This window comes from Lissotriton helveticus, chromosome 9 (assembly GCF_964261635.1).
Source record: "Lissotriton helveticus chromosome 9, aLisHel1.1, whole genome shotgun sequence".
Lineage (NCBI taxonomy): Eukaryota > Metazoa > Chordata > Amphibia > Caudata > Salamandridae > Lissotriton > Lissotriton helveticus.
The window spans coordinates 498,338,954-499,314,128 of NC_136070.1; the positions used below are offsets into that span (position 1 = coordinate 498,338,954).

The 975,175-nt window shown below is 44.3% G+C and overlaps 2 protein-coding genes across 2 annotated transcripts; one reads left to right on the plus strand and one right to left on the minus strand.

Moving 5' to 3' along the window:
* Positions 1-475,654: 475,654 nt before the first annotated feature.
* SLC38A6 (solute carrier family 38 member 6) lies at positions 475,655-935,342 on the minus strand. Its single transcript, XM_078660337.1, has 16 exons — positions 934,955-935,342; positions 867,730-867,860; positions 856,079-856,152; positions 801,181-801,233; positions 775,456-775,495; positions 677,591-677,669; positions 655,975-656,057; positions 655,440-655,498; positions 570,421-570,486; positions 570,195-570,248; positions 512,322-512,401; positions 511,564-511,664; positions 493,701-493,825; positions 489,532-489,676; positions 489,346-489,440; positions 475,655-481,937 (listed from the first exon to the last, which is right to left on the minus strand). The coding sequence occupies exons 1-16, from the start codon at positions 935,042-935,044 to the stop codon at positions 481,854-481,856; spliced, it is 1,359 nt and encodes a 452-aa protein (XP_078516463.1). The 5' UTR covers positions 935,045-935,342; the 3' UTR covers positions 475,655-481,853.
* A 182-nt stretch (positions 935,343-935,524) lies between these two features.
* On the plus strand, positions 935,525-964,276 carry TRMT5 (tRNA methyltransferase 5). Its single transcript, XM_078660338.1, has 6 exons — positions 935,525-935,733; positions 936,924-937,085; positions 951,198-951,841; positions 960,179-960,303; positions 962,242-962,896; positions 963,882-964,276. Exons 2-6 carry the CDS (start codon positions 937,081-937,083, stop codon positions 963,950-963,952), a joined length of 1,500 nt encoding a protein of 499 aa, XP_078516464.1. The 5' UTR covers positions 935,525-935,733; positions 936,924-937,080; the 3' UTR covers positions 963,953-964,276.
* The last annotated feature ends 10,899 nt before the right edge of the window (positions 964,277-975,175 follow it).

The window sequence follows — 975,175 nt, forward strand, 5'->3', positions numbered from 1 at the left end:
TACTTGTATAGCGCACGAATCACCCCCCAAGGGGTATCTCAGCGCTGGGGGCCATTGGGAACATTAAGCGAGCTATTTGCCAGAGTCGCATGGTGCTGGGCAGACCCCTGCTGTCGGAGCCAGGGATCGACCCGTGATCCCCAGCGTCCAGCATCAGTCACCCTGGCCGCGGCACCACACCTCTCCCCTATGGGGCTTAGGGCCATATGTTTCAAGCCAAAATGCATTCGCAAACGCCGAAATTCACAGAATTTCGGCGTTTGCGAATGCAATTTGGCAAAATGGTATGTGCTAAGGAAATCTGCGTGCAAAATAAGGAATCGCAAAATTTGCGATTCATTATTTTGCGATTGCATTTAAGGAATTGCTCATTTTGCGATTCCTTAAATGCAATGCATCAAGGTAAAAAAAAATCCTAAATGCCCATAAGGAATCGCAAATTACCACCAACTTATAGTTGGTGGTAAGTTGCGAATTCTTTACAAAATGCATTTTTTTTTAAATCTACAGGTGCCATATGACGCTCCTACATGCCCTTAGGGCATGTATGTGCGCCACATGCGCACACATGTTATTTTCAGGGGTGCAGCAGGGTGTTCTTGAGACACTCCTGCACCCTTGAAATTATTCTCAATTTGTGATTAGCAACTTGCGAATCGCAAATTGAGATTAATTTCACATTCATTCCTATGGGCCTCCTGGCCCGTAGAAATGAATGGGAAATTATTCCTTAATTGCGATTAGCAATTTGCTAATCGCAATTAAGGAATTTTAAGGAATCGCTAAAAAATAACATATTTCTTCATACATACCGTTTTGCGATTTCTAAATAGCGATTCCTTAAAATTCGCTATTTAGGAATCGCAAAACGGTATGTTGATACATATGGCCCATAGTTATCAATATTTCACGCTGCGCAACGCAGCAAGCCACCTTTCTGTGCTGCGTGAAAGGGCATGTTCGTGCCGTATTTAACATTGTATGGTGCATTCCTGTCTTTTCCTAGCGCTGTTGCACTTTTGTCTGCCTAGCGTCAACGCCGGCACCCTTGTATCATGTTGCAAGGGTGCCTGCATTGTAGGCAGGATTGTTTTGGTGCACAAAGGGATAATAACAATCCTAATAGGCATTTTCCTCTTTCTATGTGTGCTGCGTAATGCAGCACACATAGACAAAACAAGCATTTGCAATGCAATAGGTCTCGCATTAGGAAAGTTTGAGCTATTGGTATTGTAAATGGCAAAGTTTTTATTTATGTTTTTTTTTTTTAAATACCTAAATTAATAGCTTTGTCATTTACAATGCCAATAGTTATAACTTTCGCAAATGTGATACCTATAGCATTTGTAATGCAATATGTTTTGTATTTACATGACTTAGATGTATTGATATTACAAATAACAATGGCGTTTAATTTTTTTAAATAACTAATACTTAAATAAAAGTTATTGTAATTTATAATGGCAATAGCTTAAACTTTTCTAAAGAACATTTGTGAAATTATGTTCAGTGTATCAGAGAGCGCAATAATACGAGATCAGTGTGAGATCCTGAACACACCTGCTGCCAAGATGGATACCGCCCAGGCTCTCTGTGACTCCATCCACAAATGTGTGAGGGGGGTCTCAGTGTGGGGAGCTCTAACCAGCTGAGGACAACCAGCAACAAGACTGGGCTAGTACCAGATATTCGGTCTCTCACACCATGTCCTATTCCCACAAAAACCTTACATTTATATTTAATCTGAGGGTGGGAACGGGGGTGCTCTTTCACTGTGCCTGGGCCAACCCTCAGTCTTTTTGCTGAGAAGAATTTGGGAGGTCTTGTCCTTTTTTAAAGCTTTGACAATCTAGCTCTTCACTGGGACCCCTTCTGGGGTGCCCCAGCATTTTACATAAAAGTAATGACATAACTTGGGGTTGCAACATCACTCACAGTTGTCAGAGCTTGGAGATTCCCTCCAAGTGGTTATTACAACTGCATTTGTTTATACATAATATACAACATAGCCACATTCTGTTTACACTGCCAAGTGTCTAAGCTCTCGTTTCTGTAGCAGGATGAGAACTCAAGCTCAAACATGACAGCAAAAAGTAGGTACTTCAAAAGCCGAACATGTGGACTTCTAAAACAAGCATATCGTAGCGCATTAATAAGATACAATCCACAGTCATCTAGAAACATCCTCAAACTGAGTCTCGGCTGTCCATGCATATGAACAATTGATTCTTCCAACGCTCACATTTTGGGGCGCCTCCGGAGAGGCTTCAATAGGTTAAACTACCAACCTGCGGGCACCAATATGTAAATTTCTTAACCTCTATTAATTATTCACAACATTTTCTCCACACGCCCTTAAATATGAGGCTGATACTAACCTCGGGGTCAAGCATGACAGCAGGATCTGTGATTGTTGACATAACTTAAGCGCGTGCTGCAGTCGCGCCGCCGGCCTGCGACCAGGAAGTCAGGCAGGCCGGGCGGGACAACCGGAATAAGGAAGTAGGAGGGCAGGAGCCTACCCCGCCTCCCACGGAAGAGCCGCGATTGTTTGGAGCACCGGAGCGGGCAGGAGCCTACCCTGCGCCCCGGTGCCAAAGAAGGGAGGAAGAGTCCTGCTGCCGGTGAGAGCCGCTGCACCAAGGAAGCCGGTGAGTGGGGCTTCGCCTTGTTGCTGGTCTGCGAGGGCGGGGGGCATGTGTGTGTGCACGCGCGTGCGGCGGCGGGCTGTGTGTGAGCGTGCGTGTGTGTGTGTATGTGTCTTGGAGTCTGTGTGTATGCGTGTGTGTGTGTGACTGTGGGGGGGAGGGGGTTGCCTGTCTGGGTGCCTGCGTGTCTGTGTAAGTGTAAGTGCGTGTGCGCGCGTGTGTGTGTCTGTGTGCATGCATGCGCGTTAGGCTGACTGGCTGGGAGTATGGGAGGGAAGTGCACGGCGCGGCGCAGGACGGAACGTGCACGTTCGCGCACACAAATCCAGGGAAAAAGCTCGTAACACCCTCTTGTCCTCCTTCCCTCGAGACAGACAACATTAGGTCTCCAGCTGGACACCTGCATCCTTCGGATGCAGTTTACCAGCTCGACCTAAAAAGGACAAAACTAGGAGAAATAGAGATATTTCTCCTCGTCACGCCTCCCCAGCGAAGGCATAGAATTTTGACTCATTCCCAGTTCTGCCACCAATAGTAAATCTGGGAATGTCTCAACAACCATGGGTGAATGCGTGGAAACACCCACTGCCTACCCATGGAACCTCTTTCTGGGGGAGAGTAATGCAAGGCAATGGTTTTACTGCCTTGAATTACTCCAGATGTATCAAGCCATGCAGGGCCAGGCAAGGTGGCCTTGCATGGCTTGATAAATCTCACTTAAGTTTAGCGTCGCACTTGCCCCCCCTTGGGTGGTGCAAGAGTGCCCCGAAACCTTGATAAATCTGGCTCTGTGTTTTTAACAAATGTGTTGAGGCATTTTCAGGGCCTGGTGTACATTCCAGCAGTTCATGTATTTGTGTTCCTATCACAGCAGGCGTATCCTGTATCTTTAAACAACCAATAAAATCCCTCTGTGGTGCTTTAAGCACCACGCCGACCACAGTACTTTGCTTGGAACTTCCATAGTGTAGGCCTAATTTGATCAAGAGTAATTATTTTTGATTGTTGAAAGCTGATAAAGTTAACTAAAGATCCCAGTCTTTTTTGGCTTCACATGCCCATCTCACCAGCGGCGAGGCATAAGCTTTTATTTTTCACATTAAATTGTATTATGTCTCCCTGCCAGAAAATAATGTCAGGCAGTTTGGCAAGCTATATTTATAATCTCCATTTTAATATAATATCAGCTTTGGAGTCTCCTGCTTTGCCCAGATGTGGAGAGAAAAGGTGTTACACGTGTATGTAGAGGATTTTTTTGTAAAACTTTTGCACAGGGGCTTGTTTGGCTCAAAACAATGCAAAACGTAGAGTTGATTTAACATATATTTAAAAAGCATGTGAGTGCTACCCAAAATTGCTTTGCTTCTCATGAGTACCAGCGCAAATGTTAGTAAATTTTAATTATAAATTGAATTATACTACCCCTGACGTGGCATTGAAGTGTTTTGCACCGAGCAGCACGCTACTCAAGAACCCAAGGATAGAGGTAAACAGGTGGAATATTAGTAATAAGTGCTTCCTTTTCCTTGTAAGATTAGATGTATTCATTTTGTGCTCTTGAGAACTCATGCATTTAATCTACTATTTTGAAATTGATTAGTAAAGGGAATATGTGAGCTGTTTATATATATTACATGTATATGATGCTTTTGGTGTATTGTATGGGATGGCTGGGTAGCCTTACCATGGAATACACTAGCAAAAACTATCTTGGGTCCAGTCAGTCTCGTTTGGACAAGCTTAAGCTCCATTCTGGGTAGCTATGCTTCGAGCAGCAAGGCTTGCACAAAGGAACTTAGTGTAAAGCATTTGGCAGTACCAAACAATGAAATAAGAAAGCCACATAACAAGAAAGAAACACAGCACTAATTTATAAAAATAGATTATAGTTTTATGGATTTTTAGAGTCCTTAAAGAGCAAAATCCACCAGAGTGTTTCGGAGATACCGATTTTTCAAAGTTGTATTACTTTTTAATTCAACCACAAACAAGCGTTGGTCAACAAACAGTTTGTAAACTTTTCAAAAGTTTGTAACAGTTTGGCTACTCTGGTTTGGCTTTGGTGACCAGCTCCAACAGTCGGTGTATGATTAGCGCACTCCATTCTATGCCACTACACTCTTTGCCACTCTACTGTACACTGGAGAAGTGTAGAGTGTAGTGGCATAGAGTGCAGCGGCATACAGTGAAGTGAGGTACATTATAGTGGCAAACAGAAGAATAGCCAACAGTGGAGTATCGTACAGTGGAATACCATATTTTGGAGTGGCACAGAGTGAAGTGCTGTACAGTAGGGTAGCATTGAGTAGGATAGCATAGAGTGGAGTGGCGCAGAGTGGAATATCGCATAGTAGAAAGTGGCATAGAGTGGAATGGCATAGAGTGAAGTGGTGTAGAGGGAAGTGGCATAGAGTGGAATAGCATAGGGTGGAGTAACGTACAGTTGAGTGGCATACACTGGAGTGGCATACAGTAAAGTAGGGCAGAGTGAAATAGCATAGAGTGAATCGGCATAAGGTGGAGTTGCATATAGTGGCAAAACATAAAGTAGATTAGTGTAGAGTGGAGTAGTGTAGAGAGGGATGTCATAGACTGGAGTGGCGTATAGTGGATTACCATACAGTGGATTGGCATACAGTGGAATAGCATAAAGTTGAGTGCTGTACAGATGAGTGGCATAGAGTGGAGTGGCATAGAGTGGAATGGAATGGGATAGAGTGGAGAATGCTACACTGGAATAGCTTACAGTGGAGTGAAATACAACAGAGAGGGGTAGAGTAGAGTGGCAAATAGTCGAATTGCATAGAGATGAGTGGATTAGAGTGTAGCTGCGTACATTGGAATAGTGTTTAGTGGAATGGAGTAGAGTGGGATGGGGTGCAGTGGAGTGGCATGCAGTAGAATGGCGTACAGTGGAGTGGCAAAGTGTGAAGTGTCATAGAATGAAGTGTGCTAGAGTATAACAGTGTACAGTGGAGTAGTGGCATAGAGTGCAGTGGCATAGAGTGGAGTGAGGTACATTATAGTGGCCAACACTAGAAAAGCATACAGTGGAGTGACATATAGTACAATAGCCTATAGTGGAGTGGCATAGAGTGGAGTGGCATTGAGTGCAATAGTGTAGAGTGGAGTGCCACAGAGTGCAGTGGCATAGAGTGAAATAATGTAGAGTAGAGTAGCAGACAGTCGAGTGGCATACTCTGGAGTGCCTTGCTGTAAAGTAGGGTAGAGTGAATTAACATAGAGTGAAGCAGCATAGGGTGGAGTTGCATATAGTGGACTAGTGTACTGTAGATCTGCATAGAGTGGAGTAGTGTACAGTGAAATGTCCTAGACTGGAGTTGTGTACAGTGGATTACTATACAGTGGAATTGCATGCAGTGGAATACCTAAAGTTGAGTACTGTACAGAGGAATGGCGTAGACTGGAGTGGCATAGAGTGGAGTGGTGTAGAGTGGAGTTGGGTAGAGTAGAGTAGCATACAGTCAAATGGAATACTCTGGAGTGCCTCGCAGTAAAGTAGGGTAGAGTGAATTTGCATAGAGTGGAGCACTATAGGGTGGAGTTGCATATAATGGACTAGTGTACAGTAGATTTGCATAGAGTAGAGTAGTGTACAGTGGAATGTCATAGACTGGAGTGGTGTACAGTGGATTACTAAACAGTGGAATGGCACACAGTGGAATAGCATAAAGTGGAGTGCTGTATAGCGGACTGGCATAGAGAGGAGTGGCATAGAGTGGAGTGATGTAGAGTGGAGTTGGGTAGAGTGGAGTGGCGCACACCGGAGTTGCACAGATTGGAATAGCATACAATTAGAGTGGCGTAGAGTGGAGTGGGGTGGCAAAGAGCCAAATAGCATAGAGTTGAGTGGTGTAGAGTATAGCTGCGTACAGTGGAATAGTGTATAGTGGAGTGGTGTTGAGTAGAGTGGGGTGGGGTGGATGAGGTGCGGTGGCATACAGTGGAGTGAGGTACATTGTAGTGGCAAACAGTAAAATAGTGAAGAGTGGAGTGGCGTATAGTGGAATAACGTATAGTGGAGTGGCACAGTTTGGGGTGGCGTAAAGTGGAATGGCATCAAATGGAATAGCGTAGAGTGGAGTGGCATAGAGTGCAGTGGCATGTAGTGGAATAGCATAGAGTGGAGTTGCTTAGAGTGGAGTAGCGAAGAGTGGAGTGGGATAGACTGGAGTAGTGTTCAGTGGAGTTGCGTACCATGGAATAGCATACACTGGAGTGGGGTAGAGTGGAGTGGCATAGTGTGGAGTCAGGTGGCGTGGAGTGGAATAATGTCCAGGGAAATGGCATACAATGGAGTAGCTTAGAGTGTAATGATGTAGAATGGGGTGACATACAGTGTAGTGGCATACAGTAGCATAGTGATTACTAGAGTGGCATACACTGGAGTGGTGTACAATGGAGTGTTGTAGATAGCAATATCATTTAGCGGAGTGTTGCAGAGTGGAGCAGGGTAGAGTGTAGTGGAGTAGACTGTAGTGGTGTACAGTGTAACAGAGTACTGTGGAGTGGCATACAGTGGAGTGGCATTGAGTGGAGTGTTGTAGAGTTGAGTAGTGTACAGTGGAATGGTGTAAAGTTTAATAGCGTAGAGTGGTATTGCATAGAGTGGAGTGCATAGAGTGGAGTAGCATAGAGTGGAGTGGTGTAGAGTAGAATAGCACTGAGTTTACTGGTGTACAGTGTAGTGACATAGAGTGGAGTGTCATGCATTGGAATAGAAGAGAGTATAGTAGCGTAGATTGGACTGACGTATAGTGGAGTAGAGTGGAGTGCCAGAGAATGGAGTGGTACACAGTGTAATAGCGTACAGTGAATTTGTTGTAGAGTGAAGTGGTGTATAGTAGAGTGGCATACGAGAGATACGCAACGCGAGAAGGGTTCCAGGGAGGTCTATCTAGATGAGGACACCTGGGTAAAACATTTTACATCACTATATGAAGCCAAAACTTTAACTGGTGTTGATGCAACAGATGCACCCACTGTCCTAATACCAGCCAATATTCATCCGGTAGTGTTTAATATACATGAAACAGAGACAGCAATTGCCATGGTAAAGAAAGGGAAGGCGCCCGGATTAGATAAAATTCCGGGCGATCTCTATCTGTGCAATGTTGAGGTTTGGGCACCCTATTTGAACCATCTATTCAATATAGTTGCAGCCACCGATCATATTCCGGAAACATGGAACGGCGCAGAAATTATTACCATTTTTAAAAAAGGGGATCGTGGCGATCCAGCCAATTATCGCCCCATCAGTCTTTTAGACATAACACAGAAGATCTATGCTAGACATATTTTAAATCGAATAAATTCATGGTTGGAGGATGAGTCAGTTTTATCCAAATATCAGGCGGGGTTTAGGAATAAAACAAGTACTATAGACCAGGTATTTAGGCTATGCTGCTTGTATTGGAAGTATGTCATAATTCGCAAGGGCCACTTGTATGTGACCTTTGTAGACCTGCGAGCAGCATTTGACCTAATTCCCCGTGATCTACTTTGGGTAACTCTGAATAGGCAAGGGCTGTAAGGCGAATTATTAAAACTCATAATGGGCTTGCACCAGGAGAATTATGCTAAAGTTAGGTGGGGACCAAATGGGGAACTTACAAACCCAATCCCCATAAAACGGGGTGTACGCCAGGGATGCGTACTGGCCCCCACCCTTTTCTCCCTATACGTAAATGACATTGCAGCCTATATGGAAAATTGTGAGAATGATTCGCCCCGATTAGGAGGGGAACGTGTTGCGTCCCTCCTTTTTGCCGATGACACAATTTTAATTTCACAAACACCACGCCGCCTCCAGACCCTCTTAGACAGGTTCCAACAGTATTGTACTTTGAAAGGACTAGAAATCAATATAAAAAAAACTAAATACATGGCACTAAACCCGCACAAAACTTTTAAAAGGAACTTAATATTAAACGGACAAAAATTAGACTACGAACATAGCTTTACATATCTGGGAGTCCTGCTAGATTCTTTAATGGGATGGGGCCCACAACTAGAGAAATCAAAACTGGTGTTTAAACAAAATTGTTTTCCCATATTGCAGAGACATAATAAAAGTGTCAATAAGGCGGTCACCCCAGCAGTGGAGCTTTTTAGATATAAGGTCCAATCAGCCTCACTGTATGGGGCGGAAATTTGGGGGCCAGCATGTAAGAAAACTTTTGAAGTACTTGAGAATAAGTTTATTAGGGGTCTTCTAAAAATTCCTAATAACACTCCGCTGATTCCCCTATTTCTTGACTTAAACATTAAACACACAGATCATCATGCAATATTGAGACCAGTATTGTTGTGGGTCAGACTATGGACAACAATTGAACTATCAGATTATAAAAATGGCTTGAAAGAGGTCCTTGAACTTGATAGTGACAGGAAAATCTTTTGGTTTAAACATGTAAAAACCTGGCTAATCAAGCTCGGATTAATGCACTTCTGGAACGAGCCAGGTTCCTTAAACTCAGTTTCTAAGAAAATAGTCAAACTGTCTTTTTGGTCATACGTGAGCAATGATTCCGTGTACATAAGAACACATGGCCCTCTTACAGAAAAATTCCTTATGGTAAAAAATGAGGCATCTTTTGAACAATTTTTAGATGAAATCGAGCCACCAATGGCCAAAACTCTGTATTTAAAATTTAGATATGGAACGTTGAGATTCAAAGTAACAGAAAAGTTGGGGGAAGACAGATAATGACTGCTGCAGCATATGTACCAACAATCAAAGGGAGGATATCTATCATATATTATTTTTCTGCCCTAGTTATGCAAAGGCGAGGAAAAGATGGATTGTCCCTTTGTGCCGCAATATTGGTTCTATTTCGCATAGGGAAGCTGGTAGGATCCTAAGTACGGACACCAGTCAAGTATTCGTGTTCGGAATCAGTAAATTTCTATTGTCCGTTTACTATACCAGAAGGAAACTAAACCTTTCATTTTAAATAAGGAAAACTGCCATCCTGATATCTTATAAATCATGAATTATGCCTAGCCATTTGTGTCTTCTCAAACTCCCGGTTGTTATAATCAATTTAATGTTTTTTTAATGTGATTTTAAACATTTTTAACATATTTATACATTTTTTGCGCCAAATATAAAATTGTATTCTGTGTGCCCAAATATGATGAAATGTTGCTCCTATAGCGGGGTGCTGAACCGTAATGAACTGTAAGCTGTATATATGGTGAATTTTATCATGTTTTGTCATATTTTATTGTATCTTTTATGTTGCAAGTCAACGAAATAAAGATTAAAACTGAAACTGAACTGAGTGGCATACAGAGAAGTGGCGTAGAGTGGAGTGGTATACACTGGAATAGAATACAGTGCAGTAGTGTACACTGAAGTGGCATAGAGTGGAGGGTGTGGTAATAGAAACAGAAGTAGTGCAAAAGCATGTGAACTGATGTAGATGTAATGTGTCAGGAATATACATTATTACGTGTACATGGTAATTTTTGGTAGTATATGTGAATAGCGTAAGTAGTGTTAAAATTATACATTTGAAAAAATTGTGTTATATATTGTGCCGGAATATACTGCTGTAAGTTTGTGGTATAGCGTATAGTGTGGTACATGCAGATTAGAAGTCATTTTACGATAGGCTAAATCCTGTGTTTACCAAAGGTAAAAGGCAACCATGTCGTTTTTAGCACAGTTCAGCTGTGTTCTGCATTCTGCGTTTCACTGTGTGTTCTCTGTTGCATCTTAGATATAGGTAAGTATTAGGTTTTATTGTTTTTCGCTACTTATTACCATTACCATTTTATTAAATTGGTAATAGATAGAGAAATGTATATATAATTATCTATATATTTTTCCCACAATTAAGGGAGAACTATGCATTTTTTTAAACATTTTTAAGTAGTGCCGTAATTTGTAGGTATTACAGCAGTACTACGACATCTTTTTAGTGCATATTTAAATATGGTAAAAATAGAAAATACACTGTAGTACACTATATTTTAAAAACATGGTGTATTACAGTGTATTTTCTATTTTTGTTAAATGTTTACATTTATTTTGAGTACTGCAGTACACCCAAGGCAGTACCGCAGTACTCAATAATTTTATTTTAAATATATAGAAACTTATAAATATTTTTCCCTACCTATTGTTACTTTATTAAAGTGGTAATGGGTTGGTAAAAATAGTACACAGCCAAAGATTATCTAAAAACAACATGCCTGCCTTTAGCCTGTTGGGAAAATCTAGGGCCAGATGTAGGAGGCCAAATACCGGTCGGTAACGGCCGATTTCGGCCGTTACCGACCGGTATTTGGAGTTTCAGATGTAGGGGGCCTTAAATTTACTGATTCTGTAAATTTACAGATTCTGTAAATTTACCGATTCTGTAAATTACCGAATCGGTAAATTTACCGAATCGCTAATTTGTGATGTAGGTGGCACTGAAAACAGTGCCACCAGCCCTTCAGAATTCGTTATTTACCATCAAATACTATTTGATGGTAAATAACGAATTCCTGTGTAGATGCACATCTGTGCATGTACACCTGTGCCATGTGGCACACATACTGGCATGTATGTGTGTCACATGGCACACAAGCCTGAATCAGGGGTGCAACAGGGTGTCAACCTTGTCAATTCCGTAATTTTACCGAATCGGTATTTACCGAATGTTGCAGATTCAGTAAATAAATCGGTAAAAATACCTACATAGCATTTACCGATTTGTGAATACCAAATCGGTAAAATTCGGTATTTATGAATCGGTAAATACTAATTACCTACATCGGGCCCCAGATTTCTAAAGGTGAGTTAGACACAGTTCCTGATCTACTGACCTGTGTAATAAATGCTAACTTGCTGCCCATTTTAGTACTTGTTTTGAGTAATCTAGGGCTATCATGACTAAGGATCTGTTAACATAATCTCTGATAGGCCTGAGGATGGGACTATCTTTAGACTCAGAAGTATGTTCTGGCTGTTGCTTCGGTGAAGAGAATGCAGGGGCATATTATCAAGAACGACGATAAAATTATCGCCGCTTTAGCGTCAGGAAGCTGCCGCTAAAGCGGCGATACTGGCCTTGATATTATGTCCTTGTGAATTCCCATAGCAGCCCAGGTTCTGGTGTTACCTGGGCTGCTACGGGAATTCACAAGGGCATATTATCAAGCCCATTATCGCCACTTTAGGGGCAGTTTCCTGCCTCTAAAGCGGCGATAATTTTATCGCCGTTCTTGATAATATGCCCCTCAGTGAGCGCCCCAGCAGTTAGAATGATTAATATACTTTTAAATTTGACATGTTGGACTTTGCCTTCGTGAAATCTTGCAATGGGTGATACCTCCACATGGTCCTATCTCAAGTCGCTCACGGTGTTGCAGGTATAAGAGGGCTACCTCCACGGATTCTGATGACCTAACCAATGGGTCCTTTCAACGCAACAGAAGAGCAGCTAGCAGCCAAGCAGAATGACTAATACACAAATTGCCCGTAAACCAAGCAGGATGGTCGTTTTGCGTCTATCCATGGAGGACTGCAAAATTAGTGCAACAGGCTGTTGGCTAAAATGCCAGGATTGGTTGAAAGGGTCGTATGTGATCACCACCACACGCACATCACTAATTTTGGTCCAAAATATAAGCACTCCGTTGAACTTGATTTGCGAGGTCAGAAATTATAATTTGGTATGGGCCTCATCTTTTAGGAGACCAGTGTTGTTATACCTCTTCCTGTTGTGCGGCAATCCTAGAGTGGATTGGAGAGTGTTGTTCTAATCTGCTGTTGCAAGTTCACAACTTTACCGGAAGGGTTGCTACAAGACTGGGAGCTGGGGACTAGCCTGTAAATCTGTTTCAATGCCACGCACACGTAGAAATCTCAATTAAATTTTATGAAACCATCCTTTACAACCCAAGACCAAATAACAAAGCACGACTAAAGTCCTATCTTGCGTGGAAGGGAAATATAGCGGCTTTATGGTTAATTGAGTTACCGAAATTCTTGACACGTCTGAGAGTAAATCTTAAAACAAAAACCGATACGGTTTAAGATAGGACTTTCTGAGACATTAACCCGCTGACTTCACGCTCAGAAGTTTTAAGTTTCAGGTGGCAGCGGCAGATTAATGCGTTCTTGTGAACAAAAAAGGAAAGGGTACGAAAACTTGACCCGACAATTTTAAGACAAGCTCGCCATAAATAACCGATTTATGTGGATGACTGGCGAAGCCATTCGGCGGCAAGAAGGCCGTGCTGTGATTCAGACACCACATAAAACGGTGAAGGTGCCAGCGACTTCACTGTGTAACTAAACGTGGCTGGCTCCTTCAAAAAATGCAGTGCACTAAAGAAAATGTCTCCCTCAGGAATCATTCAGCCCCACCTAAAACCTCTTTCTAGAAATACGCGCACTAATTAAAATATGGTCCCCGAGGGATGTTTCAGCGTTTATCAACATGTCTTCTTCAAGACATGCTGAAAATGTAAGAAAATATCTCTGCTAAGCGATTCACGGAACAAAATGTCTGACTCATGAAAGGCTCGTTTGTGAACATTTATCCCTATAGGAATGCTAAAAATTGATAACAAATTATTTTTCAAGAAATGTTCAGAACAAATGAAAATTTTCCCCTACAGACATTTTCATTATTAATTAAAACGTTTCATTCAAGATTTCGGCAATATTTATGAAATATCTTCATCAAGGAATTCCCAGCAAACGTGCAATGCTTCCTTAAAGGAATTGTCAACATTAATGAAAATGTCTCCCACAAGAAAATGCTCAGCATTTATAAGGCTTCGCATAGCTAATAGACCTGGCTTTGTATCAGTAAAAGTGTTCTAAATGTATTTGTTTATACTGTTTGTACATCAATGGCTAACATAAAGGACTTTTTGTTGTTCATTTTTCATAATTTTTCCAATAATAGACACTTGTTTGTAACAAACAATAAAAACATGTATATGTCATCTATCATAATAAAATCACAAAATCCTATAATGGCACTTAAAGTAAACTATATTGATCTGTTCTGACTGCAGTATCATTGTTAATAATCAGCAACTTTCAAACTTTAAGTTCCAACAGTGAAAACGTTTATGTACTAAAACACATTTCCACTCACAGCCAAGACCTGAAACGACCTTCAGAAACACCTCAGAACCTCCTCCTCCCTCTGGAACTTCCAAAGGAACCTCAAGACATGGCTCTTCTAGACGAACCAGACATGATCTCCTCCTCCCCGTCAGGCCTGCCCTAATCTGCACCTGGCTATCCTCATGGGTGAGTAGCTGTGCTCTACAAATTCACATACGATAACATAACTGGGACAGTGCAAGTACATTTCATCTACTAATGATTTCTCTTGAGTGCTTAAGATAACCATATACACAAAAGGTGATGGGAGGAATGCTTGCAATTAGTTTAAACACTGGCACTAGCTCAGGGTAGCATCCTAATCCATCATTCTTTTGCCCACCATGCCAGATAAGTTTAGACCAAGCCGTATGTAAATCAGTCTTGACCCTGCACCAATAGGAAAAGTCTAACTCAAGCTGCCAGGGCAAGTGCTCCCAGAACCAGAACAAAAGCAACCCAAGAATGGCGTTGCCCTGATTGGTGCTCTTCAGTTGGGTGAAGCTTGGATCCATTGAGCATGGGACCCAAATCTAAGCATGTCTTTGCCATTCTTGGTGGTATTGTTAAGACACTAAAGGTGATCGGAGGAATACTTACAATTTGTCTATCAACTGAGTAGCCAAGGGTATGCCCAGAGGTGGATCCCCTGCTCACTGCGCCACTGTAACCATGCTACACACAACTGAATAGCCCCAATCAGGACAAAACTAGTCTTGGGTTGCTTGTGTTACGGGTCAAAGAGGACCTGACTTAGCAGTTCAGGCTGGACTGTTCCTACTGGAGCAGGGTCAAGACTGATTTGCATATGGCTGGGTCTAATCTAAGGGTGGCATGGTGGGAAAAAGAACGATGGGTTGGAAGGCTACTATGATAGATTGCCAGTGGTTAGGCCTATTGCACGTATCCTCCCATCCCCTTTTGTGTGTTTGGTTAATATAACCTGTAAACCTTATGCTCATGGTGTTGTTCCTCTGTATCTTCCTCAGGCCCTCCATTCAATTTAATCTGTACATATTCTTTCACAATACTTTAAAAACTTGGAGAGGCAAACTGTCAGCAAAAATCTACAAGGTACTTTTATTTATGGCTTTTAGGTCTGACTTGACAGAACACCTGTCTGTTTTTACCTGTAGCCAATTACTTAAAATATACATAGAGTAGGGTTTGGCTCCACCCTGTGGAGTATTTCTTTCTCACCTCACGCGATTAACTGTTTGGTGTATTATCCTATCCACCTACGGAGTGCTTTGATGGCCAAGATGAGGGAATATTTAACATCTCAAAAGTCCTCTTACTCATCTACTCAATTAAGTATCTAATATATGCATTGTATATAGAAAACAGTACTTTTTTTTGCTTTGGTTTTCAAATGCAGCTGCCTTTTTTAGCGCTTTAATTAGGCATCATACTTGAACTTAAAAGCACAGCAATTTTTTGAGCATCCTTTGGTACTTATGAGGGTATAAGCCAACAGATCATTTAAAATATTAAAGGGTGGATAAATCTACTGGAACGATCAACATATAATGGGTGGTGTGGACAGGTGCTTGAAATGTTAGATGATACAAATATGAAATACTGAAGAAATGTTCCTACACATGAAATTGCCTAGCTCACAAACCCTAGGTATTAATTGAAATGTGACTCCGTTTCTTCACTTTACACTGTATCAATATTATAATGTAAAAACGGTATACTTACCATATTTACAATGTAGATTTTTTCAAAGTGCTTTGTTAGTTAAATCTCAAGAATCATAACTATAGTGACAGATATCGTTCCCTCTCTTTGCTGTCCCATAGAAGATTTTTCGATAGTGGTTTTAAATTCTTTTTTCTACAAATATGGCATTGACCATATGCAGTGCTTAGTTTTAGCAGGTGTTTGTCAGGGCTCAGCTCTGAAACCCAATTTAGAGCACTCGATTGAGGGGCTTGCAGTCACAAATGTTACAGATAGTTCTGCTCTGCAGTTTGCATGAAAGAATAGCAGTTGTTGCTGATCAGCATTACTTATTGTGCAATACACTCAAGCACACCTAGTCCAAAAATTGCATTGCTACCGCAGCAAAGGAGAAGTGGTACCAGATGCACAAGTGTTGTTTTCCAGGCTCTGCAACACACTTAAGCGGTGGGAGCAACCAGCACACCACTCATTGGTTGACTTGAGCCAAATGTGAGCCAGGGCAGGACTATACTTCCACAGCTCCTCCCACAGAGCCGCCTGAATGGTTTTCACTGCATAGCCAGATTTAGATTTATTTTACACAAACTGACCTCTCAAGTTGGCCCTTGGTAGGAAAGTTATATATCAACAATGTTTGGTACACGTAATTTTTTGTATTATTAATTCTGGTCCAAAAACCAAAATTCGGAGGGAAAGCAGTGTGTGAGAAACTACTCTCACCAAAATTAATTAATCTCTGCAAAGATCAAAAATATTGCTCGTTTGGAAAGCAATTTAAAAAGACAGAGCAACATAGTCCTCACTGTGGTGTTCTACTCAGAGAACATTCACAAATTAAGAAAATTCTATCAAATCGGCAGTGATCTATTTTATGAATGCTGAAAAGCTGTGTATGTAAGAAGTAATTCCCAGTTTATTGTTTTGTATTTATGAATGGTATCAACTCATCTATATTCAACGATTCACAATAAAAAAATATCAGTAATAATGGTGGCAAAAATCATAAATGGTGCAAAGTTAAAGTGCAGACGATGCAATGAGCAATCAAGAGTAGCACAGATATATACAATGGAAAGTCAATGCCTTCATTTAATTGAAGGAGCCAGCCGTATACACATGCAGCTAGATGCATCAAGCGAAATACCGTTCGCAAAGGGGCAGATTCTCAGAATCTGCCCCTCTGCGACCGGTATTTATGCATTTGAGATGCATCATCCCAAAGGCATAAATCGCTATTTGCGATTACATTTAAGGAATCTCAAATTGAGATTCCTTAAATGCAATGCATGAATGTAAAATAGCTAGCGATTTCGCTGATAAGGGTCGCTATTTACAGTGAAATCAAACTTCATGGTAAATAGCGAAAACTGTGAAAAATGCACTAAAGTGCATCTTTCAAAGTTGGATGTTACACACACACATGTCCTTGGGACATGTGTGTGCGCAATACCAGCGTCCAGGTCAATTTAAGGGGTGCAACAGGGTGTCCTTTGGACACCTGTCACCCTTAAAAAGGCATTCTCAAATTGCGATTAGCTAATTGCTAATCGCAAATTGAGAATTCCTCCCCATTCATTTCAATGGGCCTCTTGGCCCATAGGAATCAATGAGATGTCATTCCTTATTTGCGAATCGCACTCTGCGAGTCGCAGATAAGGAATATTTAGGAATTGCTAATTTTTTAGCAAATCCTACATGCATCTGATTTTGCGAGTCCCTAAATGCGAATCCTTAAACTTCGCAATTAAGCACTCGCAAAATCGAACGTTGATGCATTTAGCAGATGATTCCAAATTGTTTCTTAGCACATCTGAAGGCTTAAATGATGTTGACATTTCAACCTCTATTGTCAGTAATTGCTATCCATGGATTATGGCACAGTCCCAGATTTACAAACATTGGTAGACCTGGGAATGTGTCAGAATTGTACACCTCCCCACCAGAGGAGGAATATCTTTATTTCTCCTCGCTGTTTCCTCTTTTTAAGTGTGCTGGATGCAGCACACTTAGAAAGAGAAAAATGTCTTAGCGGATTGCTTTTGTGCAGGAAGATGTCCCTTCCTGCATGCAACACAGGCAATCATCAACATGATGCAAGGTGCCTGCGTTGGTGCTAGGCAGACAAAGGTAACCAGCACTAGAAAAGGACACTAATGTGCCGTATAATGTTAAATATGGTGCATTCATGCCCTTTCCCTTTCATACAGCACAGCAAGCTGGTTTGCTGTCTTGTGTTGCATGAATTATTGATAAATATGGCCCTAAATTAAAAAAACATTCCTTTACATTCTACTCACACCTGTGCTGTCATTCTCTTCAGTGACATCTATAAGTAAGCCAGACTGTCGTATTTTTCTTTACATTCTAGTGCTGAACCTTTAGTTTTGCTTGCTCACCTGCAAATGTAAGTATCAACATGGGAAATGAAACAAGCGATGGCAAAGTCAATAGGCCTTGCCTTTGATACCATTTGTCTTTGCATTTTCTACTTACTAATTCTATTTACAAGCAAATCATTTTTTAAAATTGTTTATTTCATAGTCCTAACAAGCACTCACAAAGCCAATAGGTCTGGCTTGTTTTATTCTCATGTTTGTTGTGTGATATATCTGGATGGAAAAGCAGAAAACTCACAAAGAGGCACTTAAACGGTAGTCAGGCAGCATGCTTTGTAAAATATAGGATTGCTGAAGCGCAACTTACCTTTTGTACCTGCTCAAATTACCAGAGACCCCACGGCTATTTTGTAGCCCTCTCCGGAGCACTGGGCGAGTAGACCCTCAATGTCCTCTCCATCTATATTCCTGACGCCACCCACACTCAGACCCTAGACCGCATAGGTGAAATCCCCCCTACTACCTGGAACAACGGTTTTGGGGGGGGACTTCAATGCTGTCATGCACCCCAAACTTGACACCACCGTTAGCCCCTCTATCTCATGCACCTCACACACCAAACAGTTAGTGGTCTGGACTGAAACCATGGGTATGTGTGACATATGGCGATCCTGGAACCCGTGGGAAACCCAATACACCCATACCTCAGCAGCACACCACAGCCACTCTTGCGACCGACGTGATGTTTATGCTGGCCTCGGAGTGTTGTAAAGTCAGAGAAATACATCTCCTCCCTCGGGGCATCTCAGACCACTCACCACTACTCTTGACCCTAGGCGAGCCCCCCAATGGTTCTCCTCCCAATGTGGAGGATGAATGCCTGGTTTCTCCAAGACCAGAAATTTAAGGAGACAATTAAAACTAAAATCAGATAGTACTTCCTCATGAACCAAGCCTCCGTCTCTTCCCCGGGCACTTTATGGGAGGTGGGTAAAGCCACGATCCGTGGACTCGGCAAGCGCCACCTCAAAGCTCAACAAACAGCGCAAAACAGTAGACTCACACTCCTTGAATCCCAAGCGACCCAGCTTGAGAGAGACACATCTGGAGCACCAGATGAAACCCAGTTGGGCCAACTGGCATTAGTGCGGGATGAAATGAGAGAGATTTCACTAGACTCTGCAAAATTCCTATGGAGGTCCTCTATTGCACGTGTATATGGGTGATAAAAATGGGAAAATATTACATAGACTAATGTCCTACTCCTTAGTGAACCGAATAATTCCAGAGATCCGTGACCCAGAAGGAAATACTCACCGCTCTCCCAAAGCGATAACCCAAACTTTTGCAGACTATTACTCAGACTTATACCCTGCCCGGAAACCAGAGCTTTCACTGACAGAGTTGATCACTCTAGAAGACCTACACCTCTTCAGGCTCAATACAGTTGAGTCATATGGAATGGAAAGGTTGATCATATGCGAAGAAATACAAGGTGCCCTTTCACTGGTCGTGGCTGGTAAATCCCCCGACCTGGACGGCTACCCACAAGAATATTACTCCACTTACCATGACATACTTATTCCTCACCTTGCGGCCCTTTACGAAGAGGCCATAGAAAAAGGCTCTTTCCTTCTGGAGACTGACACAGCCAGAATAACTATTATCCCCTAAACCCAACCACCTTCACCTACATATACTGATTACCGCTCCATTCCCCTGATCAATAGTGATGTCAAAATCTATGTCACAGTTCTAGCTCAGCGCCTTAGGCTGTACCTTAACAAGTTGGTCCACCCTGACCAATGCGGCTTCATGCCGGCACAGAGAACCATACATTGCCTGAGGTGTCTACATCTGGCCTTGGCGAACTGACAGTCACTGATCCGCTATTTGGCACTACTCCTAGTCGACTTCAGGAAAGCATTTGACTCGGTCGACTGGGGCTACTTGGAGGACATCTTAGTGGTTATGGGCATGGGCCCCAAATTCTGCCGTATGGTTCACATCCTATACTCCAAACCAACTGCACGGGTGCTTGTCAATAGAGCGCTCTCAAACATTTTTCAAATCAGAAGAGGGACGATACAGGGCTGCCCCTCCTATTCGCTTTGGCAATGGAGCCAGTGGCCAATCTCATCGGCTCGGATTACCAGGTTCAGGGCTGGAATTGGGTAGGATCACATGAGGACAAAATTACTTTATATGCAGATGATGTCCTACTTTTCTCGCAGACCCGGCCCAATCCGGTCCTAGATGCTTACATATACCGCAGTTCTTTGAACGGCTCTCTGGGATGCCCCTGAATTCGGCCAAGTCTACTTTGGTTCCCCTGCATCTCGCAAGGGAATTTTTGAATGGCAATCTACTATCCCTATCAGACGGCAATCCTTCAAATACTTAGTTATATGGGTCGCCCTACTTCTTGACCTGGCCTGGTCACTTAACATGATTCCTCTAGTTGCCAAAACTCAGCTGGACCTCCAGAAGAAGCAAAAACTACCACTTACCCACTAGGGAGGATAGCGCTATTTAAAATGACGAGTCTCCCCGGTTCCTCTTTGTCATTCAGAATACTCCATTCCATGTCCAAAGAGCCTTTTTTAATGGAATAGTCTAATTACAAGGTTTCTCTTGAGTGGCCTACATCCGCGTATGGCGCTTCCGTGCTGCCAGATCCCACCCTTTGACAGAGGCATGGGTCTAACGAACTTGTACTTATATTATCTTGCAGCCCGACTCCTAGTGCTACACAACTGGTTCAATGGGGGGTGGTCTGACCCTGCTTACATGGCCGAACTCAAAGACTTAGGCCTCTCTCAAGTTAATGCTATGATGTACGGATCTCCTATTCCCGGGGACCTACCCAAGGTGACCCGAACAGTCCTTCTGGCCTGGTGTGCCTCCCTACGACACACCCAATGGATGGACAAAGTGACTCAGCAAACACCCCTGTGGCAGGGCACATGGTTGCGGGAGGTGGGGGTCTTGGAAGGTTTTAAGAGCTGGGACCTAATTGGCATCTCACAGCTTTGAGACGTGTGAGTTAGTGACCATATTTTCTCCTTTGCGGACCTGCAGACCAGACATTTGCTTCACCTCTCCCGGTTTTATAAATAATTACAACTTCACCATGCCCTAGACGTGCATATAAAGTCAGGCACATCACTGCCAGAACACAGCTGCCTTGAAGCTCAGATCACGATGGGTAACCTGGGTAGGGGAGGAGTTTCACATATATATAGTTCCTTAACTAATAATGGTCCTACTTCCCTTGACCCATTGAGAGCTAAGTGAGAGACATGGTTGGGCCCTCTGGAAGAAGAGGATTTAGAGGGACGCTCTGATTGCCGCCAAGACCATCACTGTCTCCGCTAGACTTCGCCTGGTACAGCTTTACTGCGTACACGCCTCTTATCTAACCCCTGCCCACCTACATAGAGCGGGCCTAATCTTGCACCTAGCATGCGCAAAATGTGATGCTGAACCCGCAGATTTTTTCCACATGGTATGGTCCTGCCCACATATAACTTCTTACTGGGCTGCACTGGAGGCAAAACTCACAGAAGTGCTGGGATGGGAGGTCTGACACAACCCCCTGAACACATTACTAGGTGTCACTGATGGACTAGATGGATTCAGATCAGACCAAGGGCCCGATTCAACAGAACTAACTTAAGACAAAATCCTAAACTTACTATCATTTTCGTATTCACAGAAGGCACTTACTCATTTTGGTATTCACAGAAGACACTTACTCATTTCGGTATTCACAGAAGTTAGGAGTCCTAACTTTAGGACTCCTAAATGCCTTCTGTGAATACTGAAAGTCCTAAAGTTAGGATTTTTCTCAGTTTAGTAGTAGTAAAGTTAGGACTTCTAACTGTAGGACTCCTAAATGCCTTCTGTGAATACCGAAAGTCTTAAAATTAGGATTTTTCTCAATTTAGTAGTAGTAAAGTTAGGACTCCTAACTTTAGGACTCCTAAATGCCTTCTGTGAATACCGAAAGTCTTAAAATTAGGATTTGTCTCAGTTTAGAAGTTGAGAAAAATCCTACTTTTAAGACTTTCGGTATTCACAGAAGGCATTTAGGAGTCCTATAGTTAGGAGTCCTAACTTTACTACTACTAAATTGAGAAAAATCCTAATTTTAAGACTTTCGGTATTCACAGAAGGCATTTAGGAGTCCTAAAGTTAGGAGTCCTAACTTTACTACTACTAAATTGAGAAACATCTTAACTTTAAGACTTTTGGTTTTCACAGAAGGCATTTAGGAGTCCTAAAGTTAGGACTCCTAACTTCTGTGAATACCGAAATGAGTAAGTGCCTTCTGTGAATACCAAAATGATAGTAAGTTTAGAATTTTGTCTTAAGTTAGTTCTGTGAATCGGGCCCTTAGTGTTTCTAGGGACCGCCCTTGTAGTGGCCAAACGCGACATGGCAATTGCATGGAAGAATCCCATCCCGCCCCCTAGAACTAGATGGCGCAGAGGAGTGGACTGGTGCGCTGCGTAAGAGCTACCACTATACGATGCCAGGGGTTGTCCAGCCAAACACCGGAAGGTCTGGGGTAAATGGTTGGAATGCTAGATTGATTAACTTCCTTGTCTTCCTAGATCTAATACTATATGCCCCTCTGAAGATGGAGAAACAACAATGTATATTGTCACAAGACTGTCCTACTCGCCTAATGTCACACATAGTGGTGCTGCTGATCACGCTGTACTGTTTGTACTTATGTTTTTATCACTATCTCTTTGTTAAATAAATAAAATTGATTATTAAAAAACAAAATAAGGGATTGTAGTTCACATGTTTTAAACTACACTCTTAATTAGGCCCCACGCCTTTTAGAGAAACTCCTCACTCTTATGAACTTACTTAAAGCACTAAGGTGTTCAATAGGTTTTTGCCTGCAGACAGCTAAAAGCGGTCTTTTGGGTGCGACCTAAAAATTGTAATGTTGCAAGACTGTGGAGTCCTTGGAGTAATCTAAAACTTCAGGAACAGAAACAAAGAATGAACGCTTTGCTCCTTTGCGGCACTCACTCTGTACCGTCTCTGGGAGGGCAGTAGAACAGCTGGTGTTACTTCTCAGAGGGTAGAGACGTGCACTTCACTGAAAGAAAGCCGAAGGCCACTGTGACACTCCACTCTGTAATTGTAGGTCCCGGGGCTCTTGTTGCCACTGGGCCCCTTTAGAATGTGACCTGCAATACTTGTTCACCGGCGAAGTTGATCTAAATGTTATGGTGGTAATTTGCTCCATGGCGAAGCAAATTAAAAAATCCTCAGCCTCTCTGGGAGTTAAGCACAAACTGAGAAACATGAGTGAGAGAACACAACATGGAAAGTGGGGGGGGGACAATAGAGAGGGATCAGTGATGGAAGCAAACTAATGGAGAAAGAAAGTAACGTAGAGCGTGCGGGGAGGAAATGGTGCAGGCATGGAGAAGCACATGGGCAAGAGAGAATGCACAACACAAAACATGTTGGGAGAGAAGAAGCAAACTAGGGAAACAGCTGGAAAACACGTGCTCTCGCTCTCTCGTGGAGTGCTTAAACAAAAAGAAACAAGCATTGGCAAATCCAATAGGTTTCATCTATTCCAGATCAATTGGCTTTGTCAATGTATTTTTAAATGTTGCACGGCGGTGCGAGTTGCTGTGCTATATAGCTAAAAGTTAAAAAAAAGTTGTTGGAAATGGGATCCCTGGCTGGCCAGGGCTTTCGCCAAAGTCAGTCAGAGACCACCACCCCCAAGTCAGGGCAAGGGAGTTACACGCCAAGATAACCCCTACTCACCCTCTAGGTAACGTGGCGCGAGCAGCAAGGCTAAACTTGGAGGCGATGTAAGTTAAGTATTTGCGCACGCACCCCAGCAACAACATCCAGGCCCACCACAAAGGAAACTCCACACAAGGTTATATAAAAATAGCCTTTGTATTACACCAAAACACATTAGATAAAAAACACACACTTTACAATGTGGCAGAGGCACGGGCAGAATTTACAAGGGATATTTACAAGACAGGGCCACCTGGACCACTGTCAGGAATCAGAAGTAGCACTTTGAATATAAATCACTGTAGCACAAAAATACACAACCAGTAATCACTGGTAACTAGGACCTCACTAGCACCACCTGTACTAGGGAGAAAGCAACCACCTACACATCACAATACCTGTGGGGGTGGAAGCACATAACACATGATGCAATGCATAACATTCATTCAGAGGTGTAAAGGCACACGACGCATAAACAATACATTCAGAGGTGCAGCGCAGGAGAACACATGATGAATAATCTACCCATTCAGAGGTGTAAGAGAAACACATGACGCATCAACACACGTTCAGCGGTGTAAGGAACAAGGCACATGATGCATCAACAACACATTCAGAGGTGCAGCAAAGAACACTTCGCATAAATCACATTCGCACAGAGCTTACATCAAAGTCCAGGGTCCAGGTTGCGCCACTGCGCCAAGACCTAAACGTAGCAGCTGCCCACAAAGTGCTGGGCAGCTGAGGGACGATGATGAGGGGCATCGTGGGAGCCTCACAGGCTCTGAGCAAAAGCACTGTCCCCCAAGAGCCTCTCTGGGGCTCTACCTCAACTGTGGGCTAGGAGCCTCGCAGGGCTCAACAAATATGCCCCGATGAGCCTCACTGGGCTCGCCCTTCAAGGAATGCCCGGAGCCTCACAGGCTCGAAATAGGGATGCCGCTGAGAGCCTCTCTGGCTCCAAATATGCACTGCCGTTGGAGTCCCCCTCTCTGGGGACTCGAAGTGAACAAACTGCAGCAACCAAGAACCTCTTGGGGCCCGGGAAACAAGTGGGGCGCCTGGAGCCTCCTCGGGCTCCCAAAAACAACTAACTCTGCGGAAGGGAGGGGGCGGGCACCGGCAAGTGCCCCGACGCCCCCCCTCTCTTTAGCACACACACGGTCCCCACTCACCGGTCTGCCCTCACAGGGTCGTCTTCTCCATGCGGCGGTAGCGCTCGGCGGGGCTCTCTCTCCTCATGGGAGCCCCGCCTTCCTCATGCGCCCGCTCCGCTGTTCCCCGGTCCCCCATCTCGGGACCGGGCCTTCAATGGCTCGCTCTTTGCCTGCTTGGCGGCCCCGGGGCTCTCCTCAGCTCATGGGAGACCCGGGCCGCAGGAAGACTTCACTTCTCTTCGGGGCAGCGCTGGCCAATCACAGCGCGGCGGCGGGCGGGACTTCCTCCGGCAAACCGGAGGTCCTGCCCCGCATCAGGCACCGTAGTGCCTGACTTCCTGTTTTGCGGCGCTCGGGCCGCGGCGGTGAATCTCGGGGGCATTTTAGAGGGGTGGCACCCTCGAGATTAAAATAAGAACCAACACAGCGAGGTGGGCACTCGCCAAAGTAATAAACAGGGGCAAATAACGCCGGGTGGGCACCGGCTGAGATCAATAGCGCTCCCAAGCGCTAAAAGGCAAATAAAGCGCTCGCCCAGCGCTAGGCACACAGGATACCGCTCTCCTGCACCAGGGGTCAAGGGACAGCGCTCCCAGGCGCTAAGGCAGAAATACAGCGCTCCCAGCGCTATGAAGGCACCAAAAGCAACAAGTCCTTCAGCAATTCAGCATCTCAGCAGTCCAGGGGCTGGGCAGGGCTCAGGGAGGCAAGCCATCCCTGAGCCCAAGCAGCAGCACGCCCCTGGCAAGATTCAAGTTGGGAACAAGAACCTTTTCATGGGGTCACAGCCCCTCTTTTATACACCTTTTCCCTTTGTCTTTAGGTGCAGGGTGGGGGCAGAACCAGTCGCAGCTGGTTCTGGAGCACTCTTGATGGCCCAACCACCCATTCTATTCACTGGCAGGGCTTGGGTCATCAGTCACACCACAGGGGGGCGGAGCCAGCATTGTGTGGGGAAAACCCAGCCCATCCAGGACACAGGTACACTCCTCCCACACATCACTCATGCTAATCTCCCACTCACCACCGGGCAGACCCATCCAGACTTCCTGGAGCCTGGCATGCCAGCCAGTCCAGCCAATCATGCGCCAGCACCCTCACAGCACACGTACAGCCATGTCTAGAAATGGCGCTTCCCTACTAGACACATACATGCTGCATACACCATCTCGCAGCATTCACTCCCCCGAGTTCACACATACCAAACTTGACCATGCACACCTCACGCACCAGGAACTACCAGGGACACAGACATTCCCCATGCATTCCTATGGGAGGGCAGGCCAATCTCACACACGCACTCAGGGAGAGCACGCACTTTACACTGCGCCACAGTGTCAAAGTGCGCAAAGACCAGAAATCACTATAATTTCAAGGCAAAAAGTTCAGGGGTGACCCTGCCAGAAGGCCCAAGTCCAACACGACCCCCTTCCAGCCAAAACGCAGGGTAGGCCAATCACCACCGTGATGGACTTCCCTGCTTGGGGCGATAGAACACGGACGCGGGCCCGCACTGCAGGGACACCCTCCGGTTCTACGCCAAGTTGATCCATAAGACAAGCACATCCTTAAAAAAAACACAGGCCCAACTAGGCTACCCCACTGGTACTCCTTAGCTGTCCACGGCTAGGACCAGGCCCTAGGCCACCCAGATACCACTTTTCCATGCCCATCCACAGAGTGGGGGATAGTAACCCCTGGCCTACAATAGCCATTCTCCACTCCCTTTCTCAGTGTAGTTCCAAACTACCACTGATCCTTCCACCTAGGGTCCGCACCCTCAGGCTGACCAGAGGTCACGGGCAAGATTGCCCCACCCTACCTCTACTTCTGAAGCACCCTCCAGAACACAACTCTCCCACCTGGGATCCACATTCACCGGATGCACAGGGGTCAGACTCCCTCTGACCCCCTTCCAGAGTTCTGTACCCTCCCACTGTAGAACAGGGTCCCTCCACTTAAGGTAGGCCCCACCTGCTCTCAGGGTAGTACCACAACACTCAGCCAAGAACCCTAAAGATCCCTGCTAGGCCTGTACCACCCCTTCTGGGAAACACAGGGTCTCTTCACTTAAGATGAGCCCCACCTGTGTTCACAGGGGTACCCCTAGAAGACAAACCGGCCAGGACACTGGCTACAGTCGCCCTGCCGTCCAGGACAGGCAACACCTGACCCTGGCTCCCCAACCTAGGGACGCTACCCTTTGGTTAGATGCCTGGCGCACCAGGACTTCTACAAGTTGGAAACAAAAATCTAAGACTTTCTCTCCTCCTTCAGCAGCAAGGCAACCACTGCAGGTCAATACCCCATACAGCTTACCTGGTTCCTTCTCTTCAGGCAGGAGTTCCCTCTTGTAACTTCAGGACACTACATACAGTTGCCCTTACGTCCAGATCCGGAAACACCGGCTACTGGCTCCCCAACCGAGGGACGTACCCTTTGGTCAGATGCCTGGCGCACCAGGACTTCTTTGAGGGTGACACATAACTAATGTGTCGTGTACAAGTCTGCCTGACACTCCGGACAGAAGTGGCACCACCATGGTCACTCACTGGCGACACAACCCTTCTGGCTGGCCCCTGACCCACTGGCTCTTCCACTGGGGAACCTATCCCCCTCGCACCCCTCCGTCTGGACTTCTGCACCCTCCCAACTGGAGCGGTACTGCCAGACACCAGAACTACTGGAACCCTGGTTACAGAGGTTCCACGTTCTCCAGACACTCTGGAAGATCCTCCTCAAATGACCTATTGGTACAGCCTAGGCCCCCGACCTGATGTTCCCTTCAAGAACAATCCAGGCCCTGAGACTGGGTTTCGGGCACCTGGAGACATGCAGTCCCACCCACTCCTTCTCCTCTTGAGACAGGACGTGAGCCCCTACACCGAGACCTAGCTGGGCTACACTGAACCTCTTCCACCACGCTGGGCTGGAAGACACCTCAGACACTCCTTTTGGAATCACTCCATCCCCTATGCCTCTCTCCTCCCAGAACATTACCAACTCCAAAATTCTGTCTCTCAACAGACCACAGAAATCAAAAAGCAGGCTCCACTATCTGCAGACGTTCTTGGGAAAAGTTCAACACACAGGACTTAGGTATCTGAACAAAACAAGAGTACACAAGCATTCAGCAAGCTCCCCATCCAGAGAACTCACAAACACGTCCAGTGCCACACACCATTCATACACACCCCTCCCCAGACTGGTAAGGCAGTTTCTACCACCCCTGACTTCTCAACCTGACCACACTTGACACAGGTACCATTACTCCAGGGCAGGGATGGGGGACACATGCACTGGACACACTTATGCTGCCACCACTGGATCCCACCCTTCTGGTAAATCCAGAAAACACACTGCACTTAGGGGGATGATCTACCCTCCCGAGCTAGGGACACCTAACTCAAAGTGCACAAGAAACACATTTCCACAGAAATGACATTTTCAGCAAACTCAAAACAATAATCCCCAAAATGTTTTTATCTAAAATGCAGAGTTTTGTGGTGCAGCCAGCTGCTACCAAGGTACAACGCAAACACAAATCCTTATCCCACCGCTGCCACCAATGTTGGAAATGGGATCCCTGGCTGGCCAGGGCTTTCGCCAAAGTCAGTCAGAGACCACCACCCCCAAGTCAGGGCAAGGGAGTTACACGCCAAGATAACCCCTACTCACCCTCTATTTAACGTGGCGCGAGCAGCAAGGCTAAACTTGGAGGCGATGTAAGTTAAGTATTTGCGTACGCACCCCAGCAACAACATCCAGGCCCACCACAAAGGAAACTCCACACAAGGTTATATAAAAATAGCCTTTGTATTACACCAAAACACATTAGATAAAAAACACACACTTTACAATGTGCCAGAGGCACGGGCAGAATTTACAAGGGATATTTACAAGACAGGGCCACCTGGACCACTGTCAGGAATCAGAAGTAGCACTTTGAATATAAATCACTGTAGCACAAAAATACACAACCAGTAATCACTGGTAACTAGGACCTCACTAGCACCACCTGTACTAGGGAGAAAGCAACCACCTACACATCACAATACCTGTGGGGGTGGAAGCACATAACACATGATGCAATGCATAACATTCATTCAGAGGTGTAAAGGCACATGACGCATAAACAATACATTCAGAGGTGCAGCGCAGGAGAACACATGATGAATAATCTACCCATTCAGAGGTGTAAGAGAAACACATGACGCATCAACACACGTTCAGCGGTGTAAGGAACAAGGCACATGATGCATCAACAACACATTCAGAGGTGCAGCAAAGAACACTTCGCATAAATCACATTCGCACAGAGCTAACATCAAAGTCCAGGGTCCAGGTTGCGCCACTGCGCCAAGACCTAAACGTAGCAGCTGCCCACAAAGTGCTGGGCAGCTGAGGGACGATGATGAGGGGCATCGTGGGAGCCTCACAGGCTCTGAGCAAAAGCACTGTCCCCCAAGAGCCTCTCTGGGGCTCTACCTCAACTGTGGGCTAGGAGCCTCGCAGGGCTCAACAAATATGCCCCGATGAGCCTCACTGGGCTCGCCCTTCAAGGAATGCCCGGAGCCTCACAGGCTCGAAATAGGGATGCCGCTGAGAGCCTCTCTGGCTCCAAATATGCACTGCCGTTGGAGTCCCCCTCTCTGGGGACTCGAAGTGAACAAACTGCAGCAACCAAGAACCTCTTGGGGCCCGGGAAACAAGTGGGGCGCCTGGAGCCTCCTCGGGCTCCCAAAAACAACTAACTCTGCGGAAGGGAGGGGGCGGGCACCGGCAAGTGCCCCGACGCCCCCCCTCTCTTTAGCACACACACGGTCCCCACTCACCGGTCTGCCCTCACAGGGTCGTCTTCTCCATGCGGCGGTAGCGCTCGGCGGGGCTCTCTCTCCTCATGGGAGCCCCGCCTTCCTCATGCGCCCGCTCCGCTGTTCCCCGGTACCCCATCTCGGGACCGGGCCTTCAATGGCTCGCGCTTTGCCTGGTTGGCGGCCCCGGGGCTCTCCTCAGCTCATGGGAGACCCGGGCCGCAGGAAGACTTCACTTCTCTTCGGGGCAGCGCTGGCCAATAACAGCGCGGCGGCGGGCGGGACTTCCTCCGGCAAACCGGAGGTCCCGCCCCGCATCAGGCACCGTAGTGCCTGACTTCCTGTTTTGCGGCGCTCGGGCCGCGGCGGTGAATCTCGGGGGCATTTTAGAGGGGTGGCACCCTCGAGATTAAAATAAGAACCAACACAGCGAGGTGGGCACTCGCCAAAGTAATAAACAGGGGCAAATAACGCCGGGTGGGCACCGGCTGAGATCAATAGCGCTCCCAAGCGCTAAAAGGCAAATAAAGCGCTCGCCCAGCGCTAGGCACACAGGATACCGCTCTCCTGCACCAGGGGTCAAGGGACAGCGCTCCCAGGCGCTAAGGCAGAAATACAGCGCTCCCAGCGCTATGAAGGCACCAAAAGCAACAAGTCCTTCAGCAATTCAGCATCTCAGCAGTCCAGGGGCTGGGCAGGGCTCAGGGAGGCAAGCCATCCCTGAGCCCAAGCAGCAGCACGCCCCTGGCAAGATTCAAGTTGGGAACAAGAACCTTTTCATGGGGTCACAGCCCCTCTTTTATACACCTTTTCCCTTTGTCTTTAGGTGCAGGGTGGGGGCAGAACCAGTCGCAGCTGGTTCTGGAGCACTCTTGATGGCCCAACCACCCATTCTATTCACTGGCAGGGCTTGGGTCATCAGTCACACCACAGGGGGCGGAGCCAGCATTGTGTGGGGAAAACCCAGCCCATCCAGGACACAGGTACACTCCTCCCACACATCACTCATGCTAATCTCCCACTCACCACCGGGCAGACCCATCCAGACTTCCTGGAGCCTGGCATGCCAGCCAGCTCCAGCCAATCATGCGCCAGCACCCTCACAGCACACGTACAGCCATGTCTAGAAATGGCGCTTCCCTACTAGACACATACATGCTGCATACACCATCTCGCAGCATTCACTCCCCCGAGTTCACACATACCAAACTTGACCATGCACACCTCACGCACCAGGAACTACCAGGGACACAGACATTCCCCATGCATTCCTATGGGAGGGCAGGCCAATCTCACACACGCACTCAGGGAGAGCACGCACTTTACACTGCGCCACAGTGTCAAAGTGCGCAAAGACCAGAAATCACTATAATTTCAAGGCAAAAAGTTCAGGGGTGACCCTGCCAGAAGGCCCAAGTCCAACAAAAGTGCTGTGACATGGACAGACCACATCATAGTGCATTTTTTTTCTTACTTTAAACTTTGCACGTACAAACAGTTACATTTTTTTATTTTCCATATACTTAATATGAAGATTTACAGCCTGATTCATCAACGGGATGTTTTGCGTGGCCCTAATAGCGATTAACAGCGACTCGCTATCAAGGACACGCAAAACGGTATTCATGATTAATTTAGAGAAAGTAAAGCGAATCGCACGCGGCCGCTAATACCGGTTGCGATTATCGAAAATCGCATAAAATACGCTATTACCGGCTACATCCGTGTCGGAATTGCGAAATCTCTAATAGCGAGTTCGTCAATAGCGGGACAGCAAATAGCGCGAGATCGGGAAAACGGGAAGTCGCATGTCGAGCACAGCGATGACATCACAACCAGGAAGCAGCCAGGGCCCACCCCCATTCACCACAGTGAGGCAGACCTCGAGTCAGCAACTGGGAGAGCTCCTGCAATTCTGTTTGGATACAACTCAGAAAGTACAGTGCAGCAATGTCTGAGGATGCAGTTCCTGGGCCCAGCAACACCACAGGGCGGAAGAGAAAGTTAAAATTCTCCGAGCAGGAGCTGGAGCATTTAATAGAAGGGGTGGTGGCCAACCACTCAAAACTGTTTAGGAAGAACTCTAGGAGAGTGGCGGAACAGGAAAAACGCAGGATCTGGCAGGGTATAGCGTCCACGGTGAACTCCGTGGGTGTGGCTGATAGGTCACTGGACGAACTCAAAAAACGCTGGTACGACCTCCGTGGTCGTGCCAAAGAGAGGGTGGCTGAGCGCCTTGGAGAGTCATCGGGCACTGGAGGGGGAGGACCTACAGTCCCTCCAAACACCCCCATGGAGGACCAAGTAGAGAACACCCTGGAGACAGAGGCGGTCATCGGAGTGACTCATCTGGACTCATCCCGCTCCACCCAAGACAACCAAGGTAAGTGGCATGCGACTGCGACCCTGTCCCCTATGAATGTCCATGACCAATTAGCCTCCCATATTGTTCCATAGTCATGCCATCGTTCCACATCAGGTAATGCCCTGAAGCATTGTGGGACATGTAGTGTGGCCACAATGTAGATGTACCACAATGCAGCCAGACAGGTTCCAAAGTACGCAAAGCCATAGCCAGTCAGGGAATGTCACCCAGTATGCATGTAGCAACTGCACGTGTGACAGATACATGCAACTAATGAACGTCCACTTACCCTCACAGGTGGTGCAGACAGCAGCGACAGCGAGAGGCTGCAAATAGATGAGGAGGCACAGGATGAGGAGGAGGTGCCGCCACATACACAGCCACCAGCCCCTGCCCCAGCAACTACTCCCGCTGCCAGGTCCACCACCAGTGTGCCTCCTGCGTCTGGCCCAGCAACTACTCCCGCAGCCAGGTCCACCACCAGTGTGCCTCCTGCGTCTGGTGCAGCAACTACTCCCGCAGCCAGGTCCACCACCAGTGTGCCTCCTGCGTCTGGCCCAGCAACTACTCCCGCAGCCAGGTCCACCACCAGTGTGCCTCCTGCGTCTGGCGCAGCAACTACTCCCGCAGCCAGGTCCACTACCAGGGTGCCTCCAGCCCCTGCCGCACCAACAACGCCTGCCGTGACACCACCAGCAGCTGGTGCTTCAACATCAGGGCCTGCGACAGCGGCAACACAGCGGCCACCCACTGTGTCAGGCCAGCAGAGCAGGCGTGGCAGGCCTCGCCTGCAGACCAATGCACCTATCAGCAGGAGGGGGAATGGACAGGAGCTGGTGAGAGTGAGCGTGGAAAGACGCATGCTCCGTATTCATCAGCTGCAAGCACGCCAGCAAGGTGCCATACAGCTACAGCTGTACAACATTGGGCGCAATGTTGCCGGAGTGGGGGACCGGATGGACCGCATGACGGCAGCCATGGAAGGTGTGGGGGAGGGAATGGCCAGCATGACTGCAGCCATGGCAGGTGTGGGGGAGGGTATGGCCCGCATGACTGCAGCCATGGAGGCCAGCACTGCTGCAAATACATCGCAGCGCAACGCAGCACGCCGCCGCCACCGTCAGCTATTGACCCGGCTGACCGCCTACACCAGGTCCAATTATCTCATAGGCAATGCCACATCACAGTTGTCGCGGCGGTCCCTTGTGCAGCAGCAGCAGCTCATCCAGTGCTGCAAAGATGTGGCCAGGGTCCTTGAGCACCTGACCAGTGCCGTGACAGCACTACACCCTCCTGCTCTACCTGCCACTGTTGGGGGTGATGATGCCAGTGAGGGGACATCGAGTGTGAGCAGCCACTCTGCCTCACACGTAGGGGCACTCAGGCGCAGCACCAGGCCCACAGCAGCTGCACGTGCCTTGGATGAGGATGAGCCACAGAGGCGCTTGGGTGGTACGCGCAGGAGGCGCACATGACTTCATATGACTCTTACAGGCACAGGCTGAGTATAAGCCTGCCCTGTCCTTTCACACAGCAGTATGCTGAAATACTGTTAGCAATGACAACATTTAAAGTGGTACCATTATTGTGAATGAAACAATAATATTTATTTTAGCAGCACACATTGGCGTTGTGTCATTATTACTTTTTGCATGCATTTGTGATTTGTGGGGTGAGGGAAGAGGGTGCATTAGAAACTGTTCAGTGTGATGTGGTCGCGACGTCTGTGGCCTTCAGCTGGATTCTCCCCGCGTGCATAGCGCGCATGTGCAGGTGGCCGGTCGTCCCCTTCAGATTCACTGCCAGAGATGTCGACAGGTATCCGGCGCTTGGTTGCAATGTTATGTAGTATTGCGCAGACAGCCACAATGCGGCAGCACACAGCAGGACTGTAATACATGGCCCCACCTGTCTTGTGCAGTATGCGGAACCTGCTCTTGAGCAGCCCAAATGTCCTTTCTATGCAATTCCTTGTCCGAATGTGTGCAACATTGTAGCGCCGTTGCTGGGGTGTAGCAGGGTTGAGGTATGGGGTGAGGAGGTAATCACGGAGGGCGTAGCCACTGTCACCTGAATGAGAGGAGCAGAGGGTGAGTGCCTGTGCTGCGCTGCTACTTCATAGCAATGTGACATTGTCGACAAAGTGCACTTACCAAGTAGGTGTCCTTCCCCAAAGTCTCCCCTGGCCAGTCGTGTGTGGAGGCCGCTGTGCCGGAATATGTAGGAGTCATGGGTACTCCCTGGGTACTGGGCCACAATGTCAGTGATGTATGTCTTGGCATTGCAGACCATCTGTATGTTGAGGGAGTGGTAGGACTTGCGATTGCGGAACATATACTCCGTGGCAGCTGGTGGGCAGATGGCGATGTGGGTACAGTCTATGCATCCGAGTACATGTGGAAAATGGGCTACATTGTAGAATTGTAGCTTGGTCAAGTCCAAATCCTGTTGGCTGGTGGGAAATTTGATGTGTCGGTGTAGCTGGGTAAGCATAGCGTCAACAAAAGTCTTGAGGCAGCGTGACATGGTGGGCTGGGATATCCCCCCAGCATCCGCTACTATCCCCTGGAAGCTCCCGGAGGCCAGGAGGTGCAGGCTACACAATACCTGCACATGTGTAGGCACCGCATTGGTACGCCTTGTTGGGTGCTGCATCAGGGGGTCAAGGTCATGTATCAGCTGGATTATCATTTCCCCATTCATTGTATTTAGCATATATCTGCTCTCTGGTTTGGCCCAGCAAGGTGAACCGCTGGCGGAATATCCTGTCCTGGATCCAGCCTCTCCTCCGTGCTGCTCGCTGTAGCCTTCGCCGCCTGACCACCATGTACATTCCTGGCATTGTGGAACTCCTAATGCTGCTGCTGATTGTCCTTATGTGTGATTGGTCAGGCCTGAACCTGTTACTGATTGGCCAACGGTTTTTTGAAAAATATTTTGAATGGCTTTTATGGTTACCACCTGCTTTGAGTTGTCCTTAATTTGCGCCGCGCAAACTGCGATTTTTGGGTTTTTCGCTATTTGTGGTTTTTCATGAATACCGATTGCGATTGTATAGCGAATTCGCAATTTATTTCGCAGGATCCGTGGATTTTCGCATTTTCCGATTCGCTAATGCTCTCCTACCGGGATTCTGCGAATATTATTGCGAATTCGCTATTATGTGTTTGCGACTTCATGTTGAATGCCGATTACGGACATTGCGCCCGCAATTGCATTTTCGCAGCGATTGCGGGCGCAATTTTGCTTCATGAATCAGGCTGTATATTCTGAAACAAATGCCCATTGCAGTTACCAATGTTTAAACGTGTAGCTAGCTAGACACTGAGCATGGAGAGGCTGTGGCGTTACGACCAGAGCTGCTGAATTTGGGTCTGGAGAGCCAGAATTGAGGCTTTGCACCTCAGGTACAACAGCTTGCAATTCTGGGCAAATCATCTTGCAATTCTGGGCAAACCCCATGCCTGTGAAAATGAATGTGTCCTCCAATACTTCTGGGCGACTTCGCACTATGTAAAAGAAGCTATGCGGGATGGGGAAAGGGCATGCAACAACGGGAGTGAGGTGGTGGGAGGTACAGACCATCAACGAAAGGGGAAGGGGTTTGCAGCAACAGAATTGAGGTGGTGAAAAGGACGGGCAAGCAACAAACAGAATGCGGAGACTGGAAAGTAAAAAAGTAAATCGCACATGCAAACAAGTTAACGTTTTTGTTTTCCTCATACCTAATATGCAGTTTATATTCCTGAACAAATGCCCATTGCAGTTACCAGCATGTCAAATTGTAGTGCTGGAGCACTGAGCATGGAAAGGCTGTAGCTTTACGGCCAGAGCTATTGACTTTGGAGCTGGGGAACCAGGTTCCAGTCTCAGCGCCATCTCAACAGCCTATGATTTGAGGCAAATTACTTCATCTGGGGGCACCTGTAACAAGCATTTGCAATGCAATAGGTCTCGCATTTGGAAAGTTTGAGCTATTGGTCTTGTAAATGACACCATCTTTATTTATGTGTTGGTTTTGAAAATAGCGAAATTAATAGCTTTGTCATTTACAATGTCAATACTTTTAACTTTTGCAAATGTGACACCTATAGCATTTGTAATGCAACATGTTTTGTATTTACGTGACTTAGATGTATTGATATTACAAACAAGAATGGCTGTTAATTTTTTTATAATTAATACTTAAATAAAAGTTATTGTAATTTAATAATGGCAATAGCTTAAACTTTTGTAAATAACTTTTGCGAAGATTATGTTCAGTGTATTTTATAGTGACGAAAATCCAAGAACAGAAGTGAAATATTAACATCTTTTTGTGACATTTGTAATAAAGCTTGAAACATTGAGAGAACATATTTGAACCAGTTGTTGTTGAATGGTTGCACAGATTGATGCTGTGGTGGCGCGGATTGATGTGGTGGCGACAAGTGATGCTGTGGCGTTCAGTGATACTGTGGTAGCGCATAGTGATGTTGTGGTGCCCCTGAGTGATGCTGTGGTGCCCCTGAATGGCCCCTGAGTGATGCTGTGGTGCCCCTGAGTGATGCTGTGGTGGTGCGATCGATAGAGTGACGGCGATAGAAAGATAGACAGAGTGAGGGCGATCGATAGATAGAATGATGGCGATAGATAGAGTGAGGGCGATAGATAGACAGAGAGTGTGAAGGCGATAGATAGAGTGAGGGCGATAGATAGAGTGAGGTGGCCTCGTGGTGGACGTGGTGGTGGTGAACATGGTAGTGGTGGAGGACGTGGTGGTGGATGTGTTGGTGGAGGACGTGGTGGAGGACGTGGTGGTGGACGTGGTGGTGGACGTGGTGGTGGAGGTAGGGGTGGTGGAGGTAGGGGTGGTGGAGGTAGGGGTGGTGGAGGTAGGGGTGGTGGAGGTAGGGGTGGTGGAGGTTGGGGGGGGTGGAGGTGGGTGTGGTGGAGGTGGGCGTGGTGGTGGTGGTGGACATGGTGGTGGTGGACATGGTGGTGGTGGACATGGTGGTGGTGGATGGGGTGGATCCGGTGTTTGTGGACGTGGTGGTGGATGTGGTGGATGCAGTGGTGGTGGAGGATGTGGTGGTGGACGTGGTGGTGGTGGACATAGTGGACGCAGTGGTGGTGGATGCGGTGGTGCCCAATTTTCAGAGGGGACTGGCCCCTTCACCCAGCAATAGTTGTGTTTACACAACAGAGCTGCTGGTTGCTCTGCCAGTTGTTGTCAAGGGTTGTTTGGGTTTAGAAACCGGTTCTGTGGCACTTCAAACAAGGTGTGCGTAAACAAGCACTTTGTACTTATAGCCCTTTCTTATGAGAAGCAAAGCTGGCAGTCTCTGTTACTGACAGCCTTGCGTATCGTAAGCAAGGCTTATACGTACAAAGTGCGTGTTTATGCACCGCTCCAGTTCCCAGCATTGCAGGTGGGTGAGGAACTACACCCACATTACGCAGCTGCTGCTACTTAATGGTACTCACTAAAGACATCTCACCCAAGTCTGTGGATATTTTAGCTCCCTTCACGTAAACCCACAAAATAAACTAATAGACACGAACACTGCCAAGAACGCCATTCACCTCAAAATTAAAAAATCTCCACATTAAGCAAGTCACACAGCTTAATCATCGTGTAATATACAAATGGCATTTAAATGTGTACGCATGAGACATACAACCATTTTGGTTACTTTGGCTGAGAGACAACTGGATATATTGTGCAAGAACATCACCAGAAGCACCCCATCACAGTGATCGGAAGTACATGTACTTGACGTCTTTCAATACCCATGTAGAAGAGTTATACAAAAGCAGGTTTTTTTTTAAATATATGTACTGTTCAGTTTCCAGGGCTTTAAACATGTGCCATTCACTGACAAGTCCCAACACCATTATGAAATACGATGATACAAAAATTAACTGCGACTAGTACAATATTGTGCAAGAACATCACCCAAAAAAATGAAAACATATTTCACAGTGGGGACGCCACATGAGAACCTCAAACGCTCAATACCAAACGGTTAAGGCGCTTTAGGAGTGTACCAGAACCGGACATTCTGTATTGTGACTCAATTCTGCCTGTGCTTAAGAACAGAACCCGTAAAATGTTATGAGCCTTTAAGGTTTAGCAAGGGGAAGAAGATGTCCGTTTTATGTTGTGACATGACACAATCACAGTCTACGAATGTACAGCGTGTCCTTCATGATGTGGCTGCAATGGTTCTTTCAGGACATAAAACACAGTTTTGGACACCTCCCCGCAAGCCATCGCGCAACGCTGGCCAAGTCCCCTTTCAAAAGCCTTTGTAACAAGTCTAGTGGAGGTGCCACGCAATCAATGGTCCATCGGGACGGTTTGGGACAACGTGCAAAGCGCCTACCTGAAAATGATGCGCCTTGTGGCTCATCGCACACTCATTTTGCTCCTCCGAGCGGCTGGGTTTACGCAGCAGAGGGTGCAGCTCGGCGCAGGCCAGCAGCTTCAGCGGCCGCCACAGGCCACCTGACCTGGATTGACCCCCCAGGAGGGTGGCCAGCAGTGCGGGGCCCCATCCAATGTCCAGCGCCCGCCGGCCCCTTCGGCAGGGCTCCTCCTGCCGTCTCTGGCTGGACTCCTGGCACGTCATCAGGCAAAGTATAAATAACGGAAGTTCCGGAGCGTCACGTCGTGGGGCGGGACGTCCGCTTTTTGCGGAAAGCCCGGCCCACGGAGAGCAGCGGTGGCGCGGGGCTCCCAAGCATGAGGGAAGCCCCGCATGTGGTGATGCGGCGGAGAAAACACCAGGGGAGTGCGGAGCCTGTAGAGCGCAGCGAGGCGACGCGACAAAAGAACACGGTGAGTGGAGGGGGGGGATAGGTGTGTGTGTGTGTGTGCGCATGTATGTGCGTGTGTGTGTGTGTGCGCGCGTGAGCCCATGAGTGGTGGGGGGTGCGTGCGTGGCTGTGTGTGTGCACGCGCGTGAGCCCGTGGGGGGGGGGGGGGGGATGTGTGTGTGCGCTTGTATGTGCCTGCATGTGTGTGCCTGTGTGTGTGCCTGCCGGCGTGTGTTTGCGCGCTTCAGGGAATCTGAGGCAGGAGAAGTGCATGGCGCTGGCCTGGACGTGCGCGTCCACAGATACCAATCCCCGCGCTTGTCCGACCCCTGTCTCAGATTCCCAGGAGGCGGGCAACATTAGTTGTCGAGCTGGACGCAATTCAGCTCGACCTAAAAAAGGATCCCACTTTGCTTTGCCGTTAATGCTGAAAGGCATACTTTAAGGTTCTTTAAGACCTTTACCATCAAAAGATATACGCAACAGCATTTGCAAAAAAACCCATTATGATGTTTGCATTACTTACCCAGTATATTCTCCCAATTTGCTTTGATCATGAGGTCACTGCTTTGTACAAGCGCAGCCTAAAGCTTTTCATATTTTCCTGTATATGTGCCCGTTATTACTTACTTTAAGCTTAGAGTTGATCAGCAGCCCTTGTTGAAGGAGGGACCTAGCAATAGCCTGGCCCATGAACAGGCTGTTCGTCTGATTTTAGGGCCTACCAAAGGTGATTAATATAGCAGTACCACTCATGCAAATAATGGAGTTTCTTTCTACATTTTTGCATCCTGAGGAGTGGAGGCAATCTCAACTCTAAGTTTCTAAAATTCTGCATGAAAATTTTGACCACGACTCAAAACTTCTGATTGTTGCCTTTTCTGCTTTCTTTTCATTCTGCATGCCTCCTCTCTATGAGAACAGCCTACTTTAGGGCCATGTCTGTCTGAATCTCTGCTATTGTATTTTCAGCAAATTTCTAACATCTCATTTCAAAGATCATAACCTGTCTTTCTTTGAAGGTTAAACCTTGCAATCGAGCAATACCCACTTTCTTCTAACTGACCTACTAATCCCACCAACCATTTGCATTACCTCACATACCCCCCCCCCACTAATGATCACACCTAATCGCTACTAATTTAATCCACTGCAGAGACACTGAAATAAGCACACAGAATTGTCTCCTTCAGAGCACAAGACAAATCCAAATAATAAACACTGCATTCATCATTACATTTTGGGTCTGGACTAGTGTGTTGACCAGTGTAAAGCACTTTAACACCTCGTAAAGAATAGTAAGCACTATATAAATGAAATCACAAGTGAAAAACTCTGCTGCTCCAGTAACAGACAGAAAGGCCTATGGGTGGGCATAAAAGAAATCACATTGATGCAAGTCTTGAAAAAAAATTGGCAGCATTATTTAAAACTTCTGGCAGCTGTTGAATTAGCGGATAACAGCATGTTTCTGCTACAACTTCCTAACTAAATGTCTCACTGAAACAAAAGTATGCTAGCTCTGAAGTCAAAATAAAATATAAGCCACTTTCCAGAATAATGTAGTGACTAAGAGAACATCCTTGACACCCACTGTTCAATATTTACGTGTATTGCAGTCCAACAACATTGTCCATTTCAAATAGCATGCTGATGACAAACATCAAAATTCAAATGGAGAAAACAACGGGAGCAAAAACAAAGATCACAGGCTGCTGTAAACCACGTACAGTAAGTAGTGCATGAAGAAATAGCTTGTCTGCGCCAAGGAGCACAAAAACCTTTTAATTACAGCCAGGTATCTCAAAAGGAACCTACCTAGACCCTCAATCTGTAGGATAAGGGCAACACCAACACCTGTCTGCAGAGTGGGAAACATCTAGGTAATCTTTGATTTCACTTTTCTTTGTAATCCAACATAATACAGCAACAAAGGGAACGAACAATCAACTGGATATGCTCCAAAAAGGTAAGAGCTGTCTTTTTAGCGCTGTGTGCACACAACACAGTGTAGGTAGGGCCGGACCACTCCTCAACAATGATCCCAAGAACAAATAAATAAACGATACTTGGAACAGATCAGAGCTGCAAGACAGTGCTTTCGCCTCAATAACACATGGAAACAGCCTGGAATTAGCTTCTTTGGCCCCCAGCAGGGAAACCTCGAGTTCAAAACCATCCACAATATGCAGAAAGCATTTCCACAGAGGAGCCAAATAACCTTAAACCAAAACAACCCCAAAAAAGTCTGTGCCATGCTGCAACCAAACTTGGAATCTGGATGTCAAATCAGCAGTCCGTCAAAAAACATCCAACAGGACAAGACATAGCTGGGTCACTCCTGGTAAAAGGCCCCTCCCTCCCTGGCTCTGCACAGCCATAGAACCCCACTCACAGGTCAGGCAAGTCGGTAGGAGCCAGCCAATCAAAATAGGACGGTACCCGACAGATCATAACAGGTAAGACGCCCTTGGCTAAACAACTGCCGCACCACAGCCTAAGGACCCAAAAAAACTATGTGGAGTTCAGGACACTCAAAGACAGCTGCCTGAACGAGCAGAGCCGACAGACGCTGCCTCTTGCATCGTACTAAAAGGCACTACACAACTTAAATACTGAAGTCATGTATCCCTGTCTATACCTCGTAGCGACTACTAGTGCCTCCCCATATATGCGTTTGTCAACACTATGTGAGTGCCATTACCGCAAGATAGCCTGTTAGCACTACACGTCTAAAGCTACTTTCTGCAGCCACCTTTGCAATCTGTACTGCATTAAAAGATACCCTCCTCTTCTCCTCACATTCTTCTGTAATGTGTGCCCCGTTAGAAAGTGCACGCAAAATGCACCTTCAACCCTCCTCTGTGTAAGAAAGGACAACGTTAGCCTGCGCACCTGCCTCCATGAGAGGAGTAAATGCCCGCTACTTATGCCACCCACAATCCTGCCAGTCAGCCCCCGCAGCCTTGATAGCATGGATAATAGCAGAGATCGCATGAGAGGGGGCTCCAATGTTGGGCCAAGCACATCCTTGGGAGAGAATGAACATTTTGCCAGCCAGTCACCAGCAAGGACAATATCTCCGAGAGCGCGAGGCGCCCCCTGCCCTGTACAGGTGTCAGCTTTAGACCGCTGGCTGCCCCTCTATTAGACTCCGTCCTCTCCACAGGGCCTAGCGCTCTGTTTCTGTAGGAGTTTCAGGACTCCCTGAAGGTCACACAGCTCCAAGATCACTTATTAACTCTTTACTGCGCATTTGAGCGGTGAATGACTACCCCACAACCCCGGCTGCAAGGGGGGAAGGGAGGATGGGGGAGGGGAGGGGAGGATGGAGAAGGGCAAGAGAGCACCCACCTGTGCTGTATGTCGGCCGGGTAAACTCAACCCCACCCTTCACAGAGCAGGAGAGAGTTCCGACCGATCTGCTCCAAGTTAACTATTATTTACGCTCCGGGGTCTTCGCATCTCCAAGGGGTGCAGGTGTATTGGAGAACAAGGGTAGGGCTCAATGCTGAAGGTGTGGGAATGCAGTCTGGGGCAGCTAGTTTCTCCGTGGGGTGGGGGGCGATGGGCCGTGCTGTTCGAGGATTTAAGGACGTGCACGAAGAGGAGAGACCAGCCTTTCACAACCCCACCCCCTCCTTACCTGGCTTTCTCCTCCCGAAGAACCAGAGGTTCGGGCCCCAGGGCTCCTCTTGCGCTGGGCCTTGCCCATGGCAGGAGGGCGCTCTCACATGGTGGGGGGAGCTGCAGCGCCACAGGGGCCGAGCGGCACGGGAGCAACAGCCTGAGCGCTGTCCCTGTACACCCCGCCCTGCGGAGGGAGCAACAACCTGCAAGTTCCCCTGCGGATCCACCGTGCAGAGAGGGAGGGGCCGTGCATCGGCACAAGCTGAAGATCGCCGAAGACAGCCGACCTCCGAGTCTGCCTGCTGCCGAGACGGACCTGCTGCGAGGACACGTGGAAAGAGCCCGAGAGAGAGAGCTCGACCTAAAGAAAAAAATGGTAGCGGACCAGAGAGGGAGCATCTCTAAAAGGAGTTCTGCCTCCTGATTGGCTGTAGAGGAGCCGACGCGGGAATCCTGATTGGCTGTAGAGGAGCCGACGCGGGAATCGAAACCTGTGGTGCGCGCGCACCAGAGGAGCGGGGGCAAGGGAGCGCGAAGACGCCGAGACGAGGTAGGGGATGTGCGTGTAAGCGCCTGGGGTTCTCTGTGTATGTGTGTGTGTGTGTGTGCGTGTGTGTGTGTGTGTATGGGGGGGTTCTGTATGTATGTATGTGTGTGTGTATGCGGGGGGGCTGTATGTGTGTTGTGCATGTGTTGTGAAGAGCCTGTTGATGCGCGCGACCTGATCCCGGCAGGCTGCTGCTGCTGCTGCTGCTGCTGCGTGCGCGTGACAGTCTGTTGTCCTCTCCGGCTCCCTTTCAGTCCTTGAAAGCCGGAATGATAACAATAGTCTCGCTCTGCGACAGCAGGCCTTTGGCCTGCAATCGCAGGGCGAGACCTAAAAACTAATGTGTCCTTCGGTAATGTAACTAGCACTCATGTTTAGCGCTAGAATTCCGTCCAGTAAAATTTGCATTATATAAAACAAGCTATAATGCAGGTAGGAGGGAGGCAATACCAACCGGTGGGGAAGGGTCATGCAATGACTGGAGTGAGGAGGTGGGAGGGACAGTCAAGCAACGAACAGGGAAGTGGCACACTTCAACAGAAGTGAGGGTGTGGCAGGAACGCTCAAGTGACAAACAGAATGCAGACACTGGAAAGTAAAAAAATAAAAATAAAAAAGTATGTTCCAAGTGCGCGACCAGTGGAAGGACACTGGCCGCCGGAAGTAGTACTTGATCCAAGCATCACAGCAGGGATAAAGACATGAAGCTGAGCAGGAAGCTGAAGGCAGGAGGAGGCGTTAACCAACAGGAAGGAAGGAAATGAAAGAATGACAAGTACAGGTAAGTAATTGGTGGGCTCTAAGTCCCTTTTAAGAATTTCTTTTTGATACAAGAGATTTTACAAGCACGGTGCAAGCATCATGTAGGCAAAACGTAAAAGTAGCACCAAAAAATTAGCAGTGTAAGAGCACAAGTAATGCACCCATGCTCCAGGAGAGGGACAAACACATGAAGAGAAAGGAAAGCCCACACATGCTAATGAATAAGAAGCAAGCAAATGACAGCGACTATGACGTTAACTGTCAGCTGACAATTACTCTTGCAACAGACAGCGCATGTGCTTTTAGGCCAGACTTAAAAACAGGGCTGTCCGAGCTACTGCTGGAGATGTCGCTTCTGCAATAGATAATTTCAGAACGTTTTTCAAATTAAATTGCATGCACTGATTTGACGCTTGCGGACAAAGAGCTTTCTGTGTCATAAATCTAAAACAGTGCAGGGGGCAGTGCAAGGCCTGCTGGCTCCAACTGTTGCTGTTTGTCTGGTCTGTTCTGCGAGAGTGGCGGGAAGGACTGGCGTACTGCAGGGCACTGCATGGTCGAGCAGATCATAGGTTGTCAGGAGGAAGCAGGGGGGTTACGTTTCATTATCGGATTATGGCAATGTTTTTAAAAGCTTCGGACTAATCATGGGTAATTTGAGTCTCGTGGTTGTCAGTGTTTTCACCCTCGGGCTAGTAACTGCTCATTGTTTGTGGTTGGCTTGGACTCAGTCCCTGGCATTTTCTTTTTATAGACATTTGAAGGAAGAAATACCTGTGTTTTTTCTTTGTTTGGTTTCTGTGTGGGAATTCAAGAAACAAAACCTCTTGCTGGCTGGTGATTTGTTCGCGTTCCTGAAGGCCAGTGCTTAACAACTTCCAACACGCATGGAATGAGAACTGTGCAAGCGTATTTTTGTACACTATTGTGTTCACTTTATGTTGTACTTTCCACTCCCCACCCCCGGCAGTAATTAAAGGAGATGTCAGGATTGACCAAAATGGTTGTTATTTAGCAAAGACTCATGACAGCTACTTAAATTAAGCCAGTGGCCTATTTACAGAAGTGACACTGACCCTTTAAAAGTACACACCACAAACAGAACCATGGCTTGGTGTGGAATAATTGGAATTTTAGTCAATTTTAGACAATTTCATGGATATATATAAACAGACAAAAGGTTTAGTTACCACTGCCAATGTTCAGACCCCCGACTTTCACCGTATACACAGGTCTCTGCAGTGATTGCTTTAACCCTTTGAGTTATATTAGAAGCAACGGGCTACATAGGGATCGTATATTTTGGCAGGTCTGGCATCATTGTTTTTCAAATATAGGTCACAGTGGGCATGACTCCTATCTGCCAACAGCTGCAACAGAAATTTGGGTTTGAAGATAAAATATCATTGTCCACAAGTAAGAATTTGTCTAAAATTAACATAAGAGAAAGTCCACTTAAAACCAACGACAGAGTAGGTTATTTCCTAAGAGCTGTTCTACCCTAAATTGTACATTGTCTCGTGCAAGTTTTTCCACTGTTGGGATTCTTTTAGTTTTTTTGTGTTTTTTCTTGCTATATATTATTGTTCAATACAAACATTTGAAGATGGAAAATGATTTTTTTCTAAGATCTTATGGTTTTGATGTTTTTCTAGCGGTGTGTACACTACCTCTTGAAGCTCTCTCTACAATTTGCATCATCCATGTTTGCTACATCTTTGCATAGGATAGATGTTGTATGTATGTGTTGCATGTATTTTACATTTTCTATTAAGTAATAGTGTTTCATCCTGTGGTTAAGAGGCCGGTGTAAAGCACCGTTTGAGTACAGTTTAGTTGGACTGTTAAGTGGTTTGAATAGAGTACAGTGTAGAAGTCTTTTGGTGGTGACGGTGCTTCGGGGGGCTGAGAGGGAAAGCATTTGTACTGTTTCGAGGCAATGCAGGCTCTTGAAATAACTGGATCAGCATTGGTGAGTAGTCTTGGTGACCATGTTCCAGTTGATTCAGAGGCTATTGGTGAAAGTGACATGTTAATCTAGAACAGGCAGAGAGGATTGTCTCCTGAAAGAGGTGTTTACACAGGGGGTCAACCCAAGGACCCAGTAATGTCGTTTAGCAATTTTCTCTTGACATAGGAAATTTTGTAGAAATATGGAATGGTTTCCTTATTCTAACTAGATGAAGATACCTTTGGGAGGCGAGTCAGATTCATATTTGTTATATAGGATAGTGGGATCGAGGCACTTTGTGCACGAGTTCATTAACATCTCTAAACAGCCAAGAGTGTTTTGTATCCGACAGATGAGGCGCATAATGGGTGACATAGAAGAGCAGGTAGAAGCAGAGGGTGTAGCAGAGTTAGTGCATCAGGAACAGGGTTAGATGGTTCCAAAGGATTGTAACATGGCATCGTAAGTAAAGGATATCTTTCAGGATGTGGTTACCACTACTGTACCACACTGTTACCAACACTAGTGCCTCCAGGCCACGCTCACCAACCCAAACACCCAAATACGTTGTTTCCTTAATCATGCCATGAGAGGCTGTAGCTTCAACTGGTGCACAACCAACTGAAGCAAATAGCATGACAGGATTTTCCCCAACTCCGCAGTGCTGTCAAATTCACCATCGTGTATGATAATCTCCTCCTCTACCTACAGAACTGTCAGCCACTTGTGGCATCTCAGATATTTTGCACTGCCTGCATTTGTTTGCTTTTCCTAGAATTCCCCATCACTTCCTTCTAGCACCTTAGATAGTCTTGTTTGAAACATTTGTTATAAAGCCTCTGCCATGAATCCTAAACATGTGTCAGCAAATCATTTTTGTATTTCTGGACTAATATTATTGAACTATTTATTACTTGTTAGTGATTGGGTTACTGGTTGACTTTGGTGAGAGCCATTGTCAAGCAGCGATCACAACCATTGTCAGGGTAAGACACAAGCAACCCCAAATTAATCTGTGCTCAACCGCCTAGTAGTTTGGCACAGAGCAGTCAGGCTTAACTTAGATACAATGTATAAAGTATTAGTGCAGCATTTCAAATGGTAATGTAGTGGAAAAAACACACAAAATCTCAAACTAAGTTAGATAACTAGATCTTAATTTAATCAGTAAAACAAGACCAAAGCGACAAACATACAATCAGTAGAACTGGAGTTATTAATTTTTAAAGAATAAACTGCAAAATAGTACCTGATAGTACAAAGCGCCAACCGCGGCTATCTGGTCACGCTGAACCGTGTCAAATTCAAATGTTCAGATCGACTGCCATGGAGCGCGGGTCGATACAGTCCCCGATTAGTTCAACTGAAGTTTTACCTTCTCAAGTTTTGTGCCAAGAGTCTTGTTCGCATTGAAGAGGTGCGCAAGGAGAGTGTTGTGGGCGGTTATCATTGTGGTGCAAAGAGCAGGGCGGGTCTCATGGCAGATGAGCTGGAGCTTCATGATAGCAGTCCTCCAAGGGCGATCAATGCCTGTTTTGTGAAGGAATGGACTGCCAGCAGCTCAGGCGGAATTTTGGTGCAAGTGATGCCATTCCGGTTTGAACAGGCCTGTTTGTGGTTGCGGAGAGCCCAAAAGCTTGATTTAAAGAGCTTGTGAGCCACACCAAGGGCGCAGGACCTGAGAGGCACCACTTGGGAATCAGGAACTCACTGCAGCTGGGCCCAGGAGCTGTTGGGGAGCCTTTTATGTCCCTTAGGCTCAAATCAGAAGGCCAGCCGACTAGTCCTTTGAGTCACTCTGGGGTCTTGGGTATAAAATGAAGTTACAGGTCCAGTTCTTCTTCGCAAGGCAAGAGGCCAGCAGGTCAGCACAGCAGAGCAGCTGTTCCTTTAGAGCAGCAGTCCAGAAGAGTGGTAGTCCTTGTAGCAGCACAGCAGTCCTTCTTTCTGGCAGAGTATCCATAAGTCCAGAAGTGTACTTAAGAGTTGGTGTCTCAGGTCCTTATTTATATACAGTTGTGTCTTTGAAATGGTAAGTGCACAGATGCCCTGCCTTTCTGGCTCCAAACTAACTACAGGGGGTATGCAGCCCGTTGTGTGGAGACAGGACGTAGCCTTTTCGGGTGTAAGTGAGGCTGGTATGAGCTCCTCCCTCCAGTCCTGCAAGCGATCGCCCATCCAGGCACATCCAAGCTCCCATTGTGTGTGGCTGTCTAGGAGGAATACACAAAGCCCAAATGCCAACTACTTTCAGTCATGTGACCACAGAACAGACAGGCTGCAGGCACCAAATGTCTAAGGTAAGAAAATACCAACTTTCTAAAAGTGGCATTTTCAGAATTGCAATTTAAAATTTGACTTCACCATAAGTTAAGATTTTAATTGTGAATTCAGACACACCAAACATGAACCAGTCATCTCTTTCCATTTGGAAATTACACTTATAAAATGTAATAAGGCAACTCCAATGTTATCCTATGGGAGAGATAGACCTTGCAGTAGTAACTATTATATACCTTTTCTGCACTTAACTCTCAGGATAGCAGTTAAAGCAGTATAAGACTGCTCAGGAAGATGGTTGCAGGGAGCAAGAACTCAATAGTGAACCAACAGGCAGCCCAGTTGAAAGGAAGTGCTATGCTCACCCAGCATACCATAATACCTTAAAGTGCAAATCAGGAATTTAAAGACAGGGTTGTAATCACATTAATGTCCCTAAATCTTTAATTCACTACACCCTTGAGTTCCCCCTGGCTTATAAAATTCTCCAGCATCTATAAACCCTGGTACATAACTTTGGATACTGCACTGATTAGATACAGGTGTAGTTCACTCCAAAAGCACCCCAGGAGTAGATTTGCCCAACATTTCAGTTTGCGTTCACCTCTCTGTGTTTATCCAGTAAAAGTATTTTAAGTTGGGTCTGCAGATGTTCATCCACGTTCTCAGCCTCTCTTTCTACTCACAGGTCCATGGTTACCTGAGCTCAGTTGTTGCAGTTTGGGTGATGTGGGACGGACTCATGCAGTGGTCCTGCTCCTGTGATAGTGGCTATTGAACTGTGGGGTCAAGACTGCAGCCTTACTCAGAACTTGACTGCTGGAGATTTCAGCACAGCAGCTCATAAGGCAGATCTAATTTTCTGAAGTAATTACTTCCTAGGATGGGTGCAGATTGACCGCTGAGGTGGCAGATGCGGCCTCCATGCTGATTTTGACCACATGGATGTCTTCAGCAGTTGTGGCCTCTGTGCCAATAAGGATTTGCTCCTTGATGGCAATGAAGCATTGCGCTTCCAACATTGGCAGCTGTAGTACCAGTCTCTCGTCTCTCATTCACATGTCTGACTGCTGATCACATACAAGGCTTCGTACTTGTAGAAATCTTGATGCAGTGCAGGCCATGAACCACTAAGGGAGAATGGGGGAATCCCTCCAGTCTCAGGTAGCACCTGCTTTACTTCCTTATAGCCACTCTCTTTCTCTGGCTTTTTCCAATGCTGTGAATCTATTGGGTTTCTCCTCTTGGATAGTCTCTCCTCCTGCAGGGACAGACACTTTCCCTACATTAGTAGGCAGGTTGGCTTCCAGCCTCTAAGCAGACCCTTAACTCCTGCAGTAGAAATTTCAAACTTCAGCTGATATCCTCTCACCTCTTGGCGACTGGTCATCACACAGACACCAGTCCTGGTCACACAGCCATCCTTCAAGTACTGTGCACCACTCCCTTTGTTTGTAATGAAGAACATGGTAATGGGACAATGTGGGGTGCTTTGGATCCCACTTTTACAAACATTTCCAGACAGGGGAAGTGGATCCTCTGTCTGAGTTTCAGAACTGGTTTGGGCTGTTTCTCTATCAAATTACATTTTCTGGTAGTTCCTCAGACACCTCTTTTGTGCAAGGTGGTAGCTGTCACATCAGACAGGAAAATAGGAGAATCCAAAAGACAAGTAATGGGGAGACATCTGCACCGCACTGCCACCAACCTTCCTGAAGCAGTAATCAGGCACAGAAAAAAAGGAGAGGCCCTGCCTAGAAACTTTCTCATCTTGAAAAAGAGAAACTGCAGTCCCACCCATCACCCCCCCACCATCTGCCAAATGTCAATGATCTGAAACAATGAATCAAAATTATTTTGCTAACAAGGCCATTCCCACCTCAACACATCTTAAATAAAATCTACCATTGTAAGTTCATCAAACAAAAGTGGGTTAAGACCTTTGCCAGGATCATCTGAATACCTCTTTTCCAGTGAGCCTAGATCTGAAGGCACACTGCCAAGGAGAATCTCAGGAACAAACTAACTGGGCGCCAACTGGGAGGAAGTGCTGAGTTAGAGTGTCCGCCAAAGAGCCCTTTGAGAGAGGGAAGGAAGCTGCCACATGAGGGTCTTACCCTCCTGTGGTAGATTCCATGGAATTCATTCAAATGCAGGACAGGTTCTTCCTGTAGTGCAACACAAAAGTGGCAGCTTGAACCGCAACCTCATAGTTCACTGCTGCACTCTCGCCTGCAAATGCAGCAACTGTGCGGAGGAGAAATATTTTATTATTTTAGTCAGCAGATAGGTCTTTTGTGCTCCTGGGGCACTAGCTAATTCAATCATGTCAGGATTGAATATGCCCCTTGTTTGTCATCTAAAATGTAGAAATATGTTCATGACATGACTTTTGCTTAAACATACATTATCACCAATCAATTACCTATCTCAAGGAACTTTTGTGTTACATGGATGTGATGAATAGTTAGAAAATTAAAATGAGACTAACACTATTGTAGAAAGTTGATCTTTAGACAGTGCCAGGATTCCTGCCCCAATGAACTTTCGGGGAACAAATCTGCAGTACATATGGAAAGTATTCACTTGCAGGTGGCAAAAATCATTTACCCACATGCCGGCATACTCTGACATGCTTAGAATGAATACATACTAGGAAGTGTGGATGAAGTCATGATTTATCGAAGTCTTTTGTATTATGGCCCATGTGACCACAAGTAAGTTGCATGTTTAATGTAGCACATTACCAAACATCTGTCTTTTATTACAGTGTTGGGGCAGTAACTATTCATTCAATGAAATGAGATATGCTATAAACACCCTCCTTTTCGCACTGGTTGTTTCCTCAGAGGTCACTGGACATCTCACATGACATTTCACAGGAGGCTAGGGAGGATCTTTCTCTTACCAAATCGCCATTTGCTCGGAATATCACTCAGGCCCCCAGTGGTGAGGATGTGGCGTGGTTTCCCAAGACACACAACCATATTTATCTAATTATCTAATTATTTATTTGCCTGTTTGTTGAACATTTTTACATAGTGCAAACAAGTCCTTTGAGCATCAGAGCGCTCTGCAAGGGAATGGAAACATACAGAGCAATGTGCATAAGCAAAATATTTAATTAAGGTAGGGTAAGCAATTCTCAATAATGATAATAATAAACTTGTGGTTTGATATTCCTTGAGTAAAATAGAGGTCAGAGATTATGTACTAATCCTCACATATGTTTATTGTAATGCCGTTGAAAACAAATGAAAGCCTCGATTTAATTGGGAGGCAGGAGAGAAGTTAAAAAAGACACAGAGTGAAACGTGTTGGCTGATCTAATTTTTTTCTGGGGAAGGAGTATCCCAAAATTGGTGGCGCTGTAAAGCCAGCGGTTTCACCAGTGGGAAAAATATTTTGCCAACGACAAAGGAAAAGTGTAATCGCTCTAATGCAAAGGCATTTTTACATATGTATTGTATGTTTCCGAGGCACAGAAAATTGAAGGGTGTGGGGAACTAATCAACATGTATGCTGGTTGTCTAGCATTATAAAGTTTTGCTTTTATATTTTTTTATCGTGATTTTACTGCTATTCTTATAGTGTAATCATTTTTAAGCGCTATGGCAATGCAAACAACAATAAAGTTAGATCCCAGTAGGCCAAATCTTGTAAATTAGAACAGGAAGTAAAGCAGGGATGTGTTTTGGCCCGCATTTTATTCTTTTTAAACATTGATAATAAAAAATAAAAAATTATGACGTCAGGGCAATACTGGCTTCTAGGTCAATGCTAACTTTCTGTACGTGGAAGAAGCGATTTTTGCTTGCCCCTACTCCCAATAGGTGGAAATTACTAGTGAACGCATAAGGGTGATCTTGATCTTGTGACAACTTTTTCTAAATCACAAGTAATGTCTTGCATTCCTAATAACACAAGATCGCGTACAATATTTGTCTATGGTAAGGTACTGGAGAAAGTGTACCAGTACCCGAAGGCAGGGGCCACATTTGACAGTGCAAACTCACGGGCTCCGTGTATTGCGGTTAGACACCTCAAATACTCACAGGCAGTGTAGGTGCCTTGTTTAGTGTTTCTTGTGAGGTTAGCAATCGACCCATAGCCTCATTACTGGAAACTTGTAACATGATGTGTGTATTCCAATACTTACATATGGTGCAGGGATTTGTGGGGTATTCAAATATCAAGAACTTGCAGGTTGGGGAGAATCGCTTTTGTCTACATCTCCTCTCCCTCACCCCCAGTGTCCCACACTATTTGGGACATGAGCCCCAACATGTTGGGGTTCACATATGTTAAAGATACTAATGAACTTGTGCCTTTACTGGCTTGGATCTCTATTTTGAATAATTCTGTGCCTCACTGAACAAAGATGTTGGACTGGCTGTTTGAATTGGGATAATCGTTTGAACATATCTTGGCTGTCTTATGATAAAACTGCACTGATCGATCTCGACAGATATTTATAAACCCCTCTTACATAAGCGAGGCGATTAAACCTTGTATCAAAAAAATTTAATGGACAGAAGGTGTGTTTAGTGAGAGGAAACCGAACTTGAAAAATCCTCAGTTGAGACCTATGTTCGATCCAGACCACTATGTTTATCGAACCTTACCTTGACATGGACTTTGGAGTTTGTGAAAGAGATCTTCCGATGCGATTTAGACTTGGGACTATATGCCAATTAGCGTCCTTCCCATTTGGCCAGTTTAGCGCAGACGCTGTCTGGTCCTGCCCATGTGATATGTTCATTGGTCAGACTTAAATTAATTTGATTGTTTTGGGAAATTTTAGCAGTTTCACTAAAAAACAAAAAAATCAGTATTGAAAAGAAATAATTTTTCATTTCTGCAGAATTGAACTGTTTCCTTCAATTGTTGCCCACAAGTCTTGCTATTTTGATGTTTTTAAAATCTGCTTTGCGGAAATGTAATCTCATAATGTTTTAAGATGTATGCATGTGTTTCATTGAGTGCAGCTTTTATGGTTATGTGATTATAAACGAAGAAGGTATGTTTGACAATTTTACACCATACAATTATGCAAGCAGAAGCGACTTCGCAGACACATAAGTGGGAATTCACTAAACCTTTCCCAGCAATACTCCTAAAAATGTTTCTGAATTTGAAAAGTATGAAAATCTGCATCCAAACCAGGGTGTACATTTACAGGTGTAAATATACAAGTTTTTTTAAGAATCAGGACCCAAATATGATCTTTGAGAACTGTGTACCTTTTAACAGAAATACTAGGCGTGTTAGTTCCCTCCCCCTCCCCCCTCCCCCCCCCCCCCGGTGATTATATAGGGACTTAAACATATGCTACTCAGATACAATCCTCTCACGCAGTTACACTTTTCCCAGCTCTAAGAAGCATATGAGAAAACTGTGGTGAAGTAACAGTGGGGATTCTTGGGGGAGTCCGATGCTTTAGACTTGTGGCAAATAGGTTTTTGTCCGTTACAGGGACCGAAACAGCATTCGTGATGTCTATGAAGAGCTGAAATTACTTTCGAATTAAGGCGATGCACTGGGAGAGGTTCTTTCAGCAGCTGTATATAGATATGGCGGAAAGCACTCCATCCACAGCGACAGACTCAGGGCAATGGGAATTGAGGGCTCAGTCCTGTAAGGGTTTCATTCCTTTCTAGAAAGATGTCCCAATCTCTCCATCTACACTCCTACTGATGGAAGATCAGCCAGGCCTTGCATGGTGTCGCTAAGATATTTAAAATCTATGTTTAACCACTCTCTAACCTAAATTCGATCTTTTGGGCGTGAATAATTATTCAATGTTCATGAGACTTTGTTCATCATCCAATTAGATAATCAAGCTACCAGTTGTCTCTCGAATCTGATGTCAGGAGGCTATCCAGCTGTGGACAGCGAACAGTTTCTTAAAGTTTTATGCCAATATGACCAGGCTTTTGCTAATGGGAAGGAATAAACATTGCTAGGATGTGTTCCATTGACCAGTTAGTTTGAGTGAGGCCACAACACCCTTACCCAAAGTAAAAATCATTGAGAGTAACACCAGATCAGGACCTCTGCCTCGGGGATCATAATAATGTCACATTTCTACGTTCCGTGCTTCCAAAGAAGGGCAGTACCAGACTTCCCCATAGAGTTCCATGCCACTGTGGTAGCAACATAGCTACACTCGGACTTCCTGCTTAGCTACTGGCTAATTTGCAGCACATGCAAAACCTGGGGCCGTATTATGAAAGTGCTCCGGGGCGCAACGGGGTTTGCACCCACTTTGCGCGCTCCCGGGGCACTTTGGTATTATTAAGTGCCAGCACTATCTTCGGGGGGAATTCCCTCATTTGCATGGGGGCGTGACCATGTAAATGAGGGAATCCCTTTATTTCTGCGCCCGCATCATATTACAGGCGCAGAGGCAAAGAAGCTCTGAGTAGGTGCACTGACAGTGCGCCAACCTAAAAGGTGGCGCACTGTCAGTGTGCCCTCTGAGAGCAGCCCTCTGGAGGGGCGAAAGGGGGTCATATGGATCCCCAGACATCTCCATGAAAGCAGGTGCAGTCACTGACTGCACACACCTGCAAGGGGATCTCTAATCCCTCTTCATAGTGCAGGTGGGTTTCCACCTGCTCTGTGAAAACACAGAGCAGCTTTAAAGTAGCCGCTCTGTTTTTCACAAGGAATGCCCTGAACCCAGGGCAACATTAGTTTGCTGCTGCCCTGTGGACAGCGCATTCATGGTAATATGGCGCACTTTCATTGTTTGCGCTGGGCGCACCTTTTAAAAGGTGCACCCTGTGTAAACAAGGAGAATGCACCTGTAATGTAATACAGCCCCTGGCGTTCATTGTGGATGATCTTCCAACTGCAGAGATGTGATTATGTGTCGCTGGCCCCAAATAATTTAGAATTGATTATCCATGGAGCAAAGTCTCCATTTCAAAAGCTTCATACAACTGTGAGCAACATCTTATGTCCCTGCTCCTAAGCGTTTTTTCTTAATTCAGAGAGTCAGCTTTTGCTAAAGACTCCATGGATTATGTGTAAGTGGTGGGGAGGTGGGTAATATCTACTACTGGGATCCAGACTATGAAATAACATCCATAGCAGATAAGAAAGATTGAACATCATCCTTGTATTCTGGGAGGCCCTGAAAACTGTCCAGTTCTGCTGACTTACTAGCCAGTCAATCAGTCACAAACTTTTATTCGGCCAATGACGGTCATAAAAGGACAGATGATAAAAACAGTCCATAAATAGAGATAGCAGCATTATATGATTTAAGTGCTGACTTACTAGACCAAAGTCAGCTTCAATTAGCACTCTATGAAGTTTTGTTTTTGTCTCATAACGCCAAGAAGTATCTTCTGGTATTTATCGCACAGAAGTAATAAAACATTTTTTTAAATCAAATCATCTGTGTCATGCGCCTGTTTTTTCCTTTCCATATGCACACACTTATTGATTATATTATATTGTATTGTATTGAATTGTATTGTATTGCAGCATTTATATAGAATGTACTATGCCTATGTTGGGCGCTGAAGTACTCGTTACATTGATATATGCGTAGCCCGCAACACAGTGTAGGTGTTTGGTTGGAAGGTTGTCTTTGTTTTGAACCAATGTGGAAGTGTTTCCATGTCATGCGTGATGACTACCAAGGTGGGGTTATTATGTTATGAGACGCAGTGCATAGCAGTGTGGTGGATGATGAAGTGTGAGATACAGATGTGCAGTTCTATGGTTTTCAGTATGCTGGTAGCTATGAACAGCTCTGCAGGTCCCTCTTTGGTATTTTTTATTATATAATTTGCTTAGCTGGTTACTGCACTGAGTTGTCCAATCTGAGATGTTGTGTATAGTAGTACCATTACGGGATGGGGATGTTGAGACTAGCACACACCCCAAGGTAGCACAATTGAAAGATTGCACAGGAGGGGCAAACAACAAACACGTCCAGCTCACGTCTAGGCAAGAGGTGGTAAAGAAGAATTCATCAGAGGGAACCAACAAGAGCAAGGACCTAGGCCCACCTAGCTGTAGGGAAGACAACGGGCACACAAGGGAGGAGAGTTTAGAGCACAGGCCCAACACCCGTGCAGCAATTAGACCCCCCGAGGGTAGACCCGGTAAACCTGATGAACCAGGGTCATTAGTAGTGGATCAGGTACTGAATACCCAGGATTTACCCGTACTAGACCTCCCACCGGCTTCAAGCCCCTACACATTCGTTTTGGCAGGGATCCCGGCATGTAGAGATGAGAGGGAAGAAACCGCACGCTCCTTGATCAACAAAGCAGTTCATTGGTTGGTCAACAATTTAGGATTTAACATTAGAAATCATAGGCATATCCTAACGGCCAGAAGAGTGTCATAGATCGGAAATAGCAGGAAGGGTTTCCCGGGAGATTGTGTAATTTTAAACTTCAGGTATCCGGAAATGGCCAGAGAACTCCTGAACAACCAACAGAAGGGGACCCACCAGGAGGAGGGCGGTACTAGCATCAGATTTCTTTCACTCAGTTTCTTTTATAGAGACCTGATGCACCCTATTAACTAGGAAGACTCGAGGCGAAATCCTCTGAGGCCAACCTGGGGGGGTCACCCAGGACCGCTATTTAATCGCTACGCGCCCCTCCAAAGTGTTTCCGCTGTAAGTGAACTAGACTGACTGACTGGGGTCTAGCACCAGGACAAGGGGTGGCATGGGAGGATGTGTACCACAGCAGGGACAAAGGAGGGACAGTTGTGGAGATGGCCATGATGTCAACACCGCCCCTTAGTCTTGGTGCCCATAGCACGTTGGATGCACAAATAAATCCATGTAGATTAGCTGCACCTTTAACTGTTCATATCGATCAAATGCCTAACCCCCCACTAGTAGGAGGGCAGGGAAACATTGATATAATCTCCTGGAACATAGCAGGTCTGTCCAGTAAATAAAAAAATCAGGACTGGTTAGGATACATCAGGAGATTTCACATTATTTGTCTGCAAGAAACTTGGGAGGCAGATTGTAGCGCACTAGCACTGGAAGGCTACAAAATGTATTTTGTCCCAGCGCGTAAATCCCCTTCAGGGCGAGCCAAGGGAGGCCTAATTCACTTATATGGACCAGAGGTTACAGGGGAAATGGGAGGACCGAGCCTGGGACTCAGATTGCACACAGGGAACAAGGTATACGAACAAGGGACTAAAACTAATTTTTATTAACTTCTATAATGCCATCACCAGCGGACAGACTTTAGCTAGCACGGCAGAGTTGGAACATAGGTTGGTAGGAATTGAAGCGCTTGGGGATGTAAGTGCTCAACTGGTGTTATTGGGAGACTTTAATTGTCATTTGTGCCCCCACCTAATTAGTCGTGAGGGGAAATGGTCCGCTTGCCCAAGGGAAGAGGGACTGCATATGGAACATACCAGGGAGGGAGCCGAGTTAAGCAAGCTGTTGGGCACAAACGCCCTCACTCACACGATGGATTTGATAGGAATAGATGGGGACCATCGTATCCACCCAACTTTTAAAGGCAAGGGAAGGGGCTCTGTTATCGATTTTATTTTTGTTCCGAGCTCCTTAAAATGCTGGATTATAAGTTTTAATGTTGAGTTTAGTGCCTTTAGTGATCATAACCCTCTGGTGTTGATTTTAAGGGACCCTGACTCAGTTAAGCACTTACATCGCAAGCAGATCAGAGCATATGCCGGCATATAAAATAGAGATCAAATGATTTATAGACCAATGAATTTATGTGTGGTTTATTTTCAAAAATAATTTTTGATTGTCTGCATTTATATGTGGTTTATTGAACTCGACATTGAGCATTACTTTGTCAAGTATAAATAAGGATCTGTGTTTACGAAGTGAAAACTGTATATTGTGTATATATATGTGAATAATGTTTTGTATATATGTGTAAATGGTAAAAATGTGTTGTGTTCCTTTTCACACATAAAAATCTTTTTGAAAAAATGAAAAACAGAGATTAAAAGGGTACGAACAAGATATACCCAACAAACCCAAGAGTAATACTGGTTTGTTGTCTTCCTTAAGCACAAGGACAAAAATAGTGTGTGGTTGGTATTTAATTTTTTCCTAGTATATATGGTCCAACCAACTGCACGTCCCAGGACCTAACTCCTTTTATTTGCAAATAGAGGGAACTGAAGGCAGCCTTAAAGATTTTTCCCAAAGATAAGATAATGGTGTCCACTTGCCGGGGGAGGTACAAACAGGCACTAAAACAACGCAAAACCTCACTGCAATATCAGGCTTGGGAGAATTTGAGGGAAGCGGCCGAATCAAGGGATATGACCGCATTTTGGAAAATACTAAATGCACCTTGTTTCCAAGATAAGAACAAATCCAAGCTTGTATGCTACGTCGTGCCAGAGGCCTGGCTGGAGCACTTTCAAGGCCTCTATAATCATGATAGTAAGAGCATTCCAGTACCATCAGCTGGTACAGGAAATCGAAGGGTTGCCCAAATCCCTTTCTCCTTGGGAGAGATAAAAGCGGAAATCGAGGGCTTAACACGGAATAAGGCCCCGGGTCCGGACGGGATCCCTCTAGATCTCCTAAAGACTCAGGTAGACCTGTGAGCACCTATCTTAACAAGAGTGAGCAACACGGCAGTGGAGTCAGGCATGCCCTCTTCATGGTCCACTGCGATAATTGTCCCGATTTTTAAAAAGGGTAACAAAGACAACCCACAATGTTACAGGCCTATCTCACTTATCGATGTTACTGTGAAAGTTATGGGGAGAGCTATTCTCAATCAGCTTATGGACTGTGCAGACGAACACGACATCATTTCGGACATACAGTATGGTTTCAGGCCGGGTCGTTCAACTTCTGATCAACCTTTATCACCTGGTAGCCAAGTATACTGTCGCTAGTGATGAGACGGTGTACTTGGCTTTCATGGACCTCACAGCAGCATTCGACGGGTTAACCGCAAGAAATTGTGGGAGCTATTGGGGGTCATGGGCGTTGATTTAGGACTGGTTAATATCTTAAGCACCCTGCACTAGTACACCTCAGCCCAGGTCAGATACAACGCTAAGGGAGATACTACCGATTCCTTTCCTTGCTCTAGGGGAGTGAGACAGGGCTGCATCCTGGCACCTTTTCTATTTACTTTATACATTAATGGTTTAGACAAGGCACTAGGGGCCAGATGTAGCTCGCCAATTCCCGGTCGTAACGTCCGATTTCGGCCGTTACCGACCGGTAATTGGGAATTGACATGTAGGGGGCCATTGATTTACAGAATCGGTAATTTTACTGATTCGGTAAATATACAGAGTTGGTAAAATACCGAATCAGTAAAATTACAGATTCTGTAAATCAATATGTAGGTGGCACTGTATTCAGTGCCACAGGCCCTTACCGAATCGTTATTTACCATCGAATACTATTCCATGGTAAATAACGAATTCCTGTGTACATGCACATCTGTGCATGTACACCTGTGCCATGTGGCACACAGACATGCCCTAAGGGCATGTCTGTGTGCCACATGGCACACAAGCCCGAAACAGGGGTGCAACAGGGTGTCAAAGTGACACCCTGTCCAACTTGTAAAATCGGTAATTTTACCGATTCGGTAATTACCGAATCGGTATCTGCCATTGAATCCTATGGGCTTTGAAGCCCATAGGATTCAATGGCAGATACCGATTCTGTAATTACAGAATCGGTAAATACCGAATCATACAGATTCGGTATTTTTACAGAATTTTTTATCTACATAGCAATTACCGAATAGTGAATACCGAATCGGTAAAATTCGGTATTTACCATTCGGTAAATTGCTATTACCTACATCTGGGCCCATGAGCATTAGGGGTGGACTGTCCGAGGATAGGCAGAAGAGGGATCCCTGTTCTGCTTTATGCGGATGACGCAGTGCATCTGTCATGCACTGCGCGGGGCCTTCAGCACCTCATTGATGGCTTTGTCATCTTCATGGAGAACCTGGACCTGTCCGTCAATCTCTCCAAATCATACATCATGGAGATGGGTAAAAGACCAGGCAAGAAATTTAACTTTAGGATCGGCACCCACTGTTTGGAAAAAGTGCAGGCATTTTCTTAACTGGGAATTTTATTTGACAGCCGCACCAGGTTTAACATACTGTCAGATGAGAAATGCAGATCTCTTATTAGCTCTTCCGGGGCAATCATGAATTTCGCACACAGGATGGGTCGCTGGGCTCCTGAGCAAATTCTGAACCTGTACAATGCCATCTGTAAAGCCAAAACACTATATGGCAGTGAGGTTTGGGGCTTCATTGACCCATCAAGGATACAAATTGAAGAAAATAAATTCCTTTGATGGTAACTTAGAGTCCTCCAGAGCACACCCTCCCATTCGGCCATGAAGAGCTAGGTCTCACCTACATTAGAGACAGGATTCAATTGAAACCTCTCACTTGCTGGCTTAAAATATGGACTAACCCTGAAGCGGTTTTAAGCCAGCAAATAATAACAGATTGCATCACCAGGGAGTATGGGCACAATATCCCCTGGTTTAAATATGTAAGGGAGACCCTGTCTGGCCTGGGTTATGTTGACTACTTCTACAACCCGAGAAACCTATTAGCCCAGGACAAGGCGAATGTTAAGTCCACATTCCTAAAGAACAAGGCCTCCATTAGGGAAGATATAGAGATGGTAAAACCATCCGTGAGAGCCCACCTCTTGGCTAAATCTAGCCCAGGTATGGAACCATATCTGTCTTTTTTTTATAATGCCCAGGACAGATTTTTTATGACTCGATTTAGGTTGAACCTACTTCACCACACACTGGGGTATCCTTCGGGGTATTTAACTGCTAGATTGAGAAATTCTAAAGATATGGGATGATGGCAATGTTTTTTTTTGTTTTTTGTTTTTTTTGCACTAGTATTTATGATGTCTTTTCTTTTCCTTTTTATACAAATGAATTTTAATTGAGGGGGGGGCTCCCCTTTTAACATGTTGGTTTTATATTTCCCTTGCTCTGTTACCGGCCCACTTTGAATGTAATATGTTTAGGAGGTCTAGACGCTCTAACTTTTAGTATAGTTTTTTACTTTATTACCTGTGATGAATTGTATTGTTACTTGTTAACACTTTATATTAATTGTATAGGTACTTGGTAGTGGGTTCCGTTTTGTGTGCTTTTTAATTGTATTGTACTTTTATGGTATTGTTGTATACCGTATAAAGTAATTTGATGATGGTGATGATAGTACCAAGCTGACATGGTTGGAGGGAGAGAGAAGTGGAGAGATCTGTTGGGATGGGTATTTTTATTATCATCCCATATCTGAGTGTCATTGTGAAATGATAAGAAGCAGTCAGATTTTATTGATATTTGAAACCTGCAGTGGTGCACTATATCAAAGTCCTCTGAATTGTCTAGTAAGGTGTGACAGGTCGCTTCAGTTATTCCATGCCTGTTCATTTGGTGATGTTTGGTTTTTTGGCTGTACTGTGCTGGTGATTGACAACCCTCATGACAGATATGTCTTAAGTAAATTTAAAAGGTATAAGCGACAATTTTCTGCTGAGAGCTTTGTATTATGGTCTTAGTATTATTGTGGGCGGTAACTGTTATATATGCAAGTACATAACTATATAATTTCACAGTGAAACATATGTCAACCCTTCTTAGCTTACCCTCATATCGAATGCAGTTTACTGGTTGAGATGTTTACAATTCATGGGTTGTAAGCTGGGGATTGGACTTGAGGTTGCAACTATTTTCTGGGCTCTTCGGTTATCTAGGAAATAGCCATGTTTTAACTGTCTTCTGAAGTGTTTATGCTCCTATGTACTTCTAATGTTGGCTGTTAGTGAATTCCAGAGCTTGGCGTACATGTGTGTGGGTGTGGGTGTGTGTTTGTGTGAATGACCCTTGTATTGCAGAGAATCGAGGGACATATGATGACGAAAAAAGCCTCATTATACAATTATCTTTTTGCTGCTTTTTTCTTTTCATGGAAAATTATTTTTAATTAAAATATTTTACCCCACATACACATAGTGAAAATGTGTAACTTCGGTACACTTTCCAACACCTACTGCAGCATTGAAACGTTGATCATTCATGTGAATTGTGCCGTACACCTGTTTAGCACAGATGTAAAATGCACTCTCCTGTCCTGTTATTTAAGATGAGTGGGACACAATCCCCTTCACTTATAGTGCTGCACATTAAATGAATAGATGCTGCGTGGAACACTGGCGCCGTACACTATGCCCTTCTACACAATCAAATGCCAAGCTGCAAGAAGCCCCATGTAACCGAATTCCCTGGCATAGGTCGACAAAGCGTTCTCCCTCACCTGAGAGAAGGATAACAGATCCTATGGGAAATGTTAGGACCTCAATGGGTCATCAGCTCTCCCTATCCTCCCCAGAGATCCTCAAACCGGGAACAATGATGCTCACAGTCAATATGATTAGAGCACTGTTGAGTATTTATTAACATCGAAACAAAGGGGACTGGTAGCGTGACCGATTGATCAATGCCATCAGGATGAATGGATTAGCCACCGTAAAACGGTACTATTAAAAGCAGCCTATAGATGCTTTTTGAGCTTTGCAATTCCCATTTTCCTGTAAATTATTTATTATATAGCTTCATGTAGTACATATAGTAAAGGAGATGTGCCCTAACTGAGCTCATCTGGGGAACCAGGTTCAATTCCAGGCTCGGCTCTACATCCTGTGCTTCTGGGCAAATCACAACCTCTCATGCCTGCAAAAATGTGGACTGTACTTTGGTTCTTATGTGAAGCGCTCTATTGCCCTTGAGCCACTTTGCGCTATACAAACTACTAAATAAAATCAGAACACTGGATGCTTAGATAGGGAATAAGATACACGTTAATCTGTACAATTGTGTAGCCAGGGAATTATGAACCCTCTCAATGTCAGGGCTCCCCTGATTATAATATCACCTATTTAAAATTTGACCTGCACATTATAGTAACACCAAAGTTATTTTACAATGATATGAGCCATCCTGTGTTTTCTATGTGAGAAAAGAATTTACAATGGTCCTTCCAACTGTTTGGAAATTTGTGGTGATCTTCATAAAACTATTCTTTGGAGAATTAAAATTTCCCTGGTGTTAATTATCTAAAGGACATTCTGAATTTGAGTTTTGTGGATGATATATATGTTTAAGCTATATCCTAATTTTCGCCTAGATGAGGTAGAACAAGGGAGTATCCAGAAAATTAAAATACTCCAGCTTGGGACCAAACGTCTAATTACACCAAATGGGTAAAGTACGTATGTCCAACGCTTCCTAGAAGAGTTCTTATCACTTTCCCATTTCATCCATCCATCCATTCTTCCTCCCTCCCACCCACCCTTTCACCTTTCCGTCCTTCCATCCCTTTAATTATACCAACCATCCATTGGCATTCTATCTATCTGTTCTCAACACATTCCATCTACCTGTTAATCTTTCCAGCCATCCATCTACCCAGCCATCTAGGCATCCAATGGCCATTCCATTTACACATCGATCATCCATCCTTTCACTCTCCCATCCATTCACCCTTTCACCCTAACATCCATCCACCCATCCATTAATATTATCTGTTCATCCTTTCTCCCTTTCTGCCACCTTTTAATCAACTGATCTTTTTACCCTTCAGTACATCCATTCTTTCCTCATTCAAACCAGTCGGCCTTGCACCTTTCCATTCTTTGTTCTTTTCACCCTACCCCCCCTCTCTTTGACTTTCCCATTTACCTATCTGTAATTCTTTTAATAGTGTCTGCTTTTTTCATCTTTCTTTACGTTGACCCCTTTACCTTTCTTCCATCTTCCTTTCCAGTATCTAAAATTATTCTTTCCTTTCGTACATTTCTTTATTTCTTGTCGTCCTCTTCCCACTCCCAAATGCTCTGAGAGCTACTCTCAGTCCTTTAAGTTTTCATCATTGTTGTTGTCTCCCTCACAGAACCTCTCCCGCTTAGCAGCCTATGAGCCCTACCCCTCAGGCTTGCAATTCCCTTTGAGCCTTTTTATGTATTATAAAACTGATCACCTTCAGCTTTTAGTGGGGCCTCGATTACCAAGTCATTGTGTTTAGAGGTTCCCCCCACATAAGCTGCTAAAGCAGGGGGTTCACGACGCCACTCATGCAGACATTAAGTTCTACTAGAAAGGTTTTGCCAGAGAGATTTATTCATAGGCCCCTGATCACCTAATATGGCAGACGGCACATGGCTACTTTGTGTTAGGTACATGTAGAAGGTATGAGTTAACCTTCAAATGTTTCCCTGAATGTGATACCTGAGAAGTCACTTATCTTGCAGTCTCCTTTGATGCTAGGTGCAATTTTTCATGAGAATGCATACTTACCTGGGTGAAAAGGTGCTAGGGGAAGACTTTGTCCTGGAGAGCAACCTGGCTGATATTCTGTTCATGCCAGGAGTGTAGGAGCCTTCAGAAGAAAGCCACTGTGCGTTTCATGGACCCTAGATTCCTTAAGACATCTTTAAGAGATCCTTGTTCGCCTCAAGCAAATTCGACATCTTCAGTCTGTTATTTCTCTCCCTCTACAGATCTCAATGCTGTCACCCCCACGTGGTTAGCTTGTGACAATGCCTTATATCTTGATCTGGTCAACGTCGCATGCATGTCCCACAAAGTCTTCTATGACAATGGTACTCAGCATTTAGAAATCTCATAACTCGATGAAGCAGGAGTTAGGCAATAGATTTGATTTCCAACAGACTGCTGATCAGATCCAGAGTCCAGGGACCATGTTACAGATAGGATGCACTGCCCAGGAGTCCAGCACAGTGCATTTAATTAGGCGCAGAACGGATCAATGCACCCAATAAGAATGCATGCTCTATCCCAAGAGCAACTAGGAACTTGTGCTTTGTCTAGGAGAAGCACATTAGTGAAAGGCAGACCAGATGTTTAAAGCCAACATGCTCTCATGCAAATGAAGAATGCCCCATTGAGATCCTGCCCGCACACTTGTAGTGCCTTCACAATCTTACAATCTGCATTAAAGGAGAGGCCACACTAGCGTCTGCAAACACCCCCCCTTGGTGCGGCAAGGAGGCACACAGGTCCCTTAAGCCGCAGTTAGCATAGTACAGACCCTGGTAGGGAAATTATGGAATAACCTGCTCCTTGCTTTGGAAGGATTAATTGGTCACACAAAGTTTCCCTGGGTCATGGAAACTTGGTGGTTTTCTTTATACTCTTTCATAGGTTGACACATCTCCTCTCATTTCATTATTCCTGCCGCATCAGTAGCAGAATGAGACCTCATTGCTGAAAGTGTAACTGATAAAGGCCTGTCAAAAGCAGTGGGCAGAGGGCCCATTATGCACAGGTCCCACATTTTTCAGTGCCCCACCCTCATGTTGCAAGCATTTCATTATAGATTTGAAAGCAAAGCTGCCCTATTTAACAACACGACTAATGGCCCTAGATGCCGGATCTGCTTTCTGTTTCCACTTTCACAACAGCATAATTTATTTAAACCAGGAAAGGCTCCACATTAGCTTGTTTACCGAAGCCCCTCACAAACATCTTACTTTACTGACCTCATGATTAGAACGTTATATTATGCAGCAGCATGTCTCAACTAATGCGTAAGTTGCAACCGGATCCAGGAAAAAAACAGTTGCAACTGATTAAATGGGATTTTTTTGCAGGTTTTATACAGAACTATTCAGTCACCTCTGTCATAATGGACATCTCACACTGTGAATCAACAATGTGACCCCTCAGCACTGCATGGCAGACACTGCATCCAGGGCTGTGCTGAATGTTCCCTGTAGGAGTTGGCTCTTGCTGAGTAATGAAAGATGCACCCTGGCCATCCTGGTGTCATCGGAAGACTTCTGCAGGACTGGGCAGCAACTCTCAAGGATTCTCTGGGCACAATAATGGGCAGGTGGTGCGCAGTGCCATAACATGTTCTAAAGCTGAATGTCCGCTTGATAGGTCCACTCATTACTCATTTCACCCAAGTGATCTCTGGGTAACACAACTCACAGTGCCTTCTGCCAACTCCGGCGACAGAGAGCCTCCTATCCACTATAACGAATCACAGCTGCTGTGGCACTGTACAAGTTCTCCAGATAATTCTTTCTGGCACTTCTGAAAATATCCAGGCGTTAACCCACAATACGCTCGCAGGACTGAGGCCCCACAGAGTGGTCAAATAGTTATTTTTTTTAGATGGCTTTATATCAGGGCACTTAATTTTATACAACTGATAAAATAGAACTTAGGGGCTGATTACAGTGGTCCGTCCGCCATGGTAGCGGTGTTTGGGACCACCCACGAGACATGCTGCGGTCCCACCACTGCGATTAGGATGCGTGATTTTTAATATTGCGGGCGGTGCGGCTGGCTGCAGCACCATCAGTAATGTTAACAGTGCTTGCACTGCATTTTTCCTGCACTACATGGCAGGCACCACGCCGTGCCTGCCACTTGGTGCATGGAAATGCAGGGGGGGTTCCATGGGTACCCCCAGTGCAGCGACACCCCCCCAAACAAGGAGGTCCGCAATAGGCCCCTAAACCAATCCCCGCCAGCCTTTCCATGACGGCATTGCCGCCATGGAAAGGCATTTTTAAACCCACATCCTAATTTGGTGGACGGTGCCAGCTGGGCACCGCCAACATATTAGTGGCCCTGCTCTGTCTGCCAGGCAATCAGTGCGATTGCCTTTGGTGGTGAAGTGGCAGACGGGCTTTGCATCCGCCGCGGTACCCACCACCATCCTAACTTGGCGGTGGTTAAATCAATATGTGATGGCCGAAGGACTGCCACTGCTGGCCCGGCGGTAGCGGTCCTTGAGCCATCATAATGACCCCCTTAGTATGTACATTGTATTCCCTCTCTGAATGCAATGCAAAGTTGCATTCAGCAGTGTCATGTGCAGCGTCATGTGCCTCCTGAAAAATAAAAATGAATTAATATATTGGGGAGAACCCAAGGTACACAGATTCTGAAATTATAATTAAATTAATGTTGCAACAATATAGTAAGAAAAGTTAGGATCCCTTTAAAAGTATTGCTCTGAACATGAAATCCAAGCAGCGGCAGATCCTTCGCTAAGGCGGAGGAGTGTTGCTCTATTGCTTCAACTGCAAACTCAGTACAAAAAATACAAAGATAATAATGTTTCGTTATTATCATTTTATTGTTTGAATTGTGCATGCAGTTGAAGGCAGGTTAGGTTAGGGTGGGGCCAGGCTCATGTGCCGTCGAGGGAGGAGGGGTGGTTATTGCACCTTAAGTGCGTATGACGGTTTGGCCGGCTGTCTCGGGTTGGCCTAGCCATCATGTGCACTTTGCATGTTCTCCACAGGCTGTATTGTACAGCCTGGGTGGAGAATATGAACAGCCTCCCAGTCCCGCTCTGAGCACTGAACCACGGGGCTCATACCAATCACAATGGTGCTGTAAAATAGCATTGAGATTCGCTAGGGGATTATGGGAGGCTGCGTGCTTACTGCTGCAGAGAAGAGGACGGGGGAGAGGCAGCATTCAGGTAAGTGCTTTCAGTGATTTCCCCCCACCAACCACCACCACCCTAGCCCCCACTCCACCACCCACCTTCGGTAGCAGCCGCTACCGAATCCAAAAACAAATTAGAACAGCAAGCTGGGATTAAAAGATGATTTTTGAAAAACTGTCAATATGCAAGATAGAAACCACAAGGGAAGGCAAATATATGCACACATCAAATTACATGGATTTGTAAAACCAAGAAGGAATGGCGTGTGGTGTGGCCCACCAATGCCACCTAAGGGTTTTAGCAGGATCACAAATGCTCTCTTTAAATGTCACCTGAGATATGAAAAGGCTTTGTTAAACCTCAATACATGTTGCCCATTGGGTCATTTGGGATGAAAAATATGTTTTTTTCAAAAGGAATCTGTTTTAGAGAATAAGAAGTTGAATTTTGTTCTATACTTTTTGGTTAGCTACAGTATATAGTAAAAGAAAAAAATGTTCGCAAGTGTCAGCTAGAAAGTGGGGTATGAAAAAAGGGGTGGTTAGCTATATGTCAAGAAAAGGATTTTGCAGCTGCACTCTTCATCGTTCTGTTCGGGAACATAATATTTCGGTTTTGATTACCTTTGATGGAGAGAGTTCTGATTAAACATTGCGCAATAAATGTTTAAATTGGGCAACTAGGTTTTCATTACTTTCAAGGCAATGTACTGCTATTTTAGCTCTTGAAAAGGAAATCAGACATTGTTTCAATTTTCCAAGCTTTTCAGTGTGTGAAATCTCTAATTGTTGCAAATTATGAAAAATGGCTCATGGGTATTATGCCATTCCTGTGTAATATGTGTTTTCGAACTCTGCAATAAAAAAAGCCGAGGTGTGGAGAAACGGATTCTATAGAAAAGCGTTTAGAAATGAGGAAACACGATTTAAAGTATAGTTAATACAATGGGGAATCAAATGCAGAGGAGCAGGCAAAATGGCAGTATTATTCACCTTTGCCTGACCTGGTGGGAGAAGAGAGTAAATGTCCTCCTGAGTGATCAGTTGCAGACTTGGAATGCCCCCGGCCCTCCTGAATGCTCGCTTCCAGGCCTAGCAGCTTTCATCCAGACTCTCACAACATGACCGCGCGGGAGATTCTGTCACACGTGTAGACCAAACCTGCTGCCGCAGCGGGGGCACATTCTTCTCGGACAAGTGGAACAGCTGGCGGTTGGGCAACAGGCACAGCAGTGGCCTTTTATTTCTGTTTTAAACGTCTGAGGGTCTCACAGCAGCAGTCCTGTAACTCCCGAACCGAAAACCTCCTCCCTCGCAAAACATCTTTAAGAGATTGCTTCTAATTTAAACCAATCAAAGAGCATAATAAGCAATGCGGCTTGAAGGAGCATTGGCAAAAAGAAACACTGATGATGTAATTAGTGCAGCTTAAGGAGTGCGAAGAAGCTGTTTTACTTAAACTCGTTTTGAGAGAGTTGACAGACATCGGTGTCAGGGTGGAATGCTTAAGATGTTGGAAATGTCTGCTGTCTCCACAAATGAGGGGAAAACACGGCTTGATACAACAGGCATCATTAAGAAAGATCGACGCAAATCAGATCATTTCACAGCTGAAGAATTACCTAATTTGCATGGAATAGGAGAACAAAGCACTGGGGGCCAGCAGCGCAAGGCCTTCATAAATAAGGCCCTGGGAGTCTAAAGCTTTACAGTTCTGAGGTCAAGGTCATTCATAGCATTTTAGAGGTGAAGCTTTTCACGTCTTGTGTAACAAAGAACCTAAACATTTGTAGTTTGCTCACATTATAACGAGACCTGCTGTCTTTAGAACTAGGAAACCAGATTAAAATCTCTGTGTCAGCTCACTCAACATCTTGTGATGCTGGGCAAATCACTTAGGGCCAGATTATGATGTTGGGCGGCTCACCACTGGCAGGCTGTCGGTGGCGGTCCATCCGACATCTCAAGGTGCGGTCCGACCGCCGCATAATGATGCTGTCGGTCAGAGTGCTTCAGAAAAGGGGGTGGTGATGAACAGAGTGCCTGAATTAAGCAGACCACTCTTACCCAGTCCAAAGATCAGGGCTTGATCCATCACCGTTTTTTAGCTCACTGCACCATCCCAGCTCAGAACTTGGCTATATGCAAATTAGTATGTTCCTGTCCCAGTGCATGATGGGAACAGGGCAAACCAAACTACCAAGCCAATTCTTGTACTGGGAAGGAAACAAGCTTCCGGGGACCGGTTTCTGCCATTTCAGGCGTCGTCGGCCCGGCTTGCTTGAATCCTGATGGTGCAATGAGCAAGGGACTCACATCTGAGTATACCCTTCCACGCTTATGGTGGACAAAATGATTCAGAAAAGGGGGTGGTGATGAACAGAGTGCCTGAATTAAGCAGACCACTCTTACCCAGTCCAAAGATCAGGGCTTGATCCATCACCGTTTTTTAGCTCACTGCACCATCCCAGCTCAGAACTTGGCTATATGCAAATTAGTCTGTTCCTGTCCCAGTGCATGATGGGAACAGGGCAAACCAAACTACCAAGCCAATTCTTGTACTGGGAAGGAAACAAGCTTCCGGGGACCGGTTTCTGCCATTTCAGGCGTCGTCGGCCCGGCTTGCTTGAATCCTGATGGTGCAATGAGCAAGGGACTCACATCTGAGTATACCCTTCCACGCTTATGGTGGACAAAATGATTCAGAAAAGGGGGTGGTGATGAACAGAGTGCCTGAATTAAGCAGACCACTCTTACCCAGTCAAAAGATCAGGGCTTGATCCATCACCGTTTTTTAGCTCACTGCACCAACCAGCTCAGAACTTGGCTATATGCAAATTAGTCTGTTCCTGTCCCAGTGCATGATGGGAACAGGTCAGAGTGCAGCAGTCGAAGGGACCAATCAGATCAATCCCTACAATGGGGGCGGTGGCGGTGCCTGCGGAGGCACCAGTGTAAGGATTACGATGACCCTCTTCCCTCTGCTTTTACATGGCAGTCCAACCGCCATGTGAAGGCAGGCAGAATGGGACTTTGGGGGCCCCTAGCAGGGCCCCTGTCCCCCGTGGGCCTCTGCTATGGGCCCAGGAGGGGCACATGTGGTGCCCCTCCAAACATCCATGCACCGTGTGCCAGGCACCACACAATGCCTGATACACAGTGCATGGATGTTTGATAACTCCCCTTTTCCGCACCCATCATCCTTACCAGCCTTCCCTGCGACCCGCTCGCCTCCTGGTGATTCTGTACTCACTGGCAGTCGGCTTGTGGCTCGGGTCCCTCGAGGTGGATTCTTCTGTGGAGTCATTCCCAGCAGAGCAAACACCTGTATCCGTGGGGGTGGCCCAAAGCTGAAGCAATTGAGAGAGCGTCGGGCTGTAAGGCGCACTGCCACGTAGTTGAGCAGGAGCTCCGGAGAACGCCTATGACCGATCCTTGTCAGCCCCTGCATCCGGTACGTGAGTTGCTGGCAGCGCTGCAACAAGGTATATCATGTAAGCCGATCTCTATTCACGAGCATATGCCAAACCCCCCAAGAAGAGGACGGCGTCTGTGATACTTCAATATTCTGCTTGCCATTAGCAGCTTTTGCTGCTTCTACTGTTTTTGCCGCTGTTGCCACACTCTAGCTCTTTCTCCCCATTAAACTTAAGCAGATGGTGGCATCTACAGTGCTTCTAGGTTCTGCCGCCTTGTAGTTAATCTCTGTCGCTTGCCCCTTTTGCTGCTTCTACACCCGCAGCTCTTTAGCGCTTTCTACCCGTTAGACAGACTTAAGCAGAAAGCTGAGTCTCCCCGAGCAGCGGGTGGCGGCGTCAACAGTGCTTCAAAAGTTCTGCTTGCCGCCGTGTAGTTGATCTCCACCCCTTGCCTCTTTTACTGCTTACCGCCGCTGAACTCTGGTGAACTCTGGTGAAAGCCGATCACTATTCTCGAGTAGATACCAGATCCTCCAAGCGGATGACGGCGTCTGCAGTGCTCCGAAACTCTGCTTGCCGCTTGCCGCTTTGCTGCTTTTACCGTTTACGCCACTCTAGCTCTGAGTTGAAGCCGAATCCCACGAGCAGTGAGTGACGGCGTCTGTAGTGCTTCTAAATCCTGCTTGCCGCCTTGTAGTTAATCTCTGCCGTTTGCCGCTTTTGCTGCTTCTACCGTTTTGCTGCTTTTGCTGCGATTCTTCCCCTCGTGGCACTTAAGCGCTTTCTCCCCATTAGACAAACTTTTGGCATCAGGAGCTGTGAGCCCTCGGCAGCCAAACCGTGCTGCAGCCTCTCATTAGTGGCGTCGATCCGCCATCTTGTGTTAAACAGGATGGGGTCTCGGTAAGCCGGTGCTTCGATATTTACAATCAAAGAAATCTGTGGAGCGATTGGAAGCTGAGATAAACACAGAGAGTGTGGCTAGTAGTAAATTAGTCGAGATAATTACTAAATCGAGTGTCGTGGATCAAACTGTCTTGGGGGCTGTCAATCAAGAAGAGGAACTTCAAAACCCTGGGGGCATAGATTGGTTAATGCCTGATGAGACTGGCGAGACTGATAAGATGGCAGATGAGGGGGTGGAAACTAAGAACAGTGTGGTCACCTCAGGATTTATAGGGGGGCCACGAGCGATAATACAGATCGAACTGAGCTGAATAGCCCACTTGTTACAGGTGATACGCTAAAAAAAAAAAACCAAGGCTTGCAGAGACACAAGAAACTCTGAGGCTCTAAGACTTTGACTTAAATGGGAATCTTATCAAAATTAGTCAGCATGCTGGCAGAATTGTAAACAAGAGGGAACAGGGGAAGGAGCCTGGAGAGGCATGTGCTGACAATTTATTGGGCACTGAGAATAGGGCTTTGGGACAATTTATACCTAATACTAACCTGGAAGCAGAGGGAGCTGCTAATACCGAGGTTCCCAGCGTTATAACTGCTACAACCCTGTTCAGTCGCATGCCTATTCTTTACAATGGTAGCATGCATTCTGGACGGAATGCATGCTCACATTGCAAAGAGCAAAGGTGCAGTTCATCCCTGCAACCGGTGGTAGGCACCTCAAGGTGCCTGCCACCCGGTGCAGGGAACAACAGGGGGCATCATAGGTGCCTCCTAGGCCACCAAAGACAGATTCCCAATGCCTTTCTGTGTCAGAAAGGCCGGCACAGAAAGGCAGTGGGAAGCTGCCATCGTAATCCCTCGTCCAGAAAAAGCCAGGCGAGGGATTACTGAGGGCTTTATGAATGGCAGATGGGCTCTCTGAGCCTGTCTTTGGCCATTCGGAAACCGATTTGGAATCCCTTCTGACCGAGCCCCTCGAAATGGCTCAGTCGGAAAGGAATCCAAACAAGCAATTCTGATGCAGTCGGAAGGGCTCCGACCGACGGTTGGAGCCATTCCCAACCTCATTGGAATCGGGCCCATAGTTGGTCGGACAACTGCCTGAAACGATGACTGTTGGACGCTCGTCCAACCGCCACCGTAGTGAGGTCCTTATTGTCCCTGTGCCTAAAAAAATGAATGTGACCATATATAATGGATTTGGACCTCATGTAATTTAAATACATTTGGTTCAAGTTTGTGCTGTATAAAATAACAAAAAACGAATATTGCCAAAATGAATATGGATTAATTTAATATTATGATCCTATACTTTAAAAAATAAAAACTATATTTACTGCAAAAATAGCTCTATCAAAAAATCTAAAATACCAAACTTTCAAAGCTAAAAATACACTAAGGGGTCGATTCCGATCCTGGAAAAAAACGTCCATACGATTCGTATCCGGAGCCCTCTCCGTACGAATCGTAAACATGCCGTACGACCCAACAAGTATGATCCGGACCGGGGTTTGAGGACACGATTCGAACGGTCCACGTCAGGTAAGGGCGATTCGTACGGAAAAGCACACAATCACATACACACCATACGGTGCGTACACCCCATGATCGCAGGGGTACGGTGCGTACCCCTGCGATCATGGGGTGTACGCACCGTACACCCAGCGAACATGGGGTACGGTGTACTTCGTCGTACGTACGGGGGACGTTGCAGGGTACAATTCGTACGGGAAAAACGCTCCGTACAGCTATTCGGAGTGGTTTTACCCGAATCGGAATCGACCCCTAAATGTTGCTACCACAAACAAACACACTAAATGCAACATTGAAAGCTATTGACAACAGCAAAGATATTATTATAATAATGAAAACAGAAGTCAAAGTAATTGAAATACAAGACAATATCACAAATAAATGAAAAAATACAATATAAATCTGATTATTAAACAACAAAAACATGATAAAAAATTGAATTTATTTAATTAGTAAATCCTTTGATATATTTAATATAAATGTATTACAAATAACATTGAACCATTAATTATATACAAATTAACATTATTAATAACAACTAAAACAATATTTAGAAAGAAAATAATTAAATAAGAAAAATACCTAAAAGTAATACATTTGCAAATAAAATATAAAGCATTTTTACAACACGATGAGACAAACACTAATTAAGCTTTACCAAATAACATAAAGGCAATTCAAATATCGAAAACAGTAAACTATTTAGAACACTTTACTAATTAAAAAAGAGTATGGACAAAAAAAGCACAAAACTTCCAATTAACACAGTACTTCAAGCTACCAAAACTCTGCAGGGTGTGGACATACACCAAAAGAAAAGGATACCTCTAAAGAAAATGAACAACTTACTTGAAAGTAGGTAAAATATATTAAACTAGAGCTAACTTAAATAAACCAAAGCTATAAATGTGTAGTTGGACTAACAAATTAGTATATAACTTTCTTTTCATGTTTCCTAAATACAGATAACAAAAACAAATCCAAATTGAAAATAATAAGAAGCAGAAATAATAATTTCCTAAAACTAAATTTCACAACAACAAATAAAATGTATGTATAACACCACAAAATAATTTATGTACAAATAATAAAAAACATATCTTCTAAAACTAAAACCCAAAAGCCTTAAAATAAAAACAAAATCAATTATTAACCATGTCACACTGGTATTACTATTTTCTTCCAACTGTCAAGATCAAACTCCTGTTCCAAAAACCATCAACATAAATGATAGATTTAAAAAACATCTCTGAAAGCTCCAAGAACATCTAACTCATAATTATAAATGTACAGAATGTTTAAAACATCGGTCAGTAGGGGTTCCGGAATTGGGGTCTGATAGGAATATCCCATAATCGGGATTTTGGGGTCGGGAAGGGGTAGTCTCCTTTGCCACCCTCCAACAATCGTACGAACTTGCACAGTCAGAATATTTTCGCTACTTACAGATTCGTCATTCCCTCCAGGCTAATATCCCGCCAGGGACTGAGCCCCCTGACTCCTCTCCGCTTGAGGACAGATTACTGGATGGCCACCTACCGGAGCACGCCATCTCCCTAACATACAAAAAGCTCATATGCAACTCTCCGGACCTTTTGCTGGGTCGCAAAGTAAAGTGGGAGCAAGATGGATTATTGATCGACGAGGAGGAATGGAGCTATGCGCTCGCCTCCCCCAAGGAGGTTGCCTTTTCCTCGCGCCTCAAGTTGATACAACTCAAGATACTGCATCGGATTTATATTTCAGGAAACCGGCTGCAGCTCAGGGGACGTAGTGATGACGGGCTCTGTAGGAGGGGGTGCGAGTTGAGCCGAAGAAAAGCTTGCTCAATATCTGGGAGCCGACTGGCCTCTCTCCCCGCGGGAGGTTGTGGGCGACGTTGGGATTCACCATAGCTAAGAGAAACATTGCCAGGCTGTGGGGGGCGGTGTCGCCGCCGAGACTTTCCACTTAGAAGACTGATATGGATTGGTGCATGCTGCAGGAGAAAACTGTGTATACAGCGAGGGGGTGTCCCCGCAAGTGGTGTGAGGTGTGGTCCAATTGGAATGAGTACAGAGGGCACATTTGTGAGCCCCCAAGGATAGCCTCTGTTGACGACCCACTTGAAGTGGTGATGCAATAACCAATATATTGTAGAAATGTAACACGTGCACAACTGATTTTTGTCATTTTCTTCATTGGTACGACTAAATACTGCTATGTATCATGCTGCTGCTCTCCACCACTGTTATGTTGGGATTTTACCTTAATAAAAAGAATTTAAAAAAAAAAACATTGGTCAGTAAGTATAAAATGTTTACAACATGTATAAATAATTATGCTAAAACATTATATTTATTATTATTATTGAATTAATAATTTAATTTTCTATCACTCACCTTAAAAATGGCTGAGAGAGCTACATACAGAAGAGCTTGAAAAGGAAAATTATTATTAAACCAGGTGCAATACACATTGTGCAATGAAAAAAAAGGTAGTGAGAAAACGCAACATAAAAAAATGAAATTGTTAAAAAATTAGAGAGCATAATCATTTCCCCAACAGGACAGAAATGAAGTAGGGAATGTACTGCAAGACCCTAGGGAAGTTTGTATAAGTTCACAAGAGTCTACCGGAAAAAATAAAAATAATATGATACCCACTGTACCAGAATGTTCTGCAGGCCACCTACTTGAAATTCCTTATTTAAAACAGCTCATAGCCAGAACTTGAAAAGCAACCAGAGAAACACCATTTGTTCCAAGAATATTTGAGGAAATAAAGCCCCCAAAATCTCAACCTTAACACACACAAATAACGAATTCCCTTTATATGACAATAGCAACAAATAAAGAAGAAGAATTATACATGTTACTAATAATAACCTACTAACAGTCACAGCAAAACATGGATGATTCAAATCATACCCGCCACCATTCACATACATCTTCACAATCCAGGGAGAATATCAAAACACAAATGCTTCCCAAACCAAGTGCAACATACCATATACTAGTAAAGGAAAATAATCCAAAACCAACAATTATAATCCGCAAAATATATTTATCTACTTTGACCAATCAATGATTTCAACCATTTAAAAAATGTACCTACATAGAGCCCATCAGGTGTGCTATTAAACCCTCTAATGGACTAATTGGAAGGTACTTGTGTTGGCAGGCTGCACCATTCTGGTTACAGGCGCCAACATAGTGGAATGTTTATGGCGGTATCACATCGCATCAAGCAAAAAATAACAATGCTGTTTAAGGGTGCCACACCCTCCAAGGAACATTAAGATGAACCCACTGTACACAATACCAATTTTTGGAATAAAAAAAAGAAAGTTATCGAGAATTAAGAAGTGAACAATCAATAACCCAACTTAAACCTAAAGTCTCAAAGCAAACCAAACAAATGCATGTATGTTTACAGAGCAAAGTCTGACTTTTCTGCTTACAAGCAAGGACTACAGTACCTAAGCTCCATTGCAAGAACATTAATCCAAAAACCAAATCTAAAAATCAAACCACCAAGTATAACCCTATATAGTCCAAAAATATATATATTAAACACCATACAGAGCCACTCTAAAAACCACAATACATAATGCAAAATGTGATAAAATCAATCAAAATATTAATGATAATAAACCAGTTATATACATTGCTTTACAATAACATTCTCACTCTTAAGAAAATAAAATAAAACAATTTACTGTTTTGCACCTGAAAACACCAAACTCGACAATAATACAAAAGACAGCAGTCTTCCAAAAATATGGAATAAGCATAACAATGCAAAGATATCAACACAAAACAGTTGCGAATAACTGGAAACTCAAGGAAATTATACATGTGATTGGTTATTCAATGATTAAACTTTATTGGAACATTATTCAGTGATCATAAAAGCATACAAAATAGACAGTGAAACTTTATATAAACACTCTTAAAAGCATCACGATCATACATATACAGTTCCAGTCCTATAAAACTATGTTAAATCAATATGATTTGTTAAAATTATGACCAATTTTGTTTCTTTGAGAAAAAAATGCATCCAAAAATTCACTACATAGCTAACACAAATAATACTACACTAATTACAATACAGTGAGGCCTACTGTGCTCAACTATCACAACAACGATTTTTCAAAACTAACCAAGTAAAAAAATGTCAAACACAAACATACATTACCTAAACTACTTATAAACACATCCTCCAAACACCAAGACATATAGAAAATAAGAGAAAAGTAATCTTACCTGACCTAGTGAACAGGAACGGGGAACCGTGACTGAACAGAACCAGAGAGCCCAAATAGCAAAGATAGCCTAAAAATTATCAAAACATTTTAAAAAATGGCCACTACATGAACATAAACAAATGACTAAAACTTCATAGAAAACAATGCAAAGTAGAAATATATTAATTCCTAATATTTTACTTTTAAAAAAGTTGTAAAATTTAAAGTAATGATAAATAAGTTTTGATAAATGCAAATAAAAGAAATATAAACAATATTCATAGCACTTTTTAATACACTGAAATATTTATTATTATAAAATGCATAAAATTAACTGTATTTGTAAGCAAAAAATATAATGTTTTTAAAAAACAAATGTGTTAATATTGTATGCTTGTAATGAAAATGTAAACAGTGAAAAAACAATGCATAGCTTGAAAAATGTAAACAAAATACTGATTTTTACTAAAAAACAAAAAAAATGATAAAACACGTATGTATATGAAAATTATGTTACAATGTATTACAAAGTATGTTCAAATGCAAATACATATTAGGGGCCCGATTATGATGTCAGTCGGAGTTGCCTCCGACTGACATAATCGCAGAATCAGGACTAGCCAACATCCGGTCGGCTGGCCCGCCCGCCTAATTACAATGTGACCGCACATGGGTGTGGTCGCATACTCACATTTCCATATCGGAGCTTGGGCTACGGCCATAAAGTATAGGGAAATGGGATGTTGTGTTCATCCCTGCACCGCATGGCAGGCAAATTTCCCTATGGGAGCTTGTGCTATGGCCGTAAACTATAGGGAAATGGGATGTTGTGTTCATCCCTGCACCGGGTGCCTGCCACATGGTGCAGGGATGAACATTCAACCGGAAGCCGCAAAGAGAAGGGGGTCCTGCTAGGGGCCCCCAAACTTGTTTTCAGACAGGTTCTCCATGTCAGAAAGCCCGGCATGGACAGCCTGTCAGAAACCAAGCCTCGTAATCCCAAAGGTGGAAATGCGTCCATTGGGATTACGGGTTGGCCTCCTTGAGCCCATATGAATCCAGTTGGAATTACGACCGGTTTAAATTCCAACCTCCTATATTGTTAATAGGCGTTGAAATTTAAACCGACGATCTCGTTTAGAAACCCTCTGACCTAATGGCGGAGGCTTTCCTACCGAGATCGTAATAGTTCCCTAAGTGTCAAAAATATACGACAAACATGCAATTGTTTCTGATGTAAGTATTAATACATCTAAAAAAATAGAACTTACCTTGTAACAATGTGTTGTTCTTCAATTTACATTACATTTCTAATATGTAATAAAGTATACAAATAAAAATTAATCCAAACATTTATTTCACCTACACAAATACAAATGATAAAATAAAATTAAAAAAAATAAAAATACAATTTGATTGATAGAACAAAAGTTTAACACATTGGACAAAGTGTCCAACTTTAAAGGTGTACATGTAATATTGCTACTCCAATCTAAGCCACACTGGAGAAAGTTTGGGACTTGAAGGGTGTAGTTTTACTATTTCGACTCCAATCTAAGGTACAGTGGGGAACATATTGGACTTTGAAAGGCATAGATTTGCTATTCCCACTCCAATCTAATCCACATTGTTGAAAGTGTTGGACTTTGAGGAGTGTAGAATTACTATTCCTCGTCTAGTTTAAACCACACTGGAAAAAAGCAGTAGACTTTTAAGGGTTGAGCGTAGCTATTTCCACTCTAATTTAAGACACATTGGGGACAATGTAAGACCTTGAGGCTTGTAGATTAACTATTTCCACTCCCATCTATGCCACACTGAGGAAAGTGTTGAACTTTGAGGTGTGCAGATGTATTATTCCCAACCCTATCTAAACCACACTGAGCAAAACCTTTGATTTTGAGGAGTGTAAAAGTACTATTCCCACTCCAAACTAAACCACATTGGGTCAAGTGTTGGATTTTGAGGGGTGAAGATTAATTATTCCCACTCCAATCTAAGCCACATTGGGTAAAGTGTTAGAACTTGAGGGGCGTAGATTCACTATTCATACTCCAATTTCAGCCATATCAGGCAATGTGTTGGACTTTGAGGATGGTATATTTACTGTCCTCACTCCAATATAAGGCACATTTGGAAAAGTGTTGGAGTTTAAGGGGTGTAGATTTACCATTCCCACTCCAATATAAGGCACAATGGAGAAAATGTTGGACTTTATGGAGTGTGAATTTGAACTCCCACTCCAATCTAAGCCACTTTGGTGAAAGTATTGGACTTGGAAGACTGTTGAATTACTAGTCACCCTCCAATCTTCGACACACTGGAGGAAGTGGTAGACTTTGATGTATTTAGAATAGCTATTCCCACTCCAATCTCATGTAAATTGAAATACTGTACATATTTTAAAACATGTAAACAAAATGCTCTTACTCCAATTCAAACCACATTGGGAGAAGTGATGGACTTTAAGGGGTGTCAATCTATTATCCCCAATCCAAGCTAAGGCTTACTGGAGAAAATATTGGTCGTTGAGGGGTGTATAATTACTATTCCCACTTCAATCTAAACCACATTGGAGAAAATGTTGGACTTTGAGCAGTTTGGATTTAGTATTTTTTCTCTAATCTAAGCCACAATAGAAAAAGTGTTGTATTTGAAGGGTGTGGGTTTACAATCCCCACCCCTATCAAACCCACACTGAGAAAAGTGTTGCACTATGAGAACCTTTATTTACTCTACCCACACCAATAAAGCACTACTTTTATTTATAACAAACAAGAAAAGAAAAAAAAAGAAATTACAATAAAAACGTTAAAGCATCTAAATTCGAAAAATATTTTAGAAATTAGATAGTTATAAAAACATTGAAAAAAACAAAACTGTAAAAAATTAACAATACCTAATTTATAATATAAAAATGAACTTTAAAATTATGCTTTTAAAAATATTATTCAAACAATATTATATACGAAACATAATTTACAAACAAACAATACAAAGTGCTACATTAAAAAAATTATAATAATTGTACATTTGTATAAAGTATATATTTCAAAAGACAAATTTATCTTAAATAGAAACAATTTATGCCAAATATAAATAATATGAAGCTACAATAAAGAATATTTTACATGTCATTAAAATATTTCTTTTTATAACTTTATAAAAATTACAAAAAGAAAACCTTTTAAAATATAAACAAAATATAAACGAATATATATTAAAACATATGTTCTATAAATACAATACAAAAAATCTAAATACATAGCAATATATGTAAATTAATCTATCAATATTACTCTAAAAGTTTTAACAAAATACAATACAAACAATGCCAATAAAAATCTCTCCTCCCGATTTTAATATCACACAAGCCCTACACCCTGTTCTTAAAATATTTTACATATTTCATAAATTAGAAGAAAAAAATTAAATAAACTAAATGTAATCAATTTATGTAAGAATACCTAAGAGAAGTTAAACAAATGAAATCAATGTAAAAAATAATTTACTCCCAACCTTATTCCCCTAAAACCAAACACCACCTCTTAAATATTTTTCAAATTTAAAAAAAGAGTATGAGTAAAACATATACACAAAAAACACAAAGCAGCAAAATTAAATACAACAATATTTTAAACCACATTATTTTTACAATGATAATACCATATAAACCACACACCCCACTACTAAATATGTTTTTTAAATGTTAAAAATGAATATAACACAAAAACATATACACAAAACAAAGGTATTAAATTCAACAATATTTTAAACCAAAATAGTTTTAACAACAATATTAAAAAAGCACAAACAATAATATTCTTGCCTGAGATGTTAAAATCAATGATATTTTGGTCATCATGAAATAAACGGAACAATATTAATGAGCCACAATATATTGTATTCAATATACCAGGAACGATTGGGAGAGACAATGAAAGACCAGGTGAGACAAAGAAAGAAAGGGAGAGATGGAAAGAGAGATACAGGGAGAGGCAGAGTGCCAGAGAAGGGGGAGAGAGGTAAAGACAAGTAGAGGCTGAAAGACAAGGAGAGAAAAAGACAGGAAGAGAAAGCTAGACATGGAGGCAGTGTGATAGAGATACAGAAAAAGACAGAGGGACAGAAAGATCTATGAATCTATCTTTCTAACTATCTATCTCAATTTTCCTCCACCGCACCCTCTTTGTATTCTCCTACTGTCCATCTGTTTCTCTCAACTTCTGTCTCTCTTGATCCATCTATCCTTCTCTACTGATTCATCTCCTTTTGAATATCTGCTGCTGTCTATTTATCTGTCTATTTCTCCATTCTCTAATTATATAGCTAAGTCCATGTATTCACCTGCCTATCACTCCTTTTGTCGATCTTTGTACATCTGTCTGGTAAGCTGCCTGCCCATATATTTTACTCTATCCATATCTACCTATATCTATCTGCATATCTCAGCCTATGTCTATTTAACTAGCTTCCTCTATCAACCACAATATGTCTGTCTGTTTGTCTGTCTCTATGTGTGTCTGTTTCTATGACTACATCTGCCTATGTCCCTCTGTCTCTTTCTGTCTCTGTGTCCCGGCTTGTCTCACTGTCTATTTGTCTTTATCTATTTCTCTTGGACACTTCCTCTGCCTCTCTGTGACTCTGTCCATTTTTGTCTCTTTTTCTCTATCTTTTCCCCCCTTCTGCCATCTCGTGCTGCCTCTTTAAATCTAATTCCATTTAAATAACAACCTATCCCACAATCTGTGGCGACCCAAATGTATACTGGGAACAGTCTAACCTTGCTGGGACAGAAGTACGTTCTGGGTGCATTCTGATCCTATATTTTCTATAATATGGTTTAGACATATTTCCACAATGTTTTGTTTGATGAGGGGCTATTAAACTTATTCTGTCTGAGCCTTGGTGTGGGAAAATCTACTTATAGCACTTGTGGGAGAAAAGAGTTAGTTTAATAGACTGCAATGGCTAAAACATAGATTAACAACTTTCCTAAAAATCATCTTTGTAATACGTATATCAAAAATATAAATGTTGCTAATGAATTAGATTTGAAAACCTGAATCAAAATGACACAAAAATGGATTCTCTAGTCCCACGAGGACATAGGCAGTTAGGAATTTTATACTCCAAGCAGGCCTTTGCAAAAAGAAGGGCTTGTAGTGATGAAGCAAAGCTTCGCATATTTTGCGGCTTGCCGAAGTCAAGAACCTCATTTATGTGTAATAAGGTAACAAAACGTATGTTTTACTAACATTTATTTTGTTTAGGCAAAATTCCCGAAGCTTGCCTATGTGTATTTCTAATGAATTTAATCCGTGTCCTCTAATATGGCCGCCGCATGTATTTTAGTTACTGCGCATGCGTCAGCCACACTCACGTGTCCTGACGCGTCTGCAGAAGTGGAGGGAAAGTTATGCGCATGCGTAATTCATAGCTGTGCTTATCATGTGGTACTGCTCGTGCCACTGCTCTTGTGCCCGTATCAATGTAGCTAATATTTAGATGCAATAAGTTTATTTCTTGATGATGAGTTAAAAGTACAAACCCTGTGATGTGTTTTCATAATGACATTATTATGTATTAATTTGTTTTCGCTTACTTTTCATGTACCGCGGGAAATGGGGGTCTGAGTGAGAGGAGAGCCATATTGGAGGTCCCTTCTGCGCCTGTGCGACATTCGGTAGCACGAGGGACCTTGACAGATGGAACACCGCCAGTTGGCAGTGATGGGCAAGATGCTCCTGAGAAAGTCACCTCTGCCCTGCGAGAACAGCGAATGTGGCTTATTATATGATACAATGTAAATGTATTGCTGCTTGTCGTGTAGTCTCTCATGGGAACCCCTAGCTCAATAGGCGGTACCAGAAAATGTTAATGTGGCATACAAATAGACTGTTTTGATTGGTGTGTTACCCAAATCCTACCTTAGGACCAATCCAAATTGAGGGATTTTGACACTTTGCAACATTGGGGGGTGGTACACTGTCCCCAAACTGTATATCTACCCTGGGTTCACCTAGTGAACCGTCCGACTTGTCTGGTTTAGCTGACCTGTCACTGACCCAACGCACTCAATAGGTGACTGAAGATACAGAGCGCTGCGAAGCACTCTGTCCGAATTTGACCATAGACTGAGGTTCTACTGAACCTTAAAGTGCTGGCGAAGCACTTTGCTGGGAGTTCGCTGACCCAATCGGGGTCTTGATCGATAGCTGCAGAGCGGGTGGAGCGCAGGCGTTGCTTCCGAACTGTGGGTTCCGGTCCTGTCCTGAAGAGGGTCCTGTCCTGAGGGTTTGCTGTCCTATCCTGAGGGTCCTGTCCTGATTCCTATTCCGAGGGTATCCTGTCCTATCCTGGGTGTCCATTCTGCACCTGCTTTCCTTTGAGGGGTATCCTTCCTTGAGGGTTTCCTGTCCTTAACTGACCCGTGGCCAGGGTTTGGTTTCCACACCTTTCTAGGTAAATATTGCTCTGAAAATTCTTAAATTCTTGCACCTTCTGAATTTCTAACTTTGGCTTTAATAAAGTTCAACATTGCACATGTGATACTTTCCATGCCTTTCTGCAACTATTGAAAGTCATTTATATTTTTCCATAAGTTTATTCCTATGTCTTCTCATTTGTTAGAAATTATATTTTGCATAGCAGTGTGTCATTTCCTGATATGGTCTAGAAATTCGTTGCCTAGATTGTTCAAAGGCCCCTTCACCTTAAGTGAAGCGTGTTATTCATTATAAGCTCTCCTATAGTCACCCACACTTAGGGTATCCCTGTTTAGATAATACTGACTTGCATAGTATCTTTTCTCGTTACATTTTATTAGTACCTTGATGATTACTCTGTCATTATTTCTTTATGCATATATAATTTACGTTATCTTGGTTATTGATTGCCTTGTTTTATTGTACCTCATGCAAGAAAATAATGAACTTTAGATAAACATTTTAAAACTTCCAGTTGTCCGTGGTCATTTAAACAGTATTTGAATGTTATTGGTTGGATTTGTATTTTGCTGCCTTTCCTTTACAGCTAGCTCCCTGATTCATTGTGGTCATTAGGCACCCGCATCGGTGGATGGTAAGTCGGGTGCACCGAAAATTGGTAGCAGGGAACACACACACACCAACTTGGTAGAGCTCGTGAAGTCACCTGATCGATGTATATGGTGATTTGAAAAGTATATGGGCCCTGAAGCCGGAAACGGCGAAACTATTGGTCGGGTGGCCTCGCGCGCTCTATCAGTTTTCTGGTAGCTAGAGGATGGTTAGGGACTAGTTGAGAGTAATGCAGGGATTAGTTGGACTAGGTAAGTCGGAAGCTGCTATTATATTAATGCTGCTATAAGAGCGGCTGTTCTGAGGGAACTGATCACTCTCTTGTGAATACGCTGCTGAAATTCATGAATTACTGTATTGCCATTATTCTTGTTCTTATATTGTTATATGTACTAATCCATGCAATTGTCAATCGTCTAGTTGTATGTTGTCCGAACTCCCCGGGGAATTGAAAGGGCAAGTGGTGAATAGAATCCATTGTCCTGAGGTCACAGGTTCGAGGAAAGTTAGGTGCAGGTTAGGATAACCGGGAAGCACTAACTAGGGTTTTCTGAATACATGTGTGAATAAATGACAGTAACGGGGTTCATTGGCAAAATTCCCATAGTGGCGTAACCTAGTAAGGGTCACATCGGAAGAGTAGCAGGTTCCTCGGAGCTAGCGTGAAAGCAGAGGGGTCCGCTGAGAAACCTTAAACTCGGAATATATCCCGGAAAGAAGTGGATGAGTTTAGGGGAATAACAGGTTCACCGATGCTAGAGTGAAGGGTAGGCGGAAGAGATCTGCCCGCAGCGAGTGAAAAGTAAATGGAAGTAGTTTACTTGCAGTAAAACAATTCTTTCTCTGTCTAGACACTTGAGCACTGTGGCGAATGTGTATTTGTTGTAAAATAACCAAGCACTGAGCACTTTAAAAGAAAGAAAGTTTCCGTTACCTTGTGAAGGGAGGGAGTCAGTCGCGAAGCGCCTCTGACGTCACTCTGTGCCGCGCTGGGATTGGTAGAAGCAGCGGGCGGGTAGCGGAGCTGGAATTGTAAAGGAGGGGTGAGCGCCGGAGCGTGGGAACTGTCTCACGAAGGGGCCGCGCACCCATTGGCGGAGCTTATTTAGCGTCGCGCACCCATTGGTTGCACGAATTTCTGAAGCGCGTTCTGATTGGAGGTAGTTTGTAAACAAAGTTTAGCGCAGAAGTCGTATGTGGCACTCGCAGACTACAGGAACTCGACCTGATCCAAGGCACCTAGGGTTTGAAAGGGATCAGTGGAAGACTAATAGATACGATATTATGTACGGAACCAAGAGAAAAATGTCCCTTGTAAGTAAGGTGAAAAATTATTTCAAAACGGACAAACCGATAAAATCTAGAGAAGGTGTTCTTGTCCCAGCACCCAATACTCCTGCCTCATTCATGATGTTTGACCGAGGGTACAATACCTGTGTGTGGTTGGAGAATTGGGTGAAGTACACAAAAGATGACGGAGTATTGGCTTTTCCGTTAGATGGTACTTTCAATGGTAGGATCTTATTTAATTTAAGAACCCGAATGAATGAACTGCATCCCAGACCGAGACTAACGCAGTATGAGGCATTAGAGGAATGGGAGATTGAGGCTTTTGAAAGAGAAAGACCCCGAATGGACAAGGGTTTGACCAAGTGGTACCCCAGGCAGAAACAGGAATCCAGGGATAAAAGGATGAAACAGTGGAGGCAGAGCATGATTGTTGAGGGTCTGTTTCCCATGATGCCGGCATGTCATAACATTGGAGCGGGTGAGAAAAGTACTGAAAAATGTAAGCATTGGGGGGCCCTGGGGGATTCAGATGATGAATTAATAGATGACATCTGTACCAGAAGTCCGCCACCTTACAATGAGGGAACCCGACCTTCCAGTGTAGGAGATGTTCCCCGACGCCACTTCCTAAAGGAAGAAGACAGGTCCCTGGGACTGGGAGGGGGTGGTCAAGTATTGCCCTATCCTGAAAAACCCGAACCGACGGAAACAAGGGATATATATCCCAAAGTGCCCGCAAGCCAGGAAGAAAAATATTCACGTACGAAAATCTTTTTTCCCAGACCATTGTATGAAAACGAAGAGAAACCATCGAATTCAGGACTGCCTTTTGTTCAACCTCCATATGGGGAAGAGCGCAGGTCCTTTAATACTGGAACTTTATTCCCGAAACCTAATTATGGGGGAGGACCAAGTGAAACGCATCCTACTGCCCCGAGTTTTACTCCTCCGTTGACCCCACAGATATTACATGACACAACTTTAAGAAGGGTACTAGTGGAAAAGGAGCAAGAGGCTCTAGCTAGACAAAGGACAGAAATAATTCAGAAAATTTCCCAGTTAAATACCAGTCCTGAGGCATTGACTATTCCAGTAACTATTGGACCGGTGGTCCCGTTATACGGAAATGGTCAGGGAAATCCGATTACTCCAGTTATGACCCCAGTCATGGCAACCCCGAGACAGGAACCGATCATCATAGATGATCAGTCCAGTGAGTGCGAGTCTGAAGTTGCGTTCTTGGAATTACCAAACAAACAGACTGGAAAGGGAATACAGCAGAGGCATAACCCTTTTAATACAAAAGAAATTAAATTAGAGACAGCAACAGGTACTAGGAATGTCTCTCTGGTAACTCCGGATGAAATTGAGAGTTGGAGTCGTGAATTAGAGAAACAGACTCCGCAAACAAAACCTTTAGACCTCTACAAGCTGAGGGTCGAAATAGAAGAATTAATGGCAGGAAATGTGGGGTTGGATCGATTGAATACCTACTCTGAAGAAGAATTGTCGTTCATATGTAAAAGCTTTACAAGGAACACCAGAGTGCTCCACGAAAAACTGACCGAAACAGCAGTTAGTATGGGGGTAGATATCTCAAAATCCAAGCCCTTACAGAAACCGTACAGAGCAGACTTCTCAGACAAAGATATAGAACACCTGAATGTGGCGGGGAAGAAGTTGCAGATTAAAGAATTAATGGGGGTACTACAGAAATGGGGAGATGTGGAAAGATGGAGAAGCAGGTGGGCGAAAAAGAGAGAAGAGGTTCGCTCCCGACAAGTGACTCCTGAGTTTGCTTTAAGAGAGGTAGAAAAACCTGAGCAGTTATGCCCCATGCGCGAAGTTCCAGGAGGGAAATATGTGCATGTGCCCTGGTCTAGGCAGGATATTGTGTCCTTCACGAACGATTTTCCAAAATTACGAGAGAAACCAGTTGACTGGTACAGGCAGGTGGAAAGGTTCGTGAAGGTACAGAAATGTCTGTGGAAAGACCTGGATGGGTTTTTCGACATTGTGGTTCCAGTAGATTTATGGACCCAGTGTAAAATAAACATAGACTGGCCGAGTGAGGAGTACCCAAGAAATAAAGAAACAGGGGAGCCATCAAAGGATGTCATGCGAAAATATGAGCAGGTAATTCAGCACTTGAAAGAAAAGGTGCCCGCAAAAGAAACTGATTGGACAAAAATAGATAGAACAACACAGGAAAGGGACGAGACAGTGCACTCCTTCTATGAGAGGTTATTGCAGGTATTTAAAACATACAGTGGTATTGATAACATCGACCTAAAGGATATGACGCACTTTATTTACAGGTTTGTAAATGGTTTAAGACCTGAAATTTGTCAGTGGATAAAAGATAATAAAATCTGTTGGCATACTAAGAAAATGGATGAGGTCCTGCGGTACGCTAAGTACTGCGAGGATGAGATGGCAGAAAAGAAAAAGGCCCTCAAGGAAAAGGTGATGTGGGCTCAGGTGAAGCTCGCAGAACAGCAGGAAAAACAATTGAGTAACATGGTTAAAAATGCTGAGAACAAAGGTCCTGGGGGAGGGGGTGGAGGAAAGCCCCGGCCCAAATTTAGCAGGGAAGAGGCTATGAAAAAATTTCCCTGCCATCAGTGCGGCGAAATTGGACACTGGCGAAACGAGTGTCCCCAATTAGTAGATATTAATGAAAAAACTCCTGATTTAACTCCACAGACGCAGAAAGAAAGACCAAGAAAGACTCAACCCCAGGTAAAAACAGTTCAGGTGCCTCGAGCACCCAAGCAGGTATACAGGGGAAGACAGGCAGAAGATGAAGAAATAGAGGTTTGGGAAAGCGGGGAGAACAGAAATACAGCAACTTCGCAGTATCTGCTGAATGATACCTTCCTTTGTAATGATCAGGACTGACGGGGCCTGAGAGGGGAGGACGAGGAGTGCGTACTTGGCGCTTCCTTGCCGGTAGACCAGTCTGGACCATATATTGAAGGAAAGGTTGACGGAAATGATGTCACCTTTCTGTTGGACACTGGCGCTACCCGTTCTACTGTAAGAACAGTGGACGTTCCAAACCTACCCCTCTCGGGAGAAAATATCCAAGTAGTGGGTGTATCTAATCAATTGATTAGTACTCCTGTTACCGAACCAATGGAGATTTCAATTGGAAATTTTAAACAGATGCATAGATTTGTCGTCTGTGACACCAGTCCAGTGAATCTACTGGGTCGTGATTTGCTGTGCAAAATGAACTGTACCATCTTTTGCACACCAAAAGGTGTTGAAATACAGACCCCAGATGAAGATGGCATTTATAAATTATTGTTACTTAGACCTGACTCAGAAATTAAAAGATTGACCCTGCAGGACTTGCCTCAAGAACTACAGGAAGCCGTAAAGCCAGAGGTGTGGGATTTCACTGGAAAAGATGTGGGGTTGATGAAAGATGTGGACCCCATACAGATAGCCATCAAGGACAATGCAGTATATCCTAACACTAGGCCCTACCGAATGAATGCTGAAGTGAAAGCAGGTGTCACTCTGGAAATACAAAAATTATTAGAAGGAGACATCATACAGGAAGTGATGAGCAGCCCATGCAACTCCCCGATTATGGGCATCAAAAAGCCTAGTGGCAAGTATAGGGTAGTGCAGGACCTGAGAAAGGTTAACAAAATTGTAGTTCCTTGCTGCCCTATTGTCCCGAACCCTGCAGTGATATTGTACCAGATTCCTTGGGATGCTGAATGGTTCACTGTGATTGATTTATGTCATGCATTTTTTTCGATACCCCTGCACCCCGACAGCAAATTTCTTTTCTCATTTGCCTTCGAGGGTCACGTGTATTGTTGGAACCGGGTCCCTCAAGGGTATACAGAGAGCCCCTCTATCTTTAATCAGATCTTGAAAAAATGTCTAGAGACTTTGATCTTACCTGGGAACTCTGTGTTAGTGCAGTACATAGACGACCTTCTATTGGCGTCTAAGAGTCACAGGGACTGTGTAGTTGACACCATTGCCCTCCTAAATCATCTGTGTGAGAAAGGGCATAAAGTGGCCCCTGACAAACTACAGTTCTGTGCGAAATCAGTAAAATATCTAGGACACCAGATAGAAAAGGGTGTCAGAAAAGTCACATCAGAAAGAGTGAGAATAATTCAAAAGATGCAGTTGCCCCGTACTCAAAAAGATGTCAGAATGTTCCTGGGAGTATTAGGATACTGCAGACAGTGGATTCTGGGATTTGCAGCCTTAGCCAGGCCCTTGATAAAAATGACCACGAGAGGAATGCCAGATGTTGTAGAGTGGGACGATGAAAGTCTAATGGCTTTCACAAGACTGAAAAACTGTCTGTGTACGGCCCCTGCGTTGGGAATGCCACGCCCAGACATAAAAGAAGTACCATTGCCTGAGCATGATAAAGAACTATTTGTGGATGGTTCCTGTCTAAGACATGAACTAGGAGGCTTGAGTGCTGCTTATGCAGTAGTGTCTTTCACAAAAATTGAAGAAGCAGGTTACCTATATAACATCAAGTCTGCACAAGTAGCCGAATTGATAGCCATGATAAAGGCTTGCAAAATTGGGAAGGACTTACGCATAACAGTGTATACTGACAGTCAGTACTGTTATGGAGTTGTGCATGACTTTGGCCAATTATGGCTACAGAGGGAATTCATGACTTCCTCAGGTACTCCCATTCGGAATGCAAAGGTTGTTCATGACCTTTTAGAGGCCATCCAGTTGCCCAAAGAACTGGCAGTGGTGAAATGTGCTGCTCATCAAAGGAGCATGGACAGAGTATCACTGGGAAACGATTATGCTGACCGAGTGGCCCAATGGTGTGCCAAAGATCGGTATATTGTAAATCCAAAACGAGGGGGGCCAGGAACCAGCTGCCAGCTTCAGGTGTTTGAAGAAGTGCCTACGTGGGATGAAGTGAGAGAGTGGCAGGAATCGGCTCCTTGGCAAGAAAGAGAGAAATGGAAGGAGGATGGGTGTAGACCGAGACGTGTGGATGGTGTGATTTTGGGCCCAACTGGTATGCCTGTGTTACCCCGACACTTGCTTGGCACAATGGCAAGATTAATACATGAAGGATCACACATTGGTAGGGATGCCATGATTCTGGTATTTCAACAGACTTGGTACAGTAAAAAGTTCAGGAAGGTAGCAGAGTCCCTCTGCCAGAGGTGCCTGTCATGTCAACAGATGAACCCAGGCAAGAGGACAATGGTTGAACTGAGCAGGATTGGGAGATCAGGGGGTCCCTTTATAAGGATACAGATTGATTTCATCACCATGCCCCGTTGTGAAGGGAAACGATATGTCCTTGTCATTGTTTGCGTATTTTCAAAATGGGTAGAAGCTTACCCTACTCCTCAAAGTGACGCACTGACAGTAGCGAAGTGTTTACTAAAAGAACTGATACCTAGATTCGGAATACCATACATTATTGAATCAGATAAGGGTGGACATTTCCAGAATGAAATACTGGCTGAACTGTGTAAGGCCTTTGGAATAAGGCAGAAACTCCATTGTGCATACCACCCAGAGGCTTCTGGAATAGTGGAACAAGTAAATGGAACTATCAAAAACAGACTAGCAAAGCTGACAGATGCTACTGGCATGACCTGGGTGAAGGCCCTGCCCCTGGTCCTGATGGGACTGAGAAGTGTTCCTGACCGCAAGACAGGCCTAAGTCCCCATGAAATCATTATGGGAAGAGTGATGAGGCAAGCATGGGTGCCAGGAAGCAAACTGTTGAGTATTACTGATGATTTGGTGCTTGAATACTGCAGAAGATTGGGTGACCAAGTGCGTTCTATCTCTCGCCAGATTGGAGACGACGGCATCCTCAATCCAACGACTCCTCTCCACAGCTTGGTTCCAGGAGACTGGGTCAAAATAAAGAAGCACACTCGATCAAGCTGTCTGGCACCAAGGTGGGGAAAGAAACGCCAAGTAATCCTGGTGACAACCACTGCAGTGAAGGTCGCAGGTGTTCCTCAGTGGATCCACGCTGGACACACCCAGAAGGTATTGCCAGACAAAGGATTTGAAGAAGAAGGGCAACCAGCAGAGGACCCTGAAGGAGCCAGACCAGAAGCAACTGACAACGAGCAGCCCAGCACCAGTCAGGTTGCAGGAACAGCAGACGTTGGCACAGGAGTAGTTGACTACGAACTGCCAAGAAACCAGCCTGTGGAAGAGGTCCCGGAAACTGAGCCAGGAGTAGCTGAAGACGAGCTGCCAAGCATATGGCCAGAAGAATGGATACCGATGATTGATCTGACCGAAGATCCTATCAGAACAAGAGAACGACTTAGTGAAGGTAGAGAGTGGACTAGTCAGGAAAAGCAAGGCACAGGCGAAGAACCTCAGCCGCTTGAGATTCACATCAAAACTGAGGAAGGAGAAGGTCAGACAGGGACAGAGCAGGTATTCGATACACCACCGCTAACACCTGATGCAGATAAGGGAGAGACTAGAAATAGAGTGATAGTTCGAGCAGAAGAAAATCAAGAGATCGAAGTGCTTGAACAGGATCAGAGAGGGTTAAAAGAACGGGTTCAGGAAACAGAAACAGAAACAGAGACAATCGAAAGCCAAAAACAAAATATTCCTGAACAAGGCCAGATTAGCAACCAGGCAGAAGAATTTGATGCTAGCCCTGGAACTAGTCAGATAAGGGAAGTAGGAGAAGAAAGTGGAGAAGAATTACCACAAGAGAAAGAGAACAAGAGAATAAGAAAAGAAAGTGAAGTCCAAGTACCGACTAAGAGACTAAAGAAAAGAAACAACCTTGAGCCTAGGTTTGTAAAAAGATTGAGACTTAGGATAAAGACAGTGGAAGAAAAACGTGCAGAAGCAAGAAGAAGTGCTCGGATAGCAGAGCAAGAAGAAGACTCTTCCAAAAGAAGGAGTGAGCGAATAAAAAGACAAAACAAAAAGTACAAGTCTCCTGAATGGACACTGGTTTTGGAGGAGCTTGAAGATCTTGATATAACTGACGTGAGCGACGGAGAACCCGTCCCAGAGTACTCAGCTGAAGAGGAAGACGAACCACCGTGAATTTGCACAAAGTAAGCTAGTTGTGTAAAAAGCAAAAAAGAGGGGTGAGAACACTCCTTCTGAGCCAAAATGTCTGATTCAACGGTGAATGGTAGACCTAGTTGCAGCCGTTTTAAGACGTGTTGCAAGGTGTGTATATGTAGTGTAGTAGTACTGATAGTTATCTGGATAGGATTAACAATTTTCATTCCCTTTGCTGTAAGTAAAGATACTAACATTGTCCCTACTGAAGTTGTAAATACTGACAATGAGGAGCTAACAACACAGAGTGTAGCACGACATGAAAGAGCTTTGAGACAAACAAAACAGAACTTAGAAGCATCAGATGAGGGAGGACTACATTATCATGGAGTTAAGAACAAGACACACTTAAATGTTTTCGCAAACTTGTTAATACACTATGTAGAGACTATGGAAATTGAAGATTGCTATGTCTGCATGAAGCTACCTACTTCTGTGGCTGAAGGCGTGACATACCATCATCTGCCATTGACATATGGAATCTCCTGTAGCATTTTAGCTAGTTTATTCTATAAAAGAGGACCGTTACAGTACTATTACTCTAACAATGACGTGATTTTTTCTGAACTTCCTATACGTGGGAACTTGAATCCTGTACATACCAAAACTGACACCATAAGATATATGGGAGACTACTTTCTGACTATAGGTAACATTGACATAGCAGACGCACACAGAGATAACTTGACTTGTTCTTTGCGTGAGCAGGAAAAGATGTTCCTGAACATGGCAGAGAAAAGGAGAATTAAAATTCAGAAGAAGGCTAATGACGAAAGTCAGAAAAAGCCAAAGTGGGCAGAGAACATGGAAGGCACCTCATCTGGTGGAGCGGGTCCTGCTCTGTTGCTGGATTTTGAAAAGAAAGGCAAGCTATGTCTTCACCGCGAGAAGACTAGCTATTATAATAATGTTTTCATTGGTTCCAGTGAATGCGAACATAATTACAAGGTAATTGGAGGTTGGGGTTTCAAAAATGGGTCAGAGCCTGTGTTTCCTGGAATTTATTATATTTGTGGGGACAAGGCTTATTTCAAATTGCCGGATCACTGGTATGGAAGCTGCTACTTTGGCATTGTCTTCCCGAAAATATACCATGTGAATGGAAAAGCTGGAAGCAATGAAGATACTAATGGCTTAGTGCGTAGTAAAAGAGAAAGTATAGGTGAAATTATGGGTAGTATTTTCAGTGCACTGATACCTGGAGTGGGAGTGGTTCTGAACACTCACAGAATTTGCAAATTGTCTACTATAGTAGATGTGCTGTCTACTGAAACAGCTCATGGATTTCTGCTGGTCAATACCGAAATGGTTGCGATCAGATCAATGGTTTTACAAAATCGACTTGCTCTTGACACCTTATTAGCGAAAGAGGGCGGAGTCTGCCGGATGTTGAAGGCGCAACATTGTTGCACTTATATTCCGGATAAAAGTGTACAGATCAAAAGATATGTGAAAAACATTACTAATTTGGCAAAGGAACTCAAACCACTCGAGGTTGATAGTGCCTGGAAGAGACTGGTAGATGGTCTCTCAAATGTAGGTCATTGGCTTGCTAGCATAGGTAAAAGCTTATTATTCAAAATTCTGATGCCAATTGGTATTATAGGTCTTATTATACTTTCCATTTTCTTATGCTGTAAATACCGCAAGCGCACCAAAAAGCACGAGGTAAATGCAAGAGGAGTGAAACGAAGTGTGGATGAGATTGAATTAGAGGAAGTGAATGATCAGATATACAAAAAGGTGAAGACTTCTCACCCTGCTAAAACTGAGAGAGAAAAGTTAGAACGGCTGCTGGAAGAAATAGAACTTTATAAAGTATGAAAGAAAGTTGGCATCTGGTTCCATTATAATTTGTGATGATAGTAAATATCATCAAAGAGGGGATTGATGAAGCAAAGCTTCGCATATTTTGCGGCTTGCCGAAGTCAAGAACCTCATTTATGTGTAATAAGGTAACAAAACGTATGTTTTACTAACATTTATTTTGTTTAGGCAAAATTCCCGAAGCTTGCCTATGTGTATTTCTAATGAATTTAATCCGTGTCCTCTAATATGGCCGCCGCATGTATTTTAGTTACTGCGCATGCGTCAGCCACACTCACGTGTCCTGACGCGTCTGCAGAAGTGGAGGGAAAGTTATGCGCATGCGTAATTCATAGCTGTGCTTATCATGTGGTACTGCTCGTGCCACTGCTCTTGTGCCCGTATCAATGTAGCTAATATTTAGATGCAATAAGTTTATTTCTTGATGATGAGTTAAAAGTACAAACCCTGTGATGTGTTTTCATAATGACATTATTGTGTATTAATTTGTTTTCGCTTACTTTTCATGTACCGCGGGAAATGGGGGTCTGAGTGAGAGGAGAGCCATATTGGAGGTCCCTTCTGCGCCTGTGCGACATTCGGTAGCACGAGGGACCTTGACAGATGGAACACCGCCAGTTGGCAGTGATGGGCAAGATGCTCCTGAGAAAGTCACCTCTGCCCTGCGAGAACAGCGAATGTGGCTTATTATATGATACAATGTAAATGTATTGCTGCTTGTCGTGTAGTCTCTCATGGGAACCCCTAGCTCAATAGGCGGTACCAGAAAATGTTAATGTGGCATACAAATAGACTGTTTTGATTGGTGTGTTACCCAAATCCTACCTTAGGACCAATCCAGATTGAGGGATTTTGACACTTTGCAACATTGGGGGGTGGTACACTGTCCCCAAACTGTATATCTACCCTGGGTTCACCTAGTGAACCGTCCGACTTGTCTGGTTTAGCTGACCTGTCACTGACCCAACGCACTCAATAGGTGACTGAAGATACAGAGCGCTGCGAAGCACTCTGTCCGAATTTGACCATAGACTGAGGTTCTACTGAACCTTAAAGTGCTGGCGAAGCACTTTGCTGGGAGTTCGCTGACCCAATCGGGGTCTTGATCGATAGCTGCAGAGCGGGTGGAGCGCAGGCGTTGCTTCCGAACTGTGGGTTCCGGTCCTGTCCTGAAGAGGGTCCTGTCCTGAGGGTTTGCTGTCCTATCCTGAGGGTCCTGTCCTGATTCCTATTCCGAGGGTATCCTGTCCTATCCTGGGTGTCCATTCTGCACCTGCTTTCCTTTGAGGGGTATCCTTCCTTGAGGGTTTCCTGTCCTTAACTGACCCGTGGCCAGGGTTTGGTTTCCACACCTTTCTAGGTAAATATTGCTCTGAAAATTCTTAAATTCTTGCACCTTCTGAATTTCTAACTTTGGCTTTAATAAAGTTCAACATTGCACATGTGATACTTTCCATGCCTTTCTGCAACTATTGAAAGTCATTTATATTTTTCCATAAGTTTATTCCTATGTCTTCTCATTTGTTAGAAATTATATTTTGCATAGCAGTGTGTCATTTCCTGATATGGTCTAGAAATTCGTTGCCTAGATTGTTCAAAGGCCCCTTCACCTTAAGTGAAGCGTGTTATTCATTATAAGCTCTCCTATAGTCACCCACACTTAGGGTATCCCTGTTTAGATAATACTGACTTGCATAGTATCTTTTCTCGTTACATTTTATTAGTACCTTGATGATTACTCTGTCATTATTTCTTTATGCATATATAATTTACGTTATCTTGGTTATTGATTGCCTTGTTTTATTGTACCTCATGCAAGAAAATAATGAACTTTAGATAAACATTTTAAAACTTCCAGTTGTCCGTGGTCATTTAAACAGTATTTGAATGTTATTGGTTGGATTTGTATTTTGCTGCCTTTCCTTTACAGCTAGCTCCCTGATTCATTGTGGTCATTAGGCACCCGCATCGGTGGATGGTAAGTCGGGTGCACCGAAAATTGGTAGCAGGGAACACACACACACCAACTTGGTAGAGCTCGTGAAGTCACCTGATCGATGTATATGGTGATTTGAAAAGTATATGGGCCCTGAAGCCGGAAACGGCGAAACTATTGGTCGGGTGGCCTCGCGCGCTCTATCAGTAGCATTTTATCACCAGTAGGTAATTATAGTAAGGACCTAGTTTCCATAGGAAGAGCATTTTTGTATTTGCCAAGAACTTTGGCGTCATTTGATGAATCCTCACGAAATTTTTACAACTAATATGCCAGTCACTTCAGCTGCTGCCTTGAACGTTTTGGGGTGATCCGTCAAGTGGGGGCCGAGAAAACACTTTTTCTTTATGTTAATTTCCATAGGAAATTTTAGACACTGCCACAGCCCAAACTGCTGAACAGATTTACACCAAATTTGGCAAAAAGGTAGTTCTTGGTCCAGAAAGCACTCTTTTTGTTAAATGGTGTAAATCTGTTCAGTAGTTGCAAAGACATGTAAAGAAATTCTGAGTTGTATATCTAGGGACGGGAAGGATCTGTGCCCCTTCCCGATCTTGTGCCTGAGATCTGATTGGCTGCCAACACTATAAACGAGGAAGTGTTGGCAGCCATCTTGTGACTCGGTTGAACAGAATTAAAAGAAAAGAAAAGGGGGCAGGGTAGAAGCACCCTGACCCTCAAGGCCGATTAGCGGGGGCCCACAGGAAACTCCGGGTACAAAAAAAGCATTTTTAAAACAAATTTCAGCAGGAGTGGCGGTGGATCTGCAAATCCGGACAAAAAATGTTTTAAATAAAAAATGAAGCGTGGGCTCCCGTACTTTGTTTAATTTAGGCCCCGGGTGGGCCACGTCCCGGGGGCAATAAAAATAATGATGAGGGGCCCCGCGCGGGCTCCCTGCAGCCCCTGGGACCACCACCTCCCTGGGTCTGACTCACTGGAATGCAGGGGGGCCACTCAGCCCCTGTTCTGCCTTGGGGAACGCCACCTCCCTGGGTCTATATTGAAACATAATATGTGAGCGGGCTCCAGTCTCCCCACACAGCCAGTCGTGGCCGGCATGACTCGTGGGTGGGGGGCTGGCAACACACGGGGAGGGAGTCTTGCAGGTGGGTTTAATTTTAAATACATTAAAAAAATATATAACTTACCTTTGCAGGCCGCTCCAGTCCTGCGTCGTCCGACCAAATGGAGGCGCCGCCCCTGCACGCAACCCCACTTTCCCGTGGCAACTGTATACTAAATTGGATACAGTCCCCCCGGGAGACCACCACCTCCCTGGGGCTTAATTCTTGTAGGAGAGGGCCTTAAATGGCCATGGGGACCGGCTCCAGCAATGTCACGGGGTGCCTATACCCTGGGCATTGCAGTTTGCTATGGCTTGACGGGAGCACTGTAAGGGGGACATTGTGATGTGCAACAAGGAATACAGAGTAATAAACAATGGGACTCATAATGATCTAGTTCATTTAGGAAGGAATACTTTATTATACAGTAGGTGGGCAGCACTTTATGCCAGAACAGTCTGCAATTCAGGATACTCAGCAGCAATTAGTTCTGTTTTTAGCTCTTGACTATAGACAGCAATAGGTATCTGCCGCACATCCATTGCTTCCAATAAATAACATATCCTCGAGCCCCTTGCTAATGATTGGATGGCATTGTTGTTTATCTGATGTCTCTGCTCTTGATTCAATGGCTTTCCTCCCTATTCTTGTATTTGTCCAACCTAAGAGCATATCAGTTTGAAAGAGTTCTGATGGGATGAGTTGTATTCCTCCACTGGTGACTTGAGTGGACTTTTTCTCTATGCACGCCTTTCAGGACACCATGGGACTATATGTCTTTTCTTGGTCTGCCCCTGCATGTTCCTAATAACAGCACACTGCATCCAGTCCTCTGTGCACTCTCTATTTGCTCCCCAATGATCCCCTCCCCCCTCTCCACCCTGCTTCCCATTTCCAACATGTTCTTTGTTTTTTTATTTAATTTATTATTTTATGTGAGACTGGCAACTACAAAGTGCTGCCAGACCACTCACTTCCGGTTTTGGCACTGCTGCACAGTTGCCTTTTCATTTTTTTAAACTTTTACTTTACTGTTGTAAGATGGCAGTTGATATTGAAAAAATTCCCTCAAGACCTATATACTTTTCATTATAAACATAGTTTACATTTAGGTACTTTATTCATGCACAACAGCAACAATAAGAACTAATGAGTTTCATTTTAGTTTTTTATTTTATCATTCATTTGTTTTTCTTGTGAATTCATCATTCTTTTCATTTCTTAAAAGTATTTTTTATCTTTTTTTAGGTGTATATCATTTCATGAAAAAATACATATTATATCAAATATCAACAAAATAATTACAAAAAGGGAACAAAAGAGAAAAACCCTGGATTATGCAAACACAATAAATACAACACCATTCATACACTCACATGCATTCCAATCCTATTACTATACACACATTCTATACACAATGCAGTATCTGAACAAATCTAAACATAAATAGGCAGAATTAGAATTATTTCTGCCTAAAATTATGACCATAAGGTGTAAAATATGGGTTCCACGCAAGGTCGACGCGCGTTTCGGTGGGTTCTATACCACCTTCCTCAGGACCTATGCAGATACAAACATTCCTTACACAACAGAAACTAGGGTATCTTTTCTTTTCTTAATTATTGCCACACCAAGGTATCCTTAGTATAAGTGTCCTTGCATTCTTAATGGGTAAGTCTCATAACAATAAAAAATATTGGAATGGTGTCTCACTATTACAGTTCCTTGTTCTTCCTTCACCAACTTTTAGGTAATTTTGTTTAATAACTGGCCGGTAACATCTCTTTTTATTCAGATAACTCGTACAGCCTTGCCATCTTTACTCCCGCATATCGAATATCCATCCAAGTTACTGTGGTAAGATGGCAGTTGGCCATTTCAGAACAGTCAATTAAAAATACCAAAATGGCCTCTTGTGCATCTAGACACATGCATATGCATCTATGGCCATATTGGAATAGATATTCCTTAAAAGAAAAAACAATCTAAAATGACCAGCCATGCATCTGCATGTGTTTGCATGCATTGTGATGTATCGGTGGCCTTTCTGGCAATTGTTATTGCGAATGCAAAAAGCATTGACAATGCCAAAAGTTCTGCCTTTTAGAGTGAAGACCTGTTGACTTTGTTAAATTATGTTTTTTGTTTGCATTTATTTTGGGGACTTGTCCTATTTTCTCATTTTAAACGAAGGACTGCAAGTACCAGGATCTAAAGAAACATATATTGGAAGCAGATAATACACTGTCTTTAAACATTTTGGAAGATAACAAATTACATTTTCCTAGACTGATAGATTGAAACATTTGTTGGACAGTTATACAAAGGTTCATTCAATAATACAAAAGTGCACTAATGCTAATACTCTAGTAAAGACTCCTATATGCCATCCAGCAAGAAACAGGAATAACAAAACAGTTCCACTCTTCATTCTCCAATATCTCAACACGAAAATCTCTCCAACAAACACATCTAATGGTGGCAGAGAACGCAGAGATTAACACCAAACCTGAAATTGCAACTTTTATATCCACTTGAACAAATGGGCAACGAATAAACATTTCTGCCCCAATAAAGTACTCTCCCTCTCATGTGCCCGAGTGAGGCCTGGTAGGAAATAGTGCCAATTTACATGTACACAGTTCTTTCCTAAAGTTACCTTCCCTTTGTCACATTGATTTCTGACACATTTGCATTTGTGACACTTGAGTTAGTTTGTAAGAAACACCGACCTTGCTTACACAAAAAAACTTTGTGAGAACACTATCACGTTGCCTTGGCATTATGTGCAAGGCCTTCACATGCGTGGTACAAATGTGTTTGTATTACGTCCATATGGTGACACAGCTATCTGTGGAGTACAAACAATAGACAGCCTGATCACAATCACAGCCCGAAGCAAAGATGCCCTTTTCTATACATAGCCTTTTGTTTCCAAATACAATCATAGGAGACACTTCTGCTGACTTCGAGGGTTCCTTGCATGCATGGCAGCTGACTGACATCTCCGCGAGGGGTGACTCATGCGTGATCACGACAGGGCACTACATTCTTACCCACCAGGTGAAGGGGTTAGATCATCCAGAAGGGTTTGTTTTTGGAAGACCATACATTCACACGCTAAACACATAGGTTAGGGTTGCATCGTAGGAGTACACTAGATTGTTATAAATACTGTATATGTCTACATATATTAGCTGTCTCAACAAGATGATGGAACTCTTTGCTTCCATTCACTGATGCTTGAACATTTTGTTTCATTCACTCACTATAACTTTCGTCTTCTTCTGCCTATTAATCATTGCAGCACATATTTTCTATACAAGAATCAGTATAGTTCAATAAATATTGAAACATCTCCCCTTTGTGTACTCTTTGTATAGTTCTCTGAGTGAAAGAGAGCATGAGTGACTAAGCAAAATGTCCTAGGTTTGTCACCACAGTTCCTGAGGGAACACATTTTGCCATGTTCTGTAGTTGCCAGAACTGTTCACACCCTGCCTAAGTTTAGGGGGCTAATGGTGGCACTGTGAGCTAGCTGGTCCAAGGGACAACATATCCTCCAGGGGTGCATGGAATCAGTCTGGCACCATCCTAAGTTTATGTCGTCCGCAAATGTGCTTTACCTACTGATTTGTGAGAGGACTAAAATTGAGCAAAGCTACAGACCACCATAAAGTTCAGGTGGCTGTCTTCTCAACAAATTGTTTGCCACCATGTTTCTATTTTTCTGAAAAAATCTTGCTATGCTCCTAGGTTTGTGAACTAAATTATTTCCCTCCACTATCAATCCCAATCTGGTAGGGTACCACATCAATGGCTACAGACCTAATAGATAATTTATTTATTGATGGCCTGTAGATCCATCTGCTGCAAGAGGGAATCACAACTCAAATCTGGCAAGATATGGATTTTTATTCGTTGCAAAGTCAATTACCTTATATTGAATAGTGCTCTGGTCACCATCTTACGTTGTGCAGGTTCACACAGTTTCATCAATAATATGCCTTTCCCAGTTTCTGTGCTAAGGGTCCTTCTGTAGTTTTCACCGCAATCACTTTCTGGGATTGATAGTGCTTCATTTGTGTCGGTGGTGGCCACCTACACTCATTTTTGGGAACTGAGACTTACTTTTCATCATTAGGCAGAAAAGAGAGAAAGAAGGAGGAAGAAAAATATAGGAAACATTTGGAATGGCAAAAGCAGTGATAGAAAAAGTATCAGCAATAGTAAGGTAAAGACAGGAAAGGAGAGATTGTGGAAGGAAGAGGTATGAGGTGGAACCAAGACCCGAAGAAGAGCCCATGGTAACCTTGCTATGCCAAATACTTGCATGTAATTTCTTTTATGAATCATTCACCCTCTTTTGATTTTGTTCCCTATGATCTTTATTTTAGTCTTTTGTAAGTTAACCTCCAGTTAGGTCCTGACAATGTAGGCTTGTAAGATGTTTAGCAAGCCTGGCCTATTTTTGTCTGACGTATGAGGAGGGCATTGTCTGCATAGAACAGGCCCCCCCAGATGCTCCCCACCGATTTTAGGGGGGAGGGCAGTGATGTTGTTTAGGGAGGGTACCTGGTCTGCCAAGAAAAGGTTGAAGAGGAGCAGAGCCAGGACGCATCCCTGCTTCAAGCCGGTAGTGGTGGAGATTTTTCTGGAGACCATGTTCCCATACCCCATTTTTAAATGCATCCACATATTCATGTGCGGTTCAATAGTGACTTTAGGAAGAGTTTGTGGGATCCTAAATGCCACTAATTTTGCCCATGGGAGCGATCTTGGTACCTAATCGAAAACATCCTTGAAATCTATAAAACAAAGGTAGAGGGGGGTGCGGTTGGATTTAATTTTACCAAACACAAGGTAGATGGTCTTTAACTCAGTGATTGTGCCCATTCCTTTTCTAAATCTGATTTGGTTTATGGACACAATACCGCCATCAGATGCCCAAGTCTCTAGGTCTTCTAGGAGGAAAGCATCATACTATTTAGCGTTGTTGTCCAACAGGGAAATTTGGTGATAATTTCCCGATGAGGGGTCTCTTCCTTTAAGATGGGATGTGTGATTACATATTGCAACATGTCCGGTATCTGACCTGTCATTGATCCCTGGTTGTAAAGCCACGTTAAACTTTTTGCCCATAAAGCCGAGTTTGCTTTAAAGAGAGCCTGAGGAGGGGTGTTCAGACCGGGGGCTCCGTCAGCCCCGCTTTTGTTAATTTTGTGCTCCGTTTGGGCCTCAGTGCAAAGGATGGTGGATTTAATTGAGACCCAAGATGTTAATGTCTTGTCCGGGATGATAAAACCTTGGGGGGTTGTGATTTACAATTGTGAGCAACCCAGATGTTTTCAGGCCTGGCAGCGTTGTTTGCCTCCATACAACCTTTTTCCAGCTTGTAAATTATAGCTGGCATACAAAGTGCACTTCACATTGCTTTTTCCCATTCCCCTTCTCATAGAAACTCCTGAGTCAGTATTTGGTCTTTACAGTGTAAACTTTATTAACTTACAGATATGGCCAATTAGTTCATCGGCCTCTCTTCTATTAATTTCGTGACCATCCTTTATTCTTGCTTTATTTAAAACACCACAGCACGCAAATAAGATATCCAGGTTATACATTTCCATTGTATTTACAATTGTCTCTCCACAGGTCTTCTTGCTTTACCTTTGGGCTGTGCCAGCAGGCCACAACCAATATACCCTGCTCTCCTTATGCTGACCGCCCCCTGGCCAACAGAGCAGCAGGTAGATAATTTTGCCACTGCTTGTGGCAAGCACCGGCTTCCTGGGTAGAGCCAGAGAGTCCACAGCCACCAGCAGATCAGCCCCCTCTCCTGCCAGCCCGGAGCCCCCGATAGACTGCAAGCCCTGTTCTGGGGCCACGCAGCCACCGATAAACGGAGTCCCTGTCATTTCTCTTGCCCAGGACCCCGCCTAACCAAGCTCTGCTTTTAGAGATGGGTGGGTAGGTAACTCTTCACGTGACCTCCTACCTTCACGCAGGCGATTGGACAAAGAGGGCGGCGTTATTGCTCCTCTGGCTTTTAAACCCCCCGCCAGTTACTACGTCCGGGGCACCCCGCATGACACATATCCTGTTGCTGCACTTCCGGTATTCCCTGTTTCTAACCCCTCACTATCCTCTTCTGGGTCTCCTGACCCGGAAGGGATTCCTAACCTGTTCCGCCCTTGACTGCCACTAAAGGCGCCATGCCCCCTAGGTGGGGTGGCGCCCGTCATTGCTGGCATACAAAGTGCACTTCACATTTCTTTTTCCCATTCCCCTTCTCATAGAAACACCTGAGTCAGTATTTGGTCTTCACAGTGTAAACTTTATTAACTTACAGATACAGCCAATTACTACATCGGCCTCTCTTCTATTAATTTCCTGACCATCCTTTATTCTTGCTTTATTTAAAACACCACAGCACGTAAATAGGATATCGAGGTTATACATTTCCATTGTATTTACAATTGTCTCTCCACAGGTCTTCTTGCTTTACCTTCGGGCTGTGCCAGCAGGCCACAACCAATATACCCTGCTCTCCTTATGCTGATCGCCCCCCAGCCAACAGAGCAGCAGGTAGATAATTTTGCCACTGCTCCCTGTCATTTCTCTTGCCCAGGGTCCCGCCACAGGGCGAGGCGCTCACTGGCGGACTCAACCTCCTCCCCTGCGCATTCTATCTCCTCAGCAAGGGCTCCCAAGACAGTCTGTATAAACAGCTCCCAACCTGCATTGGACAAGTGTACCCCATCCGACACATACAGCTCTGCCCTTGACGCTTGTATTAACTTGTGCCTGATAGTACGAATGCTGGATTTTAAAAAAAATTCGGCCACTGACTGATTCAATCTCTTTACTGATTTATTAACTGCCTTCAGCGGCGCACCCTTTACCCATACTTGACGCGGTATCACCTCGGACCATAGTATTTTCGTGTTGGGCAACATGTTCTTAACCAGAATGGAAAAAAGGGCCTCCTTTACACCCCTCCTTCTGGCTGGTATCATATCATTGCCACCTGAATGAATCACCATTATATCGGGAACCGGCATGCCCTTTGCCATGGCATGATCGGTAGACACCTCCACTAATTGCTGTCCGCCTACCCCCACCCAATGGTGGTTGATTCCCTTTGCACTCTGTACTTTTTCCTTGCGCAAATTCTTGAAGAAGTGCCCTGACCTGCGAATAAAAGAGTGGCCACACCAGCATATCTGGGTCCTCTGGGACGGTACACCTAGATCAAATTTGAAAATGGAAACAATCAGCGGGAGACTGGACAAGTGGAGAAGACTGGCTAACTACTCATAATAACTGGGGGCGTACATAATGCTCAAAACACGTTGACTTCCAACGACCCACCCTCCTAATGGTTTCCTCAGGGAGGCCTAGGGCAGCCGCCATTGTGGCTGCGCCAATGCGGAATGAATGAGATGTGAAATGCGTTGTTTCCACCCCTAGACTTTCCAGAGCACGCTTACATATCCTAGTGAACTGAAATCTGGTGAGAGGGATGCCATTAGCGTGCAATAATAACCTGCTGTGACCCCCCCCCGTTGGTCTAATCTGGAAAAAATTATTGGCCAAGCTTGCCGGGCAACAGATAGCCCCCACAATTGAACCTAACTTGACCCAGGTTCCCTTACCCAACAGGTCCGTTTTAGATCTCCGCACCCTGACCTGAAGGGACTCCCTGGTCAGGATTACATCTTCACAGCATATGCCCCCTTCCTCGTCAGACTTTGACGCTGGTACCAATTCCAAGATCCTAAATGCCCCAAAAAACGCTAATGAGTATGCCAATCTGAGTAACTGCGTCTCGTAAGGCGTGAAGCAGATTCTGGGCAGTATTTCCAAGATACGTGTTAGCCTGCTTGCATCTATGAGTCTCCTACTGTCTTTCACTCCTGGTGCCAAGCGCTCCCAACCCCTCATAGCTCTTCTCACCCTTGGTCTTTTGTGGGATCTGCCACTCCCCCTAAACCTGCATAAAATGCTATTGCCGAAAGTTGTATCCTCACCATTGCTGGTGATCTTCCGCTCCCTTTCTGGTGAACTATGAATTCCAGGACACTTTGTGGTGAGAACCTCTCTACTGGCCCTGTCCCCCTTAAGCTAGTCAGGTATGATTGCCATGACCTCTCATACATACTCTTGGTCTTGGGGGCCAAAGACGCCGTTATCAACTCAGGGGCTGTGGGGCACCAAGCTTTTAATAATCCCTCCGGGAAGTTCGTCATCTGTCTGTCTGCCTGCGGCTATTGGGTGCGAAACTCTGCCAACTTAAAACGGGACAAGGAGTCAGCGACTGTGTTGTCCACCCCCGGCACATGTCTGGCAGTAAAGTGTATATTGCGCTGCAAGCATCTCAAGACCAGTTCCTTCAATAGGCGCAGGACCCAGGTGCATTTCGCCCTCTGATTGTTAATCGCCATCACTACAGACATGCTATCTGACCAAAATACAATATGTCTGTTTGCCAAAATGTCGCCCCACAAATGCAATGCCACAATGATTGGGAACAGTTCTAAGAAGGTAATATTGTGGGTGAGGCCTGACAACGCCCACTGCTGCATACACCACCTGGGACCCAACACCGCCCCCAAAGCCCACACTGCCTGCTGCATCTGTGTACAATTCCAAGTCAGTATTGGGGAGACTCGGCTGTTGCCAGACCACCGTCCCGTTGAATTCTTCTAGAAATCTTTTCCAGATGGCTAAGTCATTCCTTACGTCCGCCGAGAGCCTGGTGTGATGATGCTTGGCGAGCAAGCCAGACATCACCCTCGCTATACTCCTAGAAAAGGCCCTGCCCCTAGGTATGACTCATAGCACAAAGTTCAGCTGCCGCACCAGGACCTGTAATTAGTGAAGCGTCACCTTCCGTGCTAACAAACAAGACTCAATGGCTGACCTGAATGCGGCTACCTTCTGGGGAAGTCTGCATGTCTATTTCAATGCCTAGGAAGGTTAAACTATTAGTTGGCCCTCCTGTTTTCTCTGCAGCCAAAGGCACGCCCAGCGCTTTTGCCAGATGCTGGAAGCCCAGCAGGGCCTTTCTGCACGCAAGGGAGCCCTGTGGTCCCAGAAACAAGAAATCATCCAAGTAATGCACCACCTCGACAGATGTCACAGATGTTAGAAATTGCTGCACTGCCCATTCTAAAAACCTGCTGAATGTTTCAAACACCGCGCACGCAATGGAACACCCCATTGGCATTCAGAGGTCAATGAAATACTCTCCTTCAAAGGTGAACCCCAGGAACCTGGTGTTGCCAGGGTGTACTGGCAGGAGGGGGAAGGCTGCCTCGATGTCTGATTTAGCCATCAACGCTCCCTCCCCTAGAACCTGTAGCTTCTGGATTGCCATATCAAACGCACCATGCACAGCTCTGGGTCAAGGTTGTCATTGACTGCCAACCCTGGTGGGCTCGACAAATTGAGGATCAAACGGAATTTCCCTTTCTCTTTTTTAGGTACCAACCCCAATGGTGAGCAAACAAGGTCAGGCCTCGGCAAATGTTGGAAGGGGCCCGCCACCCTCCCCAACGAAACTTCCTTCGTGATTTTCTGCCTAGCCACTTCTAGATTTTAGAGCACTGAGCGTTGGTTGCGCAGTGGAGCGGTGGACGGGGTAGCCGAGGATGGAATGCGAAAGCCAAAACGAAAGCCATTATGTAAAAACTGAGCCTCTTGTAACTTATCGTATTTACTAAGGAGGTGTGTCAGGACGTGAAGCTGGATGGGTGTTGGTAAGCACCTAGGGTGCTTGGGCGGGGCGTCCCTTAGCTTGGGATTGGGTGTGGGCAAGCTGTTCTTGTGGCCTCCCCAACTTCTTGAAGCATCTAATTTCTGGGTGTGCCGGGACGCCACAGAAGGAACAGCAGTGTTTAAACTTACATACTGTGCCCAGGTTGCACTTGTTCTTGTTGAACTGCCAGCAGGCCAGTTTTTTATCTCCGGACCCCCTGTCCCCCCGAAAGGGCTGACTAGTCTTGTTCACAGGTATTGTTGAGTAAAACACAGAGTGCCATATATTAATGTAACGCTGGTCCCACGCTACCTCCGGATGAACTGCCTTCATTTGCCTGAATTTGTTGTCGTACTGGAGTTACCCTGTCCCTGGGAATTCTGACGCCGCCCCATGAATCATAGACATGTAACTGATTAATTGGGCTGCCACTGCGGGGTACCTTTCTACCATAATAGCAACATAGATCGCGAACCATGTAATCCAATTCTTGATCGATCAATCTACCCATACCGTTTTCTGTTTGAGCTCCCCTTCCTTCCCAGCCCTGGTTTTCCCCAGGACCACCCCAGCGTTTATGAGGTCAAACACGTCCACATACTCTACCCTGAATATTTTTTCTTTGATCTCCATTGGCACGTACCACTTGATCCCCGCTGAGGGGGATAACGCCATGGACGCCGAACCATGGATTAGTGGGCTGTATGCTAGTGCTGGCTGCCCCGGGACTGTTGACCTTACGACCATGGGAGATGCCATTGCGGGGACCAGCGAACCTGCTGCGCTATTACTATGTGCTTGCCCTTGCGACGTTGCCGCCAGCACCACTGGAGATTGAGCCACACCCCCTGACTGAACCCACACTTGTGCTATACCACTGCCTTGATGTGCGACCACCGGTGGAGCGGCTTGCGGGACGATATGCGTCGGGGACACCGCACCCATCGGTGGAGCGGATTGCGGGACGATATGCGTCAGGGGCACCGCTCCCGTTGTGACTAGTGGCCCCCGTCTGCGAAACATTGGTCACTGCAATGGGTCCACCAGCCAGGCCCATGGAGGGCACGTTCATTGATTGCGCTGTGTCAGCCACCAGGACTGTTTTGTCTATCACCCCTGCCTCACCTGAGGTAGTGGCCTGAGAGTCCCCCGATTTGTTGCGCTTTTCTGGTTGTGCGTCTTTAAACCTCTCCGGTGTACGCCGCACCCGCTTGGCCCGCTTTGCCTCTTCCTGTGAGCTCGTTCTGGCCCTTGCGTCAATGTCTTTAGCGCCCAGTCGATGCCTTTTTCTTTAGTGATCTCCAACAGCTCTGCCAGCGTGCGAAAGTCGTCATTTGTGTCCGGGGCGTCCTTGCCCTTTTGAGCCCGTCTAGGAGGCATTCTGCACTTAATGGAAACAGAAACGCATTAGTCTTCATTCTCTTATCCCTCCTGCCTCCTTTGTCCTGGTACCTGAGGCTCCCACCTGTCGCATGCACACCCTACCCCATACGTTCGACTGGACACTGACCATACCTACTCCGCCAGTGTAGTCTGCTTAACCTGATCATGCGATCCCCAACAAAAAGCCCCTCTCACTCATGCATATATTGTTGCCCATGCCACACATATTAGTCACATGCCTTACCGGTGCCGGTAATACTCACCAGTATCCACCTTTACCCTGCATTCCATTCGCTCCACTTATCCCATTTGGTATATCATGTCCTTATCCCCCTTTTCACCCTGCTTTTGCCCATCCACCAATGTGCCTTTTTCCCAATTCGGGTTATATGTGGGGATCTGCTGGTTTGGCCAATGCTTATTGTCTGAAGAATGAGCCATTTACCAAAAAACGGGGCCTAATGCGCTCCCTGAACGCTTCCCTGCTCTAATCTCTTTGCATGCCCAATTTTTCAAGGCTTCGTGTGCTCACGCTGCTCTGCACGTCAATGCGCCGAACTCCCAGCTTTAGGGGCGCTCCCCGGCTGTCTAGCCCCTTCCCGAGCACCTGTGCACATACTCACTGCATCGATTAACGTGCTCAGATTGCCCTGACTGCCACGCGGTGGCAGCAAGACTCCATGTTTCGTGCCCGAGTCGGAGCCCTTTTCCCACCCGAGCGAACGGACCTAGCTCGGTGAGTGATCGTGCCGATTGCTCCCAGCCGCCCAGCGCCACATCACTCAAGGCTATGCCCAGTAAACAAAAAGAAAATAACAAATGCATTTCTTTTTCAGTACCATAGCCATACCCTGGTGCAAATTATGACAAGATTTCCAATTTAGAACTCTGCAAATACAACTTCAAAACCTGATAGATGTCAACCCGCTGAAAACGAGTGAGCTGCTGCAAGCGACCGCGCCAATTGCTCCCCGCCGCCCAGCGCCACCATTACTCTAGGCCTAACACCGTACCAGCCACCTCTCAACACCCCCTCCGCCCTCGCACCCTGTCCCACGGGCAGCGGATAGGAACAAGTTCTCCACTCATTTATGCGAATCGCAAGCAGCAAGATTTACGATCTGGGCCAAAGCAACAACTCGCGGCCACAGCCAATTCCCTAGTTACAATCACAAGCTGTATCACTCAAGGCAACTGCACCCCTTGCACCTCACTGTGAGGCCCACTCACCTGCCAATAGGTCGCGCGACCGCCAATGCTCCACCCAGACCGCTGGTGCTACACGCGGTCCTCTCGTGTAACTCTTCACATGACCTCCAACCTTCACGCAGGCGAGTGGACAAAGAGGGCGGCGTTATTGCCCCTCTGGCTTTTAAAACCCCCACCAGTTACTATGTCCGGGGCACCCTGCGTGACGCGTATCCGGTTGCGGCGCTTCCGGTATTCCCTGTTTCTAACCCCTCACTTTCCTCTTCCGAGTCTCCTGGCCCGGAAGGGATTCCTAACCTGTTCTGCCCTTTGCTGCCACTAAAGGCGCCACTCCCCCTAGGTGGGGTGGCGCCCGTCATTCCCCAAACTTTTTAGAGTTTTCTCCTTTAAAGAAGAGGAGCAAGGTGGCCCAAAAGGTATTGCAATGGCGATTCTTGAGCAGCCAGAGTTTGCATTAATAGTGTTTCTTTTGTAGCCTGACCTTATTTATGAGGTCCTGATTTGAGCAGCTACAAGCCAGCAGACATAACTCTCTACTTAAGGCCCTTTATAAGCTCGTGGGGGAAGCAGCAGAACATTGGCAGGCTAAGCGTCAGCGTTTGAGCTTTGAATGCCACAGGTTTTTGTTGCAAAAGTAAGGTTTTCTTTAGGTCCTCCCATGAGTTGACTCGATTCGTAGAATTATTTGTTGAGTAAGCTGATAATTCTGCCAAGGTGTCCTTCCAGTGTAATCTTTTCAGATTCATTGAGTGTGAGTATGCTCCTAGGGTATGCTCTGCCTTGTGAGATTGTATCTGTAGCATAATTTTGATGTTTTGTGGAAACTGCTCGCTTTCTGTCCGCGGCTCGATACGAAATGTTTCAAAGTAAGAGAATTAAGCCTGTTCCCTAGGGTATACACAATTATTGATTTAGAATTTGCAATACTGTGTGTAGAGCCAGTGGTTGGCTTTCTTTCAGGCGGCCATTAAGCATTCTTAGACCAAGAAATGTACAGTAGTTGGTGAAAGGTTCACCCCGGTGGTCTTTTTTTAAAGTAGCTGGTATAACTTGGTGTGATGTATTCCAGTAGCTGTCATATAAGGTTGTTATCTCATCAGTCGTAGACATGTGGAGTAAGTTCAAATTGAGGTCTCCTATGATGAGCGGTAGGTTCACGTTTTTGCGTTCTAAGCAGATTTATGTAGATCTTCATTATCAATAATTTGAAGGCCGGCCCTTCTGGCAGATGTTCAAACAATACCAACAGCAGCCAGTGTTCTTCCGGTTCGAATCTTTTAATTGGAGAGATAGTTTGGACAAAATGAAAATAGAGATGCCTACCCTGGGGCTACCTTTGACCTAGCACTTAGCCGCTGGCCTATGGAGCTCAATAAATCCAATTAATGGTGATGGCTCGAGCAGACAGGTCTCCTGGAAGGTAAGTAGGTCATACTTCTGGAGCTCGTGAAAGACCTCACAATTGATTAGGGCCGATTCCAGGCCGCTAACGTTTCATAAACATATTGCCATGCCTGGGGCGCCCCCCATGGCTTGAGCTTTAATTTCCTGTGGCCGATGACCGGATTGATGGCAACCATGACCAGGATGAGGCACTGGGATCTAGAGTTGATTGATTTAGCTTGAGTGTCACTATGCGAGTTCCCTCTAGTGGGAGAGCTCCTATTCTCAGTTGCGGGCCCTGCATTTCCCCGTTGGAGTGAAGTAGTGCTGTTTTTGTCTCCTCGTTGTTTATGCTGATTATTAATGGGAGGGCGTTTTTGACGGAGTTCTTGTTTCATAACTGATTTACCAGACAGGGTAGCAGGATAGGCATTGTTCTGATATTCAGTTACCTTAATTGTCCATTCTCTAAACTGACACTTTCTTTTCTAGAACTAGCTGGGTGATTGTTGGAGAGGTCCCCTTTACCAGTGGGGGTTCTTTATCCTACTAACCTCGTTTTGATTGAACTGACACTATTTCCTGGAATCCAATGTGTTCCAGGTCGGGGTGGGCATGAGGCAGTGTGACCATGTTACCTCGATCCAACATGTCTTGTGGGCCTTTTGGTTTTTATATTCTGGGTAGATAATAGCTGTGTGCGTGTTCAAGTGGGCCTTGCAGCTGGTGAACAATTAGATGTTGTTTGTTCTTCTGTTTTACTGTAGGCTTTTCCATACAGTTTTGGGGGCACAACCACGAGTGGACTTTGTTGTGATTCTTGCTTGCTCATGGGGCTACAGGCCTGTCAGCTTGGCTGCTGATCATCCACACCGTCTGCCACCCCCGTCCGTATTGGTGCAGGCTGCCACATGCTTTCAGTAGTTGGCTGGAGGTCTTGTTGCGCCCCTGAGGGATTTGTTGCCAGTTTAGTTGGTGGTTTGTTCTGCATCACATCTCGGTGGCAGTGCCACTGAGGGGCATGTTGCTGCACTGGAGGCCTGGTGGCCGACCGAGCTGTGGTATTTATTTGCACCATCTCTTTGCGATTGTCGGGGCTAGAGTCAAGTGGCCTTAGCCACTCCTATCCCACTCTGTCTGCCGCCCCTTTGCAAGATGCAGCAAGCAGCCTCACAGCTCTTAAGTTGACCTGGGAGATTTTTTTGCCCCACTGCCATGGAGATTGCTTGAATAAAAGGTTGGGTATTTTGTGAAGCATCATGTAGACCATTGGTAATAAGTTGGTGCTTTTCCTCAATTTGCCTTGGGAATAAATATGGGGAAACGGTTGTGCTCTTTGATTCCCGTAAGTTCTTGCTTTGATCTCAAGATTTTTGTTTTGACTTTTGTGCTTCCTTTTCCTTTCCCTCTCGTCTCTGAAGGGGTGCATTGCCTCCGGGGGGAAGGGGGTTTAACATGCTGGGATTCATACGGGTGTCTCCTTTGGATAAAGCTGGTGCCTCCATTAGACTCGTTTCTACATTGGGGCAGAGGGCCCCACTGGGAGTTGGCGAGCTCAGTGTCCTGTCGGCTCCCTTTAGATGGAAAAGAAGCCTCCATTAGGCTGGTTTGTGCATTGGACAAAGCAAAAACAAAGGGAATGATAGACGAAGTGTTGAACATTGCAAACACTCACCCCCAGTCAACTGATCTGGGTTTAATCGATCATCATTCTTTAGCTCACTCTGCTACCCCAGTTCAGACATGGCCATATGCAAATCAGTCTGACACTGTGCCTCATGGGAACAGTCCAGCTCGAAATGCCAAGTCATGTCTTCCCTGGACTGGAAACAAGCATCCAGGGACCGGTTTCTGGCTAATCAGCCGTCATCAGCCAGGCTAGCATGAATCCCGTGGCAAAGTGAGCAAGGGGCCCACGTCTGGGCATACCCTGCCAACTTAGGGTGAACAAAGCAAAACCAAAATGCGATGATGGACGGAGTGTTGAAAATTGCAAGCACTCACCCCCAGTCAACTGATCTGGATTTAATCCATCATCATTCCTTAGCTCCCTCCGCCACCCCAGTTCAGACATGGCCATATGCAAATCAGTCTGACTCTGTGCCTCATGGGAACAGTCTAGCCCGAACTGCCAAGCCATGTCTTCCCTGGACTGGAAACAAGCATCCTGGGACCGGTTTCTGGCTAATCAGCCGTCATCAGCCAGGCTAGCTTGAATCCAGTGGCAAAGGGAGCAGGGGACCCACGTCTGGGCATACCCTGCCAACTTAGGGCGAGCAAAGCAAAACCAAAGGGGATGATGGGCGGAGTGTTGTACATTGCAAGCACTCACCCCCAGTCAACTGATCTGGATTTAATCCATCATAATTTTTTTGCTCACTCCGCCACCCCAGTTCAGACATGGCAATATGCAAATCAGTCTGACCCTGTGCCTCATGGGAACAGTCCAGGCCAATGGATTTAGGCCCAGATCTCTGTACTGGGGTTAATGTATGACATTGTTCTGCATTCTGTTCATCAACTGTTGTTTTTACATTTGTCACCCAGAGTGGGACAGGTATGCTCAGACGTGAGTCCCGTGCTCTCCATGCCACTGGAATCAAGTTACCCTGGCTGATGAGGGCTGAAAGCCCGAAACCGTTCTTAAGATGCTTGTTTCCAGTCCAGGGAGTCCCTGGCTTGGCAGTTCGGGATGGACTGTTGGGGCACAGGGTCAAGACTGACTTGCATATGGCTTGGTTCAAACTAGAATGGTATGGTGAGCAATACAACGATGGATTCAGGCCCAGATCTCTGCACTGGGGTGAATGTATGGCATTGTTCTACACTCTGTCCATCAACTTTTGTTTTTGCATTTGTCACCCCAAGTGGGACAGGTATCCTCAGACGTGAGTCCCGTGCTCTCCATGCCACTGGAATCAAGCTATCCTGGCTGATGAGGGCTGAAAGCCCAATACTGGTCCTAGGATGCTTGTTTCCAGTCCAGGGATGACCTGGATTGGCAGATCCGGCTGGACTGTCCCCATGGGGCACGGGGTCAAGACTGATTTGCATATGGCTAGGTTCAAACTGAAATGGCATGGTGATCAAAAAACAATGGATTTATGCCCAGATCTCTGTACTGGGGAGAATGTGTGACATTCTTCTGTATTCTGTCCATCAACTGTTGTTTTTGCCTTTGGTTTGTACATTAGAGCTGGATTCCTGTGTTACGGAGATTTCAATAGTTTTTGGTGGTAGTGAATCACAGACAGGTAGCACAGAGTTTGGCAATTGTTGTAGGGGTGATATGGGCCAGGATTTCAATAACAATATCACTCCAGCCATATAGGAAGGGAGCAGGCGCATCTGTAAAGAGCACCTGATTCTGCCGCCAGTGTCCTTATAACCAAGCTGTTCAAGACCTCCAATTTTGCATCTATGCCTGACACAAATAAGGCTAGTTGTTCAGAAGGTCAACTTGATGTTCCCATTTAAGCAAGTGGTACGTTAGAGCTGTTACAACTTCTTGTATTGGGTGAAGCAGGGCCCCCAGCTGTCACTTCATCCAGCGGATTGGTTGCTATTTGGTGATGTGTCCTCCTTGCTGCCATCTGATAGGGGTGGCTCGTTGGGGAAGCTTTGGTCATTGGTAAAATAACCATGCTCCTCTGCAGCAGTCAAGATGAATTTGTTTGAGAGGGCATTGAAGGTTGATGTTCTTATTGTCCCAAATTGTGCGGCAGTGCGGTGGAGAATCCAATTACAGATCCCTGTGAATGATAAGTGTCCACCTTAGGGTGCAGTGTAGGCGCTGGACCAGTGGGCTGGGCTATGTCAAAAAAGCACTTTGGAGCAGGTTGTGGTTGCGTTATTAAGCTGGGCGTATTCTGTCACTATGTGAGTTCCCTCTAGGTCAGACACAAACCTGTCACATATTATTGGTGCTTTACAGAAACAATGCCTTCCAGGTGTGAGCTCAGTGTCAGAATTTGCGATGACCTCTTCTCATCCAATACAGGGGTCTCGTCAGAAGAGAGGAAAAAGTAAATGACTATACAATGAGAGTGGCAATTTGTGCTAGTTAGCTTAGCAGTCCAAGAAATGGAGCCCTGTACAATTTATGCGTGATGAAGAACGGTCCTGTTGCTTCAGCACAAGGTAAGTGGATGAGATTTAGGAGTGTTCAGTAGACAGCTTGATGGGATATGTAGGGCAAGGGAGCCATGTTTCAAAGTTATGAGGTGTTTCAATCTTTGGATCTGATATGGTTTGTTTATTTGGATTGAATTTGAGCATGACATTGGTTAAGGTTAAGTGTAGTTTTACTTTCATCCGGACTCAAATACTGTTTCTCTCTTACAGCTTTGGGGTAAGGCAGGACATGTTGCTTCTAAGGTATATAAGTTTTTGTTTATCACTCCGCCATCACTTTCTACGGTCACACAGCTCAAATGGATACACCATTTTGATTCTGATGTATTCAAACATATTACACTGGACACTTGGAAAACCATTGGGAAATATTCCCTACGTAATAAAATTGCTCCTTCTCTGATTCAATCAAAGTTTTTCACCATTAATCTTCTACAATGGGCCCCAGATCGTCTATATACACTCAAACTTAAAGATGATAATCTTGGCTGGAACTGTAAAAGTGCTGCTGGTACCTCTCAGCATATGTTTCTTGAGTGCTCCCTTCTACAAACCTTTTGGGAGTTAATCCACAAGCATTTATTACTATTGTTTAATATCCAGTTTGAGCTTTCCTTTCCTCTAGTTTTGTTGGGTCCTTGGGCAGCTTCATCTCCACTTCCTTTAGACGAGTTAGATTTCCAACTTCTGGATCTATTATTATCAATAGCTGTTAAGATTATATTGTCAGAATGGAAATCCTTTAATTCCTTATCGTGTCACACATGGTGGGCATGGGTATAGTTTCTCCGCGGTGCTCACACTTCGGTGGAGGAGGGACAATATACCCCTTTTACCTCGTCTGGTGTCTGGAGATCGCTTGATAAATATATCCATTTAGCCTCTCAGGGTCTGGTGGCTCAATATCCTTTTATCACTGCTGATTGATTTTCTTAAATGTAATACAAATGAAATGACATGATTAGGTTAATATCTATCTGTTTTTATTGGGGTTTATCCATTATATATATTATTGCTCATATTTATTCTTTTTATTAATTATGTATTGTTCAAGATGGTTTTATTTTTATGTCTTACACGTTGTCGTACCTTAATTATTTATATTCTCTCTCTTAAATTAATGAAAAAGTTTGGACAAAAAACCCCAAAAGAATATGGTCTAGGTTTGTAATGGCTTTTGTTGACCTTTCTGAGTTGACACAGAGTGTTTCGGATCGATAGAGAAGTCAGTACAGTCAAGCTGCTATGGACGATGGCAGGTGACACTGGTTAATAAGGTGCAGATTATGTCCATGGTGCCTCCTCTGCTACAGGTTGACCGGGAGATGTGTTGTTCTATGTCTGCTGCAGACAGTAGGTCATGAAAGGCTTGTTTCATTATCTCGAAAGAGGCATTTAAAGAAAGGTTGAAGTGACAGAGGCAAATTTTGTTTGGGTGGGAACTTCTGTTAAGTGGTCAGACAGCATATACATTTAACCTGTTGATGGGTTATGGTCAATAGATGGGATGCATTAGGATGATTTGTGTGGAAGTTATGTGAAAGTGTAATATGCATGAGGTAGGTCAAACTGTGACCCACTATGATTAAGTATTATTAGTACATGGGTCGGATCGCAAAATACTGCACTTTTCACAAAACTACTCGTTGCTTATTGTGTCCAGTATTTTATGACCAGCACTTTGTACCTATTGACTTTATCAATGTTTTTTTCCTATGGATTCAGGCTTTTTATTAATATGTAATATATAACGAATTAAAAAGTAAAAAGTGTTGTCTTAGATATAAGCTATCAAAAATGTAATAAATAACCATGTTCCTAGTAGAACAGCCTTACAAGTTAATTTCTGTTCTTCTAGAGAGTGGTGCTTCGTTTGGTGCTGGTGGGTAATTTAAATCAACAATTTGCAGGTCAACATCCGGGGTAAATTACAAAGTTGTCACTGAATAGCAAATAAAAGATGTATAAATGCAACTTCACATGAGGCATAGAGAGAAAACTGAGATTTACATTTCCTTCACTAGATTTAGAACTGGTTGCTTTCATTCCCACAGTGAACATAAAATGAGAGTAACGCTGTCAACAGCTCTATCTATAGTATAATCTCGTAATGATCGCATCCTTGAAACGGCTCTCTCTCTTTTAGCAAAGCATGTCTGCAATCCTGCTTTGCACCTGTTCAAGTCAGTCATCCGTTCTTCCGACCGCCACTCAGCATCCCTGAAATGTAACGCATCTACTTGGCATCAAGAACCTGCTGGCACAAGGACAGGTATTCTTCACAGCATACCACTTTTGTTGCCCTCCGTGACAATGCCTGAGCTCCTTTGCCTCGCCCTCTGGCCTTTCATTCACTCTCCAGCAAGGAGTTGCTTGACTGTGGTTTTAAAAAGCGTGTTAATTTGCTCAAACTGCTAGATGCATCAACGTTCGATTTTGCGAGTCCTTATTTGCGAAGTTTAAGGATTTGCATTTAGGGACTCGCAAAATCAGATGCATGTAGGATTTGCTAAAATGTTAGCAATTCCTAAATATTCCTTATCTGCGACTCGGAGAGTGCGATTCGCAAATAAGGAATGACATCTCATTGATTCCTATGGTCCAAGAGGCCCATCCATAAGAATGAATGGGGAGGAATTCTCAATTAGCTAATCGCATTTTGAGAATTCGATTTCAAGGGTGACGGGTGTCCAAAGGACACCCTGTTGCACCCCTTAAGTTGACCAGGACACTGGTATTGCGCACACACGTCCCAAGAACATGTGTGTGTGTAACATACAACTTTGAAAAATGCATTTTAGTGCATTTTTCACCGTTTTCGCTATTTACCATGAAGTTTGATTTCACGGTAAATAGCGACCCCTATCAGCGAAATCACTAGCTATTTTACATTCATGCATTGCATTTAAGGAATCTCAATTGAGATTCCTTAAATGCAATCGCAAATAGCGATTTATGCATTTGGAATGATGCATCCCAAATGCATAAATACCGGTCGCAGAGGGGCAGATTCTGAGAATCTGCCCCTTTGCGAACGGTATTTTGCGTGATGCATCTAGCTGTTAGTCCCTTTGGAAGACCTCAAGATTTTTAACAACACCAGTCAGAACAGCACCTTTTTTCAGTCAATGGCATTTGTCCCTTTTGAATAATTAGTACCAGTTTTTCCCAAAATTGGCATTTTTATGAAGGTCACTAAAAAAAGGGATAAGGCTCTCTGGCATTCCAAAGTGTGTTCCCCGCTCAAACCTCAAAAAGCGAAAGCCATTCAATGGAACATCACTGCACTCCGCATTCAGTCAGAGCTAACATACGTATGCCACATGTGCTGAAATTAAGGGTTCTAATGAGAATGTGTAGGAAAACGATATCTTAGCCAGATGTTGGTGGACTGGAGCACCTCCTGTGGAAGTAGCTTCCTTGCATCCCTCCTTCATAGGGTTGACCCACACGGAGTATGCAATACCATATACTTGGTTGTGATGTCATCTTATGAGCTATGGAATGTTGCTGTTTGGAATCCAGTGTCTGCTGTGACAGTGCCCTGGAGGCTGTGGAGACGAACGGTCATTAAACTTAGTGCTCTTACACTTACCTGTGTTTGTGTAATCACTTCAGAAATCCTGCTCCCAAAGGTGTGAAAGCAGGGCCGGGCATGTGCACCCCACTAGAATGTATATTGGTAAGTTTTGTGGTGGGGAGTAGAGCAGTAAGATGATGTTGTACACAACAACCCTCCCCCCACCGCGGGTTGGATGGTGATACACTATCCGACGGTGGCTGAGGGTAAAACATTGGATTTCGTGAGCAACCAATGGAAGTAATGCAGGGTGGCATGAAATTCAGTTATTTTTCAAATTTCGGGCTTCATTGTGGGTGCCCCAGATTTGAACCCAGTAATTCAAGCTGCCCTCTCCCTATTCAACACTAGTTGTACCAGTAGCTCCAGGGAGTTTAAAGTAAATGGGGGCTACTAGCATCATCTGAACTACAAGGGAGGGGGGAGGAACGGGGGGGATCTCAAATTTCCCAACTAAAAAAGCAGTGGACCAGAGGGTGAATTGGTGAGATGGCCTAGATTCTGGATGACTAGTCCCTTGAGGGGCAGGGTCAATACTGATTTTGCATTAGGTGGGCCTCTGGGGCTGATTGAGAGTTTGGCAGATAGGGTACTCCATTGCAATGGCAGCAGAGTACCCTGTCTGCCAAACTCAAAGTGGACCCACTCAATTGTGAGTAGGGTGTACTGCAAACTGTAGGCTTATGCCATAAAACGTCCTTCTAAGGCCCAACGGAGTAGGGGTTATCGGAGGTAAGCCATCCAACCATCTGCCCTATTCAAAGTAGGCTGTCAAATTTATTTTTACTCTCGGTCACTGCCAGGTATACCCTGGAAGTGAGGGACAGTAAAATAAAAAATAAAAATGATCTCACCACTATGGAAGAGGTGAAACTCCAATGAAGCAGGGTTCATTTGTTTTTTATTTTTCAAAAAGAAATGCCTGCTTTGGGAGTTTGTGTCTGAAAAATAAAAATAAAACTTTGTAAAAGTTTGACAATGGCTATATTATTGACAAGGCCATCCATTACACTTTTCCTACATGCCAAAATATAAAGATGTCTGAGGGCCTGCAGACATCTCTAAATTTAGTAGAAGGAATAAAGGAAGGGTGTCAAACATAAAGACCTCTGCCACACTGTCTTACTTTACTTCATCAACCAAACCTTAAATCCTGCCCTCTGTCTAATGTGGCACAGTGGGCTAAAAACAATGGCCTGGAATGCTATCCCAAGTAATTGTCATTGGTTACACTAATTGAAAGCATTCTTCTCATCAACTTTTGGGTGTTTTATTGACAGTAATATGCATGAAAATCTGAGACCGGCGCAGCTTTCCAAGTTGGCAGTTGCCAATGCTTGTGAATTCTAAAAAGCAGTACATTTGCACCCATTCAAGGAGTACTTCTGTGGGTTCAGATTTACTACTTTGACTCAGGCAGCGCAGCAAGTTACCTTTACTGCGCTGCTCTACATCACATGGAAAGGGCAGGAATGAACCGTATTGATCCTAGCGGCAATGCCAGCAACTTTGCACCATTGGCTCAAGATTTAGGTGTCAATCAGGATTAAACGTTAGAGAGTGGTTTACGCTTACAAAGTACATTTATTCCACAAGGTCAACATCTTAGTAGTATTGGCACATTTTGGAGCCTGGTAACGGAGGATCTATATAGGCTTGAGGATAAATCTCTGACAAAGAATAAATTCCATACCCTGGAGAATTTAACCATGGCTGAACGAAAAGCCCTTACGAGTCTCAGGGGCGACCCCACCCGTGTTATCCGAGAGGCTGACAAGGGTGGGAATGTAGTGATCATGGATCGCGTAGATTACGAACAGGAAGCATATAGACAATTGAGTAATTCTCAATGCTATAAAAAGCTGACACAGAATCCCTGTCCAGAGGCTATGTCCTGTATGACCATCTTTCCAATTGGAAGGAAGTTGGGCTGTTATCAGAAACAGAATATCAGTTTCTTAAGGTGGTGCATCCAAGATTTCCCTGTTTGTACCTTTTACCTAAAATCCATAAACAATCTGCCTTCCCTCCAGGTCGCCCTATCATTTCAGGCAATGGGTCTATGACAGAACATCTCTCCTGATTTGTGGTCACCTTTTTGAAACCTTTGGCGGTCAACTTACCGTCATACATCAGAGACACAAAAGACATACTCAATAAATTCGAGGATTTGCAATGGGATAACTCGATGCACTTGTTTACGCTGGATGTCGAGACGCTATATAAGTGCATCAAGAGAGAATACGGTCAGCTCGCCATGGAACATTTTTTGTCCTCCAGAGAAGCTTCCTATTTGGAACATAGTGCCATGATTGTTGAGAAGGTCAACCTTATTTTAGGTAACAACTTTTTCCTGTTTAATCATGACTGGTACCACCAATAACAAGGTACAGCCATGGGGTCCAAATTAGCAACATCCTACGCAAATTTGTTTATGGGGTGGTACGAAAAATGTCATGCTTGGTCCCCCGAAGCAGCAAAATGGACAAGTTTTGACATTTTTGGGGACGTTACATTGACGATATGATTGTAATTTGGACAGGCACTAAGGAATGCTTTTTGGAATATTTTCACTTTCTGAATGACAATATGTTCAACGTCAAATTTACGGTGAACATGTCACAAACAAGGATCTATTTTTTGGATCTTGAATTTTTTGTAGCAGATCAGAAATTACACAGTACTATGTTCAGAAAAGACACGGCAGTGAACAGTATATTGCATTAGGACAGTGCCCACTCACACAGTACGAAAAGAGCAATCAGGGTGTGCAGGAATTGCAGCATGGATCAGATGTTTGATGAACAGGCCAATGGTTCACTAACCCGTTCGAAAAAACGTGGGTATAGGAATAAAGAGTGGAATCTGGCATGGGGAAGAGCACGGAAGGTGAAAAGGGAAGACACTTTGAGAATGACCAGTAGGCAAACCCGGAAGGACCGGTTGGCTTTTACCACCACTCACTCGGGCTTAAATCAGGATTTATACAAAATCCTGCACAGACGTTGGAACATTCTGAAAAGTGTGCCAGGAGAAGGATCACTAGTTGTGGTCAAACCATGTGTGACATATAAAAGAACTCAAACACTTAGGGAAGTTTTGTGTCCCAGCTACACTGCCATTAGGTCACAGGGTTATGGCTCATGGTTATAGATTCCAAAAGTATTTTCCACGTGTGGCAATTGTAACGTCTGCCATATGGGTCTAAATAGAACAACACGTTTCTCTTATAACAGCAGGAAAATGTATTAGATTAAGCGCATCATCAACTGTCAATCAACCTATGCTGTTTATGTGATTGTGTGTAACTGTTCTAGAATCTATGTTGGAAGTACAGTTAGACAGCTACGAATTTGCTTCCAGGAACATCGACGGGCTGTCCTTAAAAATGATCAATCATACGCGATGTGTTCACATAAGTGCAGCTCCACCCTTCACAGGGTCAATTTTAAGTTTCATGCAATTGACTGCGTAACATATGATGGGAGAGGTGGGGACAGGGGGCTTCGTCTACGACAAGAAGAGGCCCGTTGGATCTGTAAATTGAGAGCAGTATCTGTGGGACTCAATTGTGACAATGAGTTACACTACTTGTTATAGGAGTCTGGTCATGAGTAATGATACACTTCTTTATGTCTGATCGAACAATGGGTAGAATATTGACATCCTTGATGGTCCCAAGGAAGTAGAAAAAACAGCTTGGCCATTTCAACTTGGTTTGCTGGAGTGGGGTGGAATTTCAGAGTTCAACATTGTGAAAATATAAGCAGTATTGACTATGTTTGCTTGAATTTATCGTGGGCATCTTGCATAATTTTTATGTAAAATTTGTCTTTTCCTGTCCCAAAAAAAAGTTTTTGTACGAGGTATAACCGAATTTGGCACATGCTATGATTGATGATTATCATTCTGTGTGCACAATTCAGGGTTTTTAAAAATATGGCGACAAAATGTCTTAGGTCAATGATTTTATCGTTGTAATATCCAAGGAGTTATTCTATTGTCAGGATCAAAATATTGGTTGGAGCAGAAGTTTTTTATTAATAATGAGTCTAATGTTTTCCTTGTAATGTCAGCATAACCAAATGTGTCTGATGTAATGGTTTAAGAGTTGAAATGTTGATGCACAGACCATGAACTAGAAATTGTTGTAAGATAATAGAAAATGTTTTTTCTCTCCACATCTAACAAATGTGCTTTTCTGTGATTATATGACATCCTACTGAGTGGCCATGAGAGCACCCACATACTAACGGTTGGCACCTAAATGGTGTTTTACTATTGTGATAACAAAGAATAACAGAGATTAAAAAAGAAATTAGGTTGGATTATGTAATTTTAAATACTGTAGCAGCCAGTGGGCTTCTCACGTTTGCCTTCATGATCGGCTTGTTATATTGCAAACCTGAGGGTTAGAGCATGTAGTTCCTCACAACTAATATGGGATCTGATGGGGCGGGCAAGTCTTAATATTGGGTGGTGCACCAATTGAACTAATATAACTATGACTATAACTAGATAGTCGGCAATACAAAAAGCGAAGAACCTTTTAGGTGTACTTGGTTTGTGAGCATATTTGATGATGGTCTGGATTCTTTACATTCTAGAATAAATGGCCGTTTGGGTGTATACCGCTTGGAATATTTGGAGATCAGGACGGTTTTATCTAACCCTTCCTCTAAACATTGGATAACTCGCCAATAAAGCTACAATGACAAGGTACTTGACTTTGTGTACATTATCTAAAGTCTATTGTACTTGGTTTATGATTACTAAATTATGATGCATTGTCCATGCAAATCGTGTGTTTTGGTTTGATGAAGTTGGGTTTGTTTGCTTACTGAGGTTTGCATTTTCTGCTCTAGGATCACAGAATAAACACTGAATCGTGAAGGATTGCCTATTTACATGCAAGAACATGAAATTAAATATTCCACTCTAGGTAATTAAATATAGCTTTACTATGCAGTTGCTCCAATTTGTTTTTTCAAATTGCCACAAAGAGGTGGTAACCTAACCCAACTTATGAACCGAGAGGAACTGAAAAGCATAATTCAATTTGACACCATACGAACCGGGCTCAACCGAAGCGAAGATTGGACAACCCTTCTGTAGCCCAACTGCATATTGAATTGAACATTGACCAGAGAATGTCCTTTTAACCCAGTCAAGCTGCATAACCTTGATCTCCAAACTTGAACTTAGTCCTATTGCGTAGCCTGAATGTAAGTATGTACTCATACAACATACCTCTCGAATGCAATCGAGGTCTAAAATGTATGTAATTTTAAGGTCACCAATTCACTCGTGGCGTTTTTTAATTCACCCCTATTGCCCACAGCATAGCATACCCTCACTGCACATCACTCCCCTTCTACCACTTCCACCACTCTAAGATGGCCGCCCCGTCGGGCCCACTTAGTAGACAGCCTACACCCTTGTCATGTGACCCGATCTGTTGGTCACATGTTGCTGGTGGGACTAGATGTAACTGTCATGGCCCCCGCCCTGCATGTATCGCAGTAACAGACCAGAAGTGGCTGCCAGCGTCAGCTCGCCCAGCATCCACGGACATTGTTCGTTAACCCTGGTAAGTCCGATGCTACGCTAGCCACACTGTCCCGGTTATTACCGCCCCATTACCTCACTAACTGTTATGCATTGTCCCGGTCTCACAGCGGATCCAATTATCCACAAGGACCGCACCCGTCATTCCGGGACTACCTAATCCTGCCTACAAATTGTGCAACCCTCCGCCCAACACCCTGGTATGTACTGGATTCATTTTCCACTTCGCGTAAATGCACACCTCGACCACCTTTTTGACGCTCCGGTTTTTTCACAGCAAAACCGAACCATGTGCGAACGATGGTAACTCCACCAACGTTACGAGCCCTGAGCGAGCTTTCACCACCCACAGGGGACCCGAAATCCTGGTGAATTATAAAACCCGTACCATCGAGGTAAGCGCTCCACCCCTCAGTTAAGCATGACTTGACCCTCGCCACTCTCCATCACACCGTGCAAGGTCAATTCACCATCCACCGCATCTCACACCCGTTAGCCCGTTAATCGACACACCTAAGCGTCCAAGGTTCTCATTGCGATTTTCACGTCATTGCCCCCTCAGGATGTGCCTCACCTTCACGCCGATCAACCCTTATCAAGCATCCTTCCGATGCTCACTGCGAATCCAATTTTTTATAAGTACTAGCGCAATGTGTACACGCTGATGTCTCTCTTAAAAAACTTGAAAACTTCTTTTCTCTCCCTGTTCCTTCCCCATACAGGCGTATCATTGTTTTATCCAGGCATAATAATTTTGTACAGTCCTGATGATGATCCCAATGTAATTTAGAGCGCGGGATCGAAACGTCGACCTTTTTAAAGTAGTCATACATTTAAACCAATGTGTATTACTTTCTGTATGTACTACTCTGGCAAACACTTGTAACACTGATTTAAAAAGTGTCCAGATTGCTCACTTCTCTTTTGCCTGTGAAATTTCCTTTTTTCTCACAAAGCTATCCTCTATTTCTCCACTGTGCTCTCTGTTCTGAGTATGGCACAGGATTGTGCCCTACATTTATGAAATGCTGTTCATGTATTGAGATGTTATAATTCAATGAGTATTCTAAAAATAAACTCCCTGTCCGGCTGGACTTCGATAAATATATAGCAGCCTATTATGGTCTGTATATCATTGCCTTATATCTCTGAAATTGCTTTGGATCTTTGTTCTTCCTTAGTTGCTCCAATTTGTGGCACTCTGTGCACAGGTGTGGTGAATAACAAGATGCAAGTAAAATGTTTCTTGATTAGTGGTTAGTGTGTGTTTTTTTAGAAAAAACGTATCTTCCCTGAGCTGGTCTAGGTATGGACCCCTTTTCTGTCCATTTATCACAAATATGGGGTTGAAACAAGCATTTAGTTGATGTCATCCTCTGTGAATTATCAGCTTTACAAAGTAGCTATGTATATTATCTTTTTGTTTTTTGAGCGCACGGGTCGTTTGGGTCTCGGTATTCTCTGTCGGTGTTGTTTTGTGAAATCTGATTTTCTTCTTTTAAGTGTGGGTGTTCTCATGGCAGGTCTCGATTAAGGTCTTTGACTTGGGACTGTCTTTTAAATTTGTGTGTTTGGAGAACATGTTCACCATTGTACACATGGTGAGGGGTTGAATCAATTATACTCTGTGATATATTGTGTACTAGCAATTTTATTGTTGTTTTAACAGCCCTGAGGAAGCCCCTGTGGATGAAACACGTTGGCTGTGTGGTTCAAGAATAAAGAAGATTTTCTGCAAATACAAGTCTCCACAAAATATCTGTGTGATTTGTGTGCATACTGTATGCTGTTTCATGTGTGCTTCTCTGAGTCAGTATAGGGTATACTTGTGAGTCATAGACTGATGCACTGCCTGTAACAGAAATATGCATCTAGAATGATCTGCTATAGATTTAGTATTTTGTGTGCTTAGCAGTGGCACAAACCATGGCCCACAGACAAAGATTACTAGGCGTGCACTCTTCGTCAAGTACAGATGTATAGTACACAGGCAGCTGCAATGTAGCACCAACACGAAAAACTAATGCTCAGATACAGGCTATGTACTCTGCTTAGCACTCAACCAAGAGTTACAAAGGGACTTACAACTCTTTAGGTTACGAGTGTGGAGTCCCTTTGTGAATCGGGCCCACTGTGTATATAAAATGTATCTGTGTGACACGTGTTGCATGTCCATAAACCGTGGACCTTGTATCATAGAATAATACATGACTATATGCAATGTAGAGTAGTAATGTACCAGTCTATCACAAATCTGATTTTTCTAGTGAATATTGATACCTAGAAAATTGTGGCACAGAAAGACTGAGGACAAAAAATTGAGGGACACAATATTGAAAGGATAATGCACATAGGACTGTATAGATTAACTTTTCCTAACTCCACATCTACGTACCTTGAAAATATATATATTGCCTAGGTACATATATTTGGAGTTGGGTATAGAAAATCTGGATTTACTTACCTGTCAGTATTTTTTTTTCGATATCTTGTCCTCGCTATTGTGTTCCTTCACTATACTGGTGTTGACAATCAGGGTGCACACCCACAAAGGTGCATGAAACATGCTCTGCAACTGATGATTGCTGTCCTTTTTATTTTTGCATCTGTGTTATGAACTAATGATGAACATAGATAGTGCACTGTAAGTAGCGTAAAGATTCACCAATAGTGCATGCAACTGAGCACTAGACAGACGTATGAAAAATGTTCAGCAGCCAAAGATTGGTGGCCATCTTTACAGTGACTCTGGGTAATGTACTCCTGCGTGTTTGGGAATGGATGTGGATTGCATCACGTATAGCATGAAGAGATATTCATTTTGCAAGGATTCTGTGCACTGCGATGCAGGAAACATATTTTAGATTAGAAGTTGTTGGGATTTGTATCAGAGTGCGAGAGAGTGTGTGAGGTGGCTCTGGAAAAGCTGTGTGTTCTTTGTATAGGAGATGAAATAGCCCTGATCCCTCTGGTTTCCTGGAGAAAATTCTTTGCAGGCTTGTCCATGTGGTAAAATGAACCAATTTGTGATTGTTCGCCAATTGAAATAATAGCAAGAAAAGTGGTCCAAACGATAAAGAAATCACTCCCAAGAATAAAAGCAGGATCCATGCCAGTTGTTTTTAAGAAAATGATGGGTGCATTTATTGTCACAGTACGCTGTGTAATCAGCATTTGGCATCCGTCCCTGTAATTCAGATACCAGAGGTTGTGCGAATGTTCAAGATGGATGGACTACAACCTTATTGTGCAGATGTCCGAATGGAAGTCAGAGTTTGCTGCTTTTGGTTTGACCACTGTTGTTTCTTATGGAGTGTTTTCGAACAGAATTAGCATGCTGCAATGTTGCAGAACCAAGGGGTGATATCCCCAATAATGCAGGGCTTGCTGCAAGCCTTAGTGCAGGGTTGGGTGGCTGCATAGTTCCAGAGATCACACGAGTGACAGATAACAAAGTGCAAAGCTGATGGAGTGTGATCCATGCGTTACCCAACAAACATACATAAAAACTATTGGTTTAAAGCATTGAGAACAAAGCTCAATTAGAGAAGTGGGGCCTGAAAACGTAGTCCATTGCTCCAGGCACAGCCCTATGCTATAGAACTCCATAGCCAAAGGCAGGCCCTACACCACACTAACTGACGCAGGGTCAGTCAAGCCCTGCACCTTTATCAGTGGCGGCCGGCACAGGTAAGAGCAGTGGGACGGTGGTTGGGAAAGTCAACATTTGACGAGATAAGTTAAATTAAAAGAAATAAAAACACTTACCTTGCCGCATCGCCGACTCAGCGATACTGCGAGCGCAAGGTAAGTAACTTATTCTGACATATGTCGACTTCCCTGACACCACCCCTCCCGCCCTACCACTCTTACCTGCGTTTGATCATAGTGTACATGTGAGTCAGGGTGTACCGTGTCACAGAAAATGCAACTGGGAGTAACTGGAATCTAGAAAGACGCAAGCGGGTGATATAAGGTAGCTAGAGTGGGATGCAAGCACAAGGCAAAAGCTGGCCATAATATTATGGTGGTATTTTGTGGCATAGTGTGTGCATCAATCAACTGAGGGTGACTATCTCTGGCATAATGCTGATATTAACAAATTGGTGGTCATTCTTGTGCACATCCGTGGTACAGTGTTGCCCACCCTTGGAATAATGTAATTTGTAGCAGCATGGTAGTGATTCTTGGCATGTTGTAGCATCCTTTGACCAATGGCCCCCAACAAAGGCATAATATTCACCCTGGCACATTGAGTAAATGAATGAAATTATATTTGCAAAGCACCACTGGCCCTTCATGAGAAGCGTCCTGGTGGTAATTTCTAGAATATTGTGGGAATCCATTGAATAGTGATGGTTCTGGCAGTATGGTGGTGTTTCATGCCCTATTATGGGCATCCATGGCACCCACAACATTTATAATTCTGGTCTTTGCATAATTTTGGTAATTCTAGATATACTGTGGTTGTGTTGTCACAATCATGTGAACTCTAGCATTGATATAATACCTGGCTGAAATAAAGTGAAAACATAGCTCTAGATCTGAAACTGCAGTCTAGTCGGGCAGCATTTAAACTGCCAAGCCAACATGGCAAAATAACCCTGTTGACATGCCAAAAACGTCCTTTTTAAAATCTATAAATCACTCCCAGGGACGTCGTATTAGCCAAAAAGGCAAAGTGTTAAACACTTAAAAAGATATACACGTTAATTTTGTGTTTGACATGTTCTGATAGCCAAAACTAAAAATTGTTGTTTTCAATGTAGAAAGTCTGGTGGCCTCATTGGCTAATAAGGAGTTACACTTGCCCACGCACTAAGTGCTAACATTCATTTGGAACCATCAAACATAGCACTCCATGGTATTTTTATTTATTTTATTTATTTTGAAAGTTTTATATAGCGCGAACAAGATCTTTGCAGATATCAGAGCGCTTTACAAGGCATGGGGATAAAAATACAAAGTAATAAAGCGTATATACAAAGTAATATATGAGGTAGTTAGGTACCAGGTGCTAGTTACATAGGTAGGTCAAAGGACATGAGGTAGGTCACAGGTGAGGTAGTGTCGGTACACTGTGCATAGACAAACAATTGCGTCAATAGTATAAAGTACAATAATAAGGAGCATATACTTGCTTAAGCGTGTTTAGAATATTTAGAGTTTAAAGGTGGGCAAAGTTGAGGTGGGTGTGTGCAGGATGTATAGTCCCACAGGTGCGACAGTAGTAGGGAAGTAGGGATCGTTGAGGTGGAGAGGGTAAAGTGTGCAAAGTCAACCAGGTGCGTCAACAATATAACAATATACATAATCAACCAGGTGCGTCAAACATTATAACAACATATGAAGAGTATACAGTCAAGTAATTCGATAATACGGGTGGTACAATAGACCAGGGGGGTCGGGCAGGTCTTACAGAGCAGATTCATGAGTGATACGGAATAGTAGATCATGTGTATTTTGCCATGAGGATCGCTTTAACTTCTCTCTTAAAAATTGTGTTGGAGGAGATGAGCCTTGTTTCAGGAGGGAGTGAGTTCCAGATCCTGGGTGCCATTCCTGAAAATGAGCGTTTATAAGTTTTTTCCTTCCGAAATCTTCGAGGTTTCAGCAAAAGATTGTTTGTGCTTCTAGTAGTTCGGGAGCCACCCGAAATTGTCAGCTTTTGAGTGAGGTAGGCGGGTGAATTCAGGTGCACAGCCTTGTGTGTCATGCATGCGATTTTCAGTTGTATTCTGGCTTCAAAAGGTAGCCAGTTCAGTGATTTAAAGTCCGGGGAGATATGCGAGTGTTTTTTTGAGCCTGTGACGAGTCTCGCTGCGGCGTTAAGGGACGCTCTTAGGGGTGCCGTTGTAGTTAGGGGGAGCCCACAGAGGGCGGTGCTACCGTATTCTATGTGCGGGATGACTATAGATTGTACTGCAGTTTGGAAGTCTTTGGCAGGAAGGAAGGGTTTAAGTTTTCTCAGGGTATTGATTTGGAAGTTCGCTCCTTTGGTTGCCTTGCTGATGTGCTGCTGCATGTTGAGATTGGTGTCAAGTGTTATGCCTAAAGATTTTGCTGAGTCTACTACGATGGGCTGTACATTTAGAGCCGTTAAGTGCTTAAGCCATGTTTGAGCCGTGGATATTTTAGCGGGAGGTGAGATCAGGAGGAACTCGGTCTTCAGAGCATTGAGTTTGAGGTGATTCTCAGCAAGCCAGGATTGGGTGTTTCTGATCGTGGTGTTCAGAAGCATGATGTCCTTGGGAGATTGTATTTTGAGATAAAGTTGGGTGTCGTCGGCGTACATGTGAAAGTGCACGTTAGATGCCTGTAGCAACGTAGTGAGAGGTTCCATAACTAGGTTGAACAGTGTTGGGGAGAGGGAGGATCCTTGAGGGACGCCTAGCGATACAGGTACCGGAGAGGACAGCAGGTTGTTGCTTTTGATTCTTTGTGTCCGGTTGTGTAGAAATGAGGTGAACCACTTTAGAACAGTCCCAGATATGCCCATTCTTGTGTTTAACAGTTCGAGTAAGTTCTCATGTTTAACTGTATCGAATGCTGAGGAGAGATCCAGAAGGATGAGGAGGCAGGTATCGTTTTGGTCTAGGATTTGGAGGGCATCGTCCACTATGTGAGTCATGGCAGTTTCGGTACTGTGCCCTGCTCGGAAGCCTGACTGATGAGCGTTTAGGAGATCAAACTTATCTATGTGTTTAGTCAGTTGTAGCTGTACGCATTTTTCCAACAGTTTAGCGAGAGTGGGAATGTTTGTAATAGGGCGGTAATTGTTTAGATCAGTGGGGTCTGCTGTTGGTTTTTTTAGTAGCGGTGTGACTTGCCCTACTTTGAGGGCGTTGGGGATGGATCCTTGTTGAAGAGAGCTATTGATAATCTTAGACCAGAGTGGGAGAAGCCAAGGGGAAAAGTCTTTTACAGCGTTAGCAGGAAGGGGGTCAGAGAGGTGATTGGATGGTTTCAAGGTGCTGAGCAGTCTGCCAATTTCTTCTTCGGAGTAGGTGCCAAAGGATGACCAAGTAGCATTGTTCTTTGGTTGAGGCACTGCTGTGTGTCGGGGGTTGGAGTACAGGATAGCGTCATTGAGGAGATCGCTTCTTATTCTCTCCGTTTTTTGGATAAAGAAGGCAGAGAAGTCTTCTCAGGAAGGAGTAACGTCCATGGAGCTGAGTGTCTGGGGTTGCTCTTTGGATTGTGTTCTGACTAATTCAAACAGTTTTCTTGGACGGTTTTTAGCTTGGGCGAGCTGGAGGCTGAAGAAGTCTCTTTTTGAGCGTTTTATTTTCCTGAAGTAGGCGTTTCTCTGTATCTTTAGACTTTTTAGGTGCACTGCAGAAGGGGCTGACCTCCAGGTGCGCTCTGCCATTCGCATGGCCCGTCTATCCTCATTGAGGCTTCCGTCATACCATGGGTTGGAAGTCTTCTTGGACGAGACTCTTTTCAGTTGCATGGGCGCCGCCTTATTGATTATTGTGGACATAGTATTGAGATAGTAGTCAGTCAGAAGTAGAACGTCCGTAACGCCGGGAGGGGGAAGTAGGAGATTGCAGCTGTTAGGCGGTAAGGAGTTTGGGTTGAGTTTCTTCAAGTCTCTTTTCCACACTTTGTGCTTAGGGGGTTGAACTGGGTTAAATCTGATTTTTTCCTTGAAGAGGAAGGAGACAATATGATGATCTGACCAGTCACAAGGTTGGATTGACTCCAGTTGAATAGCGCCCTCTTTGGAGATGATAAGGTCAAGGGTAGAACCTCTCTTATGGGTCGGGCTATTGCATATTTGGTTGAGATCAAGTGCGTTGAGAAAGCTTTTGAGGCTGTTTACCACTGTGTCACTGCTGTCATTCCAGTGGAGATTGTAGTCGCCAAGGAAAATTTGGGTGTGCTGCCGTCCTGAGTTGGCTGATATTGTATCCATGAGTTGTTGGACGAAGGAGAGATTGTCCCCAGGTGGGTGATATATCATGTGTAGTGAGCATACCGGTTTGCTTTCGCTGATGATATCGAGGCAGAGGTATTCACAGGAAGTAAGAGAGGGGACGGCCACTTTGGAGACTGAGAGGTTGCTTCTGTAGATGCAGGCAATTCCACCGCCTGTCTTTTTGGGCCTGTCAAGTCTAATGATACAGTAGTTGGGGGGGACTAGGATATCCAGTATAGGTGTAGAGGAATCAGACAGCCATGTTTCAGTCAGAATGGCTAGGTCCAGTTCCAGGGACATGATGAGGTCGGCGACCTCCGTGGAATGTCTTTGGGCCGATCTGCAGTTGAGAAGTATGCATTTAAGGCTAGGGGTGCAAAGGGTGGAGGACGATTCTATAATGAGGGGTACATTAGTGAGGTTGTTGGGGACAGCGCCTCTGTTGTTATCCTTTTGGTGCCTGAGGGGGTTAGATATAATCGTTGGGATGGACATGTTGTTGGTAGCTAGTGGCTTTTGGGGAGCCGGGTCGTAAGAGTGGAGAAGGGTGTGTACGTCATGGTCAGAGATCGTGTTGGTAGTGCGTCTGGGGCGATTGGTGGTATTGCAAGAGGGGGTAGAGGTCCAATGTGGGGAAAGATGTGTGATGAGGCGAGTAGGAGGTGAGGAGGAAGTGTTGTTAGGTGTAGAAGGAGGAGTATTGCGCTTGGTAGTAATGAGATTGCAATTGTTATTGCGATTGTTGGTATTGCGAGGGGGGATAGAGGTCCGGTGTGTGGAGTGTTGTGTGGTAGGGCGAGTAGGAGGTGAGGGGGACGTGGTGTTAGGTGTGGTAAGGATGGTGATGGGAGGGGGGTTTCTGGGGTGTGTGAAGAGCAACTCTTTAATGGAGTGTAATTCTTCTTTCAATTGGAGGAGGGTGGACATAATAATGTCCAAGGTGATGATGGGCGCGGTGTTGGGGGGGTACTGGCGCTGAACCGGCGAATACGTTGACAGGGGGCAGTCCGGGTGGAGAGGCGGAGCTGATGAAGGTGTTGGGGGTGTTAGCGAGAGGATAGGTGTTATTGGGAAGTGCATCCGTGCTAGGGGGGGAATGGAAAATGGGGGCGATGTGAAGGCTGGCTGTTGTGGGGGAGGAGGTGGGATATTGAGGAGTGAGCGAGGGGGGTGGGAGGTTGAAGGAGGGGTGCAGGCTAGGCGTGGCGGGGGTGCTAAGTGTGTGGGGGCGGAAGTCGGAGAGAGAGTCATGTTGTGTGGGGTGCCATTGGGGGAGGAGGGGTGCTCTGAGAATAAATGTGCGGGGGACGGTACGGGAGTGCAAGGTGTGGAGGGGGAGACGGGAGGATGAGCGGAGGTACGCAGGTTAGTAGGGGGGCTGGGAAAGCGAGTGGTGTGTGGAGGGACGAACCCTTAACTTAATGCTTAAGTTGGATTTAAAGTAACTTTAAATGCAAAGGTGACTTTAGAAAGTCAACACTTTCTTTCCCCAAAGATCTTATAGCGTTGCTGATTAACTACAGCATTTGTCACCTGAGATAGCCTGCTGCCCTCCTGCCAGAAGGTGTGAAGGGCCCCCGGGAAGGTAAATAAGGGGTAAACTGGGGGAAGGAGAAGTGACCTCCACCTAACAGAATGGCTCAAGGCTGGTGGCCACAGACGGCCCAGCTTTAAAGGGGCTACTGCCTCTGAGAAGCAAATGAGTCATACCTTAGCATTCCCAATCCTTTATGTAGGTAGACAGGCTGGCATCTTGCCAGAGGAGGAAAACAAGTTGAAGAACCAGCTTTTAGGAGGGTTGGCTGATTATACTGAGCTGAACACACTTCAGGGCTGTGCCTACAGCTCTGAACCAGAGAAGAAGGGTCCTGACATTTTGTATTTGTGCATAGAGATGCACTGGGAGTAACTGGAATCTAGAAAGACGCAAGCGGGTGATATAAGGTAGCTAGAGTGGGATGCAAGCACAAGGCAAAAGCTGGCCATAATATTATGGTGGTATTTTGTGGCATAGTGTGTGCATCAATCAACTGAGGGTGACTATCTCTGGCATAATGCTGATATTAACAAATTGGTGGCCATTCTTGTGCACATCCGTGGTACAGTGTTGCCCACCCTTGGAATAATGACATTTGTAGCAGCATGGTAGTGATTCTTGGCATGTTGTAGCATCCTTTGACCAATGGCCCCCAACAAAGGCATAATATTCACCCTGGCACATTGAGTAAATGAATGAAATTATATTTGCAAAGCACCACTGGCCCTTCATGAGAAGCGTCCTGGTGGTAATTTCTAGAATATTGTGGGAATCCATTGAATAGTGATGGTTCTGGCAGTATGGTGGTGTTTCATGCCCTATTATGGGCATCCATGGCACCCACAACATTTATAATTCTGGTCTTTGCATAATTTTGGTAATTCTTGATATACTGTGGTTGTGTTGTCACAATCATGTGAACTCTAGCATTGATATAATACCTGGCTGAAATAAAGTGAAAACATAGCTCTAGATCTGAAACTGCAGTCTAGTCGGGCAGCATTTAAACTGCCAAGCCAACATGGCAAAATAACCCTGTTGACATGCCAAAAACGTCCTTTTTAAAATCTATAAATCACTCCCAGGGACGTCGTATTAGCCAAAAAGGCAAAGTGTTAAACACTTAAAAAGATATACACGTTAATTTTGTGTTTGACATGTTCTGATAGTCAAAACTAAAAATAGTTGTTCTCAATGTAGAAAGTCTGGTGGCCTCATTGGCTAATAAGGAGTTACACTTGCCCACGCGCTAAGTGCTAACATTCATTTGGAACCATCAAACATAGCACTCCATGGTATCAAATTAATTATTACATTAAACCCGACTTAATGCTTAAGTTGGATTTAAAGTAACTTTAAATGCAAAGGTGACTTTAGAAAGTCAACACTTTCTTTCCCCAAAGATCTTATAGCGTTGCTGATTAACTACAGCATTTGTCACCTGAGATAGCCTGCTGCCCTCCTGCCAGAAGGTGTGAAGGGCCCCCGGGAAGGTAAATAAGGGGTAAACTGGGGGAAGGAGAAGTGACCTCCACCTAACAGAATGGCTCAAGGCTGGTGGCCACAGACGGCCCAGCTTTAAAGGGGCTACTGCCTCTGAGAAGCAAATGAGTCATACCTTAGCATGCCCAATCCTTTATGTAGGTAGACAGGCTGGCATCTTGTCAGAGGAGGAAAACAAGTTGAAGAACCAGCTTTTAGCAGGGTTGGCTGATTATACTGAGCTGAACACACTTCAGGGCTGTGCCTACAGCTCTGAACCAGAGAAGAAGGGTCCTGACATTTTGTATTTGTGCATAGAGATGCACTGTGGCATTGTATAGTGCCAACTACACAGCAAAGGGGCAGAGTTGACCCATGGGAATTGTAGCACAATCGCTAGGGAGTCCTCTCAAAACACAAACTTGAAATTGGCATAAAAGTGGTACCCTTGACTGCCCGCCTTGGAACCCTGCGGGATTCGCACAGGACAGAAGAAGGACTGCAAACTTGTGGAATGCAGAAAGAAAGGCTGCACCAAGGAAGACTGCACTTGTTGCATCTGCTGAACCAAGACAGGACTTCAGAAAGATAAAGGCAGTTCCTATTATCACCTTCGTGAAGAGAGACCCCAAGGGTTGAACCTGTTCCCACAAATGCCAAGGACCAGTGAGTGACCTCCAAGGTCTTTTTGGCTAGCCTTCTGTAATGCTTCAGAGACAGAAAACCAAAGAAGCCTGCATCCTCAATGTGCCCAGCTGACCAGTAGCCACTGGACTTGCTCTGGCAAGTTCTAGTGACCAAGAGGTGCATCCCAGGTTATGAACCCTTGGCTGGTGCAAGAATGAACTCTTTATCTCAACAGAACTGCAACTTGCAACCCAAATTCAAAAGACAGAATTTTGTTTTCGGGTGCACAGTCTGAGGCTCATTAACTTCCTCTATTTGCTGGTTCGTGGGTAGCCTCAAATGTCATCGAGAAACAAGACTTCGACAGACTGCTGGACTTTGCCTGTCTATCGAAATTCAGTTGATTGCCGGGCTCAAGCTGCAGAGGACCCTGACTGACCTCACCATCAACTGGAAAAAGAACCAGAAAAGTTTCTAAATGGGGAGGTAAAATTTGACCGGGACCAACCCAGTGCTTGCATCTGACCCCGACTTCCATCGTGGTCAGCCTGAAACTTTGACTTTGCTCCAGACCCTCATGTTCGAGAATCATAGACTACCACTAAGAGAGAAAATCTGTGATTTACAAAACTTTTTGAAACTTTGAAAACTTCCTAGAGTGAAAAGCAGAATTAAGCAAAATACTACAACTAACATAACTCTGATTCCCTTCCTTTGATTTTTGTCATTTTGGTGTCTATTTAAAAATAAAAATATATACAATTTTTTATAAAGTGGAGCTGGATTTTTATTGTGTTGTGGTTCCTACTTATTGACTGTTTGGTACTGATAAATTCTTTACACTTGGTTCCCTCTGAATTAAGACTGGCTCCTCTGTCCCACTCCTACCGAGGACTGAGCTGAGGTTTGATTTACAGAACACTACCTGCAACACTAACTGGACCTGGCATGGAATAGTGACATTATTACTGGGTAGGGTCTCGCAACCACCCCAACTAATAATCCACTTTGTCCCACTGGCATATGGTGGTAATTCCTTGCATATTGTCGATGGTCATAGTATGATGGTGTAAAGGCAGAGGTATAAATAACTATGAACACATTCCTCAAGCAGGGTCACAGAAAAGAGGAACCAGTTCAATTAAACATATGTTAAGTGTACAGTTGTGTACCTGCTTAACCAACCATCTTTCCTAAAGCTAGGACAGATACACTCTTGCCAATGCATAGAATTTGGCGAGGAGGTTGGGCAAGGCGAAACCTATTGCATTTGTGAATTCTTGATTATTTATTGTGAACCAGTTTCAAAAGACCACATTTAAAGGAGTATTTACAGGAAAAGTGTGATTTCTTAGAACACTTGGCAACATTGACACTGACATCAGACAAGACCTTTCAGACCCATTCATCTAGTGCCCCTGTTTCTCACTTTCAACAGTATTATATTCTACAGGATCTGCAGCTCCATATGTGCTCTCATACCATAACCGCCCTTTGAAATAAAATTCTAATGTATGGAATTATAAAAATGCTTTTTATCACATGCACACACTGCCATTCCTTCTTTGTTACACACTTGTTAACTTAAACAAAATTAACTTTTGGAAGCCATTACCTCAAGCAGTCCTAAATGTATAGTTATGTCTGTACTCACACGTTTTTCACTACAATCATAGATCCTTTACGATTTTGCATGTCTGTGCGTGTTGGTGCCCGCATGGTACTCGCACGTAGGTGTTAGCATGTGTAGTTGTCAACCAGCAGCAAATATTTCATACATATAAAATTGAGAATTTTATGACACCAGTTATACGATCCTCAACATTTTGCATGTCCAACTGTGAGTCAAACACCAACAACAAACTCTAGAATACCATAACAGCAAACTGTGCCTTCAAGACGCCCTTTTGTATTTATGGCATCATTGCAAAGATCTCAGGCTGATGGCTTTGTTCTTGCAATCCATCATTAATGGAGATCATTCGGGATGCTTTGCAACAGATATCCCGCCTGCCCATTAACAAGTGCATAATAGCATAATGTGCTTGTAATACAGCAGAGGGGGTATCATTCACACTTTTGAGGAAATATCTCATCCACCAAACTCTAAATAAGTCCCTTGATTAGTTTGTGTGATCATGATGGTATATTTATCTATTTTTGTTTCTTGATATGGTACCAAGAATGGACCCTTGCAAAGGTGGCAAAAAATATAGAGAATGAAATAAAATAACATGCAAACACAGGTCATACAACAAGAATTAATATCGTCACGGAAATACAAACACCTTTGTAAGTGACATCTTTGTACTACAGGTTTGGGAAGACCAGGCAGGACAGGTGAGCACAGATTACAGATGGTCTTTATAAAGCGACCTTGGAGGTCCATGTTAAAGACAGTGCTTGTCGTGACTTTTTAGACATGTAATTGGAGAACCACTAAATTTTGAGAAAGAAACCAGCGGTAAATTTACAGTCACTAACGACGTTTTGGGTACTAAGGAAAAAGATTGTATTGACCTGAGACGGGACTCTCCATGGGTTGTCCTTTATAGTTACACTGGTCTTTAGAATCTTCCTTTCTTCTGTACAGAAATATTATCCATAATCCTCACAGATATTAAATATTTTGTTCAATCTGAGGTTTGATTAAGAATGCATTTGCACTTTATTAGGCCATATTTATTATTTAATCCGTTTCCTCCTTTCTCTATTTACGGCTTCATTTATATTTGTAGTTACTTTGTATCGGTTTCTTATTATTATTATGTGAATTTATTTTTTCCGAAAGAAACAGACATTGGTTGATTGATTGAAGACAAATAGTGGCACCCTCAGCAAGTCAGGTACAAATTTTCAGAGGAAAGAAAATCTTGGCCTGGTGAACTGCTCTTTTGATTCCATCTTAGGCACACCGATAAGTAATTGCTTCATAGATTTGTATTATTTGCACATTTTTGCTCAACATCCAATGAATTGCAAATTCTAATTCCTAAAATCTAATGTACGACTTAGGCCCTCGGTACAAGTTTATCAGTAATAACACAGCTGAATTACTTAGGCAGCTGGGTATGTTATGTTGAGGGGCAGTATTACCATACTATTCAAAGTGTCAACCTATACAATAGGATTAATGTCTGGAATATGTGTTTTTGGATCATTCCTAAGGCTTTTCCCCCTCTTTCTAGTTATGTATAATGCACTTCTCATCAGATTTTTCCTGATGAAAACTCCGTGGGGAATAGAACTTCAAATGGGATGTTTGCACAAAATTTGTATTAATGAATCTGTCCAAAATCCTATTCCCGCTCAAATCAGGATCTACATTTTACTTGCACTGATGGCCTTTATGGCGCACACAGTCTATGAGAGACAACTGAATAAATATTGAAGTTACAGTACAACACTATGTACACACTTCTACCTTTAATGGGCATTGAAAAACATTTTTGTCCAGATGATTCAAGATTGTCCAATTAGAGGGTCGTAGTGGGATGTACTGAACTGTTCATGTTAAAATAATGTCAGTGCTTTCAGGGAATGTTGATTTGTTTTGTGACTCCAAATGTTCCCCTTATACTTTCTTTCTCCATCATTTATTTTTCTCCAGGGCGCCTTTGCTTAGATTGGTGAGGCTTCCATCAAAAGACATTTGGCTAAAAAATGTGACCGTTTGTTAGGTCATGTGTGAACTGTTTCTAATCCATGTGTATAGCTTGTGGAGATGTGGCCTTCAGAACTGGACATACCCCTGAAGACGGGGCCTTACTCAGGATGTGTACAGCATCAACATACTCCATGTGTTCCCCAAAATTTGCTTTACTGGCCCCTTAAAATGCTGAAATTATGTAGGCACATGTAATCCTTCATAAATAATGGTTTCCCACTTTTTTCAAAACCTCCATTTCCTTGTATGTTCCCATGATTTCTGTGCTCGAAGGGGATGCCTTTTCAACAGACTTAACTGGACATTAGAAGTCAACCTCTTGGTTACTTTTCAAACATTTCAGTGCCATCCCTAATTTAAACTTGGGTTTTATGTGCTTTTTCTATTGTTAAACGTTTGAAATTCGTCACAGTGCCTTGTGCCATTTTTTAATCCTGCAGAAGAATTTAAGGTTATCTGAAAACAGATATAAATTGCTTTCAGGCTCCTTAGAAAATTAACTGGTCTCAACTCTGTAGGTCCCTTTAGGACAGAACACAGGGCAGTTTATGGACAGACTCGCCACACAACCAAGAAAATGCCATTGCACTAGGGGCCTCCCTCCGAGTGCCTCAGTAGTGTAAAGTGTCAATTACAGTAGCTAATTGGCCCTTCAGGAATAAAAAGTAGCCTATTTGACCCAAGGGCTCTCGCTCCTGAAATCCGACAAAGTATCTGTGAGAAATTCTGAGGAAGGAATGCAGGAGTAGGCAAAGAAACACTGATTCCACCAAAACATCTAATGAGGATCTTTGCAGACCCATTGGAGTTATAGATGTGCGTGGTATTGGTAACTCCAGAGGTGGGTGGCAAATATCAGACTGAAAGCCAGTAGCAGCTACTGTAAATAAAGAATGGTGGGACGTGAAGACGCTCGACTCACCATAAATTCATCAGCACGACCGGTGGCACTCCTCTTCGCTCATTTTGGGGCCGGGGCCTGTGCCTGCAATCCCCAGGCTGTTTCACAGCCTTTGGATTGCTGACTCTACAGTGCGCATGTCAGATAGGCTAGCTGCAGACAGCTAGCCAATCCGACATGTGCACTGTAGACCAGTGCTGCCAACCTGCATTTTCATGATTCAGCCCCACCCTCGCAATGTACACAGCTCAAGCCATTGCAGTGGCAAATAAAATGGCATCTCATGCCCATTTATTTATTTGTGTTTTCCTGCTGCACTCGCACCAGGCTGGTCGAAGCTCCTCCTCTACAAGGAGGAGCCACACCTTCTGAAGCAACCTGGCTTGTTATCCCAATTTAGGTATGGCGTGTTGGGATGTAGTGCCAGCACTTGAGAGTGGCTGCTTGCTATTACCTTCTGATCTCCCAGAAACTCTGAAATAAAACTGGCAGCGATTGAAACCAGCATCCAGTGTTACACCTCTTACAGGCTTCCAGCATGGTCAGAATGCTTTTCACACATACAACTCTGGCCTCCCTAGAAAGCCACCCTGCTAGGCTATGGCCAGGTTTAGAGGAGTGTTAAGTTAGATTAGACCACCCTGCAATCCTAGCATGCAAGGGCCTGTCTCTTAGCACCCGGTGGAAGACTTCTTCATTGAACCTGATGCCCGTGTGCTCCGACAAGCCAAAGCTTAAAGGAAAATAAGGGAGTGTGCAAGCAGCAGCTCCCGGACTCTCAATTAATTTATTTCTCTAATGCTGAGCTTTGCAGGTAAATGTATCAATTAGAGAGAGAAAGTGCAATGGGTGTGCAACCTTTGCAGACAGTGTTCTTGGAATACAACAGTGCCTCCGGTAGTAACCCTGACGCTGTGTGTACACATGATTCACCCAATAGGACAAGGAAATACTAACACTCCATAACTAAAACCCAAGTCCCATTCATCACCCAAAAACAGGTATTTTAGATGGCCGCAAGAATCGACCCCCTAAAGATTTCATTTTATTGGGATCAACAACATTCTGAAGACAAATAAGAGCACCAAAACCCCTAGAGCAAAAACAGGGCATGGAAATCTGAATGCAGTGCTATACAATACCCATGCAAATTACCAAAGAACCAAAAAATGTTCACTTTGTTTCTTCAGGGTTAACTCCACTTACTGCCCCTTAGTACCTCATATCATTCTTCCTGTTCTTAGCCAAGGTTACTGGAGTGGTTCATAGCACAAAGCTATCAAGCTCAACTAGATGACATATGTATGGAACAGCATGAAAGGCTATACAAAGTTCCTCTCTGTCTTAATTATTTTTTTCTGGTTCTTGTTTTTTTCTTTATATCGAGTCAAAACTCTCTCAGTGGGGATTGCCAAGACTTGCACCCATTGGTTTCAAGATCACTGTTAAATTTTGAATCATGTCTAGAGACAGTTTCAGTTGAAATAACCCCCCCCAATGTGGTAAGGCATATCGGTCAATGTTAACCAGTCTCCTCCCATCTTTATGTAGTTGAGTTACAAATGCCCTTCTCAGGTCCGTCGCACTCTTTCTTATCTGTAGTATGAAAAATATCAGGACTGGGCTGGAACCACGCCTCTAAACTTAGCTTAATTCACAGGGCAGTTGTTTTGGGTATATAGGCAGTCATGTGAAAACCGACTTATAAAAGGAGGCAGATTAAGGATTATTAATGTTTATAGTCATGCCTAATAGAACATGGATGAAGGCAGTGGGAACTAATATATTTATTTAGGCCAGGCTGGTGGATGTATATGTAGCAAAATAACACGTTGTGTGGAGCTAGTGTACATGTATATTGTCATCCAGTCTAATCGCTGATATTTGTTCAGTTTATTCACACTCCCTACTGTCCAGTCAATTCAGTAATCATCCCTCTTCACAAGAAAGCATCACTGGATCCTCTTATAACTTCAGACTACAGACCTATCTCCTGCATGTAGGTCATGACTAAACTCACAGAGAGATGTGCAAATCAACTATTCAACTCTTTTGTGGAGCCATGCGATCTCCTGAACTCTCACTAATGTTGTTTCCGTTCTGGGCTGAGGACAGAGACTGTGTTGATAGTGGCGATAAATGGCACAGATCTCACTTTGGATGAGAGTGGCACCATCATCCTCGTCCTGCTTGACCTCTCTTCTGCTTTTGGCACGGTCTGTCACAACATCCTGCTCACCAGGATGAAAGAGATGGGTTTAGGTGGCCCTGTGCTGAGTGGGTTTGGGTCATTACTAAACTGTTTGTTTAGATTATTCTAGTTCTACTTATAAATATGTTTCTTGGGGCATCACTCGAGGTTCGTCCCTCAGCACTACCCTGTTTAATCTCTATGTCGCACCCTTTGCTCATCTGATTGCTTCATTTGAGCTGTCATTTTTTGTATATGCGGACATTACCTCAATTGTCTTCAAAATTGAAGGCTCCCTCTTCATGGCATAGAGTCTTGCTCAACTATGACCAGTCGCAATAGCCACTTGAATGCAGCAGCATTTTCACTGCTAGAACACTTCGAAAACAGAGATTCTCACTTTTGGAAAATCATACTTTTGGTCTTCCTAATAGTGGCCAAGTTTCTTCGAGACCCCACTGAAACCAGAAGAATTAGCTAGCAATCTGGGAATCATATTTATTCCAACCAATCTTTCTGTTCTCAAATTTTTAAGCTAACACCCATGTGTTATTTTATATCTAAACTTCTTAGGAAGATCATCCCACTTCTTCCCTTCGACTCCCGAAAGATTCTGGTCTAGTTTTTAATACTAAGTAGACTGTACTGTTGCAACTCGCTCTACAAGGTCGTTCTGCATTCTTGATTCACAAATTGCAACTTGAATAAAATGCTCCAGCATGACTGATCTTCAATGTGCCCAAATCGACCTCCGCTTCTCCACTGCTTGCTTCTTTATACTGCTTATTGTTCCACAAACATATTATTTTAAAGCACTGATAGAGGGCACTGGAGTCCCAGATGATATGCATTACATAGTTTGGCAAACTACGAGCATCTGGCAGCTAATAATGAAAAAAATCCTGAGACAAGCACCATCCCATTGGGAACTTCCTATATGAATACTTCCCTCAGTGCAGAAATGATGGCTCATATGTCATTCCAGGCGTGGAGGAAGAGGGGAGGAGAAGTACTAGCAGACCTTTATCCTGGTGAAACATTAATTTCCTACAAGCAGGCTTGTGGGGGCTTTGGGTTGTGACCGTGTCACTATCTACATTACACTGGGGTGACGGAACTGGTTAAAGTGGCCTGGCCCACATATCCCGCCTTCTTGCAGACAACACAGATGCTGGATATATTGCTCACCTGTGACCCTGGGCGTAGACTGATCTCTCTCCTATATAACGCAATGAGGGTAGAATCAAAGGGCCCCCCTCCTAGGGCATGGGCGGCATGGGACACAGACATGGCAGAGCCCATGGGAGAAAGGGCATGAACAGCTGTAAGTGCGCTCACTCATACAGTATCCTACAACACATGCTTTAACTTGATACATTATAATTTCCTACATTGTACTTACACTTACATGATGCCAGTGAAGTTGCAGCACATTACCCTGGACCGTCAGGATGATTGCCCACAGTATGGTTTGACTGGGGCGGATTTCCTGCACCCCGCCCTGGGGTATATCAATTCTGGATCCAGGTGGTGGAGATTGTGCAGAGGGTCACAAGCTTTCGAGTTGAGCGGTCGCCACTGCATTGTTTACTGGTATACATCAGGAAACCCAAGAAGTGCAAGATAGTTTCTAAACTCTTGCAATTATTTTTAGTGTTGGCAAAGCGTAGGGTCTCAATAACGTGGATGGGGAAGCGCAGCCCAGATATGGACGAGTGGTACAAGGACATGTATTAGTAGACGTTAGCGGAAGAAGCCCATACGAAAGCAAGTCATAGGGATGATAAGCTGGATGAGGATCTCAGGGAATGGAGGGAGCTGTGCGACGCATTCTCGAACCCTGAACCGAATGCGAGTGGCCCACATGAATCGGGCACCATTGGCACGACTGAGGGGGAAGTGGAGTGAGATGCAAGGGGTGAAAAGGTTGGCATTTAAATACATGGAAATCTGATCTGCCAATAGCTGGTACATCCTGCTCATATATATGTAATCTGCTGCAAATTTCCACTTGTCTGCTCCATTTGAAACTGTGTACCTGCTGTGATCTTGTTAAAAGCATAAATAAAGGTTATTAAAAAAACTATGTTGGCAACTGGTTAATGCCTCCCAGAAACCATTCTAGAATCACTCTACAGAAGAAACCTACTGAGACTATACTCACAAGGCCCAGTCACTGTCATTTTATCTCCCTGCACGCATTTAACCCCCTGTGTTCTGGTTATGGTTAAACAATTTTCTTTATAGCTACTCCTCATGAAAATGGCACATTAAAAATCATTAACCCTGGGCGTAGGGGGCGTAGTGCCTCTACGCGTATTTCCACAGAGTTTTTTTTTAAAAACTCAGTGGAAATACGCTACGCTCCCTTCCAAAGTCTTTAAAAATGTAAAAGAAGCCACTTACCTTTTGTCTGCGCGTCTGACATACAACGTAGTGGTTTTTTTCATTGCAGAAGGAGAAGCGAGGACCAAGGAGCAGGACAGAGAGCGGCCAGGCAGGTGTGGCGGCAGACAACAGGTAAGTGGCTTCTTTTACATTTTTAAAGACTTTGGGAGGGGGGAGTGAGTGGCTAACTCCGCTGCGCCATGGAGGCGGAGGTTTTGCCATGGAGCGCGGAGTAGGTACCCGCCCAGGGTTAGACATCATACATGAATGTCCACTGACTGTAATATGCTGTTTACTATCATCGTTGAGAGAGGGTAGTGGAGGACCATCATAACCCACTTGAGGCTCTGTTATTTTGAATAATGACCCCTCCCTGCACTCTTCAATGGTAGAAAATAGCACCTGCATATATTCTATTTATTATACAAATTGAGTAGTAAGTTTACAATGTCCTTAGAAATGGATAGAAATAAATTGAAATAATGTAACATTCTATTAATAAACACATGTTGGTGTTCCTGTAGTGCTTAAAGCATGGTCACCACCAGGAATCGCTTCTTTCACAGTGCAGCTAAAAATGGGCACCAATTGGATTTCGAATGTTTAACTTGGTTTATCTTTCTTGAATAAACTCTTAATAAAACAATGGATAGGGTCAGTGAACGTATGCATTTCTTGGAGGTGTGGGGTTGGCTGCAGGGCCTTGATTGTGGCCAGGGCCTGCTTTCACCCACTGCATGGGGCCAACCTCTAGTGTGGCTATTAGCTAAGCAAAGCAATTCTGCACGTAATACTTTTTTAATTCCTTTGTAGGATTCACAAATACTAACCTTGATTTGCAAATTAGGAGGCCCAGGAGGGTCACCAGACCCAGAGTCTATGGTTCACGCAGCCAGCATTGGATTCACCAAGCCCATGACAAAAAAAACTGTTTTTTAATAATCAATGTATTGCCACAGGAGGTCATTTTGGGGATCCCATGTGGACCTGGGGGTTAAAGTAGGTTAACTCTCTCACATATGCCCCTTTTCTTTTTCTGAACACAGTGCTGAGCAGAGCATGTTGGGTAATGGGGGCCACCACTGAAATTCTTCTGTGACTTGCCAATTACAGTGGGGTGGAATCCCAAATCCAGATTCATCAATTTGCAAAGGACCCTAGAACAAACGTTCTAGTATAGTGGCGTGCCTTTATTTACTTTTATTGGATTTGCAAATGTCCATGGATTCACAAATCTGCGGAGGATCAACAGATTGGATATATCTAAAATGTAACCTCTTCATGCCTGGACAATAACACTTTTTAAATGCTAATTTCTCAAAAACCACATAACTGATTTACAACACATCTATTAAAGGCGAATAATTGCATAAACTTCTATTTACAAGTGGGGTTTGAAGTCATTCCGTTCAGCTTTTTTTTCCTGTATTGTGTAGCAAAGAATCCTCTGAGAGTTAAAATAGAAAATGTCACTTTTGGCACATCATCTAATTGTAGGCCCCTGTTTAGCAGATCTGCATAAAACTTGCCATGAATAACCCAAGTGAACAACTTCAGGAAGTTTAATGCAGGTTCGGCAAACAGCACCAACCTTATTAAGAAGATAAAAACTGCTTTTTCAATGAAAGGTCTAACTTAACTATACCTACTGAGGTTTTATCACTCAAACTGTCCAAATTAGTTCTCAAGTATAACTGAGTTGATTTGTTTACCTTTCACTTATTCTCTCAGATGGCAAAACTTTAAAGCCTTTTGTTAGAAATTGGGTTACTGGTCGACTGGGGTGGGAGTCCTGGTCAAGCAGCAACTGCAATCCTGGTCAGGGTAAGGCACAAGCAAACACCAAATTAACCTGTGCTCGACCCCCTGGAAGCTTGGCACAGAGCAGTCAGGTTTAACTTAGAGGCATTGTGAAAAATTTGTGCAACACTTCAACCAGTAAAGCAGTGAAAACACCTCACAAAAAGATCCCACATCATATTAGAGAAATAGAGCTTGATTTAATAAATAAAACAAGGCCATAACAACAAAATCCAGAAGAACCAAAGTTATGAATTTTTATGAATAAACTGCAATATAACACCTAAAAGCATAAAGCACTAACGGCAGCTATCTGGTCACGCTGGACCGGGACAAAGTTAAGTTTAGATTGACTGCAATGGAGCGCAGGTCAGGTACAGTCCAGATTAGTCCCACTGAAGTTTTACCTTCCAAAGTTTTGTGCCAAAAGTCTCATTAGCATTGGAGAGGGTTGCCGTGAGCAAGGAAAGTAACACAGGTGGTGGTCGCTTTGGCGTGCAGAGCAGGCTGGGCATTGCAGATGGGCGGGCTGGAGCTTTGCGTTGACAGTCCTCGGTGGGCTGTCCAGCTGCTGCAAAAAGATGAGCTGGCTGCAGCTCGCACTGATATTTTGACCTAGCAGCACGGTTCCAGTGTGAACAGGCCAGTTCAGAGTCGTGAAGAGCCCAAAAGCTTGATTTCAAGAGGTAGAGAGCTGCACCAAGGGCCCAGGACCTGGGTTGCACCATTTGGGGATCGGGAACTTGCTGAAGAAGACTCCAGAAGCTGCTGGTGAGTCGTTAATGTCCCTGAGACTCAGATCAGGTCCTACCTGAACCGGAACACAAGCAATCCAGGGCGTGTTGTGTCCTAAATTGGTCCCAACTGAGGTGACATGGTGATCAAAAGAACAATGGCTTGGAGTGCTACCTCGAGGTATTGCCAGTGGTTAGACTTATTGCAAGCAGTCTCCTATCAGCTTTTGTGTGTTTCATGTACCACCCTAAGTGGCATGGTTATGCCCAGACATGGCTTCCATGCTCACTGTGTCACTGGAACCAAGCTGTACCTGAAAGATGAGCCTATAACTAAGGTGAAACTGGTCCTGGGTTGCTTGTGTTCCAGTTCAGGGCGTGTCTGGCTTGGCAGTTCGGACTGGACTGTTGCCAATGGAGCAGAGTCAAGACTTAATTGCATGTAGCTGGGTCTAAACTGAAGTGGCATGGTGGGAAAAATAACAATGGGTTGGAGTGCTACCCCAAACTATTGCCAGTGGTTAGACTTATTGCAAGAAGTCTCCCATCACCTTTTGTGTGTTTCATATCTAGGAGGAGTACGCAAAGCCTAACTGTCAACTACAGCCAGGCATGTTATCAGAGACAGGTTGCAGGCACTAAATGGCTAAGGCAAGAACATGGCGACTTTCTCAAAGTGGCATTTTCAGGATTTTTGTTTAAAATCCAACTTTACCATAAGTAAGGATTTTAAATTAGGATCCCAGAGACACCAAACATGAACTAGCTATCTCTTCCCATTTGGGAATTACACATAGAAAATATATTAAGGCAACTCCAATGTTATCCTATGGGAGAGACAGGCTTTGCAGTACTGAAAAACGAATTTAGGAGTTTTTCACTACCAGGGCAAGTAAAACTTAAAAGTGCATGTCCAACTTTTAAAATACACTGCACACTGCCCATGAAACTGTTCAGGGTCTAGCTTAGGGTGACTTATTTGTATTAAAGAGAACGGTTTGGGCCTGGCAAAAGGTTTATTTTGCCAGGTCGACATGGCAGCTTAAAACTGAACACACAGGCTCTGCAATGGCCGGCATGAGCCATGTTTAGAGGGCTACTTAAGTGGGGCCACAGTCAGTGCTGGATGCCCACTAGTAGCATTTCATTTACAGGCCCTGGGCACATGTAGTGTGCTTTACTAGGGACTTAAAAGACAATTGGGTATAAACCAATGTTACCATGTTTTGAACAGATAGCACAAGTACTTTAGCACTGATTAGCAGTAGTAAAGTGTGAGGGCCCTAAGCTGTAAGAACTAGGGCGGTGCGTGGTCTAGGGCCCACTCCATGCATTCCTGTGGCAGCAGCTTCCCAACTGCCTTTGCCCACATGCGCTAAGCCTCTGTGTGGGAAAGCTCATGAGGCAGCCCTTGCAGCACGATGATGGTTGTGCTGTATGTATAACCACTGATAATGCTGCTGCTCTTTGCAATTTTTGTGACATGTACCTGCTCCTTATTGTTCCAAATATGCATCTTTGTGAATCCATGCATTGTTGTTCCTTAAAGCTTTAAATGCTTTACTCTGCTCACATTGCCTTTTTCTCCTCTTCAGGCTTGTGTAGTCTGTTCAGACTACATTTCCCAGATGTCCCAGTGGCAGCCATCTTAGATGTGGCGGGCTTTATAAAACTCAGCCGCGCCCTATATGCCATGCTCAATATTCCTTCGGAGTCCTCCTGAGATGGAGCTCTTGTTCCGATCCTGCTTGGCTGTGTCCATTCTTCTTTGGGACTCGCTGCAACCGTGTTGCCGAAGAGAGGTAGCTGCTGACTCCCACCCTACACTAGCTGGCGCATTTGGGCTGATTCAAAGGGCCCGTACAGAGCAGGCTGTGCTCTGCGCAATAAGAGAAGTATGCTTTAATCACTGATGCCTGTGTGTTTTGTGCATACAGCTGTATGCGAAAGGTGCGCAGTCCCGAGAGAACGAGAAGGGTTCTCGGTCTACCCTTGGTCCGATTAGTTCAGGAATGCTACGTAAAGGCAAGAGAGAGAGCCTTCTGTTTCTTTTGAGTATTTTGATATTTTAGTGTCTTCTGTAAGAACGTGAGTCTTGAGCTCGGAGCTAATCTAATACTATCTGATATTAAGAGCTACGTCCAGTGCATAGAGAACTCATATGTTGAATGAATTCACCTGGTTGAGTTTGCAGTGTAAGGAACTCATCTGCATGTATAGAACTACAGAGAGTTGGGCGCACAGTGCAAAGAACTCATTTGTATGTATAGAACTACAGAGAAAAGCTCTCCAGTCATTAGTACAACTCAATACTAACCTGTCTATAAAGGTGGTAAGAAACTAATGAGCCACAGCTTATGAGAGTGTTGTTTTTCATGTGTTCAACTTTTTGTTTTTCAGATCTCTTTCCCTGCTGTTCCCTTCCCACACTCTTCAACCCCCTTTTTGGCCACTCTCAGACTTTGGGCTAACGTCTCGTGCAGATCCTGAAGAAGGAACGGTTTGAAGACAAAAAGTTAGGGGGAAACCACGCCAAGAAAATCAGATCTAACACCCTTCCTGCCAGTGTATAAAAGAAAGTAGTCACAGCTACGAAAAACAACTGTTAGTTATATTTAAAACACACTCTGCTAGTTTCACGGCAGTTCTTGGCACTAGCATATATTTCATATTTTGGGAACGAGGAGTCCTGACAGGGACAGACACAAGAAGAATGCATTTTCAGGAGACAGAATGATAAGTATGAAGAGGAAACCAGGCCGCGGTCTTTCAAAAGTTCAAAGAGAACTCGCATGAAAATGTGAGTGAATTGGTACAAAACAGGAGATGTGGACAGTTGGCGCTCTTGAAGGCTGTCTGTTCCTAGGTTACAAGCATTGCCAGCTTCTCCCTGTGTTTCCCTACATCGAGCAAGTGATTCTGGATTTTGCCACTAGGTGGAGTTAGAGAAACCGCTGGAGCAACGAAGGAGCCTTTTGATTCATTCAACATTACTCATGTAATACAGACTTTGCACACAATTTTCGAAATGTATTCTTCCAATAGGTACTTCATTACAAAATCATCGCCCATCAAATGCTCATGGCATTATGTTTTCTTCCCTGATGATGACACATGGGCTCCAGGGATAAAACGTCAATGATGTGGATTAAAGAGAACTATGGATCCTCCATTCAATACTGAGAAACAAATAACAATTCAAGCTTCCTTTACCTTTTTTTCTCTCCAAAAACATCCCCCTTCTGTGTATTTATTCAGAGGGTGCAAATTCAAAACAAAATGCACAGCTGTGCTTTTTCACAGTTGTATGCACTGAGCCAGATTAATTTCTGCACATATTGGGAAACTTATTTCAGTTTATTTCAGAAATCACTTTGTGTATTTTACCTATTACTATTGCTTGATCCACTAGCACCACTGCCTTTATGTGTTTCTTCCAACTCTTTTTTCATATTACCAGCAAAAATGTTTTCATATTCTTTTCTGCTGATAGCAATTTTATATTGCAGATAAAATGTATGGATTGAACTATAAATAAAGCAAAAGGAGCCAATGTTCTTATCTATCCCATGTGTACTCAGATTATATTTTGGTAGCTAAAGTAGCCCTAATTTTTGTACAGCTAGCCTCACCAACTCCAATCATTGAAATCACATCACACCTGTCTTGATTGTGCTGACTTTCAGTTCTTAAAATATGTAAATTCGGCTCCATATGCTTTGGTCCTTTTATGGCCCAAGCTTTTCCTTTTTATGTAGTATTATGTAGTAATTATGCCATGACACTCTGAAGTGCTATCTGAATTCACCAATCTCTCCTCATTAATGGCCTCAGTTTCACAACCCGAACAGAAGCAAGCAGTCCTTGTTGTCTTAGGTCCTTCCCTTGGAATACGATGTACACCAAACATCACTATAATGTCAGGAGATTTCATAAGACATAGCTGTTCATTCAATAACTCTGCATGCATAGTACCTTGCAGTCATCTCGAGAAGCCCCTCTAAATGTATACAATGCTAAGCGCAGCGCACAAATCAACCACCTACTCACAATGTGCCCACTTGCATCCTCATTACACAGAGCAGAATGCAAATTAGATGTGTGTGGTCCTATCCTCTCTAACCACTGGATGGGTATGGATGAATTTACACACATAACTATTCCAGAATAAGTTCTGGACAAACCTTTCAGGAGCTGTTACAAGCCTATTATTGTCACCTGAGTCTATGGCAACCCTGCTAGTCCTCTAGAATAGGACCTATGCGTTGTGCGCCTTGCATCAACCTATAGGTGTGCCTGGCATGGTGGCATCCACCAGTGGAGAAATTATTAACTACTTGTGTATCAGTATCACAGTAATCCCTACACTCATTAACTACCACCAATATGTTTTTTCTTATTATCCACGGGCAATGTGTTACCCATCCTATCACCCTCAATTTTACTATCTAAACCTCCAATGACAGGCTTGGATTATTAATTTGATATTGTACTTCCTAAATTAGATTTAATAAGCTCTATTCGACAATTTAGTCATAAAACCACATAAAAGAATACAAATATATGGGCAACACGTTAATACAAATACGGGGGCGTGGCCGGACCAGCCAAGAGGGTGGACGTCTCTCCGTGAGGCTCCTGCTGCCTGCTGGTGACCGCGGCCTCTAGTGCCCATTCCAGGTGTCTGCAGATAATACGGCGCCCACCACGGGGTTCCGGAGCCGGTGGGGAACATGCCAGTATGCTTTGATTGCGGCTGGGCAGAGCTACGGGGACAAAATCACTGCGGCCGCCACTTCGGCGAGTGCCCCTTCTAAGATGGCGGACAGGCGCCGGACCATCGCGGACAGCCGAGGACCGACTTGTCCAGGATTGGCTTGAGCGGATTGGGCGAGATCGGGCGGAGAGTGGCTGCGGGACGTGGCTGACCGGTCCTGGGGACGGCGGACCCTCTGAAGCGCCGAGGTGCGACCCTGTGACGACACGGCCGGGGACGCCCCTCCCCCTTCTCCTGGCCCGGCCTGCAGACGCGGACATCGTGCCAACACCGGGAGATCAGCGTGTGGAGACGGCGCCTGGGGGACGAGGCAGGGGAGGCCCGATTCGGAGCCGTTGGGGACGTGTGCCCTGCAGACATCAGGTGAGGCGGCAGCGACTGCCCAAGCCCAGAGACTGTGCATAATCCACGCGGGGCACGGACACCACCTTCATGCCCTCACGAACCTCCGGCAGGGACAGGCAAGAGGAAACACCCCAGGAGGGCAACACAGCCTAGGCATCGTGCTCACAGGGCCGCAGAAGTGCACAAGCGCGCCATTCCTGACACACAGTGAGACCACAGCGGTGCGAGTGGGGCCAAGGGAGTGACCTTGCTGCCCGTGCGTGGCTGAGAGACCTAGAGGACGCGGAGGCTGGGACGGCGGGCACACCACTGGCGTCCGCGGCGGAGCCTTCCGGGGTGCTGCGGGGGGGGACGTTGGGGAGGGGGCTCCCCCCGCCCCAGCTTGCTACAAGCGAGAGCATCGACCTATGGCTGAACCACACACGGAGGCCAGCACCCGGAGACATGCACCGCACCAACAGCATATCAGGAAATCAGGGGACTGCACGTGCATTGGAGTTCGCCCTTCCCCTCCTGACAGCTAGGCCGCAACGGAGCAGACCCGACCGGAGGTGAGGGCCAGTTGCCCGGGCACACAGCGAAGAGCTAGACGACACTCACACATTGAAGCCAGGATTGAGACCGCGCTGACAGTCATCCATGCAGCTTCGACGGGGGAGGCGGACGGAGACCCCCCCTGCCCGAGGCCTGCGAGGGACCACATGACCTAGGTGCATAAACACAGTGCCCAGCGCAGAACGCAGGATGACTGCCTGACACTCCTAGCAAGTTAAGAACTGACTGTACTCCCTCTCGCACCCTATCGCATACAACCGGTGGGGTGCCGTGTGGTGAAGGCGAGTGCGCACAGCGACCAGCACCCGGCGTGGGGTGACCACCCTGGCACCCCTCGCGACACAAGAACCGCCCGTCGCCTCCAACACACCCCTGGTACCGCGAGGGAGCGACACCCCGGGACGGCATCGGCCGAGACCGCCGCAGGAGAGCACGCTGACACCTCGCCACGACTACAGCCTAACGGGGCCATCCAGCCGCCACCGATTCCTCACACGGCAGGACCGGAGCTGCCCGCCGGCGACCGCCAGGCCCGACACGACGCACCGGGTGGTGGACCCCCCTCAACATGGGCCGCCCACAGAAGACAGCAGCCCAGATGCCAGCCACTACCAGGTCCCGGGACGAACCTACCAGAGAAGATGATATGTCCAGGAAACTGGACCAAGTCTTAGCGGCCATAGAACACTCCAGAGTGGCCATGGAACACATATTCGACACCTTGGCTGCGGACCTCAACATCGTGTGGGACGACCACAGGAAGCTCGCCGACAAGGTGAATCAAAGCGCAGCGACAATGCAAACAATGGAACCACAGGTGCAACAACACCACCAAACCTTGAAAGAACTCCAAGCCCGGATCCAGACTCTGGAGCATAAGACGGATGACTTGGAGGGGCGCTCCCGCAGGAGCAACATCTGCGTCATGAATCTGCCGGAGGGGGTGGAGGGGGCCGATCCGGTCAAGTACATCACGGACTGGATCACAACATTCACGCCCGCGGAGGACCTGACCCCCCACTTTTCCATTGAATTGGCGTACCGTGTACCAGCGCGGAAGCCGAAGCTGGGCCTCCCCCCCAGACCCTTCCTGATGAAACTGCTACATTTACGGGACCGGGACACAATACTCCGCACAGCCAGAGCACGAGGTCGTTTGCAGGTAGAGGACAAACAAGTGATGTTAGTCCCTGACTACTCAGAAGCAATACAGCGTCAAAGAGCCACCTTTCAAGCAATCAAGCGCACCCTGCGTCAACAGAACGTATAATACGCTCTCCTGTTTCCGGCCCGCCTCAGGATCGTCCACAATGGGAGCACACACTTCTTTTCCGACCCAAAGGAAGCGGACTACTGGATAGAACAGCACCTTCCGAGCCGAGCTGACAACTCACCTGCACGAAACAACTCTGGCGCGCGGAGAGGGAAGCGACGACTTCGGAAACTCACCCAACACAACTGAAGGCGCGGTCCAGCCCCTCGGGAACAGGCTCCCCGGACCTGACACAAATCATCGCTGAGCGACAGAAAGCGCTGAGGGCAGTGGCTGCCCTGGACCCCGGGAGGAGAAACTCTGACACAGAGGAGGGCCCCCACCTATTCAGCTCGGAGGAGGAAGGCAGTGACGCACCCGAATTCAGGGAAGGCTCTGTGACGCCACCTGTAGTGACCCCCCAAACTGCAGACACTTTGATCTAACAAGATGGCGGTTAACACAGGACACACGGTCAACTCGACGACTCCTGCGGCGGGACCATGGCTGGAGGCAGCCTTATGCAACTGGTCGAGCTCAGAGACATATTGAATGCTGGCCTATGTTGGGGAGATCACCAGAGCCTGGGTCCTCCCACCCCAGCTGACCCCAGAGACGGACTGCAATGCCTATAGAGGACACTTCACCACAGCCTTCAACGACTGCGGAGCCGAGCGGCGGCAGCCGGAGAGCTGTCCTTTCACGACCCCACGACAACGAACTAAAGCTTTATGCAACCTAGTTTGGACGCGTTGCTTTGTGCAACGGGTCCCCGATGTTGGGACTGTTTCCTAAAGTTGATGTTTTTTATCCCCTTTCACATTCTACTCCCATTAGTCAAACCCGAGCGAGGGAGAGGCACACAGAGCGATCAGCTTAGTCTTCTGGAGAGCGGGGGGTGGTGGGAGGCGGGGGGAGCGGACCGGGTGGGGGACACGAACGAGACAGACACTTGGACCACACGGACACCACATGACGCACAACATGCCAAACACAGACTTCAAGGTCCTCACGCTCAACGTTAGGGGCATGCATACGGCCAGCAAACGGTATTCGATATACGCATATGTGAAGCGTCAGCAAGCCCAGGTGGCCCTCCTACAGGAGACGCACTTGACGGCGCAAGAGGTAGGCCGATTGCACAAAAAATGGCGTGGCATATTATGCGCCACTGAGTACTCCGCTTTCGCTAGAGGCACACTCATATGGATCCGACCGGGGGTCCCCTTCAAAGAACATGTATGTATGTATGTATGTATAACACACTTGTAAAGCGCTTGCTGTCACCCAACGGGCATCCTGGCGCTGAGATCTAACAGGTCCTGAAGCACAGTCAAGAGAAGGATCAGAGAGGAATTATCCTAACCTAGGGAATAAATGAGTTTTTAAAAGTTTTTTAAAAGAAAGGAGGTCTCCCACACATCTAAGCGATGGTGGCAAGTCGTTCCACAATTTGGATGCCGTGAAACCAAAAGAGCGGCCACCCATTCGCTTTCTCTGGAATTTGGGAACAACCGCCAAGTAGGCGGAGGCAGACCGGAGAGCTCTAGCGGGGATGTACCATGTGAACATCTCCCGCAGGGGCAACGGTCCAGAATCATGTAGGGCCCGGAAAACCAAACAGAGCGCCTTAAATTCAATCCGTTGAAGGATAGGAAGCCAGTGTAAATCTCTGAGAGCTGCGGAGGAGGAATCAAAGCGGCGTCGGGAGAGTGCTAACTTAGCCGCAAAGTTCTGCACTCTTTGCAACTTACCTATCGCCGTGGCAGGTGCCCCCAGATCATGCCAGGATCATCGACCGGGAGGGTCGTTACGCAATACTGATAGGCCTGTTAGATGGCCAGTCAATCCTCATAGGGTGTATCTACGCTCCTAACACAGATCAGGAACAATACTGGAACTCCCTAACTGGTGTCCTAGCCCGCCATGCAGGCATACCTTGGCTCCTGGGAGGGGACTACAATTGTGCTCTGGACTTACACCTTGACAGGTCCCACCCCCCACCACTCCACTCTCCAGCACACAAACAAACAGAGCGCTTCCGCCGGTGGCTGGATCACTGGTCCCTGATGGACGCATGGAGAGCATTGTACCCGACCGCGCGTCTCTACTCTTTCCATTCTATCCCACACGACCTGATGGTTTGACTAGACAGGTTCCTATGCACCACCAACCTGATCCCCAAGATTAGGCACGCAGATTACCTGGGAAGAATACTATCAGATCACGATGCACACGTAGCGATCCTTCGCTGGCGACCCCCCCACCCCCCCGGTCCCAACGTGGAAACTCCCCCAGGAGTGTCTCACTGATCAAGCCTTTCGCCACTCACACGGCGAATTCATTAGGGACTACTTCCAGCACAATGCGGGCACAGCATCTTCCAGGGCTCTAGAGTGGGACGCATACAAAGTTAGTGCCAGGGGTCACTGTATCCAGCAGGTGGTGGGAGTACGGCGCACACTAGAGCAGGCACTGAGTGGATCGGAGAAATCGCTGCCGGATCTCTCTCGGGACACGGATCAAGGGAAGGCCACACTTGCACAACTCACAACGGCGAAACTCGCGCATGCAGAGGCAATGAGAGACTTGCGCAAATATAACTTTCGCGCTTACGCGACCCGTTCTCACAGGGAGGGCAATAGAACGGGCGCGCTCTTAGCCTGGCTGACCAAACACGACACGATGACACAACCCATCACGGAGCTTATGGACTCACATGGCCGCTTAAGGCATTCCCAACTTGATATCCTGCACATATTCCGCAAACCACTACGCCACGGTATACCGCGCCCCAGCGCCGACGACACTGCGATACTTACCCCAATTCCTAAGCCCATCAAGCATGCCGGTCATATCTCCAGCAGACAGGAAAGACCTGGATAGCACAATCACACCCCAGGACATAAAGCGGGCTATAAACTCGCTGGCAAAGAAGATGGCACCTGGTCTAGACGGCTTCCCCCTGGAATACCTTAAAACCTTCGTGACTGACCTAACACCCCACTTGGCGTCCGTGTACGGAGAGGCCCTAGCTAAGGGTGTCCTACCAGCATCATTCCGCGAGTCGCTCGTCGTGACATTCCCAAAACTGCACAGGGACCCCACACTCCCGGCCTCTTACAGGCCCATTACGCTGCTGAACGCAGACTGTAAACTCCTAGGGAAGCTGTTAGCCGACCGCTACAGTCAAATCCTACCAGCGCTGGTACATCCCGACCAATGCGGCTTTGTTCCCCGCAGTAACACCTCCCACAACTTGCGCCGGCTGTTTCACGTCCAACATGAAAGTGTGGACCGATTTCCGCGTGCGGCCTGTCTGATCTTCGATCTGGAAAAGGCGTTTGACACCCTGACCTGGCCCCACCTTTTCGCTGTCCTACGGGCCATCCAGATAGGCCCCACTCTGCTGGCATACACCCAGCTTCTGTATAGAGACCTAACCTCCAGGGTACGAGTCGGAAAACTAATCTCGACCCAGTTCCCAGTGGAGAGGGGAACCAGACAAGGGTATCCCCTCTTCTGTTCGCACTGGCTGTGGAGCCTTTGGCCATTTGTTTAAGGCGAGAGGGAGAGAGATGGGGCATCCCGATCGTGGGCGCGTTTCACTGCGTCTCACTCTACGCAGACGACCTGCTGGTCTACGTCCGGGACATTACGAGCGATCTCACCCCCATTTGGCATACTCTGCAGGAATTTGGAGATATGTCAGGACTCAAAGTCAACTGGGATAAGTCAGCAATATACCCACTCAGCCCAGACCTAGCACCCCTTGACCTACAGGTAGGCGAACAGACCCTGAAATGGAGCTCAGCGGGCCCCAGATATCTGGGCGTGCGATTATACCACTCCCCGGACGACCTTTACGAGGGTAACCACCGCGCGCATTAGCGGGCCTTCGCTCCGCAATCGGCTTCTGGAAGACTCTCCCCCTGGCGCCTATAGGGAAAATAGCCTTCGCCAAAATGATATTGGTACCCAGACTTCTGTACCATTTCACCAACCTTCCTGTGATACCGCCTCGGTCCTTCTTCCGAGAGCTAGACACGCTCCTTACAACGTTAATCTGAGGAGACGGGCGACATAGAGTAGCTCTACGCACTCTGCAGCTACCCACTCTGAGTGGAGGTCTGGGCGCCCCATCATTCGAATCATACTTCCTAGCTGCGCAGCTCCAGTGGCTGTCCTATTGGACAGCAGAGAGGCAGATGGGAGAGACGGTCACCGATAACGGAGAGTTACCTCTACCCCTCCTTAGGTGACTCTTGATGCCAGGATCCAGGCCAGACCGTACATATCCGGTGCATGTCGGCGTGGCCCGTAAGTGCAAGATGCGCGTTCACAGATTATCTAAAGAACGGCCACTATACTCCCCGCTGCTCCCCCTGGTAGGCTTCCCTCGGAAAGAGGGATATTACACTGACCGAGACCTGCAGGTTTGGACGGATTGCGGGGTGTCCGAAATGGAAACCTTATTTCAGGAGGCATTCGAACAACTGATCGAGTGGCACGACCTCCCCCCCCGTCAATTCCTAACACATAGGCAACTGATCGACAGTAGCCGAGCTTACTGGGACTTGCGGACGGGAGAGCCCCAACACACCCAGTGTTGCACACAATACTGCGCATGGGGACGGGAAGACACCTGGTGACACGGCACTATAAGGCCATTCGGGAACTCATTGAAACTCCCCTAGACAGGTTACGACAATCCTGGGAGGACGACATAGGCCGAGTCCTTCACGACTCGGAGTGGACACGGGCACTAGAGTACCCAAAAAAAGTTTCTCGGAACGCCCGCTTCAAAAATATGCAATTCAACATACTACACCGCGCTTATCTAACTCCCGACAAATTGCATAAATATTACCCCAACACGGACTTCCGCTGCCAGGTGCTGAGCGCAACCTTTCAGCATATGTTCTGGGACTGCCCGTCCCTGCAAACGTATTGGAACACAGTGCACCAAACGCTACGTGCGTTGGTGTCCCTACAACACATCACCACCTGGGAGACTTGCGCTCTAGGTATCTATAGAAGGAAGAAATCCGAGAAGTTGCAGTGGCGGTTCGCATCCCTAGCCATTCTCCAAGCCAAGCGGAATATAGCCATGCATTGGCGAGCCCCTACGGGACCACCGGAAGCGGCCTGGGTAGGAGCCGTAAATAAGTGGGGCGCAGCGGAGGAGGAGATTCTAAGAGATGAGGAGGTAAACGGGACACGCAAACACCCTATCTCTATGGAATGGGCACACCTGCTGATACACTTTAAGCACAAAACGACAGTCTGAGATGCCCCAAACCTGACGCAGACCCCACCTGACGGCCCCCCCCCCGGACCCCAGCCCACAAACCCACTCGCCACCACACACACAATGCCCCTGTAGGGTAGCCGATGCGTCACGGGGACCCACCCGGTAGAGGAGATCAGCAGCTACGGTCACAGACCCCCCCCCCCCGTTATCATGCTAGCCCCCCCCATGACACGCACTACCAGCTCCCGCCGGGTGGTGCCCACCGAGGCATCGCCTGCTAGCGGCGTGACCCCTACGCTCGATGTTACCCCTCCCTCACGCTGCCTCCCTCCCCTTCCTTCTTATACACCCGTCGGGGAGGTTACCCCCCCCCCCCCCCGCAAATCCCAGTTTAGCCTTAGTCGGCAAGTTCCAGTCCGACGAGTTCGTATATAACATTGCTGTTAGTATAAGTTGAGTGGGGTGGAACACCGACAGAGGGCAACAGCCCCACATGACCCCATAATCATACCGACCACGGACTCAGGTACACAAAGACATGGCATTCTACTACGCGATAGCCTGCTGACGAACTCAGGTACTCCTTACATACACGCCACACCTAGGAGACAATAGCTAACCCATTGTCGTTGAACCAATACTATATTTGCCATGTCATGATTGCTTCTATGTTGATTGTTTTATGACCTGTCCTGGGAATGTACAAAACCCTAATACATTTTTTTTAACAAAAAACAAGTTAATACAAATACATTCTAGTATGAGTGTCAAAGCATTGCACTGTACAAGAATGAGATTACTTTGGAACATTGCAAAAACAGTCAGCTTCACTGTCCCCATAGTAAAGGCTTAGTGATTTAAGTGCATAAAGAAAACATTAGTATTCCAGCATGTCAGAACGGGAAATGTACGGGGGCGTGGCTAGCACCCAGAGATGATGGCGGGCTGTCCTTAGCTCTCCGGAGTCGCGGGAGACGGAGACGAACCCAGCGCGATTCCCTGCGCTTCCACATGGTGCAGAAAAACGGGAGATGTCGTGGGAAGCCCTGAGGCATACACGGGCCCCATCATGAGGACTCCCTGAAGCTTTTTCAGTTATTCACCGGGCCGACTGTGAGGAGCCCGAACAGGTTAGCTCGCGACCGCCATTTCGATTTTGATTTTTCGCTGACGGAGCTTGTTCTCATGCAGTTATTCACACGTCTTCCTACCACGAACCACAACATTTACTGTCAGTTCTTTCTTCAGTCATTTTCTGCATTATTCTCCTCAATTTGGATGCAGCTGCTGACTAATTTGGTTTCGCGCCATTTTGCGCGCTACAACTCCTTATTCACCACACTGCAGTAACTACGTCCTGTCTTATTTTGGACATAATGTGCGTTTTCTCCTCAGCGATGTTCCTTTCCTCCTAGTGTGTGGTGCAACCAGTATTTGCTCATTTTTTTTTGTGACTGTTAATGGATTTCATTGTAGTTCCTTCGTGTGATGTCATATGGCTGCATGGACTTTCTTCTTGACTAAGGAGGATCGGTGTATTGATCTCCTGTGGATGTAGTTGCTGAATACTTTGGTTTTGCGCCATTTCACGCGCCACAATTCCCTGTTTGCCACTCTGCAGTACCTACGTCTTGTCTTATTATGGACATAATGTGCGTTTTCTCTTCAGCGACGCCCCTTTCTTCCTAATGTGTGGCGCAGCCAGTATTTGCTCTCATTTTATTGGCTGTTAACGGATTTTATTGTGGTTCCATCGTGTGTTGACATACAGCTGCATGGACTTTCTCCTGCTTCCTGATTAAGAGGGATCGGTGCATTGCTCTCCTGTGACTTTGCTATTTTTAGCCGTTCTATGGGCAGGCTCCTCAAGGTTGTTCCTAAATCTTCTGCATCTAAACAGTCCTTTTGGTCACATACTGGTTCCAGGTATCAGTGTTTATCGATGGAAAACACTTCAGATACTCCTTCTTCTAAGGCCTCATCCACTGCATCATCTTCATCAAAGTCTGGTACGTCTAAAGGCTCCATTAAAAGACTTAAGAAGGATCCCCCTTCTCCCCCTAAGCAAGCTACGTCAGCCACAATGGATCTTTTACTGGATGAAATAAGGACCTTACAACCCTTTATGGAAGAGACAAAATCTACTCTCCAAATGTTGTCGGACAAGTGGTCAAATGTGGATAACTGGGTCACTGTCCTGGAACAAAGAGTGGCTACACTTGAATCTTCTGCTTCCAAGGTTGACCCCCTATGTGCTCAAGTTTCTTTCCTGCACAAGCAGATCGAAAATTTGGAAAATAGGAATAGAAGAAACAACCTTCGCGTTTATGGTCTGGCAGAAAATTCAGAAGGTTCTGATCCCATCGCTTTCTTCAAGTCCTTTTTGCCGAAGCTGCTTAATTTGCCAGAATCCACCATCCTTAATATACAGAGAGCACATCGTTTGGGTCCACCGGTTAGTGGTCTGGCTTCCTCGTCTGCAAGAAAACCGAGAGGCGTCATCATATATTTCCTTGAATACACCGATCTCCTCACGGTTCTTTCTGCTGCAAGATCCATGAAGCGTGTTACTTGGTCAGGTACCCCTATATATCTATCTCAAGATTATGCCAAGCCTACGGCGGATAGACGCAAGGAATTTCTCTCTCTTCGTCCACAATTACGCTCAATGGGAGCTCGATTCGGGCTTTTCCATCCTTGCCTTTTCAGAGTGACTTTCAACAATAAGACTACCACTTACGATGACCCTTTGAAGTTAAAAAGTTTTTTGTACTCTCATAATGTGGATACAATGGAATTTGCCTCTGCGTCTGCTTCTAAGTAACCATTCTTTATTTTTGCTTCCTCAGGCTTGCATATAACGGTTATTGTTCGGTTTTGTTAGATATTACATTTTCACGTTGTTTTTTCCCATTGCATGTTATTGTTTTTATGTAAAGTTTTCCCATTTTGTCCTTTTTGTCCTCACAGATATTCTTCCTGCGCGTATCTCCTATCCCTGTTGTTTTTGGAATTTGTGGGTTTCGTTATTCCTCCCCGCTCCTCCCCCTGAGTGTTGGACCTGCCATTGTTCCATGTGGCCTTCACTCTCCTATCCTTCCCTTGTCCTGGATGTTCTGTAAGTTGATTTTTCTGATTATATTTTTCTCATTCTCTTTTCCTACTCTTCTTTCTCCTCTTTTTTGCTCTAGTAGTATTTTTCAAGTTTTTTCCTTTCTTTCTATGCCTGTTAATTCATTCTTCTTTTCACCCTCTCCTCTCTCTTCTTTGCTCCTCTTTCTTCTTTTTCTTTCTCCCTTATTGGCATACCGCTGGCATCCTTTCTTTCTATTTTTTTGCTATTCATGGAATTGTTTTAATTGTTCTTTGATGTATACATACAATTTTTGCATTAATCTCAATAGTTCTTCATGTTTCTATTTTAACTGGTTTTTATTGTATCATTATGGTTTTTTCTCATGCCTTTAAAAATATTATCTTGGAATGTCAGAGGTTTACATTCACCAATTAAGAGACAGCGAGTTTTAACACACTTAGCCAAACTCAATTCTGATATTGCTTGTATTCAAGAATCACACTTATCAGCTGAGGAATCTGCTAAACTAAAAAGGGGCTGGGTGGGTGAGGTTTTCTTTTCCCCTGGTGACGGGAAACGTAATGGTGTTCTAATTTTGTTTCATAAATCTCTCACTATCAAAATATTATCAAGTTTCACGGATCAGCTAGGTAGATGGGTTTTGGTGAAATTTAGTTTGGATGCTGTTCCCATTTCCCTTTTGAATATTTATGCTCCTGCAACTGGTGATGCTTCATTTTGGTCCTCCTTGTCTCTGCACATTACACAACATTACAAGGATAACTTCGTTCTTGCAGGTGACTGTAATGAAGTCCTTGATCCATTTTTAGACAGGCAATCTTCCAGTGCTTACGTTCCTCATAAATCCCACAAATCTTTTACACAACTCATTACCCAATACAAATTTGTTGACGCATGGAGACTTTGTAACCCTACTTTACGAGAATACTCTTTTTTTTCACCACCACATCAAACACAATCAAGATTAGATTATTTTTTCATCTTACATCACCTATCTCAATCCCTAATCACTTCTGATATTGGCTCTATTTTAATCTCTGATCACGCACCAGTATCTATTGATTTGGATGTTCTACATAATAAATAACGCTTCCAATTTTTTACTAAAGTCCAGCGCCAAATTCTACGGTGGCCAAAACAAGGCTGGAAAATTATTAGCCAATTATTTGAAAGTTAAGAAAAGTAAGGTCAACATAGAATCCATTTTTGGCAGGGATGGCACATTGAAACATAAAGATGATGACATCTTACAGGAATTTCTCAATTTTTACGAGACTTTATACTCTACTGAATCAGTTTCCTCTGAGCATTCCATCGCCCAATTTTTGTCCAATATTCGGCCACCCTTTGATAATCCTCCAGATTTCTCCTCATTGGAAGCAGACTTAACCCAAAAAGAACTCCTTCAGGCTCTAAACTCTTTAAAACACAGAAAGGCCCCGGGCCCAGATGGTTTTTACGGTTGAATTCTTCTCTAAATTACTTTTGCCCAAGTTACATACCCTTCTTACCACCTTTCTCGCTTCCGGCTCTGCTTCTGGTACTTTTTTCGGAAGCTCTTATTTGCATTCTTCCTAAACCAGGTAAAGATACACAGCATTGTAAAAATTACCGACCTATCTCTTTGGTCAACTATAAGATTTTTTCAAAAGCCTTAGCCTTGCGTCTGGATCTACATTTGTAATGTAAAAAAAATTTACCTGAACTCCTTGGATAGGAACAATCCGGCTTCGTTAAAGGCAGATTGGTAGCTGATAATACCAGATTATTCTTTGATATCCTCTCCAAGACTTCGCATTCCTCTCAATCTATTGCAACCATAGCTTTGGACGCTGAGAAAGCTTTCAATCGAGTCGAATGGTTCGGTTTTGGTCCAATTATTTCTACCTTGATTTCTCTTCTATACTCTCATCCCAGAGCGGCCATTTCGGCGAATGGTGGCTTGTCCTCTTATTTTTCCCTTAACAGAGGAGTCAGACAGGGATGTCCTCTTTTTGTTTAACCTTGCTTTAGAACCTTTTCTATTGAGAATTCGACAAAACAATGATATTCATGGTTTTGATTATCAAAACTCCACGATTAAAATGGCGGCCTACTCCGATGGCGTATTACTATTCCTATCTCAACCTACCGTGTCCCTTCCTGCATTCTTAGAAGAAGTTAACTCCTTTGCTCACGTCTCTGGATACAAATTAAATAAAGATAAATGCGAAATCCTACCCCTTACCAAATTTACTTATAAAAATGACTTCTCCGATTCGGGTTTTACATGGAGCCCCACTTATATTAAATATTTAGGTCTTCATTTTACTTCTTCCCTCTCGAGTACAGTCAATCGTTGTATGGAGGATTGTATACAGAAACTCACTACTCTCACAACAAAATGGCATTCTCTATATCTTTCCTGGTGGGGTAGGTTAGACACAATTAAAATGATGCTCTCCCCTATTGTCCTTTTCACAATTTCTAACATTCCATTTTCAATTCCCTCCAAGCATTTAAAAAAAATGAATTCCATTTTGTCCGAATTTTTGTGGGGTCATAAAAAATCTCGTATGTCCTTGGGCAAATTGATTCGCAGTAAATCGGAGGGAGGAGTACATTTTCCAAACTTTTCTCTCTATCACAAGTCCTTTTTATTAAGTCAAGCATCAAATTGGATTTCAGACTCCTCACGTTCTCCTCCTCTCTGGGTATCCCTAGAACATTCCTATATATCTCCTTTTTCATTTAAGGAATACCTTTTGTTCTCTCGAAAGCCGCAATCCTTATCCACACCTATTCTTAAATATACCTCTAAAATGTTTCCACTCCTTCCTATGTCTTCTTTTTTAGAACAACCCATTTGGCATAATACTTTGATTCTAATCAATACCAAGCCGTTTTTTTGGAAAACTTGGCGCTCCCGTGGTCTCATTTGGGTTCACGAATTATTCCATAATGATCAGTTTGTTCCTTTTTCAATAGCCAGTTCTTCTTTTCTTTTACCTCCCAATTTCATTACTAGATATTCTTTACTATTGTCTGCAGTACAATCCGCTTATGATGTATATCATGCACTTTCTCCTTCCCACAGTCAGGATTTCTCTAATCCCTCTTCGTTACATTCTTTACTTCTTAAACACGCCAAGGCCTCCAAAATGTATGCTTTCCTTCAAGCCTCATCTTTTCCCCGTGCCAAGTCCAACATAGAGGAAGCTTGGGAAAAAGATTTAGGTGTTTCCTGGCCTGTCGAATTGTGGGATAAAATTTGGTTAAAAATTCGCAAATCTTCCAGAGCGGCTAACACAACTCAGACACTATTTTTTATTTACAACCGACTTTTGTTCCCACCACTTGTTCTTAGTAAACGTTATCCTGACTCTACTGACACATGTTGGTCATGTTCCTCACCAGGTGCAGACCTCCATCACATGCTCTTCACATGCCCTCTAGTTCATAGTTTTTGGATGAAAGTATGGTCTCAAATTAATAAGATTTTTTTATCCACTCACTCCTTCTCTATTTCTCACATTTTCATGGGCAGCGTCTCTCCTATCTGGGATCATTGCACCTTCAGAATACGTATTATTGATTTATTACTAGCAGTGACTTTCCAACAAATTACTAAATCTTGGAAGGATTCCACCAAAATATCTTTTCAGGCTTGGTGGTATGCTGTATGCTATAATCACAGATTAGACACAACGTTTGTATACCCGATGGGAAACATCATTAACAACGAAGGCAGTACTACGCGTAACGTTTACAACGAGGCACTTACCACGTAAACGTCTTTCCAACGCGTATGCCTTCAACGATCGTATTTACCACGAAAAAAAAAAAACGAAGGATTAAAAAGGGGGGTTGGGGGGGGTCTCCCCCCCATAAAAAAACGATCCCGCCGTGCCGAAAAAAACAGTGTCATAAGAGAGGAAGCGGAATAAACTTCCGCTTCCTCTTTATGACGTAAGAACGACGTGGCAAAGAAGATGAGGGGAAAACGAATTCCGTGGTAACGCATGCGTGGAAAAGGCATGCGTTGCAACGGAATTCGTGGTAACAACATATAACCATACCCGATGAGTTTGGCCGCCAAAAGAAGAGAACTGTGGGGCCCTGTCACTACGTTCTTTGATACAAGTGCTAATCGTTCTTTGTCTCTTTCTCCGTTGCAACAAGAAGTTACTAAACCTCCATGACTTCCTTGAGCTTGTTATATATACTTTTCATATTACATGCTTTATACTTACATTGTATATTTACTTTTCCTTGTTTTTCTTTCATACCTCATGTAATTTCTGCTGGTTTTATTCATATTCATTTTTGGATTCATTTACTCTTATTACCAATTACTTGTTTTTGCTGTATGATTTTATATAATATTTTCATTGCTGTACTTTGTCAACTGTTATCTTATTTGCTTTAATAAACTTTTTTTTGAACTTAGAATGGGAAATGTACTCAAGCACGTGATACGTAAAGTAAGGGGAAGAACACGTCCTAATGGAAGCATTAATTTAACAATGCAATTCATCACTGTCCAAGATATGGAAAAATCAGTTGATGTACTTAAGAGCAATAACATTCGTAAAGACACAGTTGCAAGCCTAGCTCTAATGACCCATATCCACCTCAGAAACTTTGTGATGGCACATGCATAAGTGAGTATTGGGTCCAATTTAAGAATTTTAAGGGCAGTCCAACTGCTATGGGCCCCCATTAGTCTGCATAATGGTTTAATCCATTTCTGGCGAGGGGGGAATATAGTCCGGACAAGCAAAAAATACGTGACCAATCGATTCTGTGGAGTTTTTGCAGGTCGGACACAAAAGGTCACAGTTTGGTGTCCATTTGTTGATACAGTTTTCAGGGGCTGAGTGCCAACCATGGTTCGTAAATACAATGTCCTGTCCAGAGGGGCAGTGATGCCATCCCAATGAGGCTCTAGAAAACTGCTACACTTAAAATCGAAGAATTTTCCTGTTGAAGATGAATTAACGGCCAATTATGCCTCCAATTCTCTGACCCACAGCCAATAATGTTTTTTAGAGTCACTACTGTCAGACTTGATGCACATGAAGGGTCGTCCCATAGAGGTCGCAGGTCAATAGTTGTTAGAAGCTTTTTAATTTGTCGGAGCCAGGAAATGTAGGTGAATGTGTCAGCCTCTACCACATCTTTTAAGGCCAATCTATACAAGGCCAATTCTGGTTGGCACTAGAACCTTCTCCAAAACAACAAGGGGTGAAGTCTAGCTTTGTCAGCTAATGGATTTACGCCCATATCTAGCATTAATAGTACTAATGGGGTGCTGGCAGGGAGGCAAGCTAGACTTCTCAGGAACTATTCTCAGAACTTGGGAAGAAAGATATGTTAGCAAAACCTCATAGTTCGGATCTTACTGCTTTGGCATCATAGATTTGTAAGGCTGGGGGGATGGGTTTATAATAAGTGGAGTTATGCTCTTTGATTATGGCACATGCAAACTGTTTATGTTCGAGGGTCATTAGGTCCACCTGCGGTTTGTATGCGAGGGTCCAAGATAAAGTTAGTTGAAAACATCTACCCTACCTAATAGTATACCCCCAGCTCTAATCTACCCTTAAACAAGTTATGTATCTTAAATAATCATAAACTTGGTCTTTGCGAAGTTGATCTCAAGTCCATGGTCATTACAGAATTCTTCAAAGGTAGAAAACACTCCCTGTAGCCCACTGTATGTCTTGAAGATCAATAAAATATTGTTCGTAAACAACAAAATAGGTACTTTTTGTACCTGCCAGAGTAGGGGCATCAGTGGGAACACTAGAAAGAAAATAAACAATGCCATTAAAAATTAGGGAGGTTAGGATGAGAGCCAAGACACAGCCTTGGTGAACCCCCTTGAGGATGGGAAACAGTTCAGTCAATTCTCCCTGGCCTCCCGAGCAAATTTGCACATAATTGCCCTCATACATGCGAATTAGCACAGTCAAGAACCAGGTCAAAGGCCAATTTGAGGTTGACGAATGCAACATACATGCTACCTCCGCCAATCTCCAATAGAGGACCAGGAATCGGAAAACCTGGTCCCTGGTAATTATTTTCCTATGGAATCGGGCTTGATAAGGTGACACAACATACTTATCATCAATCCAACTCTGTATCATGTCCAGGAGGAGACATGCAAAGACTTTCTGAACACAGTCAATCAAGCTGGTAGGCCTGTAATTGCACAGAAATAATTTGTCTCCTTTCTTGTATATGGGGATACCTTCAGCTCCTTTCGAAGATTCTGGTATGGAAGCTCCACTTATAATAGCATTCACCACGGTATGGCTGTACCTAGTACAATTATCCCTATCCTGTAAAAATACATTTGCTGGAATGTCATCTGGTCCTGGGGCGCTAACTCTGGGTATTGCATCCATGTGTGACATTTGCTAGCTCAAAGGAAAATTCTGATGGTATCATATGTGCGGGAGAAGCTCAATACATCTTCTGTTGGGGTAATAGAGTCGCTGGGAGAGTATAAGGCTGAAAAATTTTCACCCCTTGCAGAAGGAGCAAAACGGTGATGTGGAGTGAGCAAACATTCCCATTTAACTAGGGCCCAAGATTTGGTAGAATCTTTGGTGGAACAGGCAAATTTCAGGCACTGGTGCCTACCATCATCCGATTCCCTTTTGCATGTAGCTGGGACAATTTATAGGACTTCCTTGCTAGATGAACCTGGGAGATGTCCTTTGATATCAATGCTTCTCCCAATTGCGGGTGAAGATGCCTACACTCCCATTAAACCAAGTTTTGGCTCGCCTTGGGCGTTTTCAAGGATTAGTAATTGGAATAAGATTTTCTTTAAACAAAATATTATGAATGTCAACAATAGCCTCAATACCCTTTGCACAAGAGATGCTTTCAAACATCTCTGCTAAACATGATTGTGAGTCAGCATTAATTGCAGTCAGATGGTCGAGGGTCCAACTTAGGACAGAAAGATTCCATGGTAAGCCACAGTGGGCTATTATTGCTTTCAGCCCTAATCTTAACAACCATATCCTTAAGATGCGGCCATAGATGGAGATCGATTAGAATGTAATCTATGCGACTAGAATGGGACAAGTTGTTAAAAGTACTAGCCCCCTCCTATCAGATTTGAATCTTCTATTTTGTGGAGATCGTCCCGAATTCTAGTGAGTGCTTTTAACTGGAGGGCAGCCTCAGTCCATTTTTGAATCAGCGGTAAGTCAAACAGTGCGATGCCCCAGGCCTCATCCTCTTTCACTGCCAAGGTGACATCATTATTGTCTAGGGGCTTGAAAGTGATGTTAAATACCCTTCTATTATTCAGTACAATTCACCACGATGTTTCCTCAGGGCCGTTTTCAATCTCAGGCCTCCCTTAACCCGTCTGTCAAAAACGTTATAGATGTCATTATAACTTAAATTACCTGTCACAATTCAGAAAGCAGATATATCGGAACAATCGACATGAAGTTGTTTGATTTTGGAATGCAGATCTAATCAGATTCAAGTTGTTAAGCCCCCTGCTGGTCACCTTGCAGAGCCACATGTAACAGGAGTTGATAAATTAAGATACCCAGGTTTAAAGACTGGTTCCAAATACCAGATTTCCTGGAACAAGCAGATGTAGCTCAGCACACATTCAAGGAAATAATGGAAACCTTATCTGTGGCCAGGGCAGTGGTAGATGAAGAATAGGAGCCCCCTATATCCTATCCTCACAATTCGTCATGACACTAGTAGAGGGGATGGCGATGGGGCCTAAAGGTGAATGGCCTTCAGATTGACCACGGGGGCCAGCCGAAGTAAAATCATTCTGCAGAACGTGAAGCGAACTGGAAGAAAGATTGACTGTGCACTGCTCACTAGTATCCATTTGTAAAACCCCATCCAGAGGAGAGGAATTGATGGTAGGCAATGATTGCTAATTTATGGCCAGAGTAGGGGTTTCTCCTGCATGGTGACTTAAAGGAGTGCACCAATCTTTGGAATGATTGTGTTTGTGGCGCCTATATTTGAAAGAAATGTTTGTATCAAACAAAGAAGATTTCCGCATGTCAAACACCACTAGGTTATCTACTAGCCCTCTGCTAAGATGGATCAGCTCAATGATATCAAAGTTAGTGCCAACTGGCGGGTGCCTAACGGCTCCCAATATTTCCTCTCTTATGAGCGAGCAACAACCACTCAGCTTCCGAATCCAGGGTATGGATCTATTTATTAATGTGTCATCCCCTTCTTTGTTTTGAGTCTGCTTGAGTTTGAGGACATTTGTTATAAAAACTGAGCATCTGTGGTGGGAGGCTGGAAAGCCCAACTTGGGAATGATGTTTGTTAAAGGTTCTAGGGGACTATTATTGCAACCAATCTCCTCCCTGGATTCAGGTAGAGTACATAGGGTGTATAGAACGTACTGGCCGAGCCATCTTGGTAATGCCATGTTACCCAGTTCATCTTGCTATCTAAGGTAGTTTATACACAGGTCTGTAATCTTTGTAGAGATCAATTTACCAGACTCCAGGGGTTTAGGATCCCTTCTTGAGGATGACTTCTCTGCTAGTGTGGTACTCGTGTCTTTACCAATGTTAATGTTTTTGTGAACAGTTAATTGATTTAGCAGGGTAAAGTAGCGCAATACCATCATTTTTAGTTCCCCCACCTCATTTCTAAGTTCTACAATTTGTTGCACTAGATGAGCTGGATCACCTGAGGAAATATGCATTCTGAGTTGTGCTAAATAAGGCCCTCCGCATGGCGGATGCTGTGGAGAGATCTGTGTCTGCTCAACAAGAGGGAGAAAGTGATTAACACATGGGATTGAATATGTGTGTGGCCGACTTTTGTATACTCAAAACACTAGTTCTAAAACAGATAGATCATGAGTTGTGGGTGTTTCATTAGCTTGTGTTTTCCTACGATGGCCTTTAAATACATGGTCGGGCATCATGCTTGCACTTGGGGCCTAATCTATCAGTTGCTTTTAGATTCCGAGAGGAATTTTGCTTAGGAATGGCACCCGAGTTATCATGGGGGGCAAAAACATTTGTGCGGTTCGAGTCTACTCTAGGTTCAGCTTGAGGTGATGTATCTGAGCTAATAAGTGACTCCGCTTCCTCAATTAAAAGATCAGCCTCCTTAAGTGTACGATTATCTGATGTGGTAGACCTCATTGGGTCTTTGGCTATACCCTGTGCTAGATCTGATGCACTTTGTTTTCCCATATTTAGAATGTAGTATGTACTTTACTACTTTTATGGGATACAATGTTTCCATATTCCACTAGGGAATAAACACCTGATACAACATTATTTAGTTTAGTGTAGTCAACTGTTCACTGAAATGTAACAAAGAGCAGTATGGTCTTTAAGAAATACGTTTTGCAATCTCAGAGAACCGCAAAGAACTTTTGGAAAATTGGAGACGCTGGGTGCCCCAAGCGAGCTTTATGGAAGAGTTAGGGGGAAACAAACAGTCTTTACAAAAGGGCATATTACAGGTACCTTTGCAATCCAGGCCCAAATAGTTCAGTCAAGAGAGTGGGCCCAGACCAGCTTTCTCCGGGCTCTGGTGGGTGCTCTGGGCTATACCCAGGCGGGCTCGCCTGTGTGTCCCACATGCGGGAAGGCAGCATGCTTATATAGCGCTGATTGGCCTCAGGTGTTAACACGAGGGGATTGTGGGACCTGCAGTCCCCAGCGGCAGCAGCTGTGGTTACCCACTCCTAAAGTATGTCTGTTTCTATGATGAAAATTATGTTTGGATCCCCTAGCAGTGGCAGCAAGGAGCAACCGGGGTCCCATCCCAATAGCAGATATAGAACAGTGAGAGCAGCCCCCGCTGAGCAGCACGCTTAAATAGAACTGATTGGCCTCAGGTATTATCACAAGTGGATTGTGTGACTTGTAGTCCCAAGTGGCAGAATCCGCGGCGGCTCACACCCACAGTAGAGCTGTGTCCTTGATGGAAAAGATGTTTGGATCCCTCAGCAGTGGCAGTCAGGAACAACAAGGGTCTCACCCCAATAGCAGATGTAGAACAGTGATCACAGCCCCCGTTGAGCGGGACTGCAGCGCACTTAAAAAGCGCTATTTGGCCTCAAGTGTTTTCACAAGGGGATTGTGGTATTTGCAGTGCCCAGTGGCAGCGGCTGCAGCAGCTCACCCCCAAAGTATGCCTGTGTCCTTGATGGAAACGATGTTTGGATTTCCCAGCAGTGGCAGCCAGGAACAACAAGGGTCTCTCCTCATTAGTAGATGTAGAACAGCGAGCACACCCCTCATTGAGCTGGACTGCAGCATAACTAAATAGCGCTGTTTGGCCTCAAGTGTTCTCACAAGAGGATTGTGGGACATGCAGTCCCCAATGGCTGCGCCCGCGGATGCTCACCCCCAAAGTATATCTGTGTCCTTGATGAAAAAGATGTTTGGATCCCCCTGGAGTGGCTGCCAGGAAGACAAGGGTCTCACCCCAATAACAGATGCGGAACAGAAAGCGCAGCCCGTTGAGCTGGACTGCATGTGTTATCACAAGGGGATTGTGCAACCTGCAGGCTCCATCGGCAGTGTCCATGGTGGATCACCCACAAACTATGCCTGTGTCCTTGATGGTAATGATGTTTGGATCCCCCAACAGTGGCAGCCAGGAATAACAAGGGTATCACGCCAATGGCAAGGGTAAAGCAGTGAGTGCAGCCCCATTCCTTAATCCTCCACTTTGGAGTATGTTTACCCTATGACTTCAACAACCCTGGAGAAGGTGTTTGACACATGACTTTTTCTCCACATCCAAACTAATGATCTCTTGGACAAATTTCAGTGTGTATTAGGACATGGTTGTAGTAGTGAGGCTTCACTTCTACTCTGCTGCTCTGACTCAGTATACTATGCTTACTAGTGCACCTTAACCTATCACCAGCATGTGAAACAGTCTACAATATGTCACTGATCAACATCATCAAAAGCGAACATTTATTAAGTTGTGCTAAACGGGTTCTTCTCCTATCTGTCCAACCAAACCCAAGAGGTTTAAATTGGTAATGATTTATCTAGCAAGAGCAACCTGCCGAAAGGGGGCCCTCAAAGCTCGATCCTGTCACAGACAATTTTTTTATTTAAAAAAAAATCTTTATTCAGACATTTTACTTATTAACACGACCTCCACCCCCCCCCCACCCCTCCTTGAGATCCGGTGCCCAACTCAATTACAAACATAGGTAGAAAGTAGTTGACACTCAATGTATCACAAGACAAGAAAAAACTGAAGAAAAAGAAAAAGAGACCGAGCATTTCTCAAAAGATTAGAAGACAGCTCATCCGTTCTACACCAGAATAGAAAAAACTAAAACAAGCATTTGCAATGCAATAGGTCTCGCATTAAGAAAGTTTGAGCTATTGGTATTGTAAATGACACATTTTTTATTGATGTTTTGTTTTTGAAAATAGCGAAATTAATAGTTTTGTCATTTACAATGCCAATAGTTATAACTTTCGCAAATGTGACACCTATAGCGTTTGTAATGCAATATGTGTTGTATTTACGTGACTTACATGAATTGATATTACAAATAACAATGGCTTTTAATTTTTTCAATAATTAATACTTAATAAAAGTTATTGTAATTTATAATAGCAATAGCTTAAAGTTTTGTAAATAACTTTTGTGAAGATTATGTTCAGTGTATTTTATTGTGACGATAATCCAGGAACAGAAGTGAAATATTAACATCTTTTTGTTACATTTGTAATAAAGCTTGAAACATTGAGAGCATATTTGAACCATGTGTTGTTGAATGGTTGCACAGATTGATGCTGTGGTGGCGCTGAGTGACGTTGTGATGACGAATGAGTGATGCTGTGGCGTTCTGTGATGCTGGGGTAGCGCATAGTGATGTTGTGGTGCCCCTGAGTGATGGTGTGGTGGTGCGGAGTGATGCTGTATGCTATGTTTTATTTGCTATCCTATGTTTTGTTTTGCTATGCTATGCTATATTTTTCTATCCTATGCTTTGATTTGTTATGCTATGCTATGCTGTGTTTTGTTATGCTATGCTATGTTTTGTTATGCTATTATATGTTTTGCTATGCTATGCTTTGTTATGCTATGCTATGTTTTGTTATGCTAAGGTATGTTTTGTTATGCTATGATACATTTTGTTGTGTTTTATTATGCTATGCTTTGTTTTGCTATACTATGTTTTGTTATGCTATGCAATGTATTGTTGTGTTTCATATGCTGTGTTTTGCTATGCTATTATATGTTTTGTTTTGCTATGCTGTTTTGTTGTGTTTTCTTAAGCTATGCTATATTTTGTTGTGTTTTGCTATGTTTTATTCTGCTATGTGTTGTTGTATTTTGTTATGCTATGTTTTGTTATGTTATGCTATGTTTTGTTATGCTATGTTTTGTTTTCCTATCCTATGCTTTGTTTTGTTATGCTATGCTATGTTTTGTTTTGTTTTATTATGCTATGTTTTGTTGTGTTTGCTATGCTTTGTTATGCTATGTTTTGTTATGCTATGTTTTGTTGTGTGTTATTATGCTATGCTTTGTTTTGCTATGCTTTATGTTATGCTATGCTTTGTTTTGTTATGCTATGCTATGTTTTTTTTTGTTATGCTATGCTATGCTTTGTTGTGTTTTGCTATGCTTTGTTATGCTATGCTACGTTTTGTTGTGTTTTAATATGCTATGCTTTGTTTTGCTATGCTATGTTTTGTTATGCTATGCTATGCTTTGTTATGCTATTTTTTGTTATGCCAAGCTTTGTTTTGTTATGCTATGTTATGTTGGGTTTTGTTATGCTATGCTATGTTTTGTTGTATTTTGTTATGCTATGCTATGCTTTGCAATGCTATGCTTTGTTATGTATGCTATGTTTTGTTGTGTTTTGTTATGCTATGCTATGTTTTGTTGTGTTTTGCTATGTTTTGTTATGCTATGTTTTGTTATACTATGCTTTGTTTTATGTTATGTTATGCTATGTTCTGTTTTGTTATGCTATGTTTTGTTCTGCTATGATGTGTTTTGTTATGCTATGCTATATTTTGTTGTGTTTTGTTATGCTATGCTTTGCTATGTTTTGCAATGCTATGCTTTGTTATGTATGCTATGTTTTGTTATGCTATGTTTTGTGTTTTCTATGTTTTGTTATGCTATGTTTTGTTATGCTATGCTTTGTTTTATGTTGTTATGCTATGTTTTGTTGTTATGCTATGTTTTGTTTTGCTATGCTTTGATATGTTATGCTATGCTTTGTTTTGATATGCTATGCTATGTTTTGTTGTGTTTAGTTATGCTATGCTATGTAGTGTTTTGCTGTGCTATATTTTGTTTTGTTATGCTATGTTTTGTTCTGCTATGTTGTGTTATGTTATGCTATATTTTGTTGTGTTTTGTTATGCTATGCTATGCTATGGTTTGCTATGCTTTGCAATGCTATGCTTTGTTATGTATGCTATGTTTTGTTATGCTATGCTATGTTTTGTTGTGTTTTGCTATGTTTTGTTATGCTATGGTTTGTTATGCTATGCTTTGTTTTATGTTATGTTGTGTTTTGTTGTTATGCTATGTTTTGTTGTGTTATGTTATGCTATGTTTTGTTTTGCTATGCTTTGTTATGTTATGCTATGCTTTGTTTTGTTATGCTATGTTTTGTTATGCTATGTTTTGTTGTGTTTAGTTATGCTATGCTATTCTTTGTAGTGTTTTGCTATGCTATGTTATGCTATGTTTTGCTATCCTATGCTATGTTTTGTTATACTATGCTGGTGAGGGTGTGTGAGTGTGTGTGAGGGTGAGTGAGGGTGAGTGGGTGTGAGGGTGAGGGTGGGTAAGGGTGTGTGAGGGTGATGGTGTGCGAGGGTGAGAGAGTGAGGGGGTGTGAGGGTGAGGGTGTGAGGATGAGAGGGTGTGAGGGTGAGAGGGGGTGAGGGTGAGGGTGAGGGTGTGAGAGTAAGGGGGTGTGAGGGTGAGTGAGGGTGAGGGTGTGGGGGTGTGAGGGTGAGTGAGGGTCAGTGAGGGTGTGTGAGGGTGTGTGAGGGTGAGGGTGGGTGAGGGGTGTGAGGGTGAGGGGTGTGAGGGTGAGGGGCTGTGAGGGCATGTGAGGGTGAGGGGGTGTGAGGGTGAGGGGGTGTGAGGGGGTGAGGTTGGGTGAGGGGGAGTGAGGGTGAGGGGTGTGAGGGTGAGGGGGTGTGAGGACGATAGGGTGTGTGAGGGTGAGAGGGTGTTGAGGGTGAGAGGGTGAGTGAGGGTGTCTGAGGGTGAGGGTGTGTGAGAGTGAGGGGGTGTGAGGGTGAGGGGGTGTGAGGGTGAGGGGGTGTGAGATTGAGGGGGTGCGAGGGTGAGGAGGTGTGTGAGGGTGAAGGGGTGAGGGTGAGGGGGGGTGAAGGGGTGAGGGTGAGTGAGGGGTGTGAGGGTGAGGGTGTGAGGATGGGTGAGGGTGGGTGACAGGGTGTGAGGGTGTGAGGGTGTGTGAGGGTGTGGGGCTAGGAAGGTGAGGGGGTGGTTGGGTGAGTGCGGGTGAGAGGGTTGTGCGGGATCAAGGTGTGAGGGTGAGTGAGGGTGAGTGAGGGTGTGTGAGTGTGTGTGAGGGTGAGTGAGGGTGTGAGGGTGGGGGAGGGTGTGAGGGTGGGGGAGGGTGTGAGGGTGAGTGAGGGTGGGTGAGGGTGGGTGAGGGTATGAGGGTGGGTGAGGGGGTGGGTGAGGGTGTGTGTGTGAGGGTGAGGGGGTGAGATGGGTGTGAGGATGAGGGTGGGTGAGGGTGTGTGAGGGTGATGGTGTGCGAGGGTGAGAGAGTGAGGGGGTGTAAGGATGAGGGGTGTGAGGGTGTGAAGGTGAAGGTGAGGGGGTGTGAGGGGGTGTGAGGGGGTGTGATGAGGGGCTGTGAGGGGGTGTGAGGGTGAGAGGGTGTGATGGTGAGGGGGTGAGGTTGTGTGAGGAGGAGTGAGGGGGAGGGGTGTGAGGGTGAGAGGGTGTATGAGGGTGAGAGGGTGTTTGAGGGTGAGAGGGAGGGTGAGGGTGTGTGAGGGTGAGGGTGTGTGAGAGGGAGGGTGTGAGAGTGAGGGGGTGCAAGGGTGAGGAGGTGTGTGAGGGTGAGGGGGTGAGGGTGAGGGGGTGTGAGGGCGAGGGTGTGAGGATGCGTGAGGGGGTGTGAGGGTGGGTGAGGGTGGGTGACAGGGTGTAAGGGTGAGAGTGTGTGAGGGTGTGTGAGGGTGTGGGGCTAGGAGGGTGAGGGTGTGGGAGTGTGAGGGTGAGGGTGAGTGTGGTTGAGAGGGTTGTGAGGGTGAAAGGGGTGAGGGTGTGAGGGTGATCGAGGGTGTGTGAGTGTGTGTGAGGTACAAGACACCATTACATTACAAGGGTGAGGGTATGAGGGTGGGTGAGAGGGTGAGTGAGGGTGAAGGGGAGGGTGAGGGGTGGGTGAGGGGGGGTGAGATGGGTGAGGGGGTGTGAGGGTGAGGGGGTATGAGGGTGAGGGATGTGAGGGTGAGGTGGTTTGAGGGTGAGGGGGTGTGAAGGTGAGGGGGTGGAGGGAGGGTGAGGGGATGGGAGGGTGAGGGGATGGGAGAGTGAGGGGATGTGAGGATGAGGGGATGGGAGGGTGAGGGGATGTGAGGGTGAGGGGGGTGAGGGTGAGGGGGTGTGAGGATGAGGGGGTGTGAGGATGAGGGGATGTGAGGGTGAGGGGGTGTGAGGGGGAGGGGGTGTGAGGGTGAGAGGGTAAGTGAGAGTGAGAGGTTGGGTGAGGGTGGGTGAGGGTGTGTGTGAGGGTGAGGGTGAAGGGGTGTGAGGGTGAGGGGGTGTGAGGGTCAGTAGCTGTAAACTGTCAATTCTGCCCCGGCATTTTGTATATTTACAAGACTGTAGCAGGAGTCATTTTTACCGTGTTATAACTTTCACTTTTATTATTAATGTGTTTGCTGTAAAAGTCCTCCGCTACAGTGTTCTAATAACCCAAAAAATGCCAAGGCAAACAGTACAGTTCTGAGACAGCATGCTGTGAGGGTGAGCGAGGGTGAGTGAGGGTGTGTGAGGGTGAGTAAGGGTGAGTGAGGGTGAGAGGGTGTGAGGGTGAGGGTGTGAGGATGGGTGTGATGGTGAGTGAGGGTGTGTGAGGGTGGGTGAGGGTATGAGGGTGGGTGAGAGGGTGAGTGAGGGTGAAGGGGTGTGTGAGGGTGAGGGGTGGGTGAGGGGGGTGAGATGGGTGAGGGGGTGTGAGGGTGAGAGGGTGAGGGGGTATGAGGGTGAGGGATGTGAGGGTGAGGTGGTTTGAGGGTGAGGGGGTGTGAAGGTGAGGGGGTGGAGGGAGGGTGAGGGGATGGGAGGGTGAGGGGATGGGAGAGTGAGGGGATGTGAGGATGAGGGGATGGGAGGGTGAGGGGATGTGAGGGTGAGGGGGGTGAGGGTGAGGGGGTGTGAGGATGAGGGGATGTGAGGGTGAGGGGGTGTGAGGGTGAGGGGGTGTGAGGGTGGGAGAGTGTGAGGGTGAGAGGGTAAGTGAGAGAGAGGTTGGGTGAGGGTGGGTGAGGGTGTGTGTGAGGGTGAGGGTGAAGGGGTGTGAGGGTGAGGGGGTGTGAGGGTCAGTAGCTGTAAACTGTCAATTCTGCCCCGGCATTTTGTATATTTACAAGACTGTAGCAGGAGTCATTTTTACCGTGTTATAACTTTCACTTTTATTATTAATGTGTTTGCTGTAAAAGTCCTCCGCTACAGTGTTCTAATAACCCAAAAAATGCCAAGGCAAACAGTACAGTTCTGAGACAGCGTGCTCAAAACATGGCAATAACAACGAGTGACTATGTACAACGGTGCAAAACATTAGAACTGACATTCCGCTACATATATTTGCATAAAAGGCAAAATACATTAAAATTGTATTCTGCTGTACAGTAAAGATTTTGTTTTCTTCCTACAGTAACGTTCAAAACAACAGACAGCATTATTAGCACCTGTTGCAGCACCCGCTTGGACTTGGCTCACTTAAAGCTGGTTAAGTAAAGTGTGGTGCTGATAATGTTTAGGGCGAGTGGAAAGCGGGGCTGGGCTGAATCCTTTGCAACCAAGCGGCGTTACGTGCCTAATTAGCAGCAAGTGTAGGATTTTTTTGGGGAAAAACAAACAAGCATTTATAAGAAAAGTCAAATGACACATACAATCAGCCATAACTATTGACTTTGTTAAATGGTTGCATTGCACAAATAAATGTAAAAAGCTAAGGATTTACAGTTCCACCAATAAAGTACTTTATTTAATAGGGGCAAAGTTGTAACGTGAAGACAAAGTTGCCGAATTCAAAATGTACAGTATATGTACATGGTGAAGTATAGCGCTGCCTCACGAAAAAGAACACCCACAAGTGGCTATGAACAACGGTGCAATACATTAGGGCTTATGTTCCGCGATATATAATTGCATAAAAAGCAAAACATTAGTAAATCTTAATGTGCTGTAAAGTAAAAATGTTGTTTTCCTCCAATAGTAATGTAGCAACCTAAAAAGATTATTAATCACCTCAAGGTTGCCTCCCAGCGTTGCCACCTGGCCGAAGGTCAATCAGCCCGACAGAGGGAGTGCAGGAAACATGGCTGTGTGCAAACAACTCCTTTAAATGAGCACTAGCTCCGTGTCTCCTCCCAGACATAGCGCTTCGAGACAGTTACAGCGCTTCGAGACTCAGCCGAAGCGTCGTCCAACTCAATTAACGGAATGAGAGCGAGCCCTGCGAGGGATGCTGAGTGCGGGCAGAGTCTGTGGTGGGTTTGTGTATTCATTTGAAGAGCATCGGTGGCCATTACAGCAGGGATCCGTGGTCGGAACAGAAGTCCAGTGCGAGGGAAGAAAGGCGTTTATTAATGTTAGGACTGGTCTAACACTAGCGCATCACACTCGTAGCGCTGCGCACAGCGAGGTACAGCTTTGGAGCGCAAACGGAGAAGGTGTAGCCACATAATGCACGACCCATTATGAGAAGAAAATCCCTCACGAGATTGCTTAGGAAATCTACAGAGGTGGCTTTTTCGGTGTTATGTAACGATGCATGTATTGGTTTGCATAGTTCTGCATGTATGGGACCTTCCGACCCAAGAATAAACAAAGTACAGGTGTTTGCAGACAACAAGTGCCCACCTGTTAGGCCGCCAGTATTCTTGAGGTGGGGGAATTCTACATTGCATTCAGCGTGCGGTGTCTTCAGTCGGACACTAGATCAGTCTCTGCATATAGTGGCTGAAGCAGGTGTCAGCTGTCTCCATGCCTGTGCCGTTAATTCGCCTGTCTCGAGAGGGCAGCTTGCTTTGTCTAGTGTCAGATCACAGGCAAACGCGTCCACCCCACTGGTAATTGTGAAGCCTTTGAGGTTGTTTTGGAGTTACAAGCTCTTGGCATTGCTGTGGGAGGGGCGGGGCAGGAGTGCATTGGTGGGGGAGCAGCGGCCTTTGATGTGCGAGTGAGTGGGAGGGAGCACCATAATGGGGTGTGATTGAGAAGTGAGGCCAAGCGCGCGCTGGGGAAGCGTCGCGCTTGAGTACCTCACATGCATTGGGGACAATCCTCGCTAGTTTCAAGAGTTTGTTTTGCCTACAATACTCTAGCAGAACAACGCATGCGCGTTGGTTCAGCGAGACCTAAAAATTAAAGAAACCCAAATCTGCCATTAAGTGACACCTGTTGTTAACATTAATCCGATCAATGCTCTTGGATCCAATCTAACATAGGTTCCCAAATTTTCATACCCCTTCTTCGAGCATTACGCCCTTTGTTTTTGTAAATAGCAACCTCGAGGCTGCATGTCGCAAGTAGTCTAGCCCTCCATTGCAAAAAAGACGGTGGCATCAAATCCAGCCATGATGATGCTATGCACAGCCGTTAAACAGCCATTGCCACGAAGATCAACCTGTGTATCCGTTTCGGTCGGGCACTGCCAGTTGTGCCCAGCATAACCTCTTCAGTTGTAATATTCACCCTAACTTGTCACAGAACATTTTTTGTATTTATCTGGAACCATTTGGGACTATCCTTAGAAACTCTTGGATTCCATATAACAAATGTGCTACTGATACTCAGAGTTACACAAAGAGGTTATCCCCCAAATAGCATTTTACTGCTCTCCAAATCTCCTGATAACATTCAAAGCTGGATGTCAAGTCATCACCCTACCTGAACCCTTTTCTGTTGATATCACCCCCAAAAGCCCAGACCTTCTCTACACTCTTGCATTGATATTGTGCTCTTCCTGACTATAAACTTGCCATTGTGGGCAATGCTGAATCTCTGGGTATTCTCCTAGAGAGAAAACTTTATCTATAAAATATATTATTTCTATGGCCAAATGTGCACAATACCAAATCAGATTAGTCTGAGACATCAGACACTTCGTTCCCGACCAAAATCTAATGTCTTGTACTTTCCAAACATGCCTATGAGAATTCTCTATTCACAGGTCTCCCTGAAGTTCATCTTGCCCCCATAAACTGGTGCTACACACTTTTAGGGTTGCAAGAGATTTGACCACATTACCCCAGCCCCCACATCACTTCGCTAGTTCACCTAATTACCTTAGAGGCAAAGTCCTTCCTACGACTACACCCTCTTATGTAATAGAGAAACTGAAAATCTTTGGTGGATAACGAGGGTCAAAAAATTCTTTAAAGTAATTTTCTTTGGGTCTTTCTTATACATTCAAACTAGGCTGCTATACAAAGCAATCGTTCTCAAGAAGTGCCTAAACAATTTGGAATTCTCTTTCTCCAGAACTCTGTATCTCACAATGCTTTTCAATTTTCAAAAAGAAACTCACACTTGTTCTGTCCCTTCGGAATTTTGATTGTATCTGAGTGACCGCTGGGGTTTTATATTTTACAAGGCACTGATTACAAGTGTAGGTGCTATTTAGCACACCTGATAAATAACTATGCCACAGGGTACGTTATTTATCCGGTGCGATAAATAGCACGTATTACATACATGTTTGTGGGGATTACCATGCACGTTTTGGTGCTTATTCCCTTGTATCCAAAACGTATGTTTCTACGGAGTCCCTTTGTAAAGAGCAAAATAAGGAATTATGGTATAGTCCAGAAACAATGGGTATGTGCCAGGGTTTTGACCCAAAAAAGGAAAGTAAAAGTACACTGTACTCTTTACGGCTGAAAAGATGTATTTTAATACTGAACTTATAGCTGATGTTCGTTGGTATGCAGCTGTTTAAATATAACATGGCTACAAATGCATGGTGTCTTTCGGCTAAGGCTTAAACGGTTCTTAAGCTAAAAAAAGAAATAAATATATTTTTAAAGTGTCAAGGTTCAAGCAACACAGTGAGCAATTACGTGCCCCAAAAAAATACACGATAAGGAAGGCTATGTCCAGTGAATTAATTTACTTTTACAAGAGTTCGCTAGGTTTGTTCTCTTGGGGTCATATGCATCAAGTCAAATTGCATTCCCAAACGCCAAAATTCGCAGAATTTCGGCGTTTGCGAATGCAATCTTGCCAAATGGTATGTATTAAGGCAAAATAAGGAATCGCAAAATTTGCGATTCCTTATTTTGCCATTGCATTTAAGGAATCGCAAATTTTGCGATTCCTTAAATGCAATGTAAGAAGCACCAAAAAAGTGCAATTTGGCCTTAAGGAATCGCAAATTACCACCAACTTCAAGTTGGTGGTAATTTGCAATGTCTTTGAAAAATGCGCTTTTTTGCATTTTTCAAAGTGCAATGTGAAACACATACATGCCCTTAGGGCATGTATGTGCGCCACATGTGCACCCATGCTTATTTCAGGGGTGCAACAGGGTGTCCTTTTGACACTCCTGCACCCTTGAAATTGCATTCTCAATTTGCGATTCGCTAATTGCTAATCGCAAATTGAGAATGTCTTCCCAGTCATTCCTATAGGCCTCTAGGCCCATAGGAGTGAATAGGGAGGTATTCCTTAATTGTGAATCGCAATTTGCGATTCGCAATTAAGGAATATGTAGGATTCGCTAAATTTATTGCAAATCCTACATACATAGCATTTTGCGATTCTCAAATAGCGATTCGCAAAAAATCGCTATTTGAGAATCGCAAAATGACTTTTTGATACATATGGCCCTTGTTCTTTAACAAAATAAACTCTGTGTTGACATGTGCAAGGGAGATTTTCTGTGATTTTGATTTGTTTAGTCGGTTTTTTTTACGTACTAATTTTTTCCGGACATTGCTTTTTCTGAGGATTGAGGTGGCCTCTTCTTCCTCTTTCCTGCATTAATATTCCTTCAGGCTACATTACTGTGGTCACATTGGAGACCTGAGGCATTTGACAATGTGCCTATGAGGTCGAAAGAGTCTAGTGCTCTTTGCACCACCTGAGGCACTTTGGGATTGCAGAAGGGGCTGCAAATGCTTGCGTGGGTTCTCCTGTAACATAGATCATGCCCACATAATACAGGTCCCGGCCGATCACCACAGGGGGCTGGATCCCTCATTGGGAGGTGGTATCGCCCCATGTAAATGAAGGAACAACTTGCCTTTGGATTACATTACTGACATGGGTGCAGGTGCAGAGAAACTCTCAGGACACACACCGACTGGCCCCACAAAAGTGGTGGCTCACATTCACTGTGACCTTGAAGAGTGTGCCTTGGGGGAGGCACGGGGGTCCCAGGGACCTTGCAAGCATCTCCACACAGGCAGGCGCAATCTTAAACTGCACCCTGCTGTGGAGGGACCCTGCCACCCACTGAAGCTGATGTCGGGTCATCACCTGCAAAAAAAGACGTTTGAAGGAACTAGTCTGTCTTTCGCTGATGCACTCTTCCCAATTCAGGCATCCGTTCACACCTTCACTGTGATCAGCACATTTCCTGTAGTTTGGCACACTGTCTCATTCTATGCAGGGCACACCCAGTTAAGAGCATGCTGCAGCACACATTGGGGCAATGTATCCAATCTGTAATAAAGCTCCTGGATGGGGGAGAGAAGTTCATGTGGTGCACAAAATAGGGATAGTGAGAAAAGTAACCTGCTCATTGAAGTCCCCAATATGACCATTGACAGCACTAAATTCATCTCGTAAGTGGCGTCTCAGTCTCCCCGAGGCACCAATCGCATCTTCACTATGCATCCTGTAACACTGGCTGGTTCCCTTGGATGACTACAAAGGGATATGTTTTCCCTGTGATTAATGTTACCCCCTAATGAAGGGCATTCATGAAATGCACTGGGGTAGTCAGTGATCATATCTGGATGAAATATACCAATTCATAAATTGACAGAAGCAATAAAGAATCAGCTTTATAGCTTTGATCACTCACCCATGTGGTTTCTATAAAGAAAGTAAAATTGTAAATAATCTAAATAATATATGAAGTGGGAAGCCCATTCCTAAGCCCCTATGAGGTTCCCAAGCCGGCGAGAGGGGTATCTTTGCTCTGCAATATTAGGCAGTACCATTGCTCTATTGCCAAAGACCAGCCTCAGCATCTACGTCTTCTCTATGCCCAGTGAATTCTAGGACCGATTTCAGATACATTTACAGTTCAAATGATATTCTTCTAAGAAGGTATTATTGTAGATACTCAAAGACTAAATCAATCAATCAATCAATCAATCATAGCACTGGTATAGCGCGCTACTCACCTGGAAGGGTCTCAAGGCGCTTGGGGGAAGGGGGCCGCTACTGCTCGAACAGCCAGGTCTTGAGTTGTCGCCTGAAGGTGAGGTGGTCCTGGGTCAGCCGTAGGTGGATGGGGAGGGAGTTCCATGTCTTGGCCGCCAGGTAGGAGAAGGATCTGCCTCCGGCGGTGGCTCTTCGGATGCGTGGTACGGCGGCGAGGGCGAGGCTAGCGGATCGTAGCTGGCGGGTGGGCGTGTGGAAGGTCAGGCGGTCGTTGAGGTACTTGGGGCCCAGGTTGTGGAGAGACTTGTGTGCGTGGGTGAGGAGCCTGAACGTGATCCTCTTGTTGACGGGGAGCCAGTGCAGGTTCCTCAGGTTGCCGGAGATGTGGCTGCGTCAAGGGATGTCTAGGATGAGTCGGGCGGAGGCGTTCTGGATGCGTTGTAGTCTTTTCTGTAGCTTGGCTGTGGTTCCGGCGTAGAGGGCGTTTCCGTAGTCCAGCTGGCTGGTGACGAGGGCCTGGGTGACCGTCTTCCTGGTTTCGATCGGGATCCATCTGAAGATCTTGCGGAGCATGTGGAGGGTGTGAAAGCATGAAGAGGAGACGGCGTTGACTTGTCTGGTCATGGAGAGGGAGGAGTCTAGGATGAAGCCCAGGTTGCGTGCGTGGTCTGTCGGCTTGGGGGCGGTGCCCAGGGCTGGGGGCCACCAGGAGTCGTCCCAGGCAGAGGGTGATGGTCCAAGGATGAGGACTTCCGTCTTGTCTGAAGAAATCCACACTGATTATAGTTGACTAGTAGGCTGTAATTCACCGAGAAAATTCAACATAGCATCAGAACAGCAAAGCATATAACGATTATGTGGGTAGCTTCTTACTTGGGTAAAAGTAGGATCCCCTATGGGAACCTCTTAATTTCTGATACCTATGGACTAAATCTCTCCTCAAGGATCAAATTGGCATCATTCTCCTATCTGCCACCTGGGGATGGCTCTGGGATTGCTAACCCCACCATGGACGAGTGGATCCTTCACCATGGATTCCTTTTATTCAATGCGAGAGCTAAAGGAGCTAAGGGTATTGTTAGAAATGGGGGTCTCTAGTTGGCAGTGGCTGGCCACAGTCCAAGTAGGCACCCTTCTTTCTAAGTCAGAGTAAGTGGGCTACACCCTTTGATAACCCCTGCTCAACCCTGTGGTAACGTAGTACGAGCAACTAGGCTTATCTTAGAGGCAGTGTGTAAAGCATTTATGATCATACACAGTAACACAGTGAAGGACACTATAAAGGGACACCACACAAGTAGTTATAAAAAATAAGTATCTTTATATATAGACTTATCCAAGACCAATAACGGTAATAGCCACAATACTGAAAAAGGGGGGTACTATTGAAAAGCTGGAAAAAGAGTTCAAAGTGTTCAAATAGGGGTTCAGTTCAAAGCAGTGGTCTCTGCGACCCTTTTACTTACAAAGTACCTGGATTTGTAGCAAAACCAACAAAAGGTCGCAAGGAGCTGTATCAATGATTTTCCCCACGCTGCGGGTGCGTGCGGGACAAAGTGACAGATTTCTTCACGCTAGGTCTGCGATGCGTTGAATCCTTGCCGCGAGGGAGGATGATGCGCTGATCCTGTTGCGTGTGCGATCTTGTTGCGGCGATCCGGGTGCGATGCGAGGAAAATGGCGGACGCTCAGCGTCCGCGCTGCGATGATCTCGATGCGATGATCCGGGGTCAGTGAGCCTTCGAAAAGCCCGCAAACGTGTGATGCGATGATCTCTGGGGTTAGCAAGCACTTTGGGGCCCGCAAGCGTGCGATGCGATGATCTTTGGTTTGCAAGCGCTTGGCGGCAGTAGCACGTGGATTTTTGTTATACTCATCAGCTGCGGCGGCTCGCAAACGGCGTTAGCTACGGTTTACAGCTCTCTCTTCTTTGTAGTAGAACCAGAGGACCTGGAACTCACAGGGACCTCACCTCCAGATAGAAATCCTCGCTGGGAGGAATCAGGAGGCTGGAGAGGAAGTCAGATGTGCCTGTGACTCCAGCAGGAGGCTAGCTCTCTTCTAGCCCTTGGGTGATTGCTTTAGCAAAAATAAAAGTCTATCAAAAGTCCTTTTCCCTTTTCTTCCAAGTTCCAAGTCCAAGGGGAATTACTGCAGACCAGTCCAAAAAACAGCACACAAGCACAAGGACAGTCTCCTCCTGCAGATTCCTTCAGTAACACGGACAGAGGTTCCTCTTGACATCCAGGAGCAATACAAATTGTAGGGGTTTGTGCACAGATATTTATACCCCAAAAGTCTTTGTTCTAAAGAGTCACTGGTCCCTGAACCCAGCCAGAACCAGTTATGCTCAGGCCTGGAGCACTTTGTGTACCAGGCTGCATTCTTCCTTTCAGAAAGAGGGGGTCTACCATCAGACGCACAGGAGCCATCATTCACTTTGCCAGGCATAGCCCAGCTCAGATCAAAGGGTCACCCCTCCCCTACTCCAAATGCAGAGCTCTCTAATCCACCCAGGTCTGACCCAGCCTGCCTTGCCCCTCTAAACCCAGACAGTCAATACACATAACAGCAGAGCGCACTGGAAGGCTTAGGCAAGAAAATACCTACTTTCTAAAAGTGGTATTTTCAAACACAGAATGTTAAAACCAACTTCACTAAAAGATGCATTTTATCACTCTGAGCTCAGGCATACTAAACTCGAATTTCTACCATGTTCCCTGAGTCAGATAGGACTATAAGATGTAATAGCCAGTCTGCCCATTCTAGCCTATGGAGAACAGGTAGCCTTGCAGCAGTGAAAACAAAATGCAGGGTGACTCACTACCAGGACATGCTACACATCTCAAGCCATGTCCTACCTTACATACACAATGCACCTACCATAGGGGTGACTGACATGATGCTAAGGGAAGGGTCAGGGGCTGGGAATTGTGGGCTCTTCACAGCCAAGATGGCAGTTCTGGACTGCATGCAGGCACCGCAGTGGCAGGTCTGAGGTACACTTTACAAGCTTCTTCTGTGGGTGGCGCAAACCAGCGCTGCAGGTCCAGCAGCATTCGGGTTACCAGCCCTGGGCACACACAGGCCGCACTACTAGGGACTAACAGGTAAACCAAATAAGCCAATCAGGGATATACCAATTCACAGTCATATTTACACAGAGAACATTTGCGCTGTGGCACTGAATGGCAGTGGCACAGCGCCCAAAGCATCTAATACCAGCAAAAACAGAGGAGACAACAGCGAAAAATAGAAGGGAGACCAACGCCAATGGTGCCAGGTCTAACAGGTATCCCCATTATATGGGAGAGAGATACTTGCACTTCATTGCCAGACTGGGCCAGGACCATTGGAAACTGCCTATCTCTGGGAGGAGTGAGGTATAATAACAACTCTAAAGGTTCTCCCTAACACTCATAGTAGTATATTTGAACTAAAACACAAAGAGATTTGTTTTGACTGAGTCTACAAGACCTGGATAAGCCTCACCATGTGCAATGTCCAGGTTTGCCTGTGGGGTGCCAAAAGGAGGACAGAAATTCTGGCACTGTACATTTCTTCATGTACTCCTAGATATCACTGCAATGTGCGCTATCTGCACTTGCTGACATCTCAACAGAGAAACAGAGAAACACTACTGCAAGCAAATGGGAGTATAAAACTGTTCTGATGTTCTCCCGGCTTTCAAGCTAGGTCCAAGTGGAGTTCTACCTCAGGGTCATCTTGCTTTCTCACATTTTTTCACAACACACATTTTTGTTTGTTGCCCATTAATCACGACTGTCCTAGAAGGGATGGAGGCTCTTTAAATTTGGCTTGGTAACGGTGTACACTCTACCCCAAAGATCTTTAAGAAAGGGGAGAAAGTTGTAAATGATTGCAACATGTTGTACACTTGTTGAGGAAGTATAAAATACTGCCTAAGTGGACCAGGTCATTATTGTTTGCATGAGTTCTACCTCAGACAATGGGGATTAGCGTTCCCCATAGAAAGTTAACGGCTATTCACAAAGGTAACATATGAGTAATTTAGATGTGTAATTTACTGTTACACGTTTGAGTAACTTTACTAATTGTGGCTGTTCACAAAATCTGAGTGTAAATTTACTCAGAAGTCTCCACCCCTGAAAAGGGGTAGTGGGACCAAATGTACATGTGCAAGTTACTGCTGCAAGAAAGAAACAGTAGTAAATTTGTCACCGCATAAGGCTAACCACTGATACTGCAGCACCCTCCCATAGAAGATAATGGAGGTAGGGACTTAAAATAAAACCCCATAAGGAATAATATTCAACTAAATTAAATTATTTGAAATAGTTAAAAGAAAATGTAAAACATCTAAAAATAAAACATTTGATTAGTTATGAAATATTTTAACAATGTTTTTTGAATTAGTAAATTAATGAAACATTAATTGTTGTTAAAATGTATTAGAATAACTTTTAATTATTATTAATGGATAGTAAAAAAAATATGTTTTACTTTATATATGAACTTCAGGAAAAATTATTTAATTTAATATATTTAAATTAATGAAAGATTTAACTCAAAATTGAGTTAATAGTGCTGCAGCATTATTTATATTTTCTACTTTTAAAATAAGTATACAAAATTATTTTACATTCATATTTAGCATATAAACATGTATACAAATTTTTTCTGTTCAATAAACTTTGGGGGTCATTAGGATGGCGGGCGGATTTAGTCCGCCCGCCATCCTATCGGTTATTGGGACCGCCCGCCATGAGGACGGGGATCCCATGGGGGGTATTAGGATGCGCCCGCCACAGTGACAGGCACATCCTGCATTTTTAGCATTGTGGCGGGCGGTGCTCTCAGCACCGGCCGCCACAATGCTAAAAATGCACGTATGCATTTGCATGAACAAAGCAGCAGGCACCGCGCGGTGCCTGCCGCTTTGTTTATGCAAGTGCAGGGGGGTACCACAGGTACCCCCCCCCCCGTGTGCACCCCCCACCTCTCCTTCACTCTGGGAGCCCGCAGTGGGACCCAAAGTGAAGAACGCATGCCTTTCGCCATCTAAACAAGCCCATGCTAATATGGCTGGCGGTGTCTATTAGACACCGCCACCATATTAGACCTTTTCCGCCCCGGCGACTGGGGCGGAAAAGCAGCGGACGGTCTTTCTGTCCGCCGCAGTCCCCCCCGCTTGTGGATGGCGGGCGGATTGCCCCCGCCCGGCCGGCGGTGGCTACCACCAGCCTGGCGGGGGCAATTCGCCCGCCATCCTAATGGGGCCCTTAGTTTCTTCTCATTGTTTTACAAAAAGGTGGAGATAACCCCATGGTAAAGCATAGGGAAAGGACATGTAAAGTCCACCTGGAATTCCTAACTGTAAAGCGAATGTTCCTTTTCTGTGGAAAAAATAATAAAAATAACATGAAATAAAAAAAATATATAAGAAATTGAACGGCAGTGGAGATTAGAACTAAGCAAACGTTAAATTACAACTGTGAAGTTTGTGAAGTTCCTGAATTTCACTTTTCTTGAAATTTACAAAATGTCTCCGTATTTTACATTACATGGTTTTGCATCATTTTTACCAGTGGGACATTCATTTGTGCAGAAAAAGTCTTGCTGAAACAATATTTCATACAAATCTCCTACCTGTATTTCGCTTTATCTTTTCATGCTGGGGCAAATCTTGCATAAAGAACAAAGAACAATAGCAGCAGGACAACATTTCACTATATAAAGCATAATTTTTCATTATGCCTTTCAACATTTTATGGAAAAAATACACAATTTCACAGACCCCTAGTGGAGCAGTGTTAGAGTCAAGGTAGAATAATAACTTGAAATAACCTTAAGTGCCCAAAGGAAGTGATATAAGTGAAATGGGAGGAATTCTGGAAAGCAAACAAGTGGGAAAAGGAAGAGCAATTAATAGCCACAGTAAAAGGACGCGGAGATGAGTGGGAGGTAAGCAAGGATGAAGTGGATGGGATTGTGAGGGGGAGTAGAAAAGGAGTGGAGAGGGGAGGGAGGTTTGCCTGGGTGGAGGAAGGTAGGTTGTTAGATGAGGACAAAAGTGGGAGGCAAGCATGACTGAGGTGGAAAGGCTGATGACAAGGGGTTAGGGAGTGGAAGGTTGTTAACTGGGGAAAAGAAAGTGAGGTGATAGGCAAAGGAGGAGGAGGAGACTGACATGCCAATGCTTTCCTATGTTAGATCTATTGGCTTTGTCAATGTTTTTAAGACGCGTTGCACAGTGGTTTATAATCAAGAAAAAGTTCTATGACTCTGCCAGTGTTGACAGTATCATAACACTTTTTTGCACAGCATGCAGGGCAATATGTTAAAAAGGGTGCACAGTCAAAATATTGACTCCAAAATATCGACTGGACATAATATCGAGTTTTTAATATCGACAGGACAAAATATCGAATGGGCAGAATATAGACAGCAAAAATATCGTTTTTAAGGTAAGTAAAGTAATATCGACTGTTAAAAATATAGACAGTTAAAATATCAAAGTATATAATATAGGTTATTAAAATTATCTAATTGTTAATAATATTGAATTTTTTATAGTGTGTTTTATGTTATTATATGTGTGAAAAGTGTGTATTTATGTTATATATAATAATAATTAATGAAATTTGTATTTTTTAATTTTTTTGTAATTTAATTCTGTAGCGGGTTGTGGGTTGATAGGGGAATTGGGTGGGAAGTAATTTAATAATAATAAATTAAATATGTACATGTATTTATTGTTATAAATTTTTAATTATTTGTTAATTAGATTTTATTTGGTAATTAATTAAAATTTAATTGGCAATTAATTGTAATTAATTGATTAATTGTTAATTATGTTAATTTTTCCTTATTTATTTTCTGTAGCGGGTTGTGGGTTGATAGGGGAATTGGGTGGGAAGTAATTTAATAATAATAAATTAAATATGTAAATGTATTTATTGTTATACATTTTTAATTATTTGTTAATTAGATTTTATTTGGTAATTAATTTAAATTTAATTGGCAATTAATTTAAATTAATTGATTAATTGTTAATTATGTTAATTTTTCTAATTTATTTTCTGTAGTGGGTTGTGCGTTTATAGGGGAATTGGGTGGGAAGTAATTTATTTATAATTAATTAAAAATGCAAACATATTTATTGGTATTGTTGTAGAATTAATTGTTAATTATTTAATTTATGGGTAATTAATTAAATTAGAATTGCTAATTACATTTAATTTATCATTTTAATTGATTAAATATTACATTATATTAAATTCATAATTACTTTTAATAACATTTTTACCCTACGCTATCCAACGCTTTCCCTACTGTTGCACCCACTGGAGTGGGAATAGTAATTTTTACCCCTACGCTATCCAACGCTTTCCCTACTGTTGCACCCACTGGAGTGGGAATAGTAATTTTAACCCCTACGCTATCCAACGTTTTCCATACTGTTGCACCCCCCGGAGTGGGAATAGTAATTTTTACCCCTACGCTATCCAACGCTTTCACTACTGTTGCACCCCCCGGAGTGGGAATAGTAATTTTTACCTCTATGCTATCCAATGCTTTCCCTACTGCTGCACTCTTTGGAGTGGGAAAAGTAATTTAAACCCCTACGCTATCCAACGCTTTTCCTGCTGTTGCACTCTTTGGAGTGGGAATAGTAATTTTTACCCCTACGCTATCCAACACTTTCCCTACTGTTGCACTCACTGGAGTGGGAATAGTAATTTTAACCCCTACGCTATCCAACGCTTTCCCTACTGTTGCACCCACTGGAGTGGGAATAGTAATTTTTACCCCTACGCTATCCAACGCTTTCCCTACTATTGCACCCACTGGAGTGGGAATAGTAATTTTTACCCCTACGCTATCCAACGCTTTCCCTACTGTTGCACCCCCAGGAATGGGAATAGTAATTTTTACCTCTACGCTATCCAATGCTTTCCCTACTGTTGCACTCTTTGGAGTGGGAATAGTAATTTAAACCCCTACGCTATCCAACGCTTTCCCTACTGTTGCAGTCTTTGGAGTGGGAATAGTAATTTAAACCCCTACGCTATCCAACACTTTCCCTACTGTTGCACCCACTGGAGTGGGAATAGTAATTTTTACCCCTACGCTATACAACGTTTTCCCTACTGTTGCACTCTCTGGAGTGGGAATAGTAATTTTAACTCCTACGCTATCCAATGGTTTCCCTACTGTTGCACCCACTAGAGTGGGAATAGTAATTTTAACCCCTACGCTATCCAACACTTTCCCTACTGTTGCACCCACTGGAGTGGGAATAGTATTTTTTACCCCTACGCTATCCAACGCTTTCCCTACTGTTGCACCCACTGGTGTGGGAATAGTATTTTTTACCCCTACACTATCCAACGCTTTCCCTACTGTTGCACCCACTGGAGTGGGAATAGTATATTTTACATTTTGCTTTGGACGTAAATAAAATTGGATATTAGTTAATTATATTATGTTAATATATATATATATATATATGTTTTAATAAATATGATTGTTAAATTTTTTTTATAACTTTTATTAAATATTTATTTATTATAATTTAATTTAAGTCTTTGTAAGTATATTTTAGTAATTAATTTAAAATTTAAATTTAATTTAACACTGTTTTAATAAAGTCGATATTTTTTACATCTATATTTTTGTAAACGATATTTTGTGCTCGATATTTTTGTACTTACCTGTTTGTACATACAAACTCAATATTTTGTCTGTAGATATTTTTTCCTCGATATTTTGGGTAGTCGAAATTCTGGCAGTCGATATTATTTCAGTGATCCGTTAAAAAGGCGAGGTGAAGCAACACAAGGTTGGAAGATGAAGGTAGCAGCATAATGGACAGTGGGAGAAAGAGGTGTAGGAAAAACAAAACGAGGGAGGTTTGGGGGAGGAGGGGGAGAGTACCAGACTGGGGCAGTGGGAGCGGGGAAGTAGAAATGGTCCCCCATTCACAGCATGAACAGCGGGACGAGGACTAATTAAGTTGAATAAATCTGTTTTTGGTCTGTGCTCTACAGAAAGGAACGGAAGTGACTTCCCAGTGTGATCTGAGCTGAGCCCAACTTGATGTGTTCAGTAACACACTTAAAACGTAGCTTTTCATGTCCGATGTTTATTCCTTCTACTCTATTCTTTCACACCAGTCCAGCACCAAAAAAAAACGGATTGGTGTATGTGCGTTCGATAGTGTTAATAACATCTCATAACATAACATGAATAGGATGCTTACTATCTAGTGTAGTGAGTAAACAGGGCGAATTAAATTACTGACAACGCACAGCACACGGAACACACGTCAGCACGTGCGCTCATAAAGTACTTATAGTTTTAGCCACAAGTCCCACTCCTCCCCATCCCAATTCCATGGGGAGCCTGAGTGCTGGTCCATACAATATTTTAGATTGCCTTCTCATGTGTTACTTTCAAATGAGTTTCACAATACAATTTCCAAACCAACCAGGATGGAATCAATTTCAGAAGACCAATGCTAGAAGGAGGGTGGAGCTAGCACTCTGTGACCAATGCCAACCTTCAGACTCTGATTTATCTAAAAATAGAGCTATAAATAGAGGTTTCACCTTATTCCAAAGAGGTGCAGCAATCTGCACCAGGGTCAAGGAATAGGGGGGCAGGTAGAAGAGAAAGACTCCCTCACCTGTACTGCAAAGATCAGGCTGACATCAGCGGTGGAAGGACACATCAACCAATCAAAACGCTTCTAGAATGTAACGCGGCTGTTTGTGGCAACCACAAGAATAAGGAAGAAAGCCATTGATTCAGGTGCAGGAAGTGCGACAGACAGCAAATACATCCAAATACGTGCAAGGGCCTGAGCCAAACCCCACACTAATTACATTATATTTATTGGAAACTATAGGTCTGCTGAAACTCGCATTTGCAATGCAATAGGTCTCACATTTGTGAAAGTGAGAGCTATTGGCGCTGTAAATAGGATGACCAGGCGTCCCTGTTTTGCCAGGACAGTCCCCGTTTGTAACCAGCTGTCCCAGCAAATTTCAAGAAATTTAGCTCATGTCCCTGTTTTTAGAGAGGGTCGACCTAAAACGGTGGGAGGTGTTTTTTATTTCTTACAAAGCAAGGAAAGTTAGCAGTTGTTTCAAGAAAGCAATTTAATTAATAGGCAAGCTACTGGGTTTAAAAATTACATTTTATGCAGTGGTCGAAGTGGGAAAAAAAAAGTTGGGGAACTGTGGGCGGAGAATCAGAGGGCGGGAATAACCTGAGGATTGGATGAGTGGGCGGAGTTAGAGGTGTGGCCAGGATGCGCAAAACATACCAATCTTTAGTATTTGTGTGGCATTTCACTGACCAGTTACAGCTTATTATGTTATGTAATTCAACCAATGGATGCACATGATTATTTAACGATTAATATGAGCTATTGACATTAGAAACATATTCCACTTTGTGAATTTATTTTAATCACAGAATGTCCCAAAAATGCTTAAAAGGGAAGCACAAGCCATTTGTTTCCGAGCCATGGAGTTTCTGTCGTCAGCACTATACACAGAGACAATCAATTTTACGTGTGTAAATGACTGTATAGGAAATGTTACATAAGACAAAGGACTACAAGGTGTAGGAGTCACATGATAACCATACTAGTAGACAGTATAGTTTAATAGTGATTGGCCTGGAGAAACACAAACTCAGAATTTAAAACGTAATACCATGATTGAGGGTTCTCTTTAAAAATCATTATTGATTTGTATCAAAAATAACACTTTTTGCAACATTAGGATAATCAAAGGCTTAGGGAAAAAACCATAACGCTCTAGTTTATACCTTGCAGTTTGTATGCAGCTCTTAGATGAAAGTTAATAGCTCACTGTTTTTTGTTAGGATTTTAACTTATAAACTGCAGGTAGCAAAATGATCTCACTGACAAAAGCAGTAACCCACTGACCTATTAACAATATGTGCACTTTGTGATGGGCCTGGTACGTTTTCTTTGCAGCAGGCACATTAACCCTCTGCGCTATCTTTCCATGAGTCAAAACTTCGACTAGACAAATCTCTGATCTCGCTCTAGGAAGAAGTTTATTCATCAGAGTTATCATGACATTTTCATTATTGCCGAAAATAGCTGGCGGCCAGGAAAGAGGCAGCAAGTGCTTTAAAAAACATAATATACGACCCCCCCACTCAAAGTCAGCGCCCGTTGCGGTCCCACCAGTCGCACCACCCTAGAGCCAGCTCTTCTCAGGGGCCCTGTGACCTCAGTGACAGAGTCACTGTTGCTCTAGGGTCTGCTACTTCGTAGGCCTGCCCACAAGACTGGATGTGAACTTCAGTATGGATTGTGGTGGGCAAGTCTTCAAGGTGAACCCACACTTGCCACTGTTAGGGTCCAGCTGCTGGTGCTAACACACCAGGGCTTTTCTGGTGCCTTCTATGGTCTGGCATGGGAATGTGCTCCCTCAGGAGAGTGGTCTGGGGGACTGTTCATGAAGGCTGAACCTGGTTCCCCAATTCTAAATTTAGAAGCTCTGCCCCCAGTGCTACATCTGCTCTCTCATGGAACAGGTACTGCCCCATTGAGAGAAACTCATACTGCCTTCAGCTAAAATCCAATTTGACCTGATATAAATAACTGGATGTGACTCAATTCAAATTACACACTAGGCAAGAGCAATATGGTGCCTAAAAGAAAAGGTAACAACATCCTGGAAAAAGCAAATTTATAAGGAATGACAGATTTAATAAAGCATGTAAAATGTAAGCAGGAACATGGTGAACTTAACGCTTTTACAGTCATTATTCAGAAATCAACAAGTATTTTTGCCTGAAAAGTTAAGGACATAACTACAGGGCCCAGAAAGGACCCATTTCAATGTCCACTGATTATATGCTTACAAAATGTAAGCAGTATGGTTTCAAAAGACCACATTTGTGAACACAAAGCCGCCGTACACATTTCGTTTTCCAATCCACCCATCAACCAGGTATTGCAGTACCTCCAGGCAGGGCCGGTCCTAGGATTTTCGGGGCCCTGGGAAAACAGGAATGTGGGAGGCCCCTGAAATCTACATAAGTGACACCTTCTGATGTCAGGGAATCTCCTTTGTGCAGACTCCACTTGGGCCGCAGCTCCTCTTCTCTAGCGCTTTACTGGCAAACTCTGTAAAGTGGCGCTAATGTGTTGGGGTTTGAAAAAAATTATCTGGCCACTTTAAGAACACTCCATCTTGCTTTATTTAATTATTTTTCAGAGTTTGAACATTTTATTTCCGAGGCTGCACTTTGGAATAGAAAAATGTCAAAACGGCATTTCCAGCAAAAGTGGTTTTCTTTTTTGCATCCATTTCACAGGGGTACAAATGGACGACAGGAAGAGACGGTGAGAACCATTTCTTGATTCATGATTTTCGGAAAAGTGAGAAGGAGTTAAACAGAACGAGAGGGAATAGGAGTAAGAAAGAGGGGGCAGCTGCCAGCGGCAGAGAAGAAACGGACACCTTCCTTGTCTTGTCTGGGCAGGAAGTAAGAGACAGAGACCTTTTCCTTCTCGCTCCCCGCCCGTCCACGAACAGAATATTTCTGACGTCCAGGGACGCATGTTCATAATAAAAAAGTAGGGGAACGGAATCTACAGAATTAAAGAAGTAGGGGCACCGCATGCCCTGCCGTTCCCGCCCACTTCGACCACTGATTTTATGTATGTTCTTACTGCCTGTTCTATAATTTTCTGCTGAGGAGCGCTCTCATCGCTTGAAGTAAAATGGTAGTCCTTCGTGTATTTTTGTGAAATGTCCTGGTTTTTGGCTTTAAAATTCTGGTCACCCTAGGTGTAAATGACTTTAACTTATCTTTTTTGTTGGCAGTGGAGTGATTTTTTATAGAATATTAGAGCTATTGGCGTTGTAGATGTAATTTCTTTTATTATTGATGTAAAATGTCAAGCACAGGCAACATGATGGCACAGCTGGATAAAAACAACAGATTGAGACTGGCTGTTTAGATGCGTTCTTTAGTTCACACAGAGAAGAAAAGGGATACTGAAGAACAGGAGCCATTCCAAAAACGACGAAGAGATAACATTCCACATGAAATGTTAACGGAGCAGTAAAGAGAGAACAACATGTGACTATACTCTGGTTTCAGTGTTTTACAGTAGACAACTTAATCATTGAAGTGTAACTCTGAGTCCTTACACGCAGGTTTCTATCTGTTTTTTTGATTGTTCTAACTTTGTTGGTATGTGTGAAGGAAGACAAAATACAACTTTAAGGGCCAGATGTAAGAAGCCTAATTCCGGTCGGTAACGGACGAAATTACCGAATTTTGGCCGTTACCGACCAGAATTAGGCTTTTTAGATGTAGGTGGCTAAATTGTAGGATTCGGTAATTTACAGAATCAGTAACTTAAGGAATCGGTAAATTACCGAATACTTAACATATTGATTTGGTAAATTTCCGAATCCTTAATGTAGAGAGCACTCAAGTGAGTGCTTTTTACATTTAAGGATTCGTTATTTACCACCAACTATTAGTTGGTGGTAAATTCAGAATGCCTTTTAAAAAGCAATTTTGTGCTTTTTTTTCAGTGCCATGTGACAGACATACATACCCTTAGGGCATGTATGTGTGCCACATGTGCACCCATGCACTATTCAGGGGTGCAACAGGGTGTCAATGTGACACCCTGCCACCCTTGAAAGGGTTCCCCCTATTACCGATTCGGTAAACACCGATTCTTAATTACTGAATCTTACAGATTCGGTAATTGTTACCGAAAAATTATCTACATCCCATTTACCTATTCTTAAATACCGAATCGTTAAAATTCGGTATTTAAGAATAGGTAAATTGAGATTACATACATCTGGCCCTAAGTGAACATGCTTGAAGTTATATTGCGAATTAGTTAGAGAGAGCAGAGAAGGAAAGATAGGTATAATTATGAACTGCATATTTGAAGTCCATTTTTTTTTTTAAGTGGCAGTTTGAACTTACAGATCTGAAAGTGCCTCAATTGTTGTGATATTTTGAATGCGTGCATCTAGGCTGGCTTGTCTCCTGTACTTGATGAGGTGGCATGCTGTTTTTGCATGTTCCTCCCATGCCGGCAATGCATACGTTCCAGCCACTGGGTGTCCATCATCATTAAAGGGCAGCAGTGGGTTGCAGGGAGATTGCCAAGTGGCCCTTATTAGTTTGGTGGGGATAAAAGGGGTAGCATTGTGTTCCCCTGCCGTTTTGGGCAGGGCAGGAACAAAGTCTGCATAGGGTGATTTTATGAAAGGCGTGTTGACATGGGTGTCACATCTGCTAGGCTGCCATGAGTTTGGGCCATATGGCCGAAGTAGTTTCCATTTGGAGTGGGTGCTGTCCCAAGTGGCTTATAGTTTGTTCCCAAGCCGTAGCAGCCATGCCGTGCATAAATTATGAAAAAGGCATGGACTCCCAAAGCTTGCTTAAAGCTGGAATGCGGCGAATGTAAAGTGGAATGAGCTAATAAAGTGAAACAGGAAATTTGAAGAGGGAAAAACTATACTAGGACATAATAATGGGGACTCCACAATCCTCAGTTCGCAAACTAGCAAAACGTACAAAGCTATGCTATCCGCGATTAAAGATATGAAAAACCTGCTGTGCCTATCTGAAAAATGGCTTGCTAAAATGGAGATCCTACAGGCTACCTCAAGGGAAACACTAGCTAAGCATAGGTCCACCCCCATGGCGACATCTAACAGAACTTACCGTATTCGCTCTCAACTCAATTACCTGACAAATAATGAACTATTATCCATTCTCGCGTCATATGAACCCACTCCCACGGCCCTCAATAAGACAGGAGAAAATAAAATCCAAACAATCAAAACAATCATAACGAATGGAGACAGAACTTCCCAATAGAAAGACAGAGGGTCCAACACCAACAGCCTTAAGAATGTGACATTAATGGCTGAAAAAGCAGTCCTGGCTAGGATAAAGGAGCATGAACACATACGGTGTATACTACTCAACTGTCGTTCAGCAAATAAACACGCGGATGACATAGCAGACATCATTCTAAATCAGGAAACAGATGTTATCATATTAACTGAAACATGGCTATCAGACTCAGAAGTGTGGCTCACTGGTTAGAGCGGCAGACCCTGATGCAGAGGTCTGGCCCGGACCAGGGTTCAATTCCTGTCGCGGCAGGTTCTTGGGCTCAATGTCCTCGGACCCGATAATTCTCGCCTCGGTGCCTACTCTAATCATGGGTCCCACTCTGCAACTCTGCGCAATAGCTTGCTTAATCTCCACACCGGCCCAAACAACGCTAGGATGCCTGGCTTCACCTTGGGGTGCCCAGGAGTGGGCACCTCACAGGAACAGGCCAGGACGGGTTCCTCAGCGGTATTCGTACAGCGCTTAGAGACCTCTGGGTGATAGGCGCTTTACAAATGCAAATTAACATAACATAATATAACTCATCCTCGCCAAGTCTAGACTTGTTAGTCCCACCGAACTACCAGATTATGAGACAGGACAGAATTGGAGGAAGGGGTGGAGGTATTGCCTGCATTCACAGATCAAACATTTCCATCACAAAAATTCATGCTGAACCGTTAGAATCTTGTGAATATATGGGCATGTCACTTAGATCAGATGACAACCAAAATTATAAATTTCACACTCTTTACCACCCCCAGGTACAAAGACCAAATTCATAGAAGAACTAATAGATATCATTACCACCAACTCCAACCTACAATCGAACGATATCTTCTTAGGAGACTTTAATATCCATTGGGAAGATCAGGCAGATAGTCAAACTAACATCCTTAAAACATTCTTGGTAGAACAATCGCTAGTCCAAGGATGTAATCTCTCCACCCACTCTAAAGGATCCACCTTAGATTGGATTCTAGCTAGAGAGAAAGCGATAGAGAACATTGTAATCACACCATGTGACTGGTCTGATCATCATATAATCACATTCGAAATTCCCTTCAAGAAACCAAAGCGTCCTCGCAAGCTACTAAAACAAAAAAATGGATGAGGGACACACGAGGAACCAATATGGAAATGATAGCCGCACGCTGTTCATTAGATTTACAAGTACCCAAAAACATGGTTGACGTCAATGACCTCACCCTGCACTATAACAAGACAATGTCAAATATTCTCGAGGACATAGCACCTCTAAAACTGAAAAGGGTCACTGACAAAATCAAAAACCCATGGTTCAATGATGCCCTTAATGAAGAAAGAAGATCAATGAGACTAAAAGAACGCAAATGGCGACAACATCCCTCCTTACCCCACTTAACCCTACTAAGACAATCGAGGAAGGCTTACAATAAAAGCATTATTAAATCTAAAAAAGACTTTTTCAAGAAAGAACTGGACAGTGCAGCTAATAGACCCAAGAAACTCTTTGATCTCCTTAAAGAACAATCCAATAAATCTGCTAAAGTAGCACCAGCCATGAACAATAATAGCCTAAATAGTGAGGATTTCTCGACCTTCTTTACAGATATAGCTGACTCGTTGGAAAAGGAGTTAAAAAAGCAGCCGAAGACACTGAAAATACGTCGGATTCAAAGGACGAAGAACTGACTCAACAAGAAGTAAAGAAACCGAAAAACAATGCCAGATCGTCAGATTTTAAAGTGGTCAACGAACTAGACATCTCAAAGATCATGTCGTCCACTAAACCCAACAACCACTATAATGATCCACTACCTGCAAAATGCTGGCCCTCCTTAAACCATCTACTAATCCCATTGTGGACAAAGATCATAAATGCCTCACAATCACAAGGTCTAATCCCAGCATGCTTTAAAACAGGACAAGTCATCCCTTTACTGAAAAAACCCTCAGAGAACCCCTCTGTGCCAAACAATTTCAGACCTGTAACTAACTTCCCCATGTTAGCCAAAATCAATTGAGTCGACACATTTCTGAGTTCAACCTGCTAAATGTTTGCCAATCTGGTTTCCGTCCAAACCACAGCACAGAAACTGCAATCTTACACATCGTAGATGACGCACTGCTGGCTCTTGACCACAATGAAACCAGCCTACTAATCTTGCTGGACCTGTCATCCGCGTTCGACACGGTGAACCACGAAAAAATTATAGACCGGATGAAGAACAGAATGGGCCTAGAAGGTACAGTCCTTAACTGGTTCACCTCCTTTCTTAAGAACAGATCACAAAAATTCAGGGTCAACGAAACCCTTTCTGGCCCAACAAATAATACAATCGGAGTTCCACAGGGATCAACACTTTCACCGGCGTTATTTAATCTCTACGTGGAACCACTAACAGAAATACTGCAAAAAGTAAACATAGCTTTCCACATGTATGCGGATGACACCCAGCTGTACATCAAGGTGGCATCAACAGAAGAAATTAAGACCATGAACCATGCACTATCAAGAACCCTCCAATGGCTAACCAAGAATCACCTGAAACTAAACCCACAAAAAAACTAATTCTTACTGATCACACCAAATAAAAGCAATGTAAACTTAACAGAATGGACCAAACTTATCACTGCTCTAAACTGTACTCCAAAGATTGTGGATTCCACCAAGTCACTGGGATTTACTCTAGATAAAAACCTGAATATGTTAGCACATATTAATACAATGGCAAAAAACGCCAGGTTCCACTTGAGCTACTTGCGAAAACTTAAACCTTTCCTGAGCAAAACAGATCTTAAAACAGCAGTACAAGCGCTGGTCATATCAAGGATCGAATATGGGTGCACTACCCTGGCTGGTCTCCCTAAGATCGCAACTGCCCCATTGAAAGCTTGTCTTAATGCAGCCACAAGACTGATAGCAGTTTCAAAGAAATTCGACCACATCTCACCTCACCTGAAAATGCTAAACTGGCTGCCGTTAGAAGCAAGAATTCAATTCAAATTGGCATGTATCACTCACAATGCAATTCACCACAAAACTCCAGGTTACCTGGCCGAGAAACTTACGCCATCAGGAGGTAACAGACCTTCCAGGAGCAAATCAGACTTTCTTTTGAAACCGGCTCGCTTCTGCAAGAAAAAGACGTATGACCGAGCATTCTCAGGAGCAGCACCGAGAATTTGGAATGCACTCCCACCAAACATCAGAAGAATTACATCCATTGCAACCTTCAAAAAGTAAGCAAAATCGTACTAAATGAGCAAATTTCTTCCATAAGATCCATAGGGGAGGCCTGCTATCCTTATACTGCCCAAAGTTATTACTGAATGTATATATGTCTATATGCTATACCGAAGTGTAAAACATTATGACGGATGAAACACTATTTTAAAAGCTATGTCACTCCACAATGGATCATGAATAAAAGATGATCATGTATTTTAACTGTGCCTGACAACTGTATTATTGAATGTATATATGTCTATATGCTAAACTGAAGTATGAAACATTAACGACTGATGAAACTCTACTGTAAAGCGCTCTGACGCCCTACACTGGGTCATGTTCGCGCTATAGAAAACACTAAATAAATAAATAAAATAAATAAAAATGAAAGGGCGCATCAAGTATCAGCGCCGTACTGACTACAGCAGAAACAATGGCACGCAGCGCCTTAGCTTAATATGTTTAAAAGTAAAGTGCGGTGTGCAGCCATTGCTATAATATGGAAATAAATGGAAAAAATGCAACGTCCGCCTGCCTTTCTTTTTCTATTTATTGACTTTTGTGGCAATGGCGGCATGCCACACTTTAACTTTAGATGTTTAAAGCTAAAGGCGTGGCATGCCGCCATTGCCACAAAATTCAATAAATAGAAAACAAAAGTTGTGCGTGCTGTGCTGGAAATAAAGTAAATAAATAAAATGTAATCTTGCACGCTAATGCAAAAGAAACCAGAAAAGTGCAGTAAGGGCAATGCGTTTCTGTTGTACCTGCATCGGCAATCAATCAATCAATCAAGCAGATATGCCGAAGAAGTAATTAACAAAAGAGTGCTCACAATGTGTAAAGGAAACATACCAAGTAACAACACGTGTAATAGGGGCAGTCCTTATGGGAGATTGCAAGAGTAGAAAGGGAAAGACTAGTAAGCAAAGTAACCAAACACAATGAAGCTTTTACAAAGGACGGGCACAAGAGACAATTTAAAACACGGGCAGGCAATGGGCGGAGCTTCAAGCCCATATCCTGAACACAGCATGTCTTGAAGAGACAGCGCAAGTGCTGCCTAGGTGAGACCTAAAAATTAATATTACCTAAACCTGACTGAAAATGGTCAGGTACACCTCGCATCCATGGGGGATTATTGTTATGTATGCATTAGTGTAAGGTTGGTCCGACCTTTTTATGTGTGTCTGATCAGATTACATACATCTGCTCACCTAGCTCCCTAAACCCTTGAACATAAAATAAAGTAGTGGATTACTGTGCCTGCTATAAAAATCTGCTTGCAGTGTGAAGGTCATACATTTGCATTCTGGCTAGGGCAACTCCTCCTTTCATTATATTATAGATAAAAAGAGTAGCTTTGAGTGGAGATATTTAAACAATTGTTGCTAACAGTTCAGTAAAAAGCGGGAATCAATCCGAAAATAAAAGACAATGGCTCGCTTTCTATGCAATCGTCTATTAACAACATTGTTTGAAAATCAATTAAATCATTAGCCAAATGACCATGGCAGTCACAGGTTAAACTGCCACATTCAAAGGCGCTCACTGCTCACATTTAATTATATATCTATTTGCGCTTTTATATAGTGCAAACAAGACTTGAAAAGGTGACAGAATGCTTTACCTGTGAACAGTCACAATACATATGCTCTTCTGTTTTATTTTATTGCATAATATTGTGAACAAGTTTCAGGACAATACTTACAATCAGACTAAAAAAGGCAGATCACAAAATAATCACTCAGATAGAAAGCACATCAAAATCTATAGACTAAGGGCATCCAGACATGCAGTCTGCTCCTTCACTAGGCGGTAATCAACCATCGCCATGGAACCACTGCTAGCACTGCCAAGCCTGACCTGCTATCCAAGAAGCCAGGAATGAGAAAAAGTCGACAGGGGTCTAGCAGAGCAGCATCTCCATCTCTTTGATTTCAAGCTATCTGCATGGCAAACAATGTGACTCAAAAGGTATTGACTCCCTTGTTGATCAGTTGTAGATGAGCGAGCAGACACTTTTACTACCAACATGGCTGCTGCCATTGCCAAGCTGCATTGTAGGTTAGTGATTTAGTGATTTAGGACAAAGGGGCAGCTGCTCCCTCCCCTGCTAGCCATCCCATCGGCCCCTGGGGAAAGTCGCAACAGACCCCTCCACATCATTGGTTAGATTGGAAGAGACAGGAAATCCCTGCTGTCTTTGAGCAAAACTGAGGGCACCAAATACCTCACAACTCTTGGACAAGACAAGTAGGAAACTAATACTCATGAATTACGCCCACCCTTCGGCAAGGTGGGAAGGGGACAATAAGCACACCTCCAACCTGGGGCAAGCATGAACAGACAAAACCCTCCCTAATCTTTGGGCAAGACAATGGTGGGAATCAAATAACGTTCTTAACCAAGAGTAAGGCCAGGGTGGTAGTAAAGCTGGGAGCCGCATGCACTATTTATCTCTAATGGTGTTTTAGAACATCGGAAGTGAAAAAACACAAACGTGGCAAGTGAACTTTGCTGGGGTATTTGATATTCACTCCAATTGCTGGTGGATGGTGTGCCACCCCTACAGTCCTACTCCAGAAAGGGCTGGGTTGCCCACTGTCCAACCTTGCCAAAGGGTGAGTTCTATTGGTGTCGCCCCTCTCACCTTGCCCAAAGGGGAGAGTTGTAGTGGCCTAAAAAAGTAGAAATCCTAGGGCAACTATGGCAGCTGTCACCTGTACAGAGTTGCTGTGGTCTGAAAAATGGGCAAAACTAAATTTGGCACGCACTCTCTGTTCCACCTTCTTAATTGCATTCTCATCCACCCTGGTCATTGACAGTGGTGGCTTCTCCGCAATGGCGGAGAAACATAGCCCCACTGCCTCAGCCAGCAGCTGAAAAAAGTAGCTAAAAAATAAAACAATATTGTTTTATTTTTCAGCTGCTGGCTGAGCTAGTAGTGTGTGGAGATGATGGGTCAGGACCATGGAAAGGGTCTGATAACTGTGTATGTCTGTTCGGCCAGCCATTTTAGACCAGCCAAACAGACAGCACAGACTCCCTGTGCCTGCTAAAGTGTTCAACACGTCCGCTCAGGCCAATCCCTGCCCTGCACTCATGCAGCATGAGAGCAGCAGGTGAATTACACAGTGAGTCTCTGTTGCTTTCCCAGGGGCTGCTGCGACTAGGAAGCAAAGGAACGCTAAGGCAGGAGGCAGCAGAAGCAGAATCAGGGATGTTTTTTTTGTTAGTTTAAAAAAAAAATGTTATTAAGTTTTCACTCTTTCAATTTGACATGGTACAAACCAAAAAAACATGGCCTTGGTACAGACAAAATGATACTGAACATAAGCAATACAGAGAAGATAAAACTGGAAAAAGAAGTACAATTCCAATTTTGGGCTGAATAACCGACATAGTCAGATGCATGTTACATTATTGCTTAGCTTTGCATTACGAACCCCCACACTACATTACAACTTTCATAAAGTTCACTGTAGCCAATCCATAACAGGAGCCCACCTTTTGCACCCCAAAGCCCTTTTCTTCTCCCTTTGGTCTTAAAAATTGAAATTTCAAAATTATAAGTAGCTAAAAATCTCGACCGCCAGTTGGTAAAGATCGGTGGATCGGGACTAATCCATTGATTGGTAATGCATGCTCGGACCATGGCCATAGCTACAAACAGCAGGCCAATCATAGGTCTTGACTTTGGGTGACCCTCCCTATCAAATCCCACGCCCAAAATCACCACTTCCCCGGTAATTTTAATCGGTACCCCCAGTATCACTCACATGAACTTCTCAATTTCTTGCAAACCCCCCCCTAATCTAGGGCAGGAAAAAAACCTATAGACCGAGTTAGCAGCTTGTAGTCCACACCTGTTACATTTGTCCCCCTTTAGACACCCCCATTTAGCAATCTTCCCTGGGGTATAATATAAATCAAAAAGAGACATCAGATGCTGACTTCTGCGCCTGACGGTCATTAAAATCTGATTCCCCAAACCTAAAGATTCTTCCACACTAATACCAGCTAGCCCAAGCTTGTTTTCCCACTAAGCATTCCACATATCAATATCATCCGGGTGTGTTTCTAATTTCTGTTGATATACCTGCCCTATTGAAGTCTTTTTCTTCACTTTTTCGATCAGGGTTATTCTAGCCAGCTGTAATTCTGCTCCGGAGCCAAGACGTCCTAGAAAGCTACGAACTTGAAGATATTTTTAAAAAGTAATGCGTTACTAGGTCGAACTTCTCCTGTAAATATGCAAAGGACAAAAATAGGCCCCCTTCAAATAGATCATCCAAACAACTAAGATCTTTAAAACCCCATCTAAACGTAACTTGATCCCGAGAAATAATAGGAAGCAAACCTGAAGCATTAAAAGGGGTGTAAGCATTAAGCTTTCGAATGTTCATCTTTCGCCTAATCTGCTTCCAGACTTGAAATGCAGCCTTAAGTACCTTAAATTTAGTTTTCTTATAATAACTGGTCTCTAATATCCTAACAAAACAGCTATTGACCTCCTCCCCTAACCCCAAAACATAAATGGATGGTCTACTGAAAAAAGGAATATCCACCTTCCCCCGGCTAAAATAGGGCCCATATACTGTAATATGCATGCCCAATAATAAACCAACAAGTGTGGGATGCCCCATCCTCCCCGATCTCTTTGTAAAATTATTTTTTCAAATGCCCTTCTTGGTCTCCGATGGCTCCAAAGAAATCTAGAGCACATCCGATCTAATTTAGTAAAACAGGAAGGAGAAAGCTCAAGGGGAATTGTTCTAAACAAATAAAGGAACTTAGGAAGTACCATCATTTTAAAAACATTACAGGGCCCATGGAGAGAGAGAGATGTAGGTGATCTAATCCTTCCAGAGTTTTATTAACTTTATCCATCACTGGTAAAATGTTCATATCCGGAATCTGGTCCACTTCCGGTGTAATTTTAACTCCCAGATATATTGCTGAGGATATTATTGAAAGATTTGCCGTAAACTTAGTGCATGAGTGGAGCATCTGAGTTGTATCTATCTTTAGTTTGTAGCCAGAGAATCTACCAAACTGCTCAGCCAATAGCTTTATGATAGGGAGTGCCGAAATAATATCACTAGTGAGAACCACAATAGCATCGGCATATGCCAATGGTCTGTATTCATTAATATGAACCCTAACCGGTCTAATGTCAGCACTCAAATTAAGTTTATTAAGAAATAAATCAATATACAGAGCAAAAAGCAGGGGGGAACATGGACACCCCTGCCTAGTGCCTCTGCTGATACAAAAAGGGCTTGACTCTTCCCCGGAGATCCCCATCGTTGCTACTGGATTTATATATAGAGCCTTAACTGCTTGGCTAAATCCAGAGCAAAAACCCTGCTGGTGCATTACATCCCACAGAAACCGCCAGGAGACCCTGTTGAACACCTTTCAGCATCCAACAGAATCACCCCCAACGGAGAATCCATAGCTTGAGCCCAATCTAAAAGCGCTATCACGCGCCTCACTTGATCGGCTGCATCCCTTCTGGGAATGAAACCATGCTGGTAATCAGAAACTAAAGGGGTAATAATCTTCCCTAAACGGCAGGCCATTTTTGAAAAGATCTTACAGTCAGAATTAATCAAAGAAATTGGTCAATATGAAGAAGGGTACAATTCTGGCTTATCTTTCTTTTTAAAAACAATAATAGTGGTTTTTCGCCAAGAATCCGGTACTTAACCCCGTTGATCAGCTTGAAATAATAACATAAGTTATGGCCGAAGCACCTCCCAAAATGTCTTAAAAAATTCAAAGGGGATACCATCCGGCCCTACCGCTTTCCCTAAGGGTAAAGACACAATAGCTCCCTCCACTTCTTCCCAGGTGACATGTGCAGCTAATTGCACATTCTGATCAGATGTTACCCTATTTATCTCTATTTCTGAGCTGAATTCCTGCATCAAATTATTTCCCTCAACAACTCTCCCTCAGTATATAACTGATGATAGTACTAGCTAAACACAGCTAGAATTCCTTCTGGGGAGTCCTGAATCTGGTCACCCTGATCCTTAATTCTGTTAATTTGGTTAGCCACTTCTCTTTGCTGCAATCTCTTTGCTAATATTCTTCCAGAGTTTTCACCTATTTTGTATACTTGAGCCCTATAAAAGGCATATTTGGTGGCTACCTTCTCAACTAAATGTTGATAGATCTTTATTTTTAATATAGCAATAGCCTTATGAGTTTCCTCGTCACTTAAATGCCCCGCTATTTTCCCCATAAGCTCTATTTCTAGCAGTCTCAGCTGCTCAATCCACCCCTTTATTTCCACAAAGATTTTCCACTGTCTAGATAAGGAGTAACTGAGAGTTTCCCCCCGCACCCCAGCTTTAAAGGTATCCCAAACAATAGTATCAGGAGCTGATCCTCTATTAATTTAAAAAAACTCTTGAATTCAGTTACCCATGTGCGTATAATATGCCGAGTCCAGTAATAGTTTTATTTCAAAAGTCCAAGATTTTGGCTGTCTCTTACAACTAGTTGGCAATTCTAAAATTAACGGATTATGGTCTGATACAACCCTGGGTACAATCTCCATTTTAGCTCTCTCAGCTTTTTCCACTGGGATGAAAAAAAAGTCAATGCGCACAAATTTTTTATGGGAGCTGAAAAAAAAGTGGCTCCAGAATTATTTCTTCTGTGCTTGTGTCACACATCCACCAGCCCAAACTCTTTAACCAACTCTTGAGTGGCTTTAAAAACTTTGGCTTTCCTGCCCCTGTATGGGGTATTACCCGTTATATCAAACCAACTATCTAAATGTAAATTAAAATCGCCACAGAGGATTATGGGCAGCGACCATAATGCTAATTCGACATGCAAATAGTGCAGTACTCCTGGGTCGTCTAAATTTGATCCATAAATAGAGCACACTGACAACAGAGAGCCATTAACCAAGATTTCAACAATACTCTACCGCCCCAAAATGTCCTCTTTGACCCGTCTACAAACTCCTAGGCCATGTTTAGCCAATATGGTTACACCTCTAATCGTAGACTCTTGCCTAGTGCAGGCAAGTACATCCACACCCAGTCATTCAGCCATCCCCGATTGTTCCAAGAGATGTGGGTCTCTCGTAAACAAATCAGATCAATATGCATACCCTGTAACATTTGAGTAGTCACTCCTCTTTTCCTCCTATCATTCATACCACATATATTCCAAGAACAAATACGTAAGCTACCAGACATCATTAATTCTGAAATGATTCATCTCAAATCAGACCAGCCCACCCCCTAAACTAAGTACCCTGAACAAAAGGCAAAGCATCTTCTCTAACAAAACAATATGTACCATAGCCATTATAAGTAGACAACACCCTACACCACCCATGCCACCCCCCCTCCTCGACCCCCACCCCACTCCAAATACACCCCAACCCCCTTCCCCTTCCCCCCCACTCCCTCCCACATGAGGCATAAGGACAACGGTCCTCTGTGATGGAAAGTGGATAATGGACCATCCCGCCGGATCCCTCCCCCTCCTTAATATAAACAAACAGTTATACAGTTCAAGAAAAGAAAGAGAAGTCCCCATTTTGGACTAAACAACTGAAGAAGGCAATGCAAATATTAGGCAAAAATAAGAAGCCAGAACACCTTATCCACCTCAGATTGTGTTCAAAACTTCTTTGGCTTGTATTTCAGACACAAAAAATTGTGTCTGACCCCTATGGATGATTTCCAGTTTGGCTGGGTTGAGTAAGAAAGCCTGAGCCCCCTTCGCCTGAAATAGGGGGACCGGTTGCCGAAGATGCCACCTCTTTTGGACTGTAGCCTGGCAGAAATCAGGGCGGACAAAAAATGCACAACCCTTGCCAGCTCTCCTCCTCTCACGCCATGCCAAATCATATATTGCTTCTCGTGACAGAAAGTTGTTAAGGCATATCAGGATAGCTCTGGGCCTTTCACTCAACCCCCCCTTCTTTGATGGATTAAATGGGAACCGATGAGCTCTCTGCAACTCAACTTTCCAGTCCCACTGCTGCAACTCAGGGAAAGCTTCTGAAAAAAGTTCAGCTACAAACTGCCGGACATTGTTGCTCTCCAATTCTTCAGGCACTCCCAAAATCTGCAGATTGTTTCTTCTGGAACGATTTCATCAGTAAGTTAAGGGGGAAACAAATATTCCCAAATTAGAGAGCCCATAGTGCCAGGAGCCCAGTTTACCAGAGAGTCCCGCACACACCTTTGCTTCCTGACAGTCTCGTTATTCAGAGAGGCCTCCTCACTCATCTCACTGCCATCATCTGCCCAATCTTTGCCCAGGCTCTCATCCCCAGAAGAGTTAGAGGGATACGACATAGAGTACAACTTGCCATCCAAATTTACCTCCTTAGAGCCCACTGTGGTCATTTGTTCAAAAGTCTGCGAGCCCTGCATCCCATCTCCCTTCCTTTTCAAACTGCCACAGTCCATATCATGACTACTAGCCTCATGCATCTGATCAATCATCAAAGATTCAACAATAGGGGTGGCTGCAAAGGTATTGACCCTAGGATCGTTTTTAATTGGATTACTAAAAGTCTCTTTTCCAAACTCATCATCTGAAGCCATAGCCGCTTGAATATCTCCTTCCGTCCTAGCCCCAGCACTCTGCACGTCACTTTTCACATCCTCGGAGACTACCTGTACTGCCTCTCTGCCGCCATTTACTTCCTTAAGCGTCTTCCCCACCTTATACTAGATTCTTTGTTTCACCGGAGTTACCGCCGCAACATTGTTTTCGAAGTCCTCCTTAATGTTTGGAGGACACTCCACTGGCACGATGGCAGCTTCCACCGGAGTCTTGCTTTTGCTAAATTGCTTTTTAAACAGATTTGGAACCGTATGACGGCTCTGGTTTAACATACCGTCTTTTGCTGTCAGGGCTGCAGTCGCTGGTGAGGAGCCATTTGTGTGACGGCGAGCGGCGCTGTCTCCTCTCTTCCCGAGGCTTGTCTACATCGGGCTCCCTACAGCTGAAGCTGGAGATGTGCCTGTCAGAGGCGCCCGGGTTTTAGCGCCCTTGGCTGTGATTTTCTGCGGCATTGCAGAGAGTATGGAGGTAGGAGCTATGTGTCTCCCACAGAGAAGGCCAGAAAGAGTGTATTTGGAGTACTCTGGGGAAGTAAAACGCCAGACCAAGAACAAACACAACATATCCCACTTATTTGCCAGTAAGATACATCCTTCGCCGATCTCTGCGGGGTTACACAAGACCACAGGGGAGGGAGGGATTATCCCGGGAGGTTTCCATCATCCAGTTTACTCGGCCGCCATCTTGCCTCACATCAGGGATGTTTTTTAATGCTATTTTTTTCATTATTCTGTCCCACTCCAGTGCTCCCCCTGCGCTCCCCCATACCTCCTCCACCCCGCAACCCTTTGCCTGCCTCACCACTGTTTATATGCTTCGGCCGCCACTGCCCATTGATGATCCTAGTTGGTGGGGGGCTTTTTTACTCATACATCCCATCCTGGCTGAATACTTTTGACAGTGAGCAGCGGGTGAGCACACATTTTTCCCTTGTCACCTCACCTAAAGCACCTATTCAGTTGCTAACCTCAAGGTGAAAGTCCATGGGAAGGGTTGAGGGGATAAGGGGGAAAGGGGAAGGAAGGGGAGTGGACGAAAGGAAAACAAAGATAACAAAGTAAGAAAGGAAAACAAAATAAGATTTCTTAAGCAGCCTGGAAGTTATGAATGGAAGCCCAGGCTGCCTGGAAATAATGCATAATTCAAGGTAGCTCCTTAGGTCAGCTACATGGGCGCCCATCTAAATCTAGGCACCCCAGGCCTGAGCTCAGCTCACTCAACCTTCTGTTGGCAAATGTTACATGTCCAACTCAGTAGTGTATTGTTAAGGACCAATGGGGCACTGAGGAGCCTCTCACCTGCCCTGGTCCCCTATCATTATTGATATGTGGATTTGTAGAACATGCTATTCAGCAGTGAGGGTATCCAAGCACTAGAGCACAAGTGTAGGCATGAGGCCCAATCGAGTTAGTCGAAGAGCCAGGTTTTCAGCCTCTTGCAGAATCCAAGTGAGGAGGAGACTCTGGTGTATTGAGGGAGGTCGTTCCAGATTTTGGGTATGATGTAAGAAAATAAGCAACCTCTACCTCTGTCTCTGTGGATGCAATGTGTGTATTCAAGTAAGAGTGTAGCTCATTGTAGGTGTCTGTTTGGCTGGTGAAGTGTATGTGGTTGTTCGGGTATGCTGATCCAACATTGTGCAGTGGTTTGTTTGAATGTGAGAGGAGTTTGAATTGGCTAGTTTGTGTACAAGGAGCCAGTGGATCTCCCTGAAGTGTGTTGAGATTGTTTGGAGCATGATGGAGGACCAAGACAGTATACAGCTGCCCTGCGCATTGTTGGGAAATTGACACTGGAGCTGTTACTTGCTCCAGCAGGCATCTGCCACGCCCCTCGCCACGGCAAGGAGAAAGGGAGGGCACAATACCCCCCCCGACCCCATCTTTGGGCAAGGCAGAGGATTAATGGGGTCAACAAATACTGCAGAAGAAAATGCCCCTTGGTCCTTGAGGAAGGTGTGGATGAGGCGACAGATACCCTCTGCCTTTGGGCACGGCTGGGAGACATAACTACTATACTGACCCTTTGGCTGGATCATAAGTGATCGTAATTAATTTGTCCCCTTTCTAGTATTTGGGCAAGGTGGGAGGACCTATTACCCTCTCTGTCCCTTATCCTAATCAAGGCATGGAAGGGAATTAAAACAAAGCCCCATCCTTGGAAGTTAAAAGAGTGATTATTTAAATGGGAGAAGGCTAAAACAATCCTTCAGAGCCGCTCCGCAAGGCCGAGTAAGATTATTTTGAACAGCTCGCATGTTGCAAGGCCAGAGGGTAATTTTAACAGGTAAACAACCTTTACAACGCAACTTTTACATCGCAGAGCCTTTACAACGCAACCATTACAACGCAAACTATTACAACGCATTGCTCTGGGGGGCGCTCTAGGATAGGGAATAGGTTAATTTACTATCCAATAACCTTCCCTAGTGTCCACGGGGACTGGAGTTGGAATAGTAAATTAAACTATTCACTATCCAGCACCCCAAAGCACTATGCGTTGTAATGGACTGCGTTGTAATACTTGTGTTGTAAAGGCATGCGATGTAAAAGCATGCGTTGTAATGTTATACATCCATTTTAACAATCCTCCCACCTTCATCATGTTACAGCCTAGGTACCCGCAGTGGGGTTAGGGTTGAAGGCCCTTCTCATTTTTGCATCTCTTACTAGCCTGTCATAGAAAGATCTGCCTAAGTGGGCCAGCTGACTCACCAACCCACCAGTAATGCATTATCGGGTCTCCGGATGTTAACTCAAAGCTAATCCCACTATGTGGTTTGCTGGAATCCCTTTGAAGGTTTCCAGGATATCACACTGTAAGTTAGTCGTGGGTATTGCCACTCTGTTGCCAATGGGCGTTGTGGTTACTCATTTATAAAAGAAGTTGGTGATGAACTTGAATATGAGCTGACATACCAAATTGGTGCATACACAATGAACACTGTCATTTTTGCTCACATCTTTAAAAAATGAACAAAAATACAACAAAAAAGAAAGGCATGAATGTTAGACAGGTACCGTGTGCCTACCATATTAGTTGTTTATTGGATAATTGAACAGCAAGGTTCCCATGCGAATTACCATGTGAAATAGACCCCCCCACCCCTCCAATTTTTAGGGACTTTCTTTTAAGACCGCCTCCCATCCCTTTGACCATTCACTACCAGATTTGTCTGGCTCTTAATACTGAACTCTTTATCCAACATTATATTCAAATTGGTAATAGGTTGGCTAGGTTAATAACCCTGTATGCAAAATGGGTTTTACAATACAAACTGTTATTTCAACATTAGCTATAAAGGCTCGAAAACGTAGATGTTATAAGGCTTTTCCGCCAGAATCTAATTGGAGGCTGAGGTGAGGAGAGTAAGGGCAGGATGGTATAAGGCACCGTTCTCAAGCAGCCCTTTCGTTTTGGAATTTAAGACATGTCATTATGTTTGGTGGTAAGAAATACTTTACAGGGCTTGTGCCATGCACGGTGCAGTCTGGATGTTACAAAAATATACTCAGCAATTTACTTTCATCACAGTGCTATTTTAGGTATTTTGTTGTTGCTAAATATGGCAAGGAAGAAAGTGTGGAACACTTATAGTAGTGTATTTTCAGAGAGAATGTTTTGTTAGGGTTTCCTCACAGCCAGGGGCAGTCGGATTGAGCAACAGCTAAAATAACAAAAGGAACAACTAATTACACCGTGTTTGATAAATAAAGTAAATCCCTGTTGGAATGCAGATGGTCTTGTGTTTTTACTTTGCTGGCGTGATGCCCCTGCAAAGCATTCCCAGTGTCATCCTCTGAAAATAGTGCTTGGCGCCTTCTGCTACTAGGCAAGGATCCCAGTGCTTTTCGCTTTCACCACAGAGGGGGCAACGCTGGTCGCGTAACTGTCACTTACCTTGTCCAACAACATAAGAAAAGGGCGCAACGTGTTTACGAAAGTAAAGAAAACACAGTTTCAGGGAATTCAGTGAGTCACCCTGACCAAGAGAACATATAAAATGTATTTATTGCTCAAGGTCACACTGTGTTGTGCAAGACCCCCGATTCAAACTAAGGAACTCGCGATTAGATTGGGAACTCCATGGCATATTTACGAGAAAATGTCGGAGTGTCAAATTTGGTAGCGCCCCACTCCAACATTTTCAAAATGCAGGGATGCGCCGTGTTCACAAGAATATGGCGCACCCCTTTGTATTCCCTAGCGCTGGTGATAAATTTAGCTGCCTAGTGCCAACGCAAGCACCCTTACACCATAGTGCATGGGTGCCTGCGTTGCAGGGAATGATTGTTTATGTGCAAGAAGGTGTCCCTTCCTGCACATAAACATTCTTTATTGCACATAAACATTCACCAATGGCGATTTGTTACTTCTATGGGGCATATGTACTAAGAAATGACAGGGCGCGGAGCTGCGTCAAATTTGGCAGCGCTGTGCTCCGACATTGCAAAAAACGCAGGGATGCGCCGCATTTATAACAGCGCAGTGCACCCCTGTGTTTTCCCTAGCACTGGCGCTAATATTAGCTGCCTTGCACCAGCGCAGGCACCCTTGCACAATAGTGCAAGGGTGCCTGCGTTGAAGGGAATGATGTAATGGTGATTTCTTACTACTAAGGTGTCGATTCCGATCCGGTAAAATCCCCGTCCGTACGATTCGTATCCGGAGCCGTTTCCGTACGACTCTTACGGACGCCGTACGACCGGACGATTCCGATCCCGATTGTCCGACCCGGTCGCGATTCGTACGGTACACGTCGATTCGTACGGAAAAGCGCACGATCACCTACACACCGTATGGCGCGTACCCCCCATGATCGCAGGGGTACGCGCCGTACCCCTGTGATCATGCGGGGTACGTGCCGTACACCCAGCGTACATGGGGTACGTGCCGTACACCCACCGTACATGGGGTACGGTGCGTACCCCATGTACGCTGGGTGTACGGCACGTACCCCGCATGATCACAGGGGTACGGCGCGTACCCCTGCGATCATGCGGGGTACGTGCCGTACCCGGGGGGCGTTCCGTACCTGTTTCGGCGCGAACTCTGCGTTTACGACTGTTTTCGGCTCCCGTAGGAAAAGGGTCGTACGGTGCGTACCCGACACGAATCGTACTTGCTGGGTCGTAAAAACCAGCCGCGAACAGTAGTGATGTCGTGTACAGCGGGTTCCGAGTGAGACTCGTACGGAGATTTGAGTCGTACGGAGTCCTGTACGACTCGTACGGAGTTCGGCTCCTGGTACGGATCGTACTTCGTCGTACGTACGGGACGTTTACGGGTACGATTCGTACGGGGAAAAAACGCTCCGTACGACGATTCGGAGCGCATTTTACCGGATCGGAATCGACCCCTATGTGTGCTGCATTCTGCAGCACACATAGAAGTAGCAAATCGTCATCATTTAATGATTTTTTATGTACAGGTAGGGACACCTTCCTGCACATAAACAATCATTAATGGCATTTAGCTCATTCTATGTGTGCTACATTCTGCAGCACACGCAGGAAAAAGCAAAAACAAGGAAAAATAAAAGTATTTCTCTTTGTTTCGCAATTCTAATGCCTGCTCTTGCATGGCGTTAGTTTTTGCTGTCGCCACTGATTTACTCATCCTTATAAATCTGGGGCAGCGTCAAAAAGCAATGGGTGTTGCGGTGGAACACCCACAGCAACACTCATTGCACGCCCCTTTCACGCAGATACCTGTGTGCAAGGGTAGCATATTTACAAAGCAGCGTTAAGCCACAAAAAGTGGCTTAACGCCACTTTGTAAACATGTTGCAAGGCATAGCTCCACCGGAGTGTCAAAAAAAGTTATGCTGTAGTGGCTCTTTGTGCTTATACATATGCCCCTATGTGTGCTGCTGAATGCAGCACAAATAGAAGTAGCAACTCGTGCTTATTTAATGATTGTTTATGTGCAGAAAGGGACATGTTCCTGCATATAGACAATCATTAAAATAAAAAAAGTAGTTCTCCTCATTTTGTCATTTTTTTTTCTTTCAATTTCAAAGTATTTTATAAATTTTTTATAAACAAGTACATTGGCAATTCCGTTACGAGGTTCCAGCCAAACATGGTTGGTGTTGCAGTAATTACAGTTACTTTGGTATACATATTTAGCTAAACCCCTCTACATTGACTTGCTAGGAAATTAGGCACAGGATGATAGAAAGAAAGAGGATAGGAAAGAAAGGGTGGAGATAGGATACAAGAAGGGGTCTATGGCAGTGAGTATATGGGTTTGTAGCCTTGGTTGGAAATCGACAGCCCCCTGGGGAGCCCGAGTGGCCTCATGGGGGTTCGTAGGAGTCTAGATGCGTGTCGAGTGACTTCCACATCCCCCTTGTACCTGGTCTCCAGGGTGAGTTTTGCAGGGCAATGCTATCTGCGCCTCTGAGGTACGTCACCCAGTTGACCCAACCTTTGTTTGAGGTCCTAGCTGCCTCTGAGGTACGTCACCCAGTTGACCCAGCCTTTGTTTGAGGTCCTAGCTGTGTCCTTCCAGTTGGTCAGGACCAGTTTCACTGCAGCGGTCAATAAGAGGTCTAGCAGATACTTGCCATGCTGTGAAGCAAGTCCTGTGGTCATAAATGCAGTGGTGAGGGAAGAGAATTCAGGAGTTAGTGTGCACCCCAGCGCCTTTTTTATGAAATCAAAGATTTACTCCCAGAACGCTTTGAGTTTTGGGCAGTAGAAGTTAAGATGTGCTAGATCCCCCTTCTCCTTGCCACAGTTCCAGCATAGATTGTTTTCCCTGAGGCCTAGCATGGCTAATCGAGCGGGGGTCCAGAAAGCCTTGTGGAGTAACCAAAATTTTGTTTGTGATAGTACTGGGGAAATTCTGCTTTTGCATTGTGTTAGTTTTTGGCACTGCCTCGGATTTACACCTCCTTTTAATCCTGGGGCAGCGTCAAAAGCAATGAGTGCTGCAGTGGAACACCCACAGCAACACCTATTGTATGACCCTTTCACTCTAAGTGATGTGTGTAAAGGGGCCTTTTTTAAAAGAAGGCGTTAAGCCACAAAAAGTGGCTTAACACCACTTTGTAAATATGGAGAAAGGCATATCGCCACCAGAACGTCACTAAGTGACGTTCAGGTGGCGATATTCACTTGTAAGTATGCCCCTCCATTTTTAGGTCTCGCGCCTAGCGTTGCAGTGCGCAGCACTGCCCTCGCAGCACAAGACATTTAGTAGGTAAAATGGGGTTTCAGAAGCTGACCTAGGAATGGCACACGCACAAGCGTGTGCTTTTCCTTTTGTGGCACGCTATTGGGCTTTGCATGCATGTTTTTTACCAAGAGAGGATGCAATAGGCCAAAGGCGGGTGCATTGCTCCACCCATGGCCTATTGGTGTCTATTACGCACACCGGCCATCATGTGGCTTCAATTATCGTGCCCAGACACAGGTGCGATGATTGAAACCACATGGCTCGCAGTGGCGCGCGCGCGCGCGTGCACCACTCGCGGGCTTGTTCTTTTTTTTTTGGATCCATTTCTCAGGGAAGCAACTAAATGAAAGAAGTCGTGTTTTGTTCGGTGCCACTTTCACACCTCCCCGGATAGCGATGTTTATAAAATAAAGTCTACCTATTTTTATGTGGTGGCAGACGGTGAAATCGTTAAGCTCCACAGCAGACAACATTCGTAGCATATACATTGTCACCCATGGAGGTTGCTTTGGTCAGCGCCTGGCTTCCTTCCAGAATCACCTGTAGCAGATACCCAGACTGTGTCCGATTCTTCGGAAGGCAGATCTGCTCTTTAAGTAAAGTCAACAGCAAGTGCTTTTCAAAATCTGAAGGAAGACAACAGCAACCGCAACAGGCACCACATTTCAGTATGTTCAAGACCTGTTCTAAGTGACTGGGAGTAACCTTGATGACAGCAATGGGACTAGTGCTGATGACAATTAAAATAGCGCTGATGATACCAATGGGACTAGTGCTCCTGACAACAATGAGAATAGCACTGATGATAACAATGGGGCTAGTTCCAATGCCAACAATGAGAATAGCACTGATGATGACAATGGGACTAGTGCCGATGCAAACAATGAGAATAGCACTGATGGTACCAATGGGACTAGTACTAATGATAACAATGAGAATAGCACTGATGACACCAATGGAACTGGTGTCCATGGCAACAATGAGAATAGCGCTGATGATACCAATGGGACTAGAGCCCATGACAACAATGAGAATAGCACTGATGGTACCAATGGGACTAGTGCCCATGCCACCAAGGAGAATAGCACTGATGATAACAATGGGATTAGTGCCCATGCCAACAATGAGTATAGCACTGATGATAACAATGGGACTAGTGCCCATGCCAACAATGAGAATAGCACTGATGATCACAATGGGACTAGTGCCCATGCCAACAATGAAAATAGCACTGATGATAACAATGGGACTAGTGCTTATGACAACAGTGAGAATAGCGCTGATGATAACAATGGGACTAGTGCCGATGCCATTAATGAGAATAGCGCTGATGCTACCAATGGGACTAGTGCCAATGCCAACAATGGGAATAGCGCTGATGATAGCAATGGGACTAGTGCTCCTGACAACAACGAGAATAGCACTGATGAAAACAATGGGACTAGTGCCGATGCCAACAATGAGAATAGCACTGATTATAACAATGGGACTAGTGCCGAAGCCAACAATGAGAATAGCACTGATGATAAAAATAGGACTAGTGCCGATGCCAACAATGAGAACAGCACTGATGATAACAATGGGACTAGTGCCAATGCCAACATAGAGAATAGCGCTGATGATACCAATGGGACTAGTGCCCATGACAACAATGAGAATAGCGCTGATGATGCCAATGGGAACAGTGCCAATGCCAACAATGAGAATAGTGAGATTGATACCAATGGGACTAATGCCGATGCGAACAATGAGAATAGCACTGGTGATACCAATGGGACTAGTGCCGATGCCAACAATGAGAATAGCGCTGATGATACCAATGGGACTAGTGCTCCTGACAACAATGAGAATAGCACTGATGAAAACAATGGGACTAGTGCCGATGCCAACAATGAGAATAGCACTGATTATAACAATGGGACTAGTGCCGAAGCCAACAATGAGAATAGCACTGATGATAAAAATAGGACTAGTGCCGATGCCAACAATGAGAATAGCACTGATGATAACAATGGGACTAGTGCCGATGCCAATAAAGAGAATAGCGCTGATGATACCAACGGGACTAGTGCCCATGCCAACAATGAGAATAGCGCTGATGATACCAATGGGACCAGTGCCGATGCCAACAATGAGAATAGTGAGATTGATACCAATGGGACTAATGCCGATGCCAGCAATGAGAATAGCACTGGCGATACCAATGGGACTAGTGCCGATGCCAACAATGAGAATAGCACTGATGATACCAATGGGACTAGTGCCCATGCCAACAATGAGAATAGCGCTGATGATACCAATGGGACTAGTGCCCATGCCAACAATGAGAATAGCGCTGATGATACCAATGGGACCAGTGCCGATGCCAACAATGAGAATAGTGAGATTGATACCAATAGGACTAATGCCGATGCCAACAATGAGAATAGCACTGGCGATACCAATGGGACTAGTGCCGATGCCAACAATGAGAATAGCGCTGATGATACCAATGGGACTAGTGCTCCTGACAACAATGAGAATAGCACTGATGAAAACAATGGGACTAGTGCCGAGGCCAACAATGAGAATAGCACTGATTATAACAATGGGACTAGTGCCGAAGCCAACAATGAGAATAGCACTGATGATAAAAATAGGACTAGTGCCGATGCCAACAATGAGAATAGCACTGATGATAACAATGGGACTAGTGCCGATGCCAACATAGAGAATAGCGCTGATGATACCAATGGGAATAGTGCCCATGACAACAATGAGAATAGCGCTGATGATACCAATGGGACTACTGCTCCTGACAACAATGATAATAGCACTGATGAAAACAATGGGACTAGTGCCGATGCCAACAATGAGAATATCACTGATTATAACAATGGTACTAGTGCTGATTCCAACAATGAGAATAGCGCTGATGATAACAATGGAACTAGTGCGTATGCCAACAATGAGAATAGCGCTGATGATACCAATGGGACTAGTGCCGATGCCAACAATGAGAATAGCGCTGATGATACCAATGGGACTAGTGCCGATGCCAACAATGAGAATAGCGCTGATGATACCAATGGGACTAGTGCCGATGCCAACAATGAGAATAGCGCTGATGATAACAATGGGACTAGTGCCCATGCCAACAATGAAAATAGCACTGATGATAACAATGGGACTAGTGCTTATGACAACAGTGAGAATAGCGCTGATGATAACAATGGGACTAGTGCTGATGCCATTAATGAGAATAGCGCTGATGCTACCAATGGGACTAGTGCCGATGCCAACAATGAGAATAGCGCTGATGATACCAATGGGACTAGTGCTCCTGACAACAATGAGAATAGCACTGATGAAAACAATGGGACTAGTGCCGATGCCAACAATGAGAATAGCACTGATGATAAAAATAGGACTAGTGCCGATGCCAACAATGAGAATAGCACTGATGATAACAATGGGACTAGTGCCGATGCCAACATAGAGAATAGCGCTGATGATACCAATGGGACTAGTGCCCATGCCAACAATGAGAATAGCGCTGATGATACCAATGGGAACAGTGCCAATGCCAACAATGAGTATAGTGAGATTGATACCAATGGGACTAATGCCGATGCGAACAATGAGAATAGCACTGGTGATACCAATGGGACTAGTGCCGATGCCAACAATGAGAATAGCTCTGATGATACCAATGGGACTAGTGCTCCTGACAACAATGAGAATAGCACTGATGAAAACAATGGGACTAGTGCCGATGCCAACAATGAGAATAGCACTGATTATAACAATGGGACTAGTGCCGAAGCCAACAATGAGAATAGCACTGATGATAACAATGGGACTAGTGCCGATGCCAACAAAGAGAATAGCGCTGATTATACCAACAGGACTAGTGCCCATGCCAACAATGAGAATAGCGCTGATGATACCAATGGGACCAGTGCCGATGCCAACAATGAGAATAGTGAGATTGATACCAATGGGACTAATGCCGATGCCAGCAATGAGAATAGCACTGGCGATACCAATGGGACTAGTGCCGATGCCAACAATGAGAATAGCACTGATGATACCAATGGGACTAGTGCCCATGCCAACAATGAGAATAGCGCTGATGATACCAATGGGACTAGTGCCCATGCCAACAATGAGAATAGCGCTGATGATACCAATGGGACCAGTGCCGATGCCAACAATGAGAATAGTGAGATTGATACCAATAGGACTAATGCTGATGCCAACAATGAGAATAGCACTGGCGATACCAATGGGACTAGTGCCGATGCCAACAATGAGAATAGCGCTGATGATACCAATGGGACTAGTGCTCCTGACAACAATGAGAATAGCACTGATGAAAACAATGGGACTAGTGCCGAGGCCAACAATGAGAATAGCACTGATTATAACAATGGGACTAGTGCCGAAGCCACCAATGAGAATAGCACTGATGATAAAAATAGGACTAGTGCCGATGCCAACAATGAGAATAGCACTGATGACAACAATGGGACTAGTGCCGATGCCAACATAGAGAATAGCGCTGATGATACCAATGGGAATAGTGCCCATGACAACAATGAGAATAGCGCTGATGATACCAATGGGACTACTGCTCCTGACAACAATGATAATAGCACTGATGAAAACAATGGGACTAGTGCCGATGCCAACAATGAGAATATCACTGATTATAACAATGGGACTAGTGCTGATTCCAACAATGAGAATAGCGCTGATGATAACAATGGAACTAGTGCGTATGCCAACAATGAGAATAGCGCTGATGATACCAATGGGACTAGTGCCGGTGCCAACAATGAGAATAGCGCTGATGATACCAATGGGACTAGTGCCGATGCCAACAATGAGAATAGCGCTGATGATACCAATGGGACTAGTGCCGATGCCAACAATGAGAATAGCGCTGATGATAACAATGGGACCAGTGCCGATGCCAACAATGAGAATAGCACTGATAACCATGGGACTAGTGCCCATGACAACAATGAGAATAGCGCTGATGATACCAATGGGACTAGTGCTGATGCCAACAAAGAGAATAGCACTGATGATTCCAATGGGACTAGTGCCAATGGCAACAATGAGAATAGCGCTGATGATACCAATTGGGCTAGTGCAGATGGCAACAATGAGAATAGCGCTGATAATACCAGTGGGACTACTACCCATGACAACAATGAGAATAGTGCTGATGATACCAATGGGACTAGTGCCGATGCCAACAATGAGAATAGCACTGATGATACCAATAGGACTAGTGCCGATGCCAACAATGAGAATAGTACTGATGATATCAATGGGGCTAGTGCCCATGATAACAATGAGAATAGCACTGATGATACCAATGGGACTAGTGCCGATGCCAACAATGAGAAAAGCACTGATGATAACAATAGAACTAGTGCCGATGACAACAATGAGAATAGCACTGATGATAACAATGGGACTAGTGCCGATGCCAGCAATGAGAATAGCTCTGATGATAACAATGGGACTAGTGTCCATGACAACAATGAGAATAGCACTGATGATAACAATGGGACTAGTGCCCATGACAACAATGAGAATAGCGCTGATAACCATGGGACTAGTGCCCATGACAATAATGAGAAAAGCGCTGATGATACCAATGGGACTAGTGCTCCTGACAACAATGAGAATAGCACTGATGATAACAATGGGACTAGTGCTCATGCCAACAATGAGAATAGCACTGATGATAACAATGGAACTAGTGACGATGCCAACAATGAGAATAGCACTGATAATAACAATGGGACTAGTGCCGATGCCAACAATGAGAATAGCACTGGTGATAAAAATGGGACGAGTGCTCCTGACAACAATGGGAATAGCACTGATGATAACAATGGAACTAGTGCCGATGCCAACAATGAGAATAGCACTGATGATAACAATGGGACTAGTGCTGATGCCAACAATGAGAATAGCACTGATGATAACAATGGAACTATTGCTCATGACAGCAATGAGAATAGCACTGATAACCATGGGACTAGTGCCCATGACAACACTGAGAATAGGACTGATGATAACAATGGCACTAGTGCTGATGCCAACAATGAGAATAGCGCTGATGCTAACAATGGGACTAGTGCTGATGCCAACAATGAGAATAGCACTGCTAACCATGGGACTAGTGCCCATGACAACAATGAGAATAGCGCTGATGATACCAATGGGACTAGTGCCGATGCCAACAAAGAGAATAGTGCTGATGATACTAATGGGACTAGAGCCGATGGCAACAATGAGAATAGCGCTGATGATACCAATGGGACTAGTGCCCATGACAACAATGAGAATAGTGCTGATGATACCAATGGGACTAGTGCTGATGCCAACAATGAGAATAGCACTGATGATACCAATGGGACTAGTGCTGATGCCAGCAATGAGAATAGCACTGATAACCATGGCACTAGTGCCCATAACAACAATGAGAATAGCACTGATGATACCAATGGGGCTAGTGCTGATGCCAACAATGAGAATAGCACTGATGATAACAGTAAAACTAGTGCTGATGACAACAATGAGAATAGCACTGATGATAACAATGGGACTAGTGCCGATGCCAACAATGAGAAGAGCACTGATGATAAGAATGGGACCAGTGCCCTTGACAACAATGAGAATAGCATTGATGATAACAATGGGACTAGTGTTCATGACAACAATGAGAATAGCACTGATAACCATGGGACTAGTGCCCATGGCAACAATGAGAATAGCGCTGATGATACCAATGGGATTAGTGCTCCTGACAACAATGAGAATAGCACTGATGATAACAATGGGACTAGTGCCGATGACAACAATGAGAATAGCACTGATGATAACAATGGCACTAGTGCAGATGCCAACAATGAGAATAGCACTGACGATAACACTGGAACTAGTGACAATGCCAACAATGAGAATAGCACTGATAATAACAATGGGACTAGTGCCGATGCCAGCAATGAGAATAGCACTGATGATAACAATGGGACTAGTGCACCTGACAACAATGAGAATAGCACTGATGATAACAATGGAACTAGTGCCAATGCCAACAATTAGAATAGCACTGATGATAACAATGGGACAATTGCTCATGACAGCAATGAGAATAGAACTGATAACCATGGGACTAGTGCCCATGCCAACAATGAGAATATCTCTGATGATAACAACGGGACTAGTGGTGATGATAACAATGAAAATCGCTCTGATGATAACAATGGGACAAGTGCCCATGCCAACAATGAGAATATCCCTGATGATAACTACGGGACTAGTGGTGATGATAACAATGACTTTACCTCTTATGATAACAGTGGGACTAGTGCTAACAAGAACAGTGAGAATAGTGCTGATGACAACAATGAGACTAGTGCTTATGACAACGAGACTAGTGCCAATGACAACAATAAGAATAGAGCTGATGGTAACAGGACTAGTGCAGATGGCAAAACTGCATGATTTAGAGACTGTTACTCAGGGTCCGCACTGCTCATTCATAGGAGGCACTGTCCTAGACTCACATGCCTCTCATCAGTGCACACTGGTCTTTAACCATATTCCTCCAACAGATTCTAGCACATTATTACAGGTTAATATGTTCCTGTGAGGCCTCCTGACTCCTGCCATTGGGATTTAAGTTCTGCCACTATGTCAATTATAATTCCAGTGCTGGAGCATTGTGCTTTTTGTAACACAAAGCCATCTCGTACTTTACCTGTACTTGTTTGTTTTTGTGAGTAACATTAAAAGAGCCAGTATGAGCTGTAGAAAGGGCTTTTCCGTAACAACAAGCATTTGCAATGCAATAGGTCTTGCATCTACGCGTCTTTGACCTATTGGCATTGTAAATGACAATGGCTTTTATTTATGTTTCAAAAACCAAAACATAAATAAAAAGCAATGTCATTTACAATAAAAATAGCTCAAACTCTAGCATATGCGAGACCTATTGCATTGCAAATGCTTGTTCCTATTGCACTGTAGAGTATTTTGCTGGTATACTGAAGGAGTGAACCTTTATTTGATTAGGTGGGGAAGTTGGTGCCTTTTTAGGTCGAGCCTAGGCAGCACATGTGCCGTCTCTTCGAGACATGCTTTAATCACTTCTGTGGGGATAAATCCCACCCACTGTCGTGTAGTTCCTACGAATCCGTAGATCTGTGCATTGTTTGGACAACATAAACTAGGGGCTTGGTGCCAAGTCTGATTCTGGACACCCTCGTAGGATATGTTGGTCTATAGATCAGCCAGCTCACAGTGCCACCGTAAGCCCCCTTAACTTATCAGGAAGCAAATGGTTTCTGGCAACCACTGTACATGACAATCCTGACCCCTCAGGGATCGTGGAAACAGTACAGAACCTTTCGCTCAGTCACTTGTGCTCACTTATTCTGAGAGAAATATACAGAGAATACGCAGTGGGACGTTTTCAATAAATGTATTTAATCAACCTTATTCTTGCATAAAATATGTATGCTGCAATGATTAATAGACAGAAGCTGATAAACGTGATTAGAAGCACCAACAGCGTGAATAGTAGATAGAGTTCTACCATGGTGTTAAAACAATGTATATATGCAGGCATTAAAACAAGGCAGTAATCGAGCGTACTCCAACGATGCAAAGTGTACCTATAGTGTGTGTAGGTGTGAAGCCAAGAACCCCCCCCCAGGGATGATCCAACCCCATTACCTGATGGGATAAAATTAAGGACCCCATCTTGGTCACGAACTGGACAACTCTCACGAGATGTCAGACCACTGCGTGGTGATTTCTCAGCATACAAGAACCTCGGTGTTAGCTGAAGTGCCTCCTCTGATAAACCATCGGGGGACTCATCTGTTATAATAGAATGCAGCCTCGTGATGTGCGTATAGATTAGCGGTGTTATGGATATGTAGATAGCCCTGTCCCCCGGTGATGAAGATAGAGATGAAATGTGTCCATTGTGCAAAACAAGACCTTGTACATGATGTTCAGGGCATTGTGATAATGCTGTGCGAAGCTAGATGTGAAAACAAGTTTAGTTTCGGGGACATTAATCCAACATTGTTGTGAATGCAAAAATGTGCAAAAGGTCACAGCTGAAAATTTTATTTGTGGGGACAATGTAAGAAATAATTTGCTTTGCTACATTGGCCTAACTTGGGAATATAACACTTTGGCTTCTGTTTGGTAACATGGATTGTCTCTTAAAAAGCCTTCCTTTCTAGTAGCTAATTAGTGTTTGAGTGCTTACTTGTCCGTCCTTTTGTTGTTATCACCCAGAACAGCAGCACCATTTTTTCTCTGCTGACTCAAAGGTTTCTCTCACAACACAAGCACTGCTGAGAACCACCATGCTGCGAGTGTGATGTGTTGTTATGTTATGTTATGTTAGTAGTGTTTTATAAAGCGCTCATTCACCGGAAAGGTTTCTTGGCGCTGGATCTAAAAAATGCCAGAGAGATGAATAACTCAATTGTAAGCCTGACAATACAACCAGGTTTTAAGTAGCTTTCTGCATTTGAGCAGGTCAGTGGTAGCCCTAATTTCCAGAGGGATGGAATTCCATAGCTTGGGGGCCAGGGTAGCAAACCTGGCACCTCCTTGTTGCTTTAATTTGTAGGTGGGGACTAATAGTAGCTGAAGATGACCTGATCGAAGATTTCGTGACGGGGTGTATCTAGAAATAAGACTATTTATGAATTCAGGGCCCTGACCATGCAGAGACCTATTTACTAGGCAGCACATTTTAAAAGACCAACGTTGGGGCATAGGAAGCCAGTGCAGTTCCCTCAAAAGGAGGGAAGCATGAAGCCACCTGGGTTACTGGTATATCAGTCTAGCTGCCTAATTTTCGACTATCTGCAGTCGTTTCATAAGACCAGCTGGTAATCCGGGGTAGATTGCATTGGAGTAGTCAAGCCGCGATAAAACCATGGCCATTACAACCTGTAACGGCGCGGCTTGAGTCAGCAATCTGCTGATCTTTCTGATTTTACGTAGCTGGTGAGCACACGAAGATATAACAAAACCCACTTGCCTTTTTAGGGACAGGTCGTTGGATATTGTAACTCCAAGGCTCTTGGCAGAGGAGGAAGGGGTGGGAGATGGACCCAATACTTCCGGCCAGTAGTGAGAGCCTCAGAATTTCTGGCTGACACCCGTCAGAAATAATTCGGTCTTTCCTGGGTTTAATTTTAGGTGATTTCTGTCCATCCAGTGACTGATAAACCGTAGGGTTGACTGAAAGTCCGAAACTGAGAGGGGTGAGTTATCAACAGTGAAAAGTAGCTGCAGGTCATCAGCATGATTGAAGGTAACTATTTTTCTTTCCTTCAGTGACCTGATAAATGGAAGGAGATAGAGGTTGAACAAAAGAGGGGAAAGCGAAGGTCCTTGTGGCACCCCCCACATGGTACTTTGCTTTGGCGCCACAAACTGAGCCAGGTGAACAGCCTGGGAGCAATCCTCCAGAAAGGAACTAATCCAGCTTAGATCTGGTCCCTGGATACCCGCTTCCTTGACACAGTCCACCAGGATACCATGGTTGACCGTGTCAAAGGCTGCCGACAAGTCCAGCAACACCAGGGCTTGAGGAATCTTCTTATCAGCCTTCTCCCGTAGGGCGTCCATTACCGCAGTAATAAATGTCTCCGTAGAGTAGCCAGGACGGAAGCCTGCTTGGTGAGGATCAAGAAAGTTAATTTGTTCCAGAAAACTGGACAGACACTTTGCCACATGAGCCTCCAGCATCTTAGCCAGATATGGGAGCAAGGGAATAGGTCAATAGTTGGACAGTGTCAGGGGATCGACTCCAGGTTTCTTCAAGAGGGGGATCACAGTAGCTTCTTTAAAAAATTTAGGTACATATCCCTGAGATAAAGAGTCATTTAACAGAGCAAGAGCAGGGCCTGGACATGAGGTGAAAACCTTCTTTAAAACATGTGGGGGGCAATGGTCCGTAGGAGAGCCAGACCTGACTTTAAGCAAAAGACTATGAAAGGTCTTACAATCAAAGGGAGTGAAAGTGTCCAAAGAGCATGATTTTTTATATATGGAGTGGGAAACTTCTTGGGCTATATGAGTGGAAATACGAGCCTTGATAAGGGAGATTTTCTCAATAAAGAAATTATTCAATTTATGCATAGAGTTTGTGAGGGAGTGGGCTCACTTAATAACCTGTCTGAATTAGACAGTTCCTCTACGACGTTAAAATATCTTTAGATTGATTGGTGGAGGTAAGAATTATAGATGAAAAGTAAGCAGCTTTTGCATTTAGGATGCATATTTTATATTCTCTCATAGCCGTTTGATAGGGTACTTTGTCCTCAGATGAGTAACCCGCCCTCCACTTCCTCTCCAACTGGCGGAGAGTACGTTTCTGAGCTTTTAGTTCAGGCGAAAACCATCTCTGAGCCTCGAAACGGCAGGTCAGTTATAATTTTTTCAAAGGTGCATGTTTATTACCAGCCTCTAGTAGCCAAGCTGAAATATTTTCCTCTTGAGTGTTAATATCATAAGTATACTGAGGTGTTGTGTTTGCCAAAGTGCAACTGAAGTCAGTCATATCAACAGCATTCCATTTACGTACCCAGCCCCCCCTTTGGTTTGAGTTTTATTCCTGATGGGGACCTCTAAAATGAATTTGATCAGGTTGTGTTCTGACCAGATACACAGTGCTACAGATAGATCATTTATTGCCAGATTAATGGACCAGATTTGGTCCAAAGTGTGTCCCCTAACATGCGTAGCTGATTAAACATGTTGTACAAAGTTCAGAGTATTTAATAGTTCAGTAATCTCAGCAGAATACAGGGCCAAATCTGATTCCAATTTGATTACTGTATTATCAACAGCAGGGAGGCAAAGTGGGGTAAGAGCGCTAAATTGAAACTCTTGCCGTATAATGACCGCAACTCCTCCCCCTATTTTACCTTGAGGGCGGTTGGTATGGAGGATGTAGTACTCATTAGGCAATGCCGCCAGTATGTCTGGAGCGGAGTCAGAGGTGAGCCATGTTTTCGTAAGTAGAAGAATATCTGGTTTATCAAAATCCAGAAGGGTATAAATATCAAGTTGGTGCATAACTAGGGATCGCGTGTTTAAATAATAAATTGAGAGCTTTGAGCACTTATATTTTTGTTGCTGTTCTACACTACGATGTAGGGGTTTATTTACCTCTGGAAATGAGGTTCATGGTAGCCAAATTGAGTGATAAACCAAGTTCATGCTGGTATCTAAGTCTAGTGCTAGGGAGGTAGAGTGAAGCTTTCTAAGTTCTAGCGAGGAGTAGGTACAAGTTTGGGCATAGTAACAGGGCCCAGGGCACGATTGTGTGCAGACGGGTGCAGATGATTCAGAAAAGGGGGTGGTGATGAACAGAGTGTCTGAATTAAGCAGACCACTCTTACCCAGTCCAAAGATCAGGGCTTGATCCATCACCGTTATTTAGCTCACTGCCCCATCCCAGCTCAGAACCTGGCTATATGCAAATTAGTCTGTCCCTGGCCCAGTGCATCATGGGAACAGGGCAGACCAAACTACCAAGCCAATTCTTCACCAGAAAGGAAACAAGCTACCGGGGACCGGTTTCTGGCATTTCAGCCTCGTCGGCCCGGCTTGCTTGAATCCTGATGGAGCAGTGAGCAGATGGGCTTGCCTTCGGCACGCCGCCGGCGCGCCCGATGCGCGCGTCCACTGCGCTCCCGCGTTTGTGCCGTACGAGTGGCTGAGACTCCTCCCCCTGCCCTTCACTATTGGTCGCCCCAGCTAGGAGGGACCGGCAGGCTGAAGTCAGCTGACCGCCAAAACCGGCGATAATATAACAGCAAGCAGCAAAGCACCAGCGCATTCCGAAAATCAAGGATTTTAAAGTGCAGCAGATAAAAGGTACAATGAATTTTTTCAAACAAATACTAGTTATTCTATCAGTTTAAAAAAAGTGTGGCAGAGTAACAAGTTGCGTGCAGTCAAGGTTGCGGCATTTCTTAGAATGCCCGCTCTCGCGTTTTTGCCTGCATTTGTGCCCTACGAGTGGCTGAGACTCCTCCCCCTGCCCTTCACTATTGGTCACCCCAGCTAGGAGGGACTGGCAGGCTGAAGTCAGCTGATCGCCAAAAATGGCGATAATCTAACAGCAAGCAGCAAAGCACCAGCGCATTCTGAAAATCAAGAATTTTAAAGTGCAGCAGATAAAAGGTACAATGAATTTTTTAAAACAAATACTAGTTATTCTATCAGTTTCAAAAAAGTGTGGCAAAGTAACAAATTGCGTGCAGTCCGGGTTGCGGCATTTCTTAGAGTGTGAGGGGGCAGGGGTGCTCTGCTGCTCGGTGAGTGACAGCGCACTCTCTCGTCATCCCACAACTGGTCATCGGCATTTCTTTTGTCAACAGTGCTTTTCACGACCACTAGTATTTACAATTTACATTTGCTCCGAGCGCAGATTTGATTAAAAATGAAAAAACACCAAAGCTCGTGCGAGGCTGCCTATCTTTCCTCGCCCCCTCCATCAGCGAACTGCTCACATGATCCATTCTCGTCATGGTTGCATCAGATGGAGCTGGTGGAGCATCCGTAGCACTACTTTTTAAAAGCAGTGATGCTCTGCATATCAAGGGAGCCATGCATTTTATATTTGAATGCATTACAAAATCTGATTTATTTCCATAACTAATCATACACTCATAAGTGATTTTAGATCCATAGGCTGTCTTCACTTTCTATAGCCCTCAGTCCCATCACTGTGTCTATTATTTCTTAATCTATGTCAATTGTCATCGTTACTGCTCTTATGTTTGTTGACCCACTCAGAAGCCAATGATTGCTGTGTGCTAAGACTCTGACCAATGAAAATATTGTAAGGCAGCAGACCTGCCAATTATAAGCGGGAGTAATGGGCAATGCATAATCCCAGGGGCCCAACTATGGAAACCACACAGGCCCCTGAAACAAGGATGAAACCCTAACAGGGAAATTCAACTATTTTGAAAAGAGATGTAGCACCGGGCTTAGTGCTGATTGACAATAAAGTAGTGTGCAAACTCTAGACACTTTATACCATAATATACAATATACCAACTAATTTAGAAAAATATTTTTGATGTTATTAGTCTTATCGTGTTTTTTGTTGGTAAAAATATACATATATATAGATTCATTTTATACATTATTCACATCAACACATACATAATTACACATTACTACCTATATTACACTAGTAGATCTAACCGCAAACTTGTTTAGAATTCACAGTTAAACAGCATATTATATTGATCACATTTTATGTTGTTTGGACACAATATGCAGCAAAATTGGCATTATATAGAAAAAAAAACACTGGTAGTGATTTGAAGAATACCACCAATGCGTTTCGGCAAATGCCTTCTTCAGGATTTTTCTTTACAAGTGAATACTAAAAAGTAAAAAGAATATGTCATCTAGAGTTTGAACGCACTGTTGCAATGTATTTATTAACATGTCAATATTATGTACAATACAGATAATTCTAAGCTACGGTCTGAAAAATGAAAATGAACAACACTGTGACTTATCCAAGTGAGGTGAATAACCATACGCTCTCTCATACCAAAGTGACTTGTGCTACACAATATATTACAAAGTTCTTGTGAAACGTGTGACACATTAAAAAATATAATAATATAATACTGTTAATGTTAATAAATACATTGCAACAGTGTGCTTAAACTCTAGATGACATATTCTTTTTACTGTTTAGTATTCACTGGTATAGAAAAATCCTGAAGAAGGCATTTGCCGAAACGAGTTGGTGGTATTCTTCAAATCACTACCAGTGTTTTTTTCTATATAATTCCAATTTTGCTGCATATTGTGTCCAAACAACATAAAATGTGATAAATATAATATGCTGTTTAACTGTGAATTCTAAACAAGTTTGCAGTTGGATCTATTAGTGTAATATAGGTAGTAATGTGTAATTATTTATGTGTTGAAGTGAATGATGTATAAATTGAATCTATACATATTTTTGTTACCAACAAAAAACACGATAAGACTAATAAAATCAAAAATATTTTTCTAAATTGGTTGGTATATTGTATATTATGTTATAAAGGGTCTAGAGTTGCGCACTACTTTATTGTCAATCAGCACTGAGCCCGATGCTACAGCTCTTTTCAAAATAATCCCAGGGGCCCGCCAGCGATTCCAAAGAACAAATGGTGAGTACCACGTATTGGGTGTCACTTTGTAGTGCTATAACCGCTATATAACAGCAAACTGGTATTATTAGTAGTGGTATACATCCCCAAGGCTTGATAGCATATTGCAGTGTCTCTGTGCTAAAGTCTACTAATTCAACGTTTCTCTACGATTTGCTTGTAAAACTAGGAAGAATGGCAGCACACTTTTATTCTAAATATAGTACATATTGCAGATACATAGAGGGGCTTTATTTGTACTATCTACCTCAGACTAGAAATATTGGAATCTGCTTGTGATGCCGCAGATTATTGTAGTCTGATACTAAATACAGAACTTCTTACTCGGTCTTTAATATCAATGAGCATTGTGGGTTGAGCTGTTTCCCTTAGCACTTCAGAGTGTGCTTCCAGTTTGGACACATACAGTAACAGGGAATTCTGCTTCTGTTATTAGTTCTAACAAATAATGTAAGTTTTTATCGATATTTATCTCCTTCTCACGGTGGATGTTTATTTTTTGTTTAAAATATAGCCATTATGTTTTGTTGCCCTGATTTCTGCTGTTGTTCAAAGTGGCATTCCATTTGGATGGCTTCACTGGACGGCAGCATTGGCCTGCACATTATTGGCATGTTTATATAGATGAAATTTTCCATTGGAATAAACTATGCCAGCAGTTTATCCATCTGTTTTCTGCATCTTATGTACCTGAGGATTCAACACCCCCTTCACACTCACAAACGGCTAGAAAAGCATTCATCCACCCACTGGTCATCCTCCTCTCCATCCATCTATCCATTACCTTGTCTTTCCTCTCATCCATCCAACATCCACCTTAGCGTCATCGCTTCTTTATTAAAGAAATACAATCAACATGATTCCACTACACACCACATACATCCACACTACTCCAAACTAAAACACATTTGTAAAAGACATTAACAACTACAACACCAATAGCTCTAACTTTCGCAAATGGGAGACCTATTGCATTGCAAACGCTTTGGTACAGATTTTGCATTAGTCAGTTGCCGTACTGTCCCCCTGTTAGACCATGTGAGGAAGACATCCCTCTGGAACTCCATGCATCTTACTAAGAGGATCCTGTGTGAGTTCTGGTAGCTTCACCCCCATCCCTCCCTTGGAGATACGTATACTGGAGGTCGGAGTAATGTAAAATGATGGCCTCACAGGAATACACAACAATGAAATGAATAGAAGCCCCACATGGTGCAACCCTTCAGCCGCAAGCACTGAAATGGCCTGGATTAAGACCTGCTGGAGGTATTGGTAACTCTAAGGTGTGAAGCTAATAGGGATCACATGTGGGACCCTGGATGTCCCCTTAGCAATGAGCAATCACCTGCAGAATCAGTAGTTAAATATTATATTTCTCTGGCAATGACCTCATTGCTCACCAGAATTTGTATGTGAGAGTGGGTGAATATGTGTAAGTCAACAGTTGGATGGATGAGCGAGGACTCAAAAAAGGGTGAATGTGTTGAATGAATGTAGATAGGTTTCACTAATTTTGTTATAAGAATGCCAATGAGGTGAGGCCTAAGTTGTGTAGTGCCTTGAATGTGTGGGTGAGGAGTGTGAGATGAGCGTGTTTGTGTATTGGGGGGCCAGTAGAGCTCCCTGAGGTGTGTTTTTGATGTGAATCCTGTGTGGGGGGTTGAGGATGAGTTTGCCTGCCAAGATTGCAGGCAGGCGACCCGGTGGCAGAGGGTTCGCGACTGCTAGCTGGAGTGTTACTTGTATTTTTAAAAGTTGCTTGTATTTTTATAAAATTGCCTTGCTGACTACGAGCGTAGGCGCGCTTTGTTTTAAATTTTTGCAAAACCTGTGTCTAACCCACCTCAAAGTTAACAGGATACTAACTTGGTTTTTCTCCCTCCTGAGGCTCGGCGGTCGGTGGTGGGCTGAACGTCCCGGCGGGCTTCCACCGATCGCGGGCGCCATCTTGGCTTGGGCTTGTCCAGGTGACCGAGACCTGGGACACACCCCCGCGCTCCTCCCCTATTTAGGAGTCATTTCCTCCTTCCTCCAGTGATTGCAGGCAGGCGACCCGGTGGCAGAGGGTTCGCGACTGCTAGCTGGAGTGTTACTTGTATTTTTAAAAGTTGCTTGTATTTTTATAAAATTGCCTTGCTGACTACGAGCGTAGGCGCGCTTTGTTTTAAATTTTTGCAAAACCTGTGTCTAACCCACCTCAAAGTTAACAGGTTACTAACTTGGTTTTTCTCCCTCCTGAGGCTCGGCGGTCGGTGGTGGGCTGAACGTCCCGGCGGGCTTCCACCGATCGCGGGCGCCATCTTGGCTTGGGCTTGTCCAGGTGACCGAGACCTGGGACACACCCCCCGCGCTCCTCCCCTATTTAAACAGCCACTATGTGTCAGCGCAGCGGACGAGCGCAGCGGGCGCGACGAAGGCGCGCCGAAGTGGCGCCTAAGTCAAGCCCGTCTGCGCCCGTCCACGGCCGGACGGGGTTAGGGGCACCTCACTATGGTCAAATCCTTGTGTATTCCTCTCTGGACCTTTGCACTCTTCAGGGGGATTGGCCACTGTCTGATTTCACTGTGAACCACATTGCTTCACTTGGCCTCAGTTCGAGCCGCCCTACTATATCTCCCTCTGTTCTTCCACAGCCCTTCCTTGTTTCCCTCCCCCTGGGGTCCTCTCCCTCCCCCCCCTTGTTAACTGTTTGTCTGTTGAATACTAGATCCGCTGTTAGTCACCATCACCAGCTGTTTGTTTTGCTCGACACTACTCAACCAGATCTCTTATTTCTCACGGAGACTTGGTTCTCCCAGTCCTCTCTCCCTTCTTTACTTGCGGCTCTCCCCCCATCTTACTGCGCCCTCCGGGCTGACCGGCCGGCAGGTAAACTCGGTGGTGGCGTTGCCCTTATCTTTCGTTCTGAATATCAATTCCAGCGCCTCCCCTCTTCCCCTATTGCGGCCACCGATCATTTACTTATTTGTTCTTCTGCCTTCTCTCCTCCTCTCACCTGTCTGTTGGTGTATGGCCCCCCCCAGTCTACTCCCTCCTTTCTTTCTGATTTTCAGGACCTCCTATCTACCATCTCGGTCAATAATTCGTCAGTCCTGGTACTCGGGGATGTCAATTTTTGGCCTTCTGACCCTCGAGAATGTGCGTCTTCCAAAGATTTCACGGAGACACTGCGTGAGCTTAACTTTATCTCCCATGTCCACGCCCCAACGCACACCCATGGACACATCCTTGACCAGGTCTGGTCCCTCAACTGTCCAGCTCTATCTTTGTCTATTGCTCCCTGTCCCTGGTCCGATCACTTTTTGATTTCCTTTTCCCTTTGCTTGAGCCCAGTAAAAAAAAAACAGTTGGAGAAGAACTTATGGGCTCGAAATTGGAACCGCGTTAATGTGTCACTCCTTTCGTCTACCCTCTCGGCTTCCCCGCCCAATTTGCAGGAACTCCCTTCCTCTTTACAAGCAGAGACTATTAATGCCTGGCTTGCGAGGGGCTGCGACCCGGTGGCCCCACTTCGACGGATCACGATTAGAAGACTCAAGGAGGCCAATTGTTGCTTCACTGAGGAGCTAAAATCACTCAAGTTGGGGGTTCGCCAGGCGGAGCGTTCGTGGAGAAGGGCCTACTGCCCCAAGCTGAAACTTCATTTTCTATCTCGCTTAGGGGAATATAAAGGAGCCATTCTCTCCACTAAAAAGTCCTATTTTTCACATAAAATACTGACCACAGAGAACCAGCCTAAGGAAATTTTTTCCATTGTTCAGGATCTGGCGTTCTCTGATAGAACCTCTTTGAAACCCACCCCGACCCAACACTTGTGCGACTCCTTGAACAACTATTTTTTGGAGAAAATTGAGACCATCAAAACCAATATCCCCTTCCCCTCCCAGTCCTATGTAGACCCTTGTCCCCCCCCTCCTGATGTCTACCTGTCTTCTATTCCGCCCCTTACTGAAGATTCTTTTCTTGCCATCCTCCCCAAAGTCAAGTCTGGCTCCCCTGTTGATATCTGCCCTGCCCGCATTCTTAGTCAAATCTACTCTGCATGTACCCTGCCCCCTCTCTCCTTCCTGAACTGCTCCCTTGCGCAGGGAGTTGTCCCCCCTCTTTTGAAAGCAGCCACCATTGTTCCCATCTTGAAGAAGCCAGGGGCTGACCCCTCCTCCCTAACTAATTATTGCCCCATTTCTTTGCTACCTTTTCTGGGCAAGGTGCTGGAACGCCACGTCACCGCAGTTTTCAGCACATTTGTAGAGGAGAATGGGGGGTTAGCCCCCCGCCAAGCTGGCTTTCGGGCTAGACACTCCACTGAAGCTGTGGTGGTGTCGGTCTTGGATAATCTGAGAGAGGGCCTAGACTCTGACCAACCACAGGCGCTGATCCTCCTGGACCTGTCCGCCGCCTTTGACACGGTGGATCATTCCATTCTTCTTTCCCGTGTCAGGGCGGCGGGTATCGGGGGGACAGCCCTTGTCTGGCTCTCCTCTTTTTTGAGAGACCGCACCCAGGCGGTTCAGTTGGGAGATTTCTCCTCTACCTCTCTTCCGATCTCATGTGGGGTCCCCCAGGGTTCTTCTCTTTCCCCTCTTCTGTTTAATTTATATATCGCCCCCTTGATTTTTGCTCTTCAGAAACTGGAGGTCACCGTCTATAATTATGCCGATGACCTCCAGCTCATCTTTAATCTTTCCTCTTCCTCTCACTCTGTCTCCAACTTTCACTCGGTGATGTCTTTCATCAGGGACTGGATGAATCATAATCATCTTAAACTGAACCCGGACAAGACTGAGCTAGTCTTGACGGGGGGTTCATCCAGCCCCTGGAAGTCTTTGTTTTGGCCTCCTTCTTTAGGTTCCCCTCCCTCTCCTTCTTCTTCCGTTAAAACTCTGGGCATTAAACTCAATGACCATCTCACTCTCCATTCTCAGATCGGGTCTGTTGTTTCCGCTTGTTTCCTAACTCTTCGTACTATTCGCACTGTTTCCCGTTTCTTTTCCTTTTCTGCACGTAAACTTATCTTGTCCACTCTGGTCATCTCCCGTTTAGACTACGGGAATGCCCTATATAACGGCATCCCGGCTTATAGTCTACGGAGATTGCAATTGGTACAAAACCAGGCGGCCCGCTTAGTTTACTCTCTCCCCAGATTTCATCGTGTCACTCCTCTGCTCAAGGAACTCCATTGGCTCCCGGTTCGTGAGCGAGCATTATTCAAACTGGGATGCATGACTTTCTTGGCCCGTCTGGGTCTGGCTCCCGCCTTCATCTCCTCGGCGGTACAGCCCTACGTGCCCTGTAGAGAATTGCGCTCATCTTCCCTCTGCTTACTCACTGTACCACGTTTCAAGCGCAAGAAATGAGGTGGAGCCAAATTCTCCTACCTGGCCCCTGTGTTTTGGAACTCCCTTCCCATTCACCTCAGATCCTCCACCCAGTATCTTTCTTTTCGTAAGTTACTTAAAACCTTCCTTTTTTCTCAAGCTTTTCATCTGTAACTCCTCTCCCATTTCAGCTTAGCGGTCCTTTTATTTGGTTTCCATCTATGCCTGTACTTATAAGCGCCAAGAAACCGCATGGTGTACGTCGCGCTATATAAATACTTTAAATTCAAATTCAAGTTCTGGATGTTTTGTAGTCTCCTAGTTAGTTGTTTGGTGATCCCAGTGAAGAGTGTGTTCCCATAGTCCAACTTGCTGTTAACTAGGGCGTGAGTGACAGTTTTTCTAGCGGTGCTTGGGAGCCATTGGAAGATGTTCATCAGCATCTTCAGGGTGTTGAAGCAGGATCCAGTGAAGGTTCCTGGTGTGGGTGCTGGGAATTGGTAAAATTTCGTCCGCCCACCAGTTGGAGTACCACGGTGAGTTGTTCTTGCCAAAGATCACTGCTTCTTTCTTGTCAGCATTGAGCTGGAGGCAGTTGGCTTTCATTTATTTAGCAACTTTGATCTTGCAGGCGGTGAACTTGTTCCTTGTGTTGTGGGTCTTATCTGAGATGGAGAGTATGAGTTGCATGTCATCAGGGTAGGAGAGGATGTTGATGTTGTGTGTACAGATGACGTTGGCCAGAGGGATAATGCATGCATTGAAAAGAGTGGGGCTTAGCCATCAACCTTCCACAGAGGAGCTTGCAGGCTTCTGTGGAATAAGGTGCCAGGCTGACAGCATGTGTGCTCTCCTATGGGGCATACCCAGCGGAGAGAGGATCCTTGGATGCCAATCTTGCACATTTAGGTATGTATATATATCTGGGTAGGGTGTGAGACCATGTCAAATGCTGCAGAAATGCACAGGAGAATGACGGCTGCCATGAGTCCTCTGTCGAGGAGCATGCAGATGTTGTTTGTGGCTGAAATGAGTGATGTTGCTGTACTGTGACTGGGCCTGAATCCAAACTGCCTGGTGTCAAGGAGCTCATGGCTGCTAAGGTGTCAGGGAGATGTGGGTTGTTTAGTTTCTCTAAAATCTTTGCTAGGTATTGTAGAAGGGAGATGGGTCTGTAGTTGGAAATCATGGCTGGGTCAGCGGATCTTTTCATGAGCAGGAGCATGTGTCTAGGTGTCAGTGGCAAGTGTATAGCTGTCAGTGGCATGTGTCTAGGTGTCCAGAAAAGTGACTGAGTCAATGGAGACTCTGAGGAGGGATGTTACTACTTCGCTGATCGGTAGGAGTCCTTTGGTGAAGGCGTAGTAGGGGCAAGTGCCAAATGTGGCCCCAAGTGAATGGTCTTAAAGGTATCAGTGATTTTGACAGTGGAGATGGAGGGCCACGAGGTCAGGGTTCATTCTTTAGCTGTGATAAGAAGTTGAGTTGAATGGTGACGGGGTCTGGCTGCCCCATTACTCAGTAATCATTACAGCATGCTCGAATTTGTACCATAACTCATTAATATTGAAAACATGTTCCAGATTGCTCTTAGAAATCTGTGTGCCAGCCATGATTCGCGCTATCACAAGAAGTCCTGGCTACATTTTCACATCTTCAGCATTATTCATTAATCTTTATTGCATGTACAGATTTGTATCAAACAATAATTTTAGTGTGTATGTAATTTTCCCCCAACAATCAGTAATCATTAGTGTCTGTTCAGATTTACCCAATCACTCAGTAATAATCAAAGCATGCTAGTACATGCCCCAACATTCAGAAATCATGATTGTTTGCCAGGCTTGCAACATTACTCGGAAATCGTAACTGTGTGCCAAGATTTGCACTATTCCTCCCTTACTGAATTCTAAGATGTGCCACATTGCTCAGTAATCCTTTGGGCAAGTTTATATTTGTCCCATCACTCTGTAATGCTAACTGTATGTTCATCTTTGCAAAATGTCTCATTATTCATAAATGCATGTTTGGATTTTCAGCATCACTCAATAATCCTTCCTGCTTGTTCCGATTTGCACCGTCTCACTGATCCCCAGTACACCCAGATCTGCACCATCATTTGGAATTCTTGAAGGCCGGCCCATCTTTGCACCAACACCCGGAATCTTGACTGCATGACCATTTTGCCTTAAACCAGCGCATGCTCCTGCAGCTTTAGAAGGTGGATTGTATAATCCAGGGCAGTGATACTCAATGTACGGCCTGGGGGCCGCATGCGGCCCACCGGCCCTTTACATGCTGCTCCCCGGGCAGCAGCAGCACTGGGCTGCCGTTTACTCGACTCAGCATTTACATGAAAAAAATAGTTAAATATACAGCAAACACTTACCTAAAGGTTAATTGCAGTCAGGGAAAGGTAGTAATTAGGCCCTTAACTTTAGGAACACCTTCATTTGTAAACGGAGCCACTAGATAGACATGCTTTGCTTCCCCTACACCCACTTTACACCCCCCCGCTGGCATCAGTGTGGCCCTCCGTCACTTCATAGACCAAATTTTGCAGCCCCTGGGAAAATGTTTGTGAGTACCCATGGTCCAGGGCAAGTTCTCTAAACCCTCCAATGTATCCTGCATCAGACATTTCTCAACCAGGCATAGAAAATAAGTAACCAGCTGTGAGCCACAGCGGGGGCTCGAAACAGGCTCCGCTGACAGCCCAGCACCAGCAGCTCCCCTCCCAGGGACTCCTCCCCAATGTCTGGCTCCGGTGCACCCTCACTTCCCTGTGCCAGAGGGGTGCACTCACTCAAATACTGTTCTTTTACTATTTCACAGTCTACACTTAAATAAGCTATTACAGTATAGCTGACACCAAAGTTGAGTGACCTAACAATTTAATATCATTTAGTATGTTTCAAAGACCTCACCTGGAAGCAATGTTATTTATCTCAATTTCCACAAGTGTGTCATACTTCTTAATGGGCCTGGCAACGTAACTGTGGTGAAAGAAGCAAGAAACACATTCTTCATGAAAGAGGTCATATGCTAAGTGCTTTTGAGCGGGTGGGATAGCAAAACACTTGTGGAAACATTATATGATGCAATTCACAGTTAAATACCAAAATGACTTAAAGTTTGTGTTTTTTTATAGAAACCGAAGAGAAAATGTTGCTTGTGGTTCAAGAAACATTCCAAATGATTGAAGTCGTACTTAAAGACATCAAGAATAAAGTGGTAGAGAGAGATCTGTACTCCCGTGTGAAAGAGGTGCAGTGGGCAGGTATTAGATCTTGCCTACAGTCTGCTTTTGGTGATCTGTTGTCGAAAAGACGCTTTATGGACAGTACCTAAACTTACATAGTGGTATCGTGGCGAGCCCACTGCTTACCAGTGGTTGGCTTTCTGTTTAATATCTTGATTCTTTTTTAATGGCTTTCTTTCCTTTTCTTGATTTGCCTTTCCATTGGATCATAGCTTCTTTAACAACCTTTTGAATGCACTGCTTGCATCCCTTAACTGATTACGGTCAGGGATTTTGTTTCTTTTTCTTTTAGTACTAAATGTGTGGGCCCATGTGTTTCCTTGCTATTTCTCTTGGGTGCTGCTTCCCCACTGAAATACCCCCTATGCTCTCAATGTTGCTGCTTCCCCATCCTCACAGCTCTCTTGTTGGTTTAACGCAATACATTGGCTGATATTGTATTTACTGATTAGACTGTGGTCTGCCATCTTAGATCCGTAAATACAAAAAAAAATGGCACCTGCGTCATTCTGTAGGCAAGTGCCTGCCTGTAGAATAACATGGAGGGCAGCAATGGCTGCGTCACCCCACCTTTTTTCTGTAGTTTCATTGCCAATGCTCGTTTGAATATATATTTAACCTATAATCAGGATTTATGTTTCAATTGCTGTTAATATTTAAATATTTTTATAAGAGTTAAATAACACATAACATTTAATATATATATATATTACATTTACTGAGTTAATGGACATTTGATACACACGGCCTATTCAGAAAGGTAAACTTGCTTGTGAGTACATCTGCTCATGTAAATGTACTCCTCCACTTTTGAGTAAGTTTACTACTTTTGGCTATTCACCATTTCAAATTGTAAATTTACTAAAAGGTGCAGACTTACGTCTCCACATCTAGAAACCAGGGGTGGAGCCTAATTAACTATCTTAACATTACTAATAGTAACATTCTGATCATATTATACAATTCTGCACACTTGGCAGAGATCTCACTCCCCGGGTGAGATCTCTACTTGTGGAGTGGAGCTCCGCCACTGGGGTGGATCTCTCTCTAATGGTAAAACATAGGGATGAGTTTTAAATGTATTGAGCTTGGAAAAACATTATTAAAAATACCTTAATACTATATATCAATGTAAAGTAAATGTATGCAATTATTCTAAACCAGGACACATTAAATGAAATGAATATGCTTAACTTAATTGTAGATTAAATAAACAATTTTAAGGCATTTAATTATTTAAAATATATTTAAGTGTTATTCATAAATATTTTCCCCATACAGTTACATTTTAACATGTATTTACTATCTATACAAGAACTAATATTAATAACAAATATTTTCAAACATGTTTAAAAATGAAATACATTTTATTTTAAAAGTAAAAAGTTATTAAATACATTTGATATAATTAAAATATTAATATATTATTTAGAATATGTTTACATTAGTCTAAATCTAGATAGATAAATAAATAGATAGATAGATAAATAAAATCAATTAGATTTTATGTAACATAATTTACTATGAGGTTCAGTTTTAAGACCCTGCCTCCATTGTTGTCTATGGGAGAGTGTTGTAGTACCTGTGGATGGCCATGTGTGGTGCTGAACTTCCTCCAGGTCGAAGCTGAAGTGCATTTACTACTCTTTTTGGACCTTTTTACCTGCTGTCGATTTAGAAGTGCATACAGTGAAAAGCAGAGGGCTTACTCTTTTGTAGGTGGATGTCTGTCCCGCCCTACATTCCTCCTTCACGATCTTTTAAACCCTCATTACTACTCCCAAACTTCTTACTCCTCCCTAAGCATCACCAATTTTGTAGTAAGCATGCCACATTTATCAACCACTCCCCCACTACCACCTACATCTACTACTAAGTACGTAGATGTGGATAGAAGAGGTGGAGATTAACTCTTGTAGGTTTAAGAATAGCATTTTGTAGTATTTTAATAATCCTATTGTGGTAAGAATAAATGTACCACAAAATGCAGTTTGTGAATAGGCTTACTATTTCTTCAAATGTCATGTTCTTTTCTCTTTATATCATTATAATTCTCTAACTAGTTCAGGGAAGTTTTTACACGACACAACACTTTGTTAGGCAAGGTGATCTAGCAATATGTGATTCATTTACTTGAATGTCTCAATTATAATAACTCTTGAAAGGAGGCAGGTAAATTCATGAAAAATGTGATCAATTGAAAAGTTAATGGAAGTTTCCAGTTTTATGTATCTATGGATGTGTCAATGATTTGTTATAATTGTAAATAACCTTAAACGGATGGATGAAAATGTAGGTAATTTAATTTAAGGAATTTTAAAGGAATTATTTTTACAATTTTTGACCACTTTTATTATTCTTATACAATTTATACATAATTATATTTATATATTCATACATTAATTTACACATCCTTTAGTGATTAACTATATAAAGTATTTTTGCACATTATGTACGAAATAGAACATATGTCTTGAGGAGAATACATCACTGGGATGCTTAATGGTTTTAATTACCCTCAACATTCATTATTGTACTGTACAGCACAACACATTTTAGCCATTATATTTATTACACCTAAAAAACTTTCCAAAGATACACTAGCATATTTCATGAATGTTTGAAAAATGCAAAACACTCAACAAGAAAAGTAGTATGTAATTATTTGAAACATTGTCTAGTCTGTCTATAGTTTTTATGGGTTCATGTGATTTGATGCATGGCTGTAAATATGGGAAAAATGGTGTCTCGCTATTGGTGAACAAGGCTGCTAGACAGCCGAAATGTGTAGAAAAGAGGTTGACAATAAAAATAAATAAATTTGATTCTCACCCAAGTGTCGTTATCTTTGGAGGTGTCCAAAGGGAATTGTGTAATTCGTACGGCTCGTGCTGGATCCGATTTGGATGACATGCCCCTCGGACTGGAATGCGGTGGCAGCAAGCAAACTGTGTAGAAGAAGGAGTTCAAGCCGTCGAGCCACCTGCAACACAGAATAGTGTTTTGAATGAAGAGGCAGATCTGGTACAAGTAAGGCGGCAGCTGGTGAGTCAGAGGACTCGCGGCGACCGCAGAACCGCAGAGGTAGGACTGCCAAGTTTATTCTACACAGGCTAGGGGAGAACCGATGAGAAAGGAAAAAGGCTTGTGTTGGTTGATGCTGAGCACAGAGGTGAAGGAGAGTGTATAAGAAGTACTGGATATTGGATACTTTGACAAATGTTGGCCATGGAGATGCAGGAATGGGAGGAGTCTGCACTTAAAGTATTTAGTGATACAATGACCCGAGAAGGGGGTACAGACAACTATGAATCCTCAAGAAGAATGCTTGGATTTCTAATAAAATATTCTTATATAAACAGAGAAGAAAACACTGGAAGAGATAGTTAGCTTACAGCTTTCTATCAGCACAGAGGGGGGTCAAGAAGCAGTGAAAAAGTTTCTAACTAGTATGCAAGAAAGACTGGAAATTGGGGGGATCCATTAAAAACTGGAAAACTCTGAAATTTTTCTGTGAAAAAATTGATTATGAAAAATGCCAAATCTATACTTTTGTAAGAAAAGTTGACAATATAAAAAATTAAAGACTTTCTGAGACTGGCAGATTGAGACAAGAAATTCACTCTGAGCACAGCAGTTTAGTTAGGTTAGAAGTTGATACTGACATTGACTAAGGAGGAGGCTCAGCACAGACAAGTGCAATTCTATCAGTAATAGACAAATTGGATTTTTGCGCAAGACAGGTGGCTCAACCTCTGCCCACGACAATATCAGCAAAATCCAAAGCCACAAAGAGGAAAAGGCACAAGAGGCGAAGGAGAATCAGGAAAGTCTGACCAAGTCAAGGAAAAAGCTACGAAACCAGTCAAGAAGTAGGAGAATCTGCAAAAGAAGGTAAAAATGCTATCATCAATCTAACTGATACTGAACTATCGACCAAGGAAATTGACATACTTCAATTGGGACTTTCATTCTGTCCAAATCAAAACATGAATTTTGCACAAATCTGTGAAGATATTTTTCATGCTAATAAGATTCATCACATTTTCCTGACTCAACCTAGTAAAAACAATCCGGTAGTTGAGTGAAGACTAGCGGACAACCAAAGTGCCCTCCAAGTAGAAGACATGAATTTAATGTTAGAACTGTGGGATTTGGAGAATGGGAACATTGAAATATAGACTCCAATGAGCGAGGATGTACTGATCAATGAACAAGGACTTCAGGGATGGCCAGTGTAGGTAAAAGAGTTGGGGCGGTGGGGCTGGGTGAGAGGGAGATTCGTTATTTATGATGAGAGGGAAATACAATTAAAAAAAGAAAACCACTTACCTTGTGCTCACTGCATCGCCGAGTCAGCGATGTGGTGAGTGCAAGGTAAGTGTTTTTCTTTTTTGCATTTTTATTTTCGCTCATCATTGCATGTCGACTATCTTCTTCCTGCTGCCACACCGGTCTTACCTGCACTGGCCGTCCCTGAAGGGTTTGATGTCTATAGAGATGTACCAACAAATTTTAAAGCAAAGTCTAAATTTCTGCCAGCGATGGCCCGTGATGCCATAGACATTTTTTGTGACCTTGTCATTAATGAATTCAGAATTCTCTATAGTGGCAGTGATAAAAAATGTGTGTACAATCAAAGAGAAAGAAACAACAAGGATTTGATCAATAAATTGCAGCAAAAACAGACTGTTTTATCAAGAACTCCGATAAAGGGGGTAATATTGTACTATGGGCCAAAGACAAATATATGGCAGAGGTCTATAAGCAATTTAATAATAAGAATCGTTGCCGTAGAGCCACCGAACAAGTAACGGAGACTGTTATAGGTGAATTCCAAACAGAATTAAAGATCTGGAGCGAACATGACTTCTTTTTAAAAATAAATCATCTGCTTACACCAGTATTATAAGTGATACCCAAAATTCACAACAGCAGAGACAACACCCAGGGTGTCTCATCATTTCTGCCATTGGCAGTGCCTTTGAAAGTATGTCTAAATAAGTTGACCACTTCCTGGGGGCTGCGTAAGGAGTCTCCCCTCCTATATTTAGGATATGGGAGATTTCCTACAAAGGATATAGGAGCTTCCCTGGGCAGAGGATTACATCCTACTTACAGTAGAAGTCACTACACTATATACTAGCATACAACATCAAGAAGGGGTGAGGGCAGTGAGTAATTTCTTGGGCGCAAGACCACTTAATCTTTGACAACACACCAAAATGCTGTTATCATGATAGAGAGATGCCTCAACCTGAACTTTTTTATGTTCAATGGGGAGTTGTTCCAACATACACATGGTGTGGCAATGGGCACCTGCTTTGCCCCAGCTATGCGAATATGCATTTGGGCTAGTGGGAGGTGCAGGTGGTCCATGCTGTATACCACGAAGAGTGGAATGAGCATCTCATACATTGGAGTCAATTGATCAAATATTTATTTATTGTGTGGAAGGGCACAGAAGAGAGTGCCAGAATGTTTTTGGGCAAAATTAAAATAGATGACCTCAATTTACATTTTACAAGCACGTTGAGTAAGAATGAGGTCAATTTTTTAGACTACACGATTTACATCAAAGAAAACAGGCTTGAAGCTAAATTGTATAGGAAACCGACAGCAGGCAATGCTGTGTTACATTAATTTTTATCCATATCATTTTATCAGTAGCATCCCATAAGGAGAATGCTTAACTGCAGTGAGGAAACAGAGGAGTGAGAAAGCAGTCAATGACCTCAGAGCCACATTCAGAGCGAGGGGATATATACATAAATATATTGAAAATGCTGTTGTCAAGGCTAAATCAAAGCCTGGGGAAAAGATTTTATTTAAGAAAGGAAATAAACAGAAACATACTACAGCCAGCCCAACATGCACAATTCAAACCTCTCCAACCCAGCTGTCTTAACGGCTGGGTTGGAGAGCAGGCACATGCATCCCTTGCCTTTCGGAGTGCTGTGTCAGCCTGCTCCAGTCAAGCCAGATACTTCACTCATGCTGCTTAACGCTTAACAGCCTGAGAACAGTGTCTAGATTGGATGAGGTCGTTGGCTGTGGGACCTCGCGCTCAGATGAGTCTGGAGCCAGGGACTGGAGAACATCAAGGACGTGCTGAAGGATAAGGTATGCAAAACTTGGATTCTTTTCTTTATTAAATGTTTATTGTAATGTATGTTCATAGAGCCCCACTGTTTTTTTTTTTCATCGACCACCTCTGAAATATACTGACATTTGTTCAGTAGCAGGAGAAAAAATAAATTAAATTCATTAGGCTAGTCCTTCTCTTCCTCATCACAGTCCTTACTCAATTGAGATGTGTCTGCAAATATGAGTTAAACAAGCAAAGTGTACAGGTACAAATCATGGATCCCTCCCATAAGTCCTTTAAGAAGAAGCAATTCACAAAGAAATCCTAGGTATATTATGGAGGCACAATATGTGGTATAAAGGACATATTATGTGGGAAATGGCATTATTATCTAATATTGAGTTTTAACATTCTGACTGCTAGATTAAATGATTTCGAGATGGTGAGACAGCAATCTAATATAGTGTTTTTTGTTTTACTTTTTCCACTCTTGGCAAATGAGATGCCTTAATATTGTCAAAGTAGTATCATGCAACAATGTCTCAATGAGAGTCAATAGGAGGATATCATTTTAAGGGTAAATTAATTACAGAAGAAAAGACAACACATCATCCCAATTTTTAGATTAGATGCAGTCATATTATCAGCAGAGGCATACCAATATGCTTCACAAATTGTAATGCAGCATCAACCATGCTTTTAAAATGTGTACCTAGTGCAAGTTAAACACATTGTGCTTGTGAAGAAATATTTAACCTCATCGATGCTCAGGACGTCTCCCGGCCGTCATGAGTCACGGTAGTCGTGTGCTCCTGACGGCCGGGAGCCGTCCGACCGTTGCCTCTCTGCCCACGAGCGAGTAATTCCCCGCTTGCGTGCGAATAAATTGGTGGGCGGAGTTAGGACGGCTCCCGGACGTCATGAGCACACACCTACTGTGACTCATGACGGCCGGGAGCCGTCCTCAGTATGGCAGCGCCACGCCCAGCCCCACCCCCTCTTGCACTGCGGCTGAATTTGCCACACGGCGAAGGGGCTAAAAGGCACAAGTGAAACATGTGAAAAACAAAAATACTCTGGCATATTGAAATGTTTCAAGAATATATAAAATGCATGAGCTATTACAATAAAAAATGAATGTGAAATCATCCCATAGTTTGGAATCCAAATTTAGCTGGTACGAGTCTACAACGTTTCAACCTTTATGACTAGAGGTCATCATCAAGACGAGGGTGACACAAGGTGGATGATTGCTGCCTGAAAGAAATCCAAGGCAAGTGGAAGGGTCCAGCCGGTGGGTGTACAATCACGTGTCTGTGTCAACATGGCTGGTCACAAGTGAGTGAGGAGAAGATCCAATGTGGTCCATCTGTACCTTATAAGTCAACTTCAAGTAGTTATGTGATACACGGAGTAGTGTGCCAAGTTACTAGCGTTCTGGTAAGAGTGCCCCTGTGGGAGTTCAAGGTTGAGTAGAGGGTTACAAATTATCCCAGTTTGAGCCACCTGAAAAGCACGGAATTAATCAGTGTAATTTTGGGTGGTGTGCCCCCAGGAATTGCAGCGCAGTCACGGCACAAGTTAAGTACAGGCAACATGCAGCAGGGAGCGGCAAGGCCAAGAAATTGGCCGCGGATGGTGTGCAGTCAAGATCCATGACTTAATCAGAATCTGAAGCCGCTGTTGTGACAACCTTCCAAGAACAGCGAGTCCTGACTGAATATTGTCAAAGGGCATTACTAGTACAGCATGTGGATTTTGCAATGAACACATTGTTGGACATGGTGTTTGAAGGGGGTCTTTGCATCCTACAGACTCGGCTCAGTCTGAGTGAGGAGTATATTATTGTGACATTAGTGACTGTTAAAATGAGTAGATTGGCCAGAGGTTACTGTAACTCTCCCTGCTCCCTGAGTGGCTGAAGTGAATGAAGATGCTAGAGGTGACCTGAACTAGGACCGAGACATACTGTATTAAAAAGAAAAAAACTGCTCTGTTGTTGCCTGTCTGTATTGTTCTTTCATTATATAAATCACGTTGCTACACAAATAGGTGTGTAGTATGTATATACCAACATACTTTAGACAGCAACCAATTTATTGTCATTTTTATAAAGCATTTAAGGGGCGTCAAAGTGGTGGAGGAGTTGTGTGGTCACAAAAACAGATTTCTTTTTGTGTTTTTCTGATTCGTAGAAGTTCCTTAATATGTCTTAGAGCTTAAGGCTCAGAGATACTTTCAGTGCTTGCAACTCCATCAAACGACTTCACACCTGTTTATTTTCACACTTTGGGCAATGTTTATCTGTGGAATAGAGCGTGTGGGACTGTATTTTGGGTACAAATTTGCTTTATTTACCTTTTGTATTCTCCATATAGTGCTTTGTAAGTGAGACATATAGCTTGAGGGGAATTAGGGATCAAAGAAGGCAATAGTATAGCTTCCTTAGTGAAGACATGGCTAGAGCAGATTTTGGCAAATTGGAAACTGCATGTAGACCAAAATTCTGCAATCCCACAATTTGTTGATGTTCACTGTGGAAGCCCCTGCCAAAAACGAGTTGTCATACGTGTAGTTTTGCACCCATAGTAGCACAAATAATAATTGCATGATCCTTATGGTCTAATAAGTGGCAACTTCACCACAACAGCATCAGATGGAAATTTGAGAACTGTGTAACGGCATTCACCTGGCAGTCCATAGACATGGTTTATCAAAACACAACCCCAGAGTCTTACTATTAACCTAAACTTCAGTGATGCTATTTCTCTCACAGAAAGAAAGATAATGCACACTTCTTGAGCTAGTGTTTGATACCAACAAGAAGAAATCTGATTTTGGAACCGTTTAAACTTAGTAATAGTGCCTATAATTTTTTTGGTCAGTTCATGAGTTTTACTAATAACTTTGTTGCTGTTCGACAACTCTTCTTAAAACTTTCCAAATATATCTACTTTGGGTACTATGGGTGTTCATTGAAATTTTTATGCAGACTCATCAATGGTTGGTGAAACTTTAGGACCAAATATGATATTTCTCACCTTAATTCTTATAGGATTCTACCCTGCTCTATACAGAAAAAGTAGCTGAACGGATTTATACTAAACATGGCATGGTGGTAGAACTCAGCCCATGGAAGTGCCTGTGCTTGGTTTGGTGTAAATCCGTTCAGTAATTTTATATAAATTGACATTTCTTTTTGAGAAATTAGTATTTAAATGTGTCCTGGTCTGGGCAGGAATGGTTAACTTTTAGAGATATCTGGATCGATAATCAGGGAAGTTCCACAAAGTCAGTTTTGTGCACATCCAAAAATAGAGGGAGCTTTATCACCTGTCTACCATTTGGGCTTTGCAGACCCGCAGACAGATCCATGAAACCAAAATAACCTCTCTGGCTTACTGTAACTCTAAGAGAAATGTTGCAGTCACCATTGGTTGCAGTATCAGCAGTTGACTACCCAAGACTGGTGTTGGATTTACGAATATTGCCGTACTTTTTTTTAAAAAAAACAAGCGCTGGCTCCCCCGTTTGTTTTAATTGTAGTCCCGTGTGGGCCAGGTTCCAAGGGCATGAGGGGTTTATTAAAAAAATAGAGGGGCCAATTATATGTCATTTGAGATGTTATCAGTGATTTCATGACTGATGTCACTGGCCATGTCATGAGTGAAGTAATATATGAGGTCATAAGTAGTGCATTGCAGGGGCATAGGTTATAATTAGCTCAGCTAACTATAACTGCTGAATTTCAATGGTTTTGTGCATGTAAAATCTAATCCTAACTATAACATCCCTCTAACCTTTGTTTTTTCAGCGAATATATATATATATATATTTCACAGCCTCAAATCCCACCAACATCTGCCTAACTCTTAGGGCGGGTGCCTCTCATTACGTATGGGTAGGACTCACAATACAAATTCATGCTCCAACAGATTGGGCACTCGCAGGGTCACTTTCATTAGACATTCATTTAAGCATACGCATTTCAGCGATACGCCTTCCCCAGAGCTACAAATGCATGTTTATACCGCCAAACATCGAGTTCATTTAAATACTGCACACACTTATCACATTGGTGAGTTAACAAAGCCTAAACATTCTAATTCAAATAATGGTCCCTTGTTAGCTGCACTTTTAAGAAAGCAGGATTTTCAAGCTAACTACGCTTAAATAAACCTGTCATGTAGAAATTACATAATTAGGAAAGTGTAATATGGTCCAATATTGTGAGCTGACTGATCTGGTGACATTTACAAACCACTCATCCGTTGGCCTTTTGGTTTATGATGTCACCAGAACTTCTCTAAGGCATTGTTGGACTATGTTAACAGGTAACAGTTATAGATTCTTTATACAGGAACTTTTAAGACATGCTGCATTTGCTTGGAAATATAGCAGCATTTGTTGCCACATCTAACTTAATCAACTTAACATAGTACAATAACATACACAAATTAACATAACACAATTAAAATTTAAAAAAGGCACATCACAATTAAACAGTTGAAACAGAAAGCAATACAGCAACCCCACTAAAACACAACAAAATCCCATTGCAATAGTGCAGCACAAAACCACTGCAGCATAAATAAATCAGAACATATCACCATCAGAATAAAATGTCACACAACACATTTACACTGATGTTCTCGTCACACATTACCCCCTCCAGATTTCTGTTTTAACAATACGGTGGTAAAAGGAGTTTGGATCTAGCACTGCTTTAACTGTTTTAACTGTCCATGAAGATGAAATAGCGCCAGTTAAAGATGTTTTGTGATCCAGCCCATAAAATACAAAATATGTCAAGTTTAATGTGTAATATGTAATCCTATATTGCAGTGGTTCCCAAACTTTTTTGACCTGTGGCTCCCCTGACCTAATCGGCAGTTGGCCGTGGCTCCCCACCATTTATTTACCGGTGGGTGGTGTGCACCTCCTGTTATCTTCCTTAAAGTATTTGGGACGTAATGAAGGTATTATAATGGTTGGAATGCTTGAATTATTAATCTCATCCACTGGCAATCACTTTGGTTGCATCCCAATACATCGTTTTTTCCCCAACAGAGTGCCTGGTCCCAAACCCTTATTTATGCCAGCTGCTGCTTTCAGGACCTTTTGGTACTGAGACCTGCTCTGAGAAAATGGAACATTGAATTTGGTCTGTCGTAATCAGTATACCCAGCCTTATTTTTACACTAAAAAGGTCTGTCCTTCCATCTGTGTGCCCATCTATATCCAAACATATTCAACCATTTGCACACCTATCCACCATATATCCTTCCATCCATCATTTCACTCATCCATCCCTCCATACACCCTTTCACTCATCCATCCATTATTCATCTACCCACCCTTTCACCCCATCCATCTGGACAATCATCCATCCATCCACTCTTCCACCCAGCCATCCATTCACTTACTCATCCATCCACCTATTCACTTACTCATCCATTCACCTAGTCATTTATCCTTCCACCCATTCACCCTTTCAGCCATTCATCCTCCCTTTCTCTCTCCATCCCCCTTTCACTTATCCATCCATCTACCCACCCATTTACTCATCCATTCATGAAACCACCCATTGATCCTATTACTCATCCATTCTTTCACTCACCCAACCATCCGTTCTCTCATCCATCCACCCTTTCACTTCACTCATCTATCCATCCTTGTGTCCATCTACCCCCTTTCACTAACTCATCAATCCTTACATCCACCCTTTCACTCATCCATCCATTCACCAGTTCACTTATCAATTCATCCATCCACCCATTCACTTGCCCATCATCTACCCATCCATCCTTTCACACACCCATCCACCAATTCACTCACCCATCAGCTGCCCTTTCACTCACCCATCCATTCACACACCCATCCACACTTTTACCCATCCATCTACCCATCCATCCATCTATTTACCTTTTCTCTCATTCATACTTCCATTCATTCACTCATCCATCCATCCTTTCATTATCTATCCATTCCCCCTTTCATTCATGCATTCATCCTTTCAGTAATCCATCCAGCCATTCAGACATTCCTTCACTTATTTACTCACCCACCTTTTCACATAATGAGCTGAGCCTTTGTCTGCAGAGTTGCAGGCAGAAGAGGCCCATCAAGAACGAACTACAGCAAGGGGTGAGGTGGTGGAGAGTTCACTATGCCCCTGCACATAGGCAGACTGAAAACGTAGAAGTCATGCATGATGCACAGTGCCAGGATGTGAGGTTACTGTAACATGGTGTTGTTTCCAGGGCTTTAAGCGGTGTAAAAAAACTGGGGGGTCTCTCTAAGTGGGTGTTTGATGTAATTAAGAGCGCAGTTTAAAACACCTAGGCTAAAAATCTGCGCTTAGCATAATGTTCCGCCTCACTGGTATTATGTTGTTTCTGTCATTTCATCCAGATATATAATACAGCAAGTATAATTACACCTCAACAAGCCAGGACTATTGGCTTTGTCAATGGTTGCTAGTTCCTTAAAAAAAAAGGAGCAACCATGGCTTTGTTGAATACAATATTGAAAATACTTCAGTTCTAAAATGACAGGACAGTGAGAGAATGATAACCCGTTCTTTTTAACTTGTTTTATAGGCTTCTTTGAATGAAGTGTTTTCTCATGTTGCAGCATGGGCGTTTTACTTTTTATCGTACAGAATGCCCTGCTGTACCCTGAGGCAGGCTTTAACACCCCCAGACTGCCCCATTGTGGCAATCAGCCCCATACTAAATGACAATGGGCGGGTGGGGCTGCTCTTGTGCTTCAGGAGGAGTGCAAGGCGGACATCAGGGAGAAGAGGCCTCTCACAGGGGAGCAGTGCTGCTCCCTGTGATGGCCAAAATTACAGATAAAAGGCGTAGGGACCGTCCGTGGAATTTACGGACGGTTGGTCAGCCTAGACTGTGTGCGACGCCCCTGGCACCTCATTACGGCGAACCGGGGTGCCGCGGTGCACAGTTTGGGAACCACAGCTATATTGCCATCTCAGGTTTCTGGTAACATTTATAAAGTACCAAGCCTTTGGCCTTGTTGTTTGTGATGTCACCAGAACGCCTCAATGGCAATAATGAACTATGTAACACATAGCCAAAGTTGCATTCAAAATTTACTTTTGAAGTGGCGATGAAAATTACTGATGTAATGACTCCCAATGTAGGGGTCAGGACTCCTGGTATGCTTAACTGAGATGTTATGACATACATCCTCTATATCATGCAGGGGACCGTATTATGTAACCGACTGCACCATCTACTATACTTCGAACTTGAAATTGTTCGGGCACTTTATCATATCACATTTTATCTGCACTGAACACTTTCGTCACTGCTACTTTTTCTTCACTTGGGACATATTTAAAAGAAATAACACATCACTGCACCAGGCCGCGATGCGTCAAACTTTCTTGCACCTGCGTGAAAAATCCTTATGGATGTGCTGTATTTAAAATATGGGGCTCCATGGCGCAAGGTCCCAAGGATGTGTCAGAAATCCTGATATATCCGTGGGAGGGATGTCGCAAGGCATCCGGCCCAAGGGGTCGCATAGCTGTAGTTGGTCATAAAACTGACTCAACAACAGCAATGCGTCAAATTTTGACTGACGCAAGTAGTCTACTGTATGGGGACCAATGTTATGAAGTGTCAAAAGGTGAAAACCCCACCTTGCATACTATTACATTGTTCCAAGATGTCACACATTCAAGTGGGAATGGTGTACTTATGTGTATCGCTATGCCTACGTATTTGTGACATACGTCATTAATGGTCTGTAATGTGTGGTTTACTGTGTTACCTACCTTATGTGTGCAGTTACATGTTGAGGGGATGTGACTTGATTGCAATTATACTGTTTCAAGTCACATCAGCTAGTCATATTTCCCTGCAACAGCCAATGTGTCATTACTAGGCCTGGGTTTTAGGGGCATAGGAATTTTTGATGCATTTGAAGCTGAGCTGCCCACTTCCTCAAGATGCGTCACTTTGGGAAAAAGTCCTACATGCTGCTGCGTCTGTTTTACTGGGGATTTCAAGTGGGAATGCCTACCTGGCATATATTAAAACTGACAAGACGCAGACGATTCCGACAAAGAAGACAGGCATTTGCAATGCAACAGGTCTCACATTAGGAAAGTTTGAGCTATTGGTATTGTAAATGACAATTTTTTTATTTATGTTTTGTTTTTGAAAATAATTAAATTAATAGCTTTGTCATTTACAATGCCAATAGTTATAACTTTTGCAAATGTGACACCTATAGCATTTGTAATGCAATATGTGTTGTATTTACGTGACTTACATGTATTGATATTACAAATAACAATGGCTTTTAATTTTTTTAATAATTAATACTTAAATAAAAGTTATTGTAATTTATAATGGCAATAGCTTAAACTTTTGTAAGTAACTTTTGTGAAGATTATGTTCAGTGTATTTTATTGTGACGAAAATCGAAGAACAGAAGTGAAATATTAACATCTTCTTGTTACATTTGTAATAAAGCTTGAAACATTGAGAGAACATATTTGAACCAGTTGTTGTTGAATGGTTGCACAGATTGATGCTGTGGTAGCGCTGAGTGATGTTGTGATGGCGAACGAGTGATGCTGTGGCGTTCAGTGATGCTGTGGTAGCGCATAGTGATGTTGTGATGCCCCTGAGTGATGCTGTGGTGGTGCCGAGTGATGCTGTATGCTATGCTATGTTTTGTTTTGCTATCCTATGTTTTGTTTTGTTATGCTATGCTATGTTTTGCTATCCTATGCTTTGATTTGTTATGCAATGCTGTGTTTTGTTATGCTATGCTATGTTTTGTTATGCTTTACTATGTTTTGCTATGCTATGCTTTGTTATGCTATGCTATGTTTTGTTATGATATGCTATGTTTTGTTATGATATGCTATGTTTTGTTGTGTTTTATTATGCTATGCTTTGTTTTGCTATGCTATGTTTTGTTATGCTATGCTATGCTATATTTTGTTGTGTTTGGTATGCTATGCTATGTTTTGCTATACTATTATATGTTTTGTTTTGCTATGCTATATTTTTTTGTGTTTTGCTATGTTTTGTTATGCTATATGCTGTTGTGTTGTGTTATGCTACGTTTTGTTATGTTATGCTATGATTTGTTATGCTTTGCTATGTTTTGGTGTGTTTTGCTATGTTTTGTTATGCTACGCTTTGTTTTGTTATGTTATGCTATGTTTTGTTATCTTATGCTATGTTTTGTTCTGCTATGTTTTGTTGTGTTTTGTTATGCTATGCTATGTTTTGTTATACTATGCTATGTTTTGTTTTGCTATGCTTTGTTATGTTATGCTATGCTTTGTTTTGTTATGCTATGTTTTGTTATGCTATGCTATGTTTTGTTGTGTTTTGTTATGCTATGCTTTGTTGTGTTTTGCTATGCTGTTTTGTTTTGTAATGCTATGTTTTGCTATCCTATGCTTTGTTTTGTTATGCTATGCTTTGTTTTGCTATCTTATGCTTTTTTTGTTATGCTATGCTATGCTGTGTTTTGTTATGCTATGCTATGCTGTGTTTTGTTATGCTATGCTATGTTTTGTTATGCTATGCTGGTGAGGGTGTGTTAGGGTGTGTTAGGGTGTGTGAGGGTGTGTGAGGGTGAGGGTGTGTGAGGGTGAGGGGTGTGAGGGTGAGAGGGTTGTGAGGGTGAGGAGGTGTGAGGGTGAGGGTGAGGGTGTGAAGGTGAGGGGGGTGAGGGGGATGAGGGTGTGTGAGGTTGTGTGTGTGAGGGTGAGGGTGAGGGTGAGTGAGGGTGTGTGAGGGTGAGAGGGTGTGAGGGGGTGTGAGGGGGTGTGAGGGTGAGGGGGTGATGGTGTGTGAGGGTGAGGAGGTGTGAGGGTGAGTGAGGGTGAGTGAGGGTGTGTGAGGGTGAGAGGGTTGTGAGGGTGAGGGGATGTGAGGTTGAGGGTGTGAGGGTGAGTGAGGGTGTATGAGGGTGAGGGGGTGTGAGGGGGTGTGAGGGGGTGTGAGGGTGAGTGAGGGTGTGTGAGGGTGAGAGGGGGTGTGAGGGTGAGGGGGTGTGAGGGTATGTGAAGGTGAGGGGGGAGGGTGTGTGAGGGTAAGGGTGTGAGGGTAAGGGTGTGTGAGGGTGAGGGGGTGTGTTAGGGTGAAGATGTGAGGGTGAGGGGGTGTGAGGGTGAGGGTTTGTGAGGGTGAGGGGGGTGAGGGGGTGTGAGGGTGAGGGGGGGTGAGGGTGTGAGGGGGTGTGAGTGTGAGGGGGTATGAGCGTGGGTGAGAGGGTGTGTGAGGGTGAGGTTGAGAGGGTGTGAGGGTGTGTGAGGGTGAGAGGGTGTGTGATGGTGAGAGGGTGGGTGAGGAGATGGGTGAGGGGGGTGTGAGGGTGAGGGAGGGTGAGGGGCTGTGAGGGTGAGGGTGTGAGGGTGAGGGTGTGAGGGAGGCTGAGGGGATGTGAGGTGATGGGGTGTGAGGGTGAAGGTGTGTGAGGGTGAGGGGTTGTGAGGGTGATGGGGTGCGAGGGTGAGGGGGTGCGAGGGTGAGGGGGGGTGAGAGTAGGGAGTGTGAGAGTGAGGGGTGTGAGAATGAGGGAGTGTGAGGGGGAGGGTGAGGGGGTGTGAGGGTGAGGAGGTGTGGGGGTGTGAGGGTGAGGGGGTGTGAGGGGGAGGGGAGGTGAGGGGGAGGGTATGAGGGGGTGTGAGGGTGAGGGGGTGTGAGTGGGTGTGAGGGCATGAGGGTGAGGGGGTGAGGGGGTGTGGGGGTGTGAGGGGGTGAGGGTGAGGAGGTGTTAGGGTGAGCGGGTGTGAGGGTGAGGGGGTGAGGGTGAGGCGCGTGCTTGTGCTCGTTTTCTTCTAGGATTAAGCCTGTCTGCATTCAGATGCTGCCTGTGAGTCTGCTTTCAGCCTTGCCTAATGGGAGGGGCCTTGCCATGTCTGCAGGTGACAATGGTCGTTCTTGAACCCTCAGGATCCCTGTGGGTTCCGATGTCAACATAATTCAGCACTCGGACCTTTCACCTCACAGACCCCACGCCAGACGCATGCTTTTAAACGAATCCAGCTACCAGATGCGCGCCTAGTTCAGTGCCTTAATGCAGGACGAGTTTTGTCTTATGTTCGAAATAGACCCTTTCTCTTGTGCAGAATAACCGCTCATGCTTCTTTAACAAGCGGGGGTTGGTGTGATTCCTTCCCGTAATCACGGGGCTGTCATTGAAAATTGGGTTACTCCCATACAGACAGACCTCGGCAAAGATAAAAATAAGGTTGTCTGGACCCCATAAGGCGCTGATGTATGATTAAACCAGACTGTTAGAGGTGAAAAATGCGCCTCACGCTGCTGTCAAAGTGACACAGTCCCCAGAGTGCAAAAAGGAGGGCGGTGCCGCTGGACACTGCATTGTGGAAGCCAGCCACAGTCCCAGAGGGGGGCCTGACTATTAGGTAATGGCAAGCGAGGGTGCCTTTGGACATACCTCTGTGAGGGGTCGTGATGGAAGGATAGTGCAGGGCACCAAAGGGGCTGACGATAATACCTGAAGTGCATTGGAAATGATAACCGGCGCATTGGTGCTTTACCGAGGAGCCCTTTGGATCAGCGCATGTGTGGGCTTCGCCTGGGGTCCGTGGGAGCAGAATGTATACACTGTCAGCTGAGAGGGCGGCAGAGTCCCTTGGGTGGCAGGCTCGCTGTAAGGATGGCGGAACTTCTCCCCAGCTGTAGTTCACATGCACCTAATAAAGTTCCCTGTGGAACTTTGTCATTGTAATGTGCTTCGGTCTCTTCGCGCCATTGGATTTCTGGTTCAGCTCTCACATTTCAGCTGTCTGTCATTTGTAGATCTGAAGAACTGCAGGGCCGCTCTCTTTCACCCTCTGGGGGTCTATAAAATGAAGGGCTTCAGTTTCACAATACCACTACGTAAGTGTCAAGATACCCTTTGTGGTGCGTGGTGCTAAAAGGTGTCTTGTGTTTCTCTCATTACTTTGGAGGGGGCTATGCAGTCTGACCGGATTTGTAGAGGACAGTGCACAAACATGACGCTCCAAGCTCGCCAGCTTCTCCATCCAAGAAAACGCACAATGGCTCACCAAGCAGGGCCGAGAGGAACTCTGCTCCTCCTGAGGCCCTGGTGCTTTGTTTTCCGCCTGGCGCAAAGTGCACTGAATGCTTGTGTTTTTGCATCTCAGCAATGTACCAGAGGTGCTTTCGTTCTGCTGCTGCCTACATCAGGGGAATAAAGGAGGGCTAATTATTAGTGAGTGAGCATTACATGATTTTCTGCCTTAATCATGGTCGTTCTTGGTAAGCAATGACCAGTGGGCTCGCTCCAAGGAGAGCATTGTGATGTGTCTGCAGAAAAGTAGCCGGTCTATAAAAAATGGCACACACTCCCACCACAGCACTAGGCAGGACACAAGACTAACAAGTCATCCGGCAACCACAAAGATGCTGGAGATTAGCGCTGTCCCCATACTCTAAAGTAGTTGATCAAAATGAAGTAAAATCATATTGAGCATAATGTCTCGTGATTAACTCTTTCGGCCAAAAGCAATTGTTAATTAGAGGCCAGCCTCTGCTTGCTTGATCTGATTCTGGTGCTCCACATACTAATCGACCCCAAACACCCCCAATATGGAATGTAAAACAGAATGTTATGTAATTGCGAGTCCACGTGTGGGTTGATGTTAATACTAATACGCACCTTCGCTTTAGTATAGCTGCCGACTGGCCGCTTTTATTTGTTTAGGCATTTGAAGACTCTAACGAAAATGATTTTTGCCTGAAGGGATCTAATCACAAAAAAGTGAGGCTTTTGGTGCCTAAATGTGGAGGACCCCTCGGAAACTTAAGGGTGTTATGTACACTCCTCGAAGGCAGATGCAGACAGGCGTTTTTAAAACTTGTGGTCCAGTTGTAGTTGATGGGGAGATTCGTTTCATGTTAAAACCTGTTTTGATGGTGATCGCCCAGTTGGAGACCGCGGGTGCCTTTCTGCTGAGCTCTGAGGGCATCGGAAGAGAGCGGCTCCTTCCCACTGTGATTAAACAAACATATGCCCCTTTTTTTGTTGACGTACTTTGGATGGAAGCCCTGGAGCGATGGTGCTTGAGGCCGCGCGGGAGGACGAGGCTCGGGGACGTGCAGGAGGCTGAAGCTTTTCACACTAAAACATGGCCACTAGATGGCAGTGAGTATCCACCTCATTAAACAAGCATGAGTAAGGTTGAGACTGTGTTTACTGTGGCAGGGGCGGGGGAGCGGGAGCGCATTCCTTTGAAGTCTGATAGGGGGGCGGGGGAGCGGCTTCCTTTGAAGTCTGATGCTGAGGCATGGTGTGGGATGTGGCTGCCAATGATGTGCACGCGCATAGCTCACATGAACCGTACGCGATCCGCAGCTAGGTAGACTTTTCTTTTCCCCTTACTATAATCTCGTCTATTTATTCCTGCGGGATAGAATAGGCGAGACCTAAAAAACTACACAGGTCGATGAAAAGCAACACCTCAGTTTAGATGCATCAACTTATAAATATGGAGCAATGAAAGCTCCGCCACTGCATCAAAATAACTTACGCAGCGGCAGTGCAAGCTCCATGTAAATATGCTCCTGAGTGTCTAATATACTATTATTCCATTAACAAAAAAGTCGTTTCAATTTGTGCACTGACGTTTTGCAAATTGAATTTTATTTTGTGACAAACCTATGTACTAATACTTCAGTTCACAGAATACTGATATACAAGGTGTCGCAGAACAACCTACCGAATAATTATTTATAAGGCAGGTCACAGTTTGTGGCTGGCTATGATTGGGTGTAGTCACGGAGGTGGAGGCCTGCAAGGGACATCAGACCACCATCTGTATGTTTGCATTTCAAAACGGAACGCTTAAAAAAAATTTAAAAAATAAGCCTGTGTTCCTTAAAAGAACCGCTCTGCTTCAAAGAAAGAATAGAAAACAAATATTTTTAGGAAAACTTTAGTGGGAGTAGCCCCAGGTTACCAAAACAATTCCCAGGGGGAAGCAGTCCTGATGAGACCTCTTCCTCTTTGTGAATCAGTTCGAATCCCCAATTTGGGGGTCTGCAACTCATCCATGGTTTGTGATCGCAATTGCGGTTATACACCATTGATACATTTCTTTCTGAATCAGATATAGAAAAGGGACGTCCCCTATTTACAATTTAGAAAGAATGGCAAACGTCCATTAACGAGTCGGCTCACAAAAGAACTTTTCTACAAAATGAAAAGTTCTTATGCAGTCACAAGCCATGTGGGTTTACGAATCGAAGGGATTGCAAAGGGGCTGTGAATATCAGAACAAACATCACTTGTTATATCTCAATTAATCTAATACAGCTCCAAAAGTTGGCTTAGGTGTTTTTTGACAATTTTTTTGTGCATAATTGAGTTGTGTTTTAAATGTACACCTTTCAAAAATGATGCTGCTGGCATAGAAGAGCTACACTGTTACTGTATATTGTTTAACAATAGAATAGTACAAATATAAAAGCTTATTGTCCTACCTGTTCAAAAAACTATCCTGTGTTGTTCCCTAGCAGCCATTTACCAGGCCCAGACGACAAGCAACACTTACTTTTGTCGGGTTTAAATTACATATATTTGAGCCAGTCGTCTCTGCAACACGCATTCTTTAAGCTTGAATTTGTAAATAATAAGCCTGAATTGCAGAGATATTTCAAAAGAAAAGAATTGTTTCATAACGCTCACTTCTTGTGTTTCAAAGCTGTACATTTAAACTTGCGTAGGAGTCCAAACGTTTCAAAAAGTTGGATTTTCAGAATGTCCTACAAACTACCGACCTTACATTTGGCTGTAAGTAGAAAATGCATACAAACATGGTCTACCTCGTTGACTAATCTAGTAAAAAAACAGAAGTTTCAGTAAAACCTTAGGCGCAGACACACATGCCACAATAAACTGCTACAGGGCACAATGTTCATAATTTTGCACTTTTTTCTCTCTGCTAAACTACAAAGTTTTAAAAATATTTATGGGCCCAGGGAGGAGAGGTTTCTTGTGTTAAAAACCTTTCCTTCTATTGCTGAAAGCTTTAAAAGTTTAACAGGATGAAAAGACTTCGATGAATTCTTCATAGTGGGAAAACACAATATAAATCATTTCCATTTTATATACCATTTTGTGACTTTGGTGAGAGAGGAAGAGGGTGGGCGTAGCATAGGAGTCCTGCAGGTCAAATTAAAAAATACTATAATGTATTTTATTTTCCGTTTATGTCATGAAACGATCTAGTCTCACCTGCCGCCCCATCAAAGGCATTTAAAACAGTCTTGGGGGCTTTGAACATTTCAAATAATATGCTTTTTGTAGTGGGAACGTTCTACTATTGAATTACAAGGAATGCCCTTCGTAAAATCTATGATTTTATTAGCCAGTTGACTGAAAGCTCTGCTTCTGTGTAGAATGTAATTTTAGGTTGCTTTACTCACATTAGTTTTTATTGGGAGATTACTATTATAATAATAACATATTATTTTATACAATAATGTTAGATCTGGGAAGAAAGGCTGAGTTGACTCTGACGATATTACTATATTCAGATAACACTCTGAACGCTTAATATACAGCGCACTGTGACCAACTAGCGTGTTCCTTTTTTGTTACATTTGTTATTTGCATTAGTCAATGTTTTCTTATAGCAGTAAAATCAAACCTTGCATTTTGCGTGTTACACCATGCATGTACAGTGTATGATACACAAAAATTTGCTACAGCAAAACAGAAATGACCAGTGGCGGGTCGCAGAGGGAGTGCTGTGGTGTGGTGAGGCGGGGGAGGGGCAGGATGATGGGTTTTTGGATTCGGACATACGACGGAACGGAGTAAGGTAAGCAAATAAATAAATACAACTATTTACCTTGCGCGTGCTGCATTGCCAACTCGGCAAAGCAGTGCGTATGGTAGTTTTATTTATTTATTTACTTGCCTTACTCCGTTCTGTTGTATGCCCTAGTCCACTATCCCCCCGCCCGCCCCCGCCCTGCACCTCGACTCACCTGGCCTGGCCTGGCCTGGCCTGGCCTGGCCTGGCCTGCCTCACCGCCCCGTTGCACTCCCTCTGCGAGCCGCCACTGGAAATGACCACTAGAAAAGGAAACAGAGCAAAAATCACTGTGCTTACGAACATTTATGTGGATATTGGAACTTATACAAAACACAACTGGAAAAAGTGACATATTTTATACTGTTCAACAGGGGAGGCAATTTTGCTGCTGGTGAACAACAGAAAAGTCCGAAAAATATCACTTAGAGCAGTTTATGTCATTCAGCCACTTCTGTTTTTTCCTTTTTCGCAAAATAAACCATTGTGCTTTTGTCTTGATTTTAGCATTGCTAGATCACCATTGACTGGTTGTATTTTAGTTTCTCATTATTAGAAATGAAACTGAGTGTATTTTAGTTTAGGAATACTAGAAAAGTAATATTTACCTATAACTTGCTTCTGCTGGCTTGGGAACCACCATACATTGGCATTACGAATAACGCCGCATGTCGGTAATACATAACAAAAAACTTAGACAACCCAGAATTTTTTTATATTTTTTACGGGATTTGTAAAGCGCACTACTGTCCGGGGGTGTCTAGGCGCTATTCAGTTCCAGCTAAGAATGTCACAGGACCGCAGAATTACCAGGACCTAAACAACCAGGTCTTTGCAGCTTTCCTGAAGGCAAGGAGTCTGGGGGCTATTTTTATGCAGAGAGGTAGTGTGCTCCATTCTTTGGATGCTTCCAGCACAATGCTCTGTTTGTCCTGTGTCCTTGTAGTCTCAGTGGACGTTTCCGGTGGCGCTAGAGAGCAGCAAGCAGGCAGGCAGCGAGGAGCTGCAGAGAGCAAGGAGCGGCGCGGCGGCGTCATCCCGGAGAAAAGCCGAAAGCCGAAAGCCGAAGCCGTAGCAAAAAGCAGAAAGCAGAGAAGATTAAAAAGAGAAAATCGCCGCAGCCGGAGCCGCAGGAGCCGCGGAGGCCGCGGTGAGGGACCCGGCGTAAGAGGGAAAACCTGGGCTTAATCAGACAAATTCGGGAGACGCGCGGGAGACGGCAGCAGCCCCAGCCCGATCTTCTGCCCGAGCCCAAGCACAGCCTGGAGGTATGAGAGAGCCTGAAGTGAAGTATTCAGGCAGTCGGGCTGTGGTTTGTGGCAGAAATATAAAAGAGGCATAAAAGAGAAAGAAGCACTGAGCTGAGACGGCTCGAAGCGGGCTGAGGTGGGCCAGAGGAGTTTTTGAGGAGATTTTGAGGAGATTCGCAGCTGTGGCAGCTTCCAGACCTTCCTGGAATCGGAGTGAGGAAGCGGAGCAGCAAGGACGAGTTTGAATCACGATTCATGATCCTGACGTCAGACGCGAGGAGTGAGTGCTGTTGCTGGCGTGAAGGCTGCCAAGAAGGCTGCCGCGGGGGAGACACTCAAGGTCGCTCAAAGCTGGAAATCAGGCTCTGGGGAAAAAAGCCCCCCTCCCCCACCCCGCGGTCACCGCCGCTACCCGCTCAACCGCGGTTAACCCCCGGCGGGAAGAGGCTGTTTCGAGGGCCGATTAGAAGGGGTGTGGCAGCCAGAGTGCGGGTCTGCTGGTCTGCCGGTCTGACCGACGGGCGGTGAAGAGGTGGAGGAGCGGCAGGAGCGGCTGGAGCATACTGGCACTACCAGCACTACCGGCACTACCTGCACAACTGGCGGCAGCTCCGGTCACAGAGAGGAGGTCCAGGCGGGGAGCGGCTTGTGCACTGGTGCACTGGGCTCAGCCTGCAAGCCACGCAGCCTGCAAGCCACGCAGCACGGGATAGCAGCACGGGATAGCGGATGAAAGAGGAGCGGCCAGTGCTTACCCAGCTACATCAGCTACATCAGCCGGCCACAGTAATGTGATGGGGGAGCAGCAAGAGCAGTAAGAGAACACCATCCCCACCAGCGGCAGCTGTGGCATCAGCCAGGTGAGAGATCGCCCAGAAGTGCCCTGTTTACCCTGATATCTTGACGTGGGTTGGGCTGGGTTCCTGGCCAGCGATTTTGCTCCATTAGCAGCCACCTAGAAGCCACCTAGAAGTCCACGGGGCAAGTTAGTCCAAGGCAAGCACTCACCGAAGCACTGCCACTTAAGAGAGCTTCAAGAGATCGCCAAGCAACAAGTTTAACTTGCCAACCAGCGCTAGCAGCAGAGGTGCCGGCACAAACTAGAGGAACCAGAGAAATCAGGGTCTGTACCTCCTCCAGACTCCACTCACCCTCATCGCCATATTAGTGGTTATTGTAGCCAGGTGTAGCGTGGTGCTGGGCGCGGGGGCCCACGGACAAATTGCTCCCCTTTTCACCATCCCTGTGAGGGTATAACAAAGGACAACTAAGGGACTACAAATAGGCAGAGCAATGAGATCAGGAACAGTCAGACTTGAACCAAAGCCTAAACCACCTGCCAAATCCAAAACGAGGAAAAGGAAACAGGGCAATTTAGAGCTGAGCGCCTCACCGAATTTAGGACACGTCCAGGCTATCCACCTCAAAGCATGCAACAACACTGGAGAGGACCGTACGCTAGCAGTCGTGGACATATCGGCACCCAATCAACCCCTAACCCCAATTGAATCACTGGACATGTTGTCACCCAACCAGCCTCTAACCCAAATTGACTTTAAAAAAAGAAACCACCAGGCACACTTGGCCCCCTTGCCGCTTTGTCCAACTAATATCCTCCACAACTCACAAAGGCCCGCACAAAAGCCTTCACAAGTAGCCCTCGAAAATCTGGTAACTATTGACGGAATGCCACCGAAGAAAAAGATATGTTCGTATCAGCCGAAGATCTACACAAAGTTTTCCTTTCTCAACGACCCAGGGACAGCCATATTTTCAAAGACCGGGGACATCAGTGGCCTCCAAACTCCACTACTAAAAGGTGCAGCAGTCGATACCCACACAACACAGAGCCTAGTAGGCTCATCTAACTGGTCAAGTGACTTTTCTTCACCTAGCAGCGGGGTAGCTATACTCGCTTCAACACCACCACAATTAACACCAACGGACCCAGGGGACATGGCTATATTTAATTCTACAACTAGTCATGCTTACACTACCACCTCTAACTTTCCGGGAAACGGGTCAGTCAGGAAAAACCACATGGTTGTGCAGAGTACTGCAAACGAAGCGGAAATAATTGAGTCAATATGTGTGCAGACCTTATCCACCTCTAACTTGACTCGACCGAGTAAGTACGGTTTATCTTCCTTGAGTAGCCAGGAGAGGTCTCAGGAAACCAAGGCTGTTGTTCATAGGGAAGTGGGAAGAGAAGTCTCGCCTGGCCTCCATCGAGTTAGTAGTTCCCCAACCCGTGCAACCACTGGCATGGATACTCGAGGCGCATGTACGGAGCCACCAATGAAGCCACCAATGGCTTTAATAAGAGAAGAAAGCGGGTATCCCTTGCCACAATCACTAGGACTTCCTTTGACCCCCGTAAAAAAATCCCAAGGCAACCTGAGCAGAATCATCGAACAACTAACTCCAACCATTGGACCAACGGTGTCAACAGCATCTCAACGACGCACATTCATGCAGTTTAACGACTCCCAATCTACAAATAATTCCATAAACAATGATATGTCTTCTATTTCTGTACAAGAGTGGGAGGAACTAGTTGCGGCTTACAATGCCAAACCCCCCGAAGAGAAGTCGATGATCAATGCCTCCCCGAGATCGGAAGGGGATACTAACTTAGGCAACTCAGTCCCGGATACCCTATGGTCCACAATCTTAGGTACCTTGCAACAGTCGGCCACTGCCCAGGACTTTCAGTCACAAAAAATGGACTTACAGCTTACCGTCTTGCAGTCAATGGCCGAGTCAATTTCAGGGATTGACTGGAAAATCTCGGAACTAAATGGACTCATAAGGAGGGGCCAAGATGCAGTTCTCGCAGATCACTCAGTTACCATCCGACCCCCCCCTTATGATCCCCTTTTAGATAAACTATCATCTTTACCATCTATGCTAGGGGACCTGATAAGCGACTTAAAAGCATCAGCCCTCCAACCATTAAAGCAACACACCACCGACCCCCCTGCAGTTCCTTTGGTAACTGCCTCAAGGCAAGAGATCAAGTTGCCAAGTGACCCGAGCCTAGCCACTACCATGCCGCCCCAAGCTCCATCCACTAAATTACCGGAAATAGAGGAAGCGATCACTATCGCGAGTACAGCTGAACCTCCGACTCAAACTAACGCAAAGTCCCGCAGAAAGAACAAAAGGAAAGGTAGGAACCGCACCCTAATAGGGGCAAGGCTTAATACAGAAGGATTATCACCTTCCACCGCGGTTTCAGACACTGATGCCCGGAGCCCGTCACCTAGTGTCCATCGGTCTCCCTCGTCCGAAGCCCGAGACAGTGCGCCAACAGAGTCTCCATCACAGTGCTTAAAATCAACACATAATCTCATAAAGAAGATGACATCAAAAAAATGCACCAAACAGAAACTTTTACAATTTAAAATAATCCAGCCAGGCCAGACTCCGGACAACAGTAAAATTAAATCGGGTGAAGAAGCCACAAAAAACAGGCGGAACGCCACCCCTCCAGTCACGACCTCGGAGACATGTTCGGAGTCTAAGCCGAAAACAACCAGTACCACGTTTATGACCTCGGAAATTTGTCTTGACCCCCAGCCAAAAAAACACAGTGCCCTCTGGGCCATGAAGCTAAATAATGACCAAGGCGGAGGCTCACTCGGTGTATCATCCTCTAGCCACGCCCTTGAGCAACCTTCTCAGGCCATCAAGAGCCCACCGATGGTTCCAACAAAATCGCTATGTCAGAGCATTCCAACCTCAATTCTGTTTATCCCAGAATATATATCCAGAGGGAAGGAAGACACATTGAATAGGGGGAACATCCTAAGACTCCTGCACTCTTCAACAAATCTAGCAAACATCAGCACGAAAGACCTTTTATTAGTAGGGTTCGAATCCAACACCTCGACCCATCAGCCTGATATTACCAAAACTACCTGGATTTCGCAGGAGATAGCTAACAAAATCTTGGAAGAGGAGCCAATGTTCCAGCAATGGGGAATCGCCTTGAAGCTGGAAAGGCAACCCCGCTATCCAACTCCGCTTTTACCCTCCATTCAACCTCAGCTTCAAAAAAACTCCACTTCAATATTAAAGGGAGCTAGGAGCTGCTCACCGGGGCAACGTGACCGACACACTATAAGTCCCCAACGGGGTCAATATCGCAATCAAGACACGAACTTGTCGTTATCGACAGACCCCAATTGGAGATGTATTCAGCGTACTATCGCGACAACGACTGCTGACGTTTGACAGAATGGGCAAGTGCCCGCTAACTTCATGGTGGTACGGAGGGTCACAAGAATCTGTTCATGGAACATCAATGGCTTAGTTAATAAAAAGCACGACCCGGAGCTCATACAATACTTAACCTCATTCGATCTCCTGTTAATACAAGAAACTTGGGAAGATAAAGTATTTGATCTACAGGGATTCACGTCACTCTGTACGCCAGCAACCAAAACTTCAACCTTCGGCCGCAGTTCAGGAGGATTGATGGTATTTGCCTCTATAACGACAATAGGCGAAATTAGGGCTCTGTACTTCCATATAACCCCCCCAAGTGTCATACAGGTGGTAAAGCTTTCACTCCCTCTAACAAAGCAGCACCAGGAAGTTAATATTATAAACACATACATTCACCCCAAATGGAAACAAAAATCGGTGGAAGAGCTGGGGCACGTTCTACAAAAAATAAGGGACTCTGGGGAGTCAGACACCTTCATCCTGGCTGGTGACTTTAACATGCTTCTCATCAGCAATTAGCAAGGCACTGACCTCTCTTATGAGTTAGACACAGCATGGGGCGTGCCGCCGCAAGGTCGAACAAAAAATAACAACCTAACGAAATACTCAAAAAACCTTCTTCGGCAATTGAACACCCATAACTTAAGGGCCCTAAACGGACGTTATGCTGAAGACGATCCACCGGCAGTCACTTTCCACTCTAGCACACAATCCTCGCATTTGGATTACATGTTCATGTCCTTAGACATGTTCAGCTGGATAACTTCATTTAAAATAGACGTGAGTGATTTCAGCGACCACCTGCCCTTAGTGGCTGAGAGAAATTCCAATTCGGTAGAGAAAAAAGAACGCTACATTGGCCCAGAAACAGAAGTCAGTGCAAATTTAAAACGGATACGGTGTAGTCTTGATAACATCGACCTTATTGGTTCAATTGCGAAAACCCTCTTCCACCAAATTCACTGCTCATCCAAGTTGGGGAATGTCTGGCATGACTTCATCATCACCATCGGGGAACAACTGGGTAGTACCAGGCCCTCCAATTCTCGCCTTGTGAGGGGACCCTCAAGCACAAGACAGATGTGGTTGGACATGAAAACACAAAAACGCCTGATTAATCAAACTCTGAGGCGGATACGAAAGGATCAGGGAAACCCTAGTTTGCAAGTAGTGCTGAGGGAAGGAAAAAAGAAACTCAAACGGCTGAAATGGTTAAGTCAAAAACAAAGGAATGAAGAACTTTGGGGGAAACTTGTTCACGAAGGAAAGCAAAAAAACAGTTCTAGGTTCTGGCAAATGGTGAAAAGAATCCAGAACCCTGACCATTTGGGGCAAAATTCACACATAGCAGAGGAAGTATGGACTAAATACTTATTGTCACACTTTAACAATGACAACACAGGAGATACGACAACAAAGTCCCCCTGCATGGAAATCACAAAGCTTGGTCGTGATGGTAACTCCAGCAATCAAAGCGGGACAAGCATGTGTGGATTGGGGGAGTTTAAGGGTATGACCTTACCAAAACTAGAACTCTTAGAAGGGGAAGGCAGACCTATAAGGATCATGGAGACAGGGCTCACGGAATACACTGCAGCAGACATCGGGCGGCGAATTACCAAGGGACGACCAAATGGGGCCCCGGGACCGAATGGAATCCCCCCCATGTTGTACAAATCTGACGTAGCCTTTTGGAGTGCATCCTTGGGTCTGGTCTTTAACGAGGCCAGACTTACTTTATCCCTTCCGGACTCTTGGCATGGGTCCATCATTAGTCCAATATACAAACATGGGAGCAAGAGTAATCCGAACAGCTACCGTCTCATTTCTTTGCTTGATATAGAAGCAAAATATTTCAGAGGTCTCATTCTGGAAGAACTATCGGCGTGGGCGTCCGAAAAAGCCATTATCCCTCCCAATCAAACAGGTTTCCGTAAAGGCCAAGGGACAACAACCAACATCATGGCCCTGTCCTTACTGATGGGCGAAGCAAAAACCACCAAGCTACCGCTATTTCTCTCATTTATTGATTACACTGCGGCCTTCGACCATGTGGACCGGAATAAACTTTGGGAAAAACTATTTAATTGGGGCATTCCGAAACATCTCCTATATGCCCTAATACTGCTCCACTCTAACACCTGGGTTAAAATTAAACTTGGAACTGGCCAGCACCTCTCGAAGCAGATAAGGACAACTAAAGGACTAAAGCAGGGGTGCTTATTAGCGCCAATTCTTTTCAATCTGTTTATTTCGGACTTACCGGAAGAACTTGACAAATGCCGCAATCATGCGCCCAAGCTAGGAAAAGTCACCCTCCCTAGCCTGTTATATGCGGACGATTTAGTGCTGATAAGCCGGTCGCCAATAGGCCTTCAGCATATTTTGAATTGTACCCATGCCTTCTCGGTAAAGAATGCCCTAGAAATAAACCTCAACAAATCTAAGGTCATGACAGTGAACTACAGGAAGAAAAGGATCCCTTGTTGGTACCTGAATGGAGTAAAGCTTGAACGGGTAGCCACATACAAGTACCTTGGCGTCATGTTGGATTCTAAGAATACGTCTAGGCCTCAGCTCCAGTCTATTCGAGGGAAGGCAACAATGACCCACCTCGCATTGAAATCTCTAAAGACTAAACTCCCTGACCTCACCCTTAAACCCTTCCTTGAAATCCTCCGAGCGAAACTTCAACCAACGCTCACCTATGGGAGTGAATCGTTGCATGGGAAGGACGCTGCATTGCTAGACACAGTTATAGCCAATTGTTACAGGGCCATCTTCAATCTTCCCAAATACGCGTCCCCGGCCCAAATTTGTTTAGAATTTGGGGTGGTCAAACAAACACTAGAAAGACGGAGTGCATATGTAACTAACTGGCGCAAGATTCGCGATGCAGATCCTGACTCCTTAAATGCCAGCGTTTGGGAAGAGCTACTCAGATGTCGCACTTCACTGCCGAGGGACTACCTATTTGGATCTCTTGACGTGCTAGGCTTTACCGATATTTGGGAATCCGCCATAGATCACCAGTCCTTCAAAAAGTTGGCAAAAAAATCTGCCCGAATAATTTCTGCAATAGAAGATAAGAAAGATCTAGCCAACAGGGCGCATGGATGGATAATGGTGGGAGACTGCGGCAAAATACAGCCACAGGCATATCTTAATATCGGGATGAAAATAAAAATCAAAGAAAAGTTCCTGAAACTGCGCCTTGGAGCTATCCCGATATTACCGCACCTGCCGCCATGGGAGAGAACTCATGCCTCGGCTCTATGTCGCCTGTGTAAATCTGGCAAGGAGGACATCATCCACGTGATATGCATCTGCCCGAGACTAATGGACTTGAGGCACAAGCTGTTGCTACCTTTTTTTAGATCACATGCCGTTCGGACTTGCAGGCAGGCAGTCAAACTGTGTTTTTCCTCCAGTGACATTAAACTGAACTGTCAGGTTGTGAAGTTCTTTGATTTAATGAAGGAAAGACTCAAGCACACCTGAAAGACTCATCAGAACTTAATAACAACCTTGAATTGACAATAGTAACTGCTGTATTTTAAATCATTTGTACTATCATATGGCGTTTTATATTTTTGTAAAGATTTTAATTAATCATATACAAATAAAACATTACTTACAATGCTCTTGCCACCCCACCTTATTCGTTTAAATCTTGGCAGTACCACTAATTTAACATTTATAGAGCAAAGATTTCTGAAAGGGAGATACCATTTAAAGCTACGATTCAGAAATCAGGGCTGAGCTCAAGTAGTGCCTCATAAGCTGGACATAACAGCTTAAAGGTGATTTGCTTAATGGGAAGCCAGTGCAGGTGTTTTTATATCCAGAGACACTGAGCAGAATTTGGAAATCTTTAGCAGAAATCGATCTGAAGAATTTGGAGGACCTGCAGTTTGTTGCTATTGTCAGGACTTTAAGTGGGCCGGGTCTCATGGGTGCTGTGCATTGACAGTTTTTTAAAGGGGGCCTCAAAACGGGTCTCTATCGGGCTCTGTTTTGTGCCCTGGCACAGCGGTCCATTTTTTTCCAGACTGCAGTGACAGCAGGCACATCGATGTGCATGTGGCCACACTACTCACTTCTCACTAGTGGAGAACCTACGACGTCATGCCAGGTGAGCGTTGCAGGGGAAGGGAAATCCTTTAATGAGAGTCCTTTTTCTCTCTGGATTTCCCTTCTCTTTTTGAAACTCAGGTGCAGAAACATTGTTGTGGTGTCACCAGGACTTCAAGTGGAAGCTTTTTCAATATTACATACAAGCCATAGTTGCTGTTTATTTATCTTAGGCAACCATTGACAAAGCCAATAGTCCTAACTTGTTGTAGGTATGATGTTATCATATATCTGGATGCAATCACAGAAACAGCAAAATACAAGTCGGGCACACTATGCTAAGCACAGATATGTAACATACGTGTTTTTAAGCCATGCCCTTAATTCCATTGGCCACCCCCTTTGAGAGACTCCCCCAGGTTTTTAATCCCACTTAAATCCCTGGATATTGTATTTATGAGTAGTAAAGAGTAGACTGTTACAATAGTCTATTTTCGAGAGGATCAAAGAGGTAATTATGGTCTTTTGCAAATTTGTCAGGTATGAAAGGCATGTTCTTTTTGATTATTCTGAGGGTGCAGAAAGTGGATGAGGTGAACTTATTTACCAGATCTGTAAATCACTCCCAGATTATGAGCCTTTTCCACCGGGGTAGGGATAGAACCCATGATAGCTGGCCAGTCTGATGGAGCCCAAAAAGGATGATTGGGGTAAAAAAAAAAGTCAGACTTCTTTTTTTCCTGCATTTAGTTTGAGGCAGGTGAAATTCATTCACTCGATTACAGCACACATGCAATCATGAAATCTTAGCCCTGTGCCAGCATCGTCGTTTCCAATGGATGCCATGATCTGGGTATCATCTGGGTAGGAAATCGGGGAGAATCCAAAACTTCTTATAAACTTAGCTAAAGGGGAGACATAAATATAAAAAAGGGTAGGTTTTCTGCAGGGATCCCTGAGGGACCCCGCATGGGAGAGGTGTAGTTCTCCAATTTTACTGTTTGCTCCCAAGCTGCGAAGTAGGATTTTAACAGGTCTCATACAATGCCTTTTCTCCTACAGTTAGACAGACGGCCTAGCAGTAGTTTGTAACTGACGGTGTCAAAGTCAGCCGAGAGATCAAGCAGGACAAGGGCTGCCCCCTTTCCTTGATCCAAAACCTGCCTGATCTCTTCGGTTGCCTTGAGCAGAGCCGTCTCCGTGCTGTGTCCTATCCAAGAACGGAATTGGGTAGTGTGTAGGAGTTTGATAAAGGTCTTCAGCTGATTGTTTGGAATTTTGTTTTGTTGCTATTTTGGCTGGTAATGGAAAGCGGGAAATTGGACAATAGGTGGGTCGTTATGGTCAAGCAAAGCGTTTTTTAGAGGGGGAATCAAGGCTGCTTTTTTCGAAATACCTGGGAAAATGCCTGTTTTACACATGGCCTGATAAATGGGGGCTAGTTTGGATGCGATGAGCTGTGCTGCAAGTTAGCTATGTTGGGCGGGCAGGGATTGTACGGAGAACCCAAAGCAGAGTTTGCAAATAGATTTCCAATGTCCTCGCTGGCTGGGGTGGTAAACTCGTCCAGAATTGTAGTTGTTTCGGGGGGCGGGTCGATCATATTAGCAAATAGCATGGCGGACACCGACTTAGAGATTGAGACATTTTAAAAGACTATTTCCAGAAAGAAGTTTGCTACAGTATCATAAAAAATATTGACCAGCAATCAGAGATATTTTGTTACAATTATTAGTTAGTTCTGTGATTGGTCAAAAGAGTTCTTCAGTAGAGTCTTTAGCTTCCTCAATCTTTTTTGTGAAATATGATGCTTTGATTTTCAGGATGAGATCTTTGTAGATAGCTATGCACTGTTTATATTTTATCTTATCTTCTTCTTTGTAGGCAGTTCTCCATCTGCTTTCCTGTTTTCTACAATGTTGCTTACACTCCATAAGTTCCAAAGAGAACCATTGGGCAGAAGGACTATGCCATTTTATTTTAACCGTTCTAATGGGTGCTACTCTATTAGAAGCAGTTTCCAACTATCTATTGTTTTGCTGTGGCCTCAGCATCATTAGAGAGAACCAGGGATGTGTGTCCAAAGCTTTGAATAGAGGTTCTGGTTGCACATTCCGCCAAGCTAGCAAAGGGAAAGTAGATGGTGATTTCTTAATGTTGGAGTTGGGCTGTAGGAGGGACAGTTCAAAGAGGGCTGAGCTGTGATCGGATCATGCTAGTTGAGATGTCTTTACATTAATTAAGGTCTGGGTTGTTTGTGACAATCCCATCTACGGTATGGCCCGTATGATGCGTTGGTCTTCTTAATATTTGATCTAAGCCTAAAGCAGAGAATGATTCAGGGTCTGAGATCACCTCTAGATGGTCTCGAGGAGTAGGTGTGTGGAAATGCCGAGGTCCGGCGTAGCAGGCTGCTCCCTTCTCACTCCTGGTATATCGTTTTCGGGGTTTCTGCCATGTAACTGGCTGCCAGTTTTTGACTGAAGGGGAGAATTGAGGGCTGATGCTCCTCTGTGATATCGGTACAAAAGGGGGTGGTGATGGACGGAGCATCTGAACCAATCAAACACTCGCACCCAGTCAAAAGATCTGGGTTTGATCCATCACCATTCTTTAGCCCACTCTGCCACCCCAGTTCAGACATGGCTATATGCAAATCAGTCTGACCCTGTGCCTCATGGGAACAGTCCAGCCCGAACTGCCAAGCCATGCCTTCTCTGGACTGGAAACAAGCTTCCGAGGACCGGTTTCTGGCATTACAGCCGTCTTCAGCCCGGCTTGCTTGAATCCAGTGGCAAAGTGAGCAAGGGACTCACGTCGGAGCATACCCTGCCACACTTATGGCGGCCAAAGCGGTACAAAAGGGGGTGGTGATGGACGGAGCATCTGAACCAATCAAACACTCACACCCAGTCAAAAGATCTGGGTTTGATCCATCACCGTTCTTTAGCCCACTCTGCCCATCACCGTTGTTTAGCCCACTCTGCCACCCCAGTTCAGACATGGCTATATGCAAATCAGTCTGACCCTGTGCCTCATGGGAACAGTCCAGCCCGAACTGCCAAGCCTCTGTGATATCGGCGGTTCCAGTGGCATCAGTGAGTTCGTTGCTGCTCCTGCCCTCGTTCCTGCTTGGTTTCTGCTGGTCCCGGTAATTTGAGTGGCGGCTTGGGACCGTGGATGGACTTCATCTGTTTGCTGGCTTGTGGGCTCCGGGTCTGCTATTTTCAGTGCGGACTTGACTGGACCAGGATGTCTTACGGAATGCTGAAGAAGTATTCGTATAAAAGCATGGACATGTGAGTACAAGAGGGGGAGTCTGCTGGTAATTGGTGGTGATTTAAAATTTATCCAGGAGCAAGAGCTGGGCAGGCGGCGCCTTGTCTTGCAGGAGGGGACCTGCAGTGCCCTGCCGACACCGCCAAGAGTCCAGATTCGCGAGGGGACCTACCGCATGCTTGCCGCCACCGCTGAGAGTCCAAACACCAGCAACAGCGCCGTCGCCGCCCCGGGACTCCAGTTTCCGGCAGCCCCAGTGGCGTGGCGCACACTGACCACGAGGGCAGCAAGCCCCAGGAGGCACATATAGCCAGCACAAGGCTCCCGCGTCGCGGGACGCGCGCAGGACGCGCCGGGCGAAGCACGGGCCAAGGGCGGGCCCGTCTGCGCCCGTCAAAGGACGGAAGAGGCTGGGCTGGGCCACCCCCCCCTTCACCTAAGGACTGGGTGATGAAAATAAAGTACTGTTATATCAACTATCTAGCATTACATGTGGCTCCAATTGAAAATTGACAAAAGGACTAGAATAGACTACTGTATAGCAAAAACTCTATGGTCAGACTAAAAGGTCTAAAAGTGCACTGAAATCAGCCTGGTGGTCTACTGTGAATGTTAATAGTTTGTAGTGCCTCTGGGGACTGTTAACACAGCTTTGAGAAAATGGGGAAAAGAGCTTGTGTAGAGAAGAAACAGCCAATATCCAAATCTGTATTAAAACCTGTACCAAAACCTACCCCTATTGATAAAATGTTAGAAAAGGCACTGGGTGCTGTCACATCTGAAATAGAACGGACTGAGAGACGGTTGTCAATGACACCTAATTTAGAAAGTCTCGCATCGGAGCATGTGACAGCACAATACCCAGGGCCTTTATTGCTGGATATTTCCAATAAGTATTCGCTAACAAATGAAGTCACCTTGCAAAGCGATACCAGGGTCTCCCCATTAGCCCAATTTGGTAAAAACACTAAAGCAAAAATAAAATCGAACCCAGCTGTAAGGATAAAGAAGACACAGGGTCACGCACTGGAGAGGGCGAATCTAGGGGTGGAAACCCAGCTAGGGGTTAATACATAAACAACTAGTGAACAGTGTAGGAAGGTAGATCCCTGACTATGGTTGCCCCCAACATTTTGCCTGGTGTTTTGCTGGTTTTCTGACTTAGTTGACCTGGGGCCCTGCTATTCAGGACCCCAGGCCCACTGCTCTCTCTGTAAAACGGATTCCATGTACCTTAGGTACATATCTAATTGGATACTGAGTCACCTTATCAGTCCCTGTACAGTATAGGTATCCAGGGCATAGGTGTACCCAGGGCCTACCAGGGGCTGCAGCATGTATTATGCCACCCCTGGCTTGCCATCCAAATCTGACACAACTGGCTGCTTGACAGCTGGGGCAAGGTGGTGTACACACCCTTTGCTGTAGATATAGTATTCCTATATCTAACCCTAAAATGGACACATATATTCCTATCAGTCACTCCTATGGCAGGCCTTATCAATCCTGAAGGCAGAGTGCTTGGAATAATGTGAAATGGTGCTCTGGCATGAGCTGAGCCCGTTTGCAGCTTGCGGAACCAAGTCCTAATAGCTGTTCCATGATAACGCTATACCATATACTCTTAAGTGCATTATGTACCTCGCGGTCATATGCTAACTTTGGTATAGCATTATCAAAACATGTCGAGTAAGGTGTCATACGAATTGGAATACTAACACCTCGCCAATTCTGGCGACGGGGTTAGCATTCCACCCTTCTAGAGGGACACGACATGTTGGTAACCTGTAACCCCGGTTAAAGTCAAGACATAGCCTCAGCTCCACAAAATGGATGCTGCCACCGAGACACAAGTCTGCCCTCCTGCTGCTGGGAGTCCTTCCAGCAACGGAGGCAAGGACAAAGGGTTTCCTGTCAGGGGCGGTGCCAGCACCATCCCAGACAGGATTTTGTGTATCCCAGGTAGGCAGGGCTTTAGAGGAAGGTGACTGCAAGTGGCACCCCGGTGCTCACTGTGCATAGGCCGGCTCAAACCAGTTCTGGGGGCACACCAGCCCCTGAGCTGGGGAGAGACCGGACAAAGGAGAGGGGTGTAACCACCCCCCTCCTAGTCCCACCCATAGGGCAGGACTTAGTCGCGGGCCAGCCCCTTTTCTTAGGATGAAGGTAGGAGCAGGCCCCCTTCCAAATTAGATCATCTTCGAATCCTGAAACTACTTTCTATGAAAGGAACTCTCGACTTCTTCTCAAGATTTCTCCTTTGTGACTAAGGAGTAGTCACCCTGCATCAGCAGGCACCAACTAAGTATCTTGTGGTTTGCTGCACGTCCTTCCTCCGGAATCAGACCGACCAGCACGACGAGACCCGGACTCCCTGCCCTCTCTGACCTCTACCTGCCTCTACAGCACAGCTGAGAACCGTGGGTGCGACGAGACCAGAGGACCCGGCGGCCATCAGAACCAGCACGACACTGACCCAGCACGACCGCCGAGGGACCCTCGAGTGGGTGCACTGGGGTAAGAGAAGCCCCAACCCCAAGCAGCACGAGCACCGAAGACCAGTCCCCCAGCATCCTCCAGATCTGCGTCGGGCCCTTTTGCTTCTGCGCTGCTTGCCACGTTGTCCGGTCACTTGCCCGTTGGCTAGTGACCCTCCAGACAACGTCCTACGTTTGTTTCACCGCTGGTCTAGCTCCTCTAGACTAGCCCTAGTCTCCTCCTGAAGGGGACCCTCCTCGGACCCTCCTGGTCCACTCCAGACGCCATTTTGTGTCGCCACGTGGGCTTGCCTTAGCCAAGGCTTGTTGCCTCCTTCACCGGATCCAGCCTCGCCAGCAGCAGACATCCGACGTGGGACAGCTCACAGACCTCCAGCCTGGTCGACATCCTCGCCCTGGTCCGTGCAGCAGCAGAATCCAGTGTCGCCTCTTCACCTGGCTGAGTGACCTCGTCCGGTGCCATCCTGGTGCCCACCTAATCACTGGCTAGTGATTCAGAACTTGGTCCCCTTTGCTTACATGTATCATTCTTCACTGATCCAGTCCTTGGATCAGCCCGGAACATCTTCACTGGTCGCCTGCCAGCAACTTTTACTTCAGGCTCCTGGTTCGTCAACGAGGATTCCCGACGACACTTGAACCCTATGCAGCCGCAGCCCCTGGGCTAGGTAAACCGAGTACCACGGTGCTCCAGCGTAGAACCACTCGCTAAGTGTCTAGATCCACTTTCGTTTTTGACCTACCTAGTCGGGTTCGCCCGAGAACACTAACTTTGCATTTACTAGCCTCCATAGACTTTGTTCCGCATCCCGCGTGAGAGTGCACACTCTGCACCCGATCCCCCTAGGTCTCCTGCTCGTAATCTAAAGGTTCAGTAGTCTAGCCCTAGCGATCCCAAAGCCTCTGAGAATAGTTACTTACCTGCTAGTATTTCTCATTCCACTTTCATAGTATATGGTTTGTCGTGCCCCTCGGGCATTTGTGTAAATTGTGCGACTTGAAGTATTTTCTTAAGAGTTTTGTATTGTGCTTAGCACCCTGTCCTCATAAAGAGTCCAGGGTTGTTGTGTTATAAATAAATATCCTTTTATTTTCATAACAACTTGTGTGGTGTCCTTTCACTTGGTGTTCAAGGGGTATATGTGATGGTAAAACAGCTGGCCTAACACGCCCTCTAGAGTTTAGCCTTAGACTGCTCTTGTCCATGCTACTAGGATAGCTGGTCTAAAAAGGTTGACTTACAACCAATCATCAATAAGGGTTGTTTGGACTGATACAGAGTGCTCACTAGAATAGTGAACATTATATATCAGGCCAACTTCTCACATTGGTGAGCAGCGGTTGGGATTTGAGCTTGCTGTTGTTTTACCACACGTATCCTAAGAATATCATTTGAAAGATCACATAAGTACCAAGGTACATATAACTTAGCTTAGAATACTCTGAGTTCTACTGAACCAGCTGTTGTAGTTCAACAGGGCCTAGCACACTCTGACTACAACTCTTAGCAAGGGATCAATAGGCAAACAAATAGTGTAGGTAAGTGCACCACTTACACCACACTAGAAGCATGTCTACCCATGGAGAGTCTTCAGAGACTCCCCTAGTGGCTAGTGACCCTCCACAGGTCATCTCAAGATATGCAGCTCTCAGTTTCCAGGAGATGAGACAATTGTGTACCTCCAGGAAACTGAAACAGGGGTCTAACCCCACCACTCCCTTTCTGTTAGGTCTCTTAGAGACATATGATGCTAGGAAAGCTTCTCATACAGATGGGAACATGCCAGCCTTAGAGGGTAAGCAAAAGAGGGGTTGCTGAACTGTTCCTGTGGAGAAATAGGGACGTTTTTAGCTGGCGTGACCAAAGGCGTTCGTGTGACACCCCGGGGCATCCATTATGTTGGATGTATTTGCCTCACACACCCAGAAGGGTGTCATGATTCATCATCGGCGTTTGCTCCTCGTCGGGGAGGCGGTGCAATCCCCGACGGGCTCACCTCACAGAGGGGCGCTTTGGCGGAGATCTTTTTATCCAACAGCCTTATGATGAGGTGGGGGTGTGTGGGCAGGATGGTATTTTAATGTGAAGGGGAGATTAAAATGTAGCAAGGGGTACCGGAATTCACTTTATTCTGGGGGTCCCCTGGCTGCAACTAAAAAGTGGGACTAGCTCGCTAGGTGTCAACAGATAAATTCAAGTGATCCTAGAGGAGACTAGAAGTGCAGGTGGTCGACATGTTTCTCGCAAGGGGTGTAGTCACCCGCGATTCATCAGGACCTTTACAAAAGTGAGAAAAAGGGGAAAGAACATCAATAACATGCTAGTGTCATGTATGTGGTGTATGTTACCTCTGTGGATTCTCCTATGCCTATACATAGAGAAGGAATAAGGAAACAAAGGTTAAAACGTAATTTCATTGAACCAACATAAGTCACGTAATTGCCAGGGCATAAAAAAGTAGTGGCATGCTGGCGGTGTTGTGAACTATAGTGCACAACCACTGCATACCTGCAAACGTGGAGCGTGCAACGTGCATAGTTGAGTGCACACATACCACTGTATATGTGAGTAGAACTGTGGTGTGAAGGAGTGAAGTTTAAGAACAAGGATTTTAAAATGCAGCATACTTGGACAGATGAGTAGCCCATCCATTACCATTTAATGAACAGTTCTGTTGGTGGGGGCACCAAATAAGGCATACTGTGGCTCAGCAACAACCAGACAAACAGGCATCCAACTCACTCACAGTGTGACCATGATAGGCGCTGTAATGTTACAGCACACGTCCCCTTCTTACCTATTGGTTAAGGACTAATTGCCACATGAGGGATCGGCGGGGCCGGACATCAGGGATGAGCCCATTCAGTGTAGCTGGAGGGAAGTACATAAGTGGCGCTTAAGGGTTACTTAAACAAACACAGGGGTGTTCGTCGGTCAAGGCTATAGCGTCCCTTCTCCTGCTAGGAGCAATGTCACTCACCTCAAATCGCCAGTGTCCGCGTGGGGAGACCTACCCATGTCCGCCGAGCTCGAGTAGATAAGTGAGCTCGGCGGTCGGTGTGTTTTAACCTGGCGACCGACCCGGCGTGCAGGGACGTGACGCCGCCTACTCCATAAGGTCACGTGATTACAGCCGGTAATATGGCGGCCATCTTAAAATGGTAAACGGGCGCTGGAGCGCTGGCTACTTGGGTTAGTAGTCCCCTATAGTTAATACTGAAGGGCCTTAGTGTGGGGAGCTTGTGGAACTAAGCAGAATGAGGAGGACTCCGTGTTTATTAAAAGGGGGGTGCCCTACGTATTTCTGTATGGACATCAGGTTATTCAATTACCCCGGTGTCAGTTCCAGGAGTGGCGGCCATATTGTAGTGGGCAAGTGGCTCATTGTGGGTAGACAAAAACGGGAATATGTAGTGTAAAGGCCATTTGTTGGTCTTATAGTTGGGCGGACCCTGATGTATAGGTAGAAGGGAACAACCGTCAGAGTGTGGTCAGGACCTGAGAGGGGTGTGGTAGTAGCCTAGGAGAGCAAGGTAAAGTGTCGCCTATGCACTCGATGTATGCCCTTGTCAGATGTAACAGCAACCAACAGTGGGAAGTAACCATAATGCAAAAAATATATATATAGCTGGCTGGTCTACAGTGAGTGCCAGGGAATGTCTTCGTTAAGGCCCTGTTTATCTGTAGAAAGTCGGTGTACCCATCTCTGTTCCTTCCGGAAGAGGGCACTCTTTGGGCAGTGTGGACTGGATTCTAGCACTATCCACTTCATGGAGTCTTCATTGTGGTTGGAGTCAACATAGTGTTTACACATTTTTGTGTGGGTCTTCTTGCAGCGGAAATTGCTGCGGTGTTCGATGATACGGGTTTTGACTGGGCGGGTCGTCATCCCGATATATTTCAAGCCACACGGGCACGTGAGCATGTATATGCAGTGTGATGTGTTGCAATTGGTGTGGTGTCTGAGCTCCCATAAGAAGGTCTCGGAGAGTTGTATGGTCTTCAGTGTCATGGTGTATTTGCATACCCCACACATGCCGCACGGGTAGTGGCCCGTCACGGGGGGTAGATGCCACAAGGTTTGTTGAGTTTCTTTCCTGATATTCTTTGGCCTAGTGCTGATTAGAATATCCTTCAGGTTTTGCGATCTCTTGAAGGCGAACCTTGGTTCATCCAGGACCATATCTCCTGTGTTGAGAATACCCCAGTGGTGTTTGATCGTATTCCTGATTTTGTTGGATAATGGGGTGAAGGTGGTCACACAAGTGATCGGTTGATTCTCAACCGGGACTCTTTCCTGGCGGTCAAGGAGTGCTTCCCGGTTATTGTTCCTGGCCCGTTTTCTAGCTTTTAGAACCTCACTTTTAGGGTACCCTCTATCAAGTAGGTTCCTCGAGAGAATTGAGGATTCCTTCTTGTAATCCGATACAGCACTACAATTGCGCCTTATCCGCAGAAATTGGCCAAAAGGCAAGTTGGTGCGTAAGGCCTTGGGAGGGTGGCTCTGGTAGTGTAGGAGGCTGTTACGGTCTGTGGGTTTTCTATACATCGTTGTTCTTACAGACCCTTCTTCAAGTTTTATTGTTAAGTCAAGGAAGGCGATCTCATTAGGTGAGGAGACCATGGTGAAATGTAAGTGAGGGTTCAATGTGTTGATCCACTCGAGAAAAGCTACATGAGAGTTGGAAGAGCCCTTCCACAGAATTAGGATGTCATCTATAAAGCGTCGCCACATTTTGATGTTGTCCCGGAAAGGGTTGGACTAATGGTGTATGTGTAGTCCCTCAAATTTGGCCATATACAGACAGGCCACCGAAGGGGCAAAGGTACTGCCCATAGATGTACCTTGGGTCTGGTGATAGTACTTGCCACTGTATTCGAAATAGTTTTCGGTCAGGGCTAGGGTGGCGCATTCCATGACAAAGGTCTGTGGGGTGTTGGAGTTCCAAGTTTCTAGGCCCAGTTTTTCCTCAATTACCTCTAGAGTGGCCCTCTGGGGGATGTTAGTGTAGAGGGCTTCCACATCTAGGGTAATCAAGAAATCAATCTCTCCTATGTCCTGTATGGTGTCCAGGATTCGTAATACATCTGTGGTGTCTTGGATGTATGAGGGAATGTTTTTCACAAGCGGTTGTAGGAAATGGTCACAGAATTGGGAGAGTGGCTCCAAAACGGAGTCTATCCCTGAGACAATCGGTCTCCCTGGTACTGGTCTGGCTGCTTTATGGATCTTAGGCAGTACATAAAAATATGGTACCCGTGGGTCCTTCTTTATAAGAAAATCTGCCTCCTTTCTGGTGATCCATTGTTCACATTCCGCGCTTGTGACCAAGCTTGTAATCGTGGTCTGTAAGCGCATAGTTGGATCAGTAGGGATGGGTGTATAGTATCTTTAGTCGCTAAGTTGTCTGGTACATTCTGTCTCATAGTCCACAGTATTCATTAGAACAGTGGCACCCCCTTTGTCCGCCTGTTTAATAGTAATCAAAGGGTCATCAGCCAGTGATTTCAATACAGCCATCTCATTCTTGGAGATGTTGGAGTGTGATGTTTGCCGATCTAATTTATTGATGTCTTTAAGTACAGCTTGTTCGAATGTCAATACTTCGTTGGGGACCATTCCGTTATTGGGTGTGAAGGTAGAAGGATTGCGTAGTCCTGAATCTTCATTTGGTTCACAGGGCTTGCCTTCAAAGAAAGTTTTCAACCTTATTTTCCTGAAAAACGTTTGAGTTCCCTGGTTTGCTGGAATGAATCTATTTTAGGGGTGGGTACAAAGCCCAGACCTTTTTGAAGGACTTCTTCCTCTCTCTCTGTGAGGGGACGGTCAGATAAATTTACCACCAGGCTTATTTTGGTCCTGATCGGGTCGTGGTCCTCGTGTCCATCCCTTGGGGGCGTGAGTCTTCCCATTGGACTCTCTTTTCTGGTAAGTTCCCTCTTTTTCGCCCTCGCCCTCTGCCCCAACCTCTGCCTAAAAAAAGAGGGTGTGTAGGGTTTTGGGGGGGATAGAACGGAGGATATTGTGGCCCAAACTGGGGTTGGAAGTGGGGGAATTGTGGGTATTGCCACACAAGGGGTCCTGTTGGTTGTCCCTGATTAGGGTAATTTGAGTAGTTATGTTGGCCCCGGCCCCTTCCTCTTTTGGCCCTGGGAGGCATCTGCGCAGGATTATTTTCCCCGCTACTGTCAGAACCACTATTGGAACCCCTTCTCGAGGAGTTCGCGCTAGAGTCTGAATTGTAGCTCGTGCCAGGGGGGACATAGTCATCCCTTAGATAGGGATAGACTTTTTCCTTTGAAAATTTCTTTATGTCCTTTTGTAGTTTAGCTACCTTCTGGTTCATGAGGTATTCTTTATGCTCCGACATTTCTTTATTTAGTTCGGCCAGTTTTGTTTTGAAGCCCGGGTTTTGTACCGCACTTTTCAGGGCGGCTTCTGCTGCTTGGATCTTGACTAGAAGTGCATCCGCTAGTCGTTTGGCTGTATTAACGATGAGGATGAGAAGGTCGTGGGTGCATTTCCATGATACCTGTGACCATTCGACTTTAAAAACTCCGTCCTCCCAGAAAATTCTGGGGAAATTTTTGACAATCAAGCCATTCGGTGCAATTTTGGCTTTAAAATATTCAGCCATCATTGTCCCGTGGATTGTGACCCTTATCCATTCTCGTTTGAGATCGGACAGGGTTTGCCACTCAGTTGTGTTACTCCCTGTTGCCTGTTCAATGTCGATGCCAAACAGAGAAGGTGTCCTCATAATTGCTGCTGCATCCTCCTCACCAAAACTCAGTCCTTGACCCTCCATAGTGGTGAGAGCAAGGGTGTCTGGTCGGTGGGGTGGAGTCCTTCACAGAAGGAAAGGAAGAAAGGGTTCAAGAATAAGGTGGGAAAAGGGGGTTCCAACGCCGTGGTAGGCTGTGGACCGGATAGGACCCAACCAATTGGTGTGGGTTCAATTAGTGGGGGGATCTGAACAATCTAACCCGCCAAGAGGGAACTCCCACGGTAGGCACCGTGCAAAAGTTTCTATCAAAAAGGAGGGAGGTAAGACAAGTGATCAATTGATCAACAGACACTGTTTACCACTCAGGAGGGTGGAAGGTCCAGTAACAGCTTGTGTCCGTATCTAGTACTGGGCAAGCAAAAGAGGGGTTGCTGAACTGTTCCTGTGGAGAAATAGGGAAGTTTTTAGCTGGCGTGACCAAAGGCGTTCGTGTGACACCCCGGGGCATCCATTATGTTGGATGTATTTGCCTCACACACCCAGAAGGGTGTCATGCTTCATCATCGGCGTTTGCTCCTCGTCGGGGAGGCGGTGCAATCCCCGACGGGCTCACCTCAAAGAGGGGCGCTTTGGCGGAGATCTTTTTATCCAACAGCCTTATGATGAGGTGGGGGTGTGTGGGCAGGATGGTATTTTAATGTGAAGGGGAGATTAAAATGTAGCAAGGGGTACCGGAATTCACTTTATTCTGGGGGTCCCCTGGCTGCAACTAAAAAGTGGGACTAGCTCGCTAGGTGTCAACAGATAAATTCAAGTGATCCTAGAGGAGACTAGAAGTGCAGGTGGTCGACATGTTTCTCGCAAGGGGTGTAGTCACCCGCGATTCATCAGGACCTTTACAAAAGTGAGAAAAAGGGGAAAGAACATCAATAACATGCTAGTGTCATGTATGTGGTGTATGTTACCTCTGTGGATTCTCCTATGCCTATACATAGAGAAGGAATAAGGAAACAAAGGTTAAAACGTAATTTCATTGAACCAACATAAGTCACGTAATTGCCAGGGCATAAAAAAGTAGTGGCATGCTGGCGGTGTTGTGAACTATAGTGCACAACCACTGCATACCTGCAAACGTGGAGCGTGCAATGTGCATAGTTGAGTGCACACATACCACTGTATATGTGAGTAGAACTGTGGTGTGAAGGAGTGAAGTTTAAGAACAAGGATTTTAAAATGCAGCATACTTGGACAGATGAGTAGACCATCCATTACCATTTAATGAACAGTTCTGTTGGTGGGGGCACCAAATAAGGCATACTGTGGCTCAGCAACAACCAGACAAACAGGCATCCAACTCACTCACAGTGTGACCATGATAGGCGCTGTAATGTTACAGCACACGTCCCCTTCTTACCTATTGGTTAAGGACTAATTGCCACATGAGGGATCGGCGGGGCCGGACATCAGGGATGAGCCCATTCAGTGTAGCTGGAGGGAAGTACATAAGTGGCGCTTAAGGGTTACTTAAACAAACACAGGGGTGTTCGTCGGTCAAGGCTATAGCGTCCCTTCTCCTGCTAGGAGCAATGTCACTCACCTCAAATCGCCAGTGTCCGCGTGGGGAGACCTACCCATGTCCGCCGAGCTCGAGTAGATAAGTGAGCTCGGCGGTCGGTGTGTTTTAACCTGGCGACCGACCCGGCGTGCAGGGACGTGACGCCGCCTACTCCATAAGGTCACGTGATTACAGCCGGTAATATGGCGGCCATCTTAAAATGGTAAACGGGCGCTGGAGCGCTGGCTACTTGGGTTAGTAGTCCCCTATAGTTAATACTGAAGGGCCTTAGTGTGGGGAGCTTGTGGAACTAAGCAGAATGAGGAGGACCCCATGTGTATTAAAAGGGGGGTGCCCTACGTATTTCTGTATGGACATCAGGTTATTCAATTACCCCGGTGTCAGTTCCAGGAGTGGCGGCCATATTGTAGTGGGCAAGTGGCTCATTGTGGGTAGACAAAAACGGGAATATGTAGTGTAAAGGCCATTTGTTGGTCTTATAGTTGGGCGGACCCTGATGTATAGGTAGAAGGGAACAACCGTCAGAGTGTGGTCAGGACCTGAGAGGGGTGTGGTAGTAGCCTAGGAGAGCAAGGTAAAGTGTCGCCTATGCACTCGATGTATGCCCTTGTCAGATGTAACAGCAACCAACAGTGGGAAGTAACCATAATGCAAAAAATATATATATAGCTGGCTGGTCTACAGTGAGTGCCAGGGAATGTCTTCGTTAAGGCCCTGTTTATCTGTAGAAAGTCGGTGTACCCATCTCTGTTCCTTCCGGAAGAGGGCACTCTTTGGGCAGTGTGGACTGGATTCTAGCACTATCCACTTCATGGAGTCTTCATTGTGGTTGGAGTCAACATAGTGTTTACACATTTTTGTGTGGGTCTTCTTGCAGCGGAAATTGCTGCGGTGTTCGATGATACGGGTTTTGACTGGGCGGGTCGTCATCCCGATATATTTCAAGCCACACGGGCACGTGAGCATGTATATGCAGTGTGATGTGTTGCAATTGGTGTGGTGTCTGAGCTCCCATAAGAAGGTCTCGGAGAGTTGTATGGTCTTCAGTGTCATGGTGTATTTGCATACCCCACACATGCCGCACGGGTAGTGGCCCGTCACGGGGGGTAGATGCCACAAGGTTTGTTGAGTTTCTTTCCTGATATTCTTTGGCCTAGTGCTGATTAGAATATCCTTCAGGTTTTGCGATCTCTTGAAGGCGAACCTTGGTTCATCCAGGCCCATATCTCCTGTGTTGAGAATACCCCAGTGGTGTTTTATCGTATTCCTGATTTTGTTGGATAATGGGGTGAAGGTGGTCACACAAGTGATCGGTTGATTCTCAACCGGGACTCTTTCCTGGCGGTCAAGGAGTGCTTCCCGTTTATTGTTCCTGGCCCGTTTTCTAGCTTTTAGAACCTCACTTTTAGGGTACCCTCTATCAAGTAGGTTCCTCGAGAGAATTGAGGATTCCTTCTTGTAATCCGATACAGCACTACAATTGCGCCTTATCCGCAGAAATTGGCCAAAAGGCAAGTTGGTGCGTAAGGCCTTGGGATGGTGGCTCTGGTAGTGTAGGAGGCTGTTACGGTCTGTGGGTTTTCTATACATCGTTGTTCTTACAGACCCTTCTTCAAGTTTTATTGTTAAGTCAAGGAAGGCGATCTCATTAGGTGAGGAGACCATGGTGAAATGTAAGTGAGGGTTCAATGTGTTGATCCACTCGAGAAAAGCTACATGAGAGTTGGAAGAGCCCTTCCACAGAATTAGGATGTCATCTATAAAGCGTCGCCACATTTTGATGTTGTCCCGGAAAGGGTTGGACTCATGGTGTATGTGTAGTCCCTCAAATTTGGCCATATACAGACAGGCCACCGAAGGGGCAAAGGTACTGCCCATAGATGTACCTTGGGTCTGGTGATAGTACTTGCCACTGTATTCGAAATATGAGGGACTACACATACACCATGAGTCCAACCCTTTCCGGGACAACATCAAAATGTGGCGACGCTTTATAGATGACATCCTAATTCTGTGGAAGGGCTCTTCCAACTCTCATGTAGCTTTTCTCGAGTGGATCAACACATTGAACCCTCACTTACATTTCACCATGGTCTCCTCACCTAATGAGATCGCCTTCCTTGACTTAACAATAAAACTTGAAGAAGGGTCTGTAAGAACAACGATGTATAGAAAACCCACAGACCGTAACAGCCTCCTACACTACCAGAGCCACCATCCCAAGGCCTTACGCACCAACTTGCCTTTTGGCCAATTTCTGCGGATAAGGCGCAATTGTAGTGCTGTATCGGATTACAAGAAGGAATCCTCAATTCTCTCGAGGAACCTACTTGATAGAGGGTATCCTAAAAGTGAGGTTCTAAAAGCTAGAAAACGGGCCAGGAACAATAACCGGGAAGCACTCCTTGACCGCCAGGAAAGAGTCCCGGTTGAGAATCAACCGATCACTTGTGTGACCACCTTCACCCCATTATCCAACAAAATCAGGAATACGATCAAACACCACTGGGGTATTCTCAACACAGGAGATATGGTCCTGGATGAACCAAGGTTCGCCTTCAAGAGATCGCAAAACCTGAAGGATATTCTAATCAGCACTAGGCCAAGGAATATCAGGAAAGAAACTTAACAAACCTTGTGGCATCTACCCCCCGTGACGGGCCACTACCCGTGCGGCATGTGTGGGGTATGCAAATACACCATGACACTGAAGACCATACAACTCTCCGAGACCTTCTTATGGGAGCTCAGACACCACACCAATTGCAACACATCACACTGCATATACATGCTCACGTGCCCGTGTGGCTTGAAATATATCGGGATGACGACCCGCCCAGTCAAAACCCGTATCATCGAACACCGCAGCAATTTCCGCTGCAAGAAGACCCACACAAAAATGTGTAAACACTATGTTGACTCCAACCACAATGAAGACTCCATGAAGTGGATAGTGCTAGAATCCAGTCCACACTGCCCAAAGAGTGCCCTCTTCCGGAAGGAACAGAGATGGGTACACCGACTTTCTACAGATAAACAGGGCCTTAACGAAGACATTCCCTGGCACTCACTGTAGACCAGCCAGCTATATATATATTTTTTGCATTATGGTTACTTCCCACTGTTGGTTGCTGTTACATCTGACAAGGGCATACATCGAGTGCATAGGCGACACTTTACCTTGCTCTCCTAGGCTACTACCACACCCCTCTCAGGTCCTGACCACACTCTGACGGTTGTTCCCTTCTACCTATACATCAGGGTCCGCCCAACTATAAGACCAACAAATGGCCTTTACACTACATATTCCCGTTTTTGTCTACCCACAATGAGCCACTTGCCCACTACAATATGGCCGCCACTCCTGGAACTGACACCGGGGTAATTGAATAACCTGATGTCCATACAGAAATACGTAGGGCACCCCGCTTTTAATACACACGGGGTCCTCCTCATTCTGCTTAGTTCCACAAGCTCCCCACACTAAGGCCCTTCAGTATTAACTATAGGGGACTACTAACCCAAGTAGCCAGCGCTCCAGCGCCCGTTTACCATTTTAAGATGGCCGCCATATTACCGGCTGTAATCACGTGACCTTATGGAGTAGGCGGCGTCACGTCCCTGCACGCCGGGTCGGTCGCCAGGTTAAAACACACCGACCGCCGAGCTCACTTATCTACTCGAGCTCGGCGGACATGGGTAGGTCTCCCCACGCGGACACTGGCGATTTGAGGTGAGTGACATTGCTCCTAGCAGGAGAAGGGACGCTATAGCCTTGACCGACGAACACCCCTGTGTTTGTTTAAGTAACCCTTAAGCGCCACTTATGTACTTCCCTCCAGCTACATTGAATGGGCTCATCCCTGATGTCCGGCCCCGCCGATCCCTCATGTGGCAATTAGTCCTTAACCAATAGGTAAGAAGGGGACGTGTGCTGTAACATTACAGCGCCTATCATGGTCACACTGTGAGCGAGTTGGATGCCTGTTTGTCTGGTTGTTGCTGAGCCACAGTATGCCTTATTTGGTGCCCCCACCAACAGAACTGTTCATTAAATGGTAATGGATGGGCTACTCATCTGTCCAAGTATGCTGCATTTTAAAATCCTTGTTCTTAAACTTCACTCCTTCACACCACAGTTCTACTCACATATACAGTGGTATGTGTGCACTCAACTATGCACGTTGCACGCTCCACGTTTGCAGGTATGCAGTGGTTGTGCACTATAGTTCACAACACCGCCAGCATGCCACTACTTTTTTATGCCCTGGCAATTACGTGACTTATGTTGGTTCAATGAAATTACGTTTTAACCTTTGTTTCCTTATCCCTTCTCTATGTATAGGCATAGGAGAATCCACAGAGGTAACATACACCACATACATGACACTAGCATGTTATTGATGTTCTTTCCCCTTTTTCTCACTTTTGTAAAGGTCCTGATGAATCGCGGGTGACTACACCCCTTGCGAGAAACATGTCGACCACCTGCACTTCTAGTCTCCTCTAGGATCACTTGAATTTATCTGTTGACACCTAGCGAGCTAGTCCCACTTTTTAGTTGCAGCCAGGGGACCCCCAGAATAAAGTGAATTCCGGTACCCCTTGCTACATTTTAATCTCCCCTTCACATTAAAATACCATCCTGCCCACACACCCCCACCTCATCATAAGGCTGTTGGATAAAAAGATCTCCGCCAAAGCGCCCCTCTTTGAGGTGAGCCCGTTGGGATTGCACCGCCTCCCCGACGAGGAGCAAACGCCGATGATGAAGCATGACACCCTTCTGGGTGTGTGAGGCAAATACATCCAACATAATGGATGCCCCGGGGTGTCACACGAACGCCTTTGGTCACGCCAGCTAAAAACTTCCCTATTTCTCCACAGGAACAGTTCAGCAACCCCTCTTTTGCTTGCCCAGTACTAGATACGGACACAAGCTGTTACTGGACCTTCCACCCTCCTGAGTGGTAAACAGTGTCTGTTGATCAATTGATCACTTGTCTTACCTCCCTCCTTTTTGATAGAAGCCTTAGAGGGTACCCTTGGTGATCCAGACCTCCTTGACACTGAAAATGCAGTTGAGGAGGAGGAAGAAGAGGAACTCTCTGGGGATGAGGCAGACAACAGGCCTGAACTAGTCAGCAGACTTACTAGGGCCAACCTAGACCTACTTAGGGAAGGATCTGGGGGACCCCCAGTACTGACCCTAATGAGGCCTAAGCTTGGAGTTAGAAGAGATAGATCTCCTTCTAGGGACTCCAATAGATCTGTGCACTCTCATGCCTCTTCCCAGAGGAGAATGAATTCTCCCCAGAGGAGAATGACTTCCCCTCAGAGAAGAGAACATGAAGCAAGGATGAAACAGGCTAATCTGAGGATCCAGAGGGAAGAACTTGCCCTGGCCAAAGAGAAGCTTGCCTTTGCTAGAGAGCAACAGTTGAGTGGGGTAGTCCCCACTGGTGGCAGCAATATCCCTAGAGATAAGAAAGGAGTTTAGACACTAAACACCTGAGTAAGATAGTGCCCCCCTTTAAACAAGGGGATGACATCCACAAATGGATGGCTGCTTTGGAGAGGGCCTGCACTGTCCAGTGCATCCCCCAAAGTCAGTGGGCAGCTATACTGTGGCTCTCCTTTGAAGGCAAAGGTAGAGATAAGCTCCTCACTACTAGAGTTGAGGATGCTAACAATTACCAAGTCCTGAAGAATACACTGGTTGATGGGTTTGGCTTAACCACTGAGCAGTACAGGTTGCTGTTCAGGGATACCCAGAAAATTCAGTCTCAGGATTGGTCCTTCTTTGTGGATTGTGCCACTAAGGCTTTTGAAGGCTGGCTACTGGGAAGTAAGGTTACTGATTTCAAAGGATTGTACAATTTAATTATGAGAGAGCAAGTCTTAAATAATTGTCAGAACCAGTTATTACACCAGCACCTGGTAGACTCAGATCTGACCTCTCCACAAGAATTGGGTAAGAGGGCAGACAAATGGGTCAGAACCAGGGTTAGGCCTAAGAACCAAGGTGGTGACCAAAAGAAGGAATCAACCAAGCCTCAAGAGAAGGGTGGGAATACATCTGCTGATCAAACCCCAGGGCCCCAAAACTCCTCTGAAAAGGGTGGGTCCCAAAATCCTTCCAATACCCAAAAGAAACCTTATTGTCATACCTGCAAACAGGTAGGCCACTACAAAAGTGACAGCAGTTGCCCACAGGCCAACAACAATAAGGAGAACATACCCCCAAGTAAAACTTCCCAGCCTCCTGTTACTACTAGTAGTAATCCCCCAGGTGGTGGGAGTGCCCCTAAGAATTTGGGTGCATTTACTTTGGGAGTTCCTGGGGACCCTGGCCTAACCAGGTCCCCTGACTTAGATACTCTTGTCTGTGAAAATGGCATGGGGTTTGCCAACTTCACTACTTGTCCCAACACTTTGAGCAAGTACAGACAGGAGCCCCTCATCAATGGTATAAAAGTTGAGGCCTATAGAGATACAGGGGCTAGCATCACCATGGTGACTGAGAGCCTAGTCCCCTCAAGGCAACCTTTACCTGGAGCCACATACCAGGTGACCAATATTGATGGAGTGCAGAGAGATCATCCCATGGCAGTGGTAAATCTCAGCTGGGGAGATGTCACTGGCCCCAAGAGAGTGGCAGTGTCATCAAACTTGCCTGTAGATTGCCTACTGGGGAATGATTTAGAGATCTCAGCCTGGGCTGAGGTAGAGCAAGAAACCCATTCTAGAATGGTAAACCTCCATGGTAAGGTTAGTGGGGCAGTGATAGCCACAGCCCCAGTCCAAGATGTCCTCCCTGAACAGGTCAGGAGGGCTGTGCCAGTCACAGCCCAATCTCAGACAAATTCCTTCCCAGAACAGGTTGGCAAGGCTGTGATGGTAACAGCCCATACCCAAACTGAGTCCCCTCCTGAAAAGGTTGGGAGAGTTGTGATGGTCACAGCTCAAACTCAGACAGATAATAGTGTTGTGAAGCCTGAAACTATGGATCACTCCACTCAGACAGAGAGCATTGAGGAGGAAGAGAAATCTCCCTCCCACCAGACTTTAGGAAAGGATCAGCCTCCTCAGGGAACTGATCTGACCCCTTGTGAAGAAACTGCCCCAGAGGTAGTCAGGCCTAGCCTGGCAGAGCCTCTGATGTCAGTGGACCCTTCCAGGGTGGGACCCAGTCTGGAGCAGGTAACCTGCCCCTCTCTACCCTACCTCAGTCAGCCCAGGGCTGTAGAGATCAGGGAGGCCAGTGTTGGACCCCAAAGGGCCCCCTGTCCAAAAGAACTTCCCAATCAGCAGATTAAGGGCACTGAAGCTAGTAACCCTAGCCAAGTGAAAATAAAACCAACTCCTGAGGGATCCCCCTTAAAATTAGTTAGGGACCTCCCACAGATGGACATTGTTGGGCACAGCCAAACCTGGGACCTAAGGGCCCCACACCTGACCTGTCCCTCCAGTAAGCCAAACAGAGGGACCCAACCTCCAGCTTTAGGTAGCCAGAGGTTGACCCTGAGAGTTCAACACAACTCAGTCTTGGAAAGAAAGTCCTCTATGGTGGATAATGGTTGGAGGAAGCTGAGCCCAAAATTAGTGGAGCCTCACTTCAGTACTCCATCTCAGCACCAGCCTTTTTCTTTGCCAAAGCACACCACAGGTAGAGATTCCCTATGGTGGAGACCCTCAGATACCCTTGGGGTGAGGGATTGCTTAGTGGACCATGAGATAGGGGGTAACCATGCCAGTGCTGATACTTCCTAATATGGCCACTTAGGCAATATAGGCTTACCTGGCCAAGGATAGCCTTATCTCCTTTCGTTTGGGGGGAGGGGGGTTATGTAGGAAGGTAGATCCCTGACTATGGTTGCCCCCAACTTTTTGCCTGGTGTTTTGCTGGTTTTCTGACTTAGTTGACCTGGGGCCCTGCTATTCTGGACCCCAGGCGCACTGCTCTCTCTGTAAAACGGATTCCATGTACCTTAGGTACATATCTAATTGGATACTGAGTCACCTTATCAGTCCCTGTACAGTATACCTTAGGTATGCAGGGCATAGGTGTACCCAGGGCCTACCAGGGGCTGCAGCATGTATTATGCCACCCCTGGCTGGCCATCCAAATCTGACACAACTGATTGCTTGACAGCTGGGGCAAGGTGGTGTACACACCCTTTGCTGTAGATATAGTATTCCTATATCTAACCCTAAAATGGACACATATATTCCTATCAGTCACTCCTATGGCAGGCCTTATCAATCCTGAAGGCAGAGTGCTTGGAATAATGTGAAATGGTGCTCTGGCATGAGCTGAGCCCGTTTGCAGCTTGCGGAACCAAGTCCTAATAGCTGTTCCATGATAACGCTATACCATATACTCTTAAGTGCATTATGTACCTCGCGGTCATATGCTAACTTTAGTATAGCATTATCAAAACATGTCGAGTAAGGTGTCATACGAATTGGAATACTAACCCCTCGCCAATTCTGGCGACGGGGTTAGCATTCCACCCTTCTAGAGGGACACGACATGTTGGTAACCTGTAACCCCGGTTAAAGTCAAGACATAGCCTCAGCTCCACAAAATGGATGCTGCCACCGAGACACAAGTCTGCCCTCCTGCTGCTGGGAGTCCTTCCAGCAATGGAGGCAAGGACAAAGGGTTTCCTGTCAGGGGCGGTGCCAGCACCATCCCAGACAGGATTTTGTGTATCCCAGGTAGGAAGGGCTTTAGAGGAAGGTGACTGCAAGTGGCACCCCGGTGCTCACTGTGCATAGGCCGGCTCAAACCAGTTCTGGGGGCACACCAGCCCCTGAGCTGGGGAGAGACCGGACAAAGGAGAGGGGTGTAACCACCCCCCTCCTAGTCCCACCCATAGGGCAGGACTTAGTCGCGTGCCAGCCCCTTTTCTTAGGATAAAGGTAGGAGCAGGCCCCCTTCCAAATTAGATCATCTTTGAATCCTGAAACTACTTTCTACGAAAGGAACTCTCGACTTCTTCTCAAGATGTCTCCCTTGTGACTAAGGAGTAGTCACCTTGCATCAGCAGGCACCAACTAAGTATCTTGCGGTTTGCTGCACGTCCTTCCTCCGGAATCAGACCGACCAGCACGACGAGACCCGGACTCCCTACCCTCTCTGACCTCTACCTGCCTCTACAGCACAGCTGAGAACCGTGGGTGCGACGAGACCAGAAGACCCAGCGACCATCAGAACCAGCACGACACTGACCCAGCACGACCGCCGAGGGACCCTCGAGTGGGTGCACTGGGGTAAGAGAAGCCCCAACCCCAAGCAGCACGAGCACCGAAGACCAGCCCCCCAGCATCCTCCAGATCTGCGTGGGGCCCTTTTGCTTCTGCGCTGCTTGCCACGTTGTCCGGTCACTTGCCCGTTGGCTAGTGACCCTCCAGACGACGTCCTACATTTGTTTCACCGCTGGTCTAGCTCCTCTAGACTAGCCCTAGTCTCCTCCTGAAGGGGACCCTCCTCGGACCCTCCTGGTCCACTCCAGACGCCATTTTGTGTCGCCACGTGGGCTTGCCTTAGCCAAGGCTTGTTGCCTCCATCACCGGATCCAGCCTCGCCAGCAGCAGACATCCGACGTGGGACAGCTCACAGACCTCCAGCCTGGTCGACATCCTCGCCCTGGTCCGTGCAGCAGCAGAATCCAGTGTCGCCTCTTCACCTGGCTGAGTGACCTCGTCCGGTGCCATCCTGGTGCCCACCTAATCACTGGCTAGTGATTCAGAACTTGGTCCCCTCTGCTTACAGGTATCCTTCTTCACTGATCCAGTCCTTGGATCAGCCCGGAACATCTTCACTGGTCGCCTGCCAGCAACTTTTACTTCAGGCTCCTGGTTCGTCAATGAGGATTCCCGACGACACTTGAACCCTATGCAGCCGCAGCCCCTGGGCTAGGTAAACCGAGTACCACGGTGCTCCAGCGTAGAACCACTCGCTAAGTGTGTAGATCCACTTTCGTTTTTGACCTACCTAGTCGAGTTCGCCCGAGAACACTAACTTTGCATTTACTAGCCTCCATAGACTTTGTTCCGCATCCCGCGTGAGAGTGCACACTCTGCACCCGATCCCCCTAGGTCTCCTGCTCGTAATCTAAAGGTTCAGTAGTCTAGCCCTAGCGATCCCAAAGCCTCTGAGAATAGTTACTTACCTGCTAGTATTTCGCATTCCACTTTCATAGTATATGGTTTGTCGTGCCCCTCGGGCATTTGTGTAAATTGTGCGACTTGAAGTATTTTCTTAAGAGTTTTGTATTGTGCTTAGCACCCTGTCCTCATAAAGAGTCCAGGGTTGTTGTGTTATAAATAAATACCCTTTTATTTTCATAACAACTTGTGTGGTGTCCTTTCACTTGGTGTTCAAGGGGTATATGTGATGGTAAAACAGCTGGCTTAACACGCCCTCTAGAGTTTAGCCTTAGACTGCTCTTGTCCATGCTACTAGGATAGCTGGTCTAAAAAGGTTGACTTACAACCAATCATCAATAAGGGTTGTTTGGACTGATACAGAGTGCTCACTAGAATAGTGAACATTATATATCAGGCCAACTTCTCACAAACAGCCACTGTGGGTCACGAAACTGATAGTGGACCTGCAGTGCCAAATGAGGGATATTGTAAAAGATGAACTTAAGTTCCTCCAAAAGAAAGTAGAGGGATTGACCATGCTATTTAATGATTGGATTAAGAGAGGCGCTATAACTGGCCCTGCTACTGTTGATAATGATCCCCAAATTCTACCAAGAACCGCATCGGATAGCGCCATCCCAAAAGTCAGCCTCCAAGCAGCAGCACCAACTAGAAAGGGGGCCCCGTGCACAATGGAGGGAATTAGGGGCCACACGACCAAATCATTGGAGGTCACTCCATCCCAATCTAACAGCTTACCACCGCATATTATCCCTGCAGAGCATAAAATGGCAAACACTGGGCTTGCAGGGGGTCGGACCAGTAACATAAAAGACGATACTAATGGCACACATACCCCAAGAGTTATTAACCTTCCCCCAGCATCCACCCCATACGTCCTCATACTAGCTGGTGTTCCTGAATTAAGAAAAGAACAGTTAGAGTCCACCAGGACCTAATGAATAAGTCTGTCCACTGGTTGGTAAATAATTGCCATTTTAGATATGAGAATGTGCAGGAAATCTTAACAACACGGAGGGTGGGCTGTCTTGGCAATTGTCGGAAAGACATAGCCGAGGACTGCATAATAATACATTTTAGAAATCCAAGGATGATCAAAAGTATTTTATGTAGAGAAATAGGAATATCACCTAGTGGTATCCAGGCCCTTCCTCTAGGGTATTTCTACCCCCCTAATAACCGTTTATATCACTTCTACCAAAGGGATCAACAAAGAAGTGATGACTATAAAACCTTTGGGCCACCTCAAACAGATCTGTACTGGCAGGGAAAGCCCACATATTCTATACCCACCGCAAATAGATATAGCTGCCTAGAAGGAGTAGATTGACTAGGGGATGAGCCACCCCCTACTACAAGACGGTCGGGCCCAGTGGTAAAAGAAATTAACAGGGAGGGGGAAAGATTAGATCCATGATCTGATCACAGAGGGGAACATGACAGAGGGAGCATGAGCGGCTCCCCCGCCTGCCCCCAAAATGAAGAAGAACTTGTTAGGCAAGCCAATACCTCAATAATAATTTCATCTGGATCCAGTCCCATGGTGGATTCTGATACCATAAAGGTAACATTGCCTTCACCTGCAACTGAATCCCGACCACCGAAGCCTACTAACCCGTCTAAATTAAGCATCATGTCTTGGAATGTGGCGGGGTTGAAAAACAAGGTGGAGGACCCCACTTGGGGTTCCTTCATCGATGATTTCGACATCTGCATGTTCCAGGAAACGTGGGATAGAGGGGTTTCTTCTAGGTTAGGCTTTGCCACCTTTAGCATCCCAGCATCCACTGAAGGCAGAGGGAGACCTTCAGGGGGTCTTACTACGTGGGTGGGTGCGCACCTAGGATGTCGAGCTGAGCAAATTAAAACAGGGTCAAATGATATACTGGGCGTGTTATTACATTTCCCACCAAATACTTATGTGGCTCTTATCAATGTGTATTCAAGACCCACAGTTTTAGCAAAAGAGTCACCAACCCTGGAGGAATTATCCAATTTCCTAGCCACCGTTAATGGCCAGTATATAATAATCCTGGGCGGCGATTTTAACTGCCAGTATGAACCATTGGTGGGCCTAAGCAAGGAGGGTCTATCTGAAGAGGACAATTATTGGATTATCCCGGAGACCAGTTGTCCACCAGTAAAAAATGGTCTCCCCTGGTGATCCAAATGAATTGCCTCACACATTAATATTCTCTTAGAGCCTGTAATGGCAGAACCACATCTGAAACCTCCAATAGCTATACTTTTTTTCCAAATGATCGAGGTTCCCTGTTAGACTATATTTTAATCGAGTCCAAATCTTGGGAGAGGGTTCTAGACTTTAGGGTCATTCACAGGTATGACAGCGATCACCATGCGCTGGTGCTGGAGCTAAGGGCTTTTAGTCATGGGAATGACCACCCAAAAGAAAATTCCATCGACTCTAGACTATCCATATCAAATTGTAGACGAAGAGTAAGATGGACGGATTTTTGCGGCAACCAAGATAAATTGAGTGCCCTTTATAACATCCTGGTCCCAGTGCTTCAAACTGCTTCCCTCTCACTAAATGAAACAGGGGACGGGATAGATCTGGAGAAGACAAGGATGAACCATGCCCATTTAGAAGATGCCACCGTAGATTTCTTCTTCCCGAATAAAAAAACTAGAGCAAGAAAAGAACCCTTAAGCCAATGGTATAATGACCACTGTCGTACAAAGAAAAAGGCCTTGGTACTCTCTATCAAGGCGAGGGATCATCCGTCAATTAAACTAGCAAGGATGACACATAAAAAGGCAATTGCTGAAGCAAAGAAAAAATGGGAAACCGAAAGATGGGAAGACATGAAATATGCTCTGGGTGCGAGGGACATGAAATCATTTTGGAGAGTAGTTAATATGGACAGTTCTGGTTCTAGGAAGTTGGTAGACCCAAATTTAGGAGAGGAAGTATGGAGGGAACACTTCCATTCCCTTTATTCACCAGAAGGTGTAGTGGCCAATGACCTAGAGGGTGAAAATCAGTTAAGGGCTAACACACACGCTTCCCCAAAGGGTACTAAACCAGATACTGATGTCCATGGTATTGAAACTATATCTCTGAAAGAAATCAAGGGAGCAATAGCAAAAATTGCACCCGGAAAAGCCCCGGGTTTAGATAAAATTCCTGGGGACCTTTTTCGTAATGAACCTTCTGTATGGGTGCCATATTTTTGGGTTATTTTTAACGCGATAGTGCAGGGTATGAAAATCCCGCGAAGCTGGGCGGGAGCAGAAATAATACCAATTTTTAAGAAAGGTTCCCCACTTCTGCCATCAAATTACAGACCAATCAGCCTGATTGATATTTCACAAAAGATCTTCGCCCGTGTGGTACTTTTTAGGCTTCATACCTGGATGGAGAAGCGGAATATTCTAACCCCCTTACAGGCCATGTTCAGGGAAAAAACGTCCACTATCGACCAAATACTTAGGCTCCAGATGTTATACTGGAAGACCGTGTCCTCAGAGGGTGGCAGCCTCTATCTAATTTTTGTTGACCTCCGGTCAGCCTTCGATTTGGTTCCTAGGGACAATCTCTGGTCTGTTCTTCAAGAAATGGGGGCTCCTCCACATATAATCTGTCTTATTAAGTTACTACACGAGGAAAATTATGCGCAAATCAGGTTTGGCAAAGAGGGGAACCTTACTGCACCAATCCCAATCAAGCGAGGAGAACGCCAAGGCTGCATGCTAGCCCCCACCCTGTTTTGCCTCTATATTAATGGTCTGATAGATTACTTAGCAACAGGAAAAGACCTTGATGCACCGAAACTAGCCCACTGTCCAATATCTGCAATGATGTTTGCGGATGACACCCTGCTGGTGTCCAAATCCCCCATGGGGATACAGAGGGGGCTTGATAAATTCGAACTTTTCTGCAGACATAGAGGATTAGAAATAAATCTGCAGAAAACTAAATTTATGGCGTATAACTGCCCCAAAAGCACAAGATCAAACCCCACACTAGCAGGGAAACCCCTAGAAAGAGTGACTTCATTTGACTACCTAGGGATCACAATATCAGAAACAATGGAATGGGGGGCCCAGGTTAAAAAATCAGCCTTCAAACTTACACAATCTTCTGGAGGCATCATGAAGGTCTTTTGTAAATCTAGGTGAAATACATTGAGTCCTGCCATTGAAATCTACAAAGTACAAGCACGAGGTGGGGCTTCATATGGAGCGGAGCTCTGGGGGCATGCAAATCATGAAAATCTTATCCAGGTAAAGAACAGCTTCCTGAGACATTTAGCAAATCTCCCAAAGAGCACTCCACTTATTCCATTACGTTTAGACCTAGGTCTCTTAGCTATCAAAGACATAATAGCTCTGAAACCCTACTCTACTGGCGTAGATTATGGGTCACTCCAGAATTATCATCATTTAGAGAGGAAGTAAGGGAAATACTGCAGCTGAGAGGGGCTGTGAGAATCCCGTGGCTCTCTTATATTAAACAGTGGCTGTTGCGACTCAGATTGGATGAACTGTGGCACCAGCCTGACATCTATGGTCCCAGTCTCCCAAGGAAAGTATTGAAAGCATACTTTGATGAGTTCAAAACAGCCCAACTTCAGAGCTGCTCCCGAATTGGACGACTAACTGCAGTTTTCCTTGAAACCAAAGACAGGCACAGTTTCGACCCAATCCTAGATGAAATAAGACCGACTGCGGCGAGGAAGTTATACCTCCAGTTCAGATACGGGACCATCCCCCTAAGATATTTCACTCATAAATGGGGGGATGCGCAAACTGTAAATTGTCCTGTGTGCGAATCTAGTGAGGAGACCATCCCCCATGTCTTATTTATTTGCCCTGCGTACCAAAAGGCAAGGAAACGCTGGTTGGTTCAGATTTGCAAGAACCTAGGCACGAGATGTTGTTCTGAGGCCCTTAGGATATTGAAGCATGACACTAGTATTCCAATAGTGTACTCTCTTGCAGGGTTTCTACATTCTATTTGGCATCAGCGCCGAAAATATTTGAAAGCGTGAGAGATGAATCACCAAGCCCTTCCTCTTCTTGTCTGTGATTTATTTTACTGTTCCAGGTCACTAATCATATTACATGACTCTGCAATTTTTAATAAGGTTGTAACTATATCAGAAAAATGTATGAGTGCTACGGACCCTAAATCCCGGCGTAGGAAATTTCAACCTACGGGTTCCACACCTGAGGAATATTAGAGTAAAGATCATTCTGTTTTTGTACTTTTATAATGTAAATGTTTTTAGGTAATTTAATTATTTATTTAGCATATTTGCACACCTCTACTATGGAGTCCAACAGATTGACATAGATACATTTCACCCGCTGTACTTTTTTATGATAAAACCATAAGATGTACATTCCTTATTTATTATTACAACTCTCAGATGCTTTATTGTCTCTTATGATTGTACTTTTTGCGGTTATGTTAACCGAAATAAAGTTTTTTGATGATGATGGTAATTAAAGTTGCTAAGGAATGTGTAATTAGCTTCTAAACTAGGTTCCTCCAGAAGGCTGGCAATTTCATGAGGACAATTTTTTCTGGAGCCAGGTGGTCTATATAGGACCATACCTTCAACCAATTGTTGCTTATTAACCTCCATAGCAAAGGCGATTGTTTCACCAAAGGAAAAGTGAGAGGGTTGGCAGCTAGATGCTAAGTTTTATCTAACAATAACTGCTAAGCCTCTTCCACGCTTGAGTTGTCACTCACGTCTAAAAATATTAAAGCCCTGTGGTAATGCAGCTTGAATATCTATGTTGCATGTGGAGTCAGCCAAGGTTTCAGTGATAAAAGCTAGTGCAGTTGTGTGTGTTTCCATAAATAAATGAAACTCACGGCTGTGTTTAATTAAAAATCTAGTATTTAGCAGAACACATGAAAATGGGCTTGGCCCCTTGTTATCTTGTTTACTATGTGCCTTTGATATGTATCTTTGAAAACATTATTCAGCGGTTTTTTGCATAAGGTTCCATTTTGTTTAAATGGGGTTTGCTCTCAAGAAAGAGCTTACTGAGTTCAGCATGACTTTTAGTTCACATGATGGACATTTGACAGGTATATTAAGTGCTAATAGAGTACATTCGAGGTTTAATCAGCTTTCCCTCTTCATTTTGTTTAGCGCTAGAAGGGGATCTCAATTTATTTGAAGAAAATGCCAGATCTGACTCGAACGGACCAGGGTGGACACGCTGCCCAGTCCTTTGAATCTACAGCCATTCAGTAGGCATGTCCAATTACGATTTAAACTCAGGCAAAATAAAATGAACGAGGGTCAACCCCTGGGAACAGTCACCGGCTCCCCAGTGACTTGAACCCTACTACTTAATTAAAGTACAAAAATCAAACAATGCGAAAATTCAAATCATAAAAACAGCAAAATACAAAGGGTCTTCCCCTTCTAGGATGGTCCCTGAACTTGAAGGAGCCAGGCACTTCCCTGAAAAGCGACAGTCTAGCTGCCTACAAGGAAAGCAAATACAATGCGTACATGTGTCAATCGGTTGCTGGGACATTTGCGGGGGCGCGCTGCCCCGTCCTTCGAATCAGCAGTCATTCTAGAGGCATGTAAAATTACGATTTAAAATCGGGTGGGCTAAATAAAAATTGTTATTTCAACATTTTATCCCTCAACATTTTATTTCCACTAAATTTTCTTTAAAAGGGGCAGTGTATTTCCTAGTCCCCGCCCTAACTAAACCATATTTTTTTTCCAAACCATAACTTTTTTTGCTTCAGTGGTGGTTGACAATCGGTTGACAATTGATAATAATGTATTTAGGATATACTGTTGTTGGACCAAAAATCCCTGGCACATTACACTGTGCTACTCAACTCCTGATTTTATCATCCCCAGTCCTTGAGCCAGTAACTAGTACTTCTTCTGAACTTTAAAAAAGGACATATACACCAGCACAAACCAATACTAAGTAGGATCTGGCATTCATCTGGAAGGAAGGTCATGCAGGTGCGAACTTTTCTGGGAAAAGAGGAAGATGAATGGCCGATGTGGAGGGGAGTACGCCCCTCACCAACAGGGGAAAGGGTAAAGCCTGGTCACTTGAAGTGAGCCAGCAACGAACAATGCAGCCCAGCTGGTCAGAACTCACTGCTGCTTAGTAGGTGCCAATGGTCGCCAGTTGTCTGCACTAGCGCACATTTTGGGGGCCCTGACATACTTAACATCATCAGACTTTGACCCATAGCAAAAAAGAGAAAGGGAGAAAGAAAGAGGAAGAGAAAACCAGAAACAAAGGTAGAAATCATGGATGAAAAAGAACCTGCAATAAGCTAAAAAGACAAAGAGTATGGGTGGTGGAAGAAACGGGCATGAAGTGGAATCAAGATTAAGCTAGGTAGCAGTGGTATTTGAAGCCCCGATAGCTCCACCAGTGTGGTCCTAATAACATTTTTGGGCCCCTGTATATGATCCTTATGTCACTCATGGCATACATATTGTGCAACTACTTTAACAGGCTATGGGTCAGTCTCCTTCAAGCATTGTCTTCTTGTGCCTTGGAACTGTCACCCATTGGCTTGCAACATTTTGAATCAACCAACAGGAGTATTTTGTTGCTACTGATTTCTATTTGCATGTGCCCTTCCACGTCAAAAAAAAAAAAAAATTAATTAATTAATTTAAAATCTGTGAGTGGCCCCATAACCTTGGTGAGTAAGTGGTCACAGAAGCATCTGAAATTGGAGAAAAGATAGTAAACCTTTTTAGGTCTCACCTACACAGTGCATGCACTGTGCTGCGCATCATATTATTTACAATTCAGTGCACTTACAAATCTGCCAAAAGTATACCATTAGTTGTTTTCAATGTCATTCTCATTTGTAATCTTTCGATTGCTGAGGTCCTGTAGGCTTTCCTTCCTTTCTTGTCTTAGCTCCTCCATGGAGCATGAACCAAGTACATGTGTTTTTCTTTGTATTTTTGTAATGGACTATTTCTTTTAAGCATTTTCATATTATTCCTGGATGTGCAATTTGCTTTCCTACATATGAACACTGTCATATGGTTTCTTATTTACGCTGCTTTCACCCTGTCTGCTATCTCTATTGATGCTTTGGTTACTTACAGCCTCAACTGTATTATGCTGTGCCACTCAACTCTAAACTACTCCACTCTGCATCACTACACTACACTCTACGTAACTCCATGCCACTCACACAATGCCCCTCTTTGCCACTCCAATCTATCGCAATCCACTCTACACCACTACACTTCACTCTATGCCATGCTACTCAATGCTACTCTACTCTACGCCACTCCACTCTAAAACATGCCACTCCACTCAATACCATACCATTCCAATCTACTCCATTCCACATCACTCATCTCCACTCTATGTCACTCCACTCCATACTATGCCACTCTAGGGCACTTTACACAACTTCACTCCACGTCACTCCCCTTCTTGCCACACTACTCTATGCCACTCTGTTCTATACCACTCTCCTCTATGCCACTCAATTCCACACAATGCCACTCCACTCTACTCTATGTCACTCCACTCTACCCATCTATGCCACTCTAATTTATGCCACTCTACTTTACTCTACACTATGCCACGCCACTTTATGCCACTCTACTCCACACAATGCCACTCAACACCACTGCACTCCACTCTATGCCCCTCCTTGCCACCCTACTAAATGCCCCTCTATTCTACACCACTCTACTTTATGGCACTCCACACTAATCCCACTAATACCACTCTATCCCCTTTACTCTATTCTATGCCACTATACTCTATGTCACTCAATTATATGCCACGTCACTCACCTCTAAGTCGCTCAAATCTATGCCTCTTTACTCTATGCCACTCCATTCTATGCCACTCAATGGCACTCTACTCTTCTCTATGTCACTCTACTCTACGATGCTCCACTCTATGCACACCATTCCACTCTGTGCCACTCTGATCTACACCACCCAACCTTGTGCCACTCTACTCTATACCCCTTCACTCTATACCACCTCACTCTATTCTTCGCCAATCCACTTCATTCTACACCACTCTACACCACTCCACTCCTTTCTCGTCTATGTCACTCTCTACTCTGCTCTACACCACACCACTAACTTTCATACATGTTGAATAGTAGCCATACTCCTGTACAATATGGCTAAAACACATTGGCAAAGCTGATAGCTCTCACATAGGCGAGACCTATTGAATTTGCCAATGCCTGGTTTGGTAGCACACATTTTTCAGATGCTTTTGCCTGCACTATCTCTGTAGTACACCAACAAGTATTGGCAAATCCAACAGGCAATCAAACATATTATCTTTGGCAAAGCTTTTTATTTAAGCATTGTAACTGGCCCAAGATACTCTATAGCATCAAAAGGATTGAAAATCTTCAGAGCGAAATTGAAGACTACAAGAGTTTCGAGCCTGCACCATTCCTCAATTTGAGCGAACTGTTCTTATTGCATTTCCTGCCCGAAAAAAGACTTCGGGATTTTCTCCTCACCCTCAGACTTAAGGCAGTTTTTTGTTGGATGAGGCATGTGCCCAAAATCTGGAATGACTAGACCACAGGCATCTCCATGTGCTCAAAGATTCATAAACTCAGTGAATACTGCGAGCCCCTCTCCTACATAAGGTAAAATTGTCCATAGGCTCCAGAGGCACTTGCCCTATAGGACCAAAACCCAGTAATCACTATAGCTGTGTTTAGGGACATACCTTGTATCAGAAATGGTCCTTTTTGCATGGTCGCTCCCATTTGTTTGCTTAATTTAATTGCTGACTTTTAGACTATGCACTCTGGGCACTGCTGTCCAGTGCCTGATGTTGGCTCTCTGATCCCTAAAACATGTAAAAATTGTTAATCTTTGTTGGTATATCTAACCTTCCAATAAGCCCGTAGTATAGGGCATAGAAATTACACCCATGGCATGGGAAATTAAAAGTCACCTTTGGACTGCAGCACTTATTGTACCATCCCCTAATGTTATAAGGAAAACATGGCTTCAGGCCTACCAGTGTAGACTGACTGCTGTTTAACCTAAAGCCCGACCTTTCAATATAACCCTTTTGACAGGTGGGGGGCAGAGCCTAGCCAGGCAGCAAGATGGCCGCTCTCTAGAAGGCTCCGCTGGGCGAACCAACAATACGCCCAGTATCCTGCTCCATCGGACTTCCACCCTGCTGAAAACACGATGGTGGCTCACCTAATGTTGCTGTGAGGCCGCCGTGTGTCTGGCGAGGTCCCTCTATGGCTGTTAGGCCTGCACAGAGACGGAGTGGTTTGCAGCCCGTGTGGGGCCCTGGGTGGCGCGGGCTGCTCATGGCTTCAGAGCAGCTCGTCCCCATGCTGCCTGAATGCAACCGTAGCCCCGGTTGAGACGCTGGGGTCTTGTACAGCACTATTGTCCCAGAGGCCGTGCATGGTGTGGGACCTGTGTCACTTGCTGCCGTGCACTGTGACCTGTCACAATTGATGAGAAGGGAGTGGCAGCTGGAGCGACACCAGTCGCCGCTGCTCACAATCATATATTCTTGCTAGACCCGGATCAGGGCGTGTAGTGGTGACGGGGCCTGCCCGCCCTGCAGTACCCAGACAGAGGTAAAGGAGACATTCATCGTATTGCAGTGTTAAAGTCCTGCTTATGTCCCCCGGTGTGGACTGGTTAGAGAAGGCCGGCCCTGTGACCCTGTCTGCCTTGCTGCACTGAGGGCACTATCACCTATAGGCCCTATTTGGGAAGCTGGCCTTTTCTGGTGCCTCACACCTTCACCAACGGGAGGGGACTCTAGGAGCTGGCCAGGTGCTAAACTCCTGCCAAACCAGATACACTGTGCCATCACTGCTACCATTCGGAATGCGACAGCCTACCCCCCCACCAGCTGCCTGCTCATGCCCCCCCCCACTGCATGTGGTCATCCCGGGGTGAGGCGGGGCCCTAGGGGGAAGCCTACTAATGTCTGCTGCCACCGGTTCACTAGGCCTGATTTGTATAGCCATGTTGTTTTGATGAAATAGTTTTTATTTTCCTTTTTATAAAGGGTTGTGGGTCTTGTATTTGTAAAGCGTAAGTTTGTCCCTGGCATCTTACTTTTTACCCTTTTTATTGCCTATTTAGCTTTGATCTCCTTTGATTCAAAATTTATGGACTGTCACTTTACATACTATAAATAATTTTATAATTTTTAGCTTTTTCAACATATTTGTCTTTTATTGCATGATTCTTTCTTGTTGTATGTGTCTTTTATGACCTGTCTTTGGGAGACCGAATAAAGACGCATGCGATGCGTGTATAGCCAATAGCCATTACAGCTACAGCATTGCTGCGGGAACATACAAACTGCACCCTGTACCGCACGCCAGCCGTATCCCCTACCACAGGTCCTTAGTCTGCACAATGACCTGCACTGCCATAAGGAATTAGGACGTGAGATAATCAAACTCTCCTTCAAAAGCAAACGGCATATCAGGCATACTGAGCTGGAAGCACCCCATGAAGAGCCTGCTAGCGCCTCCAGCGGAGAGTCCCAGCAAGAAAGCAACCTTAAAGAAAACCTCGTGGAGGTTAAAACCAGCCTACGAGCAATAGACATGAAGCTAGAACTCATGGCAAGCCATCTAGACCGCATGAAGGAGCAGGTTGAAAAGCATGAAGATCGACTGGTGCCCCTTCAAGCATGGGTGTCGTATGCAAACAACACCAAGGCCACCTCAGTGGACAGCTTTTGCGCATGGACAAAGTCCTCAAACTTATCAAAGGAAAGAATGAAGATCTGGTAGCATGCTCACGGCACAACAACCTTCACATCACAGGGGTCCCAGAGTCCACGGCCTTGACAAAATGGAGTGCTATGTTGAATCCATGTGCTGCGCATTTTTCGGGGAGGCACTGTCCCTGGTCTTCATTGTGGAATGTGCTCACCACTCCCTTAAGCCGCAGCCCCCCTGGGTACCCCTGCTCATCCCTTAGTCGCCAGGCGTCTTAACTACAGAGACCGGATGTCAGCCTATGCCTGGCCCAGTAAAAGCATTCAGTCAGTATCAGGGCAACTAAATATCATCCTCATGGGACTTTACCTTAACAGTGCAAGCTGCCCAACGTGAGTTCTTACCCACTAAACTATGTATCCCTTACAAGGGGAAACCTAATTATTTAACAGTTGCCAAGGCAGCTTTCAAATTTTCCAAACCATATCCCTACTGGGAAACCGTCTCCCTTAGTATCTCCGCATCATCAAGAGGAGGCCCATCTCAGTGCAAAGGACTGACCCTGTGAGTTCAGTGAGGCGCTGGGGCATCGCAGCCGAGGATACACTTCTCCCAATGCATGGGAGTGTCCCAGCGCTCCCAGGTGTCCGGTGCACAAACTGGTGGTCTTGCGCGCTTCATTGGCCAGGAAAGTCACTGACCTTGACGGACTGCAATAGGAACCAATGGAAACCACTTTGGGTACCTCTTGCCCCTTCAGCCACCCAGCCAGATCTTGCCTGGATTGTTCACTCTGCCCAACAAAGCCGTCAGGTACGATTCCCATGCTACCTGAATGTTTTTGGGATGGATTTCGGGGTGGGGGGGTGGAATAGCTGTTTTTTGGGGGTTTTGCTGTTGGTTGTATTTCTGCCCTCTTGACAGGTTGCCTGCACAGCCACACACAACACCCCTGACCCTCCAAGCAGTGGACCGCTGTAGACCCTCGCACAACATGTCCAAATGCCCTTCCTGCTTAGCGCCATGACCACCATCAGAGGCCGTACCTGAATATCACAGGGCTCGATGACCGGCGCAATGCCCGGATGGTCCACGCTTACATCAATAGGCACCATATAGATATTTGCTAGCTCCAGGAACTTCACTTAACACAGCCCACCACGTTCAGACTGAGCGCATCCTGGTGTGCGATGTCTACACATCACTATGCTCCAATTATGCCTGGAGAGTTACGATATTGATGCCAGCTTTGTAGTGAAAAAGGGCAGTTTGTCCTTCTTGCAGAGACACCTCATTATCCTAACTGCAGCTTAAGATCCTAACACTGACAGCCTTGATTTCTTTTTTGAGATCTGGAGGCTGATTGTCAGCTTGGGTCCATGAGCTGTCCTCTGGGGAGTAGACTTTAACGTAGCTCTAGACTACAGGCTGGACTGTTCGGACACGTCTAGATGTCCCAGTCCTAATGCCGTGACACAACTCAACACACTCATACAAGGGTAATCCACTCATGACATTTGGCAGCTCACACATACAACCAACACGTTGCAACCAATGCACCTGTTTTACCGCCTTTCACAATGCATGGTCACACATTTATTTCTGGCTATCTCAGGACATCCAAACTTGGGCAGCTCTGCCACTCTCGACCCTCCCCGATACTTCACCTGGTGACTTCCCCTGTGTACCAGGGTATCAGAGACTTCCCCGTCAACATTATGGGAGGTATTTAAAGCAGTCTTTTGGGGTGCTTGCAATGCAAAGCAGTCGGGCATTCTCAGGGTGTTATACAGGCAACTTACCAGGCTGAAATGGGACCTACAATCCCTTGCATTAAAAATCTACATCCCCAAAAGAACTGCCACCACGGGGACCATTAGGGCGAAAATGACCAAGTTCAATGAAAAGGCCCCATGCAAGATTAATTATCCCGTCTGTGAGACTACAACATGCCACAATTGGGAGGGAGATCAACCCAGCGAAACAATAGCTGGCATGCTTCGGAAACCCCGGTCCTCTGCCTACTTATTGGAGCTCCTCAATGAAGGGCAGGAGCTCCAATGCACACCCAAGGGACTCATGGAAATGAATACCTAATTCTACTCCAACCTTATCGAAGTACCATCGATACACTCCGCAGAGGAACAGACTACACGTTTCGATTCCCTTCAGCCGCTGTGGCTGGACTGAACACAGTGGGCTTATCTCAACTCTCCATTCACGGTGGATGAGATTGTGCAGGTCATTTAAAGCCTCCCTTAAAAATAGGGGCCAGGGCTGGATGGATTGAGTCATTCCTTTTACAAGGAATTTGCCGCCATCCGGACTCCTTACCTGCTTAAGATGCACAAGGAATTATTAGAAGTCGAACTTTACCACTATCTTTGCAAGAAGCAGTCATAGTGTCACTTTTCAAGCTTGTAAGCCTGTGGACCTGTGTGATTCCTTCCAGCCGCTTTCTATGATTAATGTAGACAATAAAATAATCACCAAGTTGCCTCATACCCATGATAGAGTAACCGGATCAATCTGGATTCACCCCTGGCTGGTCCACCTCACACAATCTTCATACAATATTCGACTTCATGCATACTCTTGACCCTAAACTCGCTGCCATTGCATTACTGGACGCCATGCAGGCCTTTGATTCCCAGAAATGGCCATGTCTGTTCCAACTACTTGCATGACTTGGACTTAGCCCACGATTTAGCAGTGATGGAATCCCTTGCAGCCTGCTTGTGACAGCATCACACCCACTGCAGCCTTGGCAGATGATGTGACCTTATATATCCACAAGCTGCAGGAAACTTGGCCTCAATTTTCTGTGAGGTCATACGTTTCAGCAGCTATTCTGGCATCCAAGACAACCGGACTAAGTTTATGCTATTTCTCCCCATAGACTGCACACAGCCCTTCACAACTAAACATGCACTGCAGTGGGCCTCTGACCTGATTTCATCACTGGGCATCTGGCTAAGACAGGATACAGATGAACTTTGGAGAGCTAATTACAGATGGGCCATGGCATGGCTGGAGGACAGAATACTGGTTTTGTCCTGCCTGCCATTGTCAGTGACGGGACGGTTTGCCATTGCAAAAGTGGTTATACTACGTATGTTTCTTTTCAAAACATACCGGTCCCACTTACTGCTCACTTCCTGCAGCGGCTGCATGCAAACCTAGTTGTGCTAATCTTGACTAGCAGACAACTTAGAGTCGTCTGGGAAATACTCAACTTGCTTCTGGAAAAAGGAAGATTGGGTGCTTGAGACATGACCTTATATGCCTTCTGTGCACAGGCACAATATATTCACTATTGGCTCTACCCCATGCAATTTCAACCCCACATGGCTATCGAGGAGTAGCACGCAGCCCCTTTCCACCTGACCACAGTGCTTTATGCACCATACAAACAGCTGCTAACTGAGATTGACACAGTAGAGTGCATGCAATGGGCCTGGGATGGTCTGAGGCTGCGTGCTGGATATCCCTGCTTTTATGCGCCCTCTGTGCCCATTGGGCGAAACCCCCTCATGTCACCTCGGCAGGATGAGGAAGCTAGGACCATGGCACATGAACATGGCCTCACCACTTTGATGACCTGTACCCAGCGGACCACTTTATACCTCCTTTTGGGACCACTGAAAGGTTGCATCCCAATGCGCTCAAGATCCTTCCATACCACCAACTTCGAGCTACCGGTAGTGCGATCCATGCTTCTTTACCCACCCTAGTGTATATACTAATCACCTCATCACCACACAAAGTGGTCACTCGTCTGTACTCCATCATGCAAGCCACTGCTCCCATACATTGCCCGTGCCAATGTATCCCGAGAGATTGACAGTGATCCTCCCATCAGAGATGCCCATTGGTCCTACTGTTGTGGCCAGATGACAGCCCTCTCCCCCAACAGCAGACTACAGCTGATACACTTCAAATTCCTCCACAGGCTATACTACTGCCAAACGCAACTCTACCACATGGGACTGACAGCGGACGACTACTGTCTTAGCGGCACTGCTCCTCAGGCCTCCTTCATACATCTTGCATGGGAGTGTCCACGAGTGGTGGACTTCTGAATTGGAGTGTACTCCGCCGTTAATGCAATCACCAGCCATTCTTTACCATAGACTTCCCTTGTACGTCTATTGGGATATGTCAGGGATGTTCCCCAAGGAGAAAGTTGACTCACCGCTATGCTCCTTCTTCTGGCCAAATGCAGGGCTGCAGGGCATTGAGGTTGATGGTCTGACCTCACCATGAAGGCAAGACTGCAGGATGCTACTTATTATCAGGAGCAGCTGTCCAACTCCTGAGATCTCATGCCCCCACAGTCCCACCCCAAGGCCATCTGGGAACCTCTATTGACATGCTTATGCCCAAGAGATATACCCACCCCCCTGGAACAGGGGACTACCCCCTTTCATAGATACTGAACTTACCTACTGCTGGAGTGAGTCAGCATCCACAAAATCAAGCCCCGCTGCCTTAGTCCCGGAAACTGGGAGAACAGTTGATTTTTGCTTGATCCATTAAAGGTCAGATTTCTGTGCCTTTTCAATGTGGGAAATGACATGTTGATCTTTCAGTAACAGTGATCCTCAATGGGTGGGATTAAGGTAGCATTAATTATTGTGCTTTGCTTGTCATATGCCGTGCTTAGCCTTCCAGCCTCCCCCTATCATCATTGGTGTGAAGGAATGTTACTATACAAATTGCCAATAGAATTTTTTTTAAAAATGCTTTTGACAGGTGAGCCAGTTGTGAGTGACCACAAATACAGGGGCTATTCATTATCCTGGGCACACAGGCCCTGCACAAGGGGAAAAGGGTTTCCCCATCTTGGATTTTAGTAGTAAGGTGCACTTATGGCAAATAGGAATTGCAGTAAAAATGGGTAGGGTTGCCTCCAGAAGCTGGTTATGGCCTTGCACCACTGGAGTATTCTGAGCTTCAAGATAGAGACTAAGTCTGAACGAAGAAATGTTGACCTGGTGAAGGCGGGAAAAATATCCAACCGAGGCGAATACTTCCCTGTTTCCTGCTCCAAGCGGGAAAACATTAAAATTTCACAGCCTGGGTGTGAAATTTTAATTTTTTCCCGCTTGGAGCATCTCCCGCAAAAATCAATAGCTTCAGATGGATCTTATCCAATGGCTACCTGGCTTTGAGAGGATTTCCGGGGATACAGTCTGCAATCTGCGTCACTGAGGGCTTGGACTTCTATTTCAGAGACTACGTTTCAAGATAAAATCTTTGACTTAAACAAACCTCTGTTCTCCATTGGAGTCGGCCTGAAATTTCACCTAATTCCCTGTCACCCAAAAACAGTGATCTCTGATTGGTGCTTTACTTTTTCTTGAGGCTTTTATTTTAAAATGTCCGGTCTCCCGTATAGTATTTTTTCCATTTTGTGCATTAAAAGTTCCTCTATTTTTATACATTTGAGCAGTATTTTTATTATGTTTTTTCTATGACTTTTTAACAGTTTTAGAACTTTAAAATGCGTTACACATTAAGTTAAGCTTGAATACTCTGAGCCATAGCTACCAGGGGTTAAGCTTAGGTTTAAATTATTGAAACGCAAAAAGAACAATTGATAGACAGAATGTGGAATAATGTCAAACACTCACCTCAGTACAGAGATCTGTGCCTAAATCCATTGTTTTTGTGTGCCCCATGCCGTTCCAGTTGAACCCAGATATAGTAGATCAGTCTTGACTCTGCTCCCAATGGAAACAGTCCAGCCCGAACTGCCAGGCCAGGTTCTCCTTGGACTGGAACCAAGCATCCTAGGACCGGTTTCGGGGTAACACGCCAACCCTGCAGTACAGGCAAGAGAGGCTGTGGCAGTATTAAAGACCACTGAGGGCAGAATGATGAGACAGTGGAAGTACAACCATACATGCCAACAAACCCGATTCAGGCAGGAGACTCACAATGTTTTTAAGCCCAAGAGGGCTTTATTTTATTCGTCTCCTGCCTAACATTTCCTCTTTTGCAATTTAAGTCGATTACCCAGGTTTTGTTTTTAAAAGCTCCCTTTTACAAAGTTCAAAATGTTGGCAAGTAAGGTACATTGGATCACGGAGGGCAGGAGGAATGGGGTAGGGACATGGACTCGGATAAGAGAGGGCAGGAGGGAGATGGGTAAGGGCACCAAACTGACCTTACAGAGCAGGCATCAGGGGCTGCAGCAGCACAATACACCACACAGGGCAAACAAGATAGAAGTGCAGCAACATGGAACATGGAAAGCAATAGGGAGGGGACAGGGTCATGCACATGGGCAACAGAGAACAGAGGGGAAAGAGGCAAGGGCAGAAAGCTGACCATACTGGACAGACAGGTGGGACCATGAAGGGCAGGTGGGCGGGAGTAGGGACATGACAACAGACCACACAGGTGGGATGGGATAGCATTCTGCACATGGAAAACAGAGGGCAGGGGGGCAAGGGGGAAGAGCAGGAGCAGCAACCGTGACCATTGACAGCAGGCGAGATGGGCACTGGAAGCCCAACACAACATGGAGGGCAACAGTGAGACTATAATGGAATACACACAGACAACAGAGGGAAGGTGGGAGTGTTTACAGGAAGCAAGCTGACCACACAGGGAAGGTGTGAGGGGCCCTGGCAGCACAGAAGACCATGCATGGCATGTGGGAGGGTTAGTGGTAGCACAACGAACATAGCAAGGTGGACAGGGGCATGCACCAAGGTCCATGGAGGACAAAAGAAAGGGTTAGGGGCTGGCCACAGACAGGGAGGTGAAGGGGCTTCACACAGACTGTGCAGGCCAAGCAGGAAGAGCAGTTGCAGACCAACAGAGTTTGAATGGCAGAAGGGAGTGGAAGCAAAAAATGGACCATGGAGGACAGGAGGGAGGGGGCAAGGGCATGGAACTTGGGCAGGCAGGGATGAGGTGGCAAGGACAGGCGGCAGTCATCTAACCATGCGAGGCAGGTGGGAGGGCAGTGGCCCCTCAACAGAGCACTCAGAGTAGATAGGAGGGTGGCAGGTCCATGGAATATGGTGGGCAGGAAGGAGAGAGCAGGGGAATGCACTCAAACATCAGAGGGCAGGGAGAAGGAGAGTAGGGGCAGAAAACTAAGCACGTAGGCTAAGCAGGAGGAAAATGATGGGGCATACAATTGGGCAATGGAGGACAGCAGGAGTGGGCAGGGACATCAAGCTAAATGGAGGGAAGTGGCCCCACTTTAGACCATGCAGGGAAGAGGGAGGGGGCTGGTGAATGGACTCAGACAACAGAGAGTAGGGAAGAGTTATATGGGGCTGTGAGCTAACTGTTTAGAGAAGGCGGGAAGGGATGAGGGAACAGGGTCATGGACTTAGACAATGGATGGCAAGGAAGAGCACACTTGGGTGGGGGCAGCACAATGCCAGGCCAGGCCCTGCTTTGAACTCTCCACCACCCATTGTGCATTGTGAAGAGCATCTCACTTAACAATAAAAAATGTAGAAATTACCTGAAAAAAATAGGTTACAGGGTCGTTATATTTAGATTCAGAATTAACTTGTACAAAACGTGTGAAATTCAGCAGGTGTAGTTACCTGAGCTCACTATAACTTATGCCCCTTCAATCCACTGCTTTTGAACTCACATATTACATCACTCATGACATGATGAGTGATATCACTCATGACATTAGAAATTACATCACTCATGACATCATTGATGACATCATCCAGTGATTGTGAGTTTTTTCTAAAAGTTTACGAGTACTAAACATATTTACTAAGGTACTACAAAATTACCATATACACTGTTTATACAAATTTGGTTTTCTGATAATATCTCCAAATCTACCTTTCTGCCACATTTGTGTGATTCCACCTAGTGATTCAGGCTGTAGACGTGTTTAAAGACTCTATAGGAATTAACATGGGAAATGTACATTGTTTTACCCCCATTTTTCTTGGTCCCGCTGTGACGGATCAACCTGAAACTTTCCATGCACAACTAGAACTGCCAGCATACTTTTTGGGGAATTTTCTTTGAAGATTCTTGAACAAGCACAAAATATATAGGCAAGACAAAAAAGCAAAAAATCCCCTTGCCTCCCAAAAAACCCATACGCTCCATACCCAACCTAAATACTAACAAATCTCTTGCCACCCAAAAGCCCATACCCACCCTAGACCCTAAAAATCCCCTTGCCAATTAAAAACCCATCCCACCCTAAATCCTGATAAATCCCTTTTACCCTTAAAATATTTTACCACCCATACCCTCCCTAAACCGTAAATATTCCTTTACCACTTGAAAATCTACACCCACCCTAAAACCTAAAAATTAGCTTGCCACCCAAAACCCATACCCACCCTGAACCCTAAAAAATCACTTACTACCCAAAAGCTAATACCTACCCTAAACTTTTAAAAACACCTTACCACCCAAAACCCCATTACCACCCTAAACCTTTAAAAACACCTTACCACCCAAAAACTCATGTTAAACCCTAAACATTCCCTTGCCACCCAAAAACACATACCCACCCTAAACCCTAAAATTTCCTGTGCCACTCTCAATCTCATGCCAGCTCGAAACCCTAAAAATTCCTTGGTCACCCAAAAACCCATACCCAGCCTAAAACCTTTTTGGGTCATAATGTAGTTTTACTACCTTGCCAACCAAAACCCCATACCCACCCTAAACCCTAAAAAATCCCTTACCACCCAGAAACCCATACCCACCCTAAACTCTGAAAAATAGCTTAACATCCTATAACCCATACCCACCCTAAACCCTAAAAACTCCTTTGCCACACACAACCCCATACCCACCCTACACCCAAAAAAATACCTTACCATCCAATAACCCGTACAAACCCTAAAGACTGCCTTGCCACCCAACCACCCATACTCACCCTAACCCTAAAAAATCCCTTACCATTCAAAAACCAATCCCCAACCTAAACCCCCAAAAATAGCATCTCAACAAAAAACTAACACTGACCCTAAAGCCTAAAAACCCTGTTACTTAAATATATATATATATATTGATATTACCTACTGGCAGTTGCCAGTAGGTAGTTATAGTTAGGACCTACTTTCCATAGGATATCCACAACATTCTATTCTGAATAACTTTGGCACCGGTCGACAAATCTTCGCGAAACTTTCAAAACGTATGGCCAGCTTCGGCCCGCTCCTATCCTGAAAGTCTCGGGGATATTCGTCAAGCGGGGGCCGAGAAAAAAGGGGGTCCCAAAACATTTTTTCCCCATGCAATTTTCCATAGGAACATTTAGCCGCAGCTACAGTCCGAACTGCTGAACGGAATTACACCAAATTTGGCAAAGAGGTAGTCCTTGGTTCAGACTCGTGCCTTTTTTTGTAAAATGGTGTAAATTCGTTCAGTAGTTGCTGAGAAAGTCAAAAGTAAAATCAGTTATATATCTATGGCCGCTGTGGATCCGCGCATCCTGCGCGCACCCTCCCGATCACGAGCTGCATGCTAATTGGCTGTCAACTGGTTGTCAACACTCCAAACCAGGAAGTGTTGGCAGCCATTTTGTGCCTCGGTAGAACCAAGGCACAAGAAATCCTTAAAAAACAGTGTGCAAAATGCAAAAAGGGGGCAGAGTAGAAACACCCTGACACCCTAGGCCTGCTTAGGGGGTCCCACAAGGACCCCCATGGCCCCAAAAAAACCTGGGCTTCTATTGGAATTCTATAACGCACATTAGCAAGCCCATTATCGCAGTTTTAGCGCCAGTTTCCTGCCGCTAAAACGGCGATAATTCTTGCTAATATGCCCCCTATATATTCATTTGGAATTTGTTTTTAAACTACTCGACTTTGCAAAGCTTGTTTGCCATGTTCTGTCAGTACTCCAATTCTTATATCTTGAAGAATAGTTCCATAATCAACATCATGTGCCTGTCACATATTTGTAATGAGTTCTTTATATTCAAAATATGACCAAATATTAAAATTTCCAACACTTCCCAAAGACTTTTTGGTGTCTTCATGCACAAGTGTTTTAAATACTGGTTGTCCTTTTATGGGAGTAACTTGCAGTTGATCTCCAAAAACTATGACATGTTTTCCTCCAAATAAGACATCGTACTCTATTTTGAGAATTTGCTGCATTCTTAAATACACAAAAGCAAGCATTAAGTTTGAGACCATGCTTACCTCATCAATAATCAGAAGTTTCATTTTCTTTAGCACTCTTGAAACTTCATAACAAACTTCTCCAGATAGCTGGTGATATTCCAATTTGTTTTCATGCTCTACAGGTAGCATAAGTAAACAATGAAATGTAATTCCTTTTAATGTTGTGTGCTGCCAACCCAGTTGGAGCAGTTACAACACAAGACAAATGTGAATCAGTTGTTTTCTGTAGATAACTGGTCAATACTTTAATTAAGAAACTTTTTCCTGTTCCAGTTTGACCACTGACATACATATGGATAGGTTGAAATGATGTGCAAGTAGAAATATAAAAGGCAGTGTATGTGACAGTTGTATATAAATAAGTATACATAAGACTCAGTGATTGTATGAGTGACTGTATGGGTGACTATATATTTGTAATAGTGATTTAATAAGACACTAAGTATGAGTTAGTATCTGTATGAATAAATGAAGTGGTGTTTGTATAAGTGTGTAGCTGAATAAATGTAAGTATGATCAATTGTTTGCATAAGTGAGTAGGATGATTGCATATGTGATAGGATGTGTGCTGGTGTGTAATGTCGATGTAGGCCTATAAGTATATTTGATAGTGTTCTATTGATCTTTGTCAGCATGTATGAGTGAATCTATAGGTAAGTGTTTAGATGTGTGTCACTGTGGATTTTTAGAAACTTGTATTGGTGTGCCAATGGTTTCAAATATGGTACTCTATATTTCATAGTGAGTGATGAAAGGTTATACTAGTTTATGACGAGGTGTATCAGATTGTCACATGGATGATGTCATCAGTGATGTCATCAGTAATGTCATTAGTGATGTCATCAGTGATGTCACTGACCATGTCATGAATGATGTAACGTGACATCAGCAGTGGATTGCGGGCGCGCCAGTTATAGTTAGTAGAACTAACTATAACGGAGGAATTTCAATGGTTTGATGCGAGTGGAATGTCCAGCTAACTATAACACCCCTGAAACCTATGGTTTGGTCAGTGAATATGTATATAAATATGTATATTTATATATTACCTACTGGCGGTTGGTAGTATGTAGGTCTAGTTAAGACCATGTTTCCATTGAATTTTTTTTTTCACTTGCCTATATATTTGGCACAGTTTGACGAATCTGCATGACATTTTCCCAAAACAGTGCCCCAGTGATTCTATCTGTGCATGGAAAGTTTCCGGGTGATCCGTCAAGGGGGGGAGGGGGTGAGAAAAAGGGGGTAGGTCAACATAATGTGCTTTCCGTAATAAATCCAATAGGGTCTTTAGACAATCCTGCAGCCCAAACCAATGGACAGAATTACATTGAATTTGTCAGCAAGGTAGCTTTTGGTTCACAGATTATGCTTTTTGTTATTTGGTGTAACTACGTTTGTTAGTTTCTGAGAAATTAATAGAAATCCAAATTTGTATATCTAGGGTCGGGAATGATAACAAGCTTGTGCAGAGATCTGCAGAGCTCTGATGGGTTGCCAACACTTCAACCAGGAAGTGTTGGCAGCAATCTTGGGACTCTGACTCAGCCAAGTCCCAAAAAACGAATGCAAAAAGACTGAAAAGAAAAGGGGGCAGGGTACGAATACCTTAACTCCCTAGCCTTGGTCCTGGGGTTGCAGAGGGACCCTGGCAGGGCAAAAAAGCAATTGTGTTTTTAATTCATGGCAAAATTCATGAATATTGCATGAATTAAAACAAAATGTGGTTCCCCTCGCTTGCTTTTAATATTGCTCCCGGGTGGGCCAGGTCCAAGGAGCACGTGCAGTTTAAATATTAAGGAGAGGGTACACAGAGCCCCCTCTAGGAATTATTTATGTCCTGGGGACCACCACCTCCCCAGGGCTCAAGTTTATATTATTGTGTATGGTCACACGGTCCCCAGTGCCCTGGGGATCACCACCACCTCCCCGGAGCATTAAATAAAAAAATTGCTCAGGGGGGCCACCCAAGCATCCCCGGGTCCCAGGGACCATCAGCTTCTAAGGGCTTTAAATTAAAAACTAAATAGGAAGGCCGAGCGGACCCCCTGGCCCTGAGGGAACACCACCTCCCTGGATGATGTACAGCTTAACAAGCAGTCCCCAGCGCATTACCCACTGATTTTGGTAAGGTATTGTTGATGCCGAGGAATATGAAGACATCTCCACCAAACAAAGAAGCACTTGCTTCATATAATTAATAAGAAAGACCCTTGTTTGGTGGAGATTTACCTCTATGTAGTCTTGTTGTCTTCTCTATAGAAGGATTTATTTTATTACATATTTTTGGATAAAGACTCACCAGGAACAATCCCATTGCCAAAACAAACACAAGGTCACTGGTGACATTTCCTCATGCTCCATTACCCAGCTGTAGTGCAGAATACGTGCTGGACATTTACCCAAGGAGGTAGGACTTAGTAATAAGCCAGTAGAAACGACTCCACTTGGGTAGATATTTTATGTAAAACTGCAGAGTCCTGTTGGATTAAGTCACAGGTGTGGTTCCTTTGTGGCCAAGTCACTCACACAGCTATTGACACACCCACACAGACACTTAGATACCTACTCATACACTCAGGTACTCACAGCCCCACTGACAGACCCACTCAGACACTGATACACCCATTCACAGACCAAATCAGACACTCATGTATCCACTGACAGACCCACTCAAACATTCTCACACCAACATACAGACCCACTGAGACACTCCTGCACTCACTCACACACTCTCTTTCAAAGGTTACAGTTAGGAAATAACATTTAAAAAATCATAGAAATTCACGTAAAAAAACAAAGGTTACAGGATGTTATAGTTAGGAATTAATATTAAAAAACAGTACAAATTCACACAAAAAAAAATAAAGGTTACAGGGACATTATTGTTAGGATATACAATTGAAAAACACCTTAGAAATTCACTGAAAACCCCAAGGTTACAGTGATGTTATTGTTAGGAAATAGAATTTAAAAAAACCTTAGAAATTCACAGAAAATCCCAAAGGTTACATGGAAGGTATACTTAGGCTCAGATTTCACTTGTACAAAACCATTGAAATTCAACAGTTATAGTTACCTGAGCAATGCACTGCTTATGACCTCACATCATAAATCACTCATGACATGGTCAGTAACATCACTGATGATATTGCAAACGGTATCACTGATGCCCTCATCCATAGAGCCACTCACAGACCTATACAACCTCTCATACATCTACTCAAACACCCACAAAGCCACTCACATACCCATTCACAGACCCATACAAGTACTCATACAACCACTCACTTCTCCATAGAGTCACTCATATACCCTCCCACTCACTCATACAGCCACTCACAACCATTCACTCACCCAAACAGCCACTCATACAACCAGTCAGCCACACACTTCCCCAAACAGCTACTCACACACACTTATTCACCTATACAGCCACTCACACTCCCATAGGTCCTCTCAACACAGCCACTCACTCAACTATACAAGTACTCACACTTCTACACAACCATGCACATAACCATTTATATATCCATATAAGCACTCCCATATCTACTCACTCACCCATTCAAGCATTCATACAGACACTCACTCTCTAATACAGCCACTCACACACCAACTCACTTAAACACCCACTCAACAGCCACTCATTTACCTACATATACACTTTCACACCATCACTCACTCATACAGCCATTCAGATACCTACTCACCCACCCATACAGTCACTCACATACCCAATCATCCACCCATACAGCAACTTACACACCCACTCACTAACCCGCACAGCTACTCACACAACCACTTATAGTCACATACAGCCACTCATACACCTACTCTAAAGCCACCTATATACCCACAAAACTACTCATACACCCATACAACCACTCAGACACCAACTCATACAAACATACAACCACTCATATCATAATTCACACACCCACAGAGCTAGTCAGAAACCCACTCACCCACCCATACAGCTACTCATGCATCCACTCACACACCCGTTCAGACATTCACTCACACACTGATACAGTCACACACCCACTGAGATCACATATGTTAGAAATAGTATCACTCATTTGTAGCACACTTAGTATACTAATCTAACTTTTGTAGTAGGTTAGTTATATGTTTAACGCTCAAACTCTTAGAACAAAATGTACATTCATTTGATGATGCCATCAGTAATGTCATCAGCAATATCATTTGAGAGGTCAGTGATGTCATGACTGCCACCAAACATGTCATAAGTGATGTAATATGTGAGATCATAAGCAGTGCATTGCACAGGTGTAAGTTATAGTTAGCTCAGGTAACTAGAACTGCTGAAGGTTTTTTAAATTCTATTTCCTAACTATAATGTCCCTATAACCTTTGGTAGTTTCAGTACATTTTGAAGGTTTTTTAATTCTATTTCCTAATTATAATGTCTCTGTAAGCTTTGTTTTTTTAATGTACAGCTTCACAATCAGGAAGAGAGGTGAATGTCATCCATTGTTCTGCCAGTAGAACATTTACATTTTTTGTTCCACCCACCACAGTATATCATAAGGGACACAGGGCCAGCTCATTAATTTAGCTCTCTGTGAGAGACACAAAATGTTCCTCTTGCACAATGTGCACTTTAACACAAAAAGTAGTCCCCTAATATAGTTTTACAAAAACGCCTGACCTACTGGGTTTGCTAGTGCTTGTTTACACATGTGGCATGTTTTGTAAAGGTAGTAGGCCAACACATCTATATTTTCAGGTAATATATTCTATTTTGATCTGCAAATGGAACAAACAAAAGTACTTGGTAAACCAAAGGTTTTGTTGAGGAAATTTGTGTGCAAATCCCCTGTTGCTAGGACTCCTCTCAATGGAACGTCTTTATTTAGAACTTTAAACAGACAGCTTCACAATCAGGGAGAAAAGTGGATTTTCTCTCAACCCACCCACCAACTTCTTAGTCCTGTCAATCCTGGACTGGCATTAATGGTCTCGCGTTTTCAATTTCATGCCTGCTTCCTGGCCAACCCTACCTGAAGCAGCCTTCTGGTGGCCTTATGAGTTATGTAACATTGCTTAATGTAAGCATACCAAAGCAGTTTCGCTTTAAAGTAAACAGAAACATGATTGTTAAAGCAAAAAGGAGCTCAAAACAGATCCTCAAACTCTGTCTGCACAATTTTAGGCAATGGGTCCAGGCAATATCATCTTAGGGAATATATGATCTTTCATTTAAGCTAAAATGGAAAATCTCAAAGAATACATGAATTTGAACTTCGTTCTATAAAGGTGATACCTCCTTAACTTCAGGGGAAGGAACTGTGGTTATTTCGACAGCTAAAGGTAGAAGCCATTGACCACTCTTCGTGAGGCGTACAAGGGATTTCCTTCGAGTAAGCTGTGTTGAATGTATTCTTAAGCTTTGGATTATAAGAGATTGGCAGGTGTGTAATGTGGGATTTGTCTTTCGCTTTAATCACCTGAACCTGAAGGACAGGTTTGTTGCACTGCAAATCACACCATCAAACCAAACTCCTTCAGGGTCATGACCGAGAAAAATACAGGCGTAATAGCTGGTTTGACACTACATACATATACTTAGAGTGCCCAACAGTTATAGTGTTTGTCACATAAATTGTACAGGTGGGTCAGTCATTGTCTCTCAGAGGTTTGCCATTGTCTGAGAGAGGTGGCGGTAGTTGGTGTTGTTTTTGTAGAATGAACTCTTTCAAGGATCCCCCATGACTTCTTTGATGTGTACAAGAGAACAGTATAACCGTAGGTTTGCTGTATATTTCAGTATCACACAAGTGATTGGAAAAGAAACTTCTAAGGTACGGGAGCAAGGGATTTAACACAGGTGAGCAAGGAAAAAATTTAAAAGTTAATCTGAATGCATGAAATAAATACAAACTGATTTTGAATAGACTATTGGTAATGAGGAAAAAAACTCCATGATATACGTACTATTTGTGTAAATATTGTTTAACATTAAATTGTATTTATTTATATTTTTAACTATTTTTAATAGTTTGGTGTAATTTAACATTATTTTCAAAGTGGTTTTATTTTAAATACATACTTCCATTTTGGGAAACATCCGTTACCACGCAGGCATTGCATCGCAATGCCTTTACATCGCGGGTATTACAACGCAACTCATTACAACAACTTGCGCTGGTTGGCGCTCTAACCTAAGGTTAACAACAAGGAGCTAAGAGGGAACAGTGGTCAAAGGTCGCCCTCCACTCAATAATGTATTCTCAAAACAAGACCTAGACCACAACGGCATCCGATCATAAATCCCTTTATGGCGTACCATCACATGCAAAGCTTTTGCAAATCACTCCTCTCTTTTTAATTCATGAGGTAGGAGGTACATCCATGTTATGCCATGTTTAAAAACATATGCTCAATCCCTTGGAAACATATAAACAGTTGTGAGACAACAAATAACACACACCTAAGTGCCAAATTCAGGTAGATAGGAAAAAGTGTGTGTGAGCGAAATGGCGCCTCACGGGCGAACCACCAACGGGAACTTGGCAGGTACTCACCAGGATTGCCCTGATCTCATCATTGGCACCATCAAGCTCAAAAGGATTTTGTGTGGTGAAAGGTAGAACTACAATACTCTTTTTGGGTCCAGACAATGAAGTTGTCCCTGTTCCTTGAAGGGATGAAATGGAGCATAAAGAGTAGGCTGAGTGATGTATTAGCCTAAGTGAAATGGAGTGAACACTTTTGGAAGAAAGGAAGCCCTCATACAAAGCACCAGTTTGTCTTGGTAGATGTTCAGGTAGGGAGGCTTGGATGACAAGGCAAGAATCTCACTGACACTCGGGCAGATGTAATGACCACGAGAAAGGCCGTCTTGATGGTATGGAACCTGAGTGGATAATTGTGCAGAGGCTCAAAGGGAACGCACATAAGAAAGATTGAGGTCCCACTGAGGCATAACAAAACGAGTGGGAAGAAACATATGTTGCAAACCTTACACAAACCTATGTACAATAGGGGATTGGAAAAGGCAAGGTTGGTCAGGCAACCAAAGAAAAGCAAAGATAGCAGATAGGTATTCCTTCACAGTATCTAGTGCAGAGCCCTGCTTAGCAAGGGAAAGAACTAACAAGAGAACCTGAGAAAGGGTAGCAGAAAGGAGATCAATGTGTCTTTCTATGCTCCTTGCCACAAATTTTGTCCAACAGCAGGCATAAACAGCTTGTTAGAGAGACGCCGAGCTGCCAAGATAACATTACAGACTTCGGTTGTAAGGTCAAAAGCTGTCAACTATCACCGCTCAATCTCCACGCAAGAAGGGGGGGTGTTAACAGGTTCGGATGGAGGACCCTTACCTGCTGCTGCAACAGAAGATCCTTCAGAAGGAGCAGTCTGGTCGGAGGACCGATGGCCAGCTCGGGACACCAGATTCTCCATGCCAATCTGGTGCCACAAAGATGGCTTGAGCACAGTAATTTCTGATATTCTTGAGAATTCTGGGCAGGAGTGGTATGGGCGGAAAGACGTATAGAAGACCTGTGCTCCACCCAAGATGAAAAGCGTCTCCGCACGAGAGCTGCCCTGGAAACTCCAGTGAGCAGAACTGCTGCATTTCACAATCCTATAGTGTGGCAAACAGATTGAACCAAGGCTCTCCCCACTGCTGAAAGAGACCTTGCACTATCGCGTGATCTACTAGGCATCTTTGGTGGAGTTTATCCACTCTGGTGTGCAGAGAACCAACCAGATTTTGAAACACCAGGAATGTGCCTTGCTGTTCCAGCCTTGTCCAGAGACACAGGGCCTCTTGACAAAGGGTCCATGACTTTTTGAGGAAGAAATTAGTAGAGCACAGGCTGAGGATAGGACAAAGGCCTTCATTCTTCTTAGCAGGAATAACAACCACAATCCTACTCCTGGCGTCAGCACTCTCCCTTTATGGCTCCTTTGCCCAAAGAGTTGCTGCTTCGTGGCAGAGAAGAGATGGGTGGTCCTCAGTCAGCCTTTCATAAGTAGGTGGCATGGAGGGATGAGTAGTCTTGAAGGGGAGGGAGTAGCCCCTCAAAACAATCTGCAAAACCCATTTGTCTGATGTTATGGAGTGCCAGAAGGGCAGGTGATGGTGAATCCTGCCACCCACTGGGTTCTCATAATGGTAAATGGGCAGACTAGGAGAGTTTGAAGGCTGCGGCTGCTGGGGGGGTTGGTGGACTTACTCGACCAACGGCCACCCAATCCACGAGGCTGGTACGAACTCCATCTGTGGCAAGGCTGAGGCTGAAAAGCTTGCGTGCTATGGTGGCTGGGCAGGTATAGATACAGTTGTACGCCCCTTCTGTGCCTTCTGCGCGTAAGGCAGATTGAGGGTGACTAGGAGCCATAGATAGGTCCAAGGAACTGGCCGTAACCCTGATGACCTTAAAGCGATCCAGGGCCGAATTGGCCTGGTCTCCGAAGAGACAGGAGCAATCAAAGGGCATGCCCATGAGTGAGGACATCCCCAGAAAACCCAGTCATCCTCATCCAGGCTTGCAGTCACAGGGTCACTGTCAACAAAACAGTTTGGTTTAGTGAATCAGTGGGGTCTAGTCCACAGTGGATGGTGAACTTAGCTGCATCCCTCCTTCTACAACAGCCTGGCGGAGCTCGGCCTGGGCCTCTTCTGGCACTGCTGGCAGCATCTGTGCAACCGTATCCCACAGGGAGTGGGCATAGCGGCCTAAAGGCACGCGGTGATCCCAGACCACAGTGCCAGGCTGGTGGAAGTAAACATCATCTTCCCAAGATTTCCCAGCCTCTTGGATTCCCTGTCTAGGGGTGCAGTAGGGAATGTGCCAAGATTTACATGGGACTTTGAGGCTTGGACCACCAAGTTTTCTAGAGTAGGGTGTGGGGTGAGAAAATTTGGGTCCCCTGGAGTGGTGCGGTGGCAGTGGACAATCGTCCTCTTCACAGGAACCCCTGTGCTGAGCATGGACCAACTCCCAAGCAGGGCATCAGCAAGTACCTCATTGAAAGGGAGAAGCGGTTCTGATGGGACACTCCCAGCTGAAGCACTTCCGACAAGACATTAGTCTTGACTGCTACCGAGGGAAAGCTAAGGTCAAGGATCTCAGCTGTCGTCCACACCACCATTGCAAAGGAAGCTCTGTCCTGCATAGCCATAGTAGGGGAAGAAAGCATGGAGATATCTGGAGAAGTATCCAGTTGACTGGCTTCAGCCAAATCCTCACACCAGCCCATTTTGTCTTCATAAGGCTGGTTTTCCTCAGTGTTCGGTGACCCCTCCCATTCCTCTCCGACTCCTAGCCCATTAGAATAGGGCTTAGGCTCAAGCCTGGAAGGCATGGCTCCAGTCAGCACCGGAGTCAGCGTCATATAACGCCACTCCTGCTCATTTTCAGAGCTGGGATGAGGATGGGGACAGGAGCGCCAGTGGGCGTCAGGAGAGCCTGGAGCATCCGCCTCGGCATTGGGAATGGTCGAGGTGGCACGACAGGCACTGATCCGTATCCATCTGTGGAGAAGTGTGGCTCAATGGTTAGAGCGGCAGACCCTGATGCAGAGGTCTGGCCCGGGACCAGGGTTCAATTCCTGCCTTGGCTGGTCTCGGCGGATCTTGGGCTCATAATTCCTCGGACCTGATTTCTCGCCTCGGTGCCTACTCTAAGCATGGGTCCCACGCTGCAACTCTGGGCAATAGCTTGCTTAGTCTCCACAACGGCCCCCTACAGCGCTAGGGATGCCTGGTTGCACCCTGGGGATGCCCAGGAGTGGACATTTCACAGGGAAAAACCAGGAAGGGTTCCCTAGCGGTATGAGTACAGCGCCAGGACACTCAGGAGTATCAGTGCGCTTTACAAGTACGGCTACATTTACATTTACATCTGTGGATCCTTGGGGCCTGACTGGCGCCGAAGCCTTCGGCATGGATCCAGTAGGGGCCCCTCCCGAACCCGCATACCCAAAGACGTGCCGGAGGGAACAGGCCACCCAAGTATGAGGTGCATGGTCCCACAAAATTCTTTCAATTCAGCAGGGGCAGCTCCGTCTCTCGGAAAGTCGGGGAGGCACGGAGCCGAGCCAGGAGCTGGCTCAAACATGGCACCAGCACTCAATGGTGACGCTCCCGCGACTCATAAGCCAATGGATGAGGCAAAGTCGAAGCACTTGTGGGACTTCATCATACCCAAATGGCTCAACGATGACCTCAGGCCCCGCGACTGCTACCGGGACCTTCCTTTCGACCGTAACCTTGATCATTGCGACATCGCACGTTGAGCCGCCGTAAGCTTGAGGGATCACTCCCTCAAGGCTTTTCGGGTGCATGGCGTGGCAGACCTTTCTTGTCGTGGTTCTGCTCGAGGCACCAGAGACATACAAGGTGTGGAGCTGGCCTTCTTTGATGCAATTTCTGCCACAGCAGGAGAGAAACATCAAAAAAGACTGACAAAATGTTGAAAAAACCTAGTCAAAAAGTGAGTAAGGGGTAGCTCTTCCTGGATCTGCGCTGGCTGGAGCAGAAAGAAAAGAACTGTCTCTAACGGACCTCGGTGGCACTTATATAGGCACAGAAAATGTCATTTCTGTCACAGACTATGCCACGTGGAGCCAAACGATGCCATCTACTAGCACGCAGGGGTACTGCTCACAAAAACGTTCTGGATTTCTGACACCTAGCGATAATTCTAAGGATAGGAAATTGCAGCTATAAGTCTATCAGATAAAGCATACAATCTGCATGATATCTTTAAAGTACAGGGGATGCATTTCGCTTGCATCAAAATAATGTCAAGCTCAGGACATTTTGACTTCTTTTTAAGCTGAAAACACAACTGGGAATCCTGAGGGAAAAGGAACAGATAAAACAGCAAAAAAAACTGTAAAGAGCTCCAGTCACAGGTCAGGTAAATTACTCAGTCCAATCCTGGGATAATGCACTCAGAAAGTTGGTTTCATTCTTCAGTGGATGGTTCCTGAGCACATATTCCATCTCATGTACTAGCCTAAAGTTTTATTTCTTACAGCCTCCCAAATTTGTTTTGTTTTTGATTTAGTATGACACATCAACGTATCTTCAACCAGTTCTTTAAATCGTACACTCTTGACAAGGGACTTACCTTTATGAGATATTAGACTAGTTGAGCTGCAAGAAAACTTAAGACAGAGGAACTCTAATGCCTTCGCTTTCAGTGGAGAAGTCGAACATTTGTGATATGGATTGACTTGCCCGTGCAGCCAGAAAAAAGCACAAATGCATTTCCAGGCAGAGCGACACACACAAACACAAACATTCCTAGAAAGAAACAGGCATAAAACACATCCTGGCAGATGTACACACCTAGGTAAAGGAAGATGTACATATTCAGCCAGTGAGACAAAAGTCAGGCAGACTCATACACACACATACACGAACACCAGCATCCAGCCACAAGCATAGGAAAACATGCATACAATTCAGCTTGAGAAACACCTCCAGACAGAGATACACATACCTCTGGACAGAAACAGAGAGACAGACGTACACATAAAGTAGGCAGACACACATGCCAATATACCATCTATACACTGTAGCATTCTCTCCATCCAGCCGGGGTACCTGCAAAGGACTATGCCACAAAAAGAGCTTAGTAATACTTGTCTTTATTCTTCTGCGTGTAACTGTGAGCCCAAAATTCTAAACCAGCCTTCAGTGCAATCCGCTCTAACACTTATGTCACAGTTCTAAGGAGTCCACCTGGAGTCAAAAGGGTTCCATCATTTCTAATTCGCCTCCTCTGTTAAATTTTATTTTCTGTATTTGTCATATGAGCACTGGATCCCCTCTATTAAAGACAATGTTCTTTGCATATATTTTGTCAGCGTACACTTTCGTCGTTTGTTTGTTAACCAAGTCCCTCTCATGAGTTGTCACCTCATCTTTCTTGCTCTGATTGATCCATTGAGGTAACTTGGTATTCATTGCTCTCCTGAACATCAAAGTTGCAGGTCTTTCAACTGTGGTCCAGTGGAACAATAAGCTCTCAAGGTAGAATTCAATACAGATTTCAAATTGAGCTTCTCAAGAGTGGCATGCTGCACTGCTTTCTTTAGCATACTTATAAAACGCTCAACAAGTCAGTTGGCTTGTAGCCATAGCGGTGTGTTCTTTTGATGTTTATTTTCAAATGTTCCAAGAAATCTCTGAACTCTCGACTATTGCAAGGTGGGCTATTGTCAGAGTTCACTATGGCTAGAACACCCTGTGTCGCAAAAATGCCATCTAGACTTTCAATGACTCGTTCAAAAGATCTTCAATTAATGGAAATCGTATCCCTAATCACCAATTGATGATGTCCATTTTCAAGTGGGCCGAAAGTCAATGGCTTTTCTCTCCTATGCTGCCTCCGGAGTTACGACATGTTTAAGGTGTGGTGAACAGTTTTTGTCAAAGACAGTTGCATAAATGACAGGCCTTTAATTCCTTTTCAACCTTGTCATCAAAGTAAGGAAAAAAAACTCTGTCTCACAGAGCTAGTTTTATGGTAACAATGACAGGATGTCCTTAATTCTTTTATTTTTTTGCAGAGTGTTATATAGCGTGGATGTAACCGTGGGACGGGTCAAGAAGAGGATAATGGCCAACATACCGCCTGGTGGAACTCTGACCTGCCTCCAAACCCCTCTCTTCCACCGCTTCAGGACCCTTGGGATACCGAGTCCGAAGCCGGGTGGACACCACAGCGGAGGGAATACGAGGAAGGCCCCTTTAACTGGGTCGGATCGGAGGAGGAGGACACCCCCACCTGTGACGCGCTACTGTGCGGATTGGCTAAAGCCCCGGAAGAGGAACGAGCAGGGTGTGGAAACACTACGGAGACGGGAGTGGAGAGTAGAGAGCAAGCGGAAGGTTTGGAGAGGAGAACGGGAAGACGAGCGGGAGAAGTGGAGGACGAAGCGGAGAGAGGAACATCGGAGGAGGAGTGGAAGATGGAAGCGGTGCCTGGAGGCCAACTACATCACGCAGCGCCCAGCCACGCTCACGGGAGAGTGTGGTTCAGGCAGGTACGTGAGCGTGTGTCAGGCTGAGGAGACGCCGTGTGAATATTGTAATTAGACTTCCCATCCCTTTGTTTCCCTTCCCTCCCTTACCTCCTCTCCCCCACCGATATCCCCTCACATATAGCACACCGGAGAGAGTTTGTGATATACACTAGCACCGGTGCCGTCACTTCCCGGTTTCCCTTTGGGTTTACTGACCCACCGAACGCCTTACTAAAGAGTCCTCTTTTCTCCACATGTGGCGTTAGGACACGACGAGGAAAGTCGAAGAGGACACCGTGGACTCCGGGCAGAGGCGGACCAGCCCCGGAAGACCCCGTGCCTCGACTACCACCTTGGACCCAGCTGCTCTAGCCCGAGAAAGGTTGACACAGCGAAAGAAAAGACTTTCATAAAAATAAGGCCCTACTTGCCACGCACTGGTGTGTCTGCCCCTCCTTCCGAACTGCCTACAGCGAACTTGACCCGCAACCAAATCGGGTATCAGAGCGCTTTACATAGCAACAGTTACGTTATATAAGGACACACATTCATTTTTTTGTTAGGCACGGGGAGATTAAGTGATTTGCCCAGTATCACAGGATGTTCAGCGTAGTTACCGAGACTCGAACCCAGTTCCCCAGGTCCGAGGTCTAACGTCCTAGCCGTTAGGCCATAGGCTACCTCAATTATTTTCTATCTCAGACTCTTTGGAACCAGGATTCTCGACCCTCATGATATAACTCTTTCCTGAGTTATGGACAGTTCATCACTGGTGAGCAGTTCAATGTGTTGGTTCCATGACTAAAGTGCAAATATATCCTTCAGCTTTAACAGGTCACCATCATGGCTCCTGACAGTGTTAATTTGGGCTAACCAAATGGCAGCTGGTGTGTTGGATTTTAAAATGAAGTTGATGTAGGCCTCAGCCATCATTGATGGAGTACCGTGAACTTGTGGTTTCAGGTGTCTTGGTTTTTTGCCGGGGGGCTCGCTGTCCCAGCAAGCATCAGCCCAGAAGAGGAGGGCTCCTGACATCCTCCCTATGCTGATGCTTTAAAGTGTTTGTGATCTCCCACGGTGCAGAACACACGCATGATGTGTCCAGGAAAAGGGTGGGACTGTCCATGCCAGTTGGAGGCTGAGCTGGGCCCCCCTCTCAGCTTTGAATTTGGCCATCAATTTTACCATCAATTGAGCTCATTGGACCATATTTAAATATTGCAGTTACAGTAGTTGCATCTTTATACTTGTATTTTTGTGGCCACCACCTCTGATGGATCCGCTGGTATTAACTCAGAGTAGACTCAGTTATGTTTGTCCTGTGGTTGGCTAATTATCCTTGAATATGTAATTGGGGACCATCAGCTGAGCCTAGAGGGGAGACGGCTGGGCCACATACTGGCATCTCTTTCTCTTCTTGCCCGACCACGTTACTGTTAATTATGCACCCTCATCCCAATGAGGCTCGCTAATCCTTGGTAAAGGGCCACCTCAGAAATGGGTAAAAGCAAGACAAAAGGGAGCAGAAATGCGGTTACTTAGATGGCCAAATGGCATTTATCTAGAGCAGCAGAGAATTGTGTGGCCAATGACATTGATAGTCTAATTGAAGAGGTGGAGAGTTTACTCAGTGGTTGTGATAAACTGCCAGATACAGGATGGAAAGTGCCAGATATTTTCAAAAAGAAAGATGGTAATGATGCAGACATAATAAATGGTGAGTTTGGGGCTCATAACCTTCCAGCACCACTGCATAATATACCGGATTCTGGTCCAAGTGATATTTCTGTGGGGCCAGTTGTGGCATCTAATGTTGTATGGGTAAATCGGTTTAAACCCTTGGTACATTTGAGCACTGTGACTGAGAATGTTGACAATGTTGATATTTGTACATCTGCCAGGGGGAGCTAAGTGTGTAGTTGATGTTTGTCTATTGAATACTAGTGAGTGCTCCTGTCAGCGCGAATTAAGGGCCTTATTTAGAACGTGGCGGATGGGATACTCCGTCACAAACATGAAGGATACCCCGTCCACTGTATTACCATCTCCAATAGGATATAATGGGATTGTAATACAGCGTACAGGATCTCCGTCATGTTTATGATGGAGTAGTCTCCTCGGCTAACATCTAAATTTAGTTCTAAGTCAGATTAAATAAATTGTTAAACAGCTAGTCACTGAAGTTTCACTTCTGAGAGCTACTCTGGGAACACTTACTGACAAAATGAATATGAGCTACCCTCTTGGAACTAGGCACTGACTGCTTTGGGTTCTGGAAACATAAGTTCATAAGCTGAACTGCAGTCTAGCTTTTTGGCAGCCTCCAACGTCCTTAAGGCATTACAGGATTCTATGCCACATCATATGAGCAAGGAGTCCTCACGATCTAAACACCAGGGGGGTTGCGTTGAGGGCAACAGCATATGCCCCTTTATATGCTGACAATTGGGATCTTGGTAAGACCTCTGACAGGGACCAGACCCGGGGAGAGCTAGGGTGGTAGTACCTTCCCAGATGGTTCTAGGAGGGGTGCTAGTTATGTATCCACAGGGGGATAGGCAGCATATGAAGGAGACTAAGTTTAAGTATGGGAAAACTTATATAGGTCCTGAGAACCTGGGAGGTGAGAAAAGAAGTAGAACTGTTATTATAAATGTACCTAAATTGGCATCTGCGATAGATGAAACTGGAGAGACCTTAATTAGTAAACTAAGCCACTGGTTAAGGCAGGTCAGGCAATGTCGTTTAATAATAACATCTGATTTAGTAGCTGCAAGACATTATCCCTTAAGTGATTAACATGATTATGTAATCTTGGAACTAGCAAGTGGGAATCTGGGGGACAAACTCGTTAATTTGGACAATCGTACTTCACCCCTAATGGATCTATGATCCAGTTCAAGTATACTCCACCCAGCAAGGCATCAGTGCCTAACCAAAGGAGAATGAGGTTTCCGGCCAGCCAACTGGACAATGGTCAGCATGCACCTAAAAAGGGGCAGCCCAATGAGGATATCGGGAATGGCAGCACATGACAGGTAGAGGGATTGCCATATCGACAGGATCAGTGTAGCTTGATGGAGGAAGGCTCACACTTGTGCACCTTTAGATCTAGCCCAATCTACTATGATAAGTGTGGCCAACGATGTCCCTTGCACACCCGTGGTCTGAAGCCCCAGAGCATGCTAAGAATTTAAGGATTCGGTCTTGGAATTTAGCTGGCCTCAAGTCCAAATTTAAAAGTTCAGAGTGGGGTAAGTTTTCTGACAATTATGACATATGCTTTTTTCAGGAGACGTGGGCAATTGAAAAAGTACACAGGGTAGGTTTTACTAATTTTAATGTAGAGGCTGTGCCGTCACCCATGGACCATACAGCCATACTTATCATCTGGACCAAGACTCACCTGCATTGTACCGTTAAAAAGCTTGATCTTAACTCAATTGATTTATTAGCTAGAATCTTACAAGTACCAAAGGTAGGGCGGCGTGGCCAGCAACATGGCTGGGTAAGACATGTGCTTGTGTTGCCCTGGCTACCCACAATGATCCCACATACTTACAGGTGGCCTAAAGTCCTGTAAACTGAAGTTTTGTAGCCTGTGGGGGCCCCTGCTCCTCCTGGAAGGCGGAGATCATCACTCAAGGGCTGTGGTGGCCCGTCTACGGGAGAAGCAGGGATCGAGTCGGAGGCCCGGACTGCAATCTAAGATGGCGCCGTCGGGGAGCTGGCGGTGAACGGGGCCTGCTGGTGTTGCCGCTGTTCGCTGGGCCCATCGCTGCCGGAGAGGTGCTTCCCCGCCTGCCTGCTTGAGTCCGCAGGGGCAGTCCGCGGCATCGGCGGGAGACTACATTGGTCCCGGAGCCGGAGGGGGCTCGGAGGAGAAGCGGAGGCAGGACTTAGCCCGTAGGCCCCTTCGCGACCGGATGTGTTGTAGGGGCCAGCTTGGCGTAGAGGTGAGAGGCGCGATCTGCGGAGGCCTGCGGAGAGCTGTGGCGCAGACTAGACTGGTTCCCGGCCGCTGGGGCCGCCATGTCAGCCCTTTTGTGCGAGGAGCGGAACTGCAGAGGAGGCCCTAATAATTGACTGTGGCCGGAGCGTCCCCCGGGGCTGCGTGGTGAGGGGGGGATCCTGGGGGACCAGAGTTTCCGAACGGGAAGAGGCCGACGTACGGCCGGGATGGCAGGAAGCTTTGAAGTGGCCCGCTCCTTTCCCTGTCCTCCCCCCCAGGCTCACCTGGGTCCTGCGATTGTCGGCTGCGCCCTGGAAGATAGGGGCACTAGTGGCAGGTGCTGCATAACGAGGAGGCCCACATTGCACACGCTCTCTGAGAGGGCAGGACTGGAGGTAGAGTGCCGGCCCTGGGGATCAAGGCACTGAGAAACAAGGCCTTGAAGGTCGCGGGGTAGTGTGTGGACTTGGTGCAAGACACTCACCCCGCCTAGAGGCTGGAGAAAAAGCCAAAGAGGCATCCGAGGCCCAGTGACCGGTAGGGGAGTGGAGATACCTGGCGTTGGAGCAGCGTGGGTGTGGGGGAGCTGGAGAGCTGGTGTGAAGGTACGGGGGAAGCACTGAGATCAGAAGCGCCCTATTGCTAACCCTCCCCGCCCCCCCTACTCTTCGTTCCCCTTATCGCAATGAAGTGGCCGACTGAGGAGAGAGAGGTCCTGCAGCGATTTCCTGGAGGGTGACGGGGGGCGCTGCCCGGACCTGGGGCACAGGCTGCGAATCCCTCTGGCCGTGGTAACCGTGAGGAAAGTGGTTGGTGTGGCGTCTGATGGTGGACGGGGGCAGAGGGGCCCTGTCTACTCAACAGTGAGAACTGTGGTGCGAGGCGAAAGTCAGCAGCCTGGTCCTGGGCAGTGGTGTCGTTACAAGGGCACGGCCGGCACACAAAGCACCATGGGCAAAAAAAACTTGAACCTCAAGCCCCCTCAGAAAAACCAAAGGAAATGATGGACGGAGCGTTGACAATACAAGCACTCACCCCCAGTCAACTGATCTGGGTTTAATGCATCACTATTCTTTAGCCCACTCTGCCACCCCAGTTCAGACATGGCCATATGCAAATCAGTCTGACCCTGTGCCTCATGGGAACAGTCCAGCCCAAGCCCCCCAGACAGGGTACACTGGATTGATATGCCATGGCGCCCCCTCCCCCAGAGGGTGATTCTTCTGGAGAACGGTCGGGCACAGCCCTGCGGATGGGGGCCATACAGGCATCTCGGGAGGCCCTGGAGAACAAGATTGGGGAAGTGGGCATGGAGGATGGCGATGGGTCTGGTGGGGAGAGGGAGGTGGGGATTGGGAGTTACTGGGGGGACTAGGCATGGATGTTGGGGAGGGGAGGGGGGAAGTCTGGGTTGAATGTTGGGGGGATTCATTGTTATCGTTTTAAAGCATGTCGCAGACAGAAATGCCCCATACACCTGCACATCGTGCACCCGATGCCTGCCGGTGCATGAGCTGACCGGGACTGTTGTTTCCTGAAGTGGTGGATGGCCTCGGGACAGAGGAGCAAGATACTGGTACTGTCAAAATCCTTACGTGGAATGTGAATGGCCTGGGCAGTAAGATAAAACGGGGGTTGGTTATGACCTTTGTCAAGATGACTGCCCCGGACATAGTCTTGCTCCAGGAGACCCATTTACAAGGTACGTGCTGTGGGTTCTTAGCCAGGGGGCCATATAAGGTGCTGGCTCATGCAGGGTACACTTTGAGCTCCAGAGGGGTAGCCATTTTGATTAGGAAGTCCCCCCTTTAGCGGTCACACGAACATGAACAGATCCCCAAGGTATTTATGTTGGGATTACAGGAACATGGAGATGCCAGAAGATCACGATAGTTTCTGTTTACGCACCTCCCAAGCTGCAGGCTAGAACCCTAGCGGGAGTGGCTGACATCCTTTTGAACACACCAAACACACTACATGTGGTAGGAGGGGATTTTAATGATGTTATGTACCCCCTTTGGACAGATCGGGGTTTCGGACGGATACCTTGGCATTGTCCCCTTTGGTGAGGTTCATTGACACGGTAGGACTGACGGACATTTGGAGATGGCTCCATCGGGACGTTAGGACCTACTCTTACTTCTCTGGGGCCCATAAGGTGTACTCTAGGTTGGACTATCTCTTCCTTCTCCGTCATGCTCTTAGCACTGAGAATCGACCAGAATATCAGGTGCGGGTGTATCGGACCACTCACCGCTGTTAGTGACAATAGGGACGAGGCATGGGCCAAGGGGCGGGAGTTGGCGACTGGCGGCATGGGATCTTCAGAATAAGGACTTGCTGCGGGGATTTAGGGCAGATGTGAAGGTATACTTTGCCGAAAATCTGGGTTCAGTACAGTCAGGGGTAACGCTCTGGGAAGCTTTTAAGACAGTCATGAGGGATAGGGCCCAGAATAGAATAGCGGGGGAGAAGAGGAGAGTGCAGGGAGACCTAAATGACCTTGCGACTCGTATCTTAGAGCTAGAGCGGCGACATCTGGCAGATGGACCGACGCAGTCACTCAGACTATTACTGGATGCACAGCAGCAATATAAAACTCTGATGACTGGCGAGGCCAAAGCACAGGCGACCTTGCATAGATTGTATGATGTGGGGGATAAGTCTGGAAAACTTCTGGCGTGGCTGAGCCGTAGAGAACAGGAGGCGAGATGGGTGGAACAGGTGTCAGATGCCCAGGGCCATACCAGACGGACGGACGTCCAGATAGCGCAGGCATTCGCAGCATAATATGAGGAGTTTTACAAGGCCAGTGACCTGGGCTCGGAGGCGGAGTTAGGACAGTCTCTGGATAGCATTGAGAACCCTATCTTAACTGGGGAGGCTCAAGCGAACCTGGAGGAAGAGATATCAATCAAGGAGGTTAGAGAGGCTATAGCTAGACTCCGCCCGGGGAAATCTCCTGGCCCGAACGGGTTTCCCGCAGAATTTTTTTTTTAAACGGTGGATCTACTCACTAATCACCTGCTGGCCCTGTTCACTGGTGCGGTGCAGGAGGGCTCGTTACCGCTGGATCTCCGTATGGCCACAATTGCACCAATCTATAAACAGGGTAAGCCGCCAGGGGAGTGTGCGTCTTATCGCCCCATCTCCCTGTTGAACGTGGAGGTTAAACTCCTGGCACCGATTCTGGCGCTGCGAATGAGAAGGGTGATTCCAGATCTGGTACATTTGGATCAGACTGGTTTCCTGCTGGACATGCCAACTAGGCACAACTTGAGGAGGACCCACAACTGGTTGATGGCATTGTGTGAGCGTTGGGAGCCCCATGTTTTTTTATCTCTCGACGCCGAAAAAGCGTTTAACGCAGTACACTGGCCCTTCTTGGACGGAGTGCTGATTAAGTTTGGCTTCGGCCCGAAGTTTAGGAAATGGGTGAACCTTCTCTATACTGACCCACGAGCAGGGGTTAAGGTCAATGGGGTGATATCAAGGGACTTTCCCATAAGGAGAGAGACCCGACAGGGGTGCCCTTTGTCACCGCTATTGTTTGCCCCTACCATAGAAATAGCGGCGTGTGAAATACGACAGGACAGAGGGATAACGGGGTTTAAAAATGACCGGAGTGATGAAGTCGAGGAAAAAATTTCGCTATTCGCGGATGACATCCTCCTATACGTCACCCAGCCAGAGGTCTCGGTCCCGCGCGTATTCACCCTGTTGGGCCGATATGGCTCTTGTTCAGGCTATACAGTTAATTGGCTTAAGTCAGTACTATACAGCCCCAAGGGGGAAAGCGGAGGGCATGCCCTGCCTTCAGCGCTTCGGGTAACGGATGAGGGGTTTACATACCTGGGGATCTACATGACGAAGGACCGCTCAATCTCGTATCAGAGGAATATCCAGCGGGTTCTTGCAAACTCCGCTGACGACGCAGCTAGATGAAAGACCCTCCCCCTCATGATCCTAGGTCATGCAGCAATGTATAAGATGCTAACATTGCCGCGTTTTTTATACGCATTGCAGAATGAGTATTTCCCCCTCCCCCGACAGGTGTTTAAAGAGATAAATGAGGGGCTACGGGCACTGCTCTGGCTGGGGAAATAACCCTGGATAGCCCTAGAGACACTACAGAGGAACCAATACAATGGGGGGATCTTCTTACTTAACATTGAGGCATATTATTGGGCGGAACATTTATCGCCAATAAACGGCTGGCTTCATACCCCAGTGGACCATCCCACATACAGGCTGGAGAGGGTGACAATGGCGCAACGGACGTATTTGCACTACATATATGGCGGTAGGGAAAAGAAAGACTACTCTCTGCGACGCGTGTGACTGTGGAGTTGTGGGAAAGGGCAACAAGGAGGATTGGCTGGGCCCACAAACCGTCTAGACAAACCCCGCTATGGAATTGTGCATGGCTACAGGAGCTACATAAACTGAAAGGGTTTAAAAGATGGGATGACTTTGGTATTTCAGTTTTGGGTGACCTGATGGAACAGGGAGCTCTGAAGTCCTTCCAGGCGCTGAGGGTGGAATATGGATTACACCACACTCAGTACCTGAAATATGAGCAGGTACGTCATGCCTGGAGGGCAGAGGCGACACTCTCAGGGCCGTTGTCGGAGTATGCTCCGCTTGAGAGGCGTTTGTTGCAGGAGCATGTCCCAACTAAAATAGTCTCCTTGACATATAAAACTCTGATCAATAACATGCTGGACAGACTGGTGAAACTGAAAGATACGTCGGAATCAAACCTGGAAGAGATGGACACACTCGATTGGGAGACGGCCCTGATGCACCCTAGGGATGTTGCGATAAAGTCCCGACTTCGACTCACACAATTTAAAAATTCTCCATAAGGTCTATTGTGACAGATATTGCTTACACCACATGGGGCGAGCCAGCGGCCCTCATTGTTTGCGCTGTGGCTGCATGGAGGGAAACTTTTATCATACTCTCTGGGAATGCCGGGTTATACAGGAATACTGGGCCGAGGTACTGGGGGAGCTTAGCGACATACTGGAAATGGTCCTCCCAGTGGAGCCTAAACTGGTTATATTGGGCATAACAAATTATGTGGCTCTGACTCGCCCACACGTGATTTTCCTAATGCTGGCATTAGTGGTGGCCCAGAGGGATGTGGCTCGGGCCTGTGGCGTTCCTATCCCCCCGAGCCTAGATGAGTGGAGGAGGGGTATGATATCTACATGGCAGCGGAGAGGGTCACACATAAAGCTAGCGGTTGCCCCAAGAAGTTTAGTAGAGTGTGGGGGAAATGGAGACGATACTATGGTCTAGACGGGGGGCTCTGATAGGGAGGGGAATGTCCTCCCTGCTGTCCCGACACATGAGGGGGGGATATGGATGAATATGTGTGACACAGCGTTGGGAGGTACATCACTGTATCCACAAGAAGTGTTATGTTCTGTGAAACTCTGGGGAGAGTGGGCGGTAGGTGGGGGTGGGGCAGGTTATGGTGCACGATCTTATGTGACATGCTTGATATGTTTAAATGGCTCTAAAATGCAAATAAAAATAATAAAAAAAAATTAAAAAGTACCAAAGGTAAACAATGGGTGCTTCTGGTTAGCATCTACAAAAGATTAATTTTTCACCCACTAGATTTGCTCTCGACAAGTTTCTGGGAAGGGAAGGGGTTCTAAACAACTTAAACTTGCCGGGGACGGTAACACCACTTTCAAACCTTTAGATGTAACCTTGAATGTTATAGAAAAGGAGGATCCTGACCAGGCCATCCCGAGGTTGAGTCAAGACAGACCTGTTAAGAATATGAGGGGGGCATTCCAATTTGCCTCTCTCACTCTTAAGTATGGCCTTCAGGGTTGAAATGATTGCTCAACCTCTGATAAGGAACTAAAGCATACCTTTAAAAGAGCTAATTATAAGACAAGGATATATTATATTTTACTTGATCTACTTATATGGTGTTACTTATCGGATATGTGGATCATCGGAAGACTAGATAGCAACCACAATGCCCTATCACTAGAACTGTCGGATGTGTTCCATCCCTCCCAGTTCCACTCAGAGGGAAGTCTGTCTAACCCAGTTGTTTTCAGCAATGATAGAAGGAGGGTTAAGTGGCCCATGATCGAAAGGTCTGATGAGACCCTCAGGCAAATCTACAACATTGTAGTGCACTCAATGGTTGATCTGGATAAATGAGGCACAATCCACGCTGGATATTTAGTAGACTAATGTGGCAGATTAATTATTTTTTTTTGTTGGGAATAGCATGGTAATTAGTAACAATAAGGTTGAATGGTATGACGACCACTGCAAGGCAGAAAGTGCAGCATTGATGCTACCTATTAAAACTGGCTGTAGGAGCTCTCTTGCTCTAAAAAGGAAACATTACAAAATGGCTCAAAATGAGGCAAAAGGATTTGGCATGAGGGGTTTTGGAGAGATTTAAATACTGCAGCATAAATTAATAACAGTAAGCTGTGTTGGCACCTACTAGTAAAAGGGTAAGAAGCTAAATTGCAGAAGAAGATTACCACACATAGCTACAAACCTGGGTAAATCATTTTAGTTCACTATATGCAGGGGTGGCGGATACCAGGCCATGGGCAAGTAAACGAACCCTTAGGGTCCTGTCTTATGCTACACTGGAAGGAGACCCGACTACTTTTAGCCTAGAAGAACCACAAGTGGCACGTGCCACATCAGAAAGTTATAAAGCGCCCGAATTAGACAAAATTCCAGAAGATCTCATTCTTTCAGAAACCAGAAATCTGGTGCGTCATTCTCAAACTTAGATTTAATGCCATTCTAAAGGGTGCAGAAATTCCTGATTTCTGGTTGGGAGTGGAGGTAGTACCTGTGTTTAAAAAGGGGGAGAAAAATGATCCAGCGAATTATAGGCCCTCACTGACACTGCACAGAAAGTATTCTGCAGGCACGTGTGGGAGAGGCTCCAAGATTGAATAAGGGAAGGGCAAAGATTGTTTCCGATGTGTTTTAGAGCGAACACGAGAACCATCTATCAATTGTTCAAGTTTTGTAACAATATTATGGAAATATGCATATGTTGTGCTTGTGGACTTGAGTGCCAAATTTTATTTAATTCCCCAAGGTAAATTGGGGGGGAGCCCTGGTAGGATTGGGGTCCTGAGATATTTGTTGAAGATACTCATAAGACTTTATAGGGATAATTATGCTCAATCAGATAGGGGAAGAAGGGTGAACTGACAAACCGTATAAGGGTGAACAGAGGTGTGCAACAAGGCTGTGCATCGGCACCTACTCTGTTCACCCTATACATAATGGGCTGATAGAAACATTAGCTGACTGTAGGATGACTCGCCCCCACAAACCAGCTGGCCACGCATTTTCGTCTTTACTTTTTGCTTAGGACACTGTGGTATATAAATAAATAATACCGGATCTATTTTTGAATGAATGAATGAATAACAGATAGCTCAATAAAATAAGAGTCAAGATTCGAGGTAGTAGGAGTTTCTGCAGGTTTATTACAGCATAAGGACAGGATCAGGACAACCTGCATAGGATGACCCAGCAGCTGCTGGGGCTTGGTCTGGGATGAGCGCGCTAACTTTTAATAACAATACATTGACTTATATACATAGCGCAAACACATAGCATTACATTGCAGTAGGCGTAACAGTGGGTGGAGCAGAAGGCGTGACGCGTAGCAGTCGCGAAAGATAACAGTAAAAAGAGGTGTAACTGGGAGTGTACATAGACATGTGATGCAAACGTAACAGAATATGTCATGAATGGGCGGAAACATAGGAGGGGGCTACCTAAGGAGCCGGGACCTCTAACCTAATGGTGCGCGAAAACTGGCAATGACGTATTACTAGGAGAAGCTGGGGGCTACGAACTCTGTGCTAGGAGCAGAGACTAGAGTCTGGAGGGTCGGAGCGACATGTACCTAAACCCTATCTGGTATCTGATGTTTAGGGAACATGTTGATATAAACTAGAAGTCATGAGGGGAAAAGCTAACTTGATTCTAAGACTGGACCATGCATTATTCTACATGTAGTGCGTGATGAAGAATACTAAATGACCATTAAATACAGTATTTCTCTAACATGGAGACGAGAAGGCTAGACAATGACGGAAACTATTGATGCAGTTCAGTAGCTTAGGAATGCAGAAAAGGAGGACTGAACTGATAGCTGGAACTATAACATACTTTTGGCAGACTCAGAGGCAGAGCCAAGCTGCACCGGGCACTGCGAGGCAGGAAGTAAGTGAAAGGTCGAGGATACAGGTGGGGGCTGTATCGCTCCTCAGCGAGGCTTTCAGGAGACAGGAACTGAATCTGATATCCGGGCCCTTTTGAGGCCTGGAAACGGGGACTTTATAATGGAATAACGTGCACACTGAGAAACGTGGCAACATAACTTTACATAGGCCTGATATTCGTAGTATTCACGAGGACTGGAAACTAGCATACTAGAGGTGGACACAACTATAATTGCGTCTTTATCAGACATGGGGAATAACAGATGCATATTGGTCATGCACACATAACATATGATGGATGAGGCGTAGGGACACAGAACATGGCAAAATTTACTTTTCCACATTCCCTCCTTGTCACTACGTTTCCATCAGGAAACATCAATTTTCATGATACCATCTATCATTTCATACAGTATCATTTGCTCGTCTCGAATTATCCTGGAACGGGACTTAGAACGGAGCTTGGGACTAGGAATACAAGAGGTAGCACACATGCTGCAAATCGCAGTGCCACATTGTATACAGAGGCAGCAGCTAAATATGATCGCTACTGCAATACCTAAAAAGGACAGGACTTTCCATCCCCATGCGGAAATTATATTCCAGAACCAACCTGACCATGTCCAGGTGCCTGGATCTTGATGTAACAGATGGGCAATTTTATGGAGTCTGGTTATAGCTGAATAAACAGACGGCGCGTTATTTGGAATGAAAATGCAGCAACTAGATCCGATGACTCTACAGGCCCCGCCCCTATCGGCCAGTATGACGTCAAGGACGAGACGATTTTGCAAAACGACAAATCTCATAGCAGATTGTTCTTCGGTTAGGTTACCTAGAGCAGAGGCAGTCTCATTTACTACAGCTTCAAGGGTTCTTGTTAACCTACGGATCAGTTTACTATTCTGGACAGGTCCTACGAAGAAGAAGAAACCTTTATTGAAATCTGTATACTGTTCTAGAGTAGTTTCAGTATAATCGACAATTGGGGACTCCCTTCTATGTCTAATGTGTACTAGATGTGTGTTTCTGTGATAATCAGATGGCGCTAGGAAAACAGGTGGCAGTAGGAAAGCAATGTAACAGGTTCCCTCCCAATCGAGGGGCAGACGAACATATGCAGTTTGACCACAAATAAAATAAGAATGACGTGAAGCTTTGAAAACAGATTTCCCACTGTCACTATACTTGATAACAGTAGTACATTCACTATGACCTACATGTATGGAACCATAATTACGGACACATAATTCGCCTTTGACAGGTAGTACTGAAATAGCAGGTAAGTCTGGAGTAGTATCAGACTGAACATTCAGGACCATGAAATTCGACGAATAATTACCTAAATTATATACTTCATTTTCTAGATCTAAACCTGTTCTGTGGGGGAGACCTTGCTCGTCTGGAAAACATGTACTGTTAAGAAAAGACATATCTGTTAAGGATGACGTTAACGTGGACCATGCTCCACACGAACCATTGTGTGAGAATGGATAAGGAAAGAGTGGCAGAACTCCCTTTGGTGTCTGGAAAGGGGGGAGTCGACCACACACCCAACAATTAGTGGCATTGCTGGTCTGGTGTGAGTAATGTAACATACGGATAAATGTGTTGTTGCGCATAGCGAGGCGGTATGAATATTCGTGAGGAGGCAGATCACTAAACGTGTGCTCTACTGTAGCATTAGCAGACATATTTACATGAGGAACTGGAGAATACAGATAGAACGCATAGCTGGTGCAGGAAATCAAAATGCTGATGAATAATATGAAACTCAGAAAAACGATACATTGAAGTGAACTTCGACTGACTCTCTCACTATGGGGGTCTATTTTATACATGTCAGAAACAATCTAACCATTTCACCTAGGGGAGGACTTATACAATCAAACTGACTGACTTATTTTACTAGACCTTAATTTGAGCTTATACTCCTGTTGCGGAGTTTTCTCTAACAAGGGAGGGGTTATAATAATGTCTTGTGCGGGACAGTCCTTTAAAACAATGTTCTGGCAATCTTTCGAATCTTGGGAATCCTTGGAAATGTTTTTAGAAACTGGTTTCAATCCTTTGAAAAGTTTTACATGAGAAAGGTGGATCCATCCTTTTCTGCCTTCCAACTTGACGGCAGTACGGGTGGTCAAGAGGACCTGGCGTGGCTCCTTCCAACGTGGTTCCAGCGGACTTGATCTGTCAAAATTTCTGATCATCACCAAGGAGCCTGGAACGATCTCGTGCGGTGCCACCTCGGTATTGTCTGGAAATGCGGCAGCAACCTGTGAACGACATGAGTTGAGGGCAGACATCAAGGAAGCTAGGTAATCTGTCAGCATATTACATGAAACATCGGTAATACTTCGGGGTCTAGGAGTACCCCACATGTTAGGGGGGCGGCCGAATACGACCTCATACGGGGACAGACCTGATCTGGAATGTGCGACCATGCGCATATAAAACAAAGCGACTGGCAGAGCTACTAGCCAGTCCACACCTTTTTCTTTACAGACTTTTGAGATACGGATTTTCAGAGTCTGATTATGTCTCTCCACGAGACCGGCTGCTTCAGGATGGCGTACACAATGGAACTTCCACTGGTACCCTAACAACAGGGAAACGTGCTTCATTAACTCTGAGGAGAATGGCTGACCGTTATCAGAATATACGACTCTAGGGAGTCCATATCTAGGGAAAAATTCACGAACCAACTGCTTGGCAGTGGTCGCGGCTGTGTAATCTGGGACCGGATATGCTTCTGTCCACCTGGACAAAGCGCATACAACTACAAGGACATACTTGAAACCTCGACATCGCTCCATTTGAATATAATCCATCTGGAGGACCTCAAAAGGGTGGTCAGGGGGCTGGAAACCACCTTGTTCCACCGGGACACTTTTACCTGGATTAAACTGACAACATATCATACAGGTACGGACTTTCTGCTTGGCTGCAGCTCGTAAATGCTTGTTGAACCAAATGTTCTGGATACTGTCTAACATAGCTTTTTCTCCTAAATGTGCTGGACTATGTGCGGTATTGATAATGACTTGAACCATAGAGTCGGGGAGAAACCATGTGGCTCTACCCTTCGTTAACCATCCTTGATCTGTCTGGACCCCTCCTTGTTCAGACCATTTCTTGATTTCTTCAGGAGTAGCATGTAACTGGATATCTATGACATCTTGAGTAGGGTCCTTAACTGTCATGCATGTAGTCGGATCTGGAGTATGTGTCATGTTAACTGGAATGTCTGGAGTCTGTGCTGTAAGTTTGGCTGTGCGGTCTGCTAGATCATTACCTTGAGAAATAATGTCAGTGACTTTCGTATGTGCTTTGCATTTCATGATAGCAATGGATGTCGGTAAATGTATGGCATCTAACAGGGCTTGAATAAGGAGACCATGCTGAATCTTGGTTCCATGAGAAGTCATGAAACCTCTCTCCTGCCAGAGTACTCCGAAGTCGTGTACAACTCCGAATGCGTAACGTGAATCTGTGTAAACATTAACTTTCAGGTTCTTGGCGTGTATACAGGCTTGTGTCAGAGCGACTAGCTCTGCTGCTTGAGCAGACAGGGTATCAATACGATGTGTTTCAATAACTTCGGTGTCAGTAGTCACTGCATATGCTGCGACTAGTTCTCCTGTACTAGTTCTCATACATGAACCATCCACATAAAGTGTCAGGTCAGGATCTGGTAACGGAATGTCTGTCAGGTCTTGTCTTGGCTTTGTCGTAATATTAACTACTTCCACACAATCATGTGGGTCTGGATTTGAACTAACTGATGGTAACAGTGTAGCAGGATTCAGGACGTTGCAGCGTCTAATTTCTATGTGTGGCTGGAACAGTGTCAATTCATAACCTGTTAAACGTGCAATTGTCAAGTGCTGAGTTTGTGTTCGGTTCAAGAGAACTTCTACGGAGTGTGGAACTTGTACTGTCAGGGAATGTCCTAAAACTATGGAATCACTTTGTCTGATAGCTAGTGCTGTGGCTGCAACTGACTTGAGGCACACAGGCAACGCCTGGGCGACTGGATCTAGTGTGCTCGAAAAATAAGCACAGGGCTTGTATTGTCCTGCTTGATCTTGTGTGAGAACAGATAATGCTGTACCTTCGCGTTCAGTAACGAAAAGTGTAAAAGGCTTACTGTAGTTCGGTGTAGCTAGAACTGGAGCTTGACATAGGGCTTTCTTTAACTCGTTGAAACTAAGTGTATGGTCAGATGTCCAAGGGAGGACAGTCGATACGGCTGCCTCCTGTGTCGTTAACTGTATCAGTGGCTTGGCTAGAAATGCATACTGGGGAATCCATTGTCTACAATAAGAAGTAAGGCCGATAAAGGCACGTACCTCCTTCTGGGTTCTGGGCTGGGGAAGACTCGCTATTAACTGGATACGATCGGGTGTCAACTGCCTACCCCTCTTGGACAGCAAGTGTCCTAAGTATACCACTTGCTGAACACAGAATTGAAGCTTCGAAGGTGACACCTTGTGCCCCATCTCGGCTAGGAAATACAGAACCGTCAGTGACGCTCGCTCGCAGTCACATTCAGAACGGGCTGTGATCAGTAGATCATCGACATACTGGAGCAGGGCAGTGTCAGTTGGCATGTGAATGTTATCTAGTTGTCTCTTAAGTGCTTGACTGTAAATACTAGGACTTTCTGTGAAACCTTGAGGAGCGCGTGTAAACATATAGCTTCTTCCATTTAAACAAAATCCGAAAAGAAACTGGCTGTCTGGATGAATTGGAACACTGAAAAATGCATTCTTGAGGTCTATGACAGTGAAAAACATGGCTTCGGAATCAATGGCTGTTAACAGGGAAGAGATATCTGGGACAACTGGGTACTGAGGAATAATACATTTATTAAGCTCTCGTAAATCAATCACTAATCGATATACTGGGGGTGCATTTGGATCAGTACGTTTCATGACTGGAATGATCGGAGAATTACATACATTGGAGTCAGTTTCTACAACTACTCCTTGAGCCATGAGCTCGTCAATAATTTTGGATAAGGCTGCTACAGCCTCAGGTGGCAATCTGTACTGTCTGATTCGGGGTAACACTACACCTGGTTTGAGAGTCACACGATGGGGTGTGATTTGCATGTAACCTACATCAGTTGGACCTTGCGCCCATAAATGCTGTGGAACATTAGACAATCTTGAATCAAAGTCTCGTAATACATAGTGACCCTTGAAGTCACGTAGGAACAGACGTATTCCCTCTGGGGAACAGCAAATAACTGCACCTAATTCTTTCAGTGTCTTAATGCCTAATAGATTTTCTGGACATGACTTAGTAAGTAACAGATCAGTAGTACGGGACAATGGACCTACTTCTAGAATAACTGGCTTAGATATCTCATTAACTATTGGCTTTCCTGAAAATCCAAGGGAAACATTTCTTGAGCCTGAGAGCGGAGCCCCTGGAACTTCGGCATGACTAATTGTGGTCCTACTTGCCCCTGTATCAATCAAAAACTTTCTGTCTTTCCCTAATACTTGACTGTGAACATAGGGACCTTCTTGATCTACAGGTATCTCGATGAGAGGCAAGCCTACCTCCCTCTCCAGGCTGTTTCATGAATATGACTGGTACTCTGGATACTCAGACTGTGCATACTGGTACATCTGCGATGTAACGTGCTGTGTTGCAGCAATAGGCTGCGGTGCGGAAACTGTCTGTTGTGCATTCTGTGGCTGAGGAATCTGTGAAACTTGTTCTTGTCTAGGCGGACGTGGTCTTTCTTTAGTCTTACCAGTAGCTATGTTATGTTTCAGAACTGCACACTCGTTTATAAAATGACCTGGCTGTTTACAATAATTGCAGTTCCCTTTAACGGGAGCTGCAGGATGACTGGCTTGATTCGGACCCCTCTTCTGACTGTCTTGAGGAATAGATTGTGCAACTAGCACTTTCATTTTCGTGTCTTTCATACGTTTTCTCTCGTGTTCTTGCTCTTCTCTGATTCTATTCTGGTGATACTGAAGCATCTGGAGCATCTGGGACGGAGTATTAGCTTGCCAGGTGCTTTCGACTTTCAAAACTCGATTTTTAATTTGTGGACTTGAATTCTCGACTAATTTGGTAACGAAAAGGTGAGGGTATGACTCACTACTTGTCTTGAGACCACTATTAATACTGAAACATTTTTCAAATCTAGAATAAAAATCACTAATATCTTCGTCTTGTTTCTGTTTACAGGCTGAGATTGCATCCCAGTCTTCTTTTCTCGTTGTCAATAATCTGGGTAAAACTTGAATCAATAATTCTGGTAATTCTTTACATTTATCTCCAAGACCGGTACCTGGTACTCGTGCCTTGTCTTCAGCTTCTAGAGCTGCCCAATCGATCTTTTTCTCTCCCACCTCCCATTCTTTTTCCTTTAGCTTTTCATACACCCCTGCGGGTAACAGGACCTTTAACATTTTAATGATATCTGGGTAAGTGTATTCTCCCATACGGAGCATGTCTTTTAATTCTCTATGGAACCCTGCTGGATCTTTGTCATGACAGGGAATTAATTTCTTCATTTCAAGAAGTTCCATCTTTGAAATCGGAGTGTATACAAACACTCGTTGCATTACGCCACCCGCCCCTTGGACTGGGTGGACTTCTCGTAACGGATTCTGTCTGTCTATGTAAAATGATTTACTTTCTGGGGGTAAGACATGAACAAAATGCGGATTCAGGAACGTTCTATATTTGTGGCGCTGTTCTAGAATGACACTCATTAAATCGGTACCTAGACCTCTCCATTTGTACTGGAGTAACTCGTTCAGGATATCATGCAACGGACCTGGATCAGAATGTTGACCCTCATACAGAGTGATGAGGTGCTGGATCATATACATACCCACCAGTCGTTGCTCGGCTGGGGGCAGTTTCAGAAACATTTGTGCCACTATTTCGTCTGGAAAAGTGGTAGAATCAGTAATCCATCGGACTGCTGATCGGGCTAGTTCTTGTTCATGCATGGTACTTAATTCACTATAACCGATTCGTGATTTCAGAATGTGATCGGTAGCTTGAAATACTTGTTCTAGAGAACCTAGTTCTGGTGCTGGATGATGAAAAATAGACTTGTGTTCTAGACGTGAATGGCGATCCGGAAACCTAGATTTTCCTACATACGCTATTCTGGCGGAATTCTCGTCTTCCTCTTCAGGATCAGAGATACTTTCTTTCTCGCTTACTTGTGCTGCTTTACGCTGTTCGTGTAACCTTATTATTTCTTTACGAATTTTCTTGTACATACTCTCCATGGCACCGACGGTCTTGTGCTTACCCTCGGCTATATTATCACTCCACCTTGTCAGGATTCTCATTTCGGCGGGATCTTTAGACGGGTAATCTTGTTCTCTTATCAGACAATTGATCAGGAACTTTAATATCATGAGCTGAATCTCGGCTTTCCTTTGAGACATAATCTCGCCAATACTTTCTGGATCATCCCCTGTACGGATGAAACGATATATTCTGTCTAGATCTTCTTTCATATTCGGCAAGGTGACTAGATACTCGGTCACTCTCCTTACACGTAAGGAATATAAAACCATATTATATTCGCCTGGAACTGGATCATAGACACATTCGTTAAGGGTTTGCCTGATTTCTGTAACAGACTGATGTTTAGGCGTGCGCTGTAACGCTTGAGCATGTAATTCGAGTAATGTTAAACGCTTGTGTGGCGGCGGGGTTTGAGGAAGACCTCCTCCTGCGGCCCCTAAACTGGAATCGTCGATTGACATTCTTCGTGCTGACAGGGTCGGTAGTTGTAACGTGGGCTGGACTTGTATGGCGGACTGGCCCGGGGGGGCTGTTAAGGGCACCCCGGTGTCTGAAGGAGCAGGAAGTGCCTGATTTACAGGGACTGGCGGAGCGCGAACAGGATTTGCATATTCTGGGACTGTGTCGTCCAAGTAGGACGAAATAAAAATATCAGCTGCGGTCTGTTTGTGACGTAACTTAGTCGGAACTAATGGTGGCGGGAAATTACTAGATGCCTCTGGGGTCGCTTTTGGCACACCTTCGGCAAGAAGAGGATACATACCCTTAATGAGGGCATGCCTCTGTCTGTCTGACTGTTCGGCTTTGACTTGTTCACCTATCTCGATTAATTCTCTTTCTTGGGCTCGTTCTTGGGATTCTCTACTTAACTCTGACTTTCTGACTTCCTTTTCGGTTCTTCTATGCGCTTCTTTACGCCATAACTCGATGGCATCTTTCTGTGACTGTCTGGCTTTCTTTTTCCATAATGCTTCTTCTATTCGCATGATACATTCGGCATCCCATGTACCCGATACGGGCCATCTATACTTTTCTTCTAACTGTTTGGTATACTCTACCCATAAATCTAGATACATTATGGCGCTTATGCCATGTTTCTGATACATAAAGTGACCTGGACTGTCCCTAGGCGGGACAGGAACCGCTTCCTCTAACAGACCCTTTCTAGTTTTTATCTGACGTAACTTGGAAAATATAGGCATGACTGAACTGTAATCTGGACAAAATACAATACACAATAAAAACACGAAATCACATCACACTCATACCACAACATTAAAATACATAAAGAACATCATAAATAACAGTTCGAACAGAATATTACCTGAAATGCTGAGAACAGAAACAGAACAGATTTTCTCGAGAACGGAACAGACTAGAGTTACTGGATGCACTGCTGTAACAGTACGGAACATACCGGTCCCATAAAGGAACGCATCAAGACCCGTATCCACCTAGGTGAACACTTCGTTTGTGAGTCTGGGTACCACCAACCCACGGACCAGGAGTCAATTTAGATTGGTCCTGTCTAGATACTACCCCAGCAATGGTACTCACCGGGCAGCACGGAACGGAAGGCCTCGGACTGGACTGGACGACGGACGACGAACTTCGGACTTCAGTTACAGGTGGGCCTCCGGATACCTCGGACCTTGGACTCTCGGCTTGGGCTCTGGTCGGGACTCGCCGCGTTCCTCCACCGTCTCGTTCGGATGCTGGACCGCCTCCTCCGTCTCCTCCGTGGGCCTGAGGGATACTTGGAGCAGAAATATCTGCCAGTGCACGGTATGGTTCCGTCACGACTGCAGAGGGTCAGGGGGTCGGCGTGGCTTCACCGACGCGTGGGGAAAGGGCAAGTCCCTATTCGGGCGCCATTATGTGGTATATAAATAAATAATACCGGATCTATTTTTGAATGAATGAATGAATAACAGATAGCTCAATAAAATAAGAGTCAAGATTCGAGGTAGTAGGAGTTTCTGCAGGTTTATTACAGCATAAGGACAGGATCAGGACAACCTGCATAGGATGACCCAGCAGCTGCTGGGGCTTGGTCTGGGATGAGCGCGCTAACTTTTAATAACAATACATTGACTTATATACATAGCGCAAACACATAGCATTACATTGCAGTAGGCGTAACAGTGGGTGGAGCAGAAGGCGTGACGCGTAGCAGTCGCGAAAGATAACAGTAAAAAGAGGTGTAACTGGGAGTGTACATAGACATGTGATGCAAACGTAACAGAATATGTCATGAATGGGCGGAAACATAGGAGGGGGCTACCTAAGGAGCCGGGACCTCTAACCTAATGGTGCGCGAAAACTGGCAATGACGTATTACTAGGAGAAGCTGGGGGCTACGAACTCTGTGCTAGGAGCAGAGACTAGAGTCTGGAGGGTCGGAGCGACATGTACCTAAACCCTATCTGGTATCTGATGTTTAGGGAACATGTTGATATAAACTAGAAGTCATGAGGGGAAAAGCTAACTTGATTCTAAGACTGGACCATGCATTATTCTACATGTAGTGCGTGATGAAGAATACTAAATGACCATTAAATACAGTATTTCTCTAACATGGAGACGAGAAGGCTAGACAATGACGGAAACTATTGATGCAGTTCAGTAGCTTAGGAATGCAGAAAAGGAGGACTGAACTGATAGCTGGAACTATAACATACTTTTGGCAGACTCAGAGGCAGAGCCAAGCTGCACCGGGCACTGCGAGGCAGGAAGTAAGTGAAAGGTCGAGGATACAGGTGGGGGCTGTATCGCTCCTCAGCGAGGCTTTCAGGAGACAGGAACTGAATCTGATATCCGGGCCCTTTTGAGGCCTGGAAACGGGGACTTTATAATGGAATAACGTGCACACTGAGAAACGTGGCAACATAACTTTACATAGGCCTGATATTCGTAGTATTCACGAGGACTGGAAACTAGCATACTAGAGGTGGACACAACTATAATTGCGTCTTTATCAGACATGGGGAATAACAGATGCATATTGGTCATGCACACATAACATATGATGGATGAGGCGTAGGGACACAGAACATGGCAAAATTTACTTTTCCACATTACCCTACTTGTTTCTAGGACCCCGATGGGGCTCCAAAATCTATTCGACTGGTTTTTAGCATCCTGTGGGGAACTTAGGTTGAAAATCAATGTCACTAAAGTGAAATTTATGGCATTCAATCCTTATAAGTCCTTTATGGGCATGGTCCAACTGGGAGATAGCAATTGAAGCAATTTTATTATTGTGGGGTTAGACTGACACATTTATTATCATGGGCCTCGCAAATTGCAAAGAGCCAGCTATCACTCCAACATGTAAGTTTGCTCTAGTCAAAAAATTAAAAATATCAATCTACAGGCCAGTTGCCCCAGCCATTGAAATTTACAGAGCCAAGGGTATTGAAGCTGTGTTGTATGGCATGGAGTTATGGGCCACAATTACGGGGTTGTCACAAAAAATGAGAATGTTTTTATGACAGCAGTTCTGGAACCCTCCCGGAATTCACCTCTGACACCCATTCACCTGCAACTAGAGCTTTAAAATATAGCACATGTGGTTGAATTTAAACCTCCTGCCTAAGACTTTGGTCCAATAACTCACCACTCCCTTTAAGGCAATCACTGCTTGATGTGATTGCACTACACACCAAAGGGAGTATATCGTGACACAAGTATGTAAAGAGTTGGCTGTATAGACTGGGCATGAGTGAACTTTGGACTAACCCTACTTGCATCCAGAAAAAGTCCTAGACATGCCCTAAAAAGAGATATTGGCACTATACTAATGAATCATCATTAAATAGGGGAACTAATAAGGAGGTTTCTGGACTTCAAAAATAGCATGTATCAAGAGGAATTTCTGAATCACATTGAACCCCATCAGCGAAATCTTTATTCCTAAAATTCAGACATGGCATTCTGACACTCAGTGGATTCTGTAGCAAATGGAAGGGCTGTAATATTTTGCCTAATTGCACTTCCAGAACAGCAGTCTTAAAACTGAAGAACATTTCTTGTTCTTCTGTCCTAAGTACATTGATATTAGAAGAACCTGGCCAATCCCGATATGATGCATCTTATCCACTAATCATTTAAAAGATATAATTTGAATTTTCAGAAGAGGTACATTTTTTTGTCTATAGATCTGTTATACGCTTGGAGATTGAGTTGCAGGAGGCTGAAATCCCCAGTAAAGCATTACAATTGATATTGGTAGTAATGAACTGTATTTGAACCCTTATATTTTATTCTATTTATAGAGTATTTATAGAGTAGTCATTTTTAATAGAATTTGGATGGCATCAAGAATTCTTACATAAAGGTTGATTTAAAATGAAATTTTTAGGGCCATTAAGAAAAATTTTTTTTTTTTAGGAGTTTTGTATAGCGCTAACCTGACCCAAAGGTATCAGAATGTTTACATGAGCAACAGTTGTGTTACAGACGGACTGTTGTGTAGTTCCTACTAATCCATGGGTTCTGCATGTTTTTTTAACAGCAAACTCTGGGCAAGGTGCCTAGACTGATTCCGGGCACCCCCACAGGATATGTTGGCCTAGAGACCATCTAGCTCACAGTGCCACCGTAAGCCCCCACAAATCAAAACCGGGAACAAATGGTTTCTGGCAACCACTGAACATGACCCAAACAGGGAGCGAATGGTTTCTGGAAACCACTGAACATGACAACCCTCAACCCTCACGGATCATGGTAACAACTCTAGGACCTTTTCCCTCAGTCACTAGTGCAGTCTTGTTCTCAGAGAAATATACAGAGAATACACAATGGGACATTTTCAATATATTTATTGAACCAAAGCTATTCTTGAATAAAAAACATGTGCTGCAATAATCAGTAGACAGAAGCAGATGAAATTGATTACAAGCACCAACAGAATAAATTGCAGATACAGCTCCACCATGGTGCTAAGACGGTGTATATATGTTGGCATATAATAAATTGTAGTAATCAGACATACTCCTACTATGCAATCCCTTATGCTGTGTATATCTAGTGTGTGTAGGTGTAGAACCAATAATCCCCCCACAGAATGATCCAACCCAATTACTTGGCGGGAGAGAATGTAGGATCCTTTCCTGGTCACAAACTGACACCCCTCATAGAGATTTCAGACCACTGCGTGGTTAATTCTCAGCATGCAAGGACCCTCGGTGTTAGCTGAAGCGTCTCCTCTGCTAGTCCCCTGAGATGCTTATTATCATCCTTGCAATGTACGTATAGATTAGCAATTCTATAGATATGTAGATAGCCCTGTAGCCCTGTGGATGAAGATAGGAGGACATTTGTACATTGTGCGTAAAGGCCTTGTACTTGGTGTTCGAGGCATTGTGATAATGTTGTTCTGATTCCAGATGTGTAAACAGAAGTAGTTTCAAAAACTAATCCAACATTGTCACACACTCAAATTTGTGCATAAGGTCACAGACAGTTACTGTACAGAAAAGAGGACAATGTAAGAAAATGTGCAGCTTCGTTCCATGGGCCTAACTCGGGCACATAACACCCACTCCTCATACAAATGGTCAGTATAAAAGGCTATTTAAAAAAGGCAGCAGGGCATATTTAAAATCCAAACTAAAGGGTCTAAAACCACTTTTAAAATCATCTAAAAGCAAGCTTCCCTGTACAATATGCATAAAAGTCATAAAAAGTAATTATACTGTTGGAAACTCCAAGCACTCAGAAAGCCATGGTGCCTACAGAAGAAAACAAAATATTGTTTTAATTTGTTCTATTTGAAAAGCAGGCCAAAGAGTTCCGACCACATGGAAAAAGACAATTGTTTATGTGTTCCAAGTGGGAGTCGCAACATTGCTGGCAACTACAGACGACGTTCCCAGAGACTCACCTCGAAGCAGGTTTATAGAGCAAAGGTGGTTCCATCCAGTTCCCGCAGCAGCTGCCTAGGGAGGGACTACATCCTGTAAGTGTTCCACAGAGACAGTAACCAGTCCACTAGGAGCCAAAGCATCCCAGGCTGGCTTGAAGAATGCATTCATCAGCAATGGATGACGCGGGGGACAACCATACCCATAGGCCTTTAAAGGGTCCATTAGTACCTCCATGTCCTATGGTGCAACCAATTGTGATTTGAGACATAATTCCAATACGGATTCCTGGCTGCAAAGCAGGCAACAGAATACAGGTTGTAGGCAGTGAAGCCAAACAGGCCTGAATGACAAGAACCAATGCTCATTCAGTTCTCAAAGTTGAGGTGTGCCGAAGCAGTGTATTCTGTGCTCATGGCATCATAGCACTTCCAGGGCTGTCCCCATTCCGGTTTGAACTGGGATATCCTTTCTGGAGCTAGAAAATTAAAATTAGAATTCCCACCAAAAGTAGCAGGACAAGCAGGAGACCTCCATAAATGCTTCCCAACATGAAGTGTATGAAAGATGATATGATTCCGAAAATTGTCTTAAAGGTGCTTACCTGTCCAGAGCCAATATATTAAAAAAGTGCACTATTCTTTTGTATCAGACATATTAAAGATACGGTGGACCAGCCGCGGCTGGTGGTGGGAGTACCTGCCGGGCAGTGACGTGGGAAGGGGGAGGGGCAGGGTGGAGGTAGTAATGAATGGATTACGGAGTTTAACAGGTAAGTACACATATAAATAAATAAATAAAACAAATTTCGTTATGTGCACTGCATCACCAAATGTGATGCAGTGCGCGCAACGAAATTCATTTTATTTATTTATATGTGTACTTACCTGTTAAACTCCGTAATCCATTCATTACTACCCCCCACCCTGCCCCTCCCCCTCTCCACATCACCGCCTGGCAGGTACTCCCACCACCGGGCGCGGCTGCGGTGGACAAGCTCCCCAAAATGAAGTAGGAAGTTAGTATGAAGAAGCTTCTGTTTCTCGGATGAGGGCCTCGCAATCTGGAGGTCAAATGTCTCTTTGGCAGATATGAAGGCTTCATCCTTTTGAAAAAGCATGGCTTTTGGTTTGCTCAGAGAATCAAAGCGTATGTTGCAAACACTTATCGAAGGCCATAGCAGTGCCTCCCTAACTATGCATTATACATAAAAGAGTAAACCCAATGGTACTGGGACTGGGTAATTGATAGTACAATATAGAATGGACCCAGTAAGCTAAGACTGGCTGGACATTGTATAAAGCTTTACAAACGCATCAGAATAGCAATACTCCACAACAAAAATACGTGGCAAGTGTTATTTAATCACACTGCTGCATGGAAAAAAAGCATTATACACATATCAGAATTCAAATTCAATATACACAAAGGTGACCAAAAGGACAGGGAAAAAAGGGAGGGGTGAGTGATTCTGGTGAGGATAAGAGATCGTGAGGAAAGTATGGAAATCGTGAAAGCATAAAAATGCCCAATTCAAATTAGTTCAGGCCCAAATCTCTTAAGCCAAAAGTACATGAATTATTCATTGATTCAAATAGCTAGACCACATTTGTAAAACACAATTGATTTAGTCTCTGTTATTTCCGAGGGCTGGTGCAAAAAAGGGAGAATATCGATGTTTCGACCCCAAAGTATACAGTAGGATTGCTTTAAGTACTGGTTTTTCCTCTCAACTACCAAATGTCCCTCAGGATGATAGGGGAGGAGTACCACAAGGTCACACCCAGACTTCCCATGGCTTCTTTGTAATCCCTAGAGCTAAATAAAGAACCCTGGTCTGAATGTAGTATGCTAATTGCATATGTCCTGATAATGACACGCAAATCCTTGATAACAGTTCGGGCTTCAGCCAACCGCTGTGGCCAATCCCACAGGAATTTAGAGCAAGAATCTACTGCCACCAAGATGTCCTTGTAGGCCCATCAGATTGTAAGGGGTCACAGTGATCCAATTAGACACAAGCCAAAGGCTTGTTTGAGAACAAAAGAGGTGTCTTAGGTGGACGTGCTACGGTGGAGCCCTTCATTTGCTGGCAGATGTCCCATTTGAGGACAAAGTCTTTGGTCTGTTTAGTAAGACTTGGCCACCAATAGCGCTGCTTCAGTAATGAAATTGAATCAGTAATCCTTGTATGTGCTGAACCCAGACCCTGATGTGCAGCTAGTATTAACCGCAATCTGAGATCAGTGTTTGATATATCCATCTCCCACTCCTGAATCTGAGAATATGTTATGTTTTGTGAAACTAACTTGTAGGAGTACTTGAGTAGAAAGCCTTTCGGCAGGTGGGTGTCATTGTGTGCAGCATTGACAGCCACCATGAAATCTCTGTCTAATCTTGTACTAGAATGAGTGATTGCAGCAACAGCAGCAGTGAAAACTGTAGCCTTAGCGGCTTCATTAGCCATGGAATTCCCTGCAAAGTGGATGCCAACACATTGATGTGTGGATAACATGAGCCCGTGGCAAGCATTCTTTCAACTTTGTCACCTGTTCCCAGAGCATCTTGCGCTTACTTGTGCAACCCTTGGAGTCTTGAAATCCTACTCAGCCCAGTAGTGAAAGTATTTATTATAGGACTGAACACAGTAATATGAATCACACACTATAAGTATGGGGAATCCATAATCAGGGCGTTTAGTTCTGCCAGCTGTGCTGTACAGTCCCCTAGGGAAACTGTGTGTGTTTTTTCAGGTCGGAACCTGCCGTCATGCATGTGCCCCTTAATTGTGCATGCCGCAGAATATTGGTGCCTTGTCCCTAAGGCAAGCTGAGCAGATACAAATGTAAATGTAAATGTACAGGAATTTATATAGCGCAAATCACCGAGCGGTTTCTAAGCGCTTGCTTAGGGAACCCGTCCTGGTATTCCCCTCTGAGATAACCCCGGCAGGGTATCCGCAAGGTGAAAGCCAGGCATCCCGCCGCGAGGGGCCGTTGTGGAGATTAAGCAAGCTATTGCCCAGAGTCGCAGAGTGTGAACCCGTGAATTGAGTAGGCACCGGAGCGAGAATTGTCTAGTCCATGGACATTTTAGGACTCAAGACCCCGCCGAGCTGGGAATTGAACCCTGGTCCCGGGCTGACCTCTGCTTCCAGGTCTGCCTCCTCTAACCAGTGAGCCACACTTCTCCACCACCAGTGCAGAAGATGCAATCATATCAATCTAGAGGCATTATTTAATTTTGCAGAAGATACTCTTGTACATGCTGCAAAAATGCTTCTGTTTGTAATGTAGAATCAGATAGTTAATCTACATCTGTTGCAGTGAGAGTTAGCCCATTAAATCCATTGTGGATGTAAAGCTTTGGAATTTGGAACACTTGCTTTAGTGACGACCTCTAAGGTCGGTATCGTGCTAACCACAATTTTGTGTTTCCCCTGAACTAGTGTTCTCTCTCTCGCTCACTACAGTGTGTGCAAAACGCATTTCAGCGTTTGTGTATAAATGTGAATTGTATGCAATAGGTAGTGTATCACCTTTGTTGAACGTGGTGTATGTATCCAGCAACTACGTGGATCACCAGGCTGGTCGTGTTTACACGTGTGTAAGTGTTTGAAAGCTATCATGTCAGCTTGTACGGAACGTAAAATGTTTGTATGTTCCTGTGTCCAATGTGTTATTAAAAAGTCAGGACTAATTAAATCGCAGAAGGTTTTACCCACCCTGTGTAATCCAAAATGTATGTTCTGGCAAAATTTAAAAATTCTAAAATGGATTGTAGTCTTTTCAGAGTCATTGGAGGTTGGAGCAATGCACATTTTTCAGCTCGTATCCTAAAAACAGGACATTGAGATGGGCAATTTTTGCTTTTTTAATGTTACATTTATAGCCCAGGTGAGCATACCCCAGAATTATGCAGTCTACTCTATCCAAATGTTCCATTGATTCATCATCCGTCAGGTATATATCATCTACATAGGACAATTTCTCTGTATCAAAATTTCGAAATAACTCTCACTTTGCCTGATTACAGCCCAGGGCTATTCTTAGAGCCTTGAGGTAAGTGACAAAATTGACCCTGTGAGCCTAGCGCTGAAAATGCTGTCAAATATCTGCTTTCAGGCACTACATGTTGGCAGAAAAATCTATTTGAGATATCTAGTGTTGTTTTATATTCCTTCCGCACAATTTGTCATTCATTAGTTGGACACCATGTGCATTTTGTACTGTAAATGTGTGAGTAGGTGTGTTTAAATGTCTGTAGTCTAATACTAGACAATATTAATTGTCTGGTTTCATTACAGTAAACAAAGGATTATTCATTGATGAGGTTCAATTTTCTATCACCCCATGGTATTCAAGATGTTCTAGAATTTCCCGAACTTGTTTTTTAGCCTCATGCTTTATTGGTTATTGTCTCTGTGGTTGAGGAATTGATTTTAATGGGCTCTCATGATGAGGTGACTCATCATCTCACCCAACATGATTTCGGTATACTCAGTGGATTCTGTAGCAAATGGAAGGGCTGTAATATTTTGCCTAATTGCACTTCCAGAACAGCAGTCTTAAAACTGAAGAACATTTCTTGTTCTTCTGTCCTAAGTACATTGATATTAGAAGAACCTGGCCAATCCCGATATGATGCATCTTATCCACTAATCATTTAAAAGATATAATTTGAATTTTCAGAAGAGGTACATTTTTTTGTCTATAGATCTGTTATACGCTTGGAGATTGAGTTGCAGGAGGCTGAAATCCCCAGTAAAGCATTACAATTGATATTGGTAGTAATGAACTGTATTTGAACCCTTATATTTTATTCTATTTATAGAGTATTTATAGAGTAGTCATTTTTAATAGAATTTGGATGGCATCAAGAATTCATTCTTACATAAAGGTTGATTTAAAATGAAATTTTTAGGGCCATTAAGAAACAATTTTTTTTTTTTAGGAGTTTTGTATAGCGCTAACCTGACCCAAAAGGTATCAGAATGTTTACATGAGCAACAGTTGTGTTACAGACGGACTGTTGTGTAGTTCCTACTAATCCATGGGTTCTGCATGTTTTTTTAACAGCAAACTCTGGGCAAGGTGCCTAGACTGATTCCGGGCACCCCCACAGGATATGTTGGCCTAGAGACCATCTAGCTCACAGTGCCACCGTAAGCCCCCACAAATCAAAACCGGGAACAAATGGTTTCTGGCAACCACTGAACATGACCCAAACAGGGAGCGAATGGTTTCTGGAAACCACTGAACATGACAACCCTCAACCCTCACGGATCATGGTAACAACTCTAGGACCTTTTCCCTCAGTCACTAGTGCAGTCTTGTTCTCAGAGAAATATACAGAGAATACACAATGGGACATTTTCAATATATTTATTGAACCAAAGCTATTCTTGAATAAAAAACATGTGCTGCAATAATCAGTAGACAGAAGCAGATGAAATTGATTACAAGCACCAACAGAATAAATTGCAGATACAGCTCCACCATGGTGCTAAGACGGTGTATATATGTTGGCATATAATAAATTGTAGTAATCAGACATACTCCTACTATGCAATCCCTTATGCTGTGTATATCTAGTGTGTGTAGGTGTAGAACCAATAATCCCCCCACAGAATGATCCAACCCAATTACTTGGCGGGAGAGAATGTAGGATCCTTTCCTGGTCACAAACTGACACCCCTCATAGAGATTTCAGACCACTGCGTGGTTAATTCTCAGCATGCAAGGACCCTCGGTGTTAGCTGAAGCGTCTCCTCTGCTAGTCCCCTGAGATGCTTATTATCATCCTTGCAATGTACGTATAGATTAGCAATTCTATAGATATGTAGATAGCCCTGTAGCCCTGTGGATGAAGATAGGAGGACATTTGTACATTGTGCGTAAAGGCCTTGTACTTGGTGTTCGAGGCATTGTGATAATGTTGTTCTGATTCCAGATGTGTAAACAGAAGTAGTTTCAAAAACTAATCCAACATTGTCACACACTCAAATTTGTGCATAAGGTCACAGACAGTTACTGTACAGAAAAGAGGACAATGTAAGAAAATGTGCAGCTTCGTTCCATGGGCCTAACTCGGGCACATAACACCCACTCCTCATACAAATGGTCAGTATAAAAGGCTATTTAAAAAAGGCAGCAGGGCATATTTAAAATCCAAACTAAAGGGTCTAAAACCACTTTTAAAATCATCTAAAAGCAAGCTTCCCTGTAAAATATGCATAAAAGTCATAAAAAGTAATTATACTGTTGGAAACTCCAAGCACTCAGAAAGCCATGGTGCCTACAGAAGAAAACAAAATATTGTTTTAATTTGTTCTATTTGAAAAGCAGGCCAAAGAGTTCCGACCACATGGAAAAAGACAATTGTTTATGTGTTCCAAGTGGGAGTCGCAACATTGCTGGCAACTACAGACGACGTTCCCAGAGACTCACCTCGAAGCAGGTTTATAGAGCAAAGGTGGTTCCATCCAGTTCCCGCAGCAGCTGCCTAGGGAGGGACTTCATCCTGTAAGTGTTCCACAGAGACAGTAACCAGTCCACTAGGAGCCAAAGCATCCCAGGCTGGCTTGAAGAATGCATTCATCAGCAATGGATGACGCGGGGGACAACCATACCCATAGGCCTTTAAAGGGTCCATTAGTACCTCCATGTCCTATGGTGCAACCAATTGTGATTTGAGACATAATTCCAATACGGATTCCTGGCTGCAAAGCAGGCAACAGAATACAGGTTGTAGGCAGTGAAGCCAAACAGGCCTGAATGACAAGAACCAATGCTCATTCAGTTCTCAAAGTTGAGGTGTGCCGAAGCAGTGTATTCTGTGCTCATGGCATCATAGCACTTCCAGGGCTGTCCCCATTCCGGTTTGAACTGGGATATCCTTTCTGGAGCTAGAAAATTAAAATTAGAATTCCCACCAAAAGTAGCAGGACAAGCAGGAGACCTCCATAAATGCTTCCCAACATGAAGTGTATGAAAGATGATATGATTCCGAAAATCGTCTTAAAGGTGCTTACCTGTCCAGAGCCAATATATTAAAAAAGTGCACTATTCTTTTGTATCAGACATATTAAAGATACGGTGGACCAGCCGCGGCTGGTGGTGGGAGTACCTGCCGGGCAGTGACGTGGGAAGGGGGAGGGGCAGGGTGGAGGTAGTAATGAATGGATTACGGAGTTTAACAGGTAAGTACACATATAAATAAATAAATAAAACAAATTTCGTTATGTGCACTGCATCACCAAATGTGATGCAGTGCGCGCAACGAAATTCATTTTATTTATTTATATGTGTACTTACCTGTTAAACTCCGTAATCCATTCATTACTACCCCCCACCCTGCCCCTCCCCCTCTCCACATCACCGCCTGGCAGGTACTCCCACCACCGGGCGCGGCTGCGGTGGACAAGCTCCCCAAAATGAAGTAGGAAGTTAGTATGAAGAAGCTTCTGTTTCTCGGATGAGGGCCTCGCAATCTGGAGGTCAAATGTCTCTTTGGCAGATATGAAGGCTTCATCCTTTTGAAAAAGCATGGCTTTTGGTTTGCTCAGAGAATCAAAGCGTATGTTGCAAACACTTATCGAAGGCCATAGCAGTGCCTCCCTAACTATGCATTATACATAAAAGAGTAAACCCAATGGTACTGGGACTGGGTAATTGATAGTACAATATAGAATGGACCCAGTAAGCTAAGACTGGCTGGACATTGTATAAAGCTTTACAAACGCATCAGAATAGCAATACTCCACAACAAAAATACGTGGCAAGTGTTATTTAATCACACTGCTGCATGGAAAAAAAGCATTATACACATATCAGAATTCAAATTCAATATACACAAAGGTGACCAAAAGGACAGGGAAAAAAGGGAGGGGTGAGTGATTCTGGTGAGGATAAGAGATCGTGAGGAAAGTATGGAAATCGTGAAAGCATAAAAATGCCCAATTCAAATTAGTTCAGGCCCAAATCTCTTAAGCCAAAAGTACATGAATTATTCATTGATTCAAATAGCTAGACCACATTTGTAAAACACAATTGATTTAGTCTCTGTTATTTCCGAGGGCTGGTGCAAAAAAGGGAGAATATCGATGTTTCGACCACAAAGTATACAGTAGGATTGCTTTAAGTACTGGTTTTTCCTCTCAACTACCAAATGTCCCTCAGGATGATAGGGGAGGAGTACCACAAGGTCACACCCAGACTTCCCATGGCTTCTTTGTAATCCCTAGAGCTAAATAAAGAACCCTGGTCTGAATGTAGTATGCTAATTGCATATGTCCTGATAATGACACGCAAATCCTTGATAACAGTTCGGGCTTCAGCCAACCGCTGTGGCCAATCCCACAGGAATTTAGAGCAAGAATCTACTGCCACCAAGATGTCCTTGTAGGCCCATCAGATTGTAAGGGGTCACAGTGATCCAATTAGACACAAGCCAAAGGCTTGTTTGAGAACAAAAGAGGTGTCTTAGGTGGACGTGCTACGGTGGAGCCCTTCATTTGCTGGCAGATGTCCCATTTGAGGACAAAGTCTTTGGTCTGTTTAGTAAGACTTGGCCACCAATAGCGCTGCTTCAGTAATGAAATTGAATCAGTAATCCTTGTATGTGCTGAACCCAGACCCTGATGTGCAGCTAGTATTAACCGCAATCTGAGATCAGTGTTTGATATATCCATCTCCCACTCCTGAATCTGAGAATATGTTATGTTTTGTGAAACTAACTTGTAGGAGTACTTGAGTAGAAAGCCTTTCGGCAGGTGGGTGTCATTGTGTGCAGCATTGACAGCCACCATGAAATCTCTGTCTAATCTTGTACTAGAATGAGTGATTGCAGCAACAGCAGCAGTGAAAACTGTAGCCTTAGCGGCTTCATTAGCCATGGAATTCCCTGCAAAGTGGATGCCAACACATTGATGTGTGGATAACATGAGCCCGTGGCAAGCATTCTTTCAACTTTGTCACCTGTTCCCAGAGCATCTTGCGCTTACTTGTGCAACCCTTGGAGTCTTGAAATCCTACTCAGCCCAGTAGTGAAAGTATTTATTATAGGACTGAACACAGTAATATGAATCACACACTATAAGTATGGGGAATCCATAATCAGGGCGTTTAGTTCTGCCAGCTGTGCTGTACAGTCCCCTAGGGAAACTGTGTGTGTTTTTTCAGGTCGGAACCTGCCGTCATGCATGTGCCCCTTAATTGTGCATGCCGCAGAATATTGGTGCCTTGTCCCTAAGGCAAGCTGAGCAGATACAAATGTAAATGTAAATGTACAGGAATTTATATAGCGCAAATCACCGAGCGGTTTCTAAGCGCTTGCTTAGGGAACCCGTCCTGGTATTCCCCTCTGAGATAACCCCGGCAGGGTATCCGCAAGGTGAAAGCCAGGCATCCCGCCGCGAGGGGCCGTTGTGGAGATTAAGCAAGCTATTGCCCAGAGTTGCAGAGTGTGAACCCGTGAATTGAGTAGGCACCGGAGCGAGAATTGTCTAGTCCATGGACATTTTAGGACTCAAGACCCCGCCGAGCTGGGAATTGAACCCTGGTCCCGGGCTGACCTCTGCTTCCAGGTCTGCCTCCTCTAACCAGTGAGCCACACTTCTCCACCACCAGTGCAGAAGATGCAATCATATCAATCTAGAGGCATTATTTAATTTTGCAGAAGATACTCTTGTACATGCTGCAAAAATGCTTCTGTTTGTAATGTAGAATCAGATAGTTAATCTACATCTGTTGCAGTGAGAGTTAGCCCATTAAATCCATTGTGGATGTAAAGCTTTGGAATTTGGAACACTTGCTTTAGTGACGACCTCTAAGGTCGGTATCGTGCTAACCACAATTTTGTGTTTCCCCTGAACTAGTGTTCTCTCTCTCGCTCACTACAGTGTGTGCAAAACGCATTTCAGCGTTTGTGTATAAATGTGAATTGTATGCAATAGGTAGTGTATCACCTTTGTTGAACGTGGTGTATGTATCCAGCAACTACGTGGATCACCAGGCTGGTCGTGTTTACACGTGTGTAAGTGTTTGAAAGCTATCATGTCAGCTTGTACGGAACGTAAAATGTTTGTATGTTCCTGTGTCCAATGTGTTATTAAAAAGTCAGGACTAATTAAATCGCAGAAGGTTTTACCCACCCTGTGTAATCCAAAATGTATGTTCTGGCAAAATTTAAAAATTCTAAAATGGATTGTAGTCTTTTCAGAGTCATTGGAGGTTGGAGCAATGCACATTTTTCAGCTCGTATCCTAAAAACAGGACGTTGAGATGGGCAATTTTTGCTTTTTTAATGTTACATTTATAGCCCAGGTGAGCATACCCCAGAATTATGCAGTCTACTCTATCCAAATGTTCCATTGATTCATCATCCGTCAGGTATATATCATCTACATAGGACAATTTCTCTGTATCAAAATTTCGAAATAACTCTCACTTTGCCTGATTACAGCCCAGGGCTATTCTTAGAGCCTTGAGGTAAGTGACAAAATTGACCCTGTGAGCCTAGCGCTGAAAATGCTGTCAAATATCTGCTTTCAGGCACTACATGTTGGCAGAAAAATCTATTTGAGATATCTAGTGTTGTTTTATATTCCTTCCGCACAATTTGTCATTCATTAGTTGGACACCATGTGCATTTTGTACTGTAAATGTGTGAGTAGATGTGTTTAAATGTCTGTAGTCTAATACTAGACAATATTAATTGTCTGGTTTCATTACAGTAAACAAAGGATTATTCATTGATGAGGTTCAATTTTCTATCACCCCATGGTATTCAAGATGTTCTAGAATTTCCCGAACTTGTTTTTTAGCCTCATGCTTTATTGGTTATTGTCTCTGTGGTTGAGGAATTGATTTTAATGGGCTCTCATGATGAGGTGACTCATCATCTCACCCAGCATGATTTCGGTATAGTGCAGGATCTAGCGCTAATAACCGCTCCTTGGTGAAAGAATGTTTAACTGATTCTGGAACGAGGTCGGAGCAAGCAGCTAAAATTACAGTTTGGGCATTCCATTACAAACTCGGGTCGCCAGTCTTTTTCAGCCAAAAGAATATCGTATCCATATATCAAGTATCACCAAAACAGTGCATTGATGGTTCTGGGTATGCCCCTTCCAGTTTTATTTCATATAGACGATGGAAACACGTACCATGGCATCAGGTGTTTCCACATTGATATGCTCACTCAGCGCTACTGCCGCCAGATAATCCATGAGGTTCCGGTGAGCTATCTTGACTTCTGCCACGCTGTCCAGCATGGTCACTGCCATGCCCCGTTCAGAAGCAGAGACCTCATTAGCCTGGGCATGCCTTAATTTGATCCCAGCTACTTTCTTCTTTTTAAATTGATGTTCAATATTCTTTTGTTTATCTTCTTTTTTAATGATGTAGTATGATGAGCGTTGTGATTCCTTCTTCAGTTTCATATGGTCTTCCGATCTACGCTCTGATCATCCATCTCTCCCAGAACATATATCGGATGACTCCTGAAAGGAACGTGAATCAGTAACCAGATACTTGTCAAGCTTTCTAATGTTATCTAAAATTATTTTCTTGCCAGTGGTCTCCAATTGAGGAGACACACCCCGTGATTGTGTTTATTTTTTTGTTTATTGTCCCATTTCTTTTCGGAAGAATCAGGTGCTTGCTTAGAGTTATCCTTCTCAGAATTATTCTTAACGTATGGTTTCCCAGGTCTGGCTCCCAAATTATCTCTACCTAGCGTAGCATAGGATTCTTCGATACTTTTAGGCAATTCCCACTTCTGCTGTGCATGAGTCAACTCCCTCAGGTTTTGGTGTATAGCTAACGCTGCTGCCTCCCCCTTTATGTTACATAATATAATTGCTGATAATGTGGCAAAATTGACCATCGGTTTCATAACTAAGTCCAGGGCAGGTGCTGCTCCGTTCTTATTCTATACCTGCTTCAGTACCTCAGACAAGACAGCCAGTGAGGAGGTACCATGTGTTCTGGTGTAAATGGCAGTGAACACAGATCTCCATGTTACGCAGTCTTCCACTGGGGAAGCCATCCCCAATGGCAAGCAAATAGTCAGAATTATGTGTTCCTCTGTAGGCCTGTATGGAGAAAAACTGCTTCAAGCTGGCTTGTTTTTGTGCTCTCCAGAACAGAATTTGCTCCCGACTGGTGGGAATCTTTCCCATAATGCCAGTAAGTATTTTTCGGCTGATACCCCTGTGATAGCCATGGTTGTGCAGCTTGAGCAGTCTGTGTGGGGTTAATAATTAATGTTCGCATTATGAACTGTGTAAGATATCTTTAAAATTTTACTAAATCTATATACAGTGTACACATTTCTGATGCAGTTAAATTACCAGTGTTAGGATATGGTGTGTATGCAGCTTAGACCAGCCATGTTTCTCCTCCTTTGATGAGCAGACAGAGTCTCATGTTTTCTGTAGTGTGTGGGAGGGTGCCTTTAAACAAATTTATGTGTTCTTGATAAGAGAGAGTAATTTCTATGTCTACATATGGAGTATATTTCTTTGGTGTTTCATCTTCAATGTAGGTAGGAAACATTTGAGTATGGGCATTTGCAGCTGGGAATTTAACCCAAGAATTGAATACCTCTGTTCTGAATGCCTCACATGCCTCAACCACAAAGGTAACATCTTCACCCCTTGCTGGAAGACTATACTGTAATAATTTTAGAGTAACTTCATGTCTGCAGTTTTCCGCTATGTTTAATTCCCCTTCAACGTCTTCAATGTTTTCTCCATTTACGGACATTGTTCTGAAGTAAAAGGAAATTATAGATGACTTTATGGAGCCAGGGTAAGCACAATGTGGAAAGTCTTATCCAACAACCTTGAATAACATACAGCCAATACATAGGGTATACCTACTCAGCTGAGGCAGATTTCCCTACCACCACGGACGTCTCCAGTTTGGAGGTGAGGAGGAGTCTCTGTGAATTCACAACTGAACTACTCAGGTAGACCGTTAAATAAGAACCCATCCAACGCTGTCGGCGCCATGTAATGTAGTTTCCACTAATTTATAGGATCTGCACGTTTGTTGGACAACATAAACTTTAGGCAAGGTGCCTAGACTGATTCCGGGCACCCCAGCAGGATATATTGGCCTAGAGACCAGCTAGCTCACAGTGCCACCGAAATCCCCCTAACCCAAACAGGGAGCAAATGGTTTCTGGCAAGCACTGAACATGACAACCCTGACCCTCAAGGACCAGATAACACATCTAGTACCTTTTCGCACATTCACTATATATATATTTAATATATTTATTGAACCAATGTTATTCTTGAATAAAACACATGTACTGTGATAATCGGTAGACAGAAGCAGATGAAAGTGATTACAAGCACCAAAAGCGTAAATTGCAGATACCGCTCCACTATGATGCTAAGACAGTGTATATATGCAGGCATATAATACAAGGTAGTAATCTGGAGTACTCATACTATGGAATCGCTGTTTATGTCTACAGCGTGTGTAGATGTGGGGCCAAGAATCCCCCCACGGGATGATCCAATCCCATTACCTGGTAGGAGAGACTGTAGGACCCCGTCCTGGTCATGAACTGGGCACCCCTCACAGAGATGTCAGACCGCTGCGTGGTGAAGTCTCGCAAAGAAAACAGGAGTATTACCCATAAACCAATCGGGATTAGGGTGCTGAGTATAACGGTAAAACAATATCCCAAAAGGTATAAATGTAAGGACAATTTACATGGTATGCAATCAGCATTACATGGAGTGGAGAAAGGAGACACCTATTCAAATAGTTTTAGAAAAATACATTTTTAGTTTTGATATTTAAGCAAAAGATTTTTTAGGGTACACATAGTTATATACAGCACATGAACCAGAACTTAGGGTGACAACCCAAAGAAAACTTGGTGCACTATATATACAAGTGAGGTGTGGCAACTCAAGTGAAGGCGTGAGCAGCGACGGACGGCGCAAAGTGAGCGAAGTGAAATATTTACAGTGAGTAGCTCAACAGTGAGAGGAAATCAGTGACAATCTATAATACAGTGTGTAATTTCAAATTTCAATTGGGGTCACAATAGTATGCGCCTAAAATTTGCGCTGGAAGGTCGACGACGTTTCGGTCCTTAACCAATGCGGGCCATCTTCAGGACAGGGTTGTCTCGTTAAACGTGCTGTGGGGTGAAAAATAATGAATATAAACACCCAGGAATACAATACCATGTGGGTAAGGAGGGGCCTGGGGGAAGGGACCGAGAGGGGGATGGGATCTATTAAGTGAAGTCTCAGCATGCAGGGACCCTGGGTATCAGCTGAAGTGACTCCTCTGCTCTTCTCCTGAGATGCTTATTATTTATAATTAAAAGCATCCATGCAATGTACATTTAGATTAGTAAAGGTATGGATATGTAGATAGCCATGTCGCCCCTTGGATGAAGATAGAACGACATTTGTACATCGTACATAAAGGCCTTGTACTTGGTGTTTGGGGCATTGTGATAATGTTGTGCAAATCCAGATGTATAAACAGAAGTAGTTTAAGTGAAACTAATCCAACATTGTTATGCACGTGAATGTGTCCAAAGGTCACAATGTTATTGTGCAGAAAAGAGGACAATGTAAGAAAATGTGCAGCTTCGGTTCACGTGACTAACTTGGGCACATAAACTACACATTCAATTTTGTTAGACACGGGGAAATTAAGTGATTTGCCCAGAATCACAGGATGCTGAGCGTCCCTGCTGAGACCCGAACCTGGTTCCCCAGCTTCGAGGTCAACCGCTATAGCCGTGGGGTCACATCCTCTCCCATGTTCTAATAATTACTAGAACTTAGGCTTAAGGAATCCAACAGCACATGACACTTTACTGATCTTGTTTCTTAAGGGTTAGAGTACATGATATTAATGCTGCCTGTAACTGTGGAGTTGATTCAGAGAAGCTGCCTAGTACTAGTTCACTTCTCAACTGTTATTGTGGCTACCTGTGTACGGAATAATGTTATTCATGTTTAAATCAGTATTATCATTATCTAACTCAAAGGTCACATAGTTGTACTACTATGACCTGTTGTAAATATATTGCTTATGTTTATATAATCTTGGTTGTGCTTTTAAGGTTTTAAATAAAAAAGAATTCAAAGATATTATTATCTGTATTCTTATTACCTTGACACTGTATAGCCACTCTGGAAAAGTAGCCGGTAGGGTTCTGATACATCCCTGGATTATGCATAATAGTATAATCGTACTTTTGTAACCGTAGTCCCCAACGTTCAATGCGAGGAGACATTTTGACCTTTGGATTTCCAAACATAGTCAGTAAAGCTTGGTGATCAGTTATCATCGTAAAACGTTTTCCATACAGGAACACATGGAAATGTTCACAAGCCCATACCACAGCTAAGATTTTTTTCTCAGGTTGTGAGTAAGCACATTCTGTTTTGGACAAACTTCTACTTGCATATGCCACAATATGCCTTCGAGCATTCGGGTGTCCACTGTACTGTGCAAGAATAGCGCCTAACCTGACTGGGCTAGCATCAACAACAACTTCTGGATGAAGCATTGGATTGAAATATGCCATTTAAGTCGCATTCTCAAGGGCTTATTTAATTTTCTTTACACTTTTCCTCACATTCATGTTACCATTGAAATGAGACATTTTTTTCTCATCAAGTCTCTTAACAGAGCACTTATAGAGTTAAAGTCTTGCGTGTATCTGGAACAGTAACTGGCCATGCCAAGAAATGAACACACCATGGAAACATCTTGCGGGGAACCAGAATTTAACAGTGCTTGAACTTTAGCAGGATCTCATGTCATACCCCATCAGAAAAGATATGGCCAAAGAATTTTAGCTTTGTCTTATGGAACTCACAATTGTCTGCATTCAAAGTCAAACCTGCTTCGGCAAATAAACGGCATACTTGTGTAAGAGCTTTATCATGTTCTTTTTGTGTAGCTACAAAAACCAATACATTATCGCTGTAATTGAACACATTCATAACAGGCTGTATGATAAGTCGAATGACGTCTTGAAACAGTTCTGCAGCGGATGGCACACCAAAACTTAGCCTTTTGTATTAAAACAGGCAAACATGTGTAGAAAAGATTTTAATGTACCTGCAATCTACTTCAAGTGTAACTGATGATAACCTTTAATGAAATAAAGACCAGAGAAGACCTTTGCGCCATTTAATTGAGTTATCATGTCAGTAATGTGTGGACCTGGATGCTTTGCTCATTCAATTGCCTTGCTAACTTGACGCATGTCAACACATATGCCTATGGCTCCTTCACTGTCCTTTTTTGGAGCCTACTACTATGAGAGAAATCCATGGCGTTGGACCAACAGAACACTCAAAATTGTCCTGCTTAAGTAACGATTTAGGTTCTTTCTCAACAGATTCTTGCACATGAAAAGCTATTTGTCTATGTCTTTGAGCAACAGGATGGATGTCCTGATTAATATGCAACTTCACTTTTGTAATCTTGGGTTTTCCCAAACCATGAAATAATGAAGGTAACTGACTTACTATTTCCTGACGAGCATTCATGTTGTAATTCACAGAAATCAGTCCCATATCCGCAGCTGTGCTGAAACAGAGTAGACAGGCACTGGACACCTTGCCTTGAAGCACATGGATGGGTGCTGGGTACCTTTGTTTTTTTGTGTTTAATTGTCACTACAAATGAACCTTGACTTTTTAAAGCATTGATGCAGCCCATGTATATACTTTGGTTTTCAATAGCCTACGTTGTGTTAATGGAGATAATTCATTGTATTTCTCCTCAGGTCTAATGTCTATCGATGCACCACTGTCGATAATGAAATGTATTAAACAAACACGTAATTTTGGGGCCTCATTATGTCGAGCGGATTGCCACCAACAGGCCATCAGTGGAGGTCTGCCTGACATCTGGGGTTGCGGTTCGACTGCCGCATAATGATGCGGTCGGTTGGAGCGCAGGGATCGGCGGGATCGCCCGACGTCTCCCACAGGCTCCAGGAGCCTGTCAGAGCATCGGTCGGACCTTAATCCCTAAAATAGGGGCAGTGCTTGAGGAGGCACCACTGTAGGGATTACAAGGTCTCTTTCCCTCTGCCTTTACTTGGCTGTCCCTAGAAGCCCCCCATCCCCTGTGGGCCTCCGTTATGGGGCCAGGAGGGCACATGTGGTACCCCACAAACATCCATTCACCGTTTGCTAGGCCCCATATGGTGCCCGGTACATGGTGCACGGATGTTTAAAAACATGTATTTTTTATTTGTGGCTTGTGCTGTGGCCTTTTTCCGGGCCACAGCACAAGACGTAATTGAAAAACGCATGTTTCCGAACGCCTTAGCTTCGTAATAAGGGAGGTGGAGCCGCTGACTACATGTCGGGCAGTCTCCATCCCAATATAATGGTGGTCAGACGCTCGTCTGACTGCCATTATAATAAGGGCCTTAGTGTAACTTTTGGACAATGTTTGAATGATTTCGATGCTTTGGCATGTCGATCTTTCTGTGACATATTTCTTAACAAGTGGCCAGCCTAAAAGGTGAATGCTTTTCTGAGGTAAACAATGACATGGCACAATCATTTCCTTCACGTTCACTGAACATTGATAGAGAGGAACTGTTTGACAATGATTTAGACAACAATCAATGTTGTTCAGTGTTGATTTGTCTTAACTAATGCTTGGACTTGTCAGTGCGCGTCGAACATTGCTTCTGGAACATTTCGATGGCCATTTGTGTTTTAACGCCATAATACACTTGTATTTCTCTTGGCTTGCAAACTGTCACAAAATGGCTCTCCTTCCCACAGCCTTTAGAAATCTGTCCTACTTCATTTTACAGGCAGATATCACCTTGTGTCCATCAGTCTTGGACTTCAGCAGTCATTTTGCAGTCATGATTGATTCATTCTGGGCAGCTCAGGCCTCCATGTTGGCAGCTTGTCGATAAGCATGCTCTTTCGCTCTGGCAGCCATTAAAAATTGCTCCAGACTCAGAGTTTCACTTAGCATTCGTCATCTTACTGACTCTGACAAGCAACCATCATAACTCTTAGAAGCATTCATCATTAAATTTACTGAACTTACGTCAGATGAGTGTGCTGAGTCTCTCCACAAATCCATCAATGGTTACACCAGCTTTCTAGCGTTCTTGGTTGAAGATGTATCTTTCGTAATCAGCATTTACCATTGTATTAAACTTGAGATTCAACACTACTTTAATCTGATATGTGACTTTATCAGTTCGTGGCATTCTCTTTATGACTCCTTTTACACCATCACAGGTTTTGAGATACTTGATCATCTTTTTGTTATCAGTCTCTTCAAGTGCATCAAATAAATCATCAAATGCCTCTATCCAAGCAGTCCATCTATTGCCAATATTTTTACTTTTTGGTGGTATTGAATGGTGGTGTGGTGGTTTCAGGAAAGCAGAAGTGTTGTAGCCATTTCGGGTAGTGGCTGACATTGAGGGTAAAGCTCTCTCTCCAGCTCCCTTGCTTGTTCATCTTGAACCTGTTCATGTGTACCATTTTGAAGGCCTTGAGATGTGCTGCTCTCTGGATCATCCTTGATGACTTCTGGGAAAATGGCCTCAATCTTCATCTCCACCCTCGCAGCATTCCACAACTCCGAAGCTATCTTCAGTCGCTTCGGATTGTCACCAGCTTGGTAAGCCTATTCTCGGTGCTTAGCCTGGGTTGCGCTGCCTGGCACTGAGGTTACAGCAGCTCACTTTACTCAGGTTCTGGTGAGTAAATAACTGTTTTATTCATAGGCATCTCTTTGCGCACGGTTTGTCTTCACCACTTTCTACTTGTAATGTTATTTTGCACTTTGTGATTCTCAATAGCTGCTTTTGATTGGTTGTATCTGCCTTTAGAGTTTATGCCCTGGATTACATATGATTGTATATTGTGTAGCAGCGAGTTACCTTTACGTATGATCTGAACAGCAGGTTCTTGGTTATCAATATGAAGATTTCGATTAAAGTCTTTCATAATTTTTAACTTCTTTATGGCGGCTGGAGTTGCGTTTTGACTCCATATGTTAAGTGTTGTTTTCTCACTTCAACTGCAACACTCGTGGCACGCATGATCAGTTTCTCTCTGGAAGAGCACTGTCGATCTTCGGGTTACTTACACCCTACTCATCGCTAGTAGTAGCATCCTCCCCAGCCTGGGTACCCACAAAGGACTACGCCACACACAGAGCTTATTAATTAATACACATTTTATTATTTTCCTTGAAATTGCAAGCCCAAGATTCTAACCCAGCTTTCAGTGCATTCCGCTCTAACACTTATGTCACCGTTCTAGAGATCTCATCTGGAGCCACAATGGTTCCATCATTTCTAATTCACAAGATACCACATAAACCACTCACAAGCAGCCAAAAAGAGAAAATAACAAGCAGACATGCACCCTCTACAGCCACACACACATGTAGAGACACGCTAATGTAAACCAACCTATCTACAGCAAACAGGTTTAACTGAAGGGCTAAATCAAGAGAACAAGGGTCATTGATAGATAGTCCTTGAAATCAAAGAGACAGGAAATGCGCTTAATCTTAGGTATTGTGGATGCATGGATAGTGAGTGCTGAGGATCAAGGGAGGTCAAGGAATGAAGGAATGCTAAGGATCAGAAAAGGGGGAGTAAAGGGTGCTAGAGTGAATAAAGGAAATCAGTGAGCAAGAAAATGCTTGCAGTAAGGCATACATAATGTGAATACTGTGAGATAGAGGTTCGGATCAAGAGGATGAGAGCTGGGCATTTTTGGCAATGATACCTGCTTTGGATTGTCACAGAAGAAGAGTGCTGGGCTATCAAAGTGCACTGGCTGTCTGGCTGCGAGGGGTGCGGTATGGGTATGAAATATAGGGCAGCTAAAGGCTGATATGGTCTGGGAGAGGGATGTCATGGCCATATATACAAAAACAAAAAAGAGATCTGATATAGAGCTAAACTGAAAACGAGAGGGCCCTTAGTAAATTTAAAGCTGAAAATAAGGGAAAATTACTTTATATTTTTCCACTTATCTTTTGATTCAAGGTAATTTGTATATGTAGTTAAACCACAATAAATGAACGCCTTCTAACTTTGCTTCAATATCCAGCCAATGCGTGTTCGTTTGTAAAAGATGTATTTTACTCAAATCACACCCAATGAAAGTCTCCATGCAGGAGACATCTAAAGCAAGGGTATACAAAAGAGAGGGCTCTGTTCCACTTAACTACCTGTTTACCTGTTGAAGTTAGCCATTCCAGAGGACAAATGGCCAGGATATAGGCAGGAGGAATATGATCTCTAGGTTCAAAAGGGCCCTCTGCCTCTTCTCTTCCGGAACCAAAAGTCTGACCTACTACAATGGATCCTGAAAGAGCCCAGCAAGTCACACCTGCTGTCTGGACTTTTTCAATCCCTCCAGTTTAGGTACAAATTGGGTGTAGCAAATACAACAATAATTCCACTGACTATAGTCACTTGTTTTATATACACACAATGCATACTTCCACTATACATCCAGAAAGATGCCCCATAATCATCCGTGTCCCACAAGGCTGTATGAAGTACCCGGATGCTTGGGACTGGCAGATAAACTTCATAAAGAGGTAGGAGAGGCCAGTAGAGAACTTAAAAAATGGCTGCCTTGCCAATATAGATGGGATCATTGCCACCAGTGTCAGTCACCACAGCTCGGCGAGCTGACTGTAGTCAAACTGAGTGAAAGTTTCACGATGCAGGTTGTGTGTCCCTTTAGACCACACAGCCCTCTCTGGTTGTCAATGTGTGTGTCTCTAAAATACCTATAGGACACATGCATGATCGTCATGTGTGCTGAGAAGGCAGTCAAAAAGATCAGCTTGCTTTGATACACTTAACACATGTTCCCCAGAGACGTGCAGTGGACCTTTTCCCATCTCAAGAGTGCCCAACATTAAATCCCGCAGGAGTGATGACTAAACATACTTTGGACGGGAGATTGTAACATCAGTAATGAGATTATAGAGGGAGAAGATTTATTACATAAGATTAAAAATGAGAAAAAAGCACTATGCTGCTTGTAAGGTAGGGAGGTGAAGCAAGAAACCTCTAGCACTACAGTTGATATAATTATGTCATGAATGGATTCAGTGAGGGAAGGAATGAATTCATGACATTTTTATAATTTGAATATACTGGAAATCTGGTAATGCCAGATTAAAAGAGCTAGTATGGGCACAGATATAAGCCACTTACTTGTTGCATGTGTATGTATATGAGTGAAACTCTATATATTACATATCAATTAAAGCAATCCCTTCACTTGAAGCTGCACAATACATTCAACTCAGAGGGGTGGAAAGAAATTGGAGGCAGGAGTGAAAAGTGTCAGTGGGAGTATAGTGGAACTGGGAGAGTAAAAGGGGAAGCTTCATGGATTATGGATTATTTAACTATGACAAGCAGAATGAATATACACCTGCTCGGTCATTCACAATTCTTTCCCGGTCCTGCTAGATTCTTGAGGGACCAACTGTTAATATATCTCTAGATTTTGCACCATGAATTCTCTCAAAATACTTACTGCTTTACACCAAAGGTCGAAAAAAGCACATTTCCCGAGTAAAGATCTAGCTTTCTGCCAAATTTGGTGTAATTCTGTTCAGTCATGTTTTTCTGTATTGTTGAATTTACTCTAGGGAAATTACATAAGGAAATTGCATTTAGGTACCCCTCCCCCACCACCGGTCTTGGCTCTCCGCTTGATCACCCCCAAAGGTTCCGGAAGGAGCTGAGTTGGATGAACTTTTTTTTTGGGGGGGGGGTTGTGAAGATTTGACAATGGTGCAAAATTATTTGTCAAAACAACACTTTTCCTATGGAATGTCTGATCTAAGTAGAACTACACAGTGATGACCACCACTGTGTAATATATGCTTATATGTGCTGACTAAATATGCATCCATACTCACAAAGAATGCCGATTAAAAGGTCTTAAATACATAGGTACTGACCAGATGTAGTGTGCCTGCAAGAGAAAAAAGGGGCTTTTTTAAAAATTATGTTTTCTAGAAATTACTTAACTTAGCAGCCAGTTTCACAGAGAGGGTTGGCAATTTTAATAATAAACCACAAATCTATAGTGAACCCCACAAAACCAGTTCTAAAAAGACATGAGTAATATTTATGGTTGCAGCAGACAGCACATTGTAAACCATATGTACATAGTATGCACCAATGATGAAGATCTGTCAATGTTTCAAGAATTTGCTTAAAACATGTTAGTTCTACATACTGAATAACAGCAACAAGAGATGCTAACTGCATATTACAACTAAACATAGTTGCTACAAAGATCTGTATATGTGGAATGAGCAAAGTAGGAAATGGAATTACACTTCTTGTGTATGTACAGCAGTTAGTTGATGTATGGAATACACAGCAACATACATTCACATTCTATTCTCATGACCAATACAATTGAATAGATTATTTTTAACATCTAAAGACTTAACTTCCATGTGCCTAGTTATATGCATAACAGATAATTGTATCTGATCACAAAAAGCTGGTGCTAAAGCTGAATCTTACTTCAAGTTAGAAACACGTCTTTGGACATTTCAAGAAGGAGCTAATAAATTAAGACCTGCTTTTGGCAGGATTACAGACTGCAATAAAGGAGTTTCATGTGAAAAATAAATAAAGATACTGCATCCCTATCTGTTCTATGCAACACTTTACACTCCTGTATCAGAGGTCAGACCATTGAATATGCCGCTAGGCAAACCGAAATGGCTAGGGCAAAAATTTATCAATAGAGGGTCTAGACATGGAATTCAGCTACATCCTAAATAAAAATGGTATTGCACCTAGATATGGACTCCAAAATCTTGTCTTTTCATAATATCTTGGACAAAAATATTGTGACCCCAAAAATTGTGTGTACAAAATATCGAAGGTTAGTAAAAATTTTATCTGTACAATACTATTGAAGTTTAAAACATTGTTACTTTAATATCACTTGTATTATGTTGTATTAGTGTGTGCTGTGTTTTAATTTTATTATGTGTGCTATTGTGAAATTGACTTTTACCAATTTTTAAAGTATGCTAGCAATTGTTTTTTCAGTTTACTGAGTTTATTTGAGATATTGGGTGGTTAGTGGTTTGTTTTTTATTATGTATTATCCGAAGTTTACTATATAAGTCAAGTCAAAAAAGTCTTTATTTCGACACGTCATAAAAGACTGGACAATTTTTAAAAACGATACATTTGTTAAAAGCCAGGGACGAGCAGTACTACACTGTGATATTAGAAACACATCAATCCTACCAGATAATCATGTCTTCTGGTTATTCCATTACAATTAATTTATTATAATCGTTTTGCATCAATATGTTAAAAATAAAGGATATACAAAGTTTAAAATCTAGTCAATAATTTAAATTTAAAAAGGTGTGAGGTCATTATACCATTCGCATCACATTGGTGGTAGTGCTTAAATTTTTTTTTAAGATGAATATACTTTATTTATTTAAACGTAACTTAACTTTCTCTTTTGTATGGCCCACACCCAGTGCGAAAATTTAGAAACGGCAATTATTATACTTTCAGAACAGTCCATTTTAAAGATCCTTAGTGCCTCTGTCCCATTAGTAATGCCCTCCAGCAAACATATAGACTTTAACCACTTAAGACGTGGGAGTTTGTACTCTGGGCAGATAAAAAAGATGTGGGCTTTGCTCTCTGGTTGGGTATTACAGAATGGGCATGATACACTGTTTCCGGTCGACCATTTGCCAGTAAAACAATTAATGGGGAGGGTGCCCACTCTGTACTGGTGAAACCGTTTCCTGTCCTCGGGGGTTGTAATAATATCCCAATAAGATTCATAGGTTGGTTCGTGCTTGAGCTCTAAAAAGTCTTGTGTGAGTGATGTGCCGTTGCATCTTTGAAAATCTCACATTAACAACATTGACCAGTAGAGCTCCTTTAGAATCTTACGGGGTGGAAAAGGCTTATCTGCAGGTTGCTCCCACTATTTACCCAGACCCATAGCGGTATACACCGCCTTAATCACTAATTAGGCCACGCCCACCTTCTACACCTATGTCATGTGTTGCCACAGGAAGCGCAGCGGACGAGCGCAGCGGGAGCGCCTAAGGCAAGCCCGAGCCCGTCTGCGCCCGTCCGCGCCAGGACAGAGCCCAGGGCCCGACCCCCTGCCCAAAAAGACACAGACATCAAACCTAGAAAATACTCATCACATGAGATTCGGTCTTTAAGACACAGTGCAACATGCCCACCAATAGACCTAAAGAAAGAAGGTAAGCAATGTCCCTGCTGCCCTCAAACTTTTGAATTCACTTCAATAAAAAATATTAACAAAGCTCAAACACAATGTAATATAGAGAATATCAAGAACCTTACAATCAAGGCAGGACTAATAAATGCCAGATCAATGGTTAAACATAATACCCATATTGCATATATGATCGAAAATCGAGAAATCGATGTATTATTTATAACCGAAACCTGGGCAGACGAGGCATCAGATGTCGACATATCTTTGGCAATACCGGAAAGATACTCGTTTTTCAGAGCAGACAGAAAAATTAAACGGGGAGGAGGATTAGCGATTATAGCTAAAGAAAATTTCAGAGACAAGAGCTCTGAAAAAGGAAGTCATCCTGACTGTGAGACTATGACATTCAAAATCCAGATCACTAACAACTACACTTTTAATGGACTACTAATTTACAAACCTCCAAATGCCAAAAGACCGCTCATTGAATTATTAAGTCCATTTCTAGAATCTAGTGTAACGAACCCAGACTATACAATTCTGGGAGATTTCAACCTACATCTCGAGAAAGCCTCAGACCCCAAGGTAAATGCCTTTAAAGATGCAATGGCCAATTTTGACCTAGATCAAAAAGTCCATCTAGATACGCATGTAGCTGGACATACACTAGATGGTATCTTCACTTCATGTCAAAAACTAACGAAGGTAGAAGTCCACCCAATCGCCTGGACAGACCATAAATTGGTCTCATTTCAACTAGAAATTACAGAGGAGCTGAGGAAACCAAACGAAGGTCAAAAAAGAGCCACCTACCCTGACTGGTCTAAAGTCAACCCCCACATGCTGGTAGAGACATTGAAGTCTTCATACCCAATTCTGGATAGTGACTGTAACACAGCCTGTACGCAATTTAATGACTGGCTTAAAACAGCAATCCAGACTTCAGTACCTCAAAAAAGAGTGACATTTAAAAGAAAATCCCCCTCGCAACCCTGGTACTCAGACGCCTTGAAGACACAAAAACAGACCTGCAGAAGAGCAGAGAAAAAGTGGAGAACACATTATGACCCCAAACTACGAGAAAACTATAAAAATGAACTGGCTACTTACAAAAACATGACTAGGGCAGAAAAAAGCAAATTCTTTTTGGAGAAAATAAATGCATCAAAAAACTCAAGCAAAGACCTATTTGCAGTAGTCAAAAAACTTGCTAAAATTGAAAATATTAAACCCGAGGATATATCTTCCGACTTCTGTAATACACTAGGCCACTTCTTCGTAAGTAAAGTGACATCAGTTTATGAGCTGTTTAAAAATAACCAAGTAGAAAAAACTACCTTAGACCCCATCATTGCTGCAAAGCTAACCAACCCACCCATCTGCCCACCATCTTTTCAATGGACCTTACCAACAGTGGAGCAAATTAGTAAAGAAATGATGGCAACTAACTCAGGCAGCCCCTTAGACCCTTGTCCACCCAAGGTGATGCAGAGCTGCTCAGAGCAAATAGGACTGGTACTACAAAAATTGTTTGCTATAATTCTAGACACCAACACATTTCCAAACGATTGGAAAACTATATCGATCAGGCCTCTCCTGAAGAAACCCAACTTGGATTGTGAGGTTCCTAGCAACTATAGACCCATAGCTAGGATCCCTTTTGCCGCAAAAGTATTAGAAAAATTACTAAATAAACAGCTATCACGATATCTATTGGACAATAATTGGCTTGACCATTCCCAATTCGGATTCCGTGAAGGGCACGGCACAGAGACAGCTCTCCTCACGGCAGTTGAAGAGCTTAGGAAAGTATTGGACAACGGGGAGAAGGCCGCCTTGGTATTGTTGGATCTCTCGGCGGCCTTCGATACGGTCAGCCACGAGATTCTAATAAACCGCATCAGAGAAGTCAGAGCAAGTGAATCTACATGCAATCTCATCAAATCATACCTGAAGGATAGAAAGTTCACAGTGGAAGTAGGAAACTCAAAATCCGACTCATTTGAGGTACCATGTGGTGTCCCGCAGGGCTCATCATTAAGCCCAACGCTTTTTAACTTGTACGTGGCCCCCCTTGCTGAAGTAATAAGGGAAAATGGCTTCACGCCAATCTTGTACGCAGACGATACCCAAATCGTCATATCCATAGATAAAGACACAAAGGTAACAGCCGACAAATTCCAACATTGCATGTTAAAAGTTAGCCATTGGATGCAACAAAATTGCCTTAAACTCAATGGAGAAAAGAGTGAGATGATGTTTCTGGGAGGTAATTCAGATATCTGGTCCCCAGACTGGTGGCCTGACAAGCTAGGAACACATCCAGATCCCTCGGAGAAAGTGAAAAATATGGGATTTATGTTAGACACCAAGCTAGCATACGAAGTCCAAGTAAACAAACTGGCATCTTCGTTTTGGTTAATATTAAAAATGATTAAAAAAAATACTACCATATTTGCCTCAAGATGCACGCAAAACGGTAGTCACAGCGCTAGCTTTATCCCGTCTGGACTACGGAAATGCACTGTATGCAGGAGCCAGAATAAAAATCACAGATAAGATGCAGCGCCTGCAAAATGCTGCAGCAAGACTGATCCTGGATATACCAAAGTTTCAGTCCGTCAGCCACAAATTAGCTTCACTTCATTGGCTTCCAGTTGCCAAAAGAGTCAAATTTAAATCATTATGTTTGACCTATAAGGCCCTTCAGGGCAAAGGACCTCTCTTCATAAAAACGCAGTTGAGGAAATATGAACCATCCAGACTACTAAGATCTGGCCAACAAAAACTGATAGCAATACCTAAGTTCAAACGAGCGAACTGGGGGGGAAGAAGTTTCTTCGTCCACGCAGCAAGGACCTGGAATCAACTTCCATTAGATATAAAAAACAGCCCATCCTTGGACTTGTTTAGAAAGCAAATTAAAACATGGTTGTTCACTGCATAAACCTAAGACCAGTTCAGGACTATGGACATATCATAGCGCCAAGACGCCTCCGGGCATTCGCGCGCTTTAGAAATAGATAAATCAAATCAAATCATTAATCTCTCTAAACCATGGAATTCTACTTGCTGAGTCCATATCCCGGACTCTGAGGAGGGCTTGGGCATACTGGGAGAGTTCTGGTGTAACCCAGAGCCTCCTCCAATATGCAGCGGGTCTCTACTGTGCCACATCCTCAATTCGCTGGCAACCCAAGTCTAGGTAAAGGGGCAAGAGTGGCGTAGATGGCGGAAGACCCACTAATCCCCTCACAAACTTATTTTGGGAAATAACTAAAGGTGAAATGTTTTTAGGCCCCCATAGTTCAGTCCCGTACAATATAGAAGCACGTATCTTGGTATCATACATTTTAAGTGCTGGGGCGATGGGTTTAGTGGCCGAGCAGCGCAGTTCCCTTAAGAGTACTCCCGCCAGTTGTGCGTGTCTGGCAACTAGATGGTTAACATGGGGTTTCCATTCAAGCCTTGAACCCAATGTAATTCCAAGGTAAGTGAAGAATTGGATCTGTTCGAGCAATTCACCATTCATGGTGGCCCTCCCTTTCACAAACTTATGTTTGTGCTTGACCATAAATGTGGTCTTTGACACATTAATGGTTAGGCCGTAATCTCTGCAGAATATTTCAAAGCGCCTGATTGCTTTCCGAAGCCCTTGTTGCGTCTTAGAAATTAAAAGAGTATCATCTGCAAACATTAGCAGGGGTATCGACATTCCATTCAGCTTAGGGGCATCCGTAGCGTAGTCCTTGTAATAGTCAATAACCCTGTTAATGTACAGTGAAAACAGTGTTGGTGCCAGGACGCACCCTTGCCTTACTCCTCTCAGGGTCGGGAACCTATCTGTGACCTGGCCTTGTTCTCCCCACCGGACCTGAGCAAAGTTATTATCGTGGAGTTAAATTAAAAAGGAGAGTAATTCCAGTGGTATGCCTTGTTCCTGGAAGACACTCCACATCTTAAGGCGCGGTACCAGATCAACAGCCGGCTTAAGGTCGACAAATGCTGCATATAGTGTGCCACCTCCAAGAACTAGCCACCTCCAGTAAATCATAATGAATCTAAAAACCTGATCAACAGTGCTCGTGTGTGCACGAAACCCAGCCTGGAGGGGGGACAAAACGTCTACCTCATCTATCCAGTTCAGGATCCTAGACAACACGAGCCTGGCTACCACCTTCTGGACACAATCTATCAGGCTAATCGGCCTGTAGTTTGCAGGGTCAGAACGATCCCCCTTCTTAAAGATGGGGATTATCTTGGCTCCCTTCCAGGTGTCAGGTATGGGGGAGCCTTTGGCGATGGCATTTACAAGGGACTGGATGTACGGTGCCCATACCACTTTCCCATGTATAAAGAGATCCGCAGGAATGCTATCCAGCCCGGGCGCTCTGCCCTTCGGGACGGAGTTGAGGGCATGTTCAACATCTTTTAAACTAAAGTGTAATGGCGTGGTATCTATATCAGAAATAGAGAGGTTGTAGCTCAACCCCAAATCATGGGTCGGGCATGCAAACTGCATCTTAAAGTGCGACACCCACAATTCTGGAGGGACGTGGTTTTGTGGATGAGCCCTGGGGCACCCCTTACCCCACTTTACCAAATCCCAGAATGCTTCCATGTTCCTAGTTCTGCTAGCATTATAGCAAGCATTATATAGCTCTAGCCAGTATTGTTCGTCCCAGGTTCGTTTTGCTTCCCGCTGGGCAAGCTTATACGACCTCCTTGCAGCTCGGATTCGATCCCTATTTTTTTATCTTATTGCCACAGCTAATAGTTTATATGCATCCCTGCAACTTTTGCCATACCATGATTCTGCCTGCTTTTTTAAGCTCTGTTTGTTTCCATTGACCTCCTTAATAAAAAAGTATTTTATACTATTAAAAAGAGTTAAGTGAATAGGAACAACCTTTGACATAACATCTTGGTCTGTTATACACTCTTGAAGCTCTAAAGTGGCCCTTGCCGCTAATTCGCCCATTATTGCTATGTGTTCCTGTTTGAGCAGACATTCAGCCCATTTCACCCTCCTGGTGTCGTTTGTGGGATATATATCAGTAGTGATCGGTCTAGAGTCGGCCTGCTTTCCTTTATACAAATCCAGTGTTAAGCTTAAAGGATTATGGTCACTTTCCACCCGTTTAACAATGACCATGTCTTTAATTGATGGCCAGAACTCTAGGTTGAAGAGAATGTAGTCTATCCGGCTACTGCGTACCCCGTTATCAAACGTGGAGTCCCCCTTTTGTCTGATTTGGTTCTACCATTAGCCGCCCTTAGCCCCTGCTCTAGGCATAGGGCTTTAAGTTGCAGTGCAGCTTGTGACCACCTCTTGATAGGGGGAATGGTCAATTGCGGAATATCCCATGCGAGATCTTCCTCCAGTGCTAATTCTTTGTCATTATTGTCCAATGGTTCGATGCAGCAGTTGAAGTCTCCAGCTATCAACAGATTCCCTTAGCCATTATAAGGACTAAGATGGGAGTCCAACTGGGAGACTATCTTTGCCCCCGGGTTTACCCCTTGCATATATATATATATATATATATATATATATATATATATATATATATATATATATATATATATATATATATATATATAAAAAATGTACAGGTCTCTGCATTTGGGGCTTTGTATTCTAATAATTAGAATATCACTGCTACTTGAATCCAACTGAGTGATTTTATATCTTTCATCCTGTTTGACCCAGGTTGTCAGGCCTCCCATACTTGGAGTAGCTGGATTAGAGAAGTTCAGGTTCCCTGCCTGAACTGGGGTTCCATCTGCCAGGTTTCCTGAAATAGGATGACTGTGTATGTATCTATAAATGTTAGCCAGTCTTGGGACATCAATTTATTATTTAGTCCTGCAATATTCCAGGATACCAGAGACTGTGCTTTGGGTGGGTTGCTAGTACACTCATTTGGTTGGCACTGGTTGCCTAGGGGGACATTGGCAGATATCGACTGGTCCAGTATTGGGGTGACAGCTACTGGTCTCTGATCGATCGTAGTGGAGCCTGGTTCTGGCGCAGGTTCCCTATTGCGGTGTGCATCTCTGTAGTATTCCATCAAACCCACGGTTAGTGATGTACGGCTAACTTCCTCCCTTATAGTTTCGTGCTCTCCCTCGCGTTGGTTAGTAGCTATTCTCATGCTTTTGTTATCCAAAGGGTTTCCCAGTCAATCGTTGGCATATAGGGTGCTCAGTGCGTCATAGCGGTTAGATATGACAATTCCAATGGCAGTACAAATTGGCCTGTCGCCCAACTGCCTATAGGAGGTTTGTCTTTTGTGCATATCATGACTATAAAAAAAACCAAGGGGTAAAATGTTAATACCCTCCTGAATAAATCTTGTTTGTGCGTCCCGATCCAATATATCCATAACCAGAGCTGGTGACCTGAAACTAAGGACAATACAATCTCCTTCAAAACTCTTCTGGAAAAACCCTACCCATGGGACCCTTCTAGCCATCATAAATTGTTCAAAAAGGTGTTTACCTAGCCCCGTTTTCTGGTTTAGATAATGGAGGGATTTGTGCTTTGTGGTGGACCAGTGCTCCTCATCGTGATTGGCACATTTCGGGACATTTGCAAGAATAATTGTGTGCGGCGTGGCCTCTGGTGGGAGATGTAGAGGCAACTCCTTCCCGTCCCTCCTGAATTTACCTCTAGGGCCCTGTGGTCCTACGCTTCCCCTGCGTGCCTGCTCAGCATCATGATTCATTTGACTTACTGGGATTAGAATAGGGGCTGTAGGGGGAGCTACCGGTCTTACCCCCTGTAACCTAAGTGGACCTAATAAAGTGCTGTCTTTGGGCTTGGTGGTTTTACAAACTCCCTGGGTTGTTTCCTGACGGCCCTGTGTGTTTTCAAATAGATGTTTCTCAATCAGATGTAATCTCTGGGTGATAGCGTTGAGTTTCTCCATCACGGGACTGATCAATGATAGCAATCTTTTTTCTAGAATTTTTGCTATATCCGGTGGCGTATGTGAGGAATTTGTATCCAGGGCAGCCACAGATGTGTTAGGAATGTTTGTGGCCCCCTTTGACCTCTCAACTGTACTAGTTGTCACCGCGGGGCTTCAGGGTTTAAATGCGTGATTCCTATTTTTGGGCTGTTTTGAGGTCTGTATGCTAGATTTGGGGGCGCTACACGCCTTCCTTTTTCTGGACTGAGCTTTCTTAATAGTACCGTGTGTGGATTTCGTTTGCCCAGAACGGTTTTGTGGGGGAGAGGGAACTTCGATCAGACTGGGGAAGTTGACTATATTCGATGCTCCGGGTATGCCCTGCTCAGGTGTAGGTGCCATGTGATTTGATAGTGTAGAACTCATACCTGGTATTGGGGTAGCCTCTATTGGAGATGGTGTTATTGGCAGTGGCAGAGATAGCCTTGGCTCTAAAGAGAGCCTCCGCTCTGTTAGCTGGATTTCATGCATCAACAAGCTCTCAGCCCTAACAATGAAGGCGTCCAGTGTGCCAACAACGCCTACCCCATTACCCCCCTTACGTTTAGGCTTGCTCATAGTAAAAATTAACAGTGGGGGAATATCAAGTTGGTTTCCAGCAGTCAAGACACCAAAATGCACAGAAGTACTATCCCGGTCCATCCTTCAATACCTCCCACACCCCCCTTGCATTGGTAGGTATATCCTGTTATAAAGGTTATAGCCCCCAAGTCCAGAGTCACAATGTTCAAGTCTCTTACTTGGGGTCCTGGGAGCAGATTCCAAGAGATGTGGCTCAGCCCAGCCTTATCCGGGCTATGACGGGCCCACCCTTGGCCCGGGCTTCGGCGTGCGTGTCCCGCGCTGCGTGAGGGCCGGGCCGGCTAAGAGGGGCCTTTGTTGACGCAATCTCCAGGCGCCTCGCGCAGCCCACTGGGAGGTGTAGGCACGGGGCTGCGGGCGCGTCACAGGCGGTAGCCGTTCCCCTCACGGCAGCTGGGAAGGAGCAAGAAGCAAGCGGACAACCGGGAGCAAAGGGTGAGTGAATGCTGTTCCCCTCACGGCCTGGGTACAATCAGCAGGGTTTCTGGTCTCTCAGCACTATATATGTTAATAATGCAATTTTGTCATGGTTATTACTTTGTTGACATGTTTAGTTCATTTTCTACTTATGTATTCAATTTTAATTTTGAGTGTAGGGTTCATTGTAGGAGTAGGTGTTTAGTGTTTTACATAAAACACATATAAAGTGATTTTAAAGCTGTAAGTATGCAAATTATTTAATTGAAAATTATTTGTATAGCTTTTATTACTTTTAAAATATAAACGTATTTGTTCATTTGTTTAAAGAAAATTATTTTATTATATGGGTGAAGTGGTGTATTGGGGTTTGAGAGGATAATGATATTTTTAAATATATACAAATTGTTAATTGTTCAATATGTTAAATTTAAAATGTTAGACATTGTCAGTTCTTGTTTACATGTTTGGAAATATTAGAATTATTTTTATTATTTTATATTTTTAGGAATGAGGTTTATTGGAGGATTTGGTGGGTAGTCTTAATTAAAACATCAATCCATTATTCAATGATTAGTATTACTTTGTGTACTATTAGCTATTGGCTTATTCCAAGGCTGGCCTGGAGGAGATTTGAGCCTAATTTATCAGCTACACTATTGTAGTAGATTTAAAGTGTGCTGTTTTACTTGTATGTGAATGTTTGCTTTGTATTAGCATGGCACTCCCTAAAGTCCGCCTCAAATCTCCCTTCAACCCACCCATTTAGGAGTAAGTGTTCCCCATATTCAAGCCCGTGCCTTGTCCCTCCCACATTTACTACTGAAACCTATACTGACAAGCACAGAGATCTCTGACACTGGGGCGGAGATCTTTCTTTTTCTGAATACGGCAACATAATAGGTATTTTATTGGAAGCAAATACTAAAGTTAAGAAACATCTGCATTCATCACTGCAGATGAAAAGGAAGAGGACCAGTAGCCTGAGAAAGCACAAAATATTCCTGTCATTTTTAGGAAGTTTTATAGGGGTAATGTATTTTAGAAAGGGATGAAGCAACAGACAAATTGACCCAGTTCCACCATAAATTTGCGCTTCCATTGTTTGACAATATGGATGCGACAACTGTTATCTCTCTCTTGACACTTCCAGAAATATTACAAATCTGAAGTAATGTACACAATGGGAAAGCACTTGGGCTAGACTCCTCCTGCCAGAACTATATACGGCTTTTCCGACACAGAAAGTCATTAGGAAACTGTCTTTGGGAGCCCCCAGCAGGGCCCCAAAGGGTGCGAGGCCACCAAATGGCGGCCTATGGGGCACCTATAGTGCCCCTCTGTTGATCCCTGCACCCCATGGCAGGCACATTGGGGTGTCTGCCACAGGGTGCAGGGATGAACTGCACCTCTGCTCTTTCAATGAGAGAATGCATTCTGTTCGGAATGCATGCTCCCATTGAAAGATATAGGCATGCGACCGATCCTACTAGCAGGTCTGGAACTGATGACATTGGAATCGGCCCCAATGTTGGAACTACTAAAAGATGTTAAACTTCAAGATCCCAGCCTCCTGAAAAGAGCCACAAATTGTGATATCTGCCTCCTGGAATATTGCGGGCTGCTTAAGAACCATTTAATATAATATCCTGGAATATTGCGGGGCTGCTTACGAAGAGCAGATCAGAGGTCTGGTCTAACTTTATCGAGACATGCGATATGGTTGTGTTCCAAGAGACCTGGGCTATGGAAACTTCTTGGCATTTGGTAAGCCAGCAACTCCGGTAAAGGACGTCCATCTGGTGGGTTATTGTTATGGGTGAGACAACAAGCTGGTCTTCAGGTTAGTGAGTTAGAGACTGATAACCCAGACATTCAGGCTATTAGAATAACTTCTATCCATGAGTCTGAGTGCATATTTATAAACATCTATGCCAGAGGGCAGGCAGGTGGATAGGCCTCCCCGACCTTTGCTCGCTTGGATTCTTTTCTGAATACTTTAAAGGGGTCCTCCAATAAGATCATAGTGGGATTTTAATTGCACGTTTGAGCCTCTTCGTTATGAGGATGGGAATCTAACCAGTGACGAAGATGCGGTTTGGGGAGTCCCGTCTTTATCACTTGCCTCAGTTAAGAAATGGACTGAAGCTGTGCTTCAGCTTAAAAATCTTACAGTGGAGCGCGGGCTCAGTGCAGTAAAACGGTAGACAAAAATCATACACGGAAGGCAACTTTACCTTAAGTATTGGGAAAGGAAAAGTAGAATTGATTACTTTCTCATTAATTTAGAAATATGGCACAGGTTGAGGGACATGGAGGTCGTGAAAAGGCCAGAGAGCGACCATGAACCTCTTTTTCTGACACTAGATGTGATCTGTACCAAGAACCGGAATGGTATCTCGGACACGATACCATCAGATGTGATTATGTCCAATGACTCACGCAGGCTAAAATGGGCGCAGGTTGCCATGGATGAGACCACTGTAATCCAAATCAAGCTAACGCTAGCAGATTCCTTGGTAGTCCTTTCCCAATTAGATTTCAATGAGGATACCTTATTAGCCCTTACAGTACATCATGAGGCTCTGTTTGCCAAGCTTGGATTCTATCTGGTAAAACCTAGAGCGCGAACCAATAGGGGCCCAGGGCATAAAGCAGCTAAATGGTATGACGGGGCTTGCAGGAAGGCTTACAGGGCTCTTTCCAGCGCAATCAGGGCTAGCTCTGTCCAGGAGGTAAGGACTAGGAGGTTGGAATATAAGACTATCCAACAACGGGCAAAAAAGGCCCATGATGAGAACCGATGGAAGGATCTGCTAGTAGCATGCAATGGTAAAAACTGGTGTAGTTTCTGGCACTTAATTAAGTGGGGAGGTGACAACGCGGGCCCGGTCCCTGCTAATAATGTTTTACCAGAAGCTTGGGTTACATATTTTCAGTCCCAAATCTCCTCTCACATACACGACTCATGTCAGTTTAAGTGTAGTGCCTCAGAGGTGATATTATCATTTACCCTGCTAGAAATAGAATGCGCACTTGATGGGGTGGCTGCAGGTAGAGCCCCAGGGTCGGATGGCATTTCGGCAGACATATTTAAATCTGACAGGGCGAATTGGCTGAAATACATCTTCATCCTTCCCAATGGTTTGGCTAGAGGTTCTCCCAACCCAGAATCATGGCATGGGGCGTAGATCATCCCCATATACAAACAAGCATTTGCAATGCAATAGGTCTCGCATTAATTAAGTTTGAGCTATTGGCATTGCTAAAAAGTCTATAAATTGTAGGCCAAAAACATGTGTATTTATTTTTGTAGCAATGGTGTCATGCTGCCCTTTAGATGAATATGTTTAAAAGTAAAGTGCGCCATACCGCGTTTGCTACAATAGTTAATTGTGGATGCGTTAACAATTGATGTGTGCACTGATGGCTGGTGGTGTGTGTGCCATTAGAAATTGTGCACTGATGGCTGGTGGTGTGTGTACCTGGTGGAAGTGGGCACTGCCGGCTGATGGTGTGTGTGCCTGGTGGAAGCGTGCACTGACGGCTGGTGGTGTGTGCCTGGTAAAAGTATGCACTGACAGCTGTTGGTGTGTGGGTGCCTGGTGAAAGCGTGCACTGATGGCTGGTGGTGTGTGTGTGTGCCTGGTGAAAGCGTGCATGGACGTTTGGTGGTGTGTGCCTGGTGGAAGCATGCACTGACGGCTGGTGGTGTTTGTGCCCGGTGAAAGCATGCACTGATGGCTGGTGGTGCTGGTGTCCGGTGAAAGCGTGCACTTACGACTGATGGTGTCTGTGCCTGGTGAAAGTGTGTGTGTGTGCCTGGTGAAAGCGTGCACTGACGGCTGGTGGTGTTTGTGCCCAGTGAAAGCGTGCACTGACAACTGATGGTGTCTGTGCCTGGTGAAAGCGTGCACTGACGGCTGGTGGTGTGTGTGTGCCTGGTGAAAGCGTGCACTGAGGGCTGGTTTTGTTTGTCGCCTGGTGAAAGCGTGCACTGATGGCTGGTTGTGTTTGTGCCCGGTGAAAGCGTGCACCGACGACTGATGGTGTCTATGCCTGGTGAAAGTGTGCACTGACGGTGTGGTTGTGTGTGTGGTTGTGTGTGTATTTGGTGTGTGTGGTTGTGTGTGTGTGGTGGTGTTGTGTGTGTTGTGTGTGTTGTGTGTGTGGTGTGTGTGTGGTGTTGTGTGTGTGGTGTTGTGTGTGTGGTGTTGTGTGTGTGGTGTTGTGTGTGTGGTGTTGTGTGTGTGGTGTTGTGTGTGTGGTGTTGTGTGTGTGGTGTTGTGTGTGTGGTTGAACGGAAATGCTGAATCAGAAGAAAAGGGCAACGTGGCAAAAGGGTGCCAAAGAGAAGAAAGCGCTTTGATGCCCTACTCATTGAGCGTATGTGCCTAATCCCAATAAGTAGTGCTACAAAAAGGGATGTACGCTGAAAGGTGGAGGTGGGAAGGGCACCTGGGAGGTATGATATTATAATGAGGGGTGATGTAAAGAGGGCCAGAAGGAGGGAACAGTGAGTCGAACTAATGAGATTGTCTGGTGGGCACAGGAGGGAGCAGGCAAGAGGCAAGATTTAGGGGAAAGAACTGAGATAAGAATAAGAGAGAATAGAATAAAACTGTTAGGACAGCGAAAAGGACATTACGGAACAGCCGAGTGAGAAAGAGTCAAGAAACAGGGTCCAGACTTTAGAACAAGGAGGGGCAAAAGGATGAAAAAAAGTCTATACCGATTTAGAAGCCATTCTAGGGAAAGACTCATAATTACGGCGGAATCCACAACAAGGCACATCATTAATGAGGTAGAAGGATTACACATTTAGCGAAATGTGACATAATGAGGCAGGACCGTCCCGCAATGAGACTAAAATAGGCACAAATCGAAAGGAGGCTCTGGTGGCCATTCGTGTGAGGCAGAGAGAGGTAGAGGGGGAACAAAAAGACACAAAGATGTACAAGGCATGTACATAAGCATGTAGAACCGGAAGGAGGCACACTACCCAAAGAGTCCGAGAAAGCTTTAAGAGGGCACACAGAGTTAGAAGAGGGTACAGCGAGCCAAAACAAGGCACAGACCCTCAAGGAGGTACAGCGAGCCATGAGGAAAATCAGGAAGCCACAAAGCATCAAGGAGGTACAGAGAGTAGCGCGAAGGCATAAAAACCCCTAGGTGAAGCACACAGAACCTCAAGGAGGTACAGCGAGCCATGAGGAAACAAATCAGAGAGCCACAAAGCATCAATGAGGTACAGAGAGTAGCGCGAAGGCATAAAAACCCCTAGGTGAAGCACACAGACCCTCAAGGAGGTACAGCGAGCCATGAGGCAAAAAATCAGAGAGCCACAAAGCATCAAGGAGGTACAGAGAGTAGCACGAAGGCATAAAAAACCCTAGGTGAAGCCCACAGACCCTCAAGGAGGTACAGCGAGCCATGAGGAAACAAATCAGAGAGCCACAAAGCATCAATGAGGTACAGAGAGTAGCGCGAAGGCATAAAGACCCCTAGGTGAAGCACACAGACCCTCAAGGAGGTACAGCGAGCCATGAGGCAAAAAATCAGAGAGCCACAAAGCATCAAGGAGGTACAGAGAGTAGCGCGAAGGCATAAAAACCCCTAGGTGAAGCACACAGACCCTCAAGGAGGTACAGCGAGCCATCAGGCAAAAAAATCAGAGAGCCACAAAGCATCAAGGAGGTACAGAGAGTAGCGCGAAGGCATAAAAACCCCTAGGTGAAGCACACAGACGCTCAAGGAGGTACAGCGAGCCATGAGGAAACAAATCAGAGAGCCACAAAGCTTCAATGAGGTACAGAGAGAAGCGCAAAGGCATAAAGACCCCTAGGTGAAGCACACAGACCCTCAAGGAGGTACAGCGAGCCATGAGGCAAAAAATCAGAGAGCCACAAAGCATCAATGAGGTACAGAGAGTAGCGCGAAGGCATGAAGACCCCTAGGTGAAGCACTGAGAGCCATAAGGAACAAGTGTTGCATGGCTAAACACTTATAAGGTCCCAAAGGCGCGACCTATTGGCTATGCCAATGCTTGTTTAACTACATGTGAATGACATTCCCAACTATCACAGTCTGTTTTTTTTTTATGGGTTTGATACTTGGTGTACAAAAAGGTATAGATACTGTCTTTTAAAAATAAAAAAAAGAATTGTAAAGTGACTGGGTCCTACCTTGATGTCTCCAGGGAAACATATGGTATGATGAGTGCAACTATAAGTAAAGTATGATTTGGTTGTGAGATCGATTGACACATACCCAAAGGGAGCTGTTCATATGACTGGATAGTCTAATTGTGGTACCCTGTGCCTTTGAATTGTGGGGTCCCACTTTGTTTTTACAGATTCACCAGTCAGGTGACCTTGCTACTAAAAGGTTCTGGGAGCACGTGCCCTGGGCCAGATATGCGCCTTGTAACCAGCGTCCGGGCCGCCCTGTATCTCAGCATGCGGGCCTAGGGAAACTTTACATGCGCCTCACACTCATGTACCACTGTGCCACTGCACCTGCAGTATTGATGATAGAGTACTATGACACAGGTAGACAGCTCTTGGTGTCACACGATGCCAGAGAGGTGCTATAAACTGCTTTAAAGCCAAACTGTACTCTTGTCAGAGGCCAGGAGTGGAGAGTGCAAGGTGGCGGGAGTCGCAGACCTGTGATGAGACGGCCTGGAGTCTATAGGAGGAGGCTGCTAGAAGCGGTGCAGGGGCAGTTGGTGTGGGAGGGGGCATGAGGCAGGCTTAAGGGGTAGTGCTTGGAGGCAGCTAGAAGCGGTCTGGGGGGAGGTGCTAGAGGATGTCTCGAGGCGCAACTCAAGGAGGGCCAGTGCAGGGGCCGATGTGGGAGTCAGAGCGAGGCAGCCTGGGAGGTGGTGCTATTAGCGCCTCGAAACTCCCAGAGGCAGTAGTTTGGCAGTCTCGGTTGCTGAAGAAAGCTACCCCAGAAGATGGAGGGGGCGGTGAAGTCACAGGTGTGGGCGGCTGGGTGAAGCAGCCTGGCAACTGGTGCAAGAGGTGCCACGGGGCAGTGTTGAGACAGCGGTGCAGGGGCAGGTGTGTCAGTGTCAGCGGCATATATGGTCCATGAGGCAGTGCTAGAGGCGCCTCATAGTTTCCCGAGGCGGTGTCCAAGTGGTCTAAGAGGTTAAGGAAGGAAGGCTACATCATAGCCTGCAGGGGCAAGTGTGGCAACTTAGGGTGACCAACCGTCCGTAAATTTCACGGACCGTCCGTAAATTGGACCTCACGTCTGTTGTCCATGAGGATCCCTTTTACGGACGCCTTGTGTCCGTAATTTTGGGCTTTTCAGGGAACAGAGCTGTTCCCCTGTGAAAGGCCTAATCTCCCGATGGGGCGCCTCGCACTCCTCTGAGCACAAGAGCAGCCCAACCCCGCCCATTGTCATTCTGTGTGCGGCTGATTGCCACATACAGAATGACAAAGGGTCAGTCTGGGCTAGCACAGCATGTGGTGGCCTCCTCCAGCCTTGGTCTAGGGCAGAGCTTTCTGTCACCTGGAAGTGCAAAAACGCCTATGCTGCTGCTAAGTGAGAATCCAGTTAATCGATGGAAGGCAGTGAAACAAGTTCAAAGGAAAGGATTATAATTCTTTCAGAGTCTCTTCATTTTAGAACGGACTACTATATTCAAGGAAGCCCTGGTTGTTGCTATTTTATTTTATGCAACTAACAACCATTGACAAAGCCAATAGTCCTGGTTTGTTGTAGGTGTAATGATACTTGTTCTAGGTGTAACGTAACTTCTTGTATTATATATCTGGATGCAATGAGAGAAGCAACAACAGTACCAGTCGGGCACAGATTTTTAGCTTGGGTGTTTTAAATCACGCCCTTAATTACATAAACACCGTTTTAGAGAGACCCCCTTCATTTTTTTATCCCACTTAAAGCTCTGGAAACAACACCTTGTCACAGTCGCCCCATGTCCGGGCACTGTGCACCATGCATGACTCATGCCTTCCACTTTTTCAGATTACCTATGTACAGGGCCATAGTGAACTCTGCCCCACCCACCCCTTACTTTAGGAACTACAGCGAGGGAGGAGTTCTTGATGGGCCTCTTCTGTCTGCAACTCTGCAGACAACGGCTCAGCTCATAATTCATGTGAAAAGGTGAGTGAGCAAGTAAGTGAAGGGATGGGTGGGTGGGTGGGTGGATGGATGATTGAAATGATGGATGGATGGATGAGTGAAAGGGTTGATGAAGGGCGAGTGAATGGATGGATGAGTGAAATGATGGATGGAATGATGAATTGATACGTGAAAGGGTGAATGGATGGACGGATGAGTGAAAGGGTGGATGAGTAAGTGAAAGGGCGGGTAGATGGACAAGAGGATGGATAGATGAGTGAAGGAGTGAAAGGGTGGATGGATGAGAGAACGGACGGATGGATGAGTGAAAGGATAGATGAGTGATAGGTTCAATGGATGGATTCCTGAGTGGATGAGTAGATGGGTGGGTGGATGGAAGGAGGAATGGCTAAGTGAAAGGGGAATGGAGAGAGAAAGGGAGGATGGGTGAACGGATGACTGAACGGGTGAATGGGTGGAAGAATGAGTGACTGGGTGGATGAATGAGTAAGTGAAAGGATAGCTGGATGGATGATTGTACGGATGGATAGTGTGAAAGGGTGGATGGATGATAATGGATGGATGAGTAAACAGGTGGATGGAGGGATGGATGAGTGAATTGATGGATGTAAAGAAACGTGATGGATATGTTTGTAAATGGTTGAATATGGACATGGATGGGCACACAGATGGAAAGACAGAATGAATGCTGAAAGACTGAATGATGGATGAAAGTAAGATTACACATTGTAAGCTCCATTATCTGCAGCAACATTTCCTATACATTGACTTTCACATTTATATGAGTGATTGTCTCTATATAATATGTGTGTGTTGTAATGCACTCCGACACTCTGCCCTACATACATGGTATGAGTAGCACTATAAAAGAAATTAAATACACATTAGAGATGGTCTATGTGAAGATGAGGGGCACCATTGGAGGGTGTTAGCAAGGCCAGACTGGCCGGACCGTGCATCAAGCGTTTTCTCTAGGAGCCGGAAAGGTGGAGTGGGGGCGGCGGTTTTGTTACCACAAAAAGACCTGCACATTTGCTTAAAGCTGCACACATACTGAAAAACCATGAAGGGCACAATTGTCTCAACCTAATATAAACTTATTTTCACTTGTACTTAAGTGGTTCTCTATTTACTTACTTATATAACCTCCTCTGATGTGTCTGTAAAACTTACCTTTTGACCCCCTGTCATGAATTTTTGTCCTGAATTTTGACCCTTTGTCCTGAATATTTACACTCACTGACTGTTCTGAATTTGCACCCATGCCAGTTGGTCACCCTAGTGGCAACTGCAAGACGAGATCTGGAAAGAGGTGCCTGAGGCGCCTCCAAGCCCACCGAGGCAGTGTTGAGGTGGTCTCCGAGGCTAAGGAAGGTTACCTCAGAGCCTGCAGGTGTGGCTGCTTCATGAAGCGGTCTGTGAGGCGGCACTAGAGGTGCCTCGAAGCCCCCCGAGGCGGTGTTGAGGTGGTCTTCGAGGCTAAGGAAGGTTACCTCAGAGCCTGCAGGTGTGGCTGCTTCATGGAGCGAGTGAGTAAAGAAGGCACAGCGCTTAATGAAAGCATGCGCGAGCACAGCATGGGAGCTACAGGGGGATTCTCGCGGTCTATAGGAGCGACTCATGCACACACACATTACAAACCAGACACATCCTGGATGGAGGCGTCCCGAGAGTGGCACGCTGAAAGTTAAAACAAGCATTGGTGGAACCGGCAGCACAGGCAACCCGGAAACTCGGAATAGGATCAGAAGAGACAGGACCATAGAGAGCAGCTTAGATATAGAGAGTACCCGTCATCATAGAGAGCAGAATAGAGGATGAGCGGCACACTGCTCAGTAGTTCGAGCAGCAGTGCCCATAGAGATATGACACGCGAGCAAAGCAACGGTTCTACAGAGATGGTATTCGGAGTCGAGAATCACATCATTAATGTGGTTATCATGGTTCTTTTTTTATTTTTATTTATTTAAAAAGTTTTATATAGCACTAGCTAGACCCATAGGTATCAGAGCACTTTACATACACACTGTGAAAAACAAAAGGACAATTACATTACATAGAAGGCTGGCAGTAAGTAAGCAAACCAAGGATAAAGAATGCAGCAATGAAAAATGCACCGGAGGGGGAGAGAACAATAAAAAGAAGATGATTAGTTACTACAACTTGTGAATCTGCTAATCTACAGACACCAGTTATTGCTGGGACTACCTCTCCCTGCCAGACTCACTCTCACAAGAGACACGAAACTGACACTTGAGAGAGGCCACAAACTGAATGAGCACATTCCCATCTGACTGAAAAGGGGTGATATGCGCTGCTGGGCAGTGTGAGGAGGCTTGCACTGCCATGGAAGACTTTACTCTCTATTGTTCGACATCCTGCATCTTTTATGAACACTAAATCCGCATCAAGTGGGGGCGGAGCTAGCAGCCGCGGAAAATGGCCGCATAGTCCCGGGGCTCCACCGACACCGTCTTTCCAATCCTTCATTATCCTGCCTCAATCCACGATCTGCGACCCCCTCTCCCCCCTAAAGTGTTGCGGATCTCCTGGGGACTTGGCTGACCCGACTTGAGGCTGCTCCCTTCAACTCCGGCGGAGTGGGCGGGCTGCATCGCTGGGACGCTTGGCAGGCCCGAGATCCGCGGTCTCCAGCAGCGACGTGCCCGCGTTGCGTGCAGCGACGTGCGGCGGAGACTGGGCGGCTGCACCGCCAGGTATCGGGACCCTCCGCTGAGTTCAGCGAGGCATCGGAGGTGTTGCCGCGGGGAGTGCGGCCGGCAATATTGGTGCTGTGGACCCGGACTTCGCTCCAACTAGCGGTGAGGGGCCGGGAGGGGGCCGGGCGCCCGCGCGGCCTTCCGCAGACCCGGGGCGTCTGAGGCACACGAGGCTGCAGTCCCAGATCCTTGCAGTGGAAGGGGGAGCGACGGGACTAGTGGACTCCCCCTCCCTACCCACCCAGAGAGCCTTGATCGGTCCGCCTGGCCCGGGATTTGCCCCTCTCCTTACCTAGATCACGGGCACTCGGGGAGCTGCGCACCTCCCCCGCTCTCCTGCTGCTTATCCCACACGAGGCCCGGGCCCCGCCGCGCTGATTACGGCGGTTGCACTATCTGGTGGAGGTGGACCTGCTGCGCCGCCGGCCCAGCGGTGGTGCGGCGATCTAGAGGCCCGTGTCTGGCGCTGGACTACCTCCTTAAAGTCACAGTGGTGCTGTTATAGTGGTTTGGAGGCAGCAGTCTTCCCTTTGTGGCCAGACACTACTTCGTGCAGCGGCGAGGGCACAACAGGACCAAAGGAGACATGGGGAAGGGAGACAGGACCCAGAGCAAGCTCCCCTTTTCTCAGCGGAGGGTCCAAGTGATGAGCCCACAGGCTCACCAGGATGAGGTGTTGCCTGCGGGGGAACGCCAGGAGGATAATTCGGAGATAAAATCGATGCTGCGCTCCATGGAATCGAATATCCAGACAAACATCACGGCGCTGGGGGCCAAGATGGACGCCATGTCATATAGGATGGACCGCATGGCGGAGCGTCTCGACAAACACGCAGAGAGGCATGACATGGCGGAAAGGCGCATCACGGAGGTGGAGGAGGCCCAGACAGACTTGGATACTGCTAGACGCCGGGCGGAGGCGTTGATCAAAACTCTGCAAGATAAGACAGAGGATTTGGAAGCACGGTCCCGTCGGTGCAACCTCCGCATCCTTGGCCTGCCGGAGACCACTCAGACCGGAAGAATGGAGCAGTTCGTGGAAACCCTGCTCACTAACCTGCTTGGAGAAGGAGTGTTCTCATCCATGTTCGTGGTCGAACGAGCTCATCGGTCACTGGGCCCGCGTCCTAATCCGGGTCTCCCTCCGCGACCAATTATAGCGAAGCTGTTGAATTACAGAGACAGGGACACGGCACTTCGGTTGGCACGTTCCAAGGGAGATCTGCACTTCGAGGGATCAGTGATTTCCATCTTCCCTGACTTCACGGCCCGGGTTCAGGAGGCGCGAAAACACTTTGCTCCACACAAGAAACGACTCAGAGACATGGGCCTCGATTACGCCATGCTGTACCCAGCCAAACTGCGTGTGAATAGGCAGGGCCATTCGCACATCTTCACGGACCCTGCGGAGTTGCAAAAAGCATTGAAGAAATGGGCTCGAGAAAGGCCGGAAGAGAAGGCGGATAACCAGGAAGAATCTGATCAGCAACAAGTAGACAATCAGGAGTGACCTGGCGATGACTGCTCTGTGGTACAGTGTTTGCCAATTGTTCCTTTTTGAGGTCGTGTGTGCTTGGAGTGTTCTGGATCTGTAGGAACTATTCACTGCCGGGATGTCACTGAACAGAGGGTATGGGGCGTGTGCACAGTTATTGTCCCTTGTTGTGCTAGACTGCATCCATTGTGACTGTTGCTCTTTCTGGCCTATTACCGTTTGATGGGTTGTGGTTGATGCACCGAGGGCGGGTGGGGGGGGGGGGGAGTTTATTCCCGGCAAAGCTGGGGGACATGTAGAAATTGTGTCTACGGCTTGATGGGCTGATGCATACTAGATGGTGTACGGCGGGGGGTGGGGACTTAGGGTTCCAGAGTTGTGACTTACTAGGTGAGTCTGTAGTGGCTGGCTACCTTTGCCCACGTGCCGTTGGCTATGGGGTTTCTGGACTGGTTACTGGGGAGGGGCGGGTGGGACAGGGACCTGCATGGCCGAGTTGGGGAGGGTCAGCTGTGGGAGGGGGGTGGAATGTTGGGGTTTGTTTCTGGACTTGGACTGTTCTTCTTGTTCCTGATTGAAAATGTGCTTTGCCAATATCTGCGGGGACCTCCCAATTTACTTGCAGCTGTAGCTCCCCCTCCGTTTCTCCTGCTTGACTGTGTTGCCGCAGTAAACGTGCATCTGTTCCACAACTTTATTAAATTCAACCATGGCGGGTGGGACTGATACTTCCGAGATCGCGGCACTGAGGGAGCCGGAACATACACAATTAAGACTCTTGACTTGGAATGTACGGGGATTGAATGACTTCAGGAAGCTTCGCAAAGTCCTCAGTTACCTGCGCAGACACCACATAGATCTTGCACTATTACAGGAAACGCACTTACCTCTGACCAGCAAAATGCTTCTTCACAAGGGTCTGGTGGATTGTAGTGTAGCTTCAGGGTTCACGACTCATTCCAGGGGTACTCTCATTTGGGTTAACCCTGGCTCCAAACTAAAACTGACGCTCTTGGAAGCCGACACCGATGGCAGATATGTACTCTGCAGATGTAAGGGCAGGGGTCTTGATTGCATGGTGGTGAATGTGTATGGCCCAAACTTTGACTCCCCGGAGTTCTACACGACATTGGCTCAGAAATGCGAGTTGTATGAATGTTCCGGTATGCTCTGGGGTGGGGATTTTAATCTGGTTCTTGACCCGATGCTGGACAGGTCGGCGGGACCGCATAGGAATCCGTCGGCTGCGGCAGCGGTGCTACAGACTGCAATGGCGCGCCTGGATTTACTTGACGTATGGCGCAATAGGCACCATGCCAGAGGAGGCTACACGCACTATTCCTCCTACCACGAAATACACACGAGAATTGATTACTGGCTTGCGTCGCGGCCTCTGGCTAGCAGAGTGAGGGACTGTCTTATTCTGCCCCGCACGCTTTCGGATCATTCTCCTCTCCTCATGCTTCTCGAACTGCCGACGCCTCGTCTCCCCCCGTTCACGTGGCGCTTTCCCCCATATTCCCTGCTAGACGAACTGTTTAGGGGCGAACTTGCAGAGGAGATCCAGAACTTCTTTGACGTCAACGTGGGCTCCGTGGATGACTTCCACACGCTGTGGGAGACGTTTAAGGTGTATGTGCGAGGTGTAGCTATGGCCAAGCACTCCAGTGTCCTTAAGTCCATTAGGCAGCGGCTTCAATACCTGGAAACGCGCCTGGCGGAACTGGAGCGGAGTCTGCAGACAAGCCCTGACGGGGACACACTAGATATTATTAAACAGCTAGTATCAGAATACAATGCGGAAGCAGACAGGGAGGTCCAACACTTGGGCAAATACGCTACAGCACGCACTTATGGCGAAGGTGGGAGGCCTGGATCCCTGCTGGCCAACATGGTTCGCAGCGAAAGACGTCAGCTTGTGGTCGGCGAATTGGTGTCGAGTACGGGAGAGCTCCTGACAGACGAAGAGCGAATTTTAGACGAGTTTCGACAATTCTACTCCACTCTTTATGAGGCCAAATCTACTGGCATGGAGGGGGCAATTGATGATTATCTAGACTTTATTAAAATGCCACAGCTATCGAACGCACAGAGGGAGTTCCTGATGATGCCTATTCAGAGGGAAGAGATAGTGGAAGCACTAAACAGCATGAGCGCGGGCAGTGCCCCGGGTTCCGACGGGCTGACGGTTGGCTTCTACAAGGCCTTCGGGGACCAGTTGGTGCCCTACCTGTCGACTCTGTTCGACGGTATATGTCAGGAAGGTTGCATGCCGCCATCCATGCGAGAGGCTCTCATTATTACCCTCCTTAAGCCGGGAAACCCCCCGACGGAACGGAGCTCATACCGGCCACTCTCGTTAATAAATGTCGATGCTAAACTTTACGCCAAAGTGCTGGCGACACGTCTGGCTCTCTTGACCCCGGAACTGGTCGCTCCGGAGCAGGCCGGCTTCATCCCTACCAGGAGCCTTACCTACAACATCCGCACGGTGCTAGGGACAATGCAACATGTTAAACCGGAGTGTAAGGCGCTAGCTGTATTTTTGGACATGGAGAAGGCGTTCGACTCTGTCGAATGGCCCTTCATGTCTAGAGTACTACGGAAGCTGGGCCTGGGAGAACCATTCCTGCAGATGATAGGAGCGTTATACTATGAACCATCAGCAAGAGTTCGCCTGGGCAACAGAGTGTCGGACGCCTTTGCAATACGCAGGGGCACCAGGCAGGGCTGCCCTCTATCACCTCTGCTATACGCACTCGTTGCTGAACCTCTAGCGTGCGCTCTGAGGGAATACCATAGTCTCGAGGGAATCAGTTTCCCTACGTACAAGATCTGCATATCCACGTATGCTGACGATACCCTCCTCTATGTTAGAGACCCAGAGCTCAATCTCTCCTCTGTGCTACGGGAAGTAGTGCAATTTGGAGCATTATCAGGACTGAGAGTAAACTGGAGCAAATCCGTTGCATTCCCGCTGACCCCGGCAACGAGCAAGTTTGAGATGGATTATCCACTACAGTGGTCGGATGATCCGGTCCGATATCTGGGCATACAACTGCACCCGGACCCGGATGTTCTTGTGAGGGAGAATTATGGGGTGGCCTATTCCAGACTGTCCGATGATGTTGATAGATGGTGCAAGTTGCCGTTCTCCCTGTCGGATCGCATAGCCCTGATGAAAATGATAGTCCTACCTCGGTTCCTGTTTTTGTTCAATACCATCCCGGTGACCCTACCGAAGGTGTTCTTCAAGACACTGACCCAGACACTCATACGGTTGGCCTGGGGGGGCAAGCAACCGAGGATACAGTGGCAAATCCTAACGCTCCCTTATGAGCAAGGAGGTTTAGGGGCGCCTGACTTGGAGAGATACTACAGGGTTGCGCAAGCGACACATTTGCATACTTGGACTCACGGGGATCGCAACATCCCCCACGTGATACTTGAAACCCTTTTCACTGCCCCTCTCCCCCCGCCTGCCACAGTGTTTGAACCGGCTTCACGTCGGGTTGGTATATTGGACTCCATCACGGCGACTAACCATGCGTGGCATTCCTTGGCTCGGAGACATGGTCATGACCTACTGTATTCCCCGCTGGTCCCTATAGATTGGGCAGTATGGCTCTCGCCGCTGCGGGAGAAAGGGGTCCTGTTGGCGCTTCGTCAATTGGGCATACTCAAGCTGGGAGATCTATTCCAAGAGGGCACTGCGATCACCTGGACACTGCTGGCACATTCCAGGCCGTCTGCCACACTAATGCAACGCTTTCATTTCCACAGGGTCCGAGCGGCGTTACGGGACTTGTTGGGTACTACCATGCAGGAGCCTCCTGAAACTCCGGAACTGACGTACGTTATCAAAACGCCGTCCCCTAGCCATCTTGTCTCCCGGTTGTATCGGATAGGCCAGCGTAGCGGCCAACAGACTATCTCCAAAGCTCGTTCGGCATGGCAGCGGGATCTGCAGGCGGAAATCAGCGATTCTATGTGGGAATACTGCTGCCGCAATACTAGAAGGGTTTCCATAAACGCTCGACATAGACTCATCCACTTTAAATTCCTGCAAAGAGTGTATTACACCCCTGAACGCCTACATAGGTACGGCCTCAGACAATCAGCGGAGTGCGATCGCTGCCACTCACCAGTGGCGGATTTCATGCATCTCGCGTGGGCATGCCCGGGCATCAACAGATTCTGGGCGGCTATTTTTGAGGAGCTGGGCCACATACTGGAGACCGAGCTACCGGTTGACCCGGCGTTGGCACTCCTGGGGCACTCCAGAATTCTCCCGCCGGCGATGCGTCGCCTTGCGGATCTGGGACTAATAATGGCCCGACGGCTGGTGGCGCGGTGCTGGATGCGAGGACCTCTCCCGACCAAAGTTGGGTGGTCCAGAGATATGCTATATGGGTGCACTCAGTCACAGCTCTATAGCGAGCTTCTACCTCCTCGCAGCAGACCGAAAAATTTCTGGGACCAGTTCCTGACGTATGCCACCAAAAAGGCTGACGTGGATTCGGGACATGAGGGAGAGGAGAACCAGAGCGGGGAGGAGGACACTGAGGTTCGGGGCTAGACTCTCTCGGTTTCAGCGACTAGTGGGGGCCTGGGTGCGTCACTGTGTGAGTCTTCAAGGGTGGTGGGAGGCTAGTGGTAGCGTGCCATTTGAACGCCATTTCCAGTGTGCTACTTACAGGACGGGTAGTCGCAGGACACAGGGGTCACTGAGATTTGGAGCGGGTGGAGAGTAGGTCACGTATTGGGAGAACGGGTTGGGAGGGGACATGTTTTGGGAATCATGCAGAGGCAAGCACGGGGGTAGTTAAGGGGGGGAAGGGGATAAGTTTCGGGGAGGGTAGTTGTCAGCGAGGTTATAAGCCGGGTTCAGGGGTCAGACAGACATTCCACACCAACACACTTCATTACGTAGTGGGGCTGGGTGGGCACCAACAGGGGGGGGCGAGGTTAGGATGGGGAGGCCTTGGGACCTAGGGAAAGTGTGTCTAGCAGTGGTGAAGGGGCGGGACGTCCACTGTTCCCTGGGGGGATATTGCTCTGTAAGATCTGCCGATACTATCATGCTGTCTTGAAGTTCATTTACATTGCTGCCGGCCTCAGGGTTGTAGGCATAGAGCTGTGTGTCTGCACTGTCACTGAATAAAAGTTTATAACCAAAAAAAAAAAAAAAAAAAAAAAAAAATCCGCATCAAGTAACTGATGGGGGATATGCAGTTGTATGTTTAAACTGCAGGGTCCCCAAAGTGCCAATGACATCAGGTGGGCCCATCAGTCCTGGTTTTATTATACAACAGCTAAAAGTAACTTAACTTTTCCAAACGCGGGCCATCGCGCATTTTTGTTTATTTAAAGAAGCGGTACTTTTGCTGGTGTTTCTGGTGACGTGCCCAGTTGGCTGTTAAATTTGCAGAGCTCAATTTGAAATGGTTTCCGCTGAATGTGTTGGAAGAAAGCGGTAACATCACTGCTGTATCTTCTATGTAGACTCCCAGTGACCCTGTGCCATGCGTGACACCTTCAGCCATTCCCGGCATTAAGCCAAGAACGCAACGTGTTCTTCCCCGTGGAGTGGTTGAAACATTTCACTGCACCACCTGGAGTTACATGCTCATTTTAGAGATCTATGTATGCGCTTAGGTGTCTCGGCGGAGCCATTCTCAAACGTGAGTGCAAAGAAGGCTGAGAGAGAGAAACAGAGTTTAATAACAATGGGGCCCCTACATGCAAAAAAGTTGCAAACATTTCTTTATTTCAAAATGTTACACATTCAAAAAACAAAATATGGGTTTGGGAAAATCTGAAGTCAAGAAAAGGCGGGTATAGCGCTGCTTTAAGGCGGACGTCTCAGACACATTGTTTGCGTTGGTTAGTGCTTGTGCTCATATTGGGCCCGGAGAGCTGCTCTGTGTGTACTCCCATCTGATCTTCATTGAAAGGAATATTGATAAAAATGCAGCTATCCTTAGATATGAACAGAGGTGCACAACCCAGAAAATTTTAGAGCCGAGCCAGAGTCAGACTTGGTATGTAAATAACTCGACGGTAATGGACTGGGTATGGGGAAAGTTGGGCCGGGCAGCAGCTCTTTCAAAGAAATCTCGAGGTTGAAAGGTGTAGCGCCTAGCGACTGCAGCAGCGGCGGGGAGGGGCGGAGGACAGGGATGGGGAGTGCAAGCAAACCAGCACGAGTCACAACAATTAAATTAATGAGCCGTTACAGAGGCAGCTGTGGCCGCGAAATGAAAAAACAAGCGGTTGTTGCTTAAATGCTTTCCTTTGCCTTGAGCTTCGAGCCAGGCGCGTCGAGACCCATCATTAAAAGTGCAAAGAGAACCCAGTCAGGCTGACAAATGGTGCGCACGCCTGTGATCACTTACGCGGCCGCTTTGATGTTCTCAGTGGCCGCCCGGCTCACTGAGAACATCAAAGCGGCCGCGAAATTGCTCCCAAAGCTGCAGGCGGACAAATGGCGCACGCGCCCAGCGCACATGCACTGTGCCCGATCCGCCTGCAGACTTTGGGAGCATTTTTAAAAGTTCCTTACTAAACTATCGCAGACCAACGCATGCGCGTTAGATCAGCGAGACCTAAAAAGAGGACCGAGCCTCCCCATCCAACTACCGGCCCATCAGTCTTATTGATACTATGCAAACGTTGGTGGCTAGATTAGTGCTGGGCAGGGTAAACAGGTGGATTGTTGATAACGAGATACTATCCACCTATCAAGCAGGATTTCGCTCCCATGCCAGCACTATAGACCAAGTCTTTAGATTTATGATGTTATATTTGAACACAGTGATCTTAGCCCAGGGCACGCTTTATGCAGCATTTATAGATCTTAAGTCTGCATTTGACTTAGGCCCCCGTAATAAACGCTGGGACACTCTTAATAAAGCTGGGATGCCCGTAAAGTTCCTTTCATTCATCATTAAAATGCACAACTCTACTTATTCCCGGGTATGGCGGGGACAACAAGGGGAGACAACAGAACGTTTTTTGGTTAACAAGGGAGTGTAGCAGGGTTGTGTGTCCTAGCCCCCACCCTCTTTTCCCTGTTTATCAATAATGTGGTATCTTATTACTCTGATTATCCCACGGACACTCCGACTCTTGCTAGTTTGAGGGTTCTGCTAATGATGTTTGCGGACGATACTTTAATATTGTCAAAAACTCAAATTGGTCTGCAAAGAGCCCTGGACCAATTTATTTTGTTCTGCGATGACCATGAACTTATAGTTAATGTCGTCAAGACTAAATTTATGGTTTTGCACAAAAGTAAATCAGTGAAAGCAAGAGCAGTAATGAATAATGTCCCCCTCGAACAAACTGATTCTTTTACCTATCTTGGGGTCACCTTGGGCAAGAGATTGATTTGGAAGCCACAGATGGATCTGTTGGTGGTAAAGCACAACCAACTAGCGGGGGCTCTCCTGAAAGAACACCGACTATCCCTAATCAAACCAGTGGCTCCGGCCATGACTATTTATCAAAGAAAGGTTAGAGTCTCAATAACCTATGGAGCAGAACTCTGGGGGTTCGAAAATGTATCTTTTTTAGTCCAAGCTCAGAACAAGTTCCTGAGGGCATTGACTGGTCTCCCGATGTCAACACCTTTAAGGCCGTTATTGATGGACCTTGGGTGTATTTCATTTGAAGAAGAAGCGGGTTTTGGACCTCTTGCCTATTGGCGACGGCTTTGGACCACCCCGGAGTTGGCAGATTATGCGCAGGCACTTAAGAAACTTAGAGAGGCTGATAAATCCAATAAGATCACATGGTTACACAAGATTAAGGTGGCTCTCTTAAGTATGGGCCTGACCCACTTATGGCGGGACCCAGAAGGGAACTTGTTTCCCTCAAAAGCGGAATATAAAGCCTTATACAGGGAGATGATCTGGCAGAAATCCTTTCCCCAGGTGAACGGAGATTCCTTAACAGGCCTCTTTCTGTGCCATAAAATTGAGCATAGTATGGAGGCATACTGGGATATCAACCAGTTCTAGAGACAGGAAGGTCTACCACCAATTTAGAGTGGGAAGCCTCCCTATAAAAACGTTTACTAAAAACTGGGGGTCTGTCCAAGACTCACTTTGTCACTCCTGTCTATGTGGGGAAGAGACTGTCGCATATCCTTTTAGTCTGCCCTGCCTACAAGGTGCCTCGCAAAAAATAGCTCAAGCCAGTTTGTGCCAAATTGGGAACAAGATCATCCCAAATGGCTCTGCGTATTATAAAATCTGATACCAGCGAAGTCGTAGTGGTGGCTATGGCAAAATTCTGGAGCTGGACTTGGGCCATAAGAAGGATCAGGATGCAGGGTACCACGTAACCATGTAATTATGCATTTATGTAATCACTTTAAACTGTATTTTCCATCTTGTAACAGGGGTGCTGAGTTTGGTGTTCCTGTACAATAAATAGATTAATATGTCCCTATCTCCTGTGAATTCCTAGTTGCATTTAATTGTGGATCTATATTTTGGTCTTGATCCTATTTACCCTTGAAGATAGACATTTTTGTATGTATTGTGATAAGATTTGAAAATGGATTCTACTGTTTTTATAGTTGATATTTTATATGTTTTATCAGCCAATTTGTTTTTTTTAAATGTCTTTTTGTACACGTGTCTTTTATGATTGTTTATAATCGAATAAAGACTGATTGAATTGATATCTGCCTACCATTCCGATGAAATAAGTGCTGAAATGATGGGACACATCACCTTAAGAAAATTATATTAGAAGTTCACCCTTGATATAAACTGATCCTTAGAGTTTGAGCCAGATTTGATATGTCAATGTGGTGGTAGTTTAAGTATGAGGATGTGATTCAGATAATTTAATAAAATGGTTTGAAGATTTGTAAAGTACTTATATTTGTATACAAATGTGTAAATCTTATTCCAAAAACCACATGGTGTAATGCTTTTACATTTTTTGTTTTATCAAGTGGAGTGTATTTGATTGGATGACGGATTGGGGTTTTACTTTTATGTATACTTGCACCGTTATAATTAAATCCAGAAATTGACAGGACTTTTAATTGCGCCTTGGTCTTTTCCTTGGTGCTCTGTCTGTAAAAGACCAAACTCCACAAGGAATTCCAATATTTGTCTCCGCTTTCTACAGTTTGGTCATCCAAGTTTGAGTGGGCATACTTTCATTTTCTCTGACATCAGCATTTTTGGTGTGAATCACAAAGGTGGTAACTCTACCCTTAGCTCAGCCACTTGTGATTTTAGGGATTTCTGCATTTTTATGTCTAGCCCACAATATCTGTCAAATCACATTTTTTACCCAGATTGGGTAAGATATTCAGCTCATTGATAGGTATTCTCTAACATGTTGGAGAGTCAAAGACATTACCTCAGAATACCTCTTATCCAGATCCAGTGAGAACTACTTAATGTTGACTTGGTTATTGGTTACTGGAAATCTACATATAGAGTCCCTTGGACTAAGGAGGCAGGATTTACAATGTTACTGGAATGTGAAGGAGCCTCTCCCCTTATGAGCATCAAGAAAAAAGGATCATTAGTAGTCATTCTTTACTCAGGCTTTGTGTTTCCTAAGTCAGCAGTTGTTAACCTGTTTACTTCTGTGGACCCGAATGAATCACTTCTGGAAGCCAGGGATCTCCATCTTTTGGCAAAGGGATCACCAACTAAGCAATTTCTATGATTTGAACTACACAAAAATGCAGACACACATACTACAAATACACAAATCATTATACATTTATTTAACATGCACACAAAACATATGCAAAAATAAAAAATGCAGTTCTAATCGGAAGGTTGAGTGCGTCAAGATTTTGTTTTATTTCAAAAAGACGAAGTGATATGTTGGGACTACAACATACATTTTGTCTTTTGTGCTTCAAATGCAGGCTATTTTTTTATTGTTGTTTACCATTGCACCAATTGGGGTCACCAATTGTCGATATAAGATTATTTTTGCTGTGCTCGAGCTCCTCCCACAAATCATGATAAATGTATTTTTATGTTCAAATTCCTTCACACAGAGGGGCCGATTAGGATGTCTCGTAAACAGGACTGATTGACCTCCGGTCGGCAGGCCCAACCACCTTATTTGGATGCGACTGAACATTGTTCGGTCGCATTCCGACATTTCCGTATGGAAGCATGTGTTTCAGTCGTAAACCGGCCGTAGTACATGCTCCCTTAGGGAAATGGGAGGTGGTGTCAATCCCTGCACCAGGCACCTCAAGGTGCCTGCTACGGGGTGCAGGAATTAACCCTCTACCCCAACCGGAGGCCACGCACCCAATGGGGCCCTGCTCGGGGCCCCTGAACACGCTTTTTGACAGGGTTTCCATGTCGGAAAAGCAAGCATGGCAACGCTGCCAGAAACCATGCAACATAATCCCAAGGGCCGAAAGACCGCCCTTCGGGATTATGGGCCTGCCTACGACTACCTGCGGGCTTATTCATAATCAGCGGGTCAGAATTGAAACCGACGATGAAGGTCTCAGAGTGTTCTAAAATGTTCTCTTTTGCTTTCTTTTGTCTATATACTTCCTTAATCTGATAATATTTTTCTAAACAGATGTTCCTCAGACCACAGATTAAGAGTCACAGCTCCAAGTCATTATAGTCTATAACATGGGCACTCATAGTACGGCCCGCAGGCCGCCAGCGGCTAGGCAAGCCTTCCTTGGTGGCCCGCGGACCTTGCAGACAATTTACCTGTGGTTTTTAAAAAAAAAATGTAAAGATTGTCCGTGAACACAGCCGGTTACGGCAGCGCGACAGAGACTCTGCTCTGTGGGGGTCGGGCGATTCCAGTGAAAGAGTGGAGATGCTGGGGCCTAAGAAGATGTGAAATACAACAAAGCCTCGTAAGCAAGTAAATGGTCTTTCTAAAGACCTGTGAAGTACTTGGTGCGTCTGTGTGTGTGCCCGGGAAGCTGTCTCAGCCTGGGCTGACACACACGAAGGGTGAGGTGACAGAATGAGTGAGAGGGAGGGAGACAGAGGGAAAGGGAGGGAGGGACAGAGGGAGACAGAGAGGAAGGAAAGAGGGAGGGAGAAAGAGGGAGGGAGGGAGAAAGAGGGAGGGAGGGAGACAGAGAGAGGGATGGAGACAGAGAGAGGGAGGGAGACAGAGAGAGGGAGGAAGACAGAGAGAGGGAGGGAGACAGAGAGAGGGAGGGAGGGAGAGAGAGGGAAGGAGAGGGTGACGGAGGGAGGGAAAGGGAGACAGAGGGCAACAGAGGGAGGGAGGGAGACAGAGGGAGAGAGGGAGGGGGAGAGGGGGAGGGAGGGAGACAGAAGGAAAGAGAGACAGATGGAGACAGAGACAGAGGGAGACAGAGAGGAAGGGAGTCAGAGAGGGAGGACAGAGGGAGGGAGACAGAGGGAGAGGGAGACAGGGAGAGGGAGGGAGACAGAGGGAGGAAGAGAGAGAGAGGGAGGGAGAGGGAGGGAGATGGAGGGAGAGGGTGACAGAGGGAGGGAGGGAGACAAGAGACAGACAGAGGGAGACAGAGGGATGGAGACAGAACGAGGCAGACAGACAGAGGGAGGGAGATAGACAGAGGGAGACAGACAGAGGGAGGGTGAAAGAGGGAGGGTGATAGAGGAAGAGTGACAGAGGGAGGGCGACAGAGGGAGGGAGGGTGAGGGGACAGAGGGAGGGATGGCGACAGAGGCAGGGAGCGTGCCAGAGGGAGGGAGGGCAACAGAGGGAGGAAGAAGAAGGGAGGGAGAGGAAGGGAGAGAGAGAGAGGGAGGAGCGAGGGAGGGAGGGAGCGAGGGAGGGAGGGAGAGAGGGAGGGAGACAGAGCGAGAGAGACAGACAGAGGGCGGGAGGGAGACAGACAGAGAGAGGGAGGAAGTGAGACAGAAGGAGAAAGAGAGAGGTGTGTATGCCGGGTCTGATGGCTCAGTAGACAAAGGCGACCGCTGCATGGACCTGTGTTAAACCTAATTTTCACCGTTTTTTGTTGTTGCTCTAGCCCCGCCCCCCTCCCCCACTGGTGCGGCCCTCTGTGACAAACCACACTGTAAATTTGGCCCCCGAAAGTTTGTGAGTACCCATGGTCTATAATACATAACATCAAGTGGTCAATTTGGGACTGTATCACCCACATCACAAAGTCCATTGTAAAGGCGAGTCTGATGTAGACTGACCTTCAGAAACAATCAATGATATGTTAAAATTAAACTTGACAACTGTTGGAAATCTGGTGTTCACATTATTCGTTAAACCTGGTGTGGAATAACCATGAATTTCTTCACTATCATATCGATACTAAATGAAGTCTCTTAATACTATACTAAGATTCAGTGCCTTAAAAAACAATGGTTCTTGAGACCATTCTCAACATCTATTGACCATCCCAAGATTTAAACAAGCATTAGAAATGCAATCGGGCTCGGATTTATTTGAGTTTGAGCTAATGGCATTGTAAATGCCAATGTATTGTTGCTATGTGTTATGGAGTGTGTTCATGTGGTGTGTACTGCCAGTGATCTCCTTGTGAGTGTGAGAATATTGCACCGTTACTGCCTGTGATGTCCTTCTTGTGAGTGTGAGAAGCTTGCACCTCTGCTGCCTGTGGTCTCCTTGTGAGTGTAAGAAGCTTGCACTGCTGCTGCCTGTGATGTCGTTCTTGTGAGTGGGAGAAGATTGCACCTCAGCTGCCTGTGGTCTCCTTGTGAGTGTAAGAAGCTTGCACAGCTGCTGCCTGTGATGTCCTACTCACTACTCTACTCACTACTCTACTCACTACTCTGCACTCACTACTCACTACTCTACTCACTACTCTGCACTCACTACTCACTACTCTACTCACTACTCTACTCACTACTCTGCACTCACTACTCACTACTCTACTCACTACTCACTACTCACTTCTCTACTCACTACTCTGCACTCACTACTTTACTCACTACTCTACTCACCTCACTACTCTACTCACTACTCTACTCACTACTCACTACTCTACTCACTACTCACTACTCTGCACTCACTACTCACTACTCTACTCACTACTCTACTCACTACTCGCCACTCACTACTCACTACTCTACTCCTCACTACTCACTACTCACTACTCACTACTCACTACTCTACTCACTACTCTCTACTCACTACTCACTACTCGCCACTCACTACTCACTACTCTACTCCTCACTACTCACTACTCACTACTCACTTCCCTACTCACTACTCTGCACTCACTACTCTACTCACTACTCACTACTCGCCACTCACTACTCACTACTCTACTCCTCACTACTCACTACTCACTACTCACTACTCTCTACTCACTACTCACTACTCTGCACTCACTACTCACTACTCTACTCACTACTCTCCACTCACTACTCTACTCACTACTCTACTCACTACTTTCTACTCACTACTCTACTCACTACTCTGCACTCACTACTTTACTCACTACTCTACTCACTACTCACTACTCTACTCACTACTCTGCACTCACTACTCTACTCACTACTCTACTCACTACTCACTACTCACTACTCGCCACTCACTACTCACTACTCTACTCCTCACTACTCACTACTCACTACTCTCTACTCACTACTCTCTACTCACTACTCACTACTCACTACTCTGCACTCACTACTCACTACTCTACTCACTACTCTCCACTCACTACTCTACTCACTACTCTACTCACTACTTTCTACTCACTACTCTACTCACTACTCTGCACTCACTACTTTACTCACTACTCTACTCACTACTCACTACTCTACTCACTACTCTGCACTCACTACTTTACTCACTACTCTACTCACAACTCACTACTCTACTCACTACTCTACTCACTACTCACTACTCTGCACTCACTACTCACTACTCTACTCACTACTCTCCACTCACTACTCTACTCACTACTCTACTCACTACTCTGTACTAACTACTCTACTCACTACTCACTACTCTACTCACTACTCACTACTCTGCACTCACTACTCACTACTCTGCACTCACTACTCACTACTCACTACTCACTACTCACTACTCTACTCACTACTCTACTCACTACTCTACTCACTACTCTACTCACTACTCTACTCACTACTCTACTCACTACTCACTACTCTACTCACTACTCTACTCACTACTCACTACTCTGCACTCACTACTCACTACTCTACTCACTACTCTACTCACTACTCACTACTCTACTCCTCACTACTCTACTCCTCACTACTCACTACTCTGCACTCACTACTCACTACTCTGCACTCACTACTCACTACTCTACTCACTACTCTGCCCTCACTACTCTGCCCTCACTACTCTGCACTCTGCCCTCACTACTCTGCACTCCCTACTCTGCACTCCCTACTCTGCACTCCCTAGTATGCACTCCCTAGTATGCACTCCCTAGTATGCACTCCCTAGTATGCCCTCCCTACTCTGCCCTCCCTACTCTGCCCTCACTACTCTGCCCTCACTACTCTGCCCTCACTACTCTGCCCTCACTACTCTGCCCTCACTACTCTGCACTCACACGGACAAACAGTTGTACGGCAACACTCTCCGTAGAAACCTTCTTTTAAACATAAATATATTTTATTTCATGTTAAGAAGTATATATAAATAAAACAAATATTGTTATTACAAAATATGTGAATAACTTTTAGTCAATGTAAGTATTTCTTTAAAAAACATTACATTATTTTAAATAAATTCTATACGTAAACTTTAAGATGCATGCAGAGGGGTGGGGGCAAACCTGAATTTGTCAATATTTGTGAAGCACAGCTTCGGCGTTTCCTCTGCACTGGGAGGGGTCAGAATTAAGGGTATGGAAAAAGTTTTGGTTTTTTTTTTACACAGGCTACTTTTGCCAAGTGTCTGGATTCCGACATTCAAGTTGGAGAAGTTCCTCAGTTTAATTGCATCTTTGCCCGTGTAAATATGAGCCACAGGTCAAGATCATTTCCAACCTGATCGAAACAGCCAAGATGGAAATTGTACACAGAGCTTTTCTTTGCAGTTGTTTTTTAATGCACAAAAGCACATTAAGCAACTGCCTCTCCAAGTTTAGCTTCTGAGACACATTGTCCCATATTTATAAGGGAAAAGCATAAAAAATTCACAACATCGTAAAACTGCCAAGGTTTCCAAAGACGTTGGCTTCATGCAATGCCTGTTTCTGCAGCGAGTTCTGGATGTCTGCTACCAACGTGTAGCATTTCCAGTGTTCTCTCCACTCTCAATGTCCTTAAATTCTATTTTTTACTGAATGTCTTCGGTGAATGAAGTACCAAGTCGCCATTTTGAGAATGAAAGCTTCGACACTCCTTAACACTATTCCATTGCCAGGAAGCCCATTAAGGAATTTCCATATGGTTCATGGCATCATCTCTCGTTGCTGACATACCATCGAAGCCCAGCATGCAGGGGCTGAAACATTTTGCACTAACAGTGTTAAGGCACTAGGATTGCGAAGGGTGCCGCGGGCAGAGAGCCGGAGCGTTAATGCACCACACTGCGCTGCAGAGTCGATAGGAACCCACTCTACATTCTGACCATTTCTCTACAGAGAACATGCCCATCCTCAAAGAAAACACGTGCACTTGTCAGTGGCCAGACGAGAACAAGACATGACCATCCAACTTGAGCACTGACATTCCAACAAGGTGCCGTGCCCCCCTGAGTGAGGATGGCTGCAGAGCTAACTTTGCCTATCGTGTTTCGACGCAATCACAAACTTTTTTATTCCATGGTGACCAATAACTGGAACTATACATGCCTGGCTATTGTAGGCTCACAAAGCTGAGACGGGTCGCCACTTATATAACTTGCCTTGAAATTCCAAGGGTCAGGGTGCCAGAACAGGAACAGTGATGGGCAAGTTCCTGGCATAGGAATTCTAGCAGACGAATTAGCTGACATTGTAACTTTGATGCTTAGATTTACTTACATACAAATTGTGACTATTATAGTCCCCGGCACAAGAATGTCGAGCACAATATGTAGTTGTCAACAGCGCTGTTGCGATGCAAAGCTCGAGTGATGACCACCCAGACAGGTAGGTTCAGAGGATCTCGGATGTTCCCTCCTTAGTTAGTGGCTATTCCATGATCGCTCCTGTGTTAGGAAGTATTTCTACTGAGCTTCGTCAATGGGACAGGTATTCTGAGGAGCTGATTGGTTGGCATCTGAATTCTATAGGACCATCAATGGAACAGGTATTCAGACGGCATATTGAAAAAGCGCCGGGATTGTGATGGGCGGGGGTAGAAGTACAGAAGCTCTCAAGATGTCCTGACAAAGCAGTTCAGATGGGAATGTTCTAATAGCACGGAAACCCACCAGAAGGGAATGTTTACCGGCTCAAATTTTGCCTGCGTGGCTTTTAATGGACTCATTCAGCACTATTGAGCTGTGTTCAGCCTCTTCCCTACTGAATTAATTAAAACATTTCACCGGCTTATCAGACCGCAAAAGTGGTCGATGTTCCCCAATCATTACGAGTGACCCTGCCTCGCGTGTGATTTTGCTTTTGAAAACCAAGGACAACGACTGTTGCAGGTTTATTTCCAAAGGTCAGAGCCATGACGAACAGGCGAGCTAATTATCTGAAATTCACCTCTTGGGAATTTAAGAATCACTGTATTGATTACCTCTTATATTGTTATCAATACAGTATTTGCACCCGTGACGAGAAGCCAGCTGGGGTGAGACCAAGTAGGATGCACTATTAACAGCGTTTAAACAAGACAAAAATAGTGCAGTGCAGCCAGCGTGCGAGGAAAAGAAGGAAATGGCGCCCTTTGGAAATGAGACTCTTCAGGAAACACAAGAACTACAGTGTGGACGAGCATGTATGAGTCATCTTCTGTGAGCCTCGCCTGCTGCCTCTCGTCATTTAACATTGAACGCGCTCACCGCTGTGAACGCGTTCGCATCATCTGGCTTGCATTACACGGGCACTCTGACAGCTCGTAATTAAGATTAATCACTCTGCCGTGCTCGTTCTCGCACACAAAATGCCACATCGGGCACGCGTAAATTACTTACAGCCTATCACTTCAAGGCTACTACATACACAGCACAGGGAAGACGAATCACTGACCAGATGACAGAAAACGCTAAGGAATGTGTGGAATTCCTCTCACCAAGGCCCTAGGAGATACTTCTTTTTTTTCTCCTTTAACATTAGTTCTCGAAACTCCTCCCAGTTTCACTGGGGAGGAGTCCGAGCCCTAAAAATATCGTGCTGGAGGGAAAACATTCGAGCTAAGAGCTGCCCTACACTGGAATAAATTGCCTATGGGCCTACGCTCTTCTAAATCTGAGCTCGAATTTCGGCGGGCGTTGAAAACCCACCTTTTCTGCCTATAATTTTTGCCTTTTGGGACTTGCTGTTAATCATTTAGCGCCGGGACACCCCGTTGGGGTAGCTGCGCGCTTTATAAAAGACACAATAATAATAACAATAATAATGAGGCCATCTGACTAGTGTAAGGGATTATTTACATCTCATGCTTGAACCTGCAATAAATATATTAAAGTATATAAGGAAATCTTAATTGATTGATAAGTATCAATATTAATACACAGTACCTAAATAATGAGTAGTCCGAAAGACTAGTTACACCCAAATTAGTAGACCACCTACCTGAACGTCAGTCAGAATGTCTTTGAACATCTTTAGTGAAAAAAGGTTAGAACCCTTTTAAAAACAAAGGTATGTATTGCATAAACCTTTTAAAATCCTTGCAAAAATATAGGTCATATATTCCTATGAGACAAAGGCAATAACTGATTTGCATTGGGTTGTTCCATGATCTAGAGTGGCACAAAAAATGACCGACTAGAAGGTGGCCCAGATTAATTTTCATTGGCCGGAATCGGATGGAATGCTTGAATTATTTTTATGTTTTCATATTAAATATTTAATTCGTTGTTCTTAGTCATGTGGTTGGATGGTACGATTTTAGGACTTAAGGAAAACTGCTGAATGCCATACTGCACCCAACCTTTCTAAACTGTTTGCAGACTACTTGACTCAAAACATTCACAACTTTGTACATTACATGAGAAGTTAGAATAGTTTTAGCAATGGACTTCAGAAAAACATATTTGCGACCTTCCATTAATAGCTGTCATATTAGTTATCTGTTTATCGTTGAAAATAAATTTACCGACTTGGATTTCATCCTGTCAAAAATACTGAAATGTAAGGCAGATGGTTAAAGCATTAATGACAATGTTGGAAAAGCTAAACAATGCAAACCTTCCAAAGCCGACCCTGTCTTGACCTTTACGCTGCTGACAATGAGAGTGTGACATCATGTGCAAAGGAGATTTAAATCTAAACCAGGTGCAGAGAGCTGCCTGGCGTCTGATGGCTGCCGTGTAAACCACTAAAGGACAAGGAGGTATGCTGAAGCAGTAAAATGGAAGCTTGAGAAACGTGCAGTACAGACAGAGCCCAGGAAATAATTTAGGCAGGTACGAGCAGCTGCAGTAATTAAACAAAACAATAAAAAACAACTAACCAAAAAAGAAAGTTTAATCACGTTTTACGTTGCTTTTAAAATTCTATCACAGGCTCCAACTCTTAAACCATCGCCATTTAAAGCAACAAGCTGATGGCATTATGTACCGTTCTATATCTGTCTGTGTGGCTACCATCTAGATATATGCAGCATACCTTGGCAATGAGGCACAGCTGTACGTGTGTTGTAGGAGAAGACTTTCAGCCATCAGGGCATGCTGTAAGGCCTAGAGATAGAGGGAAAGGGAACATGAATCCTTACTCGAGGTAGCATTTGTCTCGCAGATTTCCGGGCTTTCCTCGTAGTCCCAAAACAACTTCTTAAAACAAAATAAAATCACAAAGCGGGTACCAAATGTTTTTTTTAATTCATCAATGGCTGCTCAATTCCAAGCAGGATAATAATAATACAAAAATATACGTCTTCAATTAAAATTAAAATGTATGCTGGAATTCTACATCTATGCATATTTATGGAACTACATTTAAATAAAACTGCGATTAACCTGCTATCGTTTATAGCCCAGCGACTCGTATCCTCTATTTTCAGACATATTTAAATTCTATTTAGTGTAACTGTCCGTAAAATAATTGAGGTTCCATAAACTGTTTTGGCCGCGGTTTTCGGTGCAAGGTGGCATATGCTATGCAATCTAATCAATGTGCACCGTTTGCAGTGTTCTCTACAATTGCCAACCCCCTTGCAAACAAGATACTTAGATTTTTCTTTAAACCATGTCTAAAGACTAAAATTAAATCTGCACTTAAGAATAATATCAATGCTAATTATCATGGGGCTTTTCAGCGACTCTTTGCCAAGGGCACGTGGGAAAACATTATTCTCAATAAAACCTTTTAACATTAAAAGGTTATTTGAGCCCCAAGTAGAGGGAGCAGCTGTGCAGCTTCTTTCTCCAAGGTGCGTCAGGTCGGTTTTTACACAGATGACTGATCAAGCATGGCAGGGAAGCAGGGCAGCCATCTTAAATGGTCTCAACTAGCTTACTCAAGTTACACACATCCGCTACCATGTGCAGCCAAGTCATAACACGCAAGATGTATAGGAGTTACACAGACAGAGCAACATTACTCTCCCGCCAAACCAAGAGGTGTTTTAGGGGCACCATTCTCTGATTGGGGCTTTGGAAGATAAATGGACTTGACAGAGTTACATTTTCAAGTTGATGTTTGTCTAATAGGCAAGGAAAAAGGTACTCCAGGGAAGGACGATGAAATATCAACATGTGTATGTTTTTGTCCAATTTCAAACTACAAATTCAGTCATGTATGCAATTTTAGCTAAAGTTAATCAGCAACACGGGGTTTTCATATCCGGAAACTGAATTTTCTCATATACATTTTCTCTCATGCACACACTAAGGGAATGAAGCTCAGAGCTGTCTACATTTGTCTATCACCCTGACATAACTACTTGGCTAGAAGTGTGCAATAAGAGAACAGGTTCTAACACGTGGGCTGTTGTTTCACAATCTAGGCAATGGATGTGTTAACAACATTTAGGATTAGTAATACTGTTACGAAGTTGATAGGGTTTCAAAAACACTTTACAAAGGAATTTGGGACTTTCATTCACAGAATGTTTGGTAAAACTGGTGGCTAATGATCCATTTTAAAGTACACTGAATCGTTTATATTTAAGGTTACCAGACTCATTCAAGTTATCAGGGACATTGTGTTGGAACTCTGGGCGTTTATTTAACAATCCATTGTATTCAGGGAGACCCTGTTCTGTTTTTATCGCAATTGAACCAAAATAACTAAATTGGAGAGGTTTATAGAAGAAACCAATGAGCCCTTTGGGCACTGTGTCCCCAATGACATGGAGATATCCGTGAAGTCTGTTTATATTTCTTAAAATAGGAGGTTTACAGGTTTTAGGGTTCTCCAAAAAGGAATGCTGGGAAAATTGGCAGCACACTGTGAATGTTAAAGTACAATGAACCACGTATAGTGTTGAAGGCATGAAAGGAAAGCTTAGTTAGCACACACTGTCAGTTTACTTCTTGCCCAGTATTATGTGTCGAAGGTTTCCAACTACTTATAATCCCCCTTGGTAGCACTAGTATGCACCGCTTACACAAGAACTCAAATGAGAGAATATCTGTAATATGGCATGCAACAGTTCTGGACCTCCCATGCATCTATGATGAATTGGAATAATGGCAGCTACCAATGCAACACATACTCCTGACCAGGCCATGCTAAACCTGTCAGCCTTACGATGGTCTTCCCCCGAACATTTTGCCTTCACTCCTCCAGTTTTGCTGTGATTAGTTTTGTGCACTTTACCTCTGCTAACCAGTTCTAATGAGCTTGTGCTAACTCCCATAAACATGGCATTCATTTACTTATAGGTCCCTAGTATGGTGGTACTTTATGTACCCAGGGCCTGTAAATTAAAGGTTATGAGTGGCCCTGCAACACTTATTGTGCCACCCACTTAAATAGCCGTTTACAATATGTCTGAAGCCTGCCATTGAAGCCTGTATGCAATTTTAAACTGCCAGTTCGACATGGCAAAATAACTCCCTTGCCAAGCCTAAAGCTTCCTTTTTTAACACATATGTCACTCCTAAGGTAGTCCCTAAATAGCAGTTAGGGCAGGGTGCAGTGTATTTAAAAGAGAGGCCTATATTTTTAGGTTTTGCATGTCCTGATAGTGAAAAAGATTTACATTGGTTTTCACTACTCCAAGACCTACCTCTCCCACAGGATAATATTGGTTTACTGTTTTATATTTAATAAGTTATAACTTTTGTTTGGGAACAGGTAGAAAAGTCATGTTTGTCTCTAAAGAATTGTAACTTAAAATCCTCATAAATTGTTAAAGTCGGAATTTAGGTCACAATTCTGAAAGTCGCACTTTTTAGAAAGTTAGCATTTTTCTGTCCTAATCATTTGGTGCCTGTAGCATTTGTCCTGGGTCACATGACTAGGTGTTTTCCTCTGAGACAGTGTCACTAAGAGGAACTGGATGTTAACAGGATGGGTCATCCTGGCAGGATGAGAGGGGCGGAGTTGTACACAGCCCCACATACACTTCAAAAGAGCTGCCTCAGAGCACACACACAAAGAACTTCACACCAGCCTTTTATGACTTCAGATATCCTGGGACCAGGATAGGGCGGCAGGAAACTCCTGAACCATCTGTAGGGGTAAACCTCCAGATGTTTCTCCACTTCACAGATGGCACCAGGTATACAAATAGGATCTTCAGACACACTCTTCCGTTAACTTCTGGACCTGTTGAGGACTCTGAGCACTGCCCTGCTGCCTGAGGGCTGCTGTGTACTTCAGAGGACTGACCTGCTGCCCGAAGCCTGCCTTGTTCCCTCAGAGGACGGTCGAGCTGCTTCACACCTGCTTTTCTGCTTGAACAACCAAAGTGACTTAAAGGGCTAGCTGGATGGCCTCCTGTTTAGAGCCACAGGGAAAGAAAAGACTCTAACCACCTTGAACTGGAACCTTGACCCAGCCTGAGCGATTCCCGACCTTCCAAGGGGTGCCCAATCAGTCCTGGACCCTTGGGAGTGATGCTGAATGTGACCAGATAGCTGAAAATCGAAACCTTGGGACTAATACAAGTTCAGCCATGAAGCACAGTGAGACTGACTTGCGACTGGGGACATACCTCTCGCCGATCTGCCCAAGTGCATAGTCAATCGGCCTGAATTATCGGTAGCTCCCGCCATGTTCTTCCCCACTGCAGCAAATCTTGTTCAGCAACTCATCTTGGAAATGATATCCAGCCTCCTCAAGCCCTCATGGGCCACAGCTTGCAGCTTTGTCCCACTGGAGATATTCAAGTTCCAAAAAAGCAACTAAATCCAAAGTAGAAATCTTCCGTCCAGTGGGTCTCCATTGAGGGTGACTCCTCCTCTGACACCATCAGTTGCCTTTCCCCGCTGAACTTAACCTTCTCAGTCATTTATCTTCAAAATGTCTTCTAAGTCCTTAGGTAAGCCAAGACCGGGCCCAATTCACTCTTTGTACCCGAACCATGCTCTATCGCGGCCAGCCTTAAATCCCGACTCGCATGACTGGATACCCAAGGTTCGCGCTTTGGTATTTTTGGCCCTAATTTTCACTTAAAACTTTACAAATCATAACTTCAGTTCTATTGATTGTATTTTTATTGTTTTGATGTCATTTTATTTATTACATTTTAATTTATTTTCTAACTTGATGTGGAATCTTTCTTGTGTTTTATTGTCACTTTGTTACTGTTGGAGTGCTCCATTAATACTTTCCACATTGCCTCTAGGTTAAGCCTGACTGCTGTTGTGCCAAAATACGACGGTTAAGCATAGGTTAATTTAGTGACGTTTGTGGTTCATTTTGACGAGTAATGTGGCTGTTGCATAGGAATGGCTTACACACCCCTCAACCAACAACCCATGGATGTCAAACGTTTTTTAAAGCATCAACAAGTTATCTTCTAGCAGAGACTTCCTAGCGATAAGTTGAAAGGAACAACAGGAACAACTCAGGCAGTTAAGTACAGAAAATAATAACACTGCAAGGCACCGGACCTTTTCAACCTTTATAAATCTTGGACAGGAGTGCACTGTAGGCGAGTGACTTGTCAATATACAGCGTCAGAGAAAAGTTACGCAGCACACTTTTAATAACAATGATATTCCTGCAAGCCTTCATCCTTATAACATAAATCAAAACCAGTCACCTTGTTCTGCTTCCAACACTCCTTACAAGTTAGTAACTACAAACCTGTGCCAACTCTTGAACTATCCCGTCAGAGTGCGAATTTGCATACCCATTATTGATTCTATACTGTAAGTTTATTTTAGATCATATTCAGAAACCATAAAATTAAATATATATATATATATATATATATATATTCACTGAAAAAACCATAGGTTTCAGGCCTTATATAGTTAGGAATTAGCATTTAAAAAACCTTTAAAATTCACTTACAAAACTATAAGTTTTAGGGGTGTTATAGTTAGCTGGACATTTCACTCATACAAAACCATTGAAATTGCTCCTATCCTATATTTCGCGCACCCGCAATCCACTGCTGATGATGTCACATATTACATCATTCATGACATGGTCAGTGACATCACTGATGACATCTCAAATGACATCAATGATGACATCATCCAGTGAATGTGGATGATGATGCTAATTCCTAACTATATAAGGCCTGAAACCTATGTTTTTTTCAGTGAATTTGCAAGGTTTTTTAAATGCTAATTCCTAACTATATAAGGCCTGAAACCTATGTTTTTTTCAGTGAATTTCAAAGGTTTTTTAATGCTAATTCCTAACTATATAAGACCTGAAAGCCCACCAGGAATCTCCAGTATGCACCAGGGGACTGCATTGCAGAGAGGTGTAATGAACCACGCCCCTTTTTACACCTCTCTGCAACGCAGCCCCCGTGCATGTTTGAAGAGGGGGAATTTGATTTGATTTGATTTGAATTTGTAGAGCGCGAATTTGCTGCCCGGAGGCGTCCAAGCGCTAAGAATACCGGGTCCCACCAGGGGAAGAACACAGAGGGAGGGAGGGAAGTTTAGACTGGGTGGAATAGGAAGGTTTTTAATTGTTTGCGGAAGGTCGTAAGATTAGAGTTGGATCTTAAGTGCAGTGGAAGGGCGTTCCAAGCTCTCGCCGCATTGTAGGAGAACGACCTACCTCCAGATCTGGATCTTCTTACTCTTGGAATGGCTGCTATGAAGGACTGGTTGGATCTTAGGTTCCTATTGGGTTTGTAATGAAGGATTAAGTCCTGTGTAATCCTGGGGCCAGAGTTCCAGAAGGACTGGTGGGCTATGCACATGGCTTTGAACAGAACTCTTTGGCGCACCGGTAGCCAGTGGAGAGTAACTAGCCCGGACCTAACTGACTGTCTACGAGGGATGTCAAGTAACAGACGTGCGGCGCAGTTCTGCACAATCTGCAGCCTTCTCAAGGTGAATTCTGGGGCGCCGAGGTAAAGGACATTATTAAAGTCAAGGCGGGATTGGGTCAGGCCTTGTACCGCTGCTTGCTTGGCTTCCATAGGGAGGAGGGGGAGAATTTTCCTAAGCATTTTCATGATGCCGAAGCAGGTGGCAGAAAGTTTGGTAGCTTGTATGTCGAAGGAAAGAGATCTGTCCATCCATATTCCCAGGCTTTTAATGCTGTTTTTGGGGGTTGGTGGAGGGCCCATGCTGGGTGGCCGGGAAGCTAGGGGCCGCATTGCCGAGGACCATCAGCTCGGTTTTGTCCCCATTTAATTTTAAGGATGATTGGGACATCCAAGTCTTTACCTCCTCCAGACACTCTCTGAGTCCGCTCTGTACAGGTGGATTAGTCTCCTGTGTCAGGGAGACCACTAGCTGCGTGTCGTCCGCGTAGGAAATGATCTTGATCCCGAACGGGCGGACGACATCAGCCAGTGGTCTCATGTACAGGTTAAAAAGTGCAGGGCTCAGAGAGGATCCTTGGGGGACGCCGCAGTTCAGAGGAATGCTGGTGGAGACCGAATCGCCATCGAATACCTGGAAAGATCTATCTTCCAGGAATGACCGGAACCAGGTCCACGCTTTACCCTTGATCCCGACCTGGGACAGGCGGTGCAGCAAGGTGACATGGCTGACCGTATCGAAGGCCGCACTAACTAATTTCCCTTGCATACTGGGGGTCCCCCGGGGCCAACTAGCCCACCTGGAACCTCCAGTATGCGCCAGGGGGCTGCATTGCACAGAGGTGTAATGAGGCTATGCCTCTTTTTACACCTCTCTGCAACGCAGGCCACTGGCGCGTTTGCAGAAGGGGGACTAATTCCCCTTGCATACTGGGGGTCCCTGGGTCATATCTGCCCAAAGGCCGAAATTCCGAACGATTTAAAATGACTTTTCTTGAGAAACATTTGGATTTGGATTATCATGTCCTATACTTTGGAATTTTTGAAAGACTGACTTTGAGGATGCTATAAATTACTCAAGTCTGCCCGAATTGTGTGGGTAAAATTGATACCTAGTCACTTTGAATAAGAATGTACTTACGTCTCGTCTAACATTTGGAAGAAATATCTAGTTATATGACAACAGGATACCGACATAACTTGAAGGAAATAAGAACTCCCTGAAGAAGTTCTGTTGTACAGAACGAAACGCGACAGCTGGCTGTGGTACATAAACTTGAGGAAAATAAAAGCATTTGAATATACACCAATATTCAGCGCTTCAATAAGGACTCTAAGTGATATGATTGGACCTATTGTGCAAGTGGTGCTGTGCCAAACTTTGGAATATTCTCCACTACTCTCTACTACTTACTCTCTACTACTCCACTACTCTCTAATACTCACTTTCTACTACTCATTCTCTACTACTCTCTACTACTCACTCTCTACTACTCTCTCTCTACTACTCACTCTTTACTACTCACTATCTACTACTCTTTACTAATCACTCTACTACTCACCCTCTACTACTCTCTACTACTCACTCTCTACTACTCTCTACTACTCACTCTTTACTACTCTCTCTCTACTACTCTCTACTACTCACTCTCCTACTCACTCTCTACTATTCTCTCTCTCTGCTACTCACTCTCTACTACTCTCTACTACTCACTCTTTACTACCCTCCACTACTCACTTTCTCCTGCTCTCTACTACTCACTCTACTACTTACTCTCTACTACTCTCTACTACTCACTCTCCACTACTCACTCTACTATTCACTCTACTACTCACTCTCTGTTACTATCTCTACTGCTCTCTACTACTCTCTACTACTCACTCTCTACTCTCTACCTCTGTACCTATCTCTACTTCTCTCTCTACTAGTCTCTACCTCTCTACCTCTACCTCTCTACCTCTACAGCTCTACCTCTTTCTACGCACACATATACACATATATATATGCATTTATGTAGGTGTATATATATATACATACATTTATAAACATATATAATCTGCATATCTATATAAATACAAATATAAATGCATGCATACATATACATATATGCATACATATGCATGTTATTTACATGAAAGTTTTAAAAACACTAATAAAAGCAAACCTAAAAAGCCACCTCATTACAAACGGAATGGCTTTAACTTAAACGAGGGCGAGATCTATTGCATTTTCAATGCTTGTTTACTTTGGTTTCTATCAAGAAGGCATTCAGATGTGTCACACATTTGCCATACATTCTGAATGTTAGCACTCCAGTTGCTCATTAGATCACTGTAGTAAAGCTACTGCTCACCAGGGACGTCTGCTGCTAATCATACTTTCTATGGCAAAATGAACCCCCTCATTTTGTTCCTTTTTAAATTAAATGTTTTCAAACTTACCACTTCATTCCAATCAAGATGGCTTCTGGTGTGCCATACTTTTGTCATAAGTAAGACTGTTAGTGCTCTAGTTGTTCTTTAGAACACTCTGGGACATTCTGTCATTGAGCTATACTTGGGCTACATCTGGGTGATATTTGGGCTACATTTGGGCTCTTTTGTCTTTGTTGGCCATCTTGGGAGACTGCATGTCAGATTTTTTTTAATGAAATAGAAGAGGATTTGGGAAGTCACTCAAAATGTGCCCTAATTTTTCTTTCTGCAGCACTAATCATACTTTCTATGGCAAAATATACCCCCTCATTTTGTTCCTTTTCAAATTAAATGTTTTAAGAGTTACCACTTTATTCCAATCAAGATGGCTTCAGGTGTGCCATACCTTTGTAATAAGTAGGACTGTTAGCGCTCTAGTTGTTCTTTAGAACACTCTAGGAGGCTGCAGTAGAACACAAAGGAATCAACTGACTGTCTCTGTCCTTGTTGGATGTACATGTTTTACTGAGAATGTCAGACTTCATGCTCACATGACTGAGAAAGACAATGTGAATTTACCCAAAATATGCTTTCAGTTTAGCTTATAGATCCCCTTCCAAACCACTGTGGGAAAAGCATGAGATAATAGTTTTCTTTCAAACATGATTCATGATATCCCAGCAGAAGGCTTTTTCACATGGTAAAATCACCTTAGAACACACCACAATTCCTAAAATGAGTATGGTACCATTAACAAATGATTTATAATGTAACTAAAGTCCTAAAACCCTCTATTAACTACAATGCTTTTTAATGAGGTGCTATTGATGAAGCAAAGCTTCGCATATTTTGCGGCTTGCCGAAGTCAAGAACCTCGTTTATGTGTAATAAGGTAACATAAGTATGTTTTACTAACGTTTATTTTTGTTTAGGCAAAGTTTATGAAGCTTGCCTACGTGTATTTCTAATACACTTACCCCGTGTACTTTAACATGGCCGCCGCTTGTATTTTAGTTACTGCGAATGCGTCAGCCACACTCACGTGTCCTGACGCGTCTGCAGAAGTGGAGGGAAATTTATGCGCATGCGTAATTCATAGCTGTGCTCATCATGTGGTACTGCTCGTGCCACTGCTCTTGTGCCCGTATCAATGTAGCTAACATTTAGAATGCATAAGTTTATTTCTTGATGATGAGTTAAAAGTACAAACCCTGTGATGTGTTTTCATGATGACATTATTATGTATTAATTTGTTTTCGCTTACTTTTCATGTACCGCGGGGAATGGGGGTCTGTCTGTACTGAGAGCCATCTTGGAGGTCCCTTCTGCGCAGATGCGACTTTCCGGGGACCTGACAACCTTGGCTGATGGAACTTAGCCAGCTGGCAGTAGTGGGCAAGATGCTCCTGAGAACTGACCTGCAAGCTCGGCTGAACGGAGTCACATGACCCTACTATGTTACATTGTTAAATTGTCATTGTGTTTCTGCACAGTTTCTCCTGGGAACCCCAAACTTGCTAGGCGGTACCCAAGTATGCTAATGAAGGCATAAAATCTTGTATTGTGATTGGTGTGTTACCCAAATCCTACCTTAGGACCAATCGAAATTGAGGGATTCTGACACTTTGCAACAGTGGGGGGTGGTACACTGTCCCCAAACTGTATATCTACCCTGGGTTCACCTAGGGAGCCGTCCGACTTGTCTGGTTTAGCTGACCTGTCACTGACCCATCGTACTCAATAGGTGACTGAAGATACAGAGCGCTGCGGAGCACTCTGTCCGAATTTGACCATAGACTAAGGTTCTACTGAACCTTAAAGTGCTGACGAAGCACTTTGCTGGGAGTTCGCTGACCCAATCGGGGTCTTGATCGATAGCTGCAGAGCGGGTGGAGCGCAGGCGTTGCTTCCGAACTGTGGGTTCCGGTCCTGTCCTGAGAGGTCCTGTCCTGAGGGTTTGCTGTCCTGTCCTGAGGTCCTGTCCTGATTCCTTATCCGAGGGTATCCTGTCCTACCCGGGGTGTCCATTCTGCACCTGCTGTCCTTTGAAGGGTATCCTTCCTTGAGGGTTTCCTGTCCTTAACTGACCCGTGGCCAGGGTTTGGTTTCCACACCTTTCTAGGTAAATATTGCTCTGAACCTCTTAAAATCTTGCACCTTCTGAATTTCTAACTTTTGCTTTAATAAAGTTCACCATTGCATATGTTATTTTTCCATGTCTTTCCGCAACTATTGAAAGTCATTTGCATTTTTCCCATAAGTTTGTTCCTATGTCTTCACACTTATTAGAAATTATATTTTGCATTGCAGTGTGTCATTTTCTGATATGGTCTAGAACCTCATTGCCTAGATTGTTCAAAGGCCCGTTCACCTTAAGTGAAGCGTGTTACTCTTTATAGGCCCTCCTATAGTTATACCAACATAGTCTGCCCCTGCTCAAATAATTCTGATTAGCATAGTATCTTCTCGTTATACTTTATATCAGTATTTCAATGATTACTCTGTCATTATTTCTTTACAGTTATATCATTTACGTTATCTTGGTTATTGATTGCCTTATTTTACTGTACCTTATGCACGAAGCAAATGAACTTTAGATAAACATTTTTAAAACTTCCAGTTGTCCGTGGTCATTTCAACAGTATTTTGAATGTTATTGGTTGGGTTTGTATTTTGCTGCCTTTCTTTTTACAGCTAGCTCCCTGATTCATTGTGGTCATTAGGTACTCGCATCGGTGGATGGTAAGTCGGGTGCACTGAGAGATAATAGTAGGGAACACACACACAAATTGGTAGAGCTCGTGAAGTCACCTGATCGATGTATATGGTGATTTGAAAGTATATGGGCCCTGAAGCCGGAAACGGCGAAAACTATTGGTCGGGTGGCCTCGCGCGCTCTATCAGTTTTAATGGTAGCCAGAGGATGGTTAGGGACTAGTTGAGAGTAAGGCAGGGATTAGTTGGACTAGTTGAGTCGGAAGCTGCTAGTATATTGATGCTGCTAGAAGAGCGGCTGTTCTAAGAGACCTGATCATTCTCTTGTGAATACGCTGTTTTGGAATTCATGAATTGCTGTATTGTTATTATTCTTGTTCTTATATTGTTATATGTACTAATCCATGCATTTGTCAACCGTTTAGTTTCTTGTTGTCCGAACTCCCCGGGGAATTGAAAGGGCAAGTGGTGAATAGAATCCATTGTCCTGAGGTCACAGGCTCGAGGAAAGTTAGGTGCAGGTTAAGATAACCGGGAAGCACTAACTAGGGTTTTCTGAATACATGAGTAAATAAATGTCAGTAACGAGGTTCATGGGCAAAATTCCCATAGTGGCGTAACCTAGTAAGGGTCACATTGGAAGAGTAGCAGGTTCCTCGGAGCTAGCGTGAAAGCAGAGGGGTCCGCTGAGAAACCTTAAACTCGGAATATATCCCGGAAAGAAGTGGATGAGTTTAGGGGAATAACAGGTTCACCGATGCTAAAGTGAAGGGTAGGCGGAAGAGATCTACTCGCAGTGTGTGAAAAGTAAATGGAAGTAGTTTACTTGCAGTAAAATAATTCTTTCTCTGTCTAGACACTTGAGCACTGTGGCGAATGTGTATTTGTTGTAAAATAACCAAGCACTGAGCACTTTAAAAGAAAGAAAGTTTCCGTTACCTTGTGAAGGGAGGGAGTCAGTCGCGAAGCACCTCTGACGTCACTCTGTGCCGCGCTGGGATTGGTAGAAGCAGCGGGCGGGTAGCGGAGCTGGAATAGTAAAGGAGGGGTGAGCGCCAGAGCGTGGGAACTGTCTCACGAAGGGGCCGCGCACCCATTGGCGGAGCTTATTTAGTGCCGCGCACCCATTGGCGGAGATTATTCAGAGTCGCGCGCCCATTGGTTGCACGGATTTTTTGAAGCGCGTTCTGATTGGAGGTAGTTTGTAAACAAAGTTTAGCGCAAAGTCGTATGTGGCACTCGCAGACTACAGGCACTCGACCTGATCCAAGGCACCTAGGGTTTGAAAGGGATCAGTGGAAGACTAATAGATACGATATTATGTACGGAACCAAGAGAAAATTGTCCCTTGTAAGTAAGGTGAAAAATTATTTTAAAACGGACAAACCGATTAAATCTAGAGAAGGTGTTCTTGTCCCACCACCCAATACTCCTGCCTCATTCATGATGTTTGACCGAGGGTACAATACCTGTGTGTGGTTGGAGAATTGGGTGAAGTACACAAAAGATGACGGAGTATTGGCTTTTCCGTTAGATGGTACTTTCAATGGTAGGATCTTATTTAATTTAAGAACTCGGATGAATGAACTGCATCCCAGACCGAGACTAACGCAGTATGAGGCATTAGAGGAATGGGAGATTGAGGCTTTTGAAAGAGAAAGACCCCGAATGGACAAGGGTTTGACCAAGTGGTACCCCAGGCTGAAACAGGAGTCCAGGGATAAAAGGATGAAACAGTGGAGGCAGAGCATGATTGTTGAGGGTCTGTTTCCCATGATGCCGGCATGTCATAACCCTGCAGCGGGTGAGAAAAATACCGAAAAGTGTAAGCATTGGGGGGCCCCTGGGGAATCAGATGATGAATTGATAGATGACATCTGTACCAGAAGTCCGCCACCTTATAATGAGGGAACCCGACCTTCCAGTGTAGGAGATGCTCCCCGACGCCACTTCCTCAAGGAAGAAGACAGATTCCTAGGACTGGGAGGGGGTGGTCAAGTATTGCCCTATTCTGAAAAACCCGAACCGGCGGAAACAAGGGATATATATCCCAAAGTGCCCGCAAGCCAGGAAGAAAAATATTCACGTACGAAAGTTTTCTTTCCCAGACCCCTGTATGAAAAAGAAGAGAAACCATCGAATTCAGGACTGCCTTTTGTTCAACCTCCATATGAGGAAGAACGCAGGTCCTTTAACACTGGAACTTTATTCCCGAAACCAAATTATGGTGGGGGACCAAGTGAAACGCATCCTACTGCCCCGAGTTTTACTCCTCCCTTGACCCCACAGATATTACATGATACGATACTAGTGGAAAAGGAGCAAGAGGCTCTAGCTAGACAAAGGACAGAAATAATTCAGAAAATCTCCCAGTTAAATACCAGTCCTGAGGCATTGACTATTCCAGTAACTATTGGACCAGTAGTCCCGTTATATGGAAATGGTCAGGGAAATCCGATTACTCCAGTTATGACCCCAGTCATGGCACCCCCGAGACAGGAACCGATAATCATAGATGATCAGTCCAGTGAGTGCGAGTCTGAAGTTGCGTTCTTGGACTTGCCAAACAAACCGACCGGAAAGGGAATGCAGCAGAGGCATAACCCTTTTAATGCGAAAGAGATTAAATTAGAATCAGCAACAGGCACTAGGAATGTCTCTCTGGTAACTCCAGATGAAATTGAGAGTTGGAGTCGTGAATTAGAGAAACAGACTCCGCAAACGAAACCTTTAGACCTCTACAAGCTGAGGGTAGAAATAGAAGAATTAATGGCAGGAAATGTGGGGTTGGATCGATTGAATACCTACTCTGAAGAAGAATTGTCGTTTATATGTAAAAGCTTTACAAGGAACACCAGAGTGCTCCACGAAAAACTGACCGAAACAGCAGTTAGTATGGGGGTAGATATCTCAAAATCCAAGCCCTTACAGAAACCGTACAGAGCAGACTTCTCAGACAAAGATATAGAGCACTTGAATGTGGCAGGAAAAAAGCTGCAGATTAAAGAATTATTGGGAGTACTGCAGAAATGGGGAGATGTGGAAAGATGGAGAAGCAGGTGGGCAAAAAAGAGGGAAGAGGCTCGCTCCCGACAAGTGACTCCTGAATTTGCTTTAAGGGAGGTGGAGAAACCTGAACAGTTATGCCCCATGCGCGAAGTACCTGGAGGGAAATATGTGCATGTCCCCTGGTCTAGACAGGATATTGTGTCCTTTACGAATGATTTTCCAAAATTACGAGAGAAACCAGTAGACTGGTACAGGCAGGTGGAAAGGTTCGTGAAGGTGCAGAAATGTCTGTGGAAAGAACTGGATGGGTTTTTCGACATTGTGGTTCTGGTAGATTTATGGACCCAGTGTAAAATAGCCATAGACTGGCCCAGTGAGGAGTACCCAAGAAATAAGGAAACAGGGGAGCCATCAAAAGATGTCATGCGAAAATATGAGCAGGTAATTCAGCATTTGAAAGAAAAGGTGCCCGCAAAGGAAACTGATTGGACAAAAATAGATAGAACAACACAGGAAAGGGACGAGACAGTGCACTCCTTCTATGAGAGGTTATTGCAGGTATTTAAAACATACAGTGGTATTGATAACATCGATTTGAAGGACATGACGCACTTTATTTACAGGTTTGTAAATGGGTTAAGACCTGAAATTTGTCAGTGGATAAAGGATAATAAAATCTGTTGGCATACCAAGAAAATGGATGAGGTCCTGCGGTACGCTAAGTACTGCGAGGACGAGATGGCAGAAAAGAAAAAGGCCCTTAAGGAAAAAGTGATGTGGGCTCAAGTGAAGCTCGCAGAACAGCAGGAAAAACAATTGAGTAACATGGTTAAAAATGCTGAGAACAAAAGTCCTGGGGGAGGGGTGGAGGAAAGCCCCGGCCAAAATTTAGCAGGGAAGAGGCTATGAAGAAATTTCCCTGCCATCAGTGCGGCGAAATTGGACACTGGCGAAACGAGTGTCCCCAATTAATAGATGATAATGCAAAAACACCTGATTTAACTCCACAGACGCAGAAAGAAAGACCAAGAAAGACTCAACCTCAGGTAAAAACAGTTCAGGTGCCTCGAGCACCCAAGCAGGTATACAGGGGAAAACAGGGAGAGGGTGAGGAAATAGAAGTTTGGGAAAGCGGTGAGAACAGAAATACAGCAACTTCGCAGTATCTGCTAAACGATACCTTCCTTTGTAATGATCAGGACTGACGGGGCCTGAGAGGGGAGGACGAGGAGTGCGTACTTGGCGCTTCCTTGCCGGTAGACCAGTCTGGACCATACATTGAAGGAAAGGTTGACGGAAATGATGTCACCTTTCTGTTGGACACTGGAGCTACCCGTTTTACTGTAAGAACAGTGGACGTTCCAAACCTACCCCTCTCGGGAGAAAATATCCAAGTAGTGGGTGTATCTAATCAATTGATTAGTACTCCTGTTACCGAACCAATGGAGATTTCAATTGGAAATTTTAAACAAATGCATAGGTTTGTCGTCTGTGACACCAGTCCAGTGAATCTACTGGGTCGTGATTTGCTGTGCAAAATGAACTGTACCATCTTTTGCACACCAAAAGGTGTTGAAATACAGACCCCGGATGAAGATGGCATTTATAAACTATTGTTACTTAGACCTGACTCAGAAATTAAAAGATTGACCCTGCAGGACTTGCCCCAAGAACTCCAGGAAGCGGTTAAGCCAGAGGTGTGGGATTTCACTGGAAAAGATGTGGGACTAATGAAAGATGTGGACCCCATACAGATAGCCATCAAGGACAATGCAGTATATCCTAACACTAAGCCCTATCGAATGAATGCTGAAGTGAAAGCAGGTGTCACTCTGGAAATACAAAAATTATTAGAAGGAGACATCATACAGGAAGTGATGAGCAGCCCATGCAACTCACCGATTATGGGCATCAAGAAGCCTAGTGGCAAGTATAGGGTAGTGCAAGACCTGAGAAAGGTAAACAAAATTGTAGTTCCTTGCTGCCCTATTGTCCCGAACCCAGCAGTGATATTGTACCAGATTCCTTGGGATGCTGAGTGGTTCACTGTGATTGATTTATGTCATGCATTCTTTTTGATACCCCTGCACCCCGACAGCAAATTTCTTTTCTTGTTTGCCTTCGAAGGTCACGTGTATTGCTGGAACCGGGTCCCTCAGGGGTATACAGAGAGCCCCTCTATCTTTAATCAGATCTTGAAAAAATGTCTAGAGACTTTGATCTTACCTGGGAACTCTGTCTTGGTGCAGTACATAGACGACCTTCTACTGGCGTCTAAAAGTCATAGGGACTGTGTAGTTGACACCATTGCCGTCCTAAATCATCTGTGTGAGAAAGGGCATAAAGTGGCCCCTGACAAACTACAGTTCTGTGCAAAATCAGTGAAATATTTAGGACACCAGATAGAAAAGGGTGTCAGAAAAGTCACATCAGAAAGAGTGAGAATAATTCGAAAGATGCAGTTGCCCCGTACTCAAAAAGACGTCAGAATGTTCCTGGGTGTACTAGGGTACTGCAGGCAATGGATTCTGGGATTTGCAGCCTTAGCCAGGCCTTTGATAAAAATGACCACGAGAGGAATGCCAGACATTGTAGAATGGGACGATGAAAGCCTAATGGCTTTCACTAGACTGAAAAACTGTCTGTGTACAGCCCCTGCGCTGGGAATGCCAGATTATTCCAAAGAGTTTGCCCTATTCTGTGACACTCGCGATAATTGCGCATTGTCAGTCCTGACTCAAGAACATGGCACGACCAGAAGGCCTGTGGCCTATTTCTCTGCCACCTTGGACCCAGTAGCTGCTGGGTTACCAGGCTGTCTGAAAGCAGTAGCTGCTACCTGTGCAAGTTTGGAACAGAGTGAGTCCATAGTCATGGGACATCCTGTGACTGTGTATGTTTCACATGGAGTGGTAATATTATTGACTAGAACTAAAACACAGTATCTCACCCCTAGTCGGCTGACTAAATACGAGAGGATTCTTGTGGGTGCAGCAAATGTAAGCATTGTTAGGTGCGGTATTCTGAACCCTGCCACTTTACTCCCCGACCCCTTGGAAATGGAAGGTGGGGATGATGATGAACATGATTGCATTGACCTGACAGAGTTCAGCACCAAACCACGCCCAGACATAAAAGAAACGCCATTGCCTGAGCATGATGAAGAGCTGTTTGTAGATGGTTCCTGTCTAAGACATGAACTAGGAGGCCTGAGTGCTGCTTATGCAGTAGTCTCTTTAACAAAAATTGAAGAAGCAGGTTACCTATATAACATCAAGTCTGCACAAGTAGCCGAATTGATTGCTATGATAAAAGCTTGCAAAATTGGGAAGAACCTACGCATAACAGTGTATACTGACAGTCAGTACTGTTATGGAGTTGTGCATGACTTTGGCCAATTGTGGCTACAGAGGGAATTCATGACTTCCTCAGGTACTCCCATTCGGAATGCAAAAGTTGTTCATGACCTTTTAGAGGCCATCCAGTTACCCAAGGAACTGGCAGTGGTAAAATGCGGTGCTCATAAGAAGAGCATGGACAAAGTATCACTGGGAAACGATTATGCTGATCGAGTGGCCCAATGGTGCACCAGAGATCACTATATCGTAAATCCTAAACGAGGGGGGATCGGAGCCAGCTGCCAACTTCAGGTGTTTGAGGAAGTGCCTACTTGGGATGAAGTGAGAGAGTGGCAGGAGTCGGCTCCTTGGCAAGAAAGAGAGAAATGGAAGGAGGATGGGTGTAGACCGAGACGTGTGGATGGTGTCATTTTGGGCCCAACTGGTATGCCTGTGTTACCCCGACACTTGCTTGGCACAATGGCAAGATTAATACACGAAGGATCACACATTGGTAGGGATGCCATGATTCTGGTATTTCAACAGACTTGGTACAGTAAGAAGTTCAGGAAAGTAGCAGAGTCCCTCTGCCAGAGGTGCCTGTCATGTCAACAGATGAACCCAGGCAAGAGGACAATGGTTGAGCTGAGCAAAATTGGGAGATCAGGGGGTCCCTTTGTAAGGATACAGATTGATTTCATCACCATGCCCCGTTGTGAAGGGAAGCGATATGTCCTTGTCATTGTTTGCGTATTTTCAAAATGGGTAGAAGCTTACCCTACTCCCCAAAGTGACGCACTGACAGTAGCGAAGTGTTTACTAAAAGAACTGATACCTAGATTCGGGGTGCCATTCATTATTGAATCAGATAAGGGTGGACATTTCCAGAATGAAATACTGGCTGAACTCTGTAAGGCCTTTGGAATAAGGCAGAAACTTCACTGTGCATACCACCCAGAGGCTTCTGGAATAGTGGAGCAAGTAAACGGAACTATCAAAAACAGACTAGCAAAGCTGACTGATGCAACTGGCATGACCTGGGTGAAGGCCCTGCCCCTGGTCCTGATGGGACTGAGAAGTGTTCCTGACCGCAAGACAGGCCTAAGTCCCCATGAAATCATTATGGGAAGAGTGATGAGACAAGCATGGGTGCCAGGAAGCAAACTGTTGAGTATTACTGATGATTTGGTGCTTGAATACTGCAGAAGATTGGGTGACCAAGTGCGTTCTATCTCTCGCCAGATTGGAGACGACGGCATCCTCAATCCAACGACTCCTCTCCACAGCTTGGTTCCAGGAGACTGGGTCAAAATAAAGAAGCACACTCGATCAAGCTGTCTGGCACCAAGGTGGGGAAAGAAACGCCAAGTAATCCTGGTAACAACCACTACAGTGAAGGTCGCAGGTATTCCCCAGTGGATCCACGCTGGCCACACCCAGAAGGTATTACCAGACAAAGGATTTGAAGAAGAAGGGCATCCAGCAGAGGACTCTGCAGGAGCCAGATCAGAAGCAGCGGACAACGAGCAGCCCAGCACCAGTCAGGCTGCAGGAACAGCAGACGTTGGCCCAGGAGTAGTTGACTACGAACTGCCGAGAATCCAGCCTGCTGAAGAGGTCCAGGAAGCTGAGTCAGGAGTAGCTGATGACGAGCTGCCAAGCATATGGCCAGAAGAATGGATACCGATGATTGATCTGACCGAAGATCCTATCAGAACAAGAGAACGACTTTGTGAAGGTAGAGAGTGGACTAGTCAGGAAAAGCAAGGCACAGGCGAAGAACCTCAGCCGCTTGAGATTCACATCAAAACTGAGGAAGGAGAAGGTCAGACAGGGACAGAACAGGTGTTCGATACACCTCCACTAACTCCTGATGCGGATAAGGGACAGCTTAGACATAGAGTGATAGTTCGAGCAGAAGAAAATCAAGAGATCGAAGTGCTTGAACAGGATCAGATAGGGTTAGAAGAACGGGTTCAGGAAACAGAAACAGAAACAGAGACAATCGAAAGCCAAAAACAAAATATTCCTGAACAAGGCCAGATTAGTAACCAGGCAGAAGAATTTGATGCTAGCCCTGGAACGAGCCAGATAGGGGAAGAAGAAGAAGAAAGTGAAGCAGAATTGCCACAAGCTAAAGAGAATAAGAGGATAAGAGAAGAAAGCGAAGTCCAAGTACCAACTAAGAGACTAAAGAAAAGAAACAACCTTGAGCCTAGGTTCGTAAAGAGATTGAGGCTAAGGATAAAGACAGTGGAAGAAAAACGTGCAGAAGCAAGGAGAAGTGCACGGATAGCAGAGCAAGAAGAAAACTCTTCCAAAAGAAGGAGTGAACGAATAAAAAGACAAAACAAAAAGTACAAGTCTCCTGAATGGACACTCGTTTTGGAAGAACTTGAAGATCTTGATATAACTGACGTAAGCGACGGAGAGCCCGCCCCTGAGTACTCTGCTGAAGAAGAAGACGAACCACCGTGAATTTGCACAAAGTAAGCTAGCTGTGTAAAGACACAAAGAGGGGTCGAGAAACTTCTTCTGAGCCGAAATGTCTGATTCAGTTGTGAATGGTAGACCAAGTTGCAGTCGTTGCAAGACGTGCTGCAAGGTGTGTATATGTAGTATAGTAGTACTGATAGTAATCTGGATAGGACTAACAATCTTTATACCCTTTACTGTAAGTAAAGATACTAACATTGTCCCTACTGAAATTGTAAATACTGACAGTGAGGAGTTGACAACCCAGAGTGTAGCGAGACATGAGAGAGCACTGAGACAAACAAAACGAGACTTAGAAGCATCAGATGAGGGAGGACTACATTATCATGGAATTAAGAACAGGACACACTTAAATGTTTTTGCAAACTTGTTAATACACTATGTAGAGACTATGGAAATTGAAGATTGCTATGTCTGCATGAAGCTACCTACTTCTGTGGCTGAAGGCGTGACATACCATCACTTGCCATTAACATATGGAATCTCCTGTAGCATTTTAGCTAGTTTATTTTACAAAAGAGGACCGTTACAGTACTATTACTCTAATAATGACGTAATCTTTTCTGAACTTCCTATACGTGGGAACTTGAATCCTGTACATACCAAAAGCGACACCATAAGATATATGGGAGACTACTTCTTGACTATAGGTAACATTGACATAGCTGATGCACACAGAGATAACTTGACTTGTTCTTTGCATGAACAGGAAAAGATGTTCCTGAACATGGCAGAGAAAAGAAGAATTAAAATACAAAAGAAGGCTAATGACGAAAGTCAGAAAAAGCCAAAATGGGCAGAGAACATGGAAGGCACCTCAAATGGTGGGGCGGGACCTGCTCTGTTGCTGGATTTTGAAAAGAGAGGCAAGCTATGTCTTCACCGCGAGAAGACTAGCTATTATAATAATGTTTTCATTGGTTCCAGTGAATGCGAACATAATTACAAGGTAATTGGAGGTTGGGGTTTCAAAAATGGGTCAGAGCCTGTGTTTCCTGGAATTTATTATATTTGTGGGGACAAGGCTTATTTCAAATTGCCGGATCACTGGTATGGAAGCTGCTATTTTGGCATTGTCTTCCCGAAAATATACCATGTGAATGGAAAAGCTGGAAGCAATGAAGATACTAATGGCTTAGTGCGTAGTAAAAGAGAAAGTATAGGTGAAATTATGGGTAGTATTTTCAGTGCACTGATACCTGGAGTGGGAGTGGTTCTGAACACTCACAGAATTTGCAAATTGTCTACTATAGTGGATGTGCTGTCTACTGAAACAGCTCATGGATTTCTGCTGGTCAATACCGAAATGGTTGCGATCAGATCGATGGTTTTACAGAATCGACTTGCTCTTGACACCTTATTAGCGAAAGAGGGCGGAGTCTGCCGGATGTTGAAGGCGCAACATTGTTGCACTTATATTCCGGATAAAAGTGTACAGATCAAAAGATATGTGAAAAACATTACTAATTTGACAAAGGAACTCAAACCACTCGAGGTTGATAGTGCCTGGAAGAGACTGGTAGATGGTCTCTCAAATGTAGGACATTGGCTTGCTAGTGTAGGTAAAAGCTTATTGTTCAAGATACTGATGCCAATTGGTATTATAGGTCTTATTATATTTCTCATTTTTATCTGTTGTAAATGCCGCAAGCGCACCAAGAAGCACGAGGTAAATGCAAGAGGGTTGAAACGGAGTGTGGATGAGATTGAATTGGAGGAAGTGAATGATCAGATATACAAAAAGGTGAAGACTTCTCACCCTACTAGAACTGAGAGAGAAAAGTTAGAACGATTGCTGGAAGAGATAGAACTTTATAAAGTGTGAAAGAAAGTTGGCATCTGGTTCCATTTTTTTTTGTGATGATAGTAAATATCATCAAAGAGGGGATTGATGAAGCAAAGCTTCGCATATTTTGCGGCTTGCCGAAGTCAAGAACCTCGTTTATGTGTAATAAGGTAACATAAGTATGTTTTACTAACGTTTATTTTTGTTTAGGCAAAGTTTATGAAGCTTGCCTACGTGTATTTCTAATACACTTACCCCGTGTACTTTAACATGGCCGCCGCTTGTATTTTAGTTACTGCGCATGCGTCAGCCACACTCACGTGTCCTGACGCGTCTGCAGAAGTGGAGGGAAATTTATGCGCATGCGTAATTCATAGCTGTGCTCATCATGTGGTACTGCTCGTGCCACTGCTCTTGTGCCCGTATCAATGTAGCTAACATTTAGAATGCATAAGTTTATTTCTTGATGATGAGTTAAAAGTACAAACCCTGTGATGTGTTTTCATGATGACATTATTATGTATTAATTTGTTTTCGCTTACTTTTCATGTACCGCGGGGAATGGGGGTCTGTCTGTACTGAGAGCCATCTTGGAGGTCCCTTCTGCGCAGATGCGACTTTCCGGGGACCTGACAACCTTGGCTGATGGAACTTAGCCAGCTGGCAGTAGTGGGCAAGATGCTCCTGAGAACTGACCTGCAAGCTCGGCTGAACGGAGTCACATGACCCTACTATGTTACATTGTTAAATTGTCATTGTGTTTCTGCACAGTTTCTCCTGGGAACCCCAAACTTGCTAGGCGGTACCCAAGTATGCTAATGAAGGCATAAAATCTTGTATTGTGATTGGTGTGTTACCCAAATCCTACCTTAGGACCAATCGAAATTGAGGGATTCTGACACTTTGCAACATTGGGGGGTGGTACACTGTCCCCAAACTGTATATCTACCCTGGGTTCACCTAGGGAGCCGTCCGACTTGTCTGGTTTAGCTGACCTGTCACTGACCCATCGTACTCAATAGGTGACTGAAGATACAGAGCGCTGCGGAGCACTCTGTCCGAATTTGACCATAGACTAAGGTTCTACTGAACCTTAAAGTGCTGACGAAGCACTTTGCTGGGAGTTCGCTGACCCAATCGGGGTCTTGATCGATAGCTGCAGAGCGGGTGGAGCGCAGGCGTTGCTTCCGAACTGTGGGTTCCGGTCCTGTCCTGAGAGGTCCTGTCCTGAGGGTTTGCTGTCCTGTCCTGAGGTCCTGTCCTGATTCCTTATCCGAGGGTATCCTGTCCTACCCGGGGTGTCCATTCTGCACCTGCTGTCCTTTGAAGGGTATCCTTCCTTGAGGGTTTCCTGTCCTTAACTGACCCGTGGCCAGGGTTTGGTTTCCACACCTTTCTAGGTAAATATTGCTCTGAACCTCTTAAAATCTTGCACCTTCTGAATTTCTAACTTTTGCTTTAATAAAGTTCACCATTGCATATGTTATTTTTCCATGTCTTTCCGCAACTATTGAAAGTCATTTGCATTTTTCCCATAAGTTTGTTCCTATGTCTTCACACTTATTAGAAATTATATTTTGCATTGCAGTGTGTCATTTTCTGATATGGTCTAGAACCTCATTGCCTAGATTGTTCAAAGGCCCGTTCACCTTAAGTGAAGCGTGTTACTCTTTATAGGCCCTCCTATAGTTATACCTACATAGTCTGCCCCTGCTCAAATAATTCTGATTAGCATAGTATCTTCTCGTTATACTTTATATCAGTATTTCAATGATTACTCTGTCATTATTTCTTTACAGTTATATCATTTACGTTATCTTGGTTATTGATTGCCTTATTTTACTGTACCTTATGCACGAAGCAAATGAACTTTAGATAAACATTTTTAAAACTTCCAGTTGTCCGTGGTCATTTCAACAGTATTTTGAATGTTATTGGTTGGGTTTGTATTTTGCTGCCTTTCTTTTTACAGCTAGCTCCCTGATTCATTGTGGTCATTAGGTACTCGCATCGGTGGATGGTAAGTCGGGTGCACTGAGAGATAATAGTAGGGAACACACACACAAATTGGTAGAGCTCGTGAAGTCACCTGATCGATGTATATGGTGATTTGAAAGTATATGGGCCCTGAAGCCGGAAACGGCGAAAACTATTGGTCGGGTGGCCTCGCGCGCTCTATCACTATCATGTATATTGGTCCCAAGATGGCTGCCAACACTTATTGGATGAAGTGCTGACAGCCAATCAGATCTCACGATGAGATGTGTGGGTAGGCTCCGCCCAGATATATGTGTTTTTGAAGTTAATTTTCATAAAAACCACTGGAGCAATTTTCACCAAATATAGCAAAGGCACTTCTGCGTACCAGTCCCTACAATTTTGCCAAGTTTGGTGCAATTCCGTTCAGCGGTTCGGGCTGTAGCCTTGTCAGAACGTCCTATGGAAATTAACATGGGGAAAACACGTTTTGGGACCCCCCTTTTTTCTCAGCCCCCACTTCACGAATCCCCCCAAAACTTTCAGGGAAGGAGCGCAGCGGAGCTGGCCAAAATTTTGGAAAATTATACGCAAATTCCTCACCCGGCACCAAAGGTATTCCCAATAGAATGTTGCGGATTTCCTTTGGTAGTTTGTGATTTACTGAAAAAACTATAGGTTTCAGGCCTTATATAGTTAGGAATTAGCATTTAAAAAACCTTTAAAATTCACTCAAAAAACTATAAACTATAAGTTTTAGGGGTGTTATAGTTAGCTGGACATTTCACTCGTACAAAACCATTGAAATTGCTCCTATATAGTTATATATATTGTACTAACTATATTTTGCGCACCCGCAATCCACTGCTGATGATGTCACATATTACATCATTCATGACATGGTCAGTGACATCACTGATGACATCTCAAATGACATCACTGATGACATCACTGATGACATCATCCTTTGAATGTGGTTTGCTTCGTTATTTAAATATGCATTATATATATAGCAATTTGCATTGAAGAATGAGTGGATATATACAAATAAATATTTGGATGGAGGATTTAGTAGCAGTGTAATTGACTGTTTACTTGACCAATTTATAGTGTCTCACTAAATATAGTGGATAGTGACTAAACTGTTTGAATATCTGTATCACTTTGTCAGTTGTTGTGTAAACTGGTTCTCCAGTTGGTTACTAGCTATGTGAAAGTCTGTATTAGTTATTGATTAGTTAACGGAGTATTTGTATGGGAGAGTGAATGTGTGTGTGGTTCGGTGGGGGGTGTCTGACTGCCCAAATATGTGTGAATAGTTGATTCACTAGATATATGAAGTTAAAACTACATGTTCTAACAGTTGTTTGGGTGAGTGAATATATTTATGGGTGTGGTGATGAGCAAATATATTTCTCAATGGTACTTGTCCAACAAACTAGAAACATAAAAGGCAGTGTATGTGTCAGTTGTTGTATATTAATAAGTATACATAAGACTCAATGATTGTGTGAGTGACTGTATGGATAACTTTATACTTGTAATAATGATTTTATAATTCACTAAGTATGACTTACTATCTAAATGAATAGATGAAGTTGTGTTTGTATAAGTGTGTAGCTAAGTAAATATGTAAGTATGATCCATTGTTTGCATAAGTGAGTAGGATGACTTCATATGTGAATAGGATGTGTGCTGGTGTGTAATGTCGATTTAGGTGTATACGTATTTTTGATAGTGTTCTATTGTTCATTGACAGCATGTATGAGTGAATCTACAGGTAAGTGATTAGATGTGTGTATACATCTAAAATCACTGAGTGGGTTTTTAGATACTTGTATTGCTGTAACAATGGATTCAAATATGATACTCTTTATTTTACAAAGAGTGATGAAAGATTTTACTAGTGTATGAAAAGGTGTATGTGATTGTCACGTGGATGATGTCATCAGTGATGTTATCAGTGATGTCATTTGAGATGTCATCAGTGATGTCACTGACCATGTCATGAATGATGTAATATGTGACATCATCAGCAGTGGATTGCGGGTGCGCGAAATATAGTTAGTACAACTAACTATATAGGAGCAATTTCAATGGTTTTGTAGGAGTGAAATGTCCAGCTAACTATAACACCCCTAAAACTTATAGTTTTTTGAGTGAATTTTAAAGGTTTTTTAAATGCTAATTCCTAACTATATAAGGCCTGAAACCTATGGTTGTTTCAGTGAATTTCAAACGATTTTTAAATGCTAATTCCTAACTATATAAGGCCTGAAACCTATGGTTTTTTCAGTGAATTTGCAAGGTTTTTTAAATGCTAATTCCTAACTATATAAGGACTGAAACCTATGTTTTTTTCAGTGAATTTCAAAGGTTTTTTAATGCTAATTCCTAACTATATAAGACCTGAAAGCCCTCCAGGAATCTCCAGTATGCGCCAGGGGACTGCATTGCAGAGAGGTGTAATGAAGCCACGCCCCTTTTTACACCTCTCTGCAACGCAGCCCCCGTGCATGTTTGAAGAGGGGAAACTAATTCCCCTTGCATCCTGGGGGCCCCTGGGGGCCAACTAGCCCACCTTGAACCTCCAGTATGCGCCAGGGGGCTGCATTGCAGAGGTGTAATGAGGCTATGCCCCTTGTTACACCTCTCTGCAACGCAGCCCCCTGGCGCGTTTGCAGAGGGGGAACTAATTCCCCTTGCATACTGGGGGTCCCTGGGTGCCAACTAGCCCACCAGGAGCCTCCAGTATGCACCAGGGGGCTGCCTTGCAGAGAGGTGTAATGAGGCCACACCCTTTTTTACACCTCTCTGCAACGCAGCCCCCGTGCATGTTTGAAGAGGGGGAACTAATTCCCCTTGCATACTGGGGGTCCCTGGGGGCCAACTAGCCCACCTGGAACCTCCAGTATGCGCCAGGGGGCTGCATTGCACAGAGGTGTAATGAGGCTATGCCTCTTTTTACACCTCTCTGCAACACAGGCCACTGGCGCGTTTGCAGAGGGGGGACTAATTCCCCTTGCATACTGGGGGTCCTTGGGTCATATCTGCCCAAACGCCGAAATTCCGAACGATTGAAAATGACTTTTCTTGAGAAACATTTGGATTTGGATTATCATGTCCTATACTTTGGAATTTTTGAAAGACTGACTTTGAGGATGCTATAAATTACTCAAGTCTGCCCGAATTGTGTGGGTAAAATTGATACCTAGTCACTTTGAATAAGAATGTACTTACTTCTTGTCTAACATTTGGAAGAAATATCTAGTTATATGACAACAGGATACCGACATAACTTGAAGGAAATAAGAACGCCCCGAAGAAGTTCTGTTGTACAGAACGAAATGAGTCAGCTGGCTGTGGTACATAAACTTAACCGCATGCGTGCGGGCGGAATTCCGCCCGTACGCTGGTTTTTTTTAAATCGCACTTTACGTGACGAGCTGGGCTCGTCATGAGCGTGCGAGGAGGCTACGCCATGACGAGCCCAGCTCGTCATGAGCGTCGAAGGGGTTAAGGAAAATAAAAGCATTTGAATATACACCAAGATTCAGCGCTTCAATAAGGACTCTAAGTGATATGATTTGATTGGACTTATTGTGCAAGTGGTGCTGTGCCAAACTTTGGAATATTCTCCACTACTCTCTACTACTTACTCTCTACTACTCCACTACTCTCTAATACTCACTCTCTACTACTCTCTCTCTACTTCTCACTCCCTACTACTCACTATCTACTACTCTCTACTACTCACTCTTTACTACTCACTATCTACTACTCTCTACTACTCACTCTACTGCTCACTCTCTACTACTCTCTACTATTCTCTCTCTCTGCTACTCACTCTCTACTACTCACTCTTTACTACTCTCTACTACTCACTTTCTCCTGCTCTCTACTACTCACTCTACTACGTACTCTCTACTACTCTCAACTACTCACTCTCTACTATTCACTCTACTACTCTCTACTACTCAGTCTCTGCTACTCTCTCTACTACTCACTCTCTACTCTATTACTCACTGTCTTCTCTCTACCTCTCTCTACTTCTCTCTCTACTAGTCTCTACCTCTCTACCTCTACACCTCTACCTCTCTCTACATGCACACATATACACATATATATATATGCATGTGTATATATATATACATACATATATAAACATATATAATCTGCATATCTATATAAATACAAATATAAATGCATGCATACATATACGCATGTTATTTACATGAAAGTTTTAAAAACACTAATAAAAGCAAAGCTAAAAAGCCACCTCATTACAAACAGAATGGCTTTAACTTAAACGAGGGCGAGATCTATTGCATTTTCAATGCTTGTTTACTTTGGTTCCATCAAGAAGGCATTCAGATGTGTCACACATTTGCCATAAATTCTGAATGTTAGCACGCTAGTTGCTCATTAGATCACTGTAGTAAAGCTACTGCTCACCAGGGAAGTCTGCTGCTAATCATACTTTCTATGGCAAAATGAACCCCCTCATTTTGTTCCTTTTTAAATTAAATGTTTTCAGACTTACCACTTCATTCCAATTAAGATGGCTTCTGGTGTGCCATACTTTTGTCATAAGTAAGACTGTTAGCGCTCTAGTTGTTCTTTAGAACACTCTGGGACATTCTGTCATTGAGCTATACTTGGGCTACATCTGGGTGATATTTGGCTACATTTGGGCTCTTTTGTCTCTGGTGGCCATCTTGGGAGACTGCATGTCAGAATTTTTTAATGAAATAGAAGAGGATTTGGGAAGTCACTCAAAATGTGCCCTAATTTTTCTTTCTGCAGCACTGATCATACTTTCTATGGCAAAATATACCCCCTCATTTTGTTCCTTTTTAAATTAAATGTTTTAAGAGTTACCACTTTATTCCAAACAAGATGGCTTCAGGTGTGCCATACCTTTGTAATAAGTAGGACTGTTAGCGCTCTAGTTGTTCTTTAGAAAACTCTAGGAGGCAGTAGAACACAAAGGAATCAACTGACAGTCTCTGTCCTTGTTGGATGTACATGTTTTACTGAGAATGTCAGACTTCATGCTCACATGACTGAGAAAGATAATGTGAATTTACAGAAAATATGCTTTCAGTTTAGCTTATAGATCCCCTTCCAAACCACTGAGGGAAAAGCATGAGATAATAGTTTTCTTTCAAACATGATTCATGATATCCCAGCAGAAGGCTTTTTCACATGGTAAAATCACCTTACAACACACCACAATTCCTAAAATGAGTATGGTACCATCAACAAATGATTTATAATGTAACTAAAGTCCTAAAACCCTCTATTAACTACAATGCTTTTTAATGCGGTGCTATCATGTATATTGGTCCCAAGATGGCTGCCAACACTTCTTGGATGAAGTGCTGACAGCCAATCAGATCCCACAATGAGATGTGTGGTTAGGCTCCGCCCAGATATATATGTGTTTTTGAAGTTAATTTTGATAAAAACCACAGGAGCAATTTTCACTAAATATAGCAAAGGCACTTCTGCGTACCAGTCCATACAATTTTGCCAAGATTGGTGTAATTCCGTTTAGCGGTTCGGGCTGTAGCCTTGTCAGAACGTCCTATGGAAATTAACAAGGGGAAAACACGTTTTGGGACCCCCCTTTTTTCCCAGCCCCCACTTCACGAATCCCCCCGAAACTTTCAGGGAAGGAGCGCAGCGGAGCTGGCCAAAATTTTGGAAAATTACACGCAAATTCCTCAACCGGCGCCAAAGTTATTCCCAACAGAATGTTGCGGATTTCCTATGGTAGTTTGTGATTTACTGAAAAAACTATAGGTTTCAGGCCTTATATAGTTAGGAATTAGCATTTAAAAAACCTTTAAAATTCACTCAAAAAACTATAAGTTTTAGGGGTGTTATAGTTAGCTGGACATTTCACTCATACAAAACCATTGAAATTGCTCCTATATACTTAGTTGTACTAACTATATTTCGCGCACCCGCAATCCACTGCTGATGATGTCACATATTACATCATTCTTGACATGGTCAGTGACATCACTGATGACATCTCAAATGACATCACTGATGACATCATCCAGTGAATGTGGTTTGCTTCGTTATTTAAATATGCATTATATATATATAGCAATTTGCATTGAAGAATAAGTGGATATATAAAAATAAATATTTGGATGGAGGATTTAGTAGCAGTGTAATTGACGGTTTACTTGACCAATTTATAGTGTCTCACTAAATATAGTGGATAGTGACTAAACTGTTTGAATATCTGTATCACTTTGTCAGTTGTTTTGTAAACTGGTTCTCCAGTTGGTTACTAGCTATGTGAAAGTCTGTATTAGTTATTGATTAGTTAACTGAGTATTTGTATGGGAGAGTGAATGTGTGTGTGGTTCGGTGGGGGGTGTCTGACTGCCCAAATATGTGTGAATAGTTGATTCACTAGATATATGAAGTTAAAACTACATGTTCTAACAGTTGTTTGGGTGAGTGAATATATTTATGGGTGTGGTGATGAGCAAATATATTTCTCAATGGTACTTGTCCAACAAACTAGAAAAATAAAAGGCAGTGTATGTGTCAGTTGTTGTATATTAATAAGTATACATAAGACTCAATGATTGTGTGAGTGACTATGGATAACTTTAAACTTGTAATAATGATTTTATAATTCACTAAGTATGACTTACTATCTAAATGAATAGATGAAGTTGTGTTTGTATAAGTGTGTAGCTAAGTAAATATGTAAGTATGATCCATTGTTTGCATAAGTGAGTAGGATGACTTCATATGTGAATAGGATGTGTGCTGGTGTGTAATGTCGATTTAGGTGTATAAGTATTTTTGATAGTGTTCTATTGTTCATTGACAGCATGTATGAGTGAATCTACAGGTAAGTGATTAGATGTGTGTATACATCTAAAATCAGTGAGTGGGTTTTTAGATACTTGTATTGCTGTAACAATGGATTCAAATATGATACTCTTTATTTTACAAAGAGTGATGAAAGATTTTACTAGTGTATGAAAAGGTGTATGTGATTGTCACGTGGATGATGTCATTTGAGATGTCATCAGTGATGTCACTGACCATGTCATGAATGATGTAATATGTGACATCATCAGCAGTGGATTGCGGGTGCGCTAAATATAGTTAGTACAACTAACTATATAGGAGCAATTTCAATGGTTTTGTATGAGTGAAATGTCCAGCTAACTATAACACCCCTAAAACTTATAGTTTTTTGAGTGAATTTTAAAGGTTTTTTAAATCCTAATTCCTAACTATATAAGGCCTGAAACCAGTTTTTTTCAGTGAATTTCAAAGGTTTTTTAAATGCTAATTCCTAACTATATAAGGCCTGAAACCTATGTTTTTTTCAGTGAATGTGCAAGGATTTTTAAATGCTAATTCCTAACTATATAAGGCCTGAAACCTATGTTTTTTACAGTGAATTTCAATGGTTTTTTTAATGCTAATTCCTAACTATATAAGACCTGAAAGCCCACCAGGAATCTCCAGTATGCGCCAGGGGACTGCATTGCAGAGAGGTGTAATGAAGCCACGCCCCTTTTTACACCTCTCTGCAACGCAGCCCCCGTGCATGTTTGAAGAGGGGGAACTAATTCCCCTTGCATACTGGGGGCCCCTGGGGGCCAACTAGCCCACCTTGAACCTCCAGTATGCGCCAGGGGGCTGCATTGCAGAGGTGTAATGAGGCTATGCCCCTTGTTATACCTCTCTGCAACGCATCCCCATGGCGCGTTTGCAGAGGGGGGACTAATTCCCCTTGCATACTGGGGGTCCCTGGGGGCCAACTAGCCCACCAGGAGCCTCCAGTATGCGCCAGGGGGCTGCATTGCAGAGAGGTGTAGAGGCCACACCCTTTTTTACACCTCTCTGCAACGCAGCTCCCGTGCATGTTTGAAGAGGGGGAACTAATTCTCCTTGCATACTGGGGGTCCCTGGGGGCCAACTAGCCCACCTGGAACCTCCAGTATGCGCCAGGGGGCTGCATTGCACAGAGGTGTAATGAGGCTATGCCTCTTTTTACACCTCTCTGCAACGCAGGCCACTGGCGCGTTTGCAGAGGGGGGACTAATTCCCCTTGCATACTGGGGGTCCCTGGGTCATATCTGCCCAAACGCCGAAATTCCGAACGATTGAAAATGACTTTTCTTGAGAAATATTTGGATTTGGATTATCATGTCCTATACTTTGGAATTTTTGAAAGACTGACTTTGAGGATGCTATAAATTACTCAAGTCTGCCCGAATTGTGTGGGTAAAATTGATACCTAGTCACTTTGAATAAGAATGTACTTACGTCTCGTCTAACATTTGGAAGAAATATCTAGTTATATGACAACAGGATACCAACATAACTTGAAGGAAATAAGAACGCCCTGAAGAAGTTCTGTTGTACAGAACGAAACGCGTCAGCTGGCTGTGGTACATAAACTTAAGGAAAATAAAAGCATTTGAATATACACCAAGATTCAGCGCTTCAATAAGGACTCTAAGTGATATCATTTGATTGGACTTATTGTGCAAGAGGTGCTGTTCCAAACTTTGGAATATTCTCCACTACTCTCTAATACTTACTCTCTACTACTCTACTACTCTCTAATACTCACTCTCTACTACTCATTCTCTACTACTCTCTCTCTACTACTCACCATCTACTCACTCTCTACTACTCACTCTCTACTACTCTCTCTCTACTACTCACTCTTTACTACTCACTATCTACTACTCTCTACTACTCACTCTACTTCTCACTCTACTACTCTCTACTACTCACTCTCTACTACTCACTCTCTACTACTCTCTACTATTCTCTCTCTGCTACTCACTCTCTACTACTCTCTACTACTCACTCTTTACTACTCTCTACTACTCACTTTCTCCTGCTCTCTACTACTCACTCTACTACTTACTCTCTACTACTCACTCTCTACTACTCACTCTACTATTCACTCTACTACTCTCTACTACTCACTCTCTGCTACTCTCTCTACTGCTCTCTACTACTCTCTACTACCCACTCTCTACTCTATTACTCACTCTCTTCTCTCTACCTCTCTCTACTTCTCTCTCTACTAGTCTCTACCTCTCTACCTCTACCTCTCTACCTCTACCTCTCTCTACACGCACACATATATATATATATGCATATATATGCATATGCATTTATGTATGTGTATATATATATATCAGCGAAATCCCTCCAACCACATGAAAGGAAGGAATCCCAAGCAGGGAAATACAGGCGGGGTTCTTCATTTGAAATCTTTGCAGCAGGGCATAATGCATTTCGGATTACACTCCTTCCTCAGACGCCCCTAGCTGCTGTCCCATTAGTCCGTAGTGCCCAGATTGAATGTTTGGCAACCTTTATGAAGTTCACTGGTAACACCGCCCCCACTCATGTGACCATCCGCTGCGTTGCAGTCAATATGGCACTCCAACTCCCAGAGTGCTGTATACCTGGTGTAGCGTGATGGGGGAAACAAAGGTTCAATCGTTGTGCCTGCGGGCGTTAGTCGAACTGGGCATGTGTGGTGAAATAAGCATTTTGGCATCATAACCCCTCGAGTCCCTGCATGTAGCTTCAACCTGTCGGGCGCCGGTTAGGCAGGGACATGGGATGGCGACAGTGCACCACCACCTCCGTGCAGTCACGGTCCGCTTTGCAGCAGTGTCCCTTGCGTTTCAGCGCTCTGAAGGTGGGCTGCCTGTAGTCAATACCTTGACGATAACGTAGACTGCTTGCGCAGGGCACCAGTGAAACAGGCAACCACCGAAGTGGAATTCCTTGACGTATCTCTGGCTGACACGGAAATATCAGCGAAATCCCTCCAACCACATGAAAGGAAGGAATCCCAAGCAGGGAAATACAGGTGGGGTTCTTTATTTGAAATCTTTGCAGCAGGGCATAATGCATTTCGGATTACACTCCTTCCTCAGATGCCCCTAGCTGCTGTCCCATTAGTCCGTAGTGCCCAGATTGAATGTTTGGCAACCTTTATGAAGTTCACTGGTAACACCGCCCCCACTCATGTGACCATCCGCTGCGTTGCAGTCAATATGGAACTCCAACTCCCAGAGTGCTGTATACCTGGTGTAGCGTGATGGGGGGAAACAAAGGTTCAATCCTTGTGCCTGCGGGCGTTAGTCGAACTGGGCACGTGTGGTGAAATAAGCATTACATATATAAACATATATAATCTGCGTATCTATATAAATACAAATATAAATGCATGCATACATATACATATATGCATACATATGCATGTTATTTAAATGAAAGTTTTAAAAACACTAATAAAATCAAAGCTAAAAAGCCACCTCATTACAAACAGAATGGCTTTAACTTAAACGAGGGCGAGATCTATTGCATTTTCAATGCTTGTTTACTTTGGTTCCATCAAGAAGGCATTCAGATGTGTCACACATTTGCCATAAATTCTGAATGTTAGTACTCCAGTTGCTCATTAGATCACTGTAGTAAAGCTACTGCTCACCAGGGAAGTCTGCGGCTAATCATACTTTCTATGGCAAAATGAACCCCCTCATTTTGTTCCCTTTTTAAATTAAATGTTTTCAGACTTACCACTTCATTCCAATTAACATGGCTTCTGGTGTGCCATACTTTTGTCATAAGTAAGACTGTTAGCGCTCTAGTTGTTCTTTAGAACACTCTGGGACATTCTGTCATTGGGCTATACTTGGGCTACATCTGGGTGATATTTGTGCAACATTTGGGCTCTTTTGTCTCTGGGGGCCATCTTGGGAGACTGCATGTCAGATTTTTTTTAATGAAATAGAAGAGGATTGGGAAGTCCCTCAAAATGTGCCCTGATTTTTCTTTCTGCAGCACTAATCATACTTTCTATGGCAAATATATACCCCCTCATTTTGTTCCTTTTTAAATTAAATGTTTTAAGTGTTACCAATTTATTCCAAACAAGATGGCTTCAGGTGTGCCATACCTTTGTAATAAGTAGGACTGTTAGCGCTCTAGTTGTTCTTTAGAACACTCTAGGAGGCTGCAGTAGAACACAAAGGAATCAACTGACAGTCTCTGTCCTTGTTGGATGTACATGTTTTACTGAGAATGTCAGACTTCATGCTCACATGACTGAGAAAGATAATGTGAATTTACCCAAAATATGCTTTCAGTATAGCTTATAGATCCCCTTCCAAACCACTGTGGGAAAAGCATGAGATAATAGTTTTCTTTCAAACATGATTCATGATATCCCAGCAGAAGGCTTTTTCACATGGTAAAATCACCTTAGAACACACCACAATTCCTAAAATGAGTATGGTACCATCAACAAATGATTTATAATGTAACTAAAGTCCTAAAACCCTCTATTAACTACAATGCTTTTTAATGAGGTGCTATCATGTATATTGGTCCCAAGATGGCTGCCAACACTTCTTGGATGAAGTGCTGACAGCCAATCAGATCTCACTATGAGATGTGTGGTGAGGCTCCGCCCAGATATATATGTGTTTTTGAAGTTAATTTTCATAAAAACCACTGGAGCAATTTTCACCAAATATAGCAAAGGCACTTCTGCGTACCAGTCCCTACAATTTTGCCAAGTTTGGTGTAATTCCGTTCAGCGGTTCAGGCTGTAGCCTTGTCAGATCGTCCTATGGAAATCAACATGGGGAAAACACTTTTGGGACCCCCCTTTTTTCTCAGCCCCCACTTCACGAATCCCCCCGAAACTTTCAGGGAAGGAGCGCAGCGGAGCTGGCCAAAATTTTGGAAAATTACACTCATATTCCTCAACCGGCGCCAAAGTTATTCCCAATAGAATGTTGCGGATTTCCTATGGTAGCTAGTTCCTAACTATATATACCTACTGGCTATCGCCAGTAGGGGGGATATATATATATATATATATATATATATATATATATATATTACCTACTGGCGGTCGCCAGTAGGTATATATAGTTAGGATTTTTTCTCTATGTGTTTTTTGAAAATTCTATGTCTAATAACTTTGCCGTTTGTGGACGGAATTGGCTGAAATTTTCAGGAAAATGGCACATTTTGTTTCTGAGCAGCCTTTGAAAATTTGGGGGGGGTTCGTCAAGGGGGGGCCGAGAAAAAAGGGGGGTCCCAAAACGCGTTTTTCCCATGTTAATTTCCATAGGGCGGTTGGCCTCACTTTTAGCCCGAACGGCTGAATGGATTTGCACGAAACTTGGCAAAATTGTAGGGACTGGTAGCCCGATGTGCCTTTTGTAGGTCTCAATATATGTGCTCCAGTGGATTTTGAGAAATTAACGTTTAAAAAAAGATATATATCTGTAAGCGCGGACCAGGCAGCGGTCTGGTTCGCGGACTTTTCGCGCAACGGAGCTTTGTGAAGCGAAGCTGATTGGTTCTCCGGCGTCTGTCAACATTCCAAACAGTCCGTAGCGGCCGCCATCTTGTCTCTCGGTAGGATCGAGAGACAAGAGGAGGCGAAAGCGAAGGGGCAAATGACCATAAGGGGGAATAGTAGATCCTCGCTGACCCCCTAGGTTTGATGTGGAGGTTTTAAAAGGGCCCCGCGGGGCAAAAAAAAAAATAATAATAATAATCGAACGGCTGAATGGATTTGCACGAAACTTGGCAAAATTGTAGGGACTGGTAGCCCGATGTGCCTTTTGTAGGTCTCAATATATGTGCTCCAGTGGATTTTGAGAAATTAACGTTTAAAAAAAGATATATATCTGTAACAGCGGACCGGTTAGCGCTCTGGTTCGCGGACTTTTCGCGCAACGGAGCTTTGTGAAGCGAAGCTGATTGGTTCTCCGGCGTCTGTCAACATTCCAAACAGTCCGTAGCGGCCGCCATCTTGTCTCTCGGTAGGATCGAGAGACAAGAGGAGGCCAAAGCGAAGGGGCAAATGACCATAAGGGGGCATAGTAGATCGTCCCTGACCCCCTAGGTTTGATGTGGAGGCTTTGAAAGGTTCTCGCAGGGCAAAAAAATATATACCGTTTTTTTAGTTTTTTTGCGTGGAGTGCGCTCGGTTCGCGAACCGGGAAGCGTTCTGGGGAGCGTACTTTCTTGAAAATTAGTGAAAAAAGTTAGAGTACAATAATAATTGTGAGTGATCAGATGTAGGGTAGCTCTGAGAAGAGCTTTTGGGTTTATGGTACATTTAGGTACTTATAAGTAGGTACCAATGCACATTCTTAAATTCAGAGTGAAAACTCTGTTGCCCTCATCTGAGAAGTGAACTCCATCTCCTCTGTAGATATCTTGCATGTAGTAACGCAAGTTATTGTTGTACAGGGAGCCCATTCCATGGTCTCTCATGTAAGCTGAAACAGATTTGTTTACATGCTTCCTCGATTTCTCAATTTGTGGACAAAATTGGTTCGACCACCTCCATTTCTGTCTTTGGCATATATTTGAATATACCAAGGCAGTCTGAGGAAAAAGTGCCATCAATTGCTCAAAGGTGTCCTTTAAAAGCATTTCCAGACCTACCCCAGTCAAAGTGCCCAAATCATTACCTCCACAGTGCACAATTAACAGGTCAGGTTTTGGCAAATGCATAAAGGTTTTCACCAATGGTATCAATTGGTGACATTTTAATCCTCTGTGGCCAAACCACTTAATTTCCACATCTTGTAAATTGAGGTTAGGTAAATTCCTGTTTTCAGCGTACCTTTGAGCCCAATAGATGTAGCTATGTCCAACAATCCAGACAGAAAACATGGCGAGAGAAGGTTCTCCTGCAGTCAGATGAAGTGTGGCAATGAAATGGCAGTTGAAAAAATGAGAGTGTAAAATGAAAAAAACTGAGGAGTTTCTGTGTTAATGAAGCAGTAAGAGTGATTGGTGGATTTTGATTGCTGAAAACAGAAAGTTAGTGTGCATGGATGAGTTCGTTGAAAGAAGTATTTTGAGTGGCGAAGAAAAAATCATTAAATGAAAGAATGCTTTGGATATGCAGGTGCACTGAGAGTTCAGAGTTCAATTGCAACATTGTTGTGTGAGAGGTCTTGCAAGAGGTGGTTGCTATGCAGAAAAAGCAGAGAGGGGGCAGAGGGGGGAAGGGTTTTGCTTTGAAAAAAAGTGAGGGAAGAGTTTTGATTGGGTGACATGAGAGATCTGTGTGAGGAATTACAGCATTTCTGTGCTTTTGATAGCTGCAGACTCTGGAGTGCATACCTTTTGCTCTGCTGAAGACAAATTGGTGTGTTTCTGAGACTGTTTTGAAACTCAAAGTACTTGCTAAGGTGAGAAAAAATTTCTTTAATTTAGATAGAAAATAGTGTGCTTTAAGGAGAAAATTATGAAGAAAGTTGTGTTTTTCAAATGTTGCTTTGTCTCAAGTGTTTCACAAATAGATTTTGTTTGTTTGAGAAATTGTAATTGGAGAAAATGTGAAGTATTAGTACTGACAGGGATTTTATGTGCATAGGAGCTGTGGAGTGTTTTCAAATTATGACTTGTAAATCGTTTTTGAGAAAAAGCAATGGTTTTAATATTGATGAGAAGGACATAATGGTGTCTGCTTCTTTATAAGGTAATTGAGAGTCTTTCCCATTTCAATGTAAGAAGTTTGTCTGTGGAGCAAATTGCTTGTAAATATGCTCCCACCTGTGCATGGCAAATTTAGATTTTGAATGTTTCCGTTACATAGGCATGTTAAAGGTGACTGAAACATGCTGCAAAGGCAATCAAAAAATGCTTTTATGTGTCTTAAGGACATTTTAAGTCATTTCCCCATGTGCAGTGTTTTCAAATTATGAGTTGAAAATCGTTTTTGAGGTAAAGGAATGTTTTCAAAATTTATGTGCGCCATATGACCCCAAATTTTTTTTTCAGGGGTGCAGCAGGGTGTTCTTGAGATACCCCTGCACCGTCGGAAAAATTCGTAATTTGCGATGAGGTAATTGCTAATCGCAAATTGCACCTTCATTCCTATGGGCCTCCTGCTGCATGGAAATGAATGGGTAATCTTGCTGAAATGCAAAGTCGAATCTGTATTTAAAAGGGTCTGCACCTCTGTACGGGTGTTCGCTATGTGAAGCACGAAAGTTTCACGGGCCGAACTCAAGGCCACCTCTCTCTGAGACAAAAGAGCTCTTATTCTTGCCATGCTGTTGAAATGTGCTCCCAAGGTTGGTATTTGTGGCCAGATTGAAAACTCCCTATGTTCATGTGTGGGAGGAAATAGAACATTTCTGCAGCAAATAACCCGTTCATTTACTGTTACGATAAAATGAATACTTTTAATTAACCCAGAACAATCTTCATTATTGAGCATCAAATAACTACCATTTTCCAAGAACTTGAACGTGGGGATGATAGCAGGAACTGGCGTGCCTTGCAACACGCAAGCCATATTTGGTCGGTGTTTGTTGCATGAACCGTGTAACTGTCTGTGCCTACACATTAGTGAATGATCTGGCGTCTCAGTGCATTCCTCTCCATTCAGATAAAGTTCTTGATCATCTTTGAAAATCTGTATGTGTATGGAAGCGACCAGACTTGATGAAGAAAACCACTACCTAAAGGTTAATAACGACCTATTGGTATATATTTCATACAATTTGAAAACTTATATAAAGCAAAAGGCAGCGTTATTAAACCGTGGATAAGGCACGTTGCCAAAGCAGTCAACCTTTTGGATTTATACTGGAAATGTTAAAGGAAGAATTACGGAGTAGGGCCTGTAAATCTTTAATAGACAACGAGTAAAATTACTCCAACCATCGTATTCCTCTAACTCCGGGATAGTAGGGGTGTTTAATTTTTTAGAAGTAGCCAATCCAAAGCATTTGGTCTGGGAAATTGTTTCATTCACAAACAACATATGTTTTGGGATGAGACATGCACGGTGGAAAGCCTCAGTGCCTTGTACCTGCCAGGTTCGTGAACCCCAAACTGATGTAGATCCTGGATATTTTTACTCTGTATTACGTTAGCATGGTCTCATTACTGGTTTAAACGCCATTTTTCCTTTTTTGTAACTTCTGCACACGACACTTAGTTGTTGCTTTAGCTTTCAGCCTACCTGCGTCAAGATCTATGCCTGCTTCAAGCAGGCGCAGGGTTTTGATGTAGCTTTGTCCTATCTGATTGTAAATGCGGCACACCGTGGGTGGCAGAGCAGCGGTGCACGTTAACTGGTGCATCCCTGGGGATGTGCTAGTTAATATAAATCTGCCCCTTTACATTTAATTATGTGCAGGGGACACAGAGTAGGTGAGGTTTATCCAAGGTTAAGAAGAGATGAGTCCTGTTCAGTGAAAAATTGAAGATAGGCTTCAGTATATTATATACTTAAGTAGTGTGTTAAGTTTTTGATGACTGTTATTAATTTACTGTTGGGTAATAGTGGTTAATAACATTTTTTATTATATTTTACCACAGATTCAACTGCACATTATTTCAAGATTTTAGGATGCCTAGCAAAGAAAGAGTAAGAAAGGCTGGAAAACGTCAAAGACAGCAGGAGCATGGAATATTGCAGCAGTCCTCTAACAAAAAGATTTGTCAAGTCACCAAGAAAGCACCGGGTAAGAGTCGAAAAACAGTCATAAGAAATATGTCTAGTAAAAAAAATATTACTACAGAAAATGTTTCACTCCAGAAAAGGAGACCGAATTCAAATGGTAAGGAAAGGCCAATGAGAAATGTTACTGCTAGAGTAAGAGATAACTCTATGCATGAAAGTAGAAGGAAACAACAGTTTAGGGATATTCGTAAACGAATGTTCCGCAACAGGATAATTGGGAATTTGTTAAAAAATATTAAGAAAGGTCAGCAGAAAGTGGTTTTTTATAAGAGAAAAAAAATAGTTGAGAAAGTTATTGATCAGGCCTTTGAAATTAAACGTAAGTTATTTATTTTGACAATCAATAGAATTAGGAAGCTAAACAAGGTAATTTATGATTTCAAAAGAAATAGTAGATGGAAGAGAATAGTTAATCGTAGTAATTTTTGTGAAGTTTTTTCTGGAGAATGGATGCATAGTTCAAGCTCTGAGGCATTTTTTAATGAGGAGAGTTATTTCCAGGATAATGATTTGGTGCATGCAGTTGACACCAGTGGTCGAGCTTATGAAGTGAAAGATGGTTGTCCAGTTGAAAAAGAAAAACTTGTGAGAACAGAGATAGAAGAGGTGTTAGGTAATGAGGTTTTAGGGAGACGTCCTAAGGGTCCTGTGTACACCTGGAAGTGTAGTAGTATTTGCAGTGTACGACAGGATTCCATCAATTTGCTTTGTGATTTTATACGGTCATTTAGTAAGAAAAGTTTGAAGCAGAAAATGAAGTTGTTGCAAGAATTAGATCCTTGCAGAGTGAGAGAAGTGATAGGTTTGCATGGTCATTCACTGGCTTGTCTTTCCAGGAGAGTATGCCAGAGTGTTTTTCATCATTTCAGGATGCTAGCAGTGCATCATAATAAAGTGAGGAAATTAGTTAGAATGTTGTATTATGCTAAGAGTCCAGCAATTATGCTAAAACAATTATGCGCTGCTCTTTTGCATGGTTCTGAAATAGATGTGAAAAATATATGTGAAGAAATTGAGTTTTGTTACTTTGGAAGTAAAGAGGAGAATGTTGAAATTGACCAAGAAGAAGAGAGTAATGTGGAAGATAGTGTACAGGTTTCCAGTACAGATAATTTCCAGAGGGAAATTGCGACGTTTGAGGTGAAATCAAGTGAGAGGCCAAATTTCACTTGTGTGTGTTGTCGACGCACTTATTATAAGAATCAGACTAAGTTAGTGGATTTATATGGAAAAAGTGAAAGGGAAAATAATAGTGAATGGAAGGATTTTACAACATACTTGATGGTAGAAAATTGTTTTGATTTGGGATTGGATCAACGTGTGTGTACTTATTGTTGTAACAAATTAAATCAAAACCAGATGCCTGCTAGAGCAGTTCATAATAATCTGGAATTGGTTGAAATTCCTTCTGAATTGAAGGATTTAAATACTTATGAATCTATTTTGATTCAAAGTATCCATCCCTTTCAGGCTATTGTAAGAATGGAGCCAAAGACAGGGAAATTGCCTCCATCAGATTTACAGAGAGGATTAAAGGGAAGAGTTGTTTATTTGCCTCTAGATTTGAAGAAAAACATTAACACAATTGGAGTAGAAAAAGTGGAAGAGGAACCTCTGGTTATCTTAGTTAATGGGGTTCCGACAAAGAATAAGAAAATATGGCAAGATTTAGTAGATGTTAGGAAAGTCAAAAGGGCAACATTGTATTTGAAAAAATATAATAAATACTATAAAAATGTATATGTTGCAGAAGAGGAAGTAAGTGAGGAAGAGGATAGCGATTTGTGTGCTGGTCAAATTGAGAAAGTAGAACCCTGTACTAGTGAAGAAATATATGAACATTATAGTGTTCATCCTTTGCATTCCAAGGAAGTCATGGGGAATGCTATTGAGTTGTTTCAAATGAAACAAGCGAAAGGGAGTCCCATTAGTGTTTGGGAGGAAAGTTTGGAAGCTCGGTGTTTCCCACAGCTTTTTCCAACAGGTCAGGGAGGAAGATATGATGAGCGACCTCATCAAATTCCTGCTTCTGAATACCGGACTTTGCGATTGTATGCAGGAGATCCTAGGTTTCGACAATGCATTCCTTATTTGTTTCATCTCCTGTTTGAAAGCGATCTGTCTGGACTGTCATATGCAGTGAACCACATCTTGAAAAGTGGTATACACATGCAAAACATCTCGGCAAGTGACTTTATGGATAAAGTCAATGTCCAAGACAGCATTTTGGATTCTCACCTGATTAATCTCATGGCGTGTCAGCGTGGTACTAATGAGTACTGGTACCGTCGTCATGGTGATTTAAAATGTATGCTGAGGAACTTAGGAACTCCCACATGGTTCCTCACTTTGAGCTGTGCTGAGTATGGCTGGGAAGACTTACTTGAATTTCTACGAGAGGCAAATGCTAACGTAGAAAACATCGAATTCAAGACACCCGGAGAACTGTGCTCTTTGGATCCAGTCAATGTATGTAGGTACTTCAATCATAGATTTGAAGGTATGATGTCTTTCATCATGAATAAGAAGAATCCACCTCTTGGAGAGGTGTTGGATTTCTTCTGGAGGAAGGAGTACCAAGCAAGAGGTGCTCCTCATATACATATGTTGCTGTGGATCAAGGATGCACCTAAATTTGGAACGGATGCAGACGACTCAGTGATGAGTTTCATAGAACAGTATTCTACGTGTGCTGTTCCAAACGCAAAGGAGAAAAAAAGCCTAAGAGAAAAAGTTCTACGTTTCCAAAGCCATCGATGTGGAAAGTACTGTCGTCGTAAATTCCGGAACAAAGACAAGTTCTACACCAAATGTCGTTTCGGCTTTCCACGATCAGTGATTTCTAAAGGAAGAGTGAACAGTTTGATGTCTTCGCTGCGACATAATGTGATGAAGAAATCACCTAAAAACACATACAATTTGAAGAGGAACGAAGAGTCTAAGTACATCAACGACTACAACCCGGTGATTTTGTCCATGTGGAATGCTAACATGGATATACAGTTTGTGGCTGATAACTGTATGGCTGTGGCTAGGTATGTGACATCTTACATCACCAAAAAAGAGAAGACAGAATTGAAGGATATGTGGGAGGACATTTCCCATGAAAAGAGCCTCAGCAAGAAGTTGTACAGTTTCAGTCTGAAGATGTTGTCGCATCGAGAAATCGGAGCTTACGAATGTTCTGACCGGTTGTCTTCAGCAAGTCTCTATGCCAAGTCCAGGAGTATCGTTTGGGCGAGTGTTGGTCTTGCTGCAACGCGTAATCGAGTTCTGAAACCTGTGCGGGAAATTGAGTATTTGGCGGAAAAGGAGCCAAACAGTACCGACATTTTGAAGAGCAACATGTTGGATACATATTATCCAAATCGAAGCAGTCACCTCGAGAATGTTTGTCTGTATGAGGTTCTGCAAAATTACATATTCAAGAGGAACATCAAAGAAGATACTGAGAAAGGAGTGTATGCTGTAATAGGAAGTGAGGGATGTCTGGTCAAGCAAAGAAAATGCCACTTGATAAACCATCGAAAATTGAGTGGCGAATCTCCTGAAAAAAAGGAGTTTTTCTATTTAGCACTTTTGCAACTTTTTAAGCCTTGGCGTGCAGAAGAGGAACTGCTTGGAGATTTCCTCTGTTACGAAGACTCTTTCAATGCTGCCAAGGAGACCATAGAATGTCCTGCTTTTCCCAAATATGTAGAAATGTTGAATGTGGAAATTGAGCAGGAAGCAACGATTGCAGCCGAGATTGCCAGAGACAGTTCTCAGGACAGTCAGAGTTCTGCTTCATTGAGTCAGGATCCACTAGGAGGACCTCTTATCGAAAATGAAGCTGCCACTGCTATGAATGAAGTGGAAAGAGCCATGGCACATGCTCAGGAGGATGCGGTTAACTTAGAAGAGTTGGAAAGACAACTCAACGTTGAGCAGAGGAAAATATATGACGAACTTACCATGCAAATTGATCATGGATTAAGTCATGATAAGAAAGAGTGCTCATGTACGTCGTTGAAGCCTGTCCGACTGTACGTGAGTGGAGAAGCGGGAACTGGAAAAAGTTTCCTTATTAAAGCAATTTCATGTTATTTGCAGGAAAGGACAGAGTCATCGCTGTCTTGTGTTGTCACCGCTCCAACTGGACTGGCAGCACATAACATTAAAGGGATTACTTTACATCGTTTACTGATGCTGCCAGTGGAGCATGACAACAAATTAGAATATCACAAGCTATCTGGAGATGCTTGTTTTGAAGTTTCAAGAGTCTTGAGGAAAATGAAACTTCTTATCATTGACGAAGTAAGCATGGTTTCCAATGTTATGCTTGCCTTTGTGCATTTGAGAATGCAAGAAGTTCTCAAAACAGAGTATGATGTGTTATTTGGTGGCAAACACATCATTGTTTTTGGAGATCTTCTGCAGCTGACACCAGTGAAAGGGCAACCTGTGTTCAAAATGCTCACGCATGAAGATACCAGGAAGTGCTTAGGGAGTATTGGCAACGTCAATATATGGTTAAACTTCAATTATGCTGAACTGCATGAAAATATGCGTCAGGCAAAGGATGAAGTTTACAAGACTATTCTACAAGATGTTAGAATTGGAAAAGTGACCGAGCATGGGAAAGAAGCTTTACATGCACGATTACTGACAAATTTATATCCAGACGAAGATGTTGTGCCTGAGAATATTTTTCAGAAAGTTACTGAGAAAAAATCTGGAATATGTTTGATGCCAACTCTTGCAGAATGTGCCAAATTCAACAACAAAATGTTGCATTTAGAAAAGCAAGAGATTGTGAAATTGGAAGCTATTGACAGAGTAGAGCATATGGGATCAACAATTATTTTGTCTGAGAATCTGAAAACAAAATTGGATTCATTAGAGAAGAGTATATCTAAAACTGCGGGTTTTGAAAAGACTCTGAATGTGTGCTTGAACTGCCGTATAATTTTAAGAAGGAATTTACATGTTGAAAGAGGTCTGGTAAATGGATCAATGGGTAATGTTGTTGATTTTGTGAAATACAGAAATAGAGATGGAATTGAATTTTTAAAAATTAAATTTGATGGCATTGAGGAAGTACAGCTAATTGCTCGTTGTTGTGCTAGATTTTTGCTTGTAAAAGACTTATATGTTCGTCGTAAGCAGTTTCCTGTTTGCTTGGCATATGCGGTGACAATCCATAAATCGCAAGGTTTAAGTGTAGACTGTGCATTGGTGAATATTGGCAGTTCTGTGTTCAAGGAGGGTATGGCATATGTGGCATTGTCACGAGTTAGGACTTTATCGGGATTGTACTTGATTGAGTGTGATGTCACAAACATTTGTGCGGATCTAGATTGTGTTAAGGAATACAATAGGTTGAGAAGAGAGTATGCGCCACATTTGCCTCAGTATCCTTTGTTTGAGAAACGTGTGGTAGGCCGGAAACGAAGAAATGTGACCAATACTGGGGAGGTTGTAGCAAAAAGACGAAAAGTTGATGAACCTGAAATTATAAGCAGAAACAAAAAGGATTCTGTTGAAGATGTTGTTGGTTTTCAATTTGAAAACAGTTCTGGTGTCAACTGCTATGCTAATGTAGTGGTTAATGTTGTCTTTTCTCTAGAAACTTTAAAAGAACAGATTGTGGTCAATTCGGATCAAAGATTTTGCAGTTTGTTAAATTCTGTGTTAGAGAAATGTAGCACTGATAGAACAAACATAGAAAGTGTGTCTGAAATTCGAAATCTGTTAGACAGATGTTCAGGCCAAACACAATTCTCTCAAAATAGTCAGCAAGATTGTCAGGAGTTTTTAATGTATATGCTTGATGTATTGCATGATGAAGGTGTAGATGTAGATCACCTGTTTGGGCTTTCTTATCAATGGCAGCATGACTGCGAGAACTGTAGGGTATCAGCTACTACTAGTGTAGACTCAGAAAGATTTATATATTTAACTTTGCCAGACAGTAAATCAGTCTCTTTTAATAAGCTAGTAAAAGCAGCTGATCACAACATGGAGTGTAGCCAATGTAAATCTGAAATGATGTCCACTTTATTTATACGAACATATGGCCAGTATGTCATTTTAATGTTCCAACGATGTAGGCCTGATGGAACAAAATTGACAACTTTAATTAAAAATTTTGTGGCTTCACAGTTGTCAATATCAGGAAGGACTTTTGTAACTGTAGCAATTATATATCATGATGGTCCTTCAATAACATCAGGACATTATACAGCTTATTTAAAGTGTAGAAATGGCTGGTCATTCTGCAATGATTCTGTTTTAATTTTCAAAAAAAAATTGCCATATGACCTTAAAAACTCTTACCTGGTGTTTTTAAAACCAAAATTTTAGGGAAAGAATCTCGGGATGTGCTCTGAGGAATTTCAAGAAGTTCTTATGGCTCCTACACTATTTGGCCTTGAGGATAAGTGTAGTAGAGAGACATAACTTCTAACCATAAGACTGGACGTCATGGAAAAATAACTGCACTTTGAATGAGTTCAGAAAAACTATTTCTTTTTATAAGCTAATTGAAGCAGCGAATCAAAACATGGAGTAGAGGGAATGTAAGTCTGCAATGCTGTCTACTGTTTTACATTGCTTTGTGATTAAAAGTGATGTAGAGAATTAAATAATTGTACTAGTCATAAAGGTAGTGTAAGTCTGCTTCATAGTAAGCAGTATCAGTGTGATAGGAAATGTAGAACATGATTGAGCAAGAAGGGGAAGATATTACTAGTCCAGGATTGTGTAAATGATCTTCAACATTTTAATTCTGAAAGTTGCGGAAATGCGAAAAGACGGGATTGGCTTACAAGAAATCCAAGAGTTATACATGGCTCTGACACGATTTGGCCTTGTGGAATCGTGTGGTAGAGAGCGAGAAGTCATTTATTGTATGTAACATGTTTTTGAAAACGATGGAGGTTTTCTTTCAGAAAGTGGCGGGTTGAAAGTAATAACAGCACAACAGAGTGTAAGCTGTTCATAGGACATCCTTGGCCGTCATGGAAAGTAAGTTAACTTTAAGGAGTTCTGAATTCTGATTTGTAATGTATGGGTTTTTTAAACACAATCATTTTGATTGTGTTTTTTTTTCCCCGCTGTTATATGATGAATACCTTCAAGTCACTGTTTTAGTGAAATTTGATACATTCTGAGAACAGCAAAAATAAACCATTTAACATGTATAATTAATTCTGTTCTGTTTGCATTTATGATGTACATGTAGAACTGTGTAGGAGGCATGGAGAAGGTGAGGCTTCTGTCAGTGTCAAAGTTGTTGCATACAGTGCTCATATTCTACGTAGTCTTTTATATTTCATTACTTTCACTGTTTCTGACAGATCTAAAAAATTTTTTTTTAAAAGAACAGTAAGTATAAGGGAAGGAAACAGACAGTTATGTTAAAAGAAACACAGCTATAGGGAATAAACTAGGGATACTGTTACCCGCAATCCTCTGCTGATGATGTCACTGAGCATGTCATGAATGATGTAATATGTGACATCATCAGCAGTGGATTACGGGTAATAGTATCTCTAGTTTACTCCCCTATAGCTGTCTTTCTTTTAACATAACTGTCTGTTTCCTTCCCTTATACTTACTGTTCTTTTTTATAAAAAAAATTTTTTGGTTCGCTTCCGGTTCGCGTACCGGGGAGCGAACTGGGAAGCGAACTAAGAGAAATAGAGGTTGGCACAGTTGCAAATATTGTACCAATTTTTTTATAACGGGGAGGTAGTTCTGAAAAGAACTTTTTTTTAAATTGTTTTTGTTGTTTTATATTTTTTTTATTATTTTTCTGAACATTTTTTTTACTTTTTTTGAATTTTTCTGAACAGTTTTATATTTTTTTTGTTTTTTTTTCGGAGGGGGCAACGAAAACGATTCATTGTAAAGGGCTCAACAGGAGGAAGAAAACAAAAAAAAGAATTTATTGTTTGGTGAGTTTCGGACAAACATGAGCATGATTGTTAATAGCTCTGTTGATCAGAGTGATGCTACTTTCTGCGTAGCAAATGATTCCACTGCAATGTACGCAGACTTGTTTTACTTCACGAAATCTCGTTTGTATATTTGGCACCATCTCCCTGCCCTCTGGTCCCGTTACTTCCGGTACAACAGATCTTCTGGCCATAATAGGGAGATTATCTAGGTCGTCCTGTTCCTCTTCTTCCTCTTCTTGCTGAATTATAACTTTAGCAGGTGGTCCACTCTTCCTTGGATGTGGTGGAGGTGGTGGGGAAGCACCAGCTGAAGCTAGTAAAGAAGCCATTGCTCACTGGTAACAAAGGGTCTTTCTCTCACAATGATGAAAGTCAGAGTGAGGAAAGAAGGAGGGATTTTCACCATTTGGGAAAAAAAATAGTTCTCAACCAATGAAAAGTGTTCATTTTAGATCATATGACCTAGTCTTACATCATTAGGAAACCGAAAGTGAAATGAACCAATGAAAAGTGTTATTACCAAGTCACATGACCTGCTGTGTTTACGTTACGCGCTTTGCAGGGCCTCCCGGTTTGCTTCCAGAAACCTGTGCTTTGCGACTCGGTAAGCGTACGAGTTCGCTAACGTAGCACGTCATATGACGTATCACGCGACAACGCGAAACGTCATGCGGACGGGAGGCGTCACGATGTTGTTTTCTAACGCGGCAGTTGCGGTAAAGAAACGTTTACCGGCTCGCGGTCTATTTCGCGGCATCAAGGTCAGCTAACGGGAAGCTTCCCGATTCGCGAAGCGGGAACGAAGAAAAAAAAATATTTAAAAAAAAAATTATTCATAAACATATAAAATATATTTTTGGATTTAAAGAAGAATACATTTTACAGCTACAGATATTAGCTGTTAAAAAACCAATGAAATTCACTGAAAAAACCATAGGTTATAGACCATATATAGTTAGGAATTAGCATTTACAAAACCTTGAAAATTCACTGAAAAAACCATAGGTTATAGACCATATATAGTTAGGAATTAGCATTTAAAAAACCTTATTTTACTCACACAAAACCATTGAAATTCCATATATAGTTAGTTGCACTAACTATATATCGCGCACCCGTAATCCACTGCTGATGATGTCACATATTACATCATTCATGACATGGTCAGTGACATCACTGATGACATCACTGATGACATCTCAAATGACATCACTGATGATATCTCATTTGACATCAATGGTCACATCAATGATGATATCATTAATGTGACAATACAATGCATCTCCTCACACTTTAATATAACCTCTGTTACACCCAGTGTTAAATACAGAGTATAATTTTTGAAACCATTGACACACCAATACTAGTTACTACATACCCACTCACTGATTCCTACGTCTACACACACATTCACTCATTCACCCATACAATCATTCATACATACAATCAGTCATCTTTACAACACTATCATATGCACTCATACACCTATACAGACACTCACACTCTGCCACTCATCCATGGAGTTACTCACACACCTAGTCAGTCCTGTAAAGAATCAATCACACTTCCATTTTCTAATCTACACAGTTAAACATAGAGTACCTTACATTTTCAAACATATACTAACACATACTTACTCTCTTATAGAATCACTGATACAAGTACACATTGATCTGCACAGAGTCACACACCTCCCAGCCAGTCATACACACACTCAGTCTCCTATACAAATACTTGTGCAACCAATCAATAACCCATATAGCTACTTATATAGCTACTGATCAACACATGCAGCAGCTTGCACAACAACAGACATGCTGATGCACACTTTCAGACAGTTTAGTCACTAACCCGTGCATTTAGTAAGACGCATTTAATCACTCACTCATACAGTCAATCACGCACCTACTAAAACCTTCATTGAGACACTTATACATCCACTCATTCTTCAATATGTAAAACATATTTAAACTTTACAGAAACACATAATCACTGGATGTTGTCATCAGTGATGTCATTTGAGATGTCATCAGTGATGTCATCAGTGATGTCACTGACCATGTCATGAATGATGTACTATGTGACATCATCAGCAGTGGATTACGGGTGCGCGATATATAGTTAGTGCAACTAACTATATATGGAATTTCAATGGTTTTGTGTGAGTAAAATAAGGTTTTTTAAATGCTAATTCCTAACTATATATGGTCTATAACCTATGGTTTTTTCAGTGAATTTTCAAGGTTTTGTAAATGCTAATTCCTAACTATATATGGTCTATAACCTATGGTTTTTTCAGTGAATATATATATATATATATATATATATATATATATATATATATATATATATATATATATATATATATATATTTTCTTAATTACGGACACATTACCGTTGATTAAAAAAGGATAAAACGGCATCTATGTCTAACATTTATAAATGCACAACTACAGGAAACCCAATAAAAATAAAATATTTAAATCCAACTAGTGTACTCAAAAATGTGTTACTGAAAATTTAGCTAATCAACTCATTCATTGTTTTGTAATGTGTTTCTTACAATTATTATAACTGGTCACTTATAATAACAAGGTCAATTCCTTAATGTAATTGTAGGAGCCGCTAAAACATCCCTACCACATGACACACATAGGGTGACAATGATAACAGAAGAATAAAACAACTGGACAGCATGCTCTAATGTAGCTTTGTCTCAACATCAGGACAATGAGTCTTTTATGGCTCTACTCAAAATTTACAGAAAACCAAGAAATGCATAGAAAGTTCAGGTGACGAATTATCATGTATACAAAAACCCAAAAAGCCCTAGAAAAAGCATGCCCCTTCATTTAGATTTAGACAGGGATAATAGATTAGTGAAATGATCAAATCGAAATGTAGTACATACGGTTATGTCATAGCTATTGGCTGCCCACAGCAAACGGGGATTTATTTCCATCACTGTTTTCAGAGTAATCGAGATTATGTTTAAGTATGCTGTAACTTAGATTATGTTTAATTCTACTTCATTCCTCTTCACGGGTCTCCTACGAGAAAGCCACTCAAGAGCCATTTCTTAGCCTGAGAGCACATGTGAAGTCTAGATTAAACCTTCAAAACACACATCATATATAGGATTTCTTTATTTGGGTGAGGCTTACATTAGTGTTACCATATATACCTCCACAAACTTTACAGTGGAAATGCATTGGGCCAGTAGTTTGTGCCCTTAACTAGAGGCTAAATTAAAACTCACTATCTTGAACATGCACATTTTCAGTTTTCCAAGAACAATGTATTACTTGAAAGGCTCTTTAAGCCCGGTTAGAGTGATTACCTAATCAAAAGCAAAGCCTGTCTTCTAGTAGTACTAGACCTATCCTCAGTATTTGACAGGCTCCACCATGACATCCTCAACATTCCTCCCAGAGAGTGAACTGGTGTTTAAGACAATGTTCTTCAATGGTTTCAATCCTACCTTTCTAACAGAATTCAACTAGAGCAAAATGGTAACTCACCATCAAAATTCATGCTTCACTTTTTAGTGAGCCACCGGGCTTCATCCTGGCCCCCAACCTGGTGTACCTTTATGTTAAATCAATCTTTTGCGGAAACACATTATTTTAATTTATTAATATGCTTATGAAAGCTCGCTGTATCTGACATTGGACAGTGTAAATAGCATTCAAGTGCATGTCAGATATCAAGTTGTGACAGAAAAGCACAAATCTCAACCTCAACTCTCAAGAATCAAGGTTCCTCATCACCATTACCAAACAAAGCTGCAAGCTAGCAACAGAATGAACCAAACAACTTAACAGAGTTAGTTAACATCCATACCCTGCATGGCAAAATCCTTGGACATCATCCTAGATTGAAATCTCAACCTTGACACGCACATCAAAGCAATATCTAAGTCTGCTAATCACCATCTACAAACCCTAAGCAACATCATATACTTTTTTATAATGAATGATATCTAAAACCTAGTCCATGAAATGGACACAGCAGAACTTGAATTACAAAATGCACTTTTCACCAGCCTCTCATTAGCACAACTTACACTTAAAATACCAACTTTTCATGGTAGCCTCATCTCCTTCACCCTCGCCTTACCAGTGCACTGATTTGTAACACTAGCTATCAGCTTCTTATCCATGTATGGGCTGTGCCGCCCTTACCCAAGGGTTAAAACCATGCTTTACAAATATAAACACATGAGACTACAGCAGTATGCAATATTTTACTAAAATCATTTGACGTCACAGTCATCAACTTTTACCACTGAGGTAAGGATAGACAAGACCTTGAATCTGGGGTTTAAATGAATGGCTTCCTAAAGTTCGGTCTTTTTGAAAAACTTACTGATTACAAAAAAAATGTTATAAACTCAAAACATGGATTTTGGCTACATACCAAAGCAACAGAGAGCCACCAACAGCTTCACTTGAAGTGACTGCCCATATGCGAGACAAAGAGGAACTTCCTACCAAAGATTAAGGTATAGGGATAGAAGTGTATGAAAGGCCAAAGATGTAATTAGATCTGAAGAACAAATATATGTCTGATGACTATCCACTTAAGCAAGAGGTGAAATATTTTGAGTAGGATGAATAAGGATGTGTATACAACGATCCCATTATGGTGCAAAGAAAACATTGAAATGGTGAACATAAACATTTTAGTATTTTATTGTTGAAATCAATTTGACATCTAGTCCAAAACATGACTTAAAAGACTTGAACAAAACAAAGTCCAAGTTACAAAACAAGATTTGGAAGAACACTGATAAAAGATTTCAACAACTTTACACAGTTAATTATCATAAATTAATACTGGAATGGGTGAAAGCATTAGAATCATATTATGTTCTCATACCTAGCATTACAGTGAAAAAACATTTCACATCTCCCTAGGTGTCAAACAAAGATCAGAATACATTCTTTAATATACAAGACAGCATATTAATTGGTTAGTGTGTTTAATGTCCGCCAACTGAGATTAAAATCTAAAATGAGTGCTTAAGCTACAAAACAAACTTTTTTTCTATCCAACATATAATATTGAATTGGGTTCAAAGGGATTGCAGCATTCTCAGAGACACTAATTGAAGTGCATTCAAGCCTACACAAAGTATTTGAAAATTAAAGTTTGGGCCAAACCGGTCATACAGCACCTCAATTCTCACCCTCGAAGTACAGAAATGCCAAAATTTGTACATTATAACTTCTGTGATAGGAGTTACGTGATGAAGGGTCTTTAGGAAATTTTAGAATTGCCCTTGTTCCTCAATTGTTTTGCCCTGTTTCCGGTACAATAACCACTCCTTGATTTCAGACCACACAGAAAAGAAAGGCTACCTGCCTATTTTTGTGTATTGTGAGTGGAGGAGGACAATGCACCCCTTTGTTGGTTTCTTTTTTTTTTTTTTTCGATGGTAACCTCAACAAAGAGGAGATATCACAAAGAGCTTTTATAAATGGTTTAGAAAGCACTATAAAACAGCAATATGATACATTTCCTTATAGAGCAGGTTTAAACCGGTTATATAACCCCACTTTCACTAATATCTTCGGAAAGTAGCATGGAAAAAAACATTTTATACTGTGAAAATCTAACAAATTTTTTCAGTAGATGATTGAATATAAGAACTTTATAAAGTGGCAATGCGTGAAATATCCTTGTTGCACATTTGGAATTGTTTGGAAAATGTGTTTCAATTTAGTGTGAATTTTTATATCTACATTTTTTGTTTTCATGTGAGTTAATGGGTTGATTTGCAGATCGGCTTTGTATTATCTTCCGTTTTCTTGTGTATTCGCAAGTGTCTTTATACCTATATTGGTACACCCCCATCTAAAGGAGAGTCCATACACATTTTATCCCTTCCTTTGCGACAGCAGCAGTTATACACCTCTTATTTGTGAGGTGCAATAATATTCTACATTGTATAGTGTCTAATGCATACAATTATTTTGTGGTATACTGCGATTTTGTTTTATAGAAAATAATAAACTTCTCTAAAAGAACATCAACATTGTGTGTCAAAGTGTACATGTTGCTGTCCTTCCTGTGTGCATTTGAGAGAATAACTGCACATTACTGCTTTTTGGTTCCTGCTTTCTGTCAGCTTGCTAATGGTGTCTGTCTAATGCACTGTTGTTGTTCTATGGAAGGCAGTGTCTCTGTCTGTCCTACACAGATCATTTCTGCCATTACAAAAGACAACTGAATCATAGTGTAGGAACTGATGCTCCAACCTGGCCTAGGGCTTCAAAGAGCACTAATTTTACATGATGAAGAACTGATGCGGCTAGTGGAAAATAATGCTCCGGATGTGTGAACCGTACATTTCAGTTGCAAATGATGATATGTTTTGTTACTAGTATACAAATGAGCATTCTGTAGATTTTAATTCCCTTGTTGAAATCTTTGAATTTGGAACAAGTTAGGCCTACCCTGATGTATCTTAAGACGCTCCTGATTGAGATTTAGTTTTTTCTGTTCAATGCTTTTTATGAGCTGTTTGGGTGTCTAGGAGTACTAGACCTGATTAATTGTATTAATGTTCACAGTCTTATGAGCAATTATACTGCTAGCTTTTATCAACTATGAATTTGATTTTATTGTCTGTTGATCTGCATTCTTTTATGGTGAGTTTATTTACCGAATAAAGATTAATACTGACAATCAGTAGAAACAACAATTGTTCTGGTACAGGTGCTGTTATTGTGTAATCTTCAAACACTGAAAACTGACTTCAGAGAAAATGGGTTTTCTGATTTGCTAGTGGAAGGAACTAATGCACTTAAGAGATGTTGTAGGCAGGATTTTACCTCACCTATCAGTGCAACACGAGGAAAGTGTACATTGCAATATGGCAATGCAAAGAATTGGAGATTAAGTATCATGTCTAGTGGTGTAGGGAGGAAAAGGATGTTTTCTACACTATAAATAAATTGTTGTTAAAGACAACACCACAAGTCCCCTATCCAAACCTTATGTACTGGGTGAGTTTGTACCACTCCAGAGCAAATCCACTCTATCCGCTATTAGCTGGATAGTTTCCACTAGGGAATGTGTGTGTGTGTGTGTGTGTGTGTCTGTGTGTATGTGTTTGAGAGGGATGGGGGAAGGCACAGATGGTGGGTTCATGGCTGTCGGAGACGGATGGTCTAATGAAGCCTGCAGACTGCAGAATGAGATGCCTCTGTCACTTGGCACTTTCCTAGGCGTACGCACAGGTGTTGTTGCCTTTTTTAGGGATAGGGTTTTCCAGCTGTACACAATGGGCCTGATTCCCCAAGGGCCTCCACACTCATGGCGGACGCTCTGCAGTTGTCAGGGAGTCTCTGCACTCAGGGCAAAATATCCACAATGAGAATTCTCAATGTGGGATTCCTTCTGAGTACGGAGACTGCCCCACAACTGCGAGCCTCCGCCACAAGGAAGAAGGCCTATTACAAATCAGGCCCTGAGAGCTTCAAGGATGCACTATGGTGCCGTTTCAGCATGGTGCATACAGAGAACAGGTGCCATACCTGACAAAGATGCTGTATGTAAAATAATCATAGGATATTGATGATCATGGTACATACAGCCTATGGTAGAGCTTTTTCAGGCTAACTGTGGTCTTCTCAATCTTATGGAATATGGTCAGTAGATTGGGGCTCCATTTCTGAGGATACCGTGAAACATCTTTTCTTTTTCTTTCATTTTTGGAATGCAAACTCGAACCAAAGTTATTTGTGCGCTTTACATAGGCAACAGTTACATTACACAAGGCAAGATTAAGCTTTGTTGTCATTGAGGCACGAGGATATTAAGTGATTTGCCCAGAATCACAGGCTGCTGAGCTGATACCAAGACTCGAAAATAGTTCCACAGTTTCAAAGCCGTCAGCTCTGCCGTAGCACCAAATCCTCTCCCCTAAAATCTTCTTTTGGTCTTAGCCACATTATGTCGCGACATGCAGCAATTTATTTAACCATAAATATTGAAATCCCAAAAGCAAGCAATGCCCACGTATGATCATCCTGAGTATGTTGCTAACCAATTTGGACCTAAGCTCTCCCCAGTCTATTTTGAGGTAGTATTAACAGAAACCTCCTGTTCTCCATTAGTTGTTCACAAACTTACTAAGCAGCTATTACCTGATAACAGACTTTCCAAATGGTGTATAATACCCTGTCTTGTCATACAACATATTTCACGTTGTTTTCATAGTTAACTCTCTTATATGGCTGTTATGTATTCTTGTGTTAACAAACGTATTGTATTTGCATACTTTAGGGTTCAACAAAAAATACGCAAATAAACTAAAATATGCAGTATTTCAACAGCTTGAAGGTACAGTGAGTGCAAGTGCCATATTAATCACTGTTAGCCATCCCTCAAAAAGGTTACATGCAACAGTTTCCAGTACTGTGAACCATGGTGCGCCTTATCAGAAGAAATAGATTGCACATACCCCTGTGTAAACATACAATGAAACTTCCCTTTATTTTAATCTGTAGATATAGAACACTAGCATGTGTTGTGAAAAAAGTCAGCTAAGAATCTCCCTTTGTATTCTTATAACCTACATATCTAGAGAGGAGAGATGCTACCATCTACTCTCCCGGAACGCAGAGCAAAAGTGAGCAGTCGAACCCTCCTACAGAAGCCAGCGGGCATCATAAAACCCCAAATTACAGTATTTATATAGCTCTAACACACCACCTTTTGGACAAATGAGAACATAAAATGACAGTTTAAACTCATTTCCAAATATATTGCATGGCATGGGGTATGTATATGAGGTAAACACGATAATGGTGTCATCGTTTCCACAGTATCCCTTTAAATCAATTTAGGGGTCCATTGTTGGGTAGGTGCTGGTTTTCTACAGTATCCCTTTAAATCCATTTTGGGGGGTAGTTTTGGGTAGGTTCTGGTATAATATGGTAAGTGTTATTTTGGAGAGGTACATTGAATTAGGAAGAGTGGTGTTCCTCGGTAAGCTCAGTATACAGAGCCTCTTATCTGTGCTGTATGTGCATGGTACATATATATATATAAAGGTACTTAGCTAACAAATAATAGATGTTAGTGGAATACCGTTGTAAGAAATGTACATTTACCCATTTATTGCTACAGGGCAAAGGTCAATTTCGATGTTATTGCAACACTGCAGACTAATTAATGTGATCACATCACAGTAACAGAAAAAAATACAACTCTACTGATATAAAGTAGGCCTGTAAATGTGACTGAAAATATTTAAACCCCTCCTTTCTGAATTCCTGTTAAATAGCTTTGTATATAACTATTACACGTGAAAAACAGCATGCCATAAACCCCACAGACACATCGACTGGGAGGAATATGCAGATTAATAATGTAGAGTCTGGATTAGAGGCATCATGTCCCATTTGAACCTTTGTAGTTTTTGAGTCTTGTCCCCTCCTCACGTTCAACAATGGTAATAAATACCATATTACACTCTGTGCACATGCTTGTGCACCAATGCAGCCGCGATAGTGCAGTGATACACTGAGAAACATCAGTTGCCGTATGAGACAATCAGTACATGCAAATTTGAGACAAATGTGAAAAAGCAGCACTAATTCACAACATTTTGTTACAAGCTTGTGACATAGGTGGAACAAGTTTCGATATCAGAAAAGCAATACAACAGCAATCTATCAGGGAACCTATGGCAGCGTAGTTTATCAGAAGCAGATTGTCGTGGTTTTGCGCTGTCTTCATGGAGGAGATTGACAACGTAATGGTTGGACTCCAGATTGCCAACGAAAGAATGCAAGGTTCACTTTTTTGTATTGCATACTATATACAAGGCACGAAGAGCCCTCGTGAGGCTATATTTCCTTCAATGCTCATTAATCAGTTTAGTATTCATTTTCATTGCAGGAACTGAAGTTACTTTGAGTCTACCAGCACTGTGGACAATGATTGTGCCTAATGCTAATTTGCAGGTGCCAAGGCCCAAAGTTTTGCTCAGTAGGATGCAGCCAGCACTCACATATCCGTTTGCCGAATACCAAGGCTGTGTGTTCTTGTTTGTTACTCATGCCTCTTTAATCAAACACCAGATACTCCCTGTTCCTTTATCTCACTCTTTCCAGTTCTTTTCCATCCCTGCTTTATTTAGTTGGCACTATTTTTCTTTGTCGGTCTTTCTCTTCCTCCAGCTTTGTGTTTTTCTCTCTTCTGCTCGGGGGTCGAAATCTGACCAGGGAAAATAAGTGGAGGCTCTCAGAAATTAGTAGGGTGGGCCCCACCTGCAAACACGGGCTCAAATTAAGCACTGGTTGTACATCACAACAAAAGCAGTACGGAAGTGGAAGGTACTGCTGTCAGCATCGTACATTGAAGGAAGAGCAATACTAGGCTACTCAGCAAAAGTCCCACAAGATTAAAAGAAGTGCATTAGAGAGCTGCCCAATGGTCCGGTTTCATTGAGACGTTCAAGTTGTGTTTTGTTGTAGAAAAATAAAATACGTGCATAGGACTGCATTCTCATGTGCCCTTCTAGAAAACCTGCATTGGTCAAGTAAACTTGAATGGCATGGTGCAACTTTAGAGAACACCACAGAGTCAGAAGAAAGGTGTCCTACAAAACAAGTAGAGTAATAATGCTACATATATTAGTATATCCATAAACTGGTTTCGATTGCACTATTTATTTTGTACGATTGTAAACGTGATGTAAACATAAAAATATAAACCGCCGGTTTCGTGGTCTCTTTTCTCATTTAGGATCTGTGCAGTGGAAAGAACAAGTTTCAGCAGATTCACACTCGCTGTTTGGCCACCTTTGCTTGCACTGAGGTTGCCCAAATCCCGCCGAATGGGCTGCCCAGGTGATGCTTTCATTCCTTGTTAATCCAATTCAAGGTGATTAGGGTTAGACTGGAGACACCGACGCAAATGCCAAAAGCAAGCAATGCCGAGGCCTGCGGAGACAAAGAGAAAACAAACACAAATGAACGCCCTGTGCCAGGAACCAATTTACACTTCTGAGAACAGCCATTAAGTACTTCGCTAAGTAAAGGAATCACACCCTCCCTTTGTTGATGAGGATTTAAAAGGTGGGATGCGAATTCCCCTCTTGTGAAAATAAACACATTCTCCAGAGCCGGTCCCCACAGTATAATCTGTACAGAGAGTTCCAAAAACCCTTCAAATGGGCATTTCTGGCTCATTAGAGCACAAACTGAATTCCCATAAAAAAAATACAGCAGCTCTTAAACAAGGTCACGTGACACCGCATCTGTGAGCAAATTACTAAGCTTGGGCCGTTCTCCATGCAGCAGCCTTGGAGTCCAGCTGCGTTAAACAGAGAAGTTCCAAAATAGGTACTATTAATATCGAGCATTGGGATACGTGGGACCTCCACAATGTTCAGAGACATAAAACAAAGGATATAATAAAATGAGGTGAAAAGCGTCGGGTTTCAAAAGCAAATAGCATTGTGGGGTTATTCTCAACCACACAGCAAGACACGTTCCCTGCGAGCGCACATAGTTAGTGTATGTGAAGCAGACATCTCAAGTTTTCCGAGGCCTATTCTAGGACTAGTAGTAGTCCTGTAGCTCCAATTATATAACCAGGACTACAAGTCCCAGAATGCAAAGAAAAAAACCTGGACTGGAGGAGGCGAAGATTTACTGAAGTATGGATCTGGGAAACCTAATCACTCAGGTGAAGTGGTCTATCACGACCATCCCTGCAAGTTAGAAAATGAAGTGTGACTAGAAAGGGACTCTACGAATCTGCAGAAATATGGTCTTCATGATATTTCAGGTAAATGATAACACTTGCCACAACTCAACATTTTTGTAGATGTAGGCCACATAAAGCTGGATGCAAGACCGAAATTTGTAAACACTGAGTCTAAGTATCCAATTACAACAGGATAATCTTTTTCCTTCATGGCAGATTTTTACCTACTGTTAGCATGTGGTTAGGGTGGACTGCACCTAATGAAGGGGAGGCGATTGCAAACTTAGCGTACACCTGCAGTATCATACATTTATGGGTAGTAACAAACATTCACAACAGTTTATCAACCACATTTGCACACTTAACATTAGAAGTACAAATTACTTGTGTAATTGACTATAAAGTGAAGCAAACATACCCGTATGGGGTGACAGGGAAGGCCTTTCCCCACACAGAATACTGTTTTCACCCTGGAATGAAAAGGCTTGTTTATTTTGTATAGCGCACCCTGCACAACTGAATTGCTTCTAGTTGCTGGCAAGACAGCAAGCGGTGAATCAGGCCAATGGGTGGGGGGCGAGTTCAGGGGGGAAATCAAAGAGAGGAATAAAAACGGTGTTCATCTGTTTTCTGAATGACAGAGATACTTAGGTGTTCAGGCAAGTTGTTCAGGCATAGACTAATGTCTACTCGTTTTAGGGACCACAAGGGAATTTAGGTTTTTATAGCTGAGTGGCCTGGCCTGGGTGTACCACTGATTTTGTTATATAGGTATTTAGGTGCTGAGCCATCAAGGAATTTGAATTTGAGTGAGAGCGCCTTGAACGCAATCCTGTTCTGTGCCACCAGCTAGTGGAAGGTCCTGCAATGCCGGGTGATGTTTTATTTTTTCCCCAGGTCATAGGTGAGGTGTAGAGAAGTGCTTTAGACCTTTTGAAGTCTTTTAAGTTGGTTGGCGGAATGAGGATTTCACCACTGCCCCGATTTTGGAGTTGAGGCTTAGATCAGCATTTCAGAGGGTACCTAGGTTTTTAGCCTTAGTTTTAATAAGCATAATTTCTCAGAAGAAGACTGAAAGTGGACAAATGGTGTCAATTGTCTTCAGGAGGTTGGGGGACTAATACTAGGAGTTCCGTCTTAGTGTCATTGAGCTTTAAGGCTGTAGTGACTCTTCCAGGTCTCAACTGCTTTCAGGTCTGTACATACATCTTAATTTGGGTCTCTAAATTTGTGACACGAAAGTATGTTTGCATGCCATCTGCACAGGCATGGAATACGAAGTTGAGGGAGTGAATGAGCTCCATTAGGAGCTTCACCACATACATGTTGAGGAGTAAGTGGGGCAATGGAGGACCATGGAGTACTACGTAGATCACTGGGCAGGAGGAGAGGCAAACCTTCCACGTTGGACTTATTATGAATTCCTTTTGAGGAAGGATTTGAACCATTCAAGGGATTTATCTGTAGCAAGGGCAACTGACTGGGTCAGATACTGAAGTCTGTGTAAGGGAATTTAGAGGTCCACTGTATCAAAAGCAGCAGACATGTCGAGGAGGATCAGCATGCTAAGTGAACCTTGATCAGCCATTTATAAGATGTCACAACATGCATTTAATATGGATGTTTTGGCCTCATGTGGGACAGAAGGCAGATTGGGTAAAGTTCACTAGGGGTGGCACTGAATCTCAAAAGTGACTGCCTTCTCCATAATTTTAGAAATCCATGGGAGGCTTGCAACGAGATGGTAGTTGTTCCGATCAGCAGGGACGAGAGTGGGTGACAACAGAGTGTTTTAGACTAGTCGGCATTTTCCTTAGATGTAGGCATCTGCTTATGAATGTAGTTTTGGTTTGATCAAGTGACTCCTGATGTTTGAAGGTGGTGTCATCAGGGCAAAGGCCACCTGGGTTCTGATTAGGTTTAAGTACATGGAGTGAGGAGATGGTATAGGTCTTTGGTATTTCTGTGTAGCTGAATGCTTGAGATGTTGTTTCTTTCTTTGTGATATGAATGGAAGCCATGAAACTGGAAGAGATTTTGGGCAGCAGAGAGGTTAGAGCAAATATTTAGAACTTTTTCTAAGGGTCAATGTAGAAAAGCACATTTCCTACCCACTGGTACATTGTCTACACCATGGGCAGTAATCAAGGGAGTAGGAAAATGATCAAAATCTTTGACTTCTCCAGGTGTTTCCAAGGAATATGTGACGTTATTCCGCACACAAATACCCCGCATACCATCACTCTGCAAAAACAAATACCGCAAGTACTATTACTCCGCAAATTAAGACAACGAAAACTTTTACAACGAATATGCCTTTACCACGCATGCCTTTACAACGCAAAGGCATGCATGTTAAAGGTATACTCGTTATAAAAGTTGTAAAGGTAAGTAAGAGTACCCTACCCTACCCTACACTCTAATGTAGTACCCCTGCACCACCCAACCGTAACAGTCCTTTTCCTACATTTACACTACCCAGCACGACCCCCCAACACTACCATAAAGCACTTTACTTCCTTCCCTACACAAACACTACAACACTACCTTAATACACTACCCCCAGCATGACCCTACACAAACATTACAACACTACACCAAACCCTAAAACACTATACCCAACATGACCCTACACTACACAAACACTTCAACACTACCCTAAACCTTAAAACACTTCACCCAGCATGACCCTACACTACACAAACACTACAACACTACCCTAAACTCTAAAACACTACAACTGAATGACCCTACACTACACAAACACTACCCTAAACTCTAAAACACTAGCCCCAGCATGACCCTACACTACACAAACACTACACTACCCTAAACCCTAAACCCTAAAACACTACCCCTGCATGACCCTACACTACAACACTACCCTAAACCCTATAACACTTCCCCCAGCATGACCCTAACTACAACACTACCCTAAACCCTAAAACACTACCCCCAGCATGACCCGACACTACACAAACACAACAACACTACCTTAAACCCTAATACACTACCCCAGCATGACCCTACCCTACACAAACATTACAACACTACCCGAAACCCCACATAACTACCCCTAGCATGACCCTACACTACACAAACACTACAACACTACCCAAAACCCTAATACACTACCCCCAGCATGACCCTACACTACACAAACACTACAACACTACCCAAAACCCTAATACACTACCCCCAGCATGACCCTACACTACACAAACACTACAACACTACCATAAACCCTAAAACACTACCCCCAGCATGACCCTACACTACACAAACACAACAACACTACCCTAAACCCTATAACACTTCCCCCAGCACGACCCTACACTACACAACCACCACAACTCTACACTACACTAACACTACACTACACTACACAATCACTACCCTAGCACGACCCCACCCCTAAAAAATGAACCCAAACCCCCTTACCTCTCTCGTCGTCGTGGTTCCACACACTTCCTGGTTCCATCTTCATGAAGTCTGGTTTTTTTCACAACGCAAGTGCATTTACCATACATGCCTTTACAACGTAATTCGTTGTAAAGGCATGCGTGGTAAATGCACATGTGTTGTTAAAAAATGCGGAGTGATGGTATGCGAGGTCAATGACCTGAAAGTCAGCGGAAAAAAAGATGCGGAGTAAAGGTTGAATACCGTTTCCAAGACATACTCTTCGATTTTGTGAATCCTGAAAAGAGCTGAAACCTATGCAATCATAGCCAAAACCCTTAGGGGCTGAAAAGGATAGTGTAGGGTCGGACCGCTGCCCACTATCACGGGAGTCAGGAGACCGCCCGACAAGCAGGTGGCAGTCCAACTGGCCAATTACGAAGTGACAGGTGGTTAGACGGTGCTCCTTTACACGGCGGCTTGTGCTGCAGCCCAGAAAAGGTGCTGCAGCACAAGCCGGTGTGCAAAGGAGCACTTCCTGCACATTCATGCACCGTGTACCATGCAGCATGTGCATTATGTGCTGCATGGCCTACGGTGCATGGGGGCGCAACATGTGCCCCTGGGCCACTTTGCAGTGGCCCATGAGTGACAGGGGCCCTATTTGGGCCCCCCACAATCAGTGTTCCGACAGCCTGTACATGGCGGTGTTCTAGTCATTAACAGTTTGTTTAAAAGGGATATCCAAATCCAGATTGCGGTGCCTGGCTCGGCACTGCCGCCATTAAGAGCCATGTCTCCGACCGTCGCTAAGTCAGGATCTGAGATCCTCGGGGCGGCGGTGTGGACTCCGACTGTATAGTGTCCACCTGCCAGCATCATTGAAATGGATAAAGTAAGTAAATGCAAAGGCACTGATGTTGGAGGATTCCTGAGCCGTGGGAAAAAACTCTGGTAAGGCAAATCTATTTCAGCCATTGGCTCTTACATGTGGAGCAAATTGGTCCTTAAACAGACATTAGAAAAGAACCATCTGAAAGTCTGCCACAAAAGTAAACCTATGCTCTTGAGGGAAACATTCAATATTTTTCAAGTGTATTATTTTATACTTCTGAACCAGGGATGTTACAACATCCTTGGATATACCATGTACCCAGATCGTTCAGCATCATGTAATAAACATGGGCAAAGCCAATAGGTGTCGCCTATACAAGAGATATTGATTTTGCAATGTATTTTAGCCATTTTGGACAAGAGCGTGGGTGCTGCTATTCAGCATAGTTGAAGGTTAGTGGTGTGGAGGAGAATGGTGTAGAGGGGAGTGGCATAGAGTAGAGTGGCGTAAAGTTGTACAGTGGAGTAGATTCGTGGAGTGGCCTAGAGTCAAGTGGCATAGAGAGGAGTGGTGTATGGTGGCATAGAGTGTCGTAGAGTGTAGTGCCAAAGAGTGAAGTGCAGTGTCAAAGAGTGGAGTGCAGTATCGTAGAGTGGAGTGGAGTGGCATAGAGTGGAGTGCAGTGGAGAGGAGTGTTGCAGAGTGGAGTTGTGTAGCGTGAGTAAAGTGTCAGAGTGAAGAGGTGTAGCGTGGAGTATGGTAAAGTGGTACAGAGTGTTGTAGAGTGGAATAGTGTGTTGTGGAGTGGAGTAGTGTGTTGTGGAGTGGAGTATAGTGGAGCAGAGTGGCCCAGAGCAGAGTGTCAGAGTGGAGCAGAGTGGCCCAGAGTGAAGTGGTATAAAGTGACATGGAGTGGAGTGTCCTAGACGAGGAGTGGAGAAGAACGTTGTAGAGAGAGTGGCGTGGAGGGGCACAGAGTGGCATAAAGTGTTATAGCGTGGAGTGGCGTAGTGTTGAGTATGCATGGTGTGGTAGCACTCTGCCATTACAGACAACACATTTTCAATTGAAATGACCACTAAATTTGCAGATTTTAATGATAAAATACAGAACACAAAATATAATGTGTGGAAATGGCACCGCCTAGTGTACTGACTTGATTTGATCATATTTAAATGTTTCCCGTTCACTTCAGAATTAAAAACAATTTGATTAATTTGTGCTTTCCTAATTCTGATATATCCAGAAATACCTGCAGTTCATTCACAGACATTTAAATTTTGCTGTTGTAAGACCTGGCGTGTTTCCCCAGGCTTTTTGCTTGCTGACCTTCTGTTTGTGATGGTATGCTGGGCTTTCTTTTTGCAGGTTCAGTGTCTCTGTGCCCTTTCTCACTGCTGTTCAGTGAAAGTGCAAGTGCTCCTACTGTAAACTGTTTTATGATTGGTTCTCGATGAGTGGTGTATTTGATTCACTGGGAAGTCCCTAGTGCAGTGAACTGTGTATGTCAAGGCCCTGTAAATCAGATGCTACACTGGTTCTTCCACCCACACAAGTAGCCTTTCAAAGGTGTCTCAGACCTTCCACTGCAGAGTCTGAGAGCAGTTTTTACTGCCATGTCGACGTGGAAAGTGCACCCACTTGCCAGGCCCTAACCTTCCAAATCTCTTACTGTAAGGCACCCCTCAGGTATGCCCAAGGTACCCCTATGGACAGGGTGCACTGTATGTGAAAGTTGGGCCATGTACAGGTGTGATTTACATGTCCTGGTAGTGACTGTGTATTTTATTTTTCACCATGGAAAGGCTGCCTGTCCCGTTGACTGCCATGGGAGCTGCACTGTAACATTTTACTAGCAGAACTTTCCATTGGGAACAAAATAGAGAATTTGAGTTTAGGCTTCCTGAACTCTGAATTTAAAAATATATCTCTTAGTAAAGATGGTTTTTATATTGTATGTTTCTAAATGACACTTTTAGAAAGTGGGCATTTTCTTGCTTAACAGTCCTGTGTGCCTCTGCCAATTTGTGTATTCATTGTTTGGGTTGAGTGACAGTAGCTGGGGATTTGTATTCACAGTAGACAGACAAAAGGTGGAGGCTGAGGTGTGTCTTGCCTTTCCTGTGTGACTCCCACAAGTAGTCTTTTTGCAACCAGAGAGATATGCTATTTGATAGCCTTCGACCTAAAAATGTACAAGTATTACATAATACCCCTTAACTCCAAGTACAGCAGTGACAGGCCAAAATTGTGAAGAATTTTAAGAGAGGTAAATGATTGACCATGTGAACAAACACAACTGGGTAGCAACTTAGATCGGATGCTTTGGTTTGTATTACAAACAGAAAATGGATCTTTCTCAAGAGATGTAAACAAAGCCTACTTAAAGAAAAACTACATACCCCACACTTCTGTCGTGACAGACAATCCTCTCTGCTAAGTTTCAGATAAAATAAGCTGGGAAATACAAACAACAAGCATGTTGATGTGGTGGACCCTACAAGAGAAAATAAAAGCGATAATATATACATAGAATCATCCAGGTGCCTCTGTAAAATGATCAGATTTTCTCAAAACTGCAAACTTACCAATTACTCCAAACACATTGCTAATGTCCGGCACATATATGGCAAGTAACACAATAATTATGTTCAATGCCAATGTGACAATAATGTGGCGCACACAGGAGAAAGGATAACTTGAAAAACACATCATCATAAAAGCCTTCCTTGCCTTAAAATAGAGAAAGAAAAATTGATTAATCTAAGAGAAAACAGAATATTACATATGAAAACAAATTAGCATAGTCTTTTAGGGGTTTTAGGGATTTAACTCCTATTTATTGGGAAGTACTGACACAATTTCTTACTGAGATAGTCCCCGTTGTTTCTTCACCTATAGCAGTTTTCACTATTGTCTTGTATCAGTCTATAACAGGTCTTCTCAGAGGCCATAGTTTGTATGGTGGGGCTAGATCAATTAGTTAACTAATCTGCTATTATTTCTGCCTACAGCAGATGTTCTCAACTATTTAGTAGATGAGCATTAGGAGTTTTGCAGATGTTATAAGCCAAATGGTTGTGCAAGAACAATTCATCATCAACGACAAACAATTAAACAACACTGTAAACGGCAAAAGCTGGGGAGAGGAGATGGGTACATGCTGCAGTGTTTCAAATTACAATCCCACCAGCAAAGCTTTGGAAAGAGACAAACATTGCAGTTTATAATGTTTGTCACTTTCGCCTTCAGAAAGACTGGTCTCCATAATTAAACAGAATCATCAAAAACACAAAGCTCAAAATAGGAATGCTCACACACCAATATTTAAAAAATGTATTTAACACATAACTATCAAGTCAGCAAAAATGGATCTGAAAACTACAACCAGGCCAAAATAATCTCTACACACTAAACACAAAAGGATGGGAGTACCCCTCCAACTATTTGATTCACCATATGAAATATGCTATGAAATAAGCAATGTGAATATTGGTTCCCTATGCTCTAATATTCCTCACATAAATGACATTAGTTTATCAGTTGAAGGCACTGACCGAGTGCCCTTGAGTACTAGCCCCAAATCAGTAAGCAAGAATCTATACCAACATGTCTGGCAATACATAATAAGGCAACTAAAAATGTATCAATGGTAAATGCTTCACAAGAAAGCTTACTGTCTATTTTGGAATAACGTTTGTAAAAAACTGGAGAATTTTGACGATCATGAGAACTACTTTACATAGTTTGATTCAGAAATAAAAGGATATTGAGGAAGTGCAAGTATAATGTGTTTATTAGTTCTAAACAACACAAGATTTAAAAGTTATATTTTACATCAGCTCAGGAAAGTGATACCATTAAAGATCACTCCAAAACCTCGTAAAATATTTAAATACAAAATTGTGAAACTGCAGCAACTCTAGTGAATATCAAAATACATTACATGTTGTTAGATAAGAATGATCAGAAGGCTTGAGTAGAATATGTCGGGGTAATAGAGTAGACTCATTGGGATTTGCATACCACATGATTTACAAAAATTCTGTCAAGAGGGGTGAGAATCACTATCTTTTATCAAACCGTGTACAGGATAACTATAGGAAAAGTTTAGTGACAAAAGTGAAATGGTAAGAACAATTTGAAGCAAGAGGAAATAGAATTATCAAAGGAGGGGTCTTTGTGTAAGGTGCTTACATTTCCTTAACCTTCCGAATTCTTCCAATCCTATTTTCCATTGCTTTTAATTTACTCATCCATGTTTCACACCATTGTGGCACTTCAGCATTTTCTGTATTTTTCCAACCTGAATAATCCTTGTGGAATTTATGAACTTGAGCGTTGGAGAAAATATCACCTTTTGTGAAGGTCTAAATTGCTCCCAAAAATACTTGCACACTTTATAGATCAGATAGTCAGGAACTTGATTCTTTACAAAAAAACATCATGGGCAATTTTCCCTACACATGTAGTTGCAAACAACTAGAGAACTAAAGAAGCTCAGAGAACACATGTCTTTTAAAGCAATAGGCAGCCATTGGAAAGCCATTTATTCTTAATTCAAAATGAAAATACTTGAATGATATCAGCAAATTAAATCAGTACACTTCTTCCTTAATGAAATACTTTTTTCCCTTTTCGCTCTATTTTGGGGTGTATGAATATCGTGGAAATATTTATAACTGCAGCAACCTGAACAATGTGCATTGGGGTGCAAAACTGAGAATCAGAAAGCATTCTAAGCATCCAAAAAGTCACAACTATGAAAAAAGTTTGGAGAATATTCTAATTACAAGTAAATCAGAGAGCAATGAGACCTATGGTATACGTCCTTCAACTGCAATGGGTCAAAAAGATTCCATCTTATTAAACTAAGGTTGGATATCCTGAATCTAGGAAACAGTATGAGAACCAGTATATGAAAACGTAAATTTCATTCTAAATAACAAAAGGTTTCTCTGAGATGCAGCAGACCTTAGCTCATAGGAAAGCCCCAGATTCCCAGCAAATGTGAACAAGGCTTACAAGCTTTGTTCTTTGATATTGGAAATGTGCTTTTATAATATTCTTGAATAGCCATGTATACACAAATGTGTAACTATGGATATTATTCAAAAAATCACACTGATGGGCTTTAATTGTCATTTATATGCAGGATTATTTTCATATTTTCTTTTTTCAGTCAACATGCATTTGGTGGCATGTCCACAGAGAACTTATGTTTTCCTTTTATTTTCATAGTTTCTACAACATACGCAGACATCATACTTTTAGCTTTGGAGAGCATTTGCAAACTGTCAAACAATATGCCATTTCTCATTGAATGAAACCCATGAACTTACACTTTTGATGTGTAATAGTTGTGCAAATTCACCACACGATCACATTCCCAGAAGTTTGCAGCTTGGAACGTTACAAATAATATGGTATGACCAAGTAATCAATCATTACCAACTGGGGAACACATAAAGGGGAGGTGATAAAATAATGGGAAATAATGCACCAGATTTTATTGTGATCTCCTTGGGAAGTATTAGCTCCTTTTATTACCCCACACTTTGGCAAAAAACACTAACAAACCTGTCAGAAGTGAAAAGCAAAAGGTGGAAGATTGCAATTCAAAGTAACTTTGCAATATTACAACAGCTAATAATACAAAAAGCAGATTATTTGTGCCTACAGCATTAAACAAAAAGGAAACATGAATCAAAGGTTTGATGAATTAATGTTAAAAGTATATAAAGTGGTCTGAAGAATTACCTGCAAAGCAGAAAGTGGTAATCCATGTTATGTTTTTATGTACACACAGGATATACAGTGTCTATAAGTTTTATAAACGAATAATGGAGCCAAAAACCTTTGTAAAGTTACTTAGATATTTCCTACAAAACACACCAGAATATTGTCACAAATATTGCTTTTTTTCCTGTATGAAACTCACAATTAAAGAAAATGACAGGCCTAATGTGGCCAGGGGGGAGAAACTTTGAAAGTAACTATTCACCGGTACCACTTGGGATTCCTCTGTGCTTTTCCCCAAAAAACCTCAGTCTGTGTTATGTTCTAACTAAACTTATGCTGTCATTATATCAAACTAAGAAACTGGGACCCAAATTAATGCAATGGTAAAATCATCAGAATATTGAAAATAAATAGGACAAACAGGTGCTTTAGAAGCAGAAAGCATGGCAGAGTAGTAACAAAATACAAACAGCAATAGTTATACCAATGGACAAATGATGAAAAATGAAATTTGGAATCTGTTCTATGGGTCAATTGAGGGTAGGCTGAAATGGGAAATGACAGGAATACGAATTAAAGCTAAGCACTCTTCCACCCTTTTTGTTCAATAAAATGTTATTGACAATATCGAAAAATATACTATAGCATTTGGAAATCAAACAGAGATTCAAATTTAGCTAGAAACATGTGTTGGAAGAGATCCAACTAGTCCTGTATTTTAAAATATATTGGTCTAGGACTAATGATTACCAAATCCCCCCTTTCTATCTAATCGCAAGCAAAACTGTAGTAGGACATTGACGGTGTAAATGGTTGCAAAGGACGCCGAGGAATCAAGCCACCTTAAAAAGCAGGTAACCATTTAAGCATTTTGCCTATTCTATCTACTTTCTCCTAGGTCCTCGAATAATAGAGTCCTTTGCTTGCAACTTAAAAATATGTACAGGGCAAAACATATTTTTTTATAATTTGGCAAAAATTGCTATGTAAATAACATGTGCCATTTACTACTTACAGGGAAGTGTATTAGTGGAACCGTCAAAAGAACAGCTAATAATATGACCAATCTCACAGTAATGATGAGAGCATCATGTGGCAGATATGTGCTGTATCCTTCAAGTAGTTCTGACTTCACCTTATCTAAAACAGACAAAACATACAATGAGATGAATACTGAGATGTTTCAAAACAAGATTTGGTTCACCATGACAGTACGTACAGGGCTGGGTTAAAATTTTAAAAGGAATATGAAATTAATATCTAAGTAGTTTTTAAAGGGCTATATAGTATGTGAGAGCATACTATTACACAAAATGAAGTCTGACAATTGACACCAAAATCATCCTTCCAATTTTGAAAGGGCGCAGACTGACAACATAGGCCACAATGACCTTACTGCTAAACCCCAGAAATGAGATAGCTGAGGAACTGTGATCAAACTGTCTGATTGCCAGTCCTTCTGTTGCAAATTATTTAGAAGAAAGGCAAATTAAACTAGTGGCAGCTAAAATGATGGAATTCACTCATAAAATGCATTACCATGATATAATCATAAATATATAGAAGCAGATGCATAGATTGGTCAGCCACAAATAGAATTTTACAGAAACACATATCAAACAGGAAAAGTAGCGAGACTTTAATGTAGAAAATTAGAATAGTAATAGAAAAAAAATACTTCTAATGTGTTACTAAAATATCAGGGCTATTGACTTGAAGATGTTCGGAGCTATTCATAGAGGTAACTTACACTTGTAAGCAATTTAAGTGTGTAATTTACTCCTACACTTTAGAATAACTTTACTACTTTTGTCTATTCATAAAATACAAGTATAAAGTTAATTAAAAGTGTATACCTACATGTCTCTACCCCTTGAGTTTAGGGGAATAATCATAATTTACAGCTGTATAGTTACAACATGTAACTTACAACCATATTTTATGTTTGGTGGTACCTCCACATTCGGGGTGGAGACTACATGGCAGTGAATAGGAGAATTCCACATGTCAGTGAATAAAAGATCTCTGCATGGCTGTGAATAGGAAGATATATACACACTCAAAAGTAATCAGAGTATCTGGCACTCCACATGCACCAACTCACCCTCCAATACCACAACTCAAATCCCATCAACTCACCAACTAACACAAGCATAGTGTCAACCATTCTCAACACCAACACTATGCATGAGGAGTAGAAAGGAGCAACCACTCAAAATAATTGTGACATTTATCGCAGATTTCTATTTTTCACTAACTTTCACTGTTTTGTCGTAATAACAAATATTTTTTTTTATCGCAGACCTGTATCAAACTTTCATCTGTGTTGAATATTTAAAGTTGTATTATCAACATAAGAAAGTATTGAATATTTTCTTTTCTAGGTTTACCTTTACTAAGTAATGCATTTAAAAATGCATTATTGTATAGTAAGCATCTTGTAACCAACGAAACATTTCTTTTAGCTGACATACAATGCCTTATACACTTACATTTGTAAACACAAGAGATTGTTGTTTTAGTTAAAAAGCATTTTTAGATATATATTTTAGAATAAAATGTTACTAATAAAACTATGTAAGTGTAATGAAAATCTGTCCTAAGGGAGAGGCTAAAATGCTAATTTGAAGGGGCTGGCAAATAATAAAAACACCGACGAATCATCAAGGGTACCAGCCTAAAACAAGCATTTGCAATGCATAAGGTCTCGCATTAGGAAAGTTTGAGCTATTGGTATTGTAAATGACACATTTTTTATATATGTGTTGGTTTTGAAAATAGCAAAAATAATAGCTTTGTCATTTACAATGCCAATAGTTATAACTTGTGACACCTATAGCATTTGTAATGCAATATGTGTTGTATTCACGTGACTTAGATGTATTGATATTACAAATAACAATGGCTTTGAATTTTTTTAATAATTAATACTTAAATAAAAGTTATTGTAATTTATAATGGCAATAGCTTAAACTTTTGTAAATAACTTTTGTGAAGAATATGTTCAGTGTATTTTATTGTGACAAAAATCCAAGAACAGAAGTGAAATACTAACCTCTTTTTGTGACATTTGTAATAAAGCTTGAAACATTGAGAGATCATATTTGACCCAGTTGTTGGTAAATGGTTGCACAGATTGATGCTGTGGTGGGGCTGAGAGATGTTGTGGTGGAGACTAGTGATGCTGTGGCATTCAATGATCCTGTGGTAGCGCATAGTGATGTTGTTGTGCCCCTTAGTGATGCTGTGGTGGTGCTGAGTGATGCTGTGGTGATGCGATAGATAGAGTGAGTGGGATAGATAGATAGAGTGAGGGCGATAGATAGATAGAGGGAGGGCGATAGATAGAGGGCGATAGAGAGATTGAGTGAGCGAGATAGATAGATAGATAGGAGTGAGGGCGATAGATAGCTAGACAGATAGATAGAGTGATGGCGATCAGTATCTAAATAAATAGATAGAATGAGGGCGATAGATCGATAGAAAGATAGATAGAGTGAGGGCGATAGATAGATAGAGTGAGGGCGATAGATAGATAGCGTGAGGGCGATAGATAGATAGATAGAGTGAGGGCGATAGATAGATTGATAGATAGATAGAGTGAGGGCGATTATATAGATAGAGTAAGGGCGATTAGATAGATAGAGTGAGGGCGATTAGATAGATAGATAGATAGAGTTAGGGCGATAGATAGATAGAGTGAGGGCGATAGATAGAGTGAGGGCGATAGATAGAGTGAGGGCGATAGATAGAGTGAGGGCGATAGATAGAGTGAGGGCGATAAGATAGAGTGAAGGCGATAGATAGATAGAGTGAGGGCGATTAGATAGAGTGAGGCCGATAGATAGATAGAGTGAGGGCGATAGATAGACAGATAGAGTGAGGGCGATTAGATAGATAGACTGAGGCCGATAGATAGAGTGAGGGCGATAGACAGAGTGAGGGCGATAGATCGATAGACAGATAGAGTGAGGGCGATAGATCGATAGACAGATAGAGTGAGGGCGATAGATAGATAGTTGTGTGTGTGGTTGTGTGTGGTCGTGGTTGTGTGTGTGGTTGTGGTTGTGGTTATGTGTGCGTGGTTGTGTGTGTGTGGTTGTGTGTGGTTGTGTGTGTTATGCTTTGTTTTTCTATGTTATGTTATGCTATGTTTTGTTGTGTTTGGTATGTTATGTTTTGCTAGGCTATGATGTTTTGTTTTGTTATGCTATGCTATGTTTTGTTATGTTATGCTATGTTTTGTTATGCTATGCAATGTATTGTTTTGCTATTCTATGCTTTGTTTTGTTATGCTATGCTGTGTTTTTTTGCTATCCTATGCTTTGTTTTGTTATGCTATGCAATGCTTTGTTGTGTTTGTTATGCTATGCTTTGTTATGCTATGCTATGTTGTGTTGTGTTTTGCTATGCTATGCTTTGTTTTGCTATGCTATGTTTTGTTATGCTATGTTTTGTTATGCTATGTTTTGTTATGCTATGTTTTGTTATGCTATGCTATGTTTTGTTATGCTATGCTTTGTTATGCTTTTTTATGCTATGCTATGTTTTGCTATGCTATGCTTTGTTTTGCTATGCTATGTTTTGTTGTGTTTGATATGCTATGTTTTGCTATGCTATTATATGTTTTGCTATGCTATGTTTTGTTATGCCATGTTTTGTTATGCCATGTTTTGTTATGCCATGTTTTGTTAGGCTATGTTTTGTTTTGCTATCCTATGCTTTGTTTTGTTATGCTATGCTCTGTTTAGTTTTGCTATCCTATGCTATGTTGTGTTTTGTTATGCTATGCTATGTTGTGTTTTGTTATGCTATGCTATGTTTTGTTATGCTATGCTATGTTTTGTTATGCTATGTTTTGTTATGCTATGTTTTGTTATGCTATGTTTTGTTATGCTATACTATGTTTTGTTATGCTATGCTATGCTTTGTTATGCTTTGTTATGCTATGCTATGTTTTGCTATGCTATGCTTTGTTTTGCTATGCTATGTTTTGTTGTGTTTGATATGCTATGTTTTGCTATGCTATTATATGTTTTGTTATGCCATGTTTTGTTATGCCATGTTTTGTTAGGCTATGTTTTGTTTTGCTATCCTATGCTTTGTTTTGTTATGCTAGGCTCTGTTTAGTTTTGCTATCTTATGCTATGTTGTGTTTTGTTATGCTATGCTATGTTGTGTTTTGTTATGCTATGTTGTGTTATGCAATGCTATGTTGTGTTTTGTTATGCTATGCTGTGCTGTGTTTTGTTATGCTATGCTATGTTTTGTTATGCTATGTTTTGTTATGCTATGTTTTGTTGTGCTTTATTATGCTGAGCTTGGTTATGCTGTGCTTGGTTATGCTGTGCTTGGTTATGCTGTGCTTGGTTATGCTGTGCTTGGTTGTGCTGTGCTTGGTTGTGCTGTGCTTGGTTGTGCTGTGCTTGGTTGTGCTGTGCTTGGTTGTGCTGTGCTTGGTTGTGCTGTGCTTGGTTGTGCTGTGCTTGGTTGTGCTGTGCTTGGTTGTGATGTGCTTGGTTGTGATGTGCTTGGTTGTGATGTGCTTGGTTGTGATGTGCTTGGCTGTGCTGTGCTTGGCTGTGCTGTGCTTGGCTGTGCTGTGCTTGGTTGTGCTGTGCTGTGTTTTGCTGTGCTGTGCTGTTTTGCTGTGCTGTGCTGTGCTTTGCTGTGCTGTGTTTTGCTGTGCTGTGCTGTATTTTGCTGTGCTGTGTTTTGCTTTGCTGTGCTGTGTTGTGTTGTGTTTTGCTGTGCTGTGTTGTGTTGTGCTGTGCTTTGCTGTGCTGTGTTTTGCTGTGCTGTGCTCTGTTTTGCTGTGTTGTGTTTTGCTGTGTTGTGTTTTGCTGTGCTGTGCTGTGTTTTGCTGTGTTTTGCTGTGCTGTCCTGTGCTGTGCTTTGCTGTGCTGTGCTGTGTTGTGTTGTTTTGCTGTGCTGTGTTGTGTTGTGCTGTGTTTTGCTGTGCTGTGCTGTGTTGTGTTGTTTTGCTGTGCTGTGCTGTGTTGTGTTGTGCTGTGTTGTGTTTTGCTGTGCTGTGTTGTGTTGTGCTGTGCTTTGCTGTGCTGTGTTTTGCTGTGCTGTGCTGTGTTGTGCTGTGTTGTGTTTTGCTGTGCTTTGCTGTGTTTTGCTGTGTTTTGCTGTGCTGTGCTTTGCTGTGTTTTGCTGTGCTGTGCTGTCCTGTGCTGTGCTGTGTTGTTTTGCTGTGCTGTGTTGTGTTGTGCTGTGTTTTGCTGTGCTTTGCTGTGCTGTGCTGTGCTCTGCTGTGTTGTGCTGTGCTGTGTTTTGCTGTGCTGTGCTGTGTTTTGCTGTGCTGTGTTGTGTTTTGCTGTGCTGTGTTGTGCTGTGTTTTGCTGTGCTGTGCTGTGTTGTGTTTTGCTGTGCTGTGTTGTGTTTTGCTGTGCTGTGTTGTGTTGTGTTGTGTTTTGCTGTGCTGGTAAGGGTATGTGAGGGTGTGTGTGAGGGGGTGTGAAGGTGAGGGTGTGAGGGTGAGGGTGTGAGGGTGAGGAGGTGTGTGAGGGGTGAGGGCGTGAGGGTGAGTGTCTCCAATGAATGTCACTGCTTGGCCTTCTTTGAAAATGTTCAGTGCTGCAAATAGAGCATGCCGCCCTAATTATCACAGCATGAGGCCCCAAAGATATAATTATCACAGCATGCAGAGAGCCACCCACGCTGCTGGAGCACTCAACTGCACATTAATTATAGTTGAGTGCTCCAGCAGCCTGGGGCGCCTGTTGACATGCTGTGATAAGTGGGTCTCATGCTGTGATAATTGTTGCGGCGCCTGAGGAAGTGGAGACTCCTGCTGGGATAATTGGTCTGGCGGGCTTGCAGCGCCTGACGTCCAACAAACGTGCACAAGCTGCTCAACCTTGAAGCGCGTTCACAGACCTGGGTCGGCTCGTGCCCAGGTCTGTATCGGGCTCGTTCACAGCTGTACTCCCTTGACAGGGAGGAAGGTGACTATAGTCTCGCTGGCGGGAGCGCTTCGCGCTCCAACGCCAGCTCGACCTAAAAAAGGGGCAAGAAAAGTCCATACTATCAAAAAAGCTGTTAAATCAAATACCTACTGTCCCAAATTCAAATAAAGTAAGTCACCCAAGCCAGAGGCGTTTGATGTTTCCTGTTTCTGGCTTGGGGTAGAAAGTTTCTGCTCATCATTGCTTTCTTCTTTTACCACAACAACATTGAAGACCTCCTTCAATGTAGACGCCAAATGGATGGCCGTAGCAGGACCAGACAACCCACGGGAAGTAGGACACACATGGGTAGCAGGTGAAACAGGGATCATAGATGAACTTGGAGACAGGACAACAGGAGGTGTGGTGTGGTGGTGAGGCACCAGTGACATAAGACTTGCTACCAAGGAGGTCTTGAGGCGATAACCTGGTCAGAACTGCTGAGTGGCTGTCTCTCAGTGTATCTGGAACTCTGCAACTAAGTCCCGGATATCCTGAGAGATTGCTCCCTGATTGACTCAGGGCCTCAAAGAGAGCTGTCAAGGACACAATCAGGGGAAGGAAGTGGGACGTACTAAAGGGGTGCTGGCGAATAGAAGTGTCCCTTGACTCAGATGTTCATCGTGGGCACTAGGAAGAGGGGATGATGCCTGGACAGGGGGTGTAGCTTGAGGCTCCTGATGGAATGAGGGTCTCTGGAGTTACTGAGGGGATGGGTGCAGGCCCAGATGGTCTGTGAGCCTGCTCTTGGGACCCCACAGGTTGGTCTTGTTCCAGGCCAACAGGAGATCCAATATCTTTCTGTTGTCCACATACTTTACTCCACCAGTTGGCTCTTCAGCCTCTGGCTGGAGTATGCTGGCAAGCAATCTTGTGACTCTCCATGCGGGTAAACTACACCTGCTAGTTATGGTTTCCTCGTCTTCACTGAAGGTAGAAACTGTTAGTGCCCACCTCCCAGTACATATTTGTTGTTCCTGCCGCGATATTCTTTGACCATCCCAGTCTGCTGAAATGCAATGTAAAAAAACACAGATACCATTTCAAATTCCAGGGTTCAATAATTCATATCTAGATATCCTTTCATAAAAGGGATTTTGTTTACTGTAATACAAGTGCTGGCATTGTGGAGCCTTTGCCAAATGTCTCAGTATCATCTGCTTTCATTTTCACATTTTGGGAATTACAAATAGTTAAATAGGAAAAACTGTGAAATCAACCATTGAAAGGAGAAGAAAGGAATATATTATTGCTGTGAATAATCCACTTTAGAATGTTGAAGATGTTGCTTTTCAACATGTTCCACACATTGTTAATCTGAGAGGAGAGAGTTTTAAAACGTGCCTACAAAGCATTACTACGGAAACTGAAATGGTCTACATGTTTTTAAACACATTCTCATGCATGAATAATTGTGTGAAATTGTAATGTCAAAACTTACAATTACAAGTTGGTTAGGATGTGAGGTAAAGAATAGATAAACAGTGTTAGCATCAAACAAATAAAATGTGATAACATGGAAATGGTACTGAATTGCAAATCTGTTTGTAAAATGCATTTCTAATATTTCAAGAAACTAAACCATATTAGTCAAACTGGACTTAGCCAGAAATAAATATTCATTTTTATTAAAGTTTAACTTTCAAACCTTTCATAGCACAAAAATACTGCTTGTTAAATATAACACGGCAGGTTATGCCAAAGCTCACAGTGAACACAAAAGACCACCACTCTCAAAATAAACATGTGCACTTCAGTCATTATTACTAATATATATATATATATATATATATATATATATATATATATATATATATATATTTACAAACACCAATACCCGCCAAAGATGGGTCCGACACATGCTTAGAGGCTTCAGTTGAACTTTATTGTTCTCCAGGCCAAGATGGCAAAGTCCTGTGAAATAAGGTGAAACGCTGGGCAGACGCGTTTCAGCCTGACGGCTTTCCTCAGTGCCCGCTTCAAAATTACTGTTATTTCATACTGGGGCTTGTTTTTAAAGACTCAGGTGGTGTTTGCTCATTGGAACAAACACTCTGGCCCGCCCTCCGCAACTTCCAGCCATGTCAGTTCTGCTCGGATCCAATCCGGCTTTTCAATGCTCCCTATTGGTGAATGCTGGTTCAGTGACCAGCTCCTTCATACACCCCGTGGTGTCCCAATCTCTGCTGGCCTCAGAGAGCACTTCTCCCCCAGCGATCCGCGAAAGAAATAAAGATGGCAATAACTCCAGCCTCCTTAAACAGCATACAGCTGCTTCCTTTTTCCCCATAAGGCCACGGACTCAGGTGAGTATCTTGGACCGTCCGGGGGGGCGTCGCACTGTGTCCTTCCACACCATACCAAGCTGCATAGGCGTTGCGTGAAGCTCCAGAACATAAGGGCGTGCCGGTCAAGCGGTGCCTGCAACCGCTAAAACATAAACACCAATACCCACCAAAGATGGGTCCGACACATGCTTAGAGGCTTCAGTTGAACTTTATTGTTCTCCAGGCCAAGATGACTAAGTCCTGTGAAATAAGGTGAAACCATCTCTTTGCTGCTCAAACTCAAACTGGGGTGGCGTGGTGAGCAAAAGAACGATGGATTAAACCCAGATCTTTATGACTGATGGTGAATGTTTGCATTGTTCAGCATTCTGTTCATCATGTGTTCCTTTTGCTCAAATTCTTTCAGCTGAGGGTGGAATATCGGCCAGGCAACTCTTGGGACCCTTCGGTATATTGGTGTAATATGGGGATGCTGCGAATGTAGCTGGAAGTACTAGTCCTTAATGTCCTGGGCCTTAATTCTGACTAAGCAATAAAGTTCCTACCAGTGCTTATGCCAGAACTTGCCCATCAGGTGCACACAAACACTGTACTGCAGTGCGTGGCAAAGTCCTTCCAGATTTAGCCCGCGTTGCATTGCTCAGCTGGCTCTCATAAACCCCATAAACCTGAGGGTACTTGTCAACCACCCCCTGAATGATAATCTCCAATTCAGTGTCACTGAAGGGGTGTGGGGTTCTAATTAGATCTCTCACCGATGTTGCGTGAGAGAATAAGGCAGAGAGCAGCAAGGATGCTGCTGTGGCAAAGAAAGGATGGCGGTGGATGATTTCAAAATGGCCGACTTCTTCCTGTATACCATTTTCTAGTTGTTGTGGTAGGCGGAGTGCAGAGTCTGTACTCCAAGTGCGGGCATAGAGCTCCACATGTGGGAGGCCGCCATCTGCACTAGGAGCAGAGACTACGCAGGCAGAAGGGAATACTCTGCATGAAGAGAAATACCACTTGCTTGAGGAACACCCTATACGTAGCAAAGTGACAGAGAGTAAATTAAATAAAAATTAAATTGCTGAAGTTTAAAATAAAAAATAAATTTCACCTACTGTAAAAATTTGTTTTTTCATCAAGCATTACTAATTATTAAAACTGATGTATAGAATTGAGTAAAAGTAATTTACATATATTTTATTAAAATGTAACAAATTAACATTGAAAGGCAAAAAAATAGCTAAAATATTTAAAAATTAAATGCATTTTGTTTTTAGTTATTTGTTTAACAGTAAATGAAATTTTTAACATAACAATTTAAACTATTTCCTAAGGGGTTTGATTCCTATGCAGTTTTATTTTAGGTCTCAACCATCCTTATTTTCTATAGGAATGTGTCGCAGTACCTGCAACTGGCCATGTGTGGTGCTGGACTTACTCCGGATCTGAGCTGCAGTAATTAACTATTGTTTTGGGTCCCTTTTGGGATTTAGTAACTTTTGAAGTACCATTTGTGAGGAGCAATGAGCTTTTTCTTTTGTGGGTGGGTACACATCACTCCCAAAACTCCACCCTAGCCATCATTCAATCCGCATGTGATCCATCCACCCATTAGTACTATTTGGCATTTTCCAGCCATTCTCCTTGTCCCTCCTACATTTAGTACTTTTTATTTTGAGTACTGAAGGTTTTTTTTAGAGAGCTATGTGTTAAGTTAAACATCCCTGAAATATTCTACAGTGACACAAAGAAGCCTAAGTATGTAACACTACACCATTCAAGACGGTCCGTAATTTAGGAATCTGCTTTAATGAGAAGCTGACTTTGGAAACACAAGTCAACAAGGCCGTAGGATGTTGCTTCTCCCTTATTAGGGCTCTTAGGAAAATTCTCCCCATGCTTCTTATACAGACACGGGCATTGGTGGTAAGGAGCGTTATCATGAGCAGGCTGGATTACTGCAACGCATTGTTGCTGGAGTCCCCAAAGTATTTAATTGGGAGACTACAGAGAGTCCAGACTGCGGCGGCCAAGTTGGCTTTGTTGAGACCTCGACAGTCTTCTGCTTCTCAGGCCCTTGCGGAGCTCCATTGGCTACCAATTTTACAGAGGATTCATTTTAAATCCCTCTGTATTGTGTTTAAGGCAGTGCAAGGTTTGGGGCCCAAACCGTTGCAGAACAAATTCAGCTGGTATGCCCCCACTCGTTGTCTTCGGTCATCCTCGGCTAACTGGGTGAAAGTACCCATGGTTAGAAGAGCTAAACTGGAGGGGCAAGCCTTCATTGTTGCAGCAGCAAGGCTTTGGAATAGCCTACCCTCAGAGCTGCGACAGATGAAAGACCTACCGCCGTTTAGGAAGAATATTAAGACTTGGCTCTATCCTAGAGTATAATTGTAATCTTTTTTTTTTGCCAAGGGTTCCATGTCTCCCAGCACCAGGATACCCGTCAGGTCACAGTGTGCTTTACAAGCATCCATTACATTACATTACATATTGCCAATATTGACACTTAATTGCCTTGGATAAACCTGTCTTCAATACTGGGACTACCCTTTCTTTCTCATTATTCAGAAGATGAACAAATGACTCAATATATTGACCTAAAAGTATTACTTCACCACTAAGTTAAATCCAGGCCAGCTTGAAAGTGATTAAAATACCTTCATCATCTGGTAACTTTTAGGTAGTCGATGCATATTACTTAGTGACCAGAGGTTGACCTCACAACATTCATTACCCAAATGAATCATCATAAGAAAGGAAACTGTATACAGTGTTACTGTACCACACTTATTCACTATCCTTTTCCCAGGGCTATAAACTGTGCAAGCTCCTCTGACAATTAAGGTCGAATTTCAATATTAAGCCATTATTGTCCGACAAAGGACCAGAATGGGCTTAAATGCGTTATCACTTTATGACTCACTTTTGTGTATAATTTTACAAATCTGTGGGTTTCTACTTTTCCATATTTGGTCGTCAACTCAACATTTGTTACTCTAAATAACTCCAACAATGCAAAAGCTGTTAGAAATTAACCACTTTATTGGAAATTCTATACACTTGAAAATGTTTTATTCATTTCTGCCTGATTTGAATTTTTTTTTACATGAATGCAAAACTTATGTTATTGCCTTTTGGAAATAAATCGGGACACCTTTTCCTCTCAACCGAGGCAAAGAAACAAAATGAATGCAATACAAACGAAACAATTTCCATGGCAATTAATTGTGTGAGAAAAAATATCAATTACTTAAAAAATAAAAACCTCTAACTCAACACTAGAAAAAAAGGGTTTTTCCTCTACTGTACAAGAAACGGAATGGATGCCGCTCACTTTGGTTGTCTGCCCTGAAGCTTCTCACCTGACTCGGAGGTGTCTGGAGTCGTCCGGAGGATCTAAGCCCTGAACTCTGCTGTGTTAAGCGGGCCCCGCTCTACAGGCGCCGCCTTGAGAGACCACAGCCTTTTGCAGTTGGGAGAAATCACTGGGGGACTGCGAGGACCAGCAGGCTACACTCCCCACAGCTGCTGCCTCTTCCCTCGGTGGACCCGCCCCCTGCCAGGAAGGTATAATCTGACATTACACACCCGCAATGTGGGACGCGCGCGGGACCAGCCGGGCTAAGCCCGGGCAAAGGGCAGGCCATCTGAGGCCATCCGAGGACGATCGAGGCCGGGCTGGGCCCTGTCCCTTTAAGTTTGTTTGGTATGAACTGTGTCTTCTAGATTTTAGATATTAGTTTATCTCATTTTAGTATCTAGTAATATGGTTCTTCGCTCAGGGAAGGGGAGAAAAGTAACCCTCTCGACTACCAGCAGGGTAGTTACTGGGACTATGGATCAATTCCTCAAACGGGCTACGGTAATCCTGGAGAAAGAAATAGCCCTGACAGAAAAACGATTGTCCTTAGATTTGGTGACTGGAAAGCGCTCATCCTTGGGCGCCATTGGGGCAATTGCTTCCCCTGAACCTGGATCGCCTGATTTAACAGCTGCCAAACGCTCTATACCCAACTCTATGTTGGGAGAGTCGGATATTGTGGAAGTTACTTTAAATTCTACTATTACCAGTACAGCTTTTAGCGGATCTCCAAAGTCTCTCTCACGACCTATAACTCCCACAATAACCCCAAGCCTGGTACCAACGAACAACAATAAGCCTATTGTAATAAACAAAAACAACAAAAGGAAAAAAGGGGGTGGTTCTCAGAAGGGGAGCTCTGCCAAAATCCCCAAAATTAATTGTCAAATACCTAGCCCTCAATCACTTAGTTCACCCACGGGGCTTTCTGCCCCTATCAACCTAGCCTCCGATCATAGTGCTAACATTGAGCTTCTGGGGAAAATAGAAATACTTATGAAATCTTTGATGTTGCCCCTATTAGAGCGAACACGAATGATTAATAACAAACTAGACCAGCTAGAAAAGGTAGTGATAGCCAATACTAGTACATTGGTTAAGCTAGCTACAGCAAGGTAGAATACCAAGCCTTCAGTGACTGCCAGCCAGATTCAAGTTCCTGTCAGCGGTACACAGGTTGCCTTACCGGTTACCACCACAAAGCTTGTGAGCAAAGCCCCAGCTAGTTCTAATGTCGTTTCCCAGCACTGTCATGGTTTAACTACCGGGGCTCCAGTAACAGCGCAGGTCGTTTTAAGGAAGCCAGACTCCCTGCCTAAAGAAAAGGCACAAGTAGCTAGTAATACGGAGGGGAAAGTACTATTACCGGATCTGCCCTCCGAAGCTTACTCTCTTGTAGTAGTTTTAGCCGGTGTTCCGGCCTTAAGAGAACAGGTCAAGGAACCTTTTGCCTCACTTAAAAACAAGGTAGTTAGTTGGCTTAACCTAAACAGACCATTGCCCCCTCTAATCTCGAGTGAGATTATCATGGTAAGGAGGATTCCATGGCTAGGTAGAACGGCAAAAACGATAAGAGGCGACTGTGTAGTGGTGACTTTTAGTGATCCTAGAGCTGTCGCTCATATATGTGCATGGATAAACCATGCGACGGATGCCAGCATTCAGACACTACCATTAACCTTCTTTTATCCACCACACCATGAGGAGGGACCTAAGGGGAGGTCTGATGAATGGATCAGAGTAGAAGGGAGGGGAAAAAGTAGGGGGGCCTGGGATCGATTAGACCCTATGTACCCCCCTGAGACATTTCATAGTTATAATCATTTTAACTGCCTAGAGGCAGTAGACTGACTGTCCTATCCAATTCAGGAGTCAGGGAATCACTTGGACCAGGAAGAGGCCATAGGAGTATCTTCAGAACCCTCAGAGTTGTTAAATCGAGAGCAGTTGATCTCGATGGATTGTGGCCCCATGGGTAATAAAGTTATGGGGTTGCAAGGTAATGCGGACCAGGGTGGGACACATTGTGGATGTAATTCTACTATAGTAGAAAGTGGTAGGTTAACCCCTAACACTGTGCAAACAAGGCTGGCCGATGTTATACCAAGGATAGTTGAGGAAGCCCCCGAACTCGGAATAGAAACCTGCTGTAGATGGTACAACCTAGTTAGTTGGAACATCGCCGGCTGGAATAACAAACTGGACTCCCTGGGAAGGAGAGACTTTGTTAACAAATACGACATACTATGCCTTCAAGAGACTTGGTGTGTGGAAGATATTAATTATGAGGGATTTGTTTCCTTTAACCTACCAGCACAGGGTTCGACTATGGGTAGAGCCAAGGGTGGTCTCCTTATTTTACTCTCTGTTAACTTCCCAGTGCAAGTTATTATACATGAAAAGGTTGGTTGTCACTCTCAAGTGATATGGCTACGCTATAAGAATGGTCGTAATGTCTTGTTGATTAACCATTATAATAACTTGTTTGACTCTTTGCGTTCATATGTAGTAAATGAATTAGAGAAGGCCCTTGACAAGATCTGCCAGGGTAATTGTGTTAACTTCTCATTTATTTGGGGCGGAGACTTCAATATTCTAATGTGTCCCTTATCATTAACCAAGGTATGTGGAGTCAATGATGATAGAGGGGAGGGTCGTATTCACTTTATTCATAGTACTTACGGAGAGTCACTGAATTCCGTCTTGGCAAAGTACGATTTAACTGTATTACACCCTGCCAAAGACGGAGAGGGAAACTCAGTCCCAACCTTTACCGGGAGGAACTCGGCCACCATTATTGACCATTTGTTGATTTCAGATGATATTAGTATATATTGTGATATTCCGGTCGTACTGGATCTAGCGATAAGCGACCACAATTGTATCACGTTAATATTATTCATCTGGGGTAATAAGTTACCGGTAGCAAAAACTTTTGTTAATGAAATTGTCCCCTGTAGACCGAATGGCCACAGGATAAAATGGAGAGGTGACAATTCAGAAAAACTCTTGGTTAAAATCGTGGCGGCCTGTCTGCCCGACTTGAATGAATGTTTGGATGGTAATACTGACCCCCCCTAGGCATTCTATCTAGTTTTAATAGGATTAACATTTTAAGTGATAACATCCTGACTATCACTAAGCATAGTAAAAAGAAACCAATGATAGGATGGTTCGACTCCGCTTGTACGGAGTCCTTGCAGAAGCTAAAAAAGGCTTTATCCAGTAGGCCCAGGGATAGGCCGATCATCATAAGTCTTAGGGTTGCTTATAAAGAGCAGCTAAAGCGAAGGAAGCGTGAATTACAGGAGGAAGCATGGGATAATCTGACTAGAGCCGTAGAATTATCAAATAGCAAACTTTTTTGGGATACAGTCAATTGCCCTTTCCTCAAGAGTGATGACACCCCTGTCCTTACCGCCCAAGTTAGTGAGGCATGCTGGGTCTCACATTTTAAGAGTATTTTTGACCCGGAGGGATTGGTTGACTCATCCCCCGGGGACGGTGAGTCTTGGCCAGCTATCCCCTTAGATATTACAGTATTGGAGGTAGAACAAGCGATCAGGTGTAGTAAGGGAGGGAAGGGCCCCAGCCCTGATGGGGTACCAATTGACCTGTATAAGGCAGATAGAATATTCTGGGGCCCAGCCTTGACCAAAATGCGGCAGTTATGGAAAACACCCCGCATACATGGGGGGAATCTGTAATTATTCCGATATATAAAAAGGGAAATAGGTCTGATGCAAAAAATTACCGACCTATTTCCCTTTTAGATTCATCCCTCAAGACAATGAGCCGGGTGTTGCTGGCCAGGTTAGAGGAATGGGCTGGGGATAGCGGAATACTTGCTTGCTCTCAATTTGGGTTCCGAAAGGGTCTAGGAACCATTGAACAATGCATAAACCTAGACCTCATTATAGGGAAGTATACACGCGCTAAGCAGGGCTCGCTTTATCTTTGCTTTGCAGACTTAAGCAGCGCGTTTGATTTAGTCGACCATGCCTTGTTATGGTCGACCCTATTAGAACAAGGTGCCCCTACTGGGATTATTGATTTCCTGGCGACACTATATTCTAAATTATCTGCCCGCATAAGGTATGGCCAAGGCGGAGAATGCACTGATAGTATTAGAGTTAATTTAGGCATAAGACAAGGCTGTGTCCTTGCCCCCTTCTTTTTTTTTCTTTTTATTAATGCCGTCGACGCTGAGCTCAAGTTGGTTAACTCTGACTCCCCTCAAGTAGATGGTCAGGCTACTCCTGTTCTGCTTTACGCCGATGACTCTGTACTTTTATCGAGAACCCCGTGCGGCCTGCAGAGATTAATGGACAGGTTTGCGGGATTTATTAAAGGAATAAAGTTAAAGATTAATAATACCAAAACCTTTATTATGTCATGTGGGAACAATACGAGGAAGCTGAGGTCCTTTTATATTGAGGAACAAAAAATAGGAATTGTAAAAAAATTCTGCTACTTAGGTATAACTTTTAGTAGTAATGGCATGTGGTCACAGGAAATAACAAATGTTAAAGCCAAGATGTCTAAAAGTGCCTATGGAGTTTTTAAATTCGCGACTCACCGCCAAATTAGGATGGCTGGTGGATCTTGAATTCCGTCCGCAGCTTTTCTGCCGCGGTCGCCTTCCGTCCGTGGGGTAAAAGCACTAACATGGCTGGCGGTGTCTATCAGACACCGCCAGCCATATTAGGATGGAGGGAATCACATGCTTTTCCGCGGTGGCTTTTCCACCGTGGAAAAGCATACGGACATTCATTTCGGGGGCCCGTTGCGGGCCCCCTGGGTGAAAGGGGCGTGGGGGGTGCACATGGGGGGTACCTATGGTACCCCCCCTGCCTTTGCGTGCACGAAGCGGCAGGCACCGCGTGGTGCCTGCCGCTTTGTGCATGCAAATGCACTGCTTTCATTTTTTACATTGCGGCGGGTGCTGCTTCAAGCAGCACCCGCCGCATTGTAAAAAATACAGGATGTGACCGCCAGGGTGGCGGTCACATCCTAATTGCCATGGAGGGACCGCCGCTGCCCATGCGGACGATCCTTCTTACTCAGGGGTGGCGGACGGACGCAAGTCCGTCCGCCATCATAATAGGGCCCTAACTTAGGGGATCGTCGCATATATGATATGTTGCAAATATACCGTCATAGATGTGTCTCAATCGCACTTTACGGATCTGGTGTCTGGGGGTATAGTCGTCATGAGGCTTTGCAAGTCGAAGAAAACTGCTTCTTAAAAAAACTGTTATGTCTACCCAAGTCAGCTTCCACTGAGATAACGCACCAGGAAGTAGGGTTAGAATATCTGTCAGATTTAATTAGTTTAAGACCATTGATGGTATGGAGAGCAATATGGCGAAAGGAAGACACCAGTTTTACTAGAAGCATTATTAGTGACTGCCTTCGCTTAGATAAGAGATTATCGATCCCATGGATCAACTATGTTGTGTCAACTGTCAGAGATCTAACTAATATCAATATCCTGGCTGATCCCGACAACCTATCTGATATCCCCAAGAAAGAGCTTAAGTCTGCTTACTTGAGGAAGAAGGCCCAAGCACGTAGAGATGCCAACATGTTGTTAACAATCCCTCAGTATTATTATTCTAATACGGTTACTACTGGCTTTCAGAATTATTTAAAGGTAGTCACAAGACCAGCCCATCGGTTTGTTCTTACTAGATTAAGACTTGGAATCGTCCATCATTTGGTGGCGTTTCCTCTTATAAAAAACTACCCTTCTATACCATGTCCCTGTGATGGGGTTACGAAACAGAGTATTGTCCACTTTCTATTTATTTGTGATTTTTATCTGCATTTTCGCGTTGCCTATGTAAAACCCTTATTTAAAAAAAAGGCAGTAACAACGGTAAAATCAGCCATGAGGTTGCTCTTTTCCTTAGACAAACCAGATATCTGTTTTTTTACAGCAACGTACATTTTGAAATCAATAGCAGTCAGGAAAAGCATGGTCTTTTAATTTATTTTGTTGTTCTCCTGCCATATGGATTTGCACTGTGTCTGATTTTTAACTTGTCCCATTTAGCGATAACTGTATCAGAGCTTATGGATGTATTTGTAAATATTACTGTGTGCTTTTATGATTGTTTTTTTAAATAATCGAATAAAGCTTTTGAATGAATGAATGGATATAGATTCCACATTTTCAACAGTGAACAAAGAATTTAAAAGATGCTTTCAAGAACTTGACACAAGATATGGAACGTTATTTGCATACCGTTATATAACACAAAATAGTGAAATACGAACCATAAAAAGTGAGGTATCCAAACAATGAAGAGATAAAATAGATCAGAAAACTCAGCCCGATACTCAGGTTGGCCACGTTCTGCATCCTTCTCTTCGATGGGCTGTGATACAAAATAACAGTGTTACACAATCTTTCTTAATTAAGCTGTAAAGGTCAAGTCTCAAGTGTGTAGTCTTGTCAGTTTTCCTAGGCATTTTCTGCAAGAAAGTAAATAGGATTTAGCCGAGTTGCTTCATCTTTTCACACACGAACCACATCAGAGTGACTTGTTTTCTCGAACACAGACCAATTTTGAAAACTTCCAAAGCCATTGTTAATTCAAAGTCATTACTAGTCTGCCAGGTCTACGGGCATAATAAAAAGAGGATACCTACGAGTTTTAAGAACCTGTTCTAAGGTTTATGTATGGATAAACCTGAATGTGGTCCCAAATGAATCTTAGACTAATACAGAACTTAACAGAGTATGAATAATGTTTCCAAATCTCTACAAAGGCACAATTGATCACTGTTTAGGATTTCTCGTGTTAGACGCACTTGTAATGAACGGGCATAGTCCCAAACTGATTAAAGGAGAATTGTGGTTGTTTGTGTCAGAGCTTGGAGAAGAGGTTTTTAGCAAATCCAAAATCGAGACAGACTAACAAGTTGAAAGATCCTACATTTCACAGCACTGTGGCTAGCACTGAGGTTCTGTGGCAAACAGATGATGTAATTTTGTTTGCTTTCTTAACTTAATTCTCTGGTGTTCACTTTACCTTTTAAGTTCACAGTAGATGGGTAACACTGATGTGTGGCAGAGGAACGAGAAGGCCATTGTTGGTATAGCAAATGCACCCTAAAATGAAAGTACATATCAATATTAATAATCTTGACCTTTCATAAAGGAGACATGTTTAACTGTATGTTGAGTATGAGTAATATTTACTGAGTGACTAGCAAGCATGTATTTGTCAATGGTACATGTCTTTCAGAAATTATACATATTATTGGGTGGTTCCATTAGCTACTAGGCAGCCGAATAGTTAACAGAGATAGGCAGTAGAGAGGATTGGTGATAAACAGGAACACATTGTAGTGTAGTTCCTATATTCCCAATAGGCTCTGCGCATTGGAATAATATATCCTATAGATTAGACGTAGGACTGAGGACTACTAGGTCTCTATCGAATATACTAGACTTAACTTTGAGTGCCAGCTAGCTCAGAGGTCACTAGAAACTTTCTCGAATGAACAAGAAGGGATTAGTTTCTGAAAACCGCATAAGCATGACAACTTTGTTTCCCCAAGATAAAAATGATCTTCAGAGTCGTGGAAACAATAGAAAGATATTTTACTCAGTCAATCGTGCATGCTTCGTTTCACCAGAGGTGCAGAGAAAATAGAGAGACAGGCGTTTTCAATAAAAGTATTTATACAGTCTTCTTTCTCATGCAGAAGAAATGAACTGCTACAATCGTAATACTGGCTGCGGACTATAATGCGTACAGCAAAAAAAGTATTATAAAATAATACTGAAAAAGCATGGTATGGTTTCTAGACCATAGAATAGATAATTAAATAATAAAAGGTTTAAAAGGTACTCAACTGGTTCTTCTAAAATACGCCTACCCCGGTGTGCCTAACCTAAGTCTGGTACGAGGGAAGGAGTAAATGAGGTGTAGCATAAATATAGTATTATTTTTACCAAGAATCTATCCAAGATTTCTCTTAGGGTCTAATCAGCTCCGTACCTTGGTTTAGAATAAAGGAGGTCTGGTATCTCTCCGTCTCAGGACTCGATTTCCCAACAACCCGCAAGGGTAGCTTGGAAACGCTGGAGCTGGATTTCTCGGCAAGAGAAAAGACAGCGTCTCTCTCAGTGCGTCTGCTGGAGGGTCGGCTTCCTTCGGCACTTGCTGCAGCAGGATGCGTTGGGCAAGTAGATAGTCGAAATGCTCCAAACCGCCGTGTGTTTGCTATGGCAAGTGTGGGCATATTATTACCTTGAAGGTGCCGAGATTGACGAAAAGGTGGAAATAATATCATCAAAGAGTCTCAGTTCTTCGAAAACGCCATGAGTTCTTGGACAAGTCAGTATTCAAGCAAGGGGAAGTCCCTAATCGTTGCAGATTTTCGGAACTAGTGGAAGTAGCCATGCCGTTTTTGGACTGCATGAGCTATGTCTAAATAAGGGTATGATTTCTATGCCTATATAAGGATATATAAGGATATGGTGATTTATACCTGAATCTGGAAAGTTACACTAGGGTCCAAAAATGCTATACAACAACACAACCCTCTTTTACTGAATGGAAGATTACATACATTTTATATATAAAATAATATAGTTGGCTTGGTTCTGGAACCCATAGTCGAGGGTGAAAGGCAGTTGGTAACACTGTTCCAATGGAACAGTGATTTCAAGGCAGCTACCTTCGATGAGGCACAAACTGGACTGAGGCTTGAAGAGGTGATTGTGGTTAGCAGAGTGCAATACTATAGCTTTGAGAAACAGAGGGGATTCTGGGATATGAGGTTGATGGAATGCCCTAATGGTAAGGATAAACTATTTAATATTTAAAGAGTACCAAGGGTTTGTTTGCCTCACTTAACCGCTCCGTGTTCGACTATCAGTTAAACCCTTGGTACTCTTTAAATAGTTCATCCTTACTATTAGGGCATTCCATGACACCTCATCTCCCAGAATCCCCTGTGTCTCAAAACATCATGTGTTGCACTCTGCTAACCACAATCACCTCTTCAAGCCTCAGTCTAGTTTCTGCCTCATTGAAGGAAGGTGCCTTGAAATCACCGTTCCATTGGATCTATCTCTCTCTCTCTGAGAGAGAGAGAGAGAGAGAGAGAGAGAGAGAGAGAGAGAGAGAGAGAGAGAGGATAGAAGTTGATCAGCCAGTTGGCTCTTAATACAGCCTAGCATAAGCCTGACATCAGTCTTGATCAGAGATTTTACAGTGCGGAAGGCAAAGTGTTGGGAAATGTTAGGACAGTCAGTAGTTGGAATCAGGCTGTGGTAGCATGACAACTTCAGCCTCATATTGAGTTCGAATCAATGTACAGTATTCGTGGCAAAAGTGTGCGTTAGGCAGGAACTGTAGCAGTCAGAGAAGAGGGGGCTGAATTTGATGGCAAATATATAATTTTAGTTTTGAACAATTGTCGAAGCATGGAGAAGGCATTTCAGTCTTTGGTGACAGGTAGGCAGACAATATTTCTAGATTTAAAGTGGAGGTGAGAAATGGCAATGAGAAAAGGATTTGTTTATTATGCATGACGTTCATAGGAAGTCTCTAACATTTACACCAGATTCTAAATCTGATAACTCACTGCTATGCCGTAGCAACAGTTGATAAGAAAACTGGTTACCTACTGTTGCTACGTCATAAAGGCCTACCAGGCCCGGTTGACAAGGCGCTCTGAAATCCTCTCAGCACAACACTATTTGCCTGCTTTTACTGAAAGCAGAAATCACAGCTTCAGGAGGTGAGGCAGGAAGACAAGGAAGAAGGTGGGGTTGGTTAGGGTTGACAGGTAAGGTATTCATTTTACATTTGGGTCTTCTCTGCCCCTTCATAGCGGTTGAAAGCAGGTTCAGAGGGTTTTGGGGCCATTCATAACAGAAAATTATACATGGGTAGAAACTGAATTAAGGGGATCCTTTTTTACCTAAGGGCTCTGATTGACACCGCAGACAACTCGAGCTTCTAATTGATGTCATTCAGAATCCCTCAGTGAAAAACATTCCCATAATTCACTGCTACTCATCTCAAATTCATGTTAAATGGGTGGGTGGTAGGAGAAACTGAAAAACGAAACGATGTCACAAAGGGAGATAGTATAGAGAGATAAAGAGAGATAGAAGATTACTGAGTCCTCAGGTCACGGCATGGACAGGGAGGGTATGGAATAACAGGAGACCGTAAAGGAGAGTTAACAATATAGGAGATATAGTCAATCACGGTACCGGTGATGCCCAGCATGGCACAAGTAAGTAGTATAGTAAAAAGTGAAGGGTGTTGAATGGAGCTGAGCAGTTAATGAGTATAAACCTCGACATGAGGTGGTTATAAAGGACTGCAATGAGGATCTGTACACATGCATGAGAGGTGTCTGGGTGTGGCACATTTCAGGAAGTTGAATAAACTGTAGTATTAAAATTAAAAGGTGAGGAGCTTAAACAAGAGGCATCCAGATTTTTTAAAACATTTAAAAAAAAGAAATTCAGCTGGAAAATGATCTTGAATGGAGTTCGACGCTACAATCTTAACAGTAAACCCTTGTTTCCCTCCCCAGCTCCTTAATTTGAGATCTACTTCCTGACAGCTAGACTCTCTCAAAAATATATCCTAGAGTTCGGAGTAGAAGGAAGTCAGTGTAAGGGCACCTTTAAATTTGCAACATTAAATAACATGAGCTGCTTACGCAAATAGCTGCTTGCATTGACCACTTTAAGCCGGAGGCCAAAGCTCATGCCTTTACCCAGTCCTACCAGGTTCACATGCAATGTGGAAGGGTGTAGTGGAGAAAATAGTTGCTGGGGTGTGTCAGCCGAGCAGTTTCTCAGGCTGGAGAGATTGAGAGATTGAGCATGAGGTTTGACCTGAATGTGTGGAGTGACAATTCAGCCGTAAGTTTTTCAGGGAGCCTGTTTTCAGTAAAGAAGTTATAGCTGTTCAAAAAACCTCAACTTAAATGTGGTACAGAGTTGCATAAGGTCAGGAAAAGTGGGACATAGCGGGAGATAGTGTAAGAAGGTTAGGGAGATGAGGTGCCATTAAATGTCTTAAAGATAAGAAATAATTGAATTCTGGTCTGCGGAGAAAACATTTGGCAAGTTATACTGCGATTGTGCACCACAGAATTGCAAATTAGCAACGACAACTATTAGCAATTAACAAAGTGCTGCATGTATGGCTGACAGCCAGATAACCTAGTAGGAGAAGCGTGAGCAATATTTCTGATGTTCAGAAGTTGGAATCTCTACTTAAGTGCATCCAAGCCTGTACTAACCTTTTTTGATGTGCAGATTGTAAGCTAACAATCTTAAATCAAATACAGACAAGACAGGAATTCCTATTTTTAGCTCTTTCAATTCTCTGCGGTCACGTGTTTGGCAGTTTTCTTTTTCAGGGCTCTGAGAAAGAGACAGTCAACCAATCTTGTAATATAAACATCATTTTTTCACAGATGTTAACTTTCAATCATCAGTGGACTCATGCTATTTATTGTCTGTCTAGAATTCTGGGGGAAATCTGGCCCCTACTTACTTATTCCTGTAAGAACATCCTCTTTAATGTCTTCGAGTCTGAACTATAGAAATGTATTCAATCTAGGTCTTCCAAAAACTCATATCCATGTACATCAGGTTATCAGGAATCGAGAATTCTGGCGGGCACCAATAGGAGAGAGCACATGTCTGAACACCCGACCTAAATTCACAACCTAGCTATTTAGAAAGTGATTCTGTTGATAGCCCTCTGTATAAACCACAAAGTTAGCGCTAACTCTGGAGCAGCATGCCAGTGGCCCTTCTTTGAACATTATGTACCATCTCATACTCTCAGATCAAGTTCTTGCAAACTTCTGTAACTTGCACTTACGGCCAAACAAGATCAGGAGCATGGATCATTTTATATCTCATTCTGGAATCTCTTCCCTCCCTGGTTGAGAGGTAGCCAACGCACATTATGTTCATGAAGGCTCTTAAAACCTGTTTTTTCATCTTGGCAGATAATGAATTCTCTTCCCTGCTTCAGCAATCTGATGAGCGCCAGGATACCTCAACGAGGTTGCTAGTGTGCTTCATAAATGGAATTCATTTGGTCATTATCCCTTGCGAGTGCTCCATGCTTTGCGTGCATTACGCCGTCTCTGCAAGGGATGGTGCAAATGTCTGTTCTTCTGTCGTACAATTTTCCGGGGTTCAAGACATTCCCAGCCATAGTTCTCTGAAGCAAAGTTTCTTTTGCCGAGAACAAGCATTGGTATGTACTAACAGGAAGAAAGAACTGTTAATGTAAATATTGAGCTATTTTTCCAATAATGTATTTATCCGTAGCAATTTAAATATCATTTTAGTAAATGTCTTTTAAAAAGTGACAATATTTCGAGGATTAATATAATGCAAGACAACTAACTTCGCTGGTCTCTTAAAGTCAATATTACTTACATTCGAACATAAAAATATTAAAAATGCACACTATTCAATGAAACTGTAAAACATATAGGGGCATTAGAAGAAATGTTCATTGTCTATTTAAAATAGGGTTGACAGCGTGTGAAATTCAAACAGAAGGATATGTATAGACAAGAAACACATGGAAAACACAAATATGATGGGGACAGCATGACAAACTACTACACACATGATGGGGATAAATAGATAGTTGACAACTTACAGGACAGATCAAATCCACATTGCTTTAAAACCATGTGAAGAAACACCATGGCAGCAAATAGATAATCAATGAAGCGGCTGCCAGTAGAGAAAGAGGGATATAGAGCATCGAAGGTGCAAGAGAAAAAGACCTTTAGAGCTGCTGCAAGGAAGCAAATGGATAATCATTAATGTAAGTAGCAAAGACCAAAAAATAGGACTTTTAGCAAAGTTAAATAAAATAGGTGATGTCTTTTCTATATAATTGACTAAGGGCACCAAGTTTACCAGGAGAACTGTTAACGTTATAAATACCAAACTTTGGCTGGTAAAACCAATGCACAAATTTTGAGCACAAGATAAATACATTAAATCTGCAATAAAATAAATATACGACAGCAGAGGGACGCTATAATGAGGCCAAAGAGAAACTATGTTCTGCATGACTTGAGATTTAAAATGAAGTTACCATTACATGGAAAACAACATGAGGCCTTCAATACATGTATCTGAAGGGTTTCACAGGAAGATGAATGGAGTTTCAGCAAAACGATCTAAGAAAAAGTCAAAAACTGAAATTCCTGGTCTGGAAAGGGAACTGAAGTATGCCCTAAAGGTAACATATCAGAATAACAACGATGTTATATCTGTCCTTGTAAGGTAACCATCAATTCATGGGAAGTTGTAGCGATATCCGAAATATTGCCATGGATTGTTCCATACATAAGAAAGCACGAACAGTGACAATAACTTTTTTTCAATACTTTCCTTGGCTTGGTATTGCACTGTTATGCTTGAAAATGGGAAGGTCTTGCACTGGTGTCAAAGAAAAATATAATGGACTGACCTGGTGGTCCTAGAACTGCCGGTAGAAACTAATTTTGCCACCACAAGGCTCGACTGTATCTTTAGAGGGAGTGATACGGTAGATTAAGACAGTGTATAAGAGGGACGAGGTTATGAAAAAGGAAAGGTGTGCACAGGAAGGTAAAGAACATGCTTCCAGTGGCGTAGCGGGAGGTGATGGCCTCCCACGCTCTTACCTGTGGCGGTCGTGGGGCGGGCCACATCAGGAATCAGCAGCACCTTCCCCTCCCTGACTCTTACATATGGCTTCCACAGGGCGGCCGCCCCAGGGACCGCCACAAGTGGCAAACTGTTTAGCTACGCCACTGCATGCTTCTCAACTGTGGTTTGAGTGGGGGTAGGTGGGGAACTGAAGAAACCCAGCAGTCTTCAAGTGAATAATGACCAATGGGATGGAAGAGGAGACAGAGTTCCATGGATAAGAAGGAAGGTGATCCAAGAGGAGATGTTGTGCTGAAATAGGCAAGGATTAGAACTGATAGATGCCTTTAAAAGAAGTCCTGATATAGAGAAATACCATTTGGCAAAAGCATAAAAAGAAAAGAACACAGAAAAATAAAGTTAGCTTTGGTTGACCATTACTTTTATCCCGCTATCTTCCTCCTTCTCCCCTTATAACCTTTGGCAACATATTTAAAAACGTGATTCCAGAAGTAAACTAGGACATCTTACATTCTGCCAGCATAACAACTTAACACTTGAAACACTGAGCTCCATTCAGGTTTACCAAAGTTAAGAAAGCATTCTTCACAGTGAAAGTATTATTTTATACGAAGATCAATACAGAGAAGATGCCTGGAACATCATCTCTAGAATAACTTGGCTTCTATGAAATCCATTTCAGCATAATAACAGAAGCATCTAAACAAAAGGCTACCCAACTCAACAGAATGTATCATACAATCAATTTATAAACAACCCATTCTTAAGTTTAATATGTATTATGAATTTATTTAGTTTCACTAAAATGGCAATGAAAAAAAAGAACTGAACTTAAAAAACCCCAATCTACGATGTTCAACAGATTTTACTGCACTATCAGTTGCTTCAGCAAATTGCAACTCCTTTCTTAACCACATCACCACGCTGCTCCCTATTAAATTATTCACACCATTCCCCATAGCAAAGCCATCAAACCCAACCTGTCTGCACTTTGGTTCGCATTGGAGCTAAAGAGCAAAGTGGAAAACACGTAGCCACTAAGACTTACCACACTCAAAACAATCTCCACAGAAAGCAAACACAACACAACCCAGTCAAACTTGTTTTTCTATGCAGGAAATGAATTAATACCCCCTGTATTTATAAAGCAATAGTATGTACGATTATAAAAAACAAATTCATACTGATTTATAGTTCTAAAATGCATTTACGCAACAGTATCTAAAGATGCAGGGAGCAGAATTTTGGGGTACAAAAGTGATTGTATCATTACAGATAATTACACCTTGTGAACACCGTGTTGAACGTTTCAATGGAGCCCGTGCTTGCAATCATTTTGAAACCCAGTCCTCTAAAATGTGGACTATTTCTCCAGTTTTATAATCATCTTCTAATATTCTATCCAGAATTGACATTGACATTTCTTAGGGATTATTTGAGGATGTGTGGAGTTGACTTAGAACACATTCAGCTTTGGACTTGCATGTACTTTCTTCTTATGTTTGACCCATTTCTCTGAAAATATATTTGTTAGAAAGGTAGCTAATTAATTCATCCAAAAATAAACATATTTGAATGAATGCACCCTTTTTATAGCAGCAAAACCTCAAGTAATCATCTTCTTCAATCTCTGTTTTCACAGCAGTATAAAGTACTTCATATTATGTAGAAAATGTGCTACATTTCAGGATAAAAGTATGTAAATATTTTTTTTATTGTTGCCTTAGTATTTTGTAACTCTAATCTTAACCTAGAAAAACTCAAATATTTTTCCGATTTAGCCATCGGTGTCATTGTCACTGTTTTGATTTGGAAATGAAGCTATAACATAAAACCCACAAAACATACATAATAAAACAGTTGTTTAAAGGCACTGAACAGCTGCCTGTTCTAAATTAGTCCAAGTAACCATGACGTTAGCAGACTATCTACAAACAACTTCTCTCTTCTTAACTTTACAAGCATCCTTGCAAAGTGCCAATACAGATTTACAAGTTGCAACACCAAAATTCGTTTGGATTGGCATGCACGTTTTTTCCTCAAACTTTTAAATCTTGGGTATATAAACAGAAAATGCTCCACTGAATACCACATAGGCATGTCTGCTCAAGTTCTAAAGACGATTTAGAGCAAAATGTATTCAAGGGTCAGATTCCCAAATGGAATGTTAAATGGAGGCGCCTAGAATAAGAAAAGATGCAAAATCAATAAACTCTACTCTAGCAGGTGTATTTTAAAATGCCACCTAAATCTGAACCAAGTATTGTGTTATACTCATCTAATTTACAGTGAACAAAAAACCTGTATAAATGTCTTTACAGGACGATTTTGCCACGTTTTCTGGCTCAGTACAAAAACTATTAAACTCTAAATTTACAAATGGTTTAAAAACAAATGATAAGAAAGGTCGTTATCTAGCCTCAACACTTCGCATAATCCACCATGATTCATTTAACAATATTTTAGCTTTGGGGATTTGATCAGAGGGCAGACTAAATAATAAAAGCCTTCAAGGCTAAACATATTTTTATTAGCATTTGAATAGAGTGGTACAAAAGGTATAAAAGAACAAGAGCCAACACGATATAAATAATAGTTCATATTCAAGTACAGCCACAACTCACTTTCAAATTCACTACCGGCCCTGAACAAATAGTTACATACAATGGCTTTCAGGAAGTCAAAGATCGTTAGTGGTATGCCAATTCTATAAATTATAGCTCCTTGGTGCTCTATTCAAATATTAACAATTTTGAGTCGTAGTAGTAGTACGTAATGCCTGAAGCACTAGTCCTGTTAATGTAAGAAAAGAAATGTAGCAATAAAACAAAAATCACAAGGTTGTTTAGGGGGTTTAGTGAAACCTGCTGTAGACAAAATCGTTCCAGGGCTTCCAAAAATGTTTACATCTCGTCGCTGGGGGTCGTGTGTGGGAGAAGGCGCTACACTGATAGTGCCCCTCAATCTAACCATTTCCTGAGACGGCCGGCCAAACATTCATGCACACTTTACAGAGTGCCCACCACTTCTCCCCCTGCTCTGAGAGCAGAGCAGCCCTGGCCCGCCCAGCCAAGCTGCCACAGCAGGAACAAATACAAATTATAATAACCTTAAGTTATTATCATTTTATTTTTCCTTTATTTTACTGCTGCAAAGCAGTGGGGTGAAGCTCCTCCGCCTTAGTGGAGAAGCCGCCACTGTTCTGAAGATGGAATCCGAGCATATCTCAAGGATAGAAACATGCAAAATTGACAAAGACAAGTTTTCAGCTTGTTTACTGCTAAATCTGTACCTTATCGGTTGATGGCCAGTTCTTTCTTTAGTGCTGATCGCCGCAAACTAATTGTATTTCTTCAAAATCCAGTTTGTATGGATTGTGACCCTTGAGAGCAGATTACAATTACAGGCTTGCATATTTATTTATTCTTATTTTTAACTTTTGGTATAATAGTACCTCTTTCTTAACTTGAAGTTTAACCTAGTCTGCATCGTATACAAATTCGACCGCCTCTTCTTTCGTGCTCATTTTCACCCAAAAGTTCACCCCACAGTCTGCGGCTATACACGTGTCTGCTGTCGTTATTTTCAACCAAATCTCCTCCAATCTTTTCTATCCATGGAAATTATAAGATGCTGCTGCAGTAGTTGGATTTCTCGGAGCATTTTTTAAAAGAATACATTTGACAAAGTCTAAACAGAATTCCAAATGTATCCTTTTAAAACTGTATAGAGAACACCTGCTCCTGTGGCACCAATCAACACTCACATTCAGAGTAAAGAAAATCCACCAGGCACACCTTCACCAATGGCATCCAAAAGGGGGTGGGTAAAAGTTGCCAGTCAGAGGACGTCACACTATTTTCAACCAACAATTTCTTCTTTAAAAAAAAAAAAACGTGTTTAAGGTTGATAACATTCCAAGACATCTAATATGGTTAGCTGCAAAGCGGTCGATAGTCTTATGTGCCACGTTTAGCCAGACCTGGTTTTCAGCCAACAGCAGTTTACATGCTGGGGCATTTAACTCGTTTAGAATGGGAAAAGTGAAACTACAGTCCTGGAACTTAAACTAATGTTTATTTACAAGCAAAGGCCGTCTAAAGGTGTCACACACGTGTGTGTGGGTGTGCTGCCAGATGTGCTTTAGAGACAAATTAACAATATATCCCTTTAAGCACAAACTCGTCATGGAAAGTGAAGAGGTTTTAGGCAACACAATGGGCAGAGAAACACAGGAAGTGATAGTTTTAATTAGATTAATCATAAGATCCACTGCAGCTCAACTGCTTCTTCACTACCCAGTGGTGGGTGTTTTTATATACCAACATTTCTTTAATGTAGCAGAAAATACAAATGGCTATCGATTAAGATTTGGATCAACCATGTCATTACGTGCAAAAACTGCTTACATAAAGTAACATAATCAAGGTCTAGTATTCCCCTACAACTTCTAAATCTCGTGAGTGATCGTGCCCGGTAGATATTACTGAGTGGTACAGTTTAATATAACATAATACCTTCAAGAGGCTTCCCCAATACCATAAGCTGTATGTTCTATCATAGCCTCCTTCATACGGATAATTGTGGGTAACTTGCTACAAAGTACAACAAGCATGGTGCAGAGTACAGTGTGTAAAGTGGAAAACCAAATACTCAGTGTTTTTAATATGAATAATCTGCAAGTTAATTACTTAATTTCCGGAGATAAAGTGAAATATAAGGAAGACAAAAAAACGTAATGGATCCAAGTGTTTTTCTTTTTTGCAATATGATACACCCTGGTCAGCTCTTGAGGCAGGGAAATCACTGAGGCATGCACGTGCTGCTTTAGTAACACTAAACCTGTGCTAATAGCTCTGCTCCAATCACAGATGACATAAAACAAGGATATGCCTGCTGCTACCACCAATATATTATGTCGTGAGTCATGTGCAAGATGCAATAATACCTGGCACTTAGAAATACTGCTTAACCTTAAAGTAGATGAGATCACACAACATCTGTTAATGTTAGGGGTATCTTTAGCCATATATTCACGACACTGTGGTTTCAATTCACACTTTGCTTAAACTGCAGGATGCTTTGAAAGAAAAGGATACAGAAGACAACATGTTGGGGAGTCAGATATATCTAGCTATTCTGATACATTGTTGAAAGATATAAATTGCAGCATAACGCTAGTTAAAAATTCACAACACATTACTTTATAGCCAACATAATCTCCGGGTTGAACAGAACCAATCAATGTCGCTTCATTTAGTAACTCATCTTTCGGATTAGGCTTATAATCACTTGGATGTTAAAGGGTTTTTACCGTGCTCAATAATCTATTGTTTCACTTAAAATGGTGTTGTAGCATATTAAATAAGAAGGGTGTGGAGCCCTAGAATGCAATTTTCCAGAAAAACGTTCCTGCTAGATCAATGAAAAAATCGAGGTCTAAGGATACACAGCACAAGAATGATGTAAAGATGGGTTTTATTAAGCACAACGAATGCCTGGAGATGTCCTGGCACTATGCGAGAGAGAGTGGAAGTTCGTAGTCCGATTGCTGGACAAAGAGGCAGGTTTTCACAGATTTCCTAAATATGGCGAAAGATGCCGCTGTTCTTAGAATATAAGGGAGATGGTTCCAATGTAATGCTGTGGACCTAAGGAAACTTCTGCCACCCCAGGATGAACATTTGAAAGTTGGCACCACCAAATGCATGGCAGAACTGGAGCGCAGAGTCCTGCCAAGCATGACCCACCTCAGATTCTTCTTGAAGTATATAGGGCCCTGCCCATGAAGAGTCTTATAGGCTGTGAATAAAGCCTTGAAGATGACACAATTTCTAACCAGCAACCAGTGCAATTTACTGATTGACTCTTTTGGTGAATGAAATTTAGGGATTTTCAGGAGGAACCACGCTGCAGCATTTTAAAGCGTTTGTAATTTCTTTAAGAAGCCTTTGTGTAGAGCTAATAAAAGTCTGTTACAATGATCCAGTCTTGACAAAACAAGCGAGATGACCACAGTTTTTAAGAGATCAAAGGGTATGAATTTTTCGATTTTTTCATCACTCTAAGAGCACGAAAGGAGGACGAGGTGACCCTATTCACATGGATTTTGTATTTCAGTTCATTATCCAAGAGAACCTCAAGATTTGTAACCCTCGAGGAGGGTATTGGAAATGTTCCCAGATCCAAATGCCACCACACCGAGGAAGAATAAAAAGTGTTCTTTCCAAAAAGAATAACCTCTGTCTTTGAGGAGTTTAGTTTAAGACAATTACAGTCCATCCATTTACTTACTACACTCATGCAGTTCCTAAATTGGACATCATTTTTTGAGAGTGAGACTACTATCTGCATATCATCAGCATACAATGCTAATGATAAACAGGAAGAATTTATGAGCACAGCCAAAGGTGTTACATACAGGTTGAACAGTGCTGGGCTCAACACGGATCCCTGCGGAACTCCACAAGGTAAATAATAAGGTTCTGAAGTAAAGTCTCCTAGGGACACTGCCTGTCATCGTCCTGAGAGGAAAGACTGCAGTAGGGCTAGCGCCTGCCCATCTATCCCAAGGCACCGAATACGGTCAACCAAAAGATTATGGTTTTCCGTATCGAAAGCTGCTGAGAGATCTAACAGAATGAAGGCGGCATATCCGCCCCAATCCAATGCCACTCTGATTTCTTCAGGGGCCACTAATAACGCAGTCCTGTGCTATGGCCTTGTCTAAAGCCAAACTTTAGTGCCGTCGAGGGGATGATACTTATCTATGAAAGAGTCAACTTGCTCATGCATCAATTTCTCCACCAGTTTGGCTGGACAAGGAAGTCGAGAGATTGGATAATAATTATTATTATCCATCACATTTAAAATCGTTTTTTTTAACGAAGGTAGAACTGAAGCGAACTTCCAACAAGTGGGAAAGACACCTGTCTCTAACATAGCAGTATAAATTTTAATGAAGTAAAGTGCTATTACCTTAGATGCTAAATGCATTACCTTAGGGGGACACAGATCCTGAGGATATCCAAATGTAATGTTCAGAATAACCTTTTCTAATTGATCTACTGACGGGGCTTCAAACTGCCTAAAGCCTGCAGATTCAGAAATCACCTCTGATGCCTGGTTATTATTATGGCAACGAGAGCCATTAGCAGTAAATTTATTACGAATGGTTGCTACTTTCTCCTGGAAAAAGCATGCCAATGAGTCACAGAAGTCCTGGCTGTTTGCCGCAAAGTTACTTGCGGTTGGTGAAGTAAAACATTTTTTATAGCTTGGAAAAGAGTTCTATTAGAATCGCTCTCTAATTTAATTTGCTCTGCATAATATGCTGATTTAGCAGCAAAAGAGAGCTATTTGTATTCAACTATTTTTCTCTTTCTTTCGAATCATACCTTTTATGCCATTTACACTACTGATACCGACATGCTTGTTTGGAATCCCTGAGTGTCTTATCAAACCACGGTTAGGACAGCTTTTTAGTGTTATTGATCCTAACTTTGCTAGAGGCAATGATATGGAGGGTGGAGCTAACCCAATTAGAGTACTCCTTCGCCATCTGATCTGGATTATGTGACGTTACAGGTAGCGAGGTAATTAGTAAGGAATTTAATTCAGTGGCTTATATCTTATGCTGGGCTCGGCCTACAGAATTCTTATTACCTAATACACACTGAGACTTTTCCTGTAGCACTATCTCCCAAATCACTGCATGGCGATCCAACCAAGTCAAAGGGAGGGAATGAGGGCTTCCAATACCAGGATTATTGGTAATTATCCCATCGAGCGTATGTCACGTGCGATGAGTGGGATCATTAACTATCTGAGAGAGTCCGAAACAAGTAAAAGTCTCTATGAGCCGTTCCAAGTCAGGATCCGGCTTGTTTTTCAAATGAAAGTGGAAATCGCCAATTACAGTGAAATCAGATTTCAAAATGGGTGATTCCAAGAGCGAGCTGATCTTGTCAGCAAAACATGAGCACGATAAATAAGCATTCCATTAAATGACTGAGTCTTGACAAGTTCAATATTAAACAACAGCGCTTCAAGCATGTCTACAGAGGCAGGTGTAAAGATAGCCTGGAGATGGTCTCAGTATACAACTGTCAACCCTTCACCCCTTTTGCTGGGTGTATCGAGGCAATAGATTGCATAGCCATTGGGAAATGCAGCCATAAGTTATGGACGGTAAAAAGAAAAAGTACAACTAATAGAGGGAGAAAGACTAGATTGTCAAACAACTGCAGATGTGAGTCGTCTGCCAGGGTCCTGGGAAATGGTAAAGACACCAGATCTAACCTGCACCTTTGGAAGCTGAATTGTGGGGACTTAAGTCCTGCAGCCTAGCAGACAGGCTTGAGGTGGAGGAATGGAATCCAGCTTGTTAGATGCATATTTAAGTTGGCGAGGTAGGGCAGCACCTTCTAAAGGTAATGAAGAGTCCATCTGATATTTTCCAGGATTAGGGAGTGGTATAAAGTGATCTGCCAGATTACCTTTCATCCAAGTGATGCCTGATGAACTGCCGGATTACGGCTTACCTGAAAACAATTAGTGAGGAAGGAGCAAAGATTCATGTACAACTGACCGAATCTGTGTGGGGGGTGTGGGGGGGGGGGGGGGGGGGGAAATAAGACTTTCTTATATGGAATCATCAGGAGTGAAAGAGCCATCGATAATTCTACATGTCTGCCAAACGTGTAATATGCCAAATGAAAACCTGTCTTAGCAGACTTCTGTACCATAACATGAGAGGTTGGGTGAGGAGAGGGTAACATTGACATGAACCTGAGGGTAAGTAGAAGCAGCAAGATAGAATTAAAAGGGTGCATATGGTTTTCCCCTCCGTGATGCCCGGATCGTAGGGAACAAGGGGAGTGGGCATGAAAAACTGCACTTCTTAGAGTAGTCCCATGTGACATCAGACAGTATTAGATGAGGAATAGGTGAAGATGGTAGAGCTACTCTGAGAGGAACAGGAAAAAACTATGACAAAGGAGAGAGAGTTTTTCGAACTTCAGGATATGTGAGGTATGCTTGTAATCTAAGAAGTCGATGAAATAGAGTGCTGAATCAGGGATAGCGAGCCCCCCACCCCCCTTCACCACAAACAGAAACAGTTTATCCCTGACTGGCAAGATTGGAAAAACTAGAAGCAAGCTCATGGATGGACTAAAAGTGAGGTCAATGACTGTAGCCCAAAAAATTAAAATAAACAATAATTTAGGCCATTTCGTTTGAAAGTGGAGCCAGGTACCAATAAAATACGCTCTGTGGAAGGGGGTGACGACTGGAGGAGAGGTACTACTGGAGAAGTCTGGACACCAATCTGGTCACAAATGAGATTGGTGCAGTGGTGGGAAGGATCAGAGCGAGATGACAAACATACCCTCTTCAAACTACATTGGTAACATGTAGGGTGCTCCAGGGTTCAGTCTTAGTCCCCAGACTATTAATCTTCAAGTGGAGCCACTTAACATGTTTGATGTAAAAGTCTGGGGCTTAAATTCTTCAGTACAGCACAGACACCAAAATCTACAGAAAAATCTCCAGCTTTGAAGACACACTCAATGTAAAATCCTACCTTCTAAACCTTCAGAGTTAGATATCCTCCACATCTATAACAACTAAACAGAGATTGGCTGAATTCAGGCTCTTATTACACCAAGGTTCTACCTCAGCTTGGGTACCAGAACTGCACATTAATAGTTTCTTGCCCCTCACTTGCCTGAGGGATCACAGTTATTGGATTCTGGCGTGACCACCAGCTTGCCTCGAATTTACACACTGAACACACTATTAAGTTTATATTCTCCAACAAAACCCGCTACTAAAACCCTATATGACTTACGATGAGTAATAACAGTTTTTGTCATAAGCAGCACTAACTAGAGCAATGTCAGATTTTTTGCTGCATTTAAACAATCTTTTTCCCTTCAGAGAACTGCCCTACTCTCAGCCACACAACTGGTTTCTGGGTCCTAGAACTTAAACCACATAACACGGTGTTCAAAGGAATCAAATATCTACTGCATGGTATTAAAATGACGTTTAACTATCCCAGCCTAATCTACGAATCCCTCAAACTTCGACAACCTACCAATCTTCCAGATACTATAAAGTTATCCATTTGTGCAAATGTTTGTAAGGAGGAATACCGCTCTGTGCCTGCAATCCATAAAGTTCAAAACCACTGGTTTAAAATGTTCATCTGTAGCTGCTGCCCACCATGGCACTCTATACTACTCGAACTACAGCAGCAAATATGCTTCCTTCAGTTCTATAAAAATCTAAAAGCATACATTTTTAGCACTTAGGTAAATTTCTTGTCTCTCTCTCACCCATTTCATTCCCTTCAGGTTTGATTTACTCTTTCAATTACATGTCTCATCTGCATGACACATGTGTATTTCACTTCTTCTACCTACTTTATAGGCAAGCAATGCTATAGTTTCTTGAGAACCAGGTCATATTAAGTTTTTACTTGTAAAGTATATATATATGCATCGATTTGCACATGTACATATAATATTTGAGATGATTTATCGAGCCCCCTTTTCTTGATGGTGTATTGATTGTTTACATCCTGTGATATTTGGGGTCTTAATAACCATCTTGATGTGGCAGTAGGGTTCTTACTTGGATTTAACCAGGAATTGTATTGTCTCCATGTACCATGAGCTAAAAAGCAAAAAAAGACTAACAGGGTCAGTATGTTTTCACTATCTGTTACACATGTGGCATTGGTGATCACCACTAGGGGGAGGTGATGTCATCACCATAGGCATATAAAAAAGCATCATTATTCTTAACATGTTGCAGCGTGAACAAGGGCTTTTTAGCTCGAAACGCGTCGCTGGTTCTGTTTAGGTAATAAAACATCTTTTGCTGACTTCGTTGGTCCGTTCCTCATTTCTGCTGGCGTGGAAGCGGTGTCTGCGAGCGCAGAGCGTGCTGAGGAGGAGCCTTGATTTCATATTGAACGGAAGTGGATTTGCTTCCGTAACGGACCCCTTCATCGCAAGCTGTCCCCGGGTGAACTGAAATCTTACCGAGACTGTAATTGGCGGTTGGAGCGGCCCCATAGGATCGCGTCGGAGGACGCGGGATACGGAGCGGTTCCCGCCATCTATGTGCGGTGAGTTCTTTCAACGCAATGCTACCCGGTGGTGAAGTTGTTAAGCAGCGGTAATATAGCGGGCGGAAGAATTACGTTTGCCTGCTAGTTTTCCACACAAAAAATACCAGAACCAAAAAAAACAACATGAACGAAGAGGAAATTGATAAATTGCGGGAGGAAGCCGCTCTCACATTGTTTGATGGGACCGACAATCCCCCAGGTCAAGACAAAGTATCATCGCAGGGTGATCGTAACACCATGCAAACAAGGGATTTGAAATATTTATTTAAAGAACTAACAAAATTACGTAAAGCAGAATGTACAAAATGGTGGGAGCATAAATCCCTAAGCAAATATGGACAAGTTGGTCGGGTTCCTCGTGGATTGCGTCTTATATTGGCGCCCTGTTTTGATAATCCGGATCCGGCGATGCTGCAGGAGTGGGGGGAAAGCAACCTTGCGGCGTCTATGAATCTGGTTTGCATCTTAATTAAATATGCTGTGAGTGACTGAGCAAAACTGTTGGACCAAATTAAAACCGTTGAAATGGAAATAAACGCTTGCCCGGAACCCTCAGAAATCAAGAAATTGACGGACAGCATGAACGAGCAATTACGTAAACATGAGGAAAGAATTAAAATCAGAAAAGCCACCAAGTTCACTCGTAATGCCGACGACTACCGCTACGGCAGGATTTTCACATTCTCGCGAAAATATAACATAGCAAAAAGGCAAGCTTATACAAAGAAGAAAATGCTACGGGAGGCAATACTAATAATGTCAATCCAGCTACTAGTGCCAGCACAGCAGCATTAGGTGCTTCTAATAACGAGGGGGCCGAACAAAACAACGAGACCTCATCTATAACAAGTGCATCTAGTGTGGAATCATTATCATCTGGATCCACAAGCTCGGATTTAAACTTAATGGGACTGGAAGCATTCAATCTCCAGCAAGAAATGGATTTTGTGGTGGAAGAGAGACTCCAAACTCTGAGGTCTTGGCAACCCAATTCGCAAACAGGCAAAGGAGGAACCAACGTCGGAAAGCACGACGGCGCAGATGGAAACAGCGCCGGTGCGCAGCAACAACAAAAGAAAAAGAAAAAACATGGGGGAAACGCCGTTAGTTGATAACACCATCATTAATCTGTCCAACGTTACCCTGAACAAAGCTGAAGAACAATTACTTTCGTTAGGTTTGAACTACTCACCCACACAGAGCCTTAATTATGCAATGACCAGAGTGGATCTCTTTCGCTTTATAAGAAAGCTAAAATTAAAAAAACATTTTGCCTTACAAACTGCTAAAGATCTTAAGAAATCAAATGATCTAAATGAGGAAACAGAGTCCAATGAGATATATGAATTATGTGCATCAGACACTCATACTTTTTTGGACGCTAATGAATTGCTGAACTCCCATAATGATTTGGAATTAGACCCTGAAGAGGCCACACCGAGTCGTTTAAAGCGAATACCCATTGTCCAAAAAGGTGCTGGTTTGAGTCCTTTTCGTAGCAAATCGAAATTCATCCCTTTGATGCCCAAGGATGCGATCGATACCTTTAATGACTGCGTCACCAATGACATTAAAAAACTTTAAACACAAGTAAACAACAAACATCGAAAAAAAGAGATACACATGAAATGCGCTTATGATAAGTTGATGAGGAAATTGGAAGATAATCCAGATATCGTGATAAAAAAATCAGACAGGGGGGGCAATCTGGTAATTTGGCCCAAACAGGATTATATTAAGGAGGCCAAACGCCAGCTTGGAGACCCTTTATGCTATACTACAGCCTCACAAAAAGAATATGAGAACGCTACATCTAAACTCCACAAGATGTTAAGTCAATGGAAAAGAGAGAGTTTGATTTCATCTGAGGAGTACAAATTCATGTATATTAATTTTCCCATCCTGCCCTCTCTTTACCTTATCCCGAAGGTGCACAAAGCTGTACAACCTGTACCTGGCAGGCCCATTGTATCGGCCATAGGCAGTGTGGGTGAGAAAGTGGGGGCATATATCGATTTTTTCCTCCAGGATTTTGTGAAACATCTCCCCAGCTTCACCCGGGATACCAGTGACTTTATCACTAAAATTTCCAGCATTAAGTGGGACAGCGATATGTGGCTTATCTCATTGGACGTAGAGGCATTGTACACTAGTATAGACCATGTACAAGGGCTTTCCGCAGTACAACATTACCTCTCCAGCAGACCAATCATGTATTATGAACATAATAAGGTCATTTTGAGCCTCATAGAATGGTGTCTCCACAACAATTTTTTCTCCTTTGGTAAGGAGATATATAGACAACTGAGAGGAGTGGCGATGGGGGCCTGCTTCTCTCCCAGCTATGCGTGCTTGCAAGTCGGCTGGTGGGAGGAGCAGGTCCTCAATGTACGCCATAAAGCTTGGATGGAGGGACATGTGATGTGCTTTCTGAGGTATATTGATGACATATTTATTGCTTGGAGAGGTAGTAAAGAGGAAGCCCTTCTATTTATTCAAGACATCAATAGCAATTCACTCAACCTCAACTTTACAGCGCATATTGATAAAACCAGAATTCAATTTCTAGATGTCGAGGTATACGTTACTAACTGTACACTGCACACAACATTACACAGAAAACCGACAGCGGGCAATGCTACATTGCACGCTACTAGTATGCATCCGAAACACACCATTTCAGGAATCCCGTATGGTGAAATTTTGAGGCTAAAAAGGATTTGTAGCTCTCCTTCAGACTATAACAATTGTCTAGGAGACCTCATGACTAGATTAAAAGCTCGGGGCTATTCAGACACGATCTTAAATGCAGCTATGAATAAATCCTTATCCAGATCTAGGGAGAGTCTCTTTCCTGTATCCATCTCTGAAACTGAAGACTCTAATAATATTGAGCCCCAGTTGGAATGCCCACGCCTAATTACAACGTACAGCAGAGAGGACAGAAAAATCAGGTCCATTTTGAATAAGAATTGGCCAATTGTTTTGAGTGATCCTATACTCAACACCAGATTACCAGCCACCCCTACTGTAACTTTTAGACGCGCTAAAACTATGGGCAACTCTTTGGATAAGACAGCCCCTGAACTGCAAATGAAAAAACCTTGGTTACGCCCTACCAGAGGTTTTTATAGATGCACTAGTTGTCGTGCATGTAAATTCAGTACCACTACTACACATTATTCCACCCCTTTTAGTACAGTGCCTAAACTGATTACTGGTCACTATACCTAGTAGGACAGATCACGCTGTCTACGTCTTGACATGCACCTGTGGGCTTAGATATGTTGGCAGCACTAAGCTCCAGGTGCATGTCCGGATATTACAGCATCTACGGGCTATATTACACAGTGACCCGGCTTATCCGGTAGCCCGGCATTTTAAACGGGTACACAGTAATGATTTGAAATACCTCAGTTACTTTGTTATTGGAGCAGTACCATGTTTGAAAAGAGGGGGTGATCGTGAATTGCAGCTGAGAAAACTGGAGTCTAGATTTATTCTTGAGCTCGATAGCCGTTGGCCAAATGGGCTTAACAATATTGAAGAAATGCACCATTATTTATAAATATCTATGTCTTTGGTTGCAGTTTATCTGAGCTTGTAGTATTTATCCAGTATTCTTTTCCATGTGTGGTCCTTGTCCTCCTAGTTAGGTTCCCTATCAGGAGGCACATTTCATTCCAGTACCAGCATGGCTGATTACATCTCTATTCTTCACTGTACCGATTTTTTGCTGAGTAGTTTCTGTGTTTATATATCAATGATTTTAGGATTTACATGTATTTTTTCAGAACATATACTTCCATCTACTCTATTGGTATTTTACAGTTTTGTATTTATCCTGACATTGGAGTCTTTTTGAGTTTGAATTTTGTTTAGTCTTATACTTGAATTGTATTATTCTAATTTAGAGCAGATATGTGTATGTGTATGTGTGTATATATATATATATATATATATATATATATATATATATATGTGTATATATTTTTTGTCTTCTGTATAGGGGTTTTTGTATTGTATAGTTGTTCTTGACATGAGTGAGTGTGTATATATATATGAGATATGATATTATTTTTACATATTCTCTTTTCTAACGTTTTTGATACATAGTTTTACTGTTAGCAAATTTTAGAGAACCTTTTACTTAATAATGCAATCCATTATGAATCTGTGAAATTGAAAATGTTGATTAATATGAAGCATTAGGTATCTCTGTTCTGATGGTAATGCGGCTTTTCCTTGCACTTTGTACCTTTTTGAATATTTTTTCACTTATGCACTTTTTTATACACTTATTGCACTTTAACTTTCGCTGCTATAATGCATCGATTTGCACATGTACATATAATATTTGTGATGATTTATCGAGCCCCCTTTTCTTGATGGTTTATTGATTGTTTACATCCTGTGATATTTGGGGTCTTAATAACCATCTTGATGTGGCAGTAGGGTTCTTACTTGGATTTAACCAGGAATTGTATTGTCTCCATGTACCATGAGCTAAAAAGCAAAAAAAGACTAACAGAGTCAGTATGTTTTCACTATCTGTTACAGATGTGGCATTGGTGATCACCACTAGGGGGAGGTGATGTCATCACCATAAGCATATAAAAAAGCATCATTATTCTTAACATGTTGCAGCGTGAACAAGGGCTTTTTAGCTCGAATCGCGTCGCTGGTTCTGTTTTGGTAATAAAACATCTTTTGCTGACTTCGTTGGTCCGTTCCTCATTTCTGCTGGCGTGGAAGCGGTGTCTGCGAGCGCAGAGCGTGCTGAGGAGGAGCCTTGATTTTATATATATATATATATATGTATATATAAAAAAAAAAATATATATATATATATATATATATATATATATATATATATATATATATATATATATATATATATATATATATATATATGTATATCAAACCTCCGTCACCCTCGAGCTGCCGGTTACACACTCAGCCACGAACAGGAACAGGCACGGACCACAAACTTGGATGCAGGGTTATTTTATTGCTGTCGCCATAACGTTTCGGCTCACACGAGCCTTGATTACATATATATTCACTGAAAAAACTAAAGGTTACAGGGACGTTTTAGTTAGGCTCGGATATCCCTTGTACAAAACCAGTGAAACTCAGCAGTTATAGTTACCAGAACTAATACCTTATGCCCCATAATGCACGGCTTATGACCTCACATATTACATCACTCATGACATGGTTAGTGATATCAATCAATCAATCAAGTATTTGTAAAGCACACTACTCACCCTTGAGGGTCTTAAGGCGCTAAGGGGGTGAGGGAAGCAGCTGCTAGTTGAACAGCCAGGTCTTGAGAAGTCTCCTGAAGGTTAGCAGCTCCTGGGTCTGCCGAAGGAGGATGGGGAGGGTGTTCTGTGTCTTTGCAGCAAGGTGAGAGAATGATCTGCCTCCCGTGGTTGTTTGTAGGATGCGTGGAACGGTGGCAAGGGCGAGGTTGGCGGAGTGAAGGTGGCGGTTCGGGGTGTAGAAGGACAGTCGTTTGTTGAGGTATGCAGGTCCGGCGTTGTTGAGTGCTTTGTGTGCGTGAGTGAGGAGTTTGAAGGTGATCCTCTTGAAGATCGGGAGTCAGTGCAGGTCTCTTAGGTTGGTGGTGATGTGGCTGTGGCAAGGAAGTCCGAGGATGAGGCGTGCAGAGGCGTTCTGTATTTGTTGGAGTCTCTTCTGGAGTGTGGTCGTGGTTCCTGCATAGAGGGCGTTGCCGTAGTCCAGCTTGCTGCTGACGAGTGCTTGGGTGACTGTTCTCCTGGTTTCGTGGGGATCCATCTGTAGATCTTGCAGAGCATTAGGGGGGTGTTGAAGCAGGAAGAGGAAACAGTGTTGACTTGCTGGGTCATAGAGAGCGTTGAGTCCAGGATGAAACCCAGATTGCGTGCATGGTTTGTGGGTGTCGGGGGTGCTTCCAGCGCGGTCGGACACCAGGAGTCGTCCCATGCTGAGGGGGTGGTGCCGAGGATGAGGACCTCCGTTTTGTCTGCATTCAGTTTCAGTCTGCAGGTATTCATCCAATCTGCGACGGCCTTCATCTCCTTGTGGAGGTTGGATTTGGCGATGTCTGGGTCTTAGGTGAGTGAGAGGATCAGCTGTGTGTCAACGGCGTATGAGACGATGTTGAGGTGGTGCGCTCGGACGATGTTGGCGAGCGGTGCCATGTAGATGTTGAACAGGGTTGGGCTGAGGGATGATCCTTCGGGTACCCCGCAGGTGATCGTGGTGGCTTCGGATCGGAAGGGGGGGGAGGCAGACTCTCTGGGTTCTCCCGGTGAGGAAGGAGGTGATCCAGTCCAGGGTTTTGCCTCGGATCCCTGCATCGTGGAGGCGTGTGCGCAGGGTGTGGTGGCAGACGGTGTTGAAGGCGGCCGAGAGGTCCAGGAGGATGAGGGCCGTGGTTTCGCCCTTGTCCAGTATGGTCCTGATGTCGTCGGTGGCGGCAATGAGGGCGGTCTCGGTGCTGTGGTTGCTACGAAAGCCGGATTGGGAGGAGTCCAGGACGTCGTTCTCCTACAGGAAGTGGGTCAGTTGTCTGTTAGCGGTCTTCTCAATTACTTTTGCCGGGAACGGGAGCAGGGAGATGGGTCTGAAGTTCTTGAGGTCCTTTGGGTCCGCCTTAGGTTTCTTGAGGAGAGCATTGATCTCGGCGTATTTCCAGCTTTCTGGGAAAGTGGCGGTCTCGAAGGAGCTGTTGATGATCTTTCGGAGCTGGGGCGCGATGATGGAGCTGGCCTTATTGAAGATGTGGTGGGGGCAGGGGTCGGAAGGTGAGCAGGAGTGGATGGTGTTCATGATTTTGATGGTGTCTTCGTCGCTGACATTGTTCCAGGAGAGCAGGAGGTTGGTGCGTTTGGTGGGTGTTGGGTCGGGTGTGTCGGCGGCTGTCGTCGGTGCCTGAGTGTCGAAGCTGTTGTGGATGTCTGCGATCTTGCGGTGGAAGAAGGTAGCCAGGGAGTCGCAGAGTTCTTGTGACGGAGGTACGTCATTGGAGTTGGCGAGTTCTTTGACGATGTTGAATAGCTCTTTGCTGTTGTGTGCGTTGCTGTCGATGCGTTCCTTGAAGGAGGTTCTTTAGGCGGATCGGATGAGTTGGTGGTGTTTGCATCTGGCGTTTATGAGGGCTGCGTGGTTGTCTGGTGTCTGGTCATTGCACCATTGCTTCTCAAGTCTTCTGCAGGTGTGCTTGGAGTTCTGGAGGTCGGTGTTGAACCAAATGGCTCTCATGTTGGTGCGCCTGTTGGAGGGTTTCTTGATCGGGCGAGGGTGTTAGAGCAGTCGATCCATTGTCTGAAGTTGTGGGCTGCTGCGTTGGTCTCGGAGGGCTCGGGTGGAGGGTCACAGGCAAGCGTGGTTGTGAGCTGGTCTTCGGTGACTCTTTTACAGTTGAGCTGTAGGTTACGTTGCGGGTGGTTGTGCGCGGTGTGTTTCTCGAAGGAGAAGTGGATGCAGATGTCGGTCCAGTGAAGTTCAGTGGTGTGGCTGAAGGTGACGTGGTTGCTGGCGGAGAAGATGGGGTCGAGCGTGTGTCCAGCGGAGTGGGTGGGTGTCGTAACGAGTTGTTTGAATCCGAGGTTGGCGATCAGTGTTGTGGAGTTGCTGTCATTGGTGTTCTCTAGGTGGAAATTCAGGTCTCCTAGGAGCATGTAGTCTGTGGAGGCGATGGCGTGCATGCTGATGAGGTCGGCGATGGATTAGCTGAACTGTGCTTGGGATCCTGGAGGTCTGTATACGAGGGTTCCTCTGAGGGTGGTGTTGTTATTCACGTGGATCTGGAAGTGTAGGTGTTCGGCCAAGCTGAGGGAGTCCTCTGTGCTGGTTGAGATTCTGATGGTGTTCTTGTGGATAATGGCGATTCCTCCTCTTGGTTTGTTATTGTTTCGGTCCCTGCGTGTGATCTTGGAGCCATCCGGGATGGCTATGGCTATGTCCGGTGCCGAGGAGTTGTGCATCCAAGTCTCTGTCAGGCAGGCAACGTCCGGGGCGGAGGAGTCGAGCAGGTCCCAGAGTTTGACAGCGTGCTTGTGGACTGAGCGGGTGTTGAGCAATATGCAGCTGAGATGGTTGTGGTCTGTAGTGTAGGGATAGGCGGGACGTGCTGGTGTGCTCTGGCTGGTGTAGCTGCAGATTCGGCAGGTGAAGGGTCCGTGGGTGCTCCTCGGCGTGGCCTGGAAGCCGGTGGGATTTTGGTCGGCGTTGAGTGCATGGAGGGTGTTTGAGTCGTAACGGCGTTGGGTCGTGTGGTGGTCGCGAGGGCCAGGGGTCCGGTACGGGCGCGGGCCAGGCGCAGACAGGCTTGCCTTGGGGTTGCCTTCGGCACGCAAGCGGCGCACCAACTGGGCGCGTCCGCTGTGCGACCGTGCATCGGTCAGCATTAGTAGGGAAGGGGGGAGGGAGGAGCGGCTGGGAGGGGGGAGCGGGGCGGGAGGAGTCAAGGAAGCGGTGGGAAATCGGAGGGAAGACAACTAGAAAGTGAGGGCACAAATGGAAGAGATAGACAACATCAGTAGCAGGCACAATACTATGAAATATAGGGGAACAGAATTACAGTGAGCAGGCACAAGGTGAAAAAAAAGGAGCAGGGAAGCCTCGAACCCTGCACAGGAGGGCTGGCTGGATGCAAGATGGCGCGGAGCACCGCTGAGCTGCGGGGACAGTGAGATCCTGGGACCGAGGTCTGAGGACTTACGCACGCTCCCCTGAAGTCGACAGCTTTGTAGGGGAGGGGGAGGGAGGAGCAGCTGGGAGGCGGGAGCGGGGCGTGAGGGGTCAAGGTTAGCGGCGGGAAAATGGAGGTAAACATCTAGAGAGTGAGGGGCACAAATGGAAGAGATAGACAAAATCAGTAGCAGGCACAATACTATGAAATATAGGGGAACAGAATTACAGTGAGCAGGCACAAGGTGAAAAAAAGGAGCAGGGAAGCCTCGAACCCTGCACAGGAGGACTGGCTGGACGCAAGGCGGGGCAGAGCACTGCTGAGCTGCAGGGGACAGTGAGATCCTGGGACCGAGGTCTGAGGACATCACTGATGACATCAATGAAGGCAGCCCAGCCCAAAGGACATCACCCCTGCAGCAAAAATGTGAGAGTGCGGGCTCTCACGCGTGTTTTAAATACAACCCGCAGGTGGGCCAGGTCCAGGGGCCAATATGTTTAAAAAAGGGAGGGGGCCCATCTGTAAAGTCTCATTGAACCCCGAGGACCACAACCTTCCTGGGCTAAAGAAAGATTAATGGGGGCCACCTGGACCCTGCCACCCACAGCCCCAGGGACCACCACTTCCCCGGGGCTACATAACACCTGCAAGTAAATCCCCCACAGCGGGATTGCTGAGACATCGGAGGCCCTGCTCCATTTCTCAACCACTCTATAAAGGGGCTTCCTAGCGCACTACTGGTTGGGAGATGAAGTTCCCTTAGCTGCTGAGGGTTGTTGTGGGACAAGAACCCCTGTTGTTGCCACAAGTGAATCCCCCACAGCGGCATTGCTCAGGCTTCAACAGAGGCCCCACCCCCTCTCTCAACCAGTCTGAAAAGGGCCTCCTGGCGCACTACTGGATGAAGAATTAAGTCTATGGGTGAGCACGCCTGTAAACTCTGCTCTGCCGGCGATTGGTGGAGTTTTAACAAGACTTTGCGCTCCAAGGGGAGCGGTAAAAGTTCACTCAGCCCCATTCACACTCTTTTACACCCACATACAAACCTACTCAGCCACTTATGCACTTACTCACAAACTTAGAGCCTTATTATGATAGCATTCTTCGGACCACTGCCCGCTATTGCAGTGGTCAGGAGACCACCCAATAAGCAGGCGGTTGACTGAATGCCGCATTTGGTGAGACAGCTGTGGTGTCGGTCAGAAAGTGCGGTATATCATGGTAGCTTGAGCTGCGGCCAAGGAAAAGGGCCACAGTACAAGCCGCCGTGGTACGGAGCACCTTTGGCAAGTCCATGGACCGTGTGCTATGCACCATGTCGTGCATGGCAGTGAGTGGGGGCAGTGCATGTGCCCCCAGGGCCATTGTACAGTGGCCCCACGATGGACAGTGGGCCCTGTTTGTGGGTCCCCATATCCCTTTCTGACAGCAGTTTCATGACTGTCTTTCCACCATAAAAAGGCTGTCGGAAAGGGAAACCGTAATCCAGACACCAGTGCCTGCCTTGGCACTGCTGCCATTCAGGGATACGACTCCTACCACCACCCTGTCAGGATCTCTAATCCAGGCGGAGTTGGCAATCTTTCCTCTGACCACTGTCGGTCCGACCTCCAGAATTGTAATCTGGCAGTCAGACCGAAGGGCTGTCTGTGGTCGGACAGCCACCAACAGAACTGCCATCGTAATCGGGCCCTCAAAGTTTAGTGGATACTGTTAGGAAATAAAATTTCAAAAAACCTTACAAATTTACCTAAAAAAACCCAAAGGTTACAGGTACGCTACAGGACCCCATGACCAGAGCTATGGGATCGGGGTATTCCTACCCTGCCACCTTTTCTTTTTTTAAATGCTTTTTGTGGGACTAGGTTGGAGCAGAGTCCCAAGTTGGTTGGCAACACTTCCTGGTTAAAGAATTGGCAGACAATCAGATATCAGCACAAGATCAGGAGGGTTCACAGAGTCTTTGTGTCCCTAGATATGCAAATTTGAATTTCCCTTAATATATCAAAAAACTACTGAACAAATTTACACCAATTTACAAAAAGGTCGCTTTCTGAACTAACAGCTACCTTTCTGGCAAATTTGGTGCAATTCAGTTCAGCGGTTTGGGCTGTAGCTGTGTCTAAAATCCCTATGGGAAACTGAATGCGTTTTGGGACCCCCTCTTTGACAGATCACCCCAAAACCGCCAAGACAGCAACTGAAGTGAGTGGCAAACTAGTTTTGAAAAATTCCAGCGGATTCGTCAAACAGTATCTAAGTTATCTAACTATGAGGTTCCAAGTCGCTACTGGGTAGTTATAGATAGGTCAGTGTTTCCATAGGAAATGCATGTCTTGTGTTGCTATTAACTTTGGTACCATTTAACGAATCTCCATGAAACTTTCCCAAAAAGGGCTCTTTTTTGACTACATTGTGCATGGAAAGTTTCGGGGTTAGCCATCAAAAGATGGGGAGGATGGGTGGTTACTCCAAAAATGCAAAATCGCCATGCCTTCTTCTTTCATTGACTTCTTTAGGCAGGGCTACAACAAAAACTGCTGAATGGAATGACACCACAGTTGGCAGGAAGCTAGATCTTGGTATGAAGAATGTGCTTTCAATGTAGATCCGTTTGGTAGTTTTTGAGAAATTAAGGGTCAAAATATTTGTATATCTGGGCGGTTGGGTCCGCGAGAGGCTTGAGAGACTTTTGCAAGTGTGCCAATTTAAAAATGGAGCATCCAGCAACACCAGAAAAATGTTGCTGGCTGCAATTACAGGACTCAGAGACTTAGTCCCTGTCCTGAACATGTAAAAAAGCAAAAAGTATATAACGGGGCAGGTAGGGACAACATCCTAGGCCCCATGGGGGGTGGGTTGCACAGAGAAACCCCCTGATAAAAACAACAAACACAGCGGCTGGGGCCGCATTGTTCAATTATAGGCCCTGTGTACCTATAGTCATTAAAGGCAGGGGACCCATGGGACCCACCCTACCAGAGTCATTATATGCCCAAGGGAGCCCATCCCTTGGCCAAAATCATCAAATAGGTGGAGGGGGCCTTGCCACACTACCCCAGACCAATTAAGGGCACCAAGGAACCTACCCCCAGGGCTGACATTTGCATGAAAGGGGCGGGGCGCATGTCTTTCCCTGCATAAATCTCCAGAGGCGCCAAGACCCAATCCCCCGGGACAGATTTGATTTATAAAGATGCCCCCTCCCTCCCTGAGATTTCGTTAGCCCCGGTGTGCCCACCCCTGATGCTGGCTTGTGTGCTATGTCTCAAGGAGCCCACCCGGGACACATTGGTTACCCTGCTTGCGCTGGCGTTGGTAGGAAAACCTGTGTTTGCTCACACTTGGTGGGAGCATTTTTGAATCACCCACCAAGTGTGAGCAAGACACAGACTGATCCCAGCGTACAGAACTTTGAAAATGCTCCTGCTAGCTGGGAGGAGACTTTTGATTTGGTTTCATGCCTGCAGTCATGCAGGCAGGGAAACAGATCAAAAAAGTGCTACCTCCTGGAGGGAGCAACATATGTAGCTGATCCCTGTGTAGAATGGGCCACACTTTTTCTTGTCTGCTATCTTCTCTCTGACCAGATCCCCGACTTTTAGGATACAGACAGGTCTTGCCTTGACTGATTCGACTTACCCAGTGGCGGTCTGCTTCAGGTGGACATTACTTTGTTTGTGTCTTGGATTAATTTAGATCCTGTAAAACAGCCAAACCATCATGGATGTCAAAATGTTTTTCATCCGCTACTGTGCCTTCACAATCAAGATCAGGTACCCACATTCTCGTCCCAAATAGGACCTCATATGGAGGGACCCTCCCTAGAGAACTACTTGGCATGTTATTAAGAGCCTGCTGTACTTCATACAGATGTTTCACCCAGCTCTCACCCGTGTCTAAGACACTAGCTGTTAAAGACTGCTTTAAGTCTCAGTTTTTCCTCTCCACGACCGAATTTCCCTCGGGATGGTACAGAGAGGAGTACCACAATGCTACACCCAATCCTCGCATTGCCTCCTTGTAAGCTCGAGAACTAAATGAAGGGCCCTGGTCAGAATGTAATGTGCCAATTGCGTATGTCCCTATGGAGACTTTCAAATCTTTTATAACAGTTCGATCGTCAGCTGAGCGCTGGCGCCACACCCATAGGAATCTCGAGTAGGAATCCACTGCTTCCATGATATTTCTGTAAGCCCCATCTCTTTTTAAGGGGCAACAGTGGTCTAGGTAAACACATGCTAGTGGTTTGTCAGATATTAACAATGGTGTCTGTACGGGACGTGTTACGGTGGAACCATTCACCTGCTGGCAGATGTTGCATTTCCAGACATAGTCTTTAGTCTGCTTTTTTAAACCAGGCCACCATTAGTGTTGTTTCAATAAAGAAACAGTCGCCGTAACTCCAGCATGTGCAGAACCTCTCCCTTCCTGTGCTACTAGAATTAAACCTAACCTACAATCTATATTTGGAATTGCTCTATCCCCTACTCCAGGAATCTGAGCAAATGGATTGTTATTGACATCTAACTTGTAGCAGTACTTTAGTGCAAATATTTTTCATATTGCACCACTGTTTTTGTGTGAAGCAATAACAGCCACCATAATCTCACCGTCTATTTTTGTTTTAGAACAAGTGATTGCAGCTACGGAAGCCAGGCGTACAGCCCCCTTTGCCGCTTCATCAGCCCATGAATTCCTTTCAACATGAACGCCATCACGCTGATGACTCAGTGTGTGTATCATGTGAGTCCCTGGTAGTTCAGATTTCAACTCACTACCTGTTCCCATAGCATTTTATGCTTAATTGTGCCACCTTAGCATCTTTGAACCCAACATTGCAAGTATTCATTATATGACTGCACACAGTAAAAGGAATCGCACACAATTAGTGTAGGGAATTCTCAAGCCGTATTTACAAGTGTCAGTATCAGTGCTTTTAATTCTGCCAACTGTGCCGTGCAACCTCCTAGAGATTGTGCTTTAGTGCAACTCGGATGGTACTTTCCATCCTGCATATGACCTTTAACGGATTGCACATGCCGCGCTATATTGTTGCTTACTTCCTATGGCCGGTTGAACAGATCCGTCAGTGTAAATGATGTATTCATACTGATTCAGAGGCATTATTTAATTTGGTAGAAGATATTTTTGTTCGAACTGCAGGAATGTTTGGGGCTTTAAATTTGGGTCGTACCTGCATTCTACATCTGATGCAGTGAGAGAATTAGCCCATTGCATCCATCTCGGATGTAAAGCTTTAGCGTTAGGAACGTGCACCTACGTAGCAGTCTCCAAGGCTGGAACCGGAGTCACTACTATTATTAGTTTGCTCTAAGCCAGTGCTCTTTCTCTCACTACAGCAGTCTGTACTGCTGTCAGAATTTTTTCAGTAGATGCGAACAGCATCTCAGCATTTGTGTACAAATGTGATTTGTACGCGATAGGTACTGTTTCACCTTCGTTATATGTTAGATATGTGTACCCACATTGACCCACAATTATACGGATCACCAGGTTGCGTACGTTTGGAAGCTGTCATGTCAGCTTGTAAGGAACGAAGTGTATCTGTGTGTTCCTGTGTCCAATGTCTTACTGAAAAATCAGGTTTTATCAAGTGGTAGAAAGGTTTTACTCTTTTTGCATAATCTAAAATGTAAGTTCTACCAACATTTAGGAATCCCAGGATTGATTGTACATTTTTTTATGATTTTGTAGGTTGAAGCAGCGTGCATTTTTCTAAAAACTTTGCTGCCAGGCTTTTCCCTTTGCTTGAAAGCTCATATCCTAAAAACAGGACACTGAGGTGGGCTATTTTTTTTTTTTTATTGAGTTTGTAGTCCTCAGATGCAAATCCCAAAATGATGGTATTCACTCTGTTCAAGTGTTCCTCTAGGTCATCGTCCATCAGATAAATATCATCCACATAAGACAATGCCTTTTCATCCAATTTCTGTAGTAACTCAGTTACTCTGGCCGAAAACAACCCCGGGCTGTTCTTACAACCCTGGGGGAGTCGACAAAATTGCCCGTGTGACCCTAGCGATGAGAAGGCTGTTAGATACCTGCTTTCAGGCACTATATTTAGGTAGAAAAATCCATTTGAGATACAAAGTGTTTTGTATTTTTTACACACAATGTTTTTCATTAATGCAGCACTGTTTGCAGTTTGAACTGCAAATGTCTTAGTGCAAGTGTTTAAATGCCTGTAATCTAAAACTAGACATTATGAATTGTCGCGTTTCATGACTGGAAACATTTGAGAAGTGCATGTTTCAATCACCCCTTGCTATTCAAGTTGATTTAAGATCTCCCTTGCCTTTTTTTTTAGCTTCTTGGTTTATTGGATACTGCTTCTGTACAGTTGGAGCATTTTTTAAAGGAATTATGTAGTGGGTTTAATCCTTATCCCATCCAGTATGGTTTTTGTATAATGCTGGAGCCTGGGCTACCGCCCACTCCTGAGCATATCTATGTTGCAAGTGCCTGGGAATATGATCTGAGAATGCTGGTAGAATTACCGTTTCTCCTTTAGGGCAATCCATTACAAATGCTGGCGGCCAATCTCGTTCAGTTAACAAAATGTCATAGACAAACGTAAGGTTCTCCCAAAAGGGACCTCTAACTTTTCTACACTTGTCCCCCTCCACCTGGAGCATTATTTCATATACTTTATGTGGAACATTTACCTTAGTATCAGATGTTTTCACTGTGATATAATACCATTCTACAGAAAACCTGTACAGGTCCTAGCAATAAAAGGAACAAGAACTGTACTTCTGCCGCTTCTTGCCGGAAAAAAGGAGAAAAGACTTGTCTCAATCGACCTAATCAAACTACACTATTTGACCGAAACTGAGCAGTAGGCCACATGGACTCCAAAGCAGCAGACACCCTCCTTTAGTTACAATTCAAGAAGTTTAAACAGAAAGACTCATCATGTTCCAGGAGTCACCTGTACAGAATGAAGGACTATGCAACAATGCTATGGAACTCGTTCCCCTTGAACCGGAATTTCAGCTTCAAAATCAAACTCAACATGAAAAACAAACTGCTATTCGACCAAATACAGATGTCTATATCAATACGCCTCAACAAGAACAAGCACCAATTTCTACAAATCCTGATGCAATACCAAGAATTGATCGAACTGCTTCTGGCTAAATCATAAACTTTGATACGTTTTCTTTGGATCCAAGTGAACCTGAAACGCCGCCAGCAAAAAATCACGCAAGCAGCAAGTTAAAGACTTTCTGAACTTTCTTAAAAAGACTTACCAGGTGTCACCATGGGTAGAATTATGGGTAATCTCAGGGATACTTTTCTTTCTTTTCTGGTTAGGCTTAGTAATAGTTTTTAGCATGCTTGTTAATCGGAAATACCTTCAACAAAGCTCTGAAGCCCAAACGGTGAATTTTATTTTGAAACCACATCAATCATCTCATCAGGAACAAAGAGACTTGTCATCAGTGAACATTACAGCAGTTCCTGTACCGGATGGTATAGTTTGGGACAAGGTTGATTTCGATATATTTGGGCCGACAGAAATTAAAAAAATTCCACATTTATTTAAAATATCGTTGAGTTATAGCATTACCTCAAGTAATTTTTCCAATGATTGGGACTTTGAAACTGTGAATAACATGTTGTGTGATTTAGAAAAATCTGCTGCATTTTCTAATAGTGAAACATTGGAAAGCTCAGCAGACTTTGAATCAATGTATTGTTATCAGCCTTATGGTCATCAATCAATCAATCAGGGAATTGTAAGTGCGCTACTCTCAAGGCGCTGAGGGGAGGGTACGCAGATACGTTCAGCCGAAGAGCCAGGTCTTGAGTGTCTTCCAGAAGGTGTTCAGGGAGGGGGCGTGTGATGTCAGCTGGTAGCTTGTTCCAGGTCTTGGCTGCGATGTGGGAGAACGATCTCCCGCCTGCCCTGGCTCTGTGGATGCGCGGGGTTTCAACCAGTGCAAGGTTGGAGGATCGGAGGTTTCTTTTGGGTATGTGGAAGTTTATTCTTTTGTTGAGGTATGTGGTTACGTTGTTGTGTAGGCATTTGTAGGCGTGTGGGAGGATTTTGAATAGGATTCTTCTCTACGGGGAGCCAGTGGAGTTTCCGTAGGTGTAGGCTGATGTGTTCGTGCTGGGGGATGCCGAGGACGAGTCTGGCCGCGCTGTTCTATATTGTTTGTCGTTTGCAGAGTAGAGATTTGTTGATGCCGGGCTGGAGTGCGTTTCCGTAGTCCAGTCTGCTGGTGATGAGTGCGTGGGTGACTGTCTTCCTTGCCTCAGGGGAGATCCATTTGAAGGTCTTGCGTAGGATACGGAGGGTGTTGAAGCAGCTGGAGGTGACGGCGTTGACCTGTCTGTTCATGGTCATCATTTTTTGCATACATCTGCTAATCCTAGAAATTTGTTCACATACCATCAATGGGAACATTGTCCAACACTACCAAAAGGCAGTTCCAAAACATTTGCACAAATGTTTCTGTAATTTTCGGGGTTTAATATGTCTGACACAGCCTCATATTATTATAAGGTTACACCAACATCAGCACAGAAAAGGAGAATGCTACTTACCAGTATGCATCTGTTCTTGGCATGTAGAGCTGCAGTTACACACTGTGCATAGATGGCCACCTAGTGTTGGGCCCGTGTGTTTGCAGTTTGTTTTGTTGTGGAAAAGTCTTTGGAAGTCACGGGATAGGTGACTCCTCCTTTGGATGATACTGCGCATTGGCATTGGCGCCATCCCCAGATTGTTTTTCGCCATTAGGGAAGTGATACAGCTGTACAAGAGGCAGTGATGTCCATGTGATTTGTATCTAATTAAGATAATACTGTAACAGATGAAGGTAGCCGGGGAGGCGGGTGGGCGTGTGTAACTCTGCAGCTCTACATGCCAAGAACAGATGCATACTGGTAAGTAGCATTCTCCGTTCGAGGCATATGAGCTGCAGATTACACACTGTGCATAGATTGTATAGCAGTACCCACACTTAGCGGCGACCACCAGTATCTGTTGCAGTTGTTTGAAAGAGAGTTTTTAGTACAGCCTGGCCCACAGTGGCTTGTTGTTTAGTTTGCACATCTACACAGTAATGCTTTGTGAATGTGTGCGGTGTAGACCATGTAGCTGCTTTGCATATATCATCTAGGGGAATATTCCCTAAGAATGCCATTGAAGCCCCTATTTTCCTTGTAGAATGGGCTTTTGGAGGAATTGTTAATGTTCGTTTGGCATTTTGATAACATATTTGTATGCATTTAACAATCCACCTAGCGAACCCTGATTTTGATATGGGATTGGCTTTATGTGGCGGTGAGAAAGACACAAAAAGTTGTTTTGTTTTATGAAAAGCTTGTGTCCTTTCAATATAGTACAGTAATGCTCTCTTGACATCTAAGGTGTGTAGAGCTCTTTCTGCGACTGTTTGAGGCTGCGAGAAAAATACGGGCAGCTCAACAGATTGATTTAGATGGAATGGTGAAATTACTTTAGGAAGGAATTTAGGATTAGTACGAAGAACAACTTTGTTATGATGCATTTGCAGAAAGGGTTCTTGAATGGTAAATGCTTGTAGTTCACTAACCCTTCTGAGAGAAGTAATAGCTACTAGGAAAGCTACTTTCCAGGTTACGAATTGCAGTTCATATTTATGTAACGGTTCACATGGAGGTCCCATTAATCTTGTGAGAACAATGTTTAAGTTCCACACTGGTGAAGGTGGCGTTCTAGGAGGAATTATTCTTTTGAGTCCTCCCATGAACGCTTTTATAGCTGGTACTCTAAAAAGAGATAGATGTTGTCTATTTTGTAAGTATGCTGCAATGGCAGCGAGGTGTAGCCTGATAGATGTATAGGCTAAGTTACACTTTTGAAGGTGTAATAGATATCCTATAATGTGTTGAATGGACACATCTAAGGGATTTGTCTGGCCTTTTTGGCAGTATATGACAAACCGATTCCACTTTGCAGCATAACATGCTCTAGTAGTGGGACGTCTAGCTTCTTTGATAACGTTCATGCATTCTGGAGGAAGGCTGAGGTAACCAAAATCTATAACTTCAGGAGCCAGATCGCTAGGTTGAGCTGAGCTGGGTCCGGGTGTCTAATCTATCCATGGTTCTGTGTTAATAGGCGTGGAGATAGGCTTAGTTTTTGGTGTGGTACTACAGACATTTGTAACAGCGTAGTGTACCACGGTTGTGTGGCCCAATTAGGAGCGACTAGAGTGAGCATCAGGGCATGTTGCTGTAGTTTGCGTACCACTAACGGAAGTAGTGGGAGAGGAGGAAAAGGGTACACAAATAGTTCTGACCAGTTCATCCATATCGCATTGCCTTTGGACAATGGGTGTGGGTATCTGGTGGCAAAGTTTGGGCATTTTGCATTTTTGTGGGTGGCAAAGAGGTCTATTTGAGGTTGTCGCCACATTTGAAAGAACGGATGAAGAACTTGTGGATGAAGTTCCCACTCGTGGATCTGCTGTGTTTGTCGACTTAGCAGATCTGCCATAGTGTTTTGTACTCCTGGGACATGTTGGGCTAAAAGGAAGATCTTGAGTGGTATAGTCCATCTCCATATCTCCTGTGCTAACAGAGAGCTGCGGAGAGTGTCCCCCCCCCATGTTTGCTTATGTAATACATAGCTGTCATATTGTCTGTGCGGACAAAGACAGCTTTGCCTGACACTTGAGTTTGAAAGGCTTTTAGGGCTAGAAACGCAGCTAGCAACTCTAAGTGGTTGATGTGGAGTAGCTTTTGTTGCGGTGTCCACCTGCCTTGCATGGTGTGATGCAGTAGATGAGCTCCCCAGCCGGAGAGCTATGCGTCCGCTGTCATGACTATTTGAGGAACTGGCTCTAGAAACGGTCATCCTTTGGAAAGGTTTTTGGTGTTCCACCATTGCAGAGAACGAGGAGTCCGACCGTCTACCAACACTAGGCCTGTTAATTGACCCTGAGCCTGGTTCCATTGGCGTGCTAGGCACTCTTGAAGTGGACGCATTTGCAGTCTTGCGTGAGGTACTACAAATATGCAAGATGCCATAATTCCTATGAGCTGCATGAACACTCGAGCTGGAAGTGAGTGTTGCAGTTGGAATCTTGTTGGGAGAGTTTGTACACTTGTTATCCTGGCTGGAGAGGTATAGGCTAGGGTTAGTTGGGTGTTTATTGTAGCACCGAGATATTGTTGTATGTGTGAGGGTTGCAGATGTGACTTGGTGTGATTTATGGTGAAACCCAAGTCGTGAAGCAGTTGAATGGTAGCGTGAGCGTGTTGTACACACTGGCTGTATGAGCTGGCTTTTATGAGCCAGTCGTCCAGCTACGGGAAGACATGGATAGGTTGTCTTCTTAAGTGTGCCACTACTACTGCTAGGCATTTGGTAAACACCATTGGTGCTGTTGTGACTCTGAATGGGAGCACTTTGAACAGGGAGTGTTGCCCGTCTAGCACAAATCTGAGATATTTTCTGTGCGGAAGTCGTTTTGTACCAGGAGTGGCAGGACTTGTTGTAGTGTGACCATATGAAAATGATCCGACTGTATGTAAATATTTAGAGGCCTGAGATCTAGGATAGGTCTTAGGGATCCGTCCTTTTTTGGTATTATAAAGCATAGGGAGTATACTCCCTTGTTTTTCTGATGTTCCAGCACTATTTCTATTGCGTTTTTCTGCAGGAGAGATATTACTTCCTGTCTTAGCAATGTTAAGTGTTCTTGTGACATTGGACGCTGCTTGGGTGGTATGTTTGGGGGGCGGGGGGGTGGATGTTAGTATGAGAAAGTAACCTGATTGAATTATTTGTAGCACCAACCTGTCTGATGAAATGTTTTCCCATGCTGATAGGTATTGTTGAAGTCTTCCCCCAACAGGAGTGGAATGGGGCAGGGGAAGGGGTGGAGAGTCATCGGGCAGGGGTAGAGGCAGAGTGGGAGTTGTTATTCTTACCTCTGCCTTTGTTATTGTTACCCCTGTAACCACCTCTTTGGTAGCCCTTACTGTAGGTGGACTGTGTAGTGGCTTTATATGAGGTGTCCCCTAGTATCCCCTAGTGGCACCTCGATAGGATGAGCGACAAAAAGGAACGTCTGTGAGTCTGCGACTGCAGGGCTCCCATAGATTTTGCAGTGTCTGTATCCTTTTTTATTTTCTCAAGGGATACATCCACATTAGGTCCAAATAAATGTTGCTCATCAAATGGTTGATTTAAAATGGCACTTTGTACTTCAGGTTTGAACCCTGATATGCGTAGCCAGGCATGTCTACGCAATAAGACACTGGTTTTAACTGACCTGGAGGCAGTGTCTGCTGCATCAAGTGCACACCTAATGGAGGTGTTTGTAATATTTTTCCCTTCCTGGATAAGCTCATTTGCTCTATCCTTGTATTTGTCAGGGAGGTGTCTCATTAGTGACTCAAGTTCGTCATAATGTGCCCTGTCGTATCTGGCCAACAGTGCTTGTGTATTGGCAATACGCCACATGTTTGCTGCTTGAGACGCAGTTCTTTTCCCTGATGCATCAAGTAGCTTGGACTCCTTGTCTGGTGGAGAAGCTTCACCTGAAGTCTGTGACTGTGCTCTCTTGCGTGCATTGGAAACTACAAGTGAGTCTAGTGGTACTGGACCTTTAATGTATGCTGGGTCTGAAGGGGCAGCCTTATATTTTTTGTCTATCTGAGGGTTAATGACCCTATTTCTGACTGAGTCCTTGAAGACTTCAGGAGCGTGCTTAATTACTCCCTTAAGCATTGGTAAGGTGGATGAGGATCTTTGTGCGTTGTCAAAAGTGTCCATTAAAAAGTCTTCATCTACAGGATCTGTATGCATATCTACCCCATGATATTGAGCAGCTCTGTGGATTAACGCATTAAACCCTATAGTGTCTTCTGGTGGGGAAGGCCTTGAGGGGTATATGTCATCTTGAGGGACATTTGGGACGTCTGGGGTGTTATAATCATCCCATGGGTCAGGTGAGCCTGTAGGAGTAGCTGGATCAGGTATGTTATCCCCCATATCATCAGAGCTATCATCCCTAGCTGGTATAATAGAGGATGCTGGGGAATGTGGTGGTGGGGGAGGAGGTGGTGATGGGATAGATGGAGGAGAAGGGGAAGAAAGTCTCAATTGAGAGGTAGCCATGTCCTTTTTAGAATGAGGAGCTGGAGCTGGTTTATCCAGTGGTCTCTTTTTTGAAGCCAAAGTTAGCTGTCCAGTAATTGGATCTCTAGCCAGAGTCTTTTGCGCAGGGTCTGGATAAAGTAAGTCCTCTGCAGGAGGCCGATCCTTTGGTGCCGAGGAAGGTTTCGACCCTGAAGGTGTTTCCTCTGGCTTTTTGGCAGTGTCTTTAACCGGAGAAGCAGGAGTATTTTTCGCCTCCGAAGATTTTTTCGGTTCAGAGGATTTTTTCGGATCCGAGGATTTTTTCGGCTCCGGTATAATTGTAGGATCCGACGTTTTGTTCGGTTCCAGTGTCATTTTAGAATCCGAAGCAGGTTTGCTTGGTTCCGACCTGGGTTTTGGTGCCGAAGGAGTAGTGATTTGTTTCGGCGCCGGTGGTTTGGCTGTTGGCGTGGCTGGTGCCGTTGTCTTTTTCGGTGCCGGTAGGTGTGCGCCGGCACCGTGGAGAGGCCGACTCGAGCCTGAGTCGCCGGAAGGCACAGCTGGCTTCTTAGCCGGGCCCGAAGGTGGGGCAGTAGAAGCAGAGTGTCGGTGTGCACCCGAGCCCGAGGGTGTGACTGGGGCCTTCTTTGGGTGTGTCGAGGAAGGGTCGGGGTCGATGGTCTTACTTACGACCCGCTGTCCTGGAGTGATGTCCTCGATATCTGAATCGTCCGCCTCGGAGTTGCTGTCGACGTTGTGTTGTTCAGGAACGTTGACGCCCTCTTCGAAGATGTCGTCCGGAATCGGAGCTGAAGATCGAGCCATTGTTCTCCTTGCGCTTCGGTCCCGGATAGTCTTTTTGGAGCGGAAAGAGGCACAAGCGGAACAGTCTTTGGCCTTGTGCTCCTGGGAGAGGCAAAGGTTACACACCTCATCAAGGTCGGTGTGGGGAAACTTCGACCCACATTGAGGACACTTTTTGAATGGCGTCCTTTCCATGAGCTGGAGTCGAGGCCTAGTTAGGCCCGAAGGCCGTCAACGATTCCTAGCATCGACGATTACCGGAATGGAAATCTTCGGTGTTGAAGAATAGCGCCGACTGGAGAGCGTTCAACACTGAGTTTTAATCAGTTGGTGAGGATTGTGCGCCGAAGGAAATCGGTTCCAACACGGAGCGCTAGAAACACATCCGAGCCCGGTGGCGGAAAAAAACAATCTGGGGATGGAGCCGATGCCCATGCGCAGTATCATCCAAAGGAGGAGTCACCTATCCCGTGACTTCCAAAGACTTTTCTTCAACAAACAAACTGCAAACATCCGGGCCCAACACTAGGTGGCCATCTATGCACAGTGTGTAATCTGCAGCTCATATGCCTCGAACATATGTTAACTAACACCAAACAGATTTACTCTGCATCCTTTATTGCCCAGTTGTCTGAACAAAGTTACGACTCATGGAAGGCCACCATAAACTTAAAATCGGTCTGGGAAACTAGAGAATGGCAAGTTCAGGGAGCAGAAGCTTTAATTAGAGCTTGCCTTATCCCTCAACAGATTATGTTTTTGAATGAGAGAGTGCAACAAACGTCTTGCCTTGGACTAGCAAAAATCAAGGACTTGAACACACCTCGGATGCCAACATCACACACCGAGGGTAACACAACATCACGAAAAGAGATTACAGTAGATGACATACTACAATACAATAGTTCAGACCCCAATTGGGAATAATGGTTGATTTGGCTCACAGACACCAATAGTCAAACTAGATTCATTGGTAGGACCGAAGAGTTCAGTATCCATACGTCAGATCCACGCTATGTACAGAGAGAACATCCAGATGTAGTAATTTATTTTATTTATTTTTTTAGCTTTGAAAGCGCGACAGCTACCCAAAAAGGGTTCCCGGCGCTGAAAATAGAAAGCTGTTGAGTAGAACATAACATCATACAGTGTTGGGAAGTTGTGCCTTGATTGGCTAAAAACCTCAACACTCACAGAGGTGAAACACCACTTATCCTTACTGTGGATTTTAGGAATTTTTTACTAGGTCCCAGGAAGCCAAGTCAAAACCGTTTCATATAGGACGGCATTTATGCTGCCTAAAATAAAATATGGAAAATAGCCCCACAAGAGGCCGCAGAGAGATTACGGGAAATAGACCATATAAACCTAGAAAAATCTCTAGCAGTGGTAAACAATGGGCTAACAACATTGACCTTCAGGATATATTCCTTAGGCAACATTGTATCTTCTGCGATAGACGTACTAGAACAAGATTTGGCCACATTACAACACAGGCAATCTCAATTACGTTCTATTATGTTGTTAAGCAGGACGCTGCAATCTTTGCGTGCAGGCTGTGTGCGTTGGCATTTTATCAACAGTACGTCTCTGTTCTCTGAATACAATTTAATAGATAAACAGATAGAAATGGCACAAAGGGGAGAAAAATATACAATGCTGCATATTGAAATCTTAGATAGATTACCATTTACAGAGGCAGAATCACCATCCACAGAATGGCTAATCCATGGCCACATAACTCTACCGGCCACTAATTTTCAATTTCAGTATTGCCTTGAACAAAAGCAGGCAGGCAGATATGAAAAAATGGCTAAGGGATACATTAAGGAATCATGGGAAATACCATACAGATTTCGATGCCGGAGTGGGGATCGAGAAGTGTTTCTGAGTGGTACAAACTGTGAGAACGCTTTAAGTGGATCACTCATATGTCAGGATATTTGACTGCACGCGGCTTGTAATGATTCTGTAGTGAACTTGTCCTGTAATCTGAGGCGTGCCCCAGCTGCCGTGATTACTCCAGCTTTCAGGCTACTTTCAAAGGGGAGTTATTTGATGCTGAACAGTCAAGGCTGCTGCGGAATGCACCCGGGCATTCCATATCTGGTAACCTTGAGCTCCAGGGTTACTTGTTGTATGCAAGTATTGTTTCCTGGGACACCTACAGTCAAGGAGGCGCCGTTATGGCCTTCACTGAATGTTTCTTTAATACGGTTTGATACTCTAAGCTGAATGAAAGACATGCTTTTACAGAAGTCTGTGCCCTTAACCTCCGCTCGAGAGACTTTTGATCTCCAGATTGCAAGGTCATCAGCAGAGATACAGGCGCTGATCCATACAAACTGCCCTTTCCATTTCGTAGAAATGGTAAATCATATCTTTAACATGTCTGATTCGACTGGCTTTGTCCACCTATTTAAGACCAAAATGTTCTGAACTTCTAGGCATCTTTCAGACGGTACTTGGAGTTATACCAAACATCATACACTTCGTATTCGGAAGCATCTTTGGAGGACTTCCGCTGATCCTGTTTCTAACAGCAGGGATCCTGATTGTCTTCTATCTGCTACGCAATGGACGTCCCAGTCACCATGGAGATGGAAAAATCGCTCCTGGAGCTGAAATACTGTGACCAAATGATACAACATCTAGGCACGCCTCGTCTATGAGAACTGAGTGCATCTTGGTTCCTGTTGTTTCGACCAGTCTGGATGGACTGCATCTTACCTGTCCTCCAATGCCTCTTTTGTTAGACCTTTGACACTCCCATCATGTGCACAACTGGACGTGAATGCTCTACTGGGCCCGATAATGGCCCATGTTCTGCAATGTCCTCAGCGTATTCCAATGTTGATGGAGCCATTTCTTGAGCCACCGCAGGTAGTAATTGCACCTGTTGGTATGGACACCGGCTACTCCACTGACAGCCAGGCCTTTAGACAGCGCACAGGCTGCCCCAGCACTGGCTGCGGACAGGGTGGAACATCTGTGCTCAATTGACGTACTCTGCGAAGTGTTACAAGGGCCGTCTACTGCGGAAGCAAGCAACGAAAATGTTGCATCTACCAGCCAGGACACAAACAATTGACTCATTTTTGGCTCGTGTGCTGGAAGAAAATTTGCCCTTTTTAATAACAAGCTAAATTTGGAACTCAGATACAAAATTAACATTAATTTTCTTTTATGGAGCAAAAATGGCTTTCTAATACTTATAGTGGTTCAGACTATAGCTATGGAGACTTTTAGAGCTAGGGCTTGCAAACTTTTAAACATGTTTAAGTCTTTTAAAAAAAAATGACATTACATTTTTTTTTTAGCTATAAGAAATGTTTTTATACTTTGTGCGTACCAATGTCTAGTTAGAGTGGTAGTACACTTATAGGCTACGTATGTCATCCAGTCGGAAGAGGAGTGGGTGTTATATTCCATATAGGTACCCTATATAGGGGCAGGGAACACTGCAACCTTTCACCTATATCCTTCCCTAAATTACATACATAACGGTTCATAAGGACTGAACTTTTACCTAGATACTACTCTGCATTCAGAACTGAGGTTTTTCCCTTGTTCGAAACTCATACATTATGCATGAGGCTTCTTGGAAGCACAGCAGGACTGACAGCAGGACGAATATCTCCTGTATAATATCTCTGTATAAAGTCCAGGCCCGACATCATCCTTTAGGCTGACACAGTAACACAACAAGGTAGGACTCCTGGGGTGACCTTTGAGTATATATTCATCATATCTTGCTTAAGAAAGACAGAGGAGACCGTGACTTCCCGGCTGACACACTGACCAGAGACGCCGAGGTTACTGCATGCAGACATTCCAGCTAGCAGTGGTCTAACATCCCTCGCTGGGTTTCCAACTCGAGACCAAGAAAAGGGTCCTATATTCTCTCATTTTCAGGTAATGGGGTTGACTAAATCCTAGGGGGATTCTTGGCATAACACCTATATAGATGCTAGGTACATTTAGGTACATCTAGTTAGGGAGACATCATAGGAGTACGCACTTTTATCATGTGTTTTATATACTTGTATGTATTCATGAATATTGCAAAATGGTAGAACTATACCATCTTTTTACTTTCATAGTGCTGCTAATCATTTATCTCTACTACTGTCTAATGTTTGTTACAGCACATCTATTGAAGACTAGAATAACAACTGTTCAATACATCGTTATTGAAACACCCAGACTTTTTATTCTGTGTATCTCTTAGACAAGCTAAGTGAGCATGAGTGACTAAGCGGAAGGTAGTATATTGTTTCCATGATCCTGGGGGATAAGGGTTATCATGTTCTGAGGTTGCCAGAAACTACTTTCTCTCCGATAAGAGGAGATTCTAGTGACACTGTGAGCTAGCTAAAACTAACAGGCTAACATATCTGGTGGGGGTGCTCGGAACCAGTCTACCTCCAAACCCACAGTTTATGTTATCCGAACGCACAGATCCTGTATAGGATATATAGGAACTACACAGCAGGCTCTTTTCACCAAGCTAGGAAAAATAATTTTGTAGGAATCTCTCCTTTACTGAGAAGGCAAGAATCTCTTGACAAACTCTATAATATGCATGACAAACATTCATATACTATATTGGGGTCCATCTCCAACTACTCAATGCATTCAGCAATGCAGTGGGTCTGATATAGCCATACAATGTCCTTCAAGAACTCCCTTCACTTAGATTAATGCACCTTCTCAGAAGCTCGCGACTGTCCGCTACTTGGTGCTAATGGCTCTAATTCTCTACTTGATCTCTAAATTAAAGTTAGAAAGCATCTTACTTGCAAATGTTTTTGTTTCATAATTAACCACTTGGATGCTAAGGGGTGTGCTAGAATGACCATTGAATTTCCATTGAAATCAATGGAAATTCCATGACGAGCTGAGCTCGTCATGAGCGTCGAAGGGGTTAAGGGATTGCTCACGAAGGATAACCTTTTAGATAAGCAAGGTTTTTTATGGGTTTTTCCTTGAGAACTTTTCCCTTCAGTGTAGAAGGATGCCGACTCACTGGCATGCATTATGTTCCAACAAACTTGGATTGGTTAGAAGAACCAGGACTCCGCTCACAGTAAGTGTAAGCAAACTACATAAAACAGATCAAAATGGGTGCAGAGTCCAAACATTCCAATACAATAATAGTTCTCAGCAAAATTGTCCCACCTTGTCTGGCCTCTCTACTTGTGGGTCTACAAGTGCTATAGTGGCATGGGGCCATGGCTACCTGTGGATTGTCCTTCTGTTGACTATAGTGGATTTTACAATGGCTGCATTCTTTTTGTGCAAACTTGCAGGATCCTCTTCACAGTTTGTGAAGGAACTCTTCATATCATTTGTGAAGGTGAGTTGCCCTCAGCTACTCATCTCTTGCTACGCTGTAGAACCTATTGGGCATAGCTGAACTGACTCATTGCATAATAGGCAATGGCTGCTTGTTTCCAGTACATGTTCTACACTGACCATCTGTCACTCCTAGGTTAACTCTCTATAGAGGGGGTTAGGCTGGCTGCCTGTAGCCAGTAGAAGCAGTGTTCTTACTCTTTTGTTAGCTCATAGATGAACGCTATAGAGCACTTCTATGACTCTGAAAACAGAGCACGCATCACCACTACCCCCTTGCTTCAGGGATGACACTGTAGGGCTTTTGACTGACTTCCTTTAACCAGTGCATGCCTGAGTTGTGCTTTTGTTGCCCCGGCTAGCCCCCAAATCATATTTAACATGGCTGAGTTTCCTGGCATATGCCTGTGTATTGCTCCCAAGCACTCCAGGAAGGACTTCGCATTCATATATGATGACATGTAATGTCCAATGCCACCCTCCTGCTGCCATATTAAATATTTAGAGATAGCCATGGCTGACTGCAACCAGTGAATGCAATCTGCTGTTCCCCTGTAAATCAGGGGAGACCTCTATGCATATCTGCACAATTATTTATAACAACCAAATTAGCTACGATGCCTGCTTTCTATCGCTCAATAATTTCCCCACCACTAAACATAGGCACTGAGGCACCATAACCTGCATCAAACAAACAAGGTGATGGATGGAATGCTTGAATCACTTTAAAGCCAATGGTGATTGTTCGGGCGAATTCTCCGTATATCTTGGCATTCTAGACAAAAGGCATTCTTACGCAGATGAGCACCCTGCTCATAGGAACAGTTGGTTCCGAACTGCAAGGCGAGCCCCCTTCCAGGAGGGCCCACAAGCAACCCCCCCGACTGTTTTTTCCCCGTTTGGGGCTCGTTTCTAGGGTATAGCTTGAGTCCTGTGGCATGATGAGTATTGAATCCACATCTTATCTCCCTTAAGGCAGCAACCTGAGCTGTGGATCCTGTGCTCACTGTGCCAATGAAACCAAGCAACACCCGACTGAAGAGGCCCAGTAGGCCATAACTGGTCATGGGTTGCCTCTGTTCCAGTGTGAAAAGAAACCATCCCTTGGAAGTTCGGGGTGGACTGTTCCTATTGAGGCAGGACCAAGGCTGATTTGCATATAGCAGTGTCTAATCTGAGATGGCATGGTAGGGTGTAGACCAGAGTATTAATCAGTGGCTGAAATTAATTCAAGCATTCCATCAATCACTTTTTGTGTTTTTGGGATTCTTCATTAAGACCAAGATAAAAAGCAATACTTTTGTCACTAAGGCAAGCCACCTAATCGCTTTCCATGCAGGCCAAGCTGCAGTACAATACTCTTTGAGCCAAGCACTCCTCTGGAATGATGAGTGTCACCCTTCTGGGAATTCACTTTGGCGTGTCTTTGTGGGTATAAAGCACTCTATAAATATAACGAAGATAACAATAAATTTACTTGGAAACCACATCCAAGCTCTTCGATTCGCCCACCAAACGTTAGAAGTTTTGTACATTTAAAAAAAAAGAAAGATTTTTATTGATTTTCAATACTACAAAGCAAGAAACCACTCTTGTATATAATAATGCAGTATAGCACAACACATTATCACCATAGCTATCAATTAGTATTACAAAGTCACCAATTTGCCCATCCTCAATATCTGAAACTAGGCCCCATCCAACGACCCATAAATCATCACGCCACATCCGAGTCCGAGTCATCATCTTCTCTGTCCTACTTCTGAACACTTCTCTTTCGGCAAACATGGCCGCATCCATGTCCCTGCCCCACGCTGCCAGAGACGGGACCTCCGCCCTTCCGCACTTTTGTGCTATGTTCCTCTTGGTGACCATAATTCCTAGTGTTAACCAGCTCTGCCCCGATTGCTTGAGGTCATTCGGTTCCCATATGTTTAATAAACAACGTTTTGGTTCCAGTATGAGTGACACCCCCTCTGATTGTGATATGGTTCTCATTACCTGCACCCAGTAGTCTGTTATTTTAGGACAATCCCATATGGTGTGAAAGAAGGTTCCCTCCTCCCTGCAACCACGCCTACAGTAGGGGTGGTCTGCCCTGCCTATCTTGTGTAGGGTGTGTCTAGTGTAGTACGACCTCTGTAAGATGCGGCGCTGCACTAGTCTGAGGCGCGAGGGAATGCCCACCTCTCTTGGGGATGTCAATGCTTCTTGCCATTCTGAATCGTCCATATCACCAAAATCCTGAGACCATTTTTCTCTCACAGGTCTCGCCGGGCATATTATTCACTAATTTCCGGTATGTGAGAGAGGTGGCCCTCTTCGGCATGTAGTCTGTCAATAACCTATCCTCCATAGGGGATGCTTCTGAAACTTCTGTGCCATGAGATAGTATTGTCATGAGGGCGTGTCGTATCTGTGTGTATCGGAACAATTCCGAGGGGGCCAAGTCGTAGTGCTGCTGAAAGCGCTCAAAGGAGACTAACTCTCCTCTATGCCACATATCCCCTACTGGGGATATTCCTATATCATCCCATCTATCGAATCCCTTACTGTTCCTAAGCTTTCCAAGGCGTTTCATGTCCCACAGTGGAGTTAGCTGGGTCAATACCCCCGCCATCCTAATTTTGCCTGTGCCGTATGCCATAACCCTAGCGTGTGACGCAATGGACCGAACATTGCCGAGGTCACTTTTTTGTCATAAAGGGGAGTAAGCATTTATTTCATGCCCAGTTGCACCCTGTCTGCCTTAAATGCCGGATCTTCCTGTAAGACATGCACCCATTGATTAATCACTTTCAGTTGCGCCACCCAGTAATAAAGTTGTACGTTGAGGAGCGCAATCCCCCCCCAACGTAACAACTATGCATCAACTTAGCTTGCGCAACACGTGCAGGTTTATTACTCCATAAAAGATTAGAGACCTGTTTGAAATCGCCATGAAGTTAGGTGGCAGCACCAGGTATGGCGTATTCTCTAGAACATATAAAAAACGGGGTAGGGCCATCATTTTGAAAAGCGCTGCCTTCCCCAACAAGGTCAGTGGCAGCTTTTCCCAGTGACGCACGTCCCGCTTGAAACGTTCCAGCGGCGGTTGTAAGTTCTTACGAAAGAATTCCTCCGAATCAGCAGTGACATAAATACCTGAATATTTAAACGTACTGTCCGCAATCTGAAGCGGGCAATTTTCAGGGAGACGTGGCGGTGGGCCATGCAACACATATAGTAGCGATTTCGATCAATTTATGGTATAACCGGACGCTCTACCATAAGCCTCAAAAATATCTAGGAGGACCAATATAGAGCGCCTCGGCGAGGTCAGATATAACAAGATATCGTCGGCGTATAGGGACACTCGATCTTCCCACCTGTCTGTCCATTTAAGGCCCCGCACCATTCGGTCCCATCGTATCCAAGCCGCCAATGGCTCCAGCACCAGAGCAAAAAGTAATTGCGACAATGGGCAATCCTGGCGCGTCCCTCTCGCCAAGGGAAAATCTTCGGAGATGTGACCATTGGCAGTAACATGGGCCATTGGTTTGGCGTATAAGAGCTTAATCCTAGAACAGAATTTTGGTCCAAACCCCAAATGCTGTAATACTGCGAAGAGAAAGGGCCATTTGACCATATTGAATGCCATATGGGCGTCTAGTAATAGCACCACTGCCGGTTCCTGCAGATAGTTTGCGCGCGCCAGAACACCATGTAATCTCCTCAGGTTGAGAGCCGTGTTCCTGCCTGGCATAAAGCCCGACTGGTCTGGGTGTATAAGTTTCAATAAATGCGGCATGAGCCGATTTGCCAGTAGCTTTGCAAGGATTTTGGCCTCTGCATTTAGTAAGGAGATAGGCCGATATGAGGTGCACCTATCCGCAGGTTTCCCTGGTTTCAGTACAGCCACTATGGTAGCCGTTCGCTGGTCTGGCGGGAGTTTGCCCACCCTCAGACTGTCTGTGTACATATTTAATAAATATGGCACAATGGAATCCGCCGTCCTCTTATAGAGTTCGACCGCTATGCCATTCGGCCCTACAGATTTGCCTGATTGCAGCGCTCCAATGGCTGTCTGCAGCTCTTCTACAGTAAGATCATCTTCCAGCTCTAGCGCCACTTCTGGGGTTAGTTTGGGCATTGTAAGGTCTTGCACATATGACAGCGCCTCTTCTATTGACATCTCGGAGTCCGACGAATAGATTACCCGAAAGTGTTGCGCCAACATGTCCACTATTGTGTGTGGTTCTGTTGCTGCTCGCCGTCCCTCCGTGTAAAGCTGTGCAATCCATCTATCACTTTTTCCCCGCCAATCCAGCCATGCCAGTAACTTCCCGGCCTTATCACCGATGTTGTATACTTTATGGCGAGTGGCTTCTAGTTGCTGTCTTGTTAATTCTGTGAGGCGTCCCATATGTTGTTGCTGTTTAAGGCACAAGGTGTGAGACGTAATAGGAGTTGGATCATTGGCATGTTGGATCTCTGCAGTTTGAAGTTCGGACTCTAGATTCCTCAGTTCCCGTTGCCCTTCTTGTTTGTGTGCTGTGATAGAGGCAATGGCATGCCCCCTAATGACTGTCTTGAACACCTCCCATAGGGTGGTTGCAGAGGCAACCCAACCGGCGTTGTCCCGAAAGTAGTGGCCCATCATCTTTTTGAGCGCCTTCCTGATCTTGGGAACCTGCAGATAGTCAGGGGGTATTGGGTAAATACGCCGCCGCTTCTGTTGATAATAAGTGTATCGGAGCAGCAGTGGGGAATGATCGGATATTACCCCAGGGCCTAATTTCTATAGTATCTATATTTTTAAGGCTACCCAGCGACCTAAGGAAATAATCTATTCTTGTTAGGCTATTATGGACACTTGAGTGATATGTGTAATAGCGTTCTGTTGGGTGGTGTCTCCTCCAGATGTCTGTAAGACCCATTGCATCTATGAAGCTCCCCAGTTTTGTACATTTTTAAACTAATATTGAGAATTCAGTGTTGGCAAATTAGGGTTAATCTCTAGATTAGCAATGGAGCTTAAAGGCAGCAAATAAGTTACTATGTATTAAAAACAGAAGGTTGAAAAGTTTAGTTTTACTATAACTAACTGTTTCTACAAAAAGTGAGCATGTTTAGTTTCTGAAAGGAGATACTTGGTTAAAAAGTCGAGAGGGAATAAAAATCCAATGGATGAACAAAAATATTGAAACAAGTCTGGCCAGGTGAAGGTTTACTTGTGCTAATACAGTATCGTAAAATTTTGAATGGCTAACAGAATCATATATGAAAATGATTATGAAATTTTACATCAGTCAATTTCAGCCTATGCCGCTCCTAAAATGAACAAGCATTTGCAATGCAATAGGTCTCACATTTGAGAGAGTTTAAGCTATTCCTGTTTTCCCTCAACTCGGAGAAACCTCGCGGAACCCGCTGCGCGGGTCCCGCATCGCCCGCCTGACAGGGCGCTTCGTTTGTGTTGGGGGCTTGAACTGTGGACCAAAGACCAGGGATCCGTGAAGACTACCAGGGCTGCGAGCGCCAGGTGAGGGACAGGGACTCCATTGCCCAGGAGCCCCTGCGCTGTCATCACCTGCACCTGGACGCTCTCCCTGTCTGCCACGCCCCCCGAACACCTCCCTCCCATAATTGGAGCCACTCTCCCCGCTGCGCGGGAGCGCGCGGAGCGTCCCGGGAGAAGCCCGGGACAAGGGCGGGACAGTCTGCGACAGTCCGTGATTATAACTTTCCGTGATAACTTTGAAGTACCATAGCTTCTATTAATGATTATAAGGAGAGGTCTAAAAGTATTCGCTAGCAGTGTCTCTTGGTAAACAGGCTTGACATTATTTTGGGACACTGTGATTGTGGAGAGTTTTTCTTCTTAATTATGTCCAAACAAAAACAATGTACTGCCCCATCAAACACTATGGATAACTATTTAGTCCAAGTGGTCGCTAAGATAAACAATGATAGACGGTCTTCTCTGGGTCTGAGTCTAACACCCAATATGATTTCAACTGATTCCCCCCAAGTTAATTCACAGGATTTAGACAACTTCAGTGAACTAGGGGTGTTCACCCAGATTAGTACTGATAGCCCCGCTCTTAACACATCGTTGCTTCCCATACTGAGTAACTCCCGAGTTAACTTACAGAAAGCAGAAGATGCCAGTGAGGTAGGGGTGCTTTCCCAGATTAGTACTGATAGCCCCGTGTATAATGTATCATCACCGGTTATATTGAGCAAATTAATTGAGGCTGATCATGATGACTCAGATTTAGACTTAGAAATCGTGGTGGATAGCTCCTCCAAACCTGTACCTGTTCCTGCACCTAGGGTGACTAGAGGGGCCACAAAGGGACAACCTAGACGTACTGGACTACGTTCTAGTAGAAAAAGACCAGCAACCCCACCTAGGAAAAAAAACACAGAGATTGCAGGAGCTGAGGACAAGGGCAGTATGATGTGGGATGAAGCTAACATCAAGAAACTTATGGGAATGTTTGACCAAAAAATGAGGGGTATAATTAAGCCATTGCTATCTAAGATTGACCAACTAACTGATAAAGTGCACAAACTTGATGGTCTCCTGTTGAACACAAATGAAAATATGGGAAAAATAAACCAGGTGATGGACAAATTTGAGCAAATTAAACTCAGGGAAGGTGGAATTGGAGAAGGTGGGGAGTAGGTGGTTCCGACTCATCCACCTATCCACATACCATCCTTAACAGTAAACGCCCATTGCGCATCAGATCCGCTAGCAATAAACGGGTCTGGGGAAGATTCTTTTCCGGAACCGGGTCCAGTGGAGTTAATCGTAGAAGCATCCCCGCTGATCCTGGTTCTTGCAAATGTACCAATCCTGAAACCTGGCCAGACAGAGTCTTCCCAATCACTTCTAGGTAAAGCTTTATACTGGCTAACAAATAATATGCACATCACCCATTGGGGCAAACACAAACTCTCAGAGGAATTACTAACTGCCAGAAGAGTGAAATGGATAGGCAGTAGCCCTAAAAGATTTGAAGGTGACTGCGTGGTACTTAATTTTAAGGGGCCAGAAGTATTGCCTGATGTTCGATCTAATCTCCTGCCCCCCTCAACGTAGAACAGCAGAAATCATTCCTCTCACACTTGACTTTTTCTATAGCAGAAGAGGCTTTATTGCTAAACCAAGTGTTTTGAGATCTAAATGGACTACAGTGGCGAACAGAAGGGGAGGGGGTGTGGGTGGGGGTGGCCAAAGAGGCGATTGGGGTGTTAACTTAGAAAACAGATTCGCAGCACTATCTAATCTAAATGATTGCGATTGACTCGTATATCAAGCCCCGACTCAGATAGCCAACCGCAAGGAAGCTCCCAATAGCAAAAACAGGGAGGGAGGGCCTGATACCTTGGAGTGGTACAGCTGCTTAGGCCGGTGTAATGGCAGTGAGACAGTACAGGAGACTTGCCTACTTGATCCCATTGGCATTTCCTCTGAATTTTTAGCAGTAGAAACAACACAGCGGAATATAAATAAAAGTAGCCTCTCAAGATTAGGCCAGACAGGGCTTGCCACATCTAATCCATCATTGTCCTTCATTTCTTGGAACCTTGCTGGGATAGCGAATAAAGTAACATCCCCTGAATGGTGTGCTTTTATCGACCTTCACGACATTATATTATTCCAAGAAAAATGGTCGCAAAGCCCTGTACATCGAGTGGGGTACCTACATTTTTTTATTTCTGCAGTGGCAAATGGTAAAGGCCGCCCATCCGGAGGTTTGCTAATTTGGGTTCGCCAGTCGCTGAAGTGTACAATCCAGCAAAGATCGCTCCCAACTGGGGACATATTATCAGTTAATATTAGATGGGACAATGGTGAAGAGATTGCCCTCTTTAACATATATGCTAGGGGAGTTAGAGGGGGGAAAACATCAAATGTAATAACGGTCCTCGAGCAAGAGCTAGAATCATTGCCCCTAGAACAATTTATTATTGTCGGGGGGGATATAAACACTACTTTTGAACCCTTGGGTCAAGAGGATAAATTCTTAGCCGAGGAAGAGGACATTAAATGGGGAATCCCCGAGCTTGAGATAGCTGCAGTTAAAAGATGGAGTACGGTGGCCATCCAAGTGAAGAGCCTTTGCTTGCCAGAGGCCTTAGAGCCGCCAATGGTCGCACATTATCAGATCGCGATGGGAACTGTACATTTGATAACGGACGGGCATCTAGTAGAATTGACTATTTTCTGGTAGATACCAGGGTCTGGAATAAATTGATTGATATGACCGTGGTAAAAAGAATGGAAAGCGATCATAATCCATTGTGTATGGCCTTCAAGTCCTATTCAGAGGAAAGGGTGTTAAGCTTAGAGGAAGATAGGGTGACCTTGGATCTAGTATGTACAAACAATCAGTGGCAACTAAAATGGGGAAAGTTAGTAGAGGACGAGGGGAAGCTAGATGAACTTAAGAGAGTAGTTGGAGAGGAAGTAAATAACATAAAACTACTCACAAGTAACCCTAACTTCAGAGACATTTTAATGGAGGCTCATAAAAAACTTTTCTGTAGACTGCAAACATTCTTCTTAAAACCAGCAGGCCATAACAAAGGCAAAAAACATCAAAGTAAACAGGGATGGTATGGAAAAAGTTGTAGACTGGCACGCCAGAATCTTAGTAGAGAACTTCAACTAGGAAACGCCAACACAGTTAGGAAAGCAAGGGACACATATAGACGCACACAAAAACAGGCTAAAAGGTTATGGGATGAGGAACTATGGGGTGAGCTTAAAACTGCATGTGCAGCCAAAGATTCGAAGTTATTCTGGTCCATAGTGAAGTGGGATCGGGGAGGGTTGCCCGCACCCCCTCAAAACAATGTTACCATTAATAACTGGATAGAATTCTTCAAACCCCAATATGCTCGAAATCAGTCGCAAGTCTGCGTTACTCTGCCGCCGGCTGTTTTCTACAAACATGAAGTGTTTAATGAAAATGATGTAAACGCAGCCCTTGACTGCGTAACGAGGGGAAGAGCGCCAGGTATGGACGGAATACCAGCAGACGTCTATTTAACTGATCGGAATATATGGTGTACATATTTTGCTTGGCTTGCAAATGCAGTGGCGATGGGTGGTGAAGTACCTTTGTCCTGGAAAGGGGCGGAAATTATTCCAGTTTTTAAAAAAGGTGACAAATCCCTCCCCAGTAATTACAGACCCATCAGTCTCATTGATTCAGCCCAGAAACTGATGGGACGTATGGTGCAAAATAAGCTCCAAGTATGGATAGAGGAAAATAATATCTTGTCACCATATCAAGTGGGGTTCCGTCCCCTGACAAGTTCCATTGACCAGGTTTTTTACTTCATTGCCCTGTACTGGAGAAACGTCATTTTAAATAACGGCCCTCTATATGCTGTCTTTGTGGACCTAAAGTCAGCTTTTGACTTGGTTCCCAGGGACAAGCTTTGGAGGGTCCTAGCTGACGCAGGGATAAGCCAAGAACTTCTCACGCTCCTGATGCGACTGCATGAAAATAATTACGCCAAAATTAGATGGGGCTCACAGGGAGAAGTAACTGAGCCTTTCCCCGTAGAGCGCGGGATGAGGCAAGGTTGCGTTCTAGCACCTACATTGTTCTCGATATACATAAATGGTATTGTAGAATTCCTGACAAGGTCCCCTTCTGATGCCCCCAAAATAGCTGGATCACATGTTCCCGTACTAATGTTCGCGGACGATACGCTTATACTATCGCGTACACCTAGTGGTCTCCAAAAGGCGGTGAACGCATTTGGTGAGTTCTGTGATTCTCGAGGTCTAGAACTGAATACTAGCAAGACAAAGTTTATGTGTATGAACCACCATTCATTGTTTAAAGGCGTTATCACTTTCAAAGGTATCCCCCTTGAGCAGGTAGATGCTTTTACCTACCATGGAATAACAATACAGGGGAACTTGAAATGGAAGACACACATAGATACTGCTGTATTGAAGTTCAGACAATTAGCAGGAGCATTATTATTAAAACATAGAGCTTCTCTGACCAAGCCAGTAAACTGTGTTCTTGAAATCTACCAGATGAAAGTTATAAGTGCTAGCCTATATGGCTCAGAGCTATGGGGCCTTAGTGATTTAACAAACCGGACTACTGCAGAAAATAAGTTCCTTCGTGGGCTGGCAGGGGTACCACAAAGTACGCCAACCATCCCTCTAAAACTAGACCTTGGCAGGAGAAGCATTGCAGATTTAGCGAGGTTGCGTCCACTGCTATATTGGAGACGCTTAATGGTGACCCCGGAGTTAGCACATTACGCTTTAGCATTGACTGATATTGTTCTACTAGACCGCCTCCATAAAATTGCCTGGCTGAAAGACCTATGGGGGGTATTGCAACAACTAAAATTAGATCACTTATGGTGTAACACTGATGTGTCCTGTTTCCCTTCAAAGATCAGGCTGAAACAAATGTACTGGGAGATGGTGAATCTTAGAACTTTCTCTAATGGGTCTAACACCTCGCTGACGAGGCGCTTCCTGGACTTAAAAATGGCTCCCTTGTATGAAGCGTACTGGGACTTGATTGAGAAGCCGTACGACAGGAAGCTGTACTTTCAATTCAGAGCTGGATCACTCCCAGTAAATGTGTTTAAAAAGAAATGGTCTATATCTTGGGACGAGCATTGTTATCACTGTAAGGACAAAGTCGAGCATGTCTCCCATATATTGTTTTGCTGTCCTTTATATGCCAACCCGCGTCACAAATGGATAAGACCTGTCTGTCTCAACCTGGGGACGCGTAGCCAAGCTGTTGCACTTAGAATTCTAGAAACTGACTGTTCTCCACAGTTTGCAATTGCTGTTGCAAAGTTTTTAGCTTGGGCCTGGGTGATTCGCACACGCACCCTATTAGGAAAAATGTTGTGAGGTATCTCGTCTACTATGTTTTTAATGCCTTGTCTTGCGAGTACGAGCCAGGGTGGTTCTTAAAAATGCTATAAATAGCTAATGTATTCGACGGATTTCTTGTTTAATACTTGTTTTATATTTTGTGTATTAGATTTAGTATTTATTGTATAGAGTTAGGTGGAAATGCTTTTATGACTGAAGTCGAATAAAGCTTTGAAAATTGAATTGCTTAGCAAGAGTTTGTTTAGATGGATATAAAGTAAATTCCTATTGGAAGTTGAGTCTGATGTTAGAATATACATATTATGAAATAAATAGCAATATACAGATCAGCTATTGGCATTGTAAATGATAATGCCTTCTATTTATATGTTTTGATAATTAACACATAATTAAAATGCATTGTCATTTACAATGCCAATAGTTCAAACTCTATTAAATGCGAGACCTCGGCCGCCACTGTCCCGGGCGGCTTGGAAAGTCAACGCGCGCATGGCGTGCTGACTGTTGCAGGAAAGCATGTCATGCCTGTAGAAGGAAAAACGTATTAAAGAAAACAGTGCTGACAGACTAAATAAGGCATACCTTACTATGATATGTTTACCAGCTCTTAAGTAACATATCTGAAATGTGTAACAAATCTAGAAAAATATTGTGGGATATGAACCTGGTTTTTAATGAATGACTTTATATTCTTTTAAAGCATGTTATATCAATGTGATTGGATTTCTATAATCATATTTGATAAAATTGTGCTTTTATGATCTATATCCTTAATCAAATGAAGCTTATTTTGATTTGATTTGATTAAGACATACCATGTAACAACAGAAGTAAAAGGGCCAGTCCTCATGGGAGGTTACAAATTTGAAGACAAACCAATACTAAGGAGGGCTCAAAAAGCCTATTAATGAATCGGAAGCCAGCATTTACAAAGCACAATGACAAAAGCCAATGTAAAATATGGGCAGAGAGTGGGAGGGGCATCAAGTCTATACTCTAATACAGCATGCCTCGCAAAGCAGCGCATGTGCTGCCCAGACTCGACCTAAAAATGCATGTTTGTTAAAATAAAAGACACAAATTCTGGACAAAATGTGACAGAATTCCGTCAAAACTCAAACACATATAGACACATCTCAAATTATTAAAAGTTTTGACAGAACTTACAAATATCATTTAAAATATCAAACAATCATTTTTGACTGCAGACTTGATAATTTATAGTCAAAAACATACCTCTTTGGAGAAATTAAACAGCTTCGGTTTGCATTCATCACTGGAATTTGCAACCTGTAATAGCAATGAGTGCAAATAACTGAACATACTTTTGAAGTTCAATATGTTAAAATGGCATTTCCAATATAGAACATTCATTTCACTAGGTTTTTAAGCATGTTATGTATTCCGGGTTCCTTTTCATCACGTAAACACCATAAGGTCTGGCTGGTAATGTGCTTCTTACCTGTAGAAGTTCGATGTTCTGGTTCAGCGTAAGTGGACAAGGAATATACCATTTTTTTATGACAACCTAAAACAAAAGCATATATACATACAGTTAAAAATGTTGATGCTTCATGATACAAAGCACTTATGTCGGTACTATGTTCTTCGCCCTGTTTCCGACCGTATAACAAGCTCCCATACCCAATGGGACATGGGAGTTGCAACTGCACCATGTGCAGTCACATCGTAATAGGGGGTGCGGAACCGCCAACCTATGGTCAGTAGGTTCTCCACCCGTGACAATGTCGGGCGACACAAGTCTGTCCGACACGGTAATAGGCCCCTTTGTGTTTACATTTAAAACGTGTTATTCACAGAAATGAAAAATAATCAAATCTTAAGCTATCCATGTCAAAACCAGTAACATTAAAATAATCTTTAAAAAACATTTTCAACTATGAAACAATGATTTTGTTTACAGGTCTGCTTCAGAAAAAATCTGCATTCTCACTCAGAGATAAATATTCCAATTTGTTACGTTTTTGTAGCTCTTATTTTAAAAGGTAGGATCTGCATGTGCATGGTATACATTTTACTTAATCAGTGCAACTGAGCATTTGTGTGTGCAATAACTGAAGCTTCTAAACCAAGAATTTTTAATGTTTTAGCATGTTTTAGGTGCCATTATGGGATTTAGGTCATCATCATGATGCCGGTCGGTTGGACGAATGGACACTATTGTGGCGGTCAGGTGTAACCGCCGAATTTGGATTTGACTGCCAGTAAAGTAAAGTCATCAATACCATGGCATAGCCATGCTGCGTCCCTTGAAAAGGGCTGCAGCACATGCCACCACTGTGCAGCACCTCCTGCACATCCGTAGATTGTGTGCCATGCGGCACACGGTGCACGGAGGTAAGTGGGAGCACTAAATGTGCCCCCAGGGAGACTTTACATTGACCTACGACGGCTGGGGGCCCTGTTTGGGCCTTCTCTGATCCCTCTCTGACAACCTTTTAAAAAGGCTGTCAGAAAGGAGTATTGTAATACCGATGGTGGTGACTGCCTCAGCACTGCTGCCATTCTGGGATGCTCCCCTGACCGCTGCACCGCCAGGTCCTGGCGAAGGCAGCGGTGTTGCGTACGACTGCTGTGGGTTCAACTGCCAGTATTGTGATACGACGGTCAGACCAAAGGGTTGTCGGATCACCACCGACGAGTTGTCGGCAGTCCGACCGCTGGCATGGTAATGAGGCTCTGTGTGTCTTTTTTTGCTGAAAGCAAAAGAAGCCATTTAGCATTAATTGTCCAAATAGTAATTTATAAGCCACATTCTTATGTCCCTCGCCCCCAAAAAAGCCTAGGCCCTTCACCTTCATATTTTCACATATTACACGGTGCTGCAATTATTTCTAACTAAAAGTAAGTTACGATTTTTCATCCATAATTAGTATTCATTTCAATTCTAGTAATTCTATGAAGGACACAGTGTTTCAATGTGGTCCAGCCCTCCATGCAAGTTGTTTGGGCAATATCGACAGTGTCATTGAATCACCCACATTTTCTGCAGATTCCATCCCTGCTTGAACATTCTCATGAATGCTTCTGGTTGTTTTGCAAGCATTCCAATTCATCTAGTTTTTGCCTTGCTTTTTATAAAGAATACTCAACTTTTTTATTTGAGCCTACTAAACAGCGTATGCGTTGTCTGTAGTGAGGCATTCTGTGGCTTACCAAAAATAGAGGGGCTTGGAGACCACTTACCATTGTTTGGCTTTCCATGACACATATTTGCCTGCTTCTTATTCGTGTCCCAGCAAGTGAGTCTTTCGTTTGTCACTCCCATGGAGCACTGCCTCTTTACTATCTCCCTGAGTGGCGTGCATCCTTGTTTCCATTTTTTGCTTTTCATGCAGTTTTTTTTTTGTGTGAAGTACATCATTAAAGTGCGAGTGTTTTGAAGCTGCGTCCCTCATGTACATCTCCTTCCCTTGCACTCTGAGTTGCTCTCATTTGCCCGAGTGCTTCTCCATGACTGCTCCCTCTTGCACTTGCCCTGTCTTACTTGCGCTCCCAGCTTGCACTCACCTCTGCTTTCACGTCCCCTCCAGTCCTAATACTGTTGCCTTAGCATCTCCTCCTGTATTGCTTTGGTGTTGCGTTCTCTCCTATGCTGCTTTACAGTTAGCATCCTCCTTCCCCTTTCTTGCTGCTCCATTTCCCCCATCCTCCCATGTTATGTTATGTTATGTTATGCACTTTTATTAGGCGCACAGATGCTCCAGCGAAGGAGCGTCCAGGTGCCGCGACAAGGTAGCAGCACAACACAACGAAACAACATACAGGAGATAAAACTAAGGGAATAAGAAAGTTTTCACTGCCCGGCGAAAAGTTGTTGTTGTGCTTTTCTCCCACCTTCCTCCCTTTTTTCTGCTCCCCCACGTCAGCTCGCTTTCAGGGCCGGACTGGCAATTCCGGGCACCGGGCAATCCCCCGGTAGGCAGGACGGGGTAGGGGCCGGTTTGGTGACAGGGGGCCTGTTTTGTTCCTGGGGCCGATTTGGACCCTGAGGCATGACCGAGCAAACAAGCACAATCTGCATAAAATGCAGCTGCGGCTGGTGCTGCATGCACCATCCGGGACCGTGTCCTTGATGTCAGACGATTTTATTGTAATTATTAAAATTCCGCCTGTGACCTCTGACCTGGATTGGGTGGTGGGCCAGGGTGCACTGCACCGTGATGCGCATTGCGCAGTGAGGTCAACTCTCAGTCTGCGGGCCGCAGAATAGCCATTTACCCTTAGGGTGGAATCTGGAGGGTGCGCAAGCGCATTGGTAGTCGGCGGGTTGGGCAATAAAAACTGCACGTGGGAGAGACAACTAAAAGACACTCTGCCATGCAGGGCCGGTCCTAGGATTTGAGGGGCCCCGGGCAGGATAGGAAGATGCGAGGCCCCTCTTATTTGCATAAGATGTAATGTCACAGGAAGTGACCTCATAGGAAGTGTCAACTGACCATTCATTTTCTGGCACTGTTGAAGTAGCTTTGCAATAAGCTACTTCTCTAATGTGGAGATCACTGAGATGGCTACAAATACAAATATTAGCCCTAATACAATAAGCGAGAATATTTTAAAGCTCTAATGTGTGGAAAAACAACACGTCGAACTGGGTTGAAAAGCTAGGCCTTTATCTCTCCAAAACGGATGTTTCCAGAATAGTGCATGAATAAAATTGTAAAACAGATTGCCTCATAGATATTCAGAGGGTCTTCAGGTGACTCCCTGGTACTACAGTTGCACCAGTGAAGTTCATGGTTAAGGCATTTGGTTTTAACAGGCAGGGGCATCAACCCAAAGGTTTACATGCTACCTTCATTGCTCATCTCTCCCCAGTCTCATAACGTTTTTCACTGGTTTTTGCCCCATTTACATCTTCTTTCCATTTTCATCCTTCTTAACACCCTAAACTTTTCGCACTGATTTTGCACCTCTTACATCCCCTTTTTCCATTCATGCTCTACTCTTATTCTCATCACTTCTTCAACCCATATCTTGTGGATTGTGCCCCTCTTAAATCAATATCTCTGCCATCCCCATCTTTGTCGCTCCTCTTTCTCGTTATGCCCCTCTTATATCCACCTTTTTTCTCCATGCTGTATGCCTCATCTATCCCCCTGCCTCCTACTTTTCTCATTGATTCTGGCATTCTACACCAACCTCTCGCCATTCCCTCTCTCTTCTCTGTGCAAGGTGTCTTGATTGTTCCGTCTTTCTTACATCTACCTGCCACATCCATGTACTGCACTTCACCTCTCATTTCTTCCTCCACCCTCCTCATGCTGTTTTGCTGGTCTGTCCCCTTAATACCAACCTCTCCTCTTTGAACCCCCTGCCTCTTACATTGTCTCCCTGTTTCTTCCTCTCTTACATCTGCATCACCCTTCCATACTTTACTCTACACTTCACTTTATCTCTGGTACGGTCTCTTACCTTTCTAACTAATTCTGCCTCTATTACACCCACCTCTTATCTACCTGCGGAACCCTTCATCTATTCACGGCCTCTAACCTTCTCTCACTGGTTCTACCTCTCTATAATATACCTCTCCCCTGCCTCTCTCCCACAGCCTCTTACTTGCTCTTTGTTGTCCTACCCTCTTACATTCATCACTCACCATTCCTTCTCCATGACACTCAAGTTCTCCTGATGGTACGCTTCTCTTATATCTACCTCTCCTATCCAAGCACTGCCGTTTCACCTTTCATCTTTCTCTCCAGCCTCAACTGTGTTCACTGGTTCTGTCCCATTTATGTCCACCTCTCCCCTCCATGCTCTTCTCTTCATGTTTTATCTCTCTCTCACCTCTACCCTCCATTCTCTGTTTCTGCCCTTGTAGCTTCCGCTTCACCCCTACATGCGCTGCTATTCCCCTGCTGCTTACCTTGCTTCACCTCTTGTGCCAGGTCACAGTTCAGGCCCCTGCAGCACAGATTGGCACACAACATTTCAGGGGGCCCCTAGCCCAGGCCAAATTAATATCTGTGAGATGTGGGAGTCTCAGGGCCCCATTATCACATTCTGCAGAGCAGGACCCCATTGTTTTCTGTTACACCTCTGCTCGTGTTACTTTACATCATTCTCTCCCCTCCCATCCTCCCACTCTCCCAAAGCATCTTACCTTTCATTTTTGCATGCTATTCCTTGTACCTAACCAAGACTCTTCTCTTCTCCCATTAATTCTGCCATTCATACAAATCACTACTTTCCCATCTCCCTTTCTTTAAGTGTCTTGTTCTTTATAGTTGTTTTGCCCCTTATGTTCAGATATCCCCTCTCTGCTGTATTCTCTCATCTCCCCCACCTCTTCCCTTCTTTTATTTATCTTACTTCTTTTAGATGTGCCACTCTTTCAATACTTCTATTAAAAGTAAAAGTGAACACCAGACGTACAGATGCACCCAGGAACATGAGAATTAGGGATTTCAGATGCCAACAAGCATGAGACCGGGAGTAGTGCAACCTTTTCAGATTTATAAAACAAGGTATGGTGTGTGGGTGGCTGTGGCGTTATATAACTTGGGTGTATCTTTGAGGGTTCATTCACTCCACTCCAGGTGGTAAGGATGGATGTGGGGTCACCCCTCTGTCCCTCCCCCATCTGAATGTTATCATCTCTATTCTTTTACACACCCAAAATTGTTCATTCTTCCTTCGTTTCATGTAAATTACATGAAAGTAAAAATCACCACGCGCTTATACTAAACTGGAGTTACTACTTATGTTTAACTGTTTTTATGTTCTTTTTGAATGCACATGCTTGTTTGGAGAAAAAAAATACAATAAAATGGAACTGTTAAAAAAAGAAAAATAATAACCGTTTTCTGCTCTTCTCCCTTTCCCTTCATTGAAAGTGAGTGGCGCCCATCATGGCATGAGGTCACTCGCTTTTGTGTTGTGAGCCCTGCAGGATGCTCTGCTTTACATTCATGCAGGGGCCGGGTTCACTTCACACCTCACGCCAATTCAAACATCAACCTAGCCGCTGTTATCATGTAGATGCGGCGATTAAGAGAGAGAGGTGTCAGCAAAGGACGGCCAAAAACCCAGCCCTGCACAGTCTTCGGCAGCTGAAAGGGATGCTGGTCTCACATTACCCTTTCAGCCCATGGCAGCAGGGCACAGGTGAGGGGGCCCGCCTGTAGCATCCTGCTACAAAGAACCACAGACACAGGTTCTTATATCTCAGAGCTTTATTTAATACAACTTGTCTCGACCCTGTCCCTACTCTAACTGCCCTCCTCCTGTTCTGACCCCTCCTCTTCCCCTCAGCCCATCTAGCTCCGCCCATCCCAGCTACTAGACTGTCAACTATATTACATCTCCCCCTTTCTTAACAAAATGAGTTTAATGTCTTCAGTGTACGCAATTCTTCAATCCACCACACGGGTCGGTGGACGGCCTGTTTTTCAAACTCCAGTAGTGTCGAATCAGTGGTGGGCTTGGCTTTGGTCAATCTTTCTGTTGTCTTGATCAAGGCATTCTTGACCACGTTGCGTGTGAACTGTTTACTCTCACGGTCCGCAGTCCTCATGTTTCCTTCCGGTGGTGTGACTACGGTTGGTTCAGATGCTCGATCTCTTTCACGAGTGGATAATGTTCCGGTCCTCTTCCGAGCACCGACATCTACTTTTGCTTCCTTTCGGCTAGCCCGGCCGAGGGCAACACTGCCCTCAAATTCAGAGTCATGTATACCAGACAGTACGGTGTTACCTGATGAGACTGTCTTGGTTTGGTTCGGTAACTCATTCGCCGCATCTACCCTTACTTCCTTTTGGCTAGCCCGGTCGAGAGCAACACTGCCCACCAATTCAGGGTCATGTATGCCAGACAGTACGGTGCTACCTGATGAGACGGTCTTGGTTTGGTTCAATAACTCATTCACGGCCTCGGGTTGTCTGGCGAGCTCGTGAGCTATCGGTGCATAGGCATGTTTCTCTCTCATCTGATGATCTCTCTCTCCTGACACGTCCGGCTTTCCTTGCGGAGTGACTGGCTGGTCCCTTCCCGTCCGGTTACTAAGGTCCACTGTCTCTGTTTTCCTTTTGTAGGTCCTGTGAGTCAGCCTCGCGGACCCCTTCAGGGGTGACGGTGTCTGATCTGTGTCTGGATATACTTGTGACTGACATGACAGGTTGTCAGGTGGAGTGACTGAGTATTCAGAGACCTTAGTGTGTGACATGTTGCTCTTGACGGGAAGGATGTCCTTCGGTTCCATGGTGTGTTCGGGTGGTTGACGCCATGTCTGTTGTCGGGACCATGACTTGGTCGACTCACGGGATTGGACAGACATGTTCTCTGGGTCAGAGAAGTCTCTTGTCGACTTCCAGGTTCGGGCAGATGCGCTCTCTGAATCAGAGGAGGTCCGGGCCATACCCCTTTTAAAGGATCGTACAGACGCGCTCTCTGAACCAGAGGAGTTCCTGGCCATAGACGTGCTTTCTGGGTCAGAGAAGTCTTTTGTCAACTTCCAGGATTGGATGGATGTGCGCTCCGCGTCAGAGAGAGCCTTCTTCCCATTCCTTCTCAAATGTTTCTTTGAAACTGTCTTGTGTAATGGATTTTTTAATTCCGTGGTCCGTGACAAATTGCTCTTTCCCTTTGAATTGTCTTTGGGATGTTTCTCCGTGTGCCTTTGTTGGAGCATCTTCAATGCTGTCTCATTTGGGGGGTTGTTTGATGACCCCACGCTTGTTCCTTGTGCTTGATCCCAAGCTTTTGCCTCTTTGTCCTTCTCGCCTGAAGTTAACGATTTCCTCTCCGTTTCTTCGTTGTCGCGGGAGCCAAAGATGCATGGATCTTTTCTGGTTCGTTGCTGTGGAGGATCAGTCCGTCTTGTGCGACCTGTTTCTCCTTCACACTTGTTTGATGCTCTAACACCTCTGATCTGGGGCTGATGTGGTCTCCTGCCAGATGTTTCCTTGGACTCGTCTTCACTGCTTGACGACTGATGTTCCTGCGCCGACTTCAGGTGTTGACCAGTGCGACCCCTCCTTCTAGGGTTTGTCTTTCTCTCCCACTTGTTGTGCAGGATGCCCTCTTGTCCAGGAGTGCGATCTGTCCCACTTGACGCTCTTTCCTCATCAGAGTACTGTGCGTCATGCTTTGAATGACTCCTTGAGGAACTCTTGAGGGGTGAATAACTCTTTGGAATTGTCTTTTGGATGGTTGACTCTGAGTCATCTGACTCTGAGTAATCCTTGGTTGACTTTGAGTAGTCGGACGCTGAGGGGTCTGACTCTGAGTAATCCTTGTTACTTTCTTTGTCGCTGTATCTTTCCCGTTGTCTTTTTGAATGACTCCTTGAGGAACTCCTGGGGGGCGAATAACTCCTTGGAATTGTCTTTTGGATGGTTGACTCTGAGTCATCTGATTCTGAGTAGTCCTTGTCACTTTCTTTGTCACTGTATCTTTCCCGTTGTCTTTTTGCTGGTCTGCCTTCCCTCTCTCTCCTTTCAGTTTTGTTTGTTTTCTGAGTTCTATCTTCCCAGGTATCTTGATGGTTTGCTCTCAGGTGCACGTCCATGAATCCGTCTCTTGCTTTTATCTGCCTTCCAATTTCGGCCTTCTTGATGATTTCCTTTAACGACCAATGCCCTTGCAGGATCTTGCGCTTGGTGTCAGGGTTTGTGCAACCTTCAACTATCCGAAGTCGAACCGCATCCTCATTTGTAAAAGTGTTGAAGTGGCAGCCTCGTACCAGACTTTGTAACCGAGTGATGAAGTTTGGCAACGGTTCGCCTGGTTCCTGCCGTGCTGTATTGAAAACCATGCGGTTATGATCCACATCTGTCTGTGCGTTGAGATGGGCACAGAGCTCCCTTTGGAGTCTTTTATAGATATCTGTATCCTCTTTGGAAAATGTCCTGATTGGCATCGGCCCTCAGGATCCACCAGATGGAGGAGTAGTATCAGACATTTTCTCTCTCTTTGCTCACCATTGGCTTTTACGAAATCTTCCAGAGCTTCGAGCCACCAGTGTCGTTTGAGATCCGAGATCCAATCATCAGTCTGCACCGCTGGGGGCGGTACTTCAATGTCTGGAGTGACCCGCTGTGCTACGTCTCTTCCCGCCATGAGAGAGGGAGATTCTGGTCAAGGTCTTTGGTCTGGTCGTTTGCTTGTGCGTCTTTTATTTTGCAGACACGTGTTACTTCATTACATTCGCCACTGCGCATTCGCTTGCGTTTCTCAATGTTCGAGTTTCCACCCGTGCTGAGGTTTTTTTTTTTTTTTTGTCAATGTATGTTTGTTAAGTCACTCTTGTGGATGCTCGTGCTTATTCTCTTTTGGTTGCCAAGACTTGTTCATCGTTGTTCACGCGCCGTTATCCACGCTTATTCATTTGCCTTACCAATGCCTGTTTCTTGGCATTTACCAGTGCTTGTTTATCTGCACATACCAAGGCTTGCCGACGTGCAGGTACCAATGTTTGTTTCTTTGCATGCACCAATGCTTGTTTATTTGCATGTATCAATGCTTGCTTACTTGTCTTTGCCGATATTTGTTTGGTCTTTGCCAATGTTTGTTTCATTTGCATATACCAATGTTTGTTTCTTTGCATGTACCAATGCTTGTTTATTTGCATGTATCAATGCTTGCTTGCTTGTTTTTGCCAATGTTTGTTTGGTCTTCGCCAATGCTTGTTTTATTTGCATATACCAATGTTTGTTTATTTGCATGTACCAATGCTTGTTTATTTGCATGTGCCAATGCTCGCTTGCTTGTCGTTGCCAATGTTTGTTTGGTCTTCGCTAATGCTTGTTTTATTTGCATATACCAATGTTTGTTTATTTGCACTCACCAATGCTTGTTTGCTTTTGCTAATGTCTGTTTGGTCTCCGCCAATGCTTGTTTCTTTGCTCTCGTCAATGCTTGTTTATTTGTTCTTGCCAGTGCTTGTTTATCTCCATTCGCCAATGCTTGTTTATCTTTTCTTGCCAATGCTGGTTTGTTTGCTTCAACCAATGCTTGCTTATCGCCTCTTGCCTGACTTCAAAATGGCCGCCTACAGTTCACACAGGGATGATGTCCCAAGAGTTGCCTGACTCAAAGATGGCCGCCGTGGTTATCTGCAGGCACTACTTTCTCTCTCTTCATTCAACCGGATTCTTCACACGGGACTCACCGGCAGTTGCTTCCAGGGTCAGCATACTCCAGATTTGGCTCCCTCTGGTCGCTGCTACAATCAGGTGAGGTTGGGGTGGGCTCCCGCTTTACTTTGCAGGGTCCTCGGCGGTGACTTGCCAAGTCTCACGCATCGGGGGTGAGGTGCCAAAGCTCACGCATCGGGGGTGAGGTTTTGCGACGTCGGACCTCACCCGGGCTCAAATTTCAGCGCGCTCAGCAGCGCTTAGCAGTAGACCTTGGGGGGGCGATCCACCCCAGGATTCACTCTTCTCTGGCCACTACAGTCTTCAGGTTGGGTGGGGTAGGCTCCCAACTCACTTTCGGAGTTCCCGCTCTCCGGTGCCGACAGCGTGCCAAAGCTCACACATCAGGCGGAGCTCGCGTTTTCGGCACGAAGGCTTCTTCTTTTCTCGAGCGCTTCAGCGCTCGTGGTAGCGGCTCCCTCTGGGCTCCCACAATGACAGGAGGGGCAGGGTCACCTACTATTTATCTCTCCTTTGGCTGGCAGCATCACCTACAGCAGCAGACTTTCTCTTTTCGACGCTGCAGGGGACAGGGTGTCTTCTTGGGGTTCTGCACGCAGTGGGCTTGCTCATCCCACCCTCGTCGCCAGTTGTAGCATCCTGCTACAAAGAACCACAGACACAGGTTCTTATATCTCAGAGCTTTATTTAATACAACTTGTCTCGACCCTGTCCCTACTCTAACTGCCCTCCTCCTGTTCTGACCCCTCCTCTTCCCCTCAGCCCATCTAGCTCCGCCCATCCCAGCTACTAGACTGTCAACTATATTACACCGCCTTGGGCCTTGCAAGCTGTACGGTGGCTGCAAACGCCAAGGGAGGGGGCTGTGTATCTGGAATTCGTACAATGGCGCAATTTACACAGGATGATGGACTCGTGGGGGGGCCCGTGGCAGTTAGAATGTCGTGGGGCCCTGGGCAGCTGCCCATACTGCCCATGCCTAGCGCCGGTCCTGCTGCTATGGATGGAGTGGAGCCTGCCCCTGTGTCTTCCGCCCAGCGGCCGCAGCCAAAGGTGAGTGACAGGCCATCCCCTGCGTGATTTTCATGGCCAGCTGGGGGCGTGATGAGCCGTGCAATCGGGCCCGGGCGCAAGTAGCGCCTAGGCTGGTAATTCGACAGCCGAGGGAGTTTATAAAGGATAGCAAACTGTTATTCGGCCAGTGGTGTACAGGCCCACTTACAGAAGCAGCGCCACCATCATGTGTTATCTCGGCTGCTTATTTCTCAGAGGTGGGCGACACTTCTTTTAGAAAAAAATATTTTGCATGGTTTATTTTGTTTTTAGTTAGCAATCCAGCTCGGCTCAGTAATCAAAAAACACCCATTTAATTTTGTATGATTGCAAATACGAAGTGCATGCCTACAAAATGGCTTGGGCGGCCATGTCAAAGATTTATTTTATTTAATTTCAGCCACATTGCACATCATCCCGACTGCTATGAAGCATGGTTAAAAACAATTAGCAAAGCCAGTAGACCAAAGAGCTGTGACATATTGGCTTTACCAATGCTTGCTCTGGGTCTGTTGTCACCAACACTGCTTTAAACAACACCCAATGTGATTCACCATGACTTTCCTTTGGTTGAGTCTGGCATTAATTCAGTGGTACCACACCTTTCGAAAAACCCTTGAATTAGGACTAACCCTTTCTCTGCAGATCTCAATTACTTATGACTGGATTCCTATCTCTTTAGGCAGGATTCCAAACAATAACCATTGCAAACTGCAAATTTGACTCTACCCGGGGACCTAAATCTTTATTTAGATGACTCGAAGAGCACTCAGAGTGCTTCCTTGATAGAAGATCTAAATGTACTTAATTTGGTCCTTACTAACTCCCTGCTCACTCATGTGGCTGGGCATCTTTTAGACCGACTTTTTTTCCAAATATAAAGGACCTGATGACCGAGCCTTCCCTTCCACATTGCTAATCTGACTACTTCGCCTTGCCATTTAAGGTCAAGGCCCCTTCTCTCCTATCTCATAGCGCGGTTAAAATTGCAATCAGGATCCAGGAATTGGTCTAAACTCAATTGCAGCACTGAATGAGCAGCTGCTCTGTACTAAACCTATTCTACAACAAGAGATCGATTTAGATCAAGATGCAATTTATCACTAGTTCACTGAGGCTATTGATTCTATTTGGCCCACTAGAATGAAACGCGCAGCCAGAATTCATCCACCAGCCCCTTGGTTTAATGTTGCACTTAGAAAGGTAACAATGTAAAGCGTTAGAAAGACGATGGTGGAAGTGGTTTGCAGAAGACGCCAAGATTATTTATAAGGAGTCAGTAAAAGGCTGTCATGCTTGTTGCAAGTTCGCTAGGGCTACTTATTGCACTAAAACAATCACGAACACGCAGATTTGCCATAAGACACTCTTCAAGGTGGTGAAAAAACTATCCGATGTTAGTTCAATTTCCCTCACTCCCCTTCTTTCACTGTGCCAATGTGATAAGTTAGCTACTTTCTTTACTGAAAAGGTTGATAACATTCACTTGCAGTTGGCTAAAGATTCGGCAAAGGCAGTTCATGACTCCAACAAGAATACTTTAAACCGAATGATATCAGAAGCTAATCACAAGTTACCCAAGGCAGTGAGGGGGGCTAAATTAAGAAAATGGCCTCCCCTTTATTTGACATCTCTGCTTGACACTTTGCAATCTATTAAATCAGGCTCCCCTCTTGACCAACTAAAATCACTGGACAAGACCCTTCTAACTACGATAATGGAGCTACTCAACTTTTCAATGATAGAAGGGTATATGCCTCAGAGATGGAAGCACGCTATGGTCCTTCTGCTCCTGAAAATAAAGCTCACTTGGACTCCTCCAATTTTTGTCCCATCTCTCTGCTACTAGACTTTTCAAAAATGTTAGAGAAACATATGAATGTCCAGCTCATCGCATTTGCTGAAGCCGAACATTTTTTCATCCCTCGCAATCCGGCTTCAGGGCTAAACATAGTACGGAGTCGGCCCTCTTGGGCGTCACTGTACTTCTTTTTAACATCTATATCCACCCATTGGCAGACCTAGTTGAGAGTTGCGGACATACCCTTTTTAGGTCTCGCCTAAGCCATCCCGTCAGGGATGCTTGGCAAGATTAAAGTAAGGGCTCTGAAAAATGCACCCAAAGGCGGATTGCCTACAGTGCATGTGAGCCGGGCGCGTGCACATCGCACACCATTTGGCAGCCTGTGAGCCTCGGCATCAGACTTCAAAGGAATCCGCTCCCCCGCCCCCGCCACACAATGCCGAGAGCTTGTTCCGTTTTACTCCCTCTCTGCTACTCATACTACCCTGCTTTCCCCGGTTCTCTGCCCTCTGTATCTCTGCTCTCCGACTTTCTTCCCGTAGCGTCTCTCTCTCTTCCCGTCTACCATCCTCTCCCTTCTTTCGCTTTCTGTCCCTCTCTTAACCCCCTTCTCTCCCTACCCCCACCCTTTCTTCTGTTTTCTACGTGCATCCGTCCCCGTTTTCTTAACTTCTGTATCTCTTCCCGCCCCTCGCTCTTTATTGCGCTGTTTTTTTATTCACCCCCTGTTTGTTATCTTTCCATGCTCGTTTGTTTTTCCCCTTCTGTCCTTCGTCCCGAATGCACCCCTTTTATCTTCTCTTTTGCACCATTTCTTCTTTTTTCACGTCACTTACCACTTTTCCTCCCTATTTCTCTTTTCTTCCTCTCTTTTGTCCACCACTGATCGCTCTTTCTTCCCACTCTATCCCTTTCTGCCCGTGTCTCCGGCCCTCGTGTGCCCTGAGGCAGGCTCTTGACTAATTAAGGCGCTGGAACGCGCCGGTCACCGAACGGAACATTAAGAGGCTCTTAAAATGTAATGAACTATTACCTTCTAATACACTCCATTTAAAGGGCAGAGAACAGTGCCCCGTAACCCACAAGCAGTCACTCTGGCACGAGCTCTGTGGCACACCTAGGGCCGGTCTCTGGGGATCTTGCTTCTCAAAGTAGGGGAACATTTGCAATCCGAGTCGCTGCCTCTCAGCTATGCATAGGAGTCTAGTTCACCTCGGTTTGTACCTGTGATCTTCATGGTGCACAGTGCACACCTGTGTGCCCGGAAGCAGGCTCCTTGCAGCTTTCTTCCAGTGTTGGGCCCTAGCTTCCATTTGGCGCAGAAGGTGCACTGCCGGCTTGACCTGAGGGCCCACTGAACCCTAATTATTGGCCAAGTTCACTCATTTCCTTCCTTGCGCACAGATCACCTCGGCTGTGTGCCCGCTGCACGGAAATCGAAGCTGTGAGTAAGCACACACCATCACCACCATGTCCACAAGCACCACGTCTACTACGTCCACCACCGTGAGTAAGCGCACACCATCACCACCATGTCCACAATCACCACGTCCACCACCACCACGTCGTCCACCACCACCACACCCACCACCACCACGTCCACCACCACATCCACCACCACTACATCCACCACCACTACGTCCACCACCACTACGTCCACCACCACTACGTCCACCACCACTACGTCCACCACCACCATGTCCACAACCACCATGTCCACAACCACCATGTCCACCACCACGTCCACCACCATGTCCACCACTACACGTCCATCACCACCATGTCCGCCACCACCACGTCCGCCACCACCACGTCCACCACCACGTCCACCACCACCACGTCCACCACCATGTCCACCACCACCACGTCCACCACTAGCACGTCCACAACCATGTACACCACCAAGTCCACCACCACGTCCACCACAACTACGTCCACCACCACCACATCCACCACACCCACCTCCACTACCACCATGTCCAACACCACTACCACGTCCTCCACCACCACCATGTCCACCACATCCACCACCACCATGTCCACCACCACCACGGCCACCACCACATCCACCACGAGGCCACTACTACGTCCACCACCACCACCATGTCTACCTCCACCACCACCACATCCACTACCCCCACCACGTCCACCACCACCACACCCACCACCACCAAGTCCAGCACCACGTCCACCACCACGTCCACCACAACTACGTCCACCACCACCATGTCCACCACCACGTCCACCACCACCACGTCCACCACTACCACGTCCACCACCACGTCCACCATTTTGTATTTGTATTTGTTTTTGTATCGCGCATAGCTCACCATTAGGTCTCGTAGCGCTGTCCACCACCACTACCATGTCCACCACCACGTCCACCACCACCACCATGACCACCACCATGTCCACCACCAACACCACCACATCCACCACCACCATGTCCACCACATCAACCACCACGTCCACCACCACCATTTCCACCACGGCCACCACCACATCCACCACGAGGCCACTACTACGTCCACCACCACCACCATGTCTACCTCCACCACCACCACATCCACTACCCCCACCACGACCACCACACCCACCACCACCAAGTCCACCACCACGTCCACCACAACTACGTCCACCACCACCATGTCCACCACCACGTCCACCACCACCACGTCCACCACTACCACGTCCACCACCACGTCCACCATTTGGTATTTGTATTTGTATTTGTTTTTGTATCGCGCATAGCTCACCATTAGGTCTCGTAGCGCTGTCCACCACCACTACCACGTCCACCACCACGTCCACCACCACGTTCACCACCACCACCATGACCACCACCATGTCCACCACCAACACCACCACATCCACCACTACCATGTCCACCACTAGCACGTCCACCACCATGTCCACCACCACTACTTCCACCACCACCACATCCACCACCACATCCACCACCAACACCACCACCACATCCACCACAACCACCACCAGTACGTCCACCACCACCACACCCACCTCCACTACCACCACGTCCAACACCACTACCACGTCCTCCACCACCACCATGTCCACCACATCCACCACCACGTCTACCACCACCATGGCCACCACCACGAGGCCACTACCACCACCACGTCCACCACTGCGTCCACCACCACCACGTCCTCCACCACCACGTCCTCCACCACCACGTCCTCCACCACCATGTCCACCACCACGTCCTCCACCACCATGTCCACCACCACGTCCTCCACCACCACGTCATCCACCACCACCACTTCCACCATCACCACATCCACCACGACCACCACCACCACGTCCACCACACTCTATCTATTGCCCTCACTCTATCTATCTATCTATTGCCCTCACTCTATCTATCTATCTATTGCCCTCACTCTATCTATCTATCTATTGCCCTCACTCTATCTATCTATCTATTGCCCTCACTCTATCTATCTATCTATTGCCCTCACTCTATCTATCTATCTATTGCCCTCACTCTATCTATCTATCTATTGCCCTCACTCTATCTATCTATCTATTGCCCTCACTCTATCTATCTATCTATTGCCCTCACTCTATCTATCTATCTATTGCCCTCACTCTATCTATCTATCGCCCTCACTCTATCTATCTATCGCCCTCACTCTATCTATCTATCGCCCTCACTCTATCTATCTATCGCCCTCACTCTATCTATCGCCCTCACTCTATCTATCGCCCTCACTCTATCTATCGCCCTCACTCTATCTATCGCCCTCACTCTATCTATCGCCCTCACTCTATCTATCGCCCTCACTCTATCTATCGCCCTCACTCTATCTATCGCCTTCAATCTATCTATCGCCCTCACTCTATCACCCTCACTCTATCTATCTATCACCCTCACTCTATCTATCTATCACCCTCACTCTATCTATCTATCGCCCTCACTCTATCTATCGCCCTCACTCTATCTATCGCCTTCAATCTATCTATCGCCTTCACTCTATCGCCTTCACTCTATCTATCTATCGCCCTCACTCTATCGCCCTCACTCTATCGCCCTCACTCTATCGCCCTCACTCTATCGCCCTCACTCTATCTATCTATCTATCGCCCTCACTCTATCTATCGCCCTCACTCTATCGCCCTCACTCGATCTATCGCCCTCACTCTATCTATCGCCCTCACTCTATCGCCTTCACTCTATCTATCTATCGCCCTCACTCTATCGCCCTCACTCTATCGCCTTCACTCTATCTATCTATCGCCCTCACTCTATCGCCCTCACTCTATCGCCCTCACTCTATCTATCTATCTATCGCCCTCACTCTATCTATCGCCCTCACTCTATCTATCGCCCTCACTCTATCTATCGCCCTCACTCTATCTATCGCCCTCACTCTATCTATCGCCCTCACTCTATCTATCGCCTTCAATCTATCTATCGCCCTCACTCTATCGCCCCCACTCTATCGCCCCCACTCTATCGCCCCCACTCTATCGCCCTCACTCTATCTATCACCCTCACTCTATCTATCTATCTATCTATCACCCTCACTCTATCTATCTATCGCCCTCACTCTATCTATCTATCGCCCTCACTCTATCTATCGCCCTCACTCTATCTATCGCCCTCACTCTATCTATCGCCTTCACTCTATCGCCTTCACTCTATCTATCTATCGCCCTCACTCTATCGCCCTCACTATATCTATCTATCGCCCTCACTCTATCTATCGCCCTCACTCTATCTATCGCCCTCACTATCTATCGCCTTCAATCTATCTATCGCCTTCACTCTATCGCCTTCACTCTATCTATCTATCTATCGCCCTCACTCTATCGCCCTCACTCTATCGCCCTCACTCTATCGCCCTCACTCTATCGCCCTCACTCTATCGCCCTCACTCTATCGCCCTCACTCTATCGCCCTCACTCTATCGCCCTCACTCTATCGCCCTCACTCTATCGCCCTCACTCTATCGCCCTCACTCTATCGCCCTCACTCTATCGCCCTCACTCTATCGCCCTCACTCTATCTATCGCCCTCACTCTATCGCCTTCACTCTATCTATCTATCTATCTATCGCCCTCACTCTATCGCCCTCACTCTATCGCCCTCACTCTATCGCCCTCACTCTATTTATCTATCACCCTCACTCTATCTATCTATCTATCGCCCTCACTCTATCTATCTATCGCCCTCACTCTATCTATCGCCCTCACTCTATCTATCGCCTTCAATCTATCGCCTTCACTCTATCTATCTATTGCCCTCTATCTATCGCCCTCACTCTATCGCCCCTCACTCTATCTAGCGCCCCTCACTCTATCTATCTATCTATCTATCGCCCTCTATCTATTTATCGCCCTCATTCTATCCATCTGTCTATCTATAGCCCTCTCTATCTATCTATCGCCCTCACTCTATCTATCCATCGCCCTCACTCTATCTATTGCCCTCCCTCTATCGCCCTCCCTCTATCGCCCTCCCTCTATCTATCGCCCTCAATCTATCTATCTATCGCACTCACTCTATCTATCGCATCACCACAGCATCACTCAGCACCACAACATCACTCAGCGCCACCACAACATCAATCGGTGCAACCATTCAACAACAACTGGTTCAAATATGTTCTCTCAATGTTTCAAGCTTTATTACGAATGTCACAAAAAGATGTTAATATTTCACTTTTGTTCTTGGATTTTCGGCATAATAAAATACACTGAACATAATCTTTACAAAAGTTATTTACAAAAGTTTAAGCTATTGCCATTGTAAATTACAATAGCTTTTATTTAAGTATTTAAAAAAAATAAAATCCATTGTTATTTGTAATATCAATACATCTAGGTCATGTAAATACAACACATATTACGTTACAAATTCTATAGATGTCACATTTGTGAAAGTTAAAACTATTGGCATTGTAAATGACAAAGCTATTAATTTCGCTATTTTCAAAACCAACACATAAATAAAAAATGCGTCGGATGCCCATATGTTCTTTGAATGCGCCCGGTTAGCCCCTTACTGGGAAGGTATAAGTAACACTCTCACATCTTCATTAGGCTTCCCAGTGGTGTTAGAGCTACCCCCACGTGATGTTTGGAGTTATAGATGGGGTTCTGAGCCCGGCCAAAAGTCTACTGTTTTACTGCATCTTACTTGCCAGAAGGGAAATCCGTAAAAAGTGGAAAGATCCTACTCCCCCTTCTCAAATGGATTGGTACGCTTCGGTCCTGCAGGTGTCTAAGCTGGATTTGGCTAGGGCTGGAAATCAAAACAAGAGAGCATTCTGGCATCTGTTGGTCTGGGAGCACCGAGTTGACCGGGTTTTTTTTTTCCCCCCGGGTCCAATGATTTTGCATCTGTGGTCTACCCTCTTGCAAATGCCCCGGTTTAGCTGGTTGGCCGGTACCTAATGGCAGCAATTCCCAAGCCATATTATTTTTTACTGGTTTCTATGGTGTTTGTCCCTGGAGGAAGCAACTTTGCTGAGCGAAGTTGGCAACCCACGAAAGAAAATAATTCCCTGCCAGTTGATACACTGTGGCAGCATGTTTGTTCTTCCACCTACGGCTACACTTGGAACCACTGTGGAAAATGAGGACCCAAAAATAAATAAATAAATAAATAATGTGTCATTTACAATACCAGTAGCTCAAACTTTCCTAATGCGCGACCTATTGCATTGCAAATTCTTGTTTCATATGCGACAATACTTAGATTATTTTCTCTTTATTGATGGCACAGAATCTTGATTCTTTGATTCTGAGCCTGGGCTTGAGCAAAATTTCGACATGGATGAACAGGAACTCCCTCAAGCTTAATGGGAACAAGACAAAGGTCATGATTGTAGGTAGCAACGCCTCTCTGTGGGGTTCTAGACACTAGCTGGAGTCCCTTGGGACCCTGCTCACCCAGTCTCCTCTGGTGAAAAACCTGGATGCTTCCTAGATAATAAACTACCATAAAACCACAAGTGGCTAGAGGCAATGCTACTTGCTTTGCAGTTCTTAGATGGATTAAAAAGCTTCTTTGGCTAATCCCTTTAGCAGCACAAAGAACGGTCATTCAGGCCGTAATCATATCCAGACTGGATTATGGTAACATACTGTACTTAGGCGCTGACAAGAGCCTGATTCAGCCCCTTCGGATTGTGCAAAATGCGGTTGCTAGGCAGGCTGTTTTCTTGTATACCAAAATCTGCCTCAGTTTCCCATGTGGTTTGGGAATTGCACTGGGTGAGGATCATCAAGCACATTGAGTTTAAAACACAGGGCTTCGGCCCTCGCTACATTCAGGAACTGGTGGTTCACTACCAAGCCAACTCACACCCTCAGATCTTCAAATCAAACACTGTTCTCTGTACTAAGGTTTCGTTTAATCAGCATGAAAGGCCGTTCTTTTGCATATCTTGGCTCTAATTGTGGAACTCTCTTCCTTCAGCTTTAAGGAATTGGAGTTCACTCCTGAACTTTCACAAGAGTCTGATACCCTTGTTATTTTAGCTTATCGCATCGGACTTGTACGCCATCCTGCACAGGGCAACCCTGTGGGGTAGCTGCGTGCATTACAAATTGCATACTAATATTATTATTAATAAATTAGGTATATAGATATCATTCTGATTTCAAACCAGATTACATTAAGAGTTTCTAATGTGTTTGCTATCTGAAAAGGAGTTTAAGGACTCCTGTTCTTTTTATCTATGTTAATATAATTATCAAGAGCCATGATGCTGCTCACCATTAACAAGAATGGGGTAACCCAATAGTCACAGTCAGTGGCAGTATTCTGAGTAGAAGCGAATGTAAATGGATATATTCCTTAGACACTGTCAATAAAGGGCTAAACGAGCAGGAGGAGATAAACAGACACGTGGCACTATTGGGACTATAAAATGATGTGCTATCAATCACCCCTGGTTTTCTGTATTCCCCTATAGACAAGGTTACTTTCATTTCTCTGCGATATACAAATGATTATTGACACACTATTATATATTGTCTAAAAGATGTGTTTTCTGATGTCATTGTATTTATTTTGTAAGATTTCATATATTGTATTTGTTTTGTAATATTCTGTTAGCAGGACTGTTTTTTGTATTATTGTAACATTATATGGATGTATCAAAATGTTTGTTTTTCAAGCCCATGAATGTCTTGGATTATAATTATCCTAATAATCACTGTTGTTTACCAACGAAGGTATTGTTTACATTATAGTTACATCGCTTATTGGATCTCCCTGATACAGATACGCTAATCTGTGGAGCGTAGGTGAGCTTTTGATCTTCCTAATACCTATTGGCTTTAGGAAGCTTTTGAATTTTTGTTCATCCTGTAATTTTAGCCAATCTATCATATCAGTGCCTTGAACCATTGGGATCCCCACCCTTTCTGACAGAGTTTTGCGCCTTGGAGCGATATACTTTCTAGCTCCTACCAGGTAACTTATGATTATTCGGCATAGTGTCCAGTACGCGCAGTAACATAGGTATCTTGTAATAATGGATAATTGATACCTTAATATATTTTTTAGGTGTTCAAAAATCCGGGAATATGATATGAAACTATTCCTTACAGTCCCGACACAAGGGTAAGCATTACTGCCCCCTCTATGTCTCTCACTGTGGCAGAGAAAATAATTTTATATACAATACATTGCAACAGCCCTATTTTTAATTTCCTCTCCATAGGGTCATTGAACAAGCCCTTGGTTGTCCTATTCCTTTCGTCCTGATGAAGACTCGCACAGCCAAGGTCTAACTAGCCTATTGGCCATAAGACGAGTCGAAACGTCGACGCCTCTATTGTTCCTTACCTGGACCTCACTACTTTATTATTTTTACGTGCATATATCATTGGAACCATATGTCCATTTGTATTTGAACATCATTATAATCGTGTACATTACTTGGGGGGCCAGGTTGACTGGGACGGTGATTAGTTTAACCGATCCTTTATATATTAAAAATTGTATAAAAAGATTTTATGTCACTATTTCTATGATTCTTTCTCTCTATTTTTCTATTCACCCAATACACTCTAATCGCCCAACTTTTATACTGCATGCTCTCCTTGGGGCAACTTATGCACTCTTGAATTAAAAAGAGTATCGTACTTTTAGAGGCAATGTATTAAAATTGTTTCTATTGTGGCTTGTTGCAATTGGTTTTTTTGACTGAGATATTGAACTGCTAGGAGCATGAATAATGAGAATGCTCTTTAACTTAGTTAAATTGATAACTCTGACTGATTTAATCAGGTTTTGTAACTATAGGTCTAGGACCATTGTTTCTTATATCATGATGCTGCTCACAGCAGAGGTTGTCTCTGCGTCTACTTTTCTCATTCGTATACTTATTCCCCAAAGTAAAACTCTTTGAGACAAGGGCGATCTCCCTTGGACAGTTTGACCAGTTGATTGTTGTTGTTATGTTTATCTTTGGAATAAAACTAAAGGGGCATCTTAACATAATTTTATTCAGAGATCTATACACCACATAATATATTTAAAGTGATTCTCCATCTCATACGATGCCTAAAGTTTTCAAAGAGACATTACAGCATCTATTATAAATCTGCCTCAGTTTCCCATGTGGTTTGGGAATTGCACTGGGTGAGGATCATCAAGCACATTGAGTTTAAAACACAGGGCTTCGGCCCTCGCTACATTCAGGAACTGGTGGTTCCCTACCAAGCCAACTCACACCCTCAGATCTTCAAATCAAACACTGTTCTCTGTACTAAGGTTTCGTTTAATCCGCATGAAAGGCCGTTCTTTTGCATATCTTGGCTCTAATTGTGGAACTCTCTTCCTTCAGCTTTAAGGAATTGGAGTTCACTCCTGAACTTTCACAAGAGTCTGATACCCTTGTTATTTTAGCTTATCGCATCGGACTTGTACGCCATCCTGCACAGGGCAACCCTGCGGGGTAGCTGCGTGCATTACAAATTGCATAATAATATTATTATTAATAAATTAGGTATATAGATATCATTCTGATTTCAAACCAGATTACATTAAGAGTTTCTAATGTGTTTGCTATCTGAAAAGGAGTTTAAGGACTCCTGTTCTTTTTATCTATGTTAATATAATTATCAAGAGCCATGATGCTGCTCACCATTAACAAGAATGGGGTAACCCAATAGTCACAGTCAGTGGCAGTATTCTGAGTAGAAGCGAATGTAAATGGATATATTCCTTAGACACTGTCAATAAAGGGCTAAACGAGCAGGAGGAGATAAACAGACACGTGGCACTATTGGGACTATAAAATGATGTGCTATCAATCACCCCTGGTTTTCTGTATTCCCCTATAGACAAGGTTACTTTCATTTCTCTGCGATATACAAATGATTATTGACACACTATTATATATTGTCTAAAAGATGTGTTTTGTGATGTCATTGTATTTATTTTGTAAGATTTCATATATTGTATTTGTTTTGTAATATTCTGTTAGCAGGACTGTTTTTTGTATTATTGTAACATTATATGGATGTATCAAAATGTTTGTTTTTCAAGCCCATGAATGTCTTGGATTATAATTATCCTAATAATCACTGTTGTTTACCAACGAAGGACTTATAATCATGTTAAGGGCTACTTTGGATCAGTCTATAGTCCCTTCTCTGTTTCCTTGATCTATTGGGACGTCATTGCAGGTTTATTTATTTGCAGTGAATGACAAACGTGTCTTGTTAAACCATTATGCTATCGGCATACTTTTGACATCCTTAAAGGCCACCGTGGAACAACCTTTGCTATTACTTAAGGCTGCCGCGGCTACAACACGGCTTTGGTCTAGCAGATAGTCCGTCTTTCATTTTTGTCACGTCTTTGTACGTAACGTACGTTTTTAACGCATACGAGACTTTAGTCTCGCTGCTTCTTCGGCGTTGCAGCTACGCGCAACTTTGGAATCATATGAACACCGACTTTTAGCAGTGTTCTGGTGAGTTTTTAACCCGTTTTTTTCAAACTGGTGGAGCGCTTGTTTGACATGACAAGGCATTTTGTCGGGTACTGCTCCTAATTTTAGAATTTATTTGTATTCCAGTCATTCTCTGGTACGAACCATTGGACACAGATACATGCCGACAATCGTTTAGAGACAAGGTGAGCCTTGTTTCTTGATATGCTTACACAAATATCTTTGACTCCCTGTCAGGATCGTTAATATCCGTATTGTTTACATTATAGTTACATCGCTTATTGGATCTCCCTGATACAGATACGCTAATCTGTGGAGCGTAGGTGAGCTTTTGATCTTCCTAATACCTATTGGCTTTAGGAAGCTTTTGAATTTTTGTTCATCCTGTAATTTTAGCCAATCTATCATATCAGTGCTTTGAACCATTGGGATCGCCACCCTTTCTGACAGAGTTTTGCGCCTTGGAGCGATATACTTTCTAGCTCCTACCAGGTAACTTATGATTATTCGGCATAGTGTCCAGTACGCGCAGTAACATAGGTATCTTGTAATAATGGATAATTGATACCTTAATATATTTTTTAGGTGTTCAAAAATCCGGGAATATGATATGAAACTATTCCTTACAGTCCCGACACAAGGGTAAGCATTACTGCCCCCTCTATGTCTCTCACTGTGGCAGAGAAAATAATTTTATATACAATACATTGCAACAGCCCTATTTTTAATTTCCTCTCCATAGGGTCATTGAACAAGCCCTTGGTTGTCCCATCCCTTTCGTCCTGATGAAGACTCGCACAGCGCCAAGGTCTAACTAGCCTATTGGCCATAAGACGAGTCGAAACGTCGACGCCTCTATTGTTCCTTACCTGGACCTCACTACTTTATTATTTTTACGTGCATATATCATTGGAACCATATGTCCATTTGTATTGAACATCATTATAATCGTGTACATTACTTGGGTGGCCAGGTTGAGTGGGACGGTGATTAGTTTAACCGATCCTTTATATATTAAAAATTGTATAAAAAGATTTTATGTCACTATTTCTATGATTCTTTCTCTCTATTTTTCTATTCACCCAATACACTCTAATCGCCCAACTTTTATACTGCATGCTCTCCTTGGGGCAACTTAAGCACTCTTGAATTAAAAAGAGTATCGTACTTTTAGAGACAATGTATTAAAATTGTTTCTATTGTGGCTTGTTGCAATAGTTTTTTTTGACTGAGATATTGAACTGCTAGGAGCATGAATAATGAGAATGCTCTTTAACTTAGTTAAATTGATAACTCTGACTGATTTAATCAGGTTTTGTAACTATAGGTCTAGGACCATTGTTTCTTATATCATGCTGCTGCTCACAGCAGAGGTTGTCTCTGCATCTACTTTTCTCATTCGTATACTTATTCCCCAAAGTAAAACTCTTTGAGACAAGGGCGATCTCCCTTGGACAGTTTGACCAGTTGATTGTTGTTGTTATGTTTATCTTTGGAATAAAACTAAAGGGGCATCTTAACATAATTTTATTCAGAAATCTATACACCACATAATATATTTAAAGTGATTCTCCATCTCATACGATGCCTAAAGTTTTCAAAGAGACATTACAGCATCTATTATACATATAAGACAAAGTCACTATCTTTTATCACAGTTTAACTGTTTCTTTTTGCAGTATTGTCGTCACTCATAGTAAAATGCAGTCTCAGGGATGTGGAATTCCTGTAGCCTGATGCCCAGGACATATTGTTTGGGGTCAAGGGCAACAAGTTTTCATGTGTATTTTGTCCTTGGGACAAGTTGGCCCAACCCCCTGCAGCACAAACCCTATGGCTGTCACTTTGCAGTGCCACATTATGGATCAAGGAAGGGCACTGTCTGCAGTTAATGTAACATTTTTGCCCCTATGTTAATGCTGTTCAAACTTTTATTTATGGTACATTAATTGAAAGCCTTTATTATTAAGGTGAGCGCTCTAAGTAAATGTTGTAAGCTGGGACTGCACTACTGACAGTGGTTCTAGTATAAAAATGTGTATACATATTTTCAAAGTTTAGCATTATGAGGCTATGTATAATACTCCCAGAATGCTCTCTGATTTGATGCAAATATTTGCAGAAGCTTGAAAGCAAGAGTGACGATTCTTTGCTTTCAAAATAAAATGTTCATAAAAAAATGAAAGCAGAAAAATAAACATTTTGCTAAACTACTGGAAAATGTCAGGTACCGTGTCTTTGCAGCATCATTTAGTAACACGTTTTAATGCGTGCTAGTGTTTCCCAAAAATATTCATAATGGAAAACTAGTGTAACCAGTTTCAATAAGATTATAGGAAACAACAATAAACAAGCATTAGCAAAGCCAGTAGGTCTGAAATTGGTGCTCAGTTTCTTAGTTTTGTCAATGTGTGACTTGTTTTGGCATGGGTTTTGTAAAACCTTATTAGTGTAGGAGCTGCTGGGCCCTCTCCATTATAACAAACATTGGTAAAAGCAAAAACAGTTTTTTGGTCTCAAAAAGCACACACTGCCACAGTAGTTACTGGCATTGAACAAAACTACTTTGTGTGCCGATATGCTCCATCTGATACAGAGAGAGAGAGACAGAATATGAATAAACACAAAATGTCACGGTCAACGCCAGACACAATTAGGGGCCCAATTATTAAAGAAAGTCTCAAAAGAGCAACCAACGTATATGTCCTTGCATTAAGTGCAGCTATACGGCTTTCGTGAATTTCAAAGAATTTACAGAAGTAGGAAAAGAAACAGTACTCTAGAAAATATTTGTGAACTGCATTCTAGCATGAGAAAATATGCATGTGTAGATTTGCTCATGCGAAATTCTGAGTGTTTGCAAGTTCACTTTCCTTCCAACCACTTTTTTTAAAATAAATAAAACGAATTCGTAGCGCGCACTGCATCACATTTGGGGATGCAGTGCACGCAACAAAATTCGTTTTATTTATTTATATGTTTACTTACCTGTAAAGCTCCGTAATCCATATATTACTACCTCCCACCCTGCCCCTCCACCTCCCCAGGTCACCGCCCTGCAGCTACACCCACTACCGACAGCGGCTGGTGCACAGGTAAATATAATGGAGAAGCTGGTAAACAAAACGCACAGTATATTTACAGGTCTGTACATTGAATGTTCGGAAAAGACGACTTAGACATTTTTCTTGCTGCATTTTATATATCTAGCAGAGTGATAGGAAGTGCAAGTTTCTTTGGCGGACTTATCGCATCCGCAGACATCATTCACATTTCTGGACTAGGAGTTTGCATATTTACAAATTGGCAATATGCCTAACGTAAATTGCACATAAATAATTCCCCAAATTCTGTGAGTGATCCACCAAAAGATATAATTCACCTTTATGAAGCTCATACACTCCAAATACAACTCCTGCCTAGAACGAGGCACCACACTTGGAACAATGATCGCTAGTCTCCAAGACTATCTATCATCCTGCTTTTAAATACATGCGATTGTGAACCTCTCAAAGAACTCCCACATTGCAAGATATCTGATTAACATGCACAAACTGTCGGATTCTTGGAAAATCAACTGCTATGTACGATTTAAAATGATAAGTCAGCAAGATATTGGTCCAAGTTATTCGCCTACTAGAAGTTCCTGGCACAATACAAATTAAAACTGCAGTATACTTCATACTAGTAATACCCTATGCAAGCTTTGACACACCTACATGTGTGCCAAAGGTAAGCGTTAGAAAACTATACGTATTTTTTCTAACAGCAATCATGCTGGATAAAAGGTAGTCCCAGACATTCGACCTTTAACAGTTGACACAATTACTTTAGCATTTTAAAATCAGATCTGGATATGTACATTGTGAATCAAAGTTAGATGAAGGTCGGATCAAGGGTTTTGAAGCTTTTATAGCTCACTCATCTGAGGTCACAAGTAACAACCAACCATTTCCAAAAGTAACTTATGAATAATCAAATGTATCAAAAAAAATTCCATTACATCTTTAACATAAAATGAAAACATCAAGGCTCCGTTGTAAATTGTAAATATTTTATTTCCTTTTGAACAGCTATTTATACTGTCAACCTTGCGTATTTGCACAGAAATAACTACAATGTTCAAGATGTTGTTTATGTTTACGGTGACATGACCTGGGTAGAGGGCTGGGATAGGCGGGCTACTTGGCAGTATAAAATCAAAAAAGTTATTGCATGTGAGCAAGGGCTTGCTTAGCCCGAAACGCGTTATGCACTTTTACCAGCTGAATTGTTAAATAAAGTACCTGTAACATATATATATATATGTAATATATATATATATATATATATATATATATATATTCACTGAAAAAACCATAGGTTATAGACCATATATAGTTAGGAATTAGCATTTACAAAACCTTGAAAATTCACTGAAAAAACCATAGGTTATAGACCATATATAGTTAGGAATTAGCATTTAAAAAACCTTATTTTACTCACACAAAACCATTGAAATTCCATATATAGTTAGTTGCACTAACTATATATCGCGCACCCGCAATCCACTGCTGATCATGTCACATATTACATCATTCATGACATGGTCAGTGACATCACTGATGACATCACTGATGACATCTCAAATGACATCACTGATGACATCACTGATGACAACATCCAGTGACTGTATTTTTCTGTAAAGTTAAAATATGTCTTGAGTGGATGTATAAGTGTCTGGATGAAGGATTTAGTAGGTGCATGACTGACTGTATGAGTGAGTGATTAAATGTGTCTCACTGAATGCATGGGTTAGTGACTAAACTGTCTTAATTTGTGCATCATTATGTCTGTTGTTCTGTAAACTGCTGCATGTGTTGATCATTAGCTATACGAGAGGCTATATGTGTTATTAATTGGTTGCCCAAGTATTTCTATGGGAGATTGAGTTTGTGTGGGGGTGGCTGGAAGGTGTGTGACTCTATGCATAGATGTGTGAGCAGTTTATTCACTAGGTGTATGAGTTCAAGAGTGCATGTGGAAACAGCTACATGGGCAGTTGACTGTGTGCATGAGTGTATTGATGAGTGAATGGATATCTCAATGCTACATGTCATAGTAAGTACATATGTAAAACACAGTACATGTGAGAGTTGGCATATATAAATAACTGTGCATGAGAGCCACTGAATGAGTGAGTGGTTGTATCGATCATTGTGAACTTGTATCAGGGATTGTATAAGAGAGTAAATATGTGTTAGTATATGTTTCAATAAGTAAGGTGTGTTTAACTGTATAGTTGAAGAAATGGAGGTGAGATTGTTTCTTTGCATGACTGACTGGGTGTGTGAGTAACTCCATGGATGAGTGGCAGTGTGTGAGTGTCTGTATACACTGAGTGTATCTAAGGTTATATTAGAGTCTGAAGAGGTTTATCGTATTAGCACAAGAATGATGTCAAATGAGATGTCATCAGTGATGTCATCAGTGATGTCATCAGTGATGTCATTTGAGATGTCATCAGTGATGTCACTGACCATGTCATGAATGATGTAATATGTGACATGATCAGCAGTGGATTGCGGGTGCGCGATATATAGTTAGTGCAACTAACTATATATGGAATTTCAATGGTTTTGTGTGAGTAAAATAAGGTTTTTTAAATGCTAATTCCTAACTATATATGGTCTATAACCTATGGTTTTTTCAGTGAATTTTCAAGGTTTTGTAAATGCTAATTCCTAACTATATATGGTCTATAACCTATGGTTTTTTCAGTGAATTTTCAAGGTTTTGTAAATGCTAATTCCTAACTATATATGGTCTATAACCTATGGTTTTTTCAGTGAATTTTCAAGGTTTTGTAAATGCTAATTCCTAACTATATATGGTCCATAACCTATGGTTTTTTCTGTGAATTTCATTGGTTTTTTAACAGCTAATATCTGTAGCTGTAAAATGTATTCTTCTTTAAATCCAAAAATATATTTTATATGTTTATGAATAATTTTTTTTTTTAATATTTTTTTTTCTTCGTTCCCGCTTCGCAAATCGGGAAGCTTCCCGTTAGCTGACCTTGATGCCGCGAAATAGACCGCGAGCCGGTAAACGTTTCTTTACCGCAAGTGCCGCGTTACAAAACAACATCGTGACGCCTCCCGTCCGCATGACGTTTCACGTTGTCGCGTGATACGTCATATGACGTACTACGTTAGCGAACTGGTACGCGAAGCGAGTCGCAAAGCGCAGGTTTCTGGAAGCAAACCGGGAGGCCCTGCAAAGCGCTTAACGTAAACACAGCAAGTCATGTGACTTGGTAATAACACTTTTCATTGGTTCATTTCACTTTTGGTTTCCTAATGATGTAAGACTAGGTCATATAATCTAAAATGAACACTTTTGATTGGTTGAGAACTCTTGTTTTTCCCAAATGATGAAAATCCCTCCTTCTTTCCTCACTCTGACTTTCATCATTGTGAGAGAAAGACCCTTTGTGATCACTGAGCAATGGCTTCTTTAGTAGCTTCAGCTGGTGCTTCCCCACCACCTCCACCACATCCAAGGAAGAGTGGACCACCTGCTCAAGTTATAATTCAACAAGAAGAAGAAGAGGAGGAACAGGAGGACGAGCACGAAGAGAGGCAGTTTTTGCCTGAGCAGCCCAGGACGTCTCACCGGAAAGAAAACTTCATTTGGCAATTTTTTTAAATTCCCAAAGGTCAGAAAAAAGTAAATGCAAGATACGTAACTTGCCTTATATGTCAAGATAGACTGTCCAGAGGGACCGACAAAAAATACAGTTTCGGAAACTACACAATGCATCGCCATATGACTAGGTGGCATCCTAACAACTACAGTGCTGCACAGTTTCGGAACGACCTAGATAATCTCCCTATTATGGCCAGAAGATCTGTTGTACCGGAAGTAACGGGACCAGAGGGCAGGGAGATGGTGCCAAATATACAAATGAGATTTGGTGATGTAAAACACATCTGCGCATTTTGCGATGGATTCATTTCCTACGGACAAAAAAGCATCACTCTGATCAACAGAGCTATTGACTATCATATGCAAGTTTGTCCGAAACGCCCAAAATAATAAATACTTCTTTTTTTTGTTTTGTTGCTCCTGTTGAGCCCTTTACAATGAATCGTTTTCATTGCCCCCTCCAAGAAAAACCCAAAAAAATATAAAACTGTTCCGAAAAAATCAAAAACAGTAAAAAAATGTTCAGAAAAATAAAAAAAAAAGTTCTTTTCAGAACTACCTCCCCGTTATTAAAAAATTGGTACAATATTTGGAACTGTGCCAACCTCTATTTCTCTTAGTTCGCTTCCCAGTTCGCTCGCCGGTACGCGAACCGGAAGCGAACCAAAAACAGTAAGTATAAGGGAAGGAAACAGACACTTATGTTAAAAGAAAGACAGCTATAACGGAGTAAACTAGAGATACCATTACCCGTAATCCACTGCTGATGATGTCACATATTACATCATTCATGACATGCTCAGTGACATCATCAGCAGAGGATTGCGGGTTTTTTGGCAACATGCCTTATCCACGGTTTAATAACGCTGCCTTTTGCTTTATATAAGTTTTCAAATTGTATGAAATATATACCAATAGGTCGTTATGAACCTTTAGGTAGTGCTTTTCTTCATGAGGTCTGGTCGCTTCCATACACATACAGATGTTTCAAAGATGATCAAGAAGTTTATCTGAATGGAGAGGAATGCACTGAGACGCCAGATCATTCACTAATGTGTAGGCACATACAGTTACACGGTTCATGCAACAAACACCGACCAAATATGGCTTGCGTGTTGCAAGGCACGCCAGTTCCTGCTATCATCCCCACGTTCAAGTTGTTGGAAAATGGTAGTTATTTGATGCTCAATAATGAAGATTGTTCTGAGTTAATTAAAAGTATTCCTTTTATCGTAACAGTAAGTGAACGGGTTATTTGCTGCAGAAATGTTCTATTTCCTCCCACACATGAACATAGGGAGTTTTCAATCTGGCCACAAATACCAACCTTGGGACACGTTTCAACGGCATGGCAAGAATAAGAGCTCTTTTGTCTCAGAGAGAGGTGGCCTTGAGTTCGGCCCGTGAAACTTTCGTACTTCACATAGCGAACACCCGTACAGAGGTGCACACCCTTTTCAATTAAGATTTGCCTTTCAATTTCAGCAACATGTTTCCGACTATCTTTAACGCATCCTCCACAAAGTCCCTGACGCACTTCTTTAAAGTTGTTACCAGTGGTCTCGTGACTTCATTTGAGAAAATCTTTGGAGTCATCCCTGCTTCCTTTCATTGTATTTTCTGCACTCTGGTTCGTGGATTGGCATTTTTACTTGCATTACCAGCGGACGCTCTTGTGCTTTTTTACATTTTTAAATATGGATGTCCCTCCTATGCAACCTCCGACCCTGCAGCTGCTGACACTGTTCCGCAATCGCATGCTAGAATATTATGGCACAATGCCGTTGGCGATATTAAGCACGGCATATGGATTATCTTTTCGATTCTCCTACTTCACCTGTGTCCAGCCTGTATTTCACTGCCTGACCTGTGATTTCGATTGGGCCATTGATTTGTGTCTCTGCGGACCGGTTTCTCCTGACGTCGACTTTAATCAGCTGATGACTCCTATCATTACTCACGAGTTGGTTTGTCCTGGCGAAAGGATTATGGCTGTGGCATTGATGCATGGACTACTTGGTCCCTGGAATTTACTGGCGGCAGCACAGTCTTTCTTGGAACAGAGCTTTCTTGAAAACCCACCGAGCTGTCCTCTGATGGTGATAGAGGATCCGGTGCTGGGAGAGCACATATGTTCTTTTCCGCTTTTAAATTGGATGGCTGAACTGTTTTCGGATGAAGACGGTGACTTCCTATTGGAGGCTGTTGCAGCTTATTTTGCATACACAGTTATGTCATAGACCTTTTTCATGTTTGATATGCTGAGTACTAGCATTTCATTGACAATTCATTGACTTATTTGTCAAGTTTTTATTATTTACCTTGCCTATTGGCTTAAGACTCGATAAAGTACTTGGCTGTTTTATTTTTCTTTAGCATTAAATTTTCCTAGTTTTTAATGCTTTACCTTGCGGACCGTCCACATATAAACTTGCAATCTGCTCTCATGAGATGGCACTTCTATTATCTTATTCAGTTCGTTTCCGGATCATGAGGAGGTGTCATCTAGGTCCTGGATATCTTTACACCGTGTTAAGTTAGCATGGGCTCATTACCGGTTTAAACGCCATTTTTCCTTTTTTGCAACTTCTGCACACGACACTTAGTTGTTGCTTTAGCTTTCCACCTAGTAGTTCATCGTGGTTTACATGAGAATAATATGTTATTGGTCTACTATCTGCTTTACTTGTTAAACTATATCTGTACAGCGAGTGCTAAAGTTTCAAGAACAACACGATACAGAATTGTTATGAGGTCTGATCTCCACGACTTCATACTCATAACATAAGTGCAACTTCTGCCAATTCTGGGCATGAGGCGGGTTTTATATTGCTTTGCCGAACACACATACACAACAGTTGATGCGGTTCACATGAAGAGAGAGCTGGTGTATGCTGATGTGATTCCTTCAAATCTAAGACACTAAAGTATGGGCACGCCCTAAACCAACACAAAGAGACCTTCTTAGCAAATAATATAATATGTGTATTAGGGAGGGTGAGATATAAGCAGCCGCGGGCCGTGGAGGGAGTTACGATGGGGCAGGGAGGCGGGGAGGGGGAGAAGCAGGGTGGAGCCCTCTCTACCTTGCCCCTCCCCCTCCCCGCCTCCCTGCCCCACCGTAACTCCCTCCACGGCCCGCGGCTGCTTATAAGTGTTGCTAACTCTTATTCATTTACAGCATGTTAACATACTGTCACCATTCGCTTTTTATGTACTAGTAACTATGCTGGTAATTTTGCTACTGATAATATGTGTACTTGTATTCTCCACCCTGCTTCTTCCCCTCCCCGCCTCCCTGCCTCACCGTAACTCCCTCCACGGCCCGCGGCTGCTTATAAGTGTTGCTAACTCTTATTCATTTACAGCATGTTAACATACTATCACCATTCACTTTTTATGTACTAGTAACTATGCTGGTAATTTTGCTACTGATAATATGTGTACTTTTATTATCTAAGGTACTACGCCTGAGAAGACGGCATTAGTAAATAAACATTTCAAATACACATCTGTTCTTCTTAACTCCATGTTCTGGTTTCTAAGAAATCTATAACGAACGACTGTTCATGAGTTCCACGTATCCTGAGGTACTATAAGTTCATATTCTGGATTGTCTAAACATTGAGAGTTTGTTATATCCAATGTGACACTGTACCTAGCTTGCTAAGGAGTTTTTGATTACTAACGTGAGTTTTGGGACACCCTAATTCGCCGAGGTTCCAATCCTCTGTCCACAGTTCTGTGTGAGAACAGAAACCCTGCGACAGGGGCACCCCCGACCCTTGCTGGAGCTTCATCACACTTGCGATACAACTCCAGCAATGCATTCGCCGAGGTTCCAATCCTCTGTCCACAGTTCTGTGTGAGAACAGAAACCCTGCGACAGGGGCACCCCCGACCCTTGCTGGAGCTTCATCACACTTGCGATACAACTCCAGCAATGCGCCACCTTTACGGCACAGATACATCACGCATCTGTGCTGTTTTTGCCCCATGATGCGCCGCATTGTAAATGCAGCACACCATAGGTGACGGAACAGCGACACAGAATGACTAACACATCCCTGGTGATGCGCCAGTCATCATAAATGTATCCCTATGCTTCTTATCTTGTTAGAGATGAACCGCCATATGTATCATCAAAGTTTTTTGCATTTCCTAAATAGCGAACTTTAAGGAATAAATAGCGATTCTTTACCATTCCTAGTTTGCGATGAGCTATTTGCTAATTAGCCGAATGTAGCCCAATGAAGCCCAATGTAGCCCAAAGATGGCCGCCAGACACACAAAAAAACAAATGTAGCCCAAATATCAGCCAGATGTAGCCCAACTATAGCCCAGTGACAGAATGACCAATCAGCTTCGCAAACCTCCGTTACGCGAAGCGGAGCGCTGTTACAGATATATATCTTTTTTTGAACGTTAATTTCTCAAAATCCACTGGAGCACATATATTGAGACCTAGCAAAGGCACATCGGGCTACCAGTCCCTAATATTTTGCCAAGTTTCGTGCAAATCCATTCAGCCGTTCGATTATTATTATTATTATTTTTTTTTGCCCCGCGGGGCCCTTTTAAAACCTCCACATCAAACCTAGGGGGTCAGCGAGGATCTACTATGCCCCCTTATAGTTATTTCCCCCTTTGTTTTGACCTCCTCTTGTCTCTCGATCCTACCGAGAGACAAGATGGCGGCCGCTACGGACTGTTTGGAATGTTGACAGACGCCGGAGAACCAATCAGCTTCGCTTCACAAAGCTCCGTTGCGCGAAAAGTCCGCGAACCAGAGCGCTGCCCGGTCCGCTGTTACAGATATATATCTTTTTTTAAACGTTAATTTCTCAAAATCCACTGGAGCACATATATTGAGACCTACAAAAGGCACATCAGGCTACCAGTCCCTACAATTTTGCCAAGTTTCGTGCAAATCCATTCAGCCGTTCGGGCTAAAAGTGAGGCCAACCGCCCTATGGAAATTAACATGGGAAAAACGCGTTTTGGGACCCCCTTTTTTCTCGGCCCCCCCTTGACGAACCCCCCCAAAATTTTCAGGGGCTGCTCAGAAACAAAATGTGCCATTTTCCTGAAAATTTCAGCCAATTCCGTCCACAAACGCCAAAGTTATTAGACATAGAATTTTCAAAAAACCCATAGAGAAAAAATCCTAACTATATATACCTACTGGCGACCGCCAGTAGGTAATATATATTTCCAACAGATTTCCCCAGCTCTGGGGGAGGTTTGGAGTCGCAGAAAACGGAGTCAATTGCTTATTTTCAAAGTTCTATTTATTTCATCAATCCAGGGGGGATCAAAAAACAAAAACAACCAACGCGTTTCGACAGCGTCCGCTGTCTTGATCACGGTCAGTTTTGTGCTAGTGCTCACAAGTTTTAAGAACAAACCAAACAATACCGGTAACACCCCTGTGGGTGTGTTCGTGACGTTTTTACAAATCACATGGTATATTTTGCAAACAGTTGGAATTCTGGGAGTGGTAGTTTTACGTCAGGTTGATTTTAGCAGTGTTATTGAAGTAGTTATTACATGCAATTAACAATACAAGGGAGACCATTTGACGGTGATTTGGGAATGTCCACAATTTTGATACCGTTTTTTAACTCAAAAGATGCTGCCCTCCAGTGAGCAAGGCAATGCTAACCAACTCTTAAACAACAAACACTGAACAACCAAATTTGAACATTGTTACTCCTTGATAGGGATTGGAATTGTTGCTTATAAGGTTGGGAGCGGTATCATATAACCAGTGAGCTATATCAAAAGAGTGAGAAAAAGTGAGGGGAGTAAAAAACAATAGTGTTATATTTAAAATAAAGTATGGCAGGCAGGATGACATAGGGAGGTCAGTTAGTAGTTATTGTTCATTCTCAAAGATGTATGTACAATTCTTCAGATTGGTTAAGCCCAAAAAATCGACAAAAAAATGGAGCGGCCATGGGGTTTTCCTTCAGCCCCAACTACGCCTGCACTGCCATGGGATGGTGGGAGGAAACAACGGCATGGAATGAAAAACTTCACACCTTCACACAACACATCATAGTCTGGAAAAGATTTATTGATGATCTTTTTATAGTGTGGGACGGAGGAGAGGAAACATTTCTGGAATACTTCCAGATACTAAATAACAGCACACCCTGCATAAAATTCACCCACACCATCAGCCAGACCAAAGCCGTTTTTCTTGACACAGAAGTGTATATCAATGACAACCACGTGGAAACGACACTCCACCGAAAATGCACTGCAACTAATGCAACTTTGGAAGCCACAAGCTTCCACCAACAATCCCTCATATCAAGCATCCCCTATGGGGAATTTCTTCGCTTAAGAAGAATTTGCAGTGAAGAACATGAATGGCAAAAACAGAGTAAAAACTGTATGATACGTTTCCAAAACAGAAAATACAACCACCACATTGTAAACAAATGTTGGGATAGAGCAAATCGAACGACAAGATCTGATTCCCTAAAACCGAAAGAAACCCCAACTGAGGCAGCGGAGGAACCAATCAGGCTAATACTAAACTACAGCAAGGAAACAAAACAGATAAAACAAATCTTGAAAAGAAATTGGAAGATCTTGCAATTAGATCCAGTTATAGGCAAAAAAATGGGCAAAAACCCCACAATAACATACAGAAGGGCGAAAAACCTCCAGGATCAACTAGTCCACAGCCACTTCCAAACAACAAAGAAAAAGAAACATTGGTTACAAACAACAGGTTTCGTGAAATGCTACAATTGTAAAATCTGTGAAATTGCCAAACCAACAACAGAAATCACTATGCCAAATAATAAGACCTGGCAGATCAAGGAATGCATCACATGCAATAGTAAATACACTATATACATGATCGAGTGCCCCTGTAAATTGAGGTACATAGGCAGTACCATCTGCGAACTAAAAAAACGCATTTTGGAACATGTACGGGCGACGGTGCATAAAGACAGGGGCAACGCAGTTGCTAAGCACATGGAATCGGACCACAATGGGGACTGGAAACAACTACGCTTCTGGAGAATTGAGACAATGAGCATCTCAACAAGGGGTGGCCACAATGAAAGACTTCTTCGGCGCAAAGAGTCAAGACACATCCTAACTTTCAGAACTATGGCTCCGTTTGGGCTTAACCAATCTGAAGAATTGTACATACATCTTTGAGAATGAACAATAACTACTAACTGACCTCCCTATGTCATCCTGCCTGCCATACTTTATTGTAAATATAACACTATTGTTTTTTACTCCCCTCACTTTTGCTCACTCTTTTGATATAGCTCACTGGTTATATGATACCGCTCCCAACCTTATAAGCAACAATTCCAATCCCTATCAAGGAGTAACAATGTTCAAATTTGGTTGTTCAGTGTTTGTTGTTTAAGAGTTGGTTAGCATTGCCTTGCTCACTGGAGGGAAGCATCTTTTGAGTTAAAAAACGGTATCTAAATTGTGGACATTCCCAAATCACCGTCAAATGGTCTCCCTTGTATTGTTAATTGCATGTAATAACTACTTCAATAACACTGCTAAAATCAACCTGACGTAAAACTACCACTCCCAGAATTCCAACTGTTTGCAAAATATACCATGTGATTTGTAAAAACGTCACGAACACACCCACAGGGGTGTTACCGGTATTGTTTGGTTTGTCCTTAAAACTTGTGAGCACTAGCACAAAACTGACCGTGATCAAGACAGCAGACGCTGTCGAAACGCGTTGGTTGTTTTTGTTTTTTGATCCCCCCCTGGATTGATGAAATAAATAGAACTTTGAAAATAAGCAATTGACTCCGTTTTCTGCGACTCCAAACCTCCCCCAGAGCTGGGGAAATCTGTTGGAATTGTTAGCGGTTGGCTCGACCGCAGGAGTAACGCGGCCAAGAAAGAGCAGCGCCTAACGGGAAAGGAAGGGAGCCAAGTGTTGTATGTATGTATGTATGTATGTATGTATGTATGTATGTATGTATGTATGTATGTATATATGTATATATATATATATATATATATATATCGGTCGCCAGTAGGAAGTTATAGTTAGGACCTAGTTTCCATAGGAAATCCGCAACATTCTATCTGGAATAACTTTGGCGCCGGTGGACGAATTTTCACGAATTTCTCAAATTAGATGGCCCGCTCCACTCCTTCCCTGAAAGTTTGGGGAGGATTCGTTAAGCGGGGGCCGAGATAAAAGGGGGGTCCCAAAACGTGTTTTCCCCATGTTAATTTCCATAGGGCGGTTGGACTCACTTTTAGCCCGAACGGCTGAATGGATTCCCACGAAACTTGGCAAAATTGTAGGGACTGGTAGCCCGATGTGCCTTTGCTATGTCTCAAGATATGTGCTCCAGAGGATTTTGAGTAATTTAGGTTAAAAAAAATATATATATCTATAAGCGCGCCCCGGTACGCGCACCGGGGCGCGTACCAGCGCTTAACGCGAGTTTGCGAGCAGAAAGCGGATTGGCTCTCGGGTGTCTGTCAACATTCCAAACAGTCCGGAGTGGCCGCAATCTTGTGTCTCGGTAGGATCGAGACAAAAGAGGTGGCAAAAACAAAGGGGGAAATGACCAAAAGGGGTCAGGGTAGACCCCCCCTGACCCCCTAGGTTTGATATGTGGGCCATAAAAGGCTGAAAAAAACCATAGGTTCCACACCAGTTATAGTTAGCTGGAAATTTTACTCGCATAAAACCATTGAAATTCCCACGTTATAGTTAGTTGGACTCACTATAACTATAACTTGCGCGTGCAATGCACTGCTGATGACGTCACATATTACATCACTCATGACATGGTCAGTGACATCACTCATGACATCACTGATGACACCATCCTTGTGACAGACTGACAGACCTCCTTTCACTGAAATGTAACCCTTCAAACACATATTCAAAAATAGAAACTAAAATGTTCAAAAAAATGGAGATACCCATACCAGTTACAACAACCAATTCAATAATTCCACCATCTATATACACATCCACTCATTCACCAACAGTTCTATATAGTCACTCATACATATACTCACTCGTCATATGTAGTGATACACCTATACATCCTCTTACACACCGACAGTCATCCAAAAGATACTCTCACACATACTCACACATGCAAATAAACTATTGAACATCCATTTATTTGCATATACAGCTATACACACACTACCACTTTACTTCTAAGGAAACTTACACATACTTACTCTCTTAAACAATCACTTATAGAAACACATACTAATTTAAACAGGAACTCTTACAATTCCTCACTCTCACATATACTCACTTATATACATCAATCTTCACATATACTAGATTAAAACATATGTAGTTACTGATAAACACACTAGTGAGACAGTCATTCACTCACTAACACACACATATACACACTCATCCAACCATACAGTCCTGCACATATGCTGTCTTCAAAACACATACAAAGAGAGATCAGTCATTCATGCATCTATGTGCTAAGTAATACCCCACCAAACCATACAAACACTCATACTGAAACTAAGAAAAACATCTAATAACCCATATACATACACATGTAGCTACTCACCAACCCATGCAGCCACTTATACACAAAGTGAAACACTAATACTTATATTTGAATATTTAAACATTACTCTCTAATATATGTATTCACTAAGATACACTTAATAAACCAGTTAACCAATCAATAAAAAAAAACATCCATGTAAACACTTATTTAAACATTTATTCTTCCATCAACTTTTACATATACATATATAACACATGTATTTTTTAAAAAGACACACATTCACTGGATGGTGTCATGAGTGATGTCACTGACCATGTCATGAGTGATGTAATATGTGACGTCATCAGCAGTGCATTGCACGCGCAAGTTATAGTGAGTCCAACTAACTATAACGTGGGAATTTGAATGGTTTTATGCGAGTAAAATTTCCAGCTAACTATAACTGGTGTGAAACCTATGTTTTTTTCAGTGAATATATATATATATATATATATATATATATATATTTTCAAGGTAGAAAGAATTAGAGCTAAGATATCTATACTTACCGACATATAAGTACTTTCATGATGTTATCTAGTTAGTATTCTGGATACAAAATGTTTGCTACCAGTATTTTGTTCATAGTTTGCTACTCGTTATTGTGACATCTGAGTGGTCACAACTATAATCCTGAAAGGTGTAGTCATTACAGTGGTCAGGGGTCAGACCCCTGACCTTATCTCAGGATTTTGTGGTTGAATGACGCTCAGTGGTATGGAACTGTTGATAATCGTTCCATCAGAACTTATAATCCACAGAAACCTGTTATGAATTAGACTGTTAAACAGACTACGTGGTACCCACTTACAACAGTTTTGCCATGACTACAAATTAGGAATAAAAACTGACAATTCCAGCCCAACATGTATAATGTAGTTTTAATAAAAACGTATGGTTCCTATTTTCTGCAGATAAAATGAAAGTAATGTTCACATGGAAAAACCTGAACAGATGCCAGTTGAAACAAGCTGACCAAGAACGAACTGTGTAAGTATTATGAATGTATTGGTTCCATATGCCTTTTCAAGCACATATCTGGCACGGTTTTTAGGCACGCCAGAAATAAATACTGTGCCAAAACAGCATATTACACAATTAGGCCTAATGTATTTGGACACCAAGAACAATCAAAATAAAACGTATTAAAACACTTTTACACATCAACAAATAGAGTGATAATTTTGAGCTACTTATAAAACATTCGGCATGATTTGGTGATAATTTGAAAGCTAAATTAAGTTCCCAAAGAATATTAATTGACATTTTTTCTCTTTTTGTGCAAGGTATCCAGTGCTTAGTCTGTGCCCGGAAGAGAAAGGAAGAGAAAGATGAAAAAACAGCAACAAAATCGACAAGCATTGGCAAAGTCACCAGGTCTCGCTTATGTGTTTTAACCATGTTGTACACAAGTCTGGCTGGTGTTCAGCATGGCAAAAGGTTAGTGGCAGTGCTATGAAGTGGACTGGAGTGGCGAAGAGTGAAGCGTTGAGGAGTGTAGGGTGGCGAGAGTACAATAGAGTGTCAGAGTGGAGGGTAGTACAATGTCGTAGAGTGAAGTGTTTTAGAATAGAGGGTCATAGAGTGGAGGGGTGTACAGTGGAGTAAAGTGCTGTGGAGTTAAGTGCCATAGAGTAGAGTGGCATGGCGTAGAGTGGAGTGGCCTTGCGAAGAGTGGAGTGGCATTGTGTAGAGTGGAGTGACATGGCGTAGAGTGGAGTGGCATGGCATGGAGTCGAGTGGTACAGAATAAAGTGTTGTGTAGTGTAGTGAAGTGATGCATCGTAGAGTGGGGGGCCGTAGAGGGGAGGGGTGTAGAGTGGCATAGGGTGGAGGGGTGTGGTATGGAGAGGAGTGGCATAGAGTGAAGTGTCGTAGATTGTAGTGGCACGGAGTAACGTAGAGTGGTGTAGCGGGAATTGCATAGAAAGGGGAAGAGTCCAATGAAGTAGAGTGGAGTGGCGAACAGTGGAGTGTCGAAGAATGCAGGGTGGCGGGGTGTAAAGTAGAAGGGTAGAGTGAAGGTGCAGAGTGAAGGGGCGTGAAGTGGAGTGGCGGGCATAGAGTGGAGCAGTGTAGAGGGGCATGGAGTAGAGCATCTTAGAGTGGCATAGAGTGTCAGAGTGGAGGGTCAAACAATGTCGTAGAGTGGTGTGTCAGAATGCAGTGTTTTAGAATAGAGGGTCACAGAGTGGAAGGGTGCACAGTGGAGTAAAGTGCATTTGAGTGGAGTGGCATGGCATTAAGTGGAGTGGCACAGATTGAAATGTAGTGGAACGGCACATCGTAGAGTGGAGGGGCATAGAGTAGAGTGGCATGGAATGATGTAGAGTGGAGTAGAGCAGAGGGAACTGCGTAGAACGGGGAAGAATCCAATGGAGTAGAGTGGAGTGTTTTAGAATAGAGGGTCAGAGTGGAGGGGTGTACAGTGGAGTAAAGTGCTGTTGAGTAAAGTGCAGTGGAGTGGCCAGAGTGGCATGGCGTAGAATGGCCTTGCAAGAGTGGCATGGCATGACGTAGAGTGGAGTAGCATGGCATAGAGTGCAGTGGCATAGAGGGGAATGGCACAGAATGAAGTGTCGTAGAGTGTAGTGAAGTGGCGCATTGTAGAGTGGAGGGCCGAAGAGTGGAGGGGTGTAGAGGGGCATAGAGTGGAGGGGTGTGGTATGGAGAGGGGTGTGGTATGGAGAGGAGTGGCATAGAGTGAAGTGTCATAGATTGGAGTGGCACGGAGTGACGTAGAGTGGAGTGGCATAGAGGGAATTGCGTAGAAGGGGCTTACAAGGGGCCATTAGCCAACAAATAACTAAAGTCATTGGACCCACTACTAGGGAAGTTTCTCCCCTGAACACTTTAGACCCCATCTCTCTGGAAGACTTCTTAAGGGTGTTAAAAGGCCTTAAGTCTGGCTCTTCACGGGATCCGGCCACCACCTGCATTCTGGCATTGGGAGCACAGGCAATTAACTCTCATATCAATCAGTTATTAACCGCCTCCCTCCTAGATGCGACGGTCCCAACTAAATGGAAACTGGCTGAAGTTATTCCATTGCTTAAAAAGACCCAGGCTAACCACTCAGATCCAGCCAACTACAGGCCAATCTCCCTACTTCCAGCTTTTTCGAAACTGCTGGAAAAACATGTGAACCAGCAGATATCATCCTTTCTGCAAAAGAATGCCCCACTCCACCCCAGCCAGTCAGGCGTTCGCCCCAATCACAGCACTGAGTGGTGGATTCTCTTCGACTGAGTCAGGAGAGAAAGCATTGCTGCTTCTGTTAGATCTGTCGCCCGTCTTCGATACTGCGTCACATCAGATGCTCCTTGCTCCTGACCCGACTTCACACGATTGGCATCAGGGGCTTTGCCTGGAAAAACCTGGCATCTTTTCTAGAGGGGAGGGGGCAGGAGGTCTGGTGCAACCTTTTCTCAGCTGTAGGTGGGGGTTCCACAGGGTTCGGCCTTGAGCCCGACCCTGTTAAATATCTATCTCACTCCGTTAGCCGAGGTGGCCGAAGCATATGGGGCTAAAATGATGTCCTATGCTGACAACACTCAGTTGTTGTTTACATGGAAGGCTAACACGCCTTGCCCGGGGACATTGATCAGTTCCTGCCTTGCAGCGGTGTTCGGCTGGCGGGCCGCTAACCAGCTGAAATGTAATACTGGTAAGACAGAATTGTTCTTCTTTGGTATAGCGGCATAGATCTCCTTACACCTTTTTTGGCCAGTGGAGGCTCCTGCCCCCTCAGCGAATAGCCTGGTGGTGAAAAACCAGAGGTTTAAATTGGACAAAAAGCTGATATTTGGCGCTCAGGTCAATGCAGTAGTTGGCACCTGTTTTGCTTTGCTGCGCCTTCTACGAAAATTTCTGTTCCATTTGTCCAAAGCTGCCAGACAACAGGTGATCCAGGCTCTGATTATATCAAGGCTGGATAATGGGAACGGACTCTACCTTGGCATGCCTGGTTTTCTGCTGGACAGGCTTCAACTGGTTCAGAATGCGGCTGCCCGTACCATTTTTGAGCTCTCTCTAAACTCGCGTATGTCGCACCTCTGAGGAGCCTGCACTGGCTCCCTGTAAGGAAAATAATATTTTTTAAAACTCTGCTTGTCAAGTCAATAAACTTTATTCGACTATATTTCATAGCCATAAAAGTACATAAAATCACATTACAAAATAAACAAGAGTAAAACAATTATAAACACAGATAAGAGATGTGCATACTTCATAAAAAACGTAAATGGAAATCACATTAACATAGTTTTACGCAAATAAAATACACTTTTGAGATAAGTCACAATAGAAGAAACAGTAAAAATATCCTCTAAAGTCAAAATAGCCAAAAAGGCTGGGCGACAGAATCTCACATCCATATCTCTTAAGATGGGCACAATCCACCTCTTTCTGGATAACAAATAAAATCTGCAAAAAAATAGTATATGTATATCTGATTGATCAGAAATACAATCACAGGGACATTTAGGCAAGACCCTTGCCCAGTCATTCATAACGGGGAAACTTAGTGATCTGAAAAGAATTCCAAATCTAAATCTTTTTAATAAAAATCTTTCCTGTTCTTTCATGTGTAATTTGAGGTAAGGTTGAATGGAGTTAACATTAGTAGCCAACTGGTGAGAGATCACAGTTTTTTTCGTTAATTCACCTACTTGTCTTTGGTCATGGAAAAAAGCCAAACACAAGATTTTTAGTTTTTTTCTGGTGATCCCAAACAGAGTTTCAGGGTCGTCAAAAAACTCTGGATGTTTAATATTCTTACAGACTAATTTAATATAACAAAACCATTTTATCCCTTTTGCCCCATCAAGTTTTAACACATCTCTTAGTATGAGTCTATTTAGATGGCATTTCTCATTACACCAAACACGATGCCATAATAAAATAGGTTGAACTCTGATTAGGTCTTCTAGGGATGGTATTCCCAGTTCGGTATGGCAATTGTAGTTGGACATGCTCCTAGGGAGAGACAATAAGTAATGTAGGAAGCCATTTTCGGTCACTTGTAATTTATAAACATCCGAGTTTCCCCATAAGCCAGCCCCATAAAGTGCTACTGGGACACAGCTAGACTTATATATATAAATAAGTTCTTTGACCGGTTTTTTTCCCAGTTTTTTACTAAAAGATTTGACTGCCATGATCGATTTAGAAAAAAGTAAGTTTCTTGCCTGTATTGCATTCGTCCAGTTTCCAGTTTGGTCAAACAAAATACCTAAGTATGAAAAACTAGGAGTATGGTGTATAGGAGTACCTTTGATGTACATTATTTTTTTCTTCAAACGAATGTTCCCACCACAGTTCATTGCAAATGTCTTTGTGCAATTAATCTGTAAATCCAATTTCTCCATGAAAGCGCTAAAAGATGAAATCATGGTCTGCATTGCTAACGGGGTTCTCGCCATGAGCACAGTGTCGTCTGCATAAATGAGTGCAGGTAGCCGACGGGCTGAGGCAGTTGGCATATCAATGCATTCCTGCAAAAGTGTGGCCTCCAGGTTATTAATGTAAATAGAAAATAAAAAGGGGGCAAGGACACACCCCTGCCTCACACCCCTGCCGATATTGAATTCCCTTGTGCATTCACCCCTCATGCCATATCTGACCATTGCACTAGCTTTACTATATAGTTGTCTTAAGAAACAGATCATGTTTGGTTCTACTCGCAGGTTAGTTAGAATAGTCCACAGTTTGCTGTGATTTACAAAATCAAAGGCTGAGGTAAGGTCTAAAAACGTTAGGTATAATCTTCCTTTCTTAGCTGTTGTGTACTTTTCTGTTAATATCGAAAGATTTAGAGCTTGCTCAATAGTGCCAACCCCTTCTCGGAACCCATATTGAAGGTCGGTAATTATATGGGATTCCTCAGCCCATTTCTGGAGTCTATCTAGGATAACTCTACCGATAATTTTTATGTTAGAACCCAACAAAGAAATAGGCCGGTAGCAGGCACAACTGGATCTATCTCCCTTTTTAAAAAGAGGGATAATAATTGATTTAAACCATGTGTCAAGAAGGCCCTGAGAGATGGCAGCATTGAAAGATCTAGTAAGTAACGGGGCCCAGAGACTAATATCCTTTTTATAAATATCTACTGGAACCCCATCGGGTCCTGGTGCCTTACCCCCAAGGCTCGACTTAATGCCCTTTGTTACTTCCTCAAGAGTGAAGTCAAGTTGTAATCCTGCTGAGTGTTTAATCATGTCCTGGGACAGTAAAGGAGAGTCTATGCTAACCGGTGCAGGGTTGTATAATTTTTCAAAATGCTTGACCCATTCCCTTTCATCAATGGCAATCTCTATACGAGCTTTAGTGCTATCGTTAAAAAAGGGAGCATTGATAGCTTTCCAGAAAGAAGTCATATCCTTTGATTCAACGGCCGTCAAAATGTCGGACCATGCTTTATTTTTTAGCTGGAGTTTTTGATTTTTAAGTGCCAGCTTATAATCTTTACGAAGGGTTTTTATAAGTGGTTGGTTTCTAGTTGTCTGTTGCAATGCTAATTTAAGTTTTTTGTATGCCTTGCTACAGGCCGGTGAAAACCATCCTCTAACTTTGGTTTGTTTGTTATTGGACTTAAAATTTACCCAAAGCCCCTTTTTGATGTTTGATATTATTACCTTAAAATTAGTTATAATTTTGGCATCCTCAGAGTCGTGATCCAGACAAACGTCAAAATTTGAACCACAGGACTAACAAGAGCACTCAAAAAGACCTCAGGAACCACCCTGGTCCATTTAAGAGCATATCCATTTTGCCTGTGGATGTCTATGCCCGTAGAAAAAACAGCAGCTCTAATCTGCACAGCTACCCTTGCATCCCTGAGTATTAGCCTAATTGGAAAGTGGTCACTCAGAGGGGAATTCAAAACATTACATTTAATTACACGATCCCTGTAACATGATGAAACAAGTACGAAATCTATAATGGACATTGAACCTCTGCCATTGAAGGTTGGGTAGAAATCGGTCTTATTTTGGCTTATTTCGTTAGCGAACCCTAAATCATATTTGAACAAGATCTCATTTAGGGCATTCCCCAACAATGAATGTTCAAAGTGGGATAAGTTGTCGTTGCTTGCCATAGAAAGACCACAAATTCCGGTACCAGATCTGTCACAAAGGGTACAATTAAAATCCCCACCCCAAATTATCGTATACAATCTATTTGAAGCATTTAAAATACTATCGAGTTCGAATCATGGTTTTCAAAACTATCCCTAGATCGGCTGTTGGAATGTTATTATAAAAATTGACCAATAATATGGAAGCCGTGTCACCAAAATAAACCCCACAATATGGAAAAAAGAATTCTGAAAGAGCATTTGTATTTTACAAGATAAACGATTCGAAATGTACGTACATATCCCCCCTTTTGCTCGCCCGTGTATAGAACTAACAGCAGGGGTAGACACAGTTTTAAAACCACATAAATGATGATCTCTCTTCACCCAAGTCTCTTGTAAGCAAATTACATCGCTATTGTCCATAAATAACTTCCAGTCAGGGTTCTCTAGTTTTGACAGAAGACCAGCTATGTTCCAGAAATTAATGGACCATTGTTTATCAGATTTGTCAATAGAACCACCAGTAGTGCTCTGGGCACTATGTGAAATAATGGCCTCGGAGCTAGTTCCCATATTCTCCCTACCCATCGGATCTTCTAGGGATAGGGAAGGGCCACTATTTGCCTCCAGTAAGTTGTCCTTAATTACGTTACAAAAATCGCCCCCAGTATGCTCATGCCTCCCTACCCTCTGCTTGTCACACAGAAAGCACTTTATGGGCAAGGACTTAGCTACCTCAAACGTCGGATTTCCTTCTATTCTCCTCGTAGAAATCGATCTGCTGATCTCTTGCTGGCCAATGCTCCCCATTTTAAAAGGTCCAGGTTAGGAGGTAAGTCTCTCTCCTTCTTGGGGCCCTTTCACTGGAACAAAATGCCTCTTCAGTTGAGAAGCATTGATTCCCCACCCTTGTTTAAAGAAAAAACTAAAAACATGGATGTTTTCCAGCCCCTAAGCTAATTTCCCATACTGCGTTCTTTCAGCCTAGCGCCAAGACACTCTGTTGACTAACAGTGTGCTCTACAATTAATCACACAGAACATAGAAAGGGGAAGAGTCCAATGCAGTATAGTGGAGTGGCAAACAGTGGAGTGTTGTGGAATATAGAGTGGCAGGATGTAAAGTTGAAGGGTAGAGTGGAAGCGCAGAGTGGAGGGGCATGAAGTGGAGTGTGGAGTGGTGGGCATAGGGTGGAGGAGAGTGGAGGGGCATGGAGTAGAGGGTCTTAGAGTGGCATAGAGTGTCAGAGTGGAGGGTCACACAATGTCGTAGAGTGGTGTGTCAGAGTGCAGTGTTTTAGAACAGAGGGTCATAGAGTGGAGGGGTGAACAGAGGAGTAAAGTGCCATTCAGTTGAGTGGCGAGAGTGGATTGGCATGGCGTAGAGTGGAGTGGCACGGTGTAGAGTGGAGTGGCATTAAGTGGAGTGGCACAGATTGAAGTGTCGTAGAGTGTAGTGCACTGTAGTGGAATGGCACATCGTAGAGTGGAGGGGCGTAGAGTAGCATGGAGTGATGTAGAGTGGAGTAGTGGAGTGGCACAGAGGGAACTGCATAGAAAGGGGAAGAGTCCAATGGAGTAGAGTGGAGTGAAGTAGAGTGGCAAAGAGCGCTGTGGTAAAAATCGGCATGGCAAAGAGTGGCGTGGCAGGGAGTGGCATGGCAAAGAGCGGAGTACAGTGTAGCACAGTGGGTGGAGTGCAGTTCGTGGAGTAGGGTGGAGTGGCGTGGAGGAACATAGAGTGAAGGAGTGGAGTAGAGAAGTGGCGTAGAGGGAATTGCGTAGAGTGGGTAAGAGTCCAAAGGAGTAGAGTGGATGGCAAAGTGTGGAGTGGTGAAGCGTGGAGTAACAGAGTTGAGTGACAGAGAGTGGAGTGGCAAAAAGTGGAGCACAGTGCAGTAGAGTGTAGGAGCAAGGAGTGAAGGGCATAGAGTGGAGAGGCGTATATTGGAGGGGTGTAGAGTGCAGGAGTGGAGGGGCGCAGAGTGGAGGGGCTAGAGGGGAGTGGAGGCGCGGAGATTGGAGTAGCGTGTCAGAGTGTCATGGCATAGAATTACTGTAGCAAATCCGCAGTATCTCACCAGGCGCACCCTGATTAGGACCCCGGGGGTACTGAGAAGCAAGCAGTCAGCGTTCTAGTAGCCAACGTCATCCTGACCTCATGGCTCTTAAGCCCCAGCTGGAAGAATGAGTGTGTGTGTGACCTGGAAGTGAAGGAGGAGGAGCAGAGTCACAGAACGAGTAAGGATGAGGCAGCGAGATTGAAGCGGGAGCAAAGAGGGCAGGCGACCCTGGAGGATTTCTGTGGAAGGTGGGAATTGTAAGCGGAGGATCAGAGGAAAATAGGTATCTGCAGGAGTCCATCAGCCTGCAGAGGAGGGGTGGCCGGTGGTGTCTCCAAGCAAAATGCAAGAGGGACAGACTGCAGAGATGGCAGACTGGGATCAGGGGAAGGCAGCAGAAGCGGGGCGGCCGACCCCTTAGGAGAGAGGTATCGTGTTGGACGAAGCTGCCACGGCTCGAGGGAAGAGCTGTGGCCTCATGCAAGTGATTTCTATTGCGTCACTGAGCACCTGGTAATTAAGGGGTGTTGTCTCAAGATACGATTACGAAGACCAAAGAACCAAATAGGTAACAGCCTATTTCCTTTTATCTTTGCGGGTATCTGCCACTTACCCATCCAAAGAAGAAACGAAGGAGGAAATCTAACATCATCTGGACTTACTGTAATGGGATACAGTTATATAAAAATAAAAAGAAGTCTAACCTCAAAGATATGGCAGTCGTGTCCAATCCATCATCCTGCGACAGTGGGATACAGTGGCATAGAGGGGGTGTCTAGAGTGGAGTGGTGCAGCGTGTAGTAGATTAGTATAGAGTGGAGTAGAATGTGCAGAGTAGAGTGGCATAGAGTGAAGTGGAGTGGCTTAAAGTGCAGTGCCACGGAGTGATGTAGACTTGAGTAAAGCATCATGGAGGGGCGCAGAGTGGAGTAGAATTGAGTGGCAGAGAGTGATGTACAGTGGAGTGGTGTAAACTGGAGTATAGGGACGTAGAGTGAAATAAAGAAGCAAGTAGTGGCATAGAGGGAATTGCGTAGTGATGGAGAGTGTCGCAGAGTGGAGGGTCGCACCGCATCGTAGAGTGGAGTGTCGTAGAGTGGAGGGTCGTGGAATGGCATAGAGTGGAATGGCATAGAGTGGAATGGCATAGAGTGGAAAGGCACAGATTGGAAAGGCATAGAGTGGAGTAAAGTGTTGTGGAGTGGAGTGGCATAGAATGGAGCAGTGTAGAGTGAGGCGGCATAGAGTGAAGTGACAGAGTGCCATGGAGTACCACAGAATGTCAGCGTGGAGTGGAGTGGTGCAGATTTTAGTGGCGTAGGCATAGAGTGAATTGGCATAGAATGGAGTAGCGTAGAGTGGAATAAAGTATCCTAGAGTGGAGTGTTGTAGAGTGGAGTGCCATACAGTGTCACAGAGTGGAGTGGCGCAGAGTGGAGTGGAGTGTTATGACATAGGACTTGTTAGCCCAAGTCCCCACAGCATAGAAAGCTCACATTGGGAGCAGTTCCTTTAGCTTTTTAGCACCCAATCTCTCTTCGGCTTCATCTGAGGCAGTCAATGATCGATCTACTATCCTGCAAAAATGTAATAACCTGGCTATTTAGACATGTTGTCTTCTCTTCCCTCTAGGTTTTCTGTGACTCACTCCTCCTCGGGAGCTACACTTATCAGCGCTGAGACAATTTGGTTGAAGTAGCTATGGAGCTTTATTATTACTATTATAGAGCGGAGTGTTGTGGCGTGGAGTGGCATAGAGTGGAGTATGCATGGGGTGGAGCGCGCTGCTGTTACAGTCAACACATTTTCAATTGAAATGACTGACATCTGCACATACAGTTTACAGATAAAACTGTACAGTGCACAAACTATAATATATGGAAATGGCATCACCTAGTGTACTGATTTGATCACATTAACCCCCTGCATGCGCCCGGCCGTCCTCGCACATGGCAGGGGAAATCCCTCTGGTGCGGGCACCAGGGGGGATTTTCCTTTTCCCCCTGTAAGCCTTGAGAGCTGTGGAAGGGCTTCCCCAGCTCCCAAGGCTGTCTCCGTTGTTTCTGTGCAATGAAGATCAGTGCGCAAACCCCCCTCCAAGGGCGGCAGAAAGCCCACTAGGCACAGACTTGTTTTTAGCATTGTGTCTACCTGTGGATTTTGGGCCCTAGTGAAGCCGGCACATAGGGAAACCTAGCAAACCTGTACGTTTTTGGAAACTAGACACCCGGGGAATCCAGGATGGGGTGACTTTTCTGGCTCTCAACAGGTTCTGTAACCCAAAATCTCTTCAGAACCTCAAAATTTGTAAAAAGAAATCCTAATTTGGCGGTGGGTGAATCACATTGTGATGGCAGGAGGATCACCACCGCCGGCCCCGCGGTGACAATCCTCCCGCCATCATAATGAGCCCCTTAGTTTCAGTTGTTTTATTGATATTCACAAACTTGTTGCTCTGTAGACAGTACTTTTAGTGTCAAATTCAGCGACCTGTGCGGATTAATTACTTTTAATCAAAAAAGAATCTTTTAGTATAGTCTTGAGCATGGACTTAGTAGATGTTGAAGTCGAGGAGTGGGTAGAGTTCTCATCCGATTCCTCTGCTTTGGATGTATACGGACTGCACATAGTGTCAAGAGGCATAGCACATTGTGCCCCCAAATCTCAATCCACAGCTGCGCTTCTTCTCTCTTTAGGAGCCATTTAAAAGAGTCAAAAATTGCGTGGAAATATGGCTGACCTTTATGGGAAATGCATAGTTTAATGCATAAGATATATAGCTTACTGAAAGATTTGAGTTCAGGTGTCCTTCCTTTTGATGGCGTCTTACAACATTAGCTTCATGGGTTCTAGCCTCAGCCAGGATGCATAGCGTTCTTTCAGGGCTTGGATTGCTACCCTGTCTTCTCAAGAATGTGGCTCATAATGTTAGGTAAGCTGTGCCTTGTCAATTAGGGCTGAGCACTTCTGTTAAATCTAGGCAAGTGTGAGTCCCCAGCATCATAATATTGGAAGGCAAGAGCTAGAGCAAAGGCTTGTTCTGTGAAGCTGATACACCACCATCTGATTTGGATGAAGGTTTGCTAATATGTGAAGCTTCTAATTCAGGAGATTTCACTGAGATTTCTACTGCTTCTACCATAGGAGTCCAATTCTTTGGAGCAGCAGAGAGAGTTGAGGCAGCTGCTGCCCTGTTAAATAGTGTACCTGAGCTCCAGCAACCCCAGCGAGACTGTTCTTTTGGCTAGAAGATGGAGATAATATAATGAGGGGGTTCGGATCCTTAATTACTAGGGATCATCATCAGGACTACAATAGATTTGCCTGGTATTTAACATGTAAATTGCCTTGCAGACTATAAATACGAGGCAATGGGCTTCTTTCAATAGGGTGGAAGCCAAGTCTTCGAGAGTGCCACAATGGGCTTCCGGTATGGGTCCGCGTTAATTTCGGCGGCGCCGATGCGCATGTGGTCCCTGTTCGACAGTTCCTGTCTATCGAACAGGCACCACAGGCGCAAATCTATTGTAGTCCTGATGATGATCCCTATTAATTATGAGCCTGGGATCGAAACGCCGTCAACATAATGATTAGTGCCATTAATTACCATTGTCATTTGATTAATGTGGTCATTATCTGGGTTAGTTTGCTTCATTTGTAATGCTAGTGCAAGCCCCCAATGCTCTAAATACTGCCTGTGTTCTTGTGTTTTATATGCTTATATGTTTATTCGTTTTTCTGTTTTTCAAATTTCGGGTGCAGGACTGCGTCCTGTGGTATTGTTCTTGCTTCAACTGTAACCAAAATTTAACTTTACTAGTGAAAATTAAAATCTCCGTCCGGCTGGATATTGAAACACTATATTACCCATCAAGGTCTATATTGAATTTTTTCCACATACTTAATTTATTAAGGACCATTGTTTGTAAGACAAATGACCTTAGTTACTTTTCGGGTTCCCTTGTTTATTTTAAGATATATTTGTTAGCTGTGCGGCACTTTGCAGCGGAAAAAACAGCGGCGGAAGGTCGATGCATAGATTTCCACCAGGAGAAACAGCAAAACAACCTCTAAGGGACCATAACTGGATTTGGCACCACGAAGCAGGTCAGAACTCCCAGCAGTGGAGTTCAAGGATGTTGTAGGTTAAGTCTTTGTGTCCCTTAGACTTCTTAACTGGATGTAAGCTCTACATCAAGCCCTTGGAGAATCTTCTCAAGCAGGATACACAGCAAAGTCTGGTGTTTGTCCTCTGCAGTAGAAGCAGCAACTGCAGGCCCCCAGGCATAGCAACACACAGCAAGGGGGTAGTACTCCTCTCACAGCTCTTCAGCTCTTGGCAGAGGTTCCTCTTGATCCAGAAGTGTTCTAAAAGTCTGGGGTTTTAGGTCTAATACTTATACCCCTTTTTCCCTTTGAGGTCTTTGTAAGAAATGTTTCTCTTGCTCAGTAAAACCAGTTCTGTCCTCCCTGGTCCAGCCACGCTACAGGGGGTTGAGACAACATTGTGCAAGGAAGCCACTCTAGCCCAGGAAGACCCCATCAGCATATGCAGGGCACCTCAGCTCCCTTTGTGCGAGTGTCTGGAGTGAATACACAAACACACCCCTGTCAGTGTAAACCAGACATTGATTCCACAGGCAGGCAGAGGCACATGATGGTTAAACAAGAAAATTCCCACTTTCTAAAAGTGGCATTTTCAAACACACAATTTAAAAAACACCTTTACTAAAAGAAGTGTTATTAAATTCTGAGTTCAAGGAGCCCAAACTCCAAATCTCTAGCTGTTCTCAATTGAAAGTTAAACTTGTAAAATGTTACAAGGCAGCTTCAATGATAGCCTATGGGAGAGCTAGTCCTTGTAATAGTGAAACACTATATTGGCAGTATTTCACTATAAGGAAATATAAAACACACCAGTATATGCCCTTCCTTTCACATATACTGCACTCTCCCCAAGGTGGTACCGTGGGTCTATCTTAGGGATGACTTGCATGTAAGAAAAGGGAAGGAGGTTAGGGTTGCCAGGTCGACAGGGCAGTTAAAAACTGTGCATGCAGACACTGCAGTAGCAGGTTTGAGACACATTTGAAAGGCTACTTTTGTGGGTGGCATGATCGGTGCTGCAGGCCCACTAGGTGCATTTGATGTACAGTCCAAGGGCACACGCAGTTTACTTTACTAGGGACTTACCAGCCAATCAAATATGACAATCAGGGAGAACCAATCAGAATTACAATTTACACAGGGAGCACTTGCACTTTGGCACTGATCAGCAGTGGCAAAGAGCCCATAGTACCTAAACCAGCAAAACCAAGATACAGCAGTCAAAAAATACAAAACGTAGAGGCAAAAAGACTGGGGAAACCGCGCCAAGGATGCCAAGTTTAACAGATGTGATGATATCAAAGCAATTAGACCATAACATATCCACTTGCACGACTTGGTAACTTTACATTGTTTAAGAGCTATATAAGAAATAGAAACGTCTAATAAAACTAACATTTTAGCACTTAAAAGGCGAACAAATAAAAGAAACGTACTGAATTTTAGAAAGAAAACATTAAAACTTGGTTTATCTAAAAAAAAAGGTGAATGAATAATGTTAAAATATACCACTCCAGCTAAAGTATTACTATCACCTAAACTTCAATGTGCATTAATGTGTACCGTCGAAATTATCAAGGGGTTCAAGTACTCACGTCAGAAGTGTTCTACCAGAATTTGAGAATTAACACTAACTGAAACAGTATTTGCAATCTCTTTCTGAAAATGCATTTGCTTAGAAAAATAATGTGTACAAAAACGAGTACATTGGAGTTTAAAACCCGTGCTTAGCCACCTTCATTCCAGCATCTTAGACAGGAAACTGTCAGTTTTGTGCGTTTGAATCCTTACAGACTCCCTGGGTAGCTGTTTTGACAGCTTTGAAGTCTGGAAGTGGTTAGATCACATGGTTCAGCTACTAATGGACTGTTGAGGAGACCACATCCCTACTCTCATGGGCTCCTTCTTCCTTTCACTCAACGTTTCCTTGTTCAAAACAGGCCCCCTATGTGTCCCTCGCGACTCCCGTGTGCAGACCTGCGTCACGGCAAAGGAAAGAAGCATATTTTTCAGCCCATATCTGATGACGTCTATTCCAAAACACCTCTTCACGAACTGATGAAGTGTGTGCTTGTTGGAAAGAGGAGCGTGCACCCTTTGCGGCAAATATGAAATGTATAATTGTACGGCCGAGAGCTGGTCCTTACTTCAGAACCGAAGTTATTTAGTGTCAAAATCGCCAAAAGTTTTTCAATGCAGCTGAAATCAGTTCCAAGTATTCATACAAAAAAATGAACACCTCGATCTGATTTTAATGGAGACGCTGCGTTCTACGTTAAAGAGAGCAGTGCCATCTGGTATTGCGTGTGGAGGCACGTGACGGGAAAATGTGCTTTATTGTGGCTATAAAAGAAGGACTAGCAGGAGGAGGGAGGTGCAAGTGAGGACACCTGTGGTGCACCTATCCCACTGACACTTCAGCCCATCTAAGGTAAAGCACCAATATGGGAGCCATGGGCTGGCAGCCCGATGCCCCTGTTCAAAGGGGCATAGAAGTGAGTATGCAAGAGTGGCTAAAGGAGAAGGAGATGCAAACAGCAGATCCTTTGGCAGAGGGATGGGGGCATGTTCTAGAAATCAAGGACCCAACGAATGAGCAGCCCACCACATATCTGGCAAAAGAAGTTGATGCATGTAACTTCACAGACCGCCTTATCACTTCTCGGTCTCATGGGAACAGCTGGGATATTTGTGCCTTTTTTGCTCCTTTCTGTGCAGAAAGGTAAAGGTTACTTATCCGTAAAACTTGGTTTGCAGCTTGTCTTGATGTAGATTCAAACCTGCTTTGTAATGAAGGGGTCAGAATAATACAACTTGTTTTTCTTCTAACTTGACTTGTGTTAACTCCCTCAGAACCAACAAAGCACCAACCTTTTCCCTCAGATGTGTGGTGTGTTAGTAACTGGAGAAGCGAAGCAGATGTGTACTTTCATCACATCATTGCAGATCCAACCGCTGGCGGGGACCAGTAGGCAATGAGCCCCAGTGTTGCATCCAGGAAAGTGGGAGAAAGCAAGTGAATCAACAGAAGACAGTAAAGAGATTGTTACACTTAAGTATTTTTTTCCCCATTTGAAGCACATGCTGCTGTAGATTGTATGATGGAACACAATACCCCAACCTTTAAAGTGGCGGCCTGTAAGTACAGCAAGGAGATGCCTGGATCAATGTTTGACTGACCTGTGCTTTCAGTCAGGCCTATCTCCACAGTAACGTATACTAAGGGCATGGAACAAGGACAAAATAGCAGGCTTACATATGTCTAATGATGAGCTGCCTAGATGCACCATGGTGGCTCTCTTTTTGCAAGTAGAATGCAAGTACAGAGCTTCCCAAACTTTTTAGAACCACCAGCCAATTTATGAAACGGCAAACGCTCGCAACCCGCGTAGCTTTAGTGGACACAAGGTGGGTAATTTTAAAAGTAAGTAAAGCATTGTGTGATGGCGCACAGTCATTTACAGACACCACCATTTCATTGAAATGGCCACTACATTGCATAGACATGCAGTTGTACTGATAAAAATGTATTGCATTCAGATGACAGTGTGTGGAAATCGGGTTTCGAGGATTATTTAACATCTGTGCATCACCAAGTCAGATGCCTTGATTTATTTTGATCTTGTTAAAATCTTTAGTTTCCATCTATATTTCAGAATTACAAAAAAAAGTGATTACATTGGTGCTTTCCTTAGTGCTGAATAAGTGCAGCCAATTTGCAGGTTTTAACATTTTATTATGTTACAAAAAATGACATCCTAAAGCCTTTTCTTTCTCTCTCCCTTTACTCCAGCCAGATTATCACGTTGTTCACTCTACTTTTCTTTTCTTACATCCACTGCAAAGTGAGAGGAGACTCAAAACACAAATGTCCATGTTAAAAAACACATAAGCAGAAATTTGTCAGAAGATAAAACTTGATATTTGAAGCGCAGCAAATGTGACACGAATAATGCAGAATTTAAAGTTCTCTCTATTTATTGCTGGGCTTTTATGATCCACCAAAAATCAGCTCGGACACACCATAGGGTCGTCACGCACAGTTTGGGAAACATTGGTCTTTGTAAGAACTACTCTGAGATCTCGTGCTAGGACTCGATCTAACCTGGGAGCACTTACTCTTTTCAAACCGTCCAAAAATGCATTTATATCTGGAATATGAAAACCAGATTGGTTTTCTCCATGTTGAAGATATGTTGCCATTGCATTTAGGTGAACACAACACACAAGGATGCATTTGCCAATCCAGCTTTTTGCAATTGCACAAGGTGGCAGATTAAATGGTGACCTGTGACTTTCATACGGTAGATATTTAGAGTAGTGCAAAAGCTGAACAAACGTGTCCATTTAGCCATATAATATGCTCCAGTGGTACGTTTTTCAGCTTCCTTTAAAATTTGCAAACATTTCTACATATATTGCAAGTAACCAACTTGCTAGACCTGACGTGCCAAATTACTACACTGAAAGGCCTAAGTGCAGGAATGGAACAGTTGCCCTTCATGCTGCCCAAGCAAATCTGGATGCAAGGCGAGTCTTTGATGTGGCTGTATAAACATCTCAAAGAGAAGGGAGAACCACAGTTTACAGCCTCACTCTGGCTTAACGAAAGTAATTAACACTGGTGTTATCCTCATTGTTCACACCCCACCAATGGATCACTAGACACAGGGAAAAAGCATACGTAGATAACATATAGCAGTCTATGCCATGACGGGAACATTCTTCAGAGAAGGGGGTGGATACAAGTGTATTGTTGTGGTCCCTAATGATGAAAAGATTGATGTAGAAGGTGAGAGTCAATCTCCCGTTTAGTAGTCTCCTGATTGTATCTGTTCAGAATATCGGTAAAATTGTGATCTACTCCTGGCAGATGCGGCACCCACATGTATATGGGATGATGCATTGGCACATGCAAGATTGTTTGGGTCTGTAGTGCAACTGTGGCAAGTGTGTGTTTCCCTGTTTCTGGTTTAACAGTGTTTATCCGCATGCAGTCCTCCTACAACCAACTCGGAAAAGTGCACAGACAATCATCAGAGCAGTAGGGTTTCCAGTTCCAAATAGACTCACAAGAACCTAGAGGGGAAAGGGGATACCATCGAGATAAAGGAACAAGGTGAAATAAACCAGAAACTCCCCTCACACTTCCTCTCTGGAGGGATAACCCTTCAGGCTCGCGTTGCTCAGAGACTACCGCAACAAAATCAGCAGTGATAAGGACTCATACTGTTCAGAAAGTCCCTTGCAATTTTTGACGTGTGAAATGCAAACCTCTCCTCATCATGCTGAACTTCCAGCTTCACAGGACAGGCCACAAAGGCTGTAAGACCTACTGCCACCATGCCATGCTAGACCTACAGCAAGGCCGACTTCCTTGATACTGTTGTAGGATTCAGATCTATAAACACCAATACCTTTTGTCCCCCAGCATCATAGCCTTTTTCCAGATGGCCACTAGGAGAATCTGCTCTTTCCATTCCATCATGGCCACTACCACCATCAATGTGCCCCCAGTAGGTCCAGTCTCTGCCTGTTTCTCAGCGTTCATAGGCTGTCAAACTGTTCAAAGCGTGTCCCCTTTTTCGCCATGGCCTCATGGTCTTTGCCCAGATAGACTGCACCGCTTTCATTGTGGAGGATAGTTGCACTGATATCCCTCCAGCATCTGCACCCTGCTTTCATTAGCCTTCACTTTCTATTCCAGTCTACATTCTGCTCGTCTGAAGCCACCAGTGCAATCTTATTATCCAGGGCTGTATGCAAAGCATTAATAAATTGTAGAAGGGCCGGCTCACATTCAGGCACTTGAAAATCTTCCAAGGATTCCCCGGCAGCCTCTTGCTTATCACCTCTCTGTGTAGGTTTCATAGATGCAAAAAAACTGTATTTTTTTCTCTTCTTACTCGCAAAGCCAGGGCTTAAACAGTGAAACAGCATATCTGCTTCTGCTGAGGGTCTCTCAGTCAGGTGTAGTATCCCCAGGTCACAAGACAGGCTCACATGGTAGGACCCCTTGTGTGATGTAATGGTGGGATCCTCTGCATCCCATCTTACGCCATCAACCCCAAACAATGGGGACAGAGCTAGCACCTCCGGCTTGCCCGGAGTGCTACCAGCAAAGAGCCATGGTTCTGGTTAGAATGCGGCCCTCCATTTGTGCAGGTCTCCTGGGTGTCAAGGGTTCGATCCAGAAGTCACTGACCTGTAGTATTCTGGCTGGCAGTGGGCGTGAAGCTCTGTCCATCCCACCCCAGGGCGCCACAATCTAGAACAGAAACACTCAGAAGGTGTTCAAAGACTATGACCTCACGGAGGAAGGCAGAACGGGGGTAAACATGAAGGAAACCTAAAGTAATTGGCGGCAATGCTTTTCTGAGATACTGTCTCTCATTTACTTTATATTGAGCGTCACCGTTTTATTCTATTCACTTGTGGCCCTCCTAACTACTTTATTTTGATTTTTCAATAGCTTGCTTTATGGAGTGATTTTCACTATCTCTTTCATTTTGCTCATATCCTTCAAAATCGTGATTCTCATTTCCAAAAATGACTTTTACAGCTGTTCAACGCACAAACCACGTGCTTGCTCTTTGCTGCGCCCTAGTTCAATGAAACTCTACCGTGCATCATTCTTCTTTCAGAGTTTAATCTTTTTTATCGCACGCTGTTTAACAAGTGTCTCGAGATTTCCTTGTCTTTCAAGGCTTTTTCGTGAAATGCTTTTAAAAATAACAATATTCGAATTACTTGGTCTCTTGTCAAAAAGATGTAGGACTGTCTTGATCTCTTGCGCTGGTCTTTCTTTTAATGGACTAACCTTATATTTTCGTATCTTTTGTTCTTTCAGGCTTTCTGCACTCACCTTGTGGACAAACTGCAATGGAATCTACAAGAAATCGGATTCTGAAGGGCTACGATTCCTCCATACGATTCATGAAATCAAAGCAGGAAAGAATTATTCTACCTGGAAGCGGGATGTAGAATGAGCAATCGGACATGGTCTTGGGCATGGCTTAAACATCCAAGATGGCTGCCGTACCTGTAATCACACGAGATCACGTTTCTCAAGGTATTCTCGCATAACTTAAATTCCTACTGGGGCACTGTCCACCACTCCACTCTGACTTCCTAGGGCCTCCCTAGAAAGCATAGGGAGATCTATCAATGATACCCACAATCAAGAATTGAGGTACCGGATGTACTGTGCAGGCCTTCAATAAATAAAGAGGTTTTAAAATGTTTCTTTTTCGAGGCCATCCTATTTCTGGCGTTGGTTAAGACTATCACTGAAAGTCAACCGTCTTAAACATACAGCCAGTTATCATCAAGGAACGAGTTGTGATACAGGGGCTCTCTGGCCAGTGCCTGTTCAGTCAGGTTTTAGTGGCTCATTCAATAGAGAAGGATCATGACCAGCTTCTCAGAGTCTTTAAAATATCTGCTCTATAGCTAGGCCAGAGAAAGCAGGTAGTTGCCTCTGCCAGGCATCAGCACCATCAGGTCTCCACTCACACCGCTCAATAAGCAAACAGCACCTGCACACCCCTTCAACAATTATTGAGACTCTGCCGCATTCCCAGTCATGCACCAGCTGAACAACAGGGAACTGATCAGTACCTCCAAGACCTCACGGCCATCTTAGCACCATGTTGGCCTCGCCCCTTCTCTGTTTCTGAATCTAATACATAGTGGTCATGTTGTATGTTCGAACTAGGACTTCCTGAAAGTGTAGTTTGGTCTGAAAAGCTTAGGCGGGTTATCTGTACTGCCAATCCAAAATTCTGGTGTGCGGAAACTTTCCTGAGGGGCACATTGGCCCTATATTGAAAACCCCAGAATGCTTGCTCCCCACCTCGTGAGCGAAGCATCTAAAGTTATGATCGCCTGTAGCTGTGGTCCTATAAACATTATGGGCAGTAAAAAGTTTGATATGTTCCACCTCCGCAATTTGTCCCAGTTGCTTGCTACCATTATCTGGCTACACATTCCTATAATCGGTGCATGTGTAGTCAGCCATTGAGTGCTGTAGGAATTTGGGTTACTGGCTGAGGGGGGTTGAAGCCATATTCAAGTAGAAACCACATTCCTATCAGACTGAAGTCACAAGCAAACCCCAAGTTAACCTGTGCTTAACCCTCCGATAACTTGGTGCTAGCAGTGAGGCTTAACTTAGAGTCAATGTGTAAAGTATTTATCAATCAATCAACAGCATTTGTAAAGCGCGCTACTCACCCATTAGCGTCTCAAGGCGCTGAGAGGGGGGAGGGGGGGTCGCTAATGCTCGAACAGCCAGGTCTTGAGTTGTTTCCTGAAGGAGAGATGGTCCAGGGTTAGCCGTATGTGAGTGGGGAGGGAGTTCCATGTCTTTGCTGCCAGGTAGGAGAAGGATCTTCCACAGACGGTGGATTTGCGGATTCGTGGGACGGAGGCGAGGGCGAGGCTGGCGGATCAGAGCTGGCGGGTGGGTGTGTAGAATGTGAGGCGGTTGTTGAGGTACTTCGGGCCCGTGTCGTGGAGAGCCTTGTGTGCGTGGGTGAGGAGTCTGAACGTGATCCTCTTGTTGACGGGGAGCCAGTGCAGGTCTTTCAGGTGAGCAGAGATGTGGCTGTGGCGAGGGATGTCCAGGATGAGTCATGCTGAAGCGTTCTGAATGCGCTGGAGTCTTTTCTGGAGTTTGGCTGTGGTTCCTGCGTAGAGGGTGTTCCCGTAGTCCAGACGGCTGGTGACAAGGGCCTGGGTGACCGTCTTCCTGGTTTCGGTGGGGATCCATCGGAAGATCTTACGGAGCATGCGCAGGGTGTTGAAGCAGGATGATGAGACGGCATTGACTTGCTTGGTCATCGTGAGGGAGGAGTCCAGGATGAAGCCCAGGTTGCGTGCGTGGTCCGTTGGCTTGGGTGCGGTGCCCAGGGCAGGGGGCCACCAGGAGTCATCCCAGGCGGAGGGAGATGGTCCGAGGATTTGGACTTCCGTCTTGTCTGAGTTCAGTTTCAGACGGCTGATCTTCATCCATTCCGCGACGTCTTTCATTTCTTCCTGGAGGTTGGTTTTGGCAGTGGCGGGGTCGTTGGTTAGGGAGAGGATCAGCTGGGTGTCGTCGGCGTTTGAGATGATGTTGAGGTTGTGTTGGCCTGCGATGGCTGCTAGAGGGCTCATGAAGATGTTGAAGAGGGTGGGGCTGAGTGAGGATCCTTGTGGAACGCCGCAGATGACTTCGGTGGACGCGGATCGGAACGGGGGAGGTGGACTCTCTGGGTTCTTCCGTCGAGGAATGAGATGATCCATTCCAGGGCCGCTCCTTGGATTCCGGTGTTGCAGAGGCGCTGTATCACGGTGCGGTGGCATACGGTGTCGAAGGCTGGTGAGAGGTCCAGGAGGATGAGGGCCGCAGTTTCCCCGTTGTCAAGCAGGGACCTGATGTCGTCGGTGGCTGCGATGAGGGCGGTCTCGGTGCTGTGGTTTGCTTGGAACCCGGACTGTGATGGGTCGAGGGATCCGTTGGTCTCGGGGAAGGCGGAGAGTTGTCTGTTGACGGTCTTCTCGATGACTTTGGCTGGGAAGGGGAGGAGTGAGATGGGGCGGAAGTTCTTCAGGTCCGTGGGGTCTGCGGTGGGTTTCTTCAGGAGGGCGCTCAACTCGGCGTGTTTCCAGCTCTCCGGGAAGGTGGCGGATGCGAAGGAGCTGTTGATGATGTTCCAAAGTTGGGGTGCGATGATGGAGTCGGCTTTGTTGAGGTTGTGGTGTGGGCAGGGGTCGGTAGGGGAGCCGGAGTGGATGGTGTTCATCAGGCGGGTGGTGTCTTCGATGCTGATCGGGGTCCAGGTGCGGAGGGTGGTGGTGGGGGGTGCTGGTGCGGTGGTTGGGTCCGTGGTCACCGCGCCGAAGCTGTTGTGTATGTCGGCGATCTTGCGGTGGAAGAATGAGGCGAGTGAGTCGCAGAGGTCTTGCGAAGGTGTGATGTTGTTGCAAGCGCTGGGGTTGGAGAGCTCTTTAACGATGCTGAAGAGTTCCTTGCTGTTGTGGGTGTTGTTGTCCAGTTGTTTATTGAATGTTGTCTTCTTGGTAGTTCGGATCAGCTGGTGGTGTTTGCGGGTGGCGTTCTTGAGGGTGGTCAAGTGTTCTGCTGTTTGGTCGTGGCGCCAGGCTTTCTCGAGGGTGCGGCAGGTTTTCTTGGAGTTTTTGAGGTCGTTGGTAAACCACGAGGCTTTCCTGCTGCCGGATCTGCTGGGTGGGTTCTTCAGTGGTGCGAGTTCGTCGGCGCAGTTGGTGAGCCACTGTGTGAGGTTGCGGGCTGCTTCGTTGGGGTCTGATGTGTTGGCGGGGGGGTTCTGGTTGTGGGCGGTGGTGAGCTGGTAGGCGGTAATCTTGCTCCAGTTTCTGCAGGAGACCTGCTGTGGGTGGTGGTGGTTCTCCTGAAGTTGAAGTGGACGCAGCTGTGATCTGTGCAGTGTAGTCCGGTTGAGTGGCTGAAGGAGATGTGCTTGCTGGAGGAGAAGATGGGGTCGAGCGTGTGGCCGGCGTAGTGGGTGGGGGTGTTCACCAGTTGCTTGAGTCCGAGGTTGGCGAGGTTATCCAGCAAGGCAGCGGTGTTGCAGTCCTTGTTGTTCTCCAGGTGGAAGTTGAGGTCCCCTAGGAGGATGTAGTCTGTGGAGGTGAGGGCGTGCGGACTGACGAAGTCTGCGATGGCTTCGCTGAATTGTGTGCGTGGTCCCGGAGGTCTGTAGATGAGGGTGCCTCTGAGGGTGGTCTTGGGGTCGGTGTGTATCTGGAAGTGAAGGTGCTCGGCGGCGGCAAATGTGTCGTCGGTGTTGGTCGTGATGCGGATGGTGTTTCTATGGACGATGGCGATACCTCCTCCGGTTTGGTTGACGCGGTCCCTCCGGGTGATCTTGTAGCCTTCCGGGATGGCTATGGCGATGTCGGAGGCTGAGGAGGGGTTCATCCATGTTTCTGTGAGGAAGGAGACGTCTGGTGACGTTGTGTCGAGGAGGTTCCAGAGTTCGACGGCGTGCCTGTGGACGGAGCGGGTGTTGAGCAGGATGCACTTGAGGTGGTTGTTGCTGGAGCTCGGCTTGGCGGGTGCGGTGCAGGTTCGGAGGCAGGTGAATTTGCAGGCTTGGCAGGTGAAGGGTCCATGGGTGCGTTTCGTGGCAGCTAGGTAGCAGGCGGGGTTCCGGCCGGCGTTGAGTGTGTGGAGGACAATTACAAGATCATCCGAAAAGACCGCAACATCCAAACAGGAGGCGTCGCCGCCATTGTCCATAAGAACACCATCAAAATCACGACCAGCTTCGACAATAACCTTACTACCGCCGAACACCTCCACTTCCAGATCCACACCGACCCTAGGACCACACTCGGAGGCACCCTCATCTACAGGCCTCCAGGAACCCATAAACAATTCAGCGAAGACATCACTGACTTCATCAGTCCACATGCCCTCGCCTCCGAGAACTACATTCTACTAGGAGACCTCAACTTCCACCTGGAAAAGAAAAATGACAGCAACACCACCACATTTCTGGACAACCTGGCCAATCTCGGCCTCATACAACTTGTTGACACCCCCACCCATGCAGCCGGACACACGCTCGACCCAATCTTCACCTCCAGCAAACACATCTCCTTCGATCACACCACAGCTCTCCAGTGGACGGACCACTGTTGTGTTCACTTCAGCTACAAAACCACCTCGACCCACAACCCCCCACAACCTATCCCCCGAAGAAAATGGAACAAAATCACCACCGACCAACTCCTCACATCGCTCAACCAAAACCCACCCGCCCTCTCATCAGACCCAAACCAAGCTGCCATCAAATTCAAACAATGGATCACTCACAGCGCTGACGAATTAGCACCCTCGAAAAACCACCACACCCAACAAAACAACAAAAAGGCCCCCTGGTTCAACGATGACCTCAAGAAATCCAAGAAACTATGCCGTACTCTCGAGAAAACATGGAGAAAAAACCCAACCACCGACAACATGACCGCCTTCAAGGCAGCCACCCGCAAACACCACCAGCTGATTCGATCCGCCAAGAAATCAGCATTCAAGAATCGACTCGACAACAACGCCCATAACAGCAAGGAACTATTCAACATCGTCAAAGAATTCACCAACCCCACCGCAGCCTCAAACGACATCACTCCCTCCCAAGACCTCTGCGACTCGTTATCCTCCTTCTCCTACAACAAAATTGCCGACATACATAACAGCTTCGAAAACAGGTCCAACGAGCAATCCTCACCACCCCCCTCAGAACCTAAACCGCCCTCTAACAACCTCAGCGCCTGGAACCCAATCACCAACGAAGACACCATCTGCCTCATGAATTCCGTCCACTCTGGCTCGCCAACCGACCCATGCCCCCACCACATCTTCAACAAAGCTGACTCCATCATCGCACCCCATCTCCGTGACGTCATCAACTGCTCCTTCAACTCTGCTACCTTCCCAGAAAGTTGGAAACATGCCGAAGTCAGCGCCCTCCTGAAGAAACCCACAGCAGACCCCTCTGAACTTAAAAACTACCGCCCCATATCCCTCCTCCCATTCCCGGCCAAAGTCATTGAGAAAGCCGTCAATACCCAACTCGCCGCCTTCCTCGAATCCAACAACTCCCTCGATCCCTCACAGTCCGGCTTTCGAGCCAAACACAACACCGAAACCGCCCTCATCGCAGCAACAGACGACATCCGAACATTACTAGACAACGGAGAAACAGTGGTCCTCATCCTACTCGACCTCTCCGCCGCCTTCGACACAGTCTGTCATAGATCCCTCATACAACGCCTCAGCAACATCGGCATACAAGGACAAGCCTTGGACTGGATCATCTCGTTCCTCGCCGGAAGAACCCAGGGAGTCCGTCTTCCTCCATTCAAATCAGAAGCCACCGAAGTCATCTGCGGTGTACCACAAGGATCTTCACTCAGCCCCACCCTTTTCAACGTCTACATGAGTCCACTCGCTCCCATCGCGCGTAAACACAACCTTAACATCATCTCCTACACTGACGACACCCAGTTGATCCTTTCCCTCACCAAAGACCCCAACACCGCCAAAACCAATCTTCACGAAGGCATGAAAGAAGTAGCCGTATGGATGAAAAACAGCCGCCTAAAACTTAACTCAGATAAAACGGAAGGGCTCATCCTAGGATCATCCCCCTCTGCCTGGGACGACTCATGGTGGCCTTCGGATCTGGGCTCAGCACCCATACCCACAGACCACGCACGTAACCTTGGCTTCATCCTAGACTCCTCACTCTCGATGACCAAACAAGTCAACGCCGTCTCTTCATCATGCTTCAACATACTTCGTATGCTCAAAAAAATCTTCCACTGGATCCCCACTGAGACAAGAAAGACTGTCACCCACGCACTGGTTACGAGTCGACTAGACTACGGAAACGCCCTATACGCCGGAATTACAGCCAAATTACTGAAAAAACTCCAACGCATCCAAAATGCATCGGCGAGACTCATTCTGGACATCCCTCGCCAAGATCACATTTCCGGCCATCTAAAAGACCTCCACTGGCTTCCCGTCAACAAGAGAATAACATTCCGTCTCCTCACCCACGCACACAAAGCCCTCTAAAAACTAGGACCCGAATGCCTCAACACTCGACTATCCTTTTACACTGCCACCCGACAACTAAGATCCTCCAATCAAGGCCTCGCCGCAGTTCCGCGTATCCAAAGATCCACCATGGGAGGTAGATCCTTCTCCCACTTGGCGGCCAGGACCTGGAACTCACTCCCCACTCACCTCCGCCTTACACAGAACCACATCTCCTTCAGAAAAGAACTTAAAACCTGGCTATTCGATAAATAATGTACCCCTCCCCAAGCGCCTTGAGACCCTCTGGGTGAGTAGTGCGCTATATAAATCCTTGAACTTGAACTTGAGGCTGGCGGCGTCGTAAGTTCTTCGGGTGCGTTGGCATCGTTGAGGGCCAGGGGTCCTGGCGCTGGGCGCAGTCCAGGTGTGGACGGGCATAGACGGGCTTGCCTTTGGCGCGCCTTCGGCGCACAATCGGCGCGCCTGCTGCGCGTACGCGCGGTCCCCGCCATATATGGCGAAGTGGGAAGGAGGAGCAGCTGGGAGGCGGGAGCGGGGCGGCGAATGGGGGGCGGGGACAAGGGAGGGGGCGGGCCGCAGGGGAGCAGCGGCGGGGATCGGGGAAAAGAAGAATGGCGGGAGAAGAGGAGTGGCGGGAAAAAGAAGAACGGTGGTAGCGGCGAGGGGGGAAGCCTGAGGGCAGAGTCCCTAGAAGGCAGCAGCAGTACACAGGCAGGAAGCAGTGGCTGTAGCAGCAGCGGTGACCTGGCACACGGGGGCCATGCAGTAGGTGGAGCGACCTGGAGGGGTCACAGCTCACTGCCGCGCGGTCCCCGCCATATATGGCCAAGTGGGAGGGAGGAGCAGCTGGGAGGCGGGAGCGGGGCGGCGAATGGGGGGGGTCGGGGACAAGAAAGGGGGCGGGGCCGCAGGGGAGCAGCGGCGGGGATCGGGGAAAAGAAGAACGGCGGGAGAAGAGGAGTGGCGGGAAAAAGAAGAACGGTGGTAGCGGCGGGGTGGGAAGCCTGAGGGCAGAGTCCCTAGAAGGCAGCGGCAGCACACGAGCAGGAAGCCTGAGGGCAGAGGCCCTAGAAGGCAGCGGCAGCACACAGGCAGGAAGCAGTGGCTGTAGCAGCAGCGGTGACCTGGCACACGGGGGCCGTGCGGTAGGTGGAGCGACCTGGAAGGGTCACCGCACTTCAAACAGTAATCAAGTGAAAACACAATTCAAGAAAAATCCCACACCAATTTAGAAAATAGAGTATACTTTAATACATTATTTGAGATAAAAACAACAAAAATCCAATTAGTAAAATCAGAGATATGCAATTTCAAAAATGTAAGTGAAAACAGTGCATAAAATCATAACGCGCCAGCTGTAGTTATCTGGTCGCACCAGATAGGGAAAAAGTCACAAGTTCAGGCTGACCGCGATAGAGCGCGTACCAGATACACGGAATCAGTTGGGCCCACTGAACAAAGTACCTTGAATCCTGGTGTCGGGTCTACGCGGCATTGCTTTGCAAAGACTTTGTGTCATCTGGCGTTGGTTTCGATGAAGCTGTGAGGCGGGGCTTTTCATTGGTTCCAGAGAGCTGTGGGGCAAACTCTGGCAGGACCTTGTGTCACTTTGAGGCAGTTCTGATGGATCAGGGAGCTGTGCAACATGGCTTTGCATCGCTTCGAGTCGCTTCTTATGGGGACCACAGTTGGGTTGGCAGGGCACCTTCAGATCCACTTCCAAGGGTCCAGGACTGGGGTGGCGCCACTCGGGACAGGGAGGTAGTGTTCACAGCAGACAGAGTCCAGGTGCAGGGTTCAAGGTAGTTAGAGTCTTTTCTGACCCTGAGGCTCTGATTAGGAAACCACCCAACTAGCCCTTGGAATGTCTCTGGTGGTCCTTGGTTCAAGATGCAGATCCAGTAGTTCTCAGTCAGGCAGCAAGGCAGAAGAGTAGCAGGTAGCAAAGTTCTTGCAGGAGAGCAGCACAGGTGCACTGAAGAGTTTGGTCTGAGGGTCCAATATTCATACCCGTGCCCAGCTTTGAAGTAGGAGAAGGTTCTGGAGATTCCCACCCCCAGTGTTACTTGGAATTTCCTGCGTCCCTGCCCTGGCCTCAGCTTGTCTGGGGCACAAAATACTAGTGTCAAACCTTTTGAGTGTGCTCAGGCAGAGGCTCTGTGTTGTGCAAGTGTGGTAGGTGACAGCTCCTCCCCCTATCATGTCAGCGATGGCACATCCTGCCAACACCTATGCCTCCTTTATCTCACTGTCTGGGAGCAATACACAAAGACCTACTGCCAATTACACATAGTCATGTGACCCAGGCTGCAGGCACCAAATCATTAGGAGAAGAAAATGGCAACTTTCTAAAAGTGTTTTCAGAACAGTCACCTAAAATCCAACTTTACAATGAAAGAGGGTTTTAAATGACAATTCTTCAGACACAAACTCGACATTCATACTTGCTCCCAATTGAAAGTTAGCCCTTAATAAATGTAATAAGCTAACCCAATGTTATTCTATGGGAGCGGTAGATCTTGCAGTAATGAAAAACAAATTTAAGAGTTTCTCACTACCAGAACATGTATACCTTAACAGTACATGTCCAACTTTGTATATAACTGCACCCTATCCTATAAGCTGTTAAGGGCCTACCGTAGGGGTGTCTTATATGTATTAAAAAGGGAGGTTTATGCCTGGTAAAAGGTTTATTTTGCCAGGTCGAAACAGCAGTTTAAACTACACACAAAGGCTGAAATGGCCGCCCTGCGACATGTTCAAAGGTTACTTAAGTGGGTAGCACAGTAAGTGCTGAAGGTCCACTAGTAGCATTTCATTTACATGCCCTGGGTAAATGTAGTACCACCTTACTAGGGACGACTTACAAGTAAATTAAATGTGCCAATTAGGTGCAAGCCGATTTTACCATGTTTATTGGAGTGAGCACATGCACTTTTGCACTGGTTAGAGGCGGTAAAGTGTGCAGAGTCCTACAGGTCAACAAAAATTGGTTTATAAATAGGAGGGAGAAGGCAAAACGATTAGGGATGACCGTGCAGAAAGAAACAATTCCCACAAGGGCCAATGCGTTGCATGGCACCATCATTTCCAGTTTCTTTATCAGTCTCACAGTCATAGTATGCAATGTCTTGTAAAGCCGTAGTGATGTTTAAAAAGAACATGATTTTCTTTGGCATGGGAAAATCTTTGTCCATCACTGAATTGACTATGGCACCAAGAAATGTTTTACTCTGTTGAGAATTAATGTTGTTTTTTTAACATTGATTGTGAAGCATAATTGGTAGAAAAGGTAAACTGTTCCTTCTGTGCTGATGAACCACCATAACTCACCCCTTTTACTAGCCAATCGTCAATATAAGCATGCATATGTATTCCTCTGTGATGGATACTTACTGATGCAGCAGCCAGACATCTGATGAACAAAGTGGGGCTGAGGTGACAATAGGTAGAACATTGTTCTGGGAATGTGTTCCACTTACTACAAAATGTGGGTATTGGCAAAGCGCCGGAAGTATGCAGGTGTGTAGGTAGGCATCCTTGAGGTAGAGTGTCACCATGGGATTCTGCTGTTGGAGAAGATAGTTGATGTTGTGAATTCTGGTCATCATAAAGTGGACTGCAGTAATGTAGCAGTTCAGTAGCAGCAGAATGAGGATGGGGCAGATCGTCTCTTCTTTCTTGGGGATGAGGAAATACGAGTGCACCTCTTGCACTAGTTGCTGTCCAGCTACAGTTTCTATGACTCCTCTAGCAAGTAAGGAGGTCGCTTGTTCCAACAACAGCAGAAAATAAAGTTGGTTGCTCTGGAATTGTCTTAGGGGGTGACTGGGAGGAATGGTATGGAATTCAAGGCAGCATCTAGGGTATATAGTGTCAAAGCACCCGTTTGTCTGAAATTATGGGCTCTCACTGAGAAAGGTGAAGCCTCAGCCTTCCCCACCTAGTGCTCTGTGGTCTTGAGATTAGTAAAAAGTCCTGCTTTGTTGCAGAGGCATGGAGGAGTCATTACTATGAACGGGTCCACAAGGAAAGAGGCCCTGTTTATAATACCACTATGCTTCAGAAGACAAGGTCTATTGCAAACTGTAAGCCTGGCATCGTCCGGTTGTTCCAAACCTCAATGAAGGCTTGCAAGACCAAAGCACCAAGGAGTGTTCTGCTAGTATCTCACAATGCTCACAGCCTTCACAGTTTAGTGTCGGATTTGTATTTTTTCTAGCATTTCGCCAATAAGCAGCCAATATAGATGCTCACAAACGAAGGAGCACTGCTGGGAGATGCTGCTGAAATTCTTTTCAAAACACTGAAATATGCATCAACGTGGTGCCGAATGAGGACACTAATGTTTGCTTATCTAGAATGTGTATCGGGGCATCCAGAACATATCAAATTCAAGCGTTGGAGATAACTTTGCTGTCCTGGATATTATGAGCCCATTTGCAGTGTACATCCAACAGATACTGAAATAACTATTCTATGAGTTCCCATTGATTTATCTCATATCTTGGGTCATGAGGAGCAGGCTTACTGAACAGGCATTTTCGTTATGGTCCCTTGTAAGACAAAGTTAAAGTTATAGGCCCGGGGGGAACTGTGTTGTTGTTCTTTGCTGAAAAATAAAGGTTTAAAAAAAAAGTTATAGGCCCAGTGCTAGTCTGCTCTTGGAAATTTGCTGTTGTAACTGGGGGAAAATAAAAAGAGTGTTTCCCCATCACCACCTACCCACCTCGCTCCCAGATGAGTCATCCTCATACGAAATGGCGCCTGGTTCTTAAGCTTTATCTGTTTCTGGAATGTGCTCGATGGTATGTTTGATGCCACAGGGCTAGTCCTCTGTGGACCTAGTGAACCAGTGTGACAAAATCCTTAGTTGCACAGTTGCTTATTGAGCAAAAACAAGTGTGGACCCAATGGTGGAACTAACAATCTGGGGCACTGTGGATTTTGAAAGGAGGGCAGGAAAGGTATCCCAATTCGCTTCCAAACTGAAAACACTAATTTAAAGAAAATCAAGTTTTATTTCTTACAAACCCTAAAAAAAAAAAGAGAAAACAGGAGTGTGTGTAATATGGGTACCAGTCTTGTTGTAAATCATTGACAGTGAATTTAAAATTAATCATGTTTTTTAATGAAACTTAAATAAAACAATATCTGTAGGTAAACATCTATTAAATGGCGATTAAATACTTGGGATTTAGGAGATAAATATTATTATTTTAAATGCAAGGTGATCAAGTCATACAAAGGAGTAGTTGAAGTCATCAAATTATACTAGCTGGGTACGACCATGCGTGTGCTTGCTAACTTTTTTTAAATGAATAGGCATGTGTGCTCCCAACACCTTAAGGGGTGCACACCTGCAGCTGAGAATCTGCTAAAGATCTGCTCAGTAATAGCTTGCGTTATTTCCCGTGGCTACAACACTAGAACATTCCATAACCCAGTCATTTGCGATTGTTACCTTAAACATTCTTGAAGTACATGCATCTGTAAACTTCCATTTGGAGCCACATAAATGCACCACACCATCATTCCTAACAGTTTAATTAACTCTCACTGTCAGCAGTTTTACCATCTGGTAAAGAGGAATAAACTTGAGAACCTCCACAAATCTCTTTTATTAAGTATGCTTTTGACACCACTGAATGCAGAACAGATACCAAAAATTCTGAATTTGGAGTGAGCGGAAATGTCTTTTTTTCTCACTGATTGTAAATCCAAGTTTGCATAGTAAGGAGTTACTCTCTTGTGTATGCGTTTGGCATTTCTGAATTGCCCTCCACTTGATCAGCTAGTTGTCCAGGTAAAGGCAGACATGAATAGGCCTCAGATATGCTGCCACAACTGCCAGACATTTTGTAAAAACTTTTATAGCGGACTCACAAATGGCATTTATTTGAATCTGTACTGTTTGTCACTTACTACAAATCTCTGGTGTTGTGGATGAGCTATTTGGATTGTTATATAAAAGTAGGTAACTTTCAAATCCAAAGTACTCATGAAGTCCCTCTCCTGCAGTAGCAGCTTGACCTCCTGTAGCATTGCCATTTTGAAATGTAATGCACAGGTGTTAAAAATGTCTTAAGTCTAGGAGCAGTCTGAGTGTACCATCCTTCTTTGGAATTAGGGAGGTATGATAGTAGCAGCTTCTCATCACTTCTTTAGATAACAATGATGCCACGCCCTTCAGTAGAAGTAGTAAATGATCCTTGTTCATTAATTTCTTTTCGGTGGGTGGTTCTGGGGCAACCTGTTGAACTTTAAAGACTTTATTTTAGAATATTGGGTAGTTTCTGCAGTTTTCTGGGAAAATCTTAGTCTTACAGCATCGTGAGATCCCCAGTCAGGAGATTAGTAGGAATGTAAATGGAATAGCTGTTTTAATAGCAAAACATCTCTTCCTGATGACATACGGCTCTGGACCTTTTGTTTCTACCACAATGGAGTCTTGCGTACAGCTGAGTTTGATTAAACGGATACATCTGCTCCTGTTGTTGATAGTTTTGAGTTAAAACGTTCTCTGTTTATGTGTTTGTTTATTTTAATAGAGATTTTTTGTATTATGGGTGTTGTTGCTGGAAAGCCCCCATTGAATTCAGCATTAAAATACTCTTGACCCCTATTTCCCATTTGTCTACGTTTAGTCCCAAAAGATGCTACCCATCAAATGACACACTTAGTGGTCATTTTGAAAATCAGTCCTAAAAGAAGGAATACACAGCTAAATGTGATGTCTTACTAGTAAAGCATTGTTTGTTTACTTCATGTACTGGCACCATACAGAGCTCACGTAATCCCGGTCTTTGAGACGGTCTTCCCCACTTCTATTACTTCATAATTCCTATGTAGTTTTGGAATAGGTATGTTTTCCATCCCCCCAAATCGAGATCAATCATAGCGACTCAGAAGAGCCTGGGAATTTGCAATACACCAATTCATGCACGGACTGAAACCATTCTCTTTATCAGATTTACCCTGATACTTGCATTCCCCGTCAGGTGTAGGACCCACTGAGATAATGATGTTTTCTAGCTGTATGCATTACCATTGAATCAGGATGCAAATAACCCCTAATACAAATAACATCCTGAGGGGCAGCTTTACATGTCCTATCTACTTTAGGAGCTATTAATCCGGTTTTACAGGGTCTTTGTTCTCATTGCTTTCTTGAGGAACAGACTTCAACAATGGAATATCATCATCAACAATCTTTATTTCGATCTGTGCGATCATAAAAGATATACAAACATACAACATTACATGATTAAAACTGTTGAGGCAATTAATCAGTTTAAAATCCATGACGTGAAAAAAGTACATTTAAAAAAAAAAGAAAAAAAATACATTCATTTCCAATTATTACAGTTTAAATCCATAAAATTGATTAGGATGAAATAAATCCAGACGCAGGGGAATCCCTTATGATTCTTGCGCGTACTCTCCACATTACTGCCAAAAACTTGGCCATTGCAAATACTGTCGAAGGTGAAAGATCAGTTTTAAGGACTCTGTAGGCCGGGGCATAAGTTCGAAAGCCCATGTTCCTTAAATGTGGCTTGAGCCAAGATCTTCTAATATTACGATAGGCATTGCAAAATAAAACCACATGAACATCGTTTTCTAGTTTATAATTGCACGCGGGGCAGTTTGGTGAGTCCTGCTTTCCATCCCAATTTTTAGTAAGCGACCTCAAGGGAAGAGAGCCGTATCTCCATTGCAGATAAATTTTCCTAACATGTACAGGGGACATTGCATCGAGGACATATTCGAAGTTGTAGATGTCTTTTGTTTTGATGAATATGTCAGTTAACGAACCCTCTCGAATTGAGGTAATAGATCTCTGGAGCATGAAGCCATAGAAAATTTTCGAAAGTGCTTTCCTGGGAAGTCTTAGCGATGTTGTTTGTGGGTCATTCCATAGCTCTGGGACTCCAAGGGTCAGACACATGTCTCTAATGTACTTGAGCCACTGAATTTTAGATACAGGTATCAATCTAAGAAGCTCTTGCAGTTCGCTTCTATAGTGGCTCAGATCTTGACTACTCCACAGGCGCCTCCAATAGGTCAATGGTTTGAGGCTGACTTCTTCGGTGATTGGACACAGTGCCAAGTCCATTCTCAGCGGAAGTAGTGGTGTACTTAAGGGAAGGGCCGTTAGCTGCCTAATGAAATTGTTCTCAGCAACCTGGATTGAATGAAGTGGTGTGTGGCCCCATAGTTCAGCCCCATAAGTAATGCCACCCCGCGCTTGGGCCTTGTAAATTTGTATTGCAGGGGCCAGTGGGCGAAAGGTGGATTTTTTCGCGATTCTAGTGATTGCACCCGTCCTCTGGATTAGTTTGGTGGTTGCTTTTGTTTTGTGCGGCAGCCAAGTTAAATTGTGATTGAGTGTTATGCCCAGATATTCAATCACATTAACTCTCTCCAGAGATGTGTCCCCTAGACGTGGGTTTGGGCAATTTTTATGTTTGCGACTCAGAATCATAAATTTTGTTTTTGTTGGATTTATTTCTAGGCCCCTGTTATTACAAAAGTCCAAGAAACCATCCAGGATCCTTTGCAGGCCCATTGGCGTTTTTGACAGCAGCAGGGTGTCATCTGCAAACATAATCGCAGGCACCCTGTTATTATTTAATAGTGGTGCGTCGATATTAGCGATTTTGCAGAGATGCTCTATCACCCCATTTGTAAACAGGCAAAACAGGGTTGGCGCTAGTACGCACCCCTGCCTTACACCACGTTGGACAGGAAACCTATCTGTAAGCATCCCTCCCTTTCCATACCTTACCCGCGCATAATTGTTAGTTTGGAGCCTAACGAGAATTTGTAGGATGTCTTCAGGGACTCCCTTGTCCTCCAGTACCGCCCACAACCTGGCCCGAGGGACCAGGTCGAAGGCGGCACGGAGATCCACAAAGACTGCGTACAGTGACCCCATTTCTACGTATGCGGTTTTCCAAAATAGAATGTTTAATCTCAGTATTTGGTCCACTGTGGAGACACCCTTCCTAAAACCTGCTTGTAGAGGGTTCAGAATCTCAGTCTGCTCCATCCAACACTGGAGTCTATCCAGGATCAGCCTTCCGAACAGCTTTTGGCTGACATCGATGAGGCTGATCGGACGATAATTGGCAGGGAGCAGAGGCGAGCCCTTTTTATATATCGGTACCACCTCTGCTCCCAGCCAAGTATCTGGCAGCCTCATTCCCTCCAAGACCGCATTAAACAAGACCAACAGATATGGGGCCCAGATCCCGGGTTCCTGCCTAAAAAGATCGCCAGGGATCCCATCTAATCCCGGGGCTTTTCCGGATGACAAGCCCGCTATAGCTACCTCAACGTCTTTCAATGTGAAGGGGAGTGAATTACATGTGTTAATGAAACTGGCTTCAGGTAGTTGTAGCTCCTCTGCCTCTGGGGCGTATAGCCCCTGAAAATGATCTTGCCAAGCATTGGCTGCAATGTTTGGTCCAAATGCAGATGGAAGATCTGCGCAGCCATGGTTAATGATTCTCCAGAATCTACGAGAATCCCTACTAGCTAAAGACTCGGCCAGATTCTCCCAATGGTGTATATCCCACTCAAGTCTTGCGTTGTCCAAGAGTAACTTATAGGCGCGCCTTTTGAATTGGATCTGCAATGCACTACCTCCCACTTTTATGGTCTTGATAAGATCTTGTTTTGCCAGACGGCATGAGCGATTATACCAGGAGTTGTTAGACTGCCCATGTGTTTTCGGGCGTGCCTTGGAAAAAAAAGCTGGTTCAAGCTTCAGGATCAGATGGATATGATTCTGAACTAAAGCCTCATTTCTTTCCATGTTAGACGGTGTGCCCCCTAGTTCAAAGGCCTCCTCAAGAAGGGGGATGATCCCAGCATAAAGAGAGGTAAGCCTTTCTTCACTGGAGGCGAGAGTATCCCATTTAATCCGCCTCCTATTGTTCTCTAGGAGGAGTCCTCCTAACTGTTTCTCCTCGCCAAGCACTTTCTCGCAGGGGATCAAATATTCTAGCTCCAAGGTGTTATGGTCACTATCCTGTCTTGTTGATATTTTAAAATCAACCACCCACTTCCATGACTTTAACTGAACAAGGAAGTAGTCAGTTCTAGATTCCCTCCCTTGTCTATTGAAGGTACATTGGGAGGGGATGTCGGACCGAGTACGACCGTTGCAGGCCCTCAGCCCATGTGTCAGATTGAGAGTGTTAATCTGCACCGCCAAGGTTGTCCATGCTCTGGGGGGAGGTGCTTCCGTCCGAGGAACCTGCCAACTCGCATCCTCCTCAAGGGAGGGTCCGTCGAGATGGAATATAGTTTTTTCAGTCAAAATAAAGCTGCAAAGAAGAAGTCTTCTTTCTTTACCTCTATGCCTAGTTCACGTTAGAAAGTTGACCTTTGTATTTCCGTGTGGTAAGAGGAGGATTAATCAGAGGCAGTAGCTTTTTCTGGATGTGTCCAATGTGGTTTCAACTGATTGAGTCTGGTATTTATTGCAAGTGTCATTCTCTTCACACGCAAGCTGCTCACCCGTTTACCCTCCCTGCTGTGCTTTTAACTCTGAACTTGCATTAGGAAATAGTGTTGAGGAATTTGAAATACTGTCTGTACTCTTTTTTATTTTACCCTTTAAACTATGTGGGATGACGGAAAGTGCCTGGACACTTCTCAGCAAGGGATATGGGGCAATAAGGGGATCATAATGAGTAGGGCAGGAGGTCTGAAATCAACCTTTTGATGCACATATTACTGTGGCTGACTTCAAGGTGTTAACTCTGGTCACTCCAATGAATTGTGTTATGGGACAATCAGCTTCGGAGTCTTGCTTGCTCTGACAGTTTTTCATGAGGATAGAAGAAAGGAAAAGTATTCATTTCAAAAGAAGCAGAACCCCAACATAAAACTTTAAAGACTCATTTTATGTGTCTGGAAATGGACTATAAGTAGGAGAGGTTGAAACCCCAAACTGTGTAATCTGCCAAGCAGCAAGATAGGCTGTTTGAGAAGGGGAGGCTCTGTGAGGAATACGTTACATGAGATATATAGTTTGTACAGTGTGTGTGCCTATCTGTGAATTCTGCCTGTGACCAGGACTGGGGCAGAGCCCTGCTAGTCTCTCTGTTGAGTGAGGGGACAGCACCCTGGGCACCATGATCACCTGCTCTGGAGCCTGAAGCACCAGTGCCTAACTGCTTGCCAAGACGAGTGTGCCCTGTGAGGAAGAGAAGAGCGTTGGGGGTAGCGAGGTCCAGTTCGGAACCGTGCAAGAGGATACCCTGAGTGAAGTGTGAGGCTGTTCACTTATCTGGTTGTTGCCTATGTGCCTTGTGAGCTTTGCGACCACAGTATATGCCAAGAGAGGGCCCCTGGAAACTGAGGCGAGAGTGAGGCACTGTGCGGGCCTAAGCAAACCTGTACCGCCTAGCTGCAGTGACCCCGTATGCCAGAAGGGACTAACAGTAAAGTTACCTCTGCTGAATCGCTGGGACCTGTGAACGTCGTGGGGTGAGCGTTTGCACCAAGAAAGTTGGCACCCATGTATTTCTAAGTACCGCAGCATCCCCAAGTGCCAGGAGGTGCTGCCAGTACCAACATGCCAAAGGATTCAGGTCATTACCCAAATGTCATACTGAGGCTTCGTTCTGCAAGTTCAACCCACAGTGCGAGGGAGCTGTACCAGAGGTCTGCCAAAGATGATCTCAAACCCTCACTGAGCTCTTCAGTCGGGTGCAAATAAAGGATTCTCCCCCTCCACCCTCGGTAAAGCCAACTTACTGTCTCTCAAAGAGCTGGGAGCTGCTCTGACAACAGAGAAGGACTCTGGCAGCACTGCTCAAGGAGAGAGCCTGGGATCCACTGGGTGCTGCCATGTGAGCTGCGAGTAGCCTGATTTCTCCGAACTGTGCAGGACTGCCAGGTGCTCGCTCCGAGGGCACCCACTGCACCACAGAACTCTTTAGTGCTGCGAGTGCTGCTAAGACGAGAACTGAGTCAGTTTGATCCTAGGGAACTCTTGTGCTAAGAGTGCTGCGGCAACATAGACACTTTTGACTAAAATTTTGAAGAGTCAAGGGGGGAGCTCTTGAGTAGGGCCTAATAGTGCACATTCCCTGGATGCGGCCACCAATGCATGGGGAATAACCCTGAACACGTTACACAAAGGAGGGTGGGACAGGGATTTGCCTGACAGCTACTAAAGCCAGGACCTCGAGGGCTAATTCTGTTATAGCTTCTGAATAACATATACCTTTGCATGTGTAGAGGTAGGAACACAATACTTCTTTTGTTTATATAGAAGCAGGTATTTGACTGGACATTGATTTATTGTTTGTACCGTGTGCCCTTTGAGTTATGAGTCGTGCTCACTACTGGTATCTACACTCCCCCCAAGGAAACCTTGACTGCTCGACCACAGCTTCCACTGAGAGTCAAGTGCAGAAGGGCTACTTGGCCTAGTTGCTTGGGATCCATAATAGGTCAGGCCATGGGAAATCAGAAATAAAAGGCCTCAAACCACCACGGTTGGGCCCAGTATCCCCTGGGTGCCCGGGAAAGGAGTTCTGACAATGTGTTTTACTCTGCAGAACTTTCACGCTGATGGATTTTGAAAACTGAAGACACCTTTGCCATTAACTATCTTGCGTGAGGCTTTCAGGACCTGTCTTTTTTTGAGTTGGATGGAGCCATCAGGTGGTTCCAAACAAAAGCTGCAGCTACTCAGCAACTGAAACACTTGTGGTCAACAGGAATGGCTCACTTCCTCATGGACAATTTTTTCTGGCATGGCAAACACCACTACATGGGCACCTGATCTGCAGCATGGATATTAAGGAGATAAAATGTTAGCCTTCTCTCGGTTTGCCATCTTAATAGGGAATGAATGATGTACTGGCAGAATTACATGACCCTTAAACCACTGATTAGGCAAATTGGGTCATGGTAGAAAAAATAAGCCGGAACCTTTCAGTTGAACCCACCTCAAACGTGCCCCTTAATCGCGAGAAAACCCGTCAAGGAACCTGTTGCCCTGAAAAACAAGCAAAAGGAATTCTAAGAGAAATATTAATGGAACAGGTTGGCACTGGCAAGGGCTTTGGTAGGTAAAATCAGAAAAGTGATTACTCAGTCCAAAGAACAAAAGGCAACTTTGTTTCCAATACACGTGGAAGAATTTGGTAAGGAGGAGGAGGTAACCATGTCATAGTCCGTTCCAAAACAGAGAAGTATTAAAAAAAAGTAAAGACTGGCAAACGCTTAACAGTAAATGATATGGTGGCACTTGTGCTGCATGCTAAAGGGTGAATTACTCTGTGCACATTAAAGGTCATCAGAACAAATGGTTACATAAATTAGGGAAGGTTACATAAAGGAGGAATCCCCCAAGCCCAAGGCCCTATTTTGAGGCCATGAACAAAGGCCTGCTCCCCACAAGGACAATTCACCCACACATCTGAGCTACCACTCTAAAATGAGGAGATGGCCCCTTAATCAAGATGCGGGCTAGTCACGGTGACTCCGAGGAAGAAATTCACCTTTAGCAAAACTAGTATCTGGCAGACCATCAGTACAGTGAGGCATTTACATAGGGCTATTGGGCGATGCAGATTGCACTAGGCTACAAACTAATGGTTGGGGAGGGAGACAGGATGCTGGAACTGACAACGCTGCTGGTAGGGTCTGTAGCCTTCCTGCTGCTACCCAACAGCCCCCTCTGCGTCCTCCTAAATTTGTTGATGACAGAACAATAAATGTGAGGAGAGCTTGTAAAACAAGGGCACCCCAAAAATTTAAGGATTCATGTATCATAATAAACTATACCCTAGTAGCAGCAAAATTATTTTTTGGGACATTTGCAAGGCTTTTTTATTATTCAATATGTGTTGGCACATTAGGTAACTATTAAATGGGTGAGGTGTTTTTTGCCTATACATAAATAAGGAAATAAAATATGGAAATGTAATTAGAGGTGAGATAAGGTAGCTCAGTGAGCTAAATGCTTGCTGCTTAAATCTGTGTTACCAGAAAGTCATGTTGATTCAAAAATAGTTACTGTCAAAACCCTTTTCAGAAGGCCATGGGGCCAGCAGGATTTTCTGGGCCCAACTGTGGTAGTTGAGGGCTTTTACCCCTGATGTCCTGCAGCCCGACTTACTATGTGTCCTGGTACTACACTTTTAGAATTTGATTCTCAGTTATAACACAGGTCGAACAGTCCAAGCCGCCTCGGGGAGGGGGGAGGTAGATTCAAGGTATATACAGCTTCATAACTCAAAACACGCCCAGAAACTGCCAATAAATGAATGTCCAGCAAGATACTTGCTTTTATGGAAAAAGTAGTATTTAAACAAGCACACAAAGTGAAATAAGGTACACATCAAATAATACGCACAATTTTCTTAAGTGCAGCACACTTGTGTTGTCTGGGCAAATAACCAAGTCCTATTTCCCTGTTTAAGGATGGTGGTTACTCCCAATTCGTGTGAGGAGATCATACAGGTTAGGCCCGGTAAAAAGTCCAATTCTTAGATGTTCCACAATGGCCTCTTAAAAGTCAAAGTATCCCAGCTCAGTATTGCTTTCAGTCAAAGCACTCTGCCCCCAGAGGCTCAGTGGCCTGGCAATCCGTGCTACTCACTCTCACTGGAGGTGCGCTTCGACAGGCGTTTACGATGGTTCGCCGATCGTGTAGTTAGTCTTCCTGACACCGGAGCCTGTCTAGGCTGCTCCTGGGTTTGGGTGATTGAATTGATGCTCTTCTTCCGCCAGTCACAGCCCGCTATGCTGCTCCAGGGTGACAACCCTTATTTGCAAAACAGCCCCCTCGTGGAATAGGAGTATCGCAAACCACGCACTCTGGGTGATGGCCCCTTCGGGTCACAACACTGCAGGGGAGTCGAGATATCATTCTTGTCAAAGTGCCCTACCCTGGAATATAGAGGTCGCGAACAGCAAACATAGGGTGGTGCAATTTTGGGACATAACACTGCACGGAGACAGCCCGCTCCTCGTCACAGCTCTGTGCCAGGGATATAGACTTACCATCAGTGTGGCCTGGCATACAGGGGTCGCAAAAGCAGCACTCGGATAGATAATCCGATTGGCGCTACAGTCCTGAAACTTCCCCACAGCCCCCACCTGGTACACAAAGATCGCAAACAGCAGCACACGGGCAGAAGACCCTAATAGTGCAATGGTCCTCAATACAGAACCAGAATCTCACTCTCTACTTCAGAGATTCACTCAATAGGATACCCCACTGGACCTCTCTCTCAATGAGCTCTCCTCCCCCTCACAGGGTCATCTGGTCTAGGCAGGCAGATGCTGGTGCTTCATGCTCCAGGGTGAGTGGTTTTGATTCTCCTAGGTGATGTCACCATACCCAGTACTAAGACTAGCATACCTTAGTCCCCAGTCCTGGTCACAACATAGAGAGTTCGGGCTGAGCTTCTCCATGCTGATATACAGCTCTAGTATGACAATTTTGGGAGGCTCAAGCTCCCCTTATTTTAAATAATTTCCAGAAACAGATGTGATTTAGTGTCTGAGTCTTTGAAGTTTGTGAAGTGGGGGTTGCTCCCTTGGAAGTACCCCTTCCCCTGTCCTATCCTTTGTCCAGGAAGCAGTTTTTCACAGCAGGGGCGACTCAAACCTTGTTAGCCGCACACAGAGGCAAAGGAAGTGACAAGAGGATCAAAACTGGATGTCAGCCTCACTGGTATATTTCTATCAAAAAGTTACCAAGTCCCCCACTCCCATTCTTTATGATTCCCTTATCAGCCCCATCTCCTTCCTGAGATGCGTTCAGACCTCACTGACCGGTAACCTTTTTAGAATCAAAGAACCCTTTTGAAGTGCACAAGAGTGCCTTGCTTTCCCTTCCTCCATTGTGTGTGTGTTCCACCCAGCTCTCAGGAATGCAAGCAATCCACAAGTCAATCTAAAATGGCTTCTCCAGATGTTTCTAAAAGGCCCTGTGCTTTCAATATGAAGCCCACAGATGTCAGTATACTGAGCCGTACACAGGCATACGTATATTACAGCAAAAAAACGCAATCATATGTGCACTGCACAGCACTACATATTAACATGATGTAGACCATGGACGAGTTAGGCACGCAGCAGCAGAACTTTACATGAGTGGGCCGGCAGGCCTCACTCCAGTGACAGAAGTTACAAAAAAAACAATTTAATTTACTGATTACTGGCACAAAAACTGTATGCTACCAGCATCGGACTTGTGCTACTTAACTATGGGTAACAGCAGTAGCTCTTTACCATTAAGAAGGTAGTACTTTGTGTGGTCCTCCGGTCTAACAAGATCACAATCTGCGAGACAGGGTCAAGTCATGGCGCACACACATGATCCGTGTTTGCCCATGATAACAAACCAGTACCAAGGATCCAGCTATTGGGCACTTGGGGCAGGGATGCATGTACTTTACCATGCAGGGGCCTTTTCTGTCCCAACAGCTACATATACAATATTATTATTATATATGGCTTCCATAGGAGGCCTTTTATTATTAATTGAAATTCATTTTTTCACTGCGGTGACTTCACTACAATAGGTAGCCAAAGTGGTTAACCCCTGTTGTGACGTCACTTAGGAAGTCTGTGCATCCCCTTTGTTCTGCCACCTGGCCTGGGTGTCTAGAGACCAGAGTGTGGCAGTGGAATGGTAATTGTTAGTCTTACCCGCCTTCCTCTGCCTCTCCTGGGTCTCCACAGAGCCAAAACAGATGCGAGAACATGGGCAGCACTGTGCCTGGGCCAACCGCCTACTTCCCTGTTAGCGCAACACTGACAGGAGAAATCAACCCGTGCTGACAAACGGCTCTCAAAAGCTGCTGTGCTCGTCAATGTCACAGTAGAGAGTGTGGCTTTGGCCTAGGAGGGGCTGTGATGGCACAGATGGACGGGTATTTATTTTTCTGTTTGGGAGCAGCAGAATTTGCAGTGAGTGGTGGGAAAGGGTGGCAGGAGGGGGGACTGGAGGAGTATACCATGGATATGGTACAAGAAGGAGGCAGAAGGTTAGGTATTTTTTTATTGTTGTAATATTTGATGTTGGGCAAGGGAAGGGTTTCAGAGTGGGTGGTGGGGGTTGAGTAGCAGAAGGTCAGGAATGTCTTTTTTAATATTGATGGAGGGAAAGGGTATATGTAGAGGGTGGTGGGATAAGTGGCAGAAGGCCCATTTGTTTTATATTTTTTTTTTTACCTGTTCCATAAAACTTACTCCCCCTCCCTGCTTACATGTTGGAAGGAGGGGCTGATGATTTGAGGAGCGGGTGTAGACAACATTAAATTATAGATGGGTAAACTGTGAACAACTGGGATGTTTTTCACTCCACAGTTCTGAGTGGCATCATAGACTACTCCAGCTTTGTTCTCATTTATTAGAGGGCATTCAGAATCATTGGTGAAATAGATCCCCCTCATTCACAGTTTCCCATTTGGAATACACACGATTCTGAAATCCCTACATACAATCAGTCTCTAATATCTTTATAACTGGCATCTGGTGACGCACCCAGTCGGCTTTTATAAAGAAATGATGTAGCCCCTCGACTGTAATATCAGTTAAGTTCTTATGTCAAAATGCCAGCTGCCAGCAGCCATGGGGAAAGGCAGTTCAGGTCATGGAGCATAATTAATCCAGCTATATAACAAACAAAAACAAATTACATCTTTTCTTTCTTCTGCTCTATTTTACTAGCTGTTCAGTGACAAGCAGGAAGGAGATGTTTATGCCAACATGTTTATTTTTGTGTACTCCTTGGGTAATTATAGAAAAGTTGGAATGTTCGACACATTCTAAACTACTGCGCCTTTTTTTTTTTAAACGGACTTGTATTACATAAATATTTAAACTTTTTTTGATGTGTTTTATTTTGTACCCGAGATTCTATTTTTATTATTCATGTTTGCAGACGTGCTCTCTCTTCCATATGTAAGTGCTGCGCACCAAGAATCTAAGCGGTTTGTGGGGAAGTTGATGAAATGACCATGTATTATAAGGAATAAAGTACACTATGCTGTACATGATAAGGATATTGCCAGTCACCTCGGAGTTCAGTAACCTTATAAAGGAGCTCGGCCTTCAGCAGTGTTCTACGATATGATCATGGAACTCCGAGGAGACCTACAGTATCCTCAGAATGTACAGCAGGGGGTACTTTATACAAAATATAATTCTATACTTTGATTTCAATTTTTTCAGAGAAAATTTAACTGAGCAGACATTGGACAGCGTACCATGAAAATGTCTGAGTTACATAAAAATAAAAAATGAATACACATGAAGCAAATTTTTTGTAGGACACATGCAACTTGACAAAGAAAAACACGAGTCCACAGCAAAAAAACGATATAGTCCTACAAAAAAGAAATCTGAATAACATAAACAACATATTGATGTTAACTTTAAACTCAGAAATTGTGCACCACAGGATTTCAACTTACCACAAGAGCAAAGAACACCATAAAGAAAAACGCTAAACTACTTGTGTAGCCGAGAAAGCCTGTAAAATAACGATAAAATAAAGAGTAAGTTATATGAAAACTGATCCTAATATACAGCGCAGTCAGAGCCTTGCATGTCGGGCATGTTTTGCATTAGAATGCCTGGTATCTGGGGCTTAGAGCTCGGAATAACAGCATTCCAGCTGCCTGTCACAGATCATTTATGCCGTTTTGGCGCGCAGAATTAGAACTGGCTTACCACTAATGGCATGCTGTAAGTAAAGGCTGCCCTTTAATGTTCTGCTGTAAAGATTTTATTTTAGACGGGCGAGCGGCATACTACTGCAGTGCGAGTGATAGGTTAACTACTGAGAGCTGCAGGCAGAATGAGGCCCAATAAATCTAAAGTTAAACTGCTCATTCTCCATCAACCGCCCACAGTAAAGCGTCTGCTTAAAAGTGGTCTATTTTAATAACTTGTGGGTGCTGGGCAGGCAGGAGGTGTGGAAGGGAGAGGCGTTATCCCGCTTCTTACCTATCTTGGGGAGGAGAGCGAGAGGAAACACAATGCACACGGCGGTGAGCACCAGCAGGATTTCCCCATCCAGGTACCACGATCTATGGGGAAAATAAGTCAACATTAGGGGTCGATTGCAGAACACTACCAAGTTTAAATGTATTAACACTTTTGTTATTAGTCCAATCAGCAGTGCTAAACAATTTTAATCACGTCACATTAAAAATCAGTCCTTTACGAATTAAAAAATTACTTTATTTTAAAAAATACATTTAACGATGTATATTTACAAAATACATATGTGCTTACAACGCTACCAAAATGTGCATAAGAACACTGAATTCTGACACTGGAACAGGGTCGGACTGGCCTGCAGCGCAATGAGACAGCAGCACCCGGTCATCTGGTTTGGCAGTTCAGTCAGTGGTCTGTTTTTGGGTCGAGCCTAGGCAGTGTATGCGCTGCGAGGCATGCTGTATGCAGGTATGGACTTGAAGCTCCGCCCACTCGATGTCTTATTTTGTAACCTCCCAGGAGGACACCCCCTGTTACGTCTGTTGTTACTTGGTAGGCTTTAATTAGTCTCCCAGCACTATTTTCTTACATAGCTTGACATGTTCTCTACTAACGCTTTTTTATTTAATCTTTACATCAGGGGCCCGAACGCATTTGCAATCAAATAAGTCTTGCATTTGCAACAGTTTAAGCTATTGGCATTGTAAATGACAAAGCCTTTTTAAAAAATCTGTTTTGAAAACAACACATAAATAAAAGGCATTGTCATTTACAATGGCAATAGCTTAAACTCTCGTAAATGCGAGGCCTATTGCATTGCAAATGCTTGTTTTGGCTGCTAGTGTGCCTATTTTGCACAAATAGGTAATAGCGCGCCGGGAGGCTATCTGTTATTTGAGAAAGGAGACCAGTCTTTTTAAAAATATGATTGCACTGTTTTTTTAAATGATTTTAACATTTATTTTCTGTTGAATTGTCATGCACGGAGTTTTACCTGAGGCACGTAGCACTTTATAGCACTTGATATTCAAAGCTGGTTCCCGGTCCACCACTCTTTGCGTGCCGATTGTGTGGAGGAATATAGCTCCGCCCCCTGCCCTCCTACATCCGGGAAGGACGCTCTATATAGATTACGTGGGTGCCCAGTCGCGCAGCAATAGGTAATAGTGCGCCAGGAGGCTATCTGTTATTTGAGAAAGGAGACCTGTCTTTTTAAAAATACGATTGCACTGTTTTTTAAATGCTTTTAACTTTCATTTTCTGTTGAATTGTCATGTACAGAGTTTCACCTGAGGCACGCAGCACTTTATAGCACTTGGTATTCAAATCTGGTTCCAGGTCCACCAGGGTTTTGCGTGCCGATTGTGGGGAGGAACGTAGCTCCGCCCCCTGCCCACCTACTTCTGGGAAGGACGCTCTCTATAGATTACATGGGTGCCCAGCCGCGAAGCGGGCGTGCCGCTGGCGCGCCAAAGGCAAGCCCGTCTGCGCCCGGCCGCGTCCGAACAGCTGCCGCAGCCAAGTATGCTGCCCATTTTTCCATGACGAAGTCATCCGTTGGGCGAGGAATGACCTGCTGTTGCTTAGAGGTAACCCTTGCCCGAGGAAACACGCTATAAATCCAGCATACCATCCACTCCCCAGTACCTGTGTAGGATGTCACTGGGTCCTAGGAAACAACACAGATGTTGTAGACAACAGTGGCAAGGGGGGATATAAGAGGGAATTGAGTAAGAACACGAGTAAGTTTAAGGCATATCTTATTTATTGTAGATCCCTAGTTAAACATGCTGAGGACATATGGCTCTTACTGACGGAGAACATATGGGATATCATGTTTATGTCAGAAACATGGCTTAAAGAGGACACCTTTTCAGCAGTTGCCTTTGCTGTTCCGCCTGGCTTTATAATCTGCTGCGCAAACAGAGCGGGAATAAGAGGAGGGGGGGGGGTAGCCATCATTTTAAGAGACTCCTGGGAAATAGTGTCCTCAGTGATGCCCACCATGGATGTGATAGAAGAGCTAAACTTTTGTACCAAAGTAGGCCCCTCCACTTCTTTTTCAGGACTCCTGATCTATAGACCCCCAGAATGTGCACCATGTGTTATTGAGACCGTTTGTAACTACATTTCCTAGAAATCTCTTCTATACTCGAATTTCACAGCACTAGGAGATTTTAACTTACACAAGAATGATCCTAACTGTGGTCAGGCAGAGCAGTTTATTGAGGCTCTCTCAGGGGCTAACCTGGTTCAGCATGTGCATCTCCCCACCCATAGGGCAGGGCACACCCTTGACCTGGTGCTTTCTAACATTCAATCCATGAAAACTGAGTCCCCTAGGCAATTGGTGTGGACGGATCATTTCTTGATCCCATTTTCACTTAATTTTGAAATGTCCAGACAGCAAGGGGGCACCCTTAATCTCTTAAAAAGAAATTGGAAAAAGCGGACGGTGGAGTCCTTAGGGCCAGTCCTACAGGGTAGTCTACTTTCACTATTGAATGACCCCAGTGCAGACTCATATGCCTTACATAAATGGAATTCTGCCGCCGTGGAATTTCTAAGACACAGAGGCAATCTCCATAGGCCCCCTGGTTTTCAGAGACCCTCAGAACATACAAAAGTAGGTGCAAATACCTGCAACGGCTGTGGCGGGTGGATTACTGCACTACAGCTAAAGTGATATATAAGGAAGCACTGAATGAGCTTCATAAATTGATGAGATGCCAGGAGAGACTATGTGGCGAGAAGCATTGAGGAGGCAGATAACTCAAGTGAAGAAATATTTAAGGTTGTTAACTCCTTTCTTAGGCCGAAAGAATTGGAGATTGAAGTGAAATCTTCTGTGTCGCTGTGTGAAAGTATTGCTGACTTTTTCGATAACAAAATTCAAGGAATTCATGATTAATTTACAGCAATAGCTGAGACTGCTAAAACTGAGGTCAAGGAGGGTAGCAAGCCAGATTATTCCTGCATGAAATTCCTCCCGATCACCCACTAGAAAGCATTGGCACAAATCCTGAGCTGCCAGTCAGGCTCACCGGAGGACCCTTGCCCCCCTAAACTGTGGAAAGAGATTGCTCACTCGCTTACTAAGGTGTTGACCCACATTTGTAATACATCTCTTACGTCAGGTATCTTTCCTGATGTGTGGAAACATGCAATTGTCCTTCCCCTTAGGAAAAAACCCAATGAAGAGCCAGGCGGTTTGAGTAACTACCGTCCAATCGCACTGCTACCAGCGTCAGCAAAAATGCTGGAAAAAATGGTGCAAAAACAACTGGCCAATTTCGTTGAGAAACACAGCATTTTGCATGACATTCAATCAGGTTTCATACCCGGTTTCAGAACAGAGACTGCTCTTTTAGAGGTGGCAGAATCGGTGAGAATGTCGGTAGATTCTGGGGCATCAGCGATGCTGGTGCTCCTGGCTCTATCCGCGGCATTTGATACGGTAGACCACACAAGATTGGCACAGAGACTCCAGGATATCGGCATTAGGGGAGTGGCACTAACCTGGCTGAAATAATTTTTTACTAACCGTACTCAGCAGGTTACTCTGCTACCTCATAGGTCGAAACCCAAACATTTATGGTGCGGTGTTCCTCAGGGATCAGCACTAAGCCCCCTTCTCTTCAATATATTTCTGGGCACATTGTTCTCACTCATTGCAAATTGGGGTGTCAAGGCGATATCATACGCAGACGATACCCAGTTGGTGTTCTCTTTTAACAAGCAGTCGGAAGACACGTTTAAGAGTTTGAAAGGTTGTTTGAAAGACATCACACTATAGATAATAATAATAATAAAAACAATTTATTAGGCGCAACTTAGCCCAGGGGCATCAAGGCGCCAGACAAAGCAAATATCAGGGGAAACAGTCTCAGGTCCCCGGGACCATGACTATAAATAGGCTTCACGAAAAAGTAAAGTTTTCAGCTCCTTTCGGAAATATGGAAGAGATGATTGCCCTGCAAGGGCGGAGGGGAGGGAATTTCAAAGTTTGGAAGCCAGGAAGGAGAAAGTTCTACCTCCCCATTTTGTCTTGGAAAATCTGGGGACTAGGAGAAGATTTTTGGCAGAGGACAATAACAAGCTTAAACTCAATGCCGAGAAAACTGAAATGTTGTTCTTTGGAAAAAACTCACTGCCAGCATCAGCTTTGTGGTGGCAGCTGGAAATGGGTCCCCCTCCCACCCCCAAAATCATGGCCAAAAGCAAGGGAGTTAAGTGGGAAACTGACCTCTCTTTCTCTGCCCAAATGTGGCACGTATCGTCGTCCTGCTTTAGGAACTGAGAAGCCTGCAAAAGTTCATCCATTTGCTACCAGAGCAATGTTGCAGAGTTAAAGTCCATGCCACTGTGACAGCTAGAATGGACTATGAGAACGGCCTCTTCAGTTGGCACTGCCTGCATATTTGGTCAGAAGATTGCAGATGGTTCCGAATGCGGCTGCAAGATTGATTAGAAGGGTACCCTTCCGTAATCATATCTCTCCGCACATTAAAGGCCTTGACATTAGCATTCCTGTCAATCCACGGTAACTGCTCTAGGTACTTAAAACAACGCTTGTGCAGCTATAAGCAAACCCGATTGCTGAGATCTAATGCACAAAATCTCCTATGCAGTCCTCGATTTAGAAGAACTCGGATGGGTGGCAGATCCTTCACGGTTAAGGCTTCTAAACTCTGGAACTCCTTGCCTAATAATATTCGGCATATTGTTTCGGAGACTTTCAGGAAAGCTGTGAAAATATGGCTCTTCAGATGTGGCTAGTATGACCAGGGCATTTCCTCCGTTCAGACCTTCTGTCGGCCTGCCGCCAATTGCTATAGCGCCAGGACATCTCTGTTTGAGGTAGCTGTTTGCGCTTTATAAGTGTCGGTATTATTATTATTATTTTGTGGTCTTCTGGGCCAGCTTTTGCTGTTGATTTCTCCAATATTGCCACAGACATTGCTTGATTGACTGCGGCAAGCACAAGTGCAGTCTCCCATACCTTGAAAACAAGCATTTGCAATGCAATAGTTCTCGCATTAATTAAGTTTGAGCGATTGGCATTGCTAAATATTGCAACACCAATTGCAACAAAAGTCTATAAATTGTAGGCCAAAAAAATGTGCATTTATTTTTGTAGCAATGGTGGCATGCTGCGCTTTAGATGAATATGTTTAAAAGTAAAGTGCGCCATACTGCGATTGCTACAATAGTTAATTGTGGATGCGTTAACAATTGATGTGTGCACTGATGGCTGGTGGTGTGTGTGCCTATAGAAATTGCGCACTGATGGCTGGTGGTGTGTGTGCCTGGTGGAAGTGTGAACTGACGGCTGGTGGTGTGTGTGCCTGGTGGAAGTGTGCACTGATGGCTGGTGGTGTGAAAGCGGGCACTGACGGCTGGTGGTATGTGCCTGGTGAAAGCGTGCACGAACGGCTGGTGGTGTGTGTGTGCCTGGTGAAAGCGTGCACTGATGTCAGGAGGTGTGTGCCTGGTGGTAGCGTGCACTGACGGCTGGTGGTGTTTGTGCCTGGTGAAAGCGTGCACTGACGACTGATGGTGTCTGTGCCTGGTGAAAGTGTGCACTGACGGTGTGGTTGTGTGTGTGTGGTTGTATGTGAGGTTGTGTGTGTGGCTGTGGTTGTATGTATGTGTGTGGTTGTGTGTGTGGTTGTGTGCGTGGTTGTGTGTGTGGTTGTGTGTGTGTGGTTGTGTGTGTGGTTGTGTGTGTGGTTGTGTGTGATGGGTTAAAGCAAAGGCAAGGTGGCAATGTTATAATGACATGTTGATGGGAGTAAAATGGTGCCTAATGTTACTTCTGCACCCGAGGATTTTGGTAACTATAAGTAAAAAAATGCTTGTTTTGTTTTTATTTGAGTTTTGCAATATGAAACAATACACCTCCACATTGAACCCGTATATGACCCATTTATGTCGCAAGAAACACAACTCCCAATCCTTACATACAGTCGACCTGCAATAGGATAGTACATTTTCACTTGCAATTCTCATTATGTCCATCCTTCGCAGAACACAGCTGTCTTACCTGCGCATTATTTTTGCATTTCACACCAGCCCAAAGAGCACGGAGATGCCCTACATATATGACGCCCATGCAATATGTTTTTTAATACCCCCTGCCTACCAAAGGTGCACCCTTCATGACAAATATTTTCCCGTAACAAAATCTGGAAAACAAAATATTGTGATGTACTGCCTCAAGTCACAGGTGTCGCATAGACTACATACAGTGAGTTGTGCTTGGCCTTGTCGTACTCCAGCATTATTCTCTGATCACTCATTTTAATCATCCACAGAGACTACCCAAATACCACCAGACCAACAGTCTATAGCATCAAAACTTGTACCACAGGTATCCTAGTCTGGTGATGATATGTTCTTTTTAGGTAGCATTCTGCAGATTAGAATTTTACTTTCTTTAAGCCCAAGCAGAATACACATCGCACCTACCCAAACTGCTGACAGACAAGTTTGTGTGTCTCTGTATGAAATAAAATAATGCACATCACACCTGTGCTTTATCTTGAGTGTTGCTCCTTGCGGAAGGTTTGGTAATAGTGGGCAGCAGGTGCACAGGTAGAAATTACAACACAACGAGGGCAGTCCTGTAGAAAATGCAAAGCAAAATGGTAAGAGTTTCTGACTAGTCTCCCAGAGCAGTTGTGCTTGGTTTGTGGGCTGAACTCAGCCTGATCTTCCAGTTACTTTGGGATGAGCAGTCCATTTATTAGAACTAGACAAGGCACTCCAAGAGTAGTCTCTAGGGGCCCGATGTAGGTCGGTCGGTAACGGCCGAAAATCTGTATTTTCGGCCGTTACCGATCGGAATAGAGACAACAGGATGTAGGAGGCCGAAATCCGGCGAAATCGGCGATTTTACCGAATCGGAAAGTCACCGAGTCGGTCGGATTCCGAATCGGAAAAAAGTAGGAATCGGAAAAAATCTCCGATTCGGTAGATTACCAAATCGGAGATTTTTCCGATTCCTACTTTTTTCCGATTCGGAATCCGACCGACTCGGTGACCTTCCGATTCGGTAAAATCGCCGAATTGGTATAAATTCCGAATCGGTGAAAATCCGATTCCATGCGAAAAGCCTAAGATTGAGATGTAGGTAAGCACTGAAATACCGATTTAGCTTCAAATTCGGTATTTCAGAGTCGGAAATTACCATGGATTGGAATCAGGTGGTAACCAGGTGCAACCTATAAAAAAGGACCCAAAATGCAGTTCTACTTGCAACATGGCAGCTTTCTATGTCATAGCAAGACGGCTACGGCTACAGCAGGAAGGAGAGAGGGAATGGCAGAGAGAGGAGCAGGTGCACAGGCAGAGGGTGACCCTGTGCATGCTGACAGATCCAGAGATCCTACAGAGGTACAGGCTGGAGGCAGACACCATCAGAGACCTCATCAGGGACCTCCAACCCCTGTTGCAGCACCCCACCCCAAGGGCACACGCAATCCCTGTGCAGGTGCAGGTGCTATGCTGCCTACACCTGCTGGCGTCTGGCAGCTATCAAAGTGTAGTTGCTGTGGCAGGAGGGGTGACCCAGAGCAGCCTGTCAAGGTTCTTCCACAAGTTCCTTGATGCCATGATCCAGAGGATGGACCACTACATTTCCTTCCCTTCCACCCATGCAGAACTGGCACAGACAAAAGCTGAATTCTATCAGATGGCAAGATTCCCCCACATCATTGGCTGCATAGATGGCACACACATACCGATTTGCCCCCCTGCTGACACCGAATACGTATACCGCAATCGGAAGTCACGGCACACCATAAATGTGCAAGTGATATGCAATGCCAAGTGTGTGATCACTGACCTGGTTGCAAAGTTTCCGGGGAGTACCCACGACTCCTATATCTTCCAGAGTAGCGGAATTTATGCACGGCTGATGGCAGGGGAATTTGGCGAAGGATACCTCCTAGGTAAGACACAGTGTCAGACCCCCATAACCAAAATTGCAGTGTGAAGTACATGTATGCATGTGAGTAATGTTACCCATTCTCCTTCTAGGCGACAGTGCATATGCCCTACGCTCGTTCATTCTCACCCCTTACCTCAACCCCTCAACACCCAGCCAAAGGAGGTACAACCGTGCCCACAAAAGCACGAGGAACGTAGTGGGAAGGACCTTTGGCATCTGGAAGAGCAGGTTCAGATGTCTGCACAAGAGCGGAGGTGCAAGGCAATATACCCCCATCACCTGCTGCAAGATTATTGCTGTCTGTGCAATGTTGCACAACCTTGCAGTCAGGAAAGGCACTGAGGTAGAGTTATCCGACTACGAGGACCCTGACGATGACAATGCTGTGCCACTACCACTACCTGCTGGAGCCTCTGCACCATCTGACGGCAGATACAGGCGTCAGGAGATCACAGACAACTATTTCTGAGTGAGTACAGATGCACAAACAGGTCAATGTATGTTTTCAGAAATTAAATTTAATAATGTTGCATCAACGTTACTGCACTGATGTGCAACAAAAGAAAAGTCAAACAAGAAGGGGTAGGAATGTCCAATGTCCGGGTTGCCTCACTCGCAGTGGCAGTCCTATTTTTTGCTGCGCTTAGCAGGCCCACTAGGATGAGCCTCACCCCCTTCTGAATGCCCTGCAGCCTCAGCTGAGCGCCTGCTGCTCCGGCGCGGCTCTGACGCAGCGCTGGCCGGGCTGCTGCGGCTGCTGCTGTCCCCAGCCTCGCCCAGGACGGGATTCACTACGGTGTTGGAGATGAGTAGTGTCTCCATGGCTGTTGTTATACGGCCCATGCCCCTAGTGACCTCGGACATGTTCTGTGTGAGGCTGGCCTCCATGTTTGCCCCACGTTGGCATAGCTGGGCAGTCGCAGCCGCAAGGCGGTTGAGTGACCTGTTCGTGACTCGTGCATCCCTGCGACGACTCAGCTCATGGTCATCCAACCTGTTGCAGAGCTGGGTGATGGCAGTGGTCATTCGGCCAATTGATGTCGCTATTTCCTTGTTGCTGTCAACGAAGGTCTTGAAGCCCTGTGTCATCTCACCCATCTGCAGGTTGTGCAGGCGCAACTGGCGATGGCAGGCCAGGATGGATTTCGCCTGCATCCTCTGTATCGTGACCATGCTGGTCTCCAGCCCTGCGAAGACGCTGCCTCCCGGTGCTGGTATTGGGCTGCTGGTAGCACGTGGCCTACGTGGAATTCTGCTGCCCTGCTGTGTGTGCTCTGGTGACGCTGGTGTCACGGGGTCTTGTGCAGGAGCCTGACCCGCTGCCCCCTCCATGATGACTAATGGAGCTACTATTCTCCTCCGGGCCGGGGAAGTGGCAGGTGCAGGGTGGCTCTGTGGTGGTGTGTTCTCCGGGGAGAATACCAATGAGGGCGACTGAGACTGAGACAGTCGGGGGGAGTGTGGAGTTGTGAGGGAATGTCCTGTGTCCTCCTCATTTGCCAGGGCACAGCTGTTGTCCTCCTCCTCCTGTGCTGCTGCACTGGTGCTTGCCACCGCCGCACTGGCTGTTGGTGCTGGAGCTGGTGCTGGAGCTGATGCTGCTCCCCCGCCTGATGGTGCCCCTAGGTACAAAGAAGCATTTGTCAAGTGGGTGCTAATGTGTTCCAGTCACAACTATTAAAGCATTGCACATCTCATTACAAACACGTTGATGCTGTATTACAGTTATTTATCTCATGCTTCTGCTGTGGCATTTTTGGTAACTTTTGCAGAGTACATTTAGCAAGATGCATTGCTCATGTCTGTTGCTAGCAGTACTGGCCTGGGGTTTGGTTGTGCATTGGGTCTGTAGGGGAGGTGTCTGGTATGGTGTGTCAAGTTGCGCATGCTTCTTACCTGTAGCTGTAGCTCGGGATGAGCTATCCAGGTCCCCAATTCCCACGACACTGGCCCTCTCGATGGTGGTCGCCACTAGTTCCTCCAGCTGAGTGAGGGGTGGCGCACGGTTTGTTCCTCCTCCAGTGAGTCCAGCCTGCTTGTGCAGGTCGGCCAGTTTGCGCTTGGTCACGCCACGGATGTCATAAAACCTCTTCTTGAGGTCGTCTAGGCTCCTGTGGGTGACACCAACTGCATTCACTTTCTCCCCGATGTCGATCCACAGCCTCCTCTTGGTGCTCTCCGGAACAGTGAGGGACTGCCTGCCATATAGCTGGGTGTGCACCCTCACCACCTCCTCCACCAAAGTTTGCAGCTCCATGGTGCTGAATTTTGGATTGCGCTTACGCGCTGCCTTCTGGCTCTCTGTGCTGGTGTCCATGTCTCACAGGGATCCTGCTCACAATGCTGCTCTCTCTGTGTTTGCTCAGCTCAGGCAGCTTTCCAGAAAGTTCTGATGAGTTGCACCTGCCTGGGTTGCTACACCCTGTGGGGGAGGGTGCTTACAGCTCATTGGCTGATGTCTTCAGTGTCACTCAACCTGCTCGGCAAAACGGCATTCTCCGAATCGGTATTTTCCGATTCGGTATTTTCCGAATGTGTTCGGTAAATACCGATTCGGAATGTATAATGCCTTCCTATTGGCCTTTCGGCCCATGGGGCGTATTTATTATTCCGATTCGGCGTTTACCGAATCGGTTGGTTCCGCATTTTTTTTTTTTCCGATTCGGACTTGTCCGACCCGGCCTATACCGAATCGGTAGTTGGCGATTCGGTACGTATCGACTCTCGATACCGAATGCTACCGATTCTGTATTTTTCCGATGATTATTTCCTACATATCATTTTCCGATTTTGAAATACCGATTCGGTACGGATCGGTATTTTAAAATCGGTAAATGCGTTTTACCTACATCGGGCCCTAGGAACCGACTACAGCATGACAATAGTGAACTCGAGAGACAAAACTCCAGATGTGGCCCTTGGAACTCTGTTGTTTATTTTCTTGTAGACAGATGCATGGAAATGCTGTGAGTTTTCACTCTTCACTAAACATGGCCTCTATTTCCGCTTGGTATTCTGATACTGATTCGCACTCTAGTTCTTTATTTCTATATTCTTGTGTGCCTGGGGCTTTAAGACGTAGCATCGCTCTCTCGACCGATCCCCCTGGTTTGCTTCTTCGAGTTTTGGTGGGTTGGGCAAGCTTCTTGAATGGGGTCACATGACCAAACATCATGTGAAGTCTGCGGAGCGGCGTCTAGGCCTGTCTTGCCTCGGGTCGATGGAGGTGCGCGGTGGTGAGTGATCGCTTGGCACTTCTTCTAGAGGACACTCCACCCACTTCACTATGCAACTGTACCCTACAGTAACGACATGTTCTAGGGATAGGGGACACACCCTTTCATAGGATAGTAAGAGTCTTTTCCGCCTCCAGGGGGAATTACATAACTAACCATATATTCACAGAATATCTTGCCCAAAACAGAACACTGTTTTAATGCACCACTAATCCAAATTAGGGGACACTCTGGTATTCCCGTGAACCCAAACTTCAGAGAACATGAATTATCTGATGTACTCCCAGGGAGACCGCTGAAATGGACATTGCCCACCGGCGCCAAGTATTCTGTGCGTCTGTGCGTCGATAAATGGCAAGTGCGTGCCTCTTATGTGACACTTTATTACAGACAGGAAGGTGGTGCTGTGTTGGTTACCCCAGTCTTATTTTCCCATTAGATTCGGGGACATTACGTTTTATGTTGATAATGAAACTAAAAGTAGCAAACTGCAATATAAACAAAATATGATGATTTAACCTATTCAGATATGACACGTGACATATGTACCGGCAGAGCCTGCTCTTTGCCTGATAGCAGCCTTGGTGGATAGAAATGTTGCGCCTTCGCTGCTGCTGGTGAATAAAACGAGGCAGCAGGGTTCCCATTTTAGGTTCACAAGTCAGTTGTGTGATTACCTCAAAGGAGCGACTGGCCTCTGAACACAAACACCTCTCCTGAACTGGCCTGATTAATTCACAACTTAGATCCGTCAGTTGTTGATATGGGGGATGGGGTTATTGTTACGTGGCAGCAGGGGGTGAGAAGAAAGTGGGAGGTGAAAGGTAGGGGGCAAATGAGGTGTAAAACGGTACCCGCAGCAAGCAAAAAAACACAGCAAGATGGCTCTGTGAGTGAACGCTCGCCACTGTCATCTGCGGTTATCGGAAGGTCACGAGTTAGAAATCCAGGGAGACCGACTCCACCTTCCATGCTGCCGAGGTTGGTAAACAGAGTTTAATCAAACCGGGCAATAACATCTTTTATTTAGAACGAACCAACTTCACAGAGAGGCCGGTGCCGATCACCTGCCAAAGGTACTGTTCTCTTCGGGTGCACACACGCTTTTTGAGCACAGGTTGCAATGCGGGGTAGGTGCAGTAATATTGTTTGTCACCCCTGTGCAATACTGTATAGTCACCATTAAGCATTCCGGCAATTGGTTTAGTGATCGCGAAAGCGATCGCTATTGTAAAAAAACAAAACACGCTGGTGAGTGGTGGGCGCGCGCGCCACAGCCTGCCATATGGTTTCAATTATCGAGCCTGTGTCCGGGCACGATAATTAAAACCACATGGGCTTTGGTGCGCATAACAGACACCAATAGGCTGTGGGCGGAGCAATGCACCCACCTTTGGCCTATTGCGTGCTCTGTTTAAAAAAAAGCACGCACTCAAAGCCCAATACAAGAAGACAAAATTAAAAACACACGCACAAGCATGTACAATTCCCGGGTCCATTGCGGAACCCCGGACAAAAGGACTCTCGCCTGCGCGAGCACTGCTGCGCAGTACAACTCAGGCCACGAGACCTAAAAACACCTACACAGTGTGTCTTTACAAGTTCAAAACTGCCTCAATTTGCAATCATGGACCACTTTTTTTTAGCTGTTTGACTCGCTAGTGGGAGCCCCTTTCATTGTGGTGACCGGGTCTATTTTTTGCCCCTAGTCCGACATTGCATTGGAGTCAACAGGCCTACAGTGGGCTCAGGCTCGAAGCAGCAGACTGGCATCTAAATACTGTCAATAATGCAGAAAAAAGCAGTGGCCAAACGGACCCTATCTCCCTCCAGGGGGTGCGCAGATCTCATGAATATGCACTAACCAAGTCTAAAACTAAAACCCCAGTTATTGTGGGTAAGTGGAACATATCACCCGGACTATGGACGGAGTATCCTCTCCTTATCCCCCTTCCATGGCAACTCAGCAGTGGGGCACATTTAATTAGAAATCTTAACAAGTGAGAGATATTCCATTCCTATAAATGACTTGCACAGAGGATTTTTTTACATCAATCATTGGAAATGCACAGACTTATCCCTTCAAATGATTTGAAATTTGAGGGAACCTCAATTTGCGTCTTCTGGCTTCATTTAAATATACATGATCTGTTGCATTCCGAAGAAATCACTAGGCAGACCATTAATCGTTTATTACGTTAAAGATAATTCTTAAAGGGCTTTGTTATAATTATATACATACAGCATAAATCCTTTTACTTGTGTGCAAAGTCACCCCAGTAACTTGTAAAAATGCACAGGAGTAAATCCTACTCAAAGGATGTGAAGTAGGCATTCCACGCCATGGTTTGCAGGGAAAGTTAGTCAACCCCCACAAATGTGTGTATTTTGTAGGTATTCACAAACTACTCTCTGGCCACTAACCACCCTAGAAATGGTCAGAGATTTACTCATGGTCCTTTTCAGGAGGAAAGGATAACAAAATACCATCAAACGCCATGGGGGTGTAAGCGAAGGAATTTCTTCACGGGGAAAAATATTTTCCTTCCCTGTGGGAAAAAAAAAGCACAAAGTCTTTTCACACACTCTAATTACCTCCTCGTCCTGTCTTCCCGTCCCATTCCTGAACAGTGAGCAGCTAGTCTGCTCCCCAGAAACCTAAAACCTAGCAGAGCTTTTCAGCACTTCTCCCAATATGGCGCCACCAATCAGGTGAGGATAAAGGGGGAAGTGCGACATAGAACATTCCCTTTTTCCCTTTTTGCGGCCTGGTTCCTTCTCGGCTGGCCTGGGCGTTCGACGCCTTCACGGTTCCTTGGTCTCTGGGTCTTCTGCTGGCCTTCCCGCCTTTTGCTTTGATCCCCCGGGTCCTCCGGGCACTTTAGTTGGATCCGGCGGCCTTGGTTTCGCCTTCTGTTTTCCTCAGTTTGAAATGAAATGAAATGAAATGAAAGCAAATTTATAACGCGCAGAACTCAGCCCAGTGGGCATCAAGGAGCCTAACCAAAATATTTGCAAGTCCAGAGAGCTAGTTACTGGTAGGCTTTCTTGAAGTACCATGTTTTAAGGGCCTTTTTAAAGAGGGGCAGTGAGGATAAAGATTTAAGCTCCAGGGGAAGTGCGTTCCAGAGACGAGGGGCGACTGTAGAGAAAGCTCTTCCTCCCCATCTGGTCTTCCTAGTCCGAGGAATTACCAGGAGATGCTGTTGTGATGAGCGTAAACTTCTGCTGGGAACATATCCAGAAAGAAGTGATCCCAACCCATCGGAAGTTCCTGCTTTCAGAGCCCTATGTGCAAGACAGATGATTTTGAAAGAGATACGATGCTCTACAGGAAGCCCGTGAAGACTCTTTCTGGCCAGAGTTGCAGAGGAAGAGCGGGGAATGTCTAGTACAAATCTTGCTGCCGCATTTTGTACTATTTGGAGACGCTGGATCAGTCCCTTATTGACCTCTGCGTACAGTGAGTTGCAATAGTCTAGTCTAGAACCGACCAACGCAACCACTGTCTGTTTCCTAGCTTCCGGGGAGAGGTAATGCACTATTCTTCGAAGAATGTTAATGACTCCCCAGCAGGTGGCCACCGTTCTATTAACCTGATGGGTCATTGCCAGCGAGGTATCAAAGATGACCCCAAGGTTTCTAGCTGAGTGTGAGGGGACAGGGCAAGTTCCCAAAGATGGCGGCCACCATTCATTTGACCATACATCCTGGTCCTTTCCAAAGATTAGCACCTCGGTCTTATCACCGTTCAGCCTCAAGGAGTTGAGTACCATCCAGTCGGCGACTGACTGCATACAACTCCTGAAGCTGGACGCTCAGGTGCTAACCGAATGGGCCAACGACACCATGATCTGAGTGTCGTCTGCATACGACACTACTTCCATTCCCTGCGCTTTTACTAATCTCGCTAGGGGAGCCACGTATATGTTAAATAGGGTCGGACTTAAGGCCGACCCCTGTGGAACCCCACATTGTAGGGATTTAGCAGGGGAGAGGTATTCTCCTAATTTGACCCTCTGTTCTCTATGATCTAAAAATGAGGACAGAAGGCTCAACGCTTGCCCCTCTACTCCCATCTCCCGTAGCCGAGATGTTAAGATCGAGGGAGATAGGGTGTCGAATGCTGCAGTCAGATCAAGTAAGACTAGCAGCGTTGTCTGTCCCATGTCCACTTTCATTCTGATGTTGTCTGTTACAATAGTAAGTGCGGACTCTGTGCTATGGAATTTGCCCTTTTTTGGTTGTTTCCTCTGTGGCCGTCCCCTCTTCGGACACCTCTGCTCCGGGTGTTCTCTCTGCACCGCCTCAGGCTGGGGGTGTGGCACTTGCTCTTTGTTGGGACAGGGTTGTTCTGTCAAAGTGGCACGGAGTGTCTGGTTGTCTGTCCGCCCTTCCTCCTTGTGGTCTTTTGATCGTCGTTGGAGTGCCTTCTCCTGGTGCTGTGGGAAGGGTTTTTCCCTCATCTTGTGCAGCTGCGGGGGTGCTGGACTTCTTGCGTGATGAGTTTGTCCTGGGGCTCGCTGTTTCGTCACTCCGTGCGCGATGGGCCGCCATTCTTGGTTTTGGGGGTTCTGCTGTGTCTTCTGTCTCCCCTTTGGTGGCCCTCCTTCTGCGTGGTTTTTTAATTCAGCGTCCTGTTTTCTCGCTCTCCTGTCCAGGCCGGGGATCTTCCCCTTGTTCTGCAGGTCTTGCCTGGGATCCCCTTTGTGCCTTTGCTTTCTGTGGTTCTTGAGTTCCTTACGGATACGGTTGTTTTTTTGGTGGCAGTTTCTTCTGGACGGCGGATTGGTGGGTTTGGTGCCTTGTTGGCTTCTTCCCCCTTTTTTGCGTTTCTGCTTGGACGATGTGATTCTTCGTCCTTGTCGGTTCTTTCTGCCTGCAGTTTTGTCTACTTTCATCTGCCAGGTGGGTTATGTCCTCCCTGTCTTTTTTTCGGAGCCCCTCCTCTCCGGTAGGGGTGGTTTTGCGCTCTTTGGATGTGTTGAGGGCTCTCCGCATCCCTTTGGTTCGCTCCGGCGCCTTTCGTGGTTTGTTTTGTTGCTTGTTGCCTGCGGGACCTTGGGGTGGGACTTCGTCCTTACTTGTCCGCCTTGGCACATGGGGTGTTCTGTGCTATGGTTTCCACTTGTGGATCGGCTCCCTGTCCTCTCCCTTCTTAGGTAGGGGGTCGGTCAGCCCGGGGTGTATCCTCCTCATGGGCCGTGTTCGTGGGTGCCTCCTTGCGTGGCTTTTGTGATGCTGCCTCTTGGGCCTCTCCCCATGCTTTTTCTCTTCAGTTGGGGTTGGCGGACTTGGCTGCCTTTCGCTCTCATGTTTTGTCTGCTGTACATGATGTTTGTTTTGTACTGCTTTCATTTGAGTTGCTTGACCTGTTTTGCTTTTATTCGGGTCTTTGTTCCTACAATCTCTGTGTGCTTGGGTATGGGCTCACTGTTCAGGAATGGGACGGGAAGACAGGACGAGGAGGTAATGCCCGGTTACTCATCGGTAATATTCATTACCACGAATCCTGGTCTTCCCGTCCCATTCCTGAGCCCTTCCCTCCCTCCCTGGTTTTTGTCTTTGGTGATTGTTTTGCTTTCTGGGTTTTCTTTGGTATTCTCAGGATGTTCTATGTCGCACGTCCCCCCTTATCTTCGCCGGATTGGTGGCGCCATATTGGGGGAAGTGCTGAAAAGCTCTGCTAGGTTTTAGGTTTCTGGTGAGCAGACTAGCTGCTCACTGTTCAGGAATGGGACGGGAAGACCAGGACTCGGAGTAATGAATATTACCGGTGAGTAACCGGGCATTATGCCAATGGAAATGCTATTGAACAGTGCTCACAAACGTTTTCCTGATGTACCCCTGGGAAACTACGACTAGCTTCTCTGTCTAGGTGTAACTTGGAAAATACTTGCAAATTGAAGAAAGTGGTAAATTTGCACAAATGCGAGGTCAAAGACTGGTGGGTGTAAATGTATGATCTGTGAGAATCCTGGTCCTATAGTCTAAAAGAAAAGAACAATGTGGGGAAAATATTAATTAAAAAATGCAAATAGAGCTCTCTCATAAGGCTTTCCAGTCTTTTCACACACTCTGTAATTATGCCAACGGAAATGTTACTGAACAGTGGTAGCAAGCAAGTAACAAATGTTTTCCTGATATACGCCTGAAAAACTGCGACTAGCTTCTCTATCTTGGTGTAACTTGGAAAATGCTTGCAAATTCTAGAAAGTGGTAAATTTGCACGAATCCGAGGTCAACGACTAGTGTGTGTAAATGTATGATCTTTGAGAATGGCGGTCCTATATCCTTAAAAAAAAAAAAAAGAACCACAACGGCGAAAATATAAATGAGATTTTTTTAACAAGGCAAATTAAGCTCACGTCCTATCGAGCACATAGTCCTAATTCCTGCCAATTGACTGTCACTCAGGATAACTCCCTCGCCCTTGCTGTAGGTAGAGAATGCTTAAGCGCATGCACTCGGGTACCCTCGGCACATGTTCGTCATTGACCTCCACCAGAGAGGAGTCTAAAGTTACATGTTGTGACAAGGTGAGCGCATGACAGCAAGTCTGGAAGAATCCCTAACACAGCTCGGGGGGCTACGAATTTAGCTCAGTGGCGAAATACTTGGATGGGCGCCTCGAGGCTGACCCTTAGCTTCCAGATTTCGACGACATAAACTCACAGCCAAGGCGCCCTGACGTGCTCCGCTTCGGTAGACGCCTCGCGCGCCATTTTACTCCAATGAAACTCAATTTTACGCGCTAACAATTCAACAAGGCAAAATATGTGGACATCACGCTGGAAATAAAAAGTGATACATGCTCTGAAGTCAAATGACTAGAACAAAAACATTAACTAAGAAATTTAACTCAATTCTCTATAATCAGAAAGACCTATGATTACAAATCCAGCGGTGTCCGAGCTGGCAATGATCAAGGCTCTAAGTCTCTGGTGAAAATGAAATAAAGGACGCTCGCATCTGCTTCTCAAAACACTTTATCTAAAAAGATTTGCGAAATCAAAACGAAACAATTATTTGTAATCCCGATGCTAAACATGGTTCAAAAATAAAAACAAAGTGGAGACAGAGTGAGGCTGAAGGAAAATATTTTGACATATGATTCATTTTCCAGGCAAGGTAACTGAAAACATACATATTTACATATTGCCTTAATTTGATTTCCATGTGGAATGGGACTTACAGATCATGTGTTCCCAATTACGATCTTGCTCACAGCCTATATCAATTATGTAACCCGTAGGCATAGACAACTTAATTACATCAGCCCCACGCCCCACCAACCAAAGCCTTATATTTCACGCGAGTCCACAAAATGCTAAAACGATGGGGCCTGTCGCCACAAAAGTCAGACTTGTTATACATTTTTTATATTAGTGGGAACGTTTACAAAGTGATAACAGATCTCATTGTACTTTGCCTATGCCTTTGGACAACAGAAGCAATTATCAGAAAAAGATCTGCTTAGTGCAAGAAGCATTTTTTGTAAATTCTGAATTCATTTCTGTGTGTTGAGAAGGTGGCAAATTGACATAATATGTCTCTAATGTACAACAGCCATTAAAGATGGTTGCCCAGTCTAACACTGAAAACATCAGATGTCACACCACATCTGGAAACAAACTTAGAGCTGAATTTAGAATTTGATGGATAGGTTACTCTGTCACAAACGTGATGATTGTCCAGGCTGCCTTATTATGAGTGCATTATATATTATGGCATTTGCAATAGGAGGCTATTCTATGGCACTTGTAATATTGTATTGCATTTTAATTTCATTTATATAACGCTTACTACCCCTGACGAGGCACTGAAGCGCTTTTTCGGCGAGTAGCACACTACTCCGAAACCCATAATGGATTAGTGTGAATTAGTATAGTAAAAAACGAAAGTAATTTGAGTGGTGGACTTGTTAGTCAGCTATTTCGATTGAGAAGGATAGTGGAGAGATACAAGAGGGAAAAGGGTTTGCATTTATATAGCACTTGCTACTTCTGATGGGGTGTTAAGCTCTCTTTTGCCAACAAGCATGCTACTCCGGAACCCATAAAGGATTAGTGGTGAATTAGTATAGGTAAATATGAAAGTAATTTGAGTGGTGGATACATTAGTCAGTTATTTGGATTGAGAAGGATAGGGGAGAGATAAAAATAGAAAACAAGCGTTGGCAAAGCCAATAGGTCTCACCTTTGGCCCCACTGGCTTTGGAATTTTTTTTTTGCCACGCTGAATAGCATGGTTTTGGAAACGCAGTGAAAAAGAAAACAGAAAAAACATAGCATGCGCCATCTGACAGCTGTTACCGAACAAGTCAAACTGCGAGGCAGTGGTGAGCTTAAGCGAAATAGAAGGTGGAGACCATTAGGGGCATTAAAGTCATTAACTCACATACTCAGCCACCACTTCAACTAAAGGAAGTGCTAAAAAATATATAAATTGTGTATCTGAACATATTTACATGTTGAGGTGATTTAAAATAAGTATGGAGTCAGACAGAGAAGGCAGCAGTGAAAAGAGGGAGCAGGCTGCACAAAGGTAGCGCATAAGAAAGAGGGAGGATATGGGGCAAAGGGAGAGCAGGGGATGCAAAAGTGTCACCTGTGATGTACAGCCCATTGGTGCTATATGAAGGATTTTTCCTTCTGTCTATTGGTGTGAACTTGTGTAATATAACTGGTGCTCGTGTAAAATGCTCCAATACCTCCAACAGGCCTCATCTGTATAATGTGAGGGCTAATATATTGGCTTTGCTAGTACTTGTTTATAAAACATTGTTTATAAAGTAAAAGAGAAAACATTTCAAAACACTGGAGGAAAAGCAAACACATAGCTTATGTAAGCTATTAAGGTAGCTCAAAATTGTACACCAAATTCAATATTTACAAACTTGAAAAATAAGGGGGCTTCGGAGATCTGTAATATCGCAGCAACGAGATGTTATGTCATGTTAGGTTGCATGCCCTGCAAGAAGCCAGGGCTATCTGTGTGCATTGTCGCAGATCACACTTGCCCTGTATGTGGCACTGGAAGGACGCCGGATCCAGACGGTGCTTAAGGTGACCAGAGATATCGAGACTCCCCCGCATTTACACAGGTGGCCCTGCAGAGTGGAGCAGACAGCTTTCGGCACACATCTCAGAGATACCTGGAAAGCAGCGGGAACACATGGCCAGAGCAGCAAACCCTGAGCCAGCATGCTCTCTAACGGCTACTGCGGCGAGTCTATTGAAAGGATTGTGTAGTATGAAGCGAGTCCCCGGAGAGAGGCCAGAAACTGCTGAGCAGGGGGCACCCGTAAAGCACCTAATACATGCACAGCACAAATGTGTCCCTACAGCAGCTCTGATACTGTCTTTAGTAGACATGCAGAAGAAAAACAGGACTGTGCCAACTACCATACTCTCTCATAAACAGGTGCATAGATACATACATATCTTGTAACTTTGTAAAGAGAAGCATAATAATAACAAGAACTGACGTGTGGAAAGGCGGGACGGGTGCATTTGCGTGCTTTTATTATTGAAAGCCACACGCAAAGGCCAATGGAATGTGTGGGAGGAGTCCGACCCACACAGGGAAGTCTCTGGGAAGTCTGGAGTGATTCCAAGAGGCCCTCTCCTAGAGCAGCGCATGCGCGCTGAGCTAGGCTCGACCTAAAAAGGTTTGCATTTAAGTAGAGTTTACTACCCCATATAAAGCGCTTTTTCGGCGAGTAGCACGCTACCCCGGACCCATAAAGGGTTTATGCTGAATTAGTATAGTGAAATATGAAATTCATTTGAGTGGAAGACATTTAGTGACGGGATGAGTTACCCATAGTACGCCAAACTCTAAATAAGCCCCATGATGCACATATCTTATGACATTATTGATATTGGGACATGAGCCATCAATGTTGTTGTGCACAAACAAGTAAAAAAAATTTTTAAATATGTGCAAAGTTAAGGGTTGTACTAATAGCAACTGCCACCTGACAGAAAAATGTTGGTTCATTATATTGATTCAAACTCCAAGTCCATAAAAAGGTGTATTTGTATTTCAATGTCTTTACATTTTTGGGGAAAAAGTAGAGCTTTTATCCAATACTTCTAAGGTATTTCAGTTATGTTCTGTAACAGGACACACTTACTCGAACAGCAATATTCAATTTAAAACAGCAAATTTTAAACCAGGTCTTCTGCTACACTATGGCATTTGGTACTTTTGATCCACAACAAATATTGTACGATTTCCCATTGGAATATTAGCAAATTAAACTCGGACACAAGCGATTCGAACTAATGCAGCAACTGCTCTAAAAAAAAAAAAGAAAAAAAGTTCCAAATACCTACAACAAATTAGAGGCGACATGTTTCCTGCATTAACCACTTCACTATCTACAGCGTTTCACTGCTTTATTTTAAAGTATTATGCTTACCCGGTGTGGTCACCTCTTAAAAACCCCGCAATTGCAGCAGGCAACTCGGTTTTAATGATGAAAAGATAAGAGGACATTGCTGTAAAGAAATAAATAACACTGGGAATTAGAAAAAAACATGTTGCTTTTACCTAAAGAGCATAATAAACACAAAAAGGGAAAGGAAAGAAGGATGAAAGTAATTTTAGTTTGATAAAAGCACATTTTCAGAAAGAAAGTGGATTACTTCTAGATACAAAAACTGTTTCACAAAATAAGATTACAAAATAAAAGAAAGCAACACCGACGCAAACTATACAGAGTTAATATCCAAACCAACTGCAACACCAACGTTTATAGTTGTCTTGGTTTACTCTTATTAGTGTCTCCCCAGCACTAAAAAATAATCAAAACTCTGCAAAATACCATAAAGTAGAATTCTATTTAGTTTAAATTCTTAAGCTGTTTGTTTAGGAGTGCATTTATATAATGCTAATATTTATTTTGCACCCTTTTTGAAGGAGACCTTTATAGTCGATGGATGACAGACTTGGTAGGTTGAAAAGGAACGTCTACTTTCAAAATTAATTTCATTTGGCTTTCTCCGGAAAATGAAAAAAGAACGTTTGGCCATGGAAAACATATACAAAACTTAAGTTGAATAACATGCACAATCCTGTCTTTATGTATGAACAGCTAAAAATGGATAAGGAAAACAAACAAGGGAGATTAACGATAATTGATTCAATAGCTGATTACATCACATTGTGCTAGTACATGCACGCTACATTCCGCATTGTAGGCCTAAACCAACAGCTTTCTCTTGATGAGACCAAGGAGGGACTTTGAATTTTACTTCATGGTGCTCAAAAATCTATTATTGTCTTTCTAGCACTCTACAAGGTAAATGAGATTTAGAGAAAAAAAATCGAATGGCAAATCAACGCTGCTGACTATTTGAGAATTATGTATGTATGTATTATGCACTTTTATAGCGCGAACTGTCACCCAGAGGGTATCCTGGCGCTTTGACTCTACTGACCACCTGCATTGTCACGTTTTTTATGCTGTTCTAGGAAAAAAGATGGGTTTTTAAGTTTTTCTTAAATGAGGGGAGGTCCGTCAGGCTTCTCAGGGACAGGGGGAGGGAGTTCCAAAGCTTGGCAGCCACGTATCTAAAGGATCGGCCCCCCATCCGTAGCCTTTGGATCTTTGGAACCACAGCAAGATACGCTGATGAAGAGCGCAAAAGTCTCGCTGCGTGGTACCAAGAGAAGAGGTTGTGTAACATGACTGGGCCTTGGTCATGTAGAGCTTTAAAGACCAGGCAGGATGCTTTAAAAAGAATTTGCTGTTGAACTGGCAGCCAGTGGAGATCCTTAAGAGCAAGGGAAGAGGAGGCAGCACGAGGCCTAGAAAGAGCCAGCTTCGCAGCCATGTTTTGAATGCGCTGCAGCTTGTTGATCAGAGTGACAGGTGCCCCCAGAAGCAGTGCGTTGCAATAATCTATCCTGCTAAGGATAATGCCACGCACCACCTCTGGCCTAGCCTGAATCGGAAGCAGGGGGAGGATTTTCCGCAAGGTGCGAAGTAGCACCATGCAAGTAGAGATGGTTTTGTTCACAAAGCTATCCAGCTGAAGATTAGAATCAGACATGACTCCAAGGTTGCGGGCAGAAGCCGCCGCCACCACATTACCCATGGAGGAAGAAGGCCAAAGATCAGATGGTAAAGGACGCGGAACGCAGTCTAATGAGCAGTGGAGTACCTCGGTCTTAGTACTATTAAACTGGAGCGAGTTGTGTTTTAACCAGTCAGCAGTGGCATTCATGCAGCGATGGAAGGTCTCTGTGGATACAGCATCTTCTCCTTCTCCTTCAAGGGAGAAAATGAGCTGGGTGTCGTCGGCGTAGTTGATCACTGAGATGCCTAAAGATTTAATCAAGGCAATCAGGGGGCAGAGATAAAGGTTGAACAGAATGGGGTTAATTGCTGACCCCTGAGGGACACCCTGTCCCACTCTCCTAATACCTGAGCAAAAAGGAGGTAGAGCCACCACCTGGTGTCAATTCTGTAGATAGGAAATTAGCCAATCTCGTGCAAGTCCTGCTACCCCGGCCTCCACCAGCCTGTTGATAAGAATGGAGTGGCTGACCGTGTCGAACGCGGCCGACATGTCGAGCAGCACTAGAAAGGCTGATCGACCATTGTCGACCCGTGATCGAAGGGTGTCCAACACGACCACCAGTGCCGACTCCGTGCCGTGGGCCGGCCGGAAGCCGAACTGGGCCACATCCAGACAGATGTTATTTTCCAGGAAGCTGGATAGAGACCGAGTCACAAGCTTCTCCATGATCTTAACTGGGAAAGGAAGCAACGAGATTGGCCGATAATTAGACAGACAGGTGGGGTCAAGAGTGGATTTCTTTAGGAGAGGGGAAACCACTGCAAGCTTCCAACTGTCGGGGACCATGGCAGTGCTGAAGGACTGGAGGCAGATGGAATATAGAGGCTGGAAGAGTTCCTCCTGAAAGGATTTCCAATATTTGTGCGGGAGTGGATCAAGAGGGGAGCCAGAAGACACCCCACATGCTAGAGCACAAAACTCAGAAAACGAAGGAAGAGAGAAGCTCTCCAGCCGCCGATGGACTGCCTGTTCTTCCAACTCGGCCACAGTATGAAATAATGCAGGGGTATCCACGGACTGCAAGCAAGAGGTGTCTGGAGTAGAGAGGCCACTCAGAATATTCGCAATTTTATCCTCAAACGCTTTTGCAAGTGGTCACACAGAGATTGAGAGGCTGGAATGTTGTTAGCTGCGCAGGCCGGCCTAGAAAGGTCGTTTACTATTTTAAACAGAGCCTGCGATTTGTTAGTTGCGTGTGTCAGTGTGGCCTCAAAGTATTCAGCTTTGGCGCATTTAATCTGGGCTTTATATTCCAGCAATGCTGATTTGTATCGAGATTTGTCAGTCTCAGAGTAGGACTTCCTCCATACCCTTTCTGCCTGTTTGCACCGGAGTCTAAACTGGAGAAGGTTGCTCGAATACCATGGCATGGCGGGCCTTCGCCTGGCTCTAGATTTACGTAGAGGAGCCAGCGTGTCCAGCGAGTTGGTGATCTGATGGCACAAGCTAGAATAGCTCGCCTCGACATTCTCCCTCAGTTCAAAACCTCCGGGAAGCAAGGAAGGGAGATTAGGGTTATGCAGAAGTTTGGACCACTGCCTATTGGCCTTGATGGAATCCAGGCCATTCTTCTGAGAGAGTCTACGGGCAAGTAAAGGGAGAAGTGAACTAATGCATGGTCCGTCCAGCATTGAAACGCTATTTCCCTAATCACCACCTGGGAGCATTCTGAGAAAACCAAATCTAGGACGTGGCCCTTCAAATGGGTCTGCGATGGTACCAGCTGTTGCAACTGAAGGTTGCTGCATGCCTGGCACAGTTCCCTAAAGGACGTGTCTAAAGGCCCATTAGGCCATAGATTGAAATCCCCAGGATAAGAAGTCTGGTATGGGAATTTGAAAGATCGTAGATTAAGTCTACCAGATCTGGTATCTTAGATAGTGCCGAGCCCGGTGGTCTGTAGCAGAGAAGTCCAGAGTGCAAAACACCTTTGTGCCCTTTGAGCGAGAAGCCCGTAAGTTCGAACCCTTGGATCGCTTTGACCTCAAATAGGGAAAAGGTCAAGGAGTCTCTAAAAATGAGACCAATTCCTCCACCTCTATTTCCCAGCCTCGGGCAATGCAAGATTTTATAGCCCGGAGGACAAGCCAATCCAAGTTCTACATCGCTGTCCGCTCGGGTCCACGTCTCAGTTAGAAAGAGCACATCCAACCTGTAAGAGTCTATAAGGAGTGTGATTTCAGCATGGTGTTTACAAAGCGAGCGGACATTAAGCAGGCCACAGGACAGCGCCTCCAGCTTAGCGGAGTTGGTGTTCAGCACCTGGCTAGCTTTGGGATTTTGGCGTAACTGAATTAACTCAGTCCTGGAATAGGTGACGGGAGTGTGAGAGTCAGGGACGGCATGACTGGCACTATGCGCGGCCGGTGCGCGAATGGGCGCAAACGGGCTTACCTCTGGTGCGCCCATTGCGCGCCACCGCTGCGCGCTTGGGAGTGGCACATCCTATATAGCCGATAAGCGCGGGAGTCCTGCGAGGCAGATCTCTAGCCCCACACCCAAGATGGCGCCAGTTAATCGGCACCTCCTGGCTACCCACACCCAAGATGGCGCCAAAATATCGCAATGCGGTTTCCAAGAAGTCCTAGGTCCCGCAAAGTGCGAGTGGCGGTACAATTATAGTGCAGGTAAGAGCTACACTAGCTATGACCCCAGAAGATGTCCCCAATGCGCAAATAAGCGACTGCGTCCTAAGTCGAGCAGCGCGGTGCAAGTGCGCGTGAAGTGAGTTTTTAAAATTATAAAACAACAGAAAGCAGCAGCAGCTTACGCAAGCGTGCAGCGGCAGGTAAAATTATGCATTTTAGAAACACATTTCTGAAAGTTTCTCCATTTAAGAATGGTTTACTGCTTTACAACAGTAGAAGGCGTTAACCAACTGGTGCTATTTGTAACATAATGTCATAATTGAATGCACACTTTGTGCCAATCTGCCAACCTGTTAACTTTCAAAATTGTGCTTCATATTGATGGTTCTTGGTGTTTTCAGCGAGACTGAAACTAAAATAAGCAAGCTTGCTTCGGAACCATAAAGTATCAATTGCCAAGTCCAATCCTTTGCATGTCCCCAGAACAATGAAACTTTCGAAAATGCTCAGAGCAATATTGGGCCCACACATTTTTACTCCAATTGGGAGATGTGACTAGGAGAGTGTCTGTGGCATAAACAATGACATCAGAACCCTTCTTGACCAAAAGAATTAGCGGCCCTGATCCTCCTCGACGTCTCAGCAGCGTTCAACACCGTATCCCACCACACACTTATCAACTTTGAAGAGGCTTCACCACATTGGAATCCAAGGAGACACCCTCAAATGGATTGCCACCTTCCTCACAGGAAGAACCCAGAGAATCTGTCTACCAACTTTTACCTCAGAACCTAAGACCATCATATGTTGAGTCCCTCAAAGCTCATCCCTCAGCCCTACACTGTTCAACACATACATGACCCCGTTGGCCAACATTGTCAGAACCCATGGACTACACATCATATCCTACACCATCGACATCCAGCTCATCCTCTCACTATCAGAAGACCCCCTCCACCACAATGGACCTTCCGCAGGGGCATGACGAGCTTCGCCGACTGGATGAAAGATAACTGCCAAAAGCTCAACACAGACAAAACGGAAGTGTGCATCTTCGGGAACAACACCTCTCCATGGAGCGACAACTGGTCACCTTCTGAACTAGGACCAGCGGCAGTTCCTCCGGAGCGTTGCCCACCCCCTCCCTTCCAGCAGCAAAAAATAAACTAAAACAATATTAAACCATGGTTTATTATCATTTTATTTTGTGTCCTGGGGGCTGAGCTAGGGGGAATAACAGGCACCCACGACGAGTGGTATACACTGTTATCAGTGTGCATGACTGTTTGGACGGCCTTCTCAGGCTGGCCAAACAGTCATGCGCACTTTGCATGTTCTCCAACCAGGCTGCATTAAAGCCTGGCTACATTAAAGCCTGGCACCCAGTCCCTGGCTAAGCGCCGAGCCACGGCGTTCAGACTAATCACAATGCTGCATTTCAGAGTTGTGATTGGCTAAGGGGAGCCTGAGTGCTTCCTGATGGAGGGATGAATGACGAGGAGGGATGACGAGAGACGCGGCCATAAGGTACGTTTTATTTTACTACCGCCTGCCCTCCCCAAAATCTTGATCCATGTGAGCCGCTACTAACTAGGACCCTTACCTACTCCGACAGACCATGCCCACAACATTGGCATCCTCCTGGACAGCAAGCTCACCATGAAAAAACAGATCAACGCAGTCTCCTTCGCCTGCTTCCTCACTGTTCGCATGCTTCGTAAGATCTTCAAATGGCTCCCTGTCAACAGCAGAGGAACCGTCAGTCAAGTCCTAGTCACCAGCTGGACTATGACAATGCACTTTACGTACGAATCACCTTGCACCTCCTGAAGACACTGCAAATCATACAGAATTCAGTGGCCAGATGCATCCTCGAACTCCCAAAGTGAACTCACACTACCCCACCACCTAAAAAGCTCCACTGGCAACCCATTCAAGACAGATGTCAATTCAAGATGCTGATCCACGCCTACAAAGCCCTACACAACCAAGGACCAGCATACATTAACTCCCACCTGAACTTCTACCAACTCTCCAGAAACCTGCGTTCCACCTCCCTCTCCCTTGCTCACACTGCCCACATCTGCCGAAGCAACAGTGGAGGACGCTCCTTCTCCTACCTCACCGCGAAGTCATGGAATTACCTCCCCTTTCCCCTCCGGACCTCCTCCGTTCTGTTGGAATTGAGGAAGGGACTCAAGACCATGTTGTTCAACTGAACCCTCTCTAGGAAGCACGTAGATACCCTCATGGGTGATTAGCAGAGCGTTATAAGTCCTCTTTGACTGATTGATTGATTGACTGTACATATAAACGATGTGCTCCCTTTTGCATTTCCTTCGAAAACACTGAAATGAGATTTGTTATCCACTGCACCTACACATGTGACACTTCTTCTCTTAACCTTCTCCTCTCCTTTTGCAAACTAACAGCTAACCCACACCCTTTTGTCTCTGTTAAACAACCTTAAAAAACATAATACTTTGTAACCATCTTCAGTTGTCGGAGCACAGACAGTCTATCATCTGACACCATATCTCATCAGGGAAGAGAGCAGATTGTATTCATGTCTGTGAAAGGTAATGTCAGGAATATTAGGGAGCAACAAAAAGCAGAAGCACAGGTTATGGTGCAAACTGATCCGTATCCAGTATTTAGAGCATTGTATACATTCAGAAGTGTTTAGACATAGCGACTGTGGAAGACAGGGGCATGGAAATTAATATAAGATATGGCTTGGTTACACTTCTGGGTTAGCAGCAATTGAAGATAGGACAGTGCTAGTATATAGGACTCTCACAGGTACTGGGTAGATACCTCTCAATGTGCATTTTTGTTTTGGCTTCGGTACCAGTTCAACACCCAAACTATTTGTGCCTAAACTTTCGAGTTCTAACAAGTCCTGAATCTTGACAGATACCAATGATGGGGAACTCTAGTTACAGGTAAATAACTTTTTCTCCAGCACTTGATCATTCATAGACTCCTACATTTAATTAGAGTAGACCATTTAAGTGTAAAGGCAATAGGGGACGAGGACTGTAGTGGATGAGACCCAAATGGTCATGGCCATAAATAGAGACTCTCTATAACAACAAAGTTAACTAGGTGGGTCATTGAAGCCTAAGAGTTAACCCATTCAGATATGCCAATGATGGTGGCATACAGAACAAGGAGTTTGCTGAAAAGATTTGGCCACATTCTGCTGCTTCAAGTGGCCAAGAAATCAGTAGAGGTTGAGGTTTGGAGGAAAGGAAAACAATAAGGAGGCTGGGACTCATGCCATATCTGCAGCTCATTTTCTGTTTAGGGTAAATGGCTTCCGTCACAAAAGAGGGGAGAGGGTCCAAAAATAAGTTCCACCACCCCACAACCCCCAAGTATATAGTACACACACCAAAAGGGGTGGGGAACAACAGACACTGTGGACAGAACTGTGAAAAACAAAATTATTAGGAAAAAAACTGCCCTCAATCACACACAATGTGTGTGACATGCTTCATCATCGGGTCTGCTTACAATACGCCCCCGCGTAGCCACACAGGGGGCGGAGCATAGGGAGGGGGACCAAAAAACACACTACTCAAAACCAACAAATACAAACAACATATAAGTGATGTACAGTGATCACAACGATTAGTGTTGTCCATCCGGACTGGGTAAGTGATAGACTTAAAGTGCAGTTGGAAAGTGCTCGTTAAAACTGGCTCATGGGTACCCACAAGTACTTTATTCCAGGGTCCCAAGGTCAGGATTAAAATAGAGTGAAGGATGTGTACGTGTTTAGGCAGGAAGTCAAGATCCACAAACACTACTCCTTATACTGCGGTGGTCAACATGTTTCGACCATTGATCCGTGCCCTAGATAAATGGGTCACACCGGTCTTCGTCAGGACAGTCTAACTGTCCCAGTCCTTCTATACCTCTTACCTCAATGCAGTGATGGGTAGAGGAAACCACGTGGAGGGTACTTCCACACCAGTGGGTCGTTATTACGAGTCTATTGATTCTTAAGGCTCGAAATGGCGTCAGCGGGTGGAGCTCCAAAGAACACAACTGTTCTGCAGGATAGCTCCAGCAAAAGTCGTGCCCGCCAAACACGGACGCCGCGGGTAAATGGCTCTCAAGCATTCTATAATCTTGAAACATATTGTAAAGAAAGATCCACTCTCCACAAAGACAACTTCAGATCAAATTCTTTTCTCAAACACAGAAATCCAAGTGAGACCTGCGTTACTAAAGTGACAAGAGATGTTTGAAGACACACAAAAGAATTAAAAAGTAGTACACTAAAGGGAGAATCATACACTAAGGGGCCGATTCCGATGTCGTACGGAAAGGCTCCGGATAGGATTCAGTATTGTCGAATCCGATTTGGAACCCCTGTTTCCTACTGAATTGTACAGTTTTACCAATGACCGATTACAATGCTTGGAAACTTTTCCAGCAGACCGAATTGGTTCCGAAAGGCATCTGGACAGCCCGAGTCTTTCAGACTCTGTTTCCGAGCGAGTGATTACGATGATCGATTTGGACAGCCATTCCGATTTGGTTTGTCCAGAATGAATTGGCTGCCGGAATCTGTCTTTAGGGGCCCGTAGCAGGCCCCCTTCACCCGAGGGCCCTCAAAATCAGGTCTGTGGGGGTACCCAAGGGACCCCACTTTCCAACCGTTCAGTATGGCAGGCACCACGGGGTGCAAGGTTTTCCCCAGCCACCCCTCTCTTCAACGGGAGCCTGTGTTATCGTTCGGAACACAAGCTCCCATTGATGTCAATGGGAGTCCTACCGAATCGTATACATCCAAATCACTCGGTCGGACTCACCCGATCCAAGTGGTAGGAATGCTGGTAGGAATGCTTTCCGAACCACATCAGAATCGGCCCGAGTTTCCCAATAAACTCATTGATAAATAGGTTTAGTAAGACAGTCTATTAATCATATAAAAACGACATATTTATTTACAACTGGCAATAAAGTACAATTTAGAACAATAAAACTTTACCGTACAGGTGATTGATTCAGTGCATATGACTAAAGACCATGATACATGAATCGAAGATGTTCTTTACAGCTTTTTATCACAGTACAAAGCAATGGTCCGGCTAAAAAATAACATTTATCATAAGAAATTTTGTAGGCTTCAACGAGCCATAGTTGAAGAACAATGATTTTAGCAGGCTGCATTTTAGTTTTACTAATAATGTACAATATTTTTATAGATGCTCTGTAGTGCAATTCTGATTTTAGGCATACCAACAGTACACACTATTTTGTTTTACCAAAAAAGTCACAGATAGTATAGCATACAAAGGATTTAATCCTATCCTAAATTTCAAAATCTCTTGTCTTAATTCAACATTGGATAGAGAGGTTATTTAAGGAAACTTCTCAGGGATGTCCCGGTCAGGCTTAATTCAAGGAACAACATTTCTATAGTGGCATTGCCAAAGACTTCAATTCAGTGTTTAAATAACTCAGTCAGACCAACACATTTTCAAGATCTTGCATATTATTAACTTAAAAAGCCTACTAAATTACCTGCAAATTGGGCTCAACGACGATCACTATTAATCAATTCTTTCCAGCAACTTATTAATAATTTATGCTGATTAAAAAGTGGAAAGCTTACTTAATAATCTCAAAGTTTGGTATGCTACTTGGTCACTCCATAATGTTAGGTGCATTTCTAAATTTCAAAGAAAAAGCAGTACAGCACACCCATGATACATGTATAATAGGTCCTAAAGGTAACACAAAGTATGGACCAATATTATTCCAAGTTAAATAAACGGTCACAAACGATTCATGATGACATGAAGTGATACAAAGTTCCACAGGACAAGATGAACAGGTCGCGATGCTTGAGTACACAGTATTCTTTCTTGTTTGTTATTTTGCAAGCTCATATCCAAATGTGAAAAGTAGCCAACACGTGTTTCGTCTGTACATAGTTAGTACTCAGACTTTCTGAAGGCTGTAAACACAAAATATATACACAGTCAATATATTCCATCCAAAATAACCAATTCTTATATTGATAAAACATATGTAATATATATTACACCGAGTTCTCACAACCAATGAAAATCACCCGAAAAATTGCTCAAAAGCAGATATGTGTTGTAGAAGAGAATTTTCCCAATAGTTATAGACTAAATGAGAGCTATATACTTAGCACAAAACAAAGAAGTAAGCCCAGGGATCAGTATAGACTCCCATATAATAGATCCTGTCAATTGCAAAAGAACAAGTAATATAGAGTGTACCAAAAAGAATAAAGATAAAGAAGAGCGACCACTTAAAACCAAGCCGAAATATAAGAGGACCAGAAACACACGTGTCAACACCCTAGAACCACATACTCTCACAAAAAGATTGTGCATGTGTAGAATAAAGACTCAGCCAAAACCATCTGTAAGATCTATATTAGTAGACACACCCACCTATTAATCGATACTTAGGTGGTTCCAGAATCAAATCAAGAGTAAAAAAACAGTTGAAGCCCACTGGGAAGAGGATCTCCACGGTGAAATAAAATACGTCTCAGGGCAATCTGATAGGAAGAGACATATAAAAGGCACATCTGATATACCCAAACCAGAACGAAGCAAGACCAATAAAGTTGTCCGTTCTCACTACTATACGTCCAGAATTAACAGATTAGTGATACAAAAAGTGCCAAAATTAACTATACGAATTGGTAATTAACCTAATGCGTCAATCCCAAGGGTACTAATCACGTATATATGCCCAGCAACTGTCAAGGTCTGAAAGAAAGAACAAAGGACTGGTGTACAAGCCTAGGTGACGTATATATACGTAAATGCATCACTCACCACCCCTGTGGAAACAAGTGGTAAGCAGACCTGCAAGCCACTGTTGGGGACGCAGTCAGGGGCTAACCGGCCCGAATCCTATATCAAAACAAAAAATATAAACAAGCAACAAAGTATTATGTGGTGCAGTTCCCAGAACGAATTAGGTTGAAAATGAGTGTACATAGAATTGGCCACATGAAAACATAAATTAATCTGACAAAGCATATGCCCACCTGCACCATTGTTGTAACTGGGAGGGACAGTAGGCTCTTAACATCACAGCTCCCAGTTTGGTCACATTTGATGTTAGGTTCTAACATTAAAGTTGCTGTTCCATATAAAACTTGAAGGTAGCATGTTGGCCCATGAACCGCAGGTATACCAGACTCAATAATTTATCTGTGAGATTAGAGATAGCAATGGCACCACACACAACACCACTGAAGGTAAACTCCACACCTTACCATTCCATGTACCATTCATTGTACAGGGCACATCACACTCTCCCTCGCCTTTCTGCCATGTCCACAGTACTGGATGAACCTATTACAATGTCTGAGATACTGGGGGCCATTAAACAACGTAAGCCCTCTAAAGCCACAGGTAACAATGGGTTTACCACACTATTCTACAAGAGATTTTCTCCCCATCCTCACTGCCCTTTTTAATGACTTACCTACCAATAGGAGTGCTACCAATAGCATGACCAAGGCTTCTATTGCACTGATCCCTAAACCGGGCTAGGATCCAATGCTTTGTCCTTCCTATAAGCCAATTTATTCGCTTAATTGGGAGCTCAAGCTCCTTGCTAAGGTACTGTCCAATAAGTTGGACAGGCTGTTTCCTGATTTGATCAACTCTGATCAGGGTGGCTTTGTTCTCAGCTAAGCTACCAGATGACAAAACAAAACATGTCCTGCGTTTGATTGACATAGCCAGGAAAAAGAGTAGATCAGCAGTCTTTCTGTCCCTTGAAGCAGAAAAATCATTTAACAAGGTGGATTGGGGTATGGTCTTTGATGTATTGCAGAAGTTTGGCCTGGGTGCCCGGTTCCTTGGCTGAATCTCCACTCCTTGCAACATCCCGACAGCTAGGATCTGAGTTAATGACCAGGCTTCGGTTTCCATATTTATTCATGGATCTTTTCCTAGAACCCCTGCTACAGAAATGAGAGACAACCTGCAAATACAAGGTATCTCATTCTGCTGTGACACCTTCAAGGTGCCTGCTTTTGCAGTCGACCTCCTGCTCACACTCACTGAGCAAAGACAATCACTTCAGACTGTACACTGGATGTGCAGGGATAGAACATTGCTGTGCAGTACAAGCATGATTAGAGCCTGTACTGAGTTAATATGTGCCTGTGAGGAATACATCACTTGAGAGATGTAGTGCTGTGCAGTGTGTGCACACTGAAAGTACGTGTGCTTGTGAGAAAAACAATACAGGAAGGTTGAAGTGTTGTGCAGCATAGTAAATTTGTGTGCTGACAGTGCGTGCTTGTAAATAGCATCATGGCACAATACAGACAGGGTACAGTGCTGAGCAGTGCGTCCAGAGTGATTGTGTGCTGGATGTATGTGTGCCTGGGGTGGCACAATTCATGGAGCGGACAGTACTGGACAGTATGTGTGCTATGTATGTACATGGAGTACAAAGTGTGCCTGCAATGGTACTTTACATGGTGTACCCGGGGCTACATTTTGGGATGCCTAGGCTTGCCTGTTGAAGACATGAAGAGTAGAGTAATCCAAGACAGATTTGTTTATTGCAGCAGTTCTGTGAACTGTGTGAGACACACTGGGGGAAGGGACAGAGGGAGAGAGATTTCCCCATCACACTTCAAAAAGGTGCTCTGTGATTCATTGATAGATCACAAGGAAGGGCCGGGACACACCACAGGAAGAAGATGGGGCTGATAACAGAATCATAAAGAGCAGGGCTGGGAGCCTGGGATTAACATTTTGATGCCCATATCACTGTGGCTGGTGTCCAAGCGTGAACTCTAGTCACTCCCAACAACTGTGTTGTGGAAGTATCAGCTTCGGTGTCTCTCCTGCTTTGACAGGAAAGAAGAGTGTACACTTCAAAAGAAGCACATCCCCATCACAAAAATTCAAAGGCCCATACCCTAAATACCATTTGGTGTATGGAAATGGTTGATAAGAGGGTGAGGTTGAGACCACAAAATTCATCATCTGCCAAGCAACCAGTCGGGCTGTGTGAGAAGGGGAAGATCTACAAAACTTCTGCCTGTGGCCAGGACTGGGGGCCAAGCCCTGCTAGTCACTGTGGTGGGTGAGAGGACATCACAAAGGGAAACCAGAACCACCTACTCCATAGCTTGGACCACCAATGCCTATCTACTTGTCAAGACCAGTATGTCCTGTGAAGAAGAGGAGAGTGGTGGAACGAGCGAGGTCCAGTAGGGAGCCCTATCAAGGATCCCAGTGTGAGGAGACAGCTGTGCATCGATTGGCAGTTGCCCCTGTGCAGGAGTGTTTCAGCAACCCACATATGCCAGGAGAGGGATATTGTGGGCGGTTCTGTGCATTGAGTGCCGTGTGGGGACCGCTAAGCCTGTACCTTCTCTCTGCGGTGGCCCCATATGCCACAGGGGGCCACAATTGAAGTGACCGTGCAACAAAGTGCCAAGACTTGTGCGAACCTGGATGCTGACCCTGTATGCCAGGAGCGGCCGCCGTGGTATCAGCCATCACATCAGAAAAGTCTACGCCTTGCCAAGAAGTACCGCAGCAACCCCATAAGCCGGGGTTACTTTCGGTACTGAGTTTTACCAAAGATCTGGCCATTGCCTGGGAAAATTGAAGGTGCGACCTGCCAACGAGACATGCCCCCTAATCAACCCAGAGGAAGCCAGAGTAAACCAGAGGACGCCCATGGAGACATCACTGAGTCAATGGGCTCCAGTCGGGAGCAAGGAGATTGACCCACCTCCTCCCATGCAGGGAAATTGAACGTACTGTGCCAACAGAAGCTGGGAGCACCTTCGATCACTGCTGAGGCAGTCAGCGCCACTCTGGAGAGACCACCTGCACCACCTGGGTGATCCCGAGTGCATCGCTAGAAGCCCAACTCCTCAGAACAGGACCAGAGATGTGAGCGCTCATGGTTGGGACACCCACTGGATGCTTCTGTGCTGTTGGAGTGGTATATACTTGAAACGGGCCTGTCGGGTCCCAGAAAACCTGATGCTGAAGGTGCTGCGGCACCGTAGACAATTTTGACTATTTCCTAAAGAGTCAAAGGGTACTCCTACATAAGGCCTGCTATTGAGCATTCCCTGGATGTTGCCATCAGTGAATGGGAAATCACCCCGATCACATTGCAAGGATGAGGGTGGGACAGCAATTTGCCAGATAAACACTAGAGCCCTGACATCATGGGGACTGTGTTGTTGCTTATAAATGTTATTACTTTTTGAATAAGTAGAGATAAGATACTTAAAAGAAAGTATTTTGACTAGACATTGATTTATTGACATTGCTGGATGCACTTGAGTCGTGTTCACTAACCTGTTTCTACACCTCCCACTACTAGGAGCCTTTGACTGCTCGTTCACAGCTACCACTGAGAATCAAGTGCAGAAGGGGTACTTGGCCCACTGGAACAGGCTCCATAGTAGGTTGGATATCGGGACATCAGGTGTAAAAGACTTCAATGACAATGGGCCCAGTAGCTTCTCCATGCCCTGTGGTCGTCTGAAAGGGGTTCTGACACCATCCTACACAAACCAGTGATATTTCTTTAAAAAACTCAAATTAATGGGAAGATAAGTTTGACTGGGAGTAATAGTGGCAACAGACTAAAAAGACTTGAAATGTAAAAGCTAGGATCCTACGTTACCCCCGGTCCCACCATGGCACACTCAGCCTGGTAAAATAACTAGGTCTATAAAGTGTTACATGACTTAAAAAATTCAATTAAGAGTCTTGAAATGAAAAAAGTAGTATAGTCTTTTCACGTGGTAATTTAATGAAGGAAGCAGTAAAACTTTTTTCCCATATATCTGCATGTATAGCCTGTAAGTGGTTGGAGAATGCGGGCCTCTTTCATTTCTGGACAGACCTCATTATTAGCCACATCTGAGTATAACAGTCCTGATTTGGACGAAATAATTAACAGGGATCACCTGCTAACCATATCAGGAATGAGGAACAGATAGAAAACTGTGCATTGTTAAATCCCACAATCCCACTCATCTTCCCTCCTATACTGGCCGAGTCCTCTGGACCACCCACCTCACCCAATATGGCCATGCACCTTCTGACGTTTACTAGTTGTTGAATATAGCTTTCCCTAAAAGGATGTCATGTGCCACCATTTTGCTGTCTTACTATACATAACCTTTGACAACAATGGAAATATCAGGATTGGTTATGCAATTCATATATTAAATTGATAAACTATGAAATTGATAAACAGACTCGCTGGGAAATAGGTGTGGCATTTGAGCCAGTCAGAAGGGCTGTGATATGCATGCATGATTTTCCTGGCTGAGCGACGGAATGTATGATGTAGGTGTATCGAAAATGAGTGAAGGTTATGCTAACCGTAAATTGGAGAGCTCAGTTGGGAGATGGGATGAGCTAGGTGTTAGTGGAGTGAGAGTGTATACGAACACCTGCAGAAAAAAACATGACTTCTTATAGTTAAAGAGTACCTGTCTGCGCGCAGATAGTGACCTGCACAGGGAGTTTTTATATATACAAATAGTATTTAAAATAATACGTTAGACAAGGAAGATTCAGTTAATCTTATGAATATTGCCTCACCCCTAGTTCACAATTATTTTGTCAATGGCGAAAAAGCGTTTGAACATTCAATTTCTATCCTTTTTAGTAATACTTTTTCACTTTCGCAATTCAACTTCAGAAGAACTGCAGATTGTAGAATTTTGCATTGTAGTTCAGAAAAGGTACTATATGCGACGAACTACGACAGTTTCAATGTTAGTGCAGAATAATCCTGTGCGGGTTAATATTCAAGTCAGAAGAACTGTGGTTCATCAGCGAAGACGAATTGGATTAATGCAAAGTGACATGTACCTACAGCAAGGTCAATTTAAAACAGTTGCCCAGTAACCAAATAAGGAAAAAAATCACTTATTTCTATTGAAAACCGGCCTCCCCTTCTCAGAAAGGAGAAACTAATCCCACAGCTGTATTTCACACTGCATAAGCACAGCTGTTGCCCAAGGGCTTGGCAGGATCTGAAATAGGGCACGCAGACCTTTCTTGCTTTCATAAGGACACCACACTGTACAAAGAAAGATTTTAAAATCGAACTATCTTAATTTCCCAAAGACAGTTTGCAAATATCAGACTTCGAAAACAGGAAAAAAGATAAACTATTAAATATTAACGTGTGACTGTAGCATGCAGTATTTTAGAAGACCCTGGCTACTGGCAACGCACGTAGAAGTCGATCTATTATTTGGCTAGCAAATTAAGGTGCAGAGTGTCGAAAGACTCTTGGGAAAACGACGCCTCCCTACTGGTTTACTATATAGGAAGCTCGGTGTAATTAATCATAAGTCATGGAATATCAAGAGTGCATGAGGTGTCAAAGGTGCATGGTGTGTATTACATCGCAACTTACTTAAGTTTTTATAATTTCTATGTATATATATGTGTATGTATATATATATATGTGTGTGTGTGTATATATATATATATATATATATAGATATATATATATATATATATATATATATATATATATATATAGATATATATAGATATCTTTACTCCCCCCTACCCTTTTTTGGCAATGTGTGCATATATAGTTTTTAATGTTGTTTCAGATGATAAATAGCCCCTTTAATTGTGAGTTTTTTCAAATTAATGTGGCGTTACCCCTGCCAACCCCATTTTTCTCTATATTCAATTGATATCTATATATCTGTTTAGAATTAGATATTCAGATAGACAGAAAGACAGACAGATGTGTATATTCACTAAAATAAACAAAGGTTAAGGTGACATATAGTTAGGCCTTGTAATAATATCAAAATTGTTTAAAAAAATGAATTCCACCATTTATCATTTACTGAGCTAACTGGTTATCACCTCACATAATACATCACTCATGACATAATGTATGACATAATCCAATGAATGTGACAGATAGGTAACCATACTGGAAGGATTGCAGTTAGGTACATCTAGACTAATTTTCTATAGCCTCTTTACTGCTATTTGGTATTAGTTTTGGCAACATGCTTCTCTTCATAATGGGGATTGGGTGTGTGAAGAGAGTGAGCCCTCCATGAATGATTGTGCACAGGGTAAACAATGTGCACAGCAGAAACTTACGAAATTGTGTCTCGCTGATTGCCCACAAGAGGATGGCTATTTGTAAAAGCTTTGCTAAAGGGGGAAAGTTGTACCTAGTAGGTGCCTATTCACCTAAGGGGTCATGAATGTCTGGAAAGAGTGGGCTCTTCATGGGGAGTTGTGCATAGGAGTGAAGACTGCACGCATCAGGTATTTGCCCACCTTTCTTGTTTGCCCACAAGATGGTGGCTATCTGCAAAGTGTTCGTTATAGGGTGAAGGCTGTGCCTTCATAAAGGGATTGGGCTTAACATGGTTGGATTCTGCACAGGGCGAAGACTGTTGGTAGTACGTACTTTCCTACCAATGTGTAGTTCGCTGATCACAAGAAGTCAGTTTTCCGCAAGGGGTTGTTCACAGGATGAAGACTGTGTGCAGCAGGGGCATGCACCCATGTCTGATTGATCGCCCACATGAGGTCGGCTATCCACTAAGTGTTCGGTAAAGGGCGAAGACAGTGTATAACAGTAACTTGGATCATCTCAGGTGAATTGTCTGTCTGAAGGGTAATGTATGCTTTAAAAGATTCTGCACAATATAGTTCTTACTTTATTAACTGAAAAACTGTAACAGTGTAATGTGATCAGCAGTAGGTTGGATGTCATCATCAGTGATGTCATCAGTTATGTAAATGAGCAGGTCATAACTGTAACAGTGTAATGTGATCAGCAGTAGGTTGGATGTTATCATCAGTGATGTCATCAGTTATGTAAATGAGCAGGTCATGAGTGATGTAATATGTGAGGTCATAAGCAGTGCAAGGTAGGTGCAAAAGTTACAGTTGGCTCAGTAAACTGTAACAGGTGACTTTCAGTTAAATTTTGTTATATTATTACAAGACATAACGATAACGTCATTTTTACCTTTGGTTTTCTCAGTGATTTTCTAGGGTATTTTTAATGCAAGCTAAAATCTTAGTGACTTATTTAACTATAATGTCACTTTAACCTTTGTTTTTTCAGTAAAGTTGTTTTTTAAAATCATATTTACTTAACTCCCTTAACTGAGCATGCCTTTTGACCGTGCACAGCAGGGGGGGAGTTGGACGCTGGGGCTCAATGCAGGGCTTGTCCGTACCCCCTCTGGCAACCCTCCAACACCACCCCCCCCCAACAAGGCCCTTATTTTTTGTTTTATACACTAAGAACACAAGGACGAGTCCATGAGTATTCAAAGTGGTGGCTGCAAAATTTCTGGTGACGTTGCTGTCTGTATCAGATTGTTCAGTCCCATCCAGATATTACCAACTTTTGAACCTTAGTTTCTCTAAAACGGCTGAACGAATTTACACCAAATCACAAAAAGTACACTTTGAGTGAAAATCTAGCTTTCTGCCACATTTAGTATAATTTGGTTTAGCCGTTTTTTTGATTCCCAATATTCCCATGGGAAATTGCATAGGGAACTAGTTGGGAGAAAACGTCCCCTTGGCTCCAGAGGGATTATGGGGGCCAAGAAGCCGTCCTGGAACCTCCTGTAAGTCCTATGCAGCGGAATCCCTGAGAGTTGGTCAGAGGCTCAGCCCCCTTTCTCCACCACTCTGCAAAGTTGACTGCTAGTCAAAAAAACCTTAGAAATTCACTGAAAAAAAACAAAGGTCAAAGGGAAGTTATAGTTAGGAATTAGCATTTACAAAATCTTAGAAAGTCACTGAGAAGACCAAAGGTTACAAGGACGTTATAGTTAGCAAATAGAATTAAAAACACCTTAGAAATTCACTAAAAAGTTAGGGGTCAGATTTTACTCATACAAAACCAGAGAAATTCAGATGTTATATTTACCTGAGTTAACTATAACTCTCGCCCCCGCAGTGCACTGCTTTTGACCTCACATATTACATCATGACACTGTCAATTACATCACTCATGACATCAATGAAGACATCATCCAGTGACTGAGTGTTTAAAAAACGTTTAGGAGTGTTAAATATATATACCAAGTTGTATTGGTGAATCAGTGGGTGTATGAGTGACTGTATGGATGACCGAGTGGGTGCATGACTGACTGTATAAGTGAGTGATTAGGTGTCTCAATGAATGTATGGGTGATTGACTGGTTGTGTGAATGTGTGTATCACAGTCAGTTGATGTCTCAGTGGGTGTATGAGTGTGTTAGTGGATACGTGAATGGCTATATGGGTGATTGATTGGTTGTCTATCTCTATGGTTGTCTGAGTGTCTATGTGTGTGAGTGAGGAGGTGTGTGACTGCCTGTATGGATGAGTGAGTGGGTGAATCAGTGGCTGTATGGGATAGTGAGTGTGTGTGTGTGTGAGAAGCTGCATAGGTGAGTGAGTGTCTTATGGCTATACCGGTGATTGAGTGTTTGTATCAGTATGGGTGAGTAACTGGGTATGTGAAAGGCAGTATAGGTGAGTGACTGGGTTTATGAGTGACTATACCTGAGTGAGTGAATGTGAGAGCAACTATATGGATGAGTGTATGCTTCCATCAGTGACTGTATAGGGGAGTGACTACGTGTTACTATTTATATGAGGAGGTAAGTGGGTGTGTGTAACTGTTTGGGTGAATGTGAGTGTCTAGGTGTGTGAGTAGTTCTATGGGTGACTCAGTGTATGAGTATTTGTATGGGTGTTGAGTGGATATATCAAAGGCTGTATGAGTGAACGAGTGGATGTGTGTAGATCTATGAATTAGTGAATGGGTGTGTAAATACCAGTATGGCGGAGTCAGGTATGCCGTTGAAGGATTGTGATGACAACTCCGACACGAACATAGTCATCGCCACCCACTTGGGATATGAACTTGATTTTAATTGAAGCAATTTCACGACTGCTCACTGCAGAACAATGATGGCACTCCAAATACCAGCAGGCCTAGCGACGGGCCACGCCCACTGAGGCGGAGATTTTCTTTATGAAAAGGATGCAATCAAAAATTGCCGTGACTTTGGATCCAGTGTGCCTGCAGCCCCTGAGGAAGTGGCAACACGAAACGCGTAGGGCAAGGCGATATTTCCTGTGAGGCATTGCTCGATGTTGGGAGACGTGTTTTCTTCAATAAATTCCTGGCATACATCACTTACCTGGTTGAGGCCTTCTTTCAGCAGGCAAACTTTTGTATGATATATATATATATATTCACTACTAAAAGGTTACAGGGACGTTATAGTTAGGGTCAGATTTTACTCATACAACACCAGAGAAATTCAGCTATTATAATTACCGGAGTTAACTAGAACTAGCGCCCCCGCAATGTACTGCTTATGACCTCATGGTCAGTGACATCACTGATGACATCTCAACCAGACATCACTGATTAAATCAGTGATGACATCATCCACAGCATCACTGAAGCACTCACTCACACCCCAATAGAATCTTTTATACACTAAGTTCAAACCATGTTTCGCGTATTTACTCTGCCTCCCAATGGTGGCGGGCTGCCGGTAAGGTCGTGACCCTTCAAATACAAACACAATCAATCCTTCCATAAAAGATTGCGCCAAGCCCAAAATCTTTTCCTTCAGCGTGCTTTATTTAATTAAAGAAGCAATGGCAAACACTGCCTGGCGCGTTTCGGAACCGCAGTTCCTTTGTCAGGGGTCAAAGAAACTGCGGTTCCGAAATGCGTCAGGCAGTGTTTGCCATTGCTTTTTTAATGAAATAAAGCACACTGAAGGAAAAGATTTTGGACTCTGCGCAATCTTTAATGGAAGGATTGATTGTGTTTGGATATATCACAGTTAGGTTGCAGCTAAGTGCGAAAGCTGCAGAATTTCTTTTTTGAGGTCTACAGATTGAGTGTGACCGTAGATTTAACACAGTATCTCATTACGTATTTGTATGCTGCGGTCTATATATTGCTGTACACCGCAAGGCATCGATAAAGGTAGCATTCCCATGATGTAGTTAAAATGGGGGGCTATGACCATCTTGATAAATTGCTCCTGAAGGATGTTCTAATGTCTGACCACCAGTTGAAATTACTGTTCATCTCAAGCATTAGTGGCTTTGGGTTATCAGAAACCATGTTGGCCAATGCTGTTTTAATAAAGATCCTGAGAATATTTTATAGACATTTGTATTTATAACCTACTATCGCACCTCTCATGAGATACATGAGGAATGCTTCACACTTGTTCCAATTAATTTTATAACTGGAAAACATAGAACATTGCCCCATCAGAGACAGGAATTATGGTAGTGAAGTCACCAGGTTCAAATGTACGAGTCATTCACTTATAGAAGGGCTTTTGTATATCCCGTATAGATATCAATGCATTTTATTACTTTCATCGTTGGATGGCCATGGCAGTGTCTCTAGAGCGATTAGATATAGAAGCAGAGAAAGTGCATACCTCTCCGTAGTACCCCTTCAGATAGTAAAGGGTTCTGAAGTGAAATCTTTCCAACGTAACTGAATTTGAGGGTCCCTGCAAAATAATTTTACTTTTGATATGAAATTATGGCCCAGTCCAAACCATTTTAAGGTTCTGAATAAGTATCCCCACTCAACCAACTTGAAATCCTTTCTGTGTTGAGTGGAAGTACCACAATGGCCTCTAGTAGCTTATAAAGATGCCACAGAAGATGTTAGAGAGTCCTGAAATAAAGACTAATTGAGAGTCCTGAACAAAGGAGGGGATCACTTTCTGGAGCCTGTCTGCCTGGACTTTTACCAGTGTTTTCATGTTGACAGTTGGTACAGTGCAAGGTATCCTTGTCTGGTTTAGGGATCAGTCTAATCCGGACTTTATTTGAGTAATAATACAGGATGACAGTGGTCCCAGACTGTTTAAAGGCAATGTGCAAGGCCTTGATTAGTAGGGGTTTACCTATCTCATAGAATTCTACAGGAAAGCCATCTTTAAATGAAGATATGCTGTTGGGGTGGTCAGTTATTACGGCTTAGATCTGTTCCATAGTTAATTCCCCAAACAGTAGTTTTCCCTTGTATCTATGGTGCAGAATGAGGAGGTGGTTTAACAATAATCCTTCTTCCTCTCAGGTAATTGCATATACTCAGTGCTAAAACAATTTGGAAATATAATGAAAATTTTAGCAATCTCAGTAGGGCGAGTGAGTAGTAACCTTGGATATCCACTATGGTAGCTATATCGGATTGAGCTTCTCTCTGTTGTAAATGGGCTGCCAAAATGTGCCTGGCTTTCTACCCTTGTTCATAAAGCCTTAATTTCAGGCTGGACAGGGTGTGTTCTGCTTTCTATGTGGAAAAAGTATTTAGGGTGAATTTGTCATTCTCTAGGGCCCTCGGAAGAGATTCAGAAGGAATGATTTCATAATGTAAATTAGGTCATTAATGGAGTGTTCCAACTGGATTTCTGTTTCTTCTCCCTAGCTAGGGAGATAAGTCCCACAAAGAATTTCTGCATAAGCCCTCATTTTCATCTTGACATGTCTTGAAATGGGATCTAAGAGTGGAAGTCTCAAATGTAAATCATTGTGGTTGGGGCATGGTCTGAAATAACGTATTGAAGAATTGTACATTCGGCGACTATCAGTAGTAGTGGGTTGAGGTATTATGAAATAGTAGGTCAGAGAACAAGAGTTATATCAGCATCAAAGGAACTATTATCTGTCGGATGGCCCTGTCTCCATAGATCTGCACTGCAGGATGTATTTTAAGATCACCCTGTCTGGGGTGTAGGCTCTTTTTTTTGGGCATTTGTTCCAGTCAATTCCTATCAAAGTGCTAGCTGTATCAATTTTACCAAGAAGTTGGCGGCATACACTGAACGCATGGTTATGGTTTCCTTCATTATTTGCAGTTTTACGAAGATATATTGATGAGTATTGTCTATCCAATTCTTAAGTATCTTAAGCATTGATCCCGTTCAATGTCCTCAACAACAGGTAGCTAATTATCTTGTTCATCTTTTTGAGTCCGGTCTTTCTTTGAGAACTATCAACTGCTACAGATCAGCTATCTCTTCAGGCCATGCCTTGGTTAATAACCTTGCTATCTATAGCAACCCCCGAATCAAAAGAGTAATGAAGGGTATTAGGCTAAGGAGACCTCCCAGGGCTCACTACGAATCCCTTTGGGATGTTAACCTTATCTTTAATCTTTTCCTTTCCTGTCAACCATTTACTCTCTCTCAAAAGAATTTCCATGAAATTGGCAACTCTTCTGTGTCTGATCTCCTTTAGAATGGTCTCCGACATTAAAGCCCTATAGCTTTCTTATAGATTTTACTCCTCTGAAGGTGTTCATTTTGATATCTGCAAAAGAACTAAAACAATGTCAGAGTCTACCTTTTACCCTTTTTTCCATGAATGTGAAAAACTGTGTGTGGTGAAATGTATGAAGTGCTATGAAAATAAGATTTCATCATTTAGACCCATTGGTTGTGATCAACTTCTCTTATCATATGTTAGACCCTTTAGACCAGTTTCCTCAGCGACCTTAGCCAGATGGATACGTTTGATTATGCACGAGGCTGGAGTGGATCTCTAGATTTGGAGCTCACACTTCTAGGGGTGCAATGGCTAGCAACGTTTTTTGGGCCAGAGGTTCTATGCCCGAAATACTTAAAGCTGCAGATTGGTCTAATGCAAGTACCTTCTCTAAGTTTTACTTGAGACCAATGGAGCATGTTAGCAGTATAGCTCTACATGGCTTTAAACATGCATAATGGTAGCCTCCGGTCTTGTAATGAAATGACGATTCTACAATTATCATGAAGAGAGAATCTTGGTTTCATTAAAGACATACGGAGGTTAACATTATCCCACCCTCCTCTTCCCGAGAGGTTTGGATCCGGTAATGTTTATGTTTAATATTCTGATATTGCACATTATGCTTTTGTCTTCAGCTTTAGTCTGTCTTTATACTTTTCACTATACATTGTTTTTTTATTTCTTCTAAGATAACAATGTTAAGGATTAACCCGACTTACTGGATCGCCATGTTGTACTCCTGTGTCATAGCAGCTCACGAGGAAGATGGGAGCCTGCACAGCCTATTTGTCATGATACTAATGTTCTGTTTATTGTGATGTAATAACATACTTTAACCCCTTTGCTGCCGGCCAGATTCCCCTGCTGTGCTGGGAGGAGGGTAAGGGCGCACAGCGCCCCGGTGCACATGACGAGCTCAGCTCGTCATGAGCCACGGTTCTCGTGTGCTCATGACGAGCTGAGCTCGTCACGGCCACGCCCGTTTCAATAGAACGCTCAGCACAGCAGGGGAATTATCCCCGCGTGTGAGCTTTTCAACGGCCGTGACGAGCTCAGCTCGTCATGAGCACATGAGAACCATGGCTCATGACGAGCTAGCTCGTCATGAGCGTGGGTGGGGTTAAAGGGCTGCATGTTGGGCAGCAAATAAAAGTATTTGCATAATGTTAGCCTCTGTATGTCTTTAATGAAAACAAGATTCTCTTTTCATAATAATTGGAGAATCGTCATTTCCTGACGAGAATTGCCACTCTGCATTTCTTTGAATAATTTGAGGACCTTGTTGAGTTTTGAGTGGGGGGCTGATACCCAGTACTTTGTCCACCCATTCACATTTCACTTTATCTGGTGGGAAAATGTTGTTTCTCTTGCAGCATGTTTCAAGGAAGGGGTCTGGTCGGTGGTGAAGGATTTTTGATCTCAATAATGGATAAGGTAGATGTAACATTCATAGTGTGGGAGTCACAAGACTAAAGACTGTTCAGTTGCTACAGTCAGAGTATGTATGGGTATTCCTCCTGGCAAGAAGACTGTGGGCGTGTAATTCATGAAGCCCATGTCATAGAGTACAGAATAGTTGTGAGTACAGTTAAGGGGTCAAATGTGTTCAGTGGCAGTAGTACAAACAATGGTCAATCCCAGGGAGATGGGAGTAAGAACCAGATAAAAGGTTAAGCATACCAAATACTGATGGGATGTAGCAGCAGGAGTGGATGTAAGAAAAAAGAGGGTCATATTGCAGAGGTTGAGGATGTGGGACTTAGCCCCCTATGACCCAGGAAATTCAGATGGCAACTGTTGACGTTATACATTGCACTAACCTTAACACTGTGTGCCTAGACAACATCAGGCAGCTTTTGTTTACTGGTAGTGGTAAGGTAGAAGGCGATTATTATAACCTTAAAATCAACATGCCAGGAAGGGTGAAGTTAAATGGAGATCAGCATGGAGGTGGGGGGGGGGGTGAATGGTTGACAGGAACTGACAATCAAGCAACTAGTTGCAAAGAGAAAAAGGTCAGGGAAGGATAGCAAACCCTGGAATGGTTTTATAGATGGCACGAAGGAGGTTGGGCCAGGACAGAGATAGGGAGACAGTACTACGAAAATCCTATAACGAGACATTATCTTCAGATTCTTAAAATGCATTGTGGCCTCAGGATTTCAGTATTTATAGCTACTGGTGCTACTCTCTGTTGCATCTTCTAATAACAGTGGTTATATGCAGTTGTCTTCCTCTCTTACAAAAGGCTCGACAATTTGAATCAAGCACTCTTTGTCACATCATTGACGTTGAGATTAGGTATCCTGATGGGGGTTTTGGGTTGTCAAATGCAGAGTTACCTTTGGATTATGGGGCCTCCTCTCTGTCCCCAATCCTGAATTTTATGGCATTAGATTCCACTTTATCTCCAAAGCATTGCAAGTTATCTGGTTCGATGTAATGTGTGGATCTGCATCTAAGCGAATGAGAATCACTGCAGGTTCCGGAAGGCCACATTATATGCCTCATCTTTTAGGCCAAGGGAGTAGTATCAGAAGCTTATAAATTCAGGTTAGGTTAGCAGAAATGTGTCTAGGATGACAAGCATAACAGAAACAACATACAGTGATTAGTTATGTGTGGTTTGTTTTTCTGGTATATTGTGATCTAATATTGTGAGCCCTCAAACTACAGGGCTGGTTAAAACAACTTCCAGTAGGCGAGGTAAGAAGGTCATTAGGAACATTTCCATGTTGAGTGTCCTTTGAATTTCATGGACATCAAATAAATGGATGCAGTTCTCTTTTGTTCCGTCCGCACGTCTAGTTTTCGTAAGGCCATGCCTAAGCTCTTGGCTCTAGTCTAGTGGTGTATTCAAACAAGCTCATGAATATAATTCTCTCAGGTGTTAAGTCAACGTACAAAAGGCAATATATGATCTGGAAGATCTAATCCCATAGGTCATTTTGTATAATATGCATTCCATCACTCACATCAACAACTTTACTGATATGATCTAACTCATGATTGTTTCCAGCTTGATTTTAATACGTTTCCCTGTTTGGGCTTCCATTGATTGATTGTTTTATCCAACACAGATTCCATGAACAGGAGCTTCCTGGAAGATCGGTTAAAAGACATATCTTTAACCTGTTGCCTCAGGGCAAGTAGACCTCTTTCTTGACATGACTGTTATTGTTACAATTAAAGGAGAATCCAGGCTGGATGTAGCGCAACTCTGGATTTAATTAGTGAGTCCACTACAGAGGTTAATACAGTCAGATGAGGTTGTATAATCTGGAGGCAAACTAATATGTTATATGTTGCTACAGACTGTCATTAGAATGTGGTTCCTGTCTTGGACTCATGTACCTCCGGTATGTGGCAAAGGTGTAAATGTTGAATCCCCATTCATGATACAAAAGTCCATTAATCATGGTTGAGATGCTAAATTCCCCACCCCATAGGGGGCTTGGGTGGGTGGGGGAGGGGGTTCAAGAAGAACACATGCAGCTAGAAAAGATATGCAAGTCATACCTGTTGCATATTCCATAACAGCTTTCTTGTTCCCAATGTTTCTTCCAGGAGGGCACTGGTTTGTGTCTCTTACTCAGAGAGGGTCCATTCTCTGCACAACATAGATGGTGGGTCTGGTGAACTGTGAATGTCTCTTTCTAGTACCTGGGGGATTCTTGTGTCGCTCCAGGAAGTTTCAAGACTTTACCAGTAAGCCTGCATCATTCCCAGCACTTGTAGGTGTGGGTTCAGGCGTTGAATTCTGACTCAACAACTGCTTCTACTGGGCTGAGGTTATCGCTTCCATTGGTGAGTTGATAGCCATTTATTTTCATGAGTGGCTTAGGAACCCTCGCCAGCAATGGGTGGGAGGCTGCTGGTTTCGGAAATGGAGGAAATGTCTTTTGCCCCGTTATATGTTTATTATAATGTAAGGTGGTGCCCTGCCATTGTTCTCTCTTGATGCACCTATTCGGGGAACCAAGTTGTGAATTAACTCGGAGGGGAGTGGTCCGGTGTGATGAATGTCAGAGCTTCACAGAGAAGCAGCCATCCTGCTGCAGGACTAGCTCTGTCCTCGCTGCTGCTTATTTTAATCTAAAAGTTAATATTGATTTTGATGTACCACTGGTCCTCCTGATCACTGTACATAACATTGGAGAGGGGTAGACAGAGTTACTGGCAAGGTCAGGGCCGGACTGGTTGTACTGGGCATTTGGAGTTTCCCCGGGAGGCTGGAAGGGTGGGGGGCGGTTTTGCTGCATTGGGGGCCTGTTTTGTTACCGGAAGCCGGTTTTGCAACGGTGATAAGTTATCGGATCCCAGTAACAAAAGCAGCAAGCAAGCAAGCGTTTCCGGCCTCCCTTGGCCAGGCAGTCCTTCTCCAGGGGCTGGTCCGAGAAAATTGCGAGGGCTGCTTTGGGTTCCCAGTATGACCCTGGGCAAGGCGTAGAGGAATTTAGTGGGGTGGAATGGGAGGTGGAAGGAGTATCATGTTGTCATGCCCTGATGTACAGGGTAGCAGGACATTCTTTACTAGTGGCAGGAAGAGAGACTCTTCGGAAAGAAGTTTTAAGCTTTTTACATTACATTACCATGCACTGAATAAAACTCTGCATTTAATAAAATACCAGTGATAACACTTTGGATAGATAAGAGATGGATGAGCAGGGGTTCAGAGTTATGCAGATATTTTCCCACCAAACAAATCCACATATCAAGGTTCCAATTCGATATGAAATAGTGAATGTGACTAAATTAAAAAATGTTACAAAAATGAATCGGCCTTTAAATTAACAAATTAGGTTTATTCACGGAATTCACTCCAGAACTCTCTGGAGGGGCAATCCATGACAGATTTTCCGGTTAACCTCTTAATGAGCTCTAATCCATATACCTTTGAATTATGTGGAGATCCTAAAAATCTGGTATAGATTTGCCCCATCTGGTCCGAAATTGGACACCACTGGTCTATTACACTGCTCGTTTGTTTGGTAACCTAAACATATTGGTATCACGGCGTGTTTAACAGTCAAATGTATGCATAACCAAGATGCATTTGATTTATTTTTCAGTTCTTTTAGAAAGAGTAATCCAATACAAGTACCACTAGGAGTATGTTTTCCAAATGTAGTTTTAGTAGAGCAAGAAAAGCAACAACGTCTTATACACACTTCAAAACAAGTGACTGCAGACATGTGTATTTACATTATTTTAGGGAGACAATCAGGCTTTCAGCACTTGGGGAAGTAATGCAGATTCTTTAAGGATTAATTAGACATTCTAAAACAAACAGATGGACTCTGGGAGGAAGTGGCCTGTTTGTCTTTCAGACCCAGCGCTAGCCTTCATTTATTTAAAACATATTTGCATAGCACACAAGCTGCTGAGAGAGGGGACAGGTTTTCTTAATACATGTGAGAGAATAAAGCTCCTACAAGCCTGTCTTTTTCGGTACGGTACAACAAAGTGTGAAAAGGAAGAAAATCGTAAACGGGTAAGAGTAATTATAATTATAATACAAAACAACGTTTTAAGAAGGTAGAACCAGAAAAAATTAAACAGTTTGTTTTTACAAGGACACGTACACAATTGACATTCTGACTTCAGCAACACTGCTTGCAGGTTAGAAAAACTAAGACAAGATGAGAGAATTAAATAGCTTAAAAATAGAAGGAAGGAAAATGCAAATATTTGAAGAAGAGGCAGACCAAAGGTCTAAATGTAATCAAAACACAAAAAATTCTAAAAAAATAGCTACATTTTTAAGAAAAAATGAAGCACCCTGATCACTTGCATCTAATAAAAAAGGTAAAAAATCCAAAGAAACACAACAGTTATGTTTAGTCTATGTATTGATCTCTGAACACAGGAAACAGGCAACATTTCCTAAACAAGCAGAGCAAACAGTTCTGGCCTTAGCAAACCGTTGCGATGTTAAAGCTAGTTACAAAATGTTACCACAAGTGTACTCCATAAAAATAAAAAAATGCCGATGCCCAAGTGTGATGGCCATGCAATTTCAATAACAAAAAAATACATTGCATGTAATTTTAATTATAATCGCAGGGTGCGCCTCCTTGCAGGTAGTTGTACTAAAAAAAGGTAATGAATCCTTCTCACTTATAAATAACTTCAAAACAAAATTATTCTTATTGGCGCAAAGAAACTCTATAAATTGTTTGAATTACTGTAACCTGAAAAAAAATATTTAGATACAAGGATAGGTATTGAGGTATTCTCCTTTCTCCCGAGTGCCCAACTGCATGTATATTGGTTTTCCTGACTTTTATTTTGGCGCTAGTGTAACACTATTCTAAGCGCGAACGCAGAGACTTAGCCTGTCCATGGCTGTGTGAAGTCCGGGACCAGTTCTGTGACCTGTAGGGGGGCATCAAGCGTGCTCCCATTGTGGGAAGTGGACTACTGTTCCTGCCCTGTCTCTACTTATTATGCTACAACGGTTCTCACAGGTGCCATTCTGATGAAAGCATATTTGTTTGGGGGTTGAATAATCTCACGCAGTTAATTCTTAAATAACAAAAAGTATGCAAAAAACAATATTACAAAAAAAGACCACCTTAAGTCAAATGGCTTGTTTTATTTTACCTCATCAATTATCAGTCCATCAAGAAAACATATACATACCAAAACACTGAATAAGTGAAATCAGTGCAATGTGACCCTAGTGTGGCTCCCAATACATAGTAGACAATATACACCAAGGTACAAACACAGCAGGGCTGACTAGTAAGTGACACATGACGTGTTTTAAAACGTTTTTGTAGGTAATGAGGACATCGATTGTTTTGTTTTGCCAATCTTTGTCGTCAACGGTGTTTTGACCCATTTCAGGATACAAGGGTCTCATTAGGATAAACAAGCATTTGCAATGCAATCGGTTGCGCCTTTGGGACCTTATGTGTATTTAGCTATGCAGCACATTCGCCTGGGTGCTGAAACAGCTACTGTTCAGATTCAGATTCAAAATCTTTATTCGATTGTAGGTTTTACAATCATAAAAGTACTACTGTTCTTTAACATGGAAGGAAAATAAGCACCAAACTACATGACACGACAGGTATGGGGACACATGGAGAGAAATATTGCCTTTCAGCGGGAAATGGTATAGTCCAAAGCTCTATTTTTAATATAAAAGCAGGGCCTTCAGTGGTCATATCACTGAAAATACAAGATTTGAAAAAAATATTATTGTCTACAGGTGCTTGTGGAAGACTGTTTCTATAGACTGGAATCAAGAGAATGCTAAAGTGATTCTGGTATTTTACTGACCTCTGTTGGTCGTTTTTTATCAAGAATGTTAAATACAGGCATTTGCCAAAAAATTTGAAAAATAAAGTCCCTCAGCAGAAAGCAATTGTGGTATTTCACTGACCTCTACTGGTAGTTTTCTATGAAACCAGTTAAATAGAGGCAATTGAATAGAAAAAAAGTCCCTATGCAGAGCCAGACAAGTCCTAGGGCTGATCTCCATAGCCCATAAAGTACGTACACATATAAGTATATACTAAAGTATATACACGAGGTCTTGAACGCTCGACCTAAAAAAACGATATGGAGACATTTGAATAATCCTAGATAATAAAAGTGTGCAACGTGAAATACCAGAACCACCTCAGTTGAAATGTGGAACAAAACAAAGTAATTACTCTGGGGGGAGCCCCCCCAGGAAAGTTTGACGGCCCGCGAGAGAAAAAGAATCAGCTCCAGAGATGACGTCCATAGAGTACTTTACTCATTTCAGGCCGCTGTGAGTCAACAATATTCAGTATGGCAGCAAGGCAGGCCAAGAATGGGGCCTACCACAGGCAGCAGATGCTCAGATGGATAAGACAGAGCAGTATTTGTATCTGCTAAATGAATGGAGTCGCACTGGGGGTCACACTGCACAGTTTTCACTTATTTAATATACTGTATTGTACATGTTTTTTGCTGGACTGATAATTGATGAGGTACAGCCTGTCTTTGGAGTTAAGGCGATTTATTTTTGTCACATTCTTTTTTGTATACTTCTTGTTGTATAAGCATTAACTGCATGAGGTTATTCAACCACCAAACATTTAATCAGAATAACCCCTGTGAGAACATTGTTGCCTAGGTTACCTTGGGTCTAAGGGTAGCTATTGTAGATTTACTAACCAGTCCTAGGTATAGCACATAAAGCAGTGGTGATACTATAAAGAGTTTTAGATGAAATCAAGTGTGACCAGACTTTTTCTTTGATCACTCGGGGTAGAAGTTCACTCACCCACCTGTGTAAAGTTATGCCCAAAATCTTGGATTAACACCCTGTGCATGTTAAGTGTCTACATGTGTAGTGAGTGTAACACAAGTGTGATTAGAAAGTTGTGTGTATGAGTGAGCCAGCGTAATGAAGGCCCGTGAGATCCATTTGGGATGCCCAATCTCTTACATTCCACAGGATTGAGGGTTAGGACTGAGCTCACAAAGATTTGAAGTGTATTACCAGCATTCCTGTAGCTGGAAAGTGAAGCTCTAGAAACTGAAGAGATAAGGTTTGGAGATAGGGCTATATTAAAAAAATTCCATCTGGTGTTTTGTTAGCAAGGAACTGTTGATCAGTTTTTTTAAAAAGAAATCCCATTTGGTGAATGTTATGGTTGAAGGGAGATACTACAGACTTGGTTGTTAGAGGAGATGACGATTCTAGGTGAGGCCTGTCCTTGTGTCTAACCACGATTAGTACTTCAGATGGGTTGATGACAGCCAGGTGCAGAAACATCACACCTCTTTGGGACTCTGGTGTGGGAGCTCCATCCTGCACACAGCCCAGCGCTACCTGCTGTGAGAAGCATCACTCCACAAAAACCAGCCAGAGGACTACACATGAAAGAAGAACTACCCCAAATCTCTTCTACAATTTGATGCTGGCTCTTAGCCTGGGAGACTTTCTATGTCTTCAGATAGCCTGAAGACATGGTCCCATCCTAGTTCATCCTAGTTAAAAACTATGTTCAAAGTAACGCTTATATTGTCCTGATGTATAGAAACGGGAACACATTAATGGATAATTTCGCTTAAGAAGTGCCTTTCCGAATTAAAAAGCAACATTATGCTAGATTTCATCTATAAGACCTAGTTCTGCCTTTTTTTAAAAGTAAAAGTGAATAATTTACGCCCACTTTCCAAGTTGAAAGGAATTTTTCATGATTCAGTCAGACACAAAGTTACTGGCCAAATCTGGAAATTCTGATTGATGCAGTATTGCAGAATAACACTGTAATGGGGACTTACCAGTTTAAATCTGTGTGGCAGTTCTGATTGCCCAGGTAATTCCCTATTTCCCTACAGGAACAGTCTGAATCCTCCGGTAGTTCCATTTCCCGAAATTACCAATGCATGCATTACTCCGAGAAACAAATGAACTGCTTCAAACAGAGGGTGTAGCGACGTAAGGCGTTGAGGTTTGGGAATGAAGTGGTGTGTGGGGAGCATCGAGGAGGTGCACACATTTCTTCATTCGAAGTTTTGACATACATTGTTTTGAAAGACTTCCAACAAAGTCAAGTAACAACTCAACTGAATTTCAGATGGCTGATATTCAAACAATGATCTTCCAACAAACCGATTTGAAGTAAATGTCAGAGGTCAATGGTGACGATATATATTTTTTTTAAACTTTCCGAAAAAACACATGAATCAAGATTGACAGCACCTTATTGCCGTCTCATTGATTAGTCAATATACCACCAGCCATGTTAATAGAAATGTGGTTTGGTACCCATTATAGCTTTTTTGGGCTATCAATGCACATATCGTAAACACTTTTTATTTTTACACTAAGGTTCTTGTCCATAGTTTTGCGTAAAAATGCATCTTTTTCTAAAATTGGACTCACTCTAGGGTATTACCAATGACGTAACTGTTCATGTGTCCCAAAATCTCCCTACCAAAGCCAGTGTTGTCCTTCCTGACTTTCCAGTTTATTTTTTTAGTATTCACACATCTCAACAGACCCTCTAGATTTGCTTGTTTCCTCATCCCCCTCCATCAAAAAAAAAAAACAACGGGCCTGCGAAAAGGGCAGTGTCTTATTAATCAATGGCCAATGCTCTGGTGGCCAGCAGATGGGGATGTGAGAACACTGCTGTAAGAGCATTCCACTTCTCACCACTGCATCATGTTAATAAAGCACAGAGACCAGAGGTGGGGCTGTCAAAAACATCTCCAGGCAGAATCTCAGATTACCAGACCCATATCTGATTGTACATCAATAACAGACACATGTTTCTTGTCAAACTACTTACACTTTGGTGATCAGCAAAGCAGCATGGTAAGGTTTAACAAAATAATTTGAGGGGAAAACTAAATATATATTCATTGGAAATAAACTGAAGTTACAGGGACTTTATAGTTTGGCTCATATTTCATTTGAACAGAACCATTGAAATTCAGCAGTTAGTATGTGGGTGGCTGTTTTGCACAGTATTTGTGTGAGTGGCTGTATAGATAAATGAGTGGGCACATGAGTGATTGTATTAATGTGTGAATGGGTATGTAAGTGGTTATGTGGATGAGTGAATGCATGTGTGAGTGGTTGTATGGGTGAGCATGTGAGTGGGTGTAAGAGGGGTTGCATGGGGGTGTGATGGGTCAGTGGATGATGTCATCAGTCATGCTGTTAGGCCTGGGTGGCGTTCTCCTATGCAGAACTCAGCGAAGTGCTTAACAAAACTGCAGCGCTATGTGGAGTTCAGCAAGCGGTGGAGTAAGGTCAATCGTGCAGATCGTGCTGATTTTTAGTGGCAGGTGTTTGTACCGCACTGTAAAATCAGCATGAAAGTCACTACCTACAGTGAAAGAGGGCACTGCTTTATTCTGCTCCTCAAGTGGATGTTCTACTTGAGCGGCAGCTTCCTCAAAACGAGCGGCAGGTTTCTCAACGTAAGCAGTAGCGATCTGCAGTGACTGCCCGCGTCGAGAAATCTCACCAGGAGGTTGTCTAGCGTATGATTTTCCTCACTCGAACTCACCAACTTAACGTTGGCGAGCCGCGCAAGAGGAAAAACTCCGCTACACAGAGTTTTTCAGAACTCTACGCTCTATATAGAGGATGGAGTGAACAAAACTCTGCAAACTCCATGAGCGGAGCAGAATTTTACGCTCATCTTTGATGTCATCAGTGATGTCACCAACCATGTCATAAGTGATGTAACATGTGAGGCGATAAGCAGTGCATTGTAGGGCATAAGTTACAGTTTGCTCAGGTAACTATGACTGCTGAATTTCAATGGTTTGGTACGAGTAAAATCTGAGCCTAATTAAAACATCCCTGTAACCTTTGTTTTTTTCAGTGCATTTCTAATTTTTTTTTAATTCTATTTACTAACTATAACATCCCTGTAACCTTTGTTTTTTTAGTGAATTTCGATGGTTTTGAAATGTTATTTCCTAACTGTAACCTTTGAGAGTGGGTGGGTGAGTGGCTGTTTTGGTAGGTGAGTGGGTGGGTGCATGAGTATCAGAGAGGGTCTGTGAGTGGGACATTAAGTGTCTGAGTGGGTCTAGGAGTGAGTGTAGGAGTCTCTCAGTGGATCTGTGAGTGGGTGCCTGAGTCTCGTGAGTGAGTCTGTGAATGGGAACATGAGTGTCTGAGTGGGTCTGTGAGTGGGTGAATGAGTGCTTAAATAAATCTGTGCATGGGCTCATGAGTGTCTGAGTGGGTATGTCACTTGGTGTGCAAGTCTCAGAATGGATCTGTGAGTGGGTGTGTGGATCTGTGAGTGGGTGTGTGAGTGAGTCTGTGAGTGGGTGCATGAGTGTATTAGTGGGTCTGTTGGGTGCACAGTAAAAAAAGTAGGGGGCACACGAGAGCAGGCCCTTGTGCCAGCTCCTCCTGTGATGGACCGCCAGACCAGCTTTCCTGTAGTCAGCTACTCTTGGCTGCCTTCAGTTTTGCGCCTCCTCTGCTAATTTTCTTCTCCTTTTTGTGCCTCTTCTCTGCTTCACACTGCCCTCTATGTTGCCTCTTTCTCCTCATTCTGCCTGTTATTTTGCCTCTTTCTGCTCGCTCCTGACCTTAATTTTGCCTCCGTCTGCTCATTTCTGACTTTTATTCTGCCTCTTTCTGATCGTTTCTCACCTTTATTTTGCCTCTTTCGGCACATTGCTGATCTTTATTTTAGCTCCTTTTGCTCGCTTCTCACCTTTTGCCTCTTTCTGCTCATGGTCGACCTTTATTTTGCCTCTTTCTGCTCTTTTCTCACCTTTATTCTGCCTCCATCTGCTCCTGTTTCACTATTAATCGGACTATTTCTGGTCGTTTCTGACCATTATTCTGCCTCTTTCTGCTCGTTTTTTTAGGTCGAGCGACCTATCTCAGTGCGCATGCGCATTGAGCGGGAGCGAGATATATAGGGGCTTAAATAAGCTTTACCTAGACTGGCGATTGACTGGCGATTTGATGCTGTGCCCGTGCGCTTTTAGGTCAATGCGCAAGCGCATTGACCTAAAATGCGCGTGCACATCATCAAATCGCCAGTCAATCACCAGCAGCACTCCTCCCACACCTTTGAAGTGAAGCTTAGCTGCACTTCAAAGGCCCCTGCTGCTTCACACCCTCATGCCGCTCTCCCCGCTCCACCCCCTCCGCCGTATCTCATTTCTACTCCCCCCCTCCCCACAGCAATGCCCTCCGTCTTGTTTCATCTGCCAGCACTGGATCACTCTGCCCCTCACCGCTGGTTCTCACCCCTCTTGCTCCTCAGCCCTCGCTACCGATCCTCCTCCCCGGACGCACTCTCCATTCTCTGCCCACAACCAGCTGTAACGTTGAACCCGACTCCGCCGTCGATCTTGCTCCCGCCTATCTCTCACCCTCCCCGGCACCGACTTCAATCTCCCTTTCCCCTTCAAAACTGACCCCCTCCCCACCCCCCTTGAGCAAGGGTTCAGACTGTAGCCTTTCCTTTCTCCGGTAATGGTATTTTCTCCTCTCAATTTTTTTGCACTTACTTTGATTTTTTTTCTCTCGCCCTGTTCTTCGATTACCTCCCCCCATCCTCCAGCACCGCCCCCCTCCCACGCCCGTCATCCAGGAGTAGCTTGCTGTTTTTGCTCTCTTCCACATCTCCAACACCTCTATTCCCCCTCCTGCCACTCTCTCCAGCAACGCACTCTCCATTCTCTGCCCACAACCAGCTGTAACGTTGAACCTGACTCCGCCGTCGATCTTGCTCCCGCCTATCTCTCACCCTCCCCGGCACCGACTTCAATCTCCCTTTCCCCTTCACCACTGACCCCCTCCCCACCCCCCTTGAGCACGGGTTCAGACTGTAGCCTTTCCTTTCTCCGGTAATGGTATTTTCTCCTCTCAATTTTTTTGCACTTACTTTGATTTTTTTCTCTCGCCCTGTTCTTCGATTACCTCCCGCCATCCTCCAGCACCGCCCCCCTCCCACGTCCGTCATCCAGGAGTAGCTTGCTGTTTTTTCTCTCTTCCACATCTCCAACACCTCTATTCCCCCTCCTGCCACTCTCTCCAGCACTAGCTCGCGCTCCTTCACCCACCCTTTCCCCTCTGTCACCACATCTCCAGCCCCCCTCACCCCAACCAGCACCTTGAGCACTGAGTCTCTCTCCAGCACGTATACTCTGCGCACCCTGCACTGCTCTAGCTTACCCTTTCTTCTCTTTTGAACAAATTGGCCACATGCCGCCCCCGTCTCCCCTCAATCACTGTCAGTTGTTTTCGTCCAGATCCCGGTACTGAACGATGTCATTGATGACCCGCAGGGTGGGGAGGAGACTGACAAAATGCTGCAACTCCGGGCCGAATTATCCGACAGCGCTATTATGTGGCTTTGAAAAGCAAATTATATGGTACATTGTGAATGAAACAAATTATGCGCCACCTTTTCACATTATTGTGTAGTTATTTAGAAACTTTTATACATTGATGCAAAATAGACCTCAATTATCCACCACCACCACATCCACCACCACCACATCCACCACCACCACCACATCCACCACCACCACCACCTCCACCACCACATCCACCGCCACATCCACCGCCACATCCACCGCCACATCCACCGCCACATCCACCGCCACATCCACCGCCACATCCACCGCCACATCCACCGCCACATCCACCGCCACATCCACCGCCACAACCACAACCACCGCCACAACCACCGCCACAACCACCGCCACAACCACCGCCACAACCACCGCCACATCCACCGCCACATCCACCGCCACATCCACCGCCTCCACCACCACACCCACCACCACCACATCCACCACACCCACCACCACTACATCCACCACCCCATCCACCACCACCACCACCCCATCCACCACCACCACCGCACCCACCATCACCACATCCATCGCATCCACCACCACCACATCCACCGCATGCACCACCACATCCACCGCATCCACCACCACATCCACCGCATCCACCACCACATCCACCACCACATCCACCATCACCTCCACCACCACATCCACCATCACCTCCACATCCACCATGACATCCACCGCCACATCCACCACCACATCCACCGCCACATCCACCGCAACATCCACCACCACAACCGCATCCACCACCACCACATCCACCACCACTTCCACCACCACCGCATCCACCACCACCACCGCATCCACCACCACCACCGCATCCACCACCACCACCGCATCCACCACCACCACATCCACCACCACCACATCCACATCCACCACCACATCCACCACCACATCCACCACCACCACATCCACCACCACCACATCCACCACCACATCCACCACCACATCCACCACACCCATTACCACCACATCCACCACCACACCCACCACCACATCCACCACCACTTCCACCACACCCATTACCACCACATCCACCACCACATCCACCACCACTTCCACCACTACCGCATGCACCACCACCGCATCCACCACCACATCCACCACCTCATCCACCACCTCATCCACCACACCCACCACCATCACTACACCACATCCACCACCACTTTCACCACATCCACCACCACCACATCCACCACCTCCACCACATCCACCACCACCTCCACCACATCCACCACCACCACATCCACCATCACCACATCCACCCCCACATCCACCACCATCACCACCACATCCACCACCACCACCACCACCATATCCCCCAGATCCACCACCACCACATCTATATGTGTGTGTGTGTGGCTCTGTGTGTGTGTGTAGGTGCAAATGCAATGTTCTTGGATTTTCGTCTCAATAAAATACACTGAACATAAGGTTCACAAAATTTATTTACAAACGTTTAAGCTATTGCCATGATAAATTACAATTTTTTTATTTAAGTATTAATTATTTACAAAATTAAAAGCCATTGTTATTTGTAATATCAATACATGTAAGTCACGTAAATACAACACACATTGCATTACAAATGCTATAGGTGTCACATTTGCGAAAGTTAAAACTATTGACATTGTAACTGACAAAGCTATTAAATTTGCTATTTTCAAAACCAACACATAAATAAAAAAAAGTGTCATTTACAATACCAATCGCTCAAACTTTCCTAATGCGAGACCTATTGCATTTCCAATGCTTGTGATTATTATTCTGCCTTTCTGCTCGTTTCTCACCTTTATTTTGCCTCTTTCTACTCATTTCAGATCTCTATTTTGCCTCTTCCTGCTCTTTGCTGACCTTTATACTGCCTCTTTCTGCTAATTTTTGAACTTTATTCTGCTTCTTTCTGCTCGTATCTGAGCTTTATTCTGCCTCTTTCTGCTCATTTCTGACCTTTATTTTGACTCTTCCTTCTCTTTTGCCCGGTAATGCTGGGGAAGTATCACAGCCCCCGTGGTCCAACTCGGCTCCACGTCACTTACGGGAGCCTTTATTTCTGCTGCACAGAGGGAGCTGCTGGAAAGGTAGCTCCCGCTGTGCAGGATCAATCATTTCATCTCTTTCTCAGCCCGCATATCTGCGGGCAGAGAAAGAGATGAAAACTCTGCTTCCAGCGGGCATGAGCACTTTGACAGCTGCTGCCAACTGGTACAGGAGTGGTTGCTTTAGCTTGGTGGGAGCAGTCACAGCTCCTGCCAAGCAAAAGCAAACAACTATATCCAGAGGTTGGTATCCCAGGACATAGCAAGAGCCGGACCTAGGGGCAGTCCCCAGGGCCATGTATGGCTCCAGGAGGGGGTCCGTGCTGCCCCCCTCCTGTTTGCACAGGCCACCATGGGGTCCACCAGCTCCCTGGGGCAAAGAACAGCTAGGGAGTGGAGGCCATGTCCCCCTTCCTTTTATATAAAAAAAAAAAGGCCCTGGGGGAGTGGTTGTCCCCAGGGCACGCGTGGCGTCCGTGCACGACCCGCTCCATATTTAACTTAGCCCTGGGGAGGTGGTGGTGGTCCCTGGGGCTCAGGGGATCTGCACAGCCCCCTCATCAATGTTATTTTAGCCCCTGGGAGGTGGTGGTGGTGGTGGTCCCAGGTCAATAAGCCTTAGGAGCAGGGCCCTTGCGCATCCCTCCTTCACAAAAAAATGCCCCTGGGATCTGGCCCACCCTAGGGGCTCTAATTAAAACAAGCACAAAAGCCTGTGCTTGGCTTCTTTTTGCCGCAGATTCGTGGCTGCATTGCGTTTCCGCAGGAATTGTTTTTAACTTTTTAAAAGGTAATTTTTGGATCTGTCTGGGTCACAAGGGGACCCCAGGTCCACAGTTGGGGGGTCAGGATATACCTACCATGCCCCCTTTTCTTTAAAAAATAAAATAAATCTGTAGGACCTGTGCGTTCATCCATACGCAAATACTAACTACCACCCGCCACTAGGTGGCACCAAACACTGTCCTTGATTCTGTAAAGAGGTGCGTGGTCTTCTCCCCTTAGCCCTTTCCCTTTTCGAATAGCCAAAATGGACCAGGTCTGCACTGATGCTCGTCCTCACTGGTCTGGGACTCAAGATGGCCCTCCATGTTCTTGTAGCCCTTTGTTGTCTCCCTGCACTCAGCCTGAGCAAGGTGCATCACTGCTGGTGAGAAGAAGGGAGAAGGTGGGGGTCTAGTGTGTGTAGTAAAATTCCAAAACATTTCACATAAAGTTACTAAGCTATTAACTGTACAGTACACACCTTTGTTTGCTGTGAACCACTCAACATTTCAACTCTTTGAACACAGATCTAGATGCCATACTGCTGCTAAATATACTCATTTGTATGTTGTGAAACAAAGTGTCCAACCGCTATCCTCGTCTTTACAGGAGAGGACACATTCTACTGACATGCCCAGGAATCTCCATTGAGGTCAAGAATGGCATGGCTAAACTATTCAGATTGCCGATTGTTTCCCAGTAAGATTTTACAGAAACACCCAGAAAGCCTGCATAAATTAAGAGCCTGATTTGGGATTTGGCGAACAAGTTCCTCTGTCACCAGAGTGAAGCATATACCATCTGCATTATTACAAGTGCCACAATGCCCTAAGAGTTATGAATCCTCCACCTCAGTATGGAGGGGCGATCACAGACTACTGGGCAATGTAGACAGCACAAAACTCTTACAGTGGATTTTTTCAGATGGCATCTGCGGGGAAATTCACCAGCATTATTCAACACTCATTCACTGAAGCAGCATCAGCATAGGCCCTGCATCTGCAGGCCAAGGGAACAGTCTCTACCCGGCACTACTTTGTCTATGGGTCACGAGAAGTGCACCAAATGGTCATGGACCTGAAACCCTCACCCACCCAAGAGAACACCTAAACCCGAGACTAGGGATCAATTATCAGCTTAAACTCAATCATACCACGCTGATCTGAAGGTAACACGTGGTCCCTAGACAGGAGGAGAACTAACAAAAAAGCTACACATACTCTGCACTCACAAGATCCCAGAGAGGAGCAGTGTGCAGCTTTCGCACATGCAGAATGATAACACCCTGGGTAACACCCTTCATCAGCTGGATTCAAGCTAGCCTGAATGATAAGGGCTGTTAGCCCGAAACCGGTCCCAGGATGCTTGTTTCCGGTCCAGGGAAGACATGGCATGGCAGTTCGGACTGGACTGTTCCCATGAGGCACGGAGTCAAGACTGATTTGCATATAGCTGTGTCTGAACTGGGGTGGCGAAGTGAGCTAAAGAACGATGATGGATTCAACCCAGATCTGTGACTGGGGGTGAGTGTCTGAAAGGTTTCCGCGCTCCGTCCATCATCTACTTGTGTTTGCAATACAGGAGGAGCCAGGAACGATTTGCTTGAGCGACCTGCCATTAGCTTGCCTGGTTAGCCCAAACGCTTTGCTGAGAACCGGTGGGAGACAGGTATGAAAGGCTGCCCTGAGGGAATCTGCCTGAAAAGCTGAACCGCCTTGCGTGCTTGTGGGCCACAGGAACTGATCAGGTGCTAGAGGTCACTGCCTGGTTGAATGTAAATATGTATGGTCATCAGATTTAGTCTGCAAACTACTGCCTGTCAGACCTGAGATATCTGGGTGAAGCGGGGCCGGAAGTCTAGCAGAACACAATATTGTGAAGGGAGCATACCCTGTAGACTTCTGCTACTTGAGACGTGGCCAGTGCTGTGTGGTCTGGCAGTACTCCCTTTCGGCGATGCCACTACAACGGAGAAGCTGGGGTACTGACCACCTTGCCACCTTATCCCACTACCACACTGTCCGAAAGACCATGGGCAGGACGGAGCGCAAGCAGGTGAAGCTGCCCTTCGAGGCACAGAAGTCGTCAAGGAGCCCCAGTGACGACATACACCCAAACATTGCAGAAGGCTCATAGTCTGCATTGCAGCCTGACAGACTTGCGCTCCCTGCTGCTCACAATGCATCAAAATCTCACCTCCATTGAGACCAAAATGGACGCTATGAATGTGCGCATGCACTTTATCACTCAAAGGTTGGAGAAGCATGACGGGCGCATCAGTGAAACAGAGCACAGAATCTCAAAACTGGAGATACGTCGTCGGCTGGGCGAGAGCAAATGCAGAATATGGCACAGCCTCCTGAAAGTAAAATTGCAGCGAAAAATGAGGACTTAGAAGAGTTCTCGTGTCGCATTAACATCTGCAAATTCGGTGTCCACTGACACTGGTCAGATGGAGGATATGTAGAGCGCCTACTGGTGGGTCTGTTTGGAGCATCCTCCTTTTCTATAATCTTGGTAGTGGAAAGGGCCCACCGATCACTAACTGTTAAACCCTCACCGGGCTCTATCCCTAGACCCATCATCGCTCACCTTTTGAATTATAGAGACTGAGACGGAACCCTCCGGATGGCACAAGAAAAACGAGATTTGAACTATGAAGGGCACTCCATCTCAAACTTCCCAGATTTTACGCTAATGGTCCAGAAGCCACGCAAAAAGTTTGTCCCTGTAAAACAAAAGTTGCAACAGGCCAACATTTCATATGCCATGCTGTAATCGGCCAGACTCCGTGTCACACATCGGGGAAAGTATCATGTCTTAATAACTCTCCAGCAGGCCCAGGATTTCCTCAAGAAGCTGCTCAGTTGTGGTCCTCGATCGGAGGAATGTGAGGGTAGACCTAGATCAACCTCCCTGCCTTCGGAAAATGATTAACTATCAGTAACGGCAATCGATAATAGCTTGGTTTGTTCCATTTTAATGGATTACTATCATCCAACTGTTGGTGACTGCAACTGAGTACATCAATGTGAAACATATGGACACCCCGCTGAGTCCTGCACCAACTATTCCCCTTCGAAACATAAACTGTTTAGGCTAACGCCGTTCTTATGCTGGTCCCCGGGCACCCCCGTACACCTGGGGAGAGTTGCTGGGCTCTCTAGTGTAAATCCCCAAAGGGTATTCCCCAGAGAACGGTTATTGCTTTCTTTCTGTCTCTTTCTCTATTCTCAGTACCTTCTAACATCTGTGAACTTGTCTTTTCTATCTACATCTCATTGCCCCAATCCTTACTTTTCTAGTGCACACTGCTCCCTCTCTTCTGTTCAGCAACTCTTATTAGGTTCTTATGCCATTGCAGCCCATGCTCTAGTGACTAATGTTGATTGTTGGATATGTGCAAGTTTAATCCTTGTAATTGTTCTATTACTAGGGTTGAGGGTGAGAGTACTTTGCATGCAGGTTTGGGCCGCACACGTGGGTTGGGGGAGGGGTCATTTATTGCTTTTCTATGATGGTATCCCATACGCCATTCCTTGCAAACATGCAAAATGATGTTCAAACATTGCCTATGGTTACTATACCCTCAGAAAGACTTAACTATCATGCCATTACTATTGATCGGTGCAGGATATTCACAATTTACAAACTATCACGCCTAACGTATAACCTAATGACATGAAATATTCGCGGCCTGTGTGACCCTCATAAATGCAGACACATCCTGGTTTATCTATAACGGCACAGTGGCCACATAGCCATGTTGCAAGTGACTCATCTGGCTCCCAAAATCCCACCCCATTTTGCAAGAAAATGGGCTGTCCAAAGATGCTTCGCATCATATTCTACATATGCCAGGGAGGTAGCCATTCTAATCAGGTCCATGGTTCCTTACCGGCCGGCTGGCACGATGCAAGATTCGGAGGGTTGTTATTGCATCAAGTGGGGACACATAGATACATACTCAGTCCCCTTAGTAAATTGCTATGTTCCAATCGAGATGCCCCTGCCCCCCTTTTATGATTGACTCTGGGGGTTAGTGATGGACATAGGTTCCACTTATATCATCTCGGGGGACTTCCACGCTGCCCTGAACCCAGGCTTTGACTGGTCCCACAGCCCCGCTTGTTCTCCCACCAAGGCAGGAAGACACATAGTAGACCTAATCGCCAACCATCTGCTAGTCAATGCATGGAGTATGCTACATCCTACTCAGAGAGAGGGCACATGTTACTCATCAGCACATTCTAGCTGGCCCGCATTGATTTCTGGCTCCTATCGAAGAGGTTGTGCACACCATGACTGACGTTCGGCACTTCGCATGTACATATTCTGACAATTGCCCTGTGTTGATACGGCTGTCACCCAGCCCCTGCCCCCGGGAAGATCTCCCCTTTAAGATCCTGGCGCCTCCAGCCCACTACTTTGCTGGAGGATTGTTTCCAAGAGGCAATTAGGCAGGAGACACAAGATTTCTTCCCCAGGAATCATGAGGCAGTACCCACGATGTCCTGTGTCTGGGAGGCCTTTAAGGTCAACATTCGTGGAATGTATATCTCGCAGGGGGTGGTATCCTCCGAGATATCCGAGGTACGCTTCGTAAGCTTGATAAAGCTATTAGACTAGCAGACACCCAGGCTAGCACAGATTCATGCAATAGAGTTCAGGTGCAGCTTCGTGAGCTGATGACTGAAAATCAGGGCAGTGGCAGAGCGTGAACAACTTTTTTTGTCCCACTTCCACCGGGCCAGAGCATTCGGCGAGGGTAAATGACGTGGCAGGGCTCTAGCTGAATGTTCAAACATCATTTTTAACATTGCAGATGCGACGGGCACTGTATACAGAGATAAGGAGGGCATCCTTCGCACATTCTCGCAATATTACTCTACTCTATATTCCTCACTTAAGGTACTCGTGGATGACGCCTCATCCTACCTGGAGGATATTCACACTACAATGGTTCAATGACACACACAGAGAATTTCTAGTGGCTGTCATTAGGGAGGACGAGATTCGAGCAGCCATAATGCACATGTGAAGCGGCAGAGCCCTGGGCACTGATGGGATACCGGCCGACTTTTGCAAATGTTATGCAGACATACTCGTCCTAATTCTTAAGAAAGTCTAAGTTGAAGCCAATCAAGCTGGGATCCTCCCACCTACGATGCGTGAAGCCACGATCATTACATTACTCAAGCCCAGGAATGACCCCACAACTTGCGATGCATATCGGACACTTTCTTTAATAAATTATGACGTGAAAATCCTGGCTAAGGTCCTGGCGAACAGGCTGAGCTTACTGATGGAGCGACTGGTCCTACAAGACAATGCAGGCTTTATACCTGGTAGGGCCACCTCCCATAATTTACACACCCTTTTTGCTCTCTTGCAGGATTTGAACCCAGACCTGGTAGCTGCTGCAATATTTTTAGACAAACCTTTTGATTCGCTGGAGTGGGATTACATGTTTTTTGTCTTGCCCAGGATGGGATTCCCACATGCCACCCCCAAGTTCCTAGCCTGGATCACTCTGCTCTATTCCCAGCCGAAGGCCACTGTCCAGATTAATGCTGATTATTCCAAGCTATTTTTGGTCACCAGGGGCACCAGGCAGGGTTGTCCCTTGTCGCCCTTATATTTTGTGCTGGTTATAGAGTCGCTAGTGGCCAAACTCAGGCAGCATTATAGAGACTGCGCTCTCCGTGTTCCATCCAGGCACATATTAGTGTCTCTTTATGCTGATGACATTACCCTTTATGTCCAGAACGCCCAAACCAACTTAAACCCTGTACTTCGCAAATGCATTAGGTTCGGGGGACTATCTGGTATACAGATTAACTGGGAAAAATCTCAGGTGTTCCCCCTCACCTCCAACACACCTCGTTTTTCGCTGGACTACCCCTTCTTATGGTGTGACTCGGAGGTAAAGTATCTGGGGGTGGTGGTTTCTGGGTATAGGGAGGAGACACTATGAGCAAATTATGACACAGCTATTGAGTCCATCACCAACGCAGTCACCAGATGGATCCCGCTGCCTTTGTCGCTAGCTGGGCGGATATCTTTAGTAAAAATGGTAATACTGCCGAAGCTACTCTACCTCTTTATCAACATACCATACTATCCCGGATGGCTTTCTTTCGTACACTCTAAACCCAACTCATCAGACTTGCATAGGGAGGTAAACAACCCAGAGTGAGCTGGAACATACTTACCCTGCCATTCTCGAGAGGAGGTTTTGAAGCCCCAAACATGGAGCTTTACTTCGTATGTGCACAAGCCCATTATGTACTCCACTGGGTACAACCCCCACCGTTTATGCCCCACTTCGCTGCAGAACAGGGTTATATGGCCCCCGTTCCCTTCACCTCCTACCTTGGCACCCAAGTCCCGGAAAGGGGGGTATACCCACTCTACAGTTGCCTGTACCAATCGAGCTTGCCGTAAATTAGCCAAGAAAATGAAGAAACCAATCTTATATACGCCATTGATGTCTTTACATTACCACCACCTCCGCCCAGTCACACATAAAAAACTCTCAGAATATGCTTGATAAGCAAAAGATCTTTACCTGGGGGAATTTATATCAGGAAGGCACGTTAAAAAAATTAGACACCTTGATCCGTGGAGAACATGTTACACACATGGAGATTTTTCTATACATCAGACTCAGACAGGAGGTCAAGGCCTCCACCCCAGACTTCCCTTCAGAGCCCCTTACATTAGACACGCCATAAACAGCATTCTGGGCGTCATCCCCGGCGCATGCAATATTCAGACTATACCATGCTGCGCAACTCGAGCGCCTGGTCATTGGTGATAATTCCAAGATAAGTTGGGACCAGGAGCTTAACATTCCACTCACCGAAAAACAATGAACATACTCTGGTCAGCAGACAGGCAATATCATAGCCAGCAGTCGTTTGCACATTTTATATTTGAAGATCATAGATCGGGTATATTACACCCCAGAAAGATTACACAGATATAAATTATGGGCAGACAACAGATGCGACAGGTGTGGACAGGAGAAACCCGTTGTTTTGCACCTAGCATGGCAATGTGCGCACATCCACACATACTGGACAGAAGTAATGGCTACACTCACTAAGATGATAGGCGTTATGGTCCCACTATCCCTTACTGTTACACTGTTAGGCTGCATTGAGGAACTGCCTCATACACATAGAAAATTCCTAGCACTTGGGTTACTCCTAGCAAAGCATAGAGTAGCCTGTAGATGGGGGAAGAGGTCGGGCTCCCAAATTCAAAGAATGGCTTAATGATTTTGTACATTGCAAGCACCAACTGAAAACGTATGCAGGATGTCTACCTGTGTCCTCCTGTCCTAAAGATACATGGGACCCGCTCTTGTGATACTTGGGAACACACTCAGATTGATCGTGCCTGTGGAGATAATGATGCTTGTCGCCCTCATATTAAGCGCACGATATCTACATGCGGCGGCGACTTGTCACGGGTATCTACTTTGCTGTGGCAATCCCTTCATACCACACATTGCTCGCCACATGTGTAGTCAGATGCTGTTGTGTGTTGCTTGAGACGAGCACTGTTTAGCAAAATGCCACTTCCGGGGGATGGCATCCCTGCCTCCTTTGTACGGGCCTCTGGCAATGCCGAATGCTCATATGGCAGATGGGTGTATTACTGATAAATCAGAAGGATGTAACTTAACACTAAGTTTTAGGAGCATACATTGTATGATGACAAATGTATGGATACAATGTATTTGTTTGAAAAACTCAATAAAATAAAAATAGGCATCTGCAGCAGTAAATAAAGCATCTGGACCATCTGTACAAAGTGCTTGAAATGAAAGGGTCATATGTACTTATGTTGGCACTAAGACCTAATAGGAATAGTGCACACATTACACACTAATTTGTCCAGGCAATAACCACTAGCTCTTTGAGCTGGCACTGAGTTTCCAGGCCAAAAAGAAAACAAGAGCACACACTATTTGAGGTAATACATTTTTGCTGGTTAGTTCCCATTGTTGAGCACTAATGTGTAAATCAAACTTCATAGCCTACCATCTGCTAGCGGTGAGGTGTGTTGGTACCAAGTTTTACCTCCTCAAGATAAATAATGCTGAAAGTGATTTACATCCAATATGAAGAGCCAGACGGATCAGTTAGGGACACAAAGGCTATGTACGAATGTCGGGGACAAGGGTTAGAGACTAGAGGGTTCCGGTTTGTACTTTATCACTGGCTGTACTCGGATTACCTATTTGTTGTGTATGTCTAGGTGGCTTGCTGCAACTCTTCTTTGTGTAAGGAAGGCTTGCTCTTCTGCTGCTCAGCCAATACTGGTTCTGTTTATCTGAGGCAACCATGAATTGTTAATAACTGTGTTGCATCTGTGCTGTGTTTACAACAGAGGTTTGCATTACTGTTCGCCTTGTAGCGCTGCATGGGTGCAACTTTTTAATGTGTACTGCTTCATTGGTGTAACTTTTCAACGTGCACTTGTGCATCTGTTCAACTAGTACTGCTACATTAGTGTAACTTTTAAATATATAGTTGTGCATCTTTTCAATGTGTACTGCTGCACTGGAGTAACTTGTTGTGTACTTTTGCATTGGTGTATCTTTTTAATGGATACTTCCATGTGAGAGGAAGGCTTGCGTTGCTGGGAATTGTTCACCTCTGAAATGAAACTTCTCCTGCTACAGCCTGTGTAGTGACTGTTCTGTGCTTGTGTGTGCTCAAAGAGAAGCTTGAACTGCTTGTGCTGAATGTAGCGTCTGCGTAGGCAATGTTAGCACTACAGCCAGTCTGCTGTTACTCCAGTGTCTGGGAAAAGCTAGCCTGTGCGCTTCTGTGTCAGTTGTGTGTGTAAAGGGAGGTTGTTCTGTTCTTCCTTTTGAAGTACCTGTTCTGTTGTGTGTTTGAATGGAGGAAGTACTGCTGCTCCATCTTGGCGCCAGTTCTTCAAGTGAGAAGCATTCTTCTGGTGGTGAGACCTATTGTGCCCTGAAGAGATGGCAGTGGGTCTCTGTTCTTGGCATTATCTACCAGGTCCATGATTTCAACAGAGAGTTTAGGAATTTGTGACTTGTCAGATCTGGAGGGGGCGTAGTAAGGCGTTCTATTGATCCACAGTAATTATCAACTCTGAATTAGAAAAGTTACTGAATTCATTTTCACTTCATATGACCGCTTCTTCAAAGCCTTTGACTCAGAACGAGGTTTCTCTGTCTCTCTAAACATACTTGGCAAGAACTGTGCCATTTCAACAAATGGATAGTAATGATTTATGTTGATTACATTTTGATTATTATAAGGTTTGAATGTTTGGATATTTTTCGAAGAAATCGGAATACCCCATTGTTCAAAATAGAAATGGCACTCCTGCTGTTCAAATGTTAACACTTTTGTATGGGAGGTGACCTGGCACTCCTGCTCTGTGTGTTTGTGCTTGGTCACTTGGGCATAGTGCACACCGTCAATGTGTCTTGTCTGGGCACTGTGGAAATTGGAAATTTTATTTTAGTTTTGTAACTATGGGAACTGTCAATTCGCCCTAAATGAAATATTTTCATAACTAGGGCATATTTACAAGGAATCCTGCATATTGGCAATCTATGATTAGTTGGTTGTTGTGGGGACCGGACTGTCAGGCCCCAATAGGGGTATTATTGTAACTCACCGTGTATATTTATAGGTACTGCGGAATCCTCCAACGCGTATTACTGGGGCTTTGTTGGACATAAAATCAACAGATGCTTTACACCAGCATAGTATGTTCACTACGACACTTCTGAAATTGGGAAAACACGTTTTCCTTAAATCAGCAATGCCTTTAGCCTGGGGCATTGAGGGCTGCCATCAATGTGCATGCATAGGCATTACGGACACCAGGCAATGTCTTGTTATACATTTTGTCAATGGAGTCGTGTGCTGTCTGGGTCTTGAATGCATTACCAGTGTGAGGAAATTATGGCAAATGTTGCTATCATATTCAATACTGTGTGTAACATATGAGATAATGTTTGGTTGACATTATGGATATTGTGCCAGGCTGAGTGTGTACCAATTACAAACATTATTTAGCTATAAAGTTGAAGTCCTCTTTAGAACAGACTTCAGATTCTATCTAGTTCATTTGGTGCTTTGTCCAAATGCACTTTAAAATGCATATTTCCAGTTGGTTTGAAGCAGAAATGTACATCCTCCCCACCCTCTATAGCGTTATCTTTAAATCCTGGATAGGTTTGATTGCTTTACCAGGCTACAGTGCTATAAAAAACTTTTCCCAAAGAAGCGTTGGTGAGAGACAGACATGAGACGACACTCTGGTCAATATTGGATAGGCTATAAAAACCTCCTGACCAATGTCAGACTTAGAAGCTCGTTAGGAGTTTGACAGTAGAACTGATGAGTATTTTCATACAGGACATATCCAGTCGGGAGATCCCCCCCCTGGGGAATAGCAACACTTTGGGGCGAATATCCCATTGTATATCAAGTTTTAGTGCATGGACTGAGAAGTACCGCGAAAAAACCTGTAATTTGTGAACTTATTTAGCAAATTTTGCTAGCTATTTCCATGCCAAAGTCGGTGCAGAGAAAACAACACAGAAGTGTGGAACTTGTAATCTCCATACATGCATCAACCACCGTTCCAAAAAAACTTGTAATGAGAACCTTTATGTACTATAACATGCCTCTTCCACCAATTTCTAAACAAAATACTTGAGTAGAAATCACAAAACGTCCACACAGACAAATTGTCAAATCCTATACAGTTTTAACTGGTACCAACGCACATTGAAATATGCGATTTCTTAGGGTACAAGTTACTGCAGGGCATTCTGAGTGGTACTGCCTTTTATAAAATACTTTTAATGTTTGTTACAATCTAATTTTTTTACAGATCCTATTTCTTTGTCCCCCAGGGCTCATTTCTCAGCCCGACGCTGTTCAACGTCTACATGGCCCCCCTCGCACAAGTGGCCCACCATCACAACCTCAACATCATCTCCGACGACACCCATTCTCGCTCTCACCAAGGACCCACACACCGCCAAAACAAACCTCCACGAGGGAATGAAGGCCGTCGCCGACTGGATGAGGAGCAGCCGTCTGAAGCTGAACTCGGACAAGACGGAGGTCCTCATCCTCGGACCCAACCCCTCAGCCTGGGATGACTCCTGGTGGCCGATCACACTGGGAACAGCAGCAACACCCACTGACCTTGCATACAACCTAGGATTCATCCTCAACTCCTCCTTTTCCATGTCTAAGCAGGTCAACGCCGTCTCCTCCTCCTGCTACAACACCCTCCGCATGCTCCACAGGATCTACAAGTGGATCCCGACCGAAACAAGAAGAACGGTGACACAGGCCCTCGTCAGCACAAGACTGGACTACGGCAACGCACTCTACGCAGGAATCCCAGCCAAACACCTACGACGACTAGAACGCATCCAAAACGCCTCCGCCCGACTGATCGTCAACGTCCCCCGCAGCAGCCACATCACCCCCCACCTGAGAGACCTACACTGGCTCCCCGTCGACAAGAGGATCACCTTCAAGCTCCTCACCCACGCACACAAAGCACTCCACAATGCCGGACCAGCCTACCTGAACAGCAAACTCAGCTTCTACACCCCCACCCGCCAGCTCCGCTCCGCCAGCCTCGCCCTCGCCGCTGTCCCCCGCATCCAACGAACGACCTGCGGCGGCAGATCCTTCTCCTACCTCGCCGCCAAGACCTGGAACACCCTTCCTACCCACATACGGCAGACCCAAGACCTACTCGCCTTCAGAAGACTCCTCAAGACCTGGCTCTTCGAGCAGTAGCAACACCCCCCCCCTCTCCCCATAGCGCCTTGAGACCCTCACGGGTAAGTAGCGCGCTTTACAAGTACTCTGATTGATTGATTGATTGATTTGTCAGCTTGGTCACTAAACTTACCTGCTTGACCACTTCCAGATTCTAAATAATGAATTGATGGATATTTCTATTATGTATTTTATATCTATAAATATTGATAAGCCTGTTTTTGTTTTCACTGGAATAGGGCAGCACATATCTTTAAAAATAATTATTTTACTTCGTTCTATGATATTCAGCCTTAAAATAAAATTTCTTGTAACGAAATATCGATTTTTAGTCAAAGTTACCTGCTTAGCATGGTTTCAAATGTATAATTTCCTATTGCTTGTACAATAATTTTCTTGGGGGAAATTTCCAAATCCGGCAATTTTTTTAAAAACTTGGTCTTTATTGAAAGTTTTACATACCATTAAAGACATCAGTGAAGATGGTGTACATGCCAAGTGCTGTGTATAACGCATCCTACAATTATAACCCAGCAGGCAGGGGACAGTTAAGCACATGTTAAACATAGAAGACAGAGAAAAAAAATCCCTGTATAAAGTGCTATTTAACCCATATTAGCTTTGGCCACAATTACAGCCACAATGTATTTCACAGTGACCCAGTTCCCAGAACATTTCCCAAATATTTTTGCGGAAGGTCCTCAAGATCTTCTTCTAAAATCATATTTGTGTTTTGTCAAATCTAAGTAAAGACAAACATGTGCCGTTCTTCAGATAGGGTGACTTCTTAGTATTAACAGAAATTATCCCTGGAGAAAACCACCATAATACCTTGTAAAACGGTCTTTAAACTATATCTAATTCTGATCAAAGTTATTAGTTTGTTGTGCCTTAAAAAGCAACAAAGCTATGAAACTTCTGCAATGGGAACAACAGTGTGCATCTTCGCAATCCATCGTGAATACTAACAACACTGCACTAATTTTTGGCTTTTAAAGAGGACAGGTATGAATAGGAAGGAAGGAAAATGAATTATCTGGTTTGCATAGCACCAATTAGAACAGCAGCATTCTGCTTACTTTAACCAAAGGTAGACCTCTGCAAAATGTGGTGGGTGGTTTCACATTGTAATAGACAACCCAGCTAGGCAATGCTTTAAAGGGGCCATGCAATATAAACTAATCTGTGAAAAGAGCTGACTAAATGCCCCTTTCTGTGTACATGTTTACAGGGTTTGAACCAATCAGTGAAAGGCACCGACTAAAAACCCTTTTTTTATATCTAGAATAACATGGTTGTATGTGTGTGCATTGTGTGGGGCTTGAAGTATGTAGTGGTGGCAACAGAGCTCGTCACAAAGCTCAGCTGTCTAGCAAAACTCTAAAAAGTAAATTGAGAATTCACCACAAAAGGCAAGCAGATGCACTAGACAACGGTATGAGATGTTTATGATTTAAAAACCCACTCATACAAAAGTATTCAATAAACTATACATTTTTAAATGGGATTATCCATTTTTTTTAAATTATTGCCAAAAAAGAAAAAGCAGTTTTATTTTCCAGCTGTTCTTACTCTATAATCCTAAACAAAATATTTAGTTAACACATATATCATATACACATTTGTATTTATTCAATAGTTTGTATTGTGTTGTATACGATCATAGCAAAAGCACAAATACTTACAGCAGTATGTATACAAGACTGCACACCTTGGACCATGCCAGATTATTTCCCTTTTATTCTCAGCATTCCCAAGGCAGCATCTTCGAAAGTTGGTTCACACCTTTTGAGACCATATGTTATGGTATATAGCCCACATTCTGGCCTCTCAATGCCATCAATGTACGGTATCTTCTGACACACAAAGGTTGATGCTAGGAATAACTGGCAATAGTCTTAAACCACTCGTAAACGCTCTGGGTAGCATTCCAATCTATAGTTTTTCCCACAATGCTAATCTAGACCGGGACTCACCTTTTGGAAACCAGTACTAACCCTACTCTTTATGGCAGTCTATCCCGAACTCTCATACATGGCTACTCTTAAAAGAGTATGCCGTCAGACAGATTTTGAGGATTCCACCATAAATCACGGGATATGAGCTGTGGCATTAACAGTGTTTACGTGGTTTACGTAGTTGTTTCCAACAGGTGTGTTTTAATAATTGACAGACGGAAAAATAATGAAGTTTAATGGGTGTAACACAGAGTTTTGTCAAAGTGTTTTGTTGCTGTCTGGTTTAAAAGACTTGTCTATTGCCTTGCATATGATTATGGAAGCGCCTCAACTGGAGTTAGTAGTTGTGCTGAAGAGCCTTGATATACATTTACTGGATAAAATCGCCTTAACTGGAGTTAGGAGTCATGCTGAAGAGCATTGATATACATCTACTGGACACCCGAACTGTGTTGAGTAGGTCTAAAGAGTTAAGTTTCACTTATTCTGTTGATAGTTCGAGCGAGAAGAATGAGTAGAGTTTGTGTTGATTTAAATGTTGATTGATACCCATTTATTTGACATATCTGAGCAGTGTGGGAGGTGTGTTTGGGATTCTGTCTAAACCTTTATATTGTATGTTTTGTGTATGTTATTTCTAGGTGGTCAGTGCGGTTTTGATCAAGTTGAAATCCAACAATGTGATATATTGGTGCAATTATGTGTTTGTGATGCGTTCTGTCTGTTGCGTTGGGTTTGATGATTATGTGTATTTTGTTAGTGTAAAGTTTTGTCGAGAGTGTGTCAATGCCAATATAGGCATGTCTTCGTTATGAGGGATGCTTGTGTATTGTACAGTTAAACCTGTCCTGTAGGATGGTGGGTTGAAGCAGACTGCATAAAAAATCATTAACGTGAATATGGTGCCGATATAGGTAATCATGCACCAACTTGAGTGCTCTGTAGCATTTATATGAGAACAAAATACATCTTACTAAAAAACTGACCATAACCCAACAGATAAACAGTGCAAAATATATATATAGGCGGTATAATGTTGTTAACACAGAAAAGAAATACAAAACTACATTTTTAAAGACAACTAATCTGTTGTAACCATGCTAAAGTAGGCTGATCAAGTAAATGCTCCTTACTGTCAATGGGCAGGGCGACGGCAGGTGTTGTATGCTCTCCAAGGAGCTATTTTCAGGAGGAACCAATGTGTTCCTGGTTGGTCTCCATAAAATCTTAGCTAAACCTCTTAATGAGTAATAATATTATTCATATATTGCGTATGTCAACTTCTGCGATCATCCTGGCTCAAAAAAGTTTTACAAAACAACTGAATGAAAGTTCAATAACATTGGATTGTATTCTTTGCACTGCTGCGAATTTCTTCGAAGCAGTTGGCAACAGGGTTGCATGTCACTAAATCGCCATCCACAATTTTAGATTCATAAATTCTGCCTGGTAGGTAGATGTATCATTATTTAAATAATGTTTTACCTTTTAAATTTTGCTTACACTTTTTTACTTATTTAATATTTGAGCATAAACCACAAACATCAAATCGTTAATAAATAAATATATATATATATATATATATATATATATATATTCACCATTCGTCTCGTTATTTCTCTGCCTCGTTGCGGCGGCGGCGGGCTGCCGGCAAGGTCACGACCCTTAGTAATCCACACAAACAATCTCTCAGCAAAGAGATTGCGCCGATCCCCAATTTCATTTATAGAGTGCTTTATTCCATTTCAAAAGCTGTGGCAAACATTGCCCCGACACGTTTTGGAACCTGTGACCAAGGAACCCAGGTTCCGAAACAGGAGATAGATAGATAGATAATCATAACACCTTACTTGTATATTGATCTATTTTGAATTATCCTGTATATTTTTCTTTTAAATATTATACTTTTCATAGTAGTAATAGCAAAAAAAACATTATATACAAATCACATAAAAAAACAGTAGTGCACACTAAAAATACAAAACATCATACAGTACCATTAGCCAAGAGCTACCTTTAAAAACCTTCCCACTGTACAAGTTATATCAAAAAATGCAATGGTATAAATCAATACAATTGCATCTCTACTGAGCCTTATACTATATTTCATGAAAATTGGTTTTACACATAAGTGTCTCACATAATAAAATATACATTACAATTCTAGCTTTGTATCCGCATGAACATTGACCGTCCTCATCCAATAAAATACGTAATGAATTAGTAATTACATATAAACGGTTGAAGGCTTTATGAAATTTCAATAAAGACATATGCATCTGTGGGTTGACCAGCTCAGCTGGATATGCATAGACCGAGTTTTTCAGCCAGGATTCTAGTAAATAACAGGTAGACCTCTTGGTGGCCAAATAACTTAAATCAGTGAGACTAAACTCCCTCACACAAATTTCATTTAGTTCTTTTTTCTAAAGGAACATGGGATTCTCAACTATAAAATCCACAATTTATTTATTTTTACCCTGGAGCCGAAAGTTGTTTATACCAGAAGCTCAAACTTCGCTTCCTTGCCAAGTAATTTCAGGAATGTAAGTTAGATGTAATTCTTACCGCCTGTACTATTACACCTTTAGGGAGCCCAATTATTATTTTTTATTTTTTTTGGGGGGGGGGGGGGTATTTACCTTTGCTCTTGTCCAAGCTTTGGTTAGTACAGAAGCATAGAAATTCAGCCCATTATAAGCGTATTGGAGGGACAATCACCCTGTAAGCTGTACAGAACGGCACCAGAGAAGATCGTCCGAAATCCCTTTTAAACTACTTTAGGTCCCCTATTGTTATCAAAGCCTGTCATTCTTATGCTTCCAGGGACTGTTTGCAATTCAATTAATTAAATATTATGTCAAAGTACTTACACAACGCAACCTCTTTCAAAATTCCAATACCCAAATTACCAATTAGCAGACTTGCATTTCCTCCTGAATGCCACTATTTTAGTTTTCTTCATATTAATATTAATAGTTAAAGCACCTGCTACAAAGTAATTATTAAAAGCTTGGCGTTTCATTTGGATCCCCATCTGTATCCGGTCAAAAAACGCCAGATCATCTGCATACAGGCGACATGGTACATGTGTTCGCCCCATTATGGGGAGAAGGCCTGGGCCTCCCGCAAGATTGTCGATAGATATATATATGGAAAATAAGGTTAGTGCTAAAACGCACACTTGCCTCCAACCATTTTTTATTGAGATCGTCCTAAACTGTAAGCCATTCATAGCAGATTCCACCCCTTCCCAGTTTTCCAGATTAAGTTTTTTTAGTACAAGACAATTCGGGATATCCATATTCCTTAATGTCGCCCAGCCAATATTATGGTTGACTAAAACAAACACACAGCATAAATTAACAAAGCAACAGAAAAGGTTACCAGAGGTTTCTATAACCTTCCAACCCATTTCCAACAGACAAAAACAGTGATCGATGGAACCTTTTAAAAACCTCCCTGCTCAATTGGGACAAGGTCATTTATCTCTAACAAAATCTTCATATATAACAGGATATCTCTGGATTAAAGCTTTGCACCTACATCTATTAAATAGATTTGTCGATAAATTATTCGGATAAAATGGATAATTTTTCTTATGAATAAGCTTTATCATTGCACTTTTCCAACTTTCCAGAAAAATGTTGGTTTCAGTCGTTGAAATAAACACCATTGAAAAACAAAAAGTCCACCAGTCGGGATTTGTTTTAATATTAATTGCTGGTAAACTGTCCAGACCTGCCACTCTTAACGAAGTCAGGGAGTATATTAGCCTTATCCTTTTCGGGGGAATTACCAGCAGATAGCTTAACTAGTCCTCATGAAGCCTTTCCAAAACTCCTCTGCATGGGATATCGTTTAGGGAAAATTCCCCATGCTTCCTCTGCTACTATGCACTGTGTCGAACAATTCTATATTTTCCACCTATTAATTTTTTCTGATTTGTTTGCATAGCATCCTTATAATTTCTTCCCAGTTCGCTCTATAATGATTTTTGTTTGCCTTTATTAGTGCTACACAATATAATGTTTTTGTAATTATGCTTTATTACTCATGTTACAGTCACTTTAATGCAGTTGTAACCCTCCCAAATAAAATATATCGTAATAAAGGTAGGATGAAATTGTGGATTCGAAAATGTGTCGATACACCAGGAAATGCACTGAACACTGATCTGCTGCAAAAATAAAATTGTTATGGAAAATTTAAATGAGCGGATACAATGAAAGCAAAAAAAGAGTGAAATACACGCTAATGGATGAGTGGACTGTTTACTAGTCTCTCTCGAGCATCCTCTTGAAGGTTATATAAGAGGACCCCATACTAGTACAAATTACAGAGGAACTGCTGTTAATGGTCACGGTTTAGCATTTGGAGAATGTCAATAAGACCCAAATCTTAATGGCGCACAACTTAACAGTGTTACTGATAGTCAAGAAACTCGAGTGGGAGCATGGGACCGTGAGTGATTGGCTCTGTACAGTGCACAGCTGCCTTTCAGATAGGTTTGTGCTATAAAATAGGGCATAATACATAGTCCATATCGCAGAGTAGCACAATGCGGGTGTGCATACTCAACAGAATAATGGACTAGGAACATAATACTCTTCCCTGGCCACAGTTACAATATCATTGTGCGCCAAATTCTTCTACTCTGGAGCTTTCGAGTACACTGTAACATATACGGGGTAGGGGGAAAGCTTCTTACCCTCAGGCCTAGGTTTGCACAGGGCGGAGCCTTATATGGCACGCCTATCATTGTCAAGAAAGGTCAACTGAGCAGTTTCTGTTGATTCCTGACCAATGCCCACTCATTAGTCCCGAGGGTTAAATGACAACCGCTGAGTAAGTGCCTCTGAAAGAATGGACGGGAGCACTGCCATGAGTCAGGCTCATCTGCGCCAAGATCAATGGCACAGTCAATTTCTACTTGCCCAACTTCAGTAAAGGTGTACAGGACAGCCTAATGGAGAAGCATTTTGTCAATAACCGCAATTTAAAATCAATATCAAGACTAAAGAGAGAGAGGACTAGAAGCCCACAAGAATAAGTCCGTAGAAGCGCTTTAACACAATGAAAGGTGGCTTAAACAGACAGCATAGCTTTGTAAGACAGTACATTCCTGACATCGCACCCCATCTTCTATTTCTTTCACTAAGGCTGCATATTTGCAGCACACATGTTCTACTAGCTATAAAGAGCTTTTGGTAAGGGCATTGGTACGTATATATATCACACACATAGCTAGGCAGCTGGACAGCAGTGCATGTAAAACGGGGTGAATAATGATTAGAGATGATGTTCATAACTGGAGCAGGATGTGAGGCCCACAGTCTTGACCCAAGTCTGTCTGAGCGTTGAGGTTGCCTAGCTATACTGTACAGTAATAAATATTCGTTTGAAACACAGCAAACTCTTACTGACCAGTGTGGAGTCTGAATGCCCAAGACTGAGCCCAGCCAGCTTACCAATAGTAAGCTCAATCTAAGATTGAGCCTGCCCAATGGCTGTATGGAGGGGGCCATGAAAGTATCTGTTCTCAGCTTGCAGATCATTGGCTGGCAGTCCAGCTTCACCAGCTTGTCAACTTTCCAGAGGTAAGCGGACATGTGACAAAATGTATCTTCTCTATCAGACTTTCAGAGGTGATCTTAAAATGTTGGCGACTTCCGACATGCGAAGAGGCTGGAGTAGGGTGCTGGGCATATAATTAATGAAGGTGGACTCTGGTGCACACATAAAATGGAGGTGAATGGATAGGAGCCACATGCGTGAAACAACAAACATACAGGGGTGGTGGATTGAGCTACTTACCCACAAACAACAAATGGAGGGGTAGGAAGCTTGGGAGGGTGGGCATCTGCCACCAAACAACAAACAGGGTAAAGGCAACTTAGCCAGTGGCCATCTTTTCAAAACAGCTAGTGGAAACCAGGTTGTTTGGACAAGGATGCAAAAAAGAAATCAGAGGGACCAGTCACTTGTTAAGCGATGGCACATGCCAAAGGAACAAATCTGGTGTGATGGACAAATATATTGTGCAAGAGCCAATTGTAATCTGCACCAAATGGAAAACTGAGATACATCTGTTCCAGAGATGGAATAGGTGTCTTGATTAATTGGCTGCCAACCCACAAATAGGTGCTAGCGGTGTTCCTAAGGTATGGCCTGCACCTGAATTCACATCGGATCACGTGCATGCTAGCACCACTCCTGAAACAAGGTTGGAAGCATTAGGTGTGTACATTGCCCCCAAAATAGATTTATGGACCTGGAGAGGGTTTTAGGCTTGTAGGCAGGAGATACCTATCCTTCCCCCCCACCCTCACTGAAGGCTGAGGTGGTGAAAGGGTGGAAGGCGAAGCCCGTCATGACCCTCTCTGGGCCCATAATTTATAAAATAAGTAAAAGGTAAATTATGCCTTGTTGACAAGAACTGCCAACTTACTTAAATGTCAAAACCGTCAATGCTAGCAATGTTTTAATTTTGAATATTTATTTTAAAACGTATGATTTTTCGAAGAGCATGCTTAAATTGAAGCTCGTCAGCCATTCCTTTAAATTCCCACATTCCACACTAACAGTAGGTTGCTTTTTCATATGTTTACTGTACACGGTTATCGTATGTACATTTCTGTAAGATTTAGATCTCATTTTAGCATATGTGTGTGTGTGTGTGTGTGTATGTATATGTACATATATTCTCATTGGACTGGTCTCTGAAAATCAAATGTGCGTAGAGAGAGAAAAACCTCAAATTTCCCTTCTTGTATAGAACCTCTTGTCCTGCTTGTCACACATAATTAGGGGCCACTGGTTGTTTCAGTGCCCCCAGAGTTATTTCTCTAGGTTCCAGGAAAACAAAATGCCACCAGGGAGGTGATCTTTCATACAAACCCTTCTCGAAGGAAATCAAGGACGTTATCCTATTCCGTTGCTGCACAGTACTGTTGAACGACAAGGGCAAAACTAAAACAGAGTCTAAATCAGTAAAGAGTTTAGCTGCTTCATACAACTAATAAAACTCCACCAAAGGAAAGGAGCAAATGTGTTGCTGTCAAACTGAACAGAAGGCTTTTCTTGCAGAAACACTTGCTCACTTGTTAGATTAAAATTGTGAACAATATCATATCCAATGACTTTGCAGCCAGCACTTTAAATATGTAAATTAAAAATTGTATTGTGCTTTTTAAGGTTCTCCATCTGCAGTTTGTCTTTTATATTTTATTGTTTGTTTATTTTGTTATGTTCGCGCTAGGCGATTCAATGTTCTCCATCTTCCCCACATATGCATAAGCTATACATATATATATTCACTGAAAAAACCATAGGTTATAGACCATATATAGTTAGGAATTAGCATTCACAAAACCTTGAAAATTCACTGAAAAAACCATAGGTTATAGACCATACATAGTTAGGAATTAGCATTTAAAAAACCTTATTTTACTCACACAAAACCATTGAAATTCCATATATAGTTAGTTGCACTAACTATATATTGCGCACCCGCAATCCACTGCTGATGATGTCACATATTACATCATTCATGACATGGTCAGTGACATCACTGATGACATCACTGATGACATCTCAAATGACATCACTGATGACATCACTGATGACAACATCCAGTGACTATGTTTCTGTAAAGTTAAAATATGTCTTACATATTGAAGAATGAGTGGATGTATAAGTGTCTGGACGAAGGATTTAGTAGGTGCATGACTGAATGTATGAGTGAGTGATTAAATGTGTCTCACTGAGTGCATGGGTTAGTGACTAAACTGTCTTAATTTGTGCATCATTATGTCTGTTGTTCTGTAAACTGCTGCATGTGTTAATCAGTAGCTATATGAGTAACTATATGGGTTATTGATTGATTGCCCAAGTATTTGCATGGGAGACTGAGTGTGTGTGTGGCTGGCTGGGAGGTGTGTGACTCTGTACAGATCAATGTGTACTTGTATCAATGATTGTATAAGAGAGTAAGTATGTGTTAGTATATGGTTGAAAACGTAAGGTGCTCTATGTTTAACTGTATAGAGTAGAAAATGGAAGTGTGATTGATTCTTTACAGGACTGACTAGGTGTGTGAGTAACTCCATGGATGAGTGGCAGAGTGTGAGTGTCTGTATAGGTGTATGAGTGCATATGATAGTGTTCTAAACATGAGTGATTCTATGTATGAATGATTGTATGGGTGAATGAGTGAATGTGTGTGTAGACGTAGGAATCAGTGAGTACGTATGTAGTAACTAGTATTGGTGTGTCAATGGTTTCAAAAATTATACTCTGTTTTTAACACTGGGTGAAACAGAGGTTATATTAAAATGTGAGGAGATGCATTGTATTGTCACATGAATGATATCATCAGTGATGTGGTCATTGATGTCAAATGAGATGTCATCAGTGATGTCATCAGTGATGTCATTTGAGATGTCATCAGTGATGTCATCAGTGATGTCACTGACCATGTCATGAATGATGTAATATGTGACATCATCAGCAGTGGATTGCGGGTGCGCAATATATAGTTAGTGCAACTAACTATATATGGAATTTCAATGGTTTTGTGTGAGTAAAATAAGGTTTTTTAAATGCTAATTCCTAACTATGTATGGTCTATAACCTATGGTTTTTTCAGTGAATTTTCAAGGTTTTGTAAATGCTAATTCCTAACTATATATGGTCTATAACCTATGGTTTTTTCAGTGAATTTCAATGGTTTTTTAATAGCAAATATCATAAGCTGTCGAATGTCAAGTACGTGGTAAGTGAAAACATTTTCGTGTTTATGCACACTGATCTGCTTTGAATGGTGCCCCCCCCCCTCATTTCTATTAGGAGTACTCTCTCTTTGCAGATAGTGAAAGGTAGTTAACGCAGGCCTTTGCCCCCATTGTAATCCGTCGTGCCTGCTTCTCTCTCCATTTGATTGATTGTTATCCAAGTATTTACTGTTTTAGAATTGGTTCTCTTTGGTTCATTCTCTATTTACAAACAAACACAGAGTCGCAATACTCTGTTTAGTCTTTGCAGATAACGAAAAATCGTGTAAAAAAAGAAAGAAAAGGAATCGAGCAAAATCAGTAGGCCACTAATGGGATCTCTTTTTGACCTCGCTAAAATAGAAACATTAGGAACAACCCCTCATGACAAATACAAAACTAGTGAGATGAACTGAACTCCACACAATGATGGCTGCAAAACAGCTCGTCTCCGCCACCCACCCCGCCCAAAATAACGATAAAGAGCGGCTGCCATGATTGGTTGCGGAATGGCCACAACAGAGCTACGAAATGGTGCTGCTCTCATGCTAACCCCAGCTTCGGTCTGAAACATCCAGAAACACTGTAGACTACCAATTCGATCAGTTCCGGTAGCGCCCCAATGTAACCCGGTAGAGAAGAACTAGCCCTCCCCTCTTTGACTGATGGTTCTTGTTGCCTGTCCTTTCTGTTGTCATTTAACAGAACTATTTAGCCTGCTGAAAGGGGTTGTGTTTCGACCGCTGGTTGGTGGAGACATTTTGACTATATTCTGGACCTGCGTTGTCGCGTAATGCGTCATATGACGCGCCGCGTTAGCGCATCCGGAAGTCATCCGGGGCGCGCAGCGCGTAACGTAAGCATAACAAGTCATGTGACTTGTTAATAAAACTTTTCATTGGTTCATTTTACTTTTCTTATTCTAATGATGAAAGCCTTGGTCATATCACCTAAAAATTACGCTTTTAATTACTTCCGAACATTATTTTCTCTTAAATATATGTTATAATGTTCCAGGCTAATGTACTTTCCCGGAAATTTTACAACTGTCCTGCAAGTAAAATATATTCTTTTTTCGAGAAAAAGGGCGTTTCTTCGTCCCATGACGGAGCCGTTGAGCAAAAGAGGGTCGACCTGCTGTCTTAGTCGCCGATACGCCTGAATATGAGATTCTTATCGATCACTTTATGTTGCAGGAATAGAAAACACAACAGCCCTTGACCATTTATCTTTACTGCGTTCCTTCGTATTATACCTTTTACCCTTCATGTAATTGGTCTGCTTTATTTCACTTGCCTTTTAATGATTCTAAAACAGTGACTATTATTAAAAACTTTACCAATGTATACACTACTACCATGTTTTTTTTTAAAAACCTTTATTGTGAAAATTTCATTATACAAATACGAGCCTATAACCACGTGGGCCTGCCACGGAGCAAACTGTAATCGTATATGATGAATAGACATTTACACTGTAGAGGAACGTAACGGGCGGGCCATTAGGTTGCAAAAACTAAGGTGTCTAACAGTTACGGAATCGGTGGACGTACATTTTATAATTAAAATACGACAGGGCCAGTTACAATAAAATTACCTAGATATACATTTGCGGGCAAGTACCATGGGTGACGTTAATTCGAATTTTCAACAGTACAGTAATCAATAACACATCAGAACTTAATATCAATAGGGATGTCGAAATATTCAATCAATTCTCGTCCCCGCCCGCCATGTGCTTCAAAACTGCATACGTATCTCGTGATTTCAAGGTTCTGCAACCAGTACACAACAAGGAGTTACGAGTCCCATTTATTCCGGCGCCATTTTGGGCGAGGACGGGCAGGTCCAGGATATAGTCAAAATGTCTCTACCAACCATCGACTATGATGATGTTCATATGCTGTATTTATTAGAGTAACACTCATCTGCCCACATGAAATTAATTTACCACAATCTAAACATGTCATTTTAATCTTTCCAAAGTTCTTCTAAATATTTGGGACCGTTTCCCTTGCCTCTGAAGCTCTCAGTGCCACTTCTTTGATGAATGTACTAGCAGGTCAGGGGTTCTCCTCCAAATCTCTCTTTTATGCAGCACTATAATTAATTGGTGCCACCTCTCCATATGACGATGCATGGTATAGTTACCACAACTATATATTTTTTCGGTTCCTCTGGAGAGTTCATCGTGGCAGATGAAGCGTGTAACATACCGGGCATTTACCTTTTTTTGCATGTACAGGAAAGGAAAAAAAAATCGAGCGTTCGAGTTCTTAGGTGTCCCAGGGCCATTTTAGTGGACCAGGCCCAAATCCAAAGAACAGCTATCTCACAGGCTAATGGGGCGACCCACGCCGAGTTTCAGCATTGTAGGATGACCACACAAGTACAGCAACTTGCTAGACATCACCTCGGTGCCATCCGGATCTCGGCGCCCCACTGCAGATGAAGTGCCTCTCAACTATGAAACCACCACGGTGACATCCGGATCTTGGCGCGTTGTGCTGCCTTCGGCCTATTCGCACATCGGTCCGCTACTGACGCCATCTCACAGGCTAATGGGGTGACCCACGCCGAGTTTCAGCATTGTAGGATGACCACACCAACTTGCTAGACATCACCTCGGTGCCATCCGAATCTTGGCATCTCAACGCCTAGTGGTATCTTCCATACAGAAAATATTGTTACGCTGCCTTTGGCCCCATTCGCACATCAGTCCCCAACTTAGACATCACCTCGATGCCATCCGGATCTTGGCATCTCAGCGCCTTGTGGTGTCAGTCAGAAAATATTGTTGCGCTGCCTTTGGCCCCATTCGCACATCAGTCCGCTACTGACACCATCTCACAGGCCAATAGGGCGCCCCACGCCGACTTTTACCATTGTACGATGGCCACACCAGTGGCACAACTTCCTAGACATCACCTCGGTGCCATCCGAATCTTGGCATCTCAACGCCTAGTGGTATCTTCCATACAGAAAATCTTGTTACGCTACCTTTGGCCCCATTCGCACATCGGTCCGCAACTTAGACATCACCTCGGTGCCATCCGGATCTTGGCATCTCAGCGCCTTGTGGTGTATTCTCTTCAGAAAATATTGTTGAGCTGCCTTTGGCCCCATTCGCACATCCGTCCGCAACTTACACATCACCTCGGTGCCATCCGGATCTTGGCATCTCAGCGCCTTGTGGTGTCTTCTACTCCGAAAATATAGTAGAAAATATTGTTGCGCTGCCTTTGGCCCCATTCACACATCAGTCCGCTACTGACACCATCTCACAGGCCAACAGGGCGCCCCACGCCGACTTTTACCATTGTACGATGGCCACACCAGTGCCACAACTTGCTAGACACCACCTCGGTGCCATCCGGATCTTGGCATCTCAGCGCCTTGTGGTGTCTTCAAATCAGAAAATATTGTTGCGCTGCCTTTGGCCCCATTCGCACATCGGTCCGCTACTGACGCCATCTCACAGGCCAACGGGGCGCCCCACGCCGACTTTCAACATTGTAGGATGGCCACAGAAGTGCGACAACTTACTAGACACCACCTCGGTGCCATCCGGATCTTGGCGCGTTGTGCTGCCTTCGACCTATTCGCACATCGGTCCGCTACTGACGCAAACTCACAGGCCAACGGGGCGCCCCACGCCGACTTTCAGCATTGTAGGATGGCCACACCAGTGCGGCAACTTACTAGACACCACCTCGGTGCCATCCGGATCTTGGCGCGTTGTGCTGCCTTCGGCCTATTCGCACATCGGTCCGCTACTGACGCAAACTCACAGGCCAACGGGGCGCCCCACGCCGACTTTCAGCATTGTTGGATGGCCACACCAGTGCGACAACTTACTAGACACCACCTCGGTGCCATCCGGATCTTGGCGCGTTGTGCTGCCTTCGGCCTATTCGCACATCGGTCCGCTACTGACGCAAACTCACAGGCCAACGGGGCGCCCCACGCCGACTTTCAGCATTGTAGGATGGCCACACCAGTGCTGCAACTTGCTGGACACCACCTCGGTGCCATCCAGATCTTGGCGCGTTGTGTTGCCTTCGGCCTATTCGCACATCGGTCCGCTACTGACGCCGCCTCACGTGCCAACGTATTTTCTCCTAATTTTACACCCTATGCCGCATAACAGGTCATGTGACTTGTTTATAAAACTTTTCATTGGTTCATTTTACTTTTGGTTTCCTAATGATGGAAGGCTTGATCATGTGACCTAAAAACAACACTTTTCATAGGATGAAAACTTTTTTTTTTCCCCAAACGATGAAAGCCCCACCTTGTTTCTGGATGTTTCAGACTGAAGCTGGCGTCAGCATGAGAGCACCACCATCTCGTAGCTCAGTCGTGGTCATTCCGCGAGCAATCATGGCAGCCGCTCCCCACCAGAAGCCTGCAGGAGTCGGGGCCCCCAAAACTTTTGATGAATTCTCAAGGCGGAGGGGACGCTTTCGAGAATGAGGTCCAAGACCTAGCAGACAAGCGTCCGATTTCCAAGGTGTCCCAGGGCCATTTCAGTGGACCAGGCCCAAAAAGGAAACAGCCTGCCGCCATTTTGAGAGTCCTGTGACAGCCGCCTATCGCTGCACCGCAAGAGTGGACGCAACTCAGCTGAATTGCGGCTTTTGACACAGTGGACCAAAAGCGGACGGAATGGCAACTGAAACGGTAAAGGGGCGCCCCACTACAACAGATGACACTCCACCTGGAGAGGCCCGTTCACGCCGCCTCCCCCGGGGCGCTCCACGCCGTTATTCGGAGCAGCATTGTACGATACCAAAACCAGTGCGGCAACTTACTGGACATCACCTTGGTGCCATCGTTCTGCTGCCTTGGAACTATTCGCGCAACAGTTTGCTACTGATGACCCACCCCCCGCGACGCCCCATGCCGTTATTTGCTGGGTGGCAACTTACTAGACATCACTTTCGTGTCATCTAGATTTCAACGTTCTGCTGCCTTGGAACTATTCGCACAACAGTTTGCTACTGATGACCCACCCCCCGCGACGCCCCACGCCGGAAATCTGGACGTTGTGCTGCGTTGGGACTATTCGCACAGCCGACCGCTACTTCGTTGTTTTTCCCTAAAAATGTTTATATGTTATTACTATTTTTGTTTTCTTGTATATATTTATAAATTATTAAAGTTTTATAATCTTACTACTTTGTCGGAGTGCTATATATTTTTAATGTGACACATAATTGTAAAAACTTTGATGTACAAACAGTCATCCCTCGAATCTTCCGCTTCAGGCTCGGTCCCCTCCCCAATCACAATACAGGATGGTTTTCAGATAATAGCAACGCTTCTGCTGTGACGAATCTCATCGAGTGTGGGCCTTGATCTACTATAACTCCTTTGAAGAGGGGTGATTCTTTACAGCTGTGGCCATAAACTACATCTGCAGGGCTAGCTGATACCCTAGGACCAGCCTGGACAATCGGACACAGAGGAAAAGGAGTGTCAGAGGGTGCGGTAGTGAATAGGGCGAAAGGGAGGTGTCGGGCGGGCACAGGGTGTGATTCTCAGGGAACAGCAGCGCAGATGGGGGAGGTTTATTACCCATGCATAAGACAGAGAGCGGGGGTGACCACTGCCTGGGGGAGATGTTTGCGAGGGTGGGGAGCCATGCTAAGGATCGACAGCGTGCACAGAGTGGGTCTGGTCAAGGCATCTAAAATGGCTGCCGTGCACGACAAAAGTGTGGCATTTGAAAAAAGACAAGATGGCGCAGACAATGTTTTTCAACACTTCCTGATTTCCTTCGAATCGAACGTTAACAGACGTTGGGGCATATTACCAAAGTTAAGCGATATTTATCCCTAACGATGCTTAGCAACGATTTTTTTACCGTCAGAAATTATCGCAGATAAACCTTGCTATTATCAAGGTTTATCGGAAATACGATAAAAAACGACCGCAATGCATTAATATCGCTGAAAACTCCGCGATATTCATGCATTACCGAGCTAATGCTCTTAGCCATGTTATCCACCTCCCATTGGATAACATGGCTAAGAACTGCTCAGGGCAGGTGGTAGCTTTTAGAGATATTCGCCCTTATCTCGAATATTTCCAAAAGTTGATAATAGGAGATAGCGATGTTAGCGACTGTTTCCAGTCGCTAACATCTTGGCATGCCCACTTTGCATGTCATTAGTGATAAATATCACTCACATGCAAAGTGGGGCCCAAGATGGTCGCTATCTTCTACTAGCCGTCGCTAACTGGTGTTAGCAACAGCTAGGTAATACACATATAATTTTATCTCCGCGAAGCGGAGCGCTGTTACAGATATATATCTTGTTTCTGAACGTTAATTTCTCAAAATGCACTGAAGCACATATATTGAGACCTAGCAAAGGCACATCGGGCTACCAGTCCCTACAATTTTGCCAAGTTTCGTGCAAATCCATTCAGCTGTTCGATCCTACCGAAAGACAAGATGGCGGCCGCTACGGACTGTTTGGAATGTTTACAGACACCGGAGAGCCAATCAGCTTCGCTTCGCAAAGCTCCGTAACGCGAAAAGTACGCGAAGCGGTGCGCTGTTACAGATATATACCTTTTTTTGAACGTTAATTTCTCAAAATCCACTGGAGCACATATATTGAGATCTAGCAAAGGCACATCGGGCTACCAGTCCCTACAATTTTGCCAAGTTTCGTGCAAATCCATTCAGCTGTTCGATTATTATTATTTTTATTTTTTTTTGCCCCGCGGGGCCCTTTTAAAACCTCCACATCAAACCTAGGGGGTGAGCGACAATGTACTATGCCCCCTTATGGTCATTTGCCCCTTCGCTTCGGCCTCCTCTTGTCTCTCGATCCTACCGAGAGACAAGATGGCGGCCGCTACGGACTGTTTGGAATGTTGACAGACGCCGGAGAACCAATCAGCTTCGCTTCACAAAGCTCCGTTGCGCGAAAAGTCCGCGAACCAGTGCGCTGCCCGGTCCGCTGTTACAGATATATATCTTTTTTTAAACGTTAATTTCTCAAAATCCACTGGAGCACATATATTGAGACCTACAAAAGGCACATCGGGCTACCAGTCCCTACAATTTTGCCAAGTTTCGTGCAAATCCATTCAGCCGTTCGGGCTAAAAGTGAGGCCAACCGCCCTATGGAAAACTCAATGTTAAAAACACGTTTTGGGACCCCCCTTTTTTCTCGGCCCCCACTGGACGAACCCCCCCCAAATTTTCAAGGGCTGCTCAGAAACAAAATGTGCCATTTTCCTGAAAATTTCAGCCAATTCCGTCCACAAACGCCAAAGTTATTAGACATAGAATTTTCAAAAAACCCATAGAGAAAAAATCCTAACTATATATACCTACTGGCGACCGCCAGTAGGTAATATATATATACAGATATATATTTGTATTTTTTTATTTTATTTATTTTTATTTAAGACATTTGTTAAGCGCAACTGTCACCTTGCAGGCATCCTGGCGCTGATTGGTTCAGAGGAGTGGACGGTAACAAGTGGAGCGTGACCTTTCAAAAAGTTGCCTTGGGAAACAGCCATGTTTGAATCTTTATCCTAAACGGAAAAACTTCAGTGATTTGCCTAATCTCGAGCGGGAGCAGATTCCAGAGTTTGGCAGCAGCCACCTCAAAGGATCTGCCCCCAGCTCTAACCTTCCTGAATCTAGGCACCTTCACCAACTTGGCCGTAGAAGATCGAAGCTGCCTAGTAGGAGATACCAGGCACGTTTCGATTGCAGGGAAGCAGGGCTGGTTCCCTGGAGAGCCCTGAAGACCAGGCAGAGGGCCTTAAATTGTATCCTCTGCCTCACAGGTAGCCAATGCAGTTTTGCAAGGGTGGACGATCCATGTGCTCTTCTAGGAAGCCCCAGAGCCAACCTAGCAGCCGCTAATTGGACCCTTTGGAGCCTATCCAATAAAACCTAGGGGACCCCAACAGAAGGGCATTGCAATAATCCAGCCTGCTGAGGATTGTACACCTAACCACTTGAGCACGAGCATGAGATGGTAAAAGTGGCAAGACTTTCCTCAGAGAGCGTAAGATCGCAAAGCAACAGGCAGTCGTCTTCTTTACATGGGTCTCCATACTGAGCCTTTGATTCAGCATAACCCCTAAATTACGGACCGAATCCACCGGCCGAACTTTGGTCCCTGTTTCAGGGGGCCAAAAGTTATCTGGAAACGGGCGGGAGATCTTATTCCCGGCACTAAAGAGCACCTCCGTCTTCCCAGCATTAAACTGAAGGGAGTTGTCCTTTAGCCATCGTGACGTATCACACAGACAGTTGTGGAAGACCTCCACAGATGTTGAGTCCTCACCCTCAAAAGAGAGGATCATCTGTGTGTCGTCAGCATAATTTACAATCCGGATGTTATCGGTTTTAATAAGTCAGATCAAAGGTCTAACATACAGATTAAAAAGTATGGGACTAATTGCAGAGCCCTGAGGGACCCTGTGAGGTACCTGAGTGAAGGCCGATTGAACAGGGGGCAAAGCCACCGCCTGCTGCCTATCCTGCAGAAATGAGCGAAACCACATCAAGGCACTACCTCTTACCCCGCCTCAGATAACCGGTTCAACAAGATCTTATGGTGGACTGTACCAAAGGCGGCAGACATATCTAGAAGGATCAGAAACGCTGCCTGCCTCCTGTCTGCACGCCTCTGGAGCTCATCCATGGCGGTGACCAAGGCTGATTCGGTCCCATGAGCTGGCCGGAAACCAAATTGATCATCATCTAATAATTGGTGATGTTCCAGATGCTTGGAGAGGGTAGTGCTAACCAGACGCTCAACAATCTTAGCTGGGAAAGGCAGCAAGGAAATGGGTCTGTAATTTTTAGAACAGTCCGAATCTAAAGAGGGTTTTTTCAGCAGAGGAGATATCACCGCCCGTTTCCACTGGGCTGGAACAGTGCCAGTAGCAAGGGATTGATTACATATTAGGCGGAGAGAAGGGAATAATTCCTCTTCATATTCTTTCCAAATTTTGTGTGGCACAGGGTCTAAAGGAGACCCAGAAGAAATCCCCCTAGCTAGCCCTCTTAATGCCTCTCGCGTGAAGAGTGGGAACTCAAATAAAGGATCAATTGGAACTCGGACTGGCACAACCGTCCTGTCCTCCGAAGACCCAAATCTCGTGTCAAGAGAGAGATCAGATTCAGGAGAAACCTCCAAATCTTCAATGATTTGCTCGATTTTATCTTCAACGAATTTGGCAAGGTTCTCGCACAATTCTTGGGACGGGACAATTGCATTCTTGGAACACTCAGGGTTATATATACATAAGCTTTATTGCCATTTATGCCTTCACTTATTGTTTATTTTTTAACTACATATTATCTCCGACTTGATATCCCTCTGTTATGTTGTGCACCATCCTAGCCTTATATATTATATTTGCCATATATGCCATATTTCATTGTCGATTCTGTGCATTGTGTGATGCTCCATTTTCATTTTCATTATGTCTTCTATATTTTACTGTCGGTTCATTTTGTCATAATCACGCTAGGGTTTTTTTTGCTGTGCTTCATCTTCCCTTTTATGCTTGTATCACCATTTATGCCTTCACTTACTGTTTATTTTGCATCAACATATGAACACCTAATTGTTATCCCTCGGCCTCTACCCACCCTCATCCATCTATCACCATTTGAATCCTACCTAATTTGTCCACTGGTTACACCACACCCCCTACCAGCGCTGCTTTTTGCAGTCTGGGTGTCCTCTTCTACCTGCTGCCCCTGCTTGGCTGCAACCACATCTCTCACGGCTGGTCCCTGCTTTAGCTAAACATTTCTCAACCCAATATTCAGCCTACCACTCAGAGTGGTCCAAGCGGTCTTTGCTTCTCCCCTCTCTCCACACTCTCTCCCTACTCTCCCTACCATGCCTCCCCTTACATATCCCCCTTCTACCTCATCCTCACCCATCTCGAAACTAGGCCCCAACTCCTGGTCTATTCTTTACCCTCCCCATCTCTCCAAACATGGGAAAAAAAACCTTAAGCATAAACTTCTTTGTCTCCACCCAGAAATCGTATTTGCCGACCACCACAATACCCTCAACTCCTCTATTGTCACCAACCTCATCTTCTTCTCCAAACGACAATCGAAATGGAAAAGCCTATTCCTTCGACGCCTCCCTATCACTGGCTCCTGCAAGATTCCTTACGGTCTCAAACTATACACCACTCCTTCTTCCTCATTCTTGGGTGAAGTAGACATCTCCATCTTCAAATCTGGAAACATCCTCATCCAAGGGTCTGAAAATCACCTCCTCATCTTTGAACATCACTTTAATGCACTATCCCAACTCCTCTCACAGTCCTCGAACCCTCCCCTCTTACCCCCTAAACCCCTGGACTCTACACCTCTAGTCTCTTCCCCCGCCCCCACATCTCTTCTCTCTGACACACCCCAACTCCTGGTTCCTTCACGATCCATGTTGTTTCTCACCCCCCCACCGCTTCTTCCGAATGTATCCTCTTCCCCCCTCATCTTTGATGTCAATTTCCAACATCTACTGACTACTCCAGCCCTTAACCCCACTACTATCCCCAACACCCGATCCCCCCTGCACCCCCTTCCACCTGCTCAGAATCGCATATTCGCCAACCTCTACTGACTACCCTAGCCCCCAACTCCACCGTTACCTCCAACACCCGACCCCCCCGCACCCTCTTCCACCTGCACTCAAACACCCACTCCCACACCTAATACCACTGCCCCCGCCCTGCCTCAACTGGACTCCCTGGCCTCCATCTCTACCTCTATCTTTTGTGCTGAATCTCCGCTCCCCCTCCCCCCTCTAACTCCCCACACGACTCCACTTTTCTCTCTCCCCAAGACTGAGGACTATCGCCTATCACTACTCACATCCCTAGTGCCTAACGGTTCTATCTGTTTCGAAACCTGTGTCTCCCAAGCTCCAGACGTTCCTGCACACCCCACATCCCCTGCACCCTTCGACTTGCCCACCCCCCCTATTGACTATTCTAAACTACCCAATGCCCCTGTCCCGATCACCCCTCAAGCCATTTGCCCACTCTTCTCTATTCCCCTGTTGTCCTCTAACTCCCATTTCACCTCACTCTCTGATGCACTGTCTCCCCTCCTACCTCCCCAATTATCCCACCTCCTCCCACCTTCCCAAATATCCCACCTCTCCCCCTCATTATCTCCTACACCTCCCCCTCTGATTTCTCCTTCCCACACACCCTCGGACTCGCATATATCCCAAATGTCCCATAATATTCAGGGTACTCCTACCCTTACCGTCTCCCCGCCCCATTTTCCGATGCTTCTGCCCAAGCCTAATTCCCCTCCCATGTCGACCCCCCTGGCCCCCTTTCTCCCCAAAGATGATCACGCTACACACCATACCTCAAGTCCCCTCCCCCCTCCAGGCTATCCCCCCTTCCGCTCATCAGTCTCCATCCCTCTGATTACGTTAACACTTTCGATCCTCTTCACTCCTCACTTCTCACACAATCACTCCTTAATGTTGAACTACTCCTGATTTCCCTTGTCGTTGAACTCACCTCTCTCAGAACTGATGTCTCACTCCTCACTAAAGCCCACCCTCTCTGACCAGGCTCACACATTGGTCCCTTCGCGAATCTCTATCCCCCTTATCGGTACACACAAACTCCTCTACTCTTAATTCCCCCAATATCTGCCCTCCTTGCACTGAAGCGGGTACCAACACCAACACGCCTCCTTGCGACACCACCTACACTAGCACTCCATCTTGCCCTACCCTCCCTCGTAACCTCAGTACCTCATCCATACCCACTGATCTCACCAAAATTGCCCTTCCCTCCAGTGCCAACACTTCCCCCCCCCTCTACCACATGACACATGCACTCCATCCGTGGAATCCAACTCCCCTACTAGCTCTATTGCATCTCCCCCAGAATCCTACCCTTCTACCCCCCCTAGCCTTCAGTCCTCTATCCCTGTTCTCCTGGGTACAAGCAGACTATCCCTTCTTCCGACTTCACCTAGACCTCCACAACAACTAAGACCCCCTGTTCCCCATCTCAATTACCCAACCCCACCCTCCTGTCATGCATGCTGATTAACTGCCGATCCGCCTCCTGCCACGCAACAGAGATTGCGGAAACTATTCTCAGTGAAAACATAGACATAGCATTCCTCCCTGAAACCTGGTTTAAAACCCATTCCACTCCTATCCTAGACTTGCTGATCCCCCCTAGTTATCTCATCATTAAAAAAGATAGAAATGAACAATAAGGAGGGGGCCTTGACATTATATTCAGAGATAATCTTAATCTCTCGCCTGTCCAACTGCAAGACCCATCCACATTTGAGTACCTCTGCGCAGATATCAATACCCCAGGCTCCCCCGCCATTAGGCTTCACACTATCTACCACCCCCCTGGTAACTTTATCTCCTTTACTGAAGAGATGTCCGATCGTATTACCCTAGCGTCACTCTCCCACTCTAAAAACAGCTTCCTAGGGGACTACAACATTCACTGGAACAAAAATGACGACCCTGCTGTCTCCCGGTTTAATGATATCTTGGATATCACTGACCTGACCCAACTCTGACAATCCCCAACTCGCACCAAAGGAGCCACACTTGATGCTATCCTGACTAACAAGGATCTCGCCACCCTCTCAAAGATCCTGCCAGTAGACTGGTCCGATCATCACCTTATCCTCTTCAACTTAAATGGCTCCATTATACACCCGACCCCCATAGGTAGTTTACCTTTGAAACCAACTCGTAAACTTCACCTCATTCCGCCGGGCGAATTGGAATCCACTATTAAATCTCGCTTACTTCTCCCCCCCCCCTCTCCCATAGCACCATTGACCTAACCGAGCACTACAACAATTCTATTCTTGAAGCCCTTGATCAAATTGCCCCTATCAAATACAAACAAGAAAAAAGCATCCCACCAAAATCCTGGTTCAATTAGGATCTTAACAATGAAAGACCGGCACTCAGGAAATCAGAACGTACCTGGAGGAATCATCCCACCACTGACAATTTGGTGCTTCTGAGAAATGCTAGGTCCAAATACAAAAAACACATCTTCAATGAAAAAGCCTCCTATCTTCGAGCGCAGCTAGACCAGGCCAGAAACCGCCCTAGAGTACTCTTTAACATTGTTAAAAAACAAACCTCCTCTGGCCCTCCCAAAATACTAGCCACTATTGAAAGATGTGAAGAAATCGCCAGCTTCTTCTCCAACAAAGTCAACATGATCAAACTTTCCTTCACCTCCACCCCCCTCTCGCCCCAACTTCCCCTCAAACATCTCCCCCTCCCGAACATTCGCAGCACTAACTCGCCCTCCTCTCCCCCATTTCTAGACAACTCTCAACCATTCTCAGTTCCCCCCTCTCAGTCTCCACTCTCATACACCACCAAACTAAAAACAATGCCTCCTGGAGCGAATTCTCCCCTGTCGCTGAAACAGCTATCATCAACATCATCTCTAAACTCAAACCATCGTCTCACACCAAATCTATTTATTTATTTATTTGTTAAACTTGTAAGGCGCTCAGCTACCCAAACAGGGTTTCCCGGCGCCCGGACCTTGTAGTTAACCAGAAACAGACCCAACTGCAGATGCTATTGATTAAACAACCAGGTTTTAACATGTTTTCGGAAGCGCGAGTGGTTTCTTTTCAAATGAAAATAGGAAGAGTGTTCCAGATAGATGGACCAAGATAGGAGAAAGATCTCCCTCCGATTCTGGAAAGTTTAAACCTGGGTACACAGAAATTGGCCGCAGTTTGGGATCGTAGGTCGCGAGTGGGTACATAGGGGTGCGCCAAAGCTTTTAGATATTTAGAGGCAGTGTCAGCTTTTATTTTAAACATATAGTTTAGAGCTTTAAATTTTATCCGATTTTCTACCCTGAGCCAGATCTCGAAGATGGCCTGAGATGGTGGAAGTTTTTGGCACCTTACAGAGTAGCCTGGCGGCAGAGTTTTGGATAAGCTGCAATCTATGTATCACGGCCTTATTTGCCCCAAGATAAAGTATGTTTCCGTAGTCAAGCCGAGATGTGATCAAAGCATTGACTACTGTCTTTTGGGTAGAAACAGGCAGCATCCACAGGATTTTCCTAAGCCATTTTAAGATAGTGAAACATAGAGCAGCTACTTTGCCTGCTTGTTGTTTCATAGACAGAGTGCTGTCCACAATGACGCCCAGGTTACGGACGTGATTGGTAGGGACAGGGAGATTACCCATTTGTACAGGCTAATGGGACGACTCCCAGAGATCTTTGTGTTTTCCTAAAATAAGAACGTCTGTCTTATCTCCGTTTAACTTTAACTGATTGGAAGTCATCCAGTTGGAGATATCAATAAGGCCCTGTTTAAGAGGGGAAGAGACTGATTTGCTGGAATCAGCTAAGGAAAAAATGATTTGAGAGTCATCAGCGTAGGTCATGAGAACAAGGCCAGCTTGGTCTGCTATACCTGCTAGAGGCCTCACATACAAATTAAACAGCAAAGGGCTGAGGATTGAGCCCTGTGGCACTCCATGAGGTGAAACAAAGGATTTAGAACTCGCTGTGGCTGATGTAATTTGAAAGGTACGGTTTTCTAGAAAAGAACCAATCAATTTCAGGGCTGCCCCACGAACACCTGTTTTTTCCAACGTATTTAACAGCTTTTTGTGCGAGATGGTATCAAAGGCCGCACTTAGGTCTAGTAGGATGAGGGCAACTGTTTGGCCATCGTCCAAAAGTTTGCGTATTTTTTCCGTTACCCCCAATAATGCTGTTTCCGTGGAATAGCCGGTCCGGAAACCCGACTGTGAGGGGTGGAGGGAGCTGTTAGTTTCTGTAAAATGAGTGAGGTGAGAGTGGACATGTCTTTCCAAAATTTTTGAGAACACTGGTAGAAGAGAGATGGGTCTATAATTTGATAGCGTTTCGGGGTCAGCCAAAGGTTTCTTTAATAGCGGAGTCACCATTGCGTGTTTCCAAAGGGTCGGCACAGTTGATTGTATAAAAGAAGTATTAAGTGTGTCAAGAATCACCTGCAGATGAGTAGATTCCAGAAGTTTAAGTATGTTAATAGGGACAGGGTCCAAAGGAGAACCTGATTTAATGCTGTTAAGGACGGTCTTAAATTTTTCCATTGATATGGGAGGCCAGCAATCCAAGGTCTCCTTAGGGGTGAGGATCATGGCAGTTTTTTTCTGGCTAATGGTGTCAGGGTTTAAGTTGTTCATTTCCAGGATTAAATTATCAATTTTCCCTATAAAGAATGTTGCCAGATTATCACACTGAACTTCATTTAAGGGTCTCGGAGTGGCGACTGTGTGGGATCCTGCCAGTTCTTTCATCATATTAAACAGTGTTTTTGAACGGTTGGTGGCTTCAGTAATGGTTTTGGAAACGTATGAAGCTTTGGTCTTTATGCAGGAGGTGTGGTAGTGGTTTCTAGCTTTGATGTAATTGGCTTTCTGCTCTGATGAGTAAGTTTTACACCATTGTCTTTCTAGTGCCTTACACTTTGATTTCTCGGTTTTCAGTGCATCATTAAACCAAGGGGCTGGGGGCCGATGATTTTTAAAAGTTATCTGTGGTGTGGGAAGACATAAATTAACTGCTTCAGAGAGCCAAATATGTGTGGCATTGGCTACATTTACCATTTTAAGGTCATATCAAGGTGGGTTATCACCAACAGCTTTATTAAAAGCCGGAAGATCTAATTTTTTCCAGTTTTTCCGCGAGGTAGTCTGTAAAATGGGAGAAGAAGCTGAGGTTGCTGGTAATTCAAGAGTGATTTTAACTAGAAAGTGGTCTGACCAGCATACAGGGATTGCAGAGTAACCTACTAATTCAGATAAACTTGAAAAGATAGGATCCAATAGGTGACCTGCTTGATGAGTGGGGCCAGAGTTTAGAAGCCTTATGTTCAAGGCTGCCAGATCATCTATTAGGTTTGCACAGGTGGTATTCGTAAGGTCTTCTAAATGCATATTAAAATCTGCTATCAGGGTAAAATTATTGGAGCTCAAATGAAGTGGGGTAACATAGCTAGAGCTAAGGTGGTTGCCCACTGTGTGGGGTTGCCTGGGGGCCGGTAGATTAATATACCCGAAAATGTAAAATTTGGGGTCAGTGATAATTTAAAAGCCCCCGCTTCACAATCAGGGATGTTCACAGGCTCAAAGCTACATTTGAAATGTTTTCTAAAAATAACGGCAATACCTCCTGCTACTCTTTGAATTCTATCTCTTCGCATAATAGCATGATTGGTAGGAAGAGATAACGCTAGATCAGGGCCGGCACTATCGTGTAGCCACGTTTCGGTCAGAAATAGGGCGTCTGGGGGCGTGGCTTGGACGCCGGAGTAATGGCGGCTTAATCCTGTCCTCCTCCAAGCGGCTGTGAGCAATTGCCATACAAGGGCTGCGATCCGACTCCGACCCGGACCAAAACGGGTGCCTGGCCGTCGGAACGCCAGAACTACAAATGGGAGAAGTTTGGGCTTGATCCGTCGAGGGAAACGGGATTAAACGGACCGTTTTTCCCCTGACCGGAGGAAGTGCGTTTCACGCCGGAACCCGCCTCCGGACACATCCACGCGGTCTCCCGGGGCCCCGGTCTCATCATGAGTCACTGATTGGAAGCGCCCGCCCGCATTGAAATGCAAGCTACAGCGACGGAATCGTGAGTAGAAGAACCTCACAGGAGTACGCTGTTGGTAACATGCTGCTGGCAAAACGTGCAGCTCGTGAAAATGCAGCGTAGGGTCTAATTAGCTAAAATGGCGGCTTCCCAGCATGTCTGCTACCGCGCTCGAGCCATCCAGGGCTCTAATGCAGTGTTGCCTCTGGTTGTACCCACGAGGAGCTGAACTCCACAATTACTCCACCCACCATGCGCTCTACATTGAATTTAGCGCTTTAAGTAACTGAACACTTTCACTAGTCTCAAGTCTGTCAGCGCTCACAATGCCTAGGTGGTGTATGACGGTGATTGAAGGTCTGAGCTGAAACAGCGTAAATTGGAATGATGCCTGAGATAGCGGTGAGGTCAATATGGATGCCAAAAATCTCTGCCAAAAAATGTGTTAATGTATAAAACGACAGCGCGACTGAACCAGGGCGCCAAATTCGCTCACCGGGGCAGCAGCGGGAGCCTAAGATGCTAGAAAAAGGCGTGAAAAGAGCGCGAAAACACCGGCACACAACAGCGCAGCATCTGAAAACCCAAAGCGCTCCAACAAATTGACGGCTGTTCGTGGGGCTCAGCGAAGTAGTGTACCGCCCTCATAAGTAGTGTACTGCCCTCATAACATCATAGTGTTTACGGGCGCTCTTGGAAAATACAGTGCACGTCTGCATCTGATGACTTTTACACGTCCTCCCCCCCTCACTGCGGCACGTTGATTGTCTGTGTGTACTACGGGTCGTACAACCACAGACTCTATAACTCATTTATCTCCATGATGGCAGCCTGAATGGTACATCACCCTGCCGCGAAACGCATAAACTTCTCGTATGCAGGAAATTGAGTAAAGTGAAGCCACGGGCGGCACTGGATAAAGAGCAAGGGCTTGCTGCTTCAAGTTGGGGACCCCGCAGCGTATTAGGTGGTTACCTACTTGTGGCTACCTGCCTGTCTACTGTTGGTCTACTGCTGTAATTACCCTCACGAGCTGATATTCACAAGGAGCAGCTATAAAGATCATCTTTGAAAAGGGAGGGGTGTATACTCCGCAATCCAAACATACGTGGTCTCATCGCTACATGCCTGAAACCCCAAGACGCCTGTACAACCCTTCGCCCAAGCATTCACAGTATGGGAGAAAAGGAGAATGGTGCAGCTGCCAAACGCCTGAAATCTAACCCACCGACACCGATCAAAGGGAACAAAGGGAAAAAAATGGAGGAAGCCGTCGAAACAATCTTGAGCAGGCTAGAAGAAGTCAGGGACTTGGCCAAATCTACCAAGGAAGAGGTTGTCGCTATCCGCCAAGACATTAAGGACATCAACTCGAGATTAACCGACACCGAGACAAGGATAAGCAAATTGGAAGACCTTGAAAATAAAACGTGTGGAGCTGTCAAGAACCTTTCCTTGTGCTCTGACCATCTCGTGAGGAAGGTTGCAGAGTTGGAGGACAGAAACAGAAGAGGGAATCTAAGAATTTTTGGTATGCCGGAGAAATCGGAGGAGAAACATGATTCCTGCATACCCTTCCTCGAGGAGTGGTTCACGCAGGCCACAAATCTAACTTTCACTCAGCCACTGGAGTTTGACAGGGCGCATAGGGTGCCAGGGCGAATCTCAAAGGACCAAAAGGGCCCAAGAGCGATTGTGTGCAAACCACTAAGGTACCAGCACACAGAACAGATACTCACCTTCGCTCTTAAACACAACCACGTACTATGGAAAGGCCAAAAAATCTTCATCTCACAGGACTTCAGTAAGGAAACTATGGAAATCAGAAAAGCCTTCCTTGCAATGAGACCCCAACTGAAGTCACTTGGTCATCTGTATGGCTTTATCGGTCCAACTAAGTTTAGAGTGACGATACAAGGCATATCCCATGTGTTCTTAGATCCGCGAAAACTACGACAACTCCTGTTTGACCATGGTGATGGCAGTATGGAAGTCTCCCCCCCAGATCAACAGGGAGCCTCTGCGTCTGGCCTCGGATAAACTCTGATTTTGAAATTTTGTTCTACCAATCTCATACTCCGGAACTCTTATAAAAGTGCCTATCTGAACTGGACCTGATATGCGGCTCTCTTGTCTTGGACTTGATGCCTGGTTGATGAGTATAAGTGGCCTTTGGACGGTAATGACACGGTAATGTACTCTGTACCCTTGGGCCCTATCTCAGCTATTCACCTGATTACAGACCTATATTGGAACGACCCCTTGAACTATCTGGTGAACCCTTAACCTGAAATATCTAGATTGGATAGATTAGATATCTAGATTAGAACTATTAGACCGATCCCTTGAACGTTCGGATGAACCTTCACCTTGAAACAAATATCATTATAAGCTGCCTCAGTATGGTTCTATCCTTGCTACCGCAACCATGACACCATACCTATGCTAATGTGATATGATGATATGATAACATGCTACCATGATACTGTTCATGCCCCTTATGGGCCTTAAAGAGGCACTATGCCCTGCTGTACTGTTGACCTGTTGTTGACCACGCTTACGATAATTCTTTGCAAGTACTGATATATTTGGTCCCGACACTGAACCCAAAGCAGTGCTTTACCTGTGTTTAATGTTCTGGCACCAGCGCTGTTTATTGTTTGTTGTTGCCTAACACATTTGGGCTAATTCCTCAGTATTAGGATTGCAGCCTGTAGAATCGTAATTAAGAGTAAGTTGCTTGGAGGCGGCCGACTGGTCGTCATTCCTGAGTCGCCATGTTCTGTTGTATCTACTATTGGGGAGGGAGGGGTGGGAAGTGGGTGAGGGAGGAGGGTGGTGGGAGGTTGGAAGGGAGGAAGGGAGGGGTTGTTTTGTTATTTCGTATATGGTTTTGCTTAATTCTGTCCGCCTTGCATACTAGCTTACATCCAATGTACCACATTATGTTCCGAAGCTTATACTCTGTACCTCTGTATCCTGCATACTGTCCTAGCCCCACATCATGTGTGTCAAAAGATGCTGTAGACTCCTTAAGGGGTTTGAGACTGCTTCCACGGCCTAGTCCTTATGTATACACATGTGTTATGAGACGATATTACTGGTTGCATAATTGATGGCTGCTGTTATAGACACTCCGATAGGAACGACAACTGTAACTAACCTTAAAATACTATCATTGAATGTAAAAGGACTCAACCAGCCAGTTAAACGCCAAAAGATACTTGACTATTTACGAAGACAGCATGGAGATATAGCCTTATTGCAAGAAACGAAACTGGAAGCAAAGCAATTCCACACACTACGCAATAAGTATTATACTGAAGTGATAGGCTCTGAGGCGATTTCAAAAAAGAATGGGGTGGTAATGCTAGTGGCTAAAAATGCGAATGTGGAAATAGTCTCTAGTGCATCAGATACGAAAGGCAGATGGGTCTCAGCGAGACTACTCAGGGATGACACTGACTTCTTTATCACGACTATCTATGCCCCAAATACACATGATCCGTCCTTCTGGGTAGGCTTAACGAAGCAGATAAACTCCATCCCCGACACAGCAGTCCATATTTTGGCGGGCGACTTCAACCTCCCACACGACCCAATACTAGATAGAGACTCTAAATGCGTCTTTCGCCCGGGGAAGGCCCATAAGGCATTCATGAAACTGTGCAATAGGTTTCATTTGGTGGACACGTGGCGCTTGATGCACCCTGATGGCAGAGATTACTCATTCTATTCCCCACCGCATGACTCGTTCTCAAGAATCGACTATATACTCATATCTAATAATGCGGTGGCAAGAGTTGAGGACGCGGACATTGCTCCCAGATTAGTATCTGATCATTCCTGCGTCTCCCTTACATTGTCTAATATTAAACCGACCACCCGTCAATCTATGTGGCGTTTCAATGACACCATTATCACTGACACAAAGCACAAAGAAACCCTTGACACTGCCATAAAAGACTTTTTGTTATTAAACAAGAGAGGGGACACTTCAGACACCACTCGATGGGATGCGTTGAAGTCCACCATAAGGGGGGTTATTATAAAAATGTCGTCTGCAATTAATAAGAACCGCACTGCAGCCTTGTTAAAATTAGAGGAGGACATTGCAAAACTCCAGCACACATACTTGAGAAATAGAAACCCTGAGGTTCTTACTGAACTGTCCAACCAGAAATACACCTATAACAAACTTATTAGTGAAAAGGCGGGAATTTGGTTAGACAGGAGGAAGCGTTTCAAAATTTGTGACTCGAACAAAGCCGGGAAGGGATTAGCCGCTTATCTTAAATTTAAAATCCAAAAGAATACCATTGCATCCTTACTCGATGACAATGGGACTCCTAACTCTGACCCCACTAAGATTGCGAATATCTTCAAGGGCTTTTACGAGAAACTTTATGCTAAGAACATGCATGTAGACAGCGTAAAAATGGAGAAATACCTCTCCAACTGCACGCTCCCAACACCAACGGCTGCGGAAAGAGACTCCTTGAATGAACCAATCTCTGAATCGGAGGTTATTGGCGCAATCAAGTCTCTCAAAAAGGGGAAAGCCCCTGGGCCTGACGGCTACACAGCACAATTTTATAAGTCCTTTGGCCATATTCTCTCCACTCCTCTCCTAGAGGTCTTTCATGAAATCACCAATACAGGTAAAGTTAAGGGGACTATGGCAGAGGCTGTGATTGCGGTAATACCCAAGGAAGGCAAGGACCACAAACTCCCCAAAAACTACAGGCCTATCTCACTGATAAATTTAGATTGTAAGCTCCTAGCATCAATTCTGGCAAATCGCATTCAAAGAGTCCTGCCGTCTCTTATACATCCCTCGCAAGCCGGTTTTCTGAAGAACAGGCTCTCGAGCGACAATACGAGAATCCTGGCTCATGTCATTGAGAAGGCGAAACTCTTAACTACACCCACCATCGCCATCACACTAGACGCTGAAAAAGCGTTCGACAAAGTAGACTGGGGTTACTTAAATGCTGTACTACATAAATTTGACCTGGGTCCCACATTCACTAAACTAGTCATGTCCCTCTATGCCTGTCCCTCCGCTAGAGTACGAGCTGGCGGCGCTTTTTCCTCCCCATTTGGTCTAGAGCAGGGTACTAGACAGGGATGTCCATTGTCCCCGTCCTTATTCCTCCTGGCTATTGAGCCTTTTCTGTACTACATAAGGGAAAACCCTGACATCGCTGGAATCCGATTCACTGACTGTACAATTAAACTCACGGCTTATGCAGACGACGTGTTAGTCATGAGCGAACAAGCTGCTAAGGCTATCCCTGCGCTAATGTCCACAATAGATGACTTCTCAGCTGTTTCTGGATACTCCTTGAACAAGGATAAAACTGAGGTGAAGTCGTTGAATAATCTATGTGATAAAGCCATCCTGGGCGACTCCGGGCTTACCTGGCAGTCGAAGAGTTTTAAATATTTAGGCATGGAATTTGAAAAAGACTTGATATCCACCTTAAAAATTAATGAGGAGATACTCTACAAGAAAATACAAAAACTGTTGGATGGGTGGTCCCCTAAATTCCTTTCGTGGTGGGGCAGGGCTGAAACACTAAAAATGATAATCAGTCCCTTGGTGAATTATATGGCATGTATGCTCCCCATGACCTTCACGGAGGACTTTTTACATAGGATTGAAAAACTGATCTCGGACTTCCTGTGGAAAGGGAAGAAGCCGAGAATTGCCATGAAAAAATTGCAACTTCCAAAGCTTAAAGGGGGATTAGGGTTGCCAAATTTCAGGAATTACCAGACCGCCTTTCTCTGTAAGCAAGGAGCCTCCTGGTTTATCGAGGATCCTGTCTACACGCCCTTATGGATCAATATTGAAAAGTCCATTATGGGCAAAACCCCGCTATCTGCAGTCCTAACAATGGACCTCTCACATCTCACGAACTCTAAATACATCATGCTCAATACCAAGAGAGCCCTCCTGCGGTTAGATCGCGCTCATGCCAATGGTCAACGATTCCACAATTCCTCCTCTGCGTCCTTATGGCGTAACCCGTCCATTAAAATCAGTGGATCACTTGTTGTATGGGACCACTGGTCCGATAAAGGTCTTAATGTGATCTCTGATCTGTACGAAAATAATATGCCATTGCCATTCTCGACTCTACAGGCCAGACACTCCCTGTTGCCGATAGACTTTTATGCCTTTTTAAAACTAAAATCGGCCCTATCCACTAAAACATTCAAACTAGTGAAGCCTTGGCTAAAAACTATGCTACCCCACTTTCAATCCACTGGACATTTTGTCTCTAAAATATACAAACTACTCGCGCCAACGGCCAGCAAATCAATGAAGCGCAATGAGTTGAAATGGGAATCAGAAACAAACAACACTGGCATAAGTATAGACTGGGTCAGGATACATGCATCAGCACTCACGCACAAGGTATCGCCGATACTATCACAAACCAAATATATGATTATCAACAGAGCATTTTGGACCCCACAGAGGCTATTTAAGATTGGCCTACGGGACACACCGGATTGCTGGAACTGCTCCTCTGGTATTGGTGACCTTTCGCACATGTTATTTGATTGCCCCATGCTCCACGCCTTCTGGGCAAAAATCTTTGACTACATTGCACACACGCTCCACATACACCCTACGAGGGAATTCATCTACATTCTCCTAGGGGCATTAGATCCATCACTAAAAGGTGACCATGACCGCCAGCTCCTGGATCTCCTACTAACTTTAGCATGTAAGGTGATCCTGTGCAATTGGAAATCAACGGGTGAGGTCTCCTTCAATGCCTGGAGGGAATGGCTGTCCTGCATTAGGGGCACTGACAACCCCGCGTTACACTCATCACCATGGCAGGTCACCAACAAAAAATTATGGTCTTCACTGGACCGAGCCTCCTTCATCTTTGACCCACCTTGAAGCTCCATACGATGAGGTCCGTTCTCAGTGAATTATGGGCTCTGTGTTGCGTGAACTGTAACGGCTATATCTTGGGCTCACGGGCTTGACAACCTTAGAACCATGAAGCAGGAATGATGCAACATACATGGTGTGATATGACTTGACTTGGACAGAGGGCTCTACGGAACTATGTACAAAAATGTGAATGCAAGGATGGTACTTTATTTTTCTTCACTGTATACGTATTGTTTTGTGTAATAACCCATGTCTGGTTGCGGTACTTTGGCAACATGATTGTAATTCTTTTGATGTTTTCTTGCCGCTATCATCTCTGTTATGATTAATAAATAAAATATGATTTGAAATTAAAAAGAAATAGGGCGTCTGGCTGTTCGTCCGATAGAAGGTTAAAAATATCCAAATTATGTTTGGGCAAAGACCGGCAATTTAAGCTAAGAAATCGAAAATTATTGGCTTTAAGGGCTCTATTATGAACCTGCAGCGTCTGGGTCGTCTTGGTACAGGAGTAGGGTAGAATATTTAATAGCGAAAAATTACAATTTGGGCATACAGCGCCAACTGCATCATTTCCCCTAAGTATTTTGCAGCTTGCTTCTTTATGGGGGCATCGAGCTATTATTTGGCTGTCTGACAGTACCTGTATAAATGGAGCCATTTGGACAGGGATTATGGCTCCTGGCTCCGTCCGGGCCCGGACGAGCACAGACGGGCTAGTCTTTGGCTTGTCTTCGGCGCGACTAGGGCGCGACGGCTGCGCGTGTACGCTGCGCGTGTGGCTGACACCGGGTTGAAATAGTGCATGGGCTCTAGGTCAGCTGACCGTCCGAGCTCCGCCTCACCACTCCAGCCCAATGGCGTTAGACCCCAGGAGGAAGGTACCGCCCTGCACCCTCCACAACAAACAAGCCTAGCGCTAGCGGTTGACCGGGGTAGCAGAGGCGAGGTGATTAGGAGAATGCCAGTGAGTGTAAAGTACAATTTCTCTTTTAAAATCAAGTTCTTTTAAAATGCACAAAGCAACAGTATCTTTCAACTTACAGGTCGCGCTGCCGTGTGGTTAAGAACGCGCGTCAGCTGCCGGTGTGGCTGACACCGGGTTGAAATAGTGCACGGGCTCTAGGTCAGCTGACCGTCCGAGCTCCGCCTCACCACTCCAGCCCAATGGCGTTAGACCCCAGGAGGAAGGTACCGCCATGCAGCCTCCACAACAAACAAGCCTAGCGCTTGCGGTTGACCGGGGTAGCAGAGGCGAGGTGATTAGGAGAATGCCAGGGAGTGTAAAGTACAATTTCTCTTTTAAAATCAAGTTCTTTTAACATGCACAAAGCAACAGTATCTTTCAACTTACAGGTCGCGCTGCCTTGTGGTTAAGAACGCGCGTCCGCTGCGCGTGTGGCTGACACCAGGTTGAAATAGTGCACGGGCTCTAGGTTAGCTGACCGTCCGAGCTCCGCCTCACCACTCCAGCCCAATGGCGTTAGACCCAAGGAGGAAGGTACCGCCCTGCACCCTCCACAACAAACAAGCCTAGCGCTTGCGGTTGACTGGGTAGCAGAGGCGAGGTGATTAGGAGAATGCCAGTGAGTGACCAAAGACCCTCTTCCCCCTCACCTGGTCCAGGAACTCAAGCATATCATTGCCCCGCTCTGGACCAATATCATCAACTCCTCTCTTTCCACAGGCTGTGTTCCCGCCTCCCTTCATATAGGTCAAATCTCCCCTATCCTCAAAAACTCCTCCGCCGACCCCAATGAGCTCAACAACCTACGCCCCATCTCTAACCTTCCCTTCCTCTCAAAAGCCCTGGAAAAATGTGTCCTTTCCCAACTAGATAACTATATCGTCTCTTCCAATCTCATTGACATGTTCCAATAGGGCTTCAGAAAAGGATGCAGTACCGAAACGGCCATGCTCAATATCACAGACGACATTCACCGCTCGCTAGACAGAGGTGAATCCTCTCTATTAATCCTCCTTGACCTCTCGGCGGCATTCGATACTGTCCACCATCCCACCCTTCTTAAGACCCTTAAAGTTCGCTTTGGTCTTGAGGGCACCGTACTCAAATGGTTCTCCTCATTCCTTCAAAACAGATCCCAACAGATTAAGCTCAGTCAATGCCTCTCCACACCCCAACCGGTCTCACTTGGCGTTCCACAAGGCTTTATCCTCTCCCCCACCCTATTCAATCTATTCATGGAACCACTCACCCTCATACTCAAACAAGCCTCAATATGCTACCACCTCTATGCCGACGACACTCAACTTTACTACAAGATAAAATCCCACAATGACATCCTTCACCTCAATGACACATTGAATAAAGTTCAAGCCTGGTTCCACCTCAATCACCTCAAACTGAACCCCAAAAAGACTGAAATCATCCTATTTAGTCCAGAGAGCAACTCTCTCCCTATTCAACTCTGGATCAACGATATCACAGCTCTCAACTGCCCCCTCTCCACCTCGAACTCTGTCAAATCACTAGGCATCAGCATTGATCTAAACCTGAATCTCATCCCACACATTACAAATACTGCAAAAAATGCCCTTTTCACCCTTCATCACCTCAAAAAACTGAAACCTTTTATTCCAGCCGATGACTTTAGAATCGTTGTCCAATCACTTGTCCTGTCTAAAATTGATTATGGTAACGCAACACTTGCTGGCATCCCTAAAATCCACCTGGCACCGACTAAATGTGTTCTCAACCTCGCCGCCAGACTCATCTCCGATTGTAAAAAATTCGACCACATCTCTCCCGTCCTCAAAAACCTCAACTGGCTCCCAATCGAAGGAAGATCCACATACAAGATTGCATGTATCACACACAAAGCCCTCCACCTAAACACCCCCTCTTATCTTGCTGGCAAATTACAAAAGCTGGGTGCTCTAGGTTCCTTAGGAGCACGAACTCCCTTGTCCTAATCCCGCCCAAACTCAAATGCAAAAAACCTCAATCCCGTGCATTCTCTGGTAACGCCCCTACGATTTGGAACTCTCTCCCCAAAGATCTCCGCTGCAACCCCTCCTACCCTCTCTTCAAAAAAAGGCTCAAATCACTTCTTCTCAACAAATATTGGGGCACCGAATGTCACTAATTTGAGCACTGTCCAATCCTGCTCCCCTGCTGTCCCTTCACCCTTCCCCACCTCTCTTACCTCCTCCTGTTTTTACACCCCTATTTCTCCGATTCTCTTTACTCCCCATCTTCTTCTTTTGATCTCCTTGCCTCCCCTCCCCACTTACTCATTTATAAGATGTTTTTTATCCTCCTTGATTACTTGCACGCGGCTTTTGTCGTCTTATATGGCTACCTCCTATCCATTTGATTATAATGTTCTATTTCCCGCTTCATTAATGTACATTGTGAACTATCTCTTGTATGTATAACTACCTTGTAAAGCGCTCTGATGCCCTCGGGGCCAGTAGAGCTATATAAAACTCTCTAAATAAATAAATAAATACATTTGATATCTCCATTTCAGACACAATGCACCAATAACTTAGTTTCTGTCTCTAGAAAAAACTTGATTTTTAGAAGAGCCGATCAACTCATTAAGCACAGAAATCTGACCTAAATGTTATTTGAACTCTTCACATCTGATTGCAGATTTGTACAAGCCTTATGGTAGGATGTATTCTTTAGAACAGACGCTGAATAATCAAGGGCCAGCCAATGAGGAAATGTTTCAGTGATCTCTAAGGAGAGCAAAAATTCTAGAGTGCAATGGAAAGAAGACCAGATGGGGTTGGAGGGAAAATTAAGTGGTTGGCGGGAAGATGCAGTACAGAAGTGTGAAGCACTGTTATCACGAGCAGACGATAAGATATAACTCCGGCTACGGTCCACAGATTGCAGCAGTCACTCTGTCCTTGGCACGGTTCAGGAGGCAGACTCCCATGTATGTCCCAGCAAGAAAACACCTTCCCTTGTAAGCTACTTTAACTCTCTATGTACATTCTTCAATCTCCAAGTGTCATCATGACCACTTCAGTTATTGTGGTACTTGAATTCCTATTTCCAACACTTTTTCTTAAATTCCTTTTTAGTCCATGTCTACAAAAACCCTACTTTCACAAGGAGGCTCCTGGTCATACTTTCTTTGAAGAAACAGAAAGTGACACGTCTGGTTCTTCCCAACCAATCACTTCTGCAGTCTGTACTGTCGCCACTTTCCAATCTGCAATGCTTCCTTTTTTATTTACTTCAACTGGCGGCCCCTCCATTAGGCCGGAGGAGCACCGTCCCCCTGCCACCATGCTCAAATATAACAATAATAAAATGGGTTTTAAGCCAGTTTTTTTTTTTATTCCCTGGACCTGCCCTCAGGACTCTGATGAGCCTTGGGGGCGGGTCCACGGGATGACACTGCTGGTGGGGGAGATGTAGTGCTCTCCCTTCACTGTGCATGAGGTTTTGGCCAGCCGTATTAGGCCAGACATAACCCTCATGCCCAGTGAAGCTCTCTCCATGCCCCCAGCTTTGTTGCTGGGGCTGAAAAGAGCAGGCACAGGCTCTCAGTCTGCCTGGGAGCACAAGTTGCCAGATCTCGGGCCAATCCCGACACTTCTTTCATGCAGCATCAGGATTGGCCACACTGCTGTCTGGGTGCCTGTGTCCAGAAGTAGAAGGAGCACGATGTGGCAGGCCCTCCCAACCTCCCACCCTCCTCTAGCCTATCTCGTCACTTTGGCTACTGCCTGCTTCCTGTTTTATCCTATAAATTGGATCTTGAACTCTCAGTACAATGGGCTGAAACACTCTAATAACTGTGGTAGTGGGTTTACCACCTGCTTCTAGAATCCTGCTTCTGTTCATGAAGACCTGCCCCATCTCCTGGAAGTTGGATTCGGTCCTATCTACTCTAGATTTTGGAAGTGTCTGGTACCTGAAAAATTCCTAACTTTGTATAGCCTGTCTGGACCTTTTTTACTACGAATGTCTTCCCGCTCCCACTCCCCCCCACACCTCACCCCAATCAGTGCAGCCTTAAAGAGATACCTGTTGCTTCCACATGATATTCCTAAGTGTTAAAGCAACAGGATGGCTACAGAAAGGAGTCGTCCTTCTGGCAGCTTTGACTAGAGAAGAAGGTGCAACAGTTGCTTCAGCTATTGATGGATTGCTACACAAACAACTCCTTGACCCAGATACTGATATGGATCTTTACCCAGTACCTTGAAGCAGCCTTACAACAAGAAGCTCAAGTATGTACCAGCCTATGAAGCGAGAACGTAATCTCAGTAGACACTGGCTGCTCACGGTCTTCCTGTGGTTAGTTCAAGTACTCTTCAATTTGTGGGAGATCGAACTATACTTAAGAAATTTCTAGGTTCTCTTCTGGTCCACATATTCCTTTGTCCAGCTCAATTTGAATACCTCCAAGACTATATACCTTATTGTCAGTCATTCTGGGGACAGCCTTACCTTGGGCCACTCCAATAGTTGCAGAGTCAATGCTAGCCTGGATAATTATTCTACCTTCCCAAGTTCATTAAAGTTTTTGAGAGGCCTGCTAAAGAATACTCTGCTGAAGAAGCACTGAACGACACCCAGCAATCTGATACTGTTGTGCTCTCCTATAGAACCTGTTTTTCAACAGTTTGCTACTGAGAGCACCTGGGTGGAAAGAACCCAGCTGACACTGGTCGGAGACTCCAGGAAGAGATTAAAGGTGAATTGGTGCATGGATCTGGACCATGGTCCTTGTCGAAGTTAGTACAAAAGGGCCCTGCTCACAGAACATGGTCTGCTATAACGCAAGAATGAGACATAGAAGATTTCAGGGCTCGGCCGCTCCAAGTGTATCAAGCCTTCTACCCTCAGACGAATAAGTTCAGATCTGCAGATCATATAGTATTTGAAAAACCAATACAGATTAGATTTGCTAGGAGACCACTGTCTGAAGCCCAAAGAGAATGAAGGAGAAAAGCAGGCCCACTCCTTAATGTGGGCAAGATGCCCATTTGGTCACAGCTTAACCTATTAGCCCGTAATAAGGGAAAAGTTAGAACATTTGTAAGGGAGAAAAAGATGGGTGGTTAATGGCTCCCTTTTGTTGGATCGTCTCAGAGAATCCAAGTTTCAATTATTCCTTCTGCCAGTCTCTCTTTGTTGTGTCTCAGGTTCCATCACTGCTTAATAGGGGTGCTTGTGGAATGTATGTTCATGATAAATGTGCCAGAAGAATTAAATGCCACGAGTTTCAAAGAAGATGACAGAGCATGTACAGCCTGTTAATGGAACACATTCAGCCTCCTGGTAAACCAATGTCATTAATGGTTTCTTTTGGAAATAATAAAGAAACATTATCTTTGGGTAGTAACTCTTCTCCTAATTATGCAGTAATGTTTTGGTGTACTGTGGCTACTCAGTCACAATCGGTATATTAACTTAGCTACCAGAACAACTTGTTTGTCTTCTCAATAGTGTCATGAATAAAGCCTTTCTTCTAGAGATTATTAGGCTCCTATTGACAAAAACCAGGCGAGTCAAAGAATGCTACTATCGCTTTTGAGGCACTGATTCAAGCAACAATATCAAAATGATGCTGATTTTGAAACACAATCAGAGTTTTCGCTAATATCACATACAGAATTTGATTGCACTATTCCCATTAAACCCGAGGCTTGCAGTCTTTGTCCGAGAAAGAGAGACACTTAAAGAATAGGTCTGGGAACATTTATAGAATAAATTCATAGTTTTATTTTCTTCCCCAGAAATGTCTTCATTGTTTTTTGTATCAAAGAAATGTAATAAATTATAACTCCCTATTGATTATCGAGGGCTAAAAAAGGTCACAATCAAGGCTAGATATACTTTGCCCTTAATTAGGTACATTCTGGAAAGTGTTTGAGGTGCCACCATGTTCGCTAAGCTTGATCTACAGGGAGTTCATCATCTACTTAGAACAAGATCTACAGAGGAACGGAAGACTGTATTCCATACTCCATTTTGGTATTTTGAATATCAGGTCGCGCTTTTGTGGTTGTGCAAAGTCCCAGCAATGTATCAAAGATTCTAGGATCACATATTTATTGATATCTTTAATCAATAGTTGGTAATGCACCTGGACAATGTACACATTTTTCGGAGTCCTGTTGACCATAAAATTCATGTCACTTCAGTTCTGTCCAGGCTGAGATGACACCATCCCTTTTGTAAAACTGAGAATTGTAAGTTGAAACGGAACGACTGATTATCTGGTTCGAGTCCCACTCAACATCTTATGATTCTAAGACTCATTTAATCTCCCTGTACCTTAAAAAAACTACAAATATCTCATCTTGTGCAATGCAATCTGATGTTTATGTAAAGCACTCAAACGTCCTTAAGCCAAGTTAACCTATATAAAACTGCTTAAATAAACTAACATGTGGGTTTTCTTTTAACATCACAAGAAATTTCTAGGATGCAAAACATTTTTGCAATTATTGACTAACCAACTCCAACCACAATCAAATAAATCAATTTTTTTGGTTTTCTAATTTCTATGGTCAATTTATTGTAGAGTTTGTTTGAGATCATAGTAACATCTTCAGAGCTCTCAAGAATGAAAACTTAAAGAATGCAGTTTCTTGGCATGCGGTAGCAGAGCAAGGTTGCCAAGATTTAACAAGTGACTTCCCCAAGTGCCGATTCTACTGCATCTGGATCAAACAAAGGAATTTGTTAAAACTGATGCTTCTGATAGATCACTGGAGCAATTTTGCTGCAGACACAAGAGGATGAAAATTTAGAACATCCAATATGTTTGCTTTCCTACATTTTTTCTCTCTGTGAATGAAATTATTATGTTCTTGAGAGGGAATTCTTGGCTGTAAAATATGCCTGTCAGGAGTGGCCATATTTGCTAACTGAGAGCCAGAAGCCTTTGAGATAAAGACTGTTCACAAGAATCTTCTGTGTGTCTCTGCGACACACCATTTCCTAACAGCACACAAGGATTTTGGATATACTACTTCTCTCCCTAAGATTTTTCCTTCAGTTCCATACCAGGATCTCCCTTTCTTCTGACAGCTCTGACAAAAGAAGAATGAGAAACTGTTGCGTCCAGCTATTGCTCACCACTATGAAAGAGGGTGTGATCAAAGGAACACCTTCATTTGGAGAGAGGCCAGGGGAGATAAACTGTTGGCGTGCAATCCCAACGAAAAGCATAGCTTACAAAGGGAAACTTGCAGTTATCAGCTTTTAGAGCTCTGAAGGAGCCTGGTGAATCAAGGAAATAAGAGTATATTGCTCAACTTAAGATGGTAGAGCCGGGGCCATCTTGCAAGAGTGTTGGTAAAGTGCTTCAAAGCCTCATCTAGCTAACATAAGAGTTTAGTAACCAGTCTACAATAGGCCTAAGCAAAATAAACAAAACCTAAAAGAGAATGATTGGATTTCCTTACCCAGAGGAGCCCTACTGCCATTATACAAGTGGTACATGGGAATATTAGGTCCTATCGCTTCCTAAGGACAACTGTTGGTAGATAAGGAAGTATGGAAAAGATTTTTAAGAACATGTTAATGTGTAACACTAAATTTGATAAACTCCAAGAGATGGTGACAGTTTTAAAACAAAAAGTAACAGACTGAAGCTTGAGTGCAGGAAAGACCAGGAGACAAAGAATAAATACAGGCAGACCTAATCACAATGCAAGATGGAGCAATCACATTCTTGAGTCAAGTGGATTGTAACCTGAAATTGAAGAAAACAATAGGACAGCCAAAAATGTAAGGGGGCTTGTGCCAGGATGCTCTGGCAACCTCTCGTATGGATAATGTTACAGTCAATTGGGGGCCGAGCACTTCTAGAGCACTGGATTGAGAGGCCCTCAAAGTGGTTATGAGGGGGGATGGAATAGGTACTACCTGTGGGGTCTGGAGACGGATCTGGTAAGGCAGATGCACCACCTGACGAGCTTCACGGATCAGACCAATCCTCGCAGGAGGAACGGACTGAGGAACTTCGGCTAAATAGAGGGGTGTTGAGACTTTAGGACTCTCTAGATAGATGCACAATATGCACATACCGTCAGTGCCATTACAAGGAGGGGGACAAGTCTGGTAGGTTGCTAGCATGGATTCTTGGTGGGAAAAAAAGATCCTCACTGTTCTCCATATTTGCTCGGTGGATGGGGAATTGGTAACTGCTCATCGGGCTATCTTGGATGCCTCCTGGATGCCTCCTGACGGGCGTATTGGGCAGATGGGGTGGGGCATGAGGGGCAACTGGACAATTTCTTAAATATGGTGTCCACTTTCACCCCGGACTTGGCACAGGAATTGGAGAGGAAGATCACAACAGAGGAGCTGGGTGAGGCCATTAAGGCCCTCAACAGATTCAAAGACCCTGGTGAAGATGGATTCCCCATGGAATGTTATCAAACATATTCCACAGTACTTAACCCCTTCCAAGCGCCCGTCGGCCAATGGCCGTCGCGAGCCCTACCTCCGTAGTGTTGTGCACGTCCGTTGGCCGACGCGGCCCAGCCTACTCAGTAAAACCGCTGCACCGCGGTGGAATTGCCACTGTGGTTAAGCGGTTAAGTATAAACTCCTGGAGGTGTTTCAGGCGGAGCGTAGGGTCGTGTTCTTCCAGCCACCATGAGGGAGGCAATCATTTGCCTTATGCCTAAGCCAGGTGGGGATGGGAGGGGATCATTTGCCTTATGTCTACACCAGGTGGGGATGCCGCAGAACTCTTGAAGTATAGGCCTCTGATTATGATGAAATCAGATGTCAAAATTTTATGCAAACTGCTTGCAACCACACTGGTAGGGATCATACAGGGGTTGGTGCACAAAGATCAGTGTGGCTTCTTGCCAGCATGTAGCACTGCTTTCAAGTTGTGCAGGCTCACTCATGTGCTCCATGAGACCCCCGGGGATGATCGGGCAGTTGGCTCTAGTGTTGCTAGACTTAGAAAAAGCTTTTGAAATGTTTGAGTGGGCATACTTGAAGGCAGTGTTGGCACGGTATGGGCTTTGGGCCCATGTTTCATGGCTGGGTGCATCTTTTGTACACTGGTTGCATGGTGCGTGTTCGTGTTGGCAATGACCTATCCGAGCCGTGGGTGGTTGGGTGGGTGGGGAACGAGGCAGAGGGTCCCCTTTTTCCTCTTGTTATAGAACCACTCGCCTTGTTATTGCATCACAGGTTGGGGCCCTGAGGGATTCAAGCTGGGTCCTCCTTACATGTTGTTTCATTATATGTGGACAACCCCTTAGTCTACGTTCATACTCTGAGTCACTCTCTATCGATTATGATGGACTTGCTCACCGTCTATGGGCAGGTGTCGGGTTTAAGGTTAATGTTCGTAAGTCACTGCTATTTCCACTGAGGAGTTTGATCGGGGTGTCCCAGGATCGGTTACCAGAGTTGGGGCTCCATCGGGAGACTGAGGGGTTCCGGTATCTGGTTAGAAGGGTCACAAACGATGAGTACACTTTCCGACACCTAAATATTGATACCCTGCTGGAAAGCTTGAGGTCCTCGTTTGGTTTCTGGCCTGGACTCCCCCCGTGTGTGAAGGGGCAGGCGCGAAGATCTTTTTGAGAATGCACGGTTTCCGCTAAGGCGAAATTAGAAATAGAAAGGCACCCAATTCACCAATTTCCGGAAACTTTCGAACACACACATAAAAAAAGAGCTTGAACTGCTTTAACAGGAATTCACATTGTACAATCTATGAAAGAAACAACCATCTTTCCTCCTGCTTCCTATCCCTCCGTCTCATCCGAAAAATATCCCGGTATTTCTCCACGGATGCCCTCAAATCCATAGTCATGGCCCTTATCACCTCCCGCCTTGACTATGGGAATGGCCTCTACGTGGGCATACCGGCCTTCGAAACTCGACGGTTACAGGCCATTCAAAATCAGGCAGCCCGTCTTATTTTCCACCTTCCCAAATCTTCCCACATCACGCCTGTACTCAAGTCCCTCCATTGGCTCCCTGTGCACTTTAGATCTTTTTTTAAATTGGCCTGTTTAGCCTTCCGGGCTTATACCCACTCTGCCCCCCTTTTTATTGTTTCCTTAATCACTCCCAACACCCCGGTTCGCACTCTCCGTTCTTCATCTCTCTCTCTTCTCCAAGTACCTCGCTTCCGAAAATCCCGAACAGGGGGCACCCGTTTTTCGGTTCTGGCCCCCCAGTTCTGGAATAGTCTTCCTCTCTCTATTCGTTCTATTCCCACCTATCCCTCTTTTCGCAAAGCCCTGAAAACCTTCCTTTTTGCCCATGCCTTCCCTTGTTAGCCCTCTCGGATGCTCTGTAGAGTCAGGTACTAGTTCTCAGCGCCAGGAAGCCGCTTGGCCACAGTGCGCTTTAGTAAGTCCCTTTTTCATTTCATTTCATTTCATTTCATCTTACTCACTGCTCAAATGCGCTTCAGACAGAAATATGTTTGAGGCCAGGGTCGTACAAGCAAGCTCAGATGATGCATACGCAGCAATTATTACCTGTTCCATTTTATATGCATGCTTCTAATAGGTTTCTTACCTCCAATGTTCTGGATTAAGATTGCACTTGCAACAAGAACCTGTACCAAAAACAAAAAAATATACACTGTTTGAAATTAATCTTTAATAAAAACCAGGATTATCAAGTCAGCCCTTTGGCATGTTTTGGATTTCAAGCAAACATTCATTAAAGTTTAATTTAGCACTCAACGATGATCATATAGTAAATACCAAACTTGAAAGGATTTTTTTTACCACGATTTAGGTGGAGGCTAGGATCACTTTTCAGTTAATAAAAAGCGATACATCTATTATATTGGAATGTAAACTGTATCTGATACAGACAGGCTAAGAATGCGCCAAATGATCAAGTAAAAGTAGCTTACTTCCGCCTGACGTTTGCTTGAAATAGCAAATGCAAGGCACAAAATAATAGAAATCTTTTGAAAAAAGAAAAGATTATTCTGATGTTTAAAGGGTATGTTGTACATGACTTGTAGCACATGAAGCTAGAGCCAAATTAATGAGCCCAGTGCAGAGTTTACAATACTGATCGGCAACAACATGGAAAGGTAATAGAGGGCAGGGGAGGGAGGATACTGTACGAATTTGGATCTGAGTAAGACTTTCAGAAACTGTTGGCTGAACAGGATGAAGGAGGGTCTATCAATCTGAGACAACATTGACTGGAAGAGGAGAGATTCTCTTCAGTGGGTGTTCAGTAACTGGATGGTTTCAATGCAGCAAGGTGCTGCTTGAAGAGAGGGCCTTCTGTTGCTTTCAGACGTAGGGATAGAACCAGGTAGATCTGGAGAGAAATGGACTCGGAGATCCTCAAAGAAAAATAGCAGATGTGAAATCTTTCCCTGATCTTAGTCTAAAGTCTGGTGTAACAAATTGGGTTGTTAGTTGGGCAGGATGTGAGGCCTGCGTAAGCAGTAGGTCCACAATTTCTTCGCACTGGGAACCCCATTGCGGCTCCTGAATCTCTCAGGGTGGAGAGGCAGAACAGTCCACAGCCTACTAAGGGGAGGTGGTGTGGGGTATTAATCGCAATTCCCTGGCACGCAATAACAACACTCAATGATTGTCTAGTCAGTGTGTCTTCGATGAAAAAGGAAGAGTATATTTATTACACATGCACACACACACACACACACACACACACACACACACACACACACTACTAAATACTACGCATTCATTTACACATATATACATCAGTCACAGAAATACCTCTGGTGACATTCTAAAAATCACATTTGACCCCTAACGGGTCATGACCCCCACAATAACAGTATTCTCCCCCCCCCCATCCCACCCCCACTTAAACCAGATAGCACATCACGATATGGGTGGTATCACTTTAAATAAAGCAGACCTACGGGCTTTGTCAAGGGGTCATCACAACAATAATATAAGGCAAGACTACTGACTTTGACACAAGGTCACCACATTAGAAGACTATTAATCCGCATATTAAAAAACACTAGCATAATATTGAAATCAGTAATTATGTCCAAATGAAATCATTCTTTATCAATAACGCATTACAATATTTATCACAAATCCATGTCCCAAATTTACTGTCAAATATGAATTTAAAACCAACATAACATATGTCTGAATCTTTCTTATCATATACCACCCTAGAACACATTACAAGCATCAGTGAACCAACCTCCAGAGGTTGCTGCACTCCCGAGCTGTAGAACAAAAGTTCCAGAGTTAAGGGTGCCTAAAAGCCGGGAGGGGTGCATTTCATGACCCCAGAAACTTAGGGTCAGAGTCTACATTCATTGCTGGGGAGTCTGTGGCACTTCCTGGCACTCCCCACAGTACTTACAAATGCAAGTTGGTGGTGCCCCTGTCTTCCTGGGAACATTGATTTTTTTTAAACATCTTTTTTATTGGCATTTGTAAAATTACCTTAGTTACAATCAATACAGTTTCATATCCACAGCATAAATACAATCTGTAGGACAATATCAAACAACTTTCTCAACTGTACATTGTTTGTAAGCAACTGAATCAGTAGTTGTTTACCCACATCGTTGTTCCCTGTAGTGGCTTCCCTAGAGTGTCGGTCGTCTCCTAGATTTATAATAGGGAGCATGACATCTCTGCTGTGGCAGGGTAAATTGTAGGGCGTGATTTGGTCTGCCGTCGGTAATAACTGTCTCATATCTACATGTATTGAAAATGTTGGTATGGCTGCCATACAGACTCAAAGAGAAAGAAAAAAGAAAAAAAAAAACTCAATGCATCCATAATATAGATACTCAACTAAAACTTATATAAATCTACCAGGGGTCCTCTGTCAGTAGGTACGTCAGAAACAGTTTGGCCAGCTTTTCTATCGGACCGGGAAGAAGGGGGGGGGGGGGGGCGCAAGGAGAGGGGAAAGCAAGAAGGGCCCAAAACAGACGAGGGCAAGGACCGGTAATAGGTGAACCAAAGGGGTAATCTGGGTGGTGGTATAGTGTTGCAATGGTCATCTTGTATTTAGGGGTATATGTGTCGCCCCCATTCCCTCAGATTCAGCTGTGCTCATCTGGGTATCTTGGTCAGGCGCATTACGTGTGTCCCACACCATCAGTATATCTGCCCAAGGTTCCTACAAGGGTTTTTACCTTTTGGTGATCTTATCCTCCCTAATCAAGGCTTTCTCCTCTGCTCTAGCCCAACAGGAAACATCCTTTTCCCAGTCCACTACTAGAGGATACATCTTTGCCTTCCATCTGAGAGCTATTCTCCTCTTGGCCAAGGGGAAAGCCAGGTCTACAAATCTAAGTCCCATTCTTCTGGATTTGGGCCTCGGGAACAGGCCCAGAAGGCACACTTCTGGGGAGTGTGTCATATTAGGAGCCAGGACCCTGTTCACGGTATCCACAATTCTAGTCCAATAGTCATTGAGCCCAGGTCAGGTCCATACCATATGGTCAAAGTCAGCGTCTATTTGTGAGCATCTGGTGCAGGCCTGATCTTCTCTCCCATGCACTACATTCAACCTGTGTGGGGTGAGGTAAGTTCTATGGAGTATGTTAAACTGTATGAGCTTAAAGGCTACATTCCTGGACACTTTTTTGGGGCCTGATAAGGCCTTCTTCCACTCCCTCTCAGTCAGTTGCCTATTCAGTGTGCCCTCCCATCTCTCTTGTACTCCGGGTGAAGGCTGATGGGTCATCTCCTTTATTGCCAGGTACAACCATTTTATCAGGTGTCCCGCCAAGCCCAAAGTCACCCTCGCCTGAAGGGCGGCATGTATAACACGTTCTTTAGTATCAACTCCCCACAGCTCTGTCATCGCCCCGTATCTTATGATAATTCAAGAACTGTCCCGGTGGTAGGTCGTGGTATTCCAGAAACTCATATAAAGGAAGCAATTCACCATCTCGACAGCAGCCTCCAACCGACAACACTCCTGCATCCTGCCAGCCCTGCAACTGCCGCTGTGTATGAGGGTGAGGGTGACCGATCCCTACCTGTGGTAGACCTGTGAGTGGTATATTCGATGCATAAAGTGGTATATCTTTAGCCCTTGCTGTACATCTATCCCAACATGTTACCGCCACTGAAAGTAATTTTCCCATGCTTATGATCTTCTGGCGACGGTTGAGCATCCTGTGGAGCAGGGCCCCTTGTAACATGCCAACCCGAAGTGATAGCATGTCAAGCACCCTTCCATCGAGCCATCTGGCCATCCACTGGAGCTATGCTGCCAAGTAATAGGCTTCAAAATCGGGAGCACCCAGTCCTCCCTCTGTAAGTGGAAGCCGCAATGTCAGCAGGGATACCCTATTACGTCCGCCGTCCCACACCAGGTCCCACAATAATGTGTCCAGTGTCTCAAACCAGCTTTTCGGGATAACTACAGGCAGGTTGACCAGACACTGTCCCCTGATCACCACCATAAATGCGTCCCATTCTATCAAGAGGGAGCTAGCGGTCCCATAATTTTCCGCAAAGTAAGTGGCCATAGCCTCAGAGAGACGTTGTTTAAAGCTTTCATCCTCCAGTAATGTGGGATCTAGTCGCCACAATGGGATGGAGGCCCTCTCCAGGGTAGGGGCGAATCGCATTGGCAAAGGGCTGTGATTGGAGATAAATCTCCCTAGATATTCAGCCTTGGACAACATTGGCGTCAGCCTATTGGAACAGAGGAACATATCCAGTCTCGTGTTTAGGTCGTAAAGGGAGGAGTAGAATGAATATTCGCTCTTTTGTGTGTTTTGCAATCTCCATACATCGATTAGTTCCCACCCAGCAATCCAACTTAGTCCCTTGGCCATAGTGGCCTATATCGTTCCTCTCAATGGAGGAGTAGATCTGTCCCATCTTATGTCACATACACAGTTAAAATCACCCATCAAAATCAAATCACCCGCCACTACCCCTGCCAATGTTCCAAAAAACAGTCCAGGAAGATCACAATATGGTGCATACACATTCCCCAGTGTTACTTCCCTGCCTTTTAACTTGTCCCTAACCACAACAAATCTACCCTCTATATCTATTATTTTCCGGGAGACCTGAAAGGGGACCCCAGGCCTGACCCACACAAACGCCCGACTCGCAAAAGCAGTGTAAGTTGTTGCGAATAACTGCCCTCGCCATCTACGCCTGAGCCTAGCCACTCCCACCTCCCCAAGGTGGGTCTCCTGTAGCATCACTATATGAGCTCCCCTACGTCGTATGTAGTTCAGGATACTGTAGAATTTGGAGGGAGAGCCCAGACCCCAAATGTTCAAAGTTAGGAGTTTAAACTCCTCGGCAAAGCTATAATCACTAGCCATCCGTCAGCGCAAATACCCACCCCAGCACCCACCCCAAAGCCTCAACCCTCCTGACTGTCGTGGATCCCCTGGTAAGAGACAACAAACCCAACAGTAAAACTCCCCAACGCACGATTGGACTGACAGCTGCCCAAACCTCTAAGAAAACTTCATTACGATCAGTACGCCGCTGTCTGCCCAACCTGAGCACTCTGGTCGGGGGTGGAAGGAGAGTAAAAAAATGCTTGAAGATGGCGTGATGACTGTCTGGACCCATCGATGGTGTAGGGGTTCCTCCCATCTACTTCATAGTGAAAACCGTTCTCCTTACAAACCAAACGTCCCTATGTATCTTTGTCTTGAGTGTCTACCAGCCCTGTCCATCAAGCAATATCATCAGCAGTACGTGGAGTTAGTTTTGGCAATTCTGCATTATTTTCAGAGTCGTCTTCCAAGTTAGACAAGTAATTTCCTGGGGCTGAAGAGGAGTCTCCACTCCGATCTTGGACACTGGGTGAGAGTAACTGCGCTACTTCAAGGCGGCTTCTCTTCTGTTGGCCTCTGTATTGCTTTTGGTTTCTTGGAGCAGCGTAACCTGGTCCTAGCCTCACGTTTCTCTCCCTTGGAGCCCGGTTTCGAGCTAGGCAAAGGACCCCTTTCCTGTATGCCTCCAGCCAAGTCCATGCATCATCTGGGTTGGTGCAATAATGTGTGGCTTCGCCGGGAACATTAAGTAGTACTGCAGTCCTTTTTCTTGTAGCACTTTTTTAACAGCTATAAAGGAGGATCTCTGCGCCTGCACTTTGGTCGTAAAGTCTGGGTACATGGAGATGTTACTATTGTTCATGGTGTATGGGCTGTGAGATCTGGATTACTGCAAGATGGTGTCCCTATCTCGATAATGTAGCAGTTTGCAACCACCAGCCTAGGGGGCCATCCCGGCGCTGGCGGTCTTCCCGGAACTCTATAAGCTCTCCAGAGCAAAGAAGTTAGTGTACCAGCTGGCATCCCTTCAGTGAACCACTTCTCGAGGAACTACAGCATGTCTGCCCCTTCCGCTGATTCCGGAATCCCCACAATCCTGACATTATTGCAGCAGTTTCTACCTTCGGCATCTTATGCCCTCCGTTCTAGTTCTGTCACTTTGGTGGTTAGGTCCTCTGGTGGTTAGGTCCTGTTAATGTTCCGCAACTAGTTCCGTTAGTGTGTTCTCGGTCTCCTTAAGCCTGTCTGCCAACTTATGATGTTTCGCCTGTAGGAGGCCCAGTCCCACGGTCACTGCCACTATATTCTGCTGCAGCGCTGTCCTGGTGTCCGAGATCGCGTCTAGTACCTTGTCCAGGTGAAGATGCAGGGAAAGGTCTTTATCTCCCGTCTTCCCGACCTCCTGATCACTGTTCAAGGGAGAAATTTCCAGAGTGTTGGGTAATGGATTCCCTTGCTCTGTTTTCTGCCGCTTCAGGTCGCTCAAACCCCGCCCGGGCATCTTCTCAGATATTAAAAGGGCCTTTACTACGTGTATTGTGCTTGCAATTTGTTCCGGCTGGGTCTCCGGGACTCCACAGCCTCTTCACTCTCCAGTATCCGTCTGGTGACTCCTTGCCGCAGGAGGATCACGGCATCCAATATCGAATTCGACCACTGCTAGCGTATACCAATGATAATCTGATGGTCACGGTGCCAAGCTACTGTTTCACAAGGCCCTGCACACTGCTGCCGGTCCTCTGTTCCTGCCTTCAAGATGGATGTCACTCCGCCAAGCCTCAGCCAGGTCACATGCAGTAGCCACGGTTGCGGGTCCTCAATCTCCAGGTATGGCCCTCTGAGCAGGAGCTCGCGCTGGTTCCGGCTAATTTACACTGGGCTCTCCCTGAGGGTGTACAATGGTCTACAGGCCGCTCTGCACTTCCCGCAGCTGTGTCTAGTCTTCTAGCGCTGCGTCACTGCCATCCCAGCCACCGCCGTTTACTTATCAAATACCTCAGGGCCTGTCACAGCGCTCGTCGTCCTCTGTGCTCTCAAGGAGCAGATGCAGCGCAGCGTTTGTTCCTGACAATGCTGTATCCTCGCCTCAAATTGGCGCAGGCTGTCGGTCAGTACGAGTCTCCACTCCAGGCCTCTCCCATTCAGTTTACCCAGGCCTATAATCATCCACTGCAGGTTCCAGCCAATCCGGTGTATTTGCTAGCTTTTCTTTAGTTTCCCATTGCGGGCCACTGGTCGTGCAGTCACTTTCGGACCTCCCACGGTTTGACCAGGCCACTTCCAGCCCGTGAACACAACTGCGCTCACCTAAGCCAGGCCCTCTGCGATCAGCTACACACTCCGCTGCTGATCGGTAATCTTAACTGAAGTCTGCAGTGGTCCTGTCCCGTCACCCTGATCCTCAAAAACTTTGGCACACCTCCTGGCCGAATTACTCAGGAGCTGCAAACTCGGATCTCCCCCCAGCAGGTATGGTGCTTGCTTTTTAGGGGAGGGGTGGGGGGGCTTTCTATAATCCCAGCCAACCTCTGCTGTTCAGTCCCGAGACATCCACACGGGCCGCTGGCTCTCGCTGCACCTCCGGTGCCTGTGTCTGATCTTCAGTGCTGCGTCATCACCTCCCCAATCGCCGGCAGCCACGAAGCCCGTACTTCAGAGCCTGCCTCAGCACACACTGCGGCCTCTGCTCATAGATGACAAACACCTTGCGATCCAGCCCTTCCTTAGGCACAGTGTTTCGGCTTCCTGTGGGTTCGGGCTGCCGGTCACCCAAGGTCGCTGCTCCGGGCCTCCTCCAATCAATCGGCCCGGGCCTTGATTCGTCATCACCTGACCTCCGTTGGATTAACACCCCAGCCGCTGTCATCTCTGTTCCAGTCCTGATTACTGATTCCTCCAGTGAAGGTTTGCAGGTCCTGCCCCCAAGGCGCCCCCACTCCACCATGTCCTCAGGACTCTCAGATGGGCCCGGCCCAGTTACAGTGCAGACAGCGCTCTCCTCGGGCTCTCCTCTCGGCAACCTACCCTCCGTTCCACTGCAGTCCCAGGCTCCTGCTTGGATCAGGGTTGGCGTCCTGCCCTTCCTCCTCGCCAGCAAGGTTCAGGTATCAGGGGTCTCCCACACCCAAGTCGTTCTCAAGTCTCCCTCACCTTATGCCATTTTATATACAACTGATCATGCCACATTCATCTACCTCAGTTTAAGGATTAATGGGTGGGGGATGGGGGAGGTTACTGGCTAAAATGGTTGTTCTATTGCGAAATCTGATCGACAGTATTGTAAGGTAAATCTGCATTGTTTAATTTGGGGATACCCTCACATGATGGAAACTGTTAACCAAACTAGGTATTCTATTGTATCATATTGGTATCTGATGTGGACAAACTGTCGCTATCGGATATGTGCAGAAACCAATAAAGATAGTTTTGATTTTTTTTAAAAGGGATGTAATTTTTTTTCCTCCAAGCCAGACCAGGTTCTAGTTTAAACCCATCAATGGGTGTTCAGGTAAGCGCCCCATCCAGCATCATCATACAAGTATCTGCCGTCAGCAGTCCAAACTACACAATGAAGGCAGAATCAATTCTTGCCAACTAGGAGGCCTCCATTCCAGAGCGATGGGTTCCAATACTACTAGACCAACGTTCGTTACTCACTGGTTGTTCTTGAAAAGTAGCATCTATAGAGGATTTATTCCTGCTTAGATGTTTAGATTGCAAAGCAAGAGAACCTACTATCCTGCTTAGATGTTTATATTGCAAACCTAGAGAACTTACTATCCTGCTTAGATGTTTATATTGCAAAGCTAGAGAACCTACTATCCAGCTTAGATGTTTATATTGCAAAGATAGAGAACCTACAAAAGTGGTCACAAACATTTACAAGGGACAAAAAAACAATAATGATTCATCAGAAAAAAATGGAAATAGATATTCATGCCAATAGATGTACCTTCAACATGCAGAAACAAGTCCAGTCTCACTGAGGACACCCCATGATATTAGAAAGACTAACATCAATAAAAGATTTATTTCACAGGAAGAACTGCTGAACAAAAATGTTATTGAGCAGTTTTTGCTAACAATTGAGATCTGTATGTGTTCTTAGGTATATTTTGCTCAATCCACAGTTCAAACGGCAAGCAATTCACTGCATATACTTCACAGACGAAGACTGAAAGGCCCTAAGCATTTCAAGATAAGTTTAAAAAAAAGCATTTCAAGGTTTTTCACAGAGGGAATAGCTACTAACAGTTTTTATAAAAGCACAAATGCCAACAGATATCCCCAGTGTCCTCTTACAGTTAATCTAAAAAAAAAAAAAAAAAAAAACTTTCACGTGAGGGAGCTTTAAACACACAATGTCTGTAAGGATGTGAAGTATAATGTAATGGGAGACAGTAGGTTGATGAGAGGTTAAACTAAGATTCCAAAAGCACATTCACTTTCCCCTTCTAGCTACATCTAATGATACCAAGAGCAGGGCTCATGCATGCTTTCAGGTAAATTCAAAGATCCAGCAGAAGAACTATTTTCTGAAACTAGGGCAGTCAAGAACACCAATTTATAGAGACGCTTTTCAATTCTTTCAGGGAGGTGGATGCTAGGTGTGTTGAACATTTAAAAAAAAAAAACACTGGCTGTTCTCCTCATTAATACCGAGAATCCACCTACTTGAGAGTTGGAATCATACGCCAAAAGGCATACTTTGGGGAGAGGATGGAGTCAGGGAGAAGACCCAGTTGACTTCGGTACCGGAGGAGTATGATGACCTTAACAGTATACTTTGCGTGGACACATCCCAAACCCGCCCAGATACTCTAGCCTGGTACAGTGTGCCAATTCCACCACATTAGAAAGTACTGGCTTTTTTAAGACATATAATTGGACAAATACTTTAAACAGAGAAAGAAGGAATAACATATGCACAGAATGTGATGTATTTCCTATGGGTACTGTATCGATCCCCTTATTCCTGACCCTTGTCTGGTTAATAAGTAACTAGGAGCCATCTAACGGCGCAAAAACCTGTTATATGATTAAGCCACACCACGGCACAGAAGCGCGTTATCTGATTAAGTCATAACGCATGCCATCTAATTAGGCAAGCGATATTCCTCCAGCCCCCTGATAGGCATACGGAGTTCTCAAAACAAATCAAACCTACAGCGACCTGGGAAATCCCCGCAGCCATTGTTTTAATTTCACCGAGAACTTCAGTAAAGAATGTGCTAACGATCAGTTCGTATGACATCCTTATTGACGTATTTATGTCCATCATTACGTCAATCTCGGCACCTTTCAGGTATAAATATTACCGACATTGCCTTAAGCAAACACACGCGGTGGTGACGAGATTGGAGCAGCGAGACTTGCCGAGGAGCCCAGCTGAGAGCGAAGCCCACAGACGCTGCCCCTCCTTCCTGACGCGCTGAGAGAGAGAGACGCTGCTTTTCTCCTGCCGAGAACTCCAGCTCCGGCGCTTCCAAGCCGCCCTCGCAGGCAGCTGGAATATCAAGACCTGGGATAAGAGATACCAGCCCTCAAACCTTCTAATTCCCAGGTACTGAACTGAAAAACCCCTTGCAGAGAATTCTTGAGTCAGACCCTTGGCAAAACAAACTTAACTTAAACTGCTACTTATCTACTCCCGCCCACGTATTAGGCTTAGGTCAGGTACACTGGGGTAGGCGTGGTTAGAAGCACCAGTTGAGTACGATTAGTCAAATGTATATATGTATGTATCTATTTTTTCCATTTTAAAGTATCATATGGCTCAGAAACCATATCAATGCTTTTACAGTATTATTTTATAATTCTGTCTTTACTGTATGCACTTTACTTAACTATAAGTATTGCAATAATAGCGATTCATTTCTCTTGTACGAGAAAAGAGACTGATCAATAAATAACATCTTATATTGAACACGCCCATCTCTTCCTTTCTCTACAAACTGGTGAAACTAAGAATGCACTGAACTGACTGAGAAAAATAAGTTGTCTTTTGTTTTCACACGACTCTAGAGATACACTCTTGATTAGGGGAGAGCAAAGTTGTCATGTTCTATGGTTGTCAGAAACTAAATCCCTTCTTGTCTATCCAGGGAGGTTCAGATCCTCCTTGCCTATTCGAGAAAGTTTCTAGTGAACTCTGAGCTAGCTGGCAAACACAAAACTTTAAGTCTAATATCGTCGGTAGAAGACCTAGTTAACCTCTGCCCTAGGTCTATACTATTGAAGTTATTATTAAAATGCGCAGAGCCTATTGGGATAATAGGAACTACACTACATGGCGCCCAACCGTTTGGATAGGCGATAAAACTAACGCAAGACACTAGAGTAACTCAGTCGTGCTTTTTCACACAGAGACCCTTTTTCCCCATAATACTCCAAAGACGTCTGGAGTGGGTGAAAGGTCATATCCGCCAAACTTCGCAGGAGGAGACTCCTATGTATGGTTCTTGGTTTATTCAACGTTGAAGGATACACTGTTCAAAAATATTGTGCATCTAATCTTTGTTTCCATAGAAACCTGATCTGCAAACAAACAAAATAACCTTCCTAACAGTAAAATGTCAGACACTGAAGAAGGAAGAGAGACAGCTAGAATAGCAGCTGAACTCCTAGCAGCTGACAATAGTCTCCTACAACAAGAACCGGATGCAACTCTCATCCCGGTCAGCATAAGAAAATCTATAACCTTAAAACTTATAGAAAATGGACTGACACCAAGAGGTGGTACAGTCATATTCGTAATTGAGGCACACGAATATCGGCAGACAGAGGTATTCTATTCATGGATAAACTTTCCAGCAGCAAATGCTGTGACGAAGGAGTTCCACTATTACAAAACAGAGGAACCTCCGAATGAGTACACCCCTTTTGAGGAGGTGGAAATACCACTTAAATTCCAAGAGCACCTGCTCTTGTTTAATGGTGCCCTAAAACATAATAATCACATCACCAGGCTCGGTCCACTAGGTAGACCAGGAGCAACGTGGCCGGTCCTAGCCGTATACACACCACATCCAGACATTGAAGAAATGCCTGCACCAGATCTTTTAACACAGCTAAAACAGCTAATTAAAATACATAGACAATTAGTCCAATATGTAATGCGGACTGCAACAGTCCAACCAGCAATTAAAATTCCACAGCTGACCCCTCATCAGGGGAACACAAATAAAATTACACCACAGAACATACAGTCCTGTCTAGGTAAAGTACCCACAAAACGGGAACAAATTCCATTCTGGTTAGCACAAAAAATCACTCAAATTGAGGCGGTGTTTCCAGATACCACCCCTGTTGAGAAACACAGGATTCTGACTATCTGTCTTCCAATGGGAATCGCACCACATGTGGAGGACTGTGACACTTGGGGAACAGTCTTTGCTTCCATTTACACAAAAACACATGGTGTACCATCCATGTCAGTAATACCAGATGTGCTAAAACAAATTCAAGATGAATACGGTCCAGAACCCGCTTTAACTCTCGGTATGAAATTACTGAAAGACTTCAAGCAGGTCTCGGCAATATTATTAGCCAACATAAAGGGAGAAGCAGCAAATGTGGCGATCCGCAAGAGGTTAAAAGAGACAAATATAGCAGACCATCAAAAATAATCTGAACACTCAAAAAAAGAGCTGGGATGGAAATAAACAAACAATCCAATCCTAAAGAAAGAAGATTCCAGTCCAGAGGAAGGTCTCCTCGGCGGAGAGAAAGATCTCCTGACCAAGGACGCAAGTCTCCCCAAAGGGAGCACTCTGTGAAAAGATACAACCTTAGAAATAGGGATAATATAAAAAAAAAAACTGATAAATATCAAGATATTGATACACGTCCCTCTCAATCTTTTCAGACTTCCTCGCAGAAATCGGAAAGAAGAGGACGATCAGAACACAGGGAAGAGCACGTCAAGTCCAAAGACAAGGAACCTGCTCATCAAAATAAAAAATTACAATTTCCAAAGAAGGTAGCCAGTATCAAAGTAATAAATCATGACGAGAATACTGAGGACACAGCTGAAAAACGGAGAATGGGCTCAGACAATGCTAGACAGCGCAGCAGAAGTGAGCATAGCTCGCAAAGTCCTTATGAATCATCTGGAGACAGTGGACACGAATGAATACATTCAAGTGGAAACTGCAGATACCAGAGTTAGCAAACCTCATAAAATATATGAAATAACATTGCGTATAGAGGGGGATAAGACGAGAAAAATAAGGGGTCTATTTTGGGATAATCTCTCCAAGGGCTATGACATCCTTCTAGCTGAACGAGACTGGCCAACTGAGTTTGTCAGGGAGTGCCCACATGGCGAAGAAATAATTATGCCTGCCTTCTCAAATCATATTCCAATTCATAAAAAATATACACTTGCAAGAAAGTGGGCAGTAGCTCAAGCCCCTGCCTTATATAAAAATCATGTGGGATGGGATGAGGACTCTCCTCCTCACAAAATCCAGTTAAAATCACAACCTACTGCACAGAGGCAGTACCCAATTAAGCAAGAAGCTAAAAAACAGGTAAAAGAGATCCTATATCAACTTGAATACCAGGGGGTGATTGAAACTTGCACCTCACAAATGAATAATCCTTTGTTTCCTGTCTCCAAACCAGACGATTCATATCGTCTTGTTTTGGACTACAGACACCTTAACTCATGTTGCAAAACCTTTGCAGTACAAAACTCGCATAGTGCTGCACTAATGAATAACATAGTGCGCAAAAAATACAAAACAAAATTAGACATCTCTAATGGATTCTTTTGTCAAAATATAGCACCAGAGAGCAGATATTTGACGGCGTTCTCAATAAATGGCGCTCAAAAAAATTTCTGTCGTTTGCCCCAGGGGTTCAAGAACAGCCCAGGATTATTCTCAGCGAGAGTAACAGAATTACTACAAACATATGATGACGAGGCATTATCTTATGTCGACGACATCTATCTAACAGATGATGACTTGGATACTCACTTGAAGCGAGTGAACACCATAATACTTGGGTTCGCAGCAGAGGGTTACAAATTCAACTTTAAAAAGTCAAGAATTGCCCATCTAACAGTCCTGTTTTTAGGATATGAATTATCAAGTGAAGGCAAAAGCCTGGCTGACAATTTCCTAGAGAAATGTGCTGTAATCCAAGCACCTAAAACATTAAAAAACTTACAATCAATTCTAGGCTTCCTGAATTTCGGAAGAACTTACATTATAAATTATGCAGAGAGAGTTAAACCTCTCTATGATCTAATAAAACCAGATTTTAAAAGAATCAACTGGACTCAAAAACACACAGAAATTTTGAGATCTTTACAAACAGACATGTTAGTTAAAACAAAATTACAAACACGTGATAACACACGCAACCTTGTGATTCGAGTCATCCCAGGAAGATGCGGATTCACATACCTGACCTCTAATGAGGGAGAAAAGGTACCAATTGCATACAAATCACACTTGTACACAAAAGCTGAAATGAAATTTAGCCCAACGGAAAAATTCTGACCGCGGTACAGACTGCTGTAGCAAAGGAACGGGCCCTAGCACAAGGTAAACGAATAATTATCGTAACACCGATACCAGCCCTGGAGGCGGTAACAAAGGCAAGCATTCCGAATGCTAAAGCACTCCATCCAAGGTGGATACAGTGGGCTAATTCTCTTGCTGCAACAGACGTGGTATACGAATTTGATCCCAACTTAAAAACACAAGAATTTCTCCAATATGAATTTGAATGTCCTCCGCCAACCGAAATTCTGCCTCTAGAACATTACGGCTGTATAATATATACAGACGGATCAGCACAACCCGCAGTGGGGGGTAAACAAGCTTATAGTGCTGCGTGCGCGATTGTTAAAGGTCGCTGGCACGAAGGAAAATTTGAACCACTGGTCACTAAAACGCAATCTTTAGGAGATTGTACAGCTCAGCGAGCAGAACTACTGGCATTCAAGATGGCGCTTGAAAATACCGATCGGGAATTCCCCACACTCATAGTGTGCGATTCGTATTACTGCGTTCAATCATACAATGAATACTTGCAGATCTGGGTTCAGAATGGTTTTAAAGACGCAAAAGGTGGCACAATCAAGCATAAAATGCTTTGGGAACAAGTAGTTCTTTTACAAAAGGAACTACAAAAGACTCACGTGATACATACACTGAGTCATCAACGTGATGGCGTTCACGTTGCAGGGAATTCATTGGCTGATGAGGCCGCCAAGGCAGCTGTGCAAACGGCTTCCGTAGCTGCCATCACCGGTCAAAAACAAAAATAGACAGCGAAATATTACAGGCTGTCAGCGCTACAGTAAAAGATGCGATAGAAACACTCCCGAAAGGCTTTCCTGTAAAGTACTCATACATAACTGATGCAAATAATGTTCCGTTTGCTCGAATCCCTGGAGTGGGGGATAGGGCAATTCCAAACATGGAACATAGGTTAGGACTCATCATAGCGGCACACGAAGGGCTTGCTTCTGTACATGCTGGCGTTTCAGCCACAGTATCATTACTAAAGCAGAGATACTGGTGGCCACAAATGAGAAGACAGACAAGGAACTATGTTCTAGAATGTGAAATATGTCAAAGAATGAAGGTATCAACAGTGAGACGACCAGCACAGACGCCCCTTCTAATCTCAGATAAACCATTAGCCTGTGTTTATCTGGACCACTGTGGTCCCTTACAAAGGGATGGTAACTATAAATATATCTTGGTCGCAGTGGATTCATGTACGAGATTCATATGGATGTGGCCCCAGCGATCGGCTGACGCCAGAACTGTTATAAAAGATTTGCGAGTCTTTATCGGCACATACGCAATTGGCATGCTACATTCTGACCAGGGTCCTGCCTTTAGCTCTCGAGCTTATAAGGAGGCCATGACCAGCATGGGCATTGCATTGCGGTACTCTTGTCCATTTCATCCTGAGGGAAAGGGAATCGTAGAAAGAAAAAACCGTGACATAAAGCAATCTATAACAGCAAAGGTATTAGGTTCAGGAGCTGGGTGGGTCAAACATTTAATAAGTGTCCAACGTAGTCTAAATAACCTGCCAAGAAATTCTCTGAAAGGATTCAGTCCGTACGAACTATTGTTCGGGACTAGAATGATGATCCAAGATCTTGATAGTCAGACTTCAGTGGTTAAAGATAAATGCTTTGATATCAAAGATCGTTTGGCTATTTTACAGGACTTAAATGAAACAAGGAAAGACCTGAGCAACATAAAGTTGAAACAGCAGCCAACGACCACTGAAGAGAAACCACCTGTCCCAGCAAGGCCTGTCTGGATTCCAAAAGTCGGGGATCTAGTCAGGGAGAAGATCGCGGTAAAGAAGGAATTTGGGCCTTCTTACAGAAAAGCAGTTCCTGTCTTGTCTGTCAACGGGACTAGATCAGTAGTACTACCGCCCCTTGCTGGTAAAAAGGAGAACCGAGTTGTATCAATCGACCTGGTAAAACCACAATCATGTGGCCGCTAACAAACAGTAGGCCAAGTGGACTCCCAAGAAGTAGTAGAACACCAAAGTTTGCTACGAATACAGAGGTTCAAACTGAGAGACTAATCACATTCGGAAACTCTACAGAACATCAACAAGGACTATGCAACAAAGCAATGGAACTTAAACCTCTAAAAACCCAAATAAAAACATTTAGTCGAGACACACCAACCTACGATGATGTAACAAATGACTATGCTGATGAAACAAAGCAAACTCATAAAGCAAAAAGTAATCCAGAAGCAATTGGAACAATTGACAGAACAGCATCCGGCTACTTCATCAACTTCGATGATTTCTCTGAAGATCTGAGTGAATCTGAGAAACAGCCATCAACAAAAACTTTTAAAGATAAAGCTAAGGAACTTTTTCAACAACTGAAAGAAACCTATCTGATTTCTCCATGGATTGAAATTTGGGTGGCATTAGGTGCATTTGTCCTCATACTTTGGCTCATCATGGTACTATGCTTGGGACATTTTATTGAGGGAAAATATGCAACAATGGACACAGCAAGCCAGAAAATCAACTGGGTCCTTAAACCACACACATCTTCACACGTCGAGAAAAGAGAACTTTCTTCAGTCAACTTCACAGCCAACCCTATACCCGGCGGGGTAGCATGGGACAATACTGATTATGAAATCTATGGTCCGGTTGAAATCCTGAAGTATCCACACCAATTCAAGATCTCATTGAGTGACTTTGTAAAACCAAGCACATTTGCTGATGATTGGGACTTTGAAAGTATTAATGATATGATGTCTGACCTAGTGATGTCTGCTAAATTTACAGAACATGATTATTTGCAGGGTTCGTCTAATTATGATCAGATGTTCTGCTACAACCACTATGGTAACCATTATCTACATAAATCTGCACAACCTAGAAAGGTTTTAAATTATAACCAATGGGAACATTGTGCTACTCCTCCAAAAGGTAGCTCGAAAACATTTTATGATAAATATTCATACTTTTCAGGGTTTAACACACAGTCTCCCCCTCGCGCGCTGTCTAAAGCCCGGTGGCAGAGGGCTGAGGGCTTCGCGCTGAGCGTGGGGATTTCATTTGTGCTTTTAAAAAGACTATTTTACTCGTGCTGCTGACTGCTAGCAGCCTCGCTTCACTGCTCTTGCTACCACCGGCCCGCTGATTACAAGCGGGGACCGGCTACCTGTGTATTTTTAAAATCCTTACGTCGTCCACCCCGCCCTCCTGACCCCTCCCCCTACGTGCCACCACCTATATAGCCATCCATTATGTGTCAGCGCAGCGGACGAGCGCAGCGGGCGCGACGTAGGCGCGCCGGAGTTGCGCCAGAGTTAAGCCCGTCTGCGCCCGTCCGCGGCAGACCGGGGCTAGGGGCCACTACCTCTGGCTCTCGCTTCCAGTATTCTGCCGCGACTTTGCTCCGACTGCGGGGTCATTGGTCCCTTGATCCCTGCACTATTCAGCAGATTGCTTTGCTGGGCTGTAACTCACGCTGTCACGCCTGTCCATCTGGCTGCCCGCCCCCTCATGTGTCATTGCCCTCTCCTGCCCCACTCATTACCGGCGATTCTTATCCCTCCTCATTATCCATCATACTACTCAACACTAGATCTGCTGTCAAACATCACCTTGAGCTTTTCACTCTTTTAGATACTGTTAAACCTGACCTTCTACTGCTTACAGAAACATGGTTTACTGAAGCCTCCCTCCCTTCCCTTCTGGCTACCCTCCCCTCGACTTATTATGCCATCCGCGCCGACCGCCCTGGTGGGAAAACGGGTGGAGGCGTTGCTCTTATCGCCCGCTCAGATCTTCTGTTTCAAGGCCTTCCTTCCCCCCCCCTGGCCGGAATCGACTATTTGGTGGTCCGCTCTTCCTCCCTTTCCCCCCACCTGGCGATAGTGCTTGTTTACCGCCCTCCTCACATGCCTCGGTTTTAGTCCTTGGGGATTTTAATTATTGGCCTTCGGACCCTAAGGAGTGCGTGTCATCCAAGGAATTTTCAGAAACCCTTCTTTCCCTTAACTTTGTTTCTTTTGTCCACTCTCCTACTCACATTCACGGGCACATCCTCGACCAGGTCTGGTCTCTTAACTGCACCCTCTCCTCGCTGGTTGTTGCCCCCTGTACCTGGTCCGACCACTTTATCATTTCATTCTCCTTTAGTCTTTTAGTAACTAAGTCCCCTGTGCACATTAAAAACTCTTGGGCCCGCAACTGGGGCAAGGTCGACCTGCCCGAGCTTTCGGCCACACTCCTGGCCTCTCTTCCCCCCATATCAGGACTCGATTCCGCAGCCCAAGCCTCAGCCATTGACTCGTGGCTCACGGAGGGAAGCGATCGCCTAGCTCCCCTCCGGCGTACCTCGATTAGGCGCCCTAAAGACGCCAATCGGTGGTTTAACACCGAGCTGAAGGAATTGAAGCTCACCGTCCGAAGGGCTGAACGCAAGTGGAGACTGGATTATTCCCCGAATACCAGGACCCACTACGTTCACCTCCTGGGGACCTATAAACAAAAAATCATTGAGGCCAAGAAAGCGTATTTCTCGGCGAAAATCTTAGCGGCCGAGAACCAACCAAAGGAGATCTTTACCATCACTCATGATTTGGCGTTCTCGGACCGGACCACACTTAAGCCCCCCCCCTCCCAGAAACTCTGCGATTCATTGAACCGGTATTTTGTCGATAAAATCGCGACAATTAAATCTAATATCCCTCCCCCTTCTCCCTCTTATGTTGATCCCACTTTTCACCCGTCCCCAGCCACTCTCAATTCCTTTCCTCCACTCTCCGAGGAACTTTTTCTGTCCCTCCTCCCGAAAATCAAGTCCGGCTCCCCATCTGACATATGTCCGGCTCATATTCTACGGCAGATTTACACGGTCTGCCCGTCGCCTCCCCTGGGCTTCCTTAACGATTCGCTAGCCCGTGGGGTTGTTACTCCATCGTTAAAAGCCGCGTCCATTGTTCCCATCCTGAAGAAGCCGGGAGCTGACCCCTCTGTGATGGCTAACTATCGCCCCATCTCCCTTCTCCCTTTCTTGGCGAAGGTGCAGGAGCGGCATGTGACATCTGCACTCAGCGCCTTCGCCGAGGAGAATGGGAGGTTGGCCCCTTGCCAGGCGGGTTTTCGGCCAAGGCACTCGACTGAGTCAGTGGTGGTGTCAGTATCAGACACCCTCAGAGAGGGCATGGACTCCGGTAGACCTCAGGCGCTGGTCCTTCTTGACTTGTCCGCCGCCTTTGACACGGTGGACCATTCCATCTTGCTCTCCCGTGTCAGGGCGGCGGGCATAGGAGGATCAGCCCTCATCTGGCTCTCGTCCTTTCTGAGGGACCGGACCCAGGCAGTCCATCTTGGGGAGTTTTCAGCTACCCCCTGCCAGGTCCAGTGCGGTGTTCCCCAGGGTTCCTCTCTCTCTCCTTTACTTTTTAATCTTTACATTGCTCCGCTTATCTTTTCTTTACAGCACCTGGAGGTCTCGGTATTTAATTATGCCGATGACCTCCAGCTTATCTTTAATCTCTCTCCCACACCTGATTCTATCTCTAATTTCCAATCTACTCTATCTTTCATCAGGGACTGGATGAACCTCAACCACCTGAAACTCAATCCCGATAAAACGGAACTTGTGGTGACGGGTGGTTGTTCCAGTCCCTGGAATTCACTTTTCTGGCCCCCCTCGTTTGGTCCTTCTCCTACCCCGGTTTCCTCGGTTAAGACTCTTGGTATTAAGCTCAATAATCAACTCACTATGCACTCCCAGATTGGTTCCGTGGTTTCTTCCTGCTTTCTCACTCTTCGCACTATTCGTTCCATCTCTCGCTTCTTCTCCTTTCCGGCACTCAAGTTAATTATGTCCGCACTGGTCCTGTCCCGCCTGGACTACGGGAACATTCTGTATAATGGCATCCCTCAGTACAGCCTCCGTAAATTGCAATTAGTGCAAAACCAGGCTGCTCGTCTTGCCTTTGGTCTCCCTAAATTCCATCACTCCTCCCCCCTCCTAAGAACTCTTCACTGGCTTCCGGTGCGGGAACGTGCCTTGTTTAAACTAGGCTGCATGGTGTTCCAGGCCAGGACTGGCCTGGCCCCCCTGTTCATATCATCGGCCATCAAGGCTTATGTCCCGGGCAGAGACCTCCGTTCCTCCACCCAACTTCTCCTAGCGGTGCCCCGCTATCGGAGAAAGAAACAGGGTGGCTCGAAATTTTCCATTCTTGCCCCCTTGTTCTGGAACTCGCTCCCTTTTTACCTTAGGTCCCTCACTGATTATTCCGCCTTCCGTAAAGCTTTGAAGACCTTTTTATTTCCTCAGGCTCTTCCCTAGGTTATTGTTTAGCTTCCAGCCACTGTTTCAGTGACTGTCCCCGCTCAGTGGGTTGTTCCCCTACGCTAGCGCCAAGAAACCGTCTAGGTGTATGTTGCGCTCAATAAATATTTTAAACTTAAACTTAAACTTAAAGCAGAAACATTTTATTTCAAATTGTCAAATAAGACAGGTATGAAGACCATGCTTACAAACACAAAATTGATATATTCAGATTAATTTTTTGAGCAAATGAATACATTTGGTTTTGATTTCTGGAACAATAATATTGAAGCAAAAACTGTTTGGGGTACAAGAGATTGGCAAGTACAAGGTATAGAATCATTGTTTAGAGCCTGCATGATCCCAGAACAAATTATATTTTTGAATGACACTATTCAACAAACTACCTGTCTTGGCTTAGCCAAAATCAAAGATTTAAACAAACCGTCTATTCCAAAGCCAACAGTGAACAGTAATAGCTCTATAGATGTTGAGATAGACGTAAACCATATATTAAACCAAAACAGAACACATCCTGAATGGAAACAATGGTTGATCTGGCCCACAGATACAAATAACTGTCAAGACAGATTCCTGAACAAAATACAGGGGTTCACATTGACCAGGCCAGACCCTAGATATTCCCAAAGACAACATCCAGGGATAGTAACCACCTACAGTGTGGGCAAGCTCTGCCTTCAATGGCTACAAACATCCACACTGGCAGAAATTAAGCAACACCTAACTTTACTTACAGAAGGTGCTGACTTGCGTGATTTCATTATGGGACCACGCAAACAGCGTCAAAAACGTTTCATAGCGGCCTCTATATATGCAGCATATAACGAAGCCTGGAAAGAAGCTCAAATTGAGACAGCAGAGAAAATACGGGAAATTGACCGTATTAATTTGGAAAAATCACTTTCTGTTGTGGACAATGGGTTAATGACTCTGTCCTCCAGAATATATTCTCTGGACAGCATTGTGTCTTCAGCAATCGATATAATATCGCAAGACTTACTGATGTTACAACACGGTCAGTCCCAATTGCGTTCTATTGTACAGCTTGGCTGGACGTTACAAAATCTGCGTTCAGGCTATGTGCCTTGGCGTCTAATCAACACAACGTCATTATTTAATATCTTTAACCTTACTGATAAACAAATCAGTATGGCACAGAAGGGTGCTGATTATACAATTCTGAGCATTGAGAAACTCGAGAGATTACCATTAACAATGTCAGAAGGACCTGTCATTGAATGGATAATACATGGGATAATTAATATTCCGATATCAACTTTCAGGTTTCAATACTGCCAAAAATATATACAGGCAGGCCAGTATGAAAGGTTGGGTAAAGGGTACATTAAGTCAACATGGAACTTGCCCTATACACACGCATGTGTCAGTAATAAAGGCCGGAGTGTGTTTCTTAGTGGCAATAATTGTGCGAGGTCACTAAGCGGTACACTTCTGTGTCAGGGTATTAGCTTGCATGGAGCCTGTGAAGGGACTTCAAATAACCTTTCATGTCATCAGCTAGGCACACCTGCAACCCAAATAGAACCATTCTTTAGGAGACTCTCGAACGGGAGTTACATTCTAATAGTAGATCGCAGATGTTGTAGTTTGCTGCCCGGAAAACCTTATCTCATAACTGTGACTAAGAAGGTCATGTGCTGTGAACGAGTATTGTTCCCGAACGATTCTCCAGACAGGGAGGCAAGGTTATGGCCCAACTTGAAAATTGCTTCTATTCGAATTGATACTTTAAGCAGAATGAAGACAGTGCTCCTACAGATGCCGACCAGGCTAACGTCATCAAAAGAAACGTATGATCTCCAAGTTGCAAGGACAACGGCAGAGATTCATTCACTGTTATCAACTAATTCCCCCATACATTTCGCAGAAATACTGAACGAAATCTTAAATATTTCTGATACCAGTGGTGTCTCAAGTGTATTTAAGACAGTGTGGCAACGTTGTGTTGTGCCTGTATTAAGGTGCTTGCTATGTGGCGAAGAATGCGTGTTGGACACCTGTCTGGCACTACAATCGGATGTGCCAATGGACGCGGATACATTGTTGGGTCCGGTAACGGCTCATGCATTGTGCTGTCCCCAGCGGCTACCAATCCTGATGACGGCATTCGTGGAGGCTTCACCACTACGATTAAGGGGTAGTGAAGTACAAGATGAAAGCAGCATCGATCAGGTACAACCTTCTGTCAGCTATGCTGGTCATAACATCAATGAAGGCAATCATGCTCAAGAATGCATGGTAACAACTTTTTTCCGAGTTAGTGGAACTTTCGCAAGAAACTGTTGACAGTTTTTTCAACAGTCTAAATGATATGATGTTTTCACCAGAGCAGAAAGAATGACTTTGAGCAAGCTAGCACACGGCGTTCCTCACATCCTGAATTTGGCCTTCAAACTTTAAAAAGCGATATGGGAATTTTTTCTCATCAGTTTTTCAGACAGCGGGAACAATTTTTTTTCCAATCCAAAATATTTACAAAATTTTTGGGACACTTATCTTCTGCTTAAAGTAGAACTATTCTTAGAGAACTAAATTTCTATTCTTAGGTGCTCTAGAGACTTTAGTTACCCTCTAGCATGTTCATGAGTATTTTATGCTTTGTGATGGAATGGTCTCGAAAAATGTTTTTTTCTTCTGTATTAAGAGCCATTTCATGTGTAAATTTCTCGTTTTCATTTATGCTGATTTAGAAATATGCGTAACAGATTTTTCATTTATTATACTGCTTGAGTGCATATAGTAACTATTCACATCTATTCGTGTATTTCACATTTCCAGTTTTCGAAATACATGTGATTGTATTTTGGGGTGGTACGGTATACACATACACTACTAGTTTTTACTATGCCTAGATTTGTAAATATGGACATAGATTACGTGGAGTGGGTGTGATGTATTTCCTATTGGTACTGTATCGATCCCCCTATTCCTGACCCTTGTCTGGTTAATAAGTAACTAGCAGCCATCTAACGGCGCAAAAACCTGTTATCTGATTAAGCCACACCACGGCACAGAAGCGCGTTATCTGATTAAGTCATAACGCATGCCATCTAATTAGGCAAGCGATATTCCTCCAGCCCCCTGATAGGCATACGGAGTTCTCAAAACAAATCAAACCTACAGCGACCTGGGAAATCCCCGCAGCCATTGTTTTGATTTCACCGAGAACTTCAGTAAAGAATGTGCTAACGATCAGTTCGTATGACATCCTTATTGACGTATTTATGTCCATCCTTACATCAATCTCGGCACCTTTCAGGTATAAATATTACCGACATTGCCTTAAGCAAACACACGCGGTGGTGACGAGATTGGAGCAGCGAGACTTGCTGAGGAGCCCAGCTGAGAGCGAAGCCCACAGACGCTGCCCCTCCTTCCTGACGCGCTGAGAGAGAGACGCTGCTTTTCTCCTGCCGAGAAATCCAGCTCCGGCGCTTCCAAGCCGCCCTCGCAGGCAGCTGGAATATCAAGACCTGGGATAAGAGATACCAGCCCTCAAACCTTCTAATTCCCAGGTACTGAACTGGATAACCCCTTGCAGAGAATTCTTGAGTCAGACCCTTGGCAAAACAAACTTAACTTAAACTGCTACTTATCTACTCCCGCCCACGTATTAGGCTTAGGTCAGGTACACTGGGGTAGGCGTGGTTAGAAGCACCAGTTGAGTACGATTAGTCAAATGTATATATGTATGTATCTATTTTTTCCATTTTAAAGTATCATATGGCTCAGAAACCATATCAATGCTTTTACAGTATTATTTTATAATTCTGTCTTTACTGTATGCACTTTACTTAACTATAAGTATTGCAATAATAGCGATTCATTTCTCTTGTACGAGAAAAGAGACTGATCAATAAATAACATCTTTTATTGAACACGCCCATCTCTTCCTTTCTCTACAAACTGGTGAAACTAAGAATGCACTGAACTGACTGAGTAAAATAAGTTGTCTTTTGTTTTCACACGACTCTAGAGATACACTCTTGATTAGGGGAGAGCAAAGTTGTCATGTTCTATGGTTGTCAGAAACTAAATCCCTTCTGGTCTATCCAGGGAGGTTCAGATCCTCCTTGCCTATTCGAGAAAGTTTCTAGTGAACTCTGAGCTAGCTGGCAAACACAAAACTTTAAGTCTAATATCGTCGGTAGAAGACCTAGTTAACCTCTGCCCTAGGTCTATACTATTGAAGATATTATTCCAATGCGCAGAGCCTATTGGGATAATAGGAACTACACTACAAGAACGCGGACCAAGAGTAGATCTGCACTGCTGTAGAAATGCATCCAAAACCACTGATATCAACTGCAACATAGAACACAAAAGTGCTCTACTTTCTTGCTGCCTGATCTTTCAAACTAAAAATAAAGCATGGGCTGTAGAATATCCACAACTAAAATTAAAAATAGATTTTTAATTTGTACTTGCTTAATAATACTACCGCAAGGAATGAGATGTACTTTTTTTAAACCAAACCACCAAAAGATGGGAGTAAAATATTAATACTTAAACCCCATATCTGGAGTTCTGCTATGGAGTCACACCTTGCTGCAAACCACTTGTCCACTCAGCATCAACATTGGAACCCTGAAGAAAAGCCAAAGACAACATTGAATGCTGCTCAGCAATATTCATATGATAAAGCTGAAGACAGACCCTTACTGCACTGTTTCCTACACAGAAAGCAAATGTGGTGTAAAACATAGCTACAAACAGACACCTTAAAAATATATTTCCCACATTTGTTATATCTTCCAAGTTATTTTGAGTACTTGCCAAGAGATGGGGAGGTAAGACAACCAACCTGTGTTACATTGGTAAGCCAGTCTGGAAATATTTCTGCTGTAGTCACTTAAAAGAATTCAAGTTATTTTTTTCCTTAGGGCGACTATATTAATTTATACCCTAGTAGATTGCAATGCTTAGGGGTGATTGAGAGCAAATTATATTAAACAGGATACATTACGTTTAAAATGTGGCACATAGTTTATAAAATACGACACGCAAGCCTTTGTCATTCAAAATGTGCATTGGAGGCCTAGAGCTCATCAGCATAGGGGTTGAAAAACACCACAACAGTAAGATTTATATAAACATGATTAATGGGCAATAACAGCAGGAAATGTAAATTAAACAAACAGGGTACCTTTCCCGGAGATCCAAATGCAAAGAGACCAATATCTTCATATGATGTGACAGCTGTTCAAAGAAAAAACTACATTTAATATTGTTTATAGAGAAATGTAAGGTCTTAAGACTGAAGAAACATTATTTAGGATAGACAAATGTTTGTGGTATTCAATTATTTACTTTCATGTTTACAAGGACTCATTCTATGTCACGCTTTCCACTTAATACTATATACACATTACTGGTCCATGAGTAGCCAATGGTGACATTTTTTGAACTGTCAGGAACCCTGATTAGAGATTATTATCTAAAATTGCCAGATATCAATGGTGTTACAAAGAAATTCCAGTTTCGGTCGAAATCGGCCTCAGACTGGATATCAGTTGGAACCTCACTTTCCCATCGTGAGGTTCCAACTGATATCCAGTCTGAGGCCGATTTCGACCGAAACTGGGATAAACTTTGCTGACCTACACGGCGGCTCGCCTGCACTGATCGCTACGGCGCCTATGGTTTCCCTGGGATACAAGATGGATTTAGATTCATGCTAATCCACATTGATTCCCTTCTTGCCGTTTTGGAGCCGGCTGGCCCATACTCACCACTACTTTTCCATGGTCACCCTGCCCACCACACCACCTCAGTCCTGATGAAGACCCCTCCCTAAGGTTTACGGACACCTAGCAGTGTTTATGGGGTCAAAAAGTCGACAACTTTACCCCAACACCAGCTTGCGCTCATTCTTATGAATAACCACTGAGGCGCACATAGCATGATTTCGTTAAAATACATAAAGGACATGTATTGTTTTGTCTGGCTCTGTTTTGAAGCCAGTGTATAACGCCAAAGATAAATTGGATATTACGACTAAGCACTTGTTTATTCCTCAATCTTTTCTTGAATCTTTGCACATATTTCTGCACACTTCTCCTTGTTTCTCCCTCACGTCCTCTTCGGGGCACAGATGTTTTTTTAATTTATGTGATTTATATGACGAATTGTACATCTAAGGACATTGTGAATAAATAACAGTGTACCTTTCAAACAGTATATTTGTTGTGTATGTTCTTTTGCAAATAATATTCCTTTTACTTAGACACATTTTGTTCTGGGACCCCCTTCTTTATGTAACACTAGAATTATGCGGCAAGGTAGGACCAATTTAAGAGGTAGGGTTGACTAAATTAAAAGGCAAGAAAAGGCCAATTATCCGGCATAATGAAGCACATTTTCTCATAGTATTACTTCATTATTTTGTTATTTCTTCACAAAGTAACACGGTCTGGGAAAATATTTCACCTTATTAGTAGCAGTTTAACACCCAATTCAACAATAGTCAATTGAAAGATGTCCAGTCAACCTTGTGAAGGGCCTTCTACTGCTCATGAACTTGTATCTCTGCGTTGAACTAACTTTTGATCTGTTTGAGCTAGAAACAATTTGTTAAAATATTCAGATTATGCAGCAGATGAATGATTATGTGGCAAAACTATAATTATGCGAGATACGCCACAACCGCAGAATTGTTTATTTCAGTGGCTCTGCCGAAGGGTAGCCCTAATAAAAGGTGCATTAAAGGCGATGCCATGGGACTTCCATTCACACTTATTCGAACGTTTGCAGTCATTAATGCACATCCAATCAAGATATTGTTTAGAAACACTTATTTTAAAAAAAATTAAAAAGTGAAAGGGTCCTTTTGACCATGAGCAATGGACTCAATTTACATGTGTGAAGAGGTTGGTTGGTGTTGTAGGTCGTTCTTTAAGAGTGGAATGTGGTACCTCCAGTGTAGAGAATAATGTTAATGATCTTCTTGGAACATGGAGGGTCATTACTGGAAGAACCTTGCTTGGGGCTGGAAGTTGATGGTGTACGACAAACTTACTAAAAGGGTGAAATTACTTTCGGAGAGAGGAACTGATTCTCTTATGGGTTATTCTTATAACTGTACATAGTGATCACAAACCCTTGGTGAATCTATTCACCTGTACAGGGCCTGAAAAAAAGCCTCTCAGAGAATCAAAAGGTCTATGGAAGGAGTATGCAAATTCAATTTTGTAGTAGAGTGTTTTCCGGGACATGAAAACAAATCTGCTGATTATTTGTCTAGATGGCCATATGTTGCTACTAAGAATGTGAAGGTCAGGTGTTGAGAATAGGAGATAAAGATAGAGAGATTTGTAAAGCAGAGCAGTCAAGCTAAAAAAAAAAAAAAACAAGGAAAAAGTTCTGGAAAGAATCAAAAGCAGAATGGTGCTGGAGTGGCCTGAGAGGAAATGGTTGACAGAAGAAGAGAAGTTGTTTTGTAATGTTAAGGATGAGTTATGTATAGTTCAAGGTCAATTGAACAGGAGTGAGAGACAGATTGCTCCGAATCAGATATGTGACAAGAAAGCTGATATGGTCCACAAAGAACATCTGGGAAGGAATTTGATAAAAGCTACAGTTCGGGAAATACATTGGTAGCCTCTGGTGGATAAAATGGTAGAGAACAAAGTAAGGAATTGTCTACAGTGTACAGGAGCCGACAAAACTAAAGTAAGGAGAAAAGTTCCATTGTCACCAGTTGTGGTACCGGATGAACCATGGTCCTAATTGGGGTTAGACATAGTAGGATCCTCGATCAGGATGTTGTTTCTGGAATGTGGCTAGGTTTCAAGCTCCTTTATCCCAGTCTAATTTTGATAATGCATTAATTATTTGGGTGCAAGAAAATTGGATAATAAATCATTATGATTTAGATGAGTATTTTGTTTGTTTCCCTGCCCTCCCCTCAATTAGAGGTCGAGCTAGTGGTGGAATGGCTATTTGGTTGCGATCATCTTTCAGCTTTTGCTTGCTCTCCCTTATGTTAAGGTCGTTTATTCTCTTACATGGGAATGGGTGATGTACCTCATGAATTTTTAGTTTGTAATATTTATTTAGGCCCCACTGCTAATTTTATTTTGTCTACACTTCAAAGGACCATTTTAAGTCATTAGTTAAGTACCCAAAACCTATTTTATTGTTTTTGGATTATTTTAATACAAGAATAACTGCTTCTGAGTATAGGAATAAAGTTTTTTTTTAATTAGATGCTTACTGCGGCCTTTTGTCTCCATGTTTTTGAAATAAGAAGTGTTGTGCTCATTCATCCACTTTATTATCATGATCTTTGGAATTGAATATGGCCATAATCAATGGTTGCTTGATATCTCTTATTTTTTTGTTCAATACTGGACTTCTTGTGTTGTTACTAATTTTGAAATTCGCCCCACTCTTGGAGTGATCATTCTGAGCTTATTGTTACACTAGATATTTGCAATACAATAAGAAGACCCACTCCAATGGCGTACGTCTGTATCAGTGACTCAAGGGGGGGTGTTCAGAAGTCCCACTTCCCCACACTCTCTTATCCACTTTATAAGAAAAGCGATGCACTGTCCTCCGCCAACGTTTAAAAACCTGTTCTCCCGGGCAACACCCCAGAACACCCACTTACGGTGCACCAGATTATCAATGGTCACACACAAGTCCACACCCAACGTTGGACACTGCTCTTAGTAGAGCAAAAAATGTGAGAGACACAAATGACACCTCACGGAAACACCACCATCGGGGTAACTGGTATATAATTTCCAGACAGGCCCCTGTCTCATCATCGGTAGTCACTTGCGTCTCAAAGAAAAATAGGTGGAAAGGAAAGAGGTGTCCAAAACAAACAACATATAAAGTGACGAATTGGTGAAGGTGCAGAAATATCTGCTAGTGACCAACACATACACAAATAATAACAGAGTGCATAAAAACACACAAGGATCCGTCCCTTACCCAATTTTATTCATAGGGCGGTGATTGTGTGCCGTTTAAAAAGGCTGGTAGTTATTCATGCCTACCACAACCTGCTGTCAGTGCCGACATGTTTCACTGCTATGTTGCATTAAAGCAGTTTCATCAGGGCTGCACTCGAGAGCTGCCACTTCACTATTTTGGACACTAGTTCTATAGCGTGCTGCCAAGAGAGAACAGGTAAAGGAACAAATTAAAACCATGTAGACCTACGAACGACAAAAAACGCATACTAGGTGCACTGAGTGAGGTAAACTGTGAGATGTAAAGTATTACCAGGGGGCAGCCAAGCCACTCGTACCGGCCGCTCCTGTTTCTTCAAAGGCAACAGACACTTCCAACGTAAGTATGTCACTTGTTGCTTCAGTAAAGAATCGATATCTGCAAAGAGCGATGGAGTACATGGATTTGTATAATGTGCTGACTAGGGCATTATTTTACTGCCTTTCAGTTTGCCCCGAATCACACCACTACTCGCTGCACTGGTGCCCTATCCAGGGCAAGCCTTTGTCTGATGTTACAGCTCCGCCATCACATATATATAGAATCCCTCGTGTGGCAATCTGAAAACGCTATCCCCTGTATAGGTGAAAAAGCCCTCACGCTGTAAATTCCAGAAACCACTGCACCAACGCTACATACCGTGCCCTCTGTTTCCTTGAAGATGACAACAGCGCATTGCTACCACTCTAGAATCTGCTGTCACACGCACCGCTTCAAAACAATGTGATAATTCACAGCGTTCGCGTCAACTATGCCCCACACACCACGCACTCCTCATAGCCATGTTACTTCCCTGTCGGATTCGCTCGCGGGCCTCCTCTCACCGTGATGTGCCAGGAAGACGCCTTTCCTCAGCCGTCCGGAAGGTCCAACCCTAGAGCCTACAAATACACGGTGCCGGCGGGACCCCGCCCCTAAGGACGTACCATGTAAACACAGCATTGAGTGCGGCGGCCATCTTAGCCTAGTCAACACTAGCGGACTTAACTGTGTACCTGCATGTATTAGGATCGGCTGCGCCCTTACAGGAATTTCAAAGTGCCCCATCATTGATAGCTCAATATACAAAACCCCTAGAAGGTAGATGCAGTGAAATCCAATGTTTAGAGAAATATTCAAAAAGAATTATTTAAAAAGAATCCTTGCAAAGAAAATTCTAAATGAATGGATTTAAATAATATTTCAGGGGACAATGTTCCCTGCTCAGCCATGTCCAGGCGCATGCGCTACCCTCCATGTCTCAACACTGTAAGGAGAGGAATGCCACCCCCCCATCTCACCCTGAACCTAGTGGCTACCATGCGTCCTATAGGGGATGTAAGACAGAGCTTATCTGGTGTCATCCTACCACTATACTCAACCTCACCGGTTATCAATAGATATAACATGTATTGTGTTATACAGATCAAAAAACTCTGAAGGCTAAAGTATAGCTTACAGTTTGATGCGGTTCCATTCTATAATCTCGTTGAGGCCCATCCTATCTGTTTTCTCATTATAAATCCAGCGTGCTTCCTTGGCTAGTAGAATCTCCTCGATATTTTGAGGGGAACCCCTAATCTTCTCAAGAACTGTCCACTGGAAAGTGTGTTTCATAGAAGAACAGTGTTGGACCAATCTAGTTGTTAGTTTGCCAGCCCTGATGGTACTCAAATGTTCTTGTATACGCACTTTAATTTTGCGAGAGGTGAGACCGATATATTGTAAACCACACTGGCATGTTAACCTATATACAACTTGTGTGGAGTTACAATTGCTGAACTGATTATGGAACCACTCCTTGCCAGATGTAAGTGTCTCGCAAAATTAAAGTGCGTATACAAGAACATTTGAGTACCATCAGGGCTGGCAAACTAACAACGAGATTGGTCCAACACTGTTCTTCTATGAAACACACTTTCCAGTGGACAGTTCTTGAGAAGATTAGGGGTTCCCCTCAAAATATCGAGGAGATTCTACTAGCCAAGGAAGCACGCTGGATTTATAATGAGAAAACAGATAGGATGGGCCTCAACGAGATTATAGAATGGAACCGCATCAAACTGTAAGCTATACTTTAGCCTTCAGAGTTTTTTGATCTGTATAACACAATACATGTTATATCTATTGATAACCGGTGAGCTTGAGTATAGTGGTAGGATGACACCAGATAAGCTCTGACTTACATCCCCTATAGGACGCATGGTAGCCACTAGGTTCAGGGTGAGATGGGGGGTGGCATTCCTCTCCTTACAGTGTTGAGACATGGAGGGTAGCGCATGCGCCTGGACATGGCTGAGCAGGGAACATTGTCCCCTGAAATATTATTTAAATCCATTCATTTAGAATTTTCTTTGCAAGGATTCTTTTTAAATAATTCTTTTTGAATATTTCTCTAAACATTGGATTTCACTGCATCTACCTTCTAGGGGTTTTGTATATTGAGCTATCAATGATGGGGCACTTTGAAATTCCTGTGAGGGTGCAGCCGATCCTAATACATGCAGGTACACAGTTCAGTCCGCTAGTGTTGACTAGGCTAAGATGGCCGCCGCACTCAATGCTGTGTTTACATGGTACGTCCTTAGGGGCGGGGTCCCGCCGGCACCGTGTATTTGTAGGCTCTAGGGTTGGACCTTCCGGACGGCTGAGGAAAGGCGTCTTCCTGGCACGCCACGGTGAGAGGAGGCCCGCGAGCGAACCAGACAGGGAAGTAACATGGCTATGAGGAGTGTGTGGTGTGTGGGGCATAGTTGACGCGAATGCTGTGAATTATCACATTGTTTTGAAGCGGTGCGTGTGACAGCAGATTCTAGAGTGGTAGCAATGCGCTGTTGTCATCTTCAAGGAAACAGAGGGCACGGTATGTAGCGTTGGTGCAGTGGTTTCTGGAATTTACAGCGTGAGGGCTTTTTCACCTATACAGGGGATAGCGTTTTCAGATTGCCACACGAGGGATTCTATATATATGTGATGGCGGAGCTGTAACATCAGACAAAGGCTTGCCCTGGATAGGGCACCAGTGCAGCGAGTAGTGGTGTGATTCGGGGCAAACTGAAAGGCAGTAAAATAATGCCCTAGTCAGCACATTATACAAATCCATGTACTCCATCGCTCTTTGCAGATATCGATTCTTTACTGAAGCAACAAGTGACATACTTACGTTGGAAGTGTCTGTTGCCTTTGAAGTAACAGGAGCGGCCGGTACGAGTGGCTTGGCTGCCCCCAGGTAATACTTTACATCTCACAGTTTACCTCACTCAGTGCACCTAGTATGCGTTTTTTGTCGTTCGTAGGTCTACATGGTTTTAATTTGTTCCTTTACCTGTTCTCTCTTGGCAGCACGCTATAGAACTAGTGTCCAAAATAGTGAAGTGGCGGCTCTCGAGTGCAGCCCTGATGAAACTGCTTTAATGCAACATAGCAGTGAAACATGTCGGCACTGGCAGCAGGTTGTGGTAGGCATGAATAACTACCAGCCTTTTTAAACGGCACACAATCACCGCCCTATGAATAAAATTGGGTAAGGGACGGATCCTTGTGTGTTTTTATGCACTCTGTTATTATTTGTGTATGTGTTGGTCACTAGCAGATATTTCTGCACCTTCACCAATTCGTCACTTTATATGTTGTTTGTTTTGGACACCTCTTTCCTTTCCACTTATTTTTCTTTGAGACGCTAGTGACTACCGATGATGAGACAGGGGCCTGTCTGGAAATTATATACCAGTTACCCCGATGGTGGTGTTTCCGTGAGGTGTCATTTGCGTCTCACATTTTTTGCTCTACTAAGAGCAGTGTCCAACGTTGGGTGTGGACTTGTGTGTGACCATTGATAATCTGGTGCACCGTAAGTGGGTGTTCTGGGGTGTTGCCCGGGAGAACAGGTTTTTAAACGTTGGCAGAGGACAGTGCATCGCTTTTCTTATAAAGTGGATAAGAGAGTGTGGGGGAGTGGGACTTCTGAACACCCCCCCTTGAGTCACTGATACAGACGTACGCCATTGGAGTGGGTCTTCTTATTGTATTGTATATTTTGAGTGGAGGGCGACCCTCTCCGTAATCCCTCTATGCTCCTATATTGTTTGAACACTAGATATTTGCCCTGTTGTAAGGTGGGAAGCAAAAGTCCGTAGTTTTGAATTAAGATCTTGTACTGACAAGAGACAAGATGGCGTCCGCGATGGACGCGTGAGCGAGCCACTCCTGCCGGACCTCTCGGGGGGGATCATTGCTAGAGCGAAGGAGAAGGAAGGAGCCGTTTGCTGGCCTCGGTAAACTCATAGCCACTTACCGCAGGCTATAGGACCTCCAGGACTTTCGTGGTGTGTGCTGTGGCGGGCTGCCGGATCGGATGCTACAGCTGCGGCTCTCCGCGGCGTTGAGAGCGTGGTGGTGGCGGAAGAGAGGCCGGTGGGCGTTCCTGGAGGACCGGCTAACCTGTGCTGCATTCGGCGGCGCTGTGAAGGGCTGTTTGCAGCAAGAAGTGCGGCGAGGAGAGGTGCCGCCGAAAAACAACCGCGGACGTGGTCGAACGCAAGGAGGTGTAGCCGCGGGACTGACAGACTGTTTGGAGGGTACAACCGGGTCCGTTCAGGTGAGGGAAGCCGCACAGATGGAGAAGGGAGTAATTGACTCAGACCCTGGAGCGACGTCAACCCGGGCTAAAGTCGCGGCTGCGGCATTAACAACAGGGAAGAAAATCCCGGAGTTATTTTTGGCGGCGAAGAGCAAGGAGGTTGAAAGGCAGCAGCTACCGGGCACAGTACAGTTAATAGAGGAGACCCCTGGGACCCGGTTGAGTTGGACACTGAAGCAGGGGCAGAACTGGCTGGAAACAGAGAGGGGGCCCATGGGCAATGGGACGTTTAATACCCCCGATAATTATTTGCTATTGGAAACGCTGGAGGAAGCAATGGATGTCGCAATAGATGAAGCCGCTATGGAGAGAAGTGTAGTGGCTAGCTCTGCAGAGATTGTTACGGCATCTTTGGAAGCAGATAAAAGTGATTTTAGTGCAAAATTGGATCAACAAGGTAATCAAGGTAGTCAGGAACGCCAGGAGCTTCAGCCACAGATAACAGACTGATTCCGCTGACTTCTATTCCCTTTCAGAACAGTCAATGCCCTCTTGGGAGGACCTGGTTCAGCAGTATGCAATACACATGGGTATGGGGAATGGAAGCATGCATAGTAGCTTGGACTTGGAAGATCAGCCGGAGAACGACGGCCAAACAGTAAGAAAATTGGGTTTGAATGCGGATGGAAAGGAGGCGGCCTCAGAAAATTTCGTGAAGCAGGGCAGTCTATTGCCTGATCCAGGGGTAGAGCCGGAGAAAATCTCATTAGCCATGATTTATCAGTCAATTATGCAGCATCGGGAGGAGACTCGAGAAGAAAGCCAAAGGGCTCAGAACTCTTGTCGGAAATTGCAGAATTCTGTTAGGCGCCTGGTTAAATCACATGCTGAATTTTTGTCAAGAGTAAACGAGGCTGAGGCATGCATATCTAGCTTAGAGGATGAAGTATCTCAACAGAAGCTGGTATTGAGACTCACTTGGCTACTAAGGAAGATATCAACTGGAAGCTAGCGGACATAGAAAATAGGTCTCGCCGGAATAATCTGAGGGTTCTACAAATACCTGAAGGGAAGGAGGGGTCAGATCCTCGAGGGTTTATCATCGACCTATTTAGAAAAGCATTTCCGGAAGCTACAAAGTGGGATTGGTATAGGGAGGTCGAGCGGGCGCATCGATTCCCATTCTCCACCAGGGCTGATCAGCGAGACCAGAAGCCGAGAGCTATATTAGTGGCTTTCAACAGCTTTCTCACCTGTGAGGAGGTATTTTTGAAAGCGCGGCCTGACAAGAAAAGAAGTGCAGGCGACTTTGAATTTTTTGTACGTCACGACTTGTGTAAACAATCTGTTGAGCTATGCTGGCAGTATTGCCAAATGATTCCCGAATTCCAGGCTAAGGGGGCACAGGCATTCTTAATGTTTCCTGCTAAAATGAAAGTAATCTACAAAGAACGTACACGTTTTTTTACAACAATTGGAACAGCTAAAGAATTTCTGGGCTCAATGTAGTATAATTAGTGAATTTGTCAATAATGAATGATGTGTTCTTAGATTATAGGGTCTAAGAATGTAATGATTGTTTGGGTTTTCTTTTTCCCTTTCTTCTTCTTTTTCTCTATTGTTCTACATGGTGTATTGACAGTAAGGATGGTATGTGACCCGAGGGTAAAGGCAAGGGGGTGGTGGTGAGCTCTTATCTACAGGACCATAAGTCCTAAAGCCTTGTTAAAGAGGGGAGAGGGTACACAGGGAGGGGGGGGGGGGGGTTCCTAAGGGTGGAAGGGTGAAGGGGTTAAGGGGCGGGTTGGGGTGTGTTCATTGGGGTGTAAAAGGGGGGGGAATCGGAGCAGCAGGAAATGGTACAAATTGCACAATATATATCAAAATTTGTATTCAAGAGGTTATAAAACACAAGAGGGAGATGTAAGGTTTTTCTGTTTTCTTTATTTATATTGTCATAGATTTGTTGGGGTTTTGGAGACAGGATTGATGTATAACTTTGATAATGGCAGGTAAAGGTATAAAGATATGTACGTTTAATGTGTCAGGTCTTAACAATTGGGCAAAACGTCAAAAAGTGGCAGCGGAAATTCGTCAAATTCAGCCCGATCTGCTTTGTATCCAGGAGACACATATACCATGGCCTAATAGAGTGTTACTTAAAGATTTAGGGTTTAGTCTGTTAGTGACCTCCAGTCAGCTTGGTACAACTAGGGGGGTAGCAATTTTAGCAGCTAGTAGCTCTATGAAGTGTGGGCGAAGGCTGGCATATACGCTGGGTAGGTGGGCCATTGTGGAGTGTGGGTTAGAAGGTCATCACTTCACGTTGTGTACGGTTTATGGGTCCAATTTGGATGAGCCAGGTATTGTGTGTGATTTAAATACAGAATTAGCGCTGTGCAAAAGGGGGTGGTGATGACGGAGCATCTGAATCAATCAAACACTCACACCCAGTTAAAAGATCTGGGTTTAATCCATCACCGTTCTTTAGCCCACTCTGCCACCCCAGTTCAGACATGGCTATATGCAAATCAGTCTGACCCTGTGCCTCATGGGAACAGTCCAGCCCGAACTGCCAAGCCATGTCTTCCCTGGACCGGAAACAAGCTTCCGTGGACCGGTTTCTGGCATTCCAGCCGTCTTCAGCCCGGCTTGCTTGAATCCAGTGGCAAAGTGAGCAAGGGACTCACGTCTGAGCATACCCTGCCACACTTATGGCGGTCAAAGGCGGTACAAAAGGGGGTGGTGATGGACGGAGCATCTGAATCAATCAAACACTCACACCCAGTTAAAAGATCTGGGTTTAATCCATCACCGTTCTTTAGCCCACTCTGCCACCCCAGTTCAGACATGGCTATATGCAAATCAGTCTGACCCTGTGCCTCATGGGAACAGTCCAGCCCGAACTGCCAAGCCATGTCTTCTCTGGACCGGAAACAAGCTTCCGAGGACCGGTTTCTGGCATTTTAGCCGTCTTCAGCCCGGCTTGCTTGAATCCAGTGGCAAAGTGAGCAAGCATAGTCCGATATCAACGAGCTGATGGAAGTAAACTGGACTTCCTTGATTGGAAATATTAAAAACTCTTTGGATACATGGGGTCGGCTTAATTTTACAATATTAGGACGATACAACATTATTAAAATGAAGATCTTGCCGAAGGTGTTGTACTTATTTTGTTTCATTCCTTTAGAAGTTTCAAATGCTAGTCTACAAATGCTCCAGTCAATCTATGGGAAATTCATTTGGAGTCCAGGAAAGCCCAGACGGACGATGCGTTTTATGACTTTACCTCATGAGAGAGGGGGCTTAGCAGTCCCGGACTTTGCTTTGTATTATTATGCTTGCTTTTTGTTGAAAATGCGGTGGATTCTCACGGGTGAAGGGGCTATCAGTACGGCTAATGCACCTTCGATCTTTGGGTCCTATTGCTAGGCAATGTTTATTTACTGAAGTTGATGGCAGTTACTACAAGCAAACGAGATTTAAGATTTTAATTAGTGCTCAGAAAGTGTGGAAACAAATTTGGACATTAATAAAAGTTGGTAAAATCTCTTGTTATACACCCCTGGAGGCTGTGAAGCTGTTACCTGGTATATGTCAGGATAATATTGAATTAGCATGGGGGAAACAGGGTATTAGAATTTTGGGTAACTTCTACTCTAAGGAAGGGGTTTGTAAATCTTTTGATGATATGGTTATACAGTATGGTATTCCCAGAACACAATTTTTTAAATATCTGCAGATAAGGGACTTTTTACACCGGGTAAATTTAACTAGGGAACCCCATCCCTTAATAGAAAAAATTAGGCGGCAATGCAGAATTGGAGAAGTATATCAATTATTGTTAGCTAATCATTTGGATACGTATAGGGTAAAATGGTCTAGGGACTTGGGGGAGTCAGAAGTTAATATTGAGGAACTTATTGCATTATCTAGGGAAGTACTTATGTCTGCAAATTTGAGGGCTCAATTTTTTAAATCTTTGTTTGATTTATACTATACTCCTGCGCATATGGTCAAGTGGGGGACAAAATTTGATGGCAAATGCTTCCGCTGTCAGGAGGATCATGCTGACAGTGTACATATTTTTTTCAAGTGCGATAAGTTGTCGAGATTTATAGCAGACATAGAACATTTTTTGACATTAGTTTTGAAATTAAGGATGACTATCACACCTGCAATGATGGTTATAGGGATGGGGCCGGGGAGTAATGGGGATAACCCATTATATGTACATAGGCAATTTATTTTTTTTGCAATGACTGTAGCACGTTTATGTATAGCTACAGAATGGCTCCAGAAAGAACCACCGGTGTTTGAATTGTGAAGTGCTAAAATGTACAATTATTGTAAAATGGAATGAGGTTTGTTCTCTGTGAAAGGGGTTAAGAAGCGCAAGATTGGTTTAAGCATATGGGGAACATTCAGGGAATACTTTGAGGATTGAGATATTACTGTACTTAATTTGAGTTTTCCGTTCATTTTAAATTGATTGTTTTATTATGGTTATATACTGTGGAGTAGAAGTGTATTGTTTGTGCTCTTTTGATGTGCTTTTTTTGTACTAATTCTCTGATGCTTTGAATAAAAATAAAAAAAAGGATCTTGTACTGACAATGTATATGTCTGGAAAAATGTGCCAGATGATGTTTTTTTGCCTTGGTTGAGCAAGGTACTTAAAGTGCTTTCTTTACCTTTGGGCGTTTCCAAATTTGAGGCATTTCTGTGCTTGCTTTGGGATACCTTTTGCAACAAAAATAAAAATTCATATCAGGGTTCATAGGAATCTAGATACTTGATATCCCTCAGAGGTCATGAGCTATTAAATGCTTTGGTAAAAAGAAAATTAATAAAATCAACTAAAGTTGCAAAGTTATAGAATCTGCGGTTTCTTTTCGTAAAATGCATATTCTGGCTTACCTAGAGGTTTGGGTAGAGATTACACGATAACTTTTACCCCAGTAGACGAAGATCTTTGGCATCCATCGCACTATAAGATGTGACTAGCAAGATTTCACCAAATGTTTGTTAAATCATTTAAATTCATGGGTGGAGTCTGCTGCGTTATTTATCGGAAAACGTGCTGTTCAGCAAAAAGTATGTGAGGTTGCGTAAAATTAAGGTTTATGTGGCATTTGTTGCTTTCAGCAGTGCCTTTAATTTGGTTGATCGTTCCATTCTTTGGTATAAATTTGTGAGATTGGGAATACCTTCTGAATTATTGTCTCCACTGCTCTCCATTCATTCTGCAAATTTGGTTGAGAGTCCTCCTGGGCTAGGGAAACGAATATCCATATAAAATCCCAGTTGACAATGGCCTTAAGCAAGGTTGAGTTTTAGCCTCTTTGTTATTTTCTTTAAATTTGTCTGACTTTACCACTTTTTTAAAGCAGGGGCTTGTGCCCGCGACTGGAACGGACCAAACGGAGGTCAAGGATGGGTCAGACCCACCCCATTATTTTATTAAAAATATATTCCTGCCATACATTGGGCTTTCTGGCCCCCAGGGGCAAATTGGGGCAAACCTCCTGTCTGCTCAGGGGGTGAAGACAGGTTTGTTCCTTTTATTGGGGTGTGGCCAGTGCCAGAGTGCAATACCCACACCACTTTGTTTTGCAACAATGGCAAAAACTCGGGTGTCAGGTGAACTTGCTACCGCCCCACCCTCGTGGGCATATTTGGGGTAGTTTCCCTAATTGGGACAAACCTCCTACCAGCGGGCAGAAAGACACTATTAACTTCTTCCGAGGAGGGGGTATGGCTCGATGCCAGGGTAGACCACACCCTTGTTATGTAGGTTTTGGCTCCTTTTTGAAATGACTGGTGTTTATTGCGGAACTATGGGAGTGAATACCATATCCAACCCCGGAGGGGAGGGAGAAATTCTACTGGGTCACGACGTGAGGGAAGAGCATGGACCAACGCCCAGAGGGACTGCTCTCCCCCTCAGAAAAATACTGCATAAATGTAGTCCCTGGTGTCTAGTGGGCTTTCTGTCCCCCCCCCTTGGGAGGGGCAGGGTAATTGGGGTAATTTTCAGAATGCCCCTCGAGGGGGACAGAAAGAATGTCTGGCTTCTTGTTGGTGAGGGGGCATACACAGTGGGACACCCCACCCACATACGCTATTTAAAAAAATCACTGGTTTCTAGTGGGCTTATTGGTAATACTCATCCCCATCTGCCCTACGATGGGGGGCAGAAAGACTGTCACCACAGATTTTCGGGGGGGGGGGCATGGTTATGCCCATAGTGGTCAGCCCCCACCTTCACCTTTATTTTAAAAAGACCCTGGTGTGTAGTGGGCGTTTTGCCCCCGCATGGTGGGGCAGATCGGGGGTAAAAAAACTATCCCTTTTGTTGGGATGGGGGCATGACCATGCCCATGGTGAGAAGCTCCCACGCCTATATTAAAAAAAAAATCCTGGTGTCTAGTGGGCTTTCTGCCCCCCCCCGGCCTCCTCCCCGGGGTGGGTGGTGACAGAAAGACTGTCACCAGAGTTTTACGGGGGGGGCATGGCCATGCCCATAGTGGGCAACCCCTATTTATGTTACATCTGAGATATTACCCCTCCCGAGCACTGATGCAGTGAAAGTAAAACAAACTCATCAGCTCATTTTGCTTTCAATTTGTCTTACTCCCCCCAAAAAACAGAAAGGAATCAGGGTGCTCGGGAAGCTCTTCCTGTGCAGCCAGAGTTTACGAAATAATCCAGAGCCCCAGAGGGGCCTTTATTTACGTTCCCATTGTTGGCCATTGGGAGACACCAACTAAAGGGCTTAAATATTCAATAAATTAATATTAGGATCTATTGTTTAACTGCCAGTGTCTGAAAAGTTTGGAGTAGTGTATGAGCTCTGTCACCACTTCCAACGTGATGGAGTTGTTGAAGGACACATTTGCTAATGAAGGTGTATCTGTCAGTATAATTACAGAAAACGGTGTACAATTTCTGTTGAATGAAACTTGTTTTTTTCTTGAAGATTTTTCCACTCACCAACTTAGGACAGCTTTGTAAGCAAGCAAATGGTCTTGCTGAGAGGTCAAATAGATTAGTTAGGGATTGCATAGCAAGGACAATACAAACAAGAAGACTACTGAAGGAATTTTAAAGACCTTGCTCAGCCAGCGGGACAGGGGTATCTCTTTTTGAGAAATTTAATGGAAAATTAGCCAAAAAGAAATATACTCCCAAATGGTTGGAGAGGAGAGAGGTTCAGAAAAATAATTTGCACCGGTGTAGGTGAAAAACAAGGGGGGGTGCTTTTGAACACCTGGCTTCCCTTGCCAATTTGCAGAATGGCACGCTGCATACAATTTGGTACAGAGAAAATAGATAGCCTTGAAAAAGTCACGTGACGGGTACAGCGGTAGACCTAGAAACCTGCACCTGGTGCAACGTTCGAGGTGTACTATGACACCTATGTGTGAATAGGTAAAATGTGTAAAAAATAAATAACAAGTAACAGAGCTGTAGCACTTCATCAGTACTTTTACACTTCTTAGTGAATTATTTCCTTTTTCCTGCAATTTTCAATAGGGATATCTGTAACATTGATAATTGCATTTGATATGTTTTCATGTGGGACTGGCATCATACATATCCAACTGCACTACCGGCTCATGGCAGGCACCTGACCGTGACAGAGGGGCAGGGAGGAGTAATAACTAAACTGGGAGGAGAAGGTGGCCAAAATACACTGACTTATGTAATTTGCTTGCTAATGGCCTGTGGAGTGGGCCTGGGGTTTCTGGTCTGTCTCAATGACATTTGCCCTTTGGCTGCGCTCTTTGTCTTTGACAACTGAAATGGGGGCAATGAGGAAAAATTGACAGGTAGGCCCTGGCCGGAGAAAGACAGGATGTGTGAAGATTGTCCTAGGTAAGAAATGATAGACTCAAACATCCTTCAAGATTCTTTTGTGCTTGCTGGGCTCTTCTTTAGGGGGACTCTTTGAAGATGTGCCATGACTCCTAATAGGACTATATTCTATCTCGTTATAACGATGAGGCTACCTTTTTCAAAACATCTTGATTACAATGAAACATTGGAAGCAGAAACGTTAATTACTCACATCTGGCACCTGGCTCGTGTACTCAGCTATCACTAATGTTAAGTAGAAAATTGTACAGCTCTCATTTTATCCATTCTCCTTTAGAAACAAAGCTAAACGTGGTTCTTTGTTTCTAGGTAACAAGCTTCAGCTTATTTATTTTTATAAACAGAATCTGTAGCACAGACCTAGCTACATGGGTGGCAGAACACTTTATATAGGAGAGTAGGCAGATGTATTTTGTGTTAGAGGAGAATTGTACGCGTGTCAACTTGGAGCAAAAACTCCATTATAATCTATTGGGTGGGTTTAGGGTTTTCACACTAGGTGAAATAGAGAGGCTTAGTCTTTCAGGTGAGGTGTGCCGAGTAAAGTCTTTAAGTCTTTTCTGACTGGGAGGAGGTTTGAGTTGAGTCTTAAGATTTCAGGTACAGTGTTCCTAAGTCTAGTTGCCAGAAATGACAAAACGCCACTTCTCTGATTTCAAATAAATATTGTTTCTACTTCCTTAGACGTGGTTTTAGTCCTTCATTAGCTAAAGTATTTAATTTAAAGGTGTAATTCAGGGGGAAGTGATAGGTGGCTCAGTCATTTTCTCACATCTATCGTTTTATGCTATAAACCTTCACTCACCCTCCTCACCCTCAACTCAGGATGCCACACCACCTGCCACCTAGCGTCGCTGCATTGCCGAAAAAGACCCTGAGACCCTTCGCCTGCCGGAACTGCAACCACACCTTCGCCCACGCTAACACACCAGCTCCTCTCGCTGCCCAGCCAACTAACAGCGCACCCGACCTGCTCAACTTCATCCTCCTCAACATGCGATCCACTCACAAACACGCCACCAAAATCTGGGCCTTCCTCTACGCTGCCTCTCCCAACATCGCCTTCCTCAAGGAAACGTGGACCAACCCCTGTTCTGGACATCACCATGGTCCTTCCCCAAGGCTACAAAATCACCCATAAAGACTGCGCCGATGAACCAGGAGGGGGGCATCCCCATCATCCACAAGAAAACCCTCCACCTGGCCACGCCACGCACTCAAATGAACCAACGGCAGCCATGGAACACCTCCACTTCCAGATACAGACCACTCTCAAAACCTCCCTCCACGGCACCATTGTCTACAGATCCCTTGGCCCCGGCCCCTCCCTTCACAGATGCCATTGTAGACCTCATTGCACCCCAGGCTCACATCCACGGATTACATCCTACTCGGAGACCTCAACTTCTAGTCGATTTCCTCAGTACGACCACTCTGCCAACACCAGACTCCAATACCACAGCACGCAACCTTCACTGATGGATCTCCCCTGCACTGATACTCTAGCACCCCTCAAGAAGGCACCTGGCAAGCAACCCTCCAATAAAGGGTGCTGGTTCACTCCCATCCTCCACGAATCCAGACGCACCTACAGAGGACTCAAGAAGAGATGGAGAAACAACAAAACCCTCGAAACTCATGCAACCTTCAAATCCGCCGTCAACACACACCACCTTCTTGTCAAAACCACAAAGAAAACGGCCCTCCAAGACAGAACCAACGCCAACGCAAACAACAGCAAAGAACTCTTCATCATCATCAAGAAGTTTGCCAGGCCCAACAACGAGACCACAAATGTTTCACCCTCGCAAGACCTCTGCAACAAACTCAGCACCTTCTTCCACCACAAGATCAGGCAGCTCTACCACAGCTTCGACACCAAAGACCCTGCCACTATGCCCACCTCCACCGCTCGCAGCCACAATGCACTCCAACAGATCATGTTCAACTGGACTCCACTCACCACAGATGACACATTGTAGACTATGACGAGCATCCACTCAGGAGCCCCATCGGATTGCTAACCATACCACATCTTCTAGAGAGCAGCCGCCTCCAATGCCCCCCAGCTTTGCTGCACCATCAACTGCTCCATCGAAACCACCACCTTCCCCGATGACTGGAAACACGCAGAGATCAACCCCCTGATGAAGAAACCATCCACCGACCCGACAGACATCAAGAACTTCAGACTTCTCTCCCTCCTTCTCTTCCCAGTCAAAGTCATCAAAAAGGTCATCAATGCCCATCTCTCTGAGTTAAATCGAAGAGAACCACGTCCTGGGCACCTCCCAATCTGGCTTCTGAAACAACCACAGCATCGATACCGCACTCCTCTCCACCACCCACTACATACGCTCCCTCCTCGAACGGGGGGAAAACACAGCCCTCATCCTACTGGACTTCTCGGCCGCCTTCGACACCATCTCCCACCGCACCTTAATTAGGAGACTCCACAATGCTGGCATCCGCGACACGGCACTGGACTGAATCCACACCTTCCTGACCGCACGAACATAGCGAGTCAGACCACCCCATTCCTCTCAGAAACTACAGAGATCAGCTGCGGAGTGCCCCAGGGCGCCTCCCTGAGCCCAGCCCTCTTCAAAGTCTACATGGCCCCCCTCGCAGCCATCGTCAGAAGCCACACACACAACATTGTCTCATACGCAGATGACACCCAGCTGATCATCTCCCTCACCAACGAACCCACAGTCGCCAGAATCAATTTTCACAACGGAATGAAGTCAGTTGCTACCTGGATGAAAGACAGCTGTCTCAAGCTCAACTCGGTCAAGACCAAAGTATTCATCCTGGGATCCACCCCATCAGCCTGAGACAACTCTTCATGGACCGCCGCGCTTCGAACCCCTCCCACCCCTATGGACCATGCACACAACCTCAGCATCATACTGGACCGCCAAATCAATGCAGTATCCTCATCCTGCTTTCACATGCTCCGCCTGTTTCGAAAGACATTCAGATGGATCCCCACAGAATCCAGAAAGACGGTCACCCACGCCCTCATCACCAGCAGACTTGACTACGGCAATGCACTCTACGCCAGAGTCAGACAGAAACAGCTCAGGAAACCACAGAACATCCAAAACTCTGTAGCCAGCTGGTCCTCGGCCGCAGCCACATGACAATACCTCAGACAATGGCTCCCAATCAACAAGAGAATCACTTTCAAGCTCCTCGCTCATGCCTACAAGGCTCTCCATGACGCAGGACCAGAATATTTGAACCACCGCCTCGCTTTCCACACACCCGCCAGACAACTCCACTCCGCTCCGCCCAACTCGCCCTGGTCTCCATCCCACAAATCCACAAGACCAGAACAGGAGGAAGATCCTTCTCCTACATGGCTGCCAAAACCTGGAACACCCTGCCCCTCAGGCAATCCACATAATTAGCCCTATTCAGGAAGGATCTCAAGACCTGGCTCTTTGACGGAACCTCCATACTCAGAGAGATCAGCAGATTCCCTGCCCCTCCCTTCCCCCACCCCCATAGTGCCATCAGACCCTTACAGGTGAGTAGCTGCACTAAACAAACCCTGATTGATTGATTGACTCATGCAATAAGAAGAAAGCATTGGCAAAGCCAACAGGTCTTGCCATTAGGGACAAATTGCATTTGCTATAAAAAAAATAAAATTTTGCGGATACCATTCAGCATCTCCCCCCAAAAAAATATTGCTGATATTGAACAGCATTATCATGCATGCACACATGTACATCATGATGCTTAGCAGCAACAGTGTCAACACACACAGGACCGTGCGCATCATGACAGGCCAGACAATTTGTTTTCTGTTTTCATTCACTTTTCAGACACGGAAGGCACCCATTTTGGAAATATAAATAAAAATATAGTAAGTGTGATCCACAGGGAGTGGCTCAGAAGCAAATTGCAGCGGCCAGGCCGTCCCAAAAAGATTTTTTAAAGCATGACAGGAAAGCCGGAGCAGCAAGGTGTTGATGGAATGAACTAAGAAAGCAACGGGGAGCAACGAAGAACATTGAAAGAAAATAGCAAAGTAAACAAAAGCAAACAAACTAAGGCAAACAACTCGAACTGGGTAGACCGGGAATGGGGAGCAACTCAGAGAGCGCAGGGGTACAAAACAGGGAGTGGCGGAAGAAACAACAGATGATCTGGGGGGGCGAGAGAAACACAGACATTGTTCATGGGGAGCGTTTTAGTGATGAAGCACCATCCAAGTGCTGACAGAAAAAGAAATAAGTAGTTACTCAAATATGAGAAGTGGAAGGATACAAGTCATCCAATTAAAAGGACCATAACGCAGCTATGCTTCAGGGCAGTGACAGATACAAGAAGCACAAGATGAGGAAGGAAAGCAAATGAGGGACAAGAAAGCAAACCAATACTTAACAATATATGAGCACTAAGCCCACTGTAAGTTGTTAATATGGTTCACAAGCGGCCTTTCTGCAAGACCAAAAAAATATGCCTCACTGTGGGCCCAATTCACAGAGATATCGCTTTGAGAAAGTGCAACTTACTTTGGATTACTTCTGAATTTACAAAAGTCACATCCACCTATGGAAAATGTGTAGGAATCGGGGCCTGTGAACTAAAATTAAGTCCATAAAGAATACTTCTAAATTCACACTTACAGGACTGCTTCCCATTTGTTTTCAAGTGCCAACATCAGAAAAGAGGCCTCTCGCTCCCTCTGCCATATCTTAGGTTTATTTCCTTGCCTTGACCTACTCATTTGCAATCTTCTATGTTACCTATGTGCAATTTAATTTCTTTAAATTGAAAATGTCCAATGTCCCTAGAAGTTGAGAAGGCATAAAGAAATCCAGTATTTCGATGCCAACTAAATGTGTTCATTAAGAAAAAAGCTAGTTACTTACCTGTACACTATGGTTCTCCAGTATTGATATCTTTCATAGATTCAAATGCTTGTACCTTCCCCGTCGTCATGGTGGGAGTCTCATGGTAAAAGAATAACCATAGCAGTAAAAGAAAAAATTGCATAGAAAACCCATAGTGAAGTAAGCAGTTTGGTAGCTATCACTATCATAATGTGGTCCAAACACCAACCAATCAGAAGCCAGCCCTGAGATCACAATCCCCAGCAGAGCAACCATACCTCAGATTTCCAACAAGCCCAAGAGTGAGCCAAGGTTGTATCTAGAGATAAAAAGTGGGCTATCTGCTAAAAAACGGGGAGGCGGGCAGACCGCATGTGAATCTATTAAAGATATCAATATTGGAGAACCATAGTGTACAGGTAAGCAACTCGTTTTTTCTCCAGTATTGAATCATTCATAGATTCACATGCGTGTATCAGAATAGTAAGCAGAACATAACCCAGCAGCGTTTGTAGGATAGACCTCTTTTTGTATGGCTCTGCCTCCTATATTAGAGAATTACAGACAAAAATGATGTTGCTCCAAATTTTTAAATATGCATCTTTTGCTTGTCAGCATGTCAATTTAACCCATTTAGTGCTGCCGTCGGACGTTGCGAGCACTACCTCCGTAGAGCAGTGCACGACCAACGGCCGACGCGGCCCCACCCGTTTCTTAGAACGTTCAGCACTGGCGCTGAACGTTCGGCGCAAGAAACGGGTTAAATATGAAACAATAATCAACAATGTATATAACAGACATTCTGGTTAAAATATACAATATAGAGAATGAGAGGTACCTTAATGAAAGGGGTGCCGTAGAACAGCTTATCCCACTGCGGTGTCCGCTTTCCACGCTGTATCCAGACAATAATGCCTGGTAAACGTGTGCACATTTGTCCATGTTACCGCTCTACAAATGACCAGGAGCAACACTCCCGCAAACAATGCGGTGGACGTTGCCATCTTTCTTGTGGAATGAGCGCAAACCTAGTGCGCAGAAGCTTTCCTGCCTTCTCATGACATAACATGATGGCCAAAGCTATCCATCTTGAAATGGAAGATCTTGACAGAGCCAAGCCTTTTCTGGGCCCAACAAAGGCGATAAGCAATTGCTCAGTTTTCCGAAATGACTTTGTTTTGTCAATGTAAAATTTGAGACCTCTCCTGATGTCCAAAGAGTGCAGCGATCTCTCTGCTACTGAAGATGGATTTTTGAAATATGTTAATAATACAATTGGTTTGTTGAGATGAAAACCCGTAGGTACTTTGGGGATAAATTTAGGATTTGTCCTAAGAATGACTCTGTCCGATTTGATTTGAAGAAATGGTTCCGAGATAGAGATCGCCTGTATTTAACCGACTCGTCTGGTGGAAGTGAGGGTGAGTAATAATGCCACTTTCCAAGAGATGAACTGTAACTCAGACTTGTGAATCGGTTCGAAAGGAGGCTTCATGAGACCTGACAACACTACATTGAGTTGCCACAGAATGGATGGCTGCTTAATAGTTGGAAACACTCTGAACAGTCCTTTTAAAATTCCTTTATAATCCTCTGTGACCAAAGCGATGGATGATTTAGCTTTCTGCGATACCTTGATATAGCTGCAAGATGTACTTTTATTGAAGCATGGGATAACCCAGCTTTGGCCAGGTGAAGTAGGTACGGAAGAATTTGCTCCGGGTGAAGTGAAAGGGATGCAGATGTTGATCAGAACACCAATGGCAAAAACTTTTCCATTTTGCTGTGTAAGTTTTATTGATAGATAGTGCTCGAGAGTTTGGTAATATCTCCTTGCAGTCCTAAGGGATGTCTAAGGAATCAAAATCATGCTCATGAGGTTCCAGGCTTACAAGTTCAGAGAGGCTAGTTGCGGATGAAGAACTTGCCCTTCTCTCATGGAGATCAAGTATTGTACCAATGGAAACTGTACTGTAGATGGCACGGTTTCTCTCTCATTTTCCGTAGAATCCTTGGAATGAGAGGAAACGGGGGAAATGCGTATGCAAACATCCCCGTCCAGCAAATGTGCAGCGCATTTCCCCACGATCCCTTTTGAGGGAATCGGCTAGCAAAATGTTTGCACTTCTTGGTTTGCTGATTTGCAAATAGGTCCAGAGTTGGTGTGCCCCATAACTTGAATATCCTCAAGAGCCGTGATTGATTTAGCTCCCATTCGTGGCAGTTTGAAGCTGATCTGCTTAGAGGGTCTGCCCTCATGTTTTGTACTCCAGGGATATGCTGGACCTGCAAGGAAATCTTGCGTTGTATCATCCAGTTCCAAATCTCCTGGGCTTGCGCTGAGAGAATTTTTGACTTTGTGACTCCTTGTTTTAGTAAGTAAAACATTGTTGTCGTACTGTCTGTCTTGACTAAAACAGGCGAGTTTTGAATTCTGGGTAGAAAGGCTTGCAGGCCCAGGAACATCGCTCTTAACTCGAGCATGTTGATGTGCGATTTGGCTTCTTGCATTGTCCAATGACCCTGTATTTCCAGTTCCTGAAGATGTGCTCTCCATCTGTTCAACGAGGCATCCGTCGTCATGACATAGCTTGGAGATTGGGGTTCGAACAGTAGACCTTTTGATAAGTTGTCCCTGATGCCCCACCATGACAGAGCTTTTCTGATCTGAGGGTTGATTACAATTTGATCCTCGAATGATCCTTGGGCTTGTACCCATTGTTTGTGGAGTAATTCTTGCAGTGGCCGCATGCGAAGTCGACAATTGGGAACTAATGGAATGCAGGAAGATATCATTTCCAGCAATAATTTGTAGATCCTCACTGAAGTGAACCATTTTGCTTTTAATCGTGCTGCCAGTTCCATTATTTTCTGTTTGCGCTCTTCCGAGGGGTACGCTTTTGCTTCCTGAGTTTGTAATTTGGCTCCTAGGAACTGGAGCGACTGCGCTGGAACCAGGGAAGACTTCTCCATGTTGATTCGCAGCCCTAATTTCTGGAATTGAACCATGTAGCATTCTAGGGCTTGTCATGCTTCCCTGAACAACGCACCTTTTATGAGCCAGGCGTCCAGGTACGGATAGATCTGGTGGCCTAGTTGTCTCAGATGCGTTGCAACCGGCGCCATGCAGTTTGTGAATACCCTTGGCACGGATCTGAGGCAGAAGGGTAACACCTTGAATTGGTAGTGGCGCCCCGCCACGGTGAATTGTAGATACTGCCTGTGTTTGATGTGAATTGGTATGTGAAAATAGGCATCTAAGAGATCTAGCGATGCCATGTTATCTCCTCTGCGCATTATTAGGAGAATCTCTTGCAGCAACAGCATACGAAATAAGGTATTTTTTATATATTTCTTCAGGCCCCTCAGATCCATTACCTGCCTCCATTTGGTGGACTGCTTCTTCCTTATGAGGAAAAAATAACGAGATATGATTCTGATTTCTGTGAATGGGAGGTTGCGCTGGAGGTTTTTGTATAAGCTCTAGGGTGTGACCTTGATGTATACTGTCCAACACCCATTTGACCAATGTTATTGACAGCCACTGATGAAGATAGTGAGAGAGGTAATTGTGGCGCGACATGGCGGACGGCACCAGAATATCGTCACAGTCTCCTATTGGACCCCTGTGCCCTTCCCCCCACGGCAGGCTTTCTGCCAGAATGCTGCTGATAAGAGGTGTTAGAAGAGCGTAATTGGTGATTACTGTTATACAGACGGTATCCCTGTTGATAAGGTTGATATCTGTTAGATTGAAAGGAAGACCTTTGATTGAACAGACCTCTAGATCCTCTTCCACGAAAAGATTGAAAATGTCCTTGCTGCAGAGAGCCTAAGGCTTTTGCAGTATCCGTGCCTGCTTTTATTCCTTGTAACGCCTCATCAATATGCTTTCCGAAAAGGTTCTCACCATCAAAAGGCATATCCACTATTTTTGCCTCCACTTCGGGCCTGAAAGATGTAGCCTTCAGCCACCCTTGTCGTCGAAGCGATACCGCTCCAGCCATTTGCCTGAATCCAATAGACAAAATGTCCATGGTTATGTCGATGGACTCGGAAGCAGCCCTAGCTCCATCCTGCAGAATTAAAGCCGCCTCTTCCTTCTTGTTGTCCGGAAGATGAGCTAGAAGTGGAGCGATGTCCGACCAAATCAGTAGGTTGTAACGACTGACAAGCGCCAATGCATTTGTAGATAGATAGAGGCCGCTGCCAAAACTGCAAAGCGTTTCCCTGCGCCATCCATCTTCTTTCCCTCTTTGTCAGGAGGAGCTGGCAATGTAGAGACCGGGTTCTTGGAGCGTCTCTGTGCTGCCTGCATAACTACTGATTCGGGTCGAGGCTGACCGATCAGTCATGCTGGTGATGTTTCAGGGGCACAATACCTTTTATCAATCCTAGGAGCTGATACTGCAACCGAGGCCGGATTTTGCATAATCTTCAGCCCTTCATTCCCTATGTGTTCAAAGATTGGGATTGTTCTTATCGATTTTCTGGAAGTGTCCTTAAAATCATATAGAAGACATTCAGTTTCCTTTATCTGCATAGGGAGCTCGAATCTTTTGGAAGCTTTCTCCATTAAATCATGGAAACCACCAATGTCTTCTGGTGGAGAGCTTGCCGGAGCTGGCGATAGACTTGGCGAAGGAATGATATATTGATCCCACTCGTCGACTCCAGGGTCGTCTTGCATCAAATCTCCTTCTGGTTGATCCTTCGGTTCACTTTCCGCAAAGTCATCCCCAATAGTTACTATCTTAGGGGTTTGCACCCTTTGCACCTGAGGTGGAGGCTAAATCACCGGAGTCGGAACTGTCTGTTGAGGTACACTCGTGGTGTTGGTGATAGGAGTATTGGCATCTGGAAAACGCTGATAATAGTCGTTGATAATATGTCTCAAGTCGGAGTCTAGGGAAATAGGCATCGCTATTGCGTCCTCTTTGGCATGATCTTCCTCTTCCTCATCATAATCATAGGCTTCCTGGAATGATTCGTACCTTTGGGATCCATGAACTGGCCAAACCTGAAAGGACAGTTTTTCCTGAACTTCCTGGACGTCCTCTTCGCCCGTCTCCTGGCTTTTAATTTGGAGTAATCGGGAATATAAGCTACTCCATACGGTCCCTCATCTTCTGACTCTTGTAAATCCAGTAGTTTGGAGGTGGAAGTGGCGAGATCCTTGTCCAAGCTGTACATTCTGTTGTTCTCTTGTCCGTCGACGAGCCTGCTGACGGTGGAAATCTCTTTATTGCGATGGACCTTGTCATTGGAGATTTGAAAGTCGTCGTCGACTGCAAGCTCGTCGACGAGGTTTGAACACTCCCAGTCGACGATATTTTCGTCATCGATGATGTCGACGATGCAGTCGTCGTCGAGGATGTAGTCGGCGCTGAAGTCGTCGACGTTTTCGTCGGCGTCGACACTGACGACACCTTGATCTTCGTCGGCGGGAGCGACAACTGAGCTTTTTCCACAGAAGACTTTTTGAGAGGTGTTTGAGGCAAACACATCGATGAATCTTTGGCCTTATTTTTCTCTGTTTTCTGCTTCTTCACCTCAAGTTTCTCCTCAGACAGCTCCCTCTTATGCTTAGAAGAGTATCCTTTAGATCCCTCCTCAGAGTCAGAATCTGAGGCAGTCCTCTTCTTCTGAAGCCATAATAATAAACGTGCCACTCTGTCTTTCAAGGTTTTGGCCGAGAAAGTGCGACAGTACTTGCACTCCTTAGGGACATGCTTAGGGTGTAGGCAGTATAAGCTTTCTTTGTGAGGGTCCTCAGAGTATAATATGGCCTTCCCAACAAGAATTGCAAGATCTGAAAAGCCTCTTTTTAGAGCTCTCAGACATGGTGAAGTAAGAGAAGAAAAACAGTACCTCAATACAAGAGTTGAAGAAAGGTCAAAAGTTCACCAAGTAACCAAGAACTGGGCAGAGCTCAAGGAGACTCCTCACACGATGGCGGTTAGAAATCTGAGGTATGGTGGCTCTGCTGGGGATTGTGATCTCAGGGCTGGCTGCTGATTGGTTGGTGTGTGGACCACATAATGATGGTGATAGCTACCAAACTACTTACATCCCTATGTGTTTTCTATGCAGATTTTTCTTTTACTGCTATGGTTATTCTTTTACCGTGAGACTCCCACCAAGACGACGGGGAAGATACAAGCATGTGAATCTATGAAACATTCAATACTGGAAAACACTAAGTTCCTCGACTATAACTACTTTATTCAAAAATCTAATTGTTTTCCCAATGGTCAAGCATTAAAGCAAGGCGAAAGTGTATTTGGCTGGGCATTTAATTTTATTTTGAAGAGTGAGACCAAAGGGATCCAGGTATACCTTAGTTTTCTGGAATGCATAATTTGCTTTACGTGTTGCCACAGATGTCCTAAGGCCTCTCCAGGGTGCTGTGCTTGTAGGTGTAAGAGATATTTTGTAGTGTAGTTCCTATTATCCCAATAGGCTCTGCGCATTGGAATAATATCTTCAATAGTATAGACGTAGGACAGAGGTTAACTAGGTCTTCTACTGACGATATTAGACTTAAGTTTTGTGTGCCAGCTAGCTCAGAGTTCACTAGAAACTTTCTCGAATAGGCAAGGAGGAGTTTAACCTCCCTGGATAGACAAGAAGGGATTTAGTTTCTGACAACCATAGAACATGACAACTTTGCTCCCCCTGATCAAGAGTATATCTCTAGAGTCGTGTGAAAACAAAAGACAACTATTTTACTCAGTCAATACGTGCATACTTAGTTTCACCAGATTGTAGAGAAAGGAAGAAACGGGCGTGTTCAATAAAAAGGTGTTCTTTATTGATCAGTCTCTTTTCTCATACAAGAGAAATGAATCGCTACAATTGCAATACTTATGGTTAAGTAAAGTGCATACAGTAAAAGCAGGATTATAAAATAATACTGTAAAAGCATTGATATGGTTTCTTAGCCATATGATACTTTAAAATGGATAAAAGATATACATACATATATACATTGACTAAATCGTACTCAACTGGTGCTTCTAACTACGCCTACCCCGGTGTACCTGACCGAAGCCTAATACGTGGGAGGGAGTAAGTAAGTAGCAGTTTAAGTTAAGTTTGGTTTGCCAAGAATCTGACTCAAGAATTCTCTGTAAGGGGTTAGTCAGTTCAGTACCTGGGATTTAGAAGGCAGGAGGGCTGGTATCTCTGTCTCAGGACTCGGTATCCCAGTTACCCGCGAGGGCAAGCTGGAAACGCCGGAAGCTGGATTTCTCGGCAAGAGAAAAGACAGCGTCTCTCTCAGCGCGTCAAAAGGGAGGGGCAGCGTCCGTGGGCTTCCTGCATCAGCTGGGCTCCCCGGCAAGTAGCGCTGCTCCAAGCTCATCACCACCGCGTCTTTGCTTAGGGCAGCGTCGGTATATTTATACCTGAAAGGTGCCGAGTTTGACGTAAGGATGGACATAATACGTCAGTAAGGATGTCATAAGAACTGGTCGTTCTTACATTCTTTACAGGAGTTCTCGAACTAAATCAAAACAATAGCTGTGGGGGATTTCCCAGGTCTGCTGGAGGTTTGGTTTGTTTTGAGAACTCGGTGTGCTTTCTAGGGGGGCTGGAGGAATAGTGCTGGCCTAATGTGATAGCATGCGCTATGACTTAATCTGAAAACGGGTTTCTGTGCCGTTGTATGGCTAATAGTGATTTATTAACCGGACAAGGGTCAGAAATAGGAGTATCGATACAGGTCCCTAGATAAACATACTACACCCACTCCACGCATTTATGTACATATTTACTAACCTAAGCAATAGTAAACATAACTAACAGTGCATGTGTATACCAAACCACCCCAGAATACATCTTTTTTGCATTCAAAAAATGGTATTGCGAAATACACGAAAATGAGTATAGGTACATGCATTTAAGCAGTGTAATCATTCAAAAAACAGGATGCATATTTTAAATCAGCATGAATGATTCACGAAAATTACACATGAAATGGCTCTTAATACAGAAAAAGAGTGCGAGACAACTTCATCACATATAAATACAATTACTTGTAAATAAGCTAGAGGTTGAGGTAACGTAATGTCTCTAGAGTTTCCTAAAAATAGAAGCTCTGTTCTCTAGGAATAGTTTTACTTTAAGCAGAAGATAAGTGCAAAAAGGTAAATATTTTGGATTTGGAGAAAAAAGTTTTCGTTTTCAGGGGAAGAAGGAAAAGTTCTCAGTAGCTTTGTTTTTAAAGCTGAAGGCCAAATGCAGGGTTCAGGGAACGCTGTGTGCACAATTGTTTAAAGTCACTCTCTCTGTTCTGGTGAAAACATCATTTCAGACAGACTCTCGAAAAAACAGTCTACCGCTTCTGGTGAAAGTTCGACTAGGTTGGAAAATGTCGCTACCATGCAGTGATGCGCATGTTCGCTTTCAGTGATGTTTCGATCATCATTGCCTACAGAAGGTCGTACCTGGTTGATGCTGCTTTCATCTTGTACTTCACTACCCTTCAATCGTAGTGGTGAAGTCTCCACGAATGCCGTCATCAGGATAGGTAGCCGCTGAGGACAGCACAATGCATGAGCCTTTACTGGACTCAACAAAGTATCTGCATCCAATGGTACTTCTGATTGTAGTGTAAGACAGGTGTCCAACACGCATTCTTCGCCGCATAGCATGCACCTCAATACAGGCATAACACAATTCTGCCACATGGGTCTGAACGAAAGAAACCAGGTCATATTCAGATCTCTTAGCCGAGCTAGTCCAAGGACTTTAGTTATGCGGTCCCGGTAGCGTATAGCTAGGATAGTTTCTTCCATGGTTGCTGGAGTCTTGTCTGTGACATGACTTGCCATAACGAAGCAGGAGCAGCAAAAATAAAATGCCTGCTACGAGTCCCAACAGGAGTGGAAGTCCGCCAAAGATGGAATGGACGAAATTAGGAAAAATACCCAGGACTGCTTTGAATGGTGTTAACAGTCCCGAAAAAACTGTCTTAAATACACTTGCGATACCACTTGTATCAGAAATACTTAAGATTTCGTTTAGCATTTCTGCGAAGTGTAGGGGGCAATTTGTTGATAACAATGCATGTATCTCACCCGTTGTCCTTGCAACTTGGAGATCATACGTTTCTTTTGATGACGTCAAATGGGTTGGCGTCTGTAGGAGCACAGTCTTCATTCTGCTTAAAGTATCAATTCGAATAGAAGAGATTTTCAAACTGGGCCAAATTTGTTCCTCCCTGTCTGGAGCGTCATTCGGAAACAATACTCTCTCACAACAAGTGACCATGGAGCTCACGCTTATGAGATAAGGTTTTCCTGGCAGTAAGCCACAACATCTGTGGTTATTTGAAGTCCCTTCACAGGCCCCATGCAAACTTATACCCTGACACAGAAGTATACCACTTAGTGATTTTTCACAATCATTACCACTAAGAAATACACTCTGTCCTTTATTACTGTAACATGTGTGTGTATAAGGTAAGTTCCATGTTGACTTAATGTATCCTTTACCCAATCCCTTCACAGGCTCCATGCAAGCTAATACCCTGACACAGAAGTGTACCGCTTAGTGACCTCGCACAATTATTGCCACTAAGAAACACACTCCGGCCTTTATTACTGACACATGCGTGTGTATAGGGCAAGTTCCATGTTGACTTAATGTACCCTTTACCCAACCTTTCATACTGGCCTGACTGTATATATTTTTGGCAGTATCGAAACTGGAAAGTCGTTATCGGAATAGTTATTATCCCATGTATTATCCATTCAATGACAGGTTGTTCTGACATTGTCAATGGCAATCTCTCAAGTTTTTCAATGCTCAGAATTGTATAATCAGCACCCTTTTGTGCCAAGCTGATTTGTGTATCAGTAAGGTTAAAGATACTGAATAATGACGTTGTGTTGATTAAACGCCAAGGCACGTAGCCTGAACGCAGATTTTGTAACGTCCAGCCAAGCTGTATAATAGAACGCAATTGAGACTGACCATGTTGTAACATTAGTAAGTCCTGCTCTATTATATCGATTGCAGATGATACAATACTGTCCAGTGAATATATTCTGGAAGACAGAGTCATTAATCCATTGTCCACAACAGAAAGTGATTTTTCCAAATTAATACGGTCAAGTTCCCGTATTTTCTCTGCTGTCTCAATTTGAGTTTCTTTCCAAGCTTCATTGTAAGCTGCATATATAGAGGCCGCTATGAAACGTTTTTGACGCTGTTTGCGTGGTCCCATAATAAAATCACGCAAGTCAGCACCTTCTTTAAGTAAAGTCAAGTGTTGCTTAATTTCAACCAGTGTGGATGTATGTAGCCATTCGAGGCAGAGTTTCCCTACACTGTAAGTAGTTACAATCCCTGGATGTTGTCTCTGGGAGTATCTAGGGTCTGGCCTGGTAAATGCGAACCCCTGTATTTTGTTCAGGAATCTATCTTGACAGTTATTTGTGTCTGTGGGCCAGATCAACCATTTTTTCCAATCAGGATGTGTTCTGTTTTGGTTCAAAATATGGGATACGTCTATCTCAACATCTGTAGTGGTATTACTTTCAGGTGTTGGTTTTGGAATAGACGGTTTGTTCAAGTCTTTAATTTTGGCTAGGCCAAGACAGGTTGTCTGTTGAATTGTATCATTCAAGAATATAATTTGTTCTGGGATCATGCAGGCTCTAAATAATGATTCTATACCTTGCACTTGCCAATCTCTTGTACCCCAGATTGTTTTCGTTTCAATATTGTTGTTCCAGAAATCAAAACCGAATGTTTTCATTTTTTCAAAAAATGTCTCTGAATAGATTAATTTTGTGTTCGTAAGCATGGTTTTCATTCCTGTCCTATTTAATAATTTAAAATAAAATGTTTCTGCATTGCTTGTGTTGAACCCTGAAAAGTACGAGTATTTATCATAAAATGTTTTCGAACTGCCTTTTGGTGGAGTTGCACAATGTTCCCATTGGTTATAATTTAAAACATTTCTAGGTTGAGCAGATGTATGCAGATAATGGTTACCATAGTGGTTAAAACAATACATCTGGTCATAATTAGATGAACCTTGCAAATAATCATGTTCTGTAAATTTAGCTGACATCACTAGATCTGACATCATATCATTAATACTTTCAAAGTCCCAATCATCAGCGAATGTGCTTGGTTTTACAAAGTCACTTAATGAAATCTTGAATTCTCCTGCACCCGGACCTGCCGCACACCTGCACCCGCCAAATCGAACACCAGCATCACCCACCTCAAGTGCATCCTGCTCAACACCCGCTCCGTCCACAGACACGCCATCGAACTCTGGAACCTCCTCGACACCACTGCCCCTGACGTCGCCTTCCTCACGGAGACCTGGATGAACGCCTCCTCAGCGCCCGACATCGCCATCGCTATCCCAGAAGGCTACAAGATCGTCCGGAGGGACCGCAACGCCAACCAGATGGGAGGAGGCATCGCCATCATCCACAGGAACACCATCCGGCTCACGACCAGCACCGACAACACCCTGACCACCGCCGAACACCTGCATTTCCAGATCCACACCGACCCGAACACCACCCTCAGAGGCACCCTGATCTACCGACCCCCGGGACCACGCACACAATTCAGCGAGGACATCGCCGACTTAGTCAGCCCGCACGCCCTCCCCTCCACCGACTACATCCTCCTGGGGGACCTCAACTTCCACCTGGAGAACAACAACGACCGCAACACCAGCTCCCTGCTCGACAACCTCGCCAATCTTGGACTCAAACAGCTGGTGTCCACCCCCACCCACCTCGCCGGACACACACTCGACGCAGTCTTCTCCTCCAGCCCAGACATCGACTTCAGCCACGCCACAGAGCTTCAATGGACGGACCACAGCTGCGTCCACTTCACCTTCAAGAGAACGACGACCCACCACCACCAGCAACAGACCGCCCGCAGAAGCTGGAACAAGATCACAGCAGACCAGCTCGCCACCTCCCTGAGCCAGCACCCTCCTGCCAGCTCAGCGAACCCCAGCCAGGCTGCCGACAACCTCACGAAGTGGATCAGCATCTGCGCGGACGAGCTCGCCCCGCTAAGGACCCCGCCCAGCAGACCCGGCAGCAAGAAAGCCCCGTGGTTCACCGACGAACTCAAGAGCTCCAAGAAGAACTGCCGAGCCCTCGAGAAAGTCTGGAGAAGGGAACCTACACCGGACAACAGGACCACCTTCAAGCTGGCCACCCGGAAGCACCACCAGCTGATCCGCGCCGCCAAGAAAACTGCATTCAAGGACCGACTGGACAACAACGCACACAACTGCAAGAAACTCTTCAACATCGTGAAAGAGCTATCCAACCCCAGCGCAGGAAACAACGACATCACCCCATCGCAAGACCTCTGCAACTCCCTCGCTTCATACTTCCACAACAAGATCGCGGACATACACAACAGCTTCAGCAACCAACCAACGCACACCAGGACCGAACAACCACCCCCCACCGCCACCCTCCACGCCTGGACCCCGATCAACACCGAAGACACCATCCAAACGATGAACTCCATCCACTCCGGATCACCGACCGACCCCTGCCCTCACTACGTCTTCAACAAGGCCGACGCTGTCATCGCACCCCACCTGCGAGACATCATCAACACATCCTTCGACACCGCCACCTTCCCTGAGAGCTGGAAGCACGCCGAACTCAGCGCTCTACTCAAGAAACCCACAGCGGACCCCACCGAACTCAAGAATTACCACCCCATCTCGCTCCTCCCGTTTCCAGCCAAAGTCATCGAAAAGACCGTCAACAAACAGCTGGCCGCCTTCCTCGAGACGAATGGATCCTTCGACCCCTCACAGTCCGGCTTCCGAGCCAATCACAGCACCGAGACCGCCCTCATCGCCGCCACCGATGACATCCGAGCCCTGATGGACAACGGAGAAACAGCGGCCCTCATCCTCCTAGACCTCTCCGCGGCTTTCGACACTGTCTGCCACCGCACCCTAGTACAGCGCCTCAGCAACGTCGGAATCCAGGACAAGGCGCTGGAATGGATCAACTCCTTCCTCGACGGAAGAACACAGAGAGTCCGCCTCCCACCGTACAAGTCAGAGGCATCCGAAGTCATCTGCGGCGTCCCTCAAGGATCCTCTCTGAGCCCCACCCTCTTCAACGTCTACATGAGCCCCCTCGCGGCCATCGCACGCCAACACAACCTCAGCATAATCTCCTACGCCGACGACACCCAGCTGATCCTCTCCCTGACCAACGACCCAGCCGCCGCCAGAGCCGACCTGCACGAAGGGATGAAAGAGGTAGCCGAGTGGATGACGACCAGCCGCCTGAAACTGAACTCCGACAAGACGGAGGTCCTCATCCTGGGCTCCTCACCCTCCGCCTGGGACAACTCCTGGTGGCCTCCCGCCCTGGGCACTGCACCCAAACCAACAGACCATGCACGCAACCTGGGCTTCATCCTGGACTCCTCCCTCTCCATGACCAGGCAAGTCAACAACGTCTCCTCGGCGTGCTTCAACATCCTACGCATGCTACGGAAGATCTTCTGGTGGATCCCCATCGAAACCAGGAAGACCGTCACCCAGGCCCTCGTCACTAGCCGACTGGACTACGGCAACGCCCTCTACGCCGGTACCACCGCCAAGCTCCAGAAGAGACTCCAGCGGATCCAGAACGCCTCTGCCAGACTCATCCTCGACATCCCACGAACCAGCCACATCTCCGGACACCTGAGAGACCTTCACTGGCTCCCCGTCAACAAAAGAATCACCTTCCGCCTCCTCACCCACGCACACAAAGCCCTACACGACCAAGGCCCGAGCTACCTCAACAGCCGAATCAACTTCTACGCTCCCAAACGCCACCTCCGATCGGCCAACCACGCCCTCGCCGCCGTCCCCCGCATCCGAAGAGCGACTACAGGAGGAAGGTCCTTCTCCTACCTGGCCGCCAAAACCTGGAACTCCCTCCCGACCGACCTGCGCCTGACCCAAGACCACCTCTCCTTCAGGAAGAAGCTGAAGACCTGGCTGTTCGAGCAGTAGCGGCACCCCCCCCTCCCCCAGCGCCTTGAGACCCTACGGGTATGTAGTGCGCTCTATAAATGCCATTGATTGATTGATTGAATTGATGAGGATACTTCAGGAGCTCAACCGGACCATAGATTTCGTAATCAGTTTTGCCCCATGCTACCCCACCGGGTATAGGATTGGCTGTGAAGTTTACTGAAGAAAGTTCTCTTTTCTCGATGTGTGAAGACTTGTGTGGTTTCAGGACCAAGTTGATATTCTGACTTGCTGTGTCCATTGCAACATATTTTCCCTCAATAAAATGTCCCAAGCATAGTACCATGATGAGCCAAAGTATGAGGACAAATACAGACAACTAAGGTTTTTTTTTGGGTATTCCAGAATTACAAGGCGCACAACCAGAGTGTCCGTAAAGTTACAGTTTGAAACAAAGGTATTCAATAGTTGGTACAGGCAATAGGGCGAACGGTAAAACCTCACAACCGCTCAACGATGGACCAAGCTTGGTACATACAAGAACAAGAAGAAAACCACAATGCCCCTGCACTTGTACAGAAATGTAATTGAGGTGTATGGTAACAACACTGTCAATTCGCTAAGTATGAGGAAAAATTAGAACAACAACCAACTCATGCAAGTAGTTCAATAGTCGGTGATCTTTTTAAGACAAAATAGGGAAAGAAGTTCAGGATGTAATCCGTTGCTGGTACGAAAGAGTTTCGTTTATTGTTCCTTTAGGTAGGCCAACACGTGTTTCATCGCAGGGAAACAGACTGCGAATCTTCAGGGCCTAATTAGTGAGGTGCAAAGGCCACCTCAATTAAGTATATCCAAGGGATCCTGTATGGCGGAGTTTCACTGGGTGAGTGAAGTCACACTCCGAGACCTGATGAGTCTCAATAGTAACGCACAAAGTTTGAACCGGGAGGAGAGGATTAACAGGTTACTTCATATGAGTGACGTTGTCAACAAACGCGAAAGGCGGGTGCACCTTTACGCAGCAGTTCTCCCTCTTGAGTTTCCCGGCGCAAATACACCTAGTGCCACCCAAATTTCAATCCATGGAGAAATCAGATACGTTTCTTTTAGTTGATGAAAGAGTTCCTGTGCTCTGTCTTTTAAAGTTTTTGTTGTTGGCTGTTCCCCAGGTTCGCTTGGATCCTCAGAAAAATCATCGAAGTTGATGAAGTAGCCAGATGCTGTTCTGTCAATTGTTTCAATTGCTTCTGGATTCCTTTTTGCTTTAGGAATTTGCTTTGTTTCATTAGCATAGTCAGTTGTTACATCATTGTAGATTGATGTTTCTTGATGTAAAATTTTGATTTGGGTTTCAAGAGGTTTAAGTTCCATGGCTTTGTTGCATTGTTGCATAGTCCTTGTTGATTCACTGTAGGTTTATCAAATGTGATTAGTCTCTCAGTTTGAACCTCTGTATTTGTAGCAAACTTTGGTGTTCTACTACTTCTTGGGAGTCCACTTGGCCTACTACTTGTTATCGGCCACATGATTGTGGTTTAACCAGGTCGATGGATACAACTCGGTTCTCCTTTTTACCAGCAAGGGGCGGTAATACTACTGATCGTGTCCCGTTGACAGACAAGACAGGTACTGCTTTTCTGTAAGAAGGCCCAAATTCCTTCTTTACTGCGATCTTCTCTCTGACCAGATCCCCGATTTTCGGAATCCAGACAGGCCTTGCTGGGACAGGTGGTTTCTCTTCAGTGGTTGTTGGTTGCTGTTTCAACTTTATGTTGCTCAGGGCTTTTCTTGTTTCATTTAAGTCCTGTAAAATAGCCAAACGATCTTTGATATCAAAGCATTTTTCTTTCACCACTGACGTTTGACTATCGAGGTCCTGGATTAACATTCTAGTCCCAAACAATAATTCGTACGGACTGAGACCTCTTAGAGAATTTCTTGGCAGATTATTAAGACTACGTTGGACACTTATTAAATGTTTGACCCACCCAGCTCCCGAACCTAATACCTTTGCCGTTATAGATTGCTTTATGTCACGGTTTTTTCTTTCCACAATTCCGTTTCCCTCAGGATGAAAGGGACAAGAGTACCGCAATGCAATGCCCATGCTGGTCATGGCCTCCTTATAAGCTCGAGAGCTAAAAGCAGGACCCTGGTCAGAATGTAGCATGCCAATTGCGTATGTGCCGATAAAGACTCGCAAATCTTTTATAACAGTTCTGGCGTCAGCCGAGCGCTGGGGCCACATCCATATGAATCTCGTGCATGAATCCACTGCGACCATGATATATTTATAGTTACCATCCCTTTGTAAGGGACCACAGTGGTCCAGGTAGACACATGCTAATGGTTTATCTGAGATTAGAAGGGGCGTCTGTGCTGGTCGTTTCACTGTTGATACCTTCATTCTTTGACATATTTCACATTCTAGAACATAGTTCCTGGTTTGTCTTCTCATTTGTGGCCACCAGTATCTCTGTTTTAATAACGATACTGTGGCTGAAACGCCAGCAAGTACAGAAGCAAGCCCTTCGTGTGCCGCTATAATGAGTCCTAACCTATATTCCATGTTTGGAATTGCCCTATCCCCCACTCAAGGGATTCGAGCAAATGGAACGTTATTCGCATCAGTTATGTATGAGTACTTTACTGGAAAGCCTTTCGGGAGTGTTTCTATCGCATCTTTTACCGTAGCGCTGACAGCCTGTAATATTTCGCTGTCTATTTTTGTTTTTGACCGGGTGATGGCAGCTACGGAAGCCGTTTGAACAGCTAACTTCGCTGCCTCATCAGCCAATGAATTCCCTGCAACGTGAACGCCATCACGTTGATGACTCAGTGTATGTATCACGTGAGTCTTTTGTAGTTCTTTTTGTAAAAGAACTACTTGTTCCCAAAGCGTTTTATGCTTGATTGTGCCACCTTTTGCATCATTAAAACCGTTCTGAACTCAGATCTGCAAGTATTCATTGTAAGACTGAACGCAATAATATGAATCGCACACTATTAGTGTGGGGAATTCGCGATCGGTATTTTCAAGCGCCATCTTAAATGCTAGTAGTTCAGCTCGCTGAGCTGTACAATCTCCTAGAGATTGCGTTTTAGTGATCAATGGTCTAAATTTTCCTCCGTGCCAGCGACCTTTAACAATTGCGCACGCAGCACTGTAAGCTTGTTTACCCCCAACTGCGGACTGTGCTGATCCGTCCGTATATATTATACAGCCGTGATGTTCAAGAGGCAGGATTTCGGTCGGCAGAGGACATTCAAATTCATATTGGAGAAATTCATGTGTTTTTAAATTAGGATCAAATTCGTATACCACGTCTGTTGCAGCAAGAGAATTAGCCCACTGTATCCATCTCGGATGTAGTGCTTTAGCATTCGGGATGCTTGCCTTTGTTACCGCCTCCAGGGCTGGTACTGGTGTCACAATGATTATTCGTTTACCTTGTGCTAGGGCTCTTTCTTTCGCTACAGCAGTCTGTACCGCAGTTAGAATTCTTTCCGTTGGGCTAAATTTCATTTCAGCTTTTGTGTACAAATGTGATTTGTATGCTATTGGTACCGTTTCTCCCTCATTAGAGGTTAAGTATGTGAATCCGCATCTTCCTGGGATGACTCGAATCACAAGGTTGCGTGTGTTATCGCGTGTTTGTAGTTTTGTTTTAACTAACATGTCGGTTTGTAAAGATCTAAAAATTTCTGTGTGTTTTTGAGTCCAATTGATTCTTTTAAAATCTGTTTTATTAGGTCATAGAGAGGTTTAACCCTCTCTGCGTAATTTATAATGTAAGTTCTTCCGAAATTCAGGAAACCTAGAATCGATTGTAAGTTTTTCAGCGTTCTTGGTGCTTGGATTACAGCACATTTCTCTAGGAAATTGTCAGCCAGGCTTTTGCCTTCACTTGATAATTCATATCCTAAAAACAGGACAGTTAGATGGGCAATTCTTGACTTTTTGAAGTTGAATTTGTAACCCTCTGCTGCGAACCCAAGTATTATGGTGTTCACTCTTTTCAAGTGAGTATCCAAGTCATCATCTGTTAGATAGATGTCATCGACATAAGATAATGCCTCATCATCATATATTTGTAGTAACTCTGTTACTCTCGCTGAGAATAATCCTGGGCTGTTCTTGAACCCCTGTGGCAAACGACAGAAATTTTCTGAGTGCCATTTATTGAGAAAGCGGTCAAATATCTGCTTTCAGGTGCTATATTTTGACAAAAGAATCCATTAGAAATGTCTAATGGTGTTTTGTATTTTTTGCGCACTATGCTATTCATTAGTGCTGCACTGTGTGAGTTTTGTACTGCAAAAGTTTTGCAACATGAGTTTAGGTGTCTGTAGTCCAAAACTAGACGATATGAATCATCTGGTTTGGAGACAGGAAACAAAGGATTGTTCATTTGTGAGGTGCAAGTTTCAATCACCCCCTGGTATTCAAGTTGATCTAAGATCTCCCTGACCTGTTTTTTAGCTTCTTGCTTAATTGGGTACTGCCTCTGTGCAGTTGGTTGAGATTTTAACTGGATTTTGTGAGGAGCAGAGTCTTCATCCAATCCCACCCCACATGATTTTTATATAGTGCAGGAGCCTGGGCTACTGCCCACTTTCTTGCAAGTGTATATTTTTTATGAATTGGAATATGATTTGAAAAGGCAGGCATAATCATTTCTTCGCCATGAGGGCACTCCCTGACAAACTCTGGTGGCCAATCTTTTTCAGCTAGAAGGATGTCATAGCCTTTGGAGAGATTATCCCAAAATAGACCCCTTATTTTCCTAGTCTTATCTCCCTCTATACGCAATGTTATTTCGTATATTTTATGAGGTTTGCTAACTCTGGTATCTGCAGTTTCCACCTGAATGTATTCATTCGTGTCCACTGTCTCCAGATGATTCATCAGGGTCTTGCGAGCTATGCTCACTTCTGCTGCGCTGTCTAGCATTGTCTGAGCCCACTCTCCGTTTTTCAGCTGTGTCCTCAGTATCCTTGGCATGTTTGATTACTTTAATACTGGCTACCTTCTTCTTTGGAAATTGTAACTTTTTATTTTGATGAGCAGGTTCCTTGTCTTTGGACTTGACGTGCTTTTCCCTGTGTTCTGACCGTCCTCTTCTTTCCGATTTCTGCGAGGAAGTCTGAAAAGATCGAGAGGGACGTGTATCAATATCTTGATATCTATCAGGTTTCTTTAAATTATCCCTATTTCTAAGGTTGTATCTTTTCTCAGAGGGCTCCCTTTGGGGAGACTTGTGTCCTTGGTCCGGAGATCTTTCTCTCCGCCGAGGAGACCTTCCTCTGGACTGGAATCTTTTTTCTTTGGGAGTGGATTGTTTATTTCCATCCCAGCTCTTTTTTGGAGTGTTTAGATTATTTTTAATAAATACCTTTTCAGGATTTTCAGTTAGTTGGGGTTTCACTGGTTTCCCACCCAAACTATCTCTTCCTAGTTCTTCATAGGATTTTTCTATGATTCTGGCAAGTTCAAATGGTTGGTCTGCTATATCTGTTTCTTTCAACCTCTGGCGGATCGCCACAGTTGCTGCGTCCCCCTTTATGTTGGCTAGTAATATTGCCGAGACCTGCTTAAAGTCTTTCAGTAATTTCATACCCAGAGTTAAAGCAGGTTCTGGACCATATTCACTTTGAATCTGTTTCAGCACATCTGGTATTACCGCCATGGACGGAACACCATGTGTTTTTGTGTAAATGGAAGCAAAGACGGTGCCCCAAGTGTCACAGTCCTCCACATGTGGTGCGATTCCCATTGAAGACGGATAGTCAGAATTCTGTGTTTCTCAACAGGGGTGGTATCCGGAAATACCGCCTCTATTTGAGTGATTTTTTGTGCTAACCAGAATGGAATTTGTTCCCGTTTAATGGGTACTTTACCTAGACAGGACTGTATGTTCTGTGGTGTGATTTTATTTGTGTTCCCCTGATGAGGGGTCAGCTGTGGAATTTTAATAGCTGTTTGGACTGTTGAGGTCCGCATTACATATTGGACTAATTGTCTGTGTATTTTAATCAGTTGTTTTAGCTGTGCTAAAAGATCTGGTACAGAAATTTTTTCAATGTCTGGATGTGGTGTGTATCCGGCTAGAACCGGCCACGTTGCTCCTGGTCTACCTAGTGGACCGAGCCTGGTGATGTGATCATTATGTTTTAGGGCGCCTTTAAACCAGAGCAGGTGCTCTTGGTATTTTAGTGGTATTTCCACCTCCTCGAAAGGAGTGTACTCATCCGGAGGTTCCTCTATCTTGTAATAGTGGAATTCCTTTGTTACAGCGTTTGCTGCTGGAAAGTTTATCCATGAATAGAATACCTCTGTCTGCCGATATTCATGTGCCTCAATTACGAATATGACTGTACCACCTCTTGGTGTTAGTCCATTTTCTATAAGTTTAAGTGTTATAGTTTTTCTTATGCTGACCGGGATGAGTATTGCGTCCGGGTCAGTCTGCAGGAGACTATTGTCATCCTCTATGAGACGAGCTGCTATTCTAGCTGTCTCCCTCTCTTCTTCAGTTTCTGACATGTTTACTGACAGAAGGGTTTTTGTTGCAGATCAGGTTTCCAAGGAAACACAGATTAGGTGCACAATATTTTGGAACAGTGTATCCTTCAACGTTGAATAAACCAAAAACCATACATAGGAGTCTCCTCCTACTAAGTTTGGCGGACTTAACCTTTGACCCACTCCAGACGTCTTTGGAGTATTTATGGGAAAAAAGGTCTGTGTGAAAAAGCACGACTGAGTTACTCTAATGCCTTGCGTTAGATTTATCGCCTATCCAAACCGTTGGGCGCCATGTAGTGTATTTCCTATTATCCCAATAGGCTCTGCGCATTGGAATAATATCTTCAATAGTATAGACGTAGGACAGAGGTTAACTAGGTCTTCTACTGACGATATTAGACTTAAAGTTTTGTGTGCCAGCTAGCTCAGAGTTCACTAGAAACTTTCTCGAATAGGCAAGGAGGAGTTTAACCTCCCTGGATAGACAAGAAGGGATTTAGTTTCTGACAACCATAGAACATGACAACTTTGCTCCCCCTGATCAAGAGTATATCTCTAGAGTCGTGTGAAAACAAAAGACAACTATTTTACTCAGTCAATACGTGCATACTTAGTTTCACCAGATTGTAGAGAAAGGAAGAGACGGGCGTGTTCAATAAAAAGGTGTTCTTTATTGATCAGTCTCTTTTCTCATACAAGAGAAATGAATCGCTACAATTGCAATACTTATGGTTAAGTAAAGTGCATACAGTAAAAGCAGGATTATAAAATAATACTGTAAAAGCATTGATATGGTTTCTTAGCCATATGATACTTTAAAATGGATAAAAGATATACATACATATATACATTGACTAATCGTACTCAACTGGTGCTTCTAACTACGCCTACCCCGGTGTACCTGACCTAAGCCTAATACGTGGGAGGGAGTAAGTAAGTAGCAGTTTAAGTTAAGTTTGGTTTGCCAAGAATCTGACTCAAGAATTCTCTGTAAGGGGTTAGTCAGTTCAGTACCTGGGATTTAGAAGGCAGGAGGACTGGTATCTCTGTCTCAGGACTCGGTATCCCAGTTACCTGCGAGGGCAAGCTGGAAACGCCGGAAGCTGGATTTCTCGGCAAGAGAAAAGACAGCGTCTCTCTCAGCGCGTCAAAAGGGAGGGGCAGCGTCCGTGGGCTTCCTGCATCAGCTGGGCTCCCCGGCAAGTAGCGCTGCTCCAAGCTCATCACCACCGCGTCTTTGCTTAGGGCAGCGTCGGTATATTTATACCTGAAAGGTGCCGAGTTTGACGTAAGGATGGACATAATACGTCAGTAAGGATGTCATAAGAACTGGTCGTTCTTACATTCTGTACAGGAGTTCTCGAACTAAATCAAAACAATAGCTGCGGGGGATTTCCCAGGTCTGCTGGAGGTTTGGTTTGTTTTGAGAACTCGGTGTGCTTTCTAGGGGGGCTGGAGGAATAGTGCTTGCCTAATGTGATAGCATGCGCTATGACTTAATCTGAAAACGGGTTTCTGTGCCGTTGTATGGCTATTAGTGATTTATTAACCGGACAAGGGTCAGAAATAGGAGTATCGATACAGGTCCCTAGATAAACATACTACAATTTCTGATTAATAAATGTTTACTTAGTAACATGAATGTTTTGCACTAAAAACAAAAATGATGCACTTTACAAGGCTACGTTTTCTTAACATTGGCCAAACAAGGTGTTCACTTGGCCCAAATCCATCTTGTATTTCTATGGGTCCATGTTATCATTTCTCACTATCTCCACAGATAGCAAAATGTGCACACATATTTGTGTGTTGTTCTTTGTGAACCCTGGAGGAGGCCTTCACGTCAAAATGTAACTGTTCAAGGCCCTTCTTGCCTGCTCTCAGTGCGTCTATTCACTCCAGTAGTCAGTCACTGGTCTGAGTGTAATTAGATTTGTAATGTCACACAGAAATGACATTAGGTCAAAAGGGGACTAATTATTAATTATTAAGGGACAATGTATAGGAGTAGTTCTTAACCTGTGGTCTGGGACCCCTCAGGTCTGCGAAGTCTTCTCAGGAGGTTTGCAACTGCTTAAAAAAATGCAATAATATCAACAGATTAAGAAGCCGTATATGAATAGGAAAAAAATGTAAAACTGGACATTTTTAAATGTTTTGAAAATGTGAAGGAATTTTAAATTGGCAGCTAAAATTAAGTTTGTTTCCTCAGATTGATTTGTGGGAGCACTGCAAGTGCATGAAACAGAATATAGTATGGATGATAAGTGGCTGCAGGTAAATTTGAAAAAGCTCCAACCTTTCCATTAACATTTATTTTTTCTAAAAGAAATTTGTTGATTAAATAAAATATTTCAGCATTTGTGTATTTGTTTGATGAATAATTGTTTCTCTATTTTTTGTGTATTGTTTTGCAGTACAAATCATTAGAAATAATTAGACCGGGTCCCCGGCTTCCTGTAATGACCCAGTGGGGTCCCCAGATACCAATAATGGTTCAATGGGGGTACCCAGGTTCTAGTAATGATTAAGTGGGGCCCCACAGAAGTCAAAAGGTTAAGAACCATTGGTGTATTGAATGGTGCTAGGTAATGTTGCATTATATTCTGTGCTGTGATTTGTTCAACTTATGTAACAGTTTGATCACTTTGAGAAGAATGTGTTATTTCCACTGTGTATTTTGTTAAAAAAAAAATAGATCATTTTGGAGGTAAACCAGACTTGGGGAGCTTGTCTTGATGCACTACACATGCAATGTGAGCGCTACTAGAGCAGACGTCTGTGACTCATGCTTAGAAAGAATGTCAAAATAGTTTAAACTTCTGAGGTTTGATTAATGTCAGATTTCTCGCAGCATTTGACTGAGCTTAATGCTAATTCCCAATACAAGATTGGTATGCATTCTGACTGATTTTGAGACTAATCATATTTTGCTTTCTGTAATAACTTAAATCTTTAATAAACCCTTATGGTTTCTAACTTATACTCATCTCAAAATAGCTTTTTTTATTGAGTATCTTATTTGAGTTACGGGCAAATCTAATCCATTAAGGGGAAAATGTCATCATATATTCTTAGGGATAACACCGTCCCAGATCCTGCGGAGGCGCTTTAACTTCTATCTTATCTGATTATCAAAGATAGCGCCCATATAGGTGTAGTGAAATGTGATAAGTACAAATATGAATGTTAAGTTACTACTAGGTGGTTCGCTTTGTCACATCTAAAGGAAAGGTTGTTGGCATTACACTGATATTCACGGATTCCTGAAATTAAGCCATTCTGGTTTCATTTTGAGTGAACACGTTTGTCACGAACATCCTTCTGCACTTTTAAGTCTGCTATTGCTAGGGGTTTGTTTGTTCATGCTGGTAGTAGCATTACAAAAGTGGATGGATATCCGAGCCCTTTCTTGACGTGGCGTTCATGGATGTAGTAGGGCTCCTATTGTAAAACATACTGTGTTACACAGAGCACTTAACGTGATGGGTCATGTAACTAGGAGCTACAGCAACAACCTGGGCCTGCTTCAGCACTATCTCTGTATTAGTCTGCCCTACTTTCTACTATTTCGAGATGACTGAGTGATTATTTCAGAATGCTGACATACAGGACACTAATGTAGTCTGATCTTTCTAGGACTAGGGTGCAGACTAGTTAACTCCAACGGGGGAAGAGATTTCTCAGAAAAAAATACAGGCTATGTTTTCATGCTTTCAGATAGTCCTTGAATAATACAGCACAAAATCATGCGTTCTTTTTTAACATTTGAATCCCACCATGTTTTTGATTATCATTTATAAAATTGGATTGGCAGATCTACACTGCTTTTGCAGTGATTTCTCTTGCATTTTAGACTTTCAGTGGGTATTTCAAAAGGGAAACAAATCCCACTTTTACACCACTGTCTTTAATGGCACTCGCATGACTGCCCATCCGGTAAACAGTGGCCATGTGGCAACCCTTTTTCTGTGCATCTGTTTGTGGTCGTTGTTGTGAGCATCGATTTTGGCAGCTTACTGAGTACATCTCAACAATAAACTTTTTATCCATTCTGTGATGTGTGCTTCCGACTTTATAATTCGTATTGCCATTTCCATAGATAACAATACATAGAAAGTATTGTTACATAATGACGGTGCTGCATTGACACAACCTAGCAGTTGTAGCAGGAGAATAAGAACCATTAGATACCAATAAATCAACAGGCATTAAACAACTTCAAATCTAAATTTCCCCTATGCCCACCTTCTGCCCCGGCTGGGTCGCCCACAGAGGGAAAATATCAGGTGTACTTGTCAGTCCCTGATGTGTCAACACGACTTGGGACAGTCACCATGACAGTTGTAACCGTAATTTCAGCGGTTCATCCCACCGGCCCCATGTTTGGTGTGGTCTACGTCTCCCCAGGCCTATCGAGGTCACCCAGGAGTACCATCCTCCATAGTCCCAGTCAGGGTCTGCATCATAACCCCCCAAGGGAGAAGGTAATCCGTCAATTTCTTATCTCTGCGCATCTAGCATCCAAGACCCAATGCGAAAACTTTGCAAGCTTTTTCAATGAAAAAAATCGCCAAAATTGATCGCTCATTCAGCACGAGCCCTGCACCCAACCGCAACCCTCCAGTAACCCCATCTATCCTCTGGGCATCCTTCCAGCTGATTAAGGAAGAAATGATAAGCAATCTTATCGCCGCCGCTAAACCCTCATCTCACTCCCTCGATCAACTTCCCTCGAGACTGACAAAGGAATTGAAGAGCATTCTAGCCCCTATACTGGGCCAAGATCATCAACAGCTCCTTGAACGAGGGTTTCATACCGGACTGCCTTAAACTAGGTCAAGTCACACCACTTCTGAAAAAACCTGGCCTGGATCTCACTGACTTGAACAACTTTAGACCGGTCTCGAACCTTCCGTTCCTAGCCAAAATTCTTGAAAGATGCGTGCTTTCACAATTAACCCAACATCTTAAGGATTCTAATCTATTGGACCAACACCAATCAGGGTTCAGGAAAGGCTGCAGTACTGAAACCGCAATCCTAAATGTCCTGGATGATCTGCACATGTCACTCGACTCCAACCAATGTAGCCTTCTCATCCTCCTCGACCTCTCGGCTGCGTTCGACACAGTGGATCATACCCTCCTACTCAACGCCCACCGAGAGAGTGCGGGCATCGAAAAGACAGTCTTAAAATGGTTCTCTTTTATGAACAACCGCACTCAAAAAATAAAGATCAACAACTTCGAATCTGACCCCCTCCCCATCAGTAGAGGAGTCCCTCAAGGGTCAGTACTCTCGCCACAACTCTTCAACATCTACATGGAACCCCTCACCTCACTTCTAAGGAACTCCAACATCCCCTTCCACCTTTACGCGGACGACACACAACTCTATTTGAAAACCACTTCGATCGCAGACATTCACAGACTTAATGCGACACTCGTGGAGGTCCAACAGTGGCTCGCAGCCAATCACCTCAAACTGAATGAAGAAAAAACAGAAGTTCTCCTAATTTCGAACAAAGATGAAAACCCACAAATAGTGGAATGGCTCAAAGCCTTAAATGCCCTCAACGTCTCTCTAACGCCAACAGATTCCGCTAAATCACTAGGAATCACTCTCGATCCCAAACTGGACATGAACAAACACATCTCTAAAACCGCCAAAAGCGCGTTCCTGAACCTAAAACTCCTATACAAAATCAAACCCTTCCTCCCACCCAAAGACCTGAAACAGGCCACGCAGGCACTTGTGCTCTCCAGAATTGACTATGGCATCGCAGTGCTGACTGGAACTGCCAAGGCGCACCTAGGACCTCTCACCTCCACCCTCAACACAGCAGCAAGAATGGTCACAGGAACTAAGAAATTTGACCACATCGCTCCAGCACTCAAAGAACTAAAATGGCTCCCGATTGACCAACGAGCCAACTTCCGCACAGCTTGCCTCACACATAAAGCCCTGCATACAGGCAAACCGGAATACCTGGCCTCCAAACTCAAAAGGAAACCGTGTTGTGTACAACACACACTGATACAATTTATAATCGAATTGAACTCAAAAAAGGAACATCAATCAAAAATACTTATGGAAGGTATTGTCCTTTATTTAACAATACCAGATTTTCACTATGATAGAACAATCATATTTACATTTAATAATGAGCCCCAGTTGGGTAGGGAAGGGTGTGCTCAGGGCGGTGTAAAGTCACAGAGGGATAAATACAGTCATAAAGAAAGTGAATAATAACAGTTTTGAATCAAATTCGAGACAACTCAAATACAAGGCCTAGACAGTTAGGGCATACATTGAAAACTGTTAAGCTAGGAACATTTCACGGCCACACACATAGTTCAGAGTAATCTGGGGCATGTGCCGGAAGTCCAAAGAAGAAGAAAGAGCCGTCGACGTTTCGACCCCTGGCCGTAGGTTACGTTAGATCCTTTAACGGGGTCTTCATCAGGACAAGTGCAGGAAGGGGAAGGCGGGAGTTGGGTGGGGCAGGTGAATATTGGACTCAACATAGGTGGGCTCCGAAGGTCAAAGCGCATGAAAAGTATTTTCTGATATCGCCACTCTGAATCTGTCTTGGTATGTTTATATGGATTATATTGTTATTCTATGTACTCGGTCTAAGACTCGTAAGCAGCGTGGGTTGAACAGCTGCTACATCAACCGGCATCACCACATTTGTCAGACCTCGCGGTTATTTAATCCGGCTTTCGAAGAGGCCGCTACATTCAAGCTCTCCTCTGCACAAACTCCGCCAGGCTGCTTCCAGGAACCTCAGAAGCTCAAACACACTACTACTCATCCCTCTGAAATCACAGAAACGCAAAACCTCAAATAAATCCTTTGCGGGGAATACCCCCAGGATCTGGAACGCCATCCCCCCCACATCAGAATGACTGTCTGCTTCCCGCAATTCAAATCGCTACTCAAAGCCCTCTTCCTTGAACACTCTGGTGCCTAAGGAGGCCCCCACGCCTGACGGTCATAGTCCCTATGACTGTCTTATTGACTCTATTTCCTGCTTGTTGTTCTTGATTCCGGTCTTGCTTATTCTCATTACTGCATATCTGTATTTGCTGTGAAGCGCTCTGATACCTTCGGGTCCAGCTAGCGCTATACAAAACTTCAATAAATAAATAAATCTTGCGTATATGTGCTTCCTCTGCTCCCGTCCATCTATCAGGTCTTTCCTCCAGTCTTGCAGCTGGGGAGGTCTAGCAATCAGCCAGCATATAGCAATGAGTCTTTTTGCCACTGTAAGATCCAGTACCATGAAGCGCCAGCTTAATTTATTTTTTGTGCTTTCAGGGAGTATGCCCAGTGGACATTGCTTAATCCTAAATGGGAAATCCCAAATCAGACTTAATCGTTTTATTTTTGTAGTGTGACATGTTGTTCGAGAATCGTTACCAGAAGGTGCTTTATATGTGACCCATGCATTCGAGTGTTTTCCAATCATTTCTGAATGTTCCGTTAGCAATTTTCTGAATGTTCCTTTAGCAAGTGCCATCATTAAGGCCCTTCGAGCCCTCTATGCTCCAACGTACTGTAATATCAAGGAATAACGTTATCAAGATCATTCAGAGGTCTGTGGTAAACTTGAAATCGGTAGCAAACAGAATTTCGGACCAATTTCAAATGCTTAGCAGTGAGCAAATTCCACTTCAATCCATGATTTCAGCCCACACAAATTAGTTCAGTAATTACCTGCAGTAAAATGTGTGCCAAAAATGACATACAAAGTGGAATAGCACGCAGTAATATGTGTTGTTAACACCAGTTCCTCAAGTTATTCTCCATTTTCTAATTTTAAACCTGGAATCAAATGCTAAACCCGCCACTGGGAGTTAACAATATGGCTACCCGGTGGTTTTTTTTTGCGCCAGACAGTATCCACCTACACCCCAAGTTAGAACGAGGGGCTATGTTTTTTTTACTTCAACTAGTGGTAACTAGTTTCTAAAAGCTCGTGGTTCTGCAACAAAGGAGATATTCCTTGTTGAAAATACTGTTATTAATCAGGTTCTGAAGTGTCATCAGATGAAAATGGAACTGCCTTGAAGTCAGTAATGCAATGACTGCCAATAAGCTCTAAATGAAGCAAAATACATGTCAAGATTTGCACTGAAGTAAAATGCGAGGAAATGTATTACCAATTTAATCATTATGGAAACTATAATTCAACTGGGATTTGAGAATTTGTGCTATGAATCAAGGATTGAATACAACTGTGATTAAGCTGACGAATTGCAAAACATATGACTACTTAATGCAATGGTACATAAATAGTTTTTCCAGTCCTGGACACACATCTAAATATTATTAATAGTCACCTGCTGGTGAGCACCCACAATAAATGCTTTGGACATCAGGGTCTATTCGTGTGTCTAAATTGTCCTCTTTGATTTGACTATTGGCTAGTTTCAGGACGAAATTGAGTGCCTTATGCACACTTTTTGTGCGTATGGCTTGTGTAAACTGTCTGCGTGAAAGTGTGCAACATAGATATTTGCACACTATTATCTGTTTTCACCGGCTTGATCTGCAATACATGGTGTACGGTGGAAGTGGAGAATGGGAGTAAATCGTGGCAAATGTATATTTTCTTAAAGAAATGTGTTTAAAGAAAAGCACTGTCTAAAGAGTGACCACCCCCCCTCCCCCTTTGGTACATGAGCAAATAATTCTTACTGTACCCATCAACGGTTAAGGTAATTCAATCGAATATTACAGTTCTCCAGCCATTTCTGATGGAGCAAACCATCCTGAACAAGGTAAAAATGAATAATCGGACAGAATGATTTAACAATGGTCATGGCTTTTGAGACCTGTTTTATGAATAAGTTAATAGTTTCCACTTTAGCCAGAGTTAAAAATAATTGTTTTTCCATGAAATATTATTTTAATGCATGCTACAAGCTTTATCACGAGCAAACACCAAAACAAAATAGCTGGCACCTGCTACAACCACATTACTAGATGGATATGATGACCACGTTTTAGCAACCAGAAACAGTCATTTGGAAATAATTTCTTTAGCTTCTTACAAATCTGCACAGCAAAATATGCTTTTTTTGTGCAGTGTTATATAGCGCTAATTCTACCCAAAGATGTTGGAGTGGTTTATATGAGCACCATTTACATGACACAAGGACACCATTCATTTTTTTGTAGGCTGGGGAGATTAAGTGATGTGCTACAAGCAGATTAGTCGGCGCCAAGTCTTTAGCTTCGGCCCGTATTTATCATTCATTTTACCGGTCGCAAACTAATTGGGCCGTTTGCGACCACTTTTAATATGTATGAATTCCCATTTGCGATTCAGTAACATGTTACCGAATCACAATTTGGAATTGCGAATACATACTTGTTCGGTATTAGGAAGGGGTGTATTTAGGGCATCCCTCCCTAATATAGAATCACAGGAGTATGTAAGAGTGTTTAGCAACAGAAATGCAATCGCTAAATATTCGCATTTTACCACATACTTCAAGTAGGTGGTAACCCATTTGGAAATGGGGAGGGGTCCCTAGGGGACTTCTTCCGTTTTGCAAATGGTACCAAAAAAGTTTTTTCAGAGCAGACAGTGCTCTGAAAAAACTAAAAGAAAACTTCATTTTTCTTTTTTAAAAGCAATCCCTTTTTCTTTAAGGCAAACGAGCTGCATTCTAAAAAACAAATATTACTTTATTTAAAAGCAAAACGGACATGGTGGTCTGCTGACCCCAGCAGACCACCATCCACTTGATTTCAGCGATTTCCTAAGGGGTCACAAATTGCGACCTACCTCATTATTATCTATGAGGTAGGTCGATTTGCGACCCACTGGGAATCACTAAATGAAACTCATGGAGTGTCATACATTAGGAGTAGCGATTACCTAATTGCGATCTCAGGGAATCGCAATTAGATAATCACTATTTCCAATAATAATCATATGGCCCCTGGTTCCCCAGCTCCACATTCGGCAGCTCTGGCTGTAATGTGAAGAGATTTCAAACCCAAATATACTTCCAAACCAAAATGCCCCTCTTTGCAACTGCCTAATGTTGAACGAGGTGCATTATATATTCTGTTTTCACAAACAAATACTGTGACTGCTCTATTTTGATGGTTTTCTATGTCCCTTTGTACAGAGCTCAGGAGTTCAGAGTATCTACTCGTCACTTAAAAGGAGGCATCGAGTGAGTGTGACAGCACCAAGGATTCCTCAGTAGTGATGTCTGTAACCTAACTGATGCAGATACATTTTTATTTTTGCATCTTTTTCCAGTTTGTCCCCTGTATTCTTAAAAATCGATTTTGTCTCCTATAATTTGTGGGAAATTAGGCTTATTCAATTTGCTGAATAATAATGTATTTTTTGATCTTTCCAGCATTTTACGATATCCAAGGTTCCACTTTTGCAGTGAATAATATTAATACGCACCCAAGACTAAATTCTCCATTAGAAGACTATGTAAAGTCCTAGTGAATTGCTGGATAATGTTTTGCTTAACAGTCCAGCGCACAAAGACAGTGGCGTGGGTATGTCCTCTATGGAGAGGAAAAAGATCCTAGATATTCTTGGGGAATTGCACAGAAGGGGTGCAACGTCACTTTAAGGCTCCGCCCAAGCTAGTGTTTGGGCTGTGTGTGAAAGCAACTTTCTCTCTTTAGGAAAATGTTTGGGATTTTGAAACAGGGTGGTGGTCTCATACAAAGTAAGGACTGTAACGAGAAATGGAGAAAACAGTAATAAAGATTACAAGGGAGTTTAAAGCTAATGTGCCTATCCTGTGCATTCAACTAGCAACTGAGAAGGCCATAGTCAAAGAACAAGCACAACTTTACAGTGTGCTAAAGACCCCCAAAATACCAATTGTGTAGAGACTTCAAATCATCCAATTGGAAATGTATCATCAGCATTTTTTTTTAAATGAGAAACAACTTCAGAAGAATGATCAGAGGAAAAAGTGCAACTGAGAAGTCACAAGAAACGATATCAGAGGTGCGTTGAAAGAGGAGGGCTTTTCAACTTGATGGCACTTGACGTCCTTCACTAAAGTGCAATCAATAGCTAAAGAGATGGACACGGAGACTTGTCAGCACTTGCAACATGCAGATGGGAGCTTAATGGATTAACCACCTTCAGTCGGCTTAAAAGGGATCTGGAGATAAAAGAGGTCATTAGAGTGAAGCAATTTAAAAGTTTCTCAAGTCAGAATGAATGTATTTGCTACAAAAAGGCCACGAGAGGTCGAGAAACACCCCAAATTAAACAAAATTCCACTAAGACAAATGCAATATGCCCATATGAATGACGTTATAAGTTTTGGGCTATATAATGCACAAATGACTGTTTAGTGATGCGAGAAAGCCCGAGTATCGAAATGAAGAATTACAAATATTGAATCCATTCTTAGTTTAGATTAGAAGGACGGACTGGTTGAGCACCATGCATCGCATTGAGAGGATGAGAATAGAGCGCTCGATGACAGCTGTGGAACTCGAGAACATTTAAAAGAGACGACAACCCCACATGTTAAAAACCTTTTTTAACCAGAAGGACTTGGAACAAGACATATCAACTTAGCAGTGAACCTTAATCTGCACGACTATATACTGAGATATCTAAAACTATTGTAGTCTGCGAACAAAAAAAAACACAACAGAGGCCAAAAATGCCTCAAAAGATCCACTGTAGTATTTATTCTTTGAATCAGAATTGTTAAGAACCAACGTTATGTATCGTCGGGGGCTGGCTGAGAGAACGCTGAGCTGAATGCTTTCATGTTTGAGTTTGAGTCTAAGTAAATCTTCAACCTGATCTTTGTTACAGTGGGTTGGAGGAGGGAGGGGGGGAGGGGGGCGAGTGCAGGGACAGTTTTGGTGACCAACAATTCGAGAAACACAAGACACAACCACTAATAACCAAAATAGAGGAACAAGTTAAACTTTGGGAACTGAGTTCTCTTACTTCAGATGACAGAATACAGTTGGGAACTGTTACACATATAGTTAATTGCAGCTCCTCTTCAAATAAAGTTACGTACATAACATACATGCATTCTTATGTTCAGCACTAACTTTTACCCCATCACTTCAACTGGCTACTAGGATGGAAAAAGAACCAATGTGTACAACCTAAATCCATCATGCTGTGTACCCTTGTGTTTGCATCCCATCCTGGTCGCCACTGAAGCCACAGGATTTGCTTGCTTCAGTGATGACATGGAGATATGTCTGAGGCATAGCATAGCACAGGAAATTACACTATCTTAAAAGAAATGGAGGCACAGTTTTCTGCCGCCTTAGATTTATGTGAAGTAATGCATTTCCTGCAGGAGTGCTTGAGCCGCTGCGATCACAGAATAGCTAATATACATTTCTTTCTTATGTAGAGCTGCATATCACACTTCTGGTGATTCTAAGCACTTAAATGTCACTATTACTCAGTGTAATTGCACTCAATTTACTGGCCTTAGTGGATTGAAATTTGACTTGGTCTTACTAAACTAAAACTTCTGACATTCAACTCACAGTAGAAGTCAGCAGCGAGCATCGAGTCACCTGGGCATCTTACTCAATATAGGTGAAGTAACCAGACTCACATCAGTCGGGAGGGCACTGACCTAGTGTGGGGGAGAGGATGGAGCGGTAGTAACAAGAGACCTGCCTCTCATTGAGATACTGCATGCTGTTGAATCGGGGGGTGTCTGCCCCATGGGATTTTCGTGCCTACACTAATGATGAAAGCTCTTTACTGGTTTTGGGGTGATGAATTAAAGGAGAGACCAATGAAGGGAGAATATGTTGGCCTTCTGGTTTAAACAGAGCTACGCAAATAAGACCAAGACAAGGAGAACTACTGCCCTCTTAAGTGAAAAACTGACCCCATGAACGCTTTCTTTTCAACTGCAATAAAGAGGGGTCTCCGGGAACAAACTAGTCAGCAGGGACTACTTTCATGCAGTATTGGGGATACCCAGGCTCAATTGTGTTTCTTGATATAGCCCACGTAACCATCTGTGCCCCTGTTAAAAGTCCGACCAACTTGCTATCAAAATCTGCCCAAGAGGTTGTCTACAGCAAAAAATGATATTTACAAAGTGAATACATCTCAGTTTGGTTAAACTTAACAAAAAAAAAGGTAAAATAAAAGTCAAAGATGTTTATTTTAGAACAAAGACATTACGTTTATTTTACAGTAAAGAAACTTGGGCGCTGTTACAGCTGTACAAGTGAGGTACAACAAACACTTGACTTACCGGTCTGAATGCACATGCTAAGGAGGAGGTATATGGAATAAGATGCTAGGCAGGCCACTAGCAGCAGTAGGATACTGAAAAGAAGAAAAAAAACAGGAAGTAAAAAAAGAAGATCTAAAAGAGGTAGTAGTATTATTATACATTCCCCTTTTGTCCTACACGCTGATCACATCGGCATGAGTCAATGCCGTTCTGCCTTTTGTGTACACTGTCAGCTGATCACTTTTCCTAAACTTGTCAACTCATCACTTTGCTGTTCATAGTTAATTCTGAACTTTGTCTACAATAGAAGGGAACAACAGCAGATGTATCCTTCTGAAAGGACAAACCTGTTGGGAGAATCTAAGTAAGAAATACTCACTGTAATACTTTGCAAGCTCAAACAGAAAACAGTAATACTGTCTGACAAACGAACAACATTGAAGGGGCCTTCACCAATTATTCCCAATGCGTGCTATTGTAGAGGTGACTGTATACTACAATGTGAGGCGCTCAGATACCTCTAGAAGCAGCCATGGGATCCCAGGTCATGTGAGACACCTTCAGCCAATCCTTGCTTTTTAACAACGATACTATGCAGGCAGGAATTTTTGAGTGCATACTTAAAATGCCTACAATGCTAAACGAGCATTGGAAATCGAATTATGTTTGACCATGACAGGCCTGCACTGTCTTTTTGTTATTGTTTGTAGTAATATGTTATAAGCACAAAAAAAAGTAAAAAATATTTAAAAAAAAAAGGAAAGGAGTGGCCCAGATGCCCATGCAAGGTAGCACTGGCAACGAAGGGTACTCTTTGAAGTAGCTGTGCATGTGATCAGGAAAAATACTGTCAGTCACAGTGCAAGATGTATAATGGATGAAGAGGGCTGCCCCTTTGCTCATTGCTCTATGTAGTGGTGGTAAGAAACATAATGGGAATGACAGCTGCATAGGACAATGAATGGAGCAGGCTGGCCAAAAGCCCCAGTGTGAGGCAGGAAAACAGCTAAAGCTGTCTCAAAGCCTGACCTAAAAATAAAACTGCAGGTCTCGAAATACAATGGTCTGTCTGCTAAAAAGCTAGGACCGACTAAAGGTATTTCATGGCATGAGAAGACTTGCCAGCTATGACCTTTTTAGGTCTGCTGTTAACCAGGACTTTTTGAACTTATTAAAAGTAAATGAAATAGTTAATTTCAAGGTGAGACAGCATTTTGCCTCACTATTCTTACTCAGCATCCGAAGGAGTCCATCCTTGAGTGACACTTTCTTTAGTTCATGTCAGAGCACCTCCCCTGTAGGTGAAAACCAGCACTGAATAAATGAGTGCCCGTAGAATCTCCCTTCTTTGCTAATGGACTTTCATTTGCCATGCAGAAAGAACGATGGTGCTAGAATTCAAAACCAGCCTGCCATGTTGTTTACTTTAAACACAATACATGCCAAACTTAGTAAAAAATAAATAAACTGAATATATTTTTTTGAAAATGGACACAATTGTTCCTGAAACTTGCTTTTTTTTATATAAATCATTGGATAAATCCTGTGAAACCTCACTAGCATAACTCTCTTTCGAAATCACTTTTAAAATTCCTGCTATTCACACAAGCAGAATGTGCATTTTGCAAAGCAGACATGTTGAAGTTCATTCTTTTGTCTTTATCTAATATAAAACAAGGTGGGGCATGTGTTAAAAAATTATTTTCAAAACATCTTTATTATGCAAATTAGAGAATTAAAGGCTTATTATATTAATTATCGTGAAATACCACAACATTTTAACAACTACTTTTTTGCACACAATGAATAAGAAATATTTTACATTTAATTGTGCTGAACACAGTTCTTAATCATTTCTACCGTGCTCTTTTTTTTTATATCAAGCAATCCAAAGATGGTGCTTTTATTGAGAAGCTCAGATGCTGTATATTTACGGTGTCGTGGGTTTGGCTGTTAGGACTGTTACTGCTGCATTTATTTGTGCCACAAAAGTCCTTTTGGCTTAGAAAGTGTATTAATAATAATCGTCCGAGAGCTTGTTTGGATGCTGCCTCATAAAAATAGAATGTGGCTCGGAGGGATGCTATGCTCGCGTGGTATGCTAGCATACATAGCTCTGCTGGGCTTAGTGCTGGCTTTCGAACCATATGCCCCATTCATCACAACTCATCTCTGCACGTCCCTTTACAAGGGAGCGAGAACCCAAACAAGATCCATACATGCAGTGCCATAGGCTATCCTTGTGAGGTTCTCACAGGGGGTGGTTCCGGTCCTGCACCCTCCATTTAAACATTGGCAACAGTTTCTGCATTTAGAGTCCTTTTCTCTTGCAACTACATCAGTGTCAGTCCATTCACACTGCGGTGTTTGGGACTCTTCCGATTGCTGTTCCGATTGCTGTTTGGCATGAATGCCCCAGAGTGTGGCTTTTCTGCTCCAAAGTATTTGTTCTCTGTCTTCAAATTAACACATAACTGCCCTCTTATCGCCCTGTTTTGCTTTGTGTCTAGCTCATACTTCTTGTGTTTTATGTTTGGAATATTGTAACATACTGTGACTCCTTGTCAAAGTTTCTCTAGTCCCATACACTCTGTCCCAGTGCAGTTTCTTTGCCATTTTCCATTGTTAAAATCTTCCTAGGTCTCCCTCTCCAGTAGATACGTGCAAAGCTGACAATAGACAGAAGAAATTAAAGGAATGAAATATAGATAACTATCAGTCTGGCACACACTGATTTCCATAGAAGCTTAGGGCTTTGTGGGAGGAAGAAGACAAGGGTTCGAGGGAGAAGCCCTAGCCAGAATACTGAAGGATCAACACTGGCACTCGATAAAAAGCAGCTCAAGAGGACAGATTATGGAGCTGGCAGGTAAACTTCTAATCCTATGTACCTGCCCATTTAGCCACTCTCTCTCCGATTGCAACAACACAAATGTTGAGGTCATTTATTGAAACCTCATACCTTTTTTGGCCTTCTTTGGGGATACTACAAGGAAGTGGTCTAAATTGGCTCAAATTTTGTGGTCCCAGGGCAGGTTGGCCTATGCTATTTGCGCTCTGCGACTAACCCTAGCATTCCTGGGGGTGTGCTCTGGAGAGACCCTACTTGTGCAAGCATGGTCAAAGAAGTGGACACTTGTGAGCGTTTGAAAGGTGTCACTGGGATAATGGAACATGAGACAATGGCAGAAAACTCCCAATCTAAGGTTAGCCACTTTTCCATTTATGTTCTTATTTATTTTCTTTCATCCATATTCATTCCAACTCACTCTCCCCACCTATCTTTCACCCTCCCTCTATTGGCTCAAGTTACACCTCACTGACAAAATACTAAAAGGCTATGGATATGCTGTTTGTGCTCTTGTGTGAGGTGACCTAGAACAGCAGGTTGGTCTTGACTGTTCCAACTACAGCAGGACCAAGGTTGATTTGTGTACAACTGATCCCTGGCTAGAGTGGTGCAGTAGGCACATTAAATGGACTGGAACAGGTCCTGAATAATAACCAGTAGCTGAGATTAATTCAAGTATTTCACCCATCTCTTTTTCTTCTTTCTACGCCAGATCCTCTAGGTGCGAAGAATATGCCAAGAAGTGGTCCTGTGCTGTCTGTGCCACAGGACTCGATATGGATTTCATTGATAAAAGCCGGAAACACAGCAGCAACAAGCCTAAAAACTAAGTAGGGGAGAGGGGTTGGCCTAACGGCTAAGGCGCTCGACCTCGGATCTGGGTTCGAGTCTCGGTAACGACGCCAAAAACCCCCTGTGATTCTGGGCAAATCACTTAATCTCCCTGTGCCTAAAATGAAAGTGTGTCCTCATGTAACGTAACTGGTGCTATGTAAAGCGCTCTGATAACTGATTCGGTTCGGTTCTAGTTCGCAATATATAAAACTCTACACAAAAAAAAAAAGAAAAGTATATTAGCAAACTTAGAGACTACCAATGAGACATCAAACATCATTGGCCCTCACTGTAGCAAGACTCTCCAGAAGCAATTCTAAATTAACTCCGGCTAGGAGTCACAGTGACTCTCACCCTGGCAACAAGTCTCAAAGACCCTCAACTCTTGCTGCATGTCTCAGAACCGCTCACTCAGATAGCAAGTCTCAGAGGCTCTCATTTCAGCAGCAAGACTCTCCAGCAGTGAAGCCAATCTAATCAACTCTGTCTCTGGCACGGAGTTTAAGAGCATGCCATCCTGGAAACGAGTCTCAGAAAGACCGATTCCAGTAAATAGTCTCAGACTCTTACATTAGCATGTCTGGGAGACTACTTTTTTCTACTTTTGTTCAATTTCTTGAGCATGGCTAATTACAGACAAAATATGCAGCGTTTCACGATTTCACATATTTTGCTATATGGCGTAATTCTGTGCAGGAAAATCCTGAAAGGATTTCCTTCTCAAATATGTACGGAGGGCAGCTCACCTTGAAGCAGTGATTCTTTCCTGCCTCCAGGCCAATGGAGTCAACACTGTGATTAAGTACACCTTGTGTATTGAGCCTTCCCTTATGAAAGGGGGAAAGGGGTACAGCAGGACTTGCCTAGGAGGTGTTGGCATGGAGCTTGCTTTGAGATGAGATGCATTGAGCAGCAAGACAGTGGACCTTTCAGTGCGACAGGTCTTTTGCTGCAGTTGAAATAGATTCCGCCTGTGGTTATAGTTTGTTGAAACTGCCGGTTTTTAATTTTTTTTAAAGAAATATAAACTTTAAAAAACTCAACTTTTTTAAAGCTTTTAAAATTAATTTACAAAGTTACAAGAGCCATGCGTTCACAAATTCACAGGTAATATATATATATATATATATATATATATATATATATATATATATATATATATATATATATATCCCAACTCTTGCAAAAATCTTCTGTTTTGGATGTATTGGCCGAAACTGAAAAAAACCACAACGCATCTCAAATTTATTTTGAGCGTGTTTTATTTAATTCAGTGCAACATTGCTACCCAACACGTTTCAGAGCTCTCGGCTCCTTGATTACACCGAGAGCTCCGAACCTCGTTGGGTTGCGTTGTTCCACTGATTTAAATAAACACTGTCCAAATACACTTGAGTGCAGTGGATGTAAGCCTGGACTGGTGGGAATACTGCCCAGCGACTGCCCCGAGGACTCGCATAACACAAAAGGGGCCGAAGTGACTTACACATCGCCATTTTGAATAAGCCTCCCTGCGAACTAGAAGCACGTGCACAGCTCCAGATAGATCCCCAATGTCACAGGCGATCTTCCCCAGGAGAAAATTGTGGCCCCACAAAATCCTGCGCCCCTCCATAGTAAGTCTGCAAAGAAGTTTATACTGTGCTGGTGGCAGGGAGAAGCGAGGTCTGAGAATCCGGACATTGGGAGAAAAGGGTGGTGGAAGGGGCATGAGAGCACACACCGAAGGCACTTTCTTATTAGGTATGGGCAACATGCACTAATCAATCCCTTGGCCAAGACCACAGAGTGAAGGAGCAGAGCGCTACAGGTGACCGACCCTGGATGAAACATTCTATCGCAATGCAGCCCCAAGTGATCCCAGGGGTCTGAACTGAGGGACCACCTCAAGTGCCTGGGGGCACTGAGGAGAGTGACAGGCGCATTAAGACCTAGCGAAGGATCAAACGTTTGCGAGACCCCACAGGCGCTCAACCACGAGAAGGAGTACTATGAGGTACCAGTCATTGCCATGCCCAGAGAGCATGCAAAGAAAGATTGATCAGTGAAGGATATGTTGCAGAAGCAATCTGAGGTGAGCTGCCCAGCGAGAGGGCCACCCAGTGATGAGGGCCAGCAAGATGTGGCTGAAGGTGCTGATGGCCCGGCAACCAAAGCATTTATGACAGCGCTGTTTACGTCTGTCAAGGAAGATCTCCAAGAAATTAAAGGCCAACTCTCCACCGATCTGAAGGCGATCAAGTGCGATCTAGAAGGGGTGGGGGAGCGAGTGGCGACCTTAGAGGAGCATGACGCCAGCAGAGACGAGGAGATTGCTGTGATGCAACAGGAGCTTATCATTCTACAGGAAGAGCACATAGACTTGCAGGCTCATGCTGAGGACCTTGAGAACTGCTCCGGGCGAAATAATGTACGTATTAGGGGCGTGCCTTGGCAGGCCGAAGGAGTCTATCTCAGGGCCTATGTCCTCGCTCTTTTCCACAACGTCCTGGGCAGCGATCTTACCAAAGATATTCAGTTGGAACTGGTACATCAGGTGGTCCTTCCAAGTGGGAATAAGGCTCCACCACCAAACATACTTGTATGTGTCCATGATTTCCAGCTGAAAGAGAAGATCATTCGTAGAGCACGCGAGACCCAGCCTATCCAATTTCAAAATCCCAACTTTTTCTAGGACCTAGCGGCATCAACCTTGGTGAAGAGATGAGCATTTCGTGCTATAACCACCCATCTCCGAGAGCAAGGAATCTCACATTCTTGAGGGCACCCTTTTAGAATCATTTTCAAATACCTGGGGCGACTGAGGCAACTTTGCTCCCGAAAGGAGGCACATGAAGTGCTGGGGTTAACGGACTCCTCTGCAGCTGATCATCATGGCGGCTCCCGAGAGCTCTTCGCATACATTTTCACAATGGCACCAGGTCGGAATGCCAAACTCCAAGCTTAAACCAGATCATCCAGAGATTGCTAAAGAAAGGGAGGCGGTGATCACCTTGATGTCCCACTTGCCGGATCGACCGACTTCCCCCTGAAATAACTTTGTAGCATACGCCAAGATGGTTTACACGAGGTGGAGCCGGGGGGACCCACTAAAATCGGCTTGAGGCTCCCGATGGTGGACGCAACCTCATCAGCTGGCGGAGGTTGGGAGCTGAGTCATGAACATCTTCCCCCCCTTACCATGACCCCTATGGGTCTCCCTATGCAGACAAAATTTGGTCGCCTTATGTTTTATATGTTTTGGGATATGGGGTATTAATTGTGTTTTTTGCTGTTGTTTTTTTGTTGTTGTTTTTTTTAGCCGCACCAGTCACTAAAGGTCCTTACACTCACTCATTGATGCTAAAGTTAGCCCAATACGGTCTATTGATGCCTTGGAGGAGGAATGCGCACCATGTAGCTCACCAACCCTGATATCACAGTATAGGTAGGGATTTAAAGGTTGTAAGCCTCAATGTTAGAGGTCTGAACAATCCGGTGAATGGTCTGCAATCCTCTCCCTGTTAGAGAATTCGGGTGGGGTTATCTGCTTATTGCAGGAGACACATCTCCTCTCATGAGAAATAGTGCGCATGCAAACACGCTGTGTTCCACACCAAATATTGTCCACTGACCCAGCTAAGAAGAACGGGTAGCAATTCTGGTTAGAGCAAATTTCCCTGGGAAGTGATGGTCACTCTAGCTGAAATACATGGGTGCTTCCTCACAATTAGAATTCTATGGGAGAACACATATCACAATAGCCTCTATATATACCCCCAAAACACAGCAGAAGTCTTTTGTCCTTAAAGCCTTAACGGAGGTACTATCATCTCAAGACGCTGCTGTCCTGGTGGGAGGCAATCTTAATCTGGTGATGGACACAGCGATGGACCCGTCAGGGCAGAGGTCGATCCAGGTGGGGGCCTTCTCAACTGGGGGCTGGGGTGGCTAGCAGAGAATGGCTTTCAGGATGTCTGGGGTATTCACCACCCGGGGGTAAAAGATTTTAGCAAATTGTACACGCTGCTGGATCATTTTCTATCCTCCAAGTCACTTGTGCCCCATTTAGTAGACTCTTCTATAGAACCTAGATCTCTTTCTGATCATGCTTTAATTTCGGTCAACATCCACGAAAATCACGGCCAACCCCCTCCCCCACCCTAGATGGCACTTGAGGGAGAGCCTTCGGCTGTCTCCACTAGTCTTGACAACGATAAAAACCAGGCTGACAGAATATCTGCAGACAAACAATGCGGGAACTGCTTTCCTGACAACAGTCTGAGAGGCATCAACACTGGTGATGAGAGGGAGATTTATCACAATCTCTGCTGCAGAGAATAAGGTCAGTCAGGAAAAGCGTAACACTTTGGAACGCGAGGTGACCAAGATGGAATCCATACACAAAAGAACAGGGGCCCCAAGAGTATGGAGAGAGTTAAAAAAAAAGAGGCTTCTATTGAAACGCAGAATACACACTTCCCAGGCTATGGCATAAATGGTATGTCAGCAGCGACAAATGTGGCAAGCTATTGTTTCAGAGGCTTAGGGCTAAAACGCTGCCATCGTCGATAACAGTGATGAAAAGACACACAGGAGAAGAGCTCTACACTGATCCGCAAATAGTAGACGCTTTTAGAGCCTTCCATCAAACTCTTTATTCCAGGCAGGATCCCCCATTAGTAGAACCCAGCTCCTACTTTGAGAAATGTTCACTCTTCAGCCTGCTAGAATCTACAGCAGATCAACTCGATCAACCAATACGCTTAGAGGAGGTAATCTCTGCAATTGCCAGCTTAAAAATTCATAAGGCCCCGGGCCCAGACGGCTTTTCTTTCTTATTCTACAGGGCTTTCTGTCAGGAGCTGGCACCCTTGTTGACCAGATTATTCAATCCATTCCTGGAGACAGGATTGGTAACAGATTCCATGTTGGAAGCGGCTATCTCGGTACTCTTGAAACCATTCAAGGACCCCATTGAATGTGGGTCATATAGACCCATCTCCTTATTAAACATTGATGCGAAAATAATCGCCACCATCTTGGCAGCTCGTCTAAATCTATTGATGGTGGGGCTGGTGGACCCGATCAGGCCGGCTTTATTCCTACCAGACGGGGAGGTGGGGTTATTACTAAACACCTTTTTCATCTAAAGGGCAGATCACGTAAGCAAGCACTGTTTCCATCAATAGATGCACTATGGTACTTGGCGAAAAGTACATAAAATGGATCAGCTGCATATACCGTGCTTCTAGGACCTTCGCCCTGGTGAATGGGGGGACTTCTACCGAATTCTCGATACCTTCGTTGACAAGACAGGGATGTCCTCTGCCTCTTCTTGTTCGCTCTATATAATGAAATGAAAAAAGCATTTAAGCACGTAGCTACCCAGGGGCATCCCAGCGCTGACAGCGGCAAAATGATAGACACCACAACCATACTAAGGGAAGCCTTTATGCATAAATGGATCCTTTTGCACAACGCTTGAGGGAAGACCCACAGATAGAGGGAATAAGATTTGGAAAAGACATACATAAGGTCAGCCTATAGGCTGATGATGTAATACTTTAACTTACTAACCCACAGTCCACCCTGCCGGCATCGATTGCCCAACTAAAAAGCTTTGGAGAAACCATGGGCTTCAAAGTCAATCTTGGCAAGTCACAAATACTAAATCTCTCAATCCCGCAAGACCTAGTAGAGACTATTCAGCATCAGTTTCCAGTCCAGTGGACACTACAAGGTATCTGGTATCTTGGTATCCATCTTGCCCCGACTATTCAAAGAAAAGTGGCCCTAATATAATGAGACTCTGCTTGACCAAACAACAAAAACATTAGACAGCTGGGCGAAACACCGGACGGCCTGGTTTGGGAGAATTGCAGCTGTAAAGATGACGATGTTGCCTTGCATTCTTTACATTTTCCAAACAATCGCTATGGTGCCGCCTCGAAAGCGCTTCGCCAACTGCAGTCACTAATTAATAAATTTGAATTGTGGGGGGAGAAACCAAACATATTGCTGGCCCAAATGACGCTCCCCAGGAGGAAGGGTGGTATGGGGCTCCCTATGATTAACTGATATTTTCTGGCATCGAACCTTCAGTACATAGTAGAGTGGAACCGTCCCCTCTCCGGAAAACACTGGAACTTTATGGACCAATCTGTGGCAGGGACAAACATAGGGCGAGAGATCGGGTTTCACCGTAAACACAGGGCATGGGACCTGTATTCCTCACCGGATACATCTTCCACCATGAAGGTGTGGGATGCAGTGGCAGGCAAGAGAGGCTGGACCACTTTTCCATCTCCAATGTCCCAGATAGTGGACAATTCAGATTTCCCCCCAGGGCGTGATTCAGAGGTGTTCCAAAGATGGGGGAGGGAGGTTGCAAGAGGATAGGATCCTTGTTTGATACAAAAGGACTGATTCCATTCGAACAGTTGAGGCAAGACTATGATCTCTCTGAATCAGATGAGTTCCACTATCGCCAATTAAGACACTGGTTTACATCACCTTGCTGCCAAGGGAGGGCGTCGCGGCCACTCACAGCTTTTGAAAAATGGCTGGTATGTAAAAAAGACGATAAGCGCCTAATTTCTGAGTTATACTCAATATTTTCCGCAGGCAACAATGGGCGGAGAACTAAGGGGCAATTGCGATAGGAGGCAGAATTAGAAAGGGCACTCTCCGACAAAGAATGGGCAGACATACGCTATTGGGAGTACCATACAGCGCATAACACAGCGGGAACTGAATAAGTATATAAAGTGATATCATATTGGTACTTTATGCCAGCATGCATACATACATAGCTGGGAAAAAGGCAGATCCGGGTAATGTTGGAGGGGGTGCGGGATGACCGGATCTTTAGTGCATTTATTATGGCATTGCCCTGAACTGCAGCGCTCTTGGAAGGAGGTTTTAGATAATGTAGACAAGGCTTTCGATACTTCCCTACCTAGATTTCCAGCATACACCATTCTGGGGCTGTCAAACCCTCTGACCTTTCCCCTTCGCTCTCTGAGAGGTAGACCGATTGCGCTAGCCTTATTAGCTGCGTGACAAGTGATTATGATCCACTGGGGGACACCAGCTATTCCTGATGTTAGCGCTTGGCTTCAGAAATTATGGCTAATACTGGCTATGGAGTGTATGTCCTAGGTGGCTGATCGTAAAGAAGAGTCATATGCTGAGCTTATGGGCCCCTTTCCTACAATTGCTCTCCAAAGAATTGTGGGAGATAACATGTCCCAGATATCTACAAAAACTACAACTGCTTCCACAAGACGCTCCCCAACACCCATCGTGGCCGAAGCTATGAGGATGCATTTAGGTACACACTCTGCTATCTAGGCGAGGGAGAGTTGGGGGGGGCGGGATGGTTGGTGCAGGTCTTAGTGAGAGGGTGGGAGAGGGGTTCTTTATTTGGAGTTTTGTTCTTCTTATTTCCATTATGTAAGGGTTTATAAAATCAAGAAACGATTCTATTGATGCTGCCAGCCTCAGGGTTGTAGGCAAACAGCTGTTTAATCACATTTGATGTAAGCGCTGCCAGACAGTGGTTGTAGGTATGAAGCTGTGTTCTTTTATTCTGAATCTCCTTAATAAAAAGATTGGTTCTCTAAAAAACTAAGAATGTTGCAGCTCTAAGCTGGAGACAGAAACCAACAATATGCTTTCGAGAAATACCTGAAAATAGATCAGATCAGACAAGCCTTTCAATGTTAACCACAAAGCATGGACAAGGCGACAAAGGACTATGGTATAGAAGTTCTCACCTCGCATCTGACTAGATTCTAACTGCTCCTGACCTTTTAATATATAGTTTGCATAATTATTCAGTGCTCTGAAGTGTATTAAGGGTGGAATAGCACTCTATAATACTTGAAATAAAAAAATGACAACAAAAGAAGCCCGCTTTTAGTACTCTGGTTTTTAACAATATAATGCTGCATAAATTAATCTACTACTCGTACGTCATATCTTTGTTGTGAACACTTACCTGAATCCTATTATTCCTGTGCTCGCCATAGCAAAGGATAGACCTAGAATTCCACTCCCCATGATAGCATTCATCAGATTTAACACAGAGAAACCAAAGGAAGTACCCGAGGATCTGTGTCCTGTTGATCTCTGTGAAAAGAGGAAATAGTATTTAAGATACCTAACATTCCGGCAGTTTTTCAATTAGTATAAAAGTTATCTTCTTATTAATAAGATATATACTTATTTAAATGGATTAAGCTCCGTTTTCCAAACTATGGTCCGCGGACCCCCAGGGGTCCGTGAGACATTCCCAGGGGGTCCGCAGGACTTAAGTGCCTGTCGTCGTAGTGAAAAATGAAACGCCCATGCGTCCTCACAGCACACGAGCTGTGAATGTTGGTGCAGGGGCGGCGCGACCACAACAATACAATCGGAGGCAAGGGCAGCGAATGGGCAGTGGGCAGTCAGGGGGGCGGGGCCTCAGGGGGCACAGCGGCTGGGGAAACGAGTGGAACAGAAGCCAAAAGGGGCACAAAAACAGGGAAAAAACGAGTGGCACAGAAGGCCACAAAAAAACCAGTGGAACGGAGGGCAGAAGGGCACAAAAAAATGAGGAAAAACGAGTGGAACAGAGAGCAGAAAGGCACAAAAACGAGTGGAACAGAGGGCAGAAGGGCACAAAAAACGAGGGGAAAACGAGTGGAACAGAGGGCAGAAAGGCACAAAAAACGAGTGGAACAGAGGGCAGAAGGGCACAAAAACGAGGGAAAAAAGAGTGGAACAGAGGGCAGAAAGGCCCAAAAAACGAGGGCAAAACGAGTGGAACAGAGGGCAGAAAGGCACAAAAAACGAGGGAAAAACGAGTGGAACAGAGGGCAGAAAGGCACAAAAACCGAGTGAAAAACGAGTGGAACAGAGGGCAGAAGGGCACAAAAAACGAGGGGAAAACGAGTGGAACAGAGGGCAGAAAGGCACAAAAAAACGAGTGGAACAGAGGGCAGAAAGGCACAAAAAATGAGGGGAACAGAGGGCAGAAAGGCACACAAAAAGAGGGAAAAACGAGTGGAACAGAAGGCAGAAAGGCACAAAAAAACGAGTGGAACAGAGGGCAGAAAGGCACAAAAAACGAGGGAAACAGAGGGCACAAAAAACTAGGGAAAAACTAGTTGAACAGAGGGCAGAAGGGCACAAAAAACGAGGGGAAAACGAGTGGAACAGAGGGCAGAAAGGCACAAAAAAACGAGTGGAACAGAGGGCAGAAAGGCACAAAAAACGAGGGGAACAGAGGGCAGAAAGGTACAAAAAAGAGGGAAAAACGAGTGGAACAGAAGGCAGAAAGGCACAAAAAACGAGGGAAAAACGAGAAGAACAGGGGGCAGAAAGGCACAAAATATGAGTGGAACAGAGGGCAGAAAGGCACAAAAAACGAGGGAAACAGAGGGCACAAAAAACTAGGGAAAAACTAGTGGAACAGAGGGCAGAAAGGCACAAAAAACGAGGGAAAAGCGAGTGGAACAGAGGGTAGAAAGGCACACAGAATGAAGGAAAAACGAGTGTAACAGAGGGCAGAAAGGCACAAAAAACAAGGGAAAACGAGTGGAACAGAGGGCAGAAAGGCACAAAAAACGAGTGGAACAGAGGGCAGAAAGGCACAAAAAACGAGGGGAAAACGAGTGGAACAGAGGGCAGAAAGGCACAAAAAACAAGTGGAACAGAGGGCAGAAAGGCACAAAAAAGGGGTGGAACAGAGGGCAGAAAGGCACAAAAGCGAGGGAAAAACGAGTGGAACAAAAGGCAAAAGGGGCACAAAACGAGGGGAAAATGAGTGGCACAGAGGGTAGACGGGCACAAAAAAAAGAGGCACAGAGGCAAAATACAGAATCCAGAAATATAGGGGCAGCTAAGAACAGACGGCAGAACGGGCAGAGAGGCACGGGGGCAGCAAGGGGAACAGAAGGGAAAACCGGGCAGAGACACGGGGCAGCGAGGGGTACAGAAGGAAAGACTGGGCAGAGAGAGCACGGGGACAGTGAGGGGAACAGAGGGAAGAAAAGGGGGCACGGACCACGTACCAGCAGCGGGGGAAGACAGACAACAGCAGTCACAGACACAACAATGAAAATTCAGGCAATACAATAAAAGCAATAAAGCGTTGAAAGCCAAATGTGTATAGGTTACCGTTACTTGGCAGGCAGGTAAAAATAGATGCAGCCTGGATCAGCAGTAGGATTTTCGTGCTGCTGTCTGATTGCTCACTTTCCACAAGCCTTTGGTTGAATTATGTGTGCTGTCAAGCTTTCATATTCAGACATATCAAGCTCTTATTCTGTGTAGCCTTTGCAGTTTGTTGTTGGCAAGGGACGGGGCAGTGGGCATCCTAACAGGAGAGGGTCATGTCAGGTGCCACGCGAGGCCTCTCAGTAGTGATTCAGTGGGGGTCCTCAGGAGTCAAAAGTTTGGGAACCACTGGATTAAGGGATATATTTCTAAATACATATTACAAATTTTCAGCGCTGGGTGGTATTAAGTGCAGTAGTACACTACCTATGTAGACCTGGTGCATGCTGCGCTATATCTCTGTTGTGTGAAGGTGGTCGGCATTTTTGGACTACAGAACTCTTAGAACATCTGGTGCTGCAAGGACAAAGACAGCACAACGGATCTGGCTCAGTGCTAATGTTCAAAATACCCAATCTCTGAGGACCACCACACCACCACCTCATTCTCTGCTAAGTCAGAATCCTGACACATACCAAGTTATTTTTCTTAGTTTAAGGCACAATATCTGCCAAAGTTGTATTGCCTAAGCTAGACACTTGCCACATATGTGTAAGTCTCTTCTTGAAATTTTAAATTCGCTTGGAATTAGGAAAGGAGTCATTCTTCTCCCCTCTCTCAGTAAACTTTCTTATTAGGGTAGAAAACAAGTAGGTTTTATATAGGCATGGGTGGTGTTAGTGGAATTCTGCTATGTGAATTCAGTTAAGTGGAACTCTGCTCAGTGAATAAAAAACTTCACCGCGCTACCCGGAGTTCGGGCAGCTTCCTCAACGCAAATAGATTTCTCACCGCAAGTTGTAGCGATCATCCGCGTCCGTCCGCGTTGAGCAATCTCGCCGGGAGGTGGTCTGGAGTAAGATTTTCCTTGCTCGACAACTTAATGTTGGGGAAAAAACTCGGAGTGGAAAAAACTCTCAAAACTCCGTGAGTGGAGTGGAATTTCACACCCAGGCCTAGTTTTATACGTAAAATGCTAAACAAGATTAATTTACAATTCGAATTTGGAAAATCTATCTATTCAGTACTCTCTCAGGCCTGGATAAAGCTCTTCACTATAGCATAATTGCGACTTTAGCACATGGAAATAATGGTAAAAATAAAATAAGATGTAAAGTGGAACACAATGTTCAAAAATACCAATGATCCTTTTTAATTCTATTGAAAAATGCAAAGCAATCAACAAAGGCTTGTGCAAATAAAACAAAACTTTAAAAAGGATGACACCACCGTATTATGTGTCTATTACAAAGATTTGTATCTAGGTATATTGGACATTGATAGTAAATGAAATACTTTGATACATTAAAAGGGTGGCCATAGGGCAAGCAGAGGCTATAGGCTCTCAACCATGGAGGTGAGGTAATTTACCTCTGATGTCCTGGCGTCCTTTCTACTATAGCTTAGCAAACTAGGACAAATACAACCCTTTTCACACCTGATGCTCAGGGTAGTGTGTGAGAGCAGTCACAGGCTTCTAAGGGAGATAGTGTGGGGTGCTTAAGAGGAACAATAAATAGATAATCCAATAAAGTGAATGTGCAGCTCAGTGCTTGTCCTTTTAAAAACACTAAATTATGTAGTTATAAAATGGTTGTCAATACTACATGGTACTAGCTGCTGAAACTATTTAGTTCCTCTGGGTGCTATCTTCACAGATGCTGTGGCTAACCCTGCTCTTTCAACATCTCCACGTAACTATGGCACAGTTGCAGTTTAAATCACCCACAAACCAGTGTATGGTCTCGGTCTTGTTAGTCCCCTCATGGGTGTAATAAGATTTCACAGGTCAGTCATGGCCTTCCCGGTCCCTCGGGACAGACACGGACACACACAGTCCCTTTTTTTCCTATCTTTCTCTCTCTCCCTCCCTCTCTCTCTCTCTGTCTTCTTCCTTCAGGTCATCCAACAAGATAGACAGACTTCAGGTGATGTCACATGATCTGTGTACTCTGCAGAGCCCTCCCTATCTTGGCCATACAGGACTTGGAAAACGAACAACAAGTGGGTTACTGGAGTCTCACTTTTATATACAACTGGCAAAGAGCTGTGGATCCACGTTTTGCACTTGTAGAATTGGTTTTGGGTAGTTCTCATTTTGGTTTCCTTTTCAGTATCTTTTTCAGGCTGTAGCGCAGAGTGTAGTCAAAACAGCATTGTCTCCATCCTGGAGCGCACACCACAGAGGCACCAAAAAGCATGAGGGTTTTGCACCCGGCTCATCTGCCCAACTGAAGGAGTAATTAGGAAAAGGCAGAAAGGGTAGTCCTCACCTCTAGGTTAATCTCACCTTTTACAACAGAGCCTTCAGTACTGACCCTCTCCTCTACCATTCATCAGGAAGACTAATCAGGCTAGTCATGCCAACAAAATGCCTCAATGAATATCTAAAGGAGCCCTGTCTCCCCTCCCCTCATTTAGTGTCTAGCTCTCCTCTCTCCAGCTCATCTGAGCGATATACTTCCACTGTCTGGGATCTCCATCTTGCAAGGACAGACCTTCTGCTCTGAAGCAAGAGAACTAATCCGCAAAGTCCTGCAGGGGCTCCTTCATCAGCCCGACAATCTTCAACATTTACATGACTCCTCTGGCCGACGTCATAGGAGTTCACAACATCCGCAAATATGCAGACGACATGTAACGGATTCTGTTCCTCTTGGACAAAACTCACAACACCAGGTACAAGTTCACCACATGTATGATCAAAGCGGCCAACTGGAGAAAATCCAACTGCCTCATCTGAACTCAGACAAATCCAAAGTGGTGTTCTACAGGAAAGGCACCTCACCATCTGACTCAACTTGGTAGCCCTCAGACCTTGGAACCACCCCCATTCCTTGCTCACAAGAAAGAAACCTCAAAATGATCATAAAAAACTAATTGGACTTGACCACCCAAGTCAATGCAGTGGTCTCGTCCTGCTTCAACACCCTAAGGGTGCTGAAGAAAATAGAAAATATTAAAGTGATTACTAGACAACACCAGGAACGCAATCATCCAAGCCCTCACGAGCAGACTAGACTACGGGAACAGTCAGTACTCAGGGACAACCGATCAGTTCACAAGAAAACTGCAGATTGTCTAAAATGGAGCAGCTGCATTAATTCTCCCATACTGAGCCCACATTACAGCACATCTTGGGAAACTCCACTGGCTCGTTATACACAGCATGCACACTTCAAGCTCATCGCCCGCACATACCAAACACTCCATAACACTCGCCCTGCCTACAAGAACAGTCTCATTAATTTCCACTAACCTTAAAGGCACCCCCGCTTTGCCATTCTATCACTAGCACACACCCCCATGCATACACAAGTGCAGAGCAGGGGGGTGCGACGTCTCATAATCAGCTCCTAAAGCCTGGAACGACCTCTCACAACACATCAGCGCCTCCTCCTCTCTTCTTGACTTTTGCAAGAAGCTGAAGACCTGTCTTCTTGAGTGAGCCGGCTCGCACCCCGGCTACAGAGAGCCTGGATAACCTCTAGGGTGATTAGCACATTATAAAAACAATAATAACATAACATAGAAGGATTATCCAAAATGGATCCATCTGGCCTTCAGTATTCTGGCTCATTCACATGCACCATGAATGTACCATGCAGGCCACACAAATTACCAGGCTTAAAACACACTCAGGATGTTAGTGCCAAGAGCTATTTAAGTACATAGAAACTAAATTTTACACAAGTGGGCCAGTAAGTTTTCACTCCAATGACTCATAAAAACATCTGGTCACGTTATTAAATCTCAAAACATAGCATTCTGCCACCACTCCTGTGTTAAACCCATGACAGGGACAATATTCCACTGTCAATAAATGAGGGCACACCTGGAGCTCCCCTCCATGTCACAGGGAAAGATCAGGGCCTACTCATTGTCAGGAATTTGCCTAGGCCTCTGTGCACACAATAGATTAGAGCGATGCCAGGGCAATAAGTCAGTCAGTATGGCAGGTGCACGTAATCAGGAATCAAGGCAGGGAACAGTCGCCCCCACCCAGGGACCCAACCCTGTATCCCATTTACCATGAAGGGGCCATTCCCGCCCCTACAGATGTGGAGGAGGTTTTTAGATCTTCGCAAATCTGTATCAATTGAGTCTTTACATCTCAAATTGAGAATAGGAAGCATCATTAGCAAGAGGTCTGGCAATCAAAATCAATTGGGGGAAGTTGATTTTGGAATCCTAACATTAAGCAACTTTGCACACTTTGTAAAAGTGTAAGACAGGCTTTTAACCAAGATTGGAAAATATATTTAATTACTGTATTGCCTAAACTGAATGTTAGGACCCCGGGACTACTATCTGCTGTGTTTATGTTTCTTACGACTTGTGTAAATTGCTATTAAAATGTTTGCTTTTTAAAGAGTTCAAATACAAAATGGCAGTTACAAAAAAGTTAATGTCTTCTGAACTTGTACACATGTATATATATGGAAACACTTCATGTTTTTAGCTCGACAGTGCGTCTATCTGTGTATATATATATATATATATATATATATATATATATATATATATATATATATATATATATATATATATATATATACACACACACTATAGCCAGACTGTGCACTGTACCTGGGCTCTATGGACTTATCCGCTGCATTTGAATGTCTGACTATAGTTAAACTTTGGCTGATGCTTTTGGATCTGGGATTGGATCTCGCTCTGGTGAACTTTATATATGATTTACATGAGAATATAACTGCTAATGTAAGATATGGCTCGGAGGGTGAAATGTCAAACTTTTTTCCACTTGCTAGAGGGCTTCGCCAAGGATGTATCGGGTACTGTATGAAGTCTTTTTTGTTTTTGTGAAGGCACTTTTAAACAGGGAACGTGCAACTTCACCTGCCCTTATGACAATTCACTGTAACATACCTTGTTGCATTTTATGTTTTTTTGTAAATATTATACAGGTCTATTTGTGTTTGATTTAAAGCCAATTTTAAAAATGCTTCGATTTAAGGAAATGCAAGAAAGAGGTATTTTATCTTCAGCTTTTAGGAAGTCTAGATGTAGGTCTTCGTGTATATTGATTTCTTAAAGAGGCAGCGGGAAGCAGGAAACCAATGGAGGGTTGATTCAGAAATCTATCCACTGTCTATACCGCCTGTTTGCCTCGTCAGGATGAATGTGATTGCTTCTAACTATGTTTTATACTGGTAATGATGTATTATATTGCCTTTTATGGTTTGTTGCATAAGCAAATAAAGATGAATTGAACATATATGACAGTTATGATTAGATAAGATCTAATTTAAAATGATAATTTAAAAAAAGAAAAAAGAAATTCCCTGGTTAAAGTGACTTCGTTATAGTTTTAGTTAGGTGAAAATGTCACTTCCAACCTAACATTTTAAATAAAGAAATACACTGAAGTAACTATAACTTGCTCCATGAAGTAAGTATAACTTGCACCCCTGCCATGCACAGTGTTGTAAAAAATGATTTAATTTCAAATGTCATTAGTGATGTTATCAATGCGGTCATTGGACATGTCATCAGTGATATAATATGGGAGAGTATGCGCAGTGCAACGAAAGGCTCAAGTTATATTTACTTCATGGAGCTAGTCGGAGTTACTAAAGTTAAAGATAACTGGTGAATTTCAGCCAATATATGGTTTAAAATGTTATGTTGTAAGTGACATTTTCACCTACCTGTAATGTCAAAGTGAGTCAGTAATTTTTTTAAACTATATCTAACTATAACTCACTTCCTGTTTTTTCAGTGAATTTGTAAGTTTTTTTATATGTAAAGTCACCTCAATATATAAAAGGCAGCCCTGTTGGCATTTTCTAGGGGTGTCAGCATCAATGTAGAAGACAAGCCTATTGGCTTTGTCAAAGAGTCAGGAATACATTGCAATGTCTGTCGATAAACATTTAATTATGCATTTGTAGTCAAAACGGCAATAAACATGCATTGGAGTCTTACTTTTACAAACCTAAAGTCACAAAATGCATCAATAAGACCAACCACAAGAGGCGCCTGCATTCCCAAATTGAGGAGCAAAATCTCCAGCTCTTGGAATGCTTGCAAATATCACCAGATTTTCAGGGGATGATATAGACCACAGGGAATACAGGGTTAATTTGAAAAATTCGAGGTGAGGGGGAGAGATTAAAAACTCCCTGCAGCCCCCCAAAACTGGTGGTGCTCCTGCCCAGGCAGGGGCACAACCATGAACTTAAATATATGCAAATTAGCCAATGAAGGGCATTACGGGACGCTTCACACTTTTTTGGGAAGGTTTTGTGAAAATCCGATAAACTATCAGTTATAAGCAAACCAAAAAATCCACCTCCTATGGAGCGCCACTGGTTAATATATATATGTGTGTGTACACACACACACACACACACACCTGCAGCCATTTTGGAACTTAAGGACTCAATCCCCTGTTCTATCAAAAAGAATTAAAAATACATAGGACGACAGCGTACGTATACCCTGCCCCGCCTAGGGCAGGTGCCCCCCCGTGCCAAAAATGATATAATATATATATTTTAATCTTTTTCTCTGCGCCTCGGATCCTTGGCAATGTTAAAAAACAAAAAAAAGACATAATGGTGGGCTTTTGCCCTTTTTAAAAATGAGCCTCAGGAGTGCACATGGGCCCAGGGGTGAACAGAACTTCATTTATTAAGGAGGGGGCATTTGCCTGACCCTCCCGGCCCCTCCCCTCTCCCCTCGAGCCCTGCAGAGGCCCAGTGGACCCAGCCCCGGGAGGGGTTTTGACCGCTTTTGGGGAGAAGAGCTTGTGACCCCCCCTCCTCAAGCCATGAAGATGCCCTAGGGATTTATTCCCCGGAGCCAAATTGATGATTTATGGGGATAGGGTGTTCTGCACTCCCCAAACATTGCAAAGGCCCCAGGGACAAATTGTCATGATTGATGTAATATGTAAGGTAATAATCAGTGCATTGGGGGCATAAGTTTTAGTTAGCTCAGATAACGAAGACTACAACATTTCTCTGGTCTTGTACAAGTGAAACCTGAACCTAACTAGAATTTCCCTGTAGCCTTTGGTTTTTGCAGTGAATATAAATATATATATTAACTGAAAAAAACAAAGGTTAAAGGGATTTTATAGTTAGGTTGAGCTACACACATTAAACCATAGAAATTCAGCAGTGATAGTTATCTCAAGTAACTAGAACTCGTGCTCTAACGTAACTAACTTACGCCCAATGCCATGGTCAGTTTTCTCATCAATAATTTTACAGCAAATGCTGCAGTGATATTATCAATGATGACATAGAATGTGTCATATGTGAGTTGTAACATGTGGGTTAGTTGGAAGTACATGGCGCAGACATGAGTTATAGTTACTTGAGATAACTAACTAAACCTGCTGAATTTCTATGGTTTTGAGTGTGGAAATTTGAACCTAACTATAATGTTGCTGTAACCTTTGTTTTTCTTTGAAAATGTCGAAGGTTTTTTCATATTTTTTTTTAAGTAGCTGCAGGGCTTTAAGTGGGATGAAAAAACTGGGGGGGGGGGGTCTCTCAAAGGGGCGTGACCAATGGAATTGAGGGAGTGCTTAAAACACGAAAACAAAAAATCTGTGGTTAACATAGTGTACCTCCAACTTGTATTTTGCTGTTTCTGTCATTGCGTCCACATGATTGATTTAGATCTTATATAGTGCATACTGTCACCCTACGGGTATCCTGGCGCTTCAGACTGATAAACTATGACCAGAGTGGAAACAGGTCGCAGCAGAGAGAGAAGAGAGGGACCGGAACTTAGGCCTTGGGAAAAAGCCAGGTTTTTAGGTTCCTGCGAAACTCTAACAGAGAGTTGACTTGTCTGAGGGAGTTCATTCCATAAACGGGCACCAGCCACGCTGATAGCCCTTCCTCCTAACCTGGACTGTTTAAACCGGGGAATTGTCAGCAGGCCAGCACTGGAGGAGCGGAGCTGCCTTGTAGGGCGATACCATCTAAACCTTTCCCGTAGGAAGACAGAACCTAGCTCATGTACTGCTCTGAAAACCATACACAGAGCTTTAAAGTGGACCCTTTCCCTAATGGGCAGCCAGTATAGCTCTCTCAGAGCCAAGGTAGTAGAGGAGCTCCATGGCCTACCAAGGGCCAGTTTGGCTGCTGCAGACTGGATTCTTTGCAGTCCCTGCAAAATGTACACAGGGGCCCCCAAATATAGGGAATTGCAATACTCCAGCCTGCTTCCCACTATTCTACTTACCACCATAGAGTGTGCCTCTTTAGGTAGTAAAGGGAGTATTTTCCGTAGCATGCGAATAGGGCGAATCATATGCTAGCGGTCTTATTTGCCTGTGATTCCATCTGGAGGTAGTCATCAAACAACACCCCCAGATTACGAACCTTCCTGACCAGGGTTAAAGGTTCCTCCTCTGGTGTAAGTCTGAAGTCAGATGGAAATTGTCTGGACATCCTACCTGCAGAGCAGTACACTACCTCAGTCTTTCCGCTGTTAAATTGCAATGAGTTCCTTCTGAGCCAGTCAGTCGTCTGCCGCATGCATTGCTGGAACGTGTCCAGAGATAATGCATGGTCCCCTTCCAAGGAAAAGGCTAGTTGCGTGTCGTCGGCATAATTGACTAGACAGACTCCAGATGACTTTATGATGGAAAGCAGGGGTTGCAAATAGATATTAAATAGGATAGGGCTGATCGCAGATCCCTGCAGCACCCCATGGGTGACTAAAGATTTACCAGAGGAGAATGGTGCTAAGGTTACCACCTGCTGTCGACCTTCTAGATACAACATATCTGATACAACAAGTAACATCATACCTTCAACAAGTCAGGACTATTGGCTGTGTCAATGGTGGTTAGTTGAATAAGAAATAAGCAGCAACTACAGCTTGTATAGAATATTGAAAAACCTTCCACTTAAAGTCCTGGTAACACCACAACAATGTTCCTGCTCCTGAGTTTCATAAAGAGAAGGGAAATCCAGAGAGAAAATGACTATCTTTAAAGAATTTCCCTTCCCCATCAACACTCACCATGCCGTAACTTCTCCACTAGCGAGAGGTGAGCAGTGTGAGCAGCGCACATCGATGTGCCTATTGTCACTGCAGTCCGGAAAAAAACAGAGCCCGATAGAGACCCGTTTCCAGGCCCCCTTTAAAAAACTGTCGGTGCTCAGCAGTGGTGAGACCCAGCCCACTTAAAGCCCTGAGTAGCAGAGTACCAATTGTTTGGTGCAGGATTTTTTTTTTTATCACCACCACACTGAAATAGTCAAAAGCATATATGTTTTTAGCATGTGTTTTTGATCAGGCACGCACAACTCATTGCAAGGATTTTTTTTTAACAATGGACTTCATGTGACAGCTTAATTTGACTCTGTTCCTGTGATCTGCGTCCTGCATTCATGTATGTTATATCCGACTCTGGGGCTGATCCTATCTTCCTTTCCTCTTGACAGCGACTAGCCACATTTTGGTATTTTAAGGCCACCTGAAACCATCCTCTTAGTGCTCCACCCTACATGTTGAGGCCCTGGAGCAGTAACCTCTTGACCTCGGGAGGTTGTGGATCTAGAGGCTTTTATTCCCTCTGATTCTGCAGTATCTGCCTACTTTCTTTGCAACATTGGGCGGGAGGGGAGGCAGACGGCACGGACAGCAGGCAGGTGGGGGAGGGAGAAGGCACGGAAAACGTGAGGGAGGGCGGGGGGGGGTAAACAAGGCACATCAACGGGAGGGAGGGGTAAAGAAGGCACCAAAGCACGTTGTGCCTGCAGTACGAGAAACTGAATAAAGGAAATAGTGCTCGGTCTAAATAACACGTACCGTGTAACAACTAAAGTAAAGGGGTCAGTCGTCATGGGAGCTGATAAATGAAGAGGAGAAGGTACTAAGGAGAGACTAACAAGCCTATTTACGAATCTGAAGCCAGCAGTTAGGAGAGACAATGACACAAGCCAATGGCAAATATGGGCAGAGAGTGAACGGGGCTTCTATTCACTACTCCACCACAAGTCTCGCGGTGACAAATGAAGAGGAGGCGGTACGAGCGGGGGAACTAACAAGCCTATTTACGAATCAGAAGCAAGCATTTAGGACATAAAATGACACAAGCAAATTGCAAAAAAGGGCGGAGAGTGGGTGGGCTTCTATTCGCTACTCTACTACAAGTCTCACAGAGCAGCGCATGGAAGCTGGCTCTAGGCTCGACCCAAAAGAGGGTGTGTTTGTTGAAAGTTTAAGATCAGTTATTTGAAACTAAAATAAGATATGAAGAGATCCACTTATCTTTAAGTTTTGAGTAGCCTATATGATGCATGTTGAGAACCCTCACACCACACGGAATATAGCATAGTACCAGGCTAAGGAACATGGCTTAATTCAAAGAAGATGCTTCCATCCTAATATCAAAAGTCTATAGTGGGGCATCTCCTTCTAAAGCAAATGCCCTGCAACTCATGTTCAGTTGAAAAATAGAAGCAGCTACTGCGAGAGACTGGTGGTGTGTGAAATAAAGATCTAAAGAGAAGACCATAAAGGTTATGTTACATTTTGAATAAACCGGTTGGAAAAAAACAAAATTCTCTGCAATCCACATGGGAAAACTAGGTACCACATACTCGCAAGAAAAGACCATCATGATACAAGCACGCGTTTATAAGGCAATCTTTAAATGCTACTAGAATTAAAGCAAATTATATTCTCGCTGGTGAACATTTTTACCTAGATCTAGAACACATGTTATCAAACGATGGAAGGTGCAGATACTGTTAGCCAAGAGATTAAGCTCAAGGCTCCTCAAAAAATCTTTTGGTTGAAGTCATGGGTATCCAACCAAAACCGAGGCCCTTAGCCTCCTCAATACAGCACGGAATCTGTTAACCAGTTAAACTCAAATAACTCTGATATAACTGATGACAAGAAGGAGGCTACAATTCTTTGGTACGCTGACCCACCACACTCCTTCCTCACATATGATGTCGCCAAGGGCTGCAAGTCAGACTATCGAGGCCAAAATATTGACCTGCCTAAACATTAAGTTAAGTATTGAAAGGTTAGTACACATTCACTATTCCTCTACCTACCTTAAACACATATGTATTATCAACATACATAGATGTGGAGTTAAGAATAGTAAATCAATACTCGGGCATACCTTTGCAATACTGCCAAAGTCAATATTTTGGGCACACTACATTGTTACAGGTTTATGTTTAATACTTATAATTCCTGTAGAAACCCAACCCGAAGTGTTTTATCCGTCACTGATGAGCTTTAGTTTGGACACACAACATAGTTTAACAACATAAAACATTCAAACTAGGTCAACCATCATGCAATAGGAAAAATAAATGATGTAAGTAAGCAATGTAGGTGTGATACTGGCTAAACCTACTGGGCTAATGTATGCTGAATTGATAGTGAGCAACACATTCTTCTATTGCAAGATGGAAAACAAAGTAATCCTCAAGGAATTTAAGCAATCTTTTCCCTTCTGTATTGTAATGGTCTCGACAGACAATGAGTCGGAGCAAATACTGGAGAATGAATTCTGGGAGGAAGTAATGCAATTAGCTATTATTCACCTGAAAGTGTTGTTCATTGTAAAACAATTATACCAAGGCCAGCTGAACGTATCCATGAATAGTTGGAGTGCATATAAATAAACATACCACATTAGTAAAAAAATAAAATTTAAAAAAGTACTATTAACTTTACATGTTCTTAGGCTAACATCTGAGGCTACAACAGAGGCAAAACGCCGCAAGCTCAGTGTTTTCATCCAGTCACTCTAAGGTAAGCCTATCCTAAATTATCTGCTCCTGGGGATAAAAAAGCACATTTGATAAATTGTGAAATATCCTGCTCCCCATTAAAAATAAAGTGGTATTCTTTCGTAGTCCCCATTCTAAACAGATCTGAATACTAAAGCATCGAGGGTGAAAGTATGCAATCTGACTTAAATATCATAATAGACTAGCCAATCTAAATGATGGAATACTGAACTTCAAATCAGATGTCATTTGTAGATCTCCTGGTTACACCGACGGTGTGTACCCGAGCTAGGATAAGACCTAGGAAAGTGACAAGAAGAGCATAGGTTGCAGAATGAAAGTACAAGATAGCCACCAAAGTTACGACGCAAAATAGCCAGGTTTTCAATTGTTTGGGAAAGGAGTGTTCCACAGTGTCTGATCGCAACATTAAGGGCAGGGCGTTCCAGATTTTTGCTGCCAGATAGCTGAATGAGCAAGCACCCATTGTCGCTTTGTGAATTTTGGGAACCTTACCCTGAAGGGTTCCACTCGATCTGAGGGTGCGAGAGGAAGTGTAGGGGGTCATTAGAGGTCGAAAATAGCTAGGGCTCCTATTCCACCAGATTTATGGCATTAGCACTAAGCTTTGTAAGTAATTCTCTTCTCAACCGGCAGCCAATAGAGAGTGTTCACAGCTTTAGATGCCGAGTATCTTCAAGGGAGACCAAGAACCAAACATGCAGCCGCATTCTGAAGGCATTGGAGTTTGGTAAGACTTCCCTTGGCTACTCCTGGATACAGAACAAGATCATAATCTAGTTGTGAGGTGACCAAAACATGCACAATAGTTTTCCTGGCTGCTATGGGGAGGAGAAAGATAGGTTTCCTTAGAACTTTGAGGACTCCAAAACACTTACCTGTGACTCTCCTAACTTGATTATCAAAAGAGTTCCTAATCAAACTAGACCCGGTTTTCGGTTATTGTTTTGGGGGTGGGGGTTTGTCCCAGGGATTCAGGCCACCAAGCAGAGGTCCAGATAGAGGGAGCTTTCCCTACAATCAGTGCCTCCGTTTTATTGCCATTAAGTTTAAGGCAAATGTTGGCCATCAATGTAGATAGCTCTTCTTGGCATAGGGAGAAACAAAGTGCCAAGGCTTCAGAGTCTTGAGATAGGGCGACAATTAGCTGTCTGTCATCAGCATAGGACACAATTGTCACATTATGTCTTTCCACAATGTCTGCAAGGCGGCCAATATAGAGATTGAACAAAGTAGTGCTTAAAATAGAGCCCTGTGGAACTTATTGCGCTAGAGGCAGACGTTCTGATATAAAAGGATTCTGTGAGACCTGAAAGCTACATTCATGGAGAAAGTATCACAGCCATCGCAAAGCGTACTTCCGACCCCTCATCGACTAAGCCTTTGGAAGGAGTAGGTTATGAGAAACCGTGTCGAAGGCCTTGCTTAGGTCCAATAGAACTAGTGCAGCTGTTTGTCCTGCATCCACACACTTCCTTAGATTTTCAGCAGCTAACAGGAGAGCAGATTCCGTGGAATATGAGGCTCTGAAACCTGAGGAGGATGATGTAAGTCATTTGTGGTGATATGCGTAGTTAGTTGGTTATTCACCACTTTCTCTGATATTTTAGCAAATATCGGTAGTAGAGAGATGGGGCGTAGGTTATCTAGTGCCGTGTGATCAACGGACGGTTTCTTCTGAAGTGGTAGGACAATTGCCTACTTCCACTTCAGGGGTACCTCTCCAGCAAAAAAATACAGCGTGAGGAGTTGTTGGATCTAAGGGATGATAATATCCAGCCCTTGCATCACAACCCTTAGGTGGGGCAGGGTCCGAAGGGGATCCTGACTTGATGCTAGACGCTATGTTCTTCAGCTCCTCCAGGTTAGGGGCTGTGAATTCCTTAAGACCCTTCACTCTAGCTGGTTCAGCTAGAAGGGCATCAAGATTGATGGGGCTACAAGCTTCAAAAGGGAAGGTGTTATAGATGTTAGCTACTTTAGACGAAAAGAAAAGGGCAATCTTATTGCAGTTCTCCACCGATGCTGGAGTGGGCGCTGTAGTGTGGTCTAATGATGACAGTGATTTGAGGATAGAGAATAATTATTTGTGTGAATTACGAGCCGTTTCTATTTTTTCAGTGTAAAAGAAACATCAGGTTCTCCTAAAAAGTGCATGATATTTTTTGAGTTCCGCTTTATAATGGTCTTTACTCACAGGCCAATAGTCTTTCCTCCAAATGCGTTCTAAGCGCTTGCATGCGGTTTTGGCTAGGTTAAGTTCTCCAGTAAACCAAGGCGCAGAATTCTGCGCCCTGGGATTTTTATTACCCAAAGTCCATGGTACAGGTTCAGCAAGGGCTTCCGATATCCCATTCTTAATCGGAGAGTTGGCTAGATTGACATTTTCCCTCAACTGGGGGACATTGCATCAGAGAGACTCAACAAATATTTTGGATGCAACAAGGCACTTTAGGACAGTCAGTTTTTTCTTACAGCAAGACAAGTTCGATGTTACAATTAGCATGTGTAAAGGACATTATTTACAAGTTGCTAAATAGGTGCTGTAGTCTTTACTGTAGACTGTGCACATGGAGTGGCGAGTATATGATACTGTAGGGGCATGTTTATGAGTGATATATATATATATATATATATATATACACATATATAATTAACCAGTGGTGGTCACCGCTGGGATGCTATATTTAGGTCAGCCGTTCCATAGGAAAAGCATTAATGTTACTAATAACTTTGGCACCTTTCGACGAATCTCCTCCAAAGTTTGCAAAAAGGTGCTACTTTGACAGTTTGTGCTTGGAAAGTTTTGAGGTCATCCGTCAAGCAGGGACCAAGAAAAAAGGGGGCTTCCAAAACACAAAATCCCCATGCATTTTCCTTAGACTTTTTAGACAGCGTTACAGTAAACACTGCTCAACAGAATTACACCAGATTTGGCAGGAAGCTAGATCTTAGCCCCCGGATTGTGCTTTTTGTGATTTGGTGTAAATCCATTCAGCAGTTTTTGAGAAATAAAGGTTTTAAAAAATGTATAGATATCTGGACGGTTGGGCTTGTAAGAGGCTCGAGAGACTATTGAGGGAGCTCCAATTTAAAAATAGAGCGTCCTGATTGGCCCAGCAATCTTTATTTCCCTTGGGCCAGTTCACTCCCACGGGAATAAGACTCCTGCAGGTGCGAGGGCTCCGATTAGCTGCCAGCAACATCGGAACAAGCATTGGCGAAGCCAATAGGTCTCGTAGATACAGGAGCTAATGGCAATTTGGTTATGCAACGTTGTACACCAGTGTGGTTGCTGTTTAGCGTGGCTGTTCAGCACGGCTGAAAGTTAGTGGCGTGGAGTGTCCTATAGTGGAGTGGGGGGGGGGGAAAGAGTAGAGTGTCGTAGACCGGATTTGTTGGAGTAGCGTGTCGTAGAGTGGAGTAGCGTGTCAGAGTTGAGTAGAGGGGAGTGGAGTTCAGTAGTTTAGTGGTGGCAGAGAATGTCAGAGTGGAGTGGTGTAGATTGGAGTGGCATAGAGGGGAGCAGGGTGGAATAGGGGGGAGTGGATTGAGGTAGGGCGGTGGATTGGACTGGAGCAGATTGGGGTACAGTGGGTTGGATTGAGTAGAGTGGGTTGGGTAGAGAGGAGTGTCTAGATGGGTGGGTCGGATTGGAGTGGAATGGGGTGGATTGAAATGGAGTAAGGTGGTTTGGACTGGGGTGGATTAGACTGAATTGGGGTGAGGTGGATTAGAGTAGGGTGGATTGTATTAGATTAGGGTGGTTTGGAGTGGGGTGGATTGGACTGGACTAGAGCGGGTTAGATTGGATTGGGATGGAGTGGGGTGTATTGGATTGCAGTGGGGTGGATTGGACTGGGGTGGGGTAGACTGGAGTGCAGTGGGATGGTTGGATTGGACTGAGTGGGGGGGACTGAACTGGGGTGGGGTGGATTGGATTAGATTGGAGTAGGGTGTTTAGGTTTAGTTTTTTTATTAGAGCTATAGATCTTAAAATGAGATCTACAATATACAGTTTATAACCTCCATAACAGCTTTTGCTGTTGTAATACCATATTTTCTAAAAACGTTGTTTTAAAAATCTTTTGTGGTAGACCTTTAAAACAGGACAGACAAACATAACGTGTTCAATGGTCTGCATGTCATTATAACGTACGGTGCATGTTCTTTCCTCCCAAACTACATTTTGCAATGCATCTGTCACAGTTATTTGCAATAGACATTTCAACCTACATAGCATTATACACCCAAGCTCTCTCTGTTCCAGGTTCTATCTCGAGTACACTTGGGGGACTGCTGTCTGGCATGAATGAACAACACCAAGGAAAAGGTATTTAGTTCTACATATATCCATATCATTCTCCATGGAGCAAATTTTCATGGCATGCTTTAGATGATTTTTAAGATGGACATAGCTTATATTCTGAATATCTAGTCTAGTCAAAGAAAGGTGCTGCAGTGAAGATAAAAGGTTCGTTATAAACAAACCAGCCTTTGTAGTGGAAAGAAGACATTCCAAGGCCATGTGACTCTTTAAAGAATTTTCTTTGGCATGTAAAATGCAAAGATACCATAGTAATATAGTGGCTAGTCCTCTTATGTACGTGCTCACAAGTCCTAATTCTAGCCTTAGCACTTCTTTTGAAACCATGGGTTATAAAGTGAAAATAGTGGAAGAACCTTCTCCTCCACCTTATGCATAAAGTGCCATTGATTAATATTTATTGTTTCTTTATCATATAAAAAAGTCGATGGAATCTTCATTTTATATAATGTTAAGAGAGGAGTAAAGTGCCTGTGACCTGTTGCTCGATAATGTGCCTTTGTTGCATTTCCATGAGCATGTGCCTTATTAGATTTATGTGCAATATAGTTCTTGTCAGCCCAATTTGTCGACATCATTTTTCAGAGATAAGGGTATGACTTTACTACTTCTATAGTAGAATCATTATAAGACCACATACTTTGTATTGGTCCGACCCCCCTTTGGGCGGAACCTCATGACCTTGGTTTTATTTATATTAACCTTCAGAAACTGAGCATCTGAGTAAGATGCTAAGATATCTAGGTGTTTCTGGAGGCCTTTGGGAGTATGGTCTAGCAAAACAAGGTCACCCGCATAAAGAAGTGTCCCTAAAGCATAACAGTCTGATTTTGGGGCATCACCTGCAACCTTACTCAACACATTAGGCAGATCCGCTATATACAGTTAAAAACATAGGATGGGGCAAACAGACATCCCTGCTTCAAACCATTTCCGGTCGGGATTTTCGGAGTCATATCCCGCCTACCTCTTAACATAACATGACACCAGGTAGCTGAGTGAAGAGCAATGATAAGTTTTAGGAGACCCCTGGCATTCCCAAGGTACTTAACTTTTTTCCAAAGGATCTGCCTATCTACACGATCAAAAGCAGATGAAAAATCTATGTAGGCTGCGGAGACAGGCATCCCCCTTCATTTCAAATATTTTTCCAGTATAAGATGAATTACAGTTACATTATCCAAAGTCGAGTGACCAGCTCTCAATGGCATAAAAAAATTCCTCCACCCATTCTAGTAGATTAGATAATACATACTTTGAAAACAATCTTTCCTGTGGCGTCGAACAGGGTAATCTGCTTATAATTTCTAGGAAAGCTTGAATGGCTTTTTTAATGTAGCAGCAATATGACACTACCTCTCCATGAGCTAGAGACCACCACAGTTTAAGAACAGTAGTGGAAAAGCGCCACTAAATAGGTGACACATAGGTCCAGATCTAATTTTATGATAGTAATAGGAAGTTGGTCTGGACCTCTTGCCCGGTATTCCTAGCAGATTTAAGGTGCTACAACACCCCCTCTGTCTAGTAGGAGGGGAAAGGGGAGAACATCTACCAGCCAATATCTCATCAAGGGACCCTACAACACTGTTGCTGGGTGCCTGTGTGTTTAAAGCATAGAGAGAGGTTATGTGTGGGTATGTATTCCTGCCATTCCATGTTAGTAATATTATTTATCTTATGTTTGGAGAAACAGATGCTATTTTCCCTATCATTTTCCAAAAGGCTTTTGAATTTTTACATTTTACTGCTTCTGTTATTTTTACCCAGATGTCATCAGCACATTTTTCAATTTTTTTATGCTTACCCACCTAGTGCTTCTTTAAATGAGAGATCCACTTATTTTGTTGCTTAGAATAAAAAGTGAATTGCCTTCTTTGCAAGTGATTAATAAGCTTATCAAAAGCAAACACTTTCTTAAATGTATTAAATTGTCTTATCGATTTTTTGCATGGGCTACCTACCAAATTCGGAGTTATCCTCAAACATTTTCCTATATCCTCCTTAAACACGTCGGCAGGTAAACAATCCAATGGGGGAAGATTTTCAGTAATTTTCCTATAATTCGACTGATACCGACCTTTCTAAGTCTAGAAGACTTCCCATTCGCAACGCTAAATAACAGATCGTCCCTATAAGGGATCTGCCATGAATACACATCATCAGGTTTTCCACTGATGGTAAGAATAAGAATATTGTGGTAACTTCAAATTTTATTTATAACCTTTACTTATGATAAATAGGGGAAAACCATAAATGAATTAATAACATAGTCAATTATCATTGCTGATTTTGCTGTGGGACGAGTGAAAGGGGCTGGAATATCACTCTGCAATCTCCCACCGGAGATAATTAAATCATGTTCCCTGCAGACCCCTAGGAGCACATTTCTTCTTTCATTTGTCCTGGAAGGGAACATGGTGGCCAACTATTAACATCCTCTTCCTGTTCTTTGTCCACAGAAAGAGCAAGTGAATAGAGACATTTGCTTTCAAAACACCCATAATCAGGACCTTGGAAATATTTACTTTACGCATACTCCAGTTAACGTAATAAAAAAAAAAATCACTTAACAAATGTATATTTCCTTGACCTGGTGGAATATAATAAAATTAACCAAAATAAAAGGAAAAAGAGAGTAGTGACCCCAATTTGGCTCTGGGAATACAATACAATGTAATAGGTTTGATTGATGGCAATACACCTGATATGTCCAGGTAAAATGGTGAGAGGAGTTGGCCTAACGGCTAGAGCGGTCGACCTCAAATCTGGGGAACCGGGTTCGAGCCTCGGCAAGGACACGCAACATTCTGTGATTCTGGGCAAATCACTTAATCTCCACATTACGATGCAGTATGAAATCTCATATTTTTAGTTTCAAAACTTTTACACAAATTCATAACAAATGTATTTATTTTAAATCTCCTTTGACGGTGAGAATTGATAGAGGCAACCATTATTTAACTTTTACGCTCCATCAGCCCTTATGAGAAGCAGCAGAGACGAAAGGGCAGGATGGGGTAACCTGAGGTGGGGGGGCAGCGGAACAAAGGATCGCACAGAGCAAGGTGGTAGCAGCTGAAGAGACATGAGAGGATGCAGAGAGGGGAGGGAGAACACATTGCACAAGGGAAGGATGGAGAGAAGGGGGAGAGATACAAGAGGGTGGCAGGTGGGGAAACGATGTGCGCATAGGGGAAAGCGGGAGGGGCACAATGAGGAACAAAGTGGCACAAAGGAGGGAGTCTGCAGGAGCAGACCTGCTAGAAGAGGCAGTTAAACAAAAAAAACTGAATGTTTGAAGTGGTTGGTCCCACCTACCAATTGTAAGTATATTGTAAGCAAACGGTCTGTTTGTCAGCTGCGTTGTCAATTCAGACATGAAAACGTGTAAAAAAGAGCAGCAAATGTGTCTTTAAAGTGGTTCTATATCCTTAACGGTTTCCTGTATTACAAATGCAGCACAGTTTTTCATGAAAATTGCCTCATCTCGTTTTTAATGCCAAACTGCAAATTCCATCTATTTCCTTTATCTCCTGTATCTGTTGAAAGGTGAAACATTGTTGCTGTTCTCCATAAAGGTCAAGCTAAAGTGGCTAGAAACACCACTCTCATGTCTGCATACAACTGAGTCACTGTAAGAAAGTGCCAACGTTATTTAACACCTTAATATCATAATACGTCACAACAATGTCACTGTCAAAATCTTCGGCTAAGATCCAAAGCTGCCTTATATATAGTTGGTGAGAGGATCTGGGTGTTCTTTTGGAGATGTCAACGCTTGGCCACCAATTTGCCTAGATACAGGTTGTTCTCTTGATGTGCGTGCCAGGGTGCCCAATGTGTGCTATTGACGTATGTGGAAACGTAATCATAACTTGATATGGACATGCTGCTGAGGTATCAGCGCTCAGATAACTATGTGGTTTGGATCCATGATGTGCGCACGGTGGTTTAATGATATATTATCGTTCACGTTAAAACATGTTAATGCTGTATCTCTTAATTGTGCATAAAGGCAACATTCAGATGTCATTATGCACATTCAAAAAGATTACTGCACATGCACCAGTGACATAAAAGTTACTGTATGATCACCCAAAAGAAAGTCTTGACCACCATATATCAGCTATGCAGCCATTGAGCGAACAGTCTTGTACTACCGGAGGGAGGTGGAAGGCGAAACGTTGTAGTGGAAATATATTTTTGCTCTTTTGTGAGTCCATCTGTTTGAGTCACATATATGATTAGGGGGCAGGCCCTGGGGATGGGGTCCCAAGGGCCCAAAAATGTGCAGACAACTTTTAAGAGGTGTCAAAAGGAAACAAATTCTACATAATAAAGCACCTGAAATTATTAAAATGCTTAACTTAGCAATGACAGATAGTATGAAAGCTTGAAGCTTATTCTAGTATTAAGTGATAAAACAGTGTACTTTAGAATAGTAACATAAATATTTTGATTTGAAAAGGATAAACATGCAAATACTTTTTGGCAGTGCCTAATATTGACATGTAACTTCTAGAAGAAGAACGATTGAATTAACTAAGAAAATTTAAATACTTATATTAATTTGAGTTCTATATCAAATCATAACGTGGTAATGATTCAGCAAATTTTCATGTAGGCCTCAGATGCTATTCTTTCCATGTACGAAAAACAGAATCTAGCTGAAGTAGCCACTCTAAAGCTGTGAGAACCTTTTGTGAAGTTTCCTTTTTTGTACTCTAAGACAAAGAACTCTCCTTTGATTCAGCACCGCCTTTGACAGAAATGTATCGATAAAGTTGCAAACCCAGAGAGAGCGTCTGGGAACGGACAGATAGTGAACAAAGTGAATCTTCTTACTTCCGAGGAAAGGATGGAAATATAAAATAATTGAATTTGTTGATTTTGCAAAGAATTACTTAATGTTTCTGGATTATTTTAGTGAGGTTTTAATCACACCAATGAACAGCCCACTGTGGACGACCAATGGTGATCATATGGGTGACAAGAACGGATTCTTTGTGGGCATAAACTAAAACTTTTAGAAGTATAATTACTTTTTGGAGGAGGAGTCAGGGCTGGCTGTCATTATCTATTTTCCTGCCTGGCATGCTGTCAGACTCAACTCTGATTTCTCTTTAATGCCAAACCCATTTGAACGAACTTTCCTGAACTGACTCCAACCTGCACTTACCGGCTGGTCAAGTGTGGAGCTGGTAACCCTTCGGCTGAAGGGTTTACTGGCTCTTTAATGTGGCACGTTGTTCGACTCTGCTGCATTATTTGGTTTGTATGATCTAAACGCTGAATCTCGGTTTTCCCCATGTTTCTCTCTCATTTCTTTCCTAGGCAACCAGCAAATGTTTTCCTTATTTGAATCTGTATGACATTGTGTGGCTAATTTACTAATTGACTTATTAAATCTGATTACGAAATACTATTTCATGTTTCCTGACCATTCAAATGGAGGCCTTAGATGAATGATTTACATGAACAAACTTTATGGTATTTGAATCATTCTTGGAGTGAACCTCATGATTTTATGAATTATATTTGTTGGTCACAAAAGAAAATTGGAGATGGAAATTAGCATGTTTTTTGGCATTTCCTATTCCAGGTCCTCATAAGGAATTAATGCCACACGTAGGATCCAGGGGAGAGCAACAGGGAACAGATCACTCTCTATCTAAATCTTTAAACTCACTAAGGATATGTTCTACCAATAATCAGGTTTGGATATTGTGTAAGTGGGAAGGAGATGCCCTTAAAGGACAAGAACCCTCTCACCCAAAGGTGACATGCTTCATCATTGGGCTCCCTCCGCACATCGAGGCCAGCCGGTCCCCAATATGGGCTACAACTCCCCACCTAATGTGGTGGTGTGGGGAGGAGCAGAGGTGTTTTAAAGCAAAGGAATGTCACAAGATGCTAATGGTGAGTGAAGGACAGAGTGCTGTGAAAAAGTGCAGGGAAATATAAAACTATCTCAAGGACTCAACTCATTTTATTAGGTAGTGTCCTTGGAGACGATTAAAAGCGCAGAGGACGGGGGGTAAAAAACAAATATCCCCCTTTAGAGGTCAACATGCTTCTGCCTTTCCTTGGTTCCGCCAGGACCAAATGTAATACTAGTCACTCTGTATGTGTGTATGCCACAATCATTTATATTGTAATTATATGGCTATACTGGCGATTTCATTATTTCTTCACCTCCATCTGTGGGAGGGAACGGACTTGTATTCTCCATAGGCTCTAGGTAGCCTTCGGCCACTCTGGCACACTGAACAAAGTCCTCAGAAGAGTGTACTGTGCAGTTCAGGTCCTGCGAGTGACTGGCTGGCCCCGATGTGCGGAGAGGGCCCAATGATGAAGCATGTCACCTTTGGATGAGTGAGGGTTCTTGTCCGTTAAGGGCGACTCCTTCCCTCATAAGGAATTGCCTCACATTCTCTTAATATCCAGTCCCTGTTTGTTCATATAAAAGATCAATTGGAGGACCAGTGATTGAAGTAGTTTATGTTAAGGGCCCAGTGAGTGAAAATTATCAGATTTGTAATTTAGTAGTGATGAGAAATTTTGCCCAGTCTTTCGCTGCATCAACGCCAAGTTTATTTTATTACGTTTCACAGAAACAACCGGCAAGCGATACTGAAGGCACCCTTTCCGTTCAATAAGGTCCTTTTTTATTTCTGTGTCAAAAGAAAGTCAGTAAGCAAGGGACCATTAGTTACAGTCCTTCCTTTCTAAGGCATGAAACGTAAAGAAGGTCTATAATGAAGACTCCATTACCATCCAAACTTTATTTGTGAATGAAATAAAAATATAACTATCGAAGCCAAGGTAAGAATACACATGACACATACTGTAAGATATACGTACCAAATGAATCGCCCAGAACCACCTAGTTATAGCTTTGCTACATGGAACGTGCGAGGCTTAGGCAACCCCCGGAAGCGCCAACATGTCCTGGCACACCTGGCCAGGCACAATATACACTGCGCCATGTGGCAGGAAACACATATCGGCCCCTCTGCCACGACCACGTTTGCAGGCCGACAGGCTGAGTATAGATGCTTCTGTGCATACTCAACATATGCTCGGGGTAAGGTATTCCTTATAAAAAATAGCATACAATATGTAGCCATAGGCTCAATGACAGACCCGCAGGGCCGATATTGCAGCATGTGGGGGACAAAGGCATCTCAATCCATAACATTTGCATGCTGCTTCGGCTTCAACATTGATGACCCAGAGTTCTTCAATAGGCTATGGGGCACAATACTAGATATAGGTTCCACACATACAGTCCGGGGCGAAGACTTCAATGTCACCTTGAATCCGACAATGGACTGCTTGCGCCCACAGTGCCATCAGATCAGCGTTGGGTTCGGATTGAATTTGGGTCTCTAGTTGTTTGAATTCAGTCGAGTACCGGGGGTCGGCGGGTTTGGGCCTGCTGGTGCCTGAGCGTCTGGAGGTCGGCAATAAAGCACCGGCCTTGCGTGGTGAGTGGCCCGGCGCAGGAGCGCTGCCAGGCGGACACGAAAGGTGCTGTGCAGGGGGGGGCACAGTGGTGGTGCCCCCCAGACCGGGGCGCGGTGATTGAGTCTCCTGCCCCCCCCCCGGCGAGCATCAGTGCCCGGAGCAGGTCTGTCCAGAGTGGCATCGAGCGGGCTGGCCCCCGAGGAGTGGACGCGGTGTGGGCTGGCCGGTGATGAGGCGCCCTTGCCATATGGTGCGATAGAGTGGCGACGAGGCTCAATCACCCCAACTGAGGGACCCTAGGGACAGTGAGCAGCGAGGGTGTGCAAGTCCCTGGAGTTAGCGGTGACAGCGGCGACTTGCCGACCACTGTACTAAGGCCGTGACCGGTTAAGACACCCAGGTCAGTGGGAGAAGTGGGAGGTCCCTGGCCAGCAGCATTGCCATTGTACGGACGCCCAGCTTTCGTGGAGCTGCGCTGGTCTGGTGAGGATTGCCCCTTTCTTCCAAGAGCAAAGTGGGGTGTGGACGGGATGCCCGGTGGCAAGCATCCTGCACCACGCACTGCCGTGCGGAATAAGAAGTCCAAGGTGACGCAATCAAACACCATGGACAACTACACGGCGGAGCGGGGGGGGGCCGTGACCCACCCCGGGAATCCGGAGGAGCCCCGCGAACCTTCCCTGTCCTCCATAATGCAAGCCATACAGTCCTTGGGCACCACACTGGAATCCAAAATAGATAAAATGTCAATTGAATTGACGCTCCAGCGGGCGGACTTGAACAAAACTACGGAGAAGGCTACGCAAAATGCCGCGGCCATCACAAAACTCCACGGTGCTACCAAGAAGTTGCAACAACAGGTACAGCAGCTCACGCACCAACAAAGGCAGATGGCGGCACAGCTGGAGGACTAGGAAGGAAGGGCCCGAAGAAATAACCTGCGGGTGGTAGGAGTGCCGGAAAAAATGGAGGGGGCTAGTGTGGACCTCTTCCTGGAAGACCTCATCCTAAGCCGCCTTCGACCCAAGAGACTGTCCAAATTCTTGGTTATTGAGCGGGCACATAGGGCACGGATCCCGCCGCCGCGCCCAGGGGCCCCACCGTGCACCATCGTCGCGCGCATTCTTAATTGCCGAGACAGGGATGCTATGTTACAGGCGGCCCGCCAACATGGAGACCTGCGTGTTGATAACGCCACCATTCGGTTCTTCCCGGACTTTACGCTTAAGGTCCAGCAGGAGCGTCGTTCGTTTGACGGCGTCAAGAGGGAGCTCCGAGAACGTACATGATGTTCTTCCCGGCGCGGCTCAAGATCTTGGCGGAAGGGAAATCCTTTTTCTTCACCTCCCCGGAGGAGGTACATGCCTGGCTCGAGTAGTACGGACATTCGTAAAAGGGCCCAGAGCGAGGGGGCAGCTGGAGGAGTGCGGCGCCTCAGTCTCCGTGTGTGGGATCTACAGGGGGAGCACAAAGACGACAGGAGAGTCAGCACCCAGCGAGCAGGAGAAGAACCCGTAGCCTTTCGGCGTCGCTGGATTTGTGGTGACGTGATGGAGCCTGTTGGGCTGGACTGACCTCCACTTGTGGACACGTAACGTATACTGGTGCTGTTGAAACTGCTCCTCCTGGGACACTGCTGGGCGGGGAGTCATTCGGTTGTTGGAGGTCTTGCAGGGGGAAGGTTAGGTGCCCCGACCACTGGCTGATCGTAATCCTGTGGTGCGATGCTGGAGGGGTCCTGTTTGAGTTCCCTGGATGTACACACTTTTTACCTTTTTGGGGCACCGCCCTAGACTATGGCATGTGGTGGAGTAGACCATGAACTGTATTGGGTCGGATGAGGGCCTCGAATGTTAGACTTGGTTATAACACTCGCCCCCTGGGTTTTTCGTTAAAAGGGCTACAGGCGCTCTGCTTGTTGGGGATGTCAGGCACTGTTGGCCGACGTAGCAGGGTAGCAGGGAGGGGGGGGGGGAGGTTGGCGGGGGAAGGGTTTTTGTTACAGTTTTATATGCTTGGATTTCTATTGCGTACATGTTTGATTCCATTGGCACTATCAAGTCAAGTCAAGTCAATTAATTTATATAGCGCGCTACATACCCAGAGGGTCTCAAGGCGCTAGAGGAAGGAAGGGTGGGGAATTACATGTCGATTATCCAGGTTTTAAGTTGCTTTCTGAATGCTAGGTGGTTCTGAGTGAGGCGAAGGTGAATGGGAAGTGAGTTCCAGGTTTTAGCCGCCAGGTAGGAGAAGGATCTTCCTCCCATTGTGGTTTTGTTGATGTGAGGTACAGCAGCAAGGGCTTGGTTGGAAGAGCGTAGCTGGCGGGAGGGGGTGTAGAAGGAAAGTCGTGTGTTGAGGCATTCGGGTCCAAGTTCATAAAGTGCTTTGTGTGCGTGGGTTAGGAGGCGGAATGTTATCCTTTTATTGACGGGGAGCCAGTCGAGGTTTTTCAGGTGACCAGAAATGTGGTCTTTACGCGGGATGTCTAGTATGAGTCTGGCTGATGCGTTCTGGATGCGTTGGAGTTTTTTCTGAAGTTTTGCGGTGGTACCGGCGTATAGGGTGTTTCCGTAGTCCAAGAGGCTTGTAACCAGTGCGTGGGTGACCGTTTTCCTAGTTTCGGTGGGGATCCAGCGAAATGTTTTTTTGAGCATGCGAAGAATGTTAAAGCAAGATGATGAAACGGCGTTGACTTGTCTGGTCATCGAGAGTGAGGAGTCCAGGATGACGCCCAGGTTCCGTGCGTGGTCCGTCGGGATGGGTGCTTTCCAAGGGCCTCTGGCCACCAAGAGTCGTCCCAGGCGGAGGGGGAGGTACCTAAGATAAGGACTTCTGTTTTGTCTGAATTCAATTTCAGACAGCTGTGCTTCATCCACTCGGCTACTTCTTTCATTCCTTCATGTAGGTTGGTTTTGGCGGTGTTAGGGTCTTTGGTGAGTGAGAGGATCAGTCGAGTGTCATCAGCGTAGGAGATGATGTTGAGGTTGTGTTGGCGTGCGATGGCCGCGAGGGGGCTCATGTATACGTTGAAGAGGGTGGGGCTGAGTGAAGATCCTTGTGGCACGCCGCAAATGACTTCAGTGGCCTCTGACTTGAATGGTGGGAGGCGGACTCTCTGAGTTCTTCCGGCAAGGAACGAGGTGATCCATTCCAGTGCTTTTCCTTGGATTCCGATGTTTCTGAGGCGTTGTAACAGGGTGCTATGACAGACTGTGTCGAAGGCTGCGGAGAGGTCGAGGAGGATGAGGGCGACTGTGTCTCCATTGTCCAGTAGAGTTCGAATGTCGTCTGTTGCTGCGATGAGTGCGGTTTCAGTGCTGTGTTTGGCTCGGAAGCCGGACTGTGAGGAGTCGAGGGATTTGTTGGTTTCGAGGAAGGCGGCGAGCTGGTTGTTGACAGCTTTCTCAATGACTTTGGCCGGGAATGGAAGGAGCGAGATGGGGCGGTAGTTTTTGAGTTCGGTGGGGTCTGCTGTGGGTTTTTTCAGAAGGGCGCTGAGTTCGGCGTGTTTCCAGCTTTCCGGGAAGGTGGCGGAGTTGAAGGAGCAGTTGATGACGTCTCGGAGGTGTGGTGCTATGATGGAGTCTGCTTTGTTGAAGATGTGGTGAGGGCATGGGTCTGTTGGGGATCCTGAGTGGATGGAGTTCATCAGGCGGATGGTGTCCTCAGTGGAGATTGGGTTCCAGTCATTAAGGATGTTCAAGGGGGGTGAAGGTACGGTAGAAGGTTGGGTGGGTTGGTCTCCGGGTTGGTTGTCGACGCTGTTGTGGATGTCTGCGATTTTGTCGTGGAAGAACGAAGCTAGGGAGTCGCAAAGGGTTTGAGAGGGAGTGATGTCGTTGGAGTTGGCAGTAGGGTTGGTGAACTCTTTGACGATGTTGAATAATTCCTTGCTGTTGTGGGCATTGTTGTCTAGTCTATCAGCTGGCGGATGGGAGGTAGGAGGGGGGGGATTTGGCTGCCAACCCTCATACTTGGCGGGTCCGATGGCTGGGACGCAGACATTACTGACGCACCACATTGATGTATTATCCTGGAATGTAAACGGCCTGCAGAATAAGATCAAACACACTGTGGTGCTACAATACCTTCGCAGGCATGCCCCAGATGTAGTTCTCCTACAGGGGACACATTTATTGGGAAACCATTGTAAGGCCCTAGATAGATTTGGCTACACCTTGCATGCGCATGCGGGTTTTACCACGGATCAAGGAGAGTGGGGATCCTTATCAAAAACTCCCTGCCACTGGTCCTGGGGCGGTGCTGGTTGGACCCTTTAGGGCGCTACGCTGCGCTGTCTGTGCAATGGGAGGGTCGAACTCTGAACCTATGCTCACTATACATTCCTCCGAAGCTTCACACGGCCACTCTCCCAGACATTGGAAAATTGTTGCTGGAGATGCCCACGGGGACACTGGATTTTGTACAAGCGCTGGGGTTGGTAGATCTTTGGAGAGCGCATAACCCCCAATTGAGACAGTATACACATGTCTCTGCGGCCCACGGATCCGGTTCCCGGATCGATTACATATTCACCCGGGCAGATTGCATGGGTCTTTTCAGGGACGGACACCATAAAGCTAGAGGGATCTCTGACCATTCACCGGTGGGGGTACAGTTGGTAGGTCCTAGGCGGGATTGGAGTGTTCCCCCTCGGCTTGGTACATTTTTATTTAAAGATCGGGACTTCCAGGAGCGGTTCCGGGAGAGGGTAGATATCTATTTTGCGGAAAATGTAGGTTCGATGGGTTCCCCTGGGATAGTCTGGGAGGCTTATAAGACAGTGGCCAGGGACTTTGTGCAGGCTGAGGTCAGGCGACGACACAAAGAAAAATATGCCCCAGCTGAGAAATTAGAAACGGAGCTCCTTGCTCTGGAGGGCGAGATGGGACTTACCAAGGAGCAGGAACAGGACACAGGGTGCGCCTCCTGAGCAAAGAACTGAGGGATGTACTGACAGAACAGCGAGGGCTAACCCTATCTTGTCCCATTTTTACCCAGCGACGAGTGTATGATTTGGGGGATAAGGCTAACAGAATGATCGCCTGGTTGGAGAAGAGGGATCGGGAACGCAACTGGGTGCCGGGGATAGATAGGCCGGACGAAACGGTGAGCACCATAAGCGTGGCGATAGCAGAGGAGTTTGCACACTATTATGAGGCGGTCTACCGATCTCAGAAGGCTAAGGAGGAGTGGGAGTGTCGGAATTTCCTGGCCCCCTTACAGATGCCCACACTGGACCCAGCTGACAGGGACAGGGACATTCTAGACTCTGATATTACGGTCAAGGAAGTGGAGGAGGCCATGGGAGACTTGCAAGTTGGAAAGGAGCGTTCAGGTGTGTGGCAAGTCGCACAGCACCACATATGTGCAATATGTTTCTCAAGGCGCGGGAGGTTGGGAAGCTTCCAAGGGATTTGAGACTGGCGACGATCGTAGTGATCCATAAGGCCGGAGAGCCACAGTGGGAATGCAGTTCATACAGGCATATATCCCACCTTAACTATGAGACGAAGGTCCTTGGGAAGACCCTGGCCACACGCTTAGGGGCGGTCGTGCAGTCACTAGTTCACCCGGACTAGTCGGGCTTTATGCCCCACAGAAGCAGGTGACCCAACCTGCGACGCCTGTTTGGGGTCCTGCAAGCGGTATCTGAGCGACCGGGGGTACCGGGGCGTTGCTGTCGCTCGATGCCCATATGGCTTTTGATAGCATGGAGTGGCGGTAGATCTATGCGGTCTTGGAAAAACTAGGTTGTGGCGACAACTTCTGCGCATGGGTGAAATTGCTGTACACGCTGCCACTGGCGTTGGTCCGGTTTAATGGAGCTATGTCACGGGAGTTCCAACTGGGGCGTGGCACAAGGCGAGGTTGTCCCCTTTCCCCGACCCTCTTTGCCCTAGCGCTGGAGCCACTGGCTCACTGGGTTCGGATGGACCCTGGGGTGTGGGGCAACGATTTCGGAGGAAGATGGGAGGAACGCATATCGTTATATGCCGATGACATTTTGTTGTAGGTCTAGCGGCCGTCCGAGTCTGTACAAAGGCTGATGATCATTTTGCGTACATTGGGGGAATACTCCGGATAACATATCAACTGAGGCAAGTCCCTGGGTTATGTTCTGGCGGGACCCCAGCCACAAATGATGGATGATTGCGAGGGCTTGGTATGGCGTGACGTGTTCCGATATCTGGGAATATGGGTCACACCGTCCGACATCGAATTTCTCCGTCTAAATGTGCTGGCACAATTGGAACGTCTTCACGGAGACGTGGCACATTGGAGGACCCTCCTGCTCTCCTTGATGGGGCGGGCCGTCCTATTTAAAATGATGGCCCTTCCCCGGCTAATTTACGTTCTGCAAAGTTCGCCCTTTCCGATCCCGGAGTACATTTTTAGAACGATAGAATCGGAGCAACGCTCCTTATTGTGGAGTGGAGGATGCCCTAGAATAGCTCTTAAAAAACTGCAACAGGGGCCATATGAGGGGGCGCTGGCGGTTCCCGACATCCGTCTATACTACTGGGCGACACAGCTGATTAATGTTAATGGCTGGGTGTTTGCCCCGCAGGAGGAACCCGCCTATAGGATAGATCGTATGGCCTTGGGAGGGGAGACGTACCTTGCAGCTCTATACTCCAAAAGTAGACACAGTCGGACCTTGCCGCCCCAAACAGCGGTGGTTGTAGGGGTGTGGAAGCGGGCAACAAAATTACTGGGGTGGGAGGCGAAGCTCACGGACCACACGCCCTTATGGACAGGCAACTACCTCCAGGAAGTTGCAAAACTGAGGGACTTACGCCAATGGAGTTTGATTGGAATTTTTATGCTGGGGGATGTGTGGAAGAGGGGGAAAATGGTGAACTTTGCGACCTTACAGACTGAGTTCCATATGGGCGACGGTGAGTTCCTACATTATCAACAACTCAAACATGCCCTATATGCACACTTGAAACAGGGGGACCAGCTACCTGAGTATGCCCCGCTCGAGGATAGGCTACTGTTCGACCCTATGATTGATAAGGCTATCTCCCCTACCTATAAAAAGCTTATTAATAATCTGCCAGACCCACTGGGACCACTGAGGGAAAAATGTGAGTCGGATCTTGGCTTACTAGAGGACGATGATTGGAACGAGGCCTTGCAGTGCCCCTGAGAGGTAGCGATCCGTTCTAGATTCAGGCTGGTCCAGCTGCGTATCCTCCATAGGTCATACACCCCTCGTACGATGCAGTATAGGATGGATTTCGCGACTCCGCAATTTTGTTTAAGGGGCTGTGGGGAAGAGGGCGCCTTCTTTCACATTCTATGGGAATGCACCAAAATTCGTACATATTGGCTTAGACTGAAAGATATCATGAAAGAAGTGATAGGGGCGGAGGTGTCGCTAGAGGCCCGATGGCTTGTGTTGTGAGTGACGTTACCTGGCCAAAATGGGACAAGATAGGGTTAGCCCTCGCTAGTATGGTGGCCAAGAGGAATATAGCTTGGCTATGGGGGAGGGACCTGTTGCCAACGGTGGAGGAGTGGGAGCGGGACTTGGACTGGTGTCAGAGGGCAGTGAAGGTTATTTACAGCAGTCGGGGCTGCCCCAAGAAGTGGGAAAGGATATGGCTGGCATGGAGGCGATACAGAGGGGAATGGATGGACACCCCAGCCGGATCTGTACAGGGATAAGGGATGTCTACTATTGGGGATTTCCTCCTGGTCTGCATATTCTGTGTACACTCAGTGGATAGTTTTGTTCACCTGAGGATCAGATAATGACCATGTTGCCAGGATGGGGGGAGTAGGGGCCGAGAGGGGTCAATGCTGGGGGGGGGGGCTTAGCGCGGGATGCCGAACGGACCTAGGTACTGAATTAGGAGCTTCATATGGGTTGGTGCTGTGGGGGTAGGCCAGTGTGGGATAATGAGGGGTTTTACGTGATTGTATAGTATAATATGCCAATGAACTTCCACTGCTATCTGATGTGCATTGTAATGGAACGGTTTTGTTATAATAAAAAGACTTTAAAAAAAAAGAATGCACAGAAGACTCATACAAGATGTAATTGGGTATTAAGCAAATTATAAGCACATAGGGTATATGATTATTTGATGACCATGATTTTATCAACAATGCTAATATTGTGTCGTTTTGTAAGGCTGATTCGAGGCCTGTTTATGTTCATTTACTGCTGAAAAAAACAATAAAAAGATTTTATTTTTAAAATCTATTGCAGCCAAGGGAGTCTTCAATACAGTGCGCCTTTAGCTTATTTGTCTGCCTTTAATGTGTATAATGCGCATTAGCACATTTCCCTACTGGCATTGCTAGGTGGTTCACGTAAACATTTGTCAATCATGACCATTTTGAGGCGGTTTTTGCTTCATCAACAGTAACACAGAGAAGAAGCATGACTCATATTGACTAGCGATTTGATGCACCAGTTTATAGCTATTCTTCCTGAGAAAAGTAAGACACAGTACATGGTTGGGCAGGTTTGGCAGGCATACTAATTGTGCAGTTGTACATCATGGGCATCAAAACAATTCTGGAAAATGTGAATATCATATTTATGCATATGTTAAAAACACAGCTAAGCCCTCCCAACATGAGCCGAGCGCCTGCACCCAAGTAGTTTATGTGCTTAAAAAACATTGCAAAGCATAGACAACCACCGAGGTGCACTATAAGCATGAGCAAAATGTATACTACATTAATCCACCGTCTGTGTCAAAATGGTGCACCAAATTGAAGGCCAAAATCAAATGGACAGCACAGTGCGATGTGCAGACCAATGCAAACCCACGCTTAGTGGATACCAGGTCTTTTTTTTGGCAATGCAAATGTAGGATATGAAGAATACGCAAGCAATAAAACTGTCTGGATAAATAAAGGGCTATATATAAATAACCAAAGTATTAACAATGAAAATAATTAAAACCAGTTCTCATCATACACAAACTATCTTTCAACTATCAGAGAAGAAATCATCATGAAATTATGTGCAACGCTTATTAATGCGATCAACGTAGCTTGGGTGTCGCAATGAGGAAGACAAACAAATAGTAGTGTGGACTGCTAGAATTGATCTTAACCACTGATCATTACTCTGGGCTCCAATCCAGTCCATTATGATGTACACTGTGCCACTTTAGACATGAACCAGCCCCATTCAAATCAGCCTTGATCCTTCTTCAATTGAAATAATCCAGCTCGAAAACCCAGGCCAGATCCCCCCTCAGTGGGCACATAAGCAATGCCAATCCTTGGTTCGACACTCTAGATGCAATAGGTAAGCCCAAATGTGGGTCCCATACTCACAGTGTCATGGGAGTTAGGGTCCATGCTACTGAGGAGGTCCACCTAGGCCACACCCAATCTAGGGTTGCTTGGGTTCCCACTCATAGGTGACCTGGCCTGGTAGTTTGTGCTCGACTGCTCCTAAGGGTGCAGGACTAAAACTCATTTGCATATAGCTGGTTCCTATTGCGGACGCAAACAATGATGGTCTGGGTTGTGGCCCGGTGTATTAACTAGTGACTAAGATTAATTCAAGCAATCCACCCATCACTTTTTTGTTTTCATCAAATTATCTCCCTTCAGAGCCATAACACATAACAATACTTTCTTTTGTAGAAACTAATGAAAGCTGCTTCCCACTGTAAAGGCCTCATGGGCTCTTGCACTGGCCTCATTTTAATGGTTTGTTCCTCAAATAACAAAAGACTATACAGAAGAGGCTTTAAGGAGTCGTGGTACCATAGGAAATGATCAAATAAAGGCCCACCTTTTGAGCATAGACTTTTACCTGACCTGCAATAAACTCCTCCTAGAACACAGTCGACTCTTCTATTCTAAACCTAAACACAGCTAACGAGATTTTCTGGTTCTATCACCTAAATTAAACTGCTGATAAAGTAACATCTGGTTGCCAAAATTAGCAACACGAGGCAAATCCCTAGGTGTTGTCATAAAATATAGACTTCACCTTAAACTACATACAAATGCAGCCAAAAATGTTAAGATACCAGCTGAGTCTGACAATATTTATATATGAATGTGACCTAAAATTCACTGTACAACCTTTGGACAATTCCCACAATGACCAGAAATGCCCTATTTAGACATCACAAAGTTTGTCACCCATCCCAAAATGCAGTAAACCACTCAGCAGTGGAAAAATCGCTAATCTCCTTAAAGTATAAACACATACAATTCTGGCACTAAAGAATTTGACCACATAACCTCACTTCTTACCGCTCTAAATCGGTACCCCCAGAAATCTCGCAGTACCTAAAAAACGGTATGTCAAAGCATAATACACCTTGCCACCCTGTGTACAAAAAAAAATAAAAAAGATCAAAATCTCTGGTGCAAACAGAGACCTTAGAAGCAAATTTTCATTCATCTCAAGTACCAACTTTTAAGAAGCCTGCAGCAAACAAAATGCATTTCTGGAAATGCACTTATGATGTAGAATACACCACAGAGTGAGATAAAACACGCTTCTTCCTTTTACATGTTATAAGACAACCATATACAAGCTTTGGCAAAGTCAATAGGTTTCTCCTGTAGGAGCTATTGGCTTTGCCAATCACTTTTGGCAATGTTGTACAGCATCAGCAGACAGCAGTTTTTGCCGATGCTACAAAGCATGTACCATGAGAAAACAAGCATTTGCAATGCAATAGGTCTCGCCTTTGTGAGAGTTTGAGCTATTATCACTGTATATGACAATGCCTTACATTTATGTGTTTTGAAAACCTGTAAGCGGTACGCAAACACGCACTTTGTACTAATAGCGGACAGTAAAAGAGCCACAGTTACTGCCAGCCTTGCTTCTCGTAAGCAACGTCTATAAGTACAAAGTGTGTGTTTACGCACCGCTTGCAGGTTTTCAAAACACATAAATAAAAGGCATTGTCATTTACAATGCCAATAACTCACTCTTTCAAACGCGAGACCTATTGCATTGCAAATGCTTGTTTTATTTTTACAGTAGGACATTTTTTTAGATTAAAAAAATTACCTTTTTGCATATATTGCATAGGTTTGCAAAAAACACAAAAAAATCACAGGTTTGCCAAGGCCAGGCCTATTGGTTTTGGCAGTGCTAGTTTACATTTGTGCTATATGTATTACTGACCGTCAACCCCTGCGGCACACTTCTGAGCTGTGTGGTGCATTCCACTGGAAAGAGGTGGTGACGGCACCCCCTACCTTCATTCCCATTTGTCCACTCAGTTCCACCTGGGCAAGTGTTCGCTGTCTTTTCGGTATCTACATTCTTCCTCGGCAAAAGAAACCCTCTACACCCTTGACGTTCACTTTAGAGACCATCCTTCGGTGTTAACTCTGCCAGAGCGAAGGCAGCTTTAGTAGATTGAGGATTTTAAGTCAGCTGAATCTCTTCAAGTATTCCTCCTGAAGTACCTAGTCTGGCCAGTTGCTACCCGGTGCTGCCTCCGTCCCTTATATCTTCTGTGCAGGGACCTCTATTCGCCGAAACGCAGGACCTCACGTTCATGGTGACTCAATTACTACTTGCCCTAGGCTCTCTAGCGCTAACTTTTGCCTTTGCCGCCCTCAGTTAAGGGCATAAATGAAACCAGCGGTTGGCTCCCCTTTACTATGCAGCAGAAACTCGCGCTGTAAGTTTCTTGCATAACGCACTCTGGTTTGCCCTAGTAATTTTTTTTCGTTTGCTTCTTTCACAAATAAGATTGCAGCAAAAGAATGTGGCTACTTTTGTTTACATGTCTGATATCGGTTTTTATTTGTGTTTAGTAGACACATCAGAGCATTGATGTGAATGCTCTAGGTAGCTTTTGTGTGAATGATGCCTGTGCTTTGTATGTACTACGGACTGACTAGGAGGTGGCGTAATATGGGCCTGGGTGTCTTGTGGTGGAGTGGGCATCTTCAGCAGGTGTCTGTTTTGCTTTTGGAACATGAGTGCCTTGCGTATGTTTCTGCTATTGGCGACAGACCAGGCCTCGTGCACGTGGAAATCTGTGAAGCTCACTCTGTATTCAATGAGAATCGGCGTATCTCTGCACCAGCGTAAATCATAGGAGTAAATTTACGAAGCGTAAATGTACACCTTTTGTGGCATCTAGGATTAGGGTGTGCCCAAGTCACAAAGAAAGTAGTAAATCTGCACTCGGTTTTACACCCACATGGAGGATAGATTTACTCCGTGCTGGGATTCAGAAACTCACATGGAAAGCTGGGACTGTGTTCCTACTCTGCGGAATTATCCATAGCAGAGTTATCTGCATAGAGGGGGACAGGAACGCCTGTGCAAACTGCAAACACACATTTTCCTGTCCTTTGGGAACATATTATTTGTTAGGTGGAAACTCCAGCCTCTGGACCACCAACACATCTGAGGGGGGGTTACATTCCACTTTTCACCCCAGAAAGGGGTTTATGCAAACCTTTGGCTGGGAGAGTAAAAGTCCAACCCTTTCTTGTGTGCAAAATGGAGTTTGTAAATACCCCAAAACACACTTGTTTGTGGGCGTCAACAAACTTCCCAGGCTAACCACCCTTCGGGAATGGTATTAACCCCCGGGACGGGAAAGCTTACAAACCTCCCCTCTTTGCAGGAAAAGCTTGGGGGTGTAAAACATGGGCTTGCGGTGTGCAATGCTTTGCACCTCTCTCTGCTGGGAGTGCAGCCTGCCCACCGCTGGCAGAGCACGCAAGAAGCGGAGGCCCGAGAGGCCTTCCACGGCCTCTGTGACGCCCATACAATCATTGGACCCGTTGCTGCTGGTGAAAATAAAGTGCGGACCGGACCAGGAGGTGTGGAGCGCCAAGAAGGATAACTCGTCGGAGGGGCTGGGGTGTGAGAAAGTACCACCCATTCAAGCCCATAATGAGCGGGCAGCAGGCGATGGTCACGTGAGCCTTTTTTTTTTTAAACGGATGACAAGGGTGTGAGGCATGAAAAGGGCCACTTTAATGAACTGACTCTCACCAGTGCAGCCCCCCACCCCACCTCCTCCAGACCCAGGGGCCTGTGGCGGCAGACTGAGAGCAGCAGGGAGGGAGGGGGCAGAGAGCAGCAGCATAAAGCGCCTCCCCTCCCGAGGGGGCAGGGTGATAATACAGAGTGATAAAGTGCCCCTCACCACACATAATGGTGCTATTATGCCGCTGAGTGGCTCCGCTGACTTCGTGGAGAGCTTTAAAGGTGTCAACAGGGCACGAGGCCCTTCAAGCGCCCAGCAGGGGGTGGGATATTTTATCTGGTGCTATATATACACGGAGAGGCTGTAGGCAGGGCGGAAGGGGCGTGCTTCATGCCAGCATTGAGCCAGTGGGACGTGACAGTCCAGGAAAAGTCAAGAGTTTACGATTAGATCATCTTAAAACCGATCATCTCCTGAGAGGGGGCAGAGATGACGCGGGCCGAGGCGCCATGTGTGGCGAAGTGCATCCTTCGCAGCGCTGCGTAAAAAAAATCCTAATGTAATTCTAAAATGCACTACCACTTCATTGCAGCTCAGTGCCTGCCTGTTTATCAGTGCCGCGCGCCCCTCTGCAGACTCCCCCTGCATTCCAAAGTCAGTCACGTGACCTCTTCCCGAAGCGCGCGACGTGATCCGATTCTTTCTGCCATGCCGAAAACAGCAGAAGTTCACGCGTGCAACGTTATCCTATGGCAAAGTGCTGCGCGTGGCCAGGTCTTGTATCCACATTCCACTCGTTGTCGGCTGAGCCGACAGCTATAGTTCTTTCTAGCCGAGACCTAAAAAAGCATAATAACACAACCACTCCTGGCGGCCATGCGAGTCCAGAGTAATGATGTATGTATATGCATGTATCACCAAGCATGTGAACATCTACAAGCATGTGAACATCTACAAAATTATGTGACTGTCATTTTTTTTTTATTTACCGATCAAAGGGACCACTACATTTAAAATAAAAACGTTTTTAAACAAGTGGAGCAGCACCACAAAGACGATTTTTTTAAGTGAATAAGCACGTCACACATACACATATACATTCACACATTTCAAAAGATCCTGCCGGTCCTGCGACTCTACCACCTACGTGCTGATGCCACATGTTGTCAGACGCAGGGTGTCTTATACAAATATCTAGCGATTGCCCCCGTAATGTATTAATTTATTGCAGCATACACAATAAATTACGGATTATTTATATATCCTAAAGTGACAGTCTTTTTTTGCCCCAGCCGGGGTAATCAGAAAGATTAAAATATATATATATATATATATATATATATATATATATATATATTCATTCACTGAAAAAAAACAGGTTTCAGGCACGTTATAGTTTGAAATTAGCATTTAATAAACCTTAGAATTCACTGAAAAAACCATAGGTTTCATTGACGTTATAGTTAGTTGGACATTTCACTCGTACAAAACCAGAGAAATTCTGCCGTTATAGTTAGTTCAGCTAACTATAACTCAGGCCCCCGCAATGCACTGTTGATGATGTGAATTTCAAAGGTTTTTTTAATGCCTATTTCTAACTATAACGTCCCTGAAACCTATGGTTTTTTCAGTGAATTTCAAAGGTTTTTTAAATGCTAGTTTCGAACTATAACATACCAGTTGCGTTTCCAGAGTGGTGGAGAAAGGTGAGCGTGGCCCCAAAAACACCTCTTAGCAATCCCACTGTGTGGGATTTACTGGAGGTAAGAGGAGGAGAAGTTAGCCCCCAAAGTCAACCTTGGGGGCCAACTATCCCTTTTATTACCACCAGTAAGTCCCACACATCAGGATTGCTAACTTCTTATATCAGGCCCCGCCCCCTCCCTTCACCACTGTGCAAACATGCCCCCTAGCACGTTGTAAATTGGGGGGTTAAGTCAGCCACAGAGCTGCGTTGCAGAGAGGTGGTCCAAGGCCACGCCTCTTTTTACACCTCTCTGCAATGCAACTCTGTGGCGCTTACTGGAGGTACCTGGTGGGCTAGTTGGCCCCCAGGGACCCTCCGGATTCAAGAGGACTTAATCCTGCAACTTAAAAACGCGCCAGGGAGTGCGTTTACACACTTGTCACATCAGGCCCCGTCCCCTCCCATCACCACTATGCATGCGCGCCCCGTAGCGCGTTTTAAGTTGGGTGATTAAGTCCTCTTGAATCCTGAGGGTCCCTGAGGTCCAACTAGCCCACCAGGTACCTCCAGTAAGCGCCACAGAGCTGCGTTGCAGAGAGGTGTAAAAAGGGCCGTGGCCTCGGACCACCTCTCTGCAATGCACCCCTGTGGTGCTTACTGGAGGTACGTGGTGGGCTAGTTGGCCCCCAGGGACCCTCAGGATTGAAGGGCAATTAATTCCCCAACTTAAAACGTGCCACAGGGCGTGTTTGCAGAGTGTTGCTGGGAGGGGGTGGGCCTCTGGCGCTGCTGTTTTTTTATTTCTTTATTTTTAGGAGGGGGCTGTGTGCCCCCCCTTCTCTTTCTTTTTTTGGGGCCCTGGCGACCCCATCCCCAGGGCCTAAAAAATAAAAACAGGAGTGAGGCCCCCCTCCTCATGCCAATTATGGTCCCGGGGACCCCATCCCCGGGGCTGGCCTGTCCGTTTTTTTTTTGTTTGTTTCTTTTACAGGGGAGGGGTCGCGTGGCCCTCCTCACGGCCACTTCTGGCCCCGGGAACCCCATTCCGCGGGCATGGCCTGTCCGTTGGGGACCGTGGGGGGAGCGCCAATGCCCCCACGGTCCCACCAACTCCCAGCTTCTTGCGGGAGCCGGCATTGCTTTTGGGCAAGGGGAGCTGCTAACCTGCTTTGCTTCATTGATAAATATTACCTACTGGCGGTCGCCAATAGGTAGTTATAGTTAGGACCTAGTTAGGACCTAGTTTCCATAGGAAAAGCGATTTTTCTTTTCCCAATAACTTTGGCGCCAGTTAACGAATCTTCGTGAAATTTTATATTATACATATATATAAATAAATATATTGATTTATTTATTTTTTGCTAATTTTTCAAAAAACTAAAAACCCATATTTCTCAAATTCCTAAAACCAAATTGGTAGAAATTGGGTATCTTGTTGGCAGAGGTATGCACCCTGTCCAACTAGGGAGCACCATCCTTGTCAGGGTAAGCTAGACACACACTCAACGATAACCTGTGCTCACTCTGTGGTAGGTTGGCACAGACCAGTCAAGAGAGGCAAAGTGTAAAGTTTTTGTGCAACACACACGCACACACAGTAGTAACACAATGAAAACACCTCAAAAATACTCGCCTATTTTTTGTGTGAATACATTTATGAGTAAAACAAGACTAAAACGACTAACTTGTACTAAGAAGTCAGTAGCGCTAAGGGGTTACTTGAGGACGCACTGAACTGGGGTAAATCCAAAGTAGTCCTGATAAAGCACCTTGGATGGAGCAAAGTGTCTACATCGAAGTCTCGATGAGTCAGCGAAGATCCGTGCAGTCAATTAAGAACCCCTTTACGATGTAGGCACTGGGTCGGCTGTGAGCCGCCAAGTCTGTTGTCGCCGAGCCGCGCAGTCAATACAATGTCGTCGATTGGCTCCTGCATAGGCATCGAAAGGCAATGTGTCAATTTTGATCAGTGCAAAGTCGTCACTGCGTCGATTTTGATGGAAATCACCTTTCAAGGGCCCAGGACTGGATTGGCATCACTTGTCAGGGAAGGACTAACAGATGGCAGATTCCAGGTGCTGTTGCTGAGTTGCAAGAAGTCCTTGATGGGCCTGAGACTTCAGAACAGGGTGCAAACCAGCAAGCCCTTGGAGTCTCTCTGGACTGGGGCAAATCCAAAGTTCAGGCCAACCGAGCTGAAAGGCAGGCTGGAGTAAAGCATTGAAGTCTCAATGAGTCAGCACCGAATTGCGCAGGCGATGAAGAACCCCTTTACTATGCAGGCACTGCGTCATCGTTGAGCCATGCAGATGGTCGAGGTGATGTTGTCGATCGGCTCCAGCGTCGAAAGGCAATGCGCTGGTTCTGATCAGCGCAAAGTTGTCACTGCGCCAATGGTGATGGTTCTGGACAGCAGAAATCACCTCTCATGGGCCCAGGACTGGACTGGAACCACTTGGCAGGGCAGGTCTCACAGATGGCAGAGTCCAGGCGCTCTCGCAGAGTTGCAGGGAGTCATTGATGACCCTGAGACTTTAGAACAGGGGCCAAGACAGCAAGCCCTTGGAGTCATTCTTGGTTAAAGTGAGATGGGTCTAGTCCTGGTCTTCAGAAGGGCAGAGATCAGCAGGCAGGAGGGCAGCTCAGCAAAGCTGAAAGCCTTTCCTTCAGAGCAACAGTCAGACAATGTGGCAATCCTTGTAGCACAGCAGTCCTTACTCTTGGCAGAGTTCTTACCAGGTCCAGCAGTGTACTGTCTTGGTAGAGTCAGAGCCACAGTACTTATAGTCTAGCCCAAACTGTCAAGCCAGGTTTCCCCTAGACGATGATGGATTCAACCCCGATCTGTGACCATGAGGAACAGGGTCAAGACTTATTTGCATATGGCTGGGGCTGGGCCTGAACTGGGGTGGCGAAGTGTGCTAAAGAACGATGATGGATTCAACCCAGATCTGTGACTGGGGGTGAGTGTCTGAAAAGTGTCAGTGCTCCGTCCATCGTATCCTTGTGTTCACTTTCTATAAGTGGCATTTCTAAAACAGTATTTTACAGCGAAATGTCCACTTTCTAAATGTGGCATTTCTAAAACAGTAATGTTTTTATCCAACTTTATCAGTAAAGAAGATTTACCATTACCATTCCAAAAATTTGAAAGATGATGCTGCTACTCCTTTTCTAATCAGGAATTACAGCTTAAATGTGTTTTAAGGAATTCCCAATGCTAGCCTATGAGAGGAGTAGGCCTCATAGTAGTGAAAAACAAATGTAGCTTTTTTTTACTACCAGGACATGTAAAACTTAAAAGTACATGTCCTACCTTTTAGTTACACAGCACCCTGACCTTAGGGCTACCTAGCAGGGCTCGAAAAATCATTCAATTCTTACTAGACCTGCAGGTCTAATAACCTACAAAACGTACTCGACCTAAATGAAAGGCACTTGACCTCATTCTCTGAAAGCGGAGCAAATGTGACAAGTTAACAAGATTTTTATTGCTCATTCAATTTGTGAGCAATAAAGATGCTTTTAAATCTTGCTATCTTGTCACATTTCCTATGCTTTCAGAGACAGAGGTCAAAAGTCAGTTTGTCTTCCTACTCACCAGAAAATAGCTCGCCCTAATTGAATCTGGCTCTCAAATGCAAGCAGGCGAGTGGATTTTTCGAGCCCTGCCTAGGACCTACCTTAGGGGGGACTTGTGTGTAATAAAAGGGGAGTTTAAGACTTGGCAAGTGGTTTAAGAGGAGGTGAGCAGTCAAAATGTTTAGGGAAAGATCACAGGTCTAACACAAATACTCTACACTTTTCTTTCTTTCTCTGCCCTAATCATTTCTTCCTCTAACCTAATACCTCTTTACTTTTGACCCTTCTCTTTATCCGAGATTACACTTTACTCTCCAATTCCTCCAGTTAATTATCTTATCTTCTTCCCTCATTTCACCTTTTCACAGCTAACTATTCTCCCATCAATTGTTAAACTCTTTGCCAGTTAAATATGGAGCAGTCTATCCTTATTTCTACACTATTAAGTTGTATGAATTAAGTTCTTTGTAGAGGAGTGTATGGCTCAACTGTTGTTAGTAATGTAAAGCACATTAAAACCTAAGCCCCACTTATGAAGATCCCGGATATTCCCAAAACCTCAGCGAAGAACAGTTTGGGCAGGGATCCCAATTACTAGTTGTCTGACATTAACAGCACGTAGACGTTACTAGGTGCAATACAGTCCACAATGCTGGATACATATCTGCAAGCGAAGCTTGCCAAAATTTACCAGTGGGTACAATGGCCAACAAATACTAAAATGTGTGGATTTTGGTGCAGTGACCAACAAAATACACATGTTATGGCAATTTTTTTTAAACAAAACTCGGAATAGATGCTATTAGTCATGACTGATAAATTCCAAACTGGGCAGAGGTGGATTTTAAAAGGTGTGTTAATATGACATCCCAGATCGAGGCACACTTAATCAAGGCCCTAGTTGGTGAAGCTACTCTATACAGAAACATGAATAAATAATAAGCTTTCTAATGGTTACATCTGCCTGTGGATTCCTCACCTTATGAATATCCCCTGCACCAGCATTCCGTGGAAATGTTTCGTAGCTCTCCGTGTTGACGAGGTCGTCATAGCGTCATGGCCCCGCATGGCTCTGCATGACGTCACCGGAGCCATAAGAGGACCACATCGGCGTAGTGACGTCAGTTCCCTTTTTTCCGTGTTGTCGACGCTAACGGTTTTTCTGGGACTTTCCATACTTCGTTTGGATACTTTGCATTTTTGATTGTATCTCTTCCTTTATTTGTCATGTCTGCTCCAAGGAAGTCAGGGTTTAAACCTTGCAGGGAATGCGGAAAACATATGTCCATTACCTTTGGTATTTATCCTCGGATCATGACATCGAGGGATGCTCTTCGTGCAGGAAGATGAATCCAAAGGCGATAAAGGAGCGAGAAGCAAAGCTTTACATGGCTAAAGCAAGAAAAGAAACAAGCATTGGAAATGCAATAGGTCTCGCATTAGAAAAGTTGTAGCTATTGGTCTTGTAAATGAAAAATATTTTATTTATGTGTTGGTTTTTAAAATAGCTAAATTGATAGCTTTGTCATTTACAATGCCAATAGTTATAACTTTCGCGAATGTGACAACTATAGCATTTTTAATGCAACATGTTTTGTATTTACGTGACTTAGATGGCAGCTCTGGTCGTTAGGCCACATCTGCGGTTTACCTGCAGCACAGAGTACTACTACATTAAGTGGTGTGACAAGCAGAAGTAAAAGAACTCCAGTTTCATTCTAGCCATTTCACATGAAGCTAATTAAGGCTGATATACAAACCATATGATTTAGTTAAAGCACAGCAGAAGTTGCCATCAACAACTGACGCAGATGATCGACAGGCTTATTACAGAAACATGTCTTCACATTACGGTGTCAATCCCACCGAAAGGCCTTGTACATAGTACCTGGGGGAAGCGCACACCATACTATGGCTGGCTTCGGACAAATGTAATTTGCCAGCAATCTGCCAAGGTTATCAATGTGACAGCACTCTTCATAAGAGCAGGCTGGCTACACGTGCCCTGGTTAATTTTACCATTGACATCATGGCCGTTTTCAAAACTATAATTCAACATAAAATCAGAAATGTCACTCGAGAGCTTGCCACATATTTGGCCAGTCTGCACTTATTTCGCTCTAGCCATAGTGTTAGGCTTGTTTACTAGCCAAGAAAATGCTCTTACGTATAACTCATAAGTGCTAGCTTTTTGCCTCATTTATGTATTTTCCAAAACTTTAGTAAGAAAAAATACTACCTGTACATTTCACAAGTACAGTTACTGAAACCTAGAAACAATCCAGACAATAGCAGGAAATGAAGAAAAACGCCCTGGCCATTTGATGTTAAAAGGCTGATTGGTTAACGAAAATGACCAAGCAAAACCCACCCGTCCCTTTCAGAGAGCTACCTTCGACCTCGTCTTATTTTTAGGTGCTTTACGTTGCACACAGCATCACATGACATGATGCAACTGCTAGAATGAAAACTGCCTCTTGAAATCAGAAGCACGCTAAAGGGGGAAACAGTAGTGAAAGGACACGTGCTCGGTGTGTAAAATGTATTTAGGACTCGATGCGTATATATTTAAAAAAAAAAAAAAAAATCACAACATCTGTGCTTAATTCTCAGTTGTTTACATACAAAAAAGGAGCAAAACAGAGTGAAGTTGGGTTTCAATACTACACATTTTCCGTTACTTGGAAATTTTAGAATATGTAAAAATATAAGCCAGCTTGCCATTCCCTCTTCCCCGCCACCACGTATGTTATGAAAACTGAGACTGGTATAAAAAAATCGGAGCATTCAGTGGAGGCTTGTAGGGGACAGGGGGGTGGGGGTGGGAGGGTGCTAGGAAAACAAGACGGAGGGAAGGAAGAGAAGGGGAGGGGGGAGGAGAAAAGCGACACGGCGGGCAGGGGAGGGGGCGGAGCGGGGAGAGCCAAAATTACAGAAATGCAGCTTTCCAAAAGCAATAGACGAAGTGCTGCAGAACTAGAAGCTGCCGGAGCCGCACTCAATGCACATTAGGACTGGAAGGAGAAAAGCATAACTTCTCACGAGCCCAGTTACATTCACAGAACAAGCATTTGCAATGCAATAGGTCTCGCATTAGGAAAGTTTGAGCTATTGGTATTGTAAATGGCAAAGTTTTTATTTATGTTTTTTTTTTTTTTAAATACCTAAATTAATAGCTTTGTCATTTACAATGCCAATAGTTATAACTTTCGCAAATGTGATACCTATAGCATTTGTAATGCAATATGTTTTGTATTTACATGACTTAGATGTATTGATATTACAAATAACAATTGCGTTTAATTTTTTTAAATAAAAGTTATTGTAATTTATAATGGCAATAGCTTAAACTTTTCTAAAGAACTTTTGTGAAATTATGTTCAGTGTATCAGAGAGCGCAATAATACGAGATCAGTGTGAGATCCTGAACACACCTGCTGCCAAGATGGATACCGCCCAGGCTCTCTGTGACTCCATCCACAAATTAACCTGCATGAGGGACGAGTTTACAGTAATAGCCCCCTTTCTCCTCTCTGATTAGTCCCTCTGGCGTGTCTCACTCTAATATGCTTACAGTGTATGTGTTATTGACTTTGCCAATGCTTGCTTATTTAGCATGGTCACTGTCATGAGTAGAATCAAATGCAGCAAGAGAACTTTGCATTTATAACGGACCTCTATATAGGTCAGCTGAACATATATTCGATTTGTTTTCAAATGTTATGGCTTCTCTTGAATAAATCAGTAACACACAATGGCAATTCCTACCTAACAAATTCTAGTTAAAAAAACAGTTGTTCATGTTTGCTTGGATCCAGCAGCCTAGCAAATAAAGAGAGGCCCATAAATCCAAAATAAAGAGCTACCGATGTGGAAATAAGAATAAACAGAATCGTTTTCCCAAAATATCATGATGTAACACGGCACTGAAAAACCATCTACCGAGGATGCCTGGTTTTATTGACTGTTTCTCACACAGATCATTTCCTTGGTTTGGAAGATCCTGACTTGCACAGCGGTTTGGCGTGTTGTTTCATATTGCAGAGGGAAGAGGAAATCTGCATTTTACATCACAGTTCTACATCAACTTATTACTCCTACACAAACATTATCCCCAAAATAGCATGCAATTTGATTTGAGTTTTTTTATTAAAACATATATAATATTTTGCCTGCCTTGTTCGGAAGGATGTCACACAACTTAGCTTTGAAAACAATATAGGCGAGCAGCCAGGCTATTTCAGCAGCCCTACGGTAAGTGTGAGAATGTATTGTTTAAGGTAATTGCATTCATTCGACTTACCCTTTTCAGGGCCTGGGTGGATATCGACTCGTGTCATGAAAGCTGTTCCTAGGCCGCACTGCCCCTGCACCCTTGGGAAATGCCCCGTCCTCCCCTGGGGGCACATGTTTTCTGTTGTGACACGTTTACGCCGCTGCTACCTATGGTAGGCCGACCTGTGTGTGCGAGGGACGCGTGCACGCCACCCGCCAGGTTGTAACCTTTTTGTGCGCTACTGGGGGTGTGGAAAACGCTCTTTAATTTACAAACGCAAACACTATTGGCTTTGCCAATGCTTGTCTCCTTTGTTGGTTCTTTAGCAAGAGCAGTATCCACAAACTCGGCACATATCCTGAGGCGGGAGGTGTATGTGGAGCGGAAGTGTTCCGTTCGGAGCCTTTCCAGAAGGTTCTCGTGTCTCAGTCCCACCTGTCTGATAAAGTTATTCTGTCGAACCGGTCCGCGTGCCTCCGCATGAACTGTCGGTGTACAATGCGACACAGGCACATGCATTGTATAAAGACGAGAAGTGCCCACGTGCGAGCGCCTTGAAACCTGACCTCCTCCCAAGAGGTCTGCACCTCAAAATACCGCCGTCCAGCCCCTTAGGCGCCCTGCGCTCTGCTTTGCGTCCTTTTCACGTCATTTATGTGACAAAAAATGGGCCAAGCACGCACAGATACATTTCTCTTCCGAAATATCACTTTTCGCTTTTTAAGTAAAGTTTCGTTTTATTTTCCTCTGGAAGTTGAAAGTTCAGTCAACTTTGTGACACCTTTTGAGGGATGATTTAGTACAGGTGTCCATATAGATTCCATAGGTTCCTGAGAACAACTTAACCATCTCCCTCCGTAGCCTGTCTTCGTGGAGGTGCTTCCAAGTCCCACACCTGAGGTGAAGGTAGTTGCAGGCCCCCGCCAAATGTTTAATTATTTACAGGTCTTTTAAAGTAGGCAACACACTAGTAAGGCGTCGAGGTGCTTTAACTTGCTATTGTGATTACCAAACATAGGATTTGTGCATAAAAAACATATCGAACAGAAAAGTATGCAAAAACAAAATAAACAAGGAAGCCGGTGAGTGGGGTTGTTGCTGGGCTGCGAGGGTGGGGGGCATGTGTGTGCGCGCGCGCGTGCGGCGGCGGGCTGGGTGTGAGCGTGCGTGCGTGTGTGTGTGTGTCTTGGAGTCTGTATGTATGCGTGTGTGTGTGTGACTGTGGGGGGGGGAGGGGGTTGCCTGTCTGGGTGCCTGCGTGTCTGTGTAAGTGCGTGTGCGCCGTGTGTGTCTGTGTGCATGCATGCATGCGCGCGAGAGGCTGACCTGCAGTGAAAGTGGGACAGGGGATGTGCACGGCGCTGGCCTGGGCGTGCGCGCCCACGAGGTCAAATCCGCGAGGGAAAGCGCGTGCACCTACCCTGTCCCATTTACAAAGTATACTAAAGTATACTAGAGGTCCCTTCGCTACGCTCGACCTAAAAATCGGAACATTCAGTGGAGGCTGGTAGGGGACAGGGGGGTGGGGGTGGGGGGTGGGAGGGTGCTAGGAAAACAAGACGGAGGGAAGGCAGAGAAGGGGAGGGGGAGGAGAAATGTGACACGGCGGGCAGGGGAGGGGGCGGTGCGGGGAGAGCGGCGATGAGGGTGTGAAGCAGCAGGGGCCTTTGAAGTGAAGCTAAGCTTCACTTCAAAGGTGTGGGAGGAGTGCTGCTGGGGAACAGATGGCGATTTGATGATGTGCATGCGCATTTTAGGTCAATGCGCTTGCGCATTGACCTAAAAGCGCACGGGCACAGCATCAAATCGCCAGTCAATCGCCAGTCTAGGTAAAGCTTATTTAAGCCCCTATAGTCTCGCTCTGCTCAATGTGCATGCGCATTGAGAGGCGAGACCTAAAAAGGAGTCGAAAAAGGTCTAAGTCTGATTCTTCGACTTTGCACGAATCCAAGAAGAAGCGTAAGAAGAAGAGGAGACATGTTTCTCGACGCTGGTCTTCGAAGTCTGTGGTATTGAGGTCGCCTTCTCCTGTTCCTCAACGTTGAGAAAAGGACTTTATTTCACCTTCACCGTCTCCTCAGGTGACTCCGGCTCATTCTCCTTCCTATAAGGGGACTCCAGAGCAGGCATCGGCGCCGAGATTTTCTCCCTAAAATTCGGCTGATGATAATGAGGTTCCTTCGGCTCCAGCTGTTCCTCCGGTGGCTCCAGCGGCTCCAACTCCAGGAGGTACCTCGATCGGATCCGGAACTGGCTTCTTGCCCTTCAGGAAAGGATTCCTCTGTTTTACAATGGAGCGGTTGTTCCAGTTCTGAAGGTCCTTCGCCTGCTCGGTCTGTTTGCTTCCTGCATCCTGTTGGTCAACCATACACGCTAGCACATGAGAGCGCTCCAGTGGTGCCTCCGCAGGCAGTGGTATCAGCACAACGGAGATCTCAGGGAGTCGGTCATGATCTCCAGAGAAGCTGCAGTGGATCTGTCCTGGTGGAGCGTGGAGGGCAATCTGTCTCAAGGAAAGCCCTTCCACCTTCCTCTATCGGTGGCCACAGTGATAACGGATGCCTCTACCCTAGGGTGGAGTGGTCATCTGGGGGGATCTGGAGATCAAGGATCTTTGGTCTCCAGAGGAAAGGTTGCTTCACATCAACCTTCTGGAATTGCGGGCAATACTTTTGGCACTCAAGGCCTTTCTCCCTTCCCTTCGCGGTCAGTCGGTTCAAGTCCTGACGGACAACACTACCGCGAAGTGGTATGTCAACAAACAGGGATGAGTAGGGTCGTACCGTCTCTGCAGAGAGGCGTTGCCACTCTGGTCCTGGGCTCGGGACCAGCTGATTTGTTTGATAGCAAGTCATTTGGCCGGGGTGCTGAACGTATGTGCGGACAGTCTCAGTCGGCAGCTCTCCTTCGACCACGAGTGGAGGCTTCATCCGAAGGTAGTACATCACATCTTTCGGACTTGGGTAACTCCTTGGGTGGACCGGTTTGCCACTCTCAAGAACGCGCACTGCCCGTCATTCTGCAGTCTCCAGTTTCCGAGGCAGGGAGCGTTGGGGGACGCATTTCAGTTGAGTTGGAGCTCACAACTCCTTTACGCATTTCCTCCCATGCCCTTGATTCCTCAGGTTCTGAGGAAGATTCGCCAATCCCGGGCCCAGGTTTTATTGATCGCCCCGGAATGGTCAAAAAGGGTGTGGTATACAAACCTACTTCACCTCTCCTCGCACCCCCTGTTCCGTCTCCCTCTCAGGGCAGACCTCCTCTCTCAGGTGGAGGGGTAGGTTCTACACCCCCACCTCCAGAGCCTGCACCTACATGCCTGTAGATTGAACGGGGCAACCTAAATTCTTTTTTTCTCTCACCTGACGTGGTGGATGTTATTTTATCGGCCAGGCGACACTCCACCAAGTCGATCTACTCATACAGGTGGTCGAAATTTGTTAGGTGGTGTGAAGAGAAATCTATTGATCCTCTGAAAGCGAGTCTTTCTGATGTTCTTTGTTTTTCACTTCATTTGGCTCAGCAAGGTTGTGCTGTGGCCACTGTTAAAGGATATTTGTCTGCATTTCTTTTTTTACCCTATCAGCCTTCTCTTTTTAAGTCTCCAATAGTCTTAAGGTTCATTAAAGAGCTTACTAACATGTTTCCGCCCACTCCTTTTATGATGCCCCAGTGGGATTTGAATCTAGTGTTAACTTTTTTTATGGATTCCACGTTTGCACCTATGCATAATTGTCCTTTGAGGCTGCTTACATTCAAAACGGTCGTCCTTGTGGCTATCACCTCGGCTAGGAGGGTGAGTGAGCTTCAGTCTTTGAGTTCAAAGCCTCCTTTTCTGACAATACATGCTGAAAGGATGGTACTCAGGACCAGGGGTGCTTTTCTGCCTAAGGTGGTAACTTCCTTCCATCTAGGTCAGTGCATTACCTTTCCTACTTTCTATCCTCCCCCTCACCCTTCCAAAGAGGAGGAGAGACTTCATCGTTTGGACCCAAAGAGGGCGATTTGCTTCTATTTGGATAGGACGAAGGACTTCCGACAAGATGATCAGCTCTTTGTTGGATATGCTGGTCATATGAAGGGCAAGGCGGTGCACAAGCGCACTTTATCAAGATGGATCATCTTGTGCATCAAGATTTGCTACTCTCTGGCTGGTAAGAAACCTCCCGTAGGCATTAGAGCTCATTCCACCAGGGCTAAATCGTCTACTTCTGCTTTGTCAAGGGGTGTTCCTTTGTTGGACATCTGTAAAGTCGCAACTTGGGCCTCCCTCCACACTTTCACGAATCATTACTGCTTAGATTCCGAGGTGAGGAGGGATGGCCATTTTGTGCGCTCTGTTTTACAAGACTTTTTGGTATAGAAGGGTGGACACCATCCTCCGGGAGTGGGACTGCTGTGGGATTCTATTCATAAGGTGAGGAATCAACAGGCAGATGTATTGTGGTTCTGAAAATTCTGGACTAGTGTAATCATTCTGGACTCGAGAATTAAAATTTGCGGGAACATGACGAATTTGGTATGAAAAAAGACCGAGAATGACGAGCACACCATGTATAAATATTTTCAGCATATTCGAGTAACGATTTCACCTCGAAATCATCATTTGCGTTCTGAACCCTTGGCTTCCATTTATGTGTTGCCCTTTACATAGGCCTTAATCCAGCTGAATTCAATTCCACAAGGACACATACTCCTTAATCGACTTTCCTATGACCTGTGCAAGTTGGAACCATTGCCCCAGGCCGAACTCGTTAGGTCAGTTCCCCTCCCAGTGGCCGAACAAGATAGCATCAAGGCTCAACAAGCCATAAAACCATTTCAGCGCGCACACCTGCCGTATCTTGCCCCCATCTGTCTCTACTCTTTTTGCTTCACTTCCTTTATGGTGGGGAGGTGCCTGTTTTATTGGTGGTCCACCGATATCTGATGAAATGTTGGGTCTTGCCGGGTGATTTGTTGTGGGCAGCACGGCGTGAAATATGTACATGTCATCATGACTCTGCTTTTCCTTTGTAACCAAAAACTTAAAATGATATATTGCAAATTCGAAGAATGTTTGCCTGAAGCTGAATATTCTGTATAAAAAGAGAAGCCTGACTCTGTAAATTCGAGCAGTCTCCTGAGAACATACTTCCCCGTGTGTTGTACTTCTAGGACACTTGTTACCTTGGTTGCAGCCAATAAAATCGATCTTTGACTTCACCTAGAAGACTCTGAGTTTCTGTGGTCTGGATCAGGGAAGAACCCGAGGTCTCTGGGTGTACCCCGACACCGCTGGGTTGCCGGTTCTGTGCCGGTTCTTAAAACCCAGTACCTCAGCTGGCGCCCAACGTTTGGGGCGATTCCAGTGGTACCAGTCAGCCAAAGGTTCGTGAGGAGCTTCGTGTGAAAATTCCGGAGGACGGCCAACCACCTCATCGACCCCTGCATGTCGACGTGGTCCGAAGGTCTTTGCTGCGAGGTTCCCCGCTTCCCGACGGCTACGAAGGACTGCTGCCCTGGCTATCGCCCTGATTTGGACCTTTGAAGTTTGGTAGAGCGAAACACTAAGACGAGTCTTCTGGTGACGTCATCGATATCTCAGATAAGTATAAGTGGAGCGTCTCCCAGTCGTTTGTTGGTCTTAATCTTGGGTATCCTTTGGGATAATTGTTGGTACTTGCAAGCACCAAAACCGAAGGACTCGTGTATTCACGAGAAATATCGTAATCGATAATCCTTTGAAGTTTGGAACTAGACTAGAGAGCAAAGATGCCTAGTCTTAGACTTGGAAATTTGTTTTGTCTTGGTTGTAATAATAGGGACTCCCGATTGGAGGACTCATGTCCAGTTCCTCCGGTTGGAACTCCAACTTACGAGTTATATGTCAAACACGGAGTAGGCCCCATCACATACAATGGAGTGTGGATCAAATACACCAGGAAAGATGGTGTTTTAAAATGGCCCCAATATGGTAGCTTTGATAACGAAATCTTAGATAACCTTGAAGTTAAACTGTTCAAAAAGAAAGCCCGGCCGGCAATGTTCGACTCGTTCCGCCTATGGCGTAAAGAGGCCAAACAGAAGGAAATTAAATTAGCTAAGAAAAATAAGAGAGAAGACGGACTTTCAGTAATGCAAGCTGCTATGCAGTTTAAAGACGATGAAGAAGAGCAGATGAGTGAGCAGTTGCACAGGCAACGTAAAATGGCAATAGATAAATGCTATCCAGTTTTGCCGTCTCTTCAGCAAGAGGCAGCAAAAGAGCGTGAAAAAGATCCATTAATGTCGCATTTATCAAGTTCGCCACCCCCCTATGCGCAAAATGCCACGGCACCTCCGCAGCCTTTGGTTGTGCAACCTGTGCCTCCTGTTCCTCCACAGCACCCACCAGCTGTTCGCCAGCTGGCTCCTGTTTCTATGGTGCAGCCTTCTCCAGGCCCACCGACCACATCTGCTCCACCTATACTTTCTACGATTTTGCCTACTGTACTTTCTACTTCTCCTAATGCTCCCTCTACGATTTTGCCCAATGCTCCTTCTTTTTCTCCTGATGCCTCCTCTGCTATTGTCTCTGCCCCTGCCTTATCTCACCCCGTTTTTCCACCCGTTCTTCCTTCAGTTTCACCTTCCATTCGGCAGAAAATGGCTAGCACTGTCACTAACCTTTTCTCGCCTCTTTTCGGGTCGCCTACTACGACCCCTAAAATGGAACGAAGACAGTTGCGAAGTCGACTGCCTGACTATCAAGAGAGAGACTCATTGAATCGTTTAGCACGGAAATGGGTTATGGACACTGTAAAGTATGATGTAGAGGCTGTCATGGAAGTCTTCCATCAATGGGAAGCACCGACGCAGAGATATGTTTTTGAGCAGATGTGTGTTTTCCTCTGTGAGGATTTGGAAGACAATGATCTGGAATGCAACCCGCAAGAGTTGTGTCGTGTACGGTTTAAATTTGGAGAGGGCATGATTGTAGGCCCCGATGTAGAGCAAGCCGTTGAGATATTATTATCATATCGGAGTAAGGGGAACAGTTCTGGGTCACAATCTGAGCCTAGTGCATCTAGTAGGAAAAAGGCGCGACAATACCCGATGAGAGAAGTTCCCCCACAATGGAGAGAGGGCGACACAACTGTTAACCCACCTATCCTGCCACACTTTCAGCGTGTATGGGTACATGTCCCATGGAAGCGAGCTGAAGTTGTAGCCCTTAAACAGACATTACCTGATCCGCATAAAAATCCTGCAGGGTATTACAAAGAATTATCACAGACTGCTGAGTCATGTATAATGAATTTAGCCGATATCGATATGTTATTTGGGAATGTGGTTCCACAGCCTTTATGGGGTAAAATTCGTCATACAGACCATGATCAGGAATTAGGTGACTCATGGGCTAATATTGTTGCTGCAGATGCCCGACAAGTTGGTGGTGCTAAGCCTGAGCCTTTGATAGCAGAACTCCCTGGTAAAATAGTTGATTACATGAAAACGATAATGCCTGCAATACGTGTAAATTGGGACAAGTTGTCTGCATGCAAACAGAAGAAAGAAGAAACTGTTTCAGATTTCTTCACCAGGTTTGAGGAAACATTTGTCGACCACAGCGGTCAAGATATGACCACAGAAGGTGGTCAGAGATTGTTCGTCGACAAATTCGTGCACAATCTGCTTCCAGAATTGTGTAAAAAGTTAAAGGATTCAGAAAGTTCTTGGGCAGTCTCATCTTCAGCGCAGATATTAGCTACTGCACAATATTACGAAAATAGAGACAAGGATGAGAAAGATAGAGCAGAAAAGAAGACTAAAGAGTTGAAAACGAAGGTTTTGTTACAGCAAGCATATCCGCCACGTGGTGGTGGTGGTCAAAACAATAGTGGTCAGAATAACTATCAGAATAATTATCAGCAGCCTCAACAGTATCAGAGGAACTCGCAAAGAGTCGAGTACACTCAGCCACGTGTCCCTGTAGGCCCCAACCAGTGTTCGTATTGCAAGGAAGAGGGTCATTTCAAGTATAGTTGTCCTATTCTGTTACAGCGTGCAAATGGTGCTTCTGGTGTAAGAGGTCGTGGTGTTCAGCAAGCACCTAGAGGTAGAGGACGTGGAAACGTCCCTCAGAACGCACGTCCCCTTCCACCACAAAATTCTATGAATAGGTTCGATCAGCAGAACAACGCATCTGACAGGACAGCTCAATACTATGTTGATGATTACTATACAGAAGATGAGTATTTAGAGGGTAATACTTGCTAGGACAGCCATAGACAAAGAGAGGGAGTTGTTTCAGTTCCAGTAGATCAGAGTGGACCTTACGTTGAGGTGATTACATCAGGTGTGTCAGAACCTTTTCTGTTGGATACTGGTGCTACAAAGAGTTCTATTATGCACTCCAAACTCCCTGGCGCACCTTTGTCTGGCGAAATGAACGTTTCTGTAGGTTTTTCTGGCGCCCCAGTTAGAAATCCGATTTCTGACCCTTTGTCTCTTTCTGTTGGTCCTTGCGAATTCGAAGCACCCCTCATTCTGACAACAGGTTGTGGTGAAAACTTGCTAGGATTGGATTTGTTAAAAAGATTGTATGCAACTTTGTACTGTTCTCCTTCTGGAGTACAACTTACTTTAGGTAGAAAAGTGGTTTCTCCTATGTATTTGTCGAGGGATAAACTTCCAGCAGAATTGTCATTTCTTCCAGATATTCTTTGGGCCACTGGTCCAAATGACGTGGGTCTTTTAGAAATTCCACCATATGTTGTAACATTGAAAGCCAATGTTCAAATGCCACGAATTCCACAATATAGGATATCTAGTGAGGGCGAAAAAGCTTTGCTAGCGATCGTTTACGAATTGATTGAAAAAGATGTGATTGAAGAAACACGAGGCAACGTTTGCAATAGTCCTGTTCTGCCTGTTTTAAAACGAACTGATCCCTCTCAGCCACCTGTGTACAGATTCGTGATTGATCTGAGAGAAGTGAATAAAATAGTTGTGCCACAATTTCCAGTTGTCCCCGACATTACCACATTATTGACTATGATTCCAGCTTCTGCCTCTTGGTTTTCGGTGATTGACCTGAAGAATGCTTTCTTCAGCATTCCGATTGCTGAAGAAAGCAGGGATATTTTTTCCTTCAGTTTAGGAGGTCGCAGCTTCCGCTTTAAACGCGCTCCTCAGGGCTACTGTGAAAGTCCATCAATATACAGTCAAGCTCTAAAAACACAGCTTGATACGCTTGTTTTACCAAAAGGTGCTACTCTTGTACAGTACGTCGATGATCTGCTCATTGCTGCAGATACTGTGGAAATTTGTAGGAAAGCAACAATGTCATTATTGCGTCACCTGTGTGATTTACATCACAAGGTGTCACTTTCCAAACTACAATATTGCCGACAAGAAGTGACCAACCTAGGTCACCTCTTATCGAAGGAGGGAAGGAAATTGACCCCAGAAAGAATTCAGGCAATAGCGAAATTGAGTGTGCCAAGAACACAGAGAGAAGTGCGTGCTTTCTTGGGCATTACATCGTACTGTAGACAGTGCATTCCAAATTTTTGGTTATTAGCCAAACCCTTGGTGGCATTAGCGTGTAAAAATACACCCAATCCCATTCCTTGGTCTGAAGAGTGTCAGAAAAGTTCTCTCGAATTGCGCACAGCATTATGTTCGGCTCCTGTGTTAGGTACCCCCGACTACAGTAAGCCTTTCACATTATATGTCCACGAGAAAGAGGGCTGTGCATTGTCTGTGTTGACTCAGTTGTTTGGAGGTAGCAGCGTCCATGTGCCTATTTTTCGTCGACCTTGGATCTGGTAGCTAAAGCATTACCGAGTTGTTTAAGAGCCACAGCAGCAGCAGCTGTTTCTATCCGACAGTCTGCTGGTCTAGTAATGAATAATACACTAGTCGTGATGGTCCCACATGCAGTAGACGCGTTGTTAAATAGAACCAAGACAAAGCACTTAACTAGTGCTCGATTGTCCAGTTACGAATTGACACTGTTAGCGAGTCATGTGCACATAAAAAGGTGCAGTACTTTGAACCTAGCCACATTGTTTCCAATTGCAGAGGAATCAGATGTTTCAGAACAGCACGATTGTTTTCTCAGAACAGAGGAAGAGACGAAAGGGAGAGTAGATCTATCCGATATTCCTCTTGCTGAATGTGATGGTACATTATGGGTGGATGGTTCATGCTTCAAGCTCCCGAGTGGTGACACGACTGCAGCATATGCTGTCACGACTTTGCATACAGTTGTTGAAGCTGCACGTGCGCCACATAATTCAGCTCAAGCAGCAGAATTAATTGCACTCACGAGAGCATGTGTGTTGTCTAAAGGGATGAAAGTGACTATCTACACTGATAGTCAGTATGCGTTTGGAGTGGCTCACAGTTTTGGACGATTGTGGAGAGAACGTGGGTTCCTGACTTCGCATGGAGCTAAGATTCAGCATGGTCAGTTGGTGAATGAGCTTCTTGAATCACTGACCTTGCCTTTGCAAATGGCGATTGTGAAATGTAGTGCTCACAAGAAGGTGACTGATGATGTTGGTCGTGGAAATGCATTTGCTGATGAGATCGCGAAAGAAACGGCAAAGAATGTAATGAGCCGAATGTATGTTGCAGGCCCTGTTAGATGGACTGGTGATGTTGGAATGTGTGAAGACACAATAGAGAGTGTGAAGTCCATTCAAGCTGAGGCCACAGAGAAAGAATTGAGCACGTGGAGAGAAAGTACGGGTAGAATGGATGCAAATGGTTGTTGGATTGAATTGACAGAGCATCAGAGATGGTTGTTACCCGATGCATATGTGCTTGCAGTGGTTACAATGGCTCATGGAATGGCTCATATCGGTGTGAAAGGGATTTGCGAGTTGTTGGCTCCGGTATGGCACAATTCAGGGATTCCCAAGTGTGCAGAGAATGTTGTCAAGAACTGCATGGTGTGTTTGAAACACAATCCTGGTAGGGGAACCCCAACTCCAGCTGGTCATTTTGCACCTCTTACGTATCCGTTCGAGGTTTTGCAGCTAGATTTCATCCACATGGAGAGGTGCAACAACTTAAAATACGTACTCGTTGTTGTTTGTGCCTTCTCAAGATGGGTAGAAGCCTATCCCCTAAAAGACAATACTGCCTTGTCCACAGCAAAAGCCCTTGTGAAAGAGTACTTCCCCAGGTTTGGAATGCCTAGAATGGTCTGGTCTGATAATGGAAGTGAATTTGTGGGTCGTGTGATGAAGAGAGTGTGTGAAGGGCTAGGTATTCGGCAGAAGTTCCACGCTCAAATCACCCCCAATCAGCTGGATTAGTAGAATGTTACAATGGCACTTTAAAACTCAAACTGGCCAAAATCCAAGCGAGCACAGGTCTTAAATGGCCTGATGCTCTACCCTTAGCACTCCTGTCCACCAGAATGACTGTGCATTCACGAGTGAAACTCAGCCCTTACAAGATTGTTTTTGGCCGGCCAGCCAACATATGGGGAGTGCCTACACCCACAAAATTTAGTGAGCTTGAACACCCTATTTTGCTCGATTATCTGTATGAATTGACGGCTAAATTGCGTGTTTTGCATTCACAGGTTCACGACACCCTGCCTCCGGTCCCTGAGACTCCGGGTCACGCCATTGAACCTGGTTCCTGGGTTCTTGTACGAAACTTTCAAAGAACGAAGAACGACCAGCCCAGGTGGACCGGACCTCACCTCGTCCTTCTTTCCACCAGATCAGCTGTTCGGGTGGAGGGGAAGGCCAACTGGGTCCACGGGACCCATTGTAAGAAAATTCCCTTTTCTCTGCCCCATGACCAGTGGGTCCAGAAGGGTGTCGCTGACCCAGAACCTGAAATAGTGCCACATGTCACCCCTTTTGATGATTCGCATGTAAAAGGAACTGACCCTGAACGAGAAAATGAAAACATTTTGCACAAGGCTGTGCCGCCATCCAATCGATTGAACACTACAGAGTCTGGACTTTTGTTCCAGCATCAGACAATACCTGGAAGACAACAATATAATTTGAGACCAAGAAAAACGAACTCATAAAAGCAATTTCTTTTGCAATTCGAGACCAAGATCCATGGACTAATAAACAGATATTTCTTTTTCCTCCCAAGTACTATTTTTGAAAGTGCAGCTCTCCCATCTAAGAAACTTGCTCATTTTTGTTTTTGGAACCGCCATCCGGGTTCCGCTGCTAGGGCCACGGTTGAATAAAGTCTTTGGGGTGCAGCTGACGACGTTAGGTCGGTAGTTCTGGTTGGTCCAAGGGAGTTGCCCTAGACTGACAGAAGCATCCCTTAGCAGAGGCAACCTCCCACCGCGGGCATCACTTTAGAGAGGATGGAGTTTCCCGATGTGGAGAGACCTGCCAAACGAACGACCATTAAACACAAATTGTGTAACGTGATGACAAAGAAAAGTTTTATAATATTGTGCATTTTAATGCTATTTAGTGTAATGGTATTTTTAATAAGTTATGTTTTATTCTCTTTTCGTGCAACATTTGCACCCACTGCATCACCCATACCTCCTCCTACTGTTTCCTCTCATTGTTTCCACCCCCTTCCTGACCATGAATCCAATAGGAGATTGGAGTTCATTAATAACTCCTTTGTTCAGTTGTTACACCAACACCAACTTGTAATGAACACAACTAACTGTTGGGTGTGCGGTCTTATGCCTCACACCACGGATAAAGGTATCCCTTATCTGGTCCTGCCATTCAGTCACAATGGTTCTGTATGGGCATATAGGACAATGTTCATATATGCACACGAAATCTACCCCCTACGTTCTGTAACAGACAATCCTAGAAAAAGTGCTCTAGTCAAGGGTATAGTAGACATGATTAAGGAAGGTATTTCTTATGAGACTATCCCTAGAGATGAGACACTGGCATACATTGGATGGAACATGACTGGATATGGAGCTACTCTGAGTGAGAAACAGCAAGCTAAAAGATCGTCTCCGATTTGGATTGTACCCCATCAGGGTCATCTGTGTCTGCAAGGTAATGGCACAAATCCCAGGGCTCAGTTGGGGAAGAGTGTCTGTACTGAAATATATGTTTTTGGATCTCAGACTTCCCCTGAGTTTTTAGCAGCTAAGGGTACTTATTTCATCTGCCATGATAGAGCCTATACATGGTTGCCCCCTGAGTTTTCGGGTTCATGTTTTGTTTCATTTCTGTTGCCTCCCACCTACACAGCAGCGGCAGATTACCACAGAACAAGGATAGTTAGAGGAGTCTTGAGTGAAGAAGACACTGCAGGTCAAGAATTTGGGGACTTTGCAAAGGGTTTTCTGCCGTTCTGGGGATCCATGGCTAACAGCAGAAACATAAGGCAAATGACAAGGGTAGTTGAGTCCACCGTGATAGAAACTACTGGTGCCCTTAGTAACCTGACTGCTGAGCTCCAGTCGGATCGTCTTATGACCCTTCAGAACAGGGTCGCTTTAGATGTCATACTTGCAGACCGAGGTGGGGTATGCAGATTGATCCAATCTAGTTGCTGTATCTTCATCCCTGATAACGCTCCAACGGTGTACCAGGCCATCTCCAAACTACATAAGATTTCCGAATCTATTCATGTGGATAAAGGAGATTGGTCATTAATGGGATGGTTCTGGGAACTGATATCTGCCTGGGGCTGGAAAATTCTAATGGTCATTGGGATGGTCTTAGCCATTCTTTTCCTGTTCTGTCTGTGCATACAGTGTGCTCCTGCAATATGTGGCCTCTGTGTCACCTCATGTGTAAGGAAGCCTGTATCAAGAGATGAACTGAGTACTAGAATGATGTTACAGCAACATCTCAATGACTTTAGAAATATAGGTCTGGACTCAGATTAGATAGATTAATTGCCTATGTAAGGGCAAAAGCAGGGTTTGTGGTTCTGAAAATTCTGGACTCGTGTAATCATTCTGGACTCGAGAATTAAAATTCGCCGGAACATGACGAATTTGGTATCAAAAGACCGAGAATGACGAGCACACCATGTATAAATATTTTCAGCATATTAGAGTAACGATTTCACCTCGAAATCATCATTTGCGTTCTGAACCCTTGGCTTCCATTTATGTGTTGCCTTTACATAGGCCTTAATCCAGCTGAATTCAATTCCACAAGGACACATACTCCTTAATCGACTTTCCTATGACCTGTGCAAGTTGGAACCATTGCCCCAGGCCGAACTCGTTAGGTCAGTTCCCCTCCCAGTGGCCGAACAAGATAGCATCAAGGCTCAACAAGCCATAAAACCATTTCAGAGCGCACACCTGCTGTATCTTGCTCCCATCTGTCTCTACTCTTTTTGCTTCACTTACTTTATGGTGGGGAGGTGCCTGTTTTATTGGGGGTCCACCGATATCTGATGAAATGTTGGGCCTTGCCGGGTGATTTGTAGTGAGCAGCACGACGTGAAATATGTACATGTCATCATGACTCTGCTTTTCCTTTGTAACCAAGAACTTTAAATGATATATTGCAAATTCGAAGAATGTTTGCCTGAAGCTGAATATTCTGTATAAAAAGAGAAGCCTGACTCTGTAAATTCGAGCAGTCTCCTGAGAATATACTTCCCCGTGTGTTGTACTTCTAGGACACTTGTTACCTTGGTTGCAGCCAATAAAATCGATCTTTGACTTCACCTAGAAGACTCTGAGTTTCTGTGGTCTGGATCAGGGAAGAACCCGAGGTCTCTGGGTGTACCCTGACACCGCTGGGTTGCCGGTTCTGTGCCGGTTCTTAAAACCCAGTACCTCAGCATCCATCAGAAGAACAATTACTTACCTTCGGTAACGCTTTTTCTGGTGGATACAGGATCTGCCTGTGGATTCCACCCGCCTCCCCGTTGTCCACCCTTTTATACCTTAAAAGATGAGGTATTGGTTGTTTGATGTTTTGTGTACTCAAGACTTTATTACCTCTATTTGAATATTGTTGACTTATTTGAAATGTAAGTTTTCTTATTTCAATATACACCGAGTGTATTTGTGCGAATACTGTGTACTATGTATGCATTGTCTACATGGTCGGTCCGCCCGTTTTGCCTCGGTGGCACGGAAAAAATGGGTGGAATGGACGCCATCACGCCGACGTGGTCCTCTTATGGCTCCGGTGACGTCATGCGGTGCCGCGTGTGGAGCCATGGCGCTATGACGACCTCGTCGGCGCGGAGAGCTACGAAAAATGTCCGCAGAATGCTGGCGTAGGGGATATTTATAAGGTGATGAATCCACTGGCATATACTGTATCCACCAGAAAAAGCGTTACCGAACGTAAGTAACTTGTTCGTCTCCATTTAACATGATATCAAAACATGCATGTAGTGCTAGGTCATTCACACTGGAACCACCTCCTTGTTCACTCTTCTGCACATAAGTGTTTATGTGCTCCCCTTTTCACATTACGGATTCAAACAATGAAATACTATATAACTCTTCAAATAACTGTAAACTTCACAGGCATGGACACATAATATCAGGATATACGAACCAGTGCTTAAAATGGGATGAAAAAGGCGAGAGGTATCTAAAAAGGGTTTTGCTAAATAAGGGTAACCATGAATCTGTTTCAAAATCATGGCCTTAAATCAGGGTGTGGATTAAAACATGTAAACTACAATCCTGTTCTTCACACAGCTTGCTATCGAACCTGTATTTGGATACCTGTCTGTGAGTTTTATATTATTCCATCCAGACATGTCACACAATAACCAACACATACACCTTAAGCAAGCCAGGCATACTGGCTTTGTCAAAGTTGGTTAGCTTTAATCAGCTAAAGAACAACGATGATTTTGATTTGAATAACTGGTACTGAAAATGTTACAATTCTGAAAATATAAGCAAGTGAAATAAACTTTACTAAGTTATATGGGAGGGATAATGACCTTTGGATTGTCTCAGAGGCTCTGGGTTGCCTCTTCACACCACTTTCTTCTGTAGTTTTAGCCACGTAAGCCCTTTTTCTCCCCACCTCTATATCTCCATTTCTCACACTTACCACAATTACAATAAGCACTATGTAAGCACTGATCTGTGACCTCTGCAGAGAGGACTGGATGTGCATGTAGTCTGCAAACCTCTATGACGCACTGACAGAAAATGCAAGAAATACGCGCTGCCTTCTGCCTCTACTTCAGAGCTCTCAATCTCAAGCTCTTTCATGTTGCCTCAATTAATTCAATTCAATGATTTTATTTGGTTTACAAAGTAGAAAACCATAAAAGATTACAGATCTCATAAAAGAACAGGGCATATACATATCCTAAGCATATTACACAGCAATAATAAAAAATATATAAACACCATATATAAAGATTATTAAAAAACACTATAATTACAAACTGGGTGGGCCATCCAGTTGATAAAAGGAAATAATACCGTTACAATTAAGTAAATTAACCTTTTAAATAGGCCATATGGCCTCAACACTATATTACAGAAAAAAACAGCCATCGGTTAAGAATTAATTTTCCATACATTTTCTGTACTTCAGTGAACATTTCAAAAATCCAACCACAAATAGGATACTTTCTGGCTTTAACATTTGTAAAAAAATAAAGGCTGGGCGGACCTTAGAAAAATTTAGTTTTTCTAAAAGTGATTTTAAAAAGAACCTCCGGGGAGCATCATAGAAACTACAGAAAAACATGAAGTGTAGCATATCCTGTGGAGACACTCTGTCGCAGCCACAGGGTGCTAGCACTTGTCCTCTGTGGCACCCCAGAGGAACAGAGAGTAAAAGATGGAAATAATCCAATCTAAACCTGGTCAATAAAAAACGCTTGTGGTTTGATAGAGACCATAAAAGATAGGGCTCCATATCTGGAGTAGTTTTGAGCATCACAAATTTCCGGACGCTAGTTTTTGATAGTTCTACCCTATCTCTGTTTAGTTTTTTCAGCAAGATAAAAGATTTCTTTACAAACACCACGTGTTCTGCAGTTATAAAATCAGGTCTTAAAAACAAGTCCGGGAGCCCCAAGTCTCCAAAACAACCCTTTATATATTTTAGCCATGGAATATCAAGCATGTAGTCCAGACTCATTACTTCTTTAAATAGCTCTTGATTAAGGCTTAGGTCTTTGTTTAGCCAACAATTGAGCCAGAAGAGCAGTGGACGTATAGCTAGTGTGTCACAGATAAATATGGTCCCTGTCTCTTCGTGTACTATTAGATTAGAAGTGCCGTTGGGTAACCCCAGCAGTTGTTTAAAAACATTATTCTCAGCCACCTACATTGCCTCTGAAGCTACATATCCCCATAGTTCACTTCCGTAACTGGCAGTTGCTACGCTTTTTGCCTGATACATTTTCAGCAATGCCGCAATCGGGCGCTTTCCCATCTTTGTGCCAAAGTTGAGGATAGATGCATTTACTCTTATCACCTCCCCTTCCTTCTCTTAATCAGGGCACTCCAATCCAGCCTATCATCCATTAGGACGCCCAAGTAAGAGAAGGTTGGGGTTACAGGCACCTTCTCTACATTCACCCTAAAGGGATACTGCTTCTTAGGACGTAACCCAACTTGCATTACAAATGTTTTACAGTTATTTACAGACAAATCACGATCTGCCATGAAACTGCAAAAGTGTCTAGCAGGGTTTGCAGGCCTCTTGGGGTTCGGGCTAGGAGAACCGCGTCGTCCGTATAAAGCAGAACGGGCAGACCTCTACGCCCCACATACAGAAAATCAGCCCCTGTTTCTGTCAAGGTCTTATCTAAGTCGTTAATATAAAGATTAAAAAGAAGTGGGGCAAGGATGCACCCCTGCCTAACACCCCTTTCAATACTGAAATCCCTGGAGACCCCGAGGTCCTGGGCAAACCTAAAATTTGCCCCGTTATCACTGTGCAAGTCCCTCAGGAAGTTCACCAAGTTATCCCCCATGGCCCTCATGGATTGCCACATTTTATCCCGATTGCCTCAATCATACACCATCATAAACACCCACTCACAACCTGAACTCACTCAGACACCTACTATATCTACTCGTTTCACAGCAGGCGCGCAACACCCATTGGACTCACCGGGCTTCAGCTTCTCCCCCCCAGCCCCCCACGTCGTTTGTGGCAGCCCGGGATGAGACAGATCCCGGGCACACACAGAGCCGCACCCGAACGTTTCACAGGTCTTTAAAAGACCATTTGAATGTTAATTAGGCCTTGCAGTTGTTTCACCCCTTCTAAGAGCCCCCGCAGCTCCACTCTGCCTACTGATTAAAGGTTCAGCCCCCCCCCCCGAAATTTTTTCTTAGCCCCCGCCGAAATTTGGCTCTAGTTGCGCCTCTGTTTCACAGTATGAACTATACAAGTCATATGTTACATGAAAAAAATACAAAAACAGAACAGCTGGAAGAAACAAATATGCTTAGGGAATGCAAGCTCAAGCAAACCTGAAAGTAAATAAGGATTGCATCACTGACATGGACTATCTTAAAGGTTTGTACAGACATTGTTGAGCAATCCGAACAGTGTTTTGCCAGTAAAGTTAAGGACATGAATAGAGAAAGAGCACGATAGAGGGCCGTTTCAAAGTTGGTTTTATACACAGCAGGGTCAGAAACCCGGCAGCACCTGCCCCATATAAAGTTCTCATCCCAACGTTTTCAAGACGTCTTTCTGACGTTCACACTTTATCGAGTGTACTCACCAGTAGATCTCTGTCTGGATGCTGTCTTTGCCTGTTCTTTCCTAAACACTTTATTTTACAGTTCTCGTTTATATAATTGGAGTTTTCTTTCAGCGAAAATAGTTAGAATTTTTTTATTACATTCACAAAGTGCAAAAGAGTAAAAGAGTAAAGTACTACGAAGTGGTCACCATCAGCCTATTTAAACCGCTGTTGTGTACTGAAAAAAGTAACAAACAATAAAGAACAAATAAGCAAAAGTATTTACTAGCCAAACGTTTACAAAAAAAAAAAAAAATACCAAACTTACATTTCCCAGCAGCAAAGGGGTGGATTCGTCTTGTTGGGCAGTTACATAGTGACCGTGGTCTGCGTTGATGATGTGCCAGTTAGAATCCATATTTCTAAATTATAAGTAAATCTATTAAAGGGTGAAACTAAACTAAACACTCTTCTCTGTCATGACACAGTAACTAGCACCAGAGTCCCTTAAACGTAAACTTCATCTACAGAGAGTTCTTAGTAGCTTCCAAAAACACTCCGCTGGAAACGTGACGACCTGTCCACAACTTGCCCCAACAGTCCATTATTTGAGACCGCATTCTGTTGTTGATAATTGCGGCATATTGTTCCTTTCTGTCTTGTTAATTAATTACGGTAATCTGGCCGAAAGTTGAAATACCCGGAAGCTCCGAACCAATCACGTGAGGGGTTGGCTGGACTAATGCATCAATTGGCGATTGGTAGCTAGAGCACAGTGAGAATGTGCCGTTCTCTCGGATTGGTCCGATTTAGCAATCGTTCATTTGCTACGAGGCTTCGGAGAGTGCACCGTGGTTTGGGATTTGTTGGAGAAGGCTTCTTTGAATTGTACAATTGCGTGTAGCCGGATAATTCACGTGCCTTCAACACAGCACGTAGCTGCTGCACACCATTAGATAAATTAGCCCAGAGATGTTGACTCTACTGAGTTATTCCCTATTCTGTTAGACACTGGTTGACCGCTAGGTGACCGTCCGACTTGGACAGCATCCAACCTAGAGGCGAATAGGCAGACAGAAGTCTGCTATGAAAATGTGAAACATGCTGGTAAGTAGATTTGTCACCACGGCAGGCTGCATCTGGCTCAGCGACTTTTGTGGCGCGATTCGCCACCGACAGGCACCTGCAGTAATTTGTAATATTATGGTTTATATTCTAAACTAAATATTTTGGCATTAAAGTGCGATTTTACAGCGAGGTTTATTTAAGGGGAATATCAACTTTCAAGCAAATTTTGCATTACAGGTTGGTGTAGCTGTTTCAACAGTGTGGCATTTCACTTGCGTAGCTACCTGGCCTCTTTCTTTCTGTGTATTGCAACGAGCTTTTTGTATATGATGTTTCTTTTAATGTATGCAACAGATGTGGCTCTCCTCATTGATCGCAGGCCCTCCGCCTGCATATACTGTAACCTTGAAGTGCAATTTCTTCAATAAAGTTGTTTAGAAGGAAAAAAAAGTAGCTACCTAGCCTTATGTTGCATTGTATTGTAGCATTTATTTAGCTCTTGAAACACATGACCACTTCAAGGCCAGAAATGTGTCCTCTAAAGGGTGATTTACATTGTATGTCCCATGTGGGAGATGTTGGTGGAGATGCCCGCTGTTCGAAGATGTGCTCCCAACCGTGAGCAGCGTAACTTTGTAGCTGATGCACCCCAACTTTGTAGCTGATGAACATGTAAGAATGGGCACAGTCGGTCCTAGATTCCTACTTGCCAGTTTGTGCACATCAGTCCTCATCTTGACTTTATAAAGATGGTAAGAGCCACATCTTTTATATTTTCCAGAATTAGAGGGGATCTTCAGGGCTCTTTATCCGAGCATTTCGTTGAATTCTAGACTGAAAAGAAAGTGCCCCCGCAGTAAAGCCAGAAATGGTTGCAAGCCTTGACGTTATTTTTTTATATAAACTACATGTAAAGGAGGTCTGATTGATGTGTGCTTTGCTGTTATTAAGTTTCTTTTCTAATGAATGCAAAATTAGATGTTTATCCATTGCGCTTAATTACAATATTGACCTTCCTTTGTATTATGCAATTTCAAGAAGCCCTATTCACAGGAAGGACAATTAGGATTCAGTAGACTTAAAGACTTTTCTGCTGTAGGATATGGCACCTGCATGGATGCAGCAATGACCTTTAATAAAGCATTACACTAATATTAAACTACTTTTGAAAACCGTTCTGAAATTAAACAAAAGAATATATGGTATAACGAAGTATATGCTTTCTCTAGGTGGTGTAAATAAGCTTTGATAAACGAATCTTACAAGAGCCAGTCAAACCTGGAAAAGGAGGCTGTCCCGTTACCTCCAATAGGGCCATCGAAGGTGGCTGATGCACATCATGGGGTTTCCTAGCAATTCAAAATACGCTATATCTTGGACCAGAGCATGAGGTGAGTGGACCTTAGATCTGCTTGGGATAACCAGGTGTATTATATAATGTGTGTGCCACTCAGACATTTGAAGTGAACTGGCATGGATATTGGTATTTGTTAGCCCTGACGCCCATACTGCGGGTATGCGTTGTTTCACAATCTCTACAGTATTGTGGAAATATAAAACAAATCCTGTTTTAAAGTTGTACATGATTATTCTACATTGTGGGATCATACAATGAGGAGTAGTATGGCGAGTAAATCAGTACATTTTATAGATTAGAATAAACAACAAAAGAGTAACCTGAAAGCACAAATTAGGAAGTGGATAAATAGAATCAGTTACCACAACCAAAACTTGTTTAAAAAAACATAATAAAAGGTGAGTTAGTAAACACTGTGAAAAGAGAACCCTCAGGTACCGACAGAAGTCAGTAACCAGTCTTCTTCATTGGGTCCTTGATGTGGGTACGTGAATTAGTACCATATGGTGAAAGAGTGATGATTAAAAGGAGTTATAACTATTCCCAAACCTCGAGAATTTTTTTTAATAAAGGGATAGTATATGCTCCATTAAAAACAAGTGTGAAAGGACGGACAAGGGACGGTTGAGTTAATTTGAACCGGATATGTCCTAAAGTGATTATACAAAGGTCAACATGTTTCTGCTTTCATGAGCTACCTGTCGACTCAGCATTCGTCAGGACCATACATACCCCAACCGACGTACGACGCACGCTAAGGCGCCAACTTCAGGGAGGGGAAACAAACTACTATACTCCGCAACGCAGGAAGTACCGTGTGTAGGCCCTCAATCATTAGAGGGGTATCCCATTGTGCGATTACGAAAAGGATACAACAAGGGCTCGTGGCAGGGGAAACCTTCACGCCCAGAGTATTTCTATCTAGGCGACAGTCCGCTAGTGTACCTATTATGCACACATCCACGGCCCGAAATATATAATTTATAGATTAGTCCGGCATATAGTGAACCTGTTAAGTTGGATGTCAATGCACATCCCTTCTTTAAAGGTTTTTGATGAATACATTGTGAATTTCCTGACTCATCAATTTCTCAAAGCACAGCTGTACTGCACTCTGGTGTAAAGTTTTATTTTAAATCGTTTTGGTCATTCTCATTGATATTTTCTCTAAGTAGAAGGCTTACATTGGGGGTCAGTGATAAAACCAAGGGAGTCTAACAGTGGGAGACGAACTATCCATGTTCTTTGAATCAAATATTGTGGCATTTGTGGGAAGGTAAAAAGCAAAGGAATCGTTTTTTGTTGGGTAAGCAAAGTAAATATTTTGACAGCAGTTCTGGAGACTTTCAAGGCAGGGGAATCGAGTAGAATAAAGTTGACTTTAGTTATTTTCAGGCATATTTGTGTGTTAGTGGCATACTGACGGAAGTAGATGCCTGAATTCTTAGGCATCCAATTCAGGCAACTAAACAGAAGTTGACTTAAGCAGGTGTTGCATCAAACCATGAGTACACCACAAGGCCACTCTGAGGTGAAGTTCCCTACCTTTACCGTGGTGCCTCTTATAAACACTCATTGGCAAAGCCAGTATGTCTGACCTTGGTAAGGGTGCATGGATTTGACAGCAAGTAAATAAATTAGCCCGATTTATTACCACATGCTCTATGTTGTGGAAGAAGGAAGCTTGACTTTAAACAGACCATGGGATGAGGTTGGCTGACTGAAAGCCTGTGTGTGTGTATATATATATATATATATATATATATATATATATATATATATATATAGTATTTTTATTATGATTTTTTTTAAATATGAGGCTATCAAGGCAGCTAAATCATAATAAAAATACTATATATATATATATATATATATATAGTATTTATATTATGATTTTTTTTAAATATGAGGCTATCAAGGCAGCTAAAGCTGTTTCTAGGCAGTGTACAAGCACAGGAGCAGACCTCTGAATCCTGCGTGATGGTCCAGAGTTCAGTTCATCCTGCAGTGGTCTGCTATTTTAAAATTTGTGACACCTCTAGGACGATGAACAAACAGGAATCTCCTTTGTCAGGATGCAGTTCACATCAGAGTGGCTAGTTCAGAACTAAAACAAAGGTGAAAGTGTTGTATTTGGTCTCAATCTCTAAACATGTGTTCATGTACCATGGTACAGTCCTTTCTGTAGCTTCTGGAGTCTGTCAATGTACTTACCAATAAAGAAGTATTGGATATTTACCTAGTATGCCGACGAGGATGGGATGTTAATCATGTTGTTCCCCACTTCCACCACATTCATAAGCTTGAAAAACGTGCTTCCCCCACTTTGGCTTGGAGCAGGAAGTTTAACTAAAACAACATCCCCCCCACCTTCCACTTGCCCTCTATGGTACCATGTTTGAAGACATATCTCATCTTATAACTTTGCAGATGAAGTTCCCTTAACTTTTTCATTTCATCACAGCACACCCATCTGCATTCTCCACCACCCAACCAATTAGGTGATATTATATGTTGGAAATGTTTCAAGTGTCCTATTTCCTCATTGAATACCTCAGGAAATTCATCACTCGTTGGAAAACAGCAGCCGCACGTGCCAGACCAAATGGCATGCGGCAAAACCTATATGTGCCAAAGGGTGTTCTAAAATAGAAGGATGGGATCCAAACCCCCATGCGCAAAACACAATGGATTATTCTTCATGACCTGGGCTTCATCCTGGACTCCTCCCTCTCCATGACCAGACAAGTCAACGCCGTCTCCTCGTCATGCTTCAACATCCTGCGCATGCTACGTAAGATCTTCCGGTGGATCCCCACCGAGACCAGGAAGACGGTTACCCAGGCCCTCGTCACCAGCCGACTGGACTACGGCAACTCCCTCTACGCCGGAACCACTGCCAAACTCCAGAAGAGACTCCAGCGGATCCAGAACACCTCAGCAAGACTCATCCTCGACGTCCCCCGACACAGCCACATCTCCGGACACCTGAGAGACCTGCACTGGCTCCCAGTCAACAAGAGAATCACCTTCCGTCTCCTCACCCACGCACACAAAGCCCTTCACAACCAAGGCCCAAGATACCTCGACAGCCGCCTCAACTTCTACACTCCCACCCGCCAGCTCCGATCGACCAGCCATGCCCTCGCCGCCGTCCCCCGCATCCGAAGAGCCACAACGGGAGGAAGATCCTTCTCCTACCTGGCCGCCAAGACTTGGAACTCCCTCCCGACCCACCTCCGCCTGACCCAAGACCACCTCGCCTTCAGGAAGCAGCTCAAGACCTGGCTGTTCGAGCAGTAGCGGACCCCCCTCCCCAAGCGCCTTGAGACCCTCCGGGTGAGTAGTGCGCTATATAAATGCTTGATTGATTGATTGATGATGGCAGAACCTGGAGTATGGATAGGTTGTCTCCTTGTCTCCCTCCCAGATTAATGACAAACATAGAGTTTTTCCTGCTAAGAATTCCCGTGCAGGAGTAAGATCAAGGATTACAAGACTATACAAGGTTCCAGGATGGCACAAGTAGTTTGCATTTATCAGTTGTCTTCGCAATATTACATGTGTCAAATTCTAGTGACAAATGCTTGTGTAAGAAATAGTCTCTTCTGTATAGGAGGGAGATGCGTCTTATTTGGTCTCAATCTCTAAACATGTGTTCATGTACCGTGGTACAGTCCCTTCATTCCCTACCCTAGTTTCTCCCTTGGTTTCCTCCTCCTTGCCCACGCCGCTGATGTCCAGGTTCAACTGTCAGTTAGAAGTGACAGTTAGACTGGATTTGCCCTTTTAGCTGCTGTGGTGTGTGGAGGTTGTCGATGTACTTACCAATAATGTAGTGTTGTGTTGGATATTTACCTAGTCCGCTATTTCACTACGCAACAGGAAGTTTGAAGGATAGTCCGCTAACCATTCCATAGTGGTCAATTAGTTTACTTGATTAGCAACACATCTCTACAGAGCTTTCCCTAGATGAATTGAATTAGAAACTGGGCAGAAGTTGGAGAGCAGTACTTGTATTTGTAAGAATAGTGGTGCTTCATCCATTTTTAATCTGGGAAAACGTTTCTAGAAGGAAGCAGAGATCAAACCGCACCAGCTGGAAAGTGACATTTATAATGTTAGCAGGTAGATAGATGATCAATTTTTATGTTTCCAAATGACTGGCTATGCCCTTTTTTTTTGGATAGATAGCTAGAAAGGGGTAAGAGGTGTGTGTTGTTTTGAGGGACGGAGTTTGGTTCTGTGCAGTTTAATTTGATATGGGTTCTAATGGAGGATATTCAGTCAGTAATGAAGTCAAATAACTGCAAATATATGGCAAGAGATGGTACATGTTTGGTTCCTGAATGGAAAACCTTGTTGAATTTGAAGTTCTGAAATAAGGATCGTGTAATTATAATTACAGATATATGCATGTGTGATAAATCTTTTTTTAGTTGCAGCACTGATCTAGACAGGAACGACCTCTAAATTGTAATGCAATGTTTTTAGCAGTGGAGGCAGGTACATCATTTGTCGTCAGTAAGTCAGATGCTCGAGGACCTCGGTTTAGGATTGCTACCTACTGTTATCACTTCTGTCTTTCCGAATTTAACTTTTAGCAAATGGGTACACAGCCACTCCCTGGTCCCTCTCATGCATTTCTGGAAAGTGAGTCCAGGGCCTCTTGGATCATTTCGGCAAAGACCAATAAGACTATTAGTTCTGCACATGCCATAGGAGCACTTGAGCTTGTATACTGGCTCAATACAAACATGACAAAGCACAAATGTCACGGTCTCCAAAGAATATCTGCTGAGTTTTGAATAGAAAAAGAAGTAGCAAGATCATTTAAGTGCGAACCAGTTGCAGACAGTGCCTCGAGTTCCAATGTCACACCGCCTACTTTGAAGGATTGTGTGGTCGATGGTGTTGTGGGGCAGGGTACCCCAAAATTTAAGACATCCTACAATTTTACATCAATCAGAGGGCCCACATTCACCGATTCGGAGGTGATGTTAAACCTCAATTTTGTGAGACAATATGTCCTTGTGTTAAGGCACCTCCCGAGGCATCAACAATCAGGAATAAAATGTATTGAGTAAAGCGCCTATTCAGTAACTGAGTTCTAGATCAATGAAAATTTAAAGGGTTTTATTACAAAATTCAAAAGTAAAGCAGTTCAGAGTCAATGCCATGAAAGCTGTCAATAAAAGGACAATACAGAGAAAAGCAAAATCAGAAATTATGCGAAGTCCCAAGTGGACATCAAAATTGGGGGAATAACTGACAGCACTTAGTAGAACAGGAAAGGCTTCTCCCTGACCCCCAAATCAAGGGGTTTTATACATTATTTTCGCATATGCAGGGATGTGGAATTCATATAGCAGAGGCGGAGGACTTATTGTTTGGAGTCAAGGGCAACACGTTTTCATGTGTATTTTGTCCTTGGAACAAGTAGGCCCAACCCCCTGCAGCACAAACCCTTTGGCTGCCAGATTGCAGTACCACATTATGGATCAGGGAAGGGCACTGTCTGCCATTAAGGTAATATTATTGTCCATATGTTAGTGCTGTTCAAACTTGTATTTAAGATTCATTAATTGAAAGCCTTTATTATTAGGGTGAGGTCTCTCAGTAAATGTTGTAAGCTCTGACTGCATTACTGACAGTTGTTCCAGTATAAAAATGTGTACACACGTTTTCAAAGTTTAGCAAAATGAGGCTATGTATAATGCTCTCTGATTTGATGCAAATATTTGTAGAAGCTTGAAAGAAAGATGGATGATTCTTTGCGTTCAAAATAAAATGTTCATTAACCCCTCCCATGCTCATGACAAGCTAAGCTCGTCATGAGCCACGGCGCTCCGGTGCTCATGACGAGCTCAGCTCGCCATGGCCCGTGGAACGCTCAGGTGCGGGGAGAATTCCCCTCCTGTGCTGAACGTTCCACGGGAGCCAATGCACCTGTGACGAGCTCAGCTCGTCATGAGCACAGGAGCGCCGTGCCTCATGACGAGCTCAGCTCGTCATGAGCATGCCGGCACTGTGCGTGCCCCCCTCCCCCCCAGCACACCAGGTGAATAATCCCTGCAGCGAAGGGGTTAAAAAAATGAAAGCAGGAACATTTTTTAAGCTAAATTACTGTAACATTTTAGGTACCATTTCTTTGCAGCATCATTCTGTAATATGTGTTGATGCATGCTAGTATTTCCCAGAAATATTCATAATGGAAAATCAATGTAACCAGTTTCAATAAGATTATGGGAAACAAAAATAAACATGCATTGGCAAAGCCAGTAGGTCTGGAATTGGTGGTCAGTTTTTTAATTTTGTCAATGTGTGACTTGTTTTGGCATAGTTTTTGTGAAACCTTATTGGTGTTGGAATTGCCAGGTTCTCACCATTATAACAAACATTGGCAAAAGCAAAAATTGTTTTTGGTCTGAAAAAGCACACACTGCCAAAGTAGTTACTGGCACTGAACAAAACTACTTTGTGTGCCGAAATGCTCCTTGTGAAGGAGCAGAATGCTGTCACTCACAGTGAAGCCAGCCGATACAGAGAGAGAGAGAGAGACAGAATTTTAATAAATATAAAATGTCATGGTCCACGGCAGAACAAATTAGGGGCCGAATTATTAAAGAAAGTCCCAAAAGTGCAACCATGGTATATATCCTTGCATTAAGTACAGTTATATGGCTTTCGTGAATTCCCAAGAATTCACAGAAGTAGGACAAGAAATAGTATTCATAGAAATTATTTATTACATGAATTTAGCATGAGCAAATATGCATGTGTAGATTTGCTCATGTGAAAATCTGAGTGTTTGCAAGTTCACTTTCCCCCCCCAACCATCTTTTTCCCAACTCTGGGAGAAGGTTAACGTCTGCCATTGTCTGGATTACATTATCAACATTTCTCAGTACGGGAAAAGATTTGAGAAGAGTTGTTGAAACCCCTTAAAACATGCAAGTTAGTAGGTTTGCACAGACTCAAAGGGCATTTTAACCCTGGAACTATTGCTTACCACTACCTTCAGCCCATGTATGTAGCTCTGCGGAAACATGGCAACATAAGGGGATTGCAAGTATTCAAACACTACTATGGTATGAGCCCTGGCTTAATCAGAGAGGCTATATCAGGTCTCTTATATAATGAGATTGCTGCCATAATTTGTCGCTGCTCTTCATGGCACCAAAGGGACAAGCGGATTTTGTTACAGGACTAGTAGAATTATGAAGCAACCTGCCCCATGGACAGGTAGATATTTTATTAAATTCCACACCCCCGATATGAAATTACAGAAACTGCAGAATCATTGTGGTGTGAGCAAATACATAATTTCATTAGCAAGTCGGAGCATATGTAAAAACTTAATATTGCCTTGACACAGCAACGGTGGACCGGGTGTTAGCGGAGGAAGGTATCACTTCCCTCGTTTGTGTTACTCCTCTTGGGAAGCACATAAATCACAATTGTAATGCATGACGCACCATATACCGTGTTGATATGGAATGTCAATGGATTGGGTAGCAAGATTAAGAGGGGACTAGTGAATAGATACATTAAGAGAAACAAGCCAGAATTGGTCCTCCTACAGGAAACTCCCCTTCGGGGTACCCTATGTGTGTTTGTAGGGACGTGGCTTAAGGCATGATGGCGCACGCCGTATTTTTTCCTGGGGCTCGTGTAGTGGCCATCCTCATTCAGAAGGGCCTGCCCTTCCAAGTAGCTAAGACCTGGCTATATCCTGGTGGAATGTATGCAGCGGTCCGAGGTACGTGGGGACGGCGAGAGATCACGCTGGTCAGTGTTTATGCCCGCCGCGATTGCAGCCCAAGATGTTAACAACGCAGTGGCCAAGATACTATTAGACACAGACTCCTCAGTCCACATCATAGGGGATACTTTAACGATGTGATGAATCCAAGCCTAGAAAGATCACATGCCACGACCAGCGCCTATACGTCTACCCCACTGGCGGAGCTTGTGAGATCGATGGGACTGACGGACCTTTGTCACCGGCATCTCTCACTAGATTGTAGTTGCTCCTACTTTTCAGGGGCACACAAGACTTTTTCTAGGATTAATTACCTCTTTGCTCCGGCGGGGGAGATTCAGGTCATAGAGGAAGCAGAATACCTTGTAAGAGGTATCTCCGATTACTCACCATTGAAGTTAAGGGTTGGAGTAAGGAACGTAGACCAAGATCGGACTGGAGGCTGAATGAATGGTAACTGTGCGACGAGACAGTAACCGATGCAATAACCATTGAGACAGAATTATTTTACCAGACAATGAAGGTTCGGTACCCTTGGAGGTCACCCTCTGGGAGGCCTATAAGGCAGTCCTCAGAGGTAGACTGCAGGATATAACAGCGCGGAAACGTAGGGAGGAAACGCTACAAATAGAAACTTTAGAAGGCAAATTGTTAGAGTTTAAAAGCAAAATAACCCTGAACAATGAGGCAGTGATGCTCAGACAGTTAGAGGTCACACATAGGGAACTTCGAGCTTTAGTAAACAGAGAAGTCCAAACTCCAATCCAGGCCACGTAGCACAGACTATACGAGTCTGGGGACAGAGCGGGGAAACTCTTAGCCTGGTTTAGCCGGAAGGAAAGGTAAGCAAACTGGGTAAATCAGATAGAGGAAGTAGGAGCGCGGCACCTGCAATAGCAGCAGCATTTACGCGTTACTATACTAATCTCTATGAGGCTCAACCGATGGTGGCAGAGAGTGATATAGATGACTATCTTGAGCAATAGACATGCCCACCGTACAGAGCTAGGATGTGGAGGCCTTGGAGGCAGAACGTACCTTAGAAGAGGTTCAGTCCACCATAGCTAACCAAAAATCAGGGAAGACCCCAGGCCCCAACAGGCAAACATGGGAATTCCTTAAACAAAATAGCAACATACTTGCTCCCTGCCTACTAAATGTGTTTTTAGCAGCAAAAGACGAGGGGACCCTGCCCCCTGGCGTATGTCATGCCACAGTCGTGGTCATACCAAAACTGGGCAAGCCCCCAGAACACTGTGGCTCCTACCGCCCTATATCGCTCCTAAACGTAGAAACTAAAGGCACTAGCCTCCATACTAGCCACGCGGTTACTAACGGTCATCACATCTCTGGTGCATAGAGATCAGTCGGGCTTTATGCCCAAGCGGACCACACTTTTCAACCTTCGTAGACTGGCAAACTGGCTAGATATGGCAAAAAAGAGAGAGAGGTCTCCCAAATACTCCTGTCACTCTCTGCCGAAAAGGCATTTGACATGGTTCACTGGCCTTTTATGAGACTGGTGCTTGCGAAGTTGGGCTTCGGTCACAACTTCCAGACATGCATTGATATATTGTATACGAACCCCAGAGCTAGAGTCGGGGTTAATGCAGTTAAATCAGTAGAGTTTCCCATCTGGCGGGGGACCAGGCCAGGCTGTCCGCGGTCCCACTTGCTTTTTTCACTCGTGTTGGAACCACTAGCATGCTTAACCAGAACACACCCATATTTAAAAGGGTTCCAGGATTGTGAGGGGAAGCTGATGGATGAACGAATCTCACTTTATGCAGATGACATCCTGCTCTATATACCCAGCCCTGACACATTATTTCCAATCATGTTTAACATAGTGGAAGAATACGGTAAGGAGGCAGGATACAAAATTAATTGGAGTAAGTCAAATATATACCCCATTGGTGACCACTTTGACAAGCATTCTGTGCCGTCACGTCTTCCTGTCGCTGAAAGGGGCTTCAAATATCTGTGACTCTTAGTCTCTACAAACGTGACAGATTGCCTCACACATAACATTCAGCATGTCCATGTATACATGCCGATTCGGGTGTGAAAATACATTATGCACTTTGTTAGTGAGAAGCAATAATATAAACTCATAAAAATCTTTCGCGGTGTCAAATCTTACTTCCTCCAGTGAGGCCGTACCCCTGCATAGGCGTTCTCTAAAATGTTTTCTTCCTAAAAATGTTTAAACTGGCATGGGTTTCCCGAATCTTAGCGGTTATACGAAGTAGAGAGATTTCTTGTTAAATAGCCAGTGCAAAAGAATCAAGTGACACGTTTTCAAAAATCTACTACAGTCACCTTCATAAAATGGGATAGCAGCAACTCCTGCATCAGAGAAGTATAAAGGATGTTGCAGGGGAGATGGGCAGTTGCCAAGCCCAGAAGTTTAGCAGTATACATTTGGGAAGGTTCAAGATGGGATACCGATTTAGTGTGAGACACACTAATTTCAGCCTGATTTGAAAGAAATCCTGATCAGCGAGTGTAATTAATAACCGTACAGACATAGCCTTCTTCAGATGTAGTACATCTATCATCCATGTTTTTTTTTGAGTGAAGAAAGAGGCTATCCCATCATAGTATAATACTTGAAAGGTGAGCATGTTCGTACACTCTGCAGGGGTATTGGTCATTTTCTGAATGATTGAAAGCTGGGGGGGGGGAGTTAGTTCCCGCAAATATTATTATAAGCTGTTTGTAACTTAGTTTATATTTCTGAAGCAGCAATTAAGAAAGTTGATTATAGTGATTTAATTGCATGCCCAATCCCATTTACTAACTCTGCTAACTCAAAGACAGGATGAACCTTGGAGCTAGTTCACCTCTTGTCCTGGGGCAAGCTTATCAAGGGTACCTAATCCATTTGTCGTATGTTTTATAATTTGGAGTAAAGCTTGTAGTAGATAGTAGCACTCGGGTTTTTCTTAGCCTATAATTTATACTGCGCAGGCAACTATAAGCAGCTGTGGCAAATTTGAATAAATTCTGCTAAGGAGCTAGATTGTCTGACACTAACTGAGCTAAAGGAATCATCTGGGGCTGTATCGATCAGACTCTAACACATAAGGCTACAGACCATTTGTCTGGCCACCTTACTCAGTCATTCAATTTTTAAAAACTTCAAAATGCTGGACAACTAAAAGTGAAGTATGTAACTTTTGAACATTGTAAAGGTTATAGATTTGTTTTAGTTAGCAAAATGTTTTCATTATGTAATAAATACTTGTACCAAACCAAAGTCTCAGGATTACTTTTCAATTCCCATTAATAACAGTTTTTAAGTACATTTTTATGGCTCCGATCTTTGTTAACCTATTTCTGACTTTAGACAAGACTGGCCTGCTTATAAATTGTGCTTGCTTGGTTAAGTGGTGGGTGTAATGAAAATTCAAATTGTTAAGTGTTTGCGCTAGTCTTTTGCAAAAGTGACACAGACTCCTGTTAGCAGTGTTCCAAGATTTAGGAATCTGCTTGGTAAAACGTTTTAACTACATAAATCCAGACTGATTGCAAGATTAGTAAATTACTCAAATGTCGAAAAAAGGAAATTATATTTTTTTGTGACCGTGCAAAAGCTATGTCTATTCAACTGATTGATATAGCCTGCCTTTTAATGAATGAAGTTACTCAAAAAGCTTTCCTTATTTGTTCCTCTTCGGATAAGTTACGTTTATAATTATCCCTTACCTCGCACAGAGGTGCTTCAACATCCCTTTGAGCTTCTGTAATGGAGAGAAGCTGTGCTGCACATGTTGAATATTTTATGTTTTGTAAATATTTTAAGTACTGTTCAAATAATATTTTTCGTACACAGATAGTTCATACTATACCTGGGTGAGAATTTGGTTCTGCCACGTCTCAGCAACATCCTAGGTAGAATTTTAGTCTTGGTATTCTCGATGAAGTGTCATGGGTTGATAAATACATATTCTGCACCAAGCCACCATAGTTATGGTTACCTCACTCATTATATTGAAAGGATCTCAAAAAAATCTTGGGTATGACCTTGAGAATGCATGGATACGTTTATCCTAGATTGAAGATATAGCACACTCAAATATTTGATTACTGAGGAATTGCATTTGAGAGGGTTTTGCAAGTTGAAATTGGCAAGTATTATATGTTTCCAAATAAGGTCATAATCTGCTTCACAGGCAACACAAAATTTAAAATAGGAAAAGAAATGTACTGACACCTGGAGGATGATATTTTGCTGGCAGCGTTTTTAGGGGTAACACCAAGCTGAATAATGAGCGATTTCATCGCTATCAGGGATAGTGTTTGTTTAGGATAATAGCAGCACCTCTGCCTCTTTGTTGAGACAGATGGACTATTCAAAGACTTTTAAACACTGGCGAAAAGGCTTCTGAAAATGGCCTGTGCAGACTATTCAGTAAGCCAAAATTCTGGGATGCATAAAATATCAAGGTAGAACTTTTCAAGAAGCTTGTGTACTTCCCAAATATAGTTTACTGAGAAGCTGGCATATAAGTACCCAAGTTAGATAGTCTCAGAATCGTTCACAGAGGCAGCAACTTGGTGAAGTTCAGGAAAGGGAGGCATCTATCATGAAGGAAAAGAGTTTAGTTGTTTGAGTTCGTTGAGGGTGGCAGATGGTAGCTGAATGAGCTTAGAGGGGCAGAAGTCCTTCAAAGTGTTGCTGCTGTAGATGAGAGTTGCAGTGCTTGAACCTTATGAAGCATGCTGCATGGGAGGGTTTGGCACAGCAGATGGGCCCAAATAAACTTCCTTTTGGCAAGTCTGTCAAGCAAGGTTTTAAGATTGGATCTCAGTTATCCCTTCTTCCCTGAGGCAAGGCTGGATGTCCATTTGAGGTGGGTCATTTGTGTTGAGACAGCATTCTGGAAGTTCGTGTTATGGTATGGTCATTCTGTCTACATCTGCTGCTTTCTGTGCCATCTGAATGTATTCTAAAATGTGCCTAAACAGTTTGAGTTTTCATCTTCAGTGGCATTTACAAACTGTATGTTATAAGTAATAATGGATGGCATAGAATCTAAACAACATCAGCCTCACCGAACTGGACACCAACCCCATGCACACTGCAGGACTCCCACTCGGTCCTATCTTCACGGGCAGCTACAGAATCAAGTGCAGCTATGTCACCGCGCTCACATGGACCGACCACGCCATTGTCCACTTCGCCATCGCAGGACCCCCAAGCCACCCAGCACTTCGCACCACAGCAGGAACAAGATCTCAGAGAGCCAATGGACCGACGCCCTCGACACCCTCCGCCCTCTCACCACAACCAACCTAGAACAGGCAGTCAAGAACTTCTCTGCCTGGATCACAGACTGCGCTTCCAGAGTCACCCTCCGCAAACCCAAGAGGTCCGTCAAGCAAGCCATCTGGTACACTACGTAACTAAGAACAGAACCATGAAGCGCACCTGCAAACAACTTGAAAGGAAATGGCGCACCAGCATGGATCCCACAGACGGAACAACAGTCAAAACAGCAAGATTTTCAAGTGACTGCTGACAACAAATGCACTGTCACAGAAGCCCTGGTCACCAGCCAACTGGACTACGGCAACACACTCTACGTAGGAATCACCTCACACCTCCTCAAGAGACTCCTCCTCGACCTCCCCAACGGGACCTGCATCACCCACCCACCTCAAGAAGCTCCACTTGCGCCACATTCAGAAGAGATGCCAGTTCAAGATGCTGATCCACATCTTCAAAGCCTCCACAACCAGGGACCAGTATACACCAACCACTGACTGAACTTCCACCTTCCTCCAGAGCACCTGCGCTTCGCCTTCCCCTGCCTCACCACCTGTATATGCCTCCGCAACAGTGGGAGTGTCTCCGCCTATCTCGCTGCAAAGTTCTGGAATGACCTCCCACTCCACATAACATCCTCCCTGCTGGAATTCAGAAAAGGGCACAAGACCTTGCTGTTCAACTCAGCCCCCGGCAGCAGCTCCTCAAGTGCCTGGATACCCTCACTGGTGATAAACCGTTCTATACAAATATAGTTTGATTTGATTTGATTGTGCTTTACTATTTGTAAAATGTTAACATGCAGAGCATTATCAAGAATACAAATTGCAAGTTTTTTTTTTCTCAATTGGTTTTTATTAATTTTGAAAGTTCAGACAGAGGAGAGGTTTTTGTTAATAGTAATTTTTTATTTTAAATAATTTAAATTCCATGTATATGCAAAGTCTAGATATATTTGAATTAGAGATGCTTCCCAATTTTCACCTACATTAAATTCAATCTTTTTCATCAAAAGTAAACAGCAAGCATATGGAACTAAGCAAGGGTGTAGCAATAATGTGAAAGGAATTATTTCAACTACTGATTTAATATTGTGTTTTTTCCAGGATTCTGTGGAGAGCCTATGTCTGGTCTGTGAGTCTTCATCAAAAAAGCCACCATTGGGTAGGGGCAAAGACGACACCGTGCATTGGATATTTGAGACAAAACTATTCTGAATTGCTTCGATTTTGTGCGTTTCAAAGACAGTACTTCTGTGCCATTCCAGAAATGTTGGAGACTAAAGTTGATGTGGAGCTTTACTCTCCTAATCCTGCAGTTCGAGGAATGACTGTTCTTAACAGGTCTGCATTTAAAAGGACAATTACTGTTCCAGCTTTTACAGTTAAAAAGGACATCATTCATAGATTAATGAAATCTCTAAAAAACAAAGTACTACACCGTCCAGGCCTGAAAAGAGTGGTAGATTATCCCAAAGATGAGGATAAGAAATTAGTGCTGTTGGATCCTTGCAAAATATCCTGTCAGGAATCGTTAGAAAAAGACGAACTTCTTCTTTTAGAAGAATTGGATATTAACCCTCAAATTACAAAATATGATTTGGATCTGTCGTATGAAAATTTTAAGACTGAAGAAATTTTGCGAGCAGTTTTACCCGAAGGACAAGATGTAACCTCAGGATTTAGTCGAATTGGGCATATTGCTCATATGAATCTTCGGGAACATCAGCTACCTTATAAGAACTTAATTGGTTTGTATAAGTAATTTTTTTTTTTTTTATCTTTCAGTAAAATTATACATATGTCAAAAAATGCACGGGAATGTCTTACTGGGTTTTATAGCCTACGATACCACACTGTTACCCTAACACTTTCATATTTTCTCCTTTTAAATATGACGAATAAAAAGAAACTGTTACAATAGTCATGCAAACTCACATTGAGGAAACTGCACTTTGTTTCAAGGCAGACAAATGGTTTTGTTTCAATGCAGACAAATGGTCCTGTAATGCCGTTCATGGTTGTTTCTCTCCGAGGACCTTGTTCCTCTTTGTAAATACACTGCACACTTACCTCTGCTGCCGAGCACTTGTCTATGACCAGTTTAATTTCTGTTTGAGGAATCTTAGAGCATTTACTTGGCTTTGTTTGACATTTTTAAAATCTATTTTCATTCAAAGATGTTTGTTTTGTACTTTTTATTTCTTATTTTTTTAAAGGAATTTTGTTTTAATAAATGTTATAATTTACGTAGCGGCGAAACATGTTCTATATGTTTTAAGAAAAACCCACTTTCATTTTCCCTGTTGAATATATATATATACCTACCTGCACATTTCCCAGTTAACCTCCCAAGAACTGCTAACATAACTACAAAGTCTAAACTTTGTTATTCATTTAAAGTAGGTTTTGAAGCCTTCCAATGTTCTTACAATTTATGCGGTTCGACATTACTTCCTGAATGTTAAAGTCCCTGTGTTCTACATGGCTTCATTGTGCTTAGCTGGCTTCCCTAATCACTCCCGAAATACACTATTTGACAGTATATCATTTGTCCATTGAATACTTACAATTGTTCTAATTATGATCTTGCATCTGAAGTATTCACAGTCCTGCACTACCTAGTTATGTATGCCCCTTAAACCACAAGGCTATCTTGCCCTCTTTGTGTTTCATGGCTATACATATCTCACATTATTGTTTGTCATGCTATGATTCCATTTCTTGTACATAACGTTGTTGGTCTACTTTCAGTGTCCAAATACCCTTCTAATGTCCTTATGACGTCAGGTTCTGGTTTGCAGCTTTCTTTGGTACCAGTCTGTGTTTCTTCTAATCCCAGAATGGCAGATTTAATTTAACAAGTTTCCACTGGTACTTTTTAAAATGTGTGTCTAAAACCTTGTTGGGAGTGCCTTAGAGCAACCCCACAGCATTTGCATGGAAGATCTGTAATTCCCATAGTTTCTTCAGTGTTTGCGGAATAGTGATATGTGTATTGCAGGACATAACATGACACTAACTTTGTATTAATGGTCCCGGTGCTTTCATTTTATAATCTTCGAATTTGAGCTTCACTTATTTTCCCCAATTTCACTAGGTATAGCTTCATTGGGCTTCCCTCCACAAATCATAAGATAGCAAGTGTCCAGGAGATGCTACTTTTCAGTCCCCCATCGTTTCTCTTTCTGGTGCTACTGCTACAGATATTTAAAAAAGTCTATGTGGAATATTCTATTCTCTTTTCATATCACCAGATGGTTATCTGAATGTCCTTTCAAACTATATTTTATCCGGTATAAACCTTTCTAATCTCAGACCTCCCAGTAAAGAAGCCTGCCATCAGGCAAACGTTGGTGTTCATCCAAATGGTGGCATTATGGGATACAGTCTACCTAATTTCGCTAGTGTGATCTAGGATAGGATTGTGGTGAATAGTTTCAAGAGGACATTTTCAAACTTCACCCACTTTGGTGTCTCCTCCCCACCAAATTGTACACTGGCAGGTTGCAGTAATCTATTTGGCAGACATGTCACATTTTAGGCTGGACACTCATTCCTCTCCGAGTGTTATCTGCGTATAACAAATACAGTTTTATTTTAGCTCTGTAAGTTTGCTATATAAATTTAGAAAGGCATTTCTACTACATTTTGTAAGTAGTCCTTGCTTAATTGGAAAGACAGACCGCTAAACCGAGTTCTTCTGGAATGGTTGCCTTCTTGTCTCTACACAAGTGATAAGGTGACTTTTAAAAGACCATCTTAAATTGCACTCCTAATCTTTCATTGTTTTCCTCAACGTAGTTTCAGTTCTAGTTTAAAGGCGATCACCAAATACGTCAGAGTTTCTGTTTGTCTTATTGCCAGTTCTTCTTGTTTTCTCAATTCCAATTTCTTCTTGCAAAGGCATAATTTCGGTTTGTCACTGTTAATCTAATACTCAACAAGAATTCAAATGTGTTGGTAAGTTTGGAGGGATGTATATATGGGTTACACATTTTAAACACGATATCTGTATATAGAGTAACAATGTATTGTATTTAAATATGAATCAGTATCTAACTGATGTCTGAGTCTTTAATTGGATATGCCAATAGTTTCAGTTGTATTACAAAAAGAAGCCGGGACAGCCCATCGTGGTACCCCTCCGAGGCTGAAGAAATCTTTAGCTGGTCATACATCTTTCATACTCCCTTATTTTAATTTTAAGAATTTATAAAGCGCGACTGTCACCATTGCAGGCATCCTGGCGCTAGCGAAATCCAAACCAAGAAAGAAAAGAGACAGCAGAGTGTACCTGACCAGCAAGGCTAGCCAGGGAAAAGCCAAGTTTTTACCTTTTTCCTAAACTGCAGAAGATCAATAGTGGCCCTAATCTCGATGGGGAGAGAGTTCCAGAGTCTGGATGCAGTCACCTGCAAGGATCTGCCACCAGCTCTGACCTTCCTAAATCTGGGAACAGCTACCAGTTTAGCATCCGAAGAACGCAGGTGTCTGGTAGGAGTATACCAGACGAACTTGGACCTAAGGGGAGCTGGGCCGCAACCGTGAAGAGCCCTAAACACAATGCAAAGGGCTTTGAATTGGATCCTCTGTCTAAGAGGGAGCCAATGTAGTTTTGCAAGGGCAGATGGACCATGAGATCTCCTAGGCAGTCCCAACGCCAATCTCGCCGCCGCAGATTGAACCCTTTGAAGTCTGTCCAGTAGGTACTCAGGGGACCCGAGCAGGAGGGCATTACAATAGTCCAACCTGCTCAGGATGGTACATCTAACCACCTGGGCACGAGCGTGGGATGGTAACAGGGGGAGAACCTTCCTGAGTGAGCGAAGAATGGCAAAGCAGCAGGCTGATGTTTTCTGAACATGGGTATTCATGCTGAGCCCGTGATTCAGCGTGACTCCCAGGTTACGGACAGAGTCCGACGGCTGGACAGTAGAGCCGGACTCCGGGGGCCAGAAATTGTTGGGAAACGGACGAGGGATCCTTGTTCCAGCGCTAAAAAGCACTTCAGTTTTCCCGGCATTAAACTGAAGCGAATTCGCTTTTAACCAGCTGGCCGTGTTCCTGAGGCAGTTGTGTAAGACCTCCACAGAGATGGACTCCTCTCCTTCCAAGGAGAGGATCATCTGCACATCATCGGCATAATTAACAATTCGAGTCCCAAAACCTTTAATAAGCTAAATTAGTGGCCTAAGGTAAATGTTAAAAAGGATAGGGCTGATGGCAGAGCCCTGAGGCACACCATGCAGGACCGGGGAGAAAGGTGATTGAAAAGGAGGCATTGAAACCATGTAAAACCAAATTCCTTAAAGGCCCTGGCCGTGAATGGGCACTTTACATGATTACGTGATCAAATATCTTTTCTGCATCTAATGATACAAGGGCTGACAATTTGCCTAGTTTGGAGCTGTTATGTATGTCACTAAAACATAAGGTGTTGTATTGATCATGAGAAGTTTGTAAGTGCACGGTATTAAGGCAGTGAACATAGGGCAATTGTGAATACCTAGCCATAGTTTTATATTTGCAGGGCATCCAGGTAAAGAAAAGTGGTGAAATCACACAAACCAAATCTGAGCACCCTGTGTCTCTATAGTTTTAAGCAAGCATTAAAAATGCAATAAGTCTCGCCTTTAATTAAGTTAAAGCCATTTGCTTTGCGATACAATACCATTAGCAAATTAAATGGCTTTCACTTAATAAAAGGTGAGACCTATTGCATTTTCAATACTTGTTTGAGCAGTCTGCGGGGCGATTTTGCGGCTGAAGCAGGGGCTACACCACATGTGCACACCTGCTGACACTAGTGTGTGACCGTCACCCGTTAGTCAGACTTTACTCAGTAACACTACGGAACTTCACTCAAGCAAACACTACCGAACTTCACTCAAGCACCCTTCACTGTGAGAGGAGTAAATTCTATAATCTCATAATAAAACGGGATTACCTAAAGCTGGGCAAGCAGCAGAAACTAGGGGAGAACTGACTAATTAGAACCGCACAACGAAAGTAGAAATAATCTTTAAATAAATAGTGAAAGGAAGGCTTGATGCCTTTCTACAAAAAAGTGCCCTGCCTTCTCTATAAAAAAGCAACTTTTTCTAAATGTATTATTTAACAATAGGCCCTCACCATGGTGACCATTCAAAAAAACATTTTCATCTATTCAGATTTGTATCTCTCGGACAATGCAGCACTTTATTTCAATACACCCTGGTTGTATTTAGTTTAGGAGGAAGTTTAATTCTATAGCCGTGTCATAAATAGCTGAGCTGGCCCCAGCAGAGCCGACAAACAAAACAGCAGCTCAGGAACAGAGAGTAGGATTCGCCTCTTTTCGAGCTGTGTTGTCCAAGAATCGAGAAACTATACATTTAAATTAATGCACTTTGACTGTGCAGGCGCATAAAAACAAGCGCTCAGCTCTTCTCTGAGCCCGCGCAGCTGTTCATGATATGCTTCCTGGTTATGAAGCGTTGCGTGAGGATGAAGTATGGGGATTCTAGGAAAGGGGTTCTAGGAAATTTGATGTGCAATGCACCATCACTACAGCAAGCAGTATTTGCAGGAGCACGCTTTCAGGTACACGTCCCCGAGAACAGGCGCCCAGAGCACCCTGTTTTCCATAACACTCACTAACATATTGTATTGTCAGCTTTCTGTTTGTTTATGTACCAGAAACAGGAGGCTGTGTGCTCGATGCCCAGAAACGATCTTGACAGCAAAGCAAATATGTAGTTATTGGGGAGGGGGTGGGGAACACAATATGTTTTGCAGTGTGTTCTTCTACGGAGCACGGTACTGCACAGGGGCAAGGGTGTGTGTGAAATTAGTAAAAAAAATTATGAGAGCATGAAATTGACTCATTTGGAACCTAGGCTGTCGTCCAGTAAGACACTCCCCCATTCTGCAGGTTATTCGTCTTTGTTGATTTTAAAATGAAAGCACATTTACAATCTGCAAATTGCGTTATGGCCAAAAAACTAAAAGAAAAAAAAATTGAGCAGATGAATTAAATGCCAGTCAACGAAAACGATCCGAGCATGAATCAGTATTTGTTCTAGGTTGGGGAAACCTACTGCAGGTTTATTGTGCAAGATGTGATGTGTCTAACGGAGGCAGGGGTGCATGCATAAATTTAGGGGTATCTTGTTGTCCTGAGCCCAGCACGGAGTATGCCTGTCGCCTCATGAGTGGTCTATGCCAGGGGCTGTCAAGGTGATGAATACAAAGAAAAAAGTGCATAGGGAATAATGATGGGGAGAGTGTCACGCCGCCAGTAAAAGATCAAATCCCGGTGGGTGTGGCCAAAAGGAGATCAGGAGGGACTAAGAAGCCTCCTTTACAATCAAAAGCCAGCGTTTTGCATGGAAGCTGACACTAGCCAAATAAAAGGATGGGCGGGGCATCAACTCTGCCTCCGAGAGCTTCGGAATCTGTATTGATTTCAAGAAGCTCTTGGATGCCGAGAGCAGTGCATGCGCACTGCTATCTCCAGCAGAGACCTAAAAATGTAAGGGGTTGGTCAGTTTTCAAGGTTTCTGGCCCACCTCAGACCTATTGCAACACTCTTGCATGGTAAATATCTGCAATCCTCATCCTGAAAATTTAACTTTGGCACAGTTTTTGGCCCTGCTATGTGATATGCCAACCCACATATGTTGATGAGTATTAATTTAATAAGGAGATATGTGGCAATGCAGACGGTAGGACATTTGTTATAATTGTTTAATGTTATCAAAATGTTCAGATTCCTGTTGTGTCTATATCAAACAAAACACTTATTACAAAAACTGCTCAAAAGTCTGACAGAATTATGGGTCTTCCCATGTTGGTTGTACAAATGACCTTTATCCCTAAACACACATTCTTGGGTATAATTAAAACAAGCATTTTCAATGCAATAGGTCTTGCTTTTACGAGTGTTTAAGCAATTGGCATTGTAAATGACAATGCCTTTTATTTATATGTTTTAAATCCAACACATATATAAAAGGCATTGTTATTTTTAATGCCAATGGCTCAAACTCTCGCAAATGCGAGAGCACTTTAATGTTGGCTGCGCCCCTTCCTTTAGTCGCTGCTCACCGTATTCAGATTACAGTGAGCAGCGTCTAAAAAAAAAGTGCACTGATAATATTAAAGTGAAATCGCATATAGTGCGCTTTCACACAAAAAAGCAAAAACAAAATAATTAATTTAGAAACGTTCTGCAGTGCAGCCGCTGAAGTGAAAGCGGCCCTCACTATTAAGTAATGAAATAAATAAGCGCAGCCACTAATTTGAAAGCGGCCACTTGTAAAATAAATAAATAAGATTGGACACTAAACTGAAAGCGGACCGCGCCATAAATAAACTCATTGAACAAACTGGGCCTCTATAGTTAAAGTGGACCACTAAATGCAGTAGTCAAAGCGTGCAGTGTGCTGCGATGTCCGGCATGCTCTGATGTCATGGGTGGAATAGGGGAAGAGCATTAAAGAAAATAGTGCTCACCAACTTGTATAGTAAACCATGTAACAACACCAGTAAAAGGTCCAGTCGTTATGGGAAGTAACAAATGCAGACAAGACGGTACCAAGGATAGACTAACAAGCCTACTAACGACTTGGAAGCCAGCGTTTACGAAGGACAATGACACAAGCCAATTAAATATATGGGCAGAGAGTGGGCGGGACTTCAAAGCTATACTCCACTGCTGCATGCCTTGCAGCAGCGCATGTGCTGCATAGGCTCGACCTAAAAATTAATAGCTGTCCATGATAACTAGTTTCTATTCATTGTATTTTTCATTGTCTTGTGTTGATCATTGTCTTGTGAAGATCAGTACCCATTGAAAACTAATTGTACTCCACTGTTGAATTGTTGGCTCTTGGTCGTTTTGTACAAAGAAATGTTCTATATTACTGTGAGAGGCCGAGTCCAGAGAACGCAGAAACATATTTTTTGTAGCTCCGCTTGTTAAATAAAGCTACTCTCAGCCTACTCAAAGTCTGAAACATGTTTATTGACAAAACGCAAAGGAATTAGTAACCTCAAAATAAACCTTTGCGACTTTGCCCTCCAAAAGCGTATGGAGTATATAACACTAACACCTCTAGGAATTTTATCACATTTATACCTTCCTTCACATAAGAAAACAAATGAGTTACAGTACTAATAGTGAAACCACTGAAGGCAGTAGCTAAGATAGATTGCCTTGGTTCTAATGAAAAAAACAGATGGAAAGACCTTGAAGGAGAGATGCGGGGCAGAAACGTATCTGCAGAACTTAGTGTAATCTAATTTTCTTGCTGAAATGTGCTAAGGTGAAAACGAGGCTTAGGCTTTTGCAAACGAAAAGGCCTGCAAATCTTGGTATAACACAGGAGTGCATTAAAAATGTGGGCTCAAAACATATTGCTCATGCTAAAGCGCTATTCTAATAGATCTATCTCTATTCGTAGTTCACAAGCCTTTTGTACAAGTGCACGTACAAATCAGGACCGTGATTTCTCTTTCCCCTCCAGTACATTCACCATTTTGTGAATGTAATTATTATTATTGTATGGTAAGACTTTGACTAGTGTTTTCAGTGGAGCCCTTACGGAATACAAACATTTATCTAGTTTTCATAAAAATCTAGCTTTCAAGCCTCATCCAGGATTTCACATTTATATTCTCTCACAAATTGCAAGAAGGTAAAAACTGAAAAATATGAAATAGTGAACATCACTTACAAAAATTGCAAACGTACATGTTAAAAACATAATCTCTGCAAGTAGCTCACCCGTTACCCTGAGAGAAGCATGCCTTATTAGATATACTTGGAGAAGTGAACTGGTATTAGTCTGTTAACATGGTAATCAGTAGGAAGTCTCTACGTTTGGGACGCCGTCCTGCAGTACTGATCTGTCCCTTTCAATATGCTGTTGAAAAGGGTTGTCTATAATAGACAGCCAAGAGCTCTGCCTTGATTGGCCAACTCAGGCTACTACACCCTTAACATACATACATACATACATACATATATATATATAATGTGAAAAAATGTAGTAAAATATTTGACTAAAAGTAGCCCTTTTTTCTTTAAATGTTTATTTCAGGTGAAGTCATAATGGATAAGAACCCAGGAATCACCTCAGTAGTAAATAAGACCAACACGATAGATACCACGTACCGAAATTTTCAAATGGAAATTCTGGCTGGGGATAATAACATGATAACAAAGGTGTGTATGGTTTCTGACTGAGTGGGGTGGGGGGGGGAAATGTGGATGAATATTCTGGATGCAGTAACCACAAACGTCTTTATAGTTCCCCTGTTGTATCTCGTTCACACTTTATGTACATATGCTCGAAACTGTTAGTCAGTTTTGTTTGTTTTCTATTTTTCGGTTTTGGATGTTTTATTGTGTACATGAGATTTCTTACGGTTTATTTTTTGCCCAGAATTGTGATGCTTTCTTGGAAAGGGGAAATACATTGCTTATAATGTATGCTTTGTTTGTTGCTATTAACCCATTCTTGTTCCTGAAGGATCCATACAATGTGAATCCCCTTCTCTGGAAATACAGTAAGTTGACGATCTGAGGGTTTATCTAGGAACACTTCTTTGTGTCCTTCTCTCAGCCTGTGGACATTTACCAAACATACATACAGAGGTTTCATTGTCACATCTATCATTATTGGTGTCCGCATCTAAACCTTTCAGGTTCATTGGTTACCTAGCAGGCAATGCTGAGTGAAGTTTGACTTCTCTATGTAGCTATCATTAATGCTACTTTTTGTTCAGGGCCATTGTGAGTCAGGCTGCATGTTACTCTTCCCTTCAGGTGTACATGGCCAACCAACAAACGTTCATGATGGCCTGATATTCCAAACACCATCGGTTATAACAGGACACGTCTAGCTTGTATGGTGTTGGCAGAGGACAGCTTGTTGATCCCATTAGTCTCAAAGCTTTCTTCAGACATGTAGTGTAAATGTCTAGCTAAGAGCAAAACCATATTCAGTTATCTGTAGATAGGCATACTAGTAAGAGACACCGTTGTATCAATGAATGCTAGGTTTAGTCATTGCATAATGTTTAATATAGGTCAAGTCTTAAATATCTAACGGGAGTCCAGGAACTTTCTTGCATTACTTCTTGGTACATTAATGCAGAGAGCCTCCCTTTTTTCCAACACTCCAGAAAACCTGGTTTGTAGCTCTTTATTTTTAACTTGTGTGATGCTTGCATCAATGCAAACATATTCTATTATCTACTTACAGATTTAGGGCAGCCTCCTTCAGCCATTTGCTATTTTTGCCTTGGAATATTCAGCTTGACTTGCAACATTGAGACTCGCATCCTGAATTTGCCCAGAGGAGTGTTTGTGTTGTCACCATTTCTTTCTATTGGCTGTATGTCCTTATGTATGCACTTGAATGGATGAGGGACTGTTTTAAAGACAGTGAGCATCCAGGTAGGACTGAGGCACAAAGGCTGACAAAATTTCTGAACTATGGATGCTACAGAAAAAACAGTCCTTTTTACTTCCTGTAACATCCATTTTCGGATTCCTTTGTCTGCACTTTCTCACCGGTTCACAAACCTGCATTGGCAATGCCAACTGTGCGCAGTACAATAGTCAAGACTCTAAGCTTTGCCAGTACTTGTTTTGTTTTTCGGTCCAAAGTTATTAGGGACCAGATTTGTTACACATAGGTCTTGAGTGCCAAATTAATATCTTGTTGTGCAGGGGAGCTGTTTCTGATCCACTGGGGACTTAGTTACTGCATCCCTGAGTCTTTGCATCTTTAGCAAGTGGAGAGCAACAGTGATTATGAATGAAAGGATTTGTAGATTTGCTTTTTGTATTCCCTTCACAAAAGAATGTCCTGTTGTTTAGAGGGGACATTTTGAGTGAGTCACCTTAATGCATCCTGTCATCTGCATGTACAGTCTAACATGACGAGAGCACAGTATCACCCAGCCCACCCTCGGGGCACTCTCGCTCTGCTGACATCTTAAAGATCAGGTACACTCACCATAATACGGAGTCCTATTGGCTAGTCGAAAATACATGCAGAGGTTTTGTAAAGTGTCTTCATCTAAAGTAATCTTCTGTAAAATGTATTGTAAATAAATGCTCTGATTGGCTACTATGTGATTTTTAATTTTTTAGGTTAGAGAAAACAACATTAGCTATGAATTTGATTTTTCCAAAGTCTACTGGAATCCACGGCTGAGCACCGAACACGAACGGATCATTGGGCTGCTGAAGTCTGGTGACATACTCTTTGATGTGTTTGCTGGGGTTGGTCCTTTCGCCATCCCTGCTGCCAAGAAAAACTGCACAGTATTTGCCAATGATCTTAATCCAGAATCCCACAAATGGCTGTTGCATAATTGCAAATTGAACAAAGTGGATAAAAAAGTTCAGACATTCAACATGGATGGTCGTGATTTTATCACTGGGACAGTGAAAGAACAATTAGCTCTACATTTGATGCTGCCAGCAGAGGAAAAAAAAACCTCTGTGCATATTGTGATGAATTTGCCAGGATTGGCTGTTGAGTTCTTGGATGCTTTTCAGGGTCTCTTAGATGAACAACCAAGCAAAAACATCATCCTTCCCACTGTGCACTGTTACAGCTTTTCAAAAGATGATAATCCTTCTAGCGACATAAGGCGGAGAGCTGAAGCTTTTCTGGGCGCCTCTATCGATGAATGTATTTCCACCCATCTTGTACGAAACGTTGCACCAAATAAGGAAATGATGTGCATTAGTTTTAGGATCCCTGCAAGGGTCGTCTACAAGAATTATTCTGCAACACCAGGTAAGTCTGTTCCCAAAAGCCTGTTGTAAAATGTTTCAATCTGTAGAGAAAAAAAGCATGCACATTTTAGTGATGTTCTCTGAAGGAGGTACAAAATATCGACGTACGTTTAAAAAACGTAGTCATGCTTGAATTAAATCCTTTTTAATGAGTTCGCAGATGGCTTCTGCCCTCATTCTGTTTCATTGCAGGTCAAATAGTGTGCATGCTCTATTTGTGCAGGTTTGTTCACATAAGGATAATTCAGCCTCCACAAGGGAATGTGTGGGTCAGTTTTGACTTGTTTGGGGTTTGATTAGCTGTCAGCTAGAGCCCACTAGCAACCTATTAGACATTCATAACTTAAATACATTGGCAGTGAAAATAGTGTTGTGGCTATGTGGCAGCAGTAGTAGGTGCACACTACTCTTTCCCCTCCAGATAATGCATTCACCGGGCTCCCAAAACACATCGTACCTATGGGGCAAGTAGTCCTCTATACACCCAATTTGCAGCTAGCCGGGAATGCCGGCATGAGTTTTGTGCGGGGTGGCTGGTATTTCCGGAGGATGAAATTTCAGAAAGGTTGTAAGTTTGTTTGGCCGATTCAGTGGAGACTGACCTCGAAAATCTGTGCTTCACCCATTCCACCTGGGTCAGAATAGCAGTCAGTTCCTCATTATGCAGGGAAGAGGGCGGGGATGTCAGAGGTCAAGAGTGGAAGGGTCATATTAGCCTACAATTGTCTGTTTATGAAATTAAAGTTATGCTGTGGAGGGCACACCCCCACTCTATCCATTTGCATAGCATAATTAAATGCTTTTTCTTTTTATAGCAGGTTTAATCTATTTTCCTTTTTTAAAACATGCCTTCCAAGTTTTCCTATTTAAGAAAATGTCATGTTGTCTTTGTTTCTGTTTTCGTTTGTTTTTACATAGTCAGTAAACATTACTACAAGGTTATTTTTTAAACTTCCGTTAACTTTTTATTTTTTAATTTTCTGCAGAAAGTACAGATGAGCCATCGCCTAAGCGTCTTCGAAGAGACGAAGACAGCAATGAAAATACATCTAACTGATTCAGTATATCATTTATACTTATAAGATTCTGAAAAAGTTGAATATATATATATGTAACACAAAGATGTTTTTTTCAAGATATGGGGTTTTGCTCTTCTCTAATGGACTACGAATGTGTGCTCCTATGCTCTACCTACAGGAATGAAACACGTTTGGAAAGGGTGGAGTGTAAGGACCTATCAAAATGTATAAAACAGTTTTAATTTCAAATTTGTTTTTGGAATGAATTTAATGATGCAAAAGGTTGTTAGTATCGTTCTTGTTGATGACATAAGAGCTTTCCTCTGATTAAATGCATTCATTTAAACTATGCCGTTTTCACATAACCAAGTATCTTTTTTTTTTTTGCACTGCAACATCTACTGACAGGCTAAGGGTGCCTACCCTGAATGCCATCTTTAGAGTAAACTCACCTGTACCGCACTTCCGATAACATTTTTACCTCTACATTCTGTTAGTGGCTTTAAAAGGTAATACAATTGCCAATATGTTTTTGTTGTGATTAGTTGTGGCTAACAGGAACTTTAGGTTCAGAGCTAATGTGATCGATTAAATGAAAAAAAGAACAAATGATGGACAAAATGCTGACCAAATCAAACATTCACCCCAGTCACTGTTCTGGGTTTAATCCATCATTTATTTGCTCCCCACACCACCACAGTTTGGACCCAGCCATATGCAAATAATTATTGAGCTTTCTCCCCATGGGAACAGTCCAGCTCGGACTGCCAGGCTAGGTCCCAGGATGCTTATTTCCAGTCCAGTAAAGACCTGACCAGGCGCGTGGACTGTCCCTTGCTTCTGTATCTCAAGTTCGGTTGACCTTGATGCCGAACCCTCCACTTGTCCTGGCAACAACCTGAGTTTCCAGTACTGTCTGCATGCCAAGGCAAATCCAAGAGTTCTGCAAGAGCATGCTGTGACACTTCTGACGCACCTGCAGGCAGGTTTGCTCTACCTGCCAGTTGGACCCCCAGAACCCAAGTTGCTTCTGGTTCTCGTAGTGGCTCCGCTTCTGGTGCCACAATTCACACTGGTTCCTGAAATGTTAGCGTTGACTCTAAATCCATCGTTGCCGGCGGAGGAGGAGGAGGAGGTGCTCATTGTGCTCTCCAACACTGAGCCACAACAACCTCAACCAAGTTAGCACTTGGCTGCAATCAAACTTCAACCTTCACCACTTGACATCCCACCTCCACAAGGAAAATCACACACATTACAGGGTATATTTACAAGTGCGTGGCATTAAGCAAAAATGTCTGATTCCGCGCTTTGCCATTCTGAAAGCAGGGATGCGCTGTATTTACAATGGAAAGGCACATCCCTGCGTTTTTGCGGGTGCTAAAGCTGCCTAGTTCCAACGCAGGCATCCTTGCACCTTACTGCAAGGGTGCCTGTATTGAAGGGAATAATTGTTTATGTGCAGGAAGAGATACCTTCCTGCACATAAACAATAACTCATGGCGATTTGCAGTTTCTGTGTGTTCTGCACATTGCAGCACTCATAGAAACAGAACAAACAAGGAGAAATTAAACATTTCTCCTTGTTGCACTATGTTAAGATCAGGTTTTCCCTGGTCTTAATTTTGGCACTGCCATATATTTATGCCACCCTTGTAAATAGTGAGCAGCATTAAAATCAGTGGGTGTTGTGGGTAAACACCCACCGCAACGTCCATTGCCCACACTTTCACGGTAAGTGTAGCGTGAAAGGTGCCTTATTTACAAGGCAGCCTTGAGCCACGTTAAGTGGCTTGATGCCGCCTTGTAAATAAGGTGAAGGGATTATTGCCACAGGAATGTCGCAAAAAGTAAATATGCCCTTTAAATCCCTTGTTTATGACTTGTGATGTAATTGCTCAACCTTACTAAGAAGACAGATGGTATGATGACCTCGAAGACCCCAGTGACCTCGACACCTCTCCTAAATCTAGCCTTCTCACACCCTCAGATCCCACTACTGAAGAGAGTGTTTTTTTGGCTGCAGTCATAAAGAGGGTGGCTGAGGTTCTCAAGGTCCCCACCTTAGTGGGCACAACCAATGTCTTGACTGAAATTCTCTAGCCAGAGCAAACCACTACCCAGCCCTTATTACCTTTTAACAAGAGCCACACTGATACCCTCTGAGGGACCTGTATAAAACCTTTTTGTGACCTTCTGGTAAAACTCCAAATTGTTCAACGCCACCAACCTGCCCCTTGGAACGCTGCATTTTTGCCTTAGCTTTCCCCTCCCAAGCGCTTAATGGTGCAGGCAACAACTAGCCGAACTAGGTCTCTTCCGACTACTCACCCCATAGGGAGTCCAAAAGAATATACCCCCTTGGGAAGAGGGTATTTTCTTCACCAGTATGTCCATCAATGCCAGTTGCCTACTGGGCTGTTATTTCCACCCTGTTAAGGATTCAGTGGCTCCAGTCCTCCCAGGTGTCCAGGAAGACTTCCGACCGGTCCTCACCCAAGCTATATAGGACATACGTGACCATGCCGAAATCACAATTTGGTGTGACCTAAACACCATCTTTTCCATTGGGCGAGCTGCAGTCGACAGGTTTTTTTTAGGCGATGTTCAGTGATCCCTCATTGACATGCTCTTTGGCGGGGCTCCCCTTTTTGAGGACAAGGCAGATTTTGCTCTGGAGTGGTTTCAAAGAGAGCAGAGGCACAGTACTCTTCCTGAGTGTCTGCCCTTCCTCCCCAGCCACATCAACGCTATTGTTCCTTTTGTGTTTCCATGGGGGGCCACTACAAACTCAGCAAGATGCCCAGCCGTTTTGCAGCATGTCACCTATAGACCGCGCGGTCAGGGTTAAGGGGCCAGTCAGACTACTGTCCTCACCCACCTGGCAAAACCTCTTTAGCGTGACCTTAATGGAGGCATGTTCCAGTGATTCTTGCCAGAGAGACAGGTCGGAACAGGTGGGTCCAGCAGATCATCCAGAAGAGGGATGCCGTACCCTTCATGGCCGCTCCGCCTCAAATACATTTTGTGAAAGGCCTAAACCTGTTTCCTCCCTCTCTTATCACATTGGGTCCTTTACTTGGTCCTCGCATATTTGATGTGCACTCCCTTTAAGGCACTTTACAGCTGCCTTTTACAGCTTCTTAACCTGCAGTATTCCTCATCACCATAACATTGGTGCAGCGAGTAATTGAACTGCAAGCTCCTTGTTGCAGTCCACTGTACACTACCTTCTTTCCAGAAAAACTGGTTTTGTGGACACAAGCATCCTTCTTGTTGAAAGCTCTAAAACCACACCACACCATAACCCAGCCTGTGCGTTATGCTCCTCCTCACACATCTAAGGAGACTCCATCTCTTGGGACCCCCAAAAGAGTGTTGAGCTTTTACATCAAAGAACACCGGGTGAGCAATCCGGTCTTTCCTGTGTTCTCTGGAGCGAAAAAAGGCAAGGCGGCACCAAAAAGAACCATCTACCTCTAGATCATCCTCTGCATCAAGAATTGCTTCGCATTGGCCAAAAGGCAGCCTATGGGAGGGCTGCAAGCTCATTCCACCATTCCCATGCTTTCTGACTTCCAAGCTGAACTCATCTCTACTTCAACTGAGGCCGTCTCCTTATTTCACTGCAGTGCAACCAATTGGCAAGCCATATGACTCTGACACACCACCTTTACAACAGGGTTGCTCACGGACACTACATCAAGTTTTCAGATCTGATTCAGACCAAAGCCAGACTTTTCATGATGATGATTAATTTGTCCCACAATATGATGTGCAAAACTGGTATTTAGATCTACAGGTTGCCAGTGATGTCGGAATCTCTGAGGCAGGGGTGGAATTTGGTGGTAGTGGTTGAAACAAGACCTGCAAAAACTATGCAAAACAACGACCTTTAATTACTTTCTTTCAACCACACTGCACAAAGTAGTTGCTCTAGGCTTACTGTCTGAATCCTGTAGACTTTCTTTGAAACTCCCCCTTTGTCCCAATGTTTAGGTCTTGCCTAGGCAGCGCATGTGCTGTCTCTTCGATATATGCTGTATCCAGAATATGGGCTTGAAGCTCCACCCATCCTTAATGCTTGTTTTCGTTGGTTAATGTGTTTATAAGTCCCTCCTTTTGTGCAGATGTAACCTCCCCTGAGGACTGCCCCTGTTACATGTGATCTTATACTGTATGTTTTTCCAGTTTTTAGGTCTCGCTAGCGTATGCTGCACACATGCGCAGTCTCGCTGGCGAGAATTAATGACTCTGATTGGCGAGGGTTAACCCCGCCCCTCTTCTCCATTGGCTGGCCTCCTAAACGGCGGCCAGCCATTGGATAAGAGGCCTCAGTTACTTCATTCTCTCGCTGTACGCCCAGTCCTTTTCGGATTGGAGGGCTTGTTTTTTTCGTTTTTCTCTCTTCTTTCCATTGGCTGGAATGTAAACAACAAGTCAAAAACACGCCCGTTGTTTACATTCCAGCCAATGGAGAAGAGGGGAGAAAGAAAAACACGCCCCCCAGTCTGAAAAGGACGGGGCTTAGAAACATGGAAAATCCAAGTTGTATTTTTTCCTGTTTTTTATTATTGTGATTTGAATGAAATGTTGTTTTCTCTGTATTTTATGTGGAATTCCTTGGAATTCCAAATCATAATAAATAATTGAATAGAAACATGGCGAGCGCTTGTTGCTAGGTCGTTCTCGGAGCACAGAAAGGTTAGGAGGTGAGGGAGTCTCCGTTACAATGATCCTTATACTTCCTCAAACGTCGTGTACGGGTGTTTCGGGTTCCAGTCTTGTTTTAATGTGCAAGATTGGAACCCGAATTTTACAATACATTGTAGTCGCTTTCCCAGGAGCGGCCGTGAAGACAGTATCTCGCTGTAGCAGGTTGGGTCCACACGATGGAGAACGGGGGAGAGATATTAGCCTCGGAGCACTCTCATTTCCGGCGACAGAAGTACGATTTGGCCGAACAGCTTTATAGCAAGTTCATTGCCGTGCACGATGCCGCATGCACACGTGGCAGGTAAACCGAATCTAGGGGTATGTGAGACACGGACTGCTTCAGTGATCAGCGGGCCGCCTACTAAAATGTACAAGACCAGGTTGTATTAATCCCTGTAAGCTTGCTCGCATGCTTACGGCGGCCATTTTAGGTATAGGCAAACCTGGTTTGTATGTTGCATAGTGATTTGAAAAGCGCAGTCTAGTGGCGTCGAGTGGGTGTAGGTGAACAGCTCCCATTAGTGATTCGCAGGATACTACCCTTATTGAGTCATCAGATGTTTGTTTGGGGAACAAGGTTTATATTACGAGTTGCGAAGCGCTTTAATGAGAGTTCATTACTACCCTTATTGAGTCGTCAGATGTTTGTTTGGGGAACAGGGTTTAGATTACGAGTTGCAAAGAGCTTTAATGAGAGTTCATTACTACCCTTATTGAGTCGTCAGATGTTTGTTTGGGGAACAGGGTCTATATTAGGAGTTGCGAAGCGCTTTAATGAAAATTCATTCCATAACCCCTCCTTTAAACCAGGCCAAAAAGCTGTAACTCTGCTGGATGGTTATTGAGCTTATCGAAAGTGATTACCTAATACTATTTTGGAGTTTCAGTCCCGTTACCATCTCCCAGAATAAGCCTTGACTGCTCGCCATTGGTGAATATTGGTATCCACCGATGACGCTGCCAAAAGACCCAAAGAGGAAATTTCACAATTCTACCCTAAAATTAAGTGTGATGAGAGAAAAAACAACAGGTGCACTAAGGTTGAGGTGGGCAGATAACGGGACTAAATGTGATCTTCTGAGTTATTTCTATGTCTCATCTAATACAGTGTTTGCACTGCCTACTGTAAGACGTGTTGTTAGCTTACAGTTGGCATTAGTAGAGAAATGTGTGTGCTCAAATAGCTGGGGATTTTGCAAGCCGGTAAATGGACAGAGCTATGACTAAGCCTCAGTATGAAAATTGCTTACCAATGTTTGGCTTTATTGTCCCTCACATTTGCTTACTCATCAGTCACCGCTGATCTCCAATTCATGCCAGTGCGAGGAAACACGTGTTTAGCAATCACATTTTTAACTCGATTTACAGAGCATTTAATAGGACGACAATATTAGCTCTCTGTGTGGGGGTGCAAATGCAATAGGTCTCGCATTTGCGAGAGATTAAGCTATTGACATTGTAAATGACTGCCATTTATTTATCTGTTTTCAAAACCAACACATAACAATTTTGTCATTTACAATGCCAATAGCTCTAACTTTTGCAAAGGCGAGACCGTTGCATTGTAAATGCTTGTTTTTACTCACTTTTTGGGAGCGCAGGTTGGAGCCATGATTGCAATTGGAAGCGCTCCAGTTCCCACGCTGGTTTTTGCTCTCTCTTTTCGGTGGCTTGCCGCTGCTTGTCTTCTCTAGCTTTCCTAAAAAATTAATACTTGTAGGTCTCAGCACTCCCATTATTTTTCCCTAAAATATGAGCAACAACACTCAACAGTGTTTTTGTACATCGTCTCTTTTCCTGTACCCCTTATTTCAAATATTGATTGTATTTACAAAGTGCAATCAGCTTCTTCCTAGGAAGTGTCCTGGTGTATGAGGGGAATAATGTAGGATTGGGAAATGTGAAGGACCGATGGGACACTGGGCTAGCTTCCGCATTCAAAGAAATTTGTTTTGACCAGTTTCCTGAATTTCATCAGATGAAGTTGTCATCTGATGGATGATGGGAGTGCGTTCCAGATTTTCGCTGTTCTCACCAGATGCTGTCCTCCCTGTCTCACTTTCCTGAATCTAGTGGCCACAACTAAGCCACTGTTGGAAGACCTTACTGCTCTGAGAATACCATGAGAAGATGATGTTCATATATGTATTGCTGTTATTTTGATGTATTGTTTTAAGACATAGGCGGAGTACTTTAAACAGACATTTTTTTTGCACTGATACCCAGTGAAGTTTATCTAAAAGCGGTGAGATAAGTCAGCTTCTTTTCAGGCCTATGATCAATGTTGATACAGCATGTTGAAGACGTTGTATAAGGTATTTAAGGGTTCTAACCAGCAAAGAGTTGTAATAGTACATGCAAGACATAATGAGTGGCTGGATCATGTTCCTCCTTGCAGAGCAAAGGGAGCAGAGGTAGGCTCTGAAGCAGCAGTGTCCTTATGAGATCCTGCTGGAGCAGTGAAACCATGACGTTTTGCAAACTTTTCCAACTGCTTCGTTATGGGCTTTAGCGCAGTAGCCAATGCTTGTTGAACAGTCACTGGGACTGCTTTTCAAGGGCCTTGTTGACCGACTCCGGAACAGAAGCGTCCAAGGCCTCAACAATATTATCCTCTATTGAAGGGTTTTCCACTACCTCTTCCTATAAGGTATCATCCTCTTCATGGTACACCCAATCCTCCATGTTAGAACCAAATTTGTAAATATACTTGCTCATGGAAAGATCCTAGCCAGAGGAGTAAAAGGGGGGTGCCAACCCACAGCACAACTAAAGTAAGTTCAGGTACCTAGCTCCTCAGCATTAGCTGTATCCCCGTTCTTACAGCCCTCAGGGTGTAGTGGAGCCAACAGCAGTAGATTTACCGGAGATGTGCACCCTCCAGGCCCAGGTCATTAATTTCTGCCAGCCAGGCGTAGAGGGACTGCTCAGGGGAAAAACTCACTAGAGACTAAGCTAGCTCCTATGAAAAAACGGGCAGGAGCGACGTGCGTAGGCCAATCATACTATAAACCAGCCCAATTGGGCTACGCACGTCGAAACTATCTAGAAACTGAAAGTGGCAGGTTCCTTAGCGCAACCGGCCTATGAGGGGGGCCTCAGCGCGTGTAAAACAGTAAGGAACACCGCCGTCAGCGGTGCGGTACCGGTAAATGCCCTGAGGGGCAAGGCCAGGGACACAGCCGAGCACAGCGTGATTCGTCCTGTGTAAGCGGGAAGGTCAAACAGCTCGCAGAGCAAGCGGGAGAACCGGAGCGCGAGACTCGCCTTCCCCGATGGCAGCGGGGAGGCAGAAACGTGCCGGTATCGGGCGCGATCTCAGCGCCAATAGCCAAAGCAAAGTACACTGCAGAAATCAGACCAAACACGCTCAACAAAGACCAAGCAAAGCAAGCAGTATACAGTGCAATAGTTACGTTAACATCAACAAAGCGGCATGTGCCGAATCATGTTAATAAAATGCATATAATCACAAGTAAGCAATTTTCACTTAACTGGCTGCGTGAGCAGCAAACAAAGAGGAGGATGTCCGGTCGTGAGTGGCTCTTATGGGGTCTGACAGGATGTGATGTCACATGTGCATCATGGGAAATGTAGTTTTATTTACACAATAATACGTTTTTGTTGGCTGCTGTGTGTAGCAATAAATGAAAGAGAAAGCATAATCCTCGCCGCCGTGTCCTTAATAGAATTGAAAATTCTTGGCGTGATAGCTAGATAATTTTTTACTCCTTGGGAGGTTTCCTGTTTGAGACAGCATTTTACAAGAGCCCCTGGTCTCGCAAGGGATTAGTTTACCAACGAGAACTCGAACCTGATTTGCGCGGGTGATGCCGCTCTTGGTAGTTGGAAAATGTGTGCCTAAATGCCTGGGTTGGGAGCTTGTCCAGTAGGCTGACGTCTAAACTCAACATTATTTCGAGGGTTGGCAGCAGGTTTGCCTTAATTTTGTTAACTAAGAGTTTGTGATTGTGACCCCAGAGTGATTTCCCTAAGGTTGAGAAAGCGAAATTTAGAGCCAGTGCTTCTCTTAAGAATTCCTTTTGCAGTGTGAACATGGCCCTCAAGTCTGGCTTGACCCCTAGATAGACATAGGTAGTTGTTTCTTCTATAATGGATCCGTTGAGGAGCCATTTACTCTGCTTGGACATGGGCTTGTTTTGCAGAATAACCTTGGTTTTCTTAAGTTGATCTCTAACTGATTATCTTCTGCATACACCACTGAGCGTTTAATTAACCCTTGTAGCCTTACTCATTTATTACTGAAGAGAAGCAGATCATCTGCATTGAGGATATTTGAAAGAGAAAGACCACCTATGCTCGGGGCATGTGATGCCAGCTCGTCAAGAGCCAGAGAGAGATCTGAGATGTACAGATTAAATACAAGGGGGGGGGGTGAGATCACAACCCCGTTTTAGAAATCGCTGTCCTCACTTCCCTTGACAGATGGGTTCAGTCTCCGGCCTTGATCTTAACCTAGGTTTTTCTGTAGAGCAGCCTAACTGCCCTCAATACGTTGTGCGGAATCCCCCATCACTGAAGCTTTTCCCACAGCTGTCCCTTGGCATATGGTCAAACGCTGCTTTAAAATCAACAAAACATATATAGAGCAGTGTGTGGGTGTCATTCGCTCTTTTCATAATTATTCCTACAGCCATCAGGTTTGATAGCGTCCCTTGATATTTTTGTAAACCCTGTCTGGTTTAGAGGCATCCTGTCTGTTTCAGTTGCCCACAGCAATAGGTCTTGAAGCAGCAATCATGAAAAGTATTAGAGATCCACGTCCAAAAGCGCTATCGGACTGTAATTACTTGGGGACCAGGCATATCCTCCTTTGAAGACACACAGGACCCACAGGATAATTTGGTGTTGAACATCATCCGCAAAAAGCTTGCCCATACAGGTGCGTTTTGGTTGAAGAGTGCTTGGGAAATACCATTCGGTCTAGGAGCACAATCAGAAAGTGAGTTCTTAATTATCTTGGCTATTGCTGAGGCAGAATATTCCAGCAGATCAAAGGCAGTGCTAGTCACATGAGAATGTTCCAGGGGAAACACTGGAGAAGTTAAATCAGCCATGCCCCCTGTAAAGTGCAACTTCAGATACGTTATCCAGGCATCCTCGTTCATGTTAGTGTAATTTGCCACCCTTGTCGATTTCATTAATTATTTTCCAAAACGTACTTGGGTCAGCTTAGCCCGTACGGTTTTATGTCTATTTTGCGTGAGGGCCCACGCCTCTCTTTTGAGCGTTTTTCTGTCCCTACATAATGATTTTAACAGTTCTAAGTTTTGGGGAGAGCACTATAGTTGTCTGAGGGTTCTGGCGATTTTGGATCTTATCAATCGGATAAGCCTTGGAACAATGTAGCTCATTGGATGAACAGTGCTCGCCCCTTGTGTGAGCTTTTAGCTGGGTAATTAGCCGGTCAGAGAAACATTCCCATGCTAATATCGGGTTGGGCTCCTCCATTACAATGGTTTAGAGATCTCTGCCGCAGTACCTGACAGTTTGCTGATGGTACTAGAATTCCACTTCAAGAGTTTTAGGTTTTCAGTATGAGCATCTTTTTGCTGGATTCTTGCAGGACTGAGGGGCATATTACCAAGAAATAGCGATAATTATCGCTATTGCTTGGTTAGAGACAACATTTTACCGCTGAGCTGCGGCGATTTTTATCGCAGATAAACCTTGGTATTACCAAGGTTTATCGCAAATGCGATACAAAACGGCTGCAATGCATGAATATCGCTGAAAAGTCAGCGATATTCATGCATTACCGAGCTAATGCTCTTAGCCGTGTTATCGACCTCCCATTGGATAACATGGCTAAGAACTGCTCAGGGCAGGTGTTAGCTTTTGGAGATATTCGCGCTTAGCGCGAATATCTCCAAAAGTTGGTAATAGAGATAGCAAAGTTAGCGACTGTTTCCAGTCGCTAACATCTTGGCACGCCCACTTTGCATGTCATTAGTGATAAATATCACTGACATGCAAAGTGGGGCCCAAGATGGTCGCTATCTCCTACTAGCTGTCGCTAACTGGTGTTAGCGACAGCTAGGTAATAGGGAGATAATTTTATCTCCGCTTTCTTGGCTTTTAAAGCCAAAAAAGCGGAGATAAACCCCCGTGATAATATGCCCCGGAGTTTGTTGACTCCAATTCAAATAGTTTGGTAATGATGATCACTGTCTGGGCGATGGGTAATTTTAAAGTCTATTACCTGGCCATTTAGGAAACAGCTTACCATGAAGTAATCCAGATATCAAACCGTTTTATCTGATGACCGGAAAGCGATCATTCAAGACTATTAGGCCAAGCAGCTCACAGACTCTTAGCAGTTTTTTTTCCCAATCTTGTCTTGAAGCCTGTAGCAAGGATGGCATTGGCCTGGCAAGGCCCCAGTTGCATCAACAAGACTCTCATCTGGATGATTGAATAGGTTTAAATTGACGTCTCCAGTAATTGGCAGGTTGGCTTTCAAACAGACGTTTCAGCTGCAGCATGTGGGTAATAAACATATACATTGTTACAGATTTCCCTTT

What these genes read in the sequence shown, in the direction of transcription:
- TRMT5 (XM_078660338.1), top strand. An exon ending in ACCTTATAAGAACTTAATTG is followed by an intron (nt 951,842 to 960,178) that starts GTTTGTATAAGT and finishes TGTTTATTTCAG; the next exon opens with GTGAAGTCATAATGGATAAG. An exon ending in GAATTATTCTGCAACACCAG is followed by an intron (nt 962,897 to 963,881) that starts GTAAGTCTGTTC and finishes AATTTTCTGCAG; the next exon opens with AAAGTACAGATGAGCCATCG.
- SLC38A6 (XM_078660337.1), bottom strand. Translation starts at nt 935,044, where the DNA reads ATGGATTCTAACTGGCACATCATCAACGCAGACCACGGTCACTATGTA. An exon ending in CAATGTGTTTGGAGTAATTG is followed by an intron (nt 489,441 to 489,531) that starts GTAAGTTTGCAG and finishes TTTCTCTTGTAG; the next exon opens with GGTCCACCACATCAACATGC. An exon ending in TGTCACGACAGAAGTGTGGG is followed by an intron (nt 481,938 to 489,345) that starts GTATGTAGTTTT and finishes TTGTCTCCGCAG; the next exon opens with GCCTCGGCATTGCTTGCTTT.